The sequence below is a fragment of the Macaca mulatta genome, chromosome 3 (assembly GCF_049350105.2).
Source record: "Macaca mulatta isolate MMU2019108-1 chromosome 3, T2T-MMU8v2.0, whole genome shotgun sequence".
NCBI lineage: Eukaryota > Metazoa > Chordata > Mammalia > Primates > Cercopithecidae > Macaca > Macaca mulatta.
In genome coordinates, this window is record NC_133408.1 from 105,914,653 (window position 1) to 107,068,085 (window position 1,153,433).

Here is a 1,153,433-nt window from a genome sequence, read left to right on the forward strand (position 1 = left end):
TAAAAATACAAAAATTAGCCAGGCATGGTGGTGGGCACCTGTAATCCCAGCTACTTGAGAGGCTGAGGCAGGAGAATTGCTTGAACCCCGGAGATGGAAGTTGCAGTAAGCCGAGATCCCACCTCTGCACTGCACTCCAGCGTGGGACAGAGCAAGACTCCATCAAAAAAAAATAAATAAATAAAAGACCATTACACGCTCATATTTCACATACACAAGTTGTAGTTGAAAACAACAATTTGTAAGGGAAAGTTTTTGGAGAAAAACTCAAAATTCTGCAAATTGGGGAAAGACCATAGTTAACTGAATTTAAGAAGAGTTCAGACATGCAGATTAAAACCTCACTGCTTTTGCTTCTACAGCCTTTTCTTTGCCAGCCTGCATTACTGTGAGTCAGTTACACTTAAAAGGGAAATCTCTTTTGAAAAGCAAACCCTCCCAAGAGATTAATATCTATTAGGAGTCAACGGCATGTCTTTTAACAGTTGATTCTAATTGCCTCTTTATTCCCGCTTCCCAAACACAAATGTCTAATGCACACAGCTGAACCTTGTCTTCTATATTCAATCAACAAATATTTATTGAGCACTTAACACATGCATGCACTACCCTGGTCTCTTGGGATATGTCAGTGAACAAATAGATAAGAATCCCTGTCCTCTAGAAACTTACATTCTAGCGGCTTAAAGGAAACTTACTATTCCGATATTAATGTCATTAAATACATTGATTTCTAAGGAAAGTCTAGTGCACTACAGTATTCTGATATAGTACTGGTTTCTTTTTCTCTTTTGAGAGGGAGTCTTGCTCTGTCTCCCAGGCTGGAGAGCAGTGGCACAATCTCAGCTCACTGTAACCTCTGCCTCCTGGGTTCAAGCAATTCTCCCACCTCAGTCTCCTGAGTAGCTGGGACTACAGGCGTGCACCATCACACCTGGCTAAGTTTTGTATTTTTAGCAGAGATGGAGTTTCACTATGTCGACCAGGCTGGTCTCAACCTCCTGACCTCAAGTGATCCACCTGCCTTGGCCTCCCAAAGTGCTGGGATTACAGGCAAGAGCCACTACGCTCAGCCTATAGTGCTATAGTGCTGGTTTCTAATTACAGCCTTTCAGTGACCACATCTGCTGGCAAATAATCTGAGTAAGGAATATTGAAAGGAAATATTCTTATAAACTCAACATGTGCTTTGAATGCTTCTGACAATTTGGGCCCTACCTCAGGAGACAGCTGGGAGCTCGATAGAAGTTATGGGATAGTAACCCTTAAGCAAATAATCTTTCTGTAGTGGGAAACAGGGTTAAGGTTAAACCAGATTCAGAGAAGTACCTCCTTTATAGCAGCCAACTCCAAAGAAATCTTTCCTTCACCTCCTTACTCTAAGCATTATACTATCTATTCATTGCTTGTGAATTTCTGACATATATCTCGTTTTTCTGCACAGAGCTCAGTAATGATAGAGAAACAAATGGTTCTAGGTGAAAATAATGCAGAATGATGAGAGAGAGGAAGGGATGACAGAAAAGCTTAGTGGCTTGTATCCTAAGAAGTGTCAACAAGCACAAAACTGCAACGTTTCATTGTCTTCCACATTGCTTCCCAATCTAGCCTGATCCTTTTGAAAAGTACTGCAGCCTTGAAACTTTCAAGAGACTATTTACAATTCAAGGGAACAAACAATCTCAAAGTGTTAGGTGATGGGGGAGTAGTGTGGCTTATTATTTCCTTTAGAAAATGTCTTAAAGTGCAGCTATAAATGAAATCAGTATGTTCATTTTAAAAAGCAAATGTGAAAAGTGTTGAGCTCATATATTTATAGCTTTAAAGTTCACGAAACTCTGGCTAGTAAGTTAGGGTTTTACGTGTTTTTTTAAATTAAAATTGTATTTTGATATAATTGTAGATTCTATGTATTTTTTAACTTACAAATTCAGCATATACCATGGGTATTTGGCACTTCCCTTTTGCCCATCATTTATTTATTTATTTTGGGGGGACAGGGTCTCACTTTGTTGCCCAGGCTCAGCCTCCTGAGTAGCTGAGACTACAGGCACAAGGCACCACACCCAGCTAATTTTTTTTCTTGTATTTTTTGTAGAGATGGGGTTTTGCCAAGTTGCCCAGGATGGTCTCAAACTCCTGGGCTCAAATGATCCACCCGACTCGGCCTCCTAAAGTGCTGGGACTACAGGCGTGAGCCTGCCATCATTTAAATTGTAAAAAAATTTGCTGTTCATTAGGCCCAGCTATCATAAGGAGTTATAATATTCTTGGTTTTCTTAAAAAAAAAAAAAAGACATTTGACATTTTGTGACTTTAAAAGTGAGTGGGAGCCGGGCGCGGTGGCTCAAGCCTGTAATCCCAGCACTTTGGGAGGCCGAGACGGGCGGATCATGAGGTCAGGAGATCGAGACCATCCTGGCTAACACGGTGAAACCCCGTCTCTACTAAAAAAATACAAAAAACTAGCCGGGCGAGGTGGCGGGCGCCTGTGGTCCCAGCTACTCCGGAGGCTGAGGCAGCAGAATGGCGGAAACCCGGGAGGCGGAGCTTGCAGTGAGCTGAGATCCAGCCACTGCACTCCAGCCTGGGCGACAGAGCCAGACTCAGTCTCAAAAAAAAAAAAAAAAGGGGGGGTGGGAAGATGGCAAATAGTTGAATAAAGATCATTAGGAGCCATCAAAGACGTTGAGTTAAACTCTGGAATGTGTCTTGGGGATGGGAGCAGGAATGACGAGGAAGATTTCTTAGTAGAGCAACTGCTGAGCAGAAAGCCCTTTGCTGCCTTGCTGAAGTGATTAAAAAGTGCTTCTATTTTGCTGTATGAGTAAAATGATTGCCCTTGCTCAAGATAAGGGAAAAAAGAAGATACCTAATTAGGATGAACAAAATAGGGACCTCCTGTGTGAAAATCTCCATTATTGTAACGTTTACCCTAAAAATTATATTTTTAATGAAATTTATGCTTCATGCTTCCCTCGTTGATGAAGACTTTTCCTATCATGAAACTTCTTGCTTTAATCTTGATAGGTACTTCAATTTAATTAGTGTACAATCTCTTTAGCTATACACGAGAAGTATAGCCCTTCCCAGATTACATTTTAGAGAGGTTTGCTTAACCTTTGTTAAATGCAAATTGGGAAGATTACTTGTCTGTCTGCAATGCTGAGATGTGTGTGGATAGAAGTCATATTCATAAAGAGATAGAAAGGCAGAGAGTTGGCCTGAGTTATCTTATTCTGACAAGCTTAACTTGTGTGTGTGTGTTTTTTGTTGGGGGGATGGAATTGTTCCGATGAAAAATCAGCCAGGAGCAGAACTACAAGTCCTCCATTCCATGTATAAGTTTGGAAAATTGAGTTTAAGAAGGTATTGAGTGGATGCAAAAAGGGTGAATTATGGATCATCAAAACCCCTTCCTTAATTAGCAGCCTTGCTAAGGGCCTTGGTCTGGACCCAAGGGACAAATTAGGGGACAGTTTTGTCCACAGTGAAGCCTTGTGCTCAGTCCCTTGCCACCTTCCTCTGCAGAGCCTCACCCCTCTGGGCCAATAAATAAGGTTGCTCCATCACACTCTGCAGTAGATCAGCCCCCTTTTAAATTCCCTACTGCCCCTTCTCAAGACACTGTCTTACATATAAATCAGTAATGCCCTGACATTTCTGGATGGAAGGAGAACAAAGAGTACTAATTTGAATGGTATATTAGGTATGCCACAAAAACTTTCTGGATCTCCTTCAGGAGCCTGACATTAACATTATTAAAATTCAAGCATTACTGTAAATCTGCATGCAGATCCCTAGTTTTAGTCTACCATTTATTACATACTCTCATACTGGAAAAGCATCAAATGTCAAAAGACATAGATCTTTTTTTTAACAATACGGAGAAGATGCATGAAAAGCATAAATCCTCATGAGAGCTGAGATTAAAATCTTTGGTCAGGAAACGATTTACAGTATTCTATGGGAATAATAATTGGTTGAAGTTGAATATTCTTCCCTTGAGTCTAACACAAAATCATTGATTGAACCCCCTTTATTTGGTAAATTGTGGAGATTCCCTGCTCATCCCACCTGGCAACCCTTGAAAGCTCACAGAACCTAAGGGATGGGAAGGCTTATGAACCAAACGATCCCTCCCGATAGAGGGCATGGTGTGGGAATGAGAGGGCTCTGACATCCTGGTAGGTCAATCTAACACTGGGGGCATAGTAGAACTGTTCAAGCTTGTCAGCAACTGTCCTAGGACAAATACTGTCATGGCTGTCCTTCTTGCCTTTTTGGAGATAGGCCCACCTGAATCTCCATCTTCTGAGAAACCCCAAGCCTTGTCTGCCTTCACTGAGAACCCAATATAGACAATGCATAGTTGGAAATGACTGGCTACAAATTAGATTGTAGAGATATATTGGTGGGGTGGGGTGGTTAGTTGAGAATATGCAGAATGCTTTTCAGAAATATTGCCTCCTAACTAAGCTTGATATCAGGGTTTATCAAGAATTCAGGGTCTCTATTGATGGATATAATTATGATTTATGTATGGCAGGTTTTTGTTGTTGTTGTTGTTTTGAGACAGGATCTTGCTCTGTCACCCAAGCTAGAGTGTAGTGGCATGATCTCAGCTCACTGCAACCTCCATCTCCCAGGCTCAAGCCATCCTTCCACCTCAGCCTTCCAAGTAAAGTAGCTGAGACTACAAGCACTTGCCACCATGCCTGGTTAATTTTTGTTGTGTTTTTTTTTTTTTTTTTCCTCTTTGCAGAGACAAGGATCTTGCCATGTTGCCAGGCTGGTCTCAAACTCTTGAACTCAAGTGATCCACCCTCCTCAGCCTCCCAAAGGCATGAGCCACTGTGCCCAGCCAAGCTCTCTTTAAAGATCTGTATTTTATCTGGGGGTTTACTGTGTAATGGGTATTATGAATAACTCACACACCAGAGGTCCCACGCCTTCTGAGAGAAGAATCTACTGTCCTTTTCCCCTACAAGCTTTGAGGTGTAATCAGAAACAATGAATGAGATGCACACAAGCATCACAGATGAATCTTAAAAACATGATGCTGAGCAAAAATAGTTGGCAGTGAAAAAAAATGAACTGAAATGAGATTTACAGTACAATATAATTTATGCACATTAAAAACACAAACATACAACGACCACATTTTATAAGAATACATGCATATCAAGCACTTCAGAGTAACATACCTAAGCAGGGAAGTGAAGGAAGCTGGAGAGGAAGAGGTCAAATGAAATAAAGTAGAATAAGCAAACGTTGGCTGGGTGCAGTGACTCATGCCATTAATCCCAGCACTTTGGGAGGCCGAAGTAGGCGGATCATGAGGTCAGGAGATCAAGACAATCCTGGCTAACATGGTGAAATCCTGTCTCTACTAAAAATACAAAAGATTAGCCAGGTGTGGTGGCATGCACCTGTAGTCTCAGCTACTCGGGAGGGTTAGGCAGGAAAATCTCTTGAACCTGGGAGGCAGAGGTTGCAGTGAGCTGAGATTGCACCACTGCACTCCAGCGTGGGTGACAGAGTGAGACTCTGTCTCAAAAACAAAAACAAAAAACAAAAAACAAGCATTGGTCCCAATCATATTGCACCATGGACTGAGGAATATAATTTATTGACCTCTGTGCACCCGAAGGTCAAAGGCAAAAGAAGGATAAAAGAAACTTTGTAATTCCTGTGGTAGGAGTGAGGAGGGATCCCTCTGCACAGAGAAGAGTAAATGAACCCACTTAGGTTTTGCTTCCTCCTCCATCCTATTCTCTACCAGGCTTCCCAGTGAAGTCTGGAGAGGAGGCCATATCCCGTGACAGGGCCAGCAAACTTCCTTTATAGAGGACCACATAGGAAATATTCTAGGCTGTGCAGACCAGGCGGTCTCTCTAGCAACTACTCAGCTCTACACTGTGGCATAAAAGCGGCCAGAGACAATCTATAAATAAAACTTTATTTAAAAACAACAACAAGAAGCAGTAGGCTGGATTTGGCCTGGGAGCTGCAATTTGCTGACGCCTGGCCTCAGGAGCTGGCTTCCCAGAGCAGAGCCTCTCAGATGATTCTGTCATTCAAAAAAGAAATATGACATATGAGGACAAATGCAAAGACACCAGGCTTATTTACATTCAGAGAAAAAGAGCCCAAGGCCCACGGGGACTTCCATGGTAATAGAATCTCAGACACTCGGAGCATTCACTGCTGGGTAAATAACCCATGGGCAGAGTTCACATCGTTTTTCATTTGATCAAGTCAAGAGCATGTTTCATAAGCAAATGCAATGCTCAGGAGCTTTTCAGAGTTTGTAGTGAGTGGCATGAATTTACATTCCCAGTCTCCCAGTAGGACTGTGGAAAGGGTGCCCTCTCTGCCTTTCTCAGACATCCTGGTTAAGTCCTGGGATGTTCCTTCCAAGAACTCCCATGCTGGACAGGAGGCTGCCCAGGCAATAACTAAACCCATGCCTGCCACTTATATTACAGGAACTTAAGACAAAAGTATAAAGCCCTCAAAACTGTAATTGCTAGATGAATAGGCCAATCAAGCCTTGTAGATTCAAGTACAATGATCATCAGTGTGATTATCAGATAACAATAGGAAAACGTAAGCAAAATCAAGTGCCTGGGCTGCTTTTTCCTCTCCCCTGGACTGTTCACTTCTAGTTGCTAATTATTGTTTCTAGAGGTGCCTGCTTCCCATCTTGTTGTCCAGCAAGCGTCTCAGCCTCTCTCTCATTACTGAATCTCTGGCTATTTCCCAGCAGAGGGACAGCTTCCTCTGGCAGGGGAAGGACAGCCTGTACCCAGATTTAGCTGACATCTTAATTCAGTCCCGTAACAATGCCCTTATCTAAGATGATCCATTTGTTCCAAGTTAGATTTCCCAAGGCACCTTTCCCCTGCATTTTACTCAAGTCTATACTGCCACAGCCCCGATGCTCCACTCTCCTGACAAGAGGCTGTAAGGCAGAAAAGGACCCTTTTAAAGCCTGTATAAATTAGTGTCAGTCATAAAATTTACCCACCAAATTGCCCAGGAGTCCTCAGGTTAAGAGAGAGGTGAGGAGGAATCATTAGCTAGCATGCATGTCTGTTGGGGCCCATCAAGATTTCAGCTCCAGGTTCTGTACCTCCTGATCATGACAGGGAGGGAGTTCTTCAAGCTGACTTCGGGAAAAAAAATTAACAAAGTCTCCATGGACCTATTATTCCCATGTCTGGTTGTAAATCCAGAATATTGAGATATTGAAACTTGCTCACGAATGAAATACATTTTGTTAATTTCCCCCTAAGTCATAGGAAATTGTCCTCAGTAGGGTTAACTTTACCTGATTTGAAAGTTTATTGTTAGTTGAAAATGCTGAAATGTTAATCTGACTGCATATGTTCCTACAAGTAAATGTTACCTCAATAATTCAAAATGATGCTAAAAATGTTCATCTTTGCTCACCCATATGAAGCTTTGGGTACCCGATAATGACTACAACATTTGCATCTTCTGCATTTGCTGGGATGAAAGGAATGACTAACATAATTACTGAATTTCCTGTCTTCTCTCTCTCTCTCTCTCTGTTCCTTTCTATCTCTCTCTCTCTCAAGGTCAACCATTGCTGTCATTTTCTCAATTCTGCAACTTTGCCTTCTTTTTTTGTAGCAGTTCCGATATCTGGACACTCCAAGCTAAACCCATATGTCCCCTTTTAATCTTTGTAAACCTGCATTTCACTGAGAAGGAAAAACAAGTGTTCCTCCTCCTTTCCAGGCACAAAGGTGATAGAGGCTCAGGAGAGAAACAGAAAGACACAGAATTTCATCCAGTTCTGGTGAACACTCTGGGCATTTTTTTTTAAAGGGGTGATCAACTGACCTTTAATTCATAACAATATAGATGGCTAACATTGAGTGCTTACTCTATATCAGGTACTGTGCCAATCACTCGGTATTTTATCGTCACAACAGCCCAGTGCAAGAGACAATCATTGAATGCCTTTTTTTATGTGGGGAAACAGAGGTACAGATAAGTTAAGGGACTAGCCCAGGACACACAGCTAACAGAAGGGGTGGAAGCTGAAACCTGGCCCCTACTTTCAGCCTCTGTACTACAGCAGCAAAAGGAACAGAGGAGGATACCGTCCACTGTCTGGCCACTTTTGGTTATGTAACTTCTTAAGGGATACCAGTTCTCATCATCCCATGTAGGATTTATTCAGTGCAAATTTAAAATGTCTGGTAGATTAATCTGGCAGCCAACACCTTATCACCTGCCTGCCACGATCGTGAAATGAGTCCCTGTCTGTATATAAACTCAGGTTATTCATAGCTGAGGAAAATTATGAATATATGTGATTCATGTATGTAACTGTTAAAAGTATTACTGTAATGCCCTTTTCCTATCTTTAATCTTGTCTAAAGTGTTATCACTAGGGGCTTTTTGATGTCTGCTACCTAATCTCTTAGAATAGAGTTTTGTTTTTTCTGATTAAGTGTGCATATTGCATAAATCCATAGTTTAATAGAGACTGGATATGTTTTTGACTTTTTTTTAAGAGAAGTGTTTGTGCCTGGTCTGATAAAAAGATGCCACTCACCTCTTCAACAATGAGATGCTTTTTTGGACTATTTTTCGTGGTGTCTGTTGGGAGTAATGATGCATGTACGAAATGGCTTGACTGAGTGGGAGTTGTAGAACTGCTTTTGGATCAATGCAAAACTAACTATCCTAAATATGCTCCAAACTGAAAACCTGGGCTCACTGGCACTTTTCTCTAATGGAGGTAATTATCCAAAGACAAACACACACACCAACAAAACCCTGGAACAACAGTGGTTAAGACCCCACCTCTATTTAGAGTTCTCAAAGGACCAGATGCTGTACTAAGCAATCTACACATGTGAAGTGGTTCCTGTAGATTTGGTACTCTATCATACCCACTTAACCGATGAGAAAACTGAGGTATACAGAGACAAATCATACAGCTAGAGCCAAGATTTAGACAGATTCCATTCACTTGTTAGTTCTCTGAATCACCATGATGCTCAGTCAAGTGACACAGCCTCAGCTGCTACGGGGGCCTGCAGGCAATTTAAGTGAGTGAGGTCAGCTGGTGCAAGAAAATGGGGGAGTGGTGGGGCTGTAGTAAATGGAGAGAGCCCAACCTAACGAAAGAGAAGGTGCTACTCACATCTGGCAGGCAAGCAGGCCCAGGGCAGCCAGATCTTTTGATTATCCACAGCAGCCAAAAATCTAGAGTTCAATGAGAAACCTTCCAATTTTTAAATGTTGGCATATAATTTTATAAAATCCTTTTGCATGTCAACAGCGCATACTTATAGTTCATGCTGAGCCCATGGGCTGCTGTCTTCCACCTCTACTACTCTGGCTCCCACACATAGAGCCTTGGCTGCAATGTACTTGTTCTTAAATGTTACCTTCTCCATGGAAGTGCTCCTGGGTTCTGAGCTCTACTTGATTCAGCTTTGTGAGCACATGCTGTTGAAGCCTGGAGGAGTGGGTGAATCCACCAGGATCAGTGCCCCATTCTGCACTTCACATGCTCAAGTGCCAATTGCCTCTTCAAGCTTTCCTGTACTCTCCCTACTGGGACTTATACCTTCTTTGCCTGAGTTCTCGTGAAGCCATGAACTGTAGTTGGTTGTATTACATCTCCCTCTTACCTAGCACATTTCTGCTTTCTCTCTATTACAGTCTATTGGCCTATTTCTCCCTATTACAGTCTAGAGGCCTATTAGAGTCAGCCGCTTGGAGACAGACCCAGAGTCTTTTAAATTACCCCATTTTTCCTGCCTTCCTCCAAGGCTGAGATCATTTCTTAATAGGTTCACCTTAAATATTTATTGAATTAAACATAAAATTTGCAGTATTTGTAAAGCTTGTATTTGTATTACTGTGAGATAGGAGACAAGTTCATTTGCTTTAATAAAGACCTAAACATTCAGTTACTTTGCCTCTGCAAAACTCAGTTTTCTCATCTGTTAAATATTAATTATTTTGTACCCAAGTAAAAGAATCACTTAATCGATGTGGATTGCTTAGCACAGCACCTGATGCATAAGAGGCACTCAGTAGAGGTTAGTTCTTGCTGTTATTGAACTTTCACAAATCATACATGAGATTTAATAGAGTAGGACCAAGAGTCACCAAACACCAGGGGGTCTTATTACAGATGGTCCTCACATCAAGGATTGGGGTCTTCAGGAACTCATAAAAGGTTTCTTTCAACTTCAGACAACAGCTACAGTTCTGTATGTATTTTTACTGTCAACGCTAATTGTTTATTTGGACCTAGTTAATACACATTTTTTCTTTCATCACAGAAATATGCATGAATCTAAATACGCATGAATCTAAATCTAAATGCATGAATGAATGTGCTAATTGTTCTCTGTTATGGACTGAATTGTATCCCTCCCAAATTGATATATTGAACTCCTAACCCCCAGTGCCTCTGAATGTGACTGTATTTGGAAATGGGGTCTTTAAAGAGGTAATTAAGGTTAAATGAGGTCATATGGGTGGGCCCCAATCCAATCCGATAGCTGTCTATATAAGAAGAGGAAATTTGGAGATGCATAGAAACACCAGGGTAAGGGTCATGTGAGGAGATGGTGAGAAGGTGGTCATTGACAAGCCAAGGAGAGTGACTTCTGGAGAAATCAAACCTGCTGACACCTTAATCTGTACTTTTAGCATCCAGAACTATGAGAAAATAAATTTCTGTTGCTTAAGTCACCCCATCTGTAATATTTTGTTATGTAGGGAAGGAAAAAAATCCTTTTCTTTCTACCCCTCCAAGCTCTCAGCTGTACCCCCATAGCAAAAGACAGAATAACAAGAGAAAAACATTTTATTTATAATATATAAATATTTATGTTTTATGAAAGAGGAACGCTCATAAGGAAATGACCCCCCAAAAGCAGTTAGAATTGAATGCTTATATACTGAACTGGACAAAGAGTAGTAAATTATAAAAAGGTGATAAGACAAAGGGGCTGAGAAGAGGGTAGTTAATCATAGAGAAATGGCTAGGAAGATAACAGTTAGTTTAAAAAGGTTTGTTTGTGCTGATTTCTCTCAGTTTTAACTTCCGGTCCTTGAGGATAAGAATGTTACTTTCCTTCTGGTATAGGGAGGACAGTTTTCATGTGGGAGTTTTATCTCCTGCTTTCAGGAAGAAAAAGGGGAGGGCCAGAGAGCCCTTCTTATACACACTGGTTTTTGAAGTGTCTTTAGCTTAAAATAATCCTTATACCCAAGGGGCATATTGTGGCATGGCATATTCTGCTGTCCACAAACAATTACACCTTTCTTCCTTTCGACCTTAGCCTCTCTTCAGTCATGCAAATTCAGAAAATTGGAAGTGGGTATCTGCCAGTGGGTATCTGGGAGAAAAATATACTTTGGAGAAAGAGCATGTTTCTCCCTGCCTCAACTCTGACTCCTAGCCTGATACCTAGTGGATTTTCTGAGGAAGACCTGTGTGGTAGATCCCGTCAGTGTCCTGTCCATATCTCTTCGGGGCCCCATCTCTGTAGCACATCCCAGCCAGACTTTAAACTGCCAGCATCACATCTCTGCATGTGGAAGGAATTTTTTCTGGTGGCTGAAACCTGCTCTACCAGTGCTCAGAGCAGGCTGGATGTGCCAGAGAATTGATGCCCAATGACAGATGGGCGTGGAATATAAACACCTCAGCTCCCCCCACCCTCAAATGGGGTAGCTCTGATAAACCTACAATGGCTTCCAGTGTTCTCTAGCAGGATTAAGCTTCATTTACCCAAGTTGTAGCTTTCTTAATAATGAACCTTTTATTGGCTTCCCTCTCTAATCATGTTGAAGTTGTCCACTCTTCTATTGGTGTTCTTAGGAGCACCTCCCAAGTAAACTACTAGCTCTGAAATTCTTATTTCAGGGTGTGAAAAGGTTGGAGGAATTAGAACTAAGAAACCTGCTTTCTGGCTGCCCATATGTGTACACGAAGCTTCCATTTTAAAGATGCTGTTCTTGGCTGGGTGCAGTAGCTCATGCCTGTAATCCCAGCACTTTGGGAGGCCGAGGAGGGTGGATCACTTGAGCTCAGGAGTTCGAGACCAGGCTAGGCAGCACGGCAAAACCCCATCTCTACTAAAAATACAAAAAAATAGCACGCCAGTGGTCCCAGCTATTCGGGAGGCAGTGGTAGGAGGTTTGCTCGAGCCCAGGGGTCAGGGGTAGGGTGCGGAGGTTATAGGGTTATAGTGAGCCATGATTGTGTCACTGCGTTCCAGCCTAGGTGACAGAGCGAGACCCTGCCTAAAAATAATTTAAAAAAAAATAAAAAATAGAAAGAAAAAGGATGCGGCTCTTGCTCCTGCTGTTTCTACTTTAATGAGTTGATACACTGCACTGTGTTCTTTCTATAGTAAGTAGTCTATCCTCTGGTGAACTCTTGTAGCCTCTGCCTACAGGGAAGGGTGCTCTGACAGTCCTGTTCTTTGCCTCATGTAAATATCTTTGCCTCCAATCCACCACTCTGCATTTTTTCTTCTATAAACATGAAAGCCTAATCCCTTCAATGCCTATTGACTTTCATTAGCTCATACTCTTGCATCATATCTATATTTTGGGTAAATGTGTTTGCATCAGTGTTGTATGATTTTAATATGTTGTCTTGTGGCTGAGCCATATATTTCCTTATGGAGCTGCTGCAATAACTTTTGTGAGGTTTGGTTTGTCCAGGGATTGACTCTGTCACTGGACTGTGATAGACAACACTTCTTAGGATTGATACAAGCAGTCCGATGTGTGCAGTAAAGCTCTGGCTAAGCATCACTGCCCCTCAATCTGTTCTCCTTTGAGTTTGACATAGTGAGTGTCAGAAGGTTTAGGTCTTCTCAGAGACCACTCAGAACAATGCTGTGGACACTCCAAGTTAGGTAACTTTCAGCATTCTGGGCTACCTTAACCCTCTGCAAACTGTTTACACACAAGCCCTGGAGGTTTGGAATGAGGACAGCTCTGGGTGAAACCTCCAGAGAAGTGCATTAGTGAAACCTAACCTGACCACGCATTTAACCTCCTCAGAGGTTTCGCCAGGAAGATCACTCACCTTGCCTCTTCTGGAAAGGTTTTATCACAGAAGCTGTCTCTGTTGTGTCTTTTGTGAATCTCTTATATTAGTGTGTAAATCCTAAGAAGTATTGCCGGCTTAGGGGATTTACAGGAAAGGTTCAGGGCTCCACCATCTTAGTTTTTAATCAGCAGTTAGTGCTGCATGGCCTTCAGCATAGGGATAAAAGCCAGAACCACAATTAAAGGACTGTGGCAGACTCACTCTGTGTTATCTCAGGCAATCTATTTGCCTTCTGCTCATTTGCCAGTAAAAAGGAAATAAAAGTGCGTGTTACTCTGTTATTCTCACTCTAATAATTCAGAAAAGCCTATGCATTGATTAAAATATTATATGGAGGGAAGATTTCAAATAGGCCCCGGGTAAATCTACTAACCCACGTAAATGCAGCTATTACATTTGAATGGACTTCCTTTGAAGTAGGCCATTCTGTGAAAAGATAAGGGTCTTAATCCTGTCTGTCTTTGAAACATGTTCAGTAGGATAATTTCACCTATCAATCTGTTGGGGTATTAGTTTGGACCTGATGCAAAAGGAGTCAGCAGTGAATGGTGAAGCACAAAATTCCTTGTTCAGTTTTCCAGAGTTTGTTTTCCAAAATTTAAAAGTGCTTATTTGTTTTTGTTTGATTTTAATGATGTCAAATGAGTCTGTTGACACTGAGGATTGATATGATCTTATTATTCTTGACAAAAGCACTGAACACCAGGACTGCATTGGACAGCTTGTGAAGAGCGAGTATCACCTTCGCCTGAATCCTTTCTTTCATCTCCTCTGTCCCATATCATCATCTTCTGGGATTTTGCTTCAATAGGTCTCAGCTCTGCCTTTCCTTTCCATTCCTGTTTTGACTATTTTGTAGCCTAGGTTGTTTCACAGCCTGTCACTGTTATACCTCCAAGTTGTCCTGATCTTAGTTCTTAATATTCCAGGTAACTCTGCCTCCTGTTTCCTGATGTTCTATAAATATTGATTATTTGATTACAAGGCATGATCGATGATTAAACCAGAAAGAAAAAAAAAGAACATTACATATTGATATCTTCCTTAAGGCAAAATCGGCATCATATTTAGTTTGATTCTATAGATATCTAATGAGGACCAACAGTGAGATTTTCAAGCACATAAGACCCATTGCAGGAAGATGTCAAAATTGTCCAGGGAAAATAAATAATTAATCTTTCTTTTTGTTTTTATTTTCTTTCTCTCTTTCTTTCTTTTTTTTTTTTTTTCTTTTTTTTTTTTTTGAGATGGAGTCTCACTCTGTTGCCCGGGCTGGAGTGCAGTGGCGTGATCTTGGCTCACTGCAACCTTCACCTCCTGGGTTCAAGGGATTCGCTTGCTTCAGCCTCCCGAGTAGCTGGGACTACAGGTGCCCGTCACCGTGCCTGGCTAATTTTTGTATTTTTTTTTTTAGCAGAGATGGGGTTTCACCATGTTGGCCAGGTTGGTCTCGAACTTCTGACCTCAGGTGATCTACTACTTCGGCCTCCCAGAGTGCTGGGGTTACAGCCATGAGCCACTGTGCCCTGCCAAGAATTCGTCATTTTTAAAGCAACAATCATAAAGTAGATTTCAAGCAAGGCAGTTTCAATTATTTAGAACCCTGAGTAGCTATTCAAGGCTATTAATATGCAAACTCAAAGGCAGAAAGGCTAGAAAAGCAACATCTCTGCCCTCTTGTTAGGGACTGAAATTTTATGAGGATTACCTGTTGTCATGGCAGAAAATTCATCCAAATGCGTACCCATCAGTAACTATAAGGAGCCGTGAATTCTCTAGTAAATGCTCCAGAAGACAGCCACAAAATGCTGCCATCCCATCTGTTTTTCTTCTCATGGAGGATCTGTGCTGCCTTAGAAAGACAAATGCAAAATTCAAACAAAAAATAAAGTTTCCTCCTACAAATGTTTTATCTGGGTATTTTCTCCCCTCCCATTTTACCTCTGGCATCTGATCCTTTGCTGATTGTTTCTTCTTCAGGGTATTTTTAAGATTTGAGCATAAACAGATGTGTTGGAATTCCATTAGAATTGTCCTTTCCCCAAATGACTGCCTCCAATCCCTCCCAAAATCCCCTTGCCAGAAGATATTGGTCCACCTCACAAACACTGGTGTGGAATGTGACCTTTGCTCATTTTCAGGTTTGTGTCTTTTGGTGGTGGTGGGGAATGTCCATTTCTACTAGTTAGATATTCTCTAAGATAAAGAGCAGTCCTTTGCATTGTAGTTGAATTCACAATAAACACCTCGTAGTGTAAACAAGGCAACTTACATCTGTCTTGTTTTTGGTCTGTCTATACATGCTCACATTTAGGAAGTTAGGCTCTGCCCCAAGTACTGTAGGTCTCAGAAGATTTCCTTATTAGACTGCTTACTTTGAAAGTCTGATGAAGCCTGTATATTTTCACCAGAAAAGTACACAGGCGTTTTTCATGTAAGGAGGCTCCCAGACCCTGTAAAGCCTATGGACTCCAGACTGAAAAGAATGATGAAGATAATCTCTAACACACTTACACTGACTGTGCCAGCTCCATTCTAAGTGCTTGACAAATAATGACCCATTTATTCCCACAATGATTCTGTGAGGCAGCTCCTAAAATCATTCCAATTTTACAAATGAGAGAACTGATTCCAAGGATGTGGCCCATTAAACATCTCATGACTGGTCAAAGGCAGAAGGAGGATTTGAATCCAGCCAGTATGGCTCCAGAGACTACCATACAATAGCACCGCTCATTTATAATTAGAAACTGTAAGGAAATATGGTAACAAAGAAGGGAAATAAGATAAAACAACAACGTTTCCAAGCCTTTTCTATGATTGCATGGACTCTTGAATTTATTTCATGTTCTATTCTAATGTCTACACTATAGAGACCTAAAAATGTATCTTGTCCATATACCCTGAGAAAAACTATTAAAACTTTACAAACACTAAGTCCCGAGTCTCCTGTTTAAATAAGTACAAAATTCTATTTTTGCCATTATACAAAGTATCTGAAAGAATGTTACAATCTACATATTAGAAAAGTTAAACTATCAGTTTTTATCTGGAATCATATAATTACAGATCCATGTAATGCCCACTATGCAGAAAACTATTCTATAAAGTAATATTCAGAAAGGATGACACCAGTCCCCAAGAAGTTTACAGTCAAAGAGGAGTCAAAGATAACAAATATGCAAATACCCCAGGGGACTAGCTCTCTCTGAATGGACTGGAGAACTGAGTCACACTCTCTAAGCCATAACCATGAAGGTTTTGACATTTCACCTGGAATAAACAGAAACTTTATGACTAACATCTTTTCCCACTTTTTTTTTTTTTTTTTTTTCCTGAGACAGAGTCTCACACTGTTGCCCAGGCTGGAGTGCAGTGATATGATCTTGGCTCACTGCAGCCTCTGCCTCCCAAGCTCAAATGATCTTCCCACCTCAGCCTCCTGAGTAACTGGGACTACAAGCGCGTGCCACCACACCTGGCTAATTTTTCTATTTTTAGTAGAGATAGGGTTTCACCATGTTGGCCAGGCTGATCTCAAACTCCTGACCTCAATAATCCACCCATCTAGGCCTCCCAAAGTTCTGGGAGCCACTCACAGGCATGAGCCACCGTGGCCAGCCAGCTTTTCCCATTTCTGAATGAATGGACATAATAGAGCACCTGAAGATAACAGATTCAGCTCTGTTAATAGCAATTAGGAATTATTACCCCTTCAAGTGTCTCTTCCTTTAACCCTCCCTCTCTAGGGACCCGGTTGTAGAGACAGAATCAGAAGAGTGTCACATTTAAATTTTCAAAAAGAAAGTTATTCATTTCTCTTCTTACCAATATTACCTCTTTCAAGTAGGTTTATTTATAAACAAAGCATTTACATAAGCTTTAGTGTTTCACTTTATTGGGCTTGATATGAAGCTGAAGAACAGGAAAACAAATTTCGGAGATTGACCAAAACCATTCACAGAGTTTGCGTGCTTGTAAAAACATATGCAAATTTCATATGACTATCCAATAAATGTGTATATATGTGTGTTTGAAGATAATTTTGATTAAATATTCACTGTGGATTCTTTTTTTCATTTCCACCACTTCTGAACATAGAAGAGGTGAGATTTATTAATAGCCACTGACACTTATGCATATTCTGATGGTTAACAGGGTTAACTATCATAGGCATTCATAGGCATCGTTTAGCCTTCAGAACCACCTGAAGGTTGGATTTTATTATCTCTATTTTACAGATAAGGAAATAGGCTCAGAGAGGTGAATTGTTTGGCTAAAGTCACAGAGCTAATAAATCATAAATGTAAGATTCGATTCAGGGTTTTCAACTCTATGTTCAATGTCTGTCCGACTTCCCTACAAGTGTATTTAGACTATAAAGGATGAAAAAGTTATACTTTGATGATTGGCAGTAAACAAGGTGCTTCAAGAATAACCCATCAGAAGATTTGGAGTTTGCCTAGAGTGGGGAATATGTGGCAAAGGAAAGTTGATGAAAATCATATCTGGACCATGGTTCATTCATCAGGTTACGCGGCTTCCCTGGAACTCACTGGGAATTAAATAACTACAGCACCACCAATATGGAGACAACATGATGCCAAAAAGAGCACTGGCTATAGTTTACAAGCCACCTCACTGATTAGAGTCTTTGCACATATTTTGTCTAATCTTCTCAACAACCTGGTTGTATAGGTGTTAGAACAGAAGGTAGAAGCTCAGACCAAGTAACTTGAGGGCACATACCTTAGAAGGTGGGAAGACCTGGTTTTGAACCTAGGCCTATCTGATGCCAGAGCATGGGTGTTCTATTTTACCACCCTAGGTCTGCAGAGTACCCACCTTTGAGGAAGTCACTAGTTCTGTGTCAGGATAAAAGTGATATTAGCTCCATGAAGGTAGCTGGGAAGTGGGGAAGGCAGAAAGCTTTTCAACCTGTTTAGATCTCCCTCCTTTCCTAGTATCAGAGATAATTTTTTTAACCATGCCCTGTAATAGCAGTTCTCAAATTTTCTGGTCTCAAGACCCCTCTACACTCTTAAATTCTATAGAATCCCAAAGACTTTTTATCTACGTGGGTTACAGCTGTATCTATGAATGCTTATCATATTAAAGTTTAAAACTGAGACATTTCTTCAAAATATTTATTTAATAAATGAACTGATTATGTGTTGTTATAAATATGTTTTATGAAAAATAACTGTTTTCCAAAACAAATTACATTTTCGCTAATTTCTTTAAATGTCTGGCTTAAGAGAAGCAGCTAGATTCTCGTATCTGGTCCTGCACTCTATCTTTTGCCACATCCAATGTTTTTAGCCTCTGGAAAACACCAATGTATACTTACGAGAGAATGAGAGAAAAGGGGGAAAGTAACATTTTAGTATTATTAGGATCCTCGGGAAACCCCTGAAATGATTCTCACTGTCTGAGAATCCCTGCCCTATAGCCACTTCAGTATATACCAGGGCCAGTGAAATAACTGAATCTTTGATTAGAAAGGACATTACAGGTCATTTAGTCCAATCCTTCATCTGATGAAACAAAATCCCATCAAATCCTGCCTAAGCTTCCCATTTTGCAAGGATGGGGACCACTCCAGGTTCAAAAAGGACTTTAAATGGATAGAAAAACCCTTATTATGTTGAGAAGAAACTTTTTGCTCTGTAGTTTCCCACTTTGGTCTTTACATAGAATGAGTCCAATTCTTTTTCAACATATTCAAAATATTTGAAAACAACTCCCTTGTCATTCCTTGAGTGCTGTCATCTACTATAAGCTAAAGGCTTCTTTATGTTTAGAACTTGGGACACCTTCTGCTGCTCTTGGTGTACTTCGGCCCAGATTTATATCTTCTGATCAAGATCTTCAAAAGCCAATCTGAGCTCATGTAATGTTGCCAGTACCCTCTAAGACAGGTTTGCTCACAGCTCATTCTGTATTTAGCTTGGATCAATGCTACAGATGCTTAACATTCACAGACAGAGGGGAAGCATATTCTTAAAGGTTTCTAATTTCTGTGTGGGCATGACTTTGAATCCTTGTTTCCTTTTCCACTCTCTTCTCTCCTATTTTCCTGATCCAGGCCTTGATTTATCCAGGGCATCATTTCATTTGCCCCTTCTCTTTCAATCCTATAATAAAGGCAGTGCTATCTGTGTAGAGTTTTAAAGTTTGCAAACAGTGTTACAAACACCACTTCATTTAATTAGCACAGAAATTCTGTACACAGAATGCACTGACACAAACAGCAAAAGAAACCACAGAAGAAGCTTCCACGAACTTGATCTTATGGATTACCATTTTAATACTTCATGCCTGGGATCCTGTAACCTGCTTTGCCGGCTGCCCAGCTTTCAGTGTCTCCCTATTCTAAAGCACTTTACATATTGATGCTAAAATCATCTTCCTTCCCTGCTGATCTGAACATGCCACCATCTGGTGTCCATTTATAGCCTCCCATCACCCATGGGATAATGTACTTTCCTACAACCTCAGAGACTCTGCATCTGCTGAGACCTCTGTCTTGCTTTCCTTAACTTAGGATTGCAGTGTTTAGCTAATCATGATTTTGTTCATTTATTTGTTCATCCACCCAGCATTCATTCATGCATGCATTTATTTGCTTATAATCTACTATATGGTAGCCACTGTATTAGATACTAGAGGAAAATACAAAAAAGAATAATTTCTGCCCTCAAAGGGTTTATAATCTTGCATTGGTGAAATGGGAAAATCTGACTTAATTCAAATGCAGAGATAGACTATGATAACACAGGTGGTAAACATGGAATCATAATTTTAGGTAAACACAGGTTTACCACAGAAAGATTAATCCCAAATGGAAAGAACAGAGAGGGCTTCTAGGAGGAGATACTGTTTGATCTGTGTAAAGATGAGTAGATTTCCACAAGCACAGAAGGGACAAGATTGTCTTGGCTTTCTTGCTGTCTGTTGGTTAAGGTAGTTCTCTTATCACCCTTTTCCTCTGTCTTCTTGGGCATTCAACCATACAGATTTTATTTTATTTTTTTTCAAAATCTACTAAAGGGCCTGGTGAATTTGCACAACTGACTTTATAAAAGAAATTTCCAGGATGGTAGTAGTATATAGCATATGAAATGGCATGAACAGACATACTTTTTTTTTTTTTTTAAAAGATTATTAGTGAACGAGTAGAAGATGAACTTATAGGGAGGAACCCCCATCTGGCACCCATGCCTGTCAGCCACTGTCTCTGGCTGGGGCCACCAATGCAAATAATATAAAGACGGTTTATCATCCCCAAGGGGGATATTTGCATGATGCATAGTGCATGATGTACTACAAAAATAATAGCACAGTGCCACACAGGTTTGTCATGAACAGTCTGATAGCAGATAGTTACATTTATGATTCTTGAAAACAGAAATAAAATGAATAAGGCTTAACATTTTTAGGTTGGAAACATGTTTCCTTATTTTGCTACATTTCTCTCAATTGCATATTCATTCCATAAGAAAACATAAAAATAGAGTTAGTATCAAGTACTCAAACTGTTCTGTCTGGCATTCTCAGCAGAGGCAGCACGGGAAGACTTGAGTTTCTCCTGTAAGGATCTGCTTTTTGCTCTCTTAAAATTAAATGAGAGAAACCACAAAAATTAAATGAGAGAAGCCATAAGAGTCACCGCCTGAAATTCCAAACAACTGGGGACAGAAAGTCACCTGCAGCATGTTCTTCAAGCTTAGCAAGGACAGAGTTCCCCTGCTACTTCCCTATTCCCTGAGCACCCTGGTCTAACTCCACTGTTTACCATCATGATTTTGAACACTGGCATCTCTCTCTCTGGTCCTTTCTCTTCAGTTCTAACTCACGTCCTCTTCTTGCTGGTTGAAGTTTCATCTGGGCACCCTTTAGTTTAGTTGGTATAACTGCATATATATATATATATATATATATATATATATATATATATATATATGGAGAGAGAGAGAGAGAGAGAAAACTAAACCCTCAAAATCAGCTTAGACCTTGGGAAGGTTGTGCTCATATTTAATCCATTTTGGTGATTACATGCTGGAGGATTGGCAGGGTTGAATAGGGAGACAAAATTATATGCAAGTTTTCTGTTTTTGAGAGCTGTTAAACCAGTGCACAACATCTTGAATGAGGGTAAATTTAAAGATGGGAGACGCTGGGAAGAGATGCATTCCAAAGAGGACTCATCAAAATCCTAACAGCTGTGGTGTTGGGAGACTCATTAGGCTGATGTGCATTCTATACATTTATCAGAAGACAGGTAGGGAGGGCATGGAACAAGGGAAAGACCAACTCACAGATGGTTTCCTTGGCATTCTTAGTAATTATACAAGAACACAAAAATTAAATGAGAGAAGCCATAAGAGTCAGTGCCCCAAATTCCATACAATGGGGGATGGAAGGTCACCTGCAGCATGTTCTTCAAGCTTAGCAAAGGACAGAGTGTCCCCGCTTCTCCTCTATCCCTTGAGCACCCTGGTCTAGCTCCACTGTTTACCATTGTGATTTTGAACACATGGCTAGCAGGGAAGAGAAGATGGAGCCGCCATCTTGAACACGTCTAGACCCTATGTCCTGCTGGCATTGACTAGTGCAAACTCCCAGCTTGCTTGTCTCTCTCCAGTCTTTTCAGTTCTAGCTCACCTCCTTCTCTTGCTGGTGGGAATTTCATCTGAGCACCCTTTAGTTGGTATAACTGCTATATAAAATGAAACCCTCAAAACCAGTTTCCCCTACCTCTTTGACTTCTCTAAATCTGGAGCCATTTAAAAAAATTTTATTTTTAAAAATAGGTAATATATTCCCATATTCTGAAAAACAAAAAATATAAAAAGTGGTACATGAAAAATCTCCCACCTTTCCTTTCCCCACATGCCCAATTCCAATGACTTGAAAAAGTTTCCAGAGTTTCTTCATTCACGTACAAAAATGAATATGAATTTCCATCCTTTTCATTCACAACGAAGTATGTTCTTCACATTTTTCGAGCCATGGGTCCTGGTCATCTATGGTTATGTAACAAATACCTCTAGACTTAGTGGCTTCAAACACTTTATCATCTCTCACAGTTTGGTGGGTTGATGGGGCTTAGCTAGGTAGTTCTTTCTTGAGCTCCTCACCTATGGTTGCAGTCAGACATGACTAGTACAGAAGTCATCTGAAGGCTCAGCTGGACTGTGTTCAAAGTAGCTCCCAAATTGGCAGGAATTCATGTTGGTTGTTTACTGGGAGCTCAGCTGCCAGATCACTTCTACAGGGCTTCCATGTGGCTTGGGCTTCTCCCTGCAAGGAGGCTAGGTTCTGAGTAGGCACATCCCAAGACCAAGCAATCCAAGACAGCAGGAAGTGGAAGCTGCCAGGCCAACCAAGGGCTATTTACAGAACAGGTGAAGTCACCTCTATTTATTCTATTGGCTGAATCATTCATAAGTGAAACGACTACACGGTCTGGGGTATATATCCGGGGTTCGGCCTCTTGTGCCAGGAAAATTTAGGACACGAACACACATGAGGGGTTTAGGAGTGGAGGTTTAATAGCAGGAGAGAAGAGAAAGAAAAATTGCTCTCTCTATAGGGGGGTGGGGGGTGGTCTTCCCAGCAGAAAAGACTGGCTGGTGGTGGATGTGCCAGATTTGATAGTTTGGCTTGAAGGGGCAGTGTCTGACTTACCTAGGGCTCACAGAATGGTTCAATCAGGTGTGATGTTTACACAGCATATGGGGAAGACTGATCACCCCATGCGAATCTTATTATGCAAATGAATTCTTCCTTTGGCCTGCACCATCTTGTCTGCTCCTCACTGTACACATGGCTAGGAGAAAAGGGAAGATGGAACTGCCATCTTGAACATGTTTAGACTCTAGTTCCTGCTGGCATTCACCCGTGCAAGCTCCCAGCTTGCTTGTCTGTATCTGCAGCTCAACTTTACAGATTGCTCTTTGTTGGAAAATGATTTGGTACTGCTTTTCATTATAAAGGAAAGTCTTACCAAGGACTCCCATACCCTCACTATTTGCCTAAGTGATTTCTTCTTAACTCCTATATTACAAAGTCTGCTCAAATTCAAAGGGATGGAGAAAGAAACTATTTCTTTATGGGGGAGTGGCAAGATCACATTGCAGAAGAGCCTGGGAGATAGGAGATGCCGAACTGTCCATTTTTGGACAATACAATCCACAACACCATCTGAAGTATTTTTCTACTGCTCTGATGCCCGAGGAGTCTTCTTTTGTACTGTCTAACATCTAACCCCTCATTTCTGTTTCCATTGCCACAGTGAATTCAGGCCCTCATCACTTTGTAGCTAGCTCATTGTCAGAGCTATCTTCCTGTTCTCCAATTTCCCTATCCTGCCAATAGCCCTTAAAATTTGTGTTTTCTCACATGGTCTTTATACACACTTCGACTTTGATGATCTCATTCTCTTAAGTAAAATTCAGCTCTGGTACCCCATCCTCTAGGAAAAATTGCAAATGGCTGGCAAGTGATCTCGTTGATTTGCGTGGTTTGGCACAAATATGATTTACATTGAAACTTTTTTTTTTGGTCAGGCGCAGTGGCCCACGCCTGTAATCCTAGCACTTTGGGAGGCCAAGGTGGGCGGATGATGAGGTCAGGAGATCAAGACCACCCTGGCCAATATGGTGAGACCCCATCTCTACTAAAAATACAAAAATTAGCTGGGTGTGGTGGTGCGTGCCTATAATCCCAGCTACTCGGGAGGCTGAGGCATGAGAATTGCTTGAACCCAGGAGACAGAGGTTGCGGTGAGCCAAGATCGTGCCACTGCACTCTAGCCTGGTGACAGAGCAAGATTCCATCTCAAAAAAAAAAAAAATTATTATTCTTACGGGTAAATCATAGTTGTACATATTTATGGGGTCCATGTGACATTTTGATACAGGCATAGAATATGTAATGAGCAAATCAGGGACATTGGGCTATCCATCACCTGAAGCATTGATCATTTCTTTGTGTTAGGAACATTCCAATTCCACTCCTTTAGTTATTAAAAAATATACAGTAAATTATTTTTAACTATAGTCACCCTATTGTGCTACCAGCAGTAGATCTTATTCATTCTAATGTATTTTTATATGATTTACATTTTTATAAGCTTTCATACTGCAAAATCAGATTTTGTATAGAAATCCAGATTAAGCTGTTTGAAAAACTTAGTTCTCATATATGAAATAATTCAATTATTCAACTCATGTGTTCTAGATACTGAACAAAGGAGGAAAGAAGCCCTGTCCTTATGGCATACACATTTTAGTCATAGGGAGGCAGACAATAGGCAAAGTAAATAAGTAAAATATATGGAATATGGATGGTGTAAGCTCTGTGGGGCGTTAGGAAGGGAATGAAGACAGGAATGGATAGGAAAGACTGCAATTTAAAATCACATGGTCATGGAAGGCCTCACTGAAATGGTGACATTTGAATTTAAAAACTGAAGACACTGAGAGAAATGTGGATTTCTAGAACTGCACTATCCAATATGGTAGCTACTAGCCATATGCTGCTATCTAAATTTTTATGAATTAAAATTAAACAAAGTTAAAAATTCAGTTCCTCAGTCACCCTAGCCATGTTTCAAGTGCTCAGCAGTCACATGTGGCTAGTAGCTGCAAAACAGGTAACAGAAAATGCACATTGCAGGAAGTTCTGTTGGACAGCATTGCAGAGGACTCTCATTCCAGACAGGGCACAGCGAGTGTAAAGGTTGCTTGATTTGAGTTAAACGGTGACATGGCTCTTCTGTGTACACATCCTACTATTCCCTGTTGTTTGCCTATTTTTATCCTGAGGCTAAATGGCATTTGTCATTTATCACCTTAACCTAAACCAGTTCTCCAAAGGCCCTTCTTGAGCTTTAGATGCTTGGTCTGTCCCATAGAATCTATGGAATGTTGGCTTTGCATTGAGCAACTGTGTGAAGGGGCGTGAAGACCAGGAACCTGGACCAGGAGACAGAACATGTATTCTATTTTGGAGTAGAGTAGGTTCATGGTATGATTCAATGGTGTCATCAGGGGTGACAGGGCACAAGCACCCACTAATCTGAATGTCCTGGAGGACTTCTAGTGGGCCAGGTGTTCACCCTTTAGTCATGGAGAAGTTGGAGGTATGGGGGTAAGTGGCACTCTGGGGCTCAAGATAATGACCAATTACCAACTGGAGCTGCAATATTTTAACACTGTAAAAACGGATAGAGTCTGACATGGTAACATACAAGTGCAATTTCAGCCTTGGATAAATGCATGTGATGGGTATTTGGAAACTGTAATGGACTATGGAGTCCTATTATAAAGTCCTTTCCAGTTAACACACACAGCTTAAGGTGACAGGGTTTAAGGCCTTCTGCAGTGTGTTACCATCATCCATTGTGGTATTTTCTCTTACTTTTTCATTATGTCATCTTTCCCTTCACTACCATGACATATTTTCAGTGCCCAGTGAGTTCTGTGTGATACCACCTTGGTGTTTTTCTCATGTCTTTCTTTCTTCTTTTCTTTTCTTTTCCCCTCCCCTCCCCTCCCCTCCCCTCCTTTCCTTTCCAAGACTGAGTCTCGCTCTGTTGCCCAGGCTGGAGTTCAGTGGTGCAATCTCAGCTCACTGCAAGCTCTGCCTCCCGGGTTCATGCCATTCTCCTGCCTCAGCCTCCTGAGTAGCTGGGACTACAGGTGCCCGCCACCATGCCCAGGTAATTTTTGTATTTTTAGGAGAGACAGGGTTTCACCATGTGAGCCAGGATGGTCTCGATCTCCTGACCTTGTGATCCACCCACCTTGGCCTCCCAAAGTGCTAGGATTACAGGCGTGAGCCACCACGCCCGGCCTCATGTCTTTCTTCCTTACTTGGACACTTACCCTCCCTTCTGCCTGGTTGAATCTTCCCCGCCCACCCTTAAGGTGCAGTTTAAACTTCCTTCCTTTTGTGGATTTAGCTTTGCCCATCCCAGGCCAGAAGCATTTCTCTCTCCTGTGGCCTGAAGTGGTCTTACCTACACTTACTTGGCAATTAGCAAGAGTACAAGTGCAATATCTTTGTTTTTCTGGATGTTTATCTACTCCTAGGTTAAATCTTACCTTCCTTAAGGGCAGAGGTCACAGTTCGTTCTTCCTTTTTTGTTACATGGCATGTTTTTATATATATTTGCCAAGCACCTACCATGTGAGTGGCTGAGGGCACAATGGTAAACCAACTCTGGGCCCTGACCTCCTACGATTCTTACTTGTCATTTTTTAAAAATGTGAATAAGCTTATTCAACTTTTGTAAGTCTTAGACAAAGATGGGGATCCCAGCACCCCACTGATGAGAAGTCAAAACCCTGGCTGGCCCTCGTTGAAGACAGATTGAGCTGGGATGTGAAGATTCCCACTCCCTGGCGTTTAAGGCACTGCTGGAATAGTTTCACTCTCAATGATCCAGAATTCCTGCCTCCTGGAAGGGTGTAAACAATGATTCACACCACGGCAGGCCTTTACAGTTCACCAAGCACATTCATCACAGCAGCGGGCTTTCAGGGAAGGTCAGGTTCTGACATGTTAACAGAGATTCACCTTCAGGTCACCAGACTTGCAGCTACTCTACTCAACACCGATCATAACCAACAAAAGTTGTCTCCCTTCGTCCTTTAAGGATGCGTGTGCCAAGAAGGGTCAGCGCAAAGCAGTTCTGCCTCATGGTGTTTGCCTTGTAGCGTGCCTATTTTGAAGTTCCTTGGCCAAAACAGTTCCTAGGAGTAAAGATTACGATGAGGGGCCAGGCTGTGCAAAAGGTGCGGGAGGGCGGACTCTTCAGCACACTTGGTTGAGGTCCAAGTCAACCCCTGGCTGTTTGGAAAAGTGAAGCGAAGCAGGACTTTTCAGCCTAAGGGGTAGGGGGACAGGGGGAGAGGGCAGAAGAGCGGGCTTGGCGGAGATTCTGGGAATTTCGCACCTGTGGATGAGCCGGTGCCCATGGTGCCGAGGAAGACTCCTGGGTCCCGAGTGGGAGATCCGAGGGGGCCAGGTCCCAGGCGGAGTTCTCAGGCGAAAGGGCGGGGAGGGGCGGGGCAGGGCCGGCGCACCTGGGCGGGGAGGGGCGGAGAGAGGAGGGGAGGGGAGGGGAGGTGCGCGGGGCTGAGCCTCGCGGGGGCCGCGGCGCGCGCCAATGGGCAGCGGCTGGCAGCGCGCCCCGCGCCCGAGCCGCAGTCGCGCCCTCTCGCTTCCTGGCGAAGGCGCGGACGGCGCGCGGAGGCGAGCGCGGTAGAGAGAGGAGCCCCCGGCGCCGCAGCGCCGTCAGGGCATGAGGATGGCAGTGGGCTCCGTCAAGATGCAGCCGCCGTGCGAGAGCCCGGCCCTAGCCGCCGCGGCGGCAGTGGTGGCGGCAGACGGCGCCCTGCGCCGCAGCCCCAGCGCCCGGGAGCCCGAGCGCGAGCAGCCGCCGGCGTCGCTGCGGCCGCGGCTGAGAGACCTGCCCGCGCTGCTGCGGAGCGGGCTCACGCTGCGGAGGAAGCGGAGCGCCGCTGGGGGCCGGGTGAGTGGCCCGGCCCTGGCCGACTGGGCACGGGCGGTGCGCACGTGGAGTCCGCGCCCACCCCCGGGCCGCTGATGGGGGCGTCTGGAAGTTGGGGAGGTGGCGGAAGGGACGCCTTTCTGCCGGACTCGGCTGAAGAGGGGCCCGGGACGGCGGGGTTTTGAGGTGCCACCCCTTGAGCGACGGTTTCCCCCGCCCCCCCCACCCCCGCAAGCTGCACCTGACTTAACCCCAGGGCCCCCGGATTCAGGCTGTGGGGCTGGGCATCGGCGGAAGAAGAGCTGTTTGCCTCTTCTCTGAGGCGAAGCTGCAGGTGTCCAGCATCCAACAGCCAGCCAGCCCTGTCCCAAACGCAAGCTTCAGGCCCCACGAGCGGCATCCAGTTTGCAGGACGCATGCGACTGCGACATGTGTGCTTGTTTTGGAGGTCCCGTTGCAATCTCTGGGCATCGGGACTGGTTTTGGTGGCCTCCACCGCCGAGTGGGAGACCGAGGAGTCGGAAGCTCTTGGGTGAGCTTCTAGCTCCTGGGTTCCGGTGTCTCCACCACTTAATACTCCTGGACACCCTCTTGAGCAGGAGGGTGCACGCCCCCAAGAACCTTCAATATTGACTTCCTGATGGTGTGTTCAGATATGATTTCCTGGTGAAGGAGTGTCCCTCATTGGGTTCTAAGTGCATCTAATGACCCGAGCAGGTCAGGCATGTTTTGTATTTTTAAGAGAAGCAGGAAGGTCTGCTGATTGTCTCCTGGGATCTTTAAGAAGCCACCCAGGAGGCCCTGCCAGGGCCTCAGGACACAGAGCAGACTTACTCAGATTTCCCTGCTCACCAGGGCTTGGCGGCACCTTTGGTGGCTTCTACTCATCTTTTAAAAATTTATTATTAAGTGGTCTTTAATGAGAAGCTGCCACAATGTAGCTTTCTTTCCTGTTAGGCTGTAGTTTTTAAAATGCAGTCTTGTCTGCCTTAAAACAAGCCATTACTGGGAGATTTCTAGCTCTTTCAGAGATGGGTTTGTGTAAACTTGAGAGCGAGGGATAACCGCTTGTTTTGATGCGCCCGCCTTTGGGTAGGGAAGGGTCTGAACTAATGTAGGTCTTCAGCTTCTCGAAGCCGCATCTCTCTTTTCCTAGGCATTTTCCACCTCAGGTGGAAAATGGTGCATCCCAGGTCCGTCTCAGAAGATGTTCTGAGGATTCTCTGGGTGTGATAGGGCATTTAGGAATTGCCCACAAGTGCCCTTAACATGTGGCATTTAGGATTGCCTGCAAAGTAAGTGAGGAAACGTGTCCCCAGGATGTGGTGTTGAAATAAACAAGAACCGGAGTTATAGACTTTGCAGGAATCTAGGGAAAATCAGGTCAAATTGTGTTTCTATTATCCTTGACGGTTACTTTTTCATGGCACAGAATACTGAAGACATGAGGGCCGCCAGGCAATCTGCGACAAGAATTGCTGAGGGTTTCTGTATAAATAGATCTGTAGTATTCATTTGCGTTCATACTCATGTTTCTTGCTGCCTGGGATGATGTTGTATACCTGTCAATATACCTATTTAGTTTTATTTTTTGATTACTCTGAATGTGGTTACCTCAAATAATGTGTGTTTTATTAACCCTGTTTGATTCTAATACTGTATCACCTCTTTCTGGGACTTTCCAAACATATTTTGGAAGTGCATGACCAGTTTTTATTGAAGGAAGATTGATTGTCAATTTTTCCAATGTTGGAAACCCATACTTCTTTGACTGTTTATTTGACTATTTATTTCCCCTTTCTTCTGCCTCGGAACCACCTTTGTGATTTTGGAATCTTCCCTATCAGAGGAGTAGGAAGGGGGTTGAAAGAAGGAGAAAAACAAGTGAAATATGAACTTATCTTAGGCAGCTCAGGCTGTCATAACAAAATACCATAGACTGGGTGGCTTAAACAACACAAATTTATTTTCTCACAGTTCGGGATGCTGGGAAACCTGAGATCAATGTATAGGCTGATTTGGTTTTTGGTGAGGGCCCTCTTCCTGGCCTGCAGATGACCACTTTCTCGTATATCCTTGCATGGCCTTCCCTTGGTATATGCAGAGGAAAAGAGGCCTCCCTCTTCTCATAAGACCACTAATCCCATCATGAGGGCCCCACCATCATGACTTAGTCTGACCCTAAATAATTCTCAAAGGCCTCATCTCCAAATAATGTTGCATTGGGGGTTAGGGCTTCAACATAAGAATTTTGTAGGGGGCATAAACATAACAGTCCAAAACACAAGGGGTTTGAAAGAAAGAGAGATACAAGTAGAATATGTACCAGACTGGTTAGTTGGTGACTTGTTAGCATCTGGGATTGTCTGGTTAACCACCTTGGATTGGGCAGTGATGCTAATGCAAACAAATCGTGGTTTGGATCTTTTTGTAGACCTTCAGCTTTGTGTCTCGTGGGCCATACCTCCAGACTGGAGCTGTGTGACTTCAGGGACAAGTTAACAGAAATTCATTACCACTAATAAAGACTCAGCTTTGTGCGTTACATAAGTTGGTTGAGTTTTCATCTATATTATAGACCAAGATCTGATTTAGGAATATGTGCGGTCCTTGTCCCTGCTGCCCCTGGGCTCCCACAAACCTGGACAATCTGACATCAACTGACGTTAACAAAGCTCTTTGTGGGTTGTGTTGCTCAACAACCCAGGTGCATTGTAGGCTTTTTTTTTTTTAAGACTGGATTTTGCTCTGTCACCTAGGCTGGAGTGCAGTGGTGTGATCACAGCTCACTGTACCCTCGACCTTCTGGGCTTATCTCAGCCTCCTGCTGGGATACAGGCACCCACCACCATGCCTGGCTAATTTTTTTTTCCTATTTCCTTTAGAGACTGGGGGTCTCACTATGTTGTAGGCTATCTCTTACTAGGAAAAATCAAACTGTCATTTGGTTAATATACCTGAGTTCCTTGGTTCCTCAGTTCAGTCACTTCTAGTTGTGTTGAATTCAGCATGCATACTGGTTAAGAATCTTTGCACTTCTTTGGGGCAAATGAGGGAAAGACTAAGTTGTACGTTGTGGGAGGGCCCTAACCACCTGCTAAAAATCAGAAGCAAGGTAATGCACAACCTGAGCTCCTGACAAAACCTTTAATTTTTTAAATTGTATAACAGAGATTATGAGAGAATGGTACAATGAACACCTATACTTCAACAGTTATTAGCGTTTTGCCAGTCTTGTTTCATTTATTTTCCTCCTTCATACACTTTTGTAGGGGCTAGTGTATTTTAAAACAAAATTCTATACATCATGTGGTCTTACTCACAAGTTTTTCAGTTTACGGTCCTGATGAGGACATTAAAAACAACAGCAAAACTTTGCCTTTTCGCACCTAAAATATTAATAATTTAAACATATAATTTCCATATTCAAATTTTCTCGAAGATGTCTTTTTACTTATGATTGTTGGAAATAGGAGCTAAACAAGGTCCACATATTGTATTTAGTTGTTAGGATTTTAAATCTATTTTATTTTATAGCAGCTTCCCCTCCCTTTCTTCATGCTATTAATTTGCAGAAGAGAGTGGTTCATCTGTGCAGTAGAACATCCTACTGTCTGGACTGATTGCTTGTGGTGGTGTTTAGCTTGTTCCTCTATTCTTTGTTTCCTGTGATCTGGCAGTTAGATATAGAGGTTTGACTAGATTCAGGTTCAAAGACAAGTAACCTTCATTGATGGTGCTGTGTAAAATCTGTTGCATCACATCATGAGACACATAATGTCTGGATATCTCTCTTTTTGAGACGGAAAGATTGATTAGTGAGTTTAGGTAGTGTCACTTAGCTGTCTGCCTTCTACTTAATGATTTTAGTATCACAGATGGTTGTAGCCTAGATCCTTTTCATTAGGGGTTGCAAAATGGTGATGATCTAAATCCATCATTCTTCTTGCATTTATTAATTGGAATTCTGTCTATAAAGAACTTTCTCTCATAAATTATTTAGGTCTCCTGAAATTCACAATGTGCAGGATAGACAGGGAAAAGTCTTAATTTTTTCCTTTTATCAACTATCAGAGTAATAATTTGGTGCTTTAACAACCTCCATTGAGAACCAGTGAGTTTTCCTTTTTTAAGTGTCATTAAGAACTTATGAATCTTAATGTATTTGTTTCTGTCACTTCAGTCAATAACTTTTTTGGTGCTTGGTTTGTCCTTGTCTCCTGTATACTTTTTAAATGGCCCGGTAAACTCAAATACCTTTCTTACTTTTCTGGCACAAGATATTCTAAGTGTATCTTGTCCATACTCTGCTGCTCCAGACCTGACACCCTGAAATCAGCCATTTTCTCAAGGAGCATTGATTTTTTTTTTTTTTTTTTTAACTGACAATCGTTCATTTCCCCATCTTTTGCCTCTCTTAGTGGTTGCATTATTTTTCCCATGGTCTTAAGCCTACTACCTTATTTTTTGTTTCTTTTTAAATCATTCTCATCAGGTTGTTGCTAAGACTGATATTTTCCCCCTAATAAAATAAGTGATAACAGCTATTCCCTTTTTCTATATATACTGTCAAAATGCTGGGACTGACTTATTTTGGGCTTTGGCTGCTGTCATGTTTTCTGCAGCTTCTGCCACTGTCTTCAACGTCTTCGTATCTGTTTCATTTACAGCAGCCAGAATGATTCACCAATTGTGCCACATTACTCACCAAAGACCTTCAGTAATTCCCAGCTTTTGGATTGGTCATCAGAAGGGTCTAGTTCTCTTTAACCACCCTTCACTAGCCAGGGTTCTTATGGCCTGTGCTCTTCAAAATTGAGAAACTGGGAAGAACAGCTGGTAGCCCTCTGAATGAGGTTCTCTCTTTTTCTTTTATAATCTCTTTACCCAGATGATTCCCTCTCAAAAAGGAACAAAGTATCCCTTTCCCTTTGTCCAAGCTGGAGTGCTTTAGCTCTGACTCAATACCCTCCTCTGCTAGAAACTTGACTTTATTGATTGAGAAATACAAACCAATCCAAGTTATATACCAGTATGCCCAATGTATCGCCATTTTAGGCACTTATTTGACAGGCAAAACATGTGATTTATTCTTTGTATTTAAGTTGAAATCAATGGCTAACATCATAGCACTTAATTATGTACCATGCATATTTTGATATAAACTTCAACTCACACTACAAGCCTATGAGTTAGATGCTATTTGCATTCTACAGATGAAGAAACTGAGACACATATGTAATTTGCCCAAGGTTACAGAGTGTGTACCAGAAGGGAGGTTTGCATCTAGGTATCCTGTTTCCATAGAGCCAAGTCCATGCTCCGAATTAACTTTAGTTTTCCTCAAGTGCATTGAGAGGGCAAAGGGTCTATTTACTGTAAACTGTGATAGCCTCATAGTACCTGCTGATATTATCTTACCACTCTGAGAGAGGTTAATAAATGCCATTAATAATGTCAGACTTTTAACTTTTATTTGAGCACACAGAAGTTTATTATTGACATATTGGGTTTAGGGGAAGTGGGGAGAAGCACTGTGGTTATAGGTGAAAGGTAACTAATATTTACTTAAATTAAAAGTAGCTCAAGGCCAGCCTGGGCAACAAAGCAAGACCGTGTATCTACAAAAAAAAAAAAGTAAAAAACAAAACAGCATTCATGTGTCATAAGCAAAATCAGCCATGCTCACTTGATCAAGGTCAATCCAAAAACCTCGTGAATTCACCCAACTTACTTTGTTCTCATCTGCTTATGGCAGCCAGAAGGTAAAGGCCTTTAAGAGAGCCATGCATGTGCCAGAAAGGGTGAGTCAGATCAGATATGAGGGACACATGCTGAACTTATTTGAGACATATTGACTTCGCTGCCTCTGCTTGCTGACAAACTACTATCCTGATCCTTGGTGTAAAACTATGTTAGCTATGGCTACAGATAAAATAAAGCTCTGTGGATGCCAACTTCAAAAATATTTATTTGGGAAGAAGGAAAAGAAACTGTAGATTCATTTAATTTCTTGTGAATTCTAGAAAAGGAACTGAATGGCAAGTTAATATTTTATATACTTATTTCTTCATTTCCCTCCCAACCCCCACACTTTGGTGACATAATTAGATCCCAGGAAAAGACACAGGCTGTGGCTTCAGAGTGGGTTTGAATCACAGTGCTATCACTTGATATCCTTGCATGAGTTATTCTCTGAGCTCTCTGAGCCTTAGTTTCTTCCTCTGTAATGACATACATAGTGGATCAGATTTTTCCAAGAATAGAGATAATATAAAGTGTTGAGTGCATTGGAACTTAAATAATTATGTCCCTGGCAGGATGCTTACTCTAGGCAAATGGACTTTCATGGACATTTATAGAAATCTAGACACAAACATTTTTGCTTTCGTATGCAATGTCGGATTCTATTTTTTAAAAGCACATGATATCCTAACATGTAGTGAGTATTTTAGATGATATCTAAATACTGGGACCATAACAAATAGGCTTCATTTCATACTTGCACTTTCTCTTAAATTGATGTGGCAGTAATTGGCAACTTGTATAGCTAACAATAGATGGAAAGGTAGGAAATAAGTCACTGGTAGTGACTTTGAGTACTTGTGATTTTTTTTGCCTCAATACTGCATAACAATCTTTGTTAGGAGCATAGATAATTCCAGTAATGATACATGATCTGGAAGTACTTTTTGAGAAATCATAAGATTTTATATAAAGGTAAAATAGTTAAAATCAAGGAGTTAATTTTTTGTGGCAAATCATTATTATGATAAATCATTCGTTAATGGAAAATCCGTAGATGCCACTGTGGCAGGTCTTCTTCAGATTGAAACCTCCATAGTCCCCTGAAGGAAGAGGTATGAGGAAATTACAATCCAGAGAGGTTAAAAGCCTTCCCATGGCTAACCATCTAGGAAACAGCAGAGAAAGAATGCAGCCCAGGACTACCTGATTGCAAAGACTATATAGCCTGTCTGCAATATCATGTTGTCTAAAACTTTGAAAGGATAACAACATACGGTGTATTGAAACAAATTAGATGCGGGAAACATTTCATGTCTTAGTGCAAAGTACAGCTCATTCTCTTTCCACTGTCTTCAGTAATGGCTTCCAGGATCAGTCATTTATTTATTTTTATTGATACATATTTTCAGGGTACATGTGATAATTTGATACATAAATATAATCAAGGGTAATTGGGATATTCATCACCTTAAATATTTATCTTTTCTTTAGGAACATTCAAATTATTCTCTTGAAGCTACTTTGAAATGAAATGCACAATAAATTAATGTTAAATTATAGTCACCCTATTTTTTTTTTTTGGTTGGAGTCTTACTCTGTCACCCTGGTTGGCATGTATTGGTGGGATCTCAGCTCACTGCAACCTCTACCTCTTGGGTTCAAGTGATTCTCCTGCCTCAGCCTCCTGAGTAGCTGGGATTACAGGCATCCACTACCATGCCTGGCTAATTTTTGTATTTTTAGTAGAGATGGGGTTTCACCACGCTGGCCAGGCTGGTGTTGAACTCCTGACCTCAAGTGGTCCGCCTGCCTCAGCCGCCCAAAGTGCTGGAATTACAGATGTGAGCTACTGCTCTTGGCCCCTACTGATCTGTGGAACACTGGGTCTTATTACCTTTTTTTTTTTTTTGAGGCAGAGTCTTGCTCTTTCACACAACGTGGAGTACAGTGGCACCATCTTGGCTAAGATCACCGAGTAAGAGAAGGAGCCAAATTTGAACCCAAGAAGTCTGACTCCATAGTATACAGTCTAACACTTCTTCTGCATCCTCTCTCTAAATAAGATAATTAATGTATGTTCTTGATTAGAGTCTCTTTTTTTCATTTTGACACTTTCAAAATTGAGATGTATCTTATGGTTGCTGTGATCATTTGAAGAAGTACTTACTGTTTTGTTCCCTATAAAGCTATTATTAAACTGATGGCATATCTTAAAATTATTGGTGTCCTTGAATAAAGGAACTATGGTAAACCATGTTTTTATTTTAAAAATATAGCTACATAGTTTATAGAAATATCATAGTAAATCACAGCTTTAACATGGTGTATACAAACAATACCAATATATTTATGAAGTGTGAAAAATGTAAATTAAGATTATATTAACAATCTATATGAACACATATTGCTTAGGTAATGATTTAAATGTCAGAAGAGAATAAATTTAATTTTTTTCCTACAAAAAGCATTAATAGCCTTAGAGTAATGTTGAAGGTGGAAGAAACCAAAATTCTAAGTGGGGGGCTGTTAAAATATATATGTATGTGTGTTTATGTGTGTGTCTGTGTGTGTGTATAAATAATTATCTGATTTCTTAGGAAAGCAAAATTTAAAAGTTAAACTTTCCATATACATTTCCTAAAACTGAGAACCATGAATATAACTAAATGACATTAGATTTAGACATGCCTTTTAGTCACTGTAATTTGTATAGTGAGTTGGCAGATCTTACCTTCTGTGACTCAGTTAATCTGTTTTTTATTCATCTGCTTTGTTCATGGGACATTGACTTCTTGCTTATTAAAATTCTTTTCATTTTGTACTGTTTGTGTTATCTGTAGAGAAAATATCATTCAAGATTTCTAACAAGACAAAACAAATCTTTACTAAAGTTACAATTCTGAAAACCAGGGTTTTCACATTCTAGTTGGTTGTCTTCCTGTATTTTTTCCCAACTGGTCTAGCAACTTAAACTCGGTCCATTGGTGGTTTTGTTGTTCAGTTGAATTTGACCTTGTCAAATCATTTACCTGCAGCTGTTATGAGGTGTACATGCAAATACTTGTGATTGCCTGACACTTAGGACTTTGGTGCTGACGGTAAATTTATTTTACTCTCTTGTTACTGTTGAGGGAAGTGAACAGCTTACCACTTCTGCTTGCTCTGACACTCTAAATGTTGACTGTAATGAACAAACACTGCAAATGGTTGACTCATTATATTGTGCTGTGAATTTGTACATAGGTATGAAATCTTTGCAAAAAAATTTTTTTTAAGTTGAGAAGAAGATATAATAATAACTTTTGGAGATTAGGGGAAGTATCATGCCTCTTTCAATCTATTAAAATGCAATTTGGCTGTGGTGTAACAGAACATTTTTAAAAATGAATTTGCCACTTAAGGGCTGCGTGACCTGGAGTAAATCAGATAACCCCTGTGAGTCTGTGTCTCTAAAATGGAATACCAGTATTCTATCGTGGGAACCAATGGTGGGACAGGGAACCAGGTTTTATTTCTTGTTCTTTGTCTGGCCAAGGTCCAAGCAGTGTTCTGTGTTGAGATGACAACCAGTAGGACACTTTGGGGTGAATCTTAGACAAATGGAAAGATGGGTCTTTAATATTAACCACATCTCTTTAGTTGGAGAGGGAGAAGTTAATGCATTAGCAGAGGGAGCATTTGAAAATGGGAAAGGGATCTAATTAAATCAAGAATCTGTCATATCAAAGAAGTAAAAAGAACACATCTATAAATCTGTTTCTAGAAGATTAAATGGTTTGTTTGGCCATAAACAGAATTCTGGGAGAGGTGTCAGAAGAGTACTTAGTGGCAGCAACACTATGTGTCTGTCAGAGATCTTACCAGGTGGATTTCTCTTCTTTTGGATAATGTTTAAGCATTCAAATTTCCCACTGCTCTTGGCACATAGCTCTCTCTTAAAAAAAAAAAAAAAAAAAAAAAAAAGCTGCCTAGACATATTGTAATCTACCTTGAATATCTCAAATGGAGCTAGAGCTTAGAAAATCCCATCTGTATTTGCGTGTTCACTCTGTCGTGATTTATATAATGCTTTACCTTCACAAAGCGCTTTCACATGCATTCTTATTTTACTCTTTTCATAACTGGAATAAAGTCTTTTTTTTCTTTTATAGACTGAAAAGCAGGTTCCGAACTTTTCTATATGCTGCAGCCTCACCGTCCGTGAAGCACAGGCAGTGCCCACCTAGTTATGTAGAGGATGCTCAGTCAGCATGAGCTGCTGCTGTTGTCATTGCTCTCATCATCAGTGCCTGAAATTACAGATCTGAGGGATTCCAGGGTCAGTCTCTCTGAGGAGCTGAAAGAGATCTTCCTGGTTATATTGGTAGAAATTAAGTAAGAAAACTGAGGCTCCACAATTGGATCCTGCTGAAGGTCATCGTGAGGAAGTTGAGTCAGAAGCCCCTTAGTCTGGGCTTCTCAGTCCAGGGTCTCTGAGAGGTTAGCCTCAGGTCGCGGTGAAGGGTGGGACTAAAGCAGAGCTTCTCAAACTGGAGCCTGCATCAGAATCCCTGGAGGGCTTGTTAAAACACATATTCCAGGGCCTCGGGCTTAGAGACTTTGATTCAACAGCTCATGGACAGGGCCCAATCATCTGCATTTTTATCAAGTTTCAGGGTATGCTGTTGCTGCATCCACAGACTGCACTTCGTAGCACTGGACTAGAAGTCCTCAAAAGTTCGGTGACCTTCTTCAGAACATTGCCTAGGTCAGGAGTCTGCCTGGCTGTTTACCACCTCCATGATGAAGTCCAGACCCAAATAGAGGACTCTGACTACAAAAACTTTATTGAATGAATAATTTTGAAACTCCCCCTTGGTGGTTTCTACAGAATAACTAGCTGTTTAAAAAAAGAAAAAAGGGAGGAGAATTTGGAGCATCATCGCCCACGGCAGCTATGCTGGTTATTCTGTCCATCTTGAGTCCTCTTTGCCCTTCCCTGTTCTAGTCTGCACGGTGGAGGCTGCCTTTAAGGACATTCATCGTCAGGACTCTGTTGCCCTCTGGCTTAGGTTTGGGTTCAGTCAGTGGGAGGCCAGGAGGAGCAAGAGGCCATGAGTATCTATTCTTCTTGCTTGCTCTCTTTTTCTCTGTGGTGCTTGCAGTGTCTGTGACCACCTATAATGGCAGCTGCCCCTGGGCAGTCCCTCCTCAATTGTGTCAGCTCTCTGAGTACAGTACAGCTGTGTCTCCCCTTGGCCGCCAGGCCTTGGACTGTTCAAGGCTTGTCATGACTAGTCCCTTTGTGCTGTAGCATCTCCTCGGGCCTCTGAACTTTGCCCACACATCTTTGATAGGCTCTTTTCTAGACGACCCTTGATGGATGGAGGAGCCCAGGTAAGAGCCATGCTAGAAAATGTGACAGTGGGAGGTGTAGCCATGGTGAGAAGAAACCCATGAACAGAATGGACACTGGCAAGGATGATGGCAAGGCAGAGGATGATGGCAAGCCAATCGCTCTTTGGGTGGAGGATAGAGGGAGAGGCAAGGGAAGGCCTGGCCTTGAAAGTGCTGCTGGGCTTTGCCATAGAGGGTCCTGAGGAGTCCCTGGACCTCTGGTTAGAAGCTAGGACTACGTGAATGTGAATCAAGTGCTATTTCTGTGCATAAACCTGGGTGGCTAGGGTTTGGAATTGGAGAAGCTGTTATATGAAGAATTGGCATTCCTTCTCTGCAATTGCCTAGCAATGTTTTTACTGCCCTTGCTTTTTTCCCCCAGACACCCTCAGCATTGTCAGCTTATACACAGGAATTATAAAACCTTTATGTGGGACTTTGATCTTGCTAAATTTTGTCACCGTATATTGAACATGTTCTGAAATGCCTGCCAAAACTACATTCATGGAGTAACAAATGGTTTAATAGAATAATTACACCTTTGGTTCCTTTGCCCATAGGTTACAGCAATGGGCGTGTTGGTGAGATAAAACACATTTTTCATGGTTTGGGGGGTCAACCAGATCATCTTCCACAGTAACCTCACCATGAAACAGGACTACCACACATATTCATACCAATTCTGTGTGTTTATTAGTTCTTTCATATTGAAATGTCATGCTAGGTTGAAACTATTTCAGAGCTTTTATAAATAATATCGGGGTGGTAAAGTTTGGGTACCAACATCTGAATACCTTGTCTTAATAAGTGAAATATGTAAAGACAAAACAAGCCCCCAATCTCAAATTTTCTGTTGTTACAATTCTTTAGGTAGAAGAAGAGTTCTCTATGAGGAAAAATCAACCCTGGAATTTTTTCCCTCTCTTTCTGGGTAATGTGGTTTGGCTGTGTCCCTACCCAGATCTTGTCTTGAATTACCATGTGTTGTAGGAGGAACCTGGTGGGAGGTAACCGAATCATGGGGGCAGATCTTTCCTGTGCTGTTCTTGTGATAGTGAATAAGTCTCATGAGATCTGATGGTTTTAAAAAGAGGAGTTTCCCTGCAGAAGCTCTTTTCCCTTGTCTACCACTATGTGAGACGTGCATTTCACCTTCCTCCATAATTGTGAGGCTTCTCCAGCCACGTGGACTGTAAGTCCATTAAACTTCTTTCTTTTGTAAATTGCCCAGTCCAGGGTAGGTCTTTATCAGCAGCATGAAAACAAACTAATACAGTAAATTGGTACCAGGAGAGTGGGGCACTACTGAAAAGATACCTGAAAATGTGGAAGTGACTTTGGAACTGGGTAACAGGCAGAGGTTAGAACAGTTTGGAAGGCTCAGAAGAAGACAGGAAAATGTGGGAAAGTTTGGAACTTCCTAGAGACTTGTTGAATGGCTTTGTCTAAGATGCTTGTGATATGGATGATAAAGTCCAGGCTGACGTGGTCTCAGATGGAGATGAGGAATGTGTTGGGAACTGGAGCAAAGGTGACTCTTGTTATGTTTTAGCAAAGAGACTGGTGGCATTTTACCCCTGTCCTAGAGATTTGTGGAACTTGGAACTTGAGAGAGATGATTTAAGAGTATCTGGCAGACGAAATTTCTAAGCAGCAAAGCATTCAAGAGGTGACTTGGGTGGTGTTGAAGGCATTCAGTTTTATAAGTGAAGGGGAGCATAAAAGTTTGGAAAATTTGCAGCCTGACAATGTGATAGAAACGAAAATCCCATTTTCTAAGGAGAAATTCAAGCTAGCTGCAGAAATTTGCATAAGTAATGAGGAGCCTAATGTTAATCCCCAAGACAATGGGAAAAATGTCTCCAGGACACAGAAAAAGGTCCAGGGTGTCAGAGACCTTTGCTGCAGTCCCTCCCATCACAGGCCCAGAGGCCTAGGAGGAAACCATGGTTTCATGGGCTGGGCCCAGGGTCCATGTGCTGTTTGCAGCCTAGGGAACTTGGTGCCCTGTGTCCCAGCTGCTTCAGCCATGGCTGAAAGGGGCCAACATAGAGCTCAGGTTTTGGCTTCAGAGGGTGGAAGCTCCAAGCCTTGGCAGCTTCCACGTTGTGTTGAGTCTGTGAGTGCAGAGAAGTCAAGAATTGGGGTTTGGGAGCCTCTGTCTAGATTTCAGAAGATGTATGGAAATGTCTGGATGCCCAGGCAGAGTTTTGCTGCAGGAGCAGGGCCCTCATGGAGAACCTCTGCTAGGGCAGTGTGGGAGGGAAATGTGGGGTGGGACCACCCAAACAGAGTCTCTGCTGGGGCACCACCTAGTGGAGCTGTGAGAAGAAGGCCGCTGTCCTCCAGACCCCAGAATGGCAGATCCACTGACAGCTTACACTGTGCCCCTGGAAAAGCCATAGACATTCAACACAGCCCGTGAAAGTAGCCAGGAGGGGAATATACCCTGCAAGCCACAGGGTTGTGGGAGCCCTATCTTGCATCAGCATGAACTGGATCTGAGACATGGAGTCAAAAGAGATTTTGGAGCTTTAAGATTTGACAGCCCTGCTGGATTTTGGACTTACACGGGGCCTGTAGCCCCTTTGTTTTGGCCAATTTCTCCCATTTGGAATGGCTGTATTTACTCAATGCCTGCACCCCTATTGTATTTAGGAAGTAACTAACTTGCTTTTGATTTTACAGGCTCATAGGCAGAAGGGACTTGCCTTGTCTCAAATGAGATTTTGGACTGTGGACTTTTGAGTTAATACTGAAATGAGCTAAGATTTTGGGGAACTATTGGAAAGGAAGGATTTGTTTTGAAATGTGAGGACATGAGATTTGGGAGGGACCGGGTGGAATGATATGGTTTGGCTGTGTCCCCACCCAAATCTCATCTTGAATTCTCATGTGTTGTGGGAGGTAATTGAATCATAGGGGCAGGTCTTTCCTGTGCTGTTCTCGTGATAGTGAATAAGTCTCATGAGATCTGATGGTTTTAAAAAGGGGAGTTTCCCTGCGCAAGCTCTTTTCTCTTGTCTGCTGCCATGTGAGATGTGCCTTTTACCTTGGGCCATGATTGTGAGGCCTTCCCAGCCACATGGAACAAGTCCATTAAACCAATTTCTTTTGTAAATTGCCCAGTCCTGGGTATGTCTTTATCAGCAGTGTGAAAACGGAGTAATACACTGAGTTTCCTTATATTTTTATGTCAGAAAACATGGATATGTGAGGGAATCAAGGGATGACCTCATGCATCTGAGGCAATCATGATAAGTCACCTCGTGTTACTCAGTGTGGCACGAGTTCAAGTGTATGAATTCTTTGGTTTTGCTCCATTTTCTCTTCTTTCTGGTCACTTCTCCAATAAAGCTGTGTTGCTGGGTACCTAGAGAAGACAAGCAAATGGAAGCCCAGAGGACAGGAGCCCAAACCTTCCAGGAAGGAGGTAGAGCCTTCCTAGTTGAAGGCTTCCAGGAAGTGGCCATGCCTGTGCATCACCTCTTAGTGGGAACAGACCAGAGGGAAGAGGAGAGGGGTTCTAGTACAAATGACCCTGGTAAGAGAATCCAAGCCCTGGTCAGGGAACAAGGAGGAGCTCAGTGTGGAGGAGGGGCTGTGGGGGCTGGGGACCCCCGACACGCAGGAATCCCTTTTCCAGCCTCAGACCCTGGGCCAAGGATGGTTCCCGCCAATCCACTTTGTTTTCACCTCCAGATTAGAGCGAATGTTCTCCCTATCCCTCTAGCTGGGAAAGGAGTTTTTCCTGTTCAGAGACTCAGGTCCACTTCCTGTGCTTACCATCTCCTTCTCTGGTTTGGCCTTCAGAAGTCTCTGATCAGCCTTCTTCCTGGTTTGTGAAGATTCGTCTCCTTCCTTCCCCTTGAATGAGCTATCCATCTTTACTTTGGGTTAGGTTTCCTTTGGCTTTGTGGTTCCTGTTGTCTTGTTCTCCTCTCCTGAGCTTTTTTCCTGCAGGCTTCTCTGGTGGGCTGTTTTCCCAGCCTCTCTTCTCTGAATCAGCTCAGCCGCTTGTTTGTTGTCATTGTTTCCCAGCACAGCACTCCTGTTTCTTCATCCTGGCACCAAACCATCAGTTTGCCGGGCCCCAGCTGAGGGCTCCATTTAGAATAGGAGAGGGTGCTTGATGCCCTTTTCAGGAGTTTGGATGATTGAAGCACACCTCTGCATGTTAAAACCGTCAGAGAAGCCCTCGCCTCACCCAGTCTATGAGGTTTTTTTAGAATATTTAAGTTCTCACATTCCCCACTTAAGGGGAACTGTTGCAAAGGCTTGAGTAACCATCCACCTGGAGTGGAGAGTTACAAAAGTGTTGATTGCTGATTAGCATGACATTTTCAAAACTACCTGCTTTAAATAGTGACCTCTGGCTTGGTCAAAGGATACATACGAGAAGGTATTGCTCAGGTGAGAAGTGAAATTGTGAATGTCAAAACCAGTTTCATTTTGTAATGACTGTAATAAATGTAGAAGCTTCTACTTAAACAATTGTAATAGCTCTGGGAATATAAGGCTAAACACAAGACAAAGGAAAGTGGATTAATGATTTTAATTGTTGCATGTACTGCAGGCAGCACCTGTTCCTCACATCCCAGACTGCCATCTGATGCAGTCACCCTCTTTTGCCTTTCCTGGTATCTTTTCTTCCTTCTAAAATCTGTATCATGCACTTACTCTCTGATGTTTCCATCAGGATAGTCTAGGTTTTGCTGCAATAACAAAACCCCACCAAAATCTTTGTAGTTTTAACACAACAGTTTATTTGTTTCTTACTGAAACATTTTGCATCCGGGTGCTCTCCAGGGGAGCTATCTTCTGTGTGGCAGTGTTACCGGCTGTGAATCTGTACAGGTCTTCAGCAACCTCAATTTTTGCCTCCTCAGAAGAAAGAATTCAACTGAGGGGCATAGGCAGAGTGAGAGACTGAAGCCAGTTTTAGAGCAGGAGTGAAGGTTTATTGAACAGTTGCGTCCTTTTTCCCCTGATTCTCCCTCTGGGGTGGAGCGTCTGCAGTTGCTTGCCAGTACTTGGGAGGAGCCGCATGCACAGTGTGTTTACTGAAGTTGTATGCATGCTCACTTGAGGCGTTCTTCCCTTACCAGTCGAGTGTTCCCATAAGGTCATACACCAGTTAAACTCTATTGTTTTGCCTCTTAGTGTGCATGCTTGAGCCCACTCACCCAGCTCCTGAGATCTTATCTGGAAGCTGCTGATCACCAGCTTCATTTTTTTTCTATGAATTGGTAGGCCGCCTTTCCCTGATGCTGGCTCTGATCAATAATTACTTTAGAGAGACAGTTAACAAACGCCTGACCCTCACCTGATGGTCTTCTGACACTCCTGGTGGTGCGGGGTGCCTTTTCTGCCCTGCTCACGTCTGACTAGCTACTAACTGTAACAGCAGCTCTGCGTGTATGTTTCCCTATCACCTTCTTCCTCCACAATGAATGCAGCATGTGAAGAAATAATGGAGAATTGCACATGGGCTTTTAAATACTCTGGCCAAGGTGACTTTTGCTGATATTTCATTGGTCTCAGTCATTTCCGGGGCCACCAAAGTGTCATCTTCCCAGGAGTCTTGAAGGATAAAAGAAGCACAAATGTTAGGAATGTCTACTTCAGCCATTAGACATTGAGAATACACAGATGACTAAAGGAATTATCCCAGTCCTTAGCTACTCAGAGTCCAGTGGGGAAGGTAAACATGTTGATTGCATTATGATTTAGTTTTATAAAATTTTGCCAATTTCAAAATATGTAGTATAACTACAATGTTAGAACAGAAAATAACAGAAAATACTTTGGGGAGTGCCAGCGGTATAGAATCTACCTTTCTGAGTTTGGAATGAGAGCAAAACTTCAGTGTGGAGGTGATTTAAGAGCTGGGAGTTGTCTACCCACCAGGTTTAGAGCTACATTACCTTGGTAATGTTGGTATCTGACTTATTTTATGTGCTGCATAACAGGTAAACTAATAATTTGGGTTGCAGCTCTAAGAATAGGCTTTACCTGGTCTTTGAGACCTCAAGGAATAAATGAAAGCAATCTGTCAGCAGTAGAATAGATCTGCTAGTTCAAATGAAATGCAGCAGGTAAGTATCCTTCTAATGAAGACTTGCTAAAAATACTTTTACTGAGCAATTATGCTACTGACAGTTCTTTGATCTCAAAGATTAAACTTGCTGCTACAGTATGAAAAGAACAAAGCCAAGTGCAAAATAACAATCAGGGTTAGTTATTAGGCAACAAAGGTTGCATATAGGTACTTTGATTTACCCAGAGATTTCGGACATATTTTACATTAGATGTAAATGTGAGTGGTGTGTTAACATTGCAAACAATGTGCTTTGTAAACAAAAGACAGCCTCTTCCTCAGATCTAAGAGCCATAGTATTGTCGTCTTGCTCTGCTGTACTTCCCACTGGCTTTGCCCATCATGCTGGACATGAAACCACCTTTGTAAAAATTATAACAAAAAATTATGACAGTGAAAGAGATCTTACCTAACCAACTCTGTCTTGTCTTTAACCTCCAGACTTCCCTTGGTCATTCCTGGCCATGGGCGAAGCTAACTTTGGGAGAAATTTAGTTTATAGTTTAAATGATGATAGCTCTTCCCCAAACTAAACTGCCTTTATAAAACTAATAGAAGACCACAAGTGTAGGATTATGAGGGGGTCCTGAATTCTGCTAAGATGTAGGTATAGTTAACTAATTATCAGCCGTTTTGGAGGTCACAAGATTTGCAACTTCCTCAATTACTCCCATAAATAACATTACTATTGTAGAACCTAAGATTGGCCTTTTAAGATGTCTTTTAAAACTTTTGCATTTCTGATGACTTGATGGCCCCACTTGGACCCACAGTGCTTGGCAACTGGTCCTGTTATCCCCAGCCAGAAGCGGAGTCAGCACTAGAGCACCATTTTCCACATCTCTATGATTACGATTGCATCCCCAACCAAACCAGCAGCACCCGTGCCCTAGCCCCTGCCCACCAAACTATCTTGTAAAAGTGTAGCCTTTAAATTTTCAGGGAGGCTGGTTTGAGTGATAATAAAATTCAAGTCTCCCATTTAGCCAGCTCGACAGGTATTATACTCTTTCTGTATTGCAGTTCCCCTGTCTTGACAATTCGGCTCTATCTGGGCAGCAGGCAAGATGAACACGTTGGACAGTGACACCACCTCAAGGCCTGTTCACTTGTTTTCTCAGTCTGAAGCCCTTTCTGCAGATATCCATTCACCTCTCTGCTCAAAGGTTATTTTCTCTGTGAGCCTGTTGTAGGACTCTTTCCTTAGTTCAGCTAAAGATGGGGTCCTTGTCACACAGCCACGAAAACTTAGGCTCACAGACAGTTTGAAAGGTGAAGAGGGCAGGGTTTATTGGGTGAAAATGGAAACAAGGATCCTCTGCAAAGCCAGAGTTCTGCTTGTGCACTTCCCACCTGGCAGACTGAATCCCAGGTTCCACCCAGGAAGAGGAGGGGCTGGGCTCCTCCCTGCTGTAAATGGCATGAACTTCTGTGGCTCCATGCCAGTGCACACTCCTGCCAGTGCACAGGCTGGTTGGAGTTTCTCTGGGGACCCCTTCCCAGCTGGCTGGCTGAAGACCCATTGGCCACTATACTTAAAATTGTAACATCAACCTCCTCTCCATGCTCTATTCCTCTACCACTGTCTTTATTTTGCTTAAGTTCAGTCATCTCCCAGTAAAGTATAGCCTGTTTGTGTACCACCAGAATAAAGGACTCTTCTTCATAATTAAGTAAATTTAATTTTATAAAAAAGCTTCCTACATTGCCCTTATTTGTAGTGTGCCTCACACGAGCATTTTGGAACCACTTCATGTAGTAGATACATGGTTTGGGGCAGAATAAAGGTGAGACTACATGTGGACATGATGTAACAGATGTAAGGTGGCAGTCACTGTCAGTTGACAAAAGCATTTCTTTAGAAAGATTGGTCTCTTTCTAAAGAGTGTGCAGAGTGGAGAAAGGAGAGGTTGAGGCAGGGAAGTCACTTAGGGATTGTTGCCCTGGTGATAGGGCTCGAGGGCCTGATCTAAGATGGAGGCATTGGGAATAAGAAGTCTGGGTGTTGCGAAGGAAGCGATGCTAGGATTCAGTAATTTGCTTTCTGTTTTTACAAAAAACTAAAAATCAACAAGAACACCAAAGAGGTTTCTGGTATTGAGAGGACTAGAAGTCTGTCAGAAACATGACCAGAGATTGTCTTTTCTATACAGAAAGTCTTTTAGATTCCCAAGATTCTTATTTAAGAAATTATGAGTATGGTTGTTTGCATGTTTGTATGAAAAGTTGTTTCTGTTATGTAAGTTACCTTATGTGACAGAGAAGGAAAGGAGTTGCTTTTTAAATGACTAAATGGCAGTATTTGCCTCTAGGACAGTTTTGGAAGTTTCGTGTGTGTGTGTGTGTGTGTGTGTGTGTGTGTGTGTGTGTGTGTGTTTTGTTGTTGTTGTTTTTGTTTTTATTTGTTTCTTGTTTTGGTTCAGGGAAGGAGAACTAGATGGCAGTCTGACCATTCTGTGTGTCCCCCCACCCCACAGTTGATACGGCTTTGTGGCCTCCAGGAAAATGGAAGTAGATGCCCCACCCGCCCCACCTTGTCCTCAGGCTGCATCTGCCCAGTGCCAGGTTTCCACCCTCATTGCCCAGTCAGCATGGTGCCAGTTGTCCTCGAGCCCAGCCTTGGGGTAGGTGTGGGAAGATGAGGTAGAAGATAGCTCTTGTGGGAAGAGAAGGAACTGACAGGATATAAAGGAGACAGTTTGCTTCCTTTATCTACCTCTGCCTGTCCCAGTTCTTAAATTTCTATGTGTGCAAAGTCCAGGGAATTGTGGCTTAAAGATACTCATAGCTGCTTGTCAAAGTAGACTCTGGTAGAAAACTGTGAACTTGTATAGCTGATCACATGAAATCCACTTGCCTCATTGAAACTGAGAAGAATTATGAGCACCACTGTTTCTTGCTTTCATAAATTTTGCAAGTGCTCTTGATTCCCACCATGTAAGGTGAGGATTTGGCTCGTTTATAAACATGCATGCCCCGCCTATCCCCACCCATTGCCCCCTCTCAGGTAATTGACTTGCTGTTGGGACAGGATGCAGTGGAGGCTTTTATGTTCACATAACACTCTTCTGTGTAACTGGATTTGGGACTGAATCAGTCAGGGGTCCTAATTGCAAACAAGAGACCAACTCTGAAATTACTGGAAGGATGTTGCGATGCAGATTGGCTTGCAGAATTATTGGAAGGCTGGAGGGGTAGGCTTCAAATGGAGCAGGAACCAAGAGCATGCTTCAGAGAAGGACAGGAAGAATGTAGAGATAACGAATATAAAAGCTGGATCCAGCTAGCCAGGCTTTCCCTGACCCTCACCTCCTGAATGACTGGGGGCAAGTGACTTAACCTCTCTGTGTTTCCAAAGATAGTTATGAAAAATAAATGCATTAATATTTATAAAAAGTGCTTAGAATAGTGAGTGGAAAATAATAAGCAGTACATCAGTGGTTGGTAAATACATATTGCTAAGTGATCTTATATGTATACATATGTATGTTGGCAGTGCTGCTAAATAAATGCCAGGCTGCTGTTCAGGATGCAGGTGTTCCTTCTATGCCACAATCTCTTCTTTGCTTGCCTTAGCTTTTCCCTTATCAGAAATTGCCAGTCTTTGTTCAAGGACTTTGTTTCAGTTCTTCATGGTTCCCTCAGAAACATTGATTCCGGAACATGATTAACAACAGAGGATATGTAAAGGCCTCATTGTCTACATTTTGGGCTTTAGTTTTACACTGCTGCCCTTAGGAACAGTGTATTCATTTTTTTTTCTGCCACCTTGTGTTTGTGTGTTTTTAATACTATGTTTTTATGATCATTTTTAACACTTCTCTCTTTCCTCCTGTTGTTTTGTTAAATGAGAAAAAGCCAAGATGGAAACTCTTGTAGTAGACAAACCCCTCTGTCAGGTCCACGACTAACCCAAATGTCATGCTCACGTTCAGGTTCAGGCCCATGCTGAGGTCCGTGGGGGGTGGGTGGATGGGCAATAGCTGAAAGAACACGCGGGGCACCGTAAGCAGGTGAAATGTAGTTTTATTCAGCAGCTCTCTCATTAGCAGCTCTCTTAACACTGTCCGCTCTGTCTCGGCCGCTTGAGCCAGCCGCTGCCATGCACAACTGCACAGCCGACTCTCCTTTGCCTTCAGGGTCAGTAGCTTAACTCTTTCTCGGGGCATGAACACGAGCCATGTCAAGCCATGCCATGCCCTGGCTCCCCTCTGTCGGTCTGCAAGACGGACAGCTCTGGTACTCTCTCTTTCTCTGGGTGCCAGCACAAGAGCACCGATACAGCGCCAGCAGGGCAGTTATACCTTTTCCAAACAATAGTGGCTCCAAGACAAATACGAGCTTACACAAACAGGTTATATAACAAGTGGAAGTGTGTGCCTGTGCACCAATCCCACCAAGTCATGCAGGCCTGGATGTGTGCCTCGGCCTATTCCTTGACCAAAGCACATCCATATACCTTACCCTATCCTACCCCTATGAGGGTTTTTAGAGGACCCCCTCTTTTTAAAAATTGCAGCATTAATATTTAGAAATAAAAAAGAATGGGAGATTCCTGTAATAAATACTCTTTTCATTCTTCAAATTTGGCTCACAGAAAGCTATAGCTGTCCATTCTTTTGTTGAAATAATCTTTCCCTTCAGGTAAGATTGTTAAGACTGTTGGTTATTCTGGCAAACCCAGATCAGAGTCTGTTTGTAGGGAAGCTTTATTTAAAAAAATTAATGACTAAGTATATCCCATGCATTGAATATGCTGTTTTGGGTCCCAAGGTTGGTTAATGTTGCCTTCTCTTTCTCTTTCACCTCCTCCCCCTGACCCCCCACTATTTCTAGGTATATAGTCATGCAGTTCAACCTGATTTTAAATATGTAAATACTTAAGTATTTATCTACTGAAGATTTGAAGACTCAAATTAACTTTTGAAAAGTTTTTTTTCAGGACAGTTTAACATGAGAATTATAGAATCACCATAGTGAAATGTTAGCATTTAATATGAATATTTATCTGTATCACATAATGAGCTCAGAATTGATCTCACTTGGTAGGCAGAGTAAGAGGACGATTAAAAGCATTTTATTTTGGCTACGTACCTACACACATATGTTTGTGTGACCTGGGTAACCATATAAAATATACTCCTTAGAGTGGGTTGCAGTAAAAAAAAGTTTGAAAGCCAGTAATTTATGAAAACAGCCACAGGTTCTTCCAATTGTGTGTCAGTGTACCTTGTAGTGGGTTGCTCCCTCAGGCATAAAAGGGTGTGAGAAAGCCAGAGAGAAGGTGGCTAAAGATTTAATGTGCCAGCTGATGGTTAATAGGACTATGATTGTGAGAAGTGTTTGCCATCCAGCTTGAGATACATAGGACTTAGGTGAGGACTATGTGAAAGAAATTGCCTCCCATGAGTCATGGAATTAATTTATAACTGGAACGCTTTCAAAAAAGTTTCCTGTGTCAAATCTTGTCCATAATAAGAAATGGGAACTAGTTGTTGAAAAACCTCTTGTTAGCGTGGAATCTTTACTACAGAAATGTGGGTGAGAGTGGAGGGAGAAAGTGCTTTTCACGGAAAGAGGAACATCCTGTTCTCTGTAGGTGGAACGCTCCTCATTTTACCTTTGTATTTAGGGCTTTATTCATATGATGACTTTTTTTTACTGCATTTAAGTACATATATAAAAAGAAAACATGGGGATACAATTGTGCTAATTAATTCCTGGAGCTTCATTTGCTCATGATTACCTTTCTAACGTTGCCATTGAAAACCTGGCTGAAATGAAGAACATTTGACAGGGCATTAAATCTCCCCAGGGCACGGAGGCGCAGCAATTTACAGGCAAAGTTCAAGTGCCCTGGCAGAGAACCTGCAACCAGGAAGCTTTAGTTTTGTGTTTAATTTAGCTTTGGAGATTATCATTTGCAAGTAAATTTGTAATTTCAGAATCTGTCAAATATAGTTAAAATTTTTTTTTGCTTTTAATTGTCATAAAATACACATAAGATAAAATTTTTCATCATAACCATTTTTCACTGTACAGGTAAGTAGTGTTAAGTACATTCATGTTGTGCAACCAATCTCCAGAATCATGTGGTTTTCAAGCTGGAAGGATATAATGCTTTTACCCTAGAATTTTAACAATATTTTAATGTTCTAAGTTTTTCCATTACTTTCAACAAGTTTCCTCTAAGTCGTGATTCTTAGATTATGTAATAGAAATAGAAGGAAATCCCTGGTTACCTGCCTACTGCTGTCCCTGTTCTGAATGTACTCCTTCTTTCTTGAATGTTCTTGGTCAACTCGGTACCTCCTGTAACTTTTTCTTTTTTTTTTTTTTTTTGAGATGGAGTCTCGCTCTGTCACCCAGGCTGGAGTGCAGTGGTGCAATCTCCAGTCACTGCAAGGTCCGCCACTCAGGTTCATGCCATTCTCCTGCCTCAGCATCCCACGTAGCTGAGACTACAGGTGCCCGCCACCACACCCAGCTAATTTTTTGTATTTTTTAGTAGAGACAGGATTTCACCAAGTTAGGATGGTCTCGATCTCCTGACCTTGTGATCTGCCTACCTCGGCCTCCCAAAGTGCTGGAATTACAGGCGTGAGCCACCGTGCCCGGCCCACCTCCTGTAACTTTTTAAAGGGGTGTTGACCTTTTATTTCAAGGACACACACAATGTCGACTTAAGAGGGTATAGAAAGATCAAGCTTCTGTAAGCCTTCCACCTTGGAGAGGGGCCTATCTTAGAAAAAAGAAATAGGATTCAATCATTCCATTTTATGTTCCATCTACGGGTTTTAAAATAGTTTCAGTCCAGCTTAGGAACTGCTTTAAAAACAACAATGTTGGTAATTTAATCTTACCCTCAATGGAAGATCTGTGTGTGTGGAAAAGTAGTTAATTGAATCTGTATTTCAGGGTTCTTTAAAACCCCTTTTCCTCCCACAGGTTGCTATCTGTGTCGCAGTCTGCATGCTGAAGCCTGAGTACTGACATTCTCTGGTGTCAAACTGGAGAGTTGGCACTTGGGACTCAGGAGGGAATGTGGTGGACAGTGTAGGGCTGTGGGACAGGATCCTTGCTTATGGAGCTCTAATGAAGCTAGCGTCCTGTATATGAGGATCATGATTTTAATTTAAAAATTGATTTGCAGTTTACGTACCCCAGAGTGAGTAGCTAATGCAATACCTGTACTCTGGGTCAGAGAGGAAGTTTGGATTTTACTAAAAACGACATTGACCATGTGCCTTCAGATCATATATTAAATGTATAATGTAGCTGTTGTCTTATAACTCATTGCATATGTCACACTCCTGTTTCTGAAGCTGATATAGAATCTGGTTGTGTATAGACATAATTAAATCTAAAAATGGGGAACCCCTGATTTACTGATATTTGACTTTGCAGTATTTACTTTTTGAATTGTTTTCTTCAGATGTTGTTAAATTTGATTATTCAGATGTTAATAGCAAGAGAAAGTGGTCCTAAGCACTTTAGCAAATGGGCCACAAGACTCTCCGAACAATGATGTTCTTAGAACAGGAACTTGGGCAGAGCCTTGTTTGTATCCTTTACCTACAAAGGGTCATTTAGAAATGGAAGGGCTGCTTCATCTCTTCTTGCTTTGCTGTTTGAAATTTCCCCACCATAGGTTATCACTGTCTTATGTCTGCGCTTATACTTGCAGAGGGCTCCTTCCCTTACCTCCATGGTCTCCTCTGTGCTCACATCTCTTCAGGATAGGCAGAAAGCCAAATGGACTTCACTAGGCAGAAAGGGAGCATTAGTGCCAGCATCCTTCCCAGCAGAACCCAGCCTTGTCTTCTCAGCTCCTGACCTAGAGGTTTAGCTCACTTTCCCCCATCCATAACTACACTTACATGAGAACTAACTTACCTGTGGATTTCTTTCGGTCTGTAGACTTGTTCTTAATCCTTTATGTATCGAGTCACCATTTTTATCTGTGAACTTTGTCTTTCCTTTACAGGGTTGGAGGTGACAGGGCTGTGAGAGTGGAAATGTTATCTTGTTTAATAGCTTTTTTATATATTGTTTTTATAGCTGTCTTGTAGACAGACTTGGGGGAGCCAGGACACAGCTCTGTTTGCTTGTGCCCAGAGGGAAAGAGTTAAGTTGCTGACCCTGAAGAGAGAGCCGGCCGTACAGCTGTGTGTGGGAGTGGCGGGAACAGGTAGCAGAGACAGAGACAGTCTAGGACAGCTGCCGAATAAAACTGTCCTTTACCTGCCTATGGCCCCCCGAGTGTTCTTTCAGCTGTCTGCCACTCATCCACCCACTCTCTTCGGACCTCAGCATGGGCTGGATCCTGACTCTGGACCTGACAATCTCCAACATCAAAAATGTGGAAGTTTGGGAAGAGGGAGAAACAACAATCTAGCTATGACACAGAACCCATTCTGTTAGCATTTAGGTGTATTCCATTCTGTTTGTTTTTTAGGTATTGTTGATCTTATACTGTCTCTTTACTTTTACTTATTTTTATTTTTCTCTTTTCACCAAAATATTTCTATGTGTTAAGGCTCTTTAAAACATCTGAAATGGCTGCGTAATGTTTCATCATGTATCTGGACTAAGCTGTGGGAAGGGAGGAGGAACCAGAGTGAGGGGAATCCTTTTAGGTAGTAAACATATCCTAGCAACAGGTGCCTTCCTCTGTAATTCATACATATTTTCTTGACTGATTCCCTAGTTATCTACTTTTGGAGTGGAGGACACTTTATTAAGTCTTTCGTCTAGAAACAGATTATCAATCAGCATAAACATACTTTTAAAAGGTGCCTCTTTGAAAAAATTAGGGTTGTGATTTACTCTAGCTTAGCTGAATAAAAGAGAAGAAATTAAGTTTGTTACCTAATTTCATGCAGCTAGAAAGCAGAAAGAGTGCAGTTGTTGGTGTTTAAAATGAAGTTTGATTAAAATTAAAAATTGAGAGTGTTCTAAAAATAGAACCCCTTATAAAGAACCTCTTATGGTAATTATGCTTAAACAGGAGAGGTAAACACAAATAACTTTAATTTGCTTGGAGCTTACCTAGCAGAATACATGTAAATTGGAGCCTGAATATGACTTTCGCCCTACATACTGAAAAAAGTTAGAGAGGAGGCAAAATACATCCAGTAAGTTTGAGGCAATCAGGTTGCTTCAGTCCGAAGATCAGGCCTCTTTGCCCTGTTGTTTGTCTTGGCTGTACAACGTCCTGCTTTTGGGGCCAGGGCTTGTATCTGCTTGATCTCCCCTGCCAAGAAAGTAAGAGGCAACATCACATCTGACAAGTCATTGGTGGGAGACCAGTAGAGAAGATTGTGGGTGCAGTGTTTTGGAATTGTCAAGTGGAGGTATTACACATTGGGATAGCTTTTTAATTTACTGTTTTCTGTTAACACCAGTATATGAGCTTTGAGTTGGTAACATGTTTAGATAAATAAATGTATGTATGTATGTATGTATGTATGTAGGTAGGTATAGTATACGTTTAGTGTCAATTACAGGATTTCCACTTGTCACTGTCTAGGTAAAATATAAAAATTGACTGTACTTAGGGTTCTAAACAGTGGTGATGGCAGGTTGTTACACTGACAGAAGCCCATAGAAATTCTGTACCTATTTGGGAAAGGACTGTGGTCCCAAGAAGCTAATAACAGTTGAATAGTTCCAGTTTAGCTCTTCCAGACTCCGAGGTGTGGGAAATGACCCTCATGGGTCAAGCAGTGAATGAAATAGCCCATGTCCAAAAGAGGCTTGATGGGAAATGCCTAGGAATGTTTCCAGGAGGAGGATTTTCTTTCTCACACATCCTATTTTCCCTTCCAACCAGGAGGAACCTTGGGTAAGAGGATTCTCTCTTGGTATGCAGAGAATTCTATTAGGGTCCCACTGGCCTTGCTTTGTGACAGGCACTCTGCCACGTCCTAGGGATGTGGGTGAAAAATATACAATCCTTTCCCTTGAGAAGCTTACAGTCTAGTAGGGGAGACCCACATTCATGCACATAGTAATACTAAAACTTCCAAATTTCCTGAGTGCTCAACAATAACAATAGCTAACATTCACCAAGCACTTGTTATATAGCAGGTGCTGTTCTAAGCTCTTCATATAATTTTACATTAGTGGTTGATCCTTTGGGAACTTGTTCTCAAATGGGAACTCCAATTCTAATTGGAGACTCTGAGGCTTGGCCCCAGACTTACTGAACCAAAATCCAGGGAGCCCAGCAATCTTTTAAATAAGCTCTCCAAGTGTCTCTGATAAGTCTGATGCATGCTGAAGTTTGGGAATCACAATTTTAAGTCATATATTTTTTACAACAACCTTAAAAGTAGATTTTATTTCACTCATTTAAAGAGGTAGAAACAGAGGGACAAAGAAGTTAAATAACTTGTCCAAGGACACAACTTTTAAGTGGTACTGATGAGCTTTGAATCCAAGCAAGGTGAACCCAGAGTTCCACTCTTACCAGTGATGCAAGGCTGCCTCCCAGGAGGAGAGGATGCAGTGCACAGAGGAAAGAACTGGAAACTCTGGAAGGTGAAGAGCATTAAGGAAGGTGTTAAAAGGGCTAGATTTTTTTCCTTTATAAACATTTAATGATAATTAACTATACAGAATGCATCATGTTGGACACGGTGGACATTTATAAGTATGAGCACAATATCGATCCTATCTTTAAGATTCATGTAATGAATCAGGGGAAATTCACATGTCAATAGGAATCTGGAATCCAAAATGCTTTAGAAGCACATAAATTCTAACAGGAGATTTGAGCATATGAATGCATTTTTACAATCTATATGAAAATTTAAACATATGAGGAGAAAGGCATTCTAGGCAGAGACAGTATTATGTGCAAGATTCAGATATTTGAAACAACACTTTATACTCATGGATTTACTAGTACTTTTGTATATTTGGCCTTTAGCATCAGTTTTCTGGAGTCAAGCATTGTCTAGATTATTTATAGATTGAAAATTCCCAATTTAAAAGGAGTTAGTGAAACTAATTGCTCCTTTTTCATTTGCTTTTTTAGCCACTTTATTGAGGTATGATTGACATACAAAAAGCTGTACATGTGTAATGTATACAACTTGAGTTTGGAAATAAACTTGGCCACAAACCTATCCATTACTTGCAAAAGTTTCCTCTCATCCTCTTTAATATATATATATTTTTTTGTGGTAAGAACACTTAATATAAGATCTCTGTCAGCAGACTTTTTAAGTATACAATACAGTGTTGTTAACCATAGGTGCTTTGCTGTATAGTGTATCACTGGGATTTACTCATCTTATATAATTAGAGCTTTGTACCCTTTATTAGTACTTCTACTCTTTGTTTTAATCTTAGGTCAAAACAGCTTTTAGCTACCATTTCTTGCTTTTATGTAACCCAAGTAGAGATGGACTTGTGCCTTAAATAGTTTGGGAGGAAACAGTCGTAAATTGCAGTGGGAGATAATTTTGATTCAAAATTAAGAGTTCTTGCTAATAACTGATTAAGCACTAGAATATATTGCCTGGGAGATTATACAGCTCTTCCTGTGCTTTAAAGTTTGATAATCCAGACCAGGATTGGCCAACCTTTTCTTTTTTTTTTTTTTTTTTTGAGACGGAGTCTCGCTCTGCCGCCCAGGCTGGAGTGCAGTGGCCAGATCTCGGCTCACTGCAAGCTCCACATCCCGGGTTCACGCCATTCTCCTGCCTCAGCCTCCCGAGTATCTGGGACTACAGGCGCCCGCCACCTCGCCCGGCTAGTTTTTTGTATTTTTTAGTAGAGACGGGGTTTCACCGTGTCAGCCAGGATGGTCTCGATCTGCTGACCTCATGATCCGCCCGTCTCGGCCTCCCAAAGTGCTGGGATTACAGGCTTGAGGCACCGCGCCCGGCCCAACCTTTTCTATAAAGGTCCAGATAGTGAATACTTTTGGCTTGGCTGGCCGCTATGTAACTCTGCTGTTGTAGCAGTAAAGCAGCCAGAGTTGATATGTAAACACACAGTGTTCCAATAAAACTTTATTTATGAAACAGGTGGCAACAGGGTTTGGTCTGTGGACTCTTAATCTCCATCTCTCCATCTCACATAGTTTAGAGAAAGGCCTGGTGACCCCTGGAGGTCCATTCTGCTGCTACATTTCTGAAGCTCTTTGTATATCCTAGTTGAGTAATTGAAAAATAAAAAGTGGAACAAGTATCCTGAATTCTTCCTTTCATCAGAAGACTCTACACTATCACCTTTATTGTTCTGCAGCTTTCAAAAATCTGTGTACAAATTGAAAAGACACATTTAAGACAGTAGTTTATATCCAGATGCCAAAGAAGGGAAGAAAGTTGGCTACTACAAGATTTATTTCTTTCACTCATTTCTGACTTGTGAGTAATGTGGGAACTGAACAGAGAACATTTTTCCTGTTGACGACCCCACACAAACAATTTCCGTGTTTTTCACTACAAAGGAATAATTGGTATTCAAGTGAATCATTAAGTTTTCAAACAAGCTCATAAGTCATTCAGTATGTAAAATTTAGCCAGGTGCGGTGACTCACATAATCCCAGTACTTTGGAAGCCTGTGGTGTGAGGATTGCTTGATCTCAGGAGTTTGAGACTAGCCTGGGCAACATAGCGAGACCTCGTCTCTACTAAAAATAAAAAATTAGCCAGGCATGGTGGTGAGCATCTGTAGTCCCAGCTACTTGGGGGTCTGAGGTGGAAGGATTACTTGAGTCTGGGAAATAAAGGCTGTAGTGAGCCATGATTGTGCCACTGCACACCAGCCTGGGAGACAGAGCAAGACCCTGTCTTAAAAAAATTACATATAATATATAAATTTTATGTATTATATATAAATTATATTTACTGTATATAATTTATAGATAATATATAAATTATATATTATCTATATTATCTAAATTATATAAATTATATATAAATTATATATTATCTATATCTATAAATATGTACATTTAAAAATATATAATTATATATATATAATTTATAGAGTCATATATACTCCCTCTCTGTATACTCAGCTAGCTCTGTATGCACACTGTGCACACTCTGCACTTTCTATGCATGACCACTTAAGGCAGGGATGGAAATGAGGGAAAGGATAGGTGGCGATTGGAGTGGGGCAGTGGTGGTGATGAGTTTCATAGCCTTTGAGGTGGTAATATCATGCTTTACCACTTGGCAGGTTATCAGACAGTGTGATGTTGGAAAGAAATCACTATTGGCTGGTCAGAGGTCAGCTCCTGCTCCACACTGATGGTGCTAGATCTGTAGAAGGCATGACTCCCTGTAGTAGGTTAGGTTGGTTGAAAAGAGATGGCGTATACGTGCAAATGGGGCCAGGAGGCACTATATTTCAGTGGCAGATATAGAAAGTGCTAGAATGTTTGGGGGAAGAGATTAATCATGGGAGGCTCAGGGCTTTGTTGGGCTTCATGCAGCATTTGTGTGGATTGACTGTAGGGCAGAATGTAGAAATGTAGAAAAGTGCACAGAGCAGAGATCATGGCAAGGGCTCAGGCATGAAGGGAGAATGCATGTGGTTTGTCTCATCAAAAGGAGACAACCTGCTTGGCTGAAGCAGGGTGTCTGTAGAGAAGTGCAGCAGGAACTTTGTAGACAGGTAAGGAAGGTGTGGACCACTAGGTTAAAGACTTGGAACTCTGTGAGCACTCAGGGAGAGTAAACTTACAAATATATATTTGTTGTATTAAAAATAAGGTGACATGTAAGGAGGCGTTTTCTGGAGATTAATTTGTGTGAAGATGCCAGAGACCTCAATGGGCAGGAAAGCCATGAGGGTCATTCTGTTGTGCAGCCCAAGGAAGTTATGGAGGGGCGGTGCAGCTTTCAGCAAAGAAATAAATGCTATATTTTGAGATAATATTTGAATAATTTTTGAGACCACATTTGTGGGGAGGAGGGAGGTCATTATTCTTTTGTAAAGAACCTTTTTATTTTGAAATAATTTTAGACTTAAAAGTTGCAAAACTAGTACAAAGGGAGTTCACTTATAAGCATCACTCAGCTTCTCTAAATGTTAACATTTCTACATAACCACAGCACAGTCGTCAGAACCAGCACTGATCCACACGATTAACTAAAATATAGACCTCATTCACATTTGCCATGTGTCCTGCTAAGGTCCTTATTCTAGTTCAGGATCACATAATACTTTTAATTGTCTGGCTCCTTTGGTCTCCTCCCATCTGGGATAGCTCCTTAGTTTTTATTGGTCCCTGTTAACCTTGACAATTTTAGCAAAGTACAGGCCAGTTGCTTTGAAGAATGTCCCTCGATTTGAGGTTGTCTGATATTTCATCATTATATTCAGGTGTGCATTTTGACAACAATACCATAAAAGTGCCTTTCTCTGTTCATCATATCAGGAGGCAGATGATCTCAACATGTCTCATGATAGGCGATAATTTTTATCATTTGTTTAAAGTGGTGTGAGCTAAACTCCACTGTAAAGTTATTTTTTCCTCTGTACTTACTAGGTATTTTGGTGGGAGATACTTTGATAATTATGCAAATGTCCCATATCTCATCATATTTTTGTCCACTAATGTTAGCATCTATGGATGATTTTTGCCTGCAACATTTATTACTATGGCGTTTGCCTAATGGTGGTTTTCTGTTTTCTTCTTTTTACTGCATTTAGTAATTAAAATAATCCCATGAGGAAGGGCTGTCCTTTCTTCCTGATCCTCATTTATTTATTTATTCAATTGCTTGTATTAGTATGGACTCATGGTTATTCATCTTATGAATTATAATTCAATAATTTTATTATTTGCTGTTCAAATCATCCCAGATTTGGCCAGTGGGAGCTTCTTCATGTTGGTTACTGTAGGAAGGGTCCATCTTGGAGTCCAGGTATGACTGGATGAGTTCTTGTTAATAAAACTAGGAAATTCAGTGACAAGTGGAGATAAGTAAGCTCGCTGATTAAACCATGTTTCCTAAATCTTTAGTTACTTAATTCTCAAATTTTAAAGCTTTCTCTGTGATTGCATTAACCAGGGAGGCCCATCTTGGTAGGCGAACCTATTATTTTGTTTGTAAACACAGCCCAAAAGAAATTTTCCCAAGAACTAAATAAAATCAAATTGATGAAGCTTTGGGGTTTGTTTCTGTTGTATGTGTTGTGTATATTTTCCCAGAAGCTGTTGGCTCTTGCTGGTTTGTCTCTATAGCAGTGAAAGGTTTGTGAAATGTTTATAAGTACTCCTTGAACCCACTTTCATTTTCTACTTAGCTTTTAAGTAGGGCAACATGTTTCTACTAGAATAGAGCGCTTTAATAATGGGAAGTCAAAATTAAGTTTAATGCCATGGATGCCATTTAAAGGGTAGACTCTTTCTGAAGGTATGTAGGTACTATGCTACTGTGCAGACATGAAGATACTGTAGCTTAAGGCTATGGCTAGGATGGGTTGTATGGAAAACACATACCACATGAACAGGTGCAGGACGGGATTTGCTGAAACAGTGGCTTTTTTCCTACACAAGCCACTTGGAGGTTCAGTCATGGATCCCTGTGCTATTGGTAAACGACAGTACCTCTTCTTCATTCAGTAATATGTGTGCAGGAGGTGATGTCTGAGCAGTGCTCCAAGCCCCATAGCTGAAGTGGATGAGGAAAGTTTCAATTTGCCATTCCCAATCACTTATTTTTACAGTTCCCCTGACACCTGGCTGCACCTTAGAACCACCTGGGAAATTTGGGGAAAGACTGCCCAGGTCTCCTCGTAGAGATTCTAATTCAGTATGTTTGGGGTGCGTCCTTAATACCTGTTTTATTTGTTTTTCTGCAGCTTCCCAGGTGGTTCTATTTACATCCAGAGTTGAGAACCACTGGGTCTAGCAGATACTATTTGTGACTTCTTACTGCAGTTAGATGCACTTATTTGTCACATTACTCTTAAATTATCACATCCTATGTTAAGAGACATGTATGGGGCAATAACTGCAGTTAGGTTGCAAACTTGGACAGATTTCTTAACTTCTTTAAGTCTAGTTTTGTCATCTGCAAAATAGGATTAATTATAGTACCTACCTCATAGTTTTGCAAGTATTAAGTAATGTGATGCATGCAAAATGTTTAGTATAGGCTGGGTGTGGTAGCTCGTGCCTGTAATCCCAGTACCTTGGGAGGCTGAGGCAGGCAGATTGCTTGAGCCCAGGAGTTTGAGACCAGCTTGTGCAATAGGGTGAAATCCTGTCTCTACAAAAAAATACAAAAATCAGCTGGATGTGGTGGTGGTGCGTGCCTGTAGTCCCAGCTACTTGGGAGGCTGAGGTGGGAGGATCAATTGAGCCTGGGAGGTTGAGGCTGTAGTGACCTGTGCTTGCGCCACTGCACTTCAGCCTGGACGACAGGGTGAGATCCTGTCTCAAAAAAAAAAAAAAAAAAAGAAAAAACCCCCAAAACTTGGTGTAATCTCTGGCACACAGCAGAAACTCAGTTACTATTAATAACGTGCAGCATGTTATCAGAGAGTGATGTGAGCCACCGCACCTGACCCATTATCCCCAACTTTGATGACTGGATAATTCTCAAGCCTATAATCTGGCTGGGATTCTGTCCTTTTAACCTTGACCAAGCTTTGGTTGAGATGTAAATTTATTTGGGGGCTGAAGAATGGCCCACAAGTTCTTCCTGTGTTAAAAATCCACTGGGCAGCTTAATAGATCATAGCCTTTAGTATTTTATTTTATAATCTCTTTACATATGTGCCTGCTAGTTATGAGGCTTTTTATCTTCCTGCGTTTGTAAGAAATTCAAGTGTACTTATTCCATTGTTTCATCTTCATATTCTGCCTGGTCACCCAGGATAGGAAGAGGGACAGTGGCTGAAGTTGGCAGACAGTTGTGTCATTCTTGCATTAACAATAAATTTGGTAGTTCTTGTTGGTTCATGTTAGTAAAAGGGCAGGTAGTGCTTCTGTAGTGACTGAAACGATTCGGTCTTTTTCCTTTATTTCTCTCACCCCTTAGTAGCCTAAGTACTTTAACTGAGTCTAAGGATAGTATTAAGGCATCTCCTTTAAAAACGAATAAAAACTGTGCCTATCTCTTTTAAGGGCTAATGAAAAATATGCCTTAAGTCTATTACACTGTTTAGCAAGATATTTTTAGCAACTCCGGAGTGAGTTCCTTGCCTGCTTCAGAGTCAGCTTCATGAATTATTACACTTTAATTTTAATATATACCTGACTTAAAAAATGTAATATATGGTTGCTAATCAATTATTTTTGGAGTTATGCCATTATTTTTTTCTGGAAGTCCATTTGTGAATATTAAAGGATTGCAATTTCCTAGTTTACATTTAAAATATGAGGTTTGCCTGTAATCAGGGAACCATTTTCCATGGTGCATTAAAATGGAAAGGAGGAATACATTTGACTTAAAAATATATTTTCATTTGTGTTATTAGTATTTTTATCTCTCTGGGATATATATGTCTTTCATGAAAGAATCATTGCATCCAACTTAAGTAATTCTAGGAAATTTAAAATACATAGGATGAAGGAATCATCACTTTGGGCATTATATTTATGAGAGATTATGGTGGGAGCCATTTAAGAGAGGATACCTGGCATCGAGTGACCAGCCATCTAAGATTGCAGAGAAAATTGATAGGGAGATTAGGATCAAGAAAAATAATTCATGGGCTTAATAGGTTCTTTAGATCCTATGCCTTCTGGCAAATGGGTTTTCTAAATTAGGGATGGTATCTTGTCCGTGTGTGTGTTTCTGGAAGTTCCCACAGAGCCTGGTGCTCAGCTGAGTAAGTGCTTCAAAAATGAAATGAATGGAAATAAGTTGCCACAGGAGTGATGAGATGAGGCCCTGGGATGCTGAGAGGAAAAATAAAACCAAGGGATTCCAAGATGGGATGAAAACAGCTGAGTGGTTGTATATCAGGGAAAGATGTTAAAATGAAAAGGGGGGGTGCATTTTCAAGGGTGCTTTTGCGGTACTCTTGCTGATAAATGCTGGGAGGGCAGTTCTTGAGTGATTTACAGCAGCAGTAAGATGGCCCATGGTATTCCTCTGATAAAATTAAGTAACAGTCCTTTCCCAGTACCTGCTAAAAATGAGGTAATGGATGGAGTATTCCCCATGTTCTTTTAAACCTTTGGCCTTTGCTATTTTGGGTCAGTACTGAAAACTAACATAAAGTGGTCTCTGCGGAAGTACAGTTATGATAGTTGTTTTAAGTTTAGGGAGTCAGTACTTGACTGAGTTCCACAAAGCTCTGTGGCTCCCCATGCTCAGCTAACAAGTTTGAGAACCGCCGTCCTAGAGTGTTAATGAAACAAAGCTCTCCTGGGACCAGTGAAGAGAGGGTTTCAAGGCAGTTCCTGACAGCCAGCTTAGGAATTGTGTCCTGTAAAAGACAGTTATTATGTTGAGCTTGTTGAGTTCCTGGGGCCAGTAGCTTATCTAACGCTGCTATCTATTCAGTATAGAAGAACCCCATTGCTTTATTTACTCACCTTACCTACCTTTTGAAGCAAACTATCCATGGGGGAGGTTTCTGTTAAGTGGAATTGTGTGAGTGTAACACGAGTGTGTAGACAGCCAGATTCCGGTTGGCAGTGGCCAGGAAGGCAAGTGACTTGTTTTGTTTTGTGAAAATGCTCTTTTTTTTTTTTTTTTTTAGAGCTTGTTTCTGCTTAAAAGCTTTTTCTTTAGCTAGATTATATAAACTATTTGCTTTTCTGAGCTGATTCAGGCAATTAGATGAGTCATAAAGACTGTCATTTCTGGTCTGCCATAGTGATTTTAAAAGTCTACCTGTTTAGAGAAAAAAAAATTATGATGATTCATCTTCATATAATCTGGTACATTTAAAACTTTTAAATTGTTCAGTATACCAATAAGGGACTATATTACATAGGCTCATGGTACCTGAGGCCTAGGCACTGCTGATTGGGAGTACGTTTAGACAAGACCAGAAGGCTGGGAATTAAAAATGGGCTCTCTACCTTATAAAATTTATTTTCTTTGAATGAAGCTACAAATCTTTAACAGGGTATCATTTGGCATTTCTGGATAAAGAGTTGATACATTTTATTTTAATTTAATTAGGAGTAGTGTGAGGGCCATGTGGCCTGGGGAAGGGGCAGAATGGGAATTCTCTTTTTAGACTAAAGTTTAGTAGAAGGTTCAGATGCTGGAAAGTGATGACTGGTGGGGTATGTTTTGTACATTTAGCAAAGTATTCTAAGACATGGAGGCGGCAGTCTGCAAACTAGGATCTCGAAAGATAGCAAGACTTAGAATAGAGATGGAAAGAGCTTTTAAACATAGGTTGGAAGTTCAATAAATGTTAGTTTCTCTGTTCTTTTTTTTTATACTGCAATAGGAAATGATAATAGTTCTGTATTGTGCTTAAGCATATGTGGGTGATGGTGCTGTTTCCTGGATCATTAGGCAGGAAAAATTAGCTCCTGCAATTGAGATCATTCAGCAATTACTTATTAAGTTCATACAGTTATATAAATATCTAAATAAATGGATAGAAAAAATAAACATCTTTATGCACAATTGTGTGCTAGATGCCATGAAAGCAAAGCAGAATAAGCTGCCAGCCCTCCCTCAAGGAGCTTATGGATTCCTTGGGGCAAATGTGCACACAGAAAAACAACCAACAATGCCGAGCACCCAGGGGCCACACCTGAATAGTAGCAAAAACAGAGCTCTAAAGAGGAACCTACCACAGTAGGAGGAACTTCATGCAGGAGCCGACTCCACAAAACTGGACTTCAAGTCTGGTGAGATTCTGAGAAGCATTGAGGAAGATGGAAGGCTTTAAACATGAAGACTGACTTGACTAAAGGCAGGGTTATGAGTGGCAGGTTCTTCTGACAAGTAGGTCTTGCTAAACTGAAGAAGCCTTGTTGAGAGTTGGAAAGAGAATACTGGAAATCTGTTGGAGGCAGACTGTGGTGAGCCAAGGGAGCATGGATTAACTCAGATAAGCAATAAGGGACCCTCTGCAAGTCAAGGGGGTGATTTAGGGAGATTTGCTTAGTTGAGGTGTGAAGGATGGCCTGAAGGGGATGTGACTAGAGAGCAGGAAAATCCACTGGGAAGATGAAGCAGGTAGTTGAGGGTATAGTGATGAGGGCCTGAGTTAGGGTGAGGAAAAGGAAAGGAGAAATGGAATCCAAAACACATCAAGAATAAAGTGACTGGTCCAAGAAAATCCCAGTCTTTCTGTTGTACTTCTGTTGAGAGCCATTCAAGTGGAATATCCTGTCCTGTTGTTATGAATGTTGACCAGATATTTACATTGAGTGAAAATAAGGATACCAAGCCCATAGGGACCATGATTTGAGATTCAAGCTTTTTTTTTTGTTTGTTTAGCAGGGTCCTGCCCCTGCCACTGTTGCTTATGTTTTCCTTTTTTGGTACAAAAGTTTATTTGGTTCTAACTATTTTTTTTCTTTATTTAAAATAGACTCTATCAAGAAGAATATCTAATCCGTACCTTGAACATACGCCTTCCCAGGTATGATTCTTTTCTCTTTTACTGCATTTTCTGAAATAGTGATTGAGAAATTCTGATGTATACTTCTCAAGTTACAGTTGTTCCCTTTGCTCCTGACCACATAGAGTTTTGCAGGGATGCTGCAGTGATCACGTTATCTTCTCCACCTGGGATGACACAGCAAAAGTGTTTGAGATGCTCTGATCATTGTCATGATTCAAGATGTTCACGAACTAGGGAAAAAAATTATTCTCCCATCTTCCAGGTTCTTTACATGAATGAATTGATGTGGCAGAGCACGTACATAAATATGTTATAAATATAATATATCTATTGTTAAAACCACTGTATTTTACAAATAGCGTATATTGTACACTGAGTTTTGTATAAAAGGAGATTTACTTCCTCGTTATTTATCATTGTGTTGCAGTAAAGAATCAATCAACAAAGAGTTGCATTTTTTGGCCAGGTGCGGTGGCTCATGCCTGTAATCCCAGCACTTTGGGAGGCCAAGACGCACGGATCATGAGGTCAGGAGATTGAGACCGATCATCCTAGCTAACACAGTGAAACCCTAACTCTACTAAAAATACAAAAATTTAGCCAGGTGTGGTGGTGGGCGCCTGTAGTCCCAGCTACTTGGGAGGCTGAGGTAGGAGAATGGTATGAACCCAGGAGACACAACTTGCAGTCAGCAGAGATTGCGCCACTGCACTCCAGCCTGGGCGACAAAGCAAGACTGCATCTCAAAAAAAGAAAAAAAAAAAAGTTGCATTTTTTAGGCTAACAGGAGACTGTGAGCTTTGTGAGGGCTGGGATTTTCTCTACCTTCTCCACCACTGTATCCCTACCATCAGGAACAGATGTGACACCTGACAGTTGCTCATTATGTACCTTTTGAATGACTGAGTGAATGAATATTGTATGCTGTCAGGACCAGTCAAGCGTCAGCTGACTCACACCACTTCCTCGATAATATTTTCTGTCATCTGGCTTGTTCAAGCTTTTTTTTTAAAATAGTTTTAACATGTTAAAAAATAATTTCCTTCCCTTCCTACTTCCTTATCAGTTTGTGTTTAGGAGATGATATCAGGAAAATTAAGGAGGTATAAGGATGGGGTGGATGTTCCCAGTCAAATCATAATCATTATATTATCAATTTGTTTGTCTTGAGAGAAGATGTCAAATATTTCGGCCAGGTGCAGTTGCTCACACCTGAAATTCCAGCTCTTTGGGAGGTCTAGGTGGGCAGATTATGTGAGCCCAGGAGTTCAAGACCAGCCTGAGCAGCATGAGGAGACCTGTCTCTACAAAAAAAAAAAAAAAAATACAAATATTAGCTGGGCTTGATGGTGTGTGCTTGTAGTTCCAGCTACTCAGGAGGCTGAGGTGGGAAGATTGATTGAGTTTGGGAAGTCTAGGCTGCAGTGAGCCATGATCTTGCCACTGAACTCCAGCTTGGGTGACAGAGCAAGACCCTGTCTCAAAAAAAAAAAAAAAAAAAAAAAAAAAAATATATATATATATATATATATGTATATGTCTGTGTATATATGCACATGTGTATTGTGTATATGTATATATGTATGTGTGTGTGTGTGTGTGTACATATGTATATATAGTAGGTACATAAAAAGTTTACCAAGAAAAAAGTGAAACTATGTAGGCATGTACCCCCAATATAAATTTTCATAAACCTTAGGAAGGCAGCTTATTTTCACTTAGCCCCCTTTGCTTGTGAAACAGCATTGTGCTTTGGAGGAAGGTGCTAGTTATATAGTAGGAGGTAGTATTATAAAGTGGGACCTAGCCCCCTCTAGATCTAAGAACTACCCTTCTCCATCCTCTAAGAACCAGAGACTCATATGGGAGAATTAGAAGATTAAAAAAAGTAAGTTAAATGAAATTTTTATCTGATAGATGGAATTGTGAAGTAGATGAAACCAGATGCTTGGAATTGGCTGTGAACTCTGCAGTTGAATGAAGCTTAAGAGTAAAGCAGCCTGCTGTCAAATTGTGTCATGGTTCGAGATGTTCGCTAGATAGGGAAGAAAATTGTTTTTCCGTCTTCCAAGACCTGTGTGTGTTTGCATTATCAATGTGCAGACTTAATACATAATATAAATTCTTCAATTTGCTGTATCGATATAAATATTGTATTTAAAAAACAGTGGATGATTTACACTGAAAACTTTGTATAAAAGAAAATTATTTATAGCTGTAGTTAAATAAAGCAGGTTAGCATTTGGAGAATAGTGATAGCTTAGTAGTGTAAGTGGACCGGTAGCTAAAATAAAGTAAGATAGTTATAGGTTTATAGCTATATTGGCTAAAATATGTCTCAACCTTATGGACTTGGTTATCATCATATATATAGAAAAAGAGTATGCTATTGGTAGCTCACAAATTGTCACATTATTCTATATTTACATGACTGTTTGTCTTTTCCATTTAGATTTATGGAGAGAATTCTTCTTGTGCAGGAAGAGCACTGAGGAATATTATTATCGTTCAAGCAGCTGACCTGATAAAGGACAGAGTGAACCTCAAGGGGTTTTACAGGTAACACAGTTTTCTAACACCTTGTCAGAAATTCTCTTTGAGGGAAAAAAACCCAACCTGTGTTAAAAATTGTAACCTTGATCAAAGAGAGGTGGACAATATCAGTAGTAGGAGGGTTGGTTTGTTCTATTGAGGAAACTGGTGGTGACTTTTCATTAAACTTAGTCATGCATTTGTTTACAGTTTGACTCCCGTTCTGAAGTTAGGGTATGGAATTTCCAGCCCCATGTGTGGATGGGCTCCTGAGACAGTCTCTGCTCTGTTTCCTCTGAGACGTGATATTTTGCAGCGGGTGAGGGGGTGGTGCTACATTAGGGACTTTAATAAATATAGATCCCCTCTTTAGGGACCTTATTGAGACCCTGAAAGGATGCCTTGGGCAGAGACCTGCTCTAACTCTCCAGGTGAGAGTGGGCCTCCTCCTTGAGTGTGTAAGGAGCAGGGAGAGACAGGTTGGTATAAATGGCAGGTGTCTACCTTGACAGAGGTATGAGAGTAAACAGTTGGGTAAATGGCCAGTTTTAAAGTTCAGCTGGACCAAGGGCATGGTCACTTAGGAAACTTGGTGTGTATGTTTTCATTTTATGGAACAATTTAAAGAAAAAAACCAAAAGCAAATTATTAGCATTTTGTTTTGCCAGATAAAGATATTAAACCACACCAAATGATACCAAAACTATGACAGAAAACAAAAAGAAAAACCACTACCATTTGTTATCACCATTCTATTTCAAAGAAATGGCATGTAATACCCATCAAAAGTAGGAAGATTACTCAGAATTCATGACACCCAAAAAGTAGAAAGTTCTCAGAATAAAGGATGTTCCTTTATGTTAAATAAACTTAGCTTTATGATAAACTCATTGTAATATTTCTGTTTTTTCTGTTTGCTGGAGATGGAAAATATTTTATCATGGCTTCGGATTTTGGGATAGTAATCCCCAGACTATCAGAGTAAGACCACCGACTCCTTTTGTACTGAGGCATAATTTTTGTATAGTAAAATATGCAAATCTTAAATGTACAGCTTGAACTTCTATTTATTACACACCTGTGTAATCGTTATCCATTTAGCCACTATCCAGATATAGTAGATTTTCATACCTCAGAAAGTTCCTTCTTTTCAGTGCCTCTTTTCAGTCAGTAACCATTCCCTGCAACCATTTTTTAACATCACAAACTTGGCAGAATCTATATTCTTCTGAGCCATTAATTGAGCAAATCCAAAGTGTGATGAGAAACCCCAGTGAATTAACACTTTAAGCACATTTAATCAATCACATTAGCATTTACATAGGTTTTGAAAAATATGCCATAGGCTAGACATGCCTATTCTGTTTACAAATAATGCTTTTGTGTGTATGGAGTCATGGAGCTCTTTAAAAAGCTCCAAGATCTACCGTTTTCCTCCCATTAGGGATTCATAGGCCAAGGTCTGAGAACCATGAGGTTAGAGCCCAGACCAAGTAGACAGGACAGGGAGTAAAAGGGCTGTGGTGGTTGGACTACTTCACATAGAAACTCACTTTAAAAAATAGATGATGGCATCACCTTTAGAAACATCTGCCTTCTCCTTTTTTAAAAGACTAAATTTATATTTGTAAGTCTTTGAGTATAGTCATGAGCAAGCTCACAGGATTCATTTTATTTACATGAGGCCATGTGTAACATTGATCATTATTCTCATTTTTTTCCTCTTTATTGGATCTCCATGGATAGAGATTGAAAAAGGACTGGGAGATGAACATTAATCAGGTTCATGGAAAAAAGCCATCTATCCAAATTAGAAGAGATTTAGGATTTAACGGGAATAGAATGGGGAGAGCATGTGTTTTCCTGTGATCCGGCCAGGGCCACTATTCTTTTCTAATCTAAGGACTGATTAGGTTTAAACATGAAATGCTCATGTGATTACCTAGGGATGAATCATTTTCATTTGTCTGGTAGTAAATTGAGGTAAAATATTCCCCATATACTGCATGAGAACTCACTTTCAAAACTTTGAAATGCTTTCTATTCACTTTGTACTGTAGGAAGAATCACACTGGTTTTTGAGACATCATTTGTTTTGCACAAATGCATCACTAAATACCATCACCTGATTTATTTTAAAGATTAGTGTCTGCATTACTATGAATTAATTGCTAAAAGTCTAACTAGAGACAGGAGGATGCTAAGATAAGTCAAATTTTCCACTCTGGAGATTGGGTAAATTCATGTTTTGTTAAGCAGTCACATGGGCTTTGAGCTGATCACCTCCATATCACAATGTTTCTACCTAGTATTGAAACTGGAGTTAGATCTGCATGTACTTGGAGCAGTTTCTGGATTGAGTGCAAGACTGAAAATATACTGTGGGTAGGAACTGCTGTCTGTGTTTAGATTGCTCTGTTCCAACCGTCTCTGTTTTCTTCCTCACTGCTCTCCCCTAAGTCCTGTGGATTTAGGTATTTTAACCAGATTGTAGCAGGCATGGGGACAAGGCGTTAAATGCAGAGACAATGCCACCTCATTTTGTATGCTTTGGTGATATAAATGATAGTGTATAATTTACTCCTAATGTTTGCCCCGGGGTAGGTGGATGCTTATAAGTGATTTAAAACATAACTTGATAAAGCCAGTGGGGGGAATAGAAAGGGATCACGTGCAACAGAAACAGTAGCTTGCTCTGAGAGTGGGGCTCAGTTTTTAATTAATATTGTCCTGACAGTGCTGTGTTCTGCCATATTGAGTCAGAGCCCTGCCTCCCCAAAACAGAGTGAGCCCTTCCCATTGAGAAGGGAGATCTGGCGGATTGGGGCTTTGAGGTCACCAGCATCACCTGAGAGCCTGTTAGGAATGTGGAATCTGGCCGGGCATGGTGGCTCATGCCTATAATCCCAGCACTTTGGGAGGCCAAGGCGGGTGGATCACCTGAGGTCAGGAGTTCGAGACCAACCTGGCCAACATGATGCAACCCCAGCTCTACTAAAAATATAAAAATTAGCTGGGCGTGGTGGCAGATGCCTATAATCCTAGCTACTTGGGGGGTGAGGCAGGAGAATCACTTGAACCCGGGAGGCAGAATTTGCAGTGAGCCGAGATCGCACTATTGCATTCCAGTCTGGGCAACATGCGTGAAACTCAGTCTCAAAAAAAAAAAAAAAAAAAAGGAATGCGGAATCTGAGGTCCCACCCAGTCTTACCGCATCAGAATCTATACTTTAAGAACATCACCCAGGTGACTCCTAAGCAGAGTTTTGAGAAGCCCTGTTCTAAGAAGCTTCTTCGTTATCACCTGGGAACAAACAAGCAGCTGTATCCATCTAGTCCCCTTTGCAGTTTGACAGTTTAGTTTGTTTAGTGAATGTTTTATTGTGTGCTTTCATAGTCCAGGTGATGTCAGACACTCAGAGCAGGCTAAGGAGCTGCGTTGTTTTGAGAATATGAATTAAGATGATACAGTATTAAATCCATGAGATAAAAGTGCTTTCAAAGCCCTGAGATGCTGGCTAATTGGCAGAGGTGTTGAGGAATTAATTAGTTAATTAACACTTTGAACCTTTAACATGAAAGGTATCCTGTAGAATTAGAAGTTAATCTTGACTGTTTGGTCTAATTGCCTGTTTTGTTGCCATCTGTTTTCTCATTTTCTCTAAAAAAAAATCCATATATGTGACTGTTAATCTTTATGCTGTCTTACGCTAACATGCAACTGAACATGTCTAGAATTGGCTTAATTGCCTTAGAGTATCTTTCAAATGTGACACTTCACCAAATATATTCTAGCTTTTGATGAAAAGCTAGGATTTTTGATCAAATATCTCAGCAGAAAAGTTTACTACTTTATTTTTCTTCACCCCAGAAAATGTAGCATCCATGGCAGTTCATATTGTTGGTTGTGGTGTGATTCTAGGGTATTTGTAAGTATGCCAATCATAAGAGAACAAAATAGGCAGTATTTTTCTACTTTAGAAATACAAATAAATGTTGGCATCTCTTGGTCCTTCAGTACTGCATATAAAGATAGTCATTATATGATACATTATTTAAAAAAAAAAAAACATTTTGGCCAGGCACTTGGCTCATACCTATAATCTCAGTAGTTTGGGTAGCCGAGGCAGGTGGATCACTTGAGCTCAGGAGTTGGAGACCAGTGTGGGCAACATGGCGAAACTCAGTCTCTACAAAGAACAAAATTAGCCAGTAGTGAGCACCTGTACTCCCAGCTACTCAGGAGGCTTAGGTGGGAGGATCTCTCAAGTCTAGGAGGCAGAGTTTGCGGTAAGTTGAGATTGCGCCACAGCACTCCACCCTGGGTGACAGAACATGACCCTGAAGCAAAAAAAATTTTTTTTCATGATCTTTTCTCATAAGGGAGAGTGAAATTTTATAAAATTTCTGCAAATGACAAAACATTTCAGAAGTTTTTCTTTTTGTTTTCCCCCTGAGGCTCATCTGTATTTGAAAAGTAGGCATGATGATACTGCCTGTAATACCCGGGTTATGACATTTTTTTGAATATAGTTGTATGTTTTAAGACAGATTACAAAGGTAATTTCTCATGCATGGTTAGTGGAATCCAACACATCTGGGTTTATAGTTATGTGACCTGGGCTGCTTAACTAGTTACATGGATTATATTAAAAAGATTAACAATCAAATTTATTGTTCTTAGAGTAAACTTTAGGTTCAGTCTTTGTTTGAAGAGTAGCAAACAAAACTCTATACTACTGACTATGGTCCCAATTTTGTCTAACCTTGGAATTATTTTGTTCTCAAAAGGACTAGATAAAAATATATAAATAGTTGAACCAAAGTTTATCACCACCAACTTGAGGTATGTAGCTTACCAAGGTAAAAGCATTATCTTTATATAAAAGGCTGCTAAATGTATTCCTTCTTTTTTCAAACAAGTATATTTTGAGAACTTACTGTGTATTGTGGACTGTTCTAATTGTTGGGAATTAATAGTGAGTTATATAAAGTCCCTGCTCTCCTGAAAATTTTTCTCTAGTGGGAGAAGCAGATATTGTTCATTTGTAAAGATATATACTTATTAAATGTTAAGTGATTTGATGAAAAAGTAGAAGACAATTTGACTCTTGTTTCCCTAAGGAAGCGATATTTGAACTTTAATCTGAAAGATGAATAAGAGGTATATGCCATTTATTCTTGGGTTGCTTGTTTAAAAAAAGCAAGCTCATGAAAGGAAAGGTATTATATATCAATTTTTTTGGCAAACGAATGTCAGCAATATCTTACTGTGAATGGCTTTGCTTTTGTTCAGGAGGAGCTGCGTTGGGTCAGAACTGGTAGACTGGCTTCTAGAACACTGTCCTTTTGTCCAGTGCAGATCTATGGCCATAGGAGTCTGGCAACTCCTACTGGACATGGGAATTATGTTATCAGGTTAGTATTATGTCTTGAAGGCACAGCATCATTATTTTAGTAAGCTATCAGACAAAAATACACTTGATTTTCTAGAGGATGTTGCAATCTGGATGGAAATTATTTTTGAAGATAAATATTTGTATTCTCTCTTATTTTCTAAGTGACAGGTCATCTTTTGATTCACTTATTTCTCTTAGACTTCTTGTAAAAATTATTAGATACTTGCTGATTCATAGACTAGTAATACCTGTAGGAGTCCTTCCTCTACCTCCTTTCTTCTGAACTCAAAAATGCTGCTTACAAACTTTTTTCAAAATCAGTGACATCTTTAGTGTGTGATTTATCTTGTACTTAGGATAATCATCAGAAACTGATTTTATGAGTGGGATGTTATGCCATTTTAATTCACTAAGTAATCATGAACGCTTAGAGATATGACCTATGAAAATTAGCTGTTTAGACTGAACAGAAAATAAATGTTAACTGGGAACTAAAATAGATGATGGATATCTCTTTTCTTAGTTGAGCCCAGAGAATTGAAGGATTAGAAACTGAGCAATCTGGATTCTTTATTTAGCCTAGTCTCTCAGCTGCTAGATGGTCACCGAAAAGCCCTTTTTTCCCTATAGGTAATAAATATCAAGGGCATACCCCTAGTCCTGTTGTGAAACAATGGTACAGATATGGATGTGGGTGTAATCTTAGTCAATAGTACCTAGCACCTAATACTCTTATTTATAAAATTAGTTAACTACCTTTGAGGAATGGAGGTATTATTAGCATATTGATAGTTTCAGGGTTTTGGTTAGCAAAACATTTTGTACTAGTGCTTTTTGGAAAAATCTCCAGCTCTTGATTCCTTTAAAGCAGGATTTCCCACCTTGGTAGTATTGACATTTGGGTTAGATAATTCTTTGTTGTGAAGGGCTGTCCTGTACATTGTAGGGTTTTTTTTTTTTTTTTTTTTGAACAGCATCCCTTTCTTCCACCCTCCAATACCAGTAGCACCTTGCCCTCCAAATGTAACAACCAAAAATGTCTAGACATCACCAAATATCCCCTGGGGGAGGCACAGTCACCCTTAGTTAAGAACCATTGATCTAAAACTTGCCATTGTGTTGTATTTCTGTATTACTAAATTAATTCAATATACTAATTTGCTTTGGGACACTAAAAAAGATTTCTCCCTATCCTCTTTGAATTGTTATTGATTTTGTCTGCACCTGTCTCTGAAGTAGAAAAAATATAAAATACATGTGAATATGCTGGCCAGAACTTCTAGTAGTAAAAATAGACTAGCCAGTAAGTCCTTTCTACTTCAATGGGATTATAAACATGAATGAGCTTAGAATGTGTAATTATAGTCTTAACCCTGATTTCTCCCAATTATTAGGGCTTTCAGTTTATCATTTGGATTATTGCTGTCTGAGTAATATCCTTTAAAAAACTGATCTGTACATTTTTTGTTTCAAACAGTGGACCAGCATCTATACTTTCAAGATACTTATGTTTTCTACCAGTTTTCCTCTGATGAATGTAGCTACTTGTACTGTGAATTTGAAAGAGAAGAAGAATGGCAAAATGGTGTCAAGCTTTTACTGCAACTTGTGCCTCTCATTCCTGCTAGAGCTGGCATCTGTGAGCTGTAAGTAGATGCTCTCTTGTGCCATTGTATTCTTACACTTAGACAACATTTACCATGTCCAGGGACTATATTCTGCTCTTTAAGATCACTGTCTCATTTAAGAGGGAGTTACTGTCCCTATTTTTCAGATGCACATTTAGAAAGATAAAATAAATTGTGGAAAATTAAATCCAGCTAATAAATGACTGGTATTCAAATCCCAGAAGCCCATGCCTCACCATCTGTACCATGTGGTCTCTAAATTATCATCGTTATAGGAGTAGGTGATCTAAATTAGGAAAAAACATATGATTGGGCTGAAGTTGGAATAAAATAATAACTCCCATCCTATTTGCTATCCAAGTCGTGACTTTCCTAAGAGCTCAACAGAATGTTTCTGAAAATAATCTAGAAGCAACATTTGGCAAATTAAAACACGTGAATCATTATCGCATGAAGATACTGAGTCACTATATGATTAAAATGAATTAAAATTAATTAGGGAAGGCTTGAGAACAGGACTTGAGTCATGATGTGGTGATTCTGACATACCTTTGTTTATCCATGGTGATAGCTTATTTTAGAATTATGAGTTATGGATTAAAATATCAGTTAAAAACTTTTACTTATGCAGAACACTTCAGTTTCCAGAATGCTCTCCCGTATTGTTGACTCTTTCAATTCCATGATATTAGCAGGCCAAGTGGTATGGTCTTTATGTCATAGATAAGAAAGTAGGTTCAGAGAGAAATACCTGTATAACCATAACAAGGGCAACTCTTATTAGTTAAAGAAAAATGACAATTGACTGTTGAGGAGGAGGCAGAGCAAGATGAGGGAATTGAAGTCTCCACCAATTGTCCCCCAGGCAAGGACACTAATTTAATAACTGCCTACACAGAAAAAAACACTTTCGTAAGAACCAAAAATCAGGTGAGCACTCATAATACCTGGTTTTAGTTCCATATTGCTGAAAGGAGCACTGAAGAGATAGAAAAAACAGTCCTGAGTCACTGATACCACCTTGCCCCCACCATTTACACCAGCATGTACAATAGTCACAAATAAAATTAAATACCTAGGAACTAACCAAAGAAGTGAAAGATCTCTGTAATGAGAATTGTGAACACTGATGAAAGAAATTCAAGAGGACACCAAAAAAGGAAAAAATATTTCATGTTCATGGATTAGAATAATCAATATTGTTAAAATATCCATACTACCAAAGCAATCTACAGATTCAGTGCAATCCCAACCAAACTACCAATGGCATTCTTCCCAGAAATAGAAAAAACAATCCTAAAATTTTTTTTTTTTTTTTTTTTTTTGAGACGGAGTCTCGCTCTGTCGCCCAGCCCAGGCTGGAGTGCAGTGGCGCGATCTCGGCTCACTGCAAGCTCCGCCTCCCGGGTTCACGCCATTCTCCTGCCTCAGCCTCCCGAGTAGCTGGGACTACAGGCGCCCACAACCGCGCCCGGCTAATTTTTTGTATTTTTAGTAGAGACGGGGTTTCACCGTGGTCTCGATCTCCTGACCTTGTGATCCGCCCACCTCGGCCTCCCAAAGTGCTGGGATTACAGGCGTGAGCCACCGCGCCCGGCCAACAATCCTAAAATTTATATGAAACCACAAAAGATCTGGAATAGCCAAGGCTACCCTAAGCAAAAACAACAAAACTGGAGGAATCACATTACCTGACTTCAGATTATGCTACAGAGCTATAGTAACCAAAACAGTGTGGTAATTGCATGAAAACAGGCACACAGATCAATGGAACAGAATGGAGAACCCAGAAACAAACCCACACACCTACAGTGAACTCATTTTCAACAAGGTACCAAGACATACACTGGGGAAGACACAGTCTCTTTAATAAATGGTGCTGGGAAAGCTGGCTATCCATATGCAGAAGAATGAAACTAGACCCCTGTCTCTCACCATATATAAAAATCTAATCAAAATGGTTTAAAGACTTTTAGAGCTCAAACTATGAAACTACAAGATTGGGGAAAATTTTCAGGAAATTGATCTGGGTAAAAATTTCTTGAGCAATACTCCACAAGCACAGGCAACTAATGCAAACATGGACAAATGGGATCACATTAAGTTGAAAATCTTCCTGCACAGCAAGGATACAATGAACAAAGTGAAGAGACAACCCACAGAATGGGAGAAAATATTTGCAAGCTACCTATCTGGCAAGTGATTAATGACCAGAATATATAAGGAACTCAAATAACTCTATAGGAAAAAATCTAACGATTCAATTTTAAAATGGGCAAAAGATCTGAATAGACATTTATCAAAAAAAGACATACAAATGACAAACAGGTTTATGAAAAGATGTTCAATACCACTGATCATCAGAGAAATGCAAATCAAAACTACAGTGAGATATCATTTCACCCCAGTTAAAATGGCTTATATTCAAAAGACAATGTCTTATGTTCAAAGACTGCAATTATAAATGCTGGGGAGGATGTAGAGAAAAGGGAACTCTTGTACACTGTTGGTGGGGATGTAAATTAGTACAACCATTATGGAGAACAGTTTGAAGTTTCTCAAAAAAGTAAAAATTGAGCTACCATAGTATCCAGCAGTCCCACTGCTGGGTGTATACCCGAAAGAAGGGTTATATATAAAAAAGATACCTGCACTCCTATGGTTATTGTATCACTGTCCACAATAGCTGAGATTTGGAAGCAACTTCATCATCTATCAACAGATGAATGGATAAAGAAAATGTGGTACATATACACAATGGAGTACTATTCAGCCTTGAAAAAGAATGAGATATAGTCATTTGCAACAACATGGATGGAATTGGAGGGCATTATGTTGAATGGCATAAGCCAGGCACAGAAAGACAAACATTGCATGTTCTTATTTGTGGGCTCTAAAAATGAAAGCAATTGAACTCATGAACACAGTAGAAGGATGGTTACCAGAGGCTAGGAAGGGTAATTGTGGGTTAGTGGGGAGGCGTGGATGGTTAATGGTTACCAAAAATGTTGGAAAGAATGAATAAGGCCCACTCTTTGATAGCACAACAGGGTGACTATACTCAATAATAACCTAATTGTACATTTTAAAATAGCTTAAAGAGTGCAGTTGGATTCTTTGTAACTCAAAGGATAAATGCTTGAGAGGATAGGTATCCCATTCTCCTTGATGTGCTTATTTCACACTGCATGCCTGTATCAAAACATCTCATGTACGCCATAAATATATATACCTACTATGTACCCAGAAAAATAAAAAAAGAGAAAAAATAAAATATGTTAAATGACAATACTGATAGTTAATATGGACTATTTTTAGGAGAATAAATAAGTTTCAGAATATTAATGAGACTGTGCTAATAGAAAGGTTGATTGTAGAGAATGTATTTTATGTCAGGCACTGTGCTAAATGCTTTATATTCATTATTTTACTTTCAGGAGAATGTTATAAGACAGGTACTATTATTATCTCTATTAAATAAGAGAGGAAATTAGGTCAGAGATCGGGTAACCCGTCCAAGGTCACACAAGGATTAAGTGGAGTTTCAGTGTTTGAATCTGTGTGTATCTGGCTTTAATGACTGTCCTTTTAACACCTGATATTATGTGTCCTTCCCCAGAAGTTATGGGGATCATTCTAGGACCCCTTCCTATAAAATTATAAACAGAAACTATAAAAGTGTTAAGCTCTAGTGAAATGATTATGGATTTCCCATCACCACTGTCTATAAAGGGCCTTGCAATAGGAAAGCAGAATTCAGATATCATTCAATTGGTCTGACTCTAGGAAATGTCCTTTATTGTGATATGCTCTTAATATAGGTCAGAAGAGTCCTGAGAAAAGTCAAGGAGCAGTTCAATGAACTTTAACAAGCTTCCTAAAAAGGAGTGACATAGTTTTAAACCAGAGGTGGCTGTGGCTGGCTGTGACTGTTTGGGACTGGTGTTCTCCAGCAGCTCCTCTCAGCCTTTCCTGTCCTGCACACAAGATGGAGGTGTGCATAATCCCATGGGCGTGCCCAGATTCACCGGGGCATAGGACTGTGGAAATAAACTTGCAAGCTGTCCTCGTGATTTAACTCCACCTCCTTCTCCCCCATTCGGAAAACAAATTGGAATGCCAGTGAAATGACCTTGTTATAGAGAAACCCTGGGTCTACTCTAATTTCTAAAAATGAAAAATTTTTAAATTTTCTTCCTAATAGTAACTCCAGATTACTTGCAGTCTTTTGTCATACTGATTACTGTAAACACAAATCTTAGGCTCTGGAGTTGAGAATTGCTATATAGCATGCCATGTTTATCAGCAAGTTTTTTCTGTTGGTGTCAATTTGTGCATTTGGGAGTAGTAACTGACTTGTACAGAAACATTGTTATTGGGGAACCTATGGACCTGTCTGTTCTAAAGTACTAAATACATAAAGATAAAATTATTGAACCATTGCAGGTCTCTTCTAGAGAGAGACAGTATATACCTTTTTTTTTTTTCAATACTACAATCATAAGCCAACTTTTATGTTATGGTAGAATGTTTTTGGCCTAATTTTGGAGAGCTAAGCTTTGGCTTATCTAGACTTGGAATAAACTATGATCAGAGAAAAGATGTCCATGGACATTGTCCTCATTCAGTTGCATTGTCACAGTACTTTCTGTGGTTGCACATGCATGATCCTATCCCATTCTTTTCACCCGTAGCCCACACCTCTTTACTTCCTCATGCCAGTGTGATACTCTTGCTCTTTCCTCTGCTCTTGCCTTTTCCCAGTCAAATTCTACCCAACCCTCAAGGGGAAGCCCAAGTCCTGCCTTGACCACAAAACTTCCATGATGTCTCCAGTCCATGTTATTACTGCTTTCGGTAACTTACTGCTCTTGCATTTTATATTAAAAAAAAAAAAAAAAATCCATGCTTCCATGTCATTCTTAGTTCTATGATGCTTTGTTTCTATCCATTTTATTCAAGTGCCCTCTTGATTCTTACATTGTCCATTCATTTGTGAAAACCCAATTTTGTGTTCCTTTTAATAACCTTTTTGACATTTAAAGGCTACTGATACCTACCTGTGTTAGCCTATCTACATTAGTCCCCTCTAATTTGCTATCTTCTAAGTGTCTTCAAAATAATGCAAGGAAACCATTTAATGTCTCTAAGTAAACACAATTTTGTTCCATATAAATGCATTTCTAAAAATAGTAAAGGGGATTTTTCTCATTTAAGAAAGAATCTTTAAAGCAGGAGGGGAAATGAAACTGTTGCAAGGTTTTTAAGCTACTTTGAAGAAACAGAATTTTATACAAAATAACTTTTATACCCAAACCGAATAGATAATTAGAAAAAAGTGACTGAATCGGTTGTCAAGGGTACTATCTCTGGGGGAAAAAAGAACAGTTATGGTATCTCCTTCCAACAGAGAGCCAAATCAAGTTATCCAGAATGTACTGTTTCTAGCTCTTTTATTTTAAGCAGAGAGTCAGGGAAGAATTGGTGAAGAATGATGAAATAACAGTGTAGGAAAAGGCAGCCTAATAATTCCCTTGGGACTGGTAAGATGCTTGTAACACTACCTTGTTTGGGCTTTTAGGCTGTGAGGGAGCTTGACTATTTCAATTCAGCTGTGGTTATAGCATCTCCCAGCTTGCCAGGGGTGGGAGTGGGTAGGGCTTTGAATAGACAGTCTGTGAAGCTTGAATGCATAAAACTGTATCCTACCACTTACACAATAGTTAACATTTATGCTGTGATTAAGACAGAGGACTGCTAAAATTTAACTCATATTACGCTCAAATATGGAAAGAAAATGTAGCTTCTTTGTTTTTCTCTAAGTGATCTGATGTTTGTCTACATGAACCGCTATCCTGCAGAATGGCCAATAAAAAAAAAAAGGAGTTGGGGGAAGAAGCACCCTTTAGTAAAGTTATTCTAATACAGGAATTTAAAAAGTCTCTCTAGTTAATGTTTTAGTGTCTTTTAGTAAAAGAGCCCAGTCTCTGTATTTCTCTCTGTTTTTCAAGGTAGCCTCTGGGTACATGGTGAGTGGTCTGGGCGCCTTAACCTTGGCAGAGAAGGACAGGGGAGGCTCTCCTGTCAGAGTAGGCATTTTTTCGTCCTCACTAGTCTTGTGAGTGGATGGGCAGCCAGCTCCTTTGTGCCCCTGAGATATAACTGTTCTTGGCATTCTGTTGGCGTCTGCTGTTGGAGCATGGGGCTGGTGTAAGTTGGGTGTCAGCTTGATTAATGCCTGGTGGTGCCGCCTGGCTGATTGGCCTTCCTAGATGTCTGTTGGCATTGCTGATGCTCCTAAGGTCTGGCTGTGGCTCCCATATGCACCCTGTTAAGCCTCATGGCTTCTGCTGAAACAACCCCCTGTCTGTCCTGACTGGCTAATATTACTGTGATAAAAAGATTTTACCAAACATGCTGCCTGTCGCCACTTGGCTGACACTTCTGAAAAGTTCACAAATTTAGCTTCAGACATATTGGTATCCACAAGGGATTTACAAGATTGTGGAATTTGCTTCTCTTAATGTTTAGGTGAGGAAGAGGAAGAGGGAGCAGAGGGTCTGGGAAAAGACAACCACTTGTCACCTGCACTGCGTGGAGTGACTTACTCACCAGGCATCTACTGATCTTAAGCTTCCGTGTTTGGGCCTGTGAGGGATATGACGATATGTAAATAATGTAAGGCCTTCAGCGACTAACAGGGGTTGAGCTCAGTTCATATAGATAACAAGCTGGGAAGTTGGGTGCCACAAGTGATACCTAGGAGCTTATCACGAAGATTCTGAAGCTGTGGGAAAAAAACCAAAATTATTTCCTGAGAAATGAAAATATTTCGTACAGTTAATTTCTAAATTTATAAAAAAAATCTGTAATTACTTTGTGGAATATTCAGCTCTTCCCAACTTTTGAAAATTAGTTTTTGTTATAGGTTATTCCTGTCTTTTGTGTTTTCTACATTTTCATTATCTTATTACATTTAAGAATAGAACTGACATGCATATTTTCAGCCTATCTACTCTTAATTTTTTCCCTGAAAACCTTGACTTTTTGGCCTCTTGTTTATGAGACGTTAACTATGGCAAGATAACGAATTCCATTGAAGAGTCTTATGAAGAATAATCTACTGATGGAGCTACAGCTTCAGGCCAAGATGGAGCAAGTCTACTATCTCTTGTATTGATTACAGCTGAAACCTCTAGATAAAATACAGACAATAACTACCCGAGGCCTCTCGAAAGTAAATAAAAGCAGGCAGATTATGGAACGAAGTGAAACTTTGGAGAAGTGACCTACACTGGTGTGAGTTTTCCCTTTTCGTTTCTTTTATTTCACAGCTTTGCCTCAAAGGCAGGCCCCAGCTGTAGAATGGGAGATCAGTGGTGGCACAGTTGTCAAAATCTATAGTAGAAACCTCATATTTCTGGCAAGAAAAATCAGGAAAATGGGCCCCTATAGTTTTGAAGAGTGTGATGGGATGGGGTGGATGGAGAAATCCTTGTCTTGATTCTCCTTTTTTCTTACAGGTTTGTCCCAGGTTCAGAGCTCTGTGGTGGTGGCAGTGCAGGCAGATAATAGACAAGGAGAAACTCTGTTTGGTTTTGGTCAGAGCTGGGCAGAGGAGCCGCAGCTAGTCTGAGAGTATAGGGGAGTCCAGGAGAGGAGAAACCTAGGGAAGCGATTCATTAATTTTGTGTATGAACTATACAAATGTGAGTTTCCTGAGATGGACATCTGTGGGACAGACCCAAGGTACCATGGAAAAGGCATTGAAAACTGAACTGCAGCTGGAATCATTGAGGCTGTAGAGCATTATGTTCAAAATGGCCAGAATATAATACAGAATTACTTGACACAAAATAATCAGAAAAATATGACCATTTGTCAAAGGAAAAACAAGTAATGTCAACCCTGAGATGACTCAGATATTGGAATTATTAAAGACTTGATAACAGCTATTTTAACTATGCCCCATTAAGTAAACAAATTTCAAATGAATAGAGAGATAGAAGTTCTTAGTCAAGAAATAGAAAATAAAAAAAAAATGTAGTTTTAGAACTGAAAAATATACCTGAAGTTAAAAATTTGTTGAATTGGTTCAATAGCAAAATAGAGGTGACCTGAAGATAGATCATTATAATTATCCAGTGTGCAGGACAAGAAAAAAAAAAAATTGAAAAAGATGAATAGTCTCAGGGATTTGGTGGACAGTGTAGTAAAGTCTAACACATGTTGGCATCCCAGGAGAGGACAAAGAGATTGGTGCAGAAAAAAAACTTTTTTTTTTTTTTTTTGAGACGGAGTCTGGCTCTGTCGCCCAGGCTGGAGTGCAGTGGCTGGATCTCAGCTCACTGCAAGCTCCGCCTCCCAGGTTCACGCCATTCTCCTGCCTCAGCCTCCCGAGTAGCTGGGACTACAGGCGCCCGCCACCTCGCCCGGCTAGTTTTTTGTATTTTTTTAGTAGAGACGGGGTTTCACCGTGTTAGCCAGGATGGTCTCGATCTCCTGACCTCGTGGTCCACCTGTCTCGGCCTCCCAAAGTGCTGGGATTACAGGCTTGAGCCACCGCACACGGCCCAGAAAAAAACTTTTAAAGAAATAATGGCCAAAAGCTTCCCAAATTCCGTGAGAGACAAATCTGTAGATTCAAGAGGTCCAGTGAACCCCAAACAGGAGCACTCAGAGAAACACACTGCTAGATACTTAAAAACAACTAAGAAACAAATAATGAAAATATCTTGGAAGTAGCTAGAGTAATATGACACGTTACCTACAGGAGGAATAATGATTCAAATAATTAGAGGTTTTATGTTAGAAACCATGGAGGCCAGAAGTTAGTGGAAGAAAGTCTTCAAAGTGTGTGTGTGGCGGGGTGGGGAGTGGGGAGAAAACTGTCAATCCTCTACAGTGAAAATAGTTTTTAAAAATGGAGGTGAAATAGACATTTTCAGATGAAGGAAAACTAACAGAATTTGTTACTAGCTTACCTTTTCTAAAAGAAATCTAAAGGAAAATTTTCAGGTTGAATAGAAACAGTATCAGAGGGAAAGTTGGAAATTCAGGAATAAAGGAAAAGCTACATAAGTGGTAGATTAACTACCTATGGTCCTTCAAGAAGAATCTGAATAGAATTATGTATACTAAAGTAATTGAATTTGTAGTTGATACACTTCAAACAAGGAAACAATGGGCTTACTTAAGTTTACTGACAGATTTAACTAAACATTTAAAAAATAAGTTATGTCATTTCTCCCATCCAAGTACAAACCAGGCCCAATCCTGCTTAGCCTCTGAGATGGGACAAGATCGGGCACCGTCAGGGTTGTATGGCCATAGACAAATTATGTCATTTCTATACAGTCTCTCAGAAAATTGAAGAGGAGTGACTGTTTCACATTCATTTTATGAGACCAGCACTGTCATGACAGATTTCAGAGAAAGAAAACAACAAGGCCAGGTGCAGTGGCTCATGCCTGTAATCCCTGCACTTTGGGAGGCCAAGGTGGGCGGATCACATGAGGTCAGAAGTTTGAGACCAGCCTGACCAACATGGAGAAACCCCATCTCTACTAAAATACAAAAAAATTAGCCGGGCGTGGTGGCGTGTGCCTGTAATCCCAGCTACTCGGGAGGCTGAGGCAGGAGAATTGCTTGAACTGGGGTGGCAGAGGTTGCGGTTAGCCAAGATTGCACCATTGTACTCCAGCCTGGGCAACAAGAGTGAAACTCCGTCTCAAAAAAAAACAAAAACAAAAACAAAAAAAAAAAACAAACAATGTGACTCATTAGTATAGACACAATCTTCCTCATGTATAAAAATTATAAATACATTATGAAAAAGGGAAGTTTACCCCAGGAATCCAAGGAAGGCTCAACACTCAGAAATCATTTGATGTAATTCACCATATTCACCGACTAAAAATAGACAAATTATATGATAAATTTCATAGATGCAGAGAAAGAATTTGAGAAAATTTAAACCTTCATGATAAAAATTCTCAGAAAAATAGAAATGTAAGAGAACTTCCTCAATCTGATAAGACTTTATACAAAACCCATAGCTTGCATCATACTTTTTTTTAAATTATTTTTATTTTTATTATTATTATTATTATGCTTGAAGTTCTAGGGTACATGTGCATAACGTGCAGGTTTGTTACATATGTATACTTGTGCCATGTTGGTGTGCTGCATCCATCAACTCGTCAGCACCCATCAACTCGTCATTTACATCAGGTATAACTCCCAATGCAATCCCTCCCCCCTCCCCCCTCCCCATGATAGGCCCCGGTGTGTGATGTTCCCCTTCCCGAGTCCAAGTGATCTCATTGTTCAGTTCCCACCTATGAGTGAGAACATGCGGTGTTTGGTTTTCTGTTCTTGTGATAGTTTGCTAAGAATGATGGTTTCCAGCTGCATCCATGTCCCTACAAAGGACAAACTCATCCTTTTTTATGGCTGCATAGTATTCCATGGTGTATATGTGCCACATTTTCTTAATCCAATCTGTCACTGATGGACATTTGGGTTGATTCCAAGTCTTTGCTATTGTGAATAGTGCCGCAATAAACATACGTGTGCATGTGTCTTTATAGCAGCATGATTTATAATCCTTTGGGTATATACCCAGTAATGGGATGGCTGGGTCGTATGGTACATGTAGTTCTAGATCCTTGAGGAATCGCCATACTGTTTTCCATAATGGTTGACCTAGTTTACAATCCCACCAACAGTGTAAAAGTGTTCCTATTTCTCCACATCCTCTCCAGCACCTGTTGTTTCCTGACTTTTTAATGATCACCATTCTAACTGGTGTGAGATGGTATCTCATTGTGGTTTTGATTTGCATTTCTCTGATGGCCAGTGATGATGAGCATTTTTTCATGTGTCTGTTGGCTGTATGAATGTCTTCTTTTGAGAAATGTCTATTCATATCCTTTGCCCACTTTTTGATGGGGTTGTTTTTTTCTTGTAAATTTGTTTGAGTTCTTTGTAGGTTCTGGATATTAGCCCTTTGTCAGATGAGTAGATTGCAAAAATTTTCTCCCATTCTGTAGGTTGCCTGTTCACTCTGCTGGTAGTTTCTTTTGCTGTGCAGAAGCTCTTTGGTTTAATTAGATCCCATTTGTCAATTTTGGCTTTTGCTGCCGTTGCTTTTGGTGTTTTAGACATGAAGTCTTTGCCCATGCCTATGTCCTGAATGGTACTACCTAGGTTTTCCTCTAGGATTTTTATGGTATTAGGTCTAACATTTAAGTCTCTAATCCATGTTGAATTAATTTTCGTATAAGGAGTAAGGAAAGGATCCAGTTTCAGCTTTCTACTTATGGCTAGCCAATTTTCCCAGCACCATTTATTAAATAGGGAATCCTTTCCCCATTTCTTGTTTCTCTCAGGTTTGTCAAAGATCAGATGGCTGTAGATGTGTGGTATTATTTCTGAGGACTCTGTTCTGTTCCATTGGTCTATATCTCTGTTTTGGTACCAGTACCATGCTGTTTTGGTTACTGTAGCCTTGTAATATAGTTTGAAGTCAGGTAGCGTGATGCCTCCAGCTTTGTTCTTTTGACTTAGGATTGTCTTGGAGATGTGGGCTCTTTTTTGGTTCCATATGAATTTTAAAGCAGTTTTTTCCAATTCTGTGAAGAAACTCATTGGTAGCTTGATGGGGATGGCATTGAATCTATAAATAACCTTGGGCAGTATGGCCATTTTCACGATATTGATTCTTCCTATCCATGAGCATGGTATGTTCTTCCATTTCTTTGTGTCCTCTTTTAGTTCACTGAGCAGTGGTTTGTAGTTCTCCTTAAAGAGGTCCTTTACATCCCTTGTAAGTTGGATTCCTAGGTATTTTATTCTCTTTGAAGCAATTGTGAATGGAAGTTCATTCATGATTTGGCTCTCTGTTTGTCTGTTACTAGTGTATAAGAATGCTTGTGATTTTTGCACATTAATTTTGTATCCTGAGACTTTGCTGAAGTTGCTTATCAGCTTAAGGAGATTTTGGGCTGAGACAATGGGGTTTTCTAAATATACAATCATGTCATCTGCAAACAGGAACAATTTGACTTCTTCTTTTCCTAACTGAATACCCTTTATTTCTTTCTCTTGCCTGATTGCCCTAGCCAGAACTTCCAACACTATGTTGAATAGGAGTGGTGAGAGAGGGCATCCCTGTCTTGTGCCAGTTTTCAAAGGGAATTTTTCCAGTTTTTGCCCATTCAGAATGATATTGGCTGTGGGTTTGTCATAAATAGCTCTTATTATTTTGAGGTACGTTCCATCAATACCGAATTTATTGAGCGTTTTTAGCATGAAGGGCTGTTGAATTTTGTCAAAAGCCTTTTCTGCATCTATTGAGATAATCATGTGGTTCTTGTCTTTGGTTCTGTTTATAGCTTGCATCATACTTAATGGTAAGAGACTAAATGCTTTCCTACTAGGACTCAGAACAAGGCTAATATATCTTCTCTTAGTACACCTGGTCCACTCCAGCCAATGCAAAAAGTCAAGAAAAAGAAATAAAAGGCATATATTTGGAGGAAAACATAAAGCCATCTCTCTTTGCAGATGACATAGTTATATACATAGAAAAATCACAGGATCAATACTTCCTTTCTCTTTAGCCATCACTTGCCATGGTCGTCTAACATCTTGTTCTGTTAGATTTTAAAGGTAGATGGAAGAGGTGGTTCATTAAGGAGTCTAAGGATGATCAGTCTCATTTTATATTCATGGCCTTTAATCTTGAGGGGTCTTCGATGCTGCTGCATGGTCCTGTTCATTTCTTGGTATATTCAGTCTCCTAGAAAACTGTATCACAATTGCTCCCCTCTTACCTCTTTTTCCTTGCTTTTTATTTCATTGAGAGGAACATTTTAAAAACTATCTTTCTCATGTTTTATTTACCAAATCTGTCAACCTGCCTGCATCTATATTGGTGGACTCTATCTTTGCTCCTGATCAAAATGGATGCATGATCCACATTCTTATTTAAGGTCAGTTTCCTCACATTGTGCACTGATCCCATCTCTGCACCCCTACTCAAGGATCTCATTTCTGAAGTCTCTTTTTTTTTCCTCCTCTATCAGCTTTTTCCTCTACTGAATTGTTCTTTTCAGCATGTGTTGCTATTTCCCTATATCTCCCTCTAGCTGCTGCACAATGTCTCTGTTCCCTTTTACAGCAAAACTCTTCAAAAGATGTTGATGGTTACTTTCTCTGCCTCTGCTATTCTTTTCTGAATCTACTCCATTCAGGCTTTCAACAGTACCACTCCACTGAAGGCAACCTTGTCAAGATTACAAAAGTCTTCCATGTTGCCAAATGCCAAAATGTTGATTTTTCAGTCCTCATCTTACTTGACATGACAGCAGCATTTGGCACAATTGATCATGTCCTTCTGGAAGCAGTTTTTCCAGTTGGCCCCTGGGATAACATCTCTTGGCTCTTCTGTCTCACTAGCTGCTGCTTTTAAGGCTTCTTTGCTAATTCTTCCTTTTCCTGATTGTATTAACTGTGTTTCAGTGCTTTGACATCTGGGGCCTTGCTGACCCTGGGGAGACTGCCCATCCCAGGAATAGTCCATTCCTAGAGATAGTAGAGAACTTACCTGCTAGCTTTGCTGGGAGCCACCTTTCATAGGTAAGCCAGCCATTCCAGAGCTCATAACATAACCACTTTTTTTATTGGGCTTTCACCTTCTGGGCTGCTTTTCACCTGCCCTAATCACCCCAGCTCCAGGTACCAAACAACTAGGAGCAGTCCCTGTGCTTTTGGTCTTGCTGAAGTTAATCAAACAGTCCATCCTCAGCCTGTTTACCCTGCCTCACCCTCACCCATTCTCTTCTGGGGAAACCATAATAAAGGTTCTTTCCCACATTTTCCCCCATATCCGCTGCCTCCTGATTGACACTGTGCCTCCCTGTGTGGCCCCTCCTTGTGTGTCATCCCCCCTCCTCTTGGAAACTGTGAGTAAAAAAACTGTCTTTTTGATGCCAGTCATCTCCTGAACTGTTTGCCTCAGATTATTCAGACTGGCTGTCCCTAAATAATGAAACCTACATTTTGAAGCAGTGACCTCTAAACACAGTAGAGGTCAGTCTTGGACTTCTCTTATTTTTCTGCTTTCACTTTGGATGTGCCCTCACCCAGTCATGTACTTAGTATCATCTCACAGTAGTGGTTCCCAAAATTCAGGTCCCTGTCTCCTCTTACCACCCCGTACAAAATAGCACCTCCACCACCCCCTTACTTCTGCCTCCTTTGTTCTCCTTATCCTGCCTGTTTTTTTCTTTCTACCTGATGTTTATTAGCAACATGAGACATCCCTTGGCCTCTTTATTTTCTGAAATGGTGATGGATTCACACTCTCTGGCCAGAGAACTTAAGTTCAAGTCTGCTATTCTGATGTTCGAAGCCTACCTTTTGTACTCCTAACTTAACTTTTCCTAATTAGATCCTCTTGACACTTGGAGAGGAGGAAATACTGTGTGGGTAAACAAACATTTTTTTGTTGTCGTCATTATTTTTCAGAAAATTTTTGTGATGGAACTTGGCATAAGATTTGTATTGGCATTGTAAGTGAACAAAATTTCCACTTATTACTTTAAACTGTTTTTGTAAAAAGTGTTATGAAATCAGCTAGTCCTAGTCTTTGTGATTACTCATTACCTCTTCTCTCAAGGAAACAGTAAGTCCTTCAAAATTTCCATTGTTTATAGACAAGGCTTATTCCAGGCGTGGGAACAGATTGCTTATCTTTATCAGAGTACATTTATATTTAAGAGTAATACAGGAATTTTGCAAAAATTGGACATCTAGGCCTGATTATGTTAGCATTTGAAATTGAACCATCTAATTAAATATTAAACAATACTCAAATCCTCAAAATCAAATGTGAAAAATCTAATTTTATTCAGTTTAGATTAAAGTATAACTATACACTCCGGACCCTTAATGAAACCTTTCACATTCATAATTCCCATTGAGTACTTTTTTCTGTAAGCGTAACTAGTAGCCAGATGCTATGAAAAATTATCTTCTCTTGAGAAGGTGAACAGTGTTTGTATTCATGATATCAAAGATCTCAAGAAAAATCTAATTCTCATTCTTCTACCATCACACTTCTTTTTTCATAGGAATTTGCTTTATTAAGCAAAACATACTTGTCCAGAATATAGACATCATGGGTGGGGAAAATGGGGAGATGTTGATCAAAGCATACAAACTTTCATTTATAAATTGAGCAAGTTCTGGAGGTCTAATGTACAGCATGAATGGTGATGGGTATGTAATAAATTTGATTATGCTAATCATCACAGTGTATTCACCAATAATCATGTTGCACACCTTGAATATATGTCTTTGTTAATTGCATATTTTTAAGTATGAAAATATTTTGGCTTTATGCTAAGTGAGATGGGAAGTCATTCAAGGATTTTGAGTAGAGGGACATGAACTAACTTACATTTTAGCAAGACTACGCTGGCTCCTGGGTCCAGGTGAGAGATATTGTGGCTGGGACCACAGTGGTAGTGATGGAGGTGGTGAGACGTGGTCAGGTGAGAGATATGTCTTGAAGAACCAATAGGATTTCAGGGTGGATACAAGGCAGAGTATGAGAGAAAGGGGTTCAAGGATGGCTTCCAATTGGAAGGATGGAGTTGCCATCAATTCAGGTGAGAAGGACTATAGGAAGGGCAGGGCTTTTTGTTATTTTCCTTTCGGGTGGGAGTGGACATAATGATAACACATCCAGTTTGATGGTTAGAGGGATGAGGGTGGAGGACCATAGGTTTTTGTCATCTCTGCATCCTCACAATGACACCCTTAGATATTGCAGATCTCTTGAACTTACAGAGACATCTGCCTAGAGCACCAGGACTCAGCACTCTCCCCTGGAGAATTACCAGGTCTGGCTTGGGGTACTGGTAAGCAGAGACCTTGAAAGGTAACCCAGGGAATTCCTAACGGAGAGCATCTGTTGGCATAAACCCTCAGGGAGAGATCTTCCTTCCAGGGGTCACCCCATTTCTCTTCTCTTTCTCTCTTATGTCACTTGTCACTGTCATTACCTGCCGATTCCAGTAGGAGTTTCTTTCTTTTCTTTCTCTAATCACTGACAAACTAGACCCACAGCTTCTCTCTCTCTCATTCACTGAGCAGCACAGCCCCCTTTAGTAATAATGGAAAACATGCAAGTATTACACTTGCTTTTCCTCTGCTGCATCTGTTTCCTTATTTATTTTGATCGGGTAAGTGAGAACTTTGTCTTTCCTGGGTTGCACTGAAAAGTATTTACGTACATTAAAACAGAATGTGTTTAAATTTTGTAAAAGATACATTTGCTGGGGAAAAGAGTCTGGTATTTTTGGGCAATTTGGCCTAGAGCTGAGGAGGGGGTTTAAGTTAAAAATGACTGTAGTGGTGAAAGAAAGGAGAGTAGCCGAGTGTTGTCTTCTCTCTTCTTTCCCCCTTTTCAGGCTCTTCCACTGTTGCCTGTTACTACCAGTCCTGCCCTCATGACCTTCCTTTATACCGGGTGAGGTACAGGTGCCTGCTGGTGCAGTGGGGCATGGGGCATGTTAGCAGGGAAGGAAGAGCATTTCCGAATTCTAGAGCCCTCAGTGGGCAGTGAAGAAAATCCCTGAAGGTTTGGAGTTTGGAGAAGAGCAGGACCAGATCTGGGTTTTAGAAAGGTGGTCCTGGTGTCTGTAGGTATCTGGGTACAAGAAGAGAAGCCAGAGACAAGCTTGTTAGAAGGTGGTTAAAATAATTTGTTCAAGCGAAGTTGAACAAATAATTTGTTCAAGCAAAGTAAAATAATTTGTAAATACTTTGTTCAAGCGAAGCCTAGACTGTCAAAGAGGCTTGGCAGGGAAGGAAGGGAAGTGAGAGGATCTGGTGACTTCCCAAAGGCCGGAGTGAGGAGGGAAGGGATGGCTCTAGGGTGAACAGGGCCTGTAATTCCTAGGGGAGAGCTGAGGGCAGGAGGTAAGAGAGGAGTTCAGTGTGAGTTAGGTTGAGTTAGCCTGTAAGGTCCCCACGTGGGTGAAAATAAAGTTCCTGGAATTGCCACATAGAGCCACTTTGAAGGCAGATGGAAAAACAAGGCAAGCTCAGGGGAGAGCCAGAAGCTAGAGACATACTTGGGAGTTCTGGGCTTAAATCTTGGTGATTGAGGTGATAACAATGGGATATGGGCTGTGGGACAGCTCTTGGGAGATCATCACTCTGTCCCTCTTACACATATTTCCTTAAGAAATGTTTTTGCTAAGGCTTCATTTGTTCTGGAAGATCAATGAAAGACAGTTTTACTTCGGAACAGGGACTAAATTATTTGCCACTAAAATAGCAGCAGCTCAACCATTAATTATGAGATAGCCATTATCAGTCTCGTACACAAGAGCTTCTCTTGGAATTTTGAGTTCCTTTTAGCAGCTTGTTGAAAGCAGATTCATGAGAGAATCTGTGCTAGTGCAAAATACCTCATGCCCATTAGCTAATACTTCAGGTATCTGTTGGGGTCTGAGAAACATGAAAAGGCACGACCAGCCCATGCGTCACTACAGACACAGACAAAGCAGCAGAAGCCGTTGTTTGGTTCTCTTGCCTTTAGTGCCTTTGGTTCTTAATTTCCTGTCTGTTGAGTAGCCTCAGCTTAATCATATAAATCTGGTTTGGTGGTTGAGGTTATAAAGCGTTTCCAGTCTCTTCTCAGTATAACTACAGAAGCCTTGTGAATAGAAAATCTTAATAATAAAGCTTATTTGAAATATTCATCATCTAGGTAACCTTTTTGAAAAAACGATCCCAAGTTATAATGCTCAGTTCCCACAGTTTTTATTGAGCGGATTGTTAGCAAGCATCTCACACACTTTGCTGCATGAGTGCTTAAGTTATTTGACAACATCAGCACTGCTTCATACCTGTATCTTGCAATTTTTGTAAAGGCAGTGGTTTGTAATGCATTGCTGTGATTTGAAGGGTGGGATTTTCTTTCTGGAAAAGGGTTTAATAACATTTGCAGAAACAAGAAGGCAATGACAGAATTGATCCAACTGGCTTTTCCCTTCTTAAGGACCTGCTTCCCAGCTGTCCTGTGAGCTGGGAGAAGCCCTTTTGCCCCATAAGGCTGGCATTCCAGCTGACACACTGTAGTTACTGAGATTGAAATCAGTCACTGGACTGTGATGCTGATATTGCTGCTCTGCAGGGCAGTTACCTCCAGTCCCTACTGTCCACAGCGTATATTGAAAGGGATTGCTTGTGGAAATAGATCTTGAAGACAATTTTATATATTCAGTTGTATTAATCAATTTTTTTCTTTGACCAAACTAGGAAAAAATATAGTATATAAGATTGTTCTTCAGAAGTAGATAATTTTGTCTGTTAGAATATACATTTGGTGAAGCCTTTTTTCATGAATTAAGTTAAAAAGATCATTTTCCCCAAACAAATAAACAAACTGATCTTACATTGTTACACATCGCATTAGTTGTTTAACATATGCATAATATTCTTAGCTTCCTAGTTGGGCAGTAATCTCTTAAAAAGGCAAATACAAAGCTATACAAAACTTCTGCGTTTTTGTATTCCTCATAATTCCCATGGTGGTATTAGGCCTATGATGATACCATTTTATAGTAAGTTTGTTTTGGCTGCAACTGAATTTTAGTGGAAAGTTCACATTTCATATTTTCAAAATCTGGATTTCATTTAGATTTAGAGGGAATTTCAGCACTTAACCACCTTTTATTTGCATCTACCTTCTGTGCAAGCCCATATATGTAAAACTGGCATGTCAGGGTTATTCTGCTGTATCATGGGGTGAGTAATACTCCATCCTCAGGATTCAAGTGGTACATTGTAAAGAGGTTCTTGCTAATTGATTTTGTGAGAACATTTGGCCTGCAAGAGGATTATGTTCCTATGGCGTTACTGACACAACCTTTGTTAAAGCATGAGTACTTTCTCTAATATAATAACAATTACATTGTTTGCCCTTTATTCCTCCTAACTGGGTAGATAAATTTGAGCAACCAAAACTGAAAAGTAATTTGTCCTTTTTTTTCCCAAAGGTCTCATCAGAAAATTGAAGACTCTGAAGAAAGCAGTGATGAAATTCTTGCGCGTCTAACATCTGCGGTAAGACCTCGCAATTTTCCTGCCTAGGGGTGCAGAAATAACGAAGCTGGGGTACTAGAAGGAAAGTTGTTTGGCTGATGGTGTAGAGAGAGATTTTCCCTGTGGCTGCTCATCATTGTGGGAGGTATGAGGCAAGGCAGAGGGAGACAGTGGCTTTGACTTTCTATATGTGGGTGGAGCCTCCCTTCGCGAGATCATAGATATTTCTGGTAGAAACTTCCTGCAACCTTTGTGGAGGTGGAGGTGTAGCATCTGATATTTTAAATACAGTATGAGTTAACCTAGGAAAGTTGTGACCTGCTGCACAAAGGAGAAAAGACTCTTTCATTAGGGAAAAAAAAGAATTACTTCAGCCAAAAAAGGCCAGGTCGCTAGTTTTTAATGTACCATATTGCAACATTTCCATTGTGTTTTTTAAAGCTATTGATTAGACTTTGTTATAGCCTTGTTGCTTGAAGGAAAGTTCATGGCTTTCTTCATAGGAAAAGCTGACTGTGGTCACTAATCCTTGAGTTTCAGTTTTTGACAGGCGCTGGCAATCCTATGTCACCAAACCTGTACCTATTGACTTGGCTATTTGGAAACTTTTCTAGCCTTCCCAAAAAATTATTTAGTTCTGCTTTAACTCCATTATTAAAATGGTAATTGCTGAAAATCATGGTTGATCGGGTTATGTGTATGGATGAAACTGGTCTGTACAGAGTTTTTTTTTTTTTTTTTTTTTTTTTTTTGAGACAGAGTCTTGCTCTGTCGCCCAGGCTGGGGTGCAGTGGCCGGATCTCAGCTCACTGCAAGCTCCGCCTCCCGGGTTTAGACCATTCTCCTGCCTCAGCCTCCCGAGTAGCTGGGACTACAGGCGCCCGCCACCTCGCCCGGCTAGTTTTTTGTATTTTTTAGTAGAGACGGGGTTTCACCGTGTTAGCCAGGATGGTCTCGATCTCCTGACCTCGTGATCCGCCCGTCTCGGCCTCCCAAAGTGCTGGGATTACAGGCTTGAGCCACCGCGCTGTACAGAGTTTTATACACTAGGTCTTGTCAACTGGGCACAGCTTGAAGATTGAAAGTCTCTTTCCTACTCTTCTGGAATGCAGCTTAGAAAAGTAATTTTTTATTAAATATGTGTGTTCATTTGTTCTCACACTGCTTTAAAGAGCTACCTGAGACTGGGTAATTTATAAAGGAAAGAGGTTTAATTGACTTACAGTTCCACATGGCTGGGGAGGCCTCAGGACACTTACAATCATGGTGCGAGGGGAACCAGGTACATCTTGCATGGCAGCAGGAGAGAGAGAGTGAGAGTGTGTAGGAGGAAGTGTCATACACTTATAAAACCATCAGATCTTGTGAGAACTCACTCACTATCATGAGAACAGCATGGGAAACTGCCCCCATAATCCAATCACTTCCCCCCAGGTCTCTCCCTAAACACCTGGGGATTACAATCCAAGATGAGATCTGGTTGGGGACTCAAAGCCTAACTATATCAGTATGATAATCAATGGTGTAAAAAACATGAAATGGAATCTTGACAGCATATTATGAAAACATATTTAGACCTTTTCAGTTTATTGACCAAAAAGGAGTGCCTATGGTGTGCAGAATTATAATTAGCCATCTGTTTAAAAAGCATTCACTATGGCCCAGAAACTGTGTTAAACGTTGTGTGTTTGTGTGTACACACACATACATACACATTCTGCTAAGCTGTACTATACAACAGCACTATGAAGTAGGTCGTATTACGTCTATTTTATAGATATGAAAGCTTACAGAGTTTGAGTAGCTTGCCTAAGTTCACTCAGCAAGAAAGAACAAAACAAGAGGCAGAACTCAGAATTTTTATCTCCAATATTCTCCTAACTACTATGCCTCATTTAAATATATATAATAAATAATGTAATACAGTTATTGGGATAGTTTCAGAAGTGATAAAGACATGTATGATTTGGTTCCAATAGCCATACCAAGAAGATAAGACAGATATATTCAGAAAGCTGATATATAAAGTAATTGGAAATTGTGCACAAAGAAAGGTGGTGAATAACTAAAATCGTAAATTCAAGGACCATAACAGAAAGCTTCACTGCAGACACTGGACTTGAACCACCACTGAAAGCAGTCAGGATTTGGAGATGATAATTAGGAGGATGTGTATTCTAGCTGTGGAATTTATTGTGGGCAAGCATAGGAATGAGAAAGTACAATGCAAAAATGTAAGTAAACCCACCGAGTTAGAGAAGAAGGTCCTGGTTAAGAAAAATGAAATATTTTTTTGAACAAACAGATTAATGCAATGAAATAGATGTTCAAGAATGAAGATAAATTGAAGATAGGGTGATTGGTTAGAGGCTGATGAAAACCTAGTTTATGGTGGTTTTTCTGGGAACCAAAAGAAAGATGACTTCAAAAAGGAACACAATTAAATTGAATTTTCAAAAATCAGTATGAGTGGGTAAAGGTGGAAGACTGAGATAACTGAAGTTCTGAACTTGCATGACTGGAGACATGATGATATTCTTAGGAGGATGAGCAAATTATGCAGTAAGGAAGGTGATTTGAGGGGATATGTTGCATTTGAGGAGATAGGAACATGAAAATATGCAGGAAACACCTGGAGACAAGAGTCTGAAGCTCAGGGAGCTTCTGGGAGCCAGTCACAGAGAAGTTGCAGATTGAAGACTCGAGTAGAAGATAGAGTCTGTGGAACAGCCATAGCAGAGGGCAGTAGGGAGATGAGAGGACAGTGAAAGGAAATGGAAATAACTGAGTGGTTTATACCATGAAGGTCACATTCAAAAGAACCTCTGAAAAGGAAGGGATGGACAGCAAAGTGTTCACTAGGGATTTAGTTGACATAATCTTACTGGAAAAATCCCCAGGCTGAAAGACTGAATAAAATGAGGGAAGATGCTGGAGTGGTATTTAGAAATGAAAATAAACAGCAGAGAGGAAAATTTCATCTCTTCAATTGATGGGCAATCGGCCTGCAATATTGAAAATATCCGGTACTGAGATTAAGGACCTTGATTCTTATTTCTTTCAACAGTGTGATCAAGGTGAGTGGTTGGATTAGACAGTTGATAAGTTCCTTCAAGTTCTAAAATTCCATTGTTCATTCTAGAAGCATTTGTTAGTGGGCAGCGGGAGTGAGTCCACCTCTTCATAACATAGTTGTTCCTGTTGACAATGGCATATAAACTTTGTTACCTAGGTGATATTGTGTGCAGAAAGATATTTACATACATCACTTAAGGAACAGTTCTCATCTACTGTGACCCCTAATCATGATAAAGGAAAGCAGAAGTGACATCTATAATGTAGAGTTGCCAGTGTACTCTTTGAGAGTCTGTGTTTTGGGGGTATTGGAATGGGACAGTGATTTCTAGCAGTACAGTCAACTGCGCCCTCTTGTATATTCACCATTTTTATTCAAATGTGGGATTGTTGCATGTGACTATCTTAGAAAATTTCTCATTTCTTTAACCCCAATAGTTTATTTCCTGGTCCCCTCTTAGGTTCATCAGGAGGAAAAGTCCTGTCATCTAAAAATATATTACCTGAAATTTTACTCTGGAAGAGGATACACATGAGTTTTCATATTGAAGGAACATGAGAAGACAGTGCATGTGTAGAAATAAGAATGTCTTTATAATTCAGTCGAATGTAGGGTTGTTAAATGTACATAAGCATGAGTGATTAAAACGTTCCAGCCATGTTTCTAGTGGTCTTCAGGAAAGAGGCATCTTTCCAAGTGTCAGACATACAAAAACCTAAACAATGAAACTCTGTAAGAAGTTTTCAGCTTAAGGAAAAAGGACATGGCTATAATAGACCCTTTCCATTACATAAAGTCTACAAAAACACTCTAGGAATTATCTGGAAGCAGTGTGACTTTCTGCATTCTAACTTACCACCTTAGCCTCCTTTCTAATATCCTTTGGTGCTACACATTTTGTTAACTTGAAAACCTCTTTTCATCGACTGCGAGTCTCTGTTGGTCTGATAAAGCTGGCAGGCCAAGAAGGACCTTTGAATGACACAGCTCATCAGTTTCCACCCCTGAAGTTCTGAGCATTGTTTTATTTTTAAACATGAATTCTTCCAGTGTTTGTGACAAATAGAGTATTCAGAATTGATCAGACAAGTTTAAAATATTCATATTACAATCCAGGGGTCTGCTTACTCAAACCTAAAGTAGATGTGGGGAAATTTTTTTGGTGAATTATGTATTACTTTCAAAGCCACAGTTCTTGAGGATGTAAATTTAGGAAATCAGCTAAACTTTGAAGCATTGAAAAGAGCTGAGAAGTACTTGGGAAGTATCCAAAGACAGGAAATAGAAACATGAACATTCCTAAATAGGAGATAAAAACATATTCTAAACTTCCATCTCATGTATACTTAAAATCAACAACCAGAACAAAACATATTAGGTTGTTTCTGTTTTTTAAGGCTAAGTTTTTATGTTGGAAATTATAGAAATAGAAAAGATAAACATCTCATCTGGGTTTGAATGAAATTTGTGATTTTTGTTCGTAGTCTAATTGTCAAACACCTGAGGTGATGTGAGTTAGGCTAAGTTGTGCCTTGTTTATATTAAGTGCCTATTTGATTAGATGATAATGTGGGAGGCCCTTATAAAGGGACAGGGAGCATGTGATGTGTCCTCTGTGCTGCTAGATTCAATGAAGTCAGCCATCACATGGATGGTGAAAGAGAAGACAGTCTGAGTGTCTGGAATAAAACATTAACCTGGTGGTGGGGGGCGGGGAATTTATGGCTATATCTTAAGAGAGAAATTAAAATTACAAATTGGGTATTCAGAATTTAGGAAGAGAGATCCATGGGGTTGAGAAAAACACTTGATACTCTTGGATCATGTAACTGCCACTCTTACACCCTTGTGTTCCATGTCAGAACTCACCCAGTTTATAACTTTTATCCATTTAGATGTTTCTGTTTGTATGGTTCTTCTCTAAATCTGGCTCGTTTTCTTTGGTTCATCCAACTTTATTGTGGGATCTCTGCCTTGGATGCATTTAATGGTGTTTTCTAAATTCCTTTTCATAAGGGCTTCAGGTATAAGTCATCCATCCTCTGAGAAATACCAGTGGACTAGAATCTTACTTGCCAGTCAAGTCCTGTCTCATCTTTCACCTGAAACTTCAGTCATTTTCTTTGAAGGGTGTATCTTTCACAATATCTATAGCCTTTCTTTGTCCAGAGAGGTTATAAAATGGCAAGGATTCCTTTAGTTTGTTCTTCTTGGTGACTCTACAGTTTGGATTTGATATATTGGAGAAATTCCTCTTTGAACAAGAATTGTTATTTTGGACAGGAATTTGTTATTCAGTATCTGAATAACATTGACAACTTCTTTGATTGGAAACTTTTAAATTGATACTGGTTCAGTAATAGCATGAGGTTTGGGTTTTGATGAATCTTTAAAAAGAGAAGTTTAGAGACTTGTTTAAGAGATCATGTGCCAAGTTAGCAAGGTCTGGGAGTAATCTTAGTTGCATGAAAGTTGAGGGGATTTGTCACATTGAATACAGATGGTCCTGACAATGATGGTTTGATGTAACGATTTTTCAACTTTGTGATGGTACAAAAATGAGACGCGTTTGGTAGAAACTGTACTTCGAATTTTGAATTTTGATTTTTTCCTAGGCCAGCGATATATGGTAGGATACCCTCTTGAGATGCTGGGCAGCAGCCATGAGCCATGGCTCCCAGTCAGCCACATGGTCACCAGGATAAACAACTGGTACTCCACGGTGCTCTGTTACCAAATGAGTTAGCCCAGCTGTAGGCTGATGTGAGCGTTCTGAGCATCTTTAAGGCAGGCTAGCCTAAACTAAGATGTTTGGTAGCTTAGGTAGCTTATTAAACAAATTTTTGACTTACAATTGTTTTAATTTATGATGATTTTTGGGATGTAACCCCATCATAAGTCAAGGATCATCTGTATGTGATAAGCACAATTGAGTGATGAATTTCTATCATATTTAGAAATGTGCTTTTCTAAAAATGCAAACAAATGGGTTTCTACTCACCCTTTTTCCTGGCTGTCTGCCTTTTTCTTCCTGGAGAATGCAGAAATGGAGTGTAGGTAATCCCTTCCCTTAGACTATCGCAGCCTGATCAGACATGTCTGTTCCAAGAATAAAAGTTACACCCCCAGTGAATGACAAGCCTTCTTTCTGGCTGCCACAGGATCATGAACATCTTGTTACCTATATTTCTTATTTGTAGGGAACATAAAATTCCTACTTGGAATCCTTAGGCTGGCTCCAGTTCTTCCAGTGGCTTAAGAGCTACTATATGATTTGGGGAAGGGCCAGGCAGATGGAGTTTTGAGGGAAAGTGTCAAGTGAGACCAGAGAAGATGGATCTAGTTCCAAGGAGCATTAAGGAAGCACCAGTGGAATTGCAGTATATTCTGGTAGCAACTTTTTTCTGTGGTTTATAAGGAGCCATAGGACTTGATACTACCTTCTCTCCTTGTGTTTCAATCTGTCGTCATCCAATGGCCCTTGGGCTATGGACTGGCAGTCTCTAGGACCACGTGGAATGCTGGTTAAAGCTCCTTCTGTTTTCTTCAGTAGGATCGCAGAGTAACACTCCACAAACCTATACCTGTCAATACCTGAATAGATTGCTGAATAGTATATTTCTATTGCTTGTCAATAAAACATTCTTATATGTTCTGTCTATTATGTATCTTCATCCTGGTAATAGATCCCCAAACACCATAATATACAGGTTTGCATGTGCACACACACACACACACACACACAACTTTTTAAAATTAATTACTAAGCCATCATCTCTAATTCCAAAGAAACTATCAAAATCTACCCAGATAGTGTGGTAACTTAATTTTTAACTCTAGCCCTGAGAGTTTGGTTTTGGTAAGCAGCATGATACATACTGGATTGCCTATTGAAATGAAGCAATGCAGGGCAGGGGGAAATTTATCTTTATGTGTTCAGAAAGGTGTAAGTGTGCAGAACTCATTCAAGGGTAAAATGTCTCAATGAATCTCTTGGGAATAGGGAAAGAGGGTTGTGTGTGTTTGCATACATGTATATTATGATATTTGAGTATTTCTGAGATGAAAATCACTTTGATATGCAATATTCATGGAAAGTATAGACTTTTTATTGACAAGAAATAGAAATATACCATTCGACTCTCATTGCGGATATTGACAGTCATGGGTTTGTGAAGTGTTAATGTGAAATCCTCTCTGAAAGAAGCTGACAGAGCTTTAAAAGGATGATCCATGAATGTTTCATATTTGGCTGCTTCTTTGTGCATTTATTTAAAATATAACTTCTTATAGCTGCTTTAGATGAAATGGAAGTTTTGCATACTTCAGTCAGTGTTATAGCTTTGTATAGTATGCCCATATATGGAGGAGAACCAGGAGGCATATAAAACAGTGAAAATTACTTGAATTTTTTGGTGGTGATGGAATAAGACAAATTTTAAATTAGTTTCTGTTATTTTATATTGCTGTAAAAATTAGAATATAATGACATTTTATGTCAATACTGGGTGGAAAGAGTGTGAATTCATTTCCTATGTTTGTAAATGTCAAATGAGAAGTCTGACAGTGAGATAACAGTACTGTGGATTATGCTTTGCAGCTTCCTTTTTATTTAGGTGACATTTGTATTGTTTAACTTGAATATAAAGACTTCATCATTTTTTTAAAATGCAAATTAGAAAAGTACCTATAATGAAACGACCCAGAAATAAATTATTATTACTTGCTAGGTTGTTTTTCCTGTGTGTGTGTGTGTGTGTGTGTGTGTGTGTGTATCTTTTTTTTTTTTTTTTTTTTTGCAGAGTAATTTTTTTTTTTTTTTTTTTTGCAGAAAAAACCCTAAATACCTTATTTGGTGTTCTATACTTTTTATTTAATATGTTCTGGGAGCTAAAAGCACTGGCCACAACATATTTAGTGATTCTATAGTATCCCATTACCCATTACACAGATTTAAAATCATTTTCTCCTATTTTGAACATTGTGATTTTATTTTCACTCTTTTGCTGTTATGAACAGCTCAGAGATGAACTTCTTTATGGGGAAACCTTTGAAGAGATTTGTTTGCAGTTGTTAATGCATTAGCCTGCATTACTGCATTAGATCAAGTGAGAAACGGGTAAGGGGCTAAGAATGGGCTAATATTTGTTGAGTTCTTACCTTGCACAGGCATTCTGATACTGTTTGTCATACATTGTCACATTTCAGTCTGACATGACAGGGTGTGTTACCATTCCATTGGAGAGATGAAGCATTTGAGACAGGCATTATTAATTAAATATTGAATTAAGAGTCCATATTAATTAAAAATAATATCTATATGGGTTGAAAACACAGTTTTCCACATTATCATCACTTAAAACATTTTATATTTACTGAGTAGATTTCAACAGGTTGGGTTTGGAATGTGATTGTGGAATTCTCTCCTATTTTGAAGGATTTTATGAAATGGTGCCCTTGGAATTATATTAAATAGCATTTTAATTTTTAACCTATTAGAAATTATAAAATAATGGTAGACATGGCTAAATGATTTAGCAGTTTAGAAGTTTATTCAGACTGGTTATCAGATTTTGTGATTCCATTGTATGAATTCAGAGGAAAAAAAATATAGCTTGGTCCATGTCTGCAAGGAGCTTACCATGTAGACGTGAATAGCTATAAAGGTTCTCTGTTGTGAATACAAAGTACTGTGGAGGTCAAAGTAAAACGTCATTTTGCTCAGTTAGGGTTTTAAAATAGGTCCCTTGGAGACAGGGGAACGGCTTGAATGATATGTTGAATATAAAGGATAGTATGAATGAATAGGAAATATTAATAGCAATCTAATTAGAAAGAATAGCATGAGTGAAGAAGCCAGGATGGGGAATGTTTGAGAAATGGCCATCATTTGTGTTCAGCAGAAGTCTGTGATGCATAGAAGGCAGTAATAAAGAATCCGTGTATCCGGTACGCAGAGTGAAGTGTCTAAGGTCTAGAATTGCAGAGGGAGAGGTTAAGATTTTATGTGGTAGACACAAAGAGCCAGTGAGGCTCCTGAGGGGATTGGAATGTGCTATAAGAAGCTTTGTGTAGTAACATCTTTGTCAGATGCATTAGAATAGCAAGAGAGAATAAGGTTCGTTAGTTAACCCAGGAAACCCTGTTGGCTATCTTGGTTTCATTGAACTCATCTCAGTTCAGCTGAACAGATATCCACTTTGTATCTCCTCATCACAGGTTCTGCAGTGTACCTCAGTAATTAAAATGAGGAATTATTATAGTTCATTGGAATTCTTCAGTTTGAGAACATCGTGGTTGGTTTATTTGGAACAAGGATAGAAGGGAAGACAGCTTTAGATATTATCTTCTTCACTAGGTGCAATGTGGATCACGCTTGTAATCCCAGCACTTTGGGTGGCTGAGGCGGGCAGATTACTTGAGCCCAGGAATTTGAAAGCAGCCTTAGCAACAAAGTGAGAACCTGTCTCTACGAAAAATACAGAAATTAGCCGGTGAGGTGGCATGCATCTGTGGTCCCAGCTACTCAGGAGGCTGAGGTGGGAGGATGGCTTGAGCTGGGAAAGCAGAGGTAGCAGTGAGCTGAGCTCGTACCACTGCTCTCTAACCTGGGTGACAGAGCCAGACCATGTCTCAAAAGAAAAAGAAATCATCTTCTCCAATTCCCTTCTATTACGGATAAGAATAGGAAGACCCATGGCAATTAAAAGAATTGCTCAGAGACCCCAGAACCCTATTTGTGTTTAGAAAGCAAGAGAGAGGAAAGGGTGTGTCAGGTCAGGTGAAAATGTAGACTCTAATTTTATTCATGTTTCTCACATTTGCTGTCCCTCCCAATCCTAAGCCAAAAGAGGAAGTTATAGAACCACTCTTAAAGTCAGAAGTATATGTTCAGGCAGGGCCGGGCGAGGTGGCTCAAGCCTGTAATCCCAGCACTTTGGGAGGCCGAGACGGGCGGATCACGAGGTCAGGAGATCGAGACCATCCTGGCTAACACGGTGAAACCCCGTCTCTACTAAAAAAAATACAAAAAACTAGCCGGGCGTGGTGGCAGGCGCCTGTAGTCCTAGCTACTCGGGAGGCTGAGGCAGGAGAATGGCGTGAACCCGGGAGGCGGAGCTTGCAGTGAGCTGAGATCCGGCCACTGCACTCCAGCCTGGGCGACAGAGCGAGACTCTGTCTCAAAAAAAAAAAAAAAAAAAAAAAAGAAGTATATGTTCAGGCAATATTCTTTTTTTCTTCTTCACTAAAGTTTGAATTTCACACTGCCTAAGATTACCCCAGCATTGGAGATGAGCAGGCACCGCTTCCTCACCTAGATTGTTTAAATGAAATTTAGTTAGGCTGACATTCTAGCTGTGAGAGATTAAACCCATACTGCAGCATCAGCTCAGGATGTAAGAGAAACATTCCCAGACATAAAACAAGGAACAGGGGATAAAGTTAAGAGGGAAAAAAACAACTAAATGGCTTTTGTACCTGTATGTTTCTACTCTCATTATAAAACCAACTATATACATATAAATGGTTCATTAAATGAACTAGTCTCAATAAGATAAAAGCAGGAAAAAATTTACCCTTTTTTACCAGTTTCCTCAAACAGGTTCTGACTGTTTCATTCCCACTCCTGGGTGAATCTTTGTGCAGATCCATAGCTTTTTCACCTTTCTCAGAGCAGTCTCTATTTCTTCAGATATTTAAAAGTCCATTTGAGTCCAGTATCAGAACTTCAATCTCCCATCCACTTCAAAGCGTCTCCTTTCCCCCAACCTGAGGCTGGGAAAAGGGCCAGGGTTGGTTTAGTTTTGTTGACATTTCCCATCATATTTTTCTGTTTTTTCCTCTTCCCTGCCTCCTCCTCTGCTTCACTGTGCGGCTGCTGACTCAGCCAGGGTTTGAGAGGCTAGGGAGAAGAGAGGCCATATCAAGAAAGGTCTTTCTTGACTGCCACAGTTACAGTCTGGCCTCAGGGTTCTCTGTGTGAGAGTTGTAGAAATCTCTTTTGTTCTATATGGGGCCATTGTGTGGATTGGTGGATATTCTTGTGTGTAAGGAGCTCCAGATTATAATTCCATGGCCCTGGCAATTCCTCTTCTTCTGAAACTTTAGAACTGTCCCTCCAGCCTCTGGCTTCCTTCTCACAGTTTTCTTCTATTGGGGTCACCCCACCTTTTCCGGAGACCTGTTTCCAAAATGACCTATATCCAACTCTCTACTGGCACATAGGAAGCACAAGGGCATTATTGTCCTGTCAAGCCCTGGAAATGGAGGCCATCCCAACACAGCATAGCTTTTCTCTCTTCCTCTGCCTCCATATGCCCATTGCCAGGCCTCTTGTAATTTTACAGATGAGAGCAGTCCCTAAACTTTGGGAACAAATGCCATTGAATTCAAGTGATTGAGACCCCTGTCATTTGACTTGAAGTCTGTATGTATGTATAATATTTATCCTTGTAGCACTCCAGCAACTCCCTTTAAATAAATGGTCTTTGTTGATCCCTCCTGAATAATCTTCAAGTCTCCCTAATAATTCCTTGAAGTGGGTGAAGGGATGAGGGTTGCCAACATGATTTTATAGAATTTTGCTGCTTCAGGGCTAATGGAATCTGTGGAGGTGCACCTAGCTCTATCTTTAGAAGGTCTGAGCACTTTTCACCAATTGTTCTTGACTTTGGGTTTCAGTGAAAATGCTAAGACCACAGGACAAATCTCATTTAATATCCTCTTACCTATAACACTAATATGAAACTATGCATAAGAATATATTATATCTTAGTAGATAACAGAGCAAATTTTCAAACTTAATGGATCCTATGCCAATCATGAAAAATTAAAGCACCATTTTAATTTAATTTGAATTTGGATTAGAAGAAATATCAAGGAATAAAGTTCAACTTTTTAAAAAGCATCTATAGGTAGGAAAGTTCTTTAAGTAGATTAAGACTTAATCTACTTGAAGAAACTGTAGATTAAGTCTTAATCTACTTAAAGAAACTGTGTATTGAGAGTCAGGACAAACACACGTGGGGTTCTGAGAATTGAATGGGCAAAAGACAGATTTAAAAATAGATATTAAAACCTTCCAAAAAACTATTACTAGGCTCTTCTAGTTGTATAGCAAAAATTTGCTCTTTAAAACAAAAGAACCTATGGATTCAGTGGAATATTAGTAGCAGGTTTCAGTGGTTTGTAAAGAGGTTTGAATAGGCTATGTAGCTGGGTAAGGAATTATAAACACATATAAGAGATCTGTGTGCATATATGAATTTATTCTAGATTATTTTCATAAAAATTACGGAACTTCTTCAAGAGCTTATCTATGCAGGTTACTACAGGTCAGATACAAAAGGCACTATGCATATAAATTAAGTCAGTGAATACATGGAAAATATTTGGAACGGTGCCCAGGTACATAATAAGTTCTATGGAAGTGTGTGTTTTGTTGTTTTATTATTTTATATTCTGTGCTCTGTGTAGAGGATTAAGGCATCTAGTATAGAACTGAAGTAGGTGACCTTTTTATTACTTCTGGCCTACAATTCTGTGATACCAATACTTTTCTTAAAACCAACATTATTGGCATGAACCATCTATTAACAATAGATAAAATAATATGGTTAATATATCAATTTTTATATCCCATAGCTAATAATTAGCACCATGTTACATGCAGTGAGTGAATTTAGGATTAGCTCTTCAGACACTGGGACTGGGGGTGATTTTTCCTCATCTACTTTTATTCATTTTCTGAATTTCAGAAATAAACCTACATTACTGTAAATTAACAAAAACCACAAAAAAGTGATTTTGTTTAAAAATTAACATAAGTATAAATTAAACAGTTTCCAGATTATGCACATTGTGTGATGTTGATGTGATGTAAAAAATCAGAAAAGTTATGAACGTCTTGATAATTAAGGTTAGCTCCATGCAGAAACTGGAATGCAGGCTTTGTCTAGATAAGGGAAAGAAAAGAACATTCTAGATAGATTGTAAGACTTGAGAGACATCTCAGGGGGTGAAAATGGAGGCAAATAAATGAGTTAATTTGAGATGAATTTGGGGCACTGGTTAGGACTTTGGGGTACAACAGAAGAAAGTTGTAAAGGGAAAGAGAGTTTGGTGTAATCTAGTGAAGGTTGTATAGCAAGTAAATCATGTTCCAGAGCTAGGCTGTATTAGCAAGTGACTTTAAGGCCCTAATGAGGTGTTGAGGGGTAGTTTTTCCAGATCTGTGTCATTCTGTAATGGGTAAAATGGTCCCCCAAACATGAATACCCATTTGGTCCTGCACATATTACATTACAGGGCAAAAGGTGCTTTACAGATGTAATTAAGGCTACAGACCTAGATTGTCATGTGGACTCTGTGTAATCATATGAGCCTTTAAAATAAAGGAGAGAACTTGCTTTTGTGGGAGTCAAAGTAATATGGCAGAAGGCAAGGTGAATGAAATTCTGAGCCTAAGAGGGTGTCATCGTGTCATTGCTGGCTCTAAGACGTAGGAGCCCATGTGCAGACACCAGAAAGAGGGCCCTAGGAGCTATGGGCAGCTTCTGGGTGACAACCAGCGAGGAAACAGGTACCTCAGCCCTACAGACATAAGAACTGGATTCTGTCAATGACCTGCATGAGCATGGAAGAACATGCTCCCCCAGAGCTTCCAGTAAGGAGTGCAGCCCAGCAGGTACTTTGCTTTGGGCCTTACAAGAGGCCTTGTGAGAAACAGAGAACCCAGTTGAGCCACTCTGTACCTGGACTTTTGACCTATACAAATATGAAATAATAAGTGGATATTAAGCAGTAAAATGGGTGATGATTTGCTATGGAAGATATATTAAACTAATGCACATTTCTTGTTGAATACAAGAATTTGAATTTGGCTTTGAATTTGAATTTGAACCCATAATCTCCTGATTCATAACACAGCAGTTCTCTTTTGAATGTCAGAAGCTGCCAGGGCACAGCTACTTAAGTTGATTGATACCTCTGACGTTTCAAAGTGAATTTTGAAATCTGAAGTCTGTCCTTCATACATTTATAAAGGCTTCAGAATTCTGTAGAAATCTAAAAGTTCATTTTTAAAGTAAAGTCTGAAAAAGCAGCACTTTAAGCACTGTTTACAACTTTTCACTGAAATGTTTCAGCCTCTTTTATGCTTGTTGCAATGGGACTGGGCTAGGTAGGTGAAATATAATAAATGGAGGAAATACTGATTGTGAAAGAGTTTATAATTTAGGTGGAAGAAGCGGCTTAAACATATGCAATATTAAAGCAATTAAAGACTGGATATGTCCTTGCTTCTGTCATTCAGCTCAACTATATTCTAATTATGTGATGAGGATGATAATAGCTAACACTCAAATAGCACTTACTCTGTGTCGGATCAATTAGTCCCGATGATTTATACATGTTAATTCATCTAAATCTTACAACAATCCTATGAGGTAAAGGACTGTGACTCCACCCCACCATCAGGAAACTCAGCTTCTCTCAAGGTTGGCATAAAATAATTAGAGATTTCCTACTCTTGTTTTAGATTTTTGGATCTTGGGTTCTGAATCTTGTTCTTCCAGGAGGCTTCACTTGTTAGCAGTTTTTATGCATAGAATTTCTAGTTAGAAACAGTTGGCCGGGCGCGGTGGCTCACGCCTGTAATCCCAGCACTTTGGGAGGCTGAGGCGGGCGGATCACAAGGTCAGGAGATCGAGACCACGGTGAAACCCCGTCTCTACTAAAAATACAAAAAATTAGCCGGGCGCGGTTGTGGGCGCCTGTAGTCCCAGCTACTCGGGAGGCTGAGGCAGGAGAATGGCGTGAACCCGGGAGGCGGAGCTTGCAGTGAGCCGAGATCGTGCCACTGCACTCCAGCCTGGGCGACAGAGCGAGACTCCGTCTCAAAAAAAAAAAAAAAAAAAAAAAGAAATAGTCTTCACCAATCTGAGTTTATCCCAATATCAGTCTTTGTAATGTAACATCCCTACAAGGTTCTACAGGAATCTGTCCCTACAAATGAGAGATTGCTACCATAGAAGATCCCTAGAATGTCTGGGACTTGACTGTTGATGTAGTTACATAATTGCTATAGTTTATAATCTTATCTCCAAAGGGCACAATGATTGGGAAAATATATGTATGGAATGGTGTGTAACATAGAATAAAAGACATAGTAAAAAGGCATGAGTTTAAAATTATGTTATGGCTTTAAAGATGCTTTATTAAATAAACTGTATCATGAAAATTCACCTGAGAGTCATTTATGAGCTTTTAGTAGATTGAATAATACACTGGGTCTGCCAGAAAACAGTAAGAAAAGTAACTTGAGACATAAAAATTAAAATTTTAATGATGTAAACATAATGTTTTATTTCATTATTACAAAAAAATTAAAATGTCTAACAGACTTATTCCCTTAAAATACATTTTATATATGAATTTTTATTTATCAGGAAATTCATGTTGATCAGCAGTTAGGGCTTCAGAGAAATTACCAATCAGAGGTTTTAAGAGCAGCTTTGAAAACTGAAGACACAGATACACCTGCTCTTTTGAAAATATGTTAGTGTCGTTAGCTTGGCCTTCTCAGAGTTCTTGTAAACATCTGTAGTTTCTTCTGTTGTTTGTACTATGAAATTCATGAGATTTCCACAACAAGAAATGGTTTCCCACAGTTTTTTTTTTTATCTATTCATTCAGATTTGCACCACCTCTATCTCTGTCAGGTGGATTAGATGGCCATAACATCACCAACTATTCAACTGCAGGCTGACAGATGTCACCAACTCCCAGGTGACATGAACAACCCCCACGGTCTCCAAAGAGAACATGCTTGTTCTCTTTTGATAGTGGGGTGATTAGGAAATGAGATATTCTTAAAACAAATCTTTAAAAATTCCTTAGGGCACTTCTGATATATACCTTCCCATGGAAAGCATCTCCTATTGAATCTCACAAATTCAATAGACCATTTCCACTGTGGACAGTTCTGGGTATTTGAAAGTTCTTACAGTGAGCTAAAACATATCCTTTTGCAACTTCTCTCCGTTGGTCTGAATTTCAACCTCAGACTTTGAAATACTTGAAGTTAATGATCATGTTCCCCCTACACCTTCTCAGTAACAACTGTAAACATTTTACTTGTGTTCTTGATCACAAACATATGTACCAGGAATGGTGCCAGGAGTCAGGGTCATAATGATGAATAAAGGAGTCCATTTCAGTGGGCTTATAAACTAGTTTTGGAGCCCTCCAGCTAAAGAGGAGATTTCATTAGAGTGTGATAAGTGTTATAATTGAAACAAGTATAGAGTGCTATTGGAGTATAAACAGGACTTCACACAGGAGAGGTGAGTGACACTCAGGAGAAGATGGTACCTAAGTTGGGATCTGAAGGGCAAGTACATGACAGCCACACAGGTGGGGAGGTGGGGAGGCATTCCAGACAGAATATGTGAAAAGGCCTGGGGCAAAGAGAGAGCACAGTCCATCCAGGGAATTGCAAATGCCATATTTTAAAAAGCTTGGAGCATGGATTTTGGAAGGAGGAATGGAGATAGAGATGATACTGAAGACCAGACCAGAAGAACACTATATATGCAGTATCAGACATTGAACTCTGTCATATTGTCATTGAGAAATCTTTGAAGCGTTCTTTGGGAAAAGGTATCATATTATAAAATTTATATTTTAGGATGATTTAGTCTGACTGAAGAGTAGAGAATGATGTGGGATGGAGAGAGAAAAATTAGAGACAGAGGCCTGAGTAGGAGACAGTGATGGGCTGAGCTAAATCAGGGATACCTTACTTCCTGACTTGGGACTGTGGTATCTGATGGTGCCATTCATGGAGCAGATTTGTGGAGTGCAGCAGAAGTGGTAAAAAAGTGACTTCAGTCTGGGTTCAGTGGCTCACTCCTGTAATCCTAGCACTTTAGGGGGCTGAGGCAGGAGAATTGCTTGAGCCTAGGAATTTAAGACCAGTCTGGGCAACAAAGCAATTTGTCATCTCTACAAATAATAAAAAAATTAGCCAGGCATGGTGGTGTGTGCCTGTCCTCTCAGCTACTTGGGAGACTGAGGCAGGAGAATCGCTTGAGCCCTGGTCATGGAGGCTGCAGTGAGCCATGACTGGACCACTGCCCTCCAGCCTGGGCGACAGAGTGAGACCCAGTCTCAAAAAAAGAAAAAGTGAACTCACCTTTGGAAATGTTGAGTTTGAGCCACTAAGTGGGACTTTCAGGTCCGGAAGGTAGATGGCTGTGGGGATCTAGGGCTGAGGAAATATGGGCTGGAAATGCAAATATAATTGAAGTCATGTGAGTGAATAGAAAGAGAAGAAGGTCAAGAGGGTTGAGGATAAATCACTAAGGCATTTCAAAGTCTTTGTAAAAGGCAGAGGAGAAGGGGAGCCTTTGGAGAAGAGAAGCAGTAGTCAGAGAGGAAGGAGAAAACCTGGAGCATGGGATACCATGAAATCCCAATGGTTAACAAAAAGGGAGTGAGTAATAGTCAAATCGTGCAGAGAGGATGAGGTAAATGAGGATGGCTGTGTTCGTCAAGTTGAGCTACAAGGAGCTGACTATCTTCTGGCCATTCTACTGTGGATACTGTCTACTCCTCATGGACCTTAACAAAACTGAATACAATCCAGATATTGATCTTTCTGGAGTCCATTTTTTTTGTGTGACCTGAATGTCATACCTCTAGCAATATTCCTAAAAACAGTGTTATCCATTCTAAGTAATCCAACTCCCATTAACTTATAGTATGCTTGTACTCAACTATCAGATCTTTTTAATGTGAACCACTATCACATTAGGTGTATGTGTAGCAGACTTAATAGACGTTTAAAATCTGTAGAAGACTTTATTCCAGTTCATTTTGTTAGTTTCAGATCACTTCTACATATATTAGTCTTTAAATGGCCAGCTATTATCTCAGTTACAATGAAGTTAATATGCATATTTCTTTGCATTAAACAAGTCTATTTAAGTGATTTAAAAGATACCCCGAAGTGCCTTGAAACAGATGAGTAAGGATAGATACATTTTATCATCACAGCATGCTTAACAAATACCTGTTTGATGTGATGACAGCAGTTATTGGGGAAATAACTATCTGTTAAATAAACTATTTGTTGGAGAACAGTAGTTTCTTGGCTGGGCATGGTGGCTCATGCCTGCAATCCCAGCACTTTGGGAGGCTGAGATGGGCAGATCACTTGAGGTCAGGGGTTTAAGACCAGCCTGGACAACATTGTGAAATTCCATCAGTACAAAAACATACAAACAAATTAGCTGGGCATGGTGGCAGGCGCGTGTAGTCCTAGCTACTCAGGAGGCTGAGGTGGGAGGATTGCTTGACCCTAGAAGGCAGAGGTTATGGTAAGCTGAGATCGTACCACTGCACTCCAGCCTGGGTGACAGAGCGAAACCTTGTCTCGAAAAAATAAGAAAATAAAAAATAAAAGTACAATTATTAAGAAGCATATTTATTTATTTTTTCTAGAATTCCTGAAGTCCATACTAGCTTAACATTGCATAATGGCTTAAAAGTTGTATATTTTTGGGAAGAAAACATGGAAGAATATTAGATTTATGTTTCTTCTTACATTTAGTTTAGGAAATTGAGAAAAATGGGCTCTGTATTTTAAAAACATTTCTATTATGGCATCAAAATTTAAATGTTTCTAAGATTAATAGATTTACTAAAAGCCTTTAGGGAATTTGTGAATTGGCAATTCTATTAAAAATTAATTTGTAAGGACAAGTTATGGATTATAGTAGGGAAGGGTTGTGATAGGAAAAGCCTTTGGTAACTAAGACCTTTGCCAGTATTCCTCTGTCCTCTCAAAATGACTTTCCTTGACTTTCTTTTTTTTTTGAGACGCAGTCTCGCTCTGTTGCCCAGGCTGGAGTGCAATGGTGTGATCTCGCTCACTGCAACCTACGCCTCCCGGGTTCAAGTGATTCTCCTGCCTAGGCCTCCCAAGTAGTGGGCATTACAGGTGCGCGCACCATACCTGGCTAATTCTTTTGTAGTTTTAGTAGAGACGGATTTCCCCATGTTTGTCAGTCTGACCTCATGATCCACCTGCCTTGACCTCCCACAGTGCTGGGATTACAGGTGTGAGCCACTGGGTCCAGCCCGACTTTCCTTGACTTTCTAATTGAGCTTCATACCTTGATTTCAAGGGCCTCCTCTTCCGGGAAGCCTGCTCATGTCTTCTCAGTTAACCTCTCCCACGGAGAAACTCTCTGTCACTCAGAGTTTGCATGAGTCTTAGCTTTGATGCAAAACAGGTCCGGGAGCCTTTGGATTTTAAGACTGAAGGCACTATTAAAGTGCCACAGGAAAAAGAAGACAGAATACTGGACGTAAGACTGACTCTGATTCTCACTGAATGTCAAGGCTATTTTGTGAACAGTCATGCTGGTTATCCAAGATTGAAAGCCAAAACATTTCAACACGTTTCTGACTCTAGTTTCTCATGGGTAACTAGGGGAGAGGGAAAACTTTGGGATATGTTTTATCAGTCCTTTAATCATCCTCTATTTAGACATTTACAAGGCCAAATATAACTGTCAGCTGCAAGTGTTTTGAATTGCATAGTTGTTTTATGTTGAGTAAACTATATTTTAAATTAAACTTGAAGCTTCTTAAAAAGCCTCCTTGCAATTTTCTTTGTACTTGAATAAATCTTGTCTGTCGAACTGCTACTATAGTAAGTGAATCTTATTTGATTGGATTATAGCATAATTTTATATCTAAATACAGTAAAGGCCATGTTCCTTTACAAATGAATTAAATTAGAGGAGGACAAAGTACAGACTAAAAATTCTCAGTTGAAATGAAGGTCGAAATATGGGGCCTTGGAGAAAGTAAGATACTTGTTGAATAGAGCAGTGAGTTCTCACCCTGGATGCAATGGAATCACCTACGAAGCTTGGAAACAACAACACACACTGATGCCTGGTTCTCTCCCGAGATTCTCATTTAGTTGAGGCCCAAATATCAGTATTTTTTTAAACCTCTCCAAATGATTCTAATGTGCAGTCAAGTTTGAGAACTGCTGAACTAGATGAAAACTCAAGCTATTTAAAGAAAGCTCTTCCTAGTAAGCAGACGAAAAGTAGTGACCAAATAGCAATTGGAAAAGAAGAAACATGAGAAAAAGATGAGGGAGGGAAACTTTAATGTAAAACTAGTAGAGGTTTACAGTCCCTTATTCACAGTCCTATAATATAAAAACTCTGAAAAACGAAAGTTCTTCATAACTAACTTGGTGGCAAAATAAAAAACTGAACGTATTTGGTGGCAAAACTCTAGGCTTTTTCTAGTCTTCCTTTATCCCATTTGGTTTGAATAGTAATGCATTTCATGGAAGAAATATTAATGTATCTGACTACAAGTTGCTGCCCCAGACCTCACTTAAGATACCTTTCTGAAATATGTAAAATTTTGAATTCTGAAATACATCTAGTCCCAGGGGGTTTTGAAAAGGAGTTATGGATTATAGTAGGGAAGAGTTGTGATAGGAAAAGCCAAGCTAATAATTTACTGTTTCTGTCAGATTTAGAACAATGCATTTTTTTTCTAATGACCTGGGCAGGGGTTTTGTATCCTCATTGAATAGAAACAATGGCCAGTATCAGAACATGGTTCTACATTTGGTATATTTCTCAAGCCTAACCTAACAGTGGCTCTATTTTGGGCATGATGAGAGGAACTCAGGTTTGCCAACAACACAGTTAGATTACAGTAGAAAAATCATCATTGTCCTATAAAAGACTCTTCAGCATAACAAATGACTCCAGAATCTAGAGATTTGAAACGTGTATTTATTATGTTAGTACTGGGTCTGTCCCACAGACCTTGGCAGGTGGATGAAAGGAGTACTCAGACACAGGTAAGCAGTGTAAGAGCACCTAGGTGACTGCCTGGCTCTACTGGCCAGAGAGTACCCCTGAGAAGCTGAAGCTGCTTGCTTTTATTCAGTACAGGCGCAATGCGGAAAACCTGGAGCCAACACAACCTGTAGGTAATTAACATTCATTGTTCCCCTTTCAGGGAACGTCAGGTGTACACAGATGATCAAAGGTCAATTCCTGGTCAGCATAAGTAAACAAGCTTGTTTAAGATAAATTCCCCCACAGTCCTTTGTACCTACTCCTTGCCCTCTGCCTCAGGGTTATAGAACAGCTGCCTTCACCTGTTCTCTGCCCCCGCCCCCCCCGGGTTGTGCAGAACCTTCCGACCTTTCAGAAGGTTTGTGTCCTTTCCCTGTAGTTTCTCGCACCACTCTGACCGATCCCCCACATGTTAGGAGTTTGGAAGCACCTTAGCTAGGTAGTTCCCGCTCAGGGTGTCTCAGGAGGTTGTGGTCAGAATGTTAGCCAGAGCCTCAGTTATTTGAAGGCTCAACTGGCACTGGAGTATGACATTTCTTTTCCAATGCCAACAGGTCCCTTATTAGCACACGAAGAAAAGTGTAGTCCCTGTTTAAGTAATTGCTCAGAGTTTAAGGTTTTCAATTCAGTTTCATATAAACCTAACAATTATATGCAAAGGCCAACTTTGAATCCTTCTAACATGTTCTGAAGACTTCTGCTGGGAGTAGCTTATGCCAAGGACATGCCTTCTCTGAGTTTTCATTGTCCTCCCTTGGGAAGTTTTTTCTCTCCCCTGGGTCCTTTCTGTATTTTCTCCTTCTGTCTTTGTATAAATAGGGTTGTCTCTTTAGCCACCTCTTGTGGGCTAATGAGTGTCAATTGCCCAGGATAATGTGAAGAAAAGGCAAACAGGTCTCTGCCTCAGTGGAGTTCCCAGCCAAAATATAGGCATTAGTCACACAACTTTAAATGATTGATTGATTGCTAGGTCATTTAAAAAAACAAAAAAGAACTGTGAAGATCCTATAGCAGCATAAAAGGGATCTTACCCAGTGTGTGCTCTGCTTGATCAGTACTTTTCCGTTTGTGTCTTGTAGGAAGACGAACCTATCTTTGGGTTTTATTTTGTTTTGTTTTGTTTTGCCAAAACCTTTTTCCTTCCTAGTGCAGAAACATGGAAGCTATCCTACATCCTACTTTGCATAAAATACTCGTATCCTCGCATGGCAGAGGTTCAGTGGATGTGGTGTAATACAGTACAGTAATCTCATTTATTTTATGTTAAAAAGCAGCCTAGGTTCTAAGTTGAACTGTGAAGTTCTTTGTGCCTTTCTCGCTGCCCATCTCTCACCCTCCCAGTGCCCTGGAAATGCTCCAGTTTTTGCTTGCTCATCTCATTCTTTCCTTTCTTTCTCTGTCAATTCTTTGAAAAGCTGTAGTGTTATACATTGGTGGGAATATAATCCTTTCCTTTTCTGAGCTGTTTCTATTTTGGGCATCATTTTCTAATTGGAAAAGGAAAAACTGAGAATCCCATAAAGGGATTTCAGGTGTGGAAAATTAAAAGAGGAAGCTGGAGATGACTGGTTTTGATCCTTTGTGAACAAATTAAGTGATCCACCTCGTGCATCATTTTCCATCTTTGCCTTCTCCCTGTGTGTGTGCCACAGTGGCGTTTTCCCTGGGAGGTCATAGAATCTGGAAACCAGTGACAAGACCCTTGTGAATGTTTATAATCTGCCTCTTTATCCCAACTCCAAATATTTGTGACACTGAATGAAGAAAATCCTAAAAAGGGCTGGTAATACTACAATAAACCTTACAAACAATTTAAAATATGTAAAATATGCAGTAATTGATATTTTTACTTTGATGCTTTTTAAATTTATTTGAGTATACATACCAGTACTTATAAAGGTTTTCTTGTGGTCATTCATCACTTCTGTCTGCCTCAGTACTCTTCCCGCTGAGTTCTTTAACTGTAAACTTTCCAACTGTGAGCATTTTCAGAGCTCAAACTCTTAAGGTTGGAGAAGAACTGATTGTCTTTTCACTGCTGTGTAATTTTCCTGAGAGAATCTTAAGGTGTCAAAGAATCAGCTAAATTAAGACTATGCGTTTTTGAATAGCTTTCACGTAGCCCATCAGGGAAAGCATGGCAATAAAGACAGTACATGGGACAGACTGCCTTCTGCAGGGGTGATAATGCCCTGGCCATTGACAAAGCAGTCCTCGGTGGAGTCTCAGGGTCTAGCATATTGCTACACTTGCCTTCCAGTAAATGAATGTAGATTACATTAATTTGAATAGCAAATCTGCAATTTAACCTTGAACTCCCTTGTTCTCACTTTAAAGTGTCATTACTGCAATATATTCAGCTGCCTGATACCCCCATCCCTCAGAAAAAACCCAACCATCACCAGTTCCAAACACCTGAACACACAAACTTCTGAGCTTGAGAGATTGTGTCCTGAAGAGGAGAGATCTTCCTCGTTATGGAATTTTTATTGATACCTTCATGTTATCTTTGAAAGTGACTGTGCTTACCTTTTTTGTCGCTGTTTCATGTTCTGCTTTGAAAATGTTTTCAAGGAAGGATTTAAGTGTTCGAAGTGGGAAAGATGAGAGTGAGATTAAGTGCTAAAAACTTTGGACAAGTAAGTAGGGTTTAAGACATTTAGGATTTTAAAGGTCATCTAGTCTGTTCCCATTTCACCTGCCCTATGCATTGATGACGCTTGCTTTTATGTGGCATATTATCCAAAAGGGTTGCTGTAAACCTGTCAGGCTTGCAGTGAACATTCATTATATTTGAGCAGAGGTCCAATTAAACCAGGATTACCTATATCAACTTTACTAGAATTTCTGTATAAACTAGCATCTTTGAGAGGTAAATAATATTTAATCTTTGTTATGGTATCATGTATATTTTAATAATTTAATTCATAATTGCATTATATCTGAATGTTATATAGTTTTTTTTTTTAGGTACTTCCCATCGTCACAGTGTAAATACCAGTGTTTTACAATATATACATTCTGGCAACTGTCTAACTTTTAAAAAAGTAATTCAATATGATTCTTCTGAAAGTTCCTATGCAGAGGTTTTTCCACGTACTAAAAACAAGCAAAAATCAAAAAAGTGCTGGCAGCAAACTTCGGTTTAATTGCAACAGCTCTGAATTTGGGCTGCATATCTAAAAACAAAGTACTGCTTTTGATGGCTACATTTTTCTTCTTCTAATTTGATTTTTCCCCCTAATATTTTATTAGGTGCAGAGAGAGCTAGCAGCTGTGATTGCTTTGAAAGCAAGGAAGTCTGGTAAGTTGTCTTTTGTGGGGCTGGAGGAAGATTCTAATTCTTTGGGGGTATTTCACATATCATCTGGTAGTGTGCAGTTGAGTGTATCTCAGGAAGCTGTGGTGTAGAATGCAAAGAATTATCCCCATTTGTTTTTAAAAATCATTTGTTCTACCATCAGAATAGCACAGGATGTTATATGTAGTTTTTTAAGATAAAGTGTCACTGCTTTGCTCTAATCTATTTTTGATTTCAAGAAAAAATGAAATTTAAAGTTAAAAATATGTTTGTAGCCCATTGCAACCATATAAGGATCTAGGTACATGACAAAGTAAGCCAATCACCTTGTATTATGTATCTTAATGACAAAGGACAATGGATACTATAGAGGTGGTCTTTTTTATAAGGCTTTAAAAACTCAAAGTAGTTCCTTCTAAAAATAATTGAATTGCTTAATGACATTTCAAAGCAAACATTACTCCTAGGATTGATTGATAGGCCTGATTCCTCATACCTGTAGGATATAATCTGTGGAAGTAACATGTGGAAAGGAAAAGGGGGCTTTCAAATACATTTTAAAGGAGAAAAAACATAGTCTGCTAGAATTCAATATGAAATGGAGACTCACTGAAGTAGAAAAATGCTTGCTTAGATGGGAGGAATGTCAGTAGGAGGCATCCTTTGCTGTTCCTCCCTTCAGAGGGAGGAGGTCAGTGCTGAATGGAACGAAAATCAGAAGGGAGGTACTTCTTGGATAATGTTAAACTAGACTAAAACATTTCAGGCGGAAATACTATGACAAAATAAAAGTGATGACCAAACTTGAAGAAATAAAATGGAATGGAAATGTCTCAGGAACACAAACTGTACATTTTATATCTTTCTTTTTCCAGTTAGAAACCCTAAGAATTTGATTTTTTCTTAGTTACTATTTGAACCAAACAGACCTTAGTGTGAATTAGCTTATTACATTCATGTTACTTTCTTTGTTGGTTTGGCGGATGTTGAGGACATAGAGACTGGAAGCTATAAAGGTAGTGGGGAGGAGGATGCAAGGAATAGCAATCTTGGGTATTGAACAGAGGGCAGCATGAATAGGGCTTCCCAGTGAACAGCATTATTTATATTTGCAGAGGTGGAGGCCAAGATAGAGAAAGGACATCAATAAAGTTTGCAGGAGGGAAATGCAAATCAAAATCACATTGAGATTTCTCCTATCCCAGCTAGAATGGCTATTATCAAAAACACAAAAAATAATAGATGCTGGCAAGAATGTGGTAAAAGGGAAACTCTCATACATTATTGGTAGGAATGTAAACTAGTACAGCCACTATGGGAAACAGTATGGAGGTTCTTCAAAAATGTAAAAATAGAACTACCATATGATTCAGCAATCCCATGGAAATGAGTATATCAAAGAGATATTTGCACTCCCGTATTTATTGCAGCACTATTCACAATAGGCAAGATGTCGAATCAACTTAAGTATGTATCAGCAGATAAATGGATAAAGAAAATGTGGCACATATACTCAATGAAATATTATTCAGCCATGAAAAAGAATAAAGCCTGTCGTTTGTAGTATCATGGATAAGCCTGGAGGACATTATGTTAAGTGAAATAAGCTAGGCACAGAAAGACAAATACTACATGTTTTCGCTCATATGTGGCAGCGAGAAAAGTTGATCTCATTGAGATGGAGAGTAGAATGATGGTTGCTAGAGGCTGGCAAGGGTAGGAGGGATGAAGAGTTGGTTAATGGGTACAAAAATACAGTTAGAGGAGTAAATTCTCTACTGTTCAATAGCACAGTATCGTGGCTATAGTTATCAAAAATGTATTGTATATTGCAAAATAACTAGAAAAGAAGGTTTGAAATGTTCTCAATACAAATGGTATATGTTTGAGATGATGGATATCCCAACTACCCTGATTTGATTATTACACAATATTTGCATGTATTAAAATATGTACCATATAAATATGTACAATTATTATTTATCAAAAAAGTAACTCTAAAAAAAGATTGTAGGAGGGATGGCCTAGAAATAAATTCTGCTGGAGCTGATCTTGATTCCTGGGTCATGATAAAGAGACAAGTGTATAGTCTGTACAAGTTGGGATGACAGTGTCTTGAAGGATAGGATTTGATTTTTTAAATTTTCAGAATAAAGTAGAGACATAATCAAAAACTTACAGCACGTCATTGCCAGAGAAAGAGCAAGTAAATACAGTTAGGGAGGCTGGAGAAGGGGGTGGCTGATTTACACGGAGTGGGATGGGAAAGCCTCTGATTTGGAGATTTTTGAGCCAACACCTAAAGTCAGTGAGAGAGAGAGCCCTGTGGCTATCCACAGAGCATTTGGACAGACACATTGCGTCAGATGGGTTTGAGAGATTGCAAGGAGGCAAGTGAATGAGGCTGAGAGAGGTAGCTTCGCAATGTCAGATGAAGAAGTTTCAACTTTCTGGAGGTGAAGGGAGATGAAGATGAGCAAGCAAGACCCATACATATTAGATTGCATAATGTCAAAGACTGGTGTGAAGTCAATTTTATTATGTTGTGATGTCACTGTATGAGATTAGCATGTCTGTTTCCCGTACTTATTTGATCAGTGGAGCTTGGAATGTGAATACAATTTTGACAACTTCTCAGGGACAGAGTAAAGTGATCTCACACACTTATACTATGATGGGGACATCAATTCATAGTTTTTCAGAAAAGCAGTTGTTCAGTATATTCCAGTAACTCTATAATCCAATAGGTTTATATGACTGGAAGTCTGGCTGTAAGACATAATCAGAGTTGCATGTGAAGATTAAGATCGAAGAATATCTGTTGCATTGCTTTTTTTTTTTTTTTAAACAAAGTAGTAACAATCCTTAATTCCCTATGATAAGGAAATAATAAAATTGATAGATCAGTGCACTGGAATATTAAACAGCTTTTAAAATGATATTTGGAAGAATTTATATAGTTATTTTTTCAGTGAAAAAGTTGTATACAATAGCATGTATTCTCTTTTTCATGATGAAAATAGCTTCGTTTATTTTTTCTTGCTATCATAGTAGAGCATACTCATTGAAAAAATCTTTTATAATACATAAATGTATGAAGAAGAAATTTAACAGTTATGTATCATTTCACCAATATAACCACTAATACTCTTGTTTTATTTATTTCCAAACATTTTTTAATTTTAATTTTAATTCTTTGTATTTTGGCTATTTCCATTTTTTTTTCCTTTTTCCTTTTTTTTTTGGTTGTTGTTTTTTGAGATGGAGTCTCGCTCTGTCACCTAGGCTGGAGTGCAGTCGCGCGATTTCGGCTCACTGCAACCTCTGCCTCCCAGGTTCAATTCTCCTGCTTCAGCCTCCCTAGTAGCTGGGACTGCAGGCATGTACCACCACACCGGGCTAATTTTTGTATTTTTAGTAGAGACAGGGTTTTGCCATGTTGGCCAGGTTGGTTTTGAACTCCTGACCTTAGGTGATCCACCCGCCTCTGTCTCCCAAACTGCTGGGATTATAGGTGTGAGCCACCGCACCTGGCCACCAAACTTTTTAAAATTAATATGCAGATATTATATATTATATATTAATATGCTGCTGATTTAATAAAAGGATCATCTTATGTATGCTCTTTTGCGATAACTGTAGATTTGCACACAATTGTAATAAATAATACAGACAGATCCAGAGTATCTTTTACGCAGGTTCCGCCAATGGTAACATTTTACAAAACTACAGTAAAATATCACAACCAGGACATTAACATTTTCACCAACACAGAGATCCCTTATGTTGCTCCTTTATAGCTACACTGACTTTCCACTACCTCTATTCTCTTCTTAACTCCTGGCAGTGACTAATCTGTTCTCTATTTCTGTCATTTCAAAAATATTATATAAATAGAATCAGACAGTATATAACCTGTTGAAATGGGCTCTTTTCACATGGCATGATTTTCTAAGCTTCATTCAGGTTGTTGAATATATCTATAGCTTTTTCCTTGTTTTTGTTTGTTTGTTTGTTTTGAGATAGGGTCTCACTCTATCTCCCAGGCTGCAGTGCAGTGGCACAATCTCGGCTCACCAAGGCTAAAGCAATCTTCCCACCTCAGTCTCCTGGGTGGCTGGGAATACACCACTACACCTGGCTAATTTTGTTTATTTTTTTGTAGAGACAAGGTCTCACTATGTTGCTCAGGCTGAGTACTTTCCTTTTTATTGCTGAATAGTGTTCCGTGGCATGAATGTGCCATGATACTTTTAACCATTTACCAATTGAAGGACATCTGGGTTTCTTTTTTTTTTTTGAGACGGAGTCTCACTCTGACGCCCAGGCTGGAGTGCAGTGGCCGGATCTCAGCTCACTGCAAGCTCCACCTCCCGGGTTTACGCCATTCTCCTGCCTCAGCCTCCCGAGTAGCTGGGACTACAGGCGTCCGCCACCTTGCCCGGCTAAGTTTTTTCTTATTTTTTAGTAGAGACGGGGTTTCACCGTGTCAGCCAGGATGGTCTCGATCTCCTGACCTCGTGATCCGCCCGTCTCGGCCTCCCAAAGTGCTGGGATTACAGGCTTGAGCCACCGCGCCCGGCCGACATCTGGGTTTCTTCCAGTTGTTTTGCTATTTTGAATGAAGCTACTACAAATATTCCTGTATAGGTTTTTTTGTATGTGTGAGCCTGTCTTCATTTCTCTGGAATAAATGCCCAGAAGTACAATTGCTGGGTTCTATGGTTATATGTTTAGGTTTTTGAGAAACAGCTAAACTATCTTTCACAGTAGCTGTGCAATTTTTTACATTCTCACTGGCAATCTATAAGTGCTCCAAATTCTCTCAGATTCTCTGCATCCTTGCCAGTATTTGGTATCGTTATTATTATTATTCTTATTTTTAATTTTAGCCATTCTGATAGGTGAGTAGTGATAATCTCGTCACAGTTTTTATTTGCATTTTCCTGATGATTCGTAATGTTGATCTTCTCAAGTGCTTATTTGTCATCTGAATGTTGTTTTTGGTGAATTGTTTGTTGATGCCTTTTGCCCAATTTTTAATTGAATTGCTTGTTTTTTGATTTTTACTCTTGAGTTTTGAGAGTTCTTTATGTATTCTAGGTAGTAGTCCTTTGTTGATAAGGACTGGTTGGCAAATATTTTCTTCTAGTCTGTAACTTGATTTTTTCATCCTCTCAACAGAGTTTTTCACAGAGCAAAGGGTTTTAATTTTGATAAAGTCCAATTTATTTATTTTAATGGATTTTTTAGTGCTTTGGGGTTAAATCAAAGAACTATTTGCCTAGCTCTAGAGTCCAAATATTTTCTGTGGCTTTTCTTCCCCTAAAAGTTTTATGTTTTACATTTAAGTCCATGATCACTTTTGAGTTAGTTTTGATATAAGGTATGAGACTTAGGTCAAGTTTCTCTTTTTTTTTTTGGTGTATGAATGTTCAGTCACCTCAGCACCATTTGCTGGAAAGACCATCTTTCCTCCAATTGCTTATGCACCTTTGTCAAAAGTCACGTGGGCATATTTGTATGGGAGTATTTCTGAGTTCTTTGTTCTGTTCCATTGAACAGATTCCATTGGTATCCACCAATACTACAGCATTGATTGCCATAGCTATATGTAAAATGCATTTTTATAGGATTAATATTATTGTTGTTATTTTCGAGACAGGGTCTCGCTCTGTTGCCTAGGCTGGAGTGCAGTGGCACAATCACAGCTCACAGCTCACAGCAGCTTTGACCTCCCAGGCTCAAGTAGTCTTCCTACTTCAGCTTCCTGAGTAGCTGGGGCTACAGGCAGGCATGTGCCACTACATGTGCCTAATTTTTAAAAATTTTTTTATTTCTGGTAGACAGGGGTTTTGCTATGTTGTTCAGGCTGGTCTTAAACTCCTGAGCTCAAGGTGCATGGTGAACCTCTCACCTTGGCTTCCTGCACGCAGCCTAATTTTTATATCAGCAATATAAGTTTATATGTTTTTATTAATTGTATATACTAGCAGTTTATTTACTTCTTGGTTGTACATTTAGGTTTTTAGTTTTTTTTTTTTCCATTGTAAATAATAATGGAAGAACCTGAACATATATTTTTGTACATATCTCTGTTCCCTTTTCCAATTATTTCCTTATAATAAATTACTAAAGGTGGAATAGCTAGGTGTGGACAGTATTAAGGTTTTGTTTTTCACATTTAGGACTTTAAGTCCTCTGGAATTAATTTTATGTATATGGCATGATGTGGAAATCAAAATGTTTTCCTTATGTTAAGCCAGCATTCACTGAATTCTTTATTAGCATTCATTGAATTCTTTGCTCACTAATCTATAATGCTCACTCCATTATATACACAGTTTATATACGTGCTATGCTTAGATTTATTTCTGGTCTCTGTGTTTCACTGATCTATTTACCTTTCCTTGTGCTTACACAATCCTGTTTTTATTACCAATGCTTTATAATAAGACTTTAGGGGAGAGTGGGGGCATTGGATGGGTAAGACAAGTCTCCTCTTACTTTTCTTGTTCTCCCCTATAGGGATTTTTTAAATGTGTATTCACCTTATAGATTATTACATAAATCTGACATTTTTGAGATAATGTGTTTCTATTCAATGAATATAGGATATCTTTCACTGTACAAGTCTTTGACATTTTTATTTGATATATTTTTAGGTACCTTGTAGTTTTGATTACTATTGTAAATGAACTGTTCTTTCTAATACCTTTTTTTTAATTGGTCCTAAACTCTGCCTTGTGTGATGGTTCCTCAGTGTTTTTCTTTAATGAAATTTTTTGGATGGACTTTGTTTTTTAGAGCAGTTTTAGGTTCATAGCAAAATTGAATACGAAGTGCAGAGAGTTGCTCTATACCTCCTGCCCCACACATGTACAGTCTCTCCACTATGAGCATCCCACTCCGGTTTAGAATGTATGTTTCTTACAATCACTGAACCTCCATTGACATGTAGTTATCACCCAAAGTCCATAGTTTAGGGTTCACTCTTGATGTTGTACATTCTACGGGTTTGCAGAAACGTATAATGACATGTATCCACCATTACAGTGTCTTACAGAGTAGTTTTACTGCCCTAAAAATCCTGTGTGCTCCACTTATTCAACTCTATCTTCCCCTAACCCTCTACAGCCATTAATCTTTTTTAATTTTAATTTTAACTTTTTTTTTTTTTTTTTTTTTGAGACGGAGTCTCGCTCTGTAGCCCAGGCTGGAGTGCAGTGGCCGGATCTCAGCTCACTGCAAGCTCCGCCTCCCGGGTTCACGCCATTCTCCGGCCTCAGCCTCCCGAGTAGCTGGGACTACAGGCGCCTGCCACCTCGCCCGGCTAGTTTTTTGTATTTCTTAGTAGAGACGGGGTTTCACCGTGTCAGCCAGGATGGTCTCGATCTCCTGACCTCGTGATCCGCCCGTCTCGGCCTCCCAAAGTGCTGGGATTACAGGCTTGAGCCACCGCGCCCGTCCAATTTTAACTTTTTTTTAAGATGGAGCTTTTGCTCTTGTTGCCTGGGCTGGAGTGAGTGCAGTGGCGTGATCTCGGCTCACTGCAACCTCTACCTTCCGATTTCAAGCAATTCTCCTGCTTCAACCTCCCGAGTAGCTGGGATTACAAGTGCCTCCCACCATGCCCGGGTAATTTTTGTATTTTTACTAGAGACGGAGTTTCACCATGTTGGGCCAGGCGTGGTGGCTCACGCCTGTAATCCCAGCACTTTGGGAGGCCGAGGTGGGTGGATCATGAGGTCAGGAGTTGAGACAACCATTAATCTTTTTACTCTCTCCATAGTTTTGTCTTTTCCATAATGTCATATGGTTGGAATAGTATAATACGTAGCCTTTTCACACTGGCCTCTTTTGCTTAGTAATATGCATTTAAGGTTCTTCAGTCTTTTCATGGTTTCAGAGCTCATTGGTTTTTAGTGCTGCATAATATTCTATTGTCTAGATGAACCAGTTTATCCGTTTACTTATGTAAGACATCTTAGTTGTTTTCAAGTTTTGGCAATTATGAATAAAGCTTCTATAAACATCTATATGCAGATTTTTGTGTGATTGTAAATTTCATCTCTTTTGGGTAAATACCGAGGAGTTTGATTGCTAGATCGTGTGTTAAGAGTATGTTAAATTTTATTAGAAACTACCAAGTTGTCTTCCAAAATGGCTATATTATTTTGCATTCTTACCAGCATAATTGAGAGGTCCCCTTGCTCCACATCCTCACCAGCGTTTGATGTGGTCAGTGTTCTGGATTTTGGCTATTCTAATAGGCCATTTTAATAGATGTGTAGTGATAGCTCATTGTTTTCATTCACAATTCCCTAATGACATATGATGTTGAGCATCTTTTCATGTACTTACTGTATATCTTCCTCACTGAGGTAGGTATTCAGGTCTTTTGTTCATTTTCTTAATTGGTATGTTTATTTTCTTATTGTTGAGTTTGAGTTCTTTGTATATTTTGGATAATAGTTCTTTATCAGATATATGTTTTGTAAAATATTTTCTCTCTGTAGCTTTCCTTCTTACTCTCTTAAGTGTCTCTGCAAAACAGGAATGTTTTTATTTTAATGAAATCCAACTTATCAAGTTTTTCTCTCATGGATCATGCCTTTGGTGTTATATCTACATCATCACCAAATCTAAAGTCATCTAGATTTTCTCCTATGTTATATAGTCTAGGAGTTTTATAATTTCGCATTTTACATGGAGGTCTGGGGCCTATTGTGAATTCATTTTCAAAGGTGTAATGTCTATGTCTAGATTCTATTCTTATTTTATTTTTTGCATGTGGATATCCAGTTGTTTCTGAACCACTTGTTGAAAAGACAATCTTTTCCCCATTATATTGCCTTTGCTCCATGTTAAAGATAAATTAACTATATTTGGGTCTATTTCTGGGCTCTCTATTCCATTCCATTGACCTATTCATCTATTGTTTGTTGTTGTTGTTGTTGTTGTTTTTGAGACGGAGTTTCGCTCTTGTTGCTCAGGCTGGAGTGCAGTGGCGTGATCTTGGCTCACCACAACCTCCATCTCCCGGGTTCAAGTGATTCTCCTGCCTCAGCCTCCCGAGTAGCTGGGATTACAGGCATGCACCACCACGCCCAGCTAATTTTGTATTTTTAGTAGAGACGGTTTCTCCATGTTGGTCAGGCTGGTCTCGAACTCCTGACCTCAGGTGATTTGCCTGCCTCAGCTTCCCAAAGTGCTGGGATTATAGGCGTGAGCCACCACACCTGGCATATTTGTCTGTTCTTTCACCAATACCACACTGTCTTGATTGCTGTACCTTTATGGTAAGTATTGAAATTGGATAGTGTCTGTCTTCCAACTTTGTTCTTAACTTTCAGTTTTGTGTTGACTATTCTCAGTCTTTTCCCTCTCCATAAAAACTTCAGAATCAGTTTATCTGTATCTACATCTATTATCTCTTCTAGTTGGCTCTTTTGTTGTTGTATGAGAATTTTTGATTTTGTGTCCCTTAAAATTGTTTAACTCCAATGAGTTCTAATACCTTCCTTGAAAATTATCTTGGATTTTCCACATGGACAAATTCATCATCTGTCAATGATGACTGTTTTGTCTGTGTTTACCAATGCACATAATTCCTTTTTCCCCATATTATAATATTTCATTAGAGCCTTGCAGTATAAGGTTGAATAATATCAATGATAGTTGGCATTCTTATTTTGCCCCAACTTTAATTAAATATAATGTTTTCTGATTAGAAGAGCAATATAAATGAAGAAGATTGTATTAGGAAAAAACAAAGACATTTCTTTCTTACAACCCCTCCCCACCCTGAACTACAATAAATTTGGGAAACAATCTAGGGGTAAAAATAACCAACAAGATATGTATTACTATATTCAAGGAATTCAAATACGGAAATATTAGAGATACCTGCCTGATTCACTGTGCGTTCTCAATGCTTGAGTTGGCATTGAGAGTGGATGTAAAGTAACAATGGCAAGGTACAAAAGAGCCTAAGTCATAGGTATTATATTCATTCGTTCCTTTATCAAACTCTAGTTGGGCACAAACTATATGCTGAATGTGGTGTAAGGCACAGGATACAATAGTGAGCAAGGACAAGCGTGGCCCTTGCTGTTTTAAAATCATAGCATGTTTCATAAATAGAATGCATTAATGAGTCAGTGACTGTCAGAGAAAGGTAAACTTATTATTGTGATTTTAGGAGGTGATCAAATGCAGAACCATTAAGCATGGCCTTAATTAAGTAGAGTTCCAGCTGCAGAATGGTGCTTTCGATGTATGCTTCTTATTTTTAAAACTATTTTGAATATTTTTTAAAGGAGAAGCTAATATATATCAAATAAAAAAGTATTTAAAAATGATAGCTGGCACATCTGGAGCTTGACAGAAGGAATTGATTACCCTACTATCTCATGTCTTGTAGTAAAACTGTTAATTAGGGCTCAGGTGGTCCTGTCAGATTTATGTCTAACTGCAAAAGGTTATTAAAATGAGCATTAATATAAAAAAAATTTTGGTTTCAGCCCACTGTACAAACAGAAATAAAAGTAACTGCCAATCAATGTAGGTTTTATAAATAATTGAAGGCTGTAGCTTAGTAAAAAATCTATTTTGTTGTAATTTTCTAAAAGGCCATTAGGATGTGCCTTTGAACAGTTTTCTACCCTAAGAGCTAATCTTAGTGAATGTGAATAGCATTTTAAGGCTTCGTAAGATTTGCAGAAATTTGCACAGATATCCTTGCACTTCTTTCTTCTTGTTGGACTGCTTATTCTCTTGCTAATGCTGGCTCATTAGTGTCTTGGGAGATGTGTTACTTCCCTTTTCCAGGGAATCCAAAGTACTTTTAGCTCTCATTATCTTTAGATCATATGAAATTTGTGCCATGGTGGGCTTCTATTTCTGGAAAACCAGAAATCTCATAGTGGTTAATCTCCTTGGCAGCATTTAAACTTCACTCTGTCCTTAGCCCATAGCTAGTTAAGTGTTTTAAAACTAAAGTATCTGGGATTTTAAAGTTTGAAAAGGAAAGAAAGGACTCCAGGCTCTGCTTCATTTTTGCCATTACGTGTCTTTGCGACCTTAGCTTTGTGATTTCAATTTGTATCTTGCAGGGGCTGGTGTAAAATCTGGTAACCTCAGTGATTCCTTCCAGCTCTAATATTTAAAAATCCTTTTATAACAATGTTTTCACTTTTTACATTTGTTCACCTCAGTCACAACCTTGGGACTATTTTATTCAGGATTATTTAAGTGCATGTGACAGAAAAACTAACTGAAAACCAAAAAGGGAATTTTTTGCATCAGGGACTCTGTAGAGTTTAACCGTCTCAGCGAGGGATTGTCCTGATAGCCCCAACAGAAGCTTTGCTGTGATCTTGTTGGAACCCACCTCTGGAGCAGCAGGAGAATGGCAGGGGGAGGTAGACAGGTCAAGTCGACACCACACAAGCAAAATACATGGCTCTGCAAAGAACACCAGCAGAGGGGAGAATGGCTGCTGGTCAGGCAAGAGTAATGTGATCACCCCAGAAGGAATTGTTTGCACTGTGTCAATCACAAGATTTAGAGAGGAGGTGCCACCCTGAGACTCACACAGGCTAGAAAGTCTGCAGGCAGAATGCAAACTCACGTTTTCCAACACTTGGTTTCTGACATTTCCAGCCACACTCCCACTCTTGGTTAGTAATTTTCAAGATAATGAGAGTAAATATGTAATTTGTGAAAAGGCATTCTTGTTTTCTGTTTTTGTTCCTGGAAATTGAAAGGAATGAATTGAAAATTCATAAACTCTTCAAGTTGTAGGTAATAGCATTTTTTTCCCTCTTTCTAGGATAAACTAGCCAGGAATTCAGGTTAAAGTTTTCTTTGTGTACCAAAATATTTTATTAAGATATTAAAATATATGTGATATATCAAAGTGTATAAAATGGTTTAGCCTGTTGTGTTTTTGTTTTTGGTTTTGTTTTTGTTTTGAGACAGTCTCATTCTGTCACCCAGGCTGGAGTGCAGTGGTGTGATCATAGCTCACTGCAACCTTTGCCTCCCAGAGTCAGGTGATCCTCCCACCTCAGCCTCCCGAGTCGCTGGGACTATAGTCATGCGCCACCATGTCCAGATAATTTTTAAATTTTTTTTTTTTTTTTTTTTTTTTTTTGGTAGAAATAGGGTCTTGGTATGCTGGGCAGGCTGGTCTCAAGCTCCTGGGCTCAAGCAATCCTCCCGCCTCAACCTCCCAAAGTGCTGGGATTACAGATGTGAGCCATGGTGCCCAGCTAGCCTATCGTGTTTAGCTTTTTAAAACATTATTATTTTTAAGAGACTAGAACGGATAAGAGAGAAGCCAATGTTTTACATTAAATTGTTTTTTCTAATCTTATAGATCCCCTCGTTTTATCATCTTTGATTCCTATGTTCGAAAAATATATCCTATATGATCTTAGAATCCTATATTCAAGCTTAAATAGGGATTTGTGATGAGCATATGGTTTCAACAACCTGGTAACTCTTACTTGCCATGACAGTGAACTCCAGGTAAAACATTCAAGTAGGAAACCCCAGGATCTGGTAATCAGGGTGGATCTGTTAGACTCAGGGTCCCCAACCCCTGGGCCATGGATTGGTGCCTGTCCGTGGCATATTGGGAACTGGGCTGCACAGTAGGAGGGGAGTGGCAGCGAGCAAGCATTACCCCCTGAGTTCCCCCACCTGTCAGATCAGGGACAGCAATTCGATTTTCACAGGAGCGTGACCCCTGTTGTGAACTGCACATGCAAGGGATCTAGGTAGCATGCTCCTTATGATAATCTGGTGCCTGATGATCTGGGGTGGAACAATTTCATCCCAACCGTCCCGTCTCCCCTTCCTCTCCATGTCCATGGAAAAATTGTCTTCCACGAACTTGGTCCCTAGTGCCAGAAAGGTTGAGGACTGCTCTATGAGACAATCTGAGGGGTTTGATTTTTTTTTCTTTTTTTTTTGAGACGGGGTTTCACTCTTGTCGCCCAGGCTGGAGTGTGATGGCGTGATCTCAGCTCTCTGCAACCTCCACCTCCTGAGTTCAAGCGATTCTCCTACCTCAGCTTCCCAAGTAGCTGGGATTACAGGCATGCGTCACCACACCTGGCTGATTTTTTTTTTTTTTTTCAGTAGAGACGGGGTTTCTCCACTTTGTTCAGGCTGGTCTCAAACACTCGACCTCAGGTGATCTGCCCGCCTCATCCTCCCAAAGTGCTGGGATTCCAGGCGTGAGCCACCACTGCACCCGATCTTTTTTTTTTTTTTTTTTTTTAATTACCCTTTGTCTAAAGTACCAGCTTTCCAGATCTACTGTGAGTAACAATCACATCACCAATAACACGATTTTGGAAAACTTAGAGGTTTTAAGCCCCCTTTTCAAGTATATGTATGTAAGATTGGGAGCAGTCACGTGTTAGCAGGACTCAACAATGTGAGGCATTTGTGAAGTTTGAGACTGGACATCAGTGGAAAGGCGTATTCTACTTTGGAGCAGAATATTCCAAAGACAAAATATTCATGTTGCTTTGTCACAAGAAATGAAATTGATGGCAGACTATTTTTAACAGTATTAGTAAGCCTTTCCCTTTTCCATGTGTAGAAGAATAAAAATAACCTTTATACCTATGGAATAGCTTCTGCTTTTATGGTCTTATAAATTTTTACTTTTTATTTTTAGTTGACAGATTCTTCTCTTAACGTAGCACCATATTAGACTTTACCTTGATCCTTTTGTAAATACATAGCTAATATTTAGGAGAATGCATGACAAATGGGATTTTAGAATGGATGTTAGTAATAAAATTAAGGGCCAGCAAAGACAGGCTGACTTGCTTAATATAATTATTGCTGTCTCACATTTCCTTTACCTTTCTGACAATATGTGTTTAATTTTTTTTGGAAGAAATTTAAGTTCTCTTTAAAAACTACAGAGATATTATTTGAATGATCTCCTTTTGATCTTCTTTCTATCTAATCTCTGAATGTTCTAATAGAGAGTGTTTATGCTAAAAAATACTACATTATAAGAGGAGTCTCTTGGCTGTATTTAGGTAATTAAAAGATTATGTTTATTTTTTGGTGATGTTTTCAACCATGTACATTTCCCAAGACTTTCACAGAATCTCAAAGGATGGATCAGGATCCTCTCAGAATTGATTTTTCCAGATTGTTTTTGTCCTTTTCTTTTCTTTTGCCACATCCTCGATTACTGTGTCCGGCAGCACCCATCACTCTCATTTGTGGTCAGCACAGGCCTACACTGATTGTCTGGTAACCCCATTGAATGTGTTGTTTAGCATTTGTCAGCCAAGAGGAAAGAAGTGTCATGTGTTTTCCTCTAAAATAATCAACACAACATTCTTGTCTTCCTAATTGATTGATGATTCCTAGGTTGTTTTCCCCAAAAGAGAGAGCTTTGCCTAACACCATGCTGATTGTTGAAGTTTGTAAAATCCTCCTCCAGTGCTATAATAACTCCTTGTTCTAACATTTCCAGAGATAGTTCTTCTGTCCCTGCTTGCTGACAGAGTTTGTATATTCACATCCTGTCTCCACTGGTGCATGTTCTCGTTGAGCAGTGATCAATTCAGTGTTTGACGGGTTGTATCTTTCTTTCTTTCTTTTTTTTTTTTTTTTTTTAAGCGGGATAAAACCATCATAAGAATCTTAAAACAGTAATTATTAATGCATTGTAAAGTTAAAGCATATTTGAAAATGTAAAATTATTACAATCAAGAAAGTAATAGCCCTGGTAAAGCTCAGGAATAATTGAAAACGCATTCAGCAGATGCTTTGTAAATTTTTTCTCACTCTCCCACTGGGATACAAAGAAAATTGCCTTTAAAAAAAGTCCCGTGACACTATCTTTTGTAATTAGAGCTATTAAGTCGAAATGATAAATAACCATTCAGTGGCATACTATAAAAGAAAATAGCCCTTTGCACAGATTTCTCCTGATAAGCAGGAGATCTGAGAGTAGTGAGTATAGGAAGTTAGATTCCTTTAACCCTGAGAATTGTTTAGAATTAAGAAAATCAGAAAGCAAGGCAAGATGATTTTTTTTTTAATCCTTCAATATGGTCATGTCCATTAAGATAGTAAATGAAACAGATTTGCCAAGGAGGTGAATAATTATAACCACAGCAGCACATACTCCAGAATCCACGGTTTTTGAGGTCTTGGTTTTCAAAAACACGTGGGGCACTTCAGTGAAGCTGTGTAACACTTAGTAGACAAAGCTAATTAAATCGCTGTTAAGTAGAAGCTTGTTCCTGTTCTAGGGAATTTGATACTGGGAAGAAGAACTGCACACTGATGGTACCAGTAAGGTGATGTTGCCCAGAGTGGGTTACTCTCTGGTCTTGTGTGGTCCAGGACAATGATTTTAAGCTCTTCAGAGTCCTACTTCTTCTTGCTCATGTTTTATACACATTTCTTAGCCTAGAGAAACAGTTTCCTGACACATTGAGCAGAGAGGTGGGTGTAAGGCGGGGGAGAGGCATTAAAGAGAGAATCAAGTTTTCTAGTTGAGACCTAAGAAGCAGCTTCCAGCATTGCAGCTCCTGGGAACATGTTTTTTGTGAGGAAACTAGATGAGCATAATGAGTGTACCCTGTGCATAAATCCAATATTAGTTCCATACCCAAGGTCAAATGAAAGTTAATGACCATTTACACACCAGAGATCTGAAACCCACATTTTATTTCCTTCTCATAATGACAAAAGGGGAGAGCAATTTATATTTAAATTGATTTAAATTTCAAAGCATAAACACAGAGGTCTCCCTGGCACCTCCATTTTTTTTTTTTTTTATCAGTGAAACTTCCTGGCAGGGCTCAACTTTCATGAAAATAAAATCCCATCCCGTATTGTTTTCCCAATGTGGACAGGTTTTTGTTTTCTGTGGAACTACCTCGTTCTCACCCTGCTGGGTTAGTGACACCAAATCAGAAGTCAGCAGTGCAATCAGGGCCACTTTATTTAATGATTTAGGTTTTGCATTTGTTGAGCTAATTAGCTGATTGTGGCAACTAATGGGTGTCCTTAATACACTGTTGACTGGGCAGCTACTCCCCTGAAGCCTGCCAGCTCCTTTGTCCTTGGTCCTCTGGTGAGTGGAAGCTGCTTCCCAGATGAATCTATGATACATGCCACCCAGCATTCAGAGGCAGGGCCCAAGAGGCCATTATGCTAATTGCCAGGTGCCCTAAACAGGACATGCATCCACTTATAACCCTGTATCTGATAAATTCTGTGTGTTTGGGTAAACAAGGGTTTGCATTGGAGAGTGCATGAGTGGTTGCTGGGGGGGTGGCATTGTCTATGATTTATTTTTAGAATTTACAATTCTGTGACTGCTTCTCTGTAAGGTACAACATTTTTATGTTATATTGCTTTTGCAATCTGTAGATGTTTTAAAATATTAAATATTAAAATATTTGAGGATATATTAGGAGATGATCACATAATTAAATGGAAAACGTTAATGGCTAAAATCATGTTTCTTATGTACTAAAATATTCCTTAAGAAGAAAAATCCTTGCCATGTGCTGTTTTTATAGAGTTATGAAATTCTGCAGAAAACATGGGCTTCTACCAAAATTTAGCAGTTCTGGGGGTGTGGTCAGGAAATTTGACTCCTCCACTGGATGTGTTCCCCCTGATTAATCACTGTCTTTTTTCAGCCTCATTTTCCATCCTTTTATAAAATGCAGAGGTAGGCATGGTACTAGAGTACCATGCTGGAGGTCATGTCCTAAGTACCAAGTACTAGGAAGCTCCCCTTCTCTCAATTATACATTGCTGTCTATTCCACAAGAATATGAGAATAATAATTACTGATCATTTATTTTCCTTCCTAAACTTTTTTCATTTTATCGACTTTTTTCCCAGTGAAAATCTACAGAAGGCCCTCTTTTTTCCCCCTGGGGACATTTTTTTCTGTCATTTGTATTGACAAGTAAGAGCTATCAAGGGAAATCTTTGTCCTGGCCGTATGACCCAGCTAGTGTCCATCATTCGTCACATTAAAAGTTTAATTGTATAAACAGACATGCAAATGGAACTGTTCTCAGTAAAACTGGAAATGACATGAATATGGTATGTGAATAAAAGTAAATAATGTTCCATAGTAAGTGATGCAAAGTGCGTAATTTGCTTCAGCTGAATTCCACCAGGATAAGTGATGCTTATGACAAAAGTGAAATTTACTTTATATATTATTCTTTTCACTCATGTAATAAAAAATACTCAACACTTGAGAGTGTCTGAATCAGACATTATCTTTTTAAGCAGATAAGCAAGCCCTGGTTCTAACTATTTGCACTTTTCAGATAGGTTATAAAAATACTGTATTTTAAATACTGTCATATAGTGATTAAGATTTGTTTTGGGGATAAGATTAGTGATAGACATTTTCACCCTGGAGTCAATGAAGACATGTATTGTATACAATTTCAGCTTGAGTACTGGTACATTTTATTGTTAAGTGTTTTTGTTTGGAGATAAGGAGACAGAGATACATACTTTTTTTTTATTTTTGAGACAGAGTCTTGCTCTGTCGCCCAGGCTGGAGTGTAGTGGCGTGATCTCAGTTCACTGCAAGCTCCGCTTCCTGGGTTCATGTCATTCTCCTGCCTCAGCCTCCTGAGTAGCTGGGACTACAGGCGCCCACCACCTCGCCCGGCTAATTTTTAGTAGAGACGGAGTTTCACCATGTTAGTCAGGATGGTCTGGATCTCCTGGCCTCGTGATCCACCTGCCTCGGCCTCCCAAAGTGCTGGGATTACATGCGTGAGTGACCGCACCCGGCTGATAGATAGATACTTTATAAAATAATCCTAGGTCTCTTTGTGAATAGCTGCATCAAAGTCCCTCCTTGACTAAATAAAATTGTGTTTTTCTAAAGCAGTGGTCATCAAATTTAATTTGCATAGCAGTTACCTGCAGCACTTGTTAATTGTGCTAATTCCTGGGCTCTACCTCATGGGGCTTTATTTAAATATAGACTGAGGCCCTGACATCTAAAATTTAACTAGCCGTTAGCCCTCAGTGATTTAGATGCCAGACTTTGACAATCACGTTCAAAAATCTGTATGACCCGCAGACTTAGGGAATGAGCTGGTGTTTTATAAAGGGTGTTTGGTGGTCTAAGAAACCAATCATGATAGAATAAAAAATATATGTTATAGTTCTGCAACTAACTCATTCATTGGAGAATTGCCTAACTTTCAGTGTTTCTTTACCAGTAAAAGCTTTATAAAAGGAGAATTATTACCAAGCTTTATTTGGTGGACAGTCAGGAATAAGCAAATATTGTAACTAAAGTTTCTATACTAAACTTGTCAAGGCTTTTTTTTTGAGCGAATTTGCCCTAGTTTAAAGGGTAAGGTGGGGTGCAGTGGCTCACGCCTGTAATCCCACCACTTTGGGAAGCTGAGGTGGAGAGATCACTTGAGGTCAGGGATTTGAGACCAGCCTGGCCAACATAATGAAACCCCACCTCTACCAAAAAAAAAAAAAAAATTACAAAAATTAGCCAAGCATGGTGGTGCATGCCTATAGCTACTCAGGAAGCTGAGGTGGGAGAATTGCTTGAAACCTGGGACGCCGAGGTTGCAGTGACCCAAGATCCCAGCACTGCACTTCAGCCTGGGCGACAGAGTGAGATTCCATCTTAAAAATCAAAACAAAAAAAAAGGGTAAAGAATTTTAAGCCTGGCTCCAGTTAAGTGTATCTGAACTAAGCCATATCCTCGTAAACTGTGCAGGTCCCAAGGGCTTGTCTGGTTCTCCTTTTGCCAAGAAGTAGCTATCATTTAATAAAAATGAAGCATTTGCTTTAAGACTTATTAAAATCGGTTGAGGAAGTTTACACCTTATCCTGTTATTGTTTTCTGGTAGAAGAATGACTGTGAGAAATTTCAGTTGAGGTTGTCTTTGTAGGCTTAGGAATAGATGGTAGTATTTCAAAGTGTTGCCCATTTTCTTCCACCCTGGCTACAACAGGGCGCAAAGCATGACCGATACAATTTGCCGTCTTACTTTTATAGGTTCTAGTCTTCTTCACTTTGATTTTTAGTATTGTTTTAGCATGTTAAAAAGCTCATTTCCTACATCCTAGTTCCGGAGGTAGAGCTAAGTGCAAGTTCTTCCCCTCTGTGTGAGGGGCCTTACCGAGCAGATACATTTATCACTTATGCCTAAGAAAGCAAGCTTCCCTGCCCTGCTGGGGAGTGGTGAGGAAGACTGAGGAAATAGGAGATTATCAATAGTCTCTGGCTGGGAATACTTCTTGCTGACAGTGGAGGAGTTGGGGGCATTGTCCCAGCAGCCTGTGGTCCACAGGGAAGTGGTGTGTCCATCTGGTCTGGTTAGGGAAGGGGAAGATTCCATCACTGGGCCTCACAAGTATTAGAGCAATATACCCAGTCGGGAAGTGTGGACGTTGGGCACCTCACATCTCTAGTTCTCAGCTTCATCACTGAAATTAACCCAGGACTTAGAATTCAAGCTTAGCGTTTGCGCCTAAATCCAAGTTAGTTGAAGTTGATATGTTTTGTTCATAGCAGGCCTCTATGAGTCAACTAATTTCATGGTTAGCCTTGTAACCAAATGGACAGTCTCATCAAAAGATCACATTTATTGGAATGATCCGGGCCCCTCTAAGGGAATTTTTCTAGGGCCTACTCTAGTGCAGGCCCTAGAAAAAATTAAAAAAATACTCTAGTAGGGCCTACTCTAGATTTTTTTTTTTTACTTTGATGATTTTTTAAAATAATTTCAACTTTAATTTTAGATTCAAAGGATACACATGCAAGTTTTTACCTAGGTATATTGCGTGATGCTAAGGTTTGGGGTATGCATGATCCCATTACCCACGTACTAAGCATGGTACCCAACAGTTTTTCGGCCCTTGCCCTCCTCCCTCTTTCCCCCATCTAGTAGTCTACAGTGTCTTTTGTTGCCATCTTTTTGTCCATAAGTACCGGTTGTTTAGCTCCCACTTATCAGTAAGAACATGCAATATTTGGGTTTCTGTTCCTGTGTTAATTCACATAGTATAATGGCCTCCAGCTGCAACCATATTGCATTTCCTTATTTTTATGGCTGCATAGTATTTCATGGTATATATGTACTACATTTTCTGTATCCAGTCCACCATTAATGGGCCTTGAGGTTGATTTTGTTTATATTAGTGCATTTTCATACTGCTACGAAGAAATACCCTAGACAGCGTAATTTATAAAGAAAAAGAGGTTTAATGGACTCACAATTCCACACGAATGGGGAGGCCTCACTATCATGGCAGAAGGTGAAGGAGGAGCAAATGCATGTCTTACATGGCAGCACGCAAGTGAGCGTGTGTGGGAACTGCCCTTTATAAAACCATCAGATCTGGTGAGACTTATTTACTGTCACAAAGAACAGCACATGAAAAACCCATCCGCATGATTTAATTACCTCCTGCTGGGTCCCTCCCATGACCCGTGGGGATTATGGGAGCTACAATTCAAGATGGGACTTGGGTGGGGACACAGCCAAACCACATCACCATGTCTTTGCTATTGTGAATACTGCTGCAGTAAATGTATGAGTACATGTGTCTTTTTGGCAGAACAATTTATTTTCTTTTGGAAATATACCCAGTAATGAGATTGCTGGGTCAAATGGTAGTTCTATTTTAAGTTCTTTGAGAAATCTTCAAACTGCTTTCCACAGTGGCTGAACTAATTTGCATTCTCACCAACAGCGTACAAGCATTCCCTTTTCTCTGCAGTCTTACCAGCATCTGTTTTCTTTTGACTTTTTAGTAATAGCCATTCTGACTGGTGTCAGATGATAACTCATTGGAGTTTTGATTTACATTTCTTGGATGATTAGTGATGTTGAGCATTTGTTCATATGTTTATTGGCTGCTTGTGTGTCTTCTCTTGAAAAGTGTCTGTTCACGTATTTTGCCCATTTTTTAATGGGGTTGTTTTGTTTTTCTTGTTCAATTGTTTAAGTTCCTTATAGATTCTGGATATTACACCTTTGTCAGATGCTTTGTTTGCAAATATTTTCCCCCGTGTTGTAGTTTGTCTGTTTACTCTGTTGATAATTTTTTTTGCTGTCCAGAAAGTCTTTAGTTTAATTAGGTCCCACTTGTCAGTTTTTGTTTTTGCTGCAATTGCTTTAGAAGGCCTAGTAATAAATTTTTTTGCCAAGGCTAATGTCCACAATGGTGCTTCCTAGGTTTTCTTGTAGTATTCTATAGTTTGAGGTCTTACATTTAAATCTTTAATCAATCTTGAGTTGGTTTTTATAAATGGTAAAAGGCAGGGGTACAGTTTCATTCTTCTGTATATGGCTAGGCAGTTATCCCAGCACCATTTATTGAATAGGGAGTCCTTTCCCCATTGCTTATTTTTGTTGATTTTGTCAGAGATCAGATGGGTGTAGGTGTGCAGCTTTATTTCTAGGTTATCTATTCTGTTCCACTGGTCTTTGTGTCTATTTTTGTAACAGTACCATGCTGTTTTGGTAACTGTAGCCTTATAATATAGTTTGAAGTCAGTGAATACGATGCCTCTGGCTTTGTTCCTTTTGCTTAGGATTGCTTTGGCTATTTGGGCTCTTTTTTTATTCCATACAAATTTTAGGATAGTTTTTTCTAGTTCTGTGAAAAATGACAATGGTAACTTGGTAGGAATGGCACTGCATCTGTAGATTGCTTTGGGCAGTATGACCATTTTAATGATATTCATTCTTCCAATCTATGTTTTTCCATTTTTTTGTGTGTGTCATCTATAATTTCTTTCAGCAGTGTTTTGTAGTTGTCCCTGTAGATACCTTTCACCTCTCTGGTTAGATGTGTTCCTAGGTATTTTGTTTTTTGTGTGGCTGTTGTAAATTTGATTGTGTTCTTGATTTGGCTCTGTTCCTGAACATTGTTGGTATACAGAAATGCTACTGATTTACATACATCGATTTTGTAGCCTGAAACTCTACTGAAGCCACTTATCAGTCCCAGGAGCCTTTAAGATTTTCTAGGTATAGAATCGTATCAGTGAAGAGAGATAGCTTTCCTAATTGGATGCCTTTTATTTCTTTCTCTTTCCTGATTGCTTGGCATGGACTTCCAGTACTATCTTGAATAAGAGTGTGTTATGTTGATATTTAAAAAAGAAAGCCAAATAGTTGAAGTAGACTATGGTTTTGTCAGTTTATGCGGAAATTCAAAATACATGTACTTTTACTTATTTAAGAGAAAGTGTGGCTTAGTGCCTTCAACATGGACTTAAAAAATATACAAAATGGGCAGTCTTTAAAAGGTGCTGGGAAACTGGATATCCTCAAGCAGAAGAATGAAATTGGACCCCTGTCTCACACCATATACAAAAACAGATGAAAAATAGATTAAAGACTTAAATGTGTGAATTTACACTGTCCACTTCTAGAAGAAAACATAGGGGGAAATCTATTTAACATTGGTCTAGGCAATGATTTTTATGGAAATGACCCCAAAAACACAAGCAATAAAGCAAAAAAAGACAAATGAGATTACATCAAACTAAGAAGCTTCTGCACAAGAAAGAAAATAATTAACAGAATGAAGAGACAACACACAGAGTGGTCAAAATTATTTATAAACCATACATTTGGTAAGATGTTAATAGCCAACATATATGAAGAATTGAAACAACATGATAGGAAGAAAACCTGATTTTAAAATGGCCAAAGAACTTGAATAGACATTACTCAAAGACATACAAATAGTCAACAGGTTTCTGCAAAAAGTGGTCAGTATTACTAATCATGAGGGAAATGCAAATTAAAATCACAGTGAGATATCACCTGCTACTTGTTAGAATGGCTATTAGCAAAAAGATGAAAGAAAGATAAGTATTGATGAGGATATGAAGAAAAGAGAACCCTTGTACTTTGCTGGTGGAAATGTGAATTAGAACAGCCATACAACAATATGGAGTTTCCTCAAAAAACTAGAAATAGAATTACCATATGACCTAGCAATCCTACTTCAGGTATCTGTTCAAAAGAATTGAAATTAGTATGTTGAAGAGATATCTGCACTTTCATGTTAATTACAGCAGTGGTCCCCTACCATTTTGGCACCAGGGACCTGTTTCATGGAAGACAGTTTTTCTATGGACTGGGGTAGGGGGATGATTTCAGGATGATTCAAACACATTATTTATTGTGCACTTTATTATTATTACATTGTAATATATAATGAAATAATTATAAAACTCACCATAGTGTCGAATCAGTGGGAGACCTGAACTTGTTTTCCTGCATCTAGATGGTTCCATCTGGGGGTGATGGGAGACAGTGACAAATCATTGGGCATTAGATTCTCACAAGGAGCACACAACCTAGATCACATGCGCAGTTCACAATAGGGTTCACGCTCCTGTGAGAATCTAATGCCACTACTGATCTGACGGGAGGTGGAGCTCATGTGGTAATGTTCACTCACCCACTGCTCACCTCCTACTGTGTGGCCTGGTTCCTAACAGGCCATGGATCAGCACCAGTCCGTGGCCTGGGGGTTGAAGACCCCTGCATTACAGTATTCACAGTAACTGAGATATGGAATCAACAGAAGTGTCCATCGACAGATGAATGAATAAAATATGGTGTGTGTGTATATATATATACACATACACAATAGAATACTATTCAGCCTTGAAAAAGAAGGGAGTAATGTCATTTGCAACAACATGGATTAAGTTGGAAGACATTTTGCTAAGTGAAATAAGCCAGGTACAGAAAGAGAAATACTACATGATCTCAGTTACATATGGGAATCTTAGAAAGTGGAACTTACGGAACTAGAGAGTAGAAAGGTGGTAACCACAGGCTTGGCGGATAGCAGTGGGAGAGGACTGGGGAGATATTGACCAAAGGGTACAAAGTATCAGTTAGATAGGAGGACTAACTTTTCCAGATCGATTGCACAGCACGGTGACTATGGTTAATAATAATGTAGTATCTATTTCAAAATTACTAAAAGAATAGATTCTCAATGTTTTCACTATAAAAAAATGATAAGTATGGAAGGTGATGGGTATGTTAGTTTGATATGATCACTTGACAATGTATACATAGTCATTCTAAAATGATATAATCATTCTACAATGTATGGGTGTATCAAAACATCCTATTGTATTCCATAAATATATACAATTCTTATTTGTCAATTAAAAATTAAAACTTAAGGAATAGATTGGGCTGATACCTGATGCTGTATCAAAACTTTTTTTTGGGCCAGGTGCGGTGGCTCATGCCTGTAATCCTAGCACTTTGGCAGGCCGAGGCGGGCGGATCACTTGAGGTCAGGAGTTCAAGACCAGCCTGGCCAACATGGTGAAACCCCGTCTCTATTAAAATACAAAAATTAGCTGGGCATGATGGCAGGTGCCTGTAATCCCAGCTACTCAGGAGGCTGAGATGGGAGAATCACTTGAATCTGGGAGACAGTGGTTGCAGTGAGCTGAGATCGCACCATTGTACTCCAGTCTGGGCAGCTGAATAAGACTCTGTCTCAAAAACAAAACAAAAACCAACCAACCAACCAACAAACAAAAAAACTTTCTTTTTCCCAAATATATTTTGGCTTAGTTTCCTTATTTGACAATCTTATGAGATTGCTTTCTTTTGTGAGCCATAAGTACTTACATTGATATTCAAAAATGGTAGTATAGAGGCTTTCAGAATTACTAACTGCACTGAAATGTAGAGAGGAAATACTGTGTTCTTTATTTTTGACAGTGGCTCTGTGGTCCTTACAAGTTGCTACCCACTGTCACTGAGCAATATTGTAGTTGTTTCTGATTTGAACTCTTCTCTTTTCTTTCTTTCTTTTTTTTCTTTTTTGAGATGGAGTTTCACTCTTATTGCCTAGGCTGGAGTGCAATGGTGTGATCTTGCTCACCACAACCTCTGCCTCCCAGATTCAAGTGATTCTCCTGCCTCAGCCTCCCGAGTAGCTGGGATTACAGGCATGTGCGACCATGCCCAGCTAGTTTGTATTTTTAGTAGAGGTGGGGTTTCTCCATGTTAGTCAAGCTGGTCTCAAACTCCTGACCTCAGATGATCCACCCGCCTTGGCCTCCCAAAGTGCTAGGATTACAGGCGTGAGCCACCGTGCCTGGCAATTTGAACCGTTTTCATAATGAAAAGTTGGTTTAAGATGTAACTCCTTCCTGGGGCTGGTTTCGGTCCCCACTTTTGGATCACTCATTCCCTGGCCTGCAGGGATTGTTGAAGCCACATGGGCCATGCCAGTCACTCTGCCCTGGTGGATTCGAAGTGGTGACCAGGGACCGTTCTCAGCTGGGTCAGGGTCTCTAGGCCTTTTTGGCTGCCCCACCCCATATTGCCAGAACTTAAACCCTATGGCTTCCCTGCCACATGCTCCATCCAGACCTTTGCCTTTTGTAAGGGGAGGCTCCATAGCAAGTCCCTATCCCCAGAGCATATAGAAACTGCTAAGTGCTAGCAACCTTCCCATCCTGGTAAAGAAGAGCTACTCAGGAAAAATAGCTGCTGACTTGCTGTGATTCTGCTAACTCCCAGAGGGGCTGGGGCAGACTTTGGGACAGTCTTCTCTGTGTGCCGATACTGATCTGTGGACACCCCTGTCCACAGCTGACCCTCAGCCATCTCTCTGGCCTCACCTTCTCAGACTCAGCCCAGCCAAAGGAGATCAGGCCCATAGCTCTTTACCTGCCATTTCTGTTGCCCTGTCACCCTTGTTCCCACAGTCTACTTGATGCAATATGGGGACAGCCTTGAGCTTTTCTAGCCTGTCACTTCCTGACTTCCTCCTTTAGGGGAGGAGCCTGCAACTTGGCATCACAGGAGAGAAGGTCAAGATCTGGGACTTAAAGAGTTCATTCATGATATGCAAAGGAAAATTACAGAATCTCTACAGATACTGCCATTTCAAGTCTGTTGTCTTGCCACAAAGTTCTGCTTTGGGTGTTGGAATATAAATATTGATGACTTTATTTTTACATTCCTTATCTTCCACTCTACCCCAGTGGTAGGTGGGTCTGACTAGGAAAACTGTCCCATCCACAGATAAAAATGCAAAAAAGCATATCACCATGTTTTGTATAATAATATAAAGTCATTACTATTGATTAAGTAGTTTAAATCCATCCCTCCTTCCACACATCTATGCCATAGGTTTTTATTATCCCCCTTTTACAATTAATGAAATTGAAACTTGGTGAGTTGATGTAATTTGACAAACAATTGTACAAGAAGTATTGTAGGAATAATGCTTTATTTTTCCCTAATGTATAATAAAAGGAAGTTCCTTTAAATTCTAGCAGGATAGGTTTTGATGGGGGTTAAGGCAAATTTTCCAGTCTTATTTCCTGCACTTCTCTTGGACTGCCCCCAACCCCCTCTGTTTATTTAGTGGCTCATTTGGTGTCACTGCTTGTATTTGCAAACACAAGGACACCTGGGGAATTCTTGGTGGCTACACTGTATGTTTTAAAATTCCACTGTAATGTCACTGGGAAGGTTTAGCAGTAAAATTCCTGACAATTCAGAAATAAAAAAACTTAATGAGCATAATATAAGTGGCAAAAAGTTGCAATAAATGTTTTTAAAATGTAGATGTCTGCCATAAACTTTAGTTAACAAGAATGTCCTTTAGACCTGACCTGTTGTGTTTTCTGGTTTACAATTCCCATGGCAGAATCAAGTAGCTGTGAAAAGCAAATCAAAAGACTCAGGTTCAGTCCTGGCTTAGCCATGTAGCATGACTTAGTGACTTCCAGAGGCTAGTTTTCTTATTCTGGACAATGGAGCTAATGGCACACGCTTCTGGGGCTTGTTGGAGGGGCTAAATGAGGTGGCCTACAGCACACAGAGCTTTGTACTGACACAAAGGTAGGCTCAGAGTTGTTTTTCTTTTGCTGGCTGAAATAAATCTTTTACAATTTAATTCCTGAGAGAAATTGTGTAGAGTACTGGAGTACACTAGGATCTTTTAAAATGAATGAACATTTTGCAATATCTAGGAATCGTTACTGCTCAATATTTTACTGTGTGATGATAGCAGATTGGCCTGAATCTGTATTGTCACCAGAACACAACCTTGAAAGGCACAAACAAAGTAAAGCTAGCTAGTCGTGGTGGCTCACTCCTGTAATCCCAGCACTTCGAGAGGCTGAGGCGGGCGGATCACTTGAGGTCAGGAGTCCGAGACCAGCCTGGCCAACGTGGTGAAACCCTGTCTCTATTAAAAATACAAAAAATTAGCTGAGCGTGGTGGTGGGCACCTGTAATCCCAGCTACGTGGGAGGCTAAGGCAGGAGAATTGCTGGAACCTGGTAGGTGGAGGTTACAGTGAGCTGAGATGGCGCCACTGCACGCCAACCTGCATGACAGGGCAAGATTCTGTCTCAAAACACAAACAAATGAAAAAAGTAAAACCTTTCTGCCTCCCAAGAAAAATATTGGGAAAAAAAAAAAAAACCACCCAAACCTGTTGCTAAGGTTAACTTGATTTTTGTTTATCAAGGTTTTATGTTAGTTGCGTAATACACAAGCCACCTTTGCATTAGAAGAAAACGTTTTTTTTGAGGTAAAGTCTTGCTCTGATGCCCAGGCTGGAGTGCGGTGGCGCCATCTCGGCTCACTGCAACCTCTGCCTCCCAGGTTCAAGCGATTCTCCTGCCTCAGCCTCCTGAGTAGCTGGGATTATAGGCGCTCACCACCACTCCTGGCTAATTTTTTGTTTTTTTTTTTTAGTAGAGAGGGGGTTTTGCCATGTTGGGCAGGCTGGTCTCGAACTCTTGACTTCAAGTGATCTGCCCACCTCAGCCTCCCAAACTGCTGGGATTACAGGTGTGAGCCACCGCACCCAGCCAAAAGAAAACCTTTTTTCCAATACATTTCCTTATAAGAATGGCAATGTAATGGGCTACTGGTATCAATTACTGATTACCTCTTTACTACCCCAAGCCAGCGGGATAAGTATTTATGCTCTAATTAAAGGAACCGATATGAGATACCTTTTGCTCTAATGACATTATCATTGTTTTCTGTTGAATAACTTTTCCATTGAGTGGACGTATATTAAATCTTAATCAAAAGAAAACACTGTAAAAACCTATTAAGAAGTAGAGAAGCTTGGAGAGTCTTAGCTATTAAAAAAAAAAAAAAAAGATATAAGAGTTGAAATGGAATCCTCTCTGCTCTAGGGCAGAGATAAACCATGCAGTCAGTAAGGCAGCAGGGAGGGTGGAGCGAGGCCACCCAGAACCCCCTGTCAGTGGCTTGAGTTGCCCCCAGTCAAGTGTGCTGAGCATGGAGCATCTGATGGGGGAGATGGGAGCTTTTCAGCCACCTCTGCTTTCAGTCTCCCCACAGTAGATTTATTGTGCTGTCTGAGTGCTGTGGCTTTCCTGAACATACAGCATGCCTATATTAAAATGTTAATAAAAATAATACATTTCTTTCATGTAGCAAACATTTATTATCTTTTTCCTATAGAACCATGGGCTAGAAGGCATAGGGAGGATTTGCGGGGAAGGCAATGGTAGGAGCACTTAAAATTGTGTAAGTCATTACAGCCTTAATGACAGAGCTGCCAGTGACCACTCCTGCCTCCACTCTCCCAGCACAGGCCCACCTGGGCACATCTCCCCAGTAGGACCCTGAGAACTGAAAGGCAGCCAGCTTCCATTCCAATCCCCGCCCCATCCCTCACTGGCTCTCAAACATCACTTCTTTAAACATCAGATTCCTTAGTTCTTAGTAGGAAATCCAAGTCAGTTCATGCTTACACTGTTTGAAGTAAAGCTCCTGTGTTTTGTTTGTTTGTTTTCAGCCTCATTTCTGTTCAATTTATTTTAGGCTATTTAGTCTTTAAAACATATTGGTACAGATAGTGTCAGACCTGAGTGTACTTAACTATCTCCTTTACTCACTTCCTGTATAATTCTGGGCAAACTATGTGGCATCTCATAGCCTCAGTTTTTCCATCTGTAAAGTGAGCATAATCTTGGAATCTAATTAAGGAGAGGACCAACCACACACCTGCCCTACAACATCACTGGTATAATGGATATATGTTCCCATTTAACTGAGATTTTTAAAATGAAGAATCAAAAACTGTCGGATGTAAATGGATTCTGCTTTGGCCACGGAAGTTGGTCTTACCTACTGAAAAGTTATAAATACTTATTATTGAGCTTGTGTAATGACTGTGGAATTCTTTTTCAGTGAGCATAATATCATTGCTCAAGGCCCAACAAGGCAACCCCACCAACCTATAGACTTGTTGGCTTTGGTTGGTGAGTAGTGATAATTCTGAAACCAGATGGCGCATGAGTGTTGCTGGGTCTGGGCAATGTGATTTTATCCATGTACATGCTTTATTTCTCTCCTTAGTGTGTTGGAAAAATTATGAGTGTCAGAAAATAAACACAACTACAATTTGTTAATTTACAATTTACAAAATAATTTTTAAGTATCAGAAAAATTCCTAATTGAGATAATTCAAGAAAAGTGAATTGCTAAATTCCAAGAAATGGTATTCACCTTTTATTAATAGAAATTTGATTCTTCACTAGACCTACTAAGTAAATGCTGAACAGATGTTTAACAAACATTGGCACAAAGAGGTATCAGATTATTGACCTGCCCTCAATGGCTACATAGTTCAGTGCAGCCTTGCCAGGACCTCTACCAGAGGTTTTCTAACATTTTCCAATTATGATCTACTTCCTGCTCCCGTGTCAGATCCCAGGGGTTTCTTCAGTTTACCTTTGTTTATGCCAGCTCTCCACCTTGACTGCATTCCTCCGCTTATCTCATCCACCTATCAGAATCTACATTTCCTGGATGCCTTTCATGATGTTAACCCCCTCCCCCCAAACTGCATTGACATTTTGTTCTATTTATATCTGTCTCATAATTATTACTGTCTGAATTGACTACCTTTGTTCAGTTCAGTAGACCATAACTTAGCACCTCTGTGTTCTAGAAATTATTCCAGGTGCTGGTGTTACTGAAACATGGGGGGTTTAATCTATGTCCTGCTGCTCACCACACAGAAAGCCAATCTCTGAGATAAGGATTATTGCCAAGGAAGAAGGCTTTAATCGGGTGCTGCAGTCGAGGAGTTGGGAGCCCAGTCTCAAATCCATTTCCCTGAGCAACTAAAACTAGGAGCTTATCTAGCAGGGAAGAAATGTAACAGGTATAAGAAAGCAGGAACTAGGGAGGGGCAAGGAAGCAATCAAGATGAATGAAGGGTCTGGCCTGTCATGTCTGGATGCAGTGATTTGGTGAGTTTCAATTCTTTTTGTTTTATTTATTTATTTCTTTTTTGAGAAGCCTAAAGGTTGTTTCCTGAGGAAAGAACTCAGATAAAACAAATATAAGTTTCAAGCTTTAAGACCAGAAAGGTCAATTTCTATGTTTATCCAAAAAAAAAAAAAAAAAAAAAAAAAAAACTGTCTATGGGACTATTGGGTCAGTTTCACTGGGAATATGAAAATATACCCTCTGTCCTCTTGGAGAAGTCAAATTTGGGTTAGCAAAGACAGATATTTGTGTTGCTGACTAAAAAATATCAAGTGTACAGAAAAAGAGCTTTGTTGGGCTAGGAGGAAGTACTCTTCATTTTGTCAGGGGCCTTAGATGCAGAGAGTGAAGACTCAGAAGACTCTTCATTAAGGAGCTGGTGTTTGGGCTGGGGAGCCCAGTGGACAAGAGTAATTTCACCTGGTGAAGGCAGGGACAAGGGCATTCCAGGTTAGAGACAAAGAAATGTACAAAGGAAGAGATGCACCTGGGGAGAGGGTCCAAGACCTAATGGCCTGGCCTTTGAGGGCAGGTTGAGGGCTTCAACCTGAACATTGGCCAGTGCTCAATAGAGTGGGGATCACAGGTGTCAGAGCTTTCAAACCTGCACATCCATGAGCTAAGTCCCATGGCATCAGACACTGGGGATGGGGCTGTGGAGCCTGAATTGGTATCTATCTCGCTGTGTGACTCTCATGTGCTCTAAGCAGGCATAGGCAGGATAGGGGGATGGCCTGATCAGACTTCCATTCTGGGATGGAGCTCCGGCAACTGTGTGGAGAATGGATGGAGGGAGAGACCATGCCATAGCAGCCTACATGAGGTGTGACCATGGCAGAGAGGATGAAGGGTGGAATCATTCCAGAGGTGGAAGTGGCAGGATTTAGTGTGAGATTGAGGTGAGGGCTCAGCGGAAGGAGGACCATGAAGGTGCTTGAGATGTGCAGCTTCAGTACTTGGTGGTGATCTAAACTGAATTACCCCAGAAGCAGGAAGATGCTTGTGATTTCAGACCTTCATGTCCTCATGCCATATTAAATCAATTACTATTTCTTGAGGTGCAGATTGTGCCACTACACCTATCACAGCAGCTTGTATGTAGCAGATATGTTACCGTCTGTGAAATGAAAATATTCATCATGTGACTGGAAATGTGGGCCTGGAACTCAGAGAAGCGGGCAGAAATGGAGACAGATTTGAGAATAAACTGCATTGCAGTGAAAGTTGAAACCCTAGTAACAGATAAGATCACCAAGGAAAGAGGCAAAGAGAGAGAAAAGAGAGCCTGGGGAAAGATTGCATTTTTAGAAGACTTGAGGATGATAAGTACACAGAAAAGAGAGTTTTAAGTCAACAGTCTCAAGTTCAGCTGAATAGATTGGGGTTGAGAAAAAATGCTGGAGCAGAGGTGTAGTGGTCATTGGTCCACCTTCAAAGAGAAGTTCAATGGCACTGGATGGGCCAGGTTATAATATCATATGGAGTGGCTTGATGGTGAACACTGACCCCTACTTTTCTAATTTTAACACTGAAGAAATACAGTGATGAGGCAAAAAGGTTACAATTACCATTTTTCTTCCTTTTAAAGAATGGAAGAGATTTGAGTATTTGGAAGCATTTATGATTATATATTGAAGGCAAAAATGAGTATACTCTTTAAGAATTTCTCACTGTAGGCTTGTTTCTGTGCCATCCTCCAGGGCTGAATGTGGATGGAGTGTTGTTGAAGGGCCTCCAAAAGTAAATATTGTGACCCTACTCCAGGATGGTACAAAAAAATAGCTGATTATTTAGATAATGAAGAACTGGGCTCTGCCTCCTGTGGCCTGGAAACACTATGGTGTTTTCCTAACATTTTTATGTCCACAATCTATAGAACATGTAAAAGATTCCAACCTAGTACACCTCTCATCCATACTTGTGAAAAATACTTTACTAGTTGCAATACATTTTGATCTTTATTTTTCTTTTCTTCCTATGATATTCTGTTCTATTTCATTAAAAGGGAAAAGAAACCCTGGTCAGGATCCATGTGAATGGATTTGCTGATGTGCAGTTTGACCAGCCCTGTTCTGTTCCATCCTTGACTGTAGCAGTGATGAACTGTCACCGACACCTACATTTTATATGTGAGGCCTAAGGCAGGTTACTTCACCTCACTAGTCTGTTTCCACATCTGTAAAATGGGGGATGATTTTACCTGCCCAACATTTCAGGTTGAACATCAGATAAGACGCTTCATGCAAGAGTTTTCTCTCTGTGAAAATGCTACACAGGTGAAAGATTATATTATTGCCAAAACTTTAGTTCTTGGCAGAGTACCCAATACGTTATTTGCTGATTTCTCACATTGAGGCTCGAAATGCTCCGTTTGTATCTGTAGTCATCTTTGTGGTTGGTTGGTAAGATTTTTTTAAAGAAATGGGTTGGTTGATTTTTTGTTGTTGTTGTTGAGACGGAGTCTCGCTCTGCCGCCCAGGCTGGAGTGCAGTGGCCGGATCTCAGCTCACTGCAAGCTGGTTCACGCCATTCTCCTGCCTCAGCCTCCCGAGTAGCTGGGACTATAGGCGCCCGCCACCTCGCCCGGCTAGTTTTTTGTATTTTTAAAGTAGAGACGGGGTTTCACCATGTCAGCCAGGATGGTCTCGATCTCCTGACCTCGTGATCCGCCCGTCTCGGCCTCCCAAAGTGCTGGGATTACAGGCTTGAGCCACCGCGCCCGGCCCCTTGGTTGATTTTTAAATAATGGTTCTGATGGGAGGCAGCACATGACAGTCATTGTGTTTTAATGTTTTCTTGTTAGTGGGGCTCTTACCTTTACAAAGTTGATCAGTGGAAATTAAATGAGCATCATTTAGAAGGGACGTCAGTCCCCTTCGTGTTTAAGTATTAGTAGCGTTACTGGCAGAGTTGTTTTTTGTTGTTTGTTTGTTTGTATTCTGCCACCCATCCTAGTAAGTCCTGGGGAAAGAAAACCTGTTTTGTCCCCAAGGCAACAAGAAAGCAATATCAACTTAAGCCCCACAATCCTAGGAGGCTTTCAACAGTCATTCAGCTTGAATCCCTCTTGGCTAATTTGCAGATAGATACGTTTAAACTAGGCATCCTTACCGAATCAGTGTAAATTAATCCACATACATGCTTAGTTCTCCTGTGGGCAGTAATGCTCACCAAAGCATATGCTTTAGATCTTGCACTTGTATCTTTTGTTATGGTAAGTTATTTTCAAAGGCCATTACTTGCTTTTAGACTCTGTGTGCTGAGAGATAAGGAGATAGTTTGTGTTGGCAGAGAATGAGGCTCCCAGCCTCTCTTGGTCCCAGAAGCTGTCATTCCTGTGTACGTGTTTCACTGGAGGGAACTGTCCCAGAATCAATATTTGCATAGGAAATTTTCCCCAACCAACTCTCATTCTGATCAGATAAAAGAAAAATTGAACTCAAAAATCTAAATAACTCCTTCCTCCTTTTCCCACCACATGAGCCACACCACTGGAAGGCATAAAGAGAGAAATTGTGTTTTTATTTATTTTTTGACATTAATCTATGCATTAAAGGGTCAACAGAGCTCTCCCTTTCAGGGGACCATATATATTTTATACGTGCAGCTTCATAGGATAATCATAAATCCTTGTCTTGGATAAATACACTTTTGCTCCCAAGATGCATTCTTAGAAGTGTAATTGTTCATATTTCCAAGAAAATAATGTTATTTATGCTGTCTTCTCTTTGTCTTTAGGGGGTTGAGGTTGAGTCCAGCAGAACTTTGAGAGTTTGTCCATTATGCAGATTTAGCTTGCAAAGTTAGCTTTGCCAAGTCCCTTAACTTGCTTTTGTTTCTAATTCTCACCGTGTTAGTTTCGGCATAATGCTAGGCAACTGATTTTGAGGTCTTTGAAGATGTGACAATAAATGTAGCATTTTTGGGGATAAGCTAGAAATAAATACAGGACTGACACTTTATCCTAGGTTTGTTTTTATGTTCATCTATTCCTCCTTTAGTTCTATCTATATGTATTAAGGATTATTCCTAAAACTTAAAAAGTAGTGTGAGGTCAAGTGAAGTGGCTCATAGCTGTAATTTCAGCATTTTGGGAGGCCGAGACAGGAGGATCAATTGAGCCCAAGAAGTCCAGGCTGCAGTGAGGCATGATGGTGCAACCATACTCCAGCCTGGGCAACAGAGGGAGACCCTGCCTCAAAAACAATGTGTTAACTCTCAATCTGAAATTATGATTTAGTGTCCTGCATGTTCTATGTTCTAGTATAATAAGGTAAGAATAAGAAATGCCTATACCCTAGAGCATTGTTGTTTTAAAACCAAAAACATGAATTCAGTAGGCTAAAATATTCTGAAATTTAATTTTCTTCATTTTCATTGAAATTAGAACTTTAAAGAGCAAAAATTCAAATAAAGCACAAATGAAGTGCCAAAGTATGGTTGCTTTTCATGTGAAGTTATTTCGCATTAGTATATGATCAGCTTGCCCTCCAAGAAAATTACTCTGCATTCCAGGATGAGGAAAGGCTTCTTCTATTATTTCAATTGTTAAGTAGAGTTCCTTACTTCTGTAACCTATTGCATTTTTTAAGTGGAATTTAGGATGTTATTCTATGTTTTATTTTTCCCTTTATAGTCTTACCTCTAGTTTTTCAAAGAAAACACGAATGTTTTTCTTTGTTCTTAAGTTTCCTTCTAGCTGGGTAACAGTAGCAACAGGGAACCCCCTTTGAACAGGCATGAATGGAACTTTTCTCTGAAAATTAGAAGAAAAGCGTCTACCCACTTCACCTCTTCCTACCTTGCTTTTAGATGCTCAGCTGGTCAGAGTTATCCTAGTTATCCAAAGAGTGAACAGAAGAATTTCTCTCTTTTCTTCTTTCATAAATAGTTACAAAAGAAGTAGCTTATTATATAAGTAGGCATAGTCAAGCAGTGCCGTTTTGATCACTTGGGGATACATTGTTCATGCCGGTTAGCATTTGCAGAGCCCTACTGTATGCACAGCATTATAGGTAGGCTCCGTGGTGGGCACCACACAGCAGGCATGAATGGCATACAAAAGCAAAAGGTACATGAAATGATATTTTAAAAAATACAGAGCAGAGAGCACAATATTTGAAAGTACACAGGCCGAGCGAGGCGGCTCACGCCTATAATCCTAGCACTTTGGGAGGCCGAGGTGGGCAAATCACTTGAGGTCAGGAATTTGAGACCAGCCTGGCCAACATGGTGAAACCCCGTCTCTATTAAAAATACAAAAATTAGCTGAGTATGGTAGTGCACGCCTGTAATCCCAGCTACTTGGGAGGCTGAGTGAGGCAGGAGAATCGTGAGGTGGAGATTGCAGTGAGCCAAGATTGTGCCACCACACTACAGCCTGGGCAAAAAGAGTAAAGACTTTGTCTCAAAAAAAAAAAAAAAAAAAAAGCCACAGAATAATGCAAACTGAGTCAAAAAGTACAGTGGGTGACCTCACTGTCAGCTAGGTTGGTATGCTTTGGCCTACTTTTGATGGAAAGGGCGAAAAGGATAAATGGCATGGTGGATACAAGGAATAACTAATTAGGAGTAATCCTTGATTGCTTCTCCTTCATATCCTCTTTTTTCTCCTTCCATATTCAATTCATTGGCAAGTTGTGTCCATTTTGTCTAAAAAAATACAGCTCCAGTGTTCCACGTTTTTCCTGCTCATTGCCACTTCCCTGATCTGAGTCATTGTCATCTGCAGGCAACATTATAGCAACTAATGTCTCCCTGCTTCTGCTCTTGTTTCTCTCAAGTCTGTTCTCCACAAAGAAGCAAAAAAGAACTTTTGAAAATATACATCAAATCATGCACTTCCCAATTTAAAATTCTTTTGTGGTTCCCCATGTTCTTATGCTTAGATCTGAATTTATCGTGGTCTCTACTCTCTCCAGGCTTGTTGAATGTCACATCTCCTGTTATGGACATAATAGCTACTCCATAAATATTTGTTAAAACGGAAGAACAAATTATCTAAAGAGAAAAGTAATCCAGTCATTATGCGTGGATCAGTTATGTAAAATACATTTTGGTGTTGAATGTCAGTGTGAAATTGGACATTTGGAGGAAGCTAGAGAGTTCAGAGAAGCCCTTCAGTGATGAGCAGGAGAAGTTCAGACGCCATGAGATAAGCAATACATAAGCCAAAGTCTGGCACTTGTTGTTTTTATATTTTTTGAGACTAATTATTTTAGCATTGTGCCCAAGCTGGATTGGATTAGTGAGAGGCTGGAGTCAGGGGCTTTGTGTAAGAGGTCACTGTACCAATGAAGAAAGGGCGATAAGGGCTTGGATAGGGAGATGCTGGGAAGGGAGAGAAGGATTCAGGACTCCACAGTATGGAATTTTGTGGTAACAATGCATTGAGCAACCCAGATATAAAATACTGTGCTTCCTTTATTATATGACATTTAAACTGCCAGCCAGAAAGCCACATTAAAAAATATATATGGCTGTTCTCACATGAAATGAATAGAAATCTTCATCTTATACGCCCAACTGCCCTTTTGGTAAAGCACAATACTGATACGATGATGTCTGGATGGGTTTAGGTGAAGAACAGAATTAAGATTGAATTTTCTCACTGCCATTGATTTAATGCATGTGATAATATGCATGAGAAGTACCCAGTGCTATTAGCTAACTTCACATTTGATTAACAAAAAATAATGCCATTATTTACATTTTGTGAATCTAACATTTTTTCCCGCTAAATTGCGATCTGAAAGGAAATTATCTGAAGCATTTTTTCTTTGATAATATATTTGTTTAATAGTGTTCTTTTTTTTTTTTAAGCAATTGAACAAGATGAAGAAAACAATGATAAACATGTAGCTGTAACAGAAGCCGAAAGTGTTCCAGATTCTCAGGTATGATCAATTCTGTGACAGCCCCTCATCATACCCACGTGTGCTGAGGGTGGTGAGACAGTGCAGGTGTTCAAAACTGATATAGGTTTTACCTTTTATGTTTTGTAAATAGCCACTGGGAATAAAGTGCTCAGTTTTGATATAAAGGTATTCCACACTAAGGGTCCTAAACTGGTAATTATATTTATAATTTGATTCATGGGAGAGGGTCGGATAGACACACTTCACTTCCCAGAGAAAGCAACGGAAACGAGTGAAAGGCAGACGTTCCCCTGAAGCAGGCAGTGGAGAATGAGCCAGCTGAGAGCACCGGCCTGCCAAAGGTTCTGTGCCACCTCCCAGTAGCTAAATCATGGCATGAATATGCTTTAGGTAGTATACCTCCAAATACTATTGCACCATAAAAACTTTGGACACCCTAGTGCTGCCAGCTGTTGACCTTACACAATAGTGGAGCATTTAAAAATTCCGACTCAGCCTAGTTGACTCATCTCACTTCACCTTTAAGGTTACAAATCTGTTGATTCTGGTCAGACGTATCACATTAACTTTTTCAATAAAGGTTGCCTGGACACTAATGTTTTAACAAAGTCACATTGTTTTGCTGTGGTAATATTAAACATGCAGCAGTCCTCAAGTTCATATTAAAATTATACTGAAGGCTTCCAAGCAAACCTGTGCAGGGATTCCCCAGCTCAGTGTATTTACCACTTTCTCCAAGATTTCTTAAATTCTTAAATTACTAGTGGGACAAGGGTTTCTAAATTTAAAATATTGTTATTCTTTATTTGTTCTGAACTTATTCTATGGGTAAATGTCTGTTTGAATGCAATTTTATTTCTCAAAAGGATACACAGACCTTACTGTTCAGGATTTTGTGATTTTTATTCAGCAATGGTTATGTAACTATATCTACAGGACATACAGAGGGATGAAATCATGAAACCAGTAGATTGATAATTAGATCAGGAACAGAGTCTACGTAGGTTTGAAAGTTGAATTAAGTTCACTGGGCAGCATGACATCATTATAAGTGTTATAGGCCCAGCTGGGTAGGAAGGCAGGCAGTTGTCACCTCCTCTGGTGGTATGTAAGAAAACTTGATCTGCTACCATAGTGGAAACACCAGTTTTATTGGTTTAATTCTACAGGCCCATCTATAGAAATTCCCTGGATGGAATAAGTAGTTCAAATCATGCGAGGTGAACTTAAAGAAAACTTAGAATTTTGCCATCAGATATGTACGCAGAATTAGAAATAAAAATGTATGCTTATTGGTGTGTACATATGTGTGTAATTTATATGTACAATTTATTTGATGTATATACATATAATGGCTTGAGCACCTATTTGCCAGGCCCTTCACAGTATTTCAAATTACTTCAATCTTCATTCCAGAGCATATTTTAAGCAAGTTAAGTGGATTCTGATTCCTTCTTCCCCATACATGATGAAATATGTTACCGTGGGAAATGTACCTCTAGGCTGCTGAAAACTTGGGGTCTATAGAGGGTTAAGATGGTCACTAAGCCCAGAGAGACTTGGCCTTGTTGTACACAGGCTTCCCATCTACCAGAGATCTCTCATATGTTGGCTGCTTTTTTCTTACTAAAAATACCTTTTCTGCTTAGGAAACTCCCTGTTTTAATGCTGTCACATGTGGGTGGAGTGAAGAGAGCATTTAGAGTTGGGTTGACATCCCAGCCTTTCTTCCTTAAGGGATGTTCCTTAGTGGCTGTAAACCTGGAAGATCCTGTAGGGCACCTAAGTCTTTGTCCCCATGGTGTCCCCACTATGCTAGGCAGTACCTAGCATGCATGGTTTTCATCTCTGCAAAATGGAGATATTATAAGCATCTCATGAGGTTGAAATGAAGCAACATAAAGGGCTTCCGGCAATCCTGGCACATAGGAGAGTTTCAATAAATGTTGGGCAGCATACTGTAAAGACGAGGGGCGCTGCCTCTGGGGCCACACTGCCTGGGTTCTTTTCCTGACTCTGGCACGGTAACCTTGGGGGAGTAACAGGCGCGGTGGCTCACACCTGTAATCCCAGCACTTTGGGAGGCCAAGGCGGATGGATCATGAAGTCAGGAGTTTGAGACTAGCCTGTACAACATGATGAAACCCTGTCTCTACTAAAAAAAAAAAAAAAAAAAAAAAATTACCTGGGCATGGTAGCAGGCACCTATAATCCCAGTTACTAGGGAGACTGAAGCAGGAGAATCATTTGAATCCGGGAGGCGGAGGTTTCAGTGAGCCGAAATTGTGCCATTGCCCTCCAGCCTGGGTGACAGGGCGAGACTCCATCTCAAAAAAAAAACCAAAAAACAAAAAAACCTTGGGCGAGTTAACTTTCTTGTGCTCCTATCCTCCTTTTCTGTAATAATACTGGGAGCAGTATTATTACACTTAATAATAACATTTGGGCAGCACTTCGTATATATTAGACCCTCTAAGGCTCTTTGTTTTTATTAATGTATTTATACCTCACAGCAAACCCTCCAGGATAGGTAGTTTAATTACCACCACTTTATAGATGTGCCAGTAAGGGATGGGGTCAGGTCTCAAACCAGGGCAGTCTGGTTCTGATGTCCTTTGCTTTAAACAGCTGTGCAAACTGCCTTTCTAACCTCTGTAAAATGGAAATAATTGTTAGATTGTGCTGAAGATTGAACGACTACATGTGAAGCAGTTAGAACAGCGCCTGACACACAGTAAGCACCCAACAAAGTCAGCCTCTGTCAGTTATTGTCACTCGGACCAACTATCTCATTGCTTTTTGGTTGGAAGTTCTTGTACCTTTGGTTGGAATATTTAAAGTATCTAACTGGGCCAAGTTGCAGCATTACTCTCTGCCAGATGGTATCTTCACAGACACAAAATATTCTAGTCCCTTCACTCTATTATAGGATAAAAGGATTTAAGAATCTTTGTCAAAATGTACTGAAAATTTGCCTGGTTCTAGCTTTTAAGAATTCTAGTGAGATCTTTAATTAGTTATTAATTGATTGATGATTGATTGAGACAAGGTCTCACTCTGTCACCCAGGCTGGAGTGCAGTGGCATGATCACGGCTCACTGCAGCCTCAACCTCCTGGGCTCAAGTGATCCTCCCACCTCAGCCTCTTGAGTAGCTGGAACGACAGGTGCACACCACTACATCTGGCTAATTTTTTGTATTTTTTGTAAAGACAGGGTTTTGCTATGTTGCCCAGGCTGACCTCAAACTCCTGGGCTCAAGCAGTCTGCCCACCTCAGCCTCCCAAGGTACTGAGATTACAGACGTCAGCCACCACACTTGGCCTTGTGTTGAACTTTGGAAATTCTTGCTTTGTTCCATTAGCCATTGACCACTGGATTCAGTGACTGTTTTCATTGTCTCCTATCCTCCATTTGAATCAATCATTCTATTATTAAGTGATAATTAATTATACAAATTAACTGCTAAATATTTGGTAACTAATTTATCAGTAGACTATAACTTTTAAAAATATGTATACTAAAGAACTTATTTAAGACTGTCAAAGAAAATTTATTATCCTGTTAAATCTTTTATGTTTGATATTATTTGAGTTTGCTTATTCTCTTTTTTAACTTTTTAATTATTTTTTAAACTTTGCTACCCTGCTTACCAGTGTGGTTAAGAATGTATACACAAGTCTGAGCTGTAATTTCTCTTAGGTCAAAATAAGAGAAAATATTGGTGGCCTCCCTACTTGAGTCTGAACGTTAAAGGAATCAAGTATGTGAAAGGAATGAACCCCTTACTTTATCAATTATCTAAATTTATAATACTATATATTATATAAATTTATAACGCTATATTTTGATTTTAATCAGAAGGGATAATTTTCTAAATATGAAAGATTAAGAAAGTACTTGAGGGGAAGAACAGCATAAATTTCACGTTAGTGTGGTTTCTGTCTTATTCCTGGCTCTCAGCATGCTCTGGCAGGATGCAGCATTACACAGTATTTCTATAGGATGGGTCTGTCCATTCTATACAAAGGTGATGTTTTAACACAAGGAATTCCACAAAGGAGTAGGGCCAGAGAAACTGAATGTCCATTGCCTTGCCTGGACAGTGAAGGGCTAGGAATTATGAAATGATTTCTAAATCTCCATCATGCCCCAGCATGGTGTTTGAGGCCCATACCAGTGACTCCCTAGGGATTCCTCACCTGCCTTGACCATCACACTTTCAGTTAGGTACATTTCTCACTGTGGATGCTTCGTAGTTCTTTTCCCAATTCTCAAGGGGCATATTCTTCTATCCGTAACAGGGAGAGCTTTCTCATAGTCTAACTTTTTTCTCTGAAGAAATTTGAGAAAATGAATATTTGTAGCCCTAAAATTACTATTTTTTGACTATGAACTGTCTTCTGAATTTTCCTGGAAAAGAATTCTTAATATTTTCTGTTTTGCAAATAAGGTGCATATGGCCGAGCACGGTGGCTCACGCCTGTAATCCCAGCACTTTGGGAGGCAGAGGCAGGTGGATCGCAAGGTCAGGAGATCGAGACCATCCTGGCAAACACTGTGAAACCCCGTCTCTACTAAAAATACAAAAAAATTAGCCAGGCATGGTGGTGGGCGCCTGGAGTCCCAGCTACTCGGGAGGCTGAGGCAGGAGGATGGCATGAACCTGGGAGATGGAGCTTGCAATGAGTGGAGATTGCGCCACTACATTCCAGCCTGGGCGACAGAGTGAGACTCCATCTCAAAAAAAAAAAAAAGAAAAAGAAAAGAAATAAAGAAAATAAGATGAATACAATAGAATAATATATCACCTAAGCTCATCAGTGTTTTATTCTGTCATTTATATTTCTGTTTAAAATGCAAAAAAATTATATGAACTTCTAGGCTTAATTTTTAATGAAATTAAGATATTATGTAGTAATCAATAAGAATTTATCTGAACACCCTGAATTTGAACTGAATAGCATTCTATTATTGCAGAAGTGCTTTCATGAAAGGTGGACTCTTTCTTTCTGGTTTCCCTGACCTTGATAAGCAATTTTTGCACGATGTTTTACCCAGGTGTTTTAGAAAAAGTGGTTGTTAAAGTTAAGATAATGCAGAGAATGTTTTAATATAAAGAACTGTGCTTTTGTCCCAGTAAGACGCTCATTTATCATCCATGTGACTTTTCCCACGGGAATCTTGTCCACGCTTCATTCTGCCATTGAGGGGATGGACCCAACATTTTTATGACTTCATTTATAAAGGAAACAGGCTTTTCATTTACATTCGTAACATTTCTCTTCTCAAAGACTGAAAATCCTATGAATAGCTTTAATTATACATTATGGAGACTTTTTTCAAAACAGACCTTGAAATAAAGCTCTTAAATAACTCTTCTGACAGTTATACATTAATCTTTTATTTTTTTTCTGGCTTAGCAGTGTTAGGTAAATTGTTTATAATTAATTTTACATAGAGAAATTCAATAGACCAGGGATGTGAAAGTTTAGATCAAGGACCGTTAGTTATCTTGCTTCTCCTGCCATAACAAAGCTCCCACAATATATTAATAAATTCATGGATTTCTTGAATTAAATCACTAAATTATAGAGCTCTGAAAGGGACCCTGAGGAACATCTAGTTTGGCATGATGCTTCCACATAGCACTGCCTTATAAATCATCTGGGATACGTGGGCTTAAAGTCTTCCGGTGAATGAAGAAGCATTCATAACCTCCTTGAAAGTCTTTTTTGATAGTTGTTATGTAAGGAATGCTATAGAATTGATTACCTTGTGAAACTGCATCTAGAAGTTATTTGGAAACCAGAAAATCAAAACAGCAATATTCTTAATTATAAGATGTGGAATTAAAGAAATAAGTTAGTCTGAAGCCCATTTTAAAAAGTAAGAGCATTTTGCCTTTAAAGTACATATTTGCTTCGTGGGCCCAAGTATCTGGTTGTATGAAAATGTTTCCTCCTGAAAGGAAAGTTCATTTTATTTACATATTATTACTATTTTTAGAGAGAGACAGAGTCTCACTCTTTTGCCCAGGCTGGAGTGCATTGGTGTGATCATAGCTCACTGCAGCCTCTAACTCCTGGGCTCAAGCAATCCTCCCGCTTTGGCCTCCCAAAACACAGGGATTATAAGCATGTGCCACTGCACTTGGCTGAGAGAAAAGTTTATATTTAGGATTCTAATCATATGTGAAAAATGTTTAGAGTTCCTTGAAAAATCATGTTCATACAGAAATCCAAAAAATAGTGAAGACCTCTTAAATTTCCTCTATTTAATTTCAGCCTTTTATTGATGATGCTGTAATCAGCTGATTTAAAAAAACAAAACAAAACACTGTACTTGGGACCTACAGCTAGAAGGATAGACTTTGTCTCCAGATTGAGTCTGTGGGAGCTTAACTGAGTTGCTTTGGAGCCAGTGCTGGTGAAAGGAGGGAACAGGCTCCCCGTGGTGATGAGTTAGTTATAGCTGTTCAGTACTCTCAACTGTGTCCCACCACTGCCTGGGTCTCCATTCACCACATGCTGTCTTTCGTATGGGAGGGCCATACTGGGGAGCAGAGCAAGATCAGGGCTAAATCCATCACACCACTGATTAAATCACAGAACAGGTTTCCAGGTTGGCATTTTGGAGGGTCGTTAGCATCCTCCCTCCACCGCCAGGGCAGTATAGTAAATACTGTGCAGGTGAAATGGAAGGAGAGAGAAGAAATCCTCGCTGGCTGATGTACATGAATTTTTTAGATAATAGTAACGTATTTAAGTGTCAAAACATTTAAAGAATGTTTATTTGTAAGTAGAAATTGCCCCAATTTCCCTGCCTTCATAGTTATTTTATAATACCATTGAAACTTTTTTACCCTCCTTAGTGTAGATTAAAAGAGCATCGTAATGATAGGCCCATATATTTACCATTGTCTCAGATTATGGACTGCATTAAAATCCTGACAAACAGAAATCTGCCCTAAGGAGGATGGCTAGGAGCATAAAAGGATCTAAAAATAAAATCAAGTGGGCCTTTAGTAGTGCTTGGCAGTCTTTATTCTACTTCCCTTGCCCAGTTTCCCCTTCTCTTAGGCCAGGAGTTGACAAACCACAGCCTACTGCTTGTTTTTATAAATAAAATGTCATTGGAGTGTAGCTGTGCTCATTCATTTATGTATTATCTCTTGGAGAATTGGGCAGTTGCAACAGAGACCCCATGACCTACAAAGCCTAGAATATTTACTGTCTGGTCCTTTACACAATGGTTTCCCAGTGCTTGTAACCTAAATGACTATTAACGTGCCTTCTTTTCTTATGCCTCCAGCAGCATCTCCCCACAATTTCTTTTTTTCAGATAATAACTTGCTTCTTATTTTTCTGGGAAATAAAAGCCTTCAGAAAGGAATTTCTGCATGTCCCTACCACCAGATATGCCAGCGTACCTGCATATTTACCCCTGTATTTCACTGTCTCTCCTGTTTCACTGGATGAAATATTTATATTCATATTTCTTTCTGAGAGTAGATCTTTATCTTCTCTTTCCTACTCAAGAACCTTACTCTTGAAAATGCCCCCTTCTCCCTCCTGCATCATCAAATTTTGCTCTCTACTGGAATTCTAATAAAGGTAAACATCCCGGAATAGCCCTCATGTTAAAGCAAATAAGCAAGCGAAACTCTCTTCAAGGACGGTTTTCAGCTAGTGCCTCATTTCTTGTCACAAATCTCTTTGGAAGAATTGTGTCCTATTTACTGTTGAACCCATGCTAATAAAGCTTTTGTCGCTATCAGTTCAAACAGAAATTGCTCCACTCAAAGTTACCAATTACTTTTGTCAAATTCAGCATCGGTTATTTTGGGCCCATCTTGTTTGACGTTTCAGCAACATTTGATAGAGTTTTTCATTCCTTCCTCCTTGAAACAGCTTCACTACTCTCCAGATTCTCTTCTTGGAGCCACTCCTCCTCAGTCTCCTTTTCTGATTGATTACTCCTCATCTTCCCAGTATCGAAACACTAGACTCCTGGATTTATACCATTCCTGGATTTACACCATTCCATTGGTAAAACCAGAGGAATACCATCTGTACTCCGATGACTCTGGAATTCGTATCTTCAGCCTGGACTTCCCCTGAACCTCCAGACTTCCAACCCAGCAATTCCACTTGGATGTCAAATAGCCATTTTCCTTCCCAGACCAACCCCTGCATCCCCCATGACAACTCCATCCTTCCAGTTACTCCGGCCAAATATTTTGGAGACTCCCAAACAGCAAAATCTGCTGGCTCTACCTTTGAAATATCTCCAGTGGTTAGAACCACATGTACCATCTTCACCACTAGCACAAGTTCCAAGCCATGTCTTATGTGAAAACCAGGCTCCTAACTGGTCTTTTAGCATCAACTAGTTCCCCCAGTCCAACCGAGGACACACAATGATCCTGCTACAATGTCAATCATATTTTGCCAATTCTCTGTTCAAAACCTTCCAAAGTTCTGTCTTATTCAGAAAAAGAATCCAAACTCCTTATACAGCCTATAAGGAAATTGTGTGTTGGGCTCCTGCATTACCTCTCGACCAGTGCCACCAGTCTACTGCTTACAGCTCTCTTCTAGCCCTGCTGCTGTCTCTGCCTATCCTTGAGCGTGCCAACACACTTGAGCATTAGGTCCCTTGTACTTGCTGTTCCTCTGCCCGAAACACACTTCCTTCTGGATATGCACATCACCTCTTCCTCATTTCCTTTAGGTTACCATTCAGATGTCATTTTACTAGAAAACCCTTCCTTGACATTTTTATCTTAATAATGCCTTCAATTATTTCTCTGTCCCCTTACCCTACTTCATTGTTTTTTCTGTCATATATTACCACGTGATATTTCCTATTGGTATGTTACATTATGAATGTATGCTCCATGATGTAAGGAACTTTATTTTTGTTTTTGTTTTGAGACAGACTCTTGCTCTGTCGTCCAGTGCAGTGGTGTGATCTTGGCTCACTGCAACCTCTACCTCTGGGTTCAAGCAATTCTCCTGCCTCAGCCCCCCTAGTAGCTGGGATTACAGGTGCACACCACCAAGCCTGCCTAATTTTTTGAATTTTTAGTAGAGATGGGGTTTCACCATGTTGGCCAGGCTGTTCTCGAACTCCTGACCTCAGGTGATCCACCCTCCTCAGCCTCCCAAAGTGCTGGGATCACAGGCATGAGCCACCATGCCCAGCCAGAACTTTGTTTTTTTGTGTGTGTTCACTACCATATTCTCAGACTTATAGTAGGTTCTGGCTCAAATAAATCCTTTACTCTGTTGAGTGAATGAATGAATAAAATAATTTAGGGAACTAGGGATATTGTGTTAGTCTGCTCTCTTGCTGCTAATAAAGACATACCTGAGATTGGGTAATTTATAAAGGAAAGAGGTTTAATTGACTCATAGTTCAGCATGGCTGGGGAGGCCTTACAATCATGGCAAAAGGCGAAGGAAGATCAAAGGCATGTCTTACATGGTGGCAGGCAAGAGAGCTTGTGCAGGGGAGATCCCCTTCATAAAACCATCAGACCTCATGGGACTTACTCACTACCACGAGAACAGCACTGGAAAATCCTGCCCCTATGATTAAATTACCTGTTCCTGGTTCCTCCCACAGCATGTGGGGATTATGGGAACTACAATTCAAGATGATATTTGGGAGGGGGACACTGCCAAACCACATCAGATATATATCTGGAGAATATTAAAATGAGAATATTATAAATGTTTGTTATCGGGAGAACCCACTCCCGATGTTGAACGTGAGTTCTTTTCTATTTCCTAAGTGTCTTGGCTGGGTTGAGAAATAAAGGGAAAGACCACAAGAGAGAGAGATTTAAAGCTGGGTGTCCACTGGAGACATGACATGTCGGCAGGATCCTTGATGTTCCCCGAGCTGTAAAACCAGCAAATTGTTATTAGTGATTTTCAAAAGGGGAGGGAGGGCACGAATAGGGTGTGGGTCACAGAGATCACACACTTTGCAAGGTGATAAAATATCACAAAGCAAATGGAGGCAGGGTGAGATCACAGGACCACTGGATGAGGTGAAATTAAAATTGCTAATGAAGTTTCGGGGCATGCATTTTCATTGATAACATCTTATCAGGAAATAGGGTTTGAGAGCAGATAACCTGTCTGACCACAATTTATTAGGTGGGAATTTTCCTCATCCCAATAAGCCTGGGAGCACTATGGGAGACCAGGGCTGATTTCATCCCTTCGGCTTCAACCATAAAAGACAAGACACCTTAAAAAGGGGCCATCTATAAACCTACCTTCAAGGCGCATTGTCTTTCTCCGGGATGTTCATTGCTGAGAAAAAGAATTCAGCGATATTTCTCCTATTTGCTTATGAAAGAGGAGAAATATAGCTCTGTTCTGTCTGGCTCACCAGCGGCCAGTTCGGTTACCTCTCTTGTTCCCTGAACATCCCTGTTATCCTGTTCTTTTTTTTTTTTTTTCACGATGCCCAGATTTCATGTTGTTCAAACACCAGTGCTCTGCAAACAATTTGTGCAGTTGATACAATCACAGGGTCCTGAGGGGACATTCATCCTCCTCAGTTTACAAAGAAGATGATGGGATTAAGAGATTAAAGTAAAGACAGGCATAGGAAATCACAAGGATATTCATTGGGGAAGTGATAGGTGTCCATGAAATCTTCACAATTTATGTTCAGAGATTACAGTAAAGACAGGTGTAAGAAATTATAAAAGTATTAATTTGGGGAACTAATAGATGTCCATGAAATCTTCACAATTTATGTTCTTCTGCCGCGGCTTCAGTCGGTCCCTCTGTTCGGGGTCCCTGACTTCCCGCAATAGTTTGTATTTAAATATTTGAAAGATTGTCACATTGTATAAAGAATAGGCCTAGTTTCCATTGCTTTAAAAGGCAAAACTAGTCCTCACGGATTGAAGTTAAATGGTTTCAGTTTTGTCTAGTGTGATAAGAAGAAGGGACTTTCCAACAATCCTGGCTATCCAACAGAGTACAGACTGTCTTAAGATAAACTTAGGTCCCTGTCCAAGGAAACTTTAGAAAGGAACTGAAAAGCCACTTGTGAGGATGTTGTAAAAATCTCTGACTTTGGTGGAGGAATTCCAGTTGCTGTCCTCTAGGAGTCTGTGATGTGGGCCACTTCAGAAATTTTTTGTTTATTTCCTTCCTAGTTGGACAAACTGCTAGTTAAAGAGATACCATAGCCCCTGGGAATAAAGAGTTAGTCATTGCTTTGCAGGGATGGTTCCATTTCTCTGCTGCCCACTCAACAACATGCGTATCTTTAGCACAAACCATTAAGATCATGAAGTTTGGATTCTTCGCCGGCCCCTTTGCTGTATTTGGTCATGTTATGGAGTATATTCAAATCCTGTAGGTTATGTTGAGGAAAACGGATTCCATAGTTTTGACTGCTCCTGCCAAGTATAACTTTGGATTTCTTTATTAGATCATGTCTTGGTATGTCAGTATGAACCATTTTGGAAAGAATTTGAGCAGAAACACTTCATAATTAGTGTGTTAGAATGAACTTTTTTCTTTTTCCTATTTCAAAGTCTTAGATTCACCTCCCTCCTCCTATTATTATTTAGGCACTTTGACCTAATGTAAAATATGATGTTTTATGGATCATTTCCAAACCCCAAGGAAGGAAATTTCGAGCTTTCTTTTTCCAATCCCTTATTTTTAGCAAAATATTTCACCATCTTTTATGCACTATTAGTGGTATTTTACTGATGCCCCATAGTAATTTTCCAATTGTGAAAAAATTTATCTTGTGATCTTCTTGTTAAGGGTTTATTTACATATGGGATAATTTGTTGTGAGGCTAAAGAATTGGGGTGTTGTATACTGTTATTTTTAGGGCTCTGTATCACTTCTCCCTTTCACCAGTGTGGTTCCTGGCTAACTTTCCCATGAGTTTTTAACCTCTTGCTAGGCTTTGCTTATGTAACAGGAAACAGGCTGTCAGGAACAAACAAACAGGAGCCTATCAGGCGCACACTTAGTAGCAAATGATTCAGTTTGCTCTTAAAGTAGAGTGATATGCAGACTCAACTTTAAGTCTTTTGGCATGGTGCTCCTAGATTATTATAATGTAACTTCAGTTTTTGAAAGGCAAAATATTTTCCCAAGACCATGATTTAATCCAGGCAGTGGAAAAGATGAGCTTATCATAAGGTGAACTTTGCGGTGGTGTCATGTCCTGGGACTGTGGTTTTAAGTATATCTTCGCTTTTTCTCCAACTCTTAAGGCAGGGGTGATGTGCAAGCTTCAAGAAAGAGATGAAATCGGACGAATTGAACTAGTTCAGAAGCTGGCAAGAGAAAACTATCAGTTTTTGCAGACGGACAAAAAAGAACAGGAGAAGTCTGAACACGTAAGCCTTTTGCCTCTTGGGGATGCAGGTTTGAAGGGGTGGAAAATGTTTCTGCCTGATTGCATGTTTGAACGAAAGACTATTTAATTTTAAATTCTTTAGGTTTTGGGGTTTTTTTCCCCCCAAGAGCATCCTCCTTAGTAAAAATGACGGCGCTCATAGTTCTAAGCAAGTGGCTTATGACACTGGATTTATAAGAGACTCTTCTCATAAGTAAATTATGTAGAAATATGAGAATGCATTTAAGCAAATATGAATCCTTATCTGTTTATGATCCTGCTTGGGTGGCTTTCAAGTTTGATTTTGGAAGTTTTGCCTTATCGTATAGTTTGTAGAATATGAATTTTGAAAAAACATTTCAACATATTTTTATGTTTAGTACAGAGGTGGATCTAGTTGCCAAATGAATGTGTCCTAAGTCACTAGAAATAGATAAAAACACAAAAACAGATTATAGATGCTCTCACCAAGTGGGAGGGTCAGAAGGGAGTTTTCCCAGTATCTTATGAAGGCTTGTGTTCCAACAAGAGTTATATTGTTTGAATACAGTTAAAACTGGAGGAAAGGGACGTTCCGCTTGGTCTTCCTGAAAGCAGTTATTCAGATTGAGCCTTAGAACTGAGAATGCTGCCGTCATGCTGAGAAGACAATGGGACCACTTTCTTGTGCCACACATTGTTATCTGTTGACTTGGTTGTTGTTGGTTGTAAGACTTCACTCTCAGTGCTGCACTATCCAGGATTGCTCATGAAGGGGAACATTCCTCTGTGCTTATACGTGTGTCATTCTCTGACTTTTATTTTTCCTTGAGATTTTATTTCAGCCCTTTCCAGGGGGGAAAACATTGCTTCATGCTTCTGCTCCAAGTCTATTAATACAAATGGCAGGGTTTTACTGAGAAGGAGAGGAGGTAAGATGCTCAAGGCTGGCTGGCTGCTTAATTTAATAACACAGCACTTCTCTAACAGTGAGACGTCGAATTGTAAGAGTTGGTGTCTCAAGAAAGAGAATAATTAGGCAGTTTCAAAGCCTTGTGATTGAACTGTTTCAGAGGTGACTATTGACTTTAAGTGTGGATGTAGGTCTCAGGCAACCTTCACTTTGCTTGGAACTATTGAAAAATTTAGCACCTTTTTCAAGTTGTTAAAAGCACCCTGAAGTTTGACTGTATCATAGACTGACTCCTAACCTCTGCTGTGTCCTTAGGATATTTGAATATCCTAGTGTGCAGCTTAAATTTTTCAAAAAATTTCCTTTTGATTCATTTTAATTAGATGAGCAACAGTTTTCATATGCCATATTTTATTGATTTCAAGATGCACATTTTCCCCGCAGTAGTCTTAACAATCGATGATATGAAAACATGTCATAGTTTAATTGTAAGCATTTCTCTTTCCTTATAGTTCTTAAAATGAATGCTGTATCTTACAACTGATTGCAAATTAGGTGCAGTAAACCAGTAACAACTTCAGGTATGGTAAGATCTTTCAAAAATCAAAGAGTAGAACAGTAGGGTACCACTTCACCAAAGTTAGAAATCATAAGCTTTAGGCTTATGATTAAGGCTTATGACAAAACAACTTTGCACTTATTAAAAAGATACCTGTGTGTTGTCTTTGTTGTATATTTAGTTCAGTCCAGAATATCATAATTAGTCACAGCCAATGAGATTATAATACTCTTCAAATCTGTAACTATAGAAATCTACACTTGGGGCTGATAATTGTGAAGGCTTTTAACATGAGGCAGAAATTTAGTGATTGAAGATTTGCAGCTTTGCTATGGTTATATGCTCTGTAACCTTTAAACCTTCACTTCATTTGTAAAATAGAACACTAACATTTTTTACTTCTTGCGTGACTGTTATATAATGGGTGCATTAACAACTCTGAAATGTTTTTGTTTCTGAGACGAAAGATGCTATGTAATATTGGAATTACAACTTTTTCTATATAGATGTTCCTGTGAAACTTAAAATAAGGAAAGGAATATTAGGGATCTTTCTTTCTAGTGATAAATATAAACGAAGCCATTCTGTCATCTCCCTTCTGCAGGATGACACCAGTGGAATCTCTCAACTCTCCAAACTGATATTGATGTAGCACTCCTCTAAATGAATTTATTAGGAATAAAAACCACCTGCTAATTCACTTCAATCTTATGTCTGGGGCATTTGATGTGCCTGTACCTTTGCTTACCCCTTAAGCTCACAGTGTTCATGAAGGTGGTGCAGCGTTTTCATTTTTCCTGTGCTCGCTTTCTTTACAATTGCAGTCGTCTGCTCTTCATAGAAACTCAGTTCCGACACACAGCATGGACAGAGGAAACTGCAGTTTACTTAACGTAAACCTAGGTCTGCAGTTTCCTCTTCTTGTTATAACAATAATGACCAAACCCTGAAGTTACATACAGATTTCCTTTCTTTTATGATTTTAAAATGCTTCATCGACCTCATTCACCATTCCTGGGCCAAAGCTAGTTAAGTAGACCGTGATAAAATTTGAGTTAGAATCCAAGTTACCTATTGAGTCATCTTTTTGACTAACCTTCATTACTTTTCCAGTTCTAGAATGCCACATAGATGCCAAAGAGAGAGCTAATTTGCAGCACTACTGCGTGGGGAAAGACATAAATTTGATAGAATAAAGCCTTTGTTGCTGGTACATCTTGTTACAAATTGAAGGGGATTACAGCTTTCTCAGTAGGCATTTCTAATATTTTCTTAACTGCTAAATGCTGTGATTATAAACGCATGCCATTAGAGAAATGCTTCACTCTGTGCTTTTGCCAAGGTGTTTCTGAAATTTAAAAAGTTAAATGTATAATTATCGCAGGCTTCTCAGGAAGCACTCTATTTTTCTATTTTCTATTAACTAGCTGTAGGCACAATTAGCAAGCACTCATTCCTATGTGTTGAAAATTATTGTGCAAGGACTTTCAGAAGGGGAAAGAAATTGGCTGTGTCTTCTAAACATTATGATAGTAGAGTTAACATTGAGCTGTTGGTTCTTTAAAGAAATTATCTCTTGTGCAGGCATTGTATTTCCTAGCCTTAATTCTGTGACTGTGCCAATAGAGGAAGGGACACATGTTATCAGATGGGGACTTTTGAGCTTGACCCTGAAGAATGACTAATGGTCATAGAAGAAGGCAGGGGACAGCATTTCAGGCAGAGGGACCCATGGGAAGACACATAACTGCAGTCCTGGTGATTCCTAGGGAATGGAGAGGGGTGGGCTGGGAGTCAGCCTAAAATTCCATTATGAAAGACTGGTAAGCTACCCTAACGAGCTTAAACTTGCCTTTTGGCAAAGGAAAGCCATCAAATAAGGGAAGTGGCATGATCAGATGTGGCCTTTGTAAGATCTCTCTGGCATTGCTTTAGAGGAATAATTGAGTGAAGAAGAGGGAAATGTTGGAAAGAACCTTTAGAAAGCTACTGTAGTGAGTCAGGTAAGAGGTGCTAGCCTGAACTGGGGCAGTGACCATAAGAACTGAGGAGGGAGTAAATGTGGAAAGTCATTTACACAGTAATATTGACAGAATTCAGTTACTGGTAATGGGGGATGTGCATGCTGTTTTATAGTAAGCAATTTTGAAGGATTCTTTGGTATAGTGGCAGACATAAGAATGTTCTGTTTCTTACCCCCTTTGCCAAAAAGCTACATACGCCATTTACCTTGCTTTGTTTGCCTACAGTTTGCTTCAGGTGGCTGAGATGTTCGTATCGTCTCACTGACAGATTGTTAGGTGGGGTTCTGGCAAACACTATGGGGACAACACAAACTTTTCATTCCAGAACCCTTTGAAAATACCTTAAACAGAGAGAATCTCTGGTAGCTCCCAAATAAACTGACATATTTGGCCAGAGCTTTGGCATTTGCTGCAGTATGTGTGCCTTCCTGAGAATTAACTGGGATTTTAGGGTTGCTCTCCTGATCTGTGTAGTCTGAGTTGGTGTTACTATACTTCTCTTCTAGAATACTCTCTGTCATCCATTCATTCGCTAACTTTTGTTTAAGCCGATGTCGTAGAGGAGCCAGACTAACTACGGTAGCTCCTGCCCTCAGGAAGTATAGTCTAGTTGTGGAGAAAAAATATCCACACAAATGACTGAGATACAAGGAAGCAGTGAAGAGAATCCCAAGAGAGATACATAGGAGTCTGAAGAAGAATTTACACCTGAGGAAGCAGGATTCTTACATAGGGCAGAAGTAGAGTTTGACCTGGACCTTAAATTAGGTTTTGGGTTGGATTTAAAGAATCCACATTGAAGAAAAGTATTCCTAGTGGAAAGACTAGCATTAGAAAATGCACAGAGATACCAAAATATTAGATGCTTTTTGGAACTCTGAAACGATTTCATGTTGCCGGAATACCAAGAGTTGGGGGTGTGGGAGGGGAGGCAGGAGAAGGAAGATTTCATGAGAAATGAGATTGGGACCAGACTGTGGAGGATTTTGAGGGCTGAGAAGTTTTACTTCATTCTAAAAATAATGAGGACTGACTGAGCATTTGGTTTTCTAACTTTTCCTGAGGAAGATGGTTGAGGCAGGGCCTTCATGAGGTAAATTATATTATTTCGGTCTGACTGAATAGTGACTGAATAGTGAGGGAGCTGAAGAGTGATTAAGCAGACTTGGGCCCAGAGTGAATTCAAGTCTGATTGCCTCTGGAGGGTGTCTTCCTTCAGCCTTCATCACTGGAGTGAGGACTGATAGGTGGCCCAGAAACCAACGTAACCGGAACCACAGCAGTCCTGCGAAAGAGGGTATGCACTCAGAGGGCAGCCCTGGAGGACAGAGACAGAAAGAATACGTAGGGAGGGATGGGGGTTGGGGGGCAGGGATGCAGAAAAAGAAAAGGTGCTTGCCCAGTTGTTACTTAGATTTGAAAAGCTTATAAACTCTTCACTGTTTATTTTCAGCAAAATAGTTACATCAAAGTATGTGTCTAGATGGACGTGGGTCCTATTTTCAGGACTATAGCTGCACTGTTTACCAGAAAACTGAGCCTATATTTTTCCTGAAATGTAGTTTATGCTTTGTAGTGTATTAAATTGTAGATTAGAAATACCGACAATAGCTCCTAAACTGACTTCCTGACTTCCAACTGTAGAAATGAGCAGTATCTGTAAAATGTATGTGAAAACCTTGTTCAGCAATACTTTCCCTAGGGATCCTGTCTGTATCCCTCCCTTGCCCCACCCCATTTTCTTCTGTTCCTTTGTTAAGTCTGGGGACCCACCCTACTTCCTTCCCCCTTTCTAATTCACTCATGAAATATGGATGGGTGGGAAGGGGATTTTGCACACTCTGAAACTGCATCTTGGCACAGTCTGCTGCCAGGGTAGGGTCTCTATCACTCAGCCTCAACCGGAATTTCCTTTTCCCTGTTTCCTGCAGCCTCATCCTGGAATTCTGCCTACGTCAAAGGGTTCCTTGTTTAAGGATTACGAGGGGAGAAGTGGTTTGGAGTATTCTGGCTGCTGTCATGCTTATTTTACATATTAAAAGTTGGTCTCTACCTTTTTCCAACTTTCATTTTGTCTGTATTTTTTTAAGCAGTTAAATATAAGGTGAAAATCTTCTTTTTACACTATATGAAATACTAAAAGGAAAAGAGGTTTTATCACTGTTTTCAAACTTATAATTATACATCTAGGTGAGTAAAGTTTCAAGGAATCCCCAGCATTATTTGAAGTTTATCAGTATTTAGTTTAACCAAGAAACTACTTATTAAAGAGAAGTAGACCTTTTAACGCTATTGTAATAGAATTGAAAGTCAGAACTGGGGTATAATAGGCAATTCATAATACATTAAGTTGCCTGATTATAAACTGAGAAATCACCTCATTGAAACCAGTTTATTTTTCTTAATAACAAAATCCTGACTTTGGGTTGGTATTAAAGTATCTTTCCATTGGAATTAGGCTTCCTGGAGTGAGTTATTATAGTCCATTTTTAATAGGGAATAATATGGCCACAGAGTAACAAAAAAGTAGAAGTAGTTAGTTCTTGCCTCCAAGAAGTTTACAGTCTAGGTGGGGAAAGAATTTCTACATGGAAAACAGTTAACCATTCAAGACAGCATTTAATGAAGTGTCTAAATAAGACATTTAGAGGAAAGTAAAATCTGGCAAACACATTTCACAACTGCAGCAAACCATGCTCTTCTCATTTACTTAGGAACAAGGTTTACAAGTTTGGTTCACTCTGTGTGCTCTTTAAATTCTAGCTTTTCCTCCAGAAAAATAGCAGTTAACTGCCAGTGGAAGTCAGTGGTGTGCTCCTGCTGTCTGGTGGAGCCATCTGCTCATTAGCTGTATTTTTAGGTTCTCACAAGAAGCCCACTGCAAGTCCTAACATTTAAAAAAAATTAGTTTGAGCATTTTTGGAGAGGAATTTGTCATTATGCTATTTTTTCAAAGTGCTCAAGTTTATTTTAAAAGGCCCAATTAAGAACATTGATACTGGCTCAGTTCGTTTGATTTATCAAACTCATGTTATCAAAGGGTCTTTTTATTCTCTGCTGTACAGATGCTACTCCTAGCTTTGTTAGGTTCTAATTCTCGTAAAATTAAAATAGCCGTATCATCTGCAATATGGTTGAAAAATCACTAAAGTGAAGTATTGAAAAACAGGTTGTTTGTCATTGTTTTTTTGCCCTCACCCTCTTCCCCCAGTGGTATATCTCACTCCAGACCCCAGGTGACCTTATATTCTTTTCTTCTCTACCCCCAAGAAGGCCTGATCTGCATTAACATAACAGTGTTACTACCATGTAGACTGGTGTCTGATCAGGCAACACTAGAAACTTTTGCCAGGCTGGTGTTATTTGGGTTTATAATGAATGCTTTAAGACAAAAAGTTTAGGGAAAGGATGCACAGACAGATGGAGAGTTGTTCATGATAACTGTGTACTGCCGAGGTTTAGAAAAATAAGAAGAGATATCAAGAAGTAAAGACACATAGGTAGCAACTTACAGTGTGGCTTGGTTCCCAAAGGACTGCCCTACTACATCTCTGACCTCATGAGCTGATGCTCTGCGAGAAACTCAGAGACTGAATTCACAGTTTACCTGTGTGGTCAGCATCCAAGTGCTGTGGAAGCGTTTAACGGGGACCTTGGCTAGTCTAGGGAGTCATGCATGTTTCCCTGAGAGAAAAACAGAATCTGAAGGGTCAGGAGAGCTATGAAAAGTGAGGAGGGATTGGTATTCCAGGCAGAGGAAAGAACACATGTAATAACACGAGGGCCTGATGTGGAGAAGAGAGCAGCTTTAGAAGCAGAACCAACCAGCTGGAACCTAAGTGTGGACTGTGGATGGGAGAGGTAGGGCCAGGTGAAGAAGGCACAGGAGCTGGAGGATGCAGGACCTGTGGGTTTATCCAAACATTGTGTGCTAAGAGCAATAGCAAGCTCGTGTGTAGCATTTAAGCAAGAGGGAAAAATGATCAGATTTAAATTTTTAACATTCCTCCATTGCAATGTGGGAACAGATTTGAAGGAGGAGAATGGGTCACACTCACTCCTTCAAAGTTTCTGGTCCCCCTTTCTTCACAGTCCTGTCAATTTCATATTAAGTAATAACCAGCATACATACAAGGGATTTGCTGTGGGCAGCTCAAGTCAGGGGACTTCAGTTCCAGTGAAGAGAGAATGTCCAGTGATAGTTCACTTCTAATTTATTACCTTTTCCCTAAAATATACTGTTATATCACCATTTTTCTTTTAAAAGTTGGCTTGGAGTCAGTCCTGTTTTTGTAGAAATGAATTTTGTGCATGCACATAATGTGAATATTTTTTGTTAATAAACACCATACAGGCAGATATGTTCACTTTAAATACAACTTACTGTGCTGTGTATTTGCCTCATATTGATTCAGCCAAAGTTTGATGATTTCTGAGTCATTCATATACTTTGGTTGCTAAAGACGAGGAAAAGGAATTTATAAAAGATCTCCATGTAGGATGCAAAGAACCTTTTTTTCCTTTTGCAGTGGGAAGTGGGTGGAAAGGAAAAATTCCATCTGGCATCCAGCAGTCCTAAATGTTGTTTTAAGATAGCAAAAATAGAAGATTGCTGAAAATATCATAACAGAACATAACAGACTGTGGGCAAGTGTACAGTACATTTTTTCTAATAAATCATGCTAAATATGCATATTTTACTTACAACATGACCAAATTCTTGTTTGCTGTTACATAAAAATTTGTCTTTATTTTTTGTAATAAAATTATCTGCTCTCTTTTTGAAGCAAAAAGGATGATTGTTTTGGTCTGAAGAGGTCAATGTTGCAGTACTTAGGTTTAACTGGAATAGGTTTTTGAAATTTGCAGTTTTCTCCTCTTTTTCCAGCATTTCCCTCCTACATTTTAAAACATGGAGAAATAAGATATGGCATGTATGTTCATTTATTGCACATTTGTACATAAGTGAACAAGGCTCAACCATTTTAACAAATCCTTGTAAATGCCCTCTTTGTTCAGGTTCCAGGAATGACTGGGCATGACTGAGGCAAAGTGAGTCAGAGTAAAGGATTAGGGGCACCTCAAGATCCAAGAAACACATAATAGGAGAGAATAATGGTGATAATGAGACAATTAAGATGTCAGAAAGTGGCTTGGAGGTATGGATTCACAAGAAGGCTCAAAAAACTTAATGAGTCATAAAGCATATCTGGGTGACCTCAGAGGTGGGAGTTGGGGTGGAATGTGTCCAGGTAAAATTTTTGCCCTCCATCATCAAAGAGAGGAGAGAGTGGTGCTTCATACAGAGAGTTCTTAAAACCTTTCATGATCTTGCCTTGGCTAGAATTTATAGAAGTAGAACAAGCTTTATGTTGACACCCCTGTGAATAAAGAATTCTAACATTCCCCAAATGGCACAATGCATAATGAAATCCCAAAGTGAGTTTTATGGTTGATGGATGCTATCACTTTCTCCCTATTCAGTCAACTTATTGTTATTACAAATTGGGGGTTTGTGATGATGCATTATTTTTCACCATCGATCTGAGTAGTCTGGAGTTTTCCTCTGAGAGTCATAGGCGTTAGAAAGAACTTTAGATATCATGTGTCTCGATGGCTTGGAGAAGGAAATCTTTATTTCTAAAACTGGCACCTGCTAAATAGGATTATAAGCAGTTTCCTCTAAAATGGGCAAAATACATTCTATGACCATTAGTTCTGTTGGAAGTGCATTAGTCCCAAGAAAATGTTAGAACATTTCCACTGATAATATTCTTCTAGTAAAAGTAGATACCTTTTAGCCTCTGTAATCAGAGGCAATTTTGTTAATAACTTATTAACAAATACAACACTTCTTTTGAACTGCTCCTACCCTACCTATTAGCAGTTAGCCCATCGAAAATTAGTGACTCATGAAAGTGGGCACAAACAGTTTGGCCACCAAAAAATAAATGGGATCATTCAGTTCTTCTCATTAAACACCCATCTGGAAGTACATGTCTGAAAATTATCTCAGTATTAAAACAACACTCAGGTATAACTCTAAAAACGGGGGCGGGGAGAAGGATAATTGAAGTTACAGACATAATACTGTCCTCTCTAATAATATGTATGAGTGGAATTTTAAAAGATATGTGCTTAAAACTGTACGAAATGGAGACATGAGAGCACACACAGCCCACGTTGGTATTGATTTGTACCTACAGGTTTGTGACTAAAGGGTAAGCCAAGAAAGGGATGAAAGGAAGATCTTGAGCCTGAACAAGGCTATTCTGCCTATTCCTTAAAATCTGAGAAAAGAAACTTTGGAACAAAAGAGAGAGCCAGTTTTATTCTGATTGTCTTTAAGGAATATACTTGAATGCCAGATGTTTGTGCACAGAAGCCTTTCATGACTTGTTGAACTATTAAATGCCATTTCCATGATAATTTGGCAATCACATCTGACCTTTATCTCAATTGTCAGTAGATCCCACTTCCATCCCAAGTCAGTAAATCTAAGTTCCTGTCCTTTAGTATTACTCATAATCTTGGCACATAGAGGAGATGTGCACAGACCTGACAGAATTCACCACACCCTGGAAAGAACCTTATTAATAATGATCAGAGTGGCTGTAGGTACCTTCAGCATCTGCAGCTGCACCAATAATGGTGCCCCGCCCTTTGTGGTTTGCGATTTTTGCATCTTAGCTCTGACTTCTACTTTATGTTCCACATCTGGCTAGTCCAGTTCTTCTGTAGAATCTTTGGGAAAGAACGTAGCAAAAGAGTCTTGTTGGTCTCATTTTGGTCCAAACCCAAGTTTTTAGATTGCTTCAATCCAGACTAGAGAAGCAAAAAAATGGTGACTTTTCCTTCTGAGTGATAGATGATAGTAGGCTGCAGACGTCTGAGTCTAGGGGACCCTATAAAAAAGAAGAGTTGGGCAGCACAGGCCTGTGGAAGACCCAGTGAAGGGAATTACTCTTTAGCTGAATGTGATGAGCCAGAGACACAGGGATTTTGATCACACTGGTTATTGCACTGAGGTCTTCAGACAGAGGCCAGCATCCCTTATAATCATCCCTAATGATCTGTGCTGAACTGATCAGACACTTAGTTTTTCCACCATTAGCAGCTTAATTAGATTCCTTCATTTGAACGCACAGAGATGATTACAAAGAGTTATACTAGTCAAGTTAGAAGACAATCAAATAGCTCTTTAGCTTGTTACCACCAGTGGTGGTCATTCAGTGACAATACATAAAGTTAACTTTGTTGATGGCCTAAATAATTTTAGTGTCAGTACAACCTTTTTTTTTTATAAGTAGAGCAAAATTTTAAAATATCTGGCCAAGATTTATTCTTGCCTTCATTCACTGAGAAAAGTATTTGTTGAGCACCTATGAACAAGACTTCACATGAAATAGAACAGAGACAGAAATGAGCAAGGTGTGATGTGAGCCCCAAAAGATACCAGCATTTAATGAGACAGAAGCATGTGAAATGAGACAGAAGCATGTGAAAACCCAGACAGGAAAACCCAGTAAAGAAGAAGGGCAAAAACACACAGAAGAAAGGGCCAGGAAAGGCTTCCAGATGGGAGGAGAGAGTGCACTTGGAATAAGGTATTTGTTTCCAGAAAATTGTTTTCTCACATTCCTGTAAGGCATTTGCTAAATTAAGCATCATCTTTTTTACTTCCTGGGTTATGGCCAGGTCAGGACACAAATGATAAATGACAAAGATTATAAATCTCAAATCTAAAGGAGGTTGCATATTGGAGTTTACAATTCATTCCCTTCCCCATTTTCTAGCTACAAAATATACTTTTCCAAAAAAAAAAATAATTTAGTATACTATACATAGTCCTTGGCCTGTCTCACTGATTGAATTTGTTTTTGGAAACAGGCTTCATCTGGAAGAGGTTTACAGGTGTTTAACAGTCCAGAATAAAGTAGCAGGCAACTTGCTGGAATTTATAGCACATTTCTGCTAAAGAATTTTTGTTGTTTAAAGTTGTTCTCCTACTGTAAAAGTAATATATGCCCTTCATAGAGAATTTAAAAATAATAGAAAGCTACAAGGAAGAAAATAAAAATTTAATGATAAACCGCTATTTCCTCCCCCCACCCCCTTGCTGTCCCCAGTCTTTATATTCTGAGACTTTCCTTATATTTTCATAACATGCTTTACTTAGCTACCCTTCCCTGGGGGAATTTGCTATTATAAACTATAATGCACAACTCTCCAAAAATCTTTACCTAAGTTTATATTCTTAAGGATAAATTCCTAGCAGCAGAATTACTACTTATAAACTGCATTACTATCTTTTATGTTTTTGCTCAACCACTTTCCATAAAGCTTGTGCTAGCTTTTACTTAAATCAGCAATATATGAAATTACTTGTTTTGTAATCCCTTCGTCTTAGCTTTCACCTTCATTGAGTGTTATAATTCTGAGTAGGAGAAACTATGTATCTTTGTCAGGTTGATGGTGGGGCAAGGGAGAGGGAGGAAAATACTATCTTGTTCAAATATACATTTCTAGTGAAATTGAATATTTGCAACTTATATCAACCTGTTTCTCTTCTATAAGTAATTTATTTTTCTCCTTTCTCATTTTTCTCACTGAAATTTTCTCATTGATTTGGACAGTTATTTATATATGAAGGATATAAAATTTTGTCATATTTGTTGCATATTGTTTTCCTCAGTTTGTTTTCTACTTAGTTTGTTTCCTAATTAGTTTTTTTTTAACTATATACTTTAAGTTCTAGGGTACATGTGCACAACGTGTAAGTTTGTTACATATGTATACATGTGCCATGTTGGTGTGCTGCACCCATTAACTCGTCATTTACATTAGGTATATCTCCTAATGCTATCCCTCCTCCCTCCCCCCACCCCACAACAGGCCCCGGTGTGTGATATTCCGCTTCCTGTGTCCAAGCGTTCTCACTGTTCAGTTCCCACCTATGAGTGAGAACATGCGGCGTTTGGTTTTCTGTTCTTGCGATAGTTTGCTGAGAATGATGGTTTCCAGCTGCATCCATGTCCCTACAAAGGACATGAACTCATCCTTTTTTATGGCTGCATAGTATTCCATGGTGTATATGTGCCACATTTTCTTAGTCCAGTCTGTCATTGATGGACATTTGGGTTGGTTCCAAGTCTTTGCTATTGTGAATAGTGCCGCAGTAGACATACGCGTGCATGTGTCTTTACAGCAGCATGATTTATAATCCTTTGGGTATATCCCCAGTAATGGGATGGCTGGGTCATATGGTACTTCTAGTTCTAGATCCTTGAGGAATCGCCACACTGGCTGGAGCTGTTCCTATTCAGCCATCTTGGCGCCACCTCTCCTAATTAGTTATTTTTATACACATGAGTGAAACTGTTAATTTTTTATTTTTAAAATTGTCTTTAAAATGAGAAATCCCTTCCTCATTCTGTAAAATTTTATTTTATTTTTTCTGTTCCCTTTGGAGTTGCACTTTTCACTCAGATCTTTTTTTTTTTTTTTTTTCTTGTGACATGGGTCTCACTCTGTTGTCCAGGCTGGAGTGTGATGGAAAGATCACAACTCACTGCAGCCACAATCCTCCCACCTCAGCCTCCAGAGTAGCTGAGACTACAGGCAGGTACCACAACACCCAGCTCATTTTTTGATGTTTTTGTAAAGACAAGGCCTCACTATGTTGCCCAGGCTGGTCTCCAACTCCTTAGCTCTAGAAATCCTCCCAACTCAACCTCCTAAAGTGCTGGGATTATTAGCATGAGCCACTGAGATTGGCCTCACTTGGATTTTTAATATAGCTGTGATTTATTTTTGTAATGTAAGATTTCTTGATCAACTATCACATGCATAGTTTTTCTTCAGTTAATTTACTATTTTATTACTAGCATCAAAGACATTCATTTTATTCTGGAATAATTGAAGTTCTGTGATGAACAAACTACCTCCCAAGTTAATATGTTAAGTGCTGATTTAGTGAATCACCTTACCTCTCTGAGCTTCAGTCTTCTCATCTAATAAATTAGGATATTAGAGGTCTAAGATTTCTTCTAGCTCTAAAATTCCTTTCTTAACTTGAAGACACCCTTCCCCCAAAATTCAGCAATATCCATGCTTTTGAGTATTGAACTCTTTCTGGGAAAATGTCACCATTTTATAAAGGATACCAATGATTACTTAGGAAGTTCTGAGTAGCTCTTTTTTCACTCTGATCGAATATGTCTATCAATGCCAAGAATCATTCTGTTCTTTTATGTTCTAAAAATACTCCAGTGGATAGAACTTCTAAAAATTTACTCTGTGAAATGGTGTTGATACAGGACAGATGGCTGATCTAGCATATCCAGCTACAAGTGTCTGTTATCAGGACATTAAAATGATATTTCAAGTCAAGTCATTAAATATTTGGAATTGTTTTTCTGAGATCAGAATGTCCTGAGGAGGATCAAAATCTGGAATTCCCAGATCTCTACAATGAAGGAAATGCTTGCTCTTACTGCCTTGAACCCTTAGAAATACCAAGAAAGTAACCTAGTTCTTGATGTTGGTTAGGTTCATTGGCCGCTACCCACTAGCTCCAAATTACTGTTTTTAAAACATGCAAATTTTTGTCTCTTAAGTGTCTATCTCTCACGTGAAGAATTTACTCTTTGAGAGCATTCCTACGTTTTATTTGAACTTTTATCCCCAGTGTTCAGCACTAGGCTTTCAGTCAGTGTTTGTGGTACTGGAGCCGATGGAAAAGGAAATTGTGGGTGGTTGGAAATGTTTCCCACAGTCAAGTACTTAAACTCACATCTGTAAAAATCCAAAGTTGTACCAGCTTCAGGATTCCAGTTCATTGGATATTTAAAGTTTTAAATTAGAAGTTTTCTACCTTAGAGAATTAACCTGGAAATGATAAGCAGAAAAGGCAGGAAGGTTCATCACCAATAGTCACTCTGTAATATAGAAAAGTCTTTGGAAGAATCCATCCCTGGTAAAGAGTGGATGCAGACTTTCAGACTTAAATGGATCACAGGTTGTGGAGCAAAGATCTTACCTTGGCAGGTCTGTATGTGAGGATTTTGACCTTCTTTGGCACTCCAGGTGCACATTAATATTCAGGAAAAGAGAATTTGTTTTTTGTATGTATTATCATTTTAATACTAATTCCTCACTTAAATATTAATTCCTTTTTTGTTCACCCAGTCTGTCCTCCTGTCCTCTCCACACCTATCCCCTCCCTTAGAAAAAAAGGCAGGAGAAATCTGCCACTATGCAATCAAATTCGTCTTTGTCTTATTTTAACCTTCTCTCTTCCTTTTTACCTTCTGGTTTTTTGTTTACTTTTTTGCTTGCCTCTCAAATCATTTTAGCAATATTTAATTACATCTTATATTCTTTTAACCTATTTTTAATACCAACCTCCTGTTACTGTTCCATGCACCAAGAGTGACACTTTGTCTACCTTTTTCCCAACCTTGTTTCAAACTGTGAAATGGAGTTTCTGATATGGTTACAGCAGAGACTAAAGGCGTGCCTCCCTAAAAACACCAAGGAATGTACAAAACATGAAAAAACAAGAGTGTTTACTTAAGATGCTTTGTATCTCCTCACTCCCATTCCATGTGATCTGGCAGCTGCTACAGTAGCTAGAAATTTTTCATTCCATAACTTGCATAAATACTGAAACTCCCCTTTTGATTGCTGCTTTGCCCCCACGGAAGTTCCACATGCATGCGTGCACACACACACAAGCATATCCTCACGTACACACATGCAGATGCACATTGACACACACACACACACACAGGAAATTTGAGAAGAGCGATAGAGTTCCTTGACTTGAAGCCTTTCAATTTTTTAGAGTGTATTTCCTTTTTAAGTTTGAAGAATACATTTGCTGGGTCTGCTCGGAGGTAAGAACTAGCTTTTTCAAATAATTTCCGTTTATGAATTAGTTCTTCACTGAATCAAACACAACTAAGTTTCAGATCCTATGGGAGGAATTTGAGAGGAGAAGTCAAGGCCATAGGAACCAGTCAGGGATAGCTATTTATGCTGCTCTGAAAAGTCATGTTATCCTCTTGTTATTCAGTTGTAAAGGCTTCTGTAAAACTGCTGCCATGGATTATTCAAACCCCATGGGACAAATATATCTGCAACCAGAATGTAGAAACTTTAATCATAATTTAGTGTAGGTTTCTGTCCTACCTTTGGGCTGCTAGTGAAAAGCAGTGCTTCTGGTCACTGGCAATTTTTTTCCTTTTCTTCTTCAACATTTCAGGAAATGCGTAAGGATCTAATTTAGATTTCTGCATCCTCATTTCTTCTGACGTGATCTCAAATAGGCCTCTGTCAGGTCATGTGTGCACACTGTACCATGCCCTCAGTTGCCCACTGACCCAGGCTGCTGGTTTCAGGGAACTGAGGCACTGCTGAAGAGCCCTGGTCCACAGCACACAGGTGGTAAGTGGCTCAGAGAATCTCAGTGGTTTCCTAGTTTGGCAGACCCTTCACCTATTCCCTTGGGCCTTCTAACCAGGGTGAGTGGTTGTACCTCCGAGTCTCTGCAGAAGGAAATAACCACCATATCTGGAACAGAGGAGCAGCAGAAAGCAGTGGCATGCCAGCTGCCTCACTTCCGGTGACCATGACTGGCATCACACCTTGTTTGTCATTGCTGTGTTTTCTCTTTTGTATACTCCAGTCGTGCCAACAACGAAGGATGCAACTGTGCCTTTGCAGATCATCAGTAACCCTGACCAAAGACCAAGCGCCGATAGAGCATTAGCTGTCTCTTGACATTTTATGTTTAAAAATGTAAGAGTCAGAGAGACAACTGAACTTCCTTGTCCCCCTTCTTTTAGTTTTTGATCTCTAGAGGTGTACACTTCTTGATGAGTGAGATTTGGGGTGAGGTGAGTAACAGAAAAAACAGGCCCACATGCCCATGAAAATGATCAATTTCATCATCCTTAGTCCTCCTCTGGCAGAGGGGCTTAGAACCTCCTTTTCTGCAGGTTCCGTGAGCTCTGTAGTTAACTCCTGTGATGCTCTCTGCCTCTCAGTAGCGCATACAGCACCATAGGCAGTGGTTTGCATTGCAGTGGAAAAAATTTTATGATATTTGTGTGTGTGTTTAAAATTTGGATGATTTTGATATACACATGCACATAAACAAAATCATAGCAAGACCCTGATACAAATTCAATTTTGTAATACTTCGGTGTTAGTATACATGGATGGCATACAGTTACAATATAGTTTGTGTATTTTTCTGCCCTCTATTTATTGAGGGCTTTCTCTGTGTCCAGTATTCAGTTGGGTCTATAAGGTAGGGATTATCCCGTTTCACAGGCAAGAAAGCTGATGCTCAGAGAGACCACCCAGCTAGTAAGTGACAACTCTAGGATTTGAACCAGGTCTGTCTTCGCTTTGGTGGATATCAGTTTAATTTGATTCAGGCCGTAAGTTCTTTGAAGGGCTGCCATCATCTGAGTTTAAGTTTTGTGCTATTAAGAATTGGTTATTACCCATGAAATAGAGAGAAATTGACCATATCCCTGGCTTGCGGCTTGGTGGAAGGGTTCTTGGTAAGACGTGTAAATTGTTAAACAAATTAGATTTATCTAGTCATTGGTGATTGAACTGTAGTTGGGGTGGCAGGGGACTATGCTAGGCCTTCATTGTCTGTTTTAGTGCCTAAAAGTCCTGGAAGATGCATAATAACCTTATTTTTTAGATGATGCTTTGGAGTTTGGGGAGTATATTTTTATTCTCCCAGAAGCACAGCTATTGGATGGCTGCTGGGATTTGGCTGTAGATAAGGCAAGCCTTGTAACCCATGTCCTCTCAGTATAGGTTGAGGCCTTGTCCGCAGCTGTGAACTCAATCATTCTTTGAGGACTGGCCTCTTCCTGGGTAAGAGCTGGCTCCAAAGACCCTGGAGTCAGAATCACGCTCCCTTTCTTCTGCCAGAGTGCTATGCCCATTACTCAGACTTAGCCTAGATCTGACTTTAGAGCTTTGGTTCCTGGCTACGGTGGACTAGATTTTGTCTTTCCGTTCTGCAGACGTCAGGCTTTTTCCTTTTCTACCCAAACCTGCCGCTTGGACTTAGTTCCTCTGAGACTGAAACTCTGCCTCTTTGCTTCTGCTGACCTCTCTGTCCTTGACCTTGAGCCATTCTGATTTACAGTATCTGTCCACTTATCCATCATTTGCCAGGCCATGCATTCATTTAACAGACATTGTTCTGGATGTAAAACCAAACCAACCCAGCCACTGTTCTCATGTAGCTGTCATCAGAGTAGAACTGGCCCTGCCATTTCTCCTCCCTCTTCTACCCTCCATCCCACTCCCAAATCTGGCCATCAGCCAAGAACTTTTATATTGGAACTAGAAACCTGCTGGAAAATATTTAATAAAATTTAAGCTTTTATGATAAACAGTAACACCTGTGTGATTGACTCACCACTCTCAAAGGTCACATGGGAAGTGTAGCGTGTGAAGCAAGCTGTAGAAGCTAAATTACAGTAAACTGATGTGGACACTAGACAAGAAAGACTGTTAAGATCATAAAACATGTAGAAATTGGAATCAGTCAAGTAGGAAAATGCTAACACACCCTACCCTAAAGCTTTTAGATTTCTGAGTTGTTTTCTGGACAGCAGGATGATGAAATACATGACCAATATGGTGTAGTCTAAATTAATGAAAACTTAACACAAGCTTCTCTGGAAACTGTGAAATGTGAGGCATGCTGGGCTGTCTCTATTTGCATCCCTTTCTCCATTCTCACGTCTGCCCTGTGCTGGAACAGCGAGTCCTCACCACACACTGCGGAATGCATCACCCTGGATTTCTTGTCCTCCTGCTCTGAATGGGATACAGCCGGTGGGAAGCATCGGCAGGAGATCAGAGGGTGGAAGGAGAGAAAGGTCAGGATGTTCCTCCTCCCTCTGTCTAGCTTCCTCCAGCAGTTCTGGCAGTGACTGCAGCTCCTCCTTGGTAGCTTCTCATTTATGCCTCCAGCTCCCAAAGGGATCCAATACTTACCTTTACCTCCCCTTACCCCTTCCAGCCCAGGGCTAGTTGAGATCTCCCTCTTTTCTAGTCCTGGTTATCTCTCACCATTTTTGCTTAGTTTCATCAAACCTACCTACACAGCTGTAAATAGCCCCTTCATTAAACACTTTCAAAACCCTTGCTGAGTGTGCATTTTCCTGCCAGAATCCAGAATGATCTGTCAAGCTAATACAACATGTTGAAATATATTCCTAATAAAAAGACATTGACTTTATATTTCAAGATGCTACAGTGTGTCCCATCTTTTCTGCTCTATTGTGCAGTAGGTTACTAGCTGAAATTGGCCCTGGGATCACATTGCTAGGCTTGCTCTGGTTTTAGGGTTATTAGACAAGTTGTTTTGTATGATGATACTCTTAGAGGCAATGAGATTTAATACATACAGTTTTTCTCTAGTAGCCAGAAAGTTTCTGTTTAGTCATGCATATTGGTTTTCTGTTGGAGTTTGGTCAAGTTCTGTAATAAATATATGTTTATTTTGATATCTATAAAAGTCAGACTTTACCTAGATTTTATACATGTTGGGATGATGAATCCTATTAATCTTGTTTAGGCTTTCATTAGAGTTATTAATCTTAATATGTGTGGGATTAAAAAAAGGAAAGAACTAATTATCGTTATCTAAATACTCTCCTTCTGCCAGAGTATCTTGTACAAAGACGTATTTGTTAGTCCAGCTCCTTTGTGGTCGGGTGAGTCTAAGCGGCTCACCTTGACATACATCTGCTAACTTTATCTCTCTCTTAATCAGTTCTATCTTGCCAGCAATATTTTGACCTTTTTAAAAAACATCCGTTTACTTTTTTTTTTGTGAGAAAAAGAATCATGAGATACATTGTCAGCAAATTATCTAAGGGTTGTTCTCGAACAAAATTCTTTTTGGCTAGAGGAGATTTTTTTTTTTCAGATAAGTATTATAATCTGCTGTACCCACATTTATAGAACAGAAACAGATGTGGGTATTGATGGCTTGGTCAGCTAGGCTTTATGTGAATTTCCATAGTACAAGATGGGAAGAGATACCTAACTGCTAAATCATGTGCCTTCTTCCTATTTAGGAGAGCCAACACTTTGGGCTTCTGTGAGAAAAGTGGAATCAAGATTAGTTTTGTAGAATCTTTGTGTTGGAAAGGGTGCAAAGTATAGCCCTGACTCTTGATCCAGAATCGTCTTCATTTGTTCTATGATATTGCTGATAGACTGCTTCAGCTTGAGGGACAGCTGGGTCCATCTCTGCTGTTAATACTTCTTTATGTTGGTCCCCAAGCAGCCACTTTTATCTCATCACCCACTAGTGGAAAGTCACCTTTCTAGAACGTCATGAGTAATTCCAGGGCTTCCTCTCCCACAGGGTAGAGTGGCTCAGAGAGTGGAAATAATCTGCTGCTACTTATCCTCCTGAACTCTTCTTTCTCGGACCTTCCAGCTACCCAAACTGTGCCTCTCAGGACGTACTTCTCAGAGCCCTTTGTGGCTCCCTGGGGCAGATTCATGTGTCCTCTGGCCAACGAATCTGTGTCCACAGACTCATCTCTGCCCAGTTCTTTTTTTTTTTTTTTTTTTTTTTTTCAATTTTAAGGTAAAACTTACATAACATAAAATTAGCCATTTTAAAGTCTATAATTCATGTCTACCCAGTTCTTGAGCCCATCAGGCCCGAGGCAGCTTATATACTGGGAGCCCCATCTCCACCAGCCTTAACCTGCATGTCTCAAGTTGCATAGACATAGGCCCACAAACACAGCCTTCCTCTAAAGCCAGTCTCTGCCGTGTTTAGCTCTGTTCCTGCCTTGGTCACTGATTCGGGTCTGGTCGACACTTCATTTTCCCCTTGCTGGGTCTCGAGCACTGCCCAATCTGAGCTGGTTGAGCTATGGTCACACCACTGCACTCAGATCCTGCCAACTCTCTTCCTCTCTTAGAATGAAAGCCCTTGTAGGGCTTTCCCAAGCCAGACAAGACATCCAGAACTAAAACCCAGCTATGCTAGAACTTTTGACTTTCACTTTGGCCTAGACCTCCCTGTTGCCCGACCCACCAACAGATTGCCCTGCACTGGCAGTCAGCTCGAGGGAAAGTGACATCTCCTTTGATAGTTGTCATCTATAATATAGAGCATTGGCCATCTTAGGGGACAACTGTGGTTCTGGTTAAGGGCACTGGCGTCGAGCCTGTCGGGGTTCAATCTCAGCTTCGCCATCTCTCTGCTCTGTGATCTTTCTTACTTAATCTCTGGGCTCCCATCTCCATTTGTAAAATGGGAATTTTCATAGCATTAGTCTCATAAGATCATTATAGTGATTAGGTAAGGTAGTGGATCTTCAGCCCTTAGCTTTGCCTGCTGTATGGTAAGCCCTCAGTGTTAGTTGTCATAGGTTTATCTGCCTGGTCATGGCTGATTCCTCCCCAGTTGCCTGTTCCTGGTAGTTCTGTTTGTTGCATATGGCAGTGTTGTCTCCTTAGTTCTTCAGTTGTCATTACCTCTACCACTATGGAATAAAATTATATTAGCTATTAATGGTCCAGTAACTGATAATTGCATGATGTTTTATACTTCACAAAATACTTATCATATATTATCTTAAGTAGTGGCCAAGGCTTGGTGCTGTCTCACATGAGCTACTCTCAGGCTAAGACCCTGAATTAGAGCAGGTCATTCTGATCTGATGTATATGTAACTCCTTGCCTAGCTTTGCCATTGTCCAATTTAACAAGCATGCTAGCTGTTCTTCTCAGCTTAACCCGGTCTATTTGAGTGCCTCAGCTAAGCTGATGGTCAGAATGCAAAGCAGGGCAGGCCAGTGCCCTGTGGAGTTTGATGACCACCAGCAGAGTTTGACGATCCCTCCTTAGGAAGAGAATCTCTCAGTAAAATATCCCTTCTCTCTGGGCTCTATCACAATTCACCAATTGAAATGTGTTCTTAGAGATTTAAGGTGTTCTTTGGGAGACTGAGGTGGGCAGATTGCTTGAGCTCAGCCTAGGCAAGACCAGCCTAGGCAACATGGTGAAACCCCGTCTCTACAAAATAAAATAAAATATTAGCTGGGCCAGTGGTATGTGCGTGTAGTCCCAGGTACTCAAGAGGCTGAGGTGGGAGGATCACTTGAGCCCAAGATGCAGAGGTGGCAGTGAGTTGAGATGGTGCTCCTGCATTCTAGCCTGGGTGACAGATTGAGAATGTCCTCCCACGCCACCCCACCCCACCACCACCCCCGAAAAAAGAAAAAAGAGATTTAAAGTGTTGCTCTCTAAACCTCTACTTTAAAATGCAAATGCATTCATTCATCCTTTGTTTATAAACGTATTCAGTAAATGTTCATTGAGTGTGAAATGTCAAGACCTGGCTAACTATTGGGAATTCAAAGTAAAGAAGATAAGAGTACTTGCCCACAACTGAGCTTGGGCAAGGTGGGGACAGAAAGTGCATCAGTAAGTGCTCCTGAGAGTGCTGAATTAGAAGGATACATGTGGTGCTGTGAGGTCACACAGAAGGGCCAACAAGATCAACCTGAAGACCGGGGTCTTCCTGGAGGAGGTGATTCTTGAAGTGAACTTTGTGGGAAAAATAAGTGTTAGGCCAAGAAAGTTGTGAGATGAAAAGAGGTATAACAAGCTATTGGCTACAAATGCCTTCCTATCAGTTAACATCTTCAGTTCATGTGTTCACAGACCTAAGGGCAAACAGCATTGGAACTCGTGCTACTGGTATGACTTCTTGAGTGTCGTAGTGTCAAGCTAGATGATTCTCCGCGTTTGCCATCTGAAAGGTTCTCAGGTACTGCCTGCTTCAGACAGGTTTGATTTTGGAGGAGGAATGAGTCTCTTCAAACTGACTTCTTTCCTTTATAATGAAATTTCCAAGATGTAGTCTTCTCTTCCTCCTTGTTCACTCACAGTTTAACACATTTTCCCCACTCCTGACCTTAAGTGACCTTAGACTTACCATCTTTGTAAATGTTACAGTGTCAGGCAGGCGTTCCCCTGGGGTCTCCTGATACAGTGCTCTCCTGGCTCTCCTCCTGACTCATCTTGGTAGTGGTCTTCATGGTCTCTCTGTAAGTAGGCTCCCCCATGACTCGAATATTCTCCCACTTTACTTCTTCCCCTTACTGTGTTTTTAGCTCCTTTAATCCCCAGTGTTCATAGTTCTGCCTCTTTCCTGCTCTTCCTTAACAATCTCTTCCATTACCAAAGCTTAAATAATTCATAAATTTGTCTCTACCCTCGACCTTTGTCCAGAGGCCTGGTTCTTTATTTCTAACTGCTTGCTAAACGTCTGTGGCAGGCAGGCTGTCTTAGTACGAAACGTCAGTGTTTAAAATCAGAAGCATCGGTCTCACCAGAGCCGCTCCTTCATACACTTTCTCCCCTCTTTAATGGTATTTCCATTCTCTCAGTCACCCATCGTTATCTTTGACCATCAGATCCCATGGATTCTACTTTTGCATTGTCTCTTGCATTTGGCCACATCTTAGGGTGCTCACCCAGTTATACTTATGTTGTCATTGAGCCTATTAACTTGTCAGTTAAGAGCAGGGTACTCGCCTCACTCATCTTCACTTGCCACGTGGTGTCCAGAACAGTGCCTTATGCAAAGGAGGCAAGCCCTCACTATTTGTTGAATGAATGTCAATTAAGTGTTTTAATACTTTACCTGCATTTCATGAACTATTTGTCATTTAATATATTTTCTGTTATTAGTTCTCTTAATACTTTTAATCTTAACCAAGCAAGCACAAGAATAAAATTTCATACTCAGAACCTCAACTATGGTACTTCTGTTCTTTCTCAGGATGAGAAATTAGTTAAGCATGCATGGGTCAGGAAACATTAATTTACCTTTCCTTCTTGAGAGCCAGATGTAATACGTAGGATTATTACATTTTTATGGCAATTTTAGATAACATATTTCCCTTTGTACATTAATTTTTCTGCTTTTTCTCTTCCTTATTTTTAATAGGTCTTCAAAATGGAAAACTATCACAATGACATAGATGCTATTGATAGTACATCAATATGATTCAGCTCTTCCCCTGCCTGGCAGAGTGTGGCTGCTGTGCACATAGCCATGTAATACATATTAGTTACACAGGCATTAGAGAAGCCTTTCCCATCCATATGTATGTGCATGGCCTGTGGAAGTTAATAATGCCATATATCACATGCACATAGAATGTAAAACGTACTTCAGAATGACAGCAAGCTCATATAAAATGAGTATTGGCGCATGATTAAAGGAAACCAGGGAAATATTTTTGTCCTTTCAGAGAACAGAATTATTTGTTTGCTCTGTGTGTCTCAGCATCCCAGACCGTCATTCTGCCTTTTTGTTTTTTTGTTTTTTGTTTTTTTGGGGGGGCGGCGTTGGTCAAAATATGCATTTCTCTGCAGCCACCTTATTTCACTTCAGCCACATGGACAACAAAGGAACCCCTTTGGAGAAATGAAAGATAGCAATTACACATTGGTATTCATGTTACGGGAGTCCCACTGTCATCCTCAGGGAGTTTAACAATGAATATCCAGCATTAATTGCCACAGTAACTACATGCGTCTGACCTTGCTGAAATGTAATACATCAGTTTTACATAGTGAAATTATTTACCACTGAAAGATTAAAAAAGAATGATTATAAAATTATATTGCCGTTTAGAATGACACATATTTTTTGTTTTTAAGAAAATCCTGGAGGACTTAAATGATTAGCTTACTGCATTTTCTTAGGAATCAGAATACCAGGAGGTAAAGTCACAATTTTATCAGTGATGGCTGGCAATTAGGCAAGATTAGTGCCTTCCTATTCTTATGAAAGGTGAATAATATACATTGACATCCCTGATTAGCCTGTAGAACTAATTAATAAGGCACAATGGATATTTTTTCTCTGTTGGGGGTGGGGTTATCCTCTTTTATATTTGTACCTGACGGTAGGTAGGTAGGATTTTCTGTCAGTAGGGGAAATGTGCTAGTAGCCCTGAGCACGTAGTGCCCTTTTTAAAGAGGTGACATCATCTTTAAGGTGAAATCTACTTACTATCAACTTTTCTTCTTTAATCTTTTGCTCAAATCCTCAGAAATAGGGAAGCTAGATTTTCTGACATGCATCTTACAGTTCCTTTTTCCCGGGCTACCACGCTTACTGGGTATTGCACACTGGGAGAATTTCACACTCAACACTCTGAAAGTGTTCATGGCTCCGAGTTGGAGGCCACCCTGCTGGGTCAGCAGCAAGCTGTCCTCTGTGACAGCGCCACATCAGCGGGCCGCACTCGCTCTGGGCTGTGGAAGCTGTGTGTGCAGAAATGAATGATGGTTCAGCCGTCTCTTCTTTTTAAAAAGGGACTGAGGTGAAGAAAGTCTGTGCACTCATCCATGACATCCGAATTTCAGCCTAGACGAGATTCTAACTAGAGATCCATTTTGCTTGTATTCTGGCAAAACAAGTACATGATAAATTTGAAGGCCCTCTCAAGTCTGAAAAAAAATTGAACTGAATGATGGAGTGGGTCGTTTTTTTTTTTTTTTTTTCTTGCCTGCCTTTTAAAGTAAGGGTGTAAAGTAAATGAATATATGTATTGATTACGACTGTGGAATATGGCTTACTCATTGTCTTCATGTGTAAATAATGTATATTTTGTATGATTCAACTTTAATAGAGTGTTTAATAAACATCTGCCAGGTAAAAGAATATAGTACACACATGTGTACTATATTATATTAATATGTTGTGCTTTTTGAAACTTTGAATTTTGTAGTCTCTAAATTGTTTAGGTAGTTTTAAAAATAAACTCTGAATTCCACCTCCACTTTGTTTTCTATTTCCTTTAAAGTATGTATGTCTCTAATGTTGTAAGTTTTCATAGCATTTGAGCCTGGATACTTTAATATTAGAGGGAGATTTTTGACCAGACTCCTAATTTATTCTGAATCTTTAAAGAGATGATACTGTAAAGCAACTCTAGAAAATATAGCTTTAGTTAGCTCCTTCCCACCCCTGCCCCTTTTAATTTTCTCTCTCTTTTTCCTTCTCTCATCCATCATCCCTGTCCACAATTAAAGCAAGATGATGAAGTGACGACTGTTCAGGTTAAAGAGCAAGACCAGAGCGTCCTGGTGCTGAAGAAAGTGCAGTGCTGTGGCCCAGCCCCCACAGCTGGGAGTGCGGAGAGCCATTGGAGGTGAGAGTTTCCCTGCAGCCACAGAGGCACGCGCTCCCGTTTCCTTTTCCCTGCCTGCCTTCCCTTCCCTTGCTCCATCTCACTCGCTCTCTGCCTCCTCTACCCTCCCTCCCTCTCTTTTCTCTCCGCCTCTCCAGCGTTCTAGCTGACTGCAGAGCTCTTAGCAGCCAGATGGACTCAGTTCCCAGTGAAAGGACAGGGATGGCAAGATCTTTTAGCATTTAGGGGATGCCTTTGTTAGTAACCGTTCACAATGGGCAGCTCCCGGCTGAGGGTCTTTGACCCTCATTTGGAGAGGAAAGATTCCGCCGCGGCGCTCTCAGACCGAGAGCTGCCCTTGCCTACCTTCGATGTGCCTTATTTCAAATACATCGACGAGGAGGATGAGGACGATGAATGGAGCAGCCGCTCGCAGTCTTCCACCGAGGATGACTCAGTGGACTCTCTGCTCTCTGACAGATATGTGGTGGTGTCCGGGACCCCGGAGAAGATTTTGGAGCACCTTTTGAATGACTTGCACCTGGAAGAAGTCCAGGACAAAGAAACAGGTAAGGCTCTGAGTAGCTCATGCTTCCAGACTTACAGCGGCTGATGCCCTTGTCAGTACCCTCAGGGGCAAGGTTCCCACTGTTAGCTGAAACCGGGGTGGGGAGAAATAGCATATGCTTTGTGCGACTCATCCCTTGCCTTGTGCTGATTTGTTTAAATCCAGTAAATGGACACATGTAGATCCCAAGCAGTTTCCTGGGAAGTAGCTGTACAAAGAAAATGATATGAAGGCAGCTGTTCTTGTTTCTTTGGCAATTTTTCCCAAATCTCACCTAAAGGCAGTTGGCAAGAGACCAACATTCAATAGCAACATTCAATGGAAAGAAATACAAGGGGGAGGAGGGTTAGCAGGCGTTCACCTGGCATGTAGGCAGTGCTGAGCTGCGGGGAGCAGCCTCTGTGTTGAAATGTCAACAATTAATGCAACTACTCAGCAGCTACATGCTTAGTGGCAACTTCTGCCTTTTTCCAAGTGGTTTACAAACTGCCTGGTCAGAACAAGCCCTGAGGTGCAGACTGTGATACTCCCAGCTCTTCAGAGCAGAAATTGTAATGCACTAAAGCCTTACTGATCAGACTTCTTGTCTTTTAAATTTAATCTGAGAGTAGAACACTCACTTTGCTTTTCCACCCATGCACTTTTGGAAACACTACTATTCCACTTACAAAATGACTTATCGGTAACTTCCTTTATCTCAGAAGGGAGAGTGCTTGCTTCTCTTAACCAGAATTTGTAATTTGTTCCATGCTGGAGCAGTTATTCCAATGAATAGGCCTCTGACTGTAGCCTGCATTTTGCAACTTGATCCCTTAACTGAAATGCGCTTTTTGCTCCTTCCATAGCACCTGTGAGACCCACAGTTTCCTTAGGTTTTTACCATGCAGGAAGGATTTTGAAATGACAGCTTAGGTGGGAACAAGAATTTCCTTGTGTCCCTGGAGTTTTGTCTGAACGTAAGTGATGTCTGGGTTTATATTGCGTTATAAAGGACCATAAGAGAAACAAGAATGTGTGAAATACATAAATGGGCAAAAAACAGTATCAAAATGACCTAATCATGTATCCTACAGTAAAATTATTGTGTGATTTTAAAATTCAGATAAATACCCTATTTTGCATATGTCTGAAGACAAAATCAATAGTTGTCATTTATATACACTAAACAAACAACTAAAAGAAAAATATATTCTCTTGGCATTTGCTGGGTTGATTTTGTATGTCTATAGATTAATATTTTGTGCGTTTGAGCACTATTCCCATGTTCTGCTTCATCAAATATAATCATCATGGAAGGTGGGTCTAATTTTCAGTCTACTGATTACCAGACTGCTTTACACAGGTGTTTTGAGCTAGAATACAGACAAATGATGTGTCATGGAAACGACACTTTAGTAGGGGTTTGGAAAGATTGAATACTTTGTTCTTCTTAATAACACTACAGTTCTGTAATGCAAGACTTTGTGTCTGGGTTACATTAGTAAGCAGGGAAATTATTATAACCTGCCCAGGCCTAGCTTGATTTCTTTTTCTTTTTAATTGTCATGAGTTTGTGTTCTCTTTGCTTTTGAGAAAATGGCTCAGGTGCTCACAGGTTCCCACTACTTAACACTGAGAATGACAAATCACTCTTACTATTGTTGCTAATGTCAGAATTTGCCTCCTATTGGGAAATACAGTGATTTGCATCCTGTCTAGTGACTTATTCTTGCTTTCTTCTCAGTTATACCAACCCTTGGATCATGTATGTCACTTCTGCCATGTGCTCACAAAGCCAAGAGGACCAGGACTTCATGGCTTGACTCTCCTAGCACCAACCTAAGTGGGGAAGAAGGGGTTGGTTGGGGTCACCTCACCTAATTCCTGCTCATTTCCTTAGAGTTTGGGGGAAGGACACACATGAAACGTTAGAGTTTTGCGGAGACATCTGAGTGGCAAAAGTGGTAACAACTTTCACCAAAGAAAGATTTTATGAAAATGGAAAAGTCAACTTTGGAGAAAATGATTAATGTGTATATAAAAGAGATGCCTAAGTGGAAGTCAATGGAGCTCTTCCAAACTTCAAGAACGACACTTGGAGAAAACACAACAGAAAAGCCACCATGTGGTTTCTGTTAATAAGATTATAAGAAATATAATAAATATAAAATAAATGTGTGCAAATTGAAGAAAAGGAGATATTAATAGCTCAAATACTAAGTGAATCAGGTATTTAAAGTAACAGGACCCCTTGTCGCTGACAAAGGTGAATTCTAGTTCTTTATCTCGGTCAGGTAAGCAACCCTCATTATCAAAGGCCCGGGTGTGCAGGAGCTGAAGAGAGTTGCATAAACCATATGGAGGACAGATGGAGGAAAATGAGAAGGGGCTGCAATAAAAGTACACAGCAGCATTTTTATGTTCTTGAGCGCCCCTTTTAGGGAGATGGAGCCATCTGGGGCCGCGTGCAGCCATATGGTGGCCCTCCACATGGCCCAATAGCAGTGAGGAGGAGAGGGTCCATGGGAGACAAGGAATGGTCCTGGAGGCTGGGATGAGCCTCTTCTGGATTCTTACATTTTTGGACCCACCAGAGGCTGGGGAGTATAACTGAACAAGAGATGTGAGTAATTTCTCATCCCTTTCCCACAGAAGTCACTAATTTGTGAAAATGTAGGTGCAGGACCCAATAGAGGAGGCCCTCTGTGCTCCCATAGGACAAGTGGAAGTGATTACTGATTGATGTTAACATACGACTAAAGTTTACTCCATTGAATATAGCAGGGAAGAGAATGCCAGGGCTATTAAAATGAGGCATTTCTGTTGTTTCTGGACTCAAGAATAGAATAGGAAACAACTAAACAATTCATATAGTATTCTATCAGCAAATCAAGCTTTTTAAAGGAAAAATAATTCTAGAGATGAAAGCAACCTACTAATGATTTTCCTAAATGAGTTGACTCACGCACACCTACTATATCTATTTTCATAATCCCTCAAGTACATAGGCTTCCTCCTTGGTAGTGAAAGGAACAAGAAGTCATCCAGTGATATCTGTGGAATGAAGGAATGCGTGAGTGAATGAGTGAATTTCTTTCTTTTTTTTTTTTTTTTTTTTTTTTTTTTTTTGAGATGGAGTCTCTCTGTCACCCAGCTGGAGTGCAATGGTATGATCTTGGCTCACTGCAACCTCTGTCTCTCGGGTTCAAGCGATTCTCCTGCCTCAACCTCCAGAGTAGCTGGGATTATAGGGGCCCACCACCACGCCCTGCTAATTTTTGTATTTTTGGTAGGGACAGAGTTTCACCATGTTGGTCAGGCTGGTCTTGAACTCCTGACCTCGTGATCTGCCTGCCTCGGCCTCCCAAAGTGCTGGAATTACAGGCATCAGCCACTGTGCTTGGCCGAGTGAATTTCCTAAACTCTTAAAGAGAAGATCAATGGGAAGTGCTGATAAGAAACAAGCAAACTGACCAGGCATTTGGGTCTTTATTTGCAGCCAGTTTTGAAATGTTCATTCATCTGTGACAAGATCCCTTTTTGTTTACTAAGTTAGCAGTAACACTCCCTGAGAGCAAGCAGGAATGAAATTCATTGTCATCTAAATTTTTCAACATTTCTTCTTTTGTCCGATAGTTCTTCATTGTTTAAAGTAGGAAAACTGAGTCTGGTAACTAGATATTTGTGAACCTGGACAGTGATTGAAGCTGTTTTCAAAGATTTCCTTTTTTCTCCCCCAAGGTTCAGGTTTTGCCTTGAAATATTTTGAAGTGTTAGAGGAAAGTCAAGTTGTTTTTGGAGCTTTATCTTTTCCCAGAAATGGGGCAAACATCATTGGGCATGAGATTTACATGAGAGAATTACAAGGAAGGCAAGAAAGAAAAAGAAACAAGGAGCAGTGAGTTAGAGGAGTTGGAGGGATGGGGGAGCAAGTTTGGGCCCAGCCAGTCCTGCTCTGTTGTGGTCCTGCTAGTGACTGTACCTAGTTAACTCTTTCTCCTGCCTAGAGAGGATAAAGTGTGTTTTGCTTACAGATACTTCTGTAGTGAATGATAATTTCTGTTTCAAAGCAGGGGGAAAACTGTGGATTACATGGAGAAACCCCTTCTTATTGATTTTTCTTTCTGAATCTATGTTATGACAGGTCTACCTTAGGGAAAACATAGGAAATATGTTATTTCCCATTTCCTTATTCATCTTTTTGAAGAAAATGTACTTATGATTACAGGTTTCCAAGAAAAAAAAAAGCCAACAGAGAATAGAATAGTAGGAATAGGTAAAGCCTACCAGCTGATTCTCATTAGGCCTGACCTGATTTCTTTTAGGTATGGCTGCTTTTTTTTTTTTTTTTTTTAATTTCATGAGGTTATCATTCAGTATATTCTGTTAACATGCCTTTGTGTGGAAATGTCTATACAACCCGCCTTGATTCTTTCAGAGATACCTCAGTGTTGGGGGGTTGGCGTTTAGCAGCACATAGTAGGTTGAGCATGTGATTGAAGGAGTGAGTTCATTACTGTTCTAAAGAGGAAACAACCTCTGTGAAAGTGCTTGTTTTATATTATAGGAGTGTCTCACTCAACTGATACAGTCCGGAAGCTCTTAATGGTCAACCTAGTGACTTTTATTTTTTTATTTTTATTTTTATTTTTTTTGAGACGGAGTCTCACTCTTGTCACCAGGTTGGAGTGCAGTGGCACTATCTCGGCTCACTGCAACCTCCACCTCCCAAGTTCAAGTGATTCTCCTGCCTCAGCCTCCCGAGTAGCTGGGACTACAGGTGCAAACCACCACGCCCGGCTAATTTTTGTATTTTCGGTGGAGACAGGGTTTCACCATGTTGGCCAGGATGGTCTCAATCTCTTGACCTCGTGATCCACCCGCCTCGGCCTCTCAAAGTGCTGGGATTACAGACGTGAGCCACTGCGCCTGGCTGTGATGTTTTTTAAGCATTGCACTGAGAAAACATTGAGTAAAGCGAGGGCAGGTACCTCATTTTCTATTAACTTTTTAATTTTGTCTCCTGCCAACACCAAGCTCATGATAATCCCTTGATATTTAATTCTGTAATTTTCATGGAGGAAAATTAAGAATATCTTTCTTCTTCTCCTTGGAAAGATAGAAGACAATGTAAGTCAACTTATTCCTTGCTTACCTTGCCTTTTAGCATTCCTGGAATGATACTGGGTGCCTCTATTCCAGGCTTTTTCTCCCAGGTTGCCAGACCATAATAACCCTGTAGCAGCATGTCTTTTGCAGTACTAAAACTTTTTGAGGGTAGGTAAATATTTAGATGGCAGTAAGTCTTTTCATGATTTTGTACAATTGTACATGTACATGGAATTATCTTGTATTTATATCTTTTTATTTCTGTAAGGTCATGTAATAAACAGACCAGTGTAGCTTATCTGTAGCTGCACATTAGCAGCACCTGGGATGCTTTTAACAAAACAGCAATGTCCTGAGATCCTAATTCCGTTGGGCTGAGTTGGGGCCTAGGCCTTAAGGCCTTTAAAAGTTCCCCAGGTGATGCAATCTGCAGCCAAGTTGAAAGCCACTGAAATAGAACATTGTCTCACTTCCACGTTTTGAAAGACCAATTCCAGGTTTCTAATGGTTATAGATATACAGAGAATTGGGAACTTCTTTCCCGCTTTCCAACTCCTCTGACAGGACTGTATGTCCAGCCTCATGTCCACTGGCCCCTGCCCTGGAGTTCTGCAGCCTGAGAAGTTCATAACTGACAAACCTACACTGCCAGTCCATGCATTAAAGTGGTTTTGGATAAAAGGACACCATCAGAGGGGACAGAGGTACCGGACACACAAAATGTTTGGTTTTTCATCTCTTGGAATGAGAAGATGTGACTATAGTGAACAAGAACCATTTGGATTTTTGTGGGTTGTGTCACATGACACAAATTCCTGGGTGGTCCTTAGGTGTCACAGCCAAGAATGCTTCTGAGAGAAATCATGTTTTAAGAAAGGAGAAATGCACATAGCAGAGTAGAAAGGTTACTAAAATGAGATTCTAAAGTCTTGAGTACCAGATCTGGGCTCCATTAAAAAAACAGCCAGAGACTTTGAGCAATTAATAAATGAAATGATCCCTGAAGTATCTTTCATCACTAAAACCCTTTGATTCAAAGGGATCTATATTTTCTTTCCTTGCAAAATATGTTACAGAGCCATAGAATTTTAGATGGGAGGGAGACCTGAGAATTCGTGTAGGTGACCTCCAAAGTCATTTTATGCTGGAAACACCTCGTGCAGCCCTTGCACGAGGGCTTAGGAAATTTGGTCTAATTTCATATTACTGCTACTTTTCTTCAGCCTCATAGAGCTGTTAGAATGTTGACAGGGTATTAAGCTTAGAATCTAAGGCTGAGTGGCCATACCTGGTGATGATTTAACTGTGTTTTTATATAACCTTGTCCAATGGGAAACTTTTTAAGTTCCTTTGAGAAATTATGCCATAACATTTCTAAAGAATAGCTTTGATTTATCACCCTACTACTAAATTCCATTTGCAGAGTTTTATTACCAAGCCATTTTGGGATATTCAGAAATAGTGTTGCAGGAGAAAAGCAGCAGTTTTCCCTCAGTGATGAAATATATTACATCATATCTCTTCTACTAGCCATTTCCCTGCAATTCCTTAACTTTTAGCTTTATACACTGCTTCTATAAAAAATGTAACAGTGCATTTTTAGTTATTGAGTCTCTGCATGCACCTGAATGAATACATTAGAAAATTTTAGTTCCTTTATTTATTTAATTCCTTTAAATATCTTTGACCTCCAATTGCATAGGCACTGTTCTAAATGCCAGGGATACAAAATAGACAAACTACTTACCCTCCTGAAGGCTTATATTCTATTGGAGGGAATCAGACAATAAACAAAATAAGTAAGAAAATATTGTATATTAGATGATGGGTTGCTAAATAGCCAATATCATCATAGGCACGTATTTGGGATAACTATATCCATGTCTTTAAAAATAAAAAAGCTGGAGGATATTTTAATGTATTTAAAGTATTTTAAGAATTAATGTGAAACCTCTAGTCAAATGCAACAAATTTCAGAATCAAAAGAAACACACTTAATTGAAATTTTTAAAATAACATAAAAGAAATTTGAAGTATGTATAGGTATCCCCAGATGGTAAATCACTATTGTTAGAACCCATAGAATCTACATTTGTGGAAATGTTTAATAAGGATATCAGCCTTTTACCATCTTAAACTGTGAAGATCGCTTTATCCAAGGCAAATAACTGGACTGGGCTGCTACTTAGTCTTTTTCAGCTTTTTGAAACTGTCACTTTAAAATCTTAGATTAAGCACTTTGGGAGCCCAAGGTGGGTGGATGACTTGAGGTCAGGGGTTTGAGACCAGCCTGGCCAACATAGTGAAACCCCGCCTCTACTAAAAATACAAAAATTAGCCAGAAGTGGTGGCGCTGAGGCATGAGAATTGCTTGAATGCTAGAGGGGGAGGTTTCAGTGAGCTGAGATTGCACCACTGCAGTCCAGCCTGGGCAACAGAGTGAGACTCTGTCTCAAAAAAAAAAAAAAATTAGATTAATTTGTTTGCATACATGCTAATAAAAAAAAAATCGATGAAAGACTGAATTCATTAGCACAAACTCCAGCTGCCCTGGGTGTGCGTCAGATGCAGATGAAGAGTACCACTGTTTGGTAAGGACTTGTTTTTCCAGATAAAGCAAAGACTTGAAACAGCTGTCCACAGTGACAGTACAAATCCCCAAAATGGTGTCAAGAGAGAAAAAGTGCTCAAGTTAGAATATGATTTCTGTTCTACTTTATAATGTATGTGCTGTGGTTTTTGTTTTGTCTTGGTTTGGATTTTGGTAGTTCCTTGAGCTTCTCTCCTAATTACTGATATGGAGAATGTAATGTATGGTATTTGTTGACCATAATCGAAGCATTGGAAGGCTTTATAAATTAGTGTTGACAAAGTGATGAGATAATTAGAATTGTATAGAAATTTTCTCAGTTATTTCACTTATAAAAGCAGAGGCTTTAGGCCACATGACATTTGAGAACCCTTCTAGCTATGAGAACCAGGTTCAAAGATTACTCCAGACACCAATTTATTTATTCAAACCTTGTCCCATTAGAAGGACATCCTTGTGCAAGATAATTATCCCCATTTGATGGACATAGAAGCCAAGGTGGAAGTTAATTCAGCTGCTTCAGTGATGGTGCTACCATTTGAATCGGGAAATGAGCCCAAATATATTCCGAGTTTTATCCCAAAGATTATTTTTGCTAGAGACTGGAATCATGGATGAAAAGCATGATTGAAGTAAAAATCTACCATTCAACTCAAGCTTTAAGCCCCAAATCAGGTGCTTCAGTACCCACTTAAGGGCGTTCTAATCTCCAGTACAAAGACCTGCTTCTTGAATTCCAGCTGTGAGCAGAATGGCCACTGGGTGAGCTAACTGCTTCAAAAAGGTTGAGAGAGAGAGAGAGAGAGAGAGAGGTCTAGTTCCAGCTGACACTGTATCAGACTACTCACAAGAGAAGTGATTAAAAATTAAATTTTGACTGTGGATTTCATTTGAGGTGCTCATCTTCTGGGTTAATCTATTCTTACCACCTTTGAACATGCAATATTATGTATGATAACAAGGGAATTGATGCTTTTACACTGCCAGTAGATTGTGGGTTAATTAATACCCTTGTTGTTAATGAAGCAAGGTGAAGTGAAGTGAGACCCAGCCGAAGCATAAGATCATTAACATACACTGATTAATAATGGAAATGTGGAAGTTTTCATTACAACACAACCAATGGGCAAAGGAAGATATTTAATGGGTATGGATATATTTGATATGAGTATAGCAGACCTTTCAGGGAAACAGTCTCGATTTAGAATGAGAATGGATCATTGGAATGCATTTTTTTAATTGAATCATTTTCAGGTTTATACCACATTTGAGCTGTAGTTTATAATCTGAATTTTAATTTTATAAACAATTTCAGCATGGAAGGTTATGCAAATGTTACAGTTTTCCAAATAAGAAAGTACTCAGAAAAACGTAGACTAGTTTATTCAATGATTACCTGATATTTCTAGTGAACTATGTGGAGAGATGAACACTTTCATTAAACCTTTACTTTTATGATTTGCTTTCATCCTCCACCCTTATTTATTCTGTGTCCACTGTTGGAATTTACTACAATAAATGCATAGGCGTGTATATGTATATTTATTTATAAAGTAGAAAATAAGACATTGGGTAACTAAACTTGTCATATTTAATTAAAGGGAAACTACAGTTGGCTTCGCAGATGTGGCTTTTGCCACAGAAGGTTGACCATTTTACAGCAGACTTTGTCAAGGGAAAGGTCAAGTGGAAGTCTAGAGCATGCTAAACAAACCAAAGTATTATAGGGTTCTAGGAAATTAATTTCAAGAGGATCTGAAGATAGGGAATGGAAAAAGGAGTACATGAGGGGGAAAGAATGACCTTAGAAATTAGATCCTTAGCTTCCAGTCTATAAGAATTGTGGAAAACGTGGGCATCTTAACAGTTTATGGACTTTCTTCTTTAAATACTTTGAAGGAAAATGTCAACCACTTTCAGACAGGTTAGAGTGGAGGTTTTGTCCTAGAGGCTGAAGGTGAGATAATCTGGAGGTTTCCTGCACACTGTGTTCTATCTAAATGACATATGCATGTGACTGCTTACTTCCTCGAAGTCAGTTTCAGTGCCGACCTCAACCCCCGAACCCCGATTTTCCTGTGTAAACTGCAGCCAGCATAAGTCAGTGGACTTTCTACTTCATTCATATTTGCATATTTTGTTTTCTTTTTATCCTTTATTTACATTTATTTGCTTCACCTGAAATACTTTCCCTCTACCTCAAATGCCCAACTTGACACTCATCTTTTTAGCTAGACTTCCATGGAGAACTTTAGTTCTTTCTTTGTAGTTAAGTAAATTTCTAATTTTCTAGAACAACTGGAGGATAAATTATTACAAGTGATAAAAGATTCTACTCTAGTGAGAGTTGCCCTAGTATGTACAGGAATTGTCAAGTTTCAGAGAATCAAAATATATAAAATTACAATCTATTTTTAAACATAATTTTTTTTTTTTTTTTTTTTTTTTGTGATGGAGTCTCACTCTGTTACCCAGGCTGGAGTGCAGTGGCACCATCTCGACTCACTGCAACCTCTCCCTGCCGGGTTCAAGAGATTCTCCTACCTCAGCCTCTCGAGTAGCTGGTACTACAGGCATGTGCCACCACGCCTAATTTTTATATTTTTACTAGAGACAGGGTTTCACTGTGTTGGCCAGACTGGTCTCAAGCTCCTGACCTCAGATAATTCACCCGCCTCGGCCTCCCAAAATGCTGGGATTACAGGCGTGAGCCACTGCTCCCGGCCTCAAATATAAAATCTAATGGCAAACTATGAGGACCTAATAATAGTCCTTGCTTTTATTGTTATATGGATAAGATACTGGCTTACATCTGTATAATCTCTTTGACATAGGATGAAGGCTGCATTTGAAACATAAATCCTCAATATAACTTGTTTTTCCTCATAAAAATAAATTTGAGATATATAACACCTTGTTTAATATTCTCTTGATATCCTGTCTCCCTAATAGGTACCCTTTAAGGAAGAAGGCTACATATATTACTTTTGTATTTCTTCGCAACATCATTTCCCAGTTCGGTTAGTGCTAACTGGGGTTTTATTTCTTTTGAAAGGAAATTTCTGTTCTAAAACCTTTAAAAACACGTAAATTGCCATATTTTCTCAGTAAGTTTTGTGTCTCTGGGCATATTTAATATTGCACTTTAGTAGAAACGCATGTGGTTTTGTTAGTGTCTGGCTGTATTTCCAGGAACCTGTTTAAATGTGTGATTTAGGTGGGGGCATTTCTGGAGCAGCAAATTGAAGGGAACAAGAGATACTGAAATTCATGAAGACAAGATATTGTGTCAGTTGTGGGTTTGACAACCTAGTAATTTTAGCAAAATGATAGTTTCACTCTAACATCGGCAGCTGAAATTACTTGAAACTGTGTTTAAGACAATGTCAACGGTTGAAAAACCTCTGTCTCCTTCTTTCTCTTTCTGTGTTTCTCTCTCTCGGAGATCTTGTGTCATGTCCCCAGACGGTTGTTGGATTTAAAGTGAGGTAATCAGATGTCCTTGTCTGAATTTTAAAATGTTTATGACATCTTCCTCAAGTAAAATTTAGCATTCTATCAGGAAATGGGGGAACAAAATGTTTTTTTGTGTAAGAGTGTGTACTTCAGATAGTCGTATAAAGTGTGAGGAAGGAGTATTAGTGGATGGCAATTTGTTGATTACAATCACTGCATGTTAATCTCTCACAGCATGTTTCAATCAATTATTGCTTCATTGAAAGGGTGTAATGTCATAGAATTGCTCTAACTGACAAGCCCGTATCTAAAAGAGATATTCTTTGTGTGGGAGAATGTTTGCCTTTAACCTACCTATAATTGAGCTTCTCTTCATTTTTCCTATCAGCCTTTTGGCACTATAACCTTCCCCTCCCATTTCCCATTATCCTCATTTTCTGCCTCAGGCTTTCTTACTCTACGATTGAAACCTTTTCTTTCATTCAGTTTGCAGCTTTTTTGCCTTGTACTTAAGGCTGCTACTTGGCTGGCAGTCCTTCCCTTGAATCTCGAAACAAATATGAAATTAGAACTGTTAAATATGGGTGAACAGAAACGTGGAAAACTAAACAATACCAACAAAAATCCCAGAACATCTTGTCATAATCTACATAGTGACAGAAAATAATTTTCAGAACAATTCTCTAGCCTTTTCTACTTCAGACTTGCCATTCTTGTCTAGCATTTAGGATATTTGGTGAATCTTCTAACTTTGAAATATTGTAATCCTTTAAATGAGCTTCATTTAGTGGGAACATGAAAAGTACAATTTAAAATTCTCCATCGCTTACCTGGCTGGATATTGCCACCTAAATTCTCAGTCTAAAAATGAATATAGTTTTGGATGAATGGGTATATGTAAGCTTCTGCTATTTTTTTTCTTGTTCTATCCCTTTCAATATTCTTCACCTGTTATGAAGAAGAATTTATGTAGTACTGACAGCAAAGGAGCTTTTTCCCCCTAAGTTTTCTCTAAGTTTTCTTTGAGTCTTGCTTGATAATTACATATTTTCTTTTGTGTAGCAACTTACAGATCTTAAATCTACTGTCATGTCTTGTGTTTTGTTAAGAAAAAAAGAACAGAGTAATCTTTTCATCCTAATTTTGGATCTACTTCTCAGAGTTGGATATTTAAAATGTGACCTTTGAAGTCTTGATTCAGTTTGATCTGTGTTTGAAGGCATTGCAAGCCATTTTCATTTACTGATGGCTTCTGTAGAACAATTTTAGTTAACTCATGTTCTGCCAATGCTGATTGGCATAGTGTGCATATCTCAGAATTATTATGACAGTTTGCACTGTTTGATAGTCTCCCAGGGCAGATATTTGTTCTTCCAAACAAACCAACAAACAAACATCCAAGGCAATGTGTCTTCGTCAGCATGTTCTAAAAGTCCACAGTAGTGAGATCAGGATGAATTAACAATACTTAACACTCCTTGAATGTACCTTTCCTACTTCTGATAATTGAGAAAATTGAGAACTAGATCATTTGCGTATCATGTACTTGAGCTTCTGAAAATTTTCAGTGTATATGTGTTATTTGTGAGTAGTCACAGCTTTATATAACAGAAAAGCTCTAGTGATGATTTAAACATGGCATAAATGTATTTCTGTCTCATGTGAAAATAAGTATGGAGAAATACAGTCCACAGCTGATAAGGCCACTCTAATGTCAGTCAGTCTTGAGATTCCTTATCTGAACTTGATTTCCTGGGCCCTGATGGACACTAGCATAACTGTCCAGGCAGCAGGATGAAGAAAGTCATGAAGAGCACACTTGTCCATCACACATGGCTTCTGCTTTTACCTCATGGACCAAAACTTAGTCTTGTGGCCACATCTAGCTGCAAGTGAAGCTGGCAAATATATTGTATATTGTTTTGTTCCATCTTTAAAATATCAGGAGAGCAAAATGCCCAGGAAAAAAAAAAATCAAAGTTTGATTCCCAAAGAAGGGGCAAATGACATGTAATTTTGTAAATGGAAGCTTATGTTAGTTTGTTTTGATACTGTAGACCCAATGCCATAATTATATATTTGTTTCTTCAAAGAAATATGGACATACTATGGTTTAATGCATTGTATAATTGTCACGGGAAAGGGGTCCTGATATCTCACACAAGAAGTAATTCAAGGCGAAGCCATAAAGTGAAAGCAAGTTTATTAGAGAAGTAAAGAAACCAAAGAATGGCTACTCCATAGGCAGAGCAGCAGCTTGAGCTACTGGACTGAGGATACTTATAGTTATTTCTTGATTATATGATAAACAAGGGGTGGGTTATTCATGAGTTTTTCTGGGACTCAAGGTTCCTCCCCTTTTTAGAACATATACGGTAACTTCCTGATTGTTGCCATGGCATTTGTAAATTGTCATAGTGCTGGTGGGAATGTCTTTTAGCATGCGATTATATTACAATTAGCATATGATGAGCAGTGAGAACGACTAGAGGTTACTTTTGTCACTATCTTGGTTTTGGTGGGATTTGGCTGGCTTGTTTACCACATGTTGTTTTATCAGCAACATCTTTGTGACCTGTACCTTGTACAGACCTCCTATCTCACCCTGTGATTTAGGATGCCTTAACCTTCTGAGAATGCAGCCCAGTAGGTATCAGCCTTATTTTACCCAGCTCCTATTCAAGATGGAGTCACTCCGGCTCAAATGCCTCTGACATAATCTTTTTTTTTAAAGCCTGTAAAGTGGTTTGGATTATCTCTTATATCCTCCTCAAGAAGTGAATATTTAGAATAATCTTATATATGCTTAGGATGCAAGGTTTAGTTAGCTTTAAGTACTTTTCTCATGTCTGATTTGAGCTATTGATTTCATGTTTGAGAATTATACGTCATTCACTCTCAAATTCTTCCTAGTCATTGTTAGAAACATTTTTCATATAAGAAATTAAACATGAACTAAGAAATATTCCATATATTATGGCTTGGAAGTTAAACAATGGCACAAATTAAATTTGTGTTTATAAGAGTAGATTTTAGTATCTAATTATATATAATATTCTATTATTGTGACATAATAAATACATACTTGGTCTCTACCACTGGTACGGAGCTCTTAAAACTATGGAATTTCGTGGGTGATAGAGGTGATAGGAGCATCTTTTGTTTTAGTATTTGGTTTTAATCCCTTATTCCTAACACAAGAGTTTCTAAGACCTTTGGAATCTCTAGAGTGATAGGAGAATCTTTTTGTTTGCTGATATGATGACTGGTGGCTGGGGTCCCTAGGTAGCTTCAGGATGAGAGCTGGTTGCCAGAAAGACAAGGCATGACTAGAGAGATGGAACTTTTGGTCCCAACCCTCAACCTCTGGGGAGGGGAGGGAGATGGAGATTGACTTAATTGCCAGTAGTCCATGATTTAATCAATCATGCCTACCTAATGAAGCTTCTGTAAAAACTCTAAACAATGCAATTCAGAGAGCTCCCAGGTCGGTGAACATATCCATGTGCCATAAAGATAGTGCACCCAAACCCCACAGAAACAGGGGCTTCTGTGCTCAGGACTTTTTTAGAACTCATGCTGTGTAACTATTTTTCACCTGACCATTCATCTTCATCTCCTTTATAAGAAAACAGTAAGTGTAAGTAATGTTTCCCTGAGTTTAGTGAGCCCTTAACAGGCAATTATCAGACCACAGAGGGTGGGTGTGAGAACCCTGATATACAACCCATTGGTCAGAAGTACAGGTGACAACCTGAGATTTGTGATTGGCATCTAAAGTGGGATACAGTCTTGTGGGATTGAGCCCCTAGTCTGTGAGGTCTGTGCTATCTCCGGGTAGTGTCAGAACTGAATTAGAGGAAACTTAGTTGATGTGTTGAGTAGAAAAATGTTTTTTTCAGTATAATCTTTCATATAGAGAATTTATCTAGAAAGGAGGGAAGAATTTTATGATTTGGCCTTTTGCAAACAATTTTTTTTAGTTTTCGCCTTTATATTTCGATTTTTAAAAATATAAGTATGTATAATTGGCCAATCTTAAAAGCATTGCGAATTTGTGGACCATTTCAATCCTTCCATGTGATTGTCAGTTCTACCTTTTGAAAAGCAAATTGGCTGATCTCATATCTATTTGCTATGGCCAGGTGTCCACTAAAAAATAAAAAATAAAGTAAAATTTGAGTAGGAATAAAGGAACTCTAGCATCCTGGCACTTAGAAAACAACTTTATAGGGGCATCTTTGGTGATTTAAGACCAATAAAAGACCACCTTCTTGTGTCTATGACTCTACTCCCCCTTCCAAACCTGGAGATTCTGTTACTTTCCTGCATTTTCTTTTCCCATAAACCAGATGGGTTATTTGGGTCCACACTCTCAGGAGAGCATAGTGTCATGAAAGAACCAGGGCTGGGACTTAGGCCCTTCAGACATCATCTTGCTGAGGAGCCCTGGGTGGTTATTCACTTTACTCATCTCAGCCTCAGTGCTGTCATCTCAAAAAAGATAATGTGCAACCTACCTTCTAGGGTGGATATGACGGGCACAGGTCATGTAGGTAAAGCCCTTAGTGTTAACAGGTGTGGGATGTTGGGCGATGATTCGGCGATTATCATTAGTACTGGCACAAAAGGGTGGCTGCTGTGAGTATGTTTAACTAGCGAGGCCGCTATTTATTTTCCTCCCTTACTTTTTCTCTTTGCCCATTGAAGCCACTCTGGCTTCCTGGTGCATGGCCAGATAGATATGGTTCAAACAAATTTGGGGCTTCCTAGAAAATAAAGACAAAATAAAATTTGAATAGGAATAAAGGAACTTCAGCATCCTGGCACTTACATGGAAGACAACTTGATAGGAACATCTTAGGTGACACAAGGCCAATGGCATGTGCTGGGTAGGGGTTGGGGTGTGGAGGACTGCCCAGACATTCACAGGAGTGTGATAGACACCAGCCTGGGGTGTGGAGGATGCCTTATGTGGTCATTTAATTATCTCACCAATCAGATTCCCAAGCCCTGTGAACAACTTTCCATTCTCCATGGCAGAGGGCACAGTGGTCATCCCTTAGTTACAGAAGTTCAGTAAATGGTTGCTGACCAAACCTTTCTCTGTGACCCAAAAACATGAGTCTTCCTTTCACCTGTGTGAGAAAGAAAGCAGCTGTGCGTTATTGAAAAGAACACTAATGACAGCTCTGGAACCAGAACACAGAGACGTGTCTGCCTCTGTTGTTTTATTTGTCCTAGCAATATTTTTAAATACAGGCAATACATTAAAGTAAATTTTCTTGTGCTGAAAATTGTCGGTATATGTAAGATCCTGTGCCAGATTATTTAGAAAGAGGCTTAGTTGCCCAGGTGCAGTGGCTCACGCCTATAATCCCAGCACTTTGGGAGGCCAAGGTCGGTGGATCATTTGAGGTCAGGAGGTTGAGACCAGCCTGACCAACATGGTGAAACTCCACCTCTGCTAAAAAAAAGAAAAAAATTAGCCAGGCGTGGTGGTGGACTCCTGTAGTCCCAGCTGTTCAGGAGGCTGAGACAGGAGAATTGCCTGAACCCGGTAAGTGGAAGCTGCAGTGAGCCGAGATCACACCACTGTACTCCAGCCTGGGTGACATAGCAAGACTCTATCTCAAAAACAAACAAATAAGCCTTAATTGTGTTTACTTATGTTTACTTTAAATTAGTTTTGTAGAATATCTTCTTATCTTTAATATAATCTAGCTATTGTGCCAATCCTTAGTCTTAAAAGAGGCAGTTGACTATTCATTGCTAAACTTGGAAGAAAATAAGTCTGTCTAGAATTCCTAGAATTTCTGTTAACCAGCTGATATGGTTTGGCTGTGTCCCCACCCCACCCAAATCTCATCTTGAATTGTATCTCCTATAATTCTCGCATGTCATGGGAGGGACCCGGTGGGAGGGAATTGAATCATGGGGCAAGTCTTTCCCCTGCAGTTCTCATGATAGTGAATAAGTCTCATGAGATCTGATGGTTTTATAAAGGGGAGTTCCCCTGCACACACTCCTTTGCCTGCTACCATGTAAGACATGCCTTTGCTCTTCTTTCGTCCCCCACCATGATTGTGAGGCCTCCCGAGCCATGTGGAACTGTGAGTCCTTTAAACCTCTTTCCTTTATAGATTACCCAGTCTCTGGTATGTCTTTATTAGCAGCATGAGAACGTACTAATACATCAGAAAAAAAAAGTAAATAAAATGTTATTTTTCTGAAATATAATGCTAATATTAACATTTGGAATGATGATGTATTTCACGTTTTGAAAAAAGTTGATAATACAGATCCTTTTGATGCTTGAGAGTTAAAAACATTACACATGTCCTAAGTCGATTCAGCTATTAGAATGACTATTAATTTGCTTATAATAACCATGTCTCAGGCTTCTAATTAGGATATTATCTTTAAATTAATTTTTCTTTGTTTCCTGAAAATTAAGAATGCTGAATTGACAAACACTTAGAAACACAGCTTGTATGTTTAGAACACGTGTGTGATGTTAATCAGACAACCATGCAGCAACTCTGAGAGGTCAGTTATGTTGGACTGAGTGAATGTTAGAGCTGGATATTAATTTTTGTTGGTAGATGCTGGCAGATTGGTACTGAAGGCTTCTTGCCCACGACAATTCCCACATTATAATCTATACAGTTAAATGAAATGATAATTGTATTGATTATTGAGAAATTTTTCATCCCAGCTCCTTGTGAGAGCAACTGCTCTTTCTAAACAATGAGCTCTACAACTTTAAGAGGAGTCCTGGCGGGGGAAAAAAACCAAAATGGTGTGATATATGGTCTGAGCACTGATTATCAGAATATCCTTAGCTCCTTTTAACTAGAGTATGCCCCATCCTTGACCAAGGGGCATCTCTCCAAGGTCATCAAACCAGGGACTGTCCACATAACAAATCCAGTGCTCTTTGAGTCCTGAGCCCAATAAAGCCTCTTCAAGCAGCATTTAACACTCTTATTTCCAATCCTTTTCTTTCTTGTTGGTTTATTACATTTGTGTCTCTTGTTTGTTTGTTTACAGAAAGGAGGCTATTGAATGTACGTTCATTTCTCTTTATTCTGTTTCTCTCCTCCTTTTCTTTCCCCTTCCTTAACTCATCTTTCCCGTACCATCACCTAAACGTCAATATCCCACTCCCTTAGACTGCTGCTTCTTTTTCTGAGAAATTGTGTTGGCCATAGCCATCCTCTTTAGGTACTGGCTCCCACAATCATAACTGTAACCCTCTTTGGCAAGCTCTGGTCTTTGATATTTTTTCCTAGTAGCTTTCCTTAGAGTAACCTGGGGAACCCAAGCTCAGCAAGTTTAAAAGCAAACTCACCTCCCTCCCCTTATCCTTCCCTTATCCAGTCTGACTTCCGTGATGAAGCAAGCTTAACTCACATCTCTCTTGTCACTTCTGGTCTTGAAAACCTCCCTTCACTTCCCTTTTCCTGTGGAATAAGCCCCAGGCTCCTTAGTTTAGCATTCAAAGATCCTTCAGGAATTGCCTCCAACCTACTTCTCTAGCTTTACTTTTCAATTATACTATGTGATCTCTTCTATTACTACTATACAACTATGCTGTAGACCAAGACTTACCAACTTGCGTGTCCACAGGCAGTGAGAGTGGGTGAGTGAAGCCTGCCAGAACAGAAGGGTGATGAACTGGAGAGTGCCTCCTGCATAAAGTGGGCAAGTTGGCTCTAAACATGGTTGCCATAGGAGATGTGGCCCTGGTGTTGCCAGATCTTCTGACTTTTAAATTTTGTCAACTCCCAGAAAGCATCTCTAGGGACTAAACAAGACCTGCAAGTCCCAAGACCACAGGTTTGTGACTCAGCCACAGACCCACCCACATCCATTGCTTTGCTCACATTTGCTTCTCCTTTTCCTCCTCCAATTCTTGGAAATTCATAGTTCTCAATACTCAGTTTTTTTTGGTGGATTGGTAGCACTTGGAGAATTGGGATAAGGTTGAAATAATTTTATTTTATAAAAATAAAGAATAGGTAGTATTTATGTAGAGTGCCTAGGGTATACCAGGCTCTCTGCTTTAGATATACTATCTTATTTAATCTTTACTATAACTCTACTAGGTATAGATACGATGGCCACTTTACAGGTGACTTAACTAAAGCCTAGAGAGATTAAGGACTATGCCTTAGGCTACCCCGTTAGATTTCCAGCTCTCTGATTCTATGGTATTCTTTATACTGTTTTCTGAGCTTCCCCCGCATACTCGGCAGACACATGCATGTGCCATGAGTGGGCTGCAATTGTACCTATACACTGAGAGCAGCTGATTGGGGATGTAACAGCAGGAGCTATGAGGCTGCTCACTGCTCTTAGCCCCAGGGTGACCTGCACCCTTTCTCTGAGGGCTGCAGCCTGGAGAAGGCAGACAAGCCCCCTGTTTATTACTCTGTGCTCCTCCTAGTAACATTTTTAAAAGGCAGTGAATAGAATTAAGTGTAGCTAGGAACAGAATACCTGTTGCATTCAAATCATTCTTTCTTGAAGAAGGAATGAGAGGATTCTAAAACTGAATTTTACAAGTTAAAATAAAAACAGATTTGATTATTTGAAGAGTGTCCCCAAGCACTGTCTGTAGTAAGTTCCTGTCATTTAAAGGGGTGACTTTTAAGATTTGATGTATAAACAGCATTAAATAAGTAAGCTTTTTTTTTTTTTTCTGCCACAAATACCTAAAAATAAAGCTAGATCTCAAGATTTGGTTATGTTAGAATGGCCAAACAAAACGCTAGGGTGAGACTGTAAGAATTGGCAGGAATGAAGTGAATTTAGGAGCTGTAGTAAAAAGCTGTGTTTGAGGTCATTAATATCACTTTCAGAAATGTAAGATACACAGGGAAAGAAGCATTGCTTTTAATGGCATAGCACTTTAATCTATTATTCCAACCTGAACATGAAAAAAAAATTTATTTGTGCTTAATCAAATTACATGGTACATTTTGGCACTGCTTCTCAAAAAATAATGGCAAGTTGTAACATTTCAGGACCAGAAATGGGCCCTTTGATGTTCAAAGCTTTTCTCTTGGCTTCTTGAAATGAAGGTTAAGTAGAATATGTTTTAGAGTGCCTTAAATTTCATTGCATCTGAGGCAGAAATACAGGTGAAACAAAACTGCTAACAGTACTTCAGGAAATATGAGTTAATACAGAAATGTTGACTATTCACATCACTATACTTGGATTAAATGGCTACTCTAGGCAGTTTCCTGTCCAAATTCTTTTAATTTGCTTTCTTGGTAATTCACTTTAACAGATGAGTGGTTTCATTATCGCAGTGCATTTTGCTTATGAGTATTGAAAAAAATAACCAAGGTAGATTTCTATAATTTTTCCTACATAACGCTATACTTCTAGTGATTTTTAGACTTCAGGGTTTTGTTTTGTTTTTTTGTTTTTATGTTGCAAAGAAAGCATTAGACCTTTTGGTAACATTTGGATCCGTTTTTTTAAATTTGATTACATTTATATATAACAGAACTCCATGAAAATGGTCTGTACCAAACCTCTTACTAGTCTACCTTGTCATAACTCTAGGATGCTCTAGGGATACTTATGTTTTGCAGAAATAAAATGGGAATTTTTAGAGCTTTGTATACTTAAAATGAGACTGAGAAAAATGTTTTAATTAGTACATACAAGAGAAATACATTCAAATAAAATTAAATAAAAATAGATAATTGTTTTTATATGACTTAAAAATTAAAATAGGCCAGACACGGTGGCTCATGCCTGTAATACCAGAACTTTGGGAACCCGGGTGGGCAGATCACCTGAGGTCAGGAGTTCAAGACACCAACCTGGCCAACATGGTGAAACCCCCATCTCTACTAAAAATACAAAAATTAGCCAGGTATGGTGGTGTGTGCCTGTAATCCCAGTTGCTCCAGAGGCTGAGGCAGGAGAATAGCTTGAACCCAAGAGGCGGGAGTTGCTGTGAGCCAAGATCATGCCACTGCACTCCAGCCTGGGTGACAGAGTGAGACTCCATTTCAAAAAACCCCCCCAAAAAGTTAAAATAGTAGCAGATGATAGGGAAAAGTCCTATATGACATCAGTATAGCTAATTACATGCATGGATTTCAGAACCATTTCTATATATATTTTATTTCAAGTTTTATAATAGTTAAAACTGTAGAAGTATTTACCTTCCAATTTCAATGATGATCAAGATGTTACTTTTTTACTTGCAAGGATGTTTCTTGTATTCAAAAAGCTACTACAAAAGTATTATTTTATTTTGGAGTGGGGAGGATAGTCCCAAAAATTTAGTGATAAGCCAATAATTTAGGATTAGATTTAGTAATTGACTTAATGCGTAGAATATCAAAGAAAATGGCTGGCACTGCGGCTCACGTCTGTAATCCCAGCACTTTGGGAGGCTGAGGCAGGCGGATCACCTGAGGTCAGAAGTTCGAGACCAGCCTGGCCAATATGGTGAAACCCCCATCTCTACTAAAAATACAAAAATTAGCCGGGCATGGTAGTGCATACCTGTAGTCCCAACTACTCGGGAAGCTGAGGCCGGAGAATCGCTTGAACCCGGGAGGTGGAGGTTGCAGTGAGCTGAGATCGCACCACTGCACTCCAGCCTAGATAACAAGAGCGAAATTCCATCTCAAAAAAAAAAAATATATATATATATCTCTCTCAAAGAAAAAGTTTTTGCATATTAATATATGCATATTAATATGCCTAGGTATTCACAAAATTAGAAATCAAAATGAATACCTTTTTTATTCAGAATGTTAGTATGTATGGCAACTATGAATTTGTTTAAATGAAAGATACTTTTATGTATACAAACATGCTTTTCTGCCTGTTGTCTTAAATTATTATTAAGTACTATGTAGTGTAATAGATAATTATAGTGTTTTAATTTGGATGCCAGTGGATTTGCTAGTCTTTCTAAATGGCTATTGTCAGCTAATAGTCTTCAGGGGATCATTCATATAACCATCATGGTTCTAAAAATATCTCTAAATACCAATGGGACAGCCTCTTTTTTGGAAGCATGGCTATTATAAAATGCACTTTTATTTGAAGTGCATCATTTTGATTATAGTATTTTAATTCGTGCCACTCAATTACTTTCAGAATCTGTAGAGCAAAGAAAAAAAAAAACATGAATGCTGGAAAAGAATAAAAGAAAGCTCTTTATATAGAAAAATTTAGAACAATATGGCAGTTAGAGAGATATTTGAGTTAGGAGTATTGGGAATCTGTTCTATTCATTAGAATTTTTAACTATTTATTAGGACTTCAACTGGAGCTGTTTTTGTATAGCCTCATTGTTTTTATTTTAATTAATATTTCTATGACAGAGAGATAATTAGGTAAGTGCTGTTGAATTTTAAATATGATATTAGCTTAGGAGAAAATAGGCATTTCTGGGTCAAAGCCCTTTACAAAATATTGTCATATGTGAGCTGATTAATTGAATTGAATGCCAAATGGATTTGCCACCATCCAACCAGACTCTGATAGTTCATTATCTAAGGTTGTTCTGGAATGGAATGACTGGTTATGTCAAAGTTAATGGTTTAATGGTGTTCTTTTTAATCTCAGCTACTAATGGAGTAACTCTTGATTAGAGAATAGTTCTAATCTCATTAAATGCAGCTAAGTGTAAGAACACCCCAAAGAGTCTGAACCTGTATGTCACATCCAGCATTGTAAATGCCAGCTCCCTCTCAATGCTGTTACCCAGTGGTTTCTGCATACTGGTGGCTCCTATCTACAAGAGCCATTGAAAACCCTAAACTAGATTCAAAGCTACTCTGTTGGCCAGGCTCAGTGGCTGATGCCTGTAATCCCAGCACTTTGGGAGGCCGAGGTGGGCAGATCACTTGAGACCAGGAGTTTGAGACCACCCCAGCCAATATGGTGAAACCCCATCTCTACTCAAACTACAAAAATTAGCTGGACATGGTGGTGCATGCCAGTAGTCCCAGCTACATGGGAGGCTGAGGCACAAGAATCACTTGAACCTGGGAGGTGAAGTTTGCGGTGAGCCGGAATCGCACCACTGCACTCCAGCCTGGGTGACAGTCTCAAAAAAACAAAACAAAACAAAAAAAACTACTCTGTTGTCCTTGCTGCTTGTATCTAACATTGAGTGCACAAAAGAATCAGCTTAACTTTTTTTTTTTTTTTTTTTTTTGAGACAAACTCTCTCTTTGTTGCCCAGGCTAAAGTGCGGTGGCATAATCTTGGCTCATTTGCAGCCTCTGCCACGTGGGTTCAAGCCATCCTCCTGTCTCAGCCTCCTGAGTGTCTGAGAAGATTCAGCTTTTTTTTTTTTTTTTTGACACAGAGTCTCACTGTTGCACAGGCTAGAGGGCAGTGACATGATCTTGGCTCACTGCAACTTCCACCTCCTGAGTTCAAGCCATCCTCCCACCTCAACCTCCTTAGTAACTGGGATTACAGGCGTGCACCACTACACCCAGCTATTTTTTTTTTTTTTAATAGTAGAGATGGGGTTTCACAATGTTGGCCAGGCTGGTCTCTAGCTGCTGGCCTCAAGTGATCTACTCACCTCAGCCTCTCAAAGTGCTGGGATTACAGATGTGAGCCACCACACCTGGCCAGATTCAGCTTAATTTCTAATCAGACAGGAAAGGTTGAGGATTTCCATCAATCACATTTAACACAGAGAAATGTTGTAATTTGTAAACATTACTCTTCAACAGAATCCCAGAGGGATAGTTTTCAAATTGTATTTCCAAAATATCCTTGGTTGCCAGCTAATATGCAAGTGATCAATTTTAATTGAAACTGATTTTTTTTTTTCTTTTTTTGAGACGGAGTTTCGCTCTGTCGCCCAGGCTGGAGGGCAGTGGCCGGATCTCAGCTCACTGCAAGCTCCACCTCCCCAGTTTACACCATTCTCCTGCCTCAGCCTCCTGAGTAGCTGGGACTACAGGCGCCTGCCACCTCACCCGGCTAGTTTTTTGTATTTTTTAGTACAGACTGGGTTTCACCGTGTTAGCCAGGATGGTCTCGATCTCCTGACCTCGTGATCCACCCGTCTCGGCCTCCCAAAGTGCTGGGATTACAGGCTTGAGCCACTGCGCCCAGCCACTTGAAACTGTTTTTAAAAACTGTAATGAAAGGCACACATTATATATTCCAAATTTCTCTTTAGGATGACCAGTGATTAACTTGAGCTGCCAGGTTAACTTGTTTGGAGACAAGTAAAGTAAACCTTCCCGTGCCTTGTTCGTATATTTGAAACGTTCATAAACAGAGACTCTAGTAGGGGGCCCCTGGCTCTTCTGCGTACGCAGGCTGTGCATGTCCACTCATACATGTAACATTGTCGGATCAGGCACACTACCACAGCTTTTTTGTACTAGTTCTCATTTATGCCCAGCAAGGCCCAGGTATATCTGTTTAGGAATTTGCTTTTGCTGTAGAGTAAATAGTAAGTTAGACTAGTGATTGCTAACATATTGCAGTGTGATATAACAATGTAAGTTTAGACTTTTAAAAACATGTTTTAAATAAGAAAATTTGTCAAATTTATTATTTTGACAAGGAATACTATGACTTATAGATAAAATATCTTTCAGATAAATTCCATTAATACTCTTCATTAACACCTTTGGTTCATTTTAATTATGGGCATCTTGCAATTAAAAAGCAAGCTTTTAAAAGAATTGCCATTTGCAACCACTTACCTATGTGGATTAGGATTACCTTGATATTCTGCCACCAAGCAGAAATAAGTTATGCCCTGCAGCTAATATAGAATTATAGATGTCATCCACAACCTCTTATATCAGAGTTTTGTGTTCATAAATATAACCTTGTTTTTCTGATTAACTTTTAAAGTAAATATTACTGGTTATTCCTAAAAATTCTGGAGATTTTCTTTCATCCAGTCTTCAATGTAGCGCTATAGGGCTCTATACTGGGCAATTATTTTTACTTACACATCATCATTATAAGGTGTAGATCTTGGAGAGCATAAGCGCTATTGAGTATATGTCTTAGTCAGCTTAAGCTGCTCTAACAAAATACCATAGCCTGGGAGGCTTAAACAACAGACATTTATTTCTCACAGCCTAGAGACTGGGGAGTCCAAGATCAAGGTGCTGGCAGATTCAGTGTTTGGTGAGGACCTGCTTCCTGGTTCATAGACCACAGTCTTCCCATATCCTTGTGTGGTAGAGAGAGGAAAGGAGCTTTCTCAGGACTCTTATAAAGAGAGCAATGTCATTCATGAGGGCTCAACCCTCATGGCCTTATCCAATCCTAATTACCTCTCAAATACCCCCTCCTTATACATCACACTGGGGGTAAGGTTTCAACATATAAAGTGGCAGGAGTGGGAGTGTTGCAGAGGACATAAGCATTCAGTCCGTAACAACAGTACACAAGCTAATTACTCTAATAATTTATTACTGTTTTATATAACTAAAAATGTGATATCTGGAATGTAAAACATGAAGATTAAATCATATAGTAAAATGAATTTTAAGTTAAGGAGACTAGATAAAGACTATTATGGGAAAAACTGCTTTGCCAAATCACTGCTTTTATTTGAAGTGCATCATTTTGATTATAGTATTTTAATTCATACCACTCAATTACTTTCAGAATCTGTACAGCAAAAAAAACAAACAAAAAAACCATGAATGCTGGAAAACAATAATCTTTTGTACCATATTAGAAATTACATTGAAGGTCAGTGTTTGCCTCTTTAGCAATTCCATATTGTATACAAACTGAACTCTTCCAAGAACACTCAAAGCACAAAGATGATAACAATGTAACCTGGTTTGGTTGGTAGAGAAAAGAAATTAGGAAGAAGTATGTTGTGATACATTGTACCTGATCTCCAATTTTAACTGGACTCAGTTCTGTCTCTCTTCAAGACTAAGAAAATCACTCATCACTTTCCCAACTTCTTAAAGATGCATTTAAGAGATAAAGGTGAATGGCCTTGGAACCTGATATGTGTCTTCTGGGTTTTATTATTCATTGTTCTTGCCCTAGACTTAAGTAAATGGCTTTGGAAAAAATCTTAATTTATTAACACATGAGGGCTTTATTCCCTGTAGGACTTGAGTGTACACCTCAGAAATCTTGTAAAATTTATTTTTTAATGCACATTATTTATGCATTGGTTTTCTATATCATCTTTACCCACAAATATAAATGAGGTTTCAGGAAAACAAGATGATAACAAAATTGTATGTTTAGAGAGCTCTGCAACAAAAATATCTTATTGCTTGATGCATTTGATATAAGGAGTTTTTCGTATCTTAATTTTAATAAATAATATCTTTCGTGACAAAAATTCTCCTAATCCCTCCCACAGCCATCAAAATTTGTCATATTTCTGCCATGCACATGGTTCTGGGGCCTGGAAAGCAGCTGCTCTTCTTATCCACCTCTTTGCTTACTTGTATTTTTTTTTTTTCTTTGCAGAGACCCTCCTGGATGACTTCCTTCTCACGTACACTGTCTTCATGACAACTGATGACTTGTGCCAGGCTCTGTTAAGGCAATATCCTTCATTATCTTCAGGCTGCTGTGACCACTTCCTCTCAGACAGATGTCCCACATTAGGAATTAACTGCCTTCCTTAATTTATTCAACCCCACAGTAGAGTGTGGATATGTTAAATATTAATGTAATGATATCCAAGGTAGAAGATGAAATGAGATAGACAGAGGAAACTGGAAATGTGAACGGCTGTTTTCACATTCTATGTTGTGGCTATATTATACTGTTTATATTACGTTTGCTTCATATCTGTGCCTTATGATTGCTTAGAAATCTGGAGGCAAAATTGGCCTGCTGGGTAAACCCCAGAGTCAAGAGATTGTGTAGAATGGCAAGATCATGGAATAAATGGACTTAAAGGAGAATCAGTTAGTTAAGTGTCAGACCACTTGTGAAGGAAAATGCACATACGTGATATCATGTTCCTGGCAAGTGTCTCAGGGGAGACAGGCCATTCCCCCACATGGGAGGTCAAACCTAGCCCCTGGAATCCTCTGTCATCTTTTCACAGCTTTGTCACTGCATGCTCTCTTAGAATGATGGATGTGATTAGAAGGTTAATGACCAGTTAAGGAAGCCTTATAATTTTATTCACTAACTAGAAGAGATGCAACATAGGATCATTGAAAGACCACAAAACAAAGCCATGTAAAGTTACTGAAAGTCTCCAAGTGGTCTTCTTGCTTCACAGTATTTAATGTATTCAGATGCATTTAAGCATTTAAATAGGCTGTTGCTGTACTGTTTTTATTAAATGAAACTGAAGATTCCACTCTAAACCACATGAAAATTTTAAGGAAAATGGATTGCTTTTGTATATACTAAAGTTCTATTAAGACCTAATGATAGCTGGGTGCAGTGGCTCACACCTGCAATTCCAGCACTTTGGGAGACCAAGGTGGGAGGATTGCTTGGGTCCAGGAGTTCAAGAGCAGCCTGGGCAACATAGTGAGATGCGATCTCTAATATACATATTTGGTATATAGATAGATAGATACTTGGTATAGATAGATATAGATATATACCAAAATTAGCTGGGCATGAGATATAGATATAGATATATAGATATAGATATATACCAAAATTAGCTGGGCATGATATATAGATATAGATATAGATATAGGTATAGATATAGATACATACCAAAATTAGCTGGGCATGATGGCATGTGCCTGTGGTCCCAGCTGCATGGGATGCTGAGGGAGGAGGATTACTTAAGCCCAGGAGGTTGAAGCTGCAGTGAGCCAAGACCACGCCACTGCTCTCCAGTTTAGATGACAGAGGGAGACTGCTTTCAAAAACAAGCAAACAAAAGACCTAATGATAATGCTTATTTAATATTCTTTCTGTATTAAATGATTGTTACATGTTTCCCAACTTTACAGCGTTTTCCCACCTAAAAGAATACTTTAAAACTTCATAAAGGACATAAAGTAACATCTCTCTTAAAATATATGTATAATTGGAAATGATGATTACTTTGTAGTGCTTTACTATATCCTATGACCAAACAAAGCTATAGTAGATATTTTGCCACTTTTTAGAACCAGTTCATAAAGTTGATCTTGAAACATTGTGAGTTAGTTTTGAATTTGGAAAGTTTCAATAATATGTGCAGATTTCCTTCACAGCTTTCAAGTGGAGTGTTGCTCCACACTTAGCAATCACGATAAGATTTTGAACATCTCTTTCTTCAAAAGTGTTTTGGAAAAGTATCTGTGAGCTAATTTCATTTACATTTTAATGCTAACATATTTCTAAAACAATTCATCCATCAAGTAATATAAAATGTACTTAAAGGAGATGCCTTTAAACTACATTCTTTAACTATGATCCTAATGTTATTTGTGATTATCATTTAATAATTTAATGTACTATAGGATGTCCCTAAACAATCTCTAGAACTTAACTTTCATATATATGTTTTGAGTCTTTGACTAAGACATTATATACAAAACTTTGGTTCAGATTTTTATCAGCCTTTTTACCAATAATCAAAACCCATGAACTCAAAACGTTTTAAGCCAGAAGTCTTTCATTATGATTATTTCTGTATATTTGCACTCTGCCTTTTGTGAAATAATACCACAAACAAAAACGGCATCTGTATTTAATGTGAGATATTTTTATGCACATCTTAGTGAAGATGTGTTGCATATTCCCCGACAACCAACTTCTTAGAAGTAGTCTAAATTATTTGGTTTTTTCCAATGGTTTTAAAACATTATTTATAGATTAAAGCTATTTGTGCTGGTTTTAGATATTTTAGATAAGTATTTTTATTGTAATAGTATTTAATAGCATCATAAAGAGCATTAAATTCATAGCTGTGGGCCAGCTAATATTCTGTGCATTACATAGAAGTTATAACTCTCACCACATGCCTTCCCACTATTTCCATCAGCAGCTAAATTTATAAATCAGTGTAATCTAGCATAGACAAAATGTAAAAGAATGTCTGTTTCCTAATATTGGAAATCAGATTAATACAAATGCAAATTTAACCTGTAAATATATTTTAGATATATATCTTGCAGGGAGGAAAACAAGGTACAGCAGATAACTGTTTATGAATGGAGAATGGTTGAAGTGTTGCTTCTTGCATTTACTTTATTCTGCTAGTCCATAATTGTAGAACATATATATGCAGCTTGAATACAAAGTTCATATCTTCATTTATATATGATGACCTAAAAAATTGCATTTCTTAATTTTCTTGATTTCTTTATATTAGTGAAGGTATTATATTCACAGGAAAAGAAGAGAAGAACATTTGTTTAAGGGGAAATAATGTAAGATAAATCTTTGAGACATGTCTTGCTGTGTTGCCTAGGCTGAGTAGAGTGGCTTGATCATGGCTCACTGCAGCCTAAACCTCCCAGGCTCAAGTGACCCTCCTGTCTCAGCCTCCCAACTAGCTGGGTGTACAGATGTGCATCACCATACTCAGTTAATTTTTTTCTTTGTAGAGATAAGGTCTCACTTTCTTACCTGGGCTGACCTTAAACTCCTGGGCTCAAGCACTCCTCCTGCCTCAGCCTCCCAAAGTGCTGGGATTATAAGCATCAGCCACCATGGTTGGCCTAGATAAATCTTTATTGTATTTTGCCTTTCAAGAGAAAAACTAAAAGAAATAGCAACTTTTTTTGTGTTTGCCTGAGTTTATTTCACAGGTGGAAATCAAAGGTGGTCTTAATGTATTTTTGCAGGATGGGGAGACATTGACTAAATTATATTTTAAAATATTTACAAAGCCTGACATAAAGTTTATTCCAATTTTGCAATTGTATATCAGTGTTAAAGAATATATAATCCTGTCCAACAACCCTCAAGTGTTGATGTCATAGCATTCCCTATTCCTAGTCATCTTTTTAATGTGTCCAAGACACTCAGAAATTATCATTTTGGAGACAACAAGAATAGATCAGTTTAGAATATGCCAAGCTGCTGTTGCATTCCTAGTCATTTAAACACTTTGCCTTTGAGGTTGTTATTTTTATGTAATTTTAACAGCATAGTTAACATATGGTCATTGTATATAAATTAGGAAATGCTAATAAGTACAATAAAAATAATTCATGTACTCTAAAACCTCATTACTTTGAGACGCCACTGTTAACTATTTAGTATATATCTCTCCAGATAGTGAGATTAATCATATAAATAAACATTGTTAACAGAAGTAGATCATCCTAACATATTCTTTTCTTACTTGCTTTTCTACTCAACATTACATTATGCATATTCTCTGTCAGTAAATGTACTGCTGGACCATCATGTTTATGACTGCTGAATAGTCCATTAAATGGATATGTAATAACTTAGGCAACCGTTCTCAGTTGCTGAGGCATTTAGGCTATTTCCCATTAGTTTTTATTTTAATCAAAATGAAAATTAGCAGTCCCTTTTCTGTGTTCGCACATGTATCCAATGTTTTCTTAAGTAAATTCCTAGGAGTGGGCATTTGAATCATGTTACAAATTGTGTTCCAGAGATCTATACTCATTTGGAACTACTTTAGAAGCACCTGGTTTTACAGAATGTGAATTTCTGAGGACCAGACAGCACCTGGCCTCATTCTTACCTAAAATATATTGAAATAGTATTCACCTGTGTACTGAAGCTAGCTCTCTTCTTGGAGTCACTGTTAAAATTAATGGGCCACTTACTATCTCCTCGGGCTGGCATTAACCACATGTTGCCTATGGAAGCATGTCAGCAGCTGCCAGTGAAATGGCCCGACCCTTCACTTCCTGGCTGCCCACTGAGTATACTTCAGTCATTTTCCTCAGTTTGCTTTTGCTCTTTTCAGTACACACCGTTTGCTCTCCCTACGTGTATTCTGTTCTTCCTGCATGTTTTACGCTTGTATGCCTTCATGTATTTTGTAAAAATAAGAGTAAATGGATGTCTTCATATTTTTAAATTTTCAACAATATAATTTTTTCTTAACCATTTGCACCTATTCTGCTAAGAAGTATCAAGGCAAAGAGGAAAACTCAGATGTTCCTCGTAGGAAACGTAAAGTCTTGCATCTTGTTTCCCAGTGGATTGCTCTGTACAAAGACTGGTTACATGAAGATGAACATTCAAAAATGTTTTTAAAGGTAATCCAATGTTTCCAGGTATTCTTTGATGCAAAATAACTGATTTTACTTTAAGTCATGCATCTTAAAAATCTCATTTGTAGGTAACAGTCATTCAACTTTCTTGTGATAGTCAAGTTGTGATTCAGAGAATATATAAGTTATTTTGACTTCTGAAGCTTGATATTCCATGTCTAAAAGTCATGGAAATTTTGATTGCTAATGAAATAATTAAGGAAGGTAAACCAAAACATTCAAAATTTGATACAGCTTAATATGTTGATATTCATTATAAGTTTAAAGTAACCAGTCCTCTATATGTAATATTTGCATAAAACATTATGATTTAAAAACTATATTGACAATATATGTTCTATGAAACATTTGTCAGACATGGTATATTTTGAGAATTTTAAGCAATAATGTGTAAATAGATATAATGTAGATTTACATTTAGAGTGAGACAAACTGATTTATTTTTTCTAATTAATAGGCTTCAATATCTTTTCAACAACAGATGATTATCTGGAGAGATGATTAGTAAGACAGTTGGATTCCTTTTGCCACCAAAATCATATTAAATCTACAGGTTAGGACAGAGAAGGAATGGAATGGAATTCTAGCAAGGAAGAGTTCTAGTTCAGAGTAGGCAACTGCCTAAATAGACTCAGCCTTTCATGAGGGAAACCACTTTGAATTCAACATTCAGTTGTCATTTAGACATCCAGTTAAAAACGAGTCTAACCAACTCTTTTAAACTCATGTTGGTTTTCAAAGCAACTGCTTAATTTAATTCAATTGACTTTTTTCTCCCAAATGATTATGTGGAATTGTGTGTGTGTGTGTGTGTGTGTGTGTGTGTGTGTGTGTGTGTGTGTGTTGAGACAGGGTCTTGCTCTGCTACCCAGGCTGCAGTGCAGTAACGCAGTCATAGTGCACTGCAACCTCAAACTCTTGAGCTTGAGAGATCCTTGCCCCTCAACCTCCCGACTATCTGGGACTAAAGGCATGTACTACCACACTCAGCTAATTTTTTCTTTTTTGTAGAGATAGAGTCTTGCTTTATTGCCCAGGCTGATCTCGTACTCAGCTCAAGCAATGCTCCCTACTCAGCCTCCCAGAGTGTTGGGATTACAGCCTGAGCCACCATACCCAACCAATATTATTATTATTATTATTATTATTATTATTATTATGAGATGGAGTCTTGCTCTGTTGCCCAGGCTGGAGTACAGTGGCGCAATCTTGGCTCACTGCAAGCCCCACCTCCTGGGTTCACGCCATTCTCCTGCCTCAGCCTCCCGAGTAGCTGGGATTACAGGCGCCCACTACCACACATGGCTAATTTTTTTTTTTTTTTTTTTTAGTAGAGACGCGGTTTCACTGTGTTAGACATGATGTTCTCCATCTCCTGACCTCGTGGTCTGCCTGCCTTGGCCTCCCAAAGTGCTGGGATTACAGGTGTGAGCCACCACGCCTGGCCTATCATTTTTTAAGATATAGAATGGGCATGGAAATCTCTAGTAGCCAGCTAGCCAGAGATCTCTAGAGTTTTCTTTCCAGAATTTCTACCTACGGCCCTGAAAGCAGATAGAGAGCCATGGCAGTTGACAGAGAAGCTATGAGTTATGATCCCACTCTGGACCTCATTGGCACCTGGTGAAACCCGTGCGTTGTCCTGGATCCCTCCTTATTTCCTCTGTTAGGATAGCCATGGTATGAGTCTTAATCCCTACAGAATGGGCATTCAACCACTCAGCTGTCATTTGCCTTTTTCTCCAGACCATATATAGGAATGTACTGGATGACGTTTATGAATATCCAATACTTGAAAAAGAATTGAAAGAATTTCAAAAGATACTTGGAATGCACCGTCGTCAGTAAGTATTTCATTTTCCTAATTATGGTTAATGAAAGAAGACAGCAGCAAATATGATAGAATTTGGAATGCCTTATACATAAAAGTTGATTTTGAACATTTTGACTCATATTCATCTTGATGCCCTAGCTTTTCTAGTAGTAAATTGTGTGTTTTGTTCTTATAACTCAAAATGAAAGAACACGGAATTCAGCTCGTTGACTATTGTTTTAACCCCGTTTTATATAGTAAAAACAGCCTGGGCCATAACGACCAGGTGCATAAAAACAATTAGTAAATTATTACTTAATTTTAAAAGTCTATGTAACTTGTCATTTTGGGGCTTGTAACTATCTCTATGGAATAGGGAGGAAAAGTTTAATAAATAGGTCTCAGGGAGTTGTGGAGCATTTTATTTTATTTTATTTTTTGGGATATAGTCACTCTGCTGCTCAGGCTGGAATACAGCAGCGTGATCTTGGCTCACTGCAACCTCCACCTCCTGGGTTTGAGCAATTTTCATGTCTTAGCTTCCTGAGTAGCTGGGATTACAGACATGTACCACCACACCTGGCTACTTTTTTGTATTTTTAGTAGAGATGGAGTTTCACTATGTTGGCCAGGCTGGTCTTGAACTCCCAACCTCAGGTGATTCGCCTGCCTCAGCCTCCCAAAGTACTGGGATTACAGGTGTGAGTCACCACACCCAGCCTGTGGAGCATTTTAAAAGCTCAATTTTATGGGTTCCCTGAGGTTTCTTTATCAATTTAGAAAGATTTTAAAGAGCCATTTACTCAATGACTCTTGGCATGTCTAAGGGTCCCCTAGGTATCTGTCATTAATCTTTCAGATTGGCAACACCCAACTTTACTATTAGTGATATTACCATTAAGTCCCCTTACTCATTTTGGTAAAGAAAACATCAAGTCATTCAGTTTTCAGATTTAGCCACAGAGTTCATCTAAAAGGAAAACTTGTTATCTGATTTACAGTGTATATTTCATAAACATAAAGCACATTTATTATCAAGTTGTGAAAAGCTTCTGTTACGATTTCAACAGTCACAAATTGCACCTCTCATGGAAAGTGTTAATTCAAGCCTTTCAGATGACTGATTTGTGATCTAAAGCTTGACTTAGTTTTAGTAAAGGGAGACCTCATTGCAAGTGAAACATCTGTATAAATTAATCTTAGGTAGCAAACCGTGTGTATACTTTAGTCCTCAATCATCGAAATCTTACATTGGGAGATTTGAAAGTAAAGTGCAAGTTAACACAGTACCTTAGAGATGAATCTTGTAAATGTTGGTGGTCTTCTTTTATTACAGTCTACATTATGTTAAGTTTCCATAGCCTAAGACTTATATGAAAATATGAACTAATAAATGAAATCAAACAAGGAAAAAAAGGACAACCTTGTCATCAAAATAATCCCCCATATGGAAGTTGCTCTGTGCTATGAGGCAGACCTGTTATAGCTGGGAAACTTTAATTCATGGTTTAATACATGTGAACATATTTCATCAAATACATTAATGGAAATTTAATACATTCCATTTTTAAAACCTACACAAAAATGGTAAATAATAGAATAAAATAAGAAAATGACATAAAGAAATGATTCTTGGTTGGCACAGTGACTCACACCTGTAATCCCAGCACTTTGGGAGGTGGAGGTGGGAGAATCACTTGTGTCCAAGAGTTTAGGAGTTTAAGACCACCCTGGACAACATAGTGAGACCCCACCTCTACCAAAAATAGAAACTTAGCTGGGCATGGTGGTACATGCCTGTAGTTCCAGCTACTTGGGAGGCTGAGGCAGGAGGATCACTTGAGCCCTGGAGGTCAAGACTGCAGTGAACAGTGATCACGCCACGGCACTCTAGCCTGGGTGAGAGAGTTAGACTGTGTCTCAAAAAAAAAAAAAAAAAGAAAAGAAAAGAGATGATTCTTGCCTATTTTTATAAGATTATGAAATAGCTTTAGATTCTAGAATAAGATTCAAGCCCTAAATGTAAAACTCGTGACTTTTTTTTCTCTAGCCCCAGTACACAAATAGAGGAGAAAATGTTCCTTTCTGAGAGTAAGACTCATACCTTTAATTTATAGTTCACCTAATGATGTATGAAATTGGCCCCGGTACTGGCTCCTTTGTAAGTGGAGGTGGCGTTCAGAGGGCCCTTGAAGGTGGGAATCTGTGGAGATGATCAGAGATGGACAGAGTGTTCCCAGTTCCACCACACAGAGACACATCCTGGAAAAGATGTGCCTTGGCTGAATGACTTAGCTATCTAAATAGCAGTAATTTCACCTAAAATCTGTCACTATCACTGTATGAGAAAACTTATGTCTATGGACTGAATATTGCAGTTTTTTTAAATCCTCATTTCTGCGGACTGAGTTCCCATGGACTGAGCAGATCCAGTTCCTCCCTCACTTCTGAGCTTCACTTTCTGTGGGTAGAAGGCAAAATACATCTGTTGAATCCATAACTTCTTTACTTCCTGGCTCATTTGAAATTCAGAGCCCAACGTCAAGTGTGTTGTACATAGTGAATTAATGAATACTGTGTTTTATCTTTTTTAAAGAGCAAAATCCTCTGCCTAGTGCTGGAAAATTAGTCTTCCATAACAATAACTGCATTATTCTGGGTTTGGGACAAAGACTGACTTCTTGGCATTTTTCCTTTCAGCACTGTGGATGAATATTCACCACAAAAAAAGGTAAGCAGATGCTTCTATACCTAAAATTAGGTGATCTGGTTTGGAGACCTTGCCTTGCCTCCCTTGGCGTGTTTCAAAATTAAAATGAATACTGCCTCGAGCGGAACCCGACAAGGCGGGGCGCCTGGGGTTGCAGCTTCCCTGCGCTTTCCTGCTTTGCTTTAGTTGTTCCTGTGCTGGTGCAGATCCGATTTTAGCTGTGTATCCTTGACTTTTTGACATTCTGCTGATTTTGTGGTGCATTTTAGAGTCTCAGGGCTTCCTGCTGTCCCTGGAGTGATATAAATTTGAATTTTAAGATGTTTATGTCAAAAAAAAAAAAAAATCCAGGTAGGAGGAATCTTGACTCTAAGAGGAAAGAAGTCTTATAAGGAAAATATTTGCACTTTTAATACAACAGAAAGAGAAGGTAGCAAGTGGGAATGTGTTCTCAGTCCAATTTGATAAGGGGGAAATATGGACTGAGATATCAGGCACAAGTTTTAGAGACACAGCTATATCAGGTGGATAATCATAATGAACAGTATGCCTGTGTCCCTTAGGAAAGTCATTGTACTATAGCAGAGGTATTGAAACCATCTCAAAGTTGCTTCTGTGAAAAATGTAATAGCAGAGGATCAGATTGTGATAACTATACCTTATAGATTCATGTTGGAATGGGGAAATGATGTTTATCTCAGGAGACTATGGATGTTTGTAATAGCCAGATGTGAAAAGTCATGTTGCGGGGAATAAATATAAGGACGTTTGGCCTGCTGCTGGCCTTAGCCCAGGCCCATCGGATTGCTCAGAATCTCCACCACCATTTGCATTAGTTGGGGCGACTCCCAGTTTATTTCTCTAAGATTGGATGGGTGGATTTCACATTTAAAAAAAAAATTGGCTGGCTCTTTTGGAACATGTTGTAAACAGCTATGGTTTTCCAAAGGGCAGGAATGCATTCATTCATTGTTCTCTTTCTCCAATCTCACAGAATAAAGCCCTTTTCCACCAATTCAGTCTTAAGGAGAACTGGCTCCAGCATAGAGGAACTGTGACTGAAACGGAGGAAAGTGAGTATGGTTTGAAGTGAGGGTTTGGGGGTAGGTAGCAGTTAGCCACCATTTTTCTCCTACATTGGCGTATCAGCCTGACTAACCTTCATTTCTAGCTGTCACCCCTCAGATAAGCATGTTAGCATCAAACAGCATGTTTTTCTTTTCTTTCTTTGAGCATTATAGTTTTCTTAGGTCACATAATACTGTCCCAAGCACCAAGGACGCTTATAATTTGGGAAGCAAGGAAAGGAGACAATGCCTAGAGCCTCCTTGCATTTTTGAGAAGAGGTAAAAATGACAGGAAACTCAACATTTTCTCCTAGAACCATCTTCTCCCTGCCTTCATCAGCCCATTGCCTATGACTAACTGGAAGGATCACCAAAGTCAATGTGCAGATTTGGGCTGAGTCAGTCCATGACTCAGTCCATGAGAGGAAACTCTTAGAGAGAATAATGGAGAGAAGGCTGTACGGTAGAAGCTCCTGCAAGGTCAGGCTGTGTGGGCAGTGCCGCCCATCTGCTGTGTCCTCAGTCACTGCTTATTTTTGTGGAAGAGGCTCATGGCTTCCCCTGAAGAGGGCTGTTCATCCAACACAAGGGGAAACACCTTTTTAGAACCCTGAAGATGCTGAAGTGCTTTTCTATGTTAATGTTTTAAAGAGGAACAAGAAATATTAACAATGGTTTTCTCCTTTTAGCTAGAGGTTGAGTCAATTTTAATGCAATTGTGACTCACAGACTCTCTATTTTGACTCATCTTTCTTCATATGCTGAAATTCTGAGTGTGATCATTTAATATTTGCCCAATTTCTGGAACTTGTAAAAGAAGCCACAAGGATGCTTATTCCTTTAGATAGTGTTTGTATATAATGCTGCTGATAGATGGTTCTGTTGACTCATATTAAGTGTCATCCGTACCAAGTGAAAGAGAAAACAAAATTATCTAACTTCCTAATTCCTTTGTTACTGACCTTCCTTGCCCATTTGTCTTGAAGTTTCATCATATAGTTTTCCAAGCTAAGCTGCAAAAAGGCAAAGTATTTCAAGGCCCCCAGCCTCTTTTTGTTTATCAGTTTATTTAACAAGATGTAAACTTACCCCATATATAGTAGTTTATAGACAGATTTTGCCTTGCTTAAAAATTCCATCTTTCTATGGAAGGAGGAAAGCCTTTTTCTCTCTCACTAGTCTGTTGGCAAAATACAAAACAACTATTTGTTACATGCTATTGTTTTAGTGACATACCCAACCAAACCAAGTATGTCAAGTGTCTCCTGGTGGTGTGTTTACTTTCAGGTTCTATACATATAAACTCATAGTTAGACTTTTGCTTCATTTGTATTTCTATGAAAACATTCCTGGGTTTATTTTTGTGGTGACATTTAAACTGCATATAAAATTTCTTCAGAAGCTTCACTCTCAATTTTTTTTGCAACACCAAAGAGTAGAATATCTAAGTATATTATTGTCCTTCTGTCTACTGGAAAGAAGCTGGTACATTTTATACATTTATAGTAGCTGATATAAGAGGCAATGTGTCAGTTACTTCCATTGCTATTAAAACAGCTTCTGCTATTAATATCATAAAGAAAACATTTTTCAGGACCCATTCACCCTGACAGTGATAATGTCCCAGTAATAATTATTAGCACCACAGACAATAAAAAAGGAAATTAAAAAGGCTAGAAATGTGACCTCCATTTGGAAACTAAATTCATCACTACCTTGATGGGAGAAATGGAGTCATTCTTAAATGATTGAGAAAGCTGAACTCAAAAACCAAAGCAGATGACAGATTTTTAGATAAACTTATGAGAATTCTAATAGCAAAATACGGCGTTCTTGATTGGGCCACTGAGATTGTCCTGAAATGGAGTGTAAAGGAAAAATTTATGAATTAGACACTTTAATATGCAGCTTTGGGAGATCTCGGCAACTGTCAAAGAAGGGATTTAAAAATACAGTCTGTGCACCACAGATTCCACTGTATGATGGTCAGATGGTTTCCACAATGAGTACACACTTGTATGACTCGGGTCTCTCATTACAGAATGAAAAGATTAAATACTACTTGTGCTTGTTGACTAGCTTTATAACATCTGAGTTTCATGTGTTTGCAAGCACACATTCATAGACATATACCTTCAGGCGCTCATGTGCATATATAAAAAATCTAACTCTATATGTGTTATACTGAAGAGAATAGCAAGGTGGGTTGATTTAGAAAAGTTGATCAAGGTGTCTTGATTTGGAAAAGTCACTGTTCTGTTTCCAAACAATTCTTTTCACTTGTGCAGTTTTCTGCCACGTGTATATAACAGAGCACTCCTATGTCAGTGTGAAGGCAAAAGTTTCCAGTACAGCCCAAGAGATCCTAAAATTCGTGGCAGAAAAGATCCAGTATGCCGAAGAGGATCTGGCTCTGGTGGCCATCACATTCTCTGGAGGTAAGTTGTTTTCTACCCTTGAATATTAATATTTCACTGATCTCCTTCAAAAGGAGGGAGTTGGCATTTTTGTAGGGTAAAAGTACAGCTCCTCCCTTCTGGACCCGCAGCTGGATGACCACAGTAACAATAAGAAGCTGCCTACCAGAAGTGTTTCCATGACAACAGTTGGGTACTGTGGGATACTGAATTTCCTCCCCAAGAACTGAATAGAGAGGCATGCCAGTGTTTTGAAATACATTATAAAGCTTTTCATATTTTGTACTCTAGATAAGCCTTCTATTTTCCTATTTAAATTAACTTGGGAAATTGCTAAAGAGTGAAATTACTTTAGGGGGGAAAAAAGGGAAAGATGGCCTTGAACCAGTCCTATTGAGGGCTGACAGTTTAATAGTTAAAGACTCCCTATTGAAAGAAAGACAAACTGTACAATAAGCTGAAAGCTCACACGGCAATATTCCTTTAGGTGGACGTGGGGAGTGAGGCCTGGTTACAGCTTCTCCTTCTGTTGGGCCTTATTTATCCTCAGAGAATGGTTTATTGTCTGTTTTGAATAAGATCACACAGATTACAAGCTGACACTATTGATCTGTGCGGTTTGAACAGACCCCTTCGTTTTCACTGGAGCCTGTCAGATCTGTGTTGCTGGCCTCCTTTTTTGGTTTGCAATCTTTATTTAATATCTCCTTAACCCTGAGAAAAAATACAAAGAAAGTGACTTAGCATCAGTAGTTGAAAGACGTGAGCACTGTGTGGACTAATCAACCAGAGATGCGGGCGGGGGAGGGGAGCAGATAAACTGCATTCCTGTTTACCCTTTGTTATCATTCTCCAGTTGGGAAATGAGTATCAGAATATACTTGAGGGTAAAGTATCTTGTTCCTATGGCTTTGTTGCTCACAGGCAGGTAAAATGGTCCTACAAGCTGGCTGATTACATATGCAAATAAAGCCCTTCTCCCTGGGCCTAATACATAAGACTCCCTCCCCCCCGCCGCCCCCCCTGCCCCCGTTTCCCAGGGCTCTAATTGTATATCTTAGCAAAACATGATCTAGAAAAAAGAATTTGAGAAACATATGAGCTAAACGAATTTTAATCAGAAAGTAGTTCGATTTTTGATAATGTATTTCAAATAGGTATGATAAATGTGTATTTAATTTTCAAGTGACCAAAAATATAAAAGGATTTTAAACAGTATTAAGCTTTATCAATACTGCTTAATTAAGCAGTATTAAGCTTGAGCATCTGCCTCTCAAGGTAGTACCATTACAGAGAGTGATCCTGGGGTCCCCATTCAGACAGAAGGTGCCAGAGAAGGAAGAGCTGAATGAACTTTGCAGGAAAACTGATACCTGTCTCATTTGGGAGCTGACTGAGAGTCAACCCAGGGCCTCATGAGAAGCTGGCAATTAATGAACGGCTCTTTCACTGCCCAATATCTATTTGGTGGCTGTGAAATACCATTTTCACACTCTATTAAATTAGATTCAGCAGGATGGGCAATAGCGTTGTAATGTGTATAGACCCATTGCTAATCATCACTAGAAATATCAGCATATCTCTTGAATTATCCCACAGATTTGGCAATGTGCCATTAGTTTCCATCCTCTACCTTTTTTTTTTTTTTTTTTTGTCTGTAGGGAACCTTTCTTCCTGCATCTTTTTATCCCCCAAACAATAATGTTTTAACGAAGAAAACAAACTCAAGAGCTTAATGCATTCCTTGTTCTAATTACATCATTTTTAATAAATTATATTTTAGTGCTACTTCAAAAAGAAATGGTGAGTTTTTTCTTTATTTTTGTCAAAAAAAAGTTTTAAGATGTCAGAGATGTTGGAGGTTTTATGGATTTTTTAAAAGGAACAATAGTATCATTCTCATAGCTTTGGTAGGTTTTTAGCTGTTTTTTACCCAGGGTAGTTATATGTATGTAGTAACAATAAACTACCCAGTTATTCAGAGGTTAAAATTCTATCCGTTTTAAACTTTCATAGTATAGTGACAAACCTGAAAATAAGGGGAGAAATATTTCTCAGCAAATAGAAAAATGCTATCAGAAAGTTATGACATTTTATTCTATAAAGTGTGAATGGCTCTCATAACTTCAGATTAAGGTATACATAGGCACAGAAAGGGCTGCAGGAAATTATAGCTGAACAAAGAAGGAGCAGATGGAACCCAGGAGATGAAACTTCAGAACCCGGCCGTGTGACACCATCCACTATACATGTCACCAGCCCAACATTATAGTACTGTGGATCTTTATAATGCTGGGCCATAAAGAATATATTAGATTATTATTTGTGTACTGTGTATTAAACAGAAATGTTCAAAACAACACTTTGCATTTGGGTCAATTATCTAGAAAAGGCATATGGAATATTGCATTTCCCAATCATGCTGGATAACCGAACAGCTACCTTAGGAGAAGTTGATTGTGTCACAGTGAAATAAACTTTAATATGGCTTTAGTCTACTCCCATATGCATTTTGTAGTTAGGAGGAGGGCATTTTCTAGGAAGAAAGCTATTATGTTTTAAGAGGGCTCCAACTGTGGTAGAAAATGGTCAAAGGATAGGAATAATTTTCATCAAGAGAAATAAGATAGAAGAGGAATATATGAAAAATATTCAACCTACTAGTTAAGAAACACAAAGTAAACAGAGAATCTACTTTTTGTATTAGCAAAATAGTAAACTTACCAAAAGTATTGACCAGGCTGGGCGCGGTGGCTCATGCCTGTAATCCCAGCACTCTGGGAGGCCAAGGCAGGTGGATCACTTGAGGTCAGGAGTTCACGGTCAGCCTAGACAACATGGTGAAACTCCATCTCTACTGAAAATACAAAATTAGCCAGACGTGGTAGCAGGCACCTGTAATCTCAGCTACTCAGGAGGCTGAGGTGGGAGAATCGCTTGAACCCAGAAAGCAGAGGTTGCAGTGAGCTGAGATCGCATGAGTGCTCTCTAGCCTGGGTGACAGAGCGCAACTCCATCTCAAAAAAAAGAGTAATGATCAATGTTGGTCAGTGTGCAAGTTTTATACCTATTTTTTAGGAAAATATATTGTCTTTTTAAAAAAATAAAAATCAGAAACGATTTGGTAGCTTGTATCAAAAACTTAAAAAATTTTCATTCCCTTTGACCTAGTAATTCTAATACTGGGAGTCCGTCTTAAGAAAATCATTTATAAGCAGACAAAGATTTAAACATAAAGATGTTGACTTCAGCAATATATATTATGGCTGATATAATAATAGATCCCATCTACCAAACCCCAGTTATGTGCCAGGCCCCGTGCCAGTACTTAACATACATCATGCCATCTAATTTATATTACCAAAAAAATTAACCATTAAATGTTCAACAATAGAGGAAAGATTAAATGATGGTATAATGAACTATTATATAACCAATTAAATATGACATATGTAAATAATTTTGTTAAGTGGATAAAGTGCTTATAAGAATATCAGAATATAAAATTATGGAATAATTGCAAATGTATATGTGTATCCACAATAATTACAAATGCATATGCATAAATCATTGCAAATCAATGCAATTTGTGTGTGTATATATACACATAGTTATATAAAAATCAGAACAAAAATAGACCTAAATGTAACAAGTGTTAACATGGTATTGTTATCTTAGATGAGTAAATTTTACTTTTTCTCTTAAACTGTTCTATGTTCCAAACAATGACTAAATGTTATAGGAAAGAACTTCAAGAGGACTCCACTTTCTGGCCACTGAGCAGTGAGAGCTGTTCGTGATGCCACTGTGTTGTCATTGTGTAGAGTGTGCAGAACTGAATTAATCCACTTTAAGTTCTATTTACTTTTAAGTATTTTTCTTTGGCAGTTTCACGTAAGTGTACTGTGTAGGCCTACTGCTGCTATTCTTATATTTCTGATTATTCCTTTTTTTTTTTTTTTCAAATAAAGGAAAGCATGAACTTCAGCCGAATGACTTAGTCATCTCCAAATCCCTCGAGGCATCTGGTCGGATATATGTCTATCGGAAAGACCTGGCGGACACTTTGGTAAGGACCTTCAGCCTTGTATTTGAAACAAACAGGCCAGGTGAGGTGGCTCATACCTGTAATCCGAGCACTTTGGGAGGCCAAGGCAGGAAGATGGCTTGAGCTCAGAAGTTTGAGACCAGCTTAGAAGTTTGCGACCTTGTCTCTACAAAAAAATTTAAAAATTAGCTGGGCATAGTAGTACACACCTGCTGTCCCTAGGTGTGTGCTGAGGTGGGAGGATCTCTTGAGCCCAGGAGGTCGAGGCTGCAGTGAGTTGTGATCTCATCATTGCACTCCAGCCTGGGTGACAGGGTAGGACTTTGTCTAAAAAAAAAGAAAAAAAAGGAATGGTCCTGCTATTCGGAACACACACACCACATAAATGTCAGACTCAAAGCATAATTTTTATGTGTTTATAATGAATGTTAAAAAATTAAATTATTTCTTCCCTTATCCAATGATGTAATTCCCAAGTAACAGTACTTTTACAAATCAAAAAGGGGTCAAGCAATTCAATTCAATCCACTCCCACTTGAGGAATGCTAAACCCTGCCTAAGTGAAACCCTTTCTGAGCTCCTGAAATAAGGGATTTGAGACAAGTGACTCCTTCTCCCATCGAATTTTAATTTCATTTCTTCTTTTTTGGTGAGTATATGGAGATGAGGCTGAGAAATGCATCCTAGGTGGATTTAAGGAGAAAGAGACCTTTGTTTCAGTACGTTTGGTACACCTGGTTCCATTCCCTTGAAGAAAAGCATGGATGATCTGCCTTCTGTGTGTAGAACAAGGTCATGGTGAAGGGGCATCAGCTGCCACTGAAGAGAAAGAGTCTGGAGAAATGTAGAACGCGCACTTTAAGTTACTTTCAGTCCAAAATTTAAGAACACTTATGCCTAAGTGGATGATTTCATTGCTGCTGTGGTTCCTAAAGACTTCAGTCCTGGGGTTGGTTTCTGAATAGCAGGACTAGGCTTCAGATCTGTCATCTAGAAAAAGTGGGCTCTAGCAGATTGCGATTGTGTCTGAAACTCAGAGTCCCCATCTCTTCATGGACCCATCGCTGGGGTGAGTCTTTCTCACTGGCTCCTGTTGTATGTGTAATTGAGAAACCTGCATACCATGTAGGCTAACCCAAACTACTGATAATAGTTTTACGTCCAGATATATGTCTACTGGAAAGACATTTTATGTAACATTGTCTGCAGGATATTAAGCTACCATAATAATGTTAATCACTTATTACTAGATCTGTGTGTACTGAGTAATTTACATACGGTATCTCATTTAACACTTCTAGTAACCCCAGGAGAGAGGCTGAGTAACCACTCTAGCTTCATACAGCCAAGTAAGGGAGAGTGCTTCGATTTTTAAATGCAATTATATGTTTGACTCTGAAGCCCCTGCGCGTTCCTTTCGTTTGTACATGCCTTACTTGGACCTTTCCTGTGCTGTCCTTCAGCAGGCCACAAGTCCTGTGTAATTCTATCAGTGAAACATAACCAACTGGGTGCTGTGCAGCATTTTTGAGTAAAAATGAGATTGATTTTACCGCTCCCCATGAAGGAGGATGATCTGACATGTAGCTACTGCGGGGCTTGTTGTGTAGAGGAAACTTCCACTCTGAATATCTTCCACTCATCCTCTGCCACCCATACGTGGCCTTCTCAGGCAGCTCCCTCCTGTGCATCCCCATGGCTCAATCTACCACTGTCCAGGGCCACATTCAGAAAAGAAGGCAGGCCTGGGCAATGCCTTGATGGAATAAATAGGTGCTGTGAAATATGTTCCAAGAGAAGCCAGACTCCATCCTACCTCAAAAGCTTCCCCCGCCAACTCCCCACACCACCTAAAAGTGTCCTATTGGAATCATAGGTTTAGATATTTCATCACCAAAAGATGTCAGTTAAAATCTAACATTGTAAGGGAAGAATAACAGATGAAAACACCAGTACCTACTATCACTTTCACGTACATTAATCTTCTTAGAAAACAGGAATTAGAGCACTGAAGGAATGAGATAGAAAAATTTAATGTTCCTTGGCAAGGGCAATGGACAACCTTGAATAAACAGAGTTATTCAACCTTGAATAACTAGAGTTAATAACTCAAGTTGGGTAAGGGACCCAATTAGGGAGAAAATGGGCACAAAAAAACAAGGAGAAATTTCCTGACACCTCTAAATTATTAAGCAGGTATGTGTGTTACTTCCTCACTCTGGGTCTTTCTTTGAAAGTCAGCAGGCCGGGCGCGGTGGCTCAAGCCTGTAATCCCAGCACTTTGGGAGGCCGAGACGGGCGGATCACGAGGTTAGGAGATCGAGACCATCCTGGCGAACACGGTGAAACCCCGTCTCTACTAAAAAAAATACAAAAAACTAGCCGGGCGTGGTGGCGGCGCCTGTAGTCCCAGCTACTCGGGAGGCTGAGTCAGGAGAATGGCGGGAACCCGGGGGACGGAGCTTGCAGTGAGCTGAGATCCGGCCACTGCACTCCAGCCCGGGCGACAGAGCCAGACTCCGTCTCAAAAAAAAAAAAAAAAAAAAAAAAAAAAGAAAGTCAGCAGTAGAGTCTGTCTGGTCTTACCCTATCCAGACCAATCCCTGAGAAACCTCAGCTTTTCCTCCACCTCAACACTTCAAAATTTGTTGGCTGGTTCATTTGGTCATTGCTTTCTGAGCACCACACTGTGTCCTGCGCTGGGGATACAGAGACAAAGTGAACCTTGACCTGCTGCTGAGAGGACTGAGTCTGTGGGAAAGCTCTGTGAAGATCTTCAGTCATTAGGTTTTTTTTTGTTTTTTTTTTTTTTTTTGAGATGGAGTCTCGCTCTGTCGCCCAGGCTGGAGTGCAGTGACACGATCTGGGCTCACTGCAAGCTCCGCCTCCCGGGTTCACGCCATTCTCCTGCCTCAGCCTCCCGAGTAGCTGGGACTACAGGCGCCCGCCACCTCGCCTGGCTAGTTTTTTGTATTTTTTTTAGTAGAGACGGGGTTTCACCGTGTTAGCCAGGATGGTCTCGATCTCCTGACCTCATGATCCGCCCGTCTCGGCCTCCCAAAGTGCTGGGATTACAGGCTTGAGCCACTGTGCCCGGCCTAGGTTTTAAAAAAAAAAAAAAATAGGAAAAATTTTCATCAATGTAAAACTTCTAAAATGCAAATAATTTATTTTTCAGTTTAGAAATATGGATTAATATTTGGCAGCTGGAATATTCCCTTTATCCTACCATGCCATTTATTGTTGGAAGGTTCCTTCTGTTTGTTTTAAAGTTATTATTCAAATCTAACCCTTCAAATGGGAGAATTTATATTTTCATTAGAAAACATCAACTATTTTGGAAACATGCCAAATAATCTTTTTAATAACTTTAGTGGTGAAATAGATTGAAAGTTGTGATGGCATCTAATACTTTTATGCCATATCTTAAGGAAATACTGTTACCAGCCTCGTAGAGGTTAGGCCCTATTTACATAGGGAAAGTGGTTGATGCTTAAAATAATAATCCACCATGGGATATAAATGAAATAATTTTTATTTCATGTTAAATTTGTTTTTTTACTTTTCATGGGCATTTTAATAAAATGTGTAAATGTGTGTCTGGGATGAGACTTGCTAAACATATTTCCTGTAAACGCCATGTCTGTCTTTATTGAAGTGCACCATGACATTTCTTTTGTTTGTTTTTATACTAACCCTGCTGGCACATTAATTCTTACCAGAAGCCAAAGTGATTTCGGGGCTTTCGCTTTCATTATGCTGTCTGCCAGGGCAGTGTTTTATAATCAGATTTGTGCGTGCATGTGTGCACGTGGGGGCGGGGGAGAGAGATGGGGGAGGAGTGGGCGAACTCACTGAAGTATCATTGATCACGTTCTACTATTTGCAAGACCGTTTCCTAAATTGGCTGTAACTCACTGAAGGCGAACAGACCAGGGAAAATATTAAGTGCACTCAGAAAAGATTACTTTGCTAATCTGGGTTTCTAGTGCCTTTCTACAGCCAGCCAATGCAGTGCAAAACATTTGGGAATTACTAAGGATCTTTTTGCTTCTGTCGGTTTAGAACCCGTTTGCAGAAAATGAGGAATCACAGCAAAGGTCGATGAGGATTTTGGGAATGAACACTTGGGATCTTGCTCTGGAATTAATGAATTTTGATTGGAGTCTATTCAATTCAATTCACGAGGTACGTGAGGAGTGAAAAGAAAATACAAATGCTGTTTTGACTGTGAATTCTTTGTGCAGAATATCAGTGCATGCGGTGATGAAATTATACTAGAATAACATGGTCCAAAAGATACTTGGGGACTTTAAATATATTGAAAGACTGACGCAAGTCTAAAAAAATCAGAATATGCAAGCATGCTTTTATTTGTTCCGAGTGTGAGCATATGCTTGTGTAATGTATAAATATGCTATATTTCACATGTATAAATATATATATATGTATTTGGAGATTAGGCTCTAATGGGGTTGATTAACCATTTCACCTTTGATATTGATAGCTTTATTTTTTCCATGAAGTTTATGATAGTTGTACAAGAATCATATTCATATTTATTTATGTACACACATATGCATCTTTTAACTTAAGAACATTCTACAAGTTTAGACTGCATTGTAAGATTTAAAGTACTTTATTGAAAATTTTAGATATATTTCAAGTTTTTATGTCCATCAGTTTTTCACTTAAGGACAGATTATGACATTTTTAAAACGATAGATTGGGAGCAAAATGCTAGCGACAATTCTTGAGTACATTTGGCCAGAGGAAACGCTCACGGGAATCAAGAGATGAAAAATGGTAGAGGCCTCTGCAACCATATGTTGCATTTGTTTTGCCATGTAGTAAAATTTTTCATTCTGAAGTGGCCTTTCCTTCTGAAGAAGGAACCTCACGCCCAATTTAGAGACCCAAATGTCCTCGTATTTTCTCATTAAACAGATTTCAATATTGTGATCAGAATGTGAGCAAGTAGTGAATTCCTTCAGGCTAAATGACTTGTGTCTTTGGAAATGTTAGTAGACTAGGATATATCCCTGCTTATGCAGTGGAAGAATGTAGATTACCTCTGTAAAACACACACACACGCACACATACACATTTAAAAACAAATCTATTGCTTTGCACATGATCCATCTATATAAATAGTTACTGGTCTTGTTTGCTTTCATAAATTATTAGACCTTGCCCTAATCTCATTCTCTTTCCATTTATGGTTTGACAATGTTTTACATCAGTGGTTTTTAAAGAGCAGATACTCAGACCAGCATCATCAGCGGGACTTGGGTACTTGTTAGAAATGCAGATTTCCGGCCCCTCCACACCCCTGCAGGATCAGAGGTTCTAGGGGTGGGATCCAGCAGTCTGTGCTTCAGCAGTCCTCCAGGTGATCCTGATTCACACCAAAATTTGAGGACCACTGTCTTAGAGAACAGACCTGTGAGGGTCTGATGTGCACCTTAACAAATACTGGTAGTACTAGTGTTCATTTTCACTTGAATTTTTCAACAGGACAAGGTTCGGAAATTTGGGGATTCCATTTATCCTATGATTTAAACTTCAGAATATCTTAGATTTGTATATAAAGATGTCTTCCTTACATTCTGAAAAATCACTTATATAAAACACAAAAATCACAAAAAGCATTATTGAATGAGGCACCTCTAAAACTGAGTCGTTTTGAATTTAATATATTACTGTTCGCCATATTCTCCGTTAGCATATTAATAATATGGGAGGGACTACCTGAAGTAGCTCTTAAAATTTGACCGAATTTTGTATCAACTGTACTTTGCTATAAATAAACCCTGGCATGAATACATTTTCTTTCAGCAAGAGCTGATCTACTTCACATTCAGCAGACAGGGAAGTGGGGAACACACTGCAAACCTCAGCCTTCTGCTCCAGAGATGCAATGAGGTCCAGCTCTGGGTGGCCACGGAGATTCTCCTCTGCAGCCAGCTGGGCAAGCGAGTGCAGCTGGTGAAAAAATTCATCAAAATTGCGGCTCAGTAAGTTTCTAGTGTGAGAAGTGCCATTCCTCTAGTCTCCTTGAGAGAGCACATTGTTTTTCTTTTTGTCTTATGGTGATAAGGGTTGGGATATAAACATGTAATATGGAGTTAAATGACCAAATGGCTGAAAAGGTCCATTTTTGAATATTTATGTCTTTGCATTTCAAGTATTTATACCTTAAAGTAAATGTCAAAATATCAGACAGAAGCACTATGCCCTCTGCCTCAGCACTAGTAAGCAGGCAGTACACACATCCTTCGTCTTGCAGCTGAACTGCAGGGTGCCTGGGTGAGCTACAGGAGGCTAGAAAAAAGGAGATGATGATGTGCAGAAGTGGGAATCATTGCACGTCAGGTGCATTGTAGGACCCGTTCATTGCTCCTTGAGGCCCACAGTATGAACTTTTGAGAACTCGTTCATTCAAAGGCCCTGCACTGGCTGGCCCCACCCCCTGAGCCTCACCCCCGGGTGCACCCCATGCTCTAGCCACTCTAAATGTCTGTCTCTCCCATGAGCACCATCTTCCAAGTGTGAATACTTGTCGGCTTTGCGAAGAATGGCCACTGGCATTCAGCAAATTGCTGCCATTCTTCAAGACCTCAGTCAAGTATTACTTCCTTCCTGAAGTTACCCCTGATTTTCAAATGCAGGGGTACTACTTCCACTACTGCCTCTACTTCCCCTCGCACACATATACTTTTTACCTTATGGAAACTTATTATATTTATTCAATTTATCTGTTTACATAGGATTTCTTCACTAGGCTATATTCGCTTTCAAAGAACAGGGAATATTTCTTGTCAATCATTATACCTGGGTGCATGGTACAGAAGTTGGTAAATAGCAATGACTCAGTAAATGTTGAATGAAATTTTAGTAACTTGCTAGGAGCATCTCTTAAAATATCAGATTCATATCAAGAGTCTGTTCTTTGGACAGCTTCCCAGCAGAAGCAGGGAGCATGAATCAAAATCTTCGCCAGCTCCTTTTTCTTCCTGGGCTTCCAGTTTTATTTCTCCTTTGTCTTCCAAAGTAGTTTTTATATCAAACAGTTTTCAAGTACATGTCAATGCAGCATATTCAGAAAGTATATATCGATCACTTATATGTACAGATGTGTACAAGGTAGTGTGGGGAAATCAGACTGAGTCTACACACGGTTCCTGCCTTTGTGAGGCTTTCAGTGTGTCGGTGGGTAATTCTATACCTCAGCTGGCTCCTGTGCAAAATAGAATGGAGGAATGCCCTAGAAGAAGATCTAAGTCTGTTGAGGGCTTTAGAGGAGTGAGAGCTCATACCCCAAGGGTTTGGGAAGCAGGATGAGGAAAACATTGGTGAAGGAAGTTGTCTTTGCATCTATTTGAATTCTGGGTGGGAAGTGACAGGTAGGAATTCAAAAGAGCACACTGTCTGTGGGAGGTCGACTCAGTGGAGACAATGAAGCAGAGCCTGTGGTCAGAGACTGATTAAGAGTGGAGGGGGATTTGTAAGGAAATTGTGGGAGAATGATCTGCAAAGACAGATGGGACCAAATTGTAAAAGATCTTGAATTTCAGATTGAAGGGTTTGAACTGAATTGAGAAGGGAGAAGGGATTTTTTTTTTAAGTTTTTGGGCAGGAGCCTGTTATGATCAGAGTTATCCTTCAGGAAGGTTGGTCTGAAACTAGCACACTGAACTATAGCAAAGAGACCCCAAGAGTAGGATAATTTTTCTTAGGCAAGAGACCATGGAGGTTCCTGACCTGGTATTTTGTGTGACTGGGCATGGAAGGATAGAAAACAAGATATGCCTAAATCTTATTGATTGCTTTTATGGTGAATGCTGTTTTTAAAAAATTTGGCCATTGTGTTCCAAAATGGCTTGTAAAATTCCTAAAGGTGAGGCTTTTTTGGGTAAAACGCTTTCTTATGAATGCTAATTACGTGAATAAGTGGGAAATTAATGTTCCAAGGAGTAAGATGACACCACCCAGCTCAGTTCCCACTATAAGATTATATCTGTCCTCAGGGTATATTCACATCTTCTCCATATGGCCCGTGCTCTTGAATGCTTTATGATACTGGTCTCTAGCCCTAGCCCATGGAACAGAATGCCAACAGAAAATAAAGTTAAATTCCCTATAATCACGCTAGTAGGAATAACCAAGGGAAAACAGTCATTTCTACAATCATGAAGTGTTTTTCCTGCCTGAGGCATCCTATTTGCATATTCATGTTTCCCCTCCTTCTCACCATCCCCATCCCCCACCTCTGTGGATTGAGTGGATTTTATTTCCTCACACAAAGACAAAAGGAGTGTTTGCTGAACTGGAATGTTTAGTGTCAGACAGTCTGTTCTTATCATGGAATGAATGACCCTCACTCATAGAGGATTCCAGCCTGGAATGGTGTCTCATATTTGCACTGTATCAATTTGTCTTCTCCAGAAATGGTGTCTGTATTAATTCCTTTTTTTCTTAACAGATTTAGATGTTAGTTGTATGTGTGTTTTTGTGGGGTTTTTTTTTCCTTAAAATATGACAAAGAAAGAAAGCTATATGGGCCAGGAAAATTATTCATGGGGAGCTAAAAGATAAAAAAAGATGGGAATTCTAAGATTTCACATAGATAGATTAAGCTGAATAAAAAGTAGAATAATAGACATCTTTATAATGAATAATGATAAAACCATTTCCCAACAAGTTCTTGTTTTCTACTTCAGCAAATACTGTTTAAAAGGCTTGCTGTGTACTAGGGCACCTGGGTGATGGGCAGAATATAAAAAAGATTAGACATGTACTCTAGCCTTAAGGGACCTGCTGTCCAGCAGGGATTGCATAAGCAGTGGGGCCTCCATCATATCCTCAGGTGAAGGGACCCAAGGGTAAGAGAGACTTCCCACTGAGGAGCTTCCCGCAGGGGATGGAGCAGTTCTTACTGACCACAAGAGCCTCTGCAGAGAAGCCTGGTATTTCAGAACATCAGCTCAGGAGATGGCACTAACTCAAGTCTGTTCTAGCTGGTGGGAACGTTCAGGGTTGTGAAGAGTCAGAAAAAGTAAAGTGAGGGAAGTGAAGAGCAAGAGGAAGGGGAGTCACCATGTGAAAGCAATGATTCTCAAATGCAGGTAGGTTTCCCAATCACAGACTGGGAGGTATCTTGTTTTAGTTTATTCATGGAATATACCAAGCGGGGTCTACCCAGGAGAAAGTTGGCAAAAAAGCACATAAGGGGTCGCTTGGATGAAGGTACAGGGCCTCACACTTACTAAGGAACTGCTGGCAGAGCCAAAAGCTGAACAGGAGGACCATGAGAGGGACAGACCGTGCCCAATGGAGGCTCAGCAGCAAGGTGCCCGCAAGATGTGTGCCCACCCCAGATAACCTTCGGCATGAGGTGTGGAGGCAGCACGGCCTTTCCAGGTTCCGCTGTGCCTGGGGATGGAACTTCTAGAATGACCCCAGGCCTGAGCCTTCCTTGCTTGGAGCCGTGTGCAGCTGGACTCAGGCAGTACCTAACCTGTGAGGCCAGCTCTGGGCAGGCCAGTTTAGGCAGGGCCTGCCAGAGCACAGCTGCTGTGGGTCTCCCTACTTACTTCACATCTCAGCTCATTCTCCTGATTCTGAACTAGGTGATCTCATACACTGTGTGTACAACTGGGGATCGGTATAGCTTTGGGGGACAGCGGTTCGTAATATGTATCGAGAACCTTTAATGTCTTCACAGCTTTTGACCAATCGTGGAATGACTGGAAGTCTAACATAATGGGGAAAAAAATCATAAATACAGTAAAAAGTTGTATATACAAGAAATTTATTCCAGCATTCTTTGTAACAGGGAAAATTGAAAATCATTGTCCACAATAGAGGAATAAGTTCTATAATATGCTCTTTTGATAAAATATCACATAGCTGTTAATGATGATAGTAAATAATCCATAGTATATAACATAACATGGTATTTAACTGAAGAAGCAGGCAGGATCTACACTATTCCCAGATTCCATGTGAGACATTGGTGGAGAGGTCAGAAGGGATGGTAACTGAGGGAAGCTAAATAAACATCACGAGGCCCCTGATACACACTCTGCTTACTGCTGAGTACTTCATATTTTTTCATAGTAAACGATCAAGGGAGGGTAATTGGGGTAATTTTTTAAATATTTTAAAGCCCTGTCTCAGAGAGGCTGTTTTCTAATGCTCTCCAGATGAAGGAGTACCTGGAATTCCCAGATCGTTCTGGCTGCCCTGAAATCCCGAGCTCCCCCTGCCTTTCCAAGCCCTCTTAGCTGGCTTTGGAAATTAGTGGAATGTTGACCAGTTAAGTCTCTAGGCATGATTGATGTTATGCAGAGTGGATAGCCTCATGAAGCGAATGGAGCTCAACGTGATCTTATTTTACATTTCATTTCCTTGTTTAACTGAGAAATGTGGAACAGTATTCCCATTAATATATGCCATATTTAAAATATATACATATTATAGTAGCTATTTTGTTGGTAGCAAAGATGTGTCTAAATCTAATGGGAAGGGGAGCTTAGACCTGTGAAGTGAGAAGGGCTTGTCTGTCAAAAAATGAAAAAAGGTGTTTTGATGAAGGAGTCAGGACTAGTAAGCTGTTAAAAGGAGAGTGGGGCATATATAAAGAAACATGAATTTAAAAGAGTGCTCAGTTGAAATTGTAAATGCACACAACATAGGTTAAAAAGGAGGAATATTGTGAAATATCAGGAGGGTGTCAAGAGCACAGATCTTTTCCTTTAGGTAAGGGTGAGCTGCGGTGTTTGGAATCATTTCTTTGGCATTAGAGACAGCTGAAGGGCAGTAAGGGGCACGTAGGCCGTAGAGCAGAATTCCTGAGCTCTGTGGCCTAGGAGAGTCTTTTCAGCTTTATCTTTTGTGATTATCTGGGCAAAGAATGTTTCCTCAAAGTATCCTCTACTCTCTTTTATTTTATAGCTGCAAAGCCCAGAGAAACCTGAATTCTTTCTTTGCCATCGTGATGGGTCTCAACACTGCTTCTGTCAGTCGACTGTCACAGACCTGGGAGGTGAGCCTTGGAGTCCCATGGTGGGGGGCGCATAAAATGGAAATAAAGTGATTTATATGGATTAAATGAGATAAGTACCACTAAACTAAAAATGTTTAAAAGTCATGTGTCAAGGTGGTAGGGATCTTTTTGATCAGATGGTCTTTAAATGGTTGTATAATGTGTCTGAACTAGATAAAAATGGTAACATGCTCCCCAGCTAGAATTAGTCTTCTCCTCTGTCCTGCCTGATCGTGCGGGTCCCACTCCAGGCTGGTCCCCGCAGACTCCCTGCGTGATGATGTGTGCTCAGAAGTGCGTTTGCTGTGATGCTAACGAGTTTAAGCTTCAAGGTCTCTCACTTGCAGGGCCCCTGGCAATGTGTTCACATGGATGATGCATATTTTTGTAAAATTTGCGAAAGCAAAGTAATTTTATATTCTTTTTCTTAAAGAGGATCCACAAAACGTTCTAAAGTGTCAGACCTCCCACATCCTGGCTCTGCACGCTGAAGGCTGTTTGGGTTCTGAGATGCAGAGGCCCACTCAAGTTCGCACGAGGTCTCGCGTGTGGACTGCGACATTCATGTGGGAAGACCTGAAACTGGGGAGCCCCTAAACTTAGCCAGACACAGGTGTAGGGCTCTGCCTCACTCATGGTCCCCTCACCTTCCTTCCTTGGGCTTTTGTTTCCTTCGCTCTCCTTTCCTTCCTGACTGGCTACCTCCCTATGTACCATTTCATCATTGCTCTTTAAGCACGATGCCTCTGCCTCTAGCCTGCGTGTGGCTCACTGTGGTCTCCTCAGCCTCCCTCCCAGTCCTCTCAGATTTAGTTCCTATCACTGACTGTGCCATTCTCTTCATGGTTCCCTACTCAGACTCCTATAAGAGAAAAGCTGATAGGCCAGCTATCTTTTTCTCAGAATAGGTCTTTGGGCAACCTGTGGATTTGCTTTCTTTCAGTCAGGGATCGTACCCTGAAGGAATGCACTGTGCTGACCCAAGGGTCAGAGTCAGTGCTCCTTAAAGGGGCCCAAAAGAAAAGGAATGAAAGCCCTGCCTGCTCTGCTTCAGCAAACAAGACCTTCACACACAAAGCAAGATGAAAGAGATAGGTGACAGATGCCATGGTTCATTAGAGGAGGAGGAAAACAAATGGCTGGCAAGGGTCAGTGGGGAGCAAGTTTGAATTAAACCTTGAATGAAACTGATTTGAAAACATTGAGAGGAGAAATAACTCAATTAGATTCAACCAGCTTATGTTTAATCTGCACACTGACTGCCTGCTACGTGCAGGGCAGTGCATCAGTGCCATGGCAGACAGGGGATGGCTACATGAGAACTGAGCGTGCCTGCGGTGACAGAAGTCTTGGACCAGGGCAGAGCAAGAGGAGGGACTCATTCTGCCGCTGGGTAGCTGAGAAAATTTGAATGAGAAGCCTCAAGCTGCAGCACCTTCCAGGTCCAGCTGGGAGTTACTGGAGTATGGGGATGGGTATCTCAGGCAGAGGTGACCGCAAGATCTCCAGGTCTGATGACTGGGTGAATGGAAAGTGATCACACTTCCAAATAGATAATACAGGAAAAGAAGTAGGTTTAAAGAAATAGATCAGAGGTCAGTAAACTGCTTTGGTAAAGGGCCAGCGAGGAGAAATGTTTAGGCTGTGCAGGCCACATGGTCTCAGTTGCAGCTGCTCAACTCGGCCACTGGAGTGAAACAGCAGCTGTAGCATGTGCACAAATGAAGGGGCGTGGCAGCAATCCAATAAAACTTGATGTCCTAAAAGTAGCTCATGGCTAAATTTGTTCCATGGCTGACCTCTGGAAGTAGATCACTTAGTTCGACTTCGGACGTGTTGAATTTGAGGTGCCACTGGGACATTTGTGAGGGATGTCCCACAGACTCAGGTAGGCAGCTCAGAAGAAAGACTGGAATCAGTTGCAAATATCTCTATTTTGTATCTTCTCATTTAATTTGTCCTCTGTTCGTTGCGGGGGTATGTGTGTAGTTTCCAAACAGATTAAACTACTGGTTTGCTGTGATAAACTGAGTCCAGATCCAAAATTATCACATTGAAAAAAAATCTCTCTCTAAATAATGTAAAAGTCTAATTATTGTAGGAGTTGTCCCATTGTTTTCATTCATTTTAGAAACCGAAAATCCCTGGCCGGGCGCGGTGGCTCAAGCCTGTAATCCCAGCACTTTGGGAGGCCGAGACGGGCGGATCACGAGGTCAGGAGATCGAGACCATCCTGGCTAACATGGTGAAACCCCATCTCTACTAAAAAATACAAAAAACTAGCCAGGCGAGGTGGCGGGCGCCTGTAGTCCCAGCTACTCAGGAGGCTGAGGCAGGAGAATGGCGTGAACCCGGGAGGCGGAGCTTGCAGTGAGCTGAGATCCGGCCACTGCACTCCAGCCTGGGCAACAGAGCGAGACTCCGCCTCAAAAAACAAACAAACAAAAAAAGAAACTGAAAATCCCAGAAATATCTTCATAAGCTTTGTTGTTAGTGTTAATAGCTGGCATTTGTTAAGCACCAGCCAAGGACCGTGTACTTTTCATGAGTGGTCTCTACATCTTCAGCTGAAGAAACAGATCCCAGAGCTTGCTGACTCACACCAAACCACATAGCTAGAAAGGGCAGAGTCAGAGTTCAAACTCAGGCTGCCTTTAAATGCGTGCTGTTTACCACAAATATTACCAAGTCAATATTGAAAGGCACCCAATTTTTTACTTAGCCATGTTAAAGGCAGGCTGGAACATTCCAGGCCCTTCTTCCTTAGGCCTGAATTTTTATTTGGGAGGATGGCCTATGCTTCTATCCCCTGTCACTTTGCATGGTACGTGTTATGGTTGAGCTCCTCAGTTCAGTGATTCCACTCATTAAAGTGCAGGCTTCGTCACTTAAGGTCTTCCTGGCCCTTCACTATTTAGCCCAATACTGTGAAATAAAATTACATCATTTATGCTAAGAATGTCAGCCAACATAATTATTTCCCACTCAGGAAGACTATTAAGAAGATGAGAGCATTTGTCAAAGGTAGGATATGGAACTGAAATCTAAGTTTTTATAAAATGGACCACCAGTATGTGGAATGTCTAACCAACTAGATTCCTGAATCATGTGGGTGTTATTTTAAGCTGTTTTAAGCAGCATTCCTAAGGAAGATCACATTAAAGGGATGATGAAAATTGTATAATGAGAAGCAATCAGGGTAGAACAGATGATAGAGGTATTTATGTTCAGAAGTGTGGCACAAATAACGTAATGAAAACTCCCTTCGACGCCTCTGAAAATAACCATCTTCTGTGACCTTCTGTTTTTTGTTTGTGTTTGTTTTTTAGAAAATCCCTGGGAAGTTTAAGAAACTTTTCTCTGAACTTGAAAGTTTAACAGTAAGTAGTTGAGCCAAAGGGGACTTATTCTTCAAAATAATCGCTAGGGTCTAGTTTCTTTCTACATTACAGTGGTTGGTATTTGTACTCTACCGTGTCAGGTAGCCTACTTAGACTAGGTTACTTGTGTATGAAACTAGTTTTGCTTCTTATGGAGGGAAGCAAGTTGACAGTTAATGCTTCTTCCTCTCCTTCTAAAAAGGTAGTGAAAATAATCTTTTTAGTGTTATTTTTCAGAAGGCAGGCTTTTAAGTATAGTCCATTTCAAAGCCTGCAAAATTAATCAGTATAACTAATTTAGCATGCAATTAGTGTCTCATGCATTATTCTTTTTCCCTTTTCTCCTTTTTACAATTTCTCAGATTGAGATTTTTTTAAATTATAGTTTCTTTTTAGAGTACAATAAAACAGTATTCTCTTGTTTTCTCTGCATTGTCTGTGTGTTACAAGGACAGATTTTCTTGGTAGTGTATCTAACAGGAGACTTTGGGTTAACTCATGACATATATTATGCAGAGGAAACTGTACTTAAAGGAGCTCTTTGAGGAAAATAATAGGGCAATCAAAAGATGTCTCTCATTTGTGGTCATTTCCCTTTATTGTAAACCAATAACTTGAGTTTCATTCATTGCCTAGATTTCCAGCCCTAATTTAGTGAGTTTATTCTCCTAGGAAACCTTTATCTACTTTGTTCTTAGGAGGAATCTCTCTATATCTAAGTCATGTTCAAATTGTATGGCAGAAGTGGATTTAGAATTGTTTCTATAGCACATTGATTTTTCTTTCTCTTTGTAATCTGCTTGGTTCGGCAGGATCCTTCCCTAAATCACAAAGCCTACAGAGATGCATTCAAAAAGATGAAGCCACCAAAAATCCCTTTCATGCCCTTATTGCTTAAAGGTAATGATTTTCTATCTTTTATGCCATGTAATTTCATCTTCTAGAAATGTATTACTCTAACTATTGAGGGCAAAAAAGGGACTCTCAGTTTGTCTCTTTACAGTTATTTTGACATTCAGACCTAATTATGTTTCCTTGTGATTGTTTTTAAAATAGCTGGTTATCTTTGAGATACCTAGAATACATAACTGTGTTTGAGCAAACACCAAAGCGTTTTCACTTGACTCACAAAACTTGGCACTGGAAACGTTTGTGTTTTTCTTTTACTCTACTTCTAAGCCCTGTGTTATTTTCTTTGAGCTAACTATCCACTGAATTCAACCAAGACTAAGGCTGGCATAAAGAACCCAAATGGTAATCAATCATGTTCTATTTTTGCAACCTAAACGTAAGAGACGCAGCCCACAATTTGCTGTTGTATGAGAAGTACCTTTGGTCAATACAAGCAATATAGCATTTGAAAAGTGTTGATGGAGAAGCGTACTTCCTTTTTTCAGCAGTGGAATTGAGTTGGGAAAGTTTTTGATAGCTGCAAGTTACTCCACTGACCACGCTCCACTAAGCACCAAATAATTCGTCATGAAACATGTTAAATTTATCGATGAGATCTCAGTGATCTTGCTTTGAAACTGAGGGGATTAATAAAAGGAAACTCTTTTTAATCCGGTGTATATCCCTGACATTCAGTGTAAATCTTTACCTGTATTATCCGTGGCCATATTTTGATTCCTTCAAGGGGTTTTGTAGGAATACTCTTTCATCCAGCCTTTTCTCTTCAGAGGCTTGTAACTTACGCTGAGCCAGGCCCCGATGGCTGGACCTATACACGTGATTCTGGAAATGAGCTATTTGGGAACTGGACTGCTGGTTGGCCTGGCCATCCTCATTCTCCACTTCCTCCCATTGCCACCACCCCCTATGCCCTTCGCCTACCCCATAAAGCTGACATTTCCTCTTCAGTTTCTCTCAAGAACAGCCAGGGCTTGGAAAATTATTGTGAGTTGCTGTACATCCTGTAGCTACTCACTGAGTCTTCCTTCATCTAATATGAAGCAAGAATCTCTATGAAACAAGAATATAATGTTAGGACAATGGAGATAGATATGCACAGATGCTTCATCCAAGCTAAAAAGATTCTGTTAAATACAAATGCGTGAAAGAGACACTGCGGTGCCCAAATAATAATTTAAAAGTTTATTTGACTCTTCATATTTATTTGCTTTTAAGAGAAGTGTATTCAGGTCTGTGCTTCTTATTTGTGGAATAAAACACCTTCAATTAGAGGGTGGGAGGGGGCAGGTGGGAAGTAACACTTAGGGTCATTTAGACACAAATAAAGACAATAGAAAGTAGGACAGATGTAGGAAAGGAATTGATTGTAGGAAGAAAAAATTTTGAAACAATACATACTTTTAAAGTAATGAGAAATTAGTTGACAATATTTCTTTAACTTCATTAGATATGAACAGAGCCTTCTGCCATGTATTAGTGGTTTTCCCCCAAAATATTTAATGCAGTCAAGTGTCTCACACTTACATTTTAGCTTGGATGCAATTTTCTGCTCTGCTGAGTTTATCGAGACCTCTGTTGGCAGCCAGACAAATTTCCCTTTTTCTACTGAAAACACATTTACTCATATCAAAAGAATAAGAAATAAACATTTGTTATTTTCTTATTAGAAGCTTCCTTGAATTTCAATAAGCACTTAGTTTTCCTTTCTCTAATTTTTCGTTATTATAAAGACGTGTAGTATTAGTACTTCATGGTATTTAAAGTTACTGTTTTTGTCTGAGATAATTTCCAAAGAAAATGTGATGAAAATATAAAAAATGTGTATTATGCCTAAGATGAGACATTTTGGCAAAAACATACAACATTAATTCTTAAGCTTTTTTAATCATATAATTTAAAGTTGCAGTGAACTATTTTAGAACAACCAACTTAGTTTTTAGTGGAAGCTCTTTTTCCCCTCCTCTCTTGTGCCTCCTACTTTGAGTAGCTTTTAATTAGAAAAATGGGACCAAATTGAACTCCTTGGTGTTTAGGAAGGATTAGGCCCCCTATGCTGCATTTTTTGAAACTCAGTTCCCAATAAGCCTGCAGATTATCAAGTAAGTGGATTACCTGAGAATCCTTCTAGCCCTCAGTCTTCCTCTCTCTTATTTGAATGTCTTGCCTTTTGATGTACTTTCCCCTTACGGTGGTGTGGACTCTTGGTCAGAAAGGGATGAATGGGAAGCACTAAGTGCTGGGGAGAAGATCCAGCTGAGCTAAGGATCTAAGGAGTCGTATATTGTGTGCTATTTTTGGAGATGGAGTGAATCATCTCGTTGTTTGAAGATAAACTGGGGTCCCTGTGGTGGGTTTCGTGTATGTGTCTTAGAGTGGAGTTTATTGTTGCAGATTTGTGCGGGTCTCTGAAGGAAAGGAATGTTGGGGCTCTTGAATGTTTCTTCCTCCTCTTCCACTTGCCATCTCTTCAAAGTCATTTCATGGAGCAGTTCTAGTTCAGATGTTTGGCGTGTGTTCAGGTGTCTCCAGGTGAAAGAGGCCTGGCAGTTGCTAATTTCTCATACCCCAAAACTGCTTCTTGTCCCATGACTTAAATTCTGACATCCTAGGTTTTTTCAGCCCAACCTCTCATTTGTTTCTCTCTCTTACCTTCCGTGTCATGCACCTGCCATTCAACTGCATCGAAACCTGTAGCCAGTTTAACTCTTCCCTTTCTCCCAGGCTGCAACCCCTTCCAGCCTCTCTCCCCTCTCACCTGGTCAGCACCCTTGGCACCTTCCCTGCCTTATGCTTAGACAGTACCAGCCTGACAGGCCCTGGCCCCTCAACAGAGCCTGCACGCACTCTACTGAGAGCTAAGAGGGAGAGGGACTACCCAGGAAGAGGAGAGATTGAAGGCAGGAGGGACTGCCTGGAGGGAGTGAGGAGGGAAGCACTTTCACTGTTGCAGGGGCAGCTGATATGTTGTAAATTGAGCAGGTTGACTGCACCTGATAGCAAGAAAAGCCAAGTCCTTTCCACTTGAGGTACCTGGAGAGGCGCAGTGGTGAGGGGGAGCCAGCCTCCCTTTGTTTGAATCCTGGCTCTGACACTTGTAGCTGTGAGCATGGGTTGGCCATAGACGTCCTTGGGGCGTTAGTTTCTTCACAGGCTTACCTCCTAGAACTTACCTTATGCGTTAATGCATCTAAAGCTCTTTAGAGCCATGTCTAACACTGTTAATAAATGTAAGATGTCATTATTGCCACTGCCCTCCTCATCATCCCTAGGAAGAGGGGTGAGGGGCAGGTGAGGGATAAACCTGTAATGCAGGGAAAATGGACTAAGCCACTCTGAGACGGTGTTTGGAATCTGGAATTCTTGGAGAGTTAGTAGAGGTCAGATCTTCAGGTGGTGTTTAATGTAGACAGAGTGTGCACAGGTTTGCATTTGCTACACAGAAAAGGTACAACCTGTGTTGACTTCTCTTTTCTAAATACTGTGTCACAGAATAAAAGCTTGTAATTATTTTCTGAAAGCAAAATTTCAAAAGATAATAAAATAACCAGAGAGTTTGTCAGGAGACTGTGTAATGAGTTGTGAACCGTTTTCCTACTAGGACATCAGTTTACAAGCAAAAAAAAAAAAAAAAAGGAAAAGAAGCTGAAAAAATTGCCGTCCACATCGGAAGCTGTGTATAACGCCTTGAGGAAAGAGTTGCATCAGTGTGTGCTATAACTGTGTAACTAGTGTCACCTCCTGGTGACAGTAAAAGCTTTGTGGCCCAGTATTTTGGTAGCAGGTTTTAGGAGTACCTATCTCATAATTACCCCTTAGGGACCAGCAGAATAAAAGTCTTGATTAAAAGCAAATACATTCTTTTTCTATTTATAGGAGTTTTTAAGACATTCTTTTCCCCTCTTTTCTATCAGGTTATTTTTACAAGATTTTTGAAGGCTGTTTTTATTTGGTTGGTTCTCAATGTCTGAAATATAACGTGATTATTTGTACATGCTTTAAATTATAGTATATTTCTTTTTGTGATATTTGTCTGTGAGGATTCCCTGATGCTCAGTCATCCACCCTCTGATCCAATTGTGGCTAAGTCATCCACTCTCAGAGCTTCAGTTGCTACCTTTATTTAATGTAACTGATTTCCAAATCTATATGTCTCGAGGAATCACTCTTTAGTTTACTGCAGCCAACAGGAGATATTTAATAAATATCCTCAGTTATTTTAAATGCAGTGAGCCTCAAATCAAATTTAACTTTCTCTTCCTCCGAAAATGCACTTTCATTGTACTTTCCTCCTTTTATTTCCGTCAGTGATGCTTGCTTTCTACTAGTCGAATGGGGCTAGATATCTTGACATTTTCAAGCCTGCCTCCTTCCTCACTTACTCCTGGTACACAATCAGACATCAACTTTGGGAACCAGAAATTTAAATTTAAACATCTAAATCTAAATCTTAACTAGTTGTTTTAAGTTAAGCAGGTCCCATACACTTTGCCAGGGATTTGTAAAAAGCAAACACATAATTACTAAAATCCTGTTGTTTCTGGGTATTCAGTCCTTTTCTGCTCAGTCTTCTGACCTAAACACATAATGGAATAATTAAGTTATAGACTAGCTTTAGTTTATATTAAGCAGATTGAAGTCAAACACTTCATTATGAGTGCAAAATATATACTTTCAGTAAGATTACACTGTTTTTCCATACACACATACATACACACACATAAATTATGCACTTTTACATCAAATAACACATAAATCCAATTTCAAATTGCCTCTCCAAGTGCATGGAATGATCCCTAATGTTTAAGAAAAATGAATAAGTTGTATTGTACCTAGACCTCTTCAGCCCTGACTCATGATCCATTCCTAATGATACATACATCTTTTTGTTTTTAATTTTCAGATGTAACATTTATTCATGAAGGAAATAAAACATTTTTGGATAATCTTGTCAATTTTGAAAAGCTGGTATGTAAATTTCATTACTTCTCCCTTTTTTACAGTAACAGAAATGTATGCTTTTCTTTCCTGCTCTAGGAAACAAATAGTTGTAGTACTTTTCTCCATTGGATGCATGGCGAATTCAAGGAGCTTATTTGCTGCATGTTGTACACTGCCAACAAAATGTATTCCAATTAACAACAAGTATGTTAGCAATATGAAATATTGAAATATGAAATATGAAATATGAAAATCTGCTTTTTGTTTTTAAAAATGGAATATCATAAGATGAAGAATTGAGGGTCTATGATCAAACCAGAGCTAAAACTGTAAGGCTGTTGTCAGGAGGAATCCACACTCAGGAGATTATGTTTTATTGCTTTACAGGCATCTCTCAGTGTGGTCTCAGCCTGCATGTTTTCAAGGCACAGAGGGAGAAAGTTCCTCTCCTGGGGATATATGTTTGTCTCTCAGGACTCCAAGCTTAAATGTGAGGCTGGAATTTGCAGGGTCTTGTGTGAAGGGAAGGACCACCCCTCTATCAGCCTATTGACAAAGGGTGCCACCCCTGAGCACCATGGCCAGAGCAGCTCAGGCAAAGTACCCTCCCTCCTCCAGCAAGAGGTTCCCAGGGCAATCCTCTCTAAATGTTTCTGAAACACCGCTTCCTGAATGATTTCCAGGACATTCCCAGGTGTTTTGTAATACGGTGGGCCCCTCCAAGCCTTTCTGACTTGCCCTTGAGCAAAGGAGGGGTTACCCATTAGAACTGAGCAACTGTAAAATAGAAGTACTCCAAAGAGACCCATTGACTGCCAGAGGAATGGATTTATCTGACAGATGAACTTTAGTGTCATAAACTGTCCTTCATGGTTAAAGACGATACTAGTAACACTGCTCCACAGATCCTGACCTTTGCGTGACCTTTTCAGTAATGGTGATGGATTTGTGTGAACTCTTGCAGAAACTGACCCTGGTTCCCTGTGAGACTGAGTCAGCACTTGAGAGGAGGTTAAGTGAGGCAGGGACCACAGACTATGATCAAAGAACAGTAGGGACTGATGAGTCCCGCTGAGGCTTGGCACCTGACCTTTGCCTCAGAACTACATTGCTCTGCTCACCCAGCCAACTCCCCACATGTAGGGTGAGGCAGCTTGGAAACAGTGTAGTCGGCTCTTATACAACCCCCAAAACCCAAGCATCTGGAATATAGAATACAGTCTTGGAATATCTTGCTTTATCTCCATTTTAACCACACTGAAGACAATCACTGGATGGCTAGTGCTTTTCTAAGTGGATTTGTCAATACACTTTCAAGTCTGTCTCTGCAGTAAGTGTTCTGGAATCAGAGCTCAGTTATTTTAGATGCTACAGTCAAACCAACAGAGCCAGAAATGGATAAAGTGTTATTTTTTTTTTGTACGTGTTTTGTGTTGCTGTGTGATATTCTGAAGATCACACAGGGCACTTACTAACAATGAAAGGCTGCAGGCACTAGAATTCTTGCCTCTAAGCAGGTTAATCCCTGGCGTTTGGGATTAATGAAACAATTGCGGGAATATGAAGCCTTGGGTCAGTATTTACTTCGCCTCCTGGCCAGCACATCTCCCTAAGAACAACACATGAGCTTTGTGGAGCATCTGTGAAGATGTGGGATGAGGTGTGTCACACCAAGTGGAATTCCCGGGAAAGGCTGAGCAATCCTTTCCCCTGACTAGTCCAAGGGGCTGTGGGAGAACAACTGAACTCTATCAGCTGGCTGTTGCCTGTTGTTGAGGGCAGACATGAGGTTGACCTCCTTAAAGTGAACCAGTGAATTTGTTAAGTTCATTATGTCATTTCTCCCTCAGATAGTGCCATCAAAGTGACAAGATGATAAAAAAAAAACCTGAACAAGTCTGTAAAGTCACAAATGGGAACAAGCTGTGGAAAGCTTGTTCCCACCTTCCTTTTAACCAGCATCTGTGGCCTTCCCCTGCTGTCTCCAGTAATCCAGCAGAAGCCTCTTAATGCCAGCTCTCAAATATGCCAAGACTGCCAACTAACCATAGAGCTGGAAACAAAGGAGGTCTAAATGATATGACTTCTATTAGGGTCAATCATCATACCCCTAATTCTTTGAGAAAGTTTAAGGGAATAGCATGGCATAAATAATATTTTAAATTCCTAAGAGAAATTTTATTTTATAAAACTGAAGAAATGGGTGCAGTTCAGCATGCACACAACAGGCACATAGCGCACATGCAAGCCTGTCAGGCAGGCATGGGGTCATCATTTCCTTAGAGGGCAGGCTCCGCCCACGGGACCAGTGAGCTCCTGGTCCACAGCACGCCTCATGCTGACCCCTCCTTACACAGAGTAGACAGGATAAAACTGTGTCCAAGACAAAAAGGAGTTTTGTCATATATAGCCCTGTGTTACACTTGGATGCTGGAGAATGAGACTGACCTTTCTAGGAGAAACACTATTTTCAAGGAATATTTCTTAGCAAAGGACTGGGTTTCTCTAAAGCTAAAACAGGATCATCTTTCACAATAATGAACCAATAGAACCTAAGTGAATTAACTTGTGAGAAGTCAATTCCTCATGATGGATATTAACTTAAGCCAGTTAACAGTGTATTATCTTTATCTGGCTGATGCAGTCCAACACATTGAGTCAGACCCCATGAAAATCCAGAAGCCCTCATCAGGTCTAATGAGATTTCTGTTCTTTATGCTACATTCCTTGCTGCCCCAGCAACTGGAAATGTTTTCATCTCAAACTGTTTCATAAGAAGAAGCAAATGGTTTCTTTTCTTCTCTTTATCCGTCGATGTTAAGGGCATCATCTTTTACCCTGTCTACCCCCTCCCCCTTTAGAAAGCCTAAAGATGAAGACCAGAACTCAGATTTCAGTGCCACACCCAGTACCGAGCCTTACATCAGTTTGAGCCTGCACAAGCTATGCAAATGGCATATGATAGAAATCAATGTGACGCCAGAGCTTAAAATGAGAAAACTGACCTGGGAAAAGTGGTAAAATCTGGGGAAGGAAACCGAACAATACATGCACAGACATGAGTCAGGTCTCATTTCCTTTACAAATGCAGCTTGAGCTACTGCAATAATCACTGTCCTATTCAATTTTCCACTATTGAATAGAAGTGCATTAGAAATATGGTTATGACAACAATTCAATCAGTAGGTCATATTCAAATAATGTTTCTGTAGTTCTTCTGAATTTTAAGAACATTTGTTAGTGTTGAATATTCTTTCAGAAATAATTCATTGAGGATTTGCTGTATATGGTGATCCTGTGCTCAGTGTGTATAGTTGGGACATGAAAGATGTTGACGCACATTGGAGGACCAGATAATGATATGAATTCTTGAATAATAGGATGATGTTTGTATTGTGATACGAAACAAAGTGGAGAGCTACTGTTGATTCTCAGGAGAACTAGAACATGATGACAATAGTATTTAGAGATTATTCTGGTAATTAAGCCAGCTAACATAGCATTTTGGAAGAGACCATCCTGCACTCTAGTTCTTCCTATAGCATATATGTATATGCTTCCAAAATGCCACTTCCTTCAACATGAAAAACTAAAAGTGGTAGAGACAGCTAGAAGACTCTTGCAGGTACACAAGTATAAGATGATGGGATCTTGTCCAAAGCAGCCGTACATTTAAAGAAGACTTTTGCCCGCCAAGCAGGGTGGCTCATGCCTGTAATCCCAATATTTTGGGAGGCCAAGGTGGGCGGATCCCGAGGTCAGGAGTTCAAGACCAGCCTGACCAACATGGTGAAACCCTGTCTCTACTAAAAATATAAACATTAGCTGGCTGTGGTGGCATGCCTCTGTAATCCCAGCTACTCAGGAGGCTGAGGCAGGAGAATCGCTTGAACCTGGGAGGTAGAGGGTGCAGTGAGCCGAGATCGTGTCATTGCACTTCAGCCTGGGTGACAGAGTGAGACTCCATCTCAAAAAAAAAAAAAAAAAAAAAAAAAGACTTTTGCCTGGAAATCAGTGAGGACTTCAAGGAAACAAATTAAATTAGAATATTGAAGACTGTACGTGACTATAAACTACGAACAGAAAATGGTCTCTAAAGATGTTCATGTCGGCCGGCCGCAGTGGCTCACACCTGTAATCTCAGCATTTTGGGAGGCCAATTTGGGTGGATTACCTGAGGTCAGGAGTTCAAGACCAGCCTAGCCAACATGGTGAAACCCCATCTCTACTAAAAATACAAAAATTAGCCAATATTAGCCGGCCGTGATGGCATATGCCAGTAATCCCAGCTACTCAGGAGGCTGAGGCAGGAGAATTGTTTGAACCTGTGAGGCAGAGGTTGCAGTGAGCTGAGATCACACCACTGCACTCCAGCCTGGGTGACAGAGCAAGACTCCATCTCAAAAAAAAAAGATGTTAATGTTTTAGAAAATGTTCATCTTTTGTAAGTATCTCATTTCCAGTTACAATTTAAGATACTCGAACCTTTGAATCTACAAAAATTCCTACCTCCATTCAGCACATATGTGTAAGTCAATGTGTCTGATATAGTAGGCTCTGCACATGCAGAGCCCTCTGGTGGTACCTGGTGTAGAGGAGGAGAAAAGTTCAACAGCAATGACAATGACACAAAGCCAGTAGGTGCTGTACAAAGAGCAGTGGAAATGTTGAGATGGGAGCCTCTAAGTCCAGGAGGGACATCTCAGAAAGGCTTCTTGGAGAGGAGGTGACACTTACCCTGAAGTGAAACAACATGCGCAAATGTGAACAGGATGATTGGGGCCGGGGTGGGGTGTGGGTACGGGGGTGGCTGCACTTCTCTACAGTGTATTTTCTCATGGCTCAGTAAGAACCTGTGCAACCCGGATTGGGTGCTACTGTTTTTTGTTTGTTTGTTTTTGAGATGGAGTCTCACTCTGTCACCCAGGCTGGAGTGTAGTGGTATGATCTCGGCTCACTGCACCTCCGCCTCCCAGGTTCAAGCGATTCTCCTGTCTCAGCCTCCTGAGTAGCTGGGATTACAAGCACCTGCTACCACCCCCGGCTAATTTTTTTGTATTTTTAGTAGAGATGGCGTTTCACCATGTTGGCCAGGCTGGTCTCGAACTCCTGACTTCGTGATCCGCCCACCTCCCAGTGTGCTGGGATTACAGGTGTGAGCCACCTCACCCGGTCTGGTGCTACTGTTTTTGCAGACAAGGACTAAATATTTTTTGATAATCCAAGCTCAGCAGAATCAAAGCTATGTCCAGCTCCAAATACAGTTCTTCTGTTCACAGCCAAGAGTGCTGCTAGATCATCCTTCCATCCTAGCAGGCATGGCTTCTTCAGTAACACCCTCAGCGACCCTTCTATTGATGTGTTTCCTGTTCTACCTTACAGCATATGATCGCAGACACTGTCCGAACCCTGAGACACTGCAGGACTAACCAGTTTGGTGAGTCATTGAAGTCAGGTGCAGAATGTAAATTGACTCTACGTTGGTACCAACTGTGGTCACAAGTATTGGGTGGTAATCAATTTAAACAAATTGAAAACTAGCATATGTATATACGGATGCATATTGTATATATATAGTAGATTGTCTCTTTGTTTCCTCACTGCATGTTTGGGATGCAGAGGAAGACAAGATGTGGCAGATTATTATCCCCTAATGGCAGCAAGTTTATGCTGCGAAGAGTGACTTTATGCACTTAGAAACCACCTCCCAGCAACTCCCGCTGACTCCTGTCCCCACAGTGTCTTGCTTTGCTTGCCTACTGGCTCAAAAATCACTGGTGAGTTGAGCAGGGGTGACCTTGTCCCTAACCTCTTTGCGTGGAGCCTTCCTGGAATAGGACGATAGCTTGTAAAAATGCCTAAAGCAGCCTTCCAGAATCTTTTCTCCTCTCCAACGAAAACGTCCTGTCTGGAGCTGCCTTTCAGCTGCAAAAGTGTGGTTCTGAGCACTTCTGTAGAATCCCCACTGAGACTAATGTATGTAGGAATATTTGTTCCATTTTAAATCTCAGTCATAATTTATGCTATGTTTAAATGGTGTTAGAACATTGCAGGAAGGAAGGAAATCAACTTTATTGAGTTGCAGGAACTTTCACATGGGCAATGGAATCCTGACATCCGTCCTAGTAAATGGGGATTATTAACCCTGTAGGTGTAGAGCAAAAAGCAGAGACTCAGAGAGATTCACTTATTTAGCCGTTATTCAGACTGAGTCTGCCTTACCTCCTTGTCCTCTCCTCTGCCCTCTGCAGATCCTGTGGATACAAAGGGTAATAAAAAATAGAAAATTGATTTCAACAATTATAAATTAATCCAAGGCAACCACTCAGTTCAACTTCATTTTTTAAGTAAGACATGCCCATTGTAAAACAATTTTTTCAACAATATAGAAGTATATATAAAGCAGAAAATCAGAGTCCTACTTCTCAAGAAAAGTACTAATAACAATTGGGTACATGTGCTTAAGAGTTTTTTCTGTTCAGTGCTGGTCTAGGCTGGCAATATTGTCTCCCAACAAAGTAAGTTAGGAACTGGACTTCTGTGTGGATTGTGTTTTCTCTTTGAAAAGGAGACTTATAAATACAGGACCTAATTTTCTAAATATTCACATCAATTAGTACCACTTTAATGTACCTATATAATTCTTCATTAAGCATACAAGTACAATGCAGTTACAATAAAAATAGTGATCATAACATCATCACAGAGATTCACTGAAATGTACAAGCATAATGCTGATGAGTACAGCTTCATGTTGCTTTTATCCTCCTTTGCTTCCCACGTGTTTACTGGGGATTCAACTAATTCTAAGATATCAGTCTCACTTAACCAAGGAACTCTAGTTTATATAGGCTCCAAGTATAGACAGGAAGGTGATAGTTATACTAGCTTGTGTGGCCTTGAACCTGTCTTGAACCCCCCACTCATCAGAGAGTAATCCTCTGTGTGGCACTAAGCAAAAGAGAAATTTAAATAACTATCAAGCCAGTTTGTGTTCTAATTATTTATATACAGTATCTTTAAAAATCAGTTTGGGAACCGAATTATCCAAATTCATTTTAACAGTGTATATGAGCATAGTAAACCCATGTCAGCATTTGGGATAAAATATGAAAATGTTAATCAAGTCACTTATGCATTATAAAGTATCATGCAGATGTCAGTTGCTATGGTTAGAACCATCCATTGTGCCATCTTTTTAAGGCTTGAAAATTAACAATCATGTTATCCAAACCAATGTTTAATAAATGAAAAGCACTTTCTCAACGTCTTCCAGAGAAGGCATTCTGGAATAAAACAGCTTTTTGTTACTTTCAAACAGGTGGAATGGTATAAACTTTAACTCCTAGTGTGTTTACTTGCTGAAACTAGGAAGCCTGTTTCTATTAAACCTAAGAATTATAAGCCACTCACGTCATACAGGTCTTAAATTATTTCCTCATAAAATGCATTTGTTATAGAGGAGAAAAAAGGGGGTTTCACAAGAGAAAAAAAATGCTATAAGAAAATGCTCAGCCTCCTGCATTTCCCTTCCCTCTGCTCAAGCTGAGCTCCAGCAGCTCACCCTGCTTGTCCCATGCATAATCTACAAAGCAACAGGACATGATGTCTTCATCACTTACCTTTCCATTGTCTCACTGTAGTGCAGTTTGACCAGTGTTCCCCAGCCTCAAATGGTTTGCTTGTCGGTGTGTGTGTTTGACTATGGTGCATGGGCTTGCCCCGTGGTTCATGCTGCTTCATCCTGGTTCCTTATCAGCACGGGCGCTAGCAGGGTGTGGATGTGTCCACAGTGCACTAAAGCCTCTTTTGGCCCCTCGATTCCTTGACTGCCCTAGATATGTGAGTGGAAAAGCCCCTTGTCTTGTCCTTCTCTGGGTAGACTTTAGTCCATACACATAATTTCTGAAGCAATTTCATCTGTTAACCACATCTTAGAGTCTGTTCTGTTGTATCTGTTCATTCAATTGCTCCATTAATTTTTTTTTCCAAAAAATGAGAATACCAAAGAATTGTACAAAATCTAAACAACAAAAAAAGAGTGATTGCATTCATATGCTAAACACATTATCAGCGCTTTTCAATGCTTCTAGGCTGAGATATAGGAGCCAATGCTGGCCGTTTAAACAGGTAACTGCTGTAAAAGGCTACATAGAAGGACTCAGGAACCATATGGCCTGGGTCCGAATCCTGGCTGTGACACTTACTTGCTGCGTGACTGTGCTCAGTTTCCCCATCTGTGGAGTAAGATAAGAACATAATTTCTAAATAACATACAATGTTAGGTAATAAATGCTATAAATAGCCTGCCGGTCTGATTGCCTGACCTGAGGAATCCATTCTGAGCTGAAAAAGCATTTCTACCTTAGGACAAGGACACCTCTTATGGGATTCTGACTAATGAGAACCCACCTGGTACATTTACTCAGCCTTAGTGTAGGGTTTTGTTGGTATGTAGATATAGCATTACTGCTCTCCTGAGATTGTCTTTTTTTTCCCCCCTCTAAACAACAGGTGACCTGTGTCCAAAAGAGCATCAAGAGTTAAAGTCCTATGTTAATCACCTATATGTCATTGACAGCCAGCAGGCCCTGTTCGAGCTCTCACACAGGATCGAGCCTCGGGTGTGAGCCCCACTGCCTCACCTCCCCTGTGTCTGCAGCACTTTGAGCTACGGGAATGTCTATGCCAAGCACGTTGCTTTCCTGTGAGAAAAGAAGTTGCTGAGTTTTATCAGTATAACCCAAGACATTCACAGGAAAGCCAGCCAAAGCGTGTTCAGGAAGTGATGTCAGCCACCAGAGAGGGGGAGAGGCCTCTCCATGCTACTCTTGAGACAAGAAGGCAGAAGGAGAGTCAGAAGCGTTCTTGAGATGGAGAAGGCTGATTTCTTATGATCACATTGTTGATCCAGTCCAGTTTTCAGTATGAGATGTGCCAGCATCAAGACAAGACAACGACATCTTGACATGCAATGACCAAATATTTCATTAAGAGCATGCATGGAACAGGAAGGAGTTTTACATTGCCTAGTTTTAGATTACTATCCATAAGCTGTCAAAGAAGTCATTCTTTTGAACACCTGATGACAGAGACAGCATCCCTAGATCTCCAGGGAGGAGAGGTTTCTGTTGATACAACCTATGATATCACCAAAAGCCACTTGTGTCTAGGGAGTTAGTGAGGGCTGTAGCTAGCATTCATGCTCTGCTGGGCAGATGAACAATGTCCAGGTGTGCATCACTTTGCACCACAATCAACTATTGACACATGCTTGCAAGTGAAATTAGTTTCTGTACAACTGATTTGCAGCTATAGGCAAGGTAGATGAAGTTGCTTTGCCAGTAAGGAAAAATAGTAATCTTCAAGAGATTGACTCATTGTTTAATTCCTGGGGATTTTCTTCACACTTGTAAGCAGGCTCTTATCTTTTATTGGACATAATATGATTTTGAAAAAGCACAGTGCCTGACACATTGTAGACACTCACTAACTGCTTACTGAGGTGACAGAGTCACAAAAGTCTGCATTCTTGTGCCTGATGATGCATTTTGCATACCTCATACAGGCTCCTTGCCCACACTATGGAATGACAGCAGCCAGCACAGGGAGGTTAAGTGACATTTAATGAGTGAAGCACTTAGCATTCTCTAGGTAATAAGATAGCGGTAATTACCAGTGTTTTGGCAAATGAAAAATGCCCTGAAATAGCCAAGTGTCTGATTGATGTTGGTGACTTAGAAGTCCTATAGTCCACCTACCAGCCAAAGCAGGGAGCCTTTCTATAATTTGCCTTCTTTTCCCCCTAAATCTGAGTCTTCTGAAATCTTTTTTTATTCCCATTTTTACCAATTGAGGCTCCTTCAGCAAATAAGACCTCTTGATATTTTCAAGGACTGGGTAGAGGATTTCTTTCAACCTTCACATGAACAAAACAGCCTATGGGTCAAAATAATGCAATCCACCCCTGCCTGCTAGATACTTGTCACCTTGCTAAAATGCAAGGGCCTGGTCCATTCATTTTCCAAATGCAGGAGTCTTGGTGCACTTCTCGCTCTTCCTGCCTGTTCATCTCTTTCATGCCCACACAGACCTGTTTCCTTTTTGTCTCATCAACACCTCATTCATCCTCATTAATGAGGCATGTCCAATGCTTTTTGACATCTTTATAGCAGTGCTGTTTCCTGGGCTCAGGAACCACACTGAGCTTGAGATACTGCTGGAAGGAACCATGTGGAGAGAAGGTTTGAGAGGACTTTGAGAGAGACTTAGTTCGGCCCAGCATGTAAAACTTCAGTCCTGAACATTTACGGGGTTTTATAGAAGGGCATCCTCCAGGGCTGGTCCCTTCAGAGAAATGCTGCATGCTGCTGGTCATGGAATGTGGCCCACGGGAGGACACCAGAGCCATGAGAACCGGACAGCAGACTTCCCTCACAGCTGGGCTGAGCAAACCCTCCAAAGCCCTCCTCACGCAGTTACTAACGATAGCATGGGCTTACAGCACAAGCACATGTTCTCACCTTTTTCCTATGCCCTGGACTAAGGTTTGGCCAGTGTAATCATATAAGGCCATCCTGACATTGTTTCTGTGTTTCACAGTTCAGATTTTTATTTACATTAGAACCACATTGCTCCTAGTAGAACATTACCTTTAGGGGACTAATTTTCCATGGAGAACTATTTCAGCATTTTGCGGGCTGCTTAGACCCCAAGTTAGATATGCACACCGAGCCAGATGAAGCTACACAAATGTTGTGTTTAAATGCATTTTGTACAGTGACTTCAGAGTATCTCACATGACGTGGGTGGAAACTGGCTGGGGAGAAAATGATGCTTGTTCGCCTTTTCCTCCAGCCATGGTTAAGTGTTCCTAGGGGTAGCAGAGGGAAGGGAGGATTTTGTGCAGTTTAGATTTGCTTTTCCATCCTTGTCTTCTGAATGTCTAAAATCTCTACATCTTTCTGAAGTTTAACAACTGTCTCTAGAGGTTTGCCAGGCGACAGCTCAAAGCTTTGCAGAATCTTAGATCTGGAATTAAAGAATTCAAGCCCAAATTGTGAGAACCAGATTTTACTCAACAGAAAGCTTTTTCTAAGGAATCTGAGTTGTTCACTGGTGGACAGTGGTAGGGCTTGAGCGCTCCTTGTTAATAGGATGGGCCACGCTCCCTCTCTGGATATTCACCCAGGCCTCTTCAGAATAGGTTTTGTTCTGGCCAGAAGTGTGGTCTAGAAGATGGCTAAGCTCTTTGCCAGCTCTCATTTGGAGTTTTATTATTGCATAAAATCTTCGCTCACTCTGCAAATCTATATCTGCCACCTTCGGCACCAGGTGGTGCAGGGGCATTTCTAAGTGGGCTCTTTTTGTTACAGCACAACTCCCAGACAGTCCTCTGGGTCTTTGGATTTGTCAGCATTCCAGCAAACTAGCCCTGCTTAGAAGTTAGCACAAGACGGCAGAATGCAGGACTCCGTAGGCAAAATCACAACCTTGCCATTAAAAAAAATTTTTTTATATACGCATTTGCAGGTGTTCCCTTGAGTGTGGTGTTTTGAATTTGCTCTTTGTCATCTGTATAACTGCCAAATGATTGTAGTGATACACGTGACCTGCATTCACTTTTTCTAGTTTCCTTAATTATGTTTAGAATAAATTCATTTCCCTAGAGCAAGAACCACAAACAGGTAGTGTGGAGCATACACCAAATTTAGAAGCATGTGGATAAGGTCAGTGCTCACACTGCCTAGTCCACAGGGAGGGGATGCTGCATGAATATATACTCGCCTCTGAGTGGAGGAGAAATCGTGGCATGAAAGAGAGGGTACCAGTGATGACTTCTTATCCCTGGAGCTGGGCTTTCATTGCTACCCATATCCCAGCCCTGCAAGTCTGTTCTGGCCAGCACAGACACCGCAGATCCGGAACTGAATGTTCCTAAATGGCACAGCCAATCCAGACTTCTCAGAAACTGGGCAAAAACATTAAAATGGGGATGATCAGGTCTTCTGCAGTGGTCCAACACAAGATTTCTTTTAAATGTTTCAAAAACATGTCCTTAAAATTTCAGCCTGCTTCTTAGCGAGTGGGCCAGTTTTGCTTAAAACTGGTTGGGGGGGGGATGTTTTTAAAAATTGCCAAAAAGTTAGATGAAAATGTATTACTGTATAAAGCAAAGCTGTATATACTAAACATTTTTTAGCAGAGTAATATTTATTTGCATAGTCTATTTATTGTATTCGTATTACACTGTTATTAAATACTGGGATGAAATCAGTGACCTGAAGCAAGAAATCTTGCCTTTTAATGTATCATTAATTAGGGCTGCTGTGATATTGTCAGCTTGCATTAACAATTAGAAGATAGAGAACCCGCCATCAGGGTGTCTACCTAACTTCTCAGGGACTACACTTGGTAGTTTTCCACCATTTAAAGAACTGGTAAATATGAAACATTTGTTGAGTTACCAGAATTGCCATTAACAGTGTTTTCTTTCCCATATTCCATGCTTTCTGCCTCTGTGTATATATATTATATATATATATGACTGTGCTGTGTATTTATCGAAGCTAGTAAGCAATAATTTATATGTAAAAATGGCCAAGCAATATAAGGTTAAAACTTATATAAGTAACCCTTACCTTATCTTGTATTTTCAATTGTTTTTTTTTAAACTGCTTTTCCAAATATGAGACTATGTTAAAGACACTATTCATGCCTCTGAGTTTCTTGCTTTCTCTGTGATGTGTGTGGATTAAATAGCTCTGTTCTGGCAGCATGTGATGCTCAGGGAGTTGGAACTCAGAAGTCATTTGCTGACTGAAAGAGCTACAAGTAGGTGAAGAGGTTCTCAGGCAGCCCGTGGAAGCCTAAATCACTTATCCTGCCATTGGGTTATTGCAGAACCTAAACACCCTATTTTGGAAATTGCATCAGTGTTCTCAGAGTCTGAAATTTGGGGAATCCGGCAACCACTGTCATTGCCTCACTCCACTTGAGCAAGACCAGGAACTGTCCCTCACCAGCCCAGATACTTAGTGCAGCTCCCAGCCCAGTGATGATACCCGGGGCCCAGGATAGAGGTCCTGACAGCGGAAGAGCCATGAGTGGATGGAGCAACACAGGGGTAATAAGGATGCTCTGGGGCAGTGGGATGCCAGGCAGTATATACACTAGCACAGACTGTATGAGTATTCAGCATCTTCTCTCTGCATAAACAGGAAATGTGTACATCTTGCCCACCGAGGTCAAGTTTGGCCTTTGGCATGTGTCCATCTCCCCCTTGCAGGAGGATTATAAACCTCATCTTGTTGAACCCAGGAGTAGCCCAGTGTCTCGCTCTGTCCAGTGAAAAATGGGGAGACATGTCTGTGAAAGCTTTATGCGGTAGCCTGCACCTGCCATGTCTGCTGTGCTGTGAGACCTGCACTGCTCCAGATGAAGGCACCCCTATCAGCCTGGGTGCTGGATCACAGGAAACATGGAGCAGAGCCCTGGCTTGTGAACGACATATAACTTGAGTGAGAAATCAAACATCACACTAGAAGTCTCTGAGGTCTGGGAGTGGTTTCGTACTCAGCGGAATGTAGCCTCAGCTGACTAATACAGTCTCTCAGGACAGTCTTTTCAAATTGCCCTTTCCCTCCGTCCACTTGTGGGCGGCAGTACTGGCTCAGCACAGTACCTCGTGGATGAAGCCACCTGTTGTCACACATCCATGCAAAGGGCTTGCCTTTTTATGAGAAATGGGGAAAGACGACTTGAAGATAATTTTCTTGGGTTTTTAATCACCAGAAAGTGGCACTTCTGTGAAGCAAGGGAAATGGGAAGAGAAAACACAAGGGCATTGTCTCTAGGGCAGCCATTGGAAGCAGAGAGAAGTCCTGATCCCTAAATCACTTCATCTGTAGGGGCTGACCCCACGGGGTCCTCCTGGAACCTGGAGAAGGCAGGAGATGAAGGGAGAGCTGGAAGCCCTAGGCTCCAGCTTCGGAAGGGAATAGGAAAGAAAGGGAAATGCCTGTTGCTAAGGACGTGATGAGATTTTCTTCAGTTTCGAGTGGGATAGCTGGTACTGGGAAGATGCACAGGGCTCCCGTGAACTCAGAAGCCTGTTCTTGTTAGTAAAACTCAAAACGAATTAGCAAAACTCAAAATGAAACTTCTGGTCCTAGCCCTGGTGCACTAGCAACAGAATCCTACTCAAGGCATGAGGCTGCATATGAGGTTTTTTATCTGCATCTTCTGAATACCCCATGAGCCTTTGCTCTTCAGTCACTGCTTTCAACAAATGAGATTCCTAAAGCTTTGAGCTTGCTGATGTTCTTTACTGAAGTACTCCTGTTACCGAGGGCAGCAGGAATTTCTCTTGCCTAAACAGAGCCATAGCAGTTCCCCTTCTCAGCACCTAAGGAGCAGGCCCGACTCACTAGACAGAAAGTGGCGTCCTGAGGACTGAGCTCGTGCAGGGTTCCTGGGGAATGCGCTCAGATCCCTGATCCAGCCAGACTCAGAGCTGGTCCAGTCTCATTTCTTTATTTTGTTTCTCTTGCCCAGGAGAAATTCAGCCTGTGTTTGGCCCTACTGTGGCTTCTAATCATGCATCCTTATCCTAGGGATGGGGGTCTTCCAAGTGTTGGGAATTCAGACAGTACCCTATGGTTATAGCTTCATGGGCATTTCTGCCACAAGATCATGTCACTGCTCACCACGGCTGTCCCATAGTAAACTCTGTAGCCACCTTCTGAGTCCACTGCTCTCCCTCCAGCCTGGAGTTAAGGAACTTCCAAATCCTCCTCACATGGCACTTGTGCGCCAGGGTAAACCAATCCCCCACCCCCTGTCTAGCCATATCATGTCACCATTATTTTCTGCTACAGCCACACTGTGTAGAAGATCTCAACCGACCTGGAAATTTTCCCCTAAAAGAACAAGCTCCCCTCTTGTGGGGAAATTTTTCCCTAAATGAACAAGCACCCCGGTATCTCTGGGTGGTTCTCATATTTCCAGGTTTCCAACCTGGAAATGGGCGGGTAGAAATGCCAAGCTCTCCTGGTTGGACTTTTCCTCTCCCTGGAAGACTGAACAGCAGTCCCAGCCTCAGAGGCTGGCATAGCTGAAACGCCACCATGGGAAGTGACAGCACCCTCGTCTCTGGAAGGCCCCTCTTACTCACAGACATCTGGAAGTTCCCAAGTTGTGTGAAAGTTCCCAACTTGAGTGAAAATCATCACTTCCTGAGAAAATCCCTCTACTGGTCACCTTGTTCTTGCAGTCCCGACCAAACAACAAAACAACAACAACAAATGGCAAAGACATTGAAGTCTCAAAAGCAATTAAAGCAGTTAGCCCACCTGGAAGCCTTGAGGCAGCGGCAAGAGCTGCCCAAGTTCTTTTTTTTTTTTTTTTTTTTTTTTGAGACAGGGTCTCACTCTGTCGCTTAGGCTGGAGTGCAGTGACATGATCACAACTCATGGCTCACTGCAGCCTCAACCTCCCCAGACTCAGGTGATTTTCCCACCTCAGCCCCCTAAGTAGCTGGGACGACAGGTGTGTACCACCATGGCTGGCTAATTTTTGTATTTTTTTTAGAGATGGGGTCTTGCCATGTTGCCCAGGCTGGTCACAAACTCCTGGGCTCAAGCAATCCTCCTGCCTCAGCCTCCCAAAGTGCTGGGATTACAGTTGTGAGCCACCACACCCTGCCCTTCTCAAGTTCCACAGCAACAACAGGGCTGTGGTGTCTCAACTCTCAAGTCCCTTTCAAGGTGGGAAATCTTGAAGCCAGACTGAGAAGGATGCACATATACCTTTGTGTAATTGTGTGTGTACGTGTGTGTGTGTGTGTGTGTGGGTGTCTTGGCCCTAACTAGAGGAGCCCAGGCCACCAGAACTGCCTTCAGGACAATGAGCTCTTCCCCATCAGAGATGTGCAAACAGACCTGAAATCAACCAGCGGAGATGGTTGCAAGGACAATCCAGTGATCAGATGAGAGCTATGTCAGGAGACTTTTAAGACCCTTTCAGTTCATGGCGGTTAGGAAAGCTGGCGCAGACCTGTAGTTGCCAGAACTAATTAGTTTTTTGGTGTTTTTTGTTTTTTTTTTTTTTTTTTCCTTAAGTGACTTGACTAATGTAGGAAATAAGAACTGTTCATGCTCCTTTGTATCCAATTGACCTGGGCTAGGCCTCAGAAGCTGGAAGGGAAAAGGCTGTGGGAGGATGCCGGAAAGGGACACCTCACCCCTTCCCTGTCCTCTGCCCACTGCTGACTCCACAGTCCCACCAGGGATGAATGCCTGCAATAAACAGAAAAGTCCCTGGAATCAATGCATCAGGGCACGCTGCCAAGTGCCAAGCTGGCTACTGCCTCTCAAATGGCAGGGACTGGGTCTGCCTGGCTCCTCACTGTACTCCTGGCCTCCCACCGTCCAGCCCCATCCTGCTCATCTCCCAGCCTCCCTGCCGGGCCCCAGCACTCAGGATTGGCCTGTCCCTTCTCTGCCCACTCAACACAGTGTGCCCAGAACTCCTTCTCTACCTACCAAATAAGGATTGGTGTACTCCAAAGCCCTCCTGGATGACCCATCTGACACCGAGCCCCCGCCCCCATCTCTTATCTGAATTCCTGCAGCCGATTGCACCTGCTACTCTTTCAGGAACCACCTTCCATTATCAAGAGCTGGGAGAACTGGCAAAAGTTTCTACCTTGCTCTTGACTGCTATTGCTGCATCTCATAAAATGCTCCCTACCTCATAAAATTGTGTGAAAAGTAAAATGAGAAAGTGCATATAAAGTGCTAAATACAGTGCCTGGTACATAGTTCACATCCAATTAATGATACTTTGTGTGTGTGTGTGTGTGTGTGTGTGTGTGTGTGTGTGTGTGTGTGTGTTTAAAGACAAGGTCTCACTCTGTCACCCAGAGTGGAGTTCAGCAGCATGATCTTAGCTCACTGCAGCCTTGAACTCATGGACACAAGGGATCTTCTCGCTTCAGCCTCCTGAGTAGCTAGCACTACAGGTGAGCACCACTGCACTGGGCTTAAATGTATGTATGTGTGTATGTATACATATATATATGTGTGTGTGTGTGTGTGTGTGTGTATATATATATATATTTTAGAGATGAGGTCTCGCTATGTTGCTCCGGATGGTCTCAAACTCCTGTGCTCAAGTGATCCTCCAGTCTCAGCCTCCTAAAGTGCTGGGATTACAGGTGTAAGCCACCATGCCCGGCCTGTTGTTAATACACGATGCATGCCAGAAGATGCGTACCCACATTTTTCCTCAATCATTGAATATACATGGCTGTGGGTAAGTCATTTGACTTCTCTTATCCTCCTTCCCCTTCTTGTCAAACAAGATAATAGAACATCTCTATCACAGGGCAGTTGTGAGAATGAAATGGCCAATGCATGTGCGAGTTCTTTGTTCATGCTAAAGTGAAATAGGAATATGAGAGATTTCCTTTTGGAATCCCCTCATGCCTTGCACGATGCCAGGACAAAGCAATGGTTCCCTAAGTATTGGCTGATTTACCTGAATAAAGGTATCTTCCTATAGCTTGCCAAGTTGGGATAATACTCCTGTTAGTATTCATGTTATTATTAACATTGCTAACACAAGAAGCAAAAATGCTGACTAAACCTTGGGCCACAACTTCTCTGAGGACTGGGCAAAGCACTATTGCTAGACACCACCCCATTCCTTTCCCTGTTGTCCCTGTGTAGGGACTCCAGGCCAGGAATCCCTGACCAGCAGCTCCCCTTCCAAACCTTGGGCTGCCGATTTGCCACATGGAAGCATCATCATTTCAGACAAGGGCCTGAGAAGAGCAGGCTGTTCACTGTGCTCTGTGGCGTGCTCTGTGCTTGGGGGAAATCTCTGGTTTCATTTAGAACTCAGTCTGCAAGCTAAAGGGGAGAGCCTGCACTCTGAGGCCTGGTTGAGATGAAGTCCCCTTTGTAAAGAGCAGGAGAGGCCAAAAAAGGGATGGTTCACCCCGGGCCCCATGTTATACTTACATGGTGTTTTTCTTCCTTAAATCAACCAATAGCTGACCTCCCCTCCCCCATCTCTCTACCTGGTAATATTAGCTCATTAACATTAGTCTACAGCGGCCCTCATCAGCTCCATCTTCTATCCTATGTACTGATCATCTACTGTGTGCCAGGTACTATTCTAGGTGATGGAAAAACAACTATGAAAAAAGACCCCCTTTTTTATTTTGTTTTGTTTGAGTAGGAGTCTCACTCTGTCGCTCAGGCTGGAGTCCAATGGTGTGATCTTGGCTCACTGCAACCTCCACCTCCTGGGTTCAAGCAATTTTCCTGCCTCAGCCCCCCGGAGTAGCTGGGACTACAGGCGCCTTCCACCACACCCGGCTAATTTTTGTATTTTTAGTAGAGACAGGGTTTCACCATATTGGCCAGACTGGTCTCTTGGCCAGGCTGGTCTCAAACTCCTGACCTCATAATCTGCCCTCCTTGGCCTCCCAAAATGCTGGGATTACAAGCGTGAGCCACCACACCCAGCAAAGACCTCTTCTTCATGGAACTTTGATCCAAGGGAAAAGAAAGATAGGCCATAAACAAAACAGGTAGGTAACACGTAGCAGCACATTAGATGGTAATAACGTTCTCAAGAGAAAAAAAGCTAAGGCAGGGAAGGGAGTTAGGGAGTGCCAGGCTCCCTAACTGGGTGGGATTTTAAGTAGGGCAACCAGGGAGGGTCTTTGTTATGAGTTGAACTGTGTCCCCCCCTGGAATTTAATGTTTAAAATCCTAATCTCTAATATCTCAGAATATTACCTTTTTTGAGATAGGGTCTTCACAGAGGTAATCAACTGAAAATGAGGTTTTAGGGTGGGCCTGAATCCAATGTGACTGGTGTTCTCCTAACAGGGAAATCTGGAGACAGACACAGGCAGGGAGAACATCCATGTGAGCATGAAGGTGGCCACTCATGTTGAGGGCAGGGGATGGAGGGGAGTACCTGGAGCAGACCTTTCCTTCACAGCCCTCAAAAGCAACAGACACTGCCAGCACCTTGATCTTAGACTTCCAGCCTCCAAAACTGTGAAGCAATACATTTCTGTTGTTTGAGCCACCCAGCTTGTGGTATTTTGTTACAGTAGCCCTGAGAAACTCATGTAGCTTTGCTGGGAAGACCTGAAGGAAGTGAGGGATCCACCCATGAAATCCTTGGGGAAAAAGCATTCTGGGCAGAGGGAACACCAAGTGCAAAGGTGTCGAGCGTGCCCCTTGGAGTTCAGGGACCAACGAGGACCCTAGTGCGGCTGGGGCCAGTCAGGAAAGGAAGAGAAGTAAAGGAGGTCAGAGATAACTGGGGCCAGATCATGTGGAGCCTTGATGTTTACCTTAAGTCAGATGAGAACCACTGGAAGATTTTAAGCAGAGAAGGACGTGACCACTCTGGCTACTGAATTTCAGAACAAATAGGGGCAAAGGTGGAAGTAGGGAAATCAGTGAGCTTATTGCAATAATACAAGCAAATACAATGGTGACTTCCACAAGGCGGTGGCATGGGGTGATATGACACAGAGTAATTCTGGATATATTTAGGAAGATACATCTGATATCGTTTGCTGATAAATTAGTTATGGAGAAAGAGAACAGTTAAGAGTTGACCACAAGATTTTTGTTTTGATCAACTGAAACCATGGAATTGCAACTAATTGGAATGAAAAAGACCTTGGAGATGGCAGGTTTGAAGGAGAATAGCAGGAACTCAGTTCAGGACATATTTGGTTTGAGATGTCCATTAGATAGACATGGATTGGAACTAACAATAGTCTCTTTGCACCAAGTCTGACTTGTATGCTTGATTTAGGGGCCCTTCTACATCATCCACATCTGGGATTTCACCAGAGTCACAGCCATTCTATGAGCTGTGTTGTGCTGGATGAATACTTGCTAAATATTGATGCTTCAAATCTCCAGGTCCAAGCTCCAAGCATTCTCAGCACAGCCATGTGGAGCAACTTCGACGCATAGAACTTCTTCAAGTCCAACCAAATAGACACCACCCCCTTGGGAAACAAGCCATCTCAGGGGGAAACCACCTCATGGGGCTCTCGACAGTCTTCCTCTAGCAACCATACTTTCAACTTTGACTTCACAGTTTTGTTTAGTGCTGCCTTCTCATTCGGGCTTTCCTTCCCAGAAGAAATATAGAAATATGAATTACACTTCTGTCATTAGAGATTCAATTAGCCAAGTTGAAATAAAATCTGTCTAAAGGACATGTAGCAATAGGCCTTTGAAACAAGCTTCGAGGTGGTCCCAGACATTCAATTCCAATTTCACATTGCATAGCCAGAAACAAACTTGTACCTCAATGGGAAAGAACTTTTCAGACAGTCCATTATTTTTTTATGTTACCTTCCTCTGTCATCAAAAACTGACCTGGATCTCCTCTCTCCTCCTCACTTAAGTTAACTTTTCTTCATGTCCTGGGTCATGCCCCAGGAATTTTTATCTACAAAGTGCTCAGCCTGGCGCACAATGCACATTCGCTGCTTAATAAATATTTGTTGACTGAGATGCGTGCTGCTGGCATGACCAAAATGTGAGACATTAGTGACATCTGCTGGGGATATGGTGATGCTGTGCAGAATTTAAGTCAGAAATGCATGTTCTTGACTGGCTGAGTTAAATCAAATGCTACAATGGGACACTGTTGGAAGCTTGTGTCTACAGTGATGAGGCCATGGCTTTGCAGCTCTGCCTTACCAGGACATGGTCCAGTGGGTTATTGTTCTCCTACGATATAATGCAGCCTTGTTTTTTAAAAAATACAGAAATCAAGAAGATAGAAAAGGAGCTAACTGGCGAAAGCTGAGGTTTGCACAGGTCTGTTGGCTCCTAAGGAAATGAAGAAAGTGAGGGCAGGGAAAGGATGGAGAAGCAGTTCTCCAGTCTCTCCCCACCCCGACCCCTGGCCCTCAGGAGAAAGTACAAGTGCCCAAAAGCGACTTCCCAGCCATTGTCCTTCCCCAGACTCACCTCCGGCTTCTGCTCCCTGTCCCTGCCCCACACCCCAGGGGACACATTCCTAAGCTCCACTCCAGTCCAGCTAAAACATTCAGGCACTCACCTCCAAGCCTTTGAGCTTATTTGTTCAACAGCCAAGTATCAAGCAAGGACTTGGGAGCACTAGGAGGCGCTGTGCTAAACACGGGGATACATTCCAGAGCCAGTCCAGGGAGTGTGGTTCCGGAACTGGTGGAGCTTCTGGTGTAGTGGATGCGGACTTTCTGGTCTGGATCTCCTCTCTCCTCCTCACATAAGTAACTCTTCTTCATGCCCCAGGTCTCGGCACTTCCAGGAAACCTGCACTGGCCCCTCTAGCCTACACCGGATTCCCCCCAACCAAGCACCCTCCTAACCCCTGGCATTACCCCTCTCCCACCAAGTCAGAGCCTCTGGACTAGTTGGCCTCCTCCTCACCTCCCAATACACTAAATGTCCCCTCAAGCATGGGCTGCCTTCTTTACATTTATGTTCATCACAAAACCAGAACAAGGCAGGCACTTGTGTGGTCCTGGAAGAGCTATGATAACTGTCATGGACCCAGGAAACACGCCATTCACTACCCAGAGGTGCTGCGGTGAGTGACAGGAGACTCAGCAGCATTGTCACATCACAGAGCAAACCCTGCCTGCTGGGCTTCCAGACCGCGTGAGGGTGGAGATAACCAACGACCTGCTTGATTGAGTGTGGAGCCCATGGAGCTGGTGGGGGTGCCAGGGAGGTCCCTTCAGATCTCTTCCAGTGTTCTGGGGTCTGCCTGTCCCAGGAACTGGCAGCAATTCCAGCACATTCCTCAGCACTTACTGCTAAGGTGAATCCAAGTTCACGTTCCCAGAACAGGTTCCGAGTCAGCCACGCCAGAGGTCTGTGCCAGCTTCACTTGGTCTAGGAAGCCTGGGACCACCATCAGCCCATTCTTCCTTGAGGCTCCGGAACAGCATGGGACATTAGCCGAGCTGTGCTCAGAAGCAACACTCACTGATGAGGGCTGCCGAGAGTCCCATCCTCTGCTCACCTGTCAATCAGTCAAGCCTCTTCACTGCCACCCCTGACCATCCTGCCAGGGCTGATCACCTTGGCTGCTCACAGAACCCATGAGGACTGAGAATTTCCCAGATTCTCACAATGACTGAGCAGCCCTGCTTCCCCAGCCCTTTATAAGCATCTTGAACATGCCCAGGTGTGCCAGGTGTGGCCTCCATGGCCCGCCAGAGGAGGGGGCAGGGGGAGTGCAAAGACTGAATCAGACAAAGACTAAGCTTTGTTTCCGCCCCTTCTCCACCCTTTTTTCCCATGCAAGAGTCTCGAAGGCAGATTCAGACGGAAAAGTCAACAACATTCCATCATTCGGTTCCTTTTCTTGGCCCCAATGTGTGCCCTGGGGCCCTTTTGTTCTTTGGCCTGGGTAGAGTGTGTGGCCGCATGCTGCTGAAAAGGTCAGGGTCAAGATGCTGGGAGCTGCCAGTTGCGCTAGAGGAACCCATGTTTTCCACTGTGGATTAAAATACCCTTTTGCCTGCGGCTGAGCTTCCCCTCCGAATCCAATAGGTCAATAAGGACCAAGGACAAAGCACAAACAGGGCCTGGAAGCCAAGAGATGTCGATAAAAATGGAGATAAATAGGCATTTCAGAGCAGGCAGGCCGTGGGTGTGGGGCATTGTCCCTTCTCTGGCCGGCAGTGCCTGGTCACTTTGTCTCCAAACAGTGCTTCCATTTTAAAGATGCCAGATTGGTTTGGACCCAAAGCTTCACTGTTGCGGGGTGGGCTGAGGTGGGAGTGGGGAGGATTCACACAGTAAAAAAAAAAAAGGCGTCCTCTTGGGTGCCAAATGTGGCAGTTCCTCCATTTCTTGCTTCTGTACAAAGCCCTCCCAATGTGGAAAACACTCCTTTTTGACAGTGTTACTCTTCTTTCCTTTTAAGAAAATAAGTTCCCAATCTTCGTGTTTTTTAAACAGTACAAATGCTGGCATTTCAGAGCTGCTTTAGTGTCTTCAGTTAGATGCTGAAAAGAGCTCAGTCTTCTCTCATTATTTCCTCTGCCCCTCAGTTTATCTCATGTAGAGCTCTAACTAAAAGATCCCAGCCAGGTGCGGTGACTCATGCCTGTAATCCCAGCACTTTGGGAGGCTGAGGCGGGCAGATCACGAGGTCAGGAGATCGATACTACCTGGCTAACACGGTGAAACCCCGTCTCTACTAAAAATACAAAAAATTAGCCGGACATGGTGGCGGACACTTATAGTCCCAGCTACTAGGGAGGCTGAGGCAGGAGAATGGTGTGAACCCGGGAGGCGGAGCTGCAGTGAGCCGGGATCGCTCCACTGCACTCCAGCCTGGGTGACTGAGTGACACTCCATCTCCAAAAAACAAAGAAAAAAGAAAAGAATGATCCCTGCAGTATGAGTCAGGAAACATGGGTTCTGCTCTCACTCTACCATCTTTCTGGCACTGTGACCTTGGGCAAGTCATCACCGCTGAGTTGGATTTTCTAACATTCTGTGACTATGCAGAATCACAGGATGGGAGGAGGGATGGCTTAATTAGTGCAAGGGTCGCTATGTAATAAATGTTTGATTATGTATTGGTGAACTCATGCATGCATTCATCAGATATGCCAGGGATCACAGCAGGCATGAAGATACAAAGTGAAATGAGACCAGTCCCTGCCCATGAACAGGCAGCATGACAACATGATGGACAGAGCACGGGTTTTCTGAGGTTCACAGCCAGGTCCCACCCCTAATTAGCTTCATGAGCTCAGCTAAGTTTTTATAACTTCTCTGAGCCTTGACTTTCTCATCTACATGATGGATTATTTTATAGGTTGACCACTCGTCCTGGTTTGCCTGAGACTGAAGGGTTTCCTGGGACACAGAACTTCCAGTGCTAAAACCTAGAAAATCCCAGGCATATCAAGATGAGTTGGTCACTTAGAGGACAGATGAATTGAAATGATATATAGAAATGACTCACACTGTGCCCTGCATCTAATAGCTGCTCTATAAATGTAGTCACACACAAACATGCTCCTCACAACATGGTAAAGGAAAAATAAAATGAAACAAATAGGTGAGTGCAAAGTAACTGCAGTTTTTGGATTGTTGGAATTTGCTGTTTAATACTGGAATACATTCTTAAATAAATGTGGTTATGTTCTACTTCATTTTAATGGGCATTTCTCACTTTACGTTTGTTTGCTAATGACTTATTACTTGCTGTTTATTTTATGTGTATTTTAGACTATAGAAATGATGTTAGACATAAAGCAAATTCAAGTGATTTTCTTACTCGAGTTCAAAATGGGTCGTAAAACAGCAGAGACAACTCATAACGTCAGTAACACATGTGGCCCAGGAACTGCTAACGAATGTACAGTGCAGTGGCAATTCAAGAAGACGAGAGAATTGAAGATGAGGAGCGTGGTGGTGGGCCATTGGAAGTTGACAATGACAAACTGAGAGCAATCATCAAAGCTGATCCTCTTACAGTTACACAAGAAGTTGCTGCAGAACTCAACATCAGCATTTGAGGCAAATTGGAACGGTGACAAAGCCCAATAAGTGGGTGCCTCATGAGCTGATCAAAAATCAAGAAAATCATCATTTTGAAGTGTCTTCTCTTATTCAATGCAACGGTGAACCATTTCTCAATTGGATTGCCACACGCAACAAAAAGTGGCTTTTATACAATTGGTGATGACCAGCTCAGTGACTGGACCGACAAGAAGCTTCAAAGCACTTCCCAAAGCCAAACCTGCATCAAAAAAGGTTATGGTCACTGTTTGGTGGTCTGCTGCCGGTCTGATCCACTGCAGCTTTCTGAATCCCGGTGAAACCATTACATCTGAAAAGTATGCTCAGCAAATTGATGAGATGCACCAAAAACTGCAACGCCTGCAGCCAGCATTGGTCAACAGAAATGACCCAATTCTTCTTCACGACAATGCACAACCAAAGCTTCAAAAGTTGAACAAAATGGGCTACAAAGTTTTGCCTCATCTGCCACATTCACCTGACCTCTCGTCAACTGACTACCACTTCTTCAAGCATCTCGATAACTTTTTGCAGGGAAAATGCTTCCCCAACCAACAGGATGCAGAAAATGGGTTCCAAGAGTTCGTCGAATCCCGAAGCACAGATTTTTACACTACAGGAATAAACAGACTTATTAATCGCTAGCAAAAATGTGTTGATTGCAATGGTTCCTACTTTGATTAATGAAGATGTGTTTGAGTCTAGTTCTAATGATTTAAAATTCACGGTCTAAAACCTCAATGACTTGTGCACCAACCTACACTAAGGCAGCTAAGGCAGCACACAGGAGAGAGGAACTCTGAGAAGATCCCAGGGAGCTGGATGGTGAAGGAGGAGTTGGAGTTGATTAGGTGAGGAATGATGATTGGGGAGGTGCATTCTGTGTATGGAATGTTCATAAATGCATGAAAGCTTAAGAGCTTGCAGCCTGGGGTGTCCTGTGTGGCTAGAACTAAGCAGGTAAGATCTCAAAGGTAAATCTGATTCATATCAGGAAGACCTACTGTAATTCTAACAAATTTGGACATCATTTTTAAGGTCTCCAAACACTTTTGATGATGCATCCTTTTGATGAAGAAAAAAAGAAAGGTATCCCATACCTTTCCCAATACATGTTATATTTATGAATAATATACATGTATTGTGTAAATAAATAAAGCATACAAAAAATACAAGTGTTTCAAGGATCAGATTAAAGGTAAATACAAACAAGAGTTCTGTCTTTCTTCTATGCTGCCATGAATTACCTTACCTGCCTCCTCGAGGACACACACCCTACCTCAGAAACAGGCACTTTAGGCAGCAAAGAGTCACAGAAAGTTTTATTTTTATATATTTATTTGTTTGTTTGTTTGTTTATTTTTTTGAGACGGAGTCTCACTCTGTCGCCCAGGCTGGAGTGCAGTAGCGCCATCTCAGCTCACTGCAAGCTCCGCCTCCAGGATTCACGCCATTCTCCTGCCTCAGCCTCCCGAGTAGCGGGGACTACAGGCGCCGGCCATCACGCCCGGCTAATTTTCTGTATTTTTAGTAGAGACGGGGTTTCACCGTGTTAGCCAGGATAGTCTCGATCTCCTGACCTCGTGATCTGCCCACCTCGGCCTCCCAAAGTGCTGGGATTACAGGCGTGAGCCACCATGCCCAGCCGAGTCACAGAAAGTTTTAAAGCAAAGAACTGACATGAGCAGATTTGATTTTTAGAAGATTGCCTTGGATATATATATAGGAGACAAGACTGGAAACAAAATGCCCAACAGGAAGCTATTGTAGAAGTCCAAGAGAAAGGTACCAGCGGCCTGAATGAAGGTGGCCACGGTGGATTCACAGACAAGGTGATAGACTGGAGAGAGATTTAGGAAGCAGAATCAAAAGGACATGTGGGGCCGGGAGCAGTGGCTCACGCTTGTAATCCCAACACTTTGGGAGGACAAAGTGGGCGGATCGCTTGAGTTCACGAGTTGGAGACCAGCCTGGGCAACATGGCAAAACCACGTCGCTACAAAAAAAAAAAAAAAAAAAATTAGCTGGGTGTGGTGGCGCATGCCTGTAGTCCCAGCTACTTGGGAGGCTGAGGTGGGAGGATCACCCGAGCCTGGGAGGCAGAGGTTGCAGTGAGCCGAGATCACAGCACTGCACTCCAGCCTGGGCAACAGAGAGATACCCTGTCTCAAAAAACAAAACCAAAAACGAACAAACAGAAAAAGGAAATGTAACTGAGAAGGGACCTATTGAGTTAAATAAACACACGAATGCATGCAATTGAAAGATGTCCGCAAAAAGAGACACGCCTGGACCTGACATGAAATTCACTGACACCTTTGATCTACATCCCACATATGATACAGAAAAACCACCAGGCCAGGTCCTCGGTATGACTTTCCTGGGCCCTAGGCACTTTGGCTCCCTGAGCCCCTTCTGTACACACACACACACACACACGCACACACACGCACACACACAAATTTTTAAAAGTGTATGTATGAAAGTATATTTAATGATTGCATTAGTAGAAAGGTGAATCTAATCCAGGAGTATTATATTCACTTTTTTTCTTCTGATTTTAAAATAAATGAAAACACTTTTGTGGGTCCACAAGAGTATCATGCCCTCAGGGTCTGAAGGCCACGCCAGGCTCTTTTCTTATTGAGCATTGAGCGCCATCTGGTGGTTCTCATCTCGCAAGGGTGCCCAGCCACTGCTGAAAAAGGCTCATCTGCAAAAGTTTCATTCAGAGAATCCAGACCAAGCCCAATCACTATAATTACTGCTTGACTCAGATCCAAACTGCCCGGCACTGGGCTTCGAGGATGTCTGATTGGCAGGAGCTAAAGTGAGACTTTAAGAAGACAACAAGAGCCCAGTAGTGACCACAAATCAGCTGAGGGAAGCCAACCGTCCAACCTTTTCATCAGATTGTTGTTAGTGCAGTAGTTTTCCACATTTTTGTGCTTCAGGTAACATATCTAAGGGAATATAAAATGAAGACAAGTTTAAGAAAGCATCTTTTTAAAATACTAGAAAAAATCACAGTTTGTCAACATTCCTTAATCATTTCCTGCTCTTGTCTTGCCTGTACTTCATGTTATATTTGCAAATGTCACCCGCACGGGTCCATCCTCCAAGAAGCTGGAGGCTTGCCCGTGTGTCCTATAGTAAAGAATGCGGGGGTATGTGAGCCATTGCCACCGGGGTAATATTCCCTGCATCCCAAAACTGGGATTCAGGAGCTCTTCTTTTGAAGTTATGAATTTATAAAGGGTGTTTAATAATTGTTGCTACCACACATATTGCTATGTATGAATTGTGTCCTCCAAAATCCATATGTTGAGGTCCTAACCCTCAGCACCTCAGAATGTGATCTTATTTGGAAACACGGCCTTTGCAGATGTAATTAGTGAACTAAAGGTGAGGTCATCCTGGAGCTGAGTAGGGTTCCTAATCCAATATGACCCGTGTCCTTTTAAGAAGGGAAAATTTGGCCAGGTGCAGTGGCTCATGCCTGTAATCCCAGCACTTTGGGAGGCTGAGGAGGGCAGATCGCGATGTCAGATCAAGAACATCCTGGCTAACATGGTGAAACCCCGTCTCTACCAAAAATACAAAAAGTTAGCCAGGTGTGGTGGCGGGCGCCTGTAATCCCAGCTACTTGGGAGACTGAGGCAGGAGAATAGCGTGAACCCAGGAGGTGGAGCTTGCAGTGAGCTGAGATCGGGCCACTGTACTCTAGCCTGGGTGACAGAGTGAGACTCCGTCTCAAAAGAAAGAAAAAGAAGGGAAAATTTGAAGAGAGATGCATAGAGGGACGATGCTGTGAAGACGCAGGGAGAAGACCACCATCCACAGGCCAAGGAGAATGGCCCAGAACAAACCCTTCACTCAGAGCTCTCAGAAGGAGCCATGCCTCTGACACTTTCATCTCAGACTTTTAGCCTCCAGAGTTGTGAGATGATACATTTCTGTTGTTTGAGGCACCTAGTTTGTGGTAGTTTGTGACAGCAACCCTGGAACACGAACTGAGATTTGTGGTGGTTTGCTGGCAATCTCTGGCGCTCCTTGGCATGTAGAAGCATCACCCTGTGCATGCTGCAGTGGGTCCACTATTAGCCCAGAAAACCCCCCGGAAGACTGCTCTGGAGGAGGGCCTAAAGAACACACCTTTCACCAAAGCGATGAAGAATGCACTACTGTTGGGACCATCCTCCATAGCCAAGGGATGATGATAAAATAGAACATCACAAAACTGAATTCACAGACAACAGTGAGGCCAACAGGTGCCCCAAACAATGGAGAAGGTGGTTGTGGTCAATTGTCACAAAAGCCAGGTGGTTACTAATACAGTGACAGCAGAGTCTGAACATTAATGGAGATGGGTGACAGGACACAGTAACCCTAGGGACAGAATGAATGGACAGCTGTCAAAGGTACTGACCAACATGTACAATCAAACAAAATCAAAGATGGCAGTTGTCCCAGTGAAAAGGTCCTCATCCTTTACCCAGTTGCTAGACCCAAACAAGTTTTCAAAGTCAGATCCCACTAACTGACAGAGAGGCTGAGTTCCAGGGTGAAGACCCTGTGACAAGAAGTCAAGCACACATGATAATGATTCCATAGTCTTTCCTCAAAGAGATTTACTGCCATTTACTCAGGTAAACATGCACTGGGGGCAGGGGAAGACCCAAACATGTCAAGGACTGGTACATGCAGGGTCCAAGTTGGCACTGAGAGGCAAAGCTCCAGAGCTTCATCCTGAGCCCCCAGTTAGAGGCAGGATATGGGGAGCAGGTAACCAATGGAGTCCTGGCCCAGGACTGGCTCCAGTAGATCCACTGGGCCTGTGGGCCCACCGGGTAGCCAGCCATTTTCCTCAGTGTTGAATATGTGATTGGAATCACTATCCTTTTTTTTTTTTTTAACTTTAAGTTCTGGGATACAAGTGCAAAATGTGTAGGTTTGTTACATAGGTATATGTGTGCCATGGTAGTTTGCTGCACCTATCAACCCATCATCTAGTTTTTAAGCCCCACATGCATTAGCTATTTGCCCTAATGCTCTCTCTCATTTCACCTCCCACCGCCCTGGTGTGTCATTCCCCTCCCTGTGTCTATGTGCCCTTATTGTTCAACTCCCACTTATGAGTGAGAACATGTGGTGTTTGGTTTTCTGTTCCTGCGTTAGTTTGCTGAGGATGATGGATTCCAGCTTCATCCATATCCCTGCAAGGGACATGATCTCATTCCTTTTTATGGATGCACAGTGGAATCACCATTCTTAATAACGAGCACAAGTCCCACGTTGGTGCTTTGGCCTCTGTGATAAGAGTTATTGCACTGGGGAAAACCAACAGAAACATCTAAAACTATACCCAACCCTGGCCGAGATAATTTCACATCCTGGAGAAAATTGTAGAAATTATAGCCACTCTTAAAAATTTGAAAGGTGCAGTTTTTACCTAATTTACCAGTTCTGGTCCCTACAACAAACAAACAAATCCTGAAGATAACAGTGGGATGCTGCAAACTCAACCAAATAGTAGCCCCAGTTGCAGGGACTGGACCAGATATGGCACCTTTGCTAGGAAGACTCGGGTCCACCACATCAGAAAAATATTAAAGGCCCATTGGTCTGGGATTTCTAGAACTTCTTCTCCAAAATAAAGAATGTATTATTGCACGTTGAGCCTCTAATCACTAGGAAGAACCCTGGTTGGACCCTTGGAGTTCTGGAGACAACAGCTTCCATAACTATGGTTACTGCTCCAAACTATGTCACGGAGAACACAAACAGATGCCAGCTTGGAGGGAGGTTCAAAGCAGGAAGGAACTCTGTAGAGATTCCAGCTTCTGCAGTGTAAATAGCTCTGTTGTTGGGACTGCAGCACTCACCAGAGCCTATGATTTCCATGGTGGGAAAATATGCTGTGTGGTGTTAATGATGAGCTCCAATGGGAGAGCCAAACTTAGATCCCCAAGGTTCTGGAGTATGGCCATGACATTTTCAGCAGAGAATTAAATGCTCTTTAATAAACAGCTCCTGGTGTGCTACTGAGGCTTGGTTCAGAAGGGGCACATAGGATGCCCTGTTATGTGACCAGAGCAGGCCATCAAGAGCTGGGTTCTGTCCAACCCACCAAGCGTAATGTAGGGTGAAGCCTGCAGGAATTCATCCTGAGGTGGAAGGAGATACTCATGCAATGGTGCATGAGCAGGTTGAATGCCCAAACAAGCCAAAAGAGCAGGTAGCCCAACTCTCACATCCCCCACCACTTCACCTCACTACCTCTCCCTCTGACCAGCTGGCAGAAGAGGAAAAAGTCCAAGCTGTTTTCACGAATGGGCCAGGTTGGTATGTGAAAGCAAGCTGAAAATGGACATCTATGGCATCACGGCCCCATTCACGGGTGGCCTTGAAGGACAGTGGTGATGAAAAATTCCCCTTGTGGGAAACCCTTTAAGAAGTGCACTTGGTTTTCCACTTTATGTGCAAAGAAGACGGGCCCAAAAGAAGAGTATCTTGCATTCATGGCAGTAACAAATGGCTGGCTGGTCAGGGGCCTGGAAGGAGAAAGGTTGGAACAATGGGGACAGCAAGATAGAAGGATATGGGTAGACACGTGGAACTTGGCACAAAGTGTGACTATCTTTATATTACACACTCATACTCACCAGAGAGGAGCCATTAAAGATGAGACACTAAACAACAAAAGGGGTCCTTGGGAAGTTTTTGTTTATATTACACATTCACATATAGAGAAAATGACCACCAGCTGTTGTTAGCCAGCCTCTGTCTTGGCATCCCTGGGCAGGTGCTGCAGATTTGTGAATGGAGGAGCTGTTGTAGCATACAGAAGTTGTGCATGAGCCCAACAGTGTGCCCTCCCACCCGCCCAGGCTGAACTCTGCCACCTCCAAACACCCAACCTGCCCAGATAAGAAACCAGTGCTCAGTCCCCAGTATGGCACCACCCTTTGATGAGACCAATCAGCCATGTGGTGGCAAGTTATATTAAGCCCTTAGCACCCTGTGGGAACAGAGATTCATCTTGACAGAATACACATATTCCAGGTATGGATTTGTGTTTTCTGCCCACAGGGCCGCAGACAGCACTATTATCAGACGACTTTGCAGCAAGGGAGGTGGGCACATTATCAGAAGATCCATGTGTGAGAGCGCAAACCACATTATTCCTCAGCTGCCCGCTGACAAAGCAATGGAATGGCTTTCAAAACCTCTGCTGAAGTTCCAGCTCAGAGGTGACACCATGTGAAGATGGGGTGCCTTCCTCCAGGGCCCAGGGCACATTCCAAGCAAAGGTGTTTGTGTGGTGCTGCATCCCCCTTAGGTGGAATACGTGGGCCTGGGACCCAAAGGCCTGAAGCCGTGGACCCTGTTACCACCATCCCATCCCATGACCCACTTGGGGAATTTATGCCCTTATCCCACCTCTTTGGTTTTAGAAGCCAAGGAGATGATTCTTTCCCACTTGTCTCCCATTTATAAAGAGGGTAACCTTTATGCAGCTCAAATATAGCCAGGGCCACCCTGCCCTGCTCTGCAGACTGGGGAAGAAAGTCCAAGCCTGCTCTGAGATCTTTGCTAATTCCCAGGGTGCCTGTGGTCTCACACCCATTCCCTCTAGTTCCAGTTAAATAGTTTCTAGCTCTCCTTAAATAGTTTCTCCTGAGGAGTAATGTTAAGAAGGCGGTTCTGGGTGTATTTAAGAAAGGCTACTTTTCCCCTTCCCCTCTCAGAAATGCTGGGGGATTGTCTCTAATCTTCATTGTGAGAACCTGGTTTGGCTCCCCCAGGAAACACTCACGGGAAGTACAGAAGGCCAGTTGTAACGCTCAACATTGTTCCCAGCTACAATTTGTCAATTACGCGTTAACCTTTCCTGGTCGCCAGGAGGTTTCTGCTTCTGAGCCCCTCTTCCGGTAAGTTGAGATTCTCTGTATCTAACTGTTCGCCTCTCTAATTTTGAAGGGCAGCAGCTTGTTCTGTTGCCTCAATCCTGTGGTGGTCCTATGAAGGGCTGATTTTCAGTTGGTTCAGCTTTTTTTCTTACTGCAAGGATGGGAGAGATCACTTCCAAGCTTCTTTATATGCCAAATGGGAACTGAAAGTCCACGAATAGAATTTTTAAATTTTCTCTACAGTTTATTATATGGGAAGAGCATAGCTGTGGAAAAGAGCTTTGGAGACCTGGATTGTTATGTTACCCGCCCCACCTCTCCTGACTAGATCTTATAAAGCCTTGCTGGTCCATGAACTGGCAGCATCCTCCATGCTCAGGAGCTTGTTAGAAAAACAGCATCTCGGGTGTCCTACCCCAGACCTACTGAATTAGAATCCACATTAAAACAAGACCCCTGATCACTCAAGTGCTTATTAAAGTTTCAAAGCTATGATCGAAAGCTACTTCCAACCTTTGAGGGTTAGTTTACTACCGCAGTTCCCAAACTGTGCACTGAGGTGCCTGGGGCATTTTGAGATATTTTAAATGTTTAAGGGAAACACAGCAGTATCTGCCCAACACAATGTGAACTGAACTATCTCACTACTAGCCTGAGATAGCTCTGGGTTCTGCCTCTGCCCAGTTAGCACAGTCTAGGGATCCTTTTGGTCCCACATGTGCTGCTTCTGGTTTATACTGTCTAGTCACATGCTGGTTCAACCCTCTTGACTCCCACCAGAAATAATAATTAAATGAATAATAATAAACTAGTAACACACAAGTCATTTGGTGAGTAGCAAACAGATTCATATTGTAATGTGCTGGACTTCACTGAAGCATCTCAAATGGTAAGGCACCAAAAGAAACTTGTTTTCAGTGTCTCCTCCCACTGGGCCGGGTGCTTAAGGCATCAGGCCGGCTCTCCCCACAGCTCAGGCTGACTTACTTTCCAGCCACTTTCACTATAGCAGCCTGATTTTTGTTATAAAAATTTGTTAATTTTTTATTGACACATAATGTACACATTTTTGAAGTATATGTGACAATTTAACACATTCATATAATTTGTAAAGATCAAAGCAGTGTAATTGGGATATCCATCACCTTAAATATTTTTGAAACATCACTGTTATATTCAGTATCATTCCTTTCAGGGAAGGGCAGGGTCCCACGATCTGGGCCTGTGAAACCAAGAGGGGTGGGGCTGCTCTGTTCTCCCCACCCTTTCTTTCCTCGGAGCTCATCCGGTGGGAAGAAGAGATAGGCTGCAGTTCAGGGGGTCCCCAAGACCACCGTCAGCTTCCATGATTCTCTCGAAGGATTCACAGAACTCAGAAGAGTTGCTGTACTCACAGTTACAATTTGTTACAATGGAGGGACACAGATTAAAATCAGCAGAGAAAATGATACGGCTCCGATGAGTGGAGGAACACCAGGGTTCTTCCTCTCAAGTCGAATTGGATAAAACAACACGGACACACATGCAGTGGTTTTAAGGAGTGGAGAGCTTAATAGGCAAGAAAGAAGTTAGGAAGAAGCTCTCCTGTACAGACACAGAGGCAGGGGATTCCAACAAAGAGAAAACCCCGTGTGGCAGAAAAGTGGTTGCTTATATGAGGAGGCTGGAGGAGGCGGTGCCTGATTTCCATAGGGCTTAGGGGATTGGTTTGACCAGGCATGTCATTTACCTAGCCCATGAAACAACCGGCCCTCCCACCCTATCCTTTTAACATGCAAATACAGGGCGCCATGATGTTCTACATACCTGGGGATACGTGGGGGCGGCCATGTTGCCAGGCACATGTAGCAGCAAGGGCAAGAGGACCACGGTGGGAATCGCCATGTTTGGGTGGACCCAGTTTCTAACGGCCAGTATTTACATGTCAAAGGCTGCCTGTCCAGCTCTAAGAACCAGGGCTTTTCTGCTCGACAAGAAATGTTTCTGGAGCTGCTTTAAAAGAAACAAAAACTTCCTAAGGACCCCCTTTCCTCTCTATCTGCCTAAAATAATCTCTTAACTCCTATAATAGGAAGAGGCGTACAGAGCAGAGTCCATGAGAGACCAGGCGTGAGCTTCTGGTTGTCCTCTCCCAGTGGAGTCAGGGAGCAGCACTTCCTTCTTCCGGGAATGACATGCCACAACGTGCATAGATCATTACTAACCAGGGCAGCTCACCCAAGCCTTGGCATCCAAGGTTTTTATTGGGGGCCAGTCATGTAGGCATGGCTGACAGCCCACACGCCTGACTTCAGTCTCCAGCTCTTCAGAGGTTAAGCTGATACTACCTGGCCCAAGACTCCTAAACAAAGATACTCTTACTCTTATCAGGTAGAACATTTCTAAGACACAGAGGTTAACTCCCAGGAGTTTAGCAAGGGCCACACCTTTCCTTTGGACAAGGTTAATCCTTTACTGTCCACAGACCTATCTTGGTGTGACTGCTGATGGCAAGAGTTGGTCACCCTGTTAGGCTAACTCATTGTCTACACAGATTCCATATCAATGCCGGTAGCCTTAATGAGCCTGGAGTATCTGGGTACTTTGTTCTCTATAATGCCCCGTACCCATTGTTATCCCCTGTACCATTTTGTAACCTCTGGGGTCAAGAATGAATCTCAATCAGTATTTCTATATCATCCTGTTACTATAGCAACAGACACAACTTAATATTGCATTCAGGACATCCCTGTTTCAAAAAAAAAAAAAACAAAACTCTTGGCATTTGTCTATAATGCAGGCTCCAGCTTTTCGCCCAATACCTCTGCTGTCTCCCCTCTTGTGAGCAAAACCAAATTCTTCCAATTTCAGTTTCTTCTGTCTCTTCCACCAAAGTTTAGCTCCAGGTCACACTCTGCTTCTCCAAGTCCATTTAGGAACTTGGCAGAAGCAAAAAGCCTTTCATTCTCCCAGGATCCACTCTCCTAGAAGGCATTTTTTATTATAGATGGCAATTTTTTAAATGTTACAATTACTGCCACATTATTAGTCATCAGTCATGGATGATTCCCTTTTTTAATTGAACCCTCTGCTGCTTCCAACCTGCTACAAGAACTATGGTGCCTACATTCTGGTGGTTGACAGGAACACTTAGCGAGACCAAGGCATTGCTGAATTTTTACTGAGTCATCTCATGTTCTTATTGGCATGGGAGTGTGTCAGCGGTGTTGAGGTAACTCTTCTTAGCAAGGAAGTAACCTGATTTGTTGTATGCCCTACTGAGTAGCTTTGACTTGCCTTAAATAAATACCTTATGAGGACTGTGACATTCCATTGAATTGCTTTCATGGATGAAATTCAATTTCATTCATACTGATTTCCTCCTAAAAACAGCTGAGTGTATGTGCTTTGCATGGTGATATGGTTTGGCTCTGTGTCCCCACCCAAATCTTATCTCGCATTGTAATCCCCACGTGTCAGGGAGGGGCCTGGTGGGAGGTGATTGAATCATGGGGCAGACTTCCCCCTTGCTGTTCTCATGACAGTGAGTTCTCACGAGATCTGGTTGTTTTAAAAGTGTTGCACTCCCCGCTTCGATCACTGTCTCTCTCTCCTGCTCTGCCATGGTAAGACGTTCTTGCTCACCTTTACCTTCCGCTATGATTCTAAGTTTCCCGAGGCTTCCTAGTCATGCTTCCTGTTAAGCCTGTGACACTGTAAATCAATTAAACCTCTCTTCTTCATAAGTTACCCAGTCTCAGGTAGTTCTTTAGAGCAGTATGAAAATCGACTAATACTCATGAACTAATCCCTGCCTTGTGGAAATGGAACACCACAGGCGCACTGTAGGGAAGGGGCTTTGTCTCCTGCTGGCCAGGCAGTGGTTCTGCTCTCTAGGCCAAGGCATGCGTATGGTGTGAAAGCACAAGGGCCACCATGGCTCGCTGAGCGTGAAGTGGCCCTAGGGACATTGCTGATTTGAAGGGAAGCAGAGTTGATGGAGTAAGACTGGCTGCTCAAAACCTTTCCAGAGCTTAGTTCCTGGACAGGATCTTAAGCAGATGAAGGACAGCTGTGAGCAACCACGGAGTTACATGTGCTGATGAGACTTCATCCTGGCATGCAGGGTGGCTTTGTGGCTGTGTGACCAGTGCAGTCACACAGGGCCGTGTGCTCAGAATGACCTGTGCGTGGGGTGTAATGCTTTGTGACTTCCATATCGAAACTCTTAATAATTTTAGCTTTGAATTTGTGTTTTGTAATGACATCCGATGGGACCATGGAGTATGTGCTGGGGGCTTGAAGGCTCAGCTCAAATGCAGTCCCTCCAGCTACTACCTTCCATGTCTCCCCTGGATGAGCTCTCAGCTTCCTGTGTCCTATGCCCTGGCTCCCCAAGCCCCACATGGCTTTCTGTTCCTTACCCTCCTACTTGTGAATGCTGCTACCCTCCATGCCCGGCAGTGCCTGGACAAGGCAGGGGGTTGGGCTGGACACATGTGCTTCATGGCATTGGCAGGCAGGGCATGGGTGCACCTCCACTCTGGGCTTCCAGCACTACAGCACAGTTGGAAGGGACTTGGCAGGAATGAGCCTTTTATTCACCCCCTATCCAGTTATCTAGAGCATCCCAACATGGAAGCCACAATACCTTGGGAGCCACCCATCCACAATGGCTTAGGGCAGCTGGTCCCTGGGAAGGGGAGATGCCTGACTGTGTTTCTCTGTCCCAAGCTATAACATGCTGTGTTGTTCCAGTAACTGACAAGAAAGCAGAGGAAGCCAGCAGCCAGGGGACACATACACCAATTCTCCTAGGGGCCCGTGAGAGTCCTCACTCACCTCTTGACTATCCCCCATGTCCAAGGAGCTGCAACATTAAAAATACAAAATTTTAAAACACAACACACATATATATATAAATATATATTTATAATATTTATTTTAATACTTTTCAATTCACTGTACCCTGAAAATTATGTAGCCAGTTTTGTTCGCATGAAAGCAGGCATTTTTGTAGGTCATAGTTGAAACTACTTAAACATTTTTAACAGTGTTTCTCTACCTCCTGCCTGGATTTTGTTGATAGTCAGTATAATGGGCCAAATAATTACCCTAATTCCTGGAACCCATGCATATGTTATATCACATGGCAAAGGAGATTTTGCAGATAAAATTAAGGTAATAGACCTTAGGATAGGGAGAGCATCATGGACTATCCAGGTGGATGCAGTGCAATCACATGGGCTCTTAAAAGTGGAAGAGTGAGAAGAGAGTTAGGGATGTGGTAGGGAAGGAAAATCTAAGAGGAAATTCAAAGCCAACCATTGTTGCTGGCTTTGAAGATGGAAGAAGGGAGCCATGAGCCAAGAAATGTGGGCAGCCTCTAGAATGAGAACAATCTTCAGCCTCTGTCAGCAAGAAAGGAGGACCTTATGGAACACACAACCTCATACAGCCAAATGGAACTCAGTTCTGCCAGCAACCTGCATGGTTTTGCAGGTATAGTCTCCCCCAGAGCTTCCAGAAAGGGACGAAACCCTGTTTCCAGTGTGATTGCAGCCTTGAGAGACTCAGAGAAATCAGCTGAGCCCACTGAACATCAGACCTACACGCTGTGATATAAATCTTTGTTGTTGAAAATTTCTAGATTTGTGGTCATCAGTTACAGTAACAATTAGCAAACTAAGACAATTGGTTGATCCAGTGGCAACAAGAATCTGGCAAGGTCGCAGCAAGAGAAATGAGAGAGAAAGCTCCAGGGGCAAGCCCCAGAGGTTAGTCTCTGGTTAAATAGTTTCTCCTGAGGGGCATCGTTAATGAGAAGGCTCTGGGTGTATTTAAGAAAGGCTACTTTTCCCCTTCCCCTCTCAGAAATGCTGGGGGATTGTCTCTAATCTTCATTGTGAGAACCTGGTTTGGCTCCCCCAGGAAACGCTCACGGGAAGTATAGGAGGCCAGTTGTAAGGCTCAACATTGTTCCCAGCTACAATTTGTCAATTACATGTACTGTTTCCTGGTCTCCCGGAGGTTTCTGCTTCTGAGTGGAGATTCTCTGTATCTACTTGTTTGTCTCTCTAATTTTGGAGGGCAGCAGCTTGACCTGTTGCCTCAATCCTGTGGTGGTCCTATGAAGAGTTGATTTTCAGTTTGTTCAGCTTTTTTTCTTACTGCAAGGATGGGAGAGATCACTTCCAAGCTTCCTTATATGCCAAATGGGAACGGAACGTCCACTAATAGAGTTTTTAAATTTTCTCTACAGTTTATTATATGGGAAGTAGCATTGTTGTGGAAAAGAGCTTTGGAGACCTGGATTGTTATGTTGCCTGCCCCACCTCTCCTGACTAGATCTTGTAAAGCCTTGCTGGTCCATGAGCTGGCAGCATCCTCCATGCTCAGGAGCTTGTTAGAAAAACAGCATCTCAGGCGTTCTACCCCAGACCTACTGAATTAGAATCCACATTAAAACAAGACCCCTGATCACCTGGGGGCTTATTAAAGTTTTAAAGCTATGATCGAAAGTTTCTTCCAACCTTTGAGTGTTAGTTTACTACCTCAGTTTGCAAACCGTGCACTGAGGCGCCTGGGGGCACCCTGAGGAACTCACAGGGACATTTTGAGATATTTTAAATGTTTAAGGGAAACACAACATCTGTCCAACACAATGTGAACTGAACTATCCCTCTACTAGCTAGAGAGAGTTTAGTTACAACTGAAATTGCTGCATTCCTTTTGATGATGTTGTCAGAGGCGTTCGCACCAGAGCAACTCCATTTTGAATGAGGGCTGGGAAAATGAGGCTGAGTCTTACTGGGGTGCATTCTCAGAAGGTTAGGCATTCCTAGCCTCTAGGTGTTTATGGTGAAGGGAACAAATTAATAATGTTTACTAAACAGACCCGGACTTGGGAGTGTCCAGATACCCTGATATCCGGACAATAAAGGCATTCCTAATTTTGCTTTAAAGATAATATTGATTCTTTTAAAATATAGCAAATAAGAAAATTAATCCTTTATCACAAACCCTTGTAGCAGAGCACATCTCCCCCTATATACAGGTATTGTACCTAGGGTCGACGTGTTCCTCCTCACTTTCAGGAATGCCCTGTGCTGTCTATGGAGTAGCTGTACTTTCACCACTTGACTGTCTTAATGAACTTGCTTTTACTTTGTACTGCGGACTCACCCTGAATTCTTTCTTGCGTGAGATCCAAGAACCCTCTCTTGGGGTCTGGATCGGGATCCCTGTCCTGTAACAATGTCATATCAATGAGAAGCTAGGATTTTATTTGTAATAAAATATTAGTGCTGTGTGAAAATCAATGTGGAACAACCACCGAGGTGCCAGTGTCCTGATTCTAAAATCTGAGAAGCTACGCAGGGACCAATAGGAGCCAAGTTGTCAGGATATCAATACCTATTAAATAGTTTGAATCTGGCTACATAATACATAGAATGGTTAGGTTTTCCTTTTGGCCTAGGAATGCTGACACACTAAAAGCACCATGAACTAAGAAAGTCTAGAAACCTCTGGTTTAACATTTAGCTAATTACTTCCCTCTCACTTGATTTTTGAATGGATTAAATGAGATAAGGTGTGGTCAGTTCCTGTCCATTGAATGTTAGTTCACTTCATATAGCCCTTATTCAATCTACTTTTTCTGTTGCACTTCATCTGCATTCTTTAAAGACATGAACAGAACCACCATACCAAGGTCAAAGAACTCTGCAAGATATAATCACAGCACCGTAATCACTTTCCTTACCTGTGCATCCCTCCCTGCTGTTTACAAACCACTTCACGTACACAAGCTCCTTGGATTTTCACAACCTCATAAGGAAAGCCAAGAAAGGTATTATGAAATTCATTTTAATTAAGAAAACTCCAAACACTGAATTTCAGAGAGGTTGCATAATTGCACAAGGTCACACAGTAGAGTCTTTTTGCACCTCCAAGACTAATGCCTTTTATTTCCTTTACTGCCTGGGGAGAAAGGAAGATATTTGAGAACCGGGTGGGGCAGGAAATTTTAATCTAAACTGTGCTGCTGGTTGGAGGGCTAGCTTCCTGCTGGAGCCAGTGGCCTCACACTTTAGAAACTGAAGTCAGCTGGTCTGAGAGTCACACTTGTGATACCATGGTATGATGGGAGCCCAGTTGACTTCCCCAGATTGCCATGAAATTCCACAGGTCCTACCTAGGGCAGCCACAGAAGTCAGCCCTGCCTGCTGGGATGATTTCACTTGTCACTGAGTAGCTGCTGCAGCAAAGCAATCTGACAGATGACCTCTACCTCCTCCATAAATTGAAAATAGTACAGTCTTTAAAATGGAAAAGAGCTTCTGACACTATGTAATATCCCACTCCCCTGATCAACCTGGTTTGCCACGCACCTTGGGACACTCTACAAAATAGGCTTCCTGTCCCCTTGCTGCCTGCATGGTGTATGCTGGAGTTGGGAAGAAAGAAGTGGATTCCTGATTGCGCAGGTAGCGTGCACAGAAGGACGTTTTGGGACAATCCAGCCCCTTGCCTCTCTCTGGAGGACAAGTAGAGGTGAAGGAAGTTACTTGCTTGCAGGGGTTGGGTTTCCGTTCCAAGGTGGCAGTGTCTAACTGGCAGCCAGATAACTATGCTGTGAGGGTTGAGGGAAGGGAACTTTCTATTCTGCTTCATTTATTTCCATTTCAGGTGACTTAATGAACCTTAAACACACACATTCAGGAAGGCAGTTTTTGAGGGTTTGAGGAGATCAGGAGCCTGGTAATGGATTCTGGTCCCTGTGACAGGGATGCTTATGACCAGAAAGGACTGAGACAATTCATGGAAGGCAACTGAGGCCTCTGCAGAGGGCTTTAGAGAGGAGGAAAGCTACATCAGAGCTGAACACACCATTGCCTCTGGATCCCTCATTTGGTTCTTGTCCAGATCAGGGGCGACCTGAAATGATGACCATCTGTCCACTGTTTCTTAGCCTGCAGCCAGGGCCAAGCAGGCCTGGCGTGCACCAACGCTACTGCCCGGCCTGAGTCTACTGGGTGCAATGTCCAACTTTGGTCCTTTTCCTACGTCTCAGATTTCATCCCTACTTAAAGAGGCAGTGTAGAGGATCACCTTTTTTGTTTGTTTGTTTGTTTTTTTAATAAAAATCTAATATTTACTGAGAAATCTCTAGTAGAGATTGCTTACATTGTGCTATGTGCTTTTAGATATAGTATCTCACACAATCCTCCCAAATGTCCCATATTAGTTTGCTAGGACTGCCAAACCCAGCAACCTGGATGGCATAAACAACAGAAATGTGTTGTCCCCCAGTTCTGGCAACTAGAAGTTTGAAATCAAGGTGAGAGCAGAGCTGTGCCTCCTCTGAAAACACTAGGAAACAATTGGTTCCAGATCTCTCTCCTAGTTTCTGGTAGTTCCTTGGCTTCTTGAAGTACAGCTCCAATCTTCACATGGTATTATTTCAGTGTGCATGTCTGTCTCCACATTTCCCTTTATTATAAAGACACTAGTCATATTGGACGGGATCTACCCTATTCCAGTATGACCTCATTTTAAATAATAATATCTGCAATAACCCTATCTACAAAAAAGGTCACGTTTTAAGGTACTAAGAATTAGAACCTCAATATATGAATTTTGTTCAACCAAATAACAACCCTTCCAACTAACAAATAAAGAAATTGAAGCCTAGGGAAGTCAAATAACCTGCACAGAGTCACAAGGCTAGCAGTATGGTTTGCCTGTCTCCCCATCCAAATCTCATCTTGAATTATAGTTCCCCATAATCCCTTCATGTCATGGGAGGGACCCAGTGGGAGGTAATTGAATCATGGGAGAGGTTCTAACCATCCTATTCTCATGATACTGAGTGAGCTCTCATGAGATCTGGTGGGTTTATAGGGGGCTTTTCCCTCCTTCACTCTGCACCTCTTCTTCCTGCTGCCAAGTGAAGGATGTGTTTGCTTCCCCTTCCACCATGATTGTAAGTTTCCTGAGGCCTCCCCAGCACTGCAGAACCATCAGTCTATTAAACCTTTTTCCTTTATAAATTACCCAGTCTTAGGTATGTCCTTATAGCAGCATGACAGCAGACTAATACAGTAAATTGGTACCACAGACAGTGGGGTGCTGCTATAAGGATATCTGAAAATGTGGAAGCAACTTTGGAACTGGATAACAGGAAGAGGTTGAAACAGTTGGGAGGGATCAGAAGAAGATAGGAAAATGTGGGGAAATTTGGAACTTTCTAGAGACTTGTTGAATGGCCTTGACCAAAATGCTGATAGTGATATGGACAATGAAGTCCAGACTGAGGTGGTCTCAGATGGAAGTGAGGAACTTGTTGGGAGCTGGAATAAGGGTGATTCTTGCTATGTTTTAGCAAAGTGGCAGCATTTTGCCCCTGCCCTAGAGATCTGTGGAACTAGAAACTTGAGAGAGATTATTTAGGGTATCTGGTGGAAGAAATTTCTAAGCAGCAAAGCATTCAAGAGGAAGCAGAGCATAGAAGTTTGGAAAATTTGCAGCCTGAACATGGAATAGAAAAGAAAAACCCATTTACCGGGGAGAAATTCAAGCCTGCTGCAGAAATTTGCATAAGTAACGAGGAGCCAAATTTTAACCTCCAAAACAATGGGGAAAGGTCTCCACGGTATGTCAAAAAACCTTCATGGCAGCCCCTCCCATCACAGATCCAGAGGCCTAGGAGGGAAAAATAGTTTCCTGGGCTGGCCCCAGGGACCCCTGCTGTGTGCAACCTAGGGACTTGGTGCCCTGCATCCCAACCGCTTCAGCTGTGGCTAAAAGGGGCCAGAGTACAGCTCAGGCTGTGGCTTCAGGGAGTGCAAGCCCCAAGCCTTGGCAGCTTCCATGTGGTGTTGAGCATGCAGGTACACAGAAGTCAAGAATTGAGGTTTGGGAACTTCTGCCTAGATTTCAGAGGATGTATGGAAATGCCAGGATGTTCAGGCAGAAGTTTGCTGCAGTGGTTGAGCCCTCATGGAGAACCTCTGCTAGGGCAGTGAGGAAGGGAAATATGGGGTCAGAGCCTCCACACAGAATCCTTACTAGGGCACTGTCTAGTGGAGCTGTGAGAGGAGAGCCCATGTCATCCAGACTCCAGAATGGTAGATCCACCAACAGCTTCCACCATGTACCTGGAAAAGCCACAGACACTCAGCACCAGTCTGTGAAAACAGCCAGGAGGAGGGGGCAGTACCTTGCAAAGCCACACAGGTGGAACTGCCCAAGGCCGTGGGAACCTACCTCTTGCATCAGTGTGACCTGGATGTGAGGCATGGAGTCAAAGGAGGTCATTTTGGAACTTTAAGGTTTAATGACTATCCTATTGGATTTCAGATTTGCATGGTGTCTGTAGCCCCTTTGTTTTTGCCAATTTCTCTCATTTGGAATGAGTATATTTACCCAGTGCCTGTATCCCCATTGTATCTAGGAAGTAACTAACTTGATTTTGATTTTACAGGCTCATAGGAGGAAGAAACTTGCCTTGTCTCAGATGAGACTGTGGACTTGGACTTTTGAGTTAATTCTGGAAAGAGCTAAGACTTTGGGGTACTGTTGGAAAGGCATGATTGTGTTTTAAAATGTGAGGACATGAGATTTGGGAGGGGCCAGGGTGGAATGATATGGTTTGGCTTTGTGTCTGCTCAAATCTCATCTTGAATTGTACTTCCTGTAATCCCCATGTGTTGTGGGAGGGATGCAGTGGGAGGTAACTGAATCATTGGGGTGGTTCCTCCCATGCTGTTCTTGTGATAGTTAGTTCTCACGAGATCCGGTGGTTTTATAAGGACCATCACTTATAAGGGTTTTCCCCCTTCGTTCAGCACTTCTCCTTCGTGCCACATGTGAAGAAGGATGTGTTTGCTTCACATCCACCTGACTGTAAGTTTCCTGAGGCCTTCCCAGCCCTACAGAACCATGAGACAATTAAACCTCTTTCTTTTATAAATTACTCAGTCTTGGGTACGTCCTTACAGCAGTGCGAGAACAGACTAATACAACTAGTGAGTGACAAGGCTGGAATTTGAAACCAGGGCTGTATGATTCCAGAGGCCTGTTACTGGTTATCAAACTTTGGCACCCAAGGTCACCTGCAGGGCTTATTAAACACAGATTGCTGGACCCCACTTCCAGAGTTTTTGGTGCAGTAGGTCTGGGTGGGGCCAGAGCATCTGCCTTTCTAGCAAGTTCCAGGTGCTGCTGCTGGTGCAACACCAGACTTTGAAAGAAGCTTTCCCAGCAGCTTTTGGACTCTCATGGCCATAAAAATCACCTGGGAACTTTTGTTTGTTCATTTGAGCAGATCTTCTGGCCCATTCCAGAAGATATGGATTTGGTAAATCCAAAACAGGGCCCAGGAATCTGCACTGTAAACCAGCAAATCCAGTGATTCTCAGAGGATCAGTGTCCACCCTTTGAGAAAGAATGTAGTTCCCACTTCCTTGAAGACCCACGAGGTCCTCAGCTTTGATGGCACATTGGAACCACCCGGGAAATTTTCAGAAATTTGAAGCTGAACTGATGTCTGGGATTCACCCTGAAAGATTCTAATTTCAGGTAGTGTGGGGAGAGGATGACCTGAGCCACTGGGTTTAAAAAAATTCTCATCAGGGTGACTCTAACATGTAGATAAATTTGAGAACCACCAGCACCGCTCAAAATAATAAGCTACTAGAGGCTGGTGACCATGTGCAAAATTCCGCAGCACTTAGGTAGCAGAGCCTGGGGGCCCCGGGAGTTCTAGTTCTTCCCCAGCACTCAGAAAGGGTCCGCCTCCTGACTAAGACCTTTTCCAGCCCAAAAGCCTGTGCATTTTTCCAGACAACTCATCAAAATTAGCACACATTCATTCACTTACTCATTTATTCATGGACAAAATGGCCATGTGGAGGCCGGATAAGCTGTGAGGGCACTGGGCCAGGTTGCCTAAATCGGACCCCAGCTTCAGCACTTGCTGGGAATGTGACACCCTGCACATTCGTTATGGGATGCCTGGCTTTCCTTATTGGAAAACCTTACCTCCTAGGCTTGTTGTGAGGAATAAGTGAGTCACTGCAGATGGAGATCTTATAGCTCTAAATTAGTGTGTTTTATAATCAATCATCGAAGAACTCTCTATCCAGCAACTACCACGTGTCAGGCACGGGGTACAACGGAATAAAACACAAGGTCCCTTATCTCATTGAGCTGACAATCAAGGAGCAGAAAGTGACAATATGTCATGTGAAGGTAATAAGTTACTGCGTTTCTCAGAACCTCTCAAATGCCCAGGAGCACGCTAAGTAAGGGCAGCTGGACATCCTGTCCTGTGGGGTATCACAGATGAGGGGTGTCAGTGAGGGAAGTGTGGCGGGTCAGGACGCTCATTCACCAGCTCGCTGCTTTGGTACCCGCCGCCTTCATGCTGTCGGGTTAAATCTTTCCAAGAAGGCACCCTTGATCTCTCTCTTCCTCTTCCCCTTTGCTCCTTCCTTCTCTGCCTCCCGCAACTGCTCCCAGGGATATGTCCCACTGTCGCTAGTGTTTCAGTTTCTCCTGCAGGATTTCCGTTTGGGGGTGGGGTGGTGGGCAGCAGGGTGGGGCGCAGAAGCACACATCATGGGGAGGCAGCGGTGGCAGGAGCTAGGGCCGCAGGGTCCGTCTGATAGGGAGAATGGAGCAGATTGAAGGTCGCATCTTTTCTCTTTTAACCCTGAAGGCATCTCCCAGCCAGCACTGGGGGGCGCGGGCCCCTTAATTTCCTAAAAGTCAGTGCCCCTGCGAGACCTCGCTGGCCATTCCTGCAGTGTCCCGTCTGGCAGCGCACGGTGATCTCCGGGGGGCGCCTCTCCCCACTCACGGCCCCAGGCCGCTCCCCTCGCCGCGCTTGGAGCTCCGACGCCGGGTCGCCGTGCAGCGCGGTTCCGCAGGGCCTCGGCAGGTGTCACTGTGGTCTGGGGAGTGAGCGTCTGCGAACCCCTGGAAGGCTGGGCGCCGCCTGATGCGGTGTTGGGGGATGGGAGTACTGAGGAGCACGAAACCGAGCCTTAAGCAACCGCGGTGCCCAGACAGAGACTGTTCCCGTTGCAGTGGAGGCAGGGGGCCTTTTGGAGAAGCAGGGAGAGATCTGGATTTGACTCTTCCCGGTCTAGTGGGATCTCCGGTGCCGCTGCTCCCCCGACCTACTTGGAGCCGGCAGGTGGATGATTTTCCAAAGGCAGTGTGATCCCGGGGATGCAGATCTCGCGTCCGCACCCTAGAGTTTCTGATTAGGAACTAGTGGGTCGACGCCCAGGAATTTGTAGCTTTAGCGCCTCTGCTGTCACAATGGGTGCAGTTCCTGCTTCGAAAAACACAAAATAAGAGAATCAATCAGATTAAGTCAATTTGCTGGAGGTTTTCCCAAACATCTGTGTTCTGTTTCAAAATATGTTTCACAGGTAATTAGGAAATTACATTAGTAATTTTACCTCCAAAGGGCAGGAAGTGGCCATTCCCACTCCTGATCCTATGGCTCACTCCCCCGCATCTTTGCAGGGCCTGCTGTCGACTCATTCAGGCCTCCACTCAAATGTCATTTCCCAATAATCTTCTCTGATGACACTACCCAAGAAAAGCGCTCCCTCTCCATCAATTCCCACCACCTTACTTTGCTATTAAATATTATTGTTATGCATAACACTCATCAATATCTAAAAATTTTGTCACCCATTGTCCTTTTAAGTTCTTCCCTCTAATAAAGACTTTTTGGTCACACTTAGGTTTCCTAGAAAATGAAAATAATCACTTCTAATACAAAACAATGTCAGTGTGAACATGTGGTATTTGATTTTCTGTTCCTGCATTAGTTTGCTTAGGATGATAGCCACCAACTCCATCCATATTCCCGCAAAAGATGTGATCTCATTCTTTTTCATGGCTGCATAGTATTCTGTGGTGTATATGTACCACATTTTCTTTATCCAATCTGTCATTGTTGGGCAATTAGGTTGATTCCATGTGTTTGCTATTGTGAATGGTGCTGCAATGAACAGTGTGCATGTGTCTTTATGGTAGGATGATTTATATTCCTCTGGGTATATACCCAGTAATGGGATTTCTGGGTCGAATGGTAGTTCTGCTTTTAGCTCTTTGAGGAATCACCATATTGCTTTCCACAATGGTTGAACTAATTTATACTCCTACCAACAGTGTATAAGTGTTCCCCTTTCTCGGGAACCTCACCAGCTTCTGCTTTTGTTTTGTTTTGTTTTGTTTTTCTTGATTTTTAGTAATAGCCATTCTGACTAGTGTGAGATGCTATCTCATTGTGGTTTTGATTTGCATTTCTCTAATGCCCGGTAATATTGAGCTTTTCCCATATGCTTTTTGGCTGCATGTGTGTCTTTTGAAAAGTGCCTGTTCGTGTATGACATAGATTTAAAATATAGGTGTGGCTTGCACCTATAATCTCAGCTACTGCAGAGGCTGAGGCAGGAGGATAACTTGAGACCAGACTTTTGAGACCAGCCTGGGCAACATAGCAAGACACTATCTCTAAAAATAAAACAAATTAGCTGGGTGTGGTGGCATGCACCTGTAGTCCCAGCTACTTGGGAGGCTGAGGCAGGAGGATGTTTTTTTCCAAATTTGTCTTTGTTGTAGGTGGTGTTTGGTTTTCTTTTTCATTTTATAGAATTAAACAGTTGTAGAAGAGTCACAATCATATGCTAGACCACTGCCTATTTTAGATTTTGTTCCTGGCTACTTATTTTACCTTTTATTATTTAAAATTCAACTTATAGTAGACTTAAAAATATTTGGCAACCAAATCTCTATTTCTGTGCATCAGTACAATAAGGTAAGTATAAAGTCACATCGTGCAATAAAATTTCTCTTCTTAAAAGGTGGAAACTTTCCTTTCTTGGTGTGTTTATTAATCTCTTATAATACAGTTGCATTATAAATCACTCCATAAAATACAGATATCTTATACACCTTTGCTGTTCTATCAACTATAACTTATTTACATTGAGCTCCGTTGTGTCTGGAGTTGGTTCCTTTCAGTGGGTTCTTGGTCTCGCTGACTTCAAGAATGAAGCTGTGGACCTTTGTGGTGAGTGTTACAGCTCTTAAAAGTGGTGTGGACCCAAAGAGTGAGCAACAGCAAGATTTATTGTGAAGAGTGAAAGAACAAGCCTTCCACAACATGGAAGGGGACCCCTGCTGGCTCGGGTGGCCAGCTTTTATTCCCTTAATTTGTCCCCGCCCATGTCCTGCTGATTGGTCCATTTTACTGAGCACTGATTGGTGCATTTTACAAACCTCTAGCTAGCTACAGAATGCTGATTGGTGCTTTTTACAATCCTAGCTACAGAGTGCTGATTGGTGCATTTTACAATCCTCTTGTAAGACAGAAAAGTTCTCCAAGTCCCCACTCGACCCAGGAAGTCCAGCTGGCTTCACTTCTCACCATCTTAAAGTATCAGATTTAAAGATTTTACATTTGTATTCGATTTAGAAATTAGAACTTCGAATAATTTGGAACTTATTCATGATTAACTCACAAAAATTAACACCAACATTTTCCCTGTACACCATTCACCCTCATAGACATACAAAATTTAATAGATACTTTCAGTGTTTCCAAATCAGAGGCATCCTGGAAGCAGATTTCTAGATCATAAAATTGCAAAACTGGAATTCAAAGGGACCTTAAAGTTCCAGAAGAACTTCTCAAGAATATAAAATATCTTCTCCTAAGCTCCGTTGGTTTGTCCTACAGTATTTCAGTCTCATAAAGTTCAGAGAATAACCTGGGCAGAGCTATTTTCAGCAGAAAGAACAGATTGAGTGATTAAATAGCACAATCCAGTGCTACTGTTGCCTAGAGGATATTTCAGAATGTTCCCCATGAAGCCTTGGCTCCAGGCATAGAGATATGGATGTCTTCAGCTCAAATTCCAAGCAAGAGGTTATTCTTTCAGTCAGTAGGATTTTGGGGCTCTTCTTTCCACTTTCTAGGTGAAAACATGCAAAGAGTACGGTTTCTGAAAGGAGGAAACACACTCATCTGAGCAAAGGAGTATGCATCTCCCTCCTTCCCACCACGGCCCCGTGTTGTCATGGGTCACTGGGTAAGGATTCATGGTGAATTTGCCCATGTGTCTGAACCTGCTGTGGAAGTGTTTTCACTGGTTTCCTAGTGTGACGACACCAAGACTCACATTAGAACCCATTACAGAAGTCATGTCGAATAAAAATGAACTCCAAAGCTGAGGCTGATGTACCTTCCACCCACTGAACCACAAAAAAGAATTCTCATTTCTCTTACCAACTGGATCAATGAATTTGACCAAGAAAGAATGATGTTTTTGGGTGAGATGGAAGAGAAGGGAAGTTGCTGTTTTTGTTTTTGTTGTTTGTTTTGTTTTGAAGGAGGTTGTTTGCTAAGGATCAGATGGTGGTTACCGCAACATTGTGTGTGATGTTGGGGAAGGGCTTCCAAAGAGGCTCAGAGCAAAGCTGGAATTGCCGGGAGTCTGAACCATGGCTGATTCCCAGCTGCTCAGGTCTGCCTCATCAATGCCCTGGTCTAACAAGCCCCCTTCTCTCCCACCGCCATCTCACGTGCCTCTCATGGTCCATGGGCCTGAATTGTTACTCAATAGCTGCATCTGTACAAACAGCTACTGTATAAAAGTTATGATTTTTGTCTACACAAATATGTGGAAGCAACAAAATTTAGTTCTCACTACAGAATAAGATTTCTGCCATTCTTAAAGCTTTTTTCTGTTTCTAAAAAAAAAAAAAGTTAAATTTTTCTACAGCAGAAGTAGATTTATACTGAAGCAAAGAAATAATAAAGCTTAAGGTTCGGAGGTATGCATTTGTACAACTTCTTCCAAGAGCTGTAAAATTTGAAAAAATAAGATATTTTAACTGTAGTCAGTTAAGACCACTGTCTTTTCTGCTTTAACTTACCCTTTAATGACTTCTTATATCTGGTGGCATTGGAGTAGCCAAAGACATTTTTGGGATCCAGTTAAGGGAAAGCTGAATGACAGATACATTTTGTTTGGGTTTTATGAGATTGTATTGATTTGGTTCACAATTATTTCACGTAGGAAGAACTTAGGCTGAGTTATATTGATTGTCCCAGTGTGGGAAGGGTTTTTATGAATATACCTGTGGTCCACGGTGGTTCTCCTGGGAGTGTGAGCCAAAGGTGCCCCAAACCAAAATATGCAAGCAATGAAGGAGAAATAAGGTTTAAAATGTATGAAGTCAGAAGCTAGTCTGCATGAAACGTGTACAGTCATCAGAAATGTAATATTTAAGTAGCGGACTTAGTGCTCATTGATGCTGGGTCAAAGTAGTCCTATCTGGTCAGGAAATAAAAATTTGAAAAAATTCATAATGAGCCTCCACAACAATGACATCCATGATTCTGAAGTGTTTTTGATTTATAGTATTTAAAATTAGTCACTCCCTAAAATCATAAACTCACATTTGAAAAAAACAACTTAATAGAGGTTTTCCTAAATTTGATGTCAATCTGAAAGATTTACATGGCATTAAGGATACTCAGCTGCTTTTATTTGGCAGCACAGAAATCATCATATAAAAAGTGTGCAGGCAAAATGTAGACAAAACTAATGTTGGGCTGGTCAGTCAATTACTATGTATGTATATACAGTAATATATTCATTAATATTTTAATAATTATATACAAATTACATGATGCCATATTTCTGGATGTCGTGACATTTGTGATATTTGTCAACTTTTAAAAATTTATGGCCAAGTGCAGTGGCTTACGCCTGTAATCCCAGTACTTTGGGAGGCTGAAGCAGGTGGATCACTTGAGGTCAGGAGATCAAGACCAGCCTGACCAACATGGGGAAACCCCATCTGTACTAAAAATACAAAATTAACCAGGCATGGTGGCGCATGCCTGTAATCCCAGCTACTTGGTAGGCTGAGGCAGGAGAATTGCTTGAATCTGGGAGGCAGAGGTTGTAGTGAGTTGAGATTGCACCAATGCATTCCAGCCTGGGCAACAAGAGTGAAACTCCGTCTCAAAAAACAAAAAAAAAAATTGTCCTTGGTTATGATCTCATTTCTCATTCTAAATCATCACTTTTATAACCCACCCCCACCTACGTATTAAGATTCCACTGTCCAGGATGGACAAAAACAGGTAAGCAACTCCTCCTACAGGAACCTTTCTTAGCAAGCCTAAGACAAGAGGCAACACCACCCTACTAGCTAATCAGAATGGGAAAGAAAAAGTAGATCAAAAGAAGGAGAAACTAGAGAGAAAAGGAAGTAGTACAGAAACTCAAGCTAAACAGGTGAAAGAGGGCCAGCAGAAAGATGAAGACCCAATAATAGTTACTAACTAGAGGGAGACATATAAAGCAAAATATTAGGAAAATGTAGAGTAAAACAGACTAAACATTTTAGAGGGTTTTCTAACTCTCTGCCAGGCCTTTCCCAGATGGCAACTGAACCATTTGTTTAAATTAAGTCTTGCCTAAATTATAAGGAGCTGAGCTAATTTTCAATGTCAAGAATTCTTGGAATAGAGCCACAGGAGGTGGGAGAATGTACAGTAATGTGGAGGGGTTGGGGGAGAAGCGAAACATTTGTCAGCTGAGGGTTTCTGGGATCCTTCACTCATGTTTAAAACAATGGCCGGCCTCCAGAAGCCAGCCACTTCATCATTATTATAGTGTTGAAGCCTAGTTGTGTGAAATATTCGGCGTCTTGAATGGAAAACTTCTTTTTTAAAAATTCCCCTGAAATAAATGTCATGGAGGAAAAGTGAAGGCTCAGGTAGCAGCCTTGTAGGTGGCTTTCTCCTCCCACTTCCTTGTTTTATAGATTTTATCAAGTTCTTTGAATTAGAAATAATTTTTAAAACAAGTAGGCAACCTGCAAGGTTAAAAATTAAGATAAAATTGACATTATTTTTGTTAAAGAGTCATAAACAGTCACATATAGAAATAAGAATTTCCTGGCCTTACAAAATAGATTCCTAAATTTCTATGTTGATGACACAGGATTTGAGATGAGCTATTAAAAGAGAGTGAAGAAAACATCCTGGAAATGGGCAGAAACCACAGGGGCTACTTCTGAATATCCGTGAAAGAGAAGCACCCGCTGGATAAGGACAAATGATCAGATTTCACCCTCTTCAAACTGTCTGTTCCTTTGCCCCTGAAAACAGCTCTTGGGGCTGTCCCCACACCCTTTCCAGCATCTCCAGTTCATCCGAGTCCTTGGTCAGATAGCTTCCTTCACACCCACCTGCCCCAGCTGTGTCTTTCAAAAACACTCAGATGCTGCAGCCAAGCCGGGATTTTTTTTTTTTTTTTTTAACTTTCAGTTTTTATTGAGAAGTAAATTAGGAGTTGGGAAAAATCCCAACTTAACTTTCCTAAATACTGTCACTAAGTGGCCACGGGTGATTGCTTGAAAACTGCAGCTGCCAGATGACAGGTCTGCACAGAACAACCTGGGGTGGTCAGCAAACCTCCAAAGGGTCAGCCATTTGGCACCACTCCACCGCCACACCAAACCTCCTGGATCTGTGAAATTTGGATCAGAACTACCTAAACAGCTTCTCTATTGGCTTTTCTGGGCTAAAGGGACAAGAATGGTAATTGTTGAAAGCTAATGATGATGATGTCTAACAGAAAATCACCTGCCCATGTACACATCAAGTTGGATCAGGTTCTGGGGACTGTTCACCTAGTGCCAATGACTTTTAGAGTATCTCAGTGCCATAGGCAGGGGCATTTCAGCTCTTTAAATTCCTGCAGTGCATATGAAGGCAGTGTGACATATTGAAAGGAAATTGAACCCAGTTTCAGGTCTGCCTCTATTGCCTACCTGTAAGCAGTGCAAAGGTCGGGAAGTCACTCCATCTCTGGAAGCCTTAATATACCCATCTGTAAAAGTGGGGGAAAATATAGCAACATATGCACTTCAAAGGGTAGTTAAAGACATCAAAGTCAATAATGTTGACAGAGGATTTTGAGATTTCTATACAAATTGAAATAGAACATATTATACCAATGAAAGGTTCTTTATTACTAATGCCTGGAGTATGGTCTTGATCTGCAGACCCTGCTGAAGCAGCCATATCTGCTCTTGCCAAAGGCATTTCAGCAGGTCAGGAGCTGTGGTGTGGAATTCCTTGGATCAATGAGATTCTTTCAGTTAAAGAGTCAGTAGTAGTATTTGCAAAGTCCTTTAAGACTTTGAAAGGAATTTGGAGGTCTCTGATTTGCCACAAGTTTGGCCTGAATCTCAACCAGCCTCATATACAAGCATCATGATTGATAAGCATGTATTGATAATGCGTGAGTGATGGAATGAATGAACACACAAGAACGCACAGAAAATCTTAGCTAGCCTGCAGGGTTGGCTACCGGCCCTCTTTGTTTTGACTCCATAATTATAATGAAGTAAATGACAGGAGAGCATCACTAACCTATGGAAGTGTCGTCATTTCCTACTCTGAGGACAGATTTTCCTTGTTTAATTGTTTGTTCCTGTTAGATTGTTATTAAGCCTAATGGTAGTTTTCTGTTAAGTTCTATCTTGCTTACTTGACTTTAAACCTTCCAAGCAAAAGGGCATCTGTTTTCTCATTCTTACTTTGATCTGTTGCTGGGGAGTGTTCACTTAGTGCCAATGACTTTTAGAGTATCTCAGTGCCATAGGCAGGGGCATTTCAGCTCTTTAATTTCCTGCAGGGTATATAAAGGCAGTGTGGCATAGTGAAAGGAAATTGAACCCAGTTTCAGGTCTGCCCCTATTGCCTACCTGTAAGCAGTGCAAAGGTCGGGAAGTTGCTCCATCTCTGGGAGCCCCAATATACCCATCTGTAAAAGGGAGGAAGATACAGCACCATACGTACTTCAAAGAGTTAAAGACATCAAAGTCAATAATGCTGAACATTCCTTCATGGGGTGAAATAGGAAAGTAATTGCCAGCAATAGTGAAACAGACCACAAAGCTCTCAGGCAGGGAAAACTGAGGAATTAGAAAACAAGGAGACCTTGTTTATTTTTGTATTTGTCTTTTCAAATTATAAAAGTAATACATGTTATAGAAAATGTGTACAAAAAGTAAAGTAAAAGAGACAGAAATCACTGTTAACATATGGGCACTTTCCTCCCAGTTTTTTTTTTTTCCCTACAATGCCTTTGTCATAGCTCAAGTTAGTTGTTTATTCATTTAGTAAATAATTTTGGTGTGGCACCTATGTAACGGGCACCATGCTGGGCAGGCACTTATTTGGAAGACACTGGTGAACAGGACAGTTTGACCCAATGTTGTATTACTTTCTTCAGGGCTTCTCCCAGAGCATCATGAGCTCTGTCTGCAAAGTTGTGCTCAATTATCTTCCTATGTGGATTGTTTACTAAGAATCGCATCCGTCTCTGAGGCGCATGAAACTCTCTGTTCATTTGTTCCTTATGATAAAGCTATAACCATCTTAATACATCTAGTCCATGAAGGATAAGACCCCTGAGTTCTGACAGTTACAATTGCCTTGGCCCAGCTGGCTCATCTTTTTCTGTGGAAGAGACAGAGAGACAGAGACAGAGAGGGAGGGAGGGAGGGAGAGAAACGGCATTGTTTTTATCCTTGCTCACATGACATGGAATTGTTCTCTACGGTATTCCCTCAGTCCTAGTCTCAGAATTTTATAGGCTTTCCTATTAGAATATTCCCACAAATGGTGAATCAAAGAAGAGAATGAAAGAGAAGTATTTTCTTTCTAAATTATTCATGTCTAAGAATACGGGTACAGATCAGACTGCAAAACCATTAAAAATGACTCTCCCTAGGATGTAGCAAATACCTCCACCCCCAGTCAAAAGTCAATTAACTTCCCACTGACTTAAGTGGCCTCCCCAGCCACAGAAAGGGCTCTCCCTCATTTTCCTTTGTACCCAGGCCTCCCTCCAGCCCTTGAATGAAATGATCTAAACATTTGTACACAATCAAGCTCTGAGTACAGTGTTCACAGCGGGGAGGGCTGAACAGAGGAGAGGCAAGAGATGCACAACGACCATCTCAGTGCCAGGGATCCATCCTGGGAAATTTCTGAAAGTTCCCCCACTTTTTTAGAGAACAATATTTTCTAAGTCCCCTTGTTCAATACAAAAGCACCTTTTGAGTTCAGATTTTCAAAAAGTTATATTCAGTCTTTTCATATTACAGATGTCAATGGACATATGTATTGAGATGAAAATTTCCAGTATGTAGATGATTTGTTGCTAAAATTTTAAAGAGATTTATTGTCTTCTGTCACTCATTTTAGTTCAGGATAGCAATGCTTTAGTTCAGGAGAGCAATAGTAATGCTTATAAGACAAGTCTTAAAAAAAAAAAGACAAGTCTTACTCCCTGAGAAAGAGTAATTGGAAATTAAAAATATACATACGTGTGTGTGTGTGTGTGTGGTGTGTGTGTGTGTGTGTGTGTGTATATATATATATATATATACACACACACACAGTTGACCCTTGAACAATGCAGAGGTTAGGGGTGCCCACCAACACACAATTTAAAATCCATGTATAACTTTTGACTCCCTGAAAACTAATGGCCTACTATTGACTGAAAGCTTTACCAATAACATAAACAGTCAACACATATTTTGTATGTTATACATATTGTAGACTGTATTCTTAAAATAAGCTGGATAAAAAGTTAAGAATATCGTAAGGAAGATAAAATGTCATTACTCTTCATTTGAGTGGATTGTCATAAAAGTCTTCATTGTCACCATCTTCATGTGGAGTAGTTTGAGGAAGAGGAAGAAAAAGAGAAAGGATTGGTCTTGCTGTCTCAGGCATAGGAGAGGCAGACAAAAATCTACATATAAGTGGACCCTCATGGTTCAAACCCTTGTTGTTTAAGGATCAACTGTATGTGTATACACACATTATAGATAGGTGGATAGATAGATACATAGAGAGATAGACACATACATATACTATGTGTAAAAGTATACAATTATACATACGTTTAATATATGTAATATATATGTAGCATATATTACACATATGTATAATTGTATACTTTTTTCCTTTTGATAAAATATAATAGAATTCTTGATATTTCAAGTTTTTAATGAAAGATCTCCTAAGGCAATGGAATGGCTCCCTGTGCAAGTCCATTGGCCATCTACGTCAGAATCACCCAGGAAGATTTTTTTCTTTAATGTAGATTCAGGGTTTTTCATTTCTAGAGACTGACTTAGGGAGGTCTGGAATTTGTATTTTAAACATCAGCTCATTTTCACGCCCAGCTTGATTTGAGAACCACAATTTAATGAAATATATTTACTCAGTCGTGGAAAAAAAAAAAGCAAAACCATATGCCAGGCTTTAGTTTTCTAAAATAATAGTGGCAATGGCTATCACTGAGTTACTGTTAGGTTCCCGGCCCTGTGCTAGGTATTTCTGTTATATTATCTTGAATTAAACACTTGTTGAGAACCTATTATTGCTTTGATTTGAGGTCATCTGACCTAAGTCAAGAGTTTTTCTCTGGCTTTAGGAGGATGGTTTTTAAACCAGACCATATCTGAACAGTCTGTTAAAGTGTGCCTTGCTCTCTTTAGTTTGGGTTTCTTTTGGTGAGGTGCACAAAGAAGAGTTGTAATAGACTGAAAGACTCTCAAATATGTAGCTGTTAAATAACATTGAAAATGGTAGAAAGTACATAGTTAAGACACAAAAGAGTGGAGTACAGTTTTGGTAAGTGAGCTGATAGTCTATCTTTAGCAGTGTTATAGATTCCTTCTGTGATGCTGATAGCAAGCCTAGTAAATGCCTTACTAGAGAGATATAGAAATATATTTAGATAGATCAGGCCGGGCGCGGTGGCTCAAGCCTGTAATCCCAGCACTTTGGGAGGCGGAGACGGGTGGATCATGAGGTCAGGAGATCGAGACCATCCTGGCGAACACCGTGAAACCCCGTCTCTACTAAAAAAAAAAAATACAAAAAACTAGCCGGGAGAGGTGGCGGGCGCCTGTAGTCCCAGCTACTCGGGAGGCTGAGGCAGGAGAATGGCGTGAACCCGGGAGGCGGAGCTTGCAGTGAGCTGAGATCCGGCCACTGTACTCTAGCCCGGGCTACAGAGCGAGACTCCGTCTCAAAAAAAAAAAAAAAAAAAAAAAAAAGAAATATATTTAGATAGATCAATAGTTTCATCTCTTTTCATATAGAGATCTATACATTTATATATATATTTCCTTGTTCATTTCAATAATATAACTATGTAACTGTGCTGATTTTGGTGGTTAGAACTGTTATTATTTTTATATCTAAGGTACAGCCATTTGCAAGTTGGTTTATTGTTAATTATAAGCTATATTCCAAAGACCAATTTCAGGGCATGGTCTTTATCTTTTTGAGAATAACCCAGTTTGCTAAAGGTAACATTAGTTGTTACTGCAAGTAGAATTAGAATATAAGTCCATCCTTATGCTGTCTCAATCACCTTGTTGGAGCCCACGTGATTTTTTGGTCTACGACATGAATGCTACCCTCCATCCTGACTGTCAAGTCAAAGCATTTGAGACTAGATAGAAAAAAACTGCCATACCCAGTTTGCCCTTTCAACCCCAATAATGCAGTATAGAAGCTATTTACTTTTCAAAGGTTTAGCAAGCATTGGTTTTTAGAATATCTGATCTCAGCAGCACTTTAGGGTTGTAAAAGAATGGATTTTCAGTCTGTGTGATTCTAAAGGCTCTTAACATCCCCCATATGGTCTGCGTTGTTTTGAGTACATCTTCTATGAATGTTGCTCAAATGGAGACCATCAAAATTCACGGGTCCTGGGCGATTTCTCCCCAGTGAAATAGAGAACTGGGATCTGTTTAAAAACTTAAAAGTTTTCAGCCATTATAATCCTGGCTAAATGTTAAGCATGAGGAAATCAGAACAATCTTCCTCTTATCTATTCAGACAGCTAAACTAATGGGCACAAAGTTATTTTCTGGTAATGAAGAGCTGTCTCTTGGACAGTGGTATAATTGACTCAACAAACACTGATTGCATGGCTACCATGTGCCAGCAACTGGTCTAGACACTTGGGAAACGTCAAGGAACAAAGAGACAAAGATCGTTTGTCTCCAGAGCTTTTATACTAAAAGTTTTATGTATTAAACCCTATCGCATCCTTGGCTATTTGGAAATATCAATGGCATATTCCATTGGTCTATAAGTTGCAAACCAGTAATCAGAATTGTTAGTATAAACTTGCCTCCCTTACCTCAAATAATTCAGATACATTGAGTGTATTCACAGCTATATGTGAAATGTTTTATTGTTCATGAGATGTCAACTCCTAAGAGTTGTACTCACTTTGTACTCACTTTGCCTTACAAAGAGTATTCAAAAGGACCACTGACTGACATGGTTAGTAATAGCTAAGGTGATTCTAAAACTGACTCTATCATTCCTTTCTCTTACACTAAAAAACCAAATTTTTTGGTTTTTTGTTGGCAAAACTATATGTGGTATGATTACTATTTACTGTTACTATTGCACTGTGTGACTCCCATACTCATGTTAGTCTTCTAAAATGGAAAGCTCCTCTCCCATCCCATCCACCCCCATAAATCCTCCCCATCCAGTCAGTTCAACTTATCCTCCCCTCAAGGTTCCCATCTCATCCATGAAAACAACCCATTCTATGCTAACCCTTGTTCATTCCCCCTTCTCTGAATCCATCACACATTTAGAGTAGTCAATGATAGTCATCCATTTGTTTATTCAACATTTATTGATTGTCTACCCCGATCTGCTCCAGGCACTCCACAGTTAGATTTAATCATAAATTGTCTTGTAGGGTTTAACGATAATTGTGATATGTTTATCCTGTCTTTTCAACAAAATGTGCATTTTCCAATGTGACGAACCGTGTCTGAGGCCACCATTAGCCACACAGTGCTCTGTGTGAGCTGGAAAAGGAGCCTCTTCTGTGTGTGGTGTGGAGAGGGAGCTTCCAGCCCCTGCTTACCCCTCACCTGTGCACTTTCTGTCTGCACTGGAACACCTAAACAACCACATGAGAGAGCCCAAGCACTGAACACTGCCCCAGCAAAGGGAAGGCACCTCAAAGCTTGACAAATAACTCATTTTGTTTAAGATGTAGATAGTCCTCAATTATCATTAATAACAGAATGAATCTTCCTAGCTTTGGATTAGCCAGGCTCTCAATTTCAATTCCTATATTACAAGTCCGATGTAAGGACAGAACATCGAGTCTTTGTTAAGCACTCAGTTTTTATTGGGGTGATAATAAAATTTACCTTCCAAACCTGGACACTTGTGAGAGGAGGTGCACACCAAGACACCAAGAATTAACTGGGACTGTCACAGACAAACTGGGATGTATGCATCCTAATATCTACAGTAGTAAAATAAGGAGTGCCTCTCACTGCCCACTGTTTAAGATGGCATCAGCTCTAGTCTCTGACAAGATAGGGCAAAGGAGGACAACCTGCCTCCTACGTTAGGACAGGATAGGAGATCATTAAGGCCTGTAGCCAAGTGTTCATTGAGTTTTAGAGTCGAGTGGGCTGTGATGTGTCTAACATCTAGTCCTAAATAGTCATCATGCTCTCTACTACCCTGGCCCTTTTGGGTAAGTACTAGGACTTTCCAACGCAGCAAGAGGCTGCCCCACCAGCTTGCAAATCCTCCCTTGGGATCCCATTTTCAGCCCTGATCACTACCATCCACCATGATCATTTTAGCAGCTCAACACCCACAGAGGTGTGGTGGTATAACTCTCCAGAGAAAGAACCTCAGAGGAAAAGTCCTCTTTGTCCAATGAAGTAGCCTTTTGTATTCATTTGATAAATACTAATTGGATATCTGACTGTGAGAGAAAAACCCAGCTTCTTTCCATCCCATACTGGAGGTGGAAAGGGACTGAAACTACAGAGATCCTGTGATTTCTCTCTCCAAGGCAAAGGAAGAAGCTCCACCTTAAGAGGTCATGAAGGAAGCTTGGAAGAAAGTCAGGGTTATCTATTTCTTAGCAGCTTCTTTAATCTCAAGATCAAGAGATTTTCATTCAATTCCAGCTTCCTTCTAAGAAAGTTTCACTCTCTAAGTCTTTCAAACGTGGAGGACATCTTTCAGGAACTTTGAATCTATTTAAGGACATGCCAAAATATTTCTGACCCAGAATCTTTTTAGACTAAGAAACTCACATGCAATACACATACACAAGGTCCTCTATATTTACGCCTATATGTGTATCTCCTCTCTATACAAATAGACAAACACCTTTTATCTTGATAAAGAAAGCATGTTCTATTCATAGGAAAATAGTTGGGTCAGGCTTTCTGGGCTTTTTGTTTGTGCTCCACAGGGTGCCTAATAGCACTGCAGGGGCAGGCATCCAATGTCACGCCAGCCACCTACAGCATGCGTGGTGCCAGAGGCAGTGATGAGAGTACTAATTAGAGGGTGTCAGGAAACAGGAGGGAAGCAAGGGACACACACACACACAAAAGCATAAAACCTTCCATGAAGATGGAAAGTAAAGGGGGATGGGGTTCTCCTTTTTATTTTTGGTGGGAATTCTCTGCTTTTGGACTGTACTTCCTTCAAAAGAGTACTTTCTCATTTTACAGTTTACAGCAGAGCTGGGTTTGTAGAAATTGCTGGATCATCTTTTGAACATTGGCTACCTGCTTATAATAAACATTGTTTCAATCTGCTTTTATCTACGTGTACACCATGATGACACCTTCTACTCTATAGCAGCCATCACTGACAGAGCATATATTCAAGAGTCTTCATGAAGATGCCCCAGTGTTGTAAAATTTATCCTATGGTCTAGCACTGACTGTCTTCCTATGGGCCATTTGTAGCTTTGTGTTTTCGTAGACATTACATTTTTATTTAAGTGGTCCAAGCCCCCTCACCCTGGATGGTTATGTTGGTGGACAAAGTAGATACCCTGTTAAAACGGTGTCATTACTAATGCTACTGATACATGCAATGTCTTCCAACATCTAAAGATTTGGATGGTTCTGGTTATACACTTGACATTATTTTCCTGGATCTGATGTTGCCTATTTTCCCCTGCCAGCAGTTGTCGTCTTTTCTAGGTAAGCCTTTTACAACCCTATATGAATGTAAAAATCATCTAGGAATGTTAAAAAATACCAGTGCCTAAATCTCACTCTAGACCAGTGAAATCAGAGCCTTTGGAGAGGATGTCCAAGAATTGGTTTCTTTACAAGTTATCCAGATAATTCCAGTATTCAGCTGGGGCCAAGAACCACTAGCTGTCCTCATCACACCTGTGAGTGGTCTGCCTGGCCCCACTGTCTCCTCCTTTGCACAAAATGCCACCCACTGCTTAATCAGCCTCTTTATGATTCTTAATCAGATCACCAGGGCCGGGACCAGGGGGACCTGAATGAGACACAAAATTTAAGGAGACAGTCACTCTCTTGTCTCATCCTAGTCCTGGCCTGCAAACCAGCAGACCTTCACAGAACCTTGCACTTGATTGTCCTTGAACTAAAAGCATTTACCTCCTAATTTATCTCCCGCCATCTCCATCTAAACCTGCCTTATTTCCTCTACCTGGTTTGACAATCCTGTGTAGCAAATGTCATTTTAAGGAAATGAGACTTTTTTTTTTTTTAATTGCCTTTGGAGCCAGCACCAAACTATTAACTAAAAACATTGTTTGATTTTTGTTCTTTAATTTCATTTTAGGCTCAGGGGCACGTGTGCAGGTTTGTTACATAGGTAAACTCGTGTCATGGGGGTTTGTTGTACAGATTATTTTGTCACCCAGTACGAAGCCTGGTACCCGATAGTTGTTTTTTTGGTTTTTTTTTTTTTTTTTTTTGATCCTCTCCCTCCTCCCACCCTCACTCCTAAGTAGGCCCCAGTGTGTGTCATTCCCCTCTAGGTGTCCATGTGCTCCTACTTATAAGCAAGAACATGCTGTAGTTGGTTTTCTGTTTCTGTGTTAGTTTGCCAAGGATAATGACCTTCAGCTCCACCCATGTTCCTGAAAAGGACATGATCTCATTCTTTTTTATGGCTGCGTAGTATTTCACGGTGTATACATACCACATTTTCTTTATCCAATCTGCCATTGATGGTCATTTAGGTTGATTCCATGTCATTGCTATTGTGAATAGTGTTGCAATGAACACACTGTGTGCATGTGTCTTTATGATAGAATATACCCAGTAATGGGATTTCTGGGTCATATGGTAGTTTTTCTTTTAGCTCTTTGAGGAATCGTCACTCATAGTTCCATGATGGTTGAACTAATTTACACTCCTACATATGGTGTATAATCATTCATTTTTCTCTGCAACCTTGCTAGCATCTCTTATGTTTTTGACTTTTTAATCATAGCCATTCTGACTGGTATGAGATGGTATCTCATTGTGGTTTTGGTTTGCATTTCTCTAATGATAACCATATTTAGCTTTTTTCATATGCCTGTTGGCCACATGTGTATCTTCTTTTGAAAAGTGTCTGTCCATGTCCTTTGCCCACTTTTTAATGGGGTTGTTTGGTTTTTTTCATGCTAGTTTGTTTAAGTTCCATATAGATGCTGAATATTATTATAGACCATGGTCAAATGCACAGTTTGCAAATATTTCTTCCATTCTGTAGGCTGTCTGTTAACTTTGTTGATAGTTTCTTTTGCTGTAGAGAAGCACCTAAGTTTAACTAAATCCCATTTGTCGAGATTGCTTTTGACATCTTCATCATGAAATCTTTGCCAGTTCGTATGTCCAGAATGGTCCTGCCTCAGTTGTATTCCAGGGTTTTTATAGTTTTGGATTTTACATTTAAGTCTTTAATCCATCTTGAGTTTATTTTTACATATGGTGTAAGGAAGGGCTCCAGTTTCAATCTCCTCCCTATGGCTAGCCAGTTATCCCAGCACCATTTATTGGACAGGGAATCCTTTTCTCATTGCTTATTTTTGTCAGTTTTTTCAAAAAGCAGATTGTTGTAAGTGTGCAGCCTTATATCTGGGCTCTGTATTCTGTCTGTTGGTCTATGTGTCTGTTTTTGTACCAGTATGATGCTGTTTTGGTTACTGTAGGCTTGTAGTATAGTTTGAAGTTAGGTGTTCCAGCTTTGTTCTTTTTGCTTAGGATTGCCTTGGCTATTCAGACTCTTTTGGTTCCATATGAATTTTAAAATAGTTTTTTCTAATTTCTTTTTCAAAGAAAGCCATTGGTAGTTTGATAGGAATAGCGTTAAGTCTATAAATTGCTTGGGGTAATAAGGCCATTTTAATGATACTGAGTCTTCCTATCCATGAGCATGGAATGTTTTTTCCATTTGTTTGTATCGTGTTTGATTTCTTTGAGTAGTGTTTTGCAATTCTCATTGTAGCAACCTTTCGCCTCCCTGATTAGCTGTATTCCCAGGTATTTTGTTCTTTTTGTGGCAACTATGAATGGGAATATGTTCCTGATTTGGCTCTCCACTTGCCTGTTGTTGGTATATAGAAATGCTAGTGATTTTTGTGCATTGATTTTTGTATCCTGAAACTTTGCTGAGGTTGTTTACCAGCTGAAGTAGCTTTCGGGCCAAGACTATGGGGTTTTCTAGATATGGAATCATGTTGTCTGCAAACAGGGATAGTTTAACTGCCTCTCTTCCTATGTGGATGCCTTTCATTTCTTTCTCTTGCCTAATTGCTCTGGCCAGGACTTCCAATACTATGTTGAAAAGGAGTGGTGAGAGAAGGTATCCTTGTCTTGTGCCAGTTTTCAAGGGGAATGCTTCCAGATTTTGCCTATTCAGTATGATGTTGGCTGTGGGTTTGCTGTAGATGGCTCTTATTATTTTGAGGCATGGTCCTTCAATACCTAGTTTATTGAGAGTTCTTAACATGAACAGATGTTGGGTTTTATTGAAAGCCTTTTCTGTGTCTATTGAGATAATAATATGGTTTTCATCTTTAATTCTGTTTATGTGATTAATCACATTTATTGCTTTGTGTATATTGAACTAACCTTGCATCCCTGGGATAAAGCCTATTTGATCATAGTGGGTTAGGCTTTTGATGTGCTGCTGGATTTGGTTTGCAGGTATTTTGCTGAGGGCTTTTGCATCAATGTTCATCAAGGATATTGGCCTGAAGTTTTCTTTTTTTGTTGTCTCTCCCAGGTTTTGGTATCAGGATGATGTTGGCTTTATAGAATGAGTTGGGGAGGAGTACCTCCTCCTCAATTTTTTGGAATAGTTTCAGCAGGAATGGTACTAGCTCTTCTTTGTACATCTGATAGAATTCAGCTGTGAATCCGTCTGGCCTTAGGCTTTTTTTGGCTGGTAGGCTATTACTGCCTCAATCTCAGAGCTCGTTATTTATCTGTTCAGGGGTTCAATTTCTACCTGGTTCAGTCTCGGGAGGGTGTATTTGTCCAGGAATTTACCCATTGTTTTCTTGGAAAAACACTGTTTTCTTCTCATTAGAGGTATGATTACTTTTTGCCAAAATATTTTATGAGTAATTGTCTTTACTTTTTCCAAATACAAATTCTACCTCAAAAGACCAAATCCCAAAACTATTGTTCTATTTCTGAAAAAATGTCTGGTGGAATTCCAAGGGCTTTTGTACCATATATCATACGTTGACACCCCAAAACGCCTTCTACGGGTAGAGTTGTTTTACTTCCATGATGATTAAATGATATAATTTACTTTGGATGGCTGTTACAGACCCTGGATGTTGCAACAGATGTCAGTTTTCTTTCCTTTAGACCCTCTTTTCCAATTTCCCACTGCCTTCCCCTCCACCCAGAGGCCCCACCTCTACCTCAGCTGAACATGTCTAAAACTCACCTCATTAGCCTTCCCTCCAGACCTCCTGCTTCTAAATCCTCCTCTCCCCTATTCCCTATCCTGGTGACTCACTCTTCTTTCTATCCCACTACACCAGACCAGAGTTCTGGAAGACATTCTGTTTATGCGTCCAACCAATCCAACTCCAACACCTGCTAATTCTACCCTCTCAACATCCCTCTGAGCTGTTTTCATAAGTAATACCACCCATTTCCTGAAACTGCCATGTTCTCTCATGCCCCTTTGGAAATGTTACATTCTTGCCCAGTGAGTTCTTTCATCGCTTGTCAGACATGTGCATGGTCTTTCTGACCTAGTTAATGGCCACCTCCCGTGGGAAACCACCTTTGAACCCTCTAGTCAATGATCTCTCCAGTTCTGAGTCCCCATTGCCCCAAGTGGATGCCCCCAGTATATCTTTTATCATATTTACTGTAATTGTCTGTGACTATGACTCTTTCTTCTCCCTGAAACCCTGGATTCCTTGGAGACAAGAGCCACTTTCCATTCATCTCTGTAGCCCCAGTCTTTTTTTTTTTTTTGAGACGGAGTCTCGCTCTGCCGCCCAGGCTGGAGTGCAGTGGCCGGATCTCAGCTCACTGCAAGCTCCGCCTCCCGGGTTCACGCCATTCTCCTGCCTCAGCCTCCCGAGTAGCTGGGACTACAGGCGCCGCCACCTCGCCCGGCTAGTTTTTTTTGTATTTTTTTTTTTAAAGTAGAGACGGGGTTTCACCGTGTCAGCCAGGATGGTCTCGATCTCCTGACCTCGTGATCCGCCCGTCTCGGCCTCCCAAAGTGCTGGGATTACAGGCTTGAGAATAGCCCCAGTCTTAAGCCCAGTTAATGACAGCTGACAAATGTACAGTGGATGTTTCTTAAGTGGGAGAATAGTTTGGTGGTGGTAAAGAGTAAGAACCCTTTAACAGGGAGTTAAACTACCTGAAATCAAACACTTCAGGACCCCTGTTTGCTAGTTGCATGAATCTAGGCAAGTTATTTTAACTTTCTCTGCTATAGTTTTTTAACCTATAAATTGATATAATAATAGGACCTACATCATGGGATTATTGTGAACATTAAATGAGCTAATAACTTTAAAGCACTTTCCAATCCTGAGATTTAAGAACTCCATACAAATACTCCCCCTCTCCCCATCCCCAGCAAATGTATGTATGAAGTTAGGGACTATGAGAGCCTTTTTGAGATCACTTGCAGCACCTAACCCAATGTAGTCCTTAAGATCAACTATTTCATAGCATAGTTGTGAGGATGAATGTAGTACCACATGTAAAGAACTTAGAACAGTGCCTGATACATTACATAGTAAGTGCTCAATAAACAACAGCTATTCTTATTATCATTATTGCCAATTCCCTCCCCAATTCCTTCAATAGGTCTCCAATGTTAACTTAATTAAGTCCAAATTCTGCAGCCCAATAATATGACTGATACACCTGTTTCTCATTTATAACCAGCATTTACTACTTTCACAAATGCTGTTCCTTTGACCCAGTATTCTTTTCCAGCCCCACTCACTTTTTCACTTGTTAGAATCCAGTCATCCTTTAAGGCATGTCTCAGATATTAACTTCTTAATAAAACTTGTTTTTTTGAATTTTGAAATTATGTATAAACTTTCTTATTCTGAATGCCTTGTGAACTTCCTTCATCTGTATTATTATTTTTTACTACGACTAACATTTATTGAGCACATAGTATATACCAGGACCCTGATATGCACAAAATACATACATCATATCATTTAACTGAAGTAAGTAGGAGGTAGTATTATCCCATTTTCACACTGCTTTAAAGAACTATCTGAGACTGGCTAATTTATAAAGGAAAGAGGTTTAATTGACTTGCAGTTCTGCATGGCTGGGGAGGCCTCAGGAAATTTACAATCATGGCAGAAGGCAAAGGGGAAGCAAGGTACATCTTACATGCCGGCAGGAGAGAAAGAGAGAGTGAGAGCAAGCGGGGAACTGCCAAACACTTTCAAACCATCAGATCTCACGAGAACTCACTCACTATCATGAACACAGCATAGGGGAAACTGCCCCCATGATTCAGTCACCTCATACCCAGGCCCCTCCCTTGACACGTGGGGATTATAATTCAAGATGAGATTTGGGTGGGGACACGGAGTCAAACCATATTAAAGGTTTATGTGGAAAAGGATTCAGGCAGAGTTGGAAAGGAGGTGCAGTGGGTGGGGTATGGCTGTGTTTCTGCCTGTGTCTGGCCTTGGGTTTATCCAGCTTCATGGAAAGCATATTACTTTGCTGGTTAGCAGAATAGGACCATTTGTTTTTGTCTTGGGTGACGGGGATTGGGCTTTTTAAATCTTACATCTCTAGTATAAAAATAAGACATTTTACAACTTTTTTTCAAATCTGTATCTTAGTTAATAAATATGAATTTTATTTAATCTTAACATTAGAAAGAACATAGTATGTTTTTTCTTTGATGATCCAGATGTCTCCTCTGTCAATAGGAAGATACACTATCAACGCTCTACACAACACAAAAGTACAAAAAGAGATTTTTCTCTTGATATGAGAACTCACCAATGATATCCATTGCATTTGTTTTTATTTTAGTACACTCCTGGTCAGTACAAAGCATGCTGCCTTTTCCAGCAATGAATCATTTGCATGTATACACTCAAAGCATAATATTGAGCCTGCTGATTTTTAGACCCCACTAGTGGATTAGTTTGGGAATCAGAGCATCTCCATAAATTGTCTGAGGAGTTTGACTCCCCTACCTGCCAAAAATGGAGAATGTATTATCCTCGGAATAATTTTTAATGTACATTATCTCATGTGGAATATTAAGCATGTGGATATGTAGTGCATTGATAGAACTTTTGTGGACAGCCTGGTGTGTTGATATCCACCCTCCCATTTAGTCAGCACTGCTGTGTGCTCTCCTGAAATCAAGGAGCTTCCTTACTCTCTGGGTCCAGTTGGGTTTGGCCAGTGGGAAGCACCAATAAGAGAATGGAGGGAGAGTGGAGAGTAATTGAAGTATTTAGTTCCTGGCCCCTCCCTGGCACAGTGCCTTGGTCATGGCTTCCATCAGGCTACCTTTTCCACACAGCTCCCTCTGGCAGTAAACCCCTTCTTCCCCTTGCTGGTTGAAGCCAAGGCAGGGGTAACAAGCCAAGTCTTGTGGTGTCCTTTACTTTGATGATGTCTTTATAAACAGTCCCTGTATGAAACATCTTCAAATTTCCAAATTTGGGTCTGCTACCTGCTCCCTAGATACTGGCTGAGAAGCCACCATTATCATACCTATATCTCTTAAAGTAATTTCGTGTCCAAGTTCAGGCAGGCAATGAAAAGACATCCAGGTGCAGCCAGGAGGTCTTTCTAAATCTCAAATAAGTTCTAACTTGAGGTCCTACCAAAGCTCTCAAGGAAAGGCCCTGAATGAGGGAGGAATTTCTCATATGGTTTTCATATAAGACCACTCCTGCATATATCACTGTTTCTTCTTAGAATCGGATCCAGAGCAAAAATGCCAGTGAATTCCAGAGATGACTTGTTGACTTAAATCCATGTTTACTTGCCAGGCTGGAAATTCATTGCAGCAGGCTTTGAACAGAAAATATTTGTCTGAAGTAAAATCTTGGAAGCTAGCAATGCATGATTCACAAATGGAAAGTGTCATTTTTTTTTTTTAAATTGGGGAAGATGGCTGTAAAGTGGAAGATTCTGTTATATCCTTAATTATGTGGCTGGTTCTTCATAAACTCTTAGTCTAATCTGCATAGATACAAAAATTACACAGCAATCTGGAAGCTTTAAAAAAAGATAGAATGAGAGAAAAGGAAAAAATGGCAGTAATTAAATGACAAAACTATATTCAAATAAAATTAAGGGTTTGACTTAAAGCCATGGGGGGCATCTCCCTTTGTTTCCTTCTCTGTAGCATTTAAAGGAGAATGAAGCAAAAAGAGTATTCTGGAAGTGTCTGAGCACTGACTTGTAGCCCCAGCCTGAGGAGAGGTTCGTTGACCCAAACTGCCCTGTGAGTCCAGCACACAGTTTTACTGCTTTGGCTTCCTTGTTTTGCTTCATGTCAAAGCCCCAAAGAGGAGGCCCAAAATCCGGAAAGAAGGAAGGATCTTGAGTTTAGTTGTTAGGTTTATCTGTCATATCAAGGGCTTAAAAGATCCATTCTTGAGTAAAATGGAAGTTATTAATGAAAAAAGAGGAGAATTTCAGATACAAAGAAAAGCACCCATATGCCCAGCTATATTTAATATATATGTTAACAGTGTGTTTCGTTTCTTAAAGGAATAGAATAGTTTTGGATATAGTCGAAGTCCCTAGAGTAGTCCTTCGTCTTCCCATTCCTCATACTCTCGCCAGAGTCATCACAGTATGGAAACTGGTGCTCACTTTTTCTATCATTTTATGCTTTGACTATAAAGGTATATATTTAGAAATAGCATGCATAGTCATCATTTTTTTTTTTACTTTTAACTCTAGATAAATTGTATTATACTGCATTGGGTTTTCCAGATTATCCATGTTGATACATTGTAACTTTTAGATCACCCATTTTAAATGCTGGGTACTATTCCATCATATGAGTATACACCATGGTTTATTTCTCCATTTACTATTGACAAATATTTAGAATGTATCTATTTTTTTTAATGGTTTGATGAACATCTTGGTAAACATCTTCTTATATACACCTGCAAAAGATTCTCTAGGATTCTTACTTTGGAAAAAAATGTGGGGCCCCGTGTCATGTACACTAGCAGTGTCCCTGCATGTTGATATAGTGTCTCCAAAGGGGTTGAACAATTTGCATTCTTACCAGAAGGCTCTGAGAATATTCATTACCCCATCAGCCTTGTTTATATTTTGTATGATCAAACTTTAAGGTTTTGCTAATCCAGTGGTGGTTTTATTTGCATTTCCCTGATTGCTAGTGAGGCTAAGTTTCTTCTCAAGGGTTTATTGGCTGTTCAGGTTTTCTCTTTTTCAATGATCCTTTCATGGAGATTATTGCTCCTTTTTCTTTTGTATTGTTTGTCTTTCATAACTGATTTGTATGACTTCTTTATGCTGGGTTCTCATCTTTTGTCAGTTATTAACATAATTTTTCTCAGGGAAATTCCAGGTTCTGTCTACTAAGCAGCAAATATTGCAGATGCCTGTTGCAATTGACACATTATTCCAGGGTTGACTCTAGGTTTTGTCAAAAGGAAGAAGCAAGCCTGTAATGATATATATTCTCAGATGAATATGATAGCAGAGCAAGTCACCATCCTTTGTGGATTTAGGACCTGAGTTATTAGGGAGAAGGATCCTGGGAACACACCAAAAGCAGGAAATTAAGGATCTGTTGGAGAAGAAGTCAAAGCTCATACACGAGAGGCCAGCTTGGAAATTTACAGGACAGGAGTGAAGGGTTTCCAGGAAAATGTGTTAAAAGATGGGTTAGTGGTATATGCTCTGTGGTGGATAGGATGACTCTAATGGTCTCTGTGACCTGGAGGAAGAGGCTTCCCAATTCCCCACTGTCAGTCCAGTGTCACAGCATGCTGAGGTGGGTGGGCAGCAGGGAGAAAAACCAAAAGGGATTTGAGAAGGAAAAGCTTGCAGTTAGCTGGTATTCCTCACTGTCAGAGCCACTAATAACTTTGCAGTGATTAGTCAGTGATTTTGCCAGTGAGGATGGCCAAAACCCAGCCAGGCTGTCTCCATTGCAATGTAATATCCACGATGGGGTAGGGCACCAGAGCTCAGATCTGTCACCAAATTGTAATTTAACTTAAGACAGTTTTAAATAACAAAACTAGGTGGTTTGCATTTGACCTCCTTGGCCTTCCCTTCCTGCCTGCCTAGCAGAGGTTGTAACTGACAAAATGACACTCACTGAGGTGGAGGCAGGCACAAGCACATCCTTGGCATCAATGGCTGGACACAGAGTAAGAGGATTGATGGTAACATAGCAGCCAAACTGACCCTCTCTTCTGCTCTGGAGTATAGCAACCTGTGTGTTATTCAAGAAGGTAAGTAAAGGCTGATATGGTTTGGCTGTGTCCTCACCCAAATCTCATCTTGAATGGTAGTTCCCATAATCCCCACATGTCATGGGAGGGACCCAGTGAGAGGTAATTGAATCATGGGGGCAGTTTCCCCCATGCTGTTCTCATGATCGTGAGTGAGTTCTCACATCTGATGGTTTTATAAGGGGCTTTCCCCCCTTTTGCTTGGCACTTCTTCCTGCTGCCACGTAAAGAAGGACATATTTGCTTCCCCTTCCGCCATGATTGTAAGTTTCCTGAGGTCTCTCCAGCCACGCTGAACTGAGTCCATTAAACTTTTTTCCTTTATAAATTACCCAGTCTCAGTTATGTCTTTCTTAGCAGCTGAGAATAGACGAATACAAGGCTGAAAAGCAGTTAAACTTAGAAATCCCCCAAATCGGACATCTGTTTGGTTTCTAGCTATTTCAGGTCCAAATAAATAAAACTAATTGAAAAGCTTCTTTCACTTGGGTGGTGAAACACTGTCTCATAAATCACCAAGTGAGGAAACTGACTCAACCCCAGTGCCTTGGGCATAATTAGCTGTATTAGAGAAGAAATTAAGAAGCACTCTACCCTACTGCTTAAGCTAAGCACAGCCTTTTCCTGTAAAGCCAGACATCAATCTTTGTTGCTGTTGTTTGTTGTCTTCTTGCTAGTACGTGTGAGAGTTGGTGTTCTCACCTGAATGTAGACTGCAGAGCAATGAAATATAATGTATAGCAGACATAGTAAGGCTTGCGGTAAGCATATAGATAAGTATTCTAATAAATAAACTAGTCCTGCAGTACTGATTAATTCCAAAGCCTAATTTCCTTTTGTTTTGTTTCATTCACCAAAGTCTATATTCTCTAAATCTACCTCACGATCCATCAGAACCAATTCTATGTGTCCTCAAAGCAGATTTGGAAAACAAGCAAAAGCAGATCAGAAACTCCTAGATTTCTTTTTGGCAGTATCAGTGGTTATTACCACAGAGCCGTACAATGTTGTCAGAGACTTTAAAAAATAATAATAAGGGGCCGGGCGCGGTGTCTCACATCTATAATCCACTTTGGGAAGCCGAGGTGGACGAATTACGAGGTCAGGAGATCGAGACCACCCTGGCTAATACAGTGAAACCCCATCTCTACTAAAAATACAAAAAAATTAGCTGGGCATGGTGGCGGGCGCCTGTAGTCCCAGCTACGCGGGAGACTGAGGCAGGAGAATGGTGTGAACCTGGGAGGCAGAGTTTGCAGTGAGCTGAGATCGCGCCACTGCACTCCAGCCAGGACAACAGGGCGAGACACCTTCTCAAAATAATAATAATAATGAAGAAGAAGGGGAAGAAGGAATCAAATCAGTCTGGTGTCACAGATGACCAGGGAGTGAATTAGAATGTTAGAGGATGTCCCTTGCCTTTTCCAGAATTTAGGAATATCAGACAAACAAAATCTTCAGTTAACATGAAATTTCAGACCAAGTCTAACCCACCTTTGACATTCATCTTTACAATTCTATTAAAAGGGTTTTTTGATAAAAGTAGGTTATTGGGTTTCCAGTAATAAATGACAATCATCATTCATAAATATCTTTTCTCAGGTTATCATCTGATTATGTAGTCTCTGGAATTTCTCCTTTATTGCAATTTTAAGGAAATTTGCTTTTGCACAGGGCTATCCTCCAAATTAAGCTATAGCCCATTGAAAATTCTCTACATCCATTCAATTGGGAACCCAGATTTCTGTTTCAAATTTATCTGTGCTTCTAAGGTGTTTTTTTTTTTTTTCTTTGAGACACGGTCTCGCTCTGTCACCCAGGCTGGTGTGCAGTGGCACGATATCGGCTCATTGCAACCTCCACCTCCAAGGCTCAAGCAATTTTCCTGCCTCAGCCTCTCGAGTAGCTGGGACTACAGCGTGCACCACCCCACCCAGCTAATTTTTGTATTTTTTGTGTAGACAGGGTTTTACCATGTTGGTCAGGCTGGTCTCGAACTCCTCACCTCAGGTGATCCACCCGCCTCAGCCTCCCAGAGTGCTGGGATTACAGGCATGAGCCACTGTGCCCAGTCAAAAAGGTGTACTTTAAAATTAAATTTCATCTAAAATTCCCTAATCTTGTTTCCAGTCATACCCTATCTCCTTTTTATCTGTGTACATGGAAAATATTTCTCCTCAAAAAAGTGATTTTACCTCTTTCTCCAGAGTCGTATGAGGATGCTTATCCCCTTTGATAAACAACTGAAGATATGAAGGAGACTGAGAAACATCTCATTACTGTATGGGAGAAAAAAGGGGGATCGGTTGGTCAGGTAGCATAGGAAAAGTCTCTTTCCCATACTTCTCTTTCCTGGAGTGGCCCTCCAGCCAGGCTGCATGTTAGATCCTCCTGGGAACTCTGAAAGATGAATAGTGCTTAAGACCCATCCTACACTAACTAAATCAAGATCTCAAAGCAATGTCCCCAAATCAGCAGCAGCAGCAGCTGGGAACTTCATAGAAATGCACATTCTCACCCCCATCCCCTAAGACCTGCTGAATCAGAAACTCCAAGACTGGGCCCAGTAATCTATGTTTTAATCAGCACTTCCAGTGATTCTGGTCACATTCAAGCATGAGAGGAAATTCCCTTTAGGTTGATATTTTTATAAGTTCCCTAGATGACTCTGATGTGAAACCTGGGTTGAGGACATTTAGGGTTTTCCTTCTCTTCCTATTTTTTTGCTTCTGTTTGATTTCAGTGAAGAAAAGACCAACTGCCTATTTCCTTTACAGTTATTTAGCTCAAACAGCTGTAGCTGAGAGTTCTGGCTTTCTATACTAAGGTTCTAAAAATCTCAGCCTAAAATGTGCCTGGGAGAATCTATCTCTGGGACCTGCCCTTTGACAGAAAGGAAATCTCATCCCAGAGTACTAAGAAGTATTGTAAGATCCTGGAAGAAATGAAGAAACATTATTTAAATTACTAGAATACTAGTCATCTTTTTTATATTCATAATGTTCAGAATCTCAAGACCTTTCAGGTTTGTTTTGTTTTCAAGGGATCTGAGTGACTTTCTGATTGCTACTCACTTAATAAAATCTCAGGCCTGATATCACTGAACTTGGTTTGGTGGATAGAAATCCTCACAGTTTTAAATAGGAAGAGTCCATGAAACCATTTCCTCCTCTTAACTGCAGTTTCTTAAAATGTTCATCTTCTGCCTCCTCCTCCTGCCTTTTTTCCGTTAACTCTCACCATACTCCATTCTTCTCCTTTTATTAGCAAGTTTTCTGCTTCTCTGTAAGAGAAAAAAAATCACTCTTACTAGAGCCACAATCTTCTTTCTAAAATCCTTGGGACCAGATGTTTTTTCAATTCATGCCTATTTCAGTTTCTAAGGAATAATGCATTGTTCATATTGTGTATAGAGAGGTCTGGAGAAAAGGTGGAGATATTCAGCTGAAGTGGAATAGAGGCTATGCATAGCCTTATGATGGGTAAGGTTAGGTTTGCCATCAAATCACTTAAGAAACATTTGCAGGCTTTCAGAGCTTTTTGCATTTCAGCATCCTGAATATGGGATTATGGATGGTGTTCTATCCTTGAACCCAAGGGTAAGCTGGCACCAGCAGCATTAAAAAGTCACAGAATTCTGAAATGAGCTTAACATCTTGATGATGTTAAATTTAGATTGTTGACATTTAAAGGGAAGAACTTGTGAATATGTAGCTTTGAGTGCCTAGTCCCTAGACCCTGTGATGAAAGCAGCCTGGCTTAAAATATGGTTTTCTATGTGATGACAGTCTGGGATGGTCATGTTACTCCTTAAGATGGACTACTAAATAATCACGCTGCATCTCTCACCCATTTTTAACTACAATACAGTCCAGGTGGCTCAAGTTATAAACATTCTTTAAGAAAATAAAGGAATGAATATGTTTACAATACTACAGTCGGGAGGACTTTTCAAACATAATGAAACTCCCAAAAGTCATAGAGTTAAGAGCTGTTAAATTTCACAAACATCAAAAATTTCTTTAAAGCAAACATTATTATGAAAGTGTCAAAGTGTCAACAAGTATTTGTAAAATATACTGGATAAACATCTTGGATAAACATGCCTTAAAGAGTGCTTTTATAAATCAAAAAGGAAAAGACCGCCAGCCTAACTGAAAAATGGGCAAATAAGCAAGCCACAGACAAAAAGAATTACAAATTTCTTTGAAACATGAAGAGATTCTCAACCTTATTTTTAGTTTAATAAGATGAAATGTGAAAAACAATCAACTGTCAAATTGCCAAGGATTAAGCTATTTGGTAATTCTGTTTTTAGAAATTCACCCTACAATTATGCTCACATAAATGAATGAAGAGATACCTACAAGGATTTTCACTGCAGTGTTACTTTCAATAGATCAAGATTTAGAAACAACCTAATTGTCCTTCAGTAGAAAGATTGGTTGAATAAAATGCATCCACATGCCAAAATAGTCTGTTGATGTTAAAACAAATGAAATTAATTTGCCGGAGCTGACACAAAAAGGTGTCCACTGTGTCTTGATCGGTGAAGAAAACCAGTTGCAGGACAGGATGTGGAGTGTGATTACACCTCTGTGTAGGGTGGTATCAACACAGAAAATGTCTGAGATAACACACACCACACTTAGGATAGTTGTTACCCCTGGTGAAGGTAAGCGTGGAGGGAGGGAGTGTTTTACACAATTTGATATACTGTTTGATTTATTTATAATAAGCATGTGTTAATTCAATAATATATTTTGGAAAACTTTAAAAATCTGTGCACCCTTCTTGCAAGTCAAAGACAGCTTGGAGTCAGTCTTATTTTGGTAGACTTCCAGTGGGGCATAGATGGAGGTACGGTTGAAGGGATCGTATTGCATCATTTTGTAGGAATGTCTTATTTGCAGTGGATGCCTTACTGTCCATTTGCAAGAATGCCTCATCCTATCAGCATTTGTTGAGAATCTTAGCTATTTCAAGACAATCCCCAGTGGGATCTCAGACTAAAGATATTAGCCTCATACTAAAGGAACTTCATGGCATTCAAATTTTCTTGACTGAGGAGCATTATTCCTTTCACGCCTTATAAATACATTGACTATTAACCAGTGTGTCAGGGGCCAGAAAGGGACTGTGGACACTAATATAGTCAGCAAGTGTCCAGGAAGGTCCGAGTGTAAGCCCAGCCCTGGGTGATGCCAGAGCCCGGGCCCACGGACATCCTGCTTTGCTGCCTTTTGTAGCTGTGCGGTATATCTGTATCATGTGGGTTCCAGTCAAGCTGAACTGTTCAGGTTCTCTTCTGGAAGCTTTTACCAGCTGCCTAAGAGGATATGATGAGTAAGTTTGAAGCTGAAATCAGGATGACCAGAGACAGGAAAAACTGGTGCCAGATGTGAGACCCTGTTTCGTTTTGTTCTTTTTTCTTTCTTTCTTTTTTTTTTTTTACATGGAGTTTTGCTCTTGTGGCCCAGGCTAGAGTGTAGTGGTGCCATCTCGGCTCTCTACAACCTCCGCCTCCCGGGTTCAAGCGATTCTCCTGCCTCAGCCTCCCGAGTAGCTGGGATTACAGGCGCCCGCCACCATGCCTGGCTAATATTCGTATTTTTAGTAGAGACGGGGTTTCACCTTGTTGGTCAGGATGGTCTTAAACTCCTGACCTCAGGTGATCCACCTGCCTCAGCCTCCCAAAGTGCTGGGATTACAGGCGTGAGCCACTGTGCCTGGCCTAGTTTTGTTCTTTATGGTGTGGAAAGAAAAGAGCTGATGAGGACCTCATAGTTCCAGGCTGTCCTCCCACAACCTCACGTCATTGCTACAAAAGGCTCAGAACACACTTTCAACCAAAAGCAGTTCATCTTCCTATCAGCCAGGACCTCAGGCAAAAGGGAAACGGTGGGGTTGATGTGAGTGAAACCTGCTGGAGACTTCAGTCCCCAGAAAGCAGTCCCTCTCCGAATCCCAGCCAGCTTAGCCTCAGATCAGCTAGCCAGAGGCCTGAAGGCAAAAGTTTGGGACTACAAAGACCTTGACATCACCCTCTCTCATTTTACCTTTTTTGTTGTTGTTGTTGTTTTTCAAGCTAATCTAATGCGTTTTAAGCTTTAGCACGCAAGTGGGGTTTCTATTAGCAGCCAAGTCTGCACTGTTCACAAAATAATTAAAGAACCAAAAGGGGATCTACTGTGAAAATAAAAGCCATGAAGCTTTTTATCACTGTGATTTGCATCACTAACTTCCTAGCAATCCATCTGATTTACAATGACGTCTTCATGACTCCAAATTTAGAGCATTTATTTGGGAACTTTGCTTCAGTCTCTTAACAGCTACCTCCTGACAAGGCACATTGAAATGTATGCTGTATGTTTTGAGTTTGCTAATCCAACAGTCATTTCTGAGATCCATGCAAATGAAAAACATACCAATAAGACACGAAACCCTTAATTACTCTAATGTATGTGCCAAGGCTCTCCTCCCAGCTCCTCTCTCCCTTCCTCCCTCCACCCCAACCTTTCTTAACTCCTCCGGGCACAATCCACTAGCTGAAGCATCCAGCCCATCGCAGTTCACTTAAATGGCTGCAGGAAATTTGTTTTACAAGGCTGGTTTTAACTGAACTACCTGCTGTGCGCCACATTGCTACTGTTTGTGAAATGAATGATGGGAAAGGCAAGTCTGTGATTTCATTTGTTCAGACCGATTACTCACACGTTGCACACGGTATCATTTGCTTGTCACTTAATGACTGACCAGCCTGCCTGAATCATTAGTGCTGCAGTGCAGTGAAAAGAAGACCTCACGGCATAATGAGGAGCTGAAGGAAGTGGAGTGCTGTTTTACCTAAAAGAAATGGTGCGCAGAAATCCAGCACAGCTGCAGGTGTTCCGATGACAATGTGGGAAGCAGTTAGCTTCCAATTTAGCAGAAAATTAAGAGCGAAAAAACTGTTATTTGTGAGAGAAGATACTCATGGCAAGCAATCATCCTCGCTCTGCATCCACAAGATGAGCATTCAGCTGTCTTTGTCGTGACTTAAAACAATTGGTATCTTGGGCTGCATTCAACACCAGATTGGTGCTTATTATCTGCAGTTTATTCTTTCTTGGGACATTTTGTTCCCCCCCCTCCTCTATTTTATGGTTAATTTGCTTGCTTGAATGTAAAGCCATTTAAGCTGAAAAATCTGGATTGTGGCTGATCATTGTGCCAGGGCTCTGAGCTGTATGATACAAGATAATTGGCAATTTTCAAATTCATAATCTATTTTGTTTCACTCGCTTCCCCCCTCCCTCTTCGTCTCTTCTGCTAGTTTTTCTACCCCATTCTTTGGCATAGTCTTCAAAACTGGCCACAGACGGAAGGTGAGAGCATACAAATTCCTCCAGTCGAGACCCCAGACTCCCAAGATGTCTCTTTGGGGAAATGGCAAAGCTCTGTGATGTGAATCCACATGTCTCCAGGGAAGGCAGTCACAAAACAACGCGCACACACACACACACACACACACACACACACACACTGTTTTCCCAATGAAAGATTTCATTCTGTTTGGAGCCAACACTCAAAGTCATGTTGGTAGTAAAAATAATAAAAAGATTTTTACTTTATTTGAGGTTTTGGTTTGAGGCAGGCAAGAAAATCCTGGCATTCTATAAATCAACTGACATGTTCCCATTTGGTTGTGGTCCAATGGATAGCTCAAACATAGCACGTTATATTCCTATTACCCCTCGCTATGCTAATCAGGGTGATGATAGAGAAATATGACCATATCCATGCTGACCAATACCATTTTCTACTTTAAACAAGTCTAGCCCATTTACTCCTAATAGTGTGATCTCTTCTTGTTTTATTCTTTTCTGCTTTTCTGATATGTTATCAGAGTTTACACATTTCAGTCAAGTAATTTGGGACCTGCCACGTTTCCCTCAGATATCTTTAGAGATGAAGTAGTGTGCTCCTGTTATGCTACCCTGACCTGAACACAGAGTGATGGTAGCACTCTATGTACAATTTCTCAGTGGAACTTCCAGGGGTGATAGCAATATGTTAAGCAGACCAGGGAGCTGTCAACAGCGATCCTGTTGCCTCAGCTCAACAAAATAGGCAGAGATTCTCTCTCATCAAGAGGGTTCAGTTTTCAATGAAATGTTTTATTCTTGCCAATGGCCAAGCCTCATTTCCTTGAAAGCAGGAAGGTAATGTCCTGGTTCACTTTTCTTCGTCTTATTGATTCCAATGTATTTCCATTCTGTCACTCTGTTATGTCTATGGATGCAGCTGCTAATAACATCAGTTAAAACTGTAAAACATCATGTTTCCCATTTTGCAATAATTTTCCACTTGAATTGTATTTTTCATGTATATTTGGGTAAATTCACAGAATGAAAACACAAAAGAGAAAGAATAGAAAGCACAAATATGGTGACCAATCATAGGTAAAACAAGCAACAAATTAGCAGACGGAGGAGAAAAACAAGCAGAGAGGAGATAAAAGGGTTTCCACCTGCAGATCCTATTTTATGTTCTGTGTTTATCTTTCATGACTGTGTCTTTCTGCTTTCATGTTACTCCCCAACTCAGGTACCCAATTCCCTTTCACCGTGGCTGTATTTATTTTTCAAAATACTGGCAGGCCGAAATTTCCAACTGATGCGCTGCTTTCTGTGCTGTAACTTGGATTTCCAAATACTCCCCATCCCATGCGGGTTTCATTTTACTACTTCCTCACGCGGATGTTCTGCTGTCACCAGCTGGCCTGAAAAAACACTCAGCCACACTCTATGTTTGTGTCCACTAATAGTCACTCCGTCTTCAGTTCTGCCAATTTGGTGCATAATATTTTCATTTTCTCTATATTCATTTCCAATACTGCTGTCAGGTTCCAGCGTCTCCTTCATTAAGCTTCTCCTCTGGTTTCGTAGCAATCAGCAATGAAGGATCTTTTGTGAGGCCGGGGGAGAATTGATCTTGTTCTCCCACCGCACTTGTGGAGCTGCCAGAGCGGGAGGATTTACTGCGTGTCACGCAGATTGCCTGGAGGATGCTCTGTGTCCCCATTTGTCACGCGGCTCCCATTGCTTACCAGGCGTGTGGGCTTGTAAACTTATTTCTGAAAACGTGAAAGGATTATCCTCGCTCATAAAATGCAAAATTTGCTTAACTGCCTTGGAAGATTTAAGGCTGTTCCACTTGTTTTTAAAGAAAGGCTTATTTGAATTACAAAGTATGACTGCTGTTGTGGTCGGAGAGAGGGAGGGGATGGCTACAGGCTGGCCAGACAAGACTCACTGTCAATGGTGCATAAAGGAAGCGATCATGTTGTCTTCCATGCTCTTCTACGCTGTGAAACACGGTTGTGGCGCGGGACATCTATTTCTTTAAGGGTTCTTGGTCCAATCTGCCTAATTTTCCTAATGGGCAAAAATACCAATGCAGAAGAGCATTGAAAAATAATTAAACTCCAGTTGGCTATTTAACTTTTATTTAGCTCCTAAGGAATGGTAGATTTGCAATAGAAGATACAAAGGCCCAGACCAAGAGTAGAATCTCCATATTTGGTAAGTCTAGTAACATCCTAAATAGGCACATGAAAACCTTCGTGTTTTTTTTTTTAATCATTTACAGAATCCCATAGTTATTTTTATACCCAACCCAGAGATAAATCAACTCCTACAAACTGAGTTGTATGTGACATTTATAACGGAATCCAGATATGACTATACTTTTGTAAAAACATTAATAAACAATGACAACAAGAAAACCCCTTTGTTCCCTTGTTAAAGCTATATCCTTCTGACAAAATACCCTCTAGGACTAGCAATAAAATAAAATCACCTGTGAGAGGGGGCAGCTGTATCTCTTGAGGATCCTTCCCCAAGGGCAACCTAGAAAGCCAGTCTCACCCTATCCATCTCTCTCTGCAGATCCCTTGGCAATGATGACTATGTCTTACTGGATTTTGTATCCCCCACACCTGTATTGGTGATTGGTACATATTAGTGCTCAGTAGATGGGTGTCTGGGTAAATGGATGAGGTGTGTAGTTCTGTGGCCATTTATTTCTTCTTCATTCTCAATGAATAGTTTCAACTCAGATCTGTTCATTCAAAGCAATTCATAAACTCACAAATTTATAAATGGAGGTGATATTTCTGGTGGAGAGAAAATTTCTTGAGGAAGTCTCAAAATGTGAAGTTAAAGGATATTTATAAAAGAGAATATCAAAGAGAATGCTCAAATGTAACCCCATGGGGTGGATGAAATAAATGATAGATACAGAGATAGAAGAAAGAAATAAGGGCTCTTATGCAACCAGCTGAGACAAATGCCCATCTTCTTCACCTTCTTCAGAGGTGAGTGACAGGAGACTGATTTTAGCATCTGCAGAAAGGGGCGTTTCATGAGCAGCCTTCACCATACTTGTGAGTCAGGGAAAGTTTGCTGCTCTTTTTCTGTCACTCCATTTCTTGTCCTCACTCCCAGGTAACTATGCTACATTACTCTGTCACAGAGGGAACTGTGGTACGCTTCACCGATTCTTACTAAGGCAGGACAACAGAAAGGAGTTCTGTCATGACTCCCTGCAGAAATTACACAGGGTGTACTAGGAAAGTCTCTGGGGATATAGAAACACACAACTGTTCTACCTAAACATAATCGAGCACCTCTTCTTAGCCCCACATTGGCTGTATTTGACAATGGAATTTTTTCCCCTTCACATCCTCCGTTTGTCCATTTTGGTGCCAATGCCTTCACTGTTTTTGTTTTCTTTTGCCGGCTCCTTTGAGTGGCTCTCTCCCGACTATGAAATAGGCCTCAGCCTCCCATTTGGAGATCACGTGCTCTCTCTCAGGTCCTCCCTGGGCTGGTTCCCTGTGGGTGTCACCATTGGGCTCTATGTGCCACCTGTCTGTTCCTTCCCATTTATGGCAATGGCAGCACCCTTATCCTGGCCCCCAACGCTGCACTTACGACACCACTCTGACCCCTCTGTCTTTTTGCCTATCATCTGATCAGTCCGGCCAAGGGATATCAAGAGTTCATTCTAAAACTCTTTTCCATTTTTCTCATTTTCACTGTCACTACCCCAATCTAGGCCTTCGTAACTTTGGGGCTGAATTATTGTATTAACTTATATTTGATTTTTCTCATTACCACCCCTCATAAATACATGCCCACACCTTCACCTTCTCATGCATCTGACATGTAGTTGCTAGATTAATACTACAAAAAGACCATTTCTATTAGGCTTATCTCCTTTTTTCATTTTTTTTTAAAAAACTTTGATTTTTTTTTTAATTCACAAATAAGCATTATATATATTTATGTGTACAACATGAAGTTTTCATATATGTATACATTGTGGAATAGTTTAAGCAAATTAACGTATTCATTATCTCACATACTTATCCTTTTTTTTGTAGTGAGAACATTTAGAATTTACTCTCCCAGCAATCTTCAAGTGTACAATGCATTGTTATTAACTACAATCACCATGTTGTACAACGATCCCCTGGACTGATCTCTAAAGAGCTAAAAATAGTCTCCTTTTTGGGGGAACAGCATAGATTTTATGTAATTTTATTAAATATTATATCTTAATATAAGTTTAAATGTGACGATTAATTTGTACCTTAGTGCTAGGAGTACTACTCTCTACAGTTTGGAATGCAACTAAAATGCCGCAGGACAACTACCTGTATTCAAAAATCTCTCTCTTTAGCTTCACGGATCTCCAACTCTGATTCCACTTCATTAAAAGATGCCTTTGACCACAATTAACTCCTTCTGCATCTTTGATATTTCTCCTCAAAGATAAAAGGTTTTTTTTTTATCCTTAGAGATGGTTTTAAACAGAAAGAAGGGGAATATAGATACACTCAGAGGGTATGATGTTACATAAACACCTATATGCATTCCTTTTCACTTAGGACAAGCTTACCCTGACACCCAGAGGATTCTTTCCAAATTCTGTCCCTCACCCTGTGCCTTACAGTGCCTACATTTATTGAAAATTTGCTTTGTACAGATTGCTTAAGACAATATTTAAGATTATATTTGAATTGTCCTCACTTATCCAAGGACAATTGGATATCCAAGGGCACTGGATATCTTTCAGTAAAAGGACTATGGATATTTTTCTCTCTAATTATTTTAAAGCACATCTGGACAAAACAAGTTTTAAACTATAATTTTTTTTCATAATTTTGCATGGATGAGAGGTGCCAGGGAAGAAGTAGGGCAGGGGTCCCCAACTCCTGGGCCACAGACCAGTACCAGTCCATGGCCTCTGAGGACCCTGGCCACATAACAGGAGGAGAGTGGTGGGTGAACAAGCATTACCGCCTGAACTCCGCCTCCTGTCAGATCAACAACGGCCTTACATTCTCACAGGAGAGTGAACCCTATTGCGAACTGCACGTGTGAGCAGCTAGGCTGTGTGGCCCTTATGAGAATCTAAGGCCTGATGATCTGAGGTAGAACAGTTTTATTCTCAAGCCATCCCCACCACTCCCCCTATCCATGAAAAAATCGTCTTCCATAAAACTGGTCTCTAGTGTCAAGAAGGTTGAGGACCACTGAAGCAGAGGACCTCTTTGTTCAGCTAAAATCTTGAATGGTTTGTAGCTATGCAGAGGCAGGTTGGGACTTGTATTTGTGAGAAGGGACAAGAAAGCTGAGCAGCTGTGCATGAGAAGAAAAGACTTCAGAGCTCTAGAGGCCAATCTGAGAGGAAGGGGATAAGGAGGAAAGTGGAAGGGGAGGGAGGAGTCAGGCAGCCAGACTAAGATGCAGAGTGTTGTGTGGAATGAGTTAGCCAGTGAGAAATCCCTGTCTGGGCAAACAAAGGCAAATAAAAGGACTTCAACTACAGGAATGACAGAACACCCTGCAGGTCCATCAGAGGGATCAACAGATTTGAGTATATTCATACAATGGAAGACTTGATAGCAAAGAAAATAAATGAATTAAAACTACGTAAACTGGTAGGAATCTTGTAAGCATAATGGTGAATAAAAACATTTTCCAAAGCAGATGTAATAAGATGCAATTGATATGAAATTTAAAAACATCAAACAACGTATCAGAAAAATATCAGTAAATTCATGGGAATAATAAATTCCAAATTCAGGATAGTAGTTACCTCTAGAAGGGAGGTGAGAGTATAATTGATAGAGGAGTATGTAAGGGACTTCAACTCTATCCATAAGCATCATTTTCTAAGCTGAGGAGCGGACACATGGTGTTCATTTTACCTTTTCACCTTGTGTATTAGTCAGGATTGTCTAGAGGGACAGAACTAATAGGATATATTTACATACAAAGGTGAGTTTATTCAGGAGTATTGACTCACATGATCACAAGGTGAGGTCTGACAGTAGGCCGTCTGCAAGCTGAGGAGCAAGGAAGCCAGTCAGAGTCCCCAAACCTCAAAAGGAAGGAAGCTGACAGTGCAGCCTTCAGTCTGTGGTCGAAGCTCCAAGAGTCCCAAAGCTGTAGAACTTGGAAAGATGTAGGCCAGAAGTCTAAACCAATCTAGTCTTTCCGTGTTCTTCTGCCTGCTTTTATTCTGGCAGTGCTGGCAGCCCCTTAGACTGTGCCTACCCAGATTGAGGGTGGGTCTTCCTCTCCCAGTCCACTGACTCAAATGTTAATCTCCTCTGGCAACACCCTCACAGACACACCCAGGAACAATACTTTGCATCCTTCAGTCCAATCAAATTGACACTCAGTATTAACCATCACACCTTTTTTGTATATCTCTTTAATACTCATACTTTTCAGAATAAATTTGATTTTTTGGAAGTTTCAGATTCATTGAAAAATTACAAAGATAATATAGAGAATTCCCATATACCCCAAAGGCACCCAGTTTTCTCTATATCCTAATATGGCACACTTCTTATAATTAATGAACCAATATTGATCCATTATTATAAACTAAGGTCCGTACTCTATTCAGTTTTCCTTAGTTTTAACCTAACGTCCTTCTATTCCAAGATCCCACCCAGCATACCATGTTACATTTAGCCATTACGTTTCCTTAAGCTCCTTTTGTCTATGACTGTTTCTCAGACTCTCCCTGGTATTTTTTTTCCCCCTTGAGATGGAGTCTCACTCTGTTGCCAGGCTGGAGTGCAGTGGCACGATCTGCAACCTCTGCCTCCCAGGTTCAAGCAATTCTACTGCCTCAGCCTCCCGAGTAGCTGGGACTACAGGCGCCTGCCACCACGCCCAGCTAATTTTTGTATTTTTAGTAGAGACGGGATTTCACCATATTGGCCAGGATGGTCTCGATCTTTTGACCTCATGATCCATCCGCTTCGGCCTCCTAAAGTGCTGGGATTACAGACAGAGCCACTGCGCCTGGCCAACTTTCACTGTTTTTGATGATCTTGATAGTTTTGAGAGTACTGGTAGGTATTTTGCAGAATGTGCCTCTTTTGCAATTTGTCTGATGTATGTTTACTGATTGGACTGGGGTTATGGGTCTGGGAAGGAAGACCATAGATAAAGTGCCGTTCTTGTCACATCATATCAAATGCATATGTTGACATGTTGTCAACATAACTTATCACTATTGATGTTGACCTTGATCACCTGGCTGAGATGGTGTTTTTTAAGTTTTTCCCCTAAAAGTTTACTTTTTTTTTTTTTTTTGAGATGGAGTCTCGCTCTGTCCCCTAGGTTGGAGTGCAGTTGTGTGATCTCGGCTCACTGCAAGCCCCACCTCCCGGGTTCACGCCATTCTCCTGCCTCCCGAGTAGCTGGGACTACAGGCGCCCACCTCCATGCCCGGCTAATTTTTTGTATATTTAGTAGAGACGGGGTTTCACCGTGTTAGCCAAGATGGCCTCCATCTCCCGACCTTGTGATCCACCCACCTCGGCCTCCCAAAGTGCTGGGATTACAGGCATGAGCCACCATGCCTGGCCAAGTTTACTTTTTTAGCCTCTTTCTATAAAGGGGTAAAAAACTTCTTTCTTTTGTTTTACAGCAAAATAAAAGGCCCACATTATCCACGAGGGATAAGTTCCCCAGTGATCACCTGAAACCTCATATACTATGGAACCTGACTGCCATCGCTTGAAACATTTCTCTTCATGTCCTCCACTCACAAATTCAATACCTTTTTCATTATAGCTAAGCACTTTTGAAAATCATGCACTATGACTATAACTTTTGTAGTCTGAAGTAAGACAGCAAAATTGCATGAATTTCTTTTTTCTTCTTCACAATTTCACAGATAGAAGATTCATTTTTATCAGATAATTTAGCAACCTGAACACATGGTTTTTTTCTTTGTTAGGTTGAGAACTTTCACCTTTTCATTGAAAGGAAGCACTTTATGGCTCCTCTTGGGCATAGACGAATTGCTGGCATCACCACTCTTGTGCTTCAGGCCATGATTCAGTAAAATAAAGGCTACTAAAACACAAGCATGCTGCGACACTGCAACAGCCTAAATTGATAACTGAGATGGCTGCTAAGTGACTACTTGGCCGGTAGCTTTTGGAGCATGAATACTCTGGACAAAGGGATGGTTCACATCCCAGGCAGGATGGCAGGAGATTTCATTGCATCATTCAGAATGGTGTGCAATTTAAACCTTATGAATTGCTTATTTCTGAAAGTTTCCATTTAATATGTTCAAATCACAGTTGACTGCAGGTAGCTGAAACCTCAAAAGCAACACCACGAATAAGAGGGGATTATTGTAATCACTTCCTCACTTTTTGGCACATGAGATGCTCCAGGTTCACCTTGTGTAGTTTTCACCTAGGTCCTAGAATCAACCGTTTCACCAAGGAGCCCTGGTTGCTTTTACTGACAAATGGGATTAGACACCAAGATTTGGATGTTAGATGTGCTCATTGCTACTGGGGTGCTGTTGCTTCTATGCTCTCTCTACAGACAAAACAAGGAAATTATATACATATCTATATATAATCATACTAACCCATACATATATACATTTCTATATATAACCATCTCTATTAAGCTAAATAAGAGTTCATGTTTATATCTCCAACTCTAATCATTACCATATGGGTCATTCTAGTCTCTTCCCCCTTGGTTATCTGTAAATTTTCACTCCAACAGTGAGAAACTTGGCTCCCACAATAATACACTTAAGTCAGTCTAAAATTTGGAAAAAGAGAAAAAGCTGTATATAAATGAGGAGTATGCTAATAGTTTTTCTGTTACAGAAAGCAAATTCTGCCTATCTTGTGTACACTGAGAAGTGAAAACACATTGAGTTGTAATAAAAGTGTTCATAGCCCAGAAACAGAATATATGTGTATATTCTACATTAATATACAAACTACACATACGTAATTTAAATATAGGACAATAAAACTGAAACATACATACATATATATGTAACATATTTACAAAAGAAATTCATAAAACGAGGAAGCCTAAACATTTACAAATCAAGTTTTATAAAAGATTCAAGTTCAAATTAAAATAATGTAATATTATTTTTCTCCTAAATCATTGTGTGTGTATGTGTGTGTGGCACTACTGGTGAGTACATGGTGAGCTAGGCATTCTATTAATACATAACCAACAATGATATAAAATTGTAACTACTTTCCCAGAAAGAAATCTGAGAATAAGAATAAAAAATCTTAAATATATTCTTAGCCTTGGGGTCAATAATTTCTCTTTTCAAAGCCTATTCTAGAAGCTAACACTCAGAAAAGTAGAAATATTTTTGTCACAAAATGTTTATCACAGGATAACTTAAGACAGCAAAAGATAGAAATGATTACATTAGCAACTAGAAAACAATTAACTAATTTATGGCATCTTCATAGAAAAATATTGAAGTCATTGAAAATAATATATATAAAGTATTTTGAATAATATGGGGGAAAGGATAATATAAAATCAGTTAAGTGAAAAAATTCAGAAACTAAAATTGTTTTATAGTACAATCTCACCTATATTAAAAATTAAATAGTACAATTTAAAAATACATAGCAAAAACTTTTAAATGTGCATATCCTTAAACACTTCTTATTCCAAGAATTCACCCTATAGATATACTGACTTAAGTATCAAATGCATATGTGCAAATATGCATCCCAATATTGTGATAGAAGATTGGCAACAACTTATATGTTCCCAAAATAGGACTGGTTAAATAAATTATAATACATGAAGACAATGAATAGCATGCATTGAGGCAATGCTGTATGATTATATGCGATCTTGAAGATTTAGCGTTTAATGAAGAAAGTGGCAGGATAGTATTTTTATTTTCTTAAAACGTAATATATTCATATAATTTTTTATACTTATAGGATAACTCTGGATTCACAAGAAACTAGTAACAGTAGTTGCCTCTGTGGGATGGGGAATATGGTAACTAGAGGATCAGAGGTGGGAGGAAGAATTTTCACTTTTTTAGATCTTGCATGTTTTGAATATGTTACTAAGTGCATTCATTGTCTTTTGAAATTAAATTAATATTTTAATTTTAAAGAAAAGTACAAGAATATGTAGTAAATTCATTTCAGTTAAGTAATAAGTGGTTTGCTATGTGTTGCAGTCTTTTAAAAGCTGCAACAGTCTTTTAAAGGCTCCCAATCTCTCCCAAACATTCAAGTCAAGGCTTCATACCAGGGCTTTCTGGGAGTAGTTCTTTTGTTTTTTGGTTTCTGGGTTTTGAGGTTTCTTCGGCAATCAAAGAAAGCAGTTGAATTTCACATCTTGTTTGAAGCCAATTAGGAAAAGAACAGCAGTTTTGAGACAGTAAAAGCATCCTCAAAATCAACTAAAGCCACAGAAGAAGCAGCTCAGAAAGCCAAGGGTGACTATAAATATATATTATGGTTATAATATAACCATAAAAATATAAATATAAATGTAAAAATTGATATACATTTTATATGCTTATATAAATATGTAATTCCCCAGAATTACAGACATTATGGGGAAGTCATCAGAATTCATGGAGGACATGAAAATAGATGGAAGGGTGGCTGAGCCTGTTTTATCTAGATGTGAAGGAGAAGTGTGACTCCATCTGGCATGAAAATCTACATTTCTATGTGAAAACTGTGGACACTTTCATTTTCTCAACGAAAACTGAGCAGAGAAAAATAACCAGCAGAAAATATTAATTACCAATCTTAAGAAAAATCAAACGATAAATTCAACTGTGTTGAAAAGGTCTTTTAAAATTCCAGGCAATGTTTAAGACTAACCCACTCATTAGAATTCTTCAATGGTTTTTTTTTTTTCTTTTTTTAGCCGGTGGGAGATTTCCTTTCATGGATGTATGATACATGGATCATATTAATGCACAATTCTAACAGAGGTGTCACAAAATCTTATATGCCCATTCGACTGCCAGCTAAAATATTTACATCTATGTTTAAAAAAAAAAAAATTGGATGTAGGCCTGGCGCGGTGGCCCATGCCTGTAATCCCAGCACTTTTGGAGGCCGAGGCGGGTGAATCACGACGTCAGGAGTTCGAGCCCAACCTGGCCAATATGGTGAAACCCCGTCTCTACTAAAAATACAAAAATTAGCCGGGTGTGGTAGCAGGCACCTGTAGTCCCAGCTACTCGGGAGGCTGAGGCAGAAGAATCTCTTGAACCCAGGAGACAGAGGGTGACAAAGCGAGACTCTGCCTCAAAAAAAAAAAAAAAAAAAAAAAAAAGAGGAAAAAGAGGATGTATATCCCAACAAAAGATTTATCATAAATAGGCTCCTAGAAGATAACAAAAGAAATTTAACGCACTACCATTAAGTTTTGATAGATTATCAGTTCTTCCTAGTAAATATCACTAATAGAAGCCAGAAAAAATAATCAATTGCTTATGAGCGGTTACTATTTTTTAAATTGTGATTTCAAGAAAACCTATTCCAGTCACTAACACTTTGCAATGGGACCTAAAGCACACAAAATAATAAATAACCATTTGCTTTTGGAATTTCCATCAAGGGGATAGGAGACTTGTGAATGTTGGAACAGTCTTCTTTCCTCTTCAGTGGAGCCTCTAACAGTTGTTATAATAGTTAGAACATTATGCTTCAATATAAGGCATCATGCTTGGTAATGTCATGCAGGTATTAAGTCTATTTGCAGATTGTGTTTTATTACTGCTGCTCTTAGAGTAATAAACAATGCTCTGTGTTATTTGTAGGATTTTGAAACCATCAGAAGCTCTTATATTTGTTACCACTGCAGAGAAAAGACAAAAGGCAGCCTGTTGTTTCCAATGAGTTCACAATGTATTGGAGAACATGGGGCTTGCTTGAGGCAGAAAAAAATAAAAGTAAGTTCATTTGCAGTTCAGTTATGTCTGAACTGATTAACGGTAAGTGTAATTTGTGAACTATTATTGTTTCCTACCACAGGCAGGTTTTATGATTTTCCATAATTATCTGAAACATATTTTACAAACTTTTGACAGCAATAAAAATATAAAGGTCTACAATTTAAGTGGCTCAAGACAAGTTCTGTAGAAATTTGACAAGTTTCTTGCCAACACAGAGAAGGAATTTACAACATAATAATTGAAAGAAAAATAAAACGAAGTGATCTTAGATCCATGAAGATTAGTTTACAGTCTTCCTTTAATTAGAAGTTGAATTCCTTCTTAAATGGAGATTTGTATTTCTGATTTCATATTATCCTTACTAAAAAAGGGGATTTATATTATTTTTAACACACTGTCATATTTACTGTTAAAAATGTAGATACTTAAAATTTTTTCTATCCAGTGGCTGCAAATCTCAGATTATAAAATCAATGATAACAACTCAGAATTTGTAGCAATGCAGTTAGTTAACAGCTTTCTTTGTTATCTCTAGTTATGAAAATATGTAATTGTGGAAATCACTACAAGTAAATGTGTCCCCTTCAATCTCCAGTTGGGTCACAGGCTTTTTACACAAAATTATTTTATTGAATCAAAAAGCCTTATTATATTGAACAAATCTCTGAATATCATTAAGTAGAAATATAGTTATATTGCCTTTGATTTTATTTATCTTTTAAACAACTGCATCAAGTTTGTATTGCTGCCTAGCAACCAACCCCAAAACTTAATAGCTTGAAATTCCCTTCATTCGAGGTGATTTCTTAATTCCCCTGATTCTGTACATTAGCTGGCAAGTTATCCTGCAGGGTTCATCTGAGCTCACCTGTTCAGCTGCATTCAGCTGGTGAGCCAACTTGGGCTAAGCTTAGCTATGACAGGATGGAGGGCCATTCTCTCCATGGCTGACAATCACCTGGACATGTCAGCTGGGACCCTTCCATTTTCCTTCAGGTTGGACTGGACTTCTTCATAGAAGAGTAGAGGAGTTCCAAAGCTTCTGCTTCAAAAGCAGAAGCTGCAAGGCCATTTGAAACCTACACTCCTCAAATTGGAGAATATCACTTCTACCACATCTTGGTCAAACCAAGTCACAAGCTAACCCAGATTCAAGAAGTAGAGAAATAGATTCTATCTCTTTATTGGGGTAGCTACAAAAATATTCTGGCCATGTTTTCCAATCTACCGTGCCCATATAATTAGAGATACCAAATTTCAGTCCCCACTGATAGCTATGCAGATTATGTCTTTTCTCAAGACATTTTACTACCATCTTCTAGAAAACTGTAATAACTACATAGATCTAAGAGGATTACTAATTACAATGATATCTCCTGCAGTCATGCAGAGCACACATACATAATTGTAAATGGCTGTTCTGCTCAATTTCATACTGATTACTATATTAAAGGCAAGAAGGGGCTGGGCTTAGTGGCTGCTGCCTGTAATCCCAACATTTTAGGAGGCTGAGGCAGGAGGATTGCTTGAGCCCAGGAGTTCAAGAACATCCTGGGCAACATAGTGAGACTTCACCTTTACAAAAAATAATAATAATTAAAAATAGCTGGGTGTGGTGGTGCACATATTTGGTCCCAGCTACTCAGGGGGCTGAGGTGGGAGGATTTCTTGAACCCAGAAAGTTGAGGCTGCAGTGAGCCATGAGCACACCACTGCACTCCAGCCTGGGCAACAGAGCGAGACCCTGTCTCAAACAAACAAACAAACAAAAAGGTAGTAAGGGCTGGAATATCAATAGGTACTTAGAGATGACAATGAAATAAAGGGGTATTGGAAACCAGAAATATAGGCTCAAATATTTATGATGATAGTAGATTGTAATAGTCAAGAGGTTAGACTGCAGAATCAGATGATTTGAAATTAAATTCCTTGTTCGTGAGCTGTGTGATCTTAGGCAAAGTACTTACTCCCCTGTGCTTCAGTTTCCTCATCTGTAAAATGGGGATAATTATGCCACTTCTCACATTGACTTGTAGTAAGGATTGATTGATATAAAGCACTTGGAAAGTGTCTGGCATCTAGTAAGCATTGAAAAAGTATTCATCATCATCATTGGTAAAAGAAGGAATCCATCAAATTGGGTACACCATTAGAAAGGAGAAGAGGGATTTTTTTCCTGAGTGAAATAATTCTGAGAACCAAAACAATAATCTTGTTAAATCAGATCCCATCTTCCAATGCGAGCTAAATGTTTAGGATAAATAGAAGAAAATTTAACAAGATGATAACTTTGAACATTTCTGAAACAGAATTTTAACCATTTATCTAGAAAGCTTCAAAATCTGGAAAAATGTGTTACTTCATCGAATAATTAGGAATGGCGCAATGCTAACAAGGATAGAACAAAACAATGAAAAGCAGAAATTGTCCAAGGACTTTTGTTAGGTATTTTATTAAAATATCTGAAGTCTGTAAGGAGCCTCTGGGTAATTTCTTAGAAACTGAGGAATTCAGGCCAGGCACGGGGGCACACATTTGTAATCCCAGCACTTTGGAAGGCCAAGATAGGAGAACTGCTTGAGCTTATGAGTTTGAGGTTATGGTGAGCTATGATCCTGCCACTGCACTCTAGCCTGGGTGACAGAGTGAGATCCTGCCTTCTAAAGAAAAAAAAAAAAGAAATTTAGTAATTCACAGTGAATATCAGTGAGTTTCCATAGGAAATGTATCTATGTGTCTAATACATATTTATATACTACAAGATGAACATCCCAAATTCAAGTTTGAAATGCTCCAAAATCCAAAACTTTTTGAGCACCAACATGATGTTCAAAAGAAATGCTTATTGGAGCATTTTGAATTTCAAATTCGTGGCTTTGGTATGCTCAGCCAGTAACTATAATGCAAATATTCCAAAATTTGAAAAAATCCAAAGTCCTAAAAATTCCAAAATCTGAAACACTTCTGGTCCCAAGCATTTCTGATAAGGAATACTCAACCTGTAGACATTAGTAACCTTCCAAGTCCCCAAAGTTCTGTTCCATGAACACAGGGGTATGTGTGTGTGTGTGTGTGTGTGTGTGTTTAGTGGAAGGTCAGGGTAGTGAGGTGTTTACACTTGGGAGACTCCAGGAATCTATGTTCCTAATAAGCATCCTAAGAGACTCTTACCATTAATCAGAACTGTGATACACTGCTCCCACTGAAATCTGGTCAATGGGCCAGCAGCATCAGCATCACATGGGATCTTATTAAAATGCAGAGGCCTGGCCTGGCGGCTCACTTCTGGAGGCTGAGGCAGGCAGATTGCTTGAGGTTAGGTGTTTGAGACCAGCCTGGCCAATATGGTGGAACCCCATCTCTACTAAAAATATAAAAAATTAGCCAAGCATGGTGGCAGACGCCTGTAATCTCAGCTACTCGAGAGGCTGAGGCAGGAGAATCACTTGAACCAGGAGATGGAGGTTGCACTGAGCCAAGATCGCACCACTGCACTCCAGCCTAGGTGACAGAGCAAAACTCCAGCTCAAAAAAATACATACATAAAATGCAGGATCTCAGGCCCCATTCCAGACCCCAGAATCTGCATTTTAATAAGATTTATTATTCCTATGCACATTAAGGTTTGAAAATAACTAGATGACAACGTTTGGTCACAGTTGCATTGTGGTTCCATTTTCCAAATCATTTTCAAACATTGCCAAGTTGGCATTTAAATTACTAGCTATGTAATTACTAGTAGTGTTCTCTTAAATAATGCCATTTCAATAAATTCTACAAGAAGATAAACCAAAGGTTCGTTTTTGCCACACCTGGTGTTTATGTCTCAAGGTATTAAATTTTGAAATAAAGGCTTTAAAATAACAATTGTATGTGTAGAATAACAGAATCATTCTACTAATTCAAAAGAGATAATAATAACCACAACAACAATAGCTACCCTTTGACAGTGTCTTTGTCTAACAATAGGCTCTATTATGTGCTGCCGCGGCTTACATATGTTATCTTACAGAATCCTCAAACTTCTCATTGTAAAACCACAACATTATTTTATCATTATATGATAATAATTTACATACTTTTGGTAAGGTACAGGTAAAATCTCTTGTAGCTATGCTTTTTTCCTTCTACCTTTTAAGAAACATTAAAAACGTCACTACTTTGAAGCTAATTCCGCTGTAATTAAATTGCTCACTTGTGAATCACTTCACTAGTAAATAGAGTAAGCCAGTGGGTAAGGAATAGTGCAGACTCTTTTTGTGACTTTTGCCCATTCATTCATTCATTCATTCATCTAACAAATAGTTATTGAGCTCAACATGTTTTGGGCTTTATACTCATACAAGAGATACAGAGGAGAACAAAATACAATCTGTCTTTAAGAAACATAAATCTAATAGAAAAGACAGATGAGGCCAGGCGCAGTTGCTCACTCCTGTAATTCCAACACTTTGGGGGACTGAGGCAGGAGGAAGCTTTTGTGTCCGGAATTGGTGGGTTCTTGGTCTTGCTGACTTCAAGAATGAAGCCACGGACCCTCCCGTGAGTGTTACAGTTCTTAAAGATGGTGTGTCTGGAGTTTGTTCCTTCAGACATTCAGATGTGTCTGGAGCTTCCTCCTTCTGGTGGGCTCATGGTCTTGCTGACAGGAGTGAAGCTGCAGACCTTCGCAGTGAGTGTTACAGCTCTTAAAGGTGGCGCGTCCGGAGTTGTTTGTTCCTCCCAGTGGGTGGGTTCGTGGTCTCGCTGGCTTCAGGAGTGAAGCTGCAGACCTCCACCATGAGTGTTACAGCTCATAAAGGGGGCGTGGACCCAAAGAGTGAACAACAGCAAGATTTATTGCAAAGTACAAAAGAACAAAGCTTCCACCAGCGTGGAAGGGAACCCAAGTGGGTTGCTGCTGGCTAGCGCCAGCAGCCTACTTTTATTCCCTTATCTGGCCCCACCCACATCCTGTTTATTGGTCCATTTTACAGAGAGCTGATTGGACCATTTGACAGGGTGCTGATTAGTGCATTTACAATCCCTGAGCTAGACACAGAGTGCTAGACAGAAAATTTCTCCAAGTCCCCACTAGGTTAACTAGACACAGAGCACTCTGTATCTAGCTCAAGGTTTGTAAATGCACCAATCAGTGCTCTGTATCTAGCTCAGGGATTGTAAACACACCAATCAGCACCCTGTCAAAACAGTCCAATCAGCTCTCTGTAAAATGGACCAATCAGCAGGATGTGGGTGGTGCCAGATAAGGGAATAAAAGCAGGCTGCCTGAACCAGCCAGCAACAACACGTTGAGGTTCCCTTCCTCACTGGTGGAAGCTTTGTTCTTTCGCTCTTTGCAATAAATCTTGCTGTTGCTCTTTCTTTGGGCCCATGCCACCTTTATGAGCTGTGACATTCACTGGGAAGGTCTGCAGCTTCACTCCTGTCAGCGAGACCACGAACCTACCTGGAGGAAGAAGCTCCAGACACATCTGAACGTCTGAAGGAACAAACTCCGGACCCACCATCTTTAAGAACTGTAACACTCACTGCGAGGGTCCGTGGCTTCATTCTTGAAGTCAGCGAGACCAAGAACCCACCAATTCTGGACACACTTTGAGCCCAGGAGTTTGCCACCAGCCTTGGCAACACAACGAGAACTTGTCTCTACAAAAAAAAAAAAAAAAAAATTAGCCAGGCATGGTGGTATACACCTGTAGCCCTAGCTGCTCAAGAGGCTGAGGTGGGAGGACCAGTTGAACCCAGGAGTTGAGGGCTGCAGAGAACTATAGTCGTGTCACTCTACTCCAGCCTGGGTGATAGATAGATAGATAGATAGATAGATAGATAGATAGATAATACATATGTAACAAGCAATCATAACTAGATTCAATACATAGTTTTAATAGCATTTTAAAGGATGCATAAGCGAGGCTCAGGAAGCACTTACACAGAGTTAATGGCCTGTGAGCTGTCATAATAGACAAGGGGACTTGATGAGGAAAGGTGCTACATACAGACAGTGGAAACAAAACAAGCAAAGGAGTGAAATCGCCTGATGTGTTTGGGGGAATGTTCTAGTTCACTATGGTTGTGGAGTGAACTAGGTGCATGTGTTTAGATATGTGGTTTGAAATGTTGGCAGAGGCTACATTGAGAATGTCAGGCTAAAGAGTTTGAATGAATATTGTCCTGATGGCAATAGGGATCCTTTGGAAGATTTATTCAGGGGAGTGAGATCATCAGAAGTACAGTTTGGAAAGATCATGCTGGCAGACATGTGGAAGATAGAATTGAGACAGTGGAGACAGCATTGAAAAATAAATGTATAGGCCAAGTCAGTAGGCATAAGGAGAAGAAGACAAATTAGAGAGAAGTGTAAAGTCCAAATGGACATGGCTTGATGTCCGGTTGAATATAAGGGATGCTGAAGAGAGCAGCCTCCAGGATCCTGCTTAGCTTTCTGGCATGGATCCTAGGTGGATGATGGCATCAGTCACTTCAGTGGGGAACACCATAGGACAAACAGGTTTGGGGCAAGAGAATAAGACATGCCATTTGGAGCAGGTTGAGTTTGAGTAAGTTTGTACATTATCCACTGGAAGTATGCAGTGCACGGCTAGTCTGGGGCCCAGAGGAAAGGCCTCAAATTATTTATGAAGTGTCTATCGTAATGGACCATTTATGGAGTGACTGACCATAAGTCGTCGTTATTCTCTTATATGACCATTTTAGCTGTCACATGCTTAGAAGGGATTTTCTTCCCTCTGCGTGACATTTTTCTTCTTTAGCAATGCTGTACAATGGAAGTTCTCTTTGTTGACCTCCATTTGAACAATATATAGAATTAAGCAAAATTCTCCATTCCCTCTTGTAAATCATAAACACTAACCTCACTGAACACTCCCAGGTAGTAGGTTTCTCTCAAATATAACCTCATACATCCCCTCGTACCAGCTGAGTTGAACACTTACCAACAGTTAACTTGATTGGTTCCCAGACCTATTTCATACCAGTGTAGTTGCTATTGTAATTACATCATTTAAATAAATATTATATAGAGCCATGAAATATGAAAGTGAAAATAAAGATGTGGTTTTTATGAAGACAATAAAAATAAGTTTGCTAAAAATTTCCTGTCAAATGAGTGGGTAAGACAAGTGTGATAGATCAGGGGAAATCATCAGAGTTTGGAAGAACTCATGTATTCAGATTGCTTTGCGTACATGTTAATTTCCCACTCCACTTTGAGGAAAGAAAGCTGGAAACTGTGCCAAAGGATTGTGCCTTTAGTTAATGCAAGAAAGATGTTGAGAGATTCTAACCAGAGGACCCATTCTCAAAAAGTCTTGACTCTCCATAGTAAAGTTAAATTGTCAAGTTAATGTCCATTTGTAATTTTACATTGAAGTAAAACGTATAAACTAAGAACCTTTTAAAAAATATTGTCCCACTTTAAATGACTTTTTTGACTAAGTAGCCAATATTGGTCCTGATCTCTTGGTTAAGAGAGTTTCTATGATCTGTGATAAATGTGTCAAATGTTGTCTATAGCTTGAACTTTTGAAGAAACAAAGTGACCATGAAGAACTTAATTCTAAAACCCCCATAAAGCACAGGAGATGGGATCCTCTGGTTGTAGCTCTGACTTTAGTTATATGCTTGGCCTCAAACAAGTTTTCCTCCTCTCACACCAGTTATTTCTCTTGGAAAATGGTCATTTTAAGGCAACTCAACCATATTTAAAAAAAAAAAAAAAAAAAAAAAAAAAAAAAAAAAAGGCCAGACATGGTGGCTCACGCCTGTAATCCCAGAACTTTGGGAGGCCGAGGTGGGCGGATCACAAGGTCAGGAGAGTGAGACAATCCTGGCCAATATGGTGAAACCCCATCTCTACTAAAAGTACAAAAATTAGCTGGACGTGGTGGTGTATGCTTGTAATCCCAGTTACTTGGGAGGCTGAGGCAGGAGAATCGCCTGAAACCAGGAGACGACGGTTGCAGTGAGCCGAGATCGCGCCACTGCACTCTAGCCTAGTGACAGAGTGAGACTCCATCTCGTTAAAAAAAAAAAAAAAGGAAAAACACACAGAGTGAGAGTTTTGCTTTACAAAACACAGCAACAAATTTTACAATCTCTTGCTCCAGCACAACTGAAAGGGATGATGTCAGTCAGTATCATTTAGGATTTTCTGCTGCCATGTAGATGTTGGGCATGTAGGAATCCTCTAAAACATGGTCCTGCTGTCTTATTTACTTTGGCTTTTTAAAAATGTATAGGCCGGGCGCAGTGGCTCACACCTGTTATCCCAGCACTTTGGGAGGCCAAGGCGGACAGATCACTTAAGGTCAGGAGTTCGAGACCAGCCTGACCAATGGTGAAACTCTGTCTCTACCAAGAAATAAAAAAATTAGCCAGGTGTGGTGGTGTATACCTGTAATCCTAGCTACTCAGGACTCAGGAGGCTGAGGCAGGAGAATCGCTTGAACCCAGGAGGCAGATGTTGCAGTGAGTCAACGTTGTGCCACTGCACTCCAGCCTGGGCGAGAGAGTGAGACCCCTTCTCAAAATAAAAAAAAAAAAAAGTGTGTGTGGTGTGTGTGTGTACATATATACACATATATAAACAAATATATAGTATTTGTTCAAGTGAAAGCAATTAAAGCCACCAGTAAATGTTTCCTGAGTTTCATGCATCATGCCACATTACACCAGCCTGCAGTGAGGGGACTAATAGGCTTAAGTGACACCCCAGTGGCTAATCCCTTAGCTACATTTGGGAAAACATGGGAAAAATATTGCAACCAAATGTATCTGAAAAGCAAGCCTCTCTAGAAGTCGTATCCTCAACAATGATTTAAGAAGATCAGCAAAGAAAATATTATCTTTCTTTCCTTATTCTTTTGTTTAAAAAAACCTTTATGAAATACATGTAGCACAAAAAGATTTAAGCACAAACTGGTGGCTCATGGATCCAGTTTTGCTTACATTCCTCTGTAGGAGCGACTGATTTTACGTTTAAAAATTGGGAGATTTCATACAAGCCTCTGAATCAGGATTTGGAGCTTTTTCACAAAATCAGAAAGGCTGACAAGAATCAGCTAGATTCAGCCATTGTGGCGGAGTGTAGAATATTCCCCAAACAGGTGCCTGTATGTTGCCTGTTTGCTATAAATGTTTAAGTTTGTAGCTCCTAAATTTTAGAAAGTAACAATATAAAATCAGCCACTGATACAAAACTCTGGCCCAAACTTCACATTCATTCAGTTATGCTCCCTCAATTATTTTCAGTTTACTTCTATCAGTAATTGGTGTCTATTTGTATTTAGCCATATATCAACTTCTGTATTTTCTAATTAATAATATTATCCATTGCTGTCTATATTCATCTGTATAGCTGCTACATTGCTACCTGCTTCTAATATGTCTTGAGGGCTTTTCTCCCCTCTTTAAGTAAGAGTCTTACTCTCTATATACAGTTTTGGAGGCTGGAGTTCTGTATCAGGCATCAACAAACTTTTGCTGTAAAAGGCAAGATAGCAAAATTTCTGGTTTTGCGTGTGACAGTTTCTACCCAATTGCTCAAATCTGCCATAGCCCACGAGAGGCCGCAAACAATGTCTTAGTCAGCTCAGGCTGCCGTAACAAAACACCATAGACTGGGTGGTTTAAACAACAGAAATTTATTTTCTCACAGTTCTGGAGGCTGTAAGTCCGAGATCAAAGCACCAGCGGGGTCAGGTCCTGCTGAGGGTCCTCTTCCTGGCTTGCAGACTGTCCCCTTCCTGCTTGGCGCTCTCATGGCCTTTCCTCAATGCACACATAGAGAGGCCCCTATCTCTTCCTTCTCCAGTAAGGCCAGCAATCCTATCAGATTAAGACCCCCACCCTCAGGAACTCACATAACCTTAATACTTCCTGCAAGTTCTGTCTCCAAATAGTCACACTAGGAGTTAAGGCTTCAACATACGCATTTTGAGGGGACACAATTCAGTCCATAGCAGATAGTCGGTGAGTGAATGAGCATGACAATATTCCAATAATACATTATTTCCAAAACCAGGCAGCAGACTGGATTTGGTCTGTGTGCTGCACTTCACCAGCCCCTGTTCTAAATCATTTCTTGATTTATTTTGAGAGTATATTTTTAGGTTAAGTTTTTCTTTCCATCTCTTCTTGCTGTTGAAATCAATCTCTCCCTAGTAAGCTAAATGGAAAGTGGTTTTTGAATTGCAAAGATAGCTGAGCATATGCAATGTGTATTGATTAGCCTTGGAGAAGAATAGAAGAGGCCAAGATGTGAGGCTGCTCATTAACCTAACTGGCGTAACTGTCCCATTCAGGTAAGTTGCATATGAGGTGCTGAAGGACCTAGGGTTATCTGAAATGAACCTGAAGGTCATATCAAAATCATTGACATCCAGATCCCTACAGCACTGGCGGCCATGACCACAATCTGTTTAGCAGAAATTGTTCTTGCCTTACAAGCTTGATCCTTCAATCAATGATGTTGGTACACTGAAAATGAAAACTGGCCAAGAAATTCGCTGTACAAGGTAACAAAACAAACCTTAGTATAATATCCCACAACAGAATCTTTTAATCCGAGAGGACTGTTGGTTGGGAAAAAAAAAAAATGATCTCATTTCCCAAAAACCCAGAGTGCTTCGCAAATTTCCGGACTTGCTCGGTAGATGAGTTGAGAATATATATTTTAAACCTGGGCAGCAATGTTGCCCCTTGGCAAGGAGGGAAGGAAAGGAATCCATCTCATTCCATGGCTGGAAGCTGCATTTCCTTCCCGGTGAACCGCCCCACAGCCTGACGCTGAGTGGAGCACCCCCAGCCGCCTCCTCTCCTTGTTTACCTTCTACCCACACGACCTTTGGCAGTCAGCATCAACAGTGTCAAAGCAATATTCTCTGTTGTTTTCATGGAAGGGATGTGTTGACACGAACTCCCTAGCTGTGAACGTAAACACGACGCTGACAGCAGTGAGGCAGATGGGTTAGCAGGTACCTCTGCTTACCAGGGGCAGATGTTTAAACTTGACATGAATAGCAATTAAGCAGAACCTCAGAAACCAGGGCCTCCCCAGGAGCCAATTAATAATTTGGTGGGGGAAATGCCGTATGCAAATTTCCCCCACAAACCACTCCAGAGTGGGCTTTCACCCTCCACTCAGTGGACTGAGCAAGGGAGTCATTTGTAACAAAGCCCTATGGTGTGGGTGTGAACAACTGGTAATTAGGCAAATTGAATGACTGTTGCATGTACATCAATTAATTCCTGGTACGAGATACTCAGTGATTGGTACTACCTGTGTTGTACATCGAAGGCTTCATCTTGACAGCAGCCTTTACCCGCCTTGCCTCCCTCCTGTCCCTTCTACACCCACTGCCCTCACTTAATTCTCCTTGAGTTACTTCATCCCAGTTTACTTTTACTTTATAACAACTAAGTATCAATATACACATTCCAAGCAGTCTTCTAAAAAGAAAAAAGCATCCCCTCCGCCGATTCAAGTGATGTTTATAAAACGCACGTATCTAGCATGTATTGCTCTTTCTGGGCACAACAGTGATAACATCCATTTCCTCTCCCACTGAGGCGAACAAAATAAAATAAGGCTTCTGTGAAAGAATGGCAGGCACAAGTTGGGGACTTCCCCACAGAGTAAATTGTTTGGGGAAGGCACATGATTCAACATAATTGTCCCAAGTTAGGTCCCCCTACTGTGGATTTATGTGGGACTGAGTCATCCCACTAAGAAAAAAGCCTTAGAGGAAATGTAGTTAAATAATCAGCCTCACAGTTCTCATTGCTTAGACAGATTGCACGGCGTTAAACCCCCTCAGTGCTGTAGTCGTGCCCCTGTAGGGCCGTCTAAATTTGCACGCTAAAATGTTATGGAAGGAAAAACAAAATAATTTCTCTACTGTATAGGGCCCCGACAGGAAAAGAATATATAAAAGCAAAGTTTAGGCCTCCACTGTAATTTAGTCCTAATGCTTCCTTCATCTTGGACGGAAGGTCCCCGATGCTAAACCCTCATTGGCCACCATTGTTTAGTTTTCTACAGAAGCAGTTACCTATTTTTTGTCCTGGTAAAGCTGACTATTCAAGAGGTAAGGGATTTCCAAGTAAAAAGGCCAACCGAAATGGAGCAATAGTGAGCTGGTGGGCTCTGGCGGGCCAGCTGTTGCTATCCTGGCAGATCAGCACTCCCTGAAGGAGAGGAAGGTCCAAGGCCAAGAGGAAGCAGCTGGGGGTGGGAAGGGTGCCCAGTGAGCACATGGCATAGGATACCTCAGCCCTGGAGGCTGAAGCTTGGGTTGCCTCTTCGGTCCTATATGATTTGGGGCAAAGTATTGTATGGACCATGAGCAAAAGGACCCAAGGACACTCTGTTCAGCATTCATAGAAGAACCGATGCTCCTCCCCAAATCAAAGCCCCAGATTCAGCAAAATACTCAGATTCAATTTGGGAATGCTTTTTATAGCTAAGTGTTTTTCATTTATATTTATTATATATATAATATATAGTTCAAACATATTATATATTCATTTATATTTATAATTTATCATTTGTATATATTTCATTTATATTTATATATTTCATTTATAATTAATATATAGTATACTTATATAACACATTATATATTTATATTTATATAAAAAACTATATATTTATATTTATAAAATAAAATTGATTTTATTATATGGCTGGCTGGCTGGGTAGATGAGTATTTATTGAAATTTTTTCCACACCCCCGTCATGCATCCCATCTGCAGCTCTGACTTTGTTCCATCATCCTACACTAGACACTGTTGTCTCCATGCAACTGTAAGCTCTTCAAAAGTAGACCCTGGGCCTTTTCTCTCTTTTCCACCACTTCCCCCAGTTGCACTGTTGTGCAATGCTGAGCACAGCATGGCATGGGTGCTTAGAATACATCCTCAAGTACATATTCAATAGATCCAATATCCTTACATTGAACCTAGCAAAGGAAAATAAAACCCTTAAGAATTTCAGGAGTCGGGAGCCAGGGAATTGCCTTAGAAAGCACTGAAAAGGAACCCCCCAAAAAAAAGAAAAAGAAAAGAATTTCAGGAGTCAAGGAACTAGAGTCACATTCATAGATACTTGGGATGAAGCCCCAGCTGCTGGGTATACCTCACCTGGCTTCTGCCAGCATCACCAGCACCTCCTCTGACTACTCCCCACCCCTACTCTCTGCTCCAATCATATCTGTTTTTCAGTTTTTCAGAAAACACCAAGTTCTTTCCTGATGCTATGCCTTTTCTTTCCTGTTATCCCTTTATTCTTGTCACACCAGCTGATGAGCAACTTCCAGTTGTTCTTTCTGTCTCAGCTTAAAACTCCCCTCCTTTGATAGCCTCCATCATCCTTTCAGAGAGAATTTGGATTCTCTTTTTTACAAACTCTTTTGTAATTCTCATCACATATGTAATGTTCAATAGCCATCCTTACGATAGACTTTGGGTTTGAGGAGAGGAAAGGGACTGGGGCTGTCATGCCCATTATTTAATTCCCAAGCATCTAACATAGTAGACATATGTGTTGAAGACATGGGTAGATGGATGTGTAGATGGATGGAAGGATGAGTGAATGAGAGGATGAATCGGTACATGTGTAGGTGGACAGATGGGCAGATGAGTGAATGGATGAGTAGATGGATGGGTGAATGAATGGATAGATTTTTCTGTCCTTCCCTTACTTTTAGGGTTAGAAACCCAGGCCTCTGCTGTGGGCTGGGCTCTCTGGGGCTGAGCTGAGAAGGGACTAGGGTTATGGAGGCCAGCTGCAGCAGGAGGTAAATCAAAGGGCAGAACCAAAGATGTTAATCAGAGGTGGGGGCCAAAGGAAAAACCAGAAGACTATCTGAAGAGAAGACCCAGGGGAAGAGAGACACGTATGTTGTGGGGTTGAAAGGCTGCAGCCAGTCTCCCCAAGGTGAAGAATTAAAAAGAAGCCTGGAAACTGTCTTGAGAGGGGCTATAGTTTGTGTAAGCCTTGTTAAATGGTGTTTTCCTGGTAGATTGGCACTCCCTGAAGGAGAGGAGGGTCCAAGGCACGGAGGAGGCAGCTGGGGTTAGAATGGGTACCCAGTGGGCACGTGGTATAGAATGCCTTAGCCCTGGAGGCTAAAGCTTCTTCTGACAGTTTCCCAGCTTCTAATGATGAAGAAGGAGCTGTTGAGCATGCTGAATTGTTTTAAACAAACATACAAACTTGGGGAAAAGGTCATTTCAAATACTTTCTCCCAGAAGTTTAACATAGGGAGAAGCTCTATTGTTCCACATTTCTAATTGCCTCAAGTCAGTAGCCCAATGATGAAACATAAATCTCAAATGGATCATGCGTAGTTCAGTGGTTCTCAAACCTAGCTGGAGATTAGAATCACTGGAGAGTTTCTGAAAAATATCAATGTCAGGTCCTGCCCACAGAGATTCCAATATATTACATTGCAAAGTTACTCTCAGTGAGTGATTCTAATGTGAAGCCAGAATCGAGAAGCCCCTTGCTACTCAAGAGTGCTGTAATCGTGCTACTCACAGTGTGGTCTATGAACCAGTAGCATTGGCATCACTCAGGAGCTCATCAGAAATGCAGAATCTGGCCAGGCGCAGTGGCCTATAATCCCAGCGCTTTGGGAGGCCAAGGCAAGCAGATCACCTGAGCTCAGGAGTTCAAGACCAGCCTGGCTAGCATGGCAAAACCCTGTCTCTACTAAAAATACAAAAATTAGCCAGGCATGGTGGTGCGTGCCTGTAATCCTAGCTACTTGGGAGGCTGAGGCAGGAGAATCGCTTGAACCCAGGAGGCAGAGGTTGCAGTGAGCCAAGATTGCGCCGCTGCACTCCAGCCTGGGTGACAGAGCAAGACTCTGTCATTTAAAAAAAAAAAAAAAAAAAGGCTGGCACAGTGACTCACGCCTGTAATCCCAGCACTTTAGGAGGCCGAGGCGGGCAGATCACAAGGTCAGGAGATTGAGACCATCCTGGCTAACACGGTGAAACCCCGTCTCTACTAAATATACAAAAAATTAGCTGGGCGTAGTGGTGGGTGCCTGTAGTCCCAGCTACTTGGGAGGCTGAGGCGGGAGAATGGTGTGAACCCAGGAGGCGGAGCTTGCAGTGAGCCAAGATTGCGCCACAGAACTCCAGCCTGGGTGACAGAGCGAGACTCCGTCTCAAAAAAAAAAAAAAAAAAAAAACCAAAAAACAGAAATGCAGAATCTCAGGTCTCACCTACTCTATCGAAATTTGCATTTCAGCAAGATCCCTGGGAGATTCACATGCACATTAAAGTTTGAGTAACACAGCTCTAGTTAACCCAGATGTTATGAGAACCCAAAGAACATTCACCAAGGGCTGGACCAAGAGACATGGGCTTTGTGAGTTTCCTAGGGCTGCTGTCACAGAGCACTATACCCTGAGTGGCTTAAACAACAGGAATTTATCTTCTCACAGTTCCAGAGGCTAGAAGTCTGAGGTCAAGGTGTTGGCAGTGTTGATTCCTTCTTGAGAGCTGTGAGGAAGGATCTGTCCCAGGCCCTTTCCCTTGGCCTGTAGGTGGCCATCTTCATGCTCACATGTGTCCTCACTGTATGTGTGTGTGTGTCTAAATTGTGCCTTTTTAGAAGGACACCAGTCAGATTTGATTAGGAGCCCACCCTACTCCAGTATGGCTCATCCAACAACTTAACTAATTATATTTGCAATAAACTGAGTTCCAAATAAAGTCACATTCTCTTGGAGTTTAGGACTACTACATATGACTTTTGAGGGGACAAAATTTAGCCTATAATAATGGCCTAAGATTTTCCACACAGTTTAAGGAAACTTTTCTAAGGCAGGACAATAATAAGAAATAAAGGACAAAATGAGGAATTTGAAGTTCTCCTTCCACAGGATTAAAGTGGGCATCCATTCCTAGTCTCTTTGTTTACTTTCATTCCCAGCACAAAATAATTGCAAAAATGCTCTTTCCTTAGCAGAGTCTCGAGTAAATCAGCAGCCAAATCCAAATTTCTACCTCTCCAGATGAAATCCAGGGGCACTCCTGAAAAGATCTGGCTGCCACCTTTTGACTTTACCATTTAGAAAATTATCTTCCCAAATGTCCTTTAAAATACCCAGGCAGCTTTAAAAGGATCAGCAACATTTCAAATGAAAAATAGCAAGCAATTTTACCTGATGTGGCCAAATAGATGGTTGGCAACAAATTCAAATTTTGTAAAACATGCCTTGACAGAAGGTGGTTTTCTCTTCATACTCATAGGTCTCCCAGACTTTGAAGGAGATGGGCAGATGGGGTTCCAGTGTGCCAAAGTAACTTTAGTCTCTTCCCTCCTGGTGGTCTCCTAGGGCGGACTTTGAAAATAAAATAATGATAATGGGTGAGACTTTTTATCATAGGGAGAGGTTTTGTACTGCTAAACCGGGCTTTCTCAACCGGGCTTTCTCAACCTCAGACTATTGACATTTGGGGCCAGATAACCCTTTGTTGTAGAGACCGTCCTGTGCTTTGTGGGTTTAGCAGCATCCCCGGCCTCTACCCACAAATGCCAGTAGCACGTCACACCCTTACTGGGTGTGACTACCAAAAATATCTTCAGACATTGCCAAATGCCCCTTGAAAGTTGAGCAGCTCTAACCCAAAAAACCCATCTTAATTCTCCTAATATCCTATATTGTTCTTATTTTTTAATTCATGTAACAAAGTCTTGCTTTGATTAAAATAAGATTTACATAGATGATAGAGCTCAACTTTCTCTTCTTCCTTGTAGCAACCACCGCTGTTCTGAGCTTTAGAGAGATGATAAGAAATAAGGGACAATGTGATCAATAATTTTAAAACTACTGGCATAAGAACATCTTAAATTTGCCACAATGCACCATAGTCTAATAATACCGTTTCTTAAGATGCAGCGAGAAAGCATCCTTAAACCCAAGTGAATCTCACAGGAAAAACAAAGTCAACATTTTCTTAAGTTTCTTAATTTAATGGGTTCTAAAATTTATCTAAATACAACAGAGAGATTTGGGAGGCCGAGGTGGGTGGATCACTTCAGGTCAGGAGTTCGAGAACAGCCTGGTCAACATGGTGAAATCCTTTCTCTACTACTAATAAAAAATTAGCCGGGTGTGATGATGGGCGCCTGTAATCCCAGCTACTCCCAGTGGAGGCTGAGGCAGCAGAATTGCTTCAACCTGGGAAGTGGAGGTTGCAGTGAGCCAAGATCCAACCACTGCACTCCAGCATAGGTGAGAGAGCAAGACTCCACCAACCAATCAACCAACCAATCAATACAACAGTGAGAAAGTTAAACTGCATTAAAAGTAGCATATTTTTGGCCAGGCACGGTGCCTCACACCTGTAATTTCAGCGCTTTGGGAGGCTGAGGCAGGTGGATCACCTGAGGTCAGGAGTTCAAGATCAACCTGGCCAACATGGTGAAACACCGTCTCTACTAAAAATATAAAATTAGCCAGGCGTTGTAGCATGTGCCTGTAATCCCAGCTAATCGGGAGGCTAAGGCAGGAGAATTGCTTGAATCTGGAAAGTGGAGGTTGCAGTGAACTGAGATCGCGCCATTTCACTCCAGCCTGGGTAACAGAGTGAGACTCCGTCTCAAAAAAAAAAAAAAGTATCGCATTGTGGGATTCTTTGGGTCAGAGTGAACCAGCAGTCATTAGACGAAGTGAGTAACAAAACAGGACCAGCTCTTGTTAAGCATGGAAAGCAAAAATGATGTCTTTAACCAAAATTTCACTTAAAAGAACAATTAGTTAAAAGTCTATAGCTTTGCTCTCTCAGAATTTTCTTAAAACAAAATTTCACACTAAATTATCATGCGTTATCACAAATGATAGAGAGAACATTTTTCTGCAGTTAAAAGATACATGTAGGTGGCCAGGCGTGGTGGCTCACGCCTGTAATCCCAGTACTTTGGGAAGCCGAGGTGGGTGGATCACGAGGTCAGGAGATCGAGACCATCCTGGCTAACACGGTGAAACCCCATCTCTACTAAAAATACAAAACATTAGCTGGGTGTAGTGGCGGGCACCTGTAGTCCCAGCTACTTGGGAGGCTGAGGCAGGAGAATGGTATGAACCTGGGAGGCAGAGCTTGCAGTGAGCCGAGATTGTGCCACTGCACTCCAGCCTGGGGACAGAGTGAGACTCCGTCTCAAAAAAAAAAAAAAAAAAAATACATTTAGGCCAGGCATGGTGGCTCACACCTGTAATCCCAGCACTTTGGGGGGCCGAGGCGGGCAAATCACGAGGTCAGGAGATGGAGAGCATCCTGGCTAACATGGTGAAACCCCATCTCTACTAAAAATACAAAAAATTAGCTGGGCGTAGCGGCGGGCGCCTGTAGTCCCAGCTACTCAGGAGGCTGAGGCAGGAGAATGGCATGAACCCGGGAGGCGGAACTTGCAGTGAGCAGAGATCACACCACTGCACTCCAGCCTGGGCGACAGAGCATGACTCCATCTCAAAAAAAAAAAAACAAAAAAAACATGGAAATGCATATGTGTGTGGGTAAGCAGATGGTCCTCAACTTATGGTGGAGTTACATCCAGTAAACCCACCATAAAGCTGACAAATAACAAGTCAAACCATTGTAAGCCAAGGGGGTGTGTGTGTGTGTGTGATATCTTTTTCTGTTACAGTTTTGTGTTGCCTCAAATCCTGTGGAATGTTATGTTATAAAAAGAAACGTGCAATAATATCTCTCTATATGGATAGATACTTTTTTCTTTTTTTAACTTTTAGTTTAAGTTCAGGGGTACATGTGCAGGTTTGTTACATCATCCAGGTATTAAGCCTAGTATCCATTCACTGTTTTTCCTGATCCTCTCCCTCCTCCCACCCTTCACCCTCTGAAAGGCCCCAGTGTGTGTTGTTCCCCCCATGTGTCCATGTGTTCTCATCATTTAGCTCCCACTTATAAGTGAGAACATGTGGTATTTGGTTTTCCGTTCCTGTGTTAGTTTACTGAGGATAATGGCCTCCAGCTCCATCTGTGTCCCTGCAAAGGACATGATCTCATTCTTATTTGTGGCTGCATAATATTCCATAGTGTATATGTACTAATTTTCTTTATCTGGTCTATCAGTGGTGGGCATTTAGGTTGTTTCCATGTCTTTGCTATTGTGATTAGTTCTGCAATGAACATATGTGTGCATATGTCTTTATAGTAGAATGATTTGGCCGGGTGCGGTGGCTCACGCCTGTAATCTCAGCACTTTGGGAGGCTGACACAGGCAGATCACAAGGTCAGGAGATTGAGACCATCCTGGCTAACATGGTGAAACCCTGTCTCTACTGAAAATACAAAAAAATTAGCCGGGGGTGGTGGTGGGTGCCTGTAATCCCAGCTACTGGGGAGGCTGAGGCAGGAGAATGGTGTGAACCCAGGAGGTGGAGCTTGCAGTGAGCCAAGATCGTGCCACTGCACTCCAGCCTGGTGGCAGAGCAAGACTCTCTCCAAAAATAGTAATAAAAAAAAAAAGAAGGATTTATAGTCCTCTGGGTATATACCCGTAATGGGATTGATGGGTCAAATGGTAGTTCTGTCTTTACGACTTTGAGGAATCACCACACTATCTTCCACAATCGTTGAACTAATTTACACTCCCACCAACAGTGTATAAACGTTCGTTTACAACCTCACCAAGTGTTGTTTCTTTGGCTTTTTAATAATAACCATTCTGACTGCTGTGAGATGCTATCTCATTTGGTTTTGGTTTCCATTTCTCTAATGATCAGTGATATTGAGCTTTTTTTCATATGCTTGTTGGCCACATGTATGTCTTCTTTTGAAAAGTGTCTGTTTATGTCTTTTTCCCATTTTTTAATGGGGTTGTTTTTCTCTTCTTGTAAATTTGTCTAAGTTCCTTATGAATGCTGGATATTTTACCTCTGTCAGATGCATGGTTTGCAAAAAATTTTCTCCCATTCTGTAGGTTGTCTGTTTACTCTGTTGATAGTTTCCTTTGCTGTGAGGAAGCTCTTTAGTTTGACAGATAGTATATCTTCCACATGTGTTGCACATAGCAGGTGCTTAATAAATGGCTTCAGAAGAACAAAAGGAGGAGGTTTAATTTCCCAGCTGGCAGGACTAAGGATCAGATTCAGAAATTAAATCAATTTTAAGAAAACACAGCATGTGATGTTCTTGTACATGTGAATCTGTGGACTGAGATTCACGCTAGTTATGTACATTTATGCTGCAAGATGTAACAAAACCAGCGTGTTAGCATTTGCCATCTGGGAGCCTCTCACCTACAGATTACTTAATGCTATGGGGTTGCAGAGATAAAGTGTTCCAGAAAAGACCAGACCCTACTTGCTGTCTACTGTAAATAGACACAAGCTATTTTGTGTAGCCTTTATCATCAATGCCCACCCAGCAACATGGATGAATGAACCCCTACAGGAGACTGTGTTCTAGGGATTACAGTCAGAGATGACGAAGACACAACTCCTGCCCTTGGGGAGCTCATAGTCTCAAAGGGGAGATGGATTTAAATAAGAAATATTCAGCAACTGCATAAAGAAGTAAATAATAAGTTGTTGGCAAGGACCAGGGGGAGGTCAGAGATGTTTTGCACAAGAGATGACTTTTTATTGAATCTAGCAAGATGTGTTTGTGTTCATCTGGGTGGAATGATGAAGGAGAAGGGAAAATATCGGCATAAGAAATAATGCATGCAAAGACAGAGGATCATAAAATCAAGTTCAGCAAACAATGTTGAGAAGTTCAGGGTCGCGTAGGGCTCTGGCAAGGCAAGACGTCACACACAGGAAAGGATCAGATAATGAAGGGCTTATATCCCTGTGAAGAAATGTGGATTGTATTCTGAAGGCAGCAGGAAGCCACTAAAGGAGAGGAGAAAAGTAATAACACCCTCATATTGATTTTAGAAGATGAGGCAACAAAGAATCCATGGTCAAGTGTAGCTCTCAGAGACAGTGAGAACTTTCATTTCCATGAAAATGATGGGAACACAATTATAGCAATTTTAGATCTAGGACACACAGCACTAAGTGTACTTTCAAATCAATGAGAGTCCAGGTCAGGAAGAAGAAGGGAGAAGTGCCCCAGGCTGGTATCTCCCAGCTCTTGACTTGGGGTCTTAACTGACGAGTGGGCAACCCTGGGATCTGGGGACAGCTTGTAATGAGAGTGGAGTACAGAGCAGAAGAACTTTGTAGAAGACAACGATGAGGTGATTTACAGCTGCAGTGAATGCCGTTTCTCTGGAATGGTCTAACAAAGAGGAGAGGGCCCCACGGTCAGCCTGTGCTGTGCCCCCTGGCCACCACTGACCAATGGAGAGGTGGACACCTCACTGCAGCTGAGCCTGGAAGTGGGCATCATCTAAGACTCTTGCGGACAAGAGGGGTTGGAGCCGAATCTCATCAACATCAGGGCTCCACAGAGCAAGTCTACGTGCTTTATCATGTGACGTCCTGGGAGAAGGCCCCGTTCTGACCCCAGGACTATTCGTTCAGCTTTTCCATAGATACTGAGAGCTTCTCAAATATCTTTCCAATACATCTCTACCTTTTTAAGGGAAAGTGGGAGGAACAGAGTTGTTTTCAGCTACCTTACAAAAAGTACCCAAAACGGAAAAAAAAAAAGAAAAAACACCACTTAACTGGTACAGAGGATTGATACGTTGCAAATGCTTTAATTGTTTTAAATCGTGGCCCCCTCTACATTCAGAGCCATGTTTCCAGATAGACCTCTCATACTGGGAGCAGACAGTGCCTTATGTGGCAACAGCCCTTGTACCTTGACAACCCCAGCCCTGTGTTTGGTGAACCAGGACACCTGGGTGAGAGAGGCGACCCGGTCTTCCAGGTCTTCCTCTTTCACCGTCACTGGGATCCCCCGTCCTGCAGAAAAAGCTGTGGTCTCAGAGCTAATGCGGTACAAAGCCCTGTTCAGTGAGGCCGAACAAACCCAGCTGTCAGCAGGATGGCACGGTCTCTCTTAGCTCTTTTCCTTCTTTAAAGCTTCCACTAAGAATTCCAGGAAACGTCAAGTGGCTTTTCTGCCTAGTCTCCCTGTTACTAATACTTGAGCACCAAGAGATGAAACACTTGGAACAGGACAGACTAGAAGTAGGAGAAAATCCGAGGCGAATTCCAAAGTAGATGGGCTTTTCTTTTTATGTGTGGCCTTAACACTGTTTATAAAATTTCATGACATGCAAAAGCTGGGAGGTTGGGGATACTCCTAGCCTCTCCACTAGTAATTTGTTTCAGTTAGGTAGAATCATATTCAGATTCTGAATTTGAGATGAATTCTTGTTTAATATGTATTTCTATTATATATAGAACCTAATTAAAATGCTTAATGTTAATGTATCTTAACATATATTTCTATAATGTGTAGAACTACTTAATTTAGCGTAATTATCAAAATGAACCACGTCAAACCTTACAGGGAAATTGCAACCTGTTATAAAATAAGAGGGCCCGTATTATAGCCGAGCCCTCACCCTGTGAGATACCCTGTTAGAAAAGCCAAATATTGCAAATAAATCCTCACTCCCCAGTTCGATGCTGCTTTGGTGACTTGATTAATTATTGTGAAGTGAAACAGCGAACAAAGAAGGATAAATAAAAATAACTTCTTGTATCCAAAAAAAGGGTGTAAATTTTAACTCCAATGCATGACAGCAAATGTAAGCAAGAATTATAAACAATGGAGCCTGCTGAATGAATTAATATGCACCAGCCTCTGTTGCTAGAAATAGGCCCCTTATTGTACTGGTAAACTGTGGTTCCACTCAACCGCAAATCTAGCTTTTCTTCTCCACTCTCCTGGGAATTCAGAAACTGTCTTCTTATTAACAACAATGAGGAAACACCACAGCTGAGAGGATCCTGAAAGTGCCTGTCTGTGAGCTTTACCCTTTTCCCTAGACCTTACTATTTTTATAAAGCATTTCTGGGTTTGGTGTGGCTTCCATTTCTCTTAATTCTTTAATATGGATTAGATAACTCTGCCGACATTCAAGTCCCACTACAAATTCCTGCTGGTCCATTTCCACTAGACTCTCGCTGATTCACCTTCTGATTCATTGTTTTTTCTGTTGTTGTTGTTTTCTTTCTTTTTTTGGAGATGGAGTTTCATTCTTGTTGCCCAGGCTGGAGTGCAATGGCGCAATCTTGGCTCACTTGCAACCTCTGCCTCCCAGTTGAGTTCAAGCGATTCTCTTGCCTCAGCATCTGAGTAGCTGGGATTACAGGCACCCACTACCACGCCTGACTAATTTTTATATTTTTAGTAGAGACGGGGTTTCACCATGTTGGCCAGTCTGGTCTCGAACTCCTGACCTCAGGTAATCCGCCTACCTTGGCCTCCCAGAGTGCTGGGATTACAGGCGTGAGCCACTGAGCCCAGCCTGATTCATTGTTGAAAGTCAAATTCCAACCCCAAAAGTTTCTGTAAATATCTTTCTTTTCTACAAGCCCCCAACACAAGCTGGTTTCTAAGCACCTATTTTATCGAGCTTAAGACGAGAGGCAAACACTGACCCAGCAACTACTAGGCACATAATGGTTGTACGTGGAGTGAGAGAGCACCCTGACGATGTGTATCACATCCATCAGTACGTTGTCTTCCCTTCATGCTCCATCCTCAATCCTATCCTTTCCTGTTTCCTTAGTAACCTTCCTTCCACATATTTGCTTCTTCCACTGCTCTCTTTCCTAACTGCTTCCTTTCTGCCTCTCAACTTGTTGCAAAATAAATCTTTTTTTTTTTTTTAACCAAAACAACCACAAAAGCCAACCAACCAACTGACTAAATAAACCAAAAGACATCATAAACTTGCCCTTAGGACTCTGAATTCCTGGAAAGCTGGGCAGGTCCAGTCCATCACGAAATAGGCCTATCCACCTAGCAGTGAGATATACGTACAGTCAGGTCCAGAGGAGGCCGTACACTTTTCTTGACTGAACCTTTCAGCCCAGAAGAGCCCACTTTCCATGGGTGTACAAGAATCCCCTTGCCCTGAGTCTCCATTATCCCTTTACTTCCCATGTGGGTGCAGCAAGTATCCCCTTTCTTGCACTTCTTGGATCCATGCAGCATGCCATTTGTCCTAGGCTGTCATATTCTTCCATTAGAACACCTTCAATACCAACAGCCCTCCCACTGTTCATCACATAGCTTTGATGTGTGTCCTTGCCCAAAAGCCCCATCCCACAAAGCTGGATGCTAGGGAGGGCTAATGGGGGGCGGGGGTTCACTTGATTAACTGCTCCTTCCATCTGCCTATTTCTCTTTATTTCCTGACAAGTTTCTCTAAATGGTCTACAACTGCAGCGCCCATTTCCTTGTTATCTAAGACTGGTTCTGGCCAATACTACCCTTTGCCCCTGCCTTCCTGGGGCCATGCTCCAGCGCCCTTCTGAGTGTACAGTTTCCTTGGCTTCCTCTCTGTCTGACTCCCTGAGTACCCCTTCCAGATCGGCTCCTGGGCTCTCAGTTATCCCTTCTTCCTCACCCGCTAAACATTTCCAGTGCTCGTGACTTTAAACATTCCCATTTCTTCTCCCCATAAAAACTTCCATTCCCATTTCCTTGGAGAGGCTGGTCTCAGCTTGATGTTTGACTTTAAAGGGGGATTTTGTATGCTTTATGGCACAGAAATGACTGAGCTGCAAATTCTAACTATTCATATTTAATAGCTTCTGCCTGGTCTGCTAGGTTCAGAGTGCTTATGGACTGTGACTTCACCCAGACTCAAACCAGCTTGTCAGGGACTCATCAGATTCAGTCACCTCTCCAAAATAACAAGGTGCCAACATTTTTCTTTGGCATTGTGTTTAGTGGGCATCTGGTCTTAGCATTGCTAAGTACCCAATTTTACCAAGCCAGTCATGCGTTCCCATATCATCCGCTAAAGCCAGAAGTGACACAGGAGAATGCTATGTTACAGTATGCACGTGTGTGCGTGTGTACGAAAACACACGCACAGCTACTGTGGGAAACTAACTCAGTTTGGGAGTCTTATTGCAACATGGAGGAAATACAGCAAGGTCACATTAAGTTTTTTAAAAATACACGATACGTTTTCATTCTTTCCTACTACAACTGCAAAGTGCAAAAGCTACAGTTCTGTATTTTAACTACTGACTATGATGTGTCCTTAAATCTACATTCACTTTTTATTCTCAGCACTGGCCCTACTTTTGTGAGTGTACTTGTGACCACCTCATGCTCAGGTTATAGATGTACCATAAACTTGTGGCAACAGAGGCCTTGTCATCTTGTGGTCATCATCAACATGATTTGGGAGTGCCATGGTAGGACACGATTGAAGAGCTTCAGGACCAGGCGGTGTGAGGTGAGGGTGTCATCCTAAAGGGGCTATAACTACATGAAATGATAACTAAAATCTCGTAGTAGTATAGAGGTGACATGGTAAATAGGCGCAAAACCATGAACAAATACATATGGAACAGGGCAGAGAGACGGAGAGGCAGAAAGGACTTCAGGATTGAGTATGAAGGTATTAAACCCGGTGGATTATTAACACGTCTAAAGAAATAAGCTGTTGATCATGAGAACACTTGGACACAGGAAGGGGAACATCACACACCAGGACCTGTCATGGGGTTGGGGGATGGGGGAGGGATAGCATTAGGAGATATACCTAATGTAAATGACGAGTTAATGGGTGCAGCAAACCAACACGGCACAGGTATACATATGTAATAAAACTGCACGTTGTGCACATGTACCCTAGAACTTAAAGTATAATTTTTTAAAAATGGAAAGATTGGTCTTAAAAGAGAAATAAAAATAAAATATAAAAATTAAAAAAAAAATAAGTTGTTGATCAAAAAGGAGAGAGGTCAACGAAGAGGACACAACCCAGGAAGAGTTTGAAGACAATGTCTGGCAGGGTCCATTGGAGCACTGCCCAAGACAGAAACCAGTGTGATTGTCCATCTAGTGCGAGGATGGAAGCGCGGGCCAGCAGAGACATGCCATTGTGTACTCAGAGCCTCTGATTCTTTGCTTACCAAGCAACCCCCTGGTAATTTGGCCCCCCGTGCTGCTTGTAATATAACATGGAACAATTGTGCTTATAACAACCCATCCATCCTGTCTCTTTGGAAGTAATATTTTTTGTGATAATTTTGATTGCATTCTTATTTTATACATCAGTCTCTTGTAAGCTTTTTAATGTGAGTCAGCCTCCCTAACAGTGATCAATTCTGGGACTTTGTAAAGGTCAGAGCCCTCTGAACTTCCACAGCTGATGGCCAAACTTGATACCCAGGGCAGAGATTGCTATTTGTTTCTTAAAATGTATTTCCCCTTCTTCTGTTACTAACTATACTTCTAAATTTTAACTGGATACATGGCCTCAAATAATAAAAACCATATTTCCAAGCTTCACTGCTCCATGTGGCCATATGACTAGATTCTGGCAGAAGAAATACAAGTGGAAGTGATGTGTACAACATCCAGGTCATGTCCTTAAAAGGAAATAATGTGCCCATGTCCTCTCCTTGTCCTTTTTCTCTTTCCTACTTGCTGCAATGTTGACAGGTAGACTCAGATGAGATGAAAATGTCCTAAAGGATGGTGTATCCAGGAATCCAGTTCTCTAACACCACAGAGTCACTAAATCATCCTTGAACTTCTTACTCTCAGTAACTCCATAAGAAATAACTAACTTCTTCGCTGTTTAAGCTATTCTTATTTAGTTGAGTAATTGTTACAGCAACAGAAATTGTAAGACCTAATAGTGTACCATGAGCAGCTGATCTCCTAGAGGGCTACTGTTGAAGTTCCCTCAGGCTGACTGGGTGCGGTGGCTCACGCCTGTAATGCCAGAACTTTGGGAACTGAGGCGGGTGGATCACATGAGGTCAAGAGTTCAAGACCAGCCTGGCCAACATGGTGAACTCCAGCCTCAACTAAAAATACACAAAAATTAGCTGGGCATGGTGGCGGGCACCTGTAATCCCAGCTACTCAGGAGGGTGAGGTAGGAGAATCGCTTGAACCTGGGAGGCAGAAGTTGCAGTGAGCCGAGATCATGCCACTGTACTCCAGCCTGGGCAAAAAGAGCAAAACTCTATCTCAAAAAAAAGTTCCCCCAGGCCACACTGTTCCATTCATCACGTTGGGAGCTTTCCCACTGGAAATGTCTAGCTAATACAATAATAATCAAGCAGAAAATAAAACGGCAAAAATGGAAACCAAAGTGCTAAGGGGAAATATGCACAGGGACAGATTAAAAGGGAAAAACAGCAGCAGCCACCGTTATCCAACACTTGCTACATGTCAGACATGTTAAAGGATTAGCATAGAATTAATCCTTACAATAACCAGATGCAGTAGATATTATTTCTGCATCTACAAATAAGCCAATCAAGGAACAGGCAGTTAAAAAAACTGCCCAGGGTAACACAGCTAGAAAGTGGCAACGTTAGGATTCAAATCTAATTCTGTTTGAATCCAACACATTAAACTGGCCAAGTCAAGCCCCATGAGTAAGTCAAGTGGACAAAGCAGCAAATTCTCTTACCTTAGACATCAGCATCCTGGCTGGAAGGGGACCAGACTCAGAAACAGTCAAGATTATATACTTCAGAAAGATTTTTAAATATACTCATTCAATCCCTAAATATATATGTACAGGAAGAGGAGGAATTATTCAAGACAGCAACTATAAAATTTCATCTGATCACTAACCTGTAGCATAAATAACAACCATTTCAATTTAGAACTTTCTGTGGATTAACAGGAATCTGGGCAACCTTGCTCGATGCCTATTGTTCAATTGTGTCATTAAATCTCATTAAATCTCACTGTAACCATCACATTGATCAGCTCTCATGTTTTTAACAAAAAAGATTGTAAATGTTTTTCACCAAATTTGTAAAAATATATTTATTGTTAACCAAATGTTTTTATTTAGTGATTAACTGGAAAAGACTCCCATATTTAAAATGCTTTAATTTTTTAAAATAACTTTTTTTTTTTTTTTTGAGAGAGTCTCGCTCCAGGCTGGAGTGCAGTGGCTCCATCTCAGCTCCCTGCACGCCTCCCGGGTTCACACCATTCTCCTGCCTCAGCCTCCCAAGTAGCTGGGACCACGGGTGCCTGCCACCACGCCCGGCCAATTTTTTGTATTTTTAGTAAAGACGGGGTTTCACTGTGTTAGCCAGGATGGTCTCAATCTCCTGACCTCATGATCCACCTGCCTCGGCCTCCCAAAGTGCTGGCATTACCGGCATGATCCACCACGCCCAGCCTAAAATAACTTTTTTAAAAGCTGCTAAATTAGAATCCTGTTTGCTCACCAGTTGATTCTCAGAATCGACATTAAAATTGAGAGCTCATCGTGCCAGGCAGCCTGTTGCCTCTGGGGGCACATGGAGGAATCTGGAATGGGCTAGTCCCAGAGCAGCCTATTGGAATAGGAGGCACTCATTCCTATTGTAACTGAGTACCCCCATTTTTCTAACAAAAAGAGAATGAGTTAATATTTTTTAATTTTTTCTCTTCTATTCTTTTTTATCTGTTTCCTTCTGTTCCCCACTTCCTACTTAGTCCTTTAGAAATGCAAGTAGAACCTTTTACCTCCCCTTCACCAAACACTTCCTACAAGGCAAGTTAAGTATGAGCTTAGAAGCTCCAGAGTGGAACTCTTTTCCACCAGGAGACTGCCTCGAAGGACAACAGTTAATCCACAGCCCAAAGTCCGCCCACCACGCACTCTTCCATCTGCAGAGTTTCGGCCACCTTTACAACCTAGTTCTGCCCACACAGGTGCTAACTTGATTGCCCGGTAGATAAGGCACCAAAGCGAGTACTCGGATCCCCACCTGCTCGCTTCCTCCCTTGGGTGCTATTCATGCTAGGCCCCCTTTTAAAAGCGCCCACATTTCTGTTCCAGAAGCCACGCAGTACCCTTAAGGCAAGAAGACTATATTTCTTCCCCTAAGCTAGCTTTGGAATAAAAGGTCACTTTCTTTATACAAGACTTTGCTCTTGTTAATTGCATTCTGCAAGTGGTAAGTGAATGAACCTGCAATTTGGTTATGCTCTCAGTGAAGAGTCACAGTCAGACTTGACGGGTTGAATCACAAAGGTAAAGAGCCTTGGAGAATGGGAGAAAGAGCAACCGCCGTATGGGAGTGGTTCTTTGGCCTTTCTTCAAGGGTCGAGGATTTCAGAGCAGTCCCATCCTCTCTCCCATTCTTACTCTCCACTCTCCTCTGCTCCATACACCTGACACCTTTGGAGAGAGAGTGACTGTGACTGTGTGTCAAGTTGATAGTTCCTTGTCAACACATTATAAAATGTCATATTTGTGCCAGGAAACTTGAAGTTGAAATATAGATGAGCTGGTCAGTATTTTTCTTCTGAACAATTGCCCCATCATTGTTGCAGGAGAGGTGAAGTTCTGGTTCCCAGGAAAAATCTGTGGAGCTAAATTACCTTGGTAGTTTTTAGAAACTGTAATGTGCTTGTTGGGGTATGGTGACTCACGCCTGTAATTCCAGAACTTTGGGAGGCTGAGGCAGGTGGATCACCTGAGGTCAGGTCAGGAGTCGAGACCAGCCTGGCCAACATGGCAAAAGCCCGTCTCTACTAAAAATAGAAAAATTAGTGGAGAGTGGTGGCACACGCCTGTAGTTCCAGCTACCCAGGAGGCTGAGGCAGGAGAATCACTTGAACTCAGGAGTTGGAGGTTGCAGTGAGCTGAGATTGTGCCACTGCACTCCAGCCTGAGTGATAGAAAGAGACTGTTTCAAAAAAAAAAAAAAAGAAAGAAAGAAAGAGAAAGAAAGAAAGAAAATGTAATGTGCTAGATTAATCGTCTAGCCATTAAAAAAAAAAGATGTGATTTTCAAGTTTGAATGTGTGAAAATACTAGTGGTAGAATGTGAATTTAAAAGGCAAGATACATAATTGAATGTGCAGTGTGATTTGAACTTTGTAAACAATGAAACGATGTGAGTTTAGATGGTTGAAAGAGTAGAGAACAGATCAATAATAAAGGTTATTTCTTAGTGGGATTTTTGAGTAATTCTTATTTTCATTTTTGTATCTTGCTATGTTTTCCAAATCTCTATAATGAGCACATGCTATTCCCTCCCCACTTCTTCTTCTCCCCTTCCCTCTCCCCCATTTCCCTCTCCCCCTACTTCCTTCTTTTTATTGATTACCTAATAACTGCCAGGCAGTATACCAGTTTCTGAGAATAAACAGATGGAAATAATAGAGTTCCCTGAGGAAGTAGTCACACTAAAACTTCCAAAGTACAGCCATAAACAGACTAAAGGATCCCTATTCCAATCCCTCCATGGGACAGGGAGTGCTGTTCAGAAACATATCATCATCTCTTTGAAATTTTCACGTGAAATATAGCCAGTGATTATGCTTATGGTAAATTGTGGATTCCCTTGGGCAGATGTTCCCTTCAATACAGAAATGCACTAAATAGAGACTTTGGCACCTATTCTTCAAACGAGTGTTAGGAAGCGCAATTCATTTTGGATCCTTCCCAGAGATCCTGGACAAAGCCTGTTGCTGTGACAGCTTGGTGGGGGCGTTGGTGCTCCTGTCACATCGTCCCACGCCCCACTTCTGGTTTACTACCGAGAGACCAGACATCAGGGTTCAAGGCCAAGTCAGCAAGACAGCTGGGTTCCCCCCACCCTTTGCATCCTGGTGGCCTCTAATGACTCCCAGCACAGCCTGTCTGCTGCTGCTTCTCCTGGACTCCTCATCCTGTCCCAGGGACAAACTCTGGCTCTCCAGTGGAGCCCTCAGCAAGGACCCCTGAGGCTCTGTAGTTGGCAAAGACAAAAGTGTTAAATACCTGGGGTTAAACAGCTGCAGGAGAAAATAAGTCTTTCTCTTTCTCTGGCCTGGCTACACAGCTTTCTTTTTCTTTCGTACTGTTCTTTTTTCTTTCTTTGGCCTTACAGACTGTTTTCAAAGCCCCGGCTGAATGGTAGCTTGTGAGAAAAAAACAAAACAAAACAAACAAACAAACAAAAAAACCATATTGAAAAGACAAGTAAGCATCCAGAACTCTGGAAAGAAGAAAGAAAATCTCATGAATATAACTCTGACCTCAGCTGACTCAAATAAGGTGTTCACTACCGAACGATTAGAACCACCTACACAAGACAAAGTGAATTTCTAATCAACAGGTAGTAATAATAAAACCCCTTCAAAGGCCAAGAAGCATTAGAGTGGATTATCCATGAAGAGAGGATTAGAAAAAGAGAGACCCGGAACCCAGCAAAGGAAACCCCAGCGGGCCAGTTGGCTAATGTTTGGGATAATAATTCCAAATGTATAAAAATAAATTGTGAGAAAGAAAAGGCTGAAGGCAATAAAAGCAAGCTTCACATGATACTGTATATTGTGGATAAAACCATGCACATTTGCAGTAGTCAGTTCCCCAGAGGCAGGCTGTAAAGGCACCCCCCAGGAGAGACGGCAGAATTTAAAGAGACAGGAAGTCCACTGTATGCTAATAAGAGTTGCTAGAATAGGGATGGGGGAGGGAGGTGTTTATAACGAAACCTGCCTCACAGAAACTTCTTGTCCATTTTTCCTGTGGCCTGAGGAGTACTGTTTCACAATGTAGAAATGAGAAGGATGTAACAGTAGTAGACAACTTCACTCCTCCACAGTCTTAAATGCAGTCTTGCTTCATAAAGGACTTCTTCATTCCCTTAAGAAAGGACAGAAATGTTTCTTTTTAAATTATTTTTTATTTTTTTTTTGAGACAGGGTCTCATTCTGCTATCCGAGCTGGAGTGCTGTGGTACCTTCACACTCACTATCGCCTTGACTTCCCAGGGAAAAGTGATCCTTCCACCTCAGCTTCCAGCCGAAGCACAGGACTATGTCTTGTTCCCCATTGGCTCTCCAGGCCCTGCTACAATGCCAGGTCTATGCAAACACTCAGAAAGTAATATATTTCAAAATGAGTTGTAGCTGGGACTATAGGTGCGCATCACCATGCCTGGCTAATTTTTTCTTTTCTTTTCTTTCTTTTTTTTTTTTTTTTTGAGACAGAGTCTCACTCTGTCGCCAGGCTGGAGTGCAGTGGCAAGATCTCGGCTCACTGCAACCTCCGCCTCCCGGGTTCAAGCAATTCTCCTGCCTCAGCCTCCCGAGTAGCTGGGATGACAGGTGCACACCACCACACCCAGCTAATTTTTGTATTTTTAGTAGAGACGGGGTTTCACCATGTTGGCCAGGCTGGTCTTGATCTCTTGACCTCGTTTTCTGCCCACCTCAGCTTCCCCCTGGCTAATTTTTAAAACATTTTTTGTAGAGATGGGATCTTTCTATGTTGCCCAGACTGGTTTAGAACTTCTGACCTCAAGCAATCCTCCCGCCTCAGCCTCCCAAAGTGCTGAGATTACAGGCATGAGCCACTGCACCGGCCAAATGTCTCTTCTTTTTTTTCCCACTTCAGGAGTTTCACCGGAAATCCTTCTCAGCTCTTGACCCTCAAGGGAAGGACTAGAATTCGGAAGGCCACTGCAGAGTAGAGTGATCCATGTTTGTTTTCCCTATATCCAGAGCCTGCCAACATTTTAAAAAACTGTCATTTCTAAGTTTTCAATGATAAGATTTCTCACAGATCCATCACTACACTGAAACATTTGGGAAGAAGCTTGGAATGGATTGAACAGCCTTAGCTTCTCCAAAGCCTTGTATATTCTGCTCTCTTTTTGTCTTCATTTCATTTAAACATTTTTTTAAGATCCAAGTTTCATTAGATATCAGCAAACCTTAAACTTTCTTATTTAATGTATTTCAAATATACATAAAGTATAGAGAATATTTTTTAAAAATCTACCAACCCACCAGCGAGCTTTATCAACTCTGAATAGTTCTGTTCTGCCATCATTTTTTATCTTGAGTGTCTGACTTTTTTTTTTTTTTTTTTTTTTTTTTTTTTTTGCTTATTTGAGATGTCTTTGTTACTTCCAGGAAATCTGTAAATGCTGTTTATTGGAATGTTCCCCCTAATTTTTTCCATTTTTAGCCTAGGTCAATGAAATAGAACAACTAGTCTAAGCTGGAGGAACTCACTGAGCCAAAGATTACAGGCTCCTTATATAATCACTGGGCCAAAGATTCCTGCAGTTACAGGCTCCTTCTTAACCCTTTAATTTATGAATCTGAAATTCCTTTATGGTTAACTTTTGGATAACTGGTGGCATTATTACTGAAGGATTTCCTTTCTGACTTGATTTGAGAGTGTGCATTGAGTCTGTGGTTCCGGTTTAATACCGTCCATCCATCAATCCATTCAACTATTAAGTGCCTAACACTTAGTAGGCACTGTTGAAGATGAAATAAACACAAATACAAATAAAAATGATTCTTGTCCTCCAGCCTTTATGGTTTATTGAGGAAATAAGATCTACAACAAGTAATGAGAGCAATGGTTTAAGAGAGAGGATCAAGGCTTTAGAGGGCTTTATGAGGATCTCCATGAGAAAGCTCCTGATGATTTTGATGAGTACTCAGAGAGGTCTCTATAGAGGATCTGAACATGAATTAACCCTGAAGAAAGAATGAGAAGCCAGAGGTCAACGTTATGTGTGGGAAGGACATACCAGGGAAAGAACAGGAGGCAAATGCAAGTTCAAAAACTGGGAGGGAAGAAAGAGCACAGCTTGTTTAGAGATTAGCCATGTTTAGTTGCATGGCTGGAATGCAACTGTGTGTTGTTGAGGGTTTTGAGGTTGGAAGGGGAGGAGTAGAACGAGGAGAAATGACAGGAGATGACAGAAGAAAGCAAACCAGGGGCCAGATCATGCCCACTATTTTGCCCATAAAGGAATGTAGCCAAAGCAGAGTTTCCTGGATACAGTGTTCCTTTCACTAGTCTTCTTGGCTCCCAGTCTACCTTCCAGCTAATTAGAACTTGCTAAATGCTCCAGCATCCTCTCTTTTGGATAGCTGTGCATCTAGTTGGTTTTGATTTATTTGATACATGAGAATGTCATGAGGCCATTAATTTACCTCTTTGTAGATTTCTTAAGGAATAAGACCAAGATTAAATCTGTTTTTCCATATCCGGGTGTTGCCTTGTATAATCTTCCAACCAAAAAGTTTCAAACCTTTCTAGCAGAGCTGAGGACAGAAAATTGGGGATCTAGATCCACACAAATGAATTCAAAATTGAATGGTGCTCTCTCAACTTTACCAATCTATTGCACCACAGGTGTTCAGCTCTGCTAGAGACACATGTACCTTTGTAAGGACGAGGAAAAGACAATCTAATAGGGTTAGCCTATTAACAAAATAGTTCAGGTTCAGAACTTTTTCTTTCTTATTAAAAAGCATTTATTGAATAACTTGTTGAAACAAGTGAAGTAAAACACAGATAGGAGGCAAGGCAAAATTATAATTCAGGATAATCTGCATCAAACACAATAAAACTACGTAAGATTGGAGGCAGTATGATGTAGTGGTTAATGGCCTGGGTATGTTGGTCAGACAAATCAGGTTTAAACTCAAGGCAGAGCTCTTATTGGCTGGGTGATCTTAGACAGCTTACTGGGTCTCTCAAATCCTCAGTTTTCTCATCTACAAAAAGAATCATGCCACCACTCCTGGAAAATTGTAGTCAGGATTAAATAAGATAATGTGTCTTGGGTGCATGCCACATGCTGATCAGGTAATAAGCATGTGCTAACTGGGGCTCTTTAAAACCCAGTGGGGTAAGTACAGTCCTAGCTCATTCATCAATTCCCCCAGGAGGTATTTTTGATGCCCCACAGTACCCCACCATCCACCCTGCAAGACTAGGCTAATGCTCCTTCTAAAAAACATATTCCCATAACATTTTATTCCACCCTTACTTAGGAACACATTCCATTTTCCAATTAGTGGTCTAACTCCCCCCGCCAGCCTATGAGCAACCGAAGCACAGGACTGTGTCTTGTTCCCCATTGGCTCTCCAGGCCCTGCTACAATGCCAGGTCTATGCAAACTCTCAGAAAGTAATATATTTCAAAATGAGTTGTAGGCCAGGTACAGTGGCTCATACCTGTAATCCTAGCACTTTGGGAGGCTGAGGTGGGAGGATCATCTGGGGTCAGGAGTTCAAGACCAGCCTGACCAACATGGTGAAACTCCCATCTCTACTAAAAATACAAAAATTAGCTGGGCATAGTGGCGGATGCCTGTAATCCTGGCTACTTGGGAGGCTGAGGCAGGAGAATCACTTGAACCTGGGAGGTGGAGGTTGCAGTGAGCTGAGGTTATGCCACTACACTCCAGCCTGGGCAACAGAGAGACACTCTGTCTCAAAAACAACAACAATAACAACAACAAATTAATTAGTTAAATAAATAAATAAAATAAGTTGTAGTTTAAAAAGAAATTGTTGGCAGGCCACATCAGATGAGCAATGCAAAAATGTTAAGATAGTTTTGCCATCTAGCTTAGTGCATGGAACACCCACAGGCTTTAGCAATGGAGGAGCCTGGATTTTAGGTCAACCTTTACTGCTTGGTGGCTGTGTGACCTTGGGAAAATTAATTAATTTCTCTGAGATTCCTATTTGCCATCTCTAAAATGAGGATAAAACAACAAATAAAGTACGTAATGTCTGGCATATAGTAGGCACCTATCAAATGGAAACAGCTGATTTTGTTAATGTCATCTAAATAGTGTTAATACCTTTGCTGATGTTTTGGGGAACTTACAATAAATAGTATACGATTTCATTGGCCATGCAGAGAATGGTAGCAAACATTTATTGAAGATTTTTTTTTTTAATCTGCCAGGCACTGTCTCTAATCCTTTATTAATTTGTTCAACATCCTAAGAACTCTGAGATAATGTACCATGATTATCATCATCCCATTTTACAGATGAGGATATTGAATAAAGAGATTTGCCCAGTGCATAGTTAGTAAATTACACAGCCTAGACTCAAACCCAGGCACCAGGTCCATACCCTTGACCAAGCCAAGAATATAACTTCAGAAAAATGCACTGTGGAAGGAAGACTGAGATGCCAGCCTCTACTCTGCTTTTTATGAGACAAAGTCACTCCAGCTCTGAAACTTCATTTGCCTTCTGTAATGTGAAGGATCATGCTTGTCCTCACAAGATTCCAAAGTCAAGTACAGACATACTACTTTTTGTTTCCATAATGGTCTCCTGGAAACCACATTGTGAGGTAAATCATTGCCAAGTGTTGCATATTTTCCCATAGGAATGATGTTCTAATTGCAGGTTATATTCCTGAACAAGGCCTCAGAATCAAATAAATCATTAATATGACCCAAAATGTGTCAAAGGAGAAGATATTAAACAACTATAAACCTTTAGCGTCCTTTTAAGAATAAAACTGTCTTCCAGGTTCTGCAAAATAGGCACATACAAACTATTCCCAGGTTAAGCAAGTACATAAAGAGAAAAAGCACTGGTAACAAATTGAACCCATATGTTGAGTATTCTTGCTTTTAGTAACACTTAATTATTAATGGTATTGCTCTTTTTAGAATTTAGAATAGTTTTGGGGGCAATCATTTAATGGCTCATGGCTAACATTTTTGTTTTCTATGAAAAGCAGAGGTATTGAAAATAACTCCAGTGATCTCCCTGTTCCTCTTAAAATGGGGATTAGTGTTTTACAGTTTAGTCACCACAGAGTCCACATATTTAAGGCAACCCTAAGAACTGGTTGTTGGGGGCAGAGAAGCCTCTTGAAACTGGTCTTTTAATTTATTTTCTGTTCTGTGATTCAACTTCGCCTCCACCTCACTTCCCCTCTGCCATATGAGGGACAGTTAGAAAGATGGGGAACCTAGCAGGTTGGAAAATATTGAGCTTCTTGTTCTGTTGCCGCTTTATTAATAGAAGGTATCTGGGGGCTGATTGAATGGATAAACACCCAAAGGAGATGAAAGTCCCTGTTTAGAGTTGTCCTGAGACCCTACTGTTCACATGAAACTGAGGTGAAATAGTGACGTACATTGACCTAAGCTGTAAGGATTAGAGCATTTGGAACAATGATGATTATGTCTGTTACTAAATGGAAAAATCCATTTACAGTACAATAAGTGTAATATGATTCCATAATTGTAAATAATTGAAACACAAAGAAATTTCAAAGGATAGCTATATTTTAGCAGGAAAATTACAGTGATTATGTTTTCCTTTGGCCGCTTCCCTAAATGTTTTTGTCTTTCTACAAAGGACAGCTTCTTTGCGATACTTTTTTTCTATTTCAAAAGAAAAAGAAACTTGGACTGATAGATGCGCATCTGTTTCTATTTGGTCTAGTATGAAACCCTTCAGCAACATTTGTAGGCTGGTATGTGGTTTCAGTGCATATCCAGGAATTGACCATGTCTTTGCCCTATGATAACATATTAATTAATAAAATAGAGCTGTTCATAACACTAACTGAGAATTGAGATACTAACATTTTTAGCCCATATGAAAATTTCTGGAGTGTCCTGTAATTCTGAGTTACTCCAGTAGATGGCAGTGTTGTACAAAACAGCCAATAAATTGAGGCTGAAGGACTAGAGAAAGATTTTTGCTGTCTTTCTAGAAGAGCACTCCCTCCCTCAATGCACAAATCAACGGAATGAGGTGAATAATAAAAACGGTATTTTCTTCCGTAGTACAATGCGGATGGTGTTAACGGGAAAGTTGTTTTATCTGTTTCAATATGTATGTATTTGGTAATTTTCAGGCCGGATGCTTTTATCCACGATATTAACAGAGAGGGTTAACCCTCTCTGTCCCCACCCACCACCAAGTTTAACAAGTCTTTGGTTTAAAGAAAGCGGGTCTCAGAGACCTTCGCTGTATTTTTATCTCTTTTCCTATATTACTACTCTGAGGTAAAGGTACAAAGTGAGGGATTGACACCCTTTTTTTTGTTAAATGTTTTCCTTTGTTTGTGTCTGAAAAACTACAACTGGGTGGTGGAAAGATCAGATGCTTTTACCCTAAAGGGTTCTCATCGTGGGTTTTCCACTCACCCCCTGGGCTGATTCTCTGATTTCTCCAAGCCCCAGGTTCCTCATCTGGGAGAAATGGAGCCAGCAACTAGTTCCAGATGTGTGTCTCTAGGGATTAGCCATTTCCATACACACAACTTGCTGACATGCCCTGCACAGCATAGATCCCCAACAAACGGTGGCGATTCATACTAAAATTGATATTGCCGTATCAGTTGCCTATCTATCATCTACTCAACTGCCCGCACACACACATATGTGTGTGTGTGTATATACATGTGTGTGTATAGGTATATAAACATCGGTTTATACCCAGATCTGTAACTTGAATAAATTCCATGGGTTCATTTTTGCCTTGCCCCTTTCCTTATGTATAAGGTCTTTCTCCAACAGTGAGAAACTTGACTCTTTGTCTGATCTGGTATATAATTCTAGTATCCTTGTTGGAATACTAGAATTAGTATTAATCACATTAATGGATTAAACTATCCCACGATTAATTTCTGCTTTTATTCAATCTTCCAACATTGCCTTAAACTGAGGCAAGATAATTTTGCCAGCCTTGAGGTGGAATCTGTGTCATTTCTTTTCTTTCTTTTTCTTTATTTTGAGATAGAGTATCGCTCTGTCACCTAGGCTGGAGTGCAGTGGTGCGATCTAGGCTCACTGCAACCTCTGCCTCCCGGGTTCAAACCATTCTCCTGCCTCAGCCTCCCGAGTAGCTGGAACTACAGGTGGGGGCCACCATGCCTGGCTAATTGTTGTTATTTTTAGTAGAGACAGGGTTTCATCATGTTGGCCAGGCTGGTCTTGAACTCCTGTCTTCAGGTGATCCACCCGCCTTGGCCTCCTAAAGTGCTGGGATTACAGGTGTGAGCCACCACGCCCGGCCCTGTGTCATTTCTTAAAGAAGTGTGGACATCCGCAACTACCTTAAATTGATGTATGTATGCTAGAGTGCTGTCTTCACCAGAAACAAAATACTGTTGTTTTTTGTTTCGTTTTATTTTAAATAGGGTCTTACTCTGTCACCCAGGCTGGAGGGCAGTGACATAATCATAGCTCACTGCAGCTTCAACCTCCTGAGCTCAAGCGATCCTCTTGCCTTAGCCTCCCAAAGTGTTGGGATTACAGGCATGAGCCACCATGCCTGGCCACAAAATCCTGTTTTAGTAAATGAAGATGACAGTTATTGCTTAAGCACATGCATTGATGGTGAAGGGATGATGTTCGCCCAGCAGGGCGACTGGGGACTCATGATCTCATGCCCCAAATGAATGGATCTTACACATCATATGACTCAACATACTCATTGTACAGACAAGAAAACTCAGGCCCAACAAGGGTTTCATTTTTAAATTTTTCTTTTGAAATAATTTGAAACATACAGAAAAGGTGCAAAATTGTACAAAGAGTTTCTATATACCCTTCACTCAGTCTTTTCTAATACATGGCCATAACATAATCTTACATAACCACAGTAAGTTATGTAAAGAAATTAAGACTGGGTGCAGTGTCTCACGCCTATAATCCCAGCATTTGGGAGGCCGAGGCGGGCGGATAACCAGAGGTTGGGAGTTCGAGATCAGCCTGGCTAACATGGTGAAACTCCATCTCTACTAAATATACAAAATTACCTGGGCGTGGTGACGTGCGCCTGTAATCCCAGCTACTCTTGAGGCTGAGGAAGGAGAATTGCTTGAACCTGGGAGGCAGAGGTTGCAGTGAGCTGGGACTGTGCCACTGTACTCCAGACTGGGCGACACAGTGAGACTTGGTCTCCAAAAAAAAAAAAGAATTTGAACACAGTTACAATACTGTGAACTGAATCTAGTAACCTTTTTTGAATTCCTATTAACATCCTTTTTCTGTTCAAGACTCAGCCTAGGACCCCACATGGCATTTAGTTGTCATGACTCCTTAGTCCCCTCTAGTCTATAACAATTTCTGAGTCTTTTCTTACCTTTCCTGACCTTGTCACTTTTGAAGACTACGAATCAGTTATTTCATAGAATGTGCTTCAGTTTGGGCTTATCTGATGTTTTCTCATGGATAAAGGAGGTCAAGCATTTTTCGTAGGAATGCCGTGGAAATCAGTTTGCACCCTTCTCTGTGCATCATATGATGTCCTATGTCTATTACTACAGATATGAGCCTTCGTTCCCAGTCAGGGAGGTGACTACCAGTTTTTCCAAAGTAAAATTACTATTTTCCAATTAGTAATTGGTTAATAAATGTATCTGGGAAGATACTTTAAGACTATGCAAATATCTTGTTTCTCCTTAAACTTATAGCCACTAATTTTAGCATCCTTTGATGTCTACAACCATTTTTACTGCGGGGTTTTCCCCCCATTTCCTCTTTTCCTTCTGCATTTATTAATAGGATTTCTTCTGTAATGAAGATGTGTCCCTTCTCTCCCATTTATTTACTACCTTATATCACTGTAGGCTCATGGATATTTATTTCAGTCTATGGCTTATAATCCAATGCTATTACCCTTTCTTGCTTGCTCAAAACTACTCCAGATTTGGCCACTGGGAGTTCCTTCAGGTGGGCTCTGTGTTCTTCTTACATGGCTCCATCCTTTGTGGCTACTTCCTTGTATTCTGGCACATGGTGTTCCAGGCTCTTTTTTTTTTTTTCCTGAGACAGAGTCTTGCTCTGTCACCCAGGTTGGAGTGCAGTGGCGCAAAGTCAGCTACCTGCAACCTCTGCCTCCCAGGTTCAAGCAATTCTCCTGCCTTAGCCTCCCGGGTAGCTGGAATTGCAGGCGCCCACCACCATGCCCAGCTAATTTTTGTATTTTTAGTAGAAACGGGATTTCACCATATTGGTCAGGCTGGTCTCAAACTCCTGACCTCAGGTGATCCACCCACCTCAGCCTCCCAAAATGCTGGAATTACAAGCATGAGCCCGGCCTCCAGGCTCATTTTATACTTTGCCTGCCCCAGTCTTAGAATCACCAACTTTTCCAAGGAGCATGGTTCTTTTTATTCAAGAGGAATATTTAGAAACTAAGATCTAAGCACTAAATGTATTCATTGCTACTAGAGAGTCATTGTTTCTAGGACCTTCCAGCAGAGCAAGGAACTGTGTGTATGTATACTAACTCGTGCAGGCACACACATCTGTATGTGTGTGTGTCTGCCTGCCTATCATCTACTCAACCGCCCACACACACACACGTGTGTGTGTGTGTATATATGTGTGTGTATATGTATATAAACATGGGTTTATACCAAGATCTGTAACTCGAATAAATTCCATGGGTTCATTTATGCCTTGCCCCTTTCCTTATGTATAACGTCTTTCTCCAACAGTGAGAAACTTGACTCTTTATCTGATCTGGTATATAATTCTAGTATCCTTGTTGGAAACAAATTTACTAACTACATTACAGTAATTGTATACTGATTCTTTAGACTTTAGCCTTCCACTTGCAAGTCAAAATTATGTTTTTCAAATTTACTTAGGTTTTCTTAAGGTATGGGAAATTTTGCTATAATTCTGAAAGTCAAAGTTATAAAAAGTCTGTGCTCAGAGAAAGGTTACTTCCTCCTTGTTCTTGCTACCGTGTTCCCATTATCTTATCCTTTCTACCCGGTTGCCTGCCATTCTTTGTAGGTAACCAATGTCTTTAATTTATGGTTTATAATTCCTATATTTCTTTTGCACAAAAAAGCAGATACAGTTATATTTCCTTATATCTCTTTTCTTACATAAAAGGTAGCATATAATAGAAACGCTTATAAACTTTGCCTTTTACACTTAACAATATATCCTGGAAACTACTCTATCTGTTCACAGAGATCTTCCTCTTTATCTTTTATAGCTGTGTAGTATTTCATTGTGTGGCTTTATCATAGTTATTCAACCCACTTTCCTATAGCCAGACAATTACATTGTTTCCCATATTTTTCAATTATAAACAGTACTGTAGCAAATAGCTTATACATATAATTTTTAAATGTCAGATGTGTATCTTTAAGGCAGATTTTTGAAAGCAGGATTACTGGGTCAAAAAGTAAGTACAGCTATGGTAAACAGACTGACAGCTCCTCAAGATGTTACACATAGAGTCCCAGCTACTTGGGAGGCTGAGGCAGGAGGATCACTTGAAACCAGGAGTTCAAGGCTGTCGTGCCTATGATCATGCCTGTAAATATCCACTGTACTCCAGCCTGAACAGCATAGATCCTCTCTCTTAGAAAAAAAAAGTTAAACATAAAATTATACAATTTGGCAATTCTACTTCTAGGCATATAGACAAAATAATTGAAAGCATGGATTTCCAAATGGATATTTGTACTCCAGTATTCATAGCTGGATTATTCACAAAGGCTAAAAATGTCCATCAACAGATGAATGAATTAAAATAATATTGTATATACATACCAGGAAATCTTACCCTTAAGAAGGAAGGAAATTCTAAGACGTGTTACAATAGGGATAAACTTTGAAAACATGCTGTGTGAAATTGGTGAGACACAAAAGGACAAATATTGTATGACTTCACTTACGGGAGTTACCTAAAGTAGTCAAATTCATAGAGTCAGAGAGACAGAAAGTAGAATGGTGATTACCAGGTGGTGAGAGAAGAAGAAATAGAGAGTTAGCGTTTAATGGGTAGAGAGTTTCTCTTTAGGATGATGAAACGGTTCTGGAAGTGCATGATGGTAATGATTACTCAACATTGTGAATATACTTAACGCCACTGAACTGTCTTTGGTTAAAATGGTGAATTTTATGTCATGCATATTTTATTAAAATTTAAAAACTGGAAAAAATAGGTACATATGTAGTTTTTTTATAAGTATTTCCAAAATCTCCCAGCAGGATTTTTAGTCTGCAGTTCCATGAGTTATATAGGAGTGCCTGTTTGCCCACAGCCTCACAACAGCTATTATACAATAAAAAGTACGATAACAAGTGCATCAAAATGTTATACTTTTTAATTATTGTCAATCTGTTAGGTGAGAAATTGTATCTCATATTGTTTTATTTGCATTTCTGTAATTATGAGTGAGCTTGAACATATTTTCATATAGTCAAGGGCTATTATATCATTTTTTGGTGAATGGTCTGCTCATATCTTTCCCCAATTTTTAGTGAGTTTTTGGTATTTTTGTCTCTCAATTTTTATAAGTTTTTTTTTTTAAATACACATTAGGGATATCAGCCTTGTGGTTGTAGTATATACTGTAAACAGTCTCTTCCAGTTTGCCAGTTGTCTTTTAGTTATAATTTTGATTATAGTGCTTTCACCATGCAAATGTTTTAATATTTATGTGAACAAATGCATTGATTTTTTTTCTTATATTGTCTCTCGATTTTGAGTCATAGTTAAAGGAAGTTTCTCTACATTGAGGTTGAAGAATTCACCGATATGTTCTTCTAGCACATGTATAGTTTCATTTTAACAGATTTGCTAAAACATTTGGAGTTTATTCTTGTGTATTTTGTGAGATATGGATCTAATTTAATCTTTTATTCCAAATGGACACCCAGTTGTCAATGTGCCATTTATTAAAATTTCCATCATTTCATTTGAGATGTCACTCTTATCATATACTACATTTCCATATATCCTTAGGTCTTTTCCTGGGCTTCCATTCCATTCTGTCTATGGATGTGCCATTACCACACTGTTCAAATTATAGAGCTTCATAATATGTTTTCATGTCAGTGGGATTCATTCTCCCTCATAGTTTTTCTTTTTCAATGTTTTCCTGGTTTTTCTTGCATTTTCACTTTTCTATGTGAACTTTACTGTCAACTTGCCTAGCTCCATCAAAGTGCTCACTGACATTTTTATTGGAATTTTATTAAATACATATATTAACTTAGAAAGAACTGGTATCTTTATATTTTTTCCACTTACTAACATGAATTTAAATTTTTAAAATATATTTTTAATTGATAAAAATTATATTCATTGTGTACAACATGTTTTGAAATATGAGATTGTGGACTGGCTGAATCAAACTAACATATATAGTACTTCATATACTTACCTTTTTTTGAGGTAAGAACACTTACAATTTATTCTCTTGGCAATTTTCAAGAATACAGTATGTTGTTATCAACTGTAGTCACTCTGTTGTAAAGTAGATCTCTTGAACTTTATCCTCCTATTGAGCTTATGTTTCATATCCTTTGACCAACATCTCCCAACTCTCCTGCTTCTCAGCCCTGAATAACCACCATTCCACTCTTCACTTCTATGAGTTCCACCATTTTAGATTCCACATGTAGATGATATCATGCAGTATTTGTTTTTCTGTACCTGACTTACTTTACTTGACACAAGGTCCTCCAGGCTCATTCATGTTGTTGCAAATGACAGGATTTCATTCTTTTTTATTCTGTTTTTGTTATGTACCTATCTCGCATTTTCTTTATCCACTTATCCATTGATAAACACTTAGGTTGAATCCATATCTTGGCTATGATGAATAATGCTGCAATTGACATGAGAGTGCAGATATCTCTTCAAAATATGGATTTTATTTCCTTTGGATATTTACCCAGGAGTAGGATTGCCGGATCATAAGAACTAGTATCTTTATAAAGTTCAGACATTCTCTCCAAGAATGGAGGATGCTTTCCCATTTGTTCATGTCTACTTTTGTATCTTTCAGAAGTGTTTTTAAATTTTCCTGATTAGGTTTGTACATTGTTAAATTTATTCCTAAATACTTTATCTTTCTGTTGGCTCTCTAAATAGATTTTTTTCTCTCATAATATCCTCTAACTGGTTACTGTTTGTATATATTAAGACTACTGATTTTTGTTTGTCCATTTTATATCCTACCACCTTATTAGTTTTTGCTAGTTTGTTGATTCTGTAGGATTTTCTTGTTAGATTATCATATTATCTGCAAACAGACTTTGGTTTCTTTTTTACCCATTCTATTTGATGTGTCTAATTAATTTATCTCATCTAATTGCCCTGGTGAATATGCTAATATAATTTTCAGTAATAGGGAAGAAAGTGGGTATTCTTGCCTTGTTAGTCATCTTAGTGAAAACACTTTTAATATTTTCCCATTAAACAAGATACCAGATTTAGGGTTTAGACAACACACACACACATAAGCATATAAAGATATACACGTATACACATATAAAGAAAGCATTTCTCATTTTCTATTCTCTTGAGTGTTTCTATTCTCTGGAGTGTTAAAACATTTCTGAGTTAGGCTGGGCACAGTGGCTCACGCCTGTAATCTCAGTACTTTGGGAGGCCAAGGTGAGCAGATCACCTGAGGTCAGGAGTTTGAGAACAGCCTGGCCAACATGGCGAAACCCTGTCTCCACTAAAAATACAAAAATTAGCCAAGCGTGGTGGTGCGCACCTGTAATCCCGGCTACTTGGGAGGCCGAGGCAGGAGAATCACTTGAACCCAGAAGGTAGAGGTTGCAGTGAGCCAAGATCACACCACTGTACTCCAGCCTGGGGGACAGAATGAGACTCTATCTCAAAAAAAAAAAAAAAAAAAAAAAATTCTGAGTTAATGGCTTAGGAACACTTTTTTCCCTGTTGAAAGTATTTGAGGTTCAATTTTCATAATTTGCAGTGGGGGGGGGTGGTTAAAGAATACTCAATTTGTAAAAATGCTTATTTAAGCCAATCAGAACAGAGCTCCTTTGGATTTTATAATCTAATTTGGTGGTATTTGGAAAATCTTACACAGTGAGGAATCAAACATATCTACAAATACAGAGAGCTTCTAGATGCAGTCCTAAAATTTCAGCCATGGATAATGCATAAATAAAGAATTACAGAAGCTACTGGTCTATTTCAAAGAACTGTTCTCTTTCCAGTTGGTATGAATTCTTAATTGATTTGAGCTCAAAGCAAACAAATAAATAAATCAACAGGAAAGGCTAACATACCAGATTTTACCCAACAGGGATCTCTAAGAACCGTCAATCCATTTACAGAGGTCACCAAATGGTCAAGTCATAAAACCAAAAGAAGCAGGCACAAGAAATGAAGCAAGCACTCAAAAATAATCCAAATCCAATCTTGACTATGCTACCAATGGGCAAGAATCTGGAGTATAAAACCAAGAGTTGGATTCACCATTGGGTCTCTGATCACCTGTCAGGTGTAGAATCACAAAAGGCTCCAAGGGGCTTGTTGCTTAGGTGGAGTTCATGGAGAGCAGAAGGTGGAGTCCAAACCTATCCAAGTCACAGAACCAAACTGTGCAAGACAAAATGTACCTCAAAATGAAAGGGATTAACTTATTTAGAGTATAGCATGGGGAAAAACCTTCATTAATGCAGGATGTCTCAAAGAAAAGGAAGGGATCCTGGGGTTTTTTAGAATCAAGTGATGCAGGGGAGGCAAGCTCCAAACTGGAGCTTAGTCTGGGAGGGTTCTTTGCTTCATCCAGGAAAGAATTCAAGGGCAAGCTGATGGTAGAAGAAACAGCTTTATCCAAGTGGCAGTGTTACAGCTCCATGACTGCTCCTGCAGAACAAGGCTATTTCATAGGCAGTGTGCTGAGAGTAGCAGCTCAGGGGAATTCTGCAGTCATGTTTATACCTACCTTTAATTGCTTGCAGGTTAAGGGGTGGTTTATGTAGAAATTTCTAGGAAAAGGGTAGTAACTTCTGTCATGTTCTGTAGTGTTAAGAATTTTTACATTGTTGTACAAACAATGTCCAGGACACTTTCATCTTCCAAAACTGAGACTCCATACCCACTAATTGACTCCCTATCTCTCCTTATCCCAGCTTCGGCAACTACTTTCTATTAGTCTGACTATTGTAGATACCTCATATAGGTGGAATCATATAGTATTTTTTTATGATTGGCTTATTTCAGGTAGCATGATGACCTCAAGGTTCATCCAAGCTGTTCATCCAATTCATGTGTCAGAATTTCCTTCTTTAGTTTAAGGCTGCATAATATTGTATTGTATGTATATATGACATTTTGTTTACCATTTATTCATCGATGGACACTTGGGTTGCTTCCACCTTCTGGAGATTGTGAATAATGCTGGTAAATCTTGACGTTTTAAAGAGTAATTAAAAACCTGGGCCGGGCACGGTGGCTCACATCTGTAATCCCAGCACTTTGGGAGGCCGAGGCCGGCGGATCATTTGAGACCAGGACTTTGAGACCAGACTGGCCAACATGGTGAGACCCATCTCTACTAAAAATACGAAAATTAGCCGGGTTACTGGTGCGCACCTGTAATCCCAGTTACTCGAGAAGCTAAGGCAGGAGAATTGCTTGAACCTGGGAAACAGAGGCTGCAGTGAGCCAGTTGCACCACTGCACTCCAGCATGGGTAAGAGAGTGAGACTCTGTTTCAAAAAAAAGAATAAATAAATAAATAAATAATAAAAACCTGACTGGCTGGAAAATATCCAGAGCTTCAAGTCATACATTATGCATTCTTTCATTCATTGCTTCAACATTTATTGAGCAGTTACTATAAGACACTATTGAAAGCACTGTACGGAGAAACAGTACAGTGAATTAAACGTAAAGTCTAATCTCAGTAGTGTGTGTCTAATAAACTTTGTTTTATACTGTTATTCTTAAATTATGCACTCCTGTAAATAAATCCTGGCCATTTCAAGCTTAATAAAAAAGACTAAAAGAAGGATAATATAGATCAAGGGAAAGCAACTGAGATCAAAGGCAAAACAGGAATTCCCCAAAATGTCATCTGGGAGAGTCCTTACATGCATACACTTTTTCATGAATGTGTGAATCCTTATGCTGTATTCTCTCAGAGTGCCTTGTGGACTCATCAAAAAGCCCTGATACTTTGTTTTTTACTTAAATTATTTTTAAGGCACCAAATAGTTGTACGTATTTATGGGGTACAGAGTGATGTTTTAATACACGTATACAATATGTAATGGCCAAATCAAGGTAATTATCATATCTGTCACCTCAAAGACTTATCATTTATGTTGGGGACATTCAAAACCCTCTCTCCTAGCGATTAGAGAATATACAATAAATCATTTTTAACTATAGTCACCCTCCAGTGCTATAGAACACTGGAACTAATCCCAGCACTTTGGGAGGCCGAGGCGGGCAGATCACGAGGTCAGGAGATGGAGACCATCCTGGCTAACACGGTGAAACCCCATCTCTACTAAAAATATTTAAAAATTAGCCTGGCTGAGGCAGGAGAATGGCGTGAACCTGGGAGGTGGAGGTTGCAGTGAGCCGAGATAGCGCCGCTACACTCCAGCCAGGGCGACAGAGCGAGACTCCGTCTTAAACAAACAAAAAACACTGGAACGTATTCCTCCTATCTAGCTGTAATTTTTATTTTTATATTTATTTGTTTGTTTATTTTTTAAGACAGAGTCTTACTCTTGTCACCCAGGCTGGAGTGCAGTGGTATAATCTCAGCTCACTGCAACTTCCACCTCCCAGGTTCAAGCGGTTGTCCTGCCTCAGCCTCCCTACTAGCTGGGATTACAGGTGCCCGCCACCACGCCCAGCTAATTTTTGTATTTTTAGTAGAGATGGTGTTTCACCATGTTGGTCAAGCTGGTCTCGAACTCCTGAACTCAGGTGATCCACCCACCTCAGCCTCCCAAAGTGTGGGATTATAGGCTTGAGCCTCCGTGCCCAGCTAATTTCATATCCTCTAACTAACCTCTTTGCTTTCTTCCCTCCCTCCTATGCCTCCCCACCTCTGGTAACAACTATTCTACTCTCTACTTCTTTGAGATCTACTGTTTTAGCTTCCACATATGAGTGAGAACACATGGTATTTATCTTTCTGTGGCTGACTTATTTCACTTAATGTCTTCCAGACTCATACATGTTGTTGCAAATGTCAGGGTTTCATTATTTTTAAAGACTGAATAGTATTTAATTGTGTATATATACCACATTTTCTTCATTCACTCATCCACTGATGAACACTTAAGCTGATTCCATATCTTGGCTATTATAAATAGTGCTGCAATTAACATGGGAGTGCAGGTATCTCTTAAACATACGGATTTTATTTCCTTTGGATATGTACCCAGTAGGATTGGTGGATCATAAAAACTGTTATCTTTATAATGTTCAGTCATTCTATCCGAGAATGGAAGATTCTTTTCCATTTGTTCAAGTCTACTTTTGTATCTATCAGAAGTGTTTTAAAATTTTGCTGATTAGGTTTGTACATTGCTTCTTAAATTTATTCCTAATATTTTATCTTTTTGTTCATTCTCTAAATGAGTTTTCTTTATCATAATGTCCTCTAATTGGTTATTGCTTATATATAAAGCCTATTGATTTTCATTTGTTAATTTTATAATCTACCACTTTATTAAATTATTTCTGTTGGTTCGAATGTTGGTTCTGTAGGATTTTTCTATTTATGCTATCATATCTGCAAACAGATAGTTTTTTTTTTACCCATTCTTATGCCTCTAATTGATTTATTGTATCTAATTGCATTGGCTAATACTCTAATACAATTTCTAGTAACAGGGACTCTAACAGGCATCCTTGCCTTGTTATAATCTTAGTGAAAACACCTTGAATGTATTTCCATTAAATAAGATGTCAGCTTTAGGATTCAGACACACACACACCACATATAAAGAAAGTATTTCTCATTTTCTGTTCTCTTGAGTATGTTTTGGTTTTTAAATTATGAATGGATGTTGAATTTTGTCAAGGGCTTTTTCAGCATATATGGAGATAATAATATGATTTTTCCCCATTAGGTTTATAAATTTTGTTTATGATATTAATTAATTTTCTGATACTGAACTAATCTTGTGTACTCCAGAAAGGTTTTGAAATGTATTAAAAGTAATGGTGAAAACCGCAATTACTTTCACACCAACCTAATAAAACTTAAAGTGAGTTAAGTTAAAATTTTATATACAAAGTGAAATATTGTATCCTAAAAATTGCTCAAAAGGCCTGAAAAGTGTATGCCCTCATCATTAGATGCATCAAAAAGATTTCCAGGATTATGTATGTTACTATATAAAAGGAAGCTTACATAGGCTAAGAATAATTTAATAGAAGAGTAATTTATGGAGTTATCCCATGACTAAGTGTGCCATGCAAAAATAAACACTCATGTATGTATATATAAGAATATACCACTCAGGAATCAAAATCAGACCACATAATTACAATAACCAGGTGTGAGCACTTCTTTGCAGCACTCAAGCCAGGATGGCCTATGTGAAGTGATGTTTGGAGTAGGGTCTAAATCAAGTTTCTCAACCTGAAATCACCTGGAGCTTTACAAACTTTTGATGCCCTCCAGAGAGTGCAATTTGGGTAGTCTGAAGTCCATTCTGGTTTACTGGAGTGTTAGAAATCTTCCCAGGTGATTCTAATGTTCAACCAAGGTTGAGACCCTCTGATCTAAATGCTTGCTCTACCTTGTTATTCACTTCATATTTATTGGATGCCCACTACATGCATAGTGATAACTACTCTGTATGATTGTGCATGAGTCTTCACAAACATTTTAGTTTTCCTTCTAGGTATATGATAGGATAACATTTCTCTTCCCTTTAAGATATACATGGACAAGTCACATGCTTTAGCTAATAAAATGTGGGCAGAAATTATGTGTGACACTTCCAAGCTGAACCTTTAAAAGCCAGTACACAATTTATAACACTCCCTTTTCCCCTGCTTCTGTAATTGAGAAGTCAGTGTTGAGATGGTCCCCTGTCATCCTGGATCCCTGATGGCTACAATGAGTGAAGTTTCCCTGCTGACCTGTACCAGGCAGGTATGTAGCATGAATGAGCAAGTTGTGTTGGGTTAAGCCACTGGGATGTTGGAGTTCTGGCAGCAGCATAACCTAGGCCATTCCTCCCATTACACTCAAATACAGAGATGAGTCCATTGTAGACCTGGACTTCAAAAGGTTCCATTCTTAAGGGGAGACAAAACATGGACACGAATAGATATAACCCAGAATGCAAAGTGATATGAGCATGTGAAGCATTAGTCTTGAGTTTGATTTTTTGTTTTCATTCATTTAACAAATATCTGTATAGGTATACCGTACCTTTAGTTTCTTTCTTTCTTTCTTTCTTTTTTTTTTTGAGAGACAGAGTCTTGCTCTGTAGCCCAGGCTGGAGTGCAGTGGCGTGGTCTCTGCTCACTGCAACTTCCACCTCCTGGGTTCAAGTGATTTTCCTGCCTCAACTGTCCAAGTAACTGGGACTGCAGACATGCGCCACCATGCCTAGCTAACTTTTGTAGTTTTTAGTAGCGACCAGGTTTCACTATATGTTGGCCAGCCTGGTTCTGAACTCCTGACCTCAGCTGATCTGTCCGCCTCGGCCTCCCTAAGTGTTGGAATTACAGGCGTGAGCCATCGCACCTGGCCTGCACCTCCACTTTCTTATGAGGATCAAGATGCCTACATGGGAAAGGGTGTTACATACACAGGTGTGTGTGCGTGTGAGATAAATGGAATTATCCATGCAAAGCACCCAAACTAATGCCTGAATCATTTTTTGCCTCTTGACAAATGCTGATACTAGCTAACTTTTGCATAGCACTTATTATGAGCCTGGTATGATTCTAAGGGCTTGACATATGTTAGTTCATTTAATCCTCACAACAACTCTGATACTATTTTTAATCCCAATTAAAAATGAGGAAACAGAAGCATGGAACGTTTAAGTGACTCCCCCAGGTTATTCAGCTTGTAAGCAGAGGAGCGTATCTGCTCTAACGCTCATGCTGGTAACGTCCTCATCATTATTAACCACAGGTGCGAGACCCTTCTGTTCAGAGTCTTGTCTCTTAGTAATTCGAGTCTGGCCCATGGTATTTACTCATTTATGGGTGAGTGACACTCCTCAGTGCTCCTAAGACTGTGATGCCATGAGCAATAATAGGTAACCTTGGCCCAAAAGTGTGTGGAGATAAACCATGTATCAAGGTAATTTTGATGATGTGGGGATATAGAGATTAATAGATACTTAAAAATAGTCAGGCAATTCTAAAAGCAAATGAGCCTTCTTTCTATACCCTGGAATATCCATGCCTGAGAGCCTGAGCAGAATTTGGGGAAATCAAAAATGGTCTCCCCAGGCCAAGCTAGGGACCTGCTGATGAGCCCTTATATTCAATGTAAGCTCTCATTTACTTTAGCTGCATTTTAGATTTGTCTCCCGAGTGACATAAGGGAGAGCTTTTATAAACACAAAACACAAATTTGATGTTTGAATTCCAGCAGCCGGCCCTGCTCTCAGACTCCCGGACTCCGGGTTCCCGTTTCCCAAGGCCTGGGCTCTGCTCGTCTCCGGCCCTTGAGGCGCCACTTGGAATCCTTCACTGCTTTCTCTCCTCTCTTCACTAGATTTCAAGCCCTTATGAATGGCGGCAGCTCATACTTCACAGGTGCTTTCAAGGCAGTTAATTAATGCTAATTAAGCTGAAAATATTTAAAATTTAATTTGATAAACATTCATCAAGTTCCCCACTGCATGCCAAATACTCTTCTAAACACTGGTAATGAGGGCAGAAAGATCTAGCATGGTGATTTACACTAAATAGCAGTTCAATAAACGTGTGTAGCATAAAGGAAGGGCTCTTAGTTTGCTCATCATAGGGCTCAGTATCTGATGGGAAAGGCAGACAAATAAGAAAATACCTGCCACGTAGAGTGGGAATTACCAGGGAGGAAGGTAAGCAAGAACTGCTTGCTCAGGAAAGAGGTCACACCTGTGAAAGGACAGGTAGGAGCCAAGTCAGGTCATTGAGGGAGGGTGGGCCTAGGATGGGGAGGCGCAGAGCAGCATGCTGCGTTCAGTCCTCTCCTGGGGCTGCTGCAGGACAAGAAGGCATTTATGGGGAGAGGGGAGGGATGAGGCTGCAGAGCGTGGCAGGGGCCAGCCCAGGGAGGCCTCACTTGCAATTTAACCTGGGGAGTTTGGAGGAATTTAAATAGGGGAATGCATGACCAGATTTGTGATTTACAGCTCTCTGACAGCAGTTCAGAGGTGTATTTGGAACGTGGGAGCACAGGGCAGAAAACTAGTGACAGGAGCAATTGTGAAGTAGGCCCAGCAGGGATAGGGTGTGACCGAGACAGTAGTGGCAATGGAGAGAGGGTCAGAGCCTGAGACATTTAAGAGAGAAACTTTTGAAAGGATGTGAGCGGGGAGGGCAGAACAGAGGAGATGAAGAACACTCTAATTGTTTTTGCTTGATCCCTTGGGAAGAGAGGAATAAACTTCACCCAGACAAGGTGAGTAGGAAGAAGAGTAGGTTTGGGAAAATCGAAATAGTCTTCTTATGATGGGTGGAAGCATCTATGACGCTTTCAAAGGAGGTATCCGGGAGGTACTTGGCTGTCCTGTATGATGACAATGCAGGTGATGATGGTGATGCCATCCTGAAGAGAAGGTAAACAGGCAGAACAACCCCATGTATACTATTCTTTGTAAAATGATTCTTTTTGGCCAGGCGCAGTGGCTTGTGCCTATAATTCCAGCATTTGGGGAGGCTGAGGTGGGCCAATCAGTTGAGCTTAGCAGTTCCACACCAGCCTGGGCTACATGATGAGACCCCCATCTCTACAAAAAAATACAAAAATTAGCCAAATGTGGTGGCAGGTACCTGTAGTCCCAGCTACTCAGGAGACTGAGATGGGAGGATCATTTGAGCCCAGGAGGTCGAGGGTGCAGCGAGCTGAGATCATACCACTACACTCCAGCCTCGGCAACAGAGCAAGACACTGTCTCAAAATAATTAATTAATTTAATTCAATAATTTTTTATTGTACTTAAAAACACACATAACCTAAAATTTATCATCTATACCATTTCCAAGTGTACAGTTTGGTAGTGTTAAGTATATTCACATTGTTCTGCAAACAATCTCCAGAGCTTTTACATCTTATAAAACTGAAACTCTATACCCATTAAACAGCAACTCCCCATTTCCCCTTCCCCAGTCCCCTGGGGACTATTCTCTTTTCTGTTTCTATGAATGTGACAACTCTAAGTATTTAAAAATCACACAGTATTTTTCCTTTCGTGACTAGCTTATTTAACTTAATATAATGGCCTTGTTATAGACTGAATTGTGTGCCTCCTGATTCATATGTTGAAGCCCTAACTCCCAGTACCTCAGAAGTTGACTGATTTGGAGATAGGGGTCTTTTAAAAGGTGATTAAGTTAAAATAAGGCCTTTAGGATGGGCTCTAATGCAATCTGACTGGTGTTTTCATAAAAAGAGGACATTTGGACAGAGAGACTCCAGGGATGCATGTGTGCAGAAAAAAGTCCATGTGAGGACGCAGTGACGAGGCAGTCACCTGCAAGCCATAGAGAGTGTTCTCAGGACAAACAAAGCTAGCTGGTGCCATGATCTTAGACTTCAAAACTTAAGAACTGTGAGAAAATAAATTCCTGTTTGTAAGCCATCTAGTCTGTGGTATTTTGTTATGGCAGCCCTAGCAAACTAATACAGGCCTCAAGGTTCATTCATGTTCTAGCATGTATTAGAATTTTTTTCCTTTTTAAGGCTGAGTAATATTCTAGTTTTGCTGTTGTTGTTGTTGTTGTTGTCATGGAGACAGGATTTTGCTATGTTGCGCAGGCTGGTCTTGAACTCCTGGTCTCAAGCACTCTGCTAGCTTTGACCTTGCAAAGTGCTGGGATTACAGACATGAGCACTGCACAAGCCCTGTTGTATTTTTAGATTACATTTTCTTTATCCACTTATTTGTCAATAGACACTTGAGTTGTTTTCACCTTTGGCTAGCGTGAATCATGCTACTATAAATGTGGGTATACAATATCTCTTCAGTATCCTGCTTTTAATTCTTTTCAATATATACTCGGACATGGAATTAATGAATCATATAGGAATTCAATTTTTAAAATTTTGAGGAACTGCCATATTATGCTATTTACCCCATTTTAAATCTGCCCCATTTTATATTCCACCAACAGAGCACAGAGTTCCAATGTATCTGTATCCTCACCAGTACTTAGTTTCTGTCTTTCTTATGGAAGCCATGGGTGTAAGGTGATATTTCATGTAGTGTTGATTTATAGTTCTCTAATGATTAGTGATGTTGAGCATCTTTTCATATGCTTCTTTAGGCCATTTTCATAAGATCTTTGGAGAAATGTCTATTCAAGTCCCATGCCCATTTTTAAATCAGGTTTTTGTTGTTGCTGAGTTGTAGAAATTCTTTATATATTCTGAATATCAACCCTTTATCAGATATATGATTTGCAAATATTTTCTCCCATTCCATAGGTTGCCTTTTCACTCAAAGGATTGTGCCCCTTGATGCAATGAAATTTTTAGTTTTGAGGTAGACTGATTTGTCTATTTTTACTTTTGTTGCCTGTGCTTTTTGGTGTCATATCCAGGAAATTCTTGCCAAATCCAGTGTCATGAAGCTTTTCCCCTGTGTTTTCTTCTAAGAGTTTTATAGTTACATATACACGATTCTTTAACAAGTTTGGCTATGTAGGAAAGGAGAAGGGGGGAGAATCTGAAACCAGGGAAGAATTATTTTGAGATGAGCAGAGATGTATCCTACTTCTAAGCTAAGAGAAAATACCAGAGCAGAGCTAGAACTTAAAGCTACAGAAGAAAAAGAATAATGAGTGGGTCTCAGACATCATGGAGGTATGTGTGTGAGGGGGAAGAAGGTGATGTCCAAAGGCCAGAAGAAAGGGGTGAACCAGATATAAGAGAAGCACCTTTTCCTCTGACAGGAGGTGAAGGAGGTAGGATGAGTGTGGTGGAGCTGAGGTTGTTAATTGAAGGCATATTATGGAGAGATATGCTTCAAGAGGGCTTCCATTTTTTTCAGTGAATCAGTCCCAACATCATCTAATGAGAGTAATGGAAGAGATGATGGTAAATGGTGAAGTTGGGGAGAAGTTGCTTAGGGAAACAGGAAGGGGCTGCCCTTGGACATGTTAGAAGAACTGTGAAACCCATTAGGCCAATGGACGTGAATTGATGCTGGTACCAACCCCATGTAGTTTTATCATGCAGTCCCTAGCAGCTCAGGTGGAGGATGAAGAAGTCAGGCTGTTGGATTGAGGTTAGTGTCAGGGTTTTCATGTCTGACATTGTATTTTTCATCTTTAGAAATTTAACTGAGTTTTTAAAAAAATATCTTTCACGTCTCTGTAATATGCACATGCCTTTGTCTATCTTAACATAATGTTGAATTGTCTTGTCTACAAATTTTATCATTAATGCCATTTCTAGGTCAGTTTCTATTGATTTTTTTCTCCTCCTCATTACAGACCATGTTTTCTTGCTTCTTAACATGCCCAGTAATTTTTTATATAATCCAAGTTGTGGTGGGTTTTATTTATACATTTTCCTTTTTTTTAGCTTTTATCACAAAGTTATCATTTAATATATGTCCAACACCAGAAATTCTGAAAGCATAGAAAGAAATATACATTTCTGACAGGTAATAGAGCACAACATTTTCATTTCATAGAAATTTAAACTTATAATTTGGACTCTTTGTATATTTATTTTTAAACAATTGATATTATTACAGCTTTTATCTTTGATTAATAAGTACAATTTTTCAAGTAAATCAAGGCTGAGATATATATTGTTTATAAAATTGCTCCAAATATATATGAAATTTTATTTTAAGAAGAAATAATCAATAATTTTTCTCTCACCTTTTTTTTTTTAATCTAAAGATACCATATGATACAGTGGAAACAGAAGGAGATTGGGGAAATCGAGAAATAGTTGAGTTTCAATCCTGCCTTCATTTATTATTTCTCTGGGCTCAAATCAATTACCCTTCTGCATCTCATTCTCCTTATCTATAAAGTGATAAGATTGGAGTTAGTATACTGAAGTTTCCTTGTATGTCTAAAAGTGCATGATTCTAACATAAATATTTTTAAAATATTGAATAATTCTTGAAAATATGTATATACACACGAATACCAAATACACCCTATATAATTATCAGGAAACCCATTGTAGATTCTAGTCTTCTTTCTGTTTTCTTTTTTTTTTTTTTTTTTGAGACAGAGTTTCACTCTTGTTGCCCAGGCTGGAGTGCAATGGCACAACCTCGGCTCAATGCAACCTCCGCCTCCCGGGTTCAAGCGATTCTCCTGCCTCAGCCTCCCAAGTAGGTGGGATTATAGGCATGCACCACCACACCTGGCTGTTATTTATACACTTTTCAAAATTTGTAAAAATAATCTTGAGCCTTGTTCTAAGATGCAGTTAACTTACTTTGTAACACCGATTTCTTTAATCATTCATGTGTTTGCTCTTGCCATGTTTAGGGAAGGCCATCAGGCAGGGACAGGGTGAAGGAGGAAGGACAGTACTACTTTAGACCTTCTGGGAGTCTGTGCAGGGGTTCACCAGTAAAGAACTGAGCAGACCTATATTGGGAAGGAGACCAGGGGGTTGAAACCAGTGAAATGGCTGAGACATGTTCTTTAAGATGTGACTTCATGCCCTGTGACCTACAAATATTGAGTGAGAGACCCCAAAACTCATGCTATGCTTAGTGTGATTGGGTTTCCTGTAGAATCCAGCAGGGGACGTCCATGTCGCCACAAGGCCAAACCAAGGTGGCCCATGAAGACTTAACTTGTGAAATAGAGAAGATTAGGAAGAAATAGGTCTGGGTTTGCAAAAATTATGAGGAGGATGGAAAAGGTACAGTTCTTCTGTTCTCACACATGAATGTGATGTTTGGATCTGCTCATACACGGTAGATAAGCAGGGGAACAAACCAACAAAATGTGGTGTTAGTCTGAGTACCCCTGAGAAGGAGACATCACAACAGAATTAAACATGCAAGAAACTTACAAGGAGAAACATCTGTCACATAAAATGGGGAGGGAGAGGCTGGGAGAATCATCAGACCCTGAGTGAATCCCTAGTGCAGGAGAGAGGGAAGGAAAGAGGGGTGTGTGGGTGGAAGTGTCTGAGACTTCCTTAAATTCTATCAGGAATTTAAGATGTTTAAAACTAGGGTCACATTTTTATTGCGCCAGGAGGAACCTGGCAACACCACCAGGCAGTCTTCTAGCCAGAGTCACCTGATAGAGGATTCTCGTGTCTCCTGGAAATGAGCCTGCCTCGTTATCACTGTCACCAGAAAGAGCAGATAAGGAGGTGACTATGCTTTTTGCTTGTGTCAGCAGAACCAAAAAAACCCATGACATCATTGAAGACCTTGACCCATGGAGGAGTGGACCATGCACTGAGGCACACACACAAATACACAGAGCCTCATCTTTTTCTTCTTAGCCCAGTTCACCTTCCCTGTGGTTATCTCACATTGTTGTCTCACGTTTGTATAATTTTCTTGATGCAAATGTTTAATAAATGTGCCAATGTCAATTTCCTGGTTTGGATCATGTACTATAGATGTATAAGTTATCACTGTGGTGAGGAGGTGGGGGCTATGTGAAGGTTCTCCTAATCTCTCTATTATTTTTGCAACTTCTAATTAGTCCATAATGATTTTGAAATAAAAAGTTTTTGAATAATGTTTAACACAGAATCCCAAACATGAGTAAGCCTGCTGGTTTTAAGAACACAATAAAAACACACAAAAAAGATAGCCTTCATTATGGAAGCAAATCTCGACATAATAAAAGACATCTGAAAGAAATGATAGAAGAATGAATGTCATACCACAGAGCAACAGGCCTAAAGGAATATATCGTGTGCCTTCAGAGACAAGGCCGCAAACTTAGCAGAAAGGAGAACGGAACACATCACAGTTTTCCTGGCTTTAAGTGGAGTTGAACAGCATTTGAAGTGGATTGAAAATAATGACTATGATGTTAAGCCCAGCAGCCTACCATTTCGTGGAATCTAGTTTTGCTTGGAGCCATATAAGCTGCTGCTTTAAGAAAGGAAGAAACCGAAAACAACAAAAGCAGGATTTCTTTTTGAATCCAGACCAGAAGAAACAAAATCAGGGCAAATGAGTCATCTACCTCTGCTACTGCACATCTGGCTTCTAATATGATGGTCCTATTCACCACCTCTTTCTCCATCCTTTGGAAGCCACAACATCTCACCATATCACCATATCACTCTCATCAAGCAAACGTTACCTCTTTTTTTTTTTTTTTTTGGAGACGGAGTCTCGCTGTGTTGCCCAGGCTGGAGTGCAGTGGCCGGATCTCAGCTCACTGCAAGCTCCGCCTCCCGGGTTCACGCCATTCTCCTGCCTCAGCCTCCCGAGTAGCTGGGACTACAGGCGCCCGCCACCTCGCCTGGCTAGTTTTTTGTATTTTTAGTAGAGATGTGGTTTCACCATGTTAGCCAGGATGGTCTCAATCTTCTGACCTCGTGATCCACCTGCCTCAGCCTCCCAAAGTGCTGGGATTACAGGTGTGAGCCACCAGGCCCGGCCACGTTACTTCTTTTATCCAGGCCTAGTCCTACATTTATTCTATTAGGAATTCAAACTGTTTAAAACTAGAGTCACATTTTTGTGGGAGTGGTTTATTTTAATTAGTTTTTTCACATATTACTCTTGAGATTTTACTGTTGAATTTTTATTTTTGAAGGGGGAGTTTATTTTTTGTTTGATTTAGAGCAAGGGTCTCACTCTGTCACCCAGGCTGGAGTGCAGTTGCCCAATCATAGCACGATACAGTTTCAAACTCCTGGGCTCAAGTGATCCTTCCACCTTAACCTCCCAAGTAGCCAGAACTATAGGCACATACCACCACAATCAGCTAATTTTAAAATTTATTTTAAAGATGGAGTCTCACTCTGTTGACCAGGCTAGTCTCAAACTCCTGGTCTCAAGTGATTCTCCCAGCCTCAGCCTCCCAAAGTGCTAGAATTACAGGCATGAGCCACCATGCCTGGCCAAACTTTATAGTTTTTAATGTTGTGTCTGTAATTCCTTTTTCCCATCAGCCTATTATTTATATGGTACAAGATTCAATAATAACATGGTGATTTTTAGTAATACATATCCCAGGTTACTATTTCTTCTTGTATTTTAATTTTCATTTCCCTGGGTACTAACGTCATCCTTTCTTGTATTTTCTGGCCATTTGTGTATCTCTTTTGTTGTGACACAGCCTAAATTTTTCTCATTTTTCTATTGCCTTATTCCCTTTCTAATGTGTCTGAGGTTTTTGTTTTTGTTTTTTGAGACAGAGTCTTGCTCTGTCGCCCAGGCTGGAGTGCAGTGGCATGATTTCGGCTCATTGCAACCTCTACCTCCCAGGTTCAAGTGATTCCCCTGCCTCAGCCTCCCGAGTAGCTGGGATTACAGGCACACGCCACCACGCCCAGCTAGTAGAGATGGGGTTTCACCGTGTTCATCAGGCTGGTCTCGAACTCCTGACCTCGTGATTTGCCCCCCTCCCCAGCCTCCCAAAGTGCTGGGATTACAAGCGTGAGCCACCATGCCCAGCCATGTGTATGACTTTTTAAAAATCTACTCTGCCTGTAATCCCAGCACTTTGGGAGGGTGAGGTTTGCAGATCACCTGAGACCAGCCTGGTCAACGTGGCGAAACCCCGTCTCTACTAAAAATGCAAAAATTAGCTGGGCGTGGTGGTGCATGTCTATAATCCCAGCTACTTGGGAGGCTGAGGCAGGAAAATCACTTGAACCTGGAAGGTGGAGATTGCAGTGAGCCAAGATCGTGCCACTGCATTCCAGCCTGGGCAACTGAGAGAAACTCCCTCTCAAAAAAAAAAAAAATTCTACTCTGGAAGTTCATTTTTTATCTATCATATATGAGCCAAATATTTTAACAGTTACTCTTTATTTAATGTACTCTTTTCTTGCCACTCTGCTTTTAATCAAGATATGTGCACACAGTTTAAAAAACAATAAGCTCATGCCTAGAAGTAGATTTCCCTTGACGCTAATGAAGCTTAAACTTCAGGGCCTTCACTTGCAAGGCCCTGGGAGAGGCTCTGTTATGAGGCCATAACAGTGTACCACATTGTCATGAGTTTTTGTAAAATTTGCAAAGCAAGATGTATATTAATTTCTATTTTTGTTTTGTGCAGGTTTGTTACAAGGGTATATGGTATTGATGCTGAGGTTTGGGCTTCTATTGATCCTGTTGCTCAGATACTGTGAACATAGTACCCAATAGGAAGTACTCAATACAGTTCCCATCTTTATATCTGTGTGTATCCAAGATTTAGCTCCCACTTATAAGTGAGAACTTGTGATATTTGGTTTTCTGTTTCTGCATTAATTTGCTTAAGATAATGGCCTCCAGTTACATTCATGTTGCTGCAGAGGGTATTATTTCATTCTTTGCTGTGCCTGCATAGTTTTCTATGGTATATATATACCACATTTTCTTTATCCAGTCCATGGTTGATGAGCACCTAGGTTGATTTCTTGTCTTTGCTATTGTGAACAGTGCTGCCATGAACATATGAGTACATGTGTCATTTTGGTAGAATGATTTATTTTCCTTTTGGTATATAGTGGGTCCAATGGTATTTCTATGTTTAGTTCTTTGAGAAATCTCTAAATTGCTTTGCACAGTGGCTGAGCTAATTTATATTCCCACCAACAGTGTATGAGTGTTCCCTTTTCTCCGCAGCCTCGCCAACATCTGTTATTTTTTGACTTTTTAATGATAGGCATTCTGACTGCTGTGAGATGGCCTATCATTGTGGTTCTGATTTGTATTTCCCTGATGATTAATAATGTTAAGCATTTTTTTATATGTCTGTTGGCTGACAAAGTAAGATATATTAATGACAATCTGTTGCAACTGCTGCCTCTTCCTTCCTTTGTGTTTAGTGGTGTTGGAGCAGCTGCTGGAATTATTGGGGTCTGGCCAAGGGGATACTGAATTGGGGACATATGCTGTTTGGGTTTAGTGAGATACATTTATGTGGTTCACAGTCACTTCCACATATAGTAAAGTTATTGTTGGATATCTTGGTGTAGGTGTGGCTTTCAGAAATACATCTGCTCATCATGCTAACTCACCTAGCACTGTGACACTAAGGTTTGGGGCCAGAGGTCATACTGAGATATAAATGGGTTCTATTCTCCCAGCACTGGAAGTATGTGAGTAAGGGAGGAGAAATGAGGTTTGAAATTTCCATAGAAACTAGTCTATGGAAAATCCTTCCAATGTTCGGCTATGTAAATTATAAACAGAGGACAAGGTTCTCATCCATGCCTGGTCAAAATGGAAGTTCTCAACTGTAATAATGAATCCTTATATCGATACACAAAACAATATTACAAGGAGAACATAGATAACAAGTTGGTTTGTGAATAGTTTCAATTCAGAATATTAAGATTAATCACTGCACAAGAAAACTTTAAATGCCCTGAAATTTTACTGTTCATGTATTAAAGAAAGTGAACAGAACTTTTCAAAATTTTTCATAAATTCTATTAAATTAAATGGCATTACCAATAGCAAGGTGTGAGCTTAGAGAAACTTTTCTGTCCTTTCCTTTTTTTTAAGAGATAGGTTCTTGCTCCGTCATCCAGGCTGGAGTACAGTGGCGTGATCATAGCTCACTGCAGCCTCAACCTCCTGGGCTCAACTGATCCTTTTTCTTCAACCTCTGAGTAGCTAGGACTACAGGCGTGGACCACCATGCCCTGCTCATTTTGTTTTTTAATTTTCTGTTGTAAAGACAGGGTCTTGCTATGTTACACAGGCTGGTCATGAACTCCTGGCCTCAAGTGGCCCTCCTGCCTCAGCCTCCCAAAGTGCTGGAATTACAGGTGTGAGTCATTGCTCCTGGCAGAAACTTTACTAAACTGTCAATAATAAAGAACAATTTCAGTTATCTGTGCTAAGTAAGGACTGTTTGATTCCTCCAAAAGAAATGGTGTGACATTATTTTTATATTACAAATGAAGAGGCAGTCAAAAAATGTGTACCAAAAAATCAGGAAATGTTTTAAAGGGATGTGTCAGGTAGTTAATGAATAAAAATATAGTTTTTTCCCACATTTTGTGGTATCTGTGGATTTGTATTTTTAAAAATTTGTAACTTTTGTGTTTTTTAAATTCTAAATATTCACTTTTATAACTATTTTTATTTATAAATGTTTACTGTTTTGTTTAAACAGGACTCCCCTCTCCCCATATTGTAAGAACTTCAAGTGCCATAGAACCCAGATGTGCCCCAGTAGTATTTCAAAAGCTTATAATAAAACCAAGAAGTCTCCTCTGCTACTTCTCCATCCTTCCCAATCCCTAGAGTCATATATATATACACATATTTGCATATATATACACACACATTTTTTTTAGACAGAGTCTCGCTTTGTCACCCAGCTGTGATTCTACTAGTAATTTTCATATTCCAAAATAATACACTTATACTATTTCTTGATGTATCCAATTTTAGGTATTATGTAATGGCTTCTTCCTTGACAGATTCCAATTTAATCTAGTCATCCACTTTTACTCCTTTTACTATCTTTACATATTTCATCATTACTTTTAGTCAAATAAATAATGGTGCAATGGTGCAATCTCAGCTCACTGCAACTTCTGCCTCCCAGGTTCAAGCCATTCTCCTGCCTCAGCCTCCCAAGTAGCTGGGACTACAGGTGCCCGCCACCACACCAGGCTAGTTTTTTGTATTTTTAGTAGAGACGGGGTTTCACCGTATTAGCCAGAATGGTCTCGATCTCCTGACCTCATGATCTGCCCGCCTTAGCCTCCCAAAGTGCTGGGATTACAGGTGTGAGCCACCACGCCTGGCCCATATTTTTCTTTTTTTAAAGCTGTGATTCTATTAGTAATTTTCATATTCCAAAATAATATGCTTATACTATTTCTTGATTTATCCAAGTTTAGGCATTATCTAATGGCTTCTTCCTTGACAGATTCGAATTTAATCATCTACATTTACTTCTTTCACCATCTCTATGTATTTCATCATTACTGTTAGTCAAATAATCAATATTTATGTCACAACTCTGCAAACATCATACATTTCAGAACCAAGACTTAAACCACAATTACAGCTTCTTTGTAATACAGCTTTGTGTTTTTGTTGAAGTTTCAAGTTGCTCATCTCTTTCCTTGTATAATATGCTATTCTCTAGTTTCCCTAATGCTTCATTTGATCATTCGCAGTTTTCAATTTCCCCTCTTTTCTAGGGCTCTTCCCTTTGGAGTCCTCCACTCTGCTCCAATCTGAGCTGTTACCTCCTCTGCCTGCTTTATAGCTCCTGTTCAAGATTTTCCTTTGACGTTGTCCTTATTGGATCCATATCTACTAGGTCTCTGTCTAAGTTTCCTCCCCTGTTTTCCCTGAGATAATCCTCTAATATATAAGAAGTAAATTTTCATGTATCAAATAATGTCTTTATTTTATACTTATATCAAACTGCTAGTTTTGCTAGGTATTTAATTACAGTTAAAAATCATTTTCTGACAGGGTGTGGTGGTTCATGGCTATAATCTCAGCATTTTGGGAGCCTGAGACAGGAGGATCATTTGAGGCCAGGAGTTCGAGGCCAGCCCAGGCAACATAGCAAGACCCCCCCCATCTCTATAAAACATTTTTTTTTAATTAGCAAAACCAAAAAACAATAATTTTCTCTCTGTACTTTGGAAATATTGCTCCATTTTCTTCTAGATCCAGACTACCTGCTAAGAAGTTTGATATTATTCTGATACTTGTGATCTGTTCTTTCTGTAAACTTTAGGATCTTTTTTTTTTTTTTTTTTTTTTTTGAGATGCAATCTTGCTCCATCACCCAGGCTGGAGTTCAGCGGTGCAATCTCAGCTCACTGCAAGCTTACCTCCCGGGTTCACACCATTCTCCTGCCTCAGCCTCCTGAGTAGCTGGGACTACAGGTGCCCACCAACACGCCCAGTTAATTTTTTGGTATTTTTAGTAGAGACGGGGTTTCACTGTGTTAGCCAGGATGGTCTCGATCTCCTGACCTCGTGATCCACTGGCCTCAGCCTTCCAAAGTGTTGGGATTACAGGTGTGAGCCAATGTACCCCACCAACTTTAGGATTTTCTTTTCATTCCTTGTGTTCTGAAATTCTGTGATGATTTGGAATAGCACGAAGGTGAGGATATATCACCACTTGTTATGTTAGCTAATCAGTGGATTCTTTCTGTCAGGATATTTAAGTTCCCATTTCTGGATTGATTTATTTGCCTGTTTGTCTATCTATATATGCATCCATATATCCATTTATCTACGACTCTATCTATTTACTTACTTGCCTAATTCTTCCTTTTCTATTTTCTCTGTTCTCTGAAACTCCCTTAGTCAATATTGGAACTCCTGCATTCATTCTATACATTTCTCATCTTTTCTCTAATACTCTCAACCTCTTTTTCTTTTACTTTACTTTGGGAAATTTCCTGGACCTTATCTTCAAAATCTTTCATTGAATGTTTCTTTTGACTATTATATGTTTAATTTCTAAGAGCTCTGTCTTGTTCTATTTTGTTCCTTTTTCATAGCATCCTGTTCTTATATATGAGTATAATCTAACCTTTCTGAGGATACAAAACAAAGATTTTAAAAATGTTTCTTCTAGTGTCTGTTATTTCCTTTTTTGGTGAGTTTATTTTTCCTATTGGTTTGGTCAAATTTGTTTCGTGTTGGAGCATTCCCAAAATTATCTGGTATTCCTTGTTGTATTGTATTGTTTATATTCAAGAGTAGCCCATATTATGCTGATTAGAAACTCTGGTGGCATGGAGCTGACGTCTTGGCCACTGGGCTTCACTTTTGGACAACAGAAGAGAGCACTGAATATTTCACTTGAAGACCCACAGATGTCAGTGTGCGTGTGTTTTCCTCCCCCATTGTCCAGTCTGCAGGTTGGATTCCAGACTACTGATATACTGCATGAGGAGTAAAGGAAGAAGTCTCGGGTCCAATCACAGTCCATGCAGACTTCGAATCAATTTCTCTGTTTTCAGAGCCTCACTTCTCCCTGCCCTAGGCCATACTTAGCCATACTAACCCTCTTCTGGTTGTTGCAGTAAATTGTATCTCTTCTCTTCCATATCCTTCTCAGGATTTTGGCTGCAAATTCTTCCACTATGCTAAATCAGTTACCAGCCATCCATTTGCTGTGATTCTTCCAAAAGTGGATTGAAATATCTCATCCTGATATCTTTTCTTCCATATATATTTTTTTTCTCTTGTGGGTTTATACTTTTGTTTTAACTTCCCAATCATTTTAGTGAAGCCTTGAGAAAGGGGAAAGATAAAAACAGTCAACCTAGCATCTTTAACAGAAGGATTGCTTATCTTTTAACTTTGCTATGGTGATTTCTTAAATACAATTTTTTAAAATGTTAATATAGGTAAACTTGTCAGTTTAATGTAAAAAATTTCCCCCAAATGGCTCAACAATTTTCCCAACAATATTTGTCGATAGTCTTTACTGTCTCCGTTAATTGTAAATGTTGATTTTTGTCATATACTAAAATCCCTTATGTACATGGTCCTCTTTCTCAGTGTTCTATTATTTTTCCTGTACTAATGATGGCAGGCTGTAGCTGGGAGGGGTGCTGGGGTTGCATACTCCATGGAGCCTGTGGGAGCCCTGCCTCTTCTGAGTTGGGAGGGGCCCTCCCTGTGCTACTGCAGCCACCCAAATCGCAGCGGCAGACCCAGGCCTCCTACTCTAAGGAGCAGGCAGGATCCCTGCCCTCCTGGGTGGGGCTACAGCCACCCAAACTGCAGCTGTGGATCTGAGCCTTCCTGTGCTCTTGAGGGAGCCGGGAATAGGTAGGATCTGCCCTTTCAGGTGCAGCTGCAACCGCTGCACCCATGGCTGCAGACCTGGGCCTCTTGCTCCAGGAAGCAGGCAGGAGCTGGGGACAAGCGGGAGCTCCTGGATGCAGCTGTGGCTGCCCTCCCGGGTGCAGGACCCGGGTGTCTCTGAAGCCTGCACCCTCAAGTGCCCAGGAAGGACCCCCTGTCCCTGCAGGCTCAGGGGTGTCTGCTCCCACTACCTGGCCCCTCTCCACTCTCAGCGCTAATTTCCATCTGGGTTGGAATGGCAGCAGGAGGCAGACAGAGTCCTGGGTGGAAAGGGGTGGGGTCCCCAGTAAGGCCCCACCCTCAGGTTAGGGAGGTCCTGAAGGCTGGGGGCTGGGCTGCCAGTCTCAGGGACCTGAGTTGGGACTCGTGGTGCCTCTTCTGGGCCCACCTATGGCCACCCATGGATCAATCGGCACACACGTCCTCCCCTCTGAGGTCCATAAAAGCCCTGGGCGCAGCTAGAACAGGGCAGAGGAAAGCCAGAGACAAAGAGAGCAGAGGTTGGAGGGACGAAGAGACGACCAGCTGCAGAAAGGAGTGGCCTCTCGGCTGATAGCTAGAGACGATGGGATGACCAGCTACAGAGAGGAATACCCTCTCCACTGAGAGCAGCAGCCGCAGCAGATAGCTGCAGAGACATCAAATGTCTTGTCTACAGAGAGGAGCCACCCTCTCCAGGGCCTCCTTTCTGCTGATAGCTGAACACTCGAAGGAGGACCTGCCTATAGAGAAGAGCTATCCACCCCTCTGAGCTGTTCTAACACGAAATGAAGCTCTTCTTCTTCACCCCTCACTTGTCTGCGTACCTCATTCTTCCTGGATGCAGGACAAGAACTCAGGCAAAGATACTGTGGCCACAGTTTCTACCCAGAAAAATTGGCACCCCAGAGATCCTGTAACACTGATACTACAATAATTACTCTATATAATATGTTTTCGTCTTTGGTAGGGTAAGTCTCCTCTTTTACAGTTCTTTTCAATTCCTGAACTCTCTTCTCACATATAAATTTTAGAATTCAGGACAGACACAGTGGTTCATGCCTGTAATCCCAGCACTTTGGGTGGTTGAAGTAGGAGGATTGCTCAAGGCCAGGTGTTTGAGACCAGCCCAGGCAACATAGCAAGACCTCTTTGCTACAACAAATATTAAAAAATTAGCCAGGCATGGTGGCTGAGGAGCCTCAGCCACTCGAGAAGCTGAGGTGGGAGGGTGGCTTGAGCCCAGGAGGTTGAGGCTACAGTGAGCTATGATCACCACTGCACTCTAGCCACTCCAAAGAGGAGGCCCTGGAGAAGATGGCTCCTCTCTGCAGACAAGTCATTCGGATGTCTCTGTAGGTCTCTAAAGCTCTCTGCTGTGGCTGCTGCTCTCAGTGGAGCAAGATCTTGTCTCAAAAAAAAAAAATATATATATATACACACACACACACACATATATACATACACATATACACACACATGTGTGTGTGTATATATATATATGTCAATTGGCACACAGAATTTTGTTGTATTTTTAATTATGGTTATTTTACTTTACACATTAAATACAGGATTTTGACGATTGGAGTTTTCTCATTCATCAATATAGTATATCTGTCCCTTTATTCAGATCTTCTTTTACATATTTCAGTAACACTTTTTTTGTCATATACTTCATTTGTGTATAATGGTTTCATAATGTAGAGGCATTTAATAACCCATTTCAGTTTTCCAACAGCTCTTTTGATTTTTGAAGATAGGCTGTGTGACACAACCACTTGGCATTCTTTTGGACCATGTTTTCTATTGTTGGCTGGTAGAACATGTACCCTAGATGGAATAACATTAGGTTCAAGGTCCTAATTAATTAAGATTTGCCCTGTATAATGCTAGCCTCTGAAATAAGAAACAAAATTCCAAATCCAAAGAGACACGAGCTTCATTCAGAACACAGCAGACTCGTCTTGCTCTGTGGACAGGGGCCTGATACAGTCCATCTGCCAGCAGCGGGGAATGCATATGCATTTGAGATTGTGCCTGATTATATTTGCTTTGTCCATGTTCTGTACCACCCTTTTGGTGTTTGACCAAAGAGACCTACCTCAGCATGACCTGCAGCCTGCCATGCCCTGACAGCCTACGAACCCACTTGACATTCTGCAGGTTAATAAAACATTCATTGTTATGTACTATTCAAACTTGACCTTGATAGGACCCCATTTTCCGCCCAGTAACTGTTGAGCTCAAATGCGGTCTATTTTATACTCCTCAATTGTTCATGTCCACTTGGCCTTATTGCACCTTTGGGAGTTATCCAGGAGTTGCTATGAACCTGTGCCAGATGGTCCACAATCATGGCTGGCCACACTTTGCCCCATAGGCTGATTGTCTTCTGTTCTTCCCACTTAGGTGCTACAAAGTTGGGCCACAGAGAGGCAGCTTTCCATCGACAGCCTAAGGCTATCAGTAAACCAAGCAAAGGCTATCAGTCTAAGGCTATCAGTAAACAAAGCTGTGGCTTGTAACTATTAAAGAAGAATCTCAGCCAGGCCCTGTGGCTCATGCCTGTAATTCCAGCACTTTGAGAGGCCAAGGTGGGTGGATCGCTTGAGCCCAGAAGTTCAGGACCAGCCTGGGCAACATGGTAAGACCCCCATCTTGATAAAACATACAGAAATTAGCTGAGCATGGTGGCATATTCCTGCGGTCCCAGCTACTTAGGAGGCTGAGGTGGGAGGATCTGCTCAGCCTGGGAGGTCTAAGCTGTAGTGAACCATGACTGTTCCACTGCACTCCAGCCTGGGAGACAGAGCAAGACCCTGTCCTCCAAAAAAAAAAAAAAAAAAACGAATCTCAGTAGTATAGCCCATTGATCCGCAGATGGAGACCACCATTTGGATTTCATGAGACGGCACTACAGCGTCATCTCTGAGCTCTGCTGGGCCTTATTCAAGAGCCTGGTTCTCTCTACCTAGGACTCCCATTTGGCATGTTCCTGACTTCCTGGCAGCTCCTTCTTATGTTAAAGTTGCTCTGACATACCCAAGACATGATTGAAAACGGCGAGGAGAGTAATAAAATGCCCATCAGCAGTTAGTGTGAGCTCAGATGAAGCTTAGTAATAATCACAACAGTGATAATGAATGATAATATTGAAGGTTAACTCGTAAAATTCTCACAACTACCTCTATCATTATTCTAACTTTACAGATTATTAAATTGAGGTACAGAGGGCATAAGAAACTGGCCGAAGGTAACACAACCAGGAAGTACCAAAGGTAGAGTTTAAATCCAAGCCAGCTGGCTCCTGTGTCTTTGGATCGAACCACTTCCCTCCTTCCAGATGTAATGCAAATTGTGAATATCAGTTTCCGGGAGACACGGGGTTCGAAGCCACTGCTACGCTGCCCACTGTCAGGCTAAGAAGTCGCAGCTGATGCCCCAAGCTTCATAGGATCATGTGGTTTGGCTCCCGCAGTACAGCTCCTGTCATGGCCTTTTGGGAATACCCTAGAGCAGCTTCTACTCAGTTCCCCACACAGTCAGTCTTCTTTCCAACCTGGAGGGCAGGACCCAAAACAGTCCACGATCATGGGATACAATTTTGCCAAAATCATAATGGTCTTACCAGGTGATGGGCTTATTGCATGGATTTGGGCAGAATCAGGGCTGAAAACTTATTCTTTTTTTTTTTTTTTTTGAGACGGAGTCTCGCTCTGTCATCCCAGCTGGAGTGCAGTGGCACAATCTCGGCTTACTGCAGCCTCCGCCTCCCAGGTTCAAGTGATTCTCCTGTCTCAGCCTCCTGAGTAGCTGGGACCACAGGCATGCACCACCACACTCAGCTAGGTTTTGTATGTTTAGTAGAGACAGGATTTCACCAAGTTGGCCAGGCTGGTCTCGAACTCCTGACCTCAGGTGATCCACCCATCTCGGCCTCCCAAAGTGCTGGGATGACAGGCATGAGCCACTGCACCCAGCCCTAATAACTTATTCTTGACTGCATGTCCCTCCTATTTTGTTCCCTAGAGCAGGGCTGACATCCACTGGGCACAGAAGGCTGAGGCCTGTGATACTTCAGGGCCTAAAAAAAATGTTTTAATTTTGTCTAAAATCAGAAGAAAAAAATGCATATAATAATAATGAATCCAGCCTTAATTATATTAATATTTGTCTTTATATCAACATAGTCACGAAATATCATTTTTAACATAGGTTATGGAGGAGGGCACCTACAAAGGCACAAGCGTCGAAGGTCCACAAAAGTCACCATGCAGCCCTGCCGGTGTGTATTAGTTAGTTATTTTTTGCTGAATTATCCTAAAATTCAGTAGCTTTACACAACACACATTTATTATTTCATGCTGTTCCTGAGGGTCAGGAATCTGGGAGTGGCTTAGCTCGATTGTTCAGGCTCGGGTTTGTCCTAAGGTAAGGTTGCAGTCACCTGAAGGCACTGCCGCGGGAAGATCTGCTTCTTAGCTCACTCCTGTGGTTGTTGGCCTCAATTTCCTCCTGCCTGTTGACCAAATACTTCAACTCCTCACCACCAAGCCTCCTCACAAACTGCCTGATGTGTTCACAAGGTGGCAGCCGGCTTCCCACAAAGGGAGTGAGCCGAGAGAGGGAGAGAGAGAGAAACAAAGATAGGAAAGGGAGAAGACACACAACTGTGACAGAAGCCAGTTTGTGCATTTGATGTTGTTTTTGTTATTGCTTTTGCTTAACACAACAAAGCTTATTTCTCACGTCTGCCACATATATGTCGTGGGTGACCAGTGATGTTCTGTTCATCGCGGTTGCCCAGAGACCCAAGCTGATGTAAGTTCCATCTTGGCAATATGCATCCAGAACTGCAGAGCCCCAGAAAAGATGTTGAACCACATGCTGGTTTAAAACATTATTTTTTTTTTATGATTTGAAGTAATTATAGACTCACAGGATGTTATAAAAATAGTACTGAATTTTTAATGTTCCACTTAGAAAGCAAGTTCTTCCAAATAGAAAAGTGCCTTGCAAGACCCTGACCTCTGAACTCTGTTTTAAAACTCAATTAGCTTCACCAAACCATATAGTTCCAAGGACTCCACTTATTTATTTATTTATTTATTTATTTATTTGTTTGTTTATTTGAGGTGAAGTCTGGTTCTGTCACCCAGGCTGGACTGCAGTGGCCCTATTTTTGCTCACTGCAAAAATAGCTGGGATTACAGGAGCATGCCACCATGCTCAGCTAATTTTTGTATTTTTAGTAGAGATGGGGTTTCACCAAGTTGGCCAAGCTGGTCTTGAACTCCTGACCTCAGGTGATCCGCCCACCTCAACCTCCCAGAGTACTGGGATTACAGGCATGAGCCACTGCACCTGATCTCTCTCTGTCTTTTTTTTTTTTTTCCTGAAGCTACAGGTTCAAATATGAAAAGAACGGGAAGATGGTTTCATAAACATTAAAACAGAAATTCTTCTTAAAAGTAATAATGTGACATATCTATAAATACAGATGAAAAAGGCCTGGGCAGACACATACCTTTGATTCAAGATCTCCCCTGGGTGTCTGTGTGTGGGGGGGTGGGGAGTTGCAGGGAGAGGTGACAGAGGTAAAGAGGAACTGTAACGTCTTACACTTTGAGTAAGTTCATGCAAATGTCTTCGTGTGCTATATGTGTAACTAAATTTTTTAAGAAAAATATAGAGAAGTCAGTAAAACTTTCATTTTTTCATCTTAATCTAACTTCCTCTTTTTTTGATCAATCACGCCGGTAGAGTCACATCAATTAAAATATTTTTAGTTCCATTCTCACTTTACATCAAAAACATCAGCAATTATCTAATTTCTGCCTGGAAGTCTCCATTCAGAAGTCTAATGGGGGCCTGAGGAGCCCTCAGCCGCTAGATCTTTCCTAATATCATGGCCCAGGTTTCAGATATTGGCGTTCACTCAAGGTACCTGGTCCAAACTTTAAGCTTCCCCCTCACTTCAGGGATCCTTGGCTACTTGGCTGTGTGCTTCTGGGAAACCAGGGAACCATATCTGGGGTAACTCTGCCCTCAGCTCAGATCTCTTTAACCACTGAGCAGGACCAGTTGGAGTTAGGAGACAACTGGGTAAATTCCATTAACACAACTCCTTCAGTGGCACAAAGGCTAGCCTGTCTCTACACAGGAGTCCTCGGCATTTTTTTCTTCAGCTTCCAGATGTTCCTTCCAAATATAACTGAGGGGAGGTGGGGGCTGGGGGTGAGGCCAACCCCAATGATGACACCAAATACCACATTTAGTGACTAAGGGGAGGACACACACACACACACACACACAATTACCAATTTATGCTCCAAAGTCTTAACAGAAAGGAAGTGGCCACACAGGATAAGGGCAGATATAGATAAGATAAGCTTATTTTAGGGCAGTTTCCCTTAATCCTTGAAATCCTCTACGAGGAATGTGAAGTAACCAGAGACATTGACAATGTCTGGTGAGAGGTCTGGGACAACTGGGAAGCCTCATTCTGTGCTTTACTGCTGACCTTTTTACATCACTGCTGAGGAAGAACTTGCCTAAATACAGTGCTCAATGCTTCTATTTAAGGAAGTGCTTTAAGACCTTGGGCTTTCCTATGTCTTCAACCAAGCTGAGCACTGGAAAGGTCTCCCTGTCACTGGAGGGAAAAAGCAGTCAATGCTGCTGTCTGAATCAGTATCCCTGCCTTCGGCTTTCCTGGGCTCAGGAAAGTCCACAGCCTGAACAGTATTTGCTCTTGTTTGCGTCCAGTGGTTCTTTATCTTTTCTCTCTTTTTGTCATCACCAGTCTTGTCAGAACTTTGTAGAAATTTGTGTCTTTTCTAAGAACTGGCTTGGCTTTTTACATTGCTTTTACTCTTTGCTTTGTTAGGTGTTATTTTTAATCCTTATTATTTCCTTGGAATTCATTCTGAAATGGGACAGTTCTCTAGCCCCCCCCTCGCAGGACGTGTGACAGGGGTTTGGCTCTCTGTTCGGCCACCATGAGCTCAAACCCCCTATGCAAGGAGGAGCACACAGAGGAGCAGGTGCTGGAGCCGGGGTGAGCGCTTTGGGCTCCGGCCCCATGGTAGCATCTAGGGGTGGGTGTCTGTGACTCTCAAAGCCCAAGTGGGCATGTTACAGCGTCGCTTTTTTAGCTTTGCTGTCCGCAGATGGCTTAAGTGTTAACCTGTTTAGTCCCCTCTTGGTATCCGGGTCCTTGTGCAGAGTCCAGGAATAATCAGGTCACACACGGGCTTGAAGAGTGAATGCAGGGGTTTTACGGAGGGTTGAAGGTGGGATGGATGGAGAGCTGGAAGGGGGATGGAGTAGGAAGATGATCTTCCTGTGGAGTTTGGCTGTCCAGTGGCTGGTCTTCTCTCTGATAGTCCTCAGCTGAACTCCTCTGTGTTCAACATCCCTTCTCTTCTCTCCTTCTCTGTTGTGCTCTTCTGCTGTTTGTCTGCTTGTCTTCTCCTGGAGCTGGGGGTTTGGGGTTAATATGGGTACAGGTTGGGGGTGTGGCAGGCCAAAAGACAACATTTGGGGCTTGAAAACAGGAATGTCTGTACCCATTTAGGGCCACGGGTTTCCAGGCTTGAGGGTGGGGTCTTTGCTGGGGAGCTACCCTCTTCTACCCAGTATTTCCTTGTCTCCTGTCTTATCAATTCTATCCGTTTTTTCTTTTTAACCTTCAGATGAATGATTGGCTCATTTATTTTAAATATGTATTGTATACTAATAGATGCATTTAAAGTTTTACATTTCCCACAAGTTTGTCTTTAGCAGCATCCCCCAAGTTGTGACTGGCAATACTTTGGATACTTTTTGGTGCTATTTCATACTTTTTATTTTATTTCCTTTGAAATTATAAGTTAGTCAGAAGTAAGTTTTTGGTTTCTAAGAATCTGTTTTTGGTTTCTTTTTCTTCCTGTTACTGATTTCTTTTTTCTTTTCATTGAGACTAGAGAATATGATAGTTGTGATTCTGAGTCTTTGCAAATAACTGATACTTCCTTTATTCCTACTGAATTTTTAAATATGTTTTAGGATATGCATATTCTACATGCACACAAATGTATATTTTAGATCTTTCTTAATATTTTGTAAGCTTGATCAAAAACTTCCAGAGATAGATTTAAAATTTCTCACACTAGCTTTATGGATGTGTCAGTTTCTGTATTAGGCTGTTCTTGCATTGCTACAAAGAAATACCTGAGACTGCGTAATTTATTTTAAAAAAGAAACTTGCTTGGCTCTTGTTTCTATCAATATCTCCCCAGCAATGCTTTTTCACCCAGGCAGCAGCAGTTCCTTCCCACAGAGGCAGCAGAATCCAGCTTGGGATTTTCTGACCCTTGTAGAACCAGGTGTATTGGGCCCACCTCAGCGACATCAGCATCAGCTGAGCAGCATGGCCCTTCAGGGTGTGTGAGTTTCATTCTTCAGGCCCTCGAATTGAATTGAATTGAATTGAATTGACATAAGATAGATTAACCAAGAGAAAAGCACACAAATCTATTTAACACAAGTTTTATGTGACAGGGGAGTCCTCATAAGGGAATGAAGACCTGAAGTTACAGTCAATCACTTACATGACGAATTGGACAAAGAACAGTGAGGTGTGAAATAAGAGAGGGCAAAGAGACTTGGGCTAAGGTAGTTAATTGGGTGGAGAAATGACTACGAAGATAAGAGTTGGTTTAACAAGGTTCATGGCGGAGCGCAGTGGCTCACACCTGTAATCCCAGCACTTTGGGAGGCCAAGGCAGGTGGATCACCTGAGGTCAGGAGTTTAAGACCAGCCTGGCCAACATGGTGTAACCCCGTCTCTACCAATAATACAAAGATTAGCCGGGCGTGGTCGCTCACGCCTGTAATCCCAGCTACTCAGGGGGCTGAGGTAGGAGAATCACTTGAGGAGGTTGCAGTGAGCCGAGATCACACAATTGCACTCCAGCCTGGGCAACAAGAGTGAAACTCTGTCTCAAAAAAACAAATAAATAAATAAAAAATAAACCAGATTTGTTTGTACAGATATTCCTTGGCTTCAATTTTCCATCTTTGATAAGAATGCTGCTTTCTTTTCAGGGTAGAGAGGGCATCTTCCACATGGGAATTTCATCCCTGGCTTTTAAGAAACAGCATGAAGGTCACAATGATGTTCATGTACCTACTATGTATTTTTTTAAGTGCCTTTAACTTAAAATAGTGAATATGCCAGAGCAGCATATTTTGGAGTGGCATATTCTAAACTCCCTTTATAGTGTGGGCTGGCTGACTGTACCAGGAGCCTTTTTCCCTGTGTGTGACCGATACATATTTGATGTATTAGTCAGCTTGGACTGCCTTAACAAAATACCATAGACTGAGTGGCTTAAATAACAGAAGTTTATTCTTTCACAGTTCTGGAGGTTGAAGTCCAAAATTAAAGTGTTGGCCAGTTGGGTTTCTGATGAGGGTTCTCTTCCTGGCTCGTAGATGGTCACCTTCTTACTGTGTCCTCATATGGTGGTGGGTGGGGGCGGAAAGTGGTGGGAGGGGAAGAGAAAGAGGGGAAGGGAGAGAGGCAGAGAGAGAGGAGGGAGAGAGGGAGAGAGGAGAGAGAGAGAGAGGAGGGAGAGAGGGAGAGAGAGAGGGAGAGAGGGAGGGAGGGAGGGAGAGGGAGAGGGAGAGAGGGAGGGAGAGAGAGAGAGAGAGAATATTTTCCTCCTCTTATAAGGCCACCGTCCTATCAGCTTAGGCTCCCACCCTCATGACTTTATTTAACCTTAATTGTCTCTTAAAAACCCTGTCTCCAGATACAGTCACATTGTTCGGGCTTCAACATATGATTTTGGCATGGGTTGGCAGGGGCACAATTCAGTGACTCTAGTTCACAATTCATTCAAGCATTCATAATATCCGACACAAATGTATGAGTGTGCAGTTACCCCATACAATGGGGCCACAATGAAAACATATAAAATGCTTATTCATTCAACCCTGTAAGAAGCACTACAATGTTCATCCATTTTTTAAAAAACCACATCTGTGGACCACTATTTAACATTCGAAATAATGTCCAGGTGCCAGATGTTGTGGTCATCAAGGAGAGAAGGCACATGAGACAGAAAGGTTGGAGAGGCATTTTGCTCTTTACCAGAGCCTAAAGCTAAAGTGAGAAGCATTTAGAAAACGCAAGCATTTTAAATGGCAGTGTTATTCAACATTGTACTAGCTATTTCAATAAGGCAAGAGAAAGAAATATAAGACCATTCGAAAAGGATAAAATAAAATTTTGTCTATTTGAAGATGAGATGATTGTCTACTTTGAAAATACCAAGGATTGCTGGGTGTGGTGGCTCATGCCTATAATCCCAGCATTTTGGGAGGCCAAGGCAGGCAGATCACAAGGTCAGGAGTTCAAGACCAGCCTGGCCAACATGGTGAAACCCCCATCTCTACTGAAAATACAAAAATATTAGCCGGGCGTGGTGGCACGTGCCTGTAATTCCAGCTACTTGGGAGGCTGAGGCAGGAGAATCACTTGAACCCAGGAGGCGGAGGTTGCAGTGAGCCAAGATTGCACCACCACACTCCTGCCTGGGCAACAGAGCAAGACTCTGTGTCAAATAAAAACAAAAAACAAAACAAAACAAAAACCCCAAGGAGTCTCCAAAAAACTTCTAGGACTAAGTTCAGTCAGGTCATAGCATAAAAGATCAACATACAAAATCAACTGTTTTCTATATAGTAAGAATGAATGAGTGGAAACTGAAATTAAAAACTATAGGCCAAGCATGCTGGCTCACACCAGTAATTTTAGCACTTTGAGAAACTAAGGCAGGAGGATCCTGAAGCTCAAGAGTTCAAGACCATCCTGGACAACATGGCAAAATCCTGTCTCTACAAAAGAATAAAAATATTAGCCAGGTGTGGTGGTGCATCCCTGTTGTCTTCCCAGCTACTCAGGAGGTTGAGGTGAAAGGACCGCTTGAGCCCAGGAAGTTGAGGCTGCAGTGAACCATGTTCATGCCACTACACTTCTGCCTGAGTAACAGAGTGAGACCCTGCGTCAAAAGAAAAAAAAGAGAAACTACTTATGATACTGTTGTAAAAGTACCACTTACAATTTCTCCAAAGAAAATAAATACTTAGGTATATACTTAAAGAGCATATACAACATGTATACTCAAGATTACAAAATGCTGATTTAAAAAATTAAAGAGGATGTCTTAGTCCATTTGTGTTGCTGTAAAGGAATACCTGAGGCTGGGTAATTTATAAAGAAAAGAGGTTTAATTGTCTTATGATTCTGCTTGCTAGATTGGGCATCCGGTGAAAACCTCAGGCTGCTTCCACTCATGGTGAAAGGCAGAAGGGTCTGCAGAGATCACATAGCAAGAGAGGAAGCAAGAGAGAGCAGGAGGGGTGCCAGGCTCTTTTTAACAACCAACTCTAGCAGAAACAGAGTGAAAACTTGCTCATTACCACAAGGACACCACCATTCATGAAGCATCTACCCCTATGAGGCAAACACCTCCCATTAGGCCACACCTCCAACACTGGGAATCAAATTTTATTTTATTATTTATTTATTTATTTATTTTTGAGACAGAGTCTTGCTCTGTCACCCAGGCTGGAGTGCAGTGGCTCGATCTCGGCTCACTGCAACCTCCGCCTCCCAGGTTCAAGTGATTCTTCATCCCTCAGCCTCCTGAGTAGCTGGGATTACAGGTGCCTGCCACCACGCTCAGCTAATTTTTGTACTTTTAGTAGAGACAGAGTTTTACCATGTTGACCAGGGTGGTCTTGAACTTCTGCCCTCAAGTGATCCACCCACCTCGGCCTCCCAAAGTGCTGGGATTACAGGCTTGAGCCACTGTGCCCGACTGGAATCAAATTTTAACATGAGGTTTAGAGGGGTCATATATCCAAACCATAGCAGAAGACATAAATTAACATACATACCTTGTTTATAAATTAAAAGAATCAACATAATAAAGATATAAATACTCTGCCAATTGATCTGTAGACATAACACCATTACTATCAAAATTCCAGTAAAGTTTTATGTAGACATAAGCAAACTTATTCTAAAATTTATATGGAAAGGCAGAGGCCCTAGAGTAACTAAAACAATCTAGACAAAGGTGAATTGAGTAGGAGAGCTCTATCTGAGGTTAAGGTCGAGCTACATAGCTGTAGTAATGAGACAGTGCCATATTGGTGGAGAGATAGACACATAGATCAATGTGCCAGAACAGAGAACCCAGAAGTAGACCCACATAAATATGCTCAACTGATTTTTGACAAAAATGCTGATATGGTTTGGATTTATGTTCCCACCCAAATCTCATGTCGATTTATAATCCCCAGGGTTGGAGGTGGGGCCTGGTGGAAGGTGATTGGATCATGGGGGTGGATTTCCTCCATTGGTGCTGTTCTCATGTGATCTGATTGTTTAAAAGTGTGTAGCACTGGCTGGGCGCTGTGGCTCATGCCTGTAATCCCAGCACTTTGGAAGGCTGAGGCAGGCAGATCACGAGGTCAGGAATTCAAGACCGGCCTGACCAACATGGTGAAACCCCATCTCTACTAAAAATACAAAAATCAGTGGGGCGTGGTGGCGGGCACCAGTAATCCCAGCTACTCGGGAGGCTGAGGCGGAAGAATCACTTGAAACCGGAAGGCGGAGGTTGCCAGTGAGCCGAGATCGAGCCAATGCACTCCAGTCTGGGCGAAAGAGCAAAACTCCCTCTCAAAAAAAAAAATAGAAAAAACTGTGTAGCACCTCTCCCTCTTTCTTCCTTCTGTTATGGCCACCTAAAACGTGCCTGCTTCCCTTTCTGCCATGGTTGTAAATTTCCTGAGGCCTTCCCAGCCATGCTTCCCCGTACAGCCTGTGGAACTGTGAGCTAGTTAAACCTCTTTTCTTTATAAATTACCCAGTTTGAGGTGTTTTTTATAGCAGTGCAAGAACAGACTAACAAAAGCAATTCTACAGAAGAGAGATTTTTGCCTTTTCACCCAATAATGTTTACACATTTCGATAAAAGCCAAAAAAAAAGCCTTAACCTAAACCTCATCTTATAAAAAATTAACATAAAATGGATGATGGACTTAAACATAAAATGTAAAATAATAAAAGTCAAAAAAAAAAAAAGAGAGAGAAAATCTTCAGTATCTAGGTCTAGGCAAAGAGTTGACACCAAAAGCAGGATACTTAAAAGGGAAATTGGCCGGGCACAGTGGCTCACACCTGTAATCCCAGCACTTTGGGAGGCCGAGGTGGGTGGATCACCTGAGGTCAGGAGCGCCAGACCAGCCTGTCCAACATGATGAAACCCCGTCTCTACTAAAAATACAAAACTTAGCCAGACGTGGTGGTGGGGGTCTGTAATCCCAGCTACTCAGAAGGCTGAGGCAGGAGAATCTCTTGAACTGGGGAGGCAGAGGTTGCAGTGAGCCAAGATCATGCCACTGCACTCCAGCCTGGGCAAAAGAGCAAAACTCCGTCTCAAAAATAAATAAATAAGTAAGTAAATAAATAAAATGGAAATTGATTAATTGAAGGTCATAAAATTGAAAACTTTTGCTCTTTGAAATCACCTGAAGAACATGAAAAGACAAACTAAAAATTGGCAGAAAATACTTGCAAACCATGTATCTGACAATGGACTAGTATCTAAAACATATAAAGAATTCCCAACTGTGCGTGGTGGCTCACGCCTGTAATTCCAGCACTTTGGGAGGCTGAGGCGGGTGGATCATGAGGTCAGATTGAGACCATCCTGGCTAACATGGTGAAACCCTGTCTCTACTAAAAATACAAAAAATTAGCTGGGTGTGGTGGCGGGCACCTGTAGTCTCAGCTACTGGGGAGGCTGAGGCAGGAGAATGGTGTGAACCTGGGAGGCGGAGCTTGCAGTAAGCCCAGATCCAGCCACTGCACTCCAGCCTGGCCGACAGAGCGAGACTCCATCTAACAAAAAAAGAATTCTCAAAACTCAATAGTAAAAAGAAAATCCAATTAGAAAATGGGCAAAAGACATTGAATAGTCAATTAATCCAAGAAGATATACAGATGGCTAATAACAAATGTAAAGATCTTCAATATCATTAGCCATCAGGGAAATGCAAGCTAAAAACCACAGTAATCTATCACTACACATTTCTCAGAATGGTTAAAATGACAAATAGTGACAACACTGAATGCAGGAGAGGATGCATTTGGAGAAGAATATTGGAATCCTGGAGACTGGATAACTCATATATTTTAGTTGGAATGTAAAACAGTATTGCCACTCTGGAAAACAGTTCGGTAGTTTCATGTAAAACTAAATTTCAACTTTCATATGACCCAGTAACTACTTTTGGGCATTTACCCCAGAAAAATGAAAATTACATTCACACAGATATTCATACAAGCCTTATCTGCTATACCCCGAAACCAAAATCAGCACAGATGCTCATCCACAGGTGAATGGTTAAAAACTGGTGGCACATATATACCATGGAATACTACACAACAATAAAAAGGAACCAACTGACTAATATACATTGCTACTTGGATGAATCTCCAGAGAATTGTACTGAATTTTTTTTTAAAGCCAATTCCAAAATGTTATATACTGCATGATTCCATCCATGTAACATTTTTTAAATGAAAAGGTTTCTGAAATGGAGAATAAATTAATGGTTACCAGGGGTTAAGAAAGGAGGAGGCGATATGGGAGGAAGGTGGATGTGGCTATAGAGGGCAACAGGGGGAACCTTGTGTCCTCCTTGTGGTGGTGCATGGACAAACCTATACAGGTGGTGCCCACGACAGACAAGTAAAACTGGAGAAATCTGAGTAAGTTTAGTGGATCCTATCAATGTCAGTATCCTAGGTGGGACAGTGTACTGTTGTTTCCCAAAATGTTACCACTGGGGGAAACTGGGCAAAGTGTATACACAGAGTCTCTCTGTATTATTTCTTACAACTGTCTATTAATCAGCAATTATCTCAATAAGTATTGTAATTAAAAAGGACACTTCTAGAGGTCTATGTCAACCTTGATATTTGCTCCCAAAGAGGAGGAAATAAGAAACAGATGACTTACAGCTTTTGCCACAGGAGCACATGCTCTGTCATGTATTTGTAGCTGTAACTTGGGGATTTCTAAAGTTTAGAGATCTACAGTGACTACCAAATGGTCAGTAAAAATATGAAACAAGGTTGCACACCAGCCCTGTTGCTGGAAGTGATCAAGATGGAGATACTGAAGCAGAAGCTGTTAACACAACTGTTTTTGCTCACGTCCTGGGTTTCAGTTAAAAGATTTCATGAGGATGAAGAAAATCTAAACAGTTTCAAGCAATTATACTTTTGCCCAGAAGTTAATGAATTTCAGAACTGCTGATTTTAGCCTATGACTTCTGCCTAACCTATTTTGATACATTTAGTTTGCTTTTTTTTTTTGAGGGAAAGGAGTAGAAAACCAAAGATAAATTTATGATGTCAAGTAAATGGCATGTTTACGTTGCCGTTTCTTTCAGTTTTTCAGCCTTGTAGCTCAGTTCCTTTTTGTTTGTAACATAGACACTTCTTTACTTTCTCTTCTCTTGGAATATGGTCTATGAATATCCAGGCACTAGTAGGTCAGAGAACACAGGCAGTTTCTGGAAAAAAAAAAAAAATGGAACTCCATCTCCAACTTTTATTATCACTTTGACTTTGACTTTGATTATTTCTTCTTTTCTTTTTCTGTTTTTTTTTTTTTTTTTTTTTTTTTTTTTTAGACGGAGTCTCGTTCTGTCGCCAGGGTGGAGTGCAGCGGCATGATCTCGGCTCACTGCAACCTCCGCCTCCCTGGTTCAAGCAATTCCCCTGCCTCAGCCTCCCGAGTAGCTGGGACTACAGGTCCTCACCTCTAAGCCCAGCTAATTTTTTTGTATTTTAGTAGAGATGGGGTTTCACCTTGTTGGCCAGGATGATCTTGATCTCCTGACCTCGTGATCTGCCCACCTCGGCCTCCCAAAGTGCTAGGATTACAAGCATGAGCCACTGCTCCTGGCCTGTTTTGTTTTTCTTATTACTTTGGGGAAGCTTGTTTCAAGTATGATAGATTTCTGTCTTGGCCCTCACATGCCCCACCTTTCCTAAGAAACTGCAAAACCTATGCTTCCTTCCAGAAAAAAATTCATCTATGCCTCTCCTGATCCCTATGGAGAACTGCAAGTTCTTTTATAGAAAATGCTTGAGAGTTTCAGAGTGTTCTGAAAGAAAATGGAAGCAAGAGATGGAGTGGGAGCAACTGCAGGAAGGAGGCAGAGAAGCTTTTGTTGCTTATGTTGCTTTTCTTTAAAAACAAAAAGACTCAGACTGTAACATCATTACATTTAAGTTTACTTGTTCAGAGTCTGATGGAAACAGAACACCTCCTGTTTGTAAGAGCACTGTGGAAAGGCTGAACATAACAAGCCATATTTAACATGCTTTCAGACTAGCAGAATTTGTTATATTTCATATACAGATATGATTTGCTTTGGAAGTAATGGCCAGAAATGCCAAGTCCTGTTGTACTGAGCCCATCTCGGAATTTATGGTTATCAATTTCATGAATAGTCTTAAGATTAGGCCTTGAATTTTATACTGTCAGAAATCTCCTGGTGCTGGGCTATAGTTAGCAAGGTCAGGAGCTTGTTTGGACTCAAAAGCTATAAAAGAATCCAGACATGACTTGTAGGTCAGAGCTGAAAGCTGTTAAAGACATGATGATCAGATTATCAGATTCGAATAACCAGCTGGGGCAAATTTTACAGCATTAAAGTCTAGACTATTTGTGGATTGCAGGAAAGAGAGCCAGGGGTGTGTGCGTGATGAAGTGGAGAAAGTCTTTTGAAAAGAATTCAGGAATACTGTTAAAAATGGCCTATAAACAGATAAATAATCATTTTCAGAAAGAAATAGGGGGAAGGTATCAGAATTCTAGGCACAGTAAATAAACAGGTTGGGATGGTAGTATGTAAAGGACCTAGTTCCTTAATTTTATTATTTTGTTTATTAACTTGATCTTTTAATTTAATGCTTTTTGAGATTTATGCTTATTGATTGATAAATGTAGACCAATTTATTCATTCGAACTGATATACAGTATTCTAGTGTATGAATTAAACAGTTTACATCTACATGTCCTGATAGACAAATTAGGTTGTCATTAGCCTTTTAAATATTTTTAGTTGACATGTAATAATTGTACATATTTATGGGGTACAAAGGGATATTGGATACATTTTATACAATGTGCAATCCTCAAATCAGGGTATTTAGCATATCCATCACCTCAAACATTTATTATTTGTGTTGGGGACTTTCAAAACCTTCTCTTCAGCTTTTTAAACATATACAATAAATTGCTGTTGACTGTATTCACCCTACAGTGCTACAGAACGCATAGAACTTATTCTTCCTCTCTAGCTATAATCTTGTATCCATTCCCAGTCCCATTTTAATTAATTAATTATATATATTTTTGAGTCAGGGTCTTGCTCTGTCCCCCAGGCTGGAGTGAAGTGGTGCCATCACAGCTCACTGCAGCCTTAACCTACAGGGCTCAAGCGATCCACTTACCTCAGCCTCCTGAGTAGCTGGGACCACAAGGGCATGTTACCACACCTGGCTAATTTTTAAAAAACTTTTGGAGAGATGGGGGTCTCACAATGTTGCCCAGGCTCCATTTTTAAAATTGAAGTTTGAATCTCTTTTCCCTCTCTCTCAGGCTATCTGAAGAAAGGCAAAAATGTGAGAGGGTATAGCCTGATAGTAGCACAGATCTGAGTTCTAACTTGGCTCTGCTGGGTCACCCTGAGCAAGTGTTTTAAACCCTCAAAGCCTCAGTTTCTTCATCTGAAATGAAAAAAAAAAAAGATGGTATTCTGTACAACACATGTTTGTGGTAATGACTGAGTGGTATAATGTGTCAACAGGTTCTGGAACATGGTTAGTGATCAATACATGGAAGGATTACAACTATTAGCACTACTTTACAAGTGTAAAACACTCTAGCTTTCTCAAAATACAATTGCATTTGATACTACATGTTCATCTTTGTAAGAACACTGTTGAAAGGGGTGGGAGGACTGGGGAGATGTTGGTCAAAGAATGCAAAATTTAGATTTGACAGGAGGAATGAGTTCAAGAGAGTTCTTGTACATCATGGTGACTACAGTTAATAACAAAATATGTGTATTTGAAAATGCTAAAAGGGCTGACTGTAAGGTTCACAAAAAGTGTCAACTATGCCAAGTAATGCATATGTTAAATAGCTTGATTTAGCCATGCCAAAATGTACACATATATCAAAAATCTCATGTTGTACACATATAAACATATACAATTTTTACTTGTCAAATAAATAAATGAGAACCTTCACACACATACAAAAAGAAGAATACTGTTGAGGGGGTCAGGCAGGTATCTAGTATCCCGATTTTATAGATGAGAAAAATGAAGCTCAATGATTAGTCTCTAGATTGCCTGGTCGGTGAGCAGTACACCTTGGATTACAACTACAGAGGTTTGTAAATTTCAGTGAGGATAAGAATCACTAGAATGGTGACTAAAGTCCAGATTGCTGGGCTCCACCCCCAAAGTTTCCGATTCAGTAGGTCCAGAAGGGGGCCCAAGAATGTGAATTTCTTACCATAGCTCAAGTGATATGGATGCTGCTGATCTTGCCACACTTTGCAAGCCACTGAGCTATACTAGAGCAATGATTCTCAAATATGCCTGCTCATTAGAATCAGCTGGAGGCTTAAAAGGACTAAATAAACCCATAACTGCCTCACTTCCATACGTGTTCTGTTATCACAAATGCCATCCAGCCTTATCACTAGCATACAAATACTTGATTATTTCAAGAAGGATAAGTCTGTAACAACTTTGGAAATTCTGCAAAGCCTGGAAAGTTGTGTTTTTTTTTTTTCTCTCAGGAATTTAGTATTACTATATTCCTTGGCCGGGCGCCATGGCTCATGCCTGTAATCCCAGCACTTAGGGAGGCCAAGGCTGGTGGATCACTTGAGGTCAGGAGTTCGAGACCAGCCTGGCCAAAATGGTGAAACCCTATCTCTACTAAAGACACAAAAATTAGCCAGGTGTGGTGGGACATGTCTGTAATTCCCACTATTCGGGAGGCTGAGCCAGGACAATCGCTTGAATGTGAGAGGCAGAGGTTGCAGTCAGCCAAGATCGTGCCATTGTATTCCAGCCTGGGTAACAGCAAGACTCCGTCTCAAAAGAAAAACTATATATATAGATAGATAGATAGATAGATAGATAGATAGATAGATAGATAGATATAGATATAGTATTACTCTATTTCTGATCCCAAATTTTCCATTTTATAACCCAAGATTTTCTATTTTTGCCTGTCAAATACTGAATTGGGGCTAGCAAATAGAGATTACTTACCATACCTGAAGCAATAAAGTTTTCCAAATATTATAACAAATATTAATACTCTGACTTTCGTTTCTGAAATACTATATGGTTGGTTATTTTAGCCTTGACAAAAAAGAAATTAAAAACTGCTTTTTAAAATATCCTGCATTTATCTATTGAACTAATGAAATATTTTATGACTTTTTGTTATTTAAGAAGTAATTTAAAAGTCATTTTTATAGATACATTTATTCTGAACTCTGTATATTGACATTTTATAGATTATTTTTAAGTATACTGCCTAAATGATTATGAAGAAAAATGTAGTTCTTTAAAATCTATGTACTAGAGTGCTTTTGTTGATACCACTAATTAGAAATTAAAAATTTTCTTTTATAAGACCTAAATTCATAAAGAATTATTGAATAACATGTTTTCATTTTCACTCATTTATTGTCAGTGCCTAGTCAAAATAATGTTTTATGTTCACATACTAAATGATAAATAATGCACTATCTATTGCAAAAACCTATGTAATATGGGTTGCATTAATCGTATTTGGAGTTTACATAGCATCTTTAAGAATTCCCAAATACTTTAAAAATATTGTTTTACTTACTTTTACAGCACTAGTTTTGAAAAGATGTAGAACTCTCAGTTGAAGGATTCAAGGAGGGAACAGATTCAAAGGTTAATTCAGCGCAGGGCTTAGAGCATGGTGAGTACTCTTTAAATTAGCTGCTATTCTTGATATCACTATTACTATTGACTTTTTGAAAGACCACAGGCATTAAAGTTTCATCATGATATGTATTTTTCTGCATCTGATATATGGACAGATCTGATTATTGATTGTCCAGGTTATTTTGTCATAAGCCATAGGGCAATTTTCATCAGAGTGTACTTACATTGTGAGATTGTGACAACATCATCTTGACATGCCAAGTCAGGAAAATGGAATACCAGGTTGTAATAGTAATAAAGAAAAACGTTTGAGAAAGGCACCCAGTCAGTATTAGATGATGATTTTACAAAAGACTCAATTCTAGATCTTTGATTCTTAGCAACTTGGAAATTTTATATTTGAATGTTTCAAATTTAGGGAGGTCTCCCCCTTCTAGGGTAGGTGTTATCTAATCACAATGAGATGGAAGTTTCAAGAGACCAAGAGCTAGAGAACAACCAGTGATGCTTTCTTGTTTAACCGTCACTTTATTTATTCATGACCACATACAATGCTAAGTGGTACTCAGATACTGTTACCAGCTAGGTCCTAGTGTGTTCTGCCCTGAACAGTAAATCAATTACTGTGACAAGAGTTTTGCAAAAGAAATAAAAGGTTTATTCACAAGGGCATGGAGTGAGGAGGTGGGAGAATAGCTCTGAAATAAGCCTCCCTGAAGATAAGGCTTAGGGATATTTATGGTTTAGGGAAATGGGGTGGTCTGAGGTATGGGGAAATGTAATTGGCACTGGGAAAAAATGAAGTAACAGGCTCATCCTGCACAAATGTAGCCAGAGTTCATGGCATTATATGGGACGTGTGTACAGAAAAATGGCAGCGTTAGCATAATCTGAGGTTGGAGTTTTTGACCCTCTGACATCTCTCAGGCACTTGAAGAATTGGTGGTCTCAACCAGTTTGAACTGGACAGAAGCTGGCCTAAGTTTCTGGAAAAAAAAAAAAAGGAAGCAACAATTACCATGGTGACCTATGAATATTATCTATAAAGTAGCCAGTGAGGGTTAAGTTTCAGTGTTCAGTGGCCCGGTGTTCAGCAACTGCAGTCTTCAACTTCATGGGAAAAGGATACAACATCAAGAGGCAAATGACCAAAAGCAAGCAGGGGAGGCAGACCTAATGAAATTACCTCTCAGTTGCTCATGCTGTTTCCAGCTCTCTGCAGAAGGTAGATTCTCTGGTGAGTTGTCCAGAGCACCAAACCAGCATGATTTTCTGTTATGTGGGGAGGACTAGGGAGTTTGCCCACAACTAAGGTCTGTGGGGAAGGCAGAGATACTACTTCAGATAGAGGAGAGACGTTTGGGTTCCTTTTACAAAGCAAAAATTGTGGGCCAGGGTTGACATCCAATCACAGCTCTCTCACATCATTTAATGAGGTTAAATAATGGCTTTGTAGGGTTACGAGTAAAACTTCATCTCCATCCTTTTGAGTCCTGGCTGGGTCTGAGGATTAAACTGACATAAAATAGATGAACAAGATAAAAGCATATAGATTTGTTTAATCGAAGTTTTATGTGGCATGGGTGCCTTCTTAGGGAAATGAAGACCCCAGGATGAAGTTCAAGTTGGACATTTATATAGTGAATTGCACAGAGTAGTAAACTGAAAATGCAATAAGGCAAAAGGGCATGGGCTAGTGTAGTTAATTGGATGGAGAAGTGTCTAAGAAGATAAGGGTTAGTTTAACAAGGTTTGTTTGTACAGATTTCCTTCAGCTTCAGTTTCCTGTCTTTGATAAGCATGTGGCTTTCCTTCTTGTGTAGGGAGGACATCTTTCACAGGGGAATTTTATCGCCTGCTTTTAAGAAACAACATTAAGTTCAGAGTGATCTTCTTGTACCTGTTTTTTTTTTTTTCCTTTTAAGTGCTTTTAACTTAAAATAGTGAATATGCCAGAGCAGCATATTTTAGTGTGGCATTATTAACTCCTTTGCCTTCTAATCACAAATTTCTTACCTTGTTCAAGGTACTGGGGACCAAGTTTTTACTCTCTCATAGAAACATTTAAAAAGCAATCAAGCATAGATTTCTGACAGACTTCTTAAAGGAAGTTGCAAACATTATGTCTTCTTTTTCTCTGTTGCAATACGTACACTGTTGCATCTGGGAAGGGACACTCATTCTTGCAGTGCCATGATGAAACCCAGTGCTCACATCCTGTGAACCCTATCAATAATAATTATTAGAAAGTATTACTGCAGTGTGATGTTAAAATCCTCTGGTTCCTTAGGGATTTTCCCAAAGCCTGACCAAAACAAAACAAAACACAGCACTATATAACCAATTACTAAATACCATCAAGGGTGCACAGGCTTTGCTAAGCCCAGGAAGAAAATTTCCGGGTTGTCATCTGGACTTAGGGCTGGTTATAGCAAATTTCTGAAGAGAAAGGCTCAACAGCTTATAGGTTTCCTGATACAGAAGTAGCTAGGCTACGCTGCTTCAAGTGCTTTGCAAAATCTGACCTGCTTCAAATTTGTGCTCCCTTTTCCAAAATGGATTTGATTTAACCTACAACGAAAAGGTGTGCAAATAAGATCAGCAGTTCCTGAGGAAGCAATTATCTTAAAAAAAACCCCAAAAAACAAAAAACAAAAAAAGCCCCCACAAAACAAGGAAGAAGAGCTCTGATTGAATTAATTTTCACTGTAAGCTTCCTGGCAGCCAAAGGGAAAAACTACAAGAAAGGGAAAGAATGTTGGATCTGGAGGAATAAGGAATGGTTTTCAGTTTGGCAGTCTGCTGCTGTCACTTAGTGGCAGGGTGGCAGGGATCTCTTAAATGTATTTTCTTAGATTCTGTTTCCTTATTTTAAAAATGTGGACAATAAGAATCTGGAAGGATATTGAGAGGATTCAAAGAGATACTGCATGTGAAGGAAAACTCTAAAGCATAATAAAAATGAAGTAGCTACAATGAATAATTAACATCCAATAAAAATAAAACATTTTAAGTTAGACAATGTTGTATTGGTCTTACTACTACCAGGAAGTAAGAACACTGAGGGCTGGAACATGAGAGCACATAACACATGTTGTTTGCTGAACTAACCAAAGGAAATAAACCTTTTCCATGTTTTCTCTTAAAGCTTGAGTAAATGTTTAGCAAATTTCATTCACTCACTCAATAAAGATGAACGTCAGATCCTAAGCAGTTGAGAGGGGCTGCAGAAGGTCCTATGCATACAGGATGCTCTATTGTAAACCCATGACCACGGTTCTAAATAGGCGTTCGACACTGTCCAGCAAACCTGCTGTGATTTCAGGACAACTTCATTTACCATTCTCCCCACTCTCTACTTCAAGTCTCGCACAATTTCCACAAACTTAATTCCTCACTCTTCATACCTGAGCTCTAAGAAGTATTCCCTTACCTCTCCCAGATTGTCTCCCTATTTTACACCACCATAATACCACTTGCCTTTTTTCTCATGGCATCATCGCTCCAAATTGACATTTATTTGCATCATCATTACATTTGTCATTGCTAGTGGTATCAAATTAATATTAATTATAAATCTAATTTATAAAATTTACATCATTGTTATCATTACGCTTATTTGCATCATTGTTGTATTTATTTAGAATAATGCAATTAGGTTGGTAACTGGCTCTCAGGCTGTAAACTCCAACAGAGCAGGGGCCTGTTTTTGTTCACCCTTCTGTTCCTAGGACTAACCCAGTGCCTGATGCTTAGTAGGTGCCGGGGTCAATTCTGCTAAATTAATCAGCATTCCTGACCTCTACAAACTCTGTTTGGTGGGTGTGGAGGCCTACTGTGTAATGGCCGTTTAAAGTTTCAGGCGGATTTGCAGTGTCCACCGGGGCCCTAGTAAAGAAACCTGGGTTGCCCGTTTTGCAAAGTGAACCCTGTAGCAAATGTTTTGGGAGACGGAATCCTCCCAAAGAGAACGCTGCCCCTTTACAACAACAAAACAAAACAAGCCCCAAAACCGCCCTACAATATTTTCCTGGATCAGAGACAGGGGTTGCAGCAGAAGCTCGAGCCCTAGGGCATGACCTGGAATAAACCCTGCCAAGTATCCTGCGCGCGTGCCAGCTGGAGGCTGCGCCGGGACAGCCCCCTCATTTCTCCCGCGCTAAACCCCGCCGGACGGCTCCACTCCCTCCCTCCCCTACAGGGGGGAACCCGGCGCCCTAACACTGGTAACTGCTCATGCCACCCCCAACTGCAGCCCCCTCTCGCGCCGCCTGCGAAGACAAGGTCAGTGGCCGCGAAGTTGGGACGGTGGTCGGAGCCACGAGGCCCAGTGAGGCGGCACCGAGCGGGCAGCGCGACGCGCTCCCCCTGTCCCGAGCGCCGAGTGCGCCCCTCCCGGGGCCCGCCTGTGCTCCGGGCGCTGCGCGCTGGCTGCTCGGGTGCGGGGCGTTCTTGGTGCGCCGGACCGTGGCGAGTCCGGGCTCCCGTGGCCGCGTGCTGGGAGGAGACTGGCGCCCCGTCAGGAAGCATGGAGTTGGCGACTCGCTACCAGGTGAGGGTCTGGCCGTCCGCCGCCGTCCGGAAGCACCGACAGTTTGACTTCCCTTTGCGACTCGGTCCTGCTGGCCTTGGGCTGGAAACGTGGCCCTTGGCTGCTCTGCTGGGAATCTGGCGCGCCCAGCCGAGTGAGTGCCGGAGTGGGCGCGCCCTGCAGGTGTGCGCGGTGGGTCACGTTTGTGCCACGCGGACCACAGAGCCCGGTCGCCCCAGCACAGAACTGCGCTCAGCCTGGCGCTCTGCTCAGTCTCGGGTGGCTGCCAGGGGTGCAGGCGGGGAGCTAGCGGGGCGCAGCGCTTGCGTTTGCAGCCCTCCTGAGACGGGGGAGGGGCTTTTTTGTGCACTCCCAACACTTTCTCCGGGAATTGGCACAGAGATCAGGAAGCTTAAGAAAGTTGTATTATTTTTTTTAATAGTCGATCGCCAGACCAGTCCAACTTGGATAATGGAGTTTAAAAAGAGTAACTTTAGTGTTTATTCTAGAACTTTTGTAAACGTTCTCAAGGAATTAGTAACCATTTGGGGGAAATGGTAACGTCATTGGGCCAAGTTAAACAAGCTGCAAGATCCCAAATCATATGCACAGCACGACCCCAATTACGCGTTAAGGGCCTAACTATCCTTTAAAACTCATTAGCAAACAGTTGAGTAAGTTCCTCCAAACGTTTCAGTGAGTGGTGGGAATGTGAACGTGACTTCAGTTTTCTCTTTTTACCTCTTAAAAGAGCTTTACTCTACGTTATCGTAATGGAGATAAATGTTTACTTAGAAGTAAGCAATAAAAACATTTTTCAAAAGAACTAAAAATGCAACCTTTAAAAAGGGAAACAAGCAGCCACGCCTCTGCTTGTGAGTACAGAGATGCTTTGTGCGAGGATTTTTTTTTTTTTTCCACTTGTTTTTGTGAGAGTCGCTAGACTCACTGCTTCCACTTTGCCTCCGACTGGTGTTTACTTTCCTCCACCTGCGTGCCTGGCCGGGGAGAAGGGGAGGCGGGGCCGCCAGCATTGGAAGGCGCTGAGTGCCAGGTGCCCGAGCCCAAGCCGCTGTCACCTGCCCGAGTCTGGCGGCAAAGACCGAGCCACTAACGGTAGCTTTGGCCTTTTAGTAGTTTCTGAAGCCTTCCTGAAAATGGTCGTTTGAGAAAAATCTGTTGTTGATGTTTCTGAGAATATTTTTAAAATGCCTCCTGTGAGAGAAACTCTGAAAAGCAAGGGAAACAAACAGTAAAGCCTAGGGAATGAGACAGGGTTCGATTTTTTATTTTTTATTTTTTGCCACTAGCTTTTACCGTGCTAATTTTAATACCGTAAAACATTTAATTACTGTGCTAATTTTAATACCGTAAAAAATTTAATTACTGTGCTAATTTTAATACCGTAAAAAATTAGCATCCAATTTTTTTTTATTTTTTTGAGACGGAGTTTCGCTTTTGTCCAGGGTGGAGTGTAATGGCGCTCACTGCAACCTCCGCCTCCCAGGTTCAAGCAGTTTTCCTGCCTCAGCCACCCGAGTAGCTGAGATTACAGGCGCCCGCCACCGCGCCCAATTATTTTTATATATATATATATATATATTTTTTTTAAGTAGAGACAGGGTTTCACAATGTTGTCCAGGCTGGTCTTGAACTGCTGACCTTAGGTGGTCCACCCGCCTCGGCCTCCCAAAGTGCTGGGATTACAGGCGTGAGCCACCACTCCCGGCCAGTGTCCTAACCTTCTAGGAGTTTCTGCTGCTACAGGACTCAAAACAAAACAAAACAAAAAACAAACCCTCTGGATGGAGATTTGAGCTCCTTGTGAGTTTAATCAGGAAATGTATCTGCAATTTATCCTGAGCTCCTTGTGAATGTAATCAGAAAATGTTTCTGGAATGTATCACTCCTGTTGTTAGGCTGGAGAGTCCTTTGTACTTCCACCACTGATATTCATAATTCATGCTTAGGAAACTCAGAAGTCCCAGAATGTATAGTTGGAAGTGAACGTTTACTGCCATATAATGAGGCTAATTTTTGGTAGTTCTAAAATGTTAAATAAACTATTTATCATGTAGGGGTTACCCACAAATTATATCCGATCCATTATGCACCAATTAAGGCAAATTACTATATGTAAGATGATCAGGGGTTTTTTGGTTTTTTTTTTTCCTTTTCTAAAGACCTAATTGGCAGTGCAAATCAAGATGTGTGATGATTTTTCCAGTGGAAATGTTCCTGTTCATCGTAATTTAAATGTGCACAGATTATTGTCTCTAAATTAGTGGAGAGTGGTTCTATCGGGTGGGCAGGTGACTGCAGATAAGAGCACTTAATGAACATTTCAGGCACAGCAAGATGTTAAATTCGTGTGGTTCCACCCTGTCTCCCAGCCTTATGAATAAAGCAACGTAATGAACTGCCTGAAGTGGCATTGCTGCACATCGAATGTCATTCAGCTCAGTGTGCAGTGAGTTTTAGTCTCACACATTGGAGTAAGTATAATTTCTATGGCTTGGAAAGCACAGAGCTAAGTGTTTCAGCAAAGCAGCTTAGGCCTAATGTTATGAGTAACAAGCAAACAAGGAGACTCATTTACTCTGAACTCCTTTCGAGTCTGCTTTCCTGCCATCCCACCAGTGTGTTGGATTTGATGTCCTCTGACAGTGATTATGCTTTCCACAGGCTGTAGTCTTGTGCTGACCACTGTGTCTTTGTGCTTTTATATAAAATGACAGAAATACCTCGTAAAGGCAAGGGTGTGATCTCTTACTAAGAGCTGTCAACAGTGCAGCTCCCTAGGAGAGAAACTGGTAGGCACTGAATGTCAGTGTTCTCCTCGTACTGTCTTCTAGCTCCAGAGTACAGGATGGCCCATTTGAGAAGGAAATGATGCTAAATGTTCTTGTAAATAGGCAGGAACATACTGTTGAAGGGGTAAAGGGGAATTTTTCTGGTATTGGTCTCTCAGCTACAAAATACTCCCATCTGATCCTGTTGTTTAACATGTAATCACGGAGCCCCAGAAGCTGGTCACAGAAAGGACAATGATTTGCTACTTTAATAGTCCTGTATTTAAAAGGCTCCTTAGTTGGTCTGTCTCTGTTCTGCTGGCCACCCCATCCATAGCAGAGCAGGATTCTCAAAAATCAGGAGAAAACCTCAGAGATCATAACGATTCTGATCAGGTACACAGGCCAGGAAACAGTGAGATAATTGTGGCCTAAAACAATTATGAACATTAGGGTAAATTAATAAAAAAGATTAGAACATCATTGGAATAGAATAAGCTAGGCATATTACATTTAAACCGCTCTTGAGAGTTTTCCTTTACTCAAAGTTATGGTTTAGAATTTTTTACCTCCAGTATACAGTTTTGTTTTAGAAAAGACTCAGCTTTATTCACTAAAGTAGAATAGATACAGGCTACTTGAAGTAGGTGGGGATAGAGATAAGAAAGTATTACTGGGGCCATTTTGTTTTCTTTTTGTTTATGAAAAGCAGTGTTTTCTGGAGTTTTTTTTGAAATGGGACCATTCAGAGGCATATTTGGTAAATATCACTGAAGTTAACACTCAGAAAAATGTATCTTCCATAGTAGTAAATGCTAGCACCCTGTATGCAGCACAGAAATAAGCTGCCGGCATCTCACAGTGCAAGGGGCCTGAGCTTTAGTTCAAATAAATAGATGGTGCTTCCTGCCTGTTTTCCTTCCTGATCATCAGCTGAGGACAGAGGGCTTGCTGATTAGTCCACTGATCACATACTCAATTGAGCATCTGTTATGTGCTAGGCATTGGTAGGGTGGAAGAACAAAGACAGAAAACACTCTTCTTTCCCCACACTCTACCAGAAGGCCACGCTTGAACGCTTGAACTCCCTTCCTCTTTTGCTTTTGCCAAAGCTTAGCTGGCTCCTGCTCTGTGCTATGGGGACCTGGGGGACCTTGGGTTTGCAGAGTAGGAGACCTTAAGAGCCATCCATTTTTGCCCCCAAGGAATGGAAACTATCACTTCCTTTTAAAAGTCATGCTGTGCTAGGTGCTTCAAAGTCATCAAATTTAATCCTCACTGTAGTTCTGTGAAGTAGTTTGTGTTATCTGCATTTTAAAGATAAGGCTAAATTGACTAGTTTGCTCAGGGCAATTTGTAAGGAAGGTTACTCAGCCAGGATTCTGTCCCCAGAGCCTCTGCCTGGCCCTTGCTGCTGGAATCATGGGGCCTTGTCGAGTCAGGAAACTTGCCCTGTTCCTTCCTCCCTTTAACTGGAATGGCTGGAGTTAAGTTAACAGCAGCTAGCATGGTTCTTTTTAAGGAACGCACCAGATTATGCTTTATAAACTGCCTATAAAAGTCAGTTTGGGAATGTGAATAAGATCCACCAAGCTTTTACATAGGAATGACTTTTATGTGAAATTTGCATTGTGCTAAACAATAACATGTTACTGTAAGCTGCACTGAACCACTTCTCTGCTTCCCCTACTCTCCATGCCCCATTTTCTGCAGAGTTTCTTTCATCTTTGTCTAACCTTTACAGTATGATTGCTGTTGGAATCTGCTTTCCTTAGCACTGTCAGCATTACTTTTCCTAGTAGCTTAGAGGTCTTTACAGTTTTCATTTTTAGTGACCATGTAGTGTTTCCAGATGTGTATTTTATATATTTTTCTGTTGAAAAAAAATTTTTTTTCTTTATTAGAGGAACTTTGGTAAATATCTCAGGGTAGTATACTGTATATCTTATGGCTTGTGTTGGAGTCTGCACTATTTTTAATCACTCTTTATAATGTATTTAATATGTCATAAAGGGAATGTGCCTGATTTTCAATGGTTAGGAGCCTCTGACACGTTTTCCTAGGGCATTTCCCGTTTTGTTGCACTGTATTAGCTGAGAGAAAGCAGTTTTTGCTGAGGTTAGAACCAAGCTTATGATAACTGGACTGAAAGAATGTTGTCTCCTTGAACTTAGAGCATCTCATAGAATGTTCTAGTTGGGGGGAAAGTGGACAGTAGTCCCAGAGATCTGTTCTTTACATCTGGTCTGCTTAGAAAACCAAGAAAACTCATAAATGTGTCAGTGGACATTTAGTGGAAGTGACTGGATTAGGGCTATGGGGAATTTGTGCAAGTTGGTCTCATTGACTTGGTGGAAGGCAGAGACGCCCCATCCAGAGCTTCAACATTCATGCTTCCACATGTGCATCTACAGCAGGTTCTCCAGGGTGACTGCATCCTGCAGCTGTGTAGGTTACTGCTCTTGGAAGTCTTCCTGACCATTGCCCCCACCGCTGGCTCAGGTGCTTGCCCTGGGAACTTCTGGAGTACCTGGGCTGACTTCCCTGATCACATTTATCATACCACACTGAAATTGTTTTAAAGATTATTTCTCTTACCCTACCACTTACGACTCAGTTTTCATCAGATCTCTTAGCATGGTGTCTGGCATATATTTGATACTTAGGAGATGATGTCCAGCACGTATTAGATGCTTAATAAATATCCATTGAATGGATGGAAGGGCAAAGTAGTACTGTTACCAATACACTTTTAATTAACATTTATATAGCGTCTTCTACTTTTCAGAGCACTTTGCAGGCATGGTTTGAAAGTCATCAGGGCTGGTTCTTTTCTTTCCAGGTAAGTGGTAGGGTTGCACTTTCCTGACCCTGAAGCAGACAAGGCCATTTGACTTGCTTTGGCCAGTGGAATATGAGAAGTACTGTGTGTCACTTCTAAGTGAATTATTTAAATGCCACCATACCACTTACTGTATCTCATTCCCTCTGCCGCTGCATCTGCCAGCATTCTGCAGAGTGGTAGCTCTATCAGCCCAGGTTCTGGTGTGAGGACAGTGTGGAATAGAGCCTTGGGCTGGCCTGTGATGGACATGTAATGTGAACAAGACAGAAGCATTTTTTTTTTTTTGGTTTTAAGCCATTGATTGAGATTTAGAGTTGCTTGCTACTGCTTTATAGCTTGTCATATGCTAACAGACCAGGACGCTTATATTTCAGTTTTGGATTCATTCACTCTGAGTGATCTGGGGTCATGGTAGTCGTGGTAACAAACGTGGGTGGGTTTCTTTTTGATTGTTAGCGTGATGAGGGTGATGGGAATGCCCCTGGTAAGTGGTTTGGAGTTCAGGGATGTTAAGTACCATATGGCAGGCAGGAGAGTCCCACAGGATGAAGCAGTTGTTCTGTCCAAAATGTCAATTGCACCTTGTTGGAAAACACTGAGAACAGACTTGTCCAATTTGATAATCTTTTACTTAGACTCCAGAGAAATCTTAACATTGGCTTCACATGTCCTATCTGCTGACCTCCTTGGAGGAGGAAATTACTTCACACTTCCCAAGTGATTTGGTTCACTTCACTCCCAGGATCTCTGCCAAAATTCTGGTTCATTAGGTACTCATCTGCTGAATAGCTCTTCTAAGCCCTCTGTAAATACACGTCTGAAATGTCTCCCCATTTATACCTTCTCTTTTAAACGTAACATTGACAACCTTGCGGGGCTTTTTATTGTGGTAAGATATACATAATAAAATGTACTCTTTTACCCTTTCAGTGTTATTAAGTACAGTCACATTGTTGTGCCACCATCACTGATCTCTCATGAGCTTTTTTCATCATTCTAAACTGAAACTCTCTATCTACTAAACAATTACCCCTATGACCTCTTCCCCCAGCCCCTGGTTACTTCTATTTTAGTTTCTGCCTCTGAGGATACGACTATCCTGGTTATCTCATATAAGTGGAATCATATGGTATTTGTCCTTTTGTGACTGGCTCATTTCACTTAACATATTGTTACGGTTTGTCCATGTTGTAGTATGTATCAGATTTTTTTTTTTTTTTAATGATTTTTCTTTTGAGACAGGGTCTCACTCTGTTGCCCAGACTGGAGTGCAGTGGTGCTATCGTGGCTCACTGCAGCCTTGACCTCCTGGGCTCAAGTGGTCCTCCCACTGCAACCTCCCGAGTAGCTGGGACTACAGGCATGTACCACCCTACTTGGTGAATTTTTCTTTTTAAAATTCTTGTGGAGATGGAGTCTCTCTGTGTTGCCCAGGTTGGTCTTGAACTCCTGGGCTCAAGCAATCCTCCTGCCTTGGCTCCCAAAGTGCTGGGATTAGAGGCGTAAGCCACTGTGCCTGACCTCATTTCTTTTAAAGTCTGAATAATACTCTATTATATGTACATACCACTTTTATTTACTCATCTGTTTATGTTGTCAGTTGTTTCCACCTTTTGGCTATTGTAAATACCAATGAATAAACATTGGTATACAAATATCTGCTTGAGTCCCTGCTTTCAACTGTTCTGGGTGTATGTACCTAAAAGTAGAATTGCTGGGTTATATGATAATACTAAACTCAATTTTTTCAGAAACCACTATACTGTTTGGCACAGTGGCTGTGTCATTTTATATCATCACCAGCAGTGCACGATGGTTCCAGTTTCTTCACATCTTTGCCAGCCCTAGTTCTTTTCTGTTTTTTTGGTAATAGCCATTCTGATGTGCATAAAGTGGTATCTCATCCTGATTTTGTTTTGCATTTCCCCAATGATTAGTGATGTTAAGCATTTTTTTCTTGCGCTGATTGGTCACCTGTATATCGTCTTTGAAGAAACGTTAATTCAAGTCCTGTGCCCATTTCTTAACTGGGTTTTTCTAGTTGTTAAGTGAGTTATTTATATATCCTGGATATTAATCCCTTATTAGATATTATGATTTACAAATATTTTCTCCCATTCCTTAGATTGCCTTTTTACTGTCTTGATAGTGTCCTTTGCACAAAAGTTTTTCATTTTGATGGTCTAGTTTATTTTTCTTTGTTGCCATATCCAAGAAATTATTGCCAAATTCAGTGTCATGAAGCTTTTCCCCTATATTTTCTTCCATGAGTTTTATAGTTTTAGCTCTTATATTTAGATCTTTGATCCATCTTGAGTTAGTTTTTATAGATGGTTTAAGGTAAGGGTCCAACTTAATTGTTTTGTGTGTGGATATATCCAGTTTTCCCAGCACTGTTTGTTGAAAATACTGTTCTTTGCCATTAGTCTTGGCATCCTTGTTGAAAATCAGTTAACTGTATATGCAAGGGTTTGTATCTGGGCTCTTAATTCACTTCCTTTGATATATATATCTGCCTTTATGCCAAGACCACACTGTTTTGATTACTATAGCTGTGTAGTAAGTATTGGAAGTCAGGAAATGTGAGTCCTCTAACACTGTTCTTCTTCTTCTTCTTCTTTTTTTTTTTTTTTTTTTAAGAGATAGAGTCTTGCTCTGTCCCCCAGGCTAGGGTACAGTGGCGTGATCTTGGCTCACTGCACCCTCTGCCTCCCAGGTTCAAGCAATTCTGCTTTAGCCTCCCAAGTAGCTGGGACTATAGGCGCATGCTGCCACACCTGGTTAATTTTTTTTGGTATTTCAGTAGAGACGGGGTTTCGCCATGTTGCCCAGGGTGGTCTCGAACTCCTGAGCTCAGGCAGTCTGCCCACCTCGGCCTCCCAAAGTGCTAGGATTACAGGAGTGAGCCACCATGCCTGGCCTGTTCTTTTTTAAGATTTAGGCTAATCTAAATCTTAAATAGCCTGGCTATTTAGGGTCCTTTGAGATTCCACATTAATTTTAGGATGGACTTTTTTTGTTTTTACAAAAGAGGTCGCTGAGATTTTGAGAAGAAATGCGTTGAGTCTGTACATAGCTTCAGTTAGAATTGTCATCTTATATTAAGCCTTCCAATCCATGAACATGGGATGGTTCTCCATTTCCTTGTCTTCCTTGATTTTTTGGGGGATGTAGTTTTCAGTGTACAAGGCTTTTTTCGCCTTTTTGGTTAAACTTATTTCTAAGTACTTTATTATTTTGATGCCATTGTAAATGGAATAGTTTTCTTAATTTTCTTTTCGTAATTGTTCATTGTCAGTGTGTAGAAACATAGTTGATTTTTGTGTTGATTTTGTGTCCTGCAATGTTGAATTGTTAGCTCTAACTACATTTTGTGTAATCTCTAGTGTTCTCTACATATACAATCATGTCTCTTATAGCAGAGATAAATTTTGCTTCTTCCTTTCCAATTTGGATGCGTTATTTATTTTTCTTGCCTGATTGGTCTGGCTAGAGCTCACAATACTGCGTTGAATAGAAGTGGTAAAAACAGGCATATTTGTCTTGTTCCTGATCTTAGGGGAAAAGCTTTCAATCTTTCATTCATCATTGAGTATCATGTTAGTTGTGGGTGTTTCATATATGGCCTTATGTTGGTGAGTTTAAGTTTCCTTCTTTTTTTTTTTTTTTTCTGATGATGGGAGGGTGTTGAATTTTGTCAGATGTTTTTCTGCATCAGTTGAGAGGATCTTTGTTTTTCCCCTTTATTCTGTTCATATGGTGTACTACGTTAATTGATTTTTATATGTTTGAACCATTTTGCATTCCTAGAATAAATGCCACTTGGTGATCTTGTATAATCCTTTTGCTACACTGCCAAATTTGTTTTACCCACATTTTGTTGAGGATTCTTGTATCGGTATTCGTAAGGGATATTGCTGTATAGTTTTCTAGTATCTTTCTCTGGCTTTTGTATCAGGATAATGCTGGTCACATAGAATGAGTTTCAGGTGTTCCTCCTTCTTCAAGTTTTTGGAAGACTTTGAGAAAGACTGGTGTTAGTTCTTCTTTAAGTGTTTGGTAGAATTTACCCATGAAGCTATCTTGTCTTGGGGTTTACTTTGTTGGGAGGTTTTTGATTACTACTTCAAATCCTTATTTCAAATACATTCAGATCTTCTATTTCTTCATAATTTAATCTAGCTAGGTTATTTCTAGGGATTTATCCACTATATCTAGATAATCCAATTTGTTGGCATATGGTCATTTATAGTACTCTTAAAATCCTATTTATTTATTTATTTATTTTGAGACAGAGTCTTGCTCTGTCGCCCAGGCTGGAGTACAGTGGCACAGTCTCGGCTTACTGCAGCTTCTGCCTCCCGGGTTCAAACAATTCTCTGCGTCAGCCTCCCGAGTAGCTGGGATTACAGGTGCCTGCCACCATGCCTGGCTAATTTTTTTGTATTTTTAGTAGAGTTGGAGTTTCACCATCTTGGCCAGGCTGGTCTTGAACTCCTGACCTTGTGATCCACCCACCTCTGCCTCCCAAAGTGTTGGGATTACAGGCGTGAGCCACTGTGCCTGGCCAATCCTTTTTATTTATGTAAAATTGGTAGGGTAGTAATGTCCAATTTCATTACTAACGTCAGTAATTTGAGTCTTCTGTGTATATTTTCTAGTCATGTAGCTTAAGATTTGCCAGTTTGTTGATTTTTTTTTTTCCAAAGAATAAAGTTTTGGTTTCATTGCTTTTTCTCTATTCTTATTCTATTATCTATTTTATTTATATCTGTTTTAATCTTTGTTTCCTTCCTCTTGCTAACTTTGGGTTTGGTGTGCTGTACATTTTCTATTCTTCTAATGTGTACAGTTCGTTGGTTGGAGGTCTTCATTTTTGTTGTGTGTAGAGCTATAAATTTACCTCTTAGCAGTGCCTTTTGCTGCATCCCATACATTTTGGTAAATTTTGTTTTTGTTTACATTCGTTTCAAGGTATTGTCTAATTTCCCTTGTGATGTCTTCTTTGACCCATGGTTGTTTAGGAATATGTTATTTAATTTCCACATATTTGTGAATTTTTCATTTTTCCTTCTGTTATTGATTTCTATTTTCACTCTATTGTGACAAAGGATAGTTTTATTTCAGTCATTTTAAAATGTATTCACACTTGTTTTGTGGCCTAACATATAGTGTGTCCTGGAAAATTTTCCATATGTACTTGAGAAAAGTGTTCATTCTGTTGTTGGGTTGAGTCCTCTCTGTATGTCTATTAGTTTTATTTGGTTTATAGTGTTACTCAAGTCTTCTGTTTCCTTATTGCTCTGTCTTGTTCTGTTCACCATTGAAAGTGGAGTGTTGAAGTTGCCATCTCTTGTTGCAGAACAGTCTATTTCTTCATTCAGTTCTGTCAGTGTTTGCTTCATATATTTGGGAGCTTTGATGTTTGGTGTGCGTATATTATAATTATTCTGTCTTCTGGTGAATTGGCTCTTTTATCAATCTGTAATGTCTTTGTCTTTTAAAACAGTTTTTGACTATCTATTTTGTCTCAGTATAGCCACTGCATCTCTCTTTTGGTTACTATTTGCATTGAGTGTCTTTTTCTATCCTTTTACTTTCAACCTATTGGTGTCTTTAGATCTAAAGTGAGTCCGTTGTAGACAATGTATAGTTGTATCCTATTTTTAAAAAATCCTTCCTGCCAATCAATTTCTTTTGATTTGGAGTTTAACACATTTAAATTTAAAGTAATTACTGGTGGGGAATTACTTAATCTTGTGATTTAAAAAATAAGTTTTCTGTATATCCTATGGCATTTTTGTCCCTCATTTCCTCCGTTATTGCCTTCCTTTGAGTTTATTTGATTTCTTGGTAGTGACACATTTTGACTCTCTTCTCATTTCCTTTTCTTCTTAGATACTTTCTGTGTTACCATGGAGATTACATATAACATTCTAAAGTTATAGCAATCTGGTTTGAATGATACCAACTTCACTTCAGCGACATACAAAAATTCTACTCCTATTGTAGCTGTGTCTTTTCCCATCATTTTATATAATTGAGATAAGAAATTACATCTTTATGTGTTGTGCATCCATTAACAGATTCATAAGTATTTTTAATCCTTTAGAAGATAATGGATTATAAGCCAGATTTACAACAATACTCGAGTTTTTGTATTTGTCCATGTATTTACCTTTACCTGAGAACTTTATATTTTTGTATGGCTTTGACAAAGTTACAGTGTAGTGATTTTCATGTCAATGTGAAGTACTCCTTTCAGCATTTTCTGTTGCAAATGCCAGTAGTAATGAATTCCCTTGGCTTTTGTTTATTTGGGAATGTCTTAATTTTTATCTCATTTTTGAAGGGCAGTTTTTTGTGTTGTTTTTTTAAACCAGATAGAGAATTCTTGTTTGATAGTTTTTTTCCCCCTCAGCATTTTAAATACATTATAAATGTATCATCCTACTGCTTTCTGGTCTTTAAGATTTCTGTGATAAAACAGCTGATAATCTTTTTTTTTTTTTCTTTTTTTTATACTTTAAGTTCTGGTATACATGTGCTGAACTTGCAGGTTTGTTACATAGGTATACATGTGCCATGGTGGTTTGCTGCACCCATCAACCCGTCATCTACATTAGGTATTTCTCCTAATGCTATCCCTCTTCTAGTCCCCCACCCCCGACAGGCCCCCATGTGTGATGTTCCTCTCCCCATGTCCATGTGTTCTCATTGTTCAACTGCCACCTATGAGTAAGAATATGTGGTGTTTGGTTTTCTGTTCTTGTGTTAGTTTGCTGATAATTTAGCTGGTTTCCCGCTTCATCCATGTCCCTACAAAGGACATGATCACATCCTTTTTTACGGCTGCATAGTATTCCATGGTGTATATGTGCCACATTTTCTTTATCCAATCTATCATTGATGGGCATTTGGGTTGGCTCCAAGTCTTTGCTATTGTGAACAGTGCCACAATAAACATACGTGTGCATGTGTCTTTATAGTAGAATTATTTATAATCCTTTGGGTATATACCCAGTAATGGATTGCTGGGTCAAATGGTATTTCTGTTTCTAGATCCTTGAGGAATCGCCACACTGTCTTCCACAATGGTTGAACTTATTTACACTCCCACCAACAGTGTAAAAGTGTTCCTATTTTTCCACGTCCTCTCCAGCATCTGATGTTTCCTGACTTTTTAATGTTTGCCATTCTAACTGGCATGAGATGGTATCTCATTGTGGTTCTGATTTGCATTTCTTTAATGACCAGTGATGATGAGCTTTTTTTCATATGTTTGTTGGCTGCATAAATATCTTCTTTTGAGAAGTGTCTGTTCATATCCTTTGCTCACTTTTTGATGGGATTGTTCTTTTTTTCCTTATAAATTTGTTTAATTTCTTTGTAGATTCTGGATATTAGCCCTTTGTCAGATGGATAGATTGCAAAAATTTTCTCCCGTTCTGTAGAGTGCCTGTTCACTCTGATGGTAGTTTCTTTTGCTATGTAGAAGCTCTTTAGTTTAATTAGATCCCATTTGTCAATTTTGGCTTTTGTTGCCATTGTTTTTGGTGTTTTAGTCATGAAATCTTTGCCCCTGCCTATGTCCTGAATGGTATTGCCTGGGTTTTTTTCTAGGGTTTTTATGGTTTTAGGTTTTACAGTTAAGTATTTAATCCATCTTGAATTAATTTTTGTATGAAGTGTAAGGAAGGGGTCCAGTTTCAGTTTTCTGCATATGGCTAGCCAGTTTTCCCAGCACCATTTATTAAATAGGGAATCCTTTCCCCACTGCTTTTTTTGTCAGGTTTGTCAAAGATCAGATGGTTGTAGATGTGTTATTTCTGAGGCCTCTGTTCTGTTCCATTGGACTATATATCTGTTTCGGTACCAGTAGCATGCTGTGGTTACTGTAGCCTTGTAGTATAGATTGAAATCAGGTAGCGTGGTGCCTCTACTTTTGTTCTTTTTGCTTAGGATTGTCTTGGCTATATGGGCTCATTTTTGGTTCCATATGAAATTTAAAGTAGATTTTTCTAATTCTGTGAAGAAAGTTAATGGTATCTTGATGGGGATAGCATTGAATCTATAAATTACTTTGGGCAGTATGGCCATTTTTTACCATACTGATTCTCCCTATCCATGAGCATGGAATATTTTTCCATTTGTTTGTTTCCTCTCTTATTTCCTTGAGCAGTGGTTTGTAGTTTCCTTAAAGGGGTCCTTCACTTCCCTTGTAAGTAGTATTCGTAGGTATTTTATTCTCTTTGTAGCAATTGTAAATCAGAGTTCACTCATGATTTGGCTATTACTGGTGTATAGGAATGCTTGTGATTTTTGCACATTGATTTTGTATCCAGAGACTTTGCTGAAGTTGCTTATCAGCTTGAGGAGGTTTGGGGCTGAGACGATGGGGTTTTCTAAATATACAATCATGTCATCTGCAAACAGAGACAATTGGACTTCCTCTCTTCCTATTTGAATACTTTTTATTTCTTTCTCTTGCCAGATTGCCCTGGCCAGAACTTCCAATACTATGTTGAATAGGAGTGGTGAGAGAGGACATCCTTGTCTTGTGCTGGTTTTCAAAGGGAATGCTTCCAGCTTTTGCCCATTCAGTATGATATTGGCTCTGGGTTTGTCATAAATAGCTGTTTATTTTGAGATCCGTTCCATCAATACCTAGTTTACTGAGAGTTTTTAGCATGAAGGGGTGTTGAATTTTATTGAAGGCCTTTTCTGCATCTATTGAGATAATCATGTGGATTTTGTCATTGGTTCTATTTATGTGATGGATTATGTTTATTGATTTTCATATGTTGAACCAGGCTTGCATCCCAGGGATGAAGCCAACTTGATCCTGGTGGGTAAGCTTTTTGATGTGCTGCTGGATTCGGTTTGCCAATATTTTATTGAGGATTTTCACATCGATGTTTATCAGGGATATTATCCTGAAATTTTCTTTTTTTTGTTGTGTCTGCCAGGTTTTGGTATCAGGATGATGCTGGCCTCATAAAATGAGTTAGGGAGGATTCCCTTTTTCTATTGTTTGGAATAGTTTTAGAAGGAATGGTACTAGCTCCTCTTTGTACTTCTGGTAGAATTCGGCTGTGAATCTGTCTGGTCCTGGACTTTTTTGGTTGGCAGGCTATTAATTACTGCCCCAATTTCTGAACTTATGGATCCATTCAGGGATTCAAGTTCTTCCTGGTTTAGACTTGGGAGGGGGTATGTGTCCAGAAATGTATCCATTTCCTCTAGATTTTCTGGTTTATTTGTGTAGAGGTGTTTATAAGTATTCTCTGTTGATAGTTTGTATTTCTGTGGGATCAGTGGTGATATCCCCTTTATCATTTTTTTATCGCATCTATTTGATTCTTCTCTCTTTTCTTCTTTGTCTGGCTAGCGGTCTATTTTGTTGATCTTTTCAAAAAACCAACTCCTGGATTCATTGATTTTTTTGAAGGGTTTTTCGTGTCTCCTTATCTCCTTCAGTTCTACTGTGATCTTAGTTGTTTCTTGTCTTGTGCTAGCTTTTGAATTTAATGGCTCTTGCTTCTCTAGTTCTTTTTTTTTTTGAGATGGAGTCTTGCACTGTCGTCCGGGCTGGAGTGTGCAGTGGCACAATCTGGGCTGACTGCAACCTCCGCTTCCCAGGTTCAAACGATTCTCTTTGCCTCAGCCTCCCAAGTGGCTGGGATTACAGGTGCCCACCACTACGCCCAGCTAATTTTTTTGTATTTTTAGTAGAGACGGGGTTTCACTGTGTTGGCCAGGCTGGTCTTGAACTACTGACCTCATGATCTGCCCGCCTTGGCTTCCCAAAGTGCTGGGATTACAGGCGTGAGCCACTGCACCCAGGCCACTCTCTAGTTCTTTTATTTGTGATGTTAGGGTGTCCATTTTAGATCTTTCCTGCTTTCTCTTGTGGGCATTTAGTGGTATAAATTTCCGTCTAAACGCTCCTTTAGCTGTGTCCCAGAGATTCTGGTATGTTGTTTTTGTTCTCATTGGTTTCAAAGAACTTATTTATTTCTGTCTTGATTTCATTAGTTACCCAGTAGTCATTCAGGAGCAGGTTGTTCACTTTCAATGTAGTTGTGTAGTTTTGAGTGAGTTTCTTAATCCTGAGTTCCAATTTGATTGCACTGTGGTCTGAGAAACTGTTATGATTTCCGTTCTTTTGCATTTGCTGAGGAGTGTTTTACTTCCAGTTATGTGGTCAATTTTAGAATAAGTGTGCTGAGAATAATGTATATTCTGTTGATTTGGGGTGGAGAGTTCTGTAGATGTCTATTAGGTCTGCTTGGTCCAGAGCTGAGTTCAAGTCCTGAATATCCTTGTTAATTTTCTGTCTCTTTGATCTGTCTAACAGTGACAGTGGGTGTTAAAGTCTCCCACTATTGTTGTGTGGGAGTCTTAAGTCTCTTTGCAGGTCTCTAAGAACTTGCTTTATGAATCTGGGTGCTCCTGTATTGGGTGCATATATATTTAGGATAGTTAGCTGCTCTTGTTGGATTGATCCCTTTACCATTGTGTAATGCCCTTCTTTGTCTCTCTTGATTTTTGTTGGTTTAAAGTCTGTTTTATCAGAGACTAGGATTGCAATCTCTGCTTTTTTTTTTTCTTTCCATTTCCTGGGTAAATATTCCTCCATCCTTTTATTTTGAGTCTATGTGTGTCTTTGGGTGTGAGATGGGTCTCCTGAATGCAGCACACTAATGGGTCTTGACTCTATCTAATTTGCCAGTCTGTGTCTTTTAATTGGGGCATTTAACCCATTTACACTTAAGATTAATATTGTTATGTATGAATTTGATCCTGTTATTATGATGCTACCTGGTTATTTTGCCCATTAGTTGATGCAGTTTCTTCATAGTGTCGATGGTGTTTATAATTTGGTATGTTTTTGCAGTGGCTGATACTGGTTTTTCCTTTCCATGTTTAGTGCTTCCTTCAGGAACTCTTGTAACGCAGGCCTGGTGATAACAACATCTCTTAGCATTTGCTTATCTGTAAAGGATTTTATTTCTGCTTCGCTTATGAAGCTTAGTTTGGCTGGATGTGAAATTCTGGGTTGAAAATTCTTTTCATAAAGAATGTTGAATATTGACCCCCACTCTCTTCTGGCTTGTAGGGTTTCTGCAGAGAGATCCGCTGTTAGTCTGATGGACTTCCCTTTGTGGGTAACCTGACCTTTCTGTCTGACTACCCTTAACCTTTTTTCCTTCATTTCAACCTTGCTGAATCTGATTGATGATTATGTGTCGTGGGGTTGCTCTTCTCAAGGAGTATCTTTGTGGTGGTCTCTGTATTTCCTGAGTTTGAATGTGGGCCTGTCTTGCTAGGTTGGGGAAGTTCTCCTGGATAACATCCTGAAGAGTGTTTTCCAATTTGCTTCCATTCTTCTCGTCACTTTCAGGTACACCAGTCAAACGTAGGTTTGGTCTTTTCACATAGTCCCATGTTTCTTGGAGCCTTTTCCTTCCTTTTTCATTCCTTTTTCACTCTTTTCTTCTCTGATCTTGTCTTCATGCTTTATTTCATTAAGTTGATCTTCAGTCTCTAATATCCTTTCTTCTGCCCGATCGATTTGGCTGTTGATACTTGTGTATGCTTCATGAAGTTTTCGTGCCATGTTTTTCAGCTCCATCAGGTCATTTATGTTCTTCTCTAACCTGGTTATTCTCGTTAGCAATTCTTCTTTTTTTCAAGGTTCTTAGCTTCCTCGTATTGGGTTAGAACATGCTCCTTTAGCTCGGAGGAATTTATTACCTACCTTCTGAAGCATACTTGTCAATTCATCAAACTCATTCTCCATCCAGTTTTGTTCCCTTGCTGGCGAGGAGTTGTGATCCTTTAGAGGAGAAGAGGCATTTTGGTTTTTGGAATTTTCAGCCTTTTTGCGCTGGTTTTCCCTCATCTTCATGGATTTATCTACCTTTGGTCTTTGATGTTGGTGACCTTCAGATGGGGTTTCCAAGTGGAAGTCCTTTTGTTGATGTTGATGCTATTCCTTTCTGTTTGTTAGTTTTCCTTCTAACAGTCCCCTCTTCTGCAGGTCTGCTGCCGTTAGTTTGCTGGAGGCCCACTCCAGACCCTGTTTGCAAGGTTGCAGAACAGCAAAGGATTGTTGCCTCTTTCTTCCTCTGGAAGCTTCGTCCCAGAGGGGCACCCACCAGATGCCAGCCAGAGTTCTCCTGTATGAGGTGTCTGTTGACCCCTGCTGGGAAGTGTCTCCCAGTCAGGAGGCATGAAGTCAGGGACCCACTTGAGAAGGCAAGTCTGTCCCTTAGCAGAGCACGAACACTGTGCTGGGAGACCCCCTGCTCTCTTCAGAGCTAGCAGGCAGGGACGTTTAAGTCTGCTTAAGCAGCGCACACAGCTGCGCCTTTCCCCAGGTGCTCTGTCCCAGGGAGATGGGGGTTTTATCTATATGCCCCTGACTGGGGCTGAACAGTTGATAATCTTATTGAGTGTCACTTATATGTGACAAGTAGCTTTTTTCTTACTACTTTCAACATTGCCTTTAGGCTTTTAATATTTGATTATATGGTGTCTTTGTAAGGATCTCTTTCGACTTGTCCTACTTGGAATTCATTGAGCTTCTTGGGTGTATTCCAATTCATGCCTTTCAGCCAGTTTGGGGAGTTTTTGCCCACTGTTGTATCAAATAATATTTGTCCCTTTCTCTCTGTTTTCTTTCTGAGTCTCCCATCATTCCTATATTGGTGTGCCTAAAGAAGTATTTTAGGCTCTTTTCACTCTTCTGTATTCTTTTTAATTTTTTCTCCTCTAATTTTTTCACCTCTGACTCAGTATTTTCAAATGCATTATCTTCAAATTTGCAGATTTGCCTGCCTCCTCAAATCTGTTTTTAAACCACTCTAGTGAAGTTTTCAACTTGGTCATTCTATTTTTTTCAGCTCCATAGTTTCTTTTGGAGTCCTCCTTCATTTCTCTTTGTTGATAGGCTCATTTTGCCCGTTTTCCTGATTCACATTATTTTTTTGTGCCTTTTGTTCTTTCAGCGTAGGATAGTTGTCTTTGTCTAGTAAGTCCAGTGTTTTCCTCTGGGAAAGTTTGTCAATTTATTTTGCTTCTTTGAATGGGCCAGGGTTTTCTTCTTTTTTATATGTCTTTGTTCTTTTGTTGAAAATTAGATATTTGAGAAAGTGGCCACCTCTTCCAATCTTTGCAGACTGACTCTGTGCTAGGGAAATCTTCAAAAGATTGACTGGGTATGTTCTGTGTCTGGAAACTGAAGATCATCTTAGATCTTTTCTGAACATATTGTCTTGCCTGGACCTGTGTGTGGCTTTTTCAATCCCCCATGGCTTCTATTCAACGTCTTCATTATTATTATTATTATTATTATTATTATTATTATTATTCCTCTGTCACCCAGGCTAAAGTGCAGTGCCTTGATCACAGTTCACTGCCGCCTCCGACTCCCGAGCTCAAGAGCTCCTTTTGCCTTAGCCTCCCAAGTAGCGGGGACTACAGGCATGTGCGCCATCATGCCCAGCTAATTTTTAATTTTTTTTTTTTTTTTTTAGAGATGAGGTCTTGCTACATTGCCCAGGCTGGTCTAGAACTGAGCTTAAGTGGTCCTCCTGCCTTAGCCTCCCAAAATGCTTGGATTACAGGCATGAGCCACTGTATCCAGCCAGTATTGCCTGTTTTTGATTTGCAGTTCCTTAATGACCGCTGATGTGTGTATTTTTATGTACTTGTTTGTCATTTGTGTATCTTCCTTGGAGAAAGGTCTATTCAAATTCTTCACTTATTTTTTGATTGGTTGTTTGCCTTTTTCTTGAGTTGTAAGAAATCTTTATATATTCTAGATAGTAGATCCTTATTGATACATGATTTGTAGCTATTCCTCCCATTCTGTAGATTTTCTTTTCACTTTTTTGCTATCGTTTGATGCACAACAGTTTTTAATTTTGATGAAGTCCAATTTATTATTTTCCTCGAATTGTTACTTGTGCTCTTGGTGTTAGCATGAGTTTGTATTTTTTTTTATTAACTGCTGAATACTAATTAATATATAGTTACAGAAAAACAGATCGTTTTCCTATGTAGATGCTTGGAAATGTTTTTATGTAAGGACATTAACAAGCTACATGCCTTTGAGTAAGTCCAACTGTGGTTGCCCTAATTTTATTTTATTTTTATTTCTTATAGAGATAGGGTCTTGCTTTGTTGCCCAGGCTGAAGTTGAACCAGACTCAGGCTATCCTGTCTAGGCCATCTAAGTAGCTGGGACTACAGGTGTGTGCCTCTGTGCCTGGCTGTCACTCCATTATATGAAGAGAGACGCACAAACTGATGGATGATCTCCCTGATGGATGAGGTCCATCTGATGATCTTTTTTTTTTTTTCTTTAATTGTTTGAGATAGGGTCTTCCTCTGTTACAGTGGCAGATCATAGCTAACTGCAGCCTTGAACTCCTGGGCTCAATCAGTCCTCCCTCCTCAGTCTCCCAGGTAGCTGGGACTACAGGCACATGCCACTATGCCTGGCTAATTTTTTATGTTTTGTAGAGCTGGGGTCTTACTGTGTTGCCCAGGCTAGTCTTGAACTCCTGGGCTCAAATGATCCTCCTGCCTTGGTCTCCCACTGCACTGGGATTGCAGGCATGAGCCACCTCACACTTGGCCTGATAATCCTTGATTTTATGATTCTCTTAACTGCTAATAGTAATTCACATACTCCTTCACCCTGAGTTTAGCCACATTTTCCTGGCAGTCTTGAAAATTGTACTGTATATAATTTTTTAAAAATTAACTGCCCTATTTGAGATGTATATGACGATACTTAGTTTCTGAAGCCTTGGGTTCAGTGTCCTCATACCAGTTCTGTATAGGAGTGTTTGTCTCCTCACACCTTCCTCATCATCGAGCATGCCCTTAAAAACGGAACCAAAATGTTGCTAAATTGCTAGATGAAAAGAATACTTGTTTAACTTAACATTCTTTTCATTACTAGGTAGGTTGAGGACTTTTCAAGTGTTTTTAGCCTCTTTTGTTTTCCCTATTCAGTGAGTTTTCTTTGTTTTGCCATTTTGTCTGTGTGGCCTTGGTGTATATTTCATCTCGTATGAGGTTTTTAGCAATTTTAATAATTTGTCATATTTTTGTCAGATCTTTGCCCTACTTTTTTTGTTTGTTTTTGTTTCTGAGTTTTCTTCTTTTAAGTAAGAAGCTTTAAATTGTTACATGGTCAGTGATATACTTTTCCATTTTGGACTCCTTTACGTGGATGGTGAAAGTCCTCCCCATTCAGAAGTCAGATGCATGTATGTGTTAATTTAATTCTCTTTTGTGCTCATTTACCATTTAACTCGTCGACCATCTGATTTATTTGTTTTCTTTTTATTCAGTTTTGAGCATTCTTTATATTTTCTGGATGCAAATCAGCGATAGCATTTTCAGATATTTTCTCCCAATGTGGGACTTTCCTTTTCATTCTCTTAACGGTGTTTTCTGAAGAGCAGAAGTTCTTAATTTTGATTGTTTAATTTACACATTTTAAAGATCTGTATTGTGCTTCTGGTATTGTATCTTAAGAATTCTTTGCCTAAGTTAAGGTCACAAAGATTTTCTCCTCTTCTAAAAGTTTTACAGTTTTATATTCAAGTTTGTGATCCATTTTGAGTTTGTTCTTGTGATTGGTACATGGTATGTACTTTTCTTATGGGCCAACCAATTTAATTGTAAAAGATTTAAATAAATGATTTTGCATAAGAAAATAACACAGAGTTCTCACCCTTCATGGTGTGTTAAAGAGGAAGGAATGTTCTCCTCTTCATAGATGCAAGACAGTACACCCCGCAAATTCTGCTGTCATTGCTATCAAAATTGCTTTCAAAACACTTAATAACGAAAATGCAGTAGTGTGCATAAATATCTTTTGTCTGCTTTGTAAATCTTAAAATGGAGCTTGTTTCTAGGTGAAATGTACATTGAATATTCTTGGAGTATATAAAAATCAGCCCTTGTATCAGTTGGCCTAAAAAGTGAATCTTATTTTCTTTCTCTTCAAAAACTAATACTGATAAATGTGTTCCTTCTGGGTAGGAGGTTGTATTTTTTTAATCCGGGAAGGATGAATTTAGATATCATTGAGATATGGAAAAGCTTTAATTTAAAAAATATTATATTTAATTTCACTGTATAAAGTTTTAAATTAACAATACTTCACATTAAAATATTTTCAAAGGTAAATACTTAAAAACCAACTGGCAGTTTGACCATCTTTTTATAGCTTATTAGTTTTTTAAACTGAATTTTAATGGAGACTCAGGCTGACAAAAGTCAAAATGATGTGGAGACCTCCAAAACACTGCTTTGTATGCCTGAAAGGCACCTACTCAAGGAGAAGCCAGCAGCAACTCAGCAGGGTTTATTTTTATTAGTATAGCTTAGCTGGGATAGAGCAAAGCTGGATTTCAGCCAAGTGTGGTTCTGCAAACAGCTCTGTCCTCCGGACTATCAGTTCTCTTCTGGGCTTACAGGCTCAGATACCCGGTTGGTCAGACACTAAAGCTGAAGCCTTGGCACCTATGATAATGTATCTGAACCTTCCTTAGGTGAGAGAGTTGGGTTCTCAAGCCGCATGCCCCTGAAGTGATGGTAGCATTAAAACTAGGCTAAAGTCTGGACTTGTTCTGTCAGTTTGGAAGATTCCATTCACTTAAGGAAGGAAAAATTCCCCTCCACCCCGGTTTTTCTTTCTCTTTTAGAGACAGGGTCTCGCTGACGCCCTGACTGCAGTGTAGTGGTACGATCATGGCTGACTGCATGCAGCCTCTAACTCGTGGGCTCAACCGATCCTCCCATTTTAGCCTCATGAGTAGCTGGGACTACAGGCACACGCCACCACAACCCAGCTACTTTTTTTATCTTTTTTTGGCAGAGATGGGGTCTCACCATGTTGCCTAGGCTGGTCTCAGACCCCTGGGCCCAAGTGATCTTCCTGCCTCGGCTTCCCAGAGTGCTGGGATTACAGGTATGAACCACCATGCCTGGCTTAAATTGTCTTTCTTAATTTGCCTTTTTTCGTTTTACTCTTTTTAAATTGTGCTAAGATACATACAGAATCTACCGTCTTAGCCATTTTTAAATGTATGGTTCAGTAGTGTTAAGCATATTTAAATTCCAGAACTCTTTTCATCTTGGAAACCTGAAACTCTGTATCCATTAAACAGTAACTCCACGTTTCTCCCTCCCCTCAGCATCTGGCAGCCACCATTCTGCTTTCTGTCTCCAGGAATTCAACCACTCTAGGTACCTGTTAGAAGTAGAATCATACAGTTCTTGGTTTTATGGAGACTGGCTTATTATTTAGCATAATGTCTTCAAGGTTCATCCATGTGGTGGCGTGTGTCATAATTTCCTTCCTTTTTAATGCTGAATAATATTCAATTATATATATGTATCACATTTTGTTTATCCATTTTTCCATCGATGGATACTTGGATTGCTTCCACTTTTTGGCTCTTGTGAATAATGCTGCCATGAACAAGGGAAAGGATATAACATTTTTCTTAATCTTCTTAACACTCTGATGCCCTCTACTGTTACTACTAAGCACTAGTAGATATATTAATACTGTTGGTAATATTTGGAATTCTGGCATTTACAGTTTCCTTGGTGTTCCACAAAGCCCTATGAGTTCCACTAAGCCCTATGAGTTCCACTGTGCATGTTCCCTGAACAAGTTTGAGATCCAGTCTGTAGATGGGAAGTTTCTTACCAGCACTTAGATTCCCAGATTCTCTGGGAATGTTGGAGGTCAGGCACACTAGACCCCTGTTCCCGCAGGGCAGTGATCAGCTGGAGCGGAGGAGTGGCCTCCTTTCCTGGATGTATGTGTTCAGCCCACCAGTCAGCACCATCCCGTATTTTCCTACAACTGACCTACTGCCCTGTTGCCCACCCGCTTGGCCCCAAAGCCTGTTGAGTTTGCATAATCTATTTCAGAGAAAAGCTCTCAGGTAATCTATATGGCTTATAAGGGAAACCTGCAGTCCTTTCTGAACGGGGAGCTGTGAATATGACTGCTTTGTAGATAGATGTCCTAGGATTCTGGGTGAAAATTCTTAATTCCCCTCATGTAGGAATGTCACAGAGTGTACCTTTTTGACTTAGTATTTTCCTAGTAAAATACACCTTTCTTAAGAAAATGACACAAAGTCAGATGCATGTAAATGCTTTCAGCCAGGGTTTATTGTTCATCTGCTTTAGGCTGGGCCCTGTGTTAGGTTCCCTGGGGTTCCTTTCTAGTACCTGTGTTCTTAGGGAGTTGAATCCTGGTCCCCTACATGACTTTTGATGATACTCACACTGTTAATTCCAGTAAAGACAGAGTAGACAAACAGAAACTGCATGAAAGTTAGGAATAGCATAAAGTTGTCAATTTTTAAAAAGTATGGTAAATAATGAAATGGTCTTTTCACTTTCAGATGAGAATTTTCCCTTTTTTTTGGTTCACTAGATTGTAGTTATCCTAATTTTGTAGAAGTTCAACTAATGTAAATATCCAATGATTGAGAAATTTTGTATTTTTGTTGTTTTCAGTTACTTGCTGTAGTGTTCTTTTTGGTGAGTCTTACGACTGGCATTATTGTAATAGAATGGAACACAAACTTTGAAAAAAAAAAGGCTGTGAGCTACCCAGTGGATCACTGCCGAATGGAACAGGAAAGTGACGGATCCTCGGGCCTCATGTATTGCTATGTTGTGGAACTGGCCATTCGTTAGGAGAGGTCGCTGTGTATCCTTTCTGTCAGGTCCTTCTCAAATTAATCTTGCTGCCTTTGTTGCATCTGTGAAACGAATCAGTTTGTTGCATTGAGGACACTTGAATATTTTACAGAGTTTTTTTTTTTTTTTTTGCCAAATCCTGAAGCTTGTGACTATCTGAAACTCTTTTAATATGCTTTGAAGATTCAGAGCCCTGCATACCCCAGGCATGCACGCTGTTTTTTTGAAAGTGTGCTCTTTCCTTTTGTTCCTAATCAGTAATTACAGCCCGCTAATGGTACCTCTGGAGCAGATGCAGAAGTCCAAGATGCAGAAGGAGGAATTAGCTAGGCGGACACAGGTTCGCAGCAGGGGTGGGGCTGAACACAGTACCATGGGGACTAATGCAGTTGCTGCTGGAAGCAGTTTATTCCTATCACCAACACTCTCCATTCCTTATATGTATTTCCATTACATCCATAAATGGGGTGCTCCTCCTCCTTTAAACCATTTATGTTAAAAGAAGCTTCTGGGCCAGCAGGGCTTTTTCATTTTTGTTGAATGGTGAGAAGTCCAAAAGAAAAAGATTGAAGTTGACACACTGTCCCTGTCAGTGCCTCAGTGGCTATTATGTAACTACAACATAGGCACACTTTCATAAGTATTGTCTGTGTTTCTCTAGTCTGGGTGTTTTCCTTGTGTATTAGTTCTGAGTTTTGAGTGCTAAACCAACAACAAAAGGTGTCTTTGAAAAGATAAGGTGGCAAACATTGTTTAACATACCGCCTAGAGAAAAGTTTTAATATTTTCCCCAAGAACGATGTCAGAGTTAAGCTTTGCTAGTGCTGCCCTACATGTGGCTGGTAAAAAAATTGTTAGTTGAACTCTACTTCTGTAAGTATTATTCTTGTGTGTCCCTTGCAGTGATTTTATTAGGTGGTGGGAAAGTGTTTGTATTAACCCTTCAGCATCACTGAACTTGGGGTATCCCATTTCTGTATTTATGTTATACTTCCTTTGATTGAACCATTATTTTCTAATTATTTTTAATCAAGAAGCATTAAAATAATGATGAAAGTAAATAGATTAAGGATTACCAATTTCTTAAATGGAACCTGACTAAATGTAAAATTAAGTCAATACACCCATACAGAGAATTCCAAGAAGCTAAGTAGCTTTTGAATACACAGCTCTGTGTATGCTAGCACAGTGGTCAAAGTGTGAGATGGAGGACCCTGAGACCCTTTCACGGGTCCATGAGGGCAAATGTAATGTCATAATACTACTAAGATGTTATTTGCCCTTTTTGCTGTGTTGATATTTGCACTGATTGTGCAAAAGCCAAAGTGAGAAAACTGCTGACCTTTAGCATGAATCCAGGTGGTAGCAGCAAACTATATTAGTAGTCATTGCATTATTCACCTCCATGCACTCAATTTACAAAGAAAGTGTCAATTTCATGTAAGAATGTTCTGATGAAACAGTAAAAATTATTAAATCTCAACTGTTAAGGACATCTTTTTAATATACTGCATGATGAAATGGGAAGTACATGTAAAACATTTCTGCATAACCATACTTTGTGTAGTGATCATCTGGTTAGCTGAAGGAAAAGATCCTGTGTATAGTGAGACTATGTTCCAGGGCTAGAAAGAACCGCAAAGAAATCTTGAACTGCACTGTTTGTTGTTGGTATATATTGGTGGCATCAGTTTGGCACTATTTTGTATTTATTGTAGATAGAGCACCACATGGATAAGTATATTAAAAATTCTGAGGATCGAGGGTTTTCCTTGTGGTGGAACAGCGATGCTAATGTGAGATGAGGGAGCAGAGGAAGAAGCCTCCGTGTTGGATTTGAATTCAAGGTGTCAACATGAACTTGTGATTTACCTATTTAAAATACCCTTGCTCTGTCCAAAGAGCCTACAAGCAATGATATTTCATTAACTGAGGTACACCACGTTCTCCGATCTTGGTTTTTAAATGCCATTTCCCAGTGAAAGGTTTCAGGGTTCCTTGGAGAAATGGCTGATTTGAGGTCTGGGACAGGAAACATACAAGGTTAGCTTGCCATGTTCGTTGCGTCAGAAAGCAAGGAGGTGTTGAAAGACCCCTAGTGCCATGTCAGAAGAACAGAGGATGCTTAAAGGAGCTCCCAATGGCCAAATTTGGGACAGTCAGAAAGAATTATGAGAGTATGGATTATAACACACTGAATAATACTTTTAAAAAATCCATGGATGTACATGGTAGAAGAAAAGGGGGAGAGTGAGAGAAACACCGTGTTATACAAGAATGCCAGCTACTTTATGAAGGAGAGAGAAAATCTGAAAATTTCTCTTTTGCAGTTCCTAATGTAATAATTGATTCAGGGGTGCACTGGCTCACGCCTGTAATCCCAGCAGTTTGGGAGGCTGAGGTGAGAGGATCACTTGAGGCAAGGAATTTGAGACCAGCCTGGGTAACATAGACCCTGTCTTTATTAAAATAAAAAATAATTTTAAAGAAAGCACTGTCAATGATTGCTGAAACTATTGAGTGAGATGTTATCAGGGAGGATATTCACAGAATCTCAAGTATCACTCTGCATAGTCCTTATTAGTGACAAAGAAGAAAAGGTGTTTTTTGTTGTTGTTGTTGGTTTCTTTTCTAAAGCAAAGAACAAATCAGGCCGATTCCACCATAACTTATTGACCAAACCGCAACACCACTAAAAAAAGAGACAGCCAGACCTTACGTGCTTTCCAAAGGAAGAGCACAGCACTTCCTACAAAGTAGTCTTGGCAAAAGCAAGCAAACTAGAAGTGAGCCTCCAGATTCAACGCCCAAATTGTAAATCCAGATGAGTCTGTTAAATGCCACCTAGGGGCTGCAAAAAAAATAAAACTTCAGACTTGGACAAACTCCACAGTCAAATGACCCAGTTTCTTCAAAATTAAACTGCAAGAGAAAAAAAGATAAAGGAGTGATGAGAAGGGATTTAAGAGCCATGTTGATCAGTGTGTGAACCTTAGTTGGATCACGATGCAGATAAACTACGTTTTTAAAAAATGAGGCAGAAGAACTGTGAATACAGACTGTACATTTGATGATACAGAGTGACATGATACTATGTCTACAGTTGCTTCACAATAATTTGGAAGAAGGGGAGTTGGGTCGGGATACGGGGGAAGCACAGTTAGCCTTGGGCAGATAGCTACGGGGAGGATCAATGTGTGTTCATTAAAATATCTTCCTGTCTACTTTTGAAATACCTTTGCAAGTTTTTATAATGAAAAATTAAAAATTAATTAATAGTGGGATAACTTCATATTTTGTGCCCCCTTATGCAATGCATTGACGAGTACATGTCACCTATGTAGAATGGTGCCAAAAATACATAACCTGAATCTAATCATGAGGAAACACTCAGATAAGCTCAGAATACAAGACAAGGCAGTTGTCATGGTCTATCTAAAAAACAAGTCAGTGTTGTGAAAAGCAACAAAAAACACAAAATCAAATAGAATGCAAAACCTTGCTTGAGTGGATCTTATTGTCTCCAAAAAGTTATAAAAGACATTTTGGGAACAGTTGCAGGTATTAAAATATAGAATTACAGTAAATCGTACTATTAATGTTAATTATTTTCGGTACAATTATGGTTTTGTGGTTCTATAGGAGAATGTCCTTATCCGTGGGAGATACATGCTGAATTATATGAGGGCCAATCAATACAATGTCTGCAAATTACTTTAATGTGGGTATATATGGATTAGGTTGGCTCATATTAAATTGCTGTTTTCCTAAGTTAAAAACAGCCAAATATCAGCAAATGCCCATGGTTCAACCTAATATTTGTTGAAACAGAGAAAGAAAGCAAATGCAGTGACAAATAATGGGTCTAGATAAAGAATCGACAGGTGTTTGTACTATTTGTTCACCTTTCTGTGTGTTTGAACTTTTTTTAAAACAAAGAATTGGGAGAAAATAGTCAACTTACAAAAATGAACTCCAGCAGATACATATTTGTGGATTAAGTGTGCTGACACTGTTCCCTCTGGGATCACTTATCCCCTAATAGCATTTGAATTCTGTTAGAATTAATCCCCAACTACTTAAGTTGACTTACAATATAGAAAAGAAGGAAAACTACTTATTTCATTGTATGAACTTTCTACTTTCTGAATCAGCCTATGACAAAGAAGAAAAAATAAATAGTGTAGCTGAACACTAAAAAAAGAGCTTAATAATATTTTATGGTATCTTTTTTATGTAGATGACATTTAAAGATGCATCCACTGTTGGAGAAAAAAGAGATCATTGGTTCTCAGAAACAAGTTTTCTTTTTGTCAAGAGATAAAAAATGTCTTCTCTCTGGCCTGGTTTTAACATTCTCTGTAAAACAGGGTATATCTAGAATTTTAAGTTTTATCTCCCCCACCCCCCCACACCTTATTTTCCCATGAGTTCTTAGCTGAATGAAGCGTGTTTTGCTCAGGGTTACTGGGGACTTCTGGGCAACCGTGGCAGTTGGATGAAGTAATGAGATCTCTTACTCCCCTCCAGAAAATGTCCCTAAGTGATTAGCAAGAGCCCCTGGTTTAATCCTGCCTCTTTTGAATCCAAAACAGATCCCTAAAGAAGTGGCTGACATCTTTAACGCCCCCAGTGATGATGAAGAGTTTGTCGGCTTCCGAGATGATGTTCCCATGGAAACCGTCTCGTCAGAGGAGAGCTGCGATAGTTTTGACTCACTGGAGTCAGGGAAACAGGTACGGATGATTCCTTCCAAGTAGGTGTGTTCATCTGGAGGCCTGAATCTTGGTTTGGATGTTCTTTTATTTGAACATGGTGTGAGATTGGTGAGATCAGTTCATTGTCTAGCATTTTATTTTAGAAACATTATATCTTCCTGTTTTAAAAAACTGGTGAGAGAACCTAGTTCACTTTGTTGTGCTAATCCTTCCCTGTACCATAATTCTTTTTTTTTTTAAATGGACTTCACGTGATCCAAGTGCATGTTCTTGGCTGCCTTGGGGCTGTAACCTGCGGCGAGGCTGTGTTCAGTCTTCCCACAGAGGCGAGGCTGCGGCGAGGCATGAGGGATCGTGTGGTTACGGGGAGACAATTGCACCTCTGTGGTCCTGTGGTGCAATTCTGTTGGCATGTCACTCTTGGGATTGCTGGGGAGAGCCTTATTCTTGCGTTAATTACTTTGATCTCTAGCACACACAAGTTAGTTCTCTGAGAGGTGTAGATTCCTGGAGGGTCACATTGTGTCCTGTAGTAGAATGGCCAATCAAAATCTCTACCCTTTAGTGGCATTTTCTTCTGAGTTCTTTGCAGCACTCAGAATTCCTCATTCTCCCTTGACCACGGGCCTCTCCAAAACGGCAGCAAATTAAATCCACCTTGCCTCCACTGGGCAAGTACAGGAAGGGGAGCAGTTAATTGTATGTAAGTGAAGTGCCTGCTTAATTATGTGGGCCGCTGTAAGTTCTGGCCTGGGTGGGAGCTGTGCTTTCTGAGATCGCTGGGGGCTCCCTGGTCTGTGCTGTCCTCATCTCATTTGGCATCTCCACAGCAGTTGACCCCACCAGCCACCTCCTTCTAGCCCCCTGAGTTTCTTCCTCTCTGTTACACCTTTTTCTCTATTATTATTTTCTTTCTTTCCAAGATGGAGTATCACTTTGTCACTCAGGCTTGAGTGCAGTGGCGTGATCTCAGCTCACTGCAACTTCCACCTCCCAGGTTCAAGCAATTCTCCCAGCCTCAGCCTCCCGAGTAGCTGGGATTACAGGCTCCCGCCACCATGCCTGGCTTCTTTTTGTATTTTTTTTTTTTTTTTTTTTTTTAGTAGAGAAGGGGTTTTGCCATGTTGACCAGGCTGGTCTTGAGCTCCCGACCTCAGGTGATCCGCCCGCCTCGGCCTCCCAAAGTGCTGGAATTACAGGCGAGAGCCACCGCACCCGGCCTGCTCTTTGTTACTATCGCTTGTTGTCCCTGTCCCTGTCCCTAAATGCGGATGTTCTCTAAGGTTTTGTCTTCAATCTTCTCACTTAGTGAACTTGTCTGTTTTCCTGCTTTGAGCTGTTACTGTATTGTTTTGTGGAGCTTGTCTTCTCTCTGCAGCCCCAGGTGGTTTCTGACTACCAGTTGGACTGGTCCTGGTTGCTAAGGGAGATCCGAAGCTCACTTCTCCTTCCCTTGGTTGTCTTTCTGGCTTCCCCCTTTCCCCATCTGGTTCTCCATCTTTTGTTGTTCTTGGCCTTCCTTCGCCTCTTCCATCTCCTTGACTCCCATCCAGAAGTTGATGAAACTTCTGCTGTGTTCCTGGTGTCCATCCTTCCCTTCCCTCTGCAGCTGCCATAGCCCTAGTAGCTCTTACCTGAATGCTCATCCCTTCTTACTAGGATCTGTTATAGGATTGAGCTGTGGTCAGCTCCTCCCTTACTCAGCCCTCCATCTGAGCACAGTCAGGCAGTGGGGAGAGCAGAGCCTGTTGGATCCACCTTGAGGAGCATTTGAGCAGGGCAGAACATGTCTAAAGGGCCGAGGACAGAGCCTGGCAGGCACCGGGCATTAAGAAACAGAACAGCTGCTTCTGCTGCTATGATGACTACTTTTGTAGTCAGGTGTGTTCTCCCCGGGGAGGACAGTGTGCCAACTGCTTTTCATACAAATATTGCATTTAATCCACAGAACTCCCTGGGAAGCTGCAGGTGCTGTTACTATCCCCATTTTGCAAGTGATGAAACTGAAGTTCAGGAAGGTGTAATGACTTGCCCAAGGCCCCACATCTGGGAAGTCCCAAGCTGGGATGTTCCAAATCCAGGGCCACCACTTCTCAGCCTCTTACCCCCTGGGTCTCTTTTCTACCTGCTATGCTGCAGGACGCAGGAACTGAATTGACATGCTCATTATCACTGTTCTGCCCTTTCTGCCCACTGGTCCATGCTGTCCTTCCTGCCTATCTGTGCTGTCACCATTTTTCTAGCCTCTACTGTGGCTCACATCCAGTTATGCTACTTCTTCCATGAAGTCTTACTGGATTTTCTTTCCCTCCATGTGCCATATTGCTTGTGTATCCCTTAGAGCACTGACCCTCACCAGGGTTAGTCGTGGACCTATCTGCCTCCCTGTTAGATTGTAAACTCCTTGAAGAAGGGGGGACCTCATACTTGAATGGTGCTTTGTAGCTTCCCTGGCTCTGACTTTTCATCCCCATGTATTGTTCCTTTCCTCTCATTTCAGGCATCTAACACCCCACGTGACTGTATACAGTGAGCCCGGGGGTGGTTGTTTGCTGGGTGCAGTTGAAATGGGGTGTTTGGCTGGCTGTCTGGTTCAACAGGCCATTGCTCTCTAGTGTGTTTCTTCATGTCACATGGACTTCAAAATAAGTTTATCCACCTATGTTAGCTTCTCCTCTGATGTGTTACTTGCTTATTGTCCTGATCATGGTAGATGACCAAGGCCCATAGCATAGTGCCCAGTATTGATTTTGAGGGAGAATGAACCAGTGCCAGAGAGCAATTAGCAGTGCAAGGGTTTCTAACTCAGAATGCAGTGGAGCAGTGTGGAGTGGAGGTTGGCATCATACAGACCCACATGAAAAACAGTGTTTACACACTTTGGAGTAAGGAAACTAAAGCATAGGCCTCAGTTCAGGACAATGGTAAGTTGTTTTTCTCTATCAGGACTGACCATCAAAGATGGTGATCTCTCCCAGGATGCCCATTGCCCTGTAAGGCCAGCACACAAGATCAAAATAGCCAGAAAAACTGGAAGATGGGAACTCACTGCTTCAAGGCTTGCCCTGTTCTCTTCAGGCCCTAGGCAGGGGCTTTAGGTAGTTGATGAAATTTACACACAGAAATACCGCCCTAAATTAGCCTGCAGGGGCTGGCCCAGGGCTCTGTGAGCCAGATGTTTCTTGCACTGAGAGGCCTCAGGTGCATGGTGGGTTTCCTTAGCAGCAGCTGTGTACCATTCTTCCTTAATAATCAAGCCCTGGCTGCTTCTCTACCCTGACCCCACACACTCATGATCCATTTTAACCAATAGAGAGAAGCTGTGCGAACTTGCACACAGTGTGTGTATGCTAACTCTGGTCTCCCTTAAACACGATTTGAATTTCACTTTAAAGAAACTTCCCTTTTGTGTGTGCAATTTTTTTTTTTCAAGCAGCTGCACTACAGCTATCAACAAAGGAACAAAGTAATTTAGCTCTGAGCAAACTCACTCCAATTACCCATAATAATTCATAGGAGACATTTTTAAGCTTACAGAATGCTAGATGTAGGCATTTCTTTGTGTGCCCCTGTAAGTTTTTCCACTTGTCTATCTATTTTTCCCCAGAGATATATGAGCCCAAAAAAATATATAATTAAAATCAGGGAAAGGCAGGGGTTAGATACAGATTCTCAGCCAAGTGTGGTGTTACAAGGGGTCATTGCTATATCAGGGATGGAGGGAAGAGACGTCAGAGGAAACTGGGGACAGACTCGAACACTGATGAGGCGTGGCGGGCTTACAGGAGGCTGGTCTCATGGGTCTCCCTTTGGTCTGCAGTTTATTTCCTCTTTCTTTCAAGCATACTTTTAAGAGAGCTGAGTTTCCTTCTTTGCCCTATTTCAAAAGCAAGAAAAAGTATTAGAAAATGCCTTTTCTTAAAGAGTCACATTGCATCTTTCCTTCTGCTCACTTGCCACCTAACCATGGTTGTTCACCTCTCACCTCCTGCAGGAGAGAAATTCCTGGGGGTGACCTTGGGTGAGCTTTCCATCAGGCCGCCGTGGTGTCTGCTCATGGAGCAAGTCTAGGCTCTCTGGTGTTGGGCAGTGAGGGCTGGGAGAGACCTCAGCCTTTTCCTACAGAGAAACTCGCGGTTGGTGAACGGGAGGCATGCTCACCCACTTGGAGGAGACTCCGGCTTTGAAAGGCTGTTGGAAAGGGAAGCCAGCATGTGGGAGGGAGCCAGGTTTTCTCCTCATGTCTTCTTTCCATGTGTTTTGGTTCTGTGTGAAAGCAGACGTGTCTGGTTGCCAGCTTTGGCAGGAGAAGCTGAATTCCATGAGCACTTACCAGTCACATTAGAAGCTGATTGAGACTACACCCAGTTTTTAAAAATTGTCTGATTTGTAGGTCTGAATTTTGTAAGCTTTAGAAAATGTGTATATATATAATTTATATATGTATGTGGGTTTTTTTGAGAGAGGGTCTCGCTCTGTCACCCAGGCTGGAGTGACAGTGGTGTAATCTCGGCTGCAACCCAGGCTGGAGTGCGGTGGTGTGCAGCTCACTGCTGCCTCGACCTCCCAGGGTTGGGTAATCCTCCCACCTTTGCCTCCCAAGTAACTGAGACTACAGGTACACGCCACCAGACCCCAGCTAATTTTTGTATTTTTTGCAGAGACGAGATCTCACTATGTTGCTCAGGCTTGAACTCCTGAGTTCAAGTGATCTGCCTGCCTCGGTCTCCCAAACTGCTGGGATTACAGGGTGAGCCACTGCACCCGGCCAGTGTTTGTTTTTTGCTTTTTGTTTTTTTTTTTATTGTGGTAAAATACACATAACATGAAATATACCATTTCAACTGTTTTTGATGTGTACAGTTGAGTGCGTTAAGTACGTTCACATTGTTGTCCGTCCATTTTCGTCATCTCCATCAGAAACTCTGCACCCGTTCAGTAGCTCCTCATTCTACCCTTCCCTGGTAACCTCTATTCTACTTTCCGTCTCTGATGTATGTGTGTCTTTAATTTAGCAGGATGTGCGCTTTCATTCCAAATACTTCACAGAAGAGCTAAGAAGAATTTTTATAGAGGACACTGACTCAGAGACTGAGGATTTTGCAGGATTTACGCAGAGTGATCTGAATGGAACGACTAATCCAGAAGTAATGGTAATAATTACAACAGGAAGGGATGTGGGTGGTAATGTTTTTAATCCTGTTTCTGAATTAGAGTTTTACTTTCAAGAAGTCACTTCACAAGTGAAAAGATTTTACTTTTTCTTACATATTTCTTATAAGCAATTCACATAACCTAAAAAAATTGCTCCTGGAAGGCTAATCCCTGGTCCACCAGTCCATTATTCTCTTAGAAAAAATCCATTACTTTTCCCCTCATGCTTGTTGGGTCTGGGGATGTGTCCCAGGCATCCTTTATTGTCCTTCTCAAAGAATTTCTCTCTCTTGGCCAGGCGCGGTGGTTCATGCCTGTAATCCCAGCACTTTGGGAGGCTGAGCTGACCAATATGGTGAAACCCCGTCTCTACTCAAAATACAAAAATTAGCCAGGCATGGTGGTGGGCACCTGTAATTCAAGCTACTCAGGAGGCTGAGGCAGGAGGATTACTTGAACCCGGGAGGTGGAGGTTGCAGTGAGCTGAGATTGAGCCACTGCACTCCAGCCTGGGTGACAGAGTGAGACTCCATCTCAAAAAAAAAAAAAAAAAAAAGGAAAAACAGAAAACATTATCTCAAGAGTTTCTTAAACCTCTTTTATCTAAAAGTTTATCTTAGAGTGACAACTTCCTTGAGATACTTTCTTACTGTGTGTGAAGTGACAGTTTTTGGTTTGAAGTTAATTTGGCAAAAATGTGGCTGTGGTACAAGCTGGGTGTTCCCCATGCATTGTGGATTTGGATTTGTCATGCTTTTTAGTGTTAAAGATGACCCAGGCCTGCCTGGATTCTGGAGGGAAGTCTACTCTCAGCACTTCCTATGAACAGACTTGTGAGTTGATTTTTTTTTATCCTGCGCAGTTAGGCTAGTTTACTGCCCACTCGTGTTTGAATCTGAAGGTAACTTTAAGGCACAGCCTTCGGATTTAAGTGCAGAAATGTTTTCTGCTAAAAACAGCATACATTTATGCAAAAAATAAACATGCTACAGTATGAAGATGGAACGTAGAGTTTAAGCCTCTTCACAGTCAGAAGCTGCTAAGGACTAAGTTTTGGCAGAGACTCTGTAGAGGTTAAATAAGCTGTGACTCCTAGGCCTGCCTCATCCTTCACCTGTCCTGGGAGAGAATGTAGAGCATAAAAGCCCGCATGGTAGGCTGCTTTGTTTGATGGTGATTTTTTGCTATGAGTAGCAACATAGAGCTGTGCCAGCCTGGAGGCCCCAGGTCTCCTTTGGCTTTCTTTGCAGAAGCTGTTTGTGTGGCAGTTCATCAGTTCTGGCCAGCAAGTCCCCAGTTTCTTGCCAGCACCATATTAAAATCCTTCTAAAACCCTAATGGGCATCATTTGTTAGCGACGTACTTATTTTCTGTTCTTTAGTGAAGTGATGTCTGGTTATTTGAAGCATTTGTGTTTCTAGTGAGAGAAAGTGAATTACCCCAGAAGTCTTCCCTCCCACCTGCCCCCAAGTCTGTGGACTGTGATGTGTTACGTAGATCATGATATAGCTTACAGTTCAGCACAGGCCCCTGCAAATTTTATTTTAGAATCCAGTGAGAAGAAAAGCATTGTTGCCTCCCAGCCCAGCCCCCTGCCCACCCCTGTGGGAACTGGCGAGCCTGTCTTTCTTGATAATGGGATATTGCTGTAACCTTGGTTTCCGGGGGCCTGCTGGCCGGATGCGAAATAGCCACATCCACGTGCTAGACTTGTGCTCTTCTCTCGGGTCTGATTCTGGGCTGCTGTGGACCATTTGTTCTTTCCTTCCTTCAGGCCTCTGTAGTGAGCCGTTCTACATCTGGTAAAGAGAGGCCTGTAGATGATGAGGATGGTAGATAAATGGATCAAAACTGAAGTTCTTCCCTGACAGTGTCCCCTAAAATTGGGTTCTTTTGCCGTACACCATTTTGAATTCTGAAGCTATTAATATGGAAAGTTCAGGGTATTAAAAAAATAGGTAAATCAGTGCCGTATAGTATTATTTCTCACTTGGCTTGGTGTGGATATACTAGGGTTGGCAGTTATCTGCATTTTTTTTCTCCTTCTGTCTTACTTCTAACTTTAGTCCAATGAGAATTCGGGGTTGGTGGTGGTCACTGGGGAAGAAGCAGAGTCCCTGAACTGATCCCGGGCCCATATTGGTGCCATTCCACGCTCTTGGTAGATTTTCAGAATTCCCAGATAATGGTTCCCAAAGTTTTCTAACTTGTGGTCATGGAAGGATGCCCAGAAGATGTCCTGGATCTCACATACTTAAACCTGTCTCGGTACCACTAAGAGTCCCGTCACATCTAAGCCGTCACGTAGGTGATGTAACCCTGTTACTGCCTTCCATATTTACTGTGTTCTCACTTGTAAAACGGAGCAATGTTTGAATGCTGGAGACCTCTACCATGTGGAATTTGAACACGTCAGGTGAGGATTTATGGAGTTGACTGAGTGGTGTTTTGCTACAACCTGTCGAGCTTCCTGACCTGGTTTCACCTCATGGCTCTGTGAGGGTTCCAGGGAAGGGAAAGGTGCCCCTTGACTGAGGACCCAGTGGCAGGTCATCTGCCTGTCCTGGGTCACTGCCCTGAGGTGCAGTCAGCTCTCCCGCCCCGTTACTCAGGAGTCCGGTTCCTGCTATTTAGAGGAGACCAGTCAGCATTTTCCCCCCATAGCACCCTTTCCTGTCTGAAGATCACGTCTGTCAGGCATACCCTTTTTTGTGACTGTCTCTCCTCTTGCTGGCGCTCCTTGGTCATCCCTCGGTGGAGGAGCCCACCCTGTCAGTGTTTCGCTTACAGCCCTCATGCTCCCAATGAAACCCAGTTCTGTCATGGGTATGACAGTGCATTGTTCGGTAGTAGGTTGTCTGCTCTTTGATTTTATTCATCAACCAATTTCTTGGACATTTAAAGGAAATTCAGAGGGAACTCATAATATGAAGGGAAAGCTTTTCATTTTTCATGTTTTTTCTCATATGCTGTCAGAGTTGTTTTAAATGCATGTCTTTTTTGTGGGTCTGTAACAGTGTCTTCGTGCTTTTTCTTGCTCTTATTTTATTAGGTCGTGGAGTCAGATTTGAGTGATGATGGCAAAGCATCTTTGGTGAGTGAGGAAAAGGAAGATGAAGAAGAAGATAAGGCTACCTCAAGAAGAAGTAGGTCTAGAAGAAGTAGTATTGGTCTTCGAGTAGCCTTTCAGTTCCCCACCAAGAAGCTGGCCAACAAACCAGATAAAAACAGTTCTTCCGAGCAGTTGTTTTCTAGCTCACGCTTACAGAATGAGAAAGAAACAGTTCTTGGAAGAAAGAAAGGCCGTAGACAGGTGATGCAAAGGGAAGATTCTACCTCTGAGTCTGAGGACGACTCTCGGGATGAGAGCCAGGAGAGTTCGGATGCTCTGCTGAAAAGGACCATGAACATCAAGGAGAACAAAGCCATGGTGAGGCTTCACGGAGGGCGCCCTGGGAGTTGGCATCAGGCTCTGGCAGCAGTTGCTGGGCTCCCAGAACCACTTTGAACCACTTTGCTTCTATAGCTGCTGCTGTTGCTTTGGCTTCTGTCAGGAAAATGTACTCTGGGTATTGTGTATCCTTTTTCTTTTCCAGAACCCAGAGCGACTGTTACATGATCAGCTCTGGTTTGGGAACAGAAAGAGATTCCCCAGGACCATTTTTAGCCCTTACACGGTGCCATCATGCTGCTTACTGTTGACCAAGCTAAGTTCTAAGTATATAGTTGTGTTGGGGATGACAGGGGCTGAACAACTGGCCTGTTCCCAGCAGAGTAAAGCAGAGGAAGTGGGATGTCACCAAGTCCACTGAGGAGCTGCGAGGAACAGGTTGGGCAGGTAGCTTTTCACCATGGAACCACTCTTCTGTGGTGACCGGCCCTGGTTCTGAGACTTCTCAAGGAATGGAAGAAGTCTAGGAATTAAAACAACCTCAACAGTGTTAATTCACTCTAAAATGTCTTCATTAGAACAATGAATGGAACAAGGTGAAATCTTTGTTACATATATTTGGTTTTTCTATATGTAATCAGTTACTGTTAATCTGATCATTGTAGAGAATCATTGTTTGCTTCACAATTGCTTATCTACAGAGTTTTTTTTTTTAATAGTTCTACCACTTATAATCACTTTTAGCATTTTTGTGTTTTTTTAATCTTTTCCTTTTAAAAAAATAATGATGTAGTGATACTGTATATGCAAGCTTATATGTCTAATATAAATCACTTACAAAAATGGAATGCCTACTTTCGGGTTATTTTTATCCTAAGAAACATTTTTACTTAGCTAAGGGAAATTTTCAGCACTGTATCCATCTACATCTTTAAAGTAAGAGCTATTTTCTTTATGATTTTTTTGGTGGCACTCATATAATTGTATAAACTAAAATGAATCCTAATTAAATTCTCTGGCATATTAATGCCTATTATTTGGTGTTATTAGTTGTTCACTTAGGAATATCTTCATAAATTACTTTGATAATTTATTTAAAGAATCAGATTTTTGGAGCTCTAACCATCGAAATAATCTTAATTGAGCTTTTTCTTTTTTGAACATCCTGAAACTTGAGACTCACATGTGCAAAATGAATTGTCCCAGGGTCACACTGCCTTGGATTAGCCTCCGAGTCAGGATCGGAACCTCATGCTCCAGCTCTTGATCATTCCAGGACTGTTTTCCTGGTGTTGTGTTGTCCTTATATATAAGGAATAGGCTAGTGTTCATTCATATGAATGATGACATCAGCATCTCAGGTCTGGAGATAAAATCTTTACATGTGAGGTTAAAAGTATAACTGTTGCGGGTTATGTAAACTATTCAAGTTAGGTTTCTTATGATAGCAAAATGGAAGACTTGAGATAGGTGTTGGATGACCTAACCCTGGAGCACTATTTATGTAAGATCCTTTCTTATGTTCTGAACTTCAGCTTGCCCAGTTATTGGCGGAATTGAACTCAATGCCAGATTTCTTCCCAGTACGAACCCCGACCTCAGCTTCTGTAAGTAGAACTCCTTATAATTATAGCAATACTGATATATGGTGATCAGCCACCAGATGGCTTTTATTCAAGAGAGTGCCCAGTTGCCTCTGTCTGTGCTCTTGATTTCAGAGGAAGAAAACAGTGAGGCGAGCCTTCTCGGAGGGACAGATCACGCGGCGCATGAATCCGACCCGGAGTGCACGGCCTCCTGAGAAGTTTGCTCTAGAGAACTTCACTGTCTCAGCCGCCAAATTTGCAGAAGAGTTTTACAGCTTCCGAAGAAGGAAGACAATTAGTGGGGTATTTTCTGACTAATACGTGAATTCGTTTTTGTCCGAGCTACTGTTCCTCCAAACGTGAACGCACATCACTGTCACCCCAGGGCTGTTTCTGACCCTGTGGGTCTGCGGCAGCTGAGAACTTGCATTTCTATCTGCTTCCCAGGTGATGCCGTTGCTCCCGAGATCATACTTTGAGAAGCAGCCCTGGTCTAAGCTGGAGGTCACAGAGAGAGTCTTTTATCCAAGCCGAGCTGAGAAGCAGCTCATTTGTTAGGACCCTGCTTTGATCTCTGCTGCAGGCAGTAAAGGCCTGTCCACAGCTCCAGTCAGCTTTGTGGTGTCCACTTCGTGGAAAAGTGCAGTGATTCCTCGTTGCCTTTCTATTTTAGGCATGAGGCGTTTCAAGCGATTTCAGTTTGGAGGGAGAAACTTTGGACTCATTTGTGGGTTTGGCTGTTCAGTGTGGTTCACCTCTTCACAGAGTTTACAGCAAAGAACCAAAAACCTTGATTTTCTCCTTTATGACTGTATCGCCTTGCTGAGAAGGAAGCTTGGCAGGTGGCAGGAGCTCAGTAAATAACTAAATGAAATGGCTGCAGGGAAATAGAAGAGGGACAGGGTTAACATTAATGGATCTTTGAGAGTTTAAAATATTTATACTTTTTTTATAACTGCTCAAAACATCTCACTCCAGGTTCTGCCTGTGTTCACTGTGCAGGGGAAATGCCGGGAGTATAGACGACGTCACCGTATATCTTCTTTTCGGCCAGTGGAGGATATCACCGAAGAAGACTTAGAAAATGTTGCCATAACTGTTCGAGATAAAATCTATGATAAAGTTCTGGTAAATTATATATTATGGGTAATTTGCATGATTGTCATTCTTATTAGGAGTCTAAAGCATTGATATTTGAAATCTCACTTGTTTTTAAACTCTTATCAGGGCTTATGCCATCTCACCAAGGGCTCAGAGCCAGGTTCTGAATTGGAGGGTCAAGGGTCAGCTGTACCTGGGAGGCAGCCTAGTGCAGTAATTCCCATCAGGACAGCAGTCTCTCTTAGGGATGCATACAATCTGGGGGAAGGGAAGGGTATAGTTTAAAAGGGATTTTTATATGTAACTTACGGTTTAAATATTTATATAGTTTTATGTTTTAAATATTGAAAAAAGTTAGTGTATTTGGGGGGTAATATAACCATAGAAAATAAAGTTTGGCAGAATATCTGGTAGGAAACAGGTTAAATTTCTTGTAAATGGTGATTTAGAGGGAGGCTTTGCGTTTTGCTTTTTTTGTGTTTTTCTAGATAATGGGACACTGTCAAGATAGTATTAAAATGCTTTAAATTTAGTTGTCAATATTAAAAAAAAAATAGATTTCACATTGAAGATATGCAGGTCTGCAGAGCTAGGCTGGGGTCAAGGTGATGCCACCCAAGGCTCATTGCCACTCAGTCACTTGTCACCTTTCAGGGGCTCTGCCACCCCTGACTTAAGCTTTTCTCTGGTCTCTCTTCCTGACAGCCTGATCATTTCATTCCTTTTGGGTCTCTGCTCAGCCTCATCTGACCTAATATGCTTCTCTGGCCACAGACCTGTGATGGTTACATTCTAGAGGAGTAGTATCCATTCTTTTTGGCACCGGGGACTGGTTTTGTGAAAGACAATTTTTCCATGGATTTGTGGGGTGGGCAGGGGATGGTTTCAGGATGAAACTGTTCCACCTCAGATCATCAGGCATTAGATTCTTTTAAAGGGTGCACAACTCAGATCCCTCACATGCACAATTCACAATAGATGGTTTGTGCTCCTATGAGAATCTAATGGTGTCACTGATCTGACAGGAGGAGGCAGAGCGCAGGCGGTAATGCTCGCCCACCCGCTGCTCACTTCCTGCTGTGCAGCCCGGTTCTGAACAGGCCACAGACTGGTTCTAGCCTGGGGGCTCGGGACCCCTTGTCTAGAGACAATGCTATGGTTCTTAGGAAGACAGTCCTGCTTCATTTGAGGAGACAGGTGGTACTTCTTCATACACTTGGAAATGCACATGATGGCATCTGGCCTCAGTGGGCATCAGCATATCCCTGTGTTCACCTGCTCACTGCCTTCCCCCCGTAGGGTAACACGTGCCATCAGTGTCGCCAAAAGACCATTGACACCAAGACAGTGTGTCGGAACCAGGGTTGCTGTGGTGTGCGAGGACAGTTCTGTGGACCATGCCTGCGGAACCGCTATGGAGAGGATGTCAGGTCGGCGTTGCTGGACCCGGTAGGCGCAGTGTTTGCATTTGTTGTAAATTGTATTGATGAAGGAAGCAAGCTGAAGATGGGCTTCCTGGGTTCTCACGGGGAACTGGGAGGTCCAGAACTCTGGTTTTTCCCTTCCATTTGTGTCTTAAGGCTCCAGGGAAAATGAAAAATAGGGATTCATTCTGGAAAGAGAGCAAGCTGACCAGTGAATAGAAGAATTTGTTAGATTTTCCATTGTCAGAGCAAAACTTGCTTACAGTCCTCTAGTTTTATACAAGTAATCCCTGTACCTGTCCTTCAGCAGAGTGATTTCCCTCTCATTTGTTTTTCTGGGCCAGGCTGAGAGGGAGGTGTACACTGCAGTATTAAGTGCTTTCTGTGTGCCTGGTACTGTGCAAGCTGTCGCTCACTCTTATAAATTCGTTTAATCCCATGAAATAGGTGTATAACCTGTCTCTCTCTCAGCTCCCTTGGTAAAATGAGACATAGTATCATGGTGAGTAGGCACGACCTTGAGCCTGGGGCAGTCCTGCTCCCAAGTGTGGCATCTTAGGCAGCAGTCATGGGGTAAATATATCGTCCTCAACTGACCAGCATAAACTGCTGCTCAGGTTAGTCATTCAACAATAAGCACACATTGAAAGGGCTGAAATTCACACCTTGATCTTTTGGAAACCTTGTGCTCCTAAACCAGGGCTGACATCCTAGGCCTGTGACCTGCACACTCACACAGGGCCCTGTGCTTGGCCAAATGCTTGTGAAACTCTCCATAATTTTTAAGCAGGGAGCCCTGAAAGGTGTCGTTTTTCAGTGTTTGCATGTGACGTGGGGTGATCAGCCTTCCTGCCTCGTGAGGAGCCCCCTGGGACGTAGACTGAAAGATGCCATGTGATTAAAGGTTGGAGGAGAGGCCAGCTGAGCCAGTCTGGATCCGAATCCCAGTTCTTGCCAGAGCCTGTAGATAATGAGCGAAGTGTCTGCTGTCATCTCTCTGTTAGGATTGGGTGTGTCCCCCCTGTCGTGGGATCTGCAATTGCAGCTACTGTCGGAAGCGTGACGGCCGCTGTGCCACAGGAATCCTCATTCATCTGGCCAAGTTTTATGGTTATAACAATGTTAAGGAATATCTGGAGAGGTAAGTCTCTAGCAGCTTAAAAACAGCTTGAAATCCCGAGGCCGAGCACGGGCGATCCTCTTGGCAAATAGTTGTTGCCTTCCTCTGTGACTTACATAAACCACGAGTGCCATCTATTCTGTATCTGTTTGCATTGGAAAAGCTCAGGCCTGATATTTTCCCTATTAGGGAATATTCTCCTTTGCTAGATTTTTCAACTCAACTCCATGTTGCCTTTAACCAAAATTTCTCCTCGAGGTGTATGACAGAAATGGAAGGAGTAAACAAGGCAGGCTGAGGGGAAACGACATAGATTATGAAAAGGCAGCCATAATCCTAGTGCAGAGAGAGAGTTCAGGGCAAGAGGACAGAATGTGAGCTACAAGTTTCATTAATGTGATAAACTCTGAATCGTGGTTCTGGAATGCGGGAGTGAGGCAAGTCGTGCTTCGGGCGTACTTTACCGGAGGGTGTACCGATATTGATGCAGAAAATGTCAGGATTTCGAGTGTCAGGAGATCTGGGTTCTGGCTTTGTACTCTTAGATGATTATAGAACCTCTCAAGCTTTGTACTAATTACTTACCAAATATTTCTCATCTTTTTCTCAGCTTACAAAAGGAGCTGGTAGAAGACAATTAAGAGGAAAACAGAACCAGCCACCTCACCATAGAGTACCCCAACAAGACATGCATACCATTTGTGCCTAAGATTTTTTACGGTTGTGTTTTTATACGAAAATTCTTTGTAGAGATTACTGTTTCTAAATACTATTTTTTTTAAGATTGTTTATATGCTTACAAAGATTTCTCAGGAAGACAGCAGAGCAGAGGAATCTATATAGATGTATGCACAGACCTATTTGTATGCTGAACTTTGTTCAGTGATTAAAAAGCACAGTTTAAATGGGGTGGGGTTAAAGTTCAGATAAGTTAGAGAGAAAACATTGTATGAGCAGCTCCTGCCTTGATCTATCTTTGGCTTCCCAAACAGTAACTCCAGGCCAAGTTTGCCTTAGCACGAGTGACCACAGTTTAATAGACCACACACATCGTTTAACCTGCTCTTGGTCATTGAAAATTTACACTGAACAAAGTGCAATTAACTGCAGAACAGTTTTACTAAAACTTGACTGAACAAAAGGGGACCGTCAACATTGTAGACACTGGAGGCCTCACAGAGTGCTAGCCTCTTCCTTCAGGACTCACCTGAGGCCTGCTGCTTTTATATTTTGAAAGAGTTTAAGGGCTAATAATTTTTAATTTAAGAACTAAAATCTCCCTTCTTTCTGGCTGCATTGCTTTTGCATGTTCAGATGTGATATAGGTTTTTTTGAGATGGAGTCTTGTTCTGTTGCCCAGGCTGGAGTACGGTGGCGCAACCTTGGCTCACTGCAACCTTTGCCTCCTGGGTTCAAGCGATTCTTCTGCCTCCTGAGTAACTGGAACTACAGTTGTGTGCCACCACACCCTGTTAATTTTTTGTAGTTCTAATAGAGATGGGGTTTCACCATGTTAGCCAGGATGGTATCGATCTGACCTCGTGATCCACCCGCCTCGGCCTCCCAAAGTGCTGGGATTACAAGCGTGAGCCACCGCGCTCAGCCCTGAATAAGTTTCTAATATTTTGTCTGATTTTCACTCTCCTTTCTTCACTTTTTAAGGATAGCGTTGAAAAAAGAATGCACATGTGAGTTACTAAAAAGTTGTAATTGAATACATTAATGTGCATGGGAACAGTGCAGCAACACAACAGAAAATCCTCACTGCACTCCAGCCGAGGCTAGAGTTCTTACACTTCTAGCAGCAGAGCCACTCCGGCTAGAACCCATTTTGCAGTCTTGTCTTCGCTCTTCAGCCTGAAGGTCCAGATGTAGCTGGGGCCTCTCAGTTTGGTTCTGTACACAGGGCACTCGTAGGTCTGCTTGGTTTCTTGTCTCTCCACGGGGGTGGCTTTTGCAAAGATGACCGGCATAGGGCATGTCAGCTCCTTGAGACGGGCTTCGACAATGGTTCCTGATTGGGTGTCCCAGCGGGCGCCTATAGCAAAAACACAACGGTTGCAATTGTGTGGCAGGTTGCTACTGATGATCAAGTTGTTTGATGCAATAAACATTCTGGTTTTGTCATATTTTTTTGCTTGTCAGTGGTATTTTTACTGAGCTGGCCAGACTGAGCTTTGAAAGGTAGGTTACCCTGCCTGCAGTGGAGGCACCGCTTTGCTTCCATGCTTAGTGGCTAAACTTTCCTGTGGAAGTAAGCTGATTTTATGAAATGGGATTCTAAGAGAATTCACATACATTAAACTAGTTTGCCCTCCCTTTAAATCTGCAGTTCAACACATTCCCTCCCCGTCGCACCTTATTCTCTTACACCAAGTTCCAGTCGTTCATTTATGTCAGAACTTGTGGCACTTGCTTTAAAGTGAAAAAGGAACATCTTGGTAGGGACCAAGTGTCACCCTACACAGTCACACCTTCAAGGCTTGGAGAAGTCTTGTAGTAAAATATTAGAGCAAATTTACGGACAGTTTTTAAACAGTAGAAGAAAGATTTTGAAATGATTATATTGAAAAGCCAAATAATGTGAATTCAGTCTAAGTCTAAAGTTATTCAGTGGCATTACCACCCAGATATATTTGCAAAATTTAAGTGGAAGAAATGAGATAATGACTAGCATCAGGTTACTGTGTGAGTGAGGAGATGCTGAGAAACAGTAAGAGGACAACCAACCAATCTGAACCTGAGTAAGAAAAGGTTCCCCACTTACTCCTTGGGGTGTCTTACCCTCCATGAAGAGTCCGTGGAGGTATGCACCTTCCCTTGGCGGGTGGCCATAATCTTCCTTTGTTTTTTTGGTAACATCAACAGTCAAGCACGTTTTATCCAGTGGCCACTCATTTTTTCGAGCCATCGTCTGCATGATTGCTTTGGAAACATAACAAACATTGAATAGGATGAAAATGTTGCATATAAGGTTCCCAGGAGCTACCAGTAAATTGAGGCATCCTTTAGTCCCATAGGGTGTTTCTTGGGCATTTGCACGTGGCTGCGCTGGAGCAGGCTTTGACCAACTAAGGCCTGCAGGACAAGCTCGCTGTTTCTGTAAATAGTTTTATTGGAATAGCCACAGCCATTTGTGTATTGTCTGTGGTTTTTGCACTACAATAGAGTAGCTATGCGGCCCTTTCCAGAAAATGTTTACTAGAGGACACGGTGCCCCACCTCACTTGGCTGCTTTTGCTGCTATAGGAGGCCCTTTCCCTCCTGCTGCTACTCGCCTGTCCAGAACTTTGTTTCCTCTGTAGCTGCTGGTCCTTTCTATAATGGCTGCTGCTTGAGGATTGGTTAGCAGGGCAAGGAGATGCCATCATAGGTAAACAGGGCAGGGCTTCTGGTAGGGTATGGTCCTGTCTGCATCAGGGACTGCACTGCCTCAGCCCTTACCCGTTAAGAAGGACTGAGGGTTGAAGAAGCCAGAGAGCCACACGACAGCTGGAAGGACAAGGTCTTGTGTCCAAGTATCGAGTTCTCGGCATCGCAGGAGGAGGTCACTGAACCTGGTTTACGGGAGGTAGGAAGAAATAAACTTGTTCAGTAAAATAGCCATTTTCCAGTATGTTCTGGTGGTGGGGGGCGGTTAGGGCAGGGTGCTGGTAGAAAGTATACCACTGGTAGCTGGTCAAATCCTTCCCTGACAATTTGCAGGGCACTGTCCCTTTAAAGGGCTAGTTTGTTTCCCATTGGAGACTTGATGCCTGTAGCTCTTACATTATGGCAAGATACACTGAGGAATGTGGAAAACTCATTTCCATTTATGCAACAAGTTCTATTAGAGCCTCTTCATGCTATATGGTGACTGTACAAAGGTCCTCACCCTATGACTTGGTCTGACAAATGCCAACTTGGAGGTATGGACAGGGTGTCTGAGGACCAGGGATGGCAAGGCTGTGATGGTGGTTACAAGACCAGAGTTGCCAGGAAAGCCGATAGGCAGAGGGAACAACATGTGCGGAGGCAGTGGAGCACGTGACCGCAGTCTAAGCACGTGCAGTAGCTGCCTGAAAGGGGGGAGGAAAAGGTTAATAAGGAAAAAAAGTCAGCCACGAATGGCATGCCAGTGGTTTGAGAAATGCTGCTGTTACATACATGTTCTCGGCTCCTCACAATTGGGCAAGGTAGGAAGTATCTGCAGTTGAGCTGGCTCACAGAGGCTAGGGACAGATGAACCTCTGATAAAATTAAGAGACAAGTGACACCTTGAATCATCAGTTTCAGAGGCTGCCTAAAGGGGACCAGGAGAATGGAGTAGAGAGAGCATAGCCTCAATGTAAGAGCCAGCGTTCTCCAGAAGGAAGGGCTGGCACTGAAGTTTTCTAGGACCTTGTCTGCTTCAGAGTTGCAAAGGAAGTGGGGGTGAATGAGGAAACACCCTGACAAACCACATGGCAGAAAATGTCTGCCTGAGATATTTGGCTGACTGGGCTGTGAAGAAGAAAAGGTTCAGAATACTTATGTTCAAACTTAGGTTACCACAAGGAAAATCGCTGTGCCTGGACCTATATTAAATTCTTCCAGATAGCTAGATCAGAAAAAGCATACTTGATGGTAAGAAGAAGAAACAGCATAGGCACCACACAAAGGAAAAAGGCGAAGAACAAGAAAAGCAAAGGCAGGCAGACATTTCTCTCAAAATGTTGCCATCATGAGGATAAACACTGCAGCCAATTTGTAACAACTAAAACAAGTGATTGTTGATATAAACAAGATCATGACTTAGAAGGGATCAGGTAGGAAAAAGTAAGGAAATTAAGTTTGAAGATCCCAGAAAAGAAGTAGAAAATACAGAAATGAAGCAAAAAGTGAAACAGCATAAGGGAGAATAACAAAAATAAATGGAAGTGAAGAGGTAAAGGGTTAGAGTGAAAGCAATAAAATGAAAGCTGAAATGAGGCCAGACGTGGTGGCTCACATCTGTAATCCCAGCACTTTGGGAGGCCGAGGCAGGTGGATCACTTGAGGTCAGGAGTTCGAGACCAGCCTGGCCAACATGGTGAAACCCCATCTCTACTAAAAATAACAAAAGTTGGCCGGGCATAGTGGCACATGCCTGTAATCCCAGCTACTAGGGAGGCTGAAGCAGGAGAATTGCTTAAACCCAAGTGGCAGAGGTTGCAGTGAGCTGCGATCACGTCACTGCACTCCAGCCTAGGCAACAGAATGAGAATCTGTCCCAAAAAATAATAATAATAATTCTAGAAAATTTGAGTTTTCCTAAATTATACCTTTGAATCTATATAATCAAGGGCACATCACGTTCCAAGAAAATTTGGTAGAGAGTAATCAATGCTAATATAAAGAATAATATGAACAATAAAGATAATCCCTGGATGGCCAGGGGAAAACCTGAAGCCATTTATAAAGGGAAAAGAAGTATGCTAGCTTTTGACATCTCCGTGGCAGCATCTGACAAGAGGAGAGTGATGGCTACAAAGGCCTCCAACTGAGGGTGTTACTATTTTTTAATAACTAGCCAAACTGTCATTCGGGTATAGACAGAAGAGTATATGGCATGAAAAACCACCAGCAAATCCAACAAACAGGAAGGTTTATAACCCAGGAAATAGAGAAGTCTTGAAGAAAATACTTAATTGTAAGTATATTTAAACTTCTCAGGAAAAGAGAATAGTCATAAGAAGGAAAACAGGAAATTATGAAACTAGGCTGGGCACCCTTCCAAAAATATAAACAACCTGGAACTGAAAATTATGGACAATGAAATATATTTTATTTTTTGAGACAGGGTCTTGCTCTGTCACCCAGGCCGGAGTGCAGTGGCATGATCATGGCTCATTGCACCCTTGACCTCTTGGGCTCAAGCAATCCTACCACCTCTACACCTTGAGTAGCTAGGACGGCAGTCGCATGCCACCACACCTGGCTAATTTTTATTTTATTTTATTTTTTTTAGAGACAGGGTCTCATTATGTTGCCCAGGCTGGCTTCGAACTCCTGAGCTCAAGTGATCCTCCTGCCTTGCCCTCCCAAAGCGCTGGGCATGAGCCACTGCACCCAACCTGGACAATGAAATCTAAATAATTAAGAGAAGAAACAGATTGGATACAGTTGAACATATAATGAAGATCACCCGGAACTGATGAAGTCTACAAGTATACAGCTGAGAGACACTGAAAACGTTAAGAGGTCTGGCAGATAAATGTAGACTTGAGAATAGAGAGAATGACAATATTCGGAGAAAAAAGCACTAAAGACTTTTTCAGAATAAAAGCTATGGATGGAGTCTCACATTTATAACAGTACTTTAAAAATCCACACCTCAATACAATAATAAAATTGTTGAACATCAAGGGTAAAGAGAAAACATTTTAAAACTTTACTTGGGAAGGAATGCAAATATTTAAGACCAGACCTACCCTCTACAATCAATGCTAGAAAACCATGGAGTTAGAACATCAAAGTCCTGAAGGAAAAATAATTGTTGTGTCCTGGAATTCTACATATAAGTAAACTATCAATCAAGAATGAGAGTGCGGTGAGGACAGTTTCAGATACACAAGATGATTGCATCCCCTGCCCCCAAGCCCTGCTCTATATTTTATACTCTGATGAAAAAAAAAAAAAAAAGCCCAGAACAAGATACCAAAAAAGCAGTGATGAGCAAATAAATCAGTACAGTATATTGAAGCAAAAATAATGATTGACCACAAGCAAAACAGAACAAAAATAATGTGGTTTAAAATAAGATGGAACTACAATTCCAGACCAGAAGGAGGCTGGTGTTCAGAGGGAAGCTGAAGGGTCTAACATTGTGTTAGGAGAATCAAAAGTGTGCGTGCTACAATGTACAGTCTCCACTAATATAATAGGAATGGTACAGGGATAGTTGAGGTTCATGGAATAATGATTCAGGAAAGCAGGGGGAAAGAAAGTCAGCACCGAAAACCCAGGAATAAAGAGCTTTGTGAAACTTCCTGAATTGTCTACCAAGACCAAGGAGCAATTAGGTGTAACACCAGCCTTCAGTGATCTGTGAATTTCTGCCCTAGCTTTGTGACACATCTCTGCAGTTATACCCCCAGTCTAGTTTACTGCATACTGCATACCATATTACAAACTTTCAAAAGTTGTCTATGAGAAGGCATAGGAATCTCAGGTTTGCAAAGTAAAGTTACAAGATGACACAAAGGCAAATTCAAGTTGCTTTCCATGGCCATTTAACTCTTACAACAACTCAGTGAGGGGATTCTATTGCCGTCTACATTTTTCAGATTTAAAAAAGACAGATTATTTTGTCTAAGATCATATACCCAATGAGTGAGAGGCAGAATTTGAATCTTGCTCTGACCCTGTCTTTTAACTGATTTTTGCCTTTGATTCAATATACCAAGTAAACTCAAATGAAATTGGTGGAAGAGTTTTTACAGTTACAGGTTGAGTACAGTCACAAAGCCCAGTCTGCACAGTTCTTAGGAAGCATTATTCAGAACACTAACCCAGCACTGAGGCTGCTCAGGGCCAGTGGCAGTGAGGGTGGGGTAGCTTACCACTGGGCTAGGCCATAAGTAGAAGGATAAGCCAGTTTGCTCCAAGTGTCTGGTACCATGTCATAACTCAATGCAAACTGCTGGGCTTCCAGAGCAGGAGATAATGCCAGTTCCCCCTTGCATCGAGAAAAAAAGCCACATAGTGAATATCTTCCAATGTGCTGAAGTCTGCTATAGCCTCACTTTAAGCTTACCTTCAAACTAAGGTCCAGTTGTTCAAGTGATATACGTATTTCCCGAATGAGAATATTCATCCTCTCACATTCTTGGAAGCAAACAAGAACATATGGGCTTCTATTTGAATTTTTTTGCATTATCTCTGCCATGTTGAACTCTTCTGGAAGTTTCTCCAAAATGTCATCCAAGACATTCTTAACCTTAAAATATTAAAACAAAGATTTAGCTCCTTTCTATTTCAGTTTTGGTCATGGTGACTATATATATCCTCTACTTTTTGAAGTTCCAGAATATATCATACAGCTTCTGAAGGTGCCTGCGAATGCATTTGAAAGATGCCTACGGCTCCCAGGAGGTGGGTGGTGTGGCAGTGCCAACTCCCTCAGCTGCCTCATTGGTGCTTCTGCACCAATGCCAGCACTCCCCCTTCCATGGAGCTGCAGATCTAGTCAAGAAGGAGCTACAGTTATTTGCAGTTTATTCACTTAACATTTAGGGAGTATAGAACTGTCATCAACTACGTGTTATTTATATGTAAAGATACGATCAGAGGAAGTAGAAGCCTATTATTTGGGTACTGTATTTTATAATCTGCTAAATTAACAAGATCCTTTTAAAAGCCATGTGAACCAGGGGCTGGGCACAGTGGCTCACGCCTGTAATCCCAGCACTTTGGGAGGCCAAGATGGGCAGATCATGTGAGGTCAGGAGTTCGAGACCAGCCTGGCCAATCTGGTAAAACTCTGTCTCTACTAAAAATACAAAAATTAGCTGGGCATGGTGGAGCGTGTCTGTAATCCCAGCTATTTGGGTGACTGAGGCATGAGAATCGCTTGAATTTGGGAGGTAGAGGTTGCAATGAGCCAAGATGGTGCCATTGCACTCCAGCCTGGGCCACAGAATGAGACTGTCTCAAAAAATAAAAAATAAAAGTCACATAACCCAAATAAGCCTTTTAAGCATAAGCAAATTCTAGTGAACTATGATCCTGCCCTCCCAACCACGGCATCCTAAAATTCCCAATTTAGATCAACATTTTTAACAAAGAAACTTCTATCTTCTGTAGTTGCTCTGAAGGAATGAAAGATTTATATATTAAAGGTATGAGAATGTACACGGTATTCATTCTATCTAGACAGCTCCACTGAGCTGGAGAAACCAGTCAATATCTAGAGAGGAGAAAAGATGGAAGAACTTTGCCTGTCCTTAGCCTCAGGCAGCTTTCCTTCTTTCCTTGGTTTCTCAGACTACTGCCTCTAGTTCTGACATCATGCCTGCCAGCTGGCATCACTCTGACAGGTAATTTATCTGGTCCCGAAATCTTAAACTCATTTACAGCAGGGGTAGACAGTATATCCAAATGACTGTAAGCATGTGAAAAGATGCTCAATATTATTCCTCAACTGGGACTGCAAAGTTAAAACCACTATGAGATATCATTACTCTTACAAAATCACAAAAAGATAGAGCAACTGGAACTCACATGCACTGCTGGTGGGAGAGTAACTGGTACAACCACTTGAGAAAACTGATTGGGAATACTATTAAAGCTAAACATCATACCCTATTATCTGGCAATCCCACTTCTGGGTATAGAGAAATGGGTAGTATGAATGGATGCCTTTGGGAGTTACCTTTGCATATTGACTGTAGAAGAATGTTCATGGTTGTGATATTTCTATAAAAGTGAAAAACAAGAAACCCAAACATCCATTCACAGTAGAATGAAGAATTTTATATTCATATAAAATTCAAAACAAAAATGAACCATTGGTACATAAGCAACATGGATGAATCTCACAAATGTAATACAGAATGAAAGGAGTTAGACATGGATGAATGCACACTGTATGATTTCATATATTTGGAATTAGGTAAAGCTAATCTGTGATGATGGAGGTAAAGATACTGATTATCTCTTGGGGAGATGAGGGATATGTTGACTGATAAGAGGCATGAGTATCCTGGAGTGTTGGAAATGTTATTTTCATCTAGATGGTGGTTAGATGAGTATAAGCCTAGGTAAAAACTTGTTGATTTGCACAATTAAGATTAGTACACTTCAGTACAAGTAAGTTATACCTCAATGAAAAAGAAAAGGAAGGAAAGTTCTCTACCTTTTCTTCTGTAGACTGCCCCAGTTCATCACCACTGAGTGCATTTCTGGGCTGCATCTCCAGCAAAGTTCTGAAGAGAGTGTTGGACGTCACTGTCAGGAATTCTATTTCAGCGTTTGGGTGGAGGCCGTACAGTGCCGGGCTTTCTGGAGGAAGCGTCTCCTCTATGTACTGGTGGTAGCCTGCATAATCTAGGTAGGGTGGGGCAGCAAATCCTGGTGCCAGCATCAGTTCATCTTCAATCTTCAACCACAAAAGAAAAGTCAGTTATTCCAAATGTAGGTAGGCATCCATTTTCACTTCCTCAACACTTCGAGAAGACCCTGATGAGAAGGCCCCAGCACAATGCTGGCTGGGTAGCAGGCTCCCTAAACTGTTTTATAATCAACCATTCTGCTCTGTATGCAACACCAGACTGATCTCTGGGGAGGATCCCAAGGAACACCCATTAATCCTATCCCTAAGAAGACTCAGTTTGCAGTGTGCATGGGGCAGTGTGATACATGCACATAAAAGGAATGAGCCATCACAGAGCCCGGGCTACCCTATAACACACTCCTATTCATTGATTCTCCCAACCATCCCCATTTCCCAGAGAGGAAGTCAAGACTCTGATGTGAATTTGCTGAGGTAGACATTTGATTTAAATCTTAATTCTGAACTCATTTTAGTAGGACTCTATAGCCTGTACTTCCCCAGGGCACCATACTTCCCACAGTACTGCATCCCATCATTTTATATATGATGTGAATTTATATACCTGAATTTTATAAATATAAATAATGATACATGCATTTAATGAAAAATATGTGTGTATATAAGTACCATTTATAGGCCATATATACTAAGAGTCAGACGGATCCTACCTTCCCAGGACTTTGAGCTACTCACAGCAGAGTCTGTCTTGTTTAGGATCCACAGACCCTGAGAGCTAAATACAGTTACCTACTGAGTGAAAGGCTGGAGAAAGTGGGCTTTTATCATGCCCATCTACTTTAATAAGGCTGGGGCAAGAGGGTAGACATTCCATTTAGAGGTAAGTTTTGAACAAAGGCAATGTGAATAGCAATAACAAACCCTCTAAACATTAGAACATAGAACTTCAAAATGTAACAAAAGAATTTATGAGCCTGAGTCTCTGACCAGCCATAAACACAGAGTCAATCAAGTGCTTACATTTTTCTAAGTAACAGTATAATCTTAGATTTATTTTTCCCTGATTGCTCTTTGGTTTCCAGGGACCATTAACCCCTCTGTCTTAATTCTCCCAGTCTCTTGCACCATAAATCCTGTCTGTATGTGCACTTAAATGTACAGGGGAATGTTATTTTTAAATTATCACCTAATGTAGCTATTTTCTGCCTAGATTTTCTAAGTGGGTTTCTGAAATGGATTTGTCTGTAACTGTGTATGCTACGCTGTGGTCCCCTCACTATCACCTGGAGACAAAGTGAATATTCTTTAATTCATTTAGTAATATGTACTCACCACCCAGTACACTACAACAAACCTTAGAAGTACAAGCTCCATATGACCTCGTTATTAAGGAACTGGGAGTCTAAAGAGGACAAAGTAAGTGTGAATTTCCATACAATCATGTGCGTAACAGTGGTTTTCTCTTTCCTTCTTAAACCTACAATCCAGGTTATGTAGAAAGCCTACGTCCTTAATAAGGATGCTCAACTGCTTTCTGTGAATTCCAAGCGCATTTTAAATATTTGACTGAGCATTTTTATTTTTATTTTGTACCAGGAGGATTTTAAAGTTATCTAATCCTTCATATTGCCAGAAATGGAAATCTTGACCCAATGAATATGGGAAGGAAGAGGTTGGATTATTCCACCACCAGTATCCATTGGCTTGGTTTTATTTATTCACATTTGTATCATTTCATGTTTATATATGAGAATCATCAAAACTTAAATGTCACCTGGCTCAGGGTGACCAAGATAAAACCATGCAGGAGAGTTAAACTCATCATTATTAGTATACGATGGATAAAGTAGCCAGAATAAAAATATGAGTAAAATATGAATAAGAAAACCAAAACCTAGAATCCACACATCCCAACTGAACATTGCTCCCTACAAACAAGTACTTGGTCTTCTCTATTTGTGCTTACTAGGAAATTGAAAGAAGTTTCAGAAGCCGCAGTTAATCTGTCCTTAATAAAAACAAAAAGTTAAAAACAGAATTTCAAGCAAAGAAACTGACCAAAACCAAAACCACTTGGAAAGGTTAAGCTGCCATGGGGACATTTGTTTGAATGCATGCTCATGTACTGTTGATGGGACTGCAAATGACCCATGCTCTTTGGAAAGAAAATTAGTCTTTATAGACATGTGACAAGTGCCTTCCATATGGTAGGCAATGAGCAAAGCAAAAGAAAACAGCCAACTCGAAACAGCCTGAGGTTTACAGCTAGACAGCCTGGTTCAGCTCCCATCACTTAATGGATTGGTGGCCTTAAGAAATGACAATTTATCTGCATTTCAGTCTCTTTATCAGTAAAATGTTGCTCATAACAGCAACCTAATGGTTGTGGCTATCAGAATTTAATAAGGTATGCAAACAGCTCAGCACACAGCAGGCTCTTATGTTAGTTTTGGTTTTCCTCGTACCCTAGCAGTAGACTTGATTTTAGTACATCTTGATTTTTCTAGAAGGAAAAAACAAAACCTGGGAAATGTCCGCCATATAGAGACTTGTGTTCCCTTTTACTTTAAGAAAACTGTCAAGACGTTAATATACTCAAGGAGCCCGGTGAATCCTGAAGCTGAATCTAGACTTTCTCCTTTCCCACTCAAGAGTTTTTATGAAAAGCTGCTTTTTGCCAAAGGAGACATAGTTGTAGAGCTCTCTACACAGTGGCCAACGTTCTTGCCTTGGGGGAGGTTTGTTTGAGAAAGCTGTTATAAAGCCTCAAAGAATCAAAAATTCTAAATAGACATTTTCTCCAAGGAAGATACACAAATAGCCAATAAGCACATGAAAAGATGTTCAACATTGTTAGTCTTCAGGGACACGCAAATCAAAACTGTAATGTGACACCACTGCACCTCCACCAGAATGGCTAAAATAAAAAATGTGGACAGTAGCAGTGTTGGTGAGGATGTGGAGAAAATAGAACCGTCATACATTGCTGCAGGGAATATAAAATGGTGCAGCCACTATTTAAAAAACAGTTTGGTGGTACTTGCAAATGATAAACATAAAGTTATCACTTAGCCCAGCAATTCCACTCTAAGGTACATATACAAAAGAAAACATATGTCCACACAAAATTTGTACGTAAAAGTTCATAGCAGCATTATTCATAATAACCAGAAAGGAGAAATAACCCAAATGTCCACTGAGAGATGAGGTAAACAAAATGTGGTATGTCCACACAATGGAACATTATTCGGTCTTAAAAGGAATCGAGTACTGATACATGCTACAGCATGGCTGAAGCTTGAAAACATTACGCTAAATGAAAGAAGGCTACATACTGCATGAAACCATTCATATAAAATGCCCAGATCATGCAAATCTATACAGACAGAAAATAGATTAGTAGCTGCCGGGGGCTGGGGAATAGGGGAATAGGGGAATATGGGGTGGGGAATAGGGGAATATGGGGTGGGAAATAAATGGTGACTGACCGTTAATGGTTACAGGGGTTTTTTTTGTGGGGGTGGGTAATAAAGCTGTTCTAAAACTGGTAATGGTTGCAGAATATACTAAAGACCTTTGAGTTGTGTAATTTAAATTGGTGTGCAAATTATATCTTAGTAAAACCTTTTTAAAAAATAATCAATAGAATCATGCTCATGCAGAAAGAACCTCCACATCATGAAAATATCATCAAAAATTTGGATGATATTTTTGGGCATGCACAGTGGCTCATGCCTGTAATCCCAGCATTTTGGGAGGCCGAGGCTGGCAGATCACAAGGTCAGGAGTTTGACACCAGCCTGACCAACATGGTGAAACCCCATCTCTACTAAAAATACAAAAATTCGCCCGGCGTGGTGGTGCATTCCTGTAATCCCAGCTACTCGGGAGGCTGAGACAGGAGAATGACTTCAACCTGGGAGGCGGAGGTTGCAGTGAGCTGAGATCACGCCATTGTACTCCAGCCTGGGCAACAGAGCAAGACTCTGTCTCAAAAAGAAGGAAAAAAAAAAATTGAAATCATCCTTGTTGAAATCAGGGGCAGGGACAGTTACTAGAAACTGGAGAACCAGCATCCAGCCCACTATGTTGGACTCCATGAGATTAGTGTCCTTTTTACATTTTCCTTTCTGGCATGTAATAAAAAACCGGCCCTGACTCCACTGCCTCTCCAAGTAGTGTTGGTAATGACAAGAAGCTCTAGTTCATTGTGAGTTTAAACACATGCATTTGCCCTTGGCCTTTTGGGTCAAAAATGCCATGGCCCCAAAATGCTGTTAGGGATTTTTAGATATTACTCAAGGTTGAATTATCATGGTGTCTTGAGAATGAAAAGGTACACTGGTGATTTTCCAGGCAATACCTTAATTTTACAAATGAATGAACTGAGGCACAGGGAAGCCATGCACAAAGCTAGACAGCAAGTCAGTAGCAGAACCAGAACTCTGGTCTTCCATATTGCCCGTGTTGTTCTCAGTGTCGGCCTGTACACCATCTACATACAGATACAAGTCATTGTTTTGGTGACCTGTGCTACGAACAGCTCAGCACTCCAGCCACAGCAGTATGGTGCAGAGAAAGACCAGCCTTTGGAGTCTGACTGTGAGTTTAAATCCTGGTTCGGCTGCTTGACCTCTCTGAGCCTGAGGTTCTTTTTTGATTAAGTGGGATAATAATTACTCCTCCAGATTATAGTAAGAAGAAATCATACATATAAAGTGTGTGGTAATGACCCTTGGCAAAGAGCAGGTATTTACTAAAGGATTCCCATTGTTATCACAGATTAATGTACAGCCAAGTATTAAACATATATAATGAAAATGTATACTTCATAATAAAAAGATTTCCCATCTATTAAGCATATTGTTCTAGCATTGTACCAAAGTTTAGACCTGACAGCAAACCTGTAAGTTGATCATTCTTGTTTTGTAGATGATGAAACTGAGGCTAAGAGAGGCTCAAGTACATCATACGGCAAATACATAGAGGTACAGACAGGTACTTCAATGGTGTTTTTTGTTTTTGTTTTTTACTTCAAAGCCCAGATTCTTGTTATTCTATATTACTAAAATAGTTTGTATGGTATAACTTTAAGGTGATCTGGTACCTTATTCTCTGAAAGTAATTTACTGTATTTCTTAATTAACACTGCCAAATACATGCTTTATGTGAGAAAATGTTTTCTTTCTTAACTTTGGCCGGAGACCCTCTAAAGCCCATTGGAGAACTCTCTCTGAGCGCAAACTCATTCACTCAACAAGAAACTCACTGATCCTCCTAACAGCAAGATATCACTGAAAGCACTCTGATTCTTTTGATAAGAGCAGCAGAACTTTAAACCCCACACCATGAACGTGTTGCTTTTTGATCATGTTCCATTGCAACCAAAGACACTAATTTCCAAATATGTTAACCACTTGTGGGAAGTGGCAAAAAGATGTCCTGCAGATGAAGTGTTAGATCATGTTGCTAATCATATCAACAGCATGAACAGGAGAAACGTGCATGAGAACAAAATAACTGGGATTTGCAGCCTCTGACAGCAAGTCAGTTAAGTGCTTTAATTTCCTTTGGTGAGTTCAGGAGGTTCCTCTCCAGTGAGGATGCCAGTTTGCAAATGAAGCATTTCGATCCTGAAAACTTCACCAGATCTGTATGGAAGGTCAGGTACCTAAATTTCTGAAGGGCTTATACACACCACTGATGCCCCCTCAGGTTTCATCACCTATATTTATTTTACAGTCATTTGAATGGGAGTTCAGGCTTGTGAAGGTTAATGGACTGCTGCATTTGACAACAGTAATTCTCCCCTCAGCCACAGGCCAGAGCCAGGGGAGGGAGCATCCGCAGGAGCTCCTTGCGGGCCCCTTGCCCTCCACCATCATTCAGAGAAATCAGCCTCTGTAAAGGTCGCATGCCTGGCACTGTTTAGCTTTCCCATCTCCATGGTAACTTGCTCCCAGACCTCTCCTGAGGAGTGACTTCTAATTGTGCTAAATTGGAGGTCTCTCTCTGACATGTGGTCCTGCTCATTAGAACTAAGGAAAGACCATGAGACTCACCATCAAAAGAAGCAATTACATAACATTGTGCATTTTTTGCACTCTCTCCAAATTGTTCCACATTATTAAAATTAGTAACAAAATAATGTCCCCAGTTTTCTATATTAGACTAAAATACACTATGTTTTCCTGGTGTATTTTAGTCTAAAATGGACTAAATATTAGACTAATACGATTTTAGTGATTTAATCTAATATAGACTAAATATTAGACTGATATGATTATATTACTTCTTAAAATGAACTCGAGGAAGGTGATCGAATCTATATAATGCTTCTCTGAGGTGAAAGTTTCAGAGAAACTATAAATAGGACATTGCTCAAACTATTAAAAGCATTGCTTTAAACATAGTTGGTGTCTCACCCAGCTGGAAATAGACATGATATGGTGTACGGGTGCTTTAGGTTTCCAAGAAATAACCAGGAATGGCCATCAACCTGGATGCCATGAGAGAGAGAGCATGAGAAAACTACAGCCACCACACTCAGCTTGTGCAGTATGAGAAACAAAAATGGAGTACTTTTTCCAGAAAACACAGCCCCGGACTGGAACCATTTACATAGACACGGGATTACTAAGATGAGAAATGGGACAAGGATGCCTGGTCTTTAAAAACTCCACCTATAGGGGTGATCTGCCTCTTCCTCACGAGAGAAGGAAGAATGAGGCTCTCAAATCACCATACTTGTCTTTTTAACTGACACATAATAATTGTACATATTGATGGAGTACAATGGGATGTTTTGATACATGTATATGTTGTGTAATGATCAAATCAGGTAATTAGGCACAGCATCTTAAATATTTCTTATTTCTTTGGGGTGGGAACATACAAAATCCTCTCTTCTAGCTATTTTTAGATATACAATATTGTATTGTTGACTGCAGTTACCCTGCTGTGCAATAGGACAGACACCAGAACTTATTCTTCCTTTCTAGGGATGGTAACTTTGTATCCATTGACGATTCATTCCCCATTCTCTCCCTCCCCAGTCTCTGGTAACCACTGTTCTATTCACCACTTATAGGAGATCAGCTTTTTAGCAGTCTATGTGAATGAGAACATGTATTTGTCTTTCTGTGGCTGACTTATTTCATTTAACATAATGTCCTCCAGGTTCACCCTGGAGGATCTTTTCTCTTTTAAAAAAAAAAAACTATATTACTTTATTATCACACATAAAATATTAACAGGAATTCTATATTACCATGATAGGTTAATGTTAATTTCCCATCGTGTCATAAATGTCTTTTTTTTTTTTACAGTTCATTTGGAACAAGATCCAAATAAGGTTCTTACCTTGCACGTGGTTGATATAATCTTTTGGACTATCTTGTTAGATTTAATTTTATTTCAAATTGACAAATAATAATTATATATATTTATGGGGCACAGTGTGATATTTTGACACATGTGTACATCATGAATGGTTAAGTCAAGCTAATTAACAAATCTATCACCTCACATACTTATTCACCACATTTTTCTAGAGCACATATTATAATAGAGTAACTGATACTGGTCAAACTGTAGACTATTCTCTAGGACTTCTATGACAGGCAAAAAAGAAACTTTAGTGAAATGAACTCTGGAATATAAATCAAAAGACTTCTATCAAAAGACGCACACATCTCTTGCCCATGCCAACCTAGTGGCCTGGGGCAAATCCCCATGTTTCAGCATCTCGGCCTATAAAATGGAATAACAGTGTCAGCTCTGCATACCTCATAGGGTTTTTATAAAGAACCGATGAGTCAGTGCATGTGAGGGTGCCTCACGCTGGTACACTCTCTAGCACGCACAGAAATCACCTGGAAGACTTGTGAAAATGCAGATTCTGATTCTGTAGGTCTGGGATGGAACCCGAGATTCTGCTTTGCTAAGAAATTTCCCAAGAGGCCAAGCATCCTCAATAACATTAAGAATTACCCATAGTATAATTCGTTTATAAAATTCTTACCAGAATTTTTTCCTCAGTGAAATTAATTTACAAATTAATTAATTTACAAATGTCTTACCAGAGATGGATTCATGAATTCTTCTAAATATACCCGACACAGTTTGCGATCCCAGTCATCTGTGATGTGGCCTCCATACATGATCTCACCAAAGAGATAACGGAGATCTTCCCATGGGACCTGGGGGGAGAACCACACAAATACTCACTGCCGGGTGCAGAGTTTGCCTCAGAGTAGCCAACCAGTGGCACGTGCCACTTTAACACAATGCCCTCCAAGCCTCTGTCAATAGGAGGATTTAAAGGTGGTTCAGAAATTGTCTAAGTTTCTGCAGATAATGTCTTGGGAGAATTATTTTCAGTGTCTTCTAATATAGTCAGTGAAAATTCACTAACATTGAGCTATTTATGAAGATTGTTTTTCTTTAAGAGATGAGGTCTGGTTTTGTTGCCTAAGCTGGAGTGCAGTGGCACAATCACAGATCACTGCAACCTTGAACTCTGGGCCTCCAGCAATCCTCTCGCCTCAGCCTCCCAAGTAACTAGGACTACAGGCACAAGACACCACATCTGGCTAATTTTAAAAAAATTTTGTAGAGACAGGGGTCTCACTACGGTGTCCAGGTTGGTCTCAAATTCCTGGCTTCAAGCCATCCTTCCTCCTTGGCCTCTCAAATTACTGGGATTTACAGGCTTGAGCTGCCATGCCCAGCCTTATGCAGATTTTAAAAGAAACTGAGTCACCCCTAGAACATGTTTGCAGGGAAAGTTTATACATTCAAAATCTCATCTAAAAATTGTGAAAGGATGTTGGTTCATAAGGCCTTTGAAGTGTGACATGTTTTTATTATCTGATTTATATCAGCTTATATTATCAGATTCAGGAAAAGAAAGCAACATCCACACAATGTGAATTTGGAGTGTATTTAGAATCCTAGTACTTTCCAAAAGTCCAGGCAAACAAATCCCCTTGCCACAGATGGAGTTGAGGGCTTGTCTTATGGCATGACTGGCCTAATGATTGTTGTAAGGGTTGTAACTAATGACTTTACCATGTTTTACTCAAGAAATCACTGTATCTCCTCTTTATTTGGCTGAGCAGGGTTTGAAGCCTCTCTTTACTACCCTTTAGCTTCTTCTGGGTTTGCAAAACATGCCAGTGTGTGATGAAGCCTTTCTAGACAGGAACCTTTACACCCTCGGGGGCAGTATACTGCCTCCCAACAGTTCAAGTAAAAACGTAATTATAGCCTTCGCTTGTTGCATGATGTGACAGAACAGAACAAGTAAAATTGCTTCAACTATGCCAACGTACTTGCTACAAGTTTATTTGAATTTGAATAAATGAACTTCAAATATGTCTTTTAACCCGGGTTGAGGTGAATGAAAAATAAGAGAGTGGTGCCTAGACCACAACATGCTCTCTCAACCACTGCATGGACTACCTTCCAAAGAGCTGAAATGGATGGAAAACAAAGGCTTCTGACTTTTAGTTCTTTTTCCGCTTACATTTAATTGATGCTTGCTACACATTTCAGTATTCAATATGTATCTCTTTTCAATTTTTATTTAACTAGGGATCTGTTCTTTTCAATAATTATTTATTTCAATAATTATCTGTTCTTTTTGATAATTATTTAGCTAAGGATTTGCTCTTTCCTCTTGTTTCTGAGACAGAGTTTTGTCCTGTTGCTCAGGCTGGAGTGCAGTAGTATGATCTCAGCTTACTGCAACCTCCACCTCCAGGGTTCAAGCAATCCTCTCACCTCAGCCTCCTAAATAGCCGGAACTACAGGCACACACCACCATGCCCAGCTAATCTTTTGTATTTTTTATAGAGACTGGGTTTCCCCATGTTGCCCAGGCTGGTGTAGAACTTCTGGACTCAAGCTATCCTCCCGCCTTGGCCTCCAAAAGTGCTGGGATTATAGGCATGAGCCATCATGCCTGGCCTCAGATCTATTCTTTCTCACTAATAGATTCTCTTTCCCTCAATCCTGGTCTTTGTTTTTTACATATACTTTCTGGAAAAGGGCATTTTGTACAACTAAACGTGCTCACAGGAATTTAATTCCCAAATCCTGATAAGTCGCTTTATGATGTGCAGAAAATGACTAAGCTGAAGACACCTGAGAAACATGAGAATGTGTTAAAAACTTAAGGCTGTGTTGATCCTGGAGCCCCAGGATGAAGAAAAGCAGGACACAGTGTGACTCAGTTGGTCAACTGGTGTTTCCAAGACTCAGGATGTAAGAGCTGGAGAGAAACGCATGTGTCCACTTCCCTCTTCCTCCCCTTCCTTTCCACCTCAACTGTGTATAGGATTCAGCTGAAATACGATTCTATTCCTGGTCTCAGCCTCACAGGACAGTTATGAAGGACTTGAATCAAAGTCTTAAATGGTCCATTCCTTTTTCTACCTAGAACTATTATCATTTTAAGTGCAATAGTTTAGACAAAATGTGCTGGGAATCAACACAAAACTAGTACAATTAGAATGGTCAAAATATGCTCAAAGTATTCAGAATTACTTTTTAATTCTATAAATTAAAAAATGAGGCCGGGCATGGTGTCTCACGCCTGTAATCCCAGCACTTTGGGAGGCCGAGGCAGGTGGATTATGAGGTCAGGAGATCAAGACCATCCTGGCTAACACAGTGAAACCCCATCTCTACTAAAAATACAAAAAAATTAGCCAGGCGTGGTGGCAGGTGCCTGTAGTCCCAGCTACTCAGGAGGCTGAGGCAGGAGAATGGTGTGAACCCGGGAGGCAGAGCTTGCGGTGAGCCGAGATCGTGCCACTGCACTCCAGCCTGTGAGACAGAGTGAGACTCTGTCTCAAAAAAAAAAAAAAAGAAAAAGAAAAAAGAAAAATGAGAGATATGGAACACTGAACATCAAATACCGTATTAAAACCATGTATTTTGGATATAACTTATTTAAAATTTGTTCCTTAGGAAAACACACCTATGTTAGGTACCAAGGATATCTATTCTAATAGCAATCAAATCACCACTGAAGCTTGAGAAAACTGACAACAAAAATTATAACAATTGTTACTGAAGGAACATAAAACAATAGTTTCCATTTAGAAACAGGGACAGGTGATTTTTAAAACGCTTTATAGAAAATGTGGCCTAGAGTACAACACTTGATTGGTTTTGACACATGTATCCTAGTTTTAACGGATTTAACTTAATGAAAAAAGTTTCCCTTGTGAGGATTAAGCTAGAAAATCCTTAGGAATGAATGGTTCTTGCTTTTTGAAATCCAATCATTGGGTTTATGAGAATTTACACAAATGTTCTTGATGAGGCATTCCCATTCCCATCTGTAAAACACATTTTAGCTACGAAATAAAATCATTCATCTACCTTTAACTTCAAATCAAGGGGAACATTACTGAGAAAGTCACAACAAGGTGGCATCCTTAATACATAATAATGACATATGCAGGAAATGCACCATTATTTATACATGTGACGCGCTGTAAATTGCTTCCATCATCAGAACTAATTGTAGTGATTATTAATGCAGTGTTATGAACTGTCAGAACTGCTGTATGTAATTACATTTGTGCAAATGCTTCATTACCTGCCTAATGAATCTGGCATATACGCACATGTAAACCACTGTTTTTGTTAACATAATGAAGGACATTTTTTTTTTTTTTTGGCACTAAGCTGCTGATGTAGAACTGGTTTGACCTATCTTATGAAGTTCGAACATCCACTGCTGGAAAACCTTTGATCTGGTTTATTTTCACACTTGGCAGAAGATACATACATAGTGTCGGCTATTTCAATAATAGCTTCAAAAGAGAAATTATGGTCAATTTTGATTGTGCCCAAAGACTGACAGTTTTGTAAACTCCTTGGAAGAGGTTATTTGACCACCAGCACTTACTTTAGGGTTTGCCTCTAAGTAGTTGTAGAGGACATTGGCACAAATGGTGAGGTCTCCAGGATTAAAAGGATAGTTTCGGCTCCAGCCCTGGGGGCCAAACCTCAGTCTCCCAGCAACACAGGCATGGAAGTAGCAGAGAGAAAAGAGGATGCTTTTAAACTCCTGCTCCTTGGAGCATATTTCAAGTGTATCCTGGGAGAAAAGAGAAGAAATACTCGATTATTCATCCATCTGTATGGTTTCCAAGAGCAACGGTCTGAGTTTTCAATAATCTTGTAAAGAACTTTGAGAGCAAGATGCTACAGAGGTCACATGTAGTTTTCAGCATGGCTCCTTATCCTATGAGAGCACAACAGGAGACGATTGGGCATTTGCCAGTCTGTTGGCTTAAGAGGAATACTTTTATTTTGCTTCAGTCATGCTTTTAAATGCTTCTAAGTTCACTAGAAAATGAGACACTTCATTTTAGCCATTTCATACTGCTTGACATCATTTTCCCCTGCAAAAGTTTCCTTGTAGAATCTGGATGACATAAAGCCATCATCTTGATCTCATCACTGTAGTAGAATGCTATTAGAGTTTGGAGAATGCTAGTTAACCACAGCTATCCATTCTTCCCTAGTTCCATTGCAGTAGAGATCGCCTGGGCACACGGACACCTATGACTGTTTCCCAGCCTCCCTTGAAGACATTTGTGTCATAAGACCAAATTTTTGCCAACAGAATTTCAGCTGAAGTGTTGTGTATAACTTCCAGGTCATTTGCTGAAAATGAAATTGCTTGTGTTGTCACTCTTCCCTTTTTCCTGACTTTATTTTTATTTTTTTTTGAGATGGAGTCTTGCTCTGTCACCCAGGCTGGAAGGCAGCAGCACCATCTCAGCTCATTGCAACCTCTGCCTCCTGGGTTCAAATAATTCTGCCTCAGCCTCCTGAGTAGCTAGGATTACAGGTGCATGCCACTACACCCAGCTAATTTTTGTATTTTTAGTAGAGATGGGTTTTCACCACATTGGCCAGGCTGGTCTTGAACTCCTGTCCTCAGGCGATCCACCCTGCTTGGCCTCCCAAGGTGCTGGGATTATAGGCATGAGCCACGGGGCCCAGCAAACTCTTTTCTTTTCTATGTCTAGAAATGATGACGATTGGACAAGTCTGGAAACCTTGAGTTAGGTATGGCAGAAGCACTCATCAGTCTGGGCGTGTGAATGATCTCATGGAACAAAGCTGCCTAATATGTGAGAGAAAAAAACTCCTATCTTGTTTGAATTCCTAGAGCTTTGATTCTCTTTCTTACAGCAGCTTAGCCTGTACCTTTAATAAAATCACCATGACACATCATTTCCTTCCAATGAACTAAAAGTAAAATTCATTGTTGGGATGGCTAGGTGACATATGGAAAATTGGGAAACACATGTCTAGACCTGTGAGGTTTTTTTTGTTTTGATTTTTGGTTTTGCTTTTTTGAGACAGAGCCTTGCTCTGTCACCCAGCGCCCCGGCTGGAGTGCAGTGGCACTATCTCGGCTCACTGCAACCTCCGCCTCCCTGGTTCAAGTGATTCTTCTGCCTCAGCCTCTCGAGTAGCTGGGACTACAGGCATGCGCCACCATATCTGGCTAATTTTTGTATATATTTTTAAATAGAGATGGGGTTTCACCAGATTGGCCAGGGTGGTCTCAAACTCCTGACCTCATGATCCACCCACCTCGGCCTCCCGAAGTGCTGGGATTACAGACGTGAGTCACTGAGCCCAGCCGAGACCTGTGAGATTTTTTTGAGAATGCAGATGGAAAGTGGAATCCTGGAATGCTACATTGATACGGTTAATGCTCAACAGCCATAAAATTAAAAGGAGAAAAATAGCTGTCCAATCTATGGCTTAAAAGTCATATTTCACCCATGTTCAGATTTGGCAGTTCTGTGAGGCAAGGAAAGGAAGTTGAGGACTACTCCTTCAGTTGGCATTGAGCAATAGGGGAGGAAGAGGCCAAAATCTGCCCTTCCCTGCTTAGTCCTTTAAAATGGGCAAACGATAGCCAGTTCACATTTGAAATGGATCTGACAACGTGGGCCATATATGAAGTATACGTAGAACCAGTGAGTAGGGGTTCAGACTTAGTCTTCCAGAGGACTTGTGGTACTAAACCAAGACCAGATTTGTTCTGTGTAGGCCAGGACCAGAGAGCTTAGTTTCTTTAGACAGTGCTTTTAGCAGAATCCAGGGCTTCCACCAAATATGGTTCTAGAATTGGCCAGGAAGCATGTAGTGCAGATCCAATTAAATCACTAGGTCACTCTAAATCATTAGGCCATTTTTAGGTCATTTATGGGGCTTGGAAATATACAATCATTAAAAACTAACTTTTCCACAAATAAAGGGCAAGCTTTTGAAGGCAGAAAAGAGAAACTGTATAACTGGAATTAACCTTGAAGGGTATAAAAGAATATTACTTTTAAATGTAAGAAATTTCTAGGAGATCCATATAAGTATCAAAATTTCACTTTGGAATTATGATCTAACAAATCACTTAATACCTTTCTAAATTACAGGTAGTCCACATAAAACCCAAGGCACTACAATAATTAAGCACATCACTTCAATCTGTATTTTATATAACTGACTTGGCTTTATCCTCAGTGTTAAAAGAAACAAGTCAATCCATTTCATTGTGTTCTGATAACATAAATGATGTAGGAAGAAAATATGAATCAGGCTGTCTGAAGAAAAGGTATGAGTCTACCTACCAATCCACATTTCAGGCCAGTGGTATTTTTGCAAACCAAGTGATAAGTAAATTAATATTTTATAAATACAGACTGCATTGTGAACAGAGAACAGGCATCTGCATACACATAACAGTGCTATTTGTACACAATCACCAATTTTATATGCACAATGATCAGTTACTTGTTTTTGTCTGCAAATTTTACAGAAACAGAAATCTATATTCTTACTCTAAAAAATATAGTTATCTGGGTGTGAAGGGAGCCAAAAGAGTACTCCTTTATGACATCTTCCTCAAGAGGCTTTTTAGCTGAAAGGTGTAGGTAGATGGCATCCTACAAGAAATGGTTCTTTATGTCTTGGTCACTTAATTAAATTTACAAAAATATTATGCAATGCTCGGGATAATAAAGCACTAATATTAAACTGTTCATTTTGAATACACACGCCAAAGTTTGGAGGCAAATTCTAATTTGTGAGGAAAGATTAAAAATATGGATTTAAAAATTAGCCAGGCATAGTGGCATATGCCTGCAGTCCCAGCTACTCAGGAGGCTGAGGTAGGAGGATTACTTGAGCCCAGGAGTTCAAGGCTGCAGTGAGCTATAAGTGTGCCACTGCACCTCAGCCTGGGTGACAGAGCAAAAAAAAAAAAAAAAAAAAAAAAAAAAGAAAGAAAAAAAAAAGATTTAATTAGATTTGATTTGAAAAATATCCTAGCAGTACAGTTGACTTGTATAAACCTCTTGGATATTTTACTCCACTGTGAGGGACACCCAGGCAACAGGAACAACTGGTCCTCATTTACCTAACCCATATGGGTAACAAGAGAGATAGCATTCATCACTCTATCCATAGACAGGCTTTAACAAGATTGGACCACAGCAGCAACACAGAAGACCCAGGATAATACAAGGAGATGTGGGAAAAGACATCTGGGATGGAGACTGCTGACTGCCTTCCTTAAAAAGTCTTGCTAATTTTTAGCTGGGCATATGGTTGCTTAAGATAAATTCACTTTTCCTAGCCTCTCTTGCAGCTAGGTAATGCAATGTGACTAAGTTTGACCAATGAGATTAAAGGAGAATTTCTGTATGTTAACTTGTAGGAAGCACTTGTACACCAATGCAAACACGGTATTTTTTCTTTTGTCATCTTCTTTGTTTCTTCTTTCTTCCTCCTGTCAGGAATGTGGATATGGAGGCTGCAACTCCTGCAGTCACCAGGGACCATGACAAGCCCATACTAGAAATGGTGAACCATAAAGAGCCAGACTGATGACAATTTGTGGTAATACATGAGTTCTGAATGGACTATCTGTAAAACTCTTATGTGGCAGAACTACTTTTTGGCCTTGTGTATAAGCCACTGTTATTTTATAAGAACTTCTTTCAAAAGCAGCCAACCCAACATTCTAACTGATAGAAGGGTAATGGGAACTTATTCACAGAGAGCCAGGGAGCACAGGCTAAATCCCTTGAATTATATAATCTGATTAAAAACTGCATTTTGTTTTCTAACATAATGACAGGTCAGCATTCATAAAAGACTAACATTTTAGATTTTCTGCAGAGTTTTTATTTTTTTGGTTGGTTCTGGCTAAAATAGGTTTGATGAGAAGATTATTTAGTGAATCACTTTGGTTATCTTTGCTTTTGCTACTTATTATTAAGTTCAGTCTTAATATTTCAGAGGATCCTCTCCGCTAAAGAAGAAACATTCTTCCTTGAAGTTCCTAAAAGTCTTTTCAATAAGCGTAATCTTCAATTAATAAAAGTGGCTTTCCAGATAGCAGTCAAAAGAACTGACAGGTTCATGAAAAGACCAGAACAGGTGTTCTTAACTAGGGAATTCATGCATAGGCTTTGGGGGAATCTGTGAATCTTCATCATTATATGCAACATATTTTTAACAGTTATTATTTATTATTTTTTGAGACACTGTCCCACTCTGTTGCTCAGGCTGAAGCACAGTGGTGTGACCATAGCTCACTGCAGCCTCGAACTCCTGGGCTCAAGTGATCCTCCTCTCAGCCTCCTAAAGTGCTGGGATTGTAGGCGTGAGGCACTGTGTCTGGCCCAATATGCAGTACATCTTTGAATGTGTATTTCCCTGGGGAGAGTGTCCGTAGTTTTATGAGATTCTCAAAGTGATCTTTACCAAAAAAACAAAACAAATGAACAAAAAAGCTGAAGGATAATTGGGCTGAAGCATATTTGTTCATGAAATGTTCACTTTCATGAATAAAGATAATTATTTCAGGGGGTAGATAAGTCCTATTTTAAATAAATCAAATCAAATTCCTCTTTGTACTTACTTTGGGGAATAGCTTGAAAATGTCATAAATAGCCAGAAATTATAAATTAAGGGATGATTAAAAACATATATGTCTGTCATAGTGGCATATTGCAAATATTTAATAGTTTCAAAAGATTTTTTGAGTCCTACTATTTACACAATCTTCTGTCTATATATAGGATACAAATTACTCAATTATTTAATGAAGTAATTAACTGCATTCTTCAACACTGTATTCTTAGGTAGTCGATTATCATAATTCCTTCATAATATTGGTTTAGGTACTGACCCAAAAACTACTAGAAACGAAGTTAAGGATGTTGACATGCTTCACAGAAAACGATATTTCTAGGAGGGGGCTGAATATTTATCACCAAATCATATGTATTTCCTCTTTAGAGTTCATTCTACTCTCCTAACAAGAATGCGATTTATCAAGGATTTCCAAAAAATTCGAGGAAGGAAGGAAGATCTCAGAGCAATAGCAAGAAAGGAAAGACTTGATAATGATATTGATAAATATGATAGTTTGGGTAAAAAGAGTAATGGTAATAAAGGTATCATTAATTTATATATGTATTCAGCCAGATGTGGTGGCTCACACCTGTAATTCCAGCACTTTGGGAGGCCAAGGTGAGCAGATCACCTGAGGTCCGGAGTTCGAGACCAGCTTGGCCAACATGATGAAACCCTGTCTCTACTAAAAATACAAAAGTTAGCCGGGCATGGTGGTGGGCGCCTGTAATCCCAGCTACCTGGGAGGCTGAGGCAGGAGAATCACTTCAACCTGGGAGGCTGAGGTTGCAGTGAGCCAAGATCGTGCCATTGCACTCCAGCCTGGGCACAAGAGCAAAACTCTGTCTCAAAAAAAAAAAAAAAATACATACATACATACATACATGAATTTTTTTTGTCTTATCTTGCAAAAAACATGAAAATATAAATAAGGTGTCATAGATATAACCTGGAAAGAAGGCTTTAAATTTACTCATATCAAACCAGGGCTAAAACATTACACTGAAACTTTTACCATGTCATTACTGTCACCATGATCAACAAAAACAACAATGACTTCTCCTCTTTCTGTGGTCAGAGATACTAGTCTGCCATATTTGTTTTCAAGAAGCAAGTTCCAGCTGGGCGTGGTGGCTCATGTCTGCAATCCCAGCACTTTGGGAGGCTGAAGCAGGTGGATCACCTGAGGTCAGGAGTTCAAGACCAGTCTGGCCAACATGGTGAAACCCCGTCTCTACTAAAAATACAAAAATTAGCTGGGTGTGGTGGTGTGCATCTGTCACCACAGCTATTCAGGAGGCTGAGGCAGGAGAATTGCTTGAACCCGGGAGGCGGAAGTTGCAGTGAGCCAAGATCATGCCACTGCACTCCAGCCTGGGTGACAAAGTGAGACTCTGTCTCAAAAAAAAAAAAAAAAAGCAAGTTCCTTAAGAAGTTACCTAGTTTGCTTTCCCTACACAGTAGCTGAAGTTTTCTTAGCGTTAGGGTGAAATTGAAATATATTTACTGGTCATTAGAATAGGAAATGATGGGGCAATTCTTTCAAGAGATTAAAACACACCCACCCCAACCCCTCCACACGTGAACACTGAGAACTTGTTTCATCCCTCCCAATGACCTGCCTGGGTTGATGCTGGGCCCACAGTGAGAAAACTCTGACTTCATTGTCTGCCTAGCATGCTTCACTTTCTTACCTGATCAAAATTGTAGAGGGCAGCATGCAAATTGGCCAGCATCCCTGTGGGGGGTTCATTAGTGATCTTAATGGAATTTTCCAGCAGTCCTTGAGGGATGATGTGCTCATGTGGTGTAGGTGCTGACTTGGCACTCATGAAAACCCTGTAATCTCTGTGACTTCCTTGGCTGAATCTTTCAAGGAGCTTCTCCAAGGTTCCTAGCCACTTGGCTACCAGATGAACATTCTGAAAGACAGTATGGTGCATAATTCCTGTGAAGGTGAGGCATATTACTTGCATTATAAGATTACATTTTCCTATATATAATTGCACTGAAAACTCAGAGAACCATGATTCAGCATTTTCTTTATCAATACATCATAAAAAGGAAAAAAAAAGCCAAAAGGAAATTGAACCTTGAACATATTAAATGTTGCCAATCAACACAGATTGTCTTTGTAACCCAAAATCTCATGCAATACACATACCTACTTCAAACACCCACCAGTCACTTCTGAGATGCAGTTGCCTAGTACTTTTCTTTGTTATGGTTCAAATCCAATTACTGAGATGTATCGGGGTTAGTTTGAGAAAATATGAAAACTAAAAGCCAGAAATGTGCCTCATCATCCACTTCATTGGTTTCTGATGGAAACCTCTTCTACTCAAACTCCTGCTCATAAGCATATGGACTCAAAAGGATACAAGGGAAGCAAGGCTAGCTGAAAGAAAGCAATCATTCATTGTTAAGATACTTTGTGTATTCCTAACAGATGATTTTCCTTAAATTCTAGGGCTGTCAGAAATCACACACAAAAAATTAAATGCCGCCACCGTCATCATTCTTTGCTTTTCCGTTTTATGATTCACATATTTGCTCCTGCAATACCAAACACCCACAGGGTATAGCTTGGTAGTTGGTGCTGGGAGGGAGGTATAAAGGCTGCACCTTACACGCTCTCTGGCTTTGGAGAAGTCCTTGATATAGTAATTGAAACATCACACCCAGATATATATAATTATTTCCAACAAAGAAAAACATTTAAGATCACGACAGCCACAAAAATACAGAGAATGAAGGCAAACATGGAACAAAATAATAATGCAGGTATTCTTCTTTAAAATTTCTATTGCAAAAAGACCTAAGCCAACTCAGTCATTCACATTATTGGTTTTTATTCCCTTGGCAAATAATGAACATCGGTAGATGTGATGGGCTGAATTGTGTACCCTCAAATTCATATTTTGAAGTCTCAACCCCCAGCATCTCATAATGTGACTGTATTTGGAAATCGAGTCTTTACAGAGATGATTAAAGCTAAATGTGGTCCTTATGAAGGGTCTTAAACCAATATGACTGATGTCTTTATGAGAAGAAGGGATTAGGACTCAGAAACACAGAAGACACAAAAAGTTGGCCGTCTACTCTAGCACAGTAATACAGTAGATAAGGGCTCTAAGTTCCCTCCTTTACATGCTTGTTAACACGTTATAAGGAAAGAGTATTTCTCACTCCTAATTGTGTCAATCATAAAAGAAAACAAAAGAAACAATAATAAAACCTGCTTTGTAAACTCAATTATATCTTCATTCTCTGTCTTACGGGGTACAGCAGTACCTTACTTGAAAAGTTTACTTGAAACAAATGTAAAAATATTCAAGGCAGTGACTTTGGAGTTACTGAAGGGGACAGAAAAACCTCCCAGCGAGCCATCGTGGAGCACAGGCACACGTCGGAATCTAGCTTGGCAGCTATTCTTGAGGGTACTGGCTTCGGGACTGGCTAGATTCTTATGCCTATTTTTCCAAGAACAGCAATGCTTGTTTAGACAATCTATGTGTCTTGGAAACGCATGAAAAATGGTCATTTTGCCCTTGAGAAATGGTTTTTAGTATGCTATGTTAATTCACAAACCTTCTGGTGTGCATATGAGATAAAGATAGTTGCTAGCCTGCTACTTTTATGATAGTTTTCTTTGGAACATGGGCTTTTGATTAACTACTATCTAAACACCTTTAGCGGGCTCTATCTAATCATAATAATTGATCATATTGGGGCTTGGGTAAGAACCAATTAACATGTACATACATATCATATACCCATGTTAATATAATGTAAATTATGAACAGTATAACAAGTTTCCATTATGCTTGTCTTCTCTTTCTTCAAAGTCCTGCTTCTCTTTTTCCTGCTGATCAAACGATACTAGAAACTTCTAGACACTGGGATGGCCTAAAGCCTGGTATAATCCCTCCTTACCAATTACTCTATGTGGGTACGGGGATGGAGAGTGAAGAGGTTTAAACAGTTACATTCTTGGTTACTGGCTTAGCCCTAAGAACAAAAATCAAAGGTCTGAAACAAATATCCAAAAGTAGATCCTTGACAAAATAAGATCTTTTACATTTTTTTTTTTTACGTTAAAACTTACAACTTGCAATTTTAGGGACAACAAGTAACTCAGCATAGATATAAAAGTAATGGAAACAGTTATTTTGAATATGTTCTTTTGAGGATGACTATAGCCCTCCTAATGTTCTCTCCAGTCTGAGCCACTGGGAGCATGAGAACGCTCAAAGAGCTCTTTCCTTTCTGAGACAATCTTAAAATTTACCAAACTGTCTAAGCCTCAACTGTTTTCTCTGAAAACGCCAACCCTCCTGTGTTTCTGATTCTGAGCCTCAGAAGGGGATGCACCACACTGCCCTCAAGTCCCCTTACAAAGGTCTCTCTATGAAGGCCTCATCGAAGCAGTGGGTATTGTCCCAGAAGGTTACATTCCTGCAGTCATAAGCCTGCTTGGACTCTGGAAGCTTCTTTATGAATCCAGTTGCATTTCAAGCACAAATGCCAAAGGCACCGAGTCTGGATACTGGAGACACTAAGGGAGGCCAATGCTGTATCTTGCATAAGGGTGGCTATTTTCAGGAATGTCACCTGCTGCCAAACAGACCTAGTCTCAAGTACTAGCTCTGCTATCCAACCAGCCATGTGGCCTTGAGGCTCTCCAGCTACTAGGGTGCTCGCTTTTCTCATCTTTATATGGAGAATGGCGACTCTACCCTTGGAGCTTTGTTGTAATGATCGGAGATAAGGTAGCCTGTGAATTGCCTACTGAACCTTTGCATGACTGAGCTGAAAACTAAACAGCCATTCCTAGACCTGCTGAGACAGCTAGCAGAGCGTGCTGTGGATGGAGTCAGCACATTTCTCAGGTGCCCTCTAATGCTGGCCTTTGCTCCACTGGTTCCTGTAATACTCAGCCAAGGGGGCCATCCCAGAGGACACTGGGGTGGGAGAACCATAGATCTGTATGATGCTTGCCTGAGAAGGGATAAAGGAGTTTTCTACTCAAATTTAACTTATAATCAAAGGGAATGTTACACACCAGGTAGGGGCAGAGTTGGACTTGTATGAGATAATGATTAACGCAGGAGCCAGGTACTGGGGAGGGTCCCCAGAGAATCTCTGACCTGCCTGTGCATTGGGAGAATGCGGTGGAGCCATAGGAAATTGGCATCATTTGCAGTGGGGAGGAGCCTGGCCTCTACAGCTCCTGTGCGGTGGCCTGGTATTCAATCTGTGAGGTCGGGGTGTGTTAGCAGGATCCCCTCAACCTTGGTGAGAGTATTTTTTTTTCTTTTTCGCTCAATAAATTCCGTTCCCCCCACCCTTCAATGTGTCTGTGTTCCTAGTCCTTTCTGGTTGTGTGACAAGAACCCGGTTTTAACTGAGCTAAGGAGCAAAATTCTGCAACAATAATATACATTAAAAAGAGTTCTGTCGACTCTAATGTCAACCCAGATACTATGATAACAGTGTTGGCAATCTAAACGAGCTTGTTTGTTCTCAGGCAGTATTGAGTGTTCCAGATATCTCTAAGTGAAGGGAATGATGAAGCTCTTACTAACAGTTTTAATTTCAGAGCACAGTGGCGAGACAGTCTCTCAGAAGATGACAGCCATCACTGTCCGCAGAGCCCCTTGCCGTCTCTGCAGGCATCATGAACACTGACAGAACTGGCTGGACTCTGCAAATCGCCTTGTTAACGGGGCATTCTGATGGGCTGGACAGCTCTGCCCTGGCCCTCCTCTGTGTTTATGCCTGTGTCTTCCCTGAACCTTAATACTCACTTGGAGGATGACCCAGTGTCCTCCTTTGGAAGCTTTCTCCAGTGCCATTTCTGCCACCATCTCCTGACCTTGTCCTAAAGACACATTGTGGAATTTTCCAGAGTCAATTGTAAAGCCAAGTCTTTTGCCTGTGGGAGAATACACCATGGTGAGAGGAAACATCTATGAAGGAGGGTAAGAGGAGCCTGGAATTCTGTGGTCTAATGCACACCTGTGGTCACCGCAGCCATCTTCTGGGTGACTGTCCTGAAGAATCCAAATGAAACTTCTGTTGTATCCACAAGCAGCATTTTGAGCTCTCCACAGCTGCCTCACTACAAGCATTAGAAAAGCCTGTGGAAGCCAGTTCCTTAGGTTTTATGATAATGAAGCTTTTGACATTTTGATAGATGGCAGGCATTGTTATGGAGCTTTATAAACTCTTGCAGGAGTAGCAAAGCATTTCTCTCATAAAAAGGAGCAACATGTGGTAGATATCACATCATTTTTTTTCAATGGATCTGTTCATTGGGTAAACGCACAAGCCTCTCACCTTGTGAGGCTGCATTTAAATTGAGCAGTCAGGTCACAGCTATATTAACCTGGTATTCTTGGTGCAGGCCGTGGGGAATGGTAATCCAGAATACAAAGGCGACAGTGCCTTGTGCAATCAAATACACTTGCTCTAATGACCATTATTTAGTCACAGGGGGCACAAGATTACATGAACATGGGGAAAATTGCCCTTTGGCCCTCATATAGTCAAAAGGTGGAAAACAGTACAAAGGAAACTTGCATTATGCCAGCCAGAGGAATGTTCCATTTCAACATTTCTTCAGACTATGGTGTTATTAGCTTTATATTTTCCATACATCCAATCTTCAACAACAATAAAAAAGAAACTAAGATCACTGTGAACTGAAAGGAAGGGAAGGGGGTGGGGGGTGAAAGGGAGGGAGGGAGAAAGGGCGGGCCAGTGAGCCTCCCTGCCACTCACCAAGAATCTCCAGGTCTTTAAGGGCATCTACCCCTGGAGACAGGATGAAGAATATGGGGGTGGCCGGGCTGCTTTCTTCGAATGCTTTAACTAAGTCCAATCTGGTCCTCTCTACATACTTTGCACCCAGTTTTTCCTCTACAAAATTTCTATAAAAAACAAGAATACAAAAAAACATGATCAGTCGTTTTGACCTTGAAGAGAGTCACCATTTGGATAAGCTTAAACCACACAGGCACAGGATAGAAGTAACCATGTTTATTATGTGGGATGTCTTGTTAGAATAACAATATGAATCCAACTGGATGTATGGGGTAGGTGTGTTAATGAAATCCCTCTCTTCCTTAGAAGCTCTGAAAATCAGAAGCCTACAATTCCATTTTGGGGGGCTACTGAGACCCCCCTCCGAGTGTCATCAGCTGTCTGCTATGGCTTTGTATCCCCCAAATCCCCTGCCAGATTCCCCCATTACTTATTAACAGTTCATTAGATTTGCCACAGGGCAATTTTCCAGCCTGCTGGGCTTCTCATGAATATACAAATGCTTTTTGGGGTGTTTCTAACACAGGGAGGCTCAATTAAGCAAGTATTTTCCAGCAGCATCAGATTTAGCAGAAAGTAAGTACTACTAAGCAGAATTAACTTGTAAAGTAGAGTTCAGCAGAGGCTTCTGCAAAGGGAAAATTGGCTGAACTAGACAAAGCAAAGGAAAAAACCTGAGGCACATGAATGTTACTGAAGAAACACAATAGGGAAGGAAGTTGAGAACTCTTTCGTTGGTGAATTCAAATTAGAATAAGACTTGTGTGAATTAAGCAGCACATTACCATTTAGAAGCCAAGAGGGCAAAGAAAAAGGACACTTAAACCAAGATGTAGACAAGGGTTTCTGCTTTGAAATTGCATTGGTTGTAAAGTTAGAGGGACTATGAGTGACTTCATGAAGGGAATTCATTTTGGTTTTACATGCAAAATCTTCAGAGCCAAAATGCCATCCCATCACTGAATGAAAACGATGGAAATTATACTTGGATAATGCATGAATGCATGTTCCTGGCCTCTGAACTCTGCTGACACCCATTTCTCTTCCAGGAGTATTTTCATCAGTCCCCTGTCTCCCCTCTACTGATTTCAGAATTAAGTTTTTCAGGAAGAATGTGCTGAGTCTGCCTAGCACATGGTTTAGTGTTTAGCAAATTTTAACAGTAGCAATGATTATAATATCAAAATCTCAGCAGAATCACTCCCCATCAATATGGATGGTAAACACTTCCACCAGATCCTCCTAACTCCTCAGACTACATTTCCTATATGTTTACTTGTGTTTCCAAAACTGCTGACCACCCCACCTGAGAGCATATGTCATTCTGTCAGGGCGCATTGCTCTCAGAATAATCAGCTTCTGTATTAAACTCTTCTTCTTCCATTCTTGAGGTAATTTTTCTTTTTCTGGACACTCGGATTCTACCCACTTCCTCCACTGCTTGGCAGATCCTTCCACATCTCGGTCTATGCCTCGAAATTCTTCCAAGAGGGCAATTGCCTGTAATATGATAGGGAAACAAGTAGGAATGGTGTGAACGATACTTCATAGTTTGAGATGAAGACTTGTGAATGTGCCTAATTTTATGTAAAAAATCCGTGCTGGATAGTGTTCACTTTCCTCTCCAGATTTCCTAATTTTGCTTTTGTTTTTGTTTTTTGCTCTGCGGAACGGGTGAGCTCAAAGGACACTTGAGCTAAGTTCCCTGGTTCCCTGACCTAGTTGGGTTTGGCCAACAAAATGCAATGACAGGAGCCTGGAAGACTGGAGAAGAGAGAAGTGGGGGTACTTCTGTCAGAGGCATTTGAACCAGAGCAACTCCATCTTGAATAGGAGTTGGGTAAATTGAGGCTGGGACCTGCTGGGCTGCATTCCTAGGAGGTTAAGGCATTCTAAGTCACAGGATGAGACAGGAAGTTGGCACAAGATACAGGTCATAAAGATAAAACAGCTTGCAGTAAGGAAGCTGGCTAAAACCCAACAAAACCAAGATGGTGATGAGGGTGACCCCGGTTGTTGTCACGGCTACACTGCACCAGTGCCATGACAGTTTACAAATGCCATGGTAACGTTAGGAAGTTACCCTATATAGTCTAAAAACGGGAGGTATGACTAATCCACCCTTTGTTTAGCATCAAGAAATAACCATAAAAATGGGCAACCAGCAATCTTCAGGGCTACTCTGCCTATGGAGTAGCCATTCTTCGTTCCTTTATTAACAGACTTGCTTTCACTTTACGGACTTACCCTGAATTCTTTCTTGCACGAGATCCAAGAGCCTTTCTTGGGGTCTGGATCAGGACTCCTTTCTGGGAACATTTCCACCCCAGCTCTTTCTCACAGGAATGTGGTTTGGCAGGGAATATGTTTCTCCGCCACAGGCCACAGATCCCCTACGGTTGGCTCTCTCCCATAACTTCATTTCTCAGTAGTTCCAGTAACTGTCCTTTTCCTCCTTTTTCCTGCCCCATCCCCTGGCTGATTTCCTAATCCTTCTTGCCCATACTATGAAAACAGACTCTTGGTTAAACTTTCTTCATCACCCTTTTGAATGTGCCATCTGTTTCCTGTTGACACCCTGAGTGATACACATTTGAACTTGAATTTTGAATTCTAAAGTTACAATCTAATTACAAATACTAATTTAAAAAACTGAACATATATAAAAATAAGAGGTAACAGTTATTTTCAATGCATAGAAATATTTCCTTCTTAGAAAAAAGAGTAGGGCAAAGCTTAGCGTATGTTGAACATCATTAAGATACTCCAGATCCTGGGAGAATTAACTCCTAACAATAGGGCCTTTGACAGAAAAATGCAATGAGCATTGATAATTGAGGTTTAAGCCAACTGTCACTTTTTTCTCTATAATATTCTGCTTTGCTTAAACATTTTACAATGAGAATAAACTAACCTATTGTGGTGTAATTTAAAGAACTATTTAGAAAAATGGAGAAACAATTTAAAAAGAAAACAAAGTAGATTTAAGGAAATTTTAAAAAATATTCATTTGTATCACTTGGCTTTTATCAAAGGTCCTGACAGATTGTACATGTTTATTAACTTTTCCACCCATACATAAGTTAAAGGCTCCTTTACATCTAAATGAGAAATTAACCAATTTAATAATACAAAGATTAATAACATTACATTATATAGGGCATTTCTAAACTGAAATGGTGCTTAATACATCACTTGTATTCTTTAATGTTTACATTTCAACACTGGAGAGAGCTAGTATTTTAAATAAGATCCAGAAATTAAGAAACTGTATTCCTAACATACCTTGATAGCACTCCATGACTGAGAAGTTAGGAAGTCAACAGGACTCAGATGAGTGTGTTCAACGGTGAATCGAAGCAGGAAATCCAATTCAAGGGGGTCTATCTCTTTCTTTCTCAACAAAATCTTGAGAGTAGACAAAATTGAAAAGGATTATTTGGTTTACATCAAAATCATGACACCGGAAGTAGTCACACATTTAACAGACATGACTGAGCAGGTAGAACCACACCTGCTGGGAAGTCCAGTTGATATCTGTTCTATTGTTGAAATAGTGAATCTCAGATTATGTCAATGATCTCAAAACCATGATCAGAAATCTAACAGAAAATAATTATGAAGGCTGATTTACTCCAATTCTAACACCTATCTCTATTAGCAACATATTTAAAATACGCATTCATAAGTGTTTTATTATTAGATCAAACTTGTCTTAACACTTATTCAAAATGAGAAAGCCTCTGGTGACAATGGATTAAATTACTAAACAGAAGGTAGAATCAGTATTATTAGTTAATTCTGGTACAGTAGTTATTCAATAAACTACGAGGTACATGAAGTTTAATATGTAAGATTATATCGAGAAGAATGAGAAAACCTTTTACAGGTACAACTAAACACATTGTGAAGTGGAATAAACTTCAGATATTCTGCTCACAGAACTGATAAAAAATCCATAGTATATTTTGGAGAGTACAAATGAAGTATTCCTAATTTTCATATAAAAACCATAACACCCCACAGAGCTAAACAGGTAAAATTTTTGAGCTTTATATTATCTTAAAATTCCAGATATTTTCAAAAGGTGTTATAAGTGATAACATGCATTAAAATATTTTATTAGATTTTTTTTTCTTGAGTTTATTTCAACAAACAAGTAATTGTCCATATAGTTATGAAACTTTGATTTATGTAGATTGTCAGGAGTTGAGGTTATGATACAGCTATGGCTTCCAAAGGGAAGTTTTAAATAGATGTTCATGTCATGTACTATCATCCCTGGCCTTTTCCTATTAATGAGCAGTACATACAAAACAAGTATTTCACGGCTGTCATCCCAGCACTTTGGGAGGCAGAGGCGGGTGGATCATGAGGTCAAGAGATCGAGACCATCCTGGCCAACACAGTGAAACCCCATCTCTACTACAAATACAAAAATTAGCTGGGTGTGGTGGTGCGTGCCTGTAGTCCCAGCTACTTGGGAGGCTGAGGCAGGAGAATCGCTTGAACCTGGGAGGCGGAGGTTGCGTAAGCTGAGATCGCGCCACTGCACTCCAGCCTGGCAATAGAGCGAGATTCTGTCTCAAAACAAACAAACAAAAAAACAAGTAATTCATTGTGTAATGCCTTGCTCCTGTTTATTAGATGTACAGTTCATCATTAGCTACAGGTGTGTATAAAGTGCCTTCTTTGGCACACACAGAATAGGTAAGATGTAGATATTTCCTTAACATTTGGATAGAAAAAGACATAAAGCAAACTAGCTGATAAAAAAAAGGGACAACCTGCTTATTTTATCTAGGAATGTGGTCTGCAAGGGTTTCTTTTTTCTTATCATGAACACTTTTTTTTTTTTTTTAAAAGACGGAGTCTCCCTCTGTCGCCCAGGCTGGAGTGCAGTGGAGTGATCTCGGCTCACTGCAACCTCTGCCTCTCAGGTTCACACCATTCTCCTGCCTCAGCTTCCCAAGTAGCTGGGACTACAGGCGCCCGCCACCACGCCTGGCTAATTTTTTGTATTTTTAGTAGAGACAGGGTTTCACCATGTTAGCCAGGATGGTCTCAATCTCCTGACCTCGTGATCCACCCACCTCAGCCTCCCAAAGTGCTGGGATTACAGGCGTGAGCCACTGCGCCTGGCCACAAACACTTTTATTTAAACAAAGTCTTTCATAGAAATTCATGTGAAAAAGGAAAAAAAAAAAAAAAGGAAGCAGGTTTCACTGAAGGTGTGGGCAAGAAACCTGGAGCTCTCTTTACCTATTCACTGCTGTCATTTTCCTAATTTTAATTGACAAATAATAATTATATATATTTAAGTGGTACAGTGTGATGCTTTGATACATGTTTATATTGTAGAATGGTTAAATTAAGCTAATTCATATATCCATCACGTCACATACTTATCTTTTTTGTGATGAGACTTAAAATCTCCTTTAGCAATTTAAAAATACACATTATTAACTACACACAATGTTAAAAAAGGAAAATTCAGTCATTTGTGACAACATGGATGAACCCAGTCGCTGTTTTGTAGGGAGACTCTGAACAACTCCCAGATCCACTCAGATCTGGACTCATAACCCTCATCTCAAAGAACCTTCCTGGTAGGGCCTGGACGGTTCTTTACAGGACCCGAGAAGGTGAGAAGAATGTCTCATGAATGTTTTTCAGGGTGACCACTGTGGTAGGAGTGTAATGTGTATACCCACCCCCCAGTGCCCACTCCCCAAACCAAAGCACTGGGACCTAGGAGAAGGCTGTCACATGCCCAAGTTCCCCATGGGAGGCAAATTCTCCTCATGCCACCAAGAGCTTCTGAAAAAGGTGCCTATTATATTTTGCTTCAACAGAAAATATATAATATTTTATATATTACATAAAAATACATACTATTTTACATAAAAATACATATATAATATTATATATATATTATATATATATATATATAGAGAGAGAGAGAGAGACAGAGAGAGAGAGAGAGGCATCTGCCTTTGGTTCTGGGGATCCTTTTTCAAGTAACTGATTTCCTTACCTGAAAAGCCATCTGGGACAGGAAAGTGAGCTTGTCCTTCTCAAACAGCGCCTGGCTGGTGTAGAGGAAGACGGCGTGGGTGATGCTCTCCATCAGGATAGAGATGCGTCCCTGCATGTCTTCCACCTTGTCAGCCTGCTCAATCACTCTGTGGAACAGCACGTTAAATGCCTGGGAAATTTAATGTGACCATTAAAATGTGACAATTGGCGCCTGGATATCTAGCTAGCCCCAGATACACAGGGCAATGGTTTAAGTTTTATCAATAGGGAGTGAGAATGAGGCAAAATTTTTAGAAGGATTATAGTTTCTGGCACATGGTACATGCTCATCAAATGTTTGCTGTCATTACTGTTATTATGAATATGATTCCATGAAATCCATTCAGTCTCTTTCCAAGCAACTGAATTGCATCATTTTCTCTCCTTCTGCCCATGTACTTAAAACAATATTTTAATATTTAATTGTGGTAGGATACACATAACATAAAAGTTACCATCTTAACAATTTTAAGTGTACACACATTCAGTTCAATAGTGTTAAGTATATTCACATTCTTGTGTAACCAGTCTCTGGAATTTTTTTTTCATGAACATAAATTACACTGTTTAATGCAGACTCAAGGCCACACATTTTTGGGGGAGTAGGTTTTACTTGCAGTACAGATTCTCTTCACGTAAGATTACAAAAATACAACACAATGTGATGAGTCCAATTTAAACATTACGTGTGGCAGTCCATATTAACACAAATAGCTCCCAAAGAGGAACAAGAAAAGCTAAATCTTGTGTCACTAGGATGCCACAGCTTTTTCATTTTGCAAAACTGAAGCTCTGTACCCATTAAACAACTGTATATTCTTCCTTCCCCCCAACCCTGGCAACCACCTTTATTCTACTTTCTGTATCTATGACTTTGACTATTATAGGTACCTCACTGATATGGTTTGGCTGTGTCCCCACCCGAATCTCATCTTAAATTATCGCTCCCATAATTCCCATGTGTTGTGGGAGGGACCTGGTGGGAAATAACTGAATCATGGGGGCGGTTTCCCCCATACTGTTCTGGTGGTAGTGAATAAGTCTCATGAGATCTGATGGTTATATAAGGGGAAATCTCTTTCACTTGGCTCTCATTCTGTCTTGCCTGCTGCCATGTAAGAAGTGCCTTTCACCTTCCGTGATGATTGTGAGGCCTCCCCAGCCACGTGGAACTGTGACTCTCTTTCTTTATGAATCACCCAGTCTCTTGGGTATGTCTTTATCAGCAGTGTGAAAACAGACTAATACACTCATACAAGCAGAGTCACAGTCTTACTGTGACTGGCTCATTTGAGTTAGGATAATATCCTCAAGGTTCATCCATGTTGTAGCATGTATGAGAAATTTGTTCATTTTTAAGGCAAAAGAATATTCAACTGCATGGATATACATTCAATCAATCTATTCATCCCCTGATGGACACTTGGGTTGCTTCCACCTTTTGACTATTGTAAGTAATGCTATTATGAATTTGGGTGTTTGGATATCTCCTAGAGACCCTCATTTGATTCTTTTGAATAAACAGCTATAAGTGGAATTGCTTGATCATATGGTCATTCTATTTGTAATTTTTCTGAGGAACTGCTACACTGTTTTCCACAGCGGCTGTACCATTTTGCATTTCCACCAAAAGATTCCAATGTCTCCACGTCATCACCAACACTTGTTATTTTTTTTTTTATAGTAGCCATTCTAATGGGTGTGAGGTGATATCTCATTGTGGTTTTGATTTGCATTTCCCTAAAAATTGGTAATGTTGAGTATTTTTTCATATGTTTGTTGGTCTTTTTTTTTGAGACAAACTTTCATTCTGTCATCCAGCCTGAAGTGCAGTGGAGTAATCATGGCTCATTGCAACCTCAGCCTCCTGGTCCTAAACAATACTCCCACCTCAGCCTCTTGGGTAGCTGAGACTACAGGTATGTGTCATCACACTTGGCTAATTTTTAAATTTTTTTGTATACACAAGGTTTCTCTGTGTTGCCCAGGCTTGTTGACCATTTTTATAACATCTTTGGAGAAATGTCCACTTACGTCCTTATCCTATTTTAAAATCTGGTTATTTGCTTTTTTTTTTTTTGGTTCCATGTACTTTCGGGATGCCCTTTGGTCATCTGTTCTTCCTTTAAGGATTACTCTTGATATTTATTACTCTCGTTCATGCCTTGGTGATAATGGCATTGTATGGATTGCTATATCTCTCTCTCTATATATAAATTTGAAAAATATATCTATATATATAAATAGCTGTCAATATACAAATATTTATTTATTTTTGGATGATAGGGACCAGAGACCACAGATTAATTAACCTTGAAGTATGTATATTTGAGTGAAAGTAAAATCCTACAATGACAGATATATACAGTAAACATTGGTAAGAAGGCATTAATGAAGGATAGCTTGAATATGTCTTATCTGAAATGGTTGGGACCAGAAGTGTTTCAGATTTTGGATTTTTTCAGATTTTTGAATATTTGCATATACATAATGAGATATCTTGGGGATGGAACCCAAGTTTAAACACAAAAGCATTTATAGGTTGGGCTTGGTGGTTCATGCCTATAATTCCAGCACTTTGGGAGGCCGAGGCAGGTGGATCACCTGAGGTCAGGAGTTTGTTACCAGCCTGGCCAACAGGGTGAAACTCCATCTCTACTAAAAATACAAAATTTAGCCAGGCATGGTGGTGGGTGCCTGTAGTCCCAGTTACTCGAAGGGCTGGGACAGGAGAATTGCTTCAACCTGGGAGGTGGAGGTTGCAGTGAGCCGAGATCGCGCCACTACATTCCAGTCTGGATGACAGAGTGAGACTCTATCTCAAAAAACAAAACAAAATGAAAAAACAAAATTCATTTATGTTTCATATACACCTTATACACATAGCCTGAAGTTAATTTTATACAATATTTTAAATAATTTTGTGCAAGAAGTGCTTGAGGTCAGGTGTAGAATTTTCCACTTGCGGCATCTCGTCAGCATTCAAAAAATTTCGTATTTTGGAGCATTCTGGTTTTTGGATTAGGATGCTCAATCTGTACTAATCTGATATTTACACTTTTTTTGTTTTTGAGATGGAGTCTCGCTCTGTCGCTGAAGCTGGAGTGCAGTAGGGCAATCTCAGCTCACTACAAGCTCCGCCTCCCGGGTTTACGCTATTCTCCTGCCTCAGCCTCCTGAGTAGCTGAGACTACAGGCGTCCACCACCACGCCCGGCTAATTTTTGTATTTTTAGTAGAGATGGGGTTTCACCATGTTAGCCAGGATGGGCTCAATCTCCTGACCTTGTGATCCGCCCTCCTAGGCCTCCCAAAGTGCTGGTATTACAGGCATGAGCCACCATGCCCAGCCGATATTTACACTTTTTTAAAATCAGTTTTTCATTTACACACAATAAAATGTGCCTATTATATGTACAGCTTGATGAGTCTTGACAAATAGATATATTCTAGTAACTGTAGCAACCAAGATATAGAACCTTTCTACTTACATCACCAGAAAAAGTTCTCACGTGCCTATTTACAGCCAATTTCCACCACCATCCCCAGCCCCAGTCAATTACTGACCTGCCTCTGTCACTGTAGAATAATTTTGCCTTTTCAATAATTTCACAGAAATAGCATCATATGGTATATACTCCTTGGTATCTGGCTGCTTTTCAACATAATGTTTTGGTGATACATCCATGTTGTTGTGTACACCAACAATTCATACCTTTATGTTTTGAGTGATAGCCCACTGTGGGAACATGCAAAATCTGCATAACTATTAATGTGCCAGTCCTTTGGGTTGTTTTCAGACTTTGACTTTTATGAATAAAGTGTCTCTGAACATTTGTTAACAAGCTGTTTGCAGGCATACATTTTTATTTCTCTTAGGTAAATGCCTGGAGTAAAAGTGTGAGATCATATTTTGTAACTGTATATTTACCTTTATAAGAAATTGCCAAACTGTTTTCCAAAGTGGTTTATTGTGTTTCCTCCAGCAATGTGAGAGAGTTGTGATACCATATCTGTGTTACACTTGCTATTAACAGTTTTCTAAACTTGTAGCCCCCCGCATTCTGCTTTTAATTTTTTTGATGCCTGATGAGCATTTTTAATGTGCTTGTGGATAATTCATATGTGTTACATGTCTGTTCAACTCTTATTACTGAGTTGTACAAGTTCTTTATATATCCTGATACAAATTCTTTGTTTTATATGTATGTATTGAGAATATTGTCTTTGGTTGTCTGTGGCCTACCTTTTCATCTTCATACCTTTTGAAAACCATAAACTTTTAAGTTTGATAAGGTTCAATTTATTAATTTTTTATTTTTTATTGTGTCCTAAGAAACCTTTACCTAACCCAAAGTCCGAAGCTTTTCTCTTATTATTTTTCCTAGAAAATGTATAGCTTAATCAATTCATTTTGAATTTTTTATATGGTATAACAATTTGAGGTTTATTTTATGTCATGTGGATATCCAATTGTCCTAGCACCATTTGTTGTAAAAACTAGCCTTTCCTCATTGAATTGTCTTGGCACCCCTACTGAAAATCAACTGACCATGCATTTGTGGGTGTAATTCTGGATTCTCTAATCTGTTCCACAGATCTATGCGTTTTTTTTCAGGCCAGTACTACAACATCTTGATTTGTGTAGATATGTCTTTTCAGTTTTTGAGACGGAGTCTCACTCTGTTGCCCAGGCTGGAGTGCAGTGGCACAATCTCATCTCACTGCAAGCTCCGCCTGACAGGTTCACGCCATTCTCTTGCCTCAGCCTCCCGAGTAGCTGGGACCACAGGCATCCGCCGCCACGCCCGGCTAATTTTTTGTATTTTTAGTAGAGACGGGGTTTCACCGTGTTAGCCAGGATGGTCTCAATCTTGTGACCTCATGATCCACCCGCCTCAGCCTCCCAAAGTGCTGCGATTACAGGCGTGAGCCAATGCGCCTGTTCACAGATAGAAGTCTTAAAAACAGAAATTGTAAGTCTTCCAACACTGTTTTTTTCTTTTTCAAAATTATTTAGCTATTTTAAGTCTTTTAAATTTTCACACAAATTTTTAGGATAAGCTTGCCAATTTCTACCAAAAGGAAAAAGGAAATGTCTTCTGGTGTTTTGACTGGGACTGAATTGAGTCTATCAGTTTGGAGCGAACTGACATCTTAATATTGAGCATTCCAATTGATAAACATGGTGTATCTATTTAGTTAAGCCTTCTTTAATTTTACTCAACAATATTTTGTAGTTTTTAGAATACAAACCTTACATATATTTTAATAAAATTATTCCTAACAAGTTTCATGGCTTTGGAAGCCACTGTAAACAGTGCTAAGATACTGATTTCATTTTCCACTTGTTTCTCATGTATAGAAATACAAGGTACTTTGTATATCGACCTTACATCCTGCAACCTTGCTAAAAATTCACTTCTTAGTCCTAGCAGGGTTTTGGTGAGTTTCTTGGGAGTTTCTATATACATAATCAGGTCATCTGTGAAAATATAGAGTTTTCCTTCTTCTTTTCAATATCTTGCCTTCTATTGTCTTATTGTACCGACTGTAACTTCCAGTGCAGTGTTGAATAGATGTGCTGGGAGAAAGATATCCTTGTCTTGTTCCTGATTTTAGGGAAAAGCATTTCATTTTCAACATTAAGTATCATCTTAGGTGTAGATTTTTTCTAGATGCATTTTATCATGTTGAGAAGTCACCATCTATTCATTAGTTGAGAGTTGGTTGTTGTTGTTTTTAACTAATTTCTTGAAATTTTTCAAGTTCTTTGCATCAATTAAAACGACCATATGAGCTTTTTTCTTTTATTCTGTTAATTGATTAATTATACTTCGTGATTCTTGAATGTTAAACCAATTTGATTCTTGGCATACATTCCACTTGGTCATAATATGTTGTGCTTTTTGTATATGGCTGGATTCAATTTGTCAGCATTTTCTGGAGGAGTTTACCAACAATGTTTCCAAGGGGGACTGCCCAGTATTTTTCTTTTATTGTAATGCCTTAGTGTAGTTTTGGAATTTGGCTAATACTGAGCTGACACTGATGATTTAGTTTTATCCTTCTCCTCATACACAGTTACTCTCAAACTCCAACCACACTGTGCTTGTTAAAAGTTTTGCATACTAGTTCTGTACTCTTAGGAAACCTGCTAGTTATGCTCGATCCTTTCTTCTTTATTATTGCCCATAACCAGTCCATCTCCAAGAGTCAATGATTCCAGGTTCAAATCATATCTCAGGTCTGTTCATGTATCTCTGAGTCTTTTGTCATCACATCAGTTAACTGCTTGAAATCTTCCAATGGCTTCTTGTTGCACCCAGAATATAATCCCCAAATCCCACACACAGTGGTCTACAAAATTCTGTGTGATCAAGTCTTTCCCACCTCTCTAGATTCATTTCTTGCTACCTTTCCCCTAGCTCATTACCCTCCAACCACAGAAATTCACTCACTACCTGGAATCCCTGAATTCTTTCATCTCACACATTCCTGTTTTCTCCAAACTCTCTTTACATAGCTAAGTCCTACTTATCCTTCAGAAATAAATGTTACTTCCTCTGGGAGGCCTTCCCTGAGCCCCCAGTAAAGCAGCCTCTCCACCTCTATCATTCTCTCTTACAGTACTTTCTACTTTTATAAACTGATGTGTGTTCATAAAGGTGGAACTATATCTATGTGTACATATATATCTTTATGTATCTATATATAGATATAGCTCCACCCTTATGTTCTTTCCAAAAGTATATACTCAAGTGACAAACATCTGACATGATGATTGATCATAATAAACATTTGTCTAAAAATGGATGAACAGATGAACAGAATGAATGAGCACTGCCCAGCAGGCAGCAGCATGATACAAGGTATGGAGCATGGGCTTTGGAAACAGTTACAGGTTGAAATGCTGGCTCTTAACAATAACAGATATAATTTATTGGGCAGTGTATTTAAAGTCTGAAAATGTCATCCTTATTTTTTTAATGGGGATGATATTATATTCTTTATTGAGAAGTAACAGGGATAAAGAATGAGCCAAACTATAAAAATGCCTTGCATGTAATAGTGACTTAATAAATAGTTGTTCTTATTATTTTTCTTTCTTTAGCAAAGAAATATAAGCATTCTCTTTCCAAGACACATTTTCACAAAGACAAAATAGGAGCCTCAAGAAAAATTCTCTTAAATTTAAGAGTTGGCTGGCCAGGCGCTGTGGCTCACACCTGTAATCCCAGCACTTTGGGAGGCCGAGGTGGGTGGATCATGAGGTTAGGAGATCAAGACCATCCCGGCTAACATGGTGAAACTCCGTCTCTACTAAAAATACAAAAAAATTAGCCAGGCATGGTGGCGGGCGCCTGCAGTCCCAGCTACTAGAGAGGTTGAGGCAGGAGAATGGCATGAACCCAGGAGGCAGAGCTTGCAGTGAGCCAAGATCGCACCACTGCCCTCCAGCCTGGGCAACAAAGGGAGACTCCATCTCAAAAAAAAAAAAAAAAGTAAGAGTCTGCTCAGGAGCAATACACCAATATAATATGATACCATATCCATAGTTTAATTACCTCAAAGTCTTACTGAAAATTATAAATGAAAATTCCTGAGAATGAGGATTTTGCTTTTGTTATTTTGTTAACCAGATCCTCATGACTCCTTACTGGGTATACACTGATTGCTTAAAAATACATTCTGGCCACGCGCAGTGGTTTACACCTGTACTCTCAGCACTTTGGGAGGCCGAAGCAGGGGGGGATCACTTGAGGCCAGGAGTTCAAGACCAGCCTGGGCAACGTGGCAAAACCCTGTCTCTACTAATTATACAAAAATTAGCCCGGTGTGGTGGCGCACTCCTGTAGTCCCAGCTACTCAGGTGACTGAGGCATGAGAATTGCTTGAACATGGGAGGCAGAGGCTGCAATGATCATGCCACTGCACTCCAGCCTGGCGACAGAGTGAGACTCTGTCTCAATAATAATAATAATAGTTATTATTATTAATAAAATAAATTCCAAATTTCCAGAAACAAATTGAACTCCTAAAGTTTTCCATATTTCTTAGCTTATTCAGCATTACCTTCAAAGAGAACTGGTAGATGGGGTTGATTTTTTGGAGGTCATTAATAACAAAATAAAGAAGAGATGCTCTTGCTGCCACTGGTCTGTAACATTCTCGGGCCTCGTTGATTTTTCTTTCATTTTCTTTGGCTTCAATCACCTATGGTGGGATCAAACAAAATAAGTAACTTATTTACTCTTCATATTCTCTACACATATCCAAGGAACGGAAGACGTACCTGAAATGAAAAATTATGAGTATTAAAATAGATAACATGCATGGCATCCATGTGCATGAGCTTTTCTAAAATGTTTACATTCATATTTTAAAATAATTTTTTAATAAACTGAGTTTCAGTGAGAATGGACATAACTCTAGTGGTTTTCTAGGTTACAGATTAAACAAACCTACTTGTTTTCGGTTCTAGAGAATTTGTTTCTGAGTAATGTCACCTTTCTGCTCCTTCTCTCTCTTTCAAGGCTTAATAACCCAGCTATATCACCTCCCAGGGATGGCTCTTAAAAGTCTGCTGGGTCAATTCAATGCCAATAACTTTATTAGGCAACAAGGCATACAAAAGCAGTCAAGGTCAATAATATATCCGGTAACTATGCTTACTAAAAAGCCTTAATATAAAGACTCTCATGCCTAATTCTAACTTTGCACTGAATCATCCATATGTCCATATATTTCCATTTAGTTTATCTTTATGTATTAGCCTCTGGGCACATTCAGAGAGATAATTAAAAAAGAAAAACCACCACCACCATCAACCAATATATTCAGTTTTACCCAAGGCTCAAATATCTATTTATTTTATCCAGGACTACCGCTGGTCCCACAGGATACAGTATTTTCCCCAACCTTCTCTACAGACTTGACTCATAATATTTGTGTATAAAAGGGAATAAAATGTAGGGCAGAGAAGGAAGTCACTACATGGTGATATATGAAGAAGACAGGAAGACACATTTTAAGAGACAATTAGAAGTTAACTTCAAAGCTAAGTTAATTTACTTAATTGTTCTAACTTTACCATCTTAGGAGCTGCCTAATATTCACTTACTTGAAAAGATGGAGAAATTTGGGATTCCATTTCCTCACTTAATTTAAGACAAATATATAGGATGTGTAGTGACACAGCTTCTGCTGGGTAATTAATAGATTACTTAGTAATAAGGGTATTCCAGAAAGCAAATAAGGGTCTAATTCACACTGAAATGATGGAATTTTAAGGGTTAACGGTCATTTGTGAAAGCCCAAAGTGCACATCACACATAAGGCATATTGGGACCCATGCTGGACGTTAGCAGGAAGCCTATTTCATAAAAATTTCTACTGGCTTTTAGGAAATGTCATTTTTCCAGGGGTGAATAGTGCATTTGAGTATAGCAGGAGACTATCATTTGCTCAGTATCCTGCCACGGCAGGCCAGTAAACAAAACTTCCACTCTAAGAATTTCTTTAAAATGTCCAACAGCTTGGAGAATCTGCAGAGAAGCTGTAGGATATAAGTTTGGTAGAGCCGGATGCTAAGGCTTTTCAGATTTTCAGCCATAGAAGCCAGCAGGCCTCAACTTTCTTTACATTTGATCACCCAGGAAAAATAGTAGCTGGACAGTGTCTGATTTGAATGAGATCTCTATGGAATTAGGAGAAGCACACATTCAACCATCTCCATCTCCATTTAGAATCCCACACAGTCCAGTTGCAGCTTATTAAATCACCTGAATTCCACACAGTGGTCCTCTTAGAGGAATTACTAAGTCTGATTACACTGCCCGCCCCATGTGTCTCATTCAAACAGACCATTAGAATCTGCCAGGTATCCTCCGCCCTTCCTACCTTGCGCTCTATCTCTGCCGCAGTGGCCTTTGTTGCCTCCAAGCTCTCTGCTAGTTTGGCGTCATCCAGAAAGCTTCCCTCTGCTGCAGAAAGGCGCAAAAGGAGGTCGTCTTCCAGATACTTGAGCTCAATCTTAAAATCATTTTGGTGCTTTGTCAATACCAACTAATACAAACCAAGAAAAGTGTGAAAAATGGTGGTTAAGTACATTTATTATTTATTTATTTATTTATTTTTTTTGAGAGGAAGTCTCGCTCTGTCACCCAGGCTGGAGTGCAGTGGTATAATCTTGGCTCACTGCAACCTCTGCCTCCCAGGTTCAAGCGATTCTCCTGCCTCAGCCTCCTGAATAGCTGAGATTACAGGCACCTGCCACCACATCCAGCTATATTTTTGTATTTTAGTATAGACGGGGTTTCACCATGTTGGTCAAGCTGGTCTCGAACTCCTGAACTCAAATGATCCACCCACCTCGGCCTCCCAAAGTGCTGGGATTGCAGGCGTCAGTCACCGCGCCTGGACAAGTACTTATTTTTAAAGCAGAGTTTCCTTAATCACAAATTTCACGAAATCAGTATATAATAAAACACCCTTAACATTGAAACCATACCAATCATAATTTTTAGAAGTTCTTTAAAAAACTTCAGAAGGTATGTTAAGATCTAGTTGCACTCCAGGGCGCAGAGTATAAACACTTACAATAATTTAACATCATGAACCATAGGAAGAATCTGTTTAAGAAAACATCAGAAACTTCTGGTTTCTGCTCAGATGTATAAAGGCTTAGAAGTCTTGTTTCTGTTCTCAAAATAGGAAAAACACTCATCAACAATTCTTCTTACATGCATCAGAAAACTGAGGTCACAGGGCAAATTGCCATCCTAAAAATGGGCAAACAGAATCACAACTTCTCAGGAACACTGACATGGTAATTGGCTAATTGCTGAAGGTAGAACTTGAGTTAAAACTTCAGCGGGGCCCAGTCTTTGGAGTCTCTACACTTCTTTGAGTTTTACCTCCAGGAAACGCCATCAGGTTCTTACAGTGAAAGTCAGATAAAATCTACACCCGCTCTGGGCTCAGGATAGGAAAAGTAACCATTATGGCATAAGCTCAGAGGCAAAGTAATTATTTTAAATATGTCCAGAGCTTTCTGCTCTCCTTAACAAAATCCTGCCCACAAAGGAAACTACTTGGTCAGTGCCTAATATGACCTGGATGTATTAGTCTGTTCTCAATTTGCGATAAAGGATTTCCTGAGACTGGGTAATTTATAAAGAAAAGAGGTTTAATTGACTCATAGTTCCACATAGCTAGGGAGGCATGAGGAAACATAATCATGGCGGAAGGGAAGCAAACATGTCCTTCTTTCCTTGGCAGCAGGAGAGAGAAGTGCCCAGCAAAGGGGAAAAGCCCCTTATAAAACCATCAGATCTCATGAGAACTCACTCACTATCACAAGAACAGCATGGAGGAAACCAACCCCATGATTCAGTTACCTCCCACTGGGTCCCTGCCACAACATATGGGGATTATGGGAACTACAAGTCAAGATGAGATTTGGGTGATATCATAGCCAAACCATATCTCTGGGGAAGGGCAGACTTCCTGTCCTTTAAAAAAGGCTAAGTAACTCTTCTGAAGGTCACATTCCAGTGATTCAGGGCTCCTAAAAAACTCTGAGATTTAATGATAAGATAAAAGAATGCTTCCCGTGCATAATACCTTACCAACACATTGACAGACTCCAGTATAATATCAGTGGATTATAACTGAGAGATTTGCCAAATCAGTTTTTAGGGAAACCTAAAGACAACAAAGGAGACAAAAACAAGGACACTAGATAAAACTGAAGTCTACAATACAAACAGCTACAATGAACATGAAACACAGCCTTAACTCCTAGCCCTAGAAACATAAAACCTCACATTAAAATGGTATTTACTTCTGTGACAATTATCTAACACACCATGTCTGGCTTTCAACAAACAAGTACAAGGTGTACTAAAAAGCAAAAAACAGAACAAAACAAAAAGAAAACAAAAGACAAACCAGAAGAGAGAACGCAAACCTCAGCACGAGACTCAGATGTGGCAAAAATTTTGGAATTATCAGACTGGGAGTTAAAAGTAACTACTTAATGTGCTAAGAGCTTTACTGGAAAAGTGAACACCATGAAAGACCACATGGGCAATATAAGTAGAGATAGAAACTCGATGAATAAAAAGGAAATGCTAGAAATAAAAAACAATGTAACAAAAATGAAGAATTTTTTTTTTTTTGAGACGGAGTCTCACTCTGTCACTCAGGCTGGAGTGCAGTGGCATAATCTTGGCTGGGTCTTGATCTCCTGACCTTGTGATCCACCCACCTCGGCTTCCCAAAGTGCTGGCATTACAGACATGAGCCACTGTGCCTGGTCGAAGAATGTTTTTGATGGGCTCATGAGTAAATTAGACACAGTGACAAAAATCAGTATGCTTAGACATGTCAGTAGATACTTGAAAAGAAAAAAAGAATAAAAATTAAAAAGGAAAGAATATCCAAGAACTGTGAGATGCTTACAAGGAGAAGAAAGAAAAAAATGAGCAGAAGAAAGATTGGAAATAATGGTAGCTAAAAATTCTTTAAAATTAATGAAAGATACTAAACCATAGATCCAGGACACCCATAGCACGTTAAGCAGGATAAATGCCAAAAAATCAACTCCTAGGCATTTAATATTCAAACTGCGTATCAAAGACAACGAAAAAATCTTGAAGGAGTCCACAGGAAATAAATTACCTTACCTATGAAGGAACAAGGATAAGAATTACATGGAATTTCTCTTGAGAAACTATGCAAAAAGGAGAGTTGAGCAAAATATTTAAAATTTTATGGAAAAAAAATAACAAATAATTTTGTATCTTGTAAAATTATCCTTCAAAAGTAAAGCAGTAATAAAAGCTTTCTTAGACAAACAAGACTGAGGGATTTTGTTGTTAGTAGATCTGCCTTACCAGAAATGTTAAAAACAAAAATTCTTCATAGAGAAGAAAAATGACATAGGTCAGAAATTCACATCTATGTAAAGAATGAAAGAGTACTAGAGAAGGAGTAAATGAAAATAAAATAAGTTAGTTTACTAATTGAGCTGTCTTTTCAAAACAGTAATAACAGCAATATAGTCAGTGATTATAACTTATGGAGAAGTGAAATGAATGACAGCAATGTTATAAAGGATGAGAGGAAGGAAATGAGAATAGTCTCATTTTACCTGCATTGGTAATGCGGTATTTTTTACCTGCATTACCAATGAGGCAGTAGTGTTATTTGAAAATGGAGTTAGAGGCTGGGCACGGTGGCTCATGCCTGTAATCCCAGCACTTTGGAAGGCTGAGACGGGTGGATCACCTGAGGTCAGGAGTTTGAGACTAGCCTGACCAACATGGCGAAAAACCATCTCTACTGAAAATACAAAATTAGCTGGGCATGGTGGTACATGCCTGTAATCCCAGCTACTCGGGAGGCTGACGCAGGAGAATTGTTTGAACCGGGGAGGCAGAGGTTGCAGTGAGCTGAGATTGTGCCATTGCACTCCAGCCGGGGCAACAAGAGCAAAACTTCATCTCAGGGAAAAAGAAGAAAGAAAAAAAAGAAAATTGAGTTAGATTAGTTGTAAATGTATACTGCAAATGCTAAGGTAACCACTAACAATTTTTTTAAAAAGAAATACAATTTATATTGTACTTATATATAGCAATATATTTTGTTAAGAGAAGATACACTAGAATCATATAAAATGCTTAATTAAAACCAAAGGAGGCAGAAGAAGAGGAAAAGAAAAATATTATAAATACAAAATACATATATTTATATTGTAATATATAAATATTACAGCAATATATACATATATAGAGAAAGAGTGCGTGAGCGTGAGCATGCAATATATACAGCTAAGACAGAAGAGACACTGGAATCATAGAAAGTGCTCATTTAAAACCAAAGATGGCAGAAAAAGAGAAAAAGACAAAAAAAACTAGTGAGAAACAAGTATAATGAATAAAAACCAATAAAATATGGTAGATATTGATGTAATTACAGCAACAATCTCTTTAAATGTGAATTATATTGACATAGTGGATAAAAACAAGACCTAACTATCTACTGTCTATAAAATCCACTTTAAATATAAAAATTAAAAGGAGAGAGGGAGAGAGATGGAGAAAGATATATCATGCTAACACTAATCAAAAGACAGTTGGGGTGGTTATACTAATTTAAGACAAAGTAGTTATCAGAATAAGAAAAATTATTGAGAACAAAGAAGTGCATTACATAATAAAGGGGTCTACTCTCCATGAAAGCATAACAATCTTTAATGTGTATGCACCTAATAACAGAGTGTCAAAATACACAAGGTAAAAACTAAGAGTTGCAAGGAGAAATAAACAAGGCCACAATTATAGCTGGACAATTCAAAACCCTTATATCATAACTGACAGATCCAGCAGGCAAAAAATCAGCAAGGCTGTAGCTGAACTGTGCAACATCATCAATCATCTGGATTGAATGTCACTGACTACTTTATCCACCTACAGAAGAATATACATTTTTCTCAAGCTCACATGGAACATTCACGAAGATGAACCAAATAACACACCAAAAAGGCTTAAAAGAATAGAAATCATACAAAGTATGTTCCAGACCACAACAAAATTAAATAAGAAATCAGTAACAGAAAGCTTAAAATTCAAAAATATTTGGAGATTAAACGACACACTTTAAAATAACACATGGGTCAAAGAAGTCTCAAGAGAAACTTAAAAATATTTTGAAAGAAATGCAAACAAAAATACAACATATCAAAATTTGTGAGATGCAGAAAAAGCAGTGGTTAAAGGGAAATTTATAGCATTGAATGCATATATTAGAAAAGTACAGAAGAAAACCTAAAGGTATTTATCTAAGCTTTTACCTTAGAAAATTAAATAAAGGAGCAATGTAAATCTAAAGCAAGCTTATGAATACATAATAAAAATCAGAGCAGAAGTCAGTAATATTTTAACCAGAAAATCAATAAAATCCAAAGCTGATTATTTGAAAGGATCAACAGAATGTATAATTCTCTAGCCAGGCTAGCCAAGAGACAAGAGGCGGCACCAATTATTGGTATGAGAAATGAAAGAGGGGCATAAATACCAATTCCATGAACATTAAAGGATAATAAAAGAATCTTATAAACCATTACATGCTTACAAATTTGATAACTTAGATGAAGTGAATTGATACTTTGGAGGGCAGAATCTACCAAAAACACATACATAATCTGAAAAGGCCTATATGCATTAAATGAATTTATAATCTTTCAAAACAGAAACCACCAGGTCCAGATGATTCCACTGGAAAAATAGTATCAATTCTCTACAATATTTTTCTAGAAAACAGAAGCAGAAAGAACACTTCCTATCTCATTCTATAAGGCAAGCATTACTCTAAGACCAAAACCAGATAAACCCACTACAGGAAAAAACAAAAAAACTACAGACCAGTATCTCTGATGAGCATAGATGTGAACATCCTCAAAAAATTAGCAAATCAAATCCAACAATGTACAAAAATAACGAAACACCACGACCAAGTGGGATTTAGTCCAGGTATGCAAGTCTGGTTCAAAAGTGAAGTAATGATCTATAACAAGCTAAAGAAGAAAAAATGTAGTCATATCAATCAATATAGAAAAAACATTTGATAAAATTTAACAGTAATTTAATGATAAAAACTCTCAGCAAATTAGAAATAGAGGGGAACTTTCTTGATAAAGAACATCTAAAAGAAGAGAATCATAGCTAACATTGTACTTAATGGTGAGAAGCTAGAAGTTTTTTCCCTAAGATCAGGAATGAGGCAAGGTTCCACTCCTATTCAATGTTGTACTAGAAGTGCTAACTAATACAGTAAGACAAGAAAAGGAAATAAAAGGTATACAGAATGGGAAGGAAGAAACAAAAAATTGTCTTTGTTCACGCATGACATGATAATCTATGTGGAAAATCCCAAAGTATGAACATAAGGCCTCTTGCAACCAATAAGCAGGTAGAGCACATTTGCAGGATGCAGATTAATATACAAAAGCCATTGCTCTTCTATACACCAGCTTTGAACAATTGGAATTTGAAATTTAAAACACAATGCCATTCACATTAGTACCAAAAAACTGAAACACTTAGGTACAGATTTCACAAAGTATGTTGAAGATCTGTCTGGAGGAGTAAAAAACTCTGATGAAAGAAATCAAAGATCTAAACAATGGAGAGATATTGCATGTTTATGAATAGGAAGTCTCAATATTGTTAAGCCATTCATTATTCCTTTCTGAAATTCAGCACAATATTATTCAAAATACCTGTACATTATTTTGTAGATATTGAAAATTTGATTCTAAAGTTTATATTAAAAAGCATAAGATCCAGAATCATCAAAAATATACAGAAAAACAAAGTCAGAGAATTGACACTACTTGGCTTCCAGACTATCAAGCTACAGTAATCAAGGTGGTGTGATATTGATGAAAGGATACACAAACAGATCAATGGAATGAAATAGAGAACCCAGAAATATGAACAGATCCACAGAAATATGGCCAACGGATGTTTAACAAGGATCAAAGGCAATTTAAGGGAGAAAATATGGTCTTTTCAACAAATGGTGCTGGGACAACTAGATATCCACATGCAAAAGAATGAAGGTGTACCCCTACCTCACACCATGTACAAAAATTAACTCAAAATGTACAACAGAGCTAAATGTAAGCACTAAAATTACACAGCTCCTAAGAGAAAACATACATCTTCATGAACTGTCAGTTAATGATTTCTTAGATATGATACCAAAACACAAGCAAGAAAAAATAGATAAATTGAACATTACCAAAATTAAAAACTTTTGTGCTTCAAAGGACACTAACAAGAAAGTGAAAAGACAACCCACAGAATGAGAGAAAATTTTTGTAAGTCATAGATCCAATAAGAATCTGACATTCAGAACACAAGAACTCCTGCAACTTTTTTATGCTAACAGAAAAAAAAATACTATTTTCTTATATGGTCTGGTGGTGCCTTGATTACAGACATGGTCCCTGATCCAGCCTGGCAATTAGTGCACAAGGCAGCAAGCCACTGCTCCTTTGAATTCTGACTTGGTGGATGACCCACTCCTGGCATGTTGCAGTTCCACTGAATGTAGCACATTTGTAAGGAGGCCTCAGGGAACCATGTCCACTCATACCCAGCCTTGATCTCACAGCTGTCTTTGCCTACATGGCAACTGCTGCAGTGGCAAATCCAAGTAAAGCAGCCTCACAAAGAGTGTAAGCATGGACCAGAATTTCTTGCACGGCTTAGTAAAACATGATTGCTGGACCCCCAACCAGAGTTTCTCATTTAGTGGGATCTGGGCTGTGGCCAGATAATTTGCATTTAAAGCGTATTTGTATCAGCACCAGCTGATAGTGATGCTGCTGCTCCAGGACCCCCAGTTTGAGAATCACTGATTTATACCAGGGTGGCAATCTTTTTCTGGAAAGGGCCAGATAGTAAATACTTTTGGCTTTGTAGGCCATAAGGTATCTGTTGCAACTACCCCACTCTGCCATCATAGTGCAAAAGCAGTCACAGAAAATATGTAAATATATGAACAAGTCAATTTTTTGTTTGCTTTTGTTTTTGTTTGGGACAGTCTTGCTCTGTCCTCCAGGCTGGAGTGTAGTGGCACTATCCCCGCACACTGCAACCTCTGCCCCTGGGTTCAAGTGGTTCTTGTGACTCAGCCTCCCCAGTAGCTGGGGCTACAGTTGTGCACCACCACACATGGGTAATTTTTTGTATTTTTAGTAGAGATGGGGTTTTGCCATGTTGGCCAGGCTGGTCTCAAACTCTTGGCCTCAAGTGATCCAGCCTCAGCTTTCCAAAGTGTTGTATTACAGGTGTGAGCCACTGTGTTTGGCGATGGCTGTGTTTCAATAAACTTTATTAACAAAAAGAGGTGACAGGCCAAATTAGGCATGGGAGCCACAGTTTGCAGACTCCTGATTTGTACTAAGAAAAAGTATTCTAGCTTAGTTTTTCAAAATATGAATAATGTTGTTCATCTGTGGGAAGAAATCCTTTCAAGTTCCAAAATGTAGGCCATGAATCTCTAACATCTGAAATATAAATCCTTGTTTTAATTCTTAATATATCTCATTTAAATTTTTGAGACACACTATTGCCAAATTTGCCCAGGTTAGCATGTAAATTCTTTTTAATTTTCACATCACCATTTCAATATTCAAATTTATTGTTAGAAAGCTGGGCACAGCATGACCAGGCATGGTGGCTCACGCCTGTAATCCCAGCACTTTGGGAGGCTGAGGCACGAGGATCACGAGGTCAGGAGTTTGAGACCAGCCTGGCAAATATGGTGAAACCCCATCACTACCCAAAATACAAAGATTAGCTGGGTGTGGTGGTGCATACTTGTAGTCCCAGCTACTCGGGACGCCGAGCAGAAGAATTGCTTGAACCCGGGAGGTGGAGGTTGCAGTGAGCCAAGACCATGTCACTGCACTCCAGGCTTGGCGACAGAGCGAGACTCCCTCTCAAAAAAAAAAAAAAAAAAAAGGAAAAAAGAAAGCTGAGCACAGCATTCCTTTATAGTTTACAACCTCTGTGTGTAGTTATGTGCCTTTGTCTTCTTTTACTTGCCTTTTATCTTTTATTCTTCACTAGTCCTTATGGAGGTATATGTACTATATTACTTCATCACCCCTTCTTGCCAAAGAACTAGCTTGTTTATTTTGTTAATCTTTTCTGTTTCTCCATTTTCTGATTTTATCTTTATTATTGCCTTTCTTCTACATTTTAAGGTTATGTTGTTTTGTTTTCTGTATACAACACTAAATTTCATTATTTTCAGCATTGTTTCTTAATATACTTAGGGCCACAAATGTCCCTTTGAATACTAGTCATAACTAGCTGCCAGGTCCTTAATTTTTCCAAGTTTTCTTCATTACACCTCTTTTTCATTCTTTAGCCCAGGCTAAATTAGTCGATTACATTCCAACCTACCTGGGCATACCTCTATTTTACATGACTCGTATGCCTCTTTGTTTGCTGTCAGACAAGATCCAGAGCCACCCTATCTCCTACTTGTGGTATAACCGTAACAATCTAGCATTTATGAAGAGCAACTTTGAATTGTTTAACTTTTAACATGTATACTTATTTTTCCCAATTAGATTGCAAGATGCTAGTGGGCAAGAATCCTATTTTATACTTCTGTGTCTAGCACTACGATCTGTGCAAAGCAAGTGCCGAATAAGTGTTGGTGGTGACGTAAACATTTTTACCTTAAGTTTCTCCAAATCTGGCCTCTCAATACTGACAACCTCTGCCAGCAGCTGGGCTTCTAGACCATCTTCTGTGACTGTGAAATTGAGGAGAGTTGTCTGAGCTTGTAATTCCGGCTTGTAGTGAGGATTTGCCAATTTTGTGTGAAGGATAAGGCGAAAGTTCTTGTGAAATTCGCATTCTTTATCTCCAATCATGATATACCTAAAGGGAGCAAAACACAGACTTTCAGGAGACTCCTATGACCCATAACTGATACTAAGGTGTCATTCCATTCCTGTATTCTTATAATGGACCTTGGCCAGAAGCTTAGGTGATTTAGAATTTTTCAGCTGCTCCCAAATTTCCTAAAGTACAGCAGGATCAGCAATCACCCACCAAATCTCTATATGATTTAGTTTCCTCATATGAGAAATATTGACAATAATAGTACTCACCTCATAGTGTCACTCTAACGATTAAATACAATCATATAAAAGACCTATAACAACAAGTAGTAGCTTTTATTATTATACAGTAAGTCCTTGATGTCACTGATAAACTTGCAAACTGTGACTTTAAGCAAAACAACATATGTAGAAACCAGTTTTACCACTGGCTAATTGATAAAAACAAGAGTGAAGTTTTTATGGCATGTTCCTGGTCACAAAAACATCATCAAACTTCTAACTAAAGGCCCCAAACACTTCTAATATTAAACACTGAAATAAATGTGAGCTACACGTATATTTAAAAAGGTTAATAAAAACAAGTAAGATAATTATTTACTCAGTTTTTGGTGCGTTAATGAGAAATGGTGGGCATAATGGCGGTAGGTTAAATTGAGAAATAAATGTGTACGAAGCAGAAAATCTTAAGCAGCACCTCCTACCACCACACAGTTCAAAAGCAATGACAGATCTGGCAGGCTTGAGAAGGGCTTTTGTACTGCAATGTTCAGTGTCGTGCATTTGTATGATTATCGTCTAATTTACAAATTTTTATTTGACAACAGTTTGTATTCACTCATTCATTCCTTTTCCAACCCACTGATTCCAGTGCAGGCTCATGGGTGGCTGGAGACTACCCTGGCAGCTCAGGGCGCTGGGTAGGAACCAGCCCTGGACAGGATGTCATCCCATGGCAGGGCCACTCACACACCACCCCCGTCACTCACTCACACTGGGACCATACAGACATTCCAGCTCACCTAACGTGCTCAGCTGTGGGATATGGGAGGAAACAGGAGGACAAGAGAAAACCTAGGCAGACATGGGGAGCATGTGCAAACTCCACACAGACAGTGGTCCCAGCAAGCAGGAAGTGATTTGTTTTTTTTCCCTCATTAACATTAAAAGGATGTTATTTCAGGGCCAGCTGTACTTTCTGTGATTAAATGTACATTAAATACTGCTATTCTTTAAGGATAAGATAAAATGTGTATGTATGTGTTTATGTGTATCTGTGTATATACGTATAATGCATCTTAAGTGCATATGTATTTAATATACTTATGTATGTTAAATAATGTATTAAAATATTTTACTTTTATAAAGATGAAATGTTAAAAACACATATATTCTTTTTTTCTTTGGGATAGTGTCTCTCTCCTTCACCCAGGCTGAAATGCAATGGTACGATTTTGGCTCACTGCAACCTCCGCCTCCTGGGTTCAAGTGATTCTTGTGCCTCAGCCTCCTGAGTAGCTAAGATTACAGGTGCACACCACCACGTCCAGCTAATTTTTGTATATTTTTAGTAGAGGTGGGGTTTTCCATGCTGGTCAGGCTGGTCTCGAACAACTGACCTCAGGTGATCCATCTGCCTTGGCCTTCCAAAGTGCTAGGATTATAGGTGTGGCCACCTTGCCCAGCCCAAAACACATACATTTAAAAAATTACTTTCCAATACTTTCTGCATTGGCTTCCTGTAACTGCAAATCCTTGGTTGCCTCAGGATTTTCCTCTGAAAATTATTTCTGTAAATAGTCACTAGGCTAATTCTATTCAAAGCTCCCAGCTTAATTCATGTTATTTTTTAAATTTAAGGGTACATAGTAATTGCATGTGTTTATGGGGTACATGAGATGTTTTCATATCGGCTTCATGGTCTCTTTCCTGCTAGGAACCTGCTGTGACGATCTAGTAAATTCTAATTTCTAATTCATGCAAGAGACAGAGAAGTCAAAACCACAAATACTGGAACTTCTCAAAGTGGCCTAAGCTGCTTAGAGTGAAACTTCTTATGAGACCTAGAGGCATGGGTGCAGCAAAAAGTCTCTTCTCAGTCTTCTATTTTACCTTACATATGAAAATTCTGGATTCTTCCTTCCTTCAGTGTATAAAATATTTAAATTGTATAGATATCACCATGACAGAAAATTAGACCCCAATTATTTTAATTGAAATTACTTTAAATAGCCATGAGAAAAAAATATTTATTTCCCATCTCATTGACTTCCAGGTGAGATGTTAATTCACTGAATTTGTCAGTTTTGAACAACTGGGTCAATTCTAAAGCAAAGACATTCTATCACATTCAGACAGGGCTCCTTTTTATCAAAATGTCACAATATTAGCAACAATTTTTAATCTGAGGAGCAATATCCAGAATGCCATAAAGTGGCAATGTTTTATGTGGTTCTTGGAGGATGTTTTATAATTATGTCTTGCTGAGAGATTAGGTCTCTTTTGTCTATGGTAAGGAAAGTGCCTCTGAACCACTGGCTGTGTTATTTGACTGGAAACATTTTTAATGAGACAACTGGTTTTAACGTGTGAAGACTATTTAAATATTATAATTTTCTTACATTACTAAAGCTTTTGTTGCCTGAATATGAATTTAAAATCCCAAAGAACTGATCAGACCTATGACCTACTGTCTTCATCTAACTCTCAAATTTTGTTTTCCCTGCAGAGTGATCTTACACCGGCAACAAAAACCTTCCGAGTTGTTGATTAAGTGTCTAAACTTGAAAAAATTCTGACAAATAAGCCACTTTTGAAAACCCTGTTAGTTGAATGGTGAATTTATTCACTTTATTCAGTTTGGATTTGTTTTTACCTTGTCAGTATCTCTTACTATTTAACTGTTTTTCAAGAGGAGAATAAGCAACTCAGTTAGCAACCCTCTTCTGTCCCAGCCAGTCCCTTTTTTTGTTTTGAGACAGTCTCGCACTGTCACTGAGGCTGGAGTGCAATGGCACGATCCCGGCTCACTGCAACCTCCACTTCCCGAGTTCAAGCTGTTCTTCTGCCTTAGCCTCCCGAGTAGCTGGGATTACAGGCATGTGCCTCCACGCCTGGCTAATTCTTTTGTATTTTTAGTAGAGACGGGGTTTCACCATGTTGTCCAGGCTGGTCTCAAACTCCTGACCTCATGATCCGCCCCCCTTGGCCTACCAAAGTGCTGGGATTACAGGCATGAGCCACCGCATCCGGTCAGCATCAACTTTTAATATACTGATTTATTCTGTCATCTGTTCAGCCAATAAATATGTATTCAGTCATGTTTCTACAATTTGATAGGCATACAGGGATCAAACATCTGTACAAGTGAAAGGCGGGTAAAAGAACTAAATAAATATTTCTCCAAAGAAGAAATGCAAATGACCAATAAGCATATGAAAAGATGCTTAATATCATTAGTCATTAGGGAAATGCAAATCAAAGCCATAGTGAGGTACCACTTCACACCCATGAGAATGACTATAATAAAAAAACAAAGACAGTAACAAGTGTTGGTGAGGACATGGAGAAACTCATACACTGCTAATGGGAATGTAAAATTGTGCAACCACATTGGCAAACGGTTTGGCCATTCCTTAAAATTAGCATGGTGTGGTGGCGTGCACCTGTAGTCCCAGGTACTTAGGAGGCTGAGATAGGAGGATCACCTGAGCCTTGGGAAGTCGAGGCTGCAGTGAGCTGTCATCAGGTCACTGCACTCCAGCCTGGGCAACAGAGACCCTGTCTCATAAATAAATAAATAAATAAATAAATAAATAAATAAAATAGTTTAAAAATCCAAACAATGAAATATTATGGAAAAACCCACAATTACTTTTGCACCAACCTAATATTTGGCCATAGAATGGAATGAAGTATTGATATATCCTATGACACAAATGAAACCTGAAAATGTACAAAGTGAAAGAAGTCACAAAAGATCACAAAAGATATTACATGACTCCACTTATGTGAAATGTCCAGAACAGGCAAATACAGAAAGACACAGGAATTTCAATTCTAAAACAGACTGTGCTGATGGTGGCCCAACTCTGCGAATATACTAAAAACCATTGAATTACACACTTTGAGTGGGCAAATTATATCATATGTGAATTATATCTTGATAAGGATGCTACCAAAAAAATGGAACAATTATCAAGAGGTCAAATCATTAACATTTGGGCTTTTATCAATCTGTAAGTTACCATGCTAATACAGTTTCTCAGAGGTTCATGCTTGTCTTTTGAGTATAGCAATGTGTATCACAGGATGATCTTGTTTGATAAGGACACCTTTCTAAATTAACCTGCCTCTTTTGACTGACAATTTAGTCAAGTATGTCTACAACGGAGAGCATCATCAAAATTTCTCCTATTATTTGAGTTTCCTCTTTCCAAGGATTTCCAAAATGATCTCATAAGTAGTTTTGAGAAAATCTCTGTTAGTGCTATTCACTGTATAGTTCACTGCTAGTTCTGTTGACTCAGCTTAACTTTGGCATTTGTATGATTGACTTTTTAAAAAACTATTTGTAATTGACACATAATTGTACATATTAATGGGGCCCCATGTGATGTTTCAATACATGTATACATTGTATAATGATCAAACCATGATATTCAGCATATCCATCATCTCATTGATCATTTCTTTGTGGTGAGAATATTCAGAATCCTCTCTTCCAGTTATTTTGAAATATACACTATAATATTGTTTACCATAGTCACCCTACTGTGCTATAGAACACAGAACGTATTCCTCCCATCTAACTAAAAACCACTGAATTGCACACTTTAAGTGGGCGAATGGTATACAGTATGTGAATTATATCTTGATAATGGTGCTACCAAAAAAAAGTAACAATGATCTGTTAAAACGATCAATGGGCAATTTTGTAACCATTGACCAATCTCTCCCCACCATCCCCTCTCCTTTTCCCTCCCCTGTCTCTGGTAACCACTTTTCTACTCTACTTCTGAGATCAGCTTTTTTAGATAAAAATGAATGAGATCATGCAGTGTGTGTCTTTTTATGCCTGACTTATTTCACTTAACATAATGTCCTCCAGGTTCATCCATGTTGCCACAAATTACACGATTTTATTCTTTTTTATGACTGAGTAGTATTCTATTGTGTATATATACCACATTTTCATTATGCATTCAATTGTTGATAGGCTGATTCCAGATTTTGGCTAATGTGAACAATGCTGCAATAAACATGCAAATGCAGGTATCTTTTTGACATGCTGATTTCATTTCCTTTTGATTCATCATAGTAGAAATGCTGGATCTTAAGAACTGGTAGTTCTTAGTTTTTTGAGGAATCTCTCTACTCTTTTCCATAATGGCTACATCAATTTACATTTCCACCGATGGTGTAGAAGCATCCCCTTTTCTCCACATCCATTCTAGCCATTGTTAGTCTTTTTGATAATATCCATTCTAATTGGGGTGAAATGATATCTCATTGTGGTTTTGATTTGCATTTCCCTGATAATTAGTGATGTGGAATATTTTTCATGTACCTGTTGGTCATTTGTATGTTTTCTGAGAAATATCTATTCAAGTCCTTTGCCTGTTTTAAAATCACGTTCTTTTTTTTGTTGTTGTTACTAAATTGAGTTCCTTACATATTCCGGATATTAAGCTCTTGATTGTCAGAGACATATTTTGAAAACATTTTCTCCCGTTCTGCAGGTTGTCTCTTTGTTGGTTATTTCCTTTGTTGTGCAGAAGCTTTTTAGTCTGATGTAATCCCATTTGTCTATCTTTGCTTTTGCTGCCTGAGCCTCTGAGGTCTTATCCCAAAAATCTTTGTCCAGACCAATGTTATAAAGCATTTCCCCAATGTTTTCTTCTAGTAGTTTTATAGTTTCAGGTATTACATTTAAGTGTTTCATCCACTTTGACTTTTGTCATTGATGAGAAATAGGGGTCTAGTTTCCTTTTTCTGCATGTGGTTATCATTTTTCCAACACCATTTATTGAAGAGACTGTTCTTTCCACAATATGCATTCTTGGTAACTTTGTTGAAAATCAGTTGGCTATAAGTGTGTGATTTCTGGGTTTTTTATTCTGTTTCATCTGTCTGTGTGTTTGTTTTTATGCAAGTGCCATGCTCTTTTGGTTATACAGCTTTGTAGTATACTTTGAAGTCAGGTAGTGTGATGCCTCTAGCTTTGTTCTTTTTACTCAAGATTGGTTTGGCTATTTGGAGTCTTCTCTTATTCCATATACATTTTAGGATGGTTTTTTCTATTTCTGTGAAGAATGTCACTGGTATTTTCATAAGGATTATATTGAATTTGTAGATCACTTTGGGTAGTATGGACATTTTTACAATGTTAATTATTTCAACCCATGAACAGGAAATATCTTTTCATTTGTTTGTGTCCTCCTCCAATTTATTTCATCAATGTTTCATAGTTTTCTTTGTAAGGATTTTTCACCTCCTTGGTTAAATTTCTTAGGTTTTTTATTTATTTGGTAGCTTTTGTAAATGGAATTGCTTTCTTGAATATTCAGATAATATTGGTGTATAGAAACACTACTGATTTATGTATGCTGATTTTGTATCCTACAACTTTACTGAATGTGTTTATTAGTTCTAACCGTTTTTTTTTTTTTTTTTTTTTTTGAGGAGTCTTTAGGACTTTCTATGTATACAATCATGTCATCTACAAACAGGGACAATTTGACTTTCTCCTTTCCAACTTGGATGCCCTTTATTTCTCGTACTTACTTCTGCCTAGAACTTCCAGTACTACACTGAATAGAAGTGGTGGAAGTGAGAATCCTAGTCTTGTTTCAGATTTTACAGGAAAAGCTTTCAGTTTTTCCCTGTTCAATACGTTAGCTGTGGGTTTGTCGTATATGGCCTTTATTGTTTTGAGGTATGTTCCTTCTATATACAATTTGTTGAGAATTTTCATCATGAAAGGATCTTGAATTTTATCAAAGTTTTTTCTGTGTTGATTGAAATAATTGTATGTTTTTTCACCTCGATTCTGTTAATGTGATGTATCACATTTATTGATTTGTATATGTTGAACCGCTCTTGCATTCCTGGAATAAATTCCACTTGGTCATAGTGAATGATCTTTTTAATGTGCTGTTGAATTTTGATTGGTCTTATTTTGTTGAAGATTTTTATAGCTATGTTTATCAGGCATATTGGCCCACAGATTTTTGTGTATGTCCTTATCTGGTTTTAGTATCAGGGTGATGCTGGACTCAGGTTGGGTTTGGAAGAACTACTTCTTTTGTGTTTTTTTTTTTTTTTTTCCGTTTTTCTTTTTTTGGAATAGTCTGAAAAGGATTGCTATTAGTTTTTCTTTAAATGTTTGATAGAATTCTGCAGTAAATGCATCAGGTCCTAGGTTTTTCTTTGACGGGACACTTTTGACTATTGATTCAACCTAATTTCTCATTATTAGTTTGTTCAGATTTTCTATTTATTCATGATTCAATTTTGATAGGTTGTACATGTCTAGGAATTTATCCAGTTCTTCTACATTTTCTATTTTGTTGGTATATACTTGTTCGTAATAGTCTGTTATTACTGTGGTATCAGTTATGTTTTCTTTTTCATCTCTGATTGGAAACTTTTGAAAATTTTAGTCTAAGTAGAGGTTTGTTGATCTTGTTTATGCTTTTGGTTTTTTTGGGACAGCATCTTGCTCTGTCACCCAGGCTGGAGTGCTAGACTGGTGTGCAGTGGTGTGATCATAGCTCACTGCAACCTTGAAATTCTAGGCTCAAGCTATCCCCCTGCCTTTACCTCCAAGTAGTTAGAGCTACAGGCATGCACCACTATGCCTGGCTAATTTATCTTACAATTTTTAAAAATTTTTGTAGAAATATGGTTTCTGTTGACCAGGTTGATCTCAAACTCCTGTCCTCAAGCGACCCTCCTGCCTTGGCCTCCCAAAGTGTTGGAATTGTAGGTGATTTTGTTTATCTTTTCAAAAAGCCAACTGTTTTGTTATCTTTTGTCTTTCGTCTCTATTTTGTTATTTCTATTCCGATCTTCATTACTTCTTTTCTTCTACTAATTTTGGGTTTAGATTTTTTTTTTTTTTTTTTTTTTTAAGATCCTTGAGGCATAACCATGGGTAGTTTGAGATCCTTTTAATTTTTTGATGTAGGAATTTATTCCCTCTTAGAACTGCTTTTGCTGTGTTCCATAGGTTTTGGTATGCTGTGCTTCTATTTTTCTGGTTTCAAGAAATCTATTTTAATTTCCTTTTTTGACCCATTTGTTGTTTAGGAGTACATTTTTTAATCTCCAAGTATTTGTATAGTTTCCAAAGTTTCTCCCGTTATTGATTTCTACTTTTATTCTGTGTGGTCACAAAAAAGACTTGACATAATTTCAATTTTGTAAAAAAATTGTGTTGGGACTTGTTTTGTGGCAAAACATATGTCCTATCCTGGAGAAACTTGCATTTGCTGATGAGAAGAATGTATATTCTGTGCAATTGGGTGCAATGTTCTGTAAACATCTGTGAGGTTCATTTCGTCTACAGTGTGGTTTAACTCTGATGTTTCTTTCTTGGTTTTCTATCTGGATGTTCTGTCCATTGCTGAAAGCAAGGTGCTGAGGTTTCCTATTATTATCGTTTTGCTGTATTGACTGACATTTAAATGAAATTTCAAGAGTGAAGGTTTCAAGTAATTAGGGCCTAGGGTTCTCACAGATAAGCGATACCAACATTTATACTCATTTGCATCTCTACAATAAAACTTATATTTTAAATACACCTCTGTGTACATTCTGTGATTTTTTTTCTTTTTGAGGTGGAGTCTTGCTCTGTCACCCAGGCTGGAGAGCAGTGCTGAGATCTTGGCTCAGTGCAACCTCTACTTCCTGGGTTCAAGTGATTCGCCTGCCTCAGCTCCCCCCCGCCCCCAGTAGCTGGGATTACAGGTGTGTGCCATCGTGTTGGGCTAATTTTTATCTAGTAGTAGAGACGGGGTTTCATCATGTTGTCCAGGCTGGTCTTGAACTCCTGACCTCAGGTGATCCATCCACCTTGGCTTCCCAAAGTGCTGGGATTACAGGCATGAACCACTGCGCCCAGCCCATCCTGTGATCTTTTCATTGCCACTCTACCTTGGGTGGAATTCATTCCTCCTCTTGTGGAGAGTCTCAGAGAAATTCCAGGCTGTCACCACCTTCCATCATTTCAGGTTGTTTGAATATTTCCTCACTTGCTTAAGAATTTTCACCAGGTTTATGTTCATACTTCACAAACTTCCTGTTTCAACCAGTAACATATATTCCCCAATGAAAAGATAATTTATACATTCCTATAATTAAAAATTAAACAAATATGAAATGTAAATTTAAGTCAAGAACACTGAATCAGAGAAGACTAGAATTTTTGTTATTGTTCAAGGGGACAGTTCACTGTCATGGGATTAGGAACTGTGGTAAGAAGTCAGGTTAATTTAGAGATTTGTGTGGTATGTGTGTATGTGTTTGTGTTTATGTGTGTGTATTCACATATGCACGAGAAGCAGCACAAACCACCAGCAAGATGATTAACTTATTTTTTAAAGTAGCAGGTGTTCAGGCTTCAGTGAGAAATCCCTCTAGAGCAGGGGTTGACAAATTTCCCTGTAAAGGGATCAGAGAGTAAATATTTTAGGCTTTGTGGGTCATATACATCTCTGCCATATATTCTTCTTGTTTCCAATCCTTTAAAAGCATTCTTGGCTAGCCATTCTTGGCTCCTGGGTTGCACCAAAACAGGCCCCTTGTTCAGTGCCACTCTAGAGGATCACATTGGCTAATGGTACTAGTGTAATCTCTTCTCAGAGCAATAGGAGCTAATTTTTCCAATTAGCCACAATGTATAACGATGCTCTTTCCTCTAGGCTTTCAAGAATAAATGTGTGAGACTAGTCATCAGGAAGCATGAGGTTCTCAGACACAGATTGCAAATTGGATAAAGAGTCAAGATCCATCAGTGTGCTGTATTCAGGAGACCCATTTCACGTGCAAAGACACACACAAGCTCAAAATAAAGGGACGGACGAATATTTACCAACCAAATGGAAAGCCAGCCAAACTAAGCTTCATAAGCAAAGGAGAAATAAAATCCTTTACAGACAAGCAAATGCTGAGAGATTTTGTCACCACCAGGCCTGCCTTACAAGAGCTCCTGAAGGAAGCACTAAACATGGAAAGGAACAACTGGTGCCAGCCACTACAAAAACATGCCAAATTGTAAAGACCATCGACACTATGAAGAAACTGCATCAACTAACAGGCAAAACAACCAGCTAGCATCATAATGACAGGATCAAATTCACACATAACAATATTAGCCTTAAATGTAAATGGGCTAAATGCCCCAATTAAAAGAAGCATGAGGTTCTCACACTTTTGCTTCTGTGTGCAAGTGACAGAAGCTTTTTTTTTTTTTTTTTTTTTTTTAGATGGAGTCTCACTTTGTCACCCAGGCTGCAGTGCAGTGGCGCAATCTCAGCTCACTGCAAGCTTTGCCTCCTGGGTTCAAGCAATTCTCCTGTCTCAGACTCCCGTGTAGCTTGGACTACAGGTGCCTGCCACCACACCTGGCTAATTTTTGTATTTTTAGTAGAGATGGGGTTTCACTTTGTTGGTCAAGCTGATCTTGAATCCTGACCTCAGGTGATCCACCTGCCTCAGCCTCCCAAAGTGCTGGGATTACAGACGTGAACCACTATGCCTGGCCAACAGAAGCTTTTAACTGGTTAAATGTTTAATCAAGTATCTGAGTTAACCTCCATAAGATGCTTCATGGATGACTTCCTCCCTCTGTGTCTCTCTTGCATATCTACATATACCCTGAAGCATTCAGAGATTCCAGTTTGAAAAGCAGAAATGCATCTGCTTGGGGAACAGGTTTGATTTTCTGTGTGAAAAGAGAGGTTGATAGAGGGGAGGAGGATGCTGCTGTGCTGTTGGAAAGGAGAAGGATGTCTGCCTATAAAACTGGGTTCTATATCTTGCTCTGAAACATTATTTGATATGTTTAGATTTCCCAGGGATAGTAAATTATCCTCAATTGGGGTGTTTATGATCTATGAAAGGCAAAAATTGTATAATGACTCAGTGGGTTTTATCATTGCTGCTAAACTAATTTTTGGTTAATTTCCTATCTGGGAAAATTAAACAGACTGCTAATGTTCTCTCATGACTTGAAGGATCAAAAAGCAACAAAGTTAACCGGAGGGGTGGGAAAAGCAAACAGAATCACTTTGTTGTTTCTGCGAAAGACATGAATCCAGAGGTTATGACTTCTAGAACACTAAAGGTAGCTATGAGCTCTTGAACTTAAACTCCAAACAACAGCAACAGCAGGTGTGAAGAGTAACATAAAACTTGGAAGTGTGGCTATTTTCTTAAAAAGAGCTTCTTAATCCATCTTCCAGCTTCACCCTCCACAGGAACAAAATATACTGGCCCTTGTCACTGCACCACACTGAGAGTCAAGTGGGTGTGAATCTCCCAATCTGGCATGGGGCTCTGCTCCCATAGGATTTTTATACATCCCTCTGCAGGAGTGAGCTCCTCCTCTGTCTCTTCCCACTGCCTGAGATTTGCTGGTTTGGAGGTGAGAAGCTGCTTATGCAATCTCAGAACAGAAATAAAATTATTTTTCTGAGTACAAATACCATGGTTTAATTGGCTAGGACAAGGGGTGAGTAAAAGAACATGCTGTTTCATCTAGCAGAGCATAATTTTAGACCAAGAAGAGCCACTAGAGATCATCCAACTGATTTCTTTTTATGGACCTCAAGTGTTTATGGCTTGGCCAAGGTCGCTTAGCTCAGTGGCAGAGCTGGGACTAGAACCTGGGGTCTCTAGACTCCTAGTATAAAGTTCATTTCACTGCATAACATTGCAGGTTAATTTGCTCTGACAGTGGCAGCCTGTAATGTCAGCCTCTGTCAACCTGCCTGACTTTCTATCACAAGAGGGTACTGAGAGAATATGACTGACTCAGTACCAATCAACAGCCACTAGAGAAAAACAACAGACACAGTTCAGAGCACACGCCCTGCTGGTCTTTGGTCAGAAACTCTGTCCTTGTTTATGAAGGAGAACAGCACAACTACCGAAGTATTAAATCTTAATCTAAGATCTACAATTTCTGGTCAATAGATTCATAAATTGAATTATTAATTCATAATATTTTTTACAATAAATAATTCAACTTATATAAAAGTTTTCTGCTGTTTACCTCTCAGGGAAAGAAAATATATTAAGTGTGCCAAAATGTTTGCTAGTTAACCAAATGAATTATTTTATAATAACAACAGCCATCTTCAAACATATATCATCTATAAATTAACCTTTCATAAGTTAGGTTTGCATAAAAGCCAGGTACACTGGAAATATCAAAATGCTTTCAATGTTTATTTAAAACTCAGCCAAAAAGTGAGTGTCCTGGGACAAAAAAAGAGGTCTAACTTCAAATCATGGACAGTTGTTACCGTTGTGGAAGATAGCTATGGAAATTACGTTAAAAACACTTGGGAATGATTTCTTGCCTAGTTTTCAAAGGACTTCTGTGATAGAACAATTCAAACACTGGTCCCAATTATCAGTTTCCTGAAAACCAGAATCTCTGTGAGCTGAGAGAGGAACCATTATCTTAATATAACCAAGATGAGAATTTCAATTTAGCGATTACAATCTGAAATTCTTATTTCTAAAATCTTCATCTGAAAAGTCAGGTGTCCCTTGTACTTTATTGGAAGCGTTCTCAAGATTTAGTATAGTTACTGTTGGAAATGCCATCAGTATTGATTATAAAACCAAAATGCATTTATTTAGCTATGAGATAGTCTGAGTATCTGAACAAACACCATCACTATTTTTCATTGCTATCTAAAACCAAACATGGAAAGCAACATATTTAATTTGGAATGAAGACTTACTACTGTGGCAGACCAGAGTCTTTAATAGCAGTGGCTTTATTAGAAATGGCTGCAGCAGGAATCTTTTCAAAAGATTTGCAAAACCCGCTGTTTGGAGAGAGATTTCCTAAGATATTGTATTATTATATTGAAGATTCTCACTCTAAGTTGGACAATTCAGATAGCCAACATGTTCTCTGAATAGGAGAAATTCCATTTTGGAGGCTTCAACAGAGCCATTTTGTCAAGGTAAAGAGATAGTAGCTGCTTTTTAAGACAAGCAAATAATATAGCCTACTAGTTGGTGGGGGTGGAGGGAACACATTTAGGAGAAGAAATAAACTTTTCAATGGACATCTAAAAGCCTTACTGCACATCCTGCTGTTTAAAATTAAAAGCTTCTAGATTAGACTTGGGAGTTCCAACAGCTACAGTCACGAGTACAGCGGAAAAGATCAGGTGTAGCAAATGTAGCAAACCACAAGAGGGGAGTTGTTACTTAGCAACCTCAGCGGGAAGGGCTGTGCAAGTTGGTCAAACCCGTTTACCGAAGAAAGGTTTTGGTTGAAAGCTGCACAGCTGGCAAGATGTTCAAGGAAAAGAAGGAAAGAAAACCCTGAATAGAAATGAGTTAATTGTCTTGCTGCTTCATACAGTTAATATAACCAACACGTCCTTCTAAGATAAAAGCAAACTTCAACCAGAATTTAAAAAAACAGTAACAACATTGGTGTTTCAGGATTCCAGGTAATATTGCACAGGAAAAAAAAAAAAAAGAAAGAAAAAAAAACCCCAGATAACTAAAAAAAAAGTCATAGATTATTTCTCTTTTGATACACATATACACACACTTCAACATATCCATATTTAAACATCATAATGTAGCATCAAAAACAAAGAAAATTGCATTTGTTTGTTATTTTATTGGAAGATTGCTTTTTAAAAAGAAAATAAAAGAATCTGAGGATTCTTTATCTGAAGTCCTGTTTGGTATTTATTTTCAGATAAAGTCAAACAACTATTACCAAGATGACTGAATGTGAGAATGCTTTATCTGCAAACGCTAAAGATTACACTATTAAGGAAAAAAAAAAAAAAAAAAAACTTTACTAAATTTAGGAATAGAAAAGCTGTTGGAGATTTGTGGCAATTAAATTTTATTTTGAATTTGGAAATTAGAACAGACTAGAATGTTGAATTCTATTATAGGAGAGCATGAATGAACTTGAAAATAAATCTATTCTTACCCGCAAAGGAAATAATGAGAGAACTACATAACTCTAGAGTTTATTTAAAATCCATAAGCTAGGCCAGGTGTGGTGGCTCATGCCTGTAATCCCAGCACTTTGGGAGACTGAGGAAGGCAGATCACCTGAGGTCAGGAGTTCTAGACAAGCCTGACCAACATAGTGAAACCCCGTCTCTACTAAAAATACAAAAATTAGCCAGGCATGGTGGTACAGGCCTGTAGTTCCAGCTACTTGGGAGGCTGAGGCAGGGGAATTGTTTGAACCTGGGAGGCAGAGGTTGCAGTGAGCCAGGATTGTACCACTGCATTCCAGCCTAGGCAACAGAGCAAGACTCTGTCTCAAAAAAAAATAATAATAGTAAAATAAAATTTAAAAAAATTCATAAGCTTCTAGCTCAAGACAGTACAGTCTACTACAGCATAGGGTTCAGTTTAACATGATCCTGTCTTAAATCTAACCTAACTTTTCATTTGAATAGATCTATAGTCAACTATAATCACATGGCATCAACTCCAAGAACAGCAACATAATAGTAGTTAATAAACTGGAAACTTGTTGACTGAAAGCAATTCTTCTTAATGTTAGCATAACTTTCAGGAAATCTAGTCATTATAAAATAAATATCTGTAAAATATCATCTCCCTCTTACCACTTCTGTAAAAATATTTAAAAAATCATATAGCTAATATTTCTATTAGCCAATTTTAAGTTCCTTTCTAGGGCATGCTACTTTAAGACTTATTAAAATAATAACTGTATGAAAAGTAAATACAGAATGAAGTATAAAATATCTTTTAATAATATGTGTATACACTCCAAAAAAACCTGAAATACATATTACAGTAAAGTTACTCCAGTCTTTAAAAAATTATAATACTTAATAGTTTAAAAAATTCATTAACATTTAGGGGTATTTGAAAGATTAAAGAGAATTTTATGAAGATGCTTCACAGATCAGCAACTTCTCCAATATGTAAGCCAGTAAATTTGCTCTGGAAAAATTACATGTTGATAAATCTTTCCAGGTATGTTTTCTGTCGATTGATATAAAATATATTTTATTTAAAATTAGGATTGTCTGGAGCTTGGTGGATTTAATTATTTGTAATTACCCAGCTGTTGTCGGCCTGTGGCCATTTTATGACAGTGGTATCTACTGTGTGGGCCAGGTTCACCTGTATATCTTCTCAAACACAGATTTAATGTGCTATTGATGAAACCATTACTCGAACCAAATTAAAGTCTGGGCTGATATATTGGTCCACAGGGAGCTGTCAGACATGAAAGGAGTAATTAGTATTCATTACTTCATACTCCACAACACTCCAATTATTAATGAACTTCAACTTTTGGACTATGCTATATCTATCACAAACATTTCTCAGACATTCATTATTAGGAAGAATAAACTAATAATGGTTTTAAAAAAAAACACAACTCCCCCAAGCAAATAGAACTAGAATAAACAAAAACACTATTGATAGCCAAAAACTTTCTGAGGGATGTGAGTTTCTCAAAGGAGGATGGTGTTATCCCACCTGAGTTTGAGGATATGATAAAGATGTTCTGGGTGAATGTGGCAGATCAACAGTCCCTGCAGGCTGTTTTCCTTGCTCTCTCTTTTCAATGCTATCTCTTGTCTTTACAATACCAAGGAAAATGTTTGTAAACCCACAGGTTACATAGAGATAGAGTCACATAGGAAAAAAAAAAGAGGACAGAGAAATCAAGTAAAATGTTCATTGTTGGAAGTAAACAGGAAGATCCATTATAAAATTTACAAACATGTAGATTAATTTTCAAAAACTTTCTGTTCCTGTTATAACACTGCAAATCAGTACCTCTATTATTAATTTTAATTTTAGCAACATTTTCCCATTAATTTTCTTTTCTATTTTCTCCCAACTTTTGTTGCATTGAAAAAAGAAAAATAATTCCTATTTGTACCAATCTAATTTTTATTTTACCATATCTCTTCCTACTTTGCATATGTATGAATACTTTTTAGTTTCTCTCCTTTCTTTTAAAGAGTTAGATGAGGAAATAAGAAAGCCTTTATTTTGTTTCAAAGATACTTCTTATCAGGCAAAAACAGTGCAATAACAAAAATATCAAAATTTATTCAAAATGCTTTTAAAGAAAATGCTTTTTATAGATTTAGGGGCTACAAGTGCAGCTTTGTCACCTGGATATATTGTGTGGTGGTGAAGTCTGTGCTTTCAATGTAACCATCATCCAAAAAATATACATTGAGCCCATAAGGTTACTTCTTATCCCTCACTCCTCTCCCACGGTCCACCTTTCAGAGTCTCCAATGTCTATTATTCCATTAAAGCACTTTTTAAGCATTTGTAACAAAACTATTTTGAAAGTTTAGAGTGCCCTCAATTTGTTCATTCAAAACTAAAAGTGGGGGAAAAAAGGAGGCAGGAATAGTTTGTCGAAGAGGTGGCTAATAGTATTAAATATGGGAAATCGTTTGGATTATAAAAACCGCAGAAGCATAAAAGTCCCGCTCAGTTCTCTGAAAGACTCCACAATTCTTACACACTACTAGTGAGCATGTACATTTCTAAACACTTTGGAAAACAATTCGGCATTATCTTTTAAAGTTGATTGTGCATACGTTCTACAACCTATCTTACTACAGAATATAAACACTGAAGAATCTTGCTGTGTGTACCTGTAGTTGTATGCATGAATGTGCGTACCTGTAGATGTATATATGAATGTGTGTGCCTGTAGATGTATACAGGAATATTCAGTAATATTCACAGCAGTGTCATTAATAGCAAAAAATCTAAAAATAAACAAAATGATCTTCAATAAGAATGTTAAATAAATTGAGGAATAGTCATATCATTGAATATTACAGTAATAGACCCAGTGTGGTGGCTCATGCCTGTAATCTCAGCACTTTAGAGGACGAAGTAGGCAGATCACTTAAGGTCAGGAGTTCGAGACCAGCCTGGCCAACATGACAAAATCTGTCTCTACTAAAACTACAAAAATTAGCCAGGCCTGGTGGCAGGCGCCTGTAATTCCAGCTACTTGGGAGGCTGAGGCAGGAGAATCGCTTGAACTTGGGAGGTGGAGGTTACAGTGAGCCAAGATCGCGCTACTGCACTCCATCCTGGACAACAGAGTGAGACTCTGTTTCAAAAAGAATATTATAGTAATGAAATTGCAAGAACTAGAGCCAGAAGCAGCAATGTAGATTAAATCTTAGAAACATATGATTGAGGGAAAAAATCAAGTCCTTTTAAACTATATACACCATAATGGTGTTTTTATAAAGCTTTAAAAGAATATGTTGTTTCAGAATATATACACATATGATAAAACATTATTTTAAATAAAACAATGAAGTAATAAGCAACATTCAGAATCTTCACCTTCCTATGTTTTGATTTGCATGTCCCTGATGACTAACGATGTTGAGCATATTTTCATGTGCTTATTAGCTATTTGTATTTCTTTGGAGAAATGTCTATTTAGATCTTTTACTTATCTTTTAATGGGAAAGATCTTTGATCTTTATACGCCAGTCACATTCTAGAAACTTGACTAAATACATATTTATTGACTGAATTAAAAATATATTTAATGTATGTTATTTAAAATATTAAATAAATAATATTTACTATGTCCTCTCTGTTAGGCTTTATGGAACTGATCATATCATTCCAATATATGAACACTGGTTACCTTTGGAAGTGGAGGCAGAATTGCCAAGGAGGGGAGCACAAAGGTAGCTTAAAGGATATTGTCAATAATTTGAATGGCAGATACATGTCTAATTTATTATGCTTTATAACTTTATATATTATGTATTTTATAGGTATCAGTATTAAATAAAATTAAAGCACACTAAAAACCCAAAATACTTCTTCTAGGATGCAACTAGGATAGGACATTTTTTCTGCCTCTTCTCAGTGCCAAGCTAGAAAAGGAAAGTTTTCTTGATTTAGTAATTATTTGTGTTTGTTTATTAACAAATTTACCCTTAAACGGAAGGAGTGTCCTCTAGCTTTATACAGGAATCTCTTAGCAGACTGCATATCCTGAATAGGCTCTAGCCTTGTCCAAGCTTTGTACATCATCAAAAGAGAACCCCAAGGTCATCAGGTTTTTTTTGCAGGCACCCTCAGGAAGGAAACCATCTTTGGTGTTCCTTGTCTCTCTGAGTTCCTGCTTTTTGGTTGTACTTTTTTTTTTTTTGTCCACTCATAATACATTTTGAAAGGTGTTTTAAATATTTTAACTAACATATTTAGTTTTGTTTTTAGTATTTGAATACCTAATCCACCATAGTAAGAGAAATAAAAGTTTTATGTTTGTATTGCTCTATTTTTGTTTTGGTTAACCATCTTTTTAAAGACATACAGTATATGATTCTTATCCATAAAGAACTTATAATCAATTACAGTTATGTATGAGTGAAAAAAATTAAGCATATTGTAAGGGGGAGAAAAAAACTGCAAAATGACACAAGGAAAATATACTATGTAAAGGAGACATTAAATATGGAAAATTAAAATGTCCAGTTAACACTTAACTGCTATTGGCTAAATAGCAGTTAAATCCTGAATGTAGTGAATTTAGGCTGTGAAAAGAACAGTTAAGTAAAACAACATATCACAGGAGGGGGGATAATCTGTGGCATGAAGAAATGAAAGGCCTGGGCTATATTATAGGCAACTGTAGGTATGAAAAACATAGTTTCCAAAACAATGATGGGGAAATAAATGAGGCTTAGGAAAAAACTGAGGGGGGAAGAGTTAGACTGGTAACATGGCACTCATCAACACCCTACCAAAAGATAGTAGTGCCTGTTTATTTGCAAAAGCTTGCTAAAAGATAAAAGGTTTTGGGGATAAGACCTCAAAAAGAACAGCAACAAAAGCAACAATATATAAATGGGATTACATCAAGCTAAAAAACTTCTGTACAACAAAGGAAACAATCAATGCAGTGAAGAGACAACCTACAGAATGGGAGAAAATATTTGTAAACTATCCTTCTGATCAAGGATGAATAACTAGAATATATAAAGAACTCAAACAACCCGATAGCAAATAAATAAATAAATAAATAATAAAAAATAAAAGCAAATAATCTGATTTAAAAATGGGTAAAAGACCCGAGTAGATCTTTCTCAAAAGAAGACATACAAATGGCCAACAGGTATATGAAATTGCCCAACATTATTAATCATCAGAGAAATGTAAATCAAAACCACAAGGTGGTACCATCTCATCCCAGTTAGAATGGTTATTATCAAAAAGACAAAAAAATAACAAATGTGAGAAAGGGGAACACCTGTACACTGTTGGTGGGAATGTAAATTAGTACAGCCACTATGGAAAACAGTAGAGAGATTCCTCATGATCACGCCACATGATCCAGCAATATGGCTGCTGGGCATACATCCAAAATACATGAAATCAGTATATCGCAAACGTATCTGCAATCCCATGTTCACTGCAGCAATATTCACAATAACCTAGATAAGAAACCCTTCTGAGTGTCCAATAATGGGTGAATTGCGATACGGTTTGGGTATTTGTCCTCTCCAAATCTCATGTTGAAATGTGACTACCAGTGAATGCTGGAGGTGGGCCTGGTGGGAAATGTTTGGGTCATGGGGGCAGACCTCTCATGAACGGCTTGGTGTCCTCCCCTGTGAGAATGAGTTACCTTGAGATACCGTTGTTTAAAAGAGCCTGGCTCCTCCTTCCCACTCTCTATTGCTCCCTTTCTTGCTGTGTGACATGTCTGCTCCCCATTTACCTTCCCCCATGACTGTAAGCCTCCTGAGGCTTCACCAGAAGCAGATGCAGGCACTATGCTTCTTGTATAGCCTACAGAACCATGAGCTACATCAACCTCTTTAAAAAAAAATAATAAATTACCCAGTCTCAGGTATTCCTTTATAGCAATGCAAAACAGATGAACACAAATGGGTAAAGAAATTGTGGTACATATACACAGTGAAATACTATTCATCCAGAAAAAGGAATGAAGCTGTCATTTGCAGCAACATGGATGGAACTGGAGGGTATTATGTTAAATGAAATAAGCCAGGCACAGAAAGACAAATATGGCATTTTCTTACTCATAGGCAGGAGCTAAAAAATCGGGTCTCATGGAGGCAAACAGCAGAATGGTGGTTACCAGAGGCCAGGAAGGGAAGTTGGTGGGGGAAGGGGAAGATAAGGAAAAGTTGGTTACTGGGTACAAAAATACAGTTAGAAAGAATAATTCTAGTATTCAATAGAATAGTAGGAAACTTACAGTTAATAATTTATTGTATAGTTTGATATAGCTAGAAGAAAAGAACTGTATATGTTCTCAACACAAAGGAAAGTGTTTGACACGATGGATATCCCAATCACCCTGACTTGATCATCACACATTGTATACATGTATCAAAATACCTCATGTACCCCCAAAATATGTACAACTATGAGGTAGCAATTAAAAAACACAAAAAAGAGAAAAACCTGTTTAAGAAACTAGGTTTTCACATAAACTTCATATAGTTATAAGGTATGCAAGAGGACATTAATATCTCTGGGTCCCCATTTTTCTCATGGGAAAAGGGCAAAGGGTAGACAGGGTACCCCCTGTATTTTTCTGGCTATATAGAGTCTCCCTAGATAATCACATCCACCATGATGGCAGAACTCCTCCAGATAGATATTCCCCAATCTACATGGTCAACCAACATCCTTTCATTAAGCTCCATACGCACATATCCAACTGCTTTTTAGACTTCTGTTTTAGAAATGAGTGTTAAAGAAGTACCTCAACCTTTGCATATCTAGTAAGAGAAATTATTAGTTCTTTCCCTACACTTACTCTTATTCCTATATATACCTCACCATAAAGCACAGTATCATTTACCTGACTGAAGGCAGAAGAAAACATCCTCAAACCTCCTTTTTTACCACCAATAATATCCAATTAATTACCATAAACTAGTGGTACTAACTCCTTGATACCACACTGATTTGTCCTCTCCTCTCTTTCCACTGTGACTGCCTAAGTTTAGGCTCATACCATGTCTCAAATGGATTACTGCAATTATTTACTAACTAGACTCTGGCTCTAGGTCCACACCCTTTCAGTCAATACTTTCAGAAACATTGATCACATCGCTCCCAGTGTGCTCAAAAGTTCTTACTAGCTTCCCCGCTAACTTATGATCATGATACTTGAGTGAAAATATGGAGACTCCAGGAAGGCATGGTCCTTTAGTTAAAAACAATTGGTATTACCAACTAGTGTAACTGATAGAAATAGGCCCCTTGAGCGTACTTAGGAGGGGTTGGAAATTATCAACACATAGCAAAAGGCCAATGTAGGGATCAACCAAGGAAGTCTGCGCTCTGGGTCCTGCTCTCCTCTCCAGTCTCATCTGTCCCAGTCCACATCCTTCTCTCTTCCTCCCCAATACAGACTCTCCACCCATTTGGATTCTGTTTGCAGTTCCCCAAAGCTGTTGGATTGTTCTGTGTGTTTTACTATTTGAAATTAGGGCTCTCTGTCCAGGATTCTCTTTTCCCACTTGTCTACCTCACAAATACCTACTTAACTTTTGAGCCTTGCATTGAATAAAAATGTAATCAAAGGTAATTTTTTCCAAGAAGTCTTTCCAAGTCTCCACTATGGAACTGACAACTCCTTGCCATGTATACATCAATCACCACACCAACGGTTCTGCTTTACGTTCACTGATTGTTTTTAGGTCTATCTTTCCTTATGGAAATGTAGCTTCCTCAAGTGCAGGGTCTGTATCTTACCACACTAAATCTGCAGGCCCCAGCATAGTACCTGGCATACAGCAGTGCTCAGAGAAGGTTTACTCAATGACTGACAGGATATATAAGGACTCCACTGGCACTCATAGTCTCTGGGTGAAAATACTCTAAAAACATCTGCATGGAAGAGGGAAGGAGGAAAAGCTGAGGATAAAGAGTTGAGATTTACCCACAAACAAGTGGTTTTTCCCACACATAAGGGTTTAAGAGCCAGGATTCAGGTAACAACTGCATGCAATCAATACCACTTGTTACATTCTTACAGATTATCTTTAATCTTCTTGGCCTTAAAAGAAATGCTAGAATGATATTAAGGGAAGAGACTACCCCTCATATTGCCTTATGCCCAATTTCTGCTTCCAAAGAAAGAAAAAGTAAGAACTAAAAGGCAGAAATGAAAACCACAAGCAGACAGCCCGGTGCTACACCCTGGGCCTGGTAAAGATCCACCCCTGACCTAATTGGTTATGTTATCTATACATTACAGACTTTGCATAGAAAAGCACTGTGAAGCTCAAGCCTGTAATCCCAGCACTTTGGGAGGCCGAGACGGGCGGATCACGAGGTCAGGAGATCGAGACCATCCTGGCTCGATGAACACGGTGAAACCCCGTCTCTACTAAAAAATACAAAAAACTAGCCGGGCGAGGTGGTGGGCGCCTGTAGTCCCAGCTACTCGGGAGGCTGAGGCAGGAGAATGGCCCGAACCCGGGAGGCGGAGCTTGCAGTGAGCTGAGATCCGGCCACTGCACTCCAGCCTGGGCGACAGAGCGAGACTCTGTCTCAAAAAAAAAAAAAAAAAAAAAAAAAGAAAAGCACTGTAAAAATCCCTATCCTGTTTTGTTCTGAGCTAATTACCGGTGCATGCAGCCCCCAGTCACGTACACTCTGCTTGCTCAATTGATCACAACCCTCTCACACGCACCCCCCTTAGAATTGTGAGTCCTTAAAAGGGACAGGAATTGCTCACTTGGGAAGCTCAGCTCTTGAGACAGGAGTCTTGTCGATGCCCCCGGCCAAATAAACCCCTTCCTTTTTTTTTTTTTTTTGAGACAGTCTCGCTCTGTCGCCCAGCTGGAGTGCAGTGGCCCAATCTCGGCTCACTGCAAGCTCCGCCTCCCGGGTTCACGCCATTCTCCTGCCTCAGCCTCCAGAGTAGTTGGGACTACAGGCGCCCGCCACCTCGCCCGGCTAGTTTTTTGTTTTTTTAGTAGAGATGGGGTTTCACCCCTTCCTTCTTCAACTCGGTGTCTGAGGAGTTTTGTCTGCAGCTCGTCCAGCTACATTTCTTGGTTCCCTGACTTGGAAGCGAGGTGACTGGCAGATGGTCGAGGCAGCTCCTTAGGCGGCTAAAGCCTGCCCTGTGGAACACCCCTGCAGGGAACTCTGACCAGCCCGAGCGACCCCGATCCTGAGAGCACTTCTGGGTAAGCATTTGCCTCAGTGGGATGCCTCGCCAAAGCAGTGTGTGGCAGGCCCCCGTGGAGGATCAACGCAGTGGCTGAACACTGGGAAGGAACGGGCACTTGGAGTCTGGACATCTAAAACTTGGTAAGACTAGTCTTTGAAACTTGCCCACTCCGTTTGTGTGGAAGCGTGGCCTGAGCACCCACGGCGTGCCTTTATTGGCACTTTGGTTTTGGTTTTAGTTTTGACTTGGTTTGAATTGCTTGACAGGACCGGTCTTGGAAACTTGCCCACTCCATTTGAGTGGAAGCGTGGCCTGATCACCCACGGCGTGCCTTTATTGGCACTTTGGTTTTGGTTTTGACTTGGTTTGAATTGCTTGGCAGGATTGGTCTTGGGAACTTGCTTACTCCATTTGAGCAGAAGCATGGCCTGATCACCCATGGTGTGCCTGTACCAGCACTTTGGTTTTTGTTTTTGACTTGACTTGGATTGCTTGATACTTTGGTTTTGGTTTTGACCTGGCTTGGATTTCTGGATACTCTGATTTTGTTTTTGATTTTGTTTTGGTGCAAACTGAAAAAGTGTGTGTGTGTGCCCTTTTTACCTGTTCTTTGTTTTGTGGTGTGCGTGTGGTGTGAGCGTGGTGTTTTGTCTCATAGAAGCATAGGTCAGACACAAATAAGCCCACCCTACTAGGAACTATGTTGAAAAATTTCAAAAAAGAATTTAAGGGACATTGGTCTCAGCAAGTGCCACTTGTCTTTTTACTGATTGAGTAAATCAGTACTTTTTACTGATGGAGTACTATGACACCAGGAAAACTTAAAACTTTGTGTAAGATAGACTAGCCAGCATTAGAGGTAGGTTGGCCATTAGAAGGAAGCCTGGACAGGTCCCTTGTTTCAAAGGTATGGCACAAGGTAACCTGTAAGCCAGGGAACCCAGACCAGTTCCTGCACATAGACACTTGGTTACAGTGGGTTTTAGATCCCCCACCCCCAACACACAGTGAATGAGAGAAGAGCAGCATAAGCAGCTGGCAGAGGCAAGGAAAGACCAGCAGAGAGAGAGAAAGGAAAGAGACAGAGAGGAAAAGAGGCAAAGAGAGAGAGGAAAAGCAGCAAAGAGAGACAGGAAAAGAGGCAAAGAGAAAGAGAAAGAGGAAGAGACAGAGAGGAAAAGACAAAGAGGGAGTCAGAGAGAGAGAGAGAAAGAAAGAAACAGGCAGAGATAGAAAGAGGAAGAGACAGAGGCAAAAGGAAAGTCAAAGAGAGACAAAGTCAAAACGAGAAAGAGAGAGATATACGAGTAGTTAAGAAAAAAAAAAGTGTACCCTATTCCTTTAAAAGCCAAGGTAAATTTAAAACCTACAATTGATAATTGAAGGTATTCTCCAACCCTATAATACTCCAATACCACTTTATTGTCAGTGTAAACAAGGGCATATCCCAAAAGCACTGATCCTTAACCTATCAAAAATCCTTAACCCAGTAACTAATCGGATGGCCCAAATGCATTCAATCTGTAGCGGCAACTGCTTTGCTAACAACTAAAAAAAAAAAAAGTAAAAAAAAATAACGTTTAGAGGAAACCTCATTGTGAGCACACCTCACCAGTTCAGAAGTATCCTAAAGAAAAAAAAAAGGAAAAAAAAAAAGGTGGGGCGGGGGGCGGAATTTATATTAACTGCTTGTTTAAAGAAAAAAAAAATTTGTAATAAGTCAGAAAGTTGAGGCATGTCAAAGAATTGCAAAAGTCATGCAAGAGAAAAATGTTTATAAAAAAGATTTTATGCAAGAAATGTTGTATAATTCAAAAGTAGGCCTCCTGCACGTAAAAATACTGAAAAAAAAAAAAAACCCCAAAAAATAGTTTACATGCAAGGTGTATAAGAAAAGTAAAATATACCTTTGTTAAAAGGTATATATACCTTTGGTAAAAGGATTATAAGGAGGCGTAAGAATGTACATTTTTACCTACATTAAAAAGTTAAAAAAATTATTGTTTTGAAGGTTTAAGCAAGTTTTAAAGTGCTAATTGTAAAGAAAATTCTGTGTGTAAACATATTAGCTAAAGTTAAAGAAGTATCATCCAGTTTTTCTGTAAACTGGACATTAAAGTAAAAGCATAACAGGTTTTTCTTAAAGCACCAACCTGTTCTTTAGCAAAAATTATAAAAGGTTAAAAAGAGTCTATAAAGTCTTACCTTACCGTCAAACATTAAAAATTAGATAAATATGCCTATAAGGTTTTATTAAAATTAGGTTTAATATTAATAACACACTAATATAAAGATAGAATTTAGCTTATCTGGTATAAAAATCATACGAGAAGCACTGTTAAATGTAAAATGGTATTTGGCTTTCTTTGGTTTAAAAACTAATAAAAATAGGTGCTAAAGGAAATTTCTCAGTAAAAGTGCACTAAGGACTATAAAGTCCACTGCCAAGGTCCCCACATTTAAAACAAAAGGTCAGTTTCTTAAAAATTATATACTTGGTTTATCTTCCACTTTCCTTTCTCTCAAAAACTAAAAGTCATTTAGCACATGTACCACCCCTAAAATTTCCGGTAAACCAGCACCAGCCTGAAGATCACGTTCTCATCAAAGGGTGAAAAGAAAAAAAACTCGAGCCAGCCTGGGAAGGACCCTACCTTGTGCTGCTAACCACCAAGACTGCTGTTCATACAGCAAAAAAAAAAAAAAAAAAAAAAAAAAAAAAAAAAAAAAAAAGATGGGCTTATAACACCTGAATCAAGAAAGCGCCACCCCCTCCAGAGTTCTGGGCCACAGTCCCAGGGGAAAACCCTACCAAACTAAAGCTAAGAAAAATTTAACTCTTTTCATCTATTCTATTACTGTTTCTTCTTTCCTCGTTCTATTGCTGACCATCTAGTTATTAACATAACCAAGTCAATTTCGCCTCAAACTATTGCATTTAATGCTTGCCTTGTTATACCTTGTGGAGATTGCCAAGTCAAAGACAGCTTTCTACTTCAGAAAAGTACCTCTGTCCCTCCTGATTCTCCTCACACTGGACATTAGTACACTAGGACTATTTAATCCAGTGAGATTTCGATCAAGACCCCAGTGCCAACCAGGGTCTTGCCCCCTGATGTAGAGCTTTCATGCCATAGTTGGTCCAACGTTCTGTGGACCACTAAAGAGCAAGGATGGACTGCCCCAACCAGTATTTGTAATTTCCTAAAACCATACATTCATTTTACTAGAGGATCAAAGAAGTTAAAGACTTGAAACAAACTTTGGCAATTAAGACAAGATACCAAGATGCAAATGCCTGGTTAAAATGGATCAAATATTCCATCTGCACATTAAACAAAAGCAATTGTTATGCTTGTGCACATGGCAGGCCAGAGGCCCAGATTGTCCCCTTTCCACTAACGTGGTCCTCTAGTGGATCAGGTGTAGGCTGCATGGTAGCTCTTTTCCAGGATTCTACAGCTTGGAGTAATAAGTTGTGCCAAGCTCTCTCTGCTATATCCCAAAGTCCAGCACCCTGCGGGTCAGCCCCCAAGAGGCATCCAGCCTCTATCTCCCAACACTAAGTTCACTTCGTGTCTCTCACAACAGGGAGGAAACTTAGCCTTCTTTGGAGACCTGAAAGGATGCAGTGAGTTTAAGTATTTTCAAGAGCTTATCAATCAGTCAGCCCTTGTTCATCCCTGAGCAGACGTGTGGTGGTATTGTGGTGGACCTTCACAGGGCACTCTGCTGAATAACTGGAGTGGCACTTGTACTTTAGTCTAATTGGCTATCCCTTTCATCCTGGCATTTCATCAACCAGAAGGAAAAAAAATAAGACATTGTAAAGCGAGAGAAGCCCCTCATGGGTCTTTCAACTCTCATGGCTGGCTATTTAGGTGCAACTGGAGTCCCACAAGGAGTACCAGATCAATTTAAAGCTTGAAATCAAATAGCTGCAGGATTTGAGTCAATATTTTAGTAGGTGACAGTTAATAAAAATGTAGATTAGATAAACTATATTTATTACAACCAACAGCAATGAGCTTTTCATGAGTTAAAAGAAAAACTCGTGTTGGCCCCAGTCCTGAGGCTACCTGACCTGACAGAACTCTTTACACTCTATGTGTCAGAAAGACAAAAAATGGCAGTTGGAGTTTTAACCCAGACTGTGGGGCCCTAGCCAAGGCCAGTGGCCTATCTCTCAAAACAAAGACAGGGTTTCCAAAGGCTGGCTCCCAGGTCTAAGGGCCCTAGCAACAATGGCCCTGTTAGCACAAAAAGCAGATAAACTAACCCTTAGGCAAAACCTGAATATAAAGGCCCCCCATGCTGTGGTAACTTTAATAACTACCAAAAGACATCATTGGTTAACAAATGCTAGAGTAACCAACTACCAAAGCTTGCTCCATGAAAATCCCCATATAACCATTGAAGTTTGCGACACCCCGAAGCCCACCACCTTGCTCCCGGTATCAGAGAGCTCAGTTGAACATAACTGTGTAGAGGTGTTGGACTCAGTTTATTTTAGCAGGCCCAATCTCTGAGACCATCCTTAAACATCAATAGACTGCGAGTGGTATGTGGACGGGAGCAGCTTCGCCAACCCCTGCAAACTGACTCTGAAGAAGATGACAAGCCCTGCTCCGGTCACACCCGGAAGCTGACTGGTCCACGCACGGCCGAAGCATGAGGAAACTCATCATGGGACTCATTTTCCTTAAAATTTAGACTTTTACAGTAAGGACTTCAACAGACCTTCCTCAGACTGAGGGCTGTTCCCAGTGTATACATCAAGTCACTGAGGTAGGAAAAAGGCCTTACGGTCCTATTATTTTATGGTTATTATAAGTGTACTGGAACTCTAAAAAGACTTTGTTTGTATAATGTTATTCTATACGAGGTATGTAGCCCAGGAAATGACCAACCTGATGTGTGTTATGACCCATCTGAGCCTCCCATGACCACAGTTTTTAAAATACGATTAAGGACTGAGGACTGGTGGGGGCTCATAAACGATACGAATAAAGTGTTAGCCAAAACAGAAGAAAAAGGGGTGCCCAAACAAGTCACCTTAAAATTTGATGCCTGTGCTGTCATTAATAGTAATAAGTTAGGAATAAGGTGTGGTTCTCTTAATTAGAAAAGAGGCTATATGGCAGAAAATAAGTACATCTGTCATAAATTAGGACTGTGTGGAAATAAATGTAAATACTGATCTTGTGTCATTTAGGTCAATTGGACCAAAAAAAAAAAAAAAAAAAAAAGAAAAAGATCAAGTCTACCTTCAAAAAGGAAAAAATGGCCCTTCCTGTACTAAAGGACAATGTAACCCCTTAGAGCTAGTAATAACCAATCCCCTTGATCCTCACTGGAAAAAAGAGGAGTGTGTGACCTTAGGAATTGACGGGGCTGGACTGGATACTCCAGTAAATATATTGGTTCAAGGTGAAGTTTACAAACGCTCTCCTGAGCCAGTGTTTCAAACTTTCTATGATGAACTAAATGTGCCAGTAACAGAAATTCCAGGAAAAACAAGAAATTTGTTTTTGCAATTAGCTGAGCATGTAGCCCAGTCTCTCAACGGCACTTCATGTTATGTATGTGGAGGAACTGTAATAGGACATCAATGGCCATAAGAAGCCCGAGAATTAGTACCTACAGATACAGTTCCTGATGAATTCCTGACTCAAAAGAATGATTTCTGGGTCCTAAAAGCCTCAATTATTAGACAATATTGCATAGCTACAGAAGGAAAAGAATTCACTCACCCCGTAGGACGACTTAGTTGTCTGAGACAGAAACTGTATAATGTACCACAAAAACAGTCACTTGGTGGGGTTCAAATCACAAAGAGAGAAATCCATTTTGTAAATTCCCAAAGTTGCAAACTGTGTGGACCCATCCAGAGTCCCACCGGGACTGGACAGCCCCCACTGGATTATACTGGTTATATGGGCATAGAGCTTACGCCACATTACCTGACCAGTAGGCAGGTAGTTGTGTTACTGGCACTATTAAACCATCTTTCTTCCCACTGCCCATAAAAGCAGGCAAACTCCTGGGCTTCCCTGTCTATGCTTCCCGTGAAAAGAGAAGCATAGCTATAGGAAATTGAAAAAAAATAATAAATGGCCCTGAGAGAATCATACAATATTATAGGCCTGCTACTTGGGCACAAGATGGCTCATGGGGATACCAGACCCCCATTTACATGATCAACTGAATCATATGGTTACAAGCTGTCTTAAAAATAATCACTAATAAAACCGGCAGAGCCTTGACTATTCTGGCCCGGCAAGAAACTCAGATGAGAAATGCTATCAAAATAGATCAGCTCTTGACTACTTGCTAGCAGCTGAAGGAGAGGTCTATAGGAAATTTAACCTTACTAATTGCTGCCTACACATAGATAATCAAGGGTAAGTAGTTGAAGACATAAAGATATGACAAAACTGGCACATGTGCCCTTGCAAGTGTGGCATGGATTTGATCCTAGGGTCATGTTTAAAAAATGGTTCCCAGCGCTAGGAGGATTTAAAACTCTTACAATAAAAGTTATAATAGTAATAGGAACCTGCTTACTGCTCCCTTGTTTGCTACCTGTACTTCTTCAAATGATAAGAAGCTTCATCGCTACCTTAGTTCACCAAAATGCTTCAGCACAAGTGTACTATATGAATCACTATTGATCTGTCTTGCAAGAAGACATAAGTAGTAAAGATAAAAGTGAGAACTCCCACTATTGATTGAGAGTCTCAAAGAGGGGGAATATGGGAGGAAACTACCCCTCATATTGTCTTGTGCCCAATTTCTGCCTCCAGAGAAAGAAAAAGTAAAAACTAAAAGGCAGAAATGAAATCCACAAGCAGGCAGCCTGGCGCCACACCCCAGGCCGGGTAAAGATCGACCCCTGACCTAATTGGTTATGTTATCTATAGATTACAGACATTGTACAGAAAAGCACTGTGAAAATCCCTATCCTGTTTCGCTCCAATCTAATTATCAGTGCATGCGGCCCCCAGTCACATACCCTCTGCTTGCTCAATCAATCACGACCCTCTCATGCGTACCCCCTTAGAGTTGTGAGCCCTTAAAAGGGACAGGAATTGCTCACTCGGGGAGCTCGGCTCTTGAGACAGGAGTCTTGCCGATGCCCCCGGCAGAATAAATCCCTTCCTTCTTTAACTCGGTGTCTGAGGAGTTTTGTCTGTGGCTCGTCCTGCTACAATATGATCAATTTTACAAGGCTTAACAGAGAGTACATATTCAGTAAATATTATTAATTTGAATTAAATTGTTCTGGCCTGATATTTGTGATAAAGACTTGAAGCTCTATGTAAAATTTGTTTCTAAAATTGAAGATCTCTAGAATCCTCACTAATAGTTAACTACATCCACACTGAGAATCATGACTCAAATTTATCAGTCTTTGGAAATTTCAGATTGTCCAACTATATATGTAATAAGAGTCATCAAATTGCTTACACCTAAATTGTGCTATTGAAGTTGAAGTTGAATATCAGAGAACATGCATTTCACTGATAAAAATTTTAGGTCTTCATAATAGAGTCAGAACCTTAATAACAAGGATTTCACTTCAGTGACATTCAACATTTTACACTATATTTTTAACACATCAGACACAGCTACAATTATATTTATGTTAAGAGTTGCAGTTTGTCAAGTGGCTTGTTAGATTGTTCTAAATGTGTGCCTGGGTAAATTTTGGTTTATTAAACAATTATAAGTTGTCAGTCACTCTAAATGGATTTACTTAGTGAGTTGTATGATAAATACCATACTAATCAGTTAGAGACCAAGAAGTTAGTCATCCTGATGTAGGCCTATTTCCACTTAAAATTGACAAGAATAAGCTAGTGATGAAAAAGGGGGCCTAGAGGCAGAGCGTGGGTGGTAAGGAAGAACAGGGTGGGGGAAGTTCTGAAATTATATCTCTTTGAAGAAAAAAAGAAGAGAGGGAAGGAAATTCAGTGAATTAAGTCTAATGAATGTTGGTTGCTTGTGTGAAGAGGCATAAGGAGTCTCTGGAGTGCCAGTTTCCCCTATGCCCACCCAGACTTGATTGAAGACACAATTGCTGCACCTGACCTTTCACACATTCATAGGAAAGTGACATGATGACTCCTCAGAAATGGCTTCAAGGCCCCTGAGAGAATGTTCTGGAAAGTACAATTTCTTGGGGGAATGGCCACCTCTTAGAAAGTCACATATAGCTCCTGGAGGGATAGGGGGAAGTGTTTCTCTGTTGTTGATAATCCAATATTGCTGGCATAAGGGATGATTTCATCCCTTATGAACTCTCCTTTTCTGAATGGTTACATTTTAAATTAGGAAAAACAGAGCTAGCACATTAAACCCATGCTGATTTTAAAAAACAGTGAATGGATTTAAAACCTAGTTAAAGAAAAATATTAAGTAAACAGGGCACAAGTGATATGTAGATTGGCAGCCATATTCAAGGTGTTCTGCAAATTACTGAAGTTAGAGAAACGTTGGTATAAATTTTAAAAGAGGCAACTATTCTCAGATTTATAACAATGCATTTTTTTGGCCTATAGATCAGGAATTGGATAAAACAAATCTAAATCCACCAAATAAATAGTCTGAAAGTCTGAATTATGTTGCAGTTGCTTTGGTCTTGGAGTGCAGGTGCATGAAATGGAAACTCAGAAATATCACTAAGATTTCAATAGACTGCTTGATTATGAAGCTAAGAAATAGATGCTACTGCTGAAAATCATTTAGCACGATATATATGTTAAAAATTCAAGAATACTTACTTTCCTTTTTTAATTGTATTCCTGCCAAGTAGTGGATCCAGGACTGGATCTATTGTTTCCTCGAGATTTTCAATTAAGATGACATCACCAAAGGCCAAAGCAGTTTCAATGGCATTCACAAACCTTAAAAATCAGTGGGATTTGAGATAATAAAATGTAAATTGGCACAAAATGTTCAAAATTTTTTATATGATCAAATTATATTTAATGTAGATATTCTAAATGGGACAAACTTAGAGAAAACTATTTTATAAAGTAGTAGTTTCCTTTAACTAGATTACACAGAAATTAAATATGAAATTTTAAGATACATTTTAGTTGTATTTTCCAAGTGAAATTTAATAGTTTGAACTAATAAATCTATATATAGATTAGTTGCTTATAATAGCAACCATAGTTGAAATAAGTGTAAGTTACCAAAATATCGTACATGTAAATTTATTTGATGGGTCTTTCTAAAGTAAAATTTCATGTGTTAAATGCTTTATAACTTGATCAAACTTTTATTTTTTAAATCTTTAAGTTTAGTCACTTACAATGGTGAGATATCATTTTACTTTGATCTTACTCTCCAACAAATATCTCCCTACCAAAAATAATTTTCTGCAAGTATTCAGATAAGCAAAAACTACATTAAAAAAAAAACGAAAAACAAAAAAACAGAGATGGCGGTCTCACTCTGTTGTTCAGCCTGGAGTGCAGTGGTATGTTTATGGTTCAATGTAGCCTCCATTTCCTGGGCTCAAGTGATCCTCCTGCCTCAGCCTCTCAAGTAGCTGTGACTACAGGTAGGCACCACCATACCTGCCTACTTTTTTTGTTGTTGTTTTGGTAGAGATGGGGGTCTCACTATGTTGCTCAGGCTGGTCCCAAACTCCTGGCTTTAAGCAATCCTCCTGTCTCAGCCTCCTAAAGTGCTGGGATTATCGGCATGAGCTACTGCACCCGGCCTAAGAACTACATTTCCTTGTATAACTACAGAAATTTATTATTTCACTCTATGTATAAAAAGGGGATGGAAGGGTCAAGTGAAATATCCATAGTTCTAAAGTTATTCAACATTAACTGAATAGCAACTGCATACAAGACAGCTTTCTATCTATCAGACAGTATTATCATGATGACTTAGTAACAGAAATTCTTGGAGTAGATTCAGTTCTCAAAGTGACATGTAAATCTTGACTAAGATAATAAATTAACTTCAGGCATCCAATGTTGGGACTTGTAGCCATGTTAAGATCCTTCTATAGGCAGAGTATAGATTTAGAAATATGACCGTAAACATCATTAAGCCTGGAGGCACCACTGACAATTCTTGTGTTACTATCCAAACACTCCAGAGAAGGAATGTAATATACATCCATGTTGGCTTTAGAAAATTCACGTATTTTTCCCCACAGACACAATGTTTGTTCTAACCTTCAATTTTATCTCTTCTTCAGATAATTGGATGCCATCCAACAAGAATGCCTTTTCAACAGAGATACTTTATATGAAACACGAGCAGGCAGATAAACAAATAGCACCAAGTTGTAATACATCAGCGTGGTGGAGAGGTCTAAGAAACATCACGACTTTATACAAATCAGACTCACTTCACAGCAGGTAAACAGAAAGCCAATCTCTTCAAACTTCACATACCCTTTCTGGCCCAAATGTGTGACTTTCAGGTCCGTTCCATACTTATTCTTGATCCACTTAATTCCCTGTTGCTGGGGATCTATCAGCAGAGGCCAGCGCTCACAGTGTGTTAGGATAGCAGCATTTTCGGTGGACATTCTGTCACTGGGCAGCCCTTCGTTATTCCAGGTGGCAACTGTAGCATCATCCGTCAACATGGAAATCAAGTCCAGGCCTTCAGTTAGTGGAATGGAAACCTTTCAAATCAGAGTTGAATGCAACAAATTGGCCACGTGGCAGAGAGAGAAGACAGACAAGAAAAGAAGAGAACAAAGCCATGAGAAAGTAACTCTAGGTAAACACATGATAATTTTCTGTGGATTCTCAGAAGCCAAACACAACTCATCATTAGATGCGATTTGACTTGATAAACCCAGTATTTTATATCTCAGAATTCTGTCAACTGTGGGATTCAACATCGGTTTTATCAATTGCATCTACTGGGCTTCAACTGAGAGAGACTTTGCCCCATACTTAGGTAAGAGAGAATTGACACACCAGGAAGAATGGCAGGACACCAGAAATGTATTTGCCCATGGAGCAATCCACACCCCCACCCCCATATAAGCAATGCTAAAATTCAGTATCTTGTTCAGGCACTTCATTTTTTTTTCTACAGACCAATGCTACAAAGAGATGACCTCTCTTTCTGGGATGGGTTAATGAAAAGTACTCAGTTCACTGGAACTCCATCAACTCCTCAGTTGTGCAAAGGATGTCACTTCTAGGCTAAGAGGAAATTATCCTTGCCTTGATTGTATTGGAAACTAAGGGGTTGGGGAGGGGCAAGCAAGGAGGAAGGGGCAAGCAGGGTGGACAGAGTGATCCATTTTAAAGAATAAACATAATTCTTTATAAAAATTGACAACAAATAATGTTGTAGCAAAAATCGTATTAAAGAATGTATTTGTTCACTCCTCCAGTCATCAATCACCAAACATTTATTGAGCATTTTCTACATACATGAAACACTGTCCAGAGACACCAAAATGTGCAGGATGAATACCGAGCTAGCCCCCCAGCTTGGTGGGGTGGTTAACATGGAAGCATGCCTCCATAAGAGACTGTAGTAAGAACCCTACCTGTAGTAGGTAGGGGAGTCTATATCAGCAGTAACAGTTTGGTTCATTGGTTTGTCACAGAGCTTCAAAACAAAATGCTGAAAGGATTCCCACATTAAGGCTGGGATGCAATTTGATATGAATATAGGAAAAGTAGCACAATGTTCTTACTGCCTCTGACTACAATGTTATCTTAAAAATGAATCAAACCCTATCTCCTAGTGATATTGAACAAGTCTTGGTATCTGACTTGATACGTAGTTCCCTTAGAGACATAGGCAATTTGATCTTTTAGAATAAGCACTTTTCTGTTGGCAAGAGATATGTGCTTTGTTACCTTCTACTTAATACAAACAGCTGAAACAATTGGGGGCTGTGAGTAACTTTGATTTCTGAAGCTCTAAGGACTAACAGAAGGGGCACCTGCAGATTTCATATCCAAAATCAATGGTGTGAGTACCTACTCTGTGCAGAGTAGAGAGCCAGGGATCAAAGAGAATATCAATCTCCCCCTTTTTTCCTGGTCAGTAGGGGAAATAAAACCCATTTCAATATAAATGAAGAAATAAAACCCATCTTGATCTAAATGAAGACACCTACGTTAAAGAATATCATAACTACAATGACTACTTTGAGACTCAAATTTTTAGGATGTTTTAATAGTATTGTGTCCAAATAGCTAGGAGCATAGCTACCTACAGAATTTTTTTCATCAAAATATTTTTTGATAGTTATAATACAGGCATCATTTTCACAATTAGTATTAACCGAAGTGTAGGCTGAGGAAAATAAGCCTCATTTCATACACAGGCATGCACCATATGATATTTTGGTCAACGATGGACTGCATATACAAAAGTGGTTTCATAAGATTATAAAGGAGCCAAAAAATTCCTATCACCTAGTGACACTAGCCATCATGATGTTGTAGTACAATTACATTATTTTAAAAACAAATTTTGTGTAGACTAAGGGTACAGTGTTTACAAAGTCTACAGTAGTATACAGTAATGTTCTTGGCCTTCACATTCACTCACTGACTAAGCCAGAGCAATTTCCAGTTCTGCATGCTCCGTTCACGATAGGTGCTCTATACAGGTGTACCAATTTTAGTCTTTTATGCTATATTTTTTCTGTATCTTTTCTATGTTTGGATAGATTTAGATGCACAAATACTTATCATTGTGCTACAACTGCCTACCGCATTCAATAAAATAACATGCTGTGCAGGTTTGCAGCCTAGGAGCAATAGGCTGTGCCATGTAGCCTAGGTGTGTAGCAGGCTGTCTCATCTAGGTCTATGCAAGTACAACAAAAGGCATTTCTCAGAACATATCCCCTTCATTAAGTGACATATTAGAGTATACCTTTTTATCATAATTAACTTGTCTTGTCAGAATTTCTTGGAGTCTGCAGCAAGGAAAATGGGTTTGGAAACCAAGTGTAAAGAGGGAACCCTTTAGTTCAAAGTCTGCTTCTAGAGTTAGCCTGTTGTGAGGCTCCATCTAATTGCTCTATTAAGTAGGGTCAACATGTTGTGAGTCAGGATGTTACTATGAGGTGGAGCTGAAAGAAAAAAGAAGGCTCACTCTTTGGAAAATAACCATTTGCTAGAGAGAAAAGACAAGGCTGGAAGCACATGCCATGAGCCAAAGTGAAATTAGTCATAACACCAAATGCCCGTCTGGCCTCTAGAAACTGACCAACTGGCATATTCCTAAGATAAAAGGGTAATTTCCTGTGGAGGTAATACTCCAAGTTTCTCCTAATGTTACAGGAATATAACAACTCATGTGTACGTAAGGCTTTACCTGTTCACAAAATTTATTCATATAGATTCATTCTTGCCATTTTTTCATTTAACCCTTACAAGAGTTCTTCAAGGTAAATCTCTATTTTATTGCATAGGACACAGAGGCTTAGAATTAGTGCTTGTAATAACTAATTAATAACTAATAACTAATTATTGGCACAAATAACTCCACATATTTGCTCTGTCTGTAAACTGCTGGGTCAAAGCAATGAGTGGAGTGCAAAGGCTGCCTTGAACTTGCCTATGATTCTGTCCATCTGCCCAGCAAACAGTGATTTTGGACGGAAACAACTTTGGAAAACAGTGTAATTTGGACCCTCAAGGCTGTGTATGCCCACAGCCCCTGTCCTTTTCAGCCACTACCCTCTGTGTTACTGTTTTCTCCCTGTCCCATCCCTCAAACTCATGCCCCAGTGGTTGTACTTTCTGACAACCCTTCCCCCATGCCCTTTAGTACCTTAGTCCTGTTTGGACCAAATTGCCTTATCTTCTCTACCTGCTTGTCTTAACCAAAACCAGGCTCTCCCCCAAGGGCAATGGCTGTCAACCCCAGGCTGGATATAGTACTTATGGGAGAGCTTTAAAAAGCTGCCAACAGGCATAGCCCTTCCCCCAAGTGATTCAGCATCAATGGGCATCAATACATTTCAAAAGTTCTCTCTCACATGATTTTAATGAGAGGCTGGGGTGGGGTACAAGAGTCATTGTTCTAGAGTCTCATTTCACTTGAGGGCCTTCGCAAGTGGCAAGAGTTCATTTTCCTCCCTTCCTACCTCTCTCTCTCTCCTTTTTCTTTCTTTCTGAAATAAGGTCTCACTCTGTCACCCAGCCTGGAGTTCAGTGGTGCCATCAAAGCTCGCTGTAACCTCTAACTCCTGAACTCAAGTGATCCTCCCTCCTCAGCCTCTTTGCCACCACAACTGGCTGGGTTAAAAAAATTTTTTTTTTTATAGATAGGGTCTCACTGTGTAGCCCAGACTGGTCTCAAACTCCTGGCCTCAAGGGATCCTCTTGCCTTGGCCTCCCAAAGCACTGAGAGACGTGAGCCACCATACCCAGCAGACAGTTCATTTTCTTAATAATCCCATTACTGAAAAGTGGGTGTGGGAAAGAGTTGCCATTCCTCTTTCTTCCCTGTAAGTCAACCCAAATCATGATTCTTCCATCTTTAAGTCAAAATGCCACCTTTAAGACCCGTGGACTCCAGATATACAATCTCTGATCTATTTCCTCATCTTTTGAATGATATAGCTATTGGTCCTTCTCGCCTTTCCAAGTTCTGCTTTCAATCCTTGACAACCTCAGTGCCCATGTAGATGACGAATCCCCTCTCTGGCCTTGACATCTTTCATGTTAAAGCACTGTATTTCCTTTCTACTCCAGCATGCTGGGGGAATTGGGGGAGGAAGCGGATGATATCAGAATCACCTGGGAAGATTATACAACACCCCCATCCCTGGCTTCCGATATGCACACCCCTTCCTCCCATGATGGTGATGTCTTTGGAGCGGTATTAGAGTGCCTCCTTTTTTGATGGGAAATGTTGTCCCAGACTTTGTAACAATCTGAAATTATTTCATCATTGAAAGCTAAAATTCCTGTACCCAACTCTTTATGACTGTCTACATCTCTTTCACATCTTTAAACATAACACTTATTCTAACAAATACTATGAACACACCAGGCCTTTACCCTATTTACTGTTTTACTTTGGCAAAATATACTTAACATAAAATTTGTCATTTTAACCATTCTAAGTGTACAGTTCAAGTGGCATTAAGTACATTCACATTGTTGTACAACCATCATCATTATCTATCTCCAGAACTTTTTCATCTTCCCAAACTGAAACATACCTATTAAACAGTAACTTCCCACTCCTCCCTCTCCCAGCCCCTGGTAACCACCATTCCACTTTCTGTCTCTATGAATGTGAATGCTCTAGGTCCCTCGTAAAGTGGAAGTATTTGTCCTTTTGTGACCGGCTTATTTTAATTTTTTTTTTTTGGGGGGATGGCGTCTCACTCTGTCGCCCAGGCTGGAGTACAGTGGCGCGATCTTGGCTCACTGCAACTTCCACCTCCTGGGTTTAAGCAATTCTCCTGCCTCAGCCTCTTGAGTAGCTTGGATTACAGGCGTCCACCACCATGCCTGGCTAATTTTTAGTAGAGACAAGGTTTCACTCTGTTGGCCAGACTGGTCTTGAACTCCTTATCTCAAGTGATCCACCCGCCATGGCCACTCGAAGTGCTGGGATTACAGGCATTAGACACCAGGCCCAGCTGTGACTGGCTAATTTCAGTTAGCTTAATATTGACAAGGTTCATCCGTGTTGTAGCATGTACCAGAATTTCCTTCATTTTTGAGGCTGAATAACATTCTATTGTATGTTTATACCTTATAAACATAAGATAAAATCCATTCTGTCCATGGACACATGAATCACTTCCACCTTTTGGCTATTGTGAATAGTGCTGCTATAAACAATGGCATGCAAACATCTGTTTGAATTCCTATTTTTACTTCTTTGGGGTATATACCGACAAGTAGAATTTCTGGATCACGTGGCAATTCCGTGTTTAAGGTTTTAGGAAACTTTACCATATTTTAACATTAACTTCTGGCTAACCTCCCATCTCTTTTCAGCCGAAAGTGTTCCTCCCATTCCTTAACTGTTCTGCTAGTCACTGCAAGACTTTCCTCACCTCCTTTCTTTCTGGCTTACCTGCCTATAAACCTGGCTGGATTTGGCATTCTCTTTCCCCTCTTTTTACTCCTATACTTTGAATATTGCTGATGAAAGCTTTATTACTGTGACTATAAACTCATCTTGTCCAAATACTCTTGGGTTTCTTAAAGCTGTGTGGCGACTCTTACCATCTACTCCCCTGTTGCCCTTCACAGGTATTTTTGATATTTTTACCACTCTCCTCAAAGCTGTTCTTCTAATTTCAATTTTCTTTGGTTTGGCCAGCTTGCATTGCATTTTCCTACTTCCCTGAAGTAACAGAGACTAGCAGGTATGACTGCTTCAATTTTCTATTAATATCTGTACCCATGTCCATCTTTGTCTCCATACTCCAGAAAGGGCTAGATATATAAACTAAGAATCTGTTTTAATCAATTGAGATGACAGTGTTATACAGAAAATAGAGTCCTGGAAATCAGGAGGTCTGATTTTCTATTCTCTATGACTGAAGTGGAGTCATTTGTCTGTCTCAGTTTTCTCATTTGTACAAGGAGTATCTTAAACTAGATGATTTTACATTGTGCAAATCTATTATTTCACTTGACTTATGGGTTTGAATTTTCAAATTTAGGGTAAGCTACTTTATACTTACATACAAAATGCTACACTTTAAGTCTGAAAGTAGCCTTTTAAAATCTCTAACAAATAACCCATAATATTAGTAAGAAAACAAAAGTTTCATGCTATTCAATAACATGATGATCTGAGTTTGATTTTAGTTATCACTTCTGTTTAAAGCACTTTTCCAACTATAATTCTGTAGTTTACATAATTAATTTTTATGTTCTTGTTGAAACCATCACTAAAATAAGAAAAACTATTTCCATCTTTCATCATAAGCAAAAATCAAATCAGGCCAGGTGTAGTGGCTCACACCTGTAATTCCAGCCTTTTGGGAGGCTGAGGCTGGTGGATCACCTGAGGTCAGGAGTTTGAGACCAGCCTGGGCAAATGGCAAAACCCCATCTCTACTAAAAATAAAAAAAAATTAGCCAGGTGTGGTGGCAGGTGCCTGTAATCCCAGCTACTTGGGAGGCTAAGGCAGTAGAATCGCTTGAACCTCGGGGGCGGAGGTTGCAGTGGGCCGAGACCGCACCATTGCACTCCAGCCTGGGCAACAAGAGGGAAACTCCATCTCAAAAAAACAAAATGAAACAAACAAAAAGCAAAACAAAAACAGAAAATCAAATCAAAATGGATTAAAGACTGAAATGTAAGACCTGAAACTATAAAACTTCTGTAGGAAAAATTGGGAAAATGCTTCAGGACATCTGGGCAAATATTTTTTGGGTAAGACCTCAAACAAATGCAAAAATGGGATCGTATCAAGCTAAAAGGCTTCTGCCTAGCAAAGGAAACAACCAACAGAGTGAAAAGATAATCTAGAGAATAGAAGAAAATACTTGCAAACTAGTCACCTAACAAGGCACCAATAACCAGAATACATAAGGAACTCAAACAACTCAATAGCAAAAAAGCAAAAAACTTGATTGTAAAATGGTCAAAGGACTTGAATAGATATTTCTCTCAGAAGATGTACAAATGGCCAATAGGTAACATGAAAAATGCTCAACATCACCGAGTCATCAGGGAAATGTAAATCCAAACCACAATGAGATATCATTTCACCTCAGTTAGAATGGCTATTATTAAAAAGACAGAAAATATTAAATGCTGGTGGGGATGTAGAGAAAAGGGAAAGCTTTTGTACTGCTGATGGAAATTTAAATTAGTATAGCACTACAGAAAACAGTATGCAGGTTCCTAAAAAAAATAACTACCATACGATCCAGCAATCCAGTTGCTGAGCATATACTCAAAGAAAGGAAATCAGTATGTCAAAGAGATATCTGCACTCCTATGTTTACTGCATCACTATTCACAAGAGCCAAGACACGGAATCAACTTAACTGTCCATCAACAGATGGGCAGATAAAGAAAATGTGACATACATGCATAATGGAATACTATTCAGCCATAAAAACAATGAAATCCTGTCATTTTCAGCCACATGAATGGAACTGGAGGACTTTATGTAAGTGAAATGAGCCAGGCACAAAAAGATAAATATCGTGTGTTCTTACTCACATGTGGGAGCTAAAAAAGTGGATCTTATGGAGGTAGAGAGTAGAATGATGGTTACCAGAGAACTAGAGGGAGGGAAATGGGGGAGAGGGGATGCAGGGAAGTTGGTTACCAGGTACAAAAATACAGTTAGATAGAAGAAGTAAGTGCCAGTATTCAACAGCACAGTAGGGAAATTGTAGTTCATAATTTATTGTATATTTCAAATAGCTAGAAAGGAAGAATTATAGTGTTCCTAACACAGAGAAAAAAATAAATGTTTAAGGTGATAGATATCTTACTTACCCTGACTTGACCATTACACATTGTATACAGGTATCAAACTATCACATTACCCCGAAAGACATATGAGTATAATATATCAATGAAAACATTTTTAAAATAATGAAATATGAATTTTGTAAAAATAAGAAAAACTGCAGCACATAAGACACACCTTCACCGTGGAGCTTCTGGTCAGTTTTCATTACAGAGGTCCAAAAGTGTCTGGCATATACGTGGGTTTTACTACGCAAATCGCAATATGATCTTTCTACCTGTTGGCAAGGTAAGGAATTGAACTTACCTTCTGTTGAAGAAAGGGAACCCACTCGCAGTGCACCAGCTCCTGGCGATACTGCTTTGTAAAGGGTCCGACATAAGACACAAATGCTGCCGTGAGAAGAACATCTCCACAGAGTGTCTTCTCTTGAGCTTCAAAGGACTTAATGGATTGACCCCAGCGAATCTTCTCTGACTGAAAGATGAAATTACTCAGCTGTAATTGCAGGGTGAACGTCAACTCCACAAATGCTTAATGCAATTACCTCATGGCACAGTTTATGTCCTTCCACACAGTCACTAGAAGGAACAGAGTGTAATGGTTTGGTGTGACTATTATAATCTTTCATGTGTTTGAAACCCATCATTATGATGGAGTTCTCATACTCTCCTCAGTGGAGTTTATCACAAAGTGACATTAGTTCTTTAACATCTCTTCTCACTGGACATCCCAACTCTTCCATTATGATTGAGGTCCTTCTTGAAAGGCTGACAGTCTCTCCCCTGTCCCTCTGGGAGTGGAGGATGACCAAGAGCTGTGGCCAAGAATGAGTGATGTTAGGATTACTTATTTATTTGACAAGGTCTGGTTCTATCGCCCATGATGGAATGCCGTAGCACCATCTCAGCTCATGGCAACTTCTACCTCCTGGGCTCAAGCCATCTTCTCACTTCAGCCTCTCAAGTAGCTGGGACTACAGGCATGTCCCACCATGCCTGGCAAATTTTTGTATTTTTTTGTAGAGATGGGGCTTCGCCATGTTGCCCAGGCTGGTCTCACACTCATGAGCTCAAGCAATCCACCTGCCTTGGCCTCCCAAAGTGCTGGGATTACAGGCGTGAGCCACCACACCTGGCCTGATATCAGGACTTTTAATGTCAGCCTAGCTGCTCTCCATTCTTCCCACTACACTGCCCTAGTCAAACTTTTTATTTACTTACCTATTTTTAACATGCTGGCAATGGTCTGATTACAGACAAAGGGAAATGACAAACACAACTCTTCTTAATTAGTTAAAACATAAAGCCGAAATAGCCATCTATTCTGGATTCTACTAATGAAAGAGTAGCATTAGTAGTTACTAAAATCAGGTTAGTTTTCTAATATAATCATTAAATCAGTGGAGGAAGCTATGATCTATGTAAAAAGGTGGAAATCAGGACTTCACAATACTCTCCAAGAACGCTGTTGAAGTCCTTATATCTAGTTGGATGGCCATTTAAAATCTGATTTACAGGTTAAATATCTGAAGCCCTTAATATTGGATTTGAATAAAACTGCAATAAATATGTATAGATTGACTGAACTGCAGGGTAGTTTACTAATTTATTTTGTTTCAATGTATGCTAAAAATACAACATTTTAAGAACATGCAAATTAATGGAACCTGAAAAGAAATCAGCAATTTGTTAGTACAAGCAAAGAGGCACCCTATGAAATTTTGCTTTCCCCATGAAAGTAGATTGACCACAGAAAACAAAAATGATGTCATAATGGATTGGAATGCCAGTTCCCTGCAAGCCATCTTAATATCTACAACACTGAGGTCGGAGGTCATGTAATTAGCATGTGAAAATGGTTATCAAAGTGGTTTCAAGATCATCTCCTTGCTTTGCTTGATAAAGATCACCGCAAGTTAACTATATAATTAAACACTAAGGAACTTCAGCTCTCTAGCCCTCTACAGAATTTATTACTTTCCTTCCTCAGCCACAGACAACATATCCATTAATTTTCAGGAGGAATCTCTCATTCACCTACCCTCTATCTTTGTTGTTTTTGGTTTGTAAAGGATAAACAATAAAATGTACCCACCTCATTCTCCAAAACAGCTTTGAAATTTGAAGATTTACTAAACATAGACTTATTGGCTATCGAAATCGTCAATAATTTTGCTATAGTATCCATGCAACATAAATCATTACTGACATTGGCTAACAAGGGTTTAAGAGTTGGAACATGTCCTGTAATAAATTTCTAGACAGTTAAAAATCACTATAATTTTATTCTAATGCATTATAGATTGCCTGTAATGTCATCCTGGCTGGGGTGACCCATTTCTAATTTTGAACAGCTGCTCAACTCAGGAGTTAGTTAATGATTAAATATAAATTGCCTGATTTATTAGTCTGAATGGCTGAGCTTCCAGGTCAATGCTATATAGACAAAATCATCAGTCTTGATGTTTTTCAGAAGTTAACTGTCTCCTGTTCTAGTCAGAAAGAATTTATCCTAAAAGAAAAAGATCTGACATCTTCAATGAATCCTTTAAAAATATATATTTTTTCTTAGTTCACATACTACAATCTTCTTTTCCTTTCCTTGTCTAAATCATCATGAGTAAGCAAAGCCTTTGGAAATATTGCTATATGTTAGAGACACGTGGTAGGACCTGCTTTCCCCTTGATAAAACTTTCAGACATTCTGTAACTAGTCCAGGAAAACAGTCTAATTATATGACACTTTTTCTCAGGTACCTCAGAAATGATGAACTCTTCAAACTGCTTAAATCTTACCACTTTAAATGGCAGTAGTTTTAAGTACTAGTACTGGTGAAATTTCTCAACTCACCTAAGAAAAGCAAGTCTTCAAAAGGCTCCAGAATTTTAATACAGGAGGCTCCCAAAACTCACCCATTTATTAATGTATTCATTCAGTAAATATCTAGTGATGCCAATGACACACCGGGACTATTCTATATGCTTGGGATCAAGCAGTGCACAAAAAAGGTGAAGTTTCCTGTTCTTGAGAAGCTCATATTTCAATTGGGGAAAAAAAAGACCAAAAAAAGTATTTGTGTGTATGCATACATGTACAACTATGTTCATGCAATAAATGCTATCAAAAAACGGTAACAGAGCAAGTGGAGAAAATAGAGATGCGTATGTGTGCTTGTATGTGCGTGTGTGAATGAGTGGGGGGGACTCATGTGTGTTGGATGAAGGCTCTTTTATGTGGGGATGTCAGAGAAAACCAATTGATAATGAGAACTTTCAGCAGAGCCTGACAAAGTGAAGAGCCAGTGATGTGATTGCCTGGGAAAGGCTAAGGCACAAAGAAGGAGAGTGCCTGGAAGTATGAGGGAGAGACAGAAGGCCAGTGAAGACAGGGCAAGAGGGAAGTGGCAGAGGTGAGGACAGGGGGGTATCCAGGAGACAGATCATCATGTAGGGCCTAGTAGGTCAGTAAAGCCTTTAGACTGGACTTTGAGTGATTAATTAGTTATCGGGGAGTTCTGAGTGAAGGGGTGATGGGAATGTACTTAAGTTTGTAAAATATCACCTGGCTGCAATGAGGGAAATAAGCTTTAGGAGGTAATGGTGGGGCCTGCGGAGGCATCCTGGGGAGAGATGCCAGCAGCCTGGAACAGCATGGTGAGGTGAAGAGAATGCCAAGTGCTGGGATTTGGAATGAACCTGAAAAGCACAGTCAACAGAATATGCTGATGGACTGGATGTCAGAAAGAGTCATGGGTGATTCAAAAGCTTTGGGCCAGAAAAACTGGAAGAACAGAATTGCAGTTACTGAGATGGAATGGAGAGGGGATTTGCAGGGTGAATTATGAGTTTCTGCATAATGAACTATGCATTTCAGAGAGATAGTGTATTTCAACTTGTGGTGAATTAAATTTGTGGTAATAATTTAGGGTTTTAAAAATCTACTATAGGCTGGGTGTGGTGGCTCACACCTGTAATCCTAGCACTTTGGGAGGCTGAGGTGGGTAGATCATGAGGTCAGGAGATCGAGACCATCCTGGCTAACACGGTGAAACCCCGCTCTACTAAAAATACAAAAAAATTAGCTGGGCGTGGTGGCGGGTGCCTGTAGTCCCAGCTACTCGGGAGGCTGAGGCAGGAGAATGGCATGAACCTAGGAGGTGGGGTGAGCCGAGATCACGCCACTACACTCCAGCCTGGGTGAGAGAGCAAGACTCCTTCTCAAAAAAAGAAAAAAAAAAAAATCTACTACAAGAAATGAGGCTATCACCTAGCTATCCTAAAACATGTTTCCCCCTTTCTTGCTAAGAGAACCCTGAATCTGAATAGGATGGTAATGCGCCCAGTTCCATGAGATGAATGGTGACTTGCTAAGCAAATGATGATAGCCCCATTCCCCCTTTTCCAGACTTTTTTTTTTTTTTGGGCAGGAGGTGTGGGGTGGAGTTAGGAGTTTATCTAGTTCTGACAAAAGAAACTTAAGTGGGGGTCTGTCAGAGACATTTCCAGAAAAACATAAGATTTTCTCATAAAAGGAGAAAACCCCAGCTGATATAGATTGTTCCCTTTCTCTATTGTCTCTCTGAATCTGAAGGTGTAGCAACGGTCTTGAGACCATGAGGCAAAACGCATGAGGGTGAATGACCACTTGCTAAGTGTGGAGAGGCAGAGGGCAACAAAGAGCCTAGGTGGCTGGTCACTAATCATCTAGATCAACACTGATAATGGTCTAGCCTTAGCATTTTCTGTAATATGTGAAAAATAAGCTCCCATTTGTTTGAGCCACTGTAAAAGTTAGATATCACCTCCAGCCAAATGCAGTTCTAATAGTGCAGTTACATATTTTAGTGCAGTTACACACTTGTCAGCTAAAGGCATTTCTAATAATACAGTTATATACTTTTTAATTATACACTGTTACTACTTTTTAGTTATATATTTTATGTACTTTCTAATAGTGCAGTTATAGACTTTATACTTTAAAAAGTAACTACTTTATTGAGATATAATTCACATACCATGAAACTCACCCTTTAAAATACACAGTAGAGTGGTTTTTACTATCTATATAAACTTGCACAATTATCTCCTCTTGCTCATTTTAGTACATTTCCCTCACCCCAAAGACAAACCGTGTATCCAGTAGTAGTCACTCCCTAAACCCCACACCCTTGTCCAGCCTCTGGCAACCATTAGTCTATTTTGTGTCTATAAATTAGCCTGCTCTGGACATTTCGTACACAGGCAGAATGTGCCTCTGTATGATATATGATATCACATATCATGTGATATGTGACCTTTTGTGTCTGGTTTCTTTCTTTTAGCATGATATTTTCAAGACTCATACATTGTAGCATAACTCAGTATTCATTTTTATAGATGCATACTATTACATTATATGGATATACATTTTATTTGTCCATTTATCAATTAATGGACATTTGGGTTGTTTCTATTTTTAGCTATTATGAATAATACTGCCATGAACATTTGCATATGAGCTTTTTAATGGACGTTTATTTTCATTTATTTGGGGTATATACCTATGAGTAGATGATTGCATCACATGCTAACTTCATGTTTAATGTTTTGAAGAACTGCAGAACTGTTTTCCAAAGAGGCGGAACCATTTTACATTCCAACCAGCATTTCTCCATATCGTTTGCCAATACCATTACTGTCCATATTTTTTATTACAGTCATCCTGGTGGTTATGAAGTAGTATCTTGTGGTTTTAATTTGCATTTCCCTAATGACTAATGGAGTTGAGCATCTTTTCATGTGCTGTCTGCGTATCTTGTATGGCGAAATGTCTATTCAAATCCTTTTCTTATTTTAAAATTTGGTTATTTATCTCTTTGACTTTTGTTAGGAAATACTTGAACATACATTATGTCTTTTGAGCATCATCACAACCTTGTAAGGGAAACATTATCCACATCCCTGTTTTAGACACAAGAAAACAAAGTTGAAGATGTTTGGTGATTTCCCCAAAACTGTTGAATGCCACATTGTAGAGCAAACAAAATCTGTGAACACTGATGTCACAGAACATATGTTCCTCTGCCACTCATGTTCAAGCAAGAGGATGTTAATAAAAATTATAAAAAACCTTTACCTAATGGAATAACTATTAACATTAGCACGTCAGTCACCTATAAAAAGATGTAACAACAAAACCATAAGCCAACCAGGTTTAACTTGAAAGAAATCATTTGCTGGTAGAATTCAATGGCAAATGTATATTAAAAGGATCAGACAACAAACAGTTCAATTTCACAATTATCTAGCAGCCATCCTGAGTTTTATAACCTATTTCAAGAAAACCATGCTTTCTTTTTGTTTTTAAAGGATTTTTTTCACAATGTGGTAAGAAAGGAAGGAAGGGGGAAAGTAGAAAAAATAAATACATAACCCACCCACAGCTGATGTACTCCATTGTCTTAAAGTGGATACAAGACCACTAACTTCTGATAAAGTATATGTCTTCCCTGTTTTCATTGGAGATCAGACTGATGGCACACTGAGTTCAGGACTATATATTAAAAGATATGTACTTGATCATTTCTTCCTTCTGGTGAGTTAGAGCCACAGTACGAGTGATTTTTAAATATTATCCTTTGTTGTTAATTCCATGTCTATTTAGTTATTATTGGTGGCAAATAATAAAATTCCCACGAGCAGATCTGAATATTTTAGTTAGAATGTTTGGAAGAAAAGGTTTAACTTGCCTCAAGTTCCTTGACAAGTCTGTTAGCTAATTTGATGGTTTTGTTGGTTTGGTTCACCTCTTCTTGACACCGGACTTTCTCAGTTGTTGCTTTTTCAAATGATGCTGTGAGTCTGCTCAGATTTCGATCCAGATCCTGAATCAGAATTGAATTAACTTTTCAGTCATTTTTAGTTAAAACAGAGAGATTACAATCATCTTAAAACATCTGTTACTGTAAGGTAAATGGACAAACCTCTTCCCCCCATTAACCTTTGTCCCTTTACCATACGTATTTTAGGGAAGAAGGAAAAGAAGGATATAATGAAATAAACACATCAGTGCCACTATAAACTAACAGCTCACGATGTGGTCTTCTTCCCTTTCATCTCCACTGGGCAGAATGCAAGGAGCCACTGGGGTGAATGGATGCGCCCTGAAGATGCAAATGTGCTGTAGGTGCACTATCATTCCCCTCTGCTCTTCTTGCACCTAAGCCTCATCCTCCAATACCAGCTTTATTAAAGACAAGAGTGACTTGTTTTGTTTCTCCACCTACTGATTCTTTTCTCTTTGGGTTCATAATTCAGGCAGTGAAGAGGGGTGTTAATTACTAAGCCCTTTAGACCTGGCTAGGCCAATCAGATTTTTCTTTTTCTTCTTTTTTTTTGGAATGAGTATTGCTCTGTTGCCCAGGCTGAGTGCAGGGGTGCAATCTCAGCTCACTGCAACCTCTGCCTCCCAGGTTCAAGTGATTCCTGTGCCTCAGCCTCCTGAGTAGCTGGGATTACAGGTGTGCACCACCACGCCCAGCTAATTTTTGTAGATTTAGTGGAGATGAGGTTTCGCCATGTTGGCCAGGCTGGTCTTGAATTCCTGGCCTCAAGTGATCCACCCACCTCGGCCTCCCAAAGTGCTGGGATTACAGGCGTGAGCCACTGTGCCTGGCCCACATTTTTCTCTTCTGGAGGTAGGAATTGAAACTCAGAGATAATCCATTGTCTTTAGCATTGAAAGACCTTGGAGGATGTGTGAATCAGAGGGCTTCATTTAAAGAGGGAACACCTTCCACCAGGGCACAGAAAAAATAGAGAAAACCATTGTGGAGAAAGAGAAAAGGATGAAAGGGACGTACAAAGAGAAGCAAGATGAGAAGTCACACAGCCCTAGAGACTCCAAGAGAAGTTCATGGCAGCTTCTTGTTTCCTAGATCTCTTGGGGCCCCTGGTCACCTTTTGTCCAGGAGTTTGTCTTTGTGTCCTTTTTGGCTAAGGTGTTTTGAATGAGTTCATATCACTTATAGCCAGGAAGTCTTGACTGAGATGTCAAATGCTTGTGAGACTCCTCACTATGGTATCTTGCTAGCATATTAAGTTCCAACAAACCTAATAAGATTTATAACATTGCTTTTGTAGGTGCATGCAAAGTTCCTAGAAACTTTAACAAGAAAACTTGCAGAATATAACCTATTAATAATTTAGAGACTATATTTGTCGATGACCCAGTTATTTCACCATTACTTTATATTGCTAAAGCAGTATATATATATACATAAATATGTATATACATCAAATTTAAGATTAATATGTAAAATAGCATCAAATTTATGAGAATTGATGGAGATATTATACATCACTAGTTAGAAATAAGTTTGAAATATGGCAGGGTGTGGTGGCTCATGCCTGTAATCCCAGCACTTTGGGAGGCTGAGGCGGGCGGATCACGAAGTCAGAAGTTCGAGACCAGCCTGGCCAACATGGTGAAACCCCATCTCTACTAAAAATACAAAAATTAGCCAGGCGTGGTGGCGGGCACCTGTAATCCCAGCTACTCTGGAGGCTGAGGCAGGAGAATCGCTTGAGCCTGGGAGGCAGAGGTTGCAGTGAGCCGAGATTGAGCCATTGCACTGCAGCCTGGGAAACAAGAACAAGATCCCATCTCAAAAAAAAAAAAAAAAAAGATGGAAATAAAAATATTACAGGTCTATTTTGGGTTATTAACGGTACTTACAGTTTATCAAACACAGAAGCACATGAAAGCTCTAGTATCAGACTCCGTGGGTTGATATTTGAATGCTGCTACCAGCTAAGCAGTATCAAGTTGGGGCTATTTATTTACCTTCTCTATGCTTCAACTTCAGTATCTTAAAAATAGAATTAATAACGTTACCTAGCTCAAAGGGGTGATTTTTTGAGGATTAATTTTGATGATTCATAGAATAATACCTAGGACAGTAGAAGGCAATGGTTCTTAAAATTTTTGGTCTCAAAACCCTTTTACATTCAGACCCCTACAGGGCACTGGTTCATACAGATGATGTCAAGTAATATTTATGGTATTAGAAGTTAAAACTGACAAAAATTTAAAAATTAAGAATATGAATAAACTCACCATATATTAGCATAATTCTATTAAAAATAACAATATTACCCAAACAAAATTAATGAAAAATGGAATTTAGATTTTTGTGAACCTAATTTTAATGTCTTATTTAACAGAAGCCTGTCAGATTCTTATACCTGCTACTGCGTTCAATCTGTTGAGGTGCTGCATGTCATACAACCGCTGAAAAGCTCTGCTCTATGCTTGCTGGAGAATGAAGGTGAATAAAGCAGACAATGCCTTATATAACTTGCAGGAGAGGAAACTGAGACAAAAATCAGCTGAGTGATTTGCTATAGTTTCACTAGCTAGTGAGTGAAAAAAAAACAAGGCTATGAACCCAAACCTTCTGAGTCCTGGACCAATTTAATGGAAGGCATTTAACAAAATAGATGTTTGAGAAGGTCCAGTTGTGAAGAGATAGAGCAAATACTTCCAGGCTTCCCAGTCAGATCACACATGGTATACTGTATAGTTAACAGTATCCAGCTTTGAGTTTTAAAATGTCTTGGTTCTGCCAGATACGGTGGCTCACACCTATAATCCTAGCACTTTTTGGGAGGCTGAAGTGACCTGAGGTCAGGACTTCAAGATCAGCTTGGCCAGCAGGGTGGGACTCCATCTCTACTAAAAATACAAAGAATTAGCCTGGTGTGGTGGTACATGCCTGCAGTCCAGCTACCCGGGAGGCTGAGGCACAAGAATTGCTTGAATCTAGGGGTCAAGGTTGTAGTGAGCTGAGATCGTGCCACCGCACTCCAACCTGGATGATGGAATGAGACTGTCTCAAATGAATGAATGAATGAATATAAGAGTGAATGAATGAATGTATGTATGTATGTCTTGGTTTTAGTTCCTCTACCTCTTACTGGTCCTGGTGGTATGGGCTCATTTTTCACTTTATGTGAGCTTTATATTTTCCCATTTGTAAAATGGGACTACTACTACTAATACCTACTTCATAGGTAGGTGTGCTATGGAATCAAATGTGTGTTAATACATGTAAAATATGGCATAGCACATTCAGCAAGCACATGTGAAGTTAGCTTGGTCTGCAAATATCATTGGAGTTTATTTCAAATGGGATACAAATTCACTCTGGTTCATTTTTTCATTGAATGAAAACATAACTTAATGGCAAATGTTTGAATCTGGGAGGTGGAGGTTGTAATGAGCTGAGAATGCGCCACTGCACTCCAGCCTGGGCAACAAGAACGAAACTCCATCTCAAAAAGAAAAAAAAGAAAAAGTTCAAAGCAAATATATAATCATCAAGATGATTTTACTCTAAAATAAATAAGATTAGGTTTCCAAAATATTTTCTGATGGGTCTTAATATTGCTTGTACCTTTCTCCTTGTTTTCAAAAAATTTTTCTCTATAGAAAACTCTTTTCTTGCTGTTTTTCTTTTCTCACCACCCGTTCTCTCCTTCATCTATTTTAATCTGACTGTTATTCCTATCACTTTTTTTCTTTGTTTTTTCCTACCATTTTACTGAAACATATGTGATACAAACCACCTATGACTCTGATAAACAAGCTTCATTCTCTCAAGTTACTAATCATTATTTGAAAAACAAACAAACAAACAAACAAACAATAACAACTAACAGTTACTGATCCTCTAGCAAGCACCCAGCACTATTCTAAGTATTTTCCATGTGTTAATGCATTTGATCATTTCGGTAAGTCTCAGATTTTTTCATTTTATAGGCGAGGAAATTAGAGTCAATAAGGCAAAAAAGTTACTCAAGCTCACACAGACGGGAAGTACTGGGCTAAGATGTGACACGTGATGTTTGGCCCCACAGCCTATGCTCAGATGCACTGTGGTATCTGCCCTCTTTACTGTTTGTTCCAGGTAATGGTTCCCTTCGGCCCCCATGACAACAATCTCTCTTGGCTCCTCATTCACCTTCCTAACCATCTCTTTTTCTTGCTCTTTCAGATATCATCATTCTGTATCCAGTTTATAAACTGTTTGTAATCCAAGTTTCTCTCCTTGACTTTGTTTTCATTCTGCTTCCCTCACCCATGTTCATTCTGCCTCCAGTCTCTTCCCCTTTGTTTGTTGGCCCACAGTTATCTTTCCAAAAGGTAAATGTGATCAGTTTATCCCTCCTGCCCCCAACTGCAGTTCTTCAACTGCTCTCCCTGTCTGACAGCGGCAGTTCTCATATACAGCTCACAGATCCCTACTGGGGCTAGTTTATTCTGCTAGAGCTCACTGAATCTACGTTTGCCTTAGTCATTGTCTGTAACATAGTTAAAAGAAAATATAACTACTATTCATGACTGTCTGGGACTTTTTTTTGGCATTAAGAGTCTTCAATATTAGGGAGCTTAGTACATTCTGGCCTATAGGACAAACACTTACTTCTTAACCAACCCCTTGCAACTTCCTGTGTGATCATGTCCCTGCCTCGCTTTTCACCACAAGTGACCCCACACAGTGACATTTATACTCTATTCTTCAGCCATGTTGAGGTACTTATTGTCCACAGGACACAAGACCCTCTTTCTTGAAATACCCTTTCCCTATCTTCTGGGTGAAAACCTATTCATCTTTTAAGACTTGATTCAAGAGGAAACTGCTTCTCCAAACCTTTCCTGAGCACCCAACTACATCCTCACCTGCAGAACTGACCAACGCCATTCTTTGCACTCCAGTGGCAGCCAGTGCAACCTCCCTTGGCAGCACTTAGCAAATTAAACAGCATTTAGCAAATCTGTAAGAGTTTTCAGAGCAGAGACTGAGCCTTCTGTGTCCCCCTGACTCCAGTGCCTAGTCCAGTGTTACAAAATGTTTGTTAACTGTTAAAAGGAAAGTGAGTCCTTCAACTAGAATAAACCTTTAGTTAAAATATAATATATGGTTCTGTTTGTCAATTTAACTAATAGTTTTTGAGTTCCTCTCATGTGTCAGCTGCTAGGCATAAAAAGTTAGAAGACTTTAAGGAGCTCACAGTGTGGAAGACAAAGGAAATGAAAGTTCACATGTTAGGATGAAGTGCACAACTGATGTGTAGGGTGTGTGGAATAATAGGGAAACTGATCAAGTATTTTCTCCAAGGAGTTCCCCTAAAGTCCAAGCTTGATCTAGGAGAACAGCGAGAATTAGCAGATGATAAAGTACCAGATCCCAAATAGCTTTCAGTGTTAGTACACAGCAAAGGTCAGTACCCACTAGGTACTAGGTACTAGGACCCACACACCAAATCTAGCAGCCATCTGGTTTTGTGTGGCCTATGAGTAAAGAATGGATTTTACATTTTTAAATGTTTTTTTTTTTTTTTTTTTTTTTTTTTTTTTGAGACGGAGTCTTGCTCTGTTGCCCAGGCTGGACTGCAGTGGCCGGATCTCAGCTCACTGCAAGCTCCGCCTCCCGGGTTTACGCCATTCTCCTGCCTCAGCCTCCCGAGCAGCTGGGACTACAGGCGCCCGCCACCTCGCCCGGCTAGATTTTTGTATTTTTTAGTAGAGACGGGGTTTCACCGTGTTAGCCAGGATGGTCTCGATCTCCTGACCTCGTGATCCGCCCGTCTCGGCCTCCCAAAGTGCTGGGATTACAGGCTTGAGCCACCGTGCCCGGCCTTTTAAATGTTAAATGTAAAAAATATTAACCTTTACCTGAGAACAGTTGTGCAAAGATTTGAGAACACAGAGGGATATCACCAAAATGGCAGAGTCGAAGTAATCTGGCTTCACTCTTGCCTACAGAAAACCCAAAACAAATATCCAGCGCTAAGACTATCACCAGCAACATCCCAGAACTCAAATCTGAGGCTGAGACGTTACCCAGAGCCGCAGAGAAATAAAACACTCTGAGCAGTAGAAGAAAGAACGTCTCTATCTGCAATGCCCCTACCCAAATTTACTCAGGCACTGCACGTAGAAAATGCCCCCTAGACTCATGGTTTCTACACTGGAGAAAGTGAGACTGAGGTGGGCAGTCATTTTCCCCACTCAGCCATCTTACATTCCCTTGCAGGAAAACTGCTTTTTACCTCAACCCGTGGGAAGTATTCTAAGTGTCTATAGAGACAAAAATCCCTGAAAGCATCTAGTGATAAAGAGCAAAGGTGAGACTAGCAACTGCAACCCATGAAACTCTGCTCTTTATCTCAGCCAAAGGCGATGCCAAATCAGAGTGGCTTTTCAACAGCACCACACTGTACGAGGCACACTCCATGGGTCTTCTGGGCACAAAGCCCCTAGCTAGCTTTTCCACAAAGTCAGAGTATTTTTGGGGGGCCCCTTACCCTCAATTTAGGATGGTCAGTACTTCGAGCATTTCTAAGAGTCAAGGCAAACCCGGGCTTAATGTTCCATATAGTGCTGAAAAGCAAGCAGTGATCTAGAATTAAGGAACTCAACAGGCGAATACAAATAACCTGTAAGCAAACATACTCTAGAAAGACCAAAATAAGCCAGTCAGCAAAGACTGGCATAAATAACTAATCCTTCAGTGTAAAGCCATAGATGTATGTCCACAAGAAACAGCAGCAAACAGGGAGCCATGACCTCTCCAAACAAAGCAAGGAGTGAATGACCAACTCTAATGGGATGATGATATGGGAGCTCTCAGATCAATAATTCAAAATAGTAGTTTAAGAAAACTCAGCCGATTCCAAGATAATACAAAAAAGCAATTCATAAATTTATCAGAAGTTTAAGAGATTGAAATAATTTTTAAAAAATCAAACAGATCCTGGAACTAAGAAATACATTTGCTGAAGTAAAAAATGAATTTGAGGCTTTAAAGAGCAGAATGAGTAAAGCAGAAGAAAGAATCAGTAATTTCAAAGACAGGCTATTTGAAAATATGCAGAAGTGAAAAAAGGAAAAATGATGAAACAAACAAATGTCTACAGAGAATGACCTCAAAAGAGCACATCTAACAGTCACTGGAGTTCAAGAGGGAGTTTGAAAAGAGCAAGATGCAGAAAGCTTGTTCAAAGAAAAAAGTATATATAGTAAACATGAACAGATCTAAGTGGAGAGATAGACTGAAATACAGTAATAGTAGGGGACTTCAACACCCCACCCTCATTAATAGACAGATCATCCAGACATGAAATCAACAAAGAAACATCAATGATAAACTAAACACTAGATCACATACGTCTAAGTGACATTTATAGAACATTTCATTGAACAGCTGCAGAATACAAATTCTTTTCTTTTTTTGAGACAGAGTCTCACTCTGTCACCCAGGCTGGTGTGCAATGGCATGATCTCGGCTCACTGCAGCCTCCGCCTCCTGGCTTCAAGCGATTCTCCTGCCTCAGCCTCCTGAGTAGCTGGGACTACAAGCACGTGCCACCACGCCCAGCTAATTTTTGTATTTTTAGTAGAGATGGGGTTTCACCACGTTGGCCAGGATGGTCTCTATCTCCTGACCTTGTGATCCGCCCACCTCAGCCTCCCAAAGTGCTGGGATTATAGGCGTGAGCCACTGTGCCCGGCCTGACAAGTTCTTTTCATCAGCACATGGAACATTCTCCAGAACTGACCACATATTAGCCCACAAAACAAGTCTCAACAAATTCAAAAAAGTAAAAATCATATCAAGTACCTTTTCTGATCACAATGGAATAAAACTAGAAATCAATAACAAGAGCACGTTATGCACATGTACTCTAGGACTTAACGTATAATAATAAAAAAAAATTTTTTTTTTTTTAAAAAAGAGGAGCTTTGGCAACTATACGAACACAGGAAAGTTAAACATGCTCCTACTCAGTGGGTCAATGACATTAAGAAGGAAATTTAAAAATTTTTTGAGACAAATTAATATGGAAACCCAACATATTCAGTCTATGGAATACAGCAAAAGCAATACTAAGAGAGAAGTTTACAGCAATACATCAAATGCCTACATAGAAAAATAAAAAAATTAAAATAACAAACCTAATGATACACCTCAAGGAACTAAAATAGCAAGAACAAATCAAACCCAAAATTTTTAGAAGGAAAGAAATAAGAAAAATCAGAGCATAAGTAAATGACTGAGATTAAAAAACACAAAATATCAATGAAATGAAAAGTTCATTTTTTGAAAAGATAAACAAAACCAGCTAACCTATAAAGAAAAAAAAAGGAGAGAAGACCCAAATAAAATAATAAATGAAAATGTATATATAACAACTGATACCACAGAAATATGAAGGATCATTAGAAACTATTATTAACATGTACATGCCAACATATTGGAAAACCTACAAGAAATAAATAAATTCCTACACATATACAATCTACCACGATTGAACCATGAAGAAATAGAAAATCTGAACAAACCAGTAATGAGTAATGAGATTGAAGCAATAATAAAAAAATGTCCATCAAGAAAACCCGAGGACCTAATGGCTTTACTGTTGAATTCTACCAAACAATTGAATAATACCAATTCTACTCAAACTTTTTCAAAAAATTGAAGAGGGAATACTTCCACACTCATTTGATGAGACCAGGATTACCTGACACCAAAACTAGACAAGAACACAACAAAAAACTATAGTCAGTATCTCAGATGAAGACAGATGCAAAAATTCTCAACAAAATACTAGCAAACTGAATACAACACCCATTGAAAAGATTATTCAGCATGACCACATGGGATTCAACCCAGGGATACAAGAACAGTCCATATGCAAATGAGTAAATGTAATACATCTTATTAAGAGAATAAAGAACAAAAACTGTATGATCATTTTAATAGATGCTAAAAAAACACTCAACAAAATTCAGTATCCCTTTATGATAAAAATGCTCAACAAACTGGCTATGGAAGGCACATACTTCAACACAAAAAAGGCCATATATGACAAAGTCACAGCTAACATCACACTTAATGCAGAAAAATGGAATTCCTTTTCTCTAAGATGTGAAATAACACAGGACATTTTCACCACTTTTATTCAACCTAGTACTGGAAGTTCTAGCCAGAGCACTTAGGCAAGAGAATGAAACAAAGGACATCTACGTTGGAAAGGAAGAAGTCAAATTAGTCTTGTTTACAGATGACCTGATCTTATTCCGAGAAAAACCTAAATAATTCACAAAAAAACTGTTAGTAAAGTTGAAGGATACAAAATCAACATACATTGACATTTCTACACACCAACAATGAACAGTCTCAAAAAGAAATCAAGAAAACAATCCCATTTAAAACAGCTACAAAAAATATAAAATACCTGTAATAAATTCGATCAAAGAAATAAAATAGCTCTACAGGAAAAACTGCAAAATTTTGATAAAAGAAATTGAAGAGGAGACACAAAAATGGAAAAGTATCCTATGCTTATAGGTTAGAAGAATACAGTTAAAATGTCCATACTACCCAAAGCAATCTAAAGGGTCAACACAATTCCTATCAAAATACCAATGACATTCTTCACAGAAATAGGACCACCACCCTAAAATTCATACAGAACCACAGAAGACTCCAAATAGTCAAGCAATCTTGAGCAAAAAGAATGAAGCTGGAGGACTCACACTCTATGATTTCAAAGTATACTATAAAGCCATAATAACCAAACCAGCATGGTACTGGCACAAAACAGACACATAGACCAATGCAGCAGGATGGAACAGCCAATTAATTTTTGCCAAAGGCATAAAGAACATACACTGAGAAAAGGACAGTCTCCTCAATATATGGTAGAGAGAAAATTAGATAACCACATACAGAAAGTGAGATTAGACCCCTATCTCTCACCATACACAAAAATCAAATAAAAATGGTTTAAAGTCTTAAATCCAAGATTTAAAACTGTAAAACTACTAGAAGAAAACATTAGGGAAATGCTTCAGGACATTGGTCTGGGCAAAAATTTCCACTGTAAGACCTCAAAAGCATAGGCAGCAAAAGAAGAAGGAGACAAATGGGATCATATTAAGATCACATAGCAAAGGAAGTAATCAAAGTGAAAAGACAACCCACAGAGTAGGCAAAAGTATTTGCAAAGTATGTATCTGACATGGGGTTAATATCTGGAATATATAAGGAATTCAAATAACGGAACAGTAAAACAACAAATAACCTGATTTAAAAATGGGCAAAAGATCTGAGGAGATATTTTTCAAAAGAAGATACCAAAAAGGCTAACAGGTATACAAAAAATGCTGAACATCACTAATAATCAGGGAAATGCAAATCAAAATCACAGTGAGATATCATTTTACCCCAGGTAAAATAACTCTTATCAAAAACACAAAAAATAATGGATGCCAGTGAGTATGTGGAGAAAGAACATGTAAAAGAAAGGAAATCATCATATTAAAAAGATATCTGTGCTTCCATGTTTATTGTAACACTGTTCATAATATCCAAGATGTGGAATGAACCTAAATGCCCCTCAATGGATGGATAAGAAAATGTTGTATACTGACACAATGGAATATTATTTAGCCATTAAAAAATGAAATCCTGTCATTTGCAAACACGGATAGAATTGGAGGTCATTATGCAAAGTGAAATAAGCCAGGCACAGAATGATAAATACTATATGTTCTCACTCATATGTGGGAGCTAAAAAAGTGGATCTCATGGAGGTAGAGAGCTGACTGATGGTTATCAGAGCCTGGTAAGTGTAGGAGGAGGTGAGGGATAAAAAGAGGTTGATTAATGGGTACATAGTTAGAAAAAATAAGATCTAGTATTTGATAATATAGTAGGGGGACTATAGTTAAGAATAATTTGTTGCATAGTTGACAACAGCAGGAGGAGAGGAATTAGAATGCTCCCAAAATAAAGAAGGATAAATATTTGTGGTGATCAATGTCCCAATTGCCCTGATTTGATCATTACAGACTGTATGAATATATCAAAATATCATGTATCCCAAAATATATACATTATGCATCAATTTAAAAAGGTAGCAGAATATGTCCAAGCTAGCTCATGAATTAGCTAGCTAAATAAAGTTTTTAAAAAAGAGTTGAGAACATTGACTCCTGGCCTACAAAGCCTAATATAGTTATGATTTACATAAGAAATTTGGTTATCTGGTATAGAGTAACAGTCACCCATCATGGCAGACTGCCCTTGCTCCAGTTCCAGCTCTATCTTCCTCCTTGTGATGTTCATCTATAAACTGGAGCTGAAACAGTTCCTTCTTCTTAAGGGTTTTGAAGATGACTCTATTAAATCACTGTATGCTTAGATTTGCATCTGGCACAGAGCAGGAGTCCTTTAAGTGTTAGCTATGATGATGATGATGACGACGACGACAATGACGACGACGATGATGACAACGACAACATACTAAATGAGATAGCATTTTGAAACCATGGTCTAACCTGACTAGGTCCACCAAACTTTACTTGCCTCACTTGTTTTTAATCACTTGCTTTTTGTTGATTAAAAAATCCTATATAGCTAAAAGTCACATGGCTGAATAATATATATCTAAATTCCCACTAGCTTCCTTATAGATAACATCTGTGATGTATAGGTCACCACACTAATGATTGTTTTTCAGGGACCTGGAGTCCACTCTTGCCCAGTTCAAACTGGCTGAGCCTCCCTATCATTCATCTGGGCTTGCATGAGTGCCTGATGGGTGGCCTTTTGACATCACTGGGCCCAAAACTCCACCCTCAGATCATGCTAACACTGCCATGTTCTGAACTTGTGTCCACGAAGAGCCATAAATTCTGACTATGCTTGTGAAGACTGCCAATTACCTCACTTTTCCTTACCTCCAATCACCTTCCCATCATAGACCATCCTGCTTCTTTATCTCATAAATATCCCTAAAACCCGTATTAAAGGAAGTAGATGTGCAACTTGTTCTCCCATTTCCTCACTTTGCTGCCTTGTGAATAAACCCTTTCTCTGCTGCAAAACTCATTGTCTCAGTGATTGGCAAACTGTGTGATGGGCAAAACATGCCTGGTTCAATAACAGTTTTACCAAGAGGATGGTATTGGCTGAATGGAATATGTTTTTTACATCCAAGTGATAGGGTAGAATTTGTACTGTATAAAAGTTCATTTGAAAGGACAAGAGACTGGCACTAGGGCAATCAGTGAGGAGGTTATTTTAGCAATCCAAATTAACATGAATCCAATTCATTATAAATCAGAAGATGGCAGGGCCAAAGAGATTGAGATAGATACACAAGACAGCCTTAACAGTGATTTCTTAGAGTGAAATCTCCTGACCTACTAGCATTGGGATCTTCTGGAATTCTTAATTAAAATTCAGATTCTGGAGCCCCCAGTTGAAAACTTCAGAATCAGAGTTTGTACTTGTGTGGCGTCTAGAAAACTGTATTTTATAAGCTCCTTGGGTGTCTTTTTCTGCACACTAATATGGATGACCTCTACTTTGGGAGTTAAATTTACCAGACTTTGGTGACTAGCTCTCCAGTTTGAGGAAGAATAGAGGTTTTGCCTATGTTTTTTATTTGGGCACTGGAAACAGAATAGGATATGTGGTAGCTGTATAAGTCTCTATAGAAAGTGACATTAGTGACTCTGTTGCTTCACAGGAAATACCTCCTAGCTCCACACTGAGATGCACAGCCCTTCAAGATTGAAACAGAATGACCTAAATACACACAGAGCTAAGGTATAAAATGACTTATATCAGTTCCCTTCATAAAGTTGGGAAAAGGAGCTGGGTGTTGGGAGACCACAGTTTCCTTTGTTTCTGTGCCTCTTGTGAAGAAGAAATGGCAGCTCTTGTTCTGGATAATCTAACCATATTTGGATAGATCACGGGCTTGAAAGACAGAGATGTTGTTTCCCTGGAAGTAGGAGACAGCTTTGTTACCTAACCACAATACCAAAGATAATGTTTCCATCTGGGGCAAAGGTTCAGGAGGTTTGCCTGTGGTTCTCTTTATCCTGGAGTTTCCTAAGCTTGGGATTTCTCATCCATGACATAAACCCACTGTGTATGTAGCATCCACCTGTCTTCTTTGCATCATTCCCATAGGACTTGGGAGGTAAGCGGAACTGGTATGAACACGAAGCTCAGTCTCCTTGCTGTGCTGTGAGTAATGAAATCCTTTGGTCTCTGACCTACGAGTCTCATGTCTTCTTCCATCATCCATGAAACTGTGGCAGACTAACTTGTTAGTTTGCAAGTAGGGTAAAATGTTGGTGCCTTCACAGTTCTTGACAGACTCTGGCCTCTCAGTTTCTAGAAATAAATAGAGTGAGGAAGGAGGGACTTGGCCCAAGGATTTGAGTGCACCAGAAACCCTAAACCAATGGTTCTCAAACTTGAACATTCATCAGAACCACTCAAAGTGCTTGTTAAAACCAAGGTTCCTGGGCTTCACCACCAGAGTTTCTGATTCAGCAGGTCAGGGATTAGATCTGAGAATCAGTATGTCTAATAAGTTTCCAGGTGACATTGACACTGCTGGTCAGGGAACACACTTTGAGAAACACTGCCCTAAAGAGACTGAATTTGGATTTTATTTAGAGTAAGCCTTAGGCCCTGTATGTTTGCAAGACATGATTGTCTTTGTTCCACCCAGCTCAGCAATTTTTTTTTCACTTCAATATGAAGCCTTCTTTTAGTCTGAATTTAGAAACAAAGCCTCAAAAGAACAAATACATAGAGATCAGCCCACTGGTATGAATGAATTTCCATTGCAGCATAGATGCTGAAATCAGGCATATCCTGGCTTTGTGAGGCAAGAAGGCAACAGGAGGCATAAGATCAGCAGGAGGGAAAGTTCATGGAGGAGGAGAAACAAGAGGCTGGAGCAAATGAAGGCAAAGCTAGCAAAAATTATACCTTCACATGTGCTCAAACCTTTATCTGACTGCATCCCAACAGGCAGAAACTATTCAAAGGTACCTTGTCCTTAGCATAACCAGCCACATGGCCTTGGTAGAGACTTAAACCTTGGGGGGAACTACAGCCAGAGGTTTTGTCATATTCATACCAAATCCACTCTTGGTAGGGGGACCGAGGTGACCCACTCTTCATAAAGCTATTTTGATTATTACTTTGTGCTCCTTTTCTCCGTATTCGAAAAGTTAGTTCTGAGGCTTATTAATATGTAAACTTCTGTTTAAATTGTAGATCTCTGAAAATAATTGGTATGAATAATTCTTTTCAGCCAGTTGCAGGCTACGTCCAAAGGATTACTAGTTCTGTAACCACAGAAAGTATTAACTGTATGGTTAACTCTATGGTTGTCTTAAGTATCCTCATATTTTTCCTATAAACATTTAATTACTTCTAATATTGATATGAAACCATTAAGAATAGATAACATTTTCTAAAGGTTTTAGTTAAGTTGAAAGGGAGAATTTTGACTAATGAACAAAGGTAATTTCTACAAAATTAATATGTTTATTCTAAACTTGTCTAAACCAGCAGTTGTTGTTGCCCACTTTTCTTTTACCAGTCACCAGATATTCATTGAACAGTATGCTTCATGCTACAGCAGGAATATGCCCTTCCTGGAGAGAGAGGAGGGGATGGTCAGGTCACCTGGCCAGGGAGTGGTGGTCAGGAGGGCCTATTAGAAACAGGAGCCTTAAAAGATAAGAGGGAGTGCATTATTATGAGAGGGGCTGAAATTATCCATCTTGTAAGGAGAGAGCTTTTGGGACTGTTAACCATCTTATTAAAATAATGTCATAAAAAGATGCATTGTAATTATTGAAGGTCAAAACGAGAGTGGCAATTTAAGCCCTTTCTGGTATATTCGAGAAATCAGTCAATGCCTTGGGCTCTGCTCTGACAAGTTGATCTTATTCCTCTGCTTTTGATAACTTGCCCTGAAATCTTGGAGGTGCTGTTAGAAAATGTCCTTCACCTTATTTTTATTGCCAAGTTGCCAAGTAGTGGCCCCAGCCATAAGCAGGTCAAATTCAAACCCCATTCTATAGGAAGCCCGGCCTGGCTGCCTGGCCACTCTGGGCACCATATTCTAGACTGCAGTGGCTGCCGAGTTTACCTCCTCAGGGACCAATGGCAGGATTTACTTTGAGTTAGAAGCATCCTCTATGAGGTCTACCCTAAGTTCCCATTGCTTCTTAATCTTCACATTTTCATTAGGCAATATTTCTACACACATGATCTTTACACCAACTAGCATGGTTTGAATCTCTGTCCCCATCAAATCCCAAGTCGAATTGTAATCCTTAATGTTGGTAGTGGGGCCTGGTGGGAGGCAATCGGATCATGAGGATGCTTAGCACCCCATGAATGGTTTAGTACCATCCTCTTGGTACTGTCCTCATGACAGTGAGTGAGTTCTCGTGAGATTTAGTCATTTAAAAGCCCCTCCCCATCTCTCACTCCTGCTTCTGCCACGTAAGATGCCTGATTCTCCTTTGCTTTCTGCCATGGTTGAAAGTTTCCTAAGGCCCCACCCAAAGCAGGAACTGTGATGCTTTCTGTATAGCCTGTAGAATCACGGGCCAATTAAACCCCTTTCTTTATAAGTTACCCAGTCTCAGGTATTTCTTTATAGCAATGCGAGAACAGATGAATACACCAACCATTCCCAAATATATACTCCTGACCCAGGCTTTTCTCTCAAACTCCAGTCATGACTGCTGCACACTTACATATGGATTTTTCTGTAAGAAGAGGGTGGGAACTAAGATTTATGAAGTGTCTATCGTGTGCTGCACACTAAATAGTATCTTAATGCATCAGGAATCATAGGTGGGAATGATGGAGACCACTTCTAGCTAATTTAAGCTGAAGGGAGCTTGCCAGAAGTAGATGGGGGAGCTCTTAGGAGGGCAAGAAAGGCTGAGAACCACATATAGGCATCAAGGTGTCCCAGAGAGTCTTGGGAGCAGGAGCTGTTTACAAGTCTCATCAGGACATTATCTCTGCAATGTTATGGATTCTGTTTTCAGTCTTTTATTCCTTTTGCTCACGACTCAAACTCCAGAGAGGGGGGATCAAGTTGGGAAAGGTTGGATCATATATCGAGTCCTTAGCTTGAAAAGGCAAGGTCATTCCTGTTAAAAGCCTCGCCTGAGTGCATCCAATGCGGAGAGATTCTTCCCTAAAGAAAATCAAGCTGTTTTCACTCAAAGTTGGCAGACTGGATGCTGGGTAGCCCCAAATCACACATGGCCACCTTGAGAGGTAGTTTCTGTTACCACTACTTGACAGATGAGAAACTGAAGCTCCAGGGGTTTCTGTAAGCTGCCAGGGTTGTGCCGCCTCATCGCTCTGCTGGCTGTCCTCCATGCTGCCCTGCCAGGCACCTCACGCTCCTCATCCTGCTCCTGTATTCCTCCCATCTCTCTGTATCCCATCAGCCAGGCCTGAGCGTATCTCCCTCCCTCCATCATGGCTGCTCCTGCCTGAGCTGAGGTTCTAACGGGATCCACAGCAGTGGCTTTCTCACTTGTCTGCCTGCCTCTAGGTTCTTTTCTTCTTCCAGCATCGATTCACTTCAGTTGTATCATTAACTTGTTAAAATCTTTCAAAGGCTCAGTGTCACCAATCAGATAAAATTTAAATTCTGTAGCATGAAAGGCAAAGAAAGCCTACGCTCACCTTTGCAAGTTCATTTTTCATGATTCCCTGTACTCTCCAAAACCTTCATTGCAGGGCTCTGGCCTGCTGGACTCTTCAAGTGTCCCAACTGCTCCTTCCCTCTTTTCCTTGCTTTCTGTCAGGAAAACCTTTCCCATCCTAGTTATCCTGGTGGTTCCTAAGCAACATCTAAAGCCCATGTCAACCCACCTTCACTAAGCAACTTCCTCTAATTTCTTTGGGCTCAGTACTTTTTGGTATGTTCTGTATATAGACACATATAGAGATAATTCTGGACTAGGATGACTGGTTTACATATTTGTAAAAACAGTAGTGGTATTTAGTAGTACATATAATATTCATTGAAAATATTTTCTTTTTTTTTTTGAGATGGAGTCTCGCTCAGGCTGCAGTGCAGTAGCGCGATCTCGGCTCACTGCACGCTCCGCCTCCCGGGTTCACGCCATTCTCCTGCCTCAGCCTCTGGAGTAGCTGGGACTGCAGGTGCCCACTACCATACCCACATGTCCAGCTAATTTTTTTTCTTTTTTGTATTTTTAGTAGAGACGGGGTTTCACCATGTTAACCAGGATTGTCTCAATCTCCTGACTGCGTGATCCACCCACCTCGGCCTCCCAAAGTGCTGGGATTACAGGCGTGAGCCACCGCGCCTGGCCAAAAATATTTTCGAAGCTCTTACTATGTGCCAAGTACCATGGTAAATTCTTAATATGAATTACTCTTATTTAATCCCCACAGTTCTATCTGAGAAATGGATGCTACTCAGGAATAATAGCTAATGCATGATAGGTTTAATACCCAGGTGATGGGTTGATAGGTGCAGCAAACCACCATGGCACACATTTACCTGCATAACAAATCTGCACATCCACCCTGGAACTTAAAATAAAAAGAAGGAAGGGAGGCAGGGAGGGGAAAAGAAAAGAAAGAAAGAAAAAAAGGAAGGAAGGAAAGAGAGAAAGAGAAAAAGAAAAGAAAAGGAAAAGAAGGAGGGAAGGAAGGAAGGAAGGAAGGAAGGAACGAACGAACGAACGCAAGAAAGAAAGAAAAGCTTATTATCATAATACCTATTTCGCAGATGAGAAAACAGAGGCTCAGAGAAGTTAACTACCTTGTACGGGATGCAACAGTAAACAGTGGAGCCAAGATATAAGCCAGATAGTCTGACTCCAGAAGACTTGCCTGGAATCACTGTGTACTGCCCTCCCCTTTCCGCTATCAGACTGCAAATGTTTCTCAGCTGTAGAAACCATGAACATTTGCACTTTCCCAGTTCAGTGTCTAGCATAGAGCAGATAAGAAATACCTACTGAATGCTATATAAGGAAATACACTCATGGAAGATCGAATTCCTTTGTGCTTGATAGGGCTCAGATAAGGTGCTGTCTGAGGGTGGAATCCTAAGGTGGAGGCAGGGACCACCTCTTGGGAACCATTTCAATGTCATAGTTTGCACTTACCACAAGCTTTTTCCTGATAGCCTCTAGTTTTTCAGTTGCTGCAGCCAGTTCTAAGTTTGCTTGGGCTAATGCTTGGCGTTTTGGCTCCACATCACAGTAGACCTGAAAATTCATGAATTCATAAAGATATAAGGAGGGTAAGTAATCATTCAGTCCTAGATAGGATGGATGCTTTATAATTAAAATCTCTAATTCACCTAGCAATTTCTCTTTTTTTATTGAGATGGGGTCTTCTCATGTTGCTTAAACTGGTTTTAAACTCTGGGGCTCAAGGGGTCCTCCCACCTCAGTCTCCCAAAGTGCTGGGATTACAGGTGTATGCCACCACACCTAGTCTGTTATTTTTCAGACATGGTGCCACCTAAAGGCAGAGCACAATCCACATAGCCTTCCACATTGTCTCTGGTCCACCATTATTTTACTTATTTCATCTGGACCTTAGAGTTACAAGTACTTGCATAAAATGTGATGTAAGTCAAACACCATTAAGATACTAAAATCAATTTATCATAAAATGTGAAGATACTCCTCATATTACTAGAAATTACATCGTGCAGAAACCATAGCCAAAGCCGAGATCATGTCTAGCCTTTAAGGCAGAAAATAACTGTGGAAAAATTCTCAACACAGAAAAGAGAGTGGGAGATATCCACACAACATCAACCACATTGTCACTTTCTTTTCTAAGTTCCCGAGCACTTTAAGCACACGTTGTTTGAATGGGCCATCTGAGAATTTAGGTGGATAAATTTTTCTGCTGGTAGGGAGAGAGGGAGACAATTAAATTTTCTTTCCCATTTTATAGCAAAATAAGACAGAATGCAGCCACAGTCAAGCTCTATGCTTGTCTTTTCACCTATTATACAAGTAGAAGACAGGGCTGAGACATTTCGTTATGGAGAGAGGCTGTACATCAACCACAACCTGTCTAAACTCTTGTTTTATGAAGATTTCCACTAAAGAGAGAGATCAAGACAGTCCTATTCTTGTGGGCCCCACAGTATAAAGGAAATAGCCTGGCTTTATGAAAATTACTTTGGGAATTGAATTGACTATATTGACTTTTTCTAATTCCATATTTGAATATAACATACGACCCTCCAAGACAAAGATGAGAGTTCTTCAGAGTCGTGGGCCATGCATAGTTCCCTTATTAGATCAAGTGCTCTGCAAAGTGCTTGGGATACAGTTGGTTGGCGATAAATATTTGATAAATAAATGCATGAAATTATAATCTATCTCTACACTGCTGAAAAGTACAAATTTTAGATTAGATCACATATAGGCACAAAACTTACCTGTCATTAAAATACTAACGCAAAGAAATGGTTATTTCCTTATCTCACTATGTCAACAATACAGATGGTTTGAATATTTGCTTTGAGAGCAGGGGCCACATTTAATTTGAGGTGAATTCAGATTTGCAGTTGTTTTAAGTCAACAGGAATTAAATATTTAAATGTAAATAAGTAAAATTCATATATAAGTTTTCATCTAACTACTTATTGCTCTTTAATATAAGGCAGCCAATCACTCTACCCGAAAAAAAGATAGTTTCTAACATTTCAAATAACCTCCTGTAGATAACTGTTTACTCTAACATGCTCATGTGTTATTCTTCGAACTATATATCCTTATTCAGAAAACGAAATAACAAATTTTACTCTTTTTGCTGACCTAGAAATTGATGCGTTTGTGGCCCTTTGTGGATAACATCTGCAAACACTCAATTTAGGATTGATACCTCATAGAATTTAATGATGTTGATGACCCAGGCACAGAGGCCAGCTGCTGCAAAAGATTTGGTTCGAATCAGGTTTGGATTAAACTCCGGGTCTTTCAAATACTGTTCATTCACCACTTTTAGACAGTTCTCTGGAATGTGCTCTTTGTCGTAGTTCATTAATGCTTGCAAAAAATCATCAACCTGCAAAGCAAAAAGATTTATGGCAATGAACCCATTTTGGCTGCAGAGAAAATTCCAAGATCAAAAGTTAAAATCAGATTTTAGGACTCACATTACAAAAGCAAAATTGGCAAGCTGCATTTATCCTACTGTTCGACTTTTTCAGTCTTTGTAGTATGAAGTTAGAATTAGCAATGGACACTTTTAAAACCTCTTCTATCCCGGGGTAAAATATTCAGTCCCAGCACAGGAGGTATTCACATTTTGAAGAAAAGGCAGGCAGAAAAGAAAAAGCAAAAACACACCAAAAAGCCCCTGTGCTTCACCTTCCTGTACATTAGTAACATTTTTCCAACCTAAGAAATCCATGTAATTTTCTCCCTCCTACACTTAACTGCTTTCATAATTTTGCAAATAATTAGCAACCTTCCACCTGCTGCTGGCATTGACTTAGGTATGCCGTAACTCCAAGCTAACCTCCAACTTGGCAAACAAAAACTGTAAGTTTAGAGAACATATACAGTAGATTACATTCAGCAACTGTGAAGATGATTTCTTCTGACCTGAACATCTTTTGCTATTAAGCATAACCATAGTACTGAAAACAGTATGGAAATTATCAGGGTTTTCATCTTGCCAGGCTACGCTGATACCTTTCCCATGAAGACTTTAGCTGCTTTCCAACTTCGGTCTTTGGGCACTCTTCCCCGAGGAGCCAGAAGGACCATCACGGCTGCAGTAACATTGGTAACTGCAATGGGCGGGTTGGGAAAGGCTTTCAGCTCACTGAGGTTGACCTGAAGAAAAATACGCATGTGCGCACACACACATAGACAGACAGACAGGATTAGGGGAGGTCTGGTGAAGCTCTGTAAGTTGTCATGCTAGTCTTCAGTGGCCTACTCTCCTTATCAAACGAGTCTCAATTTGGCAATTCTTTGCCATCTGGGGACTCCACCTTGGAACTCCAGGAGGTTCAATTCTTGCTGGGAACTTCTCTGATACTCTGGAGACATCACTGCCCTTTCTTGCCTCCAAGAAAAATGATCTATATATCAGTCCTGCAGAGCTCTGCCCACTGAGACCAGGACATACACACACGTGTGTGTATGTGTGTATATGTTGTAAGATATTTATAGGTTCTGTCCCACTATGTAATAGATTTGCATCTTAACCAAACCCCTCCCAGACACATAATTCCTTAATTCAGTGTCTCTTAGGTTTGTTTTTCTGTCTTACATGTACAAGCAAGAAATATCTTCCATTACACTACAGGGACTCTCAACTAGGAGAGGGCCAAGATAGGCTGAACCTTCTTCTCTACTCCTTTATCGCCTCAGGTCAGACCATTGATTAATCCAACAGATGATGTTAATAGTATAAATTATATGGTATCAGGGCAAATACTATGAGGCAGGAACTAGCACATATAAGAAGCTCATGTAGGCTTATGATATTTAATACATGATTTAAAAACCAAAACCAACCAGGTATTTCCTATGATATTTTATGTGCTATGTAATACACCCTTGCTTATAAAACCTTATCAAATGTTGAACCTGATTCTGCTCCCTTATCAGAAGCTGCCTATTTATTTGGTATATGATTACAAAGAATGGAAAGAGAGTGAAAGCAAGAACAAAAACAAATACTTAAAATATGCTAATAATTGAGAGCTGGCTAACCAAGATTCTTTTATAATTTATAAATATACACAGCTTTATAAGTGGTGCTATTTTGCCTGAGTAAAGAGTAATTATTCAGAGAAAAATTTGCAAATTTAGAGAAACACAATAAAGAAAATAAATATTCCATTACTCAGAGATAACCAATTAATCTTACTTTTTGCCAGTCTTTTTCTGTGCACATATTCTTACCAAAAGAATTAGTCATATGAAATACCCTATTTTATAATCTGCTTTATTCACTTAATATATCATGGTTAATGTGTCACATTGCTAATTAGCATTTAACAATATTATTTTAAAGGCATAAGGGTATTTGAAGGTGTAATAATTGGAATTCTATCATGGTATGTTTCCATTTAACATTTTTCAGTTTTATGGAAATACTGTAAGAAATACCCATGTAAGTATCTCTTTAGTCACAGTCAAAATTATTTTCTTCAAAAAAATACTTAGAAAACGAATTCAGTATTTCTATGAAGAACAGTGAAGATCTAGATTCTTTACTTTTTGAAATGGAATCTGAAGAATCTCAGGCCCAGTGATTTCCTGAGCTCTCCCCAGAGGACTGGGAGAAGACCCCAGGATGAGATTAGCTGCAGGCTCTTAAAAGAACACTGCCCTCCATTTCACTTTCCCTAACAATATGCTTGTGATGAACACAGCTTACTTTCTAAGAATTTGAGTGCTTAGGGAGGTTTCACCAAAACCACGAAACTCAAAGAAATGGTGGGGACCAAACCTATGTATCTTTGCTCCCATTGTTCTTTCCATGAGGGTCTCTCATCAGTGCTACTCTTTATATTCCAGAGGAAATAAAGAATCCTTGGCCTAGTTCTTAAAGCAACACATGATATGAAAAATTGGATTTGGGTCAAATCCAGTTACCAACAATCCAGTTGCCTTTCGTAAGAGTATAAATCCCATGCTGTTGGAAATATTCCAAAGGAGACTGCTTATTGGGTTGCTGTAGCACAGAGTCCTGGATGGCAAAAAAAAAGTTGAACTATAATGACAACCTCAAAGGTTTGTTTCAACTTTAATATTTCATGGGTGTTTCTTTCCTTTTAAAATACTTTTTCGCTGCATGGGCTACACTCTCAGTTCAGTTAGTCAAAGTCTAATAAGCTTTAAATATTACTCTGAAGAAACTCAGGGACCAATAAATCATCTTTACCCTGTTGAGTGTATTGAGTGCAGCTGTAGCAGCCACCAGTGCAGGCTCAGCCTTGAGTAAGTCAGCCTCGCATTCTCTCTGTTTCTGGAACACTTCAGTCTGAATGGCTGTCACCTAATTAGAGACAAAAAGCACACAAAGCTATACAAATTATTATCACAGATATCTCTAAAGAGAAATGGAGGTTGACTCAGATGCACTGCTAAATAATTCATTTCTCTGTACTTTGAACAGGTGAGGAATTTGTTAAATAGACTAATTTGCCTTTAGGCATAGTATGTATACAAAGTTTTGTAAATGTAAAAAACACACAGTAACAAATCTCAATATAAATGGATTCAAGTTTCAAAATGCTCCAAGAAAAGCTTTGACTCATTTAATTATAAGGTACCACTAATAGTAAAAGCAAAATTAAGTGATTCCTCTGTTCTTCAGTTTTCTTTTTTAAAGAGTCCTGGATTAACAAACATCTGGGTTAGCTTAGTAACCTAGACCACAAAATATTCTTGCTAGGATTCTCTAATTTTTGCTAACTTTTGCTTAGAAGCCATGTTGGCTATTACTAAAGAACAGATTTGAAGCTCTTTTGATCAACTATCTACAATATATTCTATTCTGTGGTTGTGGATTGCATGCCTAACTATAAATAAAATGTTAGTGAAAACTACTGGTTGCTCCAAGGACATGGTAAGAAACCACAGATGCAAGAGCCCACATCTGCCTTTGGTATTGGAACGATAACATTGATACCCACTCTCCTCTTGTGGATCCAGTGGCACCTCTTCCCAGGACACAGAGGGTGCTGCATCAGCCTTCTGACATGATATATAATATAGAGGAAACTCATGCTGGTAAACCTGAACCAAACCAAAATGAGAAGCGAGGGCGGAGGTGGGAGGTGGCTTATCCTCCCCTTAAGATACCTATAGAATCTGAAAGGCCAGGAAGAGTGAATTTTTAGTCCTCAGTAGAAATTTGAATTTCAAAGCTGTGGCACTAGGCACCAGGATCTAGCCACCATGGGAGATGGTTCCTGTGGTGATGGTGATTGTGGAATATAAAGTGTGAACAAAAGTATATTTCTTCAGATGTGTTTGAAATGAACAAGTTTAACTATACCATAAAATTAAACACTGCTCACAACAAATTATGTTGTCTACTACAGCTTTATTAGCAGTAATTACGCTTCTCCTGATTAACCATTATTTTGCTGTGTACTGTACCTTTTATGAAGATAATTGGTTCGGGGTAGATATGTGACCTCCTGCTAATACACACACAGCTATCGTTAATGTAAATAAGGAAACCCTGCATGTTTACTGAGAACTACTCAAAAACCACAACCCTCAAAAACTGCCAGGAATGGACCATGAAAATTTTCTGTATGCTACAGAACACTGCTACAGATAAACGAGTTTATGTGAGCAAAGGAGTTATCACCTCAGGTTTATGTAATTACCATAAGGATACAGTGAATCTATAAATGCTATTTGTTGCCATTTATAATGGCATCATTAAAAAATCATTTTAAATTGGACTCAGGATCATAGGTTTTTAGTACTGGATAAAACCTTAAAGAGTACTTCTTTTAAGTGCTCTTTCCTTTTTTTTTTTTTTTTTTTTTTGTTTTTGAGACACAGTTTCGCTCTGTCACCCAGGTTGGAGTGCAGTGGCATGATCTTGGCTCACTGCAACCTCCACCTCCTGGATTCAAGTAATTCTCTTGCCTCAGCCTCCCAAGTAGCTGGGATTACAGGCACGCTCCACTACACCCCGCTGATTTTTTATATTTTTACTAGAGGGGTTTCACTGTGTTGGCCAGGCTGGTCTTGAACTCCTGACCTCAAGTTATCCGCCTGCTTCAGCCTCCCAAAGTGCTGGGATTACAGGCATGGGCCACCACGCCTGGCTAAAGTGCTATTTCTATCAGCCTAGTAGCTGCTACTCATTTCTGACTCCTTTACTATTAATGGAGTATTTTTCGTTTGGGTAATTTTTATAAACAAAACAATTTTGAACATTAAATAAAAACCCACTCATACAAATGAAGAAAATTCTCAGGTTGGTCAACTTATTTCTCATTCTCAATACCTCTCACCCTAAGGTGCAACAATACTAGAGGAGTGAAAATTCTGTATATCTCAGTAAGCTGTTAAGCCAGTGTACAATTTCCTTTGCCCAGTGGCTCCTAGGTATTGGTCAGCAATGCTCAACCTATAAAACAAGAGAAGAGTTGCATGGAGTGCCTAGAGAGTGTGCTTTTCCCTTACCCTGTAAGTTAAAGCAGGAATTTGGAGACAGTTTCACCCATGGGCAGACAAGAAATTCTCTGCCTTGCATTCATCAACAGCCCCTTGCAGAAGTTCTTAAGATTTAGTGGTGAACACAGGGAGAGGATAAACAGAATGAAGTCCCAAAAACTGCTTGTTATGAGCTAAATTGTGTCCCCCCCAAAATTCATATGTTGAAGACCCAAGCTCAGAATGTGACTGTATTTGGAGACAGGGCCTTTACAAGGAGGTCATTAGCGTGAGCCCTAATCCAAACTGACTGGGGTGAGAAGTTCGGACACACACAAGAGACATCAGTGGAAATAATCACGGAGAAAAGATCACGTGAGGACACAGCAGAAGGCAGCCATCTGCAAGTCACAGAAAGAGAAACCTAACTTACCAATACTTTGATCTTGGACTTCCAGCCTCCAGAACTTGGAGAAAATAAACTTCTACTGTTTAAGCCTCCCAATCTCCCAAAAGACCCCATGTGGTATTTTTGTCATGGCAGCCTTGGCAAGCTGACACAGTACACTTATCAGCCTTTGGATTGTAAGAATTTCCTTATGATCCTCTAAAACCCAGGCCCACCCACATTCAGAACAGAAACACACACAAAAACTGATAGCCATTCCAAATCAAGATTGATGCTCAACTTTTGAAGCGATGATATTAGCGCTTCAATTTAGAAGGTGCCTCTACTCATGAAGGTTTACACTCCACTCAAGGGAGAACACAGTTGGAAAGCAATCAGAGAATTCTTAGCATTTTAGAATTTGGAGCTAAGAAGCCAAACCAAGGTGGAAGAAGAACTAAGTTTCACAGGCTTGATGATGCTTGTGTCACTTGAAGTCATTGCTGGCAATGTCAGTGGTTCAAATTGCCCTTGATTACCTTATAGATTTGAAGCAATGATTTCAACCTGCTTCTCTACATGGGCTGTCGAGGTTCACGGCAAGACATTCTCTAACCCCAACATTAGTTTAATCATATTAAACGTGGCTGTGTACTTTGTGAGCTGTGAAGCATTACTTTTAAATTAGTGCCTATGTTTGAAGACTTGAGACCCCAATTTCATAGGACCAGAAACAGTCCATATTCACCCCCTTTAGTATGGCATAGCATAGTATCTAGCACATTGCTGAACATATGACAAATGTGAGCCCACAGCAGGGACTCAGGTGTTGATGAATTTCTAGATGCTTCCTAGTTTAATTACGAAAGAACTTTCTTCCATGAATACCTAATTTACAGTAGTTCCTTCCCACCATCATGTCTCTCTACTTGATTTTCATCAGAGCACCTATCTCGATATATCCAGCTTCTCAATGTGTGACTTGTCTCCTGTCAGTCTTTTCCATTGCAATGTAATCTACACGAGAGCACCCTGCTTGTGAAATATCCCTAATAGTCTACAACAGTGCCTGGTGAAAAAATAGACGTTAATATTTGTTATTTATAATTAAATTAAGCTCCAATGAAAATGCTTAGAAGTATTATTTTTATGTCTTGGTATGGATTAAACATAAAAAATAGTATGTGCCTTCTTTGTGTTTGAAGTTCACTAAACAACCTGTCAGATGAGTTCTAATTTGCTAAAACTTCTTTCTCCTTTTATGAGGGAAATTTTTCCTTAAGAATTCACATGTAAAAATGCAAAAAAAACCCCTCTTTATATTTTAAGTTTCCAAAAGTATCTGTGATGATAAGTTATGATATAATAACCACTAGAACATCACACGTTTGTGTAATACCTGAAAAATACTCCCTGGGTAGAATTAGCTCATGGTGATTGTATCATGTGTGATAACTAATTGCTCAATGTAATAATATACTTTGTCTTTTTTGCTCCTCTTTGATGGAGAATGGGGTCTCATTATGTTGTCCAGGCAGGTCTCGAACTCCTGGGCTGAAGCAATCCTCCTGCCTCTGCTTCCCTAAGTGCAGGGATTACAGGCATTAGCCACTGTGCCCAGTCCAATAATATACTTTTAAGGACATTCTCCACTTATCTGCAACTCAACAGAAACATTTACAACTCAAATTAGGAATTTTATGCCTGCTGATCACATAGGGCGTGCCAAATGTGTCTTATCTTCAATTTTAAATGCCATAATCTTATTTCTTAAAACTGTCTGTTTACAGTTTTGATGTTCAACAAACTTTTCAACTCTTTAGTTGTGCAAGGAAGACACGCTCAATACACATTGGAAAAAAAGAAAAACAACTCAATTGTATATGAATGGCAACACCACTAGAAAAACTCACATATTTTCAGGTAACCTAAAAGGTAAGAAAAATGGCATAATCACTACCGATTCAATGGCTGTGAGAATGTTAGCAACTTACAACTTTTTATTAATTAGGCCCTGATTATAATCTTTTGTCTAAAATAAGAAATTTTTACTTTAAACATATACACTCAATTTTTAAATAAATATATATTAAATTTTTTGTTTACTATGGTATTTCTTTTGAGAAATCAGATGTACAAAACTATGTCTTCCATTTGTAGCTGATGTTTTGGTAAAAGAAGATGACAAAAGACATTGTATTTATTTCAGAATTGCTAGAAACCTGAGTAGAAAGCAAGCAGAATCTATATAATGTTAAAAGGAATTATTTCCAACAATAAAACGTAATACAGAATGCCAGGGCCTCAATCGAATCAAAAAGAACAAATTTAGCTTAGGACTTAATAATAAACTCCAGTTGTATTATTAAAATGCAAAATTTGAAAACCATCTTGCAAAGTGATGGAATGGGCTTTGTTAACAATTGAGTTGTTCAATTTGCCTAAAAAGTGGAAACCTTTAAAAACCTCAGAGGTGACTTCCTGACCTTTACTGTAATACAAATAGGCCTGATGTTCAAGATCCACATCCATTATATGCTTGAATGAGCTCAGTATTTATTGTTCTTTCATATCATTAAAAGAGCTAAAAGGTTGGGGAAATGCATAATGTAAAGAAAGGTCAAGTGGTAATCATGGTGTGAAATGCTGTTACATGTGTAACTATAATAATTCTTTAGACTTTACGCTCCCTGGAGAGGAAGTTGTTCAAAATTGTTCACCTACCAAGGTTTATTTTGTGCTAAATATAGCTCAGTACTCTAAATGGTGGAATTAGCCTGACCTTTCGCTCCTCAGCATCAGCCACAGTCTTTTCCCGGCTCACTTTCTCCGTCTGAAGGCCGATCTTTGTGATCAGAGCTTCCGCATCGTGATTTCTCAGTTGCAACTCGGCTTCTTGAGAGGCAAGTCTGGCTTTTAGATCTCCCACCTAAAGCAAAAGTCTGACGTCACTGGCCTTGTTCACAACAAATCCCAGGTAGAGCTTATGATTGGGAATGAATTCAGGGATTCCTAACAATTTGTATCTTGCATCTGTCTCTACCCTGATTTTCACTGTCTTCTGATTTGCACAAATGCAGCCACATTGCTTTTCTCCACGTGAGAACAAACAGAATATTTTCCAATGATTTTGCAGGACATATAATTATTTTTTGTCAGTACTAAGAGGTTGAGTCGGGAAGTTGCTCTTCCCTCTGTCTGACCGCATGCTCCTCCAGCCATGTCTGCTTTTGGGTTCTAGGCAGCTCGGGCTCAAGGAAGCAGAGGTCGTGGGAAGACATACTTGGTCACGACCTGGAAGAACTATGCCTCTTCACTGTCCAACAGAAGGTTGCTGGAGGCTTCAGTAAATTGAAGACATGAATACTCCTTGCCTGACTGCAGATTAATTGGCTGCATATTAAAATGCCCACTGTGGCCGCGGCGGTGGCTCACGCCTGTAATCCCAGCACTTTAGGAGGCCGAGTCGGGCGGATCACGAGGTCAGGAGATCGAGACCATCCTGGCGAACATGGTGAAACCCCATCTCTACTGAAAATACAAAAAACTTAGCTGGGCGTGGTGGCGGGTGCCTGTAGTCCCAGCTTCTAGGGAGGCTGAGGCAGGAGAATGGCGTGAACCCGGGAGGCGGCGGAGCTTGCAGTGAGTGGAGATCGCGCCACTGCACTCCAGCCTGGGCGACAGAGCAAGAGTCCCGTCTCAAAAAAAAACCCACACACACATAAAATGCCCACTGATAGGTCTCACCTCTTCCCATCAAATGGAAAATGGCCCTGTTGATTTTTTTCACCTCATTGATGATCGTGAAGCTAACCCAATATTCAACTTAATACCTACTAAGAAGAGCAAACCGTGTGTTTGAGGTATTACTATGCTGTGGCCAAAACTCAGTGAGCTTCAGGGACATACATGTCTCCCATTGGTCTATCACTAAATAACCTTACTGAGCTCTTGGAGAACTTAGCCTTCCAAGGAATCCATAAATTCATCTGCTAAAAAGAACCGTCCACTTTTTTGAGCTAAAATTTCATTAGGTTCAGAAGGCATTACTAGGTTCCTCAGTTTGAAGGTCATGTAACTAAAAGCAGAAGTGAGGTAATAGAGAAAAAGACATGACTCAGTTCTCAGAAATATCTGAAAGCAGCTTTATACATCACAATAATTCTCTCTTCATTACATTTCTCTTCCAAAAGTGTAAGTATTACCATTTTTAAAAATCACAGCAGCAAAGAACAATCATAACCATTTATTTTAACTCAATTGCTAAAGACATTTCAGTGGTTTCATCTTGTGGAACAACATCCCATTACTATATCCAAGTAATCTTGTAGTTTCCATCCAACACAGTATATTCACACTCTACCTAAAAAGCATGATTACTACTATGACTGCTACTTGTACTATTATAGATTAAGCTATGACTGATTTTTCAGCCTCTCTATGAATTCAGGGTAACTTTGCATACTGACATGCTTCTCCATTCTTTTTAGCCATATGAAACTAGTGTTATGTTAGGCCATAGTCAAAAGAATCATCCATCAGGAAAATGCAAGTAAAAACACACCTATTAGAATGGGTAAAATAAAAATCAGAGATACCACCAAATTATTGCAAAGAAGCTGAGAAACTGGCTCTCTCATACACTGCTGGTAGTAATGTATAATGTCACAGCCATTCTGGAAAGTATTTGCCTGTTTTCTATAAATGTAAACATGCAAGTACCAAACAATTCATTTTTGGTCATTTGTGGATTTATGTCTACAAAAAGAAACCTATACATGAGTATTCATAACAGCTTTATTTATAATAGCCAAAACCCAGAAATAACCCAGATGCCCTTCAGTGGTTGAATGGTTAAATTGTGCTACTTCCATTCTGTGGAATACTATTCAATAAAAAAGGACAAATTATGGATACACCTAATACCTTGGCTGGATCTCAGGAAAATTATGCTGAGTGAAGAAAACCAATAACCAAAGGTTACATATTTTATGACTCCATTTGTATAGCATTTTTGAAATGACAAAATTACAGAAATGGAGAATAGATTTGTGATGGCCAGGAACTAGGATTCAGGAGGTGGGGAGGAAGTGGGGGTGACGTAGGTGTGGTTATAAAATGGTAACATGGAATATTTCTGTAGATGGAACTTTTCTGTGTCTTGACTGTGTGAGCACCCAGACCTACAAGTGATAAAACTGCATAAAACTAAACACACACACACACACACACACGTACAAGTAAAACAGGAAATCTGAATAAGGTCTGTGGATTGTACCAATGCCATTTTCCTGGTTTTGACATTGTACTAGTTATGCAGGATGAACCTACCATTGAACCCATAAGATGTGACAGGGACCTGTCTGTAGTATGTTTTGTAATTTCTTCTCAATCTATTATCATCTCAAAATAGAAATAAAGCAAAAAGAATCACCCAAGAGACTAGGACAAAATTATGTTATTTCAAGCCCTAATTTCAGTTTCTAAGGAAGCTGTTAACTCTGAAATATTCAAAGTGACTGAAGCTGTGGAAGCAAGGCTTTATCTACGAAGAAAGGTCACTAGGACTATCTGTGATGACCTAAGCTGACTTCTAGAGAGAGGTTATTTGGCTATAAAAGGGGCTTACAGCTTTACTGTAAAGAATGAGCATTGCTAAGGTTTTCAAATGACATGGCATTCCTTAAGGCAGACCCTTAGAGGATGCATGCTCCAATATATAGGCATTACGCTCTTCATACAACCTGATCTTACGCTATATGGCTCTCCAATTCTCCACATAGGAAACCACCCTTCCTTTTTATAACCCACTTATTTCTAAAACTGTCATGTAGCTGTTGAATATTCCAACCACGTTTTTGATATTAGGAGCATTCTATGCACAAATACCTAATGAAAAGAAATCACCGTCAGTCTTTCCATCAAGACTTCATGTGTCAATCAAGACATCCTGTGTCTATAGACTTTCTGCCTGGGGTTCTTAGCTAAGGGGGAGTAAAGAGACTCAAGCAGCCCTGGACTTGGCAGACACAGTGAATTAGCTCTCCCTTCTCCTGCTCCTCTCCCATCCCCTTGACTCATCAATATATAACTGAGGTGATTATTAAGAAATCACAGTCTCTCTCCTCTTCTTTTTTCCTATGGCTGAGATGCTGCCACCACTGCAATGGTTCAGGATGGTACCCCACTTGCTTTTAGCTCTGTCATTTGGGAAAACAACCCTTTAAGTATGGCAGAAGCACTTATTTCCTTTTAAGTATGGCACAAGCACTTTGCCAAGGATGCCCCCACAGTATTAAAAGCTCAGTTTGGGTGACAACACTATCATTTCCTGATAGTGGGCAAAGTCAACAGGTTCGGTTTGGGATGACATTCAAAGGGATATAAATGCTTTGTGACACAGAGCTCCTTCCTTGTCTTATTTAGCACAACAAGACTCCAGGGAAAATCTTTCTTACAGAAAGCCGTCTTGATTTAAATGAGATAGACAGATAGAAGAAAACAGACATGGAGAGGGGCAAAAGACAAGAAAGTAAAATAAAGTGTGAATAAAAAGAATCAGGAAAGACAGACTTTTTTATTTTTTATTTATTTATTTATTTTTTTAAGACAGGGTCTTGCTCTGTTGCTCAGGTTGGAGTTGAGTGACCCAATCAGCACACTGTAACCTCAAACTTTTGGGCTCAAGGGATCCTCCTGCCTCAACCTTTCAAGAGGCTGGGTGTACAGGTGTGCGCCACCATGCTTGGCTCATTTAAAAAAATTTTGTGGAGATTGGGTCTCATTTTGTTGTCCAGGCTGGTCTCAAACTCCTGGACTCAAGCAATCCTCCCCCTTCAGCCTCCCAAAGTGCTGGGATTAAAAGTGTAAGCCACCATGCCTGGCCTAGATAGGCATTCTTTGAGAGGAAAGGAGAAGGTGCACAAATATGGATATGCTATTTGTGGGTTTCCTAGTAACTATTCTTAATGCCACTTGATCCCAACCATCCTGGAAACCTCCTCACTCTGGTTTCTCTTTCCTAATTGTGGTCCATCTACTCACTATTAGTACAGATCACAGTGTTTTGAACACAGAGTCATTCTCGGTATAGAAAACTAAGAGGGAAAGAGGCAATTGTGCTTTGGCCCAGAGTGACTGAAGGACGTGGCCAGAGAGCCCTTCAGAGTGAAAAGGTGCCCATGTGAAAAGGTGCTCCCTCCTTCGGGTCTCGGTTTATTTCAAGCCTAGCCACAGCTGGGTTACCCAGGCCACTTGGGGAAACCACTGGCCCAATCCTTGTAAAGCATATCAGAGTCTGACCTGACAACATTCACTCTGAGGCCACCAGTATTTCTAGTCTTGAGGTGATCACTAGAGAGAATTCTTCTCACTCCAGCTCTAAGTCCTGGCTGGCTCAGAGAAAGGCTGGGCTACTCTTCAAAGTCTCCAGAGTCTCTCATTCCAATGTCTTCTTTCCAGCCACAGAGAGGCAGCATGGTGCCATGGACAACTCACGAGCATCAGCGCACCACATACCTGGGTCTAAAACCCAACCTCACTGACTCTCTGGCCTTAAACTCTTCACGCCTCATATATAAAATTATAGTAGCAACACCTACTTCATGAAATCCTTTATTTTTTAACAACTAAATAATGATGATATGTGTACAGAACCACACACGATTAACATCCTGTGCTGATTCTCTCCTGATTTACCCCTGCAAGTTAGAGACGTCACCCTTTGAGGGAGCAGGGGCCTTAGGACTGAGGACACAGATGAGCCTGGACACTTTTATCTCAGAGAGCTGGTGGCTAAGAGGAGCAGACCAGTCACTAAAGTAGGAGAAACGACTCTACTTTGGGATCTCGCCACAGTCATTAGCCAGAAAATGATGCCTTCACTGGAGGTTGAGAATCTGAGACCAAAAAGGATACTGGTCCATCCTAGGATGATAAAAACTTTGACGACAAGTGCCATGCACTGAAGAAGTCACAGACAAGTGAGGCAATCGGCTGTGTCTGCTCCTTCAGTATTCCACACTGCCTTGCACTGAGTCAGGCCGGGAAGAGAAGGCTTCTCCCTAATCCAGCTGTGACACAGTAATCAGCCAACTCCATTGTAGGCTTTGGAAAGCAGTAGCAGTGTGTTCTTGGTGTCATGAAACTGTAAATTTCACCAGTTGGCATCTTATAGAAATGGATTTGGGGGGAGGGGGGAGGGATAGCATTAGGAGATATACCTAATGTAAATGACAAGTTAATGGGTGCAGCACAGCAACATGGCACATGTATACATATGTAACAAACCTGCACGTTGTGCACATGTACCCTAGAACTTAAAGTATAATAATAATAATAAAAATAAAATAAATAAATAAATAAATAAATGGATTTAGTAGTGCTTCAAAGGGAAATATATTTTTCTATTAAACAGCATAAATGTCACTCAGTAATAACACATCCTGGTCATACCTGAGAGGCTGTGGTTTTTAGTTTTTGGATGCCGTTCACCAGATGTTCTTTTTTCTTGGATACCTCATTTTGCTTCTTCTCCAACAGGTTCTTAAACAGTGATATTTGCTCTAGAAAACTCTTTGGGGTGGTATAGTTGTGCCTTCTCTCATTCCGGTAGTATCTGGTGCTCATTTCATTTACAGTGGTGTGAACATGTGCCATGAAAAGGCTAATAGAGTCTTTGTGCAGTGGCTGAAAACGTAAACATTACAGTTCATGTGAAATCCTTTCAAGTTAAAAATACAACTAAAAAAAAAAACAGAAGAAAAATCAAGAAAATGATCATTTTTTTTCTAAAAGTCAGAAAAAGATTATAGTATAACCTAGGAAAACTTATTTAATCTTTAAGCATTATCCACAGGATTTGGGAGATTACAATAAAGCATTCAGCTTGACTAACCTTCTTCTTGCCAAGTAGGACAAAGGGTTTTTATGCGCTCCACATACCAAACGCAAAAGCCAACATATACAGCTCTTCACAACTTGATTTGTATCTACCAAGTGTGTGAAAGAGAAGGTGGAGAAACAGACATGATATCCTGAGAAATATTTCTGCCACTGCTTTCAAACTAAGCTTTAGACAAAGAGAAGCAATAACCCTGCAAAGTCACTGGAAAAAAAAAAAAAGCCAAAACTTAGAAACTCACAGTTTTGTGAGAACTCATGTAAACACAAACTGGATAGTAGGGTATAAATGTCACTGCTGCTGGGAGAAAAATGTCATGACCATTTCTATTCTTATTTGGCAAAGAAAACCCACAAAAGAGCAACTCTCCTTCAGTGAGTTACTGGAAGACCCCCCACTATACATTCCTTCTATTTTGTCCTCTATGACTTCTGAAGTAGTTAACTTTTTAATTTGTGGAGTCACATCTCCCTCATTTTAATGATTATTTATTGCATTCTGTACAAGATGAACCAGGTTCAATTAATCAAGGGAAGCCTAAAAATCAATTAATATGAATTAAATGAGCTACACCAACTCTTAGGAAAGTCACACATAATTTACCAAAGTGTTGTCAATAATGCCCAGACATCTTTGGGAAAACTGCACACAAGTGGCTGGTGATGCAGTTAAACGTTTCAAACCTGCACCATTAATATTACAAGCAGAGGGGTGAGGAGAGATAGGTCAATTCTTGTTGGTGAAAAACAACTGCTCCTGAACAATGTCTTTAAACAATCAACTTTCCAACATCATGACAAATTCCCGAGTGGGTTTAAAATACCTCCATATTGGATTGTGCTGAGTATTAAAAATCCATCTCACCAGTAACTGAAATAATGTATTACTAAAACAAAAGTTAAAAATAATGTGATATAAATTCTGAATATTCTTGGTTTCTAGTGGACTCTATTGATACAAATATATTTCCAAACGGTGGACTCAGAAAAATAAAATTTATGAAGAAGTTTATATAAACTTCATATAAATCATAATTCTTTGGAGACTTTATTTTTACAAGAGCTTGACTTCACTACAGACATGTGCAGGAATTTAACCTGTCCTGTCTTGTTTTAATGGGAACTAAAGGTACATACATACCTTTCTACAATATAGATAAATAATTCCTCAGCCAAGTGTAACCTCCTTACAGGAAGAAAAAAAAAAAAAGAAAGAAAGAAAGAAAAAAAACCACTCTGGCCTCTGCCCAGCCATGATCCTTATGAGGAGGCTCCTTGGAGGCGCTGAAAGCTCTCTTTAACAACAGTTTCATTTGTAAATCGGGGATGGAAGAAGTGGTTTCCGGTAGAGCTGAAAGTGGCCCGAGACAACTTGTCTCAATGGGGTAAAATAACTATTGTTATCGGGCTTAACAAAATGGCACAGCATGGGAGACTCGCTGAGCCAGGGAGCAGCTGGTTGTAATTCACACTGTTTTTCAGAAAACTCTAATCGTTCCAGAACAGACCTCTTTGATGACTGGTCTTCCCTGCATTCTCAATTTGTCACTTTCTCTTATGATAAGGTCAGTAGTGACAGCACTTCCTGACATTAACAGCTGTGGCTTTTAAAAGGGTCATTGTAGAACTACTAATTGCAGTAATTTCATTAGCATAAATTATTTATTCTGCCATTCATTTATCTCGTTTTTTTTTTTTTTTTTTTTTTTTGGTGGGGGGCGTGGGGGAGAGTTGAGAGGAGCTGCTGCTGGTGCCGCTGCAGCGAGGGCTACACAATGCTGTATTTTTCACTTTGAGAGACGTGAGGGGAGAATATCATTCCTGCTAGATTTGGCCTCTTAATAAAAACCAGTTACGTGAGGGGAGAATATCATTCCTGCTAGATTTGGCCTCTTAATAAAAACCAGTTGATAACCATTTATAGTCATTTAGCAGCTAATCATGATGATGGCAAAAATAAAAATAAGCAGAGTGCCAGTATTGAATGGTTATAAACTCAAGGTTTCCTCACTAAGATGTTCTGGAAAGTGATGCTGTCTCCAACGCATAATCAAATGCAAAGATGAAACTGCTTTTCCCCACATTAAGAAAATGTGTTTAATTTCTACTCTCTCAGTTGGCTTACTGTAAACACAAAAACATAAACAGATCTCTGCTATTTGGTGTGACAGTTCTCGGGCAGTCGTAGTCTCTGCCACACCGAGTACTCCAGCCACCTGGCACTTCAAGCAAGTGCCAGTATATTCCTCTTGAAAATGACAAATAGCAGAGTGGAATGTAAACCAATACCCAGAGGTCAGCACTAAGTCAATTTAGGATTTGATACCTTCCCAAGACCAGTAAAGAAGACTACACTGGTCTGTAATCCTAAATTTGGGCTTTCAAAAGCATTGTATTCAAGGGAGGGAGGGAGGAAGGGCAAAAGAGAAAAGGGCAGGTGAAAGAATCTACTTTCTCTCTATTTGAAGTTTAACTTGGGACAATTTTGTCACATTAAATGCCATATACCTACAGTAAGTCTTGAACATTTTTCTCAGAAATTATTTCTGTGTTAATTTTTAAATATGTCAAACTGATGTGCTATACAATCTATCTGATCTTCTTGCTCCTTTTAGGGTTGGTAAAAGAATATATTAATAAGATATTTGTGGTTTTTGATGGCTTATAAAAGAAAACTCACTAATGCATAAAATGAGCAGTGTTGCATTTTAACACTTGTCCTAAGCTGTTCATAGCTGTTTCACTCTGAGAAGAAGATTCTGGAGGGAGCCAGGGACCCAGGGTTTGAATCCTAGGACCTGGGCTAGATTTCCAGTTCTGAAAAATCTAGTAAGATACTGCATACCCTCCTGTACTTCTTCCTGCCCACAACACTGCTCCTTTAAAAATTCTGTTTCCTTTCTTCTTTTAGCAGGAACTGGTTGAGCATCCCTAATCCGAAAATTCAAAATCTGAAATCCTCCAAAAGCCAAAACTTTTTGAGTGCGAACTTAACACTACAAATGGAAAATTCCACATATGACCTCATGTAATGGGTCACAGTCAAAACTTCGCTTCATGCACAAAATTATTCAAAATCTTATATAAAATTACCTTCGGACTATGTGCATAAGGAGTATATAAAACAAAAATGAATTTTGTGTTTAGATTTAGGTCCCATCCCCATGATATCTCATTATGTAAATGCAAATATTCCAAAATAAAAAAAAAATCTGAAACCCAAAATATTTCTGGTCCCAAGTATTTTGGATAAGGGATACTCAACCTGTATCAGTTCTGCTGCTGTGGTAGAAGTAGCACCAACAGCAGTTGCAGTAAGATTACTACCATTACACAGGGCAGCGACAAGTGTTAAATGTAGCACCAAGTACAATTTTCTAAATCGTGTGCTGTTTTTTTGTTTTGAGTTATCTGGTGAGTGCATTATATTGTTATTTGCTTATGCTTTTTGTATCTTGCCTTTAATTCTGGAGCTCAACTACTGGTCAGAGGCAAGACAAAGTCCAACAGAAGCCAATAATTTCCTAGGTGAGTTTTCAGTTATTGAAAAAGGTACCTTCAATGGTTCTCTGCCAGAAAGTTAAAACGAAGAAGCAATTGAAGACTCAGGAGGAGTGGAGGAAAAATGAAATCCAGGCCGGGCGCAGTGGCTCATGCCTATAATCCAGCACTTTGGGAGGTGTAGGCAGGCAGATCACCTGAGGTCAGGAGTTTGAGATCAGCCTGGGCAACATGGTGAAACCCGTCTCTACTAAAAATACAAAAATTAGCAGGGCGTAGTGGTGCGCACCTGTGGTCCCAACTACTCAAGAGGCTGAGGCAGGAGAATCACTTGAACCCGAGAGGCAGAGGTTTCAGTGAGCCGAGATCGCGCCACTGTACTCCAGCCTGGGTGACAGAGTGAGACTCCGTCTCAAAAAAAGGAAAGAAAGAAAAAAAAAGAAATCCAGCTGCCTCTTTTATAGAAAGAGGACAAAGCAGGAGATGGTGTGAATGGTGTGGCTGCTTCTGGTGAGGCCAGCACCTAGAGAAAAGCCTCAAAACTACAAACTTACAGTGACAGCTCCATTTAAGTCAATTACACTTTCAGCTGAATATGCATGTCCAGATTCCTAGGCAGCTACAAAATCTGGACCCTACTTATGAGGTCGAGGCCTGAAGAATGGGGAAGGATGTTTACAACTACTTGGGTCTTCCCTCAGCCATCTGAAGGTATGCTTAAGCCTGGGCAAGACTGCATTCATTAGGAATTATTTCAAAAATCCAGAGCTGGCAGCCAGTGAGAGGTTCTTCTACACGGATGTGCACCTCCCGCATGCTCTGGTCACAGACAGGACTGGGTTGGTAAGAGGGCCTGATGGAACCGTGCCAGGCCCAGACACAAGTCTTAGAAGATTTAGGCAGAATCAAGATAAATTTGGTTGCATTTGTTTTTGTCTTAATATTTTTAAATGGCTTCAATATTCCTTAGAATGAGAATTATTTTCCTCAAATTCACACAATTTCTATTGCATAAGGTTATCTTTCTACTTTTTATTCATATTGAATAATCCTAATTTATATTTCAAGGAAAGAACTGTACTTAAAGTCATTAATATAATAGAAACTCTGCTAATATAGCTATCACTGACAAAATGTTGTTTTATACCCTTTGTGTTTGGCATGCCATTTTAAAAATGAATTTACAGACCACTGGAGAAACAAGTCTTTAAATATAGCAGTAAAATAACTGTCCTCTTAGAGTGGACTTTCTCACAATCAGTTGTGGAAAACAGTAGTAAAATATTTCCTTCACAAGCTACCAAACTCTTCAACAATTGAAGGGGTGATTGCATGGGGAATAACTGCTTTTCCCTGAAAAAGCTGATGATACAGAGTTTGTGTCATTACTTTTAAGTGGCACCACATAAGGACAGGGGATTTTAACTCATTGGTTGGTCAACATGCCCCCAAAAGATGACCTCTTTCACCTTGCTCAGATCTACTCTACACCATCCAACACACATCTCACTCCTTCACCAGACAGCTCACTGTTTCATTTCCATTCAGTAACTTCTCCTTTCATCTGGCCCCACTTTCAAAGACGTTTATGATTCATTTTACCTTGAAAAGCAAAAACATCACTTGTTTTTCAACACCCCGGCTTCTCTTGAATTTTCGTTGTAGAACCCATGTACTAATCACCAAGGTCTTCACCCAATTCTCTCTCCAATGAGCTTCTCACAGCCTTTCCAACACTGTGGCCAGGTTTACCCAGAGGGCTTTTCCTTCTCTCCCTCCTTACACACCTCCTCCCATCTCCATTTCAAAATTTCCTTGGAGAGGTAGCGTGTGTTGACAAAGTCTTCAGATAAACACAAGTGTCAAACTGTTTCGGTCATTACTTGTCAGATGTCATTTAGTTCAGTATTAGGCAAGAGAAAAATAGCACAAACATTTATTTAGATGCAGTCAACCCGTACCCCTGGGTGCTGAGTGTGTACTGATGGAAAATTACATGTCAACACACACAAAACTGCTTGCCTTTAATGAATCCTTTCTCTGTGGCCAAAGGTGGTCACCTTGTATAAGTACCTTACGCTCAGCAAATGAGGTCAATAATTAAGAAGTGCCTAAATTATGCCAATAACTTTCAGTCTTAAAAAAGGAAATTAAGACTAAAAGAGTGATCAAATTGTGCTCATTCAAAAAACTTAAAAACTGTTTTTGACCTCTACAGAAAAGACACCACACGTTTTTAGAAGACCATGGACACATTGTACTCTGAACTAGAATTATTGCTCCTGCGCAACAAATTAGGAAGGTGGGGAAGTTAAATAAGCACCTTGCACTGAAATGAAATCATCTAATTTGTTTTGAGGTACAATTCAGTTCATCAGAAATGGTAAAGTGCTTTTAAAATTCCTATTTGGCGCTCAGCATCCTATAGGAGGCGTTATGACACCATCAGATCGAGCTTAGCACCTGACGGGAGCCCTCTGCACTTAACATGATGCAAGTCCTGCCTCATCCAGCAGATGTCAACGGTCACTGGCATATCAAAGCTCCTTTAGCTGTTTTCAAAGCGGCGCCCACCTGGACAAGAAAAAGCCTGCAAAGAGCAGCAAAGGGAAGGAACTTCAAAAGGCACTGTGCCAAATGCCAACTTAAACCATGCTACTAGCTCTAATTTCCTACCATTTGAGAAAGCAACATGCAGAAACAAAGTGCTCTGGTCCCTTTCTCTTCCTTACCAAACCAGCCTGATAAAACAGAACGTTGCTATTGGAAGATACATACTGACTCTCTCCCTGTAATAAAGCAGCATTCTGAACCCTTCTTGTAACTATCACAAGATAAAATGATGCCCTAGAGAATTCCAGAAATGCAACAGACCTGGAAATTGCCTAAGAAATTTGTGTTAATATTTATGACAATTATTTGTCATATTTAATGATTTTCCAGATGTTAGAGTACAAAATGTTCCTGGCAGACTTTAGAAGAGATAATTTATTATTTTCATTTATTTGTGGAAATGTTTTAAGTGTAAGTGTAGAGGAGAGAAGGAGAGGGGAGGTAGTGGAATACCCTAAAGTTTCTACCATATATATAATATATGTGTATGTGCATATATGTATGTGTGTATATATATGTATGTGTATATATGTGTGTATGTGTGTGTGTGTATATATACATATGTATCTTCCAAGTTAGACATTGCTTGACAGCTCTTCCCTAGCAATCCAGCACCAAATAATTAGATTAATAAACATTTCAGGAAAAGACTAAAGGAGAAGAGGTCTCCCTCCACAAAATTCTGTAGGTATCAGTGAATACCTGCATGTGTACTTACCTCTATAGCTGCTTTTTTTTTGTAGTAGAAGCAAAGGAAAATGATATTATGAACAATAAAGCTAGCTGCATACAAACAATTAAATATGTAAATATGACCAGGTTTTTAACCATATGGCTGCCGAACGATACAATATACAACAAAATGTAAAAGGATTGTTTTGGAAAGGTGGCAGTTATGCCTTTTGGAGTAAGGGTGGGACTACAATGGGTTGTACCTGTTCATGATAATCTTTCAACTAGAAACAGATATCATTCCTTACATATCTCCAGTTCTGTGTTTGCCTCTGAGAGTCACTTTCAGTGTCTGACCTATTCTAGGAACCTTTCACCTTATCACTCAATGGAATGAGAAGACAAAGCTCCCTGGGAAATGTCCGCAATCACTTTTCCAAGCTATGTAATCAGAGAGGCGCTAGACACGAATAAAACTTCATCTTCAGGAAATCTAAATGATAACCTCATATCTACATCCTTTTTCCCTCTGAATCTGAATGTTTGAAGCTTTTGTTGTTTTGTTTTGTACAACCATTTTAAAATGCCATGGGAGGTACAAATATAACCCATAAATCTGTAAAACCATAAGCAGATATATTATTTGACTTACCGGTTATGGGATATGGGAGCTATTTTTCAACTATCGATACTATGAAAATAATCACAATTCACTGCCTTACTTGGTTAAGAAGCAAGCAGTGCATGGCTACGGTGACTACATTTCTGTCTGGGCTTTTAGTTTGGACTTAAAGGATTTATAATCAGTAAGTCCCATTATGATTCAAGGAAGTAATGATCCTGAGCTTCCAGTGAGTCAGTGCAGGAGTAAGGACACACTCAAGTGCTGTGTGCAAGTCCATGTTCACACACGTCTGCACATCCTCCTCAATACGTATGGCAAAAAAAAGGTCAGCCATCATATTCCTTAGAATGTAAACTAACGGCTAAGTTTAGCGTCTTAAACAAATCAGGATAACTTTCTGATAGGAGATGTATTTTGGAAAGTACTTATCTACTGAGGATTTTCTGTGTGTGTGTGTGTGTGTGTGAGAGAGAGAGAGAGAGAGAGACAGACGCATGCTGACACAGCATACCTCAATTCCCTTGGTTTCCTCAATGAACCTCCTGCTGACGGAGACCAGAGCCTCCTGCGGCCACTCATGAAACCAGTCAATAGCCGTGCAGTTAACTATGGCTGGGAACTTCCGAGCTCTAACTCTCAGCGTGTGACCAACTGGAGAGAAACACAAAATGATCTGTGGAGACATGGGGGCAAGGCAGAAACAGGCGGGTGATGAGTGAGCAGAGAATTACATTGCAGTCTTAGACAATGAGAGAAAGGAGTGCAGCCAACCGTGACATTAAACTACCCTAAAGCCCTAGAGAGTGGACAGCAACATTAACCTCCTTGCTAATCAAAGTATAAACCTGTCCAAAGAGGCTGCTCAACTGGACACACAGAAACACTGCTGTGTGCTTTCCTTAAAATTTGCCTCTCTGTGCTCAAACATTTTTGATGATTATCATTAATGGGGGGAAATTTTATTCATTTACATTACACAAGTAACATTATAATAAAAAATAAAAATTAAAAAGAAATCACCATGATACAATAATACCAATGTTTTCATCTTCTGTTCCTTCCATTTTGTAATTCATCAGGCTCCATAAAGCTGCATAATACACTTTAAAAACAATGTTTTATCATCTTTAATGTTTATGTTTCCATTTAAAATGAAATAATCTACGTGAGCTCCCACTTCAGATTTTTAAAGGAATTAAAAATTCTGTTTATACTATCACACTCATCAAGAAAAAAAATCAGTTTAAACATTCTCCTGCTGAGAATTTTTTAAGTTTCTGCTGTAAATCTAAAGCTTTGTATAGTTATGTAACAATTTAAAAGTTAATTTAAATCTAAATATATTTCCACAGTTTTTTTAGGGACACAAGGGATTCTGTCAGGAGTCGCGAGGGTGGCTGTGACGTCTGGCTATGACAGTGGGTCACAGAAACTCAGTGAGAGGAGCACCTGGTCAGCTCCTGTGTGTTTCAGAAGGTTCATCAGAGACACCTTGTGTAAATGCTAAAATAACGGAGGTGTTCACTAAGCACCCTTTCCTTCTCTGCTTTTCTTCTCAAGTCCCTGTGTATGTGAGGACACTGGGAAGAGAACTGTCAATCGGGGTAAGGTCTGAGAGGGAGAATCTTGGTTTCCTCTTCTCTAGAAATGGCTCAGACCTGATGATATCAAACCCCGTGGCTGCCTCTAAGTCTCTTAACACTTTGAGATCGGGCAATTGATGAAATCGTTTTTCAAAGGATGTGATTTTTTTTTTTTTTTACCTACAGCATTAAAAAAATCCATGTCATAAAAAATTCCAGCATATATGAACCCATATAGTATCTCATTTAACAAGTGTTTTATGTTTATTTTATTTGCCATGTGTATTCAACAATTCAAGCTATATAAATATTAAGATCAAAATGTTTTCTTTTATTGTTCAAAAAACATGAGATCTACTCTCTCACATTTTTAAGTGTATGGTACAGTTTTGTTAACTGTAAGCCCAGCATTGTGCAGCAGATCTCTAGAACTTTTTCACCTTGCATTACTGAAACTCTACACCCATTGAATGGAATCTCTCTATTTCCCCTCCCTCTAGTTCCTGGTAATCACCATTCTACTTTCTGTTTCTAGGAGTTTGACTACTCTCAATACTGCACATAAGCAGAATCATACAGTAATTGTCCTGTGACTGGCTTATTTCACTTAGCATGATGTCCTCAAGGTTCATCCATGTTGACATATGACAAGATTTTGTTTTACAGATAAAAATATTCCATTGTGTGTGTGTGTGTGTGTGTATATATATATATATCACATTTTCTTTATCTAGTTGTCTGTTGATGGACATTTTTGTTGTTTGCATGTCTCAGCTATTGTGAAGTGAACATAAAAGTGTAGATATCTCTTCAAGATCCTAGTTTCAATGTCCTTGGCTATATACCTAGAAGAGGGATTGCTGGATCTTATGGCAATTCTGTTTTCAATTTTTTTAGGAACCACCAGACTGTTTTCCATAGTAGTTGCAGCATTTTACATTCCCACCAATAGGGCACAAGGGTTCCAATTTCTCCACAGCTTCACCAACACTTATTTTCTGCTTTTGTTTTTTTAATAATGACTATCCTATGTGAGGTGATGCTTCATCATGGTTTTGATTTGCATTCCCTGATTAGTAGGGATGTTGTATATCTTTTCCTATACCTGTTGGACATTTGTATGTCTTTTTTTTTTGGAGACAGAGTCTCGCTCTGTTGCCCAGGCTGGAGTGCAATGGCGCAATCTCAGCTCACCGCAACCTCTGCCTCCTGAATTCAAGTGATTCTCCTGCCTCAGCCTCCTGAGTAGTTGGGACTACAGGTACGTGCCACCACGCTGGGCTAATTTTTGTATTTTTAGTAGAGACAGCGTTTCACTATGTTGGCCAGGCTGGTCTCAAACGCCTGACCTCATGATCCACCCACCTCAGCCTCCCAAAGTGCTGGGATTACAAGTGTGAGCCACCGCACCCGGCCTTGTATGTCTTCTTTAGAGATATGTCTACTCAAGTCCTTTGCCCATTTTAAAATCAGATTTTTAACTTGAATTATAGGAGTTCCTTATATATTTTAAATATTAATTTCTTATCAAATATACAGTTGGCAAATATTTTCTCCCATTTCACATAGGTTGTCTTTCATTCTGTTGATCATTTCCTTTGCTGTATAGAAGCTTTTTAGTTTGATGTAGTACACTTGTCTGTTTTTGCTTTTGTTTCCTGGGATTTTGACGTCATATCAAAGAAACCATTGACAAGATGAATCTTCTGAAGACTTCCCCTATATTACATTTAAGTCTTTAATTTATTTTGAGTTGATTCTTCCATAGGTTGTAAGATAAGGTCCAATTTCATTTTTTGCATGTGGTTTAATGGTTTTTAATGTTGCATAAGCTGACTGATCATTTTTTCATTATATAAAATTCTAATTACAAACTAAATAATTGCTGTAATATTTAATGTGCTAACAAGCCTTAGTTAAAATGCATAGTTTTTACTTATATCTTAATTCTTAGGTTTCTTCTATCAGCTTTCCCCATACTTGAATATTTATCCTTTCTTCCCAAGTTGGTTTCCCACACCCAACTCATCTGTCATTTGTGCCAATTTTAGAAATGTCATTTACACATAATGTTAGCAAAGGCAGAGGAAAAAAGGCCTCTTTTATTTGACAAGATCCCAAGTATTTTCATCACTTCTACACTTATTTCCATGCTTGTAACTGGCATAGTATCCGATCTTAAGAATGTGTTAGAAAATACTGTATCTGAACCATATTTGTTCAACCTCAGGCAAAAATGCTTTCCCTGAGTTACTTGAGTGATAAGCCTTTGTTATTGGTATGGTTTGCCTCTGTGTCCATACCCAAACCTCATCTTGAGTTGAAATCCCCATAATCCTCATGTGTCGAGAGAGGGACCAGGTGGGAGGCGACTGGATCATGGGGGTGGTTTCCCCCATGCTGTTCTCATGAGATATGATGGTTTTAAAAGCATCTGGCATTTCCCCTGCATGCACTTATCTCTCCTGCCGCCATGTGAAGAAGGTTCTTGCTTCCCCTTCTGCCATGATTATAAGTTTCCTGAGGCCTCCCCAGCCATGTGGAACTGTGAGTCAATTAAACTTCTTTCCTTTATAAATTACTCAGTCTCAGGTATTTCTTTATAGCAGTGTGAGAATGGACTAATTATTTATTGAAAAATAATATAGAATGGTCACTTAGAGAACTATTTTTCTTTTCTACAATTTTATTATTGAAGATATTTTCTCCTATGTTATGTATTATTGCTTAAATAAGGATCCTTACAACACTATGTAAAATTGCATATTGTGAGTGGGCCTGGGAGGGTGGCATGGAGACCAGTTGTTCTCAAAGAACTGTCTAGGAGCTGGTTAGAAATGCAAATCCTTGGACTAACTCCAGACATAAATAATCAGAAACTCTGGGGGTGGGACCCAGCAATGTGTGCCTTCAACAAACACTCTCAGGTGATTCTGACACCCACAGTGACAGCCTGATAGTTTTAAATTGTCTACAGGAATACTTAAATGAAACATTGACTTTTTCCATGTTTTTGCAGTTCATTAAATATGCATAGAATCTAGGTCTCTACACACAGAGTAAGATGAAAAATTTAGAGAATTTTAAATACATAATTATATGTAATCTAAATTCTATCAGCTAAACTAGACTCTGGGAATTAAATTACAGAAATATACTTGTTCATTAGTAATTCCTTTGAAGGGAAAGGAGAGTGTCACGCTAGCCTTGAAAGTGCAGTAATTGACCCAATTCATTGCTCAGTAATTTCTAGTTTTGCTAAAAATTGAGCATAAAATTTCTCCTGCCACGCAGCTTTCCTTGGTAGTGGTGTCATGTGAGATTTTTCCAGAAACCCATGCTAATGTCTAGAAACCATTGGTTATTCTGCTCTTTTCTAAGATAGTTTACACAACTTTACAGATAACCTGAGGTAAACCCCAGTTGTCACAAGGAACATTACTGTGAGGGAAAAATCATTCCAAATAATTTTCCCATTATATTTCCCTTAATTTAATGAAAACTTAGTATAGCAAAGGGCTTATAAGAAATAAAAACAAAATAAATAATTTTAAAAGGGTGTTATATTGTCTATAATTTAACTAGTAGTATAATATGCATGTGAACAGTCATTTTATTTTACACCTTAGGGGCTGTTGGTTAATATCTGGAATACACCACCAAGGGCTACACAGACTGGTGGGGAGGTGGCTAATCAGTCTTGCATGGACTCTAATGGAAGCCCACACTGCAGAGCCAGCTACCAGAAGCTCTTAGCCAACTACTTCTCTTGTCAACATAAATGTTTGGTTAGGCAGCATCATGGATGGTAGACATGATTTTTCACTGAGGAAATAAGTAATGTTCAAGATATATGAAACAAAATCCCCCCACCAAAAATGTGTGCATAGCTGTGCCAAGGTATGAACAAAATTTAAAAATCTAAGTATCAAGGTATCCCAATAATTACATTTTGGGCAGCGGCCCTTGGGATTTTGGAACTTGACCAGTCCTCTGGTAAACTGCTTATAAAGAGTCTAGCCTTTTGATGTGATTCCAACGAGATCAGCTGAATCTTTCCATGGAAATATTGCCACATCTGCCCCAAAGAAACCTCCAGGGATGGGCAACCCAGGTCCCCAGAAGAACAGAGCTGGGATTACACTAAGATTATAGGGCAGGTTGTAAGGCTTCTGTGTGTGTCTCCTTATTATCAGCAATCAACTCTCTGTAGGAGGCTTCAGTCTGAGACATCCTTTCCTGGAAGCATACCTTGAGTTGGGAGATTTGGGGAAAAAGCCCTCTCCCTCACCCAACAGATGTCATCTACCTTGAAGTACCTAAACTCACTGAACTACACCATCCTTTCTCCTCCCACCCCCACCAAAAAGTTCTTGATAATTGCGAGTGCGCAAATTGGCTTAAGTTAGTTTCCAACAGTGGGATTAGAAAGGAAAGTCAGTGGAAAAAAAAAAAAAAAGTTAAAAATGCCTCTGGCAGCTGTGCTTTTTTCTCAAAGCAAATTCTCACAAGTAAAAAGCAAACCCTGAAATCACCATCTATGTACTTCCTGCAGCTCTAACATTTGGATGTCAGGAACTTGCTTTTGGAATTCATACCACAGAATTTTCTATTCCTTTTTTTTTTTTCTTTTGCCCACACAGGTGTTATGACTCATTTGCAGGAACCCACTTTTCCCCATGCTTTGTAATATGTTTTCATTTCTTTTAGATAAGATCTCATCGTCAGTACATATTTATTTGTAGATCACTAACGGGACTCAGTCCATTTCATCTGGTAATGAAAATGTGAATTGCTACAGTCACTCTGTATGTTTTTTCCAGTTGATACAGTTTATTCTCAGATGGTAGTAACCCTCCCACATATTTACTTCAGAAGCTTCCGTTCATCACTTACGTTTGCATTTATCCTCAAAAGTCTCAGTATTTTTCAAGAATAATCACGTCTAAAACTGAGGAAACCCTCGCAGGAATGGAGGTTTAGTGGGGAAAACCTTCCCAGGTTTGACTGCTTCAGGGTCACTTTATCATGGTCCTCATATCTTCCTGTATCACCCCCCTATCTAATTACCTTTCAATTTCAATTTGTTCTTAAAAGATCCAATAGCTTCAACATGTGCACACTCAATACATTTTCTTATTTATTTCCCTTTTAGATAGCACACAATGAACTCATTCCCATAACCTTTGACTTGTGTAAATATTGGACACTACAAATTTTTGCTAGAAGAATGTTTGACATCAGGGAGTTTTAGTTAATTTTTCTTTCTTTTTCTGAACAAAAGTCTCTTATTCACAAAGAAAACTGTGTGTGGAATCCCAACAGATAGCAAAGAGCAAACCTATTCCTGAGGGGGAAGACAGGAAGTAGAGCCCTTGTCTCAGCTGCCGTGCTTGTCACCAGTGCCTGCACTGGTCACAGACTGCGTTCCAAGCCAGTCTCTAGCCCCATAACAACGTATAAGTTTTGTTTTGTTTTTAAAGAAAATCAGATGCCTATTTTTCTTTCTTCTGGCTGGGGCTTTATTTGAATTGTGTCATGCCAAGTCTCTGGCTTCCGATCAGCACTGCTCTGTTAGAGTAGCCGGTGTTTCTGCTGATGCAATGGGGTAACTCTACACACATGCATCATTGCAAGAACAGGCCTCAGACTCTACCAGCAAGCCCCACAGCTGAATGCTAGCAAAATGAGAAAAGCACGACATGCTTTCCAAAATGCAAAGGCTATTCAACACACAGTGATATTCTTACTCAAGGGATTAAGCACTGGATTTCTGGTGTAAAAATTTTCTTTTACAATATAAAATAATAGAAAGACTTCTATTCATGCTTTGGAACTCTCTTCTTGATCACTATTTTTTCGTGACATCTTCCTTGCCCTGTCTTCTGTTATCCTACATAACCTTTATCTCTCAAGTACATCGTTGTGATTTTGCTTTTTGTGTGTGATTACTGGATTGAATGAGGTGGCTCCAGGTGGGCAGTGGCTGGGTTAGCCTTTGCTCCCTGTCACATTCCAAGGAATCAGCACATCACGGGCACTCAGTACATATTTGCTGAGTGATGAATGGCTAAATGAATGAGTAAACATATAGCAGTTTGAAAAAAGCTTTTCTGGGCAAAATAAAACATTGATATTTGTGTCCTAATTTTTTTGAGGTTTTGTTGTTTTATCTAATCTTAAAGAGGGTGAACCTCAGATACAGAGTACAAGGTTGCACCTTTTGTCTTTCTCTAAAGTTCTTTTCATTCTACTTACATCAAATAATAACAGAAAATGGGAGGACAGAAACTAGAGCACTGTATCCAGAGAGATATGGTCCTGCAAAGCAAAACACAGTTGGCAGCATAGAGACTCACAGAGCTCTGGAACCAGTGATGGGCAAGCTGGCTGTTAGAGTGTTTCTTGTTCCTCATTAGTGCGTGTGTCAGGATGCACGGCAGGAGGGGTGAAGAGTGCCCCTCTCATGAATGAAGCCGTCGAGATGGCTATCCGCATAAGGGAAAGAAGTCAAACGTTCTGCTCCTCAGCCAGAGGTAGGTTTGAAGAGACTCGACTACACAATCTTATAAGGATAAGGTTCTGCGATAACGGATTTTCCACTGGCCAGGTGAGTAGTTGAGGTTTTACACAAAACGAAAAACATACCCTGAAAATTACTTGCGTTACTACTAAGTCTTTTGGCTTATGCCATGTGTGTCTGTGTTAATCTGTTGCTTGCATACAAGTGGGCTTGACATTTTTGTTGACACTCTTAGGTCCCTGCACATGACGCAGCGTGAGCCAGGAGGAAATCACCCACCTTGTCTGTTGCCATACTTTAGCTGTGAATTGCTGTCTCTACTATCCAAGAAGGAAGAAGAGGGAAGAAGCCTAAGTGGAGCCAGAGGAAGAAATACTATAAAACCAAGAAAAACAGAAAAGCTCCTGCAGACTGCAAGGCAGCTAATTCCTCTGAAGTTGATGTAATATAAGAACCTGAAGAAAAGAATAAAAACTTGCATAGCACTCTCAAGAGGTTGGAAGGAAAGAAAATAATAGAAATTCATAGTAGAACTAGCCAAGATGAAGAAAGAAGATAAAAGAAGGGGGTTTAAATAAAAACGAATAGGATAAACTGCAACACCTTTTCCTAAAAAATATTTAAAATACCTCAGGCCAACATTTCATCCAATACTCAATGATGGAAAGTTAATGGCATTCCCATTACCTAAATAAATAAATGAATAAAGATGATCATTATAGTTACTTAAAAATTTTAACTGTTGTTCAGAAAGTATGACTGTCCCAAGATACAGGAAAGTGGTGATTATTAAAAGGATTAAAAATTAAAAGATGATCTGTCTACTCAGCAAACTCTAAAGAACAAAATGCAAAAGCTAGTGGAATTAATGTGTGCACTGAATTGGTTGGTAAAAAAAACACATAACTAAATATCCATCATTCCTCCTTCCCTCCATCCAATGGCTTTCTTTTATGTCCACAGTGATCAGTTAGAAATTTGGCAGGAGTGGAAAATGCTATAAAATTATTGAGAAAAGAACTTAATGAGAAATGTGTAAAATGAATTGAAGACAATTAGTTGCTTTTTCCAAGCTCAAAGACATTTTGACTAAAGGAAGAGATGTGCCACATTCTCGGAAGAGGTCAATTATTATAAAGATGCTAATTCTTCCCACATTCATTAACAAATTTCAGGTGATTCTAATAATTCCCAACAGGATTAGCAGAATTTAGCAAAATGATTTTAAAGTTCAGCCAGAATAAAAACGAGTAAGAAGATCAAAGGATATCTGGAATAATACCCTTTGTGTTGTGAAAGAATTCACACTATCAAGAATAAACCTTAAATTATAACAAGGAAAACAGTGTAGGTGAATGAATAAAAATATTCAATATTGTAATTATATCCATTATCCCCCAAAATCAGTCTATACATTTTCATTGAATTTTTTTAAAAGTCGTCAAACTGATTTCATACTTAATCCAGGAAATTAAAGGTGCAAATAACTAAGTAAATGTGGAAAAGGAAGGTGATCTTGCTCTACTAGATTCCAGAATATACTATAAGGCTATAACAAACACACCAATTATGTGTGTTTATTATGCAGTGTGGCAATTATGCAGAAACAAATTAATGGGACATAATAGACAGCCCCAAATAGAATCTCATATATTTAGGAATTTAATAGATGAGATAAATAGCATTTTGAATCAGTGATAAAAGAGAGTTTATATAATAAATGGCATTGAGGGTATTCAGGGGTGGAATAGTAGGAAAGCCATCTTATAATTTACACAAAACTGTCTGGCTGAACATTAAAAATATTATAAATTAATGTAAAGAAAATTGAGAATAATATTTTTATGACCATAGAGTGCAAAAATTGCTTCCTAAAAAAGCCTTAACACATGAAAGCCATAAAATAAAAATTTAACATTTTTAACACATATGAATGTAAAACAGGAGGTCATCATAAAGTTAGCAGAATTATGATAAATTAAAAAAAGAACTGGAAACACCATACCAGAACATTCTGGACATATAAATAATATCCACTATATAAAGTGCTCATATAAAACAATATGAAGTTACAGCAAACCAATAGGAAATTTGGAAAAAGCTATAAATGGATAAAGGACTTTTTCTACAAAGAGTTGTTTAGAATAAAGTGCATTTCAGTTAAATAGTTCATTCCATTCACCAAATTCTTGAATCATTTGATTTTTACCCGCTATGGGAGCCTTCTAATCAGAAAAGGAAATGGGTAGGTAATTAAAGAAGACTGCGTGAGATGTGAATAAAAATTTTTTAGTTCTGAATATATACTTCATGTTTATATGCACTTAGAAAACTGAGAGGAAAGATACCAATATGTTATCTCTAGGCAATATTATTAAGGGTAGTTTAAAAATATTGTTTTCATGTTGTTTTGTATTTTTAAATTCTCTCCAATGAGTATATATTTTTTAAATGATCAGAAATGGATCCTATATATACACTTAAGTAGGTAGATAACGAGGCAAATATCTAAAATCTTGGGAGGGAATCAGAGGCTGCCACATAAATCAAGTGTCCTCTGCACTACAGCATCAGATGGTCAGGAAGGAAAGTAAGAAAGAAAAGTTACTGGGTTAACTAAGGTCCACCAGAGAGGAGACGGAAGTTCTGTATTCTAGCTGTAAGATGAGAACTGTGTGGGAAAAGATGCACATAGACAAATGTGAAGGAGAGAAGGCATCTGGCATTGCTATTCATTGGCTTATTTGAGGCAATCCAAGGACACACATCTGATGGTTGTTAATGAGAACTGCCCTCTGGGATTCAGAGGTCACATTTTGCATGCCAACAGGTTCTCATTGTCTCTGCATTCCAAGTGGGAACTGACTTTGGGTGGTGAGCATGGGTAATGGGGTGGCAACTTCACATCATTTAGCTTGACCTGCCAGGTGTGCTCACCAACCCCTTGTAACACATTAAGCTTTCCATGGTGCCCGGCTTGGAATGTATGCAAAGGAGATATCAGCTCATCAGAAATTCTGAGTCTTTAGTACACACTGGTGAGTATCATGATATCTGAAAATAACATAGAGCAATTTGGAATTCTTCTTTAAAATTCCAAGGATGTGGGGGTAATATACATAAATTAAAAGAAAGAAGTTGGCATTTTCAGGCTAAAATACTACTCATTTTTACCATAATAGTTCTCCTTCAAGGTAAAGAGGTCATGGTGCTGACCATCAGCCTTCTGCAGGATGGATCGAACTAAGTGACAAGGCCAAAGGGGATCAGAAGTGGGATCCCTTCTTCTGACAGAGATATCCTATTTCTACTTGATGTTAAAAACAAAATAGCACATAACAAAAACAAAACCAACCTCCTACTCATTTTAGTAGGGAAGAGATAAGCCATTCAATTAATAGTCCTGTGATGATCGGGGGGTAGGGGTGGGGAATTATCCAAATCTAACTCCAAAATAAACTCCATCTTGCATTGAGTTAAATACTAAAAAATGAGACCATAAAAAGGATTAGACAACAATAGAGATGAACACAAAACTGACCTCAGTTTCGGTAAGGTCTGCCTACACACAGACCCAAAGGAAACAAAGAAAAAGGCTGATGGATATAAAAATATAAAAATGTAAAACTTCCGTATATCATTCTGTATTATATGAATATTAGTAAGTACAAGGAAAAAAACATATACATATCTCAATAGATGCTGAAAATGAATTTACTAGGTTGATACTTCTTTGACAAGATACATATTCTGAATCAAAAGCCAACATAAAACCTAACTGTGAAACATTAGACACATCCCCATTAAAGTAAGAATTAAGAGAGAATTCCTACTATTATCAAAATTACTTAATGTTCTGCAATATTTGCCAATGCAATGAGGGAGAAGAGCAGAAAAACAGAATAGCAGGAAAGACAAAATATATTTACTTGCAGGCTATATGATATCAACCAACTATTAGAAACTATAAGAGAGACAGTAAGGTTGCTGATTATATAGTTAAAAATCAATAGCTCTCCTATATACAAATAATACACCATTACAAAACTTTATGAAACAATCTTTCTCTAAAAGCAATAAAAGACACTGTACCCTGAAGATTAAATTCTAATATAAAATAAGCATTCAGCATGATTTCAATCAAAGTTGACATGGAGTGTGTTGAGAATTTGACAAAATGATGCTAATACTTATCCAAACATATAAACACAGGAGAATAAGTAGAAAAAGCTTAACAAGAAAGAGCAACTGGAAATGGAAATAAATGATAAAGCTTTACTAATTTATAGTGCAATGCTGAAATCAGTAGCAGAGAGTTAACAAGAAAAGAGAACAGAGAATTTAGAAACAGACACAATTAATATGGCTATTGGACACACACTAAAGATGGTATTTGAAGCTGGTAAGGAAGAAACACATGGTGTTTAGGCAAGAAGACATCTTTTTGGGAAAAATAACCTGAAACCTCTCAGCTCACACTTCACCATATTTAATAAAAAATGTATTTCAGAGGTAGCAAAGTTTTAAACAGAGCATGAAAGCATATAGGCACCGAAATGACTGATACTGCTTCTTTTTAAAACTATTCCAAAGCCCATTTCAAATTTTACTCATAAAGGCAACGTCCCCAAATTAAGTATTTACTCCCGCAGACTCCTTAGTAGCTGGAGACAGCATGGGAAGCATTTGAGGCCAGTCAGACATCAGCTTAGGGTTTTGGGGAGGAGCTTAGGTTTCCTGGTACAGAGTCTCCAGGTCCTCTTCCCCTTCCATCCCCCTGCCTGGAACATAAACATACTGTACCCACCTGTGATCAGGAGGCAAGAGGCATCACGACAAAAGCAGGCAGAAGAGAAAGACGAGAGATGAGCATCTTTTCTAAGGGGCCTCTAAGGGTAATACTGAGCCAGTCTGGACTTGCTATTGTGAAAGGCTTCAAGAAACTGTTCAGTTTTCTCTTACTGTAGCTCAATGTGAGTTCCAACTGCTTCTAGTAAAGATTATCTTGCTCATGCCTGTAATACCAGCACTTTGGGAGGCCAAGGCAGGTGGACATGAGGCCATGAGTTCGAGACCAGCCTGTCCAACATGGTGAAACCCCATCTTTACTAAAAATACAAAATATTAGCCAAGTGTGGTGGCCGGCACCTGTAATCCCAGTTACTTGGGAGGCTGAGGCAGGAGAATCACTTGAACCCAGGAGGCAGAGGCTGCAGTGAGCTCAGATCACGCCATTGCATTCCAGCCTGGGCAACAAGAGTGAAACTCTGTCTCAAAAAATAAATAAGTAAATAAATAAAAACAAAAAATAAAAAGAGATTATCTTGAAGAGTAAAATACTTTTCTAAGAAATGGATCTGAGGATCCATTAAGGGAAAAACTGATTAATCTAATACATAAACCGTTAAAAAATTGGAAAGTTACAGACCTATAAATGAACATGCGCCATAAGTACATTTAAAAGACAAAAGAATAGGAAAAATATACATGAGACACATATAAATACATAGAACTCTTATAAACAAAAATATGTACAATCCAATAGCAAATTGAGCCCTTTATGACTTAGCCTTAGTTGTTGCTCAGCATCACCTCTGTCATACTGGATATTAGCTGAAGATTCATAAGCTCCCCACCCAAATTCAAGAAGAGGGGATCTAGATGCCACCTGTGAGTAAGAAGAGCATCAAAGAATTTGAAGGCATGTTTTAAAACTACCACAAGCTGTAACTATTGAATCTAGCAATATCCATTCTAGGAATTTATCCTGTAGATGCAAGCAAAGTTGAGCATGCAAGATATATACAATGTTCATTCTGGCACTATTTATAACAATGGCTCTTAAATTTCATCATGCCTCTGAATCACCTGGAGGCCTTGTTAAGAGAGATTTCTGGGGCCACCCAAAGTTTCTGCTTCAGGAGGTCTGGGGTGGAGTTGGAGAAACTACATTTTTCAAAAGTTTCTTGTTGATGTTGATTCTGCAGCTCTGAGCAATAGATTATGAGAACCACTGATTTATACTATTACTACCTCAAATTCTAACATTGTACTTGTTTTCCCATTCGATAAAGAAAATTTGATTCTAGTATATCACAATGGAACAGGAAGAAATCCCTGGTCTTGTTCCTAGCTGACAAATGTATTCTTAGTCTATTTTTGATGGGGAGAAACCTCTTTGGGCAACTGAACCTTAAGTTCTAACCTTCTAACCTCAGCCCAGAATTGGTTAGTAAAATTAATGTGAAACTTGAAATAGCAGAATGTTGGAGAAACTTAGTGACTCTACTCCCTAATGTCCAATCAAAGGCATATTCAGGGCCAGTGCCAGTCCCCATCTCCTGTCCTTAAATACTCCAGCTCTATAGCTGCCACAGCCTGCCACTAACTTGACAGGCATAACAACATGAGAAGCAACAGTTAAGCAGCAGCATTCCTAGATTACTAACCATTCCATACTAGAAAGCCTGAATTGTCCTAGCAGCATTCTTAAATTGGCTTCCTGATGAGTTTGGAGGCTCTCCCTGTTATCTTGTGATACTTGACCTTTATTGTTCTATTATCTGGTTATATTGTCTGCCTATGTGATACACTATAGCACAGAGCAGCCAATGAGGAAGAACACTGGGGTAATCCTTCAGAACATCTGAGCATTACTTCTTTTGTTTTTGAGACAGAGTGTCACTCTGTCACCCAGGCTGGAGTGTAATGGCGTGATCTTCGCTCACTGCAACCTCTGCCTCCTGGGTTCAAGTGATTCTCCTGTCTCAGCCACCCCAGTAGCTGGGATTACAGGCGCATGCCACCAAACCTGGCTAATTTTTGTATTTTTAGTAGAGATGGGGTTTCATCATGTTGACCAGGTTGGTCTTGAACTCCTGACCTCAGGTGATCCTCCCGCCATGGCTTCCCAAAGTGCTGGGATTACAGGCGTGAGCCACTGCGCCTGGCCCATCTGAGTGTTACTTCTAAATTCCTTTCCTTGAAGTTACTGACATCATCATCACTTTCTTAATTCAAAACTCTCCTCACTATTCACTTCATGATTTAGAAATCTCTTATCTCATTCCAATTTACTTTTCCAGATTTATTGATCTCACTCTCCCTATAAGAACTCTATGTTCCAGGCCTTTAGAGGTAACTTGGGTTTCTCCAAATGTGTACCATGCACTTGACCTTTATATAAATGCCATTTCCCGTCCCTGAAAACTCCTCCCTTTGAATTCTTCTCCATGCTTGACACGTGGCTCATCATTTCCTCCAGGATGACCAGCTCCAGTGACGAAGGATACTGCGCTCCTCTGTAATCCCACAGCACTGTTTACATTTATATTGTATGATAATTATTTGTGACGTCTCCTGTGTTCTATAATAGTGTAAGTTCCTCAAGGGCACGGACCACAGGCGCTTCAGCTGAGGACTGCACACACTGCTCAGCAGTGCTTTGCAGGAGCCCAGCATCATGGGACACTTTAGGAAGATACGCTCCAGATACAGGTGTGTAAAAATGCACACATCCTTTCAAAATGCATTACTGAAATCCAAACTCATAATAAAAAACTCAGAATAGAACCAGATAGTTGCAATAGCAGGTTTTAACTAATATGCCAATTAAGCAAGTATTTCTTACTTTGAGCTGTAGTCGCACCCTGGCCAAAAAGAATTTCCAACAGTTTTCTCTGGAGTCCACCATGCCCAGAGCATGAACTTCATTATGAATTCCAGAAATTATCTTGTCCACATCTTCATCGCTGAACAGATCTGGGATTTCTCCTGCCCCAAAGAATGAGTAGAATTACTAAAAGATCACTGCAATTTAAATTTTACATATAACTTTTAAACGTTTGAAATGTTTTACAAGACAAAGTTCAGCATAAATGATGAGTTTCAAATCAGAAATGTCATGTTTCTTTTTTATTTACAAGACATACAACACATATAAGCCATGATGAACACACCCTCTACACCCACACACGTAGGAAGAACATTTGCTTCACTGAAGGCCTTCTCATCCATAAACAGACTAAGAAAGCAATACACCTCAAATTAGTTAGCTTTATAGGTTTCTCCCCAAAGACTGCCCAGCAAACATCTCAAAGGCGAATTCTCTCTCTTTAAAGTTCACTGAAACTCCAGATAATTTGTCATTGGGGAAGATCTTTCAAGAAATGTGTTGGTTTAATCACCTGATGCCAGCAAGTCATTAATCAGCATGAGGAAGCTCTCGTCTAGAACCTGGGCATCTGTCAGCAGGAATACAGTGGGCATGTTCTTGGCTCCAGTTCGGATGTACAAATTGGCAAGATCTACCTGTAAGGAAAGGCCATCATTCATGTTTTGTTAAAATGCTGATGCGGCATTGGGAGGATGTGTGTGAGTGCCGGGGAGAACTGAGTAACTGTATCGCCATAGCACTGTGGGGTGCCTTTCACTGCTTCACATATTCCTTCTCTGAGAGACCCCATTCTAGGGGACAGCAGTGCGACACCACCTCCATTTCCGACATGTAAGGATAAGTGTTGTGTTTCTGGCTTACTGCAGCAGAGAGATGAAAACAGACTCAGATCACCAACTCCCTTCTCACTGAGTACAAGCGAATTCATTGACGCCTTTTTCAAGCAGTGCCATAAAAAGAAGTCTGCTCATTTTAACAACTGTCCTATTTTACTGAAAATGGGTTTTATTTCATTAGTAATATTAAAAATACGTGATTTTTTAAAATTTAAAATATCACTTGGCACAAATTGTAGGTACTATTTTGTAAGTACATTTGTTACTAAAAAGCAAAGCTTGAAAAACACACGAGAGTTTCCTGAACGTGTTACTCCTATTGCATCATCTTCTCCTATTCCTATCCAATGTGGAAGAAATCTATTTTCACTTGTGAAGTTAGTGTCTTTTTTCCCCAACCTGTCATACAGGAACACTAATGGCGATAAGCATCAGGTTTGATTAATAGAAAACAGAAAGACATTTGTGTAAGCAAGTATTTAAGTAAATATTTTCTAAGCCAGGTTTACATGTTATTAAACCTACATAAAACTTGTAAAAATTTATTATTACTAATTTGACCATAAAGGCAAAACCGCCAAAGGTCAATTACTGCTCTAAAGAGCTCCCGCTGTCCTGTGGTTGGGGAGGACTTGGCCAAATCTGGGAGTCACAGCCCAGGTGGGCGCACTGGGAGCCTCGGCTTTATCTGCCAAGCAGAAGGGTCAGAAGAACTGCCTGTCTCCTTTACTCACCCGAAGTTCCTGGATTCCATAGCCCTCGGTCAGAGTGATCTGAAAGACCTCAAGGCCACAAAGGTAAGCTGCCAGCCTGGACAAGCTCTGCTTGCCACTGCCCCCCACTCCAACCAAGAGAGCACAGCCCTGAGGGGTTCGTAAGATCCGGCTGATGCGACACCTGGGGAAAGAAAGCACCCATCGTGGCACAGAATCGAAAATGCCCTGGGACTATGTCTGTTTTGTTTATTTTTATATATTTATTTATTTTTGAGATGGAGACTTGCTCTGTCGCCCAGGCTGGAGTGCAGTGGTGTGATCTTGGCTCACTGCAGCATCTGCCTCCCGGATTCAAGTGATTCTCCTGCCTCAACCTCCCAAGTAGTCGGGATTACAGGCACCCACCACCATGCCCCGCGAATTTTTGTATTTTTAGTAGAGACGGGATTTCACTATATTGGCTAGGCTGGTCTTGAACTCCTGACCTCAAGTGATCCACCTGCCTTGGCCTCCCAAAGTGCGGGGATTACAGGCGTGAGCAACAGCGCCTGGCCTATGTCTGTTTTGTTTATTCTTTAGATAAATAGTGAGAGACTAAATTCCAGTTTTTACTGGAAACCTCTAGTCCTTGTTCATTTGTTTCCCCATCAAAGATGGTATCTTCACCCTCACCCTTGAACTGCTCCCATGACAAACCGTCCTATGCTAATAACATTTTGAATTCTTTTAGTGCTTTGCTATCACCACCAAAAGTCCAAAAAGAAAATATATGCAAAGGCCTTGTGTTAAAGTCTTCAAAATATTTTGATTGGCAAGAAAGATCCGAATTCCACACCAGCATCCAAGTATGAGGACATCAAAGGAGGAGTAGCCTTGTGCCAGAAATCTTTGCTGTAGAATTATTTTGGAAAGAATGGATTTGTTTAGACCAACAGATCTCTCCGTGTGACTTACTCAGCAAATCAAGCACTTGTTTCTTAATGTAATTTTTGCTTCCTTCACACTAGAGCCTTCCCTTGTAACTACACCATTCTAGAATAATTTTCTGAAGCCATTCAGCACCGCAAAGTTAAATTTCCACCAAGGTCAACTAATCCCTTGTTCTGTAATATCCAAGGCATTCTGAATGCTTAATCTATTTATACTACTGCTATATTTTACAGCTATAAATAAACTGGCTTTAACGTTAACAAAAGATGGGTTTGGTTGAATAAATAGTTCATAATTATGTTAAAAATATTAAGAAAACCAAAAAAACAAAATATAAGCATGTAGATAGTAAAACACCTGAATTTGATGCCATCATTTTGCTCTCGGTTACTTTTCTGAAATGAACTTAAACTTCAGAACCTGAATAATCTACATAAATTGTTTTAAATAGTGCTTTTTGAAAAAGATTAAGTTGGGATCACTTATATTAGGACCAGCACACGTGAACATTTTCTGAAAACCTCCAATAACAGAAAAGATAGGTTATTTTTACAAGCTCAGTCATCACATTAAATTTTACTTCACATGACCACACAACAAAACAACCTTGGGGAAAGCTATAAAATTACTCTGACATGAGAGATACCCCAAGCTATAAAGCAGGGTTTTCATTTCATTTTAATGTATGCTTTGAGGTTTTTAACCTCACAAGATTCACTAAGTGGCAAAGTCCCTTTCTATAACACTCAAGGACATGCTCTTAAATCACCTCTAACGCTGAGTAAATCAGCTTCTAGCTCATAATCCCCGATCAAAGAAACAGCCTTACCTTTTAGGCCACTGAAAATTCCGTACTGAGGGATTATGTGGGAAAACGTCTCCTCAGTATCAATGGGAGGTTTCTGTTTCACCTGAGCCAGGATGCACATACACAGTGACTGTATATTAACCCAATGACAGATAGCATTGCTAATAGTTGATTTAACACCACGGTCTTAGATTCCAATTGAAACTTCCTTTGCATAGTCAGAGGAAGGATCACAACTGCAAAGGGATCAATAAAACTACCAACACTTAGTTATGATGACAGGAAGGGCTCTACAATTTTTGTAGGTTCTGGGGCCCAACATAAGTTTAAAGATTAATTCTTCTAAAAACTGAATTCTCCACATCTTATTTTCTCTGGATTTTTCCTTCTTCTTTTCTTTTATTTTTGAGAGATAGGGTCTCACTCTGTTGCCTAGGCTAGAGTGCAGTGGCATAATCCTAGCCCACTGCAGCCTCGAACTCCTGGGCTCAAGCAAGCCTCCCTCCTCAGCCTTCTGTGTAGCTGAGACTACAGGCACATGCCACCACACCCAGCTCATCAAAATAAAAAAAAATTGTAGAGATGGGGTCTCACAACGTCATCCAGGCTGGTCTCAAACTTCTGGCCTCAAGGGATCCTCCTGCCTCAGCCTCTCAAAGTGCTGGGATTATAGGTGTGAGCCACCACACTCAGCCTCTTCTTGTTTTCAATGATTTCTTTTTCCTTTTTCAAGTCTTTGGCTGTTGTCACTTATTTAAGTCTTTGCTGGTGTCAATGAGAGATGAAGGTGACTTGGACTACCAGAGCAGTATCAGATGTAAACATGTAATCAACTTTCTACACAGCAGTGGCAATGTTAAGTTGTTTAGCCCAGACAATGAACTGTGTCATCCCCATGCTAAAACCCATCCAACCACTTCTCACTGCACTTAGAATAAAATCAAACTTCCTTCTTCTGGTTATAAGGAAATACTCCTTATTGGTAAGGCCATTTCCTGCCTCTCCATTTTTATCATATTTTTCTCTATGCTGCAGCCTAACTGGTCTTCTTTTCTGTATCTCAAACATTCTTGCCTTAGGGTCAGATGCAATCTTATCTCTGTCTAGAATGTTCTTCCTCCAGATCTTTCCATGTGTAGCACCTAGTTATCACTCAGGTCTCACTTTAAATGTCACCTCTTCACAAAGATGCCCAGTTCCTCTTTGGAAATTCACATATTGTATTTCTCACAGAATCAACCTATTTTCCTTCTTGGCATGACACATCACTTTCTGATATTTTTCTTGCTCACTCTCTTGCTTAGTTGTTCATGTCCTTATAGATGTCCATCTTCATCGCTAACATGTAAGCTCAACTATAGAGGGGACTGGATTGTGCTCACTGCTGCTGTATCTCAGCACCTAGAACAATGTCTGATAGGAGGGGCTGTAGATGGTTGCACAGTCTGTGCACTACATGAGGTACCAGGTCTAGGAGGTGAGCGAGAACCTTATCAGCCATGCTCTATCCAAGGACAGGTGCCTTTTTCTAATTTTCTGCCAACACAGCATGAGCTCTCTCCCATTTTAAATAATTTGCACAAAATTGCTGAAAGGCTGGCAATATTCCTAGCTGGCACTCAACAAAACCTGCTTAATCAATGAAAATCAGTCCTTTGTCCCTTATGAACTATGTGACTTTGAACAAGTAATTTACGTTTCCACTTTCTTAATATTCAAGTAAAATAATGGATATGATGGCATCTCAGAAAACAGTGTGCCTATGTAAGACATTATTAAGAATGTGACATTAAAAAGCAACCCTCTTATACTTTAAAATTATATGTCAAACAGCAGATAAGAACTGGTGGTTCAGAGTGCTTAGTATGATCTATTGAAAAATGACAGTTGTGGATACCCAGCCATTCTTCCTTTTATGAAAAAGCATCGTGACTAACTCACACATGTTGCATGGCATCTTCAAATAAAACTAGGTGCATGGCAGCATTTAGTTCGTTGTAGTTGTCTAAGGTTTCCGTAAGAATCATCTTCAGCACTTCCCAGTCCTTCACTGGCATGTAATGTGGGTCCTTCCCTCTGTTAGCAAAGTGGCAATAGATGAGGGGCTGTTGAAGTAGCATGTGACTATCTATACCCTGCAGGATGAGAAAGGGGAAAATATGGCATATTAATCATCCACCAAGGTCCGGCTGCGGACCTAGCAAGAGAAATGCTTGCAGACCCATGCAAGCATGGGTGTAATGTTCCCAAGCATAGACCAAGTGTATTCTGGAGTCACAGCCATTGCAAAAAGGTAAGCCCTTGTGCACCTCTCTCATATCCTCATCTAACTTTGGTCCCAATACCCAGTTGGTGTTGGAGTAAGTAGTGACCTCTGACATTCACACACTTACTTCAAAATATTTATAAGTGGTTTCCAGCATTTTTTTCTGAAACAAATCACAGTCTTTTGTGTCTATCAGTTTGTCTCCATAAACACGGGCAGATTCATGAAGCCACAGACGTATTAAATCAAGTGGACCTTTTAAACACTCAGGAGAAGCAAATAAAATCCCCTACAAGGCAAAAATGGGGGAAAATAACTTAAATTCAAAGGTTGATGACATTCCAAATAAGTTTAACACTTTTTAAACTAAAATGTGAATTTAGCAAATGCTTAAAAGAAATATCATCAATAGTAATGTGCATGTTTGTGTATAAAAGTAGGTTTACTTTTTGAAAAGTGCAATATTTGAAAATTTTAGTATGCTTATACCCATTTTTAGGTATGCAAGTAAGACCATTTCAAGAGCCAGCACAGGCGTGAAATATCACATCTGAGTACTTGAGCCTATTAAGCCTTACAATGGACTAAGTTTACAAAACCAAAGTACAAACAGAAAGTCACAGTACTAACATCAAAGTCACAGAATCGTATTTTTTTTTTTACTACAAAATCATTTGATATCAGTCTAATCATTTCACAGATGAATACAAGACCAAAAGTAAAGTACCCAAATTCATACGTTATGGGTAGATCTGGGTCTAGCACCAACACACTGTGACTCCTGTGCCCACTCATGGTGCTTTCAGTATCTTAGGTTCACATCCACTCACTCGTCATGGAGAGAGGCCGCTTACTCTGGATGCACAGGAGAATAGTAAGGGGGTTGTGGAGAATTAAGTTGCAAAAGGCTAAAAAATTATTTGGCAGTGTCAGGTGCAGCTGACAGGCTGGATATGAAGAGTAAGGAGGCAGTCCTCTCGTCCCTTTTCACCTATGACCTCTCTTCCCTGTCCTTCCGAGATTAAAATTCTGCTTTTAAACAGCACGGTATTAAGCAATCTTTCCGGCAGGAGCTAGATACACAGACATGAAAAGAGCTGCTCCGTGTTCATAAGAAGCAACTGACTAATGCTGTGTTATGGACTTGAGGCAGTTGTGGAGTGATACTGAAAAGACGGTTATAAAAATATAAAGAAGTCCTATGGAGTTTTCATATTTAATCAATATACCACTTCTCTCACAAAAGAAATTTCAGCCATCCATTTGTACTGTACAGTGTAGACCGCATTAGTTGGATTTAAAAAAATAATTCCAGACTTTCAATTCCCTTTTCAGAATTTCCTAAGTCAAATACATAAACACTGTCCTTTTACCAGGTAAGCAAGGTAATTTTCAATATTAAACCAAAATGATCCAATAATTTAAAAATTACCATTTCTCTTAACATATGGTTAAAATCACACATAAATGCCTTATGCAAATACATGATCAATTATCCTTCTTACTTGGCACTCAGAACAGTAAGCACTCACTCACTCAATCTGAAGAGCCCAGACATCTACCTTTGCTTCCACTGCCAAGTCACCATATGCCATGGCCTGAATGGCCCCTACAATTCATGTCTTGAAACTTAATTGCCAATGTGACAATATTAAGAGGTGGGGCCTTTAGGAGGTGACTAAATCATGAGGGCAATGTGATCTTATGAAAGGGGTGCTGGGCATTTGCCCCATTTGCTCTGTCCCTTCTGCCCTGTGAGGATGCATCACGTAAAGCACCATTTTGGAAGCAGAGACCAGGCCCTCACCAGACACTGAATCTGCCAGTGCCTTAATCATGGACTTCTCAGCCTCCATAACTGTGAGAAATAAAATTCTATTATTTACGAATTACCCAATCTCAGGTATTTTGTCACAGCAGCACAGACAAAGACATTATATGACTTGTGGAGAAGCACTGTTCTCATTGATGCAATGGGAATAATAAACCTGCCATATTTACTTCCTGAGAAGTTTATGAGTAAAATTAAAGAATACATATGAAAGTATATAACCATAGTTTTAAGCTGTTTTATAAATGAACACCGTTAACAGTATGGCATGGTTTGGATGTGTGCCCCTCCAAATCTCATGTTGAAATGTGATTCCCAGTGTTGGAGGAGGGGCTTGGTGGGGAGTGATTGGATCATGGGGGCAGATCCTTCATGAATGGTTAGACCATCCCCTCTGTAATAAGTGAATTCTCACTCAGTTAGTTCACACAAGATCTGGTTGTTTAAAAGTTTGGGGACCTGCCCCGACTCACTCTCTTGCTCCTGGCTCTTGCCATGCAAAATGTGAAATACTGGCTCCCCATGACCTTCCACCATGATTGTCAGCTCCTGAGGCCCTCACCAGAAGCAGATGCTGGGGCCATGCTAGTCCAGCCTGCAGAACCATAAGCAGTTAAACCTCCTTTCTTTATAAATTACCCAGCCTCAGGTGTTTCTCTATAGTGACACAAAAAGTGGGCTAATACATAGTATTATAATTATTTGTCTACTCAAGAGGCATAACACAGAGCAGTCAAGGTACCTGGAAGACGTTTGATAAATCTCTCAGATTAAAGATGTAGTGGAATTTAATAGCCGTGGGTAAAAAGTTACACATCATTGTCTGATGGAATGCTATTGTTGCCTGGATCAAAGTGGGGCCACTCCTGAGAACTGATGGAGCAAATGCTTGCTGTTGGAAGTGGAAACTAAAGATTTGGCCATAGATGGTGTTCAGTGCATCCAAAGATGGAAAATTGAATGCAAACACTGTGAAATGTCTCTGAAAAGAAAAACAAATATAAGAGTGTAAAGATTACGATTGTACCAGAAAATTGCAAAGACCTGATTTTTTCACTCTTCCCTGTATCCAGGCCCATTACCATGTAGCTTTTTAGTGTTCCACTCTGACTCTGGGGTAGGCCATGTGATTTACTTAAGCCAATAGAAGGAGGCAGAAGTGACAGTGTGCCAGTCGTTGTCAGAGGTGTATATTTCTACTTACTTTGTTAAGCCTCTGACTTTGCCATAAACTCTACAGGCCCTAAAGTATGAGAGACACATAAAGCAGGGCCATATTGTCACAGTTACTCCAGCCAAAGCCACATCAAATTAACTGACAGTTTATCCCCAACATGCACAGATGAGCCCAGCCAAGATCAGCAGTCACTGAGCTCAGTCTCAGCTGAGTCCAGATGAATAAGCAACCACTGTATGCTACTGAATGTATGTTGGTGGTAGCTGTTTCTGTTGTCATGATTAAAAAGCTTATATGCGTACACAAAACGTGCACACAAATGTTTGTAGCAGCTTCCTTCATGATTGTCAAAAGTGAAAGCAACCAAGGTGTCCTTCAGTAGATGAACGGACAAACAAGCTGTGATGCATTCATACAGTGATTACTATTCAGCAATAAAAAGAGATGCACTATCAAGCCATGGAAAGACATGGAGAAATCTTAAGTGCATAGTTAAGCTAAGTGAAAAAAAGCCTATTTGGAAAGACTACATATCCTACGATTCTCACTACATGAAATTCTGGAAAAGGCAAAATTTATAGAAACAGAGAAAATATCAGTGCTTAAGGGATTAATATCCAGAATATATTGAGGCCTCCTAAAACTCAATGACAACAAAATAACCCAATTTAAACATGAGCACAAGACTTGAATAGACATTCCTCCAAAGAAGATACAAAAATGAACAAGCACATAAAAACATCACTAATCACTGGGAAAATGCAAATCATAACTACGAGATACTGCCTCACACTCAACAGCATGATTGCTGTCAAAAAACAAAACAAAACAGAAAATAAATGTGTGTGAGGATGTAGAGAAACTGGGACTCTGATGCACTGTCGGTAGGGAATAAAATAAGGTATAGTTGTCATGGAAAACAGTATCATGATTTCTCAAAAAATTAAAAGTAGAATTCTGATACAATTCATTAATTATATTGCTGGGTGTACACCCCAAAGAATTAAAAGCAGGGTCTTGAAGATATATTTGTTCACCCATGTTCACAGCAGCATTATTTACATTAGCCAAAGTGTGGGAGCAACCCAAGTGTCCATCAACAAATGAATGACTAAGGAAAATGTGGTAAATACATGTACTAGAATATGACTCGGTCTCAAACAGGGAAAAAATTCTGCAACATGCCACAACTGGATGAACCCTGGACATTATGCTAAGTGAAATAAGCCAGCCACAAAAAGACAAATACTGGATAATTCCACTTATATGAGGTACTTAAAATAGCCAAAATCATAGACACAGAAAGTAGAATGGTGGTTGCCAGCGGAAAGTGGGGAGGAGAAAAAGGGGAGCTCAATGGATACAGAGTTTCAGTTTCACAAGACGAAGTTATGGAGATGGGTGGTGATCTTGGCTGCCCAACATTATGTATGTAGTTAATATTATTGAACTGTACACTTGAAATGGTTAATGTGGTAAGTTTTATGTAACATATATTTTACAACAATAATAATAGTAAAGAAAAGACAAAAGATCAATTGTTACCAGGGACTCAGAGGGAAAAGAGAGAGGAATGAATTGGTTGAGTACAGAGATTTTGGGGCAGTGACACTATTCTATATGATATTGTTAACAGATGATACTTGTCATTATACATCTGTCAAAACCCATGGAATATATATAATACAAAGAAGGAATCCCAATGTAAACTCTGAACTTCAGTTAATAATACTGTGTCAATATTGGCTGATCATTGCAACTAATGCAAGATGTTAATAATAGGGTAAAACAAGTGGGGGCATTAGGAGAGTACATAGGAATTATCTGTACTTCCAGCTGATTTTGCTATAAACTTTGATATAAAAAGTCTACTAATTAAAACAAAAAGGCTTATTAGAACCCCTGTCTATTGTTAGTGGGAATAAAATATGGTACAGCTGCCATGAAAAACATGCTTAATCAGATGTCCCATAGGAATCCTAATCTGTACTCAAAAGCAGTACAATACAGATCTACAGTTTTTGAGTGCAGTATTCAACACCCTACCTGTAGCCTAGGATTGATGGTGAAGCTGCCCACCATTGGATTCATGCAGGCGACATACTGGCAGTTGTGGATTTCTTTAAGCATCACCTTCTGTCTATCATACCTGAAAGATAGAAAATAGAACCTTAAATCCAAAAACTGGAGATGACAAAACAACAAAATATAACAGTTCATAAAGGACTTCATCACAGATTATTTCCTTATCTTTATAATCACTCTGTGAGGTTGACCTTGTGAGCCTTATTTGAGAGACATCAAAACTGAAGCTCAAAAAACTGAAGGTGACTTAACTCCTTTGATGCCAAAATCAAGATCAAGAGCTGCATCAATATAAACTATTACTGCTTATTGATTCTCATGTTACTCTGTAGAAGCCATCTTGTATCCACAGCAAGACTCCAGTGGATGGGCTGGGGGCTGTCCCTATAGTTAACTGTCAGGGATTGATGACTACAGTGCCCAAACATTTACACCCTGCCAAATCAGATCAAGTTTCTCTTAAATAATTTGGTGTGAGTTAACACTTAAAGAGGACATGATTTCTAGACAGTCTTAACATTTCTGAGATACTTTTCAATCCAATCTTCCAAAGATACAAAGGGAAACTATTCCATTTAATATGATGAAAAGAGATACAAAGTAAACCCAAAAGATATTCCTTAGAAGAAACTGGTGATAATTCCACTTGAATTCATCCATAATAATTATTCATAATATTTTTTAAAATTTTATTATGCATAATAAATATGGATAAATATTATTATCCATAATAATTATTAGATTTTGGGAGAGAGTAAACTACAGAGAATTGCTTACCAATGTCCATAATCAATATGCTGCCGGATCAGGGTGTGAGGCTGAACAGTGCCATATAAGTCCACTTCAGGCATGTTCATGTCATCGATAAAATAAATCAATTTTTTATTTCCTCCAGGACCATAGTTATGACCAGCTTTTTTCTCTAGGGGTTTCTCAAGAATTTCTGAAATAAACATATATTTCTGTCCACCAATCAATAGAATGTAAATGTTCTGTTTAGTCATTTTTCTTTTGTTCTTACCTTCTTCTGTTGATTTCATCTACCCCATGGTTTCAGGTATCACCTCTTCATAGGTTAAGAGACCTGACATGTGTATCTGGCCCCTCCTTTTGTGTCATGCTCTCCTGCCAATCTCCCTCCTGTTGCCAGAAGTCACTCCACCTCTCCTTTATGGAGACTGCAACATGTGCAGCACGACATCACCTTGTCCATCACAGCTGAAACAACCCAACTCCTGATCTGTGTACTTCCTCCCCTGTACCCATTCTATATGGCCACTGCTAGTCCAGCTATGGCCTGGTCTCTCAGTTCTCTTCTCTTATCATCTCTGCAGGAGAGTCTGGGAACAGCTCAGGAAAGTCTCCCATACCTGTCTTCTTAGGCGGCTGGAGTGCAGAAGCACAAGAACAGTGTACGTAGACACCATCCACAATGTAGACACCATCCGTGTATAAATAAAGTTACATTTCTTCCTGTGTCTATATGACTTTGTGTCTATTTTTTAAAGTCCTGGGTGAAGGAAATCCAGAACAGTGTGTGTCTGAGATGTAGTATCTAATTATTTGTTGACTCTCCAAACAGACTGTAAGTATTTTGAGACCAAGGAACTATGTCATATTCACTGCTATACCACCAACAATGGCCACAACAAATACTTTTTTAAAATGAGCAAACAAATGAATGAATGAACAAAGAATCATACAATAAATAAACACCTTTTCCAAGAGGCAGACCCACATTTCCAAACACTTGCTGAGCACTAATTCTTACTAGCCATTACCATCCAACGTTCAGCCAACACTAAATCTGCCTCTTTTCCAACTCAGCTTAACATCTTCTCTTCCTCACTCATAATTCACCTCTTCCCTTTTGCCTCTGTGCTCTTGCTTATGGGGTTAACACGCCCAGTCAGCCAGATGCAAAGCCTCCCAGTAATCTCTCTCTCCTAGTCCCGTGTTTTCCAACCACAGCCTATAAATGGTACTTCATGTCATTTCCATATGTTCCCAACTTGCCACCTCCTTTTCTACAACTCTGGTCCAGGGTCACATTACATATAGCTCTTATACTACTCAGGGGGACTGATCTCCCCACCTCAGATCTCTCTTCTCAAAAGACAGTGCCCACCTTGTCAGTTACTTGCTTCCCTATCAATGGTTCACAGTCCCCTCATTTTGTGTCTCAGCATTCTCTCTAGTTGGTGTGATCAACCATCGGTGGTTGCCTGGGACCGTCCCAGTTTTAACACTACAAGTCCCACGTTCCAGAAAACACTTTGGTCTTTTGGCGAACTGGATAGGTGGTCACCCTATCTGCAGTATAACTCCACATCAATAGCTTAGCCTTTTCCATATCTTCCACCCAATCATCATGCTTCAGGCATCACAGAGATTCAATTCGTTGACTGTGTCCCACAATTTTCTTTCTTCCATGTCTTTCCTTAAGCTGGTCCTTCTATCCTAATCTTCTTCTTTGCCTATTTGTCGCCCCAACTCAAATGTTTGAAACCATAATTCTCTTTACAAGTATACTGACAACCATAGCTCTTTCTACTCCTCATACTAATAGGCCATCTCTAAATCTTATTCATGCCTGTATTCCTTTTAGGAATTAGCAAGATGCCCTCACATCATAGTCAAGTAATTTGTTCAACTACTGAACTGTAGCCTAATCTTCCATTTATAAATCATAGAGTCTTTCATATCTGCAAATGAAAAACATATACCCCACATAATGCTTGGGAAAAAGTAGGTAAATAATATGTATTTTCTGAAGAGATGAATGAAATAACTGGCTCTTTTTGGGGGACAGGTATCTCAATACATTTCCCAGGCTGGACTCAAACTCCTGGGCTCAAGCAATCCTCCGACCTCAGCCTCCTGAATAGCTGGGACTACCAGCATGTACCACCACACCTGGCTTGAGTTGGCTTTCTAAGGGTTCCATTCATAAAGATAAGACCAAATGACTAATAAAAAGTTGATAGAAAAATCACTATTGGCTGTTAATGATGTCAATGAGTAAGAAAATGTATTATTATTATTATTTTTTTTTTTTTGAGATGGAGTCTCGCTCTGTCGCCCAGGCTGGGGTGCAGTGGCCGGATCTCAGCTCACTGCAAGCTCCGCCTCCCGGGTTTACGCCATTCTCTTGCCTCAGCCTCCCGAGTAGCTGGGACTACAGGCACCCGCCACCTCGCCCGGCTAGTTTTTTGTATTTTTTAGTATTATTAGTCTCCACTGATATAGCTAAGAAAACAACATATATCCACATATAAACAGACACCTCGGAAACTCACATTCAGGACAACTCAATGGTTTTAATAAACAATTGGACATCAGAGAGTTTGGCTGTCCCCCAACAGAGCCCCCTTTCTCTGCTGGAGAGTGACTGGCCTTCCGACATCAGCTCTGTGATTTCCCCTCTACTTCCCATGTCTCTTGCTCACCCTACCTAACTCTGGGAATGCCCCAGATCTGTGAGGTTCTTTTGATTACATTGATTAGTTATTCAGTAGTTCAAAATTAGTTCTAGTGACTTTAAGATTTCATTAATGCCTCTTGGTTCTGTCATTTACTCAGTTTTAAATGAATTTATCCTAAATTAATCTCTTACTTGAAAAAGTAGCCAGAACATACCTCCTTGAGTATACCCTTATATTGGTAAGACTCCAGGCAATTAAAGGTAACCAGTGGTTTTGAGGTACCAAATTAACACTACTGATGTATATTCTTGCTGCTCTAAAGCATAATCACCCAAATAAAGCCATGAGTGACACAAAAAGCCAAAATCACAACAATATTTAAAGAACGTGTATTTAACAAGGATGATAAGTACAAATTCATCTGAGGCCCAAGCAACAACTCTAAATTCTAGGGAAAGGTATTATGAGTCTTTTGGGCCACATGTTCCCACCTTGATGATTTTTGATCCCTTGTTTCTGGAAAATAAACAGGTGCACTTACTTTGCAGAGCTGCGGATGTTGTATAGTAGTTGAAAGGCACACGTGATACTATGTAATCCTGAGAGAGACTTGCCAATGTGTCACCTACAAAGACTGTTTTTCCCACTCCTGCATTTCCTACTAGCATTAGAGGTTTTCCTTTCTCAAGCAACAACTCCATGAAATATCTAAGACGAGTTGTCTCTGATGTGTGAACCAGAACTGTCTGGGAGGAGAAACAGAATGGAACAAAAATCAGAAAGAGAGAGCACGCTCACGCGAGCGAGAGGCATTTCAAAATTATTTATCAAACTCAACACAGTCACTTTAGAATTGAGATCCAAATAATTCATAGTTCAGATTAGCACCCAATGGGAGAGATTCCACCTTATTTTCAGTTTTGAATGGTCGTTGTTCAGACTTTGTAGCTTGAGGGGAGCAATTAGATAATGCCATCAACGTACCATAAAGTAAACAACTGATTTATCATTTCCAAATTAAGTACTAGCCCCCAAGGCTCCTTATTTCAGAATACCTACTCTACCCAACATTGTGGTAAGCACAGAAGGGAATACAGTAAACATATAAGAAACTATCTACAACATTTCAGGAGATGAGAAAATGTTCGAGAAGTCAAGACACACACAAACGAAAATTGGGACCAATTCCTTGGCCTCATTAGATTAAATGGCTAAATGATTCAGCATGCTAAAGGAGTTCAGTGTGGGAAGAGACCAGTTTAGGGAGAAATGATGGCTTTTAAGTGGAATATGAAGAAACCAAAACACATTTGAAACATATCATGCCTTGCTTTGTTAAAAACTAAAACTTAATTTTTATGTTTCAAAAATTGGCTATTTATGCACTCTATTACTTTACAAACAATTTGAAGTGGCTTACAGGAACACAAATAAATAAAAATCAAACTCAGGGAACACATTACAATGTAAGATCAGAACAAGAAGTAGATGTAGATATGCAGTAAACAGAATTTTGCTCAGTGATTAAAAGATAGGTGATTCTGGGTTTTGGCACCAAAACAAAACACAAAATACAAAAGATAATTAATGATTTGTTGCATTTCTTGGTGTTCAAATTTAAAAGGAGGGGAGAATCTACCTGCAAGATTCATATTGTTTGTAAGAAATCCACATAAAGTCTATAATGGATGAAATTCTTCTCTACCTGGCTAGCATATACTAAACACAATGGAATATTGTGAGGTTTTTGTTTTTTTGGTTTTGTTTTTTATGTTGTTGTTGTTTTTGAGATGGAGTCTCACTCTGTCACCCAGGCTGGAGTGCCGTGGTGTGATCATGGCTCACTGCAGCCTTGACTTCCTGAGCTCAGGTTATTCTCCCACCTCAGCCTCCCAAGTTGCTGGGAATACAGGCACCTGCCATCATACCCGGCTAATTTTTTGTATTTTTAGTAAAACGAGGTTTCACCGTGTTAGCCAGGATGGTCTTGATCTCCTGACCTTGTGATCTCCCTGCCTCGGCCTCCCAAAGTGCTTGGATTACAGGCATGAGCCACCGTGCCCAGCCCATCATGAGTTTTTTTAATGACTATTTTTTTTGAGACAGGGTCTCACTCCTACACCCAGGCTGGAGTGCAGTGGCATGATCATGGCTAACTGCAGCCTCGACTTCCTGAGCTCAGGTTATTCTCCCACCTCAGCCTCCCAAGTAGCTGGGACTACAGGCATGCACCACCATGCCCAGCTAATTATTTTGTATTTTTTGTAGAGACGGGGTTTTGCCATGTTGCCCAGACTGGTCTCAAACGCCTGGGCTGAAGCGATCACCTGCCTCAGCACCCCAAAGTGCTAGGATCACAGGTGTGAGCCACCAAGGCTGACTTAACTGAATATTTTATACACAATTCAAGATCATCTTCATGACTGAACATGTACTCTAGAACTTCATTTTAATTCAGTGATACTCTTAGGGTTTCCTAAAAGACAGAACTGTTCTGTGCTACACTAAACAGTTCTAGACTACTCTTTAATAAACATTTGAGCTGCATCTCATATTTTTTTCTCCTTTCTTGCTGCTAGTTGTCATCATTTGCTTTTAAATTTGTCTGCTGGCCTTTTTTCACATACTAATACCAATAATTCACACTTACTGAGAAATGAGTATATAGGTGTGGCAGGTACCATGCTAAGCACTTTACATGCATAATGTCATAAGACACCCATAACAAACCTATAAAGACAGTTGCTATTTTTATTTCAGAGGTGATGAAACTAAAGCTAAAAGAACATAACCGACTTGGTCAAGGTCATGGTTACTAGTAAGTGGCAGTACTTCGATTCAAACCCAAGTCAGAGCCTGACCTCTCTCTTATCTACACATAGAATGCTCTTCAGAGCATGGACTCTGGAGCCAGGCTGCCTGGCTGTGAATCCTGCTTTGCTTGTTTTAGTGTGACCAACTCTTGTTAGTTTGCTAGGGATTTCCCAGTTTTAAAATTTAAAGTCCAATGTTCCCGAAACTCCTTTAATCCCAGTCAAACTAGAACTGTTGGTCATCCTATACTTACTACCTGTATAGCTCTGGATATATTTCTTCTCTTCGTGCCTGTTTCTCCATATGTTTAAAAAAAAAAAGGGGGGGGAGCTAGTGACAGTCCCTGCCTTAGAAGGTTGCTATAAGGATTGCTTTATGTACAGCATTCAGTAAAGCGCTTGACATATTACAGCATAATATTAGTATTTCTATTATTATTGACTTTCTATGGTTATCTTCCACTATATTAAGATGCTGTTAATTAAGTAATAACATTTGGTACAACTGTGTGGAAAGAAAGAGCACAAACTGCTCATAGGTTCTCTGTTGAATACAAGATATCATCACTAAGGTGCATCAACCTTGTGATAGCAGTTTTCAGGTCTTCAGCAGTTCTTGGTTGATTACATGTTCTCAGCCTTCAACCAGCTAGATTATACTTGTAGATAGCTGAATTCTAGGTAGCTTGAACAAAAAGCAAGATTTTCAAATAGATAAAGTAGATGGAGCAGACACTTTTGACTTCTTTTTTTTTTTGAAATGGAGTCTCACTCTTGTTGCTCAGGCTGGAGTGCAATGGCGCGATCTTGGCTCACTGCAACCTCTGCCTCCCGAGTTCAAGCGATTCTCTGCCTCAGCCTCCCAAGTAGCTGAGACTGCAGGCACCAGCCACCACGCCCAGTTAATTTTTTGTATTTTTAGTAGAGAAGAGATTTCACAATGTTGGCCAGGCTGGTCTCAAATTCCTGGCCTCAGGTGACCCAACCCACCTTGACCTCCCAAAGCGCTGGGATTATAGGCGTAAGTCACTGTGCCCGGCCTTCCCTGCTTCTTCTTTGTTGGGAAAGACCCCACTTTGTCCAAGTCCTCACCCCTCCCCCACATAGCCATGTGCTCCACAGGAAGCTCTGCCTGGCTCCTGCAGGATGTGAGGACTCATCAAAGCCCATCACGGCAGCCCCGCTACCGAGGCCTGAGACTGGATTAGAGGTGGCACATGGCCCAGTCTGCAGAATTAGATGCAGGAGGCAGTCAGCTCCAGACTTCTGAGGAAGGTTTCCTCACTCTTAATAAAAAGATAGGAGAAAGTCCCTGCCTCCTTTGAAGTTGTTTTCTGGAACCACTAGAGACATCTTGAGACAATGTTAAGAAGAGCAGTGCAGAAAGACGAGATGATCAGAATCCTTGGTGATGCCGCCAAGTCACAGAATTAATCTGCATTGTGGTTATTTGACCTCTGAATTCCTTGTTTGTGAAATAATAAATTTCCTCATTGCTTGGGGTTGAACTGTCTCCTCCCCAAATTTCTATGTTCAAGTCCTAATCTGCAGTATCTCAGAATGTGATGTTATTTGGGAATAGGGTTGCTGCAGATGTAATGAGTTAGGATGAAGTCATACTGGAGTAATATTACAGGCTGATAATGTTGTGTCCCCACAACATTCATGTCATAAAGTCCTAACCCCGGTATTTCAGAATGAGACTGTATTTGGAGACAGAGGCTTTAAAGGGGCGATTAAGTTAAAATGAAGCCATTAGACTGAGTCCTAATCCAATCTGATAGGTGTCCTTATAAGAAAATTTGAACCCACAGGGAGACATCAGGGATACATATGCACAGAGAAAAGCCATGTGAGGATGCAGAGAGAAAGTGGCTATGAGGAGTGAGGCCTCAGGAGAAGCCAAACTTGCTGACACCTTGAGCTTGGACTGCTAGCCTGCAGAGCTGTGAAGAAAGAAACTTCTGTTGTTGAAGTTGCCCAGTCTATGGGATTTTGTTATGGCAGCCCTAGCAAACTAATACAGTTGTCCTCCTTTAACCTTGGCGAGGTATGTGCCAAGGCACCCAGGGAATGCCTGAAACCACAGATGGTACAGAACCCTATATATACTGTTTTTTCCTATACCTATATACCTATAATGAAGTTTAATTTATAAATGAGGTACACTAAGATATTAACAATAATAAAATAGAACAATTCTGTCAGCAGCACTATTCTTGCACTTTGGGTCATTATTATGTAAAAGAAGGGTTACTTGAACACAAGCACTGCAATACACAATAATCGACCTGGTCACCAAGACAGCTGGATGAAGGGATGGTTACCATCCTGGGTGGGATGAAGTGGGGTGGCACGAGATTTCATTCTGCTACTCAGATCAGTGTGCAATTTAACTTATAAATTGCTTATCTTTGGAATATTCCATTGAATATTTTTGGACCACTGTTGACCACAGGTAGCCAAAACCTCAGAAAGCCAAGCCATGGATAAGTGAGGGACTACTGTACAGATTTGCTTGTTTGTTTGAATTTTTATTTGTAAATTTACGCAACCAGTTTCAGAATATACAGATTATTCTGTAGTTTGCTTTTTTCAATCAACATTATACTTTTGAGATATGCTCATATTGGTGTATCTAGGTCTAGGTAATTTTGCTTACTGCTGTGTAGATTTCCATTCTACTAATACATTACAACTTAGTTTTTCAATTTTCCTTTTTTTGGTGGTTGTCAGGAACAACATGACCATGATCATCTTTGTATGTGTGGTTGGGTTTCTCTAGGTTACAACTATAATTAATTTTTTTGGATCACAGAGCTAAAATATGCTTTTTGTTTTAAAAAAAGTTAATTTTTAATTGACAAAATTATATATATTTATTGTGTATAATGTGATACTTTGAAATATGTATACATTGTAAAATGGCTAAATCCAGCAAATTAACATACACTTACAATTCACATAGTTTTTTTTTTTTTTTTTTTTTTTTCCCGGAGATATTTTCACCCTTGTTGCCCAGGCTGGAGTGCAATGGTGCAATCTTGGCTCACTGTAACCTCTGTCTCCCAGGTTCAAGCAATTATCCTGCCTCAGCCTCCCATGTAGCTGGGATTACAGGCACATGCCACCACGCCCAGCTATTTTTTGTATTTTTAGTAGAGACGGGGTTTCGCCATGTTGGCCAGGTTGGTCTTGAACTCCTGACCTCAGGTGATCCACCTGCCTCAGCCTCTCAAAGTGCTGGGATTACAGGTGTGAGCCACCGTACCCAGCCCCACGTGCTTATTTTTTATGGGAAGAATACTTACAATTTTTTCTCTTAATGGCTTTTTACAAATACTATACATTGTTATTAACTATAGTCACCATGTACAACAAATCTCTTGAACTTATTTCTCCTGTCTAACTGAAATTTTGTATTCTTTGACCAACATCTCCCCAACCTCCTAACTCCAGCCCCTGGTAGCCACCATACCACTCTCCACTTCTATGAGTTCAACTTTTAAAATTTCACAAATAAGCGAGATCATGCATTATTTGTCTGTGTCTGACTTATTTCACTTAATGTACTCCAGGTTCATCCAAGTTGCTGCAAAGGACAGGATTTCCTTCTTTGTAAAGGCTGAATGGAACAAGTTGAATATTCCTTATCTGAAATGCTTGTGATCACAAGTATTCTGGATTTCAATTTTTGGGGGTTTTGGGATATTTGCATTGTACTTACTGGTTGAGCATTCCTAATCTGAAATGCAAACTATTCCAATAAACATTTTCTTTGAGCATCATGTCAGCCCTCCAAGTTTTCAATTTTGGAACATTTTAGATTTTTGAATGAGAGATGCTCAACCTATATGCCATTGTGTGTATGAACCTCATTTTTTTTGTCCGTTCATCCATTGATGGACACTTAGGTTAACTCCATATCTTGGCTATTGTGAATACTGCTGCAGTAAATATGTGAGTGCAGATATTTTGTTTCCTTAGGATATACATCCAGAAGTGGGATTGCTAGATTATACGGTAGCTCAATTTTTAATTTGAGGAACCTCCACACTGTTTTCCATAATGGCTGTACTAATTGATATTCTCACCAACAGTGTACAAAGGTTCCATTTTCTCATTTTTCTTGACAACACTTGTTATCTTTTGTCTTTTTGATAACAGACATTCTAACAGGTGTGAGGTGGTATCTCATCATGGTTAATACAGATTTGATTTTGAGAAGTGGGCTGCTGTTGTAACAGATACCTAAAAAAGTGGAAGTGACTTTGGAACAGGATAAGAAAACAGGATAGAATAGTTTTAAGGCGCAGGCAAGAAAATGCCTAGATTGCATTGAAGAGATTGCTGATGGAAATATGAACATTAAAGAGGCTTCTGGTGAGGCCTCAGATGGTAATAAGGAATATGCTACTTGACACTGGCAGAAAAGCAATTCTTGTCATAAAGTGGCAAGGAACATGGCTGAATTGCATTCTAGTGTTCTGTGGAAGATAGAATCTGTGAGTGATTAGCTCAAGTACTTAACTGAGGAGATTTCTAAGAAAAGTGTTGAAGGTGTGACCTAGTTTCTCCTTATTGCTGGCAAAATTAAAGAGGTGAAAGATATATTGAAGAAGTAACTGTTAAGCAGAAAGGAACTAGAATTTAAAGATTTGGGAAATTCTCAGCTTCTCCATATGCAGAACATGAGAAAGTGTATTCTGGAGAGAACACCAAAGTGTGGCCAGCCAAAGTGTGGCCAGAAGATGACTCCATAAAGAAATTATGGGTGTAATTCTTAGACAAAATCAGCTATTTCAAAAGAAGTCAGAGATACAGATGTGGATATACCAGCAGAAATATTGCCATCTTGGGGTAAAGAGGATGGAAACAGGACAAAATGAAGGAAGGTAAGACTTCTTAGGTTCTACAGGACAAGACAATTTAGCAACCTGGCTGCAAATGTGTATTAACCTCCAAGAAAAGGGAAAGTAACTCCAAAGGCAATTCAGAGATCAGCAGAACATCCACTGATGCCATCACTGGCCCAAAAGGTACAGATCAGGGAGATGAAGCTATTTCTCCCTCACTTTCAGGGAGTGGGGTTACCACTTCTGTCAGTGAGCTAGGATGCTACTGCCCGGTGCCCCAGGGACAGGGCTGCTGCCCAAGGCCATGGAGGTGGGGCTGCTCTCAAGGGCAACACTGCCACCTCAGTGGGTCCAGAGGCAGGGCCATCATCCCAGTGGGCCCTGGTATAGGGCATTGAGCCAAAGAAGATTATTCTAAAGTCTTAAGAATCTAAAGGAATTTGCTCTGCTAAGTTTTGGACTTCTGATTTCTCCCTTTACAAATGGAAAGGTCTATCCTATGCCTGTTCTACCACTGTATTTTGCAAGCAGGTAACTTCTCTGGTTTTGTAAGTTCACAGCTAGAGAGGAATTTTGCCTCAGGATGAATTGTACCTCAATTTATTTCATGAATTGATAGATGAAGTGTATCATGTAGATGATACTTGGATTATATTTGGGACTTAGAGTTGATACTGGAATGGATTAAGAATTCTGGGCTGTTGGTAGGCTGGGTGTGGTGGCTCATGGCTGTGATCCTAGCACTTTGGGAAGCCAAGGTGGGTGGATCACTTGAGGTCAGGAGTTCAAGACCAGCCTGGCCAACTTGGTGAAACCCTGTCTCTACTAAAAATACAAAAATTAGCTGGGCATGGTGGTGGGGTGCCTGTAATCCCATCTACTAGGGAGGTTGAGGCAGGTGAACTGCTTGAAACTGGGAGGCAGAGGTTGCAGTGAGCCAAGATTGCACCATTGTACTCCAGCCTGGGCAACAGAGTGAGACTGTCTCAAAAAAAAAAAAAAAAAAAAAAAAAAAAAAAAGAAAGAAACGAAAAAAAGAATTTTGGGCTGTTGGAATGGGTGAATGTATTTTGTATGTTAGTAGGACTTGAATTTTGGGAGTCAAGAGGGCACATTATTACAGGCTGAATTATGTCTCCTCCAAAATTAATCTCTTAAAGCCTCAACCCCTCATACCTCAGAATGTGACTGTATTTGGGAATAGGACTTATAAAAGAGATAATTAAGTTAAAATGAGGTTATTAGGGTAGGCCCTTATCCAATGTGACTGGTGTTCTTAGGAGAAGAGGAAATTTAGACATACAGGGAGACAGTGACCATGAATGTGCACAAAGAGAAAAGGCTATGTGAGGTCACAGCAAGAGATGCCTATCAGCAAACTGAGGAGAGAGGCTGCAGGAGAAACAAAACCCCTTGGTATCTCCATCTTGGACTTCTAGCCTCTAGAACTAAGAGAAAAACACGTTTGTACTGTTTACGCCACCTGGTCTTTGGTCTTTTGTTATGGCAGCTCCAGGAAATGAATGCACTGGGCTTTCTGTTATTTGGCACTAACTGCCTCCTAATAAATGCCACAGAAATCACCTATATGCCACTCATACAGCACTCCCAAAATAATAAGCTCCAAAATGAATCAGAATGACATGATTTCAAGGAAGAAATAAAATGAAAAGGAAAACACATTGAGGCAGAATAAGATGATCAAAGAATAACTGAATCTAAGGGAAATGTAGAAGAGTGATCTATGCAAAGAAACAGTGAAGAGAGAAAGTTTCATTTGGATCATCAGCTGTCACGTGACTCAGTGAGAAGAGGAGATTAAACATATTCATTTGATAGCTGGAGGGTATAAGAAGAAAGTTATATGTGAAAAGCGCTATCTAAGAAATTTATAATAAGTTCAGAAGTAAGAATCACTGAACAGAAATATGCCTTCAATGTTTACAAACTCACAAAGTTTCTAGGAAAATATAAACAAATTATTTCTTTATATTTTATAGTTATTGCAGATTTAAGTTGTACTATTTTTTAAAAAGAGGATGCAGAAATATAACAGCCATCTCACTAAGCATTCTTATAGCTGCGATTCTTCTCTCCCAGTGATATATGTCATATGCTGAGCATATTAACACAATAACTTATTCATCAGGCAAGAAAGAAAAAAAAAGATTTTTTTTTTAAAGGGATCACATCAGCACACTTCACTTGAATATTGGTGATATGGTTTGGATCCGTGACCCCACCAAATCTCATGTTGAATTGTAATCCACAATGTTGGAGTTGGGGCCTGGTCGGGGGGTGACTAGGTCATGGGGGCGGTTTCTCATAAATGGTTTAGCACCATCCGTCTTGGTACTGTTCTCATGATAGTGAATTCACTCTCATGAGATCTGGTCATTTAAAAGTGTGCAGCACCTGCCCCCTCACTCTCTCTTGTTCCCGCCTTGGCCAAGTGAAGTGTCTGCTTCCCCTTCCCCTGTGATCTCTTGAGGCCTTCCCAGAAGCCCAGCAGATGCCAGCATCATGCTTCCTGGGCAGCCTGTGGAATCATGAGCCAATTAAACCTCTTTTCTTTATAAATTACCCAGTTTCAGGGTTTTTAAAAAATATATATAGCAATATGAAAATGGACTAATACAATTGCTATGTTCCACACACCTACCTGCAGAGGCACATCTGGATCCATAGTAAATTGGGCAATTTTGTCAGCCCAAGGCAATAATTTCTTCGTTTTGTGGTCCACATAATAATCAAAGATTGTTCCCTGGGATGGAAATTTCACTGCTTTCATCTCTTTCTGCCACCACCGGCTGAAGTCAGCTTGATAATCAGAAAGCTAAGGAGAACAAGAGAAATACTTATTGTAGACTCAAAGGTAATTAAAACTATGAAAAAAAACAAGAAACAAATTATGAGTAATATCATCATAGAAGTAGAAGCCTAAAATTACCATATACCCATCAAGCACAAATTTTGTGAAATAATTAACTTAAAAAGCAAGGTAAAGTTAGGTGAATGCCAGATTACCTGTTGGTTATTCAATCTAATGACAACATATTATGCAAATTCCTGTGCTAGGTAGTCACTATTGAACAGTGGTGTTCACTTCTACCAATGTTCACAACAATTTATGGGAAAATGGGAAAAATAAGAATGGAGTACTTTTAAAAAATTAATAACATTATTTGATTTAAATACTGTCCTTTGTTCTGAGCTTATAGCTTTCCTGGCCCTTTCAATAATAAAATAATTTTCCCTTATAAAATTATGGTGATAAATAGTTATTTTTATAAATGCTCTGGCTTAGAAAAGTAAACAACTGGCAACTCTATACCATTCCTACACATCATTATTGAAACTCTGTTGATCTCTGGAATTCTAAACCTGGGAATCCCTGCCATGAGAGATGGAGGAATGGAGAAACACATGGACCTGTTTTCCCACCAGACCAGATCTAAGGGTTGTAGTTGAAAACTGCATAGGGACCAACTTTCAGCCTCCAGAGAGATTTATAGTAGCAAGGAACAGACTCTCTTTACTGGGAGGTGCTTGTTTTAATATGAGTATAGATAGAAGTCATTTACTGCTAGATTAGGGTTTGGAAAATAAAGAGGAGGACAACTGTGTGCAACAACTAGAAAAACCCTTCTATATCAACAGGATGACCTGGCCCAGTGATGCCCATGTCCAGAGGATGACCTGGCCCAGTGATGCTCATGTCCAGAGGATGACCTGCCCCAGTGATGCCCATGTCCACAGGATGACCTGACCCAGTGACTCCTATATCCACAGGATAATCTGGCCCAGTGACTCCTATATCCATAGGATGATCTGACCAGTCACTGCCATAGCCACATGATGACCTGGTCCAGTGACACCTCTATCCATCCACAGAAGACCTGGCCCAGTTACTCCCATATCCACAGATGACCTGGCCCAGTTACTCCCATATGCACAGATGACCTGCCCCAGTGACTCTTGTATTCATAGGATGACCTGGCTCAGTGCCTCTTATATCCACAGGAGACCTGGCCCAGTGTATCCTATATCCATAGCATGACCTGACAAAGTGAGTTTGATGAACTTTTAAAAATACTGTGTGTGTCTACTGCTTTCAGCAATCTCATTTTTATCTATGACTTCAACTGTGATTTTTCCCCAGAGAAGTTTTTAAACCTGCTTTTACTTTGATGTCCCTATGTCATGGATTATGGCCTATAAACTGGGCAGGGGGGGTGATCAGTGTTCACAGGGACAACTTGCCCCACCATCTTCCAAACCAGCTGAGAACATCCTTCTACCACCCCATGCATGAGTTATGCATTTAGGTTCATTTAAATTATTTTCAGATTGGTGGCAGAAGACATTTCTTCACCCTATAAAAGTTGGTCTTGAGCCAGGACAGTTCAGATGATATCACTTATCTGGCACCATTCTCTGTAGGCAGACTTTTACATCAAACTTTGCTTCACCTAACCACTACATAGGCAAAATGATTTTGGTGACAAATCTTTCATTCATTAATTCATTCAACTAAAGTGCATTTGTTCTAAAGTAGAAAAGAAAACAAACAGGGTCTCTCCTCTCACGGAGTTTATGGGGAAGATAGAGGGGAAGAATATGAAGATGTGTCATCCAGCTGAGGCTAAGTCAACAAATGCAGAAATCAACAGTTGCCTTGAAAGTGGTTTGCTATAAGTGAGAGTAACAGAGGCAATGTATTTTAATTGGATGCTCAGGGAAGTCATCTTTAAGTGCCATTTCAGGAAGAGTCCAGCACGTACAAAATTCCTGTGGGATGAAAGAACTTGGTGTGTACAAGAAACTGGACCCCGTAGCTGGCGGGCGGGCAGGCGGCGGGGGAGGGCGGGGAGTGGGGGAGGGAGTGGCAGAAGAAGAAACAGGAAGAGCTAAGCAGGGCTAGATTCAGAGGCCTTATAAACAGAATTAAAATTTGAAATGTTATCTTAAAGGCAATAAGCAGCCATTCAAGTGTTTTCAACTCTGGAGTGTATAATATGATTTCATGTGCATTTCAAAAAATCACCCTGACTGCTGAGTGGATGATGAATTATCAGAACAAATGTAGAAACAGAAAGCCCAGTGAGGAGGCTACTTCAGAAGCCACGTGAGAAATGATGGCGGTTTATGGGAGTTCAGATGAGCTTGAATTGAAACTCGTTTTGGAGGTTGGCTGCAACGACTAAAGAACACAGGTCCTAAGTCAGTCAGCTGCTGTTTGAACCTGGCTGAGGCATGGGTTAGCTTTGTACTTGGAAGCAGATTAATATACCTTTCTAAGCTTCAGTTCCTTATTTGTAAAAGAATAGTTGTACCAATCCATATAGGGTTTTATTGTTTTTGAAGATTAAATGAGGTACCCTATGAAAAGCTCTAAGCATATTCCCTGACACATATTAGGCACTCAGTTTGTTAAGCTACCAAGTGGCTATCCTGAGAACATTTCTTGTGTCTGTTTCACGCATATTGCCAACATCATGGCCTGTTTTTGAATGCTTTGTAGTTAGAGCCCTTTTGAAAATTTTAAGCTGCTGCTGCTGCTCATGTTGACTATTAATTACAGAAAGGAAGGTGCCAGTGATATCCAGCTTCCAGCTTATATAACTAGGGGGGGGAAGGCTGATACATCTGGAAATTGGAAAGATTAAAAGAGGGTCAGCTGGGAGGGAGGTGAGGGGTTATGAGCAGGAGGGGGAAGATGTCCGCTGTCAACATCCCACTGATTTTATAGTCCTAGAAAGCGAGAAAACTTGTGGTAAATATTGAAAGAAATATCTGGTGGATGAGGAGGGTTGCCTATTGTCTGCATGTGGCTTCCATAAACAAGAAACCCACACATGTTGTAAACTGTGCCTCTGAGAAAGACACATGAAGTCCCTGACACGAACACTTGACTCTCACTCACATAGTATCGGCTGCTAATCTTTAGAGAGCACTTGGAAATTACAGAAGGAATCTGGCTTCTGAGAATGGCTGAAATAAGATCTAGGAGGCCAAGTGAATTCCAAATATATTATTATAATAATAGGCACGAGTTATGGTAACTTAGTGGCGAGAAGTGGAACTGGCCAACAGATTATATCAACCATTTATTTTCTGATCTACAGTGAGCAAACCAACAGCAATATAGGTCACTCTTGGCTGTGATGCCTTTCAGTGTAAATACCCCATTTACACCTGGAAAGAGCGAGGAAGCCTGGAAAATGTGTTACCTATTTTTCGTGTAAAAATTCAGGGGCACCCATAGAAGCACTATGAACCATGAGAGGCCCTGAGGTACCATGGAAGGTGTGGCTTTTGGAGAAAGAAACTCAGGTGGGAATCCTGATGTTGCCATTTCCCATCAGTGTGACTTTGGACAAGTTACTTTGCCCCTGTGAGCTTTACTTTACTTGTGCAATGAGGATAGCTTGAAGAATCAGGGTAAAGATCACAGGAGAAAAATTACACATAGAGGTACATGGTGGCAATTAGATCTGCAAATTTCTAAAGTTGAATAATTCCCACTTTGCACTTTGGTAGGCCTAAGCAGTTCGTGGGATATGTGTGCTGGTGCAAATGTTTGTCTCAAGTGTTAATCAGAAGCCACAAAAGGGCTATGCAAGCAATCTGTACAGGCATGAATATTTCACTTTCAGCTAAAAAAAAAAAAAAAAAAAGACCAGTGATAAAGAAATTGGCCCAGGGTTGACTATGGTTCACAAATGACTATCCTGGGAATAGTGTGTGAGACTGGTTAGAAGCAAGAGGGACTGGAGACAGGGAGACCAATTTGAAGGTTATCGTATGCTACAACCGAATTGTGCCCCCTCCATGTCCTACCCCCAAATCCATATTTTGAAGCCCTACCCCTCAGTGTGATGGTATTTGGTGGTGCGGCCTTGAGACATAATTAGATTTAGACGATGTCATGAATATAGGGTTCTCATGATGGGTTTAGTATCCTCGTCAAAAGAGAAACCAGTATGTCTTTCTCTCTCTGTCACATGGGGACACAGCGGGAAAGTGGGGGTCTGAAAGGTGGGAAGAGAGTCCCTGCTGGAACTCAACCATGCTGACACCATAATCTTGGACTTTTAGTCCCCAGAACTGTGAGAAATAAATTTCTATTGCTTCAGCCACCCAATTTGTGGTATTTTGTTATGGCGATCTGAGCTACTAAGACACTATGATAGCCAGGGCAATCTAAAGATGCATTGCCCCTGAATTTAGGCTGCAGGGATGGAGAAGAGGGAACAGGGTTGGCAGCTATTTTACAGGTGCAACTGAAAAGGGTCTGAGATCACAGGACACAGAAATCAGGAAGAGTGATGTCTCCCACGTTTTTAACTGGAGCTACCGGGAAGAATGTACCACTGAGCAAAAGAAAAGAAGGAAGAGCAGGGGCAAGTTGGAGTATGGGGCAGAGGAGACGGTCTGTCTCAGGCACACTGAGTGGGATTTCTTGTAGAAGAGCATGCTGGAGGTGAAGCCCCAGAGGCAGCTGGAACACAGAACTTTCAGTTCAGAAGACACAGCCAGGCTGGAGGGTATGGATTTGGCATTGTCAGCTGGGGTTAGAACCATCAGGGATGGGACTACCTAGAGAATGCACAGACTTAGGAGAGAACAGGGCAAGTAGTATAGACCTATAACATAACAAAAAGGTATGGATCACATATTTTAACCTCCCCCTGACCCTGTCCCACACAAGACTGGAAACTGGTCCTGTAAACTACTTCTAAACATACCTGATCTTGTAGCAGGGTGCCTCCAAAAGCCCAGATACAAGCAAATACAAAATAGACTTCATAAACTTCTTTTGGACTGTCAGAAGGCACATTTTCAGGAGTTAGCAAGCACTCCAAAAGAACACATATAGTCTAAAGAAAAAGAAATAGTCAAATAAGGCAACATCTTTCAAATAGTGGAGTAAGTTCAAAGAATATTTTTACAACTCCACTTTATCCTTAAGAGAGTACATCGTTTCCCAACTGTGATTTGCTACATTGGGAGAGACAAAAATTACCACCTTAGGTGTCTAAGTTAACAGTAGAAAACTTGTCACTTTCAACCAAAATGATCTAGGTAATAACAAACTATTTTTTAAAAATAAAAATTTAAACATTCCAGTTAATAATCAGTATACAAACCAAAATCACATGTAAGCAAAAAAAAAGGGGCATATATCTGTATTCACTTTTTTATACATAGGAAACCATTTTCTAAATAGTATTCTATAATCCACTTCCTCGACTAAAAACTGAAGACATCTTTCCTTATCAATAAGTGTTGCTCTACACCATCACTGGAATGGATGCAGAAGATTCCATTGGATGAACAGGCATTTATTTTACTATTTCCTTCTTGTTGGACATTTAGATAAACCTCTTTCGGTAAGCGCTTTGGCAGTCATTTCCCCACCTGTTGTCATAAATTTAGAATGTTGGACTGGCAGCTTAGGCCTGTGGCAGTTTTTTGGACACCGAACTAAATTTAACCTTGAAAGAAATGCTGTTCAGGAACTCAGGCACATGTTCATACCCTCCAGGTGAAATGGCAACGTGCTGGGCGGTCCTAATAGACCTAGCCCATGCTTAGGGCAGTTGCGTCAGCAACGAGGGGAATGCGGCCGCTGCAGGGGACTTCACCATGTGAAATAATAACCAGTAATGAACAGGTTTGGGGGCTAGTTCTCTAAAGCACAGAAAGTTGTCATTAATTAGCACTGTTACAGATCCTAAAAACTCAAGAGACTCTTCCCCCAGTTTTTGCAGGCAAAGATAGATTTTCATCTCTGTTATACACACAGCAACGCAAGCTATCACAAATCAGGTCAGCACCGTGTATGTGCCTTTCCTTCCTCGCCACAAAAGATGGGGAAATACTTTTCATTTAAATTGTTGAGCACTTACTACATTTTTAAATCTTCTTTCTTGATTTCTATTATTTCACGTTGTGCCACATTTGCCAATTTGAAATAATCTTTTAATAGAATAAAACCCACCAATTTGCTATTAAGAAACACAGTGTAAAACTGAGGCTTTGTTACTTTTTAGTAGAAGCCATGTTGTTCTAAGGAACTGTTGAAATCAAAACAAAAAAGACTGAAGGCTCTCAACGTGACGCTATCTGCTGAGATGAGCACATGAATAAGGCCATGTTTCTTCTATTTTCTCCCACAGTACTTGAGAAACATTTTGAGTTCTGTGTCAGCACTTAACACACTTTAATGCACAATCTGAAAGAGTTAATACACCTTACCAAATTTAAAGAGGCATCATACATCCGAAAACAGAGTGCATTAATTTCTCAAGATAGCCATTTCAGGTTACTATCTTCTTACATTCATCTCTGTCTCAAATTCCCATATTTATTAGTAACCACAGAAGAGAAATTACTCTATAAAACAACAGCTTAAAAGGAGCTAAAAATTAAATGCCATTTCTGAATACAGTGAAATAAAGAAGTAGAGCAGAAGTCATATTAATTCCTACTGACCTATTTTCACACTACTCTTGAATGGAAAAGTTCACACCACAGAGAATCACACAAATACATAAGTCAACTTGAGAAAGAACACGATCATGCTTTTTTGCAAGTATTACACCAGAGGAAGTCTAATTAGGCTAACTACATAATTAATTCATAATGAATAAATTCAGACCTGCTTTCAGAAATAAATTATACCTCAGATAATTTCTGTTGAAGACTATCGTTTATTTAATTGGTGTGTGAATTATCAAAAAACCTGAACTTTCTCTTATTATGCTTGTGACTATGTCTAATTTTGCATCAAACAAATTTGGTAAGGCACTCACTTAATGGTAACAAAGCACTTAGAAAGCAATTTTGCTCCTATAGGAAAAAAGGGGTGTGGGGGGTTTTCAAATTGTAAACCTTTCATGAAGTTTTTTGCTTGTAAGGGCTGGGGATAGTTTCTCTTCATGCTGAGATTAAGATCACAGCCTTCATTTCTGTGTGCTGTGAATTATTTTCATTGGCTTCCATGACAACCTATCATGTGTGCCCTTCACTCTTACCATCTGTCTCAAGATGAAGATGAGAAAAAATATATCCCTGGGATATTATGAACTCTTCATCCAGACTGACACGCCTCCATGAATATTTTTGGGAGGGGGAGGTCTGTGAGCGGTGGCACCTAGGTGGTAGAATTCAGAGGCTTTCTCTTACTCACGGGCTGGCATCTTTAATTGCACAAGTTTATTTTATTCAGAAAACATACTGAGCACCTTCTCTGGGCAAGTTACTTAGGAACCAGAAAAATAAATAAAGCTATTGAAACTTTGTTGTTCTAATTCTGTGCAAAGACACTGGAAAGGAACACAATGGTTCAACAAACACATATCTGGCACCTACTATGTGCTAAGAGCTATCTGGGGATATTAAAAAAAAATCAATAAAACCTGGTTCCAACCTTCATTCACAAGATTGTGAAAAGGAGGACAGCACAAACTCAAACGCTAACAGAATGTGATAGAGGTTTGCAAAAAGCTCCAGAGAACATGGGGGGCGGGGGCAGGGGCTGGAGGGTTGGGGCAATCTAACAGTTCCAGAAATCTTCCCATTTTCTTGGGCAAGCAAGAACTTCTGTTGCCTTGATCAACAAACACTACCGCATCAGGACTGGAATGTTAAATGGTGTAACCGAAGACAAACCTGCACCAGGCTACTCTCAGGAATTGAAGTGATGGTTTTAAAGCTTGTTCTCAGCTTATCCAAGCATGCGGGGACATATTTATCAAAAAGAATAGTCAAATTGGCCTTTTCTGATTGATGCCGCCTTCTGTCTATCCAACTGGCCACATACCTGAAAAGGAACACAGAAAAGCTTTTATTGAACACTAGGCTTGAAAAGCAGAATTTCACTAAGTCAAAAGTTTCCTCCTTCAACACAGCTTGGTGCAACAATTCAGGGACACGTTTAGTGAGTTCGTTCTATTTCTCAAACTGCAAATATTTTAAAATGGTCCTTTAAAAACTTGTTTTAATGGCCATTTTACCTTAATGAAAAGACTGTAAAAGAAACTCCTAATAGCACTTAGAAGCCAAACATAATGGAATATAAGTAGACCATTACTGAGCATTTATGAGGAAGTGCAGTGTGTCATTTCCTGAAGGGCTCAAACTATTCCCATAGTGTAGGCCTTATTTATGAAAACAGCTTGTGATTTTTCTTGATTAATCTTGGCATCAATTATTTAGTAATGAGAAATCAGTTACAAATAAAAAGATGAAAATTCCATAGGGGCTATTTCAAAGTGCCTCCTTTTTCAGTGGACTAAATGTAACTCCAATCTGATAGCTGCAAATGAGTTTCCAATAGGTGGCTCTGATACGGCGTTTCATGCTTGTGTGTGTGTGTGTGTGTGTGTAATCTGAAACATAAAATGTTATCAATTTGATACATTAAATATCCTTAATGTATTAGTAAAATAATACTTATCAGTAAAACAAAGCATGACTTAGTAGCACCTATAGTAGTCTACAGGGCAAAAATGTATGATGTTAAACTAAAAATAATCCCTCAGAAAGTTCTCATTAAGGATGAAGCAGGGGGAATAAATACATTTAGCAGTCAGCAGAGAAGCAGTATGACCACAGGTCAATTTCAGCTACACCTTGCATTTTGAGCATCAGGAGACATTAAGGCAAGATGATTATCTGACAAAAAGCTCCTTTCACTTTTCGCAAGGCTTCACAATAGAGTTTATTAAACAGTCAGTTATGTTACACTCTGATGAAATTTATAAAATGTCAACTGTCAAAACTTTTTCAGGTCTAAGATAAATGGGTTTCAGTAGAAGTCCAATTGCATAAGAGTAACCTGATAGAGTGTCTCTGTGTGGTAGTGACAGTGGGAACTGCGGAACGATGGAAAGCAGGTGTCAGTGCCTGGGGACAAAGGAATGAAGGCCACCCTCTCAACTACTGATTTTACCCTATATCAGCTGCCAGAGTGGAAAGTGGAATTTTTGTATCTAGAGCTTATCAAGAAAGGGGAAAGAGGATTGCCCAGGGAAAGGAAAGTCTAAAGTGAGACTGCCTGGATATGCATCTCCGTTCCACCATTTTTAAACTGTGTTACCTTGGGCAACTTACTTAACCTCTCTGTGCCTCAATTTTCTCCTCTGTAAATGGAGATGGTAATAATATGAACCTCCTGGGGTGGCTGTGAGGATTATGTAAGTTTGCATGTGCAAAGTGCTTACATTAGCATCTGACAAATTCTCAATAAATGTTACTCATTAGTACAGAGTTGGTGGCATTGGGAAACTCAGGATTAGATTGCGGCTCCATCTCCCTGTGTTTCTCCTAAAGGCAGTAGTGTCCCATTGGGCACAAGAGTTGGCATCCTGGATTCTGATGGATATAACAAAACCTACACCCCACTTCCCAACAAAGTTTCTTCCAGGTTTCTGTGGGAGCAGAAAGCCATGGCAAGGATCACTAGGAGCAGTAACTTCAAAAAGTAGCCCAGAAGGAAGAAGTGGGCTTTGCACTTAGGGTGCAGGTAATAGCGACTTCATGGAGTCATATCAGCAGCAACTAAAGTCTCAGAGAAAATCTACTGAGCCCACTAGCAAATGATGCTTTTGCACAAATTACTTCCACAAGTGAGAGTTGCTCCAGAAAAAAGTCAGTCCAACCAAACCAGGAGATGTGGTAAGAGCTGATTCTGCTTGAGAGAGAGAAAAAAAAAGTGTGTGGGTGGGGGGAGAATCAGATAAATGACCTCTACTAGGGATCAATCACACCACACAGCACAGGATAGAGAGTAAAAATGGCTATGTTGCTGGACAGTTTAAAAATTTATGTAGAAATTATTGCTAAACTTTCATAGCTTAGGAATAAAATACACATTAAAAGACGGTAAATTTAGAAGGAGAAACTGTTACCCTTCAGCAAACACTGAAGCTATAGAGCTGCACTTGTGTGCAATTCTTGCAACACTGCTTCACAAAAAAAAATTCCTTATGATTTTTAAAAGATGTGATAGATGTGAACATGACTACTATTATATTACATACAATTGAAAATGGCATACTAAAATGGCATTTCCTTGCCCACAGAAAAGATCACCCACATTGATGCCCCACCTCGGGAAACGGCTACATTGTAATGCCCCAATGTATCATCTTAATGGCAACATGCAGGTTATTAACAGAGAGTTTTGGCTTTCCAGAATTTGCAAATGAGTCCTCCTATCAGCAGCTCAGTTGTTCCTCCTTCCTCCAGAACTGTTCCAGGTTTATTAAGTGAAGTCTAAAACCCTGTGGTTTCTAAACTTTCTAGAGTAGCCAAAGTTCTCAGACCTCTGAAAACTTTTTATTTATTACTCAGTCCTCTGGGGTTGGATCCTGTTGTATCAGATAGAAGGAACTGAACAAACTGTAAGTCTACCCTCAGAGCAAGTTTTGAGTTCTCTGTCATTCACCATGGCCTGGAAAAATGGTAGACAGTTAGCAGCACATGCTGACTAGCAGTGTATACCAATTATTTCTGAAGTTGCATGTTTATAATATATACAGTATCCAAATATGAGGCATTGGGATTGTAGGGAAAGAAGACAATACGCTCATTTGATATAGGTGCAAGTATTAGTGATACAAAGCCAGAAGAATATTTTAAGCTCAAGTAATAGAAGAAAGAGGATGATCTAAAGCTGTGGCTTCCAAGAGTCATCTAGCAGTATCTAGTCTTTCATAATCAGACTTAGGGATGACTTTTTTTTTTTTTTTTTTTTTTTTTTTTTTTTTTTTTTTGAGACAGAGTCTCACTCTGTCGCCCAGGCTGGAGTGCAGTGGCGTGATCTTGGCTCACTGCAAGCTCCGCCTCCTGGGTTCACGCCATTCTCCTGCCTCAGCCTCCCGAGTAGCTGGGACTACAGGCGCCTGACACCACGCCCGGCTAATTTTTTGTATTTTCAATAGAGATGGGGTTTCACTGGGTTAGCCAGGATGGTCTCGATCTCCTGACCTCATGATCCACTCGCCTCGGCCTCCCAAAGTGCTGGGATTACAGGCGTGAGCCACCGCACCCGGCCAGGATGACGTGTCTTAATGTCTCCATCTTAGTTTCATATATCTCAGCAAACATTAATAAAAGTAGAAAATGTGCCTCTATGCCAGAGAAAGAGAGAAAGAGAGAGAAAGTAAAAGTGGTAAAATGGTTAGTGATTGCAGGAAAAGCGTCTCTGCTGTGCATTGTACTACCTTTCCAACTTTTCTATAGCTTTGAACTTTATTTCAAAGTTTTGACTCTGAAAAAAGCATTGCTGACAACTGAGACTTAAGAGATTCGCTTGGAAAACTGGGCTAATAATTATGTCTATTTCAGAAGGTAACTGAGTATTAAATGAATTAATATGTATAAAGCTATCATTTTGTTAATATAACTACCTTGAAGTAAGATGTTAAGGTCTCCAATAACTATGGAGAGGAAAAAATACCCTTTATCCTAAAATAGCTATTTCGTGACTTATTGAAAGTTTATTGCAATGGGAGGTGAAAATAGAAAAATACCTTTTAGAGAAGATTTCCATTATTTTGGAAAATGACCTGGATGAATTCTTTGGTCACATCCATGAAAATTAACACCTACCCAATAATTTTGGATAAAACAAAACAAAAAAACCCAAAAGCAAAATCGAATGGTGAAGACAGCGTTGTTTGACTCTCTTAGGAATATAAATTGGGTGTCTCTTTAGCCAACCCATGACCTTTGATGTATTACATGAAAGTCCTTCTTTAAACAGAGATTTGGACCCAGCTTTTGTGAGCACAAATCTCCACAGGATAGGATTGAGATTGAATGACATATGCCTCGGGAGCTGTGAGGTTCACTACTGCAATCAGGGCACACCCAGGAGGGGTAAGAGGTCTCATGAAGGAAATGAATGCAGTGCCCAGGTTCTCTGTACAGAGGGAGTCAGGGCTGCTGTAGAAACTCCCTCAGGTAGCTCCCAACCAATAGAAGCATCCCAGGAGACAGAATCCCAAGTGTGGAAAGGAGTTATTATCCCAAGAAAAACACTCCATTTAAAACTTTTGAAAATCACTCCTTCTCCAAAACATATCCAATAAAGACTTTGTCAAAAGCAAAAGCCTGGGCATGGCTCTACTATGCCGCAGAGGTAAGGAATGAGACTTTTAGTGAGCGCATCAGTACACACAGGAAAGGCAGCCTGCAGAAGTACATCAGTTAGGCCTCTGGCAGGAAACAGATGTCATCTCCAAATCACGATAATAAGGGAAGGATCAATAAAAGGACTAGTTACAGAAGTGTGGGCAAGGAGTAGAGAAAATGGAAGGGACAGTACCATGCCAAGAGAGTAATTACAAGGAATGGTTACTGTACCTATGCCTGGAGGGACAAGAGAATGAAGGATTGCCAGAACCTGGAAGGAAAGATCCTTAATGGAGAGATATAAGAAGAGCTGTGACCTGCAGTCACAGAGAGACAGAACCATCCTGACATGACCCTGTTGGGAAGGAGAATAAATAGCCTGACCTCACTGTCCTCTCTCCCTCTCACTTCCTGCCAGGATTCTTCATTAGCCAAACCAACCAGAAGCCGGAAGGCAAGGAGCCCACTAATGTGGTCCATACAGACCACAGAAGAGGGTGAGAAGGCTGGAGAGTGTGTCCAGAGAGGTAAACAAAAGATTTCTGACATAAGAAGCATGCCAGGCACAAGCATGGGTTCAGTGGCAGAGCTCAGCGATTCCTACAGTTCTAAGTGCAAATGCTGGAGGTGACAAGTTACAACCAGAATGAACTGTAGAAAATGTAAGCATTTGAGGAGTAAGCAACTGGGCACCGTAAAGTTGCTCTAAATCAAAGCATTACAACTGTTCATATATGCATAGTATATATACATGCAAACATACATAACCTAAGCGATTTCTTTTTATATAAGTGTTCCATATAAGCTTTCATTATTTATTCACTTACTCAACAAATATTTACTGAGTTCTTAACATCTTCAAGGTATGTGAATCAGGTAATGTCCAAGTAAAAATGACAAAGGCATTCCAGTGCTAACTTAATTATCTTTAAATTAGCCTAATTCATTAGCTTTAAATTTAATTGCTAATACCTTCAAGTGAGCATATAAATATTTAGAATTTTATACTAAGATTTTAACAAGATCCAGGCACAATTTTAAAAAGCACTGAATAAAAAATGGGCAAAGAACTGACGTGAACATTTTTCGAAAGAAGACGTACGAACAGCCAATAAGCACATGAAAAGATGTTCAACATCACTAACCATCGGGGAAATGCAAATTAAAATGAGATATCACCTCATGCCCATTAGCACGGCTACTGTTAGAATAAAGGAAAATAACAAGTGCCGGCACAGATGTGGAGAGATTAGAAGGCTTGTCCACTGTTGATGGGAATATAAATGGGTAACAGCTGTGGAAAACAATGTGTCAGTTTCTCAAAAAATTAAAATTAGAATTAACATATGATCTAGCAATTCTTCTGAGTTCTACCCAAAAGAATGGAAAGCAGGGTCTTGAAGAAATATTTGTACACCCATGTTTACAGCAGCATTATTCACAATAGCCAAAAGGTAGAAGAAATCCGTGTTCATTTATAGATGAATGGGTAAACAAAATACGGTATATACACATAATGGAGTACTATTCAGCCTTAAAAAAGGAAATACTGCAATATGCTGCTACGTGGATAAACTCTGAAGACATTATGCTAAGTGAAATAAACCTGTCACCAAAAGACAAACACTGTATGATTCCATTTATATGAGCTACCTAGAGTAGTCTAATTCATAGAGATAGAAAGTAGAATGAAGGTTCCCAAGAGCTGGGAGGAGGGGACAATGAGGTGTTATTGTTTAGTGGATAAAGAGTTTCAGTTTGGGAAGATAAAAAACTTCCAGAGATGGATGGTGGTGATAGCTGTGCAACATCATGAATGTGCTTAAGCAAAATTTATTAAAATGGTAAATGTTATGTTACATACAATTTACTACAATAAACAAAAAAGAAATACTCACGGATTCCAGCCCAGATCTTGTGGGTTCACATACAGAATACCAGCTCTGGAAACAGTGGCCGGGGTTGCGCTCCTTAAGTGATGTATCTCAAACAGAAGCCTCATGAAGGGAGTGAGGGTGATGCGCTCATTGCTGGCGAGGGTCAGCACCTGGAGTGAGCAGCACAGTGGTGCACAGAGGTGCACTGTCACCCATGGGCAAAAGCAATGCTGCAAACATATAGAAGCAACAAGTACTTTCCCCTATCAGAAGTACCACAGGCTGTGGGCTCATTGTCCTGAATCAGAAGTGCAGTCTGAATAAAGATCTAAGCTCACCCCTGAGATGACCTGACTGACCCTTGAGGAACAAACTCACCTAAATGGACTGGTGAATGGCAACCTTTACATAATTGTAGTAATTTTATTACTAAGCCAAAGATAAGACATTTATTATAAAAATTAATCACATGAAAGGACCTGAATACCGTAAAAAAACTTTCTTTAGAATCTGAAATACCATGATTATCAATTGTCCAAAGAAACTTACACAAGTATAAAGATACCAAACCTGTATTTTATGATGAACAGTGTCTCAGTTGAGTAAGCAGTAATTACTGTTAATTCAAGGTGGTTACTAAATCTATTCTGGAGTAATGATGATTACTGATCTCTCTCTGCTGACCCCAACAATAGACCCTGTGTTGCTTGAATGATATCTCACAGACCTGTACCATCACCTTTTGTTTTTGCTGGGAATGCTGAATTAACTGTGGCAAAAAGCTTGGAAAAACATTTTAACTCAATCCATAGCCATAGGAACTAGTTAATTTCAATTATCATATAGCACAAACCCATTCTTTCATTGTTTAAGTATTTATACTTAAAGATGACAAGATATAATAATTTATGCCTACCTCTTAGAAAGTGGTAAGATGTGTAAACTAAATTCTTGGATCTGTATCTAACTCTCAGTAAAGGTGGCTGCATTCAAAGAAACAGAACATATTCCTTGAAATTCTTTAATGGTGAAATTAAAAAAAATTACCAGGAAAACAGCACTTACCGAAATAATAGTTACATAAAGAATCCCAGGTTAATGAGCAAAAACTAGTATTAACACCAACAAGTGAATGGAACTCTTAATACACTCAGGATGTTATATTTAAGGTTTACAACTGAAGTTTTGTTCACCTTGTTATCATCCATTACAGTATTGAGTGATTCAATCCACATGGGGTCAATATCTCCATCCAGGACTATCCATTTTGGTCCATCATTCTTAAGATTTGCTTGTTCTCGCAGAATGGATGAAAAGAGACCTATAAAACAAGAGTAAACAATCCTAATATATAAAGTCGTTGAGTGCTGTTTATTTCTACAATAGATTGGTATAATTCATGTTGGAAGCTCTTTTATTAACTAAATAAAAACGATTTTGCTGCCTCTTTCTAGTGAGCAGTGTGTAACACCTTTTGAGTCACACATGGGTTCCAGATCCAGCACTATTATTTACCAATGTGCAAGCTTCACCTCACTGAGAAGGATCCTTAACTTCCACGACTGAGCTTCCTCATATGCCAAACAGAGATAACAAAAACTTTCCTTCATGAACAGTTGTGGGGATCTGTAGAAGGTAACGTACATAAAACTCAAAACTTACACCAAATGAAGACATGATCCTTCTTCATACACGTATGTTCAGTATTCATTTTAGATCAAATATTTGTTTATTTCACCCTTTCTCCATTTTTCTATACCAATTTTCAAGGGCAAAATTCTGACGCTAAAGCATTCAGAAGCACTATACATCTCTTACAGAAATGTGTTCAATGGGATAGTAACTCATCATTCCTTAACAAGATGTATACGCAATAACATTTTAAATCTACAGTCCTTTTTGCCATTAGTACATATCTAAGCATTGTGTGTTTGATGTGACAGATTTAACAGTTGCAAATTTTTCAAGCTCTAGTAAATCTAATAGAATTGTGAGCAAAATTGTTTTGATGCATGTATGATGTTTCCTCTGTGACATATTTTGTGCCAAAAGTGACAGTATCTAATGGAACTTGCCACCACGATTCATAAAGCAGCCAGTAAACTTTTCTAATAGTCACTGATTCGAAGAGTTTCCACAGTTTTTCAGCCTAAACAGATAGGTACTCTCCCTGTCATACTTCTTTACAAAAAGACAGAAGCTAGCCTGAGACAGCAAAAACTGTCCCACAGAAAAAGGAGTGTACACAAGACGAGAGGATAGAGAATGACAAAAGGTGTCCTGCTTTATTATTACTGTGTTTTAAATTTCAATTTTTATTTTACGTTCAGATGATACACATGCAGGTGTGTTGCATGGGTACACTGTGTGACATTGAGGTTTGGGATAGAAATGGTGCCATCGTCCAGGTAGTAAGCATAGGAACCAACAGGTAGTTTTTCATCCCGTGCTCCTCTCCTTCCCTCCCACCTCTAGTAGGCCTCAGTGTCAATGGTTCCCATCTTTATGTCCACATGTACCCAATGTTTAGCTCCCACTTGTAAATGAGAACATGCAGTATTTGGTTTTCTGTTTCTGCATTAATTCACTTAGGATAATGGCCTCCAGCTACATCCATGTTGCTGCAAAAAACATGATGTTGTTCTTTTTTATGGCTACATAGTATTCCATGGTGTATATGTACCACGTTTTATTTATCTAATCCACCATTAATGGGTACTTAGGTTGATTCCATGCCTTTGCTATTGTGAACAGTGCTGCAATGAACATACGAGTGCATGTGTCTTTTTGGTAGAACAATTTGTTTTCCTTTAGGTATATACCCAGTAATGGGATTGCTGGGTCAAATGGTAGTCCCGTTTTAAATTTTTTGAGAAATCTCCAAACTGCTTTCCATAGTGACTGAACCACCAAGTCTATAAGTGGTTCCTTTTCTCCACAGCTTCACCAGCATCATTTGACTTTTCCATAATAGTCTTTCTGACTGGTGTGAGATTCTATCTCATTGTGATTTTGATTGGCATTTCTACTTTAGATCAGCCATCAGGGAAGTCTTCTATGATGTGACGTTTGACCTGATGCCGAAGTAAGATAAAGAAGCAAGTCATGCAGGCATCCAGAAGAGTGTTGCTGATGACAGGAACATGAGGTGCTGAGGTCCCGTGATGGGAACAAGTTCAAGGAATAGCAAAGAGGCCAGAATGAATGGATTATAGGAAGTGGTGGGAAACGAAGTCAGGGATGGTGGGATTTGGGGACGGGGGCACGGATCCAATTACATAGAGCCTTATAAGCCATGGAAAAGGTTGGATTCTAAAGGTGATTGGAACCCACTTGAAATCAAAAGCAGAGAAGTAACATTTGAAGCCCCTCTGTCTGCTTTAGGTCAAATGAACTGCAGGGAAACCAGGAGGAGGAGATTACCCACTGCCGTAGTACAGGCGAGACATGATGGTGGCTTCGACTAACGTGGCATCTATGGAGAAGGTGAGTAGAACCGGAATTCACATACATTTTAAAGGTAAAGCCTATAGGATTTGCTGTGAGGTTGGATGTAGGGTGTGACAGGGAGACAGGCCTCAAAGATGATGCCAAGGTTAGCGCATTTACTGTAAAAGGAACTCCTAACAGATTGTCACAAAGGGATCTGTTTGCTCACAAATACTCTCAGGGCAGGAAACATGCCCTATTTACTTTTGTCCCTGGCACCTGGAACGTCTGCCTGAACTTCAGTCAGTGTCTCATATCAGGTACTTTATAGATGTTTCCTGAGGCATTCATGTTGACTTCACTCCTGATTTACAGGGAGCCCTGACATAATTGACGTGGGATAAAATACCACAGCTCTGAGTACAAATCCACTGAATGCAAATCAAGTACTTATTCAAATCTAGTTTTAATTTATACATTATAAATGCTGTTGTGATCTGCTATATTTCCAATAATGCCAACATATAAACAGTGAGTCTGTGACTATGACTAAAATTGGCTTGTATTGAAAAACAGTTTTCTGGATAGAAAAAAAAATTTTAGCACTTCTAAAGGGGAAATACTACTTGCCATCTTTCCATTCTCGGGTAGCATGATGTATGAAACCAAAGAGTTCATCTGTTGTCACAGCTTTAGGGTTTAAGTCATTCCAAACCGGCTTCTGTTTCATGTTAACATATGTTCGGTTCAGTGTTCTCAAAATCTGAGGGGAAGGAGGAAAGAGCCAAAAAAAATTAATACTAACATAAGCCAAATGGAAAGTAAAAGATTTCTGAAGAGTTTTCCTTATTCAGTATATGCTCCTAGATGCTCTGTGTGCGCTAAGATCCAGAAGGGGAAAAATGCACATATGTGCATTTCCATTACCATCTTGAAAAGCTTCATCTTACAAATACTCAGCGAGACAGAATCAGTTCACTTGACTCTTTGAACCATTTAGAGTAAAGGGAGTCACTTTCTCATTTGAGATTTTTAATCATGTGTGCCAAGTGGAGGACCATACATAAATAAGCATCCATGTTGATTACAAAATCTACGCCGCCTGCTGCACTCCAGCCTGGGTGATAGAGCGAGACTAAAAAAAAAAAAAAAAAAAATTCTACCCTGCCTGAATCAGCAAGATTGGTTTCTCTCAAAATGTAGCCTACATCAGATTGCTTGGAGGGTATTAAAATACAGATTGCTGGGCCCAATCCCAGAGCTTCTGTTTCAGTAGGTCTGAGGTGGGGCCAGTAATGTGCAGTTCCAACAAGGGCCCAGCTGATGCCAATGACGCTGGTCTGGCCATGCTTTGAGACCTAGCGACTTAGGGCAGTGGTTCTCAAAAACAGACTGTCTTGACTAGGGGGAAGAAAGGGGAAGGGACTTCTGGGCATCTAGTGGATAGAGACCAGGGAGGTTGCTAAATATCTTTCAATGCACAGGATAGCCCCCTATAGCAGAGTTACCCAGTCCAGAATGTCAACAGTGCTGAGGCTGAGAAACCCTGATCCTGATAATTGAGGAAAAGCCTTGAGAATGTGAACTCACAGAACAAGTGCTCAGTGTATGTCTATTCAATTAATTGATACCTTCAGTCAAATATCTGCCCTTACTCTCCCTTTTGCTCCTTTGAAAAGCTGTGGCTTTTGTCTTAGATATTTATCATGCTGACAAAACCCCTACTCACAGGGGTTTTGAAAAAACGGATAAACAATTGACAAACACTTTGAAATGATAAGATGCTAAAGAACGTCACCCTGAGCTGCAGCGCTCCGGGTATCTCGGGTTAGGTACCTGTTGAGTAGAACAAAACTGGTGAAGACTAGAAGAAAGTAAGTAAATGCCTTAGGAATATTAAGCTTATATTTTTAGAAACCATTAATCTACTGGAAAGTATGGAATTTGATTTTATCCTTCCTTGAACTGTGGCCTACATCTGTAACTTACTCTAACAAAATAATTACAGGTCTATCAGTTATCTACTTTAATATTTCATTTATTATATTTTTCACTAGAAAAATGTCTACACAGAGTTTTTTTTTTTTTTTTTTTTTATCTTACAGTTGTTCCACTTTGGGTTCTGATCTAAATACTGGCAAGTTCCATATACTGCCATCCTCTAAAATCTCATATGCTGAATCTGATTATTTTTAGCTGTTGGCTACCAAGTATGTTTATACCCAAGCATCCTGAATTAAAATGCATGCAGTTCTGCATATACCGTCTGCCAACCAAGAAAATAAGTATGTTGCCAGGACTGTCAGTAAGACCAAACAAAATCAAGCGGTGAACTAAAAATGGGGATAATAACACCCATAGTATATCATTGTTGTGCAGAGTAAATCATACATAATGCACCTAGCACAGCATGTAATAGGTACCTCAAAAATGTGGGTTTTGCCACTTCCTTTTATTTTTAGGTTTTGTTTGGCCATATAGAGGGTTATATTTCTGAGGGAGTACTGAAGGAAAATATTTGGGTTTGTTTTTCTGAATGATGTGGGGAGGAGAATCAAGGATGACTTGGAAAAGAAAATAGGTTTGATAAATGTGGCTAGAGCCAATCAAATCTTCCAGCCAGATATCTTATTCCACAGTCTCTTAATATGTTTATCTTTGATAAAAGAATCCAAGCATAAATGTACTGAAAGGTGCGTAAGGTAGGATGGCGTGTATCGAAATGCCTTCATCTGATACTGAAAATCTCATGTGGAAAGCTCAATCTTCATGTCAGCTTGCTTTTCCTATGTGAATGCAATGCTCTATTTGTTTCTTGTTCTCCCCACTGCTGACCCAATATAAAGGAAAAGATCAATTGATCAAGCAGCAAGATTAGAGTCTCAGATTCTGACCCCAAATTATGGCAGGCTTCATGGTGGGGAATTCTTTTGAGTAGCATTGAAAATAGGCCAAACCACAATAACGACAAATGTTCTTTCCATAGCTGTAAGCTATTAGGCAATTTACTATACCTTACTCTTCCCTGTGCCTGCATTTCCAACCACAAAGACCGAGTGCCGCACAGCCAACAGTTCCTCAAGCTGGACAACCTGCAGAGCAAACAGCCAGTTGCTGGTTTCCTTTAATGAGTTGGTGACAAAAAGATGACCTACCATTTTTGCCCAATTCTTCTTTCCTTACACCCAGACCAGCCCCCACTGACAATAGTACGTTCACAGAAAGTTAAAATAGACCATAAGTGAAAAGTATAGTTTTTCCTGGATTTCCCATGTAGACCACAGGGATAAGACTAAAGCCAAACCGTGATTTTATGCAGTACTCAGTATATGGCAGGGGTTACTTACAAAAATCGTTAACTCTTCATGAAGTTTTGAACAAACACTGTACATAGCCAATCACCATCTACAACTGAGTAATGATTTATATCGTATAGAATATCTAAAATGGATAATGTATACAGTGTTTAATGTCCATGCATTCACTGAATTCAAACTGAATAATAGGCACAAGGCTTTGATATGTCAGATAATATCTACCTAACTTATTCTCATACATGTTGTCATTCTTCCCTCATTAAAAGCATACACTAATGATTTTACTTCCAATGTTCTCTAAAAAGGAGGAAAGAACAAAGTAAATTTGTAGTGCATGTCTCCAAGAATCAACAAGTTTTTAAACCTAACTAAAAGTATGCTTACATTTAAAGCCATGTCAATCATATCTGTTTTCACCTTACAGAGTGGGGCTACTAAAATACTTATGTTTACTTAATCCTGCCATATGAAAATGCTTGAAAGCATATATTAAGATCCTATTAAGCTTAGGGTACAAGTTAACATCTTGCTTTAGCATCAGTTAGCCACAATTATTTCAACTGACAATCCCAACAGCTGCCATGAAAAGCAAATGCTCCTTTTACTTTGAGGATGAAGCTCTCTTCAGGCTGCAGGCGGAGCTCCAGGGTAGACTGCCTGACCGCCTGTTCAAAGTGCAGCTTCCTCCTCCGGGGCACATCCAGGGTTGGAAACAGGTCACCGACCAGGCCAAGAAACACTGGGATGTCGTCAGTCACTATCTTAGGCATATTGAAATCCCTTAATGCTCTCATGAGTACCTAGGGGAAAAAAAAAATTTATAAAAAAGCCAAAACAAGTTCTAACAAACACCTGAAGAACTAAAGATGTTTGTTATTTTTAATCCTCATATGTGAAGCATGAGATATTGTTACTGTTCTCCATTAAGATGGCATTCTATCAATAGGGAGGTTAAATGTTTAAAACTGAGGTATCAGAACATGAGAAGGCTGAACTGATACCATGGACAATCCTTAGAATAAGAACAGCAAAGAGGCCTTTTCCTTCCCTGCCAATGATCTGTTTTGATCTTTAGAAACAATCTAAGGGCCTTCTCTCTTGAATCCTCAAACTCCAGAATTTAAATTAATCAAGCTCATCAGATCATTTTGTCCAAAGTCCTCGGTGAATCTTAGAATGATAATCTCAAACATTTTTAGTTTTGTTGTTGTTGTTCTATCTTAGCTGTAAGCCAAAGATTTTAAAAGCAGTAACTCAAACGTCAGGATAACTTTTACAGAAAGAGCTAAGCATTCCAACAAAAATTTTAAAAAGCAAGATAACAAATAAACGAAAGAAAATCTTGACCTAGTACTAAATTACAAGGAAATTAAGAGGAAAAGAGAGAAATATTGGCAAAGTAGAAAAATACATAATAAATATCCCTCAATTTAAAAAAGGACACTTTTTTTTTTTTTTTGCTATTTCTCAAGTCATATTGCACATACACATGGTGATACATATTGATATGGTTTAGATTTGTGTCCCCACCCAAATCTCTTGTCAAATCGGAGGGCTTAGTGGGAGGTGATTGGATCATCAAGGGGGTAGATTTCCTCCTTGCTGTTCTCACGAGATCTGATGGTTTTAAAGTGTGTGGCACTTTCCCCTTCACTCTCTCTCTCCCCTGCCACCATGTGAAGAAGGTCCGTGCTTCCCCCTTGCCTTCCTCCATGATTGTCAGTTTCCTGAGTTCTCCCAGTTACGCTTCCTGTTAAGCCTGTGGAATTGTGAGTCAATCAAACCTCTTTATAAATTTCCCAGTCTCAGGTAGTTCTTTGTAACAGTGTGAAAATGGACTGATAACACATAAATCCATTGCTCTCGCTACTTAAGGGAAAAATCCATGATGTGTTATCATTTCTCTCCAGGAATGAGAGCAGAACATTTCTCCACTAGCTCTGACCAACCAATCAAGCATTTCATTGGTGTTAGGCACCCTCCTTTCCTGTTTCATTCTGCAAGCCCATCTTACGTCCCATGAAATGGATGTTCTTTCTCCGATTATGTCTTCACTGACTTTCCAGGATTAACATCCCAACTCACTCAGATTTCTTAAATGTTCCTCAGAGGAAATCAGTGATTACTGAATTACTTGATTATGACTGTCAAAATACTTTTCGGGGCTATTTCAAAAGTACTTGTAAAATCACATTTTCTTTTCCAGATTCATATCTTTGTACTCAAGAACACTTGTGACCTCTTATAAGGAATGCCAATCCTCAAATCTCCTGCATTAACAATAGATGTTATGCTTTTTAAAAGTTGTGCTGTGCATGCCCCACCATCCAGGCATATACTTTCATTTCTGTGAAGCTGGCCAGCTACTCACTCAGCAAAATCATATTAGCATTGCAGTACCTGATCTTCAGGTCTATTTTTATCTCCTCGTTTCAGAGAGCCAGCCACAACCAAGACAGATTTAATAGCACGAAGTCCCCAATCATAATGATCCTAAAATCAAAACATAGGTTTATTTTCTCAAAAATTGTATGACGGAGTAAGATTCTCGTTCCAGAGGTAAGAGCTGAAAGTTTAAAAAAAGGAGTTCAGATAAATACACCCTTTAATGATTCAAAATACCATTTTCTTCTCCTCTTTGAAATTGTGAAAATCACGTCCCCATAGTGTCGTCCTGTTTCTTTTGCCTGTGTTTTTGTTTTTTGGCCTCTGTCAGCAAGTCTCTTCTTTCCATAGCACCTAACTGCAACATTTGCCCAAGGCTCCATCCACCTCCCTTGCTGTACTCTCTCAATAGACCTGCTAACTCAGTAGCTCAACAAATTCCACCTTTTCACCTCCAACCAGAAACACATTTCTCCACCTGTGCTGGTTTTATCAAGGGCCCTGATATTCTACTTCTCCCCAGACTTCGATCCCTAATGGCCCTAATTACTCCATCTCTTAATCAGACACTTCTGCCTAGATGCCAGCACATAATATAATAAAAACCATGTCCTTAAGATTCAATTATCTTTTTATGAGACTTCAACATTATCCCTAAGACTCCTCCCACAGGGTCTGGGCTCCTGGAGGATCTCAGAATATTACTTCTGAGATTGGATACAATTGCAACTCCATGCTCCCTGGGTCCAATTACATTTTTTCTTCTGTTTTTTTCTCATGCTAAACTTATTTCCCATATACTCACTGTCTTCTTGGGGCTAGCACAGTGCGTGGCACAGGGTAGGTGCTCAGTAAAGATATTCCAAATGAACTAACTGCTTACACGGGACTGGCCTTCTCTCTTTCGCCATCCAGCTACAATCCACATAGTAACAACCCATCTCTCAAATGTCTCTCAGCTGTGTCTGTGGGAAAGCCACTTTACCTCCCAGAGCCTCAAAATCATCATCTATAAAAAGGCAGATAAAAGCATCCACCTACTTTATAAGTGGTTGTAGGAGTAAAGTGAATTAATGTGAGTACAATTTTTTTTTTTTTTTGTGGGCAGTGAAACAATGTTACATGCGTAAATATCCCATTTACTCCATTAGTGGATAATAAAATCAGTTTAGTAGGTCTTGACCATCATTTTTGTCTGTAATAAAATGGAACGAAATGAAAAACACCGTGGTGTGGTGCAAATAAGAGCAAAAAGTGGCTGAGTGTGGTGGCTCATGCCTGTCATCTCAGCACTTTGGGAGGCTGAGGCGGAGTTCCAGAGCAGCCTGGGCAACAGGGGGAAACCCCACCACTGCAAAAAATAGAAAAATTAGCCGGGTGTGATGATGCACACCTAGAGTCTCAGTTACTTAGGAGGCTGGGAGGGAAAGATCGCTTGAGCCAGGGAGGTCGAGGCTGCGGTGAGCTATGATCACATTACTGTACTCCAGCCTGGGTAACAAAGCGAGACTCTCTCAAAATAATAAAAACAAAAAAAAGGAAAACGTGTTTGGTGAAATGTATGGTTCAGTTGTGTATGTATGTATACACTGAGTTGCAATAGAAGAAGTATTTTTTACTGTGGGTCATGGTAAAGACCATTTGAAAGCCACTGATGGAGTAGGACGAGGCTTGAAGAGGAAAGGGAGGGGAAAGAACCAGAGGTTTTGTTGTTGTTGTTTACTTTAAGTTCTGGGATACATGTGCAGAATGTGCATGTTTGTTACACAGGTATACACGTACCATAGTGGTTTGCTGTACCCATCAACCTGTTATCTACATCAGGTATTTCTCCTAATGCTATCCCTCCCCTATCCCTCCACCCCACAACAGGCTCCAGTGTGTGATGTTCCCCTCCTTGTGCCCATATGTTCTCACTGTTCAACTCCTACTTATGTGTGACAACGTGCGGTGTTTGGTTTCCTGTTCCTGTGTTAGTTTGCTGAGAATGATGGTTTCCATCCTCATCCACGTCCCTGCAAAGGACATGACCTTATCCTTTTTTACGGCTTCATAGTATTCCATGATGTATATGTACCATATTTTCTTTATCCAGTCTATCATTCATGGGCATTTGGGTTGGTTCTAAGTCTTTGCTATTGTGAATAGTGCTGCAATAAACATATGTGTGCATGTGTCTTTATAGCAGAATGATTTATAATCCTTTGAGTATATACCTAGTAAGGGGATTGCTGGGTCAAATGGTATTTCTGAGAATCAGAACTTTGAGGACTCAATGGGAAGTCGCTAATTCATGCAGTAACAATAAAAGGAGTGGATGCAGAAGAAATTTTGGACCACAGATTTCAGAGGACTTGGTGCCTCTGCTAAAAGTTTAAACAATGCAAATTGCTAAAAGTATCTTCACAATTTTCATCATATCATTCTATTGGTCAAAAATGTCTACTGATTCTTTTCCCAAATCCATTTATATAGCACAGAAAGGTATCCTTGAATTGTGTTCCTAACACAGCTCTTCTGTCCTGGCTAGATTTCTTTCTGCTCCTCTCACTTGTGACATTTCTGAGTTAGCAAACTCTTTTCTTCTTTGTTCTACCTGTACTCCCAACACCTTCCGCTTGTAATTGGCCACAGGTGTGTCTTAGACAGAATTAGAAAGAACTGAAGTCAAATCTTGCTCTTACCACTTGTTAGCTATACGGACTTGGGACAGGTTGCTTTGCTCAGTTTTCTCATATGTAAAACAGGGCTAATAAAATCAAACTTGTAAACTTCTTTTGACAATCTTGTAACATAACACATAGTACCCATTCAATAAGTACTGGTTCCTTTCTCCCTTGAAAACTCTGATAATCTTTTCATTCTCCATTGTCTCCCAATTTTTATGTCATGTAAACTGAATTACCTAAATTCTTCAAAGTCATACATCTGGGTGTGTGTTTCATTTGTTTTGAATCTTACCCATTCATCATGGTCAGCAAAAAGCACATTACTTAGATATACTAGACGCTCATTAAATGTTTAAATATTACTACTGAAAATGGATACAGTTGAAACGCCACATTCCCTGGGCTCTATTACATTTTTTCTTCTGACTTTTTACCATGATAAAATTAAAATAGGCTCATTAAAAGATAAGAATAAGGAAAAAAAATACCCATAATCTTACCATCCAGAGACAACTGTTAAAAATTATGATTCCACCCACTCAATGTAAATTCACAGTTACTAAAAGGACAACATAAATCACTCTCATATTCCATATTTTGCCCTAACAATGAGCAAGTTAAAATGAATATGTGGCAGTAAGGTAACTGAGTGGTTGCAACTGTGGTATTTTGATACTTTCATTTTGACTACAGAATAACGTCACCAGTAATTAATGAAATGTTATCAAAAGATCAAAAGTCAAAAATGATCATACAGCTAAATTTTAAAATATTGATGCTGACATATACGTAATTTCTGTGGCTTATCAGCAGCTTCAATACATCTTCAAGAAGCTTATGATTGGAGAGTAGAGAGTATGTAAATTTGACCCATTTTAGAGACAAGGAAATTGTAGAGCAAAAATTTAAAAGAACAGAAAATCAGTCAACCCTACCTTTAAATAAAGAATTACCAATAAAAGAGAATAATTTTAACATTCCCTGAGATATTCTTCAGAAAACTAGCCTTATCTTACTCTTATGAATACTCCTGCCCTATCTTACTAGAAAATATTTTCACGAAGAAAGGGAGGCAACATAAAATTCCATTTATAATTACAAAATTGACAAAGCTAAAGAAAATCACACAGCTTGTTGGTTTAAAAAAGTATTAATACAAATAAAGTATCAGAACTAAAATATCTCAAATTTAACTTCAGAAAAAAATAAAAATTATAAAATAAAGTTTTCAAAATTTGTAGAAAATATAAAAATATTTCTAACATCAAATCAAATGGTAGTTCTAGTTTTTAAAGGAATCTCCATTTGATCCAGCAATCCCACTACTGGGTATCTTCCCAGAGGAAAAGTAGTCATTATATGAAAAAGACACTTGCACATGCCTATTTATAGCAGCACAATTTGCAATTGCAAAAACACAGACTAGCCTAAATTTCCATCAGCCAATGAGTGGATAAAGAAAATGTGGTATATACACACCATGAAATATTACTCAGTCATAAAAAGGAATGAAATAATGGCATTTGCAGCAACCTGGATGGAGGTGGGGACCATTATTCTAAGTGAAGTAACTCAGGAATGGAAAGCCAAATATCATATGTTCTCACTTATAAGTGGGAGCTAAGCTATGAGAATGCAAAGGCATAAGAATGATATAATGGCCTACAGGGACTTGGGAGAAAGGTGGGAGGTGGGTGAGGGATAAAAGACTACACACTGTGTACAGTGTACACTCCTCAGGTGATGGGTGCACCAAGATCTCAAAAATCACCACTAAAGAACTTATCCATGTAACCAGAAAACATCTGTTCCCCCAAACTATTGAATATTTTTTAAAGTACAAAAAATTTTTAATGTCTAATGTAATTTGAATGATAAATTACCTAAAATCCATACTTCAAAAGCTTTTTCAGTTGCATGTAAAAACCAAGAAAATGTAACAAATGATCCCTCACCTGCTTGGAGAGGAGCTCCTTGCAAAGCGTATACAACATAATGAACTTTCGGGCTAATGCACGTGCATCCACAAAACCTTCAGCAACTAACATGATTTCACAGATTAGTTCAATGTCTGGGGCCACCATGGCACAGGGTCTAAAACGTAAATATGAATTTTAGTTTTAAAATGTGACAAGGTGATAAGCACAAATTGCTTAAATCAACTGATTATTTTGTACCAACATTTTAACCATTCCTAAGCAGATCATAATTATGTCTGTCAATCACAGCTAATAAGACCCTTCATTTCAACTTAAAAAATGTCCACTCATTACTGGACACAAAAAATGATAGAAAGTCTGGAGTGGCAGAAGCACAGGTGTAGGAGTTCAAATAAAATCCATGAATACATTCCGTAAACTTCTGGTATAAGTTGTCACTGCAGAAAGAGGAATAATTATGTTTTGAGCTAGGGCCAAGGCTTTACCTGTGGTTAATGGTGTGCAGGTTAATGTTTTCACAACCGGCTGTCTAGAAAATAGCATTTGCTTATTTCCATGGAATAAACCCTTCCACCATGGCTGATTCCAGGATACCAACACAGCATCACTAAATGTGGAGCTGAGAAGTATACCACCATATATAGACACAACAGACAGAAATAACCTCAAGAGCCTAAATATCAGTAAAATAAATAAAGTGACCAGTTTGGAGTATTTATCACCTTTGTTTTTAATACAACTTATTGAATCAAAAGTTGATATAATTTAGTTTTCATTAAACTAAAGAACCAACTCAGAACATTCATGAAAACTTAACCGTCAGCTACCAAAAGCTTGTACCAGCCATCGCCAGCACATCACTACCTAGGACCAACTTGGATAGACTTTTAAAGGGACTTTCAGAAAAACACAGCTTCAAATCTCCTTTCTTTTGGTGAGGGACTTCCAAAAAGTCCCTCTCCAAAGACAATTGCTATTCATAGCAATGTTTGAAAACATTCCACTCAACTGAAGTCAAGTGCAAAGAAAAAGGAAGAGTAAATAAATAAGCTCATTATTTTAGACTTCGTAAAGTATACATTCCAATACCTGCCTACCTGTTTTTGTAAATATAATTGTAGTCTACTTCTTGCATACCTAATTTTCATCCCAAACATCCAACCTTAGAGTATCTTTGGATCTAGGTTATTCTACATCTCTTCTATGTAAACTAACCCCATATTTCTTCACACATTTATTACTTTTCGTGTGACACCAGAAGATGAAGAGTAAACGGAGAGAGAAAAGGCTAGCATATCTACATATTTTATATTTACATTAATATAGGCAACTAATTTTTACTGAGCACTTCATACCATATTGGGTGCTAAAATATTTTTATGCATTCTCTCACTTAATCCCCACAACACTATGAGGTGTCCACTCCTCTCATCTTCATTTTACAGAGATGCAGTCTGATGTTCTCAGAAGTTCAAGCACATGCTGTAGGCCTCATGGTTGGTGATTGGTGGAATCAGAATACTCCAAAGGCACAAGCATATGGCCTCCATGCATGAGTAATACTTTCATCACCCACTCAAGTTATTAAAAAATTCACAAAACAATTTCAAATTTCAAGACCCAAATGAAAGAAAGTATGAGATAAGTTGGGTCACAAATAGGATACTGGAAAGGCACACAGTTTTCAAACAAAGCTATTCTGTAGTTATTACATTTATTTCTAGAATGGTTATTCTCTATCTAGAATTTTTCAAGAAAGTTAGACATTATAAAATCATTATGCTAGAGAAAGTGGTTATTATGAGGAAAGAAAAACATTCAATACACAATGTTAGAATAATTGATTAACTATTAGGGAAAATAATTGTTTAAACACTCATTTCGTATTATCAACCAAAATAAGTTCTTATCAGATTAAATTTATAAGTACAGTAATACTATAAAAATTAGAAGAAAATACAAATAAAATATGGTTAAATATCCAGATGGATGGACAAGCAAACTTTAAGTTTGAAAGAATGGAAGGAGATCACACTAAAAACTGTAGAGGTTCTTAGATTATATGTGAAGTGGAATATTATTATTTTAAAAGCACACTGAATAGTATTGAGCACACATATTGAGCACCCTAATAAAAACCCAAAATAAAACTGATAATCCTCTAGCTTATCTTGGAGGAAAAAGGAAGAGAGAGAAGATACAAGTTACCCACGTATCAGGCATGGAATTCAAGACATCACTACAGATAATAAGGGAATACTGGCCGCATGAATGTCTCCTTTTGAGAAGTGTCTGTTCATATCCGTCATTCACTTTTTGATGGGATTTTTTTCCTCATAAAATTTAAGTTCCTTGTAGATTCTGGATATTAGACCTTTGTCAGATGGATAGATTGCAAAAATTTTCTCCCGTTCTGTAGGTTGCCTTTTCACTCTGATGATAGTTTCTTTTGCTGTGCAGATGCATTTTAGTTTAATTAGGTCCCATTTGTCAATTTTGGCTTTTGTTGCAATTGCTTTGGTGTTTTAGTCATGAAGTCTTTGTCCATGCCTATGTCCTGAATGGTATTGCCTAGGTTTTTTTCTAGGGCTTTTATGGTTTTAGGTTTTATGTTTAAGTCTTTAAGCCATCTTGAGTTAATTTTTGTGTAAGGAAGGAGTCCAGTTTGTTTTCTGCATGTGAATAGCCAGTTTTACCAGCACCATTTGTTAAATAGGGAATCCTTTCCCCATTGCTTTTGTCAGGTTTGTCAAAGATCAGATGGTTGTAGATGTGTGGCATTATTTCTGAGACCTCTGTTCTGTTTTATTGGTCTATATATCTGTTGTGGTACCAGTACCATGCTGTTTTGGTTACTGTAGCCTTGAAGTACAGTTTGAAGTCAGGTAGCGTGATGCCTCCAGTTTTATTCTTTTTGCTTAGAATTGTCTTGGCTATACAGGCTCTTTTTTGGGTCCATGTGAAATTTAAAGTAGTTTTTTCTAATTCTGTGAAGAAAGTCAATTATAGTTTGATGGGAATAGCATTGAATCTATAAATTACTTTGAGCAGTATGGCCATTTTCAAGATATTGATTCTTCCCATCCATGAGCATGGAATGTTTTTCTATTTGTTTGTGTCCTCTCTTATTTCCTTGAGCAGTGGTTTGTAGTTCTCCTTGAAGAGGTCCTTCACATCCCTTGTAAGTTGTATTCCTAGGTATTTTATTCTCTTTGTAGCAATTGTGAATGGGAGTTCAAACTTATGGAAAAAAGTTCATCTTCACTGGTCATCAAATGGAAATCAAAACCACAATGAGATACCATCTCACGCCAGTTAAAATGACAATCATTAAAAAGTCGGGAAACAACAGATGCTGGCAAGAATGTGGAGAAATAGGAATGCCTTTAAACTGTTGGTGGGAGTGTAAATTAGTTCAACCATTGTGGAAGACAGTGTGGCAATTCCTCAAGGATCTACAACCAGAAATACCATTTGACCTAGCAATCCCATTACTGGGCATATACCCAAGGGATTATAAATCATTCTACTATAAAGACACATGCATGTGTATGTTTCCTGTAGTACTATTTACAATAGCAAAGACTTGGAACCAACCCAAATGTTCATCAGTGATAAACTGGATAAAGAAAACGTGGCACATACACACCATGGAATACTAAGAAGCCATAAAAAGGAATGAGTTCATGTCTTTTACAGGGACATGGATGAAGCTGGAAACCATCATTCTCAGCAAACTAACACAAGAACAGAAAACCAAACTCCACATGTTCTCACTCATAAGTGGGAGTTGAACACCGAGAACACATGGACACAGGGAGGGGAACATCACACACCAGGGCCTGTCAGGGGGTGGGGGGCAAGAGAAGGGAGATCATTAGGACAAATACCTAATGCATGGGCGGCTTAAAACCTAGATGATGGGTTGAGGGGTGCAGCAAACCACCATTGCACGTGTATACCTATGTAACAAACCTGCACATTCTGCACATGTGTCCCAGAACTTAAAGTATAATAAAAGTAAAAATTAAAAAATAATAATAAGGGAATATTAAAATGATATGCTTTGGTCGTGTGTCCCCACCCAAATCTCATGTTGAATTGCAGTTCAATGTTGGGGGAGGGTGGAAGGTGATTGGATCATGGGAGCAGATTTTCCCCATGCTTCATGAATGGTGGTTTTCATGATGGTGAGTAAGTTCTCATGAGATATGTGGGCTGAAAGTGCATGGCACTTCCCCACCTCACACATGTTCTCTTTCTCTCCTGCTCCACCTTGTAAGACATGCTTGCTTCCCCTTAGCCTTCTGCCATCAGTGTAAGTTTCTTGAGGCCTCCTAGCCATGCTTTCTGTACAGCCTCTGGAACTTTGAGTCAATTAAACGTCTTTTCTTCATAAATTACCCATTCGCAGGTAGTTACTTATAGCAATGTGAGAATGGACTAATACAATGAACGAATGTGTGCCAATAGATTCAACTAGATAACACCAATAAGTTCCTTAAAAGATTTAAATTACCAAAATCAAATCAAGAAAAAATTAAAAATCAGAAAAACCCTATGTCTATTAAAGAAACTAAATTCATTATTAAAAAGATTCCAATAAAAATCTCTAGGTCCAAATGGCCTAACTGATTAATTCAATCAAATACTTCAGGATTAAATAACAGCAATTCTACACAAACTCTTAAGAAGATGGAGAAGAAAACACTTGCCAACTTATTTCATGATGTCAGCACTACTCTGATGCCAAAGCCAGAAAAACATTTTACAAGTACACTGTAGAACAATATCCCTCATGGCATAGATTTTTAAAAATTTCTTAACAAAAGAGTGTCATATTGAATCTAGCAGTACCTATTAATAAAATACTTCCTGACCAAATGGAGCTTATCTCTGGAATGCAACACTGAAGGACTGTTTAGCCTTTGAAAATCAATCAATATAGTTCAGCACATTGAATAAAGGAGAAAACCCATATGAAAACTATAAAACAACAAAGCTTATAAAATAAAACATAGTTAAAAAATTTTGCAAGCTTGGGCTAAGCACATTTTCTCGAATATGATATTAAAAACAAAAACAAATTGATAAATTGTATTTCATCACATTTAAAACTTCTATCTTTGCTGGACACAAGAAAATGAAAAGGCAAGCCACAAACTGAGAGAAAAACTATTTGCAATGTATGTATCTAACAAAGGAACTGTATGCAGAATACAGCATTTCACAAAAGATGGTATAGCAATAGACAACAAGTATGTAAAAGAGGCTCAACATCATTAGCCATCATGGAAATGCAAACTAAACCTATGATGACACACTACTACCTATCTATTAGATTGGCTAAAAATAAAAAAGGCTGACAATATCAATTTTTGACAAGAAATTCTCATACATTGATGGTGAGGGTGTAAACTTGTAAAATCGCTTTGGAAACCAGACTGGCAGATTCTTATAAGTAAAACATACATTTGCCATGTAGACTAGCAATTCCAGCCATAGATATCTGTCCCAAATAAATAAAAATACATGTTCATATAAAGATTGCACATGAATGTTCATAGCCGCTTTATTCATAATAGCCCCAAACTGGAAACAGCCCAAGTGTCCATCAACTAGTGAATGGATCAACAAATTGCAGTAGGTCTATATAATAGAATACTAATCAGTGAGAAAGAGGGGCAAACTACTGATACGCTCAACAACTTGGATAAATCTCAAAATCACAATGCTCAAAGAAGCCAGATGCAAATAAGTACATATTGTCTGCTTTCATTTACATGAACTCTAGGAATGACAAATTTAATCTATAATCACAGAAAGTACATCATTGGTATGGCAGGCTCACTTCAAAGAGGCAGAAGAGAATTTCTGGGGGTGTGAAAATATTCTGTACTTTGATTGTGGTTATGCTTTCACCAACTGTACACTTGATTGTATTAAATTATACCTGAATGTTTTTACTATCACCTGGTATGGTGATAAACTTTATAATTTTATCTCTAAACCTGATCTCTCATTCTCTAATAAAACATAAACCATATTTCAATTCTGTAAAATTGTAATACAGAGTTTTCTGGAAAACTGAACCAAAAAAAATGATACCTGAATGAAGTTGACTTAAATTATAAATGAATCATAACTGATACTAGATGTAGTAATACGTGTTCTCTTATAGACTCCTGCTAAGCGCATTGGCAGAGTACTTTTGAAAAGCAGGTCATCAATAGAGATTTTAATCATTCACTTAAGTAATTCTACATTTAGAAATCTATTCTGAAATAAGAGTAATTTTTCATGTGAATAGAAGTTTACAGTCTGCTACTTCATTATAATAAGAAAAAGGAAACGAGAAACCCTACGTGACAGACAACAGTGAATGGTTAAGACATTTATGAACGAGGCATTTCTAAAGGTTTTTTAATAATACGCTAAAATATGTATGCCAAAATATTAAATGAAGAGAACTAAGGAAAAATCGTGCCTACCATAATATCTTAATCCCACAAAATGTAAATTATAAAAGAGGCTAGAAAACATAACAATCATTATTTCTGGATGGTGATGTAATTTTTTCTTTATTCTTTTCTATATTTTCCAAATAGTTCATAATTTATGAAAATTATGTTTATAATAAAAATATACATTACAAAATAGCTAACAGTAAATATGCAAATATACCACGTAACTTTTAAATACTGATTTTGAGTCCTGGTTTTATAATTCAAAAGGATTAATTTATCGTGGTGAAAGTTCTATCTGTAAAAGGAGCCCAAAGAAATAATACAGGGTTTTCCTTAGGAATTTTCAAGCGAAAGCAAATCACTTAACAGTGCAGAACAACAACATTAGGTGGCATGAGTGCACCAGATGCTAAGCCACAAAGCATAACACTTGCCTGAAAAGAGCTTTGAGATTTTCCGGTAATTCGGTTCGACCAGCATAACCCGGGTTCATAGTAATAAATATTCCAACTGATGGCTTCAGTGCGATAGCTTCCCCAAGAAATACAAATCTACCATAAAAAGAATGTTGATGAAATTAAATGTGTTCATTGAATATGAATGCACATTGACAAATGCAAACCACTGCAAAATGCAAATTATTAGGAAGCTGTTTATTCTGTGTAATTTTCTTTAAAATTCATAAGCATACATATTTTGAATATGTTTTGAAGCATATTTATTAAAAATACCCTCCCTTTTCCCAGAGGAATTATAAAAATGGGAAGTATTCTTTTTTTATTTTAGCATAGCCTTAGAATCCTAGAATATAAAAATAAAGACTTGATTATTTTAACATTTAATGGAAGGTGATGTCATTTTTACCTTCAACATGGGCTGCAATTCCTTGAATGGGATGCTGCATAGACAGAGAATGCCCAAACTAAGAGGAGAAAGGGACGTCCTATTCAGTCTTAAATTTTGTCTATTTCTTCAACTTCTCTCTCTTCCTCTTTCCCTCCATACCTTCCACTGACTCAAGAAAAATCCATTAAATATCACTAAGAGGTACAATAGCTCTGGAGCCAGACTGTGAGTATTCAGATACCAGCCATATCACTTTAGGCAAGTTGATTATCCTATGTTCCAATTCCCTCATCTACTAAAAATAATAATCATATTACCCACCTTATTGGATTATGCAAGGATTTAAAGGGATTATAAATATAAACGGGTAAAAGTACAATGCCTAGAACATGGAAAATACTCAAGAGATGTTAGCTATGACTAATGCTATTACTGTCACTTAAAGGCATTGGAGAAACAGTGAAAGATTTGCATTGGAGAAATAGTGAAAGGTTTTCACAAAGATTTGCGAGGACCCAAGTGGGTTGTTGCTGGCCAGGGCAATGAATGGTAATGTGCTATGGGAGCCATATTGAGAGATAGGTAGAAGGAAACTTTCCAATGAGAGTAAATGAGACAAAATATAAGGCTGATCTCTTGCATTGCTGAGAGGGAAGGGCTGAAACAGTTAAGGAGCTCGGTCTGCATCATGAAAGAGAGAAGACAGAAACCACAGTTTTTAGGACTAAGAGTGTCTTAGATACTAGGTAATTAGGAGCAGGTGGATTTTGTATAGTCAAGATAAAAATGGGGAAAACTTCATTTCCCAGAATGTCAGGCTAGGGAAGGTAGACAGGCTGACAGGGCTGCTCACACACAGAGAGGTGGCTCTTGCCACAGGATAACTGCCTCCTCTCCCACTGTACACAGGAGACACAGCCACGGTCAAAGGTGTGGACCTCCAGAGGGTAGAGCTGGCAAGGCACTAGAAGGCTTTGTAACCGAGGCATGGTCCCATCTCTTAAATCTTCATGTGTAAAGAGAATTTAATAAGCTCATGAAATAAGAAGGAGCAGAGCTGTCTGCATATGGGCTAAAATAAGATGAAGAGAGAAGACCCACAGACATTCAGACAAGAGGAGACTACCAAGGAGTATTCTTGGCAATGTTCAGAAATCAGTACATGGATCAGTTACATAAATCTCCATAAGAAAGGATGGCCTCAAATGACATCTGGGTTACAGCAAATAAAAAGATTTTGACTAAAAGCTAGATAAAATATAGCTGGAGATCTAAGAAGAAAGAACTGAGCTTCTCTATCACGGCCTTAGAGATGGGGCAGGTCAGGAAACAGACACCTGAACACGTAAAACTGGGGCCCAAGGTCCACGTGGCAGAAGGGCTGAGTGAGATATTTTCTAGAAGGCAGAAATATCCAAATATATCTACTGATAACCTGGAAACTTCTACAACAGGTACACAGTCCAAGAAGCTAGATAATCCTTGGGAGAATGAAAATGTTCCTATGGACAAGATAGCTAGCTGAGAAAAATATTCTAAAAACTAAGGGGGCACAGGTAGGCCAGATAAGTAAGATTGCCCTGTTGATAAAAATGTTAAAAAGAGAACCAGATTTGTGCTGCTATATTAATTTATTTCTCAAATTAAGCCATCAAAGGTAAGTGCCAGTTGTGTTTTGCTTTTTTGGAGTGTGGCATCGTGTTGAGAAGCATTTAGATTTCAAATATAATTTGAAAGGTCTTGGCCCAAGTTACTGGAAGAACATGAAGGTATAACCTATTGGGATGAGACAAATAGCAAAGAAGGAGTTAGTGGAAGGACTAAGATTTTGATTTTGGATATATTAAATATGAGAAGACTGGGAGACCTCCAGTAGAGTCTTGTGATGCTCCAGGCAGTTGTTTAGGTCAGTCCAGAGATGAGGAGAAAGGAGGCCTGGGCATCTGGTACTCAGCAGCATTGACAGAGTTTTTTAAAGCCCTGGGACTAGTTGAAATCAACAAGGGGAGAAAATATAAAGAAAATAAATCCAAAGAAGGGCCTGTGATGTCTAACATGAATTGGCCAGGAAATAACAATAAAACATCATAGCAAACATAGATATGGTGCTTACTATGTGGTAGGCATTTGTCCAGGTACTTTGCATTTAATCATCACAGTAGTCTATAAGGCAGGTACTCTTCTTTCCCCCATTTTATAGATGAGAAGAAACCAGCAATGAAGCAGCTGTGAGGGGAGACAGACGTAGGAGAGGTGTTGTCCTCAACCCACGTGAAGAAAGTGTATCACGCAGTGGAGAATGACCAACTGCATCAGATGCTGCCAGAGGTCAAGAAAGATGAGGACTGAGAACTGATCAATGGAATGAGCATCTTAGAAGTCTTTTGGAATTTTGGAGAAAGAGTCTTGCTCTGTCTCCCAGGCTGGAGCTCAGTGGCACAAACATAGCTCACTGCAGCCCTGACCTCCTGGGCTCAAGCAGTCCTCTTGCCTCAGCCTCAAAAATAACTGGGACTACAGGCACTTGCTACCATGCCTGGCTAATTTTTAAAATTTATTTATTTTGTAGACACCAGGTCTCGCTATATTGCCTAGACTGGTGTTGAACTTCTGGGCTCAAACAATCCTCTCGCCTCAAACTCCCAAAGTGCTGGGATTACAAGTGTCAGTCACTGTGTCTGGGCAATCCTAGAAGTTGTTTGTTTTTTAAGTGATTAAAGTAATGTAATACACATGGGTTGTACTCAACACTTAGAAACCACTAATAAAAATGGGAGACCATTCAAAATAATTCCCCCAAATCGACCAGACTCTTCCTTTATCTATTTCATGAGACAGGGAGAGGTTAGCAATAGACAGTGAAGGGGAGGTTACCTTCATGACTCCATGCTTTTCTATTTGTAACAAGAGACAACCCACACGGCACTCACCTCTTTTTCCTGTTTCTGATGGCATCATGAATCATTTTCACCTGCACTGCCACCACTGACAGAACTTCCACGGAGATTCGGTTGAACTCATCAAAGCAGCCCCAAGCTCCTGTCTGCACCAATCCCTTATAGATATTTCCTATGGACTAAATGATAATGTGAGGCACTCAGAATTTAACAGAAGGGGTTTTTACGCTGTTATACTGAATAATTCCCAATCAGGAATAACGTTATAGAATACAGTTTTACACATTATTACTAACTTACTTTGTAGTCCATTTGCTCTGAACAGTTGAATACATAAACCATCATGCCAAGGGCACGTCCTAGGTCTTTGGTGGTCTCTGTTTTCCCAGTACCCGCGGGGCCAGCAGGAGCCCCACTCATGGTTAGATGAAGTGATTGAGTTAAAGTAATATAACACCTTTAAGCAACAGAAAACACAAATATCAGAGTCTAATATGAGATTTTTGTAAAACATCAGAGGCAAAACATCAGGAAAAAAGTTTACGAAGCTCTAGAATGTGACAGTAGCATCAAATACTGATTTACTTCTCATTTGTTCACGGCAATAACGAATCAGAATATTTTCTATCACATTTATTTTTGGGCTAGCTGTCTAAAAATACTAGAAAAGAATGTATTTCTTTGTTTATTGATCTCATTTCCTAAGAGCTGTGTATTTGAATACCAATAACACTGGATTTGTACCGCTGTTAAATTTCTGATATTTCTAGGTAAAGATACTATTAATACGGCAGACAACATCTCAAACTATTGTTTATAAAGGAAAAGTAGAAGAGAAGTCTTAGATGATGAATGAATTAAACATTGGCTGAATTAAACTGCTACTTAACACATTAAGAAATATGTAATGTCTATAAATACATAGCATACAAATAATATATCCCTATTTCAATATATAAAGCAAATATAAAAGGGCAGTTTATTGTATTTAAATATATTTTAGAAATTCCTTTGGAATGTGTTGCTACATGCACTTAGATTACCATAATACTTATTTTTGCAGCAAAGACTCAGAGGTTCTTAGAAAATCATGAAACAAGAATATCTAATAAAAGAAGACAAAACACATAGCAAGGACATCAAATGGCTGTATTCTTTATCTGGGGTTTCCTCCGATGCATAAAATCGTTTTTCTCTTAGTACAGACAGCAGGTCTAGTGAAATGATACACACACAGAGGTCAGGAGACGAGAGACTAATGTCTCCTTTGCCAATCATCAGATGCTAATATTAAATAAGTCTTTTGACATCAACACACCTCAGTTTTCTCCTCCATTAAATGAGGTTAATTGTAGGAAAATATTCAGAAGGCCAAAGGTAAATGCCTTAAAAAATTGAAAGTACTATGCAAATAGAAGCAATTAATTATGAAAACAGAAAGTGTTTCTGCATTTGATATCCATTGCATGTTTCAGTGTATCTTACAATGAATGAGTGAAAAGGCTCCCAGACTAGGAATCAGGGTACTTTTTGTAGTAGAGATTTTCGCCTTGTAATTTTCTCCAGTGGTTCCAAGTTTTGGGTAGGCACATGGCAGCCAGTGCTTAGAGGCTACATTTCCTGCCTTCCTTCCAGTCAGGAGTTGCCAAGTGACCAAACTCCAACCAATAGTATATGTGCAGAAATGATTAGTGCCATTCCTAGAACACGTCCTTGGAGATATTTGACCTGGACTCTCTTTTTTCCCTTTTCACTGGCTAAAACACATGTGGAAACCATGTTTAGCATGTCAACGACCTGCCAGTCTGTACTGCTGCCCCACTCACCTCTGGATTGTGAGACACCTGCTTCTGTGTTATTTCAGCCATTGTGTTTTGTTTGGAATATCTAACAGCAGCTTAACTGGCATCCTCCTAGCCAATACATAGACTTAAGTCTCTGAACCTGCCCACATATGGAAGAAGGAGACACTGTCTCCCCTGCCTACCTCACAAAGGGATGGTCAGCATCAAATGAAATATAATGGAAGAATTTGAAGGGCATCATTTTGTCAATGTAAACAGTTAGTAAATAATTCAAAGAATGAAATGGAAATGGAATCATTTTATCCAATGCAATTCACACTATTAAAAGGAAAATTCATCTTCCTTTTAGCTCCCAAAAAACCCACATAGTGATTCTTCTAATTTTGAAGTTAATAAACTATCAGGCCTCACGTAACGATAAACTTTAAAATGCCTCTTCCCTTTTTCTCCCATACCCTGGGCCTCCCTTTCCTCCTTCTCTATTGACAATGGGATGCATACAGTAGACTCTTCACATTTGCAGTTTTGACTATTCTCAAGTGACACTGTCAAGCTCCAATTTTAATCCCTCTCACTGAGAGCAGTGCATAAATTAACTAATGAGGACAGTGAATGCTGACTTTTTATCAGAGACAAGTTAGAACTGAATTAGATACAATTATAGAAACTATACAATACACAAATGTTGCAATTATGAGATTAATATGTGCAAGAACAATCACAAATGTAGTGTGAGGATCCTACCAGCCTCTCAGGACTACCATAGCAAACCAGCTTTATAGACTTACATTTGAAACTGTCTACACTTCGGTGATAGTGGATAATTGGGCCTGCTGCTATGACCTTGAGGTGTGATTTCTGCTTCATGAATGCCAAAGATTAAATGTGCTGTCTCCCATCAAACAGGTCAGCAGAGATTGGAATACTAACAAAGAAATTCCTCTCGATGTGACATATTCTTATCTCTGCAATATTCTGACTAAGTATGTATTTACTTGGAGTCAAGTGGAAATGAACTATTAATAATAGTAACCTCTTGCCCCCTTGAAGTACTTGAGCCACACTGGCTTTCTTTCTATCCCTGGAACTGGCCACGTGTCTCCCCACCTTGGAAACTTTGTCCTTGCTGTTGCCTGTAACTTTCTGACCCAGGATCCCTGACCAACTGGTTCCTCATTTTTTAGGTTCCAGCTCAAGCTCTCCACAATAGTAGGCTCTCCCTTCAAGATAATTTTAAACACATTGACCTTTTAAAAATTTTTGTCATAGCATATATTACAGCCTAAAATAATTATATTAGTTAATTTATTTGTTCATTGTTTCTCTTTATCCCCACTTACTAGAAAGTAATCTCTGTGACAGCAGGAACTCTGTCTGTTCAACACTGGAATAGTACTTAGCAGAGTACTTCAGAAGTACTTGTTGAATCATTTAATGAATGCTTTGTTCTTCCCCTTCCCTTCCTTTCACTGTATGCAATTCCTCAAATATTAATTTGAACACAGGCAATTCCTAGTTATTTTTACGCTTTCAATAAAGGAATCCTGTGGGGATGGAGGGAGGTGGTGATAGATCCTGATACCAGAATGTTAGTTGTAGATAACTGGGCAGAATCAAAAATGTTTCCTTGAGCCATATTAATCCACTCATGATTTCATCATTTGTGCATTGTGCAGCTTCTGTAATTCTGTTTCTCTAATTCAGTTCTCTTCACCTTTTCCTAAAGTCAACATTCACTACCTTACATTATTTATTACTTTACATACCACTTTTGCATAGTTCATTGTTTGTTCATGGTTTCCTCTCATTCCTTCCTTTTTATTCTCACACATCTCTGCTCAAGCTAGGGGACTTTTTTGGGTTGGTTTTTCCCATCTGGATGGAAACTTAGAATTGTTACCTGTCAGTCAGAGGAGTGATCACCAGTCGAGGACTGTTGCCTAAGTATTCATAGAAGTACTGGAATTGGGCATCACAAATATTAACAAAGCAGTGTTTCTGGGTATCCTCCCATCGGTGACGAAGTTGAGACAGCCATGTAAAAGTTTGGGGACTGACAACCTAAAGGCATTGCATAATCATCACACACAGGACACTGGTAGTTTGGGGGCAACAAATTATTAATCTAATCAACTCTACTGCTTCACACTTTATTTCTAAAATTATCACAAACAGGAAATCTCTTGCATGTTATTGCAAATTATAATGGCACATACATGGTTAAATACTTAATAAGAAATATGCATGTAATAAATCTTCATTTTAAACTTTTATATAAAACAATATGAATTTCTTCAAGCAATGCTTTTTACCCCTTTTATGAATCACCCCAGGGGATTAGATAAATTTTGTAACTTTATACTCATATCACTGAAGTCAGATGGAAAAATACACTATCCATATTTAAATGATACATAATCCATAATTTCTGCATTGCAGAGGCATAAATAAACTACACTTTCAACCAAGTTCACTCTGAAACCAATCTGCTTTTAGTACAGAGATTTTCTGCTTCATTTTTAATCACATCAAATAACAGTATTTTTCATTGCTATTCTTTCCCATCTACTCAACCCTAACTATTCATCTCCCAGTTAAAAATCCCTGTCTCTTTCAAGATAAATGTGACCCTTGGATTTCTTGAGAATCAGTTGAACTTACCAAAATTACTGTATACTAATTTGTCTGATGACTACATAGGTTTCAGCATTGCATATTCATGTATATAAGATGGTTGGGAATTAGACAAAAGTATTTTTAGTACAAAATAAAGGACATATTTTAAATCAGAATTTATCCTACTGCAAATCATCAGACTTATAAAACAGAATAAAATATATAAGAAGATACAAGACCATATTAAAGGAGTAGTTATCAACAGTTCATTATTAAAATGAGAACACATGGTAAGTGATGTTTTGCAAGGAAAAGTTTTGGACTAGCAATTAAAGAATATCACTCACTAGTGGTCCTGAAGCTGGATCAAGGAATATTAATGTATGTTTATGGTTTACATGAAGAAGCATTTTCTTGCACTTTATACAAATAATTTAAATTCACTTTGCTTTTAATAAATTGAGAAAAAGAAACAGAAAAACCACAGAAACATTTCACAATACATACAGGCATTCAAATTGTGAAAGGAATTGCCTTGTTTTAGTACTACCAAACAAGCGTAACCCAGTAGACAAGCATATTCCTGACTTTTGTAAATAGGAATACATTTTGGAAAGAAGGATGACAAAATTCTCCTTTCACGTTAAACACTGCCAACACTTAAAGACACACAGACATTTTAAAGATATGTAAAAGAAAGGTTATTAGTATACCAAAAGAATTAGAAAATAACTTCTTACAAGACAATAATCTAGTTGTTCAAGGAAGAGACAAAGGATTACCCAAGTGACAACCTAGAATTATGACCAACACCTCTTTCTTCAAGGGGAAATGTATCAAAGGCACACAGACATGGTTTAAATTACATACACATAATCTTACTGCTTTTGGCTGTGTAAATCACAGAGGTGAGGCTCACAGGCCAATGACCAAGATGGTCACACACAGAGAGATGAACACAGTGATTTCTCATGGTTCTTCCGTTGTGATAAAATTTTTTTGATGATCTGATGTTCCTAACTTGGCAAAACCTTTTGGGATATCACTTGGAATAAGTCTCATCAGGATAATATATTGGCTAACCAAAATCAAATGCACCCAAGTAAACCACAACCTTTCAGGACTAATTAAAACATACAAACTTTCAAAAAACAATGACTTTCTTGGAACTACTCTGGCAATAAACATCACTTTCAGGAAACAATAATGAATACATAAAATTTCTACAAACAACTTGCCTTCTGAGAAATAAGTTTTGCCACCACGTCTCTGGCATGGACATCTATGGTACAAATTGTCATGATCTTCTGTCTGTCTCCAGGTGGAAGTTCTCCCAGCAAAAGTGCAATCAGTGTATTCAGCTGAGAAATCTAGAAGGAATCATTTTTTAAAAAGGAGGGAAGGGTTACAAATATAAAATTTAAGAGCCCCAAATTCTTCATATTTGTAAAGACTGATTCAGTTTGCAAAACAATTTCTTCCTTTCTTTTTTTCTTTTTTGAGATGGAGTCTCACTCTCACCCAGGCTGGAGTGCAGTGGCGCGATCTCAGCTCACTGCAACCTCTGCATCCTGGGTTCAAGCAATTCTCCTGCCTCAGCTTCCCTAGTAGTTGGGATTGCAGGTGCCCGCCACCGCACCCAGCTAATTTTTATATTTTTGGTAGGGACAGGATTTCACCATTTTGGCCAGGCTCGTCTCAAAACTCTTGATCTCAAGTGATCTGCCTACCTCGGCCTCCCATAATGCTGGGATTACAGGCATGAGCCACCACGCCTGGCCACAAAACAATTTCAAATGTGTTACCCCACCTGGTCCTCAAAGAACCTTGGTATAGGAATGACAATATTATTATCCCCTCACACAGATGAAGGACAAGAGAACCTGTGAGTAATGACAAAGCCGGGGCAGACACAGGGTTTCCTGGCTGCACTGAACTGACCCTCTACCCTAATGATAATCTGGTCCATAACATTGTTGAAACAGAAATGACCACAAATCTTAAAAGGCCAAATTAGACTAAAAAAGCATAGTAAGAGCTAAATGACAAATTCTATTTTTCTTTAGAGAAGCATTCACCTAACAATTTGTGTTTGCTTTGGTTTTTAAAAATACAAGATAGTGATGATTACTGAAAAAATATTTAAAATGTAGAGCTGAAGAATGTCCTCCTTTACTCGTATTTACATCCCTATTCTTGTTTAGGTCCGTTGTACTCGTAGATAAGTATTTTTCAAACTGCTGGTCTTTTTTTCATAGAATGGAAAGGAGTAAAATGGAATGCCACGAATGACAATTCATTGAAGTGACTGGAATAGAAAATACAGCATTACAGGTAGTAAGAGAATGTATTGTTTCATGCTGTTTTATTTCTGTTTTGACTACCTACATAAACATATGAACTTGGATCTGATAGAAAATATTTCTTATGGTGAATTGTGGTCAGAGAGGTTTGAAAGATTCTGTCTTAGGTGGTCATTTTGTTAGTATGGTTATTTACACAAAAAGATTTCTCCCTTACTCAAGCCTTATTTACAAAACCAGTATTTCTGCCTTATTCCAGGTATCATACTGTGAAACAATACCATCCCCTTTTCTCTTCAGCTCTGCAAAAGGACAGTCAATGACAAACTGCTAGCACCTGAGAAAGCTGGCGGTAAGTGAATATGACAGGTCACCAGAGACTCAACCCTTTGTAGCCTACTGTCAAATACAGGTTCGCTATTGTACTACTATCACGCCCCGGAAAATGCAAAAGCCTGCACACTTCCCTGAGATTGCTGTGCAGCTGGAGGCCGGAGAAAGTCATACAGCTGGAATAAGAAGGGAGAAGAAAGGCAGGAAGAGACAACCGTAACATGCGCAATTTCCATGAAATGAGAACACAGAAGTGTTCCAGGCACTGACTAAGCACGTTGCTGATCTCATTGCACTTAATCTTAAGACAATCTGTTATCTGAACTTTGCAGATGAGAAAATTGAGTCAAAGGCCTATTAACCACATTTGCCAATCCAGGGAGGGGAAATTCAAATTCCAACAGTCTGACTTCAGATTTATCACACAGACCCTCTCCAGCCTCCACAAGACCTACCCATCCCTTCAGGTCTGAGAAACTGTAGCTGTGCAAGAAGCATTCAGGACAGACTCAAAGTCAAACACAAAGGAAAGCTGGCTTAAAGAAATAAAAATATTATTATATATCCCCTAGACACTCAGGATACACGACAGCTTTATAAGCATTTGTCCTATTTCCCCCACCCTCTGGCTTTATTGAGGTATGATTGAAAAATAAAAATTGTATAAATTTAAGATATACAATGTGATATTTTGATATATGTATATATTGTGAAACTATTACCCCAAGGAAGCTAATCAACATATCCATCAGTTCACATATCTTTTAAGTGAGAATATTTGATATTTACTGTTTCAGCAAATTTCAAGTGTACACTACACTATTATTAACTATAGTTGCCATATGCTACATTAGGTCTCTAGAACTTATTCATGCTATAACTGCAAGTTTGTACACTTTGACCAATATCTTCTGTTTTCCTCCCCCACATCCTCTGATAACCACCATTCTACTGTTACTATGTGTTAGACTTTTTTAAAAAATCCACTTATAAGTGAGATCATGCAGTATTTGTCTGTCTGTGTTTAGCTTGTTTTACATAGAATAACGACCTTCAGATTCATCCAGGTTGTCACAAATGGTGGGATTCCTTCTTTGTAAAGGCTAAATCATATTCCTCGGTGTGTGTATGTGCATGGGTGCTTGCATGAGTGTCTACACATTTTCTTTATCCATCTATCAATGAATACTTGGGTTTTTTTCCACATCTTGGTGATTGTGAATAAAGCTGCAATGAACACGGGAGTGCACATATCTTGTCAAAATAGTGATTTTATTTCCTTTACCTATATATCCAGAAGTGAGATTTTTGGATCATATGGTAGTTCTATTTTTAATATTTTGAGGAATGTTCATAATGTTTTCCATAATGGCTATACTACTTCCTACCGACCACCAAGGAGGTCAAAGATCTGTACACTGAAAACTACAAAACTCAAAGGAAAAAAATTAAAAACAAAAATAAATGGAATTATCCCATGCCCTTGGGTTAGAGGAATTTATGTTTGTTAAAATCTCTGTACTGCCCAGAATTCTCTGTAGACTTAATGCAACTGCATCAAGATTTCAATGGCATTTTTTTTTTTGCAGTTTTAGAAAAAACAATCTTAAAATTTGTATGGAATCACCAAGGACCCCGAATAGCCAAAGCAATCTTAAGCAAGAAAAACAAAGCTGGAGGCAGCACATCTCCTGATTTCAAATTATATTACAAAGCTATAGTAATCAAAACAGTGTGGTACTGGCATACAAAAAGGCACAAAGACCAATGGAACAGAATAGAGAGTTAAAAAATAAAATTTTCAACTAATTGTTAGCATAGGAACCAAAAACAGTGAAGAAAGAAGGCTCTTACATAAATGGTGTTGGAAAAAACTGGACATCACATGCAAAAGAATGAAATTGGACCCTTATATTATACACACACACAAAAAAAAACTCAAAATGGATCTAAGACTTAAAGATAAGACCTGAAACTGTAAAACTCATTTAAAAATGTGGGAAAAGCTTCATGACTTTGGTCTTGACAATGGTTTTTTGGACTTGACACCAAAAGTATAGACAACAAAATAAAAAAATAAAAAACAAGTGAACTATATCAAACTAAAAAGTTTCTGTACATCAACAGAAAAAATCAACAAAATGAAAAGGTAGCCTATAGAATGGAAGAAAATATTTACAAACAATATATCTGATAAGGGGTTAATATCTAAAATATATAAGGAACTCATACAACTCAATGGCAACAAATAGCCTGATTAGCAATGGGCAAAGGACCAGAATAGCCATTCTCCCAAAGAAAACATACAAATGGCTAACTAGTATATGAAAAGATGCTAAAAATCACTAATCATTAGAGAAATCAAAACCACAATGAGCTATCACCTCACACCTACTACAGTGGCTATAATAAAAAAAGTCAAAAGATATTGTTGGTAATGATGTGCCTTAACCTACTACGAGAGTGACATAAAAGAGCACTGATCACAGGCCGGCCGTGATGGCTCATGCCTGTAATCCCAGCACTTTGGGAGGCTGAGGTAGGTGGATCACTTGAGGTCAGGAGTTCAAGACCAACCTGGCCAATGGGGTGAAACCCCATCTTTACTAAAAATACAAAAATATCAGCCAGGCATAGTGATGTGTACCTGTAATCCCAGCTACACGGGAGGCTGAGTCAGGAGAATCACTTGCATCTGGGTGGTCTAGTCTGCAGTGAGCTGACATCACACTACTGCACTCCAGCCTGGGTGACAGAGTGAGATTCTGTCTCAAAAAATAAAAAAGATTACTGATCACAGATCACTATGATAGATACAATAATAAAAAATTTAAATATTCCAAGAATTACTAAAATGTGATGCAAAGACACAAAGCAAGTTCATGTTGTTTGAATGATAATGTCAATGCCCAGCATAGAGGGGGTTGCCACAAATCTTACAAAAATAAAGCAGTATCTGCAAAGCACAGTAAAGCAAATCACAGTAAAATAAGATACACCTGAATTTTAATAAACTGCATCTTTAAAAAGTAGTTAAATGTTTAAAAAGCAGATGTGATTATTGTTTTATGTCTAATATGTTCACTGCTCATCATCCCCTAGATTTTATGTTCCATAAAGTCAAGGACAGCATCTATCTTATTCGGTGCCTTATCCCAGAGCCACTGAAGAACTGTCAGAGTGTGGGTGCTCAATGTGTATCTGCTGAAAAGATGAATTAATGTACAATAACAACCCATGCCTATACAAGTTTCTAAGGAAAATTAATATACACTTTAGTGAGAAAAGAGTTATTTAGGCCTTGGATATTTTCTTACCTGGGTCAAGATATCTGGTCTTTGTAGTATCCAATCTTATACCACTATCAGTATTTGGTTAAAAAAAAAGGGTGATTGCAACAACAGTAATAATATCGTATACCTTATAAGAACATTTATAATTTTAAGTGCATTCACATGCATTGTCTTATCTGAGCCTCCCAACAACCTGTGATTTCTGCATTATTGATTCATTTTTCACAGAAGTGCAGTCAAATGGAAGATGATTAAAAACACAGCTTGTCAACATAATCTGCACAGCATCATATGTTGGGGATCTTATACTGTATATCAAGATTAAACCTTCTCTGATGATACTCTTTAGTAAGTAATAAAATTCTGCACCCATAGTTATGTAATGTAGTTAAAAAATGTCTGTAGTATTTGGGCAGTGGCAACAGGTAGCAATCATCATGGTCAGTACTGTACTTGCATATAAGTTTATGGTATGTGACATATAAAACATTCCTTAGCAACTTTAAGAAAATATACCCTATCGTGTAATCAGTACATATACTTGCCACTGATTGCAATAGTGTTACATGATTTTCTACCGGATCAAGGATGTCTGGCTCAAGTCTACCTACGTCCCTTTGAAACTCAAGTGGCTGTTTTCCTGGTACATCTTGGCTTCATTAGAGTGCAAGTACAGCATATATCTTGAACTAGAAATAAGCCCAACTTAGAGTAAAATCCAAACTTTTGTTCCTGGAGTACAAAGTCTTCCATGACCTCACACCACTCCTTTCCTATCTCACTTCAGTAACCATGCTGGCCTTCCCTTTGTTCTCCTATCACAGCTGCTTTAACGCCACAGCAACCATTTCATGTGCCTGGAGTCATCTTCCTTCTAATCCTTGTATGATTGGCTTCCTCTCATTATTCAAAGTTGTAGTTCAAATTTACCTCCTCAAATTGGCCTTCCCTGGCCATTCTATTTACTATTACCCCCTATTTATTCTAAATGCTTCTATTTTATTATCTTTATGGAACTTATGAGCATCCTACCAATCATGTATTTCTTTGTCTGTCTCCTCCACCCTAAGCTCTAAAGGAGCAAGGCCCATATCGATCTTATTCTGGGCTGTGTTCTCATGCTTAGCATAGCAGCCAGCATAAAGAATGTGTCCAAGTCAACACTCGCTGTATGAATTGATGAAGGAAGAAATGAACGAATGAACAATAGCAACAATACACACCAGAACAACAGTTTTTTGTTCTCTCATTCACTCATTCATACAAGATGACAAATGTGGTTCTTGTTTCCAGACCTTACAGGACAACAAGGAATGCAGATAAATAATTAAAATTGTTTTGCTAGGGCAAGTAGAAAGTACTCTGACAGCACACAGAAATAGGGCTTGCCTGATCTAGGGCTTAGAAAGGCACTTTAGGCCGGGCACGGTGGCTCAAGCCTGTAATCCCAGCACTTTGGGAGGCCGAGACGGGCGGATCACGAGGTCAGGAGATCGAGACCATCCTGGCTAACACGGTGAAACCCCGTCTCTATTAAGAAATACAAAAAACTAGCCGGGTGAGGTGGCGGGCGCCTGTAGTCCCAGCTACTCGGGAGGCTGAGGCCGGAGAATGGCGTAAACCCGGGAGGCGGAGCTTGCAGTGAGCTGAGATCCGGCCACTGCACTCCAGCCTGGGTGACAGAGCAAGACTCCGTCTCAAAAAAAAAAAAAAGAAAGGCACTTTAGAGGAATGTATACTAAGACCTAAAGAATGAGCAGGATTTAGGTTGAGAAGAATTTAGGGGTTGGCCAACAGGGAGGCAGTCGTTAAGCCACCGGGAGCAGCCTGCAGAAAGGCCCTGAATGGACAGGTGGCTCTGTGGAAGAACTGAAAGAGGTCACCCATGGCAGGAGTGGGCGGCAGAGGAAGGACAGGTGTTTAAAGATGCTGCAGAGGAAAGCAAGTGCCCATGTGTGCAGGGCTTACTCAGTTCAGTTAGGACAATGAGATGGTGCTGAAAGGTCTAGAAGGCAGAGTGATCATGAGATTTGTGTTATTAAATGATCTCTCAGGCTATGCTGTAAACAATGAATTGGAGGAAAGTAAGACTGGAAGAAAAAAGACCTGAGAGGAGGATGCTACAATCATTTAGATGAGAGAAGAGAGTGGCTTGGTCTAGGATATTATCAAAGCAGCTGGAGAAGGCAGTGAGAATAGGGATCTTCGGGACAGTTAAAGAGATTTGGTGGTTGATTGGCTGTTGAGCAAAAGAAGAGTCAAGCGGGCTTCTAGTGTGAGCAACTAGTGAAGAATGTTGGTTTTTTTTTTGTTTTGTTGTTGTTGTTATTGTTTTTCCCGCAGCCGGGCACATTGGGAGGCAAGTATGAGAAGAGCGAATGTACACTGGATCTTTTAGGTTGGGTGTGCCTGTGAGACTTCAGTGAAAAATCCCTATCTGTTTCTGGCTGTGCTTCAGCAGAGAGATGCAGGATCACTAGAGTGATCCATCTCTTGATCAGGCCAGCATGGTCAACATGGCAAAACCCTGTATCTACTAAAAATACAAAAACATTAGCTGGGCATGGTGGTGCACATTTGTAACTCCAGTTACTTGGGAGGCTGAGGCACAAGAATTGTTTGAGGCAGAGGTTGCAGTGAGCCAAGTCATACCACTGCACTCCAGCCTGGACGACAGAGCGAGACCCTGTCTCAAACAAAACAAAACAAAACAAAACACAAAAACAGGTCAGGCACAGTGGCTCACATCTGTAATCCCAGCACTTTGGGAGACCAGGGTGGGTGGATCACCTGAGATCAGGAGTTCAAGACCAGTCTGGCCAAGATGGTGAAGCCCCGTCTCTACTAAAAATACAAAAATTAGCTAGGCATGATCACGCCTGTAATTCCAGGTACTTGGGAGGCTGAGGCAGGAGAATTGCTTGAACCTGGGAGGCAGAGGTTGCAGTGAGCCGAGATTGCACCACCTCATTCCAGCCTGGGCGATGGAGTGAAACTCTGTCAAAAACAAAACGAAACAAAACAACCCCCCCTCCCACACACACACACAAACCAAAACAGAATACAGCCATAAGGAACAGGAATATTTAAGGAGCAGGAGGAAGACCAGCCAGGTGAAGTAAAGAGCTGCCCAAGTTTTCTAGTTAGAAAACTAGAATTCAAAAAAAACATGAATATAAAGGAAGAGAGTAATGTGAAGAACTAGGAAGTATTTTCTAAGTTGAAGAAAATAGAAATAAACTCAATCAAGTGGTAGAAATAGGTTGTGGTGATGAGAAAAAGGAAAGAGCAAGTATAGACATTAGGTCAGCAAGCTTGATTATAAAAAAGGTTACAGAGATAAGGCAGGAAATAAAAGATGTGGCATGAATGAATAATTTTTAGTTATTTTGAGTAATGAGGGAGTTGGGCATGTTTATTACTGATGGGAATGAGCAAGAGGGAGAAACTGAAGAAACGGGAGGAAACAAAGTCAGGGCAGCCTTGAGCGAGGTCAGAGCAGAAGGGACCCAGAGCAGAGGTGGAAAAATGCTCTGGACAGTGGAGGTCACCCTTGCCTCCTACCTGGAGGATGGTATCGGGGGAGGGACATCAGCCTGATGGCCATTGCTCTAGTTCCTCTCTGATGATGTCAGCAGATAATAAAAGCACTGACTGACAGGCATTGTATGTGTACATGTGTACTGTGTGTTTTCTAATTTAATCATCACAACTTTATGAAGTAGGCACAATTAGTATTCCAGTTTTACATGTGAGAATATGAGATAATCTGCCGGAGATCACACAGTTATAAATGGTGGAGCCAGGGGCTAGTACACAATTCTAAGATCTTACTGTTTATTTTACAAATACAAAACCTTCTTATGTGGATAACAGGGCATCAGACCAGGCAAGTGCTGGCCTCCAATGATTAAGGTGAGGAGCGAGAGATAACTCAGTATACCCCACCTATGAATTCTCTTATTTATATAAACATAGAAATGCTTCCTAACAAAAAGACAAGATCTTACACCTTCTATGTCACATACCATGAAAAAAAGAAAAAGGAAAAGGCATGATCTTGACCACCACTGGGGTTTATAGGATACACATATCTAAGGGACTACAGTGTTCCCAAAGAGGGTCAGTGAGCGCAGTAGAATGATGGTGGGTTCACCATGTAGGACAATGTCAGACCTAGAAAGTAACAGACTCAAGGTCAGAGAGAAGCAGTGATTCCTGATACATAGTGGTGGCTGGTCCCCCATTTTTTTCCATCCTGGCTCCTATGGCATCATGGTAGAAGGAGGCCATACTGTGAATTTAAAGAGTGTATCCCTAAATAATATAGGTTTAAATCAGGCAACAAAGAAAAAAAAAATCTTCCTTGCAGCAGAAGCATTGCAGTTTTGCCAGCATCAGCCATGGCATATCTCCCAATATGGGGACACCCAAGCCATGGTAGCAAAGAAGCTGGAAGAGGCCATTCTGCAGAAAAGTTGAGATCTGGACATTAGATTTGGTGGCTCATGCCTGTAACCCTTGTGCTTCTGGAGGCCAAGGAGCAAGGATTCCTTGAGGCCAGGAGTTTGAGACCAGCCTAGGCAACACAGCAAGACCCCATCTCTACAAAAAATTTAAAAATTAGCCAGACATGGTGTCAGGCCTCTGTAGTCCTAGCTACTTGGGAGACTGAGGCAGGAAGACTGTTTGAGTCCAGTAGTTTGAGAATGCAGTGAGCTATGATCATGTCACTGCACTGTAGCCTGGACAATAGAGCGAGACCCAGTCTCTTAAAAATAGAAAAGTAGTCTGGAGCTAGAAGTCCTCAGCTTAGCAGATCAAAGTGAACATTACAATATAACTAGTATAGCACCTTGGGGATCAGTTACCAGAACTCTCAATCCCTTTCTAACAGGACATAATACTGAAGTTTTTCTTGTTTCATAACAGCAACAAGGACCTCTAATCTTGAAACCTACCAGTTTCACCTTCAGCAATATCAGAAACAATGAATTTTCATTTCCACCAGCCAGAGCAAAGGAAATGACAAAGAGACCAAGTCCCATACTCTTAAAACTATCAGAACATGGATTGTTGAATTTCAGTTTGTTGTCCTCCTTCCCAATGCTCACTTCCTACTTCTCCTTTAATACTACTGCTAAAACCACTAGTGCAAAATTGAGCAATGAATGTCAGAGATAGTGAGCTTAATTACCTCGTTCTTGACACTAATGGAAATGACTCTAATGTTTCACCATTAAGTATGATTTTCTCTGCAGGTTTCTGGTAGATATTTTTCAAGTTTTAAAAGTTCCTTTAAATGCTTATATTAGAAAAGAAAAAGGTATAAAGTCAATAAGCACCCACCTTAAGAAACTTGAAAAAAAGGAACAAATTAAGCTCAAAGAAGAAGAAAGGAAATAATCAAAATAAGGGCAGAAATAAGTGAAATATAAAACAAACTATAGAGAAAACCAATAATGTCAAAGGTTAGTTCTTTGAAAACAGAAATAAAATTGATAAACACCTAGAAAACTCAATCAAGAAAAAAAGGAGAAAAAAATTACCAACCCCAGAAATGAAAGTAGGACATCTGGGCAGACCTTCCAGATGTTCTGAAGATAATACTGAAATAGCATGACCAACTTACATCAATAAATTGAAAAGTATAGACCAAGAGTGGCCCCTTTTCTGTAAAGGACCAGATAGTAAATCTTTTTGGATTTGTAGGCCATGCAGTCTCTGTCACAGCCACTCCACTCTGCCATCATGATGTGAAAATAGCCACAGACAATAGACACTGGGCCAGATTTGGCCAGAGGTCTGTAATTTGCCACATGCTGAATTACTTAAAATGGGCAAATATCTTGAAAAATACAAACTTCCAAAACTGACACAAGAAAAGAAGAAGCCCAAAAAAAACTAAACAGCTGCATATGTATAAAAGAAATCAATTTATAATAAAAAATGTTCTACAAACAAAACTTCAGGCCCAGATGCATCACAAGTGATGTCTATCATAAACTCTTTCACAAAACAGACATAAATGGATCACTTTCCAACTCCTTCTAAGAGTATACCCTGATTTCAAAATCTGGCAAAGATATCATAGAAAAAGAAAATTACAGACAAATGTCCCTGATAAACATAAATGTAGAATTTGTTAACAAAATAATAGCAAATAGAATCCAGCCAAAGATACACACACACACACACACACACACACACACACACACACACACACACACCCCTACACACTTAAAGGATAATTCATAACCAAGTGTTTATTATTCAGGAACGCAAAGTTGGCTTCACTTTCGAAAATTCACCACAATAACAGAATGGCATGGTCATCTCGTGAGATTTGAGAAACCTCAATGCTGATTTAAGATGCAAACTCTCTGCATGTGGTAATGGAAAGGACTTTCCTCTATCTGATAACGGGCATCTCCAAGAAACATTCAATTAACATCATATTTACTGGAGAAACATTATTCTTCCCAAAGAATGTAAATGGACAAGGATGTCTCACTACCTCTATTTAACATTGTGCTGGAGGCCCAGTCAATTCAATAACTCAAAAAAAGGAAATAAAAAACAAAAGGAAAAAGAATGGAAGAGAAGAAAACTGTCATTACTTATAGATGATGTATTTCTGTACATAGGAAGCCCTGTAGAGTATACATATATATATATTTAAAAACTACTAAATGTAGTAAGTAAATTTAGCAAAGCCCCAAGATATAAGGTGAATATTTAAAAATCAATAAATTTCTATATACCAGCCAAAAACACTGGGAAATAAAATTTAAAAATTAGTATGTAAAATAGAATAAAAAACATATCAGCTACCTAAAAATAAATCTAATGAGAAATGTGCAAGACTTCTACATTGAAAACTACAGAAAACATTGTTGAGAGAAGGTAGAAAAAACTTATATAAAAAGATATACCATGTTCTTGGGTTACAAGAACCATAATTATTGAGATGTTCATTCTTCCAAAATTTATATTTAGAGGCTGCCCCAGTCACAATTTAATTAGGCTAAAAATTAATTTGATTTGTAAAAATAAACAATGTGATTGTAAAATTTATATAGAAAAGAACCTCAAACAGTCAAAACAATCTTGGGGAAAATAATGAACAAAGTTGAAGGATATATATAAAATGACTTTAAGGATTACTATAAAGCTACGGTAATTAAGAAAGGTGGATTTGGCATGAAGGCAGAAAAACAGATCAATGGAACAAGAGAATCTGAAAATAGACCCACATAAATATATAGTCAGTTGACTGTTGACCAAGGTGTCACATTAACTCAATAGAAAAAGGAAAGAGGTAAGGATTGTAGACCTAATGGGAAAAACCCAGAACCATGAAGCACCTTGAAAGAAACAGAAGTATATTTTCATGACTTTTGGACAGGCAGTAACATCTCTCTCTCTCTCTCTCTCTCTCTCTCTCTCTCTCTCTCTCTCTCTCTCTCTCCCCCCCCGACACACACACACACACACACACACACACAACACACAGAAAGAAAAAAAATGTTTAAAAAGACACAAAAAGCACTAGCCATGAAAAAAAAAAATTTGATACACTACACTGCATCAAAATTATACCTTTCTGATAAAATATGCCATTAAGAAAATTAGTCCATTTTGTAACAGAAAACTTGTATCCCAAATAAATAAAGAAATCCTACAATCAACAATTTAAAAAGACCAGGCACAGTGGCTCACATCTTTAATTCCAACACTTTGGGAGGCTGAGGCAGGAGGATCACTTGAGGTCAGGAGCTCTAGAGAGCCTGGGAAACATAGCAAGACCTGCAAAAAGAATTTTTAAAATGTTTAACTGAATATGGTGGTGCTTGCCTCTAGTCCTAGCTACAAAAGAGGCTAAGGCAGGAGAATCGTTTGAGCCCAGGAGTTTGAGGCTGCAGACCATGCCACTGCACTCCAGCCTGGTTGACAGAGTGAGACCCTGTCTTAAAAATATATCAGGCAAATCATCCAATTACTTGAACAAGGAGCAAAAGATCAAAAGATCTTAATAGATGCTTCACAATAGAGGATGTATGAATGCCCCCATGAGAAGTTGCTCAACATCTTTAGACATTAGAAAAATGCCAATTAAAATCACAATGATATACTATTTTATACCCACTGGAATGGTTGCAATTATAAAGACTGACAATATGAATATGGGCAAATATGTAAAGCAGCTGAAATTCTGTTACATTGTTCATAGGAATATAACAATAGAGAACTGTTTGGCTGTTTCTTAAATGGTTAAATGTATACTTTCTCTGTGATCCAGCAATTTCACTTTTAGGTTTCTACCCAGGAGATATGAAAATGTATGTTCACAAAAAGACTTTATCCAATAATGTTTAAAGCAGCCTTAGAAACAATAACCTCAAACTGGAAACCCAAACATCAAGTAACAGGATGGGTAGAAAAATTGTGGTACATGTATACAATGTAATATTAGTAAGCAATAAAAAATAATGAACAGCAAATACATGCAACAACAGACATGAATCTCAAAAATATGTTCATTGAAAAATGTGAAGGGTCTGAAATTTTATCCTACTTGCAGGCTAACAAGTCATGGATGCTGGCAGAAGACATGAGACTCCTGGGTCAGAGATAAAGGACAGTTTATTACAGCAGTATCACGAGCAATAGTAGAACATTAGCATTTGCACTATCTCTGAGTACAGATTTTCAAAGGATATTCAAAGAGGGCTAGCACATGCAGTGAGCTGTGTTACAAGAGAAACGTTCTGGATTTAGGGAGTGCAAATCTTTTATAAAAGACAGCATGTCTGACATTTGCCCCAGGAAGAGATATTATTTTTATTATACGAAATAACAAGTCAAAATGCCCTTTGCTCTGGAGAGAGATACTGTCTCTATTTTCAAGAATGTTCACTATAAAAATATATCTGGAACAAAGGGCAGTCATTACCTCTGTTCATAAGATGTATACAAATGTAAGACCCATAAGGACTGTCTCCCAATATTAAGTAAAAAATCCACACAAAAAAGAAGATATGCTAACTTAGGAGATTTGCCGAAAAAACTTTCCTTTGTATTTTATCATTGTGTGGTTTTTGTATTAAGTATATTAGAACTTTATAGAAGGAGTGGAAAATCCTTACATCTCTGTTTACATTCCAGAACAGTTGACGTAACATGGTGTTTATCTTTCCCATGATAAAATCACTGAAAAAGGGTCCTTTTTAGGAAGGAGTGCCCATCTTTGACTACCATGACTACCATTTCAATTCTTCCATTGTCAATGATCTGCTTGAGTTTTCTAAATTATTTTGATTCAATTCTAGAAAAAGTATTCATAGAAAAACATCCATTTATTTTAGATTTTGACTTAATTACCAAAAAAAAAAAATCACATACTTACACAGTCATTTTAAAATCTGTTACTTATAGGGATGTTTTTTCCCTATCCCTTTATTGTATTTTTTTTAATTTCTTCTCCGAACTGCAAAAATTTCTTGGCATTATTGGTCTGTTCAAAGAACCAACTCTCATGTTAATGGATCATATTGAAATCAAACGGCATGTATGGGTGACAAATCCTTTTTTCTCTTACCTCCATCTCTCATTGTGGGGATTTTCAGTTACTTCAGGATTTGTTCTGCTTCTTTCTCTAAAGCAAAGGTGGTAAACTATAGGCCATGAACCAAATTTGGCCCACCACCTGTTTACGCAAATACCATTTTATTAGAACCCAGCTATACCTATTCACTTACAAATTACCAATTGCTTCTTTGCAACCACCACAATAGAGATGCATGCATGCAGAAGACACTATGTGGCCTACAAAGACAAAAATAATTACTATCTGATTCTGCCCAGAAAAAGTAGGCCAACTCCTGCTCTTCAGTCGAGACATATTCATGACAGAAGCCCTCTATAAATGGCTCACTTTGCTTGCAAAGCATTTCTCAGGGCTTTGTACTGGGGACAAACACTTCTACTAATAGCCTCTTGGGATATACAGGGGAGAGAAGCGGCTCCAGTTGTCCATTTCTTCTAGATTTAATCCTTATCACTAACCATAAATTCCACGTTTCTTATATTTGTTTAAGGTGAGTTCATAATTTATCTGAAATTTTCCTGGGTGAAAATTGGCTTTCCATTGCAATAGCTTCCTCTTTTTATAGGTTTGGACTGATTTTCTCTGTTCTTAGTCAGCTATCAAATCAATTTCATATGTTCCTGGCATTCCTCAAATCATATATTCCTGTATTTCTAGGAACAATATGATTTTTTTTTCATATATCTTACCTGTCATTCAATGTAATATTTGATGAGAGGGGAGGTAGGGAGTATGTGTTCTACTCATGATCTTGTGAGTTACTGCTGGATTATAAAGCATAAAGATATCAGATCATGTTGTTATATAAAGGTCAAAAAAAAAAAAAATACTTGTGTCCAGTATACACTTCGTAGCTCCAGACTTGACAGGCCTCTCTATTCAGTAATAGGGCTGAAACAAGATAAGAATGCTAGCAATATTGTATCCAAATTTTTTAAAAGAATTTCTTAGCAACTAAAAGTGAGGCCAAAAATTGGCTTTCAGCAGCAAAATGAGGGTCTCTTTCTTATATGTATACTGGTATTTCTGAGTTTTGTTGAGAGGGAGAGGATGGTTAATGAGAAAAGTTTTATATTATTTATCATGAGTTCTTAGCAAAAGTCTCTGGGTAATGTCCCTGCACACTACAGATATTAATTTTTTCAAGTTTAAAACACTTCTATCTCTCTTTTGATGATTTTCACACAGCTCAACAATAAAAGTGGAGTAGAGAAACTTTCTTACCATATCCCAAGCCTCCAAAACAAAACACTTTCACCAACGAACCTTCAAATCTGAGAAATTAAATTGATCATACTTGCCACTTTTTTCAAAGACTCTGACAAGGCAGTGTGTGTGTGTATATATATATATATATATATATATATGATCGATATATATTCAAAATGCAGTATTTTTGCTTTTAATCGCAATACTAATATGCAATCACCATAGATCCAGGGGGAAATAGAGTTTAAAATTATTACCTTGGTTTATTTATCTCACTACAATTTGGGATAACCAAGGAAAGGAATTACTTATAATCATCAATTATATACAACTCTGATACAAGTTTTAAAATTAAGTTATTTTAAATGACTAAAGCTCATTAAACAAACTGCTTGCAGTATTAGTAAGAATAATTATAATTAAAAGTACACTCCAGCAGATGGTTACATTCATTTTGAAAGGAAGAAAACGGAAAAGGTTTCAACTTAGATGCAAACATTTCTCATGACCCAAACCACAGCTTTAGTAGAATTCAAATGTTAGCTTCTGTAATATACATGTTAGTGCCAGTCACAAAACTGAAACACTGTAGTAAAGGCATCTGTTTGTCTGGTCTGTCAAACACTTCAATTCATGCGAGAAGTGTTTTATAATTACGTGGATAAATGCTTTCTTCACAAATCATCCCCTTTCTCTACTTCTCATCCAACATGAAAAAAGAAGCACTGTATAACTTTTGAACAAAGTAGAAAACTTTTAAAAGATGTTAAGAGACAAACACTAAATTCCATGAGTTAGTTGAACAAGCCAAAGCTACTGGGATATGAATACCTTTATAAGAATGAGAAGAAAAAAAAGAACCAGTCCAATGTTGCTGACAGGGGAAGGAGTGGACACTTCTTATACACTGATATTGGGAAAGTAAATTTGGCACTATCTTGCAAAGGCTTTGATCTAGCAATTTGACATCTAGAAATTTATCCTGAATAAATAAAAACGCATGTGACATGTCTATACAAGGCTCTTCCTTGCAGTATTATTAACGATAACCAAAAATGAAAAAGCAACCCAACTAGCCAGTATTATCAACAATAATAATAATCATAATAATACGTGGTATTGCAATATATTAGATTAAATGAACATGGACAATTTGTTAACACAGAAATATTAAATAAAACAGAACATACCTAAATATAAAGTACATAGCCAAACATGAGAAAGGTGGAAAGGGAGAGGAGAGAGAAAAAGGGGGAGTGGTCAATAGTGGAGTGAGAGAGAGAGAGTGAGAGGGAGGGAGGGGAAGAGAGAGTGAGTGAGTGAGAGAGTGAGTGAGTGAGAGAGTGAGTGAGTGAGTGAGTGAATGAGAGAGAGAGAGAGAGAGAAAGGAGATTGATCCCTTCCTGACAACAGGAACGGGCCTCAAACTGAAGAGGTATGATGAGGTTGATAAGTGAATGCCATGGCAGCTCAAAGAATTTGTATAGAGAGCCAAACATCCGAAGCTGAGGTTTAAACTGCCACATGGGAACAGAAATGTTCCCATTTCAGTTGTGCCTCTCATACTCCCTCGAGCAAGGCAGAAAGTTGGAACTGAGACGTTGAACATAAACTTGAGATACTGAAAGTGTTACAATTCTAGAAAAACTCTACCTGTCAGCTCAAGAAGCAACATGAAAGCTGGAAGTATCTGGAGGCTTTGGACCAGAAAAAATCTCTTAAAAGAAATCAAAATCTCACATTTATACCATGTGAAGCTGTGGCATCCAAATTAACCCTGCTAATGTGATCAGAAAATCCTAAACTGAGTAACTGCAAAATTAATCTACAACCGGCCAAGGCAGTGGCTCACGCCTGTAATCCCAGCACTTTGAGAGACTGGGGTGGGAGGACAGCTTGAGGTCTGGGGTTTAAAACCAGCCTGGTCAACATAGTTAGACCACCTCTCTACAAGAAAAAAACAAAAATTAGCTAGGTGTGGTAGTATGCACCTGTGGTCCTAGCTATTCAGGAACATGAGCTAGGAGGTGGGAGGTTAGCTTGAGCTCCGCAGTTTGAGGCTGCAGTGAACCATGATCACTCCACTGAACTCCAGCCCAGGAAAAAGAGCAAGACTGTCTCAATCATAATCTCAATCTCAATCGTAATCCTAACCAATCATCATCATCCAGAACTTACGAGATCTATAGAGACCTGAAAGAATTGCGGGGCCGGGGGAGGGGAGATACACTGTAAGGATATTTGCTCAATTTAGGGAAGAAAATTCCTACAGAAAAAAAAAAAAATAAAAAAATAAAGATAACCTTTAAAAATGAACATTAAAAAACAATCAAATTTAACAGGAGATCCAGCCTCAGAACTAGAGCTAGTAGAACAATCTAAGTAAAACTATTAAACATCTTTTTAAAATAATTAATGAGATTAAAGGATAGAAACCACAATGACAAGATAGGTCATCATAAAATTGATTTTTAAAGAAGCAAAACAAAAAACAAACAAAAAAAACAAACATAAAAACCAACTTTGGGAAACTGAGATATAATAACTGAACTTAAACTGAAGAATTGGGTATGTAAACTGAAGTGTTTGAAAAGGGAATCCTTGTACACTGTTGGTGGGAATGTAAGTTAGTGTAGCCATTATGAAAAATAGCATAAAGTTTCCTCAAAAAATTAAAAATAGAATTACCATATGATCCAGCAATCTGACTAATAAAGACACATACCAGAGAACTGAAATCAATATGTTGAAGAGATGTCTGTATCTCTTCAGCATTATTCAGAATAACCAAGCTATGGAATCAACCTAGGTGTCCATCAATGGATGAATAAAGAAAATACGGTAAATATGCACAATGAAATATTATTCCACCTTTTTTAAAAAAAGGAAATCCTGTCATTTTGTGACAACCAGGAGGACATTATGTCAATTGAAATAAGCCAGGCATAGAAAAACAAATACTGTATGATCTCACTTTTATGTGGAATATAAAAATGCCAAACTCCATAAATAGACATTTTTCAAAAGAAGATATACAAAAACCAAAGGACACACGAAAAAATGCTCAACATCCCTAATCATCAGGGAAACGCAAATTGAAACCACAATGAGATATTATAACAGACAGAATGGCTATTAAAAAGACCAACAATGACAACAACACAGATGTTGGTTAGGATGCAGAAAAAAGGGAACTCTTATACACTCTTGGTGAGAACATAAATCAGTACAAGCCCTGTGGAAAACAGTACGGAGATATCTCAAAGAACTAATAATAGAACTAGCATTTGACCCAGCAATTCCATTACCAAGTATCTACTGAATGGAAGATAAGTCATTGCATCAAAAAGATATCTGCACTCCTACGTTTATTGTAACACTATTTACAATAGCAAAGTTATGGAATCAACCTAAGTGGCCATCGATGGATGAATGGAAAAAGAAAATGTGACATATATACACAATGGACTACTACTCCATCATAAAAAAGAATAAAATCACGTCTTTTGTAGCAACATGGATGGAACTAGAGGTCATTATCTTCAATGAAACAAGTGAGACATAGACAAATATCACATGTTCTCACTTATAAGTGGGAGCTAAACGATGTGTACACGTGGATATTGAGTGTGGAATGATAGATAATGGAGACTGGGAATCGTTAGGGGGTGGTAAGGAGTGGATGATGAGAGATTAAAGGACACAGTATACATTGTTCAGATGAAAAATACCCTAAAAGCCTTAAATTCACCATTACAAATTCAATGCAGGTAGCAAGATTGCACTTGTACTTCATACATTTATGCCAATAAAATTTTTAAAAATTTTAAATGAGAAAGTCCAATTTATATAAACAGCAAAATAGTGGTTACCAGAGGCTGAGGGGTAGAAGGTCTGGGGAGAGATTAGTCAAAGGACACAAAATTTCAGATGGGAGGAGTAAGTTCAAGAGGTCTATTGTACATCACGATTACCTCAGTTAGTAACAAAATAACATATTTTTGAAAAGTGCTAAGAAAGTACCTTTAAACATACCACACAAAAAAGTATGTGAGGTAATGCATATGTTAAATACCCTGATTTAGGCATTCCATGATACATACAGATATCAAAACATTATGTGTACCCATAAATATACATGGTGTTTACCTTTCAATTAAAATGTAAAATTTTAAATAATGAAATATTTAGGGGTAAAGATTATGGTATCTGTAACTTCCTTTGAAATGATTCACAGATACAAAATGAATTGATGGATGGTTATAGGGTTTGATAAATGACATGTGATAAAGAAAATAAAACAAGATAGTAATTATAGAATCTAATTATAGAATCTACATGTTACAAAATTCTTTCAGCTTTTCTGTATGTTTGAAAACTTTTATTACAAATTACTAAGAAAAATCTATTAAATGAGTTGTGTATCACACTGGACACCATCGTCATTATTATCATAGCATTAACAACAGCAGCAATAGCCAGTCCTTATATAGCACATCAACACTATTTAAAAATAGTATTTGGCTGGGCACGGTGGCTCACATCTATAATCCCAGCACTTTGGGAGGCTGAGGCAGGTGGATCATCTGAGGTCAGGAGTTCGAGACCAGCCTGGCAAACACAGTGAAACCCTGTCTCTACTAAAAATACAAAAATTAGCTGAGCATAGTGGCAGGTGCCTGTAATCTCAGCTACTCAGGAGGTTGAGGCAGGAGAATTGCTTGAACCTGGGAGGCTGAGGTTGTAGCGAGTCGAGATTACACCATTGGACTCCAAACTGGGCAACAAGAGTGAGTGAAACTCTGTCTCAAAAAAAAAAAATTATTTTCCATATACTAACTAAGTAATCCTTCTAATGATCCTATGATGCAAGTACTGTCATTGTCCGTGTTTTGCAGATGATGAAACTAAGGCACAGAGTAGTTAAATAGCTTGTCCGTAGTCACACAGCTAATAAATAGTAGAAGCTGAGATTTGAGCCTACTTAATCTGGCCCTGGATTCCTCTTTCTTCTTGATCATATGCTACAAGGAAAAAAAGTTTTATCAGAACCACAAAAAGAAAGAAATCTTAAAATTATCCCAAAACAAGACAGACAGCTTATAGTGGAAAAATACTTTGAATGACATAAGATTTTACAATAACAACAATAAAAGCCATAAGATAAATGGAAAAATATTTTTAAGGTATTAAAAAAATTATCAACTTAGAATTATATACCCAGCTACATTATTAAAAAGGACGTCAAAATAAAGACAAGGAACCAGAAATTTTCCTGTAACAATTCATCACTACACAAACTGCTAAAATATATTCTATAGAAAGAAAAGAGCTGAATTCGCAAATAGGGAATCAGGTGAAAAATAAATAGAAAGTGAGCAAAGTCATTGGTAAATATGTTGGTGAATCTAATTAAGATCTGAAATAATACCACTCCCACCCTAATTAATGGATAAATTTTTAAAAATAAGGTTTAAATGACTGCATGTAAGATGGGGATGGAGAAGAGAGTAAATGATCCTAAGATTCTTGAGGAGAGACGTAAGATCTATTAACAATTAATTAGAATGTAAGTGTCTGAGTAGAGGAACATCACTGCTAGAACCACAGAACCTAGAACAGTGCCTGATAATAAGTTAGAGAACCAGAGTAAACCGAAAGAAAGGAGAAGAAAGAAAATGAATTCTGGTATACCTATATAAAGAAATAATATTCAGTCACTTTTAGTGTGGATCGATGTATATTTATGACAAGAAAAAATGTAGATAATATATTGAGTGAAAATATACAGTAATCAAATAAATGTATGGAATGTAAAAGAATTTTTAAAAATGTATATCTATAGACACAGATACATAGCTACATAAATAACTAGACTAATATATAAATAGCTAAAGATTTACACATGCTTATACCTATAAATAGGGATGTCTATACATACATAGGGAAATACAGATAAAGATAAACAGTAAATAGAGAAAAAACTTTTGATGTTTGCATGCCAAAATGTTAATAATTTTTCTCCTGAAAATGAATTTATGGATGTTGTTTGAATGTTATGTCCCTTCTTTTCATTTTCTGTGACTATTTTTGCTTTATCATCTTTAACAGCAAACAATAACAAAGAAACCATAAAATAAAAATAAAGCTGACATAAATAATACCCATAAAACATCATTTAACCTTATAAGCAATAAAATAGCAACAAAAAAAGACAAGTTGGAGATAAGAGTTAAGAGAAAAATAACAGAGTAAAATAAGTAGGAATATGCTTATAGAAAGATTTAAGTTTGAGCAATGATTGATAATAGCTGAAATTTAAAAGAGGATATTATTTTAACCAAGTATTTTTAAATGTCCTTAAATGCATAATGTAAATGGTCATAATAAAAGCATAAATATCAATAAATTAACCAGAGGCTATTTTATAAGAAAGGCATAATAGAATTGCATTTAATTATCTCAGTTATTTATGTCCATGAAAAAAAAATTTAACTACTCAGCTTCAGCAACCAAGTGGCAGTTACTAGAATTGCAAAGATGGCACCCTAGGAAGAAACCAGCCACTTCTTTAAATTGAATCCTGTAACTTCAAGTCTATTAAACAGAAACCATTACCTTATCTTCCTAAGAGTGTAAAATCAAGAATTTCTTTTTCTCCAAAAGTAAGTGGTACAAAAACTTCTTTAGTATTATAAATAAGCTGGGTGGTCACTATGCAAGATTGAAAGAGCAAAATTAAAAGGAATAATCTACACTTGAATCTTCAAATGTGTTAACAATACAAGGATCACTCGCTATCTAAATCCATTTGATTCTTAAGGTATTGAAGTAAAAGTACTGCTAAGGCAGAAAAGGGGTGATGGGGAACATTGGGAAGCATTTTAACTCAGTACCAGGAAGAGGGTGCAATCCTACCAGGTTTACTTATAAACTGTGCAACATTGGGAAAGCCACTTCATATTTCTGGATTCAGATTTTATCCACTGATAACCAGAAGAGTAGACGAACTAATACTTAAACTCCTTTTCAAGCCTAATATACTCTGATTCTATAAGCTCAAAGAAAGACTACATCTCTGAACTGTTATCTAGCTCACAGCACATAGTAAGATGAAAGACTTAAGGAAAGGTCACAGGGTAACTGGGATCAACAGAATTCAAAACAGATTATTTTTCAAAGTTCTCATCTGTAATTTATAATTAACAGAAAACCAAAGCCCATGAAAATATTTGCTCTTGCTAAGCCACCCTCCACCATTTTGAATAATGCAAATCATGCACATGTTTTCTAATAAATACATGATCTGCCTAGTTGGAGAGTCTTACAGAGAAGAAAATAAGTATGTACAGTATCTAGGATGAGTGCTATCCTAGAGTCTTAGAAGACAATAGACATGATGTACTTTTTAAAAACCCATATAGAAATTTAGAAGGATACCACAAAGGTAAAAAATGATTTAACAACTGATTGCTAAAATCTTCCCAGCATAGTATTTTGCACACAGAAGACACTCTGTAAATGAATGACTAAAAGAATGAATGAAGCAAGCTTACATCTTGAAGTTCCTTTATGTCTCAAAATCACAAATCTATAAAATACCTGTTTTTTATGGAAATCCTTCAGGGCTGTTTCGTAGCCTTCTTCCAGTCTACTGAAGGCTATTCCTACATCTGTGGTCCACCATATTTGTGAGCTGGTTAGTGCAACTTGAGCCGGGAAATCAAAAATCCACAGTTCCCTAGGTTTTTCCTCATAGGCCACTATGGCTTCTGTGATAGAATGACGCACTGTGTCTTGCATAGTCTGTTCAAGTTGCAGAAGCCATGTTTCCACCTTTGGAAGCAAGTTGAAATGTTATAACACAGGATTAACTACGGAAGGATAATTTCATCCTCCTACTGGCTCTAAGGCCATGCAGCGGGTAATGCCCCAGGTGGATTCATTTTAAACCCAGGTAGAAAACTGCAAGAGGGATAACTCATAGAGGAAAGTGAACTGATGGTGAAATCTTTCTCCTACATGAACCTGTCTTCTCTCAGGAATAATGCTCATCTTACTTTACCCACCAGCTGGCTAACAACTTTCAACAGCTTAAACAGAAAAGGGGTTCTCCATTACTCATTTCTCAGCTTTGAAAGCAAGGAGGTTCTAGACCAAGATTCCCCTCTGGTAACACACAGTGTTTTCAGAAACCAAATGTCACAGACACCTGTAGAGGTATGAGTCATATTCTAGAGCTTTAATAATACAAATTCAGTTAAATTTTTTTCCTATTAATTTTTAAATCTACTGAACTCTTCTCTAAAATCTTCATAATTCATAATTTTAAGATAAAATGTTTTCAGCAAGTACCTTAATTATATTCCCTACTGGTTCTAATCTTCACACTTGTCAGAAATTAGACCACAGGAGAGTATGAGAGATAGAACAACTGCTGACTTGTCAAACTTAATCTTTTTTTTTTTTTAATTGAAGCTTACTTTGCTCCCACAAATACAACTTAGCCAGTTTTCCATCCTGTCAAATGTATTTTGTTATATTAATCCAGGTATTTGTTTCCTTGGGATATCATATAATTAAAAGGATACATATATTATTTGCAAATAATTGACCATAGCAATAAAAAGTGACTATAATAAATAAATACCAAGAATCACATGAGATTCTTAAGATGATACAACTGATTTCTTCCTCCACCCCTGTGAAGAGAGCAGCAGCATTCCTAGAACCTCTGGAGAATTGGGATGGAGTAATATGTGGTTAACAAGCTGACAACCTCTTCTCTTGAAAGAAACAGGAAACACTGCCCTGGCAACAGCCTCAGTATCTCTTCTTAAGGGCCGTCCCTCTGGCTTCACAACTGTGCTTTGTTAACAAGCAGGAGTTCAGATTAATCGAATTAGATCAGGTTGTTCTGATCTAACCAATGGGGTCTGGTATCTCTGCCTTAATAACTAAGGGTAACTCTTAATGTCACTAATCAACAAGTTCCCTCACTAATTCAGTCATTATTGTACGTCTCCTGGATACCCTGGGATCCACATCCTCCACATGGCCACCTGTTCTCAAGAACTCTGCAGTCCATTTGGGAAGACCAAACACACATATATGTCAATATGTCAGCTCACGTACAGATGACTGTGCCAACAATGACAACCTAACTCAGTATGCTTTGAGAACTAAGCTCTGATGAGGTGCTTGCTGGATCCTTCCCTTTTTGGTACTTCTCAACCAACCCCCATAACAACAATTGCTGCCTCCATTATTATGTGCATATCCATTTTCTCAATGGGCCTAAGAGCTCCTCGAAGACAAGGGCCATTTCTGAACTCCCAAAAGCCTGACCTAGCATCTGACGCACAGTAGGTATTCAACACTTGCTGAAGAATATACTAATGGACTAAATTGGGGGGAATCCAATTAAAAGAGTGCAGAAATACAAAAAAAAAAGCACCAAATTAAAAGCATCTTTTTATAAAAGGAAGGCAATTAGAGGGTGAATTTGTATATGTTTACAAGTCTCTAGCATAAGTTGCTTATACAGAATAAATTAGAGCACTATAAAAACTTTCAATATCAAGGGTTCCTGCTAGTGACAAACACATCCATCAATTGGACTACCCCCTCCGGGCATCATGCCAGTCAGCGAGCAGTTTGCTGGGAGGGAGCAGACAGCAACACACTTTTGTCAAGAGAGTTTATGGCAACTTTTTCTAATCATTATAATATCATCCTAAAAAGCCCAAGAGATCAAAAAATATATTTTAATCAAAGTATTCCACCATCTGCTTCTCCTTCATTTGGCAGGATTTTTGTGGTACAATATTAAAAAGGAACAGAAAGGAGTAAAGAAAACCCTTGTAAAACAAGGTTGCAACTCGCATTTCTGCAAATACTTTAAGGAACCCCTGCCACAACCCAAATGGTTCTCCAATAGACGCTATTCCTTCAGTCACTCTGTGGATTAACCCAAGCTATGCGATCATCATCATAAAAAGATGCAATTCCCCTAAATCAGATGAAAACACCAGAAATGCTTTCATAAATCATAATGAGCCATTCTTGTGGATAACTGTTAAGAATATTTTTGAGGTATTTGGCTGCGAGAGGAGAGAATATGCTAACTTAATTCTGTGCACATGGTAATTAGAGTATAGGACATCAGCTTGCTAGACTCAATCAACTGCATTTACGAGGAGCCATTTATAACATTCACAATGGACTACTGAACCACAAAGCCTCTTTAAAACAAGCTTTATTGCAAGGTGCTGCTTCACTATAACCCTTCTCTGTTCTCTGAGCAGTGGTGAAAACAGAATACGCTTTGTAGGAGACTCAGTCACTGAGCTGCATTTGCCACTAATTCTGGGGTCACTCATTCAATCTGTGACAGTTGCTTCCGTCTAGTTCAATTCCTAGCATCTCTGAGACCCTGCTGGGTGCCAAAGCCACATGAGTAGAAACTGGGATGCATGGCAGAAGAGCCCTCTGTCACAGGGGATACAGGTAAAAAGGAACCTCCCAGCCCAAAACTAAGCAGAGCCTGATTTGACCTGAGTTGAATTTTTTTCTTGTTTAATTCAACCTTCTAAGAGTATGCTGAAAATACTCCCCTAACATGGAAAATCTCATAATCAAATCTTACATGGCCCACACATTCACACTCGGCTTGGAATGGGACATACTCCTTTTCTTTGCTGTACATTCCAACTGCCCTGTGTGCGGAAACATCCTGATTGTCTTCAAACTGCAGATCTGCAATGCTGTCGAAAAGTTTGGCAAGGTGATGTGTTACCTAAAATGAGAATATTAGAAAAGATAAGAGCGTTTCTTACTGTAGGTGTATTCTGATAATCTAGAGATGATGCAATATGAAGTCATGAAACTTTCTGGAGTTAGAGTTTTCTCAAAATGTTTTCCCTCAAGATAAAAGTTACTTCTAAAATATCAGAGCTTGAAAGGATCTTGGTGGAGAAGTGGCCAGGCACTCTGGTCAAACCATCACATATTGGCTGACGAATGCTTACCATGAAAAGTGATCTATTTTCTACTTGATGACTGGAGGATTACTGACTTCTCTATCTCTACCGTATTCCTGTAGACGTGCATCCTGCTGGGCCTTCTGTAGTCAACTTTTAAAAATTCAAATTCACAGCATTAGTGTACACTATGAAAAAGCTATTAAAGTGTCTGAAATGAAAAATGTCAATTAGAAAGAATCTTACTTTTTTTTGAGGGCGGTTGTCTGTTAACATGCACTTGCCTTGATACTTTGGTGAGCCCCACAGTATCCTTGGTACATAAGAAAGGTGAGTAGGATTTCCCCCTTTTCATTGATAAGGAAATTGAAACTAAAATATTAAGTAAATTCTCCAAGTTGACATATAAAAGTAAGTGGCAGTTAGACATTGAATCTATAATTCCAGGCCACACCTATACAGATCAAGTTCTTCTGGTGTCATAACCTCTTACATCCTAAGTTTTGCATTCTCCAGTAGAAAACCAGTAAATAGTACATTGAACTCTATGCAGGTTCCAGACAATTTGGGGAAAGAAAAAAAAAAACAACAACAAAGATCAGATGAAAGACAAAATATTAGCATTTATTTTGCAGAAGTCAGTTTGAAGAACAAAATCTAACTGGCCTCCAACCGCAATCCCAGCATGTACAACACTTATTCATCTCGTTACATCAGTACAGACCAGAACAAGCCTCCTCTGGGGACCGCTGCCCTATGTTTTTGTCATGGAGGAAAGGAAACAATGACATGTGTTGCGTAGGTAAATTCACACCCAAGGGGACAAAAGAGAACAGACTTTACTAATCAGGGAAGTTACTCTATCATCTCTCTTGGGGTAGACTGAGTCAAGGGCAGGGGTCAGCCCAGAAGAAGTATCAGAAATGGGAATACATGTTCCCTTGTTATCATGGTGCAAATAAAAGCTGCTAAGTGGAAAACAGTTTTGTGGTTCCTCAAAAACTTAAACAGAATTACCAATGATCCAGCAATTCCTCTCCTAGGTATATACTCATAGAGGTGAAAATAGGAACTCAAACAGGTATTTGTACATCTCTGCTCATTGAAGCATCATTCACAATAGCCAAAAAGTGGAAACAACCTAAATGTCCATCAAATGATGAATGGATAAACAAAATGTGGTATATCCATACAATGGAATATTGTTCAGTCATTAAAAGGAATATTACTGATACACGCTGCAACTTGGATGAACCTTGAAAACAAGCTAAATGAAAACCAGTCACAATATACTACACGTCATATCTTGTATTATCCAATTTATATGAAATATCCACAGTAGATAAATCCACAGATACTGACAGCAGATTGGTGGCTGCTAGGGGCAGGAGGGAGGGGTATGAGAAGCTACTGCTTAATGGATAGGGGGTTTTACTTTCTGCTTGATAAAAATGTTTTGGAATTAGATTAAAGGTGGTTGCAAGACACTGTGAATGTACAAAATACTATTGAATTGCATACTTAAAACAGTTAATTTTATGTTAAATTTTACCTCAACAGAAAAAAATATGAGCTGCTGATAACCAGAAGATAGGGTGAAGCAATACAAAACATTTCCAAGCATATAGTCTCCATTGCTGTAACAAACTTTTCTTGAAATGCAGTTTAACCGGACATGGTAAGTATACCATAGCAGCTTCTAGAAACAATAGCAACCTGCCTAAATTTTCCGCATGACAAGACCAACACCAATATTGGTAAGGAACTTCTTTAGGGTGATTTAATCTTTGAAGCTTTCAGCCTTTTCATTTTTGCTGTACATGCAGTTTTAGTATCAAAGAAAATCACAGCAAGAAGTCCTCTGAGTTTAAAATAGATGAGTTTTTGAGACTCTCGCTTACTTTAAACACAGATAGTGTGGTAGCTGCCTGATCACAGCTTGAGTTCTGTTCTCCTCCATCCCTGTACATTACCCAGAGGATATTAATATAGAGAAAGTCTCCAATAATCTCATAAATCACTCTCACAGCTGAAGTGGCCAGGAAGTACACAGATGTTGAATGGCTTCTACTGTGTAATGGGCCTAGATAATATTCAACTGAAAAGCCTTCGGATAAATGAGACTTCAGCCATCAGACACCCTCACACATTATTGCTTGGGTGAGAAAATAATTCTGAGAACTTCTAGCTCTGTAGTAACTCAATGACCAGGAAACACAAACCTTAGGCAGAGTTCTCCTATTTCTTATATATGGCATAGTTGAAGTTAGATGTTTTCGTATTGTCTTCTATTTAAACTTTCTGAGGGAACAAGACTATTTTTTTAACTAGTGTGGACCCTGTTGCCCTCAGATTTGTTCTATTTTTAATGAGATCTCTTTGTATTTGTTAACCCAAAATTAAAATTCCTTCTTCCCAGTGAGCTGTTTGGAAAGGCCTTTCATTTTACAACTAAAAAGAATAAATTAGGCTGGGTGCTGTGGCACATACCTGTAATCCCAGCACTGTGGGAGGCCAAGGCGTGTTTATCACCTGAGGTCAGGAGTTCAAGACCAGCCTGACCAACACGGTGAAACCCCGTTCCTACTACAAATACACAATTATCCAGGCATGGTGGCGCATGCCTGTAATACCAGCTACTTGGGAGGCTGAGGCAGGAGAATCACTTGAACCCGGGAGGCGGAGGTTGCAGTGAGCCGAGAAGGCACCACCACACTCTAGCCTAGGCAACAACAGCAAAACTCTATCTCAAAATAAATAAATAAATAAATAAACGAAGACTTCGTAGGCCCCTCTTTTGATAGAGAAAGGAAATGAGCACTTCAAATCATTTTTTAAAAAGAACCAACAACTCATCATGTATTTTAAGTAGGTTTCTAAAAGATTAGTGCAAAAATTGAATACACTTAGTCCTGGCTTTGCAGAATAGTACAAAATCATAAAAATGACCACACTGGCTGAAATCACATTATGCAATCTGAATGATCAATGGGAGTAACCTATGATGGGACAACAACCTTTACAAATTTTTGTCAAAACATATAAAGCTTCTGTTTGTTATAAACATACAGGGTGATCAAAAAAAACCATCAACAAATATTTTGTCGACTGCATTTTAAAACACTAAACAGTTTTCTCTGCAGAAAACTTAAGTTATTTGAATAGCACTTGCCTCCTTCTCATCTTACTACTTAAGGTCCAGAACAAGCATCTTTTCTCTGCCTTGACAAACTCATACTCCCTTTGAATTTGTATCCGGCCATCAACATTTTATCTCTCAAGCATTCAATGTCATGAAATTTCTTGTAAATCTCTTTAATGTGAAGTCAGTTTTTGTTGTTTGGGGGGGTTTGTTTTATTTAATGTGTTTGTTTTTGCTGGCATCACTTTCTCTGGTACATTTTCATCCTTTTTGTCGAAACCACTGTTGTCATTCATGTTCCCAAGTTTATCTTCACTAAGTTCCCCTGGCTGCATATCACTCTCTCCAGTGGTGTTCGGTCGTCACTGCCCATCATCTCTCTCTTCTGTGACTCCCATCTACGTTCGATTCCATTTTTGCTTCTAGCATTATCAATTTTCATTTCTTTGCTATACTTCCAACTTTGTTACTATTTCCTTCTGTCCATTAACTAATGAAAAATGTCATGTAGGTTCATCATAGAACTAACTACAAGCTTAGCTGCCTGTGTGTGAAGTGAGTAAAAGCAGCACAGTGGCTGATCACTGACAGAATTAGAAAGATGTGACATGACTGTCACTGATCATGATGCACATCTGTTACTTAGGCAGTGATTTCTGTGGGCTGAAGAGTGAGTAATCAAGTATGTGCTTTATGCAATCACTCAGAGTTAACATACCGTAGTATCTGAAATGTGAACCGTGTTGTCAGGGCACTAGCGGTATTTAACCAAACCTTAGTAACTGAAATTCATAAATATCAGAACTGTGCACAGGGAGAACCTCTTATGAAATAAAAGAACTTACATTTATCTAATTGTAACTAACTGAAAATACTTAATCACTAGGTAATTTTATAATTTAAAATGCATACCGGTACAGTGATCAGTTAATCTACCTTCATGACTTACAGCTACTGTTCACTTAGAAAACAAAGGGAAAAAAGATGAAATTACAATAGCTTACAATTATATTCTCAAACCTTAATGCTTGCTTTCTGCCTATATCTAAGTTCGTATTTGCCCTATCTACCTAAAGATGTAGCTGCTGCTTATAAATGGGATAAAATATACACCAAGTCTAGTGCCACTCCTGGCCTGGTGAGCACCTTAGGACTCCTTCATATGTCTTCATTAACTGATTTATTCATAATGGCAATACTCACAATAATAATATTTGTAACAATATAAATCATGACCAAAATATGGGCAACCCTGGTCTTTTGTGGATGATATTCTCTAGAATGAGATAAAGTGAGTCCATGATTTTTACATGTGTAAAAACTTAAGTCAATGTGTCAAAATAGTAAATGGTTGTATATGTGTGTGTGTGTGTGTGTGTGTGTGTGTGTGTGTTTTAAATAACAGTTTTGGGCCGGGTGCGGTGGCTCACGCCTATAATCCCAGCACTTTGTGAGGCAGAGGCAGGTGGATCACCTGAGGTCAGGAGTTTGAGACCAGCCTGGCCAATATGGTGAAACCCCACCTCTACTAAAAATACAAAAATTTGCTGGGTGTGGTGGCACGCACCTACTCTGGAGGCTGAGGCGGAGAATCGCTTGAACCCGGGAGGCAGAGGTTGCAGTGAGCTGAGATTGCACCACTGCACTCCAGCCTGGGCGACAAGAATGAAACTCCATCTCCAGAGAAAAAAATAATAATAAAATAATAAAATTAAATAACAGTTTTGGTCATGGTACAGGGAAATAGGCATGCAATACGGTTAAGAGACTAAATCTAAAAAAAAAAAAAAAAAAGCCTTCTAGAAACTAGTTAAATCAGTATGGCACATTCATAAAATGAAACCTCTTATAGCTACAAAACATCAAATGGTAGAGGAATATTACAATTTTGATTAAGTATATATGTTATAACTCACAAACACAGACACATTTAAAAAACTATGATCACTCAAAAATAGCAATGAGTATATTAATCTCATTTTTAATGTATTTCTATATTTTTCAAACTTTCAATAATGAACATGCAATTACTTACATAATTCAGATTTGCTTTTACCAAAAATAAAATCACAGTATAATATTTTGTAATTTGATTTTTCACTTACTACTGTAACTTAAACATATCCATGTATCATCAGTGCATATAGGATTGATTTTGTGTTTCTTTCATAAAATGTTTACATGCATGAATTATATAATTTTGTATAAATGTGTTCACAACACAAATGCTGGCTTTTTTAAATATTTGGAAATTGGAATACATATGCAGAAAAACAGGAAAACATCATGTGTGTACAACTTAATAAATTTTAACAAAGCAAGCACAACTCTTGTGATTACCACAAGATTAAGGAATAGAATAGTGGCTGGGCATGGTGGCTCATGCCTATAATATCAGCACTTTGGGATTACAGGCCAATGCAGTCAGATCACCTGAGGCCAGGAGTTTGAGACCAGCCTGGCCAACATGGCAAAACCCCGTCTCTACTAAAAATACAAAAATTAGCTGGCCGTGGTGGTGCACAACTATAATCCCAGCTACTCAGGTGGCTGAGGCATGAGAATTGCTTGAACCAAGGAGGTGGAGGTTGCAGTGAGTCGAGATTGCACTATTGCACTCCAGCACTCCAGCCTGGGTGACAGAGTGAGGCTCGGTCTCCAGAAAAAAAAAAAAAAAAAGAATAGGATACCAGCACCCATAAGACTCCTCATGATGCATGCCATTTACTATTTCTCTAAAAAGGGACATTATCTTTACAGAAGTGAATTCACATAGTATGCACTCTTTTGCATCTGCCTCCTATGGTTCAATATTATGTCACTTGAATTCATTCATGTTATTTGGTATAGCACTAGGTTTTTTTCATTTTTATTACTATATGGTATTCCACTGTATAAAGACAATACAATATATACAATATATTTAGCCATTCCACTGTTAAGGGACATTTAAATTGCTTCCCGTTTGGGACTATTATAAAAAAGCAGCTATGAAAATTCTTGTATACTTCTTTTGGTCCATCTATGTAAGTATCTCTGCTGAATGTACACTGAGAAGGTGAACTGCTAGATAAAAATGTATGATATATTCCTATTTAGAAGATGCTGTTAAACAGTTTCCCTAAGTAGTTGTATTAATTTATAATCCTGATGGCTAGATATGAACATTCCCATTACTCCACATCCTATTGTTTCGTGAGTTTTAATTTTAGCCTTTGGTGAGTTTGATCTTGATATCTCATTGTATTAGCAAGCATACGTGTTTTTTGAATCCCAAATCATATTAACAATTTAGGAAATATCCACGCAAATTAAAAAGAGAAGGGAAAATTAATACTAGGCAGAGTATTTCCGTCTAGTAAAGAGAAACACATTAACTTATGCTGTTTTCCCCAATCTTCCCAAACTCACTGATGTCAAAACAATGATATCAATGTATTCAAGAAGGGAAAAAATAAAAGAAAATAAAAACTTGAATTAGTACTTGATTTTAATAAATTTTTTGCTTTGTTTTTAAATTTCAAGTAAAATATTTTAAATCAGTAGCACATAAAGTCTTTGATATTGATGAATATATATCCACATACACATATATAAATATGTAAACACATAAAGAACATATATTAATTAACCTTGCAGTATAACAAAATACCCCAAGATTTACTGGCTTCTTCATGAGCCACAATTCTGTGTGTTGGTTTTGGGTTGCCTCAGCTAGTCCAGCTGGGCTCTTCCACACATTTGTAGTCTGCTGGTGATCGATGGCTTCTCTCACATGTGTGATGGTTGCCCAGCTGGTAGCTTGGGTATGGGCATGTTCATCTCATTATCCAGCAGGCTAGTGTTGACTCATTCATGATGGGGTGATTACAGGTTTCCAAAGAGCAGCAAAAGGGCAAGTGCTGGCATACAAAAACTTTTCAAGCTTTTGCTAATGACACAGTGGCCAAAACAAGTGATATGGCAACCCAAATGGAGAATTAGTATCTAGCCTTGATAAATACTGCCACACCACATTGAAAGGGCATGGATACAGGAAAGCAAAGAATTTGTGGCCAATTTTACAATATTATATGTTATGTACTTTTACTGGTTCTTTATGCACTTTGTTTTGCCTGTTACTTAGAAGCCAAAGAGATAATACCTAATGCTTTCCCCATTTGGTATATAAGGATATTGAGGTTCAGAAACGTTAAGCAATAACATTGTCAGTAATCAATAGGGCCAGTATTTAAACTTACATATATATTATTTCAATGTTCCTATTTTTTTGATACCATTCCATCTTCTAGTGATTGGCTAATGCTCCAATTTTGTCTACTTCCATACAGTTGACATTTCAGTGTTCATAATTTTTTGGTATAGATCCAAATTTCCATCTAGTGTCATCTTCCTTTTGCTTGAAGAACTTCCTCTAACATTTCTTGTAGTGCCAGTCTGGTGGTGATGAAATCTTTGAGTTTTTGAATGTGTTAAAACATCTTTATTTTGCTATCATTTTTTAAAAAGGTATTTTTACTGGGTATAAAATTCTAGGGTTACAGGTGTTTTTTTCTTTCAGTACATTGAAATTGCTACTCCACTGTAGGCCATGCATGGTGGCTCACATCTGCAATCCCAGCACTTTGGGAGGCTGAGGCAGGTGGATCACAAGTTCAGAAGATGGAGACCATCCTGGCTAACACGGTGAAACCCTGTCTCTAGTAAAAATACAAAAAAATTAGGTGTGGTGGCGGGTGCCTGTAGTTCAAGCTACTTGGGAGGCTGAGGCAGGAGAATGGTGTGAACCTGGGAGGTGTAGCTTGCAGTGAACTGAGATCGGGCCACTGCACTCCAGCCTGGGCAACAGAGCGAGACTCTGTCTCAAAAAAGAAAAAAAAAGAAAATAGAAATTGCTGCTCCACTGTCTGCTCACTTGCATTGTTTCCAGTGTGAAGTCTGTTGTCATCCTTATGTTTGTTCACTTGTATAAAATTTGGTTTTATGGATGATTTTGAGAATTCCATATTGTTTTGACCAATTTGAGCAATTTGGTGTAGTTTTCTTCCTGTTTTTGTGTGTTTGGGCTCATTAAGTTTCAGGCAAGAAGGTAAATCCAGTTCCTTTCATCTTGGCCAGAAACAGAAAATATACCTCTTGTTGTGGTTTTAATTTGCATTTTTCCCCAATAACTTTTGAAGTTGAGCAACCATTCTTATGTTTACTAACCATTAGAATCTTTTTTTGTGAACTGTCTAAGGATTCTGCCCACTTTTATATTAGATTATGTGCCTTTGTTCTTTTGTAGGAATTCTTTATATATTCCATATATGAGTCTTTTGTTTGTATTGCAAACACCTTTTCCCACTTTGCAGCTTGCATTGTTATTCTCTTAACAAGTATCTTTTGATAAGCTAAAGTTTTAAATTTTTAACATAGTCAAATTTATCCAATATGTCCTTTGTAGTTAGGACTTTTGTGTCCAGTTTAAGATATTTTGCTTATTCCAAGATCATGAAGATATCCTTCCTCACACGTTGTACATTGTTTCATTGTTTTACTTGTCACATTTAGATCTACATCCATCTAGAACTGATTTTTAGATATGGTAGACATCTAATTTTTAGATATCTGATTTAGATATCTAATTTTTAGATCTAGTAGATTCCTCCTCCCCCAACCCTGGTAAATTTCTATCCAATCTGCCTTAGAGCCATTTCTTATTATTGTTTGATTCTCTGTATAATATCCTCCTTAACGGGGTCTGAGTTCCAGTTTTTATTTTATTTTCCTCCTTCTTTCAATTTCCATGAGCCTCCTGAAACCTCTGATCAGCTTCTCATGCCGTTGGCCACCTCTATGAATTATCAAATGTCTCAAGGAGAAAAGCAGCATCAAACATTAGGCAAATCTCTTTGTGCCTTCTTCTGCTGCTATCTTAGCCCCTGAAACACTAACTTCTTCAATGCTCTTTAAATGTTCTTCAGTGCATTTAAACAGATTTAGTTAAATATTTTAGCCACTTTTCTAGTTGTTCCCAGAAAGAACGGTACTCTGTTAAAAGCTAATTTGTTATAGCTGGAAGCTCTACCCACTGAGTTTAAGCTGGAACTGGACAACGTTCATCAAGTGGCATCAAAGCGAGGCTGAGACCAGAACAATTTCATATTCCATACAAGGGCCTAGAACTTCTTGCTGGCAGGACCCCACGTTCACAACATTTAATTTTTGGATCTCATAACATCGAAGTGATATTTTACTTTAACCGCACATTGTAATAACCCTAATGCTGTTGTATAACTTATACATTGGCCATGGAGAGAATTCCAAAGGGGCTACAACAGAATGGAATGCAGTGGCAACACATATGCAAAATGAAGAAAAAATTGTGCATATTGTTATATAATTTGTGATTAACCACATATTTATCATTTTGAGAAGATAATCAAGGATAATCTCCATGGGATATAAAATTTGACATTTATTTTGAAAGTAGATTCTCTATTTTCTTGTCATACACCTAAATACCTGAACCTCTAAGTGAATCAGGCTGCATTTTTATTAAGGTATCCATTTAAAATATTACACATTCCTAAGTCATGACAAGTAGAGTTGCTCTTATGCTGCACTTTCTGTGACAGACTACCCTTTCACGAGCAGCTTCCATTCCTTGCTCCTCAGCTGCAGGTACATAGAGCCAATGGCAAGATGGTCAAAACCACGACCCCTTTTCTGTGCCCTTTTGCTCCTTCTTTCTCATTCCTTCTTCAGCCCCAACTTAAACTCAGGAGCAACCACTTCCTTCACTTTAGACACCTCATATCTTTCCAGCTTTCTACTTCCTTTAGGAAAATTAGAAGTTTTATTTCATTTTAACTAAAATTCATTCTTGCATGCCCTCAACTTACCATGTACATTTTGCATCCTTTTCCTATTAATTTTCTAAAGAAGAATCTCCTCCTGTCAGCGAAGGTTTTGGCATACTATGAGTGATCATTGAGCTCCATCCTCTTGAAATTCATATGCTGAGACACTTTTACTTTTACTCCATCAGGAAGATAACCAAATGGAAGCTCTGCATAAAAACATACTGTGCTTGTGGGAATGTGGGGTCCAGATATTTGCTCCTTTAAGATCCAATGGTGCTTTTCATTACCTAATATAAAGCTCATTTCTCACAAGCACCTTTTTGAATGCCAATATTTACAGTCTATTAGAGGTATCAGTTGAGTACCATCTGTCTCATCACTGCAATTTAGGAGATTTCTCCAAAGACAAGTTGGCAGATTTCCTTGTGTGTAGACTGATGCAGATGCCCTTGAAGGGCATTTCTTCATGCAAACATTCAGCATTCCTGAGTGTATGTATCTTGTCATTTTAGAGAATGCATTGTGGCTTCAATATGCACAGCTACAACCATCTAACAGCCACATTAAGTCATATTTTTAAAAGGTGAAATTAATTTTAATGTATATTTAATCCAGTATATCCCAAAATATTATCATTCAACATGTGAGTAATACAAAAAGTGAGATCTTTTCCATTATTTTATTTGCGGCAAGTCTTTGAAACCAGGTATGTATTTTATATTTACAGCACAGCTCAATTTGGATTTTTCATCTGAAAATGCTACACCTGTATTTTCATTTCATAGAATACGCAAGGGCAAAGGTAGATTCACACACCCAAGTTGTTTCAAACACACAATGTTTTCCGATAACTGAATCAAATATCAAGGTTTAGATTTAAATCAATTGCAATTCATTACAATAAAAAGTCAGTTCCTTAGCTGCCACATTTCAAGTGCTCAGTGGCCACGTCAGGGTCACAGCTACCCCATTAGAAGCACAAGTAGAGCCGATCACGTTGACAGCAAGTCTTTCTTTAGTATAAGCTCCATTGTGGGTTAGCTTCTCCAGACCTCACCTTCATGAAGAAGTTAAATGTTTCATAGACGAGAGAAAGAAAATGTGCAAACTGTTCTCAGACAAAAAGACCTTTCACATTAGGAATCAGTGGCTACAAACACCTTGATTGCCCAAAGTTTTCAGTTATTTTAAGGTAGTATATAACAACCTGAAAGGGTGCAAAGGGGTAAACTGATATTATTTTGTCTAACTTTAACCACTGTACTAATTCAGTTAAAAAATACAAATTTTTTCTGAAAGGGGAAAAAAATACCAAAGAATGTTAATACTGAATCCCATAAGGACTTCAGGTCAGTTGTCCGTAACTATTGTACCACATCAATGAATCCTGCAAATACACCTTTAAGTTTTATTTCTACAGCAACTACGAGAGAGTTTGACCACTGAAGTTAAGCAGCACCTGTATCCACCATCCTTTAGTTAACTGATAACCTTGGGAGGTCAGGCTGAATTTGGGGGGAAGAAAATTTTTAAAACTTGATGTTAACCAAACTTACCAAAACCTAATAATTACTGACAGCATTCTAGACACACCAATTTTATCCCTCTACCATTCCAACTCTTGTATCTTAAACTGGGGGTTTCTGCTTACAGAATTCGGGTTGTAGTGGTTATCAGACCTCCCTGGCTGGTCTATTCAAGCTGATCACATTCCACAATTAACTACAGAAACTCTCACTTGGACCAACACTCTTAAATGGAGTGTGGGTGGGTAAAGGAGGGGGGCCTGGAAAATTCAAGTCATTCACAAGATGTCAAGATGAGTTATCTATCCACAAAGGGCGCCTTTTATGGGGAAATTGCATTGTTGCTCCACAAGCTGCAGTTGCCATGTTATCTTGGTCACACTACAGGGAGCACATTCAGGAATGTTAGCACACAAGGCATAGACGGAAAGACTAAGTCTGGTGGTCTGAAACTGATTCTAATAATGAAAAGAGGGTAAGAGAGTGTGGCAAGATCACACTATCTGGCGTTAACAGCCTGTAGCATTAACTATTCCATAGTTAGTGAGCAAGAATTAAGAATGCATGTTGAATTTGCAGAACCATTTCTTTCAGGGAAAGAAGCCGGCTATTCCTCTAGATGACTCAAATGACCCTTAGCTCCTTTTCAACAAGTCACTTTTGGATAGTTATTTGTACCACAAAGGCTGCTAAACACTTCTTCTAATAATAGACCTTTAGTAACAGTGTGATAGCATTTTATGCAAATTTTAATTGTTCAAAATTTAAGTAGCGTACACAAAAAGACCTCAATGAAATCCCATTTTGAGCACAACTTGAAATACAAATTTTCTCAAAATTTCAAAATACATCAAAAATATATCCAACCACTTCAAATCTGTGTGTCAGAACTGTAAGCATGTTTATACTGTGGCCACAGGGCTAGATCCTATTAGCTGGCAAGAAGAAATACCCACCTCCCTTTGTTAGCATGGTGGCATTTATCAGCACAGCTGTGAGGGAGTTTGGAGAGCTCCATGCTGTGATTTTAACATTCAGCTTCATCATAATTTCAAATGTTTCAAAAGCCTTATATAATCTAGTCATTCATTAAGGAGGGGTACTAGTACTGAGCAATGTACCTGGAATTCACGGATTTAGAACTCATGGCTAAAATGCTATGAATGGGGTAGGCGAGGACACATCCACAGTAAGTCACACTGATAAAGGAGAAGATAGCACTCTGTAAAATACCAAAGTCATGTTGTGAAAAATTTTTTAAAGGGTTTACAAAGCACATCATTGAAATCTGAAAAATAAACTGGCATCAGGGATGCACAGACTGTGAGTCAACATGTAGTTTAGCTAAGGCACGAAGGATTTTTTTGAGGATTTAAAAGGAGGGTGAACAGAGTTGGTGACAAGAATTCATTGAGAGATCTTTTCCTCTAGCACAGAGTAGGACTTCGATTAAGGACAAAGAGGAAGTGAGTATGTGCACATTCTGAAGGTAACGGATGTGGGTTAGGACAGTTAGTCCCTCCAGGGTTTGGTAAGACACATCTCAATACCCCACCCTCCTCTACCTTCATGCACGCCTTCTACAGAAAGTACCATAGGGAGGAAGAGGGCAAAGGAGGCCATCTGCACAGTGTGAGTTATCAGCCACGATGCGGAGGCCATGGCATCTCCCTCCCCTTTTGTGGGTAAGATAGAAGACTGGGTCCCCCAACCTCCACTCTAAGGTCAAGCAAGAGGAATAGGAGAATCACTCATAAAAACTCTGGGTACCAGTAGGAAGTGAATCTTTGATGTGCCCCTTGTTTGGACACCTGCCTAGGTAGAAAAGGAGAAGGAAGATGGAACCAGGTGGCTGGATACACTGCCAGGAGCAAGAACTGGAAGGATTAAAGTGGGGGTGGCTCTGGCATATACATCCCTGGGGAGGTTCCCTTTGTCCAGAGGACCTGCACACATGTTCCACCAGAAACCCAGCATATGGATCCTTGCTGTTAAGGGTGAAGATGGACAGTCACTGCTGGTGAGGGAAGCAGGAGCAGTCATTAAGAAAGGGCAACAACAGAGAGATCACACCCCTAAACCCCTCTCCATGATAAATGGGCAGAGACAGGGGAGGAAAGGGCCAAAGTCTCCCTCTCAACCCCAAGTTATTAAATGACAGCTTAGTCTTGACATGGAGTGAGATGGAAATTTCCAACTAGAATATGATGAGTTGCTTTTGGTTTATTTTTTAAGTTTTTAATAAGAAAGGAAGACCAGGAAATTACAATACCTGCCCGAAATATTATAAAGGGGTCTGCTACGGGTGCAAAGAGATTCAGAAGGGCACATGTGAGATTAGTAATTGCAGAAAGATAAAACTGTTTCATGACTGTTATTCCATGAAATTAATATTATTCAATAAACCAGTCACATTAGTGTTCGTTCTGTTTAAATAATATGATTAAAAGAAAAAGAATGCTTACCTATTTACAGATTTATGCACCTCTCTGCTAACTTATTGAAAATTCATTTGGCATTGTAAGCATGTCAGATTTGAAAAGTATTCAGAAACATGTACTTTAATGAAATATAATACCTGCTACCCTCATATAGTCACCCTGGCCAGAGGGTTCAGCTGCTGGTCATGAGGATGCCCTCAGGGGCTTATTGAAGCATAGTGTAGTTACAACTATTATGTTTCAAAATAGTTTTTTTAAAGATATCTAATTGTGTGCTAATAAGTATGTAAAAGACGGATATAGTAGATTCATAGTCAGTTTAATCACAGAGATTTTATTTGCAAAGCCATCTGGAAATTAGCATGAATATACAAAACAATACTACCTGAGTGGTGACCCTGAACACGTTGCCCAAACTGTCCAACAATTCTGTTACTAATAGCACAACCGCACTTATATTAGCAACAACAAGAATAGCCAACCAATTGAATTTAGGTTCAAAGTTAAATGATGAAGAGAGAAATCATTAAGATAAATACTGCGCCCAAAGAACAGCAAAATTCAGGGAACTGCAGTGTAAAGAGACACACATTCCAAAGGAAATGGCATAAAAAATATCTAGAGAAAAATTTTTCCAAGAAAAAAAACTGGAGAAAACGCCACAATTATATAGCACAAGCTTGAGTTTCAAAATAATCTGTAATACACAGTCAACTCTAGGAGCGCCCAGCTACATCAGCCACAACAACTGTAAGATCTTAGTGAACAGGAATGATTGAGTAGGTCTAAATGAAAGACAACATTCTCTTAAAGTTTACAGGAAGTAGTGCTTTGGAATTTGTACAAAGTTTGTCTCTGATCTGAGCTTTCAGATTACACACGATAATATCTGTTTTGATTTGCTTTAAATATTGACGTGGGAATCAGCAAAAAGGTGATGCACTATTTTTGCACAGATAGCGGAGAATTCGAGGGTTAATTCAGGATGATCCTGAAATTACACAAATCTAACTTGGACAGCACTGAAGATTAGCCCAATGTCGTAATTATGAAGGTGACTCTGGAGGGAGGAGTAAGAAGGTACCAGCCATGATCTCTTTCCAAGTGACCCTTTCTCCCCTAGGAAAGCTGCTAACCAGGCAATGGATGCCCCAGCTCTTGTCCCAGAATTCTGGGGGATTTGGTGATAGTGTTTCTTTCCATCAACTTCTTTCAGCACTGTAAGCCTTACACATTTAATATCGTTCCTCTTTACTGAGCACCAGACAGTTATTCTTCCCACTCCCTTTCGCACAGCCTCTGACATACCTCTGGTGCTGCATTACAAATTTTAACTGCAGATTTTCTAGTTCCTGGCCCACGTGACATGACAGGTAGCATCTGACAATGATAGAGACACTATGACTTTCCTCTGCTAACACAGTATAATACGAGACTTTCAAAGAAATATTACCTGTTTAGGCTGAGCTCCTTTTGAAAGAATGTCAAGTAAATCACCAGAAGAGATGAAATAGAAGCGAGGAAAGGCTATGCGCTTGGTTTCCAAGTATTCAGTGAGAGCTTTTTCACAAAGAGAAAGCCTATATGAATGAAAAATCTTTTTAAGCATATCTTGTCCATTCAGTCATTAAAACTTCAGCAAAACAAAACTCAAGTCCTGTCCATTCATTACAGTAAACTTACTGTTTAACAGGTAGCTTACTTCCTTCTTTTTGACACCATCATCTATCTTGCTTATGACTAATATACAAGTTATGCCAAGTAGAAGAGGACTATGCCAAATACACACACACACACGCACACACACACACACCCCATTAGTTGTGGCTAAATATGAATTAGACTTAGGATTACGTTATTCACTGCTTTTCTGAATGACACTCCTAAGCAGCAGTGGAGAAGACCACGTTGCCATCCTTCAACCTGAGAGCAAAATGCACTAGTAAGATGTAATTGGTTTACAGTCTTCTTTTCCCCCACTGGATGTCTACAAAACACAAGTGACTTCCCTCCTGTCAGGTATTCAGAGGAGTCATAAGATCCAGAATTGGTTCCACTTTATTGCCCTCAGCAGAGCAGAAATGACCCAGAGGCAGAGCCCCGAAGCCCCAAAGAGCATCACTCAACTGAAATAATTAACTTTGCCCTTTTCATTACCAAAAAAACTTTCAGACTCTAAAACTGCTTTGTTTATGTAATATAAAATTTTATTTAGGTCTTTCCTTACCTTGCAATAAAAAAAGGATCGCAGTTCCACAACCCATCATTTTAGTAGCAGATCTGACCATTTTTTATCAAAAGCCAGAATTAAATGTGAAAATTATTTTACAAATGGCCCTTGGGACCATGATTTCAAAAGTGCTACTGTGCTGCCTCAGGATAATTTCTAATCAAATGAAACCGTACAGAAATTAAAGGACTACATTAACAGAGTGCAATCCCAGTTCCTGGCACACAGTAGGTGCTCAATCAATATTTACAGGATAGTTTGATGAAAGAATTGATCAATCAACCATGTCAATTATCTTGATAAGAAGATATATTAGCATAATACTCCTTTCAGAAAACAAATATTTTTGGATTTATTTACATTAACTTACTATATGTATGTTCCATGTAATATGTATGAGACAACTAGACTATTATAAGCAAAATTACAAAATAATTTACAAGAGGTTGCACCTCCATAACAGAGTATTAAACACTATTTGGTATGTGAAAGGGACTTCATAAAATTACAGTAAACTGATCATCTTCGATAGCTTTATTCTTACCTGGACTGTAAATCTTTAAGTTTTTCATAGAGATTAGGTCTGCATGTTGCTTCTAACACATTTTCTACTTTGGCTGTCTTGAACATTAACTCCTGTATGAAAGTGCAATACGGAGCCGTGGATATTAGAACAATATTTTCTAAACTTTTAAACGTTTCGAGAATTAAAAAATGAAGAACAAAGAATGAAGAGGCAAGGTTAAAGATACTTCTAAGAATGTCTGACACCACATCTGTTTACTTTTGCTTTTCAACTCTTAGATGAAGATCAAAAGCATGTACAAGCACACCGCTTTTATCAAAATAAATGTGAGAAGCTCTGTCACCACTTTAGGCCCAGAGAATTTTTCTCTTCTAAATCAAACGAAAAAGAATAAAGAAAGGCAAAAGGAGAAAGGGAACGGAGAATGGGAAGAGGAAAGAGAAGAGAAAGGGAGACAGGTAGGAGCAGTGTGGGGGAGGAGAGGGAGAGAAAAAGGGAGAAAGGGAGAGAAAGAGAGAGAGAGAATGAGAGAGCGCCCAGAATCTTAAAAAGCACACCTACATATAAAAATGAGAGAGACCTAAACAATCTATTTTTTCTTCCTCAAAAGTGAAATGAATTAAAATTTATCTGTGACTTCTATTTTAGGTAGAAAGAAAAAACATTTAATCTCAATTTTTATGAGAAAGAAATAGTCATTATCCTTTGCTAGAAATCTTTCCAATCAATTATCATTATGTGCACCATGCCACGTGCTTTCTATGGCTTTTACAGAAAAGAAAAACCGAAACTAGTAGTAGTATTTTCTACCTGTTGTCTTTTCTGTCTTTTACCTCTAAGGATGAATCTGTTTACCTTTATTACCACAAGGGTTGGCAATCTATGGTACCTGGGACAAATATGGCCTGATGATTGTTTTGCATGACCTAGAAGCTAAAAATGGTTTTTACATTTATTTTGGAGACAGGGTCTCATTCTGTCACCTGGGCTAGAGTGCAGTGCTGCAGTCATAGCTCACTGTAACCTCAAACTACCTTGGCTCAAGTGATCCTCCCACCTCAGCCTCCCGAGTAGCTAGACAAGTGTGGGCCACCTTGCCCAGCTAATTATTACAAAGTTTTTAGTAGAGAAGGGGTCTCACTATATTGTCTAGGCTTGTCTTGAACTCTTAGCCTCAAGTCATCCTCTTACCTTGGACTCCCAAAAGGCTGGGATTATAGGTGTGAGCCACCGAGCCTAGCCTACATTTTTAAATCACTGAAAAAAATAACCGGCTGGGTGCGATGGCTCACGCCTGTAACCCCAGCACTTTGGGAGGCCGAGGTGGGCAGATCACAAGGTCAGGAGTTCGAGACCAGCCTGGCCAATATGGTGAAACCCTGCCTCTACTAAAAACACAAAAATTAGCCAGAAGTGGTGGCGGATGCCTGTAGTCCCAGCTACTCAGGAGGCTGAGGCAGGAGAATCGCTTGAACCAGGGAGGCAGAGGTTGTAGTGAGCTGAGATTAGGCCACTGCACTCCAGCCTGGGAGACAGAGCAAGACTCTGCCTCAAAATAAACAAATAAATAAATAAATAAAAATAAAAATAAAAAACAGTATATTTTGTGACACATGAAAACTATGTGAAATTCAAATTTCAGTATCTACAAGTAAAGCTTTATTGGCATACAATCATATCCATTTGTTTATATATTACCCATGTCTTCTTTCATGTTATAATAGCAGCATTCGGAAGGTGTTACAGAGGCTGCATGATCCACGCAGCCTGAAATATTTATTACCTGACCCGTTGCAGGAAAAGTATCCTGACTCCTGCTTACTCACACAAAAATATATTCATTTTTATAAATACGATGCTCCAAATCATGTTTCTTTACAAAACTTTGCTAGAATAGCATACAACCTGTCTTTGACAAACCTTAAATTCAGCATCCACCCCATCAAATCTTCTAGCATCTTTCACAAGCTGGATTCGAATATCTTCTGAACAGACAAAAATGCTTTCCAGGTGAGACCAAGTTCGCTGGACTTCCATCCAGGTGAAGATGACCGAGTCTGCTATGTTTAATTTATTTTGCCAGCTTAACACTTGCTCAATGAAATATTCTACATACTTGCTTTGAAGAAGAGTCTGCAACTGAACCTAAAATAAAGGCGAAGAATTTTAAATAGTAGCTAAATTTAGTAGAATGTGAGTGCTATGAGGGAGGCACTATATCTGTTTATTGCTGGATTCTTAGACGTAGCATGTAATATCTGGAACTGGCATTTAATAAGTTTTTGCTAAATGAGTGAATGAGTGAATTAATGGTAGTAAATATTCATATTAACATTTTTCCAAAAAGAGAAAAGGTAAATATAAGCAGCTGTATCTCATATGTCTTCCTCAAAAAGGCCCAGGATCTACTGCCAGCAGAAAAAAAAATTGTGTATCGGGGTTCAGCATTGGGAATTAAACTGTATTCTTTCATTGCTCTTCCCCTCATCCCTGCCTATTAGTCATGCCAAGATTGTGTAGGTATATGTTTATTAATCTTAAAAAAATAGGCTGGGCGCGGTGGCTCACGCCTGTAATCCCAGCACTTTGGGAGGCTGAGGTGGGCGGATCACAAGGTCAGGAGACTGAGACCATCCTGGCTAACACGGTGAAATCCCGTCTCTACTGAAAATACAAAAAATTAGCTGGGCATGGTGGCGGGTGCCTGTAGTCCCAGCTACTCTGGAGGCTGAGGCAGGAGAATGAAGTGAACCTGGGAGGCGGAGCTTGCAGTGAGCCGAGATCAGGCCACTGCACTCCAGCCTGGGCGACAAAGCGAGACTCTGTCTCAAAAAAATAAATAAATAAATAAATAAATAAATAAATAAATAAATAAAATAAAATAAAATATAATAAAACAAAACTGCCCCCCACCAGCCTGCTAGGCCCTCGAGCTTCCACTTTCCTCCCTTTTCAGTTACTGCTAAGCTCCACAGCTCTCCTATCACCAGTGCTTGTTTTTGTTTTTTGGTTTTTTTCAATTATTGGTTGCAGTTTTATTTTGAAAAGAATGCTATAATTAATGTGGTTTTTGTTTCTCATGTTTATATTAAAAGAAAAGCTAACAAATTATATTTTAATTAAAATAAGTCTAGTACGTCTGAAACGCTTCTATCACAGAGCATTACGTATCTGCCTAACTTAAATGTTTTAAGTCTGTCCTCATATGTCTTTTTTTCCCTTCCAATATTTATTTTGGGTTTGGGGGGCACATATGCAGGCTTGTTACATAGGTAAATTGCACGTTGTGGGGGTTTGGTGTACAGATGGTTTCATCAGCAAGGTAATGAGCATAGTACCTGTCAGGTACGTTTTTGATCCTCACCCTCCTCCTGCCCTCCACCCTCAAGTGGGCCCCAGTGTGTATCATTCCCTACTTTGTGTCCATGGGTACTCAATATTTAGCCCAGCAGCACTTGTTTTAATGCCATGCAGTCTAGCTAGTACTTCTCACCATTCTATGATATTGAAATCTCAGAAAGTCACTGAGTAGAATGACCTCTATTCCTCATTTTTCTCTACTCTAGGTATTTAACATTCTTGACTCTTCTTTGAGGGAAAACCCTTATCCCTTGACTTTTCTATAATAGTACAGTATCCTATTTCAACTATTTCTCTTACCACTCTCTTGCTGCCTCATTTTTGTCTTCTCCTCTTGTTCACCAAATTCAGCCTTTTCCAATGCTCTATCCTCAGCTGGCTTATCTCCTTTACTCTCTATCTAGTTCATCAAGTCTCAAATACTGACAGTGAACTCCCAGACACCAGTTCTTGGCTGAACCTCTGTGTTGAGCTGTGGTCTGGTTTCACCTTTGCATAAACGGCTCTCACACTGAATGAACCAATAACAACAGTGTCATCTCTCCAAACCAGTTTCTTTTCCTAAATATCTCACATCTAGTAATAATACTACTGTTATTTCCTCTGAATAGTTTGTCTCTTCCACATTTCTTCTCATGTCTGAAGAGACGCTAACACCTACGATTTTAGAATTCAAGACCATACAGCACGTGCTCAGACTATCTATCCAGGCCTACCTTTCACTATCCCTATAAAGAAAATCTGTATTTCAAGGAAACTAAAGTCTTAACATTACCTTTGAACGCTAGAGACATCCTGTCATTCCAAGGTGCTACTAATATTGTCCTCATTGCCTAAACACCCTTTCCTGACTGTCATTTTTTGAAGAATAATAGACTGAATAATAGAGTATCTGTCAAGTCTCAGCATAAGCACCATCATCTTCTAAGGCCCTCCCTGGGTCTTTCACCCACCTTAATCACAAAGCCTCCCTGTCTCTTCTGAGACTCCTTGGAGTCCTTTTGCTTGTCTCCCTACTCAAGTGCATCTTCCTAGAGAACAAGTGTTCATAACTTTAGATCACAAATGGTATCATACCTGGAGCCGGTAACAGTTAGATGCTCAATGAATAAATAAATACATGTTGAGTATTAGAACTAGAAAAAAGTAAAAAATCACAATTTAAAATAAAATCTGATTTAAACTGCATATGTAACCAACATCAGAGAACCTAAATATATAAATCAAATATGAACAGATCTGCAGTATGAGATAGACTGCAATATAATAATAGTAGGGGACTACAATATTCCACTTTCAACAATGAATAGATCATCTGGACAGACAAGAGAGAAACAGTGGACTTGAACACCTTAGGCCAAATAGACTTGATAGACACATAGACAGACTATTTCATCCAATAGCAGAATGTAGATTTTTCTCAAGTGCAAATGAAACAGTCTCCAAAACAGATCATGTGTTAGGCCAGTGATATGGTTTGGCTGTGTCCCCACCCAAATGTCATCTTGAATTCCCATGTATTGTAGGAGGGACTCAGCGGGAGGTAATTGAATCACAGGGGCAGGTCTTTCCCATGCAGTTCTCATGATTGTGAATAAGTCTTGCAAGATCTGATGGTTTTAAAAAGGGGAGTTTGCAGGCACATGCTCTCTTCTCTTGTCTGCCACTATAGAAGACATGCCTTTCACCTTCTGCCATGATTTTGAGGCCTCCCCAGCCACATGGAACTGTAAGTCCAATAAACCTCTTTCTTTTGTAAATTGCCCAATCTTGGATATGTTTTTATCAGCAGCATGAAAACGAACTAATACAATAAACTGGTTCCAGTAGGGTGGGATGCTGCTGAAAATATACCTGAATATGTGGAAGCAACTTTGGAACTGGGTAACAGGCAGAGGTTGTAACAGTTTGGAGGGCTCAAAAGAAGACGGGAAAATGCCCAGGCAGAAGTTTGCTGTAGGGGCAGTATCCCCATGGAGAACCTCTGCTATGGCAGTGCAGAAAGAAAATGTGAGGTCAGGGCCCCACACACAAAGGGAAAGTTTGGAACTTCCTAGAGACTTGAATGGCTTTGACCCAAATGCTGACAATGACATGGACAATGAAATCCAGGCTGAGGTGGTCTCAGATGGAGATGAAAAACTTGTTGGGAACTGGAGCAAAGGTGACTCCTTTTATGTTTGAGCAAAGAGACTGGTGGCATTTTTCCCCTGCCCTAGAGATTTGTGGCACTTTGAACTTGAGAGAGATAATTTATGGTATCTGCAGAAAAAATTTCTAAGCAACAAAGCATTCAAGAAGTGACTTGTGTGCTGTTAAAGGCATTCAGTTTTATAAGGGAAGCAGAGTATAGAATTTCAGAAAATTTGCAGCCTGACAATGTGATAGAAAAGAAAATCCCATTTTCTGAGGAGAAATTCAAGCTGACTGAAGAAATTTGCAAAAGTAACCAGGAGCTGAATGTTAATCCCCAAGGCAATGGAGAAAATGTGTCCAGGGCATCAGAGATCTTTATGGCAGGCCCTCCCATCACAGGCCTGGAGGCCTAGGAGGAAAAAGGGGTTTCCTGGGCCAGGCCCAGGGTTCCCATGCTGTGTGCAGCCTAGAGACTTGGTGCCCTGCGTCCCAGCCACTCCAGCCATGGCTGAAAGGGGCCAATATAGAGCTCAGTATGTGGCTTCAGAGAATGCAAACCTCAAGCATTGGCAGCTTCCAAGTGGTGTTGATCCTGCCAGTGCACAGAAGTCAAGAATTGAAGTTTGGGAACCTCTGCATAGATTTCACAAGATGTATGGAAATGCCTGGATGCCCAGGCAGAAGTTTGCTGTCGGGGCAGTATCCTCAAGGAGAACCTCTACTATGGCAGAGCAGAAAGAAAATGTGGGGTCAGGGCCCCCACACAAAGTCCCTACTGGGGTACCACCTAGTGAAGCCATGAGAAGAGGGCCACTGTCTTCCAGATCTCAGAATGGTAGATCCACTGACAGCTTGCACTATACCCCTGGAAAAGCCACAGACCCTCAACACCAGCCTATGAAAGCAGGTGGGAGGGAGGCTGTACCCTGCAAAGCCACAAGGGTGGAGCTGCCCAAGACTGTGGCAACCCACCTCTTGCATCAGCGTGACCTGGATGTGAGACATGGAGTCAAAGGAGATCATTCTGGAGCTTTAAGATTTGACTGCCCTGCTGGATTTCAGACTTGCATGAGGCCTGTAGCCCCTCTGTTTTGGCCCATTTCTCCCATTTGGAATGGCTGTATTTACCCAACAGCTGTATCCCCATTTTATCTAGGAAGTAACTCGCTTTTGATTTTACAGGCTTATAGGTGGGAGGGACTTGCCTTGTCTTGGATGAGACTTTGAACTATGGACTCTTGAGTTAATGCTGAAATGAGTTAAGACTTTGGGGGACTGTTGGGAAGGCAAGATTGGTTTTGAGATGTGAGGACAGGATTTGGGAGGGGCCGGGGCAGAATGATATGGTGTGGCTGTCTCCCTACCCAAATCTCATCTTGAATTCCCATATGTTGTGGGAGGGACCCAGTGGGAGGTAATTGAATCATGGGGGAGGGCCCTTACTGTGCTGTTCTCCTGACTGTGAAGAAGTCTCAAGAGATCTGATGGTTTTAGAAAGGGAAGTCTGCCTGCACAGCTTTCTTCTCTTGTCTGCGGCCATGTGAGACATGCCTTTCACCCTCCACCACGATTGGGAAGCCTCCCTAGCCACATGGAACTGTAAGTCCAATAAATCTCTTTCTCTTGTAAATTGCCCAGTCCTGGGTATGTCTTTATCAACAGCATGAAAACAGACTAATACAGCCACAAAACAAGTCTTAACAAATTTAAGAGAAAAAAGAATGAAAAGCAGTAAAGATTATCTACAAGATAAATAATATTAAAAACTTTTGAAAACCTGAGAAAGATATAAATATTCAGGTACAAGAAGGTCAGAGAACACCACATAGAATGGACCCAAATAATACTACTCCAAGTCATATAATAATCAAACTCTCAAAGGTCAAGGACAGATAGAGAATCCTAAAGCAACAAAAGAAGCGAAGCAAATAAGATATAAAGGAGCTCCAATTTGACAAGCTACATCTCAAAAGAAAGAATACAGGCCAGCAGAGTGGAATGACATTTTCAAGTGCTAAATGTAACAAAAACACAACGCTGCTAATCAAGAATACTGTGTCCAGAAAACTTATCCTTCAAATATGAGGGAGAGATTAAAGTCTTTTCCCCAACAAACAAAAGCTGAGCTAATTCACTACCACCAGACTAGTTTTACACAAAATGCTAAAGGAAATTCTTCTATTTGAAACAGAAAAACACTGACATTAAACAATTTGTTTAAAGCCATAAAACCCAGTGGTAAAATTAAATACATGAATGAACATAGGATATTCTAGTACTATAACTATGGTGTGTAATCCACTCATACCTCTAGCATGAAGCCCAAAAGACAAATCTATCAAAAACAATAGCTACAGCAAACTGTTAAGAGGTAGATGATATTAAAATATGCAAATTGAGACAACTAAAGCGCAAAATGTGGGGTAGGGGGAAGGAATGGAGTTTCTTCTTCATTTTTTCCTTAGTTTTTTTTTCTTTGTGATCTAACAGAAGTTGTCATCTCTTTAAAATAACTTGTTACATTTTTTCTAAACCTCGTGGTAACCACAATGCAAAAACCTATAATAGATTCACTAAAAATAAAAAGCAATTAATTAAAACATACTACCAGAGAAAATCACTTAACCATAAAGGAAAACAGTAAGAAAGTAAAAAAGAGGAATTACAAAGCAACGAGAAGATCAGTAACAAAATGGCAGTAATAAGTCTTTAATAACACTGACCATAAATGGACTCAATTCTCCAATTAAATGCATAAAGTGGCTGCACAGCTAAAGAAATGTAACAGAACTATACAGTGCCTACAAGAAGCCCACTTCACCTATAAAGACACACATAGACTGAAAGTGAAAGAGTGGAAAATGATATACCATGCACCTAGAAACCAAAAAAGAGTAGGAGTAGCTATAATTAGATCAGATAAAATACATTACAATCAAGACTGTAAAAAGAGACAAAGAAGGTGACTACATAATGATAAAGGAATCAATTAGGCAAGAGAATATAATAATTACAAATATTAAATATCTGTGCACCCAACACCTAAACTCCCAAGTATATAAAACAAACTTTAATAGACCTAAAGGGATAAAGGGAAAGATAGACTGCAACACAATAATAGTACAGGACTTTAACACCCATTCTCAGTAATGGACAGATCTTCCAGATTTCAAAAACCAACAAAGAAACATCAAACTACACACTAGACCTAGTAGGCCTGACTGACACAGAGCATTCTGCCCAACTGCTGCAGAATACACATTCTTTTTGTCAGCACATGGATTCTCCAGAATAGATTATATCTTAGGGCACAAAACAAGTTCCAAAAAATTCTAAAAAGTAGAAATCATATTGAGTACCTTTTCTGATTACAATGAAATAAAACTAGAAATCGTAACAAGAGGAACCTTAGAAACATCACAAACACATGGAAATTAAACAACATGCTCCTAACCAATAAATCAATGAAGAAATTAAGAAGGAAATGTACAAATTTTCACTCTTCATATTCAATATAGTACTAAAAGTCCTGGTCAGAGCAAATAGGCAAGAGAAAGAAATAAAAGGCATTCAAATTGGAAGGTAGAAGTCAAATTAGCCTTGTTCTCAGATTACATGATCTTGTACCTAGAAAAACCTGAAGATTCCACCAAAAAAACTGTTAGAACTGATAAACAAGTTTAGGAAAGTTGCAGGATATAAAGTAGACATACAAAAAACAGTTGCATTTATATGTACCAACAGAAAACATTTGAAAAAAGAAATCAAGAAGACAATCACATTTACAGTAGCTACAAATATCAAATATGTAAGAATCAAATTAACCGAAGAAGTGAAAGACGAAAAGTGAAAGTTTCTATATGAGAAACATTATGAAACACTAATGAAAGAAACTGAAGACACACACAAAAAACAGAAAGATATTCCATGCTCATGGATTGGAAGAGTATTGTTAAAATGACAATACTACCAAAGCAATGTCTAAATTCAATGCAATCTCTATCAAAATACCAATGACTTTTTTCCCACAGAAATAGAAAAAGTTTCAAAATTTATATGGAATCATAGAAGACCCTGAATAGTCAAAGCATCCTGAGCAAAAAGAACAAAACTAGAGGCATCAAACTACCTGTCTTTGAAATTTACTACAAAGCTATAGTAGCCAAATCAGAATAGTACTGGCATAATAACAGACACAGAGACCAATGGAACGGAATAGAGACCCAAGATATAAACCCATACATTTACATCCAATTAATCTTCAACAAAGGTGCCAAGAACATACAATTGGGGAAAGGACAGTATTTTCAATAAATGGTGCTGGGAAAACGGGATAACCATATGCAGAAGAATGAAACTAGATTCCTATCTCTCAATGTAAACAAAAATCAAATCAAAATGGATTAAGAGTTGAATCTAAGACCTGAAACTATAAAACTACTAGAAGAAAACACTGGAGAAATGCTCCAGGACATTGGTGTGGGCAAAGGTTTTTGTGTGTGTAAGACTTCAAAAGGCCAGGCAACAAAAGCAAAACTGGACAAATAGGATCATGCCAAGACAAAATGCTTCTGCACAACAATAGAAACAATTAATGAAGCGAAGAAGCAACCTACAGAATGGGAGAAAATATTTGCAAACTACTCATCTGATAAGGGATTAATAACCAGAATACATACGAAATTCAAACAACCCAGTGGCAAAACAAAACAAAACAAAACAAAATCCTAATCTGATTTAAAAATTGCCAAAAAATTTGAATAGGCATTTCTCAAAAGAAGACATACAGGCTGGGCTCGGTGACTCACACCTGTAATCCCAGCACTTTGGGAGGCTAAGGCAGGCAGATCACAAGGTCAGGAGATCAAGACCATCCTGGCTAACACAGTGAAACCCCATCTCTACTAAAAATACAAAAAATTAGCCAGGTATGGTGGCGGGTGCCTGTAGTCCCAGCTACTCAGGAGGCTGAGGCAGGAGAATGGTGTGAACCCGGAAGTCGAGAGCTTGCAGTGAGCCGAGATCGCGCCACTGCACTCCAGCCTGGGCGACAGAGCGAGACTCTGTCTCAAAAAAAAAAGACATACAAATGGCCAACAGTTATATGAAAAAAATGCTCAACATCACTAATCATCAGAGAAATGCAAATCATAATACAATGAGATATGATCTCACCCCAATTAAATGGCTTTTACCAAAAAGATAAGCAACAATGGATGCTGCTGGCAAGGATGTGGAGAAAGGGAAACGCTTTTACACTGTTGGTAGAAATGTAAATTAGTATAGCCACGATGGAGAACAGTATGGAGAGTTTTCAAAGAACAAAAAATTTAATCCAGCAACTCCACTACTAAGTATATACCCAAAAGAAAGAAAATCAATATGTTGAAAAAACATCTGCATTTCTATGTTTTTTTGCAGTACTAATTTATAATAGCCAAAGTATAGAATTGACCTCAGTGCCCACTAACAGATTCAAGAATGGTATATACAATAGAATACTATTCAGCCATAAAAATAATAATGAAGTCATGTCATTTGCAGCAATGTGGATGGAAATTATGTTAAGTGAAATAAGGCAAGTATAGAAAGATAAATATCACATATTCCCACTCACATGTGGGAAATTTTTTTAAAAAGTGGATCTCATAAGACCCACTGTTAGATAGATCAGTAGGGTGACTACAGTTTACAATAATCTATTGTGTATTTCAAAAGAGCTAGAAGAGAAAAATTCCAATAGTTTTAGCACAAAGAAAAGACAAATATTAAAATGATGGCCATCCCAATTATACTGATTTGATCTTTATGTTTTATATGAATATATTAAATTATCACATGTACCTCCAAATTATGAACATCTCTTATGCATCCATATGAAAAAACATAAATGTTTTTTAAGTCTGCCAGATAATCTTAGATAAAAACTTAAGAAGATCAAAAATAACATGAAGTATTTTTCCAATCACAGTGGCATAAAAGTAGAAATTAATAACAGGAAGAATTTTGGAAACTCACCAATACATGAAAATTAATAACATGCTCCTGAACAACCAATGAGTCAAAGAAGAAATCAAGAGAGAAATTTTTAAATATATTGACACAAATGAAAACAGAAACACAACATAGTAAAACTTATGGAATGCAGCAAAGCCAGTTCTAAGAGGGAAGTTTTTAGCAATGAATGTTTACAACAACAAGAAAATCTCAAATAAACAACTTAATGCTAACCCTTCAGGAACTAGAAAAAGAAGAACAAACTAAGCCCACAATCAATAGTAGGAAAAAATGATAAAGATCAGAGCAGTAATCAATGAAATAGAGACTACAAAGACAACAAAAAGACCAATGGAATGAAGAATTGGTTTTTTGAATAGTAAACAAAATCAACAAACCTTTAGCCAGACTAAGGAAAAAAGGGAGATAACTCAAAATCAGAAATGAAAGAAGAGTTATGACAACTGATACGACACAAATGCAAAGGATCATAAGAGACTACTATGAACAGTTATACGCCAACAAATTGAAAAGGTTAAGTTCCTAGAAACACACAATCTACAAAGTCTGAATCAAGAAGAAATAAAAGGTCTGAACAGATGAGTAAAGACACTGATTTGATACTAAAATATTTCCCCTCAAAAGAAAGGCCTAGAACAGAAGGGCTTCATGGTGGAATTCTGCCAAACATTTAAAGAAGAACTAATACTAATCCTTCTCAAACTCTTCCAAAAAAACTTGAGAAATACTTGCAAACTCACTTTATGAGGCCATCATTATCCTGATACCAAATCCAAAAACACTCCACAAGAAAAGAAAATTAGAAGCTAATATCCCTGATGAACATACATTTTAAAAATCCTCAGCAAAATACTAGCAAACTGATTTTAACAGTACACTAAAAAGGATCATTCACCACGATCCATGGGATTTATCTCAGGAATGCAAGGATATGCAAATCAATCAATGGGATATACCATATTTAAAAGGACAAAATGAAACGAACATCTGAATATATGCAGAAAAGGCATTTGATGAAATTCAACATCACTTCATGATTAAAAACTCCCAACAAATCTGGCATAGAAAGAATGTACTTCAGCACAACAAAGGCTGAACAATGAAAAGCACACAGCTAATATACTCAACGGCAAAAAATCGAAAGCTTTTCGTCTAAGGGCAGGAATAAGAGAAGGTTGCCCACTCTTATGCTTCTATTCAATACAGTACTGGAAGTTCTAGTCAGAGCAATCAGACAAGAAATAAAAAGCACTCAAATAGGAAAGGAAGCAGTGAAATTGTGTCTGTTTGCTGATGATATAAGCTTCTATTTAGAAAATCCTAAAAGCTCCACCCTAAAACTGTTAGAACTAACAAATGAATTCAGCATACTTGTAAGGTACAAAATCAACACACAAAATCAGCATTCTTTTATACTAACAACAAACTATCTGAAAAAGAAATTAAGAAATCAATCCCATTCATGATAGTATCAAACAATAAAACACTTAAGAGTAAATATAACCAAAGGAGGTGAAGTATCTGTATAGTAAAAACTACAAAACATTGATGAAAAAAATGTAGATAGTACCAATAAATGGAAAGGTATTCAATATTTAAAGTTATCCCAGTATTTAATATTGTTAAAATGTTCATACTACCTGCTATTTATTGTACTACCTGCTATTGTGTCTCAAAGCTCATGTGTTGCAAACTTAATCAACAATGCAACAGTGTTTGAGGTGGGACCTTTAAGAGATATTGTGAGGGCTCTGCCCTCATTATTGAATTAGTTATATTAAGAAAGTGGATTCTTGTCAGTCACCATGTGCAAAAAAATTTTTAAAGAAAAAAAACATGTAAAAGAAAGTGGGTTCATTATCATGACTGGGTTTGTTTTAAAAGTAAGTTCAACCTTCTCTTTCTCTCTCACCACGTGACGCCTTCTACCATGTTATGACACAGCAAGAAGGCCCTTACCAATGGCAGCCCTTTGATCTTGGACTTCTCAGTCTCCAAAACAGTGAGCCAAATAAATTACTGATCATTGTAAACTACCCAGTCTGCGGTATTCTGTTGTAGCAGCATAAAACAGACTAAGACACTACCCCAAAGAGATCTACAGAATCAATGCAATCCCTATCAAAATTCCAATGTAATGTTTTCCAGAAATAGAAAAAAAATTCTAAAATTTAGATGAAATGACAAAAGACCTAGAATAGCCCAGACAATCTTGAGCACAAAGAACAAAGCTGGAGGCATCACTCTACCTGACTTCAAAATCTATTACAAAGCTATAGTGATCAAAAGAACATGGTACAGGCATAAAAACAAACACATTGACCAATGGAACAGAATACAGAGCCGAGAAATAAACTTACATATTTATGGTAGATTGATTTTGAACAAAATTTAGAAGAACACACAATGGAGAAAAGACAATTTCTTCAATAAGTGGTGCTTTGAAAAGGGGATATCCACAAGTAGAAAAATGAAATTGGACCCTTATCTCACACTGTATAAAAAAACCAACTCATAATGGATTAAAGACTGAAATGTAAGACCTAAAACTATAAAATTACTAGAAGAAAACTAGGGGAAGTGCTCTACAACATTGGTCTACAGAAAGATTTCTTGAATATGACTTCAAAAGTACAGGCAAAAGCAAAAACAAAGAAATGAGGTTGCATCAAACTAAAAAGCTTCTGTACAGCAATGGGAACAACACAGCAAAGCTACAATGCATGGATTGGGAGAAAATATTTGCAAACCATAGATATAATAAGGGGCTAATTTCCAAAATATATAAGAAACTTAACTCAAAAGCAAAAAACCAAGTAACCTAATCAAAACAATGGGCAAAGGACCCAAACAGATACTTCTCAAAAGGTGACTTATAAATGACCAACAGATATTTGAAAAAATGTTCATCATCCACAATCATCAGGGTAATGCAAATTTAACACAATAAGATATCACTTCACACCTGTTAGAATGGCTATTATCAAAAAGACAAAAGATAAGTGTAGGTGAGAGTGTAGAGAAAAGAGAACCCTTTTGCACTGTTGGTAGGAATGTAAATTAATACAGCTATTACAACAAACAGGATGGAGGCTCCTCAGAAAACTCAAAATAGACTTACCATATGATTTGACAATCCCATCTCTGGGTATATACCCAAAGGAAATGAAATCAGTAGACTGAAGACATATCTGTACTCTCAGGTTCATTGCAGCATTATTCACAGTAGCTAAGATATGAAAGCCACCTAGGTGTCCATTGTGAGATGAATGGATAAAGAACATGTGGTATATAAACACAATGGAATACCACCCAGCCTTTAAAAGGAAGAAAATCCTGATTTGCAACAACATGGATGACCCTAAAGGACATTATGCTAAGCAAAATAAGCCAGGAACAAAAAGACAAATAATGCATGATGTCACTTATACATGAAATCTAAAAAAGTTGAACTCATAGAGAGTAGAATGATGGTTACCAGAGCCTGGGGGAGGGGGAAAGAGGAGCTGTTGATCAAAGGGTACAAATTTTCAGTTAGACAGGAGAAATAAGCTTTAGTGATCTATTGCACAGTTGGTGACTATAATAAATAATAACACATTGTATGTTTCAAAATTCCTAAAGGAGATTTTAAGTGTTTCACCACAAAAAAAAAAATGTTAAGTATGTGAGACTGATTTAATCACTTCACATTGTAAACATGTATCAAAATATCACTTTCTACCCTATAAATATATACAATTATTTGTTAAATAAAAATAAAATTTAAAAAACATGTGCAATAAAAATATCCATCTTACTTGGTTATGCTCTAGAGTTTCAAAAAGTTGTTCATCAGACTTTAGTAATGGAATGCCTGTTCGATAGTGAACTTCATAAGAAAACTTCATGGTTGCCCAGGTCTGACTGATTTCATTAATAACCTAGTAATCAACAATATAAATTAATTAATGTGCACAAAATTTAATTGAGAATCAACATCTAGGCTATTATCTGGAATTAATTATTTTTCGATTTTCAAAAATGCAAACTGATATCAAATATTATTGGCTTCAGTTTTTTCCTCCAAGTAATTCACAGTGATGGGGTTTGAAGAATGAATATTATCACATCAAAGGAATGAGCATCACACGGATATCAAACTTCTATTGAATGTGAGTTTATCATCCCTAACCAAAACAGAATTTGAGAGCAAGAAGGGACTTAAATGATTACCTAAATGTTTGGTAGATATTATTTACAAATTAGCCAGCATGAAATAGCTAACGCCTTAAATGTGAATCTCAGTGTTCTGTGTGAATCTGGGTAAGTTAATTACCTCTGTATACCTCAGTTTCCCCATCTGTAAAATAGAGATACTATTACTTACCTCAGAAGATTAAATGGGTTAATATAAATAAAGCACTTAGAGTGGCTTTATTTATATTAAGGATATGTAAGTATTTTCTGCTATAATCATCATCATCAACAGGACCAATCCTCCTGTTTTACTATCGCTTAGAATGATCCTAGTTCCTGCTCATCCCACACCTAATGAACAGCAAGGAACAAAGTGGGACTCATCTCTCCAGGCTCCCAGGACATCAAAAGGACTTTTCTCTAAGTTGGCTTCTATGCAAATACCCAAAATTAACCAAGTAGAAATGACCCAGCCCAAGGACACTACCTTCTCAGTCCCCAGCTCTTTCACTGCTTTGTCCACAATCCTTCGGACATCATCTTCTGCTCTGTGTAACTGCAGTGCTAACAAATCTGCCAAAGTTGTGGCTTCATTTATTAAAAACTTGACCTGATTGGGGTGAAAAAAAGATAGACTTTATATTCCACATACATTAACGGTTCCTTTTGCCTAAAGGCTGGTAAAATGAATCCTAACTAAAATATACTCAAGTCAGGTGCTGAATACATCTCTCGTCTTGAAAGATGTGGACAATCTAAGACATTCCTTTTTAACTCACAATTCCTGAGGCATCACCTGCCAGAAGCAAGGGCCAAGGTTTAGTCACTTTTGTGCTACCCTATTTTCTTTGTTTCATATCTTTCCCTTGTCAGCACGTTTCTTAGCTCCTTTGCCCACAAAACCCATTTTTAAAGAGAATCTCATTGTTCATTTATTATAATTTGGTTGAAATCCCAGGAATCAGATAGTGGCTCATTTGTCTTTTCTTCCTAAAGAACCCTATTCACTGAACATAATTCCCAGCTGCTTCTGTGATTTAACCTAGTTTTACCACTAATTTAATCTCAGTTCATTGGCAAAAAATACTCTTACTCATAGTGTCATTCTTCATATTTACCATGTGAAAAATAATTCTCATTTCCACATTGCCTTGTGACAATGACTCCTCTTCTCTCACATTGACTACCCTTCCCTACCCTATATTTGGTCTTGAAGACATCCTCAGCTCTTTGACATACCCAAACTCACTCATGTCTCCTGAAAGTGAAGAGTTGAGACAGCCACAGGGTTGCAGGAAAGCCATCTTCTTTCCTGCTTTTGCTAAGAATATCCAGAACTGCTTCTGGGACGCTGCCACTGTCTGCTCTGCCCCTCCCTACCCTCTAACATTCTTCAGTACCATCCATCCCTCTGCATAAGAGGACCAAACGCCCTCGTTTGCTCAGGACTGAGGGGTTTCTAGCAAGTGGATTTCAGGGATGTAAGACTTTCAGTGCTAAAACCTGGAAAGTCCTGAGAAAACCAGATGAGTTTTGCCAGGCTATCTCTGTGTCAATTTTGGCCTCACTCTAGAGTTGCTGGGACCAGGGAGCTAGGTCTGCCCTTGAGAAGGAATGAGCAGAGATGTGTAATAGGGCCACCCTGATTAGTTGTGCAATTTGTGTACTGAACATGGACACCAGCCCAGATGACAAATGGAGATGGAATCCAGCCTCTGCTCTGCTGTCCTGGGGACAGCCTGGAGGAGGGTGCCTTTTTCTAAATTGTCTGTCAGAGCAGGCGACTTTTTCTAGCTGGCAAAAAGGCATAACACAGGCAAGTAGAGGCTATGCTGAGACAAAATTTTATGGGCAGAAATATGAGAAGGGGATGGGGAGCAGAGCACATAATCTACTACACATTCAAAGATTCGATACAAATTTTCTGAATGCACAAATTAATTACAAAGTCTAAATAGCCAATGTCTAAAAGACTCTATAAAAAGTACAATAGTGACAATAGCTTCAGAGACCCATTTATTAAGCACTTACTACATACTAGGTCCTTTATATATAGTCAATCATCACTTAACAATGGGGATATGTTCTGAGGAATGTATTGTTAGGTGATTTTTGTCATTGTGTGAACACTATGGAGTGAACTTGCACAAACCTAGATAGCATAGCCTACTATGCAACTAGGGTAGATGGTGTGTAGTAGGCTATGCCATTTATGCCATGCTCCTAGGCTACAAACCTATACAGCACGTTACTGAACACTGCAGGCAATTATAACACAGTGCTAAGTAGTTGTGTATCTAAACATACTTAAACATATAAAAGCTACAGTAAAAATACAGTATCTTTTTATGGGACCAGTATAGTACATGTGGTCTAGCACTGACTGAAATGTCATTATGCAGTGCATGACTATGTGTATATATGTGTATGCATATGTGTGTTTTAAATATATGTGTATATATGTGTGTACATCTATATTTTATATATTATATATATGTATGTGTATGTGTGTGGGTGTGTGTATATATACACACATATATATAAAATTTCCAATGTGTTCACCCAGTCTGCATGGGAAGTATTACATTTATTTTATAAAAGGGCCAACCGAGTCATAAAGAACAGGCAACTTGTCCCAGATTCCAGAGCTGCTAAGTGTTAGGGTTAGAACCACAAAGCCCAGGCTGTCCCCACTTCTCCACAATGCCCTTGCCCGTTTTCCTACTCTGCAACACCCTTTCACATCCTGAGAGTCTTTCTTCAGTGTGCCCCTCAAACTCTTGATTTGCTTAATGAAAACATACACATATTAGACTTTTTATATATTTTAAACTCATAAAGGTCATCTTCCGTGAAGAGTGCATAAGGTTGTTATATTTGCTTTCAATAGACATAGAAAGGCAAGAAAATAGAAGCTCAAGTGGCCTGGACACATGAGAAACCACTTTATGCCCTGCAATAAAATCAAAATCATCAAAAGACCATGAAAAAAAGGCACCATTATTAAATGAATTATGGGTGAAAAAGAAATCACAATTTTGGATTCCTTTTTCCCACAAATTCACTTTTATGCTTTGTGAGCCTTTCCATAGAAAGATTCTTTGCAGCCATCTCACCAGATGGCTAGCTCTATAAAATGTTTTCATATTATCTCACTTATTCCTTGCAAGATACCCCTAATGTAAAAGAGCAGATAGCATCCCTTCCCATTTGATTACTAAAAAGCAAAACTCAAATGAAAGAGGTTAAGTGACTTGCTTAAGGTCACATAGCCAGTAAGAGAAAAAAGGGGAGCAAGAACTAGGACCTTGGGCATCCAGACCACTGGTCCCCTCAAAGAGCTTGATCTCCTACGTCTGACTAGAGACCTTTTCATAAATTACACTTCATCCTGGATGATGCAAACCAAGAAGCAACACTTCACAGTCACAAAAATATTCAATTAGTGAGACCGAGGATACTGACCCCAATAGCTTTCATCAGCTGGTGCCAATGCCTGTCCCTGAGGGCAGGGCTCTGTAACTCTGTGATGGCCCTCAGGGAGGCTGTCATATCCTTAACCGTGCCTTCCAGGCCTGTGTAAGCATCCCAGATGCGGACTTCCTTGTTGAGTGACCCAATTTCCTAAAGAAAAGTGGAGGATAAAACCTGGCTCCAAAGATATAACAACAAGTATATATTAATAATTTGCCTCCTTTGGAAGAATAAACATACATTTCCCAACTCCCGGATTAGAAAAGAGTGAAAGCATTTGAACTCCTAGACCAAGGACCAAAACCAGAGAAACGGAAAGGGATCCACTCATTTGTACATTGCAAGTCTACTATGTACAAGCCACTTGGATACATTGCTTTCTCATTCACAAGATCTAACTGAATGTCCCATGAGGAAACACAGGTAAGTAACAGAGTTCACAGGACACGTGCAATAAAGAATGTTTCCTCTATAAACATAAATAAATGAAAACAGACTGTTATTGGATTACTAAGATCTCCTTCGGAATACATGACTCATTTAAACAATAGCTTTGGAATGATGATTACCTTTGAGTGCCTGTTTCTTGAAACTTAAATATTTCACCATCTTAAAATGCCAAATAGGTCCCTTGACTTGGCTGGTCCTCTCAGCCCAAGGAACGACATCAGCAATTGTGAATGAGAAAACCCATAAGAAAATAACTAGAACTCAGCACTAAATAAAGGGCAATGTGACCCCATGACATCCAAAAGAATGAAGGGACATTTTCGTTTGGGTCTTTGGGACTGGCATAATATAGGGGAAAATACAGGTGAGAGTGGGTAGGAGCCGAAGCAAAGAAGCCCTGGGGTGGAAAAAAGCAAATGGCCCTGTCACTTTTAACTGCCTTTCACTGATATGCATTCTGGCTTTATCCAAAGATGCTCTGTCTTCAGAGGGCATACTGCTATGCAGAAAAGATATCAAAGTCCAGTAAGTACCAAATTACAATCAGCTCAGTTCTGTAATATGTTGAGCTCCCTTGGGATACCAGAGTCATTAATAAGAACAGAGATCACAGTATTCCACATAAATCCAGAGGTGGCATATTCCTATTAGTTGCCCAAATTCCAGAACCAAAAGGTACCTTTTCAGATACAAAATGTTTATGGTTGCTAAGTAAAGAAATCAAAAGCTTTCAGAAGTCTGACCCCTTGGCCCTGATAATGTTCCTCTCTGTTCTAGGAAGCTGTAGGAAGCTCATAATTAGAGTAGCTTCTCATAAATTCATTAACCCTAATATGCTTCTATCAATTCACTCACAGAAAGGCAGGCTTGATTAGAAGTGCAACTGACTAAGGGTGAAAAAAACACTGTCTGTTATCACTCTGTTAGAAGTAAATAAGTACATGCAGCCCAATACACCAGATACTAGGTTAGGGGAGATGGAAGGAGGTGGTGCTGAGAAAGATAAATTGTTGTAATAGACAGTTATGGAACTCGCCTTGGCAAACCTTCTGAGTTCTACATCCATCTGTTCCACATTAATCTGTCTCCACTGGGTTTTAGTCCAATTATCAATGCTTCTCTGAAAACGCAAAAGCAGATAAAAGTGTCAACAACATTTGGTGAAAGCAAGTCTCTGCAGCAAAATATATAAACTGATGATACACAGTAACTCTATCATCCAGTGGAAAGTCAATTTTTTAAATATTAACTGCACTTGTCAAAACTTCCCTATCACCAAAACAAAAAAGTTGTCAGAACATGTCAAACTAAAGGCTAAAACATTATGATATATTAATTTCTAGTAGCGATGATAAATTCCATACACATACCATCATTATCACTTAATCCTGTGTACTTTGAATAAACTGATAAGTAGATTAAATAACAGACTTTTACAATTCTACATGTAATAAGCTTTCACATGAAAATTTTCATCCATTATAAACAAAACTCTCATTAACCATTTCTTGACCATATTTTATAATTATATTTCTATATGGCTTTCAATTACCTTAAAAGATTATAGTGCTTGTTGCAATATGCCTCATTCCCTAGAACTTATTTTTTCACTTAAGTTTTTAACTTAATTAACCATATACAAATTATTTCTAGTAAGGGTCTGTTTGTATATGCCCAGGCATGTAAGTATAAGCATAGGTATATGTATGAGTTGGTATGCACAGATGACTATATGTGTAATATATATTTATATATTAATTTTTATTTATATTCTATACAATCTCCCCAAAGGATTTGAGGCAGTTAGCTTATTATACAAAGTTTCATCCTGAACTAAAAATAAAAACAACTGCTATTCAAAGAATAATAATCCACTAACAGAGATATATGAATTCTAATTTGGGGCTGGGGTGGGGACCTAATTTCCACATATTTCAAGGCATTACAAAACCCAAATAGAATGCCCAGGCTCTACAAACTGCATATATAAAAGAACTACTAAATAAAAAGCAGATTTTGAAAAAGTACATCTTACTCGAACATAAATGATGACATCCCACAGTCCCTTGAGCAATTTTATTTCTTTGCGACACTGTTTCATTTGTTTGTACTCTGGAAGAGCCACTTCAAAAAGACGAGTAGATTCTTGCATCTGCAACATTTCTTCTTCTAAGGCCTCGAGCTCTTGATTTGCCTAAGGAGAGAACATAAACACCTGCATACAAACTGCCAGAGAAAGAGAAGACACACAGTTCTGGAGTTCTGGTTATCTCGACATTTCAATCTTTGTTTTTAAAAGGAAAATAAAAAGAAATCTGCAGCATAATTATTGGCAAAATGTAGAAGGTTTTAGAAGAGCAAACTCAGCTACTCAAAGTGAGAATAGACTACTATTCAACACAGTAACTTAACAATACTCTCCCTATACACGTATTTTAGCAAAATTTCCTCCTCATCAGAGTTCTCTGAATACAATTTGTCCTCTTGGTTTTTGTACTGAGAACTGGGGAATTCTCTGAGGAACAAAAGGTGGGGCTCTAGAAACTTCCACGTAAGAATGAATTATCTTTTTAATAATGACTGTTTATTAAAACTTTCAGATTTAAAAAATACCCTACAGATTATCAATAATATCAAATGCACTGAAGAGAATTTGTGAAATAAAGCACAAAGCTAAAAACACAGCCCAGTATGAAAACATCACCATATGACTATCTTTATCAAGGTTCACTTATATATGCCATCGATGTAGAACAGTTTACATTTTACACCACACTTAAATACTGGCATGTTTTTTCTTTTGTGATGAACCAACTCTTAATTTTCATCTTTAACTAACAAAATGGTACTATGTTTACATGGTAAAAGTTCAAGGTGTAGAGGAGCATTTGCAAGGCAGGAAAGCAATCCTTCAGGTTCACTCTCATTCTTTCGGATGCTATTTCTGTAACTCCCAATTCTGTGCTCAAGCTGCTCTCTCTTGATTGATCATATTTAGACATTATATTAGGTTACTACTGGCTTTGCAAAAGAAGGATTTGACTTTGTTTTTCCACTTTCTATTTTCTCCCATCCTCCTCCCAAGACTCAACAATTGTATGGCTTCAGTTTCTTTGAATTTTAAATACCCATACTTAATGCTTTTGTGTTCCATCAACCTTCAACTCTTTTTCAATTGACAAATAAAAATTGTACATATTTATCACGTACAACATGATGCTTTGAAATTGCGAGACCGGACACAGTGGCTCATGCCTGTAATCCCAGCACTTTGGGAAGTCATAGTGAGTGGATCACTTGAGCCCAGGAGTTTGAGACCAGCCTGGACAACGTGGCGAAACCCCATCTCTATTAAAAGTGCAAAAAAATAAAAATAAAAATAAATTAGCTGGGCATGGTGGCATGTGCCTGTAGTCCCAGCTACTCGGGAGGCTGAGGTGGGAGAATGACCTGAGACCAGGGAAGGTTGGGGCTGCAGTGAGTTGAAATCGTGCCACTGCACTACAGCCTGGTCAGAGCGAGACTCTGTCTCAACAAAACAAAACAAAACAAATCTATATATTGTGAAATGGCTCTATAGAGCTAATTAATATATGCATTACCTCACATACCTCATCACCTCACACTTTTTATGGTAAGAACACTTAAAATGTACTCAGCAATTTTCAAAATACAATATGTTGCTATTAACTATAGTCACTATGTTGTACAAGAAGTCTTGTGAACTTATTCCTGAAATTTTCTGCCCTTGCCTAACATCTTCCCAACCCCAGCTCTGCTCTCTTCATTTCCTACTATGTAAAGAAGAATATTAGTATCCTGCTTTCATTTTCACAAGTTATATCTTCACAAACAAGAACTGCAATTCTTAGTTTTAAAATGTTTTATTATGAAACATTTTATACACGTAAAATGATATGAGTTTGCTCCCCATCTAGCCTAAGAAATATGACTAATAATTTTTAATGCCTTTCTCAATTTTATCCCTTTTCCCTACTATTTAACCACAAAACCTAATTTTTTATGTAATAGTCTAATTTTTATATTTTCACATTAATGTACTGCTAAATGCTAGATATTAAAATTTATGTTTGTGAAATGTAGTTTACTACATATGTCACGTTTCAATTGATATTTATGTTCACTTATATATTCACGATGATGTGTGTGAAGCTCATTTCCACTACTGCACAGTACTACATTATATGAATATGCACTTTTTTTTTTTACTTCTAATAGTCATTTTGGCTTTTCCTATATTTCACCCTTATTACTAATGCTACTAGGAACTTTCATGTTCCCTATCGTATAGTATTTTACGTAGAGGTTTAATTCTTTTATTAGGTAAAAAATGTCTTCTAAGTGTTTCTATCATGAATGAATGTTGAATGATAGCTAATGTTCTTTTGGCATTTCTTGCGATAATCATATGATTTTTTCTTCCTAATTTGTTAATGCAATTAATTATACTGATTTTCTAATGTTAAGTGAAACTTATTTTCCTTAAATGAAAACTTGTATATTGGTATTTGATTGCTTTGTTTCGTATGTTTGTATCTACATGTACATGAGAAAGACTGATCTATATTTTTTTCCTTTCTTATACTATGGGTTTATAAAAATCAGACATGCTTCATAAAATAATTTTTGAGTGTTCATTCTTCTTCAGGTTGCTGGAATCTTGTGAATGGGATGTTTCTTGAAAGCTTCTTAAGATTCACCTGTAAAGCCATCAGGGCTTCTTAGTCTCTCTCTTGAAACTTTTTTTTTTCCGTGTTTTAATAACTGGTTAATATTTTTCTTTTTATTTTCGTGCTGGCTAAGTTTGAATAGTTATATGACTACTCAGATTTACTGAGACCTATATAAACACCTATATAAACATTATACTAGCATTGACCATTTCACTCCTAGGCATATTAACCTACCGCTCACACCTAGTAGCTTCTCTCCTGTCTAGAGGGAATAATGATATCACTCTTTATCATAGTTGCCCTTATTGCCTCGAACATACACTTCCCTCTAATCAACATCATACCCATTATCCTGCTAGTATTTGCCGCTTGCGAAGCAGCAGTAGGTCTTGCCTTACTAATCTCAATCTCCAATACATACGGATTAGATTATATCCACAACCTAAGCCTGCTTCAATGCTAAAAATAATTATTCCCACAACCATACTACTGCCTATAACATGACTTTCCAAAAATAATATAATCTGAATCAACTTGACCATATACAGCCTAGCTGTCAGCCTCATTCCCCTATTATTCTTCAACCAAACCAACAGCAACCTCCTTCATCATTCAACCTACTTATCCTCTGACCCACTAACAACAGCCCTCCTAACGCTAACTGCCTGACTCCTACCTCTCATGATTATAGCGAGCCAATATCACCTATGCAACGAACCCCCATCACAAAAAAAACTTTACCTTTCCATAATAATTTTTCTACAAATCACTTTAATTCTGACATTCATGGCTACAGAACTAATTATATTCTACATCCTATTTGAAACTACCCTTATTCCTACCATAATTATCATCACTAAATGGGGAAACCAAACAGAACGTCTCAACGCAAGCACATATTTTCTATTCTACACGCTAACCGGCTCCCTACCCCTACTCATCATACTAAACCATACCTATAACAACACAGGCTCATTAAATATTATACTACTAACACTCACAGACCAAAAACTAACAACCACCTGATCCCACGACTTTACCTGACTAGCATGTATAATAGCTTTTATGGCAAAAATACCCCTATATGGTCTATACCTATGACTTCCCAAAGCTCATGTTGAAGCCCCTATTGCAGGATCAATAGTTCTTGCCGCAGTACTCCTAAAACTAGGTGGCTACGGCATAATACGACTCACTTCCATTCTTAACCCCTTAACAGAAAACATAGCCTACCCATTCCTCATGTTATCCCTATGAGGCATAATCATAACAAGCTCAACATGTCTCCGACAAACAGATCTAAAATCACTCATCGCATATTCTTCTGTAAGTCACATAGCCCTAGTAATTGTAGCCTCCCTTATTCAAACCCCCTGAAGCTTCTCTGGCGCAACCATCCTTATAGTTGCCCACGGACTCACCTCCTCCATATATTTCTGCTTAGCTAATTCAAACTATGAACGTACCCACAGCCGTATCATACTACTATGCCGAGGACTCCAAATCCTACTCCCACTAATAGCCTTTTGATGATTCACAGCAAACCTTACTAACCTTGCCCTACCCCCCACTATCAATCTACTAGGCGAGCTCTTCGTAATCGCAACCTCATTTTCCTGATCCCATATTACCATCATACTAACAGGACTTAACATACTAATCACAGCTCTCTACTCTCTCCACATATTCATCACAATACAACGAGGAACACTTACACACCACATAATTAACATAAAACCCCCCTTCACACGAGAAAACATATTAATATTCATACACCTTGCTCCAATTATCCTCCTATCCCTCAACCCCAACATCATTCTAGGGTTTACTTCCTGTAAATATAGTTTAATCAAAACATTAGACTGTGAATCTAACTATAGAAGCTTACCACTTCTTATTTACCAAGAAAACTCGCAAGGACTGCTAATCCATGTCTCCATACTTAAAATTACAGTTTTCTTAACTTTTAAAGGATGACAGCCATCCATTGGCCTTAGGAGCCAAAAATATTGGTGCAACTCCAAATAAAAGTAATAACCATGTACACTCCTATTATGATAACAACCCTCATCTCCCTAACTCTTCCAATTTTTGCCACCCTCATTAACCCCAGTAAAAAATGCTCATACCCAAACTATGTGAAAATAACCGTAATATATGCTTTTATTACTAGTCTTCCTTCAACAACTTTATACATCTTCTTAAACCAAGAAACAACCATTTGGAGTTGACATTGAGTAATAACCCAAACATTAAATCTAACATTAAGCTTTAAACTAGATTACTTCTCCATAATACTCATTCCAATCGCACTATTCATTACCTGGTCCATTATAGAATTCTCACTATGGTACATAAGCTCAGACCCAAACATCAACCAGTTCTTCAAATACCTCCTTATTTTCCTCACTGCCATACTAATTCTAGTCACCGCCAACAACCTTTTCCAACTCTTCATCGGCTGAGAAGGTGTAGGAATTATATCCTTTCTCCTAATCAGCTGATGACACGCTTGAACGGATGCCAATACAGCAGCCATCCAAGCAATCCTATACAACCGCATTGGTGACATCGGTCTTATCCTAGCCATAACATGATTTCTCCTACATTGCAACTCATGAGACTTTCAACAAATATTAGCCCTAAATTCTAACTTAAATCTCCTTCCACTAGCAGGCCTCCTCCTAGCAGCAGCAGGAAAATCAGCTCAATTTGGCCTTCACCCCTGACTACCCTCTGCCATAGAAGGCCCAACTCCGGTCTCAGCTCTACTTCACTACAGCACAGAATTTGGTAAATTCTGTTTTTCTAAAAATTTATCCATTTTGTTTAAGGTTTTAAGCTTCTTGTTAATAGTGCTCTATATTTTTGAATGTCTGCTGTTTCTGTACAATCATTCCCTATTTTATTCTAATACTGTTAATTTTCCTTTTTTTCTGTTTTTCCCTTGATGATTTCACCAGAGGTTTGTCCACAGAGTTAGTCTTTTCTAAGAACCAAATTTGGCATTGTTTGGAGTAAAACTAGTTATTCATCACTATAAATAACTAGAGCTATTTTAGTGATGGTTCACTATAAATAACTAGAGCTATTTTAGTGATGGCTTATTGGTGGTAAATATGTTACATTTTTGTTTACCTGAAATATCTTCATTTCACTGTTATTGAGATATAATTTTTCCCAGTAGAATTGAAAGACATCATCCACTACCTTCTGGCTCTCATTTTTGCTAATGAGAAGCATGCCCTTCGCCTAATCATCATTTCTAACAAGTGACCAGTCTTTTCTATCTGGTTGCTTTGAAAATCTTTTTGCTTTTGGTATTCTGCAGTTCACTGTGATGTGTCTAGATGCAGTCTTTGTATTTATCCTGGTTGGGAGTCAGTGAATTTCCTGAATCTATTGATTCATGTTTTGACCAGTGTATTAGTCACGGTTCTCCAGAAAGATAGACCCAACAGGGAAAAACAAATAGATATATGAGGGAAGTTTTATTAGGGGTATTGGCTCACACGATTATGAAGGCTGAGAAGTCTCACAATAAGCCATTTGCAAGCTGGAAATCCAGTAGTGTGGCTCAGTGCAAGTTCAAAGGCCTCAGAACCAGGAAAGCTGATAGTACAATCCTCAGTCTGGGGCCAAAGGCCTAAGAACCAGATGCTGAGGGTGGGGGGCTGTAGGTTCAAGTCCAGGAGTCCAAAGTCCAGGGACACTGGAATTCTGATGTCCAAGACCAGGAGAAAAGTATTCCTTTTCCAGGGGAGACAGTGAATTTGCCTCTCTGCCTTTTTCTTCTATCTGGGCCCCCAGCCAATTGGACAATGCCCACCCGCACTGCAGGTGGATCTTCCCCACTCAGTCCACCAACTCACAAACCAGTCTCTCCTGTGTCCTCACAGACACACCCAGAAATAATGTTTTACCAGCTCTGTAAGTAGCCCTTAATCTAGTCAAGTTGACACCTAAACTTAACCATCACAACTAGTCTTTAAAAGTCTCAGCTATTGTCTTGCAGACTATATTCTGTTCATTCTCTTTTCCAGGAAGTACCAATAGAAGAGCTGGATGGCATTCTAACTTCTGTGTGTCCTTTAAGCTCTTTTATATTTTCCATCTCCTTACACCTATTCCTGCATTCTAAGTGATTTCTTCCAATGTAATTTGTATTTCACTAATTCTCTTTCCAATTTTAATGAGCTCTTTAACCCATCTGCTGAGTTGTATTTTTTTTCACAACTGCATTTTTCATTTTCATAAGTATCTGGCCCTTTTTCAAATTTAACTGATCACTGTTGATAGTCTCAAAACTGAGAACTTGCTCATTTTTTTCAATATTATCTTTTATTTCCTTCTAATATCTAAAGCTTTGTATGGATCCATATCTGTAGTTTATTTCAACCGACTCTTATGTGTAATGGTGTGTTTATTGTTTTATTGTGGACTCATATTTTACTGAACTTAATCTGTTGGACCCCCTAAAGAGACTGAATGAGAGTGCTTTTTTCCAGAGATGATTTAGGTTTGCTTCTACTAGTTGCTAGGAAGATACTTGTAACCATTTCAATTTCCTGGCTTAGAAATTCCTTAATCATACGGGTAGTATAAAACTGGACCATAGACCCTTGTGAGAACAGGAATATGTTAACAAACTCCCAGAGCATCATTTTCTGTTTTTTTCACCCTACTCTGAGCATTAGTGAAGACCCATAGAGACTCATAGGCTTCCTTTGCAGGCTGCAGACCTTCCCTAGCTCACTCTCCAATGAGGGTATCACCCTTAAGAGCATCTTCTATTTCTCCATGAGAAACTTAATCTCATAGTTCTAGACTTCTGATATTTTCATTTTCACTACAGCAGCACAGGCTTCGGCATTTGCCTCTACTTTTTCTTGTCCTTTAGAGATTTGTCTTATGTTCTTGTGAGCTCAGCAATAGATTAAAAATTACACATTTGTGAGTATGTGTTCAGCATCTGTTTTGTGAAAGAGGGCTTTTCAAAATGTCTGGTCTACCATAATCTCCAAAGTCAATATCCCTTTGATTTATTTTTTAATCATTTTTTTTCCTATTATGTATACTAATTCCATTATTCCTAGAAATATATACCCAGTTATGGCCGGGCACAGTGGCTCACGCTTATATTCCCAGCACGTTGGGAGGCTGAGGCAGGCAGATCACTGGAGGTCAGGAGTTCAAGACCAGTCTGGCCAACACGGCAAAACCCCATCTCTACCAAAAATACAAAAATTATCCAGGTGTGGTGATGTGTGCCTGTCTGTGGTCCCAGCTACTTGGGACGTTGAGGCAGGAGAATCACTTGAACCTGGGAGGCAGAGGTTGTAGTGAGCTGAGATCATGCTGCCGTACTCCAGTCTGGGCAACAGAGCAAGACTCTGTCAAAGAAAGAAAAGGAAAGGAAAAGGAAAGGAAAGGAAAGGAAGAAATATCCAGTTATGTTAATTTAGCTGGTTATTAGATGGTTACTATATCTTTGGCTGTGAAGAAAAGGTAGCACTTTACCACCGAGCCTCATTTTAAAGGGAGGGATTCACTGCACTGTTCCCCTTATTTGTGGAAAGTCAGTGGTTTCTGTCTTGTGGACTGAGATGCCTTCAGTACCAGGGTCCACTATACCAGCCCAGAGCAAGAATTCATACGACTTTCGCTGAGTCTAACTAGATTAACATTAGATATGTCTGCTGAACAAATACACCAACAACATGACTTTAAGAAAAAGTTCACCCAGCCCTACTACATTCAAAATATTCCTGTAGTTACAAGCATAAGCATCTCTGACTTTTCAATATGTAACTATATGCTGTTATAGTATAGCAGGAACATGATAAAATTCAATAAATAACTGTAGTAAATGTTTACATACAGCATGTTGGTTAGTCAAGTAAAAACGTTTCCCCATCCACAATCTGTTCAGACCACCTGCAATTTAGACATAATCTTAAAAAAATAAAAAATAAAACCAAGTATATTAGCATACTCTAACCTACTCCCTTTTCAATGAATATGTTAACCAATTTCCTTCTGCCAAGTGAAAGAGGCAACATGATGCTATAGAATGGTGTTTTCTGAATAAGTTTAAAGCAATTAAATCTAAATTCAACCCAAAATTTGGAAAGAGAGGTAAGGGCTCTGTCAGCTGCACCCGGCGAAGGAGTTAAGACTATCTCCAGCATGAAGTGAATTCAGGATGACAGGCTAGATGAGCAACACAGAAAGGTGCCCAGCTCCTAAATCTAAACTTCACACAATTATTTTCTTATTTTGGTTGCTAGGTAAAGTTCCTAGAGAAACAAAGACACCATTTTTCTAACAAAATTTTAAAACATCTTTTTAAGTGTTCTGTGAATTACTTATCATTTGGATTCTTTGCCCACCATATTCATTCTTATAGTCAACTATAATAAAGTACAGTTGCTCATTATAAACTAGGATTGAATGACTCAACAATCTTCATATCCAGGGTTAAGTATAAGTTATGGGCTTCCTTGACTATGGTTAAAAGTTATAAGTAAAAGAATCACAAGAGAAGGGGTATAGTGTTTAAAATTTCTGATTAAAAAAAAAAGAAAAGTTTAGATAGCCAGAATGTTAATCCTAGTTCTGTCACTTACTAACAGAAATCTGTAAGGAATTACTTAATTATACAAGCCTTTTTTTTTTTTTTTTTTGAGATGAAGTCTTGCTCTGTCACCAGGCTGGAGTACAGTGGCGCAATCTCGGCTCACTGCACCTCCACCTCCCGGGTTCAAGCGATTCTCCTGCCTCAGCCTCCTGAGTAGTTTGAATTACAGGCACCCACCACCACGCCCGGCTAATTTTTTTTTTTTAATATGTATTTTAGTAGAGACAGGGTTTCACCATGTTGACCAGGATGGTCTTGATCTCCTGACCTCGTGATATGCCTGCCTCGAATCCCAAAGTGCCTGGATTACAGGTGTGAGCCACTGTACCCGGCCACAAGTTTGTTTTTTTATTTGAAATAGGAAAAGTAATATAAGCCATATCATAAGGAGACTGTGAGAATTTAAAAGAAATAATGTAAGTCATATGCTTAACAAAATTCTTGACATATAGTAAGGACTCAAAAAATAGTAGTAGTTGTTACTCTCTCTAGTATGATTACTACGATGATTGTGATGGTTAATACTGAGTGTCAACTTGATTGGATTGAAGGATACAAAGTATTGTTCCTGGGTGTGTCTGTGCGGGTGTTGACAAAGGAGATTAACAATTGAGTCAGTAGACTGGGAGAGGCAGACCCACCCTCAATCTGGGTGGGTACCATCCAATCAGCTGCCAGCACAGCTAGGAGAAAGCAGGCAGAGGAACGTGGAAGGCCTAGACTGGCTGAGTCTTCTGGCCTCCATCTTTCTCCCATGCTAGATGCTTCCTGTCCTCGAACATTGGACTCCAAGTTCTTCAACTTTTGGTCTCTTGGACCTACACCAGGGGCTTGCTAGGGACTCTGGGGCCTTTGGCCACAGACTGAAGGCTGCAGTGTTGGCTTCCCTACTTTTGAGATTTTGGGACTCAGAGAGGCTTCCCTGTTCCTCAGCTTGCAGATAGCCTACTGTGGGACTTCCCCTTGTGATGGTGTGAGTCAATACTCCTTAATAAACGTCCTTTCATATATACATCTATCCTATTAGTCCTGTCCCTCTAGAGAACCCTAATACAATGATGATGATGGTTTTGGGAGGCATGATTTGAAATACAATACAATTTACTTAAGGGGAAATTGCTTATAACTGGGTTTTAAATAAATCAATTCCTATTACAGCAAAATAAAGACAAAATGTGGCAGTATTTTGTGTCTAAACTTACATTTTTTAAAGTAGCTATTTTAAGGCACATAGGATATTTGAGATCTGTATTACCTTATCAAGTGCTGTGTATGGATTTTCTGCATTAAATCCAAGAGGGGCATAGCATCTGAATCTCTCTCTGAACTCGGCCTGCTTTCCCTGATCAGTGCAAAAACAAAAAAAAAAACAAAAACAAAGTGAATTTCAAACAAATACTTCAATTATCGTTGTAAAACCTTTCTTAAAGCAAAAACTTGGTAACTAGCTTACGTCAAACAAAATACATTTTTTCCTTATAAGAGTGACTTCCGCATTATGGAGAGGCGAGACTTCCTGTCTGACAGCTGCTGCGACCTTTTTGGTAGTTTCCCATCTTTCAGGTAATTCCTGCAAAAGCAAAGGTACAAATGAGAAATTACTTCAATTCCTAAAACAAATCAACCCTATAGGATTAAATTACTCTAATTTCTTTCTTTTTTTTTCTTTTTCCTCTTGCGATGAGGTCTGGCTCTATCTCCTAGGCTGGAGTGCACTGGCATGATCTCAGCTCACTGAAACCTTCGCCTCCCAGGCTCAAGTAATCCTCCCAGCTCAGCCTCCCCAGTAGCTGGAACTACAGGCAGGTACCACCATGCCCGGATAATTTTCATATTTTTTGTAGAGACAGGGTTTCAGCATGTTGTCTGGGCTGGTCTTGAACTAGTGAATTCAAGCGATTCACCTGCCTCTGGCTCCCAAAGTGCTGGGATTACAGGCATGAGCCACCATGCCCAGGTAAATGATTCTAATTTCTTTACACTAACCCATGACATCTCTTCATTCTTACATAATGAGTTTATGAAAAGAAAAAAAAAAAAAGGATGAAAGTGATGAAAAGGCTTAGAACCAGGGCTGCAGTACAGGCTGATTCACTGGCACTGCTGGGTTCAGAACTCCAAAACATGTACCAGAACTGTTTTCATCTCAGAATCCATGGAAATCTTTTTAAAATAAACACAAATCACCCAATTGCTTTGCTGCTGTGGGAATAAAATTAAAGTGCTCTGGAAATGACTTTGTTGATCTCTAACAACTAGAAATGGAAGCCAGCCATATTTAGTAATTTAGCAAGTGAAAAAAAAAGATGCTTTGAAAATGCTGGGCAAGGATGAAAATGTGAATCAATCTCATCCTCAGCTTTTCTCCAGCTCCCAAAGCTCTGTACATTCTCCTTCTTGTTGGAGAGTTTGAGGATTGAGGTTGGGTTTATTTTAGGGGACTAGGAGTTTTTGAAGGGAGAAGAGGCAAAGGGAAGAAAGGTGAATTCCTACTCTATGTAGGACAAAAGACACAATAAATAGTTCAGGTACCAACTCAACTCTGCTCTCCCTGCCTACAATGCAAATAGGACAAAATCAAGTTATTTTCTTTGAGGAGCCATGCATGGGGCATAATTACTGTTGAAAAGCATTCCTTGTGTCCCAGCTAACAAAGCACTGTTCCTCTGGGTCATCTCCTGGGACACTGAAATTGTTTTGTCATACAAAACCACCCATAGTGATGGAACTCTACCTGTGTAGCTGAAGTGCAAAACTCAAAGGTTCTAAAGACTATTTTGTAACCCTCAATAAATATTTGATGAATGATTCAGTAACTGCCAATTATGAAGAACGCACTGTGCTAAGTCTAAATACTATTTGTGTGGCGAACAGGGTGCTAAAAAGGCAAAACACATTCTCTGATTTAAATTGTTTTATAATTTGTCAGAGTGAGCAGGAGGCACACACAGTAACTATTCTACACAACAAAATGTTTTAACTATCAGGATGTCTATGTGTTATGGAATCAAAACAGCTGGGAGACAATATGGTGACATGACAGGAATACCAAACTAGCTCAGGAAACAAGGGACCTGGGCACTAAACCCCCTTGTCCTTCCCTCTTGTGGCTTCTCATCAAAACTCTGCATTCTCCCTCTGTACAGAGTCTCACTTTGCATTTCCAATTCCATTCCATGGAACCTAAGTATTCCATGGAGTCCCTCAGAGGCCATGGCTGGGAAGCCAGGAAGAAGTTACATCCATGAGCTCATGCCCCCTTAGCCCTCTTCAAACACAGCAAATCTGCTTTATATTTGGGGATCCCAAACAAGTTTTACTTGATAAAAATAAATTTTCTTGAAACCCAAAAGATCAGATGATCTCCAAAGCCTCCTGAAGTCAGATGATCCACTCAAGGAGGAGGTAACATTGAAACTGAGGCTTAACGAAATGACTAGGTTTCAACAGGCAGAGATTAGGGTGAGATCCCTTGAGGTATGACGACCAATATAGGATGGTGTGAGTGTGTGAGCTCTTATGGAAGCTGGACAGCATTTGGGAAGTTAGGGGCAGTTAGTGAAGGTTTCTGAAGAGAAAAAGGACTGGATAAGTCCTGCAGATTAGAATTCATCTTGTTTCAGAGTATATTGTGGGTGAGGTGTGAGGAAGAATGGGATGCATTAAGGAGCTATTGCTGGGAGGTGAGAAGTAACAAGAGCTTAAGTTAAATTTAAAGCGGGTGTAACAGCAATGAAAAGAGGCAAAAGACTGAAGAGATGCTCCACCAAGAGAAAGATCATCTTGCTGGTGGTGAGTCCCCATGACTTTAAGGAAGTAATACTTCAACTCTTAATAGGCACAGCCAGACTTTAGGGTGTTTTCACACAGAACTAAGCATAGACAACTATTTGGAAAATGTTATGACTTCTCATAATAATAAAGGAGAAACTGAAAGTAACTATCACTTGAAGTTGCTTAAATTAAAATAAAATTGGGCCCCGTCACCCTCCAAATACACCACATACCACCCATGAATCTTATTTTTCCTCCTGACAAGTCTAAATTACTGACACACAGCTAAAATTGTACCCTGCTTCTGAAATGTTGAAAAGCCTAATACTTTCAAATACTACCATCACCTGAAGGAGTGAACTAAACTTTTATAATACAAATTCTGGAGGCCATATCTAAACTTCCCTCATCAATTACTTATGTTATGACTACTTCCTCTATGATATATAGTTTAAGGTTCAACATCTGATTCAAGGAATATATAAGTCTTCCTAGAAACAAGAAATATTTATAATTGCTTCTATTGTGACTGTTTTATCTCTTGGTCTTGTTATGTATCTATCTGTCTAGAACTTGTCATCTTGCTCCATGTCTAACTGGCTTGCAAGCTATAAGGGCAGTTTCATACTTAAATAGAATTTAACAATTCACATACAGTAATTCTCATAGTCTTTATAGTCAAGAGAACACTTGTAAATACCCTGCTGCATTTAATCCTCACAAAGCAAAATGACAGAATATAAAACAAAACAGCCACTGTGAAAAATAGCTTGGCAATGGCTCAAAAAGTTAAATATAGAATTACCAGATTACCCAGCAATTCCACTCCTAAGTGTACTGAAAAGAATTGAAAACAGATACTCAAATAAATACACACCAATGTTCACAGCAGCACTATTGACAATAGCCCAAAGATGGAAACAACCCAAATGTCCATTGACAGATGAGTGAATAAGCCAATGGTGGTATGGACATACAATGGAATGTTATTCAGCCATAAAAAGAAATGAAGTACCGATACATGCTACAATGTGAATGAACCTGGAAAACATTATACCAAGTGAAAGAAGCCTAACAAAATAGGTCACATATTGTATGATTCCATCTATAGGAAACATCTAGAGTAAATGAACCCATAAAGGCAGAAATAGATTGGCAAATGCCAAGGGTTGGTGGGTAGGGCTTGGCAGGGCTTGGCAGGGCATGGAGGAGGATAATGGGGAGAGACAGAGAAGTGGTATGGGATTTCTTTCTGGGAGTGATGAAAATTTCTGGAACTAGATAGAGGTGGTAGTTACACAATATTGTACTAAATTGTACATTTTATAATGGTTACTTTTATATGTTATCTGAATAGTAAATTTCACCTCAATAAAAAAAGAAAAAAACGGAAATTGATGGGAGCGAGTATAGAGAAATTGTTTAAATGAGCGATCATGAGGCATATTTTACCAAAAGGAAGTGTGGTCTCAGACATTAACAAACTTGCCAAGGCAAGCAGAAAAGATGAACTCATACAGTACTTCAAAACAAATCTAAATTTGAGTTCTGTGCTCTGACTACTAAACTAGATCAACTAGAATCCAGTGAAAGCTTTTTGGTTAATGTGTCCACTGATCACACTTGCAAAATTCAAGTACCCATGTGTGTACACACACACACACACAATCTATAAAATATCAATATTGGCATACAAAAAGAACCTCAATTGTGAGACTGTGGTTCATGGTTTCAGTTATAATTAAAGAAACTTTGTTGCTAAAAAGCCCCCAAATCTTTCCACAGCATGGAAACAGGTGGATGGCATAGAAATCTGTTCAGAAAACACAGTGATTTCCCCATCCAAATTGAGTTTCATTTACTTATTACTATTATTGTGAGACACAGTCTCATTCTGTCCCCATGCTAGAGTGCAGTGGTGTGATCTCAGCTCCCTGCAACCTTCACCTCCCGAGTTCAAATGATTCTCCTGCCTCAGCCTCCTGAGTAGCTGGACTACAGGTGCGTGTCACCATGCCCAGCTAATTTTTGTATTTTTAGTAGAGATGGGGTTTCACCATGTTGGCGAGGCTGATCTTGAACTCTGGACCTCAGGTGATCTGCCTGCCTCAGCCTCTCACAGTGCTGGGATTACAGGTGTGAGCCACCACACCTTGCCTATTTATTCTTTATTAATGTGTCCATGATATGTTTGCAAGACTAGGACACTTCTTGACTGATAGGTAGTTTTTTTGAACGAAAAAAAAGTATGGATATATTTCATATGCGAAAATGATGGTAAAACTGAACTCAAAAAAGCAACTCATAGGTTCTTTACAATCTACATTCTTTCTAATAAGAAGGCAGTGGAGCACAGTGGTTAAGAGTATTTTGTCATAAAACACACTTAGAATGTTGGCTGGCTTTACTATTTGTGTGACCTTGAGAAAGTTATTAAATCTCCTTAAGTATCAGATTCCTAATTTGTACACTGAAAACATCAAATGTGTACAGTATAGATTGTTGTAAGGACATCATAAGGGAGTACATGTAAAGTACTTTAATAAAAGAGATGCTCAATTTATGGTAATTACGATTATTTCACCTCTGCACTTACCTCTAGCTGAATATAGACTTGCTCAGGCATCTTCTGGCCATAGCTTTCCAAGAGGGTGATGGTTTCTTTTAGAGGTTCAAAGAGTTCATCAGTAGCTCTCTGTCGGCTTCTTACAGCCAGAAGATTCCCCATGATGTCAACTAAACCATCATGATCACCTTCATTTAATTCTCTTTGAAGTCCTGCATCTGTCTCCTTTATAAATTCTTGTAGCTCATTCAGACTATTAAATATATATGTACATACACAAAAAAATAAGTTTATTAAAACATTTAGTATAAGACTTCTGATTGAATCTTATTTTCATTATGTACCTGATTAAACGTTATTTATCTCTATCATGAAATTGGCAACATTAACACTCTTAAAAGTAACATCTCAGTTTTAGAAAGCAGTTTAGAAAGTTATAATTCCAAATACCAAAGTACAAAGGCTACCTGTCAATGACAAATCTCAAAAGATGCTCCTGAAACATCCAGCTCCATTTCTTAATTATGGTTAACAAGCTCACTTTGAAAGGCTTCATGTCCACCTTGAACCAACTATCAAACACTCTGAAGTCATCAAATTTGCTCATCTGAGCGTACAAAGCTTCATAAATGTCGATCTGTAGTTAGAAAAAAATTAACTAGAACAACTCAATGAAAAGCCAGTTCACTGCATTAAATGCTAAGAGTTTTCCTTGCCTGTTCTTTGAATTGTTCAAGAGTTGGTGGTTGTTTGGGAATGTCTTCATTTGCACGAGCATCCATTTCATCGGAAGATACAGCGTGGCACAAGAGAAAATGCTTCATAAACTCAGCTCGATCATCCACCCAGAGGTAAGCATGGGTCTCCAGGGTGTTTCTGAAATCTAAGACTTTGTTGACGACATTCGACACTCTGTTCATGATCTCTTGCCTGACCTCTGCCAGGCCTAACATGTTATCCATATCATTCTAAATGAGAGGAAAACACAGCACTTATTCAAACCAACCTTGCTTTATCAATTATCTACAACATAACATTACCAAGGTAATTCTTCAAAGGGAAAGTAGTTAGAAAAATTAAAAATCATGTTGCTTTTTCCAACTTCTTTTTTCCCTGTGCTTACCATTATTCTAATTTGTTCTGGGTTTTGTTTTCTGGTGTTTTTTTTGTTTTGTTTTTTTTGTTTTTTTTCAGACAGGGTTTCGCCTGGTCGCTCAAGCTACAGGGCACTGGCTTTATCACAGCTCACTGCAGCCTCTAACTCCTGGGCTCAAGAAATCCTCCTGCCTGAGCTTCCTGAGTAACTTGGACTACAAGTGCATGCCACCATACCCAGGTAATTTTTTCATGTTTTGTAGAGACGGTCTTCCTATGCTGCTTAGGCTGGTCTTGACCTCTTGGGCTCAAGCAATCCTCTTGCCTCAGCCTCACAAAGTTCTAGGATTCCAGGCATGAGCTACCACACCCAGCCACAATTTGTTTTTGAATCATTAATATAAAAGCTAAATACCCATTAACTAAGAAAATACCTGATAATTTTTAATTTCCAGGTGTGTTGCTATTCGGTTCATCTGGGCAGATATTCTAAAACTATTGCATAACATTTCTTCTACCAGATCATAGAAGCCATCCCCAGCCTCTCTGTCTAGAGAAGGTTTAAACACAATCTCAGGAGGCAACAAGATCATTTGTGCTTGAAAAAATGGTGCTGGTTTCAACTGTTTCTCTGTATTCTTCAGAAAGAAGTCTAAGTCGTGCATTATAGCCTGAAAAAAGCCTTCCACCACAATGTCATCAATGAATTCTACATAAATTTTCCAGTTATCCAGAGAGGGATCGGCTTTGAAGAGCTTCCTATTTTCCTAGAAACAGACAAGTATTAGTAGATGAATATAAACAAATAATTGGCATAAAATTAAAACTTTCCATTTAAATCGTTTGTAAAAGAAGAGACTGCATTTTTGTGCACAAGACAGGAATATTCAAATACTAAGTTGCAGAACCTTAAGCTAGATGTCAAATATCTAAGCAGGAATTAGAACATTAAGTTCACACATGAAATACATTCAAAAGTCATTTTTTCAAGGAAAGTTCTCTATGAAGATTGCTATCTTCAGATGCAGACAGGAAATACACTAGTTCCCAGTGAATTCTAGACATATCGGACCCGGGTTCTAGTTCTTGCTCTGTCACTAACTCTGTGTCTTTAGACTTTGTCTTCCAGGGCCTTCCCTATCATAAAGAGATCTGTTGAACTGGTCCTTCAGAGAACATTATTCTGGAACATCTGAAGATTATCAAGTCAGGAAAGTACTATGTACTCTATGCCATTCTTGGAGACTCACAATGTATGTATTCTATTAAAGTCCATTGAGGCTATTATTAAAAAGTCAAAAATAACAGATGCTGGTGAGGTTGCATAGAGAAAAGAATGTTTATATACTGTTGGTAGAAGTGTTAATTAGTTCAACCACTGTGGAAGACGGTGTGAAAATTCTTCAAAGACCCAAAAACAGAAGTATCACTTGACCAGCAATCCCATCACTGGGTATACACCAAAAGGGATATAAATCATTCTATTATAAAGACACACACATGTATGTTCACTGTAGCACTATTCACAGTAGCAAAGACATGGAATCAACCTAAGTGTCTATCAATGACACACTGGATAAAGAAAATGTGGTACATGTACACCATGGAATACTAACTAGCCATAAAAAAGAATGAGATCATGTCCTTTGCAGGAACATGGATGGAGCTGAAGGCTATTACACTCAGCAAACTAATGCAGGAGCAGAAAACCAAATACTGCATTTTCTCACTTATAAGTGGGAGCTAAATTATGAGAACACATGGACCCATAGAGGGGAACAACATGCACTGGGATCTCTAAAGGAGGATGGAGGTTGGAAGGAGGGAGACGATCAGGAAAAATGATTAATGGGTACTAGGCTTAATACCCGGGTGATAAAATAATCTGTACACCAAACCTTCATGACACAAGTTTACCTATCTAACAAACCTGCACATATTCCCCTGAACTTAAAAGTTTATTTTACTTTTTACTTTTACTCTAAGTCCATTAAATGTGGTTTAGCCCAATTGTTTTCAGACCTTGTTTAAGCACAAATATTTTGTTTGTATATATGTATATATGTATGTATGTATGTATGTATTTACTTTGCAAACCATCTGTAATAAGCAACCTGTGGAATAGACCCAGTTTGGAAAACACTGGACTGGGGAAGTTCTAAGCTCCCTTTTGCATCAGCAATATGAGATTCTTGCACCTTAGTGTCTCCCAAGAGTTTGGGCGACATAATGGACAAGTCAGTTGGGGCAAAACAGGACCTGAAGGCAGAAGTGTGGTTAAAGACGACTACAGGCTGAGCACGTGGTGTGCATGGCCCAGAGACACAGGTTTCAAAAGGTCTGGTGGGCAGCAAAGTTGATTCCAGAGAGGCTATCTGAGTGGCTAAACTAGTCTATACAGATCAGACAGCAGATGCCCAAGGGAGGTAGTGTAGCACAGAGCAAAGAAGACATTGGAATAAGATCTGATTATAAAGTGGACTATACTCTGTTTTGATTATTCTTTACTATGGATATATGATCCAGGATGCAAAGGTGTATGCTTTAAGCAAGAATCAGAACTAGAAAGGTGAGTATAGATTCTAATAAGGCAGGGCAGAGATGAGAGAATCCTAGCCTTGAAACAAATTTAAGAACTGCTCCTTCTCAGGAATGCTGTGTTGCCCATCAGCCAGGTGGAACCATTCAAATCTGGGTAATCATGTGACATGCACACCTGGAATTGTGCAGTACACATCCCAGGAAGTATACACAGCTGTCCTGGCCCCTATGTAGGCACTAAAAGGGAAAAGTATAGCTAAAGAAAAATCTTCTTTTTCTTTTCTTACAGCTAAAGAAAAATCCTTAGAAACCATCATCTTAGAGATATTAATATGGTTTGACTCTGTGTCCTCACCCAAATCTAATCTTGAATGGTAATCCCCACGTGTTGGGAGAGTTGCTTGGTGGAAGGTGATTGAATCATGGGGACGGACTCCCTGCCCCAATCCCCCACTCGCTGTTCTCATGATAGAATTCTCATGAGATCTGGTTGTTTGATAAGTGCATGTTTCTTCCCCTTTTCTCTCTCTCCTGCCACCATGTAAGATGGACCTTGTTTCCCCTTTGCCTTCTGCCATGATTGTAAGTTTCCTGAGGTCTCCCCAGCCATATGGAACTGTGAGTCAATTAAATCTCTTTTCTTCATAAATGACCATGTATCAGGTAGTTCTTTTTTTTCACAGCAGTGTAAAAACAGACTAACACAGACATGAAAACAAAGACCTAATATACATTCAGCGTCACACTAGTAGGAAGTTAACAGCTGAGCTAGGACTAGAAACCAGCCCCCTTAACCTCCCAGAGTAGGGCCTTTCCCATCATGTCACAGTCATATACACTTTTTCATACCAAGAGATCCACTTTATATCACTACAGTCACGTTGATGAGAAATGCTGTATCTTCAGCACACTAGGATAAAGGGAGCAAAAGGAAGAGAAAGGAGAGCTTTAGACAACTGAATGATCACTCAGGTCCCTTCCAGACCCAATATTCCATGGTCCTGTTCCTCTCTTCTCTTCATCTTTAACTCTGACTCCAGACCACTCACTGACATCCCACTGACCAGAAAACATGTAAAAGGCAGAACTGACTCACCCTTGGCCATATTTCTACAGCTTTTCCCCAAACCACGTTCCTCAAGTCAAGAGGAAAATAATCACTTAAAAGACCCAACTAAAGGAAACAAATAATCATTTCATTTCCATTTTAAAGCTGGCTTACATTCCCTCAAGGCAAAAGCTCTCTTCCATTCTCAGATTGAGAACGGTGATTTCAAAGCTTCTTAGTTTTTGCCTGAAGGACAAAAATAGGAGGATCCACTTATTAATAGAACAAATTCTAACATTTTTCTCTGAGATGACAATGCAAAATCTTGTTTTTATGACGATTTCTAGTCATGTCTTGGCCACACTTTTAATACATTTTCATGAGGATTCATAAATCTTAATGGTTTAAAATCCTTGAAGTTTGGGGAGTATATTTTTTTATTACCAAGAAAATGTAACAGAAAAAAACTAATTGTAATCCATCATCTGTCCCCTATGAGACAGATTCTAACACATAAACGGTTGTAGAGGTGTCTTAAAAGTCACAGAATAATTCACAGCATTTCAGTGAACAACTAGAAATAGTCTATGGCGTGACTTAGTCAAGATACTGCTGAAAAACAAATTAATTTCCAGATAAATGCCTCCTTTACATGTCAGGACACCCCTGAGATTCTCTCCAGGCTACCCAGGTCTTTGGCAGAGCCTTCCAAGGGAGAAGGGCCCTGCCCACACTTTGATTTCAGATTTCTAGCCTCTAGACTATGAGAGAATAAACTTCTTTCATTTCAAGACAGCCTGTTTGTGGACCTTGTCATAGCAACCTTGGGATGCTATTCCAGGCAGTACTTAAGGAAGATAGAAACAAAGTCTTTGCCCTAGCAAACTGTCATCGACGGGAAAATTAAAACTTTCTTAGAAATTCCAGAAAATGTTGGAAGTCAACAGAAACATTGAAACCCATGTTAATTATGTACTTCTTTTTATTTTCTTCTAGAAAATATGCTCTATCCACTAGAGCATATCAAATGTACTGTACTTTACTTTTTGGTAAGAAAATCTGTTACCCTTCAAAGTCTTTCTTCACTCAGCTTCCTGCCCTGGTTTTCCTCCTCCTGTCTCAGCCTTTCCTTTTCTGTATCTTTGGCTGGTCCTTCTTCTCCCCAGTCTCCTAAGGGAAGAATGGTGGTCCAGCCAATAGTCCTTGATTTTCATCTATTCTCTAGCTAAACTCATGTTCTCAGTGATCTCATCTAGTTTCCTGGCTTAAATATCATTGTCACCCACTCCTCTTTCATTTGTGTTTTCAGTTTGGACCCCTCTCATTTACTCTAAATGAGTAAATCCAATAGCCCACTCAATTCCTCTACTTGGCTAATTAACATCTCAAATTCAAAAAGGCCAAAACTGAAATCTTGACCTTCCTTGCTAAGTCTCTTCCTCTCACACCCTTCTGCATCCGAATAGATTGCAACTTCACCTTTCCAGTTGATCATGACGAAATGTGTAGAATAATCTTTAACGTGTCTTTCTTTCATGCTCCACATCCAGTCTTTAGGAAATTGTTTGCTCCACTTAATTCAAAATATACCCAGAATCCAACTACTTATAATCACTTTCACTGCTACCACCCTGCTCCAGCACCATCATCTGTTACGTGCCTGTGCCATGGTCTGAATGCTTATGTCCTCCCCAAATTCAAAAGTGAAAATCCTAACCCCCAAGGGGATGGTATTAGGAGGAGGGGTTTAGGAGGAGGTGACTAGGTCCTGAGGGCAGAGCCTTCATGAATGGGAGTACTGCCTATATAAAACAGGCCCAGGGGAACTTCTTCCATTCAAGGACACAGTGAAAAGTTGGCAGTCTGCAACCTAGAAGAGGGGCTTTGCCAGAAACTGATCATGCTGGCACCTGGACCTCCAGAACTATGAGAAAACCATTTCTGTTGTTTTAAAGTTACCCAGTTTTCAGTATTTTGCTATAGCAGCCTGAACATACTAACCCCTTAGATTACTAGTAAGAACTGCAACCTACCAGGTCACCCTGCCTCTTCCCTTGCCTCCCTACAGAGGGTCTCAACACAATAGCCAGAAATCCTTTTAGAATGAAAGTCAGATTGTATTTACTGCCCTCCTCAAAATTCTGCAGTGTCTTTCACTACCAGAGTGAGCCAAAGCCAGAGTCTGCACAAGGGTCTATGAAGCCTCCCCTGAGCTGCCAGTCCCTCCCCATGCAGCTTAGCATCTGACCTCACCTCAACAACTCTCCACTCAGCTCCCTCTACTTGCCCCCCGACACTTCCCTGCTCTTCCTCGAGCATGCCCAGGGAGCCCCTGCCCAACAGCTATCTCCTCTGCCTGGAACACTCTTCACCAAAGGTCTGCTTGGCTGACTCTATCACCTTTATCAAGTCTTTGTTCAAATTTCACCTTCTGGTTGAGGCCTACACTGATCATCCTACTTAAAACTGCATCTTCGACCCCACCCTCCAGAATTCCCTTGCCCTGCTCCAACTTGATCTTTTTCCTGCAGCATGTACCAGTTCTGACACACCACGACTTACTATGTCACTGCTTATTATCTCTCTCCCCTCACTAGATTCAAGTTCCATGAGAGCAAGGATCTTTGTCTGCTCTGCTCTCTTTCATATTTCAAAAACCTAGAAAGGTGGTGGGTACACGCAAGGCTCACAATAAATATTTCTCAAATAAGTGAATGATGATGGACTGCAAAGACAAGATAGATAATGGGTTGTGTACAATTCCCAGCAGGAAAACCATAATCTATTTCTTGTTCTGCTGAGAATTAGCCTAGAGACAAGGACCTTCATTTTACACATGAGAAAATTCAGGCCCAGCCTCTGGAAGACTGTGGTTTCCAGCCTTTACCAAGGACACTTTCCCTACCCCACACTGTGCTACTTTATGATGGCTTCAGAGTGTGTGTGTGTGTGTGTGTGTGTGTGTGTGTGTGTGTGTGTGTGTGTGACAGAGAGAGAGTGCATGAGGGAGAGAGAGTGTGTGTGTGATGTGAGAGAGGAAGAGTGTGTGTGAGTGTGTGACATACAGAGAAAAAGAGTGTATGTGAGAGCGAGAGAGATTTTGTGTTTGTGGGTGGCGGGCGAGGTCTGTCTGCCTTGTCCAAAGGAGAGTATTCATGGTTTAAGGACCGTGCCTGTCTATAGAGAAGACTCCACATAACAAGGATGCTCAGAGGAAACATGAAATATGCTCTTTCATTCCCATCCCTTTTTTCCTTAAGAAATAGGAACGACAAGAAATCAACTCCCCATGTTGCCATCATCAGCACTGCACATCTGTGAGCACCACATTGCTACCTTTGCCTTCCCTCCATCCTGTACTACAGATGAATGCTTCATGCTTCTATCTTAAGACACCTTCTACAGGTATTTATTGAATCCCATTCCCTCAATGGCTTTCTTCCAACAATTTTTTCTCCTTCCTAGATTACTGCAGTTAACATACAAACATCCTGAAACATCAACCACTGTTAAAAAGAAAACCCTCCCTACCCTGATACACAGGCCCCAGGTACTGCCCAGTTGTTGGTTTGCCCCACAGCAGAGCTCCTCAGGATCTCCTCGGCTGCCTCCACTCACATTTCCCCATTCTCTCATCAGCCCACTCCCATCAGGCTTCCATTCCGCCACCATATGAAATTGCCTCTTCTCATCCCAACGACTTCCATGTTGCCAGATCTGAGGGTTAGCCTCCGTCTTTATTTTCGGGTCCTACATCAGGATGGGACAGAGTTGAGCTCTTCCTCCTCCTTGAAATTCCTTCTTTATTGGTTTCCAGGGCATCACTCTCTCTTTTTCAGCATCCTGTGCAGGATTTTCCTCTTCTCCCTGACCTAGGGAGGATTTTGAGGCTAGTTTTTGGGCCTCTTTTCTATCTATAATTCCTACATGTTCTTAATTATATGCCTCTAAATACCATACATGCGTGCATGAATCTCAATTCTCTGCTACTTACCTGGATTTTGACCCGAACACAAGACACAGGTGCAATTCTAGTCTACTCAAAATTGTCCCTTAGGACGAGCATCTCTAACTAACTTGTCCAAAAGCAAACCTTTTTTTTCCCCTACAAAATCTGCTCACCACAGTCTTCCTCATATCTGCCCTCATATTAAAGGGCAACTCCAGTCCAGTCCAATCACTCAGACCAAAAACCTTGAAATCATCCTTCTCTCTCCTCTGAGTCCTCAAAGCAAATTCTGCTGGCCCTGCCTTCAAAATATATGCAGGATATGAACTGCCTTGATCGCTAGCACCGTGACCCAAGGCAGCATCATTTCTCACCTGGATTATTAGCGTAGGCTCTGAAGAGTCTCCCTGCCAACCACTTCTTTGCTCCCCTGTGGCTTACCCTCCACAGGGAAAGCCTTTGAGCAGAAAGTCTCTGGCTGTTCTTTTTCCCCTTACAGTAAAATCCAAAGTCCTCATAACAGCCTGCTAACCCCACGTAATGTGCCATTAGTCTCTTCTACCTCATCCTCCACTACCACTCCCCTTGCAAATTCTGCTCCCAGTTTGCTGACTGATCCTGGGACAGGACAGGCTGCTCCCGCCTCGAAGTGTCTACACTTTTGCTCTCCAGAATGTCCTTCTCATATCCGTATGCTTTGTTCCCTGTCAGTTCTCTGCAGAAATACTATCTTAGGAAAGAGGCCTGCCCAACCACCCTACCCCCAAGCGACTCCTTATTCCACCTGCTCGGCTCTATTTTTCATCACTACTCCTAACACAACTGACATATTATCTATTTGTTCATTTCTCTTGCTAACTTCCTCTGACTAGAGTGTAAGCTCCATGAAATAAAGGATTTTGGCTGGGGAGGGGGGGCTTTTTTGTTTGCTTTTATTTTCCTGCCTTCTGCATTTTGTGTTTTTTTTTTTTTTTTTTTCTGTTTTTCCTTGAATTCACAACCCTAGATTAGTGCCTGTTACTGTTTTAGGAACTCAAATTTTTGTTAAAAGGAGAGTAATTATTGTTGTCATCCTTAGGAGATGGTTGAGAGGGTTCCTTGAGATGACCTAAGCAAGGTGTTTGTTTGGCACATACAAGGCAGTCAACAAACAGTGGTAGCTATTAGGAGCATCCAAAAGAGGACGCAACTGTGACAAGGTAAAGATTCTATCACTAGCCTTTCTGTTTCATCAACACATCTCACATTCTGATCTCTTCCCTCAGAAATGAGAGTAGTGAGGGCTACAGAAATTGTAGGCAAGTAACACAAATTCTCCCATTTCGAATGCCTAATAAAACCATTCATGAAGTTCTTTCAGGCTTGATAAAAGAGTCCCACATTATTAGGTTAAGTATTTTTGCTCTTCTCTGAACTCAATGAAAAGATCCATAAATCTTGAAAGCTTAAAAGCCGTTACCTCAACCAAGTTGTGGATCTTGCAGCCATCTTCTTGGATTAACTTGTATTTTTTTGTAAACAAATCACCCTTGTCCTCCAAGGTGAAGGCCACCTCTCGTCTGTGCTCTCTCCTGGGAGGTAGCACGCACCCGGCCCAGGCCCTCATGGTCTGCTGGATCAACTTCACGTTGCTCTGCGTGCGCTCAACTCTGTGCTCCAACTCGGACGTGGCCTCCCTCACCCTCTCGATGTAGCCCCAGCAGTCATCCTGCCACGTCAGCCACATTGTGGCTGCTGTCAGCTGCTCATCAATAGCCCTCAGCTCATCTTCAATCAGAGGGTATTCAACTTCCAGGAGCGTCTGTTTGAGCTTATTATACCCTTGCACAAGAAGGTCAAGATTTCCAATGTACTGAGCAAAGAAAACAACAAAACAAAAAGTGCCAAATATGTTAGCTATTTTCTCTGTCTTAAAGGCGTAAAAATGTCATATAGGTCTATATAATAATTACAATTCAAAATATTTATATTCATAATAGGCCCTAGTATCTTTTTTTTTTTTTTTTTAACAAAAAACACAAACCTTTAAAATAGTGTTCCTTTTATTGAAGATGGCTAAAGCTGAATCTGGTATGTCTTGTTTCTTCAACATCAGAAGATATTTCACTTCTCTCAATATAGCCACTAGCTATTAAAACAACAATTATTAAAATTATCGCATATTTTAATAATGTCACTCTATTTTAACTCAAGTTTAACTTGAAACACTTAGGATGTTATCCAAGGATTACTATATTTCCAAATCAACAAGGTAAATGGGCTTTTGTTTCATATATTTTTTAAAAACAAATATCATACATTCCATAATATAGTAAAGGTATATGAATTATCCCTAAAACCTCTCAAGAAATTAGTTTCTATAAATTGGTTTTATGAAATTAGAAAGTAGAAGGAATCCTCAGTTTACTGTGTCATATATTTAGGTATGTGTGCTGAGTTTTACTAACAAAATAAAGTCAGTTATTCTCTGTATATGTTTTAGGGAAACAGATCAGAATTCGGGTACAGAGTATGCTTATCCAACTCAGTGAGGCTAACTTTCCCACTTCCTAGGCATGCATATGGACTGTCATGAGAGACTCCAGGTAATCACTAAGAGTGAATGTATAATCTTCACCCCCTAAAAATCCAGCCAGATGTTTAAGGCATTTTGTGTTTTGTCATGGAAATTACAAATAGATAGTCTTATAAGCTTGCCCCTTACCCTAAAGCATATCCATGGTGGTAAACAGAAAAGAAAGCTTATTTTGTGTCTCATGTCTAGCAAGCTGCCAGACTTGGAGATTGATTGTTTAAAAAATATACAATGCGTATACATATGTACATGTACATCTAGTATTTAAATATTTGCACATATAATTATATACACATACACATATATGAATGGTAACAAAGTCCCATTGTTACATAACATGTAATGAAATTATGAGAAAATGAATCGAGAAAATATATGAAATTTCCTTTGTTACATGATTTACCATGCAGTAACAAAAGACCTGTTTAATAAATAAAATATTCATCCTGGATATTATTTAACTGTTAATATTTTTATATTGTTTTATGTTTTTTAAAATTACCATCAATTTAATTACCATATACAAGCTTACTGTCCCTTTGAAAGAAATGACGATAAGTTAAAATTTACCAGTGCTCATCAAAAATGTGACATGTCTTTCATTCCGTGTATTCTGTTGATTCCCCAAATCTTAACTTATATGATGAAATTTTAACGAAAACACTGGTGTATGTTATGAATATATTTAAGTCAGAAACTATCTGGTAAAGACAAATGATTCAATTCAGTTGAGCTATCATTTACTAAGTGTAACCAAGCACCAGACACTAAACTAGAGAAACAGAGTACAAAGATGCAATGAAATGGATGCTACTCTCGGTGGCTCATTATCTAGTGAGGGTAGAGTGGTAAAGAAATAATTACAATACAAATTAATAGAGTAATGAGTAGAATTTGAGAAATCTCTACAACAAAGACCTACAAGAAATTGTTTACAGTTATAGCCCTCGCAACTCTGACATTTTCCCAAATGTAAATTACAAATGACTGGAAATACCAGAAACATGCTTATAATAAAAATGGCACTTATAAATCATCTTAAAAAATGAAATCCCTACCTTTGGGTCAAAATTGACACAGAGAAGACCATTTATGGCACTGAATTTAACCAAGGGTTGATTCAAATTGAATTCACAGATTTCATCCACATTACTTTTCCATTCATTATAGACATGATTTTCAAATTGATCAAGCAAAGTGGTCATTTCAACATACTTTTGATAAACTAAGGCATTATCAGGATTGCCCAAAAATCTGTAGGAATAAGGTTTTTCTACTGGTTTATACATATATTAGATAGATTTCAGCTTAATAATTGTATAGTAATACAATACACAATATAAAATATATAAAATATGATAATGCACTATAAACAACCAGGAAGAGAAACAGTCAAGACTAAATTATGCCTATGAATTGCTTTTGCTTTAAAAGATAAAGTTATAAGATGAATGAAACTCAAGATGTTACTAAATGTTGATAGCAACAAGCTACTGGCTCCTACGAAGAGAAGAAAAACGCAAAAAGACTGCATAATAAAAGCAGTGTTACTTATTGGAAAAAGGAAAAACAATAACAGCAAGAAACTCCAAACATGGTGGGTGGAAAGGACAAGTGAAAAGAAAAAAGGTCCAGAAAACATGTAAGCATATGAAATTCTAAGAGTCCCATTATAAATATTCCAAAACCATGGGAATGAATCCCTCTCCACAAACCCAACCAGTGAGAGAAGTGAACAGGGCAATGGCTTCCTAAGTGCTAATATGAACAGCTCACTCTCTTATATAAAACGTCACCCATACCATTAGAATAATTTGCCATGACCTAAGCTTAACTACTTACAGATAACGGAGAGATGCAAAGTTTGACCAAAACATTTGAAGTCGTTGGAGGACCTGTTGGGCCCATCTGATATTTCCTGAGGTAAATGGCATGTTCTTGTTAAGAACTACATGTCCACGTTCAATCTGCAAGTTGATATTTTGGTGAAGAGGAAAAAAGGGAACATTCAGTCAGAATGGTTTCCAACCTTGTAACCAATTGTTCATTTTAGTATTTTTACAGTAGTATAAAACATATGTGTTTAATCACTTGATTACTACAAGAGTTACAGTCCTAAAGCAAGTTTACCATCTCCATGAGGAAACCAGTTAAATAAAAGCACAAAAAGGTAGTGCCTATATCTAGTCTTTAGATATAATCACAGAGTTCTAGTTGATGGTCATTATCTACAAAAATGATGCTGTGAATGTGTCCAACCTTATCCACCACTTACCTGTTTCATGTGTTCGTTATACAGTTGCTTACACACATCCAGCTCTGTATTAAACATATGCACTAGTGTGCTGTAATGTAGGCTGAAAATTTCCATGACAACTGGCTTCTGTAGAAAATTTCCAAATACGGTCAAAAGCTATAAAAATCAAAGTTAAGGCAACGTTAAGCACTATGAGTTTTTAACACAAATACCCAGCTCACAATGTCCCCCTTCAAATCTCTTACATGACTAGTTTAGAATCTTAAAAGTATCCTGTGATGCTTCAAAATGTAAAATGTATTTTTTGCATCTCCCTAAAATTTCTGTACATCCAATAAACCAATTCTAGATGTAAAATAATTTCCCTTTCTCAGCAGAAAGGAACCATTGTCTGTCTGCACTTTCTCCTCACAGCTAATATTATTTCCTGTTGGGTGGCAGGTAACGTTTCAGAAGACGCTTTGCAGACACAAGAATAGAAACAAGATTCATGTGCTTGTTATTGTTCTTCCCTCCTACATATGTATTCTTTAGATATAAATATCCATATATCCATATTGAGGCCCTCTAGGTCACAGCATGAATAATTATACCAGATGTGCCAGTCACCATGGACGCATGCCTATGGCCCCTGGTACATCCACGTGACCCAGCCACCCCCAACAGTGTCCTGGGGCTACAGTGGTGACTGTTAAAAGGACAACCACTCCACAGGTGGACGACTCCTTTGACATGAATGTCCTGGCTCAAATCAATGCCTTGAGCTAATCAGATTCTTTCTCAGAGTCAGGGCCTGGCTGAATCCATGCTGGCTAAAATTATCAGTGAGCAGAAACTACTAGCAAGCAGAGGAAGCCAACTGATTGTGGGACAGCAGAAAGCAGACACACAGACTGAACAGGATCACATCACCAGCAAAGCAGGAGTGAAGTCTCACAAGCTCCTCTTGTTCAGTCAATGGAGTCCCCTAGATTTCAAACTTACCTTCACTGCCAGTGTTCACAAAGCTTAGTTATCCAGTGAGTCTGATTTTGGATTCCCATTAGTCTCTTGTTTACTACCCAGTGTGGATTCTTTTGTGTGCTAGCATAAAATAGCTCTTTCCTTGCAAGCAAAATGACATTTATTTGTATATAAATTTGTATAAAACAAATTTTATTTGTATATAACCAATGTTTCTATAGTGCTATGTCCCAGGAACTATACGTCAAGGGCCTTAAAAGTGCTGTTATTATACACTCCAGGTGAGGAAACTGAGTTACAAGGAGGGAACGATTTTCCCAAATAACAGCTAGTGGCGGAGCTGGGATTTGAAACCAGACAGTCTAGCATTTGGGTTTCTGTTTCACTGTGTAGCTTCTCATCAGCTAATATGCCATTGAAAGTTATATCATTTTGTCATCTGATCATTCTGTGTGGGCTTCATAATACGTTAGTTACTAAGCCTGTCATATAGATATTTTCTTTGAAAGAAGACATATCAAAACAACTAAGTATATTTACAGTGGCAGATAAACTGTATCCAAGGTCATGCCTTGTTTAGCAATATGGCAAAGGAGGGGGCTTTGTTCTTTTTAAGGAAATAATAGATGTTCCCTAAAATGTGTTTCACTTAAAAAACAGCTTTATAATAAAAATTTGCAAATATTTCCATAAACTACATTCACTGAAAATAAAATTACCTTGAAAAAATTATAGAAACTAAAATGTAACTATAACTATACCTTAGGGGTCAATTTAGACAAACACATTCTGACTTTTTCTGGTAACATCAATTATAACTGCCGTAGAAACTGCTAAATATTTTTAAATCTACTACTCAGCTGCTACCTAGCAAAACGTAACTGATTAACTTTCTTCCCACAGTCATTTTTTTGTTGAGTTTGGGTTTCAAATAAAATTTCTAAAGTAAACATTGTCTCATATCAAAAAAGTATACCCCAACAAGAATTTATAAGTATATTTATTTCACAACATTATTTTTTAAACACTTATCATATTGACCACAATGGAAAGAACAGTAGAAGTTTCCTAGCTACATCATATCTTGCCTACCAGCTTAGCGGTCCTTAACTCCAAGTTTTCAAGAGGAAAATATTCTGAGGCGAGGTTGTAAAGCCAAAAAGTAGTAGGAAAAGTCTCAAAGTTTTAGGCAGTATACATTATTGTAATTGTTTGTCATCCAAAATGTATAAAAATTACCCTCCAGGAGGAGAGTAAAGGTCATTTCAAGCTCTTGCTTCTTTGTTCACAGTAAAACTAAAAGCTATTTTATGAAGAGTAGGGATGTTTTCTTTCACATTGACTTCAGGACTAAAGAGTAATTCCTACCACATGCTGCTCTTTCCAAATATCCCATCTGAGATCTGCAAGGTTTGCCTTAATTTTGCTCCACTTCTTTCATTGCATAATACAGCTTTTCATAACACTATTGCCATTGTTCAGTGTAGTACATATTTATATTTTTCCTAGGTGTGCCACTATCAATGATTTTTAAAAATCCGTGGCCACCTAAACCACATACACTTCATATTTTAATAGTTTTCAAAGCTGAAGTCCTTTCTAGACAAATTTTTTTTTTTTTTTACACACTTCGGTTTGCTTTCGTGTAAATTTTAGAGAGCCATTCAGTAGTATTTGTTTTTGTTTTTTGGTGAGCACGGCTAGCACTTTAGATTTTGAAGTACTATACTTTTATATTAGAGTAGAACAGCCCTCAGTCCCAGTGCCCTTCCTGGCCACGTCTTTGACAATAGCAGGTATTGTAACAGTAGTCTTCAGAGAACAGTCTACAGATATTTTTCTTCCCAGGGACTAACAGTAAACGGTCAGAGCTCATCATCCTATCCCTATAGGTGAAATATTTTTCTCTGTAAGTACACACCCTTGTAATTTCTTCCTCTGCCATTACACTTGCAGCAGTTTACCCTCATCAGTATGTTATTTCATTACTTGAACTACCAGTCAGTCCACCTCACCTCAAGTAGTTATTAAATGCCACTTTGTACAAGTCACCATGGAAGGCAATCTACACAGAAGCTGTAAGATGATGCCACACCTCCGCCAAGCTTATGACAGTAGGATCTCATATTTGTTCAGTAAACAGGTCAAATATGTGAAAAGTTAAAGAAAAAAACCTTTTACCTAACAGATTAAATTGTTTAGAAAAAAATTAACTGGCAGCTACTATAACAGAATTCATATTAATGGTTGTGAGAAAGAGAGACTTGAACTGAAAATGGCAGGAGCCTCTGTAATTGAGATTTCATTCTACATTCTTTTTTTGGTTATTTATAAAAGCATGAAAGAAAACTAGTTCCAGTAGCAAAGAATATGATAGACTATCACACAGACATTTAAAAAAATAATAGTTGAATTCTGTTATAAAGGCAAGAAAAAATTGTATGACTCTTTGTTAAGTGAAGATTACAGTAGAGGATGAAAATATAATGTCATTTTTGTCAAAGAGAAACAAGTATGCATATCTAGACAAAAAATAGTGGCAGTATTAAATATAATAATTATATATGACTATTATAAATGTTAGATATGAGATATTAGATTACAGGTCATTTTATAACAACAGGCTGTATATTGTGGCTGATGGCACCTGAGTTTCACTGAAGAGTTCTTATAAAACAAAGAACTATTTGATGCTCATGAATTCTTTCTTTTTTTAATACTTTAAGTTCTGGGATACATATGCACAATGTGCAGGTTTGTTACATAGGCATACATGTGCCATGGTGGTTTGCTGCACTCATCAACCCATCATCTACATTAGGTATTTCTCCTAATGCTATCCCTCCCCTAGCCCCCAACTCCCTGACAGGCCCCAGTGTGTGATGTTCCCTTTCCTGTGTGCATGTGTTCTCATTGTTTAACTCCCACTTATGAGTGAGAACATGTGGTGTTTGGTTTTCTGTTCCTGTGTTAGTCTGCTGAGAATGATGGTTTCCAGTTTCATCCATGTCCCTGCAAAGGACATGAACTCATCTTTTTTATGGCTGCATAGCATTCCATGGTGTATACGTGCCACATTTTCTTTATCCAGTCTATCATTGATGGGCATTTGGGTTGGTTCCAAGTCTTTGCTATCATGAACAGTGCTGCAATAAACATACTTGTGCATGTGTCTTTATAGAACGATTTATAATCCTTTGTGTATATACCCAGTAATGGGATTGCTGGGTCAAATGGTATTTCTGGTTCTAGATCCTTGAGGAATCACCACACTGTCTTCCACAATGGTTGAACTAATTTGCACTCCCACCAACAGTGTAAAAGCATTCTTATTTCTCCACATCCTCTCTAGCATCTGTTGTTTCCTGACTTTTTAATGATCACCATTCCAACTGGCATGAGGTAATATCTCATTGTGGTTTTGATTTGCATTTCTCTAATGACCAGTGATGATGAAGTTTTTTTCATGTTTCTTGGCCACATAAATGTCTCCTTTTGAGAAGTGTCTGTTCATATCCTTCACCCACTTTCTGATGGGGTATTTTGTTTTCTTGTAAATTTGTTTCAGTTCCTTGTAGATTCTGGATATTAGACCTTTGTCAGATGGATTGCAAAAATTTTCTCCCATTCTGTAGGTTGCCTGTTCACTCTGATGGTAGTTTCTTTTACTGTGCAGATGCATGTTAGTCTAATTAGATCCCATTTGTCAATTTTGGCTTTCGTTGCAATTGCTTTGGTGTTTTAGTCATGAAGTCTTTGCCCATGCCTATGTCTTGAATGGTACTGCCTAGGTTTTCTTCTAGGGGTTTTATAGTTTTAGGTCATCATCCTATCCCTTACATTTAAGTCTTTAATCCATCTTAATTTTTCTATAAGATGTAAGGAAGAGGTCCAGCTTCAGTTTTCTGCATATGGCTAGCCAGTTTTCCCAACACCATTTATTAAATAGGGAATCCTTTCCCCATTGCTTGTTTTTGTCAGGTTTGTCAAAGATCCGATGGTTGTAGATGTGTGGCATTATTTCTGTTCCATTGGTCTACATACCTGGTTTGGTACCAGAACCATACTGTTTTGGTTACTGTAGCCTTGTAGTAGAGTTTGAAGTCAGGTAGCATGATACCTCCAGCTTTGTTCTTTTTGCTTAGGATTGTCTTGGCTACAACGTGCTCTTTCTTGGCTCCATATGAAATTTAAAGTAGTTTTTTCTAATTCGGTGAAGAAAATCAGTGGTAGCTTGATGGCGATAACATTGAATCTATAAATTACTTTGGGCAGTATGGTCATTTTCACCACATTGATTCTTCCCATCCAGATCCTCATGAATTCTTTAGGTTAAAATGCTCAACTGGGGCCTGAGAACGCTGATGGCTTCACCACTGACTAGTCAATTCATTTACAGGTCAAAATCAAACAATATCTTTAAAAAATCTGTGTCTGCTATATTGTTTGACACTGCCATTCTCAATGAATTATACCCATGATTTCTTAGCTCTTTTTCTTCTGATACTGAACCCTCCATCCCTCTTTTGGGATGTTATCTGATTATTAATTTATACTTGATTTGTAATTTTTTTTGTCAAGCAAGTTTTACATGGTGTTCCTATTCCCCATATTATAAGCTTTTCATATGGGGACACTATTGAGATGCTTTTCTTTTATGTAACTCTTAACTGTATTTCATCAATTCTGTGACAAGCATACTTTTATGTTTCAAAATCTCTGCAATTGAAATACATTATGCAATCAATGAAATTATAATTATTTGGCAGCATTTTTTAATTGTTACACAAAATAATGGTGTGTCTGATCATCAGTGATGTCTTATGCCTGGGTAAATACAGTATATAAATTGCTATTTGTTTCAGTCAGAAAAATAAAATAGGCAGATGAACCTAACATATCTAAACAATGGTAAATAAAAGAAATTCCTGAATTAAGGTATTTTTCACTTTTTACTGTGACTTAATTTTGAATCAGTATTTCACTGGCCAGGCCAAATTTTCTGTGAAGATAATGAGAGCTAAAACACTGTGAATGCAAGAAAAAGACAGTAACTAAATGTCCTAAAATCATCTTGTACAAAGTGTCATTATTCATTAGTACATTATTCAAAGTTTATTATTCAGTGAGCTGAATTTGAAGGGAATATGACTAGTTAACCTAGTTAATACTCTACCTGAATGAGAATTCACCCCTTTCATCTAACAGCCTATATTATTCATTAGTGAAACATTTTTTATGATAGCTTCTTCAGAACTAACCTTAAATGCAGCTTCTAAGCCATTGCAGTTAAAGAAAGCTTCACAAATAATTGTCCCAAGCCTTCTGTCAAATTCCAGAGTTTTGGACTTAAATGCCACATAATCACTTTCAAATTCCTGTAAAATTCAAAGTGAAATATTAGTGCATTGGAAAGAATCCAACAGTGAAAATAGCAATCACACAAGCGTGACCTTACTTTAGCTCTCTCTCGCCTTCTGAGTGAATTTATTTTTCATAGCAGGATTCCAGGGAAGATCAAGAAAGAGCTATATCTGACTGACTACAAGTGCCACCTTACAGAATCACTGAAAGCTTAGTACTTTTCCCCTATGCTTTCCCAGTGCTTTTCAGTGGCTCAGGCCCCAACAGCAGTGCTTTGGTCCACGTGCTCACATAGAAGCCTCAGTCTCTCCTCCTTATCCCAATTCATTTTGATTATAAATGAAAAAGTGAAGTTTTTCAGAAAATAAAAAAGAACCTATCCTCATTATAACTTTAGTCCATCTATAAGTTTAAACAGGAAGAGTTTTTGTTTGCTTTTTCACGGAGTTGAAAATCTACATGGAAACACTATTTCTTCAGGTGTAAACTGAAATCCACAGGTAAGAAAACATCATTAGTGATACAGAGGAAACAAATACTCTTACATTTTCCCAGTTTTTTATTAATATGTAGTTAACATCCCTCAGTTTCCTCCTAATACATAACCATGGTTATGTATGAAACGGTGAAAGAATAACTATGATCTTCATAGCATCACAGTTGAGTCTCCAGTAAAGAAATCCCAGGATTTCAGAAACATTTTGGTGCTTTACAGTCAAAAGGCCTCTGAAGTACACACAACAGATTTCTCATAATGAAGGCCTTTGCCACCTCTGTAAACTGAGCCTCCATCTATTAACAGTAATAACAGTAATAGAATAAATGACAGCTAGCATGTAAGTAATTCTGTTCTAAATGTTTCACATGATTAACTCACCTCTTACAACATCTCATGTAGGTAATATTTTTTTCCGCATTATAGGTGACAAAACAAATTCAGAGAAGTTAAACGATTCACCTAAAATCACACCACTGGTAAATGTCAGGGCTGGAATTTAAAGCCAGGCAACCTGGCTCCTGATCCCAGATGCTATGTTTCTTTGAAGGAATATACCTGCTAGGGTCTGAATGTTTTATGTCCTTGAAAAATTTTATTTTGAAATCCTAACCCTTAACACGATGATATCAAGAAGTGGTGCTTTCAAGGGTGACTAGGTAATAAGTGTGGGATCTTCATGAATGGGATCAGTGCCCATATAAAAGAGGCCTGAGAGAGACCCCTCCATCCTTCTGCCAAGTAAGGACACGGCTAGAAAGTGCCATCTGTGAACTAGGATGTAGCCCTCCCCAGACACTGAATCTGTGGGAGCCTTGCTCTTGGACTTCTCAGCCTCTAAAACTCTGAAAAATAATTTTCTGTCATTTACAAGCTACCCGGCTTATCGTATTTTGTTATAGCAACCTAAACAGAGGGCACCTTATGCTGAATTTCACACACGGAAAAGCAGTGTAACAGCAAAGTTCTAGGACACTATGTGTCACACACCACAATGTTATATTTAGCATCAAGAAGAAGTTTCCACTTCTGAATTAGAGCCAAGCAATCTCTTCATTCAAGGCTCATTGGCTAATAAAGTAAACACAACTTCCCAACAAGTTTTAACAAGCCTAACATCCCTCTTCTTAGTATGGTAATAGAGAACATATGGCTTAAGGTCACCAAACATTAATTGAATATTCAGAAATAAGTATCTCAGGGAGAGAAAAATATGCTAGTCTCCCTCCCTGATATCTCTCCCTCACCCCCCTCCCTCCTCACTCACTCATTCCTGAAAACAAATTTAGAACTGCACATGGGCCCTCTCCCTTGGAAAGTCCCACAGAAAATTCATACTTAATTTGTTCAAGTACAAATCTGAACTCGTTATCTTCTCTACAAAGCTGCTCTTCTTTTTATACACCCTAATAGAAACTTGGGCAACCTCCTTGACTTCTCTGTCAAATGCTCTTCTAACTACCTCTGGAGTCTCTCTATTATTCTCCATCTCTCCACTATTCTCCATCTCTCCAGGATGCCCTTGGCCCAGGTCACCATTACTGCTCATCTGGATATCTGTTAACCACTTTCTACTCTTTGCCTCTAGTCTTATCTCTGATTCATCCTCCAATGGCTGACTAAATAATCTTTTTAAAAATAGAAATCTTATCATGTCACTTTCTTATTTAGAATCCTTTAACTCACAATCTTAATTCAGAATTGTCAGTTTCTCAGGATAATGTCCAAAGGTCTTAGCATAATCTATTACATAAGACCCTATGTGGTCTGGATGCCACTTACTGCTAACTATTCTGCCACCTCTCCCAATTTCACACTCTCGGATCCAGCCATGGAGCCTTATCACATTTTGTGTCTCTCTTTCACCCACTTCTCACCTGCTTCATTTCTATTTATGTTACAGGTCTCAGTTTACATTTCACCTCCTCTGGAAAGGAGGCCTATGTAAATGTTCTCAGAGCACTCTGTACTCTTCATACCCCAGCACCGGGCACCCATATGACAACTGCCTATCTACGTTCTCCTTTGGATTCTAATCTCTGAGCGTAACTGCCAGGTTTATTTCTTTTTTCACAATTACAGTACCAATATTTAATAGAGTTCCCAGGACATACTTGTTTCTCAATAAATATGTATTACAGAATAAATGATGTGCTAGTATTATTCAGAAATCATTATAAAAATGTTACTGTATTCTGAAAACTGCATAATTGCCTTTATTAGCATCATGAGAAGCTATTGAAGGGTTGTAATTAGAGAAAAGCCATGGTTTGACTTAGTATCTAAAAGGCACTCAGGCTGCCATGTGGAGAATAAACTAACAAAGCCAAGATGGGGAAGAGGGAGCAGTTTGGAGGCAAGCACAATAATCCAAGTCACAGAAAAGACTTGGAAATACTTTCAAGGCATATCTGAAAGAACTGGATGTTTGTTGTGAGAAAATGAGCAAGATCACAGATGACTCAAAGTTTCTATGTAGCCCATTACATATACCATTTAATGAGTTGGAGAGACAGGCAAGAGTAGGTTTGGGGAGGGATAGGCAGGGGTTTAGATCTGAATGTGATTTTGAGATGTATATGAAATATCTCAGTGGAGACGTTGAGTAGGCAGTTGTGTTTGGCATGTGTTTCTGTGGGTACATAGAAGCCAAGAGTTGAGGCTTGAGAATCTCCACCTAGATTTCAGAGAATGTGTGGAAACACCTGGATGTCTAGGCTGAAGTCAGCTGCAGGAGCACAGCTCTCATGGAGAACCTCTACTAGGGCCGTGTGGGGTTGGAAAAGGGAAATGTGGGGTTGGAGCCCCCACACAGAGTCCCCACTGGGGTACTGCCTAGTGGAGCTATGAGAAGAGCGTCACTGTCCTCCAGATCCCAGAATGGTAGATCCACTGACAGCTTACACCACACACCTGGAAAAGTTGCAGGCACTCGACACCAGCCCATGAAAGCAGTTGTCGGGACTGTATCCTGCAGAGCCACAGGGGTGGAGCTGCCTAAGGCCTTGGAAGCCCACCTCTTGCATCAGCGTGCCCTAGATGTGAGACATACAGTCAAAGGAGATTATTGTGGAGCTTTAAGACATAATGACTGTCTTGCTGGGTTTCAGACTTGCACGGGGCCTGTAGCCCCTTTGTTTTGGTCAATTTCTCCCATTTGGAAGGGGAACATTCACCCAACGCCTGTACCTTCATTGTATCTTGGATAACTAACCTGTTTTTTATTTTACAGGCTCATAGACAGAAGGGACTTACTTTGCCTCAGGTGAGAATCTGGACTGTGGACTTTTGTTTTGATGCTGAAATAAGACTGGGGGACTGTTGAGAAGGGATCATTTTATTTTGCAATATGAAGAAGGGTATGAGATTTGAGAGGGGCCAGGGGTGGACTGATATGGTTTGGATTTGTATCCCTGCCCAAATCTCATGACAAATTGGAAGAAGGGCCTGGTGGGAGGTGACTGGATCATGGAGCATGACTTTCCTCTGTTGTTCTCATGACAGTGAGTTTTCATGAGATTTGATGGTTGAAAAGTATGTGGCACTTCCCCCTTTGCTCTCTCTCTTTAAACACTATGTGAAGAAGGTCCTTGCTTCCCCTTCATCTTCCAACATGATTGTAAGTTTCCTGGGGCCTCCCAGTCATGCTTTCTGTTAAGTCTGTGGAACTGTGAGTCAATTAAACAACTTTCCTTCATAAATTACCCAGTCTCAGGTAGTTCTTTGTAGCAATGTGAAAATGGACTAATACACTACTTTAAAATATTTTTCAAGTAATTCCAAAATCTCTATTATATTGGCATTGGCATCTAATGATTGTCTTTTTTTCACTCAGTTGAGATCTTCCTGGTTCTTGGTATACTAACTGATATTCTACTGAAATTTCATATTATTATAAGACTCTGACTCTTATTTAAACCTTTTGTTTTTGCTGACTTTCTCTGATACTGCTCCAGCCTCATTATAATAAAGTAGAGACAGTCCAGGTTCTCCACTTGGCATCTATTCATCCCCAAGGGTGGGCAGGGCTCCTTGTTACAGCTGGGCTGGGACTTCCAGTTCCCCATGTGGTCTCTACTGATGCCACAAGTACAGGTGGCCTTGTTACCACTTGACCTCAGGGTGATAGTCTGGACTCTCCATCAGGTTTGCTCCAACATCAGGCTGGGTGAAGAAGGAAATCCAGGGTTCCCACATGGTCTCCAGACACCATAGAGAATGAAGTTAATTCCTGGCCAGGAGGAATGAAAATCATGGCTTCTTATGTAGTCATCTCTGACACCACCCCAGCAAGGGTGGGAGTTGGAGCATTTTCAGACAGACAGGGTGTAAGTCTAGGTTCCCCATTCACCTTTTCCTGGCAAGGGGAGGGGTGGGGCACAGTTTCTTCTGTGGTGTTTGGCTAGAGTGGAGAGATTATGGTTTGACAGATCTTCTTTTGTGCTAAGTTCTCTCCTTCTTGAGCCTTTGGCTAGGGAGAGATCAGGCTTTTACTGGCCTTTTTTTCTGGTCTGTGCCCACTGGCATTTCCTGGTTGCCAGTGTTTTCAGCTCCAAGTCTGTTACTTCCGGCAACAGGAAAATCCAGGGAACTCATCACGTTGTTGTTTCTTGAGTCCCAATATCCTTAGCCACTCTGCCTTTTTATTTTCACCTTTCAGATTCTTCTTATGTCTGTTTTATATATAATGGCCAGTGGATTTTTTTGTCTTTTTTTTGGCTCAGATACTGTTATTTCATTTCAGAAATAAGTAACACATATAGACACATTTCTCTTCCTGCCTGCCCAGAAAACCACTACCCCAAAGTAAGTTTCAATCTTTCCCATGTATGTTTTTATACTTTTGTTATAAACATCATAATATATATACATAAGTGTGCATTGAACACTTTTTCTTTACATTTCCTTGAAATACACTTAAGAATTCTTTCTTAATTGCTTACAGCACAAAGACCAGGCCTTCACGAGTAAGCTGAAATAGAGCACTGACACTAATATTAGACTAATTTATGCCCACAAAATGCTTTGGCCTAAAATATTCTAAGAAGCAAGGAGAACATCTGTCTTACCTCAAAAGAGCTGTTTATAAGCACAATCTCTCACTTACTTGCTTGATAGGGTCTTGGCTTAAGCCCCAGAAAGGATCAAACACATCATCCATACCCTCTATCAGAGTTTACATCTTTCAAGAGGGTCTTGAGTCAGTATTAATATCTTCTGGGATCTCAGATCTTGGCTTCCTTTTATCTCCTCTCCCCTACAACTCCAAGAACAGTCCCTTAAACCAACTTGGTGCTTCCTTTCTGGGCTTCCTGCAATAGACATTTTCAAGGGCTGTTTGTGGCCGCCAAGCTTGCTGAGGCCTTTCGGGCAGGCAAGGAAGACACATTCTTGGAATATGTATCAATCCTATACAAGATGAATTGCTGTCCTTCTTGGGTAATTACCTTCCCACCAAGCAGCTGTTTGGTCTCCTCAAGGGATAATATCATGTCGGAGCCTCAGAGTTAATCTCCATTGCCAGCAGGTAGGATAATCAGCAGCAACAAGAGCTAGAGGAGTCTCGGTCACAGGTGAACCATGCTATTGTATAATGGCCAGTGTTTTAGTTGCACTTAGTGGGAGGAATAGGGAAAAGTACATCTCCCTCTTTCCAGAAGCAGACATTTCTAGTAAAATTTTAAACAATGATATCTACTAAACAACATTTTAAAATAAATAAGACAAACTTTCGTATACAAAACTGATGGAATGTGCAGTTGTTTTAAGATGAGCAATGCTATTGTAGTGATACAGAATGACTGTCAAAATATAGTAAGTGATAAAAGCAAGGTATAAATGCTATTAATGCAAAAGCAGAAAACAATGTATATGCCAGTGCATGCACCAAATATCTCTGGAACATCATATAAGAAATTTTTAATAGAGATGCCTTTGGGGAGGACAAATGGAAGACTAGGGAAAAGGCTATAGGGTGAGAAAAAGAGGACCAAGTTTTTACAAATGTTACCTTTCCAAAAGAATTACTAAGGAAGGTTGCTAAATAATTCATTTCATCTTGAATAATATGCAGGCAAAACATGGAAATACTGTGTATGACTAATAAAGATGAAATCTGTATAATTAAAATGAGAAAACACTACATAAAGTAATAGCAAAGGAATAGTTCAGTGGGTGACAGCAGAACAATAGACTCGTTCTAGGAAACAGAATACAACCTAGTACAGGTGAACTAAATAACTACTTTTAAAATGTATTTTAGATTCTGATATCATGGTGAGCTAGGCACCTGAATAAAGCTTCCCACTGAAAATCAGCAGAAAAACAGGCACAGCTACCTGGATCCCTCCATCTCCGGGCACGGGTCCTCAGGTGAGTTCCCCCAGATGAACTTATTCCTTTCATTTCAATGAGGACACAACAAGCAAGATAAATACTAACAGGGTGGTGCAGTGAAAAGAATGCAGAGGTTGGGCGTGGTGGCTCATGCCTGTAATCCCAGCACTTTTGGAGGCCGAGGCAGGTGGATCACTTGAGGCCAGGAGTTTAAGACCAGCCTGGCCAACATGGTGAAACCCCATCTCTATTAAAAATACAAAAGTTAGTTGGGCGTGGTAGCACACTCCTGTAATCCCAGCTACTCAGGAGGCTGAGGCAGGAGAATCATTTGAACCTGGGAGGCAGAGGTTGCAATGAGCCGAGATCATGCCACTGCACTCCAACCAGGGTGCAGGGTGACAGAGTGAGACTGTCTCAAAAAAAAAAAAAAAAAAAAAAAAAAAAAAAGCAAGCCCGGGTGCAGTGGCTCACGCTTCTAATCTCAGCACTTTGGGAGGCCAAGGCGAGTGGATCACCTGAGGTCAGGAGTTTGAGACCAACCTGGCCAACCTGGCCAATATGGCGAAACCCTGTCTCTACTAAAAGTACAAAAAAATTACCTGGGCATGGTGGTGCGTGCCTGTAATCCCAGCTACTCAGAAGGCTGAGGCAGGAGAATCACTTGAAGCTGGGAGGCGGAGGTTGGAGTGAGCTGAGATCACACCATTGCACTCCAGCCTGGGCGACAGAGTGAGACTCTCTCTTAAAAAAAAAAAAAAAAAAAAAAAAAAAAAAAAAAGGAAGGAAGGGAGGGAGGGAAAATAAAAGTATGCAGGGATTGTGGTTGAGAGTTCTGGATTCAAACTTCCATTCCACCAACTGGAAACTATAATCTCAGATAATTTAGTGAAACTGTCATTTGCCTAGGGGACCACTCTCTGGGTTATAGTGAGAATTAAGCAGGTATATAATGTGGGAAAACTCTGGCACCATGCCTGGCACCCAGCATTGTTCCGTAAATATTAATTGGCTCTCATTAGCAGAGACTAAGTGGAGACAAGAGGTTACCCTCAACAAGAATAGCGACCATCTTTGCTTAGGTATCTGAGGGATTTCATCAAGAAACACCATAGAATGACAGCAAAATTACTGAGTCTAATATTGCTGGACTAACTGTTCAACATCAATTATGAAAAAAGCAAGTTTCTTCTCATAATTGTCTAGATTTCAAACAGTCCCCTAAGAAGATGTCAAAGAAAATACCTAAAGTAACATTCAGCAATTGAGAAACCCAAAACCATTTTTGTGGGTACACCTGATAAAATCCCCACATTCTGTAAATGGACCACAGCAGCAAACCTTTTGGTACAGCAAAGCTCAAAGCCTGATTAATAGGCTTGAGATTGATAAGAAGACAAATAAACAACAGCATTTCAAACAGCAAATTACCAGCGATCATTTCTTTAATTTACTGGAACATATTTAAACCATGTATATACCAAAGGGTAGAATGGCTGACCCTGACACACTTCCCTGTTACATAAGCACTAGTCTAGTCAGAGGGGATGGAGCAGCAGCAGTAACATGGGGCTGTATGCAATGGGAGGGGAAGGGCAGGGTTTGGGCATGTATTCATATGTACATACAAATACATGCATACACTAGGTTGGAAGTTGTTTGTTGAAATAACGTCTCAAAAATTACCAACTGATTTCATCATGAAGTCAAAGTACAGGGAACTCAGCTAAAAAGCACCAAAATGAACAGTTTATTAAGCAAAAATATACGATAAATGCAGTATTTTAAAGTAACAATGAGAGCCAAGACATGTTTTTTAAAAAAGCAATGGTCGTCTTCAACGTAAGTATGCCGATTAAGTTAACTTTTAGTTAATTCACGTTTTAATTTTAGGGAATGACCAAACTCAAGGAGCTTCTACACTCTAAGGCAAGAATCAGCCAGGAGGATGAAGGGAACTTCAGGGGAAGGTTTTGATGTCTCCAACCAGACTGAAGATCAGAGGTAAACACTGCCCACCTTCTCTGCAAAATAGAAGGGGCTTCCAAAATACAAATACCAAGCAGGTATACACCTCAAGAGCAAATGACTTTTCTATTCCTACATGTTTGTGGCTGTGCAGGCCTTAGGCAGAGACAGGAGTAAAATCAGGACCTTTGGCATTGCCAAGGCAGTGACGTCAATCAAACCTGGCCACATTCTCTAATTCTGGCACTCTGAAAACTTGCCAGTCTTTGCAGTTGTAACAAAATCAAGACTCTCTTGCTATTCAAATGTCCCCAAGGATCTTGTGCAGGCTCAGTCTCACACTCCTCCTCCACTAGCTCATTCAGCGGGGCTAACCTAGAGGCTCTCTGAAGAATCCCATTCTGTACATATTTATTGAATGCCTTCCAAGTGCCAGGCATCTTACAAGGCTTTGGGGATGAGCTCACTCAAATTATTCATCACCATGATCCTATATTCCTCATACACTTTCACAAACTGTAGGACGCTGGTTTAGCAAAGAGTCACCCACTAGAGCAGTGTCCTACCATTCACTCCACTTTCCAAAACTGACTACAATTCAGAGGGCTTAAGTTTGCTAACTACATCCTTATAAAGCTATCATACTGCACTCGTACATCAAAGAATCGATTGTTTGGCCAAATATAAACAACAGTGAATAAACTTACGTATAAAATAATAAGAACATGAGCTAAATCCTCATTCCTTTGGACTTGGGCTTCACTGTTCTTGGCAAACTACTAAAATGAAGCTATTTTTATCCTAGAACTGCAGGGATGCTCACAGGTAGCTCCCTGGCTACTAACATGCTGGAACTGACAGAGCACAGAAGCAGCTTAACTCAGAAAGCTTCCCCCTTTCCTGTGGTTGGAAATACGAAATTATAATCAGCTCTCAAGAATAACAAAAATTGTAAGAAACAACCAACATGCTAATGATACACGTAATGAATGGGGTGAAACCAAGTGTTCAGGTGAAAAAAAAAATAGCCAGTGATTCAAGAAAAGGCTAAAATAAAGCACGTGAGTTACATGGACATCAGATCAAAATGAGTTAGTGTGGAAAGTTTCTGTTTAGTATACACAAACAAGATACAAATCCAGACTGAGGTCTGCAGTTTTATCAGCCATCATTCTGAACTGAAAACGCAAAAGCTTAAGTTCTGATCCCTGATCTACTAACTAAGTAGCTACAAGACTTCAGCAAGTCATTTAACCTCTTCTGGTCCTAGAGATGTTGGAATGGACGGCTCCTATTATTACTGAGACCAATCTTCCTTTTCAGCTATGAAATTATAGGATCCCATGAAATGAAAATGCAAAGGTACAACATTACCATGTTATTGCAATCAGATGGGTCATAAGTGCTCTGTTTAAAAACTTTATAGAGTTCCATAAATTCTTCATTCATCTCATGAACTTGTCCATTTAAAATTGCTCCTTTGGTACCACCGAATTCCAGTCTTTCCAGCTTTTCAAATTCCAAAGTGCTCACAAATATATCCTTTGTAAAAAAACACAGTAAAGACCTTTCCACTACATTGAGCAGCAAAATATTTTAAAGTTTCAAATCAAGAACATTTTCAAGTGTTCAAAATCAATGAGTCAATGGACACTTACGTGACAGAAAATAAATATTAATTATTTAATTAACAAAGTCATTGCTAATTTTTAAAATTACTCTCCCATTTTCATATTTATTAAAAATTAACTCTCACTGGCCAGGTGCAGTGGCTCACGCTTGTAATCCCAGCACTTTGGGAGGCCAAGGCAGGAGGATTGCTTGAGCCCAGGAGTTTGAAACCAACCTGGGCAACAAAGACTCTGTCTCTACGAAACACAAAAAAGTGAACTAGGCATGGTGGCATGCACCTGTAGTCCTAGCTACTTGAGAAGCTGAGGCGGGAGGATCACTTGAACCAAGAGGTCAAGGCTGCAGTGAGCTGTGTTCACACCACTGCACTTAAGCCTGGGTGACAGTATGAGACCCTGTCTCTATAAACAAAAAAAAAGAATCTCTCAGTGTAAGTAACCTCTAATTCACCATAGCTAGACATATAACTCCCCCAGTTTTATATCCTCCTAAATGTAAGTCAGATCCCCAGGTAGTATCCAAAACTCCTGTTTTCATCACCCCATACTTTGCAGTGAGTCAGCTGCTTTACTGAAAGTGAGCCCAGGAAACTGTTAAGGAAGGGATATGTAAGCTGCCCTTCATTAGGTATTTCACATTCAGAGACAGAAGAGGCATTCAGACTCATTTAAGTGATTATGAGAATTCTCAAGACATAAAGCTCTAATTTTGAATGAAATAAAACAAATCTTATATCAATGACAATGTCCAAAATTCTTACAGCTTTACAAAGAAAATAAGGCAATGTCATCAATTTAAACTTTTTTTTAAAAAATCTAAGCCAATAGGCACCATACAAGTGTAAGAGTTTGTGTGTTGTATGTGTTTAATTTACAGAGCACATATTTCCATGTTTTATTTTTACCAGCGGTTTTAATATTTTTATAGTATAGCATATATTCATATACTAAAAAATAGTGTGATAATTTAAATTATCCAATGGGTTTTAGGGTATGAAATAGCAATTTTAAGGATTAAATATATAAAAGGAAAAGTGGATTTATTTACAGAGGATTAGTTTACTGCTTCCTGATTTACAACACTCTTCCAGATTAGTAAATTCTAACAGTCACTGATATATAAAGAGATTTACTTATACTCAGTGTAATAACAGAATCACAAATGAACTTTTAAAAAATCAAAATGAAAGATTTAAAAATTGCCCTTGTATCATCATAGCATTGGCCTGCTGAGCTCCTTATTGAGAATCACTGGGAAAGGAGGCCTCCACCTATGATGTAAAGTAAACCATTCCATGAATCATGTGAAAAGCTATCACCTTTTTGAACCCACCTTCAACATGAATAAGTGCAAGAAAAAAAGAATACCTCTATTTTTATCAAACGATCAAGAAACTTGTCAAATCTGCAAAACACCAGATGAGACTGGAAATCCCATGGTCTCAGCTTACTTCCCATAAAATAGCTTGCCAATTTTTTTCTATAGTTGAAAAAGCAGTTTCTGAAAGTCTTTAAGATGTTAACAGCCACCTGCACCTTTTCCAGTGACTCCTCTATTTCTCCCTTCAAAAGATCCTCAGGTGAAAGGAAAGCTGTTGCCTAGGATTTAACGAAAGGGAACAATGATCAAAACTGTGTTTAATAATTCTTCCCTGTAACTGTCTTTGTTTCGAAGAATCATTTTTAAATGCCAGTATCTAAAGGTGGGCCAGCAATGCTGAAAGAAAGCAAGCACAAATTCTAGAAATTCAGCTACTTGGACTTCGATTACATACTTGTATAAGTTAGAATTTTATACAGGAGACCCTACTATTTCTGGATTTTTACATTCTAGCAAATGACTAAATTGTTGCTAAGCCTCATTATATGACAACTGTCATGTAATTTGCATGAGTGTGCCTGCCAGCAAATATTCTGAACAATCATTTTCTCATATAAAGAATATATAAGCCAGACAAGGAAATCTATCAGAACATGAATTTTTAAAGTACACTCACTTTATCTGGTAGTTCAGGGCCACTTGCAAAGGGAAAGACCTGATTAGGAGTGTGTAACAGTGGAAATTCTTTCAAGTTAGCAAACTTCTCTTCTGGGGGCTTAAGTAACATTACAGGACATACAGTCTAGCTGACATGTCCCACATGAACTAGTTTTGAATAGAGGAAAAGAAAGGAAGAGAAGAGAAGGGTAAAAGAGAAAGAAAAGACTAGAAGATCCATGTGGCACTGGTCAAATTCTCATGGGACCAACCAACACTCCCAACTTCTTCTCTCTTCATATTTGATACCCACATTCAGAATTCCCCTCTTCAAGGACCAAGAACCTGTGCATTCTGAAGGTTCTTTTGTATGCTACCTCTTCCTGATGCATCTTAACCTCATATGAATTATAGGTTTAATTTGTGTGCCTTCAATTTTGTAGTTGCTTAGAAAGTTGTTCAAGATGTCAATGGATAATGTAATGAAAGCCCTGAGTTCAAAATAGCAGAGGGAAGCACTTCTTCCTTAAATGTAGGCATATGACCTTCCATTTCCCATTAATGAAAACAGTTTTACAGGCAATATAGGCTCTGTGCCATGAATTTGTAAGGCAATAAGAAAATCATTCATTTAGTGTCTAAAACCCCTACTGATTAGACTCCTTCCCAATCTATGCTTTTATTTCCCAATCACGTTAGATAGAAAATTAACCTCCACATGAGGGCTGCTATAATAGCAAGTCATTCAGGACAGTGAAGAGAACCACCAGGAATCCCTTAGCAATGTGAATTTTAAAAGAGTTTACACTTTGATATGGTATATGGTGTATTCCATACACCTTTATCTCTATGTATTCTTTATAGTAAATGTATCTTTTTAGGATGCTGAAAAATCTATGGCAAACGACTCCATCTTTTGCTTGAGTGGCCCCTTCTGCTTTAGCAGCCCCCTGTTACCTAATTACTTGTGTTTAAAGTAACGTCCCTAGGACAATCCATGCTTAATGTTTATTCATGTGCTTCCTGGCTGGCCCTCACACAGATGAGACAATCATAGACAAGGAACCTCCTGTTCATACAGACCACTGTTGAGTAAGGCCTCCTAAGACAGGTTATAGTACTTAATGTCCTAAATGAAAACACCCAGTCTGTCTCCTTGCATGGGGAGGCAGAATGTGTGAGGGAAAAAGCATGACCTGAGGCAGGGGCTGGCTGTGATCCTTCTAGGGGCCACGAACTACTTTTGTGATACTAGTTAAGTTGTCTCAGAGGATCTATTTCCTTAGCTGCAAAATGAGGGAAATGAATTAGGTGAATCTCAAAATCCCTTTTAGCTCATAAACTCTAAATTCTTTTCAACTTCTCACAGTACCTGCTCTGGAGCATGCCTAACCACAGCAGCTCTATCATCGCGTACTTAATGGTGCCAGCACAAACAAGCTAAAAGCCACCAGGATTTAGGATGAACTGGTCCCACTTCAGAGGACTTATAAACTAAAATACTGTTAACCAACTTATTTATCAATAAGCTGATCGATTAACCAATTTACCAATGATATTGTTAGTTTGAGGCTTGTCTCTCTGCTGCTGCTTCTCTATTCTTTTGCATGTGTTTTTACGGACTGTTGTTTTAGCTCAATCCTGACAGCTCTACTCCACTACTCAGACTTAAACTCTTCCTCACCTAGGATCTTGTAGGTGACAATGTCTACAACAGATACACCAAGCCATGGAATAGACAAGGCAGTGGCTAGAGTGGTAATGACACACAAGGACCAGGGAGTAGAGTCAGGTTACCAGAGAAGAAAGGCAAGGCATTAAGACCCCATTAGCAAAGCCTGTCTAGCATGCAAGGTGAACAGGTGATGCCTTTTATGTGTCTAGCCTAAATAATGATGTTAGTGGTCACCACTAGAAAACAAGAGAAAAGAAATACATTTGTTTTTAAAGTAACAAAGGGTTTCTGACTCTGACTGGCATTCCAGTCATAGGGTCAGGCATATAATGAAACTGAGTAAAGTAGATCAGAAACGACTGAACAGAGAAGGTCATGGTCATCTAGAAAGCACCTGTTTCACCTAAAGCAGCATTTGAAGCTGTAGTCACTGGCTGCGCCTATGGGGATGGCGCAAGCACTGAGTTTTCACTGGAGGCTGAAATGCTGGCATTTAAATGAGATTTAAGTATTAACAACAATTTTTAAATTAAAAAATATTATACAAAATAAAAACACTGCATTGATCTTTGGGCCAAATGAGCTGATAGCATGTCAGCTTATGACCTCTAATACGTAACATAGGAAGGGTTTGAATTTTCACAAAAACTTGATCAATAAATTCATGAATGCAAAGAACATGTAGGTGACAAGAGGAAATACAATTATAGAAAACATAAAATGTGTAATCACACATATCATGCAAGGTACAAATTTAAAAACATGTTACCACTAGAACACAATAAATGACCCCCAATTTTCTGAAAGATGGCAATGCTCCAAGTTGACAGGTCATAGTGAAACCTTTTACACGTTGATAATAGCAACGTAATTGATATAACCTTTTAGAAAATAATTTTTAAGTATTAAATATTGCCGAAGAGCCATGAAAAGATTGTACCTTTTGACCAACATCAGGAATTTATAGTAAGCCAATTATTCCAGTCAAAAGAGGGGATCTTTGTATAGTTTTCTGCATGTTTGTTATAATCAAGGAAGCTGGAAGCAACTATACAGCAATAACAAAATCATCTTTCAAGAAGTTAGTACAAAATTGTACATATGATAAAATGTATAAATGCTTAATAGAGTGATAAAACTGCAGAACTATTTCCATTGTTCCAACACTATGCAATGAGAATGTTTTACAATTATCATTAGCATATCATGTATTAGGTCACATTCAGACATAAAAAAACTTATTTTAAAATATGGAGCATGGTACAATGGGTGAGAACTCTATTATTGACTTGCTGGGTTGGAAAGTTACTTATCTTCCTAGGCTTCGGGGTTTTTTTCATTATAAAATGAAGCTACTAATAATACCTATGTCATAGTGTTGCTTAACTTTTGAATTTTTGTAAAGGGCTTGGAAAAGCTCCTGAATAAGTATGATATAGTGTTTGTTAAATAACTATATAAAAGTAGTAAAATTGGTGGCTGGTGGCTAGTGCTTCAGGGAACCAGCTATAGATACTGGCTAATTGTTAACTTTTGACTCCTAACATGTTGGGCATATTTACCACAAAGTCTGAAATCTGCTGTTCATAGAATCAAAGGAATCAGGTCAATGAAACCTTTGGATAGAAGCCAGAACTAAGGAACAAGAGAAGCCACATTATTTTATCAGGAACTTGGCAGAATCTGGCTGTTGACACAGAGAAGAAGTCAGAGATGAGAAGTTTACAGGCTTACAGGTAACCAGGACTTACAATAAGTCACCTGTGCTAACAAATAATCCCCTCTGTGATTTATACATTAACAAGGATTTGCAATGAAACAGTTTCAATTATTCTCAAAATGAGAAATAGGTCCCTAAAAAGGGGTTTGGGAGAAGTGGTGGTTATAGTTTTTGACCCTGCAACAGTGATTGTGGTGTTTTACATAGAGACCCAAGCCATTAGGGTCCAGGGAGCCTGTTTAACAAAAGGGCAAAACTGAGTTTGCCCAACAGAGTAATAGAAATTGAACAAAACCAGAGGAGATAATGATAAAATATCGACCTGTTGTTATCTCCTACCAACAGCTGCAACTAGCCTGTAAGTCAACAGTTTGTCAAAAGAACAAAAGGCAACTAACATTTACTGAAACTCGATTAAACACCAAGCAATGCTGGGGATTTCACTTAGGTTATCTTTTAATCCTCGCAATAGCCATGGACTAGGCATTATCCCCACCGACAGATGTGGAAACTGAGGAGTAATTTAACTTCCCTTAAGTGGGTCAATTAGATTCGAATCCAGGTTGGTCTGGGTCCAAAGCCTTTCCCACACACCACTCCATCTTTTCAGAATCAGAGAGAGAAAGAGATGAAAAACACTAACAATGCAACCTCATACTCCAGAAACTCTAAGCTGCAAGTCTGCAGACCTGTTCTCTGGTCTGGCTTTCCTCCTAACTTCTTAGGGAAATTGAGCAAATGACACCATTTTTCCAGTGTTGGTTAATTCATTTGAAAATATCTGAACTGCGTCCCTTCAAATTGACATGTTGAAAGCCTAACTCCCAATGTGACTGTATCTGGATATAGGGTCTTTAGGAGGTAACTGTGATTAAATGAGGTTATAAAGATGGGAACTGAATCCGATAGGACTGTGGTCTTACAAGAAGAAAATGGCCGGCCGGGCGCAGTGGCTCACGCCTGTAATCCCAGCACTTTGGGAGGCTGAGGTGGGCGGATCACGAGATCAGAAGATCCGAGACCATCCTGGCTGACACACTGAAACCCCGTCTCTACTAAAAATACAAAACAATTAGCCGGGCGTGGTGGCGGGCGCCTGTAGTCCCAGCTACTCCGGAGGCTGAGGCAGGAGAATGGCGTGAACCCGGGAGGCGAAGCCTGCAGTGAACTGAGATCCGGCCACTGCACTCCAGCCTGGGTGACAGAGCAGGACTCCGTCTCAAAAAAAAAAAAAAATAATAAATAATAAAATTAAAAATAAATAAAAAAGAGGAAGATGGCCAGGTGAGGACACAGTGAGAAGGCAGCCAGTCATCAGCAAGCCAGGAAGAGGGCCCTCACCAGAACCTGAGCACGCTGGCACTCTCATCTCAGACTTTCAGCCTCTAGAAATACGAGAAAAAATAAATTTCTGACGTTTAACCTACCCAGTCCATAGTACTTTGCTATGGAAGCCTGAGTAGACTAAGACACACCTCCAAATAAGAACCACTGGATTATGTAGCATCCAAGTATCTTTTAGCTCTCAAATTACGTAATACCCTCTGGTACTGTGAGCATGGAAGAATCCACATTCACATAGACAGGATGAGGACACAGAGGGAGCTGGTCCTTTTAACATTTTGCAGGTTGAGTAAGAAATAGAGAAGCAATTACAAAAGAGATTTTAAAAGACCAACAATGAATCAGAAGTTTTTCAATACAATTCTACTACTATATTTTTAGGATTTTCTTTTTGCCAGATGCTCTTAACTTACCACACTTTCCAAAAGGCTTTTATCAGTCAGTGTTTCTGTGAAAACGAAAGGAAGGCTACAAAGAACGTACTACACATCTGTCTTTTACTGGAAGCTGCCTTAAAGCCTTTTGAAGAAAGGTACAGATATTAAACAAACAAAACCCACCAACAACTTGTCCTTTATGTCTGACTTATTTTCATAGCTTTCTGCCGTTTAGGATTAAAAGGTTACTTGGCCTTTGTTACCATAAATGTCCTTTCTCAAAAAAGAAAAAGAAAGATGGTGTTCTTACTGTATACTAGATTATTCTTCACTAGTCTAGTAAAACCTACCTCACAGCAACAATTCTTATTGTTCCTGTTTTTTGATGCTTCATACCTGGTTAATGAAGAGATTACAAAACTCTTGCAATAAAACTATAACCCGAGCAGGGGTGTTATAAAACTTGGAATGACTCCAGATCAGACAGATGGTATGAAATAATGGAGCGATTAATATGCGGGTCTGTGGGAATTCCGTCTCCTGGAGACATTGGATGTGTCTCCTCAGAGGTCTCAGGTAAAGTTCCACATCTTGGGCTTCGAGAAGGGCTGAAAGCAAAGAACCATCATTAACGTGATTCCGGTGTACTATTATTTTTTTCTAAATTCACTTTACATGTAAAAGAGAGCCATGTAAAACAACATGGCCACACTTAAATGTTGTCATAGTTCCCTTTGTATTACTTATCCTACAATCTACACATGAGCAATGTGGAAGACTTTAGACACTGGCCATCTGTAACTCAGTCATTTGGGAGAGCACTGATCTAGTTACCCACATAGCATAAATAAATTGTGATGGAAAAAACAAGGGGAAAATACCCCTGGAGTCTAAAGAAATTTACTCAACCCTGTGGAAACTGTGGGAATAAAACCTCTCTGCAATGTTGTCACTTCATGGCTTGGATTACAAACTTCATCACTAGAATGTTAATTCCTTCTAAGAACTTGGTATAAGCACAATTGAATTGTTTACTCTCTCATTCCGGTTTCCTATGACAGTAACTCATGTAATGACTGAGAAAAATTATATCATTAATAAAGGTTTAAAATTGTTAAGAACAGTGATGAAAGTACTTTGAAACTCGACAGAGGTGAGGTTGTACTACAACACGAATGTACTAAAACTTGAATGAATTATACACTTTAAAATTGTTAATTTATGTTATGTGAATTTTATTTCAATAAAACAAATGTTAAGCATGGTAAATATTTTTTTTCACATGCTATAGAGGGCCAGGTGCAGTGGTCCATGCTTGTAATCCCAGCACTTTGGAAGGATTAGTTGAGTCCAGGAGTTCGAAACCAGCCTGGGCAACATAGCAAGACTTCATCTCTACAAAAAACTTAAAAATTAGCTGCGCATGGTGGCAGCTGCCTGTGGTCCCAGCTCCTCAGGAGGCTGAGGTGGAAGGATCACTTGAGCCTGGGAGGTCGAGGCTGCAGTGAGCCATAATCATACCACTGCACTCCAGCCTGGGCAACAGAGCAAGACCCTGTCTCCAAAAAAGAAAAGGGAAGAAAAAAATCAAACCAAAGAATGCTATAGATATGAAGAAACATTTAAATATTTAACTCTCATTAATGACTGCTTAATCGAATCCAAAGTTTTCTCTTGCTTAGCACTGGTCCTTTTAATATACCCTAAGTGGATTTCCATGATATTCCATTTTGCTCCCAAGGCTACAAATACCCCTGATGAACTGAGAACAAATTTTATTATCAAAGTATGGAACAAGGTCAAGTAAATTCTAGTTTTTGGTGTTAACCCAAAAGACTTGTGTCAAGAACAAAGAAACCCTGCTGAATTTTGTCACCAGGAGTCAAGGACGCACCCAGCCACTTGATGTGTAAACAGTTAATTTGTCTATGTAACAATAAAGCCTGAGAATAAAAAGAATGTTCAGGAATTATTTTCAAGATGTACTCATGTTTCAAAATTAGTATTTTTATCAATGTTTATGTCAACATTAAATAACTGTATCTAGTAGGTAAGTGCCCTGAAATACTAAGTATCCTTAAAATGTGATCAGCATGTCTGGTGACTCCACAATGCCTGAACTATGTCTTTGAGAAGAGCTTTCTTCCTCCAGCTTGACCATCGGTTTGGGCCACTTGTTCTATTGAGAAGTGTTTTATTTCTGTATCTCCAGGCCACACGCACATAAGGCTCAGAGGACCCCGGGATTCATTCCTGCAGAAGCTGCATCCAGAGAAAATTTTCATCCTATGCTAACACAGAAAAAAAAAAAAATGCCAACAGCTTCTATGTATTGAAGCATACTTACTACATGCCCAGTACCTCGTACAGTGTATTATATGCTATCCCTAACCCAGTGGTTCTCCACCAGGAGAAATCTTGCCCCCAGGGGACATTTGGCCATGTCTGGAGACATTTATGATCACCACAACAGGGATGGCGCCAGCAGGTAAAGGCCAGAGATACTGCTAAATATCCTACAATATGTAAGATGGCCCCCCCACAACAAAAAATTATTTAACCCAAAATGTTGATTGTGACAAGATTGAGAAATACTAAATCCACATAGCAATTCTTCAAGGAAGGTGTTAATAGGCCAATACAAACCAGAGGCTTAGCAAATTTAAAATGCTCAGTAAGTGGGGTTGGGACAGGAATTCAGATTTTACAGAGCCCCTGCTGTATATATTCCTCCTTATCTTATGCCTTCTTTTAAACTGAATTCATGCAGAAAACCCTAAAGATGTATTAAAACATATTTGAAGTGAATTTTCAGTATTTCCTAACTTTCCAAATGTCATATGGGAAAAATAAACTTTTTAGTATTAGAGACAAAAGTTACTTGTCCATATTACCTCCAATTTTATTATTTAAAACCTCAGTATCATGTATATCCATAAGTAAATGCTTATCCATGTGCAAAGAAACATGAACAGAAATCAAGGAACTGAGCAGGATTGTCATCTTTGGATGGGGCTGAAACTAGATAGTGGACGGGCAAGGATGGTGAGAAGACTGTCAACTGGATATCATTTTATGATTCCTGGTTTGTAATAAGATGCATGCATTGTCTATTCAAAATTCAACAAGCCCTCCACTCTGTACATTTCATCTTCACCAAAACTTCAATGATGGCTTTGAGTGTTTGCAAGCTAAATAACTGGTGGATATCAAACACACTCAGAGAACTGAACTGGTGAATAACTAGACTCATCATAGCCCAATCTGTTGGCTGGAAAACCTCTATCCGGAGTTTTTTTTCCTCTGCTAAATACTGAAGGCCTCACTCCTCCACAAACAGTCTAATTAAAATTTCAATCTGGAGCCACTTTGGCAGGTATCTACTACATACCAGATAAACTAAAAGTAGTTTAGTATGGGTGGAGAATAAAGTACAAAGGGTGAGATGAATTTATCATCAGAAGAGCCAAGAGCAATCACTCCCCGAACATGGCGGAAGGGTAAATGTCAAGGCCAAGCAGGCAAGGGCTGGATCATGAGCAGATGGTGATATTGATGCCAGGCTGAGGAACAAGAGTCTTACCATTTTCTACAGCCAGAAAAATGTCCTTCAGAGTAGGAAAATAGCTGCTTTGTTTAGCTGTCAGGATCTTAACCATTTTGAGGACAATAGGTGCCTGAAGCTAAGTTAAAGGGAAAAAAAAAACTTTAATAAATATAAACTCGATTACTAAATAATGCATTCTGTAATAAAATATTTAAATTCTATTTCATTCACAAGTGATTCAGTATTTAATACTCAAAGTGAGATCTGGTTTCAAGTTGAAAATAATTTTCAAAATACATTGTTTTCTTAGCCTTGTATTTTATTTTGCATTTAAGTTTTTAAATTTGGATATAATTATATGTGATAGTTTTAATTGAGTGTCAACTTGATTGCATTGAAGGATGCAAAGTATTGTTCCTGGGTGTGTCTGTGAGGGTGTTGCCAAAGGAGATTAACATTTTGAGTCAATGGACTGGGAGAGGCAGACCCACCCTCAATCTGGGTGGGCACCATCTAATCAGCTGCCAGAGCAGCAAGAATAGAGCAGGCAGGCAGAAGATGGAAAAGCATAACTGCTGAGTCTTCTGGCCTTCATCTTTCTCCTATGCTGGATGCTTCCTGCCCTCAAAGATCAGAATCCAAGTTCTTCAGCTTTTGGACTCTTGGACTTACACCAGTGGTTTGCCAGGGGCTCTTGGGCCTTTGGCGACCGACTGAAGCCTGCACTGTGAGCTTCCCTACTTTTGAGGTTTTGGGACTCAGACTGATTCACCACTGGCTTCCTTGCTCCTCAACTTACAGGCGGCCTATTGTAGAAGTTTACCTTGTGATCCTTTTGAGTCAATTCTCCTTAATAAACTCCCTTTCCTATATACATATATGCTATAGTTGTATCCTTCTAGAGAACCTAATACATTATATATGTAAGATATTAATTTTGCCATATGAAATTTGTTTCAGAAAATCTCCAAAAGCCATGTGAATGGATGTCTTAACTTTTAGAACCTTAAGTAAGTAATTTGTATGGCAAGCACCCAGCAGAGGAACCAAAGTTAGTCCTTCAAAGCTGTGTCTCTCTACCAAGCAAGACCTCACTCCTTCCCAAATCAATTAAGTTGACTAATTACATTTTCCAGTCTTCAACATTTCCCTGGGGAAGTACTGCTCTTCCAGGGTATCACAATATTTCCAATCATCTCAAATGCTGTCAAAATATTCTCATAAAGGCAAAGTTACTTTAATGTCAAAAGTGCACACCATACATACAGAACTCTGGATTAAGAAAAGAGGGCAGACCAGTAAATTATACAGTGTGTTAAACCTTTAAAACTATTGGTCATTGCTGCTCAGGAGACTTTGCTAATTTAATTTACAATTTCTAGGGCTATCTACTTACTTGATCATAAATGCATGACAGATTTTCTCTCCTCATCATCCAGAAATCTAGCTCTGCTTGAGGAGACAAGTGAAGACCATTCAACAAAGGCTGCACTGAATCTCTTTCTATAATTTCTTGGATTTGATGTGACCATTCAATAATCACAGATTCAATTGCATGAAGTATTATCCTTTCATTTGACTGTGGTGGCCTACAAACATTAAAATAAAATAATTCAAAGATGAATCATTTTATCCAAAGACACAGATTTTAAAAGTTATTTTAGGCATCCATAAACTAGTTTCCTAAAAATAAATTCTTCAAAATCCATTATGTTTATGTTCTTGAGTTGTGGGGTTATGTTATTCTGTCATTGACATGTCTCCAACCTCAAAAAACACAAAGAATTATATCCCCAAAACCCATTTTACTAAAGGAATACTGCTATTGGCATGGCAATTACTATAGTTTGCTTTTTGTATAATTTGCTTTTTAAAAGCATACTTTGAAAGGAAATAATACACATGGTGTTTCTGCACTTATTTTAAAAATATGATGTAGTTGTAATTCTCTATTTGCTAATGAATTTGCTAGGGGTGTGATATTAAATGGGTATGCTGACTTTCCATTTTATTTTATTATTTGATTTTATTTGTAGAGATGAAATCTCACTATGTTGCCCAGACTAGTCTTGAACTCTTGGTCTCAAGCAACCCTCCCATCTCGGCCTCCAAACTGCTTGGGATTAGAGTCATGAGCCACCATGCTGGCCTGGCTCTCCATTTTAATATCCTGTATATACTGTACTGTTACGTACTTGTTCTCTGAATAATTCTGATCCAGATCAATCTTTCCTGCAACAGTGGGAATTGGTAGAAGAGTTCTTCTAGACATTTTGCCCCTAAAAATATACATCTTATTTTTCATGACTTCTATGTGATATTCCATATCTTGTGAAGTAAAACAGGACCAGGACTTATGGTTGTTCTTATTAGAAAGAACTGGCACTAAAATCTAGAGAAAGAGAAACATTGTTAAAAGCAGTCATATTAATTTACAGAAAATGTGTTCCTTCAAAGATTTTCTTGTCATACAAAATTGGCAACAAGACCGCCCAATTTCATAAATATCATCCAATAATATGAAATCTACAAAGAGAGGACAAAGTCAATGACCCATTTAGACTTAATCAATTAGACATAAATTCTGTCAAAGTGGAATTAGCATACTGCCTGTTCATTCACTTACCCATTTATCAAACATTTGTGGAGATTCCCAATAACTCAAACACTACATGAAATAAGCAGCCATGTCAAGTAAGTAAACTGCCCTCATAATGCAAACTGAGCACACTGGCAGGCACGTTAATGAAAACAATCTTTCTGAATCATATGGAAGCTAGAAGTAAATTAATCTTCTCAAGCCCTGGGTGGCATCCCAGAGGATTAAAGTTTGGATAGTCAGAAACATGTTTATTCAGCCTCATGGACCTTATTCAGAACTTCTTCCACCATGAAATGGGACACATCAATGAAACTATGTGAAAACTCTCAAAAAGTATATTTTCCATTTCCAGAGTCTGGAATATATTATGTAATCAATAAGAGAATGCTGCATTAATGAAGTTGGTCTCTTCTTGCTTTCCCTTGAAGTATCTATTCATTTTAAACTTTTTTTTCATTTTTCTTATATATAATCTATATGTAACCTGACCAATTTATAAACATTTTACTATAAAATTTGAATTAGCCAAAATGCTCAGAAAATGTTTATTCTACCTTTTTAGAGTTTAGTTTGATACAATCTTCTAGTTAACTAAAAACAAGCTGAAAATTCACTTTCATTTTTGAATGGTATTGAAACAAATGTCTCCAAATGTTATTATTATTATCTTTTCCTACTTAGCACCCATTACCTGTCAAGCTAGTAATACAGAAATTAGTACAAAATAGTCCCCGCCCTCAGTGAGCTCAGTAGGTGAGATCCTGGAACTGTGACGCTCAAGATAAGACGTGCCATGATTATATAGAATGAGACCACCACTTCTCCTGTTGTCCTTCCCAGCTTTTCCCCATCTCCCCTTTTCCCTAGTTTATAAGACAGGAGAAGGGGGAGAAAGCAAAAAGTTGGAAAGAAACAGAAGATAAATAGCTAGACGACCTTGGCGCCACCACCTGGCCCTGGTCGTTAAAATAATAATATTAACCCCTGACCAAAACTACTAGTGTTATCTGTAAATTCCAGACATTGTAAGAGAAAGCACTGTAAAACTTTTTGTTCTGTTAGCTGATGCATGTAGCCCCCCGTCACGTTTTCCACGCTTGCTTGATTCATCATGACCCTTTTACATGGATCCCTTAAAGTTGTAAGCCTTTAAAAAGGCCAAGTATTTCTTCTTCAGGGAGCTCGGCTCTTAAGACGCGAGTCTGCCGATGCTCCCGGATGAATAAAAGCCTCTTCCTTCTTTAATCCGGTGTCTGAGGAGTTTTGTCTGCGGCTTGTCCTGCTACAATTAGAGGTATGTCCAGGATGCATATGAAAACATGGGAGAAATATGTGCCTCTGGGAGAGAATGGTTTTAAGAAAGATTTGCCAGAGAAGTCGTTACTTGGTTTGAATCTTTAAGATGAAAGAATAGGGCAAGGCAGTTGTTACGATGTGAATATATATGTCCTCTGAAAATTCATATATTGAAATCCTAACCCCCAAAACGATGGTATTAGGAGGTGGCGTGTTTGGGAGGTGATTAATCATGAGGGCTGAGTCCTCATGAATGGGATTAGTGTCCCTATAAAATAGGCCCAACAGAGCTTGTTCGCTCCTTCCACCATGTGAAGAAATAGCTAGAAGGGACCATCTATAAACCATGAAGCAGCCTTCAGACACCTGAATTTACTACTGCCTTGATTTTGAACTTCCAGCTCCAGAACTGTGAGAAATAAATGTCCAGTGTTTATATCCCACCAAGTTATTTTGTGATAGTAACCTGAACAAAGTAAGACAACAAGCATTCCAGAAATCAGAACACTGATAAAATCATGGGGACTCAGGGAGTATGGTGCTTGTAGGAAACCGCCAGTATGACCATCCTGGAAATAGAGCCAGCACCCCTGAGAGAAACGGCAATACTTGGGCTTTGAGGAAGGTAGGGGTAGTTTGTGAAGAACTTTGCAAACAGGCTGAAGAGTTTAGGTTTAAGCAAACTAACACAGGAACAGAAAAACCAAATACTGTATGTTTTCACTTTTCTTTTCTTTTCTTTTTTTTTTTTTTTTTGAGACAGAGTCTCACTTTGTCACTGAGGTTGAAGTGCAGTGGCAAGATCTTGGGTCACCCCAACCTCCATGTCTCCTGGGTTCAAGTGATTCTCCTGCCTCAGCCTCCTGAGTAGCTGGAATTACAAGCATGTGCCACCATGCCCAGCTAATTTTTGTATTTTAGTAGAGATGAGATTTTGCAATGCTGGTCAGGCTGGTTTCAAACTCCTGGCCTCAAGTTATCTGCCCACATTGGCCTCCCAAAGTGGTAGGACTACAGGTGTGAGCCACTGCACCCGGCCATCCATGTTCTCACTTATATTAATAACTAGGAGCTAAACATTGAGTACACATGGACACGAAGAAAAGAACAACAGACGCTGTGGCCTTCTTGAAGGTGGAGGGTGGGAGGAGGGTGAGGACTAAAGAACTACCTATCAAATACTATGCTGATTACCTGGGTAACAAACTATCTGTATACCAAACTCCCATGACACACAATTTACCCAGGTAACAAACCAGTACATGTAGCCCTTGAATCTAAGATAAAAATTGGAAAGAAAAAAAGAGTTTAGATTTGTTGGACTTAACATGCATTACCTACTGGGAGACTGTTTTCTAGATTAAATCACTGACATCAATAGCTTTTTCTAAAAGTCAAGCTGAAAGAAAATTAAAGTTATTCAACATTTCTAATGTACTGGGTACTGTTTCAGACTTCACTTTATTTACTATTCTGAGAAAACATTTTAACTGGTCCATTTTTGAGGCATAATAAATCTAAGTACTGGCAGCCAGCCTGCAGATGTGACAAATCACACAGCTCATGCACCTAGAAAGTCACAAAAAGTGAACAGAGTGTAGCGAATGGGTCAGTCCCTAAAAGGGAAGAAAGTTTCATTGTTGGGAAATCGAAACTTAAGCAGCGAAAGGGACCAGGGTATAACCTTATAAGGGGGATAATGAAACTTACGCAATGTCCGTGAGAATTGTAACCCCATAGTACTCAACTAACGAGGAACTGGGGGAAGAACTTGCATGATAGGAGATAAATGACCTGCTATAACTGCCCCGGGTGTGCCTGCCTACCAGACACCCAATCTTGCAAGACCGCCATTAAAAGTCTTGCTTCCACTGTTCTTCGTGTCTCCAAGTCCATTCTTTGGGTTCGGAAGGGTAAATGTGTTTCTCACAAACTTGGGGGCTCGTCTGGGAACTCTGTGCCTGTGTAGAGTAGGACTCCAGCTGAGAGTGGAAACACGTCCCACACAATTTAAGTGGCCCGCTCTGTCCAGGCATCCTGGATCCCTGCAGAGGCCATAAACAAACCCAAGACTGTGATTCAGGAGGCAGTGGAGGCAACACAGGGAGAAAAGCAGGCACCACGGCAACCAGGCAACGTCATGCGCGAGGCAAGGGAGGAAAATTGAACTATAAGTACTGCCTTGGTGGTTGGGCATTTTCAGAAGTCAAGTGTGTGTGACTAAGATGTAACCTAGATATGAAGAAAGTGCGGAGATCAAATCCCAATCCGTAGTTCTGTTCTCCCATGAGGGAAATGTCCACAGACAGGCAAAGCAATTGAGGTGTGCAAGAAACCTCCAGTAGTGGGGGGCTGAGTACACAGGGAAAAGCCTGGACACAAAGACTGACCAAAAATGGGATACAGAAATTGTAGGCCTATGGGCCAAAGGAAAGAGGGAGCCAAACAGACTCCCTCTGACATTCCCCCAGATAGTCCTTTGGGAAGAATGAGGATTGAAGGGATAACCCTTGAATCAGGGACAAAGAAAAGCAAAAAATGATAAAGTATTGCTGCTTATCGGGCCTAAAGACCCCATTCGTAAGCGTTTGGTCTTTTGGCCTAAGTTTGGCTCAGATAAAAATGGGGTATGCCAAGCTTTAATTCTCTATGTGAATGATAAAACCCCATCCTCACAAGAGAAGATGGGTTACTCTCTCTGCTGGATCAAGGAATTAGGCACCATGTTCCCCTTCAAAGAAGAAGAAAAAAAGCCTAGTAAAAAGCTTCTGCCCAGTGAAAAGCCCTGGGACCCCCTATCATCCATATGTCTCCATGTGTCTCACAAAATAGGGGACAGGAAAATCAAGGAGCAGCAGGAGGGTTAGGAATAAAGACCTGCAGACCATGGCAGAGTTGAACCAACTGCTCCTTTAAATCCTTATCCAAATTTGAGAAAAGAATTAGAACAGTGTAAGAGGGATATTGAGACTTCCCTATCCCTTCCACACAGCAGACATCTAGCATATTCCCTCTTAGGGAAGTTCCCATAGACAGGGAGAGATTGGCTTTGTAAATGCTCCTCTTACAAGTACTGAAGTTACGAATTTCAAGAAGGAAATGAAACCACTCCTAAAACATCCCCTGGGTTTAGCAAACCAGCTGAAATCAATTCCTAGAACCCTGCTTTTACACCTGGGCTGAAATGATGTCTAGCACAAGGATCCTTTATCACAGGAAAAGAAAGGGGAATGATTAGGAGAGGGGCCATAACCATCTGGGAGAGGTAACAACCCCGTGGGCAAGAAGTCTTACCAGCTGAACAAAAATTTCCAAATGTCAATCCCAAACGAGATAATAATGATCTCAGGGGCCAGGTGCGTGGTTCATGCCTGTAATCCCAGCACGTTGGGAGGCCGAGGTGGGTGGATCAACTGAGGTCAGGGCCTCAAGACCAGCCTAGCCAACATGGCAAAACCTCATATCTACTAAAAAATACAAAAATTAGCCGGGCATGGTGCTATGCACCTGTAATCTCAGCTACTCAGGAGGCTGAGGCAGGAGAATCACTTAAACCTGGGAGGTGGAGGCTGCAGTGAGCCAAGATTGCACCACTGCTCTCCAGCTTGGGCAACAGAGTGTGAGACTCCATCTCAAAACAAAACAAAACAAAACAAAACAAAACAAAAAACCCAGAGAACAGACACAAATGCAGAACCTCAGGGAACTAATTGTAAAAAAGATAAAAAAAAGTCCACCACTAGGACACAAAAGGTCTCAAAGGCATTGGAGATTCAACAAAAACCAAAAGAGGAAACTTCCTCTGCATTCCTGCAGAAGGTCAGAGAATACATCAGATTAGATCCAGAGGACCCAGTAGGGCAAGGCCTTTTGAAAGTTTTAATATTCTTACTTTGTAAGAAAGAACTGGCCTGACATTAAAAAAAAAAAATTACAAAGGACTAATGGATGGAATGAGAAACCATTTGAGAAATTACTAAGGGAGGCTCAGAAGGTCTTTGTAAGGAGAGAGGAAGAGAAGCATTAAAAAAAAGTGAAACTCATGGTTCCACTGTGGAAGACGTAGTCAAAAAAAAAGGTTAGATCAAGATCCCCCTCGAAAGATACAAGGAGAATGATAGATTTCGACACAAAGAAAGAAGGGAAATACATGGAAAAGCTCCTAAGACTATGAGTGGATGTTACAAGTATGTAAAGCCAGGGCATTTTAAAAGAGAATGTCCTAAATGGAAAAAAGAAATGGGGATCCACCTCATGACTGCTAATGAAGACTGGGTGAGAGTTTCTTCTGAGTAGGTCCCACCAGGAACCCAGAATAAATTTGAAGGTGGGACCCGAGAGGGAAGAAGTGACATTTTTGGTTGGTACTGGTGTGGATCGCTCCTCCCTAATTCACCAACCAAGGGGTACAGAACTCTCTAAGGAAAAACTGATAGGACCGGGTAAAGGGGAGGGATTTCAGGTTCCGATATTCAAGAAAATGTTAATTAGATTCGGACCAAAACAAATTGGTCACTCTTATATGTTCCTAAAGCAGAAACTAACAGCCTGGGTCGAAACCTGATTGTGAGATTGGGTTTACGATTACGAATAAAGGAAGGACAAATAAAAGTAATAATGGGCCTCCCAAAAGAGGAGGAGGAAAGAAAATTAATAACCTTGCGTGGGTTAGAAAAGGGAATGGGGAGGGTTAAAAACCACACCCTTACAAATTAAACTAAAACGACCAAGAGAAGTAGTTTGCAAAAAAAAAAAAAAAAATCCCATTTATACTGAAGGGAGAAAATATCTCCAACCAACCGGTAATAAAGGGATTAATGAAAGATGGACTATTAAAATCCTGCATGTCACCCATACAATACTCCAATTGTCTCAGTCTAAAAACCTAATGGGTCGTTGAGATTGGTGCAAGTTCTAAAGGCTATGTATCAGACTGTCCAGACCCACCACCCTGTGGTGCCTATCCCCTACACCCTCCTCAGTAAGATATCCTATGAACACAAGTGGTTCAGTGCGGTGGATCTAAAAGATGTATTCTGGGCATGTCCTCAGACTTTAGGAGTAGAGAGACCTCTTTGCCTTTAAATAGGAAAATCCTATAACTGGGAGAAAATAATGGTACCGCTGGACTGTGCTGTCACAAGGTTTTTTTTTTTTTTTTTTTTTTTTGAGATGGAGTCTCACTCTGTCACCCAGGTTGGAGTGCAGTGGTGCGATCTCGGCTCACTGCAAGCTCCGACTCCCAGGTTCATGCCATTCTCCTGCCTCAGCCTCCTGAGTAGCTGGGACTACAGGTGCCCGCCACCATCCCCGGCTAATTTTTTGTATTTTTTTTTAGTAGAGATGGGGTTTCACCGTGTTAGCCAGGATAGTCTCGATCTCCTGACCTCGTTATCCACCCGCCTCAGTCTCCCAAAGTGCTGGGATTACAGGCATGAGCCACCGTGCCTGGCCTGCTGCCACAAGGATTCATGGAAGCCCCAAATGTATTTGGTCAAATCTTAGAAAAGGTCCTGGAGAAATTCCAACCTTCCAGGGGAACCCAGTTGTTACAATACAAAGAAAATCTTTTAATTTCTGGGGAGAAGAGGGCCAAGGTATCAGAAACCACCATAAGCCTACTTAATTTCCTAGACGAATGGGGATTGCGAGTCTCTAAGAACAAATTGCAGTTTGTAGAAAAAGAAGTTAAATATTTAGGACACCTAATTAGCAAAGGGAAGTGAAGACTAAACCTGGAAAGAATATCGGCAATAGCGGGTCTGCCTTTGCCTAAGACAAAGAGAGAACTCCAAAAATGTTTACGTTTAACTGGCTACTGTAGGTAATAAATTAACTGATATGCTCAAAAAAAGACTCTATCTCAAGTTACTAGAAGAGAAACCCGATCCCTTGCTATGGTCCCAAAGGAAATTCAGGCAGTAAAAAAGCTAAAGCAGGCCTTCATTACTGCCCTGGTCCTGGCCCTCCCATCTTTAGAGAAACCATTCCATCTGTTTGTAACAATGGACCAGGGCGTGGCCCCTGGGGTGCTCACTCAAACCTGGAGAGAGAAGAGGGAACCTGTTGCTTTTGTCTCCAAGCTTCTTGGTCCTGTCTCTTGGGGACAGCCCGAATGTGTGCAAGCAGTGCTGCCACAGCCCTGCTGCTAGGAGAGTGGAAAGTTAACATTTGGTGGGGCCCTAATAGTAAGCAACCCACACCAAGTCAGGAATATATTAAATCAAAAGCCGAGAGACAGTTTGAACACATTCTCAGACTCTAAAATATGAAGCCATAGCAGTTTAAAAAAAAAAAGATTTGCTCATAACAAATATTTGCCTAAATCCAACTAGTTTCCTATGGAAAGGAGAGGAGAAAAAGAGAGACATCAGACCAGAACTGCTTAGATATCATAGAATACCAAACAAAAGTTAGACCAAACCTTAGGGAAGCTCCACTACAGGATGGGATAAGACTGTTTGTGGATAGGTCATCCTGAGTGATAGATGGCAAGAGACATAATCGCCATGCTGTCATTGATGGGAATAAACACTCCTTGTGTGAGAAAGGTAGATTACCTAATGGGTGGTCAGCCCAAACCTGTGAATTATATGGTCTTAACCAGGCCCTTAAGCTCCTTAAAGCCCAAGAAGGCACTGTATGTACTGATTCTAAATATGCCTGTGGAGTGGTACACACTTTTGGAAAAATCTGGACAAAGTAGGGCCTAATAAATAGCAGCGGAAAAGAATTGGTACATGGGGAATTGGTCAAACAGGTTTTAGAAAGCCTCCTGCTTCCAGCAGAGGTAACCATAGTACATGTAAATGGTCCTCAGAAAGGGAACACCATAGAAGCTACAGGAAACAAGCTTGCACGTGGCACTGCTGAGCAAGCCTCCCTGGAGGAAGAAATTAGAAGACTATTTAGCCTGATCCCAGACATCCCTAAGGTAGTATTAAGGCCCCAGTTTACCAGAGAGAAGAAGGAAGAATTAGACAGGATAGGGGTCAAACTGAAGACATCAAATGGGTACTTCTTGATGGGAGAGAAATAAGTAAACTCCATGAGAAAATTAATATCTTTATTACACAAAGGGCGTCTTTGGGGAGCCCAGGCTCTGTGTGATGCAACACTTAGGAATTATGGGTGTATAGGGATTTATATTCTTGCTAAGTATGTGGAAGTAGTGTAACTCGTCAAAAGACAAACAAAAAGGTGATTAGAAAATAGGCCATGGGAGAAAGACCTCCCAGACTAAGATTATTTGAAAGCATTCAAGTCCAAAGTAGAAAGACTAAAGAATTTACTGGTAATCATAAATCACCTTTCTGGCTGGGTGGAAGCCTTCCCCTTCCACAGTCACCACTGGGAATGAGGTCAAAATAATACTAAAACAGGTTGTACCTAGATTTGGCCTCATGGAAAATATTAATTCTGATAATGAGAGCCACTTTACCTCAAGGGTGTTAAGAGAACTTAGGGAAAGTTTTTGAATTAAATGGGATTATCACACCCCTTGGCATCTCCCTTCCTCTGGAAAGGTAGAAAGAATGAATCAAACTCTCACAAAGCATATCGCTAAACTAATCTTAAAAACTAAAATGCCTTGGACCAAATGTCTCCCAATAGCACTCCTTAGGATTAGAACAGCCCCAAGAAAAGACTTGGGATTGTCCCTCTACAAGTTATTATACGAGATCCTGTATTTGGGTACAGCTAGAGATCTCCCTACTATGGAAACCAAGGATCAATTCTTAAGAAATTATATACTGGCCATATACTCCACCCTGGTATCCCTTAGGTTAAAAGGACTTCTGACTCAAACTTCACCTCTTGAGTTCATGGCTCACCACTTCCAGGCTGGCAACTTGTTGCTGATCAAGACTTGGAAAGAAGACAAGCTCCACCTAAACTCGAAAGGTCCCTGTTAAGTGCTCCTGACCACTGAGCTGGCTGTGCAAACAGCTAAACTGGGGTGAACTCACTATACTCAAGTCAAGAGATTGGTTTAAAAAAAAAAATGGAAGGGAGAAAAAAAAAAGATCAGTGGAAAGTGCACAGGTCACGTAAGGAACCCTTAAAGTTAACTCTGAGAGAAACCTAAAAAGAAAACATGGGCTGGCCCCATTTTGGAAGTTAATATGGCTGGGATGGGCTACTATACAAAGAGCAGGTCAAAACCCTCCCTACCCAATCAGGTTGCTAATTAACGTAACCAAGACAGTAGCACCCCAGACTGTAAGATTTAATGCCTGCCAGGTTTAACCTTGTGGGAATGTGGAAAATCAGAAACAGCTCTCTCAGGTGGATAAATATCTTTGCCCTGAAACAAATACAGGTTACAGTAGAGTATCATCCTGCCCCAGCCGGGATAATATATGGTGGACTACCCAATTTCAGGGTTGGATAGTAAACATGGGGTGGGTAACTCCAACCTGGAGACCCTTAAAGAATAAATTACATCTGTCCAAGGGCTCATCAAATAACTGCCAGAATTTAAAATGCAATCCTATAACTCATCACCGTTGATAGTCCAGCTGTTCTAAACCAAGAACCAAAAGTAGCATCTCGGTTATATGGGTTGGGGCAAATATCACAGGGAAAAACCCCTACAGCAAACTAACACAAAACTCAACCTGCCATTTGCCTAGGACTACTCCAACATCAAACCCTAATAAACACTTTAGTTCACCAAATAATGACCCTAAAAGGGTAAAAATAAGGTAAAAGATTTAAGGCAAATCTTAGAAATCGAGACAGGGTACAGAAATATGAATGCCTGGGTCAAATTTTCAGTACAAGCCCTCAACAAGAGTAGCTGTTATGCATGTGCAGTAGAACAACTTCAGGCACAGGTGGTTCTGTTTTCTCTAGGATGGGATACCAATCTTAAAGAAATGCACCATTTGTTGGCTCTATACCAGGACAAGGATGCATGGGGAAATGAGACTTATAAAAGTCTGTCATTGGCCAGGCACGGTGGCTCATGCCTGTATTCCCAGCACTTTGGGAGGCCAAGGTGAGTGGATCACCTGAGGTCAAGACCAGCCTGGCCAACATGGTAAAACCCCGTCTCTACTAAAAATACAAAGAATTAGCCAGGCACAGTGGCGAGTGCCTGTAATCCCAGCTACTCAGGAGACTGAGGCAGGAGAATCGCTTGAACCCACAAGTCAGAGATTGCAGTGAGCCGAGATTGTGCCACTGCACTCCAGCCTGGGCAACAAGAGCAAAACTCTGTTTCAAAAAGAAAAAAGTCTGCCATTGCTCTTTCCCGCATTGCGGAGGTCAGATCCCAGAGCAATTCCCTCGTTCTCCATAGGCAATATGATCCACTCTTCTTGCCTCTCTAGGCAGGGGACAAAATTCAATAAGCCCATGGGAGAAGTCTCAATTGCACCCACTTCCTAAATATCACAAGTGAGTCAAGCAATGGCAATTACCCAGGTATCCATATGCCCCAGGCTAATGTCTGGTGGTATTGTGGGAAAAGGAACCTCTGTAAACTCTTACCCTCCAGTTGGATCAGGACTTGTACTTTAGTCCAATTGCCTTCACTCTGGCATTTCCTAAGATAGCCAAAAATACACATGGCCACTAAAACTGGAGATATTTGACAAATTCTTTTAATCCCAATATATATGTTAACTCAGTAGAAGTCCTTAGGGGGGTGCCTAATACATTTAAGGCCCAAAACCAAAGGGATCTGGGTTTAAGTTAGCACTCTTTCGGTGGTCAACTATTAATAAAAATATGGATTAAATTAACTATATCTATTATATTCAACAAAAATTCATCAATTATACTCAGGATGCCCTCAAAGGGGTAGCTAGCCAGTTCAATGCCACCAGCCAAATAGCCTGAGAAAACAGTCTTGCTCTCAACATGATACCAGCAGAAAAAGGGGGTATATGTGTTATGCTGGGTGGGAAGTGTTGTATTTTCATTCCCAAGAATACCGTCCCAGATGGCACCATCACAAAAGCTTTACAAGAACAACCCTAGCCAACAAACTAGCAAAAAATGCTGAAATTAATAACCCATTAATGGGTTGGGTAGAAGGTTGTTTTAAAATATGAAAAGGTATAATAGGTTCAATTCCTACATCTCTCATAAATGGGGCAGGAGTCTTAACAGCAGTAGGATGTTGTATTCCCCCTGTGTAAGGGGACTAGCACAAAAATTAAAAGAGCTATTAATAAACAAATGTGCATAACTTACTAGCAAAATAACCTGTACTATTAGAAACCAAATTAAACTCGCTCTCCTAAAAAAAAAAAAAAAAAAAAAAAAAAGTAAACAACTTCTAGAGTGATTCAAGAACCAAAAGGGTTTGGACAAAAATAAAGCCAAAGAAAGTAAATAGAAAAGAGGAGGGAATTTGTGAGAAAACATTTTAAATGGTCCATTTTCAAGCCATGATAAATCTAAGTACTGGCAGCCAGTCTGTGGATATGCAAACCTATGGCTCATGCACCTAGAAAGTCATGATAAGTGAACAGAATGTAGACGAGGAGTCAGTCCATAAAAGGGAAGAAAGTTTCATTATTGGGAAATCAAAATATAAGCGAGGAAGGGGGCCAGGGTATAAACTTACAAGGGGCATAATGAAACTTAGGCAATGTCCAGGAAGATTGTAACCCCATAGTACTCAACCAGTGAGGAACTGGGAGAGGGACTTATGTGCTAGGAGATAAATTACTTGCTGTAACTGCCCCGGGTGTGCCTGCCTACCAAACACCCCATCTTGCAAGACCGCCATTAAAAGTCTTGCTTCTGCTGTTCTGTGTGTCTCCGAGTCCATCCTTTGGGTTTGGAAGGATAAATGTGTTTCTCACATTATTCTATGACAAAGCCAACTTCTTTTAAAACTTAATGTTTGTATCATGAGCTGTAGATAAAACACTAGGAAACTCTGAGCCACATGCTCTGGAAAGCAATTAGTAACTCAAACAGCTAAAGTATCTCTAGAAATATGATTTAAAGCAAATAGACCTGGGATGTACTTATTAATTACAATAAATTTTATCAAATATATACAAAGTAAGTCAATTAATTTGAGGTTTTGTCTTATTTTAGGTGTAAGTTTGTGTAGTTTTTGCATTTGTAAGAAAAATAAACTTTCTCTATGAACCAAAGTAAGGTTCACCTAGCACATATACACCTGTAGATAAAGGAGCAAATGTGCCTTTGCCGTGGATCTCTTTACTTACCTTCTGTTTCTTTTTTTAAACTGTGGGGTTTCCCTTTATGACCGTTCTTAAACCATTCAATACAATTACTGAGGAAACACTTTCAAAATACAGGAGCCTGGGCCCCTCTAGATTTTTTAAATTGGAATTTCCAAGGATGGGGCCCAGATATTGACTGAGAAGAACCAAATGATCTTCCCTTTAGGCTTTGGTAAGCATTCACAATTATTGTTTCTTTTGAAATGTGGGCCAGCGTGATACATAGAGAAATAACCATATGACATTTTAAATACTTTTGCTAAGTATAATTATATAATACAGTCTGGTGACAAATAACAACATATGGAAACAAATCATAATGTTGAGGGGCAGGCATACCTTTTTCAGAATGTTATGCAGATCCTGGTACTGAGATAAAGAGTAGAGAAATTTGGAAAAGGCTTGTATCTTCTGTTGCCAGACACAGCAGAGCAAGAATCTCATAATGTAACCCTGCCCCTCCAAGTTCCAGTTGATAGTGGTCTAGATTCACATAATGAACCGAAGTCATCAGATTCATTCAGTTCAATTAAAATCTGAGCACTTGTTGCATACCAAAAATTGTTCCTGGCACTGAAGTTAAAAGACTGTCTTCCTAGCACCTCCCTGAAAGCAGTTAAAGTCAATTAAATTCAACAGGAGCAAAGGGAAACCCAGGCAGGATACAGAAGTTGGGGTGAGAGACTTTGGTTAGTCCAGCAGGAAAACACCTCCCTTGAAAGAGACAGAAGACACTCAAAAAGTAGAAGAGGTGTGATCATGAGAGACTGCTAAATAACTAGTAATAAATATGTCAGCAATTTTTCCTACCTTAAATATCGGCCTTGGCAGGACTACACTGATTAAAGAGGTCTGATTTAGAAATTGGCCTGGTAGACAGATATCTAACCAGGCAGTTCCCAAAGCTCACTGTACATTAGAGTCACCTGGGGATCTTAAACAACTGCTGCCACCTGGCTCCCATTCAGGACGTTCTAAATTAATTGGTGAGGGGTGACCGAGGCATGATGTTAAAAGCTCCCCCAGGTGATTCTAATGTTCAGCAAAGTTTGAGAGCCGAGGTTCTAGTTCCATGGAACCTGGTTATTCGGTAGTTGCTCTTCCAAGCTAGTCCACGAACAGCCTCAGCATCAGGTTAGAAATGCAGAACCTCGGGCTCCACTCTAGACTGAATGAACCAGCCTCTTTCACAAAATCCCCAGGCAGTTCTTACGCACATTCAAGTGTCAGTAACATTGGTTGAAGAGTATTTCTCTAATTTAAGAAGAGAAAAAGAAATTTTAAGAACCATTTCTAACACTTTCATCACCTTTTCCCATTATCTGCCATGAGTGAAACTTAAGTCTTTAACTGTTAGTTTCTAACAAGTATAAAAAAGAACTGATAATACTCGTTTTCAAAGTATAAATTTGTCTCTACTCTGAATGTGAAGTTTAAAACCTACTGCTAAGGTGCAAGAGCCTATTCAAGTTGCTTTTTATTTGCTTCTATTATCTTGGAAGAAAGAAAGGGAGAGAATGATCCCTGCAACTGCCACCTATTGAATATTAACATCTGTAAGCATGAGCTCCTTTCAGGAACAGTGTAGATGTTATGACTCCATTCACCTGGCTAGAGACTCCTGGCTTCTACAAGCTTTCCCCGCCCCCACAATCCCCTTCTCTTCCCCTCCCCATCCTAGCTCTTCTTTTAATTATAAGAGTCGTCCTGAATAATTCCAAATGTCACGGAGATAAGTGAAAGCTTTAAATATTAAAGACAGACCAGTACAGTACCTCATCGAGGAAAGCAGATACATGTCCAAGAGACAATGCAGGTAACCCTCCAAATAAAACCACTTGAGAAAAGTCATTCACTCCAATGCTTTCAGTAATCTTCTTGGAAATAAAAACAAGTTTATGGTTTGCATCTCTTGGAATCTAAAACAAGAGCAGGATAATTAGTTCTAGTTCACCATGTTGTGTTCTTGTTAACGAGCAGGATTTACTATATCCAACTTGTAGCTGTATTGCTAGCAGAAGAAACAAAACCTGGTGTCTTGCCTGCTCTATGAACAAGGTCCTTCTACCGCTCTTCCCTATTATGCAGAGTATACAGTTTTCTTCGTTCTTTTATAATGCTAATTTCACAGCATTACTGGTGTGGAAATATCACCTTTTTAAAGGCATGTCAATTATACCAGATCATTATATATTAAAAAAAAAAAATCCTATAACTAAAAACAAATAAGGAGCATGTAGGCATGTAGAATGTTTCAATCCTAATGGGTTTTTATAATCTTCTCTGGTTTGGAAATAAGCCAAACTGAGATAAAGACAAGGCACAAGAGGTTAATTTGTATTTCTATCAAAGAATAGAAATGTATAACCAAAACATGCTAACATTTCCACAACTACTGAGTCATTTTATTGAACATTATAATAACTATTTAACTTAGGTAATACTAGAGTTAAGTGTTCTATCGTGTTATCTACTGACAAACTTATTTTTTAAAAAATTACAATTAGGAGAGTACTAAAACAAAAGAATTCAAAATTCACAATACCCTAAGGCAGCCTTCCTGTTTCTCTCTTATCTGAGATCCTATTTCCCAACTATTATAATGACCACAGCTAGTGATAAAAACGATATAACATGTTAAACTGAGCACGGGGCTATTTAAAAATTGCGAATCTTGCTCCTAACTCATCATACTTGAAAAATACTAAATACAAGTGCTGTACGTTAGATGATACGTTAACCTTTTAGTGGACGAGTAATCTAAATTCAAGAAGAAAAAGAGAGGAAGGAAGGAGGGAACTGCTCCCCCTAAATGGTTAGTAAACACCCATGTGTGCGAAGACTGCATGGGCATTCCTTAAGGACTCAATGCTTTTGCCTGGGGTGAAGCGTGGTTGGCACGTAGTCAAAATACGTGACAAGTTATATGCGCTCTGCCAAACACCACCTTTTTTAAAGGATGTGACTCCAGGGAGACCCAAGAGCAATTGAAACGCAAGTTTTCTGGCACAGAAAGCCTACCTTGCGCCTAACACCCAGGCAGCTAAAGAAAGCGCTGGTTTTCTTGCATTACCCTGGTCGAACAGGCTCAACGGGGGATTCTCCATCAGATACAAACAGCTGACCTAGGAAACTAACCTGAAGCTGCTGAACTGCAGAGTGGGTGCACGTGGGGAGCAGTTCTGCGGGCCTCAGGATGGGGACTTCAAACCAAGTTTGTCAAAGTGCCCGAGTGAGCGCCCCGCGGGAATGCAAAGGGGCCCGACTGGGCTGTCTCCCCTGGGTAGTTTTGTTGGGTGGGCAGGTCCCCTTGCCCGTCGTCTCTTACCTCCTGGGAAGCCGCAAGGCGCCCCGCGGCGGCGACGCTAAACACAAGGCAAGCCGGGCTAGTGCTTTCCAGAAACTCCCCAAGAATCTGCCGGTTGTCCTCGCTTTCCAAATACTGGCTCCATTTCTCCTCCGTGAACCCCAGCATCATCTCCAGGCGGCCGCCGAGGAAGCGCACCCGCGCGTCTTGGGCGAAACTCCGCGCTCTCCTGGCCGCCGCCTCCTCCTCGTTCTCCTCCTCCTCCTCTTCCTCCTCGAGCTCCATAGCGCGCACTGCCTCCAGGCCGGCCCCCGACGTTAGGCGAAGGATCGGGGCTTCTCGGAAGTCTCGCGCCTCCCGGGCTACCACCGGGGCTGCCATTGGGCAACCGTCCGAGGGAACGCGGGGCCGGCTGGCTCCTCACCCGAGACTCTGGGCCAGCCCGAAGTGAGCGAGGACACCTTGGGAGGCGCCCACCCTCCTCCGCGGTTGCCGCGAGCGCAGATCCTAGTCTCCCACCTGCTGCTACTTAGCCGCGCCACTTGCGCACAGCGGTAGCCTGGCAGGCCGAGGCGAAGGCCTGGGACAAGCAGCGCGTCCCGTTTCCCGGGGGACGGTGTCCCCGCCCCAGGCCGCTGGGGGCGGAGTGAGCGCACCGCGGCACTGTCCAGTAGACGCCAAGGCCAAGGCCGAGGGGAGCGGCCCTCGGGCTCTAGGTCCCGAACCTGGCAGAGAAGACGCGTGTCCGGGTCGGTCTGAGCTCCCCCGTGCGCTAGCTCCACTGCCCTCAGGCTCCTTCGCCTACTGGACACTTGATGGGGATCCCAGCGTTGGTTAAGTGCTCTGGATGAAGCAATGCTCTCTTGTGCCGAGCTCTGTGCTAAATCTCTTACCTTGACCGTAGAATAATCCGTAGAAAGCCAGGTCTCTGACTAGTCAGTCTTTGTTTTATGGGCAAGGGACTAAGTTACAAAAATAAGTAACAGAGAAGTTTCGGGGCTCAAGTTGAAGGCTGTTATTCACCTTTCCCAAGGTGTCCAAATATTACCAGAAAAGAGTCAGTCCTGCAATTTAACTTTCCTAGTTGTGGGTATCCAAGATCTAAGTACTCAAAGTCCTCCTGATTCCCATCCTCAACCTGACACTTACTGGAATGTCCATACACCCAGTAAGAGAACTCACAGTGCCCTTTCGTGATCTCCAAAACGTTCCGAAAATCTATAGATTTATCATTTAATTCAAGAGTAAAAAGGTCAAAGAGGAAAAGCTTCAAATTAAAAACAGTTTCATGATACTGAAATAGGATTTCATTGTGGTCCATTAGTGGCTTTTGTTGAGACTAATATGGAAATTCTAGTTATTAAAGTAACCAGAATTTTGTTGAGGAGTCCTCACACTGAACTTTTAAGTCTCCTTTGTTAATTGTTTATTTCAAACTAAAGTCTTCAACCCCCACCTCTTCGATGGGGGCTACTGAAGGACTGTTGCCCACAATAGTCCATTTAATACCTGAATGTTGATAAACATTTCCAGAAGATGGGGCTTCAAAATTTTGTTTTTCTTTTCAGGATATTAACTGCCCTTGAAAACCATCTACACATTTCCAGTTATATGATCAGAATCTTGAAATAACACAGGCCCTTGGAAAACTTTGATAATGACTTCTAGCCTGTCAAGGCTGCTTTATATCATCCATATTAGTCTTTGGGGCTCCCAGTTGCTGGTATACAAGGCTAGCAATCACCAGTTCCTTCTCTCCCCTCTTATATTCCAGCTTCACATCCCTGTACCTTAGAAAACCAGGAATTCTGTAAATAATAGTTGAATTAAATTGAAAGTGAATAACCACTTTCAAATCTAGCAGGAAAATTGTTTAAATAATGCTAACTTTAAAGTGCAATTTCCAAAAAGTTAAATATGTAACTCGAAATATAGGATGAAGACATGTCAACGATTTATTTAACTCATAAATGAGGAAAGCAACAAAATGATGTAAGTTCCAAAGACAGTTAGAGAAAGAAATTTAGCAGCATTGGAGAAAGATAGGGTGAGTCAGATTGCTAGGTTCAATACAATACCATTAATGCCATACAGGGCAAAATAATCCTTTGTTTTTTAAAAAATAATTTGTTTTTCTGAAATAAATTACATCTGTAATGAACAAAAATCTGTAAATAAAAACATAACTTCACAGAGTTTGAGCCTTTGATCAATAGTAGTTAATGAGTCCAAAAAAGATACTTTTCCCTAAATAATTAATAATCCTTTCATTGGCCAGTGAAGCAGTGTTTCAATGTGACAATGAATGAATATGCCTTTACCTTTTTCCCAAGTTTTATACATTTTTTCTCAATAATAATAGCTAACATTGATCAAATACCAACTATGTGCCATGTACTGTGCTGAATTCTTTCATTTGTCTAACAAATCTTTACTGAATGCCTACTAAGTGCCAAGCACTGTTCTAGGTGTTGAGAAATATAACAGAAAACAAAACCGATTAAGTTTCTACCCTCATATTGGTGATACAGGCTAGATTCTACTGGATAGAGTGGAGCTATACCAACTGAATTTGCATTCCATTTCTATTTTCTGGGTGCCTGAATTTCTTCACCTGAAATAGGAAAAATAAAATAGTAGATGAGATTAGTTTTTAGCAAATATCTCTCCCCCAACCCCACCTTCGTGGAAAGAGTATGCTTATATCTTTTTGTGCTATTAAAATTGTGGCTGGTCATGTGACTTGCTTTGGTCCATAGGATATTGGCAGACATAACAAAAAGCATCACTTCTTTTGGCTAAGATCAAGTGTAGTAGCAAACAGAGGCTTGGAATGTCTTTGCATGGTGAGGCTTGCCTTCTTGTGCCTCTGCCACTGTCTTGAGAAGAACATCCCTAGTTAGCTTGCTAATGCAAGGAACCAGCCTGGACCCGACTTTTGTAGCTCAGAGGCAAGTCCAGCGAGGGCTAGTCTTGATCAGTCTACCCTCGGTCAGCCCACAGATGCATGTAAATAATGAGTGATTATTGTTTTAAGCTACATAGTTGTGGTGAGGTTTGTTATGTAGTGATAGTATGGTAATAGTAAATGATATACCACATAGAGTTGTTGTGAGAAATAATTCAGCTTAAATATGTTAAAAGCACAAACACTTAGGCCATGCCTGGCACATTTATTATTAGTTGTGGAGGGGAAATATGAGAAACTAGGCAAGCAAAGATATAATATGTTTATTATGTCACATGTGAAAGGAAATTAAATTTTGGGACTCTAAACTCATTTAGCCAATGGGAAAAGTCAAGCTGGGAACTGGGTCATGCAAACCTGCCTCCCCCTTTTGGTTCCTAAATAAGATGGCTACAAGATGAAAGGCTACATGCCTCCTCCATACTTTGCCCACAGGGAAATTATTGGTGAGCTGTTAAAACTTCACCATGGTAATGCAAATTGATAGCTTGTCTTTCCAGGTGCAATCACCCACCAGACACAAATGAGTATCTGATTGTTCCCCTACCCCATTTTGTTATCTTATGTAAAATGCGATTCCTCACATTCTTCCTCTGCCCCCTTTTGTTTATGTGAAAACTGTGTGCTTCTCAATATCCTCCCCTTTCCCCTTTAAATTTGGAGCCCTCAAATTTATCTTTGGAGAAAAGCATAGACTTGTCTCCCAGCGTGTCTTTAACTTTGGCAAACAAATCTCCTAAAATGATTGAGACTTGTCTCGTCATTTTCCTTGATTGACACAAATGATAAATTCTAAGAAAAAAAGCAACAGACTGTAAAAGGTTGGGTATGGAGAGCATGTTAATTACCATCAGTGTTTAAGGAAGGGCTTACTTTTGAGCAGAATTCTGAGAGTGAGCCATGGGTTTTGGAAGAACATTTCAGGCAGAGGGAAGAGCAAGTAGACCCACAAGAGAGGATGCTTGATTTTTGGAGAAACAGCAAGAATGCCAGTAAGAGGGAGAATAGCAAGAGATAAGGACAAAGAAGAAATATGAGACAAAAATCTCATAGGGCTGTGATAACAGCTAGGATTTTCTTAAAAGAAGATGATGTAGCAGAAACTGCTAACTGTCCCCAGTGTCCATTCACCTTTTCCTTCTCTTGGTAATACAATATTTACCCCTATTCCAAGTTTTAATGGGACTCATGTTCACCCAAACTGTATACCTCATTTACGTTCACTTCACATTAGCTAAAAGGGAAACTAGGAAATTTTCTTTGTAGCTAATGTGAAGTGAAAGTAAATGAGGTATAAAATGCTTATATCATACCCTTAGAATTTCCCAGTTCTCCATTTCCTCTTGTCTTTCCAACTTGCTGACTAGTATATCAACATGAAATGCTGAACCGTGTTCAATTATGCAAATGTCCCTTAAACATATAACAAGATGCTCAACTTCCCTCACAAAAGAAAAATACAAATTCAAACAAGAGTACAATACTACTTTTTCACTTATTAGCTTTAAGACTGACATCATATTATTGGCATGACTGGGGAAACAGGCACTTTCGTACATCACTTCTGGAAATTCAAAATGATATAACCCCATAGAGTTTACTGATTTCTAGAAAAAATTCTATGCATCTTTATTCTAGAAATCTATACACAAGATTAGTCATTATAGCACTAATGGTAAGAGCAAAAGACGGGAAATAAGCCAAATATCCAGCCATAGGAGAGGGGTTCAATAAACTATCTAACATTCAAACAATGGAGTAATATACAGCTAAGAAAAGAGAATGCAGCCAGCTGGGGCCTCCTGGCACCCCCACCCATGTTCTACAGCCAACAGAGTTCTAAATTCCCCCTGGGATGGATTGCCCAGAGTGCAGGACAGGCTACCACCTTGGCTGTTTGGGTGTCTCAGTCAGTCAAGTCTATGGGTCTTGGAGAGCTCAAACCAATCAGGAGCTGAAGGGATCCCCAACACAGCACAGCTACTCTACCAAAAAGCAGCCAGACTGCTTCTTTAAGTGGGTCCCTGATCCTGTTCCTCCTGACTGGGTGAGACTTCCCAAGTGGGGTCTCCAGCCACCTCCTACAGGTATGTTTGGGCCAGCAAAAGGTCAGTACGCATCTGGGATGGAGCTTCCAGAGGAAAGGGCAGGCTGCCATCTTTGCTGTTTTGCAGCCTTCACTGGTGTTACCTCTAGGTAAAGAAAAAGTTGAGGTAACTAGGGTCTGGAGCAGACCCCCAGCAAACCACAGCAGCCCTACAGAAGAGTGGCTAGACTCAAACAACCCCCTTTCATCCAAATGACTGCAACACTCCTCCAGCAAGGGCTCAGAACTGGGCTGAGGCTAAGATGGCTGAAATGACAGAAGTAGCCATCAGAATGTGGATAAAAATATAAAAATGAACTTTGCTGAGCTAAAGGAGCATGTCGTAACCCAATGCAAAGGAGCTAAGGATCATGATAAAAACAATGCAGGAGCTATGCATGGTGGTTCACACCTGTAATCCCAGCACTTTGGTAGGCCGATGCAGGTGGATGACATGAGGTCAGAAGTTCAAGACCAGCCTGGCCAACATGGTGAAACCCCATCTCTACTAAAAATACAAAAGGTATCCAGGCCTGGTGGCACATGCCTATAATCCCAGCTACTCAGGAGGCTGAGGCAGGAGAATCACTTGAACCTGGGAAGTGGAGACTGTAGTGAGCCTAGATTATGCCAGTGCACTCCAGCGTGAGTGACACAGCGAGACTCCATCTCAAAACAAACAAACAAACAAAAAACAATGCAGGAGCTGACAGCCAAAACAACCAGTTTAGAGAGGAACATAACCAACCTGATAGAACTGAAAAACCCACTACAAGAACTTCACAATGCAATCACAAGTATTAATAGCAGAGTAGACCAAGCAGAGGAAAGAATCTCAGAGCTTGAAGACTATCTTTCTGAAATAAGACAGGCAGATTAAGAATAGAGAAAAAAGAATGAAAAGGAATGAACAAAACTTCTGAGAAATATAGGATTATATAAAGAGACTATGACTAATTGATGTCCCTGAAGGATATGGAGAGAATGAAACTAAATTGGAAAACATATGTTAGGACCTCATCCAGGAGAACTTTCCCAACCTAGCAAGACAGGCCAATGTTCAAATTCAGGAAATCCAGAGAACCACAGTAAGGTACTCCACAAGAAGATCATCCCCAAGACACATAATCATCAAATTTTCCAAGGAAAAAGTGTTAAGGGCAGCCAGAGAGAAAGGCCAGGTCACCTACAAAAGGACGCCCTTCAGACAAACAGCAGACCTCTCAGTAGAAACCCTACAAACCAGAAGAGATTGGGGGCCAATATTAAACATTCTTAAAGAAAAGTACTTCCAACCCAGAATTTTATATCTGGCCAAACTAAGCTTTATAAGCAAAGGAGAAATAAGATCCTTTTTAGACAAGCAAATATTGAGGGAATTTGTTACCACCAGACCTCCCTTACAAGAGCTCTTAAAGGAAGCAGTAAATATGGTAAGAAAAACCATTACCAACCACGACAAAAGCACACTGAAGTACATACACAGACCAGTGACACTATGAAGCAACCACATAAGCCTGAGAAATAGCCAGCTAGCATCATGATGACAGGATCAAATCCACACATAACAATACTAACCTTAAATGTAAATGTGCTAAATGCCCCAATTAAAAGACATAGAATGGCCAGCTAGATAAAGGACCAGGACCCATCAGTATGCTGTCTTCAAGAGACCATTTCACCTGCAAAGACGCACATAGGCTCAAAATAAAGGGATGGAGTAAAATGTACCACGCAAGTGGAAAGCAGAGAAAAGCAGGGGTTTCAATCCTAGTTTCTCACAAAACAGACTTTAAACCAACAGAAACCAAAAAAGACAAAGAAGGGCATTACATAATGGTAAAGGATTCAATTCAACAAGAAGACCTAACTATCCTAAATATATATGCACCCAATACAGGAGCACCCAGATTCATAAAGCAAGTTCTTATAGACCTACAAAGAGACTTAAACTCCCACAATAGTAGTGGGAAACTTTAACACCCCACTGACAATATTAAGCAGATCATTGAGACAGAAAATTGACAAACATATTCAGGACCTGACCTCAGCTCTCGATCAAAGGGACCTGATAGACATCTACAGAACTCTCCACCCCAAAACAACAGAATTTACATTCTTGTCATTGCCACATGGCACTTACTCTAAAATTGATCACATAATCGGAAGTAAAACACTCCTCAGCAACTGCAAAAGGACTGAAATCATAACAAACAGTCTCTCGGACCACAGCACGGTCCAATTAGAACTCAAGATTAAGAAATTCACTCAAGACTGAGGGTGGTGACTCATACCTTTAATCCCAGCACTTTGGGAGGCCAAGGCAGGTGGATCACTTGATGCCAGGAGTTCGAGACCAGCCTGGCCAACATGGCGAAACCTCATCTGTACTAAAAATACAAAAATTACCCAGGCATGGTGGTGCATGCCTATAATCCCAGCTACTTAGAAGGCTGAGGCAGAAGAATCACTTGAACTCAGGAGGCAGAGGTTGCAGTGAGCTGAGATTGTGCCACTACACTCCAGCCTAGGCAACAGAGCAAGATTCTGTCTGAAAAAAGAAAAGAAATTCACTTAAAACTGTAAAACAACACAGAAATTGAACAATCCACTCCTGACTGATTCTTGGGTAAAATAATGAAATGTAGGTAGAAATCAAGAAGTTCTTTGAAACTACGAGAACAAAGAGAAGGTACCAGAATCTCTGGGACACAGCTAAAACCGTGTTAAGAGAAATTTACAGCACTAAATGCCCACATCAAAAAGCTAGAAAGTTCTCAACTTAACAACCTAACATCACAACTAAAAGAACTAGAGAACCAAGAGCAAACAAACTCCAAAGCTAGCAGAAGACAAGAAATAACCAATAATGGAGCTGAACCATGGAGATAGAGGCCTGAAAAACCCTTCAAAAAAATCAATGAATCCAAAAGCTGTTTTTTAATTGAAAAAATAACAATAAAATAGACTGCTAGATAGCCTAATAAGAAAAGAGAGAAGATTCAGATAAACATAATCAGAAATGATAAGGGGAATATCATCACTGACCACACAGAAATACACACAACCAGCAGAGAATACTATAAACACCTCTATGCACATAAACTAGAAAATCTAGAAGAAAGAAGAAATTGCCTCCCCTAATAGACTAATAATAAGTTCTAAAACTGAGTCAGTAATAAATAGCCTACCAACCAAAAAAAGCTCAGGACCAGATGGATTCACAGCTGGATTCTACCAGAGGTAGAAAGAAGAGCTGGTACCATTCCTACTGAAATCATTCCAAAAAATTGAAAAGGAGGGACTCCTCCCTAACTCATTCTATGAGGCCAGCATTATCCTGATGCTAAAACCTGTCAGAGATACAACAAAAAAAGAAAACTTTAGGCCAATTCCTTGATCAATATTGATGGAAAAATCCTTAACAAAATACTGCAAACCAAATCCAGCAGCACATCAAAAAGCTTATCCACCATGATCAAGTAGACTTCATCCCTGTGATGCAAGGCTTGTTCAACATATGCAAATCAATAAATGTGATTCATCACATAAAGAGAACTAAAGATAAAAAGCACATGATTATCTCAATAAATGCAGAAAACACCTTCAATAAAATTCAACACCACTTCATGTTAAAAACTCTTAATAAACTGGGTATTGAAGGAACATGCCTCAAGATAATAGCCATTTATGACAAACCCTCAGCCAATATCATACTAAATGGGCAAAAACTGGAAGCATTCCCCTTGAAAACTGGTACAAGACAAGTTTGCCCTCTCTCACTGCTCCTATTCAACATAGTATTGGAATTTCTGGCCAGGGCAATCAAGCAAGAGAAAGAAATAAAGGTATTCAAATAGGAAAAGAGGAAGTCAAACTATCTTTGTTTGCAGATGACATGATCCAATATCTAGAAAACTCTATTGTCTCAGCCCAAAAGCTTCTTAAGCAGATAAGCAACTTCAACAAAGTCTCAGAATACAAAATCAATGTGCAAAGATCACTAGCATTCCTATACACCAACAATAGGCAAGGTGAGAGCCAAACCATGAATGAACTCCCGTTCACAATTGCTGCAAAGATAATAAAATACCTAGGAATACAGCTAACAAGGGACATGATGGACCTCTCGAGGAGAACTATAAACCACTGATCAAAGAAATCAGAGAGGACACAAACAAATGGAAAAGCATTTCATGCTTATGGATGGAAAGAATCAATATCATGAAAATGACCATACCGCTAAAAACAATTTATAGATTCAATGCTATTCCCATTAAACTACCATTGACATTCTTCACAGAACTGAAAACAAAATATTTAAAAATTCTTATGAAACCAAAAAGGATCCTGAATATCCAAGACAATCCTAAGCAAAAAAACAAAAAACAAACAAACAAACAAACAAAGCTGGAGGCATCACACTACCTAACTTCAAACTATCCTACAGGGCTACTTACTGCAACCAAAACAGGTACTGGTACAGGAACAGATACAAACAGACACAAAGACCAATGGAACAGAATAGAGAACCCAGAAATAAGACCACACACTTACAACCAGCTGATTTTCGACAAACCTGTCAAAAACAAGCAATAGGGAAAGGATTCCCTATTTCGTAAATGGTGCTGGGAGAATTAACTGGCTAGCCATATGCAGAAAATTGAAACAGGACCCCTTCCTTATACCATATACAAAAATCAACTCAACATGGATTAAAGATTTAAATGCAAAATGCGAAATTATAAACAAAACTCAGAAGAAAATCTAGGCAATACCATTCACGATATAGGCACAGGGAAAGATTTCATGATGAAGACACCAAAAGCAATTGCAACAAAAGCAAAAATAGACAAATTAAATCTAATTAAATGAAAGAGCTTCTGCACAGCAAAAGAAACTATCCTCAGAGTAAACAGACAACCTACAAAATGGGAGAAAATTTTTGCAATCTATTCATCTGACAAAGGTCTAATACCTAGCATCTATAAAGAACTTAAATAAATTTACAAGAAAAAAACAGCCCCATTAAAAAGTGGCCAAAGGACAAGAACAGACACTTCTCAAAAGAAGACATATAGGCAGCCAACAAACATATGAAGAATACCTCAACATCACTGATAATTAGAGAAATGCAAATCAAAACCACAATGAGATACTATCTCACATAAGTCAGAATGGCTATTATTAAAAAGTCAGAAAACAACAGATGCTGGTGAGATTGTGGAGAAAAAGGAATGCTCTTAGACTGTTGGTGGGAGAGTAAATTAGTTCAACCATTGTGAGAGACAGTGTGGCAATTCCTCAAAGACCTAGAGGCAGAAATACCATTTGACCCAGCAAATCGTATTACTGGGTAAATGCCCAAAGGAATATAAATCATTATATTATACATGCATGTGTATGTTCATATGTTCATTGCAGCACTGTTCACAACACCAAAGACATGAAATCATCATAAATGCCTATCAATAATAGACTGGATAAAGAAAATATGGTACATATATACCATGGAATACTGTGCAGCCATAAAAAGGAATGAGATCATGTCCTTTGCTGGGACATGGATAGAGTTGGATGTCATTATCCTTAGCAAACTAATGCAGGAACAGAAAACCAAATACTGCATCCTCACTTACAAGTGGGAGTTGAATTATAAGAATACCTGAACACACTTAGGGAATGACACATACTGGGGCCTATCAGAGGGTGGGGTGTGGGAGGAGGGAGAGCATCAGGAAGAATAGCTAATGGATGCTGGACTTAATACCTGGGCGATGAGATGATCTGTGCAGCAAAGCACCACGGCACACATTTAACTGTGTAACAAACCTGCACATCCTACACATGTACCAATGAACTTAAAGTTGGAATTTTTTAAAAGGGAGAGAGAAGTTATGAGATGTGGTTAGATTCTGAATATGTTTTTAAAGTGAAGCCACAAGGAGTTGTTAATGATTTGAATATAAGATACATAAAAAGTAATGAGTATGAATTAATATAATTTTTTTCTGACAAAGTAAAGGATAGCTTTAAAATGTGATGAGAGGCTGGGTGCAGTGCTCATGCCTATAATCCTAGCTCTTTGGCAGGCTGAGGCAGGAGGATTGCTTGAGGCCAGGAGTTTGAGAACCACCTGGGAAACATAGCAAAATCACATCTCTAGTAAAAATAAGTTTTAAAAAGATTACCTGAGCATGGTGCCATGCGCTTATACTTCCAGCTACTCAGGAGGTTGAAGCAGGAGAATTGCTTGAGCCCAGGATGTTGAGGCTGCAGGAAGCCACACTCACAACACTGTATTCTAGCCTGGGCAACAGAGTGAGACCCTGTCTTGAAAAAAAAAATGCTGAGATAAGGAAACCTGCAGAATAAAATAGATTTGAGGAAGGAAATGAAGAACTGGCTTTGGGTATGTTAAATGTGAGGTGTCTATTAAACATTCACATGGAGATAGTGAAATGACAAATGGATTTATAGTAGAGGTTCAGGAAAGAGGTCCAACTTAGATAAATAAATTTGGAAATCATCAGCACAGAAATTATATTTGAAGTTATGAGACTAGATGAGGTTACCTAAGGTTGTATAAAGACCAAACCCTGAGGCTGAGGAGGCACCAGTAAAGAACGCTGAAAAGAAAACTGGTAAAGATAGGGGGTAGCAGCGAGAGAGTGTATCGATTAGCAATGAAATAACGGAGTAGTTACTTACAGTTGTCAGAAATGAAGAAGTCTCTGGTAAGACCATGACGGTGAGTAGCTGAGGTAGAGTGGGAAATAAAAAGCATATGATGTACAAAGAGAACCAAGTGAAAGCAGAGTTCTAGACACCAAAAAAAAAAAAAAAGGACTTCCAGAAAAAGGGAGTAGCCAACTGTGCAAATGCCGAGGGGTCAAGTAAGATGAAGACTTGAATGAACTGCTGGACCTCATTACACGGAGCAGTTACTTATGACTTTGAAAAGAAGTCTGTCAGTGGAGCAGTAGGGTCAAAAGTCTGGTTGGAATAAGTTTAAGAGAGAATGGAAGAAGAAAATTTAGAGTAAATGTGGAAAACTCTTTCTAGAAGGAACAGAGAAATGGAGTAGAAAGTAGGTCTAGAAACAAAACAGTTTTCTTTTTATAGGGATTTTCTTATTTTTAAAATATATCTCTGCATTTTCTTTTTCTGATGAAAGTGATTCAATAGAGAGGGAAAAGTTGCTGATGCTGGAGAGAAAAGGAAGGAATTGCTATCTTTGAGTAGGTAAGAAAAGGATGCAATCTAGCCTTAAATAGAGATTAACCTTTAGAAACACAGATTTCATCCATAGAAGCAGGAGGAAAGGCAGAGTAAGATACAGGTAGCTTGATAAAAGTGGGGATGGGAGTTTGTGGAGGTTCTCTTCTGCTTATGTCTATTTTCAACTTCTTTTTTTTCTCTTATTGGTACAGATGGGGTTTTACCCTATTGCCCAGGCTGGCCTAGAACTCCTAGACTCATGCCTCAAGTGATCCTCTACCTCAGCCTCCCAAAATGCTGGGATTTGTGAGCCACCATGCTGGCCCTGATTGTGTCTATTTTCTAATGAAATAAAAGCAAAGTATCAACTAAGAATGCAAAATAGGGAGGAAGTGTTCAGGAGACTGGAAAAGTGAATAAACTATGGAATATAGTATATTTGCAGAGCAGCAATAAAGGCCCACTTGAGTGTAATTATCATGGATTTGGATGTTTTCCTCCAACCTTATTCAACTGCATGGTTATTTGAGCTATGTTGGCTGGATTTAACCATGACTGGTTTGGATTTTGCCAGGATAGTGTGATTGAGAGACATTAGGGCAGGAGAATTCAGGGGATATAAAAGTGACTCATTAATATTTTACTATAATAGCTAAACTGGGTAAGGAGGGAAGTGAAGACATGAAGAAATTGAGAGGCAGTAAAAAGGCAATGACATCAATGGATTGCTCAGCCAGATGGGGTCAAAGATTTTTGAAGTGTGAGTAGTTGAGTAAGTGAGCTAGAAAGATAGGAGGTAGCAGCAATAATATAATGGTTAGAAGTGAATTAATGTAATGGGGGTACTTACTTACAGTTACTGGAAATGAAGAGGTCTAGGGTAAGACCAGTGGGGTCAGTAGCTGAGGTAGGGTGAACTTGAGGATCACTATAAGAGAAGAGGTCACATAATTAAGGCTTTAGAAGAATCATCTCTATGGCTATTGAAAGCACTAAAAATTGTTACGGAAGTGGTGTTGGACAGAGTGATAGTGTGCCAAGAGCTCTGTGAAGGAGTGGCCAGGGGTCTGGGGATGACTACAAGTTTGTGTGATTATGTGACTTTTCTCACATAATTCTCACAGTGACTCTAGAGATATTGCAGTTATTATCTCCATTTAACATACAAGGCAGCTGACAGATTAAATAACTCATCTAACGTATGGTAAATATGCAATCTCTTGTTTGGGAAAATAGTATTCATGCTGAACACCCCAAGGATGAATTCATACTTAGCTTTCAGTACCACACTAATAAATAACAATATATAATTATTTCCAGTCTCCTATTATTCTATAAGGATGAATAATCCAATCTCACAACTCTAAAATTTGATGGGCAGAGAATTTTAAAAGAATAGGAAGGTTCTGAATAACTGAAAGGGAAAAGACTGCCCTGAGGAGAAAGGAAAAGGGCAATGTATTAGTCCGTTCTCACACTGCTATAAAGAATGACCTGTGATTTATAAAGAAAACAGGTATAATTGGCTCACAGTTCTGCAGGCTATACAGGAAGCATGGCTGGGAGGCCTCAGGAAACCTACAATCATGGTGGAGGGTGAAGGGGAAGCCAGCATGTTCTACAGGGCTGGAGCAGGAAGAATAGAGTGCAGGGGGAAGTGCCACACACTTTTAAACAACAGATCTGATGAGAACTCACTATCATGAGAACAGCAAGGGGGAAATCTGCCCCCATGGTCCAATCACCTCCCATCAGGCCCCTCTGCCAACATTAGGGATCACAATTTGATATAAGATTTGGGTAGGGACACAAATCCAAACCATATCATTTTGCCCCTGACCCCTCTCAAATCTTACGTCCTTCTAACATTTCAAAATACAATCATGCCTTCCCAATAGACCCCCAAAGTCTTAACTCATGCCAGCATTAACTTAAAAGTTCACAGTCCAAAATCTCATCTGAAACAAGGCAAGTCCCTTCCACCTATGAGCTTGTAAAATCAAAACCAGTTGTTACTTCCAAGATACAATTTGGGTACAAGCATTAGCTAAATACTCCCATTCCAAAAAAGAGAAATTGGCCAAAAACAAAGAGACTACAGGCCCCATGCAAGTCTGAAACCCAGCAGGGCTGTCATTAAATATTAAAGCTCCAAAATCATCTCCTTTGACTTCATGGCTCACATCCAGGTAATACTGATGCAAGTGGTGGGCTCCCAAGGCCTTGGGAAGCTCCTCCCCTGTTGCTCTGCAGTGTACAGACCCCTTTGCTGCATTCATGGGGTGGCACTAAGTGCATGCAGCTTTTCTAGGCACACAGTGCAAGTCAATGGTGGATCTACCATTCTGGGATCTGGAGGACAGTGGCCCTCTTCTTACAGCTCTACTAGGCAGGACCCCAGTGGAGACTCTGTGGGGGCTCTCCAACACACACATTGCCCCTCCAAACTGCCCTAGTAGAAGTTCTCCAGTAGAGCTCTGCCCCTACAGCACACTTTTGCCTGGACATCCAGGTGTTTCCATAGATCTTCTGAAATCTAGACAGAGGCTCTGAAGCCTGAATTCTTGCCCTCTGTGCACCTGCACGCTTAAAACCACATGGAAGCTATCAAGGCTTATTGCACCCTCTGGAGCAGCAGCCTGAGGCGTATCTGGAGTACTCTTAGCTACAGATGGAGCTGGAGTGGCTGGGATACAGGGAGCAGTGTCCCAAGTTTGCACAGGGCAGCAGGGCCTTGGGTCCAGCCAGCAAAAGCATTCTTCCCTCCTAGGCCTCTAGGCCTGTGATGGAAGGGGCTGCTGTGAAGGTCTCTGAAATGTCTTCAAGGCATTTTCCCCATTCTGTTGGCCATTAACATTTGGCCCCCCTTTAATTATGCAAATTTCTGTAACCACTTGAATTCCTCCCCAGAAAATGAGTTTTTCTTTTCTACCACATGGTCAGGTTGCAAATTTTCCAAACTTTTATGCTATTTCCCTTTAAAATGTAAGTTCCAGTTTCAGACCATCTCTTTGTGAATGCATCTGACCATATGCTGTTAGAAGCAGCTGTTAGAACAGCTTTTGCTGTTCGAAAACAGACCACATTTTGAATGCTTTGCTGCTTAGAAATTTCTTCCACCAGATATCCTAAATCATCACTCTCAAGTTCAAGATTCATCTCCAGCCACCTCCTAAGAATACAGCCACTAGGAGGAGCCTGAGGAAAATCCGGGTTCTCTTAGTGAGGGAAGGGGAAAAAGCATTCATTTGGTAGTCAACCAAGAGAGGTATGAAGGTGTTTTTGTCTCAGATGCCACTGCTACATATATAACATCATTGGAAATACCACTTTACACTAACGTGATTTCCCATAAATGATGAATACTTTATTACTATTTTTTTTAAGTATGGCTAAATGTTAAAGGAACTTTATTCTAGCAGAAGCCCCTGACTGAGGTCAACTTAAGGTTTTGCAAAGAGAAAAAAAAAAACAAGGTAAAATTGAGAAAACCATGTGACTTGAGGAATTTTAATATCTGGTTTAGAGACAGAAATAAGTAGGTGAAGGACAAATATAACAGGGAGCTACTGTTTAGGTCATCAGATACATAACGTGGACAAGGGTGGAGGGAGAGAAGGATTTTCCGCCAATAGAAGATGCATGCAGATCACAGGCAGGAATGTCAACTCATAAGGTAAAGACCATTCAAAGCAGAAATAAAATTAAAGTGATATGGTCTTACCACTGCTGGTTTTGATAGAATAATTAAAAAAACAAAAACAGCCGAGCATAGTGGCTTATGCCTGTAATCCCAGCATTTTGAGAGGACGAGGCGGTGGATCACCTGAGGTCAGGAGTTCGAGACCAGACTGGCCAACATGGCAAAAACCATCTCTACTAAAAATATAAAAAAATTAGCTGGGTGTGGTGGTGTGCGCCTGTAATCCCAGCTACTCGGGAGGCTGAAGCAGGAGAATCGTGTGAACTCAGGAGGCAGAGGTTGCAGTGAGCCGAGATTGTGCCACTGCACTCCAGCCTGGGTGACAGCTAGGCTCTGTCTCAAAGCAAACAAACAAACAAAACAAAACAAACTGAAGCATCTCTGTATAATATAACATGAATTTAAGAGTTAAAGGAGGAAAAATAGTAAAGAAAAACTGACGAATTTATAGGAAAGAATAATGTTGCAATATCTACAGAGAAAAAAACTGTGGTGTACTAAAACTGTCAAAAGCAAGCAATCAAGGCCAGGCACAGTGGCTCAGGCCTGTAATCCCAGCACTTTGGGAGGCTGAGGCAGGTGGATCGCTTGAGCCCAGGAGTTCAAGACCAGCCTGAGCAACATGGCAAAACCTCATTTCTACAAAAAAATATTTTAAAAATTAGATAGGCATGGTGACATGCACCTGTAGTCCCAGCTACTGGGGAGGCTGAGGTGGGAGAATCAGCTAAGCCCGAGAGGTCAAGGCTGCAGTGAGCCATGATGGTACCACTGCATTCTCGCTTGGGTGACAGAACAAGAGCCTGTCTTAATAAATAAATAAATAAATAAATAAATAAATAAATAAATAAATAAGGTAAGCAATCAAGAAAAGAAACAACCACAAGAATCTCAGGAGAGGAAGTCCTCATCTAGTACTTGTCTTCTTTTTCTTTACCAATATAATACACATTACCCTACATTATACGTAATTGTACAGTTTTCTTAGTTTTCCTTGTAAGTATCCAAGCCCTTTGAAGGCAGGCACTATCAGGGACTGGGTCATTTTGTTAAATCCCTTGCAGCATCTAACCTAGGCCCTCTAGCAATACTGTTGTTCATATATTTGTTGAATTGAAAGAAGCACTACAAAGATGTTAAGGAGGGAGGGACTTCTGTGACCCAAGAAATTCCAGTCAGGGAAAGAGTCCCTGAAGGAAAAAAGGGGAAGGATAAATCTGTAAAACGAGATTTAAATTACAGGTGATCAGAACAAGAAAGAAGCTTTATTTTGGGAGTATTAGCTCCAGAGAATGAAGAAGATTTAGGGATTAAATAAATTCATCCAAAGAATATGAAAGATAGTTAAGTTGTAGGGGGTATAAGCACAATTATCTCTGAACTTCTTCTAAATCGTATTAAACATCATTATTTCTATTTCTGTTCCTTATACCTTTCCTAGAAATCAGAAATGAAGAGAGAGCTCAGACAAAGTACTCAAAGTCAGGCACAGGTGGGAATTAAATGAGGATCTGCAACTCCTCTCAGCATGGAGGCAGCACACATATATAATTAAAGCGTACATTTGTCTGATGCTTAATAGTTTAAAAGTCTTTCCATATGTGATATCTTACTTATTGGAGAAGGATTAAAGGAGGATATCAGTGTGGTTAGGTCAGGTAAATCTCTGTCTTTATGTTTACTTTATGCACCCGTTGTGACACTGCTGATTGTTTGCATTCTTACTTCTCTCTCTCTCTCTCTCTCTCTCTCCATATATATATATATATATATATATATATATATGCATTACCTAATATGCTGGTAATGAATTGTTGTGATATAGACTATTACATGTAACTGAAATATTCCCAGTTCTTTAAAGATTAATATGCTCTCTTTAACACCCAAAACTCCACCAGCATCATAAGCTCCTTCCCCAACAACCACCATCACCATTTACCCAGCAATTTCAGGACCCCACAAAGAAGGTATTCCCCTTTGTGACACTCATAGCAAAGGAGGCTTGGGCTGGGAAATGTTTGAGTTAACAAAGCATTCTTTCAGTTCACACCAACAGTTTTTCCCTCCATAACCAAACAAGCCCTGTGCGGTGCATGTAAAGTGGAGGATGTGAATACAGTAACCCCCTACAAACCTCAGGTTTGTCCTGAAATGGACAAGATCAAGTTCTTAGGGAAGGAAAGGAGTTGAGGGAGGCAGAAGGGATATAATAAACATGACCTAAAATGTCTTTCACTGATTCTATGATGCACATTTTTCCCTCGTATTTTAATATCTTTGAAAGTGAGATGGGTCTCTCATTTGTGGTCTGCCAACAGGCAGGTCTGTTATAGTTATTATTGCCCATACATCTCCAGCAAAACTTGCAGAATGTATATCATTAGTGTAGAGAAAATTCTCAAAGATAATAATGGAGCCTTCTTTTAAGAAATGCTGCGTCATTTATGCTTTTAAGGGTACAGAACGTATTGGTCGAAAATTGTTGACTCATGGTATATTAGTTATCTATTACTGCATAACAAATGACCCCAAAATGTAGCAGTTTGAAACAACAAACATTTATTCATTTCTGTTGGTCAAGAATCTAGGACCAGCTTAGTTGGGTTTGCCAGTTCAGGGTCTCTCATGAGATGTAGTCAAAATGTTGGCTGGAGCTGCAGCCATCTGAATACTTGACTGGGCTGGAGGACCACTTCCAAGCTCACTTAGGTGGCTATTGCCCAGATACCTGAGTTCCTCTCCATATTGGGCCTCTTGATAGGATTATGTATGACATAGTGTCCGGCCTCCCTGAAGCAAATAATCCAAGAGAACAACTAAGAGGGAAGCCACTGTGACGTTTTACGACCTAGTGCCTGAAATCACAGCTGTCACATCCACTTTATGCTATTCATTAGAAGCCAGTCATTAAGTCCCTGCCACACCCAAGTGGAGAGGAATTAGGCTCCATTTATTGAAGGAAGGAGTATAAAAAAATTTGTGAACATAGTTTTAAAACTACCACTCGTGGGCAAAAACATGATAAGGTTATCACTGGCCGGGCATGGTGGCTCATACCTATAACCCCAACACTTTGAGAGGCTGAGGCAGGAGGATCACTTGAACCCAAGAGTTTGAGACCAGCCTGGAAAACATGGTGAGACCCTGTCTTTACAAAAAATTTAAAAATAACTAGGCATGGTGTTGTGCACCTACAGTCCCAGCTACTCAGGAGGCTAGGGTGGGAAGATCACTTGAGCCCAGGAGGTCAAGGCTGCAGTGATTTGAGATCATGCCACTGCACTCTACTCTGGGCAACAGAGTGAAACTCTGTCTCAAAAACAAACAAACAAACAAACAAACAAACAAAAAGTCACTGATGTGAAGAAACTATTTCATTTATATATGTATATATTTTAAATTGGGACATAATTGTATGTATTGTGTAATGATCAAATCAGGGTAATTGACACATCCATCACTGCAGATATTTACCATTTATTTGTGTAGAGAACATTCAAAATCCTCTCTTATAGCTATTTTAAAATATACCATAATTTATTGTTAATTATAGCCACTCTGCTGTGCTATAGAATTTATTACTCTTACCTAACTTTAATTTTGTATCAATTAACCAATCTCTCTATCCCTCCCCCAACCCTCTACCGCCCCCCCGCCAGCCTCTGGTAACCTCCATTCTCCTCTCTAATTCTATGAGATCAACTTTTTAAACTCCCACATATGAGTGAGAATGTGCAGTGTTTTTCTGTGCTTAGCTTATTTCACTTACCATAATATCCTCCAGGATCATCCATGTTGCCAAAAATTACAAATCATTTTATTACAGCTAAATAATATTCCATTGTGTATATATACCACATTTTCTTTATCCATTCGTCCATTGATGGGCACTTTGGTTGATTCCATATTTTCGCTATTGTAAACAGTGCTGCAATAAACATGGGAGTACAAATATCTCTTCAACATTCTGATTTCCTTTCCTTTGAATATATACTCAGTAGTAGAATTGCTGAATTAAATGCTATTTCTATTTTTAGTTTTTTGAGGAACTTCCATACTGTTTTTTATAATGACTGTACTAATTTGCATTCCTACCAACAGTATATAAGAGGCCTTCTTTTTCTGCATCCTTGTCAGCATTTGTTATTTTTTGTTTTTTTGATAACAGCCATTTTAACTGGGATGAGATGATATCTCATTGTCATTTTGACTTGCATTTTCCTGATGATTAGCGATGTTGAGTATTTTTTTCATACACCTGTTGGCCATTTGTATGTCTTCTCTTGAGAAATGTCGATTCAGATTATTTTGCCCATTTTTAAATCACATTATTTGCTTTTTGGCTGTTGGTTGAGTTCCTTATACATTTTGGATATGAATCCCTTACATGGATAGCTTGCAAATATTTTCTCCCATCTTTTAGGTTGTCTCTTCACTCTGTTAATTGTTTTCCTTTGCTCTGCAGAAGCCTTTTAGTTTAATATAATCCCATTTGTCTATTTTTGCTTTGTTAACTGTGTTTTTGAGATCTTATCCAAAAAATCTTTGCCTAGACCAATGGCTTGATGTGTTTCCCCCATGTTTTCTTCGAGTGATTTCACAGTTGTCGGTCTTACCTTTAATTCTTTAATCCATTTTGAGTTGATTTTTGTATATGGTAAGAGATAGGGGTCTAGTTTTATTCTTCTTCATATGGATAGTTTTCCCAGTACCATTTATCGAAGAGACTGTCCTTTCCCCATTTTATGTTCTTGAACTCCTGGCCTCAAGTGATCTTCCCACTGCAGGCTCCCAAAGTGCTGGGATTACAGGCATGAGCCACCACACCCGGCCTCCAGTTAAATATTATTGGAGCCTTTGTTGAAAGTCAGTTGGCTGTGAATATGTGGATTTATTTCTGGGTTCTCTATTCTGTTCCATTGGTCTGCACAGACTGTTTTTAGGCCAGTATCTTTCTGTTTGGGGTACTATAGCTTTGTAATATATTTCAACATCTGGTAGTGTGATGCCTCCCAGTTTTGTTCTGTTTGTTCAAATTGCTTTGGCTATTCAGGGTCTTTTGTGGTTCCATACAAATCTCAGCATTGTTTTTTCGGATTTCTGTGAGAATGTCGTTGGTGTTTTGATAGAGATTGCGTTGAATCCACAGATTGCTTTGGGTAATATATTTCACTTGTATTTCTAATGTAGAAAGAATTATATATGATAAAATATACCAATAAGTCTAACAGCTCTTTCATAAGTTTAAAAAAGCTTTTAAATGATATTAAAGTAGTGGATTACAGTGTAATTGGCAGAGTTTTTTAGTGGCATATGAAATAATCAATTGTGTCTTATATTCAATAAATACAGTTAACAGACGTTTTTGAAAAATCACTGAAAAGACAGTTTAGGAAGTAATCACATTTGTTGACGTAACAAACTAGCTGTAATCATTTCCCTTTCTCTGATTTGCCTTTTAAGATGGTTTGAGGTATCATAATCCACTGAAGCTGCATCTTACATACATTTTACAGGAATTTTTGAGTCAGTCTTAAGTATCCTGAAGTGAAATGACTTTACCACTTGCATTTTCCCTTGATTTTCATGTGTCTCAGCAAAATATGTAACTACATGGGCCTTTTTATTATCTTAATAATTAAAAGAATGGTTGTGGGATTGGGTTTTTCAACCCACATACTGGAAGTCTGAAGCATGGGCAGAGAATAAACACACCTACTCAGGGTGCACATTCTGGGACACCAGTATAACCACACTGGTTGGTTATTAAAATATTGAGATAATTCCATACAAGGAGGTAATTCCATACAAGAAACTTCTAGTTCCTGATTCCCATACTAACACTCCATGACCTCCCCAGAAGCCAGCAACTAAGGGGAGGGGAGGGAAATTGCTCTAGGACCTTCCTCCACTACTATGTCCAGCACCCCTTCTGACTGATGAATGCTGTGCTGTGTCCCTTATTAAATATTTTGACTGTTACTCCTTGTTTTAGTACATTCGGGTGGCTATAACAAAAATACAATTAACTGAGCAACTAATAAGCAACAAATTTATTTCTCACAGCTCTAGAGGCTGGGAAGTCCAAGATCAAGGTGCCCACAGACTTGGTGTCTCCTGAAGGCTCATTCTCTGGTTTACAGATGGCACCTTCTCTCTGCTTCCTCACATGGTAGAAAGAGCTAGCTGACTCTTTGGGGCCTCTTTACAAGTACACTAATCTCATTTATGAGGGCTCTGATTTCAGGACCTAATCCGATACCAAAGACCCAACCTCTTAATACTATGATATTGGAGATTAAGTTTCAACATACAAATTTTGGAGGGATGCAAACATTCAGACCATAGAACTCTTGTATTCATAATAATGAGAACCAATCATTGCTTTTATATTCTACTGTTTGAGGGGAATGAATGGAATTTGAATTGAATTTGTACCTCTCAGTTTGATATCTAAGTATGTCTAAATTTTGACTGATTGTTATAGATTTTTAAGAACAAAGCAATGTCCTCTGGGTTCAAAAAATGGATGTATTTTAAACCTAGTTATACTTCAGGCACAAAAACACTCAAGCAGGAGAGTTATTTGATTTAAAAAAATAACTATTTTGGAAGTATTCTGAACAATGCCAGAGTTAAATGACATCTTATATTTTTCTTAGTAAGAGACATAAATATTTAAATAATAAATCTGATCAATATTTCTATTAGAACAAAATATATAAACTGAAGAAAAATATTTTCTGAATATAATCTCTGGTGATTATCATCGCTTTTCACATAGCACTAATTCTTTAGAGAATTGTCAAAACCATGGATTCAAACAAACGATGGTTTAATAAAAATTAATATTTAAAAACATTTTAAAACAAGGTAACACTTTTCCTAAAAATATAGACTACTACTCATATCTGCAAAATGGTCAATTTAAAAAGTACTCTAGCTTTGCCCTTTTTTTCTTTAGGTTCATGTTTACATTTATAATTGGACACAAGAATAAAAGTACTTCCAGCTACTTATCAAATTGGTGGACATATTTATCAAATTGGTGGACATATTTACATAGACTTTTAGTTCAAATTGGCATCCACAATATTGTGAAAAACAGAGCAACACAAGGAGAAATTAGTTTTTTTCTATAGAACCCAAAACTCTGTTCTAGTCATAACCTACTCCATAAAAACGAAAATTTAGGCCAAGCACGGTGGCTCACGCCTGTAATCCTAGCACTTTGGGAGGCCGAGGTGGACAGATCACGAGGTCAGGAGTTCTAGACCAGCCTGGCCAAAATGGTAAAACCCTGTCCCTACTAAAAATACAAAAATTATCCAGGCACCTGCAGTCCCAGCTACTTGGGAGGCTGAGACAGAAGAATCGCTTGAACTGCAACCCCAGGAGGCAGAGGTTTCAGTGAGCCAAGATCGTGCCACTGCACTCCAGTCTGGGCAACAGAGCAAGACTCCATCTCAAAAAAAAAAAAAAGAAAAGAAAAGAAAAAGAAATTTAAATAAAGTTATAAATGATAATCAGAATAGGGTTTAATTTTCTAACAATTTTATGTCTGTCCACATAATTAGGGACAGTGAGAATAAGCAACTACAATGCCAAACCATAGTAACATAAATTTAATTCTGACTTATAAACTATAAACATATATGAAGCTCCACCTAACATGTACACACATATATTTCATGTATACATATATGAACTTGACAAAGAATAAGCTAACGTAAAGAGCTGCAAAAACATAAAATGGTTACATTAAAGTGGTAACCGTTTACAGTATTACTGAATTGGGTTGGAATCTTTTTTTCAGCTAGCTTATTGTTTGCCATTATTTTCCTCAACAGTGATTTTCTTTTCTCTTTCTTTTTTTTTTTTTTTTGAGACAGAGTCTCGCTGTCTCCCAGGCTGGTGCGATCTCAGCTCACTGCAAGCTCTGCCTCCCGGGTTCATGCCATTCTCCTGCCTCAGCCTCACAAGTAAGTGGGACTACAGGTGCCCGCCAGCACGCCCGGAAAATTTTATGTATTTTTAGTACAGATGGGGTTTCACCGTGTTAGCCAGGATGGTCTCGATCTCCTGACCTTGTGATCCACCCGCCTTGGCCTCCCACAGTGCTGGGATTACAAGCGTGAGCCACTGTGCCCAGCACTCAACAGTGATTTTCAAACTTGTTCAGGTGACCAAATACTTGGAAGCCATAATACCCTTTACATAGCACCGTGAATTACTGATGTGTTTAATTCCAGCATAACATTATACAAGCAAGGAACAATTTTACCAGCAGAAAATATAACTTTATTATGGTTCCACATCTAAACATCTAAAAAATACTACTACTATACATAAAATATTTATGAAACCACACTTCATAGCAGGATAATAAATAACAAAATTTGAACCAAGCCAACCATCTAGAAAGACATGATTCAAAGACAAACTGGCGTTTATGACAACTGCTCGTTTAATTTCCTCCTCTTCCCTATAATTTGCTTTTGTCTGATCTTAATACTCACATATGATTTCTTAAGTCCCTGACCCTGACTTGAAACCTGTTATCTTAACTCGCTTCAGATTACCTGAGCCTGGGCTCCTCCCCGTAGATATGGTCTGAATGGACTCCAGTATCTCTGCAACTGCTGACCTGCCCATTCCTAGGCATAGGGCAAATGGATCTCAAGGAACTCCAGAAATCCAGCTGAGGTTGGGATGCAAGAAGGCAGAGTTAGCATAGGAAAGAAAAACGGCATCCCTTGGGCCTGAATCTGGCACACAATAAGTGCTCAATAAATGTATTGATTGGAAAAAGCATCTCCAACAAAGGTGAGCTTGGGAATGAGGAGAGCAGCTCAGTTAAGAACAGGATCTGAAGCAAAGGTAGGAGTTAAATGGGCAAGAAGGCTGTAACTGGACAAATGGACAACTGAAGCTACAGCCAGCAGAGATGCCTCAGCCTTGCAGGGCATTATAAGTTTAGACATTTATTCTATATCCTATCTTATTTCACAAAGAATCTAAAAAGCAAAGTAAAAGTAGAGCATCTTATTATCCTTTTCTGAACCAAGTCTGAGAGGAAGTTGTCTAAGAAACTTTTGAACACCAAATTGCATGTTTTCTTTTTGTGGCTGCAATTTGGTAGGTAGCTGAAAAGAGGGGTACTTTTGCCCTGTATGCCTGGGTTTATTTAACAAATATATTTCTAAATATAGAGAATGCTTTTAAATATAGAAAATCATCCACACATATATCCACAAAAGTTAGTGAACAACATATGAGCAGCTGTTTTTCAGTAATTGGTTTGCTTCTTGTTCACTGGTTTGCTTCTCTGCTATCACTTTGAGGTAGGCAAATAATAATTGTAATTAATGTTTAAAAATTAGGAAATAGGCCAGGCGTGGTGACTCATGCTCGTAATTCCAGCACGTTGTGAGGCAGAGGTGGGCGGATCGCTTGAACCCAGGAGTTCAAGACCCACTAGGCATGGTGGTGTGGGCCTGGGTGACAGAGTGAGACCTTGTCTCAAGGAAAAAAAAAAAAAAAAGATTTAAACTTTTAATTTTTCTTAGAATTGGTAAAAGACTGTCATAAAATTTTGAGGTAGAGTATGGCAAAGTAGCTCACAGTTTGAGAAAAATACGTTTGAATTTGGAAATTCCCACTGAAATTTCATTTTTTAAATGGGACTTGAGAATTAACTTTTTGATGTATTGTTGCCCATTTTCAAGACATTTCAGCATTGGTCCAGCTGGGAACTATTCCATGCCCTCTGCTATGGTCTGAACAGTTGTGCCTCTCAAAAATTCATGTTGAAACCCAATTACCAATAATATTGCCAGTGATATTAGGAGGTGGAACCTTTGAGAAATGATTAGATCATGATAGTAGAGCTCTCATGAATGGGATTAGTGTCATTACAAAAGAGGCCCCAGAAAATTGTCTTGTCCCTTTCACCATGTGAAGACACAGCTAGACGTCACCATCTATGAACCAGTGAATGAACACTGAATCTGCCAGCATCTTGACCTTGGGATTCCTGGCTCCGGAAGTGAGAAATAAATTTGTTGTTTATATGCTACCTAGTCTAGTGTATCTTGTTATAGCAGCCCAAATGGACTAAGACACCCTCTGCCTTTTGGGTTAACTTATTAATAACAATGTATTAAACACAACTATGTGTTACTCAATACAGTTTTCTTATTTGATCTTAACAGACCTATGTATTATTCATAATGCTTAACATTAATAAGCATTGCTCTTTTATTCTACAAAGTAGAAAAACAGAGGTGCTGAAAGGTTCAATAACTTCCCACGGTTGTGTGCCTACTAAGTGGCTGAACCAGGAATCCAGCCTGAAATCGTCAAGACTCTCTGTTGATCTCTCTTGGCACGGTGCTTAGCTATTAACCAGGGAGATCAACCCTCTGCACTACAAATAGGCCTTTATGCTCTTCCTTCCCTCCCTCCCTTCCTTCCACTATTTCTACTTGAGATTACTCTCAGGTATCCAAAAATAAATTATTTCATTGCCACCTGTTATTAACAGTAACAGAGACCAAAGTTTATGCTAATCAGTCAATCTTAAAAGAATGGAAAATACATGCCTTAAAAGTCCTGCTACCGAATTACAGGATGATTGTGTGTATATTAAGCAGGCATTACTGTTCGGGCAGTAAATATAGCAATATATTATTCAGATTCACAAAGGAATAAAGTATTTCAAATTTGCTGTGACACTTGAAGTCTCTGCACCCTTATCATTAAGCATCTGAACTTTTAATTAAAAAATAAACAAATACTGTATATTTTTTCTATCAAGTTGTCATTACCAATGGCATTGTCAACCATACCCTATTAGTGTTGCTTTTAGCACTACTTCAACTTTCCTAACTACACCAACAGCTGTCAATTTTTAAGATGATTTATCCCTTTTTCTTTATGATTGTCTTGTTCATGTGGCTGAAATTCCTAAAAGTACAAGAACCAAACTATATTAAAAATTGAAAAACACAATGAAGTTTTCTAATTGCATTACCCTTTTTTCTGAGATAGAGTCTTGCTCTGTCGCCCAGGCTGGAGTGCAGTGGCGTTATCTCAGCTCACTGCAAACTCCACCTTCTGGGTTCAAGCAATTCTGCCTCAGCCTCCTGAGCAGCTGGGACTACAGGTGTGCACCACCACGCCTGCCTAATTTTTGTATTTTTAGTAGAGATGAGGTTTCACCATGTTGGCCAGGCTGGTCTTGAACTCCTGACCTCGTGTTCCACCCACCTCGGCCTCCCAAAGTGCTGGGATTACAGGCGTGAGCCACCATGCCTGGCCTGCATTATCCCTTTATACAATATCATCCTGATGCTTTCTAATGCGAATTTTTCAGGTAATTGAAGTGTATCTTTACTTTGGATAGAAAACATCTTTTGACAATTCCTGTCTTATTTGACAGAGTAACAAATTCTTTGATTCAGTCACTGTTATTAACAAATTATTTTACAAAGTTGTAACATAACTATGCCTTTAGGACATTGCTGTACAAGGTTCTCTATCCAAACACCTTATAGCCCCTGCTTACTACCTAAAACCTAGAGTCTTTGGAGTCTTCTGTCAGTGGGCCAGAGTACTTTTCTTGTGGCCTAACATCCTACCCCCGCCACCCTGGCCACCAAACCCTCGCTTTGCTACGTCTGTATCTGCTGTTGAGTTTGGAAGTGTGTTAGCTGAAGTTGTTACAATAATGTATTCATCACGTTACTAAAGGTCTTCATGAGATTTTTAGGGCTCTCCCAGGAGGAAAAGACAGTTTCTGCTTGTCGTCTTTGTGGCATCTATGTGGCCTATATTGCTTCTCAGTGATTCTGTGAGCTTAAATAATATTTTAATTATGTTCTTCGTTTTCAGGTCTTCCTACAATTTCCTAACATTGATTGCTTAAAATATTTAAGTAAAAAGTGTCTCTAAATCAAATTTTAATTTCCATAAATGTCTAGAGCAATGGCTACAAATTAACATGCAATTTGAATTGGTGTTCTTTGGCGGTATGTTCAGATAAATGGTGACCAGATCTCAATACGAGGAATTATGAAGGGTTGCCAATGTGTTCTCCAGTGAGAAGCATTTAACTCTCCAGTGTTCATGATAAGAAGGGTTGATAGTTCAAATAATTTATTGCTGTTTTATAGTATACATAATTAAATGAAACATGTTAAACTCAAGGGAATTTTTAATAGGTTACTTGCAATTGTTATTGCAGGCAACAACTTGTACATGATTTTATTTCCAAATCCACAAAAAACAAATTTTATACAAATCAGCACTGTAAAAATGTCAATTACAGCCCCAGAGGCTTTGCTGGCAGAATAATTGTCTAAATTCTAGAATATGGGAAACAGGTTTTTTTCTGGATTCTTCTTTTTTTTTTCATTTTTTTTTTTTTTTACAAAAAAAATTTACAAGTGAAATGTTACTACAAAACTTTTTATAAGGAATTTTTGCAAAACATTTACATTTTACCATCAACTATTTCTGTTTTAAAATCATTATGTAGATTTAATACCCTATGCTGCACATCAATTTATGTGGGATGACAACTTAGTGACATGCATAAAAAAACACCACAAGGCATTAAAATGGAGACTTAAATACAAATATTGTTGCAATAAAACAGTTATAAAATTGAAAAATAGGACCTAAACATCATGCTTATCTAAGTTTGACAAATTAACTTTTTCTCCTAGATTACACATTTTTATTACTGCTCTCATGAGAGTGTGATAAATAATGACTTAACATCAAGTTCTAATGTAATCAGCAACACATACACAAACCTAACCAAAGAAAGTATACTGTAAGAAAAAACTATTCTAACACTGGAGTTTTACCATGATAAATACATAGCTTTGCACTGATAATTACAATAAAGAAAAGTTTTATAACGGTGGTAAAGGGAATGAACAGTGAAATGCCATTAAACAAGACTCTACTGCACATCTGTGCCCTATTACTTATAACAGCTATATCCCACTGAGTCAAATAAAGGACACTGAAATTTACGATTCTTCTAAAGACAGAAAAGTAGACTCAGAATGGTATGCAGAACAGACTGTCAAAATATTTCTAATTTCAGTGGTGAAATGTGCACCTGCTAACACAAATTAACATATTTTATATGCTATAAAGCTATCCAGATTCATTTGATAAATTTATAATAGGCCTCATTGTTGATTAAAAAATAACTTCCATTTCTAATGGACATACATAGGTTTGCATTAGAACTGGTTCATGGAATAATGATGCAGAGTGTTCATACTTGGTATTAACAACAACAAAAAGTGTCACTCTGAGGAAACATGATTAAAACATTAAGAAAGTTTCTTTGCGTAAAAAAATTTATAGCACTGATTGTGTAGCATAATGATAGATAAAATATATATTTGATGTTTCAGCTCCTATATAATAAAATTAAAATTAACACTACCAAATGCTCCTCTGTACCAAACAAAACAACAAACCAATTCTGATGTTTTAAAGCCAGATACATCAGTTGTTAAGAGTACATTAAATAAAATATACAAAACAATTTACAAAATCCAACTAAAATTTAAAGACTCTGTTACAAGTCTACAAAAGCTTTAAGAAACTTGAAATTTATAACCACAGTGTAAAAATTTTTTTTCCTTTAATCTCAAAGCTTTTTTATACAAACTGAAAGCACAAAAGACCTTCAGTTTTATATAACGCTACAAAGGGCTGGCCTAAAGTGTACATAGTGTAAACAGTGATCATTACAGTATTTCTCCTTCATCAAAAATACAAGAAACATCACAATTTTGGAAGATAATTCGCATGAGTAGTACTTTTCCTGAAATTATAGAGAATGCACAAGAAAACACGTACCTATATTCAAACAGTCCCCAAAGTAATGATGTTAATAAATTGAGCAGGTAGGTAAAACCTTTAGTTTTCAAATGGTCAATTTCACTGATTATGATTCTGTGTAAATACTTTTTTAAAACATAAAATATCCTTATTAATATTTAAGTTACTGGTATAATCCAGATTTTTTCATATGAAACTTTTGGCCATCTTTCCTAACACCACCATTTCCTAGCCGGGCACGGTGGCTCATGCCTGTAATCCCAGCACTTTGGGAGGCCGAGGTGGACGGATCACCTGAGGTCAGGAGTTTGAAACCAGCCTGGCCAACATGGCGAAACCCTATCTCTACTAAAAATACAAACATTAGCCAGTGGTGGTGGTGGGCGCCTGTAATCCCAGCTACTCAGGAGGTTAAGACAGGAGAATCGCTTGAACCCGGGAGGCAGTGTTTGCAGTGAGCTGAGATCGTGCCACTGCACTCCAGCCTGGGCAAGAGTGCGAGACTCCATCTCAAGAAAAAAAGACCCTTTCCTGTAAGACCCTTGCATAAACCATATATTTTTTTCTTTAGTCACTTACTTCACTGAAAATTATTCTGCCTTTTCAAAAATAAAAGTTTTGCTTCATAATATATCTATTATATATTAGGCTAATTTTTAGGGAAAATTCAGTTATTGATGTAACATAAAAACATTACTGTGTTATAATTTCTAATTACCTTCTAACACAGCACTAGAAATAAAATGGGACTGGCCAATTTTTAGTAGAGGAAAACAAGAATTACAATGTAGTTAAAAGATAATTTTCTGCTGGCCTTGGAAAAAAGTATAATTCTTTCTTTGGCTACCAGGTCAAAGCATAAAGAATTCTGCACATTGTCAACATAACTCATATTTACAAAATACGAAACTACAGAACAATTTACACTCTATGCAAATATTTCCAATATAAACATATTAAATGAAATTTTGTGGTTCAACCTACGGTTAGGAATATAATCAATCCTAACTTCAGAACATTGCATGTTAAGATGCCTCATTTTATTTTTCTGAAGCTATGATGAGTTTTGTTTTAACATTTTTTCCCCAGCATTTTCCTAAGGTGTCAACCTTAAATTTAACCTAAGATTTAACTCTAAGTTCCTCTTGTGTCTCCAAATGGAGAAAGTAATTGGACTTCACTGATTGTCTGCATACACACTACTATAATGTAGTGGTAATAAAGATCTGAGATGTATCTCAGATTACTGTTTTGGAACTTACCTAATTCAGCTGTTGAAGAATTTCTAACATTTAGAAAAGACGGCCAAAACTATTTTCGGTTGATTTTCCAAAAATCAAGCTAAGGAAATACGGTATTATCCCTATCATCAGTTAACTATCTGTTTTCTGTGCTATAGAGAAAAAGAAAACACGTAAATTGTTACTGACTGAATTTATAACAAAGTATTTTCAAAGAAAATAAGTTCAATTAAGGTCCAGCCTGCAAACTACTAAGGTCTTTTTAAACATGTTAACAAATGATATTAAGAGATGGGAAGATTCTGTCTAAAGGTTATGTGATATATTTCCAAACAACTACAACTTATAGTATGGAGGAAATACTTTTCTGTTTCCAGTACATCAGTTTACTTTTTGTATTTTTTAAAATTCAACTCTTCATGTGTTGACCCCAAACCCTGGAATACTTAAAGAAGCCAAGAATGAAAACATAATTTCCTACTCTGTAATCCACTTGACCAGCCCATTTCCAGATTTCAAAGGTGTGTAAACAAGTGCAGCACTAGAGGTCTCTGTTATAAATAACTTTTCAGAATTCTTCCATGTTGGTTGAAACATTGGGAGTTGCTGGATTCGAATCTTGAGAAATGGCTGCAACTGTGACAATTCTTGGGGAGCCAAGCACCTCTGTAACAGATGAGTCCAGTTCTCCCGAGGTAACAATGGCAAGAGCTGTCCCACCACCTTTTTTATTCTGGTGCGTTTTGACATGTTTGGAGAGATGATCACTCCGCATAAACCTTTTAGAACATTCCGGGCATTCAAATCTCTTTTCACCTACATAGAAAAACAGTAAATGAAGTTATACACATTTTACTTAAGTGAAATTATAATTTTTAACAATCTTCCTTCTGGTCATATTATATATGAGTTTTTGTACAGTTTCACTAGTTGCAAAATATTTTATTTAAAAATGTTATGAAACAAGCAATGCAAAGAGAAAGACCACGTGATTGCAACAAAAAGACCTGAAGTTTAAGTCCTGCTTCTGCTATGAACTGGAAATAAAAGCTGGAGCAAGTAAATAGCCACCGGACCCTCAGTTTCCCATCTACAAAGCAAGAGGGTTTTTAGCAGGCAATTTAAAATATCTCTATCAGATGTAACAAATATATATAATGTTCAAGGCTCATGTCCACTGTTCTTCCAAACTGCTAACCTGGGTTTTAGTTTTAATCATGGTGGCATGAAATATCTTAGAACTATTTCAAATAAACTAAGTTAATAATTTAATAATGTACTGAGTTCTTTACAAGGCAAAAATGGGAGGCAGGCACATGCTACATTTAGAATTTAATAGAGTTTTTAGGTTTCATAAGATAACACTTAGTTTCTGTTGTCCAAAGAAATTCTTAAATATGCTTTCTTCAAAATATAACATAGTTCTACTGGACCAACTTCTTTGTTTTGGAATAAAAGCTAGTTTAATGTTAACTAAAAAGAAAAAAGCCATTTTGTTTTTGTGTATAATAAATGAGGCATATCAAAATTCGGTTAACTGGTTTATCCTGATGTGCTCAATGAATAACTGTTAGCTGTAGATCTTCCCTCTAAAATTGTTACTTAAGGGACTGAAATGTTGTTTTCCCAGTCCGATAAAACTTGGATAATAAGTGATAGGGTTTGGCTCTGTGTCCCCAACCAAATCTCTCTTGAATTATACTTCCATAATTCCCACATGTTGTGGGAGGAACCCAGTGGGAGATAACTGAATCATGGGGGTAGGTTCCCCATACCGTTCTCGCGGCAGTGAATAAGTCTCACAGGATCTGACAGTTTTATCAGGGATTTCTGCTTTTGTGTCTTTTTTGTTTCTTTGCCTGCCACCATCCACATGAGATGTGATTTGCTCCTCTTTGCCTTCTGCCATAATTGTGAGGCCTCCCCAGCCATGTGGAATTGTGTCTTTATCAGCAGCGTGAAAACAGACTAATACAATAAGAAAATTCAATTTGGATAATTTCTTTTCTTGGCCCTGCTTTTGACTCACCAATAAAAAATCTATAGGCTCAAGTTGGTCCACATCAGATACTCTCTCTTTTTCTTTATATTCTCTTTTTCTTTACGTGTGTGCTTTTACTTTTTGATACCCTTTGAAAAAACCATTAGTCTTCCTTATTACTGTTATAAACAAATATTAAAATTTACAGGACCACTGCACTCAATACAATATTGTATTAAACATCCATGTGAAGTAACACAAAGCAGTTGCACCTCCATGTCATACCACACACCAAAATACAAGCTATAAAGATTTAAAACCAAGTATTGAAAAAAAAAAAAAGGGAAAACATTTCTATAACCTAGAGCTTAGCGATACTTTAAAAAGTACAACAGGTTATTTAGAAACTATAAAGGAGAGAACAGACAAATCTGACTACACAAAAATACAATACTTTGTATGACTTAAGATCTCATAAAGTTAAAGGAGAGAAAAAAAAAGATCAACAGAAGCATAAAAACAATGTGATAAAATTTAACACATTTTGATAAGCGCTCTTGGCAAACCAGGAATAAAAATTTATTCTTTTACCTGCTAAAAGTCATTGGCACCCTATACCCCTACATATAATTAATGGAGAAACTTCTGAACTATTACTTTATACATCAGGAACAAGATAAGAGTGCTATTATATATATCATTACTATTTTCAACATAATATGAAACATTCTTACCAAGCCTACATATAAGACAGTAAAATGAAATGAGGTACAATCATTGGAAGGAAAAAAAATTGAAATATATTATTATTTACAGTTATTATTTACATTAAAAATCTGAGAAAATAAACAATTAGAATAAATTTGTCAAGTGGCAAGATTCATGATCAATCGATAATAAGCAACACCATCCATTAATTACATAAATCAACATGTAATGCAAATGTTGAGACTACAGTGAGCCACTGCACTCTAGCCTGGATGACAGAGCCAGGCCTTGTCTCAAAAAAAAAAAAAAAGTGTGTAGACAAGGCCCTGACCCCAGGTCAGACACAAACTCTATGCGAAGCCACACTTGGCAAGCCTGGTCTTGGTATCTTACTCCAGGGTCTAGCTAGGTTCCAACAGGAGGAACCTGGAATTTCTCTGTACAAAGGTGGAGGTAGTGGCCTACTTTAAAAAAAAAATGTATTTAGGCTGGGCACGGTGGCTCATACCTGTAATCCCAGCACTTTGGGAGGCTGAAGTGGGTGGATCGCCTGAGGTCAGGAGCTTGAGACCAGCCTGGCCAACACAGTGAAATCCTGTCTCTACTAAAAATACAAAAAAAAAGTAGCTGGGTGTGGTGGTGCACACCTGTAATCCCGGCTACTTGGGAGGCTGAGGCAGGAGAATCACTTGAACCTGGGGGGTGGAGGTGGCAGTAAGCACTGCATGCTAGGAGATAAATTACCTGCTATAACTGCCCCAGGTGTGCCTGCCTACCAGACACCCCATCTTGCAAGACCACCATTAAAAGTCTCGCTTCCATTGTTCGTGTCTCCAAGTCCATTCTTTGGGTTTGGACAGGTGAATGTGTATGTCTCACAAACCTGGGGGCCTGTCTGGGATCTCTGTACGTGCATGGAGTGGGACTCCAGCTGAGAGGGGAGAGGCGTCCCACCCGATTTAGGCGGCCCGCTCTGTCCGGGCGTCCTGGCTCCCCACAGAAGCCACAGACAAACCTGAGACTTATTCAGGAGGCAGCAGAGGTGACACAGGGAGAAAAGCAGGCACTGCAGTAACCAGGCAACCTTGTGTAGGAGCCAAGGGAGGAAAATTGGACTATAAGTACTGTCTTGGTGGTTGGGCATTTTCAGAGGTTGAGTGAGTGTGACTGAGATGTACCCTAGATTTGAAGCAAGAGCAGAGTCTCAATCCATGGTTCTGTTCTCCCATGAGGAAAATGGACAAAGAATGGACAAAGAATGGTGGGAGAATAGATGAAGTGATTCTCGGGGTGTGCAAGAAACCTCCAGTAGGGGGTGCTGAGAACACAGGGAAAAGCTCAGACACAGACTGACTGAAAATGGGAAACCGAAATTCTAGGCCTAGGGGACAAGGGAAAGAGGGAGCCAAAGAGACTCCCTCTGACATTTACCAGGATAGTCCTATGGCCTAAGTTTGGCTCAGATTAAAAATTGGGTGTGCCAAGCTTTAATTCTCTATGTGAATAATAAAACCCCAATCTCACAAGAAGAGATGGGTTATGCTCTCTGCTGGACCAAGGAATTAGCCCCCATATTCCCGCTTAAAGAAGAAAAAGAGCCTAGTAAAAACCCCTCACCCGGTGAAAAGCCCTGGGACCTCCTGTCATGCATGCCCCTCCATACATCTCAAAAAATAGGGGACAGGAAAGTCAAGGGGAAGCAAGAGGGTTAGAAGAGGAAAGACCTGGATACCACGGAGGTTAAACCAACTGTTCCTCTAAATCCTTATCCAAATTTAAGAAAAGAACTAGAATACTGTAAGAGGGATATTGAGAACTTCCCTATTCCTTCCACACAGCAGGCACCTAGCATGTTCCCTCTTAGGGGAGTTCCCATGGGACAGGGAGAGACTGGCTTTGTAAATGCTCCTTTTATACTGAAATTAGGAATTTCAAGAAAAAAATGAAACCACTCCCAGAAGATCCCCTCAGTTTAGCAGACCATCTGGACCAATTCCTAGGATCCAGTTTTTATACCTGGGCTGAAATGATGTCCATCAAGAATATCCTGTCCATAGGAAAAGAAAGGGGAATGATTAGGAGAGTGGACATGACCATCTGGGAGAGGCAACACCCTCCCAGGCAAGGAGTCTCACCAGCCGAACAAAAATTTCCAAATGTTAATCCTGAATGGGACAATGATCCCAGGGACTGCGCCCAAATATAGGACCTTCGGGAACTGATAATCAAAGGGATCAAGGAATCCACTCGTAGGACACATTCAAGATTCAACAAGCAAAAGAGGAAACTCCCTCTGCATTCCTACATAGGCTCAGAGATCAGATGAGAAAATGCTCCAGATTAGATCTAGAGGACACAGTAGGGCAACGTCTTTTGAAGATTAACTTTGTAATTAAGAGCTGGCCTGACATTACCAAAAAATTATAAAAGATTGATGGATGGAAAGAGAAACCAACTGAGGATTTACTGAGGCAAACTCAGAAGGTCTTGTAAGGAGAAAGGAAGAGAAGCAGAAACAAAAAGCAAAAATCATGGTTTCCACTGTGGAAGAGGTATTCAGAAAAGGGTTACATCAAGATCCCCCACTTAGGAAACAAGGGAATTATAGACTTCGACACGAAGAAAGAAGGGAAATGCAGGGAAAAGGTCCTAAGACTATGAGTGGATGTTGCAAGTGTGGAAAGACAGCACATTTTAAGAGAGGATATCCTAAATGGAAAAAAGAAAAGGTGATACCCCTCAAGACGGTTGATGAAGACTGGGGGGGGGGGCAGGGCAGGCGCTCCTTCTGAGTAGGTCCCACCAGGAACCCTCAATAAAGGTGGGACCTGAGGGAAGAAGTGACATTTTGATTGATACTGGGGCAGCTCACTCCTCCCTAATTCACCAAGGGGTACTCTGTAAGGAAAAATTGACAGTATCAGGGATAAAAGGGGAGGGATTTCAGGTTCTAATATTTAAGAAAATGTTAATTACATCAGGACCAAAACAAACTGAGGGGTCACTCATATGTTCCTGAAGTAGGAACTAACCTCCTGCGTCAAGACCTGATTGTGAGATTGGGTTTAGGATTAGGAATAGAGGAAGGACAAATAAAAGTAATGATGAGCCTCCTAACAGAAGAGGAAGAAAGAAAAATTAATCCCCTTGTGAGGGTTAGGGAAGGCAACAGAGGGTTAAAAATCACACCCTTACAGATTAAACTAAAACAACCAGAAGTAGTTTGCAGAGAACAATATCCCATTTCTACTGAAGGGAGAAAAGGTCTCCAACTGGTAATAGAGGGATTGATTAATGATGGACAATTAGAACCCTGCATGTTACAATACTCCAATTCTCCCAAAGAGCCTGACGGGTTGTATAGATTGGTGCAAGACCTAAGGGCTATAAATCAAATTGTCCAGACCTACCACCCTGTGGTGCCTAACCCCTACACCCTCTTTAGTAAGATACCCTATGAACGTTAAGTGGTTCAATGTGGTGGATCCAAAAGATGCATTCTGGGCATGTCCCCTAGACTTTAGGAGTAGGGAAACTCTTTGCCTTTGCATGGGAAGATTCTATAACTAGGAGAAAACAACAGTACCCCTGGACTGTGCTGCCACAAGATTTCACGGAAGCCCCAAACGTATTTGGTCAAATCTTAGAAAAAGTCCTGGAATAATTTCAACCTTCCAGGGGAACACAGTTGTTACAATACGTAGATAATCTTTTAATTTCTGGGGAAAGGAAGGCCGAGGTATCAGAAGACACCACAAGCTTAATTTCCTAAGAGAAAGGGGATTGCAAGTCTCTAAGAATAAACTGCAGTTTGTAGAAAAAGAAGTTAAATATTTAGGACACCTGATTAGTGAAGGGACGTGAAGAATAAACCCAGAGAGAATATTGGGAATAGTGGGTCTGCTTTTGCCTAAGACAAAGAGAGAACTCCAAAAATTTTTAGATTTAACTGGCTACTATAGGTTATGAATTGATTCATATGCTCAAAAGACAAAGATTCTATATATCAAGTTACTAGAAGAACCTGATCCCCTGCATTGTCCTCAAAGGAAATTCAGGTGGTGAAAGAGCTAAAGCAGGCCCTCATTCAGCCTCGGTCCTGGCCCTCCCATCTTTAGAGAAACCATTCCATCTGTTGGTAACAGTGGATCATCCTTGGGGTTCTCACTGAAACCTGGAGAGGGAAGAGAGAATCTGTTGCTTTTGTCTCCAAGCTTCTTGATCCTGTCTCTCGGGGGCAGGCCAAATGTGTGCAAGCAGTGCTGCCACAGCTCTGCTGCTAGGAGAGTGGAAAGTTAACATTTGGTGGGGCCCTAATAGTAAGCGCCCTATACCAGGTCAGGAATATATTAAACCAAGAGCCAGGAGATAGTTTGAACAGATTCTCAGATTCTAAAATATGAAGCTATATTAGTAAGAAAAAAATTATTTGCTTGTAACCATAAATATTTGCCTAACTGCAGCCAATTTCCTATGGAAAGGAGAGGAGAACAAAGACATCAGACCAGAACTGCTTAGATATCATAGAATAATAAACTAAAGTAGGACCAAACCTTAGGAAAGCTCCACTACATGATGGGATAAGGCTGTTTGTGGATGAGTTGTGACAAGTGATAGATGGCAATGCTGTCACTGATGGTAATAAACACTCCTTATGTGAGAAAGGTAGATTACCTAATGGCTGGTCAGCCCAAATCTGTAAATCATATGGTCTTAACCAGGCCATAAAGTTCCTTAAAGCCCAAGAAGGCACTATATATACTGATTCTAAATATGCTTATGGGGTAGTATACACTTTTGATAAAATCTGGACAGAGCGAGGTCTAATAAATAGCAGGGGAAAATAACTGGTTCATGGGGGAACTGGTCAAACAGGTTTTAGAAAGCCTCCTGCTTCCAGCAGAGGTAGCCATAGTTCATGTAAATGGTCATCAGAAAGGGAACACTATAGAAGCTACAGGAAACAAGCTTGCAGATGAAGCTGCTAAGCAAGCTTCTCTGGACAAAGAAATTAGACTACATAGCCTGCTCCCAGACATCCCTCAGCTAGTATTAAGGCCCCAGTTTATCAGAGAGAAAGAGGAAGAATTAGACCGGACAGGGGTCACTCAGACTGAAGATGGCAAAAGGGTACTTCCTGAAATAAGTAAACCCCTAAGAAGAAAACTAATATCTATATTACACAAACGGAGTCGGTGGGGACCCCAGGCTTTGTGTGATACAATACTTAGAAATTATGGGTGTGTAGGGATTTATACTCTTGCTAAACAAGCATGTGGAAATTGTGTAACTTGTCAAAAGATAGACAAAAAGGTGATTAGAAAAGAGGAAGACCTCCCGGAGTAAGACCACTTCAAAGCATTCAAGTAGATTTCACAGAAATGCCCAAAGTAGGAAGACTAAAGTATTTACTAGTGATAGCAGATTACCTTTCAGGCTGGGTAGAAGCCTTTCCCCTTCCAACAGCCACTGCTGGGAATGTGGTCAAAATAATATTAAAACAGATTGTACCTAGCTTTGAACTGGTGGAAAATATTAATTCAGACAATGGGAGTCACTTTACCTCAATGGTGTTAAGGTGAATTACGGAAGGTTTACAAATTACATGGGATTATCACACCCCTTGGCATCTCCCTTCCTCTGGAAAGGTAGAAAGAATGAATCAAACTCTCACAAAGCATATCATCAAACTCAGCTTAAAAACTAAAATACCTTGCACCAAATGTCCCCCAATAGCACTCCTTAGGATTAGAAAAGCCCCAATAAAAGACTTGGAATTGTCCCTCTATGAGTCATTATATGGGCTCCCATATTTGGGCAGAGCTACAGATCTTCTGGCTATGGAAACCAAGGATCAATTCTTAAAGACTATATACTGGCCCTATACTCCACCCTGTCATCCCTTAGGTTAAAAGGACTTCTGACTCAAACTTCACCTCTTGAGTTCATGGTTCACCACTTTCAGCCTGGTGATTTGGTGCAGATTAAGACTTGGAAAGAAGACAAGCTCCACCCAAGCTGGGAAGGTCCCTATCAAGTGCTCCTGACCACTGAGACAATCATGTAAACAGCTGCATGAGGTGGACTCGCTATACTCAAGTCAAGGGACTGGTAAAGGAGACCCTGGAAAGGTGGGGAAAATACCAGTGGAAAGTGCATGGGTCACCTGAGGAACCCTTAACTCTGAGAAAAATCTGAAAAGAAAACATGGACTGGCCCCAGTTCTGGAAGAGTCTTGGTTATATGGGTTAGGGGCAGACATCACAGGGAAAGACCCCCTAGGGTGATTTATTCTTAAACTCATCAAAAACTCAACCCTCCATGTGCCTGGTACTACTCCAAGCCCAGGCCTTAGTAAACACTTTAGTCTACCAAATAATGATCCTAAAAGGCTAAAAATAATTGAGGTAAAGGATGTAAAGCAAACCTCAAAAACTGAGGGTATGGGGATGTGAATGCCTGGGTTGAGTGGGTCAAATTTCTGGTACAAGCCCTGAACAAGAGTAATTACTATGCATGTGCTGCGGGAGGACCTCAGGCACAGGTGGTTCCATTTCCCCTAGGATGGAATAATGATACTGACGGAATGCGTTCCATGTTGGCTGTATACCAAGACAATGATGCATGGGGAAATGAGACTTGTAAGAGTCTGTCATTGCTCTTTCCCGCATTGCAGAGAGGGGTCAGAACCCCTCATTCTCTACAGGGAATATCAACTACTCCTCTTGCCTCTCTAGGCAGGGGGCAGAGTTCAATAAGCCCATGGGAGAACTCTCAACTTGTACCCACATCCTAAGCATCACAGGTGAGTCAGGCAATGGCAATTACTCAGCTCTCTATACACCACAGCTGATGTCTGGTGGTATTATGGGAAAAAAGGAGGATAAGTTGTTACCATCCAATTGGACTGGGACTTGTGCTTAGGCCAGTTGGCCATTCCCTTCATCCCGGTATTTCGTAAGATACCTGAAAATACACACGGCCACCAAAATCAGAGAGATTTGACATATCTTTTGATCCCAATATATATGTTAACTCTATAGGAATTCCCGGGTGGTGCCTAATGAATTTAAGGCCCAAAACCAAATAGCAGCTCCGTTTAAGTCAGCACTCTTCTGGTGGTCAACTATTAAGAATGAGGACTGGATTAACTACATACATCTATTATAATCAACAGAGATTCATCAAGTATACTCGGGACATCCTAAAAGGGGTGGCTAGCCAGTTAAATGCCACCAGCCAAATGGCCTGGGAAAACAGGCTTGCGCTAGACATGATACTAGCAGAAAAAGGGGGCATATGTGTTATGCTGGGTGGGAAATGTTGTACTTTCATTGCCAACAAAACTGACCCAGATGGGACCATCAGAAAAGCTTTACAAGGACAAACAACTCTGGCCAATGAACTGGCAGAAAATGCTGGAATTGACGACCCATTTATGGGCTGGCTAGAAGATTCGTTTGGAAAATGGAAAGACATGGTAGCTTCAATCCTTACATCTCTCATAATTGTGGCAGGAGTCTTAATAGCAGTGGGATTTTGTATTATCCCTTGTGTGGGGGAACTAGCACAGAGATTAAAACAGCTATTAATAAACACATGCCCATGACATAACCAGCAAAACAACCCGCTACTATTAAAAACGAAATTAAACTCACTCTCCTATGAAGGAGAAAGTAAACGACATCTAGAGCAATTCCAGGACAAAAAGGATTTAGACGAAAATGAGACCGAAGGAAGTAAACAGAAAAGAGGAGGGAATTTGTGAGAAAATGTTTTAAATGATCTATTTTCAAGGCATGATAAATCTAAATACTGGCAACTAGCCTGCGGATGTAACAAACCACACGGCTCATGCACCTAGAAGGTCACAATGAGCAAGCAGAATGTAGAGAACGGGTCAGCCCATAAAAGGGAAGAAAGTTTCATTATTGGGAAATCAAAACTTAAGCGGGGAAGGGAAGGTTATACCCTTATTAGGGGGATAATGAAACTTAGACAATGTCCGGGAAGATTGTAACCCCATAATACTTGACCAATAAATTAACTGCTGTAACTGCCCTGGGTGTGCCTGCCTACCATACACCCGATCTTGCAAGACCACCATTAAGTCTCGCTTTTGCTGTTCTTTGTGTCTCCAAGTGAATTCTTCGGATTCAGACAGGTGAATATGTTTCTCACATTAAGGAACATGGTAAAAGGGACTTTGCAGATTTAGCTAAGGTTATGGAGCTTAATATAAGGATATTATTCTGAATTATCCAGTAGCGCATAATCACATCAACTCTTAAAAGCAAAGAGCTTTCTTTAGCTGGAATCAGGGAGATCAGAAGTGTGAGGGGAAACATGCCCTGCTGTTGCTGGAGGGGGCCACACGGACAGTATGAGAAGGAGTGTGGGCAGCCTCCAAGTATAAATACTGGCTCCCGACTGCCAGCTGGCAAGGAAACAAGGACCTACATTCTACAACAGAAAGGAACTGAATTTAGCTGACAATTCAAATGACTTTGGAAGCAAGTTTCTCCCCAGGGCCTTCAGTAAGGAATGCAGTCCCACTGATGCCTTGATTTTGGCTCTGTGAGAAACTAAGCAGAGCACCCAGCTGAGCCCCCTTGAACTCCTGACCTAGAGAAACTATGAGGTAATAAATGTGTGTTATTTTAAGCGGCTAAATTTGTGGTAATTTGTTGTGGCAGCAATAGAAAACTAATCTAGTTACGTATGATATAACCTTATAAAAAATGTAAAGCCCAACAAATTATAGCTGACCTAATATATGGCTCAAGGTATGTAAAACATCTTGATTACAAGTATCCAAAGTATGTCAAGAACAAATTTCAAATTTCATTTCTTCATGAAAATCTCAATGTAATTTTTAATAAAGAAATTTTTAATAAACTTGGGTATAGGAAAAAAATGCTTCTTTTGTCTAGAATATCTAAGAGAATATCATGCTTTATCACATTAAGAAAATGTAGCCTTTTAAAAGGATTTAAATATAATGTTCATATTTAGAAACTACATTACACTACTTACTATTATAATATTAACAGTAATTTCCCTTGGAAAAAATTTGCTGAGATTTCAAATGGAATGATAGATTGGAATGGATGAGTGGAATAAATCAGATCTTTTAAGCTTTCTGTATCTGAAGCACCTATCAAGAGTCAGCTATCTAGCTGTCAGAGTTCTGCCTAAAATCTGTTTTTCAAGTTGCTACTCTCGAAACTAAGCTACTATAATGTATGAAACATACTTTTTAAATTACTAATGCTATTTGTAAGTTTGTCATTTGATAATATATCTCCATATTTATAAATTAAAATTAATTTCAAGAGCAAATTAAGGTAATGTATTAGTTTCCTGGGGCTTCTATAAGAAAATACCACAAACTGGGTGGCTTAAAACAACATAAATTTATTTTCTCACAGTTCTGGAGGCCAGAAGTACAAAATTAAGATCTCAGTACAGCCTTGCTCTCTCCAAGGACTCCAGAGAAGAGTCCTTTCTTGCTTCACCCTAGCTTCTGCTGACTGCTGGCAGTCCTTGGCATTCCTTGGTTTGTAGCTGCACTGCTTCAATCCCTGCCTTTGTCTTTGCCTGGGCTTTTCCCCTGTGTCTTCTCCTCTTATAAGGACATCAGCTACTGAGTTTAGGGCCCACCCTAATCCAGTATGGCTTCGTTTTAACTTCATTTCATCTGCAAAGACCCTATTTCCAAAGAAGGTCACATTCACAGATACTAGGATTAGGATTTAAACAATATTTTAGAAGAAAATTCAACCCACTAAAGGGACATTTTTTAATGTGTGGCATTTAGAGACCCTAAGACCAATCCTTTCTCTTCCTCCGCAAATTCCTATGTAATTTGAAGACAAGGATGAAGTCCTTTATGAAAACCCACTTCCACATAATGAATAGTAAATATATTTTTTATTCCTTATGACTTTCTTAACAGTCTCTTTTCTCTAGTTTACTTTAAGAATCTGGTTTATTATACATATAACATGTAAAATATGTGTTAATTGACTGTGATCGGTAAGGCTTCTAGTTAATAGCAGGCTATTAGTAATTAAGTTTTAGGGGAGTCAAAAGTTACACACAAATTTTCAAATGCATGGGGGTTGACATGTCTCACCTCTGTGTTGTTCGAGGGTTAACTATAATCATTTTTGAATCTAAGGACTCAAGTTATTCAAACTGAGAGCCATGTAGTTCCTGAAATCCACCAACACCCCTACCTGAGTCCCAGTCTATCAGTCCCTCCTACACTCTCTTTCTTACCTATGCAGCATGGAATATCTAAAGTCTTTTCATGAGTACCCTAAATTCTCCAGTATCATTTACCTGGGGGGGAAAGTAGATAGTTGCCCTTGGTATACACTAGGATTGGTCCCAGGACCTCGTGGATCCCAAAATCATTTGATGCTCAAGTTTCTTATATAAAATGGTGGATACAGCATTTGCATATAACCTACACACATCCTCCCATATACTTTAAATCATCTCTAGATTAATTTTATGACTAATACAATATAAATAGTTGTTATATTATTTAATTTATATTATTTTTCATTGTTTTTATTTTTTTCAAAAATTTTCAATCTCTAGTTGGCTGAATCTGAGGATGTGGAATCCACATATAAGTAGGGCTGGTTGTAATAAAGGAGGAAAGATGATAATTTGAGAAGTCGTGCTTTAATTTCCTTGAAGTAGAAAACTGAGAGTAAGGCAGGTTGAAAGGGAGTGACAAGGGATATAAGAAGACTTGAGGTTTAGATAATAAGTTAATGAGAAAACCGACAAGGAAGATTGATAGGCAGTTCTGAGAAACTGGTTGAGATTTGAGACCATGAATTTATAGGGACACCAATTTGCATAATGAGTGATTTTTCATTTTTTCCTGTAGCAATTATCAACTCAAATATAGAAGCTCTTTGGTTATTTCATTATAAATGCTTTATTTAGGCTATTTAATCCACTTTAATAGTTTTAACTATCATCTATAAATAGATGACTACACCAAGATCCAGATTCTGAAACTCAGCTGTGAATTAGACATTTCCTGGATATGCTACAGACAGCATCATTCAACATGTCACAAAGAGAACTCATCAACACAACACAAGGGTCATTCTAATCCTTATGATGCTTCAGAAAGAAAGCAGGGCCAGAAGCAAAAACAAGAGATGATATCACTGAACATGGTGAAGAACCTCCAAAACTTTGCTCTTCCATAAAAGCAACAAAAACCTGGGGAAAAAAAAAATGTCAAAAGCAACCATTTCAGATTCTGGCAATTAATCAAGGCTTGCAGCAATCCACGGAAGTGTTTATTCAAGAAAAATGGCTGAATTTCTGTAAGAACAGCAAGATTTGTGGTATTTTAACTTACTAGTCTCATTTTCCACTCCCGGGCGCTGTGGCAGCCTTGAAAAGTAACAGCCAGAATTCTTGGCAACGTCTGGCAGCCACCAGAGGGAGTGGAACACAGTTGAGGCTCTTTCAAAGCCTAATTCCCAGTTAATCATTCCCTGAAGACTCCACTTATAAAACTGTCATATTTAATCTGAGTCTGTGAGGTAGCCCTATGTGAAATGCCTTCTCCCAGAAGTAAGGCAGGGCATGTGTTTGTCTAAAACAATTAGAAGCAAGTATTTTAACTTCATGGATGCCCAAAACAGGGGATGTTATTTGGGACAAACAACAGACTAACCAAAAGGCTTTAAAGGAAAAGCTAGCTGAGAGCCAAGACATTCAGAAGAGCTTTAAAAACCTCTGACATATACATGGGAATCCAGAAGGTCACACATACGTTTAGGGCTGTGAGCCTGCTCAGAATAGCCTGAGAAGGCCCTAACTAATCTGTGCCTAATCCTGAGGCTCTAGGTAAGCAGAAAGTGAAGGCTAAGGCAGAGATGTCAAATGACTGGCTGAGTGTTGAAGGCAAGCTGCAACATGCACAAAGAACCTTTCAGCACAGGCTGAAAGACTCATTGGTTCCAAGGTGTTTAAAGAAAGAGTATTTGAAAAATAGGTAAAAACTTCCCCAATTTGATTAAAAAAAAATTGCATATCCAAGAATCTCAATGAACTCAAGTAGGTTAAATGCAGAAAGTCACATGGAGTCACATTATAATCAAACTGCTGAAAGACAAAGACAAAGAGAAAATCTAGAAAGCAGCAAGAGTAACTACATTTAGAGCCTTGGAAGACAATTAGCCTCTTGAGCCTTCAGTTTACTTATTTATGAAATGATGGGGTTGCACAAAATAATTTTCAGGAGTCCCTCTGGCTCTAAATCCTATTATCCTTGGCAGAGTTAACAGAAGTGTTTGCCTGATACTGAGGCATGCACATGAGGCTTAACAGAAAACTGTTTTGAATTCTTAAAATATAAAATAGTAAATCTCTCTCCCTTTTTACATTGCAGTCTCTCAAAATGAGTCTGTTTCCACTTTTTAACATTTATGTTTTAATTTATATACAGTAAAATTCATTTTTTTGGTATAGAATTCTATGAGTTTTGACAAATGCATTCAGTCACATAATCGCCACCAAAATAAAAACACAGAAGAGTTGCTATCACTTCCAAAAATTCCTTTGTAGTGTCTCTTTGTAGTTGAACTCTCCCTCCTCCTTGCTATGCCCTAGAAAACACAAATCTGTTCTCTGTCCTTATAGTTTTGATTTTTTCAGAATATCATATAAGTGATATCATATATTATGCAGTCTTTTGATTCTGAGATCTTTCACTTAGCATAATGCATCTGAGTTTCATCCATGTGGCTGTTTATTAATAATTCATTCCTTTATGTTGGGAAGCACTCCAATATATGGGTATTTTTATCCATTCACCAGTTGAAGGACATTTGGGTTACTTCCAATTTTGAGTAATAAATAAATAAATCTGCTACACACACACATGCACACTCATAGCTTTTTTGTGTGAACACAGTTCTTAGTTCTCTTGGGTAAATATTCAGGATTAGATTTGCTAGATCATATGGTAATTGTACGTTTATAAGAAAATGCCAAACTGGTTTCCAAAGGCAGTGTGTCATTTTGCATTACCACCAGCAATATTTGAGAATTCCAATTGCTCTGCATCCTCACCAGTACTTGCAGTTACTATGTTCTCATGGTTCTTGCTTTGATTTTAGCCATTCTAATAAGTGTACAGTAATATTTCATTGTGGTTTTATTTTCCATTTCCTTGATAATATATGTCAGATATCTTTTCATGTGCTTTTCTGTCACATATATATGTTCTTTGGTGAAGTGTCAAATTCTTTGCTCATTAAAAAAAACAAAACAAAACAAAACAAAAACGTTAAGTTTGTTCACACTGAGTTTAAAACTTAAGGTGTTCAGCATAAAAGTACTTTGTCGGATATGTGATTTTCAAATACTTTCTCCCAGTCTGTATCTTGTGTTTTCATTCTCTTAACAGGATCCACCAAAGAGCAAAAGTTTTAAGTTTTCATCAAGTCCCATTTACTGATTTTTCTTTTATGGATTATGCTTTTGGGGTTGTGTTAAAGCACTCGTAGCCTATCTCAAGGTTGCAAAGATTTTGTCCTATATTTTATTCAAAAAGCTTTGTTGTTATAGGGTTTGGATTTAAGTCTCTGAATCATTTGTAGTTAGTTTTTGTAAAAGACTTGAGAAACATAGGTCAAAGGTTTTGCATATGGCTAACTCTTCCATACCATTTACTGAAAAGACTAGTTTTTCTCTACTGAATTGTTTTTGCATCCTGTGTGTGGAGGGGAATTTCTGGACTCTATATTCTGTCTTATTTATCTATGTGTCCTTCAAAACCACACAGCGTTGATTAGTGTAGCTTTACAGGAATACCTAAAATTATGCAGTGTAAATCAGCCAATTATGCTATTTTTGAAATTGTTTTGGCTATTCCAATTGCTCTGCCTTCATATAATTTTAGAATCAGTTTGTTATCTACAAAAATGCTGCTGGAATTATGAGAAGGATTATACTGAATCTGTAGATATGTTTGGAGAGAAATTACACGGAAACAATATTGGGCCATCCAATCCTTGAACGCAATGGGTATCTCTGCATTAACGTAGTTCTTCATTACATTCTTTCATCAATGTTTTAGTTTTAGCTTACATATCTTGCATATATTTTGTTAGATTTATGGCAAAATGTTTTCACTGTTTTCATCATATTACAAATGGCACTGTTTTTATATACTACTTATATCCAGTTGTTCACTGCTAGTATGTAGAAATACAATTCACTGTTGTACATTTATCTTGTATCTGGCAACCTTGCCAAACTCACTCACTAGTTCAAAAAGCTTTTTGGTAGGCACCACAGATTTGTTATACAGACGACCTGGTGTTTGCAGATAAAGATAGTTTTATTTCTTGCATTAGAATCTGTATGTCTTTTATGACATTTTCCTGCTTTCCTGCACTGGGTAGAAATTCCAGTACGACGGTGAATAAGAATGATAAAATCAGATGTCTTTACCTTGTTCCTGATTCTACAGGGAAGCAATAGGTCCTTCATCATTAAGTATAACATTAACTGTAGATTTTAGCAAATGCCCTTTACCTGGTTAATGATGTTTCCTTCAACTCTTAGTTTGCTGAGAATTTTTACAGAAAAATATGCAGAATTTTGCCAAATATTGTGTGTTTGCTGTCATGTGGTTTTTTTTCTTCTTTTGTCATTATTAGTGAATTACATTGACTTTTTCAAATATTCAAACAGCTTTTCATTCTTGGAATAAACCATACTACATAACAATGCATTATCCTTTTTATATATTGCTGGATTTGCTAATATTTTGTTAAGAATTTTGACAACTATACTTATGATATTGGTCTAAGTTTTCTTTTCTTTGGTATCATGATAATGTGAGCCTCATAGAATAAGCTGAGAAGTGTTCCTTATTTCTGAAAGAGATTGTAGAATTTGGTATTATTTATTCCTTAAATGGTAGAATTTGTCAATGAAACCATATGGGCCCAGAGTTTTCTTTCTCAAAAGTTTAAAATTACAAACCTGATTTCTTTAACAGATATAGGAGCATTCATGGTATCTATTTCTTCTTGAGCCAGTGTTGGTAGCTTGTATCTTTCAAGGAGTTATTCCATTTTATCTAAGTTCTCAAATTTAGGTTGTAGAGTTATGCATAGCATTCTTTTTATTTCTACTCTTTATTATTTCTCAACTTCTTGTTTTGAATTTAATTGGCTCTTCATTTTCTAGTTTCCTAAGGTGGAAGTTTAGATTATTGACAGAAGACCTTTACTTTTTACCCATAAAAGCATTTAATGCTATGAATTTCCTCTAAGCACTGCTTTACCTGCATCCCACAAATTTTATGGTGTATTTTCATTTAATTGGAAATATTTTCTAATTTCCCTTGAAACATTTTCTTGGCCCATGTGTTGTTTTATTTCTAGATATTTAGGGATTTCCTAGATATTTTTGTTATTTGATTTCTAGCTTAATGATCTAAGAACATACTTTGTATGATTTTTTTTTTTTTTCCAGATGGTATCTCACTCTGTCATCCAGGCTGGAGTGCAATGGCGCAATCTTAGCTCACTGTAACTTCCACCTCCAGGGATCAAGCAGTTCTCCTGTCCCAGCCTTCCAATTAGGTGGGACTACAGACGCATGCCACCATGTCTGGCTAATTTTTGTATTTTTAGTAGAGATGGGGTTTTACCATGTTGGCCAGGCTAGTCTCAAACTCCTGACCTCAGGTGATCCACCTGCCTTGGCCTCCCAAAGTGCTGGGATTACAGGCATGAGCCACCATGCCAGTCTGATTTTTATTCTTTTAAATTTGTTAAGGAGTGTTTCATGGTCCAGAATATGGTCTACCTCTGTGAATGTTCCATGTGCTCTTGAATAAAATACATATTCTGCTGGGATATTCTTTAAAGTGGAGTGTTATCCAGATACTCTCTTTATCCAGAGTATATAGTTGGATCCTTTTTAAAAATGTCATTTGACAATATCTCCCTTTAGATTAGTATAATTTATACTACTTGCAATTAGTGTAATGATTGATTTGATTAGATTGTAAGTCTATCATTTTATCACCTGTTTTCAAATTGTCTGTTTTTCATGCTTCTGTTTTCCCTTTTCTCCATTTTTTTTTCCAGATTACAGTCAAGTACCCCTTACCTGAAATGCTTGGGCCTATAAGTGTTTCAGATTTTTGATGTTTTTTTTTTCAGATATTTGAATATTTGCAGAATACATACTGACTAAGCATCCTAAATTAAAAAACAAAACACTCCAATGACAATTTCTTTTGAGCGTCATGCTGGTGCTGAAAAAGTTTCAGATTTTGGAGCATTGTGAATTAGAGATTCTCAACCTGTATTTGAATGTTGTTTAGTATTCTCATTTAATTTACAAAATTGTTAAAGTCTATAATAACTTATCAGTCCTATATACAGGAGATATTTAGGTGAGTATCTCCTCCCCACCCTCTCTGCAGTGGTTGGTATACAATATACATCTAACTTTTCAAAATATACATAACAACTTCTATATTTTCAGAGTACACAAAGCAGCTTTTCAACTACTGGCTTCCTTACCCTCCCTTTCTGTTATATTGGCCATATGTATTACATCAACATACAATGACAATCTACCAATTTTTTTTTTTTTACTGTAAATAGACATATGTTAAAGAATTTCAGCAGAAGAAAAACAGTCTGCTCTATTTACCCAGGTATTTAGCATTTATTTTGGCAAATGGCTGAGAAAACAGAGAAGACTATTTATTTTTATGTTTTGCCCTTCCTTCATTATTTAATTTCAAATTTCTCTCTGGTATAATTTATTTTTACCTTGAAGAACTTCCTTGGCATTTCTTTGGGGTAGATCCGATAGCAGCAAATTCTCTTAGTTTTCCTTTGAAAGTTTACTTTGCTCTTGTTACTATACTGTTCCGAGGATATTTTCCTTGGACACAAAATGGTGAGTTGATAGTTCTTTTTTTCCTCTGTCCTCCACAGTTTCTAAGAAGAAATCTGCCATAATTTGAATTTTTGTTCCCCTGTATATAATGTGTCATTCTATTCTGGTTTCTTTAAAGATTTTTTCTTTATCTTTGATTTATAGCAGATTGATTACAATATATGATATGATATGGTTTTCTTTCAGTTTCTGTTTGGGATTCAATGAACTTCTTGAATCTATAATTTATACCTAACATGGGAAGTCCCAGGCATTATTTCTTCACATTTTGTCTTACAGCAGTATTTTTCCTCTCCTTCTGGGAGCCCAATGACACAAATTTTAGACCTTTTATTATTGTCCCACAGATCCATGCAATCCAGTTTTTTTCTGACCCCCCCCAATCTTCCTTTCAGTTCTTCAGACTTTATAACTTCCAGTGGTCTATCTTCAATCTCACTGACTCTTTCCTCTATTATCTCCACTTAGCTACTGAGCATCTGATAAACTTATTTTTAATACTGTATTTTTCTAGTTCTAAAATTTCTATTTAGTTCTTTTTTATAGATTTTATAGCAGATTTCTCTGCTAAAAACATCTGCCTTTCCATTCATTTCAGTCACACTTATCTTTAGTCCAAGGATCATGGTTATAAGAGCCACTTTAAAGGTGTTATCTGATAATTCCGAAATCTACATCATCTTAACATCTGTTATCTTCTCTCTTAATAAAAAGTCAGCTTTACGTGGCTCATAGTATGTTGAGTAATTTTGGATTGTATCCTGGACATTTTGGACATTATATTGTAGAGATTTTAGGTCCTGTTAAAAATCCTCCGGAGAATGTTTTCGTTTTAGCAGGCACTCAACCTATTTAGGTTCAGACTAAAAGTTCCATCTTGCCCTCTTTGAGCAGCAGTTCCAACATTAATTCACTTTTCAAAGGCTTTGTTATGCTTTTTGTCTGTGCTCAGCACATGCTGGGAATTGGATGGTGGTTTTTAAGATGTTCAGTTCTTGAGGCCTTGGCTGTGGTTCTTTGTGTCTGTGCTGTGCACACAATGCTCAAGGTTGAGTCCAGCGCAAGGTTGAACCCAGGACTTCTTTTGATCCACACATACAATTAGGGAGCATCTTTTATATCGCTCTCAAAATTTCCCCTATGCCTTTCCAACCTGCAGTTGTCTCTCTTTCTAGTTCTTCCGACTAGAAAAGCCAAGTTACTGGGGGCTCCCATAATGTTCTGCACTTATACCACGACTGGGATCACATTTAGAGTAGAAGTGGCAAGACAGAAAAATGGTGTTGATTTCCCTCAGATTTGTTGAAAAACAGTCTCTATCTTCTAGTTCCTCTAGCCAGAGATATGGGTATTTTCTAAAGTTTTTTTGGTGCCTATGCTGCTACTATTTCAGTGTAATCTGCAAATGGAACTGGTTTTGGAGCACAAAGGCCCCTTTTCTTGCTTTTCTGGCTAGACACAAGAGGTTTCTCTTAGATTGTTTGCTACCTGTACCTCCTATGCAGTGCCCACAGGGTCAAACCTGGGAGACAAAGGAGGGAAAAAGATCTCAATGAAATGAACACATATGATACATGTTATTCAAATTCAAGTTTTGAATTCATTTTTCAATTGCCTGCTATAGTTTGCTTTTCACTGTCCTCATTTAGATACTTAAGAAAGCAAATAAGTAAACTTGTCCAGAGTTTTTGGTGTAGTAAATGGAACACACAAGTTGTAGATAACTTGGTCCATTTTGGCCGACAGTAGACTCAAAGGGCAACAGGTTTGACTGTTTCACATACTAATTAGAACATTTATATAAGAAAATTCTGGGGATGGGCACTGTGGCTCACACCTATAATCCCAGTACTTTGAGAGGCTGAGGTGGGAGGATTACTTGAGGCTAGGAGTTTAAGACCAGCCTGGCCAATATAGCAAAACCCCATCTTTACCAAAAAAAAAAAAAAAAAAAAAAATTAGCTGGGTGTAGTGGTGTGGGCCTGTAAGACCCAGCTACTCAGGAGGCTGAGGTGGGAGGATTGCTTGAGCCCAGGAGGTCAAGGCTGAAGTGAGCTATGATCACATCACTGCGTTCTGGCCTGGCTGACAGAGTGATATGGTCTCAGCAGCAACAAAAACAAAATTCTGGGAGAAAACATCAATGCAATTGATGGAGTTTTCTGTTTCATCTGTTTTGATCAAATATTCCTTATTTTGTTAAAAAAAATGGAAGTTTCATTCCCAAATGAATTTTACAGAATCTGTTTCATTTCCACTTAAGTTTATAATTATTGATACAATTATAAATACATTTAACTTTACATAAAATTGTATCCTGGCTAAAACTCTCAGTCATCATACAGAACCTATATTGAGGTGCACAAGATTTTTTAGGGACTCTTCTGAAAAAGATTTTTTCTTAGCTGGTGAAAAAGAATTTGAGGTATGGTTAAAGATGTAACCTCCCTATATAACACTAGTTACTAAAAATCATTCCTAGATTGCCTTACTGCTAAGCGGACTATGAATGGCAAACAAAACAGTCCAGTAAGTAGGCAAAGTATCTACAATAAAATATTCACAAAGTACACGATATTAACACATGTAACATAAAGTGTGCATATCTATATGACATCTTATTAGAGACATTATCCATTAGTTATACCATTATAGTATTTCCAAGTTAAAGAAGTTTTTTTTTTTTAAGAGACAGGATCTCGTTATATTGCCCAGACTGGAGTGCAGCGGCTATTCATGGGATCACAGGCACTATAACCTCGAACTCCTAGCATGAGCAGTTCTCCCGCCTCAGCCTCCTGAGTAGCTGGGGCTATAGGTGTGCACCACTGCACCTGGATAAATGTAACCCTTTAAAGTTTAAGAGAGCAGCACGATTACATCTGTTTATTTATTCTCCCCACTGAGACACCCATTAAAATAACAGCAAAGGCATAAAAGGGTTAAATCTACAATAACCAAAAAAAAAAAAGGAAAAGAAGTCCATCAACAAAAGAATGATTGTATCAAATGTCTGCAAACTAGAATAGAAATTATCAAGGAAGAGAATATGTTCTAGAAGAGTCAATGTGTCTTCTGCTGGGTGGGAGACATGGAACATAAAACAGAAAATTAAAGTCCGTACATAGACTATAACTACTATCAAAAAATTGGGGCTGCACAGCATATTATTGTATTTTGGTAATTAGGCAACTTCCAGTGTAACACAGTGTCCCACCCAGTTGTCTAAAATAAAAGCCACTAGCTCGGCAGAGGCAGTGGTTTACACCTATAACCCCAACACTGTGGGAGGCTGAGGAGGATGGATTGCTTGAGCTCAGGAGTTCAAGACCAGCCTGGGCAACACTGAGAAAATATGTCTCTGCAAAAATTATGAAAATCAGCCAGGTGTGGTGGTGTGCACCTGCGGTCCCAACTACTCAGAAGGCTGAGGTGTGAGGATCACCTGAGCCTGGGAGGTGGAGGAGGTTGCAGTGAGCTGTGATGGTGCCAGTGAACTCCAGCCTGGGTGACAGAGAGAGACTCTGTCTCAAAAATACTAGCTCATAAAGTTTTCAAAATCTTTCACTTAAGGTTTCATCAAATCACCACCACCACCACTATCATCATCAACTTGAACAAAAACCAAGAATCACTAGACAATTCAGGAACGCCTACAACACTGGAAAAAGCAAGATACAGACAAATCATCCTGGAAGAAACATAAAGTTCTAGATTAAAAACTCAGATAATTTCAGTAAGTACCTGCATTCATACAGTAAGAACAAGATACAGTAAAACAAAACAAAACAAAACCCACCAACAATGATGGAATGCTCTACTGGAAATCAAAATGCAATTCAATAGAAATATCTGAAGGTAAAGTTAAGAAATTTCATGGAAAATAAAATGGTAAAGAGTCAAAATATGTAAGAGAAAAGTTGTAAGACCAAAAAAAATATCAACCTAGAGATTCCAAAATATGTCTACTAAGAGCCGAGAGAGAGAGACAGAGAGACAGAGAGACAGAGAGAGAGACAGAGAGACAGAGAGACAGAGAGAGAGACAGAGAGACAGAGAGACAGAGAGAGAGACAGAGGGAGAGAAAGGTGGCCCAGAGTACAACTCATTAGCACAACAAATAAAAACCTATTCTTAAGGTACATCATTATGAAATTAGCAGACCACCACAGATTATAAGGTGCCCTTAGAGTTAAAAACAAAACAGGGGCACTTCAAGAAGACACAGGAAATAATGTGAAAGACCTTCCAATGGCCAAAGGTGAAACAATTTGAGCAAGAAAATGATAGTATTGAATTGTAACCCAAAGAACAAAAGAAATACTCATGAGACCATACCAATGTAAATAAATGATTGCATAAATAAATAATTGGAGAAGAAAGTATAAGTGGTACAAAGAACAAGGAAAATTGAAAATGACCTTTAAAACATCACAGTAATAACTGCTGCAGGCAAGATCCACTGAGGCATGCTAAAAGTGAAGCTTTAGTATTTTATTTGTAAAAAAGCCCCCCAAACTCCTCTAAAATAGTAATTATTGTGGTGGTTTTAACATATGTCCACAAATTCTTCGCTACTTCTCCCTTCAGAAGGTGAAGCTTAATTCTGTTCCCCTTGAATGTGGACTGAATTTAGTGACTTGCTTCTAACAAACAATATGGAAAGAGAGAAACCGTAACTTTACAGTGAAGAAATGTGGCACACTCTACATTAACCAATGCATCAGGGATAACATCACCAATAATGAGATAGTCACATTACATACCTCCTCTTATATGATGTGATGAGGAAGACACTAATGTGCTATTCTTCTCATGACAATTCACAACCTTAGTCTAATCATTAGAAAACATTAGACAAACCCAAATTGAGAGTCATTCTAAAAATACAGAACCTACTAACTTTCAAATGTGTCCAGGTGATAAAAGACAAGGACTAGGAAAAGTCACGGATTGCAGGAGACTAAGGAAACATGACAAATAAATGCAGCGTGTTATTCCAGACTGAATCCTGGAAAATAAAAGGTATATTGGTGGAAAGTGTAATTAATAGTATTTTAACAATGTTAATTTCTTAATTTTCATAAGGTACTGTGGTTATACAAGAAGTTTACATTAAGGAAAACTTGGTGAATGATATGAGAACTCTATGCTACCTTTGCAACTCTTCTCTAAGTGTAAAATTATTTCAAAATAAAAATAAAATTGCAGGGGAGAAATCAGGTCACCTACAGGAAAAAAAAAATAACAAACCTCTTGTTGATAAAACATATGAAAGAAAACAATAGAGCTGTGACAATGTTTTAAGAGAATATAATTTTCAATCTAGACTACTGTATTAGTCAAACAACCAAATTAAGCAGAAAGACAAAATAAAGAATTCTTTAGACAAATTTACTTCCCCATACTTTTTGTATTTCAGCACTTCAGCACGTTTTCCAGCAATGAAGAGAGTAGACTAAGAAAAATGAAAACATGAGATCTTGAGAACCAATATGAGATCCAAATGAACAGAGAAGAAAAATCTCAAGATAATACCCGTGCAACAGGTCTACAGAAGAAACTGTTCATTTTCATTAGAAAGATGGAAGGTTCCAGAAAAAAGGAAAAGGAAAATGTGAATGGAATCCACATTGTTCTTAAAAACTTGAAATAACTAAAGATTATTTCAGGTAAAGTTAAACAATACAAGAAAAAAAAAAAAAGACATAGTCTAACTCTATTGGAAACAGAGTGGTGAGTTAAGAGAGAATGTCTGTCTGGCCTGCACACAGTTTTTCAAAGGAATCTTAATGTCTTCAGATGGTGCAAAGTGAAGTAAATCGTCAATTCTTAATGAAAGAACTCAATAGATAGTATGAAATATTGATAGACCAATAAATAACAGCATATAAGTATATGATTTAGATACATGGCAGTCATCCTAGAAAGAACAAAAAAGCAAAAAATAGTTAAAATAGTTAGGTATGATTTTCTCTGGAAAGCAGGACAGGGGTGGGGCAAACAGCCTCCTTACTACAGTAAGCTCTTCTGTGATTTTTAAATACCATACGCATGTATTGTTTTGAAAACCTTTTAAAATTTTTTAAACAGCAAACAGATCACTATTTTCAGCAGTGAATACAAATAACTCCATTCATTCATAGCCAAGTCAGTAAGTTTCTATTTATAGTAGTGGTTAGACATCAAATAAAGCATAGTTCTTGCTATGAATGGTTAAGGCTTTCAACTTAACATATTAAATGCTTAATCAATACTTATTTCAAAATATATTTTTCATATTCTTTTAGACAAATTTAACAAACACTTAGGAGTTACTGTGTTAAATCTTTAAAAGTAACAATGTTTAGTGACATTAAACTTAATATTTTTTAGTGTCAACCTGTTTTAATTAAACAATTTTATGTATATTTAAGATGTCTGAACCACTGAAAGTAAGCTTAAAGTATATTCGATTATGAATTGTCAACCCAGTAGATGATAACAATGGTGTGAATCTTTTTTTTTTAAAGATATGCCCCAAATCATAACATGTGGTTTTGAAGTATATGTATATATAAATTATTGAATAAATTTGTTTTGTGTATCTGCAAGTGTGTGGATGTGTAAGAGAGAGGGACTTTACCAATTCATCATTTCTCAGACAAAATGATGCAATCATTTTGTAAGGTTCCAAATCAAACAAAGCAGCAAATTTTCTTAGCTTTCCTAATTTATCCCACTGCTAATCTGGGGTGGAAACACTACATCCTTTCATACAGACATAAATAGTAGAGGATTTTTCTAAAACAGACGTCAACAATTGGTATGGGATTAACTTTTAATCAATCATATTTGAAAACGTCAATGGTGTGGTACAGTACTATACAGAATGAATTCAAATTATCTTTTTTAAAATTAAAATTCATAGCTTTACTATAATGCTAACTTTTTCAGGGATTGCGACGCTATACTAACACAGGGTGAGCATCCCTAATACAAAAATCTAAAATCCAAATTGCTCCAAAATCTGAAACTTTTTGAGTGTTGACATGATTCCACAAGTAGAAAATTCCACACATAAGTACTTAATACAATCTTTGTTTCACACATAAAATTATTAAAAATATTGTATAAGATCACCTTCAGTCTATATGTATAAGGTACATATGAAACACAAATGAATCCCCAAAGTATTGCATTGTGTACACGCAAAATCTGAAAAAATCCGAAACCCAAACATTTCTAGTCCCAAGCATTTCAGATAAGGGGTACTCAATCTGTACTCATTTGTATTACTACTTTATGTGTATATCAAATTAACTTTATATTTACCATTTTTAATAGAGTTCATAATTTTTCTTTTCTAATACTACTTTCTAATCTTAAAATGCAGCTAATTTCTATGCCAGTGTTGCTGTTAGAACAGAATGAAATCATATATTCAAAATATCTGACTATAATATAGCAGCTAATTTAGAAATGTCAGTTTTATTCCTCCTTTTGTGCCACATGTATCTTGGTACAGGTTTAAAGTATAATTCAATAATTTATTGAAATTAATTTATTCAATAATGAAATACTGAGTCCCAAATTCTAAATATTCTGAAAAGGGTAGATGTTCTGGGGGAAAAAAGAAAAGAAAGAAAGAAAGAAAAAGAGAGAGAGAGAAAGAAAGAAAGACAGAAAGAGAAAGAAAGAAAGAGAGAGAAAGACAGAGAGAAAAAGAAAGAAAGAAAGAAAGAAAGGGAGAAAGAAAGAAAGAAAATTGCCCAACCAGAAGTCGAGACTTAATATAAAACCAGAGTTATTAATATAGTAAGAGCACTGGTGTAGGAACTGTCAGATAGATAAAAACTTCAAAATACAGAAACCAGAAATTGAACCACACTTAAAAGAGACATTATGTAAAAGAGGACAATCAATAGAGACAGAACGGGCTATTTAAGAAATGGTTTTCCATATGGAAGAAAAATAAAATTATATCCTCATTTCATTCCATCAACAAAAAGCATCTTGAGCTGATAAGACTAGCAATAGTCCTTTACTGAAAGGGAAAAGTATAACCTGAAAATCATATAAATAAGGAAAACCTCTGAAAGAAGAACGAGAACCAGAATAATAAACAAAGCCATAAATGACCAATATACATATGAAAGATGCTTAATCTCATGGATAAACATGAAAAACGCAAATTTTAAAAATGAGAAACAATTTTAGATTGACAAAAACTTTCAAGGCCTGACACTACTGGGTACTGGTGAGCACAAAGTGGAAACTATCAATCATTGCTGGTGAAATAGCCACTGTAGAGACTCTTTAGCCATTACCTAGCAAAACCAAACATATACATTCTCTATGATCCAATAATTCCACTTCTCATACATGTTCTCATCATCTAAGTCTGTGATAGCACACACACACAAAAACCCTAGCAATAACCTCAAACAGTATGGGAATGAATACAGTGTGGTAGACTCATGTGATAAAATATTATGTAGCAGTTCAAGGAAATACATATATGCAAATATACATATATGTACAAACTTACAGATATCAAAACAAGTGAAATTTATAATTCTGCAACATTGTAACATTTCATAATACACACAAAACATTTTATATGTAGATCCATTAATCATATATGAAAGAGTATAAAAAGTGTACGTAAAACTTAGACACATTAGACTTACAGTAGCTGTAGTCTTTGAAAGGTGAAAGGGTAAAGATGATGTTCACTTTACAAGTGCTTTACTTTATTTAAAACAAAACCCAGAAAATATAATATTAACAACTGTCCATTCTGAGTGAGGGTTGTTAGACAGATGTTTATTATACTATTCTTGACACTTTGGTGAATTTTCTGGACTTGTTTAAAAAAAAAAAAACTAAATGAAAGTCCCTATTAAGATCATAATTCAACTCTTTTTACCTATTTAAACACTTATGAAAAATAATGTATGATTTCAACATGCTAAGAATACAATATAAACAAATGGAATAAATTCTCAGTCTCATAAATATGCTGATAAAGTTTACAAAAAGTAGAATAAAACGTATCTCAGAAATGAGGTTAAAAAGGTTCATCTTAAACATCTTCCATATAACTGCTAAAGTAAATGCATTCTCCTCCATTTGCATATTTCCAATGTGATAGCTAAACTATCACTAAAACTAACATGTAAAAACTGAAGAAATAAGTAAAAAGTACAAGTCCTAAAATAAACCAACTAACCTGTATGGGTTCTTCTATGTCTCTGGAGCTCATCACTCCTTGTGAATCTTTTGCCGCAAAACATCCAGTTGCATATAAAAGGTCTTTCTCCAGTATGCCAGCGAAGATGTGCTCGTAAATGAGATGTTTTGCCATAAACTTTACCACATCCTTCAATATGACAGATATGTTGCTTCTTTTTTCCTGGTTCATTACTGCCTCTAGCAAAAAGAAAAACCAAACATTAATTACACTGCCAAATAACAGACTTACAGGAAAATTAGAAAGAATCAAGGTAATTAAATGGTACTTCTCTGAATAGGTTTGTTGGATCATGATGCCATAACTGTAGCTAAAATCAGAAAATTTTCAATTAAAGAAAAAACAAAACAGGTCTGTGTACCAAACTGCTACGAAAATGTGTTAACCTCACCGAGTTTATGCCCTACTATGGACTCATGTTCCTTTCATAGTGGGCTCTTCCCTTGGGAAAAAAATTTCTCTAAGCCTTTCAAAACACTTGAAACTTCTCTAAAATTTCAAAAGGATGGCTAAATCCAGTTAAAAGTGTAAGATGCAGAGTTTCGTTTCCAGCAGGACAGTGTGAAGAGTTTCATGGATCTGTTTCCCAGAGAAAATTATAAAAAAGTAAAAAATACCATTTAAAGTCTCTGGAAATGGTCCTAAAAGCAAATAAAGAAACATTTATTCAAGAAAATCTCACAGAAATTGGTAAGAACAGTACGAGTCTGTGATATTTGAACCAAGACTCTCTCCTTCCCTACTTCCTCCCACCTCCACACAGGAACATTAGACACTGGTACAGCCAAGAATATGATTCCTACTCTTCCCACCTCCCGGTCAGAGAGCTATGGCCCTAGGAGGGGCAAGATGTCTGCATTTCTTATTTTACTCTTGGTTGCCTGTTGCTAAGTTCCAGGCAAGTGTAGCAGAACCCAGTCCTTAGCCCTGGGACATAGGCTCTACCTTGGATGTGGCATAATGAAAATACTGGAGTCTAGGTTGCTGTTGACCTGGCCCATTCACAGTTCATAAAGTCAAAGTTCTAAGCCAGGAGAGGCCAGTTGAGAAGACCTGAGGCTACTGCTGCCCCTGCAACCAGGCACTCAGCTCTTAAAGGAGAGTTGTCACTCAGAGAGAAATGAGCCACTGTCTCAACCTCTAGCTCAAGAGCCATAACCCAGAAATACCATAAAACAAAGAGCTCCAAATCTCTTCCCAAAGGAACTGACTTCATTTGCAAGACAATGTGAAGAAGTTCAAGCCTAAGGGTACTCTCAAAAAAAGTAGAGATTGTTCCAAAGGCAGTTAATTGGGAGAAGACTAACAGATTCACTGGAAATAAAGGCTTAACTACAGGCTGGCTAGTTTGCTAGACAGAAGTGAGAAGAGGCTGTGAAGAACCTTCTTAGGGTCAGAATAAATGTCAAACATTGAGATTCTTGGGAAAAGTAAGCAAAACTAACAAACTAACAAGCTAGACTGACCAAGAAAATAAGACTCAAATTATTAGAATCAGAAATCAAAGAGGAGATATCACCACCAACCTTACAGAAACAAAAAGGATTACAAAAGAATACCATGAACAATTCTATGCCAATTACTTGGGTAACTCAGATGAGATGGACAAATTCCTAGAAAAATATGGACCAAAATACTAAAACTGACTCAGGAACAGATAATCAATCAGAATAAACCCACAACAAGCAACTAGACTGAATTAGTAATTAAAACTACCCATATGAAAAGCCCAAGAACAGACAGCTTCACTTGTAAATTCCACAAAACATTTAAAGAATTAATACCAGTTTGGAGGGAATACTTTCCAATTCATTCTATGAGGCCGGTATTATTATCAAAATCAGATAAAAACATTACAAAAAAAGAAAACCACAGACGTATCTCTTATGAATATGGATGCAAAAAGCCTCAAAAAAAATACAAGCACACTGTCAACATTGTACCAGAGGTTCCAGACAGAGAAATTAAGTAAGAAAAAGAAACAGAACTCCTGCAGCGTAGAAAGGAAAAAGTAAAAGTTATCTCTGTTCACAGATTCCATGACCTCAAACATAGAAATTCTAGACTCCACTAAAAAAAAAAAAAACAAAATAAAAAACCTGTTATAACTAATCAAAAAGTTCAGCAAAAGTTGCAGGATACAAGATTAATACACTTAAAAAATATATTTCTACACAGTTGTAATGAACAACCAAGGAAACAGTTCAACTTATAACAGTATCAGAAATAAAATTGGAATTTAACAAAAGTACAAAATGTATACTCTGAAAACTATAAACCATTGATGAAAGAAGTTAAAGATTAAATAACCAGAAATACTTCCCATGTGCATGGACCAAAAGATGAAATATTGTTAAGCAGGCAATAGTCCCCAAAGTGATCTACAGATTCAATGCAATTCCCATCAGAATACCATCTGGCTTCTTTGTAGAAATTGACAAACTGATTCTAAAATTCACATGGAATTGCAAGTGTCCCTAAAGAGTCAATACAATTTCGAAAAATAACAAAGTTGCAGGACTCACATTTCTCGATTTCAAAAGTTATTACAAATCCAAAGTACTCAAGACACTGTGGTACTGATATAAAGACAGATATACAGATCAATGGAATAGAATTGAAAGTCCTGAAATAAATCCATGTTCTATGGTCAACTAATTTTTGACATGGGTGCCAAGAACACTCAATGGAGAAAGGAGAGTCTTTTCAACAAATGGTGTTTGATGAACCCTTACCTAACACCATATAAAAATTAACCCCAAATTCATCAAAGACCTAAATGTAAGAGTAAAAACTATAAAATTATCTTTAAAAAAAACCCCAAAAAACCTAGGAATCTTAATGACTTTGGATTTGGCAATGAATTCTGACACAATACCACAAGCAGAAGCAATAAAGGAAAATAGAAAACTCTAGACTTCAAAATCAAAACTTTGGTGCAAAGGCACTATCAAGAAAGTATAAAGACAATTCACACAATGGGAGACAATATTTTTCTCTCTTTTTTTTTTTTTTAGATGGAGTTTTGCTCTTTCACCCAGGCTGGAGTGCAGTGGCGCGATCTCGGCTCACCGCAACCTCTGCCTCCTGGGTTCAAGCAATTCTCCTCCCTCAGCCTCCCGAGTTGCTGGGATTACAGGCACGCGCCACCATGCTTGGCTAATTTTGTATTTTTAGTAGAGATGGGGTTTCTCCATGCCGGTCAGGCTGGTCTCCAACTCCTGACCTCAGGTGATCCACCTGCCTTGGCATCCCAAAGTGCTGGGATTACAGGCGTGAGCCACCATGCCCAGCCGGGAGACAATATTCTCAAATCATATATCTGATAAGGAACTTGTATCTAGAATATATAAAGAGACAATTCCATAATGAAAAATAATATAATTTAAAATGGGCAAAAGATCCAAATAAATATTTCTCCAAAGATACAAACATGGCCAATAAGAACAAGAAAATATGCTTAATATCACTAGTAATCGGGAAAAACAAAACTGCCGTGAGGTATCACTTCAAACCCAGTAGGATAGCTTTAATCATAAAGTCAGATAATGACAAGTACTGGCAATGATCTAGAGACTGGAACCCTCATACCCTACTGATGGAAATGTTAAATGGTACAGCCATTTTTGGAAAATAATCTGTAAGTTCCTCAAATGGTTAAACATAGAAATACAATATGATCCAGAAATTCCATTTCTAGGTAATTTCATAAAAATACAAGAGAAATGAAAACGTATGTCCACATAAACACTTGTACACAAATGTTTACTGTAGTATTATTCATAATGGTCAGTGGGTGGATAAAACCAAATGTCCTTCAAGTGACAGGATAAACAAAATATTGTATATCCATACAGAGAAATATTATTTGTCCCTAAAAAGGAATGAAGTACTGATCATGCTGTAATACGGCTGAACCTTGAAAACATCATGCTAAAAGAAACCAGTCACAAAAGTCACGATTCCATTTATATGAACTGTCCAGAATAGACAAATCTATAAAGACAGAAATTAGTTGTTTAGGATGGAAGGGTTGGGAGGATAAGGGGGTGATGTTTAAAAGATACAGAATTTATTCTGGGGATGATGAAAACATTCTAAAATTGATTGTAGTCATGTCTACACAGCTCTGAATATATTAAAAACCACTGAATTGTACACTTTAAATGGGTGAACTATAGGGTGTAAGAGCGAGTTTTATATCAATAAAGTTATGTAAAAATTTTATGAAAAAAAAAATGGGCTGGGCACAGTGGCTCACACCTGTAATCCCAGCACTTGGGGGGCTGAGCTGGGCGGATCACCTGAGGTCAAGAGTTTGAGACCATCCTGGCCGACATGGTGAAACCCTGTCTCTACTAAAAATACAAAAATTAGCCGCGTGTGGTGGCGGGCGCCTATAATTAATCCCAGCTACTCGGAAGGCTGAGGCAGGAGAATCGCTTGAACCCGGGAAGTAGAGGTTGCAGTGAGCCGAGATCACACCGTTGCACTCCAGCCTGGGCAGCACAGTAAAACTCCATCTCGTTGGGGGGGCCCGGGGGGGGGGTAGAAAAAAGAAAGAAAAAATGTATTTTTAAAGTGTAAGGAACAAGGCAGAGGACCATTCAAATTTCATTCCTAAAATAGCCTAACTTAATTCCCTTTCTAATATTATATATCAACTTCTAGGCTATGAAGATAATGAGGTTCTTGTGACCATCATTCCCAGCCAATTACTCAGTTTTAACTCCTGTTTTATGCCTTCCAAATGGACACAGTTGAAAAACAGAGCATTTACCTTCCTTCTCCTTCCCTACAATTAGGACAGGAACAGGCAACTCTTCGAAGCCTCTTGCCAGGTTGTACCTCTTGATCAGAAGTTTGCTGGCCTTGCTGCAAATGCACTTGTGTGAGTTGGTCAGGACTAACAGCACCTATCGTGGCATTAGCAATTCCTCCAACTGCTACAGTTACAGGAGCTATAGTAGCTTGCTGGACTTTTACTCCATCTTGTCCTTGCTGCTGACCTAAAAAGGAAGAAAAAAAAAAGAAACATTGTAATGTTTTCTACATCTAAAGAAAGGATTAAAAAAAAATTCCATGTGCATAAATTTTTTCTAACAATCTGTAAAGTACAAAAACTAAGGGGTTAATGGCTTATACTATGTCAATCCTTCTAAAATATAGTATTCTTACTTTAGTGGCTCAGGTTGCCTATGTATCTAGATGACGGAACTATATATATAAATCATTTAACCCACTTTGGGACTTAATTTCTCTCTCCATCTATAAAATGAAGATAATAATACTTGCTACTTACCTACTCACTAAAATACTATGAGGATACATGAGTCTAAAAGCATTTTGAGATCCTAAGATAAAAGACGTTATATAAACACAAAGCTTTATTACCATTTCCACAGTAAGCAACATATCTCATCACAACAAGAAAATACAGGAGTGAAAAGTCACTAAACAAAGGATTAAGTTTTATGGACATCTTGCATTCCTAAATAGTTTAAATAAACATCTCTTTATTGATTTGACTTTTTTAATTGTATACATAAAGTGTTTTTTTAAATGCAAAACCACCCAAGATTACTACATACTGTCACTGTAATCATAAAAAGACATTTAAAATATTATTACTTTATTCACTCATGTTATATAGCTTACACTTCATTGCTCAGATTAGTATATATACCAGCGCGGCTTCTTCACTTTGGTAAAAATATAATAAATAATGCACAATAAAACAACAAAAAAATGTATTTGTATGGCTTAACATTATCCTGAAATACAATGCTCTTTTTTTTTTTTTTTTTTTTTTTGAGAAGGAGTCTTGCTCTGTCACCCAGGCTGGAGTGCAGTAGCACGATCTCAGCTCACTGCAACCTCCACCTCCTGGATTCAAGCAATTCTCCTGCTTCAGCCTCCCTAGTAGCTGGGATGACAGGTGCGTGCCAACATGCCCAGCTAGTTTTTTTTTGTATTTTTAGTAGAGACAGGGTTTCGCAATGTTTGCCAGGCTAGTCTCAAACTCCTCACCTCAGGTGATTCACCTGCTTCGGCCTCCCAAAGTGCTGGTATTACAGGTGTGAGCCACCGCACCCAGCCTATGATGCCTTATAATTATCTTTTCTTTCACACAGTTCTACATTCTCTCCATCAGATGTGGGAATAACAAGTATGTGAATGGACTGAAAAGAAAATACCAATTTATGAAAGAATGTTTCCACCTCAGAAAATTGATATAAGTATTAAGTAAGTTAATTTATAAATCCTCTACCACAGTGCTGGCACAGAATTGCTCATTACATAGTAGCTACTGTTACTAATTCATCTCTGCTGAGTTCAGGGGCAATACAAGAATAAAATAAGTCACTTTGGGAGGTCGAGACGGAGGATCACAAGGTCAGGAGATCGAGACCATCCTGGTTAACATGGTGAAACCCCGTCTCTACTAAAAATACAAAAAAATTAGTTGGGCATGGTGGCGGGCACCTGTAGTCCCAGCTACTCGCTATTCACAAGGCTGAGGCAGGAGAATGGCGTGAACCCGGGAGGCAGAGCTTACAGTGAGCCGAGATCATGCAGCCTGGGCGACAGAGCGAGACTCTATCCCAAAAAAAAAAAGAAAAAAAAAAAAAAAGAATAAAATATGCTAGCAGAAATAAACATGCCAGTCCTGCATATAAAATGGTTTCTTTCAGGCCGGGCATGGTGGCTCATGCCTGTAATCCCAGCATTTTCGGAGGCTGAGGTGGGTGAATCACCAGGTCAAGAGATGGAGACCATCCTAGCTAACACAGTGAAACCCCATCTCTACTAAAAAGTCCAGTGATTGCACCACTGCACTTCAACAAAAAATTAGCCAGGTGTGGTTGCACACGCCTGTAGTCTCAGCTACTTGGGAGGCTGAGACAGGGGAATCGCTTGAACCCGGGAGGCAGAGGTTTCAGTGAGTCGAAATTGTGCCACTGCACTCCAGCCTAGGAGACAAGAGTGAGATTCTGTCTCAAAAAAAAAAAAAAAAAAAAAAAGGCAGGGGTGGGGGTGGTTATTTCAAAGCTGCATATGTAGTATCTTAAAAGTACGGGGCAACCAACAAGAAGCAATAAAAATTACCAAGTAAGAAAATAGTACACATTTTCTAAACAAAATTAAACCTCTGACTCTCCCAGCCAAAGTCAATCTCACCGTCCTCTGCATATCCACAGCAGCCTTAATTCCTTTTGGTAGCACCCATAACTAAGATACACATTAAAAAATACATTTTGTCACTGTTTCAGTAAGGATACAAACCCTCTACTAAAGTTTACATTTTTGTACACCTTTGAATTAGCATGGTGTGGTAAGTAAAGCAATGCAAGTGAAGTCAGAGTTGTAAATTTATGACTGTGCACTCAGGGATCCTCAGTTTCCTCAACTCTAAAACAGTAACACTGACTTCCGTAAAATTTCTGCTCCCTGTCTACTTTAAAGAGCTGTTTCTGAGGATCAAGTTGATTTTCCAGGGGTAAAGGCTATATAAATTATAAAGCAATACATAAACAAAAGGTATAATTATTTTGTTTCAGTGTTTTTGAACACGTATTTAGGAAAACCAGATGCCTTAAGGATGACCGTGGCTACACAATCTATTCAAACTACTTGTGTACCAAGAAGCACAGTGATACACACACTTTCTGTTTACTACAAAAAAAAAAAAATGCATTTCTAGAAATGAGAGTACTGTCTGAACAAGCACTCTACAAAATCTACAGCATGGTCCCTATGGAGCTGCAGGTATTTTAAGTTGGCAAATACCCTTTACATCCCCTGAAGACCCAGGTATTTTCGGCCACAATTTTTTGACTACTTTTCTCATAACATTTATATAACAGTCATTACTTTAAAGGTCACAATAATATTTAAGATGACCTTTATTTTAGTAAAGAACTGCTAGATGAGTTTCAAGTCAAAGCTAAGTTGGGGGGTGAGGGGTGGGGAAGAACTGCTAGAGATTCCTGATTCCTCTGGTCCCTTGACCACATCCTTGACATACTCCTCATGCCTCCATATTGTGAGCCTTTCTTTGTTCAATGCCTAAACAACTTGGAAAGTTATTTCAATGAATAATAGAGGCAAATTATATTTGAGTTTGTATATTGAAGCCTGTTGACTTCATCTAGATGTTTCACAGACAGCTAAGTTCAACAACTACTTTATTTCCACTGCCATCAGTAAGCCACCAAACTCCAGAGCAAGACCTCTGAGGCCTCACTTAAGTTTAATTCTATTGCCTTCTCAGACCTCATCTCTATTAGTCTCTCCCTTGCTCACTCTGCACTTGATACACTGGCCTCTCTTCCGGCCCTCAAACAAATCAAGCTCATTTCCTTCTTAGGGACTTTGCACATACTCTCCAGTCTAAGTGGGGATGCCTTTGCACGCAGATCTTTACATAGTTGATTCCTTTGTAATATTCTGGTCTGAGTTCAAATCTCTCCTCTTTAGAAATGCCATTCCTGACCTTCCCATCTAAAAGTGGTTCCCCTCAGTATATCACCGTATCACCACCTAGTTTTGTCTTGTCTTACTTTGTCCTTTTATAATTTGGTCTTCAACTCACTTCTGAAGGTAAAGTGCCATGAAAGTAGGGATCTTGGCCGGGCGCGGTGGCTCAAGCCTGTAATCCCAGCACTTTGGGAGGCCGAGACGGGCGGATCACGAGGTCAGGAGATCGAGACCATCCTGGCTAACACGGTGAAACCCCGTCTCTACTAAAAAATACAAAAAAAAAAAAACTAGCCGGGCGAGGTGGCGGGCGCCTGTAGTCCCAGCTACTCGGGAGGCTGAGGCAGGAGAATGGTCTAAACCCGGGAGGCGGAGCTTGCAGTGAGCTGAGATCCGGCCACTGCACCCCAGCCTGGGCGACAGAGCAAGACTCTGTCTCAAAAAAAAAAAAAAAAAAAGTAGGGATCTTGCCTATTGTGTTCCCTGCTGTATCACTAGTATAACAGTGCCTAATAACTCAATAACAATGCCACTCAATAACATATGTTTAATAAATCAAAGTTTAAAAATAAAAAATGATTTCACCTTCCAGTCTTGCTTCTGCTAATGTCCCTGTTTCAGTAAATGCTACTCCCACTCTCCTTATTATCCACACTGAAAACCTTAAAATGTCATCTTTTAGGCTACTTCTTTACTCATTACATCCAGTGATGACCGAATTATGGACACACTACTGCATAATAATAGCTCTTACACTAATCTGTTTCCAAGCAAGACTATCATCTTGATCCAAGCCCTTGTTAATCTGTGCCTCTACCAACCTAAATGAAGCTTTCCCTCCTTTCTCATCCTTCAAACTGCTGCCAGAAAAATAAAAGAGTCGTGTTCTGATCGTCTCACTTTCATGCTCAGTAACGTTTAATCATTCTTCCACTGACCAAAGTCTGGCATTCAAAGCACTATACCACAAGGACTTACTTAGCTCCTGCTTCACAGTCTTTCTCCTAATGACCAAATCTATTGTGCATTTTCTCAGTGACCATCACAGGACTGCTCTGCTGCATTTGACACCACACGCCGCTCCATCCTTATCCAACATTTACTCTGTGAGCTAACTTCCCACATTTCAGAAACCCCTTCTTCTCTGTTAGCTCCTTTTTGTTTGTTGGTTTTTTTTTTTAAGAGATAGGGGTCTTACTCTGCTGCTCAGACTAGTCTTGAACTCCTGGGCTCAAGCAATTCTCCTGCCTTGGACTTCCAAGTAGCTGAGATTACAGGCGTGCACCACCATGTATGGCCTTAGCAATTTTTTAAAATCAGCACTTAAATCTAAATTTATGTCACATTCTTAAAAGATGTATCAGCCAGGTGCGGTGGCTCACACCTGTAATCCCCGCACTTTGGGAGGCAGAGGCAGGAGGACGGCTTGAGCCCAGGAGTTTAAGACCAACCAAGGCAATATAGTGAGACCCCATCTCTTAAAAAATTAAAAAATTAGTCAGGCATGGTGGCATGTGCCTGTAGTCCCAGCTACTCATGAGACTGAGGTGCTGAGGTGAGAGGATCGCTTGAGCCCTGGGGATCAAGACTTCAGTGAGCCGTGATTGCACCACTGCACTTCAACTTTAGCCTAGGTGACAGAGCAAGACCCTCTCAAAAACAAACAAACAAACAAACAAACACCGTCTACTCTTCCTACTCTCCAGGGTCTGACTTTTCATTCTAACTCTCTTCTTGGGGGACCTCATCTACTTTCGTAACTTTTACTGCTATGCATAAGCTGATTATCTCGCAGATCTGTGCCTTCTACTCAGAAGTGTCATACTCCTACTGTCAACTGCCAGGAACACTTCCACCTCAGATTCCTCACAAGCAATCTAAGAACCAGAGAGCTTAGCCCACTTTCCTAATATAGCTCTTTTTCACCATTCAAATAGAAAACTTGGAAGCCATTCTTGATTCCTCTCTATCTTCTTCATCTCTGACAACAAGAGCAACTATTGTTTTATATCTACTATGTGGTAAGGCACTTTACTGGATGCTTTCCATACATTGTTTCACTTACTCCTCATATCCCTATGGGCTGAATATTACTGCCCCAACTTTTTATTTTTAAGAAATGGAGTCTTGCTCTCTTGCCCAGGCTAGAGTACAGTGGCACAATCATGGCTTACTGTAGCCTCTAACTCTTGGACTCAAGCAATCCTCCTGCCTCTGCCTCCTGAGTAGTTGGGACTACAGATGCATGCCACCACACCTAGTTAATTTTAAAAATTCTTTTAGAGATTATATCTCACTATGTTGCCCATGCTAGAATCAAACTCCTGACCTCAAGTGACCCTCCTGCCTCAGCCTCCCAAAGAGCCGGGACTACAGGCAAAAGCCATGGCACCCAGCTTACTGTCCCAATTAAGATGAGAAAACTAAGGTTCTGAGGGGTATGTGAAACACCCAGGATCCTAAAATGGAAAAGTGACAGAGCTGGGATTTGAACCCAGGCTTAGCCAACTCAAAAAGCTATTCTCTTTCCACCATACACATTATCTACGTTGATCATAAGTCCCTGTTGAGTCTACCTCTTCAAAATATCTCAAATGTCTTCATCATACCCGCTGCTTGCACATTAGTGCAAGCCCTTATCACCATTATGTCAGTTTTGCCCCTAATTATATTCATATTGCAGACCTAGCTCCCCAAAAAGCCAATGGGCCCTCCATACATTCACAATAAGGTCAGTATTTCTTAGCAGAGTACATAAAGTTCTTCATGATCTAACTCTTGCTTAGTTTTATAACTTCATCTCTGGGCACTCCTGCTCCATGCCCACTCTCACCATCACCTACAGTGAACTCCTATCTTCTCTAATGTTCTGTGTCTCCGAACATTTGAGTAATACAGCTGGAATCCAACATATTCTCCCACCCCAAATCTCCATCTCCCTTGGTCTGACAAAAGCCTATTCATCTTTCAGATTTTAGTCTTTAATCCTTCTCTTACCAATGAAACTGCTTTGTAAAGTAATTTTTTTAATAACTCAAAATTTCTTGGTATTGTAACTACACATTATGGTGAAACAGACTGAGGATGGCCATTCTTTTATTTTTCTTCCACATTACCAGAGGTAAAACATTACAAGGCTGCTTGGAGTAGCCAAGCCATCTTTCTTACTCCTTTATTGGTTCTGCTTTTTTTTTTTTTTTTTTAATTTTTTCAAACATAGAAACTGGGCCAAGGTAATGGAGGGGGACAGTTTGTTGGTAGGTAGTAAGATATTTTTTATTTTTTTGAGATGGAGTCTCGCTCTGTTGCCCAGGCTGGAGTGCAGTGGCCGGATCTCAGCTCACTGAAAGCTCCGTCTCCCAGGTTCACGCCATTCTCCTGCCTCAGCCTCCGGAGTAGCTGGGACTACAGGCGCCTGCCACCTCGCCCGGCTAGTTTTTTGTATTTTTTTTAGTAGAGATGGGGTTTCACCGTGTTAGCCAGGATGGTCTCGATCTCCTGACCTCGTGATCTGCCCGTCTCGGCCTCCCAAAGTGCTGGGATTACAGGCTTGAGCCACCGCGCCCGGCTGGTAGTAAGATACTAGAATCACTAACTATTCAACAAGATCTAGCTTGTTGGGCATTTCTTGCTCATTTTCTTTTAGTACCAGTAGTCTTTTGCCTCAGTAGAGAAGTAAAAGTTGAGACGATTTGAATTTAAGCTAACAGGAAGAAAGGAAAGTCAGGTTTAGCTAGTAAAGGAAAAAGGCATATTCCATAAAGAATAACCTAGTTCCCTGGATTGTGAGGCAGGGGCCTATGCCTAAGCCAACAAATTCTGACTTGAATTTTGGTATACGTAGCTCCCTAAGAGACCTCAAGAATTGGCTGAATTAGAATTTAAGTATTTCTGGTCTTGCCAGTAAGATACCATCTCATTCCATCATAATATTTGTCATAAATTATTTCCAACAAAAGCTGCTCAAAAAACAGGCCATCTGTGTGGTTTTTATGTCATTTGTCCTTTGGCTACCAAAGTTCCTGGCACACTGAAAGTACTTAATGAATGTTTCTTAAATAATGCGAATGATAATCTAAAATCCATACAAACATAGAAGCTTTCTTATGAAACTCGGCCAGCAGTATATCACAGGACTGCTAGATGACAGCTAGTTTACAATACATATGCACACAGGTGACAAGACAGTAAGAAACCAAATCAAGTGGGTATCTGCTACAATTCCTCCCTGACTCACTGATATGGCAGTCAGATCATTTAGGAGCAGAGTCCAGAGCATAACTCTCAACCTTGGTACTGAAACTATGTACTACTCTCTCAAGTATCAGATTTATCCGATGACATTTGCTATCTACATTCAGCAAGGTTTTTTTGAAAAGAGTATTACAAAAATGTTAACTTTAAAAAAGTATAGGCCGGGCGTGGTGGCTCATGACTGTAATCCCAGCACTTTGGGAGGCTGAGATGGGCGGATCACAAGGTCAGGGGTTTGAGACCAACTAGTCCTAGCCTGGCCAATATGATGAAATCCTGTCTCTACTAAAAATACAAAAAAATTAGCCGGGCATGGTGGCAGGCACCTGTAGTCCCAACTACTCAGGAGGCTGAGACAGGAGAATCGCTTGAACCTGGGAGGCAGAGGTTGCAGTGAGCCAAGATCTCACCACTGCACTCCAGCCTGGGCAACAAAGCGAGACTCTGTCTTAAAAAAAAAAAAAAAAAAAAAAAAAAAAGGCCGGGCACGGTGGCTCAAGCCTGTAATCGCAGCACTTTGGGAGGCCGAGACGCGCGGATCACGAGGTCAGGAGATCGAGACCATCCTGGCTAACACGGTGAAACCCCGTCTCTAATAAAAAATACAAAAAAAAAAAAAAAAAACTAGTCGGGGGAGGTGGCGGGCGCCTGTAGTCCCAGCTACTCGGGAGGCTGAGGCAGGAGAATGGCATAAACCCGGGAGGCGGGGCTTGCAGTGAGCTAAGATCCGGCCACTGCACCCCAGCCTGGGCGACAAAGCGAGACTCCGTCTAAAAAAAAAAAAAAAAAAAAAAAAAAATCATAACTAAACTTGCCATTTAGGGAATAGGCTAAGATTTCTCCCTTTCTCCCTATTTTGATGAAAGTAAATAGTTTAGTATTATAAACACATATGCTTTAAGTTTCTTTTTCTTCTGATTTTAAGAACAAAGCATGCTCATCATAGAAAACTATGAATAAGGAAATGAAATAATTCAGAAAGTAATTACCCATAGATTACTACTATTATCATTTTGATGTGATGATATAAGTTCTGTTTTAATCTTTGTTCAGTGCATTCTGATGCTGATACAACTTTACTACATAAAAATTCTGTATTAGCCTCTTTTACTTATTTAATAAGTACTTCTAAGTTATTAATATTACAAATTATTTTAATATAGTGGTTGTGCAGTATTTCATCATATACCATAATTTACAAAGCCATTACTGTACTATGAGATATTTATTTCCAAATACGTGTTATAAGTAACAAAGTAATGAGCAACTTGAACTAAAATATTGTTTATTCTTTCCAAGGGATAGTCCTAGAAGTGAGATTACTAAATCAAAGGACATGAAACATTTGTAAGACTATCTAGATTATAAAATTACAGGAGTATATATAAAGAGCTGCATTCATTTACATTTCCACCAGAAGTATGGGGGAGAATGCTGTTTCATCTCATGGAGCAAGAGAAACTCAGTAAAAATTATAAAATCATTTAATAAAAAAATCGGATTATCTCACTGTAGTTTCTAATAGAAGTGATTACTGCTCTCACCTCTAATATTGTATATTTCCTTAAGGTGCAAGCCAATGTAGTAAGGCAAGACGTAACAAATCTATATAAGCAATAAAGACTGAAAAGGAAGTAACGAAACTGTCATGATTTACAAAAGATATAATTGCATTATTTAGAAAACTATAGAAAAATCAACAAATTATTATAATATGACACCCGGCCATCAGCAAGATGACCAAATACAAGATCAACATAAAAAAGCAACAGTTCCCAACCATATAAGCAACAAGCACTTGAAAAAGAAAAAAAACAAAACAAAACAATTTCTTTCATAATAGCAACAATAACCACAAATACCTGAGAAATCAGTCTAATTAGAAATATGTAAGATCTTGAGGCAGATTTAATAAAGGATATAAAACAAGACCTCAATAGAGAGAAATATATGTTCTTGGATAGGAAGAATCATTACACTAAATGTGTCAATTCTTCCAAAATTATTCTATGAAGTGAATACAATCACAAATTTAATTCGAAACTTTTCCATGAAACTCTGCTAATCTGACATGTGAAAAATCAACTAAGAAAACTCTGAAAAAGCAGAATAGTAGAATAAAGATATGTTATGCAGCTACAGCAATTAAAATAAGGAGCTGTCAGCTTAGGAATAGGGACAGAAATGAACACACAGTTTAAAACAGATGTGTGTGTGTACGCAAAATAATCCAACTGTGCCTTATTTCTTCTTTTGGAAAAGACGATTTGCAAAGTTTTTTCTTATAGTAAATAGTAAGTAACATTACTCTGTAAGTAAGATAGATCTGCAAATTTGAAAAACAAAACAAAACTACTTATCTGCCTATAAATAAACTCACCTACCAATAAACTGAAAATGACTATTTAATAATAGTCATACAGCAGGTTCAAAGTACATGTGTTTCTTAATAACGTTTTGTGCATATAACCTAGGGAACAAGGTTTTCTAAGAGAACTGATCAGGAAAAACAAAAACTGCTGACTTCTATGATACAAAACTTGCCATGGGGGCCAGTGGCATTTTTTCTGTTCTGAATAATACTAAAATGATTCTTAACTGAGCCTACTTAGATTGACTTCCTTTACAGATTAAACTTGGAATCTGCCTAAGCAAATGTCTAAGGTCCTCTCAAAGAATATGTCTCCTAACATTGCAAATAACTTTCAATAAACACACTCTAAAATAGGATTTGGTTTACATAATGATCTGGCTTAAAATAAGCAAGGAGGCTGTATATTCCTAAACATAAAAAGATAACCAAACATGCTTAGGGCTGGAGAGGATAGAGAGGAGAAATGGGGAATGACTGCTAATAAGGGTTTCTTTATGAGGTCATGTGAATGTTCTAAAACTAGATTGTGGTGAAAGCTGCAAAACTCTACCAATATACCAAAAGCCATTGAATATACACTTAAAGTTGTTGTATAATATGGTATGTGTATATATAAATAAAGTTGTTTTTTAAAAAGTAACTAGATTTAAAAAAAAATTTTTTTTTAATTCTACTTTTGTTGGCTATGAGTACCTTTAAGCTAGTGGTTCCCAAAAGGAGGTAATTTTGCCTTCCAGGAGATACTTAGCAATGTCTGGAGACATTTTTGGTCGTCACAAAGTGTGAGATTACTAGTATATAGTGAGTAGAGGCCTGGGATGCTGCTAAACATCTTACAAGGCACAAAACATATCCCAAAAACAAAGAATTACCTGGCCTAAAATGTCAATAATGCTGAGGCTAAGAAATTCGCTGAAACTCAGCATTGGAATAACTCAACTAACATTTATGCCTATCATTCATATCATTATAAACAGCTATAACAAAAATATATGAAAAATTAAAATATGGTACATTTGTGTGATCCCTATAAAAACTACACGAGTCTCCACAAAAACAGAAACTATATGACTCTGAATTAAAGCCTTTGAAAAGAGAGCTATACAAATTTGGGAATAGGCTGTGACAGTTTTGACAGACATATGACTAGAGAGATTCCATGGTACAGTGGTGGTAAAAAAAATCCTTGACTGGAAAATTATGCTTATTAATTATAAAATACTTCTTTGCCTTATGCAAGAGCTTCAATGACCTGTTTTCCTACAGATGAACTACAAATGAAAATACTAAGAAACAACTGAGTACCTTCTGTATCTCTTAAATGAAGGTGAACCATATTAGCCAATGACTTCCAGGACTATTTACATACTATGGGGCATGTACAATCTGTGAACCAATACTGAGTTACTGAACAGGCACAACAGTTTAGTAGAGCCAGTTTAAATAGAACTTTCACATCAAGCAGACCTGTTTCTGAGTTCTGATTCTCACTGCAGTTTCTTCCTTTGAGGACCTGGGAGCTGTAGGAGTTGACTGAAACAGTGTATATAGCACACATCTTAGCATAATGTCTGGAATGTGATAAATACTCAAGAGAAATGTTGACTACAGTAAAACAAACTGCAAACATATTAAGTACAAATACTTAGCAGCCATTCACATTTCCTTAACTCCTAGCACTTTGGATGTGAACTTAGTATACAAGTGAGATTTATTTATTCAGCAAACATCTACTGAGTACCTGCTATGTGCTTTAATGCTGCTGGAGAAATGATAAATAAGATCTGACCAGAAGCCCTCACCTGTAGGGAAGACACACTCAAATAAATAACTATAATATGTACAATAACAAAAATGTGCATAAAATGCTTACTTAATAGAGAGGACAGTGATTTACTGTCAAAAAAAAAAAAAAAAAAAACAATGAAGGCTTCACAGAGGAGATGAAACCATTGATGGGTGGAAAGAAAAAAGGCAAATGGGGAAGACAGTGGGAAGGCTATATTTAAAGGCATAACACTGAGACAGCATACCACTGGAGTAAAGTTCAAGGAAGTGAGGGGGCTAAAGATGGGTTGGAAGGATAGATCAGGAAGGGCCTTAATTTTTTTTTTTTTTTAAGAGACAGGGTCTCACTCTGTTGCCCAGGCTGCAGTGCAGTAGTGCAATCATAGCTCACTGTAATCTCAAACCCCTAGGCTCAAGAAATCATCCTACGTCAGCCCTCTCAAGTAGGACAACAGACAAGTGCCACCATACCCAGCTAAATTTTTTATTGGGATCTTGCTATGTTGTCCAGGCTGTCAATTTCTTAAAGAAGGGACTTTCTGGGATAGGAGAGAGGGAATCCTTGTTAAGGTATTATGCCCATCCTTCCCATCCCCAATCCAGAATAGCTGCCACACAATAATTATTTGCATTTACTCAATTTACTAAATGGTTAGAATTGAACTAAACTACTTTACACTTATACTTTGTCCAATGCTCTCTTCTAAGACTTGGAGAGGTTATGTACATTTCCCAGATTACGCAGCTGCTATTAAGTTGTAAAGACAAGATGTGGACCTAGGTCAGCCTGAATCCAGAGCCGTACACTCTTTCCCGGTTGCCTATATTCTCTCTTTGTGCACTAAGGATATTATTTGGACTTTGGAGGCAACAGGGAGTTAGTGGTAAACATAGTAACACCTGTCTATCAATCCTAATGCCTGAAGTATTGCTCTTAACTTCCCTGAGCTAGGAAGGAAAGGCAACTCTAGTCATCGGGTGTTAGAGAGAAAAGCTTAGGAAAACAAAGACACACTCCTCTTTAATATCTAGTTATTTCTACTTATTCTAATCTTGCTCCAGATAACTGTCAACTATTCTCAACTCTGTTTATGTTGAAGAAATCCTTCCTAGCCGACAAACCCTAGAAAGATCTGAATACTTTTCTTAAATAGAATTTGCAATATTTAAAACAACAACAAAAAACTTTCTCATTTTCCCTCATTCTATGTTGAGTCACATTTGCCTAAGTTGATGGTGAAAAATAAACCAAAAAAGGAAAATCTGGCTAATTCTATGTGAAATTTTAAATAATCTTTAAAAGTTTTAAAGCTACTTTCAGTCCTTTAGATGTATAATGAGTCACCACAGTAGTAATGCATTTATAGCCTCTATCACCAACTTTTATTCTACATTGGGCTCTATTACTTCTTCAGTTTTTCTAATTTACATTACCTGAGCCATCACTGTTGCTTGGTAACCTTTCATTCATCCTATAGTTGGCAATGTACATAGCCCCTCACTGGCTGTCCAGTTTTTTTCCCTCTGTCCTCATATCCTCATTTCCCTTCCTTGCACCTTACAATCTGTAGATGATTTTGCCTTCTAATTTACTGAGAAGTCACTCAGAAGTATCTTTATTCTCCCTTCTATTATCAGCATCAACATCTGACTAGTTCTCCAAATGTTGACTCATCTTTTTAAAATCTCATTTTAGAAGCACTTTCACCTGGGTGACAGACCCTATCTCAAAAAAAAAAAAAAGTTATATATCAGTGCTGTCCAATATGATAGCCTCTTGCCACATGTGGTTATTACCACTTTAAATGTAGTTAATCCAACTGAGGAAATAAATTTTTAATTTTAATTAATTTTAGGTTTATAAGCCACATGAGACCAGGGGCTTTCATACTGAACAACACAGTTCTTAGGTCTCATCAAATGATTCAAACACAAAACCTGCTGAACTTTTCTCAATACTCTCAAGTCAACATTCAATACCATCTGAGATTCCTCTTACCTGCTGACATACTACCCTGTTCTCTATTTCTCTGATGGTTCTCACTTTTCCTAACTTTCTGCTTTTGGCCCCCAAAGACTAGGTGTAATCCTAAGTTCAGTTCTCATAATTCTCCAATCAAATGCAACATTGTCTGCCTCAATTTCATACGCTGCCATAATATCAACCATCATCTCCACGCAAAAGACTTTCAAATCTAGACTGTTGATTCTGATCTCTTCTCAGGCCCAATCTCCAGATACAAACCAGACACTTTCAATATACTATTAGCTCAGACTTATTATAAATATCAAAATTCAGGTTCATCACTTTCATTTTCTAAAAGCCATTTCTTTGAATGGCACAAGCACTTTCATGGTCATCCAGATTCAAAATCTACAGAATTACCCTTAAAATGTTTTTCCTCTCTCCTTTCATACATCAAATCCTGTCTTTTTAATTTTATTTAAGACTCTTGAGAACCACATACTTTACAGTGAAGTTCGGATTTCCCATCACTGATATCTAAGTCAATACTATGGTCCCGAAACTAGCTTCCCCATTTCTCCTACGTCTGTTAAAAAATAAAACTAACTAGCTTGGGCAACATGGCAAAACCCCGTCTCTACAAAATACAAAAGTTAGCTGGGCATGGTGGCAGCACACCTGCAGTCTCAGCTACTTGGGAGGCTGAGGTGGGAGGACTGCTTGAGCCTGGGAGGTGGAGGTTGCAGCAAGCCAAGATCACCCCACTGCACTGCCTGGGTAACAGAGTGAGACACTGTCTTTAAAAAACAAACAAACAAAAAAAACAAAAAAAACTAAAACACTACTTTATAAATGAAACTTCCTGTCCCCTACCCCTCAAAAATACACACATTCACATATCCTTTTCACCTGTCCTTGGTCTGACATTGCCATTCTATAATCAAACTTCTACCAACCTTGAGAACTTCATTTTCTAACATTCTCCTCAAAGTCTCCACTACAACTTTAAAGGTCTATCCATTCTTTCTGAAATACACAAAGCATATTCCAACTTCCTATCTTTTGTACAATGCCTTCCTTCTTTATTCCTGTTAGGGCTCTCCTTTTCTCAAAGAATCAGTTCAAGCCTCCCAGGCTTCATGGAGCCTTTTATTTCTGCCCTGGCTCTCAGAGGATTCATCTTACTCTTAATTTTAATATTACCATCTTTTACTATTCATCTCTCTTTTAGCATATACCACTTGTATTACACTTCTATGCATTATCTTTTATTTTAATGAATATTCTGTCTCCTCAATTGGAACATAAGCTTTTAGAAGGCAAAGACTTCTACCTTTATGCTCTCAGAACTTAGCCCTGTGATTACACCTAGTAGGAATTTAAGGAATAAATCACAAAGAAATGGATATGCAGTTGAGAAGTGGTAAGAGGACAAAGTTAGTAAACAGGACCACTAACAATTAAACGGATAAAATAGGAAATAATGGTAAAAAGCAATCTGCCATGACAGCAGAAAATATGAGCAAAGGCAATCACAGAATCATGTATTAGTGTACTAACCATCTAAAAACAGTATAATCCTATTACAGTGATCATCAAACCATTCTTGGGACTTTTCTGTTTTATAGGCGGTTCATCCAAACAAGTAATGCTCAAAATATATTACTTGGGTAAAACACACAGTTTATGGTTAATATCTTTCCCCTCTACCTAGTATTTATTTTAATGGAATCTGATATACCAGGGCAAGCTGGCAGCTTGTGTAGGTGGGTATAAGAATTCCCAAAACATGGTGGCTCATGCCTGTTATCCCAGCACTTTGGGAGGCCGAGGCAGGTGGATCACGAGGTCAGGAGATCGAGACCAGCCTGGCTAACATGGTGAAATCCTGTCTCTACTAAAAATACACAAAGTTAGCCAGGTGTGGTGGTACATGCCTGTAGTCCCAGCTACTCAGGAGGCTGAGGCAGGAGAATCGCTTGAATGTGGGAGGCAGAGGTTGCAGTGAGCTGAGATTGCACCACTGCACTCCAGCCTGGTGACAGAGTGAGACTCTGTGTCAAAAAAAAAAAAAAAAAAAAAAAGAATTCCTAGAACATTACAATGATAACTTCAATTCTATAGAAGTTTAAATCAGTCCAGCTCTGAAAATACAGAACTAATGCTCAGTGCTAAGAGGGTACAGTATGCCCTGTCAGTTCTTAGGGTCATAGCTTAAAATAGTTGCATAGTTTAGGGCCAAGAGAGGTTGGTCCAACACTGTTAAGTGTCATGGATCAGTCTAACTCCATAGATGGCTATTTTAAGCTGCATCTCTAAACAGCAAATTGAACAACCAGGAAATACTAGATTTCTACATTCAAGTGTAAATGAACTGGCTACAAATTTTTCTCTAAAAGTGTGTGTGTGTGTGTGTGTGTGTATGTTTGTGTGTGTTGGGGGGTGTGCCATCTAAGAACCATCCTGCATATTCTACCAAGCAATCCAGATCTATCTTCAGTAGTACGGAATTCAGCTTTTCGCCTCCAATTAAGGTGAAAAGAGTATGAGCACTTATTGGGGGAAAAGGAGGATTTTAAAAAATTATTGTATTAACTTTCTTGGACACAAATGACTTTTGGCATTTCTGTGGTGAAGGGAGAAGAAATGAGAACACAGGCAAAGAAAATGTTTCATTCACTTATGTGATGAATTCACAATATGATTTTTAAAAACTCATTTACAGAAATAAACTGGCTGGACGCAGTGGCCCACGGCTGTACCCCCAGCACTTTGGGAGGCTGAGGCAGGTGGATCACCTGAGGTCAGGAGTTCAAGACCAGCCTGGCCAACATAGTGAAACCCTGCCTTTACAAAAATTCAAAAATCAGCCAGGCATGATGGTGGGTGCCTGTAATCCCAGCTACTCGGGAGGCTGGGGCGGAAGAATCGCTTGAACCCAGGAGGCAAAGGTTGCAGTAAGCCAAGATTGTGCCATTGTACTCCAGCCTGGGCGACAGAGTAAGACTCCACTCCCCCTGCCCCCACCAAAAAAAAGACATAAACCTTGACAGAAAAACTGCACTTGATGGAAAAGACTTATTTAAATAATTTAAAGACATGGTCAGACAAGAAATGAACTTCACTGTAAAGCTATAATCAAAGCCAAATCCTTTTAACAAATGATCGCTGCATTTCTTCTTCGAAAGTTATAAGAACTCTTAAGAATAATTTAGCCTTTTAATTTCATCACAATAAACCCCCAAAAGACCATGAATTTATAATACCTATATTACTATTTCTAAAATTAGTGATGTATTATATTAATTGCTCATAGCTAAGATAGTTCCAGATTATTTCTACGTATGTGCAACTGCACTCCAGCTTGGCCAACAGAGCAAGACCCCAACTCCTAAACACAAACACACACATGCATACACACACACACACCCCTAATAAAAAAAATAAGCAGCAGTGGGTCATGGTCATACCGCTTACCCCTTTGTCACACTGGGGGATTTAATTATTATTTTGTATTGCTATGTTGTTGGTTCCTTTGAAAAACTCAATGTGCTTCATCATCTTAGCAGACAATGATCTGTTAATGATCAAAAATACTCTTGGCCTGCTTACTCTAGATGATTCTGAAAAGGAAAGGAACATGCAATTGTTCTTATTTCTAGATACAGTAAAAACTATAAATGTATAAAAAACGGAACCAAATAATTAAATACAAAGCAAGTTTTTTTTCAACAGAGCTTCATCTACTCAGTCAAGTATTCATTAAGCACCAAACACATGCAAAGCACAATCTATACACTGGAGGAAGCAAAGATGATAGCACTACTGAAGTGTCAGAGGTAGTATAACGAACTGTTACTTAGCTACCATTTATACTGTATGTTTTCCACTACAAAAGCTGAAAGTTGTAGCAATAAGAGCATCTCAGGGCCTCATGCAGACCAAGTATAAGAGTTGGCAAGAAAAAGGAAATCTGACAGGGAATGGATGATTTAAAAAAAAAAAACACCCTGAGTTTCCAAACCAGATTATTCTTTATCATTCTCCTATGATAAAAGGTTGTACTATAAAGTTGCTAAATGCTTTACTCAATATAGTAATAAAAAAAACAAAAACAAACTTGGTTTATTTAGGAAGTTACAGGCTCCCTGGGGAGCAGATACATACTTTGGCGCCATGTGACTCGGATATGTTTCCCAGTGGTAAGATACCTCTACGTCTTGCCTTCTTAGGCTGGAGACATTCAACCCCTGTACAAGGTTTTCCTCTTCCTTTCACTCTCCTGCTTACTAACCAACCCCCAGAATGATTCCTCTTGGCCACAGTGTCTCTGCTTCCCCTCCACTGGGCATCATGATCTCTCAGCTCACCCTGACAGATGGCTTGCGGGGATAGGAAGGACCTTGGGATCCACACGAGGCAGACCTGAGACATTTTATTTGAAAAAGCAGAGGAAATTCCAGACGTATCACTGACAGGAGGCTTTTGAGAATGGTAAGGCTAAAGCCTAAGACTGTGTGCCGTCTGGGATTTCCTCTGCTTTTTCAACTAAAATCGGCTCTTTCCCAAAAACTCACACCAACTTTTCTCCTGTTTTCCCCGTGGGTATTCCGAAATGGCCTTGCACACCTGCCAGACTGCCTGCCTCAGGGGCAAGTCTGCCTCTTCCTTTTCACTTCACATGCCACCTGACTTCTTAAACACACACTCCCTGTTATTCATGTGTCCGCAGCTCTTGCTGTGTGTGTAGCAGCAGACAGGGGCTCCCTTATGGATATTCCAAGATTTATACTTGTTTTTACCCTACCAGCTCAGATGACCTCCAACCCTTTCTGTCTGTTGGTACACTGCTAAGACTAACACTAATCGGAACCCCGGCTCTGCCAGCTTCTTATGACTTACCATATATCTTTTGTTCCTGTTAATGCCCCAGGGCCAAGTGTTCCAGTGGCTTTTGAAGCAGTTTGCCTGTTGCACAGGGCCTCACTCTGAGGCCCTTTAAGGACCTTACCCGCTTGCGTTTTTGGAGTTAGCAACCCTTTGGGATGAGAAGAAATTATTCTTTTGCCATTTGTGAGTTCTTACCCCAAGCCCAAGTCCTCCAGAGGTTCCTCCCTTAGGTCAAGAGGGCCAATAAATGTTGCCCTCTCGAATCCAAGGGCTGCTGTTTTTGCAAGCATATGAAGGCTTTCCATGAGTATTCCTCTCGCTTCTTCCCACTTCCTCCTGTAGCCTCCATTTCAGCAATTACTTCCATGACCTTCCCAATATGCATCAAGATCTTCAGGGTCATATTTGAAGAGAGGGAAGTCTAGCCCCTTGTGGGAGTTAGCTGGAAAAGCAGGCTTCTCATCTACTTAAAGAACATGGAAAATGCGAATCTGAGAAAAGAGAGCATCATTTTGTTGCTAAAATGCTCTGAGCGAGAGTCACTCTAAGGTTATGAAGACAAGGATAAAGGCTGGTCCAAGACTGCAGGCAAAAGAGTCCCATAAGACAGAGATGAAGGTTGGTTCCAGGCTAACAAATTACCATTAGAACAGGGATGAAGGCACAATGATGGGTACACAGTAAGACAGGTTCATTCTGGAACCCCAAGGATGAACTGGGGGGCCCTGTTCATATTGTTGTCTCCAATGTTCACAAGTGGATAATTCTGACAAGATGTGACAAAGGTTAAGGGTACATGGTAAGACCAGTTCATTATGGAACCCTAAGGATGAATGGGGGATGTCCTATTCAGGATATAGGAAAGTAAGAGGGGACACCTTCTTTTTCTTTTTCCTTCTCTGATCTCGCTTCACAGATGGGTAATCATGTTTCCATACCCCAGGACATGCCCCATGGATGTATCCTCAAAAAACTGGGAAAAGTTTGATCCTTCAAACCTTAAAACAAAAAACTAGTTTTCCTTTGTAATATACTGTTTGACCTAAAAATAAACTGGACAAAAATTACAAAAGCCTACTCCTTCAGGTAACTGCAAGTGGTGTGGGAAGCCAGGCTACTGGAAGGCAAACTTCCCTAATGGGATAAACATGGAAAAATCCCTGCAGCCCCTCTGCCACAAGCTCGGCCACTGGAAACAGGACATCCCTGAGGGTTGAAGCATGCCCCCACCCCCAAGACAAAACCTCAACTCCTGATGGCCTTGAGCTGAAGGGGCTCTCTGCTTTGGCTGGCTTCCAAATCAGATATTGTTGCCATCAACAGTACAAAGCCAAGGGAAACTCTAGACGCGGCAAGTAAAAATTATAAATTTCCCTTTTGGGTTCAAAAGCTGCCTACTCTGTGCTAACGTCCTGCTCTGATCAACTCTCCTCCAAATCCTGTCAGGTAATGGGGGCATATGGCACCCCTTCCCTAAAAAGAAAAGATTCAACCCTTTTGGAGCAAAAACATACTTTCAAAGATGGTTGCCCAACCTGTGAATTCATCTGTCTAACAGCCCCATTTCTCTTCAGAAAACTACCTAAATCTTTAACCAATAACTTCAACCTGGAAAGTCCTACCTCAGAGGTTTAGAGAGAGCTCACAAGTATTGGGAAAAGCCTTAGTAAAAATCTAACCAAGCGACCTTCTGAGGGGGGATAACTTCTACAGTATATAGATAACCTCATCTGCTCCCTCTTTGCAGGACTCACATGGCAACAAATCATAACTTCCTAATAGAAGGAAAATGACTTCTGTCTAATTCAAAGGTTATAAAGGTAAAGAGATATTTTTGGTAAGGAAGGTTATGAAGAAAAGATATTTTATATGAGAAAGGATCTTATATGGTAAATTATTGTCCTAAAGTAAAATGGCTGTATAAAAAGAGAGATGTTTAAGCCAAGTGAGAGAGTCCAAGTATGTTGTAGATGGTCTGCATAAGTTGTAAAAAAAAAAGAAAGAAAGTTAGTAAAAGGGAATTTATAAAGAAATGTTATATAACTTTAAAGGTTATTAAGCCCACTAAATGCTTCCTAAACTGCTACTATCACTCTTAACTGGACAACTTGCCTGCTTTAAAGCTAGGTAAGGCCTGAAGACATACAGAGTTAGCCATGTCCCCCAGTTATGTTGGAAAGAGTCAGACCTTATCTACACTTCTGTCTGGTGTCCTAGGCTCCACACCTAGTATATAATTAGAATATCTTACTTACCAGGTTTTCATCCAAAGTAAAAAGCTGCTAAGAGTTAGCAGTGAAACATGTACTTGAGACTACTGAAAAAAATATTTTTACATGCAAAACATGTAAGGAAAGTAAAACGCACTTTTGGTAAAATATCATAAGAAGGCATGGGAATATAGATTTTTTTGGCCTAGTTTAGGGTTAAAGAATTGTTTTAAGTTAGAATAAAGCTAAAGGTTTGAGCAAGTTGTGGAAGATTTGTAAAAGATTAATCTTGTAAAAGAAATCCTGTGTGAACATGTTAGATAACATTAAAGGGGTATTATTCAGACTATCCATAAATTAAACATTGGAATAAAAGCATAACACAGTTTTCTTAGAGAATTATTCCGGTCTTTAACAAAAAAAATTGTAAAGGGTTATAAAAGGTTTATGAGAATCTTACCTTATGGGCAAACTGATTAAGATTGAATAGATTTGTCTACAGGGTTTTATTAAAAACTGGGTTTGACATCAATAGTACACCAATGCAAAAGTGAAATCCAGCTTTCTTTGGGCTGTATTTGTATAAGTGTGTTATTGGTATGGGTTCCAGAATTATGTGAAACTCCTATAATTCTGATATGACTAGGCATACATTATCAGTAATAATTATAATTGTTGTGTTACAAGGGCTAACAAATTTCCTTGTGAACTGTGTCTGGCTGTGGCTGCCCTAACACTTTCTATCATCCACAGATAATTGTTATCTTGTTCTAATCCTCTTTAAAAGGTGGAAATTATCCATAGGCTTAAATGCAGGTTTCTGATAACTGGAGATTGTGACATAGGACAAAGAAAAAACCTTTCAGGACTCTCATGAAAGCTGAAATGTTCATGAATATAAAGCAGAACAGGAGTTAACTGCATGGACTGAACTAATAGAAAACTAAAATAATCCTTTTATGACTTTTTGCTTAAAACATTGCTAATTCTTTGTTTTTCAAGGCCAAGAAAACTTCTGAGCTATTTACAGCTTTTAACAATCAAGTAGGCTGGGCGCAGTGGCTCACGTCGGTAATCCCGACTTTAGGAGACCCAGGCGGGCGGATCACAAGGTCAGGAGGTCAAGACCAGCCTGGCCAATATGGTGAAACCCCATCTCTACTAAAAATATAAAAATATAAAAATTAGCCAGTGTGGTGGCAGGCGCCTGTAGTCCCAGCTACTCAGAAGGCTGAGGCAGGAGAATCGCTTGAACTTGGGAGGCGGAGGTTGCAGTGAGCTGAGATCACGTCATTGCACTCCAGCCTGGGTGACAGAGTAAGACTCCGTCTCAAAAAAAAAAAAAATTGAGTATACTCCTATAGACAAAATTTGGAGCATACTTCTCTCAGATTTCTGCAGAATTTGGAAACCATTTGTGAGTATTCTTAACTAATGGCAATATAGTTACTTGCATAAGTGCAATAAAAATCTGGTGGTTTTTTTTTTTTTTTTGGCAACAGGACACAATTGGATAAACTGGTTATTTTACCAAGGCTTTGACTGGAATGGCATGCTTTCCTTTAAGAATCAAAATTGACTCATAAAGCCAAGAAAAGCCCCTTGGAAAAACTGAACTCATACCTTGTCAACACAGTCCTGTATAGGATACCTGACCTGTGGTAAGCAAAGAATGTCACTTTTGAGAGGCCCAGGAGCCCCAAGAAAGACAAGGGGAATTTGTCCAATTCATACAGGTATTTGATGGCACCAACTGATAGCTGGGCTTAAGGTTTTAAAAAGCCTTATCTGAGATTCCTTATGGAATGAAGTTCCATCAAAGCCAATTTAAAAAGGAGCCTACATGGCAAATAATTATTCTTGCTGTGCTTTATGCAACTCATCAGGCCAAGTATAATAGGACTAAAGCTTATTTTGCAAACAAATCAATCCTATCATAATTTGTTTTTAATAAAAATGAGGACTGGAAAGAAAAATCATGTTTCAAGAACTATGGTACTACTGTTATTTTAGTCTCATCAGTTCTTATTAATTTTCTGCAATTTAGAATAGATCTGCTCATTCCTGTGAACCAAACAGTGATCTCTGGCTACAGCTCAGAAGAAACAAAAGGGATGGGTAATATAAAAATCCGGGTCAATATTCTAATTCTGGGCACATATTAGAATTGGTTAGCAACCCCACGCACCCAGGTCTCAAAACGGCATGACTACAGCTAGCATGACTAGAGCCACCTGCCTGGCATGTCGGGAGTCTCAGAATTCTCAGAATTCTTTAATCTGTCTTCATCCCCTTATTTTATCTTAACATCTCTACTTGTCCTTTTTGGCCCATCTTCTAAATCTAATAACCGGATTTGTCTCCTCTCACCTTCAGGCCATCCAGCTCCAGATGATCCTCAGTAAAGAATACCATCCTCTCAATATTCAAGAGTCACCCTTCTATAGAGGACTCCTAGACTGCCCATCAGCGGGACATGACAGAAGCAAAACCCTGCCCATCTCCCTTGGACCTGGCTGAATTCAGCTTTCATCAACCCACAGAGCCACCCTGCCCTGACAGCCAGCAAGAGGCCAAGACCCACAGAACAACCACCATCACCCCTGTCAGCAGGGAGCAGCTACAGAAGACTGACCATCCATTCTCCCCAAAGAATTGGGATCTTGGACTCTTAAGGGAGGAAATGTTACAGTAGGTAGTCAGACGTGAGCAGGACAGAGAGCACCCCCTGATCCTGCAACCAAGAATATCAGGTGGTCAAGCAGTTGTTAAACTGTCGCTCTAAAATAGTAATTGGTCACAGCCAGCACCAAGGAAAGGCAGTCTCCCAATAGCTAGAAACACTTGAAGCTGGCAATCAGCAGCTTCCTGATAAGATCTCAGGATTTGGGCGAATGAGCTCAAGCATGCACACTAAGACGCAAAATGGCAGAGTTTAACTGGTATATGAACACTGGACTGGCTAAGGGAAAAAACAGCTCAAGTGAGCATGCATAAAACTTCAGCAAACACACTGCACATGCAGCCCCTCCCAAGTGCTGGCAGGCCACTGCACATATGGACAGCCCAACCCAAGGGAAGAATCAGGCAAGAAGTAACACAACCCCAGAAGCATGCCAACATATAAGACCCCAAGTCAAAGGTCAAGACTCTCATGTTGCCTGCTTGGCCCATTTCCATGTACTTTACTTCCTTTCATTCCTGTCCTAAAACTTTCTAATAAACTTTCACTCCTGCTCTAAAATGTGCCTCAGTCTCTCCCTCTGCCTTATGCCCCTTGGTTAAATTATTTCTTCCGAGGAGGCAAGAATTGAGGTTGCTGCAGACCTGTACAGATTCACAACCACTAACAAAATGACATGCAATTCCAGAATAAGCTACTATGTAGTATATGAAAGATTTTCACGGGCAGAGAGTTAATAACCTTCCTCAGTAAGTTATACCCTGTTTAAGCACTTGCATTATTAATAATGTATTTCTTTAACCTAAATTTCTTCTTCTGTCATAATTACATCACAATTTGTTCAATTTTCTGAGGAAATGGAGAACTATCACAAGTGTCTGTATGGAGGACCATTTTTAAGCCACTTCTCAGGCTTCATCTCTCTCTTCCTTAAAATGTGGAACACCAAACCGGATCCAATACTTACATGAAGGCCCAATGAAAGAGAATACAACAGAAACCTATTTCACCCCAAAGCACGTATATTTACCTCAATATTACTACGCCCACCAAAAAAGCCCCTTAAAATTTAAAAAAAAAAAAAATTACCTTAAAAAATCCACCAAATTTCCTAAATCATTTTTGTTTCACTATAAATTATTGATATCTCTAGTCAGCAATTTTTCATGTTGGCTCTGTTCACAAAATGCTATTTGACCCAGTCAAATTTACCATAAAAGCAGAAATCCTGGAAAATCTTTACAACGAAGTACCTAGCTTAAAGGCTGCTACAAGTTTCCAAGCTTACAAATCTAATACCAAAAGCCAAATAAAACAAAGTAAGAAAAAAACATAAAAACAAGTTGAGATACAAATGGGTAGATTTGGGACATAAAATAAGTATCTGGGATCTATTAGTAAAAATAGTTTTATAAAATAAAATAACTATATTAAATTTTAAATTTTAGTTTTGTTAGATGCAGAAACTGTATCAATTGGAACAATTACTTAGCAACCAAACCACTGCCACTTGGGATAGGAGAAAACAAAATTAACTTTAATACCTTATTCCCTTGAGAAAGGCAAGAAGAAAGAAAGACTTGGCTATAATTTTCTTCGCAATAAAAAATGCCTACATTTGAATGTCTACTTAAGCCTGAAGGAATCATACCTAGGTTATCCTGGTTTTGCCAATAACTAAAGGTGTGATTTGGGTAAATCATATATCCACACTGGGCCTTAGTTTTTCCATTTATAAACAAAGAGAGCGGAACCAAAGATGATCTGTAAAGGGAGCTTATAGATGAGAATTTGTCATCTTCCAAATCAAGTTTAAAGTTTTTTTATACACATGCATTATACATATGTGTGCATATATACACATACATATACTTAAACATATGTACATATTTACCTATATGCACATATCTATTTCAATACCATTCTGAATCTCTCCAAGTTACTTCCAAAAAAAGCTTTAAATCTAACAATATCTAATACTTTCTTAACAACAAGATTCTTTGGCACAAGGATTGAAAAAAAAAAAATCAGTAGCCCAAAGTTTTAAAAGGTAGTATATTAATAGAAAATTGGTTGCCACTGAAAAGACAGTATGTTACAGTTCCCAAGAGGAGACAGCACAACCTGCCATAGGATGTGGGGCATATGGGTCAGTCAGGAGACAAAAGCAGGGGGAGAAACTGTGGGCAAGGTCCTTTACTGTGGTTTCCACCAGAAGGAACAGGCAAGGCAGGGTAAACAGGCTTAGGATTGGCTAGTTTGAATAACTTTAGAAGACTGTGGGGCATAGAGGCTGTCCCTAGGTGTTTGGTACCTAGCCCTGGAGGGTGATTAGAGCAGGTGGTATAAAGTATGAGAACCTAATATAGGAGGTGAGTAGGATGCAGGCTCTGGATTGGTTGGTGTGTGTTTTGAAAAGCGCATTTGCAGAATTGTTTACTGTCTTTAGGAATTGGTTAACCCCAGAAGAGGTAGCCCTTTCAAAGTCAGCAGACCTCAGATGTCAAAGCATCATAATACATAAAATAAAAGGTTAATATACTCAATCAAGCCAAGTAATAAAGGAGTCTTATTTCCACTGGCTATTTACTGAACATGCACTATATATCAGCATTGTTGTATGTTCCAGGTGTAAAAATGACCATGTAATAGATAAGACTATAAAATGTTAAACATACACACATAGTAATTTAGAAGGAAAGAGCAAAGGTAAACATAATGATGTAATAACACTTTACATCCATTCAGTACTCTGGCACTTAAAATACATTGTCGCACATATTACTCCATTTAATCCTCAGAAAAACCCTGTCTAGTAGGCAGATTATCTTCATTATATAGGTGTTTATTACTGAGGCTTGTGAAAGCTAAAGGAGATTCCCACATCACAGACGGTAACTAAAAGAACAGGGAATTGAACCCATGTCTCGTTCTTGTCCTTTTCTATTTTCACCAACACCACAATGTCACCTTCATTTTAAGTTAAATCTATATAATTATCATGTAGAAACAAACAGCTATTCCTAACCACTGAGGATTGACTGCTCAATGTTCTTTAATAAGAATGGGCTAATATTACATTAAAAAACATGTAGGATTCTTAATAATTAATGAAGCACAAATTCTTTACTAAGAGTACTTGCCAGTGGTACTGGAAAGCACAATTTTTTAAAAAAATTTCTGTATAGTAGTAGTGAGCTAGACCTCAACTAAACTTTCTAAGACATTACTTCCAAACCAGCTCTTTTATTTCTCAGTAATCATGGGGAATTAAATATCTGTTAAAGTGTTTCAATAAATTTAGATTAACCTACAAAATGAAATCTAAGCAAATACTGTATTTTAAATTCCTATATTTTATTGTTAATTTAAAAAATTCTTCATGGGGGGTCATTCTGTACATGCATCCTTTGACTTTCATGCAATTCTATTATTTAGAGAAGTACTTTTTTCCAGGCCAGGCACACTGGTTCATGCCTGTAATCCCAGCACTTTGGGAGGCCGAAGAGGGAAGATCATTTGAAGTCAGGAATTCAAGACCAGACTAGCCAAGATGGTGAAACCCATCTCTACTGAAAATACAAAAATTAGCCAGATGTGGTAGCACATGCCTGCAGCCCCAGCTACTTGCGAGGCTGAGACACGAGAATCGCTTGAACCTGGGAGGTGGAGGTTGCAGTAAGCTGAGATCACGCCACTGCATTCCAGTCTGGATCACACAGTGAGACTCTGGCTCAAAAAAAGTACTTTCTAAGATAGCAGCTAGAATCCAACATTAAACTCTATGTGTGCCAGTAGTTGTAAGGCTGAAAATGGTATTCTCCCTGCCTTAACACTCCAGCAGAAAATTCAACAGGTCCAGCAAACAGTTTCCACTGTTCTAATGAGACCTCTTGGACTATAAATCAGCTATGATATTCTTCAACTTCTAGAATATTAGAAAGTTGTCTCCTTTGAAACCGAAATACAAAGATCCATCTAACTCTTCTACTTCTAAATTTCTAGATTTTACACTACTGTTCCTGGGGCACACTGACCAGAAGTCCAAGTCATAAGGTGCTAAGGTGATAAAATGGTTAGGTAGGTTAGGATGGTTACCAAAAGTGAGATGGCAAGAAGGCAGCAAGGACTATGGTAAAATCTTTGGTATAAAGTACTAGGTTTTGGAAAGGTTAAGAGGTAATATTAAACAGGAGAGCTCTACATTACAGGGTTATACTGCTTGTAAGCTAGAGATGCTTAGGCCTAAGCAATCACACTCTGTGGCTTTAAAGGGCAGCTGGTTTCTAACTAGGCATCTTCAAGGTCTGTATCCACTGGCAAGGGCATTTTGAATAGTCAGATGAGGTCCCAGATGGCAATCTACATGCCCAAGGGTTTAGGGGCCTGGCCCCCATCTTTGCTGTTGCTGAAGGCTGGACACGTGGCTCGTCACAAGGGCGCTAGTGAATGAACCATATTCTAAAACATTCTGTGAATCCTAAAAATGACTAAAACCTAGAGACTAAACTTCTTTAATGGAGAATAGCATTAGACTCAATATTAGACTTGGCTTCAAGAATCTGTCAAAACATTTTTTGGAACCCAGGCTTGGGGGAAAAAAAAAGAATTTGTCGAAACAAACAAACCCTTATACGAACATGCTCCATTCACAGTTTAAAAAGAAATCAATTTGATTTTAAAACTAGCAATATTAGTAAATAGTATTTTCCCATTGGCTCACTGAAATAAAATTAAGCTAAATTTAGTATCTACATATTTGTGCCTTATAGAATTCTAACACTAAATGAAAGTACCTATAGAATTCTAACAATAAATCAAAGTACCTATAGAATTCTAACAATAAATCAAAGTACCTCAACTATTTAATTTTACCAAACACACTACACACACATACATTCACTGTACAAAAGAAAAAAAATCAAGACCTCCATTCCCAAAGGTTACAAAATTGTTTAATGGCAGAGGCAAACTGCTACCTAGCACAGAGCTCTTTTTTTTAAGTATGTCATAGTTACACTCTGCTCATCACAAACCACTTATGGAATAAAACATGTTTGCCTTCCAGTTTGAAAATTATACATAGTTACCACTACCAGTTCAGACAGCTGCCAAATAATCATTTTTAAAGTGCTGAAGACTGTGTAAGCACTTTGATTTCAACAATCAAGTTTTCTTTGTGGCTTAGGGTAAGGATAGGAGTATGAAGAGGTAGGCTAATTTTTAGAAATATCTCCAAATGGGCTGGTATTCTTCATTATAGGGAAGGTGTGGGAGAACAAGAAAGGTGATGAATAGGTATAGAATATTAAGTTTTTCCTGAATGTGTTTATAATGAGTAAACATATACACTAAGTGTGCACACACAACACACACACATATATGTACCTACATATGTGTGTGCACATACACACACACACACACACACAAAGACACACGAAATGAACTCAATCATATGTTTTGGAAATATGGACTAAATTAACTATTTTTGTATACTGTGAATGCACTCTGATGTATCAAACTCTTGCAAAATGTAAATTGGTCTTCAATTATCTTTGGTAGCTTGTTACTAAAAAAAGAAAATCCTTTTAAAACTTTTCAGGGAAACCATGATTTCCTTGGCCTCAAGGATTTGTGATGAACCAGCAGAAACAGTTTTGAAGCCACACAAACTCTGGGTTCTTTTCTCAATACTCCCCATGTATCAATCCTGTAACCTTAGGCAAATTATTTAAACTTTCTAAGCCTTGATTTTCTCATCTACTAAAAACAGCAATAATCTAAGATCAAGATAAAACACAACTCACCCAGAACGAAGTATAGTCTCCATGAATAAAGAACATGTCTGTTTTGTTTCCCCAGCACCCAGAACAATATGCGATGTATGCAATGGCAGATACTAAATATTATTTATCCAGCAGAAAACAATAAACTTGCAGGACCAACCCTGTCAACTAAGCTAATGCTACATAAAAATTACATGCAGGATTAGCTAAAGAACATAAATTCTACACATATACTAATTCTTAGGGTCTCTGGGTTTTCTTAATGTTACTTCCTTCAGAAAATGGGCATAAATTCCTATCTAATGACATGTCACATCCTCATCAAGAAGCAAGTCATGAAATGTAAGCCTTACAAAGTATATTCTTATTGGAGTTTTACAACAATTAATCAAAATGAGATATAAGACTCCCTCTTTTGGCCCTTTTCTTCAAAAAATAAAAGAAAGGAAAAAAAGAATGGAGACTCTTATTTGGCTTATATTCTTATCTGTGTTTTGCTTTTAATTTATTCAAAATTAGTTTGTGATACACAAATATTTAGTCAGGAAGATGTTATTACTAGCCTCACATTCCCAATCAACACAGTCCATCAAAGTAATAAAAACTTTCTTTTTCTAATTCCCTTTGTCGCATGTGTACCCCAAACCCCCAAAAGAACACAAAGAGTGAAGCAGTCAGCTAAAGATCTAGGAATCTGTTCCTTATTGAGTATATCACAGTAATTACAATAAGATACTTAAAGTAGTGGTGGTTAGCTGTAAAGGGAGATTACAGTCCTATTCACCTGGACTTGTTTTACAAATAATTTGTACTTACTAGCACCCTAACTTACTGGCTATATGATCTTGGCCAAGTAAATTAACCTCTGACAGCCTTCATTTCCTGTTCTATAATTTGAGGTCACCACCAACACTTTCTTCATAGGATTGTGAAAAATAAACAAGTTAATACATACAAAGTGCTTAAACAGTGGCATATAAGAGACAATAAACTGAGTCCATAAATGATCACAGAAAACAAACACTACAGTATACAGAGTACATAGTTTAGGGCAGTAAGTGGCAATAGTACAAGTATGTTTAGTCTCTGGTTCCATCATTCACTATGTCGCCATGAGCAAATTATTTAACCTCTATAGGCCTCAGTTTTTATACCTGAAAGGAGAGATGTCAGCAATACTTACCTTACAGTGTATTGTGAAGATTAAATGAGTTAACAGATCAAGTGCTGCATACGTTATCTGGTATACTATAAACATGCCGAAAATGTCAGTCAAAATATAAAACAAACATAAGGTTCAAAGAAGTATCCTTTTACTTCTTGTTTCATTCATTAAAGAAAACTGCGTAATTTCTCTCCCCGCTGGAATATTATGGATGCAGGAGTTCAGTCCCATATTATTCAATCACCTAAGGAACACATCAAGCCGCACAATATAGACGCTAAGTATTTACTTGCTGACTGAATTCATGGATGCGATCTGCCAGTAGGGAGTACAGGTAATAGATGAAAGTCTATCAAGGGGATATTAAAACCATTTACCTGCCCTATAATTAAAATCAGTAAAGGCAGTGACATCCTACCAATAAGAACAACAGGTGAGAGAAATTCTGAAAATAAAAATATAATATGCTTTAACTTTAAAAACCTACACTAACAAAATCAGAAATAATCAACAAGCATGTTATCATAGTTTGTAGTATTTATGACAAATATCGTCAAATGTTTATCTCAACCTGGTTCATATGTAGATTTAAATATTTGGAAAAACCTGCAGAATGCACAAACCCCTTTAAGCCTTTCTTTCTCTTATATAAATCCAGTTAGTACTTGTCATCATATTCACCTAGTCTCTTCCTCTTCCCTCTTCTCCTTCAACTCTCTGGCATAGATATCCTCAACTAGACTGGAAAAAGGATTTTCCACCCCTTCCCCAGCCCCACACCAGGCACAGATACCCACTTACCACAGCACAGATCACTATCTCGTTCCTATACTCCTGTGTAAAAGCAGCTCCGCTTCTGTGAACAAAAAGCTATGGTGACTTGACTCATTATTTACAGAACTGTACTAAACCCCTTCTGACCGGCCACATTATGAGGCATCTACATAATAATATCAGAGGGGCAGAGTCAACCTGGAAATTTCACACACCTTCAATTTCTTCTCAAAGTTCCCCTAACTGGTAAGATTCTCACCTTCAACTGTCTACAAAAACATATGAAGCAATCAGATTTAAATTCCCTTTATTTCACTTTACTCATCACTTTTCCTTTTATGATCACAAACTCTCTCACTCCTTTAATATATATCTTGAGTCTACTCCAAGGATCTGTCCATCCCATTCTCCTATGAAATCAAAGTTCTCCACCTGTGTCCTTTCTTCTGGTTCAGTATCAGAATGTCAGATACTGAGCAATGCTCATCAAGGTGTGAGAAAAAATAAAATTATAAATTCAAACACATATTTACACATATGACACAGACTCTACTTACATGAAGCTTACAATTCAACTTTTATATGAATACTCCTTGAGCTAAGTCTGAACTTTGTAATATTTACAAAATACTAATTGAGCTGGGCGTGGTGGCTCACACCTGTAATCCCAGCACTTTGGGAGGCTGAGGTGGGTGGATCACCTGAGGTCAGGAGTTAGAGAACAGCCTGGCCAACCTGGTGAAACCCCGTCTCTACTAAAAATAGAAAAATTAGCTGGGCATGATGGCAGGCGCCTATAATCCCAGCTACTCAGGAGGCTGAGGCAGGAGAATCACTTGAATCTGGGAGACAGAGGCTGCAGTGAGCCAAGATCGTGCCATTGCACTCTACCCTGGGCAACAGAGTGAGACTCCGTCTCAAAAACAAAACAAAACAAAAAACTAACTGAATTTCAAATTGCATGTCAAATCCAACATAACCTGAAGTGGCCCTCCTCTTCCTTCTGACATGATAAACTTTTTAGTCATCCTTTAAGTCTCAGCTCAGTTATCACCCTTTCCATGAAAACATTCCCAGAACCCTACAAGCAGAACTAGTTCTTCCTTCCTCTGGGCTTCTGTAACATTTCATTCATAGCTTTTATAAACCAAACACCACAAAGTAATTTAGTTAGCTATATATATATATATATATATATATATATGTGTTATACAGATATATAGATAATATCTATCATATACCATTGAGTCTAAGATGCAAGTGATCATAAGAAAGAAAAAAGTTCTGCTAATTAAACTACAACATGCCTTTGATTATAAGGTGTGTTTTAATTTCAAAGATTTAAAATGGGCCCGGGCTTGGTGGCTTATGCCTGTAATCGCAGCACTTAGGAAGGCCAAGGTGGGTGGATCACCTGAGGTCAGGAGTTCAAGACCAGCCTGGCCAACATGGCGAAATGCCCTCTCTACTAAAAATACAAAAATTGGCTGGGCATGGTGGCGGATGCCCATAATCCCAGCTACTCGGGAGGCTGGGAGGGAGGAGAATTACTTGAATCCGGGTGCCAGAGGCTGCAGTGAGCCGAGATCGTGGCACTGCACTCCAGCCTGGGTGATAGAACAAGACTCCATCTTAAAATATATATATATATATATGTATATAAACATATATGTAAAATGAAATAAAAATAAAATGTAAAAAGCATGTCCTAGAAGCAGAGAAATACACTGTGTCTCCCACAACAGATAATATATCGTATGAGAGCAGAAAACATGTCTCACTTCATCTTTAGTTTCTCAATGCCCATTACCATGCTTGATACACAGTAGGCGAAAAGAACAAACAAACCTTACGTTTTTACCCAATCCCGTACCATTTCTTTCACGTCACCAGTGTGGGTCCTAGAGAAGTTTAATAAGCTGTTTTTCATATTTAGTAACCATTTACTTTGCCGCCACAGCCTTTCTAGGGACCACTGTGAATTCATAACTAAATTACTCCAACAACATCCTTTTATCTGAGCTCCTGATTTCTAACTTTCTACACTTTTATCTACAAAGAAACACTCTAGTAAGTATCATCTGCATTGCAAATATTTTTACTCAATACCTCCAATCCACTAGATTCAAGTTTTTTCAAATTTATTTTTTATTATTATTTTGGTAGAATCTCTTCTTCAAACAAAATGTTAGGAAATGGTTCAACAAACACGCTTCTGCGGCTGATGCAGGAGTGGCAGGCTGTTTGGTTGGCAAACCCTGAGCTGCTCTGCGAGACCACTAAGCCTCTAGGAAGCACACAGAAGAGAACCCATCATTCTGTGTTAGTTATAAGCTTCCACATGATAGCTTTACGCTTTTCCAATCTTTGGTCCCCATCAAGCTCATTCCAAGTTTAGCAGCTTGACTCAAGCCATCCTCACTCTTCACCTGTCACCCCCAAAGTCTCAAATGTCTACTTTCCAAACCAATCTTTAAGGCCTATTTCAAGTTCTATCTCCACCAGAAAAAGCCTTTCTTGTTTACTTCCCACTAACCTCACTGACTTCTGATCTCTTACACTTGTTTTCCATGCCTCAAAACCCAGTACTTAAGTATAAACTCTCATATGTAGTTGCAGCTACCATATAATGGTTTCATGTATGTAAGTCTTTCTCCTGAACATAAGCATCATTTTAAGACAGGTTTAGTTAGTATCTTCAGAACCTAACAAGGGTTAATCAGACAGCAGACATTTAGTTTTTACTATACTAAAATACACCACCTGTTTTTTTTGTTGTTGTTGTTATTTTGAGACAGGGTCTCGTTCTGTTGCCCAGGCTGAAGTGCAGTGGCACGATAGCTCACTAAAACCTTCGACTTCCAGGCTCAAGCAATTCTCCCCCCTCGGTCTCCCAGAGTAGCTGGGACTACAGGCATGCAACACTATGCCCAGCTAATTTTTATATTTTTAGTAGAGATTGGTTTCACGACGTTTCCCAGGGTGGTCTCAAACTCCTGAGCTCAAGTGATCTGCCTGCCTCACCCTCCCAAAGTGCTGGGATTACAGGTGTGAACCACCATGCCTGGCCACACCACTTCTTTTCCACCTGTAAATACACCTCTCTCCATATACCTCACCTCACCCTTGCTTGCACTTTACAAAAGCTTTCTGACGTTCCTCTTATACAAATTTCTCGTTTACCTCTGACATATAACTCAAGCTAACATCCATACCTAAAATATCTCATTCTCCCACTTTACTACTTCACATTCTTCCAGTGGGTGTCACTATGTAGAGATGTCACCGGGTTACCACCTCCTGCATACAGTTTTCTTTACATTATTCAAAGACTTTTCTTACATATCTTATCTAATCTTTGAGACTCTATGAGGTAAAGAAGGCAGGAACTAATATCACTATTTTGCAAATGAAAAAAAAAAGGAATGGAACTACAATTATGATGTTTGCCCAGAGTGGTACAACTAATTGGTGGAGGCGGGGAGCACCCAAGTGAAAATGTGAGTTTTAATTCTTAGTGTTGTGCTCTATGAAGCCTCTAGGTTCTTGTGAAGCTTCATGTGCTCACATGAAGCCTCATGTGGTCTGCACTAATAATAAATCTACTATAAGAATCATACCTCTGATTAAGCACAGATATTTCCTACCTCCTTAACTTTATTATCATCCCTCAGGAAAAGAGAAGCTTCATATATTTGAATTATCACTTTTCCTATTCGAAAGATTCTTGAGTCTTAAACATTTTACATGCACATAGACATATTTTTAAGACACAAGGTCTCACTCTCTCATCCAGACTGGAGTGCAGTGACGATCACAGGTTACTATAACCTTGAACAGAACTCTTGAGTTCAAGCAATCCTCCCGCCTCAGTCACTTGAGTGGCTAGGACTACAAACATGGGTCACCACACCTAGCTGATTTTTTACTTTTTCCTTTTTTCGTAGAAGTACACTCTCACTATGTTGCCCAGGCTGGTCTCAAGCTCCTGGGCTCACGTGATCCTCCTCCCTCAGCCTTCCAAAGTGCTGAGATTACAGGATGAGGCACTGCACTTAGCCTCAAACATTTTCAAAAAACACCTTTGTACCAGATATTCTGAGCCAAAAAAAAAGGGGGACTACTGCAGCAGGACTGTTCATGGAAAAAAAAAAAAAAAAGAAAGAAAGAAAAGAAAGGAGGGTGTGAGGGGAGCAGAGAATGTGAAATTACTTAATGGGTACAATGTACGTTACTGCAGTATAAAAGCCCTGCCTTCACCACTATACAACATATCAGTGTAACAAAACTGTACTTGTACCTCACAAATTTATACAAATAAAAGATCAGCATAAATACCTAATAAATAAATAAATAAAAAGGCATGCTGGATTTTACTTACTCCATAGGGAAAATTGACAAATTTAAAGCTGTGAGTGCTTCCCAGAATTTGGGCTCTTTTAGGATCCTAGATTTTCCAACTGTTTTCTAATTCCACTCAAGAAAAAGTAATCACATTGTTCACACTAAAGTGATAGTATCAGAAACACAACTATGGTTAAAGAGCTGGAGCAGTCCCCCCTTATCAGAGTGGGGAATATGTTCCAAGACCCCCACTGGATCCCTGAAACCATGGATCGAACACTATACATATTGTTTTTTCATACATACATACATACACACCTGTGATAAAGTTTAATTTATACATTACACAAAGTATGAAATAACAACTTCTCTTTGGCATATATTTGGCTTATCTTAGATATATCCAAATTGCCAGCATTACTACTTTTGCACTTTGAGGCCATAAATATGTAAAGTAAAAATACTCAAACACACTGCGATATCACAGCAGTTGAGAAGGCTACTAAGTGACTCGTTAGCAGATACAGAGGGTATAACTGGACAAAGAGAAGATTCCCATTCACCCTGGACAGACTGAGATTTCACCACACTACTCAGAAAGGCATGCAATTTAAAACTTGTAAATTGTTTTCTTCTAGAATATTCCGTTTAATATTTTTGGACCATGGTTGACCACAGGTAACAGAAACCACGGATAAGAGGAGGCTACTATACCGAGATAAAATATCCAAACTACAAATTCAGTGTCAGAACTAAAGTATATGTTTAAAATACTAATGTATTGGTATTCACCAAATAAAGGAGCAAATGACATAGAAAAATAGCACCTAAGCACATAGTAAATTTAAGAATGAACAGAAATATATTAATTTATGAATTAAAGTGCTACATTTATTGCTTAATAGAATTCACCCTAATTATACAGCCTCTATAAGAAAAATGGTAAATATCACCCTAAATCTCCCTCACAAAAATCCCTAAATACTTAATCATGTAAGTTTAAGACTTACAGAGAACTCTGACCATGTGCTGGATGGGAGTACCCAGAACAAAATAAAATATATACTCTAATTTCACGGATCTTAAATTTTAGAATTAGAGTAAGACTCAGAGTTTATAGTTTAATCAAGTTTTCTATATGGTACAAGAAATTCTTTTGCAGTCTACAGAATCTTTGACAGATGAACATCCAATCTTCAGTGAATTATCACTACTTAATGAAACAAACCATTCCACTGTTGTGTAACTCTAGTTTGTCTTTGTGTGTGCATATACATATGTTTTTCCAGGGCCAAACAAAATTATAGAACTATGTCAAAAAAAAAAAAAAAAAGCCCTTCATACATCTAAAGACAGCTGTCACAATTTCTTGTTTTCTTTTAAAGATAAAACTCCGTTCTTTGATTATTGCTAGTATGAAATGTTTTCCACATTCTTCATTCTGGGAATCCTTCTTCATACATTTGTGAGTCTGTCAATGTCCCATTTAAAATGTGCCACCCGGTACTGCGCACAATATTGCAGAAGTGTCTGACAAGCACAAGGTACAGAAGAAGCTTTATTCTACTCTCAGTTCATTTTAAGCCAATAAATTCCAAATCATTTTCACAAGTCCTCCTGCGAAGCCAGGTTTTTTACCTTGTAGGTATGTAATTCACTCCATCTTAAGTAGAGGATCTTACCTGTTAATTATATCTTACTAATTCTGGCCCACCATTTCAGCCCGTTAAGATCACTCTGAATCTCAGTTCTATCATATTAGCACCATCTACCAGCTCTGTCTCATATTTGAATTCAGTAAATTCAGCCATCCTTCAACCTGGTATCTGAAAAAAAAATGCCACACTACATCAAAATTAGAACCCCATGCCATAGTGTGAGACCTCTTACGGAGGTGAATAATCAATTACCACTTTTCATACAATTGTGCAACCAGCTGTGAGCCTTCAAAGAGGCCACAACTATCAATACTAAAATCAAGATAAATTATGTTAACATTATTTCCTTTGGATACTCATATGGAAACCCTAAAGAAAGAAAATATGAACCTAGTTTCTTAGTGAACCCATACTGGCTCCCAGTGATTCCTCAGTTCTTTTTAAAAATGCTCAAGAGCCAACTACTCAATAATTCACTCAAGGACTTTGCTAAGGATAGTTATCAAGCTCATTTGTCTGAAGTTAAGAATATTTTTAAAAATTGAGGTGTTATTCATGTGAAATTTTCTGGTACTTTTTAACCACGCAGCATAAATTTTAAGTTATTGATGTTAGCCTGAAACTGAATCTGAAAGTTCCTTCTGACCCTAGGATAACATCCATTTTTATTGTCTTGACTTCCAAAAAGCAAACCCAGAAATGCAGTAGAAAGACAACTGGAGGAGAAGTCAAGATTCTAGCCCTCACTTTGCCATCAAATATAAGAGGGTCATTTAACCTTTCTGGGCTTCAATTTCTTCATTTCTAAAATAGGGCTAAGGAAAGAGGGTGGGAGAAAGAGGCTCATTTATTTTTAAGTTACCTTAGTAACTACAATTTCATTAAGCCCTCATCGCACCACATACTTAAATAAGCAATTTGTGGTTCAACAGGTTTCCTTTGCCACAATTTCCTTATTCACTAGGTAGCAAAATGACAAGCATTATGAATATCCAATCTTAACTCAAACCCACATCAGAAAAGTACAGAAGAGCACATATATGTATATAGTCTGATATTAGGCCAGGTTCCCCCATTACTATCAATCCTTACTGTGTCACCCCCAAGTACTTAATGTAGCAATGCAGAACCTTCGACCCATATTTCTGCTTTCACTTCAAACAGTAAAAACACAAAATGCCTTTATAAATAGACTTTACCAGCAGTATCAAAAGGTTACAACTGCTGAGCCATAATCGCCAAGATTCTTTCCACCTACAATTCTATCATTTTGTAAGTCTTGTTATTTCAGCAAGATCTATGCGTAGCACCATTCCCTATCTTCTCTCTTGATTAAGCAAATTTAGAGCTGTGAGTGCTTTCATGCCTGCCCCAATATTCCCTATTATTCATTATATATTCCCTGATTCAGAATTTGAAAAGCAGGTGATTAAAACTCTATTTTCAGTCAGACACGGTGCCTCACGTCTGTAATCCCAGCACTCTGAGAGGCTGAAGTGGGGAGATCACCTGAGGTCAGGAGTTCGAGACCAGCCTGGCCAACATGGCAAAATCCCATCTCTACTAAAATTAGCCAGGTGTGGTAACACGTGCCTGTAGTCCCTGCTACTTGGACAGCTGAGGCCGGAGAATTGCTTGAACCCAGGAGGTGGAGGTTGCAGTGAATAGATATCGTGCCACTGCACTCCAGCCTGGGCGACAGAATGAGACTCCATCTCAAATACAAACAAACAAAAAACTCTATTTTCCTTTGCTACTCTATCCTGAAATACTTCTTAAAAAAAATGCCCTTTTAAAAAATTAACGTGGCTCTACATTGAGTACTTTTCATCTTCTATGAAAAAATCATTTAATAGGTAAAGCCAGCTTCGTAGTTCAGAATCTAAGTCATTTGTATTGAGTATAAGATTTAAGTTTCTAATAATGAATTCCAATCTATAACAAACAGTATTAGAAAATCTTAAAGAAATAAGATTACTTGAGTAAATCTGACTCCTCTGGAAAAAGAGGAGCCAAACAGGAATACATGAGTATGTATATATACAGATGCCCATTAGGGAAATCCAAATTAATAAAACATACATGGCAAAGGAAAACCATATTTGTATTAAACGTCAAGCCAATTTTCCACCTTTAGTAGCTCTGGAAAAAAAGATCAGTGTAAGAAGTTAATTCTACTGGATTAAATTCACTTTTAAAATTAAATATAAATTTTAATTATTTTCTTTGTTACCTATTTTTACCAATAATGAAGCATTGGTCCTCCCATTTCTGGTTTCATACTATATCCCCAGGTTTCATATTTTAATTCCCTGGAGAAGTAAAGAAATTAGGTAAGAGAGTCAAGTTCTTGAAGGGTCAGCAGTATCTTATCATTAAGTCTGAACTTCCTCTGTGGGAGAACCAGCATACAACTGCTAAGTTCCACTAAAATTGACAAAGAAATATTAATTCATCAATCAAAAGGCTTACAGTATGAGCTCTGTTACTACATATGATGATTACTGCCAAAAATAAGTCACATTGTGGGCCACTCCAAGTTAATTACAGATTTAGATATCAATTGTTCCTACAAGCTCTAAATTCTTTAAGGAAATGTAACACCTGAAATTCACTTTATTTAGGGCTCTTTGACTACTAGAAAACACTGTGAAAACAGGTAGTTCACTCTCCTCACTTAGTTAAAATAAAGGAGCTTAAGCCAGAGGTACAATTAGTTGTCTTTGAGCTTAAAATAAGGTTTCTGCTTTTCCTTTGAAGTCAAACTCAGCATGTTCTCACTTATAAGTGGGAGCTAAAAAAAAAAAAAAAAAAAGATTACACAAGGACATACAGGTGGAACAACAGACACTGGGGACTACAAAAGGTGGGGGGTGGGGTGAGGGTGGAAAAAATACCTATTGGGTACAAGGTTCACTATTTTGGTGATGGGTACACTAAAATCCCAGACTTCACCACTATGCAATATATCCATGTAACATAACTGCACTTGTACCCCCAAATCTATTTTTTTTAAAAGTAAAAGTAAAAAAATTTTAAGTCAAATTCAGAATCCCAATAACAAAACAAAAAGAATGCAGAGCATACACATATCTAGTTCCTACTACAATTCTAACTAATGCTCAGCATGAAGGTCAGGATTTACAGCTGAGACCAAAGCACAGAAACACATTATACTGAACACATTAATGGGAAGAGGATCCCCCTAGGTTGTCACTAACATTCTCATTTCATAAAACTAAGTATGAAGCTCCCCAGCTTCAAGTACTGGTTTCATTAGATTTACCTTGTATGATTTTACTTTTTTTCTGTCCATATCATCCAGACTTCCCCTAACCTCCTGAAGAGTAAAATGAGAATGGTGGATGGTGGAGAGTTTTAGCTCATTGTCCTTGAGCTAGCAATTACATCTGTCAAAGCCACTAATTTTTTCAAGACTTGTCATAAAAATTTAGAGCAAAATTTTCCCCACAGATTAAACAATACCATTCTCCTGGGGAACACAATGAACCGACCAAGAAAGTACTTACGGATGAATGGGGACACCAAGTAAAAGATCTGAACTTTCAGGGCTCATTTATAAAAGGGCGATATGGGTAGGCATTGCTCCTTCTCCCCTTTGTCAAGACAGTAAAGTTCCTGGTGTCCCACTCTTAGTGTCTTTTTTCTTTTTTTTTTGAGACGGAGTTTTGTTCTTGTTGCCCAGGCTGGAGTGCAACGGCGCGATCTAGGCTCACTGCAACCTCCGCCTCCTGGGTTCAAGTGATTCTCCTGTCTCAGCCTCCCGAGTAGCTGGGACTACAGGCATGTGCCACCACGCCCGGCTAATTTTGTATTTTTAGTAGAGACAAGGTTTCTCCATGTTGGTCAGGCTGGTCTCGAACTCCCGACCTCAGGTGATCCGCCTGCCTTGGCGTCCCAAAGTGCCAGGATTAAAGGCGTGAGTAATCACAGCCGGCCCACTCTTAGTGTCTTAAAAATGCAAAGTCAAAAGAAATCAATGAAAACAAAGTTGTTTCATTCGCTTCATTAAAACCATTCCAAGGCATTGCTCCTAATTACAAACTGCTATTTTCTTCATCATCTTTTATACCTTCGTTCAAAGAGCATTTGTCAAGCACCTACTATGCTAGGCAATGGGGTAAAATCTGCAAACAACTAGGCCTAGATTAACTGTATTGACTTGTAGACATCAAGCAAGGTACATTTCTGGTCTTTGTCAGACTGCTGTCTTTTTAAAATGATCGAGCATATTTATTAGAACATAAACAACATCGACAAAATTTTAAATCTTTGGTTTCAGGGGGAAAAAATCCAACTATATAGAGTTCAAATTTTCTCCTATACTTAAACAGAACCACCCAAATCATGTAAATCCTTTAAGTGAAAAAATTATCCCTGAAAATGAAGGAATAACCACACCTATTGGCAGTGTTCAGCATACAGTAGCCGTCTCAATATACACTTGTAAAATAAAAACTAAAAAGTTGTAGTTGCCACCAAAATCCATTCTCTGAGGCACAAATGAACTAGCTCAACACCCCCACCTACTTTCATATTCTGTCTTCTGGTTCACTGCTGATGACCAGACACTTGATTCTCAAACTTCAGTGAGTTTGTCTGTTTGAGACAGGGTCTCACTGTCACTCAGGTGGGAGTGCAGTGAGGCAATCAGCTCACTGCAGCCTGGATCCCCGGGGCACAAGCAATCCTCCTACTTCAGCCTCCCAAGAAGCTGAGACCACAGGTGTGCCACCACACCCAGCTAATTTTTGTTTAATTTTTTGTAGAGACGGGGTCTCCCTATGTTGCCCAGGCTGGTCTTGGACTAGTGGGCTCAAGCAATCCTCCCACTCTGGCCTCCCAAAGTGCTGGGATTACCGGGATGAGCCACCACAGACAGCCACTTCAATGAGTTTTAGAATCACCTGGAAAGTTTTGTTTGAAAGGCAAATCCCTTGACCCCCCTACCATTCAAAACTTATACTACCAAAAACTGGATCCTGTGTTTATTATAACGCACCATTCAAGTTAATCTAAGTTTGGGTGGCCAAAACATTTGTTTACCCTCACAATGGCTAAGGGAAAACCTCTGGATTGCAAAAGATAACAACCAGAGAGCAGAAAAATTGATTACTTCTAACCTAAATTATAAGTTACTCAATTCTCTTAATCACAACTCACTAACTAATGTTTAATAAGCAAGATGAAATGGAAGTGAAGTAACTTCTGCTTTGACAATGCAAACTGTCATTCAACCCACCAAAAACAAAAAGTTTTCTGAAATACTATAATTATTGTCAAAGTTTTTAGCAAAGAAATAGAAACAAAGCAAGTTAAGGATTGTAATCCACAGAAACACTTATGTAATTATGCTGTAATAGTTTTAGGAGAAAAAGTACCACAATCAAAACACTAAGTAGATGACTGTGCTTGCCAATATAGGGGCCACTAGCCACATGTGGCTACTTAAATTAAATAAAATTTAAAATTCAGTTCCTCAGTTGCCCCAGACACATTTAACTGCTTAACAGCCACATGTAGCCTGTGGCTAACATTTTAGATAGGGCACATAAACATTTCCAACATCACAGAAAGTTCTGCTGGATAGCGCTGGCCTAGAATCAGTGGTATCTGGATAAAAAATATAATCTCAGTTCTCCTGAATCAGATGGCTTTATCTGGCAATTTACAATTTTACATATGTATGTCCACTTTAGGTATTAACCATAAAAGAAGACCCTAGTGTAATATTTCTGCAACTTGTTTCAAGAAAGATCAATCAAAAGTGATAAACTTACTTATCTCAGATTATCAAAATACAAATATTTGACTAACAAGTTCTGGAAGTATCAAAGGCACTAAAACATAATGAGGTTTTCATCAAATCAGAAATCAATGAAAAGGGTTTAATTACTAGAAAACAAAAGTTATTAGGTACAATAAGACTGGTCCAAAAAAGATTAAAACTACTTCCCAAGTACTTCAGAAGTATCTATTTATATGCATAACAAATAACAACTGCTTTTACAATTGGTTTAAAAATAACTTTACAATTCAAATTAGTGACATTTTACTGTCAACATTTTTCATTGCTTTCCACCAATCTTATATTAAACATCTACAAATCACACAATGACCATAAGATGTAATTAAATATAATTCTATAAATGAAGGATTATTCGTTCAAATCCTGATATTAGCATAAAAGTAGACATAAAAGTTAACCAAACAATTTACAACTTAAAATTATCTCTCAACTGTATCAGTATCTAGTTTAAAACAGTCCCGTGTAATAAAACACAAAAGCATGGGTGACAAGATGCTGAAGCTTGAGAAATAACTTGCACGAAAAAAAAGTTAGCCTTATCACACCACAGAATTAAAAGTTCAACAGACTCACAATTATATATGCCAACTCAGTTTAAAATTACTTTCCCTCAAAGAGATAAATATCATTTTGACTAGGCTTCTTTCTGAAGAGTTCGAATGTATTCAAATAAGACCACTAAATTACAGAAGGCAATTATGTTTCTAATCAGAAAGCTTTGAACCATAAAATAATACTTTTAAAAAACTAACAAATTTAACACATTATAAAATCTACAAAAGTGAACATGTCACACTGATTACTATAGAGCTATGTTTGTTAGTATAATATTCCTGTTTCTGGTTCCTTATGATTCTGTGTTTACTTCAGAGGTTTAAGTCAAACCTAAGAATTAGCAAAGAAAAGCAGTAATTGTTATGAAAAACTATTTAAAAGGTACTTTAAAAGATGTCATAACTTACCTGCAACACTAGTGATTGTAACGGGAACTCCCTGCACTTGAACACCTGCAGCACCCAGGTTGGCAACGCTCACTGTCTGAAGGTTAGGCACTGATGCAAGCTGGGCAGTATTCAAAGTTATTGGGGCACCAGCAACAGCCACCGGAGCAATCTGAGCAAGAGTTGTGCCACCGCTTGAAGACACTGGGGTGATGGTTAATTGTTGGGATAACCCAGCATTCTGAACTTGCAAATTTGAAAGACTCTGAATATTCTGAACCTGTACAGTTTGCCAACTGATTTGCCCTGAAGGTGTTAAAGTTGGAGCCCTGATAAGCACCTGAGTCGGATTTACTGCTTGAAGTTGAACATTCTGTAAAGGCGGCTGCTGGATGGTCTGAATTGTCTGCCCTGACTGGAGTTGAAATGACTGTGGTGGAATAGCCTGAATGATCTGTTGCTGAGGCTGTTGGATCTGGATCTGTTGTAAGATAGGTTGGCCTACAATTTGCACCTGCTGAAGAGAATTTGATTGATCCTGTGCATTCTGCATTCCATTAGGCTGAAGCTGACTGGAGCTCTGGGCTTCAGACTCAGTAGCAGCAGGTGTTTGAGATTCTTCAATGGTGCGTTCAGAACTACTGGCTGATGTGCTTGCATACTGGCCCGTATCTGCTGAGCTCACTAATGTGTCACTGCTTGTCAAAGATGTTGAAGCAGTGGTTGTGCAGGTAGTGGAGGAGGAGGGAGATTCCGGCATAGTACTGGCAGAAGTAGTGGTGTTGGTGGGTGTGGAAACTAATTGATTCCCATTGGAAGTCCCACTATCAGCAGTAGTAGCAGGCTGGCCAACCTGCCCAGTCCCTCCTCCGGTGGCCACGTTGTTTATCACTGGCAAAGCTAGAGTCACTCCTCCAATGTTAATTGGTAGGGTTGTTACAACTTGAGCCTGAGTACCAGGAAGAGTCTGTAACTGCAGTGGTATTGAAACACCAGGTCTAATTTGGACTGGAACTGTCTGATTTGCCAGGTTTTGAGCAAGAATATTCCCAGAAGCTGTCCTGTTAGCAGCTGTAAGTATAGCTTGATTATTACCTGCAGAAATGAGCTGAATTTGACCCTGCAAATCCTGTAGAGATGAACTACTAGTTGGATTGATTTGAATTTGTTGACCTTCCACTGTCTGAAGTTGTGGAATTACTTGGTACTGTACACTACCACTTGGATTTTGTACTTGTATGACTTGAAATTGACCAGGGGTGGAAGAATTACCTGATTTAGTTTTTGTAGGAGATGCACTCCCGTTATTACTGCTGGAAGAACTAGACGAACTAGAAGCTGGTTGAGAAACGTTATTCTCTTTTGAAGCAGGAGGAGTGGAGGCAACAAGTTGCCAAGCGTTTCCAGCAAGTTGCGTTGTTACCAGTTCTAGCTGTTGTGGTTGATTCTGAAGTTGCACCAATCCTTGACTTGGATCTATAATAATTTGTTGTTGTCCAGTTGCTTGATTTTCACCAGGAGTCCCTATTTTGCTGCAAGTAGCTGCCAGTAAAGCCAGAGGAGAGGGCTGAGAGTCCTACCCAAAATGGGATGGTAAAGGAGAGGGGGGGGAAAAAAAGTGGGCGGATTTAGTGGAGGCCAGTAGTTGCCAGGGGGTTACTTATTTTGACAGCTCTACATAACAGAATTTAGGAAGCAGCAGAAATCAAAAAGAAATACAAACGAAAGTAGATAAGAACTATATGAATAAGGAAGCAAGTCCTATAATATAAAGTTTAAATAAAAGGAAATTTCTTTAAAACTTTGTAAAGTGTTATGTTCCTAAACTCAAAATGCCCTTAGGAACACACACACCCTTTTCTTATAGTCTGAATTCCTGATGTAATTTTAAACAGCGTTATACCCTTAAAGAGGTGAAATCTTGATGAATTTACAATTTAAGTTCCACACTCTCAAAAAGATGCTTTGAGTGGATAAACATTTTTATTGTTACTTCTGGGCATTTAAAGGGCATAACTCTCTCTCCTAATGTGTCGTGATGAATTTTTTTTATTTGCTTGCTTTTACCTGGGAGCCTGAGGTTTTGGGTTTTTTATTGTTATTCTCTGGCTCAGAGGTTTTCCCTCCTTCTGTAGCCATCGCCGCTGCCGCTGCCGCCTCCTCCTCCTCCTCCTTCTTCTGATCTGCAACAAACCCCCCCACCACACACACACACGACAACAGGTTATTAGGATTATTATTATTCGTCTTCTTCCTCTCCTCTTCTTCCCCCCTCCCCCAGAACATTAATCTCCATAAACCCGCGATCCACGCACACCGGCAGGGGGTGGGGGAGAAGGAGGGAAGGGAGGAGGGGGATATCACAAAACGTGGTTTGAAACCCGACCCATCGGCTCCAGAGCAACACCCAGAAGGAGGTTGTTCTCTCTCAGACATTAAGACAAAACACAACCCTCCTTCCCTCCCCCTGATTCCCTCCCGCCCTCTCCTCCTCCCCTTAAAGCATCTCAGCGGCCCCGGGGGAGGGGGAAGAACCGAGCAGGGTCTGGGGAGGGAGGGAGAGAGGGAGGCGGCGAAGGAGACTGAGGGGGGTGGAGAATACGTACCGCTCATCCCGCATTAACAGGACAAACCCTCAGACGGAGACACTGGGATAGAGGTGGGTGGGGGTGGGGGCGAGGCGGGAGGAGAGGCCGGTCCCGCCCGCCCGCGGTGGCTCGGAGGAGGCTGTAGCTGGCACAGGCTCTGCCTCTTTTTCCGCGAATGGCCGCCGCTGGGCTGTGGCGTAGCAGCTCCTCTCTCCGCCCGAGCCCGGCTGACTCGCCCTTGATTGACAGCGGCGGCGCGCGGCGCGGGCGGCGCCGCGGGTCGGGGGCGGGGCCAGGGCGGTGCGAGCCTGGCCGACTCCCCACCCCCCTCGGCCTCTCTCCGCCGGAGCCTCCGACTCTCCACCCCTTCCCCCAGCGGATTGGCCGCCGACCTGCCGGGGGCCGGGGCGCTGGGGCCGCCTCCTCTCCACCCCCTTTCTCGGGGTTATTCTTTTAGCAGCTTTTCTCCTCCTCCCCGGCTGCTCCGGGGCTCTTTCTCTCCGCGTTCTAGCTCAGGAGCGCTGTCGGTAGGCCCTCCATACAGCCAAACTTGTTGTCTCAGGATATCCCGCCCCCTACTCATTTCCCAGCGCCCTCCACTCAAAAACCCGCTCCAGCAATCCCTCCAGTTGCCACTAAAGCAAAAAGTAGGGCCTTTGCCCCAGGCAAGCGAGAGGGACGGACGTGGGCGCGCGCAGCCCACCGACAGATCGGCGCGCCAGGTGAACTGGCCGCTGCCCCCGCGTAGGGAGCATGGCTTTCCTGAGGCGCATCCGGACCCGGGCGCCCTTTTTCCCTGGCTCGGTCTCCATTGGCTGAGCCCACGGTGACGCGCGCTGAGTGGTAGGAGAAAGGGGGTGGGGTACTGCCGCGAAGGCTCTCGGTACTCGTAGTTTCCGGCGGCCGCGGTGACTTCTTCGAGGCACCGCCTCTCTCCCGCCCCCGACCGAGGCCTGGCTGCCGAGCGGAAAGCTGCCCGAGGGGGCGGTGGCGACAGGGCGTGGCCGGGGCCGAGTGGGAGTTGAACTGAGCGAGGAGGAGGGGGAATGGGTGTTGTTTGCCTGGGCCTATCCGCCGCGCGGGGCTGCCCAAAGCACCTCTGCCGCCGCCTCCTCGGCTCCAAGCCGCTCCCCGCGGGGCGAGCTCACACCCGGAGCGCTCGGCGATTGAGCGGGCGGCGGCGTGGGGAGGCGGGGTTTGCTGTCCTCGGGGTTTGAATGAACCCGGCTTCTTGAAGCAGCGCCCTTGCCTTGCCTTTCTTTGCTCACCTTCCCCTCAGGCCCCCCGCTTTGAGTCCGAGGCCTGTTTTCTCACAGAGAAGGATCTTCTATTTTTATTTGTTGTCTCTCTGGCTGGCAGCTGGTGCAGAGCAGTGACCCGCCTTCTAGGGTTGCATCGCGTTTTGCCTAAAAGCCTAAGTGGTTGGCGGAGTTCTAAGCCTTAGCTGACAAGAGTGTCTCCCGGCAGAGAAAAGCCCAGCTCCGTAAGGGTCAGCCCCACTTACGGTTTAGCATGAGCATAAGGGCAAGTGGAATTTACATCTGGCTGCACAAAGCATTTTATTGTCAAATGCACTTGAGCAGTGTCCTGCCTCAGCTTTCCTACAAAGTCCTAAAGTCAGGATGATGCCATGGAACGTAATCAGCGCCTGATTAACTGTACCAAAGGTGGAAGTGACCCCACATGTAAATACTGGCCTTGGGAACAAGGCATGCTTACACACCAGGCTCAAAGCCATTCTCTCTCTTTTTACCTGGGCTCCACACTCAGCCTTGGGCATTTTTGTCTCCTGCCTGAGGCCTGACATGTTGCAAGGGTGAGGAAGTCCCAGATGCTGAACTTGACTGGCATTTCCTCTGCTTGTTAAAGTAATTGCAAAATCAGCTAGTGACAAAGCCATGCAGCAAGACAAAGCAATTCGAATAAAGAATTACATGGTATTGTCTACCCCATCTTATAAAATGAGCCAGAGATCCCTGAACAACATGTTTTTTCCCCATCGTGTACAATATAGAAAGCTCAAAAGTGCTTCTTGCAGTTACGTATATACTGTCTCCTCAGGTCCCCTCCCCCCCCCAGTTCACCATGATAAATGAAGACATTTTGCAGTCTTATGAATTGGGGCTTTCATTGTCGTTTTCGTTTAGAAAACTTGCTTCAGAGAGGCAATGTCACTGACTCTGAACCATAGATTAAAAATAATGCTTTGGAAGGGTGAGGCAGGCGGATCAGGAGGTCAGGAGTTCGAGACCAGTCTGGCCAACATAGTGAAACCCCGCCTCTACTAAAAATACAAAAAATTAGCCAAGTGTGGTGGTGTGTGTCTGTAAGCCCAGCTACTCAGGAGGCTGAGGCAGGAGAATCGCGTGAACCTGGGAGGTGGAGGTTGCAGTGAGCTGAGATCTAGCCATCGCACTCCAACCCCAGGCGACAGTGTGAGACTCCGTCTCAAAAAATATATAGGATAATAATAATAATAATAATGCTTACCATCAGTATGAATCCACAAAGTCCTAAATATTCTCCACCCTATAGGTAAGTGGCAATACTAGTATCCATGAAACGTTAAGTCCTGCTTTTTATGGTGGACCAAAGTCTTCTAGTTCCTGGCTGTTATGGACTGAATGTTTATGTTCTCTGCCCCTTTCCCCATCCATGTGTTGAAATTCTACGTGGGGCGCGGCTCACGCCTGTAATCCTAGCTCTTTGGGAGGCCGAGGCGGGCGGATCACTTGAACCCAGCAGTTCCAGACCAGTTTAGGCAACATGGTGAAACCCAGGCTCTACAAAAATTAGCTGGCATGGTGGTGCCGTCCCGTAATCCCAGCTTCTTGTGAGGCTGAGGCAGGAGGATCGCTTGAGCCTAGGAGGCGGAGGTTGCAATGGGCCAAGATGGCGCCACTGCACTCCAGCCTGGGCAACAGGCTGTCTTAAAAAGAAGAAGAAGGGAGGGAGGGAGGGAGGGATGAAGGACGGAAAGGAAGGAAAAATTCTACCCTTTAGTGTGATGGTATTAGAAATTAGAAGGTAGGGTCTTTGGGAGATAATTAGGATTAAATATGGAGCCCTCATGAATGAGATTAGTGACCTTAGAAGAATCAGGAAAGAGCTTGCTTCTCCTCCCTCTGCTCTCTTCCATTTGAAGATAATAACCAAAAGTCCTCAGTGTGATACCCGGTGGAAACCTAGTTTTGCTAGGGAGGTAATATTGACAAAGACTCTCTCCTTTGACCAAAGTTTAATCAGGTTCATCTGAGTCCTCTTTCTGACTAGGTCCTGACCTGGAACTGTCCTTAGTTTAGTGGATTTGTCCATTTAGTCCAGTTTTAGCAAGAATCTTGCTGCATCGGTTGGGTAAAAACGCCTCACCCTTAGTATTTAACCATACTTGATATCCAATAAAATTCCTTATCCCCTGTTCTCGATATCTTAGCACCCTGGCCTGCCTTCAGCAATAATCCCATTAAATTGGTTTAGCCAGAATCCTCCTTTATTCTGGAAATTTCCCCTTGGTAATTTTCCATCCACTGACTCCATCCTACTCCTTGGCTTCAGATCTCTAGCTGTCTTTGTAATCATAGTTGAGTCCAATCTCTCTCTCCCACTGCAAGACCCCATTGGATAGTCTCTCCTTGACTAAAGTCTTTATTGCTGTCTTTAACAAGTATCCTGAATTATTTTTTTCTTCAACAATGTAAACATAAATTCAACAAAATATGCCTCAGCCTCAGGCCTGCGAGGGTGGTCTCTTCCCTGAGGAAGAAGTGGTCTAAAAACATTCCTTCCTACGCTCATTATTGCCTAGAAAACAGTGACTTTCAAACTTTTAAAAAACTATGACCCACAGAAATACATATATTTTACATCATGGCTGGCCCAGTGTGTACTTTTTAAAAATATATGACCCTAGGCCAGGCGCGGTGGCTCACATCTGTAAGCCCGGCACTTTGGGAGCCCAAGGTGGGCTGAATTGCTTGAGGTCAGGAGTTCAAGACCAGCCTGGGTGAATCATTTAAGGTCAGGAGTTCAAGACCAGCCTAGACAACATGGTGAAATCCCGTCTCTACTAAAAATACAAAAATTAGCCAGCCATGGTGGCGAGTGCCTTGGGAGGCTGAGGCAGGAGAATCACTTGAACCTGGGAGTCAGGGGCTGCAGTGAGCTGGGGGCTATAGTAAGCTGAGATCATGCCACTGCACTCCAGCCTGGGTGACAGAACAAGACTCTGTCTCAAAGGAAAAAAAAAAGGAATAAGTATATTTTACATTATGGCCCAGTATGTACACACACGGAGGAAATCAGCATTTGTATGTGAAATATTTGACGACACTGAGCACTGACCATTCAGCTCAAACACTTCCATAAAGCTGAAATAGTGTCCTAGAGGTAGAAGTCCTCTGCCACAAATTATCCTTGTAGTTATGGAGTTGAGAGACCCAGAGGGTGGGGGAACAATGAGGGGACTTGGCAAGGAGGGGACACTGGTTGACACCTGAATGAATGTGACAGAAGGAGCTCCAGAGGTTACTTAGTACTTCAGAAGAAGAAACTTAGGCCCAAACATGGCATAAATGAGAAAAGGAGACTGTATTTGAGTGTCTCTTTTAGGAAGTTCCTTTTTTTTTTTGGAGATGAAGTCTCGTTCTTGTGCCCCAGGCTGCAATGCAATGGTTCCATCTTGGCTCACTGCAACCTCCGCCTCCCAGGTTCAAGCGATTCTCCTGCCTCAGTCTCCCAAGTAGCTGCGATTATAGGTGCCTGCCACCATGCCTGGCTACTTTTTGTATTTTTAGTAGAGAGGGGGTTTCAGCATGTTGGCCAGGCTGGTCTCGATCTCCTGACCTCAGGGGATCCACCAGCCTTGGCCTCCTGAAGTGCTGGGATTACAGGTGTGAACCACTGCCCCCAGCCAGGAAGCTACTTTTTAAATAACTGTTAAGCTGCTTCATTTTTTTTTTCTTTTTTTCTCCTAGCACCCTCTGAAAGTTACACAAATCATTTTGTATTTGGGAAGCAGATAGCAAAGATTTGGAGAGACCGTAAGCCAGAGAATAGTCAAAGCTTAACATCCACTTTTGCTCAAAAATGTATTAACTGAGAGTATAGCCAACCAGAAATTAGACATAGGACTTAGTGAACATATATCACTTAGAACAAATAGCCTCATTAGTACATCTGGACCATGCATAGTTGTTATCATAGTAAAACCCTGGTAGAATATAAAATCGCATTAAAAATAAATTCCTTAGCCAACAATAATTGTTTTCAGGAAGCAGAGAAAGTTTTACAAAGTTTAAGTGTAATGTAATTTGGATATTCATATACATATACATATACATATACATATATAACTGACACCGCAAGTGAATCAAGATAAACCTGCAGAGTGCTGTGTTTAGCAGATAAGTAGATGGCCTTGCTATTCCTCACATGTATGCATTTAGCTCTCTCATAGTCTGCCCATGTACAACTTCAGAGAAGATTTAATTCAGAATTTTTAAATGTATAAAGTTTATTATTTCAGCCCAGTTACATGTATAGTTAATTCACATTAGAACACAATTAATAGCTATTGGCAGTTATTGGAACATAGCATATACAACTGTTCAATATTTTATATCAATCTATATGTGCAAAGGAGTATTATATGGCTTATTATTGTTGCCATAAAATAAAAGATATTTGGTCAATGTGGAAGTTAAGACATAGATGAATTAATTTTCCTAAGGTTATATATGAACTGGTGATTGCCAAGTGCAGTGGCTCATTTCTGTAATCCCAACAGTTTGGCAGTCTGAGGTGGGAGGATCACTTGAGCTCAGGAGTTCAAGACCAGCCTGGGTAATATAGTAACACTATGTCTCTAGAAAAACTAAAAAAGAAAAAAAAAAAAAGTAACTGGGTGTGTTGGCGTGTACCTATTGTTACAACTACTAAGGAGACTGAGGTGGGAGGATCGCTGGGGCCTGGGAGGTTGAGGCTGCAGTGAGCCATGATGATACCACTGCACTCCAGTCTGGGTGACAGAGCAAGACCCTGTCTCAAAAATAAATAAAAAATAAAGTCGATGATTAAAAATCATGAAAATATAGAACAAAAATGCCTAGTGTATTTGCAATTGTAACTTTCTAAAACATGCCAATTCCAGATACTGAATTTATTATTTTTTTGTTAATAATCTTTCATTGGAGAAAACTACTCAGATTTATATTCTAGTCTGCTGCTCATTAAAAGTGCAGCCTTCGAGCAAGTGACTTCATTCCTTCTGAGCCTCATTCCTTCATCTATAAAACAGTGAAGATGATAGTATTACCATCTCATGAGGTTGTTTCAGGAATTGAATGAGATCAAAAGATTCTAGAATAGTCTCTGGTAAACTCTCATTAAATGTTGGCTGTCATTTTTATCATGATTATTAAAGTTTTTACTAAATTATGCTAGTTTCCACAAGCCGCACACACAGGTGTATGAGTGAAAAGCCTCTCTATTCTATCTACCTCCATTCCAAACACTGAATTCATCAATGTTAACTGATAGTATATCCTTTCTCACTTTTCTCTAGTTTACACACATCATATGTGTTTATGAGATTTTTAACATAAAATTGCACACACACACACACACACACAAAACATATATATGCAAACTTGGATTTTTTACCTTATTATGGCCATCTCACCAGGTTAAAAAATATATAAATTGAAATTACTATTTTAATACAACATACTGCTCTATGATATGAACATGTTTTATTCAATAAAAATACCTGGATTAATAGCCACTATTTTCACCTACCATAAATTGTAATAAACCATAAATTGTAATAAACTTAGTTATACCAGTACTTGCAAAATATTCTTTTATGTTGGCATTTTTATTTTACTAGAGAGGTTTCCAACAGTGGAATTGCTGTCACAAAGTGGATATGTAAAATTTTCATATATACTGTAAGGTTACTGCATGAAAAAGTTTTTTATTTCATGTAGTCACCCAGTAAGTGTGAAAGTGCTCATTTTCCTGTAGTTTTACCAGCATAGATTATTCCCAACCCCTCAAATTACTGCAGCTCTGATGGGTGAAGAACGTATTGACCTGACTGCTTGAGGCGTTGAGCATCTTGGCATTTGCTTACTGGCCATGTACAATTCCCACTGCAGCAAACTGCCTGTTCATATTCTTGCCTCTTTTATTTTTTTTAGTATTATTTGTATTTCTCTTACCCATTTTTAGGAGCTAACTGTATTTTGTAAGATTAAGCCTTTGCTTGTCATTAGTATTGCTAATATATTTTTCCAATATTTATTTATTTATTTATTTATTTAGAGATGGAGTCTGGCTCCATTGCCCAGGTTGGAGTGCAGTGGCGCAATCTTGGCTCACTGCGGTCTCCGCCTCCCGGGTTCCAGTGATCCTCCTGCCTCAGCCTCCTGAGTAGCTGGGATTACAGGCACCCACTACCATGCCCAGCTAATTTTTATATTTTTAGTAGAGATGGGGTTTCGCCATATTGGCCAGGCTGGTCTCAAACTCAGCCTTCCAAAGTGCTGGGATTACAGGCGTGAGCCATCACGCCCAGCCCCAATTTATTAACTTTTGTCTTTTGCCACATATTTGGTATAATGTATTTTGAGCCCTGTTTTAGACAGGTTATTCTTAACGTAAACGAATGCTTTTCACAGTTTATTAAAATGTGTTTATATCCCAGCACTTTGGGAGGCCAAGGTGGGTGGATCACAAGGTCAGGTGTTTGAGACCAGCCTGACCAACATGGTGAAACCCCGTCTCTACTAAAACTACAAAAATTAGCCGGGTATGGTGGCGCACGCCTGTAACCCCAGCTACTCAGGAGGCTGAGGCAGGAGAATCGCTTGAAACCAGGGGGTGGAGGTTGCAGTGAGCCAAGATCACGCCACTGCACTCTAGCCTGGGTGACAGAGTGAGACTCCGTCTCAAAAACAAAAACAAAACAAAACAAAAGTTTATATAGTGTACATACAGGGATATGTTACCTTTTGTACTATTTAGGCAGAATCCACTATAATAGGAGTGGGTAATTATTTTCTGCTTCCTCTACCTCCTACCCCTCCACCATAAGCCCGCCCATGCCCCTGGCATATGCACATAAATCCTAAATGCCTAGAAGAATGCCTGGCCCATGGTAGGCATTTGATACATGCTTATTGAATCAATGAATTTTAGTTTTATTAGAACTATACAAATGAAATGGAGTTACCCCATCACAGCAAAATTACAGCAATTTTTCTTTTTATCAGATTTGGGAAAAAAAAAAAAAAAGGAATGGCCTGAATTAAAACATAAACTATGAAATTCAGTAAGAAGGGAGCTAGAGGAATGTATCCCAAAGGAAGCACTCCCAATATTATTATCAGATATTCTCCCTAGCAGCTGCAAGCATTAATTTTTAATGGTAGTTATGGATTCTCTTAACTATCCAAGGGCCGCCAGTAATAATGCCATTCAGGTTCTATTTCCTGATTTATATGCACTGATGACATTTTTCTTTTCAAAAGAACTTGAGTCATAGATAATAAAATAGTAAAATACAAATTGAAATAGAAAATCAGTTCCAATGAAAAAGAAAAAACAAACATGACCAATAGTGTCAATGTATATGTTTTATCTGAGCTTTAATTTTGACCCTGAGCTTCCTAGCAGCCACAGCAAATAGAGAAACATGATTGGTTTTGTAATTTCATATCAGAAAGAAAAGAATTGCCAGTTTCTCAGAGATAGCAAAGCATTTCCTTGCTCCAAAGACTGATAGCTATTTCATAAAAGTCATTTGAATGTTAGGGCTATGAATTTGCCATTTCAGGCGTTTAAAATGCTTGGAAGGGGGCACATGTTCTCCTGAGGGCTGTGTCACAGGGAAAAAAAAAATATTTTTTAAAAAAAAGGCTTGGAAGAATATAATTGTATTAAATTTAGGAAAGTAGTTTGAACTAATTAATAAATTACCTACATGAAATTATTTTTAAAATTTTTGTGTTTATTTTGAGATTAATAGAGCATTAATCAAATATTGGGTGAAAATTATTATTTTATTCAAATACTTATAGACTTAAAAATTGACCAATAAGATGTGAAAATTGGACTTGAAGACCTGAGGAACAAAACTGTGACTTTAATAAATTGAATGTTAATTTAAAACCCAAGGGTCTGTAAGTTTGTTATTCCAAACTGTTCAAAAGTCTCCCTTGGATCAGTCATACCCCAATCTCAGCACCATGCAATATACCCATGTAACCAACCTGCACATGTAACCCCCTGAATCTAGAATCAAAGTTGAAATTATTTAAAAACAAAAAAGAAGACAAAAGTTGCCCTTGGACATTTATAGAATTTATACCAAATACCCCTAAAATAACTAAATGAATCCACTGGAAACTAGATACTTAAGAATTTCTGCCATTGCCAGAGATTTTACTCTTTAGATTTTAGTTTAATTCTTCTAATAACAAAAACAGTTGTGTACTAGGGCTACTCTGTTTTTTAATAACACAGATTCTTAGTTTAAGTACAGTAGTCAAACAAGGCTCAGGGGAACAATTATCAAGTTCATCTATGAGTGAATTCAAAGTTTAAAAATGAAATGTAAAGAAGATGGGAAGTATTCATTTTAAACTACTCAGGATTGTTTTCTGGTTTGTCAAGCCACTACCCTTTAAGCCTACTCATATTTTTGTGGGGCCATGAAAATACAAGTTTTTTTAGAGTATCATTAATAGAGTTCATGCAGCTTGGCTGACAGCCGTTCCAGAGTGAGTGAGATCAAGTAGGGTGAAACTTAGCTGGCTTCGAAATCAGGCAAGCAAGGGCTACCATCTCAGTTCTCAAGTGAGTCACTTAACCTCTCAGAGTTTCCTCATTAGTATGTAAAAATCTTCACAATAATTTTTACCATATAGAGTTATTAAGAAGGTTAAATAAGGTAATCTCAGTGGCAGGTACTTAATAATTAATTTGGATTTCTTTCCTTCTGGTTTACAGTGTTTATATCATCTTTCATGAAAATTAAATTTGCTGTTCCCCTACATACTACACATATGTGGTGAGCAAATAATAGCTTCAGGGGTCATCAGCCTTTTTGGGCTTCAGGGTCTATATGCATTTTAGTTTTTTGAAAGCAATTTACTATAAAGCTTGCAGAAAGCAGTTCACTTAAAATTTAAGGTAGGAGGGTGGGGAAGTCTCCTCTTATCTCCAAAACAATCTGAACTCTGAAGTTTTCTAACTTCTAGACCTAAAACATTTGAGTTTGTCTAACAAAAGGAAAAGGCATTAGGGAGATGAGAAGGGCTCTTTAAGGTAATGTAGAAGAAAAGTGGGAGAAGAAGGGCTGGGAGGCAGGGGAGGGACTGTGGCAAGGAGAGCAGCAAGGCTGAAAACTGAAGGCATACATGGTTTGGCTTCCCTCCAAAGGGGCATATCACCTGAGTGTGGCTTGTGCACTCAAGGAACATGACACAGGAGTTGGGGTGCTTCTCCATCTCTACACACCAGGGAAGGTAATGAGTTTCTAGACAAAAACAGATGGAATATTGAGAAAAAAACAAAAACAGAAGGCAAAAGGTTGAGATAAATCCATGTAGAAAAGGATATAAATGGCAAATGTGACCAAAAAAGAAAAAAAAAACGTATAATTACCCTGTTCAATGAGCTCTGCCCGCAGAGTTTTTTTTCCAAAGATGGTAAGTGGTTTGAGAACATTTGGGTTAAAGTATGATTACGAAAAGGGTAATGCCTGTCACGCATTATAGACACAGTGGTGTTTTGTGCGAGGACAGTTGTAGGTGTGCTGTCTTCCCAGATAATGTGTCTGGAATATGCCAAGAAGCCTTCTTGTTAAGTCCTGCCAAATCTTTGGCCAGCTCCTGACAGATCACGTGGATGTGAACAACATAACCAAAAGAAAAGTAGGAAGCATTTCTCAGGACTTTGAAGGCTGGGGTGGAAATAAAATCAGGGTACCATGTAATTTGGCAAGTTGCAACAGTTAGTCAAATATAATATCAGTAATACATTTCCATAGTGATGAATGCAAAGTCTTCAACAAATTAGTATAGCAGTTGGGTTATTTTGTTCTTTGTCAGTCAAGCCAAATCCAGAATGTTTTTTAAGAAGGACATCAACAACTCGAAGAAAAGATGGGCCAGGGTGGCAAGAGACGAGAATGGTTCTAAGGATGGTGGATGGGTTTGGAAAAGGTACTATAACAGTCTTCAAATATTTCAGGCCTATTCATGAAGAGGGATTAGGTTTACTTTAGATACAGCAGATCCTCAAATAATGCTGTTTCGTTCAGCATTGTTTTATTATAACACTGATGAGAAAAAGAAATGAATTCTCAGCAAGGCCATGGTATGTAGAGTTTGCACGTGCTCTCCATGACCACATGGGTTTTCTGCAGTCCTCTGGTTTTCCTCCCACATCCCAAAATTCTGCCCATTAGGTGAATTGTCATATCTACATAGTCTCGGTGTGAGTGAGTGTGGGTGTGTGTATGAGTGCACTCTGCCATAGGAAGGCATCCTGTCCAGGGTTAGTTCCCACCTTGGCTCTGAGCTTTGGGGAGAAGCTCCAACCACCTTTCACCCTGCACTGAAATAAGCAGGTAAACATTATATTGTTTTATTAATCTTTCTTAAATGTATATATATCTCACATTTATTTCAGTGTTCAATATTAGAAGTGTCTGGTCTTGCTCTGACCCCAGGCTGGAGTGCAGTGGCATGATCATGGCATTGTAGGCTGGAACTCCAGGGTTCAGGTGATCCTCCAGCCCCAGCCCCCCAAAGTGCTGGGATGATAAGTGTGAGCCACCATGCCTCGCCTGTTTGGGGTCTTTATTTAAGTTTGGCAATGTTTTTGTGACCAGAAGTATGCCATAGAAACTTAACACTTGTTTATATGAATTAGCCTATGGTAAAATTGGTTTGTTGTTTCTCTTAAAGTCACAGTTTCCGAGAACCTATTGATGATGTTAAGTAAGGACTTACTGTAGTTTCAGAGGGCTGAACTAAGATCAATAAATGGATGCTGGCAGGAGGTAGATTTTAGCACAATATAAAAAGAACTTCTGGGTTGGAGAGATGTTGGTAAAAGGATAAATAATTTAAATGAATAAGTCCTAAAGAATTAGAATGATCTGAAATGAAACAAACTCCCTTGGGGTGGTGAGCTCGTCTGAATCAGAGGCGTTCAAGCACAGCCTCAACTATGACTTATTGGGAATGTTGTAAAAGAGGATTTATGCATCTGACAGCAGCAGGAGCAGACCCAAATTCTGTGGAGACCGAAGTTTTTAAGGTTGGGGAGCACTTTTTCCAAACAAAGTATACAAAATTATGAATAAAAATTGATACAGAGGCTTGGAAGGCACTTCTGCCAGTGAATGGTCCTTGAAACTTAAGCTTCAATAGCTTTGCAGTAAATTCATATCAAGGAAGTCAGCGGATATCAAACAACTGTGAGATTTAAATTGTTTCTAAATAATGAATAATTCTTCTTAATTTTAAAATAATTATCCTGTTATCTCTGAGACAGCATGGAGGTAGTGGAAAGAGAAAGGAAATGAAGTAAGACACACCTCTAGCTTCCTATCCTGCCTCAGCCAGGTAACCTTGGGCAAACTACTTGATCTCTTTGAGTCTCAATTCCTTTAACTGTAAAATTGAAGTGATGATGTCTATCTTGAAACATTTGAGGGGAAAAATTAAATAAAATTGTGTATGTAAAGCGCTGATATATAGAAGTTGTGCAATTAACGATAGCTAAACTGAAGGACTAATAAGATTTCAGTAGTCATAAGGATAAGATTTTTAAAGATGTCATTTGGAGTTATCGTGTCATCAGGAAGATAAATAATCTTATTTCACATCCTTGAATTTAAGGCGTAAGACAAGAGTTCATGAAATGTCACCAAGCTGTGATAATCATATTAGACTTCCTTCAGCCAATTCTACTTGTGAACAGACTGGAAAAAATCACTCACAGAACTGGTTGGCCAAGATAAGAACCTTTGTACTCTTTTTTCCCTCTTCTTTCTTTCAAAGTTTGGGATCAGAATCAAGGACTGGGGCATTTCTTGTCACCCTGCATCCAAGAAGCAAGTGGCCAGGTTTAAGTGTACACAGATGGGCCACATTTTCAAGGACGTAGCAGGTTGGCAGGAAACTCTGTATATCATGCAGCTCTAGGACACCATTCATCTAGAAGACTCTACTCAAATTGAAGTCCTCAGTCCAGCAGAGATGGTATCACTTTGGAGCTTGTTAGAAATGCAGTCTCAGCCCCATCCATGTGTTTTAACAAAATTTCCAGGTGATTTGATGCACAGCAAAGTTTGAGAAGTGCTAAACTAGACAACAATGTCCACAGCTCCCCACCGCCCACACACTTCCGCAGTGCTCTGCAGTTCTGAGGATCCCTCCCTTGGGTTCTTGGAATGCATTTTCTTTTTCTTTCTTTCTTTTTTTTTTTTTTTTTTTTTTTTTTTGAGACTGTTGCCAGGCTGGAGTGCAGTGGCACCATCTCAGTTCACTGCAACCTCTGCCTCCCGGGTTCAAGTGATTCCCTTGCTTCAGCTTCCTAAGTAGCTGGGACTACAGGCACGCGCCACCACACCCAGCTAATTTTTTGTATTTTAGTAGAGATGGGGTTTCACCATGTTTGCCAGGATGGTCTCGATCTCCTGACCTCATGATCTGCCCACCTCAGCCTCCCCAAGTGCTGGGATTACAGGCGTGAGCCACTGCGCCCAGCCTGAATGCATTTTCTTTTATAAAGTCAGAAAAGTAAGAAGGAGTGAGGGGCTGGCCTTCTCTTCCTAAGAAAAGGCCCAATCTGCCTGATTCTTATTGACCTTTCATTCTGTGAGTTCTCTTCCTTTCATGCAACTCATGAGACAAGGTAGTTCAAACTTGAGGGCAAGTTATACTATGCAGAAGGCCCAGGCATCTCTCTCTGGCTACCACATTCCCTTCTAAGAGGTAGAAGAGGAACGATGGGGCCAAGGGTTGGCTCCTACTCCAGAGAGAGGCCCAGATTCTCTAAACCAATCCTCTTTCTTTTTCTCTCTCTTCCCTCCTCTTCATCATCATCCTTTTTCTTTTCCTCTATCAGCTGGGCAAAATAAGCCAGGGAGTAAATTCATTGAGCATGACTCCTGTCCTAGGAAGACCTAGGTGAAGGCTCAACCAGTATTGGAGCTCACTCACTGTCTTATCTTTTTCAAGCTAATCAGTATGTTCCAGATCCATCTTTCCTAACCTTGGCTGTGGCCTTGAGGAAAAGGGGAAAGAGGAAGATAAACCTATTAGGCGTGTATTATTTTTAAACCTCTAGACTAAACAAAATGAATCCTCTATTTGTCCTAGCACAGTTTCTCAGGATGCATTGACATTTGGGAAGGCTCGTTTAGTACAAAAAGACATGCCTTTGCTGCCAGTGACTATGTGTATGTTAATTATAACTACTTAGCACTTACTGTGTTATACATAAGCACTTTACATATATTAACTCATTTAATTCCCCATCAGCTCTATAAGTTAGGTGTTATAGTTGTTCTCATTTTACAGATGTGAAAACAGAGGCACTCAGAGTTTTAATAATTTGCAAGATTACCCAGAAAATAAATGGTAGGGAGCGGAGATTTGAACCCAAATGCCTGGTGCTGGAAACCTTGCTCTTAACCTGCCTCTGACACTTGTCTCCCAGGAACCCTGCAAAGAGAGTTATTTGGTTGGTGTGTTCTTCCTCCTCCAGCCAGTTACCATCCTAATCGCATTACCATTCCCTACAGAGCTCCTTTGTCAAAGCACAGCCACAGATTTTAAATCATGAAGGATCTGTATGACTTTGGTGAATGCGGCTGTTTGTTTAGTAGACCAACCAGATTTACAGATGAGAAAAGGAAGCATATCATAGGCTCAGAAAGAGTTCCCACAGCAGCAGTAGCTTTTTTCTTTTTTTAAACAACAACCAGAAAACTCTCTACAACAAAAAGACATGAAACAGAAAAGAAATATGAAGGCCGCATAAGATAATTACGGTAATCCAGCCAAAGTGAGACAAAGAGTTACTCTTTTCCTAAAGTGAATTTTCTAAGGGTAAGATTTTCAAAACGGAACCAATTAAATGTATTTCCTGTTCTCACCCACAGCTCCTTGCTTTGGGTAAGCAAGTATGCTGTTTACAAAGTACTTGCACAGATGTTTACTCTCTGATCTTCCCAGCACCCCAAAGAGGTTGAGTATCTTGCCTAAAATAACACAAACTAAGTGGCAAAGTTTAGACTGCAGCCTGGTGTTCTGAGGCAGAGAGGCAGCTTCCCTGCCTGCTGTCTGTTCTTTAGTGATAAAAGAAGAGTGGAAAGATGTGTGAATCTCATACTTTAAACTTGGAAATTTCCAGTCACACAGAAATAACAGCTAGCAAGTTATCAAGGGCTTCACCATTCACCAGATGCTGACCTAAGAATTTCACATGGTGTAATTTGTTTAACCCCCAAAATAGATCAGTGAAAAGCCTGTTATAATCCCCATTTTGCAGATGAAGAAACTGAGGTATAGAAAAGTTAAATGACTTGCCCAGGCTCATCCTTCTAGCAAATGGCAGAGCTAAGACTCCAACCAGGACACCTGTTTCCAGAGCTGTTCGCTTATTACCAAGCTCTCCCATCTCTGCTGAAAAATTAAGATCAAATTGTTTGACAGAGAACTCAACAGCATTAGTCCTCAGAAACATCTGTGATGGAAAAGGAAGAGTACACAACATGTTTGTGGTGGGAAGAAATATTATTACAGTACTCGCATGTTAAATAATCATTTGAAAGTAAACAGGAGTATCAGGTGTCAGCATGGAATATCAATGATTAATAAAGTGTATCAACTTATATAATCTGAATATCTTCCTGTCTAAGGAGCTATGTGAAGTGATAGGGGCTCCAAAGACAAGCAAAAGGTGCTCCTGGCTTCAAGAAGCCCACAGGGAAGCTGGAGAGATGACAAACCATCATCACAAGAGAAGTTATACAACCCAGAAACCATAAATAAAAGTTCAATTGAAGCCATAATTGAAGAGATGTCACAAGGCAGTAGGTGATTAATTGCAAAATGAATTCTCCAGTCAATAACTGTAATGGGAGTTTAAGGCAAGGAGCAATCCCTCCAGGCTGGGGCTGTGAGGGAAAACTTTTTCAGGGAGCTTGAGCTTGAATTGGGTCCTGAAGGATGCCCAAAATGTGAATAGCTGTAGGGTGGGAGGGGAAGGGAATTCCAGACAGAACAGTGTAGGTGAGCAGAGGTGTAGAGGCAGGAAAATACCGGGAATGCACATTTGAGGTGGGAAAAACAAACAGGAGGCCTGACCAGACCTGACATAACTCCAGGGCCAACCCCTTAACCCTTGGAGCTGCTGCTGTGGAAAACACTTCATAAGGCACCCGGGTACTATCCAGTCTTGAACCGTCCACCTGCTCTCTGCCTGCCTTCCTACTTCCAGGCCAGGAAGCCCTTGGTAACACATGCAGCCACAAGATGGGCAAATCCTTCCAAAAATCTTGTGATCTTCCCACACCCATGTCTGTTGCTGTTTCTCATGTGAATTCCTTGAGAAGTACAATGAATCCAGGAAGCCTGTTAGGAATATATCTTTTGGAAAGCCAGAAAATTTTATCATACTTCTCATCCCTGTCTTTATTCTTGGAGACTTTCTGAAAAGCAAGTTCCTCCTGTTACAGTAGGTAGCTAGTCAGACATGAGCAGGGCAGGACAGAGCACATCCGCCTGCCTCCACCAAGAGGCAGCCTCCACAAAGATGGCTGGTTGGACAGCCATCAGGTGATGGTCAAGCAGTTGTTAAACTGTTTTGTTAAAACAGTTGCTAAAATAATAATTGGTCACAGCTGGCACCAGGGAACGGCAGTCTCCCATTATCTAGAAACACCTGAAACTGGTGATCAGCAGCTTCCCGATAAGATCTCAGGAGTTGGGTGAGTGGACTGAAGCATGCCCACAAAGAGGCCAAATGGCAGAGTTTAACTGTTATATGACCTTCCTCTAGGAGCACTGCACTGGTAAGAAAAAAAAAGAACGCCTCAAGGGAGCATGTGTGCAACCTCAATAAACATACTGTGCACGCACCCCCTCCCAGGTGCCGGCCGACCACTACGCATGTGGACAGCCCACCCCAAGGGAACCATCAGGGGAGGAGGATGCCGCCATATAAACCCCAAGTCGAAGGTCAAACCGTGCACTTGATCTTTCAAGTCGCCTGCTTGGCCCTCTTCCGAGTGTACTTTACTTCCCTTTGTTCTTGCTCCAAACCTTTTAATAAATTTTTGCTTCTGCTCTAAAACTTGCCTGGGTCTCTCACTTTGCCTTATGCCCCTGGATTGAATTCTTCTTTCTTCTGAGGAGGCTACAGACCTGTGTGGATTAGCCGCTGCTAACATCCGCCCTGCCTGTGTGTCCCATACTGCTTCAGGCTTCCCATCAGCAACCTATGACCACAGGTCCACCTACACCTCCTCCCAGGGTGCCCACTGGAAGGCCCCCGCATGGTGACAACACCCTGACATGTTCACATTCTTCCCTCCCTACAACTTCCCTCTATGGAAACGTTTCTCTGAGTTATCTCACATACAGCACATAGGGTCAGAGTCCTGCTCACAGCTATTGCCACTGCCTTTATTCAAAAAATTAGTCTTTATGCCTGCTATGGATATAGCAGTGAGCAGAATGATCAAAATCCTGCCATCTGGTAGCTTACATCCTTTGGGAGTGGTTAACTAGGGGAAAAAAAATGTATTTAAAGTTCAGTGGTGATGAATCCAATGGAGAAAATTTAAGCAGGGATATAGAGTAGGGACTACTTGTGGGGGTGGCACAGGAGGAAACTAGGAAGGGGACAGCTGAGCAGAGATCTGAAGGAGATGAGGGAGCCGCTAGGGGAAGAGATTTCCAGACATGAGGGAGAGCAAGTGCAAAGGGCTTGAGATGGTCACAAGTTTTGTCAGGTTTGGGGATGGCAAGGGAGCCAGTCTGGCTGGAGCAGGATAGGCAAGTAGTACAGTGGCAAGAGATAAAGTCAGAAAACGGGGCAGGCTAGTCAGGGAAGGCCGTGGTGAAGATACTGGGGGTACTCAGTGGGAGGTGGGAAGCCATGGGAGGGTTTGAGTAGAGGAGTGCGGTATCATATGACATCTATTTGGTCTTTGTCCCCAGTTCCTGTCACAGAGTTCCTAAAGCCCTTGGAATTTTCTGAGTGATAGGAATATCATTTTTCCAAATGAACCGATTTCTATAACACCTGAGCTTATGCTCATGAAGTGGCTGAAGGTGAAGCCTCTCTTAGATAACCTCAGAATGGGGCCAGTCACCAGAAAGACCAAATAGTTAGAAGATTAGAGGGTTAGAACTTTCAGCCCCACCTACTAACATCCGGGATAAAGGGAGCGGAGTGCTGGAGATTAAGCTCTCTGAAAACTCCAACTAGAATTGATAAGCTTCTGGCTGCTCAGTATGTGGAGGTGGTGGGAGGGTGGCATGCCCAATGAGGGCATGGAAGCTCCACTCTGCCCTCCACACATACCTTGCCCTATCCATCTCTTCATCTGACTTTTCATCTGTATCCTTGATAATGTCCTTAATAATCAACCAGCAAATGTAAGTAAGTGTTTCCCTGAGATCTGTTAACCCTCATAGCGAATTAATTGAATTCAAGGAGGAGGCCATGGGAACCCCAGTTTGTAGCCAAGTCTGTCAGAAGTAGAGGTGATGGCCTTCTGCTTGTGACTGGTGTCTAAACTAGGGTGCAAGTCTTGTGGGACTGAGCCCTCAACCTGTGGGACCTGACACTGTCTCCAGAAAAATAGTGTCAGAATTGAATTGGATTATAGGACACACAATTAGTGTCTTTTGGAGAATTGCTTGGTGAATGGAAAACAAAAACAAGAAACCCAAACATCTGGTCATGGAAGTGTTTTGTGTTGAGTGTGAGAGAGCAAAAGAGAGGAACATTTTTTTCCTTTATAAGGAGTAACATGGTCAGAAATACATACAAAAAAAAAAAAAAGTTTCACCCAACTGCTAGATGATAGATGCAAGGAAATAGGTTCAGAATGATTCCTCTTCCATTATTTTGTAAACAGTCTGCATCTGTAAGTAAGGTCATGCCATTCAGTTGTAGCACACTCTCCACGTGACCATCACCTTCATACCTCTACTTCCTCATTGTCAGTCACTGAAAGCCTTAGCCCTAGTTTCCTCTTCTCAAGACTTGCCATCAAACAGAATTTTGTTCATACTTGGGTCCTCCACTCAACTGATTGTCTTCTTAGCTCACTGACTTCATTCCAAATATCTTCACATCTTTTTCCCAATTAGTCATTCAGTCTCATTGCTAGGTCAAAACTCTACCTTCACCTGGAATTTGATCTACTTTTGAAATCATTAAGTAAACATTCCATTTTCAAATTCCAATTGCCTGCCTTTGCAGTTTTCTTGCTTATTTACTCCTAATTCAGGTATTCCCAAACTTCACGGAAAACACTAGTTCATTTCCTGTTCACTCTAACTCAATCCTTCCTACTCAGTCCTTCTATAGTCATTATGGCTATTTCAAACATTCTTCACACTTTGCAAACCCTTCATCCTACTTGCCCCCCTCAGTGACTTTGAAAATGAAATGCGTCAAACTCCTATCATCCTGTTTACCATGCTCATCCTTCCTTCTTTCTTCGAATCCCACCGAATGAGGCTAATACCTTCATCTTGCTCAGTTTCTCAGCCTCTCCCACCTTAGGTACTTGCTCCACTGCTGTCCCTGCTCTCAGGACTCTGGCTTCTTCCCTTCAGCACTTAGTCATGCTCACATCTTTCTTACTTTGGAAACACACACACAAATAACCCCAAGCACTCTACCAAACCACACCCCTTTTTCTTCTTGCCTTATCTTTTGCTCCTCTTCACAGCCAAACTTATTGGAAAAGTGTTCTATTCCCTTTTGTGCCCTCAGCCTTCCTTCTCATTCAGTTTTGCTCCCACTTCATTCCCTAAGATTGCCGTTGATATTCACCAATTTCCCTCTCCAGGCTTCAACACTCTGCACTCACCATTCCTGAAGCAGCCCAAAGACAGGCCAAGCTCATGCCTGGTATACTCTTTCCTCCACGGCAGTAGACTAACTTCTGTTCGTAGTTCTTGTTTCAGGAACTCTCATGGCTTCAAGGAAGCCATTTCTAACACACCGTACCCTCCAAATTGCTGGGTGAGATGCCCTAGGCGCTGTCATGGCATCTTGTACTTGCTAACATATGCCCATGGCCAACAGACAAAATGGGCCCCCTGTGGCTAAAGGAGCAGCTCAAAGTTAAAACATGAGAATGAGGCAGCCATGACTGGGTGAGGGAGCAGTCACCCACTCTGTGTTCTTGGCTACAATCAAACCAAATCAGTTCTTATTGTCAGTGTCAATATAGACTACAGCTGAAAATTCCCCAACTAACCACCAACAGACCAGCTGGTGGCAACCTACCACCTGGTGCAACCTGCCACCTGGAACCAGCCACTTAAGAAAGACTTATTATTTGGGGCTTAAAAGTCATCCAATCAAGATCCTATTCTTCCCTCCCTTTCTCTCCCTCCCTTCCCTTTCCCTCTCTTTCTCTCCTTGCTCTGCCTTTATATAATAATCCCTAACTCTGCATCCTCCCCCACCCCACTTTGGACCACATTTTTGGTTTGCACTGAAGGCTTGTATCTTTCCAACTGCAGATTGCTTTTAGAAAATAGAGTTCTAAAAAAAAAAAAAAAAAAAAAAAGAAGAAGAAGAAAGAAAATAAAGTTCTCCCTTTTTTCTCCAAGAATCCCATGGTCTTTTGTTAACATGCTTAATCCTTATTTACATTTATCACATCATATGGACACTTTACTCATGAACCTCCCTTGCTAGACCATAAGCTATCGGGGTCAAGGTCAGTCTATATGACAATTCCTTGTATATGCCTGGGTTATTTCTGTTTGATACATGCTACTTTAAATTAAGTATACAGCTAAAGGTGAATTATGAGTAACGGTATATAGAATTTGCATTTTATCTCTGATATTAAAAAGTAATTGAAAGTGTTCAACCAAAGGAGTGGCTTGATCAAAAGTTTAATTTTGTAATAATCTATTTTACTCCCTGGTTCTCTTTGCCTCTATCAACCATCTCATTTCATGGAGCTGTCAAAGGACAAAATTCCAACAAATTTAGTGTAAAAATCTCAGTTGGCTTTATTTGTGGTTCTAAAATAGAGCAACACTTCATTCTATAAAATACAATGTATTCCAATGAGCGGAGCAGAAGAGTTTGGCTTCATAGACAAGGGCTGAAGAAAGCAGAAGCAAAGAACAAAGAGTATGTTAATTACTCTTAGAATAATAGGAAAATACTAGTTAACATTAGGTTATTTCAGCCTCTTTTATAAATAATTAATTAATATTTAGAGGTGGGGTCTTGCTGCATTGCCAGGGCTGGTCTTGAACTCCTGGGCTCAAGGATCGTCCTACCTCTGCCCAGGGTACCTTGTTAGTGCAAAGGAAATTTCATTATCATGCCAATTGAAGATTTACACTGATCTGTTTGGGAAATTGGCTGTTATTTCTTTCTCCTAATTTCTTAGAAAGTCAGATAATAACTTAGTTTGGGTTTGGTGATGTGGAACTTTTAGCACGGGTGACTTCATTTTGATTTTTAGTCTGCTCTAAAATGCAGAATCTTAGTCCAAAACAATGGCTTCCTAGACTTTTTATTTGACAGGACTCTATGAAATTCCTATTCTACTGTGTGCAAAATTACGCTCACCCTCAAAGGATTTCTATTTTCCAAAATAGGAAGTAGAGGAAGATAAGTTGGATAGAGAAGGAGCAATGTTGGGTATTTACATTGGAAAGGTGTGTGGGACAATCAGGTGGAAATGTCCAGTGGGTAGCTGAGTAACTGCATCTGATGCTTAGGAGAGGTCTGAGCTAGGGACATGTAATTTGGACTCATCAGAAAATGAGAATGGGTGTGTGCTCACCAAGGGAGAGCGTGGAGAGAGAAAAGTAGAGGGCTGACATGTGGAGCCCTTAAGGACACAGCGTTTGGAAATGAACCCAGGAACAAGATTGGCTGCAGAAAGTAAAGCATACAGGACTGGTCAGAGAAGAGGGAAAGAACCCAGGAAAGGCATATGGCGGCCTAGGTCTAAACCCTGACCTTGTTCTTTGTGCAAGCCCTTTAGCCTGTTCATTCTCCCCGCCCTCCAGACCCTGAGATGAAGGCTACAGAACTCTGCTGCTGCTGCCTTGACACTCCACACATGCAGGCAATCTAATTTAATCAGTTTCTCACCATTGGATAGAAGTAGTTTATCTTTGACCAATTCCTATCACATTAACCCCAATAGCTATTCGAAATCTCCACTCTCCCAAGAATTGTAATCATTCTCTCTCTCTCCGTTTTTAAAAATAATAGCTTTATTAAGATATAACTCATATAGAATTTACACAGTTAAAGTTTTAAAAATTTAAAAATAAAATAATTTGATAATTTAAAAATTTAATGATTCTTAGCATATTGACAGATTTGTATAACACTACTACAATAAATTTTAGAACATTTCATCACCCCAGGCCGAGTGTGGTGGTTTATGCCTGTAATCACAGCACTTTGGGAGGCTGAGACAGGAAGATCACCTGAGGTCGGAAGTTGGAGACTAGCCTGGCCAACATGCAAAACCTCGTCTCTACTTAAAAAATACAAAAATTAGCCAGGCATGGTGGTGTACACCTGTAATCCCAGCTACTTGGGAGGCTGGGGCACGAGAATCACTTGAACCTGGGAGGTGGAGGTTACAGTGAGCCGAGATTGCACCATGGCACTCCAGCCTGGGTGACAGAGCGAGACTCCATCTCAAAACAAAAACAAACAAATAAACAAATAAACAGAAAAGAGAACATTTTATCAACCCAGAAAAGATATTCTGTACCCTTTAGCCATCACCCAGTTCTAGTCAATCACTAATTTACTTTTCATCTATACAGATTTGTGTACTCTGAGTTTCTTATAAATAGAATTGTAAAATATGTGGTCTTTTGTGACTGACTCCTTTTTCTTAAGATGATGTTTTAAGGTTTATCCATGGTACAGCATTACTGTAAAATATGAAATACACTTGGTCTTTGTCCTTAATTCCTGGCACAAGAGCATGTCTTTCTGTTATTCCATTATTTGCCCCTTTTGACCACTCCTGAGTTTATGCTAAACTTAGAGTGGCCATCCCTAGATAAGCTCAGAATGGGAATGGTCGCCATAAAGACCCAGTGATTAGAGGGTTAGAACGTTCAGCCCCACGCACTGACCTCTGGGAAGTGTATTTGGGAGGGAGAGTGCCTATAGATAAACTCTATAAAAACTCTTGAACAATAAGATTTGATGAGCTTCTGAGTTGCTGAATACAGGGAGGTGCTGAGAGAGTGTCATGCCCAAAGAGGGCATGGAAGCTCTGCATTCCGACTCTCAGTCTTACCCTATCCATCTCTTCATCTGGCTGTTCATCTGCATCCTTCATAATATCCTTTATAATAAACTGGTAAGTGTGTTTCCCTGAGTTCTGTGAGCTGCCCTAGGGTATTAGTCCATTTTGCATTGCTATGAAGGAATTCCTGAGACTGAGTAATTTATAAAGAAAAGAGGTTTATTTGGCTCATGGTTTGTAGGCTATATAAGCATGGCACCACTAAATGTTTGGCTTCTGGTGAGACCTCAGGAAGCCTTTACTCATGGCAGAAGGCGGAGGAAGAGCAGGTGTGTCACATGGTGTGAGAAGGAGCAAGAGAGAGAGGGGGAATGTCCCAGATTCTTTCTAACAATCAGATCTCATAGTAACTCATTACCATGGGGAGGGCACCAAGCTGTTCATGAGGAATCTATCCCCATGAGCCAAACACCTCCTATTATGCCCCACCTCCAACATTGTGGATCACGTTTTCAACATGAGATTTGGGGAGGACAAATATCTAAACCATATCAGCCAGAAAATTAATCAAACCCAATAAAGTGTTGTAAGAACCCTGATTTATAGACTATTAGTCAGAAGTATAGATTACATCTATTACATGTGTTTGGCATCTGAAATGGCGGTAGTCATGTGGGACTGAGCTCTCAATCTGTGGGATCTGACACTACCTCCATGTAATCAGAATTGAATTGAGATATAGGGTACCCACACATCTGGTCACAGGAGTGTTCTGTGTTAAGTGTGTGAGTAGAGAGAAAAAACAATTTTTTCCTTGACAAGCATATGTCAGAGCCTCACTCTTTCTTTATGAAGAAATATATCTGAATTATAGTTCATAGAATAGATATAACACATTTTGTTTTTCCATTCATCAGTTGGTAACATTTGGGATATTTCCACCTTTTGGCTATTATTGAAACTGCCTTTGCAAAATTATGACTGAGACAGTGAAAGAGATCTAACCTAATTGACTCCATCTTGCTTTTAACCTTTAAGCTGCCCTTGTTCCTTCCTGGACGTAGGTTGAACTAACTTTGGGAGGAACTTAGTTTATAGTTTAAAACAAAGATGATAATAGCCCTTTCCTAAAACAAACCTCCTTCTTGCCTGGGGACTAGACTGCCTTTATAGGGCTAACAAATTTGCCACAAGATTAGAAATTATGACTTAGGAGATACGCAGCTGGAGGTTACAAGATTTTGACCTTCCCTAAACTGCTCCTACAATCAGTGCCTGAGATATTTGCAGACCCTGCATTTGATGGATCACCTGGCACCACCCAGATTGATAAACTGGCTCATCTGATCTTGTGGCCCTCACCTAAGAATTGACTCAGTACAAGAGGACAACTTCAACCTCCCATGATTTCATCTCTGACCCAACCAATCAGCACTCTTGAATCACTGTCCTTTCCCTACCCACCAAATTATCCTTAAAAACTTTGATCCCCAAATGCTTTAGGAGACTGATTTGAGTAATAGTACAACTCTGGTCTCCTGCATAGCTGGCTCTGTGTGTATTACTCTTTCTCTATTGCAATTCCCCTGTCTTGATAAATTGACTCTGTCTAGGCAGTGGGCAAGGTGAACCCATTGGGTGGTTACATTATGAATAATGCTGCTATGTTATTTGTATACCATAGTTTTAGTGGACATATATTTTCTTTCTCTTGAGTTTATACCTTGGAGTGGGATTGCCAGGTTGTATGGTATATTAGTCCATTTTCATGCTGCTGATAAAGACATACCCAAGACTGGCAAGAAAAAGGGGTTTAATTGGACTTACAGTTCCACATAACTGGGGAGGCCTCAGAATCATGGTAGGAGGTGAAAAGCACTACTTACATGGAGGCGGCAAGAGAAAATGAGGAAGATGCAAAAGCAAAAACCCCTGATAAAACCATCAGATCTCGTGAGACGTACTCACTACCACGAGAACAGTATGGGGGAAACTGCCTCCATGATTCCCTCCCCAAACACATAGGAACTGTGGGAGTATAATTCAAGATGAGATTTGTGTGGGGACACAGAGCCAAACCACATCATATGGTAACTCTATGTTAAATTGTTCGAAGAACTAATTGCCACGCTATTTTCCAAAGTGGCTGCCCCATTTTAAATTCCTATCAGCAGTATATGAGGGTTCTAATGTCTCCACATTCTTGCCAATACTTGTTTTCTATCTTTGATTTTAGCCATTCTAGTAGGTGTGAAGTGATATCTCATTGTGGTTTTGATTTGCTTTTCTTTGATGACTAATGATATTGAACATCTTTTCATGTGCTTGTTGACCATTTGTATACTTTTTATGGATAAATGTCTATTCAGAATCTTTGCCCTCTCCTTTCCAATGTGGGCCCAGCAGAATGGCTCCCACAAAGAAAGGTGGCAACAAGAAAGGCCATTCTTCCATCGGTGACGTGGGAACCTGAGAATACACCATCAACATTCACAAGGGCATCCATGGAGTGGACTTCAAGAAGCCTGCCTCTCATACACTCAAAGAGATTTAGAAATTTACCATGTCAGGTGCAGTGGCTCACACCTGTAATCTCAGCACTTTGGGAGGTTAAGGCATGTGGATCACTTAAGGTAAAGAATTTGAGACCAGCCTGGCCAACATGGTGAAACCTTGTCTCTACTAACAATACAAAAATTAGCTGGGTGTGGTGGTGTGTGCCTGTAATCCCAGCTACTTGGGAGGCTGAGGAAGGAGGATCACTTGAACACAGGAGGCGGAGGTTGCAGTGAGCCAAGATTGTGCCACTGCACTCCAGCCTCGGTGACAGAGGGAGACTCTGTCTCAAAAAAAAAAAAAAAAAAGAAAAGAAAAGAAAAAGAAAAAGAAAAAGAAAAAGAAATTTGCCATGAAGGAGATAGGGATTCCAGATGAGGGGATTGAAACCAGGCTAAACAAAGCTTTTTGGGCCAAAGGAATAAGGAATATTCCATACTGTATCCATATGCAGTTGTCCAGAAAACGTAATGAGGATGAAGAATCACCAAGCAAGCTCTATACTTTGGTTACCTATGTACTAGTTGCCACTTTCAAAAAAAGTGCCACTGCGAATGAGAACTAACCACTGGTTGTCAAATCAAGTTATAAAATGGCACACACACACACACACACACACACACACACACACACACACACAATCTCTTTCTTTAAGAGATAATATCTTACTGTGTTTGCTCAGGCTGGCATGCAGTGGCTATTCACAGGCATAATCATAGCACACTACAGTCCTGAGAACTTCTGGACTCAAGCAATCCTCCTGCCTCAGCCTCTTGAGTAGCTGGGACTGCAGGCATATGCCACTGTACCCAGCTACTGCCCGGTTCTTAAGTGGGTTATTAATCTTTTTATTATTGAGTTGTAAGAGTTCTTTATATATTCTAAACACAAGACTCTTATCAGATAAATGTTTTCTCCCATTACATAGCTGTAATCCCAGCTACTCAGGAGGGATTACAAAATGATGTCCTTTGTAGCACAAGAGTTTTAAATTTTGTCCAATTTAGCTATTATTTCTTTAATTGCCTGTGCTTCTGGCATATTTAAAAAACCATTGCTTAGTACAAGATCATGATTACCCACTATATTTTATTCTCAGAGTTGTTTTAAGTCTGTTTTCTCTTCTCCAAAGTGAAGCAAGTTAATAAAAATGCTTACCTTATAGTAATGTTTTAATGCTCCACTGAGTTAATGTTTGTCTAAGCTCATGACACATCTGGCACATGTAAGTGCTCTATAAATGTTAGTTCTCAGAGACCACCAAGTGTAGCTTTCCAATACTTCTCTTTTTTTTTTTGAGACGGAGTCACTCTGTTGCCCAGACTGGAGTGCAGTGGCGCGCCATCTCGGCTCACCGCAAGCTCTGCTTTCTGGGTTCACGCCATTCTCCTGCCTTAGCCTCCCGAGTAGCTGGGACTACAGGCGCCCACCACCGCGCCTGGCTGATTTTTTGTGTTTTTAGTAGAGATGGGTTTTCACCGTGTTAGTCAGGATGGTCTCAATCTCCTGACCTCGTGATTCGCCCACCTCAGCCTCCCAAAGTGCTGGGATTACAGGCGTGACCCACGGTGCCCGGCCCCAATACTTCTTTACCAACTTCAACATCTCAATTTTAACTTTACTTCTGTATCAGAGCAAGGGTGTAATTGACTTTTTAAATTTATTACAAATAATACATAAGCACAATTACATTGTTTAATGTACATTCTATTAGCTAAAACTGTGATGGTTACTTTCCAAGTTCTAACTTTTGGGTGCCTTCCTATATTTGTGTTATGCAGGATATTACATGATATTTCTCATTTTAGCATTACCATACAAGCTGTGTTTTTAATGAAATGGAATTATGGCAATTTTACTTTGCATTATATAAATCAGAATGTATTACAACTATTGATTTAGATAGTAACAATAGTCTCTTTATATAAAATAGATGAAAAAGGGAAAAACCCACTAAAACACTTTGTTTCTATATAATTATATAGTTCATTTATTTATGGAATAAATGACCAGCTAACAGTATAATCTACATTAAAACCATGATCGTTCTTCATGAAGTTGGTTGGGAATTATCTAAAGCTCCTTTGAGAATTATTCCGGTCTAGTTAGTCCACTTTCTTCTAGTGGATCAACAACTACTAAGGAGTTTTAAGAATCTGTCTGTTAAGCTTCATTCTGGGTCTAACCTACTTCTGGGTCAGCGGTTCTCAAATTTTAGTTGCATTAGAATCACGTGGAGGGTTTGTTAATATCCCACACCTACAGTTTTTTGTTTGTTTTTGAAACAGGGTCTCACTCATCACCCAGGCTGGAATGCAGTGGTGTGATCATGTCTCACTGCAGCCTTTGCCTCCCAGGCACAGGTGATCCTCCTACCTCAGCCTCCTGAGTAGCTGGGACTACAGGCGCACCACACCCTGCTAGTTTTTGTATTTTTGGTAGAGATGAGGTCTCTTCAGGCTTCCCAGGCTAGTCACAAACTCCTGGACTCAAATGATCTGCCCTCCTCGGCCTCCCAAAGTGCTAGGATTATAGGCGTGAGCCACCGTGCCGGCTGTGAGCCTAGAGTTTCAGTAGAATTGGGATACAGGCCTGAGAATTTTGATTTCCAAAAGACTTCCCATGTGTTATTGACACTGGTGGTTGCGGCCCACATTCTAAGAACCACTGCTGTAGTGCAGTTAACAAACATTGAGGATATCTAGTCTACAGTTTTAAGTTGGCCAACATCCAGGAAATTCCACGGTTCTTCAAGATTCCATCAGATATACTGGATCTCCCTAGAGGATCTGTGGAACTCCAAACATCTCACAAATCTTATAGCCTTCTAGATAAACATTGGAATATTTGAAAAATTGGGGGGATGGTACTCCTCAAATTTCTGGGAAAGCTTAAGGTCCCTGGAGATTCCACTGGCTCTTTAGTGCAGACGATAGAGTTATCATGTAGCCTAACTATGTGCTTGGTCTAGTGATTTTGTTTTGATTTATGTTCCCCAGCAGAGCAGGCCCTGTAACAAACTGGCTTCTAGCACCCAACTCCTGCTCAATGATTCCTCTGTAAAAATAGTTCCATTTTATACACTCCTAAATTTATAGCCATTTCAGTGAGTTTTATGATGATTATAATTTGCTTTCTAGTCTCTCTCAGAGCTGACACTTTTGTTTGACTAACAAGCTTTTCTTCTTTTTTCCTTCTTCTGGTTTTGTTTTCTCTGCCAACAGCAGTAGGCCTATGACTTGAGTAATGTCCTTGGTCTTGCTTTGGAATTGGAGTATAACCCATCCCAGGCAAAAATTAACGGAATAAGTTCATCTTTAATGTGAACTCGCAATGCTGGAAAGATATAATTCTGGGGCCACCATTAACCATGAACTCTGCAACACAGAGAAAGACTCTCTTTAGCGTGATACCAAAGTTTGGGCTTAGGAAATGATACCCCAAAATATGGAGATTTGACACACTGAACCAAAGAAGCAGTCTCAGGTCTCTCTGACTTTCCCCACTTCTTAATCCTCTGTCTCTCCCAAAGCACAGGGTGAGGCTGTTCTCCGGATTTCTTTTCTACCTAGAAACTGGACTCACCAAAGAGGAATATAATTGCCATTGATCCTTTCCTCCAAATTTCATTAACCAGAGAAGATTATTATATCACAGAGGAACAGCCCACATTGGGCTGTATCACACCCAGAGCCCACATACTGTTCTCTGGTCCCATTCAATTCTCAAAGAGAGTTGTTTACTAACCATTGTCTGTGTAATGGGCCCATTCATTCCCCCTAAAAATAATTATGCCTCAAAATGGCCACATTTTCCATATCTTCTTTTCTTCTATGAAGAAGGATATATAAGCATCTGAACCTCATTGAGCTGTTGGGTAATCATGCTCTTGCAATACCCCCATGCATAAGCATGTTCCATAAGTTTGCATCTATTTTTCTGTGAATCTACCTGTTATCAGTTCATTGTCAGCAAAACTTTAGAGGGCAGAGGGGAAACTTTCTCATGGCCCCTACACCAACATACAAAGAGAATAGAACCAAGAAAAGAGAACTTGATGACATTGTTTGAACCTGGATTAACAGCAATAACCTTGTCATTCTGAATTATTTGAGCCAATACATTTCTATTTTAAGTTAGCTAGTTTAAGTTGGGTTTCTGAGCTGAGTGTGATAGGCAACGTCTGTAGTCCCAGCTACTCAGGAGGCTGAGGTGGTATAATAGGTTGAGGCCAGAAATTTGAAGCTGCAGTGTGTTATGACCATGCCTGTGAATAGCCACTAGAGCTACTGCACTCTAGCCTGGGCAATACAGCAGTACTTCATCTCTTTAAAAAAAAAAAAAAGAAAGAAAGAAAGAAAGAAAAAGAAAAAGAGAAAAGGTAAATGATAACTCACCTGCATGTTTCTTTCTTCATTAGTAAAGTGGTTGAGCCTATTATCTCTGATCCATGGTCTATGCCTCAACAGATAACTACCTCTGATTTTAAAGCCAAGGAGAATATGTGATTTTAGGAATTATACTTGCAGATTCCCCAGAAAGGAGCTATATAAAATAATGCTTCAAGCTTGGAATATTGAGCATTTTATCCTTCCTCCTACTCTCAAAAACTTTTTCATTTGTAAAGACATTGTGCTGGCTGGAGTGGCAGTGAAGGGCTCTGCTTCAACTACTGTGGAGGAGAATTTTCTTTTTTCCTTTCTTTATAGGGCAGGGGCATAAAAGGCTCAGTAGGCTGGGTGTGGTGGCTCACACCTGCAATCCCGGCACTGTGGGAGGCTAAGGTGGGAGGATTGCTTGAGCCCAGGAGTTTAAGACCAGTCTGAGCAACCCTGTCTCTACAAAGGTACAAAAGGTGAGCCAGGTGTGGTGGCATGCCCCTGTAGTACCAACTACTCAGGAGGCTGAGGCAGGAGGATCACTTGAACCCAGGAAGCTGAGGTTGCAGTGAGCCATGATCTCACCACCGCACTCCAGCCTGGGTGACAGAGTCAGACTCTGTCTCAAAAAGAAAAAAAAGTCTCACTAAACTCAATCAACAATAATTTATACTAGGGAGGGCAAAAATAGCAAAACAACAAATAAGTTTTGTTCATTCCCTAGTCCTAATATGGATAATTATGTCCTGGTTCCAGTTAATTGGGGTGTCAGAATATTTTGAAATAAGCTGTCATTGAACTACCCAGGACAATGAGTGGACAGAGGATGTTTTACCATGAAATTCTGACTTTGAACGTACCTTTCCAGAAATAGACGAGTAACACAAGGTACTTCATTTTTGTAGCAGAGACATAGCACACATGTTGTTTGAATTATAGGAGAAAGACTTAAAAGAGGTAGGACTCATTTAAAATAAGATATGGGGAACTCTCCATCTTTCTCTTTCTCTCTCTCTTTTCTCTTTCTCTTTTTCTTCCTTTTTGACAGTGTCTCACTCTAAAGCCCAGCTGGAGTAGTGTAGTGGCATGATCATGGCTCACTGCAGCCTTGACTTGCTACGCTCAAATGATCCTCCCACCTCAGTCACCCAAGTAGCTGGGACTACAGGTGTGCACGACCATACCTGGCTAATTTTTTTATATTTTTTGTAGAGATGGAGTCTTACCATGTTCCCCAGGTTGGTCTTGAACTCCTGGGTTCAAGCGATCTGCCTTGCCTTGATCTCCCCAAGTGCTAAGAATTACAGGCATATGAGCCACTACACCCAGCCAACTCTCCCTCCAATATGTATTTTAAATTATTTTTTTTGCAAAGGAAAATTTCATGGTGGATTTTTTTGTCAAGGTAAAAAGAGCAAAGAGAGTATTTAAACTGAAGAGCAACCTCTTTACAAGCATTGGGTGATTCTTGAAAAGGGACACTCCTGACAGTCCCGGGACCTGTCTAAAACAGCGTGTATACTGGACTGTGCATTACCCAGCATAGAGGAAAAATTGAATACTTCTACATCATGATTTGAGATTGTTAAGCTGCATTTTGCCATAAGGATATTACACAAGAGTAGCAAAATGTGGTGTTTTGCTATTGTTTTTGTTATTGTGCCATTTTAAAGAATTAGTAAGATGTTAGTGAAGTTCTCCAGTAAACAAAAAGTGAGGATTGTAATTTCTACATGGAATCTTCATGGATATGTCACAGATATAGTCCCTCAACTGAATTCCTTCTTTTATTAAATTTTTTGATAGAGTCCACTTAGTGGATTATTCTTTCTTACAAATATCTCTGTCTGTATGTATTTGTTTATTTATAATTTTGAGACATATTCTCAGCTCACTCTGTTGTCCAGGCCGGAATACATACAGTGGCGTGTGTGACCATAGCTCACTGTAACCTTGAACTCCTGGACTCAAGTACATCCTCCCACCTCAGCTTCCAAAGTAGCTAGAACTACAAGTATGCACCAACATACCCAGCTAATTTTTTAAATTTTTTGTAGAGACAGGGTCTCAATATGCTGCCCAGGATGATCTCCAACTCCTGGCCTCAAGTGATCCTTCACCTCAGCCTCCCAAAGTACTGGGATAACAGGGACAAGCCCGTGCCCAGCAACAAATAATATATTTAAATCAATATTTTAAATAATGGGAAACAATTCATTATATGAACTGCTACCAGAGGGCTTATCATAAATGCATTCATTCCCTAAACTGGATTTTGTAGTATTTTATAAATATAATATTGATGGTATTTAATTATTTTAAGTAGCCTTGCAAAATATTTTAGAACTTAATATTATTTGCTGTTTTATCATATGGTCACTTCCTACATGATTTCTTGTTCTATTTACTAAGACTGGGCTGCTAACTATAATTTTGGCCTCATAATTTTTTTCATTAATTTTTTATTTATATTAGACACATAATAATTGTATATATGTATAAGGTACAACATGACATTGCAATGCATGTATACATTGTATAATTATTACAATTATTTTAAATCCATAATATGTGTCCAGGTGGCTATTGTTTTCTTAAAAACAGCTGTGATTTTCCCATGTGTCCTATTTCGAATACCTAAGGTTTTGGTCACAAAGCAGGAATAATTAGTACGATTATCAATGAGAAGCGGAAAACGTAACAATTTTAACAATTTAAATTTCTGGCCGTCTAATAAATACACTGCTAATTTGGTATTCTAAACATTATATCTAACTGTCAATAATACCATCATCTAACCTATTTCTTTTTGTTTCAGGTTGATGATTTGTTTAATTCAAATGAATTTTCCAAACTAGTTATATTTGCTTAGTGGGTGAGTTGAAGGTCAAAGGAACCAAGCAATAAAACCCTAAAATCATTAAGATAAGTAAAGTAGGTCTAATGCACGTAACAACTTGGGTGGCCAAGGAATACTGCTGTGCTAGGAAACCTCATCTAAGAGAAAGTAAACTGAGTGCTAAGCTTCACTCTGAACTTCGAGGACACAGACGATAAAATGGAATTGTGATATGTTACAGACCATACCTGTGAATCAAAATGAACACACTTTTCCTTACCATATACTTTAAGAGGTATATATCCTCTAGGGATCTTTGTTGGTATAATGAAATGCATTCAAAATAATTTTAAAGGTGGGGGAGGGGGTAATTTGTGTTTTAGTTCTATGAAAGGGGAGTATAATATGTTAGCTCATAGTCTGTGAAGTCATTTCTATGAGGGAACTGGAGGGTTATCCCGGTTTATAGGTTACTGATGAATTAATTTGATAAAGGCAGAAAGCTCAGAGGATCTAGGGCACTGGTCTTCAAACATTTTTGTTTCTATACATCCTAAAATAATTTTTAAAAATTCCTCCTTAAATGTTTTAAAATTCATATCTAAAAAATTTCACAAGAAGTTAAAAAAGCTAAAAATGATGTAATTTTTAACATTTTAACTATGGTATTTTTAAATGGAAACTTTTATAGTACATTTAAAAGCATAAAAGATCATTTAAATACCATATAGACTTGATAGCACCATTATCAGTCTAAAATACAAGAACAACATTTAGTAGTCAGGAATTTTACATTGTTCCTTATTATCTTTGAATGTAGATTTTCATTCTGCTTCTACTATAGAATTGTCTTTGGAGAGGAGTTATTATTGGCAATATATTGCTCAAAACAATCTAATTGTATACATTTATAGAAATTATGTTAAGTATAATTGGTTAGTATTGCTGTTTCTTTCCATTCAGATTTCTGCTCTTCATATTTCCCTTTGGATGAGATAGTGTGGGAGTGGCTATGGGAATCTTTTAGGGAATCAGATAAAAGGAAGTTGAGATGGGAACATGTTTAGTGTGTATTTTATGGGTTACGTATACATGAGGTTGACATTCACTTCCATCTGTAGTTAGGTAGCAGCTATTAGAGAAGGAGTAAAACCTATACTATTTTGTCAACTCACTTGGAGTCTTCACACATAGGTTCAGGGCTAGAGATTGAACGATGATATGCATGCAGAGACTTGCACCACAAGCATATAGGTGGTGGAGAAGAAACAAAGCTGAAATTAATGGAGACAGAAGCTAGTCTGTGAAAAACTGTCAGCAAAAGACTTGGTTTCCATAAACACCTGGTCAAAATAGAAGTTATCACTTATTAGGAATGTACTTGGTAATGCAACATGTGCAATTACAAATGTACCATACAGTTTCTTCCTTTTTGTTAGAAATCACAGAAAATAAGTCCATGTGCTGTGGCTTACACCTGTAATTCCAGCACTTTGGGAGGCTGAGGCGGGCAGATCACGAGGTCAGGAGATCAAGACCATCCTGGTTAACATGGTGAAACCTTGTCTCTACTAAAAATACAAAAATTAGCTGGGCGTGGTGGCAGGCGCCTGTAGTCCTAGCTACTCAGGAGGATGAGGCAGGAGAATGGCGTGAACCTGGGAGGCAGAGCTTGCAGTGCAGTGAGCTGAGATCGCGCCACTGCACTCTAGCCTGGGTGACAGAGCGAGACTCCGTCTCAAAAAACAAGCAAACAAACAAAAAAATCATTACAGAAAATAGAATTTCTTTGCCAGTCACAACTCTGTAGCAATACTAAAAACAGCATTTATGTCTGTAAGTAAAGTCACATGTTTTTGCATCCGATCAATAATTTTAAAAAATTGTTGAAGCCTATTGTTAAAGAGAATACTGAATCACATTCCTATTCTTTCTATAAAAATAAAATATTAAAATAATTATTATAGGAAGAGGCTATGGACATATGGACATCGGCAAAGTAATGTAAAAAATAAGAGATGTATTGAGTACTTACCGAAAATGTTGTAATATTTCTAGATTTAGAAATATTTGTGTTATCTCTTAGCATCACAAAATTTATAGTGTTTTATTTCTCTTTTCATTCTAAATGTTAACATTTATACCTAAAGTTATGTACTTTTTCTTAAAAAGCCCTCCTCTCACCCCAAATAATAAAAGCCTCAAGCCCCATTAAAGTTGCTTACACTTTCTTTGCTTTGATTTTGTTGCCTCTGCCTCAGTGGTGATCTACAGTTATATAGCACACGGACTGCAGTACAAGAGGCTCCTACCCCGTCCTATAGCACATCTCAATCCAGAACATCTCAAAGTTCCCCCAAACAGCCTGTTCTGCTGTGTGTTTTGTTGCTGCTGTTGTTTTTTGAGATGGAGTCTCTCTCTTGTCACCGAGGCTGTAATGCAATGGTGCAATCTGGGTTCACTGCAATCTCTGCCTCCCGGGTTCAGGCGATTCTCCTGCCTCAGCCTCCTGAGTTGCTGGGATTACAGGCGTGCACCACCATGCCTGGCTAACTTTTTGTATTTTTGGTAGAGGCGGGGTTTCACCATGTTGGCCAGGCTGGTCTCGAACTCCTGACCTCAGGTGATCCACCCACCTTGGCCTCCTAAAGTGCTGGGATTACAAGCCTGAGCCACCATGTCCAGCTCCTCTGGTGTTATAATTTGCTCTTAATGGAAATATGATTAAATCAAGGAATAAAGCGTCATAGATATTTTACTGGGGATGTTTCACAGATACCAATTGTTTGGGGCTCCTAAATTTTTTTCTTCCCAACTTTTACTTTTGGAAAATGTCAAATGTATGGGAAAGTTGCAAGTGTAATATGATGAATGCCCATTTCTCTTTCACTTAGACTTAGCAATTGTTAATGTCTTATGTTTGCTTTCTCTTTCTAAATAAAATAATAATACTGGTAATAATAGCAAGTACATATTATTATTGTTGTTGAACCATTTGAGAGTAAGTTGCAGACATCCTGATCCTTTATCCATCCCTAAATCAGTAACTACTCTCTAAGAGCAAAGTTATTCTCTCAGGTAAACAGATCCCTCTTCAAGGAAAAGTCTGCTGCCCAGATGCAGTAAGTACCAAGCTCCTTTAGGTCAACCCACCTCAGCTGCAAGGAACTGCCTCTTCAGTATAATGTCACCCTCTTCCCAAAGCAGCTTTCATCATGTAACTAAAGCAGGTGATGGCAAAAATAAACAGTTATTTCAACGGACTTGTGATGACTCAGATAGGCAACAGTCACTCCAGAGCTCCCCTGACCTACTCCTTAAATGCTGGTGTTTTTCCAGGATCTCTGCCTCAGTTTTCTTCTTTTCTGACAGATTAGTGTTTTCCTAAAATTTTTTGTGCTAATGACTACGTTGTTCAGGAGAGGAAGCCCAATTCAAGATACTTTAAAAAAATTAATCAAAGATATCCACATACAAAAAAATTAATCTAGACACAGACCTTTCACAAAAATTAACTCAAAATGAATCATATACCTAAATGTAAAATACAAAACTATAACTAAAAGATAACATACAAGAAAACCTAGATATCCTTGGGTATGGTGATGACATTTTAGATACGACACAAAGGAATGATCCATGAAAGAAATAATTGATAAGCTGGACTTTGTGGAAATTAAACACTTAGGGTGGGTGCAGTGGCTCATATCTGTAATCACAGCACTTTGGGAGGCTGAAGGGGGTGAATTGCTTGAACTCAGGGGTTCAAGACCAGTGTGGGCAACATGGTAAAACCACATCTCCACAAAAAATACAAAAATGAGCTGGGTGTGGCGGCATGCTTTTGTAGTCCCAGCTACTCAGGAGGCTGAGGTGGGAGAATCATCAGAGCCCAGGAGGTCGAGGCTAGGGTGAGCCATGATCTGCCCACTGCATTCCAGTTTAGGCAACAGAATGAGACCTTGTCTAAAAAAAAAAAAAAAAAAGTAGCGGGGCACGGTGACTTACGCCTGTAATCCCAGCACTTTGGGAGGCCGAGGCGGGTGGATCACCTGAGGTCGGGAGTTCAAGACCAGCCTGACCAACATGGAGAAACCCCGTCTCTACTAAAAACACAAAAAATTAGCCAGGCATGGTGGCGCATGCCTGTAATCCCAGCTACTCGGGAGGCTGAGGCAGGAGAATCGCTTGAACCCAGGAGGCGGAGGTTGCGGTGAGCCAAGATCGCGCCATTGCACTCCAGCCTGAGCAACAAGAGTGAAACTCTGTCTCAAAAAAAAAAAAAAAAAAAAAAAAGAGAGAGAGAGAGAGAGAGAGAAATTAAATACTGCTCTGACACACGCGGTCAAGAGAGTAAGAAGACAAGTCACTGATTGAAGAAAGTATTTGTAAAAGACGACATATCCATTACACTGTTATCAGTAGTGAATCCACACAGGTCTGCAGCAACCTCCATTTTTGCCTCCTCAGAAGACAGAATTTGACTGAGGAACATAAGGCAGAAGAAGAGACAGAGGCAAGTTTTAGAGCAGGAGTGAAAATTTATGAAAAAGCTTTAGAGCAGGAACAAAAAGAAAGTAAAGTAGACTTGGAAGAGAACCAAGCAGGCGTCTTGGAGGACAAATGCGCCGTTTGACCTTGTACTTAGCGTTTTCTATGCTGGCATACATCTAGTATTTTGTGTGTCTTTTCCCTTGATTCTTCCCTTGGGGTGAGCTGCTGGCATGCGCGGTGGCCAGCTAGCACTTGGAAGTTGAGCTTGCACAGCGTGTTTACCGCAGTTGTATGCGTGCTCACCTGAGCTGTGTGGAATGCTCCCGTAGGTCACATACCAATTAAACTCTGCCATTTTGCCTCTTAACGCACATGCTTGAGCCCACTTGCTCGACTCCTGAGATCTTATTGGAAAGCTGATGACCAGCAGTTTCCGGGGTTTTTTTTGTTTTGTTTTTTGTTTATTTGTTTTTGAGATGGAGTCTCGCTCTGTCGCCCAGGCTGGAGTGCAGTGGTGCGATCTCGGCTCACTGCAGGCTCCGCCTCTCGGGTTCAAGCAATTCTGTGCCTCCGCCTCCGTAGTAGCTGGGATTATATGCGCCCGCCACCCCGCCGGGCCAATTTTTGTATTTTTAGTAGAGAGGGGATTTCACCATCTCGGCCAGCCTGGTCTTGAATTCCTGACCTTGTGATCAACCCGCCTCGACCTCCCAAAGTGCTGGGATTACAGGCATGAGCCACCATGCCTGGCCTCAGGTGTTTTATATCTGTTGGAAGACTGCCTTTCCTGGTGCCGGCTGTGACCAATTATTATTTTAGAGTAGCAGTGTGACAACTCCCTGACTATCACCTGATGATCTCCTGACATTCCTGATGGGGGTGGAGACCCTCTCCTGCTCTGTTTATGTCTGACTAGCTACCTATTCTAGCAAAACAACTGCTAATCTAAAATATTCAAAGAACTCTTAAAACACAGCAGTAAGAAAATAAACAACCTAGTTAAAAAATGGGCCAAAGACTGAACAGACTTGTCACTGAAGAAGATATACAGATAACAAATAAGCATATGAAAAGACGTTAAGCATCACATATCATTAAGGAATTGCAAATTAAAACAACAAAGAGTTGCTGTTACACATCTAGTGGAATGGCCACAATCCAAAACACTGACAAGCCCAAATGCTGAAGAGGATGTGGAGTAATACAAATTCTCATTCGTTGCTGGTGGAAATGCAAAATGGTTACAGCCGCTTTGGAAGACAGTTTGGCAGTTTCTTACACAATTAAACCTACCCTTATCATATGCTCCAGCAATCGTGCTCCTTGGCATTTACCTAAATGAATTGAAATGTGTCTGCACAAAAGCCTGCACATTAATAGTTACAGCAGTGTTATTCATAATGCTTTAAACTTGGAAGAAACCAAGATATTCTATGGTAAGTGAATGGATAAACTGTGGTATATTTAGACAATGGAATATTATTCAGCACTAAAAAGAAACAAGCTATCAAGCCATGAGTAGACGTGGAGGAATCTGAAATGCACATTACTGTGCGAAATAAGCCAGTCTGAAAAGGCTACCTAAAGTATGATTCCAACCACATCACGTTCCAGAAAGAGCAAAACCATGGAAACAATAAAAAGATCACTGGTTGCCAGAGATTGTGGGGAGGAAGGAATGAATAGGTGGAGCATGGAAGATTTTGAGAGCGATGAAGAAACTGTTCTGTTTGACGTACTTCGATCTGTATAACACTGTAATGGTGAATATCTGTCATTACACATTTATCACTAATTCCCTTAGTGATAAATGAACCCTAATGTAAACTATGAACTTTGAGTGATAATGATGTGTGAACTTAGGCCTATCAGTTGTAACAAATGTATTAATACCACTCTGGTGGGATAATGACAGTGGGGAAAGCTGTGCATGTTTTGAGGGGCAGGAGGTATATGAGAACTCTCTATACCATCTGCTCAATTTTGTTGTCAATTTGAAAGCACCCTAAAAAAATTATCATTATTAAAAAGGTAATCATAGTTTTAAATACAAGGTAATCATGGTTTTCCTTAAGCATAGCTTTTAAAATTAATCATAGTTTTGAATTAGTAAAAATAAAACTATAAACTTTTGTGACTATTAATATTTTTATTATTTATTAAGGTTGTTTCATATTTATGAGAAGAATAGTATGGTTTCCATTCTTCCATCAAGGTATCTCTACTCGAGTTTAAAATCAGACACCACATCCAGGCAGTTTCTTTTTTTTAATTTAAGTTTTTAATTTTTAATTATTGTGGATAGATAATTTATTATCTATACAATATTTCTTGGGTATATGTGATATTTTGATACAAGCATACGATGTGCAATGATCAAATCAGGGTGATTGTGGTATCCATCACCTTAAGTATTTATCATTTCTTTGTGTTAGCAACATTCCAATTCCACTCTTTTAGTTATTTTGAAATGCAGAGTAAATTATTGTCAATTATACTCACCCTATTGTGCTACCAAACGCTAGATCTTACTCTTTCTAACTATTTTTGTACCCATTAACCTGCCCCTCTTTATCTCCCCACTCCAGGCAGTTTCTTTCATTACTTTTTATTTCTATTTTATAAAAACTTATAAGTATAGGTTGTTGAGAATGGCATTAAGAATTGTTAATTCTCTCAAGTAGTTCTGGATATTTGAATCAAACGTGGATTCAGAAATTATGCAACTTTTCTCATTGTAATTACTTTCCACATTTTTCAGTTACTCAAAAGTAAAATATTATAATTTGGGAGATAATTGCAAAATAATTCTTAATGTACCTCTTAGGGATGTTTTTGGCGCTGAAACATATCTTCTTTATGTTTTAGTTGTAGGATGTGAACATGGTTTTAAAATATATGCCTAAATATGTTGTCTATCCCCTCTTTTTATTTTTTTGAGACAGAGTCTCGCTGTGTCACCCAGGCTGGAGTGCAGTGGTATGATCTCAGCTCACTGAAGTCTCAGCTGACTGCCCAGGCTCAGGTGATCTTCCTGCCTCAGCCTCTGAAGTAGCTGGGACCGCAGGTGTGTGCCAATGCCTGGCTAATTTTTGTATTATTTGTAGAGATGAGGTTTCACTATGTTGCCCAGTCTGTTCTTGAACTCCTGGACTCAAGCAATCCTCTTGCCTTGGCCTCCCAAAGTACCGGAATTACAGACGTGAGCCACCACGCCTGGCCCTGTTTATCCCTTTTACACGGGGAAAAAAATCCCCAAGTGTTAGAAAAGAATAAACTCTTGCTGAAACCACAGAACTGTAGTTTGGTTTTCCCTGAGAAACTGAAATCTTAAATATTAAAACTAAGGTGTTTCAGGCCTGAAGTTAAAATATTGAATGCATTTCAAAGATTTACCACTTCAACAAGATTTTACAATCACACAAATGTGCTTTATTGGCTATCCATGTCATAAAGAGATGTTATTATCTTCTCTCTCATTTCCTTTCTAGAGGTATTGTTTTTAAATGTAAAAAGCATGACCTGGAACCTACTGCCCATTTCTTTGCACAGCACACTGAGAAGATGCTAAACTTTGACCCCATTCACAATTTTTCATAATCTACTTCTTAAGTTCTGAATTAAGATCTGGAGACATATTTTTACCTTCCTGCTATTCGTTATGGAGAAAGCATCCTAGGAATGGGCACTTGGACAAAACTCCTATCTATTTGTCTGTCTATCTATCTATCTATCTATCTATCTATCTATCTATCTATCTATCTTTCTATCTCTATATATATTTATTTTTGAGACAGAGTCTCGCTCTGTTGCCAGGCTGGAGTGTAGTGGCGCAATCTTGGCTCACTGCAACCTCTGTCTCCTGGGTTCAAGTGATTCTCCTGCCTCAGCCTCTGAAGTAGCTGAGACTACAGGCGTGCACCAACATGCCCAGTTAATTTGTGTATTTTGGTAGAGATGGGGTTTCACCATGTTGGCCAGGATGGTCTCGATCTCTTGACCCCATAATCTGCCCACCTCAGCCTCCCAAAGTACTAGGATTATAGGCGTGAGCCACTGTGCCTGGCCTCCCATTTATTAATGTATTAATAACAACATCTTTTCTTGCTGCACATGTTGCAGGTACCCCATCAATACTGATCCCATCAACGCTTTCCAGCCCAGAAAGAAATTAACTAAACAACAAAAACTCTTCTCCAATAGCGTGGTGAGTCAGGAGATCTTTAGACAATTCTACTTTGCAATGACCACTTGCTTTCCTTTATTGCAAAAAGATGAACTTGACAAACACACCAGGAGATGGTAGAACCATAAGACTTGAGTCATTTCCGTACTAAGATAGAATTTATGTAAATTAAAATAAGAAGATGGAACAAATGTATGTGTTACTCAGGCTTTATATCTTTTTCTATATCACAAGAAATTTTGCATATTACCTGTTTTGTAATATTTCTATTCAATAACTTAGGGAGGCTGGGTGCTGTGGCATGCACCTGTAGTCCCAGGTACTCAGGAGGCTGAGGAGGGAGGATCACTTGAGCTCAGGAGATTGAAGCTGCAGTGTGCTATAATCACACCTGTGAATAGCCATTGCACGCCAGCCTAGGGAACATAGTGAGACTGTGTCTCTTCAAACAAACAGACAGACAGAACAGAAAAAAGAACTTAGGAATCCTGTTTCTCAGTGCCCCAAATGAGAAAGAAAACATTGTGATTGGTTGTCATCTCTGTCAAGCATTACAGGTATAGTAGAGGGAGGCAAGTGACCAAACCCACGGGAAAATACCTAACTGAGACCATGAGGCTTGGCTTAGACAGTGATTTTTTCCGCTTTCTCCTCTCAAGACAGGACAACTCTACTGGTGGGAACACTAGCAATTCAAACAAAGAGCAATGATAAGAAATATATTTGGTTTTTGTCCCTGGATCCAGGCACTAAAACCCTTGGAATTTCCTTTGTGGTAGGAGTCTTTTGTTATTCATAATAAACCCCTTTTGATCTCACCTGAGTTCGTGCTAATGAGGTGACTTAGGATAAAGACCCTCAGCAGTCTCAAGATAGGTCTAGTCACCAGAAACCAAGTGATTAGAGACTTGGAACTTTCAGGTTCCACCCTCCCCCAACTCTGTGAAGTTGGGGATGGGGACTAGAGATTAAGCCCCATAAAAACTCCTGAACAATGAGATTTGATGAACTTCTGGATTGGTGAATGCATCCACCTGCTGGAAGTTGGCACACCCTAACTCCACAGGAACAGAAGCTTCTGCATAGCGACCCTTCCTGACATGGCCTTGTGTACCTCTTCATCTGGCTGTTCATTTGTATCCTTTATAATAAACCAGTAAATAGAAATAATAACATGGCTTCTTGAGTTCTGTGTGTGTGAGCCATTCTAACAAATTATTGAACCTGAGGAGGGGGTCCTGGGAGCCTCAATTTATACATTGTATCAGTCAGAAGTATGCTATGAGAAACCTCATACTCGGAACTGGCCTCTGAAGTGAGGGCACTCTTGTGGGTCTGGGCCCTAAAACCTAAGGAGTCTCACACCCTGAGTTAGTTTCAGAATTGAACTGGATTGTTGGACACCTAGTTGGTATCTGAACAGAATCAGATAGTTTCTTGGTGTGCAAAATGCCCACACATTTGGTGTTAGAAGGGTTGTGTGGGTATAGAAACAGAGTTTTCTACTGGGGACACCCAGCAGAAACTAGGCAGGCAGCTGAGAAACTAGGGTGGATAATAGCTGATGAATAACTTAAAATTGGTCAGCATGGTGGCTCGCATCTGTAATCCCAGCACTTTGGGAGGCCGAGGCAGGAGGGCAGGAGGATCACTTGAGCTCAAGAGTTTGAGAACAGCCTGAGGCAACATAGTGAGACTAGTGAGACCCTCTCTGTACTGAAAAAAAATTAGCCAGTCCTGGTGGTGCGCACTTGGAGTTACAGTACTTGAGAGGCTGAGGTGGAAGGACAGCCTAAGTACAGGAGTTTAAGGCTGCAGTAAGCTGTGATGATGCCATTGCACCCCAGTCTGGGCGAGAGTGAGATCCTGTCTCCAAAACAAAACAAAAACAAGCAAAAGCAAAAATAAAGAAACCTTAAAATTATTGAAATAGAAACTAAAGAGTACTTTGAAAAACCCTTTGGCCAATGTCTGTCTCTTAAAGTTCTGAACCTTTCACTTAGCTATTGATTAATTAGAGCTGTCAAGGAGAAGAGCATCTGGACTAACTTTCGGTCAAAAATTCCCCTAAATCGAACACTAAGACTTTTAATGATAAACAAAAAACATTGTCAAGCCCTTCATATATGTATTAGACAATTGCCAAGAAATTATTCATACTCTACACAGTTGTGAAGCAAAATATCTGCTGATACGCAAGCTAACACATATCAGTAGTCCTATACCATTTGCTTGCAGTTGGCATCTGTTATGACTGGTTGCTCTCTATGCCTTATCAGTTGTTAAATATTTTGAATATCCCACCTGGTCATTTCCCCAAAGACAGTGATTCCTCTTTAACATCGTAGGCTATTTATATTGGGCAACATTCACTAGAGTCATTTGCTAAAAGATTTTTGCCAAAACTTAATCTGTTTTGTTGCTGAGCAAAATAAATAGTATTCACTTTTGTGGCTGGTTTTATCAGCTGAGCAAAATTCATAGTATTCACTTTTGTGGCCGGTTTTATTGGCTTGTTAGCAACAGTGTGACTTTTGCCTGTTTTGGCTGTGAAATGTACAATGTTGAAGGATGCCTCTATAGTTTTGATTTAAGTGATGCAATTAATCAGCTTCATACTAGAAAATAGTATATTTGCTTGTTCTAGAAAAATTAAATTGGTTTACTTGACTGAAACTGGGCTTTCTTTGAAAATGGAACAAAGGCATATATACTTCATACTATCATTTGACAAAACTTCACTATTTTACAAGGAGGGTGTAAATGGACCCCACCATATAATGCAATATTCAGATATTCATAATGGCAGTTCCCATTTGCATTTTTCTTTCTCAGGTCCTTGTGTAAAACCACCCCACTCTACATTCGCTGGAGGGCTATACTATTTATCTTTTAAAAATTATTTGGTATTGTAGTGTTTGTTGCCATCTTTTATGCTTCAGTGGGTCACTGTTGGTCCATTTTTGTGACTTGGGGATAAAGTACAATAGTATTAATTAAAATGCAAAATCATAGAAGTAAAAAATAACATAAAAATATTTTCCAAGATAAACTTACCAATGCAGTTTTTACAGAGCATACAAACCAACACTCTTTAAACACGTAATTGGATTTCTGTGAGAATAATGATGAGCTTTTTAAAAAAGTTTTTAATGAGTAATCTTATACTTCACTTTTGTGAGATGTGTGTGAATAGAGTTTTCTTCTATTTTTTTCCTTTCATACAGACACTCTCTGCAAACCATTGTGGGTCAACTGGAGATCTCAGGATCACGTTTAAAGATGCACTGTTTGGTGGGGCGCAGTGGCTCATGTCTGCAATCCCAGCAGTTTGGGAGGCTGAGGTGGGTGGATCACTTGAGTCCAGAAGACTAGCCTGGCTAACACAGTGAAACCCTGTCTCTACTAAAAATACAAAACAACAACAACAAAATTTTCTGGGCATGGTGGCACGCGCTACTCCCAGCTACTCGGGAGACTGAGGCATGAAAATCGCTTGAACCCAGGAGACAGAGGTTGCAGTGAGCCGAGATCCCATCACTGCACTCCAGCCTGGGCAACAGAGTGAGACTGTCTCAAAAAAATAAAAAATAAATAAAAAATAAAAACTCATTCTTCTAGAGAAAATCTCATCCATAATTTTCAATTCTACCCGTGAGCCACAATTCCCAAATATCTATCTCAATCTTGCCTTTGATGACAGACAATGTATCTTTTTGTATGTCTCCTTTTGAACATTGATATGTCCATTAATCTCAATATGTCAAAGATCTGAATATGTCCTAAAGATGCTCACCCAGTTTATTTTTGGCAACTATTTAGAAAATTTTGAATAATTAGAAATTATTCCATTTACTTCATGCCTCACTTACAATGAGCCACCAAACCTATTCAATTGTATCTTCTAAATGTATTGAACCTTACCTTTTATTTCAATTCTGCTAATACTGCTTTTCTTCAGAATTGTGTAATTTCCTTCCTGTTTTGCAGCCATTTCTTCCATATTGGTCAAGCTCTCCTGTTCTTCTCTAATTTATATTCCATGATTCCAAGGTGATCCTTAAAAAAAAATACAAATTTTAAGTATTAGCCCAAAAGTTATCCATACTTTTTTCAGGATAAAAATGGAAACCTTTAGTATCACAAGTAAGTTTCTTCATAATCTGATCTTGGCTCACTTATCTGTCACTTCCTCAATAGTACCATACATAACTTTTTACATTTATGTAAATTTATCTTGGTATTCATTGCTGTGTTTTGCACATAGTATTCCTGACAGCACCTTCCTGTGTTCCTCCCAAGCCAGCTTTGCCTTGGTTAATCACATTCTACAAGATATAGTTCAAAACTAATACAACATCTGAATAGCCTTCCCTTATGAGCTTACTGTTTTTCTTTTTAACCAGGGAAGAACACAAATACAATGTAGTCACAAATTATGTAGCCAAGTTTCCCACTTTTGGGGAAATTGCAGGGATCTGCACACCCAGAGGGCAATAAATAAACCTCACCCTGGGAAAGCTACCTTCATGATCACGTTATCTTCCTTGCTGGACAAGTATGCTCCAACATTTTTGAAGTAAATGCTCTCCTCTACACTCAATAATTCTCTTCATAACTCTTTTATAACACTTGAAGTGGTTGTTTTAGTATCTAAACATTTCTCAATCTTATCTTTTTGCACTTCTTGATTTTGTTACTCTAGTTATGTTTTAAGATCATGGAAAGATAAATCAATTGGTTTATATTTATATTTTTCACTAACATATTTTAGCACGTAATCTTTTTTTTTTAAAGTAATGAAATAAGAGAACTAAATAAACTTGTAATGTTTTTCCCTAAACCTAAGACTCTCACACCGGGGCCTTTGTTAAAATATTTATAAGAATTTTATGTCCTATAATGTAAAGTTTTTAAATTTTTTTTTAGGAAAAGGTTTTGCTCTGCTGTCCAGGCTGGAGTACAGTGACAAGGTCATGGCTCACTGCAGCCTTGACCTCCTGGGTTCAAGTGATCCTTCCACCTCAGCCTCCCAAGGAGCTGGGACTACAGGTGTGCGTCACCTAGCCCAGCTCAAGTGATCTGTCCACCTTGGCCTCCCAAAGTGTTGGGATTACAGGTGTGAGCCACCTTACCTGATATAAATTTGTTAAACAGAAATTGTACATGCCAAATTATTCTTTGTTATATTAAATTACTTATCCTAAAATGTAACCAGTTTTCGAATCTAAATTTTAAACATGTTGATATATAGTTTTAGGGCAGAAGATAATTGAAAAATAAATTGCTGTTTATTGTGGGTTGAGATTTCCCAAGAAGAGAGGTGGCTTAGTTTTTATATGTTAGAAAGGATTATCATACAAACCTATATTATATGCACTACCTTGATATTAGAGAATCAAAGTATTTTGAAAATTATTTTTATGGCCGGGCATGGTGGCTCATGCCTGTAATCCCAGCACTTTGGGAGGCCGAGGCAGGTGGATCACCTGAGGGCAGGAGTTCGAGACCAGTCTGATCAACATGGCAAAACCCCATCTCTACTAAAAATACAAAAAAAATAGGGTCATAGTGGTACCTGCCTGTCATCCCAGCTACTTGGGAAGCTGAGGCAGGAGAATCGCTTGAACCTGGGAAGTGGAGGTTGTGGTGAGCCGAGATCACACCATTGCACTCCAGCCTGGGCAACAAGAGCAAAACTCCATCTCAAAAAAAAAAAAAAAAAAAATGTTATTGATTACCGAATCAGTAGAATGTAATTTATAGCTATATAAACAGAAGAAAGCTGTGGACTGACAAGTCGACCATTCATTAGGAAGTTTCTATTCCACAAGAAGGATTAACAGAGGGAAAGATTTAAGAACTTAACACCAGTATAATCTGGAAGCAATAAAATTGCACAAGTAGAAAGAAGAACATAGAAATTTAACAATAAATAGTGAACACACTGTTTTGTGGAGTCTTGTTTAATAAATAAATGCATACATTTACATTATATTTACATTAGTACAGGAAAGTCACAAAGTCATTTATTTCTGTTTTGATGAAAGTACTTATGACACCTCAAACAATCCAGTCCAGAGATAAATGTGGATCCAATTGTTACTAGAAGACTGCTGAGGTATTAGCCTTGATTCTCTTTTGAAGTTCTAGCTGTGTCATGAACACAAAGGTTAAGAGAATGCTTTGGCAATAACTTTGGAAAAAAGCCACAGGTTTAGGGAGAATGTTTATTTCTTGATTTAAATATAGATAAATAACATTTCATCGTTACATGCAATATCAAATACTGTTTACAACTAGGGTGTCAGCATTTAAATACGCACAATATTTTGATTAGTATTTGCATGTTATATTTTTAAACTAGAAGTCTTTACATTTAAAATTAGTTTCTTATAGACAGTTAATACCTGAGTCTTGCTTTTTTATCCAGTATGACAATCAGTACTTTACTTAGAGTATTTAGACCTTTTACATTAAAATAATTTTGATGTGATTAAATTAAAACCTACCACCTTGGTAATTGCTTTTTATTTGGCCCACCCACTCTTGGATTTTTTTTTTTCTTCTTTTTTCTTGTTTATATTTAGATTAATATAATACATTTTATGATTCCATTTTATCTCCACTATTGGCTTTTTATTTTTTTATTTTTTATTTTTTTTTAGAGACAAAGTCACACTCTGTCACTCAGACTGGAGTGTAATGGCATGATCATAGCTCATTGTAGCCTGGGTCAACTGGACTCAAGCAGTCCTCCTGCTTCAGCTCCTGAGTAGCTAGGACTACAGGTGCATGTCACTATGTCTGGCTAATTTTATTTTATTTTCGATTTTTTTTGTAGTGACCAGATCTCACTATGTTGCCCAGACTGGTCTCAAACTACTGGCCTCAAGTAATCCTCCTCCCTTGGCATCCCAGAGTGCTGGGATTATAGATGTGAGTAATTGCACCTGGCCTGGCTTATTATTTATACCTCTTTAATATGTGTTTTAATGTTTGCCCTAGAGTTTATAATGCACATCTTTAATTAAGTATAGTCTACCTTCAAATATTAATAATATAACATTGCCTCATGTGTAGTATACAAACTTTGTGACAGTAAGCTCCAAATTTCTCCATCATCTGTGATACTGTCAGACATTTTACTTTTATGTAATCTATAAAATCCTAATACATTGATGCTACTATTTTTGCTTTAGGCAATTACCTTTTAGATTGATTAAAAATAAGCAAAATACGACTTTTATGTTTAGTTTCACTTAAAGTGTTTCAGGAGGTCTTTATTTCTTTATGTAGATACAAGTTTCTGTCTGGTGTCATATTTTTTCTGCCTTAAGTACTTTTTAAAAATGTTCATGGCAGTGTATGTCTGTGGGTAATGAATACTCCAAAAATATATCTATATTCTTCTGTGGTAGAATAAGAAATGTATTTGGTCTTTATCCCTAGTTTCTGTCACAGAGCACCTAAAAAGCTTAGCATTTCCTGAGATAGTGGTATCTTTTGTTATTCATAATGAGCTCCTTTCTATACACCTGAGTTTATGCTAATAAACTTAGGGGGGATGTCAGGGGATGGCTGAAAGGGGTTGGAGGTAAGCTCTGTGGAAACTCTTGAACTAGGAGATGTGATGAGCTTCTGGGTTGCTGAGCTTGTGGAGTGTTGGGAGAAAGGCTCACCCAGAGAGGGCATGGAAGATGTGTACAATCCCTTCTCCCATACCTTGCCCTATGTGTCTCTTCCACATGGCTGTTCCTTAGTTATATCCTTTATAATAAACCGATACACATAAATAAAGTATAATCCTGAGTTTTGTGAACCATTCTAGCAAATTATCAGACTCCAGGAGGGGCTTGAGGAAACCCTGGTTTTTAGTGTCAGAATGGAATTGAATTATAAGATACTCAGCTGGTGTTTGCTGCAGAATTGCTTGGTGTGTGGGGAGAAACCACATACATTTGGTGTCAGAAGTATGTTGTGAGAAAATAGTGCAGAGAAATAGTGTTGTGTTTTCCTGCCTTCATTTTTGAAAGATTTTCTGAGTATAGCATATAGGTACAAATTTTTTTTTTCCTTTCAGTGCCTTAAAGATGTCATTCCACTGTCCTTTAGCTTGCATAATTTTGATGAGAAGTCTGTTGTAGTTCTTATCTTTTTTTCCCTCTGTAATGTGTCTTTTTCCTTAGGCTGCTTGTAAGATACAGATGGTCACCAACTTACGATGTTCAACTTACAATTCTTTCTTTCTTTCTTTCTTTCTTTCTTTCTTTCTTTCTTTCTTTCTTTCTTTCTTTCTTTCTTTCTTTCTTTCTTTTCTTTTCTTTTCTTTTTCTTTCTCTTCTTTCTTTCTCTTTTTCTTTCTTTCTTTCTTTTTCTTTCTTTCTCTTTCTCTCTTTCCTTTCCCTCCCTCCCTCCCTCCCTCCCTCCCTCCCTCCCTTCCTTCCTTCCTTCCTTCCTTCCTTCCTTCCTTCCTTCCTTCCTTCCTTCTTTCCTTCCTTCCTCTTTCTTTTCTTTTCTCGTTTCTGACAGGGTCTCACTCTGTCCCTAGGCTGGAGTACAGTGGCATGATTACAACCTTCTGAGTAGCTGGGACCACAGGCCCATGCCAACATGCCTGACTAATTTTTGTGTTTTTTTGTAGAGATGGGTTTTGCTACATTGCCCAGGATGGTCTTGAACTCCTGGGCTCAAGCAATCCACCCACCTCAACCTCCCAAAATGCTGAGATTACAGGTGTAAGCTACTTCCCCTGGCCCTCAACTTTAAATTTTTTTACTTTATGATGGTGTGAAAGCAACACACATTCAGTAGAAACCTTCCTTCTCTCCTGATCCTGGGTGGCTCCAGTGAGCCACAGCTCCCAATTACTCTGTATTTCTGACTGACAATATTTTCAATTTAGGATGAGTTTACTGGGATATAACCCCATTGTAAGTCAAGAGGCATCTGTACTCTCTGTAACTTTGACTTTCAGTTGTTTGAATATTTCAAGTCATGCTGTTTTATTTATTTATGTATTTTGTATTTATCTGGCATAGGGTTTTCTGACCTCTTTGGCTTTAGGCTTTTGTTGCCCAGGGGAATAAGGTCATAGTAAAGTTTCCTGTCCTTTCTACAGTGGTGACAACTCCATTACTCTACATCTGCATCATAAGCGAGGCTTTCATTGGTTTCCTACTGTGTCTGTAATCTTTCTCATGACCATAAAATGAAGGTCCATGAAGAGCCTGTGAATGGGTGTAGATACCCCTGTGTCTGTTGCTATTATGGGTTTTATATGATAGTCAAGGCTCAGATTTAACAATTTGTTGCTAATAGCATATGAATTATTTCTGCTCACTTATATAGCAGCCACATATTCTTTTTGTGCTCTGCCCCAGGTGATTCAATGCTTGCATCTAGTCTCTTCTTGGAGTTTCCAGTCTTTCCTTATGATTCAGGCTAATTGGTTGCCTTGAGATCTCAGTTTACTGATGGGTTCAAGAAAAGTTATAATTTAAATTTTTTTTTCAGCTTCTATTTGATTTATGGACAAAAGTGATATTCTCTCCATTTTTCTACATTCAAAGCAGAACCCTAAAGTCCAATTAGCAAGATATTTTGGACAGAGAAATTGTGCATTTCACACAGAAAGGAATTTAATGACTTAGCTAAAATTTTATTCATTGAAGAGAACTAATAAATATGTTCTACTTTAAAAGTGTTGATTTTAGAAAATTTCTGTACATTTAATTTTAATGTATTTATTTAAAACTCTATATGCTTTTTAATTATAATTATTTTTATTTTAAGAGCTCTGCAAAAAACATTACTATTTAATAAGGTTTAACGCAAATATCCAATTTCTAATGTCCATAATTTAATAGATCTGATCACGGAATACACACACACACACACACACACAACTGTGAAGTTTTTAAAGAAGTATCTGTAAATGATATACAAATAGTGTCCCTCCATATATATTATGCAGAAAATATGCTTAAAATATAACAATTTTCATACTATAGAACATTCAAACAAAACAAATAAGTACAATGTTGACACAGTTGTGATCAAACAAGCTTTTTGGAAAGCATTCAAAGCAATGCCTATCAATAGCCAAACTAAGTGCATCTGCTCACTAAGTAATATTACTACTAGGAATTTTTGTAAAAAAAAATTCAACAGAACAATAAAACTATGTTTACAAACAAATACACATTCACTGTAATTTTATTTACAGTATTAAAAGTTGGAAACAATGTCAATTGTAATAGGTAATGGCAAATTCAGTACTGTTATGCTAATTTCGTGGATTGTTACTTTTATTGTGCATCTAACCTAGACAGCTTAGATTTTCTGAAAAAATAAAAATAGCTTAATTAGGTGTGCTACAGTGGGTTTACAAAGTCCTACACTTAGTAAGTGTAATACTTTATGTTTATGTGAAAAAGATTGCTATTGGATGATTAATTTGAGTGAGCTATGGCAGGCCTTGGAGGTTGATAGCCAGATGAACTAGCTGTCCTCAAACTGTGACCTATGTATAGGTGTGATAAATGAACATGAAAACAATGTTTTCCTGTGCTGGTGGAAAAGAATTTATAAACATTTTGCATATATTTGCATAATCTACATGTAATCAATTATATTGTTAATATAGAGTTGTTTCCCCTTATCCATGGGAGATATGCCCCAAGACTCCCAGTGGGTCCCTGAAACTGAGGATAATACTGAACCCTAAATATATACTGTGTTTTTTCTTATACATACATGCCTATAATGAAGTTTAATTTATAAATTAGGCACAGTAAGAGATTAACAATAACTAATAATAAAATAGAACTATTATAAGAATATACTGTAAAAAAGTTCTGCAAATGTCTTATTTTTTTCTTTCTCTCTCAAAATATCTTATTGTATGTAATATTTTCAGACTGGTTGACTGAAGGAACTGTGGAAAGCAAAACCATGAATAAGGAGGGGACTGTTGTAAGGATTATCAAGTAGTGGTCAAGAAGACAGGTAACGAATAAAATATAAAAGGGTGCTATCTCCATGAAAGGGGTACATAATTCAATTAACTGTAATTGAAGGTAATTAGCTGGATTCCATGTGTCGGGTGCAGAATTCCATCTATCTAAATCAGACAATAAAAAGTTGAAAATAAAATTTGCATAAAGGTGCAATTTACCCAAGGAAATATACTGCAGGAATATATTTTAAGGACTGTAAAGCTGCATGGCAGTTAAAAGCATGCCTTTGAGTTTCCCTGTTGATATGGTAAGTGTTACCGGCTTGGAAAAGAATCACAGATCTGATCCCACATTCTAGTCCCCCAAATCAGACAGTTTACTTAGATCTGTAGCAGGATCTTGGTTTTGAATCTTTATCTGGAGATCCTGGCACTACTGGAAATAGTGATTTTCACTCTTTAGTTGGATAAATGACTTTGCAAATCCATCAAGTTGTAGAAGTAATATACAGCTAGTAACATAATATATAGGAAGTATTAATACTGTGATAGTTTATGTGATATGTATTTTAAGCCATAATGATAATTTATGTTTCTTATATGTAGCATATGAAATGTTCAATAGATTACATATTAGAGAATCTCCGATATGTTAAAGAATTTAATTGTTTTGTATTTTTAATTAGAAATGCCTGATTATACTTGTGATTTAAATTTGACATGCATTATGGAATGTAATTAATTAAGTTTAAAAACAGTGCTTGAATGCTTACTGAAGTTGTACATTCAATTTGTTTAATTTTAAAAAGCTGCTTAAGAATTTATAGACTGTTTTAGTTTGTAAGTTGGCCTTATCAGGAATGTGATGTTTGAAAAAATAAAAAATATTAAACTTATATATGTAGGTTAAAATCTCATATATTAAACTTATTAAACTATTAGTTAAAAAGTAAAGAGTAATTAAAAGCCAGTGTGCTTATTCTTAATAAAAATTATTTAATTTCTAAATCTGCTAGTAAGAGTTATATGTCAAATTTAGGGGTTTAAGAAAAATTTAGTCTTTTAATTAACCACAATAACAAATTTCACATTTAGACAGCTCTAAGTGGTTCATTTTGCATTTCAAAGCCCTCGCTTGGACATTAAAAATTCACCGACATGTTAAGCCCAATGTTAATTATCAACTGAACATTACAACATGACAAATTCATAAGTCACTCTGAAAATCCATTTCATTATTCCATTTGCATTTGACTTAGTGACATTCCTTGCATTTTAAATAAATATTTAATAAAAGTATCATATTTAATATAGAAAATTTTTAAGTAAAAAATATGTAAGAAAGAAACGTTGTCAGTAATCTGCCAAAAGATGGCCACTACTAATAATTTAGTATATTAGCTCTCAGTTTTATATATATATTTTAAGCACAAATTAAATTAGTAACCTACCGTATATTCTTTGTACACAGTTTTTTAATATGTTGGCTTTTACATTTTAACTTTTTTACCATGGCAATGTGTACAGATTTTACAATGCAAGAAGAGAGAATCGGGGGGCTTGAGTGACTTTTGCCACAGTGTAATGAAGGAAGCGTTGGGTTTGGTATTAGACAGAAAAGAGGTTAAATTTGGTTTCAATGTTTACTAGCAGGGAGGACTCAGACAAGCTTCTTAACATACTCTAGCCTCAATTTCCATACCTGTGAAGTGGTAATGGTAATTACTACTGAATTTGTTTGTTGGGGGAAATGAGGTATCTCTATCTCAAGCAGATAGGGCAGTACCTTTTATTAATAGTTATTTTTATGCTAAGAATTGTAGAGCTCGGTTTCAGTAGAAACTTCTGGTTCAGTCTGTGATCTGAAGTGCTTTTGAGGTGAAGGAATCTCAGACCCATGGAAGGATTCTTTGTTCTCTCAGTTCCACACATGACTAGTTAGAGCTGTTCAATGTGATTGGCAAGCAGAGTTAAGAGTCTGCTATAATAGCTGCACTGAAAGTGTACAGACAAATCATGGTAAGAAATTCAAAATCGAGAAACCAGCCAAAGAAAAAAATGCCCAGCACATAAATTTATATAAAAGTATTTGTTCTAATTGCTTTTATGTATAGTCAGAGACAAATCATTTAAAATGACAAAAATGGTTTTTTTGGAAAGCTCAGCAGGCATTCGGGGCCCCAGGGAGTCATCGTTAGGAGGGGAAAATACTAACAGGGTGGCCTTCAATTTTCAATAAGAAAATTGGAGGCTTTATTTGTGTGAGTCCAATTAGTGCAGCTAGTCAAATTTTTCAAATTGCAGAATTATAAGACAGTTTTAGGAAAGAAATGTTTTATGCAATTCTAACAACTATACATATCCCCTTGTGGCTGGAAACAACGGCAACCCTTTTTGTGAATGATTCTTCTCAGAAGAGAGTCATTCACTTTGTGTATGTGACATCTTGTCTGTTTTTTTTTTTTAAATGAGCCTCACAAAAAGACCCCCTAGAAATGATCAGGAGACACCAACTTATTCTCCACATAAACATTCTGATTTCTAAGAGTTCACAGCACCACCTTTGTGCTTTACCTGAGGCTATACTCATTGCCAAACTTCCCTGACAAGCTTTTTGCTCTTACTTATTGTTGTGCTGATATCCGGTGTCAGAGGGTTGTAGATTGTGCTGGAAACACTATGTAATTACAGGGGCTTTCTGGTCTCAGTTACCTCAACTATTTCATCACTATACTTTTCTAACAAGGGAATGGAAACCCAAGATATAAGACATCAGTGGGAAATTGGCACCATGGATATTGGAGAGCCAGTGGCACTATATTAAACTTCAAAATGAAAGAAGGAGCCTGATGGCAAATTCACTTGCTTCCACTTTCAAAGGTCAACCGGTAACATCCCGAAAACTAGAGTGATTCTTCAAGTGATCTGTAAATACTTCATGTGTTTAGAAATGAGTGTTGTAACCTAATCATTTTGGTGACTATAAATTCTCAGACACCTGCTGTCTTCCCCCTTACACCTGAGGACCTGCACAATGTAGAGACTACAATAGATATATGGCTAAAGTAGGCAATGTGCTACTTCTGCATTTTCGTATTAGTAAACATTTTAACCCAATTTTTCATATATGCAAATTAAAATTATTTAAAGAAAATGCAGTTTCAAATACAAATCTATCTTTTTATTTGAAAACAATATTTGCCCTTACAAAGTCCAGTAAGTTGTTTTCAACCTATTTGTGTTTTATTGATAGAAGGGTCAATTGTTAAAAGAAAAACAGTGAGAATGGCAGTAAAAATTTAAAACAAACTATTTTGTTATATCAAATAAAATTGTTGAGGCTCTTTGATGTCTGCACTTTTGAAATTTCTAAAATCAATGTCTTTTGCACATTGACATGCAAAGACTCAGAAAAATTAGGGAAAAAATAAAAACACGAAGAATTATTGAAGTGTGCAAGTCATACGATTTTAGTCTTTTAAGCAGATATTGAAGGTGCTTTAAAAATGTTGGATGATTAGTAAATAATACTAAAAATAGATTTTTTTTTTTCCTTTTAGGTAAAAATCCTTTTGGAATGCCAGGTACAGTGACTCATGTCTGTAATCCTAGCACTTTGGGAGGCTGAGGCGGGTGGATCACCTGAGGTCAGGAGTTCGAGACTAGCCTGTCCAACATGGTGAAACCCTGTCTCTATTAAAAATACAAAAATTAGCTGGGCGTAGTGGCTGGTGCTTGTAATCCTGGCTACTTGGGAGGCTAAGGCAGGAGAATCGCTTGAACCCGGAAGGTGGAGGTTGCAATGAGCCGAGATTGTGCCCTTGTACTCCAGCCTGTGTAACAAGAGCAAAATTCCATCTGAAAAAAAAATCCTTTTGAAATTAATAGCTTTGTTAGAGCTTTGTTTTCTCAGATCAATAAACATAATTTTCATTTCATTAAAGATATAGAAGTTATTACCATTGTGGTTTCAGCTCCATCAAAGGTAGCTTACCTTGGCCAACTCTGTGGTCATGAATTTTGGTGCACTAGACTCAAGTTAATAGTAAAGAAGGAATCCTTTTTATTTTATTTTATTTTTTAATTTAAGAGACAGCGTTTCACTCTCACCCGGGCTGCCATACAGTGGTGCAATAATAGCTCACTGTAACTTTAACTTATAAGGTTGAGTTTAAGGGAGCCTCTGGCTTCAGTCTCGCAAGTAGCTAGGACTATAGGCATGCACCACTGCAGTCAGCTATTTTTTTTTTTTTTTTTTTTTTGAGACAAGGTATGGCTCTGTCACCCAGGCTGGAGTGCAGTGGCGCAATCCTGGCTCACTGCAGCTTTGACCTCCTGGGCTCAAACAAACCTCCCATCTAAGCCCGCCGAGGAGGTGGGACTACAGGTGTGTGCCACCACGCCTGGCTAATTTTTTTTTTTTTTTTTTTTGGTAGAGATGAGGTTTCGCCATATTGCCTAGTCTGGTTTTGTACTCCTGGGCTCCAGTGATCCTCCCATTTTGGCCTCCCAATTGATTTATGATCAATTGACCTACTCAGTTAAAACAGAGAGATCAGTCAAGGCTGAGGGTTCAACTTGGACATGAGCCAAAACCTTCACATAGAGAAAAGCTCTTGACATCCATGGTTGACAGGTGCGCTCTTAAGACCAGCACTCTAATCTGTGCTACTGGCCATTGAGAAACAAAAGTGAAGACTTTTTAGACCCCCACCAGAAAAAGTGGAAACCAGCTCGTCTGTCCTGAAATGTTTTTGTATCACTATGGCCATTTTGAAAGTACAGAACAGCATACTCTTATATTTATAGTTCTACATCTGCATCTGCTAAAGCTATGAGCTCCAGAATGAACAACCTTTAGAAAGAACTGTAGCCCTCAAAGAGTGCAAATGGTTTTCTTTTCCACTGCACACAAGGCAAAATTTTGGCTGCACATGCTAATCAAGAAATGAAATGAAGAGCAGCAATAGCAACAACAGCAGCAACTACGAAGAGGTATGATGCAAAGGAAGAAGTATAGTGAGCAGGACAAGAAAGTTTACATCAGGGATCTGCAAGCTATTGCACTTAGGCCTACTGCCTGTTTTTGTAAATACATCTTCTTTAAAAACTGTAGTCAAATATACATAACTTAAAATTTATCATTTTAACCATTTTTAAGTGTATGGTTCAGTGGAATTAAGTACATTCATAGGGGTATGCAACCATTACCACTACTCACCTCCAGAACTTTTTGTTGTTGTTGTTTAGACAGAGTCTCACTCTGTCGCTCAGGCTGGAGTGCAGTGGTGCAATCTTGGCTCACTGCAACCTCTGCCTCCCGGGTTCAAACGATTCTCCAATTTCAACTTCCTGAGCAGCTGGGATTAGAGGCATCTGCCACCATGCCTGGATAATTTTTGTATTTTTAGTACAGATGAGGTTTCACAATGTTGGCCAGGCTGGTCTTGAACTCCCTACCTTCAGGTGATCCACCCACCTTGGCCTCCCAAAGTGTTGGGATTACAGGCGTGAACCACCGTGCCTGGCCTCAGAACTTTTTCACCACCCCAATCAGAAACTCTGGGTCCATTAAACACTCACTCCCCATTTCCCTCTCTTTCCAGCTTCTGGCAACCACCATTCTACTTTCCATCTCTATGAATTTGCCAAATCTAGATGCCTCAAATAAATGGAATGATACGATATTTGTCCTTTTGTGTTTAGCTTATTTCACTTAGCTAATGGTTAAACCAATAATGGTTTCAGATTCATACATGTTGTAGCCTGTGTAAATAAAGTTTTATTGGAACACAGCCAGGCCCATTTGTTTACACAATGTCCGTGGCAACTTTCACATTATGGTGGCAGGGTTGAGTAGTTATGAAAGAGTTGTGATGACTGACAAGACTAGAGATATTTACTCACTGACCCTTTACAGAAAAATACTAAGTCCTTGGTTTAGATTAAAGAACCGTAAAGTACCTCCTTGTTTCTTAAAAACTCCTTTATAGTGTTACTTGCCTATGGCAATTTTGGCTTATTTCTCAGCCTGATAAATAGGATTAATGAACTGTTTATCACACTGTTGTCATTAGTAAAGAGCCCCAAATGTCAAGATGTAAAATTCTTTCCGCAGGCCTGGTTACAGTGAAAGAGGGCTCATTTTCACATTTCACTGATACACATTTTACATAATGAGGACTGATCAGTGAGAGGTGATTAGTGAATCTTGGTGCAGGAAGTTCTAAAGCATGATGGACAGTTGCAGAATCTAAAAATGTCTCTTTTTCTTTGCCTTTGTCTTCTGTAATTGTGAATTTGTATGAAACAGCATAATGTGTATGCAATATTTGTAATGATAAAAAGTGTGTATTTTTGCTTAAAGTCTAAAATATCATCTAGTTTCTTATTTTATTGCATTGTATTAAAATTTTTTTAGGACGATCCTAATTAGCACCACTAAATTATTTGTGGACAAGTACAAAGAAGTCTGAGAAGAATATTTTTTTTTCTCTGTATTCAAAGCAACTGGGAAGGAAATGTATGTTGCAGTTGCAAAATACAGATGAAATGGTAGATAATGCTATTTCCCATGAGGTCAGGTTTCAATGATTCATCCTGCGTTAACAAAACGTAATGTGCTTGGGCAAACATTCCAGATAAGACAGCACCTGGTTTTATCATACATGATAAAAATGAAAAGGTCTGAGGGACACTTTATGGAAACCATCGAGGTAACAATAACAAAAGTATAATAGCAAACATTTCTATGATGTTGACTTTGTGCAAGGCGCTGTTCCAAGAATTTTGCACATATTGACTCATTTGATCCTTTCGGCAAGTTTATGAAATAGGAACTTTTATTATCTCTCTTTTACAAAAGACGTATTTGAAGTATAGAAATCAATATCTCTATTTTCACTGTTAGGTTGGGAGTGGGGGATGGATGTTGGCCAACTGTGGCACTTACTCTGTTTCAGTGGTCACTTTCTCTATTCAGACACCCAGAAGACACAGTTCATCTAGGGAGGAGCACTCTGACTTCAGTGAGGGGTTGGTGCCCTTCTCTCATCCTCAGCCTCCCTATTCCTGTGTCAGTGCCTCGACAGTTGTCTCCATTCACTTTAAAAGGTGTCTTCATGACAAAGACTCTGATTCCTACTTTTGCCTCAACTTTTGCCATTTTTTCTTATCTTCCACCTACATGCGTATACTTCAATGCAATCATATCAAACAACTTCAAATTCCTGAAATGTGTCCTTCCTGCATGAATTCAAATCCACCTTTTCCAAGCTATGCTGGGCAACCTTGAACAAATTACTCAACTTTTTTTTTTTTTTTAACTTAAAAACTGTGATAAAATACACATAACAAAAAACAAGAATGTATATCCATCACCAGTATCTAGTTCCAGAATATTTTCACCACCACAAAAGGAAACCCTGTACCTATTAAGCAATCACTTTCTATTCCCCGTCCCTCCAGTTTCTGGCAACCAATAATCTGTTTGTTTGTTTTCTGGATACAGGGTCTTGCTCTGTTGCCCAGGCTGGAGTGCAGTGGTGTAATCATGGCTGACTGCAGCCTTGAACTCCTAGACCCAAGGAATCTTCCTGCCTCAGCCTCCCAAGTAGCTGGGATTACAGGTACATGTCAGCACACCTGGCTAATTTTCTTCAAAAAATTTCTTTTGTAGAGATGAAGTCTTGCTATGTTGACCAGACTGGTTTTGAACTCCTGACCTCAAGCCTCCCAAAGCGCTGGAATTATAAGCATAAGCCATTATGTCTGGCCCAATAAGTTTTCTGTCTTTATAGATTTCACAGCTTTGGATATTTCATATATATGGCATCATACCATATGTGGTCTTCTGTGTCTGGTTTCTTTCACTTAGTATAATTTCTTTTTCAGTACAAAACAGCAGCCACAGAGCATAATGTTTTTAAGATTCATCCATGTTATAGCATGTATCAGTACTTAGTTCTTTTTCAAGACTGAATAAAGTTCCACTGTATGGACATACCATATTTTGATCATCCATTCATCAGTTGATAGGCATTTGAGTTGTTTCCACATTTTGGCTGTTATGAATAGTGTTGCTATTAATATTCCATGCACGTTTTTGTTTGAACACTTGTTTTCAGTTCTTTTGGGTATATACTCAAGATGAGAATTACTGAGTCATATGGTAAGTCTATGTTTAACTTATTCAGTAACTGCCAAACTATTTTTCACAGTGGCTGCAGCATTTAACACTCCCAGCAAAAATGTACAAGTGTTCTAATTTCTCCACATCTTTGCCAACACTTGCTGTATTCTATTTTTTTAAATTATAACCATCTGAGTGGATGTAAAGGGGTAGCTCATTATGGTTACTCAATCTTTTTAAGCCTTTGAATCTACATTTGCAATGATGACACAAATAGCACTTAATTCATACAATTGTATGAGGAATGAACGCAATCATGCGTGTTGGGGGCTTGGGCTAGTGCTCAGTAAATGTAAGGTCTATTATTATTCTTTTTACCCTTGCTGCTGGGCCTCTGTTATCTCTCCTGGAAAAGACAGTACTCTGGGGTCAGATGCTTGGGCTTGAAATCTGATTCTGCATTTCCGGTTGCATGACCTCAAGCAAGTTATTTAATTTCTGCATGCGGCAGTAGCCTTATCTATAATGTGTTCTAGCAGTACCTATATTGCCTGGTTGTTCTGAAGACTGTATGAGTTACTGTATGTAAAGAACAGTACCTGGCTCAGAGGAGACACTGTAAGTGTTAGCTATTATTATTCCCTCCTTCTACTTCCCAGGATAATTCCTGCTCAATCTCCAGATTGCTGCTTTGATCTCTTCCCTTAGGAAGCTTCCTTTGTCAAACCTCCTAACCTCCACACCCTGCCCCCTACAAGGTTAAGTTAGTTGTACCTCCTATTTACTTACCGAGTCACTTAGATTGCTTTCTGTCTCTTGTCTTTTTGCATCTTTGTTTGCTCACTATCTAGCAGACTACCTGGCCTATAGTACTCTCAATTATTATTAGTTAAATAAATAAATGGGGCCAGGTGCAGTGGCTCACACCTGTAAACCCAGCACTTTGGGAGACTGAGGCGGGCGCATCATGAGGTCAGGAGATTGAGACCATCTTGACTAACACGGTGAAACCCTGTCTCTACTAACGATACAAAAAAATTAGCCGGGTGTGGTGGCGGGCGCCTGTAGTCCCAGCTACTCGGTAGACTGAGGCAAGAGAATGGCGTGAACCCAGTAGGCAGAGCTTGCAGTGAGCCGAAATTGCGCCACTGCACTCCAGCCTGGGCGACAGAGCAAGACTCCTTCTCAAAATAAATAAATAAATAAATAAATAAATAAATAAATAAATAAATAAATGGATGAATGTTAATCAATGACATATATGGTGGATTCATTCATTCGTTACTATACTGCACTCAAGGTATAATGTTGGGATAAAACGTGCATTGAGTGTGGCTAGATATAATATGCTTTAAATATTGACTGCAAGGTCTCTTTGTGTAGAGAAAGTCAGAAAAAAATTGTTAACAAAGAGAACCCTTGATGTAGATTATCTACATCCAGGAAATAAACCCATAAGATACTTATTTTAAAAGGGCCTTGAGATACTAAATATCTAAAACTTCTGAGGATAGAAAAACTGCAAAGATAATTTCTATATTATAATCTTTATCCTTGGTTAAGTAACAAAGAATGACAGAAAAGGGGAGAAGGAGGGTTTTATTTTTGGTTATTGAAATAATGATTTTTGAGCTGCATACATATTACTTTTGATTAGGTGGGTAGGGGTATATATTACATGGCATAAAGTATGGAAACTTTAATACTGACTCTTATTAGAGAATGGGACAGCTAGTGTAAATAACATTTATTAGGATAGCACATTAAAAAAATTTTTAAAGTAAATATAAAACAAGATCTACCTATTGGCCAGGTGCAGTGGCTCACATTTATAATCCCAACACTTTCAGAGGCCAAGGTGGACAAACAACTTGAGCCTAGGAGTTCAAGACCAGCCTGGGCAACATGGCAAAATACCATCTCTACTAAAAATACAAAAAATTGGCTGGGCATGCAGCTGTAGTTCCAGCTACTCAAGAGGTTGAGGTGGGATAATCACCTAAGCTCAGTAAGTTGAGGCTACAGTGAGCCGTGACTGCACCAGTACACTCCAGCCTAAATGACAGAACGAGAACCCATCTTAAAGAAAAAAAATTTTAGCTATTTAAGTTTATAGTTTAGCTATCTTGAATTTATGTAGTATAGTTGCCCGAATCATTTAGTGAATATATTAAAATCTAATTGTTAGAGATTAAAATGACAAGAAAAGTGACTATATTTTTACTTAATGTTTGTTAAATTTATTGCAGATACATAAAATGTACATTATATGATTTATTTAGTATTTATATAGTTTTGATTAGGTATTATCTTTGTTTTCTAAGATTTCACAATAAATTTTTTTTTTTTTTTTTTTTTTTGAGACGGAGTCTCGCTCTGTCGCCCAGGCTGGAGTGCAGTGGCCGGATCTCAGCTCACTGCAAGCTCCGCCTCCCGGGTTCACGCCATTCTCCTGCCTCAGCCTCCGGAGTAGCTGGGACTACAGGCGCCCGCCACCTCGCCCGGCTAGTTTTTTGTATTTTTAGTAGAGACGGGGTTTCACCATGTTAGCCAGGATGGTCTCGATCTCCTGACCTTGTGATCCGCCCGTCTCGGCCTCCCAAAGTGCTGGGATTACAGGCTTGAGCCACCGTGCCCGGCCTTACAATAAAAATTTTTAACTGTGGTGACTACTGCTTGGAATTAGGAAGTTCATGAGTAAATTTTAAGTGTCTGTTCTGCATGATCCTATAAGGAATTCACATTTTCGATGAGAGAGCAAGAGTAATGGAACCCAAGTGAAATGAGAGTTCCAGAAACTAAATATTAACTTGGTGCCAATACTGGGATTAGTGGAAAAAATATAAATGCCACTTCTTCTCAGCCAAAGTCCCCAGACATACCTTTGTTTTTCTTTTCCTTAAATTCCATATGATGAACAAAAGCTTTTGGATTTTGCAGAATCTGCTCCTCTTCAGAGTACCAAAAGTAACTAATGATGCTATAAAACGTTAAAATCTACCTGCAGAGAAAATTAAAGTAAAATTAAAGAACAGTTTTTGAGTATCTGTTTTTTCTCATGCTAGACCGGTATTGGGAGCATAAAGATTAAAGGACAATGTTGCTTCCCTAAAGAAGTCATTAGTCTAGTTGGGATACAAAACTTATACATAAAAAGAGACACATAACACAACAGCAAAGTAAATGTTAGGTGTTTTGCAGAGCGTACAGATTACACACAAAAGTAAGAAAAGGAAGGAGGAGGAAAGAGAGAAGAAGACCATTTGAATTTTTTTCTTACAAGGGCCTTTTATTGGAACAAGTCAATCTGATTAGAGTGGTTGGAAGAGGAGGTCTCAGCTGACATGTACACGCAGAATACTGCTCAGGAAGCCAAAGTAGTGGCCAGTGATCAGATTCAACGTCAGGCATTCTTCCAGCAAAGGCTCTCGGCAACACCAAAGTCTGTGGATTTTTAAAAAAAAGATAGTCTGTGGATTTTTTATTGGGTTGCTTGGGAACTTCTTCATGGTGGTATTAATGGCAAATATTTCTCTTTTGAAATTAGACACAGCTGTAAGAAGATTTCTGTTTGGTAGATGTAGGAATACACATGGTCAGGCAGATAACAGGGTGGTTTGATAGACAATCTAGATAAGAGAGAAAGCCAAGATAGTGGAGAGAGGTATGTAGAAGAAACATTGAGATCATAGGCACCAGAAAGCATTGTTATATGAATGAAGGTTAAAGGAGATAGGATGTGACCAAAAATGCTTTCATCTGTCAACACAGGTCAACTCAGCTAGAAAAGATGTAAAATTATCACGCAACCTCAAGAAAATGATTAATCCAGGCAGACAGGAAGACTTCAAATGCAGAGCCACTATATTTTAGAAGAAAACCATTTTTGTTTGGATGATGGAATGGGTTCAGAGCCCCGTGACAAGTTCCCAAGGGTTCTCAATTTTCAGGGCTGGTAGAGACACCAGTAGACAAAATGGAGTGCACTGTAAAAGAGGGAGAGGGAGAGGGAGAGGTGAGGGAAGCTGCAACAAAAAGATCAGGAAAATGAAATTTCCAAAGAACAGAGAAATAAGATCGCACTTTATTTATTTGTTTGTTTGTTTGTTTGTTTAAGACAGAGTCTTCCTTTGTCACCAGGCTGGAGTGCAGTGGTGCAATCTCGGCTCACTACAACCTCCACCTCCCGGGTTCAAGCGATTCTCCTGCCTCAGCCTCCCAGGTAGCTGGGACTACAGGTGAGCACTACCATGTCCTGCTAATTTTTGTATTTTTAGTAAAGACGGGGTTTCATCATGTTGGCCAGGATGGCTTCGATCTCTTGTCCTTGTGATTCATCCGCCTTGGCCTCCCAAGGTGCTAGGATTATAGCCGTGAGCCACTGTGCCCAGCCAAGATAGCACTTTTATACATGATTTGGGTTCCTATAGTTTATGCTCCTCTGCAGCAGGACACCAGCAATGAGAGAATATGAGCCATGTTGAGAACCCACACATAATGGCTCACATGGAAATAACAGGCAGCCTAAAAAGGGAAAAGCTTGTATTTCCATGGTAGTAGTGTAATGACAGGAGGTATTTTGTGTGGGGACACCTGACTATTAGTTTAATTTGTATATAAGTCAGTTACCCAAATATGTTCTTTCATTTTGCTCATATCAGCATGGTTCTGAAACTCTGAACCCCATACAAAGGGGAAGATCATGTCTAGAAATTTCCCTCTATCCATCTAGCTCTGTGTAATGTAGCTAAGATTCACCCTAGATTGTTTCTGTGATGCTGGGGCCAGTGTGTTGGGAATTACTGTAATATGATGGAGAGAGCACAGCTTTGAGTATCACAAAATGCTAGCACCACAAATTACTAGCTGTGATGTTCTGGACACGTTTCTGATCTTCACTGACCAACAGTTTCCTCTTCTGTAAGCTGGGAATAGTAATATAGCCATTCTTATTATTAGTTGATGGTGCATATCAGTGATAACTGACAGAAAGTGCCTGGAGCAGTGCCTGATACATACATGCTACTCAAATGGGGTACTATCTTTAGATATCTCTAAAAAATTCTATTACTATAAAACTTGTTATTGTCGTGATGTTTAAATATGCTATTTTTCCTTCTCCTAGGAAACAAGAAAAGGAATCTATAATTTGTCATATTTCTTTCTTGAGTACAGGTGATATCACTAGGACAATTTATCATGAGTACATTTTACTGTTTCTAGAGTAATTGTGTGTGTGTGTGTTTTTTTCTCCTTTTCCTTCCTATATTGTCACTGAAGCAGACTAAATTTTCTCAGTTTTAATTGCAGGAATGGTTGGGCTATTTCTACTGGGCGGGTAAGAGCAAATTTCCCTCCCTTTACATGGTATAGAAAAAGAGAACACCAGTATTGTTCCACCAAGGACCATTTAAAATTATCCTTTAGATTCCCCTTGGTTATAGATTTTAAAGTAGAGAAGTAGTGACAAAAAGTATCTAAGACCGACAACCTAAATTTTCTCTTTCTTGTTCAAGGAGACTTCCTGACCATAAGAAATCTCAGCCGTTTAATCCTATTAAAATTTGTCAGTCCTACTGGTGAAAATAAAACATGTCAGATACCCCCATTTAACTCTGTCCCTTCTTTGATTAAAATTTTCACTTCCGACGTAATAACTTATGGCAGAATTGAACAATTATATGAACTTATTCTTCTCTTGGCTTCAAGAAAAGGACTCCCATTTTATACCGGTCATATTTCTTTGCCCTCTTCTTCAGCAATTGAATGATGGTTAGTGTTTAGTGAGAGTTGTCATTTTGAGCGCCTCATGCAGATTGCAATAATTCACTTGCAAAGTGTTTAAAAAAGACAGCAGATAAATCTCAAAATTCTTCCCTTTCCCCCAGGGATTAGCTCTTGACACTCATGAGGGAACAGAGAAGATTACTTTCTGATATCTCTAGGAATTATGTGGCATCATACAGTGCTGCTCTTGAAGGGAAGAAAACAAACAAAGCTCAACCTCTTCCGTGGGGAAAAAAGCAGATCGGTAAGCAAATCCCAATTTAGCTAAGAAAGAATATACCTTGATTTACAACAGTATAAATATCTGTGTATACATCTATATACTTTTAATTTCATAACACACATACCCAGTACCCTGACATTGAAGGAGCTTGTCTAGGAGTCCATTTATTATACTTCACAGTCCCCAATAACTTCACTTTGCTTCTAGCTATCCTGCAGAAGTACACAAAATTGGATATGACACCGAGTAACCCAGATATTTTAGCCTTTTACTAAAGAGCTGATGAAATGTTTTCGTGTTAAGGCTGAGTCTCTTGTAATGATAGTTAACAATTGTAGGCTCTAACTAGACGTGGCCGTGGGTTATTGCTGCTCTGAGCGTGAGAAGAAAACCATAATTCATCTGATGTGGCTGTTTGCTGAGGACACGTTAGCATTGACAAGTGTTAAACTGTTGTGCAAAATCCTGAGTAAGTTGCATGTAAATAGAGAGTGATCACTTCCTCTGACACATAGTTCTGCACTGTTGAATACAGAGCATGTCAAACACTGAGAATTAGAATCTGGCGATTGATTTCTTTACAAATGGAGAAATGTCACTGTACAAGCCCCATAAAATAATGTTTTAAGTACAGTTGAGTATGGTCACTTAGATCACCTACATTAAAATTATAGGTACCATAACTCTTTACTCTTTATGCTTCCTAATTCATACATTCATATAGGCATGCATATACTAATATGTGTGAAATCCTGCCATCTGTAAATCATTAGGCGAGACATTTTGTTAGGTATAAAGATGAATCAGGTACAGTCTCTGATCCCAGGGATTGGGAAGAAGTTGAGGCAAGAGGTTAAAAAATTCAAACTAAAAGCTAAGAGAACTATTAAGTGCCAAATTCTTTCCGAGGTTCTTTTTTTTATTTTTTGAGACAGAGCTTACTCTGTCACCCAGGCTGGAGTGCAGTGGTGTAATCTCAGCTCACTGCAACCTCTGCCTCCTGGGTTCAAGCAATTCTCCTGCCTCAGCCTCCCGAGTAGCTGAGACTACAGGTGCGCACCACCATGCCCAGCTAATTTTTGTATTTTTAGTAGAGACAGGATTTCACCATGTTGGACAGGCTGGTCTCGAACTCCTGACCTCAAGTGATTTGCCTGCCTCAGCCTCCCAAAGTGCTGGGATTACAGGCATGAGCCACCACACCTGATCTTCTCTCTAAAGTTCAAAAACAAAATTCCAAAAAATAAGAATATGATTAATCAAGCTCATTGTTTGATGCCAAGCATGAAGTTACTCCTCAGACTGACCACATACTGAGGTTGGGAGGGCAGTATAGTAGAGATGGCAAATTGCCCAGCAAAATGTGTGTTCCCCTTCCACAATATAGAATTATCACTCAAAAGCACTTGTATTTACTCTTTTATCTAGTGGGGCCATTTAACCAGTTCTTGCCAATGGAACGTGAGCAGAAATTTTTGTCATGTCTAAGTCAAGGCAACTTAAAAAGCTGGTATGTGTTCTAAACTCTCTTTTTCCCCTTTCTGTAGACAAAGGGGCCCTAGGAAGTGGTGGAAACACAAGATTTAAAAAGCCTGGATCACTGAATCACCATGTGGAGCACAGCCGCCAATATACCCGGAACACCTACTGTAGGCTATAACCGCTGAGTCTCAAATTTCTATCATTAAGCTACTAAAAATTGGAGGTTTATTTGTTATAGCACCTAGGATTATTTTGATCCTAAGTAGGGTTGCTTTAGCAAAGAACTGGAAACTGAGTGGCTAAAAGCAACAGAAAGTTATTCTGTCATGGTTCCAGAGGCTAGAACTCCAAAATCCAGTTGTAGGCAGGACCATTCTCTGTCCAAAGGCTCTAGAGAAGTCCTTCCTTGTCTCTTTTTAGCTTCTGGTGGTTGCTGGCAAGTATTGTTCCTTAGTTTGCAGTTGCGTCACTCCTGTCTTTGCCTCTGTCATCACATGGCCTTCTTCCCTCCTTCTTTCCCTTCCTTCCCTCCTGTCTTCCTTCCCCAGTGTTGTTGTGCCTGAATCTCTGTCTCCTCTTCTGTTAAGATACCAATCATTGGATTTAGGGCCACCTAATCCATTGTGACCTTGTCTTAACTAATTATAAATGCAAAAACCCTATTTCCAAATAAGGTCCCATTTCTGAGGTTCCAAGCAGACATGAATTTTGGGGGGACACAATTCAATTCAGTAAAATTACCTCTAGTATAAAAGGTGGCTCTGTAGAATGCCCCCTTAGCAGATAATATAGGCATGTTAAACATCATTATGGACACCTTTAGTAAAATTGCAAAAAAAAAAAAAAAAAAAAAAACTAACATGTTACTGAAAGAAGAAATAATAGCAAGAGTTAAGTTTTAAAGAGTTAGTACATTATTCTTTGGGTTCCATATCTTTTTATGCAACAGTCACAGGCACCAGTAAGTGACAGTTGAAAGATCCTTGCTTTGAACTCACATAAACCCAGCTCTATCTTATTTCTTTGTTCAAAAAGAGTTAAGCAGATGTGTGATTTCTCCCTTTGTTGAACTTACAGTTTAGCAGGAAAGTCATATATAAAATATTAATTATGCAAATAACTATTTAAGTGGGCTTGTACTAGACACTTTAAAGGAGAATACAGATGCATATGAGAGAAGACCTAACCCGGCCCACCTCTGGAAGTACACCTAAGCCAAAACTTTGAGAGAGATTTGTCATGTATGGGCAGGGTGGAGTGGCTCACACCTGTAATCCCAGCACTTTGGGAGGCTGAGGCTGGCAGATCATTTGAGGTCAGGAGTTCGAGACCAGTCTGGTCAACATAGTGAAACCCCATCTCTACTAAAAATACAAAAGTTAGCTGGGCATGATGGCAGGCACCGGTAATTCCAGCTACTCAGGAGGCCAAGGCAGGAGAATTGCTTGAACCTAGGAGGCGGAGGTTGCAGTGAGCCGAAATTGCATCACTGCATCACTGCACTCCAGCCTGGGTGACAGAGCGAGACTCCGTTTCCACAAAAAAAGAAAAAAAAAAAAAAAGAGAGAGAGAGAGGGAGGTTTGCCATGTATGTTTGTGCAGGTTGGGCACTGCACAACTCCAAGGGCATACATTGCAATCTATGTGAATGGTGATCCTGGGACTTTTGCGGCACACACTCTATAAAGCTGAACATGGTAGCCTTGCTTACTAATGGGTAGGAATTAGATACAGAATGTTACGCAGATGTGTGTGTGTGGATGGTGGTGGTGGTGGTGACAGGATGAGAAAGTAGACAGGCATTCCAAGTAGAGGGAGCAGCATATTACAAGACCCTAACGTGGGAAGGTACTTTACTTTCCTTGTTACCTGGCATGTGGACAATTATTCAAACTTTCACGACCCAAATGTTTTATTGGTAAAACTGGCGAAAACAGTTTCGTGGCTCCTTAACTTGCATTGTCTTTGTGAGGCATTGAAGCTGTCTAAGGAAGCACAGTGCTCAGCAGTGTTCAGTCTCTGTGTTTCCTTCTTGCTATTTCCTAGAAGCAAGGTGAACTTGCGGTCACCGATGTGACACTGAATAAATAGCAGCTACTTGATTCACACCTCTGTCATTAACACTCAAAGTTCCAGGACTATTAGTGATTGCTAAATAAGGTTTGCTTTCCAGGCAGCTAGTGCAAGAAAGGAAGGCATGTTTGGACAAAATTAACGAGTTACTTTAGCTGTGTGGTGACCAAAATGGGAACTGAAATTATGACATTGTCCCTCCCACCACACAGTCCACACCCTTCTCACCCACACCCATCTGATCTTATCTCCTGCCCAATCTGACACTTTGCTCTTTCAGGAAGCAAGTTATGCTGTTCTTTTCTTATGTCTCCAGTCTATTTTTTCAACATTTTAATTTTATGTTACTATGGTAAAATATACAGAACATGAAGTTTACCATGTAAACCATTTTAAAGTATACAATTCAGTACTTTTAAGTACATTCACAATGCTGTGTGACTGTCACCACTATCCATTTCCGGAACACTTTCATTATCCCAAAGAGAACTGTATAACCATCAAACAATAACTTCATTCGTCTTCCCACCAATGCCTGGGAACCTCTATTCTGTTTTCTGTCTCCATGAATTTGCCTGTTCTAGGTACTGCATATAAGTGGGATCATAGGTTTATTTCACTTAGCATAATGTCCTCAAGGTTCATCCATGTTGCAGCATGTCATAATTTTCTTCCTTTATGGCTGAATAGTATTCCATTATATGTATGTGTGACATTTTGTTTACCACACTCTCTTTTGTACAATTATCTTATTGTAGTGCTATCATTTGCTCGTGCCCACCAGTGTGTGAGCACCTGATGGCAGATGTGTAGGCAGAAGTTCTCAAGTGGCCCCCAACAAAGTGCCTCCCGAGTCCCTGAGACTTCAGAATGTGCTATCATGCTTGAGATTATGTTTTGTTATAGAGGGAGACTAGCCTGGATTAGCCCGGTGGGCCTAACGTAATAACATACATCTTTAAAAATGGAATTTTCTCTGGCTGGTGGTAATAGAGGCAGTCAGGTTTGAAGCACAATAGTCATTTGGCACTATTACTGCTTAAAGATTGAGGAGCTCAGTGTGGGTGGGAAAAGGAATGTGGGTGGCTTCAAAGAGCTGAGGGAGGTCCTGGATCTCGGATGGAAAGCACTTCAGTCCTGTAACTGCAGGGTACTAACCTCTGTCATAACCTGAATGGGTTTGGAAGTGGATTTCTCCTTAGAGCCTGCACCTAAGCTCCCAGCCCAGCTGACACCTGGTTACTGGCCATGGGTGACCCTGAGCAGAGATTCCTGTCACACCAGGCTGTTCTCTGATATACTGAGTGGGGAAGTAATAAATGTGTGTTGGTTTAAGTTGCTAGATTTGCGGGTGATTGGTTACTCAACAACAGAGAAGGACGACAGTGAGGACCCCATCTTTTCATGTTTGTGTTTAGCCCAGTGCCTGGAACTGACTAGCTTCCCAACAAACACTAACCAAGTAATTGACTGAAGGAGGCAGGAAGAAGGGATGATGGATGGAAAAGAAAAGGAAGAAATTTTTCCAAAGAAATCTAGAATATTCTTCACCTTCTTCAGAAATTCAGATGGTTAATGCTTTTTAAATTTTTACTAGATATTCTAATTATTTAACTGTGTAAAGCAGGTATCTGTTTAGTGTCCTGTCAGCACAAATTGTAACTTGAATGAACAGAAATCGTGGATGTGGTTTTATTTTGATTAAGAACAGTTAAGGCTTGAACATTTATCTCCTGTTGTCTTATGCACCCGTATAGTCAAGAATAGCCTGCTGGTAAAAGTCCCTGAGGGCAGTTAGTCAAGCGGGATTGGGACATTAATATCTTTGGATTTTGAAGGAATTTGATGGAAGTAATTCTAAATTATTTTTTGAACTTGTATGCCTCATTCTACTCTAAGAAAAGAAACATGAGTCGATCCTTTGCATGATCACGTATCTGGATTTTAAAGAGATGCACAAGCTTCTGATACCTAAAATGTCACTTGTATCCTCATGTAAATAACAGGATAATTTCCTTGACAGAAAATAGCTTCCTCATCCATGCACCACTGTCCTCATGATTTCAGTATTAGAGATTCATTTCTTTAGATTAAACATTGATCTTGACCCTTGTGAAATGCAGCTATGTTACCAGAAGGAGTAAGCTGTAAGTTAATTAAATTTTAAATGTTAATGAAACATATCGGATGATTTTTCTCTCCCTTGCACATGAGCAGTGAGAATCTGGTCATATGGGGGAACACTAAAGAGGAACTAACATCAAAGTCAAATTTACTTTCTTAGAAATCCTGTGTAGCACAAGCCCTGTCTGGAAAGCTTATAACTGAGTTCCAGTTTCTATTTCACTGGACTGATCTGCTGCATGCTCAAAGGTATATTCAAATGTCAAGGCAAGAACAGTTGCTATAGAGCTTAGTTCCTTCTTTCATTTGATTAGACACATAAAGGGGTCATGTTCATCAACATGATTTTTTTTTTTTTTAATGACAGAATGACAACCGCAACAAGCTGAAGAAAAATTGGGATATCCTTGGGCATGTAACTGAAGGGTCCAGAAGAGTTGCTGACTTCCAACAGAGATGGGGGTTCTTGTGCCACATGTCATTATTGAAAACCTCAGCCTCTCTGTTCTGCTTTCTTGTCTCCTCTCTTTTTCTCTGTCTTGTCTTTTTCTCAGTCTTGTTTCCTCTCTGTCTTTTTCTCTGGCTCTCTTTCTCCTCCCCAACCGTCCAATCTCTTCTCTCTACATGTCTTAACTCTGCTTTTCCCTATGTTGCCTTTATTCTCTGAAAATGTCTTTCCTCTGGTAAAATACATGATACCCTACAGTGCTCCAGGGATACACTGTTTGTGCCATAGCCTACAGTTTGTTAGAGAAAGGGTACAGCACAAGTCCTGAGAATGAGCCTGATTGGCCAAAGTTGGGTGACTTTCCCATCCCTGCAGTCTTTCTAAATAGGGAGATATGTTCCCTGTTTCCCATAGAGGTGAGGGCTTCTCTTACCAGAATAGGGGAAAGGAAAACGCTTTATGCAGATGAATCCACGACTTCCACAATCTATTTCAGGGTTCTATTTGGATTGGTGGGTTTAATGAACACTGTACTTCATTGCTTCACAGTGGATGGCAACATTTCTATTTCACATTGATGTTATATTTTTTGAAAATTTGTATAGCAGAGGTAGAAGAGGAGAAAGAAGTGGAGGGGAAGAAAGCAATGCTATAATTTTATTTATTGTCTATTCGAAGAATACAACAGGTGAATCATTGTCCTTCAAATTATTATTTTTTAAAGAAAAAGCCCTTTTCAAAACTAGAAATGTGCTATTTTTTATAAAGTCAGAGATCCAAATTCCAATTTCACTGCTGCATTATCAGAGTTAAAAGGTAGTTACACCTGATTAAGGATTGAGTGCTGGAATAGAATTTGTAAAACAAAACGAAAAGTTCCAGGCTTGGTTTGACTCCAACTCTTTAAGATATCTTTGTTGCTTAATCATTATTTATTTCTTTATTTTATTTATTTATTTATTTTTGAGACAGAGTCTCACTCTGCCGCTCAGGCTGGAGTGCCGTGGTGCAATCTTAGCTCACTACAACCTCTGCCTGGGGGTTCAAGCAATTCTCCTGCCTCAGGCTCCCGAGTAGGATTACAGTTGTGCACCATCACACATGGCTAATTTTTAGCAAGCATACCCAGCTAATTTTGTATTTTTTGTAGAGATGGGGTTTTGCCATGTTTCCTAGGCTGGTCTCAAACCCCTGACCTCAAGCGATCTGCCAGCCTTGACCTCTCAAAGTGCTGGGATTACAGGTATGAGCCACTGTGCCTGGCCTCATTTCTTAAAATGAAAATATGTGTGTATATATATATGTAAGTATTAGTGACCATTCGTGACACTAATGATAGCCAAAGACCTCTACACATACAAGTTTAGCATTATAAAGTTTCTAATGCCGAAGAAATGTGGATTCTAGTCATCTTTTGTCCCTTGGATGCATTTCTTGGGTTCTAGTCATCTTTTGTCCCTTGGATGCTGAGTAATATATTTGGTACACTTTTGGTGTTGGTTACAAATAGGTAAGTAGAGAGAGGGCATGACCATTCCCACAAAGTCAGTGAAATAAAGGACAGTCTTCTCAGGGACAATGACACAGCAGAGCCCTTCTAACTACTTTCTTATTTGTTATTATTTTTTACTTTTTCAGGAAGCCCCAGTTGCCAGGCACGGTGGCTCATGCCTGTAATCCCAGCACTTTGGGAGGCTGAAGCAAGCAGATAGCTTGAGCTCAGGAGTTCAAGACCAGCCTAGGAAACAGGCAAAACTCCATCTCTACAAAAAATACAAAAATTAGCTGGGTATGATGGCACACGCCTATAGCTACTTAGGAGGAGGCTGAGGTGGGAAGATCACTTGACCATGGGGAGGTCAAGGCTACAGTGAGCAGTGATCGTGCCACTGCACTCCAGCCTGGGCATGAGTGAGGTCCTGCTTCAGAAAACTAAAAACAAAAAACGAAAAAAAAAAAAACAAAAAAAATCCCAGAAGCCCCAGTCCCAATAAAAAAATTTTTAAAGTCCAATAGACATAAAACTACTGCTAAAACAATTTCTAAATGTTTGGTCTCACATACTTTGGGTAGTACTGACAAAGATCATTGCTGTTTGTCATGCCAGACCCTTACACTGACTACAATAGGGATGATTCTGTGTCTAAGAGGCTGAAGAAGAGACCCAGAGATAGTGAATGAGACATAGGGTTTACTGGGGGGTACTTACATACAGGGGTGGTCCAGTGGAGGTGGGCTGAACAGGAGAACCTCTACTATTTGTAAAATGCATGCAGTTGACATGGCATTTTTTACTTAGTACCCTCTACCTAGAAACCTCCATTTAACCCAAAACAAAGGGCCTCAATCCCCTGTATGACCTGTGTTCTAAGGGCTAGGAATTTAAACATCCTTCATAGATAAGGAGTGAATCTCTGGGTTGGCCACTCCTGGATTTCTTAGCACAGAACTTTGAACACACATTCTTCTTAGACCATAGGATCACTCTTCAGGGTATGCATAAGTTAGGTTATTGGTGTCAGGTGCATCTGCCATACACTGTCTCACTTTTAAATATAATTTTGAAAGAATTTCAAGCTTTTCAAAGTTACAAAAATAGTACAGATTTCCCATACACCTTTCACCCAGCTTGCCCTAATATTAACGTCTTATATAACCAGAGTACAACGATCAAACTAGGAAATTAATATTGGTATAGTAAAATACTATTAAGTAAACTACAGATTTCATTTAGATTTCCCCAGTTTTTCATCTAATATCCTTTTTTTCTGTCCCAGGATCCAATCCAGGACCCCACATTTTGTAGTCACGTCTCCTTGATTTTTTCCAGTGGGTTATAGTGTCTCAGTCTTTCCTTGGTTTTTGTAACCTGGACACTTTTGAAGAGTACTGGTCATTGATTTTGTAGAATGTCTCTTGATTTGGCATTGATTAAGACATGATGTCTTGGCCAGGCATGGTGGCTCATGCCTGTAATTCCAGCACATTGGGAGGCCAAGGAGGGTGGATCACCTGAGATCAGGAGTTCAAGACCAGCCTGGTTAACATGGTGAAACCTGTCTCTACTAAAAAGTACAAAAATTAGCCAGGTGTGGTGATGGGCACCTGTAATCTCAGCTACTCAGAAGGAGACAGGACAATCGCTTGAACCCGGGAAGTGGAGGTTGCAGTGAGCCGAAGGTTGCAGTGAGCCGAGACTGGGCCACTGCACTCCAGCCTGGGCAATGAGAGTGAAACTCCATCGCAAAAAAAAAAAAAAAAAAAACAAAAAAAAAACACAAAAACGCATGATGTCTTAATTCTTAATTCTGATGATCTGATGATTTTATCCTAGATTGTTTGGTTAAGTTGGTGTCTGCTGGGTTTCTTCACTTCATTAGTCCATTCTCACACTGCTGTGAAGAAATACTGACTGGAGACTGGGTAATTTATAAAGAAAAGTTTAATTGACTCACAGTTCCGCATTGCTGCGGAGGCCTCAGGAAACTTAACAATCATGGCAGAAAGCAAAGGAAAAGCAAGTACCTTCTTCACAAGGCAGTAGGACAGAGTGAGTTTCGGCAGGGGAACTGCCAGATGCTTCTAAAACCATCAGATCTCATGCTCCCATGATTCAGTGACCTACTGGGTCACTCCTACGACACGTGGGGGTGATGGGGATTACAATTCAAGATGAGATTCGGGTGGAGACACAGCCAAACCATATCATCCACTATAAAGTCATCATTTTTTCCCTTTATAAATTTTGCTAATTTGGGCATCTCTTCAAGTGTTGCTAAAACTGATAGATCATGTCCATGATAGTGATGACACATTATTTTATTTTGTTGTTTAAAGAGACTCAGGGAGAGAGATCACAAATTATTAACTGGAGTGCTCTGTAAAGAACAACCCCTTCTTAATTTGTTTATATGTTAAATTATTTATTTTTATTGGTACAGAGTTAGAGGTGTTTATTCTGTTCTGTGAGTTATGATCCAACTTTTTCATTTTTAAAATAATTTTAAAGACAGGGGCTTGCTCTGCTGCTCAGGCTGGAGTGCAGTTGTTTGATGGTAGCTCATTGCAGTCTCAAACTTCTAGGCTCAAGCAACCCTCCCAACTTAGCCTCCCAAGTCACTAGGACTACAGGCATCCAGCTAAGTTTTTTTTTTTTTAATTTTTGTTTTTTTATTTTCGAGATGGCGTTTCACTCTGTCACCCAGGCTGGAATACAGTGGTGCAATCTTGGCTCACTGCAACCTCCACTTCCCTGGTTCAAGCGATTCTCCTGCCTCAGCCTCCCACCAGCTAAGTTTTTTTTTTTTTTTTTTTTTTTTTTTTTTTTTTTTTTTTTTTTTTTAATATTTATAGAGACTGTATCTCACTATGTTGCCCAGGCTGCTATTGAATTTCTGGCCTCAAGTGATCCTCCTGTCTCAAACTCCCAAAGTGTTAGCATTATAGGTGTGAGCTACCATGCTTAGCCCAAAATTCTTATCATGTATTTTGTTGCTGAAACTGTTCCAACTTTGGTTACTGGCTGCTACAAAAAGGAAAAACCTTATTTTTTCTACATTCACAACACTTCTGACACCAAACGTGCAGTCTTTTCACTCACATTAATTCTCTAACTCTCTAGAAAACAACTTGGTATCCTACAATTCAGTTATGATACTACCTTGAGCTACCACAGACTCCATGGATTAAATGCTCCGTCCTGTCATGGTAGGTAGGTGGTCAGATATCAGCAGGATAGGAAAGGCCCCTCCCACCACCAGAAATGTCAGGTATCCATCAGGTGATGGTCAGGTGGTTAACTGTCACTCTAAAAGAATAATTGGTCACAGCCGGCTCCAGGGAATGGTCATCTCCCAAAGATAGTAAAAACCTGAAACTGGTGATCAGCAGCTTCCTGAGAAGATCTCAGGAGTTGGACGAGTAGGCTCAAGCATGCATACTAAGAGTCAAAACGGTGGAGATTAACTGGTATATGACCTCCTAGGGACATTTGACTGGTAAGGGATGAACGTCTCAAGTGAGCTAGCATACACCTCCAGTAAATACACTGTGCATGCCACCCTTCCAAGTGCTAGCAGGCCACCGTGTGTGAAGACAGCCCACCCCAAGGGAAGAATCAGGGAAGAAGGAACACAAGACCCCGGAAGTACACCCATATATAAAACTGTAAGTCAAAGGTTAAAACTGTGCAGTGGTCTTTCAAGTCACCTGCTTGGCCCTACTTTCCTTTTGTTCTGGCTCTAAAGCTTTTGAATACACTTTCATTCCTGTTCTAAAACTTGCCTTGGTCTCTAAAGTGTTGAATACACTTTCATTCCTGTTCTAAAACTTGCCTCGGTATCTCCTTCTGTCTTATGCCTCCCTGGTTGAATTCTTTCTTCTGAGGAGGCAAGAATTGAGGTTGCTGCAGATCTGTATAGATTCACCATCGCTAACGTACTTTGATGCCGTGTGATTCAGATACCTTCGACTGCTAATGTTTGGCTGCCACAAGACTGTCCCCCACTTTAGATGTCATTCACAAGTAGTGATTCCTAAGTTATGTGCACTTCTCTCCAGCTTGGCTACAAATCAGGGCTTCGCACAACCCTCTCCTCAATTTGCTCAATATCTCACAGAACTCAGGGAAGTGCATACTCTTTACTGGTTTATTATAAAAGGTACAACTTAGGAACAACCAAATAGAACAGATGCATAAGGCAAGTTACAGGGGTAGATGGGGTTTTTAAACTCTATATCCTATATGCATACCAGCACCTGGATATGTTCAGGAACCTGGAAATTCTCTAACCTCTTCAGTTAGGGTTTTTATAGAGGCTTCCTTATGTATGCATGACTGATTAAATTACTGGCCATTGGTGATTAACTCAACCTGCAGTCCCTCTTCCTCCCAAAAGGTCAGGGCTTGGGGATGAAAGTTTCAACCCTTTAATTACTTGGCTGGTCTTCCTGGCAACCAGCTCCCCATCCTCAGGGGTTACTCCAAAGCCACCTTAGTAAAACATAAACTCTGTGTGGTTGAAAGGGGCCTGTTAACAATAACAAAAGATGTTCCTTTCACCTTTATTGGTCTGAGCTATTTTAGGAACTGGGAGCAAAGATCAAATATTACAACAAAAGATGCTCCTATGGCTCCTATCACTTAGGAAATTACGAGAGTTCTAGGGTCTTTGGCCAGGAGCCAAGGATTAAGACCAAAAAAAATCTTATTATATCACAGTATCACAGATGTTCTTTCTCGTTGTACTGTCTCACCTCTTATAACTAGGAGTGAAGGAATGGAAGGGAATTATGTGTTTTTCATGCAGTAGTGGGCCATCTGAGAAGCACTGTGTGTGAGTTTCCCATGCAATTCTCACCACAGCCTTATGACGTATGCACTGATATCTCTAGTCAACATGGATTATAGATCCCAGACAGCCTGACCAAGACAACAAAGCAAATTTGGGTATAAATAGGATTTAGACCTGGGCTTGTCTGACTTTGGAGCCTCTTTCTCATACACCAGACTGCTTTGCTTTAAGGACTCAGGCCTTTCTTTGGGGAATTAGTCTAGTAAGTGAATGCTTAGTATGTGTACCCTCTCTATCACTTCCCTCCCCCTCTCTCTTTTCCCAAGCCTCTTTTCTGTCTTTCCTAGAGGGACTGGAGTCTTAGAATCACAAACTATGAGAACTCTAGGAGATTTTAGAGAAATTCTGTTCCAAATCTCTTACAACACAAGCGAGGAAAACGTGGCTCAACCTGGGGATATAGCTAGGTATTGAACTTTGATTGGATCCCAGGACCCCTGACTTATAATCCAATATTCTCTCCCTCGAATTATCAGAGCGAAGCTCTGAGTCTATCTTCTTTCTCTGAGCTTGGAGAAAGGCATCTTGGAATCTGAAGATTTTCTGAGCACATCAGAACTATAGAGAGGGATTCCTGGGCAAGATGGCTGAATAGGAACAGCTCCCGTGTGCAGCCCCCGGTGAGACCAAAGGAGAAGGCGAGTGATTTCTACATTTCCAGCTGAGGTACCCAGTTCGTCTCATAGGGACTGGTTAGACAGTGGGTGCAGCCCATGGATGGTGAGCAGAAGCAGGGTGGGTCTTCGCCTCACATGGGGGAGCTAAAGGGGTTGAGTAACTCCCTCCCCTAGCGAAGGGAAGCCATGAGGGACCATGCCGTGAGGGATGGTGCACTTTTTATTTACACCGTGAGGGGAAAACCACCTACTCAAGCCTCAGTAATGGTGGATGCCCCTCCCCCCATCAAGCTTGAGTGTCCTGGGTTGACTTCAGACTGCTGTGCTGGCAGCGAGAATTTCAGGCCAATGCTGATACTACACTTTTCCCAGGTGTTACTATACTTTTCCCACGATCTTCGCAACCAGATACTACACTTTTCTCATGGTCTTCACAACCCTCAGACCAGGAGATTCCCTCAGGTGCCTACACCACCAGAGCCTTGGGTTTCAAGCACAAAACTGGGCGGATATTTGGGGAGACACTGAGCTAGCTGCAGGAGGTGTTTTTTTTTTTTTTTCCATACCTCAGTGGTGCCTGGAACGCCAGTGAGAGAACCATCCACTCCCCTGGAAAGAAGGCTGAAGCCAGGGAACCAAGTGGTCTAGCTCAGCAGATCCCACCCCACAGAGTCCAGCAAGCTAAGATCCATTGGCCTGAAATTCTCACTGCCAGCAGAGCAGTCTGAAGTCAACCCGGGACACTCGAGCTTGGTGGGGGGAGGGGCGTCCACCATTACTGAGGCTTGAGTAGGCAGTTTTCCCCTCACAGTGTAAATAAAGCAGATGGGAAGTTTGAACTGGGTGGAGGGAAGTTCGAACTGGGCAGAGCTCACTGCAGCTCCCCAAAGCCGCCGGAGCCAGACTGCCTCTCTAGATTGCTCCTCTCTGGGCAGGGCATCTCTGAAAGAAATGCAGCAACCCCAGTCAGGGGCTTATAGATAAAACTCCCATTTCCCTGCAACAGAGCACCTGGGGGAAGGGGCAACTGGGGCACAGCTTCAGCAGACTTAAATATTCCTGCCTGCTGGTTCTGAAGAGAGCAGCAGATCTCCCAGCACACCGCTGGAGCTCTGCTAAGGGACAGACTGCCTCCTCAAGTGGGTCCCTGACCCCTGTGCCCCCTGACGGGGAGATACCTCCCAGCAGGGGTCGACAGACACCTCATACAGGAGAGCTCCAGCTTGCATCTGGCGGATGGCCCTCTGGGAGGATGCTGGAGATAAGAACCTTCATATAACATTACAGGAACTGCTAACTAGAATAACCAGTTTAGAGAAAAACATAAATGACCTGATGGAGCTGAAAAACACAGCACGAGAACTTCGTGAAGCATACACAAGTATCAATAGCAGAATCAAACAAGTGGAAGAAAGGATATCAGAGATTGAAGATGAACTTAATGAAATAAATCATGGAGACAAGATTAGGGAAAAAAGAATGAAAGGGAATGAACAAAGCCTCCAAGAAATATGGGACTGCATGAAAAGACCAAACCTACATTTGATTGGTGTACCTTAAAGTGACAGGGAGAATGGAACCAAGTTGGAAAACACTCTTCAGGATATTATCCAGGAGAACTTCCCCAACCTAGCAAGACAGGCCAACATTCTAATTCAGGAAAATATGGAGAACACCACAAAGATAATCCTTGAGAAAAGCAACCCCAAGACACATAATAGTCTGATTCACCAAGGTTGAAATGAAGGAAAAAATGTTAAGAGCAGCCAGAGAGAAAGGTCAAGTTACTCACAAAGGGAAGCCTATCAGACTAACAGTGGATCTCTCTGCAGAAACCCTACAAGCCAGAAGAGAGTGGGGCCAATATTTAACATTCTTGAAGAAAAGAATTTTCAATAGAGGACTTCATATCCAGTCACCACCAGTGCTGCCTTACAAGAGCTCCTGAAGGAAGCACTAAATATGGAAAGGAAAAACCAGTACCAGCCACTACAAAAACATGCCAAAATGTAAAGACCATCGACACTATGAAGAAACTGCATAAACAAATGGGCAAAATAACCAGCTAGCATCATAATGACAGGATCAAATTCACACATAACAATATTAACCTTAAATGTAAATGGGCTAAATGCTCCAAGTAAAAGACACAGACTGGCAAATTAAATAGAGTCAAGGCCCATCAGTGTGCTGTATTTAGGAGACCCATCTCACGTGCAAAGACACACATACGCTCAAAATAAAGGGATGGAGAAAGATTTACCAAGCAAATGGAAAGCCAAAAAAAGCAGGGGTTGCAATCCTAGTCTCTGATAAAACAGACTTTAAACCAACAAAGATCAAAAAAGGCAAAGAAGGGCATTACATAATGGTAAAGTGATCAATGCAACAAGAAGAGCTAACTATCCTAAATATATATGCACCCAATACAGGAGCACCCAGATTCATAAAGCAAGTTCTTAGAGACCTACAAAGAGACTTAGACTCCCACACAATAAAAGTGGGAGACTTTAACACCCCACTGTCAATATTAGATCAATGAAACAGAAAATTAACAAAGATATTTAGGACTTGAACTCAGCTCTGGACCAAGCAGACCTAATAGACATCTGTAGTACTCTCCACCCCAAATCAACAGAATATACATTCTTCTCAGCACCACATTGCACTTATTCTAAAACTGACCACATAATTGGAAGTAAAACACACCTCAGCAAAAGCAAAATAACAGAAATCATAACAAACAGTTTCTCAGACCACAGTGCAATCAAATTAGAACTCAGGATTAAGAAACTCACTCAAAACTGCACAACTACATGAGGAAACTGAACAGCCTGCTCCTGAATGACTACGGGGTAAATAACAAAATGAAGGCATAAATAAAGAAGTTCTTTGAAACCAATGAGAACAAACACACAACATACCAGAATCTCTGGGACACAGCTAAAGCAGTGTTTAAAGGGAAATTTATAGCACTAAATGCCCATAGCAGAAAGCGGGAAAGATCTAAAATCAACACCCTAACATCAAAATTAAAAGAACTAGAGAAGCAAGAGCAAATAAATTCAAAAGCTAGCATAAGACAAGAAATAACTAAGACCAGGGCAGCACTGAAGGAGATAGACATGAAAAACCCTTCAGAAAATCAATGAATCCAGGAGCTGGTTTTCTGAAAAGATTAACAAAATAGATAGACCACTAGCCAGACTAATAAAGAAGAAAAGAAAGAATAATCAAATAGACACAATGAAAAATGATAAAGTGAATATCACCACTGATTCCACAGAAATACAAACTATCATAACATCAGAGAATACTATAAATACCGCTATGCAAATAAACTAGAAAATCTGGAAGAAATGGATAAATTCCTGGACACATACACCCTCCCAAGTCTAAACCAGGAAGAAGTCAAAGCCCTGAATAGACCAATAATAAGTTCTAAAATTCAGGCAATAATTAATGGCCTCCCAACTAAAAAAAGCTCAGGACCAGACAGATTCACAGCTGAATTCTACCAGAGGTACAAAGCAGAGCTCGTACCATTCCTACTAAAACTATACCAAACAACACAAAAAGAGGGACTCCTCCCTAACTCATTTTATGAGGCCAGCATCATCCTGATACCAAAACCTGGCAGAGACACAACAAAAAATGATAATTTCAGGCCATTATCCCAGATGAACACCGATGCGAAAATTCTCAATAAAATACTGGCAAATCGAATCCAGCAGCAGCACATTAAAAAGTTATCCACCACGATCACGTCGGCTTCATCCCTGGAATGCAAATCTGGTTCAACATACGCAAATCAAAAAAAATAATTCATCACATAAACAGAACCAATGACAAAAACTACATGATTATCTCAATAGATGCAGAAAAGGCCTTTGACAAAATTCAACACCCCTTCATGCTAAAACCTCTTAATAAACTAGGTATTAATGAAACATATCTCAAAATAATAAGAGCTATTTATGACAAACTCATGCTAATATCATACTGAATGGGCAAAAACTGGAAGCATTCCCTTTGAAAACTGGCACAAGACGAGGACGCCCTCTCTCACCACTCCTATTCAACATAGTATTGGAAGTTCTGGCCAGGGCAATCAAGCAAGAGAAAGAAATGAAGGTATTCAAATAGGAAGAGAGGAAGTCAAATTATCTCTGTTTGCAGATGACAAAATTGTATATTTAGAAAACCCCATTGTCTCAGCCCCAAAACTTCTTAAGCTGATAAGCAACTTTGGCAAAGTCTCAGCATACAAACTCAATGTGCAAAAATCACAAGAATTCCTATACACCAATAATAGAGAGCCAAATCATGAGTGAACTCCCATTCACAATTGCTACAAAGAGAGTAAAATACCTAGGAATACAACTTACAAGGGATGTGAAGGACCTCTTCAAGGAGAACTACAAACCACTGCTCAAGGAAGGAAGAGAGGAAACAAACAAATGGAAAAACATTCCATGCCCATGGATAGGAAGAATCAATATCGTGAAAATGGCCATACTGCCCAAAGTAATTTATAGATTCAATGCTATTCCCATCAAGCTACCATTGACTTTCTTCACAGAATTAGAAAAAACTACTTTAAATTTCATATGGAACCTAAAAAGAGTCTGCATAGCCAAGACAATCCTAAGTAAAAAGAACAAAGCTGGAGGCATTACCCTACCTGCCTTCAAACTATACTACAAGGCTACAGTAACCAAAACAGCATGGTACTGGTACCAAAACAGATATATAGACCAGTAGAACAGAACAGAGGCCTAAGAAATAACACCACACATCTACAACCATCTGATCTTTGACAAACCTGACAAAAACAAGCAATGGGGATAGGATTCTCTATTTAATAAATGGCACTGGGAAAAATGGCTAGCCATATGCAGAAAACTGAAACTGGACCCCTTCCTTATACCTCGTACAAAAATTAACTCAAGATGGATTAAAGATTTAAATGTAAGACCTAAAACTATAAAAACTCTAGATGAAAACCTAGGCAATACCATTTAGGACATAGGCACGGGCAGACTTCATGACTAAAACACCAAAAGCTACGTCAACAAAAGCCAAAATAGACAAATGGGATCTAATTAAACTAAAGAGCTTCCGCACAGCAAAAGAAACTGTCAGTGGAGTGAACAGGCAACCTACAGAATGGGAGAAAACTTTTCCAATCTAGCCATCGACAAAGTGCTAATATCCAGAATCTACAAGGAACTTAAACAAATTTACAAGAATAAAACAACCCCATCAAAAAGTGGGTGAAGGATATGAACAGACACTTCTCAAAAGAAGACATTTATACAGCCAACAAACACACAAAAAAGCTCATCATCGCTGGTCATTAGAGAAATGCAAACCAAAACCACAATGACATACCATCTCACTCCAGTTAGAATGGTGATTATTAAAAAGTCAGGAGACAACAGATGTTGGCAAGGATGTGGAGAAATAGGAACACTTTTACACTGTTGGTGGGAGTGTAAATTAGTTCAACTATTATGGAAGATGGTGTGGTGATTCCTCAAGGATCTAGAACCAGAAATACCATTTGACCCAGCAATCCCATTATGGGTATATACCCAAAGGATTATAAATCATTCTACAGTAAAGACACATGCACATGTATGTTTATTGCAGCACTATTCACAATGACAAAGACTTCGAAACAACCCAAATGCCCATCAATGATAGACTGATTAAAGAAAATGTGGCACATATACACCATGGAATACTATGCAGCCATAAAAAAGAATGAGTTCATGTCTTTTGCAGGGACATGAATGAAGCTGGAAACCATCATTCTCAGCAAACTAACACAGGAACAGAAAACCACACACTGCATGTTCTCACTCATAAGTGTGAGTTGAACAATGAGAACACATGCACACAGGGAGGGGAACATTATACACCAGGGCCTGTCAGGGGGTGGGGGGCAATGGGAGGGATAGCATTGGGAGAAATACCTAATGTAGATGATGGGTTGATGGGTGCAGCAAACCACCATGGCACATGTATGCCTATGTAACAAACCTGCACGTTTGGCAAATGTACCCCAGAACTTAAAGTATAATAATTTTAAAAATTTAAGAAAAAAGAACTATAGAGAAACTGGTAGCTGCACTGGCAAAAACAAGGATGGTACCATTCATTGATTGAGCACCTAGGTCCCTAGGGTACTAGGGCAGGGGCTTTACATCTATGCTATCTGTGATTCACATGATGAAAGTACATTATTATTATTATATTCATTTTGCTGAAGAGGAAGCTGAGGTAAGAGAGGCCAAGCTACTTGGTTAAGACCACATCATAAGTGCTAGCACCACTTGGTGTGATTCAAACGGCACTCAACATGAAAGTGGTGGTTCCTGAAAGAGGTTATAAGGTCTTACCAGGCAGAAAGAGCTTGACACTGGGGGGGCAAAAGGGGAGGCAGAGTTCTGCAGTTTTGGGAACTTCTGGTGGTTATTGGGAAAGTCTGTCTTTACACTAAGCTGGGGTTCTGGGTAAGGTTTTTAGCTTTAAGGAGAGTGACAAAGACAGGAAATTACAGAATGGTGGATGAAAGCTAGGGCTCTTGAGTGAGTCACATCTGGCCTAGAGATGAGAATGACAATGATCTGTTTCCTTATGCAAAGTATCTGATCTCGTTGAATGGCAACATTCTCATCTGTCAAATGGGAGTAACAGACATATCTCCCTCATAAGGTTTTTGTCAAAATTAACTGATGTAATATATGTAAAAATATTCAAAAATGCCACAGTAATGTAAATTTCAGATACAGTGTAACTGGCAATTGTCTCCCTGGCTCTGGAACTCCCAGCTGCCTGGTTACAATTTGGCCAGCTCAGATCATTTCACCAACCTGGCAATAACCTCGCATTTTACATGGTTGAATTTTTAGGTGGAGATTTACTCAACAATACTTGATACTTTGCACATCTTTATAAAATGTACAATAGTAATAATAATAACAATAAAAGAAGAAAGAAAGAGAAAAAAAAAGAAAATTAATCAAAGGACCACGCCTGAGTTCCTAAATATGGTTCCCAATTTAGAAAGAAGCCCTCACCTATTTCCTCAAAGCCATGAGGATTTTAATTCAGGAGAGCCACAGGAGCCCAGCAATCAGTGCTGGGATTCTGAGACTGTTTATATCCTCTTTGTCTGATGTGGAGAATAGTACAGGAAATACAGGCTGACCCTTCATGAAGGGAAGCCAGCACACCAGGGGGCCGTTGAAAAATAGACCTAGAAGAAATGAGATAAAGATTGATAAGTCCCTCAGTGCTAAAAACATTTTAAACCAGGAAGATATTAAAAGGGTTAAAACGATTCCATATATCACAGTACAAACTCTCCTGACAATATTTTTAAGGCTTCTTGACAATTGCCCAAATAGAATTGATACTTGATTGTGCATAATCTGCCTAATACAAATCTATGTCAATTATGGCATTTTAAGTTATTTCTAGTACTTCAAATAGCTTACAAGGAGAGTTTTCTTTTGTACAGCTAAATCACAATAATTGGTTTAAAACTGAATGGAAATGCACTGATTATCAATTAAGCAATGGGATTGATAAAAGCATGGCACTTGGTTGTTTTCAAGCTTTTTCTTTCTTCCTGATACTCCATATTTACTTCTATCAATCTAGTGATTAGAAAAACAAAGTTCTGGTAAATGATGAAAATGTTATACAAACAAGAGCTATGGAGTAAAAACTGTATTGTGCCAAGTAATGATGCTCTGTTCATTTCAATGTGTTTGTCAGCAAGTATACATAGCAATTTTCATTATGTGCTTTTACTAGAAATAAATATGGACCCACATTTAGGGAAAAACCATTGCTTATTTCCTTTCCCAGGAACCCCATTTGGCTGCATCTTCAATCTATGACTTCCACATTCTGTTGGTACTGTTAGAGCCAGAAACCTACAGAGTAATTAGTTTAGGTTTTGTCTACATAGCACCAACAGAAGCAATTGGAAAGTGAAAAATTCAGCCAAATAATTGGGCTTTGTGTGTGGAGGTTTCTACATGACTTTAAATAGCCAGTTAGCTCTTTTTTTGTTCTGTGAAAGGAAAATGCATTTGGACTAATTGGTTCTTTTATCACCATGTGGACCACATTATCAATAATTGGCCTAGGAGAGTTAAGTATGTTGGAGTGTTTCTTTGTGATGGAATGGGGAAGAAAGAAGGAAGAGAATTGCTGAGAAACAAGAAGAAAGGCTAGAGGAAGTTTTGCTGAGGAAGAACAGAGTGAAGGTAGGAATGAAGGGATAGAGGTGACAGACAAAATTAAGATCCACCATGTGTTAGCAGTACTATCCTTGGTTCTGTACATTTGTATCTCTTCTCCACATTGCACCAATTCTACAGCTCAGTGGTTTTCAAACTTTAGTTTGTATCACAGCACCCTAGGGGGCTTGGTAAACACAGTTTCTGATTTTGTACTTCTTTCATGACCTATAAACATGTATTACCCACTGGCCATCTTGGAATTCCCTCGTTTACCTTAATTATTTTCCTCTCCCCTTAGAGTCTCTCTAAATTTACCATTTCCTCTGTTATCTCTAACTTCATTGGCCCTTTTATCTGAAGCCTCCTCCTTGACCCCTTTCGCTTGCTTAACCCTTTCAATGAGCTCTGTGCCTTTACCTCTGAAAACTCATGCATGCCTTAACGGTGGGGATACCTTCTTAGAAATGTGGCATTTGGCCGTGAGCGGTGGAGAAGTTCAAACAAATTTTTAAATTATTATTTCAGACCTTAACTCTGGCTTTCGCAATTCAATAACTAAGAAGTTGATTCCTTTTTCGCTGATTCCTCTGTGCTAGCACATATGAAGCAATAGGTACGAAACCCCATCTCTACTAAAACTACAAAAATTAGCGGAGGGTGGTGGTGGGTGCGTGTAATCCCAACTACTCGGGAGGCTGAGGCAGGAGATTCACTCAAACCTGGAGGCACAGGTTGTAGTGAGCTGAGATCATACCACTGAACTCCAGCCTGGGTGACAGAGCGAGACTGTCTCCAAAAAAAAGAGAAGAAAAAATGTGGCATTAGGCAATTCTGTCCTTATGCAAACATCACAGAGTATACTTATACAAACCTAGATGGTATAGTTTACCATACACCTAGGCTATACACAGAAAAATGTAGAGACTAAGGTTTGATTTAGATTTGAATGCCAACCATGTTATCAATAGCTATAGACACATGCTATCAATAGCACATAGAAGGCAGTCAGTAAAAGCTATCATCATCATCATCATCACAAAATCATGAGAAGCCTTTGTTGCCAAGTTTATAAGATGAGGCCATTGTTATCAAGTTTATAAAATAGAAGAAGTACTTAAATAAGAATCAAGAGACCTGGCTTTTATATTTTTGGTCTATTACTCGTTATCCCATAATTAGCCCTAGGACTTTAAGTATATTAAAAAACTAGGATGCAAAAGGTCATCAATTTTCTACTTTTCTAGGTTATATATTAGCTTACATAGGGATACATTAAAGCTGAAATTCAATGATCCAAGCACCCATCTCAAAAGTCAGGAAGAGAACAGCAGAGTAAACCCCCAAATGCAGAAGTAATAATAAAGAGCCGAAATTAATAAAGTAAAACAAACATATTTTAGCCATTCTAATGTGTGTAGGGTTATCTCACAGTGGTTTCAATTTGTAATTCCCTCACAACTGACGACGGTTAGCATCTTTTCATGTGTTTATTTGCCATCTATGTATCTTCTTTGGTCTTTTGTCTATTTTGTCTTGTTTTTTATTTTTATTTATTTTTTCTTTTTTAAAGATGGAGGTCTCACTATGTTGCACAGGCTGGTCTTGAATTCCTAGGCTCAAGAGATACTTCTGCCTTAGCCTCTGGAGTAACTGGAATTATAGGCACATGCCACCATGCCTGGATGTCTTTTATTATTGATATTGAAAATTTATGCCCCTTTTCTTGATCAGTCTAACTTCTAACTAGAGGTTTACCAATTTTATTAATCTTTTCATAGAGTCAGCTTTTGATTATGTTACTTTTCCTCATTGTTCATCTGTTTTTTAAATTTTATTGATTTCTTCCCTAATCTTATTCTTTTCTTCCTTCTATTTACTTCGGGTTTAATTTGCTTAACCCCTTCTTTTAGCCTAGTTTCCTAAGGTGGGAGCTTAGATGATTGATTTGAGATCTTTCCCCTTTTCTAATAGAAGCATTTAGTGCTATACATTTTCCTCTAAGCATTGCTTTAGCAGCATCTGACAAATGTTCATGACCATTCGGTTGAAAAATATTTTCTAGTTTTCGATGTAATTATTTCTTTGATCTGTGGTTTGTTTCAAAGTAAATTGTTTGATTTTCATATATTTGAGGTTTGTTGATATTTTATTGTTAATTTCTAGTTTAATTACATCATAACTAGAGAACATACTGTAAAATTTCAATGTTTTCAAATAAATTGGAACTTCTTTATTAGCTCTGTATATGGTCTTTTTGGGTGAACATTCCATGTGCACATGTAAAGAAGAGATTTTCTGCAGCTGTTAAATATAATGTTCTCTAAACATCAATTAGATTAAGATAGTTGATAATGTCATTCAGATTTTCTATATTTTCCTTGATTTTTTGGTTTACTTGTTCTTATCAGTTACTGGGAATTGGGTGTTAAAATCAGCTATGATTGTGGATTTGTCTATTTCTACCTTTATTTATGTAAGCTTTGTTTCTTATATTTTGAAGCTCAGTTATTACATATGTACATGTTTTTCATTGATATATCTTCCTGATATATGTGTATGTAAGTATAGAAATGATATATAATGCCATTATAAAGTGTACTTTCTTGCCTCTAATAACACTTGTTATTGAAGTCTTTTGGGTCTGATAATAATAGGGCTATTCTGCTTTTCTTATGCTTATTCTTACATGCTATATCTTTTAAAAATCATTTTAACCTATTTCTTATAATTTAGAGTACATCTCTTTTTTGTGTTTTTATTGATATATAATAGTTGTATATATTTTGGGAGTACATGTAATATTTTGCTACATGTATGCAATGTATAATGATCAAATCAGGATAATTGGAAATATTCATTACCTCAAACATTTATCTTTCTTTGTTTTGGGAACATAATTCTTCTAGCCATTTTGAAATATACAATAAATTATTGTTAACTATAATCTCCCTACTGGAATGCATCTCTTTTAGACAGTATAGAGTTGATTTTTCTTTTTTAAATTCAGCCTGCTAATCTTTCCCTTTTGGTAAGAGTGTTAGTTCACTCACAGTCCATGTAATTAGTAATATGGTTGTATTTAGGGCCATTAATCTATCATTGTTTTTCTAATTGGATGGGTTGTTTTACCCCGATTCCAAGATTTTCTCTTTATTTTTGGCATTCAGCAGTTTGATTATGATTTAAGAAGATTTTGTATTTATTCACTTTGGATTTGTTGGGCTTCTTTGACCTATTAGCATTTTCTATTAAATTATTTCTTCAATTTTTTTCTTCTTTTTCTATGGAATTCTAGTGATTCACATCATTTGCTATTGTTTCATAGATCCTAAGGCTCTGTTTATTTTTTCTTTAGTGTCTTTTTTCTGTCTTCTCCAAATTTTGTAATTTCAATTAGCTTTTATATGCATCCTTCTTTCATTTTTAATCTATCACTCAGCCCATCTAATACATTTCAAAAATTTGTTAAAATTTTCAGCTATAAAATTTCAGTCTTGTTTGTTGAGATTCCTATTTATTCATTGGTATCATATTTATCTTTAATTCTTGGAAGAATAATGTGTATATATAGCTTAGAAGTCTCCAACTGCTAAATTCAACATCTAGGTCAACTCAAAGTCACTTTTTATTGATTTTGCCTTTTTTTTTTCCTCTCTTTCTTTTTGATTATAGGTCTCATAGGGCTGTTTGTTTACATGATTGAAAACTGGATATGTTTTCAGAGAAATGTAGCAACTCTAAATTCTTTTTTATTCTTCTGAAAATTGTTAATTTTTTTGTTCTAGTAAAAAGTTAACTTGCCCGGAAACAAACTGCAAACTATCTTTCCTGTGAATACAGCAAGCGATTGCTGTGCCCTGTTCTTTTGGTTTCCTATCACTTCTTTTTTTATGCATGGCTTCATGTAAGTTTCCCTCATGTTTGTGTAATTTGGTAGTGATGGCAGCAGGAGGCCATCTGGAGTGGCTGCTGCTATCTCTACGCTGACCACAGCACGGAGGCTCGAGTAGTGGTGGCAGGAGCAACTGTGGGAGCAGCAGAGGTGGCAGTGGGTCCCCTGTACCCCGCATCTCCGACGAAGGTACTGCTCTACCTCCGCCCTTGCACGGCCAGGCAGGACCCCCTCCCAGGTCTGGAGCCTCCACCACAGCCTCAACCTCACTCCTGGCTGTGTCCCGGGGTTCCATGAGCACCTGGCCAACGGCATAGTCAGGACTCGCAGGGCTGGCCATGGGAACATGGGGTTCGTTTGTGCGGGGGTTGGCTAGGGCTGCCGGGCCACCTGCACCTTGCCTGCCGCCCTGGGGGTCTCCGCCATGGGCCGGGCGAGTTATCCCCCGGTGGGGGAACAGTGCAGTTGGGCACAGAGGGGCAGGCAGAGGGGGACTCCAACGTGGCGCTGGGCCTGGGGCAGTGCCCTGCTTCATAGAGCAAGTGGGGGCCAGGAGCAGGCAGGAGCCCCGCAGCTGCAGCTGCCCAAGTTGTGACTGCAGACCCAGGCATATCTGCACTCTTGGGGACCTGGAAAGGCCCCCCTTCTCCCTGCGGGCTCAGAGGTGTCTAATCCTGCTGACTGGCCTCTCCCGCCTGTCAGCTCCTGCTCCGATAAGGGAGCAAAGTCGAAGCTGAACCCCTGCGCTTTCCCACCCTGACTGATTTTGTGCGTGCACACTCAGGGCAGCGCTGACACATCAGCCTCCTGCTACCTTGGTACCCTCCAGACTTTGGGCACCAATGAACATGGGAGGGAGGCTGAGGGGTGTGCTGAGGGCAGCTCGGTGCTGGCCTGCGGGAGCCCCTTGGCACAAACAGCTTGGGCACCAGGAAGGGTGGCAGGAGGCAGACTCAGGCTCCTGGACAGAAGGGGTTGGGGTTCCTGGTGAAGCCCCACCTTCAAACAAAGGAGAGCCTGAAGCCTGGGGGCTGGGCTGCCAGTCCTGTAGAACAGAGAGGGAACTTGTGGTGCCTTTTTCAGCCCACCCATGGCCACCCATGGACCAATCTGCAAGCACTTCTCCCCTCTGAGGCCCATAAAAGGCCCAGTCTCAGTCAGACTCGAGAAGAGGAGGGAGAGATGATGGGATGACCAGCTGCAGAGAGGAGCTACCCTCTCTGCTAAGAGCTGAAAACTCGTTAGAAGGACCTGCCTAACAGAGAGAAGCTCCCCTCTCTGCTAAGAGTTGAACACTCCTTGGGACACCCTGGCTTCAGAGAGGAGCTACCCATTGAGGGTCTATTTTGAGCTGTTCTATTGCTCAGTAAAGCTCCTCTTTGTCTTGCTCACCCTCCACTTGTCTGTGTACCTCATTCTTCCTGGATGGAGGACAAGAACTTGGGACCTGCCAAATGGCAGGGCAAAAACAGCAGTAACAAAAACAGGACTGAAATATGCCCCTTGCTTGCCATGTTGTGGGCAAAGCAAAGGAGAAAAGAGCTATGGTCCTTTGGGGAGCCCAGACCTGGGGGCTCCCAGTGCCAGGGCTGTGACTCCGTTTTTGGGGTTCTGTGGTTCCTGGAAGGCTCCAAGCTTCTGGGCACCAACACGTTCCCCAGTGCCAGCTATGGTCCAGCTGCAGCCTCTTGGGGAGCCAGTGCCCATGCTGGCACCTGGAGTGCCTGCCCTACTGCAGCCAGTGTGCCCAGCTATGCACAGTGGCTGGACCCCATGGTCATTCACACACCCTTCACTGCTCTGTGCCTGGCTCATCCTTGGCAGGTCTGGGATCCAGGTCAGTGGTGCCAGTCTGCTAGGCTCAGTGGGTGGAGCAAAACTCAGGCAAAGGCATCACTGGCCACAGAGGTTTCTGGCTGGCAAAGTGACACCCCAAGAACCCTTAACAGTAGTTGGCTACGGGTTGGGCAGAGATGGAGGCACTTTTGCTTGGGCTTTCTTGATTTTAGGCAAGGAATTTTAAGTTCTTCCACTAGTCTTATGCTTTATCCTCTGATATTTCAAGTCTGTACATACTTCAAATATGTAAGCTGTTGGCTTTCTGTGCGTGAGCTATACCATCAGTTAAAAACAAAACAAAAATAAATAGCAAACCCACAGAGCAAGCCCTGTGTGTGTCCACTTTGCAGGAGCCAATTCCTCTCTGATCCCTGCTTTTTCCCCTCCTCTGGGCCACTTGGGGGAATATTTAATCTATCAGCCAGGGATTTTGGCAGAGTTTATGTAGTCATCTACTCCCTTGCAGGGAGTTGGTTCCAGGACTTCCCTTGGACCAATATTATCTATAGGTGCTCATGTCTCTGATATAAAATGACATAGAATTTGCATATAGCCTCCACAGAACTTTCTGTGTTTTTTAATTAATTAATTAATTTTTTGAGACAGGCTCTCACTCTGTCTCCCAGGCTGGAGGGCTCACTGCTGCCATGACCTGGGGTCAAGTGATCCTCATGCTCTGGCCTCCCATGTAGCAGGGACTATATAGGTGTGCACCACTGAGGAGGAGAATAGGGTATGGAGGTAGGGAACCTAAGGCTGCTTGATGCTGACTTCCTAGTACTAAATCAAAAGGAAAACCCCAACCTTCCATGCCCAAGTAGCAAAGGAACCAGAGGCTACTCCCTTTGCAACTCCCTCCTTTTTCTGTGTGGCAGATGAGAAATTGAAAGTACATCTGATTGGTCTACTCCCACAACCAATCAGGCTGGTCATGGGCCAAGTCTTCATTTGCATAGGAGAATAACCTTGTAACTACACTTCAGCCTCCAACTGATTGATTGTTTTCTGCAACCGGTCGGATGTTTGCATAGGGTGTAACGTTATAACTTCACTTCAGCCTCTGATTGGTCACTTTCTGCAACCAATCAGATTGATCACAGACCACTACTTCATTTACATAGAGTTTACACCAAGTAAACAATGGGAAAACTCTAGGGGGTATTTAAACCCCAGAAAATTCTGTAACCAGTGCTCTTGAGCTGCCTGCTTGAGCCTGCTACCACCCCTGTGGAGTGAACTTTTGTTTTCAATAAATCTTTGCTTTTGTTGCTTCATTCTTTCTTTGTTGTGTTTGTGTGTTTTGTCCAATTCTTTGTTCAAAACACCAAGAACCTGGACATCTTCCACTAGTAACACCACCATGCCCAACTAATTTTTGTACATTTTGTAGACTAGGTTTTGCCATATTGCCCACGCTGATCTGGGCTGAAGCAGTTAGCCACTTTAGCCTTCCAAAGTGCTGGGATTATAGGCATGAGCCACTCTGCCTGGTCCTACTTTTTCAATATTTAAATTATTTATAGATTACTTATAATATTTAATCTAGTATTTAAATTAAGTACTATTTACACAATACTTTATTATTTAAATTATTCTAGAATTATTGTCTAAATAATTATTTTAATTATTGTAGATGATTTATATTTAGTATAAATTTATATTTATAAATAAATATTTAAATTTTTAGATTACTTATAATACTTAATGTAAATGCTATGTAAATAGTTGCATTGTTTAGGAAAGAATGACAAGAAAAAAATCTGTACATGTTCAGTACAGATGCAATTTGTTTGAATATTTTTGATTTGCTGTTGGTTACTCCACAGATGCACAGATCACAGATACAGAGGCCGTACTGTACTTAGAATTTTGAGTCTTCATTCATTTGTAGTTCTCCTGCAGCTAGAATCTTTCCTTTAAAATTCCGCTTGTTTTTCCAGCCGTGAACTTTGATCTCTGACACCTTCAGCTTGTAAGACTATAATTTCCACTACTCCTGTCTCACAACCATGGCTTTGGGGATTGGCAAGTGCCCACACGACAGAAAGCTACACACTGAAAATTATTATCCTTCCAATTGCAGATTTTTAAGAATTAACTATTCAATGGCTTCCATCTGCTTTTGGATATTTCCAGCATCTTACATTTTTTTAAAATCCTGTTAAAAATTTTTAATGATGGATAGATTCTAGTCACCATTACTGGAAGTCTAGTAGGTGGTTAATTTTTAAAAATCTGTCTATCCAAGTGCTCTAAGTGCTCTAAATTCCTTTAGATATTGGGGTTTCATTTTTTAACATTTATTTTAGGTTCAGGGGTACATGTGTAGGTTTGTCATATAGGTAAACTCATGTCATGGGGATTTGTTGTACAGATTACTTTATCACCCGAGTACTAAGCCTAGTGCCCAATAGTAATTTTTTCTGATCCTCTCTCTCCTCCCATCCTCCACCCTCAAGTAGGCCCCATTGTCTGTTCCTCTCTTTGTGTCCATGCGTTCTCAGCATTTAACTCCCACTTAATAAGTGAGAACATGCGGTATTTGGTTTTCTGTTCCTGCATTAGTTTGCTAAAGATAATAGCCTCCAGTTCCATGCATGTTCCCACAAATGATATGGTCTTATTCTTTTTTATGCCTGCATAGTATGGGAAAACACACGATGGGAAAACAGGTTACCTTTTACTTTTTATTAACAAACAAACAAAATTCTGGCATTGCACAAGAGAATGCATAGGATGAAACCTTTTAAAAAGGTTATTTAAAGATATCTCAGAATTAACACTAACCCTCGTGTATATATTACAACCTGACATTATAGGTCTTATAAGAGTGCCTATTTTAATGTAATAATTTTAATGTAGATTTTATCAGGAAAATTTACTGCTTGCTATGTTCTATATGATTCCTACTAAGATGATTAGTTTTTAGATCAATAGGCTTTAGATATAAAATTATTATTACTTCATAGGGAGTACTTTTTTCTTTTAGGAGTTGGGTTTTTGATTATTACAGCGAGAGTAGAAGGTATACTATTCTTTTTGAAATCCCTTGGTTTCTTGATATCATGTTTTCTATTTGTATAGAAATTGCCTGAGCCTTATTAGCAAACAGCCTTGAATGGACTAATAGGACTAGTTATTCATGGCTGAATGATCTGGCCAGGAAGGCAGGTTATAACAGTCAAGGTTAGTGCTTCTATAATAGAAAAATTCTTCTGCATTATTCAACTATTATTTCCCAACATGCCAATCTATAACCATATTAAACCACAAAATTCTAACATTGCTGTTGCTTTAGAGTTTTTAATTTTCAGATTGTAAAGCTAGCATTGTATGGAACTATTTCATTTTCAATTTACTGTTCTAAACATCTGGGTATCATCTATTTGAAGTACTTTTGAAACTACTGAAAAAATACTAACTCTCTGCCTCATTCCACCCTGAGATAACAAAGTCGGTTTTGGAAGTTACTGTTACTGAATATAGTACAAGACCAATCTAAAGTCAGGTTAGTTAGGTTGAGGTTAATATTGAATAAGCAGCTGCTGTTCATTGTAGTGTATATCTCCTGAATTGTTTTAAAAATTGAAATCCTATGTATGTCTTCTTTTGAAAAGTATCTGTTCATGTCCTTTGCTCACTTTGGGGTTGTTTTTTTCTTGTAACTTTTTTTAAGTCCTTTATAGATGCTGGATAGTAGACCTTTGTCAGATGCAGAGTTTCCAAATATTTTCTCCCATTCTTTACTTTGTCTGTTTACTCTGTTAATAGTTTCTTTTGCTGTGCAGAAGCTCTTACGTTTAATTAGATCCCACTTGTCGATTTTTGCTTTTGTTGCAATTGCTTTTGGTATGTTCATCATGACATGTTTGCCCATTCCAATCTCCAGAATTGTATTGCCTAGGTTGTCTTCCAGGGTTTTCATAGTTTTGGGTTTTACATTTAAATCTTTAATCCATCTTTAGTTGATTTTCGTGTATGGTGTAAGGAAGAGGTCCAGCTTCAATTTTCCACATATGGCTAGCCAGTTATCCCAGCACCATTTATCAAATAGAGGGTCTTTTCCCTATTGCTTGTTTTTTTTTTCTTTTTTTTTTTTTTGTCAGCTTTGTCAAAGATCAGTTGGTTGTAGGTGTGTGGCCTTATTTTAGGGCTGTCTATGTGGTAAAAAGCATTTGAAAAAAGGCTCAATATAACAATCATTAGAAAATGCAAATCAAAATCACAAGGAGATACCATCTCACACCAGTCAGAATGGCTATTGTTAAACAGTTAAAAAATAACATTTGGAGAAAAGGGAACACTTACACAATGTTGGTGGGAGTGTAAATTAGTTCAACCATTGTGGAAAGCAGTGTGGTGATTCCTTAGAGAGCTAAAAACAGAACTACTATTTGACCTAGCAATCCCATTACTGAGTATATGCCCAGAGGAATATATTCTACCATAAAAACACATGCATGTGAATGTTTTTTGCAGCACTATTCACAATAGCAAAGACATGGAATAAAATGCCTGTCATTGACATATTGGATAAAGGAAATATGGTACATATACAGCATGGAATACTATGCAGCCATAAAAAAGAATAAGATCATGTCATTTGTGGGAACATGCATGGAACTGGAGGCTATTATCTTTAGCAAACTAATGCAGGAACAGAAAACCAAATACCGCATGTTCTCACTTATTAAGTGGGAGCTAAATGCTGAGAACGCATGGACACAAAGAGGGGAACAACAAACAATGGGGCCTACTTGAGGGTGGAGGATGGGAGGAGAGAGAGGATCAGAAAAAATTACTATTGGGCACTAGGCTTAGTACTTGGGTGACAAAGTAATCTGTACAACAAATCCCCATGACATGAGTTTACCTATAGGACAAACCTACACATGTACCCCTGAACCTAAAATAAAAGTTAAAAAAATGAAACCCCAAGTATCCTCAAGTTCTCCAGACTTTAGAGGTCACCCCTTCCTTTTAAGACTTACATAACAATAGTTAGAGGTCCAATTTTGTAGGCTATCAAGAAGTATAGATGTCTCCCCAAATGTTTAGGAGGATCCTGGGAGGGGCACAGGGACACAACTCATTGTACCAGTCTTAGAATATGGCTGTACCAGAGACGCTTTAACAATGATTCAAACAGCCGTAGGATAGTCTGCACAAAGCTTTGACTATCTTAGGGAGAAAACCAACACCACAGTTTTGCGCCCAAGCTATGTCACCTGAGATACTTAGGTTCTTTTCTCATTCACAAAAATATAGAGAAATGGTAGTAAATAAAAAATACCCACTTAATGGGATGATTGCTAAGAAAAAGAGTAATATTATGGTAGGCAGAGAAATAGCTCTTTGTCTAGATACAACCTATCTTATCAAACACTCAAGGAGCCCAAGGACTCTGCTTCACACTTCTGGGGAGAGAAGAGACTTAAAAATAGTAAGGTAGGCCAGGCGCAGTGGCTCATGCCTGCAATCCCAGCACTTTGGGAGGCCGAGGCAGGCAGACCACAAGATCAGGAGTTCGAGACCAGACTGACCAATATGGTGAAACCTCGTTTCTACTAAAAATACAAAAATTAGCCAGGCATGGTGGCACATGCCTATAATCCCAGCTACTCAGGAGGCTGAGGCAGGAGAATCGCTTGACCCCAGTAGGCGGAGGCTGCAGTGAGCTGAGATTGCACCACTGCACTCCAGCCTGGGCAACAGAGTGAAACTCCGCCTCAAAAAAAACCCCAAAAAACTAATAATAATTCTGATTCAGCAGTTTCCTGAGTGCAGTAGGCACAGCAGTGCCTTAGGTGGGCTTGCTGTGAGATGCGGCCCTGTGTACCGTTCCTAGGTCTATAGTCTTTTTCTATAGCTCTTCCAGGACAACTATATGGCATTATAAATCCCTTTATTTAAACTAAAGGGAAAGGATTCTGTTGTTTACAATAGAGAATTCAGCTCTTTATACTTGTCATTTCTTAGTATATCAGCTGGATCTAATCTGTATTTGTTTATTACCTTGACAAATATTATTGGAAATCATATGACCAAGTTTGTGAAGGCAATAAGTTTAACACACATCTCAGTTTAGAGAATTTTCATGAACTGGCAGTGTTTCTCTATTTAAGAATAAAGTGCATAGTTTTTGATGGTATTTTGGCACTTAACTTTGAAGTAGATTATTGGGGTGTGGTTCAGAAAACTGATGGTTAAAGATGTCTAGAACAGCAGAAATCACTATAATACAAATTCAATATAGAATAATAATATATGTACACTGAAACTTTTCAACTCTAAAAGGTAAGGAAGCACTGTAATGAAAAGAAAAATTTGAAACATCCAAACATATTCTCCAGGTTCCAAATTTTTCTACATGATTGAAAAAACTTTTCTTACAAAATATATTCTTTTTTGAATAGTTTTCTTAAAATATTGTGTGTGGGTTTTTTTTTTTGTTTGTTTGTTTGTTTTTGAGACAGGGTCTCACCCTGTCACGCAGGCTGGAGTACAGTGGCGTGATCATGGCTCACTGCAACCTCTACCTCCTGGGCTCAAGTGATCCTCCTGCCTCAGCCTCCCAAGTAACTGTGACTACAGACATGTGCTACCATGCCCAGATAATTTTTGTATTTTTTTGTAGAGACCGAGTATTGCCATGTTGCCCAGGCTGGTCTTGAACTCCTGGACTCAAGCAATCCACTGGCCCTGGCCTCCCAAATCGCTAGGATTACAAATGTGAATCATTGCATCCAGCCTTTGTATTGTTTGTTACAAACTTCTATGGCACTACCCACAAGGCAAGTTATACATAAGTTGAGATGTATATTATGGGGTCAATATTGATGTAAAAGTAATTGCAGTTTTTGCCATTACTTTTAATGGCAAAAATAGTCTGAAGATACAAAATTCCAAATATACTAGTATCAGTAGCTCATTAGAAGATTAAAGCTGTCTAGATTTCTAATTTCTGAATGAATTTGAAAAGCAAATATGTAAAAACAGGATGTGGGATGAACATTTAATAACTCATTGATAAAGCTGGTAAAGATTGTGTATAAATATTAGTATTAAAAAGTAACAGATAAATAAAAATCTATATAGGATAAATCAAATCAAATTTTATCCTTTATATCCTTTCTAAATCAAATATTTACCCTATATGTCCTTCCATGTAGGATAAATCCTTTATATAGGATAAATCAAATGTAAACCTTATTTTAGTTTTTTTTAAGTGTGATTAATTATGATACTACAAAAAGTACAGGTAGCTACGATTAACTCTGTGATATGTTTAATTACAATATTTATCCTATAGATGATTTTTATTGTTTATTTTTATATAGATATAACTAAGAATTCTACAAGCATTTTTTCCACTCAGTTTTATAAGCATTTTAAAAATTTTTATACAATTCATATAATTTTATGAGTGTAAACTATTTCCAGTTAACATCCAGTGGTTTAAGTTATTCCTCTATTAGCTATTACCAAAACTTTGAGTTGTTTTCAGTTTCATGATAATATAAATAACTGCATGACAAACATCTTTGTACATGCAGTTAATTTTTATATACAGGATTCTTTTCTTAGGAGAGATTCCAGATTAATTATTAGTAGAATCTCCAGATGAAAACTAGCTAAAAACTTTCTAAATTAATATTCTAAATTACACTTCACTTGAAGTGAATAAACCAAACCCCAGGAGGTGAAATATGGTTGGTGGATAGGCAATGGTATCTTTAATTTGAAATTTGTAATTACTAGTGACATTGAACAGTTTTCCATATTTTTGTTGATTAGTTGAAGCTTCTCTTTCGAAAGTTATGCTGTTTGTACATTTACCTATTGAGGTATTGGTGGTCTTTTACTGTTTTTTTAACAAACAAATTTTATAAAGATGACATTTCAACATGTGGCTGTAGACAAGCTCATAGGTAGTTGAGGGAGAGGCAGGTCCCAGAGTCCATGTCACAGCCAGTGTTACATGTGCTGATTAAAACAGAAGTCAGAGCAGCAGCAGAGACCAAAGAAATAACGATGCTAGGGACAAAAGCCTATATCAAAAGGCAGCTTATTGGTATTCTTGTGGTGTCATAAAAGAGTTAGTTGAACTAATTCATATTTTTGGGTGCTTCATCTCGAAGTAGCAACATAGTGTAGTGGAAAGAGTGTGAAATTTGAAACACAAAGTGCCAACTATATCTTTTATTCAAGTGCAGAGTTAGCACCAAATGGACGCTGCCATGGTTTACTATCTGTGCCTTCAGAGCGGTGGCCTGAGCTGTACCTGGGTCCATTTGAGCCACAGCTGGTGCAGCTGAGGTATGCTGGGCTGGAATGTGTGGAACAGAGACTTGAAGTGACCCTGGACAGCGAGTCTTGAGGTTCTACAGGCACCCTGGGCCCCTCCTTTGAAACCATTCTTCCCTCAAGGACCTGGCATGCTGGGCCCGTGATGGAAATGCCAACCTCGAAGGTCTTCTAAATTCGTCTGGGGTTACTCTTCCATTGTCTTGATGAATAACATCTGGTTTCCTTAGATCCATACTAATTTCCTTTATCAAATATTCATTTGGCCACACCTGGTGTTCTCTGCTGAACATGCTTTTTTATTCTATCCATGGCAGAAAACTTTCTAAGTTCTGCTTCCCTTTTGATTATAAATTTCATCTTGAATGTGCTTCTCTCTCCTTGCATTTTACTATAAGCAGTCAACAGAAGCTATGCAGCACCCTGAACACTTTGTTTAGAGATTTCATCTGTCAAATATCTTAGATCATTGCTCTTGAGCTCTGTCTTCCACAAAGCACTAGGATGTGGGCACAATTCAGCAAGTTCTTTGCCACTTCATAAGAAGGATGGCCTTTCCTCCAGTTTCCAATACTCTGTTCCTCATTTCTAAGACTTCATCAGGATGGCCTTCATTTTCATTTTGTTAATTTTTTTGAGACAGGGTCTCACTCCCATTGTCCAGGCTGGAATGCAGTGGTGTGATCTCAGCTCACTGCAGCTTCAACTTCCCAGCTCAGGTGATTCTTCCATCTCAGTCTCCGGAGTAGCTGGGGCTACAGGGCCACGCCACCACACCCGGCTAGTTTTTGTATTTTTAGTAGGGATGAGGTTTCGCCATGTTGCCCTAGGTGGTCTTTAACTCCTGAGCTCAAGTGATTCTGCCTGTCTTGGTCTCCCAAAGTGTTAGAATTATAGGTGTGAGCCAGCATGCCTGGCCCCAGAATGGCCTTCAATGTCAATCTTTCTATCAGTGTTCTGATCACAGCCAGTTAAGTAATCTCAAAGAAGATCCAGACTTTCCCTAAAGCTCTCCTCTTCTTCTTAGTCCTCACTGGAATAGTTCTTCATGACCCAGCCTCCACTCATTTACCAGTTCCAAAGCTGTGTCCACATTCTTACGTATTTGTTACAGCAACACCCCACTCCTCAGTACCAATTTCTGTCTTAGTTAATTGTTATAACAAAAGACATTAAACTGGGTTTAGAAATAATAGAAATTTATTTCTCACAGTTCTGGAGGCTGGGAAGTTCAAGATCAAGGTACCAGCAGATCTGGTGTCTGGTGAAGCCTTGCTCTGCTTCATGGATGGCACCTTCTTGCTAAATCCTCACATGGTGGATGGGGAAAGGGATTAATGCTGTGTCCTCACATGGCAGAAGAGATGAAAGGGACAGAAATGCAAAGAAGCCTAGTTGGTTCTTTCCGGCCATTTCATAAGGTACAAATCTCATCCTAATCACCTCCTAAAGGCCCACTTCTTAATACCGTTCCATTGTGAATTAAGTTTTAACATGCATTTTGGAGGGGACACAAACTTTCAAACCACAGTTGTTAGCATGGCCATGTAGAGTTGTGCAGGAGTATACTTCACATGGACTATGATGCTGGCATGTACGGTGCTCTCTAGAGCAGGGCGTACGCATCCCGTGCAGTTATATGTGGTGGCCCTAGTGATGCCAAACATAAGAAGAGGAGAGAAACAAAATGAAGGATTAGAACCACAAGCAATATCTCAGCAAGGGCTGGAGCTACACATTTGGTAGCATACCTATCCCCCAGGTGCCCTGGTCATAGGATTCTAATTCTCAGCATGTCTGATTCACCGCATTTTATCCACACCCCAAAGTCTCGCCAATGTCTTGTAGTGCTAGGTGTTTGCTGATTGTGTTGTCTTGAGACAGCTTCCATCTCATAGTTGCAACTGAAAGTTGCTATCTGGCACAGCTTTCACACAGTTCTGCCCCTGAACACTTATTGTATCCTATGAGGATTGATAAGCACACAAAGGGAGCAGTCCATCTGATTCTCTGAAAGCCAATTTAGCTAATTTACTTGTTTCCATTAATTATTTAGTTTCAGCTGACTGCTTTTCATTGTCATATCAACTGTAGTTGTTTCTGTACAAAGCTCATAATAGAATTTTGAGTGATGTTCAATTTGTCCTGCCCTAGCTTCTTGTTGCAGCTGAAATCTGAGGGAAAACAGGAAGGGACACAGGCAGAGAAAGGGGAAATGGGGTGGAGGGTTGTGGGGGGAGGCTTACATTAAAATCAAGCATCCTTATAAACTATTTTTCAGTAATACATTTATTTGTAGAGATTAAACCTCATATTGGCAAATCAGTCATTTGTTAATGGCTTTGGGAAAATTAATTAGAACCAAACAAATATTCATAAAGATTATTGGGGGTTGGTGTTTTCCTTTGTTGGAAAGTCACAGAGCCTTCATTTTGGTTTTGTTGCAGCTTGAATACTCTAAGAGGTCACCAGGAAGCTTCTCAGCCCTGAGACAGAGTGAGTTATTGCAATTTATATGTATGTACATTCTTAACCTTTTATGTCATTAACCAACACAAAATCAGATAAGTGATGGGAAAACATTGATTCCCAAATACATTTCTAAAAAGAAGCATGACGCTTTCAGGCTTCTTTAGATTGTTAAGGTTTATAACTGCTTATTTCTTCAAATTTCTCATGTGGTGACAGCCGTGCCTTCCCATAATTTAGTTTTGACTCCCAGATTTTTTGAATGTCTGGCTCTATTGTCTGTGAAATGGTTCCTAATGGTGATAGTCAGAGGAGCTTGCTTTCCCTGAATGCTATTAGTGACCTAACAGAGAAGGGCGTGATTTAACTTGCCAGCTAAATGCATAACTGTAAGCTGTGTAGAACAAATGAAGAGAGCATATGCTACAAGCTGGTATTCACGCGACCTTTAACATTTCAGTGATATATGGCTGCTGTGAATGTAACTGAACTATAACCAAGAGAAAAGAATTTATCTTCTCTCTTCAAAGTATCATAATCCTAAAGACATTATCTCACTCAATTTGTTAACAGTAAGAGCTCATAACAGTAAGAACTTGCAAAAGGATGGCGGAATGAGAGTTTTAATGTATTTTGCCAAAGGGAAATTTACCATCTGCCTGTCTTCATGAATCACATATGCTGAGAATAATATTTTAGAAGATACTGACAATAAGACACAGTAATTTGTAAATGAAAATTACTGATGGTACCCTTTTCAAAGCACTCTGTGGAATAAATCAGTACAGCAAACTATAGGATTACAAGTCGAAGACTTGAAATAGGAGAATAATAAACTATATTATTGGCTTTTTATAATTGTAATGAAGATCCCCAATCTTTAAAGTGTAATTACTTTGATTCAAACTTCACTATTTCCAAATGTACCCTTTCAATGTGCCCCTGAGATAGGTAGGCTAGGAAAACACATTATCAAGCCAAGACTGCAATAAAGTCTTATTTGCAAACATTGTCAGACATGCAATTAAAGATCATAGAAAGATGTCGCTAACTAATCTGATTTCTCAGAAAGCATTACCTATAGCACAAATCATGAAGTTGTCATTAATGGAAAACTCCAAATTTCTGTGACTTGAATTTGAAAAATATTAAAAAAAAAAACCCTCCAAATTTCAATGTGTACAGTTAACTGAAAAATCATGATTAAATCAAAAAGCATGATTTTAACTCTTGAAAAAAGCAAAACGTATCTGAAAATTGTACAAACTTAGTCATAAATTTGGGAATAACCAATAATTTTTTATCAGTGGTCTTGTAATGTTCTTGATTAATCATATGTATATCGTAAATTTAGAATGAAAATTTTTCAGTTAATAAAACTTAGAAAATTAGTATTCTCTCAAAGATTGGTTTTGGAAAGTGTATAAAAAAGAAACAAAATAAGAGGTTTGTATAAACAGTGAGCTCTCTTCCTTCATAAATTAGGTGATTTTAGCTTGAATTAATGTGGCTAAATTAAGAGAAACCAAATTAAGATAATTTTCTATTCTTTCACTATGTCTGTGGTGATACTGATACTATGACACTTTCTTGTTGGCCTAAATGATCTTAAAGATTATTTTCTAATGATAGATGTATTACATGAAAGAAAAGTCGATAATCAGTAAACAGGACAAGGACCATGACAATCTCCATTTCTAAAACAAGAAGTACATATTTTTCTTCTCTGAAAACAGAGTAAAAGGGAAGCTTTTGCAAAAGAAAATATATATCTTGGCAGTATTTACGCATTTTTTTCATAATCTATAAAGCTGAGTTAAAAAATATAGCAGTGTATTAATTAGATATATTTTTCTCTTAAATCTGGCAAAGACAAGCCTTGCAGTTTCATAATGATCACAATAATATACAATTGAATATATGGTATATATAGTCATATACTGTAAGTAATATAAATATAGTTTCTTTCTAAAGGAAGTCATTTGCATGACAATTAAGTGGCATGGGGGGCTACTTTAGAGATAATCTCAAGTGACAAAGTACATTCTTATTTAAATTCAATTTTTTACAATCTTTGATTTAAGGAGGAAAGATCCTTAAGAACACCTAATGTAGAACTAAATCAATATGAATTCCAAGCTGTTAGAAATTCCAGAAGATATCAAAGTTTCTTGGCAGAGTTTTTGGAAGCTTCCAGAAAAAACAAAATATTGGGACAGCATTGTTTGCAGAGAAGAATATAACTCTGGAATAGAGCGGTAGGCAGAAGAAATTTGAACATTTTACTAACCATTTTCATTTTGCTTGTTTTTAGTGAGTGTGGAAATACGACCACAAAATTAATTTAGGAATAAGCTTTTCAAGCATAAGTAAGTTGTAGATTAAATCCTCAGTCTGGTGGATTATTTGTATTTATCTAAATCTGCAATGAAAAATAGTAGATTAAATACAGAAGGAACACTATTTTGGGGTTAATTTGGCATATGACAAATCCTTAAAGAAAGATGAAGAAAGAACAAAGTGAAAATATTGTAACCCAATATATTGTGGCAAATACAAGCTATTTATGATTTGAACATTAGAAAGCATCACAAATTGTTCCATTTTGAGCTTGTAAAATATGTATTAACTGTTTCAGAGTAATAAGATAGATTCTTATTTGAGTCTGCATAATAATAAGCTATTTTACTCAATAGTAATGCATAACACAATATTTAAACTTCAGGTGAAACATAAAGTAATATTTTGATGAACCCATAAAAAACTTGAAGGGAAATAAAGTATTTAAGTATTTTTATAACTTTGAGGGTGGAGAAGTCTGTGTGTTTACACACAAAGGAAGAAATGCTAAAAGCAAACACAAATAGATGTGGCAACATAGAATATTTGGTCTTTTACATGTCAAAACTTTAAAACAACAACTAATTGAGGGAGATAAAGATCATAGAATCATGCTACCAAATCAGTAAAATAAACACCCTCAACTAGAGTGGGCAATAGATAGTTTACAAAAAAAGAAATGTAAATGACTAATAAACATAGAAATCTATTTAATGCCATAATAATTACCAAAATACAAATTAATACATCTCTAAGTTATATTTTTCTCCTACTACATCGGCCAACTTTGTGTTTTTTTAATGAAATGATTTTTAGTGTTGGTGAAGATGAAGAGAAAGAGGCTGTTTTTTATTTCACGGTAGCAATGTTAAGTGATAAAAATGTCTCTGGAGAACAATTTGGCTATGTATATTAAATATATATTATATCAAGTTATTGGGCAAGAAAATTCCACTTCTATTAATTCAGATGAAGGAAATGATTATAGATACAAATCGAGATATACACTGAGATTTGTGTGCAATGTTCTTTGTATTCCTGCTTTGTCCTACATCAACAGCCACATTATCATGCAGGATTCTGTGATAGGCAATGAGGCATTCAGGAAGTATATAGCATTTGGCTGAAACATTATGAATAGAGAAGGTAACTCCAAATCCTGACGGAAAATCTATTTCTGTTAAGATAAGGTTTTTTTTTTTTTAAAAAATAATAAAAGGGAGCTCATGTAATCAAACCTGCCCCCAGTGACTAATTTGTTCTCCTAAATGCAATACATTACCAAGCCTCAGAGTTGATTATCCAGGATAAAGTTTACATGCCTGAGAGTGACAGTAGCCAGCTTGACCTTGGTGAGTCAAAATTAATGATTTTAAGCCCATGCATGACCTCTATTGTGGCAATCTGGTCACTTTGTTCATGAATTCCATTTTATAAGAAGACGTTGGCTGGGAAAAGAACTTGACATCTACAAGATGAGTCATGTTATCCACCTGATTAATCAATTAATGGGTACTCTCCTTGTCGCTGTAATCATATGTGACATGAATATTCTTACATTGTGTCCATCATGCCTACTATCACTTCTCCAGTTGTGTTTTCTCCAGGTCTCTGACTATTCATCTCAACCATTAGCCATGGCCAATGCCAATGCTGTATCTCATAAATTTTGATGTTTTATTTTATTTATTTATTTATTTTTTTACTTTTATTTTCTTTTTTGTAGAGACAGGGTTCTGTCATATCACCCAGATTGGTCTTGAACTCCTGGACTCAAGCAATCTGCCTGCCTCAGTCTCCCAAAGTACTGGGATTACAGGCATGAGCCACCCTACTCAGTTATGTTTTTATTTTCATCCAATTGAAGATGTTTTCTCATTTTCCTTGTGATTTCTTCTTTGACCTATGAGTTATTTAGAAACATAATGTTTATTTTCTAATTATCTGGTGATTTCTCAGAATTCCATTGTGTTTAGAGAATGCACTTGGCATGATATCAAGTGTTTAAAATGAATTGAGATGTGTTTTACAGCTTAGCATATGTTTCATGTATGCTTGGAAAGTGTGCATTGTATTGTCGAATGGCATGTTCTATACTTACCAGTAAGGTCTATTTGTTTGATAGTGTTGTTTAAGTAAGTCTTTTTACCCTTACTGATTTTCTTTCTATTGTTCTCTCAAATACGAGAGATGAATATTGAAATCTCCAACTAAAATTGTTGGATTATCTATTTCTCCTTTCAATTCTGTAAGTTTTTGTTTTATGTATTTTAGGCTCTGTTGTTAGGCACATATACATTTATAATTTTTTATATCTTTCTGAGGCAATAACCTTTTATAATTATGAAATGTCTCCCTTTGTGTTTAGACATATTCCTTGTCTTAAAGTCTGTCTTGCTATGACATTATAGCCACTTCTATACCATTACCGTTTGCATGGTCCTTTAATTTCTTTTCTTTTCTTTTTTTTTTTTTTTTTTTTTTTGAGATGGAGTCTCATTCTGTCGCCCAGGCTGGAGTGCAGTGGTGCGATCTTGGCTCACTGCGAGCTCCACCTCCAGGGTTCATGCCATTCTCCTGCCTCAGCCTCCGGAGTAGCTAGGATTACAGGTGCCCGCCACCACACCCGGCTAATTTTTTTGTATTTTTAGTAGAGACGGGGTTTCACCATGTTAGCCAGGATGGTCTCGATCTCCTGACTTCATGATCTGCCTGCCTTGGCCTCCCAAAGTGCTGGGATTACAGGCGTGAGCCACTGCGCCTAGCCGGTCTTTTAATTTCAATCTACTTGTGTCTTTCCATCTAAAGTGTGCTTCAATCCATTCCAATTTTTCTGTAAAATTATTTTTAAAAAATTAAAAGAAAAAATATTGTAAAAAATAAAGGGTAAAGAGCATATAACTGAAGCTCTCTTTTAAATCCAGCTTGACAGTCTCTGACTTTTGATTGAAACATTTAGTTCATTAAAATTTAATGTAATTATTCAACATGGTTGGATTTATACCTGTAATTTTGCCAGTGTTTTTTGTGTGTCTCATGTCTTTTTGTTCCTGTGTTCCCCCTTACTTATTTAAAAAAAAAAAAAAAAAATTGTCAGGCCATTTTACTTTCTTCATGAAACTTTTAGCTATATTTTTTGTTATTTGTGGGTCTGTGTGTCTATATTTATGTGTATATATGGTTGTTCTAGGTATTGACGTATGTGACTTAATATTGTCATGATTTATTTTAGCTTAATATTGACTTATTTTCAGTAAATATAGTAAATTCATTCCAATATACATTTGATATTTGAACAACATGGATTTGAACTGCATGGGTCCACATATATATATATATTTTTTTCAACCAACACAGATAGAAAATACAGTATTCATGGGATGTGAAACTCACATAAATGGAGAACTGACATTTTGTTTTTACAGGTTCCAGAGGGTTGACTGTGGGACTTGAGTATGTGTGGATTTTGGTATATGCATGAGATCCTGGAACCAATCCCCCAAGTAGGCTCAGAGATAACTGTAGTTCCATTAACTTTTCTTACCTTTGTGCTATTATTATCATATATATTACGTGTATACATGTGATAAATTGGACAATATAGTCTTAGAGTTATTGCTTTATGCAATCTGATGGATTTAAAAAATATTAAGAGAAAAGAGGATATGCATATATACAGTTTTAAAAATCCATCTACTTATTCACCATTTTGATACTCTTCCAAGTTACCATTTGGTATCATTTTGTTTTAGACTGAAGGCTTCATTTGGTATTTCTTATAGGGAAGATCAATGAATTGTCTCAAATTTTGTTTATCTGGGGGTGTCTTTATTTCATCTTCATTTCTGAAAGATAGTTTTCCTTGATATAGAATTCTTGGTTGACACTGTGTAGTTCGGTATTTTGAATATCCTATTCAACTATCTCCGGATTTCCATCATTTCTGATGTCAACTGTTAATTGTATTGTTTCCTATATTTGATGCATTGTTTTTCTATTATTGCCTTCAAGATTTTCTCTTTGTCCTTCAGCAGTCTGACTATGATATGTCTGTGTTCAGATCACTTTGTGTTTATCCTTCTTGGGATTCTTAGAATTTGTAGAATTTGTTGGTTAATATGTTTCAAAAAGTTGGGGAATTCTCAGACATTATTTCTTCAAATATATTTTTAGATTTTTTTTCTGTTTTCTCTTTCTTAAACTTTCATTATATATATATATATAATATATATAAATATATATAAATGCTTGATATTGTCCTAAAGATTTGTGACACTTTCTTTTTCTTACTTCTTCAGATTGGATAATTCCTATTGATCTACCTTAACATTCATTTATTCTTTCTTCTGCCATCTTAAATCTGCTGTTGAACTCATTCTAGTAAATTTTCTGTTTTTATTATTGTATTTTTCAACTCTCAAATTTCCATTTTTAAAAGTTTCTATTTAATGAGGTTTCTCATTCATTGGTTTACTGTCAATATATTTTTCTTTAATTCTGTGAACATATTTATAATAGCTCCACTGAAGTATTTTTCTGATAATTTTGGAGTCTGGGATCATTCACAGTTAATTTCTATTGATTGTTTTTTCCCCCTTGTGTATAGGTCACATCCTCCTGTTTCTTTTTATGACTAGCAATTTTTGGTTGAAAAGTTGATATTTTAGATATTATATTATCAAAGCTATTCTGAGTTTGTTTGTTTGATTTGTTTTGAGTCAGGGTCTCACTCTGTCACCCAGGCTGAAGTGCAGTGGTGTAATCACAAGCTTACTGTCTCCTGGGTTCAAGCAATCCCCCTACCTCAGCTTCCCCAGCAGCTGGGACTATAGGCATTACCACACCTCACTAATATTAATTTTTTTTTTTTTTAAGTGACAGCATCTCACCATGTTGCCCAGGCTGATCTCAAACTCCTGGGCTCAGGCAATCCTCCTGCCTCCACCCCACTAAGTGTTGGGATTATAAACGTGAGCCAACACACGTAGACTGAGTTTTTGAGGGGAGGTTGTTGTCGTCGTTTTTTCTACAGAGTCTTGCTATGTTGACCAGACTGGTTTCAAACTCCTGGCCTCAAGCGATCTTTCTGCTTCAGTCTCCCAAAGTATTGGGATTATAGTCATGACCCTGGCAGTGTTAATTATTTTTAATAAAGTTCCTATGCTTAAAAGTAGAATGTGCCTCTCCCATATTATTCATTTGCTCATGTCTTTTAGGTGTTTCTATTCCTGGTTTTTTTTTTTCGCCTGACTTTCTAGAAGTTAGCACTGTGTCTACATCATGGTTGTCCAACCTGTGGCCCATGGGCCACATGAGGCCCAGGATGACTTTGAATGCAGCCCAAGAAAAATCTGTAAACTTTCTTAAAAAGTTACGGGAATTTTAAAATCTCATCAGCTCTTGTTAGTATTAGTGTATTTTATGTGTGGCCGGAGACAATTCTTTTTCAGTGTGGCCCAGGGAAACCAAAAGACTGGACATCCCTGGTCTACATAATTTAGTTTAGTGGTCAGCCACCGATTTGGTAGAGTTGTACTTAAACACCTCAAGGCCCATAAGGCTTCCATCTTATATTGAAGTAACATTGTGTGAATGGGGGAACACTTAAATTTGCATCCAGTTCTCAACTACCCCTTTGCTTGTGCTTTTTGCCAGCCCTTCTCAAGTCTCTCCATACATGAATAGTATCCTACTGGTCTAGGGATCTGTGAGGAGTTTTTCTCAGTTCATCAATGTTTCTCTTATTTCCAGGATCTCCCTGGTAAGTTCTGGTTAGGTCACTCACTCACCCCAATTAGGATTGCAACCTCGGTCTAGTAACACTGTGGGTTTTCCCCTGTCTATCCCTACCCCAAATCACCACTTATAGCTAGAAAAACTATGCTCTTTTTGTCCCCTAATCTGAATCACACTGAATTCTCTCTGGCATCAAACCTCCTGGTTTTCATGGCCTGCCCCAGCTGGTCGTGTTTCTTTCATATTAACCAAGCCAGTCACAAAAGACCACATAGTATATGACTCCAATCGTATAAAAGTACAGAATAGAGAAATCTATAGACACAGAAAGTAGGCTAGAGGTTGTTTAAGGTTGAGGGAAGGTTGGGATATGACAGGTGGGTGTGGGAGTGATAGTTAAAGGGTACAGCATTTCTCTTTGAAATGAGAAAAATATTTCAAAATTGACTGTGGTGATGATTGCACATATCCATGAACATTAAAAACTATTTAATTGTCCACATGAAATGTGTGAGTTATATGGTATGTAAATTAATTATATGTCAATGACAATTTTCTTTAAAAAGGAACATAGAATTGTGGCCAAGAGCTATTCAAGGCAAAACAAACAAACAAACAAACAAAAACACACACACAAAAATGAACAGAATATAGTCTAATCAGGCAGTGAAGAAATTTGCAGGATCCAAATAAAGGCAGAAGGAAATTGTTTACTAACAAACATCAGGTGCTAAAATGAGAAGATATTATGAATGAATGAAAGATGAATTAATTATTTAAGGTGTAAAAATTCAGGAGGCATAGGTTACCAAACTATACTCCAGCTATATGGTATGGACTTGGAGTTTCTTGTTGACACTAGACCTTTAAAAACAGTTCATTAGGCCAGGTGTGGTGCCTCATGCCTGTAATCCTAGCACTTGCTGAGGCTGAGGTGGTCAGATCACTTAAGGTCAGGAGTTTGAGACCAGCCTGGCCAGCATGGTGAAACCCTGTCTCTACTAAAAATACAAAAATTGGCCGAGCATGGAGGCGGGCAACTGTACTTCCAGCTACTCAGGAGGATGAGGCAGGAGAATTGCTTGAACCTGGGAGGCGGAGATTGCAGGGAGTTGAGTTGCACCACTGTACTCCAACCTGGGTGACAGAGTGAGACGCCATCTCAAAAACAAACAAACAAACAAAAAACCAAAACCAAAAACAAAAGATAGTTCATTATATTCATGTAACTCAGATAAGCATATCTTAGACTAACATAACTCTTGTCTCAGTCTTAAAACTGTCAATAATGAGTAGCCATATCTTGGTCCCTCATCTCCAGTTCCAGAAATGTTTTCCACATTTCATGACAAATCTGTTTTATTAATGAAATGATTTTCCAAACAGAGAAGATTAAGAAATTAATACGGAGATAATAGAATAGAGTGTGACACTTAGGTATTAAAGTCAAAAGGATCAAGGTTGTCATAATTTGAAAATGTTTTAAAAGTCTTATAGATTTTCAGCAGAAAAGTGTAAGAAAATTTTATTAAGCATACAAATAGTACCCAAATGTTTGAGACAACTTAAAATTTTTATTTGCAAATTTAGCTTATTTATAAGAGGAATATTTGCTTAAGTTTGTAACTTTGCCTTATCAGATATTTGCAGTACTTAAAAAGAAAGTGTTCTGGTGAAACCCCATCTCTACCAAAAATGCAAAAATTAGTTGGGCACAGTGGCGTGCACCTGTAGTCCCAGCTACTCCGGAGGCTAAGGCAGGAGAAGTGCTTGAGCCTGGGAAGCAGAGGTTGCAGTGAGCTGAGATTGCACCATTGTACTCCAGCCTGGGCAACAGAGCCAGACCCTGTCTCAAAAATAATAAAATAAAATAAATAAAAAATAAGAAAAAAGAAAATGTTCAAACTAAATATAGTTAAAAATCTTTAGCTAATTTAATTAACAAAGTTTATAAATGGGTTGATTATGTCATGGGATTTTGCTCTACTCAATTTGAGTTAATGAAACATTGACCAATGATCAAGTGAAAGTAATTTTATACAATTTTTTTACATACAATTTTTATATTTGATCACATATATAACTAGTGAAACTAAGACATTTAGAAGAGTAGGATTTAGCCAAGGTGGTTATGTGGCCAAATTAGAGGGGTTTTTTTTCAATGGCAGTGACCAAAAAGACAGTGCAGCCTTGGAACATTGTCACCATGTTTTTAACTTTGGGAAGAGAGAGGTAAGGATCAGGAGAGTTAACAGCCTGTGCTCTGGAGATAGATTGCATAAAGCCAGTTTAATGACACTGGGCAAGTCAACTGATTTTTCTACACTTCAGTGTCTAGATCTGTAAAATGAAAGCAATAATGATCCCTGCTTCATGAGATTGTTGTGACGATCTAATGGACCAAGGCTCTCAAAGTATTTAGTAAAATGTCTGTAAATAGTAAGCACTAACTGAAGTTTACTCGTTATTAGTAAAGAAAATAGGCCAGGCATGATGCTCACGCCTATAATCCTAGCTAATGCCAGCCCCAACAGCACTTTGGGAGGCTGAGGCGGGAGGATGGCTTAAGGCCAGGAGTTCGAGACTAGTCTGGACAACATAGCAAAACTCATCTCTACCAAAAAAAAAAAAAAGTGCTCTTTCATTTGTCTTTTGGAAATTTCATATTAACCATGGCTCTGAATTCTGAAAAGTATAAAAACGAATATATCAGAATCTTAAGGGAGTAAACTAAAGTACTAACCCAACAATAGAATGTGTGTTTTCCAGAGGACGTTATGGCAGGGGTCAGATGTTCAAGATGTCTTTCAATTTAGATATTGCATGTACTGTGATGTAACATCCTGCCTACTATCTTCTTCATATCCTGAAATTTGAGATAGCAGATTACATGAATCCCAATCCTTACTGTGCTACTTTCTAGCTATGTGACATTTATGGGTTCAATTGTGTCCCCTCAAAAAGATATTTTCAAGTCCTAACCCCCATTTTCTTAGAATGTGACCTTATTTGGGGATTTGGTAGTTATAGATATAATTAGTTAAGATGATGTCATACTGGAGTAGGTTGGGGTTTCAATCCAATATGATTGGTATCCTTACAAGAAGATGATCATGAAAAGACACAGAGACACATAGGCAGAAAACCATGAGAAGACACTAGGTTGGAACAAGGAGGAGGAGTGGAGTGATGCATATACAGCCAGGGAACATCTGGGGTTACCAGGAACTAGGAAGAGGCAAAGAAGGACTCCCCTACAGCAGAGGTCCCCAACCCCCAGGCCACAGACCAGAGCACAAACCCCATTGTGAACAATGCATGTGAGGGATCTAGGTTGCACACTCCTTATGAAAATCTAATGCCTTATGATCTGTTACTGTTTCCCATCAACTGCAGATGGGACCATCTAGTTGCAGGAAAGCAAGCTAAGGAATCCCATTGAATCTACATTATGGTGAATTGTATAATTATTGTATTATGTATTACACTGTAATAATAATAGAAATAAAGTACACAATAAATGTAATGAACTTGAATCACCCTGAAACCATCCCTCCACAGTCTGGTCCATGGAAAAATTGGCTTCCACAAAACTGGTTGCTGGTGCCAAGAAGGTTGGGGACCACTCCCCTACAAGTTTCAGAGAAGTATGGCACTACTGACATCTTGATTTTGGATTTCCAGCACCCAGAACTTTGAGACAATAAATTTCTGTTGTCTTAAGCACCCAGTTTGTGGCACTGGGTGCTTAATAGGAAAACTAATACTAGGAAATGAATACAGTGACTTTGATCAATTAGTTCACTGTGCCTCAGTTTTCTCATGTTTAAAATGGGAATAATAATTCTGCCTACATCATAAGGTTGAATGATTATATGAAGTAACCAATGTAAGCAGTTAATATATTCGTTATTTTTCCAAAGCTGGATGTTTAATGATTGTTGGCTTACAAAAACACTGACTTGAAGGTCAGACTGTACTTCTGAGTATCAGCCTAGTACCCACAGCTCTTAGAAGCATTTGTTATCACCTGAGGGATTCTTCTTGCTTGCTGCACAGACAAAATCAATTCACTGAGACTGGTATTGCAGTAAAGAAAGAGTTTAAATAATGCAGTACTGGCCAAGTGGAATGATTGGAGTTATTACTCAAATCAGTCTCCCTTTGAACTCAGGTGTTAGGAATTTCCTGGATAATTTTGGAGGATGGGAGTTAGGGAACAGGTGCTACTGATTGACTGGTGGTGAAATTATGGGGGTGTGGAAAATGGTCCTTGAGTGTTGAGTCAGCATCTTGGTGGGGGACCACAGGGCCATTTGAACCATAAGTCACAGGTCTAGGTAGGGTCAGTTTCTAGAGTGCAACAGTCCGAAAAAAAATCTGAAAAGCTCAATCTTAGGTTCTGCAATAGTGATGCTATCTATGGGAGCAATTGGGGAAGTCACAAAAGTTGGAATCTCTAGACACATGACTCCTGAGCAGTAAGGGATTATAGAAACAATGCCTACATCTTTGCAGAATTCAGGTTCCTCTTGTAATCCTAATCTCTGTCCTTTCATTAGTTGTACAGAGGTGGTCTCTAAACAAGGGGAGGAGCAGTTTTAGGGAGGGACTGTTATCCTTGCTTTAAAAATTAAACTAAATTCCTCCCATGGTTAGTTTGGCCTATGCCCAGGAATGAGTGAAGACAGCCCACTTGTGAGGCTACAGCAACATGGAGTCAGCCATGCTAGACTTCTCTTGCTGTCATAATGTTTGCAAAGGTGGTGTCCCTGTCAAAACAACATTGATAATAATAGAGTAAAATCCTGTGATTATGTGAATCAGGATATTTTGTAATTGGTTATTGACTTTCATTTTCTGTCCAGTTTGCATTCTCAAATCAGGGTGGATAAAGCAGGAAACTCAATTTTAGGAAATGGCAGAAAAAGGAAAGACTTGTAGCTGCAATATTTTTCTTCCTCAATCTCCCCAATCACACATGTGAATTGAGACTCAGCCAATGAGGAGATTCTTGGAACTGTTGCTTGAGTCCTGAAAGTCCCAAGGAGCCATGGAGCCAGAAATTTTCCTGTTGATATTTAGGCCAGATCAGACCACTAGGTTAATGGCACCAGTATAAGTGGCACCAGATCACAGCTGGGGCCAGTACAGTGTTGATTCATACAGCTGGACCCCAACAACTAGGGATTTGCTATGTGGGCAGGCCTGCCTGGTTATTCTCTTGGAATAAGGTACCTCTGGATTTTATACAATTTGAACTTTTGGACTCCTCTTGTCATTTAATGTTTAGCAAAAATCCACCAGTTTATTAAAAGCCTTGAATAGATATTTTCAGTGTATTAATCATTTTATCAAATGAGTTTGGAAATACCTTGTGTGAGTCATTTAGTTGATACCTTTCTATTTCAAAACAGAAACCAATTATGCAGCTTAGTGATACGAATACCGGTATGTGTGCAGTTCTTTTCTTTAAATATCAATAGATATGCATATTGCACTCAGAATTAGAAAGATTGACATGGGACTTTTTTTTTCCCAAGGAAAATGAAATGCAAATAAATGGTCCATTAGCACACAGATTAGTGCTTCTGATTCATGCAGTGTTTCCACCTGCTTAGATATTGTGCTCTCTGAGATGAATCATCCAATTATTTGATAGATTTCCTTTTCCTCCCCAAACTTTCCTGGCTGTTTGGACATAACAAGATCTAGGCTTAAAGGGAAACGTTTGACTTGGAACTTAATTCTTAAGGAGGAAATTAGCTAGATTATATGTTGCTAAAATAAGACAAATTAAGAGTGACTTGGATCTCCACCCAAGTGGCAGAATTAGAAGGATAAATAAGTGATCAGGCTACTCTAATTTCTGGAGGCAGGAACCATAAATGATTAGATGGAGACAATCTAATCAGTGAGGAAGTCTCTGTACCTCTCTCCTAATGCTGTCAGATCCCTTTTATTTTCCAGAGTCATAGAGATTAAAGGCACTTAGCACAAACTCAGGAGTTCTAATTTTAGCCATGTGATTGGTATTAGAATCCTGAAGACTGAGAGTCTATTCTCACATGGTTGACAAATTGAAAGGATCAGCAAAATAAATCACTAGCAACTGAAAACATGTGTGCGTAAGTTAGGGCCTGGAATCTCATTGATCGCATTCCTCATAGAAGGCTCCATTTGTTGAACTTCACATTCTTGCATTCTGCTAACATATAAAGTGGTGTGCAAATGACATTTCACAGTAATACCATGGGCTTGATCCTTTCCTTTGATATCCTTTGAGCCAAAGGACATTCTCTAAGATTCACTGAGACACAAGTGGGAGAGGGCAAGACTAACCTCTGGTAGGGCCGCCGCTGCTAGCCCTCCAAACAATAAAGCAGAATGTTTAGAAAAGCATTTTCTAAACATTTCTTTTCAAAACTTCGAGGATCATTTTGTAGTTTGATGCACTACTTGACTTTTCACTTATCCCTACATTGTGGTAACTAGTCATTGTACTAGCAGGGCAAGACAATGGTACATTCTTTAAACTAGAAGCTCACATCCACATGCATATTTCCAATAGCACATGTCATTCTTAAAACCCAGAGTCTACATACGTTCCAACTGACATTATGGTCTTTACACAAAGGGGACATCTGGTTATCTGTATACAGTGTGGGAGGCGTCTTTACTCAAATATTTATTAAAATTTTTAATTTTTTAATTCAATAGCTTTAGGAGTACAAGTGATTTTTGATTACATGGATGAACTATACAGTGGTGAAGTCTGGGATTTTAGTGCACCCATCACCTGAATAGTATACATTGTACCCAGTGAATAGTTTTTCTTCCCTCACCGTCCTCCCACCCTTCCCCATTTTGGGTCTCTGATGTCCATTATATCATATTATAGGTGTTTGCATAGCCATATTCACTCAGATATTTAAAAATAATTTCATGATTCGGAAAAGCAATGTGAAGCTTGAACGTTATGAAATTGCTAACATCGATTGTATTTGACCTAAAAAATGGTAATACGTATGGTTCAAATGAATATTGTTCCAAAGTTGGGAGTGGAGAGAGAGGTTCATTTGCTGACTGTTTTTTTTCTTTTTCATTCTGAGAACATATAAGCAAAGTGAATGAAATGTTCAGTTTGGTTCAGGAACACATTTTTGATTCTCAACATGAAGGTGTTTAATCTCCCTACCTCAATTAAAACTATTTAATAACCTTTATTCTGTTTTAGATGTATTTCTAATTCCTACCTAAACAAACCAGAAACCTAATTTATACTACTTGCTGTGGCATGATCATGGCTCACTGCAACCTCTGCCTCCCAGGCTCAAGCCATCCTCCCATTTCAGCCTCCTGAGTAGCTGGGACTACAGGCGTGCACCTCCATGCCTGGCTAACAGTTCAAAGTTTTTGTAGAGGTGGGGTTTCCTCATGGTGCCCAGGCTGGTCTCCAGCTGCTGAGGTCAAGCGATCTGCCCGCCTCGGCCTCTGGAAGTGCTGGGATTACAGGCATGAGCCATCATGTCCGGTCTGCCTTTTTAATCTTAGGTCATCTTTCTGTTTGGTTTTAGAGGCTCTGAATACACTGAAGGAAGGTGAACCAATATGTTTGAAAAGAAATATTCTGCTTACATCTACATATTGAAGTAACCTATTTAAATTGATCACAGATTAAAGGGGAAGAAAAGCCAGATAATTTGTGCTTTTCTCTCTGTGGTCCTTCTGCCACTGCAGAATGTAGGAATGTGTACCTTTCTCATCTCTTTGAACTCAGCAAATGCCCAACGGGTCAGCCTTGAAAAAGGAGGCAGGCTTTCCTTAGTGTCATTTTGCTAAAGGAATTGCAGAAATCTTCTGGGAGGTGACACGCTTTGGGGTTCTTTAACACCCACATTAATAATAAAAGATGGCATCTGCTATTTAAAGGACTCCTGTTAAGGATACATTTCTGGATTAAAATTAAATTCCATCTAATCTTTTAGTTAGCTCCATTCCCCCCAGAGACTGTCTCCAATAAAAAAGCATTGGATTTGCTAAAGCTGTATAGCATTTTCTTGCTGACAGCTAAAATTAGGACTTTCTGGGCAGAGTGAGGGGAAGCCTGCAGGAGGAAGAAAAAAAAAAAAAAAAAGGAGATGAAATTTCAGATGCCCTTTGGGAACTTGTTCAAATTTGTTGTAGTGTATCAGACTTTTTTCCTTTTACTTTGTCTTCAAGTCAACTGGAATCAGAATTTGCAGTTTTTTCAGTATTATTGTTTTAAAGCAAACTAATTTCCATGTGTCTCTTTGTGACAAAATAGAGAATGCATTTATGGGAATATTAACTTTGGAATTTTCAATTCGAGTATTAGGAAAAAAAACCTGAAAGTTTAACTGGGTTGATGCCTTTGTCTTCCCTATAATTTCCAAAGAAAGTGTTCATTTTTTATTTTGGCCTTCTTTATGGGCTTTTCAGTTTGTACCTGTTGAGAGTATTTGACAGCATGGAGTGGTTGTAAGTATGATTTAGCCATGTGAAGAACAGTAGATATTAGCTATAGTAGTAATTGGATTTTTCTACTTACACAATAATATTAATTCAATGATTTTAAAGCACACTCTAGCTAGTTTTGTTTACAAGTACTAGTGTCTATTTTAATGATGACAGAAACCGATGGAGAAGTTAGACATCTTCCCTAGGGTTTCAAGTACAATCACTGATTGTTACAGAAATGCAAATTGAAAGGCAAATGATTCTAAAAGGCTGTATACTCCCAAATATACTCAGAAAATAATAGGATTCAAAGACTTTTAAATGTTGAATGGTAAAAGTCCAGATAGAGTCAGCATTTCAATTTCTTCTGCAACATCCTGGTCTAGTGTTTGTCTTACTGTTACTGATACATTTGCTTTTGCAATCACATATGCAAATAACTGCACAAGTGATGGGACGCCTGTTTGCTGATACATAATCTACATAGAGAGCTGAAGGAGGAGTTTCAAACTGGAGGTAGGTTCATTGGATGGTTATTAATATTTTTGGTAAAGTACACGGAAAATAAAATTGATATTTTAACCATTTTTAAGTGTATAGTTCAGTGGTATTAAGTACATTCACATTATTGTGCAACCCTCGCCACCATCCAACTCCAGAACTTGTCATTATTCCAAACTGAAACTCAGTACCCATTAAAGAATAACTCTCCATTCTCCCACCCCTAGACCCTAGCAAGCACCATTGCATTTTCTGTCTCTGAATTTGACTACTCTAGGTACTTCATATAAGTGGGATCATACAATATTTATCTTTTTGTGATTGGCTCATTTTGCGTAGCATAATATCTTCAAGGTTCATTTATATTGCAGCATATGTCAGAATTTTATTCCTTTTTCAGACTGAATAATATTCCATTGTATGTATATACCACATTTTGTTTACCCATTCATCTGTTGATGAACAGTTAAGTTGCTTCCATGTTTTAGCTGTTGTGAATAAAGCTGACTGGGTGTGGTGGCTCACACCTGTAAAACAACACTTTGGGACGCCAAGGCAGGCAGATTGCTTTATGGCCTAGGAGTTGGAAACCAGCTTGCGCAACACAGTGAAACCCCTTTGCTGTAACAACAACAACAATAACAACAACAATGACAACAAATTAGCCAGGTATGCTGGTGTGTGCCTGTAGTCCTAACTACTCAGGAGGCTGAGATGGCAGGATCGCTTGAGCATAGAGGTTGAGGCTGCAGTGAGCTGTGCTTGTGCCACTGTACTCCAGCTTGGGTGACAGAATGAGACCCTGTCTCAATAAATAAATGAATATGCTGCAATGAACACATGTGTACAAATATCTCTTAGAGACTTTCAACTCTTGGTTATATACCAAGTAGTGAAATTGCTGGATCATATGGTAATTTTGTGTGTAATTTTTTGAAGAACTATTATACAATTTCCCACAGGCTGTGTCACTTTACATTCCCACCAGCTAAGCACAAGGATTCCAATTCCTTTACATCCTCACTAATACTTGTTATTTTCTGGAGGCTTTTTGTTTGTTTTTTAATAATAGCCATCCTAATGGATGTAAAGTGGTATCACATTGTACCCTAGGATTCATTTTGTAAGGCCGAGTGTGTAAATTTGCACAATGTTTTATGAAAATTAGATTTAGTTGGCAATACTGAAGATCAGAAGCACACAGGTAAAATTTCACATTTCTGTCTTCTCATGAAAAATCAGATGATCCAGCAGGTACTGGACTCTAATTCTTGCATGGAAATTATTGACTAGAGATGAACGACTGCTGCCCCTTCTGGATATGGTAGGAGGTACACTCTTAAGTTTTCCACAGATCCCACCACTCCTTATTGCAACCCTCTTTCACACCCCAGATGATCACTTATTTAACTGGCTAAGCTTAGAAGCATTCGAATTTGCAACCAGTTTCTGACTTAAAGAGTATTAAAGATGAGATGGTCTTGTGAAATGTTAAATGTAGAACATTGAGTAGGAATAATTTTTTTACAGGATTACTCTTCTCAAGAGTGAAGAATAAAATGTATTTGAAAGAAAAGTTGGAAAACTATAGCAATACAAAAAGATGTATGTGTGTGTGTATATATACACATATGTCTTTTTATATACACACATATATCTTTTTATATATAATATGCTCAACATTTAATATATGCACACATATATAATATGCTCAACATTTAATCAACAAAAAAAAATATTTGCTGGGCACCGAAATGTACCAGGTGTTGTTCTAAGCACTTGAAAGATATCACTGAACAAAATAAGCATGAACCTTTGTCCTATCTTTGTAACACTTATATTCTAGTTGAAGGAGGGGTGCAGAAAATAAACTGTAAGCATAATTAAATAAGCAAATTATATATTAAGTTTAAAAAGCAGGACACAAATTATTAATTATAGTTAATATGCCAGGTAAAAATCATACCTCTTTTAAAAAGTGAAGTAGGCAAAAATGTTAATAATTGTATAGTTTTAAGATTTTATGTATTTTTGTATTCCAAAATTTTATTGGCATTGTTTTAATTAGGCAATTTAAAAATAAATTTAAATTTTTGTGGAAAATTAAAAAAAAAGTAGTTCATTCAATTGTTACAACTAATTTTTTCACAAGAGGCTAAAAATAAATAAGTGGTGTTTGGCCATCTGGTGCCCCAAATTCAGAGGTAGAGATTTAGCTTCTGGGTCCAAATTTGTGAATTTTTTTTTCTATACTTAAAACAATACAAAGGTTGATATCAAACTTGAACTTTAGGAAAACCTTACCTCCCAGAAACAGGAACCCTCAGGGTTTAGAGCAGGCATTTTATTTTTCCAGGGGTAAAACACATAATCTTAAATCCACATATATTTGGGTTGAATATCTTTAATATTGATAAAAATGCTGATTTAGGAGCCATTCTTGGCATATATGTTTTTCTTTATTTTTCAACTAAACTTTATAATGCCTCCACCTTTAAATCTTTCTGAGAAATATTTTTATTGATGTATAAGTACACATATATACATACACAGATGTGTATAATATATATACACACACTATACATTAAATATGTACACATACATACATATAATTTGATGAAGTTTTGCAAACAGACCATACCTGTTAAACCAATGCCAGATAAAGAAAAGGAACATTTACAGTTCCACAGAAAGCCCCCTACTGTCTCTTTCCAATCACCAAGCCCCCAAGGCTAATCACTTTCTGAATTTTTAACAGCACACATTAGCTTTGGTTGCTTTGTGCTTTACATAAATGGAAGCATAGAATGCCTCCATCTGATGATACGATTTAAATGGAACCACACTTGGAAAGCTCAGAATTACAAAATTATTTATATTCAGCTTCATTGATTTCATTTACTATCTGATTCAAGTATAATTAGTTTCAGGGTTAATACCACTTGCCTGGTGGTAGGAAAGACAGAGCTGTCACTAAAAGGTAGAGTCCCAGGTTTCTTTCCTGAAAATCCTAATCCAGCTAGTAGGATTGGGCCCAGGAAACTGTATTTAATCAAATAGGTGATTCTTATCAAGAATCCCGGGAAATCCTGCTGCAGTGGTACCCCTGGTGGCTGGCCAGTTTTCTAATAGCAGGTAGGGATTGTTGGCGAACAGTTCAAAAGAACTAAGTCAGTGTAATCAAACTTGCTTGATAAGAATCAAGTAGAATAGTTACTTAAAAGAGGGATTCCCAGGGCTCTTCCCTGGAGATTCCAACTCTGTAGAGCTGAGGCTAGTTCCAGGAATCTGTATTTAACAAGAGCCCTGGAAACATTTGGCTAATTAGTTAAGACACATGTATGCAAAAACTGTAAGACTGGTGCCTTGACTTCTTTGGTCATAAGAGCAATGGCTGGAATTTGGGGTGCTTTTTAACATTCCATGGCTCCACGGGTGTCTTAGTTTACTGTGTTTTTGGTCTATATCTGCCTAGTAGACCTCAAACACCAAAGCAGACTAGTGCTTAATTTTGGTGTCCCATTTATATCCTAATATTTAGTCTTCTACCGGGAATCTTGCATTAGATCCAGAACTGAAATGCCGGCAGGTCATTGGGCTAATGGCATTCTACTGTTTTAATTTCTGGAATGATGTGGAGACTCATATAGGTAAGTCTGGCTTCATGAACGGAAGGGTGCAGCAGCGGCCTGGTTTGTCCACATCTTCTTCTATCTGATAAAAAAGAAACTTGATTGAGATCTGAGTTTTACTGAGTTGCTAAGACAAAAAAGTGGGAATTTTCCGGCCAACCGTTCTTGACTTAAAAGCTAACAAAGGCAACTATGTGAAATGAATGCTAAATGTTGCTATAAACCTTTGTGTTGGGTACTGAGTTCCTAAATGTGGGATATTTAACTTCACATTCATCACCATGTGCCACTTGCTTACCCATTGCGACAAAAGTGATTCCATTGCTTTCCTTTCTCTAATTAGTGAATAAGAGGTACGTTGTTCTGAAGGTTTGGGGTCTAAGTTCAGTCTATCAAACTAAAATTGCATATAGTAAAATTTCTTTTAAAAATCCTATAGAAAGGCATATTATTAAGATTGACACACTGGTCTTACCTGTGTTTCTCCAACAAACTCTGCCCATTCCCTCCTTTGGGCTTTCACCCATGCTATACCTTTTCACCAGCATGTTCTTCCCTTTGACATTCACACATTCACATCAGAGTTCTTTTTTGTTTTTGTTTTTGTTTTTTTTTTAGATGGAGTTTCGCCCTTATTGCCCAGAATGGAGTGCAATCTCATCTCACTGCAACCTTCCCCTCCCGGGTTGAAGCGGTTCTCCTGCCTCAGTCTCCTGAGTAGCTGGGATTACAGGCATGCTCCACCATGCCCAGCTAATTTTCTATTTTTAGTAGAGACAGGGTTTCTCCATGTTGGTGAGACTGGTCTTGAACTGCTGACCTCAGGTGACCCGCCCGCCTTGGTCTCCCAAAATGTTAGGATTACAGGCATGAGCCACCTCGCCCAACACACACTACAGTTCTTTAACATCGCTTGAATCCTGGGTTAAATGTCATATTCTCAGAGAGACCTCTTCTAGACACCCAATCCAAAGTAGCAAGTCATTCCCTACCACAGTGGTTCTCAAAATATGGCCTAGGAATGCCAGGGATTCCCCAAGATCTTTGCAGGGCGTCTGTTAGATCAAAACTGTTTTTATAATGATACCAAATCATTCTTTGCCTTTTTTAAGTAAACAGCGTGCAAAACTCTTTTACTGTCAGATGTTTTTCTTAACTTTTTAATTCGTTTATTATATGCCTTCTCCTAGGACTATCAACATCACAAGAGCAGAGATCATGCCTATCTTCTTTACTACTGTATTTTCAGAGTTTTAGATAAAGCCTAGCACATAATAGTTGCTCAATAAATATTTGTTAAATGAATGAAAAGACAATGGATAAGGAACAGGAAAAGAAAAAAAATCAAGAAAAGATAAAAACAACCGCAAGGGCATATAACAATGTTAAATGTTGTCTGTACTCAAGGAAATAGGACTTTAAATGAAATTTTTAATAAAGATATCAGGCGGGGCGCAGTGGCTCACGCCTGTAATTCCAGCACTTTGGGAGGCCGAGGCAGGTGGATCACGAAGTCAGGAGATCGAGACCATCCTGGCTAACACGGTGAAACCCCGTCTGTACTAAAAATACAAAAAATTAGCTGGGTCTGATGGTGGGCGCCTGTGGTCCCAGCTACTCGGGAGGTTGAGACAGGAGAATGGCGTGAACCCGGGAGGCGGAGCTTGCCATGAGCCGAGATCAAGCCACTGCACTCCAGCCTGGGCGACAGAGTGAGATTCCATCTCAAAAAGTAAATAAATAAATAAATAAATAATAAAAAGTGATAGTACTTGGTGCTGGTAAGGCTATAGTGAGACAGGAATTTCTACCCCTTGGTGAATGTCTACTGTTTCACTGTTTTTGGAAAATAGTAAGAGCCTTCAAAATGTGCCTAACCCTGCTTTTTTTGTGTGCCTACCCTTTTTGAAGCAATAATTATACTTCTAGTGATTATTTTTTAAGGAAATAATTTGAAATACTGAATGCATTATTTATAGTAGTAAAACAGAAAAAAACTAAATGTTCAAAAATGCTTCAATGGTTACATCAATTATAATATATCCATGTAATGAAATATTTTACAGTCATTGAAAATAACGTTTGTAAATCATGCTTAATAGCACAGAGAAATGATTATATTTATAATTTAAATGAAAAAGCATGATTATAATTTATAAACACTGATCTCAACTATAAAAAAGTACCAAAAATACTGGCATGAAATACATCAAAATTGTAATAATCGTTATCTTCAGTTGATAAGATTATGGATGATTTTTATTTTCCTTATATTTTTCAAGTTTCTCACAATGAGTCTTTATTAATATAATAAGAAAGCTATTTTAAATCACAACACATATGCTACAATTTAATGGACAAAATGTTTAAATTCTCAGTTGTTAAACTATCAAAAAAAAATTGGAGAAACAAAATGGCATAAAAATTACGATTTGAGCATTATGAGTCAGTCTGCCTGAATTTGACTTCTCAGCTATGTGATTAACTTGCAAGTCATTTAAATCCAAAATCTCAAATGTTTTCATCTGTAAGATGGGATAATATGACTTAGAGAGTGGCTATCAGGATTAAATTTTATATACATATATATATATCACACACACGTCTTGGACTGGTACTTGATATCTGCTAACACTGAATAAACATTACTTATTATATTTAACTACTTTTTAATCTAGACATATTTCGGAAAATAAATTTAAGATCTCCTGGCTTCCCGATTGCTCAGCTAATCAATGACCACTGACAAGATCACAGAGGTCTGTTTCTCATAGCCTGGATCTCCATGTACTTAGAGGAATATACCAAAGAAGATAAAACCAATACTCAGAACACGAGCCCATGGGGAAATTGGTGAAAGCTAATAAATAGACACCAGTGAGGCGTCATTAGTTTTTAAACTTTAAGGCTTAAAGGTGGCTATAAAAGGCAAGCTAAGTGACAGAAAGCTCTGGCCGCCAGAGACTCCAGCTATGCTTGGGGCTCTTAGCAAGTAGGGGAGAGTTTTCTCACTGTGCTGCCTGGGACACAGACAATTCTCTTTTTGTGTTCTATATCTAATGCCTGTTTCCTTTCTCCTGGAGCACCAATTGCTGGAGAGGACCCAGCCAGCAGCCTGGACGCCATCTGGGACATCTCGCCCTTCCCCTTCCCCTCTTTCACAGAGTTGAATTTACCTCAAAATCCTGCTGTTTTGACCCCCTAAACATCTCTCCCTAATCTCCCCACTGCTTTCTGTCCTCAGTGCCTCTAGCCTGAAACTACAATCTCTTCAACTGTCTGCCTTCCAGCTTGCCCCTCTGCTATCCTCCTCACTATAATAAGGCTCCTCAAGAATTATATGATGTTCTCTCCCTTCTGTGGTAAAGCATTTCTATGATTTCTCCTCATTGTTGCCCTTTGGATAAAGCCTAAACTTTTGCTGAACTCATTAACCTTCTAGTATTCAAACACCTTAATTATGGAATTATGTTCAGATTCTTGAAATCAACAGGGTCTCAGTTCTATATTTTCTTCCTGAAACCTTTCCATGCTCAAACTCTGTCACTCTTCCCTCCCCCTACTCATATGTTATGGACTGAATATTTGTGTCCCTCAACATTCATATGTTGAGGTCTCAATACCCAATGTGACCATATTTGGAAATAAGGCCTTTATGGAGGTAATCAAGGTTAAATGAGGTTATAAAAGTAGGACCCTGATTTTATAGTACTAGTGTACATATAAGAAGAGAAACTAGAGAACTCACTGTTTCTCTGTCTTTCTCCCTGGCAGGTGAGAACACAAGTGAGAAGGCAGCCATCTACATGCCAGGAAGAGAGCCCTCTCCAGAAACTAATCATACTGCCACCTTCATCTTGAACTTCATAGCCTCTAGAACTTTAAGAAAGAAATTTCTGTTGCTAAGCCACTTTGTTATGACATCCTGAACTGACTAAAACGCAATACCCCGAAAGCCTCCACTTCCTCTCTCATGACATCTTTCAAAGGACCTCAACCAAGGCAACCTTTTCAGTGGGAAGCCTGAGGAAATGAGTACAATCCTAAATTACTCATCTGGGTATAGTACCCATCCCCTGACTCTCAGAGAACCGTGAGTCATTACCACTCTCTCTCACAACATTATCGCTTGCCAGGATTTGAATATGTCCCCTCCAACATTCAGATGTTCAGAATTAATGGACAATGTAATAGGATTAAGAGGTGTGACCTTCAACAGATTAGGCCATGAGGGCTCCTCCTTCCTGAATGAGATTAAGGCCCTTATAAAAGAAGCTTTGCAAAGCATTTGGTTAGCTTGTCCTTCTGCCAACTGACATGTGATGATACAGCTTTGCTCCCCTCTGGAGGTTGCAGCACCAAAGTACCATCTTGGAGGCAGAAGAGACTGTTCCCTCTGTCACCAGCCAGTACTTTGATCTTGGACTTACCAGCCTCCAGAACTGTGAGAAAATACATTTCTTTTCTTTATAAATTACCCAGGTTGTGATCTTTTGTTATAGCAGCACTAATGAATGAAGATATCACTTCATGTTTAATATCTGGACCCCCCATCGGACATAGGCACCATGAAACCAAAGAACCCGACTCTGCATAGCCCCGGGGTCTGTCATTTGGTCTGCTATGGCGATGTCTCTGTGAATATTTTGTTGAATTGATTTGAATGTTTGAAAGAGCATGCTATTTTCACTCATTCTTTCTCTTTCCTAGCCACGTAAAATCTGTATTGAAATTTTTGAAGAATATATTGAAGAAAGGATGAATAACAACTTTATTTTTTACTATTTTTAAAGAAAAAGAACAACTTTATGTGCAGAAAATTAACTTATAATAGAGTGTAAAAGAATGATCTTTTATATGATTTATCAATATCTATGAGGCTAAAACCAAATAAAGGAAGAATTGTAAAAGTGTTGCTAAGACCAGCTGAGTGCAGCAGCTCAGGCCTGTAATCCCAGCAATTTGGGAGGCTGAGGTGGGTAGATCATTTGAGGCCAGGAGTTTGAGATCACCCTGAACAACATGGCAAAACCCTGTCCCTACTAAAAATACAAAAAGTAGCGGAGCATGGTAGCACATGCCTGTAATCCCAGCTACTCAGGAGGCTGAGGCAGGAGAATTGCTTGAACCCAGGAGGCGGAGGTTGTAGTGAGCCAAGATTGTGCCACTGAAATCCATCCTGGGTGACAGAGCGAGACAGTGTCTCGTAAAAAAAAAAAAAAAATTAAGACCTTTATGAGGACTTTTTAATTCCCCTATGAATTGTAATACATAGTGGCTAAGAGAGAAACAGATTTGGAGTCAGGCTGCCTTCAGAGGGACCCTAGCTCACCATTCAGCAGGTGCGTGACCTTGAGAAACGGACTCGGTTTCTTTGTCACTCCATTTCCTTGGTTGTTCATTGGGAATAATAATTATTACCTGCTTCCTAGAATTATTGGGGAAATTAAATGAGATAACAGAGATCTTAGACTAACAGCCATCACAGAGCACATATTAAATACTTAATAGATGGTGGCTATTATAATTTTTAAAATTAGAGAAGTTTAGGAAAAGGCAAATGTTGGTTTTGTTGCCCAACAGGCCACAGATTATGGGCTGGAACTATGGGTTTGGCACTGTTAAGAATTATGATTTCTTGGGCTCTCCTTCTGAAGTTGCCATGTCCAGCACACACTATTTTATTTTATTTATATCCCTCTGTGTTCCAAAACGGGTTTGAGGGAGCTTACAGATGCATGTAAAATACAGCAAAGTAACATGAGTTAAAGGCAGAATGAAGGAAGAGAAAAAAGCAAGAGAAGAGACAGTAGGGCTAGAAATAAATAATATTTTACTAAAATTACGAGTATGTTAAGGCTTATGATGAAATACTGAATCAAAGGAAGCTGAGATAGGAATGTTATTTTAATTTCTCCTCTACCTGCCCCCCTTTCATCTTATCTTTCTTTTTCAAGATGATTTAAATGATACTCTAATTTTTTTAAATCCCAAAGCACTTTAGTTACTTTAAGCATCAAATCATTCTACACTATGGATGAAGACAGAGTTTTAAATGTATATATATAGAGAGAGTGGATCTCCCTATGTTGTCCAGGCTGGTCTCGAACTCCTCAGCCTCCCAAAGTGCTGGGATTATAGGCATAAGCCACCACAACCAGCCCAGATTTTTTTTTTCATATTTTGATACAACAGCTATATTTAAGCTTTGCGAATAGGTGGACATATTAATTAATGATGATGAAGGAGCTTAATACTTATTATGCCCCTGTGACCTGCTGGATACCAGTCCGAACTTTCACTAAGTTGTTTTTTGATATCACAACTTTGTGAAGTAATTAAATATTCCATTTTACAGATGAGGCACAGAAGAGTAAACTACTATAGTTATAGGTAGCTAGAACTCAAATCCATGTCTGCCTCTGATGCCTGAACTGCCACCATCCTCTCAGGCACAGCTATTTCAAGAGATAATATACATATTTGCCCAAAGACATCAGAACAGTTCTAAAAGATCCTTGAAAAGCTCAGCTACTTGAATTTATTTTCCTATTGAGAGATCTTCTTGGTAAGTGATGCACATCATTACTTGACTGTGTTTACATAATTTGCCATACTGGTAGCGGAAGAGAAATGTAGGGGTTGCTGGGAATAAACTGTTGGCATAGATATGCAGGACTACAGGAATCACTCAGAAGGTTCCAGATCGTCTCGCTTGAGTGTGGAAAAAAAAAAAGCAATAAAACAGATTTCAGATGAGCTAATGAGTGTTAAGATTTGGGAGTAAATATGGCAGAGCTGAAAACCCATGTCAGGATCAGAGATCTTTAGAAATATAGTTGAAGCCAAGGGGGAAATGAGGATGTTAAATCTGTAACGCTTGTTTTGTTCACATCTGAACACTAGAAAATGACTCTAATTGGACGTATGAACACTTCTTTCACTCACAGGTAGCTTAGACTCAAAAGGCACAACGGAGGAAAAAGTTGAAATTGAAATGTCTCTAGTCGTCGTTTCTTCCTCATTCCCCCAGTAAGATACAAGACTGGCATTAATTTATTACTACACAGGAATAGTGGGATTTAGCTTATAAAACTTCAGGTCTGGTCAGGCATGGTGGCTCATGCCTGTAATCCTAGCACTTTGGGAAGCGGAGGCCGGCAGATCGCCTGAGGTCAGGAGTTCACGACCAGCCTGGCCAACATGGTGAAACCCCATCTCCACTAAAAATACAAAAATTAGCCGGGTGTGGTGGTCCATACCTGTAATCCCAGCTACCAGGGAGCCTGAGGCAGGAGAATCGCTGGAACCCAGGAGGCGGAGGCAGAGGCGGAGGCTATAGTGAGCTGAGATCGTGCCACTGCACTTTAGCCTGGATGACAGAGTGAGACTCCATCTTTTTTTTTTTTTTTTTTGGGCAGGGGAGAATGGGGTCTCGCTGTATTGCCCAGGCAGGTCTCAAACTCCTGGGCTCAAGCTATCCTCCCACCTCTGCCTCAAAAAAAAAAATAATAATAATAATAATAATCAGGTCTAACCATATTAACTATATACAATTCTCTGAATATTCCATGAATTTTTTTATTTTTAATTTTTTCATGAGTGTAAGTACATGTGACTTTCAATGTGTCTTGATTATATGGTTCCTCCTGTGACCCACTATCTTCTTTTACTCATCCTTTAGGTTTTAGTTAAAACAGAACAAATGAGTTATACACTGCACTCCTTATACCTAGTTTCTAGGTATGGCAGGGATTGACAAACTGTGTTCAAATGTAGCTGCCTGCCTGTTTTCTTTTTTTCTTTCTTTCTTTTTTTTTTTTTTGAGATGGAGTCTTGCTGTGTTGCCCAGGCTGGAGTATAGTGGTACAGTCTCGGCTCACTGCAACCTCCGCCTCCTGGGTTCAAGCAATTCCCCTGCCTCAGCCTCCCAAGCAGCTGGGACTACAGGCATGCACCACCACGCCTGGCTAATTTTTTGTATTTTGGTAGAGATGGGGTTTCACCATGTTGGCCAGGATAGTCTCCATCTCCTAAGCTCGTGATCTGCCTTCCTCCACCTCCCAAAGTGCTGGGATTACAGGCATGAGCCACTATGCCCAGCCCTGCCTTGTTTTTGTCGTTATAAATTTGCTGGACCACAATGAGCTCATTTGTTTACGTATTGTCTATGGCACTTTTGCACTTTATTGGCAGAGTTGAATAGTTGTGACAGACACTGTCCGGTCTGCAAAGCCTAAAATATTTGCTATCTCACCCTTTACTGAAAAAATTTGCCAACTCTGGTGGTAATAAGAGAGAGACTTTTATTTCTCATTTTATATGTCAAAACAAAAAATACGCAATGGAGTGATTTGTGTGTGTGTGTGTGCTTTTCTGTATATACACTTTTTCTCTAAAAATATTTTTAATTAAAATATTTTAAAGTCTGCAGCTCAAATTATATTTCTGTGAAGGCTTCTATCATGGTCTGCCTCCTATGTTTCCAGAGAGGTATTAGAGTTTTCTATATTAGTAGCTATTATATTGCATGGCAATTAATGTTTCTGTGTCTGTCTCTTAGACAAGCCCATGAAACTTCATAATGACAGAGACTGAGCCAATTATTTTTTTTCTAGGGGCTAATCAAGAATATGATGGTTTTACAGCATAATGAGAGAAAATGCTTCTTTGCCTTTTCACAAAGTTTTACAAAGTATTTTAGTAATGATTATTTAATTATCTTCCAGGTTTTGCTCAAATATTACCTAATCAGAGAACACTTCTCTGAATACCCTATATAAAAGAATAGCCAATTACACTGTAATCCCTTTATTTCATTTTTTATTTTTTAAAATCAATTTTATTGCATTTTTTTAGGGTATAAAACATGAGGTTGTTGGATACATAAATAGTAAATTGGTTACTCTACTGAAGCAAATTAACATATCCATCATCTCACATAGTTACCCTTTCATTGTGACAAGAACAGCTAAAATCTACTCATTTAGCAGAAATCCCTAGAACAGTACAATTTTTTAAAACTATAATCCTCATGTTATACATTAGGTTTCCGGACTTGTTCATCCTATATATCTGCTACCTTTTTTTTTTCCCCCTGAGATGGAGTCTGGCTCTGTAGCCCAGGCTGGAGTGCGATGGCACGATCTTGGCTTACTGCAACTCCCGTCTCCCGGGTTAAAGCGATTCTCCTGCCTCAGCCTCCTGAGTAGCTGGGGTTATAGGTGCATGCCACCATGCCTGGCTAATGTTTGTATTTTTAGTAGAGATGAGGTTTCACCATGTTGGCTAGGCTGGTCTCGAACTCCTGACCTCAAGTGAGCTGCCAGCCTCAGCCTCCCAAAGTGCTGGAATTACAGGCGTGAGCCACCACGCCCCATGTCTGCTACTTTTTATCCTCTAACCTAGATCTCCTCATTTCTATCCCACTCCTCCCCTGCCCCTAGCAGCCACTGTTTTATTCTCTATCTCTGTATATCTGTATATTTGAATTTTTTTTTTTAGATTCCACATAAAAGTGACAGCCTTCAACATTTTTCTCTCTGTGTCTGGATTATTTCACCTAGCATAACATTCTCCAGGTTTATTAATGTCTGGCAAATGGCATGATCTTCTTTTTTAAGGCTGAGTAATATTTCACTATATATGTATACATATATATAACAATTTATACATTCGTTGATGGAGTCAGCTTGTGTCCAGTTCTGGGCTATTAGGAATAATGCTGCCGTGAATATAGGAGTGCAGATGTCTTTAGGAGGTGGTGATTTCACTTCCTTTGGTTATGTACTCAGAAGAGGAATTGCTGGGTCGTATGGTAGTTAGTTACAGTTTTAATTTCTTTAGGAACCTCCATACCGTTTTCTATAAAGGTCGCACTAATCTATATTTCTAGTGACCATGTACAAGGGTTTCCTTTCCTTCACACCTTCTCCAACATTTGTTATCTCTTGACTGGCAATAGCCACGTCAACGAATGTGAGGTGATGACTCACAGTAGCTTTGGTTTGCATTTCCCTGATAATTGATGATGTTGACCACCTTTTCATACACCTGTTGACCAATTTTATGTTTTCTGAGGAGAAATGTCTATTTGTGTCCTTTGCCCATTTTTAAATCAAGTTATTTGTTTGTCTACTATTAAGTTGCATGAATTTTGGATACTATCCCTTTATCAAATGTATGGTTTGCAAACACTTTTTTCAGTCCATAGATTGCTGTTTCATTTTGTTGATTGTTTCCTTTGCTGTGCAGAAAATTTAGTTCGATGAAATCTCATTTATTTACTTTTGCTTTTGTAACCTGAGCTTTTGGTGTAATAGCCAAAAAACTATTGCCAAGGCCAATGTAAAGGAACTTTTCTTCTACGTTCTCTTTTGGGAGTATTATAATTTCAGATCTTACGTTTAGTTATTTAATCCATTTTCAGTTCTTTCTTTCTCTTTAGACACAAAGTCTTGCTATATTGTGCAGGCTGGAGTGCAGTGCCTATTCACTAGTGCAATCATAGTGCACTATAGCCCCAAACTCCTTGGTTTAAGCAATCCTCCTGCTTCAGCCTCTTGAGTAGCTGGAGCTATAGATGTGTTCCACCACATCCAGCTTTTGAGTTTATTTTTGTGTATGGTGTCAGACAAGGGTCTAATTTCATCATTTTGCATGCAGATCTTCTACTTTTTAATTTTTATAACACATATAGCTACTTAACACAGTATTTATTAATTTATGTCCCCTCTCTTCTCACTCCACTAAAGTGTCAACTCTCCACGGGCAAGTACTTAGTCTTTACAGTTTGCTGCTATATTCTTAGTGCCTAAACCATGGCTTGGAACATAAGAGTGAAACAACTATTCTCATCTTCATTTAATATAAGATACTCCTTTATTTTATGTACCATTAAGAAAGCAAAATTTCTACCACTATGCAATGTATGCATGCAAGAAATCTGCACTTGTGTCCTCTAAATCTATATATTTTTAAAAAGCAAGATCATTTAAATTAAACTACAAAATGCCACTGATTATTAGATGCACCTTAGCTTCAGAGTTGTTAAAATGAAAAAAAAAAATGTGTCTTGGAATCAATGTAATAAAGTTAAGAACTACCTTCACCTCCCACCCCCAACAACGACCATTTGTTGATTAGCTACTGGCTTTCATAACTGCCCTAAGAGTTTTCAATCCTTATAACAATTTCTGCTTTCTGGAAGGGAACACTGAGTTTTGTAGTATCAAAGAAATTTTCTCAAGATCAAAGCATGAATCTGGGATTTAGAGTCCATGGCCACCATGTCCATGTGATTGGAATCCAGCAATAGGGTACCCCCTTAGCAATATAACTTGCCATTAATTAAAAATTTATAATTATTGAGTGATTATCTCCATAAGACATGTTTAAAAAACATAACCACAATATTATTATCATACCAAGAATTAACAATAATTCTTTTATGTCATATGTATTCAATCAAATTTTAAGTCTTTGATTTAAAAATTTTAAAATAACAACTTTGAGATGTAACTTACATTCCATAAAATTCATACTTTTAAAGTATACAATCTGATGATTTTTAAAGTATATTTGTGCAACCATCACCACTATCTAATGCCAGAACATTTTTATCACTTCTAAAATGAACATCTCATACCAATTAGCAGTCACACCCTATTTACCCACAAACTTCCCAGTCCTAGGCAACCATTAATCAATTTTTTTCTTTCTATGGATTTACCTATTCTAGACATTTCATCAATGTTGTACAATATATAATTAATTCATTCTTTTCGGTGGCTATTATTCCATTGTATGGATATACTACATTACATTTATATGTTCATCAGTTGATAGACATTTGGGTTGTTTCTACTTTTTGGCTATTATGAATAATTCTGCCATGAACATTTATTATGTACAAGTTTTGTGTAGACATATGTTCTCAATTCTCTTGGGTATATACGTAGGAGTGGAATTGCTGGGTCATATGATAACTCTATGTTTAACTTTTTGAGAAACTGCCATACTGTTTTCATAGTGACTGCCTCATTTTACATTCTCAACAGCAATGTATGAAGATTCCAATTTCTTTACATCCTCACCTACACTTGTTATTGTTTGTCTTTTTTATTATTCCTATCCTAGGGAGTGTGAAGTCGTCTTATTGTGGTTCCATTAGGTTTTAAAGTATTGGTTTCTAAGTCTGCAAACTGTTTATAATTGATCCTTGTGGTTGTGATCTCTGAAAATTCGGCAAATTGTCATTACAGCCATATGTGTATACACCCACTTCTATTAAATCCCCAGGGCTCAATCTGATGGATTTTAACAACACTCCTGTGGAGTAAGTTGATAGGAAAATCATCATCTCCAAGAGGTATAAGCTGAGAGACACTGCCAGCCAAAAGTAAATCACCTTATTCACAGTCTGGTATTTTATTACCAGGTCGCTCTGCCCATAGATAAGGAATGGGAGAAATAAGAGACACAGAAAAGACTCACTGAATTATATACTCCATTAGAATATCTAAATCTAAAGCAGAACTTGCATCTACAATATGTCTTTTTATGATTTGTCCATTCGCTTTTAAAGCCATGAAGGTGACAATAAAAAGACTCTGTATCATGTAAAGTGACACGTTTTATTTTTCATATTTGTTCCCCAAAGAAGTAGCAGTGCAAAGAAATGGCACCTCTCTAAAAGTCAAAGCACTTCCATCATTCATGAGCTCTCCGTGGTGCTGGCAGAAAAGCAGATATTTCAGTTGTCAAAAATCAATACACAGTTTAACTTTTATCAGGGCCTTGATATAAATTGTGCATGTGCATGTGTATACAGATGTGTTTTATATTAGATACCTCAGCCGTAAGAAATCATTGCCTACTGCTGTTTGTCAATCAGAATAAGACTGTAATGTTTAGATGAGGGTTCTTTAATGATAAAGCAGTGGGCAGAAGCAAAAGGACAATGAAATACCACGCCTCCCCCACAAAAGCCCAAATTCCAGTCTTGCAAATGTCTATTGCATACTTTTTCTGTCTAATGACCACTCTCAGAAAAACAGGAAACAAAAGGAGACCGTTCACATTGTTAAGTAACAACACGTAAATGTGTATTTTATCAATAAGATATTCCTAAATACTTTTAATTTTTCCAGGTCAACCTACTGTTGTGTCTATATATTGATTGCGCTTCTCAAACTAATCAATTATTTGTATACTTACTTCCATGAATACTTATTACATTAGTTAACTCATTGAATATATATTGACCATTTACTATGTGCAAGGCCCCAGGCAAGGCTAATCTTCTCTTGGTCTAGCTATTGACAGCACTGAGAATTTCCTTGCTATCTGGGTTGACCTTCCCCAGATAGCCACATCATTCAATTCACCTACTTCACATGTGTGTTTAAATGGTACTTCACAGTTGAGGGAGCACCCTGTCTAAAATTCAGCTTTCTCCCATAACCCCACCTCAGACCATCTCCTTATTTGTCTTGTCTTCAAAATAGTTGTTATCTTCCAATCTCTTACATAATGTACTTATAATAAATAAGTCACATTATTATGTAAGATCTATGAGGGTAGGGATGTCTGTTTGTATTCTCTCTCCTTCCCTCCCCTCCTCCCCAACACACTATGTTATTTCTAGGGCCTGAACAGCCCCTGCTACACAGTTGGTGCCAAATAAATATCTGTTGGATAAATGAATGCATGGAAATGGCCACTACTTATTGGTTTTCCCAGTTTTTGACTTCCCTAATGCCTTTGACACTTTTAAAAACATACACTTATTAGTCTCTTTTCATTTTAGATAATTTCCCCATATTTGTTTTTCTTTTTTTTTCTAGTTGCTTAGTTGAGTTTGTTCTGCAACTGCTTCTTTTCTCATTCTACGTGTTTTCCCTTGTTATCTAAGCGACCCTCCCACCTTCATCATGTTGATGAGTCCCAGTGCCAAACCCTCCCCTATACACTACTGCCTATAGGTCATTTCTGCATTGAACACCTTAAATGGAATATGGCCCAAACAGAAATGATCACTTCCCCGTAAAATCTGTTGTGAACTTATAAGCTACACCTTGGTTAATAACTACTAATACCCAGCCTCCTAAGATAGCAATGTCAGAATCCTCAGGGTCTCTCCCTGATAATCTTATGAATTCTACCTCTCAAATATCTCTTGACTCCAGCTTCTCCATGTCCACAGTGTCCAGTCCCTTACCATCTTGTCCCAGATCATTGCAGCCTTCTCTCTACTAGTTTCAGGACCTCTATACTAGATGCCTGGGAAGCCTCAGGGACCTACCACACCTATAGCCACACTGAGAGGAAGGAGGCTGAGACACTTCTGGGATAAGATATGGTGGTTTTTGCAGTGTTCATGGAGTGGGAGCTTGCTGCATGCATGAAGCCTTGCTACATGCTGGATCTATGATCAGACAGAAGTTAAACATAACCACATGTGGGCTGGAAAGGGCGTGGGGGTGGCAATCATCTCTGAGGCAGCTGGTGAGAAAAAGAAAAGCAGTCTCTGACATGGGGAACCGGCTTGACCCTCACAGCTATGTCTCTGTGACCTGGCATTCGCAGATAGGCGTGTTGTTCTCAGGTCTCTTGGAATTCTAACATCAGATAGGGTCACTCTTTGAGTGAGAAGAAGTGACACCAAACAAGTAACAAAACAAAAAACAAACTTTATAATCTTATCTAAGCACAGATGAAAACACTGTGTTCATCATTACTGGTTCACTGTGTAAACCATAAAATACCAAACCTCCCCTCTCCCAGCTAATATGAGTGAAGGGTGCTTCTTTGTCAATTACAGACTTGGCCTAATTTCTAGTCTTCCCTTATTCTACGTATGATTTAAGATACTCAATCATAGAGTTACCCTCCACTTCCTGAGAGCATCCAATCCAGAGCAAAGCCCTGCTTCCTTGAGCCCTCCCTCAAATTCCCTAACACCCATTCAAATCCCACAAACATCCTTTCTAACACTCTCTCAGATGCTCCACAGTTCATTATGGGCATGCATTCTCCCTTTGCAAGAACAAGTAACTCAGCTTGCCCAGCTCTAGGTTTGTTCCTGGTAGACTTTGGCTGGAGAGCATGGACCTTAGTATGGGAACTCTGCTTCATAGTTGATTGAGCCAATCAAGCCATTTCTTTTTGGGAACAGTAGATGCTAGGTGGGCAAAGATAAAGTGAGGGACTCAAATTCAGGCTGTGATCCAGATGCTTGAAGAGAGTTGAATTTTGTAACGTTGAGAATTCTAGTACCAGAGTGAATGTAGGATGAAAGAAAAGACATCATGTGCCACCTCAGATTTTCATGGATTATCAAAATAAACCCTCAGGGTTTCAGATATCTTATGCCTATAGAGATTCTAAAACTGAAAAGAAGAAGCAATTCCTGACTACCTTAGATATTTGGACAAAATTCTGGCTTTTCTTCATATATTATTTGAAAAAGATTTCCAGAGTATGCATGGTGCTCTGAGCATTTTTCCAGGAAGTGCAGATATAGTAGCAAACTAAACATACAAACTTCCCCTTTGCTCTCTTGGATTTGCAGTCATATGTTGCTTAACAACGGGGATATGGTCTGAGAAATGTGTCAGTTGTTAGGTGATTTCATCAGTGTGTGAACATCATAGAGTGTAGTTACACAAGCCTGGAGGGTATGGTCTACCACACACTTACGCTATATGGCACAGCCTATTGCTCCTAGGTTACAAACCTGTACAGTATGTTACTGAACAGAATATTGTAGGCATTGTAACACAATGGTAAACATTTATGTATCTAAACATAGAAAAGATACAGTCAAAACGTGATATAAAAGATAAAAATGGTACACCTATATAATAGGGCACTTAGCATGAACGAAGCTTGCAAGACCATGAGTTGCTCAGGGTAAGTCAGTGAGTGAGTAGTGAGTAAAGGTGAAGGACTGTGCACTTTATGAACACTATACATTTAGGCTACCCTAAATGTATAAAATATTTTTCTCCCTTTCACAGGAAATTACCTTTAGCTTACTATAACATTTTAACTTTATAAGCTTTTAAATTTTTTAAATTTTTTTATTCTTTTGTAATAACACTTAGATGAGAACACAAGCACATTGTACAGCTGTGCAAAAATATTTTCTTTCTTTGTGTCCTTGTTCTATATGCTTTTTTCTATTTTTAAAATGTATTTCTTTTACTTTCTAAACTTTTTTGCTAAAAACAAGATGGAACACATTAGTCTAGGCCTACACAAGGTCAGGATCATCAATATCACTGTCTTCCACCTTCACATTGTCCCACTGGAAGGTCTTCAGGGGCAATAACAGGCATGAAGCTGTCATATCTTAAGATAACAGTGCCTTCTTCTGGACTACCTCATGAAGGACCCACGTGAGGCTCTTCTTGAGGACGTTTCTCTCTTTTCAGAAAAATTGCCATGATGATTTGCTTGGTTTGTTGCATTTTTTCATTATAGATTTACTTGCAAGCAGATAATGCACCTTGAGCATTCCTCTATTAATGAAAACACTTTGGAGTTGGGGTCCGTGTTTTTAAACTTTTCAAGAAGCTGTTAAGAAGCTTGGTGAGGCCTGCAAAAGCTTCTGCTAAATCCTTCACTGTGAATCTTCTTGGGGTTTCTTCTTTTTTCTTCTCTTGCAGTTTCCTTGTTTCTTGCCTCTTCTTCAGCTATGGGTTTCTGTTCCAGTTCCAACAACTCCTCATTAGCTAATTCCTCAGAAGCCACCTGCAGCAACGCCCTAATGTCATCCTCATCCACACCCATCTCCAACCACAGCCTCACTGATTTTGCAATATCCTCATCTTTGGCAAATCCTTTGAAGCCACTGATGAATCTTGAGTGTCTCCTTCCAGATGCCATTTATACGCTAATTGGTGACATTACCCCTATTCCAAGCAAGGCTCTTGACGTAGCTATAGATGCTGTAATCCTTCCAGAATTGCATCAGTGTCTTCTCAGTGTCTTCCTCAGTTTCAGCCATAGGCTGGGCAAAGATCCAACTCAAGGAGTAGGCCTTAATAGCAGCTATAACTTCTTGATGCATTCATTGGATCAAAGAGGTGGTGTTTTTAGGCAGAAACACCACTTTAATACTGGAATGAAGATTGCCAATGGAAGAAGGATGTGCAGGAGGATTATCAATAATAAACAATGTCCTGAAAGATATGTTATTCCCCAAAGAGTTCTCCATTTGGCTGTCATAGCCATTTAGGGGGACATCTTGGAAGAGGAGCTGGATCATCCATGACTTCTTATTGCTCCTGCAGTGCACTGGAAGTGTGCACTTATTGATATGTTTGAAGGCCCCAGAGTTCTCACTGTGTCATATCACAAAGGATTTCAATTTGAAACCTGCAACATTGCCTCCAAGCAAAACTGTTATCCTGTCCTTCAAAGACTTGAAAATTGGCATTAACTTGGCTTTCTTATGGATGAAATTCCTCTCAGGAATCCATTTGCAGAATAGGAAGGTTTCATCCATATTGATTTACTCTGGCAAGGAATTTTCCTCCACAATCAGCACATCCAGAATTTCCAAAAATTCTTCAGCTGCCTTCACATCAGCACTCGCAGACTCACCACTCATTTTCACATGATGCAATGAATAATGATTCTTGAATTGTTTAAACCACCCAGAGCTGGCAGCAAATTCAACATCGTGGTTGGGTCCAGCCTTTTCTTTCAGCATCACAAACTTTTTGCTTTGGCCATAATTTTCATGGTGCTGAGAAGGTTATGCTTCTGTGTTAGGTCTCCAGTCCAGGTCATTAGAAGTTTCTTCATATCTGATACAGCCTTTCTTAAATTTTTGTTGGTCTCATTGCCTTCAATTTGGAGCCCGAAACATTGCCTCCAAGCAAGACAGTTCCTTCAACAGATGCCTCCAAGCAAGCAGATCCTTTGACAGCTTTTATCTTTGTTTTTGTTGTTTAAGATTGGAGCGATACTATTCACAATAGCGAAAACATGGAATCAACCGAGATGCCCATCAACAGTAGATTAAACAAAGAAAAGATGGTACATATATGCCATGGAATATTATGCAGCCAGAAAAACAGAATAAAATTGTGTCTTTTGCAGCAACATGGATGCATTATCCTTGTCCTAAACGAATTAACTCAAGGACAGAAAACCAAATACTGCATGTTCTCACTTATAAGTGGGAGCTAAACGTTGAGTACATAAGGACACAAAGATGAGAAAAATAGACATTAAGAACTACAAGGAAGGAGAGTGGGAGAGGGTCAAGGGTTGAAAAGCTTACTATTGGGTACTATGCTCACTACCAGGTGACATACCATAACCCACCAACATGCAATTTACCCATTAAAATCACTTTTAATTTTGTGTCCAGGCCAGCCACTCAATGTGGTTTCTTACCAGCAATATTAGCAGTGGATTGTGAACACTTAGAAGCTAGGATAAGTAAAACAACATGAGATTAAATGAAGTACAGAGAGAAAATTATACCATCAAGAGACTTGGTAAACATGAGATGTATGAGGCTGCTGGCCTTGTAACATGGCATGCTGTTTTACAGTAAACTTTTTTTTATAAGTAGAAGTACACGCTAAAATAATGATTAAAACTATAGTATAGTAAATATATAAACCAGTAATATAGTCATTTACTATCATTATCAGGTATTATGTACTGTACATAATTGTATGTGTTAGACTTTCATGTGATTGGCAACATAATAGGTTTGTTTATACCAGCATCACCACAAACATGTGAGTAATGCATTGTGCTGTGACATTAGGACAGCTATGATGTCACTAGGCTATAGAAATTTTTCAGCTCCATCATAATCATATTGGACCACCATCAGATATGTGGTCCGTCATTGACTAAAATGTCATTATGAAGCACATGACTGTATATTATAACTGGGTATGAAAGGCAAAGCACATAAATGAATAAGTCTAATGAAAGAAAAATATCAGAAGGTATTAAGTAATATGAAGATTGTTAAATCAGGGAATGTTAGTGAGTGTGTTTAGAGTTGCTGTGATTGGGTGATATCAGTGAAGGCTTATCTCAGGAGGTGAATTTAAGCAGCGATCTGAATATGGAGAAACAGTCAGCCAACCATGGATCAGAGAGCATTCTGGGCACAGTGATCATCTCCAGCAAAGGCTCTAAAAACCGTGAGGATTTTCTCAGTTTACTTTGTAGAGAAATTCTAGTCCTAGTTCAGGACAGAGACAAGGCATTAGGCTATTGGAAAGAGGTAGACTTCCTACCTGTCCTTGCATAAACAAAATGAGCATTATGTGGACTAATTGTTTTTTTTTTTTTTTTTTTTTTTGAGGTGGAGTCTTGCTGTGTCGCCCAGGCTGGAGTACAGTTGTGTGATCTTGGCTCACTGCAACCTCCACCTCCCAGGTTCAAGCAATTCTTCTGCCAGAAGATTCCATGTCTGAAGAGGGCCTGCTTTCGGCTACAAAATGGCCCATTGTGTCCTCACATGGCGGTAGGGCAGAAGGGCTGAAAGGGACTGACAGACTTCCTCAAGCCCTTTTACAAGGACACTAATCCCATTCATGCGACTGCAGCCCTCATGACCTAATCAGTTTCCAAAGTCCTCACCTTTTAAAGCAATTGCATTGGGGATTAAGTTTCAACTTGAATATTGGAGGGACTCAAACATTCAAACCACAGCACTAGCCTCAAGATCTTGGGCAAGTCTCTAATTTCTTTCATCAGTTGGGATGTGTTTGGCTGCAAAGGAAAGACTAACCAACCCAAAACAGCTGAAATAACAGACTAACCAACCCAAAGCAACAAAAGAGTTTATCTTCCTCATGCAACAGGAAGCCCCCAGGTTAAGTGGGCTCAGTGGTGGCAAGGGGCTCAGGCAGCCTCCCTACATTCTTGAGGCCTTTTTCTCAGGGCTCCAAGTGTACTGCTGTGATCCTAATGTCTCAGCTTCACACTTCAAGGCCCCAAAACAGGAAAGGGGTAGTGGGATTTCCTGAGGATTGTTCTTTTCTTTCAAGAAGGAAAATCTTCCTGAAATCTTCCACTTTTAAGTCACATACCAACCTGTGATATTGTGATATAATAAGAAATATGTATTTGGTCTTTGTCCCCAGTTCCTGGCATAGAGCTCATAAAACTCTTGGAATTTCCCTAGTGATCAGGGTGAGAGGACTGTTTCTGTTACTCATAGTAAGCCCCTTTCAACCATTTCAACCATACCCGAGTTCATGTTCTAGAGGTGACTGGGAGCTGGAAGCCCCTAGGTCACTTTGGGCTGGGGACTGGTTGCTAGAGGAAACAACCATGTGATTAACCTCTGGAGAGGGGAGGAGGCTGGGGATTAAGCCAATCACTAATGGCCAATGATTTAATCAATCATGCCTATTTAATGGAACCTTCATGAAAATCCTAAACAAAGGGGTTTGGAGAGTTTCCGAGTTGGCGAATGCATCCACGTGCTGGGAGGGTGGCTCACTCCAACTTCACAGGGCAAAAAAGCTCCTGCGCTTGGGACCTTTCCAGACTGCACTAAAACCTCCTCATCTGGCTGTTCATTGTGTCTTTTATAATGAACTGGTAATAGTAAGTAAAGTGTTTCCCTGAGCTCTGTGAGCCATTATAGTAAATTATAAACCTGAGGAGGTGGTCCTGAGAATGCCCAATTTGTATCTAAGTCGGACTGAAGTAGGGAACATGGAGACCCGTTACCAGTGATTGGCATCTGAAGTGGGGCAGTCTTGGGGCACCGAGTTCTTCAGCATTTCCATTTGCACTAACTCCAGGTATTTAGTGTTAAAATTGAAATAAATTGTTGAACACCCAGCTGGTATCTGGAGAATTGATAACTGGTTGTTGTGATGAGGAAAAGCCTCCCATATTTTGTGTCAGAAATGTTCTTGGGTGGAAACAAATCATTGGAGTAATAGTACTACCTTTCTGATAACCACTGGAAATGGGAATGGCATAGTTAGGATTCACTTAGGCCCATGATTCCCCCCTCAGTCTGGGTGCGCTGCTGTCCCATTTCTGAGATAAATTAGGTTTTTATTAGCAAGGATGAATGTGGCTGTGAGGGGCAAACAATGTTGTTTGCCCCAACTTTTCAAGTTTCAATGTCCTCATCTGTAAAATGGGAAATTAATAATAATATCTCTCTATAGAGCTGTAGGTGTTCAATGAAATTATATCTGTAAATTTCTGAGCATAATGAGAGGCACATAACACAATACTTAATGCATTTTAAAATGATGTAATAATCAAAAAGACAAAAATTGAAGAACATTTCCAGATTTCATTTCATGTTTTCCCAAAGCACTGACATCTAGAAAAAGATTAATGAAGTCTCTGGGGAATTTAAAAATAGCTCAGAGCTTCTATCTAGGATTCAGATGTCCCTTGCTTAAAATATGAATAAAATATTCTTTTTAAAGACAAGTTACAAGCTTTACATTCTGCAGACAATCAAAGTTCACTTCTGGCTCCCTGTTCTCCCTCTTGTTACTCCTCTTGCTGAGGTCCGATCACTCTCCACAATGTCTTTCCAAATATTTCTCATATCAAGTCCCCAGGTATCATCCCATCGTTTCCATTAATCTTCCTACAACCAATCTGGCTCATTGGAATTCTTCTCTACTTTAGTGCTATTTAAAATATTTAAGATGTAGTGACAAAATAAGCTAAAAATACAGCACTTGAAACAAGACAGGACTTTTTTTTGTCTCTGTGAAGTTTAGAGGTGGGCACTCCAAGCCTCGTAAGGCGGTTTTGCCATCCTCAACACATGACTTCTATCTCTGGGTCCAAACTGGCTGCTGTAACACTCACCATCACCCAGTGGTGGGAAGAGGAACAAGGACAGGAGGAGTATACATCCAGACTTTACGGGTATTATGTGGATAGAACACACATCACTTCTGGTCACATTCCCTTGGTCATTCACATCAAATTGATCACGTGGCCACACATAGACGCAAGGGAGTGTAGGAAGTGTAGGCTTTAGCTGGGTGACTACTTGTCAAGCAAAAACTTTGGAAAGAGAGAATAGATATTAGGGAATAGTAAACAGATACCTAAGAGTGTGCCACATCTGGGCTGAGAGCTGGTCATATGGGATTAATTTTTGATCTCATTAGAGTGTTCCAATTAAGGTTGAAAATGGCTCATTGTTCACTTGGGTATATAGAAGAGAGAGTAGTGAAATGGACAATTCAGCTCCATTCCCAATATACACACATGACTTTCTAACATATATGTGCATGGTTAACTTGCGAGCTAGTGATGCTGTAGGCTTTGTAAGCACAGGGACCACTTAGACTTTTGTATACCCACTAAAACACCTAGTATATATTATTATGCAGACTGCAGTCAACACTGTTGAGGAGGGAGCATCTCCCTTTATTGTTCATCCCACCTTATTAACGACTCCTTAAGGGAGAAAGAGCTACTGATCTTCTCTGGGCCTGTTTTCCTTAGTGGGCAGGCTCATTTTATAAACAGTGTTGAATATCCATGTGTAATTTCTTGTCGTTCTTCTCTGCATCTGGTCAGGCTGAATTACTCTTCGATTTGGTCACCTTTCTTTCAGGGGAAGACACAAAGCAATCCTTAGAACTTCCACTTTAAAACCCATGATCTGCTACAGTTTTTTCCAGAGCTCTGCATTGAAGGTAAGCAAGCTTTCGTTGAATACTAATTTTAAAACAGCATTTTCCCCCATCTATGTATTGTTTCTTATGTGCTCGGGGCCCTCAGATGTAGAATCTGGGGAGGAGAGGTAAGTGGTAGGATGCCAAAGCCCACCCTGATCCTCAAACATAGAAGTTGAATTGAAAATGGCTTTATCTTGAATTGCGTTTTTATAACTGTATTTGGTGAAACACAGATTTCGTTTTACCTCTCTCGATTTGTATACCTAGGCTAGGCCACATAGTGAGAGCCCATCTCTACCAAAAAAAAAAAAAAAAAAGAAAGAAAAAGAAAAAAAAAGAGCCTGTAGGGGTGGCATGTGCCTGTAGTTTTAGCTACTTGTAAGACTGAGGCAGGAGGATTACTTGAGCCCAGGAATTTGAGGCTGCAGTGAGCTGTGATTGTGCGTCTGCACTCCAGCCTGGGTGATAGAGATACTGCCAAAAGAAAAAGAAAAAAAAAGGATACCTGCCCGTTTTTCATGAGAAATTCTCTATTAACATGGAGCAGCCTAGTTTTACACATATGTCAAATATGTTTTAGTCTTTATTCACATAACAATCACTCTTAACAATTCAACTAAGTTCAACCCAACCCAATGACTATCAGTTTAATTAAACTAAACCTATTACCTGCTTACCCTGCTTCAGTCTCTGGGCTGGTATTTGGGGACATACAGACAAATTAGCCAAAACCCTGTGTTCACATTCCAGCAGGGAAGAGGCACAAACAGGTAAGTGTTACAATGGTGATGTGCCACGGAATAGAGAGGAGGAAGCGTGTAAATGCCTGTAAGCTCAAAAGTTGTTCTGTTTTCAGTCCTTCCTCCTTTGTTGCCATCTCTGCACCCCATGTCTGATGTGTTTCATTCTGGGGGCAGGGAATCAGGCTAGACTGCTTATAGGTGAGTAACTCCAATCTTTTCGTATCATATTTCTAAAAGCCAATACACTGTTAAGATTCAAATAGGCCATTTGTGCTTTTAAACATAAATCAAGTTGTAGAACTATTAAAAGCATGCACTGTATGGTTTATAATATATCACTTACTGGCTTCTGCCAACATGGAGAACCAATGTGGAGACTAGAGAGAAAAAGTCTAGTTACAAAATCATATTTACTTGGGAACCCAGTCCCAAAAAAGGAACTTTCCCTGAGCTTTTAAGAGTATGATGCATTATTGATTTTAGTAGCCTAGGGGCCTTTCCAGGGTCTGCCTCACAGAGCTCAACTAATGTTTATTGGTCAAGAGATGGACTGACTAACTTTTTTTCCATTTTCATAAACGCTTAATGAAAAGAGAAACACAGTATATAAAGAACATGGGCCTAAGTAACACAGATATAGCCTTATGTGAATTTTAATATTTACCTATCAAAATCAAGGTCAGCATTTACTTTTTGTTAGTTCTAGAAATAGGAAAAAATGTTGTCCATAACGTTTTGATTTTTTGTGATGAAAGCAAAACATATTAAAAGTTTAGTTTGCTTGGGTATTTTTCCATCTCCGAGGGCTACACTAACTTGCCATCTTGACAGCTCTTTGAAGACAGATGTATCACTTTGCCAACCAAAATGGGTACGTCATTCACATCTTAACCTTGTTTTTGACAACACAGCTTTCTATCAACAAAGAGGTCTATCTGTTTCTCCAAGAACACAGAAACTAGTTGTACATTTGATTTCCTGTAATGTCAGTATATTCACTTTGTATATGCTATGCAAACTCTATTCTTTAATATATTAATTCTTTTATATATATATGCTTTATTAATTTCATGTAAAATATAGGGAAGCCTATAACAGATGTGAAGAAATGCTAAGAAACAACAGTAAAGATACAGTTGAAAGTCACTTTGTACTGTTCTCTGTTGTTCTACCTGTCCCTCCATCCCCAAATATAACAAAACACTGAGCTCAAGTGAGTATCTGTCCCTCTTGATCATGTTTTAATGATGTTAGTACAATTGTGTGGATTCATAGAATTATGTTTTAAAATAAAAATTTAGGCTGGGCGTCGTGGCTCATGCCTATAATCCCAGCACTTTGGGAGGCTGAGGCTGGTGGATCACCTGAGGTCAGGAGTTCAAGACCCGCCTGGCCAACATGGTGAAACCCCGTTTCTACTAAAAATACAAAAATTACCTTGGCGTGGTGGTGCAGGCTTGTAATCCCAGCTACTCGGGAGGCTGAGGCAGGAGAATTGCTTGAACCCAGGAGGTGGAGGCTGCAGTGAGTGGAGATCAAGCCACTGCACTCCAGCCTGGGCAACAGAGTGATACTCTGTCTCCAAAAAATTAAAAATCAAAAAATTAAAATAAAAAATAAAATAAAACAAAATAAATTTAACACAATAATATCCTACTTTAGTAGTCTGAAATTTGCTTTTATTTTCCCACTATAGTATGTTCACAAGGTATATTCACCTTTTTTACTTTTTCTCTTTTTAGAGATGAGATCTCACGATATTTCTCAGGCTGGAGTACAGTTGCTATTCACATGTGTGATCATGGTGTACTACTGCCTTGAACTCCTGAGTTCAAGAGATACTTTTGCCTCAGCCTCCCCAGAAGCTGGGGCTACAGGCACACCCCACTGTGTCAAGCTAAGATTTTCAAAAGGGCAGATTTACTTCTTAATTTTAACTACTCCATAGTAGTATTGCATAGTATTAATATATATATTTATTGGTTTTTCAAGTGTCGGATGTTTAGATTGTCTATAAATTTTTTTTTCACAATCACTCGCTATGTTGCAATGAATAACTTTGTATACAGTTTCTCGTGCACATACGTGAGGTTGTCCCTAGTGCATACAATGGGAAGGGGCGTCGTAGATCCTACTATGTCTTCTGCTTCACTAGATGTTGCAAAGTTGGTCTCCAATGGGTTGTAAATTTATAGTCCTCCTATTCATTTAAAATAATTCCAGTTTCCCCACATCTTTGACATTATTTGATATTGTCTTATTTAAATTTTTTTGCTAATGTGTCTGACTGTTGTTTTAATTTGTGTGTTCATTGATTATTAAATTGGCAACAGTAAAAACCTAAGAAATACAATAGAGAAATATTTCTGGCTGGGTGCAGTGGCTCACGCTTATAATCCCAGCATTTTGGGAGGCCAAGAAGGGTGGATCACCTGAGGTCAGGAGTTCAAGACCAGCCTGGCCAACATGGTGAAACCTGGTCTCCACTAAAAAATACAAAAATTAGCTGGGCATGGTGGTGCCCGCCTGTAATCCCAGCTACTCAGGAGGCTGAGACAGGAGAATTGCTTGAACCCAGGAGGCAGAGGTTGCAGTGAGCCGAGATCACACCACTGCACTCCAGCCTGGGCAACAGAGTGAGACTCTGTCTCGAATAAAAGAAAAAAAAAAAAGAAATATTTCCCAGAGGTATGAATATGAAGTTAGGTTTAAAGTCTCTGGATATATGTGCTCATAATAAGTTGATTTCACAACAATTGATGATATGTATTCTTAATTTGTAGAGATTTACATTTTTTTTTTTTTTTAGTTCAAATGTTTTGAATTACAAACCAAGGAAACTTCACCTTCTCAATTTTAAATTTTGTACTTTCCAAAAAAGAGACATTTATATTCTTGGCTGACACTTGGGAGGCTAGCACTCTTATAGTTGTTTATGAATCTGTACCCTGCTAAGGATAATGAAAAAAACAAGAGAATGGAATTATAAGGCAATTGATTTAATTCTAGAATCAGTATTTCTTGTATTTGTTCTCCTTAAAACCTTAAGTCCACTTTACCAGAATATATTATCTTCAGATTTCTCCACGCAAAGCAGTCATGCACTTAGTTAAGTAGACAAGAGTGCTACTGCCTATTTGTGGGAACATTTCTCTGGTGCATTACTAATCAGTCAGAAGGAGAATCAAAGTAGTTCTTATATAGCGATAGTGCACCAAATATGAAGTTTATTTCTCTTTAACAGCTCCTGTCTGTCTGGAGATGGGCCATCCACAGATATAGTCTGGTCTCTATAAGGTCTCTCTCATGAGGTCAAGCCTAATAATAGGCCCAGTCACTCTAGAGAGACAGCAAGATGAGCCTTTTTTTTTTTTTTTTATACTTTAAGTTCTAGGGTACATGTGCACAATGTGCATGTTACATATGTATACATGTGCCATGTTGGTGTGCTGCACCCATTAACTCGTCATTTACGTTAGGTATATCTCCTAATGCTATCCCTTCCCCTCCCCCAACCCCACAACAGAAGATGAGCCTCTTAATGGAGAAACCAAAACCCCATAAGTATCAATTGAAACTTTATTTTGTCTGTGCCATAAGAGGTTCTGTGACAGTTAGGCCTGATGATAAAGGGTCATGACAAGATTTTCTAAGGGGACATGTCTTAATGCGATGGACACCTCTGATAAGATAATTAGAGTCATGTAGGAAGAGGGAAGACACGAACTCTTCCAGAGACAAACAATGACAATGGCTATGTCTATGTGACATCATTAATAAGAATACAAAGGAATGGTATAATCCTAGGCTTACCTTAATGGATCCACTAGAAAAATGGCTGCCATCTGTCAATTTCTGATCAGGGAAAACTACAGCTACAGTCAGAGAAATGCCTTAGGACAGGGGCTCCTAAGCCATTTCGAATATCAGGTTTCCTGAGGAGCTTTAAAATAAATAAATTACTTTAAAAAATACACTATGATGGGCCGAATTTTAGACGCCCCAAAGACAAGCACGCACTAATCCCTGTGAGTATCGTACCTTAGGGTATTTGCAGAGCTGATTAAGTTAAGGATTTTGAGATGGGAGATTATCCCGTATTATCTGACAGATCCAGTGTAATCTAATCACAAGGGTCCTTATAAGAGCCAGGCAGGAGTGTGAGAGTCAGAGCAGAGGACAAGAAGATGGAAGCAGAGGTCCCAATGATGTGGGATCAGGAGCTGAAGAATGGACAGCTTCTAGAAGCTGGAAATGGCAAGGAAACAGATTCTCCCCAGAGCCTTGAGAAGGAACACAATCCTGACTATTCATTTTTTAAAAATAAATTTGCCGGGTGCAGTGACTCCTTACTGTAATCCCAGCACTTTGGGAGGCCGAGAAGGGCGTATTACTTGAGGTCAGAAGTTGGAGACCATCCTGGCCAACGTGGTGAAACCCCATCTCTACTAAAAATACAAAAATTAGCCAGGTGTGGTGGCGGGTGCCTGTAATCCTAGCTACTTGGGAGGCTGAGGCAGGAGAATTGCTTGAACCTGGGAGGCAGAGTTTGCAGTGAGCCGAGATCGTGCCTTTGCACTCTAGCCTGGGCAACATGGATGAAACTCTGTCTCAAAAAAAAAAAAATTGTTCTGTATATTTTGAGGCTTACATGATGTTATATAGATAGTAAAATGGTTACTATAGTGAAGCAAATTAACATATCTATTGTTTTACATAGTGACTTTTTTTATATACAAGAGTAGCTAAAATCTACTTATTTAATGTGCTTACTCATTTTATTGTAAAAAATTAAATTTGTGTTGCTTTAAGCCACTAAGTTTATGGTGATTTATTACAGTAGCACTAGGAAACTAATACAACATTTTTATTTTTATTTTTATTTTTGAGACTGTATCTGGCTCTGTCACCCAGGTTGGAGTGCAGTGGCGCAATCACAGCTCACTGCAGCCTCAATCTCCCAGGCTCAAGTGATTCTCCCACTTCAGCCTCCCAAGTAGCTGGGATTACACGCACATGCCACCATGCCCAGCTAATTTTTGTATTTTTCTGTAGAGACAGGGTCTCACTATATTGCTCAGGCTGCTCTCAAACTCCTGAGCTTAAGTAATCCTCCCACCTTGACCTCTCAAAGTGCTAGTGTTACAGGCATAAGCCACCACGCTCAGCCTAACATTTTTATTATATTTCATTTCACAAATCATGAAAGTAACGAGTGTTTATTGCTACAATGAGATAAAGCAAAGATACATGTTTTTAAAAATCCCTCACATTAAAAAAAAAAAAAAAAATTCCTCACCTTCTCCATTTGGTAACTCCCCAAACTCCATCTCCAAGAAAAAACAATATTAACAACCTGGTGTTTATCTTTTCACATGATTTTCTTATGTCTGAATGGCTATATACATACTGATATGCAAAGACTTATAGAAGGGTTTTGCAGAATCCTTTTGTTGTGTTTTTTTACAAAATAGTCTAATGGCTACACATTTTTTTTCTTATGTAATATGTCATAGGCATTCCAGACCAATTTATATAGACCAAATTTATTCCTTTTAGTAGCTGCTTAATACTCAATAGAATGTATATTTTGCAGTTTTCTCTAACCATTTCACTATTAACGGATTTCAGGTTGTTTCCAGCTTTTCATTACTGCAAACAGTGCTTTTGTCAACATCCTAGTATCTGTAAATGAACCACTGGTGATTAATTTCTATAGGAGCCATGTGAAAAAAAAATGGGATTTCTGGGTCCAGAGGAAAGTGTGTGTTTTAGCAGATGCCACCATATTTCTTTCTATAGCAATGACAGTAGTGATGAACAGTTCCCCTGAAAATCTCTGAAAGCACAGCTTTCCAGAGTCCTGGCCATATATGGCTGCTTTACTTTTTAAAATCTTTGCTCAGTCTCATGGATATAAAATGTTTTTTGTTCCAGTTAATTAATCTTAGCTAATTTGAATGTTCCTGACTACTCAAGAGATGATCTTTTCCTATGTCAGTTGACCATAAGGATTTCCTCTTCTGTTAAATCTTTATTCATATCTTATGATCTTTTTCATATGGCATTGTTTATTGTTATTAATTTCTAGGTGTTAAAAAATATATTGTGGCCGAGTGTGGTGGCTCATGCCTGTAATCCCAACACTTTGGGAGGCCAAGGAGGGTGGATCATGAGGTCAGGAGTTCAAGACCAGCCTGACCTGTATGGTGAAACCCCGTCTCTACTAAAAATAAAAAAAAAATTAGCCAGGCGTGGTGGCGCATGCCTGTCGTCCCAGTTACTTGGGAGACTGAGGCAGGAGAATTGCTTGAATGTGGGAGGTGGAGGTTGCGGTGAGCTGAGATCCTGCCACTGTATTCTGGCCTGGGTGACAGAGCAAGACTCCATCTCAAAAACAAACAAACAAACAAAAAACATTGCTATAGTTTGAATGTGTCCTCCCAAATTCATTTCTAAGAAACTTAATAATCCTCAGTGCAACAATGCTTCTAGGTGAGAACTTTAAGGGGTGATTAGGTTATAGGAGCACCACCCTCATGAATGGATTAAGGCTGTTATATGGAGAGTGGGTAAGTTATAACCCATTTTTCCTCTTTTCCTCTTTCTCTTTTTCTATGCTTCCTCACCAAGTAATGCCTTCTGTTTTGACACAAGAATACCTTCACGAGATGCATCTTCTCGATCTTGGACATCCAGTTTCCAGAATTGTGACCCAAATAAATTTATTTTCTTTATAAATTACCTGGTCTATGGAATTCTCTTATAGCAGCAGAAAATGGACTAAGACATACATATTTCTGGAGCTCTTTCCTAGAAATCTGATTCAGTAGATCTGGTTTAAGGTTTCAGGAATTGATGTTGAGGCTCTCTTGATGATTCTGATACATGCTGTGCACTAGGGGAAGGGCACTTGGAAATTTAAGGTCCAGGTTTCGGAGGGAGGGAGGCAATAAGGGTCTGGAATTAGCTACATACATGGACAAGTTCTTCCAAATAACCTGCCTAAAAATCTGAAGGAGGTTGGAATGCTGGCATCTTCTTTCTAACTACTATTTTCTCGGTATATTCTACAACTGATACCTTTAGAGCAAGTTTATATTTGATAACACATCTGTGTACATGTAAGGGTGGGTACCCATTTTTATTAAGCTGGATCTTTGGAAACAAAAAACAAAAACAAATAAAAAACCAAATAAAAATAGAGGGATTTCCTAAGCATTCAAAGATGACCCAAAGTAATTTCCACTGTTGCTATTTTCAATTATTGCTGCTCATTGTAGGATGATCAACCATACTGGTTTTCCTGAGACTGTCCCAGTTTTAGTGCACAAAAAATGCCATGCCCCAGGATACCCCACTATTTGTAGATAAGCCACTCAAGTTTTTCTATGCAGACCCAGTGCTGGTAGTTCTAGCTCCTCAGTTAACTGCTTTTTAGTTTATAGCAGTTCACTTTAGGTATTGAGGCCTGTGAACTAGATAAACTACGCTACTAACGTGTTCTCTCCCTGAGAATAGCAGATTGCCCCAGTGGCCACAAATCATTCCCCTCTCTCTATCCACACCCTCTTGAAATGTGATTTGCAGCACTTTCTATCAAGAAATTGATTCTACTTCCCATACTAATTCTGCGCTTTGCCAGAGAATTTGCTTTGGCCAATGGGACAATAGCAAAGGGAACTCAAGAAGAGGCTTTTGGGCATCTGTCTGCTATTATGTGAATTATGGTCAGCCATGCCAACCCACAGAATCATGACAAATAACAACTGTTTGAAGTTTTTGTTTGTTTGAGACAGAGTCTCGCTCTATCACCCAGGCTGAAGTGCAGTGATATAATCATGGTTCACTGCAGCCTTGAACTCCTGGGCTCAAGTGATCCTCCTGCCTCGGCCTCCCAAAGCACTAGGATTACAGGCACGAGCCATTGTACCTGGCCCTGTTTGTAGTTTTAAGTCACTAAGTTTTGAGATGACTTGTTATAAAACAAAAAGTAACTGATTTATTCATTGAAGTATTTGACACCTACTCAGGTGCCAAAGGAACTGGATTTTTCTGTCTGGGTCTGAATTTCTTAATTAATAGAATGGTATGATTTGTATATTATAGAATGATATATAAATAAAATCCATACAAAGCTGAAGCACCGTATAGTGCAATTTAAATAAGGAGTCACATTCAAAGATATAATGGTAAAGCAAACAAACAAGCAAACAAATAAATAGATAAAACTAAAAGCAACTAAAATATTTTATGAAATTTATGGAGAAAATGTCAAAGGGGAATTATATTAGTGTGCACTATAAAACTTTTTCAAATCCTCTAGCCTGTTTTTGTCTCTTAATATCTCCCATATTTGCCACCTGTGCTGACATCTCTCTTCTTTATTCTGAGATCTCCAAAAATTTTTTCACCCTATGCCCATGCCCATAACTGTTTGAATTTATTTATTTTCCCTCTTCTTTCTAGAGTAACTCCCTGCCTTTTCCAATATAAATTAGCAAGCAGGCAAGTACACCCCTATACTTTTCAACTTGCCCATTTCCCTGAAACTGAGTATCAATTGGCATCAGAAACACGGTTGGAAACATAGAATAATACTTTCAGAAGTGTGTGTGGGGAAGTGGGGGGAGGAACCATGAGCTATGAGGAAGTCTATGAATAGTCACATAAATAAATAAAGACACCAGTACAAATATGCTTCAGTTTAAACAAAGTGACTGAGGTGGTTATGGCAAATTGGTTTTAAAACTTTCTGAAAAAATAATAATATAGAACTAAGGCCAGGTGTGGTGGCTCATACTTGTCATCCCAGCACTTTGGGAGGCTGAGGCGGGCAGATCACTTGAGGCCAGGAGTTTGAGATCAGCTTGGGAAACACATGGTGAAACTCCGTCTCTACAAAATACAGAAATTAGCCAGGCATGGTGGTGTGTGCCTGTAGTCCCGGCTGTTTGGGAGGCTGAGGAGGGAGGATAGCTTGTGCCCAGGAGGTTGAGGCTGCAATTTGCCAAGACTGTGCCACTGTACTCCAGCTTGGGTAACAGAATGAGACTCTGTCTCAGAAAAAACAAACAAACAAACAAACAAACAAACCACCTAAAATTCCAGATGATCTCAGCTAAATATAGGAATTACTGGTAATTGTAGAGTGGGGTGGGAGAGTAGGTTATGACGTAAGTCTTGATATTGATAGAGAAACACCTTTACATTGTTTTGTTTAAAATCTAAGGAAAAATACCAGAGTAGCAGATTAATAAATATAACTTCCTTAACTTCTTAGCCACCAGAATGGGAAAAATGTCAGATAATTCAATTAATCCAGTTAGAGATGGAAAATACTTCAACTGGATTAACTTTAAACTCATCAATCAATTTAGGATGAATTATCTTCATATTATTTGGGCTTTTATGTAGACAAATATTTTTAAATCTTCAGATAAATATTTGTAATCTATTTCTTATGATTTCTGCACATTTTCTTTAGCATTTATTTCAGATGTGTTTTTACACATTGCTATAGATTATGAGCATAATTAATCTTAGCTTTTATATTTTTAACATTTTTATATTTATTTAAAATAGTGGTTTATTTTGCAGATTTATCTATCACTTTTAGTGAAATTTTTAATGATTATGAGAGATTTTTGTGGGCTTTCTAAGTATATAATTTTGTTAATAAAAAATAATGACAATTCCCCTCCTTCCAATATTTATTCCTCTTATTTCTATTTCTTATTTTAAGAACCAGCCAGAATATTCTGAAAAATTTTATTTAATATTTATGATGGGACAATCTTTTATCTTTTTGAATTTTAATGGAAATGCCTTTGGTGTTTCACCATCAAACATGATATTGACTCTTGGCTAAACAGAGATATATTTATTAAATTAAGAAATGATCCCTTTTTGGCCAAAATTTTAAAGAATTTTAAAATATTAGTCAATGTTGAGTATAGAATTTTAAGTTGTTCTTTAAAGCAACCAAAATAGCTTTGAAATATATTTTAATATAACTTGAATGTGTCCAATTAGATTAAAACTCTTTTATAAGTAGTATACAGTTTAATTTTCTATAACATGTAGAAAATTTATAATAAACTGCAATGTGCAAGTACAACACGAAGTTTTCACTCCTAGTCTTTCATTTAAGCTTAAATAATAACTCAAATTCACGCTTTTTAATATTATGCTTATTCAATTATTTTTGAATTTCTGTCACAATTTTTTCCCTGTATATTATAATACATCACAGTTGATTAATGCAGAAAGCTCTGACAGATATTTTAGTGAGTTGATTTGTACCTCTTAATGTTTGAAATTTATATAGTTGGTTGACAGCCTGGCTAAGGCAATAAAATACTGAGAAGTAAAAATACAAGCTCATTCTTAGTTAACATATGTTTTCTGTATCAGCATCATAAAATTCCACATTTGCAAATTTTGTTCATATGCTGAAGTTTTATTGGAAGTAACAAATTGTTGTCACATGAATTTCTCTGAGTTAAAAAGTGACACTCTAAAGACCTAGTTTTCTGCAGAGCAGTATACAAATTTGGCTAAACAGTTTTCTTACAATTATGTAAAAATAACAAACGAGGCTTAGAGGGAAACAGACTGAAAGGAAATGTATCAAAATGTGTTTCCTCTCCCTCATGTCTCAGCCTAGGGGTACTATCCTCCTGGCAGTCTCTGTTGACACTCTAACTGGATTGCGCGCCCCTCCTATGTGCTTTTGGCCCCTTCTTCCTCTGTCACACTGTGGTAGTGGTGCATGGCAGATCATGTCCCCCAGGTACTGTCAGTTCTAGGAGTGAAGGGACTGCTTTGTGCATGTCCTTATCATCTGTCTACTGCTCAGTTAACATTTGCATGGGGAATAGATCCATGAATGAATGAATGCATGGATGTTTGACTGTTACGCTATGGACATTCACAAAACATTAATAGCTCAAAATTTGTGTTTCTATTTTCCAAATTCCCTTTAACATACACATTTTATAATGTTTGGTTTTCATGTGAACGAGAATGTGCAAAGGCAAGCATCAGAATAGCAGAATATCTTGAAAAGAGATTTGTTTTTTTCTTTCTGAGATGCAATTTTTATTCCAATACCACCAGCCATGAGGGAGGCATATTATTTCCTGCTTTCTGCTTTTCTGGGACCTCACTGCCTGGCCCTCTTGTGGTGGGGTAGGATAAGGGCATGTTACTTGTTCTTACAAGAGAGATGTAGGAGGTAATAGCACGTGTCACTTCCAGGTCAAAGTATTGCTGGTGTGAGCCCCTCCAGAGCTTACTTCCCCTTAGCCACAGTGACCAGAATATTCCAGATATTGCTGTCAGCCAGGTTCTCAGCGTGAGAACCTCATGAAGCATACTTTCCTGCCAAATGGAGATGGATGTTATGTGAGCGAGCAGTTAACCTTTGTAATGTAAAGTCACTGAGATCTGGGGAGAGCCTGATACCGAATGATAAGTTAGTTTTTCCCAGTTGATACTCTGTGTGGCAAACTTCTTCCTTATGCCTTATTCAGAGATAGTCACTGAGTTCTAGAAACTAGTAAATTAAGCACAGAAAAATGAATTCTCTCTCTAAAGATGGAATACAATTTAAATGCTAAAAGATTAGAAAAGGAAGTACTTCTGCTTTGCAATCCCTGTACCAAGTTGGAATGCCTTGTAGGCTTATGTCCTGAGGCTCTCCTTTTTCTTTCCTTCAGAGCCAGTTAGACCAACAATCTTACCTAATTGGTTAGAATTAGATACAATTCTTGACTGTGACATTTGGGGTCTTTTGAACATTTTCAAGTCCAGTGGCTGTAATATCGGGAAAAAAAAAAAAAAAAGACAGAATGTGGCCAATCACATTACTTCAGGGTTTTTTTTTTTAGCCCTAAATGTCAGTAGCTAGATTGATACATATCACTCTCTGAAGTACAGGCCATAAAACTAGGAGTTATAAATGTCAGTTTTGATGTGTGTTTTAGTGCCTTCAAACATTCCCAGTGGCGGAAACAAGCAGGCTGTTAATACGGAAGCTCCTTGCATTACACAGGGACCTACTAGGACTGGCAGTAATTGGTAACACTTGGAAAATCTATGAGGAAAGCAGCTCCCAGATCACTGAAAAACTCTTGGGCTTAAAATCAGAAGATCTGGGTCTGAGGATCAGCCATTTCATTTTGTGTGTTACGCTACTGTATGAGCAACTTTGAGAGCTTGGGGAAATCTCTTTACGTACACCTCAGCTGTCTCGTCTGTTAAATACCAGGCAAAAAGTGTTCTTACGAAAAGTGCATGAGATGATGTGAAAACTCAGAGCTACCTAGGCTCAAAAGAGTTAACTTCACTCCTAAGGTGGGGTCCATGGATCATGTAGCTGACCAGGAATGATAGCAGATGTAGATGCATCCAGATAGACCTCTTGGCTAAATCATGACTAAAAAATCCCAAAGGGTGAGTATCAAACAGGGGTCATTTTTTATTTTTGGTGTTGGTGCAGGGATCTCTCTCAAAAATAAATGGCAGGCAGACATAATGGCTGATGCCTGTAATCTCAGCATTTTGGGAGGCCAAGGTGGGAGGATCGCTTGAGCCTAGGAGTTTGAGACCAGCTTGGGCAACATAAAGAAACCTCATCTCTATTTCAAAAAAATAAAAAATAAAAAAAATAAGGTAGGCATGGTGGCATATACCTGTAGTCTCAGCTATCTGGGAGGCTGAGCTAGGAGCATCACCTGAGCCCAGGGAGGTTGAGGCTGCAGTGAGCCATGATCTTGCTACTGCACTCCAGCCTAGGGGACAGAGTAAGACCTTGTATCAAAATAAAATAAAATAAAAGGAAACTGTCCATCACATAAGTGGCTTACACATCGATATGTTGTGGCCATGCCTCAGCCCAGGTGCTCTAGGGACTCTTTCCACTCTGGGCAATAAGGGCAAATTTGCATCCGTACCTTTGGTCTTTGAGGGGGAATGGCTCACAGTCTTCCTGGTTTGGGAACCTGCAGATAATGAGGAGCCCTGCCCACCACAGAAGCATTTCCACAGTGTAAATGCCTGGAAGCATGGTGCTAATGTTTTAGCCAAATCCTCTGGCTCTACCTGACCATTCCATGCTTGGAGTCTCATCAGTCAACTCTTATCTCAAATTCTGACATATACTAAGTTAGGCTAACTAAGAGGGGTGCTTAAATTTGGAGCAGAAATCACCTTGAGGAGTAAATTTGGAATTAGCATCTTGGTACAGGCTCCAATTAAACAGTCCCTGACCACAAGTGATGGAGCGTGAGTCTGGAGTATGTTTTTCAAATCTTCATAATTTAGTGTTTATAGGTATTCATAGAGATTTTCTAGGAAAAAGAAGACTGACCAGCAAGGGATTATAGTTTGCTTTGCCCTCTGTTAGACTTCCTTATCTCAGGGCTTTATTTTATTGGGTTGCAAAAAATCTGTCCCAATAAATATTTGTTTGATCTTTTAAATTTGCTTTCCAAAAATTTCCATTCAAATATAGCCAAGAAAAAGATTCTTTAGGGTTTTCTTCATATGTGTGTATCAAGATAAAGATAATACAACCTAGAATCCTCAAAGTTCTTAGATGCAGAAGTCTAGCATTAAAATTTGAGTTTCTCTTTTTTTTTTTTTTTTTTTTTTGTGAGACAGATTCTTATTCTGTTGCCCTGGCTGGAGTGCAGTGGCACAATCTCGGCTCACTGCAACCTCTGCTTCCCTGGTTCAAGTGATACTTCTGCCTCAGCCTCCCGAGTAGCTAGGATTACAGGCTCCCACCACCACACCCAGCTAACTGTTGTATTTTTGGTAGAGACAGGGTTTCACCATGTTGGCTAGGCTGTCTTAAACTCCTGACCTCAAGTGATCCACCCACCTTGGCCTCCCAAAGGAGTTTGTCCTTCATAGCAATGTAGGATCTGCTATTTTTTCTCCCTTTGACCTTGAGGTCCTCAGTCAAGCAAGGGGACATTTCTCTCTGACATTTATTGAGAATTTTCTATTTGCCAGGTACTTGCATATCTATGCTATTTGAGACTCCCAAACAGCTCTTTGAAGTAGATACTTTATCCTCATTTTACTGATAAGAAAAATGTGGTTTGGATGGACTAAGTAATGCTTAAGGTCACTTGGTTGATACATAGCACAGTTTAGGTTTGGATTCTGGGCATGTCACTCCTGGGTTAGTTGCTATGTCTCAGTGGCAGTGATGATAGGTTCAGGAGTCCTGAAAAGTGGATCTGGGTAATTTTTTTTTTTTTTTTGAAACGGAGTCTTGTTCTGTTGCCCAGGCTGGAGTGCAGTGGCGCAATCTCCGCTCACTGTAAGCTCTGCCTCCCAGGTTCATGCCATTCTCCTGCCTCAGCCTCCCAAGTAGCTGGGACTACAAGTGCCCGCCACCACGCCTGGCTAATTTTTTTGCATTTTTAGTAAAGACGGGCTTTGACAGTGTTTGCCAGGATGGTCCTGATCTCCTGACCTCGTGATCTGCCTGCTTTGGCCTTAGTGCTGGGATTACAGGCGTGAGCCACCGCGCCTGGCCGGATCTAAGCAATTTTTTAGGAAAGCATGGAGAGGGAGAAGGGAGTTCTAAAAAGATAATGGGATCAGAAAAGTTGAGAATAATTTGAGGTATATTTACATATGAGAGGACTCAAGCAACTAGTTTGGATACTGGAATTGTCCTTTCTGGAAATTGCTCTTTCCAGAAACATGGAACTAACTACCCACCAGTGAAGAAGGATGGTAGATCCGTACAGCAGAATCTAACATAGCCCTTAAAAAACCAAGAGGTTAACATGTGGGGTCTGTGTGTTGGCCACTAGTTAATCTCTTTTCCCTTCTAAAAAATGGGGGAAATAATAGTACCTACTTCATAGGGATGTTGTGGAAATTAATGGAACAACTCATGCAAAATGCATAGAAAGGTGCCTAGCACATGGTAAGCACTCAGTAGACGTGAGTTGTTATTATCTACACATAATGACATGAAAAGATATCCATGTCTTTTATATCATGTGAATAGAGGAGGCTGTGAAACAGCAGAAAGAGTGTGATTCCACTTTTCTAAATATGTATGTGTGTATAGGAAATATCTGGGAGCATACATATCTTAATGTTAGCAGTGTTAATCTCTGTGTTTATAAGATCATTCTTCTCTTTTTTAACTTTTATTTTAGGTTTGGGGATACATGTGAAGGTTTTTTACATAGGTAAACTCGTGTCATGGGGATTTGCTATACAGTTATTTCATCACCCAGGTATTAAGTGCAATACCCAATGTTATCTTTTCTGCTCCTCTCCTTCCTCCCCCTTTCCACTCTCAAAAAGACCCAACAACAGTCTTGAATAGACTCAACAACAGTGTCTGTTGTTTCCTTCTTTGTGTTCATGAGTTCTCATCATTTAGCTCCCACTTATATATGAGAACATCTGGTATTTGATTTTCTGTTCCTGCATTAGTTTGCTAAGAATAGTAGCCTCCAGCTCCATCCATGTTCCCACAAAAGACATGATCTTGTTCTTTTTTAAGGCTGCATAGTATTTCATGGTGTGTATGTACCACATTTTCTTTACCCAGTCTGTCCTTGGTGGGCATCTAGGTTTATTCTATGTCTTTGCTAAGATCATTATTTTCTTATAAGCATAAATAATTTTTATAATTAGGGAAAATTGGGTTCCAAAACCAATAAAACAAATATAAATGACACAAGGAAAAAAAGTCTTTAGCTTCTTTCTTGGTTTCTTAATTCCAAGGCAAGTTAGTGAAGAGGAAAATGACAAGGTGTAAGTCTCATTTCTGTTACCTTGACCAAGTCATTTAACATGGGTCCTATACCTCACAAGAATATTATAAGAAATCTAGCAAGTGAGTATCTGAAAGCACCTCAGCTCTCATAAGGATTTCTGTTCACTCATGGCCTCTTGCAGACTTTAGAAGAAGGATTTTTGTTTTCAGTGCTCAGAAATATGACAACCAGAATTTTGCCAATAATAATACTAATAACAACAATGACAAAACATTGTCCAAATCTCAATGACTCTTCTTTATTTTAAATAAAATAACACATGCAAGGATTTCAGTGTTCTTTTAATCCTCTTCTAAGTGGATGTTATTATCTCTGACTATTAAGGTGACTGGAGGCCACTTAGTGACCAACACCCACAGAGTTTACACGAGGAAACAAACCATGTATTCTCCAATCACCATTCATGTATTCTAGAATTTCTTCTGTGTCATTTGTATAATAATATTATTAAGCTCCATTAAAACCCACACTAGACTCATTTTGGAATTAGTAGGAATATACAGACAGGCGAGCAAGAAAACAAAATCTCTCTTCTCTCCTTCTCTCTTAGCAGGGGCTTATCCCAAAGTCTCCACTGATTAGAAAAAAAAAAAATGCACCAAAACATCTCAAATCAAAATAAATCTTACTTTATAACCAAACATAAATATCACAATGAAAAGATTGAGTGTGAGGGAGTACAGAAGGGTAACATTAGAATTGTTAGTCCTTTGGTGATTTTTAATCAAAATGGTTTGACGCCTCAGGCTTCTCAATCTCAAGTCATAACTTTACTTTGTTCATCTCCTAGATGCAAAAAGTTATGTGATTTAAATAGATATTTTATTTAAAATTTAGCCATCATAATAAATTTATCTATTTCCAACATGTTAGACTAAAAGCTGACTGCCCTCTGGTGGGCTGTTTCTAAAATATTTAGCACCTCTTTAACTGGATTGTCTTGTAAAATATTATACAGTGCCATGAGATTATTTTACAATTCAATTCATGTAAATAACAAAATTATCTGGGGAAGGGGAAATTTTAAAAGGTTAAATATACTTTATGTTATATACACTTTATTAATGTATAAGCAAATTATACTTTGAGTTTAATTTCTAACTAAAAATTAGTTTTCCCTTTAAACAGATTTTAATGTCCATTTTCAATTAAAATGGTGGAAAACAAGAAAATGTTTGAAACTTCATTTCATTTTTGAAACAAAACAAAATGAAAAATTTTGAAATGTGAATATTTTGATAATTTTGTTATTTTTCAGTTGTTGATGGCAGTGGGAAAAGTAAAGTGTTTATCATACTTAAGTTCCCTGTCACTGTTTAGATATAATCTTACTGTTTGAAAAAAGCAATAGAAGTGAGATCATTATATTCCTGACCAGAAAGAAAAACAAAACATTATATTAAGAAAAGAAAAAGCTTGAAAAATATCAAAGTACAAAGGGTAAGTTGAGTATAAGTAGAAAAGCATCTTTAGGGAGTATTGGTAAAATACTCTGAAATCCTAAAAAACCCCAGTATACCATCAATCCTGCCATACAACAGGATCTCATTCTCTTCTGTTTGCAGTTCCTCTCTAACACAGAGGTTCCAGTGAGCTGAAATCTCAAGCATGCCAACGAACTGAAGTTCTTAGTTTTCATGTTGCTAGTTGGACTGTGTATATTAACAAACTTGAGGCATCACTGGCTCCATTTTGTCAGACTGTTACCACTAATCGAAAATTCCAGCTCACGTTTTATATCATTTCCTTAGCACATATCTCATTCTTACGCTAACAAACCTTGTGAATAGTATTTGAATTCATACTTAAAAAAGTGATTTCATATAAATAAAGATTCGGTATGAAGAAGTCAAGAGTTGCCAAACTATTAAAAAAAAACTTAGAGCCTCCGTAAGGAAAATGAGAATGAGTACCAAACAATTTATCTGGTTAATTTCATCAATACCAGCAACAAATCTGAAAACTCTATTTAACATCCTCCCTCCTTTTCTTCTAGGTAGCAGTTTCTTGGCAATGGCATAAAGATTAATTTTTTAATCTTAATTCCATTTAACACTTGCAGATAAACCTTAAAAAGAAAGAAAAACTCTTCCTTCATAACAATAAAATTGAAGATTGCAATCAAGTCATTACAATAGGTTAATTCTGTGGCTGCAAATACTCAAATTTAAGTAAAGAAGCAGGTAGAGGAGTATTTAAATCCGTTCAGATCCCAAAATGCAACCTCTCAGTCAGAAACATTTTCAACATGCAACAGCAACCAGAATTTATTTCTCCAAAATAGTCAAGAAAGTCACGCTTTAAAAAATGTTAACTGCAAGTATTTGTGCAAGTTAACATTTTTTCATGTTGCTTTTAAACTAATTAAAATATGAAATAGCCTTAAAATGTAAAGATACCACTTCTGTGAAATTTGATTTTTTTCCATTTCAAAAGAAAGTAAATAGAAATATGGAAGTGAAGAAGTGAGTGCTTAGTGAATTACTGCTTTAAAATTGTCATACAATTTACTGTTTTATGAAGGCTCACTGGAACTTAGTTTGAAAGCGGTAACAGCAAACCAGGCTATCAATTTTTCCTCACCCTGCAGAGACAACGCTGAAGCGAAAGGCTTTTCTCAGCGGTTTTGCTTTCTGTTGATTTCCCTCCTTAAACCTGAAGGCATTAGAAATCTCCCTGTTCAGTTAAATTCTTACCGTTTTTCATTTTTAGCATTAGTTAGGTGTATAGAGCCTGAGCATGTAGCGTCATTGTTCATGCTAAGTGCTCTCTTCGGTTGCAGAAACATTTGAAACGAAATATATGCGTGTGTAGGTTGAATCTATATCTGCACAGAGTAAAAAAGGAGTCGTCTTACCTAGCATTTCCAGGTATGTAGAAACTGAATAACTAGCATGTTTATGTGTGTATCTATCTAAATATATATATTCCAACAATTGTGTCTGAATTTGCAATCATCTGTACTCTCTCAATGTTCATTAAATCAATATTTTTATACCTTAAAATGTGATTTTTACATCACAAATGTGTACCGGCTAATGAGCAGCTTTGCGACTTCTGGTAGGAAAGCTTCTCTCTGTATCCTCCGCTGCGCATTACTTTTTCCATCAACAGAGGGCACTCTGTCGTTTGCCAAGGAACTCTGCTACGTAAGGGGGCTGAGGGCTGGGAGTGCAGCATCTGACAGACCAGGTTTGCAGGCTTTGCTCCAATAACAGGCAGAAGCTCTTCCAACTGGTCAGTGTATAATTTATTGGAAATGCTACTGATCGCTGAGACAACATACCTGAATGAAAGAGAACCCCATGATTTACAAAAGTCGGATGCAAGTGACTTTTAAGTCAGTGGTGTGTTATAATTTGAGTATCACCCAAACGGTTAGTGTTGGAAATCATCATATGCATACAATCCAAATGCATGCTCAAATACAAGCTCACCTTGCAGAGAGAGTGACAGCTTTATTTATGTGGCCTGTCCTAGCCCTGAGTGCAGGAGTGTCTTTACCGTGCTTGCTTCAGTACAACTTAAATATATTATAGCTGTTTTATATTTGATCTAAGAAAAATGAAATAATTCCTCATATAGTAATCTATCTGGGTCATAATTGACATGTTAGAAAGGTTCTAGGAAGCTTTTCTCCACCACAAGTTATAGAGAAGGTTTCAGGTATCAGTGCTATTAATTTTTCACCAGTCAAAGACACTAAATTTAAACTGAAAACTTGAAAGAATGAAAAAAGATGCACTTCAAGAAAATTAGATTTTCTTGGGGTATTTGTCCAAGATCTACATTTACAGATATGTAATTTATTAGATGCTTCAACACAACGAAGTAATCATAACCAGGTAGTACGAGGACTGCCATTTACGCTTTGTGGAAGGAAAGTTTTCCGAATGTCTTAAAGCCGTTGTAAAAGCAACAGTGAGAAATCCTAATAGACATCAGAATCAACATATTTGACAAAAGTGTGTGCATGATCATGGCCCATTTTTTTAAATGAGAGTGTTCTATCTCAAGAACTGGAATGATACCACAAATAATAGAATAAATGGGAATGTGCAAGTGAAACAGCATGACAGCAACTGCTCAGACTCAGAAGAAAAGAGCATTTTCAGATACAGATGTGTTCTGAAAATCCTCTTATGAGAAAATGTGCTCCATTATCACAGAAGGAAAGAAATGCAAGTTTTTCTTATGTTGAATGTATGTTTGTGTAATGTTAAGGATGATGAAGCAAATATTTAACAGCTAGGATACTGCATTACGGCTAACAGTAATTCCTTTATCATTTACCCGACTAGAAGATAAGTGCCGTTTTCCTTCTTTTGCAAATATATTTGCCAGCAGCTGTTTCAACATTTATAAAGACCATTTCCACTGATTGCCAAATAACCATAAATTCATTTACGCATATTTTTGAGTTGAAGGCATAAAAATAATTACATGTCTGATTAAATCCACTTATGCCTTCATGTCTTACTAAATCTATAATAGATATGAATTGTTACAATGTATTACATCTAAGTGCATAAATAATACAATGCAGATGTAGAGTCCAGCCTTCCTACAGCAGAATGTGCAGCAATAATTTACACAAATACAGTTGGGGTATATTATCAAAAATAATTGATTTTAGAAATTGTTATGGAATCTCTAACACATAAAAGTAGGACTTCAACTCGAAAGCTGAAGTCCTTTCTTGTTCATTATGGCTTCACAATCCTGAAATACATACTAAATAATCATTTTAATAAACTTGTCAGTAGACAAGAATAATTGAACTAAAAATTCCACGTCTTAAAACACAAACTATGGAAAAATCATATATATACTTCCAAGTTGGCTGAATTCCTGAGGTATATTAGTTGCTCCTTCTACAACTTCCCTGCCTCCCAACCTCCCCTCATCACTCCATCTACTCCTATCCACCTCCTCTGCCACTTCGAACCAAGATAATTTAAATGATTATAGTATTTGGAGAAAGGCTTTAAGGGACTGTTCAAAGTTAAGAATCACAACGTGTAGAAACAACAGTTTGATTCCACTCTTAACTCCCTGAAATAGAGATGGAATTTTGCTTTCTTTTGATTGAAACTCAGCTTATAATAACTTTAATCACATAATATTTAACCATATTTGTTATACCACAACACTTGGTAACACTTCATTTTGAGTGTTCCAGCATTATTAATTCATGTGGTATTCATTGTAATAACACAGATCATAATGAACTCATTTGGTATTCATGGGGATGTCATAAGTACTTCCATAGGAATTCTATTGCATTTTAGCATTAATTAAATATACTCCCTAATTTTCTTAGAAAAACAGAAATACACTGTATTTCCTAAGCACTATATCTTTCAGCGGCACATAAACTGGGCCAATTATCTGTGTACATCTTTATGAACATATTATCTATGAAACAGCTAACAAAGATCAGTGTCTAGATTTTTGTGCATTATATAATAATCAGCATTTCATGAATGCAGAGAGAAGTGATATTTGCAATGATGTTTCTCATACAATGAAGAAAAGACTCTATGTTAATTTCCAGATTCTCAAAGAAAGATATACATCTTTCTTTAAGAACAAGTAAGCAACCAACACTCAGAAAATGTAAGCTATCTAACCAGAGAGAGCTTTTCATGATGGCATTTTCCCTGACCGCTGGTGCCCATGCCTCTGTGGACTTTGTTCCTCTGTATTTGTCATCGTGGAGTGCAACTTATGTGATGTCATTGACACAGCCAGGAAAAAATACCAGCCCCTATTAGCATCCTGAGCTGGCAAAACAAAGTGGCTTCTCAAAGAATAGGACAAAACCAGTTTAAAAGCAGAACTCCTGTAATGTACTAAGCTTCAATCACGTCAAGGTTTCTGAAGTTATGACACAGGCTTTAAATGTGTTCATAAAAGTAGCTGATTCTATTCTCTTTTCTGCCAGCAGAGATCACATTTCTCAGCCCTATCTTACTCTCTCCTTACGTTAAAGAAAAATAAGACCAGATTTTTGCGTATGGAAGATCCTGTGAGGAGTTTCAGCTTCAAGCACCAGGAGGCCCCTATGTTAATGTGAGGGGTTGTTTTTGTTGTTGTATATTTGTTTGATTTTTATTTATTTTTTTGTTTTGGCTTGTCACTTGTCTGGGAACTGAAATCAGGCAGCAGCATTAGAAAGTAAACCCTTGTAGGGAACTACAGTTCCCCCCTACTACTTGATTCTGCAATTTTCATGGGGGTGCTGGGAGGCAGGGCAGGGGTAGGGGGCACATGTGGGGTGGGGTGGGGAACTGTTTAACTCTTAAAACATGTAAATGTGTCTTAAAGTAGAAATGTTTAATTACCAGTTGAACCTCGCATTATCTCTTTATTATTTCTCATTTGTGATGTGAACAGAAAACCACAGGTTAAAGAACAACGTCTTTATCAGGGAAACTTTCAACGCTGTGGTACAATTGCAAGAGTCCTAACATTTTGAGAATTATAATTTTAAAAATATTTTAAACTAACACTAGCACTGCATGATCCCAAAGCAGAAAATGAAAAGGACAAGTGTGCAGTTAATGTTTATTTTTCCAGTACATTCAAAGATAATTCGGATGTTTTCTATGAAACCCCGGGCAGTGAGAATATTCAGTTCACAATTCTAATGTTGTAGAGGAGACAGATGCATTTTTTTTTCTCTTATGGTTTGTAACTCCTGCTACATTTAATAGGAACTGTGCATCAAGGTGTGGGAGAAAAAGCAGATTCCTGTTCTGTAGCTTTGAGAATTACGGACTATTCAGAATCTCCCTGACACCTGGATACAATGGGGCAGGTTAAAAACGTTGCTTCCTGTGAATTTGAGGCTTTTGCTTTTTTCAACATTCAAAGCAGACCTCTCATATTCAAAAAGTACTTCAAAGGTATGCAATGTATTTTTTGCTTGTTTGTTTGTTTAGGTTTGCAGTTCTCTCTTGCACTGAAATAGATTTAGCAAGCCAGTGTTGATTACCTTGATGTGGTCTGTTTAATAGCGGCAGATTCTGTTTTGCCACTGGTGGCAAACAATTTAATTAGGAACACAAAATAGCTGCCTGCTTTATTTCCCCCCTGCAAGCGTCTGCTCCTTGTCTAAGAATAAGAAACTACCACTATAAAAATCTCTTTCTTTGAGCTGTCTCTAATGAAACTTCCCGATTCCACTTGTTTCACTAGCTTTATCTGCAACAATTTATTCTTTCTATCTAAATACTCCTTTAGGTATGCGAGGCCGTTTGTAAATTATATGGTGTTCATAATATCATGAAATATCATGACTGCAGTTTATGGGCAGATGAAGGGGGATGAGTTGTAACAAGAATAGATGACACAAAATACATTGGGAGAGGAGTGAGGGGACACTGGTGCCAGCACAATTATTAAACTTTGAGTGGTACTTAATGAAGACACTAAATTAAGTGACCTTACCAATGGACAGAGATAGCAAATGGGATTCTTAGGGAATTATCTTCCATTATCTTACAAAGAAATGAGGGGACACATTATCACAGAGCAAGATGAGGAAAGTATGGGTGAGCTGAATATTAGCAAATAAAGCAGTTTCACTGAAAAAACGATGATCCTTTAGAGTTGTCCTGAATGTGGTATATAAAATCACATGCCATTGAAAAAAATATAATTTATGGTTTGGGGAGACACATTTTATACAGAGTTTTGCCTTTTTACAAATGTGTCTGACCTAAGGCATAAAAGCTTTTATTGTTTCTGTGATTAATATATAGTACGGAAGAACACTGAGAACTAGAAAACCAGTAACACGCTGTAGATTTCTCTCTCTGCCTTACTTAATCTCTCTGTGAAACGGGGTGCTAAATTCTGACTAACCTTTAGAAACTAAGTGAGGAATTAGGAATACATGGTTGAATATATATTGGAGAAGATAGGCATATGTATGTATATATGTATATTTGCTCCCAGATGCCTTTATTACAGTAGAATTAATATAGAGTAAATGACCAAATTTTACATGTACAGCTTGATGAGTTTTTACATATGGATACACCCTTTTGACTGCTACCCACATCAATATTTTCATTGCCTGGGAAAGGTCTCTCCTGCCCCTGTTCACTCCTCCAGAGCGAGTCACTCTTCTAACTTCTGTCACATTAGATCAGTTTTTAATATTCTTGAACTTCACATTGATAGGTAATCAGAGAGTATGTTCTCTTTTGTGTTTGGCACCTTTCGGACTCAACATAATTTTTTACCGTCACTATCTTCCATTATTAGGGATTGAGAGAGCTGGGAAAGCAGGATTATCTGCAGTTTAAATGTTGACCCTGAAAGTATCAAACAGCCTCTCCTTCTGCCCATTTTCTTTTTCTACTCTACAAGATTGCAGCACAGTGGTTACGAGTGTTGGCTCTGTCGTCCTTGGGCTGGGCGCTAATTTTAGCTCCGTCACTACCACCTGTGGAAACTTGGGTAACTTGCTTAACATCTTCAAGCATTACTTTTCTAAGTAGAAAAATGAGATTAACAATGACTTCATGAATTTGTTGTGAGAGCTAAGATAATCAACATCAAGTGCACAGTATAGTATCTGGTCCCTAAATGACAGCATTAAGACCAGCCTGGAATATAACAAGTCAAAAATGGAAAGCTCTCTCTCTCTCGGGCTTCTCATAAAGGAAACAGACAGAAGTCTGAAGATTTCCAGGCTCTGAAAACAATAGTTCTATTAAAAGAGAAATAGGTCTGTCAACCTAAACTTACCACACCCCAGTAGGGCAAAGAAGGTTGCAGAAGAGTATTCTTTCCTAGATATAGCTGTGTCATTATTCGTCGTTTTTGAATAAAGGGAACACTATTTGTTTAAAAATGTATTTACGTGGATTTCATAATTACCAATGCGTACTAGTTTATTTTGAAATAACTGCCAATGGGAATTGATAGATTTTAGAACTACAAAGGATCTTACAGATCATTCAGTTTGTCCTCATTTTATAGATAAGGAAACTGAGGCAAGTTGTGTTATTTGCTCAAGATCAATGAAAAAGCCAAGATTTCTGTTTCATAGTCTAAGGGAATGGTTCTTCGATTGTGGTTCCCATGCTGGTACAAACAGCATCACCTGATCCTGACAGAACTTTTTGGAAATCCAAATTTTCAGACCACACCCAAGACCTATTAAACTGAAAACTCTGGGGATGGGGTCCAGCAATCTACATAGCATTCCCTCTAGATGGTTCTTACCTGCTAAAGTCAGAACCTGTCTCTATAGCCTTGTTGCTGAAAGAACGGTCTGTGTACCTGCAGTATCCACCTCACTTGGAAGATTATTAGAATGTAGAAGCCCAGGTCCCAGGATCTACTAAAGTTTGCAGTTTAATAAGAGGCCCAAGTGATGTGCATGCAGTTAAGGCCAGGAAGCACTGATGCAGGATATGATCAGAACCATCTGAGACTAAATAGTCTACCAGGATCTGTGCCACTTACTGCCGTCAGAGTCCATGGATCCTAGCCCTTTCTCAAATTTCTCCTGAGGCTTGCTCCTGCCCCAGAGGATCTGCCAAAACGAACAACTGTAGTAATACCCAGAATTAGTGAATTCCCTCCAAGTGCCAGGTTCTATGCTGAGCAACCTCTGCAGAGCCATTTATTCCTGTAATATAGAATACTTTAAATTCCTTTAATATAGAAGTAATTATCCTCATTTTAGTAACACAGAAATTATCTCAAAGAGTTGCTCACCCAAGGTTATGCCTTAGTAGGTAGAGGAGTTGGGGTAAAATCTCGGTTATTTTGGACCTTGTTCCATGATATCATGAGACACCAGGTACTTATTCTCACTGGATTAAGCACTCTGGTAATTAACCTAACCCAGGATCTGCTTATCTGCTCTTAAATCAATTTTAACTTGCAGGACTCATAAAAAGTCTAAGGGCTTCCACGGATATGACATCTCAAGTATCACACTGGTAATTTTTGAGAGAAGAAACTAATGACAGCACTAGGGTAATAAACCAGGCCGATGCTTCTCAAATGGCCTGTGATGAAGGACTATTCAGCCCTCCAACACAATCTGTCATACATCAATTCTTTTGAAAAATACAATAACATTAATTAATAGTGCAATTAAGAAGACAGAAAAATCAAGCCATTTAAAAAAAATGTAATAGATGCAAAATTATACTGTCAAATTACTATAAAACTATCTAAAAGCTTATTCTCAAATTCTGTACTATATTGTCACAGGCCAGTCATGGTTATAGACTGATATTGTTGCAGAAAGTACACTTTGAGTAGCAAGAAATAAGGCAATCCACTAAGACTGCAGCATAGTCTGGGCCAATTTTTACATTTTTTTCCAATCTCTTTTTAGAGATGGGTTCTTGCTGACCGGCCTGGCCAACATGGCAAAATCCCATCTCTACTAAAAATACAAAATTAGCCGGGGATGGTGGTGCACACCTGCAGTCCCAGCTAATTGGGAGGCTAAGGCACGAGAATCTCTTGATCCCAGGAGGCAGAGGATGCAGTAAGCTGAGATCACACCACTTCGCTCCAGCCTGGGTGACAGAGTGAGACTCTGTCTCAAAAAAACAAAAACAAAAACAAAACAAATCACGGCCCCCACCTCCCTCCCCCCACTGTCTGGGAAGTGAGGAGCGCCTCTGCCTGGCTGCCATGCAACCTTCGAAGTGTGAAGTGACAGCCTTGTGTGTGATCTTTCTGTCTTCCCCCAGTTTGGATTTTCGACATTTAAATTTACTTTTTAATTTAAAAAAAAAAATAGAGAGAGAGATGGGGGTACAAGCTGGTACAAGCTATATGGTACGAGCTGGCCTTGAACTCCTGGCCTCATGCAATCCTACTTCAGCCTCCCAAGTAGCTGGGACTGTAAGGATGTGTCACCATGTTGGGCTGGATTTTTTTTTAATTTTTTATTTTTGGGGATTTAGGGGCACAAGTGCAGTGCAATTGTGTTACATGGATATATTGCATAGCAGTGAAGTCTGGGCTTTTAGTGTACCCATCGGTCAAACAGGTAGTATTTCATTCCTCTAGATCAGGTTTAAACTAATATGTAATAGGTCAATGACACTATGACTCCATATTTACATCCATAGAAAGGTATGGAAGACCACTGACGCTTTTTCCATGGTCATCCCTAGGAAACTTAGTAACATTTCATTTTTTGGTATGTCAATTCAACCAACATTTAATAATACATGATATGCCAGATTCTTAGGATACAAAACCGATTGAAATGTAGTCCTTGTTTTTAGGAGCTCACATGGTACTAGATCATAATAATTTCTTTGTTTCTATCTCTTCATTTACTTTCTATCCATACATCTGTATTTTTCCCCTTCAAAACTGAATTTGAAGCATATTTTATTTTACAGTATGACATGAATATAAAACTAGTAAGAGTTTTATATTGTCTAGCATTTTATTACTATCTCATTTTATCTTCACTGTGAGGTAAGTAGGACAGGTATTATTATGTCCATCTTACAGATGAGAAAAGAGGATCAGAGGAGTTACCTCGTATGTCCAGGACCCTACAGCTTGTGGAGAGGAGAGTAGAGCATCCAATTTAGGTTTGTTGCCTGCCAGCCACTGCTGCACTCATAGCCCCCTTAGTTGTGGTTGTTTTCCTTCCCAATTCTTCATCCACTGTCATTCTTGGCTATCCTTTTGATGCCTGTCCATTCCCAAGCATCACAACCTTATGACCCTCCTGGAGGTAACCAGCTCTCACCGGGGCTTCTACTTGCAGTTCATTGGAGCTACAGGTCTTTTACTCTTTTTTTTTTTTTTTTTCCAAATTCAGATTGAACTGACCTAGATCCTATTCACTCTTGATCTCACTCTATGCTGCATGACAGCACACCTACAAAATTTGAATGTATGTCTCTATTTAATGGTAACCAATGACCAATTATTTCCTTTCTATCTGGGGGAAGACCTAGCTAAGACTGTGAGATAAGGGAAGTTTGTCTTCATTAACTTTTACCTCCTTGGTGCTATGTCTTCATCCTCAAATCAGTGACCTACATAGGAATACTCTTTTTTCTTCCTTCCTTGGGTAAAACAGTCTCTCAGAGCATTCATTCATGTAAGGGTGTCATGGCAGCTAGCAAAAAAGCATTCACCACTTAGAAGTGTTTTTGCGTTCTATTTTCTTCACTGTTATATCGCCATAGCCCAGTATCTTATCTCCCACATGGTTAGTACTCAGGAAGTATTTATTGAATGAGTGTTAAAAGAATGTCTAGTTTGGTAGCAATAAACCTTTCCTTTTCCTTAAGGAACGGAACCCAATATGTAAGTGTCCTTCGTTTGCCTCTTTTGGTGCTCTTGTGCATTTTATTTGATGTATTTCTACCTCATTCATCTCCTTGTCTCTGGTCTTACTTCCTTCCAGTCTGTTCTCTGAATATAAAATGCATATCTGATTATGCTACCTCACTACCAAAAACGCCTTCTTATACCTCTATTGCCTTCAGGTTATAATCCAGAAACCTCATCAGGTGATACTTAACACAATAGCCATGGAAATGGGAAGAAGTGACTAAATACAGAGTTATTTAGAGGGTGCAGTTGGATGAGTGGGGTGAGAGGGAGGAAGGCACTGACGATGATGTTAAGGATAAGGCTGGTGAGGATGATGCCGTAATAAGCCACGTTATGAAAATACCTATGTATTTCTCCAGCCCTGTTTTCCTCACTTCGCTCTATCTTCTCTCAAAATGTACGAAGTCCAGAGAAATTCCCTGAGACTCATTTTGAAATCTGATAATAAATTCAGGGATGGAAAAACACAATTATAAGACCTTTTATTTTAAAAAAAAAAAAAAAAAAAGGATACTACCTTTCCCATATTTGTTAGTTGTGGGTATTTAATCCTCCCATTGTGATGGCAATGAAACCCTTAAAACTATACGCTCTACATACTTTTTTTCTGGGTAAGAAGAGGAAAGGATGGGGAGAAAAGGTTATTACATTATGTTTCACTTCTTTGTTGTTGTTGGTTGGAAACAAAACCCCAGAATAGGATGGGTGGTGAAAGCTAACAAGAGTAAAGACAGGACCCCGGAAAACTGTCTGATAAAGATAAAAGGCACAAACAGGTATTGACTGTGGTGGTTAATGACATGAGATCTGCCATCAGAAGTAGCTAGGAACCCTGTCTACCACTTCCTTATTAAATGGGTAATTCAGGAAAGTTACTTACCCTCCTTAAGTTACAGTTTCACCTTATGCAAAATGAGAATTGTAAGAGTGTCTACCTCATAGACCTATTGTGATGGTTAAATAAGAGTTTTCTCAACACAATGCTTAGCCCAGCAAATGCTCAATAAATATTAACTATTATTGGAATAATTACCTGGCTTAGCAATAGAAAAACCATGATGGTGTCTGTGGCATATAAGCAGGGTACATAAACTTACAAAATGCTTTGCCGTCTGGAAGATACTTATTTTGCAAGATTTCCATGTGGAATTTGTGTTCATTGTGGTCTTTGCTTCACATTGTTATAATCAGGAGAAAATAGACATGGTTAATATCATTTTCAAATGCTGAGAAAGAAAGCCTTTTCATCCCTATTAGAATAATCAATAAAGAGCAGAACAGATTTCTGGGACAGTGAGAAAACAAAACTGATTTATGAGCTGATTTATTTTGAGGTATGCTATAGAATGAGAAGGGTTCCTCTGTCTGTCTCCTCCTGCTCCAGATAGAAAGCCAGTGTTAAGCCACTGGGTCATGGTGATAGAGTTTGCGAGAAGCTACGAGTGCTTATCAGAGGCATTCTCATTCTGCTGGGTGGTTTCTGAAGCTCTGAGACGACAGCTCTCCTCTATGGAACAGCAGGTCCCAGAGCCTGCATCAGAATTTCTCAGGCTCATAATGCAGATTTATGGGCCTCACCTACCTGTCTGATTTCTAGGTCTGACTGGGACCAATATTTTGCATTTCTGAGAAGTTAAAGTGATGTCAGTCATGCTGGACTGGAACCATACTTTAAGAACCATTGCTTTAGAGCAATGTTTCCCCACCGCAAGGTTATTCCCCAATTAAAAAGAGTTTCAAAGTATAGGCTCTTCTTCATGCACTGTTAGCATTACTAAAAAAATAAACTTATTTTCTTCTTCGAACAGTCTCTATTTATGGATCCTGATGTTTCAACCCACATTGTCAATGTGTCCTTTTGCCCTTTTTCCTTTTTAGCACTTCAGTTTCTTCAACTTTTCCTTACAGAAACCTGGCCAATGCATTTTTGGATAGTGCTTTGGTGTGCTTTGCATGGCCGTTTCCTGCTGTTTGTCTGTCTTATAAGTTTTGTTTACTTTACAACTGGAATTTTCCTGTTGCTCTCACCTCTGGCCTAACAGTTTCCCCCAAAGTCATTGCCTCTTTTCTTGTATTCAGAACATCAATGTATCTAATAGAGCTAACCTAATAGAACCCTTCATCAGAATATGCTTAGCACTTAGCACACACATTGTTTTTTTGACCAAAATCAAAACTAAAACTAAAGTTCTAGCATTGTGATTGATACTTCAGGCTATGTGGAATTAATTGACTTCCTTATCATTTTTCCTAAAGATTTTGTTACTGTGTTTGTTTTAATTAGGAGTACTTATGCTAGAAACCTACTGAAGCTTTTTTTTTGTTTTTTTTTTTGTTTTTTTTTTTTGCTTTTTAATTAATTTCCTGTTTTGGTTTAAATGTAAACCTTAATTTAGAGTTTGTTTATGGCCAAATATAATATTTAAGTATCACTTTGCAACACCCTCTCAGTTGGATCCCTCACTGTGCCCAATATTAGACTTTACTTTTCAGAATGGTGAAACATAAATTATTTTTAAATTGTTGCTCAAATATAAATATATGGCCAGGTATAAGAATTCAGTGAAGTTTTAGCTTTAACTTAGTTTTGCTCTCTCTTTTCAAGTGAGAAGCTGAAATGGATACTTGCATTTTACTTATCACAATTGGCTGCCTTCTTTACAGCTGTGAAAAAATGAACAGCTTGCCATATCCATCAAAGAAAAACCATTGACATGTGTGTTTGTGTGTGTTTTTGTGTGTCTTTAAAAAATACTGCATCTGTGCTACATTGTACTTAACCACAATGACAGTGACTAACATATAATAAAAGACATTAATTGGTGATGTGCTTCAGAAAAGTGAGCATTTAAGTCAGCTCCTCAGATTCAGGGAATAGGTTTCTTTCCTAAGGAAGAAGAGAAAGATGTAAATTAAAACTCAACTGCAAAGCAGAAGTAATATAGAGGATGATCTGGCAAACTGGTTAAAAGAAAAACAGAAATGTCCTATTTCTTATTAGCTGAACTTGCTGTAAATTCCAAAGACTAGGTTTTATCCATTTACTACACTTTGGAGAACGATCCTAAAAAAAAATGAAAACTTAAACAGAATAGTCTCTTATTAAACTGGGAAAAGATGAGAGTGCAATAAGTAAAGACATCCAGGGGAAAGCAGATTTGGTTGAAAAAGAAAGGCAAGGGAGAAAGGCTTCAAATTGTCCTTTCCTCTTCTCTGGCTTATACTTCAGATTCCTTATAGATGAATTCTCTATATATAAAATTTGAAAATTCTTTTTTTGATGAGTAGTAAACCATTTCAGTGATCTTACTCATCAAATTTAGCTCAAATGTTCTAAATAAGAACATTTTCACATTTAATAAAACTTTTCAAACGGCTGTCTTAAAAAAAAAAAAAAGAACTCCTCCATGCTTTGTAATACCTGAGAACATTTCTAAACCTTTCATTTTGGCAAAGATCAATTTTGATAATATACTCTGTGGTGAGAATATGAAGTTTCAAGCACACTTACGTTGGTGGTCGTATAAATTGGTACAACCTCTGTAGAGAGTGGTTTGTAATATCTAAGATATAAAAGCACATACCCTTTGACCTAGCGATTCCTGTTCTATGGATTTAAGCTACATATATAATTTCTCATATGTGGAAACACCTATGTTCCAATAATACTCATTGAAATGTCATCTGTAATAACATTTGTTTATCAATATACAAATGATTATAAATTTAGTTTTATCCATCTGATGGTATACTATGCAGCTATTTTAAAACAAATTCAGTATATATTGGTATGGAATGATCTCAAAGAGATATTAAGAAAATATCATGTCTGTATTTGTTTTTGTTTTTTGTTTTTTGTTTGTTTTTTGTTTTTGAGGCGGAGTCTCGCTCTGTGGCCCAGGCTGGAGTGCAGTGGCCGGATCTCAGCTCACTGCAAGCTCCGCCTCCCGGGTTCACGCCATTCTCCTACCTCAGCCTCCCGAGTAGCTGGGACTACTGGCGCCCGCCACCTCGCCCGGCTAGTTTTTTGTATTTTTTTTAGTAGAGACGGGGTTTCACCGGGTTAGCCAGGATGGTCTCGATCTTCTAACCTCGTGATCCGCCCGTCTCGGCCTCCCAAAGTGCTGGGATTACAGGCTTGAGCCACCGCGCCCGGCCTGTATTTGTTTTACATATAATTCCCCTGAAATGTAAAAGAGACTAGTAAAGGTAGCCACATCAGGGAAGTTGTTATGCAGGGCAGGAGCCCAAGGTGGAAGGGAAATTTTCACCACATTCTCCTTGAAACCTTTTGATTTTTCTACTCTGAGCATCTATTTGAATTCTTTCTTATTCAAAATAAATTAAATTTTAAAAGTGTGGAATCTCAAGTCACAAACAAACTTGAAACAAACCGGGTTAATTTAACTTATTTCAATGACTTCAGTAGCCCAAGAACTGAAAGTCTAAATTATTTAATTCTGAATGTAACCGAACTTATGTAGAAAAGTCTTATCCTAAGCCACGCAAACTCAGGGCTAGAGAAGTATTTCTTTTTAATGACATATTTCTTAAGCAGGCATTTGTAAAACTAAAATGCACCCATTCTTTACTTGCTTAGGAAGTTTAAAGCTTGTCTCTGTAAGGTAAAATAAAGGAAGCTTTGTAGCCATCATTAAATGTCTTCACTGTAAGATTTATTACCATAATTGTGACAGAGCAAATGATTTTTTTTTTTTCCTGGCAGCAAAAATAGTTTTAAAAAGAAACTAGGTATTGTTTTTTCTTTTCCAAGCAAAGTATAGATACCTCAAAATTACATGGTGTCACAGAGCATGCCATAGTTAGAAAAAATGATGCACTGCCTTTTCAGTCTTATTAAGAAAATTACATAGTTAACTCTTTGTACCTTTGAAGGATGTCTCTGATGAACTTTGTTATTAGAACAACATTTGGCTGGAAATTGTGTATTGGAACAACATTTAGCTGGAAATTGTGTATTAAAACTAACTCAGTTTAGAGTTAACAAAGTAGATTCTGAAATTAAACCAATGTCATAGCAATAAATACAAATTATATAACTGTGGCTGAACAGTCCAAGACTTTTAGCTATTGGTGGAAGGAACAACAAGAATGTAAAGGATCTGTATTAGTTGATTGACAAGTGGGTTATTAATGTACTAAGGGAAGGACCATGTCATTTTTTGCACTACTATCTGCACAGACTAATATCATGGGGTTCATGCTAGTCACTCACTCACTCACTCACTCATTTTTCTTATTTGGTCAATCAGTCCCCAACCCCTGATTTTATTGTAGAGGACACAAAAGTAAATGAGGCAGTTTCTGTTCTTCAAGAGCTTACAGGTTAGTGAGAGGGAGGTTAGGGGGAGATGAACACAAGACACAGATAAATGTAATGCCATGTAACAAGTAAGAGAAAACTCTTAGGAGTCCAGAGGGAAGTCCTCTCATTCAGCTCGAAGTGCATGTCTATTTATGTGTCTTGGGGAGGTGGAGTGGGGAGGATCAAGAAAGATTTCCAAGATGGTGTGATGTTTGAAGGGAGTTTCAGTGCTATGTGGAAGTTCAAGTTCACTGTGTTGACTGGTGGTTGCAGGGTCGGGGAGAGGCATAGGCAAAACTCCAGGCAGAGTTCACAACAATAAAAAGATAAGGAGGTGAGAAATATCAAGGTGAGGGGTGGAGGAGGAGGTCAGCTTTAAGCCACGGTGTTGCTGAAACCTATGGGAGAAGCAGGATCCACAGAGGAGATTCCTAGCAAACTATTTGAATAAGAATGGACTATGAGAAAAATGCAAAAAGAATCATAATTTTCAGTCACCCTTGAAATGTGCTTACTTCAGAAATGTAACTACAACTTTAGATGCTAACTATGTAATTTAATTTAGAGAGGGACAGCCATTATCATAAATTGAGACCATGGTAATAATTAGATTGTTTTCTGATTATCTAGAAATGTTAAAAAGATTATTTGCACTGTAGAAAATATTGTTGGTATGGCATTGATTGTCATGCCACAGGTTGCATCTGACAAGCACAGTTCATAGAAACGTCACGAGGCCTCTGGGAGCTTATGTGTAAAGTTTGAGGGTGTTGCTGCTAGGTGGTGCTTTTTATTTGGAAACACTCCTAAAAATCTGGATTTTAAAAAATTTAAAATACTGAGTAAGTTATTAGAATAAAAATTTATCATGAATACTAAAAAGCTAACTGTGGAAAAGTAAAAGTAGTTGCGGTAGGATAGGATAAAGCAATGTGAAGTTCTGTCAATATATATTTTTTTATTGTGGCAAAATACATGATACATAGCATAAAATTTACCATTTTAACTACTTTTGAGTGGACAGTGCAGTGGCATTAAGTACATTCACATTGTAGTGCAACCATCACAACCATTTATTTCCAGAGCTCTCTCCTCTTCCCAAATGGAAACTCTGTATCCATTAAACAAGAACTCTCCATTACTCCCTCTTCCCACTCTGGTAACTACCATTCTATTTTCCATCTATGAATATGGCTCTTCCAGGCACTTCCTAATATGTGGTCTCATTAGCTTGAGTGTAACTTTGCTAAACTTCATTTATCTGCTCCACTGAGAGTCTAGAAATGTATTCATAAATAGGTTTGGCTTCAGGAGATGTGACCTACAGGCTTGATTATTTTTTGGGCTTGGCCCACAGAGAAGTATGGAAGCAGTTGATGAACTTCACACTCCTAGCTACTAATGCACACAAGTTATCTCTTTATGTGGCTGATAAAGCTAGTGAAACTGTTAATGTGGGAAGGCCATTTCTTGCTGGCTTCTTGAGCTCCCAGGTTCGACTTCAGATGGTGAGGCAGCTCATTGCTTCCTACTGTATCTTTTTCTCCAACAGGGATAAATTGGCAACCATTTGGAAATATTAATATGTCCGTTCTTACTTTACAGATCTCTGTGGAAGTGTTCATTATAATTGATACTACATATATTAATAACTTCAAAGCTGTTGCTTTAAAATATATTGAGAATCCTTAAAGAGTAAATGGAAATCTTTCCAGCCTCCAACTAAATAATAATGTTATAGTACATTTATGTTACATTGTTGTTCTGAAGAACAAAATATGTTCAAATACTAGGGGAATGGGATGTTTTAGTCCATTGATTGCTTATAGTTTCAATCTTTCTGGTTAGATTTTTTAGAATGCAAGAGTTGCTTATCTGCTTGTATTATCAATCACATTCAGTAAAACAGAAATGGACTCTAAAATAATTATTACTGTTAACTTAATTCACTTTTAGCCTCTGCAACCAGTGAAGTAACGCCTTTTTAATTTTTTTGTGATTGAAAAATAATGCATGCAAATTATTTAAAATGTGGATGTTCTAAATAAAATTATTTAAAAATCAACCATAAAATGCTACCACCAGGAATAATGACTGTCAGTTTTGTTGCATTTCCTTATGCACCTATAACATGTATCCAAAAATCTGTATCTTATCGTGTTCTTTGCAATAAAATTTATCAAATTTTTCTGTTATTTATTATTGTTTTAGAACTTTTAAAAAATAACTACAATAATATTTTATCATATGGCTATACAGTAATAAATCT

At 39.4% G+C, this 1,153,433-nt stretch overlaps 5 protein-coding genes, 1 long non-coding RNA gene and 2 pseudogenes across 14 annotated transcripts; 3 read left to right on the top strand and 5 right to left on the bottom strand.

Moving 5' to 3' along the window:
* Positions 1-14,857: 14,857 nt before the first annotated feature.
* Positions 14,858-33,309, bottom strand: LOC106997496 (uncharacterized). 3 transcript variants are annotated; one of them, XR_013415432.1, is made up of 3 exons: positions 27,108-27,209; positions 22,832-22,973; positions 21,923-22,444 (listed from the first exon to the last, which is right to left on the bottom strand). XR_013415432.1 is itself a non-coding variant. In XM_077996990.1 (2 exons), exon 1 carries the CDS (start codon positions 28,081-28,083, stop codon positions 27,649-27,651), a length of 435 nt encoding a protein of 144 aa, XP_077853116.1. In that variant the 5' UTR covers positions 28,084-33,309; the 3' UTR covers positions 24,145-26,904; positions 27,108-27,648. The 3 variants fall into 3 exon arrangements, 1 of the variants encoding a protein (XP_077853116.1); XR_013415433.1 differs by lacking the exons at positions 21,923-22,444; positions 22,832-22,973 and adding an exon at positions 14,858-14,990 and having other exon boundaries at positions 27,108-27,212; XM_077996990.1 differs by lacking the exons at positions 21,923-22,444; positions 22,832-22,973 and adding an exon at positions 24,145-26,904 and having other exon boundaries at positions 27,108-33,309.
* On the top strand, positions 27,608-270,683 carry RAPGEF5 (Rap guanine nucleotide exchange factor 5). Of its 2 annotated transcripts, NM_001194158.3 has the most exon segments (26): positions 27,608-27,686; positions 65,387-65,437; positions 67,872-67,978; positions 73,248-73,369; positions 74,828-74,996; positions 94,061-94,127; positions 118,347-118,395; positions 155,578-155,651; positions 167,907-168,032; positions 193,641-193,759; positions 194,219-194,307; positions 220,927-221,005; positions 225,467-225,611; positions 227,373-227,470; positions 230,140-230,170; positions 231,144-231,222; positions 233,505-233,654; positions 237,605-237,702; positions 241,747-241,869; positions 243,520-243,698; positions 248,641-248,731; positions 252,061-252,111; positions 252,924-253,011; positions 257,924-257,988; positions 263,344-263,398; positions 266,476-270,683. In NM_001194158.3, coding segments are annotated over 23 exon segments (2,193 nt in total). In that variant the 5' UTR covers positions 27,608-27,686; positions 65,387-65,437; positions 67,872-67,978; positions 73,248-73,317; the 3' UTR covers positions 266,592-270,683.
* A 4,537-nt stretch (positions 270,684-275,220) lies between these two features.
* On the top strand, positions 275,221-283,238 carry LOC144340199 (histone-lysine N-methyltransferase SETMAR-like; annotated as a pseudogene).
* A 153,168-nt stretch (positions 283,239-436,406) lies between these two features.
* Positions 436,407-438,208, bottom strand: LOC114676968 (uncharacterized). 2 transcript variants are annotated; one of them, XR_013415434.1, is made up of 4 exons: positions 438,084-438,208; positions 437,712-437,784; positions 436,745-436,873; positions 436,407-436,544 (listed from the first exon to the last, which is right to left on the bottom strand). It is a non-coding gene; the product is annotated as an uncharacterized LOC114676968 (long non-coding RNA). The 2 variants fall into 2 exon arrangements; XR_003728218.2 differs by lacking the exon at positions 438,084-438,208 and having other exon boundaries at positions 437,712-437,852.
* Positions 438,209-439,962: 1,754 nt separating this feature from the next.
* CDCA7L (cell division cycle associated 7 like) lies at positions 439,963-485,108 on the top strand. Of its 4 annotated transcripts, none has more exon segments than NM_001257527.1 (10): positions 439,963-440,110; positions 469,081-469,221; positions 474,219-474,356; positions 477,410-477,787; positions 479,284-479,355; positions 479,467-479,637; positions 480,337-480,462; positions 481,735-481,884; positions 482,864-483,000; positions 483,590-484,390. In NM_001257527.1, coding segments are annotated over 10 exon segments (1,368 nt in total). In that variant the 5' UTR covers positions 439,963-440,086; the 3' UTR covers positions 483,621-484,390.
* On the bottom strand, positions 484,080-857,627 carry DNAH11 (dynein axonemal heavy chain 11). The gene is made up of 82 exons (XM_077996991.1): positions 856,902-857,627; positions 855,349-855,492; positions 840,655-840,851; positions 839,856-840,048; positions 838,496-838,595; positions 835,309-835,520; positions 829,187-829,417; positions 827,562-827,729; positions 817,285-817,401; positions 811,079-811,216; positions 810,646-810,770; positions 809,862-810,057; positions 808,252-808,356; positions 807,688-808,080; positions 799,125-799,457; positions 798,312-798,563; positions 798,063-798,232; positions 797,626-797,848; positions 792,709-792,825; positions 792,511-792,597; positions 781,957-782,115; positions 780,958-781,041; positions 779,463-779,621; positions 776,485-776,607; positions 775,619-775,741; positions 762,225-762,449; positions 760,323-760,414; positions 759,002-759,128; positions 743,258-743,407; positions 740,212-740,445; positions 717,100-717,231; positions 715,146-715,306; positions 711,741-711,897; positions 711,474-711,619; positions 708,132-708,248; positions 701,246-701,384; positions 696,637-696,729; positions 694,842-695,036; positions 693,934-694,011; positions 691,546-691,682; positions 688,684-688,834; positions 687,512-687,660; positions 681,144-681,294; positions 678,215-678,346; positions 673,126-673,299; positions 663,336-663,540; positions 660,147-660,312; positions 659,331-659,433; positions 656,850-657,089; positions 654,404-654,565; positions 653,952-654,145; positions 650,291-650,453; positions 649,232-649,355; positions 648,676-648,818; positions 633,451-633,612; positions 625,082-625,315; positions 619,410-619,556; positions 614,000-614,113; positions 611,791-611,934; positions 610,976-611,158; positions 609,232-609,333; positions 590,905-591,043; positions 584,485-584,651; positions 576,173-576,408; positions 574,532-574,654; positions 542,132-542,336; positions 532,765-532,929; positions 530,938-531,078; positions 522,822-522,992; positions 520,070-520,192; positions 518,091-518,284; positions 516,743-516,891; positions 515,767-515,894; positions 511,651-511,878; positions 504,918-505,109; positions 501,073-501,192; positions 492,836-493,078; positions 490,736-490,918; positions 490,542-490,657; positions 486,424-486,536; positions 485,764-485,904; positions 484,080-485,017 (listed from the first exon to the last, which is right to left on the bottom strand). Exons 1-82 carry the CDS (start codon positions 857,259-857,261, stop codon positions 484,770-484,772), a joined length of 13,560 nt encoding a protein of 4,519 aa, XP_077853117.1. The 5' UTR covers positions 857,262-857,627; the 3' UTR covers positions 484,080-484,769.
* Positions 857,628-885,060: 27,433 nt separating this feature from the next.
* On the bottom strand, positions 885,061-968,822 carry SP4 (Sp4 transcription factor). Of its 2 annotated transcripts, none has more exons than XM_077995114.1 (6): positions 968,629-968,822; positions 968,090-968,205; positions 966,044-967,564; positions 921,659-921,887; positions 916,858-917,057; positions 885,061-888,790 (listed from the first exon to the last, which is right to left on the bottom strand). In XM_077995114.1, exons 3-6 carry the CDS (start codon positions 966,780-966,782, stop codon positions 888,543-888,545), a joined length of 1,416 nt encoding a protein of 471 aa, XP_077851240.1. In that variant the 5' UTR covers positions 966,783-967,564; positions 968,090-968,205; positions 968,629-968,822; the 3' UTR covers positions 885,061-888,542.
* Positions 968,823-1,014,999: 46,177 nt separating this feature from the next.
* On the bottom strand, positions 1,015,000-1,015,153 carry LOC114677301 (U1 spliceosomal RNA; annotated as a pseudogene).
* Positions 1,015,154-1,153,433: the final 138,280 nt, after the last annotated feature.

Excerpts from the sequence above, each read along its gene's own strand:
- LOC106997496 (XM_077996990.1), bottom strand. The coding sequence starts at position 28,083 with ATGCGTCCTGCAAACTGGATGCCGCTCGTGGGGCCTGAAGCTTGCGTT.
- RAPGEF5 (XM_077995108.1), top strand. The coding sequence starts at position 220,968 with ATGACAACTGATGACTTGTGCCAGGCTCTGTTAAGGCA. Across the intron at positions 231,223-233,504 it reads TGTGACTGAAACGGAGGAAA|TTTTCTGCCACGTGTATATA; the intron begins GTGAGTATGGTT and ends TCACTTGTGCAG. Across the intron at positions 257,989-263,343 it reads TTGTCAATTTTGAAAAGCTG|CATATGATCGCAGACACTGT; the intron begins GTATGTAAATTT and ends TCTACCTTACAG.
- CDCA7L (XM_015133877.2), top strand. The coding sequence starts at position 440,087 with ATGGAGTTGGCGACTCGCTACCAG. Across the intron at positions 440,111-469,080 it reads AGTTGGCGACTCGCTACCAG|ATCCCTAAAGAAGTGGCTGA; the intron begins GTGAGGGTCTGG and ends AATCCAAAACAG. Across the intron at positions 479,356-479,466 it reads GAACCCCGACCTCAGCTTCT|AGGAAGAAAACAGTGAGGCG; the intron begins GTAAGTAGAACT and ends TCTTGATTTCAG.
- DNAH11 (XM_077996991.1), bottom strand. The coding sequence starts at position 857,261 with ATGGCAGCCCCGGTGGTAGCCCGGGAGGCGCGAGACTTCCGAGAAGCC. Across the intron at positions 838,596-839,855 it reads TGTCATGCATTTATGATCAA|CTTCAGGCACCTATTGTCCT; the intron begins GTAAGTAGATAG and ends CCTTTAACTTAG. Across the intron at positions 611,159-611,790 it reads CTAAAGTCTTCATGGGAAAG|GTTGATGATTTTTTGCAAGC; the intron begins GTATCAGCGTAG and ends TTTGCTTTGCAG.
- SP4 (XM_077995114.1), bottom strand. The coding sequence starts at position 966,782 with ATGCCGGAATCTCCCTCCTCCTCCACTACCTGCACAACCACTGCTTCA. Across the intron at positions 917,058-921,658 it reads TGTAGGGAAGGAGAAGGAAG|AGGCAGTAATGAACCAGGAA; the intron begins GTAAATGCTCTG and ends TCTTTTTGCTAG. Across the intron at positions 888,791-916,857 it reads ACATAGAAGAACCCATACAG|GTGAAAAGAGATTTGAATGC; the intron begins GTTAGTTGGTTT and ends TTTTCTATGTAG.